The sequence below is a fragment of the Ambystoma mexicanum genome, chromosome 11 (assembly GCF_040938575.1).
Source record: "Ambystoma mexicanum isolate Mex_15411 chromosome 11, UKY_AmexF1_1, whole genome shotgun sequence".
Lineage (NCBI taxonomy): Eukaryota > Metazoa > Chordata > Amphibia > Caudata > Ambystomatidae > Ambystoma > Ambystoma mexicanum.
The window spans coordinates 832915723-834024851 of NC_090934.1; the positions used below are offsets into that span (position 1 = coordinate 832915723).

The 1109129-nt window shown below is 46.6% G+C and overlaps 2 protein-coding genes across 2 annotated transcripts; one reads left to right on the top strand and one right to left on the bottom strand.

Moving 5' to 3' along the window:
* The first annotated feature begins 225641 nt into the window (after positions 1-225641).
* On the top strand, positions 225642-811938 carry TSG101 (tumor susceptibility 101). The gene is made up of 10 exons (XM_069623783.1): positions 225642-225789; positions 262439-262523; positions 326089-326154; positions 371194-371357; positions 471016-471136; positions 561898-561964; positions 686343-686437; positions 782321-782529; positions 806028-806267; positions 811541-811938. Exons 1-10 carry the CDS (start codon positions 225733-225735, stop codon positions 811628-811630), a joined length of 1194 nt encoding a protein of 397 aa, XP_069479884.1. The 5' UTR covers positions 225642-225732; the 3' UTR covers positions 811631-811938.
* A 199649-nt stretch (positions 811939-1011587) lies between these two features.
* Positions 1011588-1024738, bottom strand: LOC138505048 (uncharacterized). Its single transcript, XM_069625376.1, has 3 exons — positions 1024639-1024738; positions 1022916-1023800; positions 1011588-1012483 (listed from the first exon to the last, which is right to left on the bottom strand). The coding sequence occupies exons 1-3, from the start codon at positions 1024736-1024738 to the stop codon at positions 1011588-1011590; spliced, it is 1881 nt and encodes a 626-aa protein (XP_069481477.1).
* Positions 1024739-1109129: the final 84391 nt, after the last annotated feature.

Consider the following 1109129-nt stretch of genomic DNA (forward strand, 5'->3'; position numbering starts at 1 on the left):
AGTCTCCTCAACCGACGAAGTAGGATGAACCCAAAGACAGCTTCCATGGGGATGAAAGGTGTTTCCGAATTTAGAGGTTTTTGCATAATTATTTGCACAAAAGAAAAGAACAAAGAACCCTGGATCGCTCTTTAAATTGTCACGCTATCCTTTCTTGCCCACACCCTGCCTGCTGCCCACTTCAGTGCAGTACCCGAGGGGAGAAGCCATATCTGGAGGCTTTTTCTGTGGCTTTGTGGCATGTAAAGGATGGCCGCCACAGCTTCATAGCCCAAAAAGGCTTGACTGTTCTTCCTACAAGCATCTGATACCGTGCCTGTTGATTGGCCAATTAAAAGCATTTTTTGGCCTACGGTGGACCGGCAGGCTTCAGCCAGCCCACTTTTCAGGCCCTGTCAGTTCCCTGTCCATTGCCTGGTCAGGTTTCTGGGTCCTCTCTCCCCCCCGCACTCCAACATGCACATGGAAGCTGAGGAAAACTCCATGTTCTTCGGTCACACGAATCAATGGACCACCTACCATTTCTGTAAAGGTCAGTTCCCCATCCTCTTGAACCCTTCCTTCATACATGGAACTGTTCGACCCTCACTTCACTTCATCTGGACTTCTACTAATGTAGCGTGCCCAGTTGCTGCATGTATTTCCGCTGTCCCACTGAAAATCATTTTTATCCTGCCCAGTTGCTGCATGTATTTCCACTGTCCTGCTGAACGTTGAATTTAGCCTGTTCAGTTGCTGCATGTATTTCCACTGTCCTGCCGAACGTTGAATTTAGCCTGTTCAGTTGCTGCATGTATTTCCACTGTCCTGCTGAACATTGAATTCAGCCTGCCCAGTTGCTGCATGTATTTCCACTGTCCTGCTGAACATTGAATTTAGCCTGACCAGTTGCTGCATGTATTTCCACTGTCCTGATGAACATTGAATTTAGCCTGCTCAGTTGCTGCATGTATTTCCACTGTCCCACTCAAAATCATTTAAAGCCTGCCCAGTTGCTGCATGTATTTCCTGCTGAACATTCAATTTAGCCTGCCCAGTAGCTGCATGTATTTCCGCTGTCCCACTGAAAATAATTTTTAGCCTGCCCAGTTGCTGCATGTATTTCCACTGTCCTGCTGAACATTGAATTTAGCCTGTCCAGTTGCTGCATGTATTTCCACTGTCCTACTGAACATTGAATTTAGCCTGCCCAGTTGCTGCATGTAATTTCACTGTCCCACTCAAAATCGTTTTTTTTTAAAAAAATTATTTTTTTATTTTATACGGTTTATTACAAACCTTTAAAATATGATTACATCATCGAATCCACACAACATAACATAAACATTTTCATTCAACAGCTTGTTGCAGTTTTACTCAGCAGGTTTTTCCGGCCGTTTGCTTAAGCAGTTTCCTTTTCAAAGCTATTTAATTTAATTTCCACAATATCTATAAAAAAGGTAAGGGCAAAAGTAAATTTCCTATCTGTCTCATCAAACAAGATTTGCCACCACTCGTCAGCATTTAGGAAGGGTCTTTTGTTGATCAAGTCTCCGAGACATCTTGTTCGTTCCCTTGTGAGGGCTGTGCATAGCAAAGTAAGATGTTTTAACGTCTCCTCACATAGCCCACAGAATCTGCAGAACTTTGTCATGTTTTTATTTTTCTGCCATAAGCTTTTTCGCTCTTGTGTCTTAAATAGATTCAATTTGAATTTAAAGTATAAATCACGCCGCCGCGTCTCTGGAAATAATTTTAGGTAGTTTGGGATTTCGTTGTATGCTCGTTTTTCATGTGGTACATTTTCCATCAATTTGTGCGTTCTTCTTTTCTCTTCTGTTGCGATCCAGTCACTTCTGCATAGGTATTTTTTCACCAAGTTTGGGTTACTGTGTAAGGTTTTGGTATCAGTATCAAGATTCTTTAAAATAATCTTGCAACTCTCCACCCATGAGGTTAGCACATTTAGTTCCTTGGACTTTTCAATGTTTTTTAAGATCTCAAATTGAATAGGAGTATTTATGTTGGTTATTTTCGAGTATAGATTTAGCGTGTTCCAGCAGATTCTGGCGTGAATTGATATTAGGCCGAGCTCATATCTGATGCACGCCATCGGAGTACCTTGGGGCAGATGTAATACCTTGGTCCAAAAGGTATTTTCAAGGGAATTCCACAGCTCCCATGAGGCCCCAAATGCACATTCAGCTCTATATATGAGTGCTGGAACTGCTTTTTGTTTGTAAAACGCCAAGGCTGGGAGGAGTGAGTATTGTCCATATTTTTTATGGATAATGCATGCTTGATTTGCCAATTGTTGGCATTTAGAACAAGCAACCCAAGGTGTGTCATTAATGCTTGAGTTGATGATCATTCCTAAGTATCTTGTCGATGGTGCGCTTTGAAGGAAAGTCTTTTCTAATGACCAGCGGAATTTACTTACTCTGCCTTTGCTTTTGCTTCTAAGATTTTCTAACACGAGAATTTCAGACTTTGCCGTGTTAATGGTAAGTCCGTTAGTTTGAACATATCGCTCTAGTGCATTTAGTTTTCGTTGCAGGCCTATAGGAGTAAGATCTAATAAAATTAGATCATCCGCGTAGAGAAGACGGCTTATTTGCTGACCATTTATTTTTGGTGGGAATGACTGGATCTGATCAAGAGTGACATCTATATCAGAGAGAAATAAATGGAAAATTATGGATGCCAATGGACACCCCTGCTTGACTCCACAGTGGGTAGGTATGGCATCCGATAATTTACCAGCTCTGTCCAGTCTAATCTGTATATTAGTTTCAGTATGTAATTCGCGTATTGCCAGTATAAGACTTATGGGACATTTCCAAGCATGTAATTTGGCCCATACCATTTCTCGAGGAATACTATCAAAAGCATGAGCAAAATCTATGACAGCGATGTATATTTTTTTGCCCGATCTTATCGTTTCCATTTTTAGAGTGTTGACAATTAGCAGATTCAAGGCACACCCGATTCCTTTAACGAATCCTGTCTGCCTTGGGTCCAGTTGGTTTGTAGTGTGGATCCATTGGTTTAATTTGCGTGTTAGCATTGTTGCGTATACCTTTCCCAAGACATCTAGAAGTGCTATTGGACGGTAGTCCTTCGGATTTCTTCTATCTCCCTTTTTGGATATAGGGACTACAATAGCACTTTTCCAGGATTTCGGGGTACAGCGTGAGGTCGCAATTTTATGGAAGAGTACATGACAGAAGCTGGCCCATTCATCGGGATTCTGTTTTAATATGTGATTGCTCAGCCCATCTGGTCCCGGCGCTCTTGAGAGATTTAGATTTTTGATGATTTTTAGAATCTCATCATACTCAAAAGTTAAGTCCCACGATGTTACGGGTGCAAATTTTGGCTCTTTTGCATTCTCTTTCTTACAATATACATTTGTATAATGAGTTATCCAGTCTTTTTCTTTTGCTGCATTTGTCATGGTTCCTTGTTGCGAGATACCATGTTGGTTAATGACACTCCAGAAGTCTCGCGTGTTTGTTTTATCGAGGTTTGCTAACATCATTTCGGCATTGCGTTGCTTCACGATCGACTTATGGGACTTTAACCAGTTTTTATACATTTGCATAATGTGTTTTCTTTTGCTTTGTTTTTCTGGAGTATTCGTTATTTGTATAGCTCGTATTTGTGATCTCATTTTACGTTTTTGTTTTAGAATCTCTAGATCAAATGTATGTTTTGGTACAAAGCCTGATCTTTTAAAGCCATGATTTTTTACCTTGAATTGCGCGAGAATATGATCATATTCCAGTACATCTTTTTCAGAATTATACATAGCTGTAATGTCTTTAACATTTGAGTCCTCAAGTTTCAAACGGAGTCTTGACGAATCAATGACAACATCATGTTTCCAATAAGCTCGGGATTCTGATGTTATATTGGCCAGAGTTATTTCCACCAAGTTGTGGTCGCTTTCTTGCTTTTCGTGGACTTGCATGGTCTTTATTCTCCAGTGCAAAGTCTCAGATACGAAGAAGTAATCTAAAATGGATTTCTGGTTGTCTCTTACCCAGGTCATGTTAGCTGGAATATCCCCAGGCGTATTTCCATTCAGCATATGCATCTTTCGTGCTTTTATCTCTATACACCATTGCTTAGCTGTGGTAGACTTGCTCATGTGCTCTGATGTATTATCTTGTATGCACTTGATGTTTAAGTCACCACAGAGTACAATGTTAGACGCATCAACTTGCTCATTGATTTCGTCGAGCAATTGGTTATCATGTCAATAAAGCACGTTGGTTTAATTGTTTTATGTTGCTAGTAGATGTTAATAATATGGATTGAATCTGTAGTCCTTTGATCTTCATCTTGTTTGTACATGTGGATCACTTGTATGTACCCGTTTACATTTATATCTTCAGTTATCTTGTATCCTAGTTCTTTCTTGACCAGTGTAATTAATCCAGCCATCGGTCTTCCTTTCTCGTTTTTAATGGCTCGGTTAAAACAGATATCATATGCGTCAGAGATTGGAGGATCGGTCATCCAGGTTTCCTGGAGACATATTATGCCTAGGCCTTTCATCCACTCCTGTTGTAGAAGATGTTTGTATCGCTGTCATGATCTCTGCTTCCAAAAGGTCAGGACTTACCCAACTCCCTTGGAAGCAGACCCATAACCCAGGTTCCGAGTGCCAATCAGTCCCAATCGGGACCTTTTGGACCCTGTCCTGGCGCCAGTGGCACCAGGCTCATAAATATGCCCAGTCCCAGCGCTGGAAGCGCCGGGCTCATAATGCTTGGGTGGACTTACCTGCAGCAGACCATGCTGCTTACTTACCTGCCAGTTGAGCCTCTGATCCTCTTCTGTTTGGGACTACTTTTCCTGTTGGGTGGGGCAGGAGCCACTCCCTAGGTTCAGAACACTGGAACTCTTCTGGAAAGCAGGAACTCTTTTCTTACCTAGGCGAGGCTGTGGAAGGAGACACCTAAGCACTAAACCACACCCGATGGATGAATCTTGCTTTGCGTTATTCTGCATCTTCTGCAGCAGAACGCTCATCGTGTCTTCTGCATCTGATCCTGGGCCTCAGGGAAAAAGGCTTACCATCCTGAATCCAGTCTTCAGCAACACCTATAAAGACAAGAAAGAACAGGTTAGCACTACGGTCTTCAGTGACAGCGCATCTCTTACCTGGTCCATCGGCTGTCACCAACGCCTCGCGCTGCATTCCGGCATCTGAAAGACAAAGGCTTACCAACTCTTCGCATGCTCCGGAGGCCTTCGGCGCTGCATCCCGCATCTGAAAGACAAAAGAAGGTGCGTTTAAAGACATTGGGTAACTTTAATACTCACGTGCCATTACTCCTTCCACGCCGAACCCAGTGGGTATTCCGGCACCCTTCAGCAGCTCCGAACTTGTACCTGCAAGATAAAAGGACAGTTAGTGCGCATCGTGAAGCAGGCAACAAGCGCTTACTTACGTGCTTCCAGGCGCTTCTATTCCTCACACGGGTTCCATCCTCAACTCACTTCGGCCCGTCATCCGCCATCGCCGGAACCCTGCAAAACAAGAGACATCATTACAAAAGACTTTTAAAGACATTTGAAATACTCGGAACTTACCGTTCGTGCAGTAAACGACGGACAGCAGTCCTCTGAAGTCAAGAGGCCTGCACCCTTATCCAGTGAAGAAACTGGTTACGGCACCCTGCCCCGAGGCAGATGGAGAGCACGGCGTTCACTTACCTAAGGTGAGAGCGTTAACCTTTGGGGTTCTACAGGAGAAGAGAAAGGGAAGAAGAGAGAGACACCCAATAACCCAGTTCATTAATCCCATATTTTCTATCTGCAGACATCTTACTCTTCGAGTCAGACATACAGTGCACAGAGGTCCAGCCAAAAGAGCCAACCGTGTGTTACACATCACCTTTGAAGATACGGCATTCGCCCAGTCAAGACCGGCGCCTCTGCGGGAATCAGGTGAGCGTTACAATCCTCGTGTATTCCATGATCCACAGCTAATTGTTGATTTAGCTGGAACGGCCTGGCGTTAATTTTTTCTATTAGATTTTGTCAATGCAACCGGGATCCAGTTCCAGTTTTTTAGATCATCCTCGTTCTCAGGCAGCAAAGATCTTGTATTACTGTCCTTTCTTTGGTTGTTGTTACATGTGAACGTGATTTGGATTTGTTCTTTCTCTACTTGTATTTCTACTTCTTTGTTGTGTACAGTTTCACTTGTTATTGAGTTGTCGGTTAAGGTATACGTTCTTGCCATCTTCTCATTGTCTAAATCTTCATAATTTACTTTCACTTTTTCTCTTATCGGGGATGGCATATTTATGTTCGAATTTTTTGTTCTGTTGTTGATTCGGTCTTCCTTCTTGTTGACTTCAAAGATATCAAATCCTAGCCAGAGTAAGGCTGCCGTTGCATCTAGGAGGATATCACATACTATTCTAGAGTCAAGATGGAGCTTTACTTTATCGTTTTCCGGTTCTTTGAAGAATTCGACACATTTAATGTCTCCGGATTCAATTGTCCTTAGCGCCGGGACGTAGTGAAAGAGTTGTAGGACATTTGTACGGTTCAACGTTAAACCGTCTTTTCCTGTAAATGTCCGTTCTAAACCGAGACAATATTTAAATAGAGGTTTTCGTTCCGGTTCCTGTTTACCATTCTGCCGACTGTTCTTTTTATAAGCATGTTCAGTTTGAGCTCTTTGGGAAGGAGGGATCCACGCTGGGCCATTGGAATTGTTCTTTAAGGCGCATTGGCTAACTGCGACATCTCTGGTTTGAGTCGCAACTTTCTTGTCCATGTATGGACTTATGGATCGACTAGCTCTCTTGGGCTGGTCACTGATGTACGACTCTTTACAAGCTAGCTGATTCCGTTTCTCCTCCATTGTTCGAAACACAGGACTGCTTTCATTTACCTTCTTGCTTTTTACGGTGTTCATTACTGGCACCATCACGCATACACGCGCTTCTGTTATATCCTGACCTTCCCTTGTGGACGGGACATAGACAGTTTCATTTGTTTTGTCTTTGGCTTCCTGCGTGGCCTCCAGAGCAGGGTTGTCGTACAGTTTGGGTTGATCACCGACTACGATGTCCTCTGAGCTCTTAGTTTCGCTTACACCTGCATCTTCATATATCGATAGCTCCATTAAATCGTTTGAGTTTTCCATATCGATAGTTATATTTTTACAGCTTTCCTGTTGTTTTTTGTTTTCTTTCATTCCAGTATTGGGATCCTTCACCTTTTCTACTGTATTATCTTCACCTTGATTTATTGCAAAGCTCACAGTTTTTAGGTTTCGTAGAAACTTTCTTGAGCTATTGGTTGTATTATTTTTTTTCATAACTTGATTTTTGGTCTTTTTAATTTGTGCGGTATTTGCACGCTTCGATCTTGCAGGTTGTTTAAGTGCATTGAAGATGTCAAACAGAGTCTGTTCAGGTGGCTTAGTCGTCAGCTTTTCAGGTGTCAGATTTATTGCGTGTTCCTCTGTTATTTCAGGTTTATCCTTTGAGGATGTGGAAGGTTTTTGGTTATCTGTATTAGCTCAATTTTCTGCTCTAGTAGATAACAAAAGTACGTCTTTAAAGGAGAGGCTTATACCTGACTCCTGCGGCTGAATCCTGGTTTGTTGCTGAATTTCATTGATGGTCGGTGTGTTCTCTCTGGCTGGGTCCAGATTGTCTCTTGCCACACTTAATGGTTCTTGTCAGATCAATCACTTTGGGTTCTGCAGTACTTGTTTGTATGTTCATTGGACTCATAGTAGTTGGTTCCCCATGAAGATTTTCATTTGTTACTTCTTTTTGTGGAACAGGTACATCCGTACTCAGATTGCTGTTTACACACATCTTTTTTGGTATGGGATTAGTTCCTTCGGTACTTTTTTCCTGTTTTAACAGGGAGAGTGCTTCTTTTGCAATTTCAGCCAATAGCTTTTTATCTTCAGTATTGTTCCGTTTTTGTGTTGCTAGTGTGGTTATCATTCCATCAATTTTCTGAGCAAGTTCTTTATAACACTGTTTGTCATGTCTCGTTTCATATTCGATGCTAATTAGCTTAGAATTCATCAAAGCGATCAAAGTAGTTTGATCATTTATTGTTTCATTTAAGTGCTCATACATTTTCAGGAATGGCGAGATGGTCATTGACATTACGGAGGACAAGGCAGCCAATAATTCTTTTATTTATTTTTTTGATTGTGTCCTCCAAATGATCAGATGTGTCTCTTTGCACATTCTGCATTCTGTGCTTAGTTTTGTAATACGTTCTTCTGATTTTGGGGTACTCACGGTCCATTATAGAGGACTCCGTACTGGTTTCGTCTGAGGAAGTAACCATTGCGGACTTTGCAGCCTTAGTGTTATTCGACACTTGTCGTTTATCAGTTTCATTGATGTTTATTGATTTGTCTGTAAGCGCCTTTTCAGCAGGCTCCATGTCAATTTGAGCTTGTCTCAACCTTTTTTGTGAGTCGAGAATCTTCAGAGACTCACTGTCCATTATTCTTCTTCGTTTCATTATTCCACTCGACCATATGGATATGGTATTTGTCTGAATGATCCGTTGTCTAGTGTACTCCTCCTCGTTGCTTATGTTTTGATCTGTGTTATTGTCATCATGTTGTACACCTGCCTGGGGTTCATCGTCTTTGCACCTATTAGCGTGTGAATTAATATTCTTAGTTATCTCGCTTGTGTTCAGCATAGAAAGGCTTGGATTTTGATCTTTTCGTTTTTGGTTGATGTGAGTTAGATCCATTAATATTTTGTTTACTAATTCCAATGATTGTCTTCTTTCTATCTGATCCTTGTGTTGTAGCTGGACTATGAAGGGATAAATATTTGCTGACGGCTCAGGAATAATTCCAAAAAGGGTCTGGATCTAAATTGGCAGAGAAAAAGACCTCCGCACCACGTTCATCGGAACATGATTCCTTTGTATCTGTGGTGCTAAACTGTTCTCCAGTATGCGTATTGCCCAGAGAGCCTGCAGTCCATTTTTTATTTCTTGCCTCATGGCCAGGTCTAGTCCTTTTTTCGTTTTGTATCCCTACAATGGCTCCTCCCCTCCAGGAATGCCTCGAGGAGACACGCAGACCCGAGGGACACTCCAGCCGGCATCTGACAGTCCGAGCACGCCCACACCCGCGCCCGCTGCCCCCCGACCGGGGGCGGCAGGCGAGGCGGCCCGCATCGCAACAGCGTCCACAGACGCCAGCAAACAAGGAGAGCCCGCGGACTCACACGTCTGGGCGGCAGGCGCCGCCTCACCAGCCCCACCGGCCTCGGCAGCCGCACCAGCTGGCTGTACCAAGAACGAAGGGGCCGCGGCCGCGAAACACACACCAGCGGCTCCCACAACACCCACCAGCCCGGCGGCGACAGCGGGAGCCCAGCACTCCTCCACGCAGCCACCGCCAGCCAAGTCGGCGGACCCCAGCCCTTAATGAAACCCCGAACCCTGGCCTTACCTGGCAGGTTGACTTGCCATGGGGGTCTGGGATAAGGGTCATGACAGCGTTTCTCCATTTACTGCTGCGTCCCAATTTAGGTGGTTTGTCATGTGCTGCTGTGTCTCAAGTTTTACCCTTTTCCATCTAATGCTGTGCTCCATTTGTGGGTGTCCCCCACCACTAGTGTGTCCCAAATCTATGGGTTTGCCCACTACTCCTTTGTTCCAATTCTAGGTGTTGCCAGACGACTGCTGTGTTCAATCTGAGTGTCTCCACCACTGCAACATATAGTTAGCCACAGAGTCCAAACCCCCTGCCCACAGCCAACTCTTGTCCCCCAATTAACAATCATTGTACATAGGTAAGCCCAACAGCCACCCCTAAGGCCCATCGGCGAAGGTAGCCCCTGATAGAGGTGCTGAATGGTGTTTCACCATAACCAACCTAAGATCCAACCACACAGAGCAGCACTGTGCAAGTCACCAATTGGAAAGCCTCTGAACAGGACAGCACAGAGTCCATAACAACAAGCAGAGGATCACACACCCAGAACACCCTAATCCCCACCAAAAACACACAGATGCATAAAGGAAAACCGGTAAACGACCAAACCAGGAGGGCTCACGGCCCCTGGTACCACATCCTCATCAACCACAAGTTATAATTAACCACAAACTAAACCACAAACCGTGAAGAATCAATACCAGGGACCAGGAAGCAAACCACCATGCCTCGCCACAAGAAAGACAAATAAGCTAGAATGGAAAACAGAAATAAGAAGGAAACATCAACCACACAGGAAGGTGCCTACTAGCAAGATTTCACAAATCCCAAAAACCCGGTAAAGACCAGGCTGAATGTACTAAGGACACAGAAAAATAACAGAGCAAACACAGACTGCATCTCTTTCTCCGCATACGAATAATTTGAAAGTGAAAATAGACAATCAGCAACGAACCTACATACAAGAAGCGAAATAAATGCAGAGCACATCGGGACGCTGAACACAGCACCCAAAAAGTTGAACCACCCCAACCCGGAGAACACCATGGACAATACGCCAACAAGAATCAGAGACAACCTTCAATCTATTACCTTCAAAACGCCCTACATCATTAAAGACTGGAGCAAACGATGGGCACCAACTCAACACACCAACTAGCACACACCAAATTCAAAAAACCATGCCATCAATCTAGTCAGACTAATCGACAAAGAGATAAACCACCAAAGAACAACCCCCCCCAACAAGCACAACCAGGAGAGAACCGCCAGCAACAGAAACCCGACTGACACCACACCAACCCACAAATGATAAAAGAACAAACAGTAACCCACAAGAGAAATTACACAAACTAAACTGCAGCCTGCTCAATGTTAGATCCATGGCAAAACACTCAACCGAAAACCATTAACTCCTAAGCGAGGGAGGCGCAGACGTGCTCTTTCTTAAAGAAACCTGGCTATCTGACAACTAAAAATCCACAGTGCGCAAAGCCATACCGGACAACTTCAAGTTAATTCACGCCAACAGAGAAAACCAAAGAGGAGGGCGGAATCGCAATGATACACAAAGAGCACATTCAAGTAACACCACTCCCCTTAACCGATATCAAAGACTGTGAATCCCTGCTCATCAAGATCGAACTCAACGACTAAGCCAACACAGTGTTCCTACTGATCTACTGACCCCGTCCTACAACCTGAACTTTGCGACAAAGCTAGCAAACTATCACAACAACCTAGGCATATTGGGAGACTTCAACATCTGGTTTGAAAAAGAAAAACGAAACCTCAGCTATCTCACTCTGCGCCCTCCTGGAAACACTACACTTCAAGCAAATAGTTAATTGATCCACCCACAATGCAGCACACACCTTGGACGCAATCGTCTGCAGAGAAGAACTATGCGCATCCGCGCCACCTACAATGGTATGGAGTTACCACTACCTGATACCATTCTACATCAAACTCCAAACACACTTACCAGCGGGAAGGAAATACTCCACACCACCAAGAAAGAAACTGGGAGAGCCTAGAGCAGGAGTCCCTAATAAACCCGGCAGAACTAACCCAACCTAACACCACAGAGCCAACCGAAACAACCCCAGACGTACCGGAAAACCCTCTCAGAATATGGATCACTGAGGTGCTAGACCAGCCAGCCCCAACAAAACCATTCAAAGAACTCCATAAAAACAACTGCAAAATGGAAAAAATATGGAGAACAATAAAACCGACAGGACAAAATAAAATACCAAAGACAACTCAGACTATACAAATCAACAGTACTGAAAGCAAAGAACAAATACTATGCTACAAGAATCAAATGGGCAACCAACCCCCAAAAACAACTGTTCAAAATCATCAAAGAGATCAAAAAAACGACATCCTGCTGGAAAGTTGTCATCCTGACAAAAGCACTATGTGACAGCATCACCTACCACTTAAGATCAAAAATAGAAACCATGCAACAGACCATCAACACAAACCATGCTAATACAACCATAAACATTGAACCACAGACAACGGGTGAAACACTGACTACAGCAAGACTCGCCCACCTCAAACCAATTACCGAAGAAATCTTCTCCACACAAAGACACAAACCTTGCAGGTTCTCCAAGTGACCCTTACACCCTGGTTCTATGTTCTTTCACCATGAGACTTTTACACGAATGGCTTTTAAACAACCCACCCATTTTTAACTATTACTGACACCTCCAACCCCTTCCCTGCCCTTTCCCACCCCCTCAAAAAAATTCAAAAAAACGTATTTGTAAGTTTGAACACTTTTAAAATGCACATGTAGAAATGCCTGCTTGTGAAAGGACTTTATACCACACCCCTCCGCCGCAGACATCTTCAAAGAAATCCTCAACCAAAAAGCCCAGCGACACACTGGCAGAACCTAATTAACCTATCACTTAAAACAGGAATCTTACATTCGCAAGTTGGCTTCAGACCAATGAGAGGTACAGAATCTGCACTCCTATCAATATGGGACGACCTGAAAATAAATGCAGACTACAGCACCAAATCTGGCGTCATACTTCTGGACATATCTGTGCTATTTGACACAATTAACCACGCAACACTAATAAAAAGGCTTTGGAATGTGACATACAGGAATCAGCACTAAAGTGGCTTATATCTTTCCTCACAAATCGAACCGAAAAGAACCTACTTATCACCTTTCACCTCAAACACCAAAAACAGAGGTCCACAGGGATCCAGCCTCTACCTTCTGCTCATCAACATCTACATGTCCCCCCTGATGAAAATCATTGAAACCCACGGACCAACTACCTACAACTATGCAGACAACACACAACTGATTATGAAGATGATCACAACCCAGGAACCAAACAACAGCCTCAACAACTGTCTCACAGACATCTACAACTGGATGACAACAAACAACCTCAAACTGAACCCAGCCAAAACGGATATAATGATCTCACGCACAGAAAGCAAAAGAGAAAAACACAACTGGACTGTTCCATTGACATGGGAACACAACCAGAGACTTCCAACCTGATAAATAACCTAAAAATATTCATGGATATTGGACTATCGCTGGAACCGCAAGTCAATGCATTAACTAAAAAGTGCTTCTTCAGTGGTTGAAGAGTATGAAAATAAGTAGTGGAACAATGTTCCCTGCTGACCTGCACCCACTCCCCAGAAGCCCCATCACCATGCCCCCTCCCACACACAATACAAACCCGCAAAGACATGTACCTGCTGTTTAAGGGAACGTTCAGTGTAGTGCACTGAAAGTAAAAGTTTCAACTTCCTACTACACTTTTATTTCAAAATGAAACCATTCCAGAATGGTTTCTTTTTAAAATAAAAGTATAGGAACAGTAAAACTTAATTTAAAAAAGTAGAGGTGCACCGCTCCCAACCACTCCCGCTCACTTCGATCACTGGCTTCCATCTCCTAAGACTACTCTCGGGAGGATAGCTCAGGGCAATGTACTTGCCTTGGACGCCAGACGTCACGGAGCACCGCAGGTTCGATGCCCGGTCCATGCTAAGAAAGCTCTGGGTATTAAGCGCGTTATAAATAAGCTATCATATCCTATCATCTAAGGGGGTTTCTTTCTCCCTTTAAATCAGTTCTTAGTCTTTGCCTTCTTCTGTGGGCTTCTCGGTGTGGGATCACTAGTAAGTGAGGTGCTCTGGCAGTTCTTCGTGTCCCGTTATAATACAGCGTAATAATACGGCAGTGTTTTCTCTTGCGTCCTGTCTGCACTTCCCCAACCATTTAAGTCAGGCAAGTTGAACCAAACAGAACTGTTTTACAACTTTCGTTGTCAAACTGGAACTCAAGGAACTGAATTAGAATTGCATTACAAGACAGGATTCCATTTTTTGTTTTGGAACTGTTAAACAGAATCCTGCTCAAACTGGGAAAGGGGAATTCACCCAGATTATGAGGAGAGACAAATAACTGATTGGGAATCTAGTGGTTATAATTTGCTTTTCCATATATTATCTTATTGTGCTGTTGTATGTAGGTATGAGGGACATACACTTTTTTAGAGTGTTTCCATTTATTTTAGGCAGTGAAATCCTCATCAGGGTAGAGATAGTGAGGTGTTTATCCAACCTTTTGAGTTAATAAAATGGCATCTTTTGAAAAATCTTCACCAAGTTATCTGCCTCACATATCTGACCCCTCATATTAGGAATGCCAGGAAGACTCACTATGAAACTCCAACGGGTCCAAAACACTGCAGCATGGATTCTCCTAAAATGAAACAGAAAAGACCACATCACTCCAGCTTTGGCTACCAGTAAAGAAATGCATCAAATGCAAAGCCCTCTGCATTCCCATAAATCCCTACAAAGACAAGGAGCAGAATTCCTCCAGGCCAATATCTGCCAGAACCAGCCAAGAAGATACCTAAGATCAAGCGAGGACCTACAAATAGAGACAAAACAATATGAAAAGAGGAAATTCGGTGGAACAGCATTCTCACGCCTAATTGATAACCTATGATATGATATAATAGGATGATATGGCATTTATAATGCACCTGTACACAAGTGTTTCTAGGCGTGACAAGACAAGGATGGGGAAACAGAGGGAGGACAAAACAACGATCTTACTAGGCCTTGTGTCATTCAGATCGTGCAAGTGCAGGGAAGAGGAAGGGGAGAAGTGCCGAGGGGGGAAAGAAGTGCAGGTAACTCAATAAGTGCAGCCAGCGGGTGGCTCATAAGGGCAGAGAGAAGGGACTGTAGGGTTGCAGGTACAGACCATAAGTACTGGGGGAGCCCGCAGACAGTGCGAGGGCAACTGGACATGCAGGAGCCTGGCCCGGGTTCAGAGGGTAGCGAGGTGACCAGTGCATGGAGCAGTCGGGACATCAGCAGGGGAGAGGAAGAGAAAAAGTGGAAGTGAAAAGGAAGGTCTTGAGTTCCTCCTGGAACCACATGTGGTTCTGCTCAAGTTTGAGAGAGGCAGGGAGGTTGTTCCAGAGTGTGGCCCCAGACGAAGATAGAGATCTGCCCCCAACTCTTTGATTGGAAAAGCGGCTGACCCTCAGAGAGTTGGAAGTGGATGAGCGGGGAGCTCGAGAAGGGAGATGTTTAGGAAGAGAGAGTTGGAGGTAGTTTGATGCCAGGCCCCAGAATGCCTTGGGGACAATGCAACAGGTCTTGAACTTGAATATTATGGAAAAATATCTAGAACAAACAGAGGACAAAACAGTTCCATCAGCATTCATTTTAGAGTGCATTAGATTGGCCCTCACAAATAACTTTTTCCTCGAACAGAACACTTTCTATCTACAACAACATGGGACAAGTATGGGTTCCACTTTTGCACCCGATTTAGCCAACCTTTTTATGGACGACTTAGAGACACATTCAGTGTACTCACTGAATAATCCTTTCAAACATCTCATGAAATTGTGGGTCCGCTACATCGATGATGTGTTTATGCTGTGGGGGGGCACTTCTCAAGAGCTTAGATTCTTCCTCAGCTGGGTTAACACACAGGAACAGTGCATTAAGTTCACTATGAGTTCAGATATGAACAAGATCTCGTTTCTAGATCTCGAGATCTTTAAAGACACAAACAATAAGTTTGGCACCACCCTGTTTAGAAAAATCACGGACAAGAACACCTTACTATCATTTGAGAGTTTCCATCCCCAGTCTTTACGACAGAATCTACCATTCGGTCAATTTCTTCAGATTCGAAGAAATTGTACCCGTAGAGAAGACTTCGTTGCCAACAGCCAAGACCTATCAGCCAGACTTCATGCGAGAGGTTACCCTCTGTACATTGTACGCAGGTCAATGAAAAGAGCGAAGAATATCCAGAGACAGGATTGTCTGGTCCCACAAGTACGAGTTGCAGAAAACAAGATAACATGTGTTTCCACATATTCCCCTATTAGTAATGACCTATGCAGATGTATACTGAAACATTGGAACATCATCAATACCGAGGATTTTAGCATCAACAAGCCTCGTTTCGCGTTCCGCAGAATGCCAACATTTGAGAGATAAGTTGGTCCATACCTATAAAAAATCCAAGGAGACTGGGATGACGACACAGTCGACACTATGGCAACTACCACCAGTAGTGGGCCATTATGCCTGCGGTAATTGTTCAGTATGTAAATTTACTTCTAATATGAAACATGTAGATCTCAAATGTAGAAAGTGGGAACTTAGAAATTTCACCAACTGCAACTCGAAATGGGTGGTATATGGAATAAGGTGCTCATGTGGCCTTTTGTACATCGGGAAAACTAAAAGGCCGATACGACAGAGGATCTGTGAACACAGGTCCTGTGTAAAAAATCAGGTTCCTGAAAAACCTTTGGTGGCACACTTTAAAGGTGCTCACCATAATGCGGACGATATACATTGGTTCATTATTGAAGTGATTCTCCCACAACCGAGAGGGGGAGATAGAGATCTCAAACTCAGACAGGCCGAACAAAAATGGATTTATTCATTAGATACGGTCAAAGCTGGTTTGAATATTTCCATTGAATGGGCTCTGTTTATTCATTCTAAAAAATAACAGGCTGATAGCCAATGGGATATATGGAGGAGAAGAGATGCCCAACGTATAAAACGTAGAAATTTGATGATGGGCATATATATTGGTCCGTGCCAAGGTAATATTTCATGCGCCTTGATCGCCGGGCTAGATGCACCCATACAATGATTTTCCTTGTTGGGCACATAATATAATCAACAGTGTTGGGGCCGCATATTTGGCTCCCACACCATTGCCAGTAGTTACTGTGGGTGAGTGGGTTATAAAAACCTTTTTCCTCGCCATTCAAAATCACTTATGGTTGTTTATGGTATTATGTGCCAATCAGACTCCATCTAGGTATTTAGTAAATACCACCAGATTTGACCTTTCTGCGAATCGGTTTTTGCCATCCTTTATGGGGTTGTGCGGAGGCCGATGCACAAACGGCATATTTTGCTCCCCGGTCCAAAATGGCGGAGAGTCGCAAATCATGTGACCTTGCACGCACACGTACGCGCACGTCACACGTGACATGACGCTGTTTACCCTTTAAACCGGAACAGGGAGTCTCACGGGCACACAGCACTGGAGACGTTGCAGGTGTACCCATTGACGGACATAATAGTGCGAGCACGCTTTTCCCGGACGAGGTAAGAACCATGAAAGAGAAGCCTGGGAGTCGCAAGACACGGACGAGCATGTGTTTCTGAATCCTCTCCCCCTTCTGATCCAACAGGCATTAAAACTACCGGCACACGTAAAGTGAGAACTCAGTGAGAAAGTGGACTCTCCCGCGTGGAGCTAGTTACACCCAGATAAATCTTGAAAATCTCTAAACTGGTAAGGCGGGTGAAAGAAAATACGCAGTGTCCCATTCCCATTAAGTGATAATGATTAAACCTGGGGAAATGTATTGTCTTTGTCTTAGAATCACACGGCTTGAGGCCGAATTCACAGAGCAAGAATAGCCACTTTGGTGACACAGAGAAGAACGTCTCTCGCCGAGGGCGGATATAGTCTACAGACAGCCCAACATTTTGGCAAACGAGGCCATTTCTAGGTAAATTACGATGACGTTTGAATCACGAGTTATCCGGGGTTCTTAACATTCAATGATAACGGTAAAGAAAAGGATGTAAACTCTGAGAAATGTTGATATAACAATTACATTGGCTATAAGTGATATATATGCAAATGTTCATAGAAAGATATAGATATGCGAAATACAAAGAGACCGTATGTTAAAGAAATGAAATTTGAGTGGTGTACAAGGATACTACTATGTAACATATCCTTTCACTGGTATTAGAAAATAGAGATGAAGTTGATACAGATCCTATGTATGAAATGTCATGTTTTAAGTTACATTACCATGTTTTTTAGAATGTTTATATGTTTTTATTTTTTTGTGTCTTTAGAATTATTGGAACCATGGCTGGTACCACGCAATGTTATACGTGACACACTGGAAAATACAAGTGCCCTGAAGACAGAACCAGCAGAATATGTATTGGGGATGATTCCGTGTATATATTTCTGTAGCAATTAAGATTTATGCTGGTCCTAGAAACACATGAACACAGTGTTGGCACACTCTCCTTGCCCATGTAAATTAGGAAGGGCATAAATAATATCATTGAGGGTTAACACACAGATCCCCGAGTGGGGCACGGTAAGGGTTTTCGATATATGAATCCCTAGTCCAGATAGACAAGCCATATACAAACAGAGAAATGAATTCCAAATGTTGTTGTTGTATAATTGTTTTTAGTACAAGATTGTTGAGTACAATATGTTGTTGAAAATACTAAAAATTAAAATATGGATATATTTTTTGATAAACTACATGGTGATTCGGCCTTCTTTTGAGTAGGGGGTTATCATGATTTGATACTTTGGTATCTGTGAACACTCGCTCTTAGTGAAAAGGATAGGAAGCTGGTTTGTGGGAATTTGCTGTTTTGACTTGATCTTGGCTGCCACATGGAGTCAGTGAAGAGATTTCAGAGCTAGAGAGATCCAATTCCTGGGCTTGAGGCCAAGGACAAGTCTCGCAGTCCAGTTCTGGATACGTTTTAGAGGTCGGAGAGTAGAGCCAGGCAGATTTAGAGTCTGTTGCAGTAGTCCAGCTTAGAGAGGACCAGAGCTTTGAAGACAGTGAGCTTATGGGGTCAAGTAAGGAAAGGAAGAATACCTCTGAGGAGGTGCAGCTGATAGTTTGACTTCTTAGAGACATCAGAGATGTGAGGAGAGAAGGAGAGGGTGGAGCCGAAGGTGATGACAAGGTTCTTAGCCTCAAAGGAAGGAGCAGGAAGGGGGCCAAGAGTGGGCAACCAGAGAGAGAGAGGAAAGGAGGGAGCTGGTGTTCCAATGCAGAGGATATCAGTATTACTAGCATTTAGGAAGAGATCATTAGCGGCACACCATTCCTGAATTTCAGCCAGACATGTGGATGAGGTGGATGAGGGGAGCCTGAAAGAGAGCTGGGTATCATCCACATAACACTCAAAGTTGGAGCAGAAAGTAGCGATGCGGTGGGCAAGAGGGGCCAGGTAGTGGTTGAAAAGCCAGGGTGAAAGGTTAAACCCCTGGGGAACACCACAAGTAGAGAGAGAGATAGAAGAGAGATAAGATGTCACGTTTCCCGTTGCTCGCCCCATTAGGAGTCACATGATCACACGCCCCACACCAAACCTCACACCACATCCAACCACAAGAACAGTCTCTGCACACAGAAAGAACCAGCAGTTTGCCTGGCATAGGAGGACACCAGCCTGTAGCCCCAGCGTCTACCGTCCTTCGTTTCGCTGGCAGTTGCCATGGAAGCGCACTCACGGCTGGTCGCGCCCACGGAGACTCCCACGGCAACCCTGAACATCCGGCGTCTCGTGACCACGTGATCACGTCACGTCTCGCACGTCCATGGACACATCACGTGACTGCTTAATCAGTTTAAAAGCATCTTGGCAACGTGGGTACAGCGCTTCACAGCTGATCTCTTGAGGATTGTTTAGCGCTCTGGTTTACCTGCTTTGGATCACGGACTTTGTGACCTCGGGCTGTTCTTTGGACTTGTCTTGCCTGCCCCTCGGATTTCTGCCTCTTGGATCCCGCCTTGTTTCCCTGGCTCCTTGACCTTGGAACTCTCTCTTGGACTGCCTTTGGATTATCCTTGAACATTGGAACTTAGTTTTGATCTTCTTGCCTTATTGGTCCATCTACATCAGACCCAGGTGTGCCTCACCCAGGAGCCGTGTAGAACGCCTCTTTCACCACCATCAGCAGCCTGTGGCTCTCGCCACGTTTAAGACCCCACCTACAGCACTCCTGGGTAAGCCTTGTTAATACTGTTTGCTACCTGTACCAATTGCACTGTTCCTGTTTAACCATCAATCATTGCCTTGCAGCGGTCAGGGGGTCCTTCCGGCGTTCCTGCTACCTGATTGACGGCTCAACACACCTGTGGCCTCAAAGATTGCACAGACAGTGTATCCTTTCTGTCTGTGCGGTACTTGGGGACGGAGGTACAATAATCTGCACGACCATCAAGATCAGAACAGACTGTGAAGCCTTCCTGGTCGTCCAGATTATGGATACCTCCTCCAGGGACCCTGTGGCTGCTCTAATGCAAGTGGTTGCGGCCCTTAGGACCGACATGGCCACAGCCACAACGGCCATCCACCATAGACTCGACGCCCTACAAAGCACACATGCCCCTTTACCCGCAGATGCCGAGTTCGGCGACCCTACTCCCCCAGTTCCGCCTACACCTCCGCCCACAGCCCCCACAGTCCCCACTCCGGTGGTCCTTCCAACCTTCTTTCCTCTTGCTGCCCCCGAGCGCTATCAGGGGGATCCCAGGAAATATCGTACCTTCCTCAACCAGTGCAAACTTCACTTCTTGTGTAGACCCCAGCTTTTTCCTGACTCCATTACCAAGGCAGCTTTCCTTCTTTCTCACCTGTCAGGTGTAGCGGCCATTTGGGCGAACCCATTAGTAGAGAGCGATCACCCTGCCCTATACAATTTCGACCTATTGGTGACAGAGATGGCAAATGTTTTTGACACCAGGTATAAGGCGCAATCCCGAGACCTGGAATTGCTTGATCTTACACAGGGAAAACAAACTCTGATTGATTACATCACCCGTTTCAATCAACTGGCTGCAGAGACCTCGTGGCCTGAAGAAAAGAAAGCCATAGTGTTCTAACGCGGTCTCTGTAGCCACCTGAAAGACGCTCTTTCTGTAGTGCCGGCTCTTCCCTCAGTCTTCCCTGAGTTAGTGGACCTGGCTCTACAGGTGGAAGCTTGCAGGTCCGAGAGGAGAGAAGAGACGGCTTTTTCCAAGCAGACACTCCCAGCCCCGTCCGCCTCTGCTCCGGAACCCATGCAAATCGGCGGGATCCGGAGTCCCATCACCCAGGCCGAGCGGGAGCGTCGGAGAACCGATAACACCTGTTTCTACTGTAGTACATTATGGCACTACGTTAAAGAATGTCCCCGCCGCCCTAAAAATAAAGCATCGGGTTTTCAGAAGGCTCGCCCCTAAGAATGGGGGTACGGGCGAGTCCTTCTCTGACCCCACTGAACCTGTATTTGGTCCCATGAGACCGATTGCGGTCCTGGCCCAGTTGAAACCAGCCGGAGATCTGGCACACTCAGTACAGATTGTGATCGACTCCGGGTCCACTGGCTGTTTCATTGATATCTCGCTGGCTCACGACCTCAATCTACCCTTGATCAAGAAAAAATACCCGGAACCGGTACAGGCGGTCGATGGTACCTCACTTGTCTCTGGTCCCATTGAGTACAAAACCGCTCCCATGTTAGTGGTGATTCAAGGCACGCACCAAGAGACGCTAGCGTTTGATCTCATTTCCACTCCGCAGTTCGGTATCATTTTAGGCATTCCGTGGCTCAAACAGCACAATCCCTTGATTAACTGGGGCAATGGGCAGGTCACATTTGAATCTTAAGTCTGCCAACACTTCTGTTTGATCGAGTCCACTACGATCTCATCCCCGGCCACCGTCCTTGGGGCCATGGCCTCCGCCAGCCTTGAAGAGACAGATCCATCTACGAATGTCCCACACACTGTAGGGGCCATTACAGCAGGGATCCCCGCTGTCTATCATGAATTCCAAGAGGTGTTTGACAAAGTCACGGCAGAAGGCCTACCCCCACATCGACCATATGATTGCCCCAATGATTTGGTTCCTGGGGCAACTATACCAAAGGGCAGGATATACTCATTATCTCCATCGGAAGAGTTGGTACTCAAGGAATACATCCAACAGGCCCTACGCTTAGGTCACATACGACCCTCTTGCTCTCCGGCTGCCAGTCCAATCTTCTTCGTGCCCAAGAAGGAGGGTGACTTACGTCCCTGTGTTGATTACAGACGTTTTGTCATGATCACTGCTTCCAAAAGATCAGGACTTGCCCGACTCCCTTGGAAGCAGACCCATAACCCCGGTTCCGAGTGCCAGCCAGTCCCAATTGGGACCTTTTGGACCCTGTCCTGGCGCCAGTGGCACCAGGCTCATAAAGATGCCCAGTCCCAGCGCTGGAAGCGCCGGGCTCATAATGCTTGGGTGGACTTACCTGCAGCAGACCATGCTGCTTACTTACCTGCCAGTTGAACCCCTGATCCTCTTCTGTTTGGGACTACTTTTCCTGTTGGGTGGGGCAGGAGCCACTCCCTAGGTTCAGAACACTGGAACTCTTCTGGAAAGCAGGAACTCTTTTCTTACCTAGGCGTGGCTGTGGAAGGAGACATCTAAGCACTACAGGAGGCTATTTAAACCACACCCGATGGATGAATCTTGCTTTGTGTTATTCTGCATTCTCTGCAGCAGAACGCTCATCGTGTCTTCTGCTTCTGATCCTGGGCCTAAGGGAACAAAGGCTTACCATCCTGGAATCCAGTCTTCAGCAGCACCTGTAAAGACAAAGAAAGAACAGGTTAGCACTACGGTCTTCAGTGGCAGCGCATCTCTTACCTGGTCCATCGGCTGTCACCAACGCCTCGCGCTGCATTCCGGCATCTGAAAGACAAAGGCTTACCTACTCTTCGCATGCTCCGGAGGTCTTCGCACTGCATTCCGGCATCTGAAAGACAAAAGCTTACCAGCTCTTCGCACGCTCCGGAGGCCTTCGGCGCTGCATCCCGCATCTGAAAGACAAAAGAAGGTGCGTTTAAAGACATTGGGCAACTTTATTACTCACGTGCCATTACTCCTTCCCACGCCGAATCCAGTGGGTATTCCAGCACCCTTCAGCTTCTCTAAAGCTCCGAACTTGTACCTGCAAGATAAAAGGGACAGTTAGTGCGCATCGTGAAGCAGGCTACAAGCGCTTACTTACGTGCTTCCAGGCGCTTCTATTCCTCACGCGGGTTCGATCTTCAACTCTCATCAGCCCGCCATCCGCCATCGCCGGAACCCTGCAAAACAAGAGATATCATTACAAAAGACTTTTAAGACATTTGAAGTGCCCAGAACTTACCGTTCGTGCAGTTAACGACGGACAGCAGTCCTCTGAGATCAAGAGGCCTGCACCCTTATCCAGTGAAGAAACTGGTTACGGCACCCTGCCCCGAGGCAGATGGAGAGCTCGGCGTTCACTTACCTAAGGTGAGGGCGTTAACCTTTGGGGTTCTACAGGAGAAGAGAAAGGGAAGAGGAGAGAGGCACCCAATAACCCCGGTTCATTAATCCCATATTTTCTATCTGCAGACATCTTACTCTTCGAGTCAGACATACAGTGCACAGAGGTCTAGCCCAAAGAGCCAACCGTGTGTTACACATCACCTTTGAAGATACGGCATTCACCCAGTCAAGACCGGCGCCTCTGCGGGAATCAGGTGAGCGTTACACGTTTGAACGCCGTTACCGTCAAGAATCGGTATCCTTTACCCCTCATCTCCACGCTTCTAGACCGATTAACCAAGGCATCCATCTTTACTAAATTGGACCTTCGGGGGGCGTACAACCTGGTTCATATGCGTAGCGGAGACGAGTGGAAGACGGCATTTTGTACTCGACAAGGGCTGTTCGAGTATACTGTAATGCCTTTCGGTCTCTGCAATGCTCCTGCTACGTTTCAACGCTTCGTCAACGAAGTATTCTCTGACGTCTTAGACGTTTTCGTTGTGGCCTACCTAGACGATATATTGATATTTTCGTCCTCACTGGAGGAACACATAGGCCATGTCACTGAAGTACTAACTCGGCTAAAAAAACATTCCTTGTACGCCAAACCCGAGAAATGTGTGTTTCATACTAGGGAAGTAGAGTTCCTAGGCTTTCTTATTACACCTGGAGGTCTATCCATGAACATGTCCAAAGTCCGTGCCATCATCGACTGGCCCGCTCCAACCAGTCTCAAACAGCTCCAGTCGTTTCTGGGCTTTGCCAACTTTTATCAGCGATTTATTGCCGGTTTTTCGTCCATTGTTTCACCACTGACTACCTTGACCAGTCCTCGGGTTCAGTTTTGTTGGACCTCAGAACATCAGCGTTCTTTTGAGACACTCAAAGCCAGATTCACCACAGCTCCTGTACTACAGCATCCCGACCCCGAACTCCCGTTTGTTGTGGAGGCCGATGCCTCTTCCTTTGCATTAGGCGCAGTGCTCTCCCAACCTTGTCCTTCCACGGGTCAGTTGCACCCCATAGCATTCCACTCAAGGAAATTCACACCTCCCGAGTCCCACTACACAGTCACCGAGAAGGAGTTACTGGCCATTAAGGATGCACTACTGACCTGGCGACACCATCTCATTGGGGCCAAACATCAAACCATGGTTTACACAGATCACAAAAACCTGCAGGACCTGGCCTCCCTTAAGTGCTTGAACAGCAGACAAGTGCGTTGGCACCTGTTTTTTGCCGCCTATGACTTCGCGGTAAAACACAGACCAGGGCTTTCACATGGTAAGGCCGATGCTTTATCCCGCTCGCCCGGAGGTGATTCTTTGCCCCTATACCCATATACTCTTCTAAACGAAGGTCATGTCATATGCATGTGTACTCCTCCTCCCTCCATGCTAACTCTCATCCGACAGTGGGTTTCACACCATCCACAAGCACTAACAGAATGGGATTTGGTACTCCAGGAAGGGTTGCCCTTCATAAAAGATAGGCTATTCCTCCCCACTAGCGACGTACGTAACCAGGCACTTGCTTGGTCCCACGACGCGGCCATCAATGGGCACCCTGGACAGCACCGCACCTTGGAGTTACTAAAGCGATGGTGTTGGTGGCCATCTATGAGGCGCGACGTTCAACATTATGTAAACACTTGCTCCATCTGTGCACAGTGCAAGACACGCAGGGGTCGTCCCGTGGGTCTCCTTCAGCCCCTAACTATTTCTCCCAGACCATGGCATACGGTCTCTATGGACCTCATTACAGATTTGCCTCGCCGACAAGGGTACGACTCCATCTGGGTGGTTGTCGATTCCTACACAAAGATGGCCCGTTTCATTCCTTGTCACGGGATTCCCTCAGCCCCTGCTCTGGCCCAACTATTCTTCAAGTCAATCTTCTGTATCTTTGGTCTTCCACAAGTCATTGTATCCGATCGCGGTCCACAGTTCACATTCGTTTTTGGCAGGCTCTTACCAAAATCCTTGGCATTGATGTCCGCTTCTCCTCAGCCTACCACCCGGAGAGCGATGCCCAAACCGAGAGGGTGAACCAGGCCCTCGAACAGTACCTGCGCTGCCTGACCCTTCAGTATCAAGATACATGGTTGAACTTGCTCCATTTGGCCGAATTCACATACAACAATGCTTGGCATTCCTCCAGTGGGTTCTCCCCTTTCTATTCACTCTATGGGCAGCTCCTTCGTTCTCTCCTTCTCCCCGATTTTTCCTCCTCCTCCACTCCCGCCGCCAATTTCCGTGCTCGTGATCTGCACTCTATCCAAGCCCAGACACTGGTCCATTTGCGGGAAGCCCAGGCCTCTATGAAAACCAAGGCCGACAGGAAACGGGTAGCGGCTCCTGTTTATCGGGTTGGGGACCGTGTTTGGCTGTCGACTCGTCATTTGCGGATCCCTGGTTGCCGGAAACTGTTGCTCTGATTTGTCGGTCCCTACAAGATTTCACGGGTTCTGAACCCGGTAGCCCTACGGCTCTCTATTCCCTCTACCTGGCATATCCACCCAGTGTTCCACACTTCCCTACTCAAGCCTTGTCTTTCTACCACCCGGATGGTCCAGTCTCCTGCACCTGTTTCTGTGTCCTCCCCGGATACGTATGAGGTCAGTGCCATTCTGGGTTCTCGTCTCTGCAGGGGTCGCCTCCAGTATCTGGTTGACTGGTTGGGGTATGGCCCTGAAGAACGCTCCGGGGTTCCCTCACGGGAAGTCCATGCCCCGCGTCTGGTTGCTCGCTTTCATCGGGATAACCCGTCCAGCCCACGGGGTCGTGGGCCTTTGAGAGGGGGCTCTGTCACGTTTCCCGTTGGTCGCCCCATTAGGAGTCACACGATCACACGCCCCACACCAAACCTCAAACCACATCCAACCACAAGAACAGTCTCTGCACACAGAAAGAACCAGCAGTTTGCCTGGCGTAGGAGGACACCAGCCTGTAGCCCCAGCGTCTACCATCCTTCGTTTCACTGGCAGTTGCCATGGAAGCGCACTCACGGCTGGTCGCGCCCACGGAGACTCCCACGGCAACCCCGAACATCCGGCGTCTCGTGACCACGTGATCACGTCACGTCTCGCACGTCCATGGACACATCAAGTGACTGCTTAATCAGTTTAAAAGCATCTTGGCAACGTGGGTACAGCGCTTCACAGCTGATCTCTTGAGGATTGTTTAGCGCTCTGGTTTACCTGCTTTGGATCACGGACTTTGCGACCTCGGACTGTTCTTCGGACTTGTCTTGCCTGCCCCTCGGATTTCTGCCTCTTGGATCCCGCCTTGTTTCCCCGGCTCCTTGACCTTGGAACTCTCTCTTGGACTGCCTTTGGATTATCCTTGAACATTGGAACTTAGTTTTGATCTTCTTGCCTTATTGGTCCATCTACATCAGACCCAGGTGTGCCTCACCCACGAGCCGTGTAGAACGCCTCTTTCACCACCATCAGCAGCCTGTGGCTCTCGCCACGTTTAAGACCCCACCTACAGCACTCCTGGGTAAGCCTTGTTAATACTGATTGCTACCTGTACCAATTGCACTGCTCCTGTTTAACCATCAATCATTGCCTTGCAGCGGTTAGGGGGTCCTTCCGGCGTTCCTGCTACCTGATTGACGGCTCAACACACCTGTGGCCTCAAAGATTGCACAGACAGTGTATCCTTTCTGTCTGTGCGGTACTTGGGGACGGAGGTACAATAATCTGCACGACCATCAAGATCAGAACAAAAGATCCCAATTGAACCTGAGGAACAACCTATGAAACACCATGCCAAAGAAATCAGACTCACGGAAGACCACATCACCTTCAGGAAAAAACTAAAAACCTAAAACATCATTGCGGACCAAAGGAAACACCACAAGGGACTTGGCCACAGATAACGGCAAACCCAAGGAGGACCAGAATACTCCAAAGCCCACCTTCCCCACCCCAGTCATGCCCAACAACGAGAGAGATCAGCAAAGAGTAGCCCGCACAATCAACAAACAGACCCAGGGAAAGAAACCCCACATGCAATTAATTCACTCAGGAAAGCGCAGACAGGTAACGCAGTGAATCAAAGCATCACCCTAAAAATTGCTCACCCACATAACCAGGGTCGCCCAGCAGATCACCACTTCCTCAAATTTATTGTAATACCAGCTGTGCACCAACCTAGCAACCAACCGCACAACAGGCCAAAACGCAACTGCTGCGATCAATCCGCTGAGGAACTGGGAACACACTGGGTACAAACAACCCCTGCCCTTAAACCCATAGGGGGAAGTCAGCCTCCATGCTTGGAGTGGAGGTGGGGCTAGCAGGTGGACCACAACCAAGAACATGGGAAGATACCATTGAGCGGCAACCAAAGACGCACTTCAGAGGCACTGTCAAACTAACCGATGTACTAACCAATTGCCCCCTTCCTGCTTCTCCAACATAAACAACGCCACTATACACGTCTTGGGGCTAGCCACACCAGACATAGACACACAGAGAATTAATCTAATTCTCACACTCAACCAACTCTCTGAGACTCTATAAGTAACTTTTGAGGAAGACACCCTCAGACATAGTCTATAAATCTACCGATACTACATAAAGGCACACCGACACAATACCATAAAACACTGAACTGTCATCCACGACTCTGGACCCCTTCTGGATACAACTGGCCAGTGCGCATGACTACAACCCAACTCTAACCTCATATGAACCACATACCCAACACTAACACTAGCACACATCCGAGGCACTAAGTCCATACAGTTTCAACAAGCGGGCCACGAATTGAACCAACTCCCACATGCAAGACAACACATACAGGCACCATTTCCTCCTGGTTTGGAATGTATCCTATCATCCTATCCTCACTAACATACTCCACCCACTTCTCTTGCAGAGCCACGTGACTGTCTGGAGACTGCCCTCAGGTGGTAGCTGTGCACGGTATAAATCAACATAACATAACATAAGAAACCTCGGGTACTTTAAATAAAATGTGGATTTACCACACTTAAAATAAGTATTTACTCAATAAAATTTTAGTCCATAAGAAGTACTACAGATGAAGAGAAACAATTGCATCAGTGCAGGGCGAATCTGTAGTTATAAAGGATGTATAACACAAACATACTCCCTTTAAAGATGGCCACTAGGAGATAAATAGAGCCTACTAATATTTCTACTTGAGGTTTCACATCCGGGCCCCACTGCTCTCTATCCAGAGAGCAACGAGTAGCAGGGATGCTACCGCAATTCAAGAAGTATACAATTTAAAAGGTCAGACGCAGTGATAACGGGAGAAATAAATACCCTATTTAAGTGAAATAATAAATACTAAGGATAGATACTTCTTCCCCTGCCTTTATAGAATTGGGATTACAACGCCAGGCAAAACAGAAAATACTGTGAGGACCACAAGCACTAAAAGCGCCACACATATAATCATGATATGATATGATATTGTTTTTTTTTCAAAGAGCGACGAGGCAAGGTAGGGGAACAAGGGAGGACAAAACAACAATCTTACTAGGCCTAGTGACATTGAGAACGCGCAAGTGCAGAGGATAGGGAAGGGGGAAAGTGCAAGGGAGAGGGGAGGAGTGGAAAGTGCTGAGCAAGGGATACAACAACAACAAGTGGTAGTGTAGCCAGCAGTTGGCAAGTGCAAGGTTAAAGCGCAGACAAGGGGTGTTTGGTAAGTGCAGGTAAGGGGACAGTAAGGTTACAGATACAAACCCAAGTGCAAGACCATGGCATGGGGTTAACCGGATTCCTTAACAGAGGATACAGGATAATTCCTAGAGAAGGGTAAGACTGACTCTGGCAATAAGGAGAATACACTAAATGTAAAAGCACATTTTTTAGCACTAACAATGCTAATACCATCATACTGTGTGCTGATAGCTATGGAGATGCCCAACATTAAAACACATTTATATGTGTATTTTAGGGAAGACATTTGCTGAACCCTAGAAGCATTTCATATAAATGCTGAAGCGTGGCGAAAAGTATGCAGAATAATTAGAAAATCTCCAAAGAACCCAATAAGGTAAAAAAACATTTATTATTTTTACAAAATGGCAAGCTTGAGTCGATGAATAAGAATTAGACTCTAATGAACACAATTTATTATGAATTTCTTACAGATATCAAAGAATAAAGAAAGGGGAATATAAATAGGACAATAAAAGTCCATGTGGAAATGCAGCAAAAATAACCCTGAAGCACCAAAGATCCTGATGAATGTCTTGTATTTGACACCATCAAGGACAGACACATTACATGCTGAGCCAAAATAACTTGGAATTAAACACTGTTATATGAAAAATGAGAATTCAGAACAATCCCAGTTCTCAGAAAGTATCCCATCCCGGCTACTAGTACTGTTATAGAAGAAATATTTCTTTAAAAAAAATGTGTTTAATAATTTGAGTCACCAGGGTCAAATGTCACACAAGGTGGTGCTTTGTCTAAAATTGGTTTGTATATCTTATATACAACTGTTTTTTTATACTTTTGTTTTTTGAAATGTGGCGAGAAAGTTATTTTTGAAAAGTAACTAATAAATGATTTTAATGACACGTATGTATTGGTTTTCTTCCCCGAAACTGTAAGAAATTCACCACAGACTTTCACTGATTTATGATGTTGTTCCCCTAGTATTAACGCATGTAAACCACAACTCACATTATATGTTAAATAGTGAATTTAGAAAAAGTCAGAACCCACATTGGGTACTCAAAAAAGGAGCCTGCCTTGCCCTGATGGGTTTAATAGATAAAGATTTGGTCCCATGTTTAGGGAGAGACCATGCCTCGTTGGCATCCTGCGTGCAATTGCTGCGGGTGCCATCTTTCAAAGAGGGAAAGCCTATATACACCTACCCAAGAAGCAGTACGCACAGTACATATTTTCCTAAGTGCAGGCACACCTGGTTTTCCCCACACCTCACAAAAGCAAATAGCATAACACAAGGGTGTGTGTGTTATAAGTGTGTGTTCCTTAAGTGTGTGTGTGCAGGGCCGGACTGGGAACCAAAAGTGGCCCTGGAAAATGTTTTCAAAATGGCCCCATATTTCGCCGAACAAGCGAGCACACCGAGTGAGCCCAAACTTTCAATCAGGGGATTGCCACTATACCCCAAGAAAATCTTGAAAAAAATGAGTCAAAATGAGTGCACTTAAAGCATGTTTTAAACATACAAAGATTAAAAAGTAATGTTTTAAATAAGTTCATGATCTCCCAAAGTAGATCTTCAATGATAGAGGGACCTGGGACGATCCACATTTTGCACATGAGAAAAACTAATTCAGCCGTTTTTAAAGGTGCCCAGACAACATGCATCCGTAATCCATTTCACCCGATCCCCATGCTGGGAAGGTCACACAGACAAAAAGCATTCAGAAACGAGCATTTGCAATGCCAACAGTTGTGGCTATTGTGTAGGCATGGGAAAGGCATTTTGCCAGGCACTGCCACAGTGTTATTAACTGTCCATTGATGGTAGCAGCTGCACAGTGGTGAGACTACCTGGGCATAAAATAGCAGTGCCTGGTGAATGCCTAATATTGATACACAAGTTTAAACTGTTGGCTTTGTCAATGCTTTTTTTTAACAGGACTTCAGAGAGGGACAGACATAGTGCTCATAAATGGAATGCCTCCTGTCCTTAATCTGGACTCTTACGCAACCTCTGCGACTCTCTCTCTCTCTTTCTCTGGGCCGACTCACTCTGCAGGGCACACTCTGGATGTTCTGATCTCTTCAGACCTTCCCCTTTTGATCCCTCTCACCACTCCTCTCTCCTGGAGTGATCACTTTCTCCTTTCCTCCCAGTTCATCTTCTCTACCCCTCAGGCAATGCCAACTCCAGCACTGCCACCTACCTTCACGGCTATCTGACCCGTGAAGCGTGTGTCAGTTGAGGCTTTCACCACCGCTTTCTCACCACCCCTCCCCCCTTAGCTGACTCACACCCTGACACAGCACTTTCCATGCTCCACTCTGCTATATCTGATGCTCTCAATGTTCTTGCCCCTGTCATGAGGATTCGCTGAAAGCCCAAAGCCAAGTGCAACTCTTGGTATGACTCAGACATCGTCACCCTCAAGGGCAAGTGCAGGGTGGCTGAGAGGAAATGGCGTGCTTCCGGCACATCCTCCGACAAACTGGCCTCCCGCCTGCTCCAAAGGCAATACCGGCTCTCTGTCCGCACCAAGAAGAGAGCCCACATCCAAACCTGCGTCTCTGCGGCATCCAACAACTCAGCCAAACACTTTAAAATCTGCAAGGAGCTGACCAATCCTGCTGCAGTCTCTACATCTCCTTTCCCCTCCCAGGCCCTCTGCATGGCGCTGGTGTCACATTTCATCTCTAAAACCCAGGACATATTCTCCCCCTCCTCCCACTACTTCCTGCTCTCCCCCTGGCCCTTCTTCAGCCACCTCTTCTCCTCCCTCCTTCTCTGCCTTTCCCCTGTTCTCTCCAGACGAGGTTTCTAGACAAATTAGATCTATGAAAGTCTTGTCAAAACAGGTTCACCCCTGTTCCTCAAAAACCATCAAGGACCACATTGACACCCTGGCTCCTACCCTGGATGACTTCTGCAACCACTCCTTAGACACTGGAGTCTTCCCTTCCCCCCTGAAGCACTCCCTTGTGCACCCTCTTCTTAAGAAACCCCCTGCCGACCCTTACTGTCCGGCTAACTATCGCCCAATCCCCTGACTCCTTTCCTGGGCAAAATCCTGGAAAAGCTGGCCATCTCCCAGCTTAATATTCACACTGAATCTGTTGGTTGTCTCCATGATCATCAGTCTGGCTTCAGAACTGCGAGAAGCATGGAAACTGCTCTCCTAAACATCCGTGAAGACCTGCTCTCCAACCTTGATTCCAACACCCCTGTGTCCTCATCTTACTTGATCTCTCTTCAGTCTTTGACACGGTCAACCATGCCATCCTGCTGAACTGCCTCCGAGATAACCTGGGTATCACCGGGCTTGGCTGACTTCTCTCCTCTCCGATCGACCCTCCCAGGTCCAACTTGGGTCCTTCCTTACCTCTATCTCTATTTCTATCTGCAGTGTTCCCCAGGGGTCTAACCTCTCTCCCAGGCTGTTCAACCAATACCTGGCACTTATTGCCCACCGCACTTCCGCTCTGTGCCCCAACTTTCAGTGCTATGCGGATGACACTCAACTCATTTTCAGGCTCCTTTCCGCCACCTCTTCTCCTTCTCTCATCTCTGACTGTCTGTCTGCTATCCAGGAGTAGTGTAGCGCCAATGATCTCTACCTTAAAGCCAGTAAGACCGAGATTCTCCTCATTGGCCCACCTGCTTCCTCCTTTCCTATCACTCTCTCGCCGGCCTCTCTTGGCCCTCTTCCTGCTCCCACCTACAAGGCTAAAAACCTCAGGGTCATCTTCGACTTTACACTTTCCTCCTGTCCTCACAACTCTGACGTCTCTAAGAAGTCACACTACCAGCTGCACCTCCTCAGAGGTATTCTTTCTTTCCTCACCTTCCCCCAGAAGCTCACTGTCTCCAGAGCTCTGGTTCTCTCTAGACTGGACTACTGCAGCAGCCTCTTTCTAAATATGCCTGCCTCTACTCTCTGCCCTCTGCAACTCATCCAAAACAGGACTGCGAGACTTGTCCTTGGCCTCAAGCCCAGGGATTGTATCTCTCCAGGACTGAAATCTCTGCACTGGCTCCCAGTGGCGGCGTGGATTAAGTTCAAGACCCTCTGCATTGCCCACTATTCCTTCTGGGGCCTCAATACCTTCAACTCTCTCTTCCTAAATATCTTCCTTCTCGAGCTCTTCGCTCATCCGCCTCCAACTCCCTCAGAGTTAGTCGCTTTTCCAAGCAATGAGTTGGTGGTAGATATCTTTCTTCTGCTGGGGCCTCCCTCTGGAACAGCCTGCCTGTCTCACTGAAACTTGAGGAGAACCATCTCTGGTTCCGGAAGCACCTCAAGACCTTCCTCTTTTGCTCCTGCTTTCTCTCCTCCTCTCCCCTGCTGATCTCCTGGCTGAAACTGCACTGGTTACCTGGCTACCATCTGACTACGGGCCTAGGTCCCCTCCCCGCTAGTTGCACACCTGCACTTCCCCCCTGGCAACCCCTGCACTCGGGGACTGTTTCTGTATCTCTACATCCACCTACCAGCACTCGACACCTGATGTCTGCACTTTCCCTTGCACTTGCAACGGCTGGCTGCACTTTTTATTTATTGTCTTTATTTATTTTGCTGTTATCCTATTTACTGCACTGCCCCGTCCCCCTTCCCCCTGCACTTTTTCCTTCCCCCATCCCCTGTACTTGCACGATCTCAATGTCACCTGGCCTAGTAAGTTTATTCTCTCTGTCTTCCCTCTGTTTCCCCTCCCTTGCCTCGCCGCGCCTTGAAACACTTGTGTATAGGTGTGTTATAAATGCCATATCATATCATATCAGATAAAACCTGGTTGACATTTTTATTTCACCAGTAGCGTGTTTATAGTTCCATTTCAGTCATTAGCTCTCAGAAGACTGCACTTAAAGCACACACTTTGATGCTAAGGCTTGATAAAGCGAGCTCAAAAACATTCCAGGAGGACGTGTTTTGGGCGAAGAAGGGCAGAAAGCAGGTGGAAATGGCCATAGGGATTAACATGGCCATGTGCAGTCAATGGGTGGATAAATAACCAAACAACATGTACAAGTGTTGTGTCCCAAAAGGCACCATAGGGTCAGAAAGTGGATAGTAGGATTCAGGGAGTTGATGTTGGGAGGACGAGAAGATCAGCCAGACAAGATCTGTGAATAAAATTTAGAGGCGAGTACAATAATAATATGGGAGATGCTATGGTCTGTAAACTTCACATCTGTATACGTATACAATGAGTACCACACAGTCCACAATGTAAATCTCAATAACAAATATCCATAGCATGACTCTCCCCGGCTCCCCTCCCTCCATGATCCACCTGTGTCTGCCCAGATGTTTGGCCCCATGCTTTGCTCGGAAGTCTACAATTGAAGGTTTACTTATGCAATGTCCTGGCCAGCACCACCCATCCCTGCTTCATGGTGATGGGATTTTTCAAAATGGAGGTAGGGAAAGAAACAGTGACAAAATACAGAATATCAGGGGGAGCGAGACAAAATACATAAAGGAGCAAAAAAAGAGGAGAACTTGTGAGAAAGGGGATGAAGGGGGAGAGACAGATTGTAACAGAGAGGAGACATATTACTAGAGAGAATGGTACATTGGAGAGATAAAATCAGAGAGCAGAGAAAAAGAGATTGTCTGGGAGAAGGAGGTGGATAAGACAGAAATGTTTAGAGAGAGGATTGAGCATAAGAGGAGTGAGAGAATGCTAGAGAGAGGAAAGAGGGCAGGTGGAGGATAAAAATAGAGTGTGCAAGAGAGAGAACAGGAAAGAGGGAACGTGAGGACACGATAAGGAGAATTGGAGTATGCCCACTACACAAAGGAGGTTGTAGGTAGCCCAGAGAATTGAGCAATAAGGCGTGGGGAGGCCAGTGTACCCCCAGCGTTCTACTTCTTGCAGTGATTGTTTGCTGTGCTGACGAATGTTCATTTCTCCTCCAGAGGCTTCCTTTCTCCCTTTCCAGCAACCTGCAGGCTACCCCACTGCTCCAGCTGCAGTGCCCTGGCATCATGCCACTCTGAAAATGTGAGCACTAATATTTGCCATTGACCTTGGTAATGTATACACATCATTTAAGTGTTAATGTAGTGCATTTAAGTGACAGGGATCCATTCGTTTGTCCCTAGCAGTTGACGAATGGTGAGTTGTATTAGCTTTTTTAAAGGGTGTGGCATGTCCACAGCACAATCACAAAGACCCAAAAGTGCTGCCATCAAATACTAGGTGCAGCGTTGTATGGCCAGGCACTGCCATCTTATGACAGGCTCAGCCTGATTTGCCTGGGTGCTGCCAAGTACACACCATTGTATGCCAGGTATATGCATGATACAGGGTACACCGTCAGAGCGCACCAATAAGTAATCTGGTACTAGCGCTAAGAGAGATATTGGGGAAATTGCAGTAATAATGGGGAGAGAGAAAAGTAATGTGTAGAGAAAATAGTCTGTTGGGCAGGTTTCTGACTCTTGATGGAATATCAAATCACTTACAAGTGTACTGTTTTGCAGCAGGGAGGTGGCTTCCATAAGGCAGGGGCCACCACTGAGCATCCTATGCCTCCTCAGCATGGCTATCGGGAGAATTTAGGAACAGTTCATCAGTCAGATGATACCATGTGCCTAGGTATTGCACATGCATGACAGATTGCTTGTGCTTTGACAAAATGCGCACATGGCTTTTGCAGGCTGCCATGTGTTAATATACTGGGTGGGGCAATCAGGGTTTTTCCGGGTGTTGCACTCCACCTATTAGGCAAGTCTTGAAACCCAGCCTCTATACTGGCTAAGGATCGAGTCCTGCATAACTGCAATCATAGGCAAACACTCCAGCTTCTGTGGCATCTAAAGTGCAGCTAGTGTGGCATAGGTGAAACATAGTCATATCTTGAGATGAGGGGAGCTTTACTAGGGAAACTAAATATTTCCTATTTCTGTGTATTACTGAGGATGAGCTGGCCGTTTCCTTAAGACCAGGTGCAGGTAGACCATACGTGCAGAACTGCAGGTCCCACAATGCAATGCTAACAAAATACAGACCTGTGTGAAACACGTGCGTCTCATCGTGGTGCAGCCTCGCGCCTGGAGATCTAAGAGGGGCACGGGGCAGTAAAAGAAGAAAAAAAAGACAGACACATCAAAATTACTGCGGAAAGACAGAGAATGATGCTTCTGAATAAGGATAGCTGTCATTATGCTGTGCAATTTCATACCATATGTACAAATGATGGTGTGAAGGCAGGTGAGCTTCACTCAGGAGCACCCTCATGAGGACCACCAGCGTGTGCAGTCCTCTTCGAACACAACCTTGGAGCCTCTCTTTAATATCAAGAAAAGGGGCAGGTGAGAGGTGCTGGCCTGGCCCCCTTTTGGTGCCGCGAATTCACCTCACTGTGAATGCTCTGTGCTCAATTATCTTGTTTTCACCTACCTTAGTGGTCGTCGTGTCGAGTCGCCGGAAGGCACAAGGTGCAGGCAGCCGCCTGGCTGTGGCCTGTGGCTGGCTGGCTGCTGTCCTGCCCACACCGCCAGTGCACTTTATCCGCCAAGCTGCACCTGACCTGTGCAATGTGTGTGTAGCAGCAGGCAGGGCACATGCAGTTCTCAGGCACATGCGGTACTCATCACCATGCGCAGACACGAGCTGCTGGGGAAGAAAAGAAATGTGCCAGCGTCACATGCCTCGGTCGGTGGTGGCAGTAGCCAATTCAATGTGAATCATTCAAGCGGATCACGCGATGCGTGTGATCGTTGCTCCTCTAATTTTGTATCCTTCCCCTCCTCGCCAAAGAGGCCCTATGCCCAGAGGCCCACCGGGGGATGTCCCGGTGGGGCAGTCCAGCCCTGCACACCAGGTCGATCTTTTGAGTTCTCACTGAACCTAGGATAGGATCCAAGTATCCTGAAACTAAGAAGTCGAAGGAACCGCTGGTGACCCGTTGGAAGGTTTGGTACCCTGAGCCCGCTGTGATCCCACTGGACCCCTCTGCATCTGATCGAACTAGAAGGTCTGCAAAGTCTCTTCAACCCCTTAGAATAGTGGGACCAACTATTCTAGGCACCTTCATCAAACCCTGCAAGTAAGCCTTCTCGGAAGTATTCCTGGGCCAATCAGTGGACTGACCAGCTTGCGCAGGACCTTTTCTCTGACACTGCCGCCATTTCTAGGAGGCCCTTGAAACTTGGTACATCGCAAGCTCTGTGTTCACGGCACTCTCACACCAAATTTCGTACACTTGGCATTCCCATGTCTGGAATAAAGAGAGAGCGCCCGAACCGGAGTACACGTGGTTACCATGTCGCCCAGCCGTGGTGACGAACTTCGCAGGTGCCTTGCTGTTGTGCCCCTCTGAGCCCTGAAGCCTGATACAGTGAAACTGGCCTCATCCATCCACCATGAGCGGAGAAATCACCACTGTCTCATTTGGGAATCAACGCTGTAACTTCGCAGCTGAACGCTGCAGAGCAGCACAACTGCCACATTTGAACATGCAACCAAAGTGGACTCGACTGCTGAAGTTTGGTCTGGAGTGCGCCAGGGGTTGGTGAGTATTTGCAACCCTTACCGGGGGCCCATTGCGCATCCACTCACTTTTACGCACGAGTGTCCCATGAGGGACACTCTCCTTTCCACAGATGGTATTTGCTATCGAACCATTCCCAACTCCTGGAACCTGTTCTGCCCTTTTGGGAAGACTCTCCACGAATAGTGGGAACTTATTCTGCATCACCTCACCCATCTTCCTGAGCTGCTGCAGACCCTACAAGAGAGCCCATTTTCGCCATTCTGCAATATCGCGTGCACAAGCATTTGAAAGTACATTTGAGCACTAGGCTCCACTTTTCGTAGGGACTGGACTGCCTCTCAGTTAGGAATTGAACATTGCAGAACTGCCTAAAGATAATTTGCACTGCTTGCTTCCTTCCCTTTTAGGTTGTGGACCCATTCTGTGCATTTATCCCATTAGGCGACTTTGTCTTGTAAATATGTATTGTAGTAGGATTGTATTGGTTTAAAAGTATTACTGTTGATAACTACTGTGTGTTGAAACTCAAAGGCCTTGAATAAATGTATTTGTATTTTTAATATATACACACCTGAGTGGTAGTGATTTGTAAGTGTCTTTTACTCTGTGTGCTCACTGAGGTCTTTCAGTCACCCTCACCCCTCCCGAGACCTAGTCTTGACCGCCGCCAATGCTACCTTGATTGGTCTGGCTTGTCCAGAAGGTTACCCTGTTCCAGGAAACTAGGCTGACCCTCTGAACCTCAGCCCACCAGGTCAGAGTTCAGAAATCATAAAATTAAAAACAAGGAAGTCCTAGTGGCGTCTTGTCAAATAAAAGGGCCTATACAAAAAAAACTACTGCCATTCCTTACAATTAAATATCAAAAAGAGTGTGGGATAGGGTGCACAAGAAAGAAAGAAGTGTTCACAAATAATAAGTCAGGATGTGGTAGCCGGTGGTCTCCCTTCCCCACGGTTTGAGCACAGGACAAGGTGGGACTTCTGAGCACAGAACACGCTTGAGCTTTCCCAGCATGAGATGACAGTTCCGTTCTCAGCTATCAGGACTGTTGATGGTCAAGTCTCTTTTCTCTTGAAAGTTTCTTGTCTTCGAGGACCTGATGTATTAAAAAATGACACATAAAAAGTTCCTTTTCACGTGGATGTTGGGTGATGACTTTTCACCCCTGGATCCCCCCTCTTCTGGACTCATATCCACAAAAAGTTCTTAAAGATATCAGGACCTTCGGTAGTTAAGTTTTCTTGTTTCTGAGGGCATGACAGGTTCAAAATAATCAACAAAGGTTCAACAAAAGTTCCTTTATGGTTGCGCTTTGGGTGGTGATTCCTCACCCTTGGGTCCCGCTCTTCTGGGCTCAGACCCCTCTCGAATATCAGCCTCCCTCTGTCGGGTTCACTTTGAATTGTATTCATATCTCTTGGTCTGTTACCTTCACGGGTCGGTGGGTGTTGGCTTTTCACCTCTGGATCCCCCTCTTCCGGACTCAGATCCTTCCCATCTGTTTGCCTCCCTCCATCGGGTTCACTACAGCTTTTTAATTCAATTGTACTTATGTTATTCACATATCTTAATGTCTTTTTAAACAGTTCACTGTGGACATCCCTCTGCCTGGTTCACCTTTGTCAACACACTGTTCATTCGCACTTTAGGCTTCGCCTCTTTCCATCGGCATCCCTCCGTCGGGTTCACTCATGCCAACTTTACCTTTCCTTATATTTTCTTATGATGCAGGATTCACTTCCCTTAGCTTTACAATCTTCTGCCGGTCAAAGTCTTTCGACTGTACAGAGGATTTTGCTAGACCCCTCTATGACCACTTTGACCCCTTTCTTGCCTCGTTCCCAAGGCCTTCTGGTAAACGTAGTTTCAACAATAGGGTAATCACCCAGAGTTTCCTGAGTGAGCACCCAGGGGGTGCTGGACCCCTCTGCAGCTGGTTTTCCCCTCTCGCATTAACAGTCTGTTACAACGCAAGTTGAGGGGTTGCAATGATGAGCCAGGAGACCAGGTTGGGTTAAGAGACTTTAGTGGGTTTGTGGTACATAAGTCACAGGTAATAAGTTACAGGGAGGATAAGTACATAAGGGAGGGAAGCATCCACCGGTCCCCCCTCTGTTCTGCTCATTTTCCAACTGAACAGGGAGAACCTTGGCACTCACACCAAAACATTCTAGACGGAACACTATAATACAAGCATTCCAGGCACAGGCTCACATATACTTAGGAAACAGCTAATGAACCAGGATAGGTAAGACATACCACAGTCCTTTGTACTTCTCTTCAATTAGCCGTTTGCTTCTTTATTTCCACACAGTCCAGTTTCTCAGAGGCTTTCACTTCCACTCACTGGCTGTGATGAACTGCTGGTCTTTTCTTGTCTCTGGAGTCACAGTGGTACCACAGTGGCAAACTTCTCTCCCTGGCTTGGTTATCAGTGTAGGAGGGCCCTGTGTACTGTTGACATCTGCTGCAACACACGCTGGCTATTGCTCACGGTCTCCCGATTCCTTCCACGGAAGCTTCGCAGGCTTGGGTCAGAAAGGGCAAGGTCACTTCTCTCCCTGTCATCCTTTTGGTTTTGGTGCCTTTCTCCTCCTCTTGAACTGCCATACTTGGATAGCTGAGCCACTGTGCGATCTGCATTGCTCGTCCTGTACTCTCGTGCTCCATCTTTTTTCCCTGTGGGTAAATGAAAGGGCCATCAGGTGTGTGTGATTCCGGTCAATTGCCTTACTTTGCCTGACCCTTGTATTGGGACATGTCAGGTAAACGGCTTTGGTGATAGTCTGTTTTCTTTCGTGGTGTACGAAAGTGTTTGTACGGAAAAGGGGGGGGTGTTTCTGAATATCCTACGTGGTAGGATGGGGAAAAGGTGTCGGAAGTAGGGGATACCACATCACACCCGTCAGTGTCCCACTTCCACTCCCAGAGGACCCCTCACCCAGGTGATCCTCCCTCACTGGCCCACTCCCAGAAACTGGATCCAATAGCGATGTCCGTGTCCTGGCCACCTGGATGACAGATCCCTGGGGACTAGTCAAGGAGACACCTTCAGGTTTCTCACACATGCTCCAGGGGGTTGTGGTGTGCCGAACCCTGTGCCTTTGGGGTGGAACCGAATGCAGCTTGCAGAGAGGAGCGTTCACAGTCAAGAAAGCACCCATGGTAGAAGCCCTGCAGCCTATTACAGAGACAGAGGAGCCAGTGAGTGTTGTGGCGCATTCACAAGCCTTCAGGCAGTGCAGGCGGGGCAACTGTACCCAGTTGCTTTTCACTTGCGATGGAGTGAAATTAAATAATGCTGACCGGAGCGTGTCAGACAATCGAGTGCAACAAACATAGCACTCACTTATAAGAAAATACACTGTAGAAGGAAATTTAAACCTAATACGTTTTCAGAACAGTTTTTATCAACGTCAAGAGTGGTTGTGTGCACTTAAAAGTGACTTTAAAGCAAATAACAAACCTGAGTAAAGACCTAACAACATTGTATCTTGTTAGCCAAGTATTAAACCCCTATAAATTGAACAGTACAGGACAAACAAGCATTACCTTAAGTCAAGAGGTGAACAAGTATTGCCCTCAGCCAACATGTATTTATGTCATTTATATAGCGCACATGCAACCCTGAGGCATTGAGGTGCTGTTACAGGTATAAGTCAAGTAGTGGAGTTATGTTAAACAATCACGAGGAGTCATGTAACAGGCATGTAATAGGTGCATTTACAAAATGGTAACATGGTTGCATTACATAGAGGACAATGCCATACATGATAACATACAGTATGTTGTGGGGTTATATATCTGGAGTTGCTGTTTAGGCGAAGAGCTGAGTTTTAAGAGCTTTACGAAAAATCCAATAAGATTTCTCAGCCCTCAAGGAGGAAGGGAGGTCATTCCAGAGTTTCGCTGCAAGGTAGGGGAAACTTGAACCTCTGGCTTTGCATCTCTTTACTTTGGGGATGATGAGTCGATCAGAGTAGAGGGCCCTCATAGATCCAGTGGAGTGAACTTTAGTCATTCTTTGGGTGAGGTATGGGGTGCTGAATTGGAGAGGCACTTGTGGGCAATGAAGAGTATTTTGAAGGTGATATGCTCCTGGATGGGGAACTAGTGCACTTATCTCCTGGCTTTGGAGATGTGTCCTCTTTTTGGGATATTAAGGGCTGTTCGCAGGGCATTATTTTGTATGACTTGATGTTTATGGATGTTTCCTGAGGAGGTGCCTGTGAATAAGGCATTGCAGTAATCGATCTTGAGCAAATGATAGCACGGTCAATGGTAAGGCAGTTATTTTCGGAGAGGAAGGGTCTGGCGGCACTGAGTCCTCAGTGGGATAGGCTGCTGAGGAGGCAATGGTGTTTACTTGTCTGATCATGGTAAGAGAAGCATCAAGATAGACTCCTAGGGTCTTGACAGTGGTTGAGATGGGGATTGAGCAGCTGTTTATCTGGAAGGCTGTGTAGTGAGAGTTGAGGGACTTGAGGGCATTGGGTGTGCCGACATTTACAATTTCTGTTTTGTCGGTATTAAGACAAAGATGGTTTGCTGCTATCCAGGTCTGTATTGTAGAATAGATTTTATTGAGGGTGTTAGAGTCTTCTGTGTAGTTGCCTGAGAGTGGGATCAGGATTTCGGTGTCGTCAGCATAGTTGGTGTAAGCTACGCCAAGGGAGTCCTAGATATTGAAGAGTGGCCTTGTAAAGATATTGTATATGGTTGGGGTGATGTAGGAGCCTTGGGGCACACCAGAAGTGATGGGGCGGGAGAGGCATTACCAATCTCAGAGAAGGCCCTCATGACCCTTCCTTCCAAGAAGGATGCGATCCAGGCAGTGGCTTGAGGGGAGAAATTGACGTGCGTGGTGAGATAGTGACAGAGGATTTGGTGGTAGACTGATATAACAGTTTCTTTGGGAATAACCATTACTACCAGAGGAAACAGGGCTGATATAACATCTTTGAAGGTAGATATTGTGCATGAATAACACCCAGCTATTGGTCAAGACTTACATTGTCAAAGGCAATAGATGTTGAATTTGGAGATACTTGGTTGATGGCTGAACAAATGTAGAGTGTTTAAAAATAGCCCTAGAAGGAAGGTGGTGTTAAGAAGGAGGCAAAGACATCACTTGTCTAGCAGAGCTAAAAGGGCATTGGTGAAATTCGTGTCTTCATTATAACGTTGTGCAGAAATGTTAAGAGCTGTTTAAAGTGGAAAAAGTTGTTGTGTTTAAACACAGAAGAGTGTGTGATACACACTTGAAGTAGTTAGGTCTGGCAGGAGAGCAGACCAGACAGAAGCAGATGTAGAAGACTGGGAGTGGATCACCCCTGTGGAAGTTGAAGCTGTTATATTTCATGGTGCCAAGAGAAAGGCACTGTCAAATGTTTCATGGTGCCAAGAGAAAACCACTTTGAGAACACTTTTATGTTTCATGGTGCCAAGAAGAAAGCGCTGTGAAGCAAACCTTGTGTTCCATGTTGACAAGGAGGGAGCACTGGGACATCCAGAACCTTATGTTTCATCGGGCCAAGAGGAAAGTGCTGCGACAATTTCTGAGAAAGATGAGGTGTTTCATGGAGATGTCCATGATTTCACTGAATTTACTTCACCTAAAGGTATCATTTCCGGAAAAGAAAATCTTTTAAATGTTTTTTTTTACTATGCAGGGGGAGACCCCCCACTACCCCACCAACTTCCCCCTAACTTATCCTAACCCCTGACCCCACCCCCCACCAACTTACCCCTAGCTCATCATATCCTCTTACCCCCCCCCCCCATCTATGTTTTGAAATTTACCCACTTACCCAACCAAATTCGAAGAAATAAAATTAGAAGATTTCACATTAGGTGAAAATGGATTTGGTGAACTGTATGGATACAGTTTCATGGTACCAAGGAGGAAGCACTGTAACAATTCATGAGGAAGAGGAGGTGTTTCATGGGGATATCTGTGATTTTACCTAATTTACTTCACCTAAAGTGGAAATCTTCAAAAATAAAATCTTTGAAATGTTTTTTTATTATGCGGGTTGAGACCCCCCGCCACTCCCCCAACTTCCCCCTACCTTATCCTATCTCCTTACTCCACCCCATCTATGTTTTAAAATGTACCCACTTACCCAACCAAATTCAAAGAAAAAAAATTAGAAGATTTCACATTAGGTGAAAATGGATTCAGTGAACTGTACGGATACAGTTTAATTATGCCAAGGAGGGAGCACTGTGACATTTTCTGAGTAGGCTGGAGTGTTTCATGGTACCAAGGAGGAAGCACTGTGATGCGGTCTGAGTCAAGAAGTTATGTTGCTACATGGCATTGCAGGAGAAGCAGTACAACGTTTTTTAAAGAACTTTTTGAAATATATCTCCTGGAGGAGAAGGATCCTAATAATAATAATAATAACAATAATAATAATAATAATAATAATAATAATAATAATAATAATCATAATACAATTCTCTGGGTTGAACTGTGATGTCGAGGATGTTTCATTCAATCCAAATGGAATGTATTCGAACTGTGGATTTACTTATTGTTTTGTGTTGAACCTGACTTTGACTTAAAAACCTGGGGAAGGGAAATTCACTCAGGTTAAGAACATCTAATTCAAAAGGGTTTCACCCTTAAGTGTTTAACTTACAACTTGCCATATACTTTCTTGTATATGTTATTGTGTAAGTGTGAGACTCAGAAATGGTGTGTTAGGGTGTTTTTCCTTACTTTGTTTAGGCTGGGAATCCCTGTTAGAGTGGGGCAAGATAGATGTTGGATTTATAATGTTGGTTTAATAAAATCGTTTGAAAAACCCTCTAAAATGTGACCACCACACATTTCTGACCCTTCACAATACCCAAAAAGATTTTTCCTTTGGTAAGGCTTGTTCATTTTTTATAAGAATTGTGTCCACATTTCTAGTTGTAATAAGCCATTACCTCATTAGGTACATTGGGAAGAGTCTTCCTGTCAGAGGAAAAATACTATGATTTATCCCATGGAATCTCCTCACCACCCTGGGTCTTGTCTCCTCCCAGGTGATCCTCACACAGTACACCACCCCCAGGGTTGAGATCAGGAAGCGTCTGCCTTCACCTGGCCACCTGGGAGGAGACCTTAGGCAGGATTTCAGTGAAGGATCGGTAGGATTCTTCACAGTGAGCAGGTCTGTGATGGTGGGATGATCCAAGCGAAAGAGTGTTATGTTATGTTATGTTACTTTGCATTTATATAGTGCCTTATGTACCATTAGTATAGTCTCAAGGCGCTGGTAGGTTGAACGCCCTCGGGAACTGAAGTTCAAGTCAGTAGAGAGAGTAGAGAGAGTCTAAGGTGCGTGTGAGCACCGTATATGTGTGCAGCTGGTGTGGTATTCGTGAGGTAGCTGCTTCTTAACGATAGGTGTGGTGGTTGAGAGATCAGGAGTATGTGTCCGTTCTGGCAGGTTTTATCCAGACCGATTCTGGCTGCGTTAGGCCTGAGGAGAACGCCTGGCTGGAGGGTGTAACCGGCAGTGTTTTAGTTAGAGTGATGGGAAGTATGAGGCGGATGTTGGTATGAGAACAGCTATACCGAATGGTGTCATAGTATCTCTGTGTTCTAGTTGTATGGCGGTGTAAAGAAGAGAGTAAGCGTGGTGATGTGATATGATGGTTTACATGTTCAAAACATTCTATGCAAGGTAGATCATTCCATGTATGTTGCATATTTCAATGCGCTCCAATTTGTACTATGCACTTTACATCGAGCCCATTATTAATCCGCATTGCGCGCTCACCTGGACTAACATTCATCCGCTCTACGCACACATCCGCTTTACGCACACATCAGCTCTACGCCCTCATCCGCTCTATGCACACATCCACTCTACGCACACATCCACTCTACACACACTTCCCCTCTACGCACACATCCACTCTACGCACACATCCACTCTACGCACACATCCATTCTACGCACTCTACGCATTCAACCACTCTACGCACTCAACCACTCTACGCCTCCGACCACTCTACGCACTCTTCATACTCAACTGTATTATGCACTCATCCGCCATAGGCACTATTCAGCTATACGCACTCATCCGTTTTATGCACTCACCCGCTCTACGCACTGTAGATCATTCCATGTATGTCGCATATTTCTATGCGCTCCAATTTGTTCCATGCACTTTCCATCGAGCATGTTAATTATCCGCATTACGCGCTCATCAGGACGAACATTCATCCGCTCTACGCACACATCCGCTTTATGCACACATCCGCTCTATGCCCTCATCTGCTCTATGCACACATCCACTTTGCGCACACATCCACTTTATGCACACATCCACTCTACGCACACAACCACTCTACGCACTCAACCACTCTATGCACTCAACCACTCTACGCACTCAACCACTCTACGCACTCACCCACTCTACACATTCAACCGCATTACGCGCTCATCCGTCCTAGGCGCTAGTCAGCTATACGCACTCATCCGCTCTACGCACTCATCCGCTCTACGCACTCATCCGCTCAATGCACTCAATAGCTCAATGCACTCATCCGCTCTATGCACTGTAGATCATTCCATGTTTGTTGCATATTTCTATGCGCTCCAATTTGTTCCATGCACTTTACATCAAGCCCGTTATTAATCCGCATTAAGTGCTATTCTGGACTAACATTAATCCGTTCTACGCACACATCCGCTTTACGCACACATCTGCTCTACGCCCTCATCCCCTCTACGCACTCAACCACTCTACGCACTCAACCACTCTATACACTCAACCACTCTACGCACTCAACCGCATTACACGCTCGTCCGCCCTAGGCGCTAGTCAGCTATACGCACTCATCCGCTCTATGCACTCATCCGCTCTACGCACTCATCCGCTCTACGCACTCATCCGTTCATGTACTCATCCGCTCTGGGCATTCATCCGCACTATGCACTCATCGACTCTTCATACTGAACTGCATTGCGCATTCATCCGCTCACGCACTCTTCCGCTCTAGGCATTCACCTGCTCTAGGCGCTCGTCCACTCTACGCACTCGTCAGCTCTACGCACTCGTCTGCTCTACATACTGTTCCGCTCTATACACTCATAAACTCTTCATACTTGACCGCATTATGCAATCGTTTGTACTGACTACTCAACCACTCTATGTACTCATCTGCTCTACGCGATCGTCTGCTGTACGCATTCATCCATTATATGCAACGTCTGCTCTACACTCGTCGGCTTTACGCACTCATCCACTTTGCGTTACTCACTCATCTGATCTGGGCACTCATCCGCTTTGGGCACTCATCCGCTCTGGGCACTCATCCGCTCCGGGCACTCATCCGCTCTGGGCACTCATCCGCTCTAGGCACTCATCTGCTCTAGGTACTCACCTGCTCTAGGCAGTCACCCGCTCTAGTCACTCACCCACTCGTTCTAGGCACTTACCTCTCTATGCAAACAACTGCTTTATGTAATCATCCGCTATAGGTACTTGTCTGCTATAGGTACTTATCCGCTCTAGGCACTCACCCGTTCAACGCACTCATAAGTTCTACGTAATCATCCTCTATACATAGTCATCCACTCTCTCCGCACTCATCCGCTCACCGCATTCATCTGGTCACCGCACTTATCCGCTCTCCGCACTTATCCGATCTCCGCAATCGTCCGTTCTGGGGACTCATCTGCTCTACGTATTGGTCTGCTATACGCAATCAACCGCTATATGCACTAATCCGCTCTAAGCACTCATCCGCTCAACAAACTCATCTACTCTTTGCCCTCAACCGCTATGCGCGCTCGTCTGGTTTACCCACTTGCCCGCTCTACGCACTCATTGGCACTAATCCGCTCTAGGCACTCATCCATTCTAGGCACTCATCCGCTCTACGCACTCATCCGCTCTACACACTCATCCGCTCTACACACTCTGCATACTCATCCGCTCTAATGAATTCTTCATTAGATCCTCTTCATTTTGTTCTTTTTGTTCATTTTGTTTCATTTGGTTTATTTCGATTATTCTTTTTATTTACTTTACAGGTTTGTTTATTTTTTTCGATCTATTTTGTTTGTCTTTTTAGCTAATCAGTAGGGGTTATTTGTTTATGATTTGTGATTTTGGGCCTGGATCTGATACTGCATTGTTATTTATGATCTAGTGTTTTGGGAGGATCTTTGCGATGGTGTTATCTAGTTTGAGCTAGATAGAGTTTGGGTGGGTTTTAGGGGAAAAGCCAAGTTTTCAACAATTTGCGGAAGGACATCAGGTCTTCTGTGAGTCGGATGTGGGGTGGGAGTGTGTTCCACAGTGTGGGGGCCAAGGCTGAGAATGATGATCCACCTAATCTGACTAAGTTTGTTTTTGGTATGATTAGGAGGCCTGCTGAGCTAGATCTTAGAGTACGTGCAGGGTGATAGGGTTTCAGTTTGTCTTAAATATATTGTGGTCCGGTTTTGTGCAGTGCTCGGTGAGAAATTCATAAGGTTTTGAAAGTCCCCCTTTGGGCGACCGGAAGCCAGTGCAGAGTTTTGAGGGCTGGGGAAATGTGGTCTCTCGGGCCAAGCACTAGTAGGAGTTTAGCTGCAGCATTTTGTGCTCTTTGTAGTTTAGTCAGTTGGTAAGCATGGACTACGAGGTAGAGGGGGTTAGCGTAGTCCAGTCTTGATATGACAATTGATTGGATAGCAGAGAGTCTGTTTGGAAAGGAAAGGTACGGAAACATGCATTTAATAGTTTTAAGGTGGTAGTGGCAGGGCTTTGAGATGTTATTGAGAGTGTTAGGTCAGAGTCTAGGACGCATCCAAGGGTTTTTACTGATTTAGAGGGGGTCGGTGAGTTGCCCATGGCGGATGGCCAAGTGTCATGATTCCTGCCCCTCATGTCCCCAGCCCTCCAAGATGTCAGGCTGGAGCCAGGCCACGATCACCTACATGGTCCTCAAGGGCCTCTCGATCCCTCCAAAGACCCACTTGGAGTCAGACTTGGCGCGTGTGGCACCAGACTCACTCACTCCCATAGGATAACATTGGGGATTGGACTTGTAGTGCATTGATGGGGACAAGATGGATGCCCCCACATATTTCGGTTCCCAGACTGCATGTGCCGTCTAGTCTTTTGGGTGTGGTTCAGCCCAGAGACACCTGGGACACCCAGAGACTATTTAAGCCATGCCCAGGCTGAGAAACATGCTTTGTGTTTTCTGCACCTACAGCGTGACACTCACCGTGTTCGGATTGGTCTCCAATAGGCCTGCATCTTTCTTCTGCGCTCAAGAACAAGAACACTGTTAGGAATAGCCTTACCTTGCCGCGCTTCTGCCCATCAGTCATCGCTTCTTCTGTTCTGCGGGCATCTTTGGCGGTGTCATTCCCATCCCAGCACGCCGCTTCCTTAGGAAAAGGGAAAAGAACAGAAAAAAGGCATTAGTAAGCATTCTGCAAATCTTTGCTTATTTTTAAAGACTGTACGAGCTTCAAACGCTTACCTGAATCCCAGCCGCTCTAGGGGAACTCTGTCTCCGGAACTACTCATCCATCTGCAAGAGGGAAAAGACACTCCAGGTTAGCGTGGAAACATCTAGAGGCGCCGCATACCGCGCTTACTCACCGCATTTCTTCTTCATAACCGGCATCCACGCTGAAAACATTGCAGCACCTAAAAGACACAGAAAAAGAACTCAGTTCAATACAAATACGAAAGGGTCGCATCGCGCATCGTGCTCTCACTCACCTTCAGCGCTACTCATCTCAGCAGCATGTCGCCATCCCGGATACCGGCCATCATCTAAGGAAGGAAAGGAACGAAGTTAGAGAACTGTTCAAAAGACTCATTATACTTACCTGTCGGACTCTTGCCAGTGAACTAACTAAGCAGCAACGAGCCTGCATCAATCAACGCGCCACTGTGCTGAAAGCAGGACGGAGAGCACACTTTCCAAGAAAACAAGGTGAGCTGTGGATCAAAGGGAAGGGTTGGACCCGGGGAAGAAGTGGTTCAAGCACACAGAGACAATAGGGAGTTAAACTCTACCAATCCTGTGTTTCAGGCCCTGTCTCCAGTCGAGTAGAATCCAGGGAAGGGTTTGAGGTCATAAGAGGTCAGAACAGGCTGAGTGACATCCTCGTGGATACCAGGTGAACGTTACACCAAGGTAGAGGGTGTGGAAGAAGTTTGGTGTTGCCACATACCATGATTTCGGTTTTGGAGGGGTTTAGCAATAGGTGGTTTGTGGTCATCCAGAGCTCTATGTCGAGGAGACAGGAAGCGAGGTCAGGTTGGCAGTTGGGTTTTGAGTTCAGGAGTTTCATAATTAGTTGAGTGTCATCGGCGTAGTTGTAGCACAGGATATTGTGCATGCAAATTATTCGTGGGAGGGTGGCCATGTGGAGATTGAACAAGAGGGCTGATAGGCATGCTCCTTGTGGAACTCCGGTGTCGACTGGGCGGGCTTGGGAGAAATAGATTGAGAGTAGGGTTATTTGATTCCTGTTTTTGAGGAAGGATGATATCCATTTGAGAGCAGTTCCTCGAATTCCCAGGGATTGGAGGCAGTCAAGAAGGATTGAGTGATTGATTGTGTCGAAAGCAGCAGACAGGTCAAGGAGGATTAATGCGGCGCAACCCGCAGAGTCTGCTGTGTTTTTAAGGTCATCCCAGATTGAGGTTAGGGTGGTTTCGGTTCCGTGTCGGGCTCTGAAACCTGATTGAGCGGGGTCTAGGAGATTATTGGCTTCAACAAATGCATTTAGTTGGGAGTAGGCGGTTCGGTAAATGGCCCTCATTCCAACCCAGGTGGTAAATTCCCTACTTTACCACCGGTGGATGGCGGATTTACCGCCCCATTCCAAGGTGAGTGGGGCGGTAAATCCCCAATCCCCATTTACCCTTTCCCATTTTTGCCCCATAGGGCATAATGGGAGTGGGGAAGGCGCTAATTACGGCACCATAAATTACGGTGCCGTAATTAGCGCCAAGGACGCTTAGCGCCTTGGTACTTAACGCCTGCTAAAAGCAAGCGTTAAGGTGGAAATCAGGCATTAAGGGTTAACGGCGCCGACGGCGCCGTTAAACCCTTAACGCCTGGGTTGGAATGAGGGCCAATGAGTTTGGTGAGGAACCTGGTGTTAGAGATGGGGCGGTAGTTTTTGGGCTCGAGGGGGTCAAGGGAAGGTTTTTTTATTAGAGGTTTGACATTAACTGTTTTGAATGCGTCGGGAAAAATTCCTGAGGAAAGGGAGTCATTTATGATGGTTCTCGCGTGTTCTCCTGCGCAAGTCAGAGCAAAGATTTCTTTGAGGATTGAGGCTGGGCAGGGGTCTAGTGGAGAGCGAGAGGGTTTGCGGGCAGAGAGAAGTTTTCGAAATTGGTCGGAAATGAAGTGTCATTAATTGCATTTCCCTCAGTGTCTAACGGGATGGGCAGACACGTTGTATGGGTCCCCTCCGCAGCACACATCTCCTGCGCCTTTGTGGTGACTTGGTCCTTCTCTGCTGGGGTCTTGCATGCTGCTGTAGCTGGATGAATAGTACCAGGTTGTGGATCCCAGAATAGACATCTGTTTGTGGCTGCATGTTGCTTAGATGTGTGTTTGGGAAAGGTGTGGGCCTTATTTACTACTCCTGAGTGGTTTTGATTCAACTGTGCCTTGATTTCCATCACCTGTGTGCATTTACCTCCACCTTTTTGTTGGCTGTAACTGCACTGTGTTATTGTTTGAATTACAGCTGATATTTAGTGGTAATTCAGCTGTTTTTTCATTTGTAATACAGTGGAAATACCATTTCTGGTTCTGGTGGTAATTCCGCCGGCGGAATTTGCCTCTGCGCTAATTCGGCCGGATCTCATGGTGATTCCACCAGTGGTAATCTGCCAGTGGAATTAACGACAAGTGGGTAATTCGGTGTTGTGGTAAGAGTGGCAGTAATTCTGTTACCGTCACTTGTACGTCCTACCTCCAAACTCATAATGAGCCCCATTGTCCTTTATAAACAAAATTGTCTGTTATTATTTAAAAATGTGTGAATCCAAGAAAAGCAAAACAGAATTGTCTTTTGTTTACAGAAATGTAATACTGCAGTCAAATTAAAAAGAAAATAATTTTAATAAGCAAAATAACAATTTGCTATTTAATTTCAGCTGGAAAATACAAGCATGAAAACAGTTGTAAAAGAAAAGAAAATCATAAAAAACACCTCAAATATTCCTCCAAAAAGGAAAAGAAAAACCAAAATGAAAAGACGAGCAAAGACATCATTGGGGAAGAGAAGGTTCAAGAAAATATTTGTTCACAAGAACTGACATTAATACAACAGTTTCAAGTATTTTAAATACTACCAGAGGACTGACAGAAAATATACTTCAGCAAGACTAAGTGAACAGGCAACAACAATCTTCATTGCACTGGTTGAACTTACCAAAGAAGACACCATTACAGTCCGCCTTAATGACAGTTACCCCTTCAAAAACAACTATAGCATGGTCTGTTTTAATGTATGGTCATAAATAAATGTAAAATGGGTTAGTACTTAAACATTTAGATTTGCTTGTTTTCAACAATAAAAGCAAATATTAACAGCAGGCAAACAATTAGATAACTATTCCAACTTTTAAATTGTGTTAGTAAACAACAAAACTAGTTAGGAATTATTTAACATAAACAACTATTTATACATTGTTTATAAGTTTTCATTTTTATCTGAGTCTTCTGATGAAGTCTTTTCTTCAGACTCCACAAATCCTTTTAACGATTTAAAACAATCAACTGAAAATAGTAATATACTTGTAAATACTCCTAATGATACTACTGAGGCTGTTTGTACCACACCCCATCAATATGTTTCAGCATGTCAAATGGCTAAAATTAACAAATTAAAATGAATAAAAATCAGTCAGTCACAATTAAAGGAATGGTTCGGTCAGAAAATATTATTGTCCCCATGGTTCGCCCATGTGTTTTTAACCATAAATCGATCGATCATACAAACATTTCCTATGCACCTTCCCTGAGTTTTCGTCTCTTGAACACAAGCGAAATCAGGCAGCAGGGCGCGGCCATCTTGTGATAATCTTATCACTTGCCGCATCATCCTGGGTGACCTGCGTTTCTGGCACTAAATCATATCCCCCGCCCCTGAGCCTGACATCACCAAATCATTGATATTCTCCGCCTCTCTCCATAACATTACTGGGCAGCATAGCCAAACGTGCCCATTCGTCACCTATGCGACTTGACGCAGAACCCAGAAAACAACACACATCGTCTCACAGCACAGCGCGTCACATTTAGTTATATGAAACTGTACTTTAAAAGGAAACAGCAAGACTGTACAATTGGTAAAGTACATTTATTTCACATTAAATATTTTGATAACATTCGGCGTCGGACATATTCACTCAAAATGGGACTTTTTTTCTTTGCTCTCGATCAGCAAATCCGCAAATGTTTATCGTGAGTCACACGCTGTTCCTTTTGGGTACGCAGGGTGTTCGTTTTGTCTAAATGAAGCACTTCGGTCGCACGGCGAATTGCAAAGCTGGTGCATCAACTTGGCACTAGACCACCGTAAAGGTTATGTTGCTCCTAATCGCTGGTACCGCGTATGGGCATATTGGACCTTGTCTGTCCCAAAAAATGGTTAAGTAGATCCAGTATTTGACATGTAGCTGCAGCTGGCGATTGAAGAATCCATCGTTCGGGGTCTGGAATAGATGACAATCGCAGAATGGCACGACGTACCTGTTTGCAAAACATAAAAAATAGAAATGCATCTCAGTAGCCGATCTTTATTACAATTAATAATTTTCTTTATTAGCGCAGAGGTGACACAATGTGAACCAAGAGAACACAAAGTGGAATACCACAGTACTCCGCTATTTGCTTCTGAGGATAGTGCAATGGAGTATGTTGAGCTCTAAACATAACGCGTAAAATGGGGCAACAATTTGATGTGCACAAACAATGTAATGATTTATTAGCGTAGAACCAGGGAGAAACGAGTGGTGGTCTACATGCGTCTCAGTGCTGGCCTGCCCATGTGCCCGGTGGATAGCCCAGCACACAAAGGTTGTACTAGCACTTCATTGCAATATGCCACACAGAACGAACAAGTACAATGTGACCCAGCAATAACAGTCAGCCATTCGTATTTCGACTAGTTCTGGTATAAAATCGTCTAAAGAGAAACTTACATTATATTCGGCATTTCCATTCTCTTGGCGTAATGCAGACCGTAATGCAGACTCCTCCGTTCGTGTCAATGATTTTTCATAAACTGAATTTATATGTAACTAGGCCCAGTTTGGGAATGGGCAACCTTATCATATCATACGTTATTACACCCCCCCTTCAATTCAATCCCTTTCGGAATGGTCTCTGCCTCTCAAGGTGAAAAAACAATAGAACCTTATACTGTGCGCGGGACGCGTCGGCCTCCCAGCTCCGAAGCAAAAATTCAAAGCTGTTGACCTTCACTCACAATGAACATACTTTCTTACATTGCAACATCCAATGTCAACACATCCATGAGAACATGAATTTTAAAGCACGGGCACAGAATGAAAAAATTGGGGGCTGTCACTGCTCGTTGTTCGTGGCGCTGCTGAGGTGTAGGGGAAACTTGCCAATGACAGAATGCCCCCTACTCCCAAATTATAGTCGATGTAACACAAAAACTGAGTCAAAATGTGTCTAGTAATAGGCCCACCTCTGCTTACCTCATGGCCTCCTACCCCATGGCATGTTTTCACAGTCAGTACTTCTTGCGTGCCTAGAATGTTTTGTAGCCTAGGTCTAATCCCTTTTGTGTGACGAGCAGATAGTCAGCTGTTTGGGGAACTTTATGGCAAGGCAACTGCCAAAACCCAAAGATTCTTACACACTGTTATCCATTGGTCATTAACACGAAAAACGAAGGTCCCACAGTAGCTCGACTAAACTGTGAAATGTGAAAGCAATTGTAATAATTGTACTATTTTTTTAAGGAAAGGACTAAGAGGATAGATTTCAAAAGGAAAATTGCATACTTTATTTGTACAGTTTATAAAAACATTTTTGGCAAAAATAAAAACAGATGGTAATCATTTGTACCGGGATTTGAACGATTGAACGAGCTCTGCTTTGGGTGGACATGGCACGTTGGCAATGTTTTGTGGCAATGTATGTGTGCTCTGAACAGATTTGTGCGCAATTCCATGACTATGCATCTCTACGATATTAATAATGAGATCTTTCACAAAATCGAATTCTATTTTCTCATATACTGGTTTCACAACCCATTTTTTGCTTCTTTTCGTAAAGGCTATAGTGTAGCGAAGAATCCCTAAGTTTCCTGCAGTCCTAGATTGTTCCAGGCCTACATTCTCGTTATGCACTAATACTGCTAGTAAAGTCCTAGATTTCATCCCTTGGATGCCGAAATGCAATCTCTTTGTACTGTACTTTAGGCACATATTGTGGAACACCTCCAAATCTCCTGTGTGACAGAATTCTGTGAGTACCTTCAGATCTCTTGATAGAGTTTTATCAAACACAATCTTCTCAGGGGCTTTGTGTGGAGGTGAAGATGGGATCAACCACTTCTTCTTCCGTGCCTGCTCTGGGGACAAAGGGCCATGTTCACATTGGTGGAAATGTTGGTTTTCTGTCAAGTGGTGAATGTTGGAACAGTGGTGCATTAGTGACCGCCATTTTTGCAGTAGAATATGCACAGACCCATCACATGATTTGGAGCTCCACCAAAGATGGTTGCTGAAAGACTGGGACCATTGTGAAATACTTTCAAAACCTTTTTTTTTCCCTGCTGCCAAGATTTTTTTATTGATTGATTTGGCAACATGCCATACATCAAATAGATGTTTAATATTTGGATACTGCTCTCTCATTGTCTTGGCTATTGAAATGTGTCTGTCCGTGGCTATGAGGTCGATTTGCATTCCACTTGATTGTAAATCATCCAGTGATTTTATAAAACCAAGTTTCTCCATAGCCACTGAGGATTTACATTGGGACACCTGCATGACCACCAAACTCACAATTTTCTTACTATCCATGTCCTGAAAATGGTAGGTGCAGTACTTAGCAGAAAGTCCGGGGCTGTCACACTGTCCATCGCCGGCTAGCCTGAACCGTTTGTCAGAGAATGTACTTTGAATATCCAATTTAAAAATTTTCCAAGCTTCACTAATGGCAGGGAATAGATAATCACGTTGGTATTTGTAGTATTGCGTTTTAGAAATGAAAAGGAGTCCCACAAACTGAAAGAAACTGGCTAACTTCGTGAAACTAGAGCCACTGAAAAGTAAAGCTGCTGCACACAGTAGATTGCCAGCTGGCAGTTTCCCCAGAATCGGCTGAGCAGACCATGAAAATGTTTTATGTAACTTTTCACAGGTGGCATGTATTTTGAGGTTACTGCCTTGTGTTATACGAGTCACGCTCACCAATGGCTTCCCACATACTTCCCCTCCCACTGAATGCACACATTTCAGCATCTTTATAATCCCCATCAAGCGGCTGTCGAATACTATTTATTTGGCCTCTTTTATTAGACTGTCATCCGGCAACACTGTTGTTTCGGACTGAACCGTTGTGGATTTATCAGAAAACTGGACATACTATAGTCGATATCTTTGTCTGGTTCGTCGGTCAATAGTGTTGATGCTTCAGTCTCTGTCATTTCAACATCTGTTACTTGACCATGGATAGGAGAAAACATCAATGTGGACTGTTTTTTGTGGGGCAGCTTTTTGGGGGGTGTCGATTGTGTCAAGTGCTCATCGAGTAATGTAAAACTATCTTCTATAAATTCACATTCACCTACATCTGGCGGAGCACGCGCATTGTAGCAATGGTCCAAAAACACTTTGCTGGATTCGCCGGTCATATTAAATTCATTTTCTGGCCATTGGACATAGGCAACTCGAGTGTGAACACGCCGCGCCTCAATTAATAGTTCCTCCATGGTGGAAACAGTTTGGCAAGCAGCATCTGTCATTTGTATCGCTGTCTGTGTCTGCATAGTCCGTACTCCATCGGGCAACTACAGGACAGATAGGAAAAGGGATGTTCAGTGTAAATCCAACATACAGTGTTGTACAATTTACATTTAAAAAAAGCATATAATGAAGGCCTCAGCACAAAACAATTGCCAAAAATATAAAGTGTTTATAACTAACCTTATTTTTATTTATTTTCTTTGAAACCTTCTTTACTCTAACATCACCATCAGCAGGTTGGCGCACCGACTCAGATCCACGTGCCTCCCGTTCAATATACGGATCTTGTACACATCCCTACAAAAAATAGTATCCATTTAAAATAAGTCTTTCGCATTACACATATAATTAGACCGACTTTCTTTATTAGAGGGTACTGTCAGTACGGATACCTCTGGTTCCGGAACAACTAAAAGGGATAATGTACTTGTAGAGGACGCTGCAGCATCTCCCTGAAACACAGTACTTGCATTAGTAAGGACGAAAACATTGGAACCTGGACACACAATTTGGAAAGACGACAAAGGTACATATCAATAGTAAAGTACAAATGAAACATTGTGTAAAACAATTACACGATATGTAAATATGATCAGATTATCTGGTTCAATTGAACTGTCAAGACCCATACCTCTGGCTCCGGATCTACTACGAGGGATGTTGTAATTGTAGTGGACGCCTCAGTATCTCCCTGAAACACAGTACTTGCATTACTAAGGATGAAAATATTGGAAATAAAACACACACATTGGGACGCGGACAAAGGAACGTATCAATATCAAACCAGAATAAACATTGTGTAAAGCAATGATAGGTTGCGAAAATATGATCACATTATCTAAAATTCTGTGCCTAAGACCAGTCTGGAACAGAATAGCTAGGTAAAATTACCTGATACGTGCTCGAAGTGGTTGATGACTCCAGGCAACACATTGATGTTGAATCTTCTTGCTTCATATTCGGTGGATAGCCATGGAGTTGTAAAGGGAAAGTATTATTCAATTTAGAAAAGCCAACATTAAAAAGTGGCATGTAAGGAGACTCAATACGAGAAAACTATGCTTATGTAAATGCATAATATAGCATAGTTATCTGTGCCCATAAATCAATTTTCTATGAAGGTTCTCAAAAACAAGGACTGATGTTTAACAAAATGGTCATTATTTAAACCGCTATTCAATCATATAAATATCGAAAGTATTATAAGTGACATTTACACCAAAAATACAGGCGTAAAGCTAAATCCGGAAGTGTGACTCACCTGTGGCAGCATTTTCACGAATAAAGTCGAAATAGCGTTTGGGAGCAATTTTCGAGTTGTTCTCAGTTGATTCCTCTTTGTGTACAAGGATGTGTCGTACATATTTGTGGTAAAGTGCAGGCTGCAGATGCGGTATCAATGACCCCTCTTGTCCTCTAAGACTCGTTTGACTCTACTTTCAAGCTCTTCCGGTGTATATCCGCAATATCTGACCCATTCTCTTATTCGATCAACAGTTTTAGGGAATACATGCATTGTAATGCCTTCAGATTTGTCATGGGTCTTCGAAGGGCAACCGAAAATAGAACATGCAGGAATTGTTGTAAATTCTGCAAAATAAAGGTCAACATTATTAGAAAATAATTTTGCATAAAAATGTGAGAAAGAATGAATTGGACCATACATTCATTGCACGCTTTCTTTTGGGTACCACAGCAAAACCAGTGCAGCGTGGGCGGCTGTATTATAGGATACATTTCACAAACAATTAATTGATGTGTTGAAAATCAGAACATGTTACTCGTCCCTTGAATGCTCTATCGTGCATGAAAAGGAAACATGCTTATACTATAGACACGGTCCGCGAAGGATGCAATACGATGCCAATTGACACTGATAAAAATGTATATATCGATACATAACAAAAAAAACTCAAGTCAATAGCAATGAGACAAATCAACATAACACTACTGAGTATGTTACTTTGAAATAGATATAAATTTACAAATGAAGGAGATATGATTTACATGCCCTTACCTTGACCAACAAACAGTCAGATTCAACAATCAGAGTAATTAGTGGCAAGAGAACAGGGAGATGTTCACAGGTAGCACACTGATGAGTTCACTCGAAGCGGTCACAGAGTAGCACGTTCATAAGTTGACTTGCAGTGCTCAAAGATGTTCTCATGGTAAATATCAAGTGGTTTATAAAGAATAACAAGAAGGGGTGTGTTTGTGAATGAATGATGTGTATATGTCATGGTATTATGTGTATTGCAGGGGAGCGTCCTGCTTCAAGGAGAGCCTGCCTGGAGACACGGGGTCTGAGGAGGCCATGTGAACAATGGCCCCTGGGCATAACATACCTTTTGACGTGTACATGGTGTTTGGCACCTTGGCCGTTCGCGCCCCTGACAGCACCCCATAGCCGCGCACATCCACTGGTGTGAACTGCCTTTGATAGTGGAGGGGGGATGGATTGGCTGGGGGCGTGCAGGCAAGGCACTGGAACACTGCGAAATGGAAACACACTTGATTCACTTAAAAACTGAAACAACCATTGATAAAAAATATGTTGTGTTTTATTTGGTTTCTTATTTTGATGGCACAAAAATACTACACATTGTAAAGGTCTGGTTGCAGCTCAGCGAGGGAAAATCCCCTGTACTGACCGCTGTCACTGGGGAAAGTTTGTCTAATGGCACCAACGACACAGGCGGGTATTACTCATCGAACGCGGTGTCCAAGCCTCCCATGAAGCCACCATGTGTACGAATGATAGGCCACCAGCCGGTACCACCTGTGAAAGAGAAAGATACAAATTGTTTTTAAATGACCAAGATAAGTGTATTAAACCTTAGTTGTCAATGACAATTCTTGTATCCAATGGCATTTTTGCCAGGACAAATGCTAACTAGACACTGCACAATATTGAACGACTTTTATGCGACTATTACTAGAGAAGTGCAAGACTAAACTGATATGACAATGATATATTGAAGTTACGAGAATACAGGGGACAACCATGAAATAGTAGTGGCCTAACTGACATCACAACCAGACTATACTTACTCGTTATTTGGATTACGAGGGCGAACTGTTGCACGAAGTTCGTGCATTAGCACCATCAAAATCCTCAACACGGACTGTGTGAGACAGGCTGCCGTGAAGTCTGGCAGCTCGGTAACGCATTGCGGCTGTGGATCGTCTTGGGATATGTAGGACAAGCATCCAGAGTTTTCTCAGCAGCAGCAGTTCTCCTCCTCGGTTGGCATTAGCGTGCACCGATTGCAGTTACACCATGTGGAAACACCGTCTATGTGACTAGGCCCAGGCTCTTCATCTGTTGAAACGTCTGCCCAACTGTCGTCCAAAGCCCCATCGTTTACGCAGCTTTCTCTTTCCAGTAATAACTCCTCGGAATACTCAGGCTCGTACAGGTAGGGCATTATTGGTGCCATCGTGTGGTAAACAAACGAAAATAATGTATAGCGGTGGTACTGGTATTTGTTCACACGGGCTACAAGCAACGAAGGTAGCAGACCAGAGCACAGAAACGAGTCACAGAATACTCAAGGAAATACAGTGAGAGGAATGGAAAAGAAAATCTGCTGTTGTGTGTTGTGAAACGGTCTGTTTATACTTATCGAGGAAAGAGGCGTCCTGCCGTTTCCATGGCGACATGTCATTAGCTGAAGCGCAGAGAATGTTGACACGAGACGTGCTTTGGTGTTGTGAAATGGGCGGTACGCGTCTAGTGATGTCAGGCTCAGGGGCGGGGGCTATGATTTAGTGCCGCAAACGCAGGTCACCCAGGGCGATGTGGCAAGTGATAAGATTATCACAAGATGGCTGCACCCTACTGCCTGATTTCGCTTGTGTTCAAGAGACAAAAACTCGGGTAAGGTGCATAGGAAATGTTTGTACGATCGATCGACTTATGCTTAAAAACACATGGCCGAACCATAGGGACAATAATATTTTCTTACCTAACCATTCCTTTAAGCTTTTTTTGAGAGTACAAACCTCTATTAAAAATGAAAAACAATCTATCTTGAAAATTGCCATTTCTAGTAGTGTTTCAATAATTGAAACTGCTGTTGGAAAACAAAGGAAAAAGATAAAACACCTAGTACTATTCCAATGTTCCAAATTCTAGACAAATGATTAGATTTTCATTTCATTTTGCTTAGTTTGCACAATTTTCAAAACGTTACTATGTGAAAGTTACAAATTAAAGTGTTTAATATGTTTTACTTTGTTTACAACTTTGGAAATATATTATAAACGTTTTATAGAATTTTATATATAGAATACTTACAAAATGTCAAATTGTATTAATCACAACCTCAAAATACTTACAACAGCAAAATCATACATTTTATATAAATTAACAACAATCGAAGTTTATATTTAAAGTAAAAATATAATAACATACCTTACATTACTTACTAATTACATTATCAGTGTACTTACCTTAATAACAATTTTTAGAATAAGTTTCACATCACAGTGAAAATACAAAATGTATGCTTCAAAATTAATAATACAATACATATTATGATTTTTTAAAGGTATTGTGCATGCTATACAAAACATGCCAACACAGTGTGTGCGAATTAAAACATTAAATGCTGCAATATCAAAAAAGCATACACTACATAATAAAATAGCAAAATCTTATTTTTGCTGTATAAAACATACAAACACAAAGTTCGTATTAATAAAAAAAGACCAACGATATCAAAAATGCATACAATACAGTATAACTGAAATGTACAGTTTATGCTATACAAAACATAAAAAGACATGCAAAGGGTGCGTCCTTCTTCTTTGACTATGGCGCTCATACATAATTCAGCATTGCCTGAAGCCAAAGAGTTTGAGGAAACCTCACTATTCGGTGAAGCCAAAATAACATCACAGGCAAGAGGATTCTGTAAATGCTCTCTGACTGTGGCATTCAGCTGAAGGCAAAGAGATAGAAGAAGTGTCACTATTTGGTGTTTTCAAAACAGAAATAACAACAGTCTTTTTAGTTCTCATATAGGCAGACAATGTATTCTGGATTGGGAGTTCCTTATCAGAATGGGAGTCCTTGTGTCCGAGAAGGGAGTCACTCCCAGTGAGGTCCCACTTGCCCAGACCCCTAGAGAGGGTCTTGTTGAGTGGGCACACCTCCCTAGCCTCAAAGTGGGCCCCCCCAGGAGGAGGGACAAATACCCTAGATTCATCACAGTACGCCAGTATCCCCCAGGAGCAGGCAATTCAAAGTGCTCTTAAATTCTAGGTATGGGAAAACCTACAACGGGGCCCCACTGTATTCATCCTTGAATTTCTCTCTATTGCTCTCCAGAAGAATTGTTTTAAATGCCAACACAAATTCTACATGCAGACACAAGGCATGGCTATGGGTGCTGCCTTCACACACAGTCTTGCCATTTTGTTTATGGCAGTGTTTGAAGAGTGCCATGTACTATCTGGCACCAACCTCTTCCTTCTAAGAATTTCTCTATGGTGTCGGTATATCGACAGCATTATTATTCTCTGGACAGGATCAGTGTTTAGGCAACTGTTTGACTTGGATCAATAAATGTCATCCTAATATCGATTTAACCATGAACACTACTAGAAAAGAGTTGAGCTTCCTGGATTATACAATTAAAAACCATCAGGAAACTTTGGTGTGTTCCTTGTACAAAAAATGACCTGAGAAGAAAGAGAATTTTCCATATGGCCAATTCTTGCTGCTGCGGCAGTATTCCACCCTTACACCAGACTATCAGACACATGCGAACAATCTGACATAGAGGCTCAGGGCGAGGGGCTACCCTAGAAAATGTATCTTGCACTCACTTAGGAGAGCTAGATTTACTCCACGAGAGGGACTATTCAGGCCTAGGGAGGAGAGGTCTCAAGAGAAGCTATTACGTGTCCTCACTTACAGCAGACACACCTTTGCCATCAAGAAGCTCATAAAAAAATACTGGCCTTTGGTTCAATTGAACATTCCCAATGAACCAACCCACTGTTTGCTCTCAAGTGCCAAAAGAATTTAAGGGACCATTTGGTTCACTCTAAATTAAAAGGAAACCAGGGTTGTATTGTATTGTATTGTATTTATTAGGCTTATATAGCGCTTTAGACCTAAGCGCTGCACATATAACAACAACAGGATACAATTAACATAATAATAATAACAGTAACAACTTGAATCAGTCAACAAAACAGTATGTACAGCAATTAGATGTAGGGAAGGGGAGAGAAGTGGAATAGATCTATGGGAAAGAGGGAGGGAGGTGGGAGGAGGAGGAAAGGAAGGGGAGTGGATGGGAAGGGGGAAATGGAGGGAGAGGCACGAGGAGGGGAAAGGGAAGGGTGGGAGAAGGGGAGGAAGAGAAGGGGGAGGGGAATCATGGCAGGGAATGGAGAAGGAGAGACTTAAGAGACGTGCGGAAAGAGGAAAAGGTAGGAACAGAGCGGATTGCGAGAGGTAAGGAGTTCCAGTGGAGGGGGGCCAGGAGTTGGAAGGATCGGAACCGGGAGGAGGCACAAGGGAGGGAGGAACAGTGAGGAGGAAGTGGTCAGTGGAATGAAGGGAACGAGAGGGAGCATAGAAAGAGAGAAGGGAAGAGAGATAAGGGGGAGCAAGATCATGGAGAGATTTAAAGACTAGCCAGAGAAAATGAAATTTAAGTTGAGAGTGAAATGGGAGCCAGCCAATGGAGGATAGGGAAGCAGAGATGGAGTCATGTGGGGAGAGGAGACAGAGGGTACGGATGGCAGAGTGATAGATAGATTTGAGGGGGGCAAGATGTGTAGCAGGTAGACCAAAAAGTAAGGAGGAGCCGTAGAAGAGGCGAGAGAAGATAAGGGAGGAGATTAAACGTTTAGCAGCATGGAATGTAAGGGAGGAGCCAACTTTGCGAATATTGTAGAGATGGTAGCGACAGGCTCGAGAGGTAAGGGAGTTGTGATGGGAAAAAGTGAGAGAAGAGTCGAAGTGAAAGCCTAAGTTGCGGGCGTGGGGGGAGAAAGTAAGATTAGAGGGAGGAAAATGGATGAAAGGAGGACGGGACGGAGGGGTAGGGGAGTTGGAAGGGAAGAAAACTACTTCAGTTTTGTCAGAGTAAAGGGAAAGAAAGCGAGAGGACATCCCGTTCTTAATAGCAGTAAGACAAGAGGAAAGTTTAAGGTGGAGATCAGGAGAGAAGGAAAAAAAGGAAAGAAAGAGCTGCGTGTCATCAGTATAGAAATGGTGAGAAATGCCAAATGAGGAGATAACAGGGGCTAGGAGGGAGGTATAAAGAGAGAATAGGAAAGGACCAAGCACTGAGCCTTGGGGAACTCTGTATTCGAGAGGGTGGGTGGGAGAAGAGCGGCCTCCCCAGGAAACAGTAAAAGAGCGGGAGGAGAGGTAAGAGGATAGCCAATTGAGTACAGAACCTTTGAAACCAAAGGAGGAGAGGGTGTTGAGAAGAAGAGGGTGATCAACAGTGTCGAAGGCAGCAGAGAGATCAAGAAGAATAAGGACAGAGGATTGCTTAGCGTGACGGGCAGAGATGAGGGAGTTAAGGATGTAAGTGAGGGCAGTTCCAGGGGAGGGCTTGGGGCGAAAGCCAGATTGAGAAGGGGGAAGGAGAGAGAGGTTAGTGATGAAAGGTTGAGAGCTGAGAGTAGGCAAAGCGCTCAAGAAGTTTAGAGAGGAATGGGAGAAGAGAGATAGAACAGAAGTTAGAGGTGAGCAGGGGATCAGCAGAAGGTTTCTTCAGAATCAGAATGATAGTGGCATGCTTGAAAGCAGAGGGGAAGGTGGCCGAGGAAAGGCAGGTGTTGAAGAAGGAAGTAAGTTAGGGAATAAGAAGAGGGTAGAATTTAGGAATAAGAAGGGAGGGGACAGGGTCAGATGGAGCAGAGGAGAGGTGGGCCTTGGAAAGGAGGATAGAAACCTCAGAAGGGGAAACTGGAGAGAATACAGTCATGCAAGCGGAGGGTGAGGAGGGAGAGGGGGGAGGAGGGGAGAAGGACGAGGAAGTGATTTTTTGCCGAAAAGCAAGAATCTTGGAGGAGAAGTTTGCAAAGTCAGAAGGAGCAAGGGTGGAGGAGGTTGAGGGATCAGAGGTTGGGGGAGAGAGAAGACGAGAGAGAGTTTGGAAGATGTGGCGGAAGTGGGAGGCTTGGGAATGAAGAAGGTTAGAGAAGTAGGAGCGTTTAGCTGAGGAGAGGCAGGAGACATAGAGGGAGTGATAAGAGAAGTAGGAGGATTTGTTGGAAAGTGAAGGAGATTTGAGCCAGAGTCTCTCAAGACGTCGAAGGAGATGTCGCATGGAGAGGAGTTGAGGGGAGAGCCAAGGTTGAGCAGGTTTCCGGGTTGGATGGGAGAAGGAAATGGGTTGGAGTAGATCAAGAGAGGAGGAGATAGAAGAGGAAAGTGTAGAAAGTGCATCATTGGCCGATAGTGAAGAGAAGTCATGGGGAGAGAAGAAGAGCAAGTTTCATGAAAGTGGGAGTTACGAAGATCGCAACGGGAGAAAATAGAAGGGGAAGTCATGGGGGAAGAATGAAGGGGAATGGGGGTAAGTGAGAAGGAGAGTAAAGCATGATCTGAGAGATGGAGAGGAAGTGTAGAGACAGTAGACGAGGCGTAGGAAGAAATAAGGATAAGGTCAAGAGTGGAGCCAGAGGAATGGGTAGGAGATGAAAGAAGAGGGGAAAGAAAGTAGGAGTCGAGGATGGACAAAAGGGGAGAGGATTGCGGGGGAGGAGGGAGGTGTAGATTGAAGTTGCCGAGAACGGTAAGGGGGAGGGAGAGGGAGAGATGAGAGAGAGGAGGTGATTGAGGTCATCATAAAAGGTAGAGAGAGGGCCAGGTGGGCAATATATGATTAGAAAGGAGATGGGATGAGGAGAGAAGAAGGATTTGTAGAGAAACTCAAACGAGGTGAAAGAGGGAAGGGATGGAGAAGAAGGAGAGGAGAGGTATTTGGGGTTGAAGAGGAGGCCAATACCTCTGCCACGACCAGTAGCACGAGAGATATGAGAGAAGGAGGATGAGGAGGTGGTTAGGGAAGCAGGGACAGAAGTGTTGTGAGAAGGGATCCAGGTTTCAGTGAGGCAGAGGAAGGTTGAGACGGAGGAACATGTCAAGAACTGCTGCGGTCTTATTGCAGAGGGATCTAGCGTTCCAGAGAGCGATGTTGATAAGAGAGGAGGGTTGGACAATGGGGGGGTAGAGAAGGTTAGGGCGGTGAGAGAGGGTAGGCGTAGTGAAGGAATGGCGGGGGGATTAGCGAGGGGAATGGGCATGAGGAGAAGGGAGAAGCAGAGTAGTAGAGGATAGGGGAGGGGGAGAGAGGGAGGAGGAAGGAGGAGAGGGGAAAGAGGAAGGTGGGGAAGGGATTTGGTCCAACGCATAACCGGGGGGGAGAGAGGAAGCAGAGGGATCAGGAGGTGGTTAGGAGAGCGGGGAGGAGTGGAAGGAGATGCGATAGAGGGGGCAGGGGAAAGGAAGGAGAAAAGCAGTGAGGCCCAGAGAGCTGATAGATGAGGGCTGATAGGTGAGGGGTCAGAGGGGCGTACTGTGAGGTAGAGTTGGGTTAGATGAAGTGGGGCACTCAGAGGAAGCAGCAGCGGTAAGTCACTAGGAGGAAAGGACTAGCGAGAAGGTCATTTAGAGGGGTAACTAGAGCTCATAGTGAAAAGGAGGCCACGGCCCTAGGAAGGGGGAGGGGTTGAGAGACTGAGGGAGGGGGACAGTATATGAGGAGAGTAGGTGGGCACTGAAGACTAGAGTGCGAGCGCAGGAATTGCGCAGGAAGAGGCTCAGAAGGGCACTGAGGTTTGGCCGTCAACCTTGGAACAGGGGAGGGAGAGGTTCCTAGAATACCAGAGTGCAAGCGCGGAAGGAGCGCAGGAAGAGGCTTAGATGGGGTTCTAGAGAACAGAGTGTCAGCGCAGAAGCAGAGCAGGAAGAGGGACCACTGGGCATAGAAGATCAGGGAGCCAGCACTGGATCAGGTTAGGGAGGAGCTCCGTTGGAGAGCAGCGTGTGAGGAGCGCTGGAGGAGGCTCAGAGGGCTCAAAAGTTCAGAGTGCCAGCTCAGGAACAGAGCAGAAAGAGGGTCCGATGGGCACAGAAGACCAGAATGAAAGCGCTGGAACAGTGTAGGAAGAGGATCTGATGGGTCCAAGAGTCCAGAGAGAGAGCGCTGGAACTGCGTATGGAGAGGCTCCGAGAGGTGTTGAAGACTGGAGAACAGGGCAGGAGTGCAAAAATCCAACAGGGCTGAGTTGGAGCAAACTTGGGTTTCAGGCCTGGGGACTTCACAGCATCCGTTGCAGTAAGGAGGGAGTCCCAGATCAGGGTGAAGGACACACCGGTACCACTGTAGGCAGGGGGAATGAGGAAGAAGAGATCAGACTGTGCGGTAAGCCGGGAATTGCCGAGGAGGAGTCCGCTGATAAAAGGTGGTAGGCAGCAGTGTTGTAGAGAGGGCCTGGGGCAAGCTGCAGGGCTTCACGTCAAGACAGGGGAGGGTTGCAGACACGGCGTTGCAACCCTCCCTGCAGACAGGGGAGGGTTGCAGGCACGGCATGGGACTTGTGGTAATTGCTCAGTCTGCAATTTTTGCTAACGACTCAAATCATTCCATATAGGCGAATGTGTGTAGCACCTTAGAAATCATTCCAACTGCAAGATGCCCAATGCCGTATATTGCAAAGAATGCCCATGTGGGCTCAAATATGTTGGTAAGACTACCAGGCCCATACATATACGGATCACCGAGCGCAGGTTGTGCAAGAATGCAATATCTCCCCTGGCAGCACTCTAGACAGAATTTAGACATTATTTGGATGAGCTATCCTGGTAGGTGCTGGATAAGGCTAGAGATTCTCCCAGTGTGTCATGAGCACTGGCCATCAAAGAAGCAAAATGGATCCACCGCCTAGATACCCTTGACTAGGGGCTCAGTGATATTTTGCCCACACATTGATAATTTATTTACCTCTCTTTTTGCATGTACATTTTATGAATCATTCTTTTTTGGTCACTGTCAGGGATCTTGGCTTTTTTAGCCTTCGATTTCATTTAGGAATCTAGCCTAGTCACACACAATGCAGACAAACTGGGCCCAGGTGCCTTTAACCTTGTTCTTTGACTTCAGAGCCCATAATTCGACCATTCCATTATGGCACTGAGCAGCACCAGAGAGGTTAGAGTGCCGCTCGGACCCGGCCTGTGTGGATCTTTGTGCCCGAAAGACATTTTTACGTACCCGTTCTTCTGCATGCCAGGAGTAGCGCACAGGATACATTTGTCCGGATTTGCAATGGGTGCAGCTTGGGCACCCCTTATGGGAGCAGCATTCGGCAGCTTAGAGAGGGTATCTATTCTGTGTTATTTCTTTCAAGCAGAGTTGTTCAAAATAGACTGTCTGTAGCGACAGCCCAGACAAGTGAATAAGCCACATTGGCTGTAAATAATACCTCCTGGGAACAATTCCTACTTGGGTTTGTTCGTCACAGTACACTACATGAACATTTGTGTTACACAAAGTATAGTTATTTTGTGGCAATGGCAGTGCAGTTCTACAACTACTACAGTGTTAATGTTATTACCATTACATAGCTGCATTAAAACATTTTTTTAGTGTATTAAAACATAATATTTGTAATCCATACAGTATGTAAATACAATAAAACAAGATATGTACATATCATATTTCTGTGTATACAACTGTTTTTATAAAAGCATTACAAAGTATGAACATTGAAATGTGCATGTGTTATTATATACAGTAATACCAATTTAACAAATATATATTTTATAAATGCGTACATATATTGTACTGCAACAATACATTTGCATTTATGTAACTTAATGTACCTATAAATAGGAATACTAACTTCCCATAAAATGTGCATTAATACAAATATGTATGCAGTTGAGTATTCTTGTGATGTTGCTGTGTACTTTTAAAAATTATACATAGGTTAATTGCAAACAAAAGCAAAATTAATATATGCACTTATACTTTTTTGGATTCTTTTCAAAAGAGTATATGTTCCTCATGCATTTTGTACATTACAGTACTAATTAGCAAAAACACACTTTTCTGTACTTCATACTTATAACTTATTTTAAAATATAATGTTTGTTATATATCTTTTTGTGTAAAAATGTTTGACCAACAAAGGTGTCTATATTACTATGGGTAGAAAACACAAACATATTGAGCAAATGCACAAATAAAATACCTAGAATTAAAGCAAAAACAGATTTTACATAATGCATACCATCCAAACATATAATTAAAAATGTTCAAACCACGGGTAACATTTGCTAAATACAACATTTAATAATGCAGAAGAAAACAACAATGTAAATGTAGTTGAAAAAATGGCACGTGTTTAAAAGTCTACGAACAATGACACACGTACAAACCATAGAAATAAAAGAGAAACTGTAATACCATGACAAAGATACTTACTTAGATTTTCAAAAACATCAATAGTACAAATGTGTGTTTTTTTTGCAAAAAGAAGAATAACAATGACTAGATTAATGAAGCAAGTCAATATTTGCAAAGGTATGTGTATATACATGGCCAAAAAAATGGCATTCAAAAAATTGTACACAAATCATTTGTAATTCAAGAGAAATTATTTAAACACACTGTTGATGATCAAAAGGAGTTAAAAATGTTTCTAGATCAGTGTAAAACTTCCCTTACAAATGTTCGCTATTCCAATGTTGAAAAATGTAAATATAAATCAACCTCATTTCAAGGCTGGCGTAATTACCACCAGGGTACTTGCAACCAGTAACACCATTGTCGCCACTTGGTCTCCCAGAATTACTGGCAGATTACAAGTGGCGGTAAGGGGGGTAAATCCCCATTCCCTGGAGTCCCATTGGAGTCCATGGGGGATTGCCAGTATTTTCGGCACTGGTAATACTGGTGCCAGTAATACTGGCTATTTTTTGCCAGTAGGGTGGGAGAATTAAGTCCAGCTCTTAGCTTGAGGTACTTCCGACCATCCCACCAGCAAACCTGTTTGGCCGGTGCGGAAATGTGCCAGTATATGGAAATACTGGCATTCTATTTCCGGACTGGCAAACTCATAATGAGGCCCAATATGTTAGGCAAATAGATACATACTTCCTCTTCAGAAGGTTTGATATGATATGAAATATGATACGATATGGTATTTATAATGCGCCTACACACACGTATTTCAAGGCGTGACAAGGCAAGGGAGGGGAAACAAGAGGAGGACAAGACAACGATCTTACTAGGCCTAGTGACATTGAGATCGTGCAAGTTCAGGGGAGAGGGAAGGGGGAAAGTGCAAGGGAAAGGGGAGGCAGAGAAGTGCAAGACACAGGATCGAACATCAAAGAACAAGTAGTGTGGCCAGCAGGTGGCAGTGCAAGATTAGGTGCAGACAACAAGTGTCTGATAAGTGCAGGTATGGGACTGTAGGGATGCAGATACAGACCCAAGTGCAGGGTTGCCAGGAGGCAGTGCAGGTGTGCAGCTGGGAGAGCAGGGACCTGGGCCCATAGTTCAGAGGGTGGCCAGGAGACCAGTGCAGTATCAGACAGGAGATCAGCAGGGAAGAGGAAGAGAGAAGGCAGAAGCAAAGAGGAAAGTCTTGAGTTGCTTCCGGAACTAGAGATGGATCTGCTCAAGTTTCAGAGAGGCAGGGAGGCTGTTCCAAATGGAGGCCCCAGCTGAAGAGAGTGATCTACCCCCAACTCGTTGCTTGGAAAAGTGACTGACAATGAAGGAGGTGGAGGAGCGAAGAGCTCGAGTAGGAAGGTACTTCCAAAGAGAGTAGGGTTTTTTTGTAGAAGAAAAATACTCAGATACCCATAATATAATATATGTGTTCACTAAAGAATGTAATGCCTTTGAATGTATAAATGGAAATATCCATACTTGAATTAATGTTGAAAACAGTCCAACAAAAAATACAAACCCAAAGAAACATGGCAAATTTAAACTTGTAAAGCAATGAACATGTTCTCAAACAAGTGCAGAACAAAAATGACCTTTTTAATCATTTAAAATATTTCTGGTAAAGAATTGCCAAAGGAAAAACAGAAGCAAAAAACACATTTTGCAACACAGTAACCCCTGTTACATGAGACAATATACAGGAGTATGAGGACATCACATCTCTTGTTCATCGTAAAACCACTGCAATAGTATATTTTGTCATGTCTGCATGGTTGCTGCATATAATATTACCTTAAGACATTTAGTTGGGAAAATGTACATTGCTATACAACAACAAAATTATTTTTACAGTTAAAAGAATGTATGGAAGGTCAAAGTTTACCAAATATTGTAAACCTCTGTGACGACGAGCAAGACTGATACTTAACTTTGGAGTAGAAAGTTCTGAAGAAATCAATGAAAATAATACGTTATAAATTGACCTTCAACATCCATGCAATATACACGGTCTGTTACAATACTATAAACAAAAGTAAACATACACATATGAAATTAACCAACATCCATTACATGTATGTGAATGTTGTAGACACACGTACTATAAAAAGTCAGTAAAATGTGTAAATGTAGATGAAAATCTAGAGACGAAAATAACAAAATGTGGCTTGTCCTTATAATGTATTTATTTCACGGGAAGGAAATGTAAGAATGTATTTGTATTGTTGTTAATATTTAGATGACAATAAACTGCATATGTGTTCCATTGGAAATATTATGAAACCACAATCTATTCCCAAACTATTACAAGATTTAAACTTATATGAACATATGATTAATAAATGAATAGATCCTTTTCAAACAATTATACGCTTACAAACCAAGTCAGGAAATAGACCAGCCAATATATTAATAAATCTTTAAAAGGCAAAGTGGTTTACTTACCTTTAACTATACATGATTCGAGTCAGACTTGCAAAAGATGGATCTGTGACTAGCCCAATAGCCACTTGGAACGGACTAAAACAAGGGTGTCCACTGGCAGCGACCCTATATAATCTCTACACTTCAGACTTTGTCGAACAAATTCAAGACTCAGCGACGAACCCCCCTAAGATAAATGATGAACCTATACAAACATTGATTTACGTAGACGATATCATCATTTTAGATAAAACAATGACTGGCCTCCAAGTTAGCCTTGACAAACTAGAACAATACATGAAAGACAATGAGCTACAAATCAACACTGCGAAATCAAAACTGATGTTGATAAACCTAAAAAGGAAGAAACAAAGAAATCCAACAGTTATACTCGGAGGTCATCCTATTGAAGTTGTGAAGACCATTAAATATCTGGGTGCAATGATAAACTCATCTGGAAACAAACAGGAATGGAAAGACCATTTGGAAACAAAAGCCCTATCACTTGCGCGCCAATGTCGTTTTTTTCACTGCAAGTTTGGCAAATTTTCACTGAAACCAGTTGTGGCCCTATTTGAACAAAAAGTCATTCCGATAGTTACTTACGCTGGAGAAACTTTAATCAATCAACAGCATATTAACTGGCATTTGTATGAAGCAATATTTTGGAGGAAAACACTGGTTCTGCCGTTCAATTTTCTGATGCAGAGAATTCAATATGAACTAGCCTTATAATCACTCCAATTAATAATTGAGTGGAATCAAATCGACCTGTAGAGAAAAGTCATTTGCAATGAAAGGTTTCCTGCAGTCGAGATACTACGTAAAAAAAAAAAATGAAATGCATGTGACAGCACTAACACAGTGGTCAACAAAGGTCGAGAAAGTGATGCAACGCGAAGAGATCTCAGAAGAAATGTTGATACAGACACCCCAACATGCCAATAGTAAAACACAGCGTAATGACTGGATTAAAACACAAGTCCAACAAACCCAATACAAACGACACCTGAGATGTGAAACGGAAACAAGAGCTTTGAACGAATTATCAGAATATCTAGCTCACTTTCCTGACCAAAAAATCCGAGATCTTTACTTGCACTTTCGTCTGAACATCCTTCCGACTCGAGAATACTTAACACAAACTAAACAATTGGCCATGAAGAACTCACACTGTCGAATTTATAACCAAGAAAACATCACTGAAACTCGTTTCCACATAGTAATGACATGCACTGCATTGACGGAGAAGCAAAATTTGTTCAGGGACTTTTTCGGTATATCTGAGAAACAGATGGACACAAATCCTCAGTGGCAACGACAAAGCATTCATTTTCACCATCATCCAATTTTGGAGCGTCATCACGTCTCAAAAAACAGAACCATGAAATAAATTAGACTATAGAAAACTCTTAAGATAATGAAAGGTTTGTAATCCAAACATACCATTTTAATAAAAATAAAAAAAATACTTGATAATGTAAAGGCTTTAAGGGTAAGTCATGCCACTGAAACTAAACTGCTGGTATTAATTAATGGGTTGTGCAGAGTTTGGAGCTGAGGTTGGAGCAGTCTGTGGCAGTCACCCTGTGGTCGAGTCTCTTTACTACCTCTACTGTGTTTGTGGGTGGAGACAACTTACAAAAACCCACTTCAGACCACGGAGCGGTCGCGGAGTTTGGAGCTGAGGTTGGAGCAGTATGTGGCAGTCACCCTGTGGTCGAGTCTCTTTACTACCTCTACTTTGTTTGTGGGTGGAGACAATTTACAAAAACACACTTCAGACCGCGGAGCGGTCGCGGAGTTTGGAACTGAGGTTGGAGCAGTCTGTGGCAGTCACCGTGTGGTCGAGTCTCTTTACTACCTCTACTGTGTTTGTGGGTGGGACAACTTACAAAAACCCACTTCAGACCAAGGAGCGGTCGCAGAGTTTGGAGCTGAGGTTGGAGCAGTCTGTGGCAGTCCATGGAAGTGCGGGGTAGGGGGTGCTCCCCCTCTGCCACCACGGATACAATGGAGGGGGGGCGGCGCCAGTGAATTAGCCAACCCAGTCAAGAGGACTCAGGTCTTGACTTGAGGAGCCCTTTGAAAAATCCGCCCTGCCAACGCCGAACTGTTTCTGTAACTTCTGCGACGTTTGCAACAACCCAGAGATCTGCAGGTATGGGTTCACAAGAATTTAAACCTTTAGAAACGACTTTTAACTGTGATGCGCCCTTTCCTATACATATACCCCCACCTTCATCCCCACCCTCATCAATCCAACAAGTAAACTCTAGGAAGGAGAAAATACACGTAGTGGTTTCCATCGTGCAAGAATCTCCTCATGCTCCCTTAATAGCCCATAAATCTCCCGTGCCCCACTTACCGGACGAAGGTGAGGGCGGGGAGGGGGGCTAAGATGGGGCCTTCCTGTGACTGATCCAGCGAGGTATTCACACACCGATGAGGGCACGGCAGTGCTCGGGAGTCAGGTGGAGGAGGAGGGGGGACTTGGTGGGAACGCGGAGAGTGAAACGGGATGGGAAAGCCCAGCAAGAGGAGCAAAGTCAGCTGATGTGGACGCTGGTGATGTGTGATGTTCCAGCAGGAGAGCCTTGCGGGAGGCGTGGTGGAAGTGGCGGGGGCGGGGTGGGAAGCCCCAGCCCCAGGTACCGCCTCGGACGCATCGGGTCAGCCGACTACTGATTGGAATGAATCTACCAGCGTGGAGTGCAGGGATTCTTTCCAAGGCATACAACAGGCGCCGATTGGTAAATCAAATACAAAGACCTCAATAAATATTGCTATAGAGGTTTATTCTCAAATGACATGCTCAGACTTGAAGAGTCCTGACATAACAACCATTCATATGAATCTTTCGATGAAGAAAACAAGAACTTCCCGGATGTAGAAAAAGAAGTAACAGTAAACATTGAAACGGTGCATGAACCCAGAGATAGAAACCCTGATATTTCTTGCCCCAGTCAGCACGCAATGATCTACAATCTATGTGCGACTTGAAGAGCCCAGATATCATTGTCGTTCCAGACAATCTCCCGCCAGAAGAAAAAAAGAAGTATTCAGAGGGAGAAAAAGAGGAAACAGGGAACTTCGATACGGGGGACTTAATTGGAGATAGGATTCCCGATAATATCTGTCCGATGCCGGTAAGTAATGAACAACATTCTGTTTGTGGCCACTCATCGCCTAGGAAAGCCCTCCTGAAAAACCCTGTGAGAAAATCTTTATATAAACAAAGAGGCAGTAAGCAAAAGACATCAATAGTGATGGGGAAAGGTACCCAGAAAAACAGCTCATGTGTACAAACTAAAGGGGTGGTGCGAAAAGCCATCCCTAGAACAAAAGTGAATACACATCTTGCAAACTCAGTTGTTAGATACTTCAGCAAACCATTGATTGAAGAGCAATGCAATACGGGAGAACTGTCAGATGCTGAGTTGCTGGAAGGGGAGCCCTCTCATACAATTGATAGACCCCAAGAGGCGAGGTTTGCATGGTCGAGGATGAGAAAAGATACCCCACGACCAAATTTAAAAACTGGAATTAGATATTTTAAAGATATGGAACTTCAGAGTGGGAAGGACACTAAAAGATCCCCTGTACAAACCAATACACGATTAAAGAAAACTGAGGAGAATGCAAGAGACACCCCCGTGGAAATTCAGAAGCAAATGGCAGAAGGGTGTACCTCTATGCCATATACAGTTAGTACACACGAAAGTAAAAAGGAAGCGGACCACCATGAACCAAAGGAGAATACTGGGTCAGTTATATATGAAAAAGACCCAGTTCAAGAAGAAAGACATATGAGAGATTCACCATATGAGATTCAGTTGGGGGAAAACGAATTGAAAACTCCAACGAATGAAAAAGAACCACCGCATGGTGGAAAAAATACAAGGGACTCTATATGTGAGGTTCTGCCGATGGAAAAACACCAAGATGACACACAAAATAAAAAAAACAATTAAAAAAACAATAAGCACAGAAGTTGAATTTCTAGTAGAAAAACCTTGGAGGTCCAACGAGAATAGACCTGGCTTTATGCCAGGTCCCTTCGTGCTATCACCCTCAATAAATAGGAGACCCTCAAACAGGTCAACAAATAACGAGAAAAGCACGCCAACATACAACAGAAGATCTTCAATGGGAATCCAAGACAATGAGAAAGAATCGTCAACAAAAAAATCAGACATTTTTGCAATAATGTCTGCGATAAACATTGCAATGAATCCATTTTGCAAATTGTATGAATCCATACATGATACTTTAAAAGACCATCTAACCTTGGTAGCAATGCTTCACACAAAAATGATTTACATTGAGGGATTTATCACAGCTATGGAAAAAAGGGGGGGAGTCTAATATTTCCAATAGTCCATTAACGTACATAAATGGAGTATTTAGTCAACAAAATAAATCTGACTTACGGAACCATATCCAGCGAAAAAACTCGATTGCCTCTCATACTGAGGACATAGCTAAAATAGTCGGGGAGGAGTCACCTAGCGAGGAAAGAAAAAAGCTTGGTGAAACCCAAATGACTAAAGAGAAACAGAGTGTCCCACAGAATGTCCGAGAAGAACATAAAAAAGGCCCCCAAACAAATCCAGGAAACCAACAAGGGGAAATACAGCAGACTGTAACAAAGAAACAACCGATTAATGGGTGTGTGGTTATGGTTTTGGAAAAAGATGTACACAGCACAATGCCCGTCGAGGGTGAAGTGGAAAGAGAGTTGCAAAAAGAGGCTCAAAGGTTAAAACCCCAAAATGGGATTCCCGAGCTAAGACAAACCAAAACACAAAGAAAGGAGCAAACAACATACCCACTCTTTGCTAATGAAAAAATGCATAAAAAAGTACAGGAAATAGAGTGATAACATTAGAACCAATGTTACCCCACATGGAGAGGAGGAAGGACCCTAAAATCATCCAGAATAAGGGAATTCAGTTAAATGAACAGGTTGGGAGGAGAACTGTTTTCTTCCGAGATACTGAGCCACTAAATGTAGAAGAAACAGCCTCACACCTTGCTTCAAACAGTCGACAAAAGGAAAATGAGGTGTCGGAAGAGAGTATCGACTTAATGGATCTATCAGTGTATTTAGTTGATAACGAGGTCACTGATTCGAGTCAATTAATGCAACAACAGGAAAGTCCGACAAAAAATCAAACAGTAATAACTCATGAAAATGCAGATAAAGAGCAAATAAGCCCATTTCTCACTTTAAAAGAAAGGCGCAATAAATTAGCAGGGGCTCTCTTGACCAGTAAAAGGGTTAAAACGCCCCCATCAGGAAAATAAAAAAAGGAGGCATACTCCAGAGGGATAAAAATAGACAAATGGAATTTGAAACACAGGAGCAGATCACCCCGTACAAAAAGAATTATGAAAACCCAATTTCGGGAAGAAGTCAAAACAGTTAAAAACCAAAAGAAAGAATACAACCAAAAAAAATCAAGTGATCAAAGAAAATCAAGAAATAACAGTAATCACAATCCAGAAAACGAGAAAGAGGCCCACATTCCATATAGCAAAAGAATTGGAAGTGAAAGGTCCTTCAAATTGGAACGTATGGGTGATATACGAGATAAATTGATACTGAACAGGAAGAACATAATGGCCCTAATTAAATGCATACCGAACTTGAGGCAGATTAACTCTGATGATATCAGATTTGTTGAATTCAGTTCCACGGGGAAAAGAGACTGTGTGTATTTACCCTCTCCAATAATTAGATCAATGATAACAACGGAACAGGAAAGTTTCCAAATGATGGGGTACGATTTGCACGAGTGCCATTTAAGAAGTGAGAATGTGCAGTATGAAAAAAGACATCGGGAAATTCTAATGAACACACAGTCAAAACAAGAGAACATGCAGGCTTGTTCCAGAGAACCAACAACTATATCAACTAAAAGATTGATACAGAAAGAGGATGAGTTCCTGAACCCAAAGCAGTGCGACACTCTGGAGGGGTCGACTGAAAGATCAGAAACAGAGACAACAGTAACGGAAAAAAACATTATATCCGGCTCTCTGAATATTGGAAGATACCCTAAGGGACCTCTTCAGAGTTTGAGAATAACTTTTGTACAAGAAGACGCAGACAGTGGAAATGAACAAACAGCCATGATCACTCCAAAGCATGGAGTAAATGATGACCCTTCCAAATGGTCGTGGATTTCAACAGCATTAACAATAAAGAGCTAGGTATACTCAGTAGAGACGGACAGAACGGAAGAAGTGTGGGAAGGAGGGTCCAATGAAGCAGGGAAAGATACCATCGTAATGGGAAGTTGGAACAATTCCAACATGGGAAAGAGGCAATCAGAGTGCAAACTTAGACCACATATTTGTTTCAATGAAAATGTTGAAGATTGTGGTCAATTTTGAGGTGGTGAAAACCTCTAATAGTGACCATAATTTACTGAAAGTAAAATGGACCTCGAAGAGAAGCCTCAGACCAAATATGTCCGCTGACATTGAGGCGTGTAAGGGAGGTACAAAATTGAGATTGTCGGCGAACGCAGTGGCAGAATTAACGGATAAATACATTACCATCTGTGAGTTAAAACCACAAAGGGGGGCGAAAAATGATAAAGATTACATTGATTATCAACCTCTGTTAAAAACCTACGAGAAAAAAAATAAAGTATGGCCAAATCAAGAGATAAAAATCCATATACATGAATTCAATAAATGTATAGTGGAAGAGAGGAAAAAACTAAGGAAATTGGAACGCCTTGCAAAAAAAATACATACCCCCGAAATGATAAATCAGTTAAAAGCCGCAGTGAGGCTATATAAAAGCTGGCTAAGACATCATAGACCAACAATCAACCAGGCTGACGCCGCTGCAATGTTAAAGACAGTTTGTAGTAGGAAAACAAGAGACTTCTGGACCCTGATTAGAACAACCTCGGGGGTTCAAGCAAACCCAATGAATAATTTTGTCGGAGAAGAAGCCTGGATGAAGCACTTCAGAACCCTATTCCAGAAAGTCGGATGCCTTAACTTACCAATCCCACCAGCTTCAAAACACAATGGGCGATAACGTGGGATCGGGAGGACATTAAGAGAAAGCTTGTCCGTTTGAACAATTCAAGGGCCCCTGGGCCGGATGGTATCACAAATGCAGACTTAAAAGAGCATCAAGCAGAATGGGGGGAATTTATCCATGAGGTTATAAAGAACTGTTCAATATCTAGATCCATACCTACCTTATGGACAACAGCAATCATCGTGCCAATTTATAAACAAGGACCGAGGGAGGAGCCCAAGAATTATCACCCAATAGCACTCCTCGACGTAATCGGGAAGGTGTTAGGTCATTACTTTTGGAAAAGTTTCAAAAATGGGCAAGGACCTCTGGTAATGAAGATCCACATCAATCTGGGTTCGTAAAGGATGCAGGAACGGCATTAAATATCTTGCTTTTAAGCACCTTAAAAAGTAAGATTCATAAAGGAAGCCCAAACATCCATCTGGCATTTGTTGACCTGGTCCAGGCCTTTCACCAGGTCAACCGGGAAATATTATGGGAAAAATTAAGAGCAAAAAAATGCCCGGATTGTATTCTGGAACCCATCAGAGCTCTACATGAAAATACCTCCATCAGGGGATGTTTAAACCGGGAAGGGCTCCTATCAGAACAAATTCCCACGGCCAGAGGAGTAAAGCAAGGGTGCCCCCTTGCCCCGACGCTATTTAACTCATATATTTGGGACATCAAAGATGGGGAATCAGAGATCCGCTCGTTTCCACCGACAGTAGGAAGAAGTAAGATCTCAAGACTACTTTATGCGGATGATCTGATTCTACTGGATTATACGCCGATTGGCCTGCAGCGTCAATTAAATGAGCTGGCAGTCTACATAAAGAAGAACAACTTGGAAATTAACAAGGCCAAAACTAAAGTTATGACCATGGAAAAACAAAACACCAGTAGAGAGCATTTCAGATGGACCCTGGAGGGGGCAAAGATTGAACAAGTGAAGGAATTCAAGTACTTGGGGGTGATCCTAAGTAACAATAAACAAGAGTGCCCAATGCAAAAACATCTTGTGGAAAAAACGAAGAAGTTGGCGAGTCAGGCCAAAGTGATAGATGGCAGATTTTGTCAATTCACAGTAATTCCCCTGATACAATTTTATAAGGGTAAAGTGGTGCCTTTCCTAATCTATGGTGCATATGCCATGCTGATGATTCCGCGAGAATTCTGGAAGCGCATTGAAGGTCTTTTTTGGCGAAATGCACTAAATTTACCAGCGTAGACGCCTGTAGCAACTATACACCAAGAACTGGGTTTGCAATCACTGGAGTCAATGGTGTTGAGAAATACAATAATTCTATACAGAAAGATCACAATTAGCAATTGTCCGAATGTAGCGACCATCATCCGTACAGAAATTGAAGATCAAAAAAGTAATCTGTTATCGAATTGGGTGGAAGAAAATCTAAAAATCCTGGATGAGATTGACAGCTCCGAGGATGAACTCATCCAAAATCCGGACAAAGTTAAACAGAAATTGTGGGAACGAGACTGGATCCGGATGATATCTCTGGAAAACAGGAGCAAATTGATAAAACACCAACCACCAATTACAAGGAGTATAAATGATATAACGAACTACTTAAAAAAGTTCCCAAATAGGTGTTTGAGGAACATTTTCATGCGATTTCGAATGAATTTGCTCCCCACACATGAGATTAGAGCAATAAGAAAAGTCACAGTGGACAACAGCTGCCGTTTTTGCAAAAAGAAAGATCAAATTGAGTCATTACGACATCTGCTACTGTCATGTACAAACTGGACGAACTTGAGAAACAGACACATGGGACACATATTTAAAGTGTCGACAATATGTGCAGAGGAGGACTGGTGGAACAGATTAATAGAGGGGGAAAACACTTCATACGTGATTGCGGTTTCGCAATTTTTTATGAACTTGAAGCTTCAAGATTACGAATGAGATCGGATCGAGAGTTTTCTTCATTGTATTTTGTTGTCCTTTTCTATAACCTGCTCATTGTTGAGGATCTTTCCTGTTTTGTCGCTTTTCTTTAGTAGGAATGGATGCATCATAATAAGAAATGATGGAAAATGTTGTTTTCTTGTAAAAAAAATGTCTTTGTAAATTGAATCAAGTAAATAAAATAAAATGAATGGGTTGCCAACAAAAAGTAAATAAATATGTCAAGAACTTGCTGATTTACATAAAGTACACCAATGCTGCAAAATGAGACCTTCACCTCTCTTCCGATACTGAGTTTGATTGTAAAAAATGTCTTTGGTACCCAAATTGATTAATTAATGACCAGAAATGTCGAGTCTTCCTAGATACAATGGTCCTTGTCTCGGGAGGATAGCTCAGGGGCAACGTGATCGCCTTGGAACCAAGACGACACACAGCACCACAAGTCCGATCCCCGGGTCGCGCTTAGAAACCTCTGGGTATTAAGCACATTATGAATAACCTATCATATCATTACCTGATATGCAAGGAAATAGCAATGTGCTTTGATCCAGTTTTTATAGCGTAATTTGAGGTACCTCATCTCTTTAGTACAGTCTACACCGCTTTTACATAGCATGACAAGAGAGCGTAGCAACCTTCTTAAGGCCATTTTCTTGTCAAGCACTAATGGGTCAAAGTAACGTCATCAAAGGATAAGAGATGCCCCCTCCAGTATTTACATCACTCCACCAAAAGGAGACTAAATTGATGGTTTAAAAATTGGCTATCTTCTCCTCAATAGCAGAGGATCTTATAAAAAGATTCAGCCTCTGTTTCAAATAGAGCCCATCCACCCTAAACCTTTTAATTTGGTTAACCCACTGTGAAACACTTAGATCAGAACGCACATTGCAGCCAGGAGGTGTCAGATTATAATCAAACCTCGCAGTCAGAATATTATGATCACTGAGATCCATTTTAACAACCTTAAAGAGAGAACACATGTCAAAAATATATGATAAGAGGGGCGGATAGTCAATTGTTGATGTAGAGCAGCCATTTTCCTATGTGACTTCCTCAGTAAGATCTCCCTTTTTATTACCATTTGCAGTTTTCAATTCCAAAGCTTTGAAAGACAGCCTCCACTTAAGACCATTCTGGATGTAGAGGGGTGTTATAGGAAAATCAATCCCAGGAGGCCCACATTGGGAATTTAAGTCAACAACCAAGACTATATGGCCCCCTCCTGTTGAAAGCATAAAGTCCCCAATGACAGTAGAGACACACAGAAAAAAATCCTCAATTTCTGAAGTAGCAGGAGTCCAGTATATATATTTAACAATATAAAAGATAGAGGCTCCACAGAACATTTCAAAGTGATCTTCAATGCCATTCGACCTGGAATACCGTCAGGAATAACTATAGCTCTATTAATCACAGAATTTCCCACAGCAACCAAGAGTCCACCTGTTGGGCGTCCCACTCTAACAGGGGCTGAAAGTTGCTGGAAAATTGAGAATCCATCCAAAAAGATATTCTTGGTCAACCATGTCTCTTGAAAAGTAATAATATTAAAATTATTAAAAATAGCACACTTTATCAAATCATTGATAAAACTATTATGTGCTCTGGTATTCTAATTAATAAGGGAGAAACGTAAAATGTTTAAAGCCCCATCTCCTTTTTCCCCAATCTTTTAAAATCACCTGCTAAAGATCCCGAAAGCCAGGACCAATCAGTGTTTAAATCTCCCTGAACTTTACAGACAGGATTCACAAAGTGATCAATGTGACAGCTAGATTGTAAATTACTACATACCATTTTTAACATAGCCCCTGGGCCCCGCATCTGGCTCTCTGATCTGGGTATAAAGGGCTCTTCATCAGGCGACAATTGGTCCTTCTTTGGGAGACCATTGTTTTGGACAAGACATTCTTTAAATTTCTGTGTTAGGAACTGCAAAAGGGGCATTTTAGTCTGAAAGCACACACAAAAGCAACAGTTAGCTGTGTGGGATGTATTGACCCACTTTGCTGTGCTATGCGGCATCACTCTGATAGTTATGGTGCAAGAAACAGCAACAATGGCGGCAAAACCCTTGTGTGTCCCAAAAACCTACAAAACTGCATGGTTGAAAAAAAAAAAAGATGGAGGCACAACCTGCCACCCATGGTGCATATGTGGTGGGATAGAGCACACACTGCAGAAAATGTGCCAGTGGGCTCCATGACCAGTAAACAAAGTGCAGAAAGAGAAGCAGCGCTTGACAAATTGAATCCCCAAAATGTGCCTACAAATGACATTTGTTTTGTTGCTAAAAACTCCAAAATGCCTATACACAACACGTCTCAACATTTAAAATCTAGCTTGGTGCCAAAACTCATGTAATCTTATGAAGCATTGAGAACATACAAAGTCCTAAATGTGAAGAGCAAAACATTTCTTCAGAAAACCGGATTGTCTGTAAAGTGACAGCCCCTGTCAAAAGTTGTGTGCAGTACCTTGGGCTACCTGTAGATGACAGCTGTCAGAGGAGCCCCTGATGAAACTTCAAAGTATTAAACTAAAAGTCTGCCGTATTAGCAAACATAAAAGGATTGTTGCTAAAAGGAATACAGATCTTAGTTGTGTTTTTGATCCCACAGATTGAAAGCTAAGAAAGTAATGTATTTATGTGATTTGATGCAAGAAGTTTGGTTTTTGCTGGATTTTAATTAAGAATAAATTAGCCTGGCTGAGCTGCAAGAACTGGAAAAGCAGGTTTCTCACAGGGCGAAGGATATTCTCTCAGCAGAAACTCACTGGGAGACGCTAAAAACGGGTTAGCCCAGACTTTGTCCACAGAAAGAGAATGAACAATGGCAGGGCTTCAGCCCAGAAAACTGAGGTGTGAAAGGGGTTGTAAACTGCTCCTGGAAGGAACTCCCAAAGGAGGGGGTGGTTACTGGACTGCAGGGAGACACAAATGGGCGGACCATTTGCTGTTAAGCATGAACAATGAACAATGTTTAAAGACTCATAACTTGCAATTCAAAGTGGTGAAAAGTATAGCAAGGACATATCTGTTAGTCTAATTTTTGGCTACACGTTTCAAGAGGCGACAGAACCGTGTAGTTCTGGACAGAAATGGCAATATATGTGGTTTTATGTGAAATCTATTAATATTACAATTGTGAAAATGTACACACACATCCCCATGTTGAACGCGCACATTTGTGGTAATTTGCAGAAAATTTGGAAAATGTGTTCATGGCAAAAAGGACAAAATTCTGTAGAAAAGTGAAACAAGATCCCACAGCTGCTGGAGTTTGATGAGCAGATGCTACATACAATATGGAATCGTTGTGTGTGATTTGTGTAAAGGTGACCAATGTAGAAATATGTATTTAGGATGAAATCCGATTTCGGTACTAGTAGCTAAAGGGAGGTTTCTAAGAACTGTAAAGCAAACCATAAAATGTGACATCCTCGGGCCTTAATCCAATCACTCAGGTGCAAGGCAGAAATGAGGTTTTGATCCAATCCCAGCTCACAGAGGCAGGCTTAGTTAAGCCGGCCCATATACCCATTTTGTGATTTGAAAGGATAAATATAGACAGCTAACAACACAAAGGGACTCACTGATTAATTCACTTTCCTGATTCCGTCGAAGCACTCTGATCCAGCATTCTACATCCAGCCTTTAACATCCTTCCAGATCCAGATGCCAAGACTCTTGCAAAGCAGTAGAGAACTATTGATTTCAGCAAGGCCTAAATCCTCAAACCTATTCTTGCAACCCAGTGAAGTGCTGTGGTGGGAGAAGGCCTTTTGAACTAATATCCTGAAATTCGTTGGCTTGCTACCACAAGGCTTGCCTGAGGAACTCGCTATACAGCTGATTCAAATACCCACAGACTAGGAGGGCAGATCCTGTGCAAATCCAGTGACCGGCCTAGCTGATCCAATCCCATGCCTGACGTGCTGTCTTTCCTAGACCAAATCCAATCCATGACCAGAACTGATGGTCCAATTTAATAACTTATTCTGTGAGTGTTAATAGGAAGAAAAGTGACCCTAATATATCTGCATTGTCTGATCCCTATCTCAAACCCATCCCATCTTTAATTCAGAACCATAGTATTGCTAGAACTATCCTTGTGCTGACCTTGCTCTCATCTGTGTTCCTAAACCCTAACTTCTTATTGATTGATTAAGAAAAGTAATTCCCAAACCAAACAGAAATTAGAGTATCACACATGAATTGTTATGAGCGGCAGTGAATGACCTTCCTGTGTGGCATTCTCCTTTTTGTAGTCTTTAATATAGCATAAGAAAACCTATCTGTCATTTCAAAACCCGAATTTCTGTTTACCATTCTCGTGCCTATTTTACAAAAATGTCTTTTACTAAAACCTCTATAACTTCCTCAGTTTTTATGATAGAACCCAAAAACGCAGTGCAAAACAGTGCGAGTCACCAGTTATAGCGAATGTCGCGCAAGAAAAGGTTTGCCGAGAATTGAAATTCTGAAAGGTTTTTACACATGTGGATTAGCTTTAAATTATTTCCCACTTTAAGATTTCAAATGTTTTCTTTGGACTAAATTATTGTTGTGATTGTGTGCAACTGTTCAAAGCGGCTCCCAAAGGAATTTATAGTATTTTTGACTACATTTGGTGTTTATGCTCAGTCAATTCCAAAGACAATTTCAAAGCCATACTGACAGCTGAAAAGTCCATTGTTTTTCTCTTGTGTTTGAAGGGGGAAGGTGGGAGTGATATTCTACTTGATTTGTGCTATTCCTGAATACCTGCTCTCTCCTCACATCTATTTAATTGCGTATTGGTGGTTTGACGGGTGTTGCAGGGGGAACCCCTAACCATAGTGCCATCTATAGCAAACCAACACAAAAGTATTATTTTCTGTGCTGCATTTGTGTTATGCTCATTCCTTGATTCCTAGTATATTAAAGATACTATTCAGTGTTCTGTCACCCCATCGGTGATTGGTGTTTACCTATTAAAATATATTGTGATTACATTTTAAATACATAAATAAATATTTACCTTTGCAAACTAGCCTGATTCCTGGTTCAGTGTGACCGAGGGGGTTCCAGGAGAAGGGTGTGATATGAGTGGTATATCGTTCAGAATATTGAACTTATAGATAAAATAAATAAGGGTTTCAATTGTGCACTACATGCTGGGAGTGACTTGGGTGTGTGCCGGATTGAAATCACTTGCAGCTGCCTAAATGCATGCCCTCATTCAGGCCATTTAAAATGTATTACGGTTTTAAATGATCTACCTTATTTTCACATGTTCATATTTGACACACCAAAAAGCGTTTATTTTTGGTAGAATGTTAGATTTTCCTCAAATCATATATGAAGTATGGCTGAGAAACAAACAGGTAAGCTTTTCACACATTACATTTTATTATGTCTTGTCTTGAAAGTATATTTTCAAAACTCACTTCCATTTTTTTGTATTCTGCTGAATTGAATTTTGTTATTTTCTGTCTTCCATTTAAGATGGGGGAGGGAATAAGGCTATAATTGTATACTTTTTGCCTAACATGTTTCTATAAGGATTTATATAGTTGTGTGAGTACTTTAGTATGGTTTGTGTACTTTTCAAGTAGTCTTTACAACAAAGAGCTTTGTTGAAAACCAAATATGGGTGCGTGGAAGCAAAAGGATAAGAGGGCAAGTGAATCATAGTTATTTGTAATTGTAATTGGTTATTTATAACGTGCTTAATACCCAGAGGTTTCTAAACACGGACCCAGGGATCGAACCTGTGTTGCCCCGCATCGTCCTCAAATTGCCCCTGAGCTATCCTCCCAGCCCAGGATGTGGCAGGAGAAGTTGCAGACCCGGAGACTGGAAAGGTTATTTTCATGTGTTCTGGCACTGTGCTGAATTTCAGAGCACAAGTTGAGGATACATGTGGCTGGACAGCGTCTGCCCACTTTTTTTAGAAGGTGGGCGCAACTCCCCTTGGGTGTTTTTGTGCTGCATTAAAGGCTTCCAGGATTTCACCCTGGGTTGTCTTGTTCCCAGTGAATACGCTTACCCACGAGACCACATAAAAGTGTAATCAAAGCACGTCTCGTATTGGGATTTTATTTTCCAGGTAATATTTTACTATAGATGGTTGGGTTTAAAAGAGGGATCCTTTTTTATACGTTGCCAGCACACTTATTGGAAAATCTCTTCTGTCTGGTTATTTCTACAGTGTGGATACATTTTTTTTGAAATACCTATGCTCATTTGTCTTGTGCACTTTGTTCTGAAGGGAAAGGTCAATTGAACTAAATGTGTATAGTTCACTTTAAGATATGTTCACTTATTTTGCATGTATTCATGGGTGGCAGCTTTTAAATTTCAATAGGGGGGGGCAGAAATGTCCACCCCGAATGAAGCGAGGGAGCCGTACTCATTCCAAGGTCAAAACAACACATTTTACAGCAGGTATGGCAAACATAGCCATATGATTTACAGGAAGGTGTAAACATATAACATCTCAGTAACTATCACCTAACCTGCTGAAATGTCTTTTCAACAATCTGCTATATCACCTTCGGCCCACTCCTACTTCAACCCAAGCCAAAAAGCTTTAGCCTGCCCATGAGCACCAATCAAGTTTCAGGTGGTCCATTGATGAGGCTCCCTTCACATTTTGAATTGAGCAGCACTCGCTAATTTTGCAAGATACATAACATGTCACCAAGCCAGAACCCAGCAGGAGAGGAGACAGAAACTTTGCCACACCTAGTAATTTAGATGAGCATGGGACTAGGTTCAGATTTCGTTTTTGGTCAACCCACGCAAATATTAAACAGAATCTCCATTAAGCAAAGTTACACTCTTGCCCCTGTTCTTTAAGTAGAAGGGGTACAACTGTGCCCTCTGCACCCATGTGCTCAGAGCCTATGCATACATTATTGAGCCCCCCCACACTTTATTTTAGCACCTCAGCCCAGTTTATTTTGTTAACACTTGAAGACCTGCAAAATGGTTTACTCTCACTGGCTGAAGACCTACAGGCAAAAAGCTTTATTGTACTATAAAGCAACTCTGCAGATATCCTTGGAACCTGCTTGGAGTTTATTTCTTTTGGCAGTCCAATAATCCTTATCTACAGCTTCTGAAATAAAAGCATTTGCCAGTTTGGACAATATGGTCAAATATATATACAATAAAAAAAAATACAAAAGTGAAACTTTTCCAAGAACAGCAGTTAACATGAGTTAGCAAAACACAATCACCATATTTGTAAAATGCCTTCCACTGTCAGTGTTTCCAAAGTTTCAAAAATACCTTTGTAAACAATGTTTTTTTAATTACATCTGGGAAGAAGTTTGTTCACGTTTCTGAATTGCAGACTGGCCCCAAATACCTGCTTCACCATTTAACCAAAGTGTGAACTCCCAGGCAAATCCTTTTATCTCAACGTGCCTTACATGCCAACATTCTTAGTCTCTGTTGTGTATCAATTTAAGAGATACATGCGACTCAGTGACATAACTCTGTTGCGTGGAATAAACTGGGCGTTCCCGCTGTGCTTCAGTGTGCGTGCAGTCCAGACGGTGGGCATCTTGTCTGTTGTTGTCTCTGGGAGGGGGGAGTTCTGCCGCATGCCATGTCCAATGGGACCCATACTACACTGGTGACGAAGGGGTCAATGATGATCATACGGACCTGATACTCAGCCAGGCGGTGGTGAACATGAGCAGCTGCTCGAATGAAGAACGTTCATCGGCCGCAGAGCCGACGTGTGCATCACAGTGAGGAACAAACTGATTTTCTTTGTTTGATCTGATCGTGGAGGTTGCGGTCCCCATAGGAGTGCACGTGCGCTTCCCTGCTCAATTTTGTTTATTTTGTTTATTTTTTTTGGGCAACAAATATTAAGTGATTCACACACACACAATACTAAGGAATAAGAGGAAAATGATTTCTTCCATCCTGTGCCCCTATTTCTGGGTTTCGTTTTTGGTTCCTGATGGTGTGTATGACTTAGAAGGAGGTGGTGGAAGCATTTTCTTCACCTCTCTTCAATTTCTGTTCAATCTCTTCTCTGCATTCATGGAGGAGGGTGGCATCGGCAAGGTGGGCTCCAGATAGCTCAGTGAGGGTGGCAATTGTGACATCTGGGGTGCGGGCCCTGCCAGGAAAGGGTGCCTGTACGCCCACGTGCCTGTCTAGGTTGTGGCCCCTGTCAAGAAGGGGTGCTTGTGCGCCTGACACCCAGCCCCATCCGCTAGAACCCACGTTATGCAGGACAATCAGGATGGAGGGGCTGTAGCTGGTGGAGTGGCCCATGAGGGGTGCATGTGCCATGCCAACAAGGGTCGCTTGCCCCAATCCTGGAGTTTGACGTCTCAGGAGCGCCATTGAATTTGGGGCCAAGGTGGAACTCCTGGGTTCACCGCCTGTGGATGTACTTGAGGGCCACAGGAGAGACAGATGATGAAAGTAAGTTTGCAACCCCCCACCAGATCTACAAGTCCTTGCAACTGGTCGATGGGACATACGCTTCCACTAAAGCTGCGCTAAGGGAACAATTCATGTCCCTTGTGAACATGGACTATGAGAGGTTTGTGATGTGTAATGCCAAGCAGAAAGAAGATGAGCCATTGGACATGTTTCATGGACGGTTTATGCACCTCGCTGCCACCTGTGCACGGGAGAATGAGGAAGGTATGATAAGGAACCAATTGATCCAAGGCTATTGTGAGAAACCTGAAGGTGTATCCCTAGCTAGTCCCCCGGAATCTGTCATCCAGGTGGCTAGGACATGGCCACTGCTATTGGATCCAGTTCCTGGGGGTGGACCAGTGAGGGAGGATCACCTGGATGGGGGGTCCTCGGGGAGTGGGACACCGACAGGTGAGACGCGGTATCCACCTTCCTTTGACACCTTTTCCCATCCTATCACGTCGGACATTTCAACCCACTGCCACCCCTTTTCCAACATGAACACTTTCACAGAACACAAAGGACAACAGACTAATACCAGAGCCGTTTACCTGACATGTCCCAATGCAAAGTCAGGCAATTGTTCAGAATCACACACACCTGATGGCCCTTTCCCTTCCCAACAGGGATAAAAGGTGTAGCCAGAGAGCACAGTACGAGCATGGCAGACAACATGACGAGACGGCTAATCTGGCGCAGCAGTGCAAGCGAAGGAGAAAGGCGGCAGGAATCGAGAGGGTGGCCAGGACAGAAGTGACCTTGCACTTTTTGCCCCTGACCTCCGGAACCATCATGGAAAAGAGCATAAGACCATGAACAATAGCAAAAGTGTCTTGCAGCAGATGTCAATGGTACCCAGGGCAAGCCTAGGCCGATACGCAGGACAGAGGGAAGCTCCTGTGACCGTGGTACCAGCCTTAACTCCAATTAAGAAGAAAAGCAAAGTGGTTCATCACAACCGGTGAGTCGAAAGGGAAAGTGATAAGAACTGGGCTGCGTTGAGTAAGAATCACAAAGTGCAAGTTTTGAACCAAGTTCTATGAACTGTGAAAGAACTCTAACAAGTGTTAAAGGCGAAAATAGTGGCAGAGGGAAACCAGCACCATGTGGGTGCTAAATCAAGAGACTCTAGTTGAGCCCCATATGAGAGAAACTACAGATAGCAGCAGGCCGTAGCAGAGCTAGCAGAATAGATCAAAGTGGTCATACTGAGAGTCAAGCAAAATACCTGTACAATCAAAAGACTTTGGTCTACAAACTAAGCGAAAGAAAGGGAAGTGAATCCCACAATTAAAGGAAAGAAACTAAGGGAAGAGAAATCCTGCTAAAGAGAAGAGAGGGGTCCGTGCCTGACCGAGAAAGATCCAGGGGTGAAGCTATCACCCAAAAGTTAATTGAGAAAAGAACTGTCATATAATTTTGAAATTAGATATATGAGAAGGGTCAGCGCCCAGAAGAGGGGGACCCAGGGGCGAAGCTATCACTCTATGTGAATAGTGGCTGAAAGTTGAGAAGGGTCATCGGCCAGAAGAGGGGGACCCAGGGGTGAACCATTATCACACTAGCAAACTTTAATTTGTTAAAGGAGCATTTGTTTTGTTAGCTGAACATGCCAGGCCCTCGAAGGCAAGAGACTTTCATGTAAGGTGAAATGTGGCCATCAGCGGTCCTTAGAGCTGCCATTAGAACTGTTGTCTCCTGTTGGAGAAGCCCGAGACAGTACTGTGCTCCATGATCCCACCTTACCCCGTGATCAAAACATAGGGAAGGGAGACCCAGGCTAACGCATCCCAACATATTATCTGAGAACACTTCTTTCTTTTCTTGAGAACTATCCCACACCCTTTTCTGTATTAGTTGTAAGGTTTGGCAATAGGTTTCTTAGTATAGGCCTGTAACGCTCACCTGGTATCCACGGGGACATCGCTCTACCTGTTCTGACCTCTTACGACCTCGAACCCTTCCCTGGAGGATATTCGACTGGAGACTGGGCCTGAAACACAGGATTGGTAGAGTTTAACTCCCTATTGTCTCTGTGTGCTTGAACCCCTTCTTCCCCGGGGTCCAACACTTGGTGTCTATTAGGTGCCGCAACGTTTTCAGCGTGGATGGCGGTTATGAAGAACAAATGCGGTGAGTAAGCGCGGTATGCGGCACCTCTAGATGTTTCCACGCTAACCTGGAGTGTCTTTTCCCTCTTGCAGATGGATGAGAAGTTCCGGAGACAGAGTTTCCCCAGAGCGGCAGGAATTCAGGTAAGCGTTTGAAGCTTGTACAGTATTTAAAAATAAGCTAAGATTTGCAGAATGCTTATTAATGCCTTTTTTCTGTTCTTTTCCCTTTTCCTTAGGAAACGGCATGCCGGGATGGGAATGACACCGGCGAAGATGCCCGCAGAACAGAAGGAGCGATGAATGATGGGCAGAAGCGCCGCAAGGTAAGGCTGTTGCTAACAGTGTTCTTGTTCTTGCAGGAGCTGAGCGCAGAAGAAAGATGCAGGCCTACTGGAGACCGATCCGAACATGGTGAGTGTCACGCTGCAGGTGCAGAAAACACAAAGCATGTTTCTCAGCCTGGGCATGGCTTAAATAGTCTCTGGGTATCCCAGGTGTCTCTGGGCTGAACCACACCCAAAAGACTAGACTGCACATGCAGTTCTGGGAACTGAAATATGTGGGGGCATCCATCTTGTCCCCATCAATGCACTACAAGTCCAATCCCCAATGTTATCCTATGGGAGTGAGTGAGTCTAGTGCCACAAGCGCCAAGTCTGACTCCAAGTGGGTCTTTGGAGGGAGAGGCCCTTGAGGGCCTTTTAGGTGATCATGGCCTGGCTCCAGCCTGACATCTTGGAGGGCTGGGGACATGAGGGGCAGGAATCATGACAAGGCCCTTTTATTTGACACAACGCCACTAGGACTGCCTTATTTTGCATTTGATGGTCAACGCTTGTTCCTATTTTAGATTTAGGATTAGAATAGGCGTGTTTCCAACCTGCATACAGAATTCATTGTTCAATAAACACCACTGAACTGTGATCACTTGTGTCTGTCTTACTTCTTGCCACCATGAGTTCCTCCCATATGGTGTCAGAGTGGGATGTGACTCAATTGAAACAAATTGGGGAACCCTACAATTTCAAAAGCTTAGTCAGAGAGCCTCCAACCCTTCCATTGCCACCAAGGAATCAATAGGGTTTGATATCTGTAGCAGTAGGGAAGCTACTTTTCCATTGGGAAAGGAGGAATGATTCCCCCTCTGGGTTCTTACATACAATTAGCCCCAAAATCTGGCTTAGCATGGAAGTTCCGGATAGACATCTTAGTAGGTGTTATTGATCCTGACTTCCGAGGAGACGTGAAGATTCTCTTACAGAATCATTGCTAAATCCCTTATGAGGTAAGTCGGGGAGACCAAATTGCACAGAGAATTTTGGAGAGAGCTCTGTTACCTCAATTCCAAGAAAGTGAACCAGATAAAACAGACAGAGGTAACTTAGGCTTTGGAGAAGCTGTTCAATCCCCTACCATCGAAGAAAGGAAAGTAGAGGAGCCCACCATCTATCCCGACCTCGCCTTTGCCCAGCAAAATGATCCAGCCCTCGCTGAAGCTTTTTACAAGCAATTCCTCAAGAAGAAGGCCTAGAGAAGGGAAGTCCCTTTATCTTCTTAAAACCAGGATTACTTGATAGAAAAGAAACCTCCCATAAGGGTTAATAGAAACTCAACTGGTAATACCTAAAAGTCACCGAAAGGTCATGCTAGAGATCGCATATTTCCATCTGACGGGAGGACATTTGGACCAAGCTGAAACCCAGGCGCATATTAGTGGAAAGTGTTACTGGCCAGGTATCCACGCTGATATAAAAACGTTCATACAAACATGCAAGACATGTCAAAAGATCAACCCGCATGTCCCATTACCGGCCCCTCTAAACCCATTGCCAATTATAGAAGTCCCCTTTTCACAAATTGGCATGGATATAATAGGACCTCTGGAAATATCTAAATTGGGCAACAAGTATGTCTTGGTGATCATGGATTATGCGACCCGATACCCCGAGGCATTCCCAATGTTAAGTAATACCACTCAGCAGATCCTGAAACATCTTCTACCATATTTCTCTAGGCTTGGCTTTCCCAAAGAATTACTAACAGATGAGGGTTCGAATTGTATGAGTAAGTTTATGGCCGAAGTCAAAAAGCTACTCCATATTACCACCTTGCGAACTTCTGTGTACCATCCCCAAACCGATGGTATAGTAGAAAAGTTCAATAAGACCTTAAAACTAATTCTACGAAAATTGGTAGACAAGGACGGGAAGGACTGGGACTGAATGATCCATGGGCAATATTTGCAGTGAGAAAAAAAACAAGCTTCCACAGGTTTCTCTCCCTTTGAGCTACTCTATGGAAGAGAGCCGAGAGATGTCCTGGACATGCTGCGGGAAACCTGGGAAGAGCGCGATGATGCCCCTATTCCAATATCCCAAACCGCCACTAGAATGCGAGAACCCATGAAATTAGTCCGGGACTTAATTTGTACTCACATGGGAAAGGCCCAAAGCCAGCAAAAGGCCAGTTATGATTTCAAAGTACATTTAAGATCTTTTTCTATCGGACAGAAAGTACTAGTCCTCTTACCTACCTCAGAAAACAAATTTGTCTCCAAGTGGCACAGACCTAATGATATAATAGAAAGAACGAGAACGTGTACGTATAAAATAGCCCAGCCAGACCGAAAACAGAAAGTCCATTTATATCACATTAACCTCCTAAAAGAGTGTAAAGAAAACCCATCTGCCACCCATGCCAAAGTTCTAATCTGCCTGTTTCCCGAAGACATACATAACATTAACTTAATTCCACCAGAGTAATCTAGCCAACAACGCGAAGATCTAATGTACGTAATTGTATCTTTCCCTGATGTATTCTCAGAAAAACCGGGAAGAGTAAAAGGTACACATCATTATATTCGAACACCTAAAGGCAAAGTAGTTCACCTAAAACCTTATCATCTACCAGAGGCACGAGAGCAGGTAGTGATCGAGGAAGTCAACAAAATGTTGAAGGCTAATATCATTGAACCTTCCTCAAGTCCATGGTCCTCTCCTATTGTGTTGGTCACTAAACCCGACTGGTCCTGGAGATGCTGCATCGACTTCCGTCAAGTTAATGCCATATCGGACTTCAATGCCTATCCCATGCTATGCATCAATTGCCTAATTGATGAACTAGGAACAGCCACCTATCTATCTACCCTTGATTTAACAAAGGGGTACTGGCAAGTTCCCGTATATGGGCCATATAAGGAAAAAACTGCGTTTTCAACACCCCTATGGTTATTCCAGTTTAAAGTACTCCCTTTTGGCCTACACGGTGTGTCAGCTACGCTCCAACGTCTTATGGATAACATCCTACAACCCTATTCGGACTTCTGGGGAGCTTACATTGATGATATCGTCATTTATAGTAAGACCTGGGAAGATCATCACTTCCATCTTTATACCATCATGAAAGTCCATAGGAATGCCGGTCTAACAGCCAATCCAGCAAAATGCAGATTAGCCCAATCCACCGTGAAATATCTTGGCTTCTTCATAGGGAACAGAACTCTACAGCCCCAACATGAAAAAGTAAAAGCCGTCTTGGATACTCCAACACCAAGACCAAAAGAGACCCTAGAGCTTTTCTTGTAATAAAACGGTCAGAAAAGGCCAAATTGTCCTCTTGCTGGCTTTTGTCAAAAAAGAGACAACACAGAGTGTGGTATGCTGAATGCAACGTAACCAGTTTATTGCAATAGACTTTGGAAAATATCAAGAAAAAGGCAAGCTCTCACTCCAGAATGCTCCATCGTTTGAACAGACAACAGGAGTTTATATAATACAAAAAGGGTCACTGCAATGTCATTGTTATGAAAACCTATCGCTCCTGCTCATTGGCTCCTCAACTAAACTACATATGGAACCTATATGTGTGAACCCAGGGATTGGACAATCTTTATATAAAATCCCACCCATAGACCTTTCCCTAGAAAATAGCTACCATATCATATCTGGAAATTAATTGGTAGACCCTGAATTACTTCTGCAGTAAAAAAGATATGTGCTAATTGGGTACAATACGGTCACACTATCCATGAACTGGCTGCATGATGACACTTTTGTGTAGGTGAGAGAGCAGGAGAGACAAGTGCATCGCCATATTTTAATCAAATCAAATAGCCCTTGCTTACCTCCCATGCCATGCTCAAAGCCTTGTTGTAATACTTCCATATATATATATATATATATATCCTTAACCATGTGGAATGCAACCAGGACACATGCCATCCACTAACCTGTACCAGTTGGAGCTGTCAGCTGAAATGAGAGTCCACCTAGTCACCTCTCCATGCTCCTTTCAATGAAGCAGCAAAGAGAAGTTTCCAGGGAAACCCTTGTGGGGTAGAAAACCCTGTGTTGCTTGTTTATGACGGTCCTGGGAGTCAGGATGTAGGCTGGCGTCCAGGGGTTAATTTCTCCTCTGTCTTCTGGGTGTAACTATAAAGCAAGGCACAAGGTAAGTGTGGGCTGGGGACTATTATTTCTCAGATTGTACAATGGAGGTGATTACCCTTAAGCATGTTTCCTTTCACCAGAACTTCGAAAGGGGCGGTCCAAAGTTGTGTTACCAATCATCGCTGTCAGAGGATCAGTTGATCTACAAGTACAGATAAGAGTGAGTATATACGAGATGAAAAAGAGAGAGAATAAATAATAAGAGTGAAACCCACTGGGTGTGACGACCTGCACAATTACAAAAAAAACAACTGTCTCGGACGTAACGAGCGAGAGCAGTGCTCTCTGGGTAATGTAGTCATGAAATGCTGTCTGAGTGATCAGAATTCTGGGAATACAAAACGGCAGTGTGAGTTTGCATAGAATACGGAGAGTGTGGGATGAGTGTGGCTTTAGACCTTGATAACATACCCGGGGCTAGGTCGTGACTGTGTGTAAGAGAGTCCGATATTCACGAATGAGTGATCCGGACTGAGGACGATAAGTCATACCTCCTAATACCCTATAGGGAAAAGGCAGTAAGAAATATATGGAGAAATAAGTTTCAAAGGTAAATAGTTTCTTATACTGAAAACGAACTCACAAAGTGTGGCAACTTTGAGAGTAGCAACGCAATACTGCTCTGGTCGAAGACACTGAAGTACTGCCTTCTGTGCCGGGGCGGAGTCCAAACAGCTGACACCTGAAGAATGCATGCAACAACACTTTCGGGAAGGCAACACCATCTTGATAGACCCACAGTTTAAGCCTGACACATGCGACCAACGACACCACAAGGACCAACAACCATGGCACGGCATCACACTTGTTCACAATCCGTAATCACCATCCTGCTCTTGACAGATTTATGAATAATTATTTTGCGAGGCATCCTGTTAACATTTCATCAAGGCATTTTAGTTTTTGTTTCTTAGGCCGCTTCTTGGTCTTCCCTTCACGCCTAGCCGGGTGCAGAATACATTAATCTGTCACCTCCTTCTGATTTCCTGGGATGCTATAAACTTGAAACGGTTTGCCATGTCTTTGCAACTTGATTTATCTGACAGTTGACCGAACACAATAATATCTTATTCCGCCATGTACACTTCCAGCAAGGCTCGCTCAGCCTCGACTTGGCTACTCACCATCTAGCTGGCTACAGCATTTTCCCTGATTTATTCAAGCGTGTTGAACTGGGCTTTCCTTAAAGTTGCAAAGCTGAATTCTCTGCTGGTGCCATTTTTAAAATGGCATCTTGTGTTTCTTCTGCAGCACACATTTGCTCTGCATTTATTTGCTCCCTACCAAGGCCTGGTGCATGCCTGACACATGATTTTTCTACCTATGGGTACGCTGCAACATGGCCCTACCTATTACAGCCAATCTGCCCTTACATGTGTAGTGAGACTCTCTCTTGGTATGCGCTTTCCTGCCACCATGTCTATTCTATTTAAAAGGACACACTAATAGTGAAAGCTAATGCCGCCTCTGTCCCTACTAGTGTAGCAAAGCTAACTATTCTTTGTGCCAGCTGCATTTCCAGGAGGATTTAAAGTGCAGTTTCAAATGTGTTCTTTCAGATTTTGTAATTCTGTGTTTTCTGGGGAAGGCATGGGGGCACCTGCTTTCTAGCCAACAATTGCCCAACTACATTCCCCCCTCTGGTCTAGTCATCGACCACACCTTCATTTTTTCTCATCATACTATAGCCATCCTTGGGCAGCCACACTCTGGTGACCCCCCTCACATTACCTCCTTGTGCTACGTGTTCTGCTGTACTGCATGTCATAAGCCAGCACTCGCCACTGTCGTCACATTTCATCCAGTGCTTATTGTAGTTATGGGTATCTTTTGGGCATGTAAACAATGCTCCAGGTTGTCTTACTGGTGGCTCCAATGGGTACATGGAACAGTAAACCTCTACATCAGTTTGAGTGTACTGATGTACGGTGTCGGCAACATTAACCATTACTGTTATTTGGAGTGCCTTCTTGCCAGTCTCTTTACATTGGCTTATTGCTATTCACAAGATGCAAAAAGCCATTAGGACCAGTACCAAAATTGGCAACAGAAATTTAAATGCATCTGTCAGCCATGTAGGCATCCAGGACAATAGATAACTGAACCAGCTATCGTCCTCAATGTCATTTACTTCCTCCTCCATTTTATCCTGTCAAGGTCCCATTCTCCTCATCATGTGCGGGTACATATGCCACCCCAGTTGGGTGGAAGCTGTACATAAGCACTTGTACTGCAAGCCAGGTAATGGTCCATTAATACAGCTGTGCCAACTTTCATTCCTGGCAAATCCATAATGCGCTTGCAACCTTTATTGTCACCAAGCTTTACTGAACCATTATTTCTAAAGTATAATGTTGGTGTTCATAGTTTGGTTATGGTTTGTGGCCCTGCTTCATCTTCTACCCATGTTAAACATTTAGCTGTTTCTTTCCATTCCTCATGGCACACTCTGTCTGCGTTTTTTATCACTTATATTGGTGTAGTCCATACTGCCTCTGGTTTGAATGCCATTATTCCATCAACCCATCCTCCTGAGGGATATACTTTCCCTTTTATTTGTAATTGCTGTCTGTCGACACAATGAGGTATCAAATTAAATTGGGCACCTCTATACCTTAATATTTGGTGATCCACGACTTTAACATATCCTCCTGATAGTATGTACTTTAGTACCTTACTTTTCATTCTCATACTCTCCTTCATATGTGCTCCTTTTACATAGCTGTCTAGTTATGGGAATTATGATCCTGTGGCATACTTTATCATGTCCTATTGTCCTGAAATTGTCCTCTAGTCTGGCATACTGCGAGATGTCCCAAGCAGTGTGCTCTGTATTCAGGTACTTCTTGATGTATTAATACTCAAGAGGCTGTCATGGCATAAAGGATAAGTGAGCAAACAAAACAGCTTTCCCTTGATATCTCTCTCTCTCTCTCTCTCTCTTTCTCGCTCTCCACCTCCTCCATTGACCTAAATCATGAGTTTGATTAAATATTTAAGGAATTATCAAAATATCTTCTCATGAAATACTCATCTGTAATGCTTCTCCTAGCCCTTACTATCTCAACAACTGGGCGTAATACCATTTCCTGCTCTAACTGGAAATCTACTTGTTTTCTAACTTCTTCACTAACATTATGCCATAGGGACACAGTCACCTCATCATATTCAATTTAAATGTAATGCGAGACAAAATAAGCAGTAAAACAACAGAAGAGAAAGGAAAATAGAAGTACTGCAATAGCGATGATGTCAATTGTGTGTATATGTGTCCTGCGGTGTACTGATCGGGGTCTTATGAAGATATCAGGAATATAAGGATATGAAAACATTCGTACAGTTTGCTTAGTACCGGGCAATAGTGAATTAGTATTTCTTCAAGTGAGTGCAGCGAGCTGTATATACTTTTTCAAAACATTTTGCATCCAATGACAATAATAAAATATTTGATTGATGATTTCCAAACCACTTTCACTATTATGTGGATCATTGAAAAATATAAAAATAGTGCTGTTAAAAACATAAAAATATAAAATATTTGAAAAATGGAAATAGTCCCAATGTGAAGATAAACAAGTAGGAAAAACAGTGTGTTGTAGATATATGCTCTCGTGAAAAAGAGTTAAAAAAAATAATAAATAGTCCCAATACAATATGGAGATTGGAAAGTAGTGAAAATAGTCTGTTAAAGATGATTTGTTCCCGTGAAAAATAGTATATAAACTAGTCCCAATACAATGTTCAGGTAGGAAGGTAGAGAAAATTGTCTGTTATAGATGATTGTCCTTGTGAAAGATAGTCCTCAGCAGCAGACATCCTTCAGCATCAGTGTTCCTCAAGTGGTGCAATGTCATTTATATCAACTTTACTCTCAAGTTCCTTATTACTTTTATTTTACACTTGAGCTCTTGTCCTGGGTCTGTTTTCGTTCTCTTCTCCCTCGGGATCCTGGTAGCTGGGCAGGGAGGCAGCACTCTTTTATCGTCTTTATATTTGTTATGTTGACCCATAGAAAAAAGTAAAATGATAACTGCAGTAAGATTTGATTTTATCGTCTTTTTCAATGCCTTTTGCGATACCTCCCCGCTGTTCCTTTCCTGTCAAGAACCGAAAAAAGAGAGGCATTTAGTCATGGACATCAAATGGTCCTGTAACACATTTACAAACAGTCATAGTGGTTTGGAAATCTGTCTGTGTGCGCATGGGCGAGGTAATGGGCACATGCATCCTACAACCTGTCACCAACTCATAAGGAATCAAGTGCAATCTTGCTAATCTGGCTAACCCGTGATGCCTGAAAGTTTTGTGCTTTTTATAAGTGTAGAATGAATAAATAAGTAAATCTCCATGACCCTCCTTGATATTTTTTCACTATATATACAGCAGTGTTGCAGGGAGATTCTGATGGCACTATCACTCTCTGCTTAATGAGCTATTTTATTTCTTCATAAATACCCTAATTTGTTTCTTTGGACACTGGGTACTATTTCACTTGAGGTGAATTTGACCCTTTCTTTAATTTGATTTTTTACTGATTATATTCTTTTAACAACCCCAGAGCATATGGACTGGTTATTCATAGTGTGCTGGGTACCCTTGCCAAATATTTTTCCATAAATGATGGCACCTTTTTAGCCAGCATTATTTGTTGTGGCACCTCCATATACTGTATTTTCAATTTAAGTCTTTGTGTACTCTTTTGCTATCTGGAAATATATGACTGGTGTACAGTATATTATGCTGTCCTCTGTTAATGATATTGAAATATTGAATTTGGCCATATAGGGTTGCAGCCCTCCCGGGAATGTGATCACCCCTGTTGAATCTCTCCCCCTGTGGATAGGCTGTGGACTGCGACAATTGGTGACTCTGCTCCTGGTATTTATTGATGGTGAGCTCTCCGTCCTGCTTCTTCTGGAAGGGGTGCTTGTTGATGGTATCTAGTTCCTTCACTGATCCCTGGTGAGTAACAGTCCAGTCCAGCTGCGACCATTCTTCTCTTGATTGGCAGTAAGTGTTACTCAATGTCCTTGTCTTTTCCTCTTTCTGTTTTCCCCTTTCTGTCTTGTTTTATTGCTCTTGATTTTGTTGTTATTTCCTGAATAACGTTTTCTCTTCTGCTTTCTTCCCAGTAGATGGAATTGCGGCTCAAAAGCAGCTGTGGAGGTGCGGAACGCGGCCAGGAGGAAGACAGATGAAACCGCAATGTCCGACAACAGGTGAGTGATGGTTTAAGGGAAAGCGCGAGATGGGATGGGAGCGCGCCCTTAAACTCAATGTCTTTTTAATGTCTAACCTTGCTTTTCGCTTTTTCTTGCAGGTGCTGTGGTTGCAGACAAAGCACCTAGTGCTGCGATGTCAAGAAGAAGAATTCAGCATCCCTGAAGTCTTGAAGATGAGCTGTGGTGTCAAGACGAAGAGTTCAGCGCTCCGGAAGGTTTGAAGGTGAGCTGCGTTGCCAAGATGAAGAGTTCGGTGCTCCGGAAGATGTGAAGAAGACGTGCAGAGGTGAGAGCTGATTCCCAGATGGTAAGTATGGAGGCAAGAAACAGGATTTCCAAGGTAAGTTCAGATCCCAGGCAGCGGTGAGCATTACGCTGCATGGATGTGCAGAATAACGCGAAGCGTCTGCCTCGTGGATTGGAGAAGCTTATATAGCTGTGAGCGTGGGCACGCCCACTAGGCTTGGCTTGCCTGCCACACCCTGCCACTCCTAGTGAGTCAGCACATGCAAGGCAGCCCAGTAAATAGCAGCCCCACCCCAGAGTACACCTGGGAGTGCTTTAAGTGATAAATGTGTCCATGTTAAATGCACCTTGCACACGGAATGAGGTGCTAGGCTTACAATAAAAGCATTTTGTCCCAAATAAATGTTTTTTGTTGTCTGGTATTTATGAGCCTGGCGCCAAAGGTGGCAGGACTGTGTCCAACTGGGCCCTGTCTGTGTTTTCCACAGGGAAATGAACATAAGAAGGTGGTGCATCCTCTGCTGCATTTATTCCCCCTGAACGCCCACCCCAGAGCCTTATTTTGACTGGGAAGGCGAGCCGGGGAGAGATCCACAAAATGGCGGTGCGCGCCACCCGGAGCAGCCCCTGCTGCCTCGCTGCTGGCTGATAAATCCGCGTTGGTGAGCGAACCGAAGTCCGGACGGAGGAAGGCAATCCTCGGGGGAACCCGGCCGCGCTCGCGGTAGAAGCGAGACATCCGTCTAGCCCGAATAACGGGACCCGCGCTGGGGCGGCGGCCCGAGAAGAGAATCCTCCTGAGGACGCCCAGAGAGGAAGGTGAGTGCTGTGCCCCCTCTCCCGGCCCACCCGCACCTCTGCTGACACCGGGACGCTTCGCTCGAGGTGGGTGGCGCGAGGAGCTGGAGCCAGCGACAGCGGGGGCCCATCCCGCCCTTCCCCCCTATTGAGAACGTAAACCTGAGAGCCGCGTGGGATGGCCTGCTGTACCTCGCAGGCGCCGGGGCCTGGTAGGTGGCCCGAAGAAGGGGTAACAGAGGCCCCTGCTGCCTCATCAGCCTGAAAGGCGCCGGAGACCCGAGAGGTCAAGTTGTTTCAGCAATACACCCAGCGCCCTGGATGAAACATCCACAAGCATAAGACACCCATGCGGCACACCCCTCAATGCAGCCCAGCCGGAACATTACTAGTTCTACGCAATGTGAACAATTAGCTGTATCTTCTACTTGTCATTGAACTGAACGGTCTCAGGCGAAGGGGGTTCGAATATTCCAAGGTGTGTCAATTGAGCGGGATAGACCCCCTGCGTGCTCTACCTCCTGGAAACCTCTGGAGGCTCCATACGTGAGGGCATTTAAGCGACAACAGTTATTTCGGCAAGGGATGCCCAAACCAATAGCGAAAAGAAAACCACGGAGCATACAGACATATATGAAACCACAACCACAATTCCAGGACTGGCCTCACTTAAGCAGTATTACGGCAGAAATTGAAACCTAAACTCACCCGCCCCCAACTCTGAAGCGACCCACCAACATGGCATTATCCTGGGAGGATCCTGGGGGGATTTTAAAACATTTAAGCAAAACATCACTCAAGAAATAAAAAAGGAGATCAAAACCTCCAAAGACTCCCTAGCCCAATCTCCGGCAGATCTTACATCCCACCTTGGGGGACTAGAAGCCAGAGTCAGCGATCTGGAGAATGTAACCTGCGGTCAATCTCATGATAGTGATGCACTGGCGGGTAGAGTAAAAGCAATTGAGGAACACCTGGAGGAGATCTGGGCTAAACAAGCCGATTTAGAAAACAGATTCAGGAGAAACAATGTGCACCTGCGAGGGATCCCCAAGAAGATACCTGATCAGGAGCTGGCTGACTATGTGGAGACATTCTTCAGAGCCCTCCTGGAACTACCTCCAAACGAGGACCTTAAACTGGACAGAACCCATCGGGTGTACTCATTGGCCCAGATGAAGAAAAACCTAACCCCAGATGTACTCACTCGAGTCCACTTCTATCGCCAAAAGGAGGAAATCATGGCTGCTGCCAGAGACTGAGACACAATTCGGTTTCAGGGCACAGAGATCCGATTGTTCCAAGACCTAGCCCCTTACACATTAGCGCGTAGACGGCGACTACTGAAAGTGACAGCCTGGTTGAGAGACCGGAAAATCTGCTACCGCTGGGGATTCCCATGTAAGCTGATCTTTGAACTTCACAATCAATAGCACGTGATCACTTCAGAGGAAGAAACGAGAGATATAATAGGTGAGACACCACCCGCAGATGATGCCCACAATCCACGATCTCAGAAAGAGAAGAAATCCGCCCCAGGTACCCTACCAAAACCGAGACAGGGAAGGTCGCGACGCCGACCGCACCGTTCCGGGTCCGTGGACCAGATCCGTGGACCAGACCCGGGGAAAACACCCGAACCCCGGAAAAGGCCTCCCCCGGCATCGTCCGAGGGAGAAAGCGGGGCAGCAACCTGAACAGTCCAAGGATGGGAGACTCGAAAGCGCTCTGAGGTTCTTTGTGGAAAGTGGTTTATTGTTCAGGACCCCGGTTGGGCCTTGTTATATTCCCAGCTGAAGAGGCGGGCGCCATGAGAAAGGGAACACTGGAAGTATTGGAAACTTCGCACAGGTCCGGAGGAACACCAGGGAACTTCTGACTGGAAGCTTAGACGGCTTGCAAGTGAAGCAGTGGCGTGAGGCTACCCAATACAATAACAAGCCGAGAGGACCTTGGGCGTTTATGCGCCCTCCCCGCTCGAGCTCATGGTTAGACTGTCTCGAGTCTGGGCTTGAAAGTTCTGAAAAATTCTGTTTGAAAGTTGATCTGGGCGTCGGAATGGAAGACGCCTGACAGGTTTTATATGAGGTTTAAATTATCTTGGGGACTAAAGATAATGCAATTCTTAAGGAAGGTAACATGCTCACTAGTTATGACCTGCATTTATTATAATTCCTTTTTTGGTTACTTTACGTTTACCCCCACCGGGCAACTGGGGAGGGGTTATTACTATGTTTTGTTTTACCACAACACTCGGCCGTGCTGCTCTTGCACTGTAAAGCTCAATCCCAAAAGTTACATCTTGCGAAAACACCATGGCAAACCCTGGCTATAAATTCATCTTGCTCAATGTCCAGGGATTAAACTCCCCTCTGAAACGCAAAGCCCTCTTCCATAGATTGAAATCCCTAGATGCATCATTCTTACTCCTTCAGGAGACCCACTTGCTACCGGCTGATGAATTCCACCTCAACGATAAGCTCTACCCCACCAAATTTTTTGCCTCTAGCGGGATGAAAAAGCGAGGGGTTGCCATCCTGGTGCGCAAGGGGATCTCATTTAAAACTCAGGGAGTGGTCCGAGATGAGGAGGGGAGATTCCTACTGATTAACGCCATATTAGATAGCCGTAAGGTCACTTTGATCTCCATCTACGCCCCCAATAGTGACCAAAGTCAATTCTTCCTGAAATTGTCAAAAGCGATATTTGACCATGCTGAGGGAGAAGTGATTATGGGGGGGACTTCAATGCTGTGGTCAATCCCCTAGTTGACAAAACTCTACCCCCCACAGCTAATGATAGAAACAACTTTAAGGCCCTCACCTCTCTACTGAAAGACAACTCCCTGATTGAGGTATGGAGATACTGCCATCAGGAAGAAAGGGATTACACATATTTCTCGGCGGCCCACGGGGGATTGTCAAGGTTAGACATGTTTTTTATACCTGACTCACTGATTCAATATGTCCAAATGGTAGACATACTTCCCAAAGCGCTTGCAGACCACTCTCCGATTCTGCTGGGGATAGCCCCCCTTGGACCGGTCTCATCAAGGAAGCCTGCCTGGAAGCTAAATGATTTCCTGTTAGACGATCCACTGACCCGCGCTAACACCAGAGAAACTATCGAAGCTTATTTTAACGAAAATGACACGGGAGAGGTGGGCTGGGGAACGATTTGGGATGCAAGTAAGGCGGTACTCAGGGGCCACCTGATGGAACAGGCAACACAACGAGGGAGAGCTAGGAGACTCCTGAGAGAGCAACTAGAGGTGGAAGTACTCAGACTCGAAGGGGCGCACAAGAAAAAGCCCTCCCGGCGCTCATTAAGGGACCTGAGAGTCGGGAGGAAGGCCCTAGAAGTGCATCATATGGGAAAGGCGGCATACAGCATGATGCGCACCAAACAATTTTTTTACACTAAAAGAAACAAAGCCAACAAACTATTGGCAGCTTAATTAGGTAAACAAATGAAACAAAACAGAATTGACTTTCTGCGGGATAAATCAGGCAAAGACACATATTCTGAGGAGAGCAAATGCCGCATTATAGAAGATTTCTTCAGGGAGCACACAACCTCACATAAGGGGGACCCACAAGCGGTTAAATAATTTATATCCAAGGCGGATCTCCCGCAACTGCCCCAATCCTCTTTAGAACTCCTAGATGCCCCAATACTGGCAGAGGAAGTTGAATTTGCCATCAACTCCCTCACCCTGTGCAAGGCTCCGGGTCCAGATGGATTCACAAACAAATACTATAAAACTTTTGCGAAAGAACTCATACCACACCTCACAAAACTGTTCAACATCCTATGGGAAACGGGAGCGGTCACCCAATCTATGGCGGTATCCACCACAATCCTAATTCTAAAGCCCGGAAAAGACCCAGCAGATTGTGCTTCCGACCGACCCATAGCCTTGCTCAATGCAGACGCCAAACTGTTCAGCAAAATCATAGCTCGGCGATTAGGAGATATATTACCTACACTAATAGACAGGGACCAGACAGGATTTATTCTGGGAAGATCGGCCCATGATAACATCCGGAGAGCAATAGATTTAATAGCCCTAGCCCCCTCTATACCTGGCCCCTTTTCATTGCTCTCTTTAGACGCCCACCGGGCCTTTGATAGCATGTCTTGGGATTATCTGTGCCAAGTTCTGGAGGGGTTTGGTTTTAGCCCACACTCTCCAAATTGGTCCTGGCCAACTTTTAGATTCCCACTACCCGAATACGGGTCAACGCCCAGTGGATACCACAGATAAAACTGGGTAAAGGGACCAGGCAGGGTTGTCCCCTATCACATCTGGTTTTCGCTCTGGCTATGGAACCTTTAGCCCAACACATTCGCCTGCACCCTGATATTCAAGGGTTCAAGGTGGGAGCCCAAACCCACAAAGCGGCGTTATACGCAGATGATGTGCTTTGTTTTTTAAGAGAGGCCCAGACTTTGATCCCCCCACTCATGAGCTTGCTAGGAAGGTTTGCGCGGATAGTGGGCTTCATAATTAATAAGGCAAAGTCAAAAGGCCTAAACCACTCTGAAAAGCCTGGAGTGCTAAAAGCCCTACAGGAAACCTATTCTCTTAGATGGGTAGATTCCAAAATAACATACCTAGGCGTACACCTAACCCCAACATACGCGGGATTAGCAAGAGCCAATATCCCCTCTTTGTTAAAAGAGGCAAAGGACTCCCTAGTAAAATGGGCTCCTCAGAAGATATCTTGGCTAGGACGAGTAACAGCCATCAAAATGACCCTACTACCCCGAATGCCTAGGACTCCCATCGATCTTAAGGTACTATAGAGCTACACAAATTACCCCCATCCTGGGCTGGGCAATTCCAGGTGATTCCCCCAAATGGCAAGATATTGAGCAGTTGTTCTCAGGGGCGCCCCTTTCTCACCTCCCCTTTCTACCACGAGGGGCACGTGGTTCCCGGGGACCCCTTCTCCCAACCACGTGCTCCACGCTCTGATGCTGGGACCGGCAGATAACCCTGAGAAGATTGACCCCGGGACTGGGCCCCCTGACCCCGATCACACAGAACCCAATGTTCACCCCCGGGCTCCAATCTATATCTTACCACAACTGGTCGGGAACGGGGACCCTAAGGCTACAGGAGCTTTATGTTGATAATGACCCCTTGACATTTATCTAATGTGAAGAAAGATTTAGCCCCCCGGAGACGGAGAGATTTAGATACATACAACTTAGACACTGGATCACCAACCCGAATGTGAAGAAAGCGGCTTCCAGGCAGCCTATGGGTCTAGAACTAACGGTGGCGGAAGGGCAGCGAACACACAAGGTGGCAACCTGCTACCGCCTCCTAGAACATGTCCCTGAAGAAGAAAAATTGTCTTATATGGCCGCATGGGAAAGGGATATAGGGAGAGAGATAACCACACAATCATGGCGAAGAATATGAGACAGGGCCCACAGGTCCTCTAGATGTACAACTACCAAAGAGTGTGGTCTTAAGATTTGTTATAGATGGTACTTTACGCCACAGAGCCTGCATGCAATAAACATAGAGTATCCAGATGATTGCTGGCATGGATGTTGGGCCAAAGGGGACTTGGGACACATGTGGTGGCACTGCCCGATCATCCAATCCTTCTGGCTAGAGATCAGGTCCAAAATTAAGGATATCTGCGGCATCCTTCTCCCCTTGGATCCACTTATAATGGTACTGGGCGACACCCCAGAGGACGGATCATATCCCCAATCGGCTCCCAGAGCGAGGTTAATCACTCAGCTGTTAATGGCGGCATGCCTCACGCGCGCCCGATTCTGGAAAGAGCGAGAAGGACCCCACATTGCGGACTGGTAGGTGAAGGTCTGGGACATTCTGGGAGTAGAGAAATTAACAGCCACTATGGAAAACCGACTGAATACATTTCAGAATACCTGGGGTCCCCTTCTAGAATACGTTGAAGAAAAAGAACATATGTTCTTCCAACCGAGACTGATTAAACTCCTTCTTCAACCCTGAACATCCGGGGAATAAAGGGAAGATCTACTGATTGGAGAGCAAGGACAGAAATCCCGGAGGACATCAAGGGCAATATTTGGAAACAGGGAAAAACGGAGAAGGTGTTGATAGGAACTGAATTTGAATGAATTTAACAGTGACTGTGAGAAAAGTGGTACTGTAAAATGTTTTTTTTTTCTTTCTCTCCCTCCCAACTAAATGCATTGTAGAATGTAAAGCGGCTATATTATACCCCAAAAGTTATTCATGAAGCAGTTTAATACTATGAATTATATAGATGTTAAAATGAAACGTTAATGCATTGTGACAAATTAAATTAATTGAAGCTGTGTGAACAATGACAATGCCGAACTTTAGGAAGCCTTATGAGTGGCAGGAAGGGATTCAAGGGACAGGCGCCAAGGGGGCGACTGATCGATGTATTGTTTTAACCAATCAACTTTGCCACTGACTTGTTTATTGATGAATTCATGTTTTGATGTTTCAATAAAAAGATTTTGATTAAAAAAAAAAAGTAGATATCCCTCTATAACAGAGGCAATGCATTTTGTTGGCTGAAGACCAACCGCCTCATGTGTTTGGTATTAGTAGTACAGACTCATAAGCTTGACTAAAGTGCGTCCATTTTGATGTGATAGAAATCACCATTCTGTTTTTAACTTTCGCTTCTTGCCTTCTGTTGAAACTGCTTTGCTGAAAGCCTATTCTTTTCCACTATTACATTATTGTTCATGCATAGAGCAAGGCCGCGAGATACTTGTTGAAACATAATGCAGGCGACCAAGACAGAAATGCCCGGTCTCCTCCCTCACAAATCCTTGGAAGTAAGCAACAAGGCATTTAATCATTACACAGGTGCCAGCTAGTCTCACTCATGCAGTAGAAATGGTAGAAACAAACAATTAATGGCTTGAATTAGGCTCTCCTTTGCAGCCCCCCCTTCCCTGAGCCCTGTAGAGCCCTGTAGAGCGAATTGACACGTAGTACACAAATAGAAACTAGAAGATAGCGAGGTCTGGAATGTGTCTCTCCCCTGCACGCAGCTTGCTTTCAAGAACAGGAGCAATGTGTTCTCTAAAACAAAGAATTGTGTCTGCAGGCTTGCAAAATTGCAAACTGTTGCTAAATGAATGTCTGAAGGTGTCATACTCGTCACAATTGTCAAACGTTGAACCTAATTCAAAGGAAATACATTATGGGCGGTATTGAATATGTCACCGGTGATTGTAAGATGCTCGTTTTGTATATATGTAACTGTTGTAAAACTCTCGCTGTCTTGCGTCCCTCGGGATCTGGAGACACACGTCGCGGGGCGTGAGACCCAGTTGGCCAACTGAGACTATTAGCTTTGCAATAAACCCTAGCTTTTGGGAATACAACCTCGTGTCTGGCGTATCAGTTTGTATGTGGTTATTGTGCCTTGTTTCCATACGCGAGGGTCGCCTAGGGGCCACATCAAAATGGCACCCGAATAGGGACCCTCCCCCACTTGTTCCATCGTGTACGTTGTAATATAAGGAAGGTGAGGAAAACGGCGAGGACGAGACAGTCAAGCTGGGATCAAGAGGTGTTCAGGGTGCCTCTGTGAATGTGGTGAGAGACTCCTTTGCAGATCTGTACACAGCTTATCCCTGATCGACGTGTCCGGCCAGAGAACAAGGAGGTGAGGGTCCCGAAACGAGGCAGAGTGAGCCAATATATGCAGACACGACGATTATTGGCTGCGTCAGTATTCGGACGAATTGCATCTTGAAAGACGAATTGATTGATCAGGTGAGTCGTGCCCCGATTCGAAGTAACCCTGATATTGGTTGAGAGTTGATTTTGCAAAATCAAACGCCCAGCGTAAGGTTAATTAGCCAAGGGGGAGGTTAAAACATGCCTGGGGTATTGTCCACCTGCTTAGTGGGATTTTTCTACTGCGGTAGACAATCTTTGGAAACTGGCCAGGTCGCGCCACCCATGGGGTCGCCGGCGTACGAGATGTATGTGAAGTATGGTGTAGGGGCAGCAATGTTTTGTGAAATTTGGCATAGGCAAACTAGACACGTATAGGATTTACAATGGCCGAACCACAGGAGTTTTGAGAGTTCGAGGATAGATTATTTGGAGAAAGTGTTGTTGAAAAAGAAAACACGTCCTGCAGCATTTGATGTCCTTAGAGACTGGAGGAAGGAAGCTATGCTTCATTGGAAAAGCAGAGAGAAGAATGCGCACAGGCATAAGTCAAAAAAAGAAAGAGAAAAAGAAAGGGCGGAGAAGGAGTGGGATGAAAATTTTAGAAAATCAGACAGATGTGGTCAGTTGAGTATAGACAAGATATATCCACAACAAGAGTTGCATTCATCAGATGAGTTAATAAACAAAATATTAACTGAAACAAGGCAAGAGCACCCACAAAGAGAGACTAAAAAGACTGCACCAGTGTCTATTGCTCAGCCCCCTTAAGTTGCTCAGCCCCTCCCTATTGTTCAGACCCTAGCACAGCCACAGATCATACAATCAGCGCCTCCCATTAGCCAGCTAGCAGCGCTGCGGCCCGCAACGCCAGCGCTGCAGCAGTCACTTCCCTTTCCCGTTGTTCCATCCGCACCTCCCTCCCAAGATATTGCTTCTGTCCCATCCGCACCACCGCCTATTGAACTTGAACTCACTGAAAGAAGAGAAGATGATGCAAGAAGAGAGGGGACGGGACAAAGAGAATGCATGCGAGTGACCCGTAGTGCGATTAGTAAGGAGAGAAAACGGGAGTTGCAAGAACAGGTAGCAATGTATATAGACGGGAATAATGAAACGTCGACGCTGGATTCGATGTATGATTTCAGGAGGGACAATGAAAGACGGGTATTGTTGGAATGCATGGGGGAATATTTCATGGAGAGATGGAAGCAGTTAATTGGGATGGTACCGCCGCAGAAGTTGCTGGATTTGAATGCTTTGGCACAATGTAGAGAGAGAGATGAAGAAATAAAAGAACATGTAGACAGGCTTTTTGAATTTAAGAATGAGCTTGATGATGCATATGCTGAAATGTTTGCCATGCCAGGGTATAGGAATAAAGATATAAGAAAGGAAAGGAAGGAGGCGGTACCATATGTGCAGCGGCGATTTCTTCTGCCGTCAAGACAGGCGAGTGAAAAACAAAAAATATGCATACGAGAGGCGTTAAAATGGATTACAGATCCTAGTATTCCCACAATGGAAATACATGAGATATTTGATCAATACCCCTTGCCAATGAAGAGAAAAGCACTGCAGACAATGGTTGAGTATTTACAGGACAAAGATATAGATGATAAGAAAGCTAGTCCTCCCGAATTGATGGCGATATACAAGAGAGCGTTAGAACGTGGAACAGGAGAAACAGCATTATCACTTGATTTGGGAATAGTACTGCATATGAGAGAGGGGGGAGGAAAAGTAAGTGCAGCATTTCCTATGAGAGAAGTCCCACCTACTTTTGTACCAAAAGTAGAGATTCCTGCAGTAGGCAATCAACCAGCGCAGGTAACAGAAGCACATTATACAGCACAATATGTGCATGTCCCCTTCTCCAGACAGGAGGTGAATAATATAAAAACAGACGGTTCCTGATTTAAGGAAGAATCCGGCGGGATTCAATAAGGAAATAGAGTCCTATTTGAGATTGTCCACGTTCACTATGAATGATATAGGACTTAATATTTCCAGTAGTTGTGCCAGCAGATATATGGAAACAAATAAGGAAAGTAAATGATGAGGTGGCCTATGGTGCCACTTGGGAAGATTTAGTAGCAGAGAATAAGAGTAGAAAAGCGGGTGAAAAACCATCGCCAAATATGGCAGCTTTACCGGCACAGATAATACAAAAATTGAAGGAAATAGTTCCAGAAAAAAGAATTGTATGGGACAAATTAACTACATGTGTTCAGGGCAAGGAAGAGTTATCCACAGATTATTTGAATACATTTGAGGAAGTATTTATGGATTTTAGTGGACAGGATGTAAGCACAGAGGCAGGCAAAAGACTATTTGTTGATAAGTATGTGAGAGGGTTAATACCTCCAATTCAAAACTTAATAATGACATCAGAAAGTGCATGGCAAGCAAAACCGTTGAGCGAAGTATTGCATATGGCCCAATATTATGAGAACAGAGTGAATACAGAGAAAGAGAAAGAGGTAAAGGATAGGGTGAATTTGAAAACAATGTTGTTACTTCAGCAAGTGGCGGGACACAATAGAGGGAGGGGAAACGCACAAGGGAGAAGTAATTCGAACATGCATGGAGGGCCTCTGGGACTAAACCAGTGTGCGTATTATAGAGGAGAGGGTCATTGGAGAGCGCAATGTCCACATTTACAAAATAGGAATGGGTATGGTCAGAGAAGACAGTATAGGGGACACCCAGGAACAAATGGACAGAATAGAAACAATATACAGCAGCAGCAGCACCAGAATAATCAAGAAAATGGTACTCAGAATCAAAACCAAGCTCAAAATCAGACTGCTTTTAGCCAAGATCAGAGTGAGCGAAATAAAGGAAAGGGCAGAAACATTTTTGATACACAACCCAATACGTATTATAGTAGTTACTACACATCGGATGATGTGTTGTTTCCTCAATAGGACAGCCCAAGTCAGGGGTCGGAACCAGTGTCTATTCCCGTGAATCAAAAAGGACCCTACGTAAAAATGAAAGTCGGGAATAGAGAGCACAACTTTCTCGTAGACACAGGGGCGCAAAAGTGCTCGATAGACCATCACTTGGTTCCGGAAATACCACTGTCAGGGCAAAGAAATATTTCAGTAGGGTTCGCAGGTACCCCAGTAATCAATCCAGTGTCCCAATCAGTACCAGTAACATTAGGTCCATTCACTCAATATTGTCAATTTCTCTTAACAGAAAATTGTGGGGAAAATCTTTTGGAATTACATTTATTGAAAAAACTGAGTGCAGTTATCCATTGCACTCCTGATGGAGTGTTCTTGACAATTTCGCCACAGAATGTACCAGTGTCAGAATTTTTGTCCAAACTTTTGCCGGGAGAGTTGAGTGAAGTGCCAACTTGCATATGGGCGATGAATGACAATGATGTGGGATGCTTGAAAATAGAACCAGTAAAAATTGTTCTAAAAGAGGGAGTAACGTTGCCACGTATTCCACAGTATAAAATTTCAATAGAGGGAGAAAAAGGATTGAAAAGTATTGTGTCAGATTTGGTAAAACTGCAGGTGATTGAAGAGATTACAGGCAGCACATGTAACAGCCCCATTCTCCCGGTATATAAGAAAGGAGGTAATGAAATACTGTATTGTTTCATGATTGATCTGCGCACATTAAACAAAGTGGTTGACCCTCAATTCCCATCGGTCCCAGACGTCACCAGGATTTTGACCGATTTTGACAATGATACCCGCCTCGGCAGAATATTTTAGTGTTACAGACTTGAAGAATGCATTCTTCAGCATTCCAGTACACAAGGAAAGTAGATACTTGTTTGCCTTTACATTAGGAGGACGATCATTTACCTTCACGCGCATTCCACAGGGCTATACAGAGAGTCTAAGTATTTACAGTAGGGCATTGAAAAAACAGCTAGATATGCTAGAATTACCGGCAAGTTGTGTATTGTTACAATATATAGATGATCTATTGATTGCTGCTGATACAGAGGAGATTTGTAAAAAAAAGTACTATTTTATTATTATCACACTTAGCAGCGCATGGCCATAAAGCGAGCTTAAAGAAATTCCAATATTGTCGAAAGGAGGTGGCTTATTTGGGCTACCTACTTTCGAGAGAGTGGAGGAGACTGACACCAGAGAGAATAGAGAGTATCTCTGGTATGCTTATTCCAAAAACGCAGACAGGAGTTAGAGCAATAATAGGCATGGCTTCCTATTGCCGGCAGTGGATTGTGAATTTTGCGTTGATTGTGAAACCAATGGTGGCATTGACAAAAAAGGATGCTGTGATGCCTTTGCAATGGAATGAAGAATGCCAGAGAGCATTTGATATGCTCAAAACTGCATTGTGTTCCGCCCCACTTTTGGGCACACCAAACTATGAAAACATTTTCAGATTGTTTGTGCATGAGAATGAAGGCTGCGTGTTGGCTGCTTTGACACAGGAACAAGGTGGAAGAAATAGACCATGCAGCTATTTTTCTTCCGCGTTGGTCCCTGTAGCGCGCGCATTACCACGTTGTTTGTGAGCTGTTGCAGCGGCTGCTGCGTCAGTGAAACAAACTGAAGGAATGGTGTTGGGGCACACCTTAATTTTGATGGTGCCACATTCCATAGATGTTCTATTAAATAGAACGCAGACGCAACACCTCACTTCTGCTAGATTGACTAAATATGAAATTGTCCTATTTGCGCCACACATCCAAATTATGAGGTGTAGCGCTTTGAATCCTGCAGAATTAATACTACAGCCCACGGAAGAATTAGGTGAGAATGAATCACCTCCCCATGATTGTTTAATGGTCACTGAGGAAGAAACGAAAGGAAGAATTGATTTAACAGATACCCCACAAAAAGAGCCAGATGGAGAACTGTTTTGTGACAGCTCCTGTTTTAAATTACCTGATGGCACATCAACTGCTGCCTATGCTATCACAACACAAAAAAGTATTGTCGAAAGAAAAAAGAATCCCCTACAACTCCGCACAAGCCGCAGAGATAATAGCGTTAACCAGAGCTTGTGAAATGTCTGAAAATCTGAGCATAAACGTATATACTGACAGCCAATACGCCTTTGGCGTGGTACATAACTTTGGCCGACTCTGGGCTGAGAGGGGTTTCTTGACATCACATGGAGCCACAATTCAACATGGCTCTTTGATTGTATGATTACTGTCTGCACTTATGTGTCCAAAGCGCCTAGCAATAGTGAAATGCGAGGCGCATAAAAAAGTAACATGTAAAGTGGGAGAGGGAAACGCATTTGCAGACAGGATTGCGAAGCAAACTGCCACTGATTTGAATACCAAAATGTTGACAGTACAGTAAGAGGAAGTGCCCTGCATGATAGAAATAGGAATTGCGACTGTTAAAGAGATGCAGGCAGAAGCCACTGCTGACGAGATACAAGAATGGGCTGAGGGCTCTGCAGAATTAGATCTAGAAGGTTGCTGGGTGGACAAAAGAAGTAGAAATTGGATGCTGCCCAACTCCTATGTAACCGCAATGGTCACAATGGCCCACATTTCTACACACATTTGTGCTAGAAAGATAGTCCAGCATTTGGCCACAGTATGGCAGAACACACACATGAAGAAAAATGCAGAAAGGCTGTTACAAAATTGTATTACGTGCCTGCAACACAATGTGGGGACGGGAATGGTGACTACAACAGGCAGTTTCGGCCCTCACTCTATGCCATTTGAGGTAATCCATTTTGATTTCATAGAGATGGAGAGGTGGCAAAACTTGAAGTACGTTTGTCATGATGCCTACCTCCAAGGAGCCAGGTCCGACCCAGCAACCCCAGAGGCAGGCATCATTTCCCCCAGGGAAGTGCCAGCGGGCCCAAGCTGGGGCCCTTTGGACACAGTCCTGGCGCCTTAGGCGCCAGGCTCATGTTGGACCCCTGTCCTGGCGCCTTAGGCGCCAGGCTCATAAAGCTAGACATGTGTTCAAGTGTTTAGATGTGCACTTACCTGATGCAGACCATGCTGCTACATCCAGGCCCTCTTGAGGCCTGAATGGAACTACTTTACCTGTGGGACTACTTTCCCTGGGTGTGGTCGGGGAAGGATACATACCTGATCGGTGGAAGGATACATACCTGGAACTTCTTCCAAAGCTATTTAAACCACGCCCGATCAGCAACTCACGCTTCGCGTTGTTCTGCTCCTCGCAGCTGGACGCTCACCATGTCAGCTCCTGCATCTGGACTTCAGCCACGCCTGTCAGCATCCTGGGTCACCTGCTAAGAGAGAATTGGAGAGAAAGAAGACCTTACCTGCTAAAGCTGCATCACGGAGACATCACACCGACAATCCTGAAAGGGAAGACATCATTTTAAAAGCATTTCGCTTCGATCGCTGCAGCGCTGCATTTCACTCACCTTTCCTGGGCACCTCCATCTTCAGCAACGATCATCCAGATCCGCAGCCACTTCCCAGAGCCTAGAGAGAAAAAGACAAGAACACAAGGTGAGAGAAGGAAGGGAATAGGAAAAGCTCAGTTTCCTTCTAAGACTTACCTGTTGGGTCATTCCCATTTCATTTCGGGTCCTGCCGCTTCCTGGCATTCCGGACCCCGGCCCCCGATGGGGAAAAAAGACAAAGACATTGAATGAGCGAATGCAAAGACATTACCCGAACGCTCATCCAGAACTTACCAGTCATTTACTGGAACTGCACGTTTCACTTCGGGTCGGCGCCATATCTCCGGCATTCCGAACACCGGCCCCTAAGGGGAAAAAGACATAAGCGTTAGCGCTTGCTGCAATAAGACAATGAACATTATTATTAAGCTTGAACTTTTGAACTTGCTACAGAACTCTTACAGCGCCTTACCTGAATAGTCAAGCTTATTTGAACTCCCATCAAACCTCAATCCAGTGAAGTAACTGGGTTTCAACGCACCCCTGCATCAGAAGCAGGATGGAGAACTCATCCTTCCAGACCCTAAGGTGAGACTTCACGGGGAATCGAGGAAGGGTATCGTGGAGGGTTGGAAGGAAGTGGGAGGCTTGAGCATTATTCCGTCAGTAGGTAATACTCCCTTTTCACGCACAGGGGAATATTCCTGCGAGCCAGTGAGTCCATCTTCAGAGTCCTGCGCTTCACCATTGAAGAAGCATCAGCACTCGAAGCCAGACCTGCGCCTCCGTGGGAATCAGGTGAGCGTGACAACGTTTTAGTGGTTGTGTGTGCATTCAGTAAGTGGGTGGAAGCATATCCATTAAAAGACTGCACCGCCATAAGCACTCCAAAAGTAATGTTGAAGGAATATTTCTCACGGTTCGGTCTGCCCTGGGTCATATGGTCAGATAATAGCCCACATTTTGTGGGTGCAGTGGTATTACAGATTTGCACAGGTCTCCAGATTGAGAAGAGATTCCATTGCGCCAGACACCCCATGAGTGCCGGTCTTATTGAGCACCAAAACGGCATATTAAAGGCCAAAATTAGTAAAATCTGTGCAGGAAACAAGTTGCGTTGGGTAGACGCATTACCATTAGCGTTACTGTGCATGCGTACATCTGTGCAGGCAAGAACTGGGCTCTCCCCGTATGAGATCGTAATGGGGAGGCCGGCGAATGTTTGGTGTGCACCACAGCCAAAGTGATTGAGAGAGGTAGAATATCCTTATTGTACTTATAAGTACATATTGTAACCTCTTAATACAGAAATTGCGTGTGATTCATCAGCAGGTGCAGGAGCCTCTTCCCATCAAATACACTGGTCTGGGGCATTCACTGGAACCCGGAGAGTGGGTTCTACTGAAGAATTTTGAAAGAAAGTCATTGCTTGCACCCAGGTGGCATGGACCCTACCAGATACTCTTGGCAACACAGACTGCAATCCGTGTGGACGGGAGGAAGGCGTGGATACATGCAACACATGCTAAAAAGGTCCCATCGCCATTGAAAAAACTGCCTGATCGAGATGACCAAAGAGAGACAGCGGCCCCAGAAATGAAAGAAATTGCTGCCAGTTCTTTGCCACAAAATCTGTCTGATCCTGAAATAAAGCCTGAAACAAAGACTGAAAAAAATGCTATAAAGGAGAAAGGGCAAAGAGTGCCCCAACATTGTCCAGCACAATCTGCATCACTGCTGGCTGACACAAAGCCTGAATCATCACTCTGGTGCCCATCTTCTGTCATTGCGCCGCAGGTTGACTCTGAGCCTGAGTCTGGAAGTGCACCCGCACTATTCATTGATCACACGATACAAGGAGCGAGGCGGTATAATTTACGGCCTCGAAAGAAAGAGTGATCAAATCCTCATTTTGTTTGATCTTTGTTGCCTTTGTTTCCCAAAAGAACGGATGAAGTGGGAACCGTAGGCCTAGGGGAGAGCGGCGTGAGGGTGGTACAAAATCGGACAGCTCAATAACGCAGCTCCCCAGTGCTAAAAAAATCCATGTGTAGATCACCACTCATGGACAAGAGGGGCTCATATGGTACAAAGGCAATTGATAACTGCTCTGAAGTTCTTTGAGCAATGTGCAGATGCACAGAAATATTGCCCAACGTATAGCAATCCAGGCTGCTGAGAACTGGCAGAACAAACTGTTGACATTTCCGGACTTATTGACATTTGAACAAGTGCAACGATAAGAGATATTCACAACAAACATTGTTGAAGAAGAAGGACCACGAGAGAAAAATGCCGGCACCAGCTTTTGCTCCCTCCTGCACCACTGCTAATGATGACTTAAATATAGAGACTGGAAGGTTACAAAAAAAAGATTGTCGAACAAATTGTATGCTGATATTAACAATAGTCATGTGTGTGATGAGTATATTAGCCCCAATAATGACAGTACTGGTATTATGGTATTTAGAAGAAATACACCCATTAGAAGTGCTCTTGCCTGTTAGAAACATCTCCACTACTGAAAGCCCGGTCGATGTGATTACTTACACTTTGTCCCCAGTGGAAGAGAGACACAGGGAAGGATATGGAAATAACACATTACTGCTAATAATGAATATGACTCACAAGATTTTGAGAAAAAACTATTGTTGGGTGTGTGCCCACTTGCCACAGCATGGTGGTAAGGGAATAGGTTGGTATGTGCAGCCACTGCCATTAAGTTCTGCATGCCATGCGTCCTTAAGTGCATTATATTATGGGAAATGGAACAAAAGTGAAATGGGTCAATTAGATAGAACAAACATGAATGAATTTGAAGAAATAATTATGAAACATGTATGCTGCTCCATATTTCATAAAGCACGATTGATAACACCAGTAGCTATGCCACGAGATAGATTATTTGTGCCATATAAATCATCTGTAATCACATTTCATATGAACCTAGAAGGAAATAAAGATACAGTGCCCCCCTCCTAGACAGTAAATTACAGTCCACGCTCTATCCCCTTTTGCCTAAGGAAGAAGGGCTCCTATTCAGTGGAGACATTCACTAGATGTATGCATATAGCATTCCTTGGTAGAGAGGTAGAACCAGTATATCTAGGTGACCCTGTTTATTTCATATGTGGAGAAAAAGCTTACCCCTGGTTACCTAGAAACTGGGGAGGTACTTGTTATTTGGGCCTTCTGTTCCTGGGAGTGTTTCTTTCAAAAACAGCAGACATAGCCAAATTGTTCAGGTCAAGACCACGGTGAGATGAGGAAGGAGGTTTGATCGCGGAAGACATAACAAAATCATTTATACCATTTTGGGGCCAAGGAATAAACTCTTATAATACAAGACAACTGTCCAGAATATTAGAGAAAACAATAAATGGGACAACAGATATTTTATACAATATGACATTAGAGGAAAAAGGAATTAGATTAATGACACTCCAAAATAGGATGGCTCTTGATGTAATTGTGGTTGATCGTGGGGGAGTTTGTAAAATCGTGGGATCAGCATGTTGTGTATTTGTAAGCGACTCCTCCCCTACGATTTTCGAAGCAATAAGAAAGTTGCACGTTTTGACCTCTGACATCCACCCCCCAGAAGGAAGCTGGGAATTGAACATAAGCTCCTCATTCTGGGAAGTATTACGCTCATGGGGATGGAAATTAGTTGCGATCCTAGTAGCAGTGCTAGGAATATTTATGACATGTTGTTGTTGTATACATTGCTTACCTATAATGTGCACTGAAATAAGTGAGGAGTGTGTACAGATAGTAACAAAAAAGAACACTACTAAATCATATATTCAAATGAATCATGAAATGAAGACAGTAAAAGAATTCATGTCAAACAATATTGATGATAACGAGGAGGAAACTAGTAGTATGCAAAATTCAGAATCAGATACTTGGTCGGAAGAGGATGCAATGTATGGATGAGGCATTTGGCATACGGCCAAAAGGAGGGTTTGTCAGTCCAGAAAAAGTAGATATCCCTCTATAACAGAGGCAATGTATTTTGTTGGCCGAAGACCAACCGCCTCATGTGTTCGGTATTAGTAGTACAGACTCATAAGCTTGACTAAAGTGCGACCATTTTGATGTGATAGAAATCGCAATTTTGTTTTTAACTTTCGCTTCTTGCCTTCTGTTGAAACTGCTTTGCTGAAAGCCTATTCTGTTCCACTATTACATTATTGTTCATGCATAGAGCAAGGCCGCGAGATACTTGTTAAAACATAATGCAGGAGACCAAGACAGAAATGTCCAGTCTCCTCCCTCACAAATCCTTGGAAGTAAGCAACAAGGCATTTAATCATTACACACGTGCCAGCTAGTCTCGCTCATGCGGTAGAAATGGTAGAAACGAACAATTAATGGCTTGAATTATGCTCTCCTTTGCGCCCCCCCCCCCTTCCCTGAGCCCTGTAGAGCCCTGGAGAGCAAGTTGACACGTAGTACACAAATAGAAACTAGAGGATAGCGAGGTCTGGAATGTGTCTCTCCCCTGCACGCAGCTTGCTTGCAAGAACAGGAGCAATAAGTTCTCTAAAACCAAGAATTGTGTCTGCAGGCTTGCGAAATTGCAAACTGTTGCTAAATGAATGTCTGAGGTGTCATACTCGTCACAATTGTCAATCGTCGAACCCAATTCAAATGAAATACATTATGGGCGGTATTGAATATGTCACTGCTGATTGTAAAATGCTCGTTTTGTATATATGTAACTGTTGTAAAACTCTCACTCTCTTGCGTCCCTCGGGGTCTGGAGACACACGACACGGGGCGTGAGACCCAGTTGGCCAACTGAGATTATTTGCTTTGCAATAAACCCTAGCTTTTGGGAATACAACCTCGTGTCTGGCGTATCAGGTTGTGTGTGGTGATTGTGCCTTGTTTCCACACGTGAGGGTCCCCTAGGGGTCACATCACTCTTACCCTTGTTTGTTTTTGTTTTTAGCAAAGACCGCTGTTACAAGTACCTGGAAAACACGCCCTGGAGGGGCTGGAGTTGTGTTTGTTTTTTTTTCTGCTAAATACGTGCTCGCATGCGCACCCGCGCGCGCATCCTGGATAGCAAGTACCTTCATTGAAGTACCGCTTAGCCCGCTTGGAGTTCTGCTCCTGTCTTCCTGCCACATGTGGAGCGCTAAGGACTATTGCCATCGTGCTCAAGGTATCATTTGCACCCCCCATCAAGTGTTCAAGACTGGGATAGTGACTATTTTTAGAACTCTTACATTTGTTTGTTTTTGTTTTAGAAAGGACCGCAGTTACAAGTCCCTGGAAAACACGCCCTGGAGGGGCTGGACTTGTGTGGTTTTTTTTCTGCTAAATATGTGCTCACACGCACACCCGCGCACGCACACCTGCATAGCAAGTACCTTCATTGAAGTACCGCTTAGCCCGGCGTGTCCGGGTGTCGGTGTAGGTCCACTTCTGTTTTTTCTTATGTTTTTCTCTCTTGACTAGGAAGCTTTAATTCAGCAGAAACAGTGTGTTGGGGCTGAGTGGGTTAGTTGAATCACATGTTTAGAATGCTCTATACTTTAACAACGTGCATGCCAACAAACACAGTGTACTATTCTGACACAGCGATAATGGCTGAACTAGCAAAGCGTGCATTTCTCGAACATCCATCATGCTAACCCCTTCTGCCCTCTCTAAGCCATTGAAGCCGAGCGTTTCTAATAATGCTCGAAAAACATTTCAATGGGGGGACAGAGGTCTGAACGAGGTTGTTAAAACTGTGCCTTTTTTCACCCCGCGTGTGACTGGAACAGGCGCAACTCAGTGTTCAGCTGCAAAAACAAGTTTTCGCTCTGCAGCAGTCTCGCTAATGCCTCATTTATTATCGGATGCAACAATACTACACCCGGATGCGGGAACGTCCGATGCAAATCGGCACCCAAGTTTGTCAGATAGTGTTGTGGTTCCTCAATATGATAACCTAAATAGCTCAGTAATTGATCCACATGAAGCGGACAATATATTGCTATATGCCAGTCAGTGTGAGTCTCCCATTACCATTGGCAGTAATCGCTCATTTGAGGAGGATATGCTTTCAAATGAGCGGTCTGTGGCCGTCGATTCATCATTGTATGTCCATCCTACACCAAGGCAGTCCCCTAAAGTCCCAGTGCTTAGTAGTGGCACGCCGCAGTCAGTCATGCGGCAGTCAGTCATGCTAGTAACCCTGTCAGCAATAAATACGACAATAATTAGCTTATTTAAGCTGTTAGAAAAATTGGATCAGAAGCGTATGTTCCAGACTGGTCAAGTTGATTCCATTTATAAGTGGATGCGGCAAACGCAAGATCTAATGACACCTCGCCCTTCTGGCTTAAGTGATTGTGATACTAATGCAGGGACACTCCCCAGAATTTCTGACATCATTCGACCGGTTGAGATATCTGACAACTATGCGAGAATAACTCCAGTAGAGGCATTTAGGCCGATTCATGGAATAATTAGCGCGGCGCAAGTGGCCAAAAACGTGCGATTCGCAGTGGAATAGCGAAAATCGCAGTGGAATAGCGAAAATCGCAGTGCAATTGCGAAAATCGCACGAAAAGCAGCGCACATCGATTCATGGAAGGCCGTGCGCGAGAAAACCATCGGACGTGCGATAAGAAAGTGCGCGGCGCATGTTGGCGCACAGGCCATCTAACGGCATGCGCCAGGTCACAGCGAAAATCGCACAGTCCACAGCGAAAATCGCACATAGCGCGGCGCACGCAACAAAAGTAGGCGGAACACGGGGCGTAACACTCGGAATGGGGAACAACTTGCCAAAATGTGGGCGTCACGGGGGAAGCACAGGGTAAAAGTGCGCAGAACGCCCACACGCTCGCCTACAACACGTATTCATGGAATAGAATAGGTCAAAAAAGCGCACACTCAAACCAGCGCACAGGCACAAACACGACCGCCACAAGAAAGCAGGCGGTAGCGTCTCAGCGGCTGTAAGAAATGTGCGCCAAAAGGTGCGCCAACAAATAGCACCCATATACTGCCATGATGAATGTCCTATACTGTGGCCCTCCGGGACAAATGACGTGCAAAGGGGTACCCACAAACATGGACACGCTGACAAAAAATACGTGTGCGCGGGAAGTCTCACACGCGATTTGGCCGGGTACGTGGATTTCAGGGGTGCGCGGGAAGGTCCACACGCGAATAGGCCGGGCGCGTGTATTTCAGGGGTGCGCGGGAAGTTCCACACGCGAATAGGCTGGGCGCGTGTATTACAGGGGTGCGCGGGAAGTCCCACACGCGATTACAGCAGGGTACGTGTATTTCAGGGGTGCGCGGGAAGTTCCACACGCGAATAGCCTGGGCGCGTGTATTTCAGGGGTGCGCGGGAAGTTCCACACGCGAATAGGCTGGGCGCGTGTATTTCAGGGGTGCGCGGGAAGTTCCACACGCGAATAGCCTGGGCGCGTGTATTTCAGGGGTGCGCGGGAAGTTCCACACGCGAATAGGCTGGGCGCGTGTATTTCAGGGGTGCGCGGGAAGTTCCACACGCGAATAGCCTGGGCGCGTGTATTTCAGGGGTGCGCGGGAATTTCCACACGCGAATAGGCTGGGCGCGTGTATTACAGGGGTGCGCGGGAAGTCCCACACGCGATTACAGCAGGGTACGTGTATTTCAGGGGTGCGCGGGAATTTCCACACGCGAATAGGCTGGGCGCGTGTATTTCAGGGGTGCGCGGGAAGTTCCACACGCGAATAGCCTGGGCGCGTGTATTTCAGGGGTGCGTGGGAATTTCCACACGCGAATAGGCTGGGCCCGTGTATTACAGGGGTGCGTGGGAAGTCCCACACGCGATTACAGCAGGGTACGTGTATTTCAGGGGTGCGCGGGAATTTCCACACGCGAATAGGCTGGGCGCGTGTATTTCAGGGGTGCGCGGGAAGTTCCACACGCGAATAGCCTGGGCGCGTGTATTTCAGGGGTGCGCGGGAATTTCCACACGCGAATAGGCTGGGCCCGTGTATTACAGGGGTGCGCGGGAAGTCCCACACGCGATTACAGCAGGGTACGTGTATTTCAGGGGTGCGCGGGAATTTCCACACGCGAATAGGCTGGGCGCGTGTATTTCAGGGGTGCGCGGGAAGTTCCACACGCGAATAGCCTGGGCGCGTGTATTTCAGGGGTGCGCGGGAATTTCCACACGCGAATAGGCTGGGCCCGTGTATTACAGGGGTGCGCGGGAAGTCCCACACGCGATTACAGCAGGGTACGTGTATTTCAGGGGTGCGCGGGAATTTCCACACGCGAATAGCCTGGGCGCGTGTATTTCAGGGGTGCGCGGGAAGTTCCACACGCGAATAGCCTGGGCGCGTGTATTTCAGGGGTGCGCGGGAAGTTCCACACGCGAATAGGCTGGGCGCGTGTATTTCAGGGGTGCGCGGGAAGTTCCACACGCGAATAGCCTGGGCGCGTGTATTTCAGGGGTGCGCGGGAATTTCCACAGGCGAATAGGCTGGGCGCGTGTATTACAGGGGTGCGCGGGAAGTCCCACACGCGATTACAGCAGGGTACGTGTATTTCAGGGTGCGCGGGAATTTCCACACGCGAATAGCCTGGGCGCGTGTATTTCAGGGGTGCGCGGGAATTATCACACGCGATTTGGCTTGGTACGTGTATTACAGGGGTGCGTGCGAAGTTACACACGCGATTAGGCTGGGTGGGTCCTGTCACCCTCGACGGCCCCTGCAGGCAGCCCACAAAACAGGGGACTACCCTGCACACCTGCTCATGTCTCCCACCACCCCCACCCCCCCAGTCACCAGGGGCACCCTCCACCAGGCCCACACTCATGTCTCCCACCACCCCCACCCCCCAGCAGTGCAGGGGCAGGCTCCACCAGGCCCACACTCATGCCTCCCACCACCCCCACCCCCCCAGTCACCAGGGGCACCCTCCACCAGGCCCACACTCATGTCTCCCACCACCCCCACCCCCCAGCAGTGCAGGGGCAGGCTCCACCAGGCCCACACTCATGCCTCCCACCACCCCCACCCCCCCAGTCACCAGGGGCACCCTCCACCAGGCCCCCAACCATGTCTCCCACCACCCCCACCCCCCACCATCCAGGGGCACCCTCCACCAGGCCCACACTCATGTCACCCACCACCCCCACCCCCCAGCAGTGCAGGGGCACCCTCCACCAGGCCCCCAACCATGTCTCCCACCACCCCCACCCCCCACCATCCAGGGGCACCCTCCACCAGGCCCCCACTCATGTCACCCACCACCCCCACCCCCCAGTCACCAGGGGCACCCTCCACCAGGCCCACACTCATGCCTCCCACCACCCCCACCCCCCCAGTCACCAGGGGCACCCTCCACCAGGCCCCCAACCATGTCTCCCACCACCCCCACCCCCCACCATCCAGGGGCACCCTCCACCAGGCCCCCACTCATGTCTCCCACCACCCCCACCCCCCAGCAGTGCAGGGGCAGCCTCCACCAGGCCCCCACCCATGTCTCCCACCACCCCCACCCCCCAGCAGTGCAGGGGCAGGCTCCAAGAGGCCCCCACCCATGCATCCCACCACCCCCACCCCCCCGCCACCAGGGGCACCCTCCACCAGGCCCCCACTCATGTCTCCCACCACCCCCACCCCCCAGCAGTGCAGGGGCAGCCTCCACCAGGCCCCCACCCATGTCTCCCACCACCCCCACCCCCCAGCAGTGCAGGGGCAGGCTCCACCAGGCCCCCACCCATGCCTCCCACCACCCCCACCCCCCCGCCACCAGGGGCACCCTCCACCAGGCCCCCACTCATGTCACCCACCACCCCCACCCCCCAGCAGTGCAGGGGCACCCTCCACCAGGCCCCCAACCATGTCTCCCACCACCCCCACCCCCCACCATCCAGGGGCACCCTCCACCAGGCCCCCACTCATGTCACCCACCACCCCCACCCCCCCAGTCACCAGGGGCACCCTCCACCAGGCCCCCACTCATGTCTCCCACCACCCCCACCCCCCACCATCCAGGGGCACCCTCCACCAGGCCCCCACTCATGTCACCCACCACCCCCACCCCCCCAGTCACCAGGGGCACCCTCCACCAGGCCCCCACTCATGTCACCCACCACCCCCACCCCCCAGCAGTGCAGGGGCAGGCTCCACCAGGCCCCCAACCATGTCTCCCACCACCCCCACCCCCCACCATCCAGGGGCACCCTCCACCAGGCCCCCACTCATGTCACCCACCACCCCCACCCTCCCAGTCACCAGGGGCACCCTCCACCAGGCCCCCACTCATGTCACCCACCACCCCCACCCCCCAGCAGTGCAGGGGCACCCTCCACCAGGCCCCCAACCATGTCTCCCACCACCCCCACCCCCCACCATCCAGGGGCACCCTCCACCAGGCCCACACTCATGCCTCCCACCACCCCCACCCCCCCCAGTCACCATGGGCACCCTCCACCAGGCCCCCACTCATGTCTCCCACCACCCCCACCCCCCCGCCACCAGGGGCACCCTCCACCAGGCCCCCACTCATGTCTCCCACCACCCCCACCCCCCAGCAGTGCAGGGGCAGCCTCCACCAGGCCCACACTCATGACTCCCACCACCCCCACCCCCCAGCACTGTGGGGAACCTGCCAGCAGGCCCCCACACATGTCCCCCTGGCCCCAGGTCCTGACGATACACAATCATGGCAGTAATGGCCAGCATACCCAGCACAAACACCCAGGCAAGGATTGCATCCACCCACATAGTGAATGCAATCACATGACACAACCCCAATGCCAAGTATGCAAAAGAACACATGTCCGTCACACACACATACACAATGGGTGCAAGTGAATGTCAAAACCCATATCATGACATGTAACAAACCAATGAGAAAATAACACAAGTGTAAGAAAATATAAAAAATGTATTAAATACCAAAAATAAGTGAAATTTCAAACATACAACGATGTGGCTAAGTAAATAAATGGTCCATGTCCGAGAACAAAAGTGATAAACAAAAAAACAAAGGAAAAAAAAATTAAAATGAATTTGTCCAAAGCAATATCATGTAATAGGAAATTAATGAAAAACCATTACGTCATGGTGAAAACAATAAGAAATTAAAAAAATGTATCTCCCAAAAAAACAAACTATATACAGGAATGTTCCAGGGTCCATGAGCCCAACACCAAAAATGAAACCTACCACTAACTAATGAAAAATATATGTACAAAAAAGTGGCCATTGTCCGAGCGGTCCAAAATAAAAAAAATAAATAAAGGAAACCTAGCACTAAATAACTAAATAACTATATACAAAGGCAGCGGGCAAGTCCTGCGGCTCACTTGGTGATGTTGCTGGCCAGGGCATCATCGAACTCCATGTCGATGTCCTGGAGGCGGGACTCTGTCCTGGCCCCGAGGTCTCGCAGGGACAACCCCATGTCCACCTCAAACTCCCTGCGAGCTTCCTCGAGGCACTCAGCCCGCCTCAATGCCCGACGCATGGAGAACTCCGCCCTAACCATGGCGAGCCGCTCCTCTTCCGCCCGCTGCCGCTCCGCACCTATCCGCTGGCCAAACTCCTCCCACACGGAACACACCACCATCCCAGGGTTGCCCTGCCCTCCGGCCGATGCCTGCCCCTCTGATCTTGATGGCCCCGAGCCATGATGCCTCCGACGTCGAGCCCGCTGCTGCCTCCGACGCCACTGCCTCTGCCAGCACGACGGCATCCAGGCTGATGGAAACCACTGACGCCGTCGTGCACGTGCCCTGCCCGATGATGCCGTCACATCTTCCATCTGCTGGGGTCCACTTGCTGTGTTGTCCACCCCTGCTGGACCTCCGACTCCCAACTGTGGCAGGGATGGGATCCCCACCGAGCTGGCTGCATTGGTCGGGGCAGGTCCACAGGGGGCCCTGGTGGCATCTGGGCCGGAAGACGGCAAGGAGAACGACCGGTGGATAGCCTGCACAGAGGAGGAGAGGGCCGTCAGATTGGCCAACACATGCAGGAAACCCCCGAACATGGCCGATCCCAATTGGGCCACGTCGGCACGGTGCACTTCGTGATGACGTGCGTGCTCCTCCCGAGAAGCACGCACGTCATCACGAATCACAGCCGTGCGCATCGCGACCCCAATCAGGACCTTCTCCACGCGGCCAGGGGTTACCACGTCCGCAGGTGGAGGGGAGTCAGGTGACATGGACATCCCCTCTACCTGCGGACGGGCCTGAGACGGGGCATCCCTGCTGGTGCATGGTGGTGCACTCACAGGGTCAGGGACAGTGACATGCACAGGCCCCTCCACGGTGCCCTGTGCTGCCTCCTGCCCCTGGCCCTGGACTGCACCACTTGCACCAGCAGGGATGCTCCCACCAGGCCCCATGTGTGCACCAGTGTCGGCCTCCTCCTCCTCTGTGCAAACCACCAACCTGGATGGCTCCTCACCGTCTCCCGCCGTAGCAGCCCCTGTGGGGGCTCACCCACCCCTTCCGCTGCAGCCGTGGGGGCATCCCCGCCGCCTTGCTCCACAGCGCCGTCTCCGCCCTCTTCTTCACTAGCCGCTGCGTAGAGGGAGACAAAGGACACAAGCATCAGGCTACTGTACAATGGTCCCCTAGACAGGAAGCAATAGCAGATGAGCACCACTGTCAAAGTACACTTCCATCATGTCCCTCCACAACACATGGGTCAGTCCAGGCAAAACACACACAGTAACAGGCATGGTGCATGCCATGGACATTTCCATGCATGTCCAATGGACTCTAGAAACATTCAATGATATGTAACTCACATGCATCATGGCTCATGCATATCACATGCACACACTTCACCTCAGTCACATCCATCTGGCCCCAAACACACCGAACACAGGCGAAACAAGGGTAAGTTGGGTGCGCCACTGAATCTGTGCATTGTCACACACATGTGTCATGCATCCATGGCATGCACAAGTCACAGACACGCAGGTCAGGCACACAGACATGGCTACCATATATGTACCTGGCATCAGCACCCATCCTTCACCCCCATCCATGTCCAGGTACAGAGACTGGCATGCTCTCATGTCCAAAATCTGCATAGGGCTCCCCATGCCGCATTTCAACACATGCAACAAACATGTGGGTCACACATCACTGGTCGCACATGCATTACCATGATGTCCCTGCACACATACATGCATACATGGCCCATGGCACACATACAGGCAAGTATCATAGAACCAGCACACCGCAACATGCCCTGTCTCACACAGTAATGCTTGGACACATACCGCTCAACTCCAGACGGGCCTCCCCCTCAAGGACCTGGGCGTGGAGCGCTGGGCGTACGCGTTCCAGGACCCTCTTCTGGATGGAACTCATGCGGCCCCGGCCCCCCTCCACGAGGCGCCGGGCCTTCACAAGGGTCCTGGACCTCAAGTCCTCCCAGCGCTTCTTGATCTTCTGGACGTTGCGGGTTGCCACCCCCTCCGCGTTGATGGCAACCACACAGTCGGCCCAGATCCTCTCCCGTCCTTCCTTGCTGGCGCGGGACGATCCAAAGAGGGCATCATACTGCCCCAGGACATGCTCCACCAGGACACCAACTTCGGTGGCAGTGAAGCTGGTGCCCCTCTGCCCCTCTGGCCTGGGGTTGCCACTGGTGCCAGATGTGGAAGTGCCCGACATGGCAACCCCAGAGGCAGGTGTGGGTGGGCAACTGGGTCCTGGGGCTGGGCTGTGGAGCGATGTAATCCCAGTTGGGAGTCTTCAGTTCCAGCAGGGGGGGACACAGCAACTGGACCCCTGCAGATGGTTGATGTGCAGGCACCAAATGGCAGGGCACGGTGGCAGCAGGCAGGCAGGCAGGCAGGCAGCAGCAGATAGCACGTGGGAGGCTGCTCGGGGCACTGGGGGGCAGTAACTCGGCCTTCTGGGCAGGAGCGTGGTGTTCCGTGTGTTTTCGGGTGGCCAGCTTGATACGGAGTGATTTGGCACGTGCAAATCCTGCACGTCAGCGTGAAATCCGAGGAAAGGCCCTTAGCGCGTAAGCGCGTCAGCACGCATACGCGATTCTATTGGACCAGAGTCCCTCAGCGCGTAAGCGCGTCTGACGTGACCCGCACGGGCGTTCCCCACTCAGCACGTGATGACGGAACACACGTGGAAATACTGCACGTCAGAGTGTCATCGCGTGATTGGCCTATGTACGTGTATTTAATGGGTGCGCGGCCACTTACACACGCAAGTACGTCAGCGAACCTGTATCCCGTGGTGCGTGTGAATTTCCACACGCTATTGGACTGGGAACTGGATTCCAGGGGTGCGCGGGTCACACGCTGTATCCCGTGGTGCGTGTGAATTTCCACACGCTATTGGACTGGGAACTGGATTCCAGGGGTGCGCGGGTCACACGCTGTATCCCGTGGTGCGTGTGAATTTCCACACGCTATTGGACTGGGAACTGGATTCCAGGGGTGCGCGGGTCACACGCTCGCCTAGAACACGCGCAAAGCATAAAATTGCGGACTTTAACAATTACAAGCTCAGACGCCAGGATGAACATACCGTTCCTAGCAGCAGTGGCAGTGGGCTACCAAAGGAGGAGGAGGAGGATAGTCAGGGCCAGAATATTCACACCCAGAACCAGCCTTTTCGGGATGCCTGATGACCAGGTGTATGAGAGGTACAGGTTTCCACCACACATCATACTGGACCTGGTGAGTGAGTGGGAGGATGACCTCACATCACCCACCCTGTGCTCCCAAGCACTCAGCCCCCTGGAGAAGGTCCTCAATGTACTGCACTTCTTAGCCACTGGATCATTTCAGCGGACAAGTGCCATAGTGGGTGGGGTGTCACAGGCCACCCAGTCACGCTGCCTACACCAGGTCTTGAACATCATGACTGCACGCCCATCAGTCCGCAGGCACATATACCTGCCCAGAACACCTGCAGAAAGGCATGCTGCCGCCCTGGATTTTTACGCAGTGGCACGATTCCCCAAAGTGCTAGGTGCCATCGACTGCACCCATGTGGCTCTACGTCCCCCCAGGGCATCTGAGCACATCTATAGGAACCGCAAGCACTGGCATTCCATCAACGTGCAGGTAGCATGTAATGCCAAGGGAATCATCACCTCAGTATATGCCAACTATCCCGGCTCCACCCACGACAGCTTCATTTACCGAATGTCCACCCTAAGCCGGGACCTAGAAGCTGGGCGGTATGGCGATACATGGCTGCTTGGTGAGTATGTATGCCACTGCACATGCATGCATGTTGGATACTGAGCAAGGTCACAACCTCACCAATGATACCAATCCCCACCTCCACAGGGGACAGTGCCTACCCTCTCAGCCCCCACATGATGACGCCAATTCGGAACCCCACCACGCCACCCCAGGTAAGATATAACACAGCCCACATTACAACCAGGGGCATAGTGGAGCGCACATTCGGAGTGCTAAAGTCACGCTTTCGCTCCCTTGACCGTTCTGGCGGGCAGCTGTTATACGCTCCCCCAGTAGTGTGCAGGATCATAGTGGCAGCATGTGTCCTGCACAACGTTGCAACACGCCGGGGCCTGGCCTTGGACATGGTGGTGGCCCCACATCCCCAACCACATGCACAGCCGCTGCGCATGGGAGGGGAAAGGGCACGGGGGGAGGCAGCCCGTACACAGCTAGTGGCTAATTACTTCACATAGAAATCACACCCCTGTGGAGTGCACACTGCCCTGGCACATTCCATCTGACAATCAATGATGACTCAACCTGACACTGATCATGAATGTCTGGAGAATGAACCGGGAATACCATGTCAGCCTGAGATTGTTCACCTGGAAGTGTCACAATGTGTGCATCCCTACCCACACAGACACCACCAATGCAGTTTTGTGAAGTGACACATTGAAGCAGCTAAAATGAATACCCACTTGCAAAATGCAACAAGAGGACAGTGCCATGTCAGCCAACCCAACCCCAGCACTGCCACACGACACACCGTGCCATGTCATGCTAATTGCAGGTAAACAAAGTAATCCCCACAACATGACATCACTCTCACTATGTACAGTGGCACTATTAGAAACCTGCAACACCTGATATGCTCACAGCAATGCCGGACCAACAACATACTTGAGCACGTAGTACCATTAACATGACATCACAAATGTTACATATTAGTAGTCTCACCACCTGGAAATGCCTGCACTCCCACCACTACCAACTGTGCAGTGTTGGCGCCATGTAGAGTTGTAGGTGCACTGCTGCCAACATGGTCCCCATCTCCAGACTAGAGGTCCTTGTGTGGACTTGAGGAAGGGACCTGCAAATTGGGAGGTAGACACAGAAGAAGAGTTACACATCAATGCAACATGCAGTGTACAACACAACAGCAATATGCACTATGAATGTATACACAGTATTGACTACAGACTGGCCACACAGCTCATGGGAGTCCAACGTCACTGTGTAATTCACTGTCACTTGGGCACACCCTTTGCAAGCCCATGGAAACGGGAAGCAGGAGGGGTGTGTGTGACTCAAACCCAAGCATCTGAACCAAATACATTACAAGCCTGCATGTGCCCAGCCACAATGCAGCGTATGCCCACAGGAACCACGGAAGCCAACAGATCGAAGCCAACAGATCGAAGCCAACAGATCGGAGCCAACAGATCGGAGCCAACAGATCGGAGCCAACAGATCGGAGCCAACAGATCGAAGCCAACACATCGAAGCCAACACATCGGAGCCAACAGATCGGAGCCAACAGATCGGAGCCAACAGATTGGAGCCAACAGATCGGAGCCAACAGATCGGAGCCAACAGATCGGAGCCAACAGATCGAAGCCAACAGATCGAAGCCAACACATCGTCCCAAAAAAATTGGGAATAAAAGAAATCAAAATAAAAATGAAAATAAGAAACAATCAAAAATGGCCATTGATGGGCCCGGGGGGGTTGGGGAGGCCACCCAGGAGGTCCGAGGACAGGATGCACACCAGAACCCACCTGCGTGGATCCTGGGAAGATAAAACACCTCCATGGGCTCATGGCCCACACGGCTACCCTATTGTGGGAGTATCACTGCTGTCGCTATTATCACCCTGTGCAGCTGCATCCGGAGGTGGTTGCACTATGGGAGGCAGCCCACGCAAGGCCCTAGTCTGCTCCTCCATGGCTGCAAGCATGCGGGTGTGGTAGGTCTGGTTCTGGAGGATGAGTGTGCGGAGGTCCCCATGCAACAACTCACGGGATGCCCGGACCTCCGCCCTCGTTGCCTGCATCTCAGCTGAGAGCGTACGGGTGAGACGCTCCAGCTGCTGTTCTGTCCTTTGGTGTGTTGAAGCCTCAAGCTCAACAAGAGTCGTCCTGAGGTGTAGGAGCTCCTGCCTCAGGGCTTCCCTGTGGCCCTGGGACTCAATGGAGATGGCCTCCTGCAGAGTCGCCAGTGCCGCCCGCCTGTCCCTGTTGGACCCCAACATGTCCTCCCTGTGTGACTGGCAGATGGAGTCGGTTGCCTGCTCTAGTCGCTCCATCAGCCTTTCTGGGGGGACAATGGAAGTGGCCACCCTATCCATGGCCTGAGCCATCATCTCGGATGATGCAGCCTGTTGGGTAGCCATACCGTAAATGGATTGCTCCCATGCGGTATTGCCGGGTGGCGTACGGCCACCACGTCGGCGGGCACCACACCTGTCTGGGGCAAGGCGAACTGCGCCTTGCTGTGCCGGCACTGCCTGAGGCTGCAGGACTGCATTCCCCCTCTGATCTGCTGGCCCAGGAACAGGATCAGATGTCGCGGAGTGTGACCCTGCATCCGTAACCACCGAAGGCGTAGCTGCCAACACTGACATCCCCATGGAGGGTACTGACCCTGGTGCAGGTGGGTGAGACAGAACAGAATCCCTCCCTGGAACACTCACCTGCGACGGCACGTAGGTCTCATCCGAATCAACACCTGAGTACAGCTCGGGGGAGGTGCAGCCAGAGACACCCCTTGAGAGCACGACCTGCAGCACTTGTGGGTTCTCCCCCACCACCACACCACGTCCCTCACTGGTGGTTGGTCGGCCCTGGGACACCTCCTGGGTCTGCACCATCTCCACAACCCCAGCAGTATCAGGTGCGTCTTCCCCTGCAAAGACATGAAAACAAAGAAATGGAAACAGGCATTAGCACCATGGCACACATTGAGGGCTGAGAAGCAAGAGAACCAGTACTTGATTGACACATGTCCCACATGACTAAAACCCTCCCATGCATGCACCCTCACTGCGTATGAAGTGCAGGCAAATGGCACACACTGATGACACCAAGATGGAAGATGAACACATTTTCTGCATGCTGCCTGGCAGTGGCATCACACATTGGCCTGTGATTGCCAGGTGAAACACACATGCCATCACACAGATGGCATGTACCATTGCTATTGAGTGAAGATGGAGAGGAGGGCAGCACCTATTCATTCAGTCCAGTTCCCGCATGTAATTGCTTTTCTAATTCTAACAGGTCAGATTTTTCACCTGGAGCTGCCAGTCTGAAATGGTCCAATTGCACAGGGACATGTGTGTACAAATGATATCCAGGTAACAAAGTCACTCCACTTTACCATACCCATGTCAGACATGTGACTAGTGGACAGCGACATGCCTAGTGAAAGTGGTGGAATGCAAACAAACTGACTGAATGAACAGTGAAAAATAAGCAAATATGTTGTGGCAAGGTGACACTTCAAGGGCAACTGGCGTGCAGTTGTGCTAGATGTCTACTGTTGGCAGAAGGGATACTGCTATGGCCAAATGCAGCTGCGCAGGAAGGATTGCATGAAGCACATGGCTGACCCATACGACTCAGGCGCACACACTCTCACCTGGCACCCGAACAGAAGCCCTCACACACACACCATGCACATGGATGACACACACATGCATGTGCACTCACCGGACAATGCCTCGTAATCAGCCAGATCTCCCACGCCTTGGATCTGTTCCTCCGTGACGTAGGTCCCAGCGACTGACTCATGTGGAGTGAGTTCCATGTCTACTACTGGAGACCCACCTCCAGTCACTAGAGTTGCGGCATGACTTGAGGCCAGCTTACTCTTTGCCCTGCGCTTTAGGTCATTCCAGCGCTTATAGCAATCATTGGCTGTGCGCCTCACGATTCCAAGGGCACTTACGATGTCCGCAACGGTCTGCCAGTGTGCCTGGCGTTGTGCAGGTGTGGTCTTGGATCCTGCAACAATGACCATCTCGTTGTCATGTCCGGACACATACTCGACAAGTGCATTCAGTTCGTCATCCGTGAAGCTGGGCTTCCTGGACGGGCCGGACTGTGTAGCCGTGTCTGGGGCATCAGCCTGTGCCGGACGAGCACTCTTCCTCTTCCGCTTGGAAGGTGGTGGTGATCCTGAGTGTCCTGCGCCGCTCTGGACACTAGGGGCAGGAGCCCTGGTGGACTCTGTATCAGGAGTGTGGGATTGCACACTCAGCATGGGAGTTGGTGCAGGCATTGGCTCTAGTGTGATGGTGTCAGGGGGAATGTCAGCAGCATGGACTAGGACCGACACTGTCCTGGCTGGGTGTGTGAGGGCTGGGGTGGATGGAGCCGCAGCTGCCCCTGCAGCCTCTCCGCCCTGCCTCCTTGGTGCAGCAGATGACCTTGCTGCCCCAGATCCACGTGGCATGATGGCATCAACGTGCACCAGCGCACGTGTGGTAGCCCTGCTGACCTGGAAGTCAGCCATGGAGTCAGCCAGGTCTGGTGCCACAATGGGCTGGTCCAACAAGGGCTGAGCATGGATGGTGTCAGCCACTTCAGCCTCAACGGGAGGGGGGGAGGGGGGGAGGGGGGGGATAATGGGTGCCCTTGACTGGTCCTCCACACATGGGGGGACAGGCTCACCCTGCAAGTTACGACCACGTCCCCTACCGGATCCACCACGGCCACCACTTGTGGCTCTTCCACCTTTGCCACCCTTACGGAATCCTCGCCTCCCAGCCATGGCACTGATATTAATGTGCGTATGGGAGTGGCTGTAGACAATTGTCCTGGGCAATTGGGGGTCAAAGGGGTTGGGTACCAGATGGTAATTGTACCCTAGTGCTCTAGCACGGCTGATTGTAACCCCTGGGGAAAGATGACGGGTCACGCAACGCACAGGAGGCCCAAAAAAGGGAGATGACGTGCACGCAACCCCTCCTAGACCACGTGTGCAGAAAGAAAAACCTGCACTACGCTGTGGCACCCAGTAACACAAGAATGAGCGTATGCGTGTCACACGCAGCCTAGAATGACCTCTGAAGGGGTAGGCTACACACGGGGCAAGCACAGAAGTTGGATACGTGCGTGACTCACCGTCTGCCAGGTAAAAGAGCGTGAAAAATGAGCGCGTTTGGCTGGCTAAACCCCCGCCAAAAGAAGATGTGTACGCTGTCTGAGAAGACAGGACAACAGTAGAAGGGGACACTGTTTGAGGGAACAGGCCCAGGTAAACCAGTAAAAGAGAAAAAAGAGAAAAAGCTGTCAGAGGTAACAGGGAATACGAACTGGAAACGCCGTGAAGTAAATCGCGTGTGAAACGACAAGAAGTACAGAATTCACCCACTCGCTCTCCACGAAAAGCACGTACAAGGAAATGGTGTTCTACATGTACCTTATATACAGGCCCACACGTACAGCGTCACTTACGCGGCGTGTACGTTCACCAATCACACGCTTTGTCACTCCTGCGTGTAGATACATTTTCACCAATCACACGCTTTGTCACTCCTGCGTGTAGATACATTTTCACCAATCACACGCTTTGTCACTTCTGCGTGTAGATCCATTTTCACCAATCACACGCTTTGACACTGGGACGTGTCACGCAACAATTTCCTGCACGTGCAGGTGACTATAGGCGCGCATATGCTGTTGACGGGTTTACGCGCTAAGGGCCTTTGCTGACGTGTGGGATTTCACTCCCTATCAGGCTGTCCACACGTTCACACACGAGAGACCACGCTCCTGGCCAGGAGGCCAAATTACTGCCCCCCAGAGCCCTGAGCACGCTCCCACCTGCCATCTGCTGCTGCCTGACTGCCTGCTGCCCACGTGCCCCACAGTGCTGGTGGGTGGGGGTGTTGGGAGACATGGGTGGGGGCCTGGTGGAGGGTGCCCCTGCACTGGTGGGGGTGGTGGGAGACATGAGTGGGGGCCTGGTGGAGGGTGCCCCTGGTGGCGGGGGGGTGGGGGTGGTGGGAGACATGGGTGGGGGCCTGGTGGAGGCTGCCCCTGGTGGCAGGGGGGTGGGGGTGGTGGGAGACATGGGTGGGGGCCTGGTGGAGGCTGCCCGTGCACTGCTGGGGGTTGGGGGTGGTGGGAGACATGGGTGGGGGCCTGGTGGAGGGTGCCCCTGGTGGCGGGGGGTGGGGGTGGTGGGAGACATGGGTGGGGGCCTGGTGGAGGCTGCCCCTGCACTGCTGGGGGTTGGGGGTGGTGGGAGGCATGGGTGGGGGCCTGGTGGAGGCTGCCCCTGCACTGCTGGGGGTTGGGGGTGGTGGAAGGCATGGGTGGGGGCCTGGTGGAGGCTGCCCCTGGTGGCGGGGGGTGGGGGTGGTGGGAGACATGGGTGGGGGCCTGGTGGAGGCTGCCCGTGCACTGCTGGGGGTTGGGGGTGGTGGGAGACATGGGTGGGGGCCTGGTGGAGGGTGCCCCTGGTGGCGGGGGGGTGGGGGTGGTGGGAGACATGGGTGGGGGCCTGGTGGAGGCTGCCCCTGGTGGCGGGAGGGTGGGGGTGGTGGGAGACATGAGTGGGGGCCTGGTGGAGGCTGCCCCTGCACTGCTGGGGGGTGGGGGTGCAGGGGGACATGAGCAGGTGTGCAGGGTAGTCCCCTGTTTTGTAGGCTGCCTGCAGGGGCAGTGGAGGGTATACAGGGAACACCTGTGAGGACCCACCCAGCCTAATCGCGTGTGACTTCCCACGCACCCCTGTAATACACGTACCCAGCCAAATCGCGTGTGATGATTCCCACGCACCCCTGTAATACACGTACCCAGCCAAATCGCGTGTGATAATTCCTGCGCACCCCTGTAATACACGTACCTGGCCAAATCGCATCCCTGTAATACACGTACCCAGCCGAATCGCGTGTAAAACTTCCCGTGTACCCCTATAATACACGTACACAGCCAAATCGCATGTGTTAATTCCCGCGTACCCCTGTGATACACGTGCCCTGGCTAATCGCGTGTGAAACTTCCCGCCTACCCCTGTAATACACGTACCCTGGCCAATCTCGTGTTAAACTTCCCGCGTACCCCTGTAATACACGTACCCTGGCTAATCGCGTGTTAAACTTCCCGCGTACCCCTGTAATACACGTACCCTGGCTAATCGCATGTTAAACTTCCCGCATACCCCTGTAATACACGTACCCTGGCCAATCGCGTGTTAAACTTCCCGCGTACCCCTGTAATACACGTACCCTGGCTAATCGCGTGTTAAACTTCCCGCGTACCCCTGTAATACACGTACCCTGGCTAATCGCATGTTATACTTCCCGCGTACCCCTGTAATACACGTACCCTGGCTAATCGCGTGTTACACTTCCCGCCTACCCCTGTAATACACGTACCCTGGCTAATCGCGTGTTACACTTCCCGCGTACCCCTGTAATACACGTACCCTGGCTAATCGCGTGTTACACTTCCTGCGTACCCCTGTAATACACGTACCCTGGCCAATCGCGTGTTTAACTTCCCGCGTACCCCTGTAATACACGTACCCTGGCTAATCGCGTGTATAACTTCACGCGTACCCCTGATATGCACGTTACCCGCTTTGCGTTCCTTGTTTGGCAGCCCTGTAAACTGGTCCAGGGTTAGCGCAGCCCTTTGCGATGATTTAGCGATTTTGATGGCTTTTCCTTGCGCGAGGGCGTTCTTGGGGGCGTTACTGGCGCTGCTGCAGGGTCGCTGCGATACTCTGCGCCACGGCTGGTTTGGGAGCCTAAAATCCATGAATACGCTGTGCGCGGAAATCGGTTTTAGCGCACGTGCCTGGCGCAGTCAATCGCACGCGGACACTCTGCGCCAGCCGCTTGCGACACTTTTCTGCGAAATTCTATGAATTACCCTGATTGTGGGTGAGTGTCCACAATGAGGTCGAGAAGAGGCATTGTGGGTGAGTGTCCACAATGAGGTCGAGAAGGAAGATGAAATATTGCATTTGCAAACTCCGCTTAATGTAGAGAAGAGAAAATCCAAACACCAGCTGAAGCAAACAAAGGCGTCAAAACAGACTTTGATAAAAAAGAAAAAAATATGCCTTTTGTTAAATCCTCTAAGAATAAGATATTATCATTTTTTAAAACAACAGCCTCCAAAGAAGATAAGAAACAGGATAGACGTGAATCTAATCCTGTAACGGGGTTGGCGATGGAGCCAACCCAGGGAAAATCACTCGTTATGAGTGATCAGGTGTCTAGTATAGATGGCAAACCTATCTCATTCCCAAATAAGTTCCAGAAGGCTCCTGTCCATTATATGCCTTTAAACAAATTAGTGCTTGCTATCGAAAACAGTCACTCAGACTCTTGGCAAAGTGGGTTAGGACGTGAGCAGATAGGCGCCACCCCTTTCAATCCAAGTGTTTTGTTATCAGCTGACTCGATTAAGGTGATGAAATAAATGGTTGACTCATACTTAGCCGAGAGAACTAAAGCACTGGTGGTATCTAAGGAGAGTGAAGTGGTAGTCTCAATGTCTGGGCCCCAGACCCCAATGTTGGGCAATGCAAAGCCTTGTTCATATGGTACGTATGTTACCCCAGATAAGAAGGCAATGCCTACAAGGGTCTCTGTGGAGGAGGGGGCTCAGATCATTCAAGCAGCTGATGGTGGCATAGTAAATAATACTCCACAATATGAGCTCGGCCACCCCGTACAAGTGCTGCATGCTAACGTGAATTTGCAGTGAGCAGCTCAACCATCTTATGTGGACAACGCTTTATTGTCAAACCAACATGCACTAAACCCCTACAAAGAAGCTTTATTAATGTCTGCTGCACCGTCAAGATTGGCGAGTAATCAAACCAACATATCTCAGCTTCCTGTTAGACAGACTAATCAACTTTATCTCAGTCACAATTGCCACTCAATAATAATGAAATGTCGTGGAGGGCAATTTACCTTGTATGATCTGAATCGAAAAAGTGTATTAAACATCTTTAGTAATGTTGCTGAGTTAGAGTGTATTACCTCTAGAGATAATGAGTTAATTGAGTTTATTGTCGGTAAAAATCTCACAGCAGTAAGACTCTGGATTCCATCAGGTTTGGTTTTAAATGCACTTTGGAGAGCTAAAATGCAGCTTTTTGAGATGGGTTTTCTAATAGCCCAGGACCCTGTTCGATCGCATAATCAAAATAGCAATGCGATATACTCTTCAATAAAGAGCATAAACAAACCAGAGCAAAGAGTGAGGTTGCAATCTAACACTCCATCTTTTTCTAGAGCATAACTAACTAAAGAGGAGGATGTGGTTCATATCTCTTTAGGATGCTGGAATACAAGAGGACATAGGGCCTCATTACACGGATGGCGGTAAAGATTTACCGGTACCGGTAAAATACTGGTACCGGTACATCCTTACCGCCTTACTACGAGGTCCCTTTGCGGGTTGGGCGATTTAACGCCTGCTTTTTGCAGGCGTTAAAAACCAACCCTCGAAGGGACCCAGGGAGCTAATTACGGTACCACAATTTGCGGTACCGTAATTAGCGCCTTCCCCATTCCCATTGAGCCCTATGGGGCAAAAATGGGAATGGGGAAGGGCAATAGTGGAAGGGGGAATTACCGCCCCGCCAACCTTGGAATGGGGCAGTAATTTCCCTTTCCGCCAAGGCGTGCCAGTATTTTACCGGCATGAACCATGGCGCTAATAGCGCCATGGTTCTCCGCCATCCGTGTAATGAGGCCCATAGTCACCTTGAGACCTCTATACAAAGTTTTACTGTGATGTTTGATGTTCTTGCATATCAGGAGACTTGGTTACTCGTAACTCCTGTATGAGATAACTATGTCATTGCCCTTGTACCTGCGGTCAGAGGAGTGAAAGGTAGACAATCTTTGGGTCTATTGGTAGCGGTCCGACTAAAGTCTGGTTTCAGCTTGGAACCTTGGTTGTCTTACAGTAGTTTCTTGCAATTGGTCAAATTGGTTAGTCCGGCGGGCACAATTGGACTGATAAATATATACCGTAACCCTTATGGAATCTCGGAAGGCATTTTCTATCGTGAACTTTCAACAATGTTGAAAGCAATAGCGTTGGCAAGAGATGTAATCTCAACTTTTGTAGTGGGCGATTCTAATCTTGGTCGACTAAATCAGGAGGCTCAAAGATGGTCTGCATTTATGTCAGAGATGAATTTCATAATAGTAAATGGTGCTGTCAAAGGAGATATGCCTGCACAACCCACGTGGCATAGAAACAATAATTATAGCACCATTGATCAGATATTTGTTGATACCAGGAGCTTCTCGCAGATTATCTCTTTAAAGGTCAAAACGCAAGCATCAAGTGATCACAATTTTTTAACAATCCTATTTGAGTGGGAAAAATCATGTGGGGTTGAAGAACAGAATTATTTCCGACAATCGCTTATGATTAATAACGCGAGCTCAAGATTCACCTAGTTGGTATCAAAATTGCATGCCTTTAATAACTCCATTAAAGTATATGCTAAACATCATATCTTAAACCAATATACTCAGATCTTGGAACAATTTAAAGATAACATAATAATAAAGAACAATCAAATGGTGAAACATACTCATAGATGTGATCCCGAAGTACGGGAGAGAAGAACTGCATACCGCAGAGAACGCAAAAATATCTTGAAAACTGCTTTGCCCTCAGTACAAGTAGCATTGAAATCAGCCAAATGCTGATATACCAGCTGGATTTGTGCATGCAGAGCTGTACTACTTAACCATGATAGTGAAGTCTTCTTTAAGACCATAGCCACTAAAAACTCAGCAGCCACGTGGCTGTTATTGAATAATTGCAGACAAATTCACCAAGTGGAGGCTCAAGCTAATGGTGTTTCGGAACAGCAATGGTTTGGTTATTTCAAAGATCTTTATTCAGATCCAGTGTTTGACAGCTTTACTTATACTATGCAAACCAAAATAGAGTGGCAGTTGGAGTGCTCTACGGATACTATTCGGAATTTGATTAAGTAGGCAAGCAATTCTAGGGCAGCAGACCCCGATGGGTTGCATAATTTGATGTTGAAAGAAAACGCCCATGTATGGCCGCTAATCTTGCATACTATGTTCCAACAAATACTCAAAAATAGATTGCTCCCGAGGGGGGCGTGGCTCGGAGCTGCCACGATCGGTATGACTCCTTAGGAGCTCCTGTTCGGCGTGGTGTATCGTGTCAAGAATCGCTGGATCCGAACCCCGTTTATGCCTGCAATTTAAAGACAAGCTGCGGGAACCCCCTCGGCGGACGTCCCCCAAACTTGGTCCTGCTCCGTGGTCGGATCTTCAAGATGTAGTCCGAAATCCTATCCGAGACCCACGCGGCCAAAAGATGTCGGCCGTCACCTCACGTCCCATATACCAGCCTTGAGGGGGAGGTGCAGGCGAGCTAAAGCAGCCCCGGCCGCCAGACAAAATCAGCTTGCGCACCCGCACTGCCTCGGACGCTCCAGCACCCCAGCTCCCTCCCTTCCCACAGTGAAGCCTGGCAACTGCGGGAGTCAGAGGAACTGGGCACCCCCGAGTGAGCTGAGGCCTTTCCTGCTCTACAGGCACTACACACCGTGTCTCCAGCTGCCTGGGATGGCGCGGACCGCCCCAAGCTCAACCGAGGCTCGGGGGAGCCCGGCAGGAGACTGTGCAGCACCCTGAGGCCTCATCATGGGAAATCTCTTCCTCTCCCTCTACCAGTGTGTGCGGCCCCTCCATTCGTGACGAGGAAGCAGCAACCATCAACCCCGCTGAGCGGCTCCACTGGGTGAAACTCCACACACAGAGCTCACCGGAGTCTCGGCACAGGGTCAGACCTACCCTGCTGTAATTTAGGGCCCCCCACATCTCACCAGCTGCATATGCGGTCGCCCGGGGGCCTGTGGAGGATTGCTGCATTGCTGCGCCTTGGGTCTGGCATCAGGTTCCCCGGAGCAGCAGCGAACCAACAGCCGGCGCACACAGCGGCCGCCCGCAGCTTAGCTCCATCAACTCACCAGCCTGCACTCCTAGGCGCCCCGGAGCCACAAAGTCGGACCGCCCCCGGTAGACCAAATTGGAGCACTGACATCCGCCATCAACATCTGCAGCGCGGACCCATTGGCCCATCCGCCCACAGATCTGGGCTCCTCACGCCCTGCAAGTAAACACCTGCAGCCACTCGGAGGGGCAGCGGCCCGTGGAACTGCAACACCAGACCAGGCAAGGTGAGGAGACAGGGGAAGTGGGAGGCCTTGCCGCTGCCTACTCAAAACCCAGGCTTGCCTCTCACACCAGCCCCGGACCCCTCCCCCCTTCATATATTAAATAGGAACATCCACCTGGACGAACACGGCGGAGAGCCCAGTCCCCCTCCTCCTATAAGCTCCCCCCTACAGTCAGCCTATATCCATCAAGGGGAGCTACCAAAGCCCTATCTGTCAAGGGGACCCATGATATAGCAGTGTAACTGGGAACTCAGACCCTCAAACCTGTGAAGCCTCTCGCTCTCTGGTCTATTCATTAGCAGAATTTTCCTCGCTCACTGAGCCTCCCCCACCTAGAGGGGTGCCCGCGGCCAGGTGAAAGTGCGCAGAACTGGCGACATCACCCTCCAGCCTTAAGGCTACAATTATTGTGACCGCCAATTCACGCTCCTGCACACTCCTTCGCTAAGCTCATTGAACCCCTGTAGGGGGAGCCAAGGTTCGGGAGGTGGGGAGCGAGCACTGACACTGGCAGACCCCGTTCGGGAAGAAGCACCAGAGGCATCTCGCATTCCGCATAGCTAAAAGCATCAAGCAGAAGCAAAATGGCAAAAAGTGGGAAAACATCCAGACAAACAGACATTGCCGCCCTGATGAGCAGCACCCCACGGAAAGGTCCAAGAGGGGGGGCCCACCAGAGGATCCAGCCACTAGCACTACCCATAACTCAGCAGCCCATAGTCCATCACAGATGGTCACAAAAGCCGACCTCCAAGATTTGCTATCTGCACTAATGAAAGAAATTCAGAAAAGCATGGAAGAGGTCACGAAAAAAAGATGAACTCCCTCGATAATAGAGTGGTAGCCATGGAACACCGAGCCGCTGCAATTGAAACTGAGATCTGCGACCAAAGAGTTGAGTGTGAGCAAGGTTGGGACAGAATTGCAGCCCTAGAAGCGAGGTGCGACCTCCTAGAAGCAAAGCAGGACGATGCAGAGAACCAGTCCCAACGGAACAATATTCGCCTGCGGGGGATTCCATATTGAATCCCAGACGCAGACCTGAAGAGCTATGTGTCGGACTTGCTCAGATTCATAATCACCCTTCATGACAACTCACCACTGGAATTGGACCTTGTCCACAGAACAACCCCAAGACAGACGTCGTCTCTCCCCCCGGACGTACTGGTGAGAGTACATTTCTTTCAAGTCAAGGAGGAGATCATGCGGGAGGCAAGACAAATGCATCAAATCACCTTCCAAGGATCCACAATTTTTCTCTACCAGGACTTAGTGAATTCCACTCTTCAAAAACGAAAAGACATGAGAGCATTCACGGAATGGCTGCAAGAAAGAAAGATTCCATACCACTGGGGTTTCCCGACCTCTGTGAGATTCACCTGGGAGGGGGCTCAGAAACAGATTCAGTCACCAAAGGAGGCGGACAAATTTATGGGCATCGGCGGGGGAGAGGAAGAATCAGAATCCGAGGGAGCAGGCCGGACAGCCCCCAGGAAACAGTCGGAAGCAACCTGGACAAAAGTCAGTAGAAGGCGCAGGCTCCGAGGTCCTCCCCGGAAAGAGTCCAACCCAGGTTGAACAGCAGTGATATTGATTGCCAATCAAGTTCTGCGGGCTCCACGATACCCACAAATTCTGATGAGGGGGCTTGGGGGGGCGAGCAATGGTCCTCTCAGAGTCAGCAATTTAAGGCAATCTGAATTCTTTGCAAAAGGAGCCTACTCACACAGTTGCAGTGCGGGAGCAATGTTCGATCTCAATCTTATTTGGTTTAGGCGGCCCAGTTTGCCACCTTCCGGTGCACACGCGCCACCAGTTTCCCATTGGCAGTAGGATGAGGTTCTCCCTACTAGACCAAGAAGGGGGGGGGGGAGAGGGACAAGGAGGGACAAGTTCAAATCACTGAGAGACGGGACACACATGGTCCGTCTTCTCAGCCAACTTCACAACACGTTACATCAACATCATCGCCTGTGTTATGCCAATGCAGCGGTTTCGCCCCGCACTCAAAGGAACCGGAATCGGCAGGGGACACAGAGCTCACCATAGCCAATGCCGAAGATCGAGGGGATGGCTGACACAAACAAAGTGGTAATACTCTCCTGGAACGTCCAGGGCTTGAATTCCCCAAGGAAGCGCAGATCAGTGGAACACAGGTTGGGTCAATTAGACAGAGACGTCGTCCTCCTCCAGGAAACCCACTTACTGCAAGCAGATGAACACCGGGTCAGATTCAGCAGATATAAAAAAGCTTACTTCACCACGTCTGGAGAGAAGAAAAGAGGGGTGGCAATACTGCTGAGTGACAGTGTCCCCCTATCAAAGATCACGGTGAGAAGAGACCGCTTCCTCCTACTTAAGGGGCTATTTGAGGAACTGCATATTACTATTATCACAATCTATGGACCCAACACGTCCCAGAGCAAGTTCATCTCTGAATTAATTCCAACCATTTTAGCCTTTCAGGAGGGGCACCTGATTATGGGCGGGAATTTCAATACGACGCCAAACCACCAAGTGAACAAAACTCTGCCACGCACAAATGCAGACTTCGCACAAGAACTATCCCTGGCAAAGCTGCCCAGGGAAACCGAATCTGTCGACGCTTGGAGGTTATTCAACGGAACATCAAGGGACTATACCCACTACTCCTGTGCACACAACGGGTTTTCAAGAATAGACCTTTTACTAATCTCCGGGGTCCTATACCGTGTTTAAATAAAACAGAGATCCACACATGCATGATCTCCGATCACGCCCCAGTATCCGCAAATCCCAGCATATCTGGCCAAAGGCACCCCACTCAGAGACAGTGGAAACTGAATGACTTCCTACTGTTATGCATCAGGAAGGAAATTGGCGAAATGTTTACCAACTACTTCAGGGAGAACACGATTGATGACTCCACCATCAACATTGTTTGGGATGCTATGAAAACAGTAGTTAGAGGGTCCCTAATCAGTTCAGGGGCAGAACAGAGGCGGATCTCGAACATCGCTGCAGCTAAACTGGAGGAAAAGGTAAAGCACTGGGATGCAGAGTTGAAATCCTGAAATTCCAGGAAAACAGAGAGGGCCCTGTGGAAAGACAAAATAGCACTAGAAATGCACTGGGCCGATCGGACAGCCAAATCACTAGCCTTCACGAGACAGTTCTATTATAGCAAAGGGAATAAGGCGAACCAAGTACTAGCACAAACATTGAAAAAGGTCCATAGTAGGAACAATGGTGGGAGCAAGGTTCACTACTCAGACAAAATTAACGAACTGGTGCAACATCATAAAGCTATAATGTCAGGGCAACCCACAATGCTGGACAGCCTGCCAGAGTACCTACAGACTATCCTGCCTCAAAACAAAGCCCAACTGGCATCTCTGGAATCCCCTATCACTACCAAAGAAACTATCGAGGCCATTAAATCCCTCAGGAATACTGCGCCGGGCCCAGACGGATTAACCCCAAACTTCTATAAAAAATATGCGAGCATTCTAGCACCGCATATGTCAGCCCTGTTCAATTCCTTTCTGACATCCAAATTGGTCACTAAATAAATGGCAGAGTCGCTCACAGTGCTGCTACATAAAGCCGGGAAAGACCCAGAGTTGGCTGCGTCTTACCGACCGATCGGATTACTGAACAATGACGGGAACATTTTCGCAAAGATCCTAGCACGTAGACTGGGGGCGACTCTCCCGAGTTTGATAGACCGGGACCAAACAGGATTTATCCCAGTGAGGGGAACCCACGATAATATACACTTGTGAAACACTTGTGTATAGGCGCGTTACAAATGCCATATCATATCATATCATAAGGCGAACGATAGACCTCATTGAAAGCGCTGATAGGCTACGCGTAGGGATGGCAGTCATATCCCTGGATGCGCATAAAGCCTTTGATCTGGTGGACTGGGGGTATATTTGGAGTGTGTTAGAGCACTACGGCTTCGGCCCCAACTTCAAAACTTGGGTAATGGCCAACTATCAGACATCCACCACACAACTACGGGTCAACGGCACCAGGTCCGAGGCAATACGCATATCTAGCGGCACTAGGCAGGGCTGCCCACTCTTGCCCCTGGTTTTCACTCTATTCATGGAGACCTTCGCGGCGAGAATTAGGCAGAACATGAGGATAAAGGGGATCACTGTGGGAGACCATGAATATAAAATCGCTCTATACGCGGACGATGTCCTAGTAACAGAAACATACCTGGTGGCTTCTCTGGGCTCCCTCTGGGAGGTGATTAAGGAATGTGGAGTGATCGCCGGGTTTAGGGTTAATCTAGATAAATCCTCAGCCCAAGCAATTAACCTCCCCAAGCAAGAAGGAATCACCCTTAACCCCTAATGCCAATCCCACGGGCGAAAGGAGCAATTGACTACCTTGGGGTACAAATCACTAAAGACCCATCACGCTTGTACTCAAGTAACTTCCCGCAGCTAATTAACGAATTCCACAATGACTTAAAGTGATGGAAGGCCCAGGAAATCTCTTGGTTTGGGCGGATCACAGCCAAAAAAATGAATATAATCCCCAGGTGGCTGTACTACTGCACAGCATTACCGACTTATATCCGGGTCCCGTTCTGGCCTCCCTGCAAAAGAAAATACAGGAATTCGTCTGGGGGGGGGGGGCTCGAATCGGAAGGAGGATCATGATGCGGGGGAAAGCACAGGGGGGGCTGGGAGTACCTGATGTATCTAAGTATGCCCTTGCAGCGCAGCTGTCACATGCATACACCTGGGTCCAAACGGTGGATCAGCCGATGTGGAACCAGCTAGAGGAAGCCTGGGGCCCGGTCGCCCCATCGGAGCGCCCACACCTGCCAAACATAAAAACCCAGTCGAACAACGGTCCCCTGTCCGCAACAAACACAACTGTTCGCAGTTGGAAAGCCGCAGCCCGGAAATGGGGCGTCCGGGGTACAGTGGGTCCTCTTACCCCCATCTGGAACCACCCCGAATTCTCACCAGGCAACCCCTTGCTTGGCTTCGAACCCTGGAGAGAGAGGGGACTACTAAAAACAAGGGACTTCCTGGAAGAGGGAATACCCATATCGTTCGAGAGATGCAAGGCGAAATTCGGATTGGGGGAGCGGGAAAGATTCCACTATGCCCAAATTCGGCAATGGTTGTCCCACAGAGGAGTTAGGGAAAAAAGCACCAGAGAGCTGACGGCGCTGGAACTCTCTCTAACATCCCCAACTGCGAGAGGTGAACCTCAGCTCTCTATCTGCTCTTGGACAGGTCAGACCCCTCTAAAAAAGAAAGATACATGCTTGAATGGGAGAAAGACCTGGGCCGGGAAATAGAGGTGGAGGAGTGGGAGAAAATCTGGACGAGACTGCATAAAAGCACTCAGTGCATCACGAACAGGGAAGGGGGCTACAAACCCTGCTACAGGTATTACGTCACTCCAGCTCAACTAAACAAGGCCAACCCAGCCATTCCTGCGACCTGCTGGCGCGGATGCCCCACCCGCGGCACCCTATTCCACATGTTCTGGGCAACCCCGAAAGCAGAGGCATATTGGAAAGAGGTAACAAACTATATCAAGGAAATTACCGGATTATCCATCCCCTGGGACCCCAGCATAATCCTCTGGGCGAAACAGGGGGAGGAGCTCTCCCGATTTTGGGCCCTATCCCTCGCCTGTGCACGCACCTCCTCCTGGCAGCAAGAATTGCGATGGCCCGGCTATGGAAAAACGCCGATGGACCCTCAGTAGCACTAAGGTGGTCCAAATGCTGGGACATAGCTGTCGCCGAAAAGGTCACAGCAATCCGGTCAGGCTTCCTGAACAAAGCTCTAAACATCTGGGCTGCATTTATGGACTACGCAGTAAAGTTTCCAGCTCTTACTAGAAGACCTCCACTGACCAGATGGCTCCAAGGCAGCGCGATCTATTAAGCTAAAGAAGCAGGGGGGAGAATCCAGGGCACGTGTGCCCGCCCCTGGCAATGTGAAAAGGCATGGACATGGACAAATAAGGACAGCGCCCCAGCCATCGAAACAAGCCTATACCTTGGCGCAAACTGCATTACTGTATTGGCACTATCATTGAATATTGCAATGTTGTTGATGTTGTGTATATCCGTAAAACCCAATAAAATGTTGTTATGAAAAAAAAAATACATTGCTCCCAAGATCATGACAGTCTTCTATAATTGTCCCGATATTCAAGAAGGGCGACTAATGCAAACCAACAAACTATAGGCCCATTGCCATTCTTGATGTACTGGGAACATTTTTTGCCAAATGTGTTCTGAGAGATTTCAATGCATGGACGTTGTCACATAGTTTATGCGATCCGCAACAAACAGGATTTGTGGAGGGCTTAGGTACAGGTATAAACTTATTATGTATTAATGCTTTAAAACATCAATGTCACCATTTAAAGCAGCAGTTATTCTTTGCATTTGTGGATCTGCAGGTCGCTTTTGATTCGGTCTCCAGAGCTCTATTAATATCGAACCTTCGCTGTGATCATTTCCCAACTTCCCTGTGTGATATAATATATAAGTTTCACACTAACACCTCTATCCATATTCGGTTAAATCTACAGGGGTTGCTCTCAGTGGTAATACCAACAGCACGTGGTCTTAGACAAGGATGCTTGTTGGCCTCCAATGTCTTCAACTACTTTACACATGATGTTAAATATACTTTTGAGGTAGTAAATTCTGATTTTCCAAAAATGAAGGGAATAGCCATCAAGGCCCTTATGTATGCAGACGATTTAGTTCTCATAGCAGAAATGCCAGTGGGTCTGCAAAACCTTCTTACCGCATTTGAACAATACATTAATCTTAATGAATTAAGTATTAACACAGCAAAGACTCAAATAGTTGTGTATAGACCAACAACGTGTGGACCGAGGCTGGCATTAACACTATGCCATTAGAGATTGTACCTCATTATACTTATTTGGGAATATGTTTTGAAGGGGTGATAAAAGCAAACGGGCAACACAGGTATATTGAGCGTAAATTAGTGACAGCCGTTTCACAAGCGAAAATTATGTTACATTGGTATGGCAAATTCACTTTACTCCCGGCTCTAATATATTGGAAAGCAAAAGTAATACCAACCATTTTGTATGGTTTGGAAAAAGATAGCCCCATAATGGCTAATGTTTGTGATAGATGGGAAAAGAAATTCTGGCAACAAATATTGCAATTGCCTCAGTGCATTCCAATATCTTGGATCCGATATGAATTGGGACTTGTATTTGTATATGCAATCTATTGTTGGAAACTGTGTGCGTTGTTTTGCAAATGTTTAATTTCGACAACAAAATTAATTATATTAAGAACATTGTCTGAATATATATTCTCAAGCTCACATCTGTTTGTCCAAAGATGGCTAGTAGCGATTTATCGCATTCTGATGCATGCAGATATTTCCATTGAATTGTTAATAACCAATCCGGATAAAGCGAAAATTAAAATCTTCGGAATGGACTGGATTGACGATCACAATGCGTGTTTACGTTATCATTCTATCTCTCCTGAAATATTTTGCCAGAAACATATGAGTATGCCAGAAAAATATCTAAAGCAGTCTCCTTCGGTGTTTAACAGACATGCAATTCTTTGTTTTTCGTTTTAATCTATGGCCTACTAGAAAGGTACTCTTTAAACAAAAATCATATCAAAACAGGAAAACATTTGCCTATTTTGTCAGACTTCTGGTATAGCAGAAACCATTGAACATCTGATTGTGAATTGTCAAGCTTTAACTTCTCAAAAGGTGACTCATTTAAAAAAATTCCATAGATATTTCGGGACTTTGGATGAGCAAACATGTTGGTCTTACATCCCAGGGTCTTCTCACAAAATGCTACAAATTGCAACAGTTAATTTTTTGAATACTTTCAAATTTGAAACAAATTGAGTATTGCGTATTAATAGTGTGCATAATGTCTGAATGCATTTGGGGAAAAGAGAAAAGCAAAGAAAAAAGCTACATATAGCAAAAGATAAATAAAAAGTATGGAGAAAAGTTTTTATATGATGTCAAATTTGTTTAAAATGTTGTTAATAATAAGGAAAATAATTAAGTTTTTGTATAATGATATTGAAAAGTTGATTAATTTCAGCTGTATCAATAAAAAAACATTTTTTTTTACATATCGATGGGAATCCATGTTACCGGACGATTTGTTAAAAAAAGCACAGTAGCGAGAGTCAATACAGTTGTGAGTCCTTTCAGAGGGATGAAATGGGCCATTTTGGAGAATAAATCCACAATAACTAAAATGGTGGTATAACCATTGCATGGGGAAGATCCGTGATAAAGTCCATTGACAGAGTATGCCATGGTGCTGGTGCTATCCTCAAGGGAAGCAGTAAACCAGCAGGGTTTTGCTTCGGAGACTTAAGTTGTGCGCAAACACCACAGGTTGCAATAATCTGGGCAAAACTGTGTTTTGGCTATTCCTGGATATCCTTCTATTAATGAATCATGATAGTTCGTAATGATCTGGTTCTGTAGTTTCTTGTCCTGGATATATAAGCGTCCTTGAAAATATGGTAATGGCTTTCGATGGTGTTTTGGTCTCCCTTTAAAAGCCATTCCTGTTGTGTTGACTGATTCATCTGGGACTGCAAATTAGTTGTTAAGTCATCTACACACGTGGTGGCGGCGATCTTGGTTTGGATTTGTTCTTCGGGAATGATGGCCACGGGATCAGCTATTGTAAAAGCCTCTTTTTCTTCACTCATGCGTGATAGTGCGTCTGCCTTTCCATTCCATACTCCCGGTCTATAGGTGATAATAAAGTTGTATTCTGCAAAAAAGATTGCACAACAAAGTTGGCACGAGGATTGTGCTTTGGCAGTCTTTAAGTATTGTGTTACGATGGTCACTGATGACGGTGACCGTGTGTCTTGCCCCAAGAAGATAGTGTCTCCATGCCTTGAATGCTGCCTTAATTGCCAGTAATTCCTTGTCTGTGATCATGTAGTTCAATTCAGGGGCAGAACATTTGCGGGACCAGAATTTGACGGGATGTAACTGTCCTGTTTCCGGATCCCGTTGGGACAATACCGCTCCCATCGCCACATTTGAAGCATGTGTTTCAACCACGTATGGAGGGTCTGGTCGAGGGTGTTTAAGAACTGGTGCTGTGGTAAATGCTAGTTTCAGTTTCCGGAAGGCTTCCTCAGCTTCTGTGGACCAATGGAATTTCTTGTTCTTTCTCAGCAGGGAGGTAATAGGGTGTACACTTTGCAAAAACTCAGGGATAAATCGACGATAGAAATTGGCGAATCCGAGCACACTTTGTACTCCTTTCGTGGATGTTGGTGAGGGCCAGTGGAGGATTGCGTCCACTTTTCGTGTGTCCATATATACGCCCTGTGGTGTGAGCATGAAACTGAGAAATTCAACCTCGGTTACATGGAAGAAACATTTTTCCAGCTTGGCATACAACTGGTGTTGTCGAAGCCTCTCTAAGACTGCCCAGACGTAACCGACATGTTCTTCCTTGGAATTTAAGTAGATGAGAATGTCATCTATGTAGACAAGTGCACAAACGTCCAATAATTCACGGAGTATGTCATTTATGAAGAATTGGAACGCTGCGGGCGTTACATAACCCGAAGGGCATGACCTGATATTCGAAGAGGCCATACTTCGTACGGAAGGCCGTATTCCACTCTTCTCCTTTTTGACTCCTACAAGATGGTAGGCCCCCTGTAAATCCAACTTTGTGTAAATCTGAGCATGTTTCACCTGATCCAGAAGCTCTGGTATAAGTGGTAAGGGGTATCGTTTTTTTACTGTGATCTGATTGATTGCTCTGTAGTCAATGCAGGTTCTTAAATCCTCCTCCTTCTTGGCACAAAGAAAAGGGGCGATGAAGCAGGGGACTTGGATTTGCGGATAAAGCCATTTGCCAAATACTGACCCAGGTAAATTCTAAGATGTTGATTTTCCTGTTCTATTAGAGCATAAATTTGGCTGCAGGGAATATGGGCTCCGGGCACAAGGTCTATTTGGCAATCGTAGGGTCTGTGCGGGGGTAAAACATTGGCTTACTCCTTTTGGAAGACATCCTGGTAGTCCTGGTATTCAAGTGGTAAAGAGCCAGTGAAGCCCAGCACGATTCCTTTCTTTGGTTTCAGGCTGACAACGTCTTTGTTGTAACAGGTGTCGGCACAGTCTTGAGGAAAGGTCAGAACTCGTTTTCGCCAGTCGATCCTAGGATTATGGGTCTCCAGCCAAGGCATTCCCAATATCATCTGGAACTGAGGCGCACCGCTGTCAATGTACGCCTCCAAGGCATGTATTTCTGACGGTTGCTTGTGATTCACCAAAAGTACCGAAAGGACTAGATGTGAGGTCTGCACAGATTCCTTTTTCTCGCTCAACAAGTTGACCCCTACGCTTGCCAGGCATTGGATTTTCCTGAGTCCTTTACTTCTTCTTCTTTGTCGTTTTTGTCAGTTGCTCCAACGATTTTCTTGGGTGGTTTTACTGGGCATTCACGGAGGAAGTGACCTGCTTTACCAAAATATAAGCAGAGCTGTTGCTGTCTTCTTTTCTCTCTTTCCACCTTAGTAAGAGGGCTCCGTAAACCACCGATTTGCATTGGTTCCGACTGTTCGTGTGGTTTGGCCTGGTTCTCACAGGGTCGCACATAAACTGACCTTCCTTCTGTTCTAGCTCGATTCATTTTCCTATTCTGCAACCTATGATCGAGTCGCACTGTCAGGTCTATGTAGTCCGCACACCCCTCAGGTGGGTTCACAACTTGAGCCAAAACATCCTTAAGTTCTCCACGCAACCCTCAATAAAAGACCGTAGTTCTCTTTTCCTCTCGCCAGTTGGTTTGGGCTTTGAGACGATTGAAGGTCGCAATGTAAGTCAACACATCTTGGTTCCCCTGTCTGAGTGACAACAATTAGTTGTCCACAGCTTGTCCTTGAGTATGTCGGGCAAATAATATCTCCATCTTGTGCTGAAAATCCCCAAAGTTCCGATGTAAATGATTGTCTTGGGTTACCAATGGTATTGACCAGTTCGCTGCATTGCCTCCTAGATATGAGAGTATGAATGCAACTTTGGCTTGATCATTAGGAAAGGCTCCTGGTCTGCATAAGAAATAAAGATGGCATTGGTTCATGAATATGGCGAACTTGTTTTGATCGCCGAAGAAACGTTCGGGCGGGGCTAGAGGCACTGCCCAAGAAGAACCATCTGCACTGGTGCTGATTACTGTGGCGTGGAAGAGTGGGCTATCCCAGGCAAGGGAACCAGTCCTGCTTGTGCCTGTAGCATCTGTCTTGCCAAATCATCAGTTCTTTCTTGAGTTACAATAAGATCCCTCCTTAATGCACAGGTCTCCTGCTTTGAAGCATGTACTTCAGCCCATAATTCCCCTAGTAATTGGGCCAATTGGTCTGTCTCAGAAGTTTCCATAACGCCCAGGCAGAGAGTTGTTGAGGCTTCATGTTCTGTTACGCCCACCTGGTCTAGCGGAGGCGTTGGGGCACGGTTGCAGCCCTGCCTGGAATGTGATCACCCCCGTCTGATCTCTCCCCCTGTGGATAGGCTGTCGACTGCGACAATTGGTGACTCTGCTCCTGGTATTTATTGATGGTGAGCTCTCCGTCCTACTACTTCTGGCAGGGGCGCTTGTTGATGGGATCTAGTTCCTTCACTGATCCCTGGTGAGTAACAGTCCAGTCCAGCTGCGAATATTCTATTGATTGGCAGTAAGTGTTTCTCAATGTCTCTTGTCTTTTCCTCTTTCTATTTTTACCCTTTCCGCTTTCTGTCTTGAATTATTGCTCTCGATTTTGTTGTTATTTCCTGAATAAGGTTTTCTCTTCTGCTTTCTTCCCAATAGATGGAATTGCGGCTCAACAGCAGCTGTGGAGGTGCAGAACGTGGCCGGGAGGAAGATAGATGTAACCGCAATGTCCGAAAACATGTGAGTGATGGTTTAAGGGAAAGCACGAGATGGGATGGGAGCGCAACCTTAAACTCAATGTCTTGTTAATGTCTAACTTTGCTTTTGGCTTTTTCTTGCAGGTGCTGCGGTCGCGGACGAAGTGCGTAGTGCTGCGATGTCAAGAAGAAGAATTCAGCATCCCTGAAGTCTTGAAGGTGAGCTGCGGTGTCAAGATGAAGAGTTCGGCGCTCCAGAAGTTGTGAAGAAGACGTGCACAGGTGAGAGCTGATTCCCCAGATGGTAAGTATGGAGGCAGGAAGCAGGATTTCCAAGGTAAGTGCAGATCCCAGGCGGCGGTGAGCATTACGCTGCATGGATGTGTAGAAAAACGCGAAACGTCTGCCTCGTGGATTGGAGCAGCTTATATAGCTGTGAGCGTGGGCACGCCCACTAGGCCTGGCTTGCCTGCCACGCCCTGCCACTCCTAGTGAGTCAGCACGTGCAAGGCAACCCAGTAAATAGCAGCCCCACCCCAGAGTACCCGGGGGGCTGCTTTAAGTGATGAAAGTGTCCATGTTAAATGCACCTTGCACCCGGAATGAGGCGCTATGCTTATAATAAAAGCATTTTGTCCCCAATAAATGTTTCTTGTTGTCTGTTATTTATGAGCCTGGCGCCAAAGGCACCAGGACTGTGTCCAACCGAGCCCTGTCTGTGTTCTTGGCCCGATGACCATGACACCACCCTCTGTTCCTGTTCAGTGTTTGTGGTTGTTGATAGGATAGGGCATATCAAGCTATTCTGTGAGCTGTCCTACTGGGGATACATGTTCAGTCCTGTCCCTGTAAAAGTGTTCCGCGAACCACTGTTACTCCTCCTATCTCGTGGTGTCTGTGGCAGAAGATTGGTATCCCAGTGTGTCATTGCTTGATGTTATTGCACTGCACTCTGGGGTTTGTCAATGCCTTCTGTGGTTGTTTTGGCATTATCTGTGGCTGTATCTGTGACCTTTGGGGTTGCTACACCTACTGGCTTGTGTCTGATCAAGGGAATACTGTGTGTTGTCATAGTACTCATAGATTTGCTGTGGTGCATCATATGGTGCAGAATATGCCATCCACCCTCTTGGCACATACTGCATTGCAACCTTCTGCATTGCCCCTCTACTTCTACACACTCATGAAGTATGTCCTATGTTCCCACATGCCCAACATACTGTTCCAGTTCCCCCAGGGCCTCCAAAGCAGGGCTGTCCTTCCACCAACCCCAAGACCTCTCCCTTTGTCAACGAATCTTCTTCCTGCTCTGGGAAAAAAAACTACTCTCCCTTCCTCCTGCAAAAGGGCCACCCATGCCATGCTGTGGCATAATAACTCTCTGTCCATTGTTCCTGTCTTCTGTATTTATCAATACCACTCCTTCTAGTGCCATTTTGGATAATTTCTTCTGTACCAATGTTGCCTCTTCCTTTTGCCTTTCCTCTACTTTCTTTTGATCCTTCTCCTGCTTTAACATACAGTGATGGACGATAGTCAGTTGTATTGCTGGTCATGTTCTCATTTCAATCCCCACAATCTTGTATAACTGTCTCTGGACTTCTTCAGGTAGGCCCTGAAATAGAATATGATAAAACACTGGTATATTTGTATCCCAATTGTCTTTAGTTTTCAAATGCCAATGTTCTTTAATGTCTTGAATATAGGCAGCGGGGACCTCAGTAAGCCCCATCTTTTTAGTCATTATGGCACTCACGTCAGATTGATCTAGAAATAGCTCCCCCAGTGCCTTCCATACATTAGCTCTGTAATTAAAGGGTGACCTGTTATATTTAGTGGTGTTATGTTCTGTTACTGGAGCTAATGCTATCCCAGCTGTCTCTTGCTCTAGCTTGCAGAACCAACGGCCCAGCCCTGCTGTCAGTGATGGGAGCTTATCCATCAAGTTATTTTTGTCTATCTGATTACATGGAGTATAGTGGGGTTGCCCTAATCCTTTGTGGAGCAGTGGGAATTGCGTTACCCCTTTCTTGCGCAACGTTGATGCTGCCCGTGTTTTCATTTTCAATGTCTCAGCTACACAGTGTCACTGGCGTTTTGACACGTTTCTTAAGAAATATGGTGATTTATTGTTTTCTTTTATGGGCAGTATGATATGATATTTTATTAATATTACGCTCATACACAAGGGTTTCAGAGCGTGACCAAGCAAAGGAAGGGGACAAAGGGAGAAACAAAATAGAACAACACGATCTTACTGGGCCCAGTGACATTGAGAATGTGCAAGTGCATGGGATACGGAAAAAGGGGAAGTGCATTGGAGGGGGTGAGAAAGTGGAAAGGTGCGAAAACAGAGGAGATAACAAAATAAATAATAAGTAAAATAATATAAATAAATAAAGGCGAAAATAAACAGTGGTAGAGCAGCCAGCAAGTGCTAGATTTGTCAGATAGGGTATATCTGATAAGACACTACTTAGTAAGGGGTGGATAAATGTTTAAGTTTGGTCCCAGTATATCTGCTATCTCTCCCACGCCTGGTCCTTTGGTATCCATTTGTGGGGCTTGCGCTTCCTCTTCTCCCCCCTTTTCACCATCCATGTCTACCCAATCTTTTTCCCTGTCACTTTCTCCGTTCTCGTCATCCTCAAATATGAGACAAAGCTCACTCCCTTAACAGGCTCCCTTACATATGTTCCACTCATTATCTCTGGTAATACATCTCTGCCCCTGGTCTCTGGGGTTATTGTCCCACTCCCTTTTCCCCACATCTCTGGCATCATACCAATGCTCATCTTTTTGCTCATCTCCTTCCTCATTATTTCAATTTCTTCCTTTTTCTTTTGTCATTCTCCTGTTCTTATTTAGCCTCTTTATATACTCATCCCTTTCTCCTACCTCCCTCTTCCTTCTTTGTCTTTCCTGTTCCCCTCTCTGCATCTACTCTGCTTCTCTCCATTCCCTCTCTCTCTTCCTTTGTCCATTTTGCTCTATCTCTTCCTGTGTCTCCCTCCTGACTTCCTCCCTGGCTGCTTCATTCATTTCTTCATACTCTACTCTCTTCACATACCTGTTTTCAGTGCCTTTCCCATTGAGTCTCAACAATACCTTTCCCCGTACCCTTTTCTCTGGTTTCATCATTGTCTCTCCACTATCCCCATTACCTATGGGTACGCTTCTTGCCCTTTGGGCATCTATCTTCATGGCTCTCACTCTCTGGAGCTCTTCCTTAGCTGCTTTTAGCTGCTTTCTAATCTATGTAGCCCTCTATGTTCTTTCTCCTCCCTTAACTGTGTCCCTGAGCTGTGCCATGCTTCATTCTCGATTTGCACTAATGGTGCTTTTACCACTTTCACCCTTTTCCTATTTTCATCACTTTCCTCATCAGGGTATTCATACCTGGGATGCTATACTCTACAGTTGCTGCCTGCACCATGTATATTGCTGGGATGGTGGAGCCTGGTGTGCTCTCCTCATATGGAGTTGGTACTGTGAATAGTGTACGGCTGCCTGCCTCAACTGGTCGAGCTGTTGGCTGTGTGTAAGCGCTTTCCTCAGAGGGAGGGGGCGGCGGAGCTATGGGCTGCTCGCGCTCCCCCTGACACATATTAAGCTTCCATTTCTTTCTAGGCCCTTCTGTTTCTTTCTCACAGGCCTTCCAGAGTTCTAATACCCTTAGTCTATTCTTGAGCTTCCTGCTCTTGTGTGTGGCATGCTAGTATAGTACATGTGTTGGAGTACCATTTTACAGTGAGTGCCCTCTTGTGGCCATGACAGGTACATATTTCCAGCAGTCCCCTTCACCCACTCAGCATGATATTTAGTAATGCTGGCACTATATCTAGGGAACGCTTTACATACGTGAATTATTTGGGTATCTGACATGGTGACAACTTTTGCACAGCGTGCAGCTTGGTACTTACACAGAATAAACAATGCAAACATAGTTGTAAGCTTGCCGAAAATGTTAGAGCAAAAAATGTTTTTTGACAATTATTTCGCCCTCTTCCCTTAGGGCCACTCCCCAAAATCCAAATCCTACCTCCGCATAACAACAAAATCTGCTCACAGTCTAAATGTTAATACTTACCCCATTAACCTCTACCAAACAATACTATCTGCTACTCTCACCACATACAAGAAAAATCACCTCTAAAGGACCTGCTTCACAACACAATACAATGCCAGCAAACAACAATTTAATCAACAAAACGACAATACAACACAAAAATACAGCTGTCTTCCGGTTCCCCCCGCTATATCCTTATCTCTCTGTCTCATTTATTTAACCCTCAAAAGAAGGCTGGGCCCTCAGTGGCCCTACTAAGCAGTGTTCCACGACCTTGTCTTGAGCTATCCTTCATCAACTTCAGTTTCTTAGATATCATACAATAAATTTCCCACCCCCTGTTGCCCTACACATAGCACACTCACGTGTTTCAGTGGATCTTTGAGGGTTGTGGGCTTCTGGGTTACTCTCACCAGCCAGCTCCTCCTGTTGCTTCCAGCGGGCAGTGGGAGACCAGGCAGAGTTCCACTCCAAAGTCGGCCCTGCTGCGCTTCCTGTTGAGTTGTGCACAAAAGAAAATCTGCTCCACTGACCGATCCGCTGCTCAAAAGGAGTGTGGTAGGGCACCCCAAAAAAATCCACACGCTCGAACCGTCCTCCTCCCAAATGATAAAAGGGTCAAAAAAGGCCAAATTGCCCTCTTGCTGGCATTTGTCAAAAAAGAGACAACATAGAGTGCGGTATGCTGAATGCAAGGAAACCAGTTTATTGCAATAGACTGGGGAAAATATCAAGATAAAAGCGAAGCTCTCACTCCAGAATTTTCTAACGTTTGAACAGACAACAGGAGTTTGTATAGTACAAAAAGGGTCACTGTGATGTCATAGTTATGAAAACCTATTGCTCCTGCTCATTGGCTCCCTCAAATAAACTACATATGGAACCTATATGTGTGCACCTAGGGACTGGACAATCGTTATCTAAAATCCCACCTGTAGACCTTGCCCTAGAAAAGTGCTCCTCATCATATCTGGAAATTAATTGGTAGGCCCTGAATTACTTCTTATCATGATGCCTACCCCCGGGCATCCAGACCAAGTCCATCAGCCCCGGGAGCAGGCATCATGTTGCCCAGGGAAAGCCCAGCAACCCCTGCTAGGGGCTATCTGTGTACAGTCCTGGCGCGGCATCAGTCCTGGCGCCATAGGCGCCAGGCTCATATGTTTTCACTTACCTTATGCAGACCATGCTGCAAAGGATCCAAGCCAATGTGAGGCCTGGAAGGGACTACTTTACTCTAGGGACTATTTTTTACTCGGGTGTGGTCGTGGAGGAATACTTACCTGGGACTATTTTGGAGGCTATTTAAACCACGCCCGAAGAGCAGCACATGCTTCGCGTTATTCTGCATCCTGCAGCGTGACGCTCACCATGCCTGCAGCCAGCATCCAGCCTTCTGCCACGCCCACCTCGAACCCGGAGCATCTAGAAAGAAGGGAAAGAAGGAGAAAGGTTAGAAAGGTTAGAACAAGAACCGTTCCTGGCAGCATCTTTACGCTCCGGTTCTGCCTCCATCATTTCTTCGCTGAATCCCAGCACCTAAGGGGACAAGAAAACAACAAGGTGAGCCAGGGAACAGACAAAGACAATGGGCCTCATTACGAGTCCGGCGGTAACCGTGGCGGTAAAACCGCCTGGTTACCGCCGGACTTGTAGTACCATTCCGCCTCCGTGATTCCCGGAATTACCGGGGCATTACAACCCCGGTTTTCCGGGAATCACGGAGGCAGAATGGTGTCAATCCCCATTCCCATCGAGTCCTATGCGACTCGATGGGAATGGGGTTCATGCAAACACCGGCAGCATCTCGTAATGCTGCCGGTGTTTCCTCGTCCGCCTGCAGGCGGGCGGTGTTAAACCCGCCAGGTCAGACCTGGCGGGAACATCACCTCCCGCCTGCTGGAGTCGGGATCAGGCGATCCAGAAACAACGGTGGTGGCGGGTTTACCGCCACCGTTATTTCCGGACCGCCTGAGTTATAATGAGGCCCAATCTCTTTTGCCACCATAGACTTAACTGATTTTACCGCCGGAGGTATTATTCATCAGCACGCCAAATCTTCATACGCTGCAACTGAAGGAAGGAAGAAAGCAGCAAGTTAAACCTTGGCATCATTTACCGGACAGTGTTGGGTAACACAGACTCTTACCTGGACACTTTCAACTGCCACAGACAATCTTCTTTTGGGTCAAAGCTGCAAAACAGAAGTAAGGATTGGACAAGGGTGATTATCAGACATTTTGAACTCTTAAGAACTATATACTTACGGCTCTTCGCCCGGAGTTTTGGAGTCAGGATTGTTCTCGAACTCTTCCAATACCTTCAGGCCAGTGAAGTAACTGGTCATCAACGCGCCCCTGCGTTCGTCGCAGGATGGAGAGCTCATATTTCAAATCCATAAGGGAGATTCTTGAAAGCGAATATCGGAGGCTATAGTGGGGACGCAGTGAGGTGCTACCACTTAAATCCAAGGGTGGTTAAGTCCCTTTCTCCATTTCCAGAAATTACTTCGACGGGTCAAGCAGACGAAACTAGGCGGGCCAGTCCAGTTAGTCATCTCTGCACTACGCATCACGTTGGTGGAGACCGCGGCAGTCCAGTCCCGTTTGACACCCCTGTGGGAACCAGGTGAGTGTAACACTTCTGCAGTGAAAAAAGACATGTGCTAATCGGGTACAATGCGGTCACACTATCCATGAACTGGCTGCATGATGAAACTTTTGTGTAGGTGAGAGAGCGGGAGAGACAAGTGCATCGCCTTATTTCAATTAAATCAAATAGCCCATGTTTACCTCCCATGCCATGGTCAAGGCCTTGTTCGCAATCCGTAATCACCATCCTGCTCTTGACAGATTTATGAATAATTATTTTACTAGTCATCCTGTTGAGATTTCATCAAGACATTTTGAACTCTTAAGAACTATATACTTACGGCTCTTCGCCCGGAGTTTTGGAGTCAGGATTGTTCTCGAACTCTTCCAATACCTTCAGGCCAGTGAAGTAACTGGTCATCAACACGCCCCTGCGTTCGTCGCAGGATGGAGAGCTCATCTTTCAAATCCATAAGGTGAGATTCTTGAAAGGGAATATCGGAGGCTATAGTGGGGACGCAGTGAGGTGCTACCACTTAAATCCAAGGGTGGCTAATTCCCTTTCTCCATTTCCAGGAGATTACTTCGACAGGTCAAGCAGACGAAACTAGGCGGGCCAGTCCAGTCAGTCATCTCTGCACTACTCATTACGTTGGTGGAGACCGCGGCAGTCCAGTCCCGTTTGACACCCCTGTGGGAACCAGGTGAGCGTAACAGAACGCGAAGCCTTCCTACCACACCCGGGTGTCATGGAGACCTCAGAAACTGACCAACTGGCCCAATTATTAGGCGAACTTAGGGCAGAAGTACATGCCGCCTGCCAAGAAACTAATACCCTCAGGAGAGAACTGATTGTTTCTAAGGAACGCACTGATGATCTTGCTAGACAATTACTGCAAAACCAAGCCGGGCAAACACCCTTACCTGGACACGGGGGGAATCCAACCCCTGTTTCACCAAGCAACCCTGTGCAAGTGATTTTACCAGGAAATATCCCTTTAGCCCCACCAGAACGCTTTGCTGGGGACAAGAAAAGATTCGCCGTGTTTATGAACCAATGCCACTTACACTTTTTATGCAGACCCGGAGCCTTTCTAAACGATCAAGCCAAAGTAGCCTTTGTATTATCATACCTCAGCGGCAGTGCAGCGGATTGGTCAATTCCACTAGTCAATCAGGATGACCGTATTCTTCGAGATTTTCAGGGTTTTCAAATGAGCATGGAAAGACTATTTGCCCGGCACGGCCTTAGACAGGCCCTGGATAACGAGCTTTTATCCCTACGACAGGGCAACCAGGATCTTTTAACCTACATCGCAACCTTCAATAGGTTGGTGGTGGAATCTGGATGGCCCGAGGTAAAACGGATTACATTATTTCATCATGTACTTCGAGGAGAACTCAAAGATGTTTTGGCTCAAGTTGTGAATCCACCTCAAGACTGTGCTGAATATATAGACTTAGTGGTCCAGTTAGATCACAGACTTCAGAATAGAAAGGCTGACCAAGCCAAGTTCAAGAACCGGGTATTGGTTAAACCCAACGCTACCCCCAAAGGAACAGATACCTCAGAACCCATGCAAATCAGAGGGGTTAAAGGACCCTTGACTCAGAAGGAAAGAGAAAAGAGACGGCAAATGCAATTGTGTCTATACTGTGGAGCTTCGGGACTTTTTCTTCGGGATTGCCCTGTAAAACCACCCAAGAAAGTGGTAGGAGCTGCTGAGAAAAGCCATATGGAGTCTGACTCTGGAAACGACCAGGCCCGACAAGCGTAGAGGTCCGCTTGCGGAGCTTAAAGAAGGATACTCAGACCTCGCACCTAATCATGCCAATGGTCCTTATTGACTCAAGCCAACCATCGCATATGCACGCAGTAAGAGCATACATTGATAGTGGGGCCGTAGGAAATTACATAGACCATGATTTGGCTTCAAGGATGAACCTACCTCTTTGCAAAAAATCCGCGACTGATGTCATCACCACCGTCGATGGATGTCATGATGCCTACCCCCGGAGCACCAGGCCAGGCCCAGCACCCCCGGGAGCAGGCATCACGCCCCCAGGTAAAAGCCCAGCGGCCCTTTATAGGGGCTCTTTGGACTCTGTCCTGGCGCCGTTGGCGCCAGGCTCATAAAGGGAAGTGTTTGGTGCACTTACTTGAAGCAGACCATGCTGCACACTACCTGATGCAGACCACGCTGCATGAAGAACCAAGCCAAATGAGGCTTAGGAGGGGCTATTTTTCTGAAGGAACTATTTTGTTACTTGGGTGGGGCCGTGGAAGAATACTCACCTGGAACTTCTTCCAAGGCTATTTAAGCCACACCCGGACAGCCACACGTGCTTCGCGTTGTTCTGCATCCCAGCAGCTGAACGCTCACTGTGTCTGCTCCTACACCTGGACTCCAGCCACGCCCGCCTCGAACCTGGAACACCTGTAAGGGAATAAGAGAAGAGAAAGGTGAAAACCAAGAACTATTTCAACCTTCTTACCTGCATCCGGAATCTTCACGCCAGCATTCCTGAAGGAAGACTTCCATTTAAAAGCACCGCGTTGCTCGCTGCAGCGCCGTGCTTCACTCACCTGTTCCCGAGACGCCGCCCGGCTCCATCGCGGCTCTCAGTGCCGGTCGCCACATCTCTGCACCGCACCTAAGGGAGAGAAGAAGAGACAAAAGGTGAGCAAGGGAACACAAGAGGAAAGCCGGGTTTTCAGCCATATTACTTACCGGCTAGTCTTGGTGAGCCATTCCACATCTCGGGTCGGCGCCACATCTCTGGCAGGTACCACACCCCGGCCCCTATGGGGAAAGGACAAAAGACATTACTGGGGAATTATAAAGACATTTAGAGGGGTCGCCCTCATCACTGACTCACCTGATTTTACCCCGGCAATTTAACACCTCAACGCATCGCCTTTGTTCTGCACCTGAAATAAAGGACAGAAAAAGACAACATGAAAGGCGGCTCACACTTGAACTTTTGCATCTTCATACTTACGGCGTATCGCTCAGTAAAGTCAAGTGGATTTGCCAGCGCCATTCTGAAAACCAGTGAAGTAACTGGACGAACGCGCGCCCCTGCACCAGAAGCAGGATGGAGAGTTCATCCTTCCAAACCATAAGGTGAGCTTAAACCGGGGATTTTGGAGGAAGTCAGAGGAGAACGAAGGGGGAAAGGGGGGAGCAAGCACATTATTCAGCAGACAGTTAATCCCCTTTCTCATCTGCAGAAGGATATTCCTACGGGCCAGACAAGCAAGATTTGGGGGTCCTGTTCAATCGGTGGTCCGAATTCTGCGCATCACGCTTGAAGAGGCCACAGCAACCCAGACCAGCGCCTCCGTGGGAGCCAGGTGAGCGTTACAGAACGCGAAGCCTTCCTACAAATTCCCACCCAGGCGCTATGGAAACTTCCGAGACTGACCAGTTGGCCCAACTACTGGGGGAATTATGGCCCAAAGTACACGCCGCTCGTCAAGAGACTAATGCTCTCAGGAGGGAAGTGATTGTAACAAAGGAAAGAGCTGATGACCTGGCTAGACAGCTTTTGCAAGGTCAAGCTGGACAAACTCCTTTACCGGGTTCCGGAGGGAACCCCGCTCCTGTGCTTTCCAGTAACCCGGTGCAGATTAATCTACCTGGAGACATGCCGCTGGCCCCACCCGAATGCTTTGCTGGGGACCCCAAACGATTTGCCGTATTCATGAATTATTGTCGTTTGCATTTCCTGTGCAGACCTGGGGCCTTCCCTAATGACCAGACCAAGGTAGCCTTTGTATTGTCATATCTCAGCGGCAGTGCTGCCGATTGGTCAGTTCCACTGGTAACTCAAGATGACCCGATTCTTCGTGATTTTCAAAGATTTCAAGCAAGCATGGAAAGGTTATTTGCTCGTCACTCCCAGGGGCAGGCTCTAGAAGACGAACTTCTATCTCTGCGACAGGGCAATCAAGACCTCCTTTCCTACATTGCAACCTTTAATAGACTAATTGTGGAAACTAGGTGGCCAGAGGATAAAAGAATCACGTTATTTTATCGATGTCTACGCGGAGAACTTAAAGATGTCCTGGCCCAAGTTGTAAATCCGCCCCAAGAGTGCTCTGAATATATAGACTTAGTGGTCCAATTGGATCACAGACTGCAAAACAGAAAAGCAGATCGGTCCAAGTTTGAGACCCGGGTGTTAGTCAAGACCCACGCTAACCTCAAGGGGGCTGAAGCCTCAGAGCCAATGCAAATCGGAGGAGTTAAAGGACCTTTAACGCAAAAGGAACGTGAAAGAAGACGGCAGATGCACTTATGTCTTTATTGTGGATCCTCTGGACACTTTCTACGAGATTGCCCGGCAAGGCCGCCCAGGAAGGTGGTAGGAGCCGCTGAAAAAATCCATGAAACCTCTGTATCGGGAAACGACCCGCCCGACAAGCGTAGGGGTCCGCTTGCCGAGCTTGAAAACGAACTCTCAGACCTCGCATTTTACTGTGCCAATGGTCCTCGTAGATCCGGAACAGCCTAAGCGGTTGCATGCAATAAAGGCATACATTGATAGTGGGGCTATAGGAAACTACATGGATCGTGAATTGGTCTCCAGGATTAACCTCCCCCTGCGTCCTAAAACCAGCAAAGATGTCATCACCACAGTCGATGGAACCGAAATTGCCTCGGGACCGGTAACACATTCCACAGCTGAGGTAACTCTTGTAGGTCCGGACGGCCATCGGGAGGTAGTTGTGTTTGATGTAATCAAGGCTCCACAGTTTCAGGTTATACTCGGAATCCCTTGGTCAGAGACACATAATCCTCGAATTGATTGGCGAGTGTAAAGACTGGTAGGGGGGTCTGTACTTCCGCTCTCTATATGGTAGAGGGGAGGCACAGAGGACCCCAGCCAAGATTCTCTAATATGGTAACGATGGACGAGCAATCAAGGCTTAGCTTCTCAGGAGGTGATGCAGGCTGGTTCTTAAGTACAGTGTATCCCCAAGCCCCCACAAAGGAATGTCCACACACTGTATTACTGAAAACACAGTCTTTATATAATTAATATTCAAGGGTTATGTACACTTATCACAATAACGCACTTTGTGCTCAGGAAAATCAGCAATGGTAAATATCTACAATTCTAAAGTGGTACCACTAATATTAGACCTCATTAAAGTGCATTCACAATACTGTTAAAATGGCACACAGATCAATAAGAAGGAAACCAGCAATAGAGAGAGGAGAGATAACAGAGGGTTGAAACAATAGGCAGAATACTGGCCCCTACCACTGGACACAGTTCTGTGTGGAGATCCCCCCACCTGGGCAACCTGTAAAATAAAGAGATATAACACCAGCCCAGTCCATATATTGTTCAATAGTCTATTTCTCTCCTATAATGTTTTTACCCCCCCAATGTACCTGGTGGAGTCGAGTTCTTCGAAGAGGCGTCGACAGATCCTTCTTGAATGACCCCCTTTAAAGCAGGAGTCACGGATCGTCGAGAGGCGTCGAGAAGCGTCGAGGAACTCGGTGTTCGGTGTCGGGGAATCGACGGCCCTTCTTGAATGCCTTCCCTTTCAAGCGGGAGACACGGGGCGTCGAACGTCCGACAACAAACAAGGTAGAACGGCGTCGATGAGGCGGCAGGCTTCGATCCGAGCGGTGCTCGTCGGCGTCGAGATGTCGGCGTCCTGCGAGGAAGAGGCGTGCGGGGCACCTCGGCGACACTAGTTCTGGACCGCAAAGATTGTGGGTGACGGTGGCCCAGCAAGGGCGTCGAGTCGCTCGAGTCTTTGGGGTCGTGAGGTGGCGGGAAACCCACCGGCGGATTCTCCTCGGCGCGTTGGTCGTCCTCGACTTTCTCCGGCGGGACAAAGCGGCCGACGATGCGGACGAGGGAGTCCTTCAAGGCAAATGTTCTTAGGCAAGGAGCGGACGGCTCCGGTCGTCGGCGGCACGGCGTCAAGTGGTTCCCACGGCGGGGCAACACAACTTCGACGGGCCTCCAGCGGTTACACAGACCTGCGAACCCTGGTCGACGGCAATGGACTTCGACAGCGTCGATGTCCGGGTGCTTCACTTCGATCTCCTCGGCGGTCCCGTCTCGGGTCGGCAGCCTTTCGAGGGTCTGACTTCCAGGGCGCTTCGGCGAAGATTCAGCGGTGCTCGATGGTCCCTCGGAGCACGGGAAGAGGGCGCCTAGCCAGGTCCTCTCTCGGGTCAGTCCTCGACGATTTCGACAACCTTCAGTTCCGTCGAAGCAAATGCCACAGCAAGTCTTCTTCTTCCAGCTGGACGTCGAGGATCAGCAAATCCAGTTACTCTTGAGTGGAGACTCAGCTTCTGAATGCTTCTGAACAATTTCCAGTGGTGAGAGGTCCCCAGATATACTATCCTGTCTCTCATCCACACTGCTGGCACACACACAGCAGCCAATCACACAGAAGGGCATTCATGCAGTCAGTCAGCCAATCAGGCACACAGTGCATTCAGGCCACACTCCTCCCTTTCAGACACTCACAACAAGGAATGTGGATTGGGACAAGTACCCAGCCATTCAACACTACACACTGCATTCAGGCCAGTTTCGGGCAGGGCTGTCTCAGTCTTTGTCTCACATGCCAGAAACCAGACAACCACAACAAGAAGTGTATATTGGTCACACACTCCATTCACCCAGGTCCCACCCACAGGAGGTACCCACAACATACAGTCAAAGGGAAGGCTCCAGTCAGTCTAGCTGGGCCTTCACAACAACACCATATATGGAACTTCCACCCAACAGCCAGTCAGGGGGAAGGGACAGAGTCAGGGCTTCCCAGGACTTTGGGAAAAACAAGACAACAGGCAATAGAAAGCAAGAGGCCACAGGGGCCATCTTGTTTTCTATCAGGAATCAACTGATCCCAATGGCAGGGCCTGGGTATCCCAAAATGGAGGACGCCCAGAGCACCTGTCTAATTCAGCATGGAGCTGCCACCAGCCCATACCCTGCTCTGTGGGCCACCCACAGGTGCCAAAAAACATACACTAGGGGCACAGGGTTGTACCCCTACCCATGGGTGCCATAAGGGTATCCCATGGGTCTGTTCACCAAACCAAAAGAGAGAGCTGCACTGCCAGGAGTCCCAAATGGACTCCTGGGCAGAAAACATAACAGAACACACGATAAAAGGCAGAAAAGGACAAGGATTCAGAGGCCCTGTCCCTCTGATGCATTTCCAGCATCACAGCGAGCGAAGAGAATAACCTTTCCAGAGTGTGCACGAACCTGCTACCCAGAAAATCTGAACGTCAGGCTAGCATCAGTAACCTCTGTCTCCATGCAACTACCTCCGGAATACCAAGACTTCCAGGACGTCTTCCAAAAGGAACAGGCCAACACGTTACCTCCTCACAAATCGTACGATTGCCAAATCGATCTGGTGCCCGGTGCACAACCCCCTTGTAGCAGGATTTATGCCCTTATTGAGCCGGAGAATCTGCATTTGAGACAGTATTTAGATCAATACCTAGCCAAGGGTTTAATTCGTCCGTCAAAGTCTCCGGCATCCTCGGCTTTGTTCTTCGTGCCAAAAAAAGAAGGCGACCTTAGAACTTGTATCGATTACCGCGTATTGAACCAGATAACTGTTAAAAATCGTTACCCTCTGCCTTTGATCCCTGAACTCCTTGACCAGGTGAAGGACGCTTGCATATACACCAAGTTAGATCTCCGGGGGGCTTATCATCTGGTACGAGTTAAAGGATAGTTCCGGGACTTTTTTTTTATTGTCCCTACGGGTCGGCCATGTGTTTGTAAGCATAAATCGGTAGATCGTAGGAAACTTTCCTATGGACCTTACCCGACTTTTCGCCCATTATCGCACTCGAAATCAGCCTCCATTTTGTGATAATCCTATCATTCCGCCGCATCGACCTGGCTCACCTGTCTTTGCGGCACTAAATCAAATCCCCCGCCCCTGAAACAGACTTTATCAAAACATTCATATTCCCCGCCTCTATCCGTGACGTGACTGTGCTGCGTAGGCAAACGCGCCCAGGCGTCTTCTACGCGACTCCACACAGACCCCGGAAATCAACACAGATCAGCTCACAATACAGCGCACCACAATTCGGAATATGAAACTGTACTTTGAAATCAAACCGCAAGATTGTAAATGTGGTAAAGTACATTTATTTGACATCAAATGTTTAGAGAATATTCAGCGATTTGCATTTTTATTTGCTCATGTTCCAAAAAGTTCGTATTGAGGAACGCGATGGTCCTTTGCTGTACACAGGGTCTTAGAGCATCTCACAATACAGCACCACAATTCGGAATGTGAAACCGTGGTTTAAAAGCAAACGGCAAGATTGTACATTTGGCAAAGTACGTTTATTGGACATCAAATGTTTAGAGAATATTCAGCGATTTGCATTTTTATTTGCTCATGTTCCAAAAAGTTCGTATTGAGGAACGCGATGGTCCTTTGCTGTACACAGGGTCTTAGAGCATCTCACAATACAGCACCACAATTCGGAATGTGAAACCGTGGTTTAAAAGCAAACGGCAAGATTGTACATTTGGCAAAGTACGTTTATTGGACATCAAATGTTTAGAGAATATTCAGCGATTTGCATTTTTATTTGCTCATGTTCCAAAAAGTTCGTATTGAGGAACGCGATGGTCCTTTGCTGTACACAGGGTCTTAGAGCATCTCACAATACAGCACCACAATTCGGAATGTGAAACCGTGGTTTAAAAGCAAACGGCAAGATTGTACATTTGGCAAAGTACGTTTATTGGACATCAAATGTTTAGAGAATATTCAGCGATTTGCATTTTTCTTTGCTCTCGATCCAAATTAGTTCGTCTTGAGGGAAGCGATGTTCGTGTGCAGTACACAGGGTGTTGGTTTACGATAAAAATAAGCTCTTCTGTCGCACTGATAATCGCATGGCTGTTCCAACAACGAGGCACTAGGCCACCACAACGGTAGGTATGTTGCATCTAACCGTTAGTACCGCGTAAGGGCATACTTGTACTTGGCGATCGTCCCATAAAATGGTCAGGGTGGTAACGTTGTTCACGCGGAGAAGCAACTGGCGGCTGTAGAAGCCGTCCGCCGGTGTCTGGTACTCGTGACACAGACAGTAGTGAATGATGTACCTAAAAACATAAAAAATGAAATTAGTCTCACCATCAGATCCTTATTAAAATTATTCATTTCATAGCGAGGACAGCGCTACTGGGTGTACACAAGTGTTTAAAGGCGTGGCGAGGCATGGAGGGGGGGGAGTGGAGTACAAGGTAAGTAGCATAAAATAATAAATAAATAGGGCCAGCTGGTGGCAAGTGCAAGGTAAGTGCAGAACAAGTGCTGGGAAGGGGGGGCTGTAGGATACTGAGACAGTCCCCCAGTGCAGGGGTTGACAGGGAGGCAGTGCAGGTGGAGAGTGGAAGGGCCCAGGACCGAGGTCGCAGACAGTGGACCAGTTGTAGCAGGGGAGAGGGAGAGAGAAAGCAGAAGCAAAGAGGAAGGTTTTGAGGTGCTTCAGTAAAAGAAGATGGTTCTCCTCCAGATAGTGCGCGGTAGAAAACACTATGCCACATAGAACGAACAAGTACAACTGAACCCGTCTTTAAAGCCACTGTATAGTAATGAAATTGCGGTATAAACTCATCAAAAGTTACTTACATTATATTTGCATTTTCCATTGTGTCTCTGTGTAGGGCAGACCCGAAACACCACTCCTTCTTTGCCGACGTTACTTCTTCTAATGAACGTGGCTCATCGTTTCGTTTCTGAAATTTTATTCATTATCTTTTCTTAGTCTTTCAGGATGGTCCCGGCCTGTCAAGGTCAAATCACAATAGAACCTTATATTGGGTCGTGGGCCTTTCCGCCACCCGAGCAAAACATCAAAGCAGCTGACCTTCACTTTGAGCGAGCACACATTTCTAGTTAGCTCCAGTTAGTGTAAGGGCATCTTGTCTGCGTGCCTTTTTTTTTATTGTCCCTATGGGTCGGCCATGTGTTTGTAATACGGAAACATTCTATAATTTTTGTAAAAATGATTTATATTACTGTTTGGTTTAATTGCAATGGGCCTGCAACATGAGGAGACTCGAGAGAACAGACAATCGAATTACAATCATTTAAACCGTGATGTGTATTTCTCAATGAGCTCTGCTTTAGGTGGACATGGAACAGAGGCAATGTTGGGTGGCAATGCAGTTGTCCCCTGCATAGGTTCGTTCACCACTCCATGTATGTGCCTATCGAGGACATCTACGATAAGTCTCTCAATAAACTCATATTGCATATCCTCAAACACTGGTTTGATCACCCATTGTTTACTTCTTTTAGTGAAGGCCTTATTGTAGCGAAGCGTCCCTAAAGTTCCGGTCGTCCTACTTTGTTGACGGCCAACATTATGGTTATGTGCCAAGACCGCTAGAAGAGTCCGATTTATCATGCCTTCCATGCCAAAATGCAATCTTTTGGGCCTGTACTTTAGGCACATATTGTGGAACACCTCCAAATCTCCTGTGTGGCAGAATTCCGTGAGTCCCCTCAAATCTCTTGTTATAGTTTTATCAAATACAATCTTTTCAATGGCCTTGTGAGTGGGTGATGAAGGAATCAACCACTTCTTCTTCCGTGCCTCCTCTGTGGACAAATGGCCATGTTCACATTTGTGGAAATGCTCATTTGTCGACCATTGATGTACGTTGCTACAGTGCAACATTACTGACCGCCATTTTTCCAGTAGAATTTCCAACGACCCTTCACATGTTTTTGAGCTCCACCAAAGATGGTTGCTGATTGACTTGGACCACTGTGAAATACCTTGCATATCTTTTTTTTTTCCTGCAGCCGACAATTTTTTATTGATTGTTTTTGCAAGATGCCATACGTCAAATTGGTGATTTATATTTTTGTACTGTTCTCTCATTGTCTTGGCAATTGAAACGTGTCTGTCCGTGGCTATCAGGTCGATCACCATTCCCCGCGATTGTAGTTCTTGCAATGATGCTACAAAGCCAACTTTCTCCATGGCCACTGAGGATGTACTTTGTGACACTTGCACGACCACCGAACTCACAATTTTCTTACTTTCCATGTCCTGAAAGTGGTAGGTGCAGTACTTGGCTGAAAATCCTGGACTGTCGCATTGTCCATCACCGGCTAGCCTGAAGCGTTTGCCCGCGAATGTACTTTCCATTGACATTTTTTCCATTCTCCAAGCTTCGCTGATGGCTGGAAATAGATAATCGGTTTGGTATTTGTAGAACTGACTTTTCGCAATGAAATGGATTCCCACAAACTGAAAGAAATACTGTAACTTTTTAAAACTTGAACCACTAAAAAGTGCGGCCGCTGCACAAAGTAGATTGCCTGCTGGCAGTTGCCCCAGCATGGGTTGTGCAGACCATGCGAACGGATGATATTGTGTACAGGTGGCATGTATTTTAAGGTTAGTGCCTCGAATTGCACGAGTCACATTAATCAATGGCTCCCCACATACTTCCCCACCAACCCAATGCCCACATTTCATCATCATAATAATATCCATCAAACAGCTATCGAATACAATGAATTTGGCCTCTTTCCTTATACTGTCACTCTGCATCCCAGCTGGTTCGGCCTGTAACGTTGAGGACATGTCACTCGCATGAAAGGTACAATCTCTGATATCGTCTTCCGCTATGCTGAGTGATATTGATGGTGTTTCATTGTCGTCCACTTCATTCTCTTCCATTGCAACATCTGTTCCTTGTCCGGAGATGGGAGAAAAAAACAATGTCTTCAACTTTCGCGTGCTCTTATTTTTTGCGGGTGTGGATTCTGTGAATTGATCTACGACTGCATCCAAACTACCAGGAGGACATTCACTATCAATGGCTGGTGGTGGTATAGCTCCGTTGTCAATCACTTCATATTCTTCCCATTGGCACGATGCATCTCCAGTCTCAAGTCCCTGCCAAAAGGTTTGACAAGCAACATCTCTCGTTCGCTTCACTGTCTGTGTAGATCTAGTTCTTACACCCACTCGCAACTAGAGGACAGATTAGAAAAGGGATGTTCAGTTTAAACACAACTTACAGTATTGAACTATTGACAGTGAAAGACAACATAATATAGTGAACAGGACACTAACCTTCTTTTGCTTTCTTTTCTTTGAAACTTTCTTTCCTCGAACTTCAACATCTGGACGCTGTTGCTCCGACTCGTGTGTGCATGTCTCCACTTCCTCTCGCGCTGCAACGACTATACTTTCATGATAAGCACATCCATCACTCACTGAGGCTCCATCGACTCGCTGAAACATAGAACTTTCATTAGTATGTATAATAATATTGAAAACACAAAATGTACTTGGGGACCAATACCCATACGTACATCTCAATAGCAAAACACGAATGAACGCATTGTGTAGAACATTCAAACGACAATAGTTCACGCATTGTTGATCTAGTTAGATTGAACTGTCAAGATCCATACCTCGGGCTCCGCATAGACTTCCATTGATGATATTATTGAAGATGACGCTTCAGCAACTCCCTGAAACACAGTAATTGCATTAGTATGGTTTTCTATTTTGTTTAAAAGAACATAAACTTTCTGCAGGCGTCAACGGCTCATCTAAATAGACCTGCACAAATGATCAGTTGTCTAAAATAAATAATGGATATCTAAATATGATTCGATTTGCTCCATCGTTGGAAGTGTCACCACCCAGAGATCTGCATCAACTACTAGGGGTGATGTTCTTGTTGAAGAAGCTCCGTCAGCTCCCTGAAACATAGTACTTGCGTTAATAAAGAAGGAAGTATAGCGGATGTAATCACGTCATTTGATCTCGCATGATTGATCTGTCAGTATCCATACCTCGAAATGCATAAGAACATCAAGGGACGCTGTAACTGCGGTGCACACTTCTGCAAGCTGTTGCGCCGACCCGTAACTGCATGCTCCCCCTTCCTCTTGGACTAATGCTCCATCGACTCCCTGAAACATAGGACTTTCATTAGTAATGAACACAATATTGAAAAAAGAAGACACATAGGAGGGCGACGACAGAAGGACATACCAATGGCTAAAAACGAAAGAAACATTGTGTGTAACAATCACGCTACAAGAATGCAAGATCTGATGATCTCCATCGATGGAACTGTCCGGAAACGTACCTCGAGCATCTGAGTGACATCTACGGTTGTCGTCAATGCGTTGGACTCCTCAGCATCTCCCTGAAAGACAGTACTTGCATTATTTTGGATAACAATAATTATAACTGAAAACAAAGACTAGAGGACGAGTACTGTGGTGTACCATTAGGTAAAATAATTACACGATCAATTAAAACTATTGATTTACATGCCTAAAACAAGTCAGTGTCAGAATAGCTAAGTAAGATTACCCGATAGGCGCTTGAAGTGGCTGATGACTGCAATAACGACACGGATGGAGAATCTTCAGCCTTCATATTGAGTGGATACATAAATGGGGAAATTATTGTTAGCTAATGCTACACACTACCGCAATGCCGAGAGATAAATACGTAAACTTGACTCACCAGTGGAGGGATGTGGACGAATAGAGTGGGAATAGCGGTTGAGAGCAATTTTCGCCTCGCTCGCGGTGTTTTCGTCCTTATTAGCAATGATGTGGAGTACATGTCTGGGCTAAAGTGCCTGCTGCAGATGCGGTATCGATCACCCCTCTTGTCCGCAAAGACTTCTAGGACTCTACTTTCTATCTCAGAGGCTGGATATCCGCAATATCGGACCCATTCTCTTATCTGATCTATTGTCTTAGGGAAAACATGCATTATAGTACCTTCAGATTTGTTATGGGTCTTCGAAGGGCAACCGCCAATGGAACAGGCAGGCATTATGGAAAGTTCTGAAAAGTAAAGATCAACAATTCTCTATGAATACCAATGTGTTAAAACATTAAATGACACATAAAAGGTTCAATGCAAGGTCCGTTTTGGTTCTTGGAACTATACATGTTATTCACATGCGGATAAGTATTTCAATAACTTTCAAAAAATAGAAAAAGTAATTTGACTAAACTCAGAACATGTGACTAGTTCCTTGCATGTACTGTCGTGAACGAAAAGAAAACATGGATGCAATTTGATGACTACTAGCAAATAGATATAAATTAAAAAATTGGACGCAAAATGATTATGGTACATGGACTTACCTTGACGAACAAACAGTTAGATGCAGGGATCAGAGTAGTTTCTTGTCGTAGAACAGGGAGCAGTTCACAGGTTGCAAACTGACGAGTTTGCTCAAAGTGGTCACGGAAGTTCACAGAGACGAAGAGCAGATAACCAGCACCTTCACGGGTTGACTAGCAAAGCGCAAAGAAGTTCTCATTAGAAATATGAAGTGGGTTATAAAGAATTCGAAACAGGGGTGTGTTTGTGAATGAATGACGTGTATATGTCGTGGCATTATGCGGTCTGCAGGGGGCCGTCCAGCGTGAGGGGGGATGCTTGGCAGGAGACACGGGGTCTGGAGGTAGACATGGGAACAACAACCCATGCTCTATAGACCACTTTGAAGTGTACATGGTCTTTGGCACCTCTTGGCCTTTATCGCTCCCTGACAGCTCCACTTGCCAGCACAAGTACCCCGGTGCGAACTGCCTTTGATAGGGCGGGGGGGGGGATCGGGGCGGTGGTCGTGCAGACAAGACACAGGAAGACTCGTGAATGGAGACACACTTATGTGGATTGCAGGGGGGCGTCCAGCGTGAGGGGGGATGTTTGGCAGGAGACACGGGGTCTGGAGGTAGACATGGGAACGACAACCCATGCTCTATAGACCACTTTGAAGTGTACATGGTCTTTGGCACCTCTTGGCCTTTATCGCTCCCTGACAGCTCCACTTGCCAGCACAAGTACCCCGGTGCGAACTGCCTTTGATAGGGCGGGGGGTGGATCGGGGCGGTGGTCGTGCAGACAAGACACAGGAAGACTCGTGAATGGAGACACACTTATGTGGATTGCAGGGGGCCGTCCAGCGTGAGGGGGGATGCTTGGCAGGAGACACGGGGTCTGGAGGTAGACATGGGAACAACAACCCATGCTCTATAGACCACTTTGAAGTGTACATGGTCTTTGGCACCTCTTGGCCTTTATCGCTCCCTGACAGCTCCACTTGCCAGCACAAGTACCCCGGTGCGAACTGCCTTTGATAGGGCGGGGGGTGGATCGGGGCGGTGGTCGTGCAGACAAGACACAGGAAGACTCGTGAATGGAGACACACTTATGTGGATTGCAGGGGGCCGTCCAGCGTGAGGGGGGATGCTTGGCAGGAGACACGGGGTCTGGAGGTAGACATGGGAACAACAACCCATGCTCTATAGACCACTTTGAAGTGTACATGGTCTTTGGCACCTCTTGGCCTTTATCGCTCCCTGACAGCTCCACTTGCCAGCACAAGTACCCCGGTGCGAACTGCCTTTGATAGGGCGGGGGGTGGATCGGGGCGGTGGTCGTGCAGACAAGACCCGTTTGCCGCAGGGCCTCACCAAGGAGAGGCCATCTAACTGAATGTAAGAGGATGGCTGCAGGATCTACTACATGGAATGCAGGGGGGTGAGTTTATAAATACCTCACCCTCCCAGGAGAATATACACTAGATTCATTTAAAAAATCAAAACAACCATTGTTAAAATATATGTTGGGCTTTATTTTAGATTTTAATTAAACATAAATAATAAACATTACACATTGTAAAGTTGAGGTTGCAGCACATCGAGGGAAAATCCGCGGTATTGTCCACTGTCACTGGGGAAATGTTGTCTAATGGCAAGTACCGCACAGGCAGGTATTACTCTCCGAACGCGGTGTCCGAGCCTCCCGTGAAGCCACCAAGTGAAGCAACGATAGGCCACCAGCCTGTACCACCTGTGAAAAAAAAAGATGCAAACTGTATTAAACTGACCAAACTTTCTTATCAATGTCGATTCAGGTAACACATGTCATTTTTCTTAGAAAAAAATTATATCTAGAAAATGCACTATATGGAACAAATTTACATGCGTTCGAATGATATGTAAATGTAATTTTATATGTGGGAGACGACCATGAAATAGTGGTGGCATCACTGACATCACAAACAGAGTATACTTACTCGTTACTCGGATTACGCGGACGAACAGTGCCGCGAAGTTCGTGCATAAGCACCATCATCATCCTCAACACGGTCCGTGAGAGGCAGGCTTCCCTGAACTCTGGCAGCTCGGTGATGCATTGCGGACTTTGCTCGCCTTCCTGCAGACTTTGCTCGCTTTCCGAAATGTAGGCCAAGCACCCGGAATTTTCACGGCAGCAGCAGTTCTCCTCCTCAGTTGGCATTAGCTCGCACCGATTGCACGTGCACCAGGTGGAGACGCCGTCCATGCGACATGGTCCAGGCTCTTCATCCGTTGACTGGTCCTCCCAACTGCCGTCCGAATCTCCATCGTTTTCGCGTGCTTGACTTTCCAGTAGTTCTTCCTCGGTGTACTCGGGCTCGTACATATACGGCATTATTGTGGCCATTGTGCGGTAAAGATAGTAAAATAATTTACAGAGATGGTACAGGTGTTCACACGGGCTACAAGCGGCGAAGGTAGCTGACCAGAGCACTGAAACGAGTCACAGAATACTCAAAGTAACACAGAGAGAGGAATGGAATCGAAAATCTGCTGCTGTGTGTTGTGAAACGGTCTGTTTATACTTATTGGGGAAAGAGGCGTCCTGCCATTTCCATGGCAACACGTCAATAGCTGAGGCGCAGCGATTGTTGACACGAGACGTGCTTGAAATGGGCAGTACGCGTCTGCTGATGTCAGGCTCAGGGGCGGGGGATTTGATTTAGTGCCGCAAAGGCAGGTGAGCCAGGTTGATGCGGCGGAATGATAGGATTATCACAAAATGGAGGCTGATTTCGAGTGCGATAATGGGCGAAAAGTCGGGTAAGGTCCATAGGAAAGTTTCCTACGATCTACCGATTTATGCTTACAAACACATGGCCGACCCGTAGGGACAATAAAAAAAAAGTCCCGGAACTATCCTTTAAAGAAGGCGACGAATGGAAAACGGCCTTCCGTACAAAATATGGACTATTCGAATACCAGGTGATGCCTTTCGGGTTGTGCAACGCGCCTGCTGCCTTCAATTTCTTCATGAACGATGTCCTTCTGGAACTCATCGACGTCTGTGTTGTCGTGTATATCGATGACATTCTGGTGTACTCCTCTTCGGAATCTGATCACAGAAAACATGTCAGGGCCGTCCTTGAGAAATTGCGCCAGCACAAATTGTTTGCAAAGCTGGAAAAATGCGTTTTCCATACCACAGAGGTTGAATTTCTTGGATTCATCCTGACACCTAAAGGGGTCCGAATGGACTTACGGAAAGTGGATGCGATCCTCAAATGGCCATCACCTAGTTCGGTGAAAGGTGTCCAAAGCATGCTTGGTTTTGCCAATTTTTATCGCAGGTTTATCGCAGAATTTTCACGGGTGGTGCAACCCATCACTGCACTCTTGCGGAAGAATAAACGTTTTGAATGGACTGAGGAAGCTGAACAGGCCTTTCAGGAATTAAAAGCTAAATTTACGTCCGCACCTATTTTGAAACATCCGCGTCCTGATCTCCCATATATAGTCGAAACCGATGCATCCAGCTTAGCCATGGGAGCTGTCCTGTCTCAGAGAGACCCCGAAACCAACCAACTGCACCCCGTAGCATTTTGGTCCAGAAAGTTCTCGCCGCTGGAGATAAATTATGCAATCACCGATAAGGAATTATTAGCCATTAAGTCCACCTTTAAGGCTTGGCGGCATTATCTCCTTGGCGCCAGGCATACCATCACCGTGATCACTGATCACCGAAATTTACAATATTTAAAAACTGCCAAGGCTCAGTCTTCACAACAGCTCCGATGGGCTTTATTCTTTGCTGAGTTTGATTTTGTAATCACCTACCGTCCTGGCTGTAAGAATGGCAAAGCGGATGCGCTATCTCGAATTGGAATGGGAGAAATGGACACAAACTCAGAACCTGTGCCGATAATTCCCGAACAAAGAATCTTGGGGATAACCACTTTACAAACCCTTGAAGACATTCAAGCACAGGTAAAACTATTCCTGGACTCTTCAGCCTTGCAGGATTGGATCAAAAGGGGGTCTGCCTTTTCAATCAACGATGGCTTACCTTACTTCTAAGGACGTTTATTTTTGCCAGAAAAGGAATTGCAAGAACTGGTTATTTCCCGTCATCACGATACTCTGATGGAAGGACATCCTGGCATTGCCAAAACAGAGGAAAAAATTAAACGATAATTCTGGTGGCCGTCCTGGCGAAAGGATATTAAATCTTTTGTGATGTCCTGTGGAGTTGCGCCCAAAACAAAGGTTAAAAAACAAAATCTGCCAGTCTTCTTCAACCCTTAGACATTCCACCAGCACCTTGGCACACCTTGTCACTAGATTTTATCACGGACCTGCCCTCTTGTAATGGATACAATACTATTCTGGTTGTGGTGGATTTATTTTCCAAGATGGCCCATTTTATTCCGTTGAAAGGATTACCTTCAGCTTTTGTTCTTGCCAAGGAATTCCTCGAAAATGTCATCCGTCTGCATGGATTCCCGTCCATACTAATCTCCGATCGGGGAAGCCAGTTCATTTCTCGTTTTTGGAAAAAGGGTTGTCAACTGGCACAAATCGACGTAAGACTCTCAACCAGTCACCACCCACAGACCGATGGTCAGACGGAGACAACAAACCAGACCCTTGAACAATATCTACGATGTATGTTGCACCAATCGGAGGGTAATTGGAAGGACATTTCATGGGTGGCTGAATATGCATACAATAACTCGATACACTCTGGAACTGGTCAGAGCCCCTTTTATACCCTATATGGACATCACCCTCGTACTTCAGACCTGGACTCACCTTTGAGCCTCGAAATGCCCGCAGTCGACCATTTGCATTCTACAATTACTCAAGCCTTCAAGGATGCTACTGCACACTTACAACATGCGAAAGAGAAATACAAAAAGAATGCGGATCTGCATTGCAAGGAGGCGCCTCCATACCAAATAGGGGATCAAGTATGGTTGGCTGCCAAACACTTATCACTCAAGGGACCTCGGACTTTTAATCCAAGGTATTTAGGCCCTTACTCGATCAAAGCTATAATTAACCCAGTGGCAGTCAAGCTAGATCTACCAGCTAACATGCGGATTCATCCCATCTTTCATGTGTCGCTTTTGAAACCAGTGCAACCAGGAACCAGATTAAAAAACCCACCAGAACCAATCCAGATAGATGGGGAGCCTGAATTCGAGGTGAAGAACATTTTGGACTCTAAGATCTCAAAATCAAAACTTTTCTATCTAATTGATTGGAAGGGGTACGGGCCTCAGGAAAGATCTTGGGAACCCAGCGACCACGTACATGCACCTCGGCTAGTAAAAAGGTTCCATCGGAATTTCCCGAACAAACCGAAACCTCCTGGGGAAAAGGCCTTGGGAGGGGCCTTGGGGGGAGTGCTGTCATGATGCCTACCCCCGGAGCACCAGGCCAGGCCCAGCACCCCTGGGAGCAGGCATCACGCCCCCGGGTAAAAGCCCAGCGGCCCTTTATAGGGGCTCTTTGGACTCTGTCCTGGCGCCGTTGGCGCCAGGCTCATGTTGGACATCAGTCCTGGCGCCATAGGCACCAGGCTCATAAAGGGAAGTGTTTGGTGCACTTACCTGAAGCAGAACATGCTGCACACTCACCTGATGCAGACCATGCTGCATGAAGAACCAAGCCAAATGAGGCTTAGGAGGGACTATTTTTCTGAAGGAACTATTTTGTTACTTGGGTGGGGCTGTGGAAGAATACTCACCTGGAACTTCTTCCAAGGCTATTTAAGCCACACCCGGACAGCCACACGTGCTTCGCATTGTTCTGCATCCCAGCAGCTGAACGCTCACTGTGTCTGCTCCTGCACCTGGACTCCAGCCACACCCGCCTCGAACCTGGAACACCTGTAAGGGAATAAGAGAAGAGAAAGGTGAAAACCAAGAACTATTTCAACCTTCTTACGTGCATCCGGAATCTTCACGCCAGAATTCCTGAAGGAAGACTTCCATTTAAAAGCACCGCGTTGCTCGCTGCAGCGCCGCGCTTCACTCACCTGTTCCCGAGACGCCGCCCGGCTCCATCGCGGCTCTCAGTGCCGGTCGCCACATCTCTGCACCGCACCTAAGGGAGAGAAGAAGAGACAAAAGGTGAGCAAGGGAACACAAGAGGAAAGCCGGGTTTTCAGCCATATTACTTACCGGCTATTCTTGGTGAGCCATTCCACATCTCGGGTCGGCGCCACATCTCTGGCAGGTACCGCACCCCGGCCCCTATGGGGAAAGGACAAAAGACATTACTGGGGAATTATAAAGACATTTAGAGGGGTCGCCCTCATCACTGACTCACCTGATTTTACCCCGGCAATTTAACCCCTCAACGCATCGCCTTTGTTCTGCACCTGAAATAAAGGACAGAAAAAGACAACATAAAAGGAGGCTCACACTTGAACTTTTGCATCTTCATACTAACGGCGTATCGCTCAGTAAAGTCAAGTGGATTTGCCAGCGCCATTCTGAAAACCAGTGAAGTAACTGGACGAACGCACGGCCCTGCACCAGAAGCAGGATGGAGAGTTCATCCTTCCAAACCATAAGGTGAGCTTAAACCGGGGATTTTGGAGGAAGTCAGAGGAGAACGAGGGGGGAAAGGGGGGAGCAAGCACATTATTCAGCAGACAGTTAATCCCCTTTCTCGTCTGCAGAAGGATATTCCTACGGGCCAGACAAGCAAGATTTGGGGGTCCTGTTCAATCGGTGGTCTGAATTCTGCGCATCACGCTTGAAGAGGCCACAGCAACCCAGACCACACCAGCGCCTCCGTGGGAGCCAGGTGAGCGTTACAATGGAACTGAAATCGCTTCTGGGCCTGTAACTCATTCCACTACAGAGGTGACGCTGTTGGGTCAAGATGGGCATCGAGAAGGCATTGTGTTTGACTTAATCAAGGCGCCGCAGTTCCAAATAATTCTGGGAATGCCATGGTTAGAAACACATAATCCTTGTATTGAATGGCGAGAGAAGAGAAGGACCTTTCCGGATTGTGCACACACCTGCTACCCAAAAACCTTAAATAAGGGCTTGGCCACAGTCACCAATCGGATCGCGCAGTTACCTCAGGAGTATCAAGAATTTCAGGATGTTTTTCAGAAAGAACAGGCAAACACCTTACCACCCCACAGATCATATGACTGTCAGATCGATCTCGTACCCGGTGCACAACCTCCATGCAGTAGGATTTATGCCCTTACTGAACCTGAAAACCTTCATCTACGACAATACCTGGATCAATACCTTGCTAACGGCTTTATTCGTCCGTCCAAGTCCCAAGCATCCTCAGCTTTATTCTTCGTACCTAAGAAGGAAGGAGACCTTAGAACAAGTATTGACTACCGCGCATTAAACCAAATTACGGTAAAAAACCAATACTGTTTGCCTCTGATTCCCGAATTACTGGACCAAGTAAAGAATGCCTGTATCTACACCAAATTAGACCTCCGTGGGGCATATCATCTGGTACGTGTAAAGAAAGGCGATGAATGGAAGACTGCCTTTCGCACTAACTATGGACTATTCGAATATCAGGTGATGCCTTTCGGGTTGTGTAATGCGCCGGCAGCCTTCCAGTATTTTATGAACGATGTCCTTCGCGAACTCATTGACGTCTGTGTTGTTGTATACATAGATGATATCCTAGTGTACTCCTCCTCAGAATCTGACCATGTGAAGCACGTTCGGGCAGTCCTTGAGAAACTATGTCAGCATAAGTTATATTCAAAATTGGAAAAATGTGTTTTTCACTCTACAGAAGTTGAATTCCTTGGATTTATCTTGACCCCAAAAGGAGTTTGAATGGACTCTCGAAAGGTGGACGCCACCCTCAAATGGCCATCACCCAGCTCAGTTAAAGGAGTACAAAGCATGCTTGGATTTGCTAATTTCTACCGCTGGTTTATTCCCGAATTCTCACATATTGTGCACCCCATCACTGCACTCTTGCAAAAAAACAGACGCTTCCTATGGACCGAAGAGGCGGAAAAGGCCTTCCAAAATCTGAAAAGAAAATTCACCTCTGCACCTGTTTTAAAACACCCACGCCCCGAACTTCCATATTTAGTGGAAACTGATGCATCCAGGTTAGCCATGGGAGCTGTTCTTTCCCAGAAGGATCCTGAAACCGGCCACCTTCATCCAGTGGCATTCTGGTCAAGGAAGTTTTCAGCACCTGAATTAAACTACGCAGTTACCGATAAGGAGTTGTTGGCCATCAAATCTGCTTTCAAGGCTTGGCGACATTATCTTCTCGGTGCCAGACATACCATCACAGTAATCACTGATCACAGGAACTTGCAAAATTTAAAGACTGCCAAGGCCCAATCATCACGCCAACTTAGATGGGCATTATTCTTTGCAGAATTCGATTTCGTGATCACCTATCAACCAGGTTGTCAAAATGGCAAAGCAGATGCCTTATCCCGTATAGGGATGGGAGAAACATATTCGAACCCCGAACCGGTACCTATCATTTCTGAAAAAAGGATTCCTGGTGCAACCACTCCACACACCCTAGAAGATATTCATTTAAAAGTTCAACAACTTTTTGATCCAGCAGCCCTGCAGGACTGGTTAAAGAAAGGTCAGGATTATTCAGTCAGCAATGACCTACCTTACTATCAAGGTTGTCTATTTCTACCACACAAGGAACTACAAGAACTAGTTATCTCTAATTACCACAACGCTCTCATTGAAGGACACCCAGGAATCGCAAAGACTGAAGCTAAAATCAGGAGACAATTCTGGTGGCCCACCTGGCGAAAAGACGTGAAATCCTTTATGCTTTCTTGTGGTATCTGTTCCCAAAACAAAAGCCAGAAAAAGAAACCAGCTGGTCTTTTACAACCTTTGGACATTCCGCCTACACCTTGGCACACCTTGTCATTAGACTTTATTACTGATCTGCCCCCATGCAATGGATTTAACACCATTCTAGTTATAGTGGATCTATTTTCCAAAATGGCCCACTTTATTCCCTTAAAAGGGTTACCTTCTGCTTCGACCTTGGCAAAGGAGTTTCTTGAAAATATTGTTCGAATACATGGATTTCCTTCCGTATTAGTCTCTGACCGAGGTAGCCAGTTCATTTCGCAGTTTTGGAGAAAATGCTGTCGATTGGCGCAAATTGATGTGAGGTTATCAACCAGTCATCATCCCCAGACCGATGGTCAAACGGAGAGGACCAACCAGATTCTTGAACAGTACCTGCGTTGTATGTTACACCAGACCGAAGGTAATTGGAAGGATATTCTATGGATTTCCGAATACGCATACAATAACTCTGTACATTCAGGAACTGGACAAAGCCCCTTTTGTACCATATATGGGCACCATCCTCGAACCTCAGAACTTGACTCGCCTCAACACTTAGAAATGCCCGCAGTAAACCATTTGCACGCTACTATTACACAAGCCTTTAAGGAAGCAACGGAACATTTGAAACAAGCGAAAGAAAAATATAAGAAAAATGCTGATCAACACAGAAGTGATGCTCCACAATACCAGATTGGGGATCAAGTTTGGCTGGCCACAAAGCACATACCTCTAAAAGGAACGCGGACCTTTAACCCTAGATATTTGGGACCTTACACTATTAAGGCCATTATCAACCCAGTGGCCGTTAAATTGGAATTGCCTGCTAATATGCGAATTCACCCCGTCTTCCATGTTTCACTTCTGAAGCCAGTACAACCCGGGACAAGACTAACCAAGCCACCTGACCCCATCCTTATAGACCGGGAACCCGAATTTGAAGTTAAAAGTATCCTGGACTTCAAGATGGTTAAGTTAAGACTTTTTTATTTAATCGACTGGACGGGTTACGGGCCACAAGAAAGGTCATGGGAACCTAGTGACCATGTTCATGCACCTCGTTTGGTGAGAAAATTCCATCAGAATTTCCCATACAAACCAAGACCAAGGGGAAGAACGACTTTAGGAGGGGCCTTGGGGGGGAGTGCTGTCATGATGCCTACCCCCGGGCATCCAGACCAAGTCCATCAGCCCCGGGAGCAGGCATCATGTTGCCCAGGGAAAGCTCAGCAACCCCTGCTAGGGGCTATCTGGGTTCAGTCCTGGAGCCTATGGTGCCAGGTTCACAGGGGGCATCAGTCCTGGCGCCATAGGCGCCAGGCTCATATGTTTTCACTTACCTGATGCAGACCATGCTGCAAAGGATCCAAGCCAATGTGAGGCCTGGAAGGGACTACTTTACTCTAGGGACTATTTTTTACTTGGGTGTGGTCGTGGAGGAATAATTACCTGGGACTACTTTGGAGGCTATTTAAACCACGCCCGAAGAGCAGCACATGCTTCACGTTATTCTGCATCCTGCAGCGTGACGCTCACCGTGCCTGCAGCCAGCATCCAGCCTTCTGCCACGCCCGCCTCGAACCCGGAGGATCTACAAAGAAGGGAAAGAAGGAGAAAGGTTAGAACAAGAACATTACCTGATTTGTTACCTGATTTCGGATCCATCGCATCTTCGAACCTAAGGAAAGACTTAATTTTAAATGCGTCGCTTCGCCAGCAGCAGCGCCGCGCCATACTCACCATTCCTGGCAGCATCTTTACGCTCCGGCTCTGTCTCCATCATTTCTTCGCTGAATCCCGGCACCTAAGGGGACAAGAAAACAACAAGGTGAGCCAGGGAACAGACAAAGACAATCTCTTTTGCCACCATAGACTTACCTGATTTTACCGCCAGAGGTATTATTCATCAGCACGCCAAATCTTCATACGCTGCACCTGAAGGAAGGAAGAAATTTACCAGACAGTGGGCCTCATCACGACCTCGGCGGTAACGCCGACGGTATTAGCGCGGGGGCTATTAGCGCGACCGCCATAGCCCCCGGCGCTAATAGTGCAGGATCACGAGTTGGGTGGACTTGGAAGTCCCCATTGCACCCATTCGGGAATGCCCCATTCCCCATTGGGCTCAATGGGGAAATTTCGCGCTCATACCACCGGCGGATTTCCCGCTGGCGGTATGAGCGCAAATTCTTGGCGGATTTCACACCAGCTCAGAGCTGGGTTGAAATCCGCCGAGGCCCTGATTCGGCAGACCCTTAAATCCGGCGGTAATAGCGCTACCGCCGGATTTAAGGGTTACCGCCGAGGTCGTGATGAGGCCCAGTGTTGGGTAACACAGACTCTTACCTGGACACTTTCAACTGCCACAGACAATCTTCTTTTGGGTCAAAGCTGCAAAACAGAAGTAAGGATTGGACAAGGGTGATTATCAGACATTTTGAACTCTTAAGAACTATATACTTACGGCTCTTCGCCCAGAGTTTTGGAGTCAGGATTGTTCTCGAACTCTTCCAATACCTTCAGGCCAGTGAAGTAACTGGTCATCAACGCGCCCCTGCGTTCGTCGCAGGATGGAGAGCTCATCTTTCAAATCCATAAGGTGAGATTCTTGAAAGGGAATATCGGAGGCTATAGTGGGGACGCAGTGAGGTGCTACCACTTAAATCCAAGGGTGGTTAAGTCCCTTTCTCCATTTCCAGGAGATTACTTCTACGGGTCAAGCAGACGAAACTAGGTGGGCCAGTCCAGTCAGTCATCTCTGCACTACGCATCACGTTGGTGGAGACCGCGGCAGTCCAGTCCCGCTTGACACCCCTGTGGGAACCAGGTGAGCGTAACACTTCTGCAGTGAAAAAAGACATGTGCTAATCGGGTACAATGCGGTCACACTATCCATGAACTGGCTGCATGATGAAACTTTTGTGTAGGTCAGAGAGCGGGAGAGACAAGTGCATCGCCTTATTTTAATTAAATCAAATAGCCCATGTTTACCTCCCATGCCATGGTCAAGGCCTTGTTCGCAATCCGTAATCACCATCCTGCTCTTGACAGATTTATGAATAATTATTTTGCTAGTCATCCTGTTGAGATTTCATCAAGGTATTTTAGTATTTTTTTCATAGGCCGCTTCTTGGTCTTCCCTTCATGCCCTCATGCACAGAATTTAATCTGTCTGGGATGCTATAAACTTGAAACGGTTTTCTGTGTCTTTGCAACTTGATTTATCTGACAGCTGACTGAATACAATAATATCTTATTCCGCTATGTACACTTTCTGCAAGGCTCGCTCGGCCTCGACCTTCCTTTGGCTATTCACCATCCAGACAGTTACAACATTTTCCATGATTTGTTCAAGCGTGTTCAACTGGGCTTTCCTTAAAGTTGCAAAGCTGAATCCTCTGCTGGTGCAATTTTTAAAATGGCATCTTGTGTTTCTTCTGCAGCACATATTTGCTCTGCATTTATTTGCTCCCTACCAAGGCCTGGTGCATACCTGACACATGATTGTTCTACCTATGGGTAGGCTGCAACTTGACCCTACATATTATAGCCATGCTGCCCCTACATGTGTAGTGAGACCCTCTCTTGGTAAGCATTTTACTGTCACCTAGTCTATTCTATTTAAATGGACACACTAATTGTGCAAACATATGCCTCCTCTGTCCCTACTTGTGTAGCTAAGCTAACTATTCTTTGTGCCAGCTGCATTTCCAGGAGGATTTAAAGTGCAGTTTCAAATGTGTTCTTTCTGATTTTGTAATTCCATGTTTTCTGGGGAAGGCAGGGGAGCACCTGCTTTCTAGCGAACAATTACCCCACTACCCTTGGGTTAATAGGATATTACTGTAGGTTTATCCCTGACTTTTCGGATAAAATGGCACGGTTGACAGATAAACTTAAAACTTCTGAACCCCAGAAAATTCAGTGGAGGAGGACGACGAGGTATGCAATAACATCCTAAAGAAAACACTATGCCAAAACCCAATCCTAAAGGTAGTCGACTTCTCAAAGAAGTTTGTGTTACAGACAGACGCCTCTCTTATGGGGTTAGGCGCTGTCCTGTCCCAAATCTGCAACAGACTACTACACTCCATAGTATACACCAGTCGTAAATTATTCACACATGAGACAAATTACTCTGTGGTGGAACGAGAGGCCGTAGCCATCAAGTGGGCCATTATCCATCTCAGGTTCAATTAGGAAGAAAGTTTACTCTGGTTACTGACCACTCACCCTTAGTCTGGACTAGCCAACGCAAAGAGTCCAACACTCGGGTCATGCGATTGTTTCTAGACCTACAATCATAATGTTTCCTGGTGGAGCACCGGAAAGGAAAAGACCAGAGGACCGTGGATTTTCTTTCCCGGTTCCCCTTTGAAACAAATGTGGCTACATCACATGAAGGAAGGGTATGTGAGAAACCTGAAGGTGTCTCCCTAGCTAGTCCCAGTGTATCTGTCATCCAGGTGGCCAGGACCCAGCCATCGCTATTGGATCCAGTTCCTAGGGGTGGACCAGTGAGGAAGGTTCACCTGGACGGGTGGCCCTCATGTGGTGGGAGTGGGACACTGATGGGTGAGATGCGGTATCCCCCTTCCTTTGACACCTTTTCCCCATCCTCTCACGTGGGACATTCCAAACCACTGCCCCCTCACCCTATTCCAGCACGAACACTTTCGCACAACACAAAGGACAACGTACTAACATCAGAGCAGTTTAGCTGCCATGTCCCAATACAAGGGTCAGGCAAAGTCAGGCAATTGATCAGAATCACACACGCCTGACGGCCCTTCCCCTTCCCCATGGGGATAAAAGGTGGAGACAGAGAGCACAGTATGAGAATGGCAGACAGCACGACGAGACGGCTAATCAGGCGTGGCAGTTCAAGCAAAGGAGAAAGGCAGCAAGAATCGAGAGGGTGGCAACGAGAGAATCCACCTTGCCCTTTCTGCCATATACCCACAGACACTTCATGGAAGAGAGCATAAGACCATGAACAATAGCACAAGTGTCTTGCAGCAGATTTCAACGGTACCCAAGGCAAGCCTACGTCAATAGCAGGCGTGAGAGCAGCTCCTGTGACCATGGTATCGGCCTTGACTCCAATGAAGAAGAAAAGCCAAGCAGTTCATCACAGCCAGTGAGTCAAAAGGAAAAACGATAAGAACAGGGCTGTGTTGAGTAACAATCGCAAAGTGGCAAGTGTTATATGAACTGTGAAAGAACTGTAACAAGTGTTAAAGGGGAAACCAGTTGAAGAGGGAAACCGGCAACATGTGGGTGCTAACTCAAGAGACTCTGGTCGAGCCCCATATGGGAGAAACTACAGACACCAGCAGGCCATAGGAGAGCCAGTGGAATTAAAAGTGGTCATACTGAGGGTCATGGAAACCCCAGTACAATTGAAAGACTTTGATCTACAAACTAAGTGAAAGAAAGGGAAGTGAATCCCACAGTAAAAGGAAAGAAACTAAGCATAGAGAAATCCTTTTAAAGAGAAGGGAGGGGTCAGAGCCCGACCGAGGGAGATCCAGGGATGAAGCTATCACCCCAAAGTTAATTGAGAAAAGAACTGTCATATAATTTGTGAAATGAGATATGTGAGAAGGGTCAGCGCCCAGAAGAGGGGGACCCAGGGTTGAAGCTATCACCCTACGTGAATAGTGGCTGAAAGTTGAGAAGGGTCACCGCCCAGAAGAGGGGGAACCCAGGGGTGAACTATTATCACCCTAACAAACTTTCATTTGTTAAAGAAACGTCTGTTTTGTTAGCTGAACACGCCAGGCCCTCGAAGGCAAGAGACTTTCAAGTGAGATGAAACTTGGCCATCGGCGGTCCTGAGAGCTGCCATTAGAACTGTCGTCTTGTGCTGGAGAAGCCAGAGACTGTACTGTGCTTCAATATCCCACCTTACCCGGTGCTCAAAACGTGGGGACGGGACACCCAGGGGACTGCATCCTTACATATTATTTGAGAACATGTCTTTCTTTTCTTGAGAACTATCCCACACCCTTTTTTGTATTAGTAGTAAGGTTTGGCAATAGGTTTCTTAGTATAGTCCCTTTTATTTGCCACAACGCCACTAGGACTGCTTCATTTTTCATTTGATGGTCGACGCATGCTCTCATCTTAGATTTAGGTTTAGAATGGGCTTTTTCCAACCTGCATACAGAATTCATTCTGAAAAAAGAACACCCTTGAACTGTGATCACTTGTGTCTGTCTTACTTGTTGCCACCATGTGTTCCTCACAGTGTGCATCTGGCACTGGGTAGATTATATGAGGTGGCGGGAGACATGTGCCTCCAAGATGGATGCGGCAATACGCAGCCTCAAAATCGATCAGGTGTGTGCAGCGGGGTGCAGTCAAGAAGGGACAGGAGCCCGCAGAACCATGGTGCCAACACATGTGAGGGGTGAGAGCCAGCATCATGCCTCCAGTACGGGTATGACCTCCCTCATCCGTCGGAATACCCGGCAAGAGGGAAGGCATGTGGAAGGTATGGCAGTTCGGAACACTACGCGCTGATGTGTTGCGCACCACTCCCATTGGTCATTCAGAGGGGCCCAGTCAGTGTTGGGTCCTTCAGACAACAGCACCCTCAGAGTGTGGCCCTCACAGAACAAGAAGAAGAGGTGGCTGAAATGGAAATTTAAGAAGAGGAGGATTAGGAAAACATATTCTTCATATCCAGTGTGATTGTGCTAAAGGCGAAGACTAGGAGACAACTAAAGTGTACGGTACAAGTTGGCGGCTCAGTAGTCCCCGTCTTGGTGGACACAGGGGTGTCTGTCAACATCATGGCCAACGCGCATTATGAGGTGATGGATGACCCACCAGTGCTGGAGCACCCGAGGGGCCGCATATTCACGTTAGGAGGGGACTATCCCATTCCCCTGATGATCTCGAGTGGAACACGGATCCAGAGCGATGAAAGCCAGGTTTTTCGTCACAGACATTAGTGACAACATACTTATGAGTTGTGCCGCGGCTGAGGCACTGAGGATCATGACATTTGCATGCGGCATATATGTCGAAGATGTGCAGGCAGTGCTGGAGCGGTTTGCAGGTGTGTTTGTTGGGATTGTGCAGCTTGTGGGAGAGCCAATCAAGCTACATATTGACAAATCTATTCGTCCAGTCACCCTGAAACACTGGAGGGTTCTGTTTCACTTACGGGAGCTCGTGGACAAAGAACTGGAGAACCTGACTAGACTAGACATTATCGAAAAAGTGGAAGGGCCAATGCCCTGCGTGTCGCCCATTGTCATAACAAGGAAACCTAAGCAGCCAGTCGGTTAGATAATAGGTGGACATGAGGCTGCCAAAGAAGGTGATAAAGAGGGAGAGACATTTGACACCCACACTTGATGACATCATCGCAAAGTTTCAAGGTACCAGGTTCTTCTCAAAGCTTGATTTGAGAGGCAGGTACCATCAGGTGGTGTTACACCGTGGGTCCAGGTACAACAGCACTTTCACAACTCACCAGGGATTGTACTGGTACAAACGCCTCAGCTTTCGGGTGTGCTCAGCTGCAGAAGTCTTCCAGAACATCATACAGTGTGCCCTGGCTGACATGGATGGCGTCATAAACATTAGCGATGACATTCTTGTGTTTGCAAAGTCAGAAGTGGAGCACATGGCGAGGCTGGTTAAGACACTCAAGCGGATACAGTCGCTGGGGCTCACCTTACACAAGGAGAATTGTGGTTTTTTTCAAGACAAGCATTGAGTTTTTATGTTTTGTCTTCAAGGAAGTCGGGGTGTCACCCGACCTAAGGATGGTGCAGGACATTATGAATGCCAGACCACCAGAGACGGTGCCAGCGGTGCGCAGTTTCTTGGGGATGATGACGTACTGTGGGAGATTCATCAGGAATCTGACCACAAGGTCAGAGCCATTGAGAAGCCTAACGAGAAAGGACAACATCTAGCAGAGGGGCCTAATGGAGCAAGCCTCTTTTGAGGACGTGAAGTCCGCCCTCACTGAGGAGGACACAGTGGCGTTACTAGAGCCGTCTCTTCCATCTGAAATAGTTGTGGATGCGAGCATGTGTGGCCTTGGAGCAGTACTCAAACAGCTGGATCCCAAGGGCGAAGTGAGGCTGATAGTGTTTGCCAGCCATGCTCTCTCTGAAACGTTACAAAGGTGTTTGCAGATCGAGCGCAAGGCTTTGGCAGTGCTGTGCGGGTGTTGGCATTTTCGCCTGTATGTGCTGTAGAGGCCTGTAATGGTGGTGACAGACCACAAGCCACTGCTGCCGATTATGACAGGGCCATCCTCGAAGCAGGATAGAAAGGTGGATGCTGGCTCTCATAGAATATGGAGTCTCTTTGGTATACCGACCTGGTGCCAACAATGCTGCAGACTATTTGTCGAGGCACCCACAGAAGAACGGAGTTGACAGGGAGGACACGGCTGAGGATGCAGAAGAACATGTTCGGGTGGTCATTGAATTTTGTATTCCGAACTCTATGCCCATCGAGGAACTGTCAAAGGCCTTGGATGAAGATGAGTGTTTTGGCCTCCTACGGAGTGCGCTGCAGAAAGGAAAGTGGCAGACCAGCCTGGAAGGACCTAGCAAGAGAACCCAGATGGCCCGCGTCACTCTGGAACAACTATGGATGGTGAGGGATGAGCTATCGTTCGCTGAATCAGGGCTACTGCCCAGAGAGTGGACAGAATAGTAGTCCCAGTGAGCAAGATTCAGCAAGTGATCTTGTTGGCCCACCAGGGACGTCAGAGGATGACCAAAACAAAGCCCTGTCTGAGGGTGATGGTCTAGTTTCATAATTTGGAAAGAAAAGTGGAGGAATTTGTAGCCGGATGCATCTGGTTCCAGGCAGCTGCACCAGCGCAACATGAGCCATCTATTGAGTCCATGCCAGGAAGCACACAGATGTGGGGGACGTTGCACATAGATTTTGGTTCCACAGGAAGAGACACCCACTTTCTGGTAGTATTTGACCAGTGGACTCGGTACCCCGAAGTGGAGTTCCTGGAGTAGGTGGCATTTAGCGATGTGGCAGCTGCCCTGGAGAAGGTGTTTGCTACTCATAAACTCTCACAGGTGGTGTGCTCCGACAACGGGCTGCCGTTCCAAGGTGAGAGTTTCGCCAGTTCATGAGTGAGTTTGGTATCCACTATCGCAAGATTACCCCCATGTGGCCCAGGGCAAATGGAGAAACTGTCCCAAGCAGGCCCTATAGTGGTTCCTGAGGGAGTATCGGGCGACTCCCCATTGTTTCACTGGGGTTGCATTGGCAGAGGCCATGTTCAGAAGGTGTCCGAGGGGGCTGCTGCCAGACACAGGGGACCGAGAACCGGGAGAAATTGATGATTGCAGGGTGGCCATGGAGAGGAGAGCCAGGAATGAAGGGGAGAACGTCCAACAAGGACTCAAACCGCACCAGTTGGTGCCGGGGGATGAAGTAATTGGGAGAAACTGGCACCCACAAGGGAAGTTGTTGCTTCTGTATGAACCCAACCCCATGGGCGTAGTGGCTGTTAAAGGGTCCATGGTGACAGCGTCCGACGGCAACGCCACAGTCACGAGGAATGCCAGCTTATTCAGGAAGATCAGGGAGAACAGTCCACCAAGCGGGTCGCCCGGAAGTTGTGCAGAAGAGCCTGACGAAGGTGGAAGGTGTGACCGCTCTCATGTCCTCCTGCAACAGGGGGACGCAGGTGAGGAGAGGCCGAGCTGGGGTGATGGCCGTCGATATCTGTAACGGAGTGGTCGGGGGAGACCGCTCACCTGAAAGACTATGTGCTTGACATAACTGGCATAACTCTGTCGCATGGAATAAACAGGGCTTTCCAGCTGTGCTTCAGTGCACGTGCAGAGCCCGGACGGTGAGCAGCTTGTCTGTGGGTGCAAGGGGGTGTACAGGAGGGCGGAGCGACCTCTGACCGGCCCATGGATCAGAGCTCACTTTCAAGTACTTTAAGACGAGATAGCTTCACCTTGAGGAGGATAGGGTGCAGGATGCTCTTACTCCAACACCAATCAAGAAGGACAAGTCAATGGTTTGGCAAAGGGAAGTCAGTTTAATGAAAACTACAAAAAACGGGGAAACAAATGGAAATCAGCAGTGATGCGATCGCCCGTCTCGCTTCAACTTCCAAATTCTTCATTCAGACAGCAACAGTTATAGCAGTTTTTCGTGACGTTGACGTGTTACACTCATAAGTTTGTCATGCAATTCTATTGGTCGGAAAAGGTAACTTAAGTATAGGTACTACATCTGTATATGGTAACAGAGTGTGGGGATTGGATAACTCTTATCGGGTGGACGTCTATTGCCATCCCTCCACATCACTCGTGATAGACGTCACTAAAAGTACGACGTCTCATTGGTTCGACTAGCTATAGGACCCTAGATTATTTGGTCCATTGTGATTGGGTGGGTTACACCCCTAGGCATAAATCTCCATTTAATTAGCAGCATGCAGAATGGTTGCCCAGGTGCGGGATGGCCCAAGATTCACACTGCCTCCTTCCATCAATCAATATCCTTAGGCCTATGTGTCAATTAGTTGGCTGAGAGTGGCCTCGAACTGTAGCTTCTTATCCGGAAAAGTAATGGCATCCTCTGGGTTTGGATGACATCAGATGTGGGTACGTCTCCACGCCAGGCTGGTCACGTGTCAGTACACCGTGAATCGGCTTCATTTTCCCTCTATTTGTGTATTTGATTCTTTGTTTGGCCTCGCCACCTGCCTGGGCCTGCTTATCTCGACCTTCACGGGGCAGGCTTCTATGCTCTTAAGTTTCAATTCTTTGGAGTTGCTGCTCTCCTCCCTTCCTGGAGTTGACCTTGATTTCCCAGGCATGAGCAGCTTCTTACTGAGTTTCGAATCTGCTCTTTCACCTGGCTTCGAGCTAGTATGTGAATCTTGGCCTGTTTGTCCTTCACCATCCAGGGCTTAATTCTGCTTTTATAAAAATGGAGTTGCACTAGTATAATGTGCTTTTTAAAGTAGATATAGTTGGCGCTTGCCGCTCTATCCTTCTACTAAGCCTTGCAAGCAGTACCGTTTCCTTAGCTTCTTGCATTTCAAGCCTATTTACAAGCATTTAGCCAGTTACATATTTCCCTCCTGCTTTTAATGGTTACATTTCTTTATATTTCAATATTGTCTCTTCTTCTATGTCCATTACATCATTATTCATATAATTTCATCGTAAAGTGTCATCTTTTGATCCTAATTTCGTTCATCTGAACGTCTGTCCGGGCCAATGTGTCGTCACCATTCGCCTTCAATAAGGGCCCTTTGGGTCTCTTCAGGGACAGTTTGTAAGTAGTCTTCATTTTGCGTCAGCTGCTGGCATAGTTGTCTCAATGGGTACCGTGCAGTCCATGGTTGTATGGTTATTGGCTCTTCAATACGTATACAAGTCCTTCTGATGGGTACTAGACAGAGCCCCACTGTGGCTCTCTGTTGGTTTATTTGCTCCTTATACATCACATATCTTGGCGAGTATGTTTCTGGTATCTCAAAATGGGTGGCTGGAGTGCAGGCCATATTTGGGACCTCCTCTACACTCCCCCCTCTGGTCGGTTCTTTGACCACTTCTGCTTTCTCCTTTGGATTAGTCTTACTTGGTTCTTCTGTATTCACTTCTTCGTCTTCTGGGATTGTACATGATGGTGTGAACATGTGTTTCTTTGGAGTCCATATTTTTATCACTCCTTTCAGGCTTCCTGCTGTTTTTACATGTTCGTCTTTTTTCCAGGTCATAAGCTGCACTGTCCATTTGGGCTGCAATAGATCAATTTTCTTTCATATCTTCTCCGGTTCCTGGGGTACACAAACTTTGTTCCTTCTGGCGCAAATTTGCTGGCCTTCACAAAGTCTCTTATTTCTTCACCTGTCAGGTCTCTCGGCTTCCATCCTGGTTTGACATTGATCATGATCTTCTTCCCAATGTCTTTCTTCGCTGTTTTCTTGCATTGTGTGATGATTATCTTGATAACACAAAACCCTAGTAGTATCATCAATAGTAGGGCTCCCAGAAACTTGAATATATCTGCCATCCAGTGTGGGACCCATGAGAATACAGTTCCAAACCAGCTGTCATCATCTACTTCGTCAGTTTCATCGATCATCTGATTCTGTAGGTTTGTCAGCATACTTATGGCTTCTGTTAAGGTTCCATTTTCTTCATCATGCGAAAGTATAAATGTGCAGCACGATTTTCCGATTTTTGCGCAAACACCTCCATCCATCGCTGTGATCATGTCAAGTACATATCTGTTCTGGAGAGTCATTAATCGAATTGCTCTTAGTTCTTCTTTAATCGCGTTGAATTCTTTTATGGTGGTGTTGATGGTCTGTAATAATCCCCATCTGGTTATCTGCAACCATTTAGTATTTGCTCCAACTTGGAATCTTGGTATGAGGATTGTTGCGAACACTGATGAGGTGAGTCTGAACAGCCTGTGTTCATATGGAATTGCATGAAAGGCTTCTTCTGATTTGGCAGAGAAGTAATTCTCTCTCTTCATACGGGATACTAGCTCCACAGATCTCTTCTTCCTCAGATGGGCATCTGCCTTCGGGAAGCTGTCGATATTCAGGTCACTTTTCGGGATCACTAGTGCTGGAACATTGACGTTCACTATTGTGCATATGCCTCCCCAATTCCTTTGCAGTCTTATGTATGCCTTGGGCCCACACGCCCAGTAATGGTCCATAATTACTGCAGTTCTGTGATTCATTCCTGGAGCTTTGAAGATTTGCCTGCCGTTTTGATTCTCTCCAATCATCCCCGTGCCATTGTTCCTGAAGGGCTTTCCAGTGGCACTATCTGCAAGGGTCCTCCTCTGTCTTCGACCCATGTTATTAACTTTACCAACTTTGGCCATAGAGGTTTGCACAGTTTTTGTGAGTTTTCTACTGCTTCCTTGCAGGCCCCAAGGACCATCCAGACTCGGCATATCACTACTCCTTCTTCCCATCCGCCTGGTGAAAGCACTGTTCCCCAATTCTGCATTTGGCCACTGTTCTTTCAAATTTGAGCTTCTTCTGGAGTTTTTCCTTGGACGTTCAGTCTCGGGTTAATTTCCCATCTTGTTCCTGCTCCTTTCTCTTATGGCTTTTCACTCTTGATCACGTGATTCCTAATATGAGCTCTGTTTCTTGTCTTGGACATAATCATCTTCATCGGGATATGCTGTTTCAGTTGCCCATATCAGTAAGGCATCTTTTCCCATAAACTGTCCTCTGGTGTTGCACATTGGTACGTGTGACAAACAGTGTGCTGTCGGGACATTGATTTCTACAGCCACGAAGATCTTGGATTTTCCCATGCTGTACAGTAGGAGTGCACACACGAAGCATTCTCCTTCTGAATTTCGTCTTCCAACTTCTTTCATGTGCTGGTACCAAATGTTGTTCCCCGGATGCGCTGTGCTGTCCAGGTAATCATTCAGTTCAATGTTTAGTGTCTTCCTGTAGTTTGCTATGACTACATCCCTAAAAGCATCTGTATGGCTTTTTCTTGCTGGAGGACTCTTAGGAATTTCAGTCCATGGTACAGGCTTTTTCATCTGTGCCATTCGAGTGGACACAATTCTGTCTGCTCTTTCCTGGTCCTCATGCATCTTTTCTTTTCTGCGTGCAAGTGCCCATGCTATCCAGCCTGACACTGGTCCTGTATATGGCTGTATGGTAGGTCTGGTGCTTGTCCCTTGGGTTGGAACATGTGTGTCTGTCACTTTAGTCTCTGTGGTTTTGGTTCTCAGCTGCTTATCTCGCTTCTTCGCTCTAGCTATGAACGGGAGTAAATGTTCTATTATCATTTGTGTCTGCAATGAATTCTCCAGTAGCTGCTTCCATCTTCTTGAGGGCTGTTGCTATGTCCACTTTAGTTGGCATTTCACTTAATTCCTTTCGATCCTTCTCATTACTTTTTGGGACTGATTGTCCGGTAGGCAGTCTTGTGCTCTCTGCTGCCTTTGCTTGAGGTTCTGCAGCCATTGACACTTGCCCAGGTTTGTATGCATTTAGTGTGTGGGTGCATGTAGTGGTCAGTGCTATGTTTTCATTCGTTCCGTGCTGACCCTGTCTCCAGTTTTTCTCTTCATTCGTTACCTCAGGTGTGTCTCTATCACTGCTAATTACGTTCAATTTTAATTTGTTTACCATACCATCGGATTTCCTTGGGACTGGAATGACTATATAGGGTCTGGGTGCCTTTGTGGGACTCAAGCGTACATCATCAGGTGGATGCACTGCAATTGGACCGTTTCGTGCAACAATAAAGAATGCAGTCCTGATTGTTAATGACAGAAAGACAATGATAATCACTATGCATATACATATAATCATGCAGTACGACAGGTGGCAGCATTTCCTTCCAGGGAAGCGGGGGCGCCCCTCTGCACGCGGGAGGACCAGGTTACTATTCTGGGCCCCCATTTCAATCATAACAAATGTCAATGTTTTATTCTTTTCACTTACACCATTATTGTTTCTCAGAAAGTCTGTATCATAAAGTGTCTGGTGCTTCGCAACAGTCCCCCCTCTTGCGGGTGACGATTGTCTCTGGATACGGGATACAGTTCCCTTGCTAGATTAGGGAAAATAGATTAGACTAACACCTTTGGTGAGTCACACTCATTGTGCATATTCAAAATAGGTGAGTTCCCAGTCCACCCCCCGAATCTGTTTCAATCCTGAGGACATGCTGAAATCTGTTCAATGTGATGCAAAATGGAAAAAATGGCATTCAATCAAAAAAATAAAAGGTGAAGTTCTTGTATCTGTCCTCTCTATCTGTCCCTCGGCGGAAAGATGACTTGGTTGGTTCTGCTCCTTCGATCTGTCCCTCGGCGGAAAGTTCACTGGAATCTCCTCAGATACTCCATTTGAAAGTTGGACAGCTCCACTTGGAGCATGATGCCATGGAGGAGCGTTCCCATATGCGCAACATTAGCTGGATCTCTGATGAAGGTGATGACATCAACCTCAGCAGGTCTCTCCACCATTTCTGGAAAGTCAGTGACTAGGCAAAACAGGACGTTGTGCGCCAGTCGGCTGTCCTCGGGTGACAGGGACATTTGTCCTGCTTTGCTGGGTTCTGGATCACAGGCCTTTCCCTTAAAGTGAACAGTCCCTGCACTTTCCTGCTGCATGGATTGCTACTAAGTAGTTTAGTTTGGTCCACAGTTGACTCAAATGTTCAGAGTTTGCTGGATTTCTAATGAAGGTTAGCTGTCTGTGGGTCTTCCGACAATAGCTGGGCACTCCTCTATGATGCCAAAGAAGAGTGTATTGACAAGTTCATCTATAATTGCCTGCGGTGGAAGCATTTGTGTCCTTATCACTGTATTCTGGTAACACAATGAAGGCTTCCGTGATGACAGTAAGCAGTTGCCAAATTACTTTCTTGTTGGCAGGATCTTGGATGAAGTCTGTGACACTGGTGAATCTCCCTACAATTGACGGATATGTCTCTAATACTAATTGGAAATAGGTCAGCACATCCCTTGTGATATTTCTGCTGGGAGACACCATAAATGCTGCAAAGCGGCATCTTGCTCTTCAATGAGTCAGGATGCTGCATTTAGCTCTTTAGGCAAAAGTCTTTGTTCACAATCTATTTGAGTCTTTTTCTCACCAACGCTTCAGTGTGATTGATTTACACGTTTGTGTCAACAAACGTGTTGTGGCTTAGATGCGTAATTGTCTTCTTCACCCTACAACTGAGATGCATAAAGTGTCCGTTATGTCCTTATCCCTTTTTTTGCTTAGAGGAACTGTCCAGTATAAGCCACAACTTGCAAACGGGTTCTTTGTCTTGGCTTTGCTGCTCGTGCGTCCTTCTTCTTCGTCATGGATCTCGTCTGCACGTGCTGAGGTTCTTCCCCGTTGTCTGTAATTTCTTCGCGGTGGGGTGCAGCTTGAGGGCTTTCTCCGATATAGGGCTTAATGTCATTGAGAAAAATCCATGCTCTCCTGCCCTGCAATTTTACTGCTGATGGAGTGCAGTCTTCTACAATGAAAGGACCATTGAATCTTGGCTCGTCCCACCTTTTCCTCGTGTGGTTTTTGATTAGGACTGCGTCTCCAGGGAAAACGAGTGGACCACAAAGACCTTGAATTGGGTCTGTTGCAGAGTCTTCTGCAATGCTTTGTGCTATGCTGCACCCTTTTTCGTCACCGCTGCAGCTGGTCTGAAATTACAGAAGCCTGGATGTCATACAGTTCAGGTATTTTGACAATTCGGTTCCCAGGACCTCTCGGGTTGGCTGGGCATCACATCTAGCTCTATCTCGTGGGGTAAGGGGAGTATTCATTCTTCTTCCTGTGACTATCTCGTGTGGCGTAAGATGATGGTCGGAGCCTGGTTGGTTCCGAAAAGCATATAATGCCAATGGAAGGCAGTGCAGCCATCCCCTCTTTAGAGTAAGCTTCAACTTGGCTATCCTTTTCTTTAACAAGCCGTTGAGCCTCTCGCATATGCCATTACCCTCCGGATGATACGCCGACGAGAACTTGTGCTTTATACCAAGCAACAAGCTGATCTGCTCAAAGACTGAGTTAACAAAATGAGTCCCATTGTCTGACACACCCCCCATCTAGGAATTTGGATGCACAGGTTGAGTATGGGTGTGTACAAGGACCTGCTTCTATACATCTAGAGAATGGACACACCACTACAATTAAGTACCTGTACCCATTACACACTTGGACCATGTCGACGTAGTCGATATGTAAGTGCTGGAAAGGCCCATTTGGCCGGGGGATGATTCCTCTTACTACTTTTAATGTGTGCCCAGCAGTGAACTACTGGCAGATTATGCAGTTCACCATAAAGAATGCAACATGCTCTGCTAAATTTGGTATAAACCAGTCTTCCGCGGGTGTTGCCTCCAGATTCTCTTTTGACATATGTAATGGGTAATGCAATTGCTCCAATGCTATTCTTAGTAGGGCTACAGGCATGACTGGTTTATCAGTGCTGTCTTTCCGCCACAATCCGTCAGAGGGGTTTAAAGAACACCCTCGACGTTTCCAAAGGTTCTTTTCATCTTGCGGTGCCTCCCCTTGAAGCTCCATTAGTTGTGTCTGCCCCATATTACTATAGGCTTCTTGTGAGGTTCGTGCTACCATCGTTATTTCCTGAGTGCATGCCACTTCCACTTCCATGATCGTCTCACTCTTGGATGCCATACGCTTGGCTTCTGTGTCTGCTGCGTGATTTCCGCGTGACACAAAATTTGTCCCGTGAGTATGGGCAGCGCATTTCATGACCGCTATGCCCACTGGGAGCTGTAGTGCCTTAATCAGTCTGTCCAATAAGGCTGCGTGCTGCACTGGCGTGCCGTCCGCTCGGAGGTAGCCCTTCCTTTTCCAGCACGCTATGCCTGCGTGCACTGTGGATGTCACATAGGCAGAGTCACTGTACACCGTTACTTCCTGGTCTGCGTGATTCTCAATGGCGAGTATCAACGCCAATAACTTTGCAGCCTGTGCTGAGTAATGAGATGGTATTCACGCACTGACGAGTACTCGAAATTCTCTGTTTGCTATGTGTTTCATCACAGCAACTCCTGTGTATCTGTGTACGCCTTCTCGAAGAACCATCAATGAAAACAATCTCTCCTCCTGCTAGGGCATTTTCTTTTACCCTGGGGATTTCATCATAGAATTCTTAGGAGTTTGCACAGTCATGTATCGGTTCTCCTTCAGTGACTGGCTCGGCTATGAACGTAGCTGGGTTTATTGTTTTACATCAAACTATTTTGATCGATGGATTAAATATGATCGGTTGCCAGTCAAAGGATCGACACCAAAGGGTCGGCAGGTCAAAGGATCGACACCAAAAGGTCGACAGGTGAAAGGATCACATTTTTTTTTTTTACCTTTTTTTTGGGGGGGGGGGCCCAACCCCCTATTTTTTGCTAAAAACCACTTTTTTCCCTAAACGAAAACCTAAAAATATATATATAATTTTTAAAAAAATCAACCCTTTACCTGTCGACCCTTTGGTGTCGATCCTTTGACCGGTCGACCCTTTAGATTTGATCCTTTGACTAGACACCAATATGATCACCTCATAGGCAGAAGCTCTTTGAGATGTCAACGAACCCTTTGGTTTCTCTAAGATGGCAAATAATGAGTGCTCAACGTATAACGTCATAGACCATCCCATTACAATGGTTGTCGCTTTCTCTATGGCGAACGCTGCGGCAGCTAAGCTTTGTTCGCATGGGAACTGGCTCCTCATTACTGGGTCCAGATTCCCACTGGAATATGCCAGGGGCCTGTACCCCAACGAGGTTCTTTGAGCGAGCACTGCCGGCATAACGCTGCCATTCGTGTGCGCGAACAGGTGGAATTCCTAAGCATAATTAGGAATTCCAAGAACTGGAGCTGTACAAATCGCTCTCTTGAGTTCTGTAAACCCCTTTTCCATTGTCTCAGTCCATTCAATCTTTTCCTTTGTCACCTGGCCCATCTTTAGGGCCAGGAGCAAGGGCTTGGTATATGAGCTGTAATCGAAGACCCATGCTCTAACATAATTGCACAGGCCTAAAAAGCTCTGCATTTGCTTTAACGTTAGTGGCTTTGCCGTGTTCATGAGAGCTCCAGCCCTTTCTGGGGTTACCTTTTTCTCCTCATGCGAAATTAACTGGCCTATGTACAGCACCTCCTGTTGACAATATTGCAGTTTTTCCTTGTCAATCTTATAGCCTTTCTCAGCCAGTATAGTCACTAGCTGAACAGAATCGTGCCTGCATTCTTCTTCTGTTGTGCTGCAGATTAGAATGTCATCCACATACTGCAAGATGACACTTTCTACTGCAATATTGCTCAGGTCCATCTGAAGGACTCTGTTAAAGATGGACGGGGACTCACAGTACCCCTGTGGCAACCTCGTGATTTTCAGATGCATTTCTCTGAATGTGAACGACGTGAGATCTTGTGAATCACGTTGCAGCGGTATTGAGAAAAGGGCATTTTTCAAGTCAATCATCATGAAATATTTTGCCTCGATGGGTATGTTACATAGGATTGTAGATGGATTAGGGACTAGAGGGAACGCGGCTTCAACAATATCGTTTAATGTTCTTAAATCTTGGATTAAACACCAAGACCCTCCCTTTGATTTCTTGACAGGATAAATCAATGTATTACATGGTGACTCTGACATCACTAAGATGTCCTGGTCCATCATGGTAGAAATTGTCTTCGCAATTCCTTCATCTGCCTCCCTGGACATGGGATATTGTCACGCTCTTGGTAAAATTGCTCCTGGTTTCAGTTTAATTTTCACTTCTCCCACCCCCTTCAGGAGGCCTACGTCATATGGTCCTGTAGTCCATACTGAGACAGGCACTTGGGCCATGTCATCATCAAAGTATTCAGGACGTACCAGCATCATTCTCTGAGACACTTCTCTTTTAATCATTTTTACCCAAAATATGAGACTCACTTCCACCCTTGTCTCCTCTGAGTCTGGTTGTTCTTCAAACAGATCGTCATCGGTGACGTCAGTCACTCGATACCCTTCTTCAATGGCGATAATCGCACACCATTGTCTGCCTTCATCGTCGTATCCTTTGACCAATGCTTCTTTCCCTCCTACTGCTGCAGCATGTATCATCAAGGGAAATACTTGTCCCTCGTCTTCATGCATAGGTATTCTTGGTCTGAATAGAAACTCATCAGGGGTTCTCATAGTTCAATCTGCGAGGCCTGGCAATCCTGCCATAAGCACACTCATGCCATATGCGAAGTATGCCCTGATTATTTCGCACATGTTTGAATAATGCATTCCTGGAGTGGAGCATATTATGCCCTTCTTCGTGAACAAGATCGCCATGTTCAATTTTGTCATTAAATCACGACCCAAAATATTTACTGGGCTCTGACAAGAACACAACATAGGTACATTCATTTTGCACTCTCCTACAGAGACTGGGAGTGCATCTGTAAAGGGAACTCGAATGTGAGCTCCTGTAAAACTTTGAGTATCTATGGCCTTGCCAGACAAGAAAAACTTGCCTTTTCATTTGCACGAGGGTGTTGCACCCGTGTCAACTAAGAAGGAATATTCTTTACCCCCTATGACGACATTCACCCTCGGTTCCCAGCTGTCCTAGTTTATATATACATTCGGTCCACTGTACACTTGTGGATTCTCTCCATTTCCAGGGTTGCCTCCCCTTCCGGAGTGTGTGCCCTGAGAAGTTTGCGGTGGTGCCTGTTGGAATTGCCCTTGCAGCAAGTTCCCCACGTTAGGGGGTTGAACCCCTTGTTGCGCACCTTGCTGCATGCCTGGTGCTTGCTGCTGCACTGTGTGATTCTGTGCACCGCCCTGTTGGGAAATTGCAGGTGGATTCACCGTGCCTGCTCCCATTCCTTGGCCATTTTGCCATGCGCCTTGGCTTCTGCACAAGCGCGCCAAATGCCCTGTCAATCCACACAGCCAACACACTGGCGGTGGTCGAAGTATTTGTCCATTTCACATATCTGGACCGCCCATTTGCACGTTTTGAAAGCCTCCTTGATTACTTTTGAAACCTCCCTGATTACTCTGCCATCCTCTTCCTCTAAATTCCCTTCCCCTTGGATATTGTCCTACGATACCCTGGGTATTCTGCTGTGGGATAGCCACCTGTTGTGCGTTCTGTTCAGCTGGGCTAGTTAGCATGGCTCCTTCAAGAGCGTACTTGGATCATTTATTTTGCACTAGCTTTGCTTCCTCACCTTTTCGAGTTGCCTCCTTTTTCCGATTCTTTTCTTGCAACAATTTACAGTAGTGTGCGATAGTTAGCTGTATTTCAGCCCAAGGTTTGGCCTCAACTCCTACCAATTTCTTAAGTTGTTTCTGCACTGGTTCTGGCAACCCTTGGCATAAAATGTGGTAAAACACAGGTATGGAATTTGTTCAAGATTCATGCGTTTCGAGCACCCAAGCGTCTTGGAAATTCTGGATATAAATTAACAGATCTTCCTTATAGCTCCCATATCAGAAGTGTCTGGGTAAAGCACTTGTAGCGCTTTCCATACTGCTGCTCTGCAATTGTTGAATGGTGCTCCGTCGTGAGCAGTGTTAATTATGGTAACACCAGGGTACCCAGCCTGTGTTACACTCACCTGGTATCCACAGGGACGCCACCCAGCCAGGTTACTCGCTGGTATGCTTCTCAGCTTTGCCCTGATGTGGTCTGTGGGGAAGGTTCTGCCTGAAAATACAGGAGGACTGTGTTCAAGACTGACCGACTGGGGTACGTATCCTTCCTCCACCCCCGTAGGATTTCAGTCCCTCTGGCGCCCTCTCCTCACCTTGTGGTAGAATTAGGCGTGCTCTCCGTCCTGCCTTCTTTGCAGGGACGCGTTGTCTTTCATGGGCGAGTGCGGTCCAGTTACTTCACCGACGCCGGCCCGTTTGATATTGTTCAGGTAGGTCTTATTGCTGTTCTTTAGTTTTGTTGCTATCCTGCATGCCTTTCTTTGTTTAAAATGTCTCTTTTTTCTCCCTTGGGTATGCAGAGCTTCAGCGCGGCGAACTGGCTTGGTTGAGCCCCGCTGGTAAATGATGGCACATTAAGAGCGCTATGATGCGGTAAGTAAGCGCTGTGCGCAGCGCTGCAAAGTCTTGCCTTTGCTAACCTGTGTTTTCCTTCCTTGTAGGTCGCAGTGTTCTTCAGCGCGAGTGGAGTGACCGGAGTGGTGCCAGCCGAGAGGCGACCAGCCAGGTAAACCTTTTGAGCAGTTTGTAATTTGTAAATGTCTCTACTGCTTTCTTTAATGTTGCCTCTGTCTTCCTCTTTCAGGTCGTTCTGTCCGGGAGACGCGCAGATTCGAGGAAGCTGTTCTCAGTAGCTGCAAGTGTTTAAAGATGAAGACTGCAGGTAAAATGCTGCTGCTAATGATGTTACTTTTGTCTCCTTGCAGGTTCTGCTTCTCCGAGGTTCGAGGGAATAGCTGGACACAGTGAGCGTCACGTTGCAAGCTGCAAAATAACGCCAAGTGTGTAGTCTTGCTCGGGTGTGGTTTAAATAGCCCCAAAAAAATAGTCCAGGTAAAGTAGTCCCTAGGCTACCACACCCAAAACACTAGGCCACATAGCTTGGTTCTTAGGACCCAAACTATGTGGATGCCTCCATGTTGGCTGACAATACAATAAAGTAGTTCCCAAGCACATTGTTTTTCATGGTGTATGAGCCTGGCGCTATAGGTGCCAGGACTGGCCCCATGAGGGCTTTAGAAGAGGAGGCCAGGCTCTAGAGGCCTGAGTCGTAACTCCACCTGGCCAATGGGTTTGCCAGAGGGGGTTTTGGGCGAGGGTTGTGACAGCACTCCCCCCTAAGGCCCCTCCCATGGTGTTCCTTCTGTCTGGCCCAGGTTTGGTTGGGAAGTTCCGATGGAATTTCCTGATTAGACGTGGTGCGTGGATATTCTCACTAGGCTCCCAGGATCTATCTTGTGGTCCAAATCCTTTCCAATCGATGAGCGAGATAATATAGCTTAGTCCTAGAGTATTTAGAGTCCAAGATATCTTTGACTTCGAATTCTGGCTCTCCGTCAAAAAGTATGGGCTTAGGTGATGTCCCAATCCGTGTGCCGAGTTGCAATGGTTTCAGGAGGGACACATGGAATACCGGGTGGATGTGTAGTTTAGGTGGTAAATCCAGTTTCACCGCTGCTGGGTTGATAATTGCCTTAATGGTATAGGGTCCTAAGAATCTGGGATGAAATGTCCAGGTTCCCTTGATGGGTACGAATTTAGCGGCTAACCAAACTTTGTCTCCTACTTGATAATCAGGGGCCTTTTTCCGGTGTTGGTCGGCGAATCTCTTTTGTTTTTCTTTGGCATGAATAAGGTGTTCCTTTGCCCTTTTGAAAGCCTGAGTAATGGTTGTGTGTAGAGTCTTTACCGCTTCAGCTATCTAGAGCTTATTAAGTCCTCTTCTTAGGGGCTGGGTGGGTGAGGACGACTCTCCAAAAAATTGGACATAAGCCCACAAACCAGCTTTCTTAACCTTCTGCTATGGCGAGATATTCAGATGCTTACAGACCAATTCTTGTATAATCCCTTTAACCCTCAAAGAAAGGGGAGTGAACAACCATGTAATATCAAAAATATACATATTTTAATTTTATCAAAAACTCATTATGATAAAAGCAGCATTTTCAACAATTCATTCTAACAATAACATCTACTCATCCGTGTGCAACTCATATTTTGGAACAACAAACAATACAAGTGCCTCTATATGTGAGTGGAAAAATTATAAATATCTCTACCACTGCTCTTTCTAGTGTCGCCTCCTTATCTGATGGGGGCGAGAGAAATGTGCCTACACTTAACCAAATGTGTTTCTAGAACCAAAACAATCATCGGAGAATGTACACAACTTGCTTCCAATTGCATTTCCTCTTGGTGCTTTCTTCAGGGCACTTAATCTTTTACGTATTTTCCCATTGCTTCGTGTGTCTTCACAAAATGTTAGCCATACATTTAGTTATCTAAAAACAAACAAACAAAACAGTACTTCTTACAATCATGGTTACTGTCACTTCTGGTCTGGCAAATATACTATAACATCTCTTGTATCTTCGCCTCTATTACTTTCAAGCAGAAGGTACATTCATTTTAGGTGTTGTAATTACACAAAGAGAAACATTATTTTTATATAACATCCTATTGGCTCAAACCATTTACCAACAGTGCACATTCATTATTCACTTCCTATTTCAGCGTCTTCACTATTCACTACTTATCATTCTGAATGGAGAAAATACCTTTCTCTTCACTTCTCACTTGTAACAGGTTAATTTTCTTCCCCGTGTTGTATTAATTTCCGAACCACTTCTAAGGGTGGATATCCCTTATTGCCAACGTGTTTCTATAAACAGGGAAAGATTTGAGATTTGTAATTATAGGGAGATGGCTCCTCATGCAGCACTAATGCCCCAGTCTTCCCCCATCCGGGGCTGTGCTTACCCGCTCGAAACTGTGGCGGTATCAGCTTTTCCTTTTTCGCCGTACGTGGAGTGCTTGGCCTCATGTCACTTGCACTGGACCCGGCCGTGTCTGAATCTTTATACGGTCCTATTCAAATAAACCGAAAATCGGCATCAGTGGCCCACGAATGACAGCGTTTCTATGTGTGTACAACCCTCTTGCATAGACTCGCTCACCTGCTATAGTCCGTGGAAATCGGGTGATGTGCTCTCACTCACGCGTAGCAATGGCTTGCTTCATGGGTAGTAGAGAGCTTCCCAGTCTCTCACGTGATCCTTAAAGCGCGTGAGGCGCGATGACGTCAGCGACGTACCATCACGTGGTCCGCTGGCTGGCCGCTCACCATATTTTGAACAACTAGCGTGAGCCCCACGAAGCGCATATACCGTAATAACGTGAGGTATCCAATGTTTGTTAGTGAAGTCATCTATGTTGCGTGTGCGCCATGTTGGAATGGCTTGTTGGAACCCTGAATAAATGCCCTAACGCCTGTGTATGCATAAATGGAACTATATTGTTGACAAGTATGTATCAACACATGGTCTATGCGCCCCCATTTGCAAGGGAGCTACTCAATTTATTCGTACATGTGCGCACAAAGGAAGAGAAATCAATGATGTAATTCAAAACGGCACCTCCTCTGTCGCCAAAGTTTAATGTATTAGAAGCAGAAAAGACCCACAGATGACTGAGAGAAAAGAAACTATTTCTTATTTTCTGTGGTGGACAAACAGAGCCCATTCTATGGAAACATTTAACCCGTGTTTCACGGTGTCCAACGAATGGATCCATTTCTGTTCTGCCTGTCTCAGCTTAAGGTCTCTGTCCCCTCCTCTCGGTTGGGGCAGGATCATTTCGACGATGAACCAATATATATCATCCACACCATGGTGAGCTGATTTGTAATTTGCTACCAAAGGTTTTTCTGCAACACCATTTTTTACACAAGACCTGTGCTCACAGATTCTCTGACGAATGGGTCTTTTGGTTTTACCCACATACAACAAACCGCACGGGCATTTTATGCCATATACTACCCACTTGGAATTAAAATTGGTGAAATTTCGTAAGTGCCAGTCTCTACCTGCCAACAACACGCTTTTCATGTCAGATGTTAGTTTACAGACAGAGCATTTGCCACACCTATAGTGGCCCAATACTGGAGGTAAATTCCAGAGTGTTGTCTGATTGCCAATTTGGGTTTTAGGTGTTCTATATGTATGAACCAATTTATCCATTATGTTAGGCATACGACGAAATGCAAAGCAAGGTTTTTGTAAGGAGAACTCTTCGGTATTTATCATGTTCCAATGCTTTAGTATACACCTGCGTAGATCATTGCTGATGGGTGAAAACTTCGAGACACATGTAATCTTCTCTTCCTTTATTTGTGGTTGTGGATTTAGACAATTTTGTCTAGTTGTATTTTTGGCTCTTTTCATAGACCTCCGTACTATATGAGAGGGATAACCTCTTGCTTTGAGTCTGTAGGCTAGATCTTTACTATTACTGTCGAAATCCTCCCTGCGGCTGCAGTTTCTTCTAATTCGTAGAAACTGGCCGAAGGGTAGGTTCTCTCGTAAAGACAGCGGATGAAAGCTATCAAAAAGTAATAGAGTGTTCTTATTTGTAACCTTTCTGAAGAGGGTAGTCCCAAATGTATTATTGTTGTCTTTATAGACCGAAAGGTCTAAAAAGGCGATCTTCTCAGTATCACAGTGCATCGTGAAATTGATGCACTGTTCTTGGTTATTGAGCCAAATCAAAAAAAGGCCGAGTTCAGTTTGGCTACCTCCCCATAGCATGAAAACATCATCGATGTAACGAACCCATGTTTTCATACATTGTTTAAACGGGTTATGTTCTGCAAAGACCGAATGTGTCTCCAAATCATCCATGAACAGGTTTGCCAAATCAGGGGCGAAGGTCGAACCCATACTCGTACCATGTTGTTGTAAATAGAACGTATCTTGTTGGTCAAAGCCAATCTAATACATTCCAAAATAAATTCTGATGGCACAGTCTTGTCCTCTCTTAGCTCTAGATACTTCCCCATTACATTAACACACTTCATTTGGGGAATACTCGTATAGAGAGCTTCGACATCTAGTGTGACAAGTATGTCGTCGGATCTCACCTCTATAGTGTCTAGTACTTTAATCATATGGGTGGTGTCTTGGATGAAGGAGCGCATAGTCTTAACAAAAATGTCTCAGAAAGAAATCAGTGTAAACTGACAGGGGCTCCAAAATGGAACCATTGTGGCAGCAATTCTTTCTGAGACCTTTTTAGGTTTTTCCAATTCCTTTGTTTGTGGTGCAGCATGCACCGTAAATATTGCTCGAGTGTCTGATTGGTTCTCTCGGTTTGTCCGTCCGTTTGGGGATGGTGACTGGTAGATAGCCGAACGTCGATCTGCGCCATTGCACAACATTTTTTCCAGAAGTTTGAAACAAACTGGCTGCCTCGATCAGAGACCAGAACCGAAGGGAAGCCATGTAGCTTAACCAGCCCTTTTGCTAAAGTGGCTGCGTCTGGGAGGCCTTTGAGAGGAATAAAATGGGCCATCTTCGAGAATAAGTCCACAACTACAAGGATGGTGTTGAACCCTTGGCTTGGAGGTAGATCAGTGATGAAGTCAAGGGAAAGAGTGTGCCATGGAACTGGAGGAATGTCCAATGGTTGTAGGAGACCAAATGGATTTTGTTTCTGTGATTTATTTTGTGCGCAGACACAGCAGGACTGAATATACTGATTGATGTCCTTACGCCAGGTAGGCCACCAAAAGTTCTCTTTCACCTTAGCTAGGGATTTGGCAATCCCAGGATGCCCTTCGATCAGTGAATCGTCATAGTTTGAAATAATATGCTGTTGTAATTCCTTCTTGAGTATATATAGGCGATCCCTAAAAAAGGGTAGATGGTCCTTGATGGTATATTGTTCTCCTTGAGTTTGCCATGCGAGGTAGGCATCAGGATTCATTGTCCGTTGGATTTCTTTTCGTAGTTCTGCTTGTGTTAAGGCTGTCATGATACCCAAGAGTTTGTCTTCAGTTATAATAGGTACTGGGTCTGGAGTTGTATATACTAATTCATCTATGCCCATGCGAGATAAGGCATCCGCCTTTCCATTTCTGACTCCTTGTCGAAATGTGATTACATAATCATATTCGGCGAAGAAAAGGGCCCAACGTAATTGTTGCAAGGACTGGGCCTTGGCTGTTTTGAGATATTGCAGGTTTCGATGGTCTGTGATGACTGTAATGGTGTGTCTGGCCCCCAGAAGGTAGTGCCTCCAGGCTTTAAAGGAGGATTTGATAGCCAGGAGTTCCTTGTATGTGATGGCATAATTAATCTCTGGAGGTGAGAACTTTTTAGACCAGAAGGCCACAGGATGTAGCTGGCAAGTTTCTGGGTCTCTCTGTGAAAGGACAGACCCCATTGCGAGACTGGACGCATCAGTTTCAACGACATAAGGGAGGTCTGGACGAGGATGTCGCAGGATTGGAGCGGAGGTAAACCTTTGTTTAAGTTCTTGAAAGGCTTCTTCTGCTTCTTCGGTCCAAGCAAACATTTTATTGTTTTTTCGTAATAGTACTGTGATTGGGTGCACAACCTGAGAGAAGTCTAGGATGAACCGGCGGTAGAAGTTCGCAAAGCCCAGCATGCTTTGTACCCCTTTCAGAGATGTCGGTGAAGGCCATTTCAGAATGGCATCTACCTTGTGCACGTCCATTCTGATGCCTCCTGGAGTAAGGATAAAACCAAGTAATTCTACTTGGGGGATGTGAAAATAGCATTTTTCAAGCTTTGCAAACAAGCGATGTTGAAAGAGCTTGGTGAGGACTGAACGAAAGTCCCTGACATGATCTTGTTCTGAGGCTGAGTATACTAAGATGTCGTCTATGTACACTAAGGTGCACACATCAATTAACTCCCTTAAAACGTCATTCATGAAATGTTGGAATGCCACAGGAGCGTTGCATAACCCCAAGGGCATGACTTGATATTCAAACAAGCCGTACTTAGTACGGAAGACGGTTTTCCATTCATCTCCTTTTCTGACTCGGACCAGGTGGTACGCTCCTCATAGGTCCAATTTGGTATAAATCTGGGCATCTTTAACTTGGTATAGCGTCTCAGGGATAAGTGGCAAGGGGTAGCGGTTCTTCACAGTGATCTGGTTCAATGCACAGTAGTCAATACAGGTTCTCAAGCCTCCTTCCTTTTTCGGTACGAAGAATAAAGGACTGGCTGCGGGGGACTTCGAAGGACGGATACATCTGTTTGCAAGGGACTGGTCTAAATAGGATTTCAAATGAAGGTTTTCTGGTTCTGTGAGAGCGTAGATCCTGCCGCAAGGGATTTGTGCACTAGGAACAAGGTCGATCTGACAGTCATAGGGCCTGTGCAGCAGCAATGTATTGGCTTGGTCCTTTCGGAAAACATCCAGGAAATCATGGTATTCACTTGGAAAGGTATTAGTTGCTCCAGGGTTGATAGTGTCGCTCCGGGAGTCATGGGGATACAGACGTCGGGTTTCTGCTCTTGGTAATAGCAGGCAGGGGAGCAGCCACCGGGGAAGGTTAATTTCCGTGCCCGCCAGTCTATCAAAGGGTTGTGAGAAACCAGCCATGGCATCCCTAGTATTAGCCTGAACTGAGGTGCCTTGATGAGATCAAATGAAATAGACTCCCGATGTCCGTCCTGGCACAGCAAGGTTACCCTGGCTGTGCACTGGGTTACTGGTCCGGAAGCGATTTCTGTCCGATCCACGGTGGTTACCTTGTCCATAGTTGGCTTAGAACACAAAGGAAGCCCCATCTCTGCTGCCGGTTCTTGATCAATATAATTTCCAATTGCGCCGCTACCGATGTATGCTTCAACGGCATGCATTCTTGACGACTGTTGGTGGTCAATTAAGATCACTGGTATTGCAAAGTGAGAGGTCAGCAACTCTTTCTTCTCACTCGACAAACTGACCTCTACGTTTGTTGAGCTTGGTAGTTTTCTGATTCCTTAGCTTCATCCTTCTCTGTGGCCCCGACTGTTCTTCTTGGGGGTTTTACTGGACTGTCATTCAGTAAATGTCCTGTTTTCCCACAATACAAACAAAGCTGTTGTTGTCTTCTTTTGTCCCGCTCTTGTTTTGTTAATGGAGGCCATATCCCTCCAATCTGCATGGGTTTTACCGCATTTTCAGGTACACAGGGTTTGTTTTCCCTTGGTCGAACATACACGGTCCAAGGGTTCGTCTTAGACCGGTCTGCCTTTCGGTTCTGCAACTGGTGGTCTAGCTGCATGACCAGATTTACGAATTCTGCACAGTCTGCACAGATCAACCACCTGGGCTAAGACGTCCTTTAATTCGCCTCGGAAGCCTCGATGGAATAACGTGGTTCTTTTGTTTTCTGGCCACCAAGCTTCAGCAACCAGTCTGTTGAAGGTAGCAATGTACGTTAACAAGTCCTGATTCCCCTGTCGGAGGGACAAGTGTTAATTGTCTACTGCTTGTTCCTGGGTATGGCGAGCAAAATGTTTTTCCATTTCTCTCTGGAACCCCCCAAAGTCATGTAATAGAGGATCGTCATGGGTTACCATAGGCACCAACCAATCTGCTGCACTACCACTCAGGTATGATAAGACAAAAGTTGGTCGTTTGGAAATGCTCCAGGCCTACAAAGAAAATGAAGGCGGCACTGATTGATGAATGCTGCATACTTTCGTGGGTTACCTGAGAACCTTTCTGGTGGTGCCAGGGGCACTGTTCCAGGTAACGTGATCTGTACCGGAGTGGGTGGTATGGCGGGGTTTTGCATCGTTGGATTGCTTCCAGGTAGAGGCGTCTGTCCTGCCTGTGATTGCAAGTATTGCCTGCTAATCTCTTCAGTGCGTTCTTTGGTCACTATTAAGTCTCTCCGGAGGGCATTAGTCTCTTGTCGGGCAGAATGAACCACAGCACGAAGCACTCCTAGTAATTAGGCCAATTGGTCCATTTCTGATGTCTCCATGGCGCCCAGGTGGATTTGTTATGGTAGGCTTTGTGTTCTGTACACTCACCTGGTATCCACAGGGCCGCCACCCAGCCGGGTTACTCGCTGGTATGCTTCTCAGCTTTGCCCTGATGTGTTCTGCGGGGAAGGTTCTGCCTGAAAATCCAGGAGGACTGTGTTCAAGACTGACCGACTGGGGTAAGTATCCTCCCTCCACCCCCGTATGATTTCAGTCCATCGGGCGCCCTCTACTCACCTTGTGGTAGCATTAGGCGTGCTCTCCGTCCTGCCTTCTTTGCAGGGGCGCGTTGTGTTTCATGGGTGACTGCGGTCCAGTTACTTCACTGACGCCGGCCCGTTTGATATTGTTCAGGTAGGTCTTATTGCTGTTCTTTAGTTTTGTTGCTATCCTGCATGCCTTTCTTTGTTTAAAATGTCTCTTTTTTCTTCCTTAGGTATGCGGATCTTCAGCGCGGCAAACTGGCTTGGTTGAGCCCCGCTGGTAAATGATGGCGCATTAAGAGCGCTATGATGAGGTAAGTAAGCGCTATGCGCAGCGCTGCGAAGTCTTGCCTTTGCTAACCTGTGTTTTCCTTCCTTGTAGGTCGCAGTGTTCTTCAGCGCGAGTGGAGTGTCCGGAGTGGTGCCAGCCGAGAGGCAAGCAGCCAGGTAAGCCTTTTGAGCAGTTCGTAATTTGTAAATGTCTCTACTGCTTTCTTTAATGTTGCCTCTATCTTCCTCTTTCAGGTCGTTCTGTCCGGGAGGCGTGCAGATTCGAGGAAGCTTTTCTCAGTAGCTGCAAGTGTTTAAAGATGATGACTAAAGGTAAGATGCTGCTGCTAATGATATTCCTTTTGTCTCCTTGCAGGTTCTGCTTCTCCGAGGTTCGAGGGAATAGCTGGACACGGTGAGCGTCACGTTGCAAGCTGCAAAGTAACGCAAAGCGTGTTGTCTTGCTCGGGTGTGGTTTAAATAGCCCCAACAAAATAGTCCAGGTAAAGTAGTCCCTAGGCAACCACACCCAAAACACTAGACTGCATAGCTTGGTTCTTATTAACCAAGCTATGTGGATGCCTCCATGTTGGCTGACAATACAATAAAGTAGTTCCCAAGCACATTGTTTTTCATGGTGTATGAGCCTGGCGCCATAGGCACCAGGATTGGCCCCATGAGGGCTTTTGAAGAGGATGCCTGGCTCTAGAGGCCTGAGTCCTGACTCCACCTGGCCAATGGGTTTGCCTGAGGGGGTTTTGGGCGAGGGTCGTGACAGCCCGTGCCCATACATCGTCTGCTCTCTCACCGAGTATGGCAATCAGGAGACCTTTAATGTCCCCTATAGCTAACGTGACACCCCCTGTCATCTTTTCTAACTCGTGTATCCACTTCCCAGCTCCCGATGTCAGCATTGGATGCTTGTTTTTCAAGTTCTCTCGATCCATGTGTGGCCATGGAATATATTGTGGTCTTGCTCTACCCATTTCTAGAAGCGGAAATTGGAACGTGCAGACTCCCTTCTCTTTCCCCATAGCTCTCCTGTCTACCGCTGGGGTAATATTCCCGCATCGCCGTCTACCTGGCAATGTCCTCAACCTGTCCACATAGGCGGGTGCTGACACCCCCCTCTGACCATGGGGTGTTCCTTCGTGTCGGTCAGACTGTGATGTAGATTCTGATGCCCTTGGTGCGGACTCGCTAGCGTCTGACCATCTCACCCCTGTGTCCCTTGCGAGCCGCTTTTCACGCCGTCTCCCTTCTTCATTTGTCTCGCACTCCGTATCCTTTCCGGAGTCGGACATCGATCGTTCCCAATTCACGTAACTTCTTGCCTCATCATCACTTTTACTGATTTCTAGTCTGCCCAAGGACAGTCTCCTGCTCCCACTGCTTCGGGTGACGTCCTCCGTATCATACAGTTGAGTGCTTTCCATGCGCTCGTCTTCCCCCTCTCCTTGAAATATTCGTTCTAACCCCATATCACCATATAACTTATCGATCGTTTCACCGATGCTTCTGGTGTCCAAGTCATCTTCAATATTTGCCTCATTCGTGCCTGGTACTGAATCGTACGCAGGGAAGAATTCTTCAGTTTCTTCCCATTCTACAACGGGATTGGGTTTTGTAACTTGCCGCTCCAGTAATTCGAGATTGGGTTCCCTGTCTACGCTTACGTTCAATGTCCTCATCAAATACTTTGCGCTTCCTCGCCTCTTCTCTGACCTTATCTTCTTCCCTTCTCCTTTAATTTCTATGTTAATCTGCCCTTCGAATTTCCTCATCTTTTCGCCTCTTTATCCTTTTTTCACGTGCTCTTTGCTCTTCTTCCAGTTTTTCCAGGTTCTGCCTGTACTGGTCATAGGCTGCGCTCTGTTTGCGACTGAGCTGCTTTCCTTGCTCTTCATGATATAGCTGTTCTCGCCTTAGCCTATCTTTCCTTTTTATCCTTTCATCCCTTATTTCCCTTTCTTTCTCCTTCTCCCTTCTCTGTGTCTCATCAGACCTCTCCCTTGGGTCTCACATCATCACTTCCTTTTCCATCGAGTTTCAACAATATCTGTCCTCCCATCCATTCGTCTTTCGCGAATGCTATTTCATCAGTTCTGTCTTCACTTCCTTTCCATTTTGTTCCCTCTCTCTCCTTATCGAGAGGCGCATTGCCTGTGCCTGATCCTTCCTCTCATCATCGCGTCTCTCCTTGTCCCTCGGGACTGCAGAGGTAAGATTTTTATCCTGATCCTTCCCCTTAATTTCGTCACTACTGTACGTAGGTGACTCATCAATAATCAAAATTCAATAGTTGATGGTCAAAACCATCCTCTGCTACTCTGCTGTACCCCATAGCTGCCTTGAGCTCTCTTAATGGGTAGAGTCCCTCTGACTTACTTCCCTCAGTTTCTGTTTCAAGCTGGGCCAGGAGGCGCGGTAGGCGTCTCACCCCCCTCTGTGCATACATTTAATATCCAGTCTGCAGGTGGCTCTTCCTCTTTCGACTGTTCAAACATTTTCCAGAACAGCGAGGCGTTTCTCTAGTTTTTTGCCTGTATATGTGGCATGCAAATAAGTCATCATATGTTGTAAAACGGCTTTAGATAAGGACCCGTTCTGTGGCCACGGCATAAACATCTTGTGGGCGGTACCCTTAACCCACTCTGTACTGTATTTCTTAAACTTGGGGGCATATTTAGGCAATTGTTTACATAAGTGTGCTAGCGGAGTAATAATATCTTCCAATCTTAAATCTGTTCTAGCAATACTTTCATGCAACTTCACCACTCCTTATAATATGAGCGAGCACCAATACTGCAAGCTCCAATCCAATCTTTTCCTGCCAAAATGTTATATCACCAATTTATTCAATAACATCAATTCATGCGCGATTCCCTCTCAACTATAGAATCGCGTAAAATCCCTTGATCAATTTCAAACAACAGGGAGACACATTTTCTTACGTGTGACACATCAACAGAACATGTATCACAAACATTAAACAGACTAGACAGACACCAGCGGAGTTAAACAAACTCCTTTTACGACGTCTTTAATCGTCGTAGTAGCCTAGTCTTTCCCTATTATGTGGGACTATGAGTTCACGTTTCTTCTGACCGCTATATTAATGCACAGGAACAAGGCGTATCCTCTCTCTCGGGTGTCTACCCCGGTCTCCTCTCTCTTTATCTCGGGTGTCCTCCCCGGTATCCTTTCTCTTTTATCTCAGGTATCCACCCCGGTATTCACTTATTTGTTCAGTGATTCTCGAGTCATTATCCCCCTATATATATATATACAGTCTTCTCTACTTCTGACTATTTTGTTTTCTCCACCTCCCTCTGTTACCTTTCCCCTTACTTGTTCTATTGCCTAAGGACATTTGCCAAAGCATCAAATTTCATTTCACTCACCGCTCGCATCGTTCCTCTCTGGACCCTCGGGATCACCGCCTCTGTTACCGCCTTTTTTGGTCTTTCGTCTGATCCACTGCCCGTAGGAATGGAAGGGTTTATGTTTGTAAAACGGGTGCCTTCAACCTGCTGCAGTTTTTTGGACAGTATTAAGCTATCATTGTCCACGGGAAGCTTCACAGTCTACTCGGCCAAAATGGCGAAGGACTCGTGATATTGCCGAAGACCTACAGTTACTTCGTGTCGACGGTCAATAGGTGTCTCATCAATAATCAAAATTCAATAGTTGATGGTCAAAACCATCCTCTGCTACCAAGTGTACAGGAAGGCGGAGCGACCTCTGACGGGCCCATGGGATCAGAGCTCACCCTCAAGTACTTTAAGATGAGATAGCTGCACCTTGAGGAGGATGGGGTGCAGGATTCTCTTACTCCAACACCAATCAATAAGGACAAGTGAATGGTTTGGCAAAGGGAAGTCCGTTTAATGACAAGTACAAAAAACGGGGAAACAAATGGAAATCAGCAGTGATGCGATCGCCCGTCTCGCTTCAACTTCCAAATTCTTCATTCAGACAGCAACAGTTATAGCAATTTTTCATCATCGTTGACATGTTACACTCATAAGTTTGTCATGCAATTCTATTGGTTGGAAAAGCTAACTTAAGTATAGGTACTATATCTGTATATGGTAACAGAGTGTGGGGACTGGATAACTCTTATCGGGTGGGCGTCTATGCCCATCCTTCTACATCACTTGTGATAGATGTCACTAAAAGTACGACGTCTCATTGGTTCTACTAGCTATAGGATCCTAGATTATTTGGTCCATTGTGATTGGGTGGGTTACACCCCTAGGCATAAATCTCCACTTTAATTAGCAGCATGCAGAATGGTTGTCCAGGTGCGGGATGGCCCAAGATTCACCCTGCCTCCTTTTCATCAATCAATACCCTTAGGCCTATGTGTCAATTAGTTGGCTGAGAGTGGCCTCGTACTGTAGCTTCTTATCCGGAAAAGTTATGGCATCCTCTGGGTTTGGATGACATCAGATGTGGGTACCTCTCTGCGCCAGGCTGGTCACGTGTTAGTACACCGTGAATCGGCTTCATTTTCCCTCTATTTGTGTATTTGATTCTTTGTTCGGCCTCGCTACCTGCCTGGGCCTCCTTATCTTGACCTTCACGGGGCAAGCTTCTATGCTCTTAAGTTTCGATTCTTCGGAGTTGCTGCTCTCCTCCCTTCCTGGAGTTGACCTCGATTTCCAAGGCATGAGCTGCTTCTTACTTCTTCCCAGGCATGAGCTGCTTCGCCTGGCTTGGAGCTAGTATGTGAATCTTGGCCTGTTTGTCCTTCACCATCCAGGGCTTAATTCTGCTTTTATAAAATGGAGTTGCACTAGTATAATGTGCTTCTTGAGGTAGATATAGTTGGCGCTTGCCGCTCTATCCTTCTACTAAGCCTTGCAAGCAGTACCGTTTCGTTAGCTTCTTGCGTTCCAAGCCTATTTACAGGCATTTAGCCAGTTACATATTTCCAACCTGCTTTTAATGGTTACGTTTCTTTATATTTCAATATTGTCTCTTCTTCTATGTCCATTGCATCCTTATTCATATCATTTCATCGTAAAGGGTCATCTTTTGATCATCATTTCATTCATCTGAACGTCTGTCCGGGCCAATGTGTTGTCACCATTCGCATTCAATAAGGGCCCTTTGGGTCTCTTCAGGGACAGTTTGTAAGTAGTCTTCATTTCGCGTCAGCTGCTGGTATGGTTGGCTCAATGGGTACCATGCAGCCCATGGTTGTATGGTTATTGGCGCTTCAATAGGTATACAAGTCCTTCTGATGGGTACTGGACAGAGCCCCACTGTGGCTCTCTGTTGGTTTATTTGCTCCTTATACGTCACATATCTTGGTGGCGAGTATGCTATCTCAAAATGGGTGGCTGGAGTGCAGGACATATTTGGGACCTCCTCTACAGGGGGTGGCTGGGTGGGGGGCGCTGATGCATGCCATGCCCTGCGGGGTCCGTACTAGAGTCTCTATAAGGTATTCATCTCACAATGTCTGCTATTGCAAAATATATTCACTCCTGATACTGTCACATTTGTAAATACTAGTGACAATTCATATGCAGGACATCACAATATGTTGTCTCCTGCCTTTGCCACGGCATCATTGTTGTGGGTGGGGGCTGCGATGGACATCCGGCGGCCCCCCACCCTGAGTGCTATGGACACCAGCACTCAACAGGCCGAGTGCCTGTGGGGGTTGGGGCCTGCCCTGGACATCCGGCAGACCCCATGTCACTACAGGACAACAGCACCAATGGGGGTGGGGGCATAGCCAGCCATGCCCCTGACCGTGCGGGCCTCTGTCACCGTGCCGGCACAAAGGACCCACGGTATCAGGGCATGCAGGCCTGTGCCTCCCACATGAAATGAGACACTGACTCAGTAGCTCCTCTTCTGGAGTCTGCAGCCGTTCTGTTGCACGTGCCTCAAGGGGCTCCTTTTATTAGCTTGGGCAGTGACAAAGTCATGGCCCATGTTAAAAGGGCAACACACAGGGGAGGGACATATGCCCTTAAAGGGGAAACACACTGGGGAGGGTTCCACACCACACTCCTTCGTTTTCATAACAAACAAAAGCAATGTTACTAAAACCATAACCAACCCCTCCCTCAGTTACAGAACTACATTACTTGAGCTACCTCAAAATCATAGGATCAAACAACAGATAGGACCTGCCACAACAACACACAGAGGCTCACATGGTCATCGACATACTGCACATATAAAACACCCTCTACACATGACTCGCGGGTGACAGTCGCAGTTGGCGAACCGCCGGTGAAATGTTGGCAGCTCCACCACATGTCTCAAAACCCTTTATCAACCTGGGTGTGGAAACTGCAAACACTGATTGATACCACTGTTACCTGCAGGCACACCTACCAAATGCGGGATCATCCCTTCACAACATATATTTATATAGTCCTCTTTAAGCACTTGCAGGACTGCACAAGACCAGTTCACTTTCCATCAGCGCACGTCCAGGATAGCTCTTACCCCCAGTCCAAGTCCGTCGAGGTCACAGTTCACAAACCGGTAAAGCCGCACCTTGGGACACCAGGGGCCACATTGGCTTAGTCCCTTGATGTTGAGGTGAGCAAGTGGTCACAGTTAAAAAACCGGTAAAGCCGCACCTAGGGCATCAGGGGCCCCATCGTCTTAGTCTCTTAATGTTGGGATGAGCTATGAGACGCAGGTATATGGGCATCCAACCACACCAGAGTACTGCTCAGTCAGTCCACTAACGTTGAGCAGTCAGTGAGATGCGGTTGACTCGGCATGACTGGGCGTCTAGGCTGCACCACAGGGCGTTGACAGGGCCTGGGGGTGACAGAATCACGTTCACCCCTCCTTTCAATGGTGCTGATAGGGGCCATGGATGACAGGATAACACTCACTCCTCCCTTCTTGGCCATGCCCTCCCCAATCTGGAGGACCACCATGTTACAGGTGCATAGGAGGGCACACAAGCACTCGGTAGGAGCTGCAACCCTCCATTGCTCGCAGCTCTTCTTCGGGGCAGTGAACCCTGCAGTCCTCCGCTTACGGAATTCTTCGGTGTCAGTGCCACCGTCCTGTTCAAATGGTATGGCTTATGGAGGAAGGCAGCAGGACACCTGGCATTGGGGTAGCCCAGTCTACTGTCCTGTGGGGCAGCATTCTCCTGGTTAGACGCTCCGAGGAGGGCAGGCAGCCTCACAACACATTGCACTACTTCTCTGACCCGGGGTCTCGGACCACTCAGCTGCTCACTGCTGGAGGTCCTGATATCCCCACGGAGCTGCAGGCCACTGTTGGTGTTGCAGCCACAACAGCGTGAGCAGGCAGCCACCTATGTTCCTTTACGTGCTGTTCATTCGGGGAGCTCTCATCCTTGCCCCCATCTTTGATGGAACTTGGGACAGACAGCGGGACACTGCTGTCCGTACCTCTAGGCAGTGCCGTCCACGTTCACACTGACTTGCGCTCTCCCCCGGGGGCCTGCAACGCTGCACCCAGCCCCAGCATTGCACTTTCACCAAGGGATGCTCCTAATCCCGAAGCCCGGCACTCGTGCCAGGAAACTGTGTACGCTCAGCGCCTTTCTTTGAGGAGTTTCGATCTCCGGGCACACCCCACAAAGCCGTTATCCCCTTTACTGCCTTGTGGCGCGGGATTCACTTATTCTTCTACCACAGCTACGTGTCCTGTGAGCGATTGTCCCTTGTCCATATTGAAGCCTGGTGAGGCACACTGCCGGTCACCGGTAGGCCCAGGGTCCTGCCAGGGACCATTTACCTCCCGTTTCGCTATAGCGCCGGCATGGAGCGATTTGCTTTCCTTCTGAATGTGCACTGGAACACTCTGCTTCGTTGACAGCTGCTTGCTTTAGGTGCATGCGCAGAGTTCTTTCGTTTGACCTTCTCCGACATGGAGCAAGCAAAAATGCCAGTTTCACTGCCGGCAGGTTCCAGGGTCTGACCTCACTACTCACACGATACGAGCACCAGTTTTCATTGCCTCTCCTTGGGGCATTCTGTAGCTCACCACCGGGCCCAGGATCTGCACTGGGCCCTGTGTACCGTCATTTACGCTCTGATGTGGAGCCCAATGATACTGCACCGCCACACGGCCTGGGGTCTTCACTTTCTTCTTTGCTGCGGCACAGAGCACTGCATTCTACACACCGCCAGAGGCCTGGGCATCAGACAGGAAACCTCTCAACAGCTCCGACATGAAGCACCTTGGATGTTCACCCCCTTTGGACGTCCACCTCACCGCCGGGCGCGGGATACTGAAGGGCACCGGCCTGGATGCTCCATCTTGGTCAACAACGTCCTTTCTTTATCCATTGTGTGTTGAGGAGGTTTACGCAAAGAACTTGCCTGCATGTGAGCATTGTTGCTGCTTTCCAATTTCAGGAATTTCAGAGTTACACTTAAACAGATATGTGCAGACTTTCTGTACGTTGTATAGGGAGCAAAGAATGTCACATGGAACACAGACACACGCCCTGCGACACGTCACGAAGCCTCAAATGCTGGAGGATTGGCGATTCTCCATTAAGTGGACCAATCACAATGTATGGTGTATACCAAAGAAAAGAAAAAGGCTGCATTTAATTTTCAGCAAGCATTGGATTTGCTCATGCCGTTGGGATGCTTTTGTCCGGGAGTCCTGTGCCACTGCACGTCAAAAGAGACAAAGTCCCACTCTGTACTGGTAGGAGTTAGCATGACCCTTGATAATAGCCCACGGTTATGACAATGAAATCACAACAGCAGCCCATTGATATTGAAATCTGTTCAGGGCTAAATGGGATGCCAAATGGGCTTGGCATTCTGATGGAGTTGCTTATGATGCTGGTGATCGGCATGCACACCAAGCCATCATTTTAAATTTCCTGGCTCCCAGTCAGGCACCTCTTTTGTACTTCTTTTGTATCTTTTTTCTTTCCGTGCTCCGGCGTGGAGTCCTTCGATTTACCGCAGCGGCCCAGTCTTCCAGCCACTCAGGCTGCTGGTGCATTAGAGGGCTGCCCTCATCATTGCAGAATGCAGGCAGCCTCTCTCCTTCATCTTAGTTTCACTGCCGGTGGCCCGGGCTCACACAGGTCCCTTCCATCGCTCCCGACTGCAGCATCTCACACTCTCACTGCACCGTCCAGGATCTCCGTGGTGCTCTGTAGGCCTTCCGACTTGTAGTGGGCAGGGGTGGGGCAGATGGCACTCACCGGCAGCCACAGTTTCTTCGTCTTCTGAGTGGACTCTGCTGGGGGCAGATGGTCACCCCGACTTTCCCTCAGGCGGCGAACACCGCTGGGGCCATAAGATGGCTCTCCCCCTAGGCCGCACGTGCACCCTCCTCGCAGAGGGCCGCTTCAAGGGGTCCGCCATCAGGGCTCTCCCTCCAGGACATGAAGAGATCGCCCCTTCTCCCTCTCTTCTCTCTCCCCCGACGGCCATAGATGCTGCAGGGGCAGCGGAGGCACAGAGTTGCCCCCACACTCCGATCCCCGCTGCACGAGCACCCCCATGAATGAGGGCCGCGGCCTGGGTGAAGCATGCAAGAACTCCCCTGCACCTCCCCACAGGAGTGCTGTTGCTCTTCCTCCGTACTGCTTCCCCTATTCGGAGGAACAAAGGAGATCACCTTCAACCCACAGCATGGGAACAGCAGCCCATGGGGTTCCCCTCCTCCTCGCCAATGTTGTGGATGGGGGCCGCGATGGACATCCGGCAGCCCCCCAGCCCGAGTGCTGTGGACACCAGCACTCAACAGGCCGAGTGCCTTTGGGGGTTGAGGCCTCACCTGGACATCCGACAGGGCCCATGGCACTACAGGACACCAGCACCAATGGGGGTGGGGGCAGAGCCAACCATGCCCCTGATTGTGCGGGCCTCTGCCACCATGCTGGAACGAGTATCCCACAGCATCAGGGCATGCGGGCCTGTGCCTCCCACATGAAATTATCCTTATCGATGTCTTAGCTCTTGCACTATCTGAAATGTCGTCAGGCCGAGTACGACAGTTAATTTCACATCCTTACCGTTCATGGCCTGTGAGAATGTCATTGTATTTTCCCTTGTTCCCTTCCCTTCCCTTGAAGCGCTTTGAAACATTGTGTATGGGCGCTATATAAATAAACTATTATATCATATCAAATGAGACACAGACTCAGTAGCTCCTCTTGAGGAGTCTGCAGCCGTTCTGTTGCACGTGCCTGCAGGGGCTTCTTTTATTAGCTTGGGGCATGCAACACACAGGGGAGGGACGCATCCCCTTAAAGGGGCAACACACTTGGGAGGGTCCCACGCCACAATCATGTTATTAATATAACTTCCCATGATACCTTTACTTATTACTCATTCTGTGATATCGTTTTCAGTCACATCACTGATGTCAATGTGCATGCAAATGAGGGGAGGAGCACACATCTTTTGCCACCCAGGTACTCGTAAATCGACACATAAGTTTCGTATGCGCCTCGGCTCTAAAGTGTCCAACTAAATCATTGCAAAGGTAGATATATAAACGTACTGGTGTTTAGAGGGAAATTATAATGGCACTAGTCAAGATGATTTATGTGATCCCCGATAACAAATGTGCCCAGCTGTTTGTAGAAAACTGAATTGCGGTTGCATACATACAGTCCCGATCGAGTGCAGTGGCAGTGGGATACATCCTCGATATCGCCACGGTGCACACATTTCCAGCAACTGCTTCCTGATAACGTGTGCAATCGCTTAGGAACATTAGTCAGCCACCTTTGAGCATGCGCATTTGGACGCTTGCGACGTCGGCACGTGACGTTAACGTCAGACGGTTCCTTTCTGTCATCGGAAGTAGTTGCTAATGGTGTGAGGGATTGCGATGTCTGCTGGAATCATGACCGTGTCAGAGGGCCAGATCAAGAAGATGCTGGCAAAGGTAAGCGGGTACGAGTTTGTGTTCAGTGCGTGGTGCAGACTGAAGCGGGGACTTGCTGGTTGGGTACACGAGACGGGTAGCCCAGGAGCCCTTAGCAACACATACATGCCAACTCTCCCGAATTACGTGGGAGAATAGCGATTTTGTATACAAAGCAGGCTTTGAACGTATTGTATACTTGTCTTCTAGAATAGCCGTCCTTTTCTCATAAAAAAAAGTCGCTCTGCAAAAAACATTTCAATCCACAATAATTTGGCGATTTCTCAAATTTGAACTTGAATGGTGATGACCTTTAACTAAATAAACTGGCACCTTATTCCCATGTCAATGCTCGATACTGCCTCTAGCTCGGGGTGCGTGAGGTAGCAGGACAATTGAGTGTTTGGAGGTTGCATCTGATACCAGCCCTGTGGGGATGTAGGGAAAGAGGGGGCTATGTCGAGGTAAGGAAAAGGTTCGGTCGAAAGTATCTGACTCTTATCTACTAGTGGAGGGGATTAGTAATAGGGTTGAAAGCCCCTAGGAGACTGTGCGTCCCCAGGCATTTGAAATACTTTATATATCTAGAGGTAAAAAAACAAGACTTTAATCGCTCGTGGTCTCGGTATAAGTCCTGAATTTTGTTAAAGAAGTATTGTCTCGGGGGTCACCCAAATATTCACCAACAGACTTGAACTACGTTTATTGATTGGCATCAGTTCATCTGTAAGTTTGGTGACCCTGTCGGTGATGCATGCATTCATATTAGCATAATCACAAGCAGGTTAGTGATTTTCTGGTATGAGTTAACGTATTTCTAGAATGATAGTGCACCCCCACGCTTGCTTTCAAGCACTGTGCAGTGCTCATGTTGAGTATCAGTGTTGTAGCAGTTGAAAAATGCAGTCAGTGTTTCAAACGTTAACTGCACACTTATTTTTTATTTTGGAAGAATAAGCTGGAGTCACAATATGCATCTATTCCCAACAGCGTGACAAAGTGATTACTGCACTACACGAGTACAAGGATGAGTCGTGGTTAAATCACCTATCTTCTGGAGGAGGTGACAAGCATTCTCAGAGAGATCAATGTGGGTTTTTCCTGGGCTGGGGCCATATGGCTGTTTTGGTGAAACTCGATTCCCAGAAGCAGATACAGAAAGGTTCTTGTTGGTGAGTCATTTCTACTGGCCTATTATGTCATAGTATTGTGTGCACAGTAATATCACACAATAGGCCTGTTTAATTGTAGAGTCCCACCCAGAGACCACCATGTCAAAACCAGACATGGAATATGTTTGGAGTTTTAACTGTGGCACACAATATTTTTATTTAATTTAGGATCATGACTACACACAGTTGGATGGAGATGCACACTGCTGGACTTCTCATTCCATCCGTTTTTGGCAGGAATGCACAGGCCACTTTGTGGCTGCCATATTGATTAACTACAAGATAGTTTGCCAAGAGGGGTCAGTAGACCGGTTTAGCAGAGTTACAAGTTTCTACTCTGCTTTTCAACATGGATCATCATGAAAGGGGGTTCTGATCAGCAGGCCTCCATTTCAGAGACCGATCTACCTTCATCATTTTACACTGAAAAAAATCAAAAAGGTTCAGGCTATTCCGCCCCCTCACAGATGGAATTTTGTTAGACATAGTGCTTCAGTTGCATTTGGGTGATGATCTGCTTCTAAAAACCCTGTGCTTATTTTACATGGTGGTAGTTGATTTTGAAAAGATTTTCTAGATATTCATTATAGCTCCTGCTGTTGGAGTGTGCTTTGGGCGATAGTAAATCAGATAAACTGGAGAATGCAGTGTAGATTGGACACTAGCACGTGATCTGGATGCTTTTGTTGAGGGAGTTGGAGAGGTTGGGTTGGTGCTTGTGCTATCTGTTGAACACCCGCACTAATTTATAGGACAGTTGGCAAATGTGGTTTAGATTTGGATTAATGATTGTGCCTGTTGTCATTACATGTTCAGACTCTATGCATGTATAGTGGCCGCTTGTTTTCTCTACCAAGATATATCTTAAGTCTAGATCCTTTGGTGGGTGAAAAGCATATGGGGTCTTTTTTTGATGGATCCATTGTTGATTGGCTCTAGGTTGCTGTATGGATTTGGCACAGGGGCATTGTTTCTGCCTTACAGAGTATTGCATTGTGTAATGAAAGATATGTTTTAGTTGCATCAACCTCAACTAAATGGGGGTATTTGTAGAATATGGATTAGAAATGACTTAGAATTACACAGAACTTGGAGGCATTCCAGCAAAGTGTCTCTGTAAAATAGCACAAAGATGAGAACAAGGGATGATCCAGTCCATGAGGGAGTAAATACAATTGGGACATATATAACCGTGACAAACAAAGCAACGGGGGGAGAACAATATATGTACACAGGTGGCATACAAAGGTATCATTAACTTTAGGGGGGGCTGTAGCAGGGATTACAATTAAGATTGGATAAGCAGGAGCTAAAGGCAGCTCCTGGATATCCAGCGTTAAGCAGTGACCAGGAGCTACCTGTCATGATTCCTAAAATGTCAGGCTGGAGCCAGGCCACGATCACCTACATGGCCCTCAAGGGCCTCTCCATCCCTCCAAAGGTCCACTTGGAGTCAGACTTGGCGCTTGTGGCACCAGACTCACTCACTCCCATAGGATAACATTGGGGATTGGACTTGTAGTGCATCGATGGGCCAAGATGGATGCCCCCACATATTTCGGTTCCCAGAACTGCATGTGCAGTCTAGTCTTTTGGGTGTGGTTCAGCCCAGAGACACCTGGGATACCCAGAGACTATTTAAGCCACGTCCAGGCTGAGAAACATGCTTTGTGTTTTCTGCACCTGCAGCGTGACATTCACCGTGTTCGGATCAGTCTCCAGTAGACCTGCATCTTTCTTCTGCGCTCAGCTCCTGCAAGAACAAGAACAGCCATACCTTGCGGCGCTTCTGCCCTTCATTCATCGCTCCTACTGCTCTGCGGGCATCTTCGGCGGTGTCATTCCCATCCCGGCACGCTGCTTCCTAAGGAAAAGGGAAAAGAACAGAAAAAAGGCATTAGTAAGCATTCAGCAAATCTTCGCTTATTTTTAAAGACTGGACGAGCTTCAAACGCTTACCTGAATCCCAGCTGCTCTGGGGGAACTCTGTCTCCGGAACATCTCATCCATCTGCAAGAGGGAAAAGACACTTCAGGTTAGAGTGGAAACATCTAGAGGCGCCGCATACCGCGCTTACTCACTGCATTTCTTCTTCATAACCGGCATCCAGGCTGAAAACGTCGCGGCACCTAAAAGACACAGAAAAAGAACTCAGTTCAATACAAATACGAAAGGGTCGCATCGCGCTCTCACTCCCCTTCAGCGCTACTCATCTCAGCAGCACGTCGCCATCCCCGGACGCCGGCCATCATCTAAGAAAGGAAAGGAGCGAAGTTAGAGAACTGTTCAAAAGACTCATTATGCTTACCTGTCGGACTCTTGCCAGTAAAGTAACTAGTCAGCAACGAGCCCGCATCAAGCAACGCGCCCCTGCGCTGAAAGCAGGACGGAGAGCACACTTTCCAAGAAAACAAGGTGAGCTGTGGATCAAAGGGAAGGGTTGGACCCCAGGGAAGAAGGGGTTCAAGCACACAGAGACCATAGGGAGTTAAACTCTACCAATCCTGTGTTTCAGGCCCAGTCTCCAGTCGAGTAGACTCCAGGGAAGGGTCGTAAGAGGTCAGAACAGGCTGAGTGACGTCCCTGTGGATACAAGGTGAGCGTTACACTACCACTGGGGGACAACAAGCTAGCGCCTGGCGTTCTGCAAATCTAACTTCCACCTAAGATCCAAGCATTTCATTTTTCCATTATTTATCAACCCGTATGCTTTAAATGTCATATAGATGTGTCCTAATGTTTATTGATAGTCCCAAACACACAGTGTTATATTCCCATAGGTGTTTATTTTGGCATCAGGTGGCCTGAGGAGCCAAACGTAGCTCCTGGTAGCTGTTGGGTGTCAAGCTAACCAGGCTTTTCTAAGCTACAAGCAGGAGATATATAACTCCCACCTCCCCTCAATTTCGAACCCTGGTGTAGTGCTTCAAACGAAATAGAAGTACTATATAAATATTATAAAATTACATTATTAAGCTTCACTGGAGGCAGGGGTCAGGTCTGGGAGGGAGGATGGGGGAGAGGGGAAATGAAGCAGAGAGGGGTTACGTGACGGTGAGGTTGAGTGCAGAGGAGGATCGGAAGAAACAAGATGGTGAGTAAACTGAAATACAATTAGACCGGTACTGAGGAGCAAGTCCATTGATAGCTTTGTAGGCTAGGAGAAAGAACTAGGAAAAAAGAGAGCGGGTGTGCGTGGAAAGTCAGCCAGCATGTTGTCTGTCTATAGAAGTGGGGGAGGATCGTTTAGGTTGTAGACACCGTGGGTAGAAAAGTTGAGGACTTAGTCTAGAGAGAGGAAAGAGTAGATGGGAAGGCCAGGGACTAGGCTTGACCCGTAGTCAATTTTGCTTAGCATGGAAGTGGAGATTAGAGTTTCTGTAGAGTGGTTACTAAGAAAAGGACCTCTTTTCCAAATGTTGTTGCGGCACAACTGAGATTATTCTGATCTACCAGCTTCTGTGAGGAAACAAAATGTTGTTGCCCCCTGTTTACATCCCCAGTGGTACCCTCATCCACATTTTCCCATGCAAAGGATTGTAATTCTCCTTGAATGTAGATATGAGTTTATGCTGCTTATCTACAGTTTGCCAAACGCAGCACTGGTGTTCACTAGTATCGTATGTATGAATGTTGCTACTGTACATCTCTCTCTCGGCCAGCCTGAATGATGCAAGAACCCCCAGTTGTTTTCAAACTTAAGAACAAGTATTTCTTGGAAATTGTCAAAGAACTGGATTAAGCTTGCACTGATTTTATTTTTGTATCTTTATTTTTTTTTCTTCAAAAGAAATAGTTGCTTGAGCGAGGAAATGGGAATCGCATATTTCTTCTACGACTGGAGTATCCAGTCCTTTCCTTTGAAACTGGTTATTAATCTCCAAACCAGACAATGAAGAGATCTGCTCCTTTAGCCACCAAATCCACTTGTAGGAAGCATCAACCCCTGTAGATTTCTCCCTAGTGGTACTAAGCTCTGGGGCCATATCCGATAATGGGCACGCATATGAAGTTCCCTAGCTCTTGGCGCTCTAAAGTTTTGTCACAGGAGGGTGGGACGTCCAGGCCATGCTATACATATATTAAAAACATTTCAAAAGCATGTGTTGTGACAAATGGTGGCAGACACCAGAGGTAATAGATTAAAAGTCCAAAACAGTCATTAAAAGTTAATATCATGATGTGGAAGATGAGTTGTTGATGAATAGACTTCAGTTTGGCCAGCTGTATTGGGACAAACATTTTTCCGATAAATGTGAGTATTGCAAATTGACTACTGAAAGTGATGCTCATTTCTTATTAATATGCCCAATGAATCTGGACCTCAGGAAATTATATCTGAAACCAATATTTCTGCTGCATAGAATTTGTAGTCTAGATCAATCCCTGTTCTAGAACAAGTGATGAGCTAACCGATATGCAGCCAAATATCTTCTTTGAGCTTCGTTCAGAAGGTGCAATTTAATTAATGTTACCCCATGATTGTATTATAATGGTTTTAAAAAGCCAGATTTTAAGTATTTATGTATTTCTCATGAATTGATTAGTGTCGGTTAGCTCAATTGTTTTTTGAATCATGTTGGATGTACCATGATTTATTGTATGCTACGTTTATTTTGTCTGACCATGTATCATCATCAATATGTAATAAAGGTAGTGGGTATGAGTGCAGTGTAGTGGACTGTTTTGCTTTCTTGGGACCTGGTTTCCAGAGGAATCGTTTTGAAGTTTCACCACCCTTTAAATACTCAGTGCATTGTGTGAGTGCAGTCCGCAGCGACAAACTGGCAGCAGACAGGACTCGGGCCTGGAAAACACAAAATTGGGGGCGTGTCCCAAACACAGCAGTGGGGCAGGACAACAATATATCAAAAACAAAAGGGACTAACCTGCTGGTTAAATAATTCAGAAAGTAATTTAAATATACAGTGTATCATGTAATGATATCACTAAAAAACAAATTTGATGGCTATATCAAACTTTAGAAGCAATCGAGACAATGTTGAAAAAAGGAGAAAAGAAAGTTATTATTTTATTCTGATATTTGTATTTACGAAAGTCCAAATTGGATCAAAAAACCAATAAGAAAGTACATATAAAAAATCAGTGAAGGCGAGCCACCAGGGGGCGCCGAGATGTGCTGAAGCTTCTCGGCTGACCTCCTCCCCAGGGCGGCCTTTTTCTTGATTTGGGCCGCTCCAGCCCCATTGTAGCCGTGTGCTGACCCCCCCCCTGGGGCTGGCTTATAGCTCCAGGACCAAGAAGAGCGAACTCCCGGTATCGGGAGGTGCCGGGAGCGCAGAGTTTGCAGCCTCCAGGGTTCCAAGCCGAACGAAGCCGAGAGTGCGGCCCCGCCAAGGAGAACCGCGCAGCGCTGTCTCGCTGGCGGTGGGGGAGGGGCAGAGGCTCCAGCAACCAGACCGGCGCCCCCTCACGGCCTTGCTGCTGGCCCGTGGCCCCCCCCCTCTGCGGCGACCGTTGTGTGGCGGTTCCTGCGGGAGGGGGCTGTTGGCTCCCCCCGGAGGAGAAGAGAGTGCCTGTATTTTGGGGGAGCGAGGTGCAGTGATTGCCTGCCTGCGTCCCGGGCGGAGCGAGGAAAGGCCCCTGATCTTGCTGAGGAGACGGAGCGTGGAGCAAGTATACTGCGGTGAGCCCCGGCGGAGGACCTGTGCAGAACGGAGTGGCTTGCAGGTGGGGGTGGAACAAAGAGGTTCCAAACGGCCCAGTGACTGAAGCAATGTCCACCCCCCACTCCCCGGCCTGCTCAACATCCGCCTTCGGTACAGTGACCTGAGGGGAGTGGCGTGAGGTGCCGGTGTGCTGCGTGGGTCCGGTCTGATCAGACCTGTGAGGAAGGGATCTGCACCGTGCTTGGAGCGCGGCAGGGGAGTCGCGAGATGTGCGAAGCCCGGTGATGGGAAAGGGCGCGTTATAGCCCGGCTCCCCACATACCCTGTCGAAATAGCCTGCTGAGAGGTGGCGGCAAGGAGAGACTAAGGCTGTCTGAAAAAGGACCCAGAAGCTGTTGTTGGCTGGAGGTGGCAGCTGTGTGGGAGTCTTGGCCTTTGTAGTAGCGACGTTTGCAGACACTGTGGAGCGTGTGGACCCTGCCTGAGTTCCGGCGGTGTCTGTATCTCTCCTTTAATGTTCTGGAAGCAGGCGTGGGAGGAGTGGATACTGCCTAGCGGTTGGAGGGGAGCCCTGATTCTTCTTGCTTCTCTTCACTTCTTCGGTTTCTATGTGGTCTCTGGGTGCGCTCTGGAGGGGCGCTCTCTCAGAGCTTGTTGAAGGCCCTCCTTGGTCCTGTTGTCGGTTAGTGCTCCTCCTGTGGTGAATCGATCTGAACACCGGCCTATGAGGAGACTGGAGTGCGGATACAGGGAGTGAGGGCTCTCCAGCGATTCCAGAGGTCGCCCCAGGGTTCAAGAGAGGACATCAATATGCAGGTCTCCGGCCAAAAAGAAGATGTTGATACCCAGGATATGGGCCGCAGTATGGCAGCTCTTCTTGAGGAGATCCGAGGGTTTAGGGCAGACATAGGGAAGAGACTTGACTCCCTGGATAAGAAGGTGGACGATGTGGAGGATAGGGTTCAGGCCCTCGAGGCCAATCAATCTTCTGTGGATCTCCTTGAGACTCAGTTTGACCTGCGGCTGGCAGAGCTTGAGAGAAAGGAGGAAAAGATTGCCCTCAAGCTTGACGATTTGGAAAATCGAGAGAGACGCTCTAATTTGAGATCCTTAACATACCGGAGCAGGAGGGAGAGACGCAAGTTGACCTGGAGCGAAAGGTCAAAGAAATCATAAGCCTTGTCTTTGAAGGAGAGAATACTAATGTTCCTACCATTGACATAGCTCATAGAGCAGGGGGTCGTGCGGGAGGCCCTCGCTCCGTCTTAGTGAAGTTCCACTACTATAGAGAGAAGACTTAGATATTGGAGCTCGCTCGTAAAAAAAGGTGTGATCGAGTGGAATGGTGCCAAGATCTCCATTTACCAGGATCTTTCTGCACTCACATTGGCTCGCCGGAGACTCTGTGGGCCATTAACGAGGTGGTTGCACTCGAAGGGAGTGCGGTATAGATGGGGGCACCCATTTTCTCTCACCTTCGAACTCGACGGAGAGAGACATGTTCTTACCTCAGAGTCCGACATCAGGAAAGCAATGACAGAGCTGTTGAGTGACTCCCTTCGGGAGCAGGTCAAGTAAGATGACGTTCTCGCTGGGGGTCCCCTCGGGGACTCTCCGGCATCCCTGGGACGACGGCGCGTTCGGGGACATAGGAAATACAGGAAGATAGCGCCCCCTTCCCCGGGACAAGCGCCGACCTAACTGGAGGATGGAGCCTCTGCTGTCCTCTGACTGCTACTGTGCTTGAAATGGGTTGAGTATAGTTGGTTTTGCTCCGATCCCTAAGCTAGATCGCTTCATGGTCTGGCTGGTGGTGGGGGGATGCCGGATGCTGTCTTTTCTTTCCTCTCTTTCGTTCTTTGGGTCTGGGGGGCCCGGAAACTGTTGTGTTCTGTGTGAGCTTGTTCGCCCTGGTGGAGGCGAGCCTTGGTGGTCTGAAGGCTTGACTGTAGGATGATGCAGTCCTTTCAGACGCTCAGAAGTTGGTCGGGGGGAGGGGTGGGGGTTGGGTGAGGCAGAAGGGGGAGTTGGGAGCTACCATGATTATCGGGTTCAACATGTATGTTCTGGTTTTTTTGGTGGGCACCTTGGTTCGGGGGCGGCGCTCTCATGTGGTTTTACGTCTGTCCTTATGAATGAGTTTCCTTATTCTCTTTCTGTGGGGTCTCTAAACGCGCGAGGCCTGAACTCTCCAACTAAGAGGTCGCTGGTGCTCAGGGAGTTCTGGCAGTTAAAGTTGCACTTTCTCTTTGTACAGGAATCCCATTGGGTTAAGGGGAGAGAACCCGCCTTCAAATCCAGGGCTATTCAATACCTATTTCGATCATCATATGGGGTGAAAAGACTTGGGGTCATGCTCATGGTTTCCCCAGACGCGCAGTAAAGTGGATCCAGAGGGGCGTTTTATTATGGTCAAGGGGGAGGTAAGGGGTAGGTTGTTTACCTTGGTGGGAGTGTACGGACCGAACGAGGATCAGGATGTGTTTTGGCAGGGGATGAACGGGAAAATCAGGGATTTTGCAGAGGGAGCAATCATTGTAGGGGGAGACTGCAATATGGTTTTGAATCCAGATAAAGACAGGAAATCCTCAAACCCGTGTCCTGATCTTAGATCCCAGAGGAGGATGGCAGATTGGTTTTGGAAGGTAAATATGGACCTACAACTTTTAGATGCTCACCCTGATGTTGGTAATCACGATCCTCTATTTACTTATTTCTCCTCAGTAAATCATTCATTCTCTAGGATTGACTATGTGCTGGTTGATTCCTTAGTCCATGAATATATCTCCGACTTCAAGGTGGAGTCCATCCCATGGTCCGATCATGATATGATTTGTGTTAGTTTGGGGATTCCCCCAGGGGTCAGGGGCAAATCGCGATGGATATGTAATGATTCACTGCGGCAGGATAGTGCGCTAAGGCAGTCCCTGCTAGACTCGATAGTTGAATTCTTCACCTTAAATGACACTGGAGAGGTTGGGATTGGAGTGTGGGATGCATTTAAAGCTACGATCAGAGGTGTTTTGTTGGAAATGGGAGCTAGGAGGAAGAGGGAAAAGGCTAGGGAAGAGAGCAAACTGAGGGAGCAGATTCTGGCTATCCAGCCAGGGGGGAAGCTGAAGACGCAGATAGATCCGGACAAGTGGGCTAAGCTCCAACAGCTGAGAGCTAAACTGTCTGCCTTGCTTGTGGGGCAGACGGAGAAGAAGCTTGCGTTTCTGAAACAGCGATATATGGAGAAGGGGGAAAAGGCGGACAAGATATTGGCTTGGAGACTTAGGGAACTCCGTAACAGTCGACGAGTCAATTGCATATCTGGTTGGGGGGGGGTGAAAGGTGGCTGGGGGATGACCAAATTGCGGAACAATTTAAGTCCTATTATGAAACCCTTTATACTTCTGAATATTTTGGTGATGGGTCAGATGTTGATCGGTTCTTTGTGTCGCTTCCCATCCCTTGTCTGCCGCAGGAGCGCTCGGCCTCTTTGGAACTCCCGATATCTCCCCAGGAGGTTGTTGATGCTATTGCGTCTTTGAAGTACGGCACTGCGCCGGGAGATGACAGATTCACCGTCTGCTTTTACAAGACATTTCGCTCCACATTGGCTCCGCATTTGTCTAAGGTGTATAATTTGGCCCTGGAGACGGGGTCGCTTCCTCCCTCCATGATGTCGGCTCTCATTGTGGTCATCCCGAAGGAGGGGAAAGATCCCTCCTTATGTCAATCATATAGGCCCATTTCGCTTCTAAATGTTGACGTGAAGCTATTGGCCAGGATCCTGGCGACCAGGTTGTCTAGACTTATTCCCTCTTTGGTTCACAGGGATCAGGTGGGCTTCATTCCAGGGCGGCAGGGATCTGATAATGTGCGGAAAACATTAGATTTAATATATGAAGTGTCCAAGAATGAGTCTGAGGCTTATCTCCTCTCGCTAGATTCTGAAAAGGCCTTTGACCGCGTTGAATGGTCTTACATGATGAAGGTGCTTCGAAAGATGGGTATTGGTGACAGGTTCTGTGGGTGGGTCGCGGCACTATATAATGCTCCATCTGCGCGGGTTCTGGTCAATGGCTTCACGTCCCCGAGCTTTTCACTTTTTAGAGGAACTCGACAGGGCTGCCCTCTTTCTCCTCCTTTGTATGCTCTAGCTATGGAGCCCTTTGCCATCGCGGTTAGACGGGAAGAGGCGATTACAGAGTGCGATGTGGGGAGTTCGAATTTAAGCTGTCTCTTTTAGCAGACGACATCCTGGTGTATCTGTCTGGAATTAATGACTCGCTGCCCCGGTTCTTAGAGTTGATACGTGGTTTTGGAAAGTTCTCCGGTCTCAAAATCAATGTTTCTAATCCTGTAATATGCCCATGGGAGGGTGTGACGAAGATATTTAGGGTAGAGTGGATGTGTTTGTGATGCGAATAGAGAAAGTCAGTACCAGGTATCTTGGGGTGGTAATTCCGAGGGACCTAAGTAAGGTGTTTGAGCTGAACTTCCCCCGTTGGTGGCCGAAGTTTGTCGTGACCTGGATAGGTGGGCTTCACTGACGCTCTCTTGGTTTGGGCGAATGGTTTCTGTGAAGATGAACGTGCTGCCTAGGCTTCTCTATCTCTTCTCTGCCTTGTGCTGTCCCGGACTCCTTCTTTCTTTTGCTTCAGGCGAGTCTCCTTCGCTTTGTGTGGGGTGGTAAGAGAGCTTGAATAAAGCTGAGTACATTAACACTCCCAAAGGCGTTCGGGGGATTTGGTTTTCCTGACTTTAAGTTGTATTACAAAGCGGCCCAGTTGCGAGTCATGTTAGAGCACCTGCGAGATGACCTTAGGACATATTGGACAAACATTGAAGATGTGCATGTTCATCCCCACAAGGTTAGGGACTTGCTCTGGGCCCCTCCTCGCGCGCTGCCAGCTGTAGCTCGGTCCCACCCAATTCTAGCGGTTCTTTGGCGGTTGTGGAGGCCTTGTAGGGATAACAAATTACTATCATCATGGCCCTCTCCCTTGTCTTCCCTGTGGGAACCGCCACTTGATTTGGGGGCTACGGAGTTCCGAGCGACGCAGATGTGGTCGGACCAGGGGATGGAGAGGGCCGCGCAGCTCTTTGACCAGGGAGGCTTTATTGAATTTTCCCCAGCTGTTGGAGCTACTTCCGGAAAAGCCTCCCTCCATTTTTGATTTCCTGCGACTCAAGGGCATTCTTACGCAGGCAGGTTGGGTGGCCTCCCTTTCACGTAAACTGACCGCCTTTGAAAAGATTTTTGTGGAGGCCAGCTCCAGTAAGGGATCCCTGTCAAAAATTTATAATGTGTTAATTACAGCGGATCTAGAGGGGAGGCAGCCGTTCAGGAGTGTATGGGAGGAGAGAATTGGCACAGCATTAGAGGAGCGGGATTGGGACTCCGTTCTCCGGGCCGTCTTTAGGGGGAAGCTTTATACTGCAGCCATGGAGCATAACTTTAAAATTCTCAACTCTTGGCACCGTTCGGCCGCCTCTTTGTCTAAAATGTTTCCCGGAGTCTCCCCTAAATGTCCTCGGTGTGCCGGTAGAGGAACTTGGTTCCATATGTGGTGGGAGTGTCCGGTTATTCAAGTCTACTGGGCAGAGTTACTCAGTTGGATTAAAGGTATTCTGGGAACCTGTCCTGCCCTTCACCCCATGGAGATTTTACTGGGTGCCCCTAGGCCTGAATGTGAGGAAGGCCCCTTCCCCAGGGTAATCGGTGCGATGCTGAGGGCAGAAAGAATGGCTCTGGCCCAGAAATGGAAAGGGTCTCAGAGCCCAACGAAGACAGATTGGTTTCATAAACTTTTAACAATCTTCACTTATGAGAAGCTTACAGCTATTGTACATGACGACATGCCTTCTTTTTTGCAGGATTGGACTATAGTGCTTTTGAATACAGACTGTGCTGCACTGAGACTCTGAGGTCTGGGATCATGTGCAGAGCTGGATGATGGGGGGAGGGTGGGAACAGATCGGCTACTGAACAAAAGCACCCGAAGTATGAGTTTTGTCGGGGACCTTGCAGATAGAGCTAACCGGTCAGACAGCCAGTAATTGTACCGAGTTGTGCTCCCAACCATGAGGTGCCTCTTCTGCTTTTGTCTGGGAACCCTGTGTAGCTCATTGTTTGGGGGGTGGGTGGGGCAGGGGTTCGAGGGGGGGGTTGGGGTGTTTTCTATGGTCCAGTTTGGACTTGTTCTTGAGTTGAGTATATGTCGCTGTTGTTAATGAATAAATCCAATAAATACAAAGTGGAAAAAAAAATCAATGAAAACATTGTAACACTTATTAAACAATCTTGGATTAAACAATAATGTGACAGAATATTTGAACAAAAAAACATTAAACATTAACAAGAAAAACATAATAGATCATGGTTGGTTAAAAAAAGGATTATGGTGAATTTCTCAATTTATAACTTAGAACAGGTCTGCCAACGTGCAGGTGTCTTTCACAAAAGTGTTCTGTTGAGATTTATTAGAAAAACAAATTATTCACGGACATCTAGAACACGTTTCGGCAAATAAGCCACCTGTCTGGCAATTCCCAAATGTTGCCTTCCTCAGGGCGAAAGAAACAACAACAACTGGACCCTGTGGGGAAGCAGACATAAAAATATTCCTTTTTAAATTAGAAGAGAACATGAATTCTTTCTGAATTTGAGTACTAAATTTGTTCCAGATTGCTTATAAAGTAAGTTTAAACCATACGGCAAAAGATGCCACAAAGTTTGACTGTAACAAAGTAGAGTTAACCAAATGCGGTGCTTAGCGGCAAAGAACGGAGCAGGCAATATGGAAAAATAGGCCAGAGATGATCTCAGCCGCGGGTCGACCTCACAGGTAGTGCGGCAGTAGAAACAACCACTATGGAGAATAATTTCAGGTAGTTCAGGGCTCACAAATATTTTTAGGAGAAAATGCATTATTTCTAAAAAGCTTTGTTTATGGAAATGCCATCTGGCCAAATACAATTGGCATACCTGGCTGTTCTGCTGTTTTCGGGAATGAGTCATACGTTTACCAAATGGAGCAAGTTTTGTCAATGGAGAGTTCTTAATTTTATGGCACGGCTCTTAGTTTCCGTGTTGATGGCCTAGGAATAGGTAAGAAAAATAAAGAAACATGCATGAAAAATCATGCGTGTGTCACTCTGAACGAGTGTAAATGCTTGAGAAAAGCAAACAAACAAAATGAGCTTGAAAGTAGTTAAAAAATAGTAAAAAAACTGCCTACCTTAAGTTCTCATGTAGATTTAGCCAAAATGATGGCGGAAGCGTTCCCTTTAATTGCTTTGTTGGACCCAGTTGTCTTTGGAGTAATGAAAGATGGGAGACAGCGGTCGACTAAACTCAAGTCCCCAAGGTGATTGGTCCATTCTGCAGGAAACCATAAAATGGAAAACGCTTCGCGTTAGAGGAACAATAATATTATTATGCGGACCACAAACTTTCCAGATTAAGAAACTGATTTCCAAATATTGGTCCATTGTCAAACTAAGTATTCCAGATGCTCCTCTACCCAGCTTTGCACTCAAAAGGGCTAAAAATATCAAAGATAAACTGGTGTACTCCAATTTTAAGAAAGACCCACCTGAGTTACTCAGGTTACTCATACATCAAACTCCCCAAGCAAACCGGTTGCCAAAAATCTAGAAAACACAAAATTGGGGGAGTGTCCCAAACACAGCTTCTTTCGCCCTGAGGAAGGCAAAATTTGGGAGTTAATTGCCAGACAGGTGGCTTATTTGCCGAAACGTGTTCTAGATGTCTGTGAATAATTTGTTTTTCTAATAAATCTCAAAAGAACACTTTTGTGAAAGACACCTGCACGTTGGCAGACCTGTTCTAAGTTACAAATTGAGAAATTCACCATAATCCTTTTTTTAACCAACCATGATCTATTATGTTTTTCTTGTTAATGTTTAGTGTTTTTTGGTTCAAATATTCTGTCACATTATTGTTTAATCCAAGATTGTTTAATAAGTGTTACAATGTTTTCACTGATTTTTTTTTTATATGTACTTTTTTATTGGTTTTTTGATCCAATTTGGACTTTTGTGAATACAAATATCAGAATACAATAATAACTTTCTTTTCTCCTTTTTTCAACATTGTCTTGATTGCTTCTAAAGTTTGATATAGCCATCAAATTTGTTTTTTAGTGATATTATATGATACACTGTATATTTAAATTACTTTCTGAATTATTTAACCAGCAGGTTGGTCCCTTTTTGTTTTTGAGGACTCAGGCCTGGAGCTGAATTGTGGTGACTTGTGTGTAAGTTAGAACCAATATGCTGTTCCCATACGATCTCAGTAAAACGGTAGGCATGGCGTCCATCGACTACCTTGTTGCTCAAGAGCTGAACGCTAACGCTCGTGCCCTGGGTAACCTGGGTCCTATCCAGGGATTAAATGGTGAATGCCTATCGACCCTGGAAACATCCTAGCAAGGAAGGGGTAGCCAAACAGACTCCACGTTAACAGGCCTGCTCCATTAAATGTGTTGGCGACAGCATCATACGCAAAGATAACGGGCCTTATTACGACCCTGGCGGTACGGGGTTAACGGCGCAGGCCACTTTTACGGCGCCGTCAACCCCGTACTGCCTCATTACGAGTTCCCCTCGCGGGATACGGTAAGCATGCCTGGGAAAACCAAGCGTGCTTACCGGGTCCCACGAGGGGAAGAGGGAGCAAACAACGGGCCAACTCGTAATGGCCCGTTGTTTGCTCCCTCTCCCATTCAGCCCTATGGGGGCTGAAATGGGAATTGGGAAGGACCGGGTCTGGGTCCTTGGAGGGAGGAATTACCAGGCCTTCCGAACTCGGAATGGCCTGGTAATTCCTCATTCCGAGGACCCGGATGCGATTTCGGTGGCAGCCATGCCGCCAATAGCGGCATGGCTACCGCCAAACTCGTAATGAGGTCCAATGTCTTTAGTTGCTAACAAGAACGTCGAGAACCTGCAAAAACCTCATAAATTGGGCCCATCGCCCGCCCAAGACCTGAGAGATACAAATGAAATTCCAGATGCAGAATTTCTAAGTCTGTGCCAAGTGGAGAAGGAGATACTAGCAAACTCGGAGATTCTAGCAGAAGATGAAAGTAATCCTTCTAAATCTATGCATTCCTTGGACCAATCTCCTAAATTACTTTGAGTCACAGGAGGACAAAACGCTTAACTCCATTGTTTTCTCTGACAATTGCTGGTCCTAGTTCTGGCCTGTCCAGGAGTGCTACAACAATATCAGCAGTAAGCTATGTCCTAAATTCATTAGTAGGACTATTAACTTCAGTGAACAAAAAAGTAATAATGATTGTGTCAACAAATTCAAAAAATGCCTTCTTGAAGGGGTATCCTGTAGCCTCTACTAAATATGAGTCACTTGGTAAGCCACAAGTCCTGTAGCACGTCTCTACTGCCCTCTCCTGAGGCTCCAGCGCTTCCTACAAGTCAGGCAATGCAGGGTCAGGGATAACCACCCAGAGGGGGGAGACATAACCTCAATAGTGAAAATTGCAGATGACTTGGATCTCTTCCCCAGTCAACAGTCGCATGCTGTGGCTCAAGAGGTGGAGGCTGAAGCCTCAATTCTACACAATTTGAATTATTCAATATTCTATCAAAGAATAAAAAAGAGCCCCTTGTAATGCATCTGGCACAAAAAAAAGTCAGCCAGTGCAACTAATAACTGTGGCTCCTGGAAATTCCCCTCCATCATCCAATTGGCAACCATGGAGAAAGCCCTATACCCTATTAGGAATAAGAACAGAGGGCCTAGGCGAAAGAAACTGAGTGGGAGGCCTCCTAACACCACAACCTCCCTCTGGGAATTTGATTCAGTGCGAAGAGGTGGCACGATCTGAGGAAGTGAAAGGAAGTGATTCTACTCAAGATTATATAATAGATCTTCTATTTAATATTTCTACTGAGGACATTTCTCAAACTCCTTTGAATCTGTATGTCTAAAACCCATAAGGAACAACGAGGTTCTCGAGACGTTCGCAATGCTCAAGAGCTCTTATATACGCAAATAGGCCCGTTATGTTAAATAAAGCCCCAAATCATAATGACGAAGTAGCTTTTATTACGATGGAACAAAGAAGATTGGCTGTATCTGCTGCAGTCAACCAAAAGAGATCGGAACAACACGGGAAGTCCTCCTGTGTGCCCACTGTCGAGTACTTGTAATTTCCTGTTATTAGAAAGACTACCAATTGTCAAGGAGAACATTACTCGTAACAGAGCAAATGTTTTGGCCCGCTTCAGTTCCATTGAAAGTCTGAGGTACATATTTTCTAGTGACATTGAACAAGTAAAATTTGTGAATGATTCATTTTCTATTACACATTAGGTCCAACCTGGTAGTACAAATATTTTTGGCTACTGCGGAATACTTGTACAAATGATGAGCTAGCTATGAGAAGTCTGAAGCTTGGGATTGTGGGATGACCATGAAAATTGGTCATGGTTAGTAGAAGCGCTCCTACCCAAATACACCAAGCATAAATGGCAGAACAGCTCTACTACCACGCATGGTTCGAAACTGAGGGGAACTGGGAGCTATTTAGCTCCTGCTTCTAGCCTAGGAGAGCCTAGTTAGTTTAAAACCAACAGCTACATTTGGCTCCCCAGGCCAGTTGGTACCTTACAAACCTGCATATATGACATTGTACGCATTCTCAAATACTCAGTTATAGAAGAAATAGGACACACACATCTAATACACATTTAAACATAATGAATCAAACAAAATGGACAAAAAGTTAGTGTGCATCTCGTGTGGAAGTGAGATTTGTGGTCCGCTGGGTCCTCCCTCCTGGTTCCCCAGCAGTAGCTCCTGCCTACTGGGTGATGCTGACACTGAGGAGCTGGTTTTAGCTCCTGCTCATTGAATCTTAACTTCGAACCCTGCCACGTACAATATCCATCTAGCATCTTGGAACAAGAGAGGTTGTTCTGATCTATTCCAAGTAGGGCATTTTTATCTTAACGCGTTCACCCTATTCTCCAAAAAATATGGTTAACGGGAAACCCCCTTTTTGATGGAATTACTTTATTTTTTTAAATCCTGCTATGAAGGTTAAGAAGGGAAGAACTTTGGTGGGTTTGAGGGTTGGGGTGCGTAATGAGTCTGGCTTATCTGCTGAGGTATGGATGCAACCAAACCCTTTTATCCAAGCAAGCGACCTTCTGTGGGACAACAATGTCTTCCATAAAACAACGCATACACTTCTGATAAACGGCTATTGGAATCCGGTACAAATTGCTCTACAATCTTTGTTGGACTGGATTGTAGAAATATTGGATAGCTGGCCTTCTCTGTAACACCACTTGTGGGGATTTTAACTCCATACTTATCTTGCCTTTTTAAAAGAAAAAAGCAACTTAAATAGGGTAGTAGCATGGAACGGCCTTCTGCAAATCTGAGCCTTGCATCAATTTAATGGTAACATCAGTGGGGATGTACCAGCAGAAAGCAGTGTTGGATTATATTTTCACTTCAGGAGAGAGATTTCAGAATTGTAAAACACTTTGTATTGAGGATACCAGTTTTAGTGACCATCTAGCGCTTCAACTAATTTGGAGGGTGGTAGGTGAAGACAGCACTGTTGCTGTTTGCCTCTTAAATCTGGTGATAAATAGCGTGGGCAACAGGCTGATCTGGAATGGAAAAAGCGGTTTCTAAATTCAATACGTTGAATTTTCTTTTAAAGACAAGGACTTTGTTTCATTCTTTGCCTCCTGCACCTATGCAGAGGCTATGGTTGAATTTGACGAGATGATATCTGGCCCTGTGACGATGCATCATATATGTAAACACGTCTTTGATAGAGTAATTAAAAAGCCAAAAAAGACTCCTGTATGTAAATATCTGTGCGCCTGGACTGTGCCTCTCTGAACCGTGTCTTTTGGAGCGTAGACTTTGCAAGCACCGTTCTAAAAATTGGCTGCTTGATTACAGGTACTCCTTGCTCAGAGAGACTCTGAAAAATGTTGAGAGCACTGGCAAATAGAAACACGTCGGACTTCTGGAAGTTGATGAACTCTAATACTAACTTGCAAGAGGCTACTCGAATCCCATCCCTGAAAAGATTGCAAGGCATAAAATAAGCAGTGTCACATAGCAATTTGCTATGCAATTCTGTAGGTGTGCTAATCAAATTGACGCTTGTGTAGCAAAGCTAGCTATTTAAGTTATCCTGTTCAACAAGCACAGCTCGCACTGCAATCCTCTCTTGCCCCAAGGGCTCTCTTCGCCCACTTTTCTCTGTTCAATGCAAGTTCAAAGGGGCTAATGGAGATGAGTGCAGCAATAATCATTTTATCCGCTCTTAAGCATCAACGGCCTGTATGGGAGTGCTAGGCAAGAATCTATTTTTCAAATAATTGCAAACCTGAAGTAATTGTGATGCCGCTTTTATTAAGCTGACTATATTCAGACCGGCAAAGACCAGTTTGTGTTATCTTTATTTATTTTTAAAGACAGTCATGCAATTCCATTCCTAAAAATTTAAGCTGTTGCATAATGCATATTTACAGTATTGATACTGTAAAACACTGCATAATATACTTGCTTTAGGTTAGTTTATCTAAATCTGTCAAACTATATTTCATTTTGTTGGGGAAGAGGCATCATATTTAAAAGTGAACACTTTTGAAAATGTACCTGATCACACATGCTTTTTAATGCCAAAACTAGTTCTGTAACTTGCTGGTTGCATACATGCTCAACCCATGAGCTGACCCCATACTCCTTGACATTATATCTTATGACCCTCTTGCTTTATACCAGCTACCCTGAAAGTGAGATGGCCGCAAACTACAATATTCCCTGTAGTTTAGCCAGTTCTCTGCCCTCTACACCGCCCACTCTGCTTAGTGTCTTACTTTCTTTCCTCTTACTTAATGAATACACAAAGCAAACTAGATGTTTATGCAAAGTAGGGATCAATAGTTCCATCCAGTCTGTAGATCGACAGGTATACTGTACTACCATAAACTGTAGTTATCCTCCCGATCTTGCTTTGCTCTATAATTACATTGTATATTAGCACCTGCAGGAGAGAGCTGGGCCAACTGTTTTCAGAGCATTTTTATCATATCTATTTGTGTCCATTCCTGCAACTAACCTTTTACATTTTACAGACACTCATTCAGGGCCCATTGTCTTTTCAACCACTTGAATAGCCGAGTAGATTTTATGATGGGTGAGTACATTTGCAGGGGATGTTTGAAACTTTTATTTAACGTTTACTTTGCAATAAATGTCAAATATGTTTCACTGTGCATGGCTGGCCTCTGGGTGGCAGCAGTGTACCAAACATAAAGTGAGTTTGTGGTGACATGAACCATTTTATAGAAAGCACATTTAAATTTGTCATCTGTTGCTGTGGGTGGAGTGCATGTCTCTTGGGTCGAGTAGGTAAACTAAGTTACTCGACCTGCAGGTCTAGCAGAGTTTTAAAGAATTTGCAAGGCCTGACTTCCCACATTAATATGTTACTTCTGTGGTACACAAGACTACTGTATTGTTGCTCATTTTATGTCATGCGTACAAATAACTTCTGGTGACAGTAAACCTATTCGTACAATGTTGCTAATAAAATAGGTTTGTTTGGTAATCAAGACAATTTTAATTGGCAAACTCTATCTATTTTTTTGAAAACTAATGTATGCCTTGGTTTGGGAGGCACATTTTGTTAGGGAGAATTCTCTGTAAAGGCTAATTTCCCAAACCTAGTGAGTCCCCCAGCAGCTTTGCTGGATTTTTGGGGTTTATTTTTTTCTCCTGCTAAGAGTGAGACTCTTTTCCTCCCACTCTTAGACATGATTTGAGGTGTTCCTTTGACTTTGTATGTGTTTTATGGGCTATGGGGTACTTTACCCCATAGGGCTTCATGTGTTTTTGTTATGTGGGTTACACAGCACCCTCCGTGCCATAACCCAGGGGTGTCTTAGCAACCCCCAAACATAGACTCCATACCCTGGGACTGACTACTGTCTCCCAGGGCATGTAAAGTCACCATTGGCTTTACTAGTCTCGAATTGTGAACAGAACCAGTACAAACCATCCTATTGTGGACGTACTGGTCGGGGCAATTCGATTGCCCCGGGGTCTGTTGTTCGAGGGGGCACTATCCAGTCCCCCCCGACCGAGTTTTGGCTGCTGGCAATGGATACTACTTTTTATATTCGACCGCAAAAATATTCCTATGGGATTTTCCCATTGTTCGAGGCTACCACTTTTTAAAATAGCCTCGAACATACTGCCGGTTTATTAAATTAATATAAATTCACTGGTTGGTATTTTTTGCCGAAACTTGGTTCCAAAATGGTGTTTGTGTTCGCTTCTGTGACTCCAACCCAAGTCGAGCCCTTTGTTCCACTTTTTGGCGGGCTTCTCCACAGAAGCCTCCAAAAGTGGTGACACTCTGTCTGGGTACCACCGGGGGTGTGGGAGGGGGTTTAGGCACCCTGGACTGAGTTGCCTCGGCAACTCAAGTCGCACTCTTGTGTGATTGGCCGCCCGGCTCACCACTTAGCATGTTTGAGTGACAGCTAGGCTGAATGAATGGGGGTTTTCTGCATAAAAGCAGGGCTTTGGGAACTGGAACTTCAGAAGTCGCCACAGGACCTAAAGAATCCGAGGAGGGAGAAGCCGAGCCGACCTGCAACGACGACACCACCGGTGGAGCCCTGCGGAACCGTCTCACCACTTTTCCCGACGACAGAGGAGATCTCCAGTCCGGAGAGTCTTCTTCCTTTGACTGGTGGAAATAACCAGTTTGCCTGTCTTTTCGCCTTCCTGGACCATCTCGCGGCCGCCTTGCCCGTGCCAAGCACCCCGGCAACCGGAATACCACGGTTTACCACTACCGCGAAGAAAAGGGTGGTACCTTGTAACCGGGAAACTCTGCGGCTGGTTTCTTCCCTGGCAGCGCAACGACCTTCAGCTTTCCTCCACGTTGAGACCTCCTCTTCCTCTGAACGAAACACTGACTTGCACCCGCTGCCAGGAACAACTGCCCCCGCTGGAGCGTTCTTCCCACTTTCAGGTACTGTGTCCCGCCTGGCTTCCCTTGCGACAGATCGTTCGGGGTGACAGTAAATCCTCGACTTTCTAACCTGGGTTAGCCTGGGACCTGTTAACTAACTTTTCCTGACTTGATAATCTATTTGTGAACTATTTACAAAGACTCTTTGGGCATAACCCCACTGTGTGATCCTGGACACATTTCGCGTGCTCTCTCTAAGAGTGGGCCTGGCATTTGAACTTCCTTGCTCTCCAGTAGACTTTGCCTAACCTGCCTCACTGTGGTTCTTTGAAAAGTATTGAAATTTGTGTGCTTTCATAACTCTGCCTTTTTCCCTCCCTTTTTAATAACTTATTAGAGTGCCATCTTATGTTAAGGGTTTCTCATTAAGACTTGTCTAATAAGTAATTAGGGTTGTATATATATATATATATGAGTGACTGTGTGTTGAATTTATTTACCTCTCTTTGTGCTAGTGTAATTTACAAGTGTGCCTTTAAATAAATAATTATATACTTTTACACCAAAGCTCTGGTCAGGTCAGTGTTTGCTTGTGCTACTGTATCTCTGTACCTATTGTGTATATTCTATATACTGCCTAACTCATCTTGAGAGAAGTCTGACTGCTCAGCCACAGCTACCAGGTAAATCTGGGTGGTACAGACTGCTACCTATTGGGTTTTCTGCCAACCACCTGTAGTCATAAATCTTTTGCAGTGGTCCCTAAGGGAACTGCACAGGTTTCTGCCTAACACATTTCTCTTCAATTTACTCTTTAGATATGCTGCCACTGCCTAATAAGAATAGAATATCTCTTGTACCGTGGTGACTGCCTTTTAATGAAGAGGACATTTACAATCTGATCCTATAGAGTAAAAGGTCATGCACACCTGGCCGGGATGGCCTTGCTAATGTGACTCTGAAGGGCAGTCCATCCATGTTGGCCAGATGCCTCTTAGCTATTTTTTAAACACATCCTTCAAACCAAAAGCCATCCTATATCCTGGAAAACATTGACAATGGTTCCAATTCATAACAATTGGCAATGCCAATAGTTTGGGCTTTTATGCCATTTCTCCCTTTTTGTACTCTTAACACAATAATTCTGCTTATGAATAATAGAAATAACTGCTGATTGATGCAAGTGTAAAATGGTGCGAGTTCTGTGGCATCTAATAGCAGTGCCTGGCAAATGCCTAATACTTGTACACAAGCCAAAACTGTTGGCTTTGCCAATGCTTGCTTTTAGCATGACTTTAGTGAAAGACACGCAGGATGCTTATAAATCGAGTGTCTGAAGGCAGACCTGATTCCTTATTGGCTAATGGTTCGACTTGAGGGATCTATCTGTGTTAGGGAGAATTCTCAGAAATGTGCTAATTCTTCTCTACCTTAGAGACCCCAGCTCTTTTTGCTGGACTTTAGGACTTTTAATCTCTACCCTGGAGAGAGTGAAACCTGTTTCCCACTGTCTCATGAATTTTTTTTCCTGTGATTTAGATGCTGTTTCTTTTGACTTTGGAGTCTGACAAACTACAAAGGCATCATCTTTACATTGTGTCAAACAGCACCTTCAGTGCAGTGGCACAGGGAAGTCTCTTAGATTACCCACATTTTTAAATACTTTCTCTTGGTGAAACTACTGTTTCCAAGAGCAGTGAAGTGAAATTGACTTTACTTACATTTTGTAACTTTCTAGACCCAGCACACACTATCTTACCATAGGGCGCAGGAGGGGTTACTTTGTCTAGTGTCATGAACCATCGAACTCGCCCCTTCTGAGCCTCCTGGTCCCTGACACGTCGGGCCTTACACTCCATAATACTACCAACATGGCAGCAAGCTCAGAATGCTGCTCACAGATTTCACGTTCTACGCAGCGTACTCTATAAAGAAACCACACCCCTGCGGCCCTGCGCGTCTCAATGCTGCTGCTAGCTGTGATCGGACGTGTGCTCCGTACTTTCCCTTGTGCTACTTGCTATTCCCTGGCCCCTGGATCCCCTTCTTCCGACTTTCTTCCTTCTTATCTAGTCTTCCCGGAATCCCTGCGCCGCTTCCGCGTGCCCCCCTACTCCTTCCTGAACGTAATCTGGAAGCCGAGGACGGCCGAGCGGGCTTATTTAAGTCCTGAACCATACGAAAGAAGACTCCGCCGAAAGAGGACATCAGGCAACACAGACAGGTGAGAAGGGGGGAAACCTGTGACATCTAGTTTCTCATGTAAACTTTTATGTTACCCTTTCTACAATTAATGGCTGGTGGCAGTGGTTTACTTTTTACTACCATTGTGTGTTTTTACCGCGGGCTGCAATTGCAGCTGTAGTAAGTTACCCATGGGTGCCCATGTTGTCAAAATGGCCCCAGTCTTCTTTTTTTTGCCTTTTCTTGTTGGAAAGGTCCTTCTTGAGATGTACTCTGTGCGCCAAACCAGGTTTGGTCTCTTTGTTTGTTTGGTCTTTAGCAGGATTCACAAGTGAAGCCTGCCTCTGGCTCCAGTGTGTGTGTCTGGCAGGGGCAGGGAGTGAGGGAGGTGCCCAAAACTCCCTGTGCTTAATCACCATGGTTACAGGAATGCACCCAAATGTGATTGGCCGTCTGGCTGTCCTTGGAGGACAGCCACCCTTCTGTGTGATTGACAGCTAGTCTGGAATGAATGGTAGAAACCTGCATAAAAGGTGCATCTTTTTGGCTTGGAAGGCAGAGTCGACCACGATTGGATAGTAGACCTGTAACTCCTACTCCAGAATATGTGGAAATTGATAATGAGGATGATAATTCAGAGTCTAACTCTGTCTTAGAAGAGTCAGAGGAGAGAGAGGAGTCCCTGGAAAGGAGCCCCTCTTTGCCTCAGCAGGCCCTTTTGCCTCAATGTATGTCCACTGGGACCACACAAGGTCCACCACTGAGTCCAGAATATGTGTCTCTTGAGAAAACGAGACTTGAGTTAGAATTTTAAAAGGTTGCAAGCTGAAGCCAAACATCAGGACATCAAACTCAGGGAATTGGAAATCAACATGCGCTTGAAATGAAAAGATTGTCTCTTGAAAATGTTTCCCTCCCAGAGTCTTCTAGGTCTTCCAGACACAAGGGGCCCTCACCTGCCCAAAGAGGCAGTGAGTATGTATGATGTGAAACTTGATATTTTTGAATGGTTGGGTGCTTTTGAATACAAACATGGGATTCAGGGTCTCACAGGGAATCTGTTGATTCCTTGCCTTTTGTCTAGGCTCCCCCAGGTTGCAACTGATGCTGTAATGGAGGTGGGGGAACTTGAAAGATTGGAGTATGAGAATGTGAAGCTGTCTTTGATAGCCAGATATGAGGGAACTCCTTCCCATTACCTTATGAGGTTTAGGACCCTCAAAAAGACTGATGGTAACCCTTGGGCTACCTGGGTGTGTGGATGTTTGAAAAACCTAGATGGATGGGTTAAGGGTTACAGAGTGAACTGTTTTGAAGGAATGAGAAATCTGTTTTTGTTGGAATCTATTTTTGATGCCTGCTCTCCTGAGCTAAGACAGCACTTGGCTGACTCAACAGATTGATCCCAAGAAGCTATCAACAACTGCTGACTTGTGGGTTGCCAACATGGCCACTTGCAAGGATCCTGGGGCCACTCACAAAAGGGGAAGCAGCACAAGAAAGATGACAAAGAGACTTCTAAATCCAACTACCCAAAAGAGGGCCTCAAACATAAGAATGGTAAACCATATGGGAAACCAGGTCAGTCTAGTGAAACCTCTAGTGCTAAACCAGAGGAAGGTCAGCAGAAGCCCCCATTCCAGAAATCAGTTGGTAAATGTTATGTTTGTTGGTCAACTGACCATGTGAAAGGGGATACCAGATGTAAGGGTAAACCTTGAGGGGTCCACACTGCCTCCTTAGCCTTCATCCCTAAGGGAGAAGTTCATATGTCAAGTGGAAACTTTCATTTATTGGCTGAAGACCCCATTGGAGTCTCAGCCAGTGTTCCTTTAGTATCCCTGGGGCTGTGGGAACAGCAAAATGTAGATGTGTATAATTCTATTCCAGATAATACCAAAGAATATTACAAGGACAGTGTACTTGTGAATGGTCAGGAAACCCCTGCCATTAGAGACACTGGAGCCAGCATTACTGTGGTGGGGCCAGCATTACTGTGGTGGATGAAACCTTTTTCAAACCTGAGGATGTTGCTAAGGCACCCAAAGGCCCCACTAAGCTTGCTGGAGGCCCTGACCAGATGGTACCAGCTCTTATCCAGTATCCAGTGCAACAATGTGCAAAAAAGGATACCTGTCAGTGTACATAATTAGGTGCCTGGGAGAGTCCTTTTGGGGAATGACTTAAAAGCGCTTGCCGTAGTATCAAGCACCCCCAGGCCTCCCAGTAAAAGGAAGCAGGATCAGATTACACTGACCAGAGAGCAAACTTTAGATGACTCGCATTGAGTAATTACAGAAGTACCTAGAACTCCCAGTCCAGAGGAAGGACACCCTTCTAATTCCAATAAAAAGGGGAAACCCAAGGTCTCGGGAAAGAAGACGGGTATCACACCTGTACATAGGGCAAGGACATCCCCAAGAGGACAGTCCAAGGTCACACCAGTGACCCCTCCACCAGCTGAGGCTGAGTGGAAGGACCAACCAGACGATGGTCAACCAGCTACTGGTGAAACAGAGCTGGAAGAAGCCCTTCCCCCGTTGGAGGCCTGGATCCTAAAGACCATCCTGAGCTGCAGACTTTGCTTGCAGAAAGTGGCCCCTGTAGGGCAGACTTCAGCAGAGGTCAAAGAGTGTCCTCCTCTTGAAGGACTTTGCCAACGGGCAGCTTCCCAGCTGGAAGGACAAGAGCCAGGGAAGCACAGGCTATACTGGGAGGTTGGCCTCCTTTACAGTGAGCTGATAGTCTACCCCCGGGTACTACAGAAGACTTGTAGTGCTACAGCAGGTGAGACCCCAGTTTCTATAGTTAGCCCATGCGATTCCTTTGGCTGGTCACTTAAGTTTTACGAAGACCAAGGAAAGGATTTCTCTATATCTCTACTGGCCTAAGATGAGGTCTGATGTAAATAGATTCTGTAGAAGCTGTCACACTTGGCAAGAGTGGAGCCAAGAACGTGGCACCCTTGGTGCGTCTCCCAGTGGTGGGTGTTCCTTTTGAAAGGGTACGGATTAACATTGTTGGTCCCCGAGACCCTCCCACATCTTTAGGCAACCGATTTATTTTTTTTATTGGTTGTGGTAGACCATGCTACCAGATATCCTGTAGCAATACCTATGAGAAATTTTACTGCTCAGGCAGTGGTTAAGGCCATTCTTGGTATTTTTTACCAGGTTAGGTTTTCTTAAGGAGGTTATCTCAGACAGGGTGACCCATTTATGCCCAACTACATGCAAGCCATGTGGAAAAACTGTACAGTACCTACAAGTTTTCAACCGCCTACCATGCCCAAACCAATGGGCTGGTAGAGAGGTTTAATAGAACTCTGAAGAGCATGATGGGTGGTTTAGAAGAACCCCTTAGAAGAAAGTGGGACATTCTACTGCCATGCCTTCTCTTTGCTTATAGAGAAGTCCTTAAAGAAGGGGTTGTCTTCAGCCCCTTTGAGCTCCTCTATGGTCATCCGGTTAGAGGTTCATTGGCCCTAATCAAGGAAGGGTTGGAGAGTGCTCCTTCTCACAAGCCAGTGAGAGCCACTGACTGGTTTAGGTCTCCGAAGGTGAGAGACACATGACAGAAACCTTTGATAACTTGAAAGCAGGTCAAGCTCTGGTTAAACATTGGCATGACCAGAAGGCCAACATGGTTACGTTTACTCAAGACCAGCAAGTTCTAGTTATGGTACCTACAAGGCAGAGGGCTTTAAAGTATAAATGGATTGGACCCTTCAAGTTTGTGGGCAAACTTGGAGAGGTCAATTATTTGGCGACTTGGGCAATCCCAAGGAGGCCCCCAAGGTCTTTAACACCAACCGCCTCAAGGCATATATATCCAGACCAGAACTAGGAGCTTTGCTCTTAGCCTCTGATCAAAAGGAGGAGGAGGAGAGTGAACCTCTACCTGACCTTATCAGGGGACAGCCTTTAGATGGAAAAATAGGAGTTAATCTCTCTTCTGATCTGACTCTGAAACAGGAGGAGTGCAAAGCTCTATTAAATCAGTTTGCCTCCCTGTTTTCACTGGCACCAGGCTTGACCCCTTTGGGCCAGCTTGATATCCTCACCGGTGACTGTCTCCCTGTCAAAAGCAGGGGTTACAGAATGTCAGACCATGTAAGAACCCACATAAAGGAAGAGGTCAAGAAGATGCGTGATCTCTGGGCAATAGAGCCATCTACAAGTCCATGGGCTAGTCCTGTTCTACTAATGCCAAAGGCAGGATCCAAGGAGTTGAGATTATGTGTGGACTATAGAGCTCTTCATACAGTCACCACGACTGATGCCCATCCTTTACCTAGGACAGATGAACTGGTGGATAACCTCGGGCTATTGGCAAATGGCTCTGACAGACCATGCCAAGGGGACAACCGCATTTTCCACCCCAGGATGCCTCTACCAGTTTAAGGTAATGTTATTTGGACTAAAGAATGTACCTGCTACATTTAAAAGGATGGTCAATCATGTTCTGAATGTGATGGAGGACTTCTGCATGGCATTCCTGGATTACATTGCAGTGTTCAGCCCTACCTGGGAATAGCATACTGACTACCTAGGATATGTATTGCAGGCTCTTGAGTAGCCCCATCTGACCATAAAGGCAAGCAAGTGTCAAATTGGTCAGAGTAAAGTGGTCTACCTTGGACATGAAATAGGAGGAGGTTAAATAAGGTAATTGCCTAGCAAGGTACAAGCTGTACAAGACTGGGCCACCCCTACTCGAATGCACACAAGAGCCTTTCTGGGTCGCACTGGTTACTATAGCCACTTCATTGAGAACTATGGGACCATAGCTTCTCCCTTGAATGTGATCTCCTCACCCAAATTCCCCAAGAAGGTCCGGTGGAATGAGGAGTGCACTAAGCCCTTTTGTCAAGCTCCAGTCTTGAGAGCTTCCGACTACAACCAATCCTTTATTGTACAAACAGATGCTTCCAATAGAGGGATAGGTGCAGTTCTGAGTCAGCTGGATGAGAAAGGCAGGGAACACCCTATCTGCTTCATCAGTAGGAAACTGAAGGACCGAGAAACAAGGTGGGCAATCATCGAACGTGAATGTTTTGCCATTTGTGGTCTTTGAAGCAGTTTAGACCGTACTTGTATAGATCTACTTTTGAAATTCAAACAGACCACCAACCCTTGAGATGGTTAATGCAGATGAAGGGGGAGAATCCTAAATTGTTAAGATGGTCAATCAGCCTTCAGGGGTTTGATTTCACCATAGAACACAGATCAGGTTGTAATCACCAAAATGCTGATCGTCGCTCCAGAAAGTATGACTGAATGGAGTAAGGAGGTTCATCCAGGAGTGGATTAAATCCTCCTGTCCCTTAGTCTGGGGATGGGGTGCGGGGGGGGCAGGGTGGGCGAGTGTTTGAGAGAATTCTCAGAAATGTGCTAATTCCTCTCTACCTTAGAAACCCACCAGCTCTTTTTTTTTTGCTGGACTTTAGGACTTTTAATCTCTAACTTGGAAAGAGAGAGACCTTTTTCCCACTGTCATGTATTCTTTCTGTGATTTAGACTGTGTTTCTATTGACTTTGGAGTCTGACAAAATCCATAGGCATCATCTTTACATTGTGTCACACAGCACCTTCAGTGCAGTGGCACAGGGAAGTCTCTTAGATTTCCCAAAGGTTTAAATACCTTTTCTTGGTGAAACTACTGTTTTCAAGAGCAGTGAAGTGAAATTGACTTTACTTACATTTTGTAACTTTCTAGACCCAGCACACACTATCTTACCATAGAGTGCGGGAGGTGTTACTTAGTATCCCCTTTGTCTAGTTTCTCATGTAACCTTTTATGTTACCATTTCTACAATGAATGGCTGGTGGCAGTGGTTTACTTTTTACTACCATTGCATGTTTTTATAGCGGGCTGTAATTGCAGCTGCAGTAAGACATCCATGGGTGCCCATTTTGTCAAAATGGCCCTGGTGTTCTTTTTTCGCCATAAGGTCCTTCTTGAGATTTACTATTACTAAGAACTTGGAAGAGACGCCTGCTACAACTCCTGGACCATTGGTTTACCCGGTGAAGCACTGCTGCTGTGCTGAAGCTCCATATTCGTTTTGACTAGAGAAGCCCTGCAAGGACGACTACTCCCCTTGGTTTGGTGGCACCAATCAACCCCAAAGTGAACTTGTTTGGACATCCTCTCGGAGCTGGCTGTACTTCTGCTGCTGCTGTTGGAACCGAAGTGCCATGGAGAGGAACACCAAACCGAGTGCATCGCTTTTAAAATGGACCCGTGTTTCAGGAAGATCCCCCGGACTCCCTTGAAGCAGGACTGTCTAAGCCTGAGCCTCCTCAACAGAGTGCTGGACTCCAGATGCGAGGAAAGTTCACAGTGGTATCCGTGAGACTGCGTGGTGCTATTTGCTATAGACGCGAGGAGCTGAAACCGCGAAGTGCCGCTGAATTGAAGTTTGACCATTGCGGCTGCCAAGCTTCCCATTGCAGTGCAGGAGTCCCCAGTCTGTCTCCCTCTTGTCCCCACGACTGAGGCCCAGGAACACCAGGATCTGCATAGCTGTTCAGGAACAGAAGCCAGATGGAACCGTTTCTTCTAACCAACGGTACTGTAAAGTTAAGAGGACTTCACTCTTGTGGTGTAGCCTTACTTGTTCTCAGTTGAGACTTGTCTTGGTTGCCCTTGCAGAGTTGCTTGCAGCTTTGCCCCTCACAAGCCTCCCAGCTTGCGGCCCTTCAAGTGATTTATTTCTACCAACTTTTTCAAAAACATTGTGCAAGACTTTTACTTACCTGTAAAGAAGATCTTCAGCTCCCCTAGACTTGCTTAACTAACATTGGCTGTCTGGCTCCCTGAGAGAATCTTCTTACCTCTGAGTCTGTGCCTTTACTTTTCCCCCAGGAAAGGGTTACATTTACTTTGCATTGGAGGGTTCAAGAAGTACTTACCAGTTTATGAATTATTTGTTAACCTTTGCTTTATTCCACAATCTAACCTTTGCACCAAACTCAGTATTGCTCTTAATGTACTAGTGATAAATAGCTAGGACACTGTGGACATTGATTTATGTTACCTGAGGGTGTAGGAAATGTGTGTGCCATCCCCAATGGCTATCACCTGATTAGAGAAACTAAGAATGTGTTTTGAAGTATATTTTGAAGTGTTACATGTTTTGCTCCCTTCTGAAGAAGGCTTATATAACTGACTATTGAATACATTGATAATTGTTTAATTTTCGTTTCAGTTAAAATGTTGTATTTTCTGTTCGAAAATATCACTAGATACAAATATAACTCGCCGCAACATAAAGTGACATATAGGAGAACGCAATAAATCGTAACGCAATACAACACCGTAAAACCACATTCGGTACAAATCCCAAAACAGCATGACACAGTAGCATTGCACAATACATCAAAGCACAGCATACCATAATCCAACACAGTGACCTAGCATAAGAAAAAAAAAACACCACCTAGCATTCCATTACAAAGCGTAACAGAAAATTGCATAAATGCATTAACGTGTTGAAAAATTCCATTGTTCTGAAGCTCCTGTGGTATCTGTTTTCTAGCCCATTGCATGTTTGAATCTGCCTTTTGGCAAGGCTTCCTGGCAAACTTCTATCCGCAGTAAGGCATCTTTGTGTCCCACAACTGAATATTTTGAGCAGCCGACAAACACATAATGTCTCGGAGGAACCCTTGTAAGAAAGACGGTCCACATATTTCACTATCTGCAGGACCCATGAGCGATGTGGCTTCTCAAGGGAAGCTTATTGTTTAGATGACAGCACCTCAGTGTGTTGTGCATGTAAACGTGTTCTAATGGTGGCAAACGCGCCCCAGTCTTTACTTTCTTCAGATCTGAATAACGTAACAGCTGGTTGATAACAATGAATAGGCATGTCGGTGTGTGGTGTGCACTTTGTGTATGAGTTACCATATAATTCTCCATTAGTATATGGAACAAAAGTGGGTAGAACGTCCACCAAGCTTGGGTGGACGGGGCATTCTTAATGCGTTTGCAGGGTTGCTGCTGTGGAGCTTGTTTCAGTTGCGCTTTCTGAGGAGAAGTAGGTGTGTGTATGGGGAGACTCTGTGCACTTAAGGAGGCAGCAAGGGAGAGGGGGCGATGTGGTGTGAACTTGAGGAAAGTTTATTCAAACTTGATCTTCGTGTGGCATGAGACACAAAGTATTGTTTGAGGTGTGGGTCTTCACGCATGTCCCTGGTCCGGGCTCTGATAGTATTTATGTTTACGTAAATAACTACCGAACACCGATTTACTCATGGAGCGACTGAACAACAAATGCAGGATATTCTGAGAATCTCGCTTTCAACTGCATGAATCGAGGTGCAGCACAAAAAGAAATAAACAAGCAGAGCAGGCAGCGCTGACCAGGGGCTCTAGTGTCTCTCCCTCCGGCTTCATTAGTTACCGGAAACCTCCAGGCATCCTGCACCTTACGTCAGCACGCTGCACAAACAAAATGGCCGCCACCAGAAGAGCTCAACGGGTTCCTGAATTAGCTGTTTTTGGGGAGGAAAGAAAGAAAGGAATGGGTGGCATTAGCCACATAGATTAGCAAGGAATGGGTGTGTTTATCACCAAACAGTGTATCCAACCTCAAATGTCATTTGTGTGTGCCCCCATCAGAAGCCCATATATGCACACACACTCCGCAAGTCAGTATAATTTGGGCTTTATAGGTATTGCAAGCGACACCTAATAGCCCAAACGATAAAAAATAGGACGTGTCTAAGAAAGGACTGCAAAGAGTAAAGAATCTTATCTAGTTGTTTTGACCATCACGGCTGGGCTCAGGTTTTTAAGACCGAAGTAGATGCATATTGGTTGACTATTTCCTTCTCCACTTGTGCAGCATACTTTCCAAAAATATGCTTCTCTAAGCAGAGAAACCTCTTCTCGCAGCTTACCCACACAATGAGCTAGAAATCTTCTCATGCCTGGGCCTTTCACGTTGTGCAGTACTACCAAAGTGATTGGCTTCAAGGAGCATCTTTAATAAAATGAAGACAGGCCTGTTTTAACTGCATGAAAATTAACAGTGCTGGAACAATGAAAGCTGTGTTATGCAAGAGATGTTTATACGGCACAAGTCGCCACCTAGTAGTCTTACAGTGTTGGTGTGTGGCTTGGAAATGGCGCTTTGGGGGAATGGGTAGTATAGAGGGTGGCTAAAGGAGGGGAAAGGTTAAATGCACTTGAAAGATTTGTGCAGGTGAGAAGAGAAGGTGGAGGTAGGAATGGCCTTCGCGATAGTCTGTGTGCTCGTAGAGTTCACGTAAAGCAAGCAAAGTGAAGCTCTGAAAGTTAAAATAAATATATACACGTAGTGGAACGCAGATGCCATTAGTTCTTGATGACTTGAATCTTTTTGAATGTTCTTTTTTCATTTTATTTTTGTAAATAGTTTGTTGCAGGGAAGGGAATAAAGGATGCACACCTTTTAATTCTTTGTAGGTGCTAAAAATTAAGTTCTCCTTTTTGATCATGAATGGGGGTAGCTGCCTGAAATTTTGCTACTTTCAATATTGGAAAATTAGGTAATGTAAATTTGCTTACGGCCTTTGCAATTTAACATAAGGGCAGAGAATGTAAGGGAGGTACTTTTATAAAACAAACCTCGACTTATACAGCTTATGTCGGATGGATGGACTTAATCATCCTCCTAGTCTGTAGGTTTTAGTTTTCTTAGCTTGATTGCTGCGTCCTTTAGAGTCCATGTAAATTACTCAGAGCTGACATGATATGTGATATATTTTATTTGTATCGCGCTCATACTACATACACAAGTGTTTCAGAGCGCAACGAGGCAATGGAGGACAAAAACAGTCCTACTAGGCCCAGTCACATTGAGAACACGCAAGTGCAGGGGAGAGGGAAGGGGGAAAAGTGCAAGGGAGAGGGGAGGAGTGGAAAGTGCTGATCATGGGATAAACACAACTGGTAGTGCAGCCAGCAAGGTGGCAAGTGCAAGGTTAAAGCGCATATAAGGTGTCTGATAAGTGCAGGTAAGGGGACTGTAGGGTTACAGATCCAGACCCAAGTTCAAGGTTTGCTAGAAGGCAGTGCAGGTGTGTGGCTGTGTGGGCAGGGACATGAGCATAAGAATCGGAGGGTATCCAGGTGCCGAAGCAGACAGATCAGCAGGGGAGAGGAAGAGCGAAGGCAGAAGCAAAGAGGGAAAGTCTTGAGGTGCTTCCAGAACTGGAGGTGGTTCTCCTCAAATTTCAGAGAGGTTGTTCCAGTGGGAGGCCCCAGCCGAGTAAAGAGATCTACCCCCAACTCGTTGCTTGGAGAAGCGACTGACCCTGAGGGAGTTGGAGGAGCGAAGCGCTAGAGTAGGAAGGTATTGACAGAGGGATTGAAGGTATTTTGGACCCAGGCCCCAGAAAGCCTTGTGGACAATGCAAAGGGTCTTGAATTTAATCATTGCATCCACTGGGAGCCAATGAAGAGATGTCGGGCTGGGGAGATGTGATCTTGCAGTCTTGTTCTGGATGAGTTGCAGAGAGTAGAAGCAGGAAGATTTGGAAAGAGGCTGTTGCAGTAGTCCAGTCTAGAGGGAACCAGAGCTCTGGTGACAGTGAGCTTCTGGGGGAAGGAGAGGAAAGGAAGAATACCTCTGAGGAGGTGCAGTTGGTAGTTTGACTTCTTAGAGACATCAGAGATGTGAGCAGAAAAGGAAAGTGTGGAGTTGAAGATGACCCCGTGGGTCTTGTCCTCAGTTGGGAGCAGGAAGAGGGCCAAGGGAGGCAGGCCAGAGAGTGACAGGAAAGGAGGGTGCACGTGTGCCGATGAGGAGAATCGGTCTTACTGGCATTAAGGCAGAAATTATTGGCGGCACACCATTCCTGGATAGCAGACACAGTCGGAGATGAGAGGGAAACCGTAAAACGAGCTGAGTGTCATCCGCATAGCACTGAAAGTCGGAGCAGAGAGCGGTGATGAGGTGGGCAGGGGTGCCAGGTATTGGTTGAAAAACCAGCGAGAAAGGTTTGACCCCTGGGGAACACCACAGGTAGAGAGTGAGATAGAGGAAAGTAAGGACCCAAGTTGGAACTGGGAGGGTCGATCAGAGAAGAAAGGTCAGCCAGGCCAGGGCCAGATCGGTGATACCCAGGTTATCACAGAGACGGTTGAGCAGCATGGCATGTTTGACCAGGTCAAAGGCAGAAGAGAGATCGAGTAGGATGAGGACAGAAGGGATGTTGGAGTCGAGGTTGGAGCAGGCTTTCACAGATTTTCAGGGGAGCAGTTGTCATGGAGACAACCATCATCGTAAGTGTGAAGATTACGCTGGGAGATGGACAGCTTTTCCAGGAGTTTGCCCAGGAAAGGAGTGATGGAGATCGGGCGATAGTTAGCTGGGCAGTAGGGGTCGGCTTTGGGTTTCTTGAGAAGAGGGTGCACAAGAGAGTGCTTCAGAGGTGGGGGAGGCTCCAGAGGCAAAGGATAGGTTGCAGAAAACGGTCAGAGCAGGAGCAAGGGTGTCAATGTGGTCCTTGATGCCTTTAGACTAACGGGGAAGAACCTGTTTTGACGAGACTTTCATAGATTACTTTTCTGGAAATCTCGTCGGGGGAGAACAGAGGAAAGGAAGAGAAAGGGACGGGGGCAGTTGGCACCTGGGATGTTGCAGAGGCCCAAGAGCACACAGTGTCAGTATGGGGTCATCAATGCAGCCGCCACAGCACGGAAAACGTGTGCAAAAGCATTAAGGTGGAGAGTTCCATACTGTAGTCTTCCAGGGGTCACAGGCACCCTATCTTGTTCCTGTCCTCATGTTTTTATTGAGCTATTTGATGTACTGCAGATAGTGTTCGTGGTATGGGTGTTTTCCTGCGGCTCTCCTCCCCTGTAACATCCTTTTATAAATTATATTGTTGGTGTGTAATTGGGACCAGGTGGGGGGGGGAGAGGCAATAAATAAAATGTTACCAAGAAATGGCAACATAGTCAAAGACTAAGGGAAACATAGTTTCCCAGTACTGACATTCTGAAGGACGTCTGTTTCCCCACAACAAGTGAGCAAACGCCCAGGGAAGTTCAGCTGAAGGCTGGGCTCCACTGGAAAAAGTCAGGACAGGAAAGCCAAATAAAAGCAAAAGGTTTGGAGGGGTCCATAAACGGAGGCAAAATTGCACATGGATGAAATCTTTCCTAACTCCGATTGGTCCTCAAATTTCATTGAAGTCGGCTTCTGTGAGGTTTTTAAAATCAATTTTTCCTACAAATTTCTAAATTGCTTTTAGATTGAGTGAGGTTTATTTAGTTTTGTTTTATTGGTTTCCCTTTAGAACTTGATTCTATGATGAGGTATTTTATAAGAATTGTATTTTGTGATTTCTCAATTAACTTTGTTTTTATCCTGCCTTTTTAATGCTGTGATAACTATATTTGTACATGCCACTTTTAATTGGGGTAAAGAAATATGGCTTACAAGTTGTTGAGCTAAAATCACTTTAGTCAATTAAGAATCTTCGGAGTCACGGAGAAGCAGTTGTATTTATACTAATGGTAGAGATGTGATTAACTAAACTCTGGAATCTGATCCTGTTTAGAAATTTTACAAGATTGGTTCTGTCAGAATTGTACCTTCCGCCTCTCGAAGACGCCTTTTATCCAAGATCCTGATTCCTCTGCTGCACGCAAGGGCATGCTAATCGTTGTTTCTCTTTTCCAGTACAAGTACAGGGACCTAACTGTACGTGAGATCATCGGTGTTAACACACTGTACAAAGACCTCAAACCTGTTATGGATGGTTATGGTGAGTACGTCATTGCAGTATGCACTAGCTGTTTTGTCTACAAAAATGAGTTTGTAGAATTGTAGCTCAAATGGTGCCATAAGCATTCCTTGTTGTTCATCCTAAAGAATTACAGTGCATATGCCCTCTTTGTGCTCTGCTGATTTAAAACATGTTTTCTATACAATAAACCTCTTGACCTGATTCCGAAAATCACAATCAGTACTAATGCTGTAATTTGTCTGATGCTTAAATGTCATTGATTTGGCCTTCATGCTAATTTGTGAAGGTTTGTTGTGTAAAGTGCAGAACTATGTGCATTTGTAAGTGGTGGTTCCTAAAATGAACATTTTGAAATGTACTGATGCTCCATGTTGAAGGAAAGTGCAAATGCGCTGTTCACTATAGAGGGGCTGCTCTTTGAATTGCTTCATCCATAAGGTGGCAAGCATGCCATGAGTATTGTGGCGAACCAGGAGGAGTCGTCGGACAAGTTACTGATATGTGCAAATGTTTTATGTAATTAAAAACAAAAAATGCCTAACTAGCCCTATTGCTAAAAGGGATGTTCATTACCTGCAAAATTAAAACTAAGGGTGCATGTCAAGTCCAAAGTAAGTCTTCTGTTCGAATCCTAACCACTAAATGGCACCTAGTCCAAATCCAAGTGCAATTCTTGGTATGTCTCTGACCTAGCTACACTTAAACAGAAGTGTAGGGTGGCGGAGATGAAATAGAGGGCTTCTTGCTCATCCTCTGACAAACTGGCCTGCCGCCTGCTCCAAAGGCAATACCGACTTGCCGTCCGCTTTAAGAAGAGAGTCCACAAACAAGCCCAAGTCTCTGCTGCATCTAACAATTCGGCCGAACTCTTCAAAATCTGCAAGGAGCTAGCCAACCCTGCTGCAGTCTCCACCCCTCCTCTTGCCTCCCAGGCTCTCTGCAATGCCCTTGCCTCTCACTTTATCTCTAAAACCCAGGACATCCTGTCCACCCTCTCCTCCGCTCCCCCTCCCCCTCTTCCTCCCTTTTCCTTCTCATCCTGCTGACCCTCCCTCTGCTACCCCCCTTTCTCCTCCTTTCCTCTTTTCCCCCCTGATGAGGTTGCTAGACAAGTCCGATCTATGAAAACCTCTTCAAAACAGGTCCATCCCTGTTCCTCTAAAACCATTAAGGACCACATTGACACAGTTGCTCCGGCCCTTGCCGATTTCTGCAACCTCTCCTTTGCCTCTGGCTCTTTTCCCCCTCCCCTCTTAAGCCCTCCCTTGTGCATCCTCTCCTCAAGAAATCCACCGATGACCCATCATGTGTAGCAAACTACCGCCCTATCTCTATCACTCCCTTCTTGGGTAAGCTCCTGGAAAAGCTTGCCATCTCTCAACTTGATCTTCATTCCGACTCTGCTGGCTCCCTCCATGACCACCAATCTGGCTTCAGAGCTGCCAGAAGCACGGAAACTGCTCTCCTGAACATTCGTGATGACCTGCTCTCCAACCTCGAATAACACTCCCTCCGTCCTTATCTTACTTGATCTCTCCTCTGCGTTCGACACGGTCAACCATACCACCCTGCTCAATCGTCTGTGACAACCTGGGTATCACTGATCAGCCTCTGGCCTGGCTGACCTCTTTTCTCTCTGATCGACCCTCCCACTTGGGTCCTTTCTATCTCCCTCTCCACTTGCGGTGTCCCACAGGGGGTCAAGCCTCTCGCCCTTGTTTTTCAACCAATACCTGGCAACTCTCACCTATCGCATTTGTTTTCTGCTCAACTTTCCAGTGTTATGCTGACACCCCACTCATTTTCAGGCTTCCTTCAGTCTCCTCCCCTCCTTCCCTCATCTCCGATTGTCTAAGCGCCATTCAAAATTGGTGTGCCGCCAATGATTTATGTCTAAATGCCAACCAGACCAAGATCCTCCTTATTGGTACACCATCTCCATCCTTTCCTCTCACTCTCTGGCTGTCCTCCCTTGGTCCTCCTCCTACCCCTACCTGTGAGGCCAAGAACCTCGGGGTTATCTTTGACTCTACACTCTCCTTCTCCACACACATCTCTGAAGTCTCCAAAAAGTCAAACTTTTTATTGCACCTCGTTAAAGGTACTCTGCCTTTCCTTTCCTTCCCTTCCCTCAAAAGCTCACTGTCTCCCAAGCTCTGGTTCTCTCCAGACTGGATTACTGTAACAGCCTCTTCCTAAATCTTCCTGCCTCCACTCTCCGCCCTTTACAACTAATCCAGAACAGGACTGCGAGACTTGTCCTTTGCCTCAAGCCCTGGGATCGTACTTCTCCAGCCCTGAAATCCCTTCATTGGCTCCCAGTGGATGCAAGGATTACATGTAAAACCCTCTGCATTATCCACAAGCATTTCTGGGGCCTGGGTCCAAAATACCTTCAACTATCGCTCTGTAAATACCTCCCCTCTTGATCCCTTCACTCGTCTACTTCTAACTCCCTCCGGGTTAGTCGTTTTGCAAAGAAATGAGTTTGGGGTAGAACTCTGTCTTCTGCTGGTGCCTCCCTTTGGAACAACCTCCCGGCCATCCTGAAACTTCAGGAAAACCATTTCCGGTTCCAGAAACATGTCAAGACCTTCCTCTTTGCCTCTGCTTTTACCCCCTCTTCTCCCCTGTTGATCTGTTTCTTCTCTTGGCATCATGCACCTGGCCACCCTCTATTATTCGGGCCCAGGTACCGCTCACCCTGCCACCCTCCTGCACTGCCTCTATGCCACCCTCTGCACTAGGGTTGTGTATCTGTACCCATACAGTCCCCCTCTCACTTTTCCTTCTGCACTTATCAGTTGTACCTTATCTGACCAACCTTCACCTGCCACTTGCTGGCTGCACTACCTTTACTTACTTTTTTTATTTAATATTTATTCTATTTTTCTCTCCTCGGCTATGCACTTTCCACTCCCCATGCCCCTAGAGGCATTTTCCCCTTTGTTTCCCTTTTCCATGCACTTGCACATTCTTAGATGTCACTGGGCCTAGTAAGATCGCTGTTTGTTTATTTTATGTTCTCTCTTGTTCCCCTCCCTTTTGCCTGGTCACGCTCCGAAACACTTGTGGATGAGCGCAATATAAATAAAATATCAATAACTGGCGCTAACACTTGTGAAAATATCGAATGGAAAAGGGGAGGTTTGCACAACAACCTCCGAGTGGACTTCTGCCCAGCCCAACGTATAGTAGACTTGCTCAAATTCTTTAGTTTGCAATGATATAGTTTTCACAATCTTTAGATGTTTTCGTAGACATTATCTTCTGTGTGGGTGTTACTCTCCCCCTTTTATAAAATAAACTGTTACTTCTGATGCTTTTCTCAGGTTTTATTTTCAAATGTCAAAATCTCCTCAGAACTACTTGGCAGAACTACTTGGCAAGACATCTGTCTCCCACCTTCAGGGTATTGGGATTTCCCAAAGTCCTGTGTTTCTCTAGTTTCTTTATTTCACAAATGCAATATTCACTAGCCTGACATACAATGTTCATAGCTCTTTCACTCTGCGTTCATGGGGCTGTGTGCTCAGTAAACTCTCCTACTTTTTCATACTCGTGATGGCTCTTCCAGTCGTGACCTAGAAAGTTTGTATTTCTTTTCCATATCTGCGTCAGCTTCGGTACTCTGTCAAACCAACCGTTACAGAATTTTCTTACGTCCCCAAATCAACAGCGGCTGTGCTCTGGATGGTGCTGCTTCAAGTGGAACAGGTGCTTGTCGGGTGGAGTTCTGTGATTCGGACACCTCTCCAGTCTATGATCTTGGTGTCTGTTACTGGCCCACAGGTCCACCACTGTTCGTCAATGGTCACTCCACCAGAGATGACTGTTGTCTTCCCATCGAGTCTCGTTCCTTAACCAGAGTCTCTTGCTCGGTCAAAGCACCCACGGTCGAGCCTCCTGCTAGTGGGGGTCTCTCCAATGCTGGCACTGCTGATCATTGTGACTCATTGCTGCGAAGGCTCGCCTCTGCATAGCAGTTGTTCTCCTCCCTCTGTGGGTGTCTCCTCCATTCACAGTCCGCCCTCTCTTTATGCAAGTCATTGTAACGTTCTTCATTGACCATGGTATTGAGCCGACTTTGGGCATTACCTGAAGCTAGTAGAAACAAAGAAGGCTCTTGGTTAAATATGGTCTTTGCAGGAGATGCCAAGTTTTTCCTACATCCATATAAGCAGACAAGATGGTTTGGACTGGGAGTTAATTGTGGAATGGGAGTCCTTGTCCCCAAGAGGGGAGTGGTAGGGCCAGTAAGTGGTTAGCATTAGCACCGAAGACTTAACGTAGACCCTTAATTTGACCAGGTGGAGAACCTTCCTCATAGCGATGGGGCTAGTTAGGTGTTTGTCTTTTAATTTAAATAAAATCTTTGAACAGGTCAGTAACTTATCTGACTCCTTCTGGTTTGCATCAGTGCTCTTGGTTTAAAATCAGGTCTGGTTCTTCTCAGGGGGGACTTGAGACCCACGGCAGCACCCTGGCTTCTCCCCAGCTATCCCCCAGCCCACTTAAATCTCTGCATAGAACCTAAGAAGACACCAAGGTAATCTGTTAAAGGAAACAGTTGGTTAATTCCTATCATTTTGCTGCAAAATCAAGTGTTGGCTCTGCATGAACACCCCAGTGGCTAGTCATAAAGGCATAATATTGAGATACCCTTTTGGTGGCATTCCTTGGCTGCTGATGTGCAGGAAATGGCTATCATGTTTCTTCAGTTTACATGCCTACCTTTTACCAAAATATCAGACTGGGATACCAATTAATCTCTAGTTTCTTGTCCCATTTTTGGAAGATACCTTTAGCAACGCCAGACACATGCTTCACAATTATTAAGCATAGAACAGGTTAATTGGTTGTGTTCCTTCTCTGTAGAGGGGCTCAAACATTCTTTCTTATTTCAAAAGACTTGGAGTTTCAACCAACGTTACTCAAGTTAATCCAGAAGTTGACCCCTTGCTTGCTGTGCTTTGAGATGCACAGCTGCATCTCGTTGATAAGGCCCAACAAGGCTGAAATACATTTCTGGGGGGCGAGGGGGGAGGTGTTCAGATGAGAATTGATTGTCGGGCAATTCTGTGCGGGACTGCTTTGGTGGGTGGGACCAGACTGATATGCAAATGGGATTTCTCCTCTGTGAAATGAACAGAAAGCAAAGACCCCCCCTGAGTGGGAATCTTCCTGTAGAACAGGTAATTTGGCTGTGTTCTTTCTCAGTAGAGGGACTCCTCATTTTGATTTGTTTTGCAATTAATAAAAGAAATTGGAAGTGCTGGTGACAACCCTATTTGTATCGTACACAGGAAATAAATTGCACTTGTACTTGTCTTGCACATTTTGTGATTCATGCCAGCAATGTGGTCGGGTCTTTGACTGTCAAAACGTTTAAGTGCCTCTATCCTTTCTGACCAAAAGATTGTGTCATATAACCTTAATTCGATTAACGCAGTGCATCGCCATACACTGCGACGGACCTAAAGTCAAATCTTTTTTTTAGCCAAGGTATGTGTGCTAGTTTGGAATACTAAAAGCTTTTGGGCACTATAGTAGTCCAGGTCAAAGGTACTGATTTTGAGTGGATGTGTGTGTTTAGATAAGTCATACTTCACATATGAAAAATACAGCAATGATGCATGTAATTCCAGCTGGAATAATGTAGCAGCTTCTGTTGAAGTGAACCACATACAACCATGTTTTAGCTTTTTGTAGTTTCATGCTGAATCAGCCAGTGCGTTTTATACCAATGTTTTTCTAGTTCCTTGAATTTAACTCGCAGGTTTGCATTTTGGATGATCTACAATTATATGTTCATAATTGATGCAAGACTGCATGTACGAAACTTTACATTCTCTGTTCACCCAAGAGTCGTTTGTCTGGTGCATCTCCCCCCAGGAAATCTAGGGAAATTGGGCCTTAAATGCCTAGGAGGATTGTGAAAAAAGCAAGTTGTACTGTTCGTAGTGAAAGTGTTTCAGCCACTTTATGGAATGGATAAAAAAAATAAAACCTCTTAATATAGCTAACAAACCTGCATCTGACCCTTTATCGTAGAGTTCTTCAGTGTCACAATATGGATCAGAGTGCTTTTATTTATCATTCAAAGTTTATTCAAACTTGTTCAGCATTACTTCAAACAAAAGGAAAGAAAGTTCATACATTTCACGCATGTCAAAGTCAAGGCTCTATAGTTTTCTCATCACTAATGCTTCGATTAGAGTCTTAAATGTTCCTCTGTTAGTGCATTGTTGAAGGAATAAAGCTATTAGATAGATTAAACAATATCAAAAAGAATCTAAAACAAAATCTCTCCAAAGTCAACCATAGTAATATTAAACAAGGTGCTAAATACTGTTCATAGAGCATATAAGTGCAATTACCCGGGTTCCAGTTCGCTATTTTATTATCAGTGAGAAGGATGACATCTGGTGAATGCCAGGATTATCATGGTTTGTCACAAAGGTTATCAGTGGTGCCCAGTCTGCTAGAAATTGCACCATTTCCCCTTTTAATGCACCATCAATTGTGGACATGGCTGCCATATACCACAACCGAGCCAACCATTCCGTCATAATAGGCACATCTTGGGACTTCCAATGTTTTGCAATTACAAGACGCACTGCTACTAGAAAGTAGGTAATCAGTTTAGAGCTTCTGATGTTCAACTTATAATGGCTGTGAGTGTCATCATTGCCCAGGAGCAGAACTAAAAGGTCCAATTCCAGTTCAAACCCACATATTTCCTTGATCTGGACGTTCATTGCTTGCCCACATGATTGGATTTGATGACTCACCCACCACATGTGGAAGAAGGAGCTTTGGGATACACATGCCTCCAGCACCGAGGGGAGAGCTTGTGAGTCATCTTGTGTAACCGCTCTGGAGTAGGATGCCATAGACATGTTGTTTTCCTTGAGCAGGACCGCTTGGAACGTTCTGTATACCTTTGTCCAGATGCTGAACCAGGGCAGGTCATCTATAGGTCTACCTATGTCCTCCCATCTGGCCATATACCCATGTGGTGGTTTAAACCTAGTCTTATTTAACACCTTGTAGAGTGCCGTGAGACCAGCTGGCGGGGGGGGGCCTATAAATCCTCGAAGAGGGTTGTCTGTTTTCCCCTGTGATACTACTCTCGGTCAATTCACCCAGTGCCGAAGCTGCAAATACTCAAAGCCATCTAGATCTTCCACCATGTTTGCCTGCTTTTAGTCTTCAAAGGTGAGGGGATGATAGTCTCTGTACAATTGGCTCAACCTCTATAAGCCTCCTTCATTCCAGCAGGCAAATCTCCCCTTATCCCTCTCTGGGGGAAACTCAGCATTGTCCCATAGACCTGTCATGGTTAAGGGACAAGTAGTTGTGGTATACCTACGTGCTGCTTTATCCCAGTATCCTAGTGTAGTCCTAGATGTTGGGTGATCTTGCTCACCACTTTTCCGGGATTTCGGCGATTGCCTGCATCTGCATTGTAGGGGGATCCCTAAGGCATCATGCTCAATCGTCACCCAATGCTTTGTATTTTGCGCCGATGCCTGGCTCTCTAGGACCTGCGCTAGCTGGGCTGCATACAAGTAACTTTCAATGTCAGGCACAGCTAAGTCCCCAACTCCCTTAGCTGCCATTAGTCTATGCCTACCCACTATCTGGTGCCTTTTGGCCCATATGAATCGGAACACATGCGACTGCAAATCTTAAAGAATACAAAAAGCAGGCACGGTAGAAGGGTCATTTTAACCGCTGCAATCCTTTCTAGCCAGGAAATGTCAGAATCCCCCTACCCCCATCGTGCCAGATCCTGCTTAGTTCTGGAAAAAAACAGTAAAATATTTGCTGCGTATAGATCTGTGTAACGCGCTGTCAAAACACCCCCAGATATTTTAGGGACAGCGAGGAACTCGTAAAGGGGAATGATGTCTTCAAGCATTCTACTGCCTTCATGGTTTCCGATATATTAAGTATCGTTGATGTGGTAAAATACATTTTGAAGCCTGAAATCATGCCAACTATGAGGTAACGTGGTAATGGATTCCTGCATGTAAAAAGGTTGTCTCCGTATAACGGCATTTTATGTTGATAGCCCACTATGTACAGTCCTCGGATATCTGCCAATGAACGGACCAAACAGGCCACAGGCTCCATGGACGGAGCAAACAGTGACGGGCATAGTGGACATCCCTGACGGGTTCCCCTATGCAGGGCCACTGGATCTGAAGGAACCCAATTAACTTTAACTTGCATCGACAGTAGCAAAGAATTGGCGAGTACCAACCTCAAAAAATTGGCGAGTACCAACCTAAGAAACCATGGGCCGAAACTAGAACCCTTCAACACACTGGACAAGTAAGTCCAATCAACGCGATGGAACACTTTATCAGCGTTGATCGAGAGCAAGGCCATTGAGCGCTTAGATTTCCGTGCCCAGGCCGAGATATTGATCATGGGTCATATGTTAACAGATGCCTGCCGCAAACCCAATCTGATCGGCCAGTACCAGTTCTGACAATACTGCAGCCAATCGTGTGGCTAAAATCTTTGAATATGTTCAGGAGTCGTAATTAAGGACCGCGATCGGCCGGAAGAAAGAACAGAGGGCGGAGTCATTGTCGGGTTTTGTGATTAGCGTGAGCGTGGATTCCCCCATCTTGGGTGTAATGGACCCTGTCTCAACAAAAGAGTTTAAAAGTTTGGCCATTCGGGGACAGAGGTCCCTGGAGAATTATTTCTATAAAAAACAGCAGTGAAGCTGTCTGAGCCTGGTGCTTTATATCTTTGGAGGTAGAGAATGGCTTGAGGCAACTCTTCTGCTGTTATGGGCGCATCGAGAGATTCTCTGGTCCACCGATATGCTGGGTAGCTGAGCTTCTTGAATAAATGCCTCTTGTTGCGGGCCACCCAAGGCTTCTGCCGCAAACAACTCAGAATAATATTGCAACAAGATGTGTACCTTTTCAGGTTCAGCATCCCGTAATATGCCCCTATTATTTTGCAAACCCCTCATGGAGGTATTGTTTTTCTGGGCTTGAGGTTTATAGGCGAAGATTCGGGACGCTTTGTTAGATGTGCTATAACAGAAGTGTTTCGTCCTGAGCAGTTTGTGCGATAGATCATCCTCCCACAATGCCTTTTAACTCTGCCCTAGCTATCTGAAGCTGCCTATACGAACTTCTGGCACCATCCCTCTTATATCGTGCTTCCCATTCTAGGACTCTCCCCTCAGCTTGATCCTGCTGAGCTGAAAGAATCTTTTTCCTTGCTGAGGCTATACTGATCAGCTCCCCTCGTGGTGTGGGGTTAAGGGCCTCCCATACTCCTGATGGCGAAACCTCCCCTGTGTCATTCTCTCTGAAATAGTGGGTGATCCTGTCGGAAATGGTGGCGCACACAACCTGGTCCCCAACAGTGAATCGTTCAATTTCCATCCTGTGGACCTCTGACTCTCCAGCCTATAGCCTACTAATTGCAGAGTAATGCGAGATTGGTCAGAGACCAATGCCACTTCTACAGTAGACGCCGTGATCTCTGCTAACAACGGGTGGGATACCAACAAATAATCAATTCTGGAATAAGCGCGTCGAAAATGTGAGCAATGGGAATGGTCCAGATGTTAGGGATGGAGATGCAACCATACATCAGGGTGCATGTCAGGTATAGCCTGTTTAAGGGCGACCGCCTTAGAGGCTTCAGTTGGGGCTCCAGGGCCAGATCTAGCCCAGCTTCCATCCAACCCTACATTAAAATCTCTTGCCTACCACTAGTTCTCCCCGTTGGAAGTGTGCTATGTGGGAGAATAGTCGGGTATAAAACTGATCCTGCTGTTGGTTAGGGCCATACGCAGACACCACAGTACGATCCTTTCCCGCTATGCATAAATGCAACCCAACGTATCTTCCTTGGATATCGTCTCTCAACCCTTCCCAATTCAAAGTGTGAAGATCTGGCTAACAATATCGCTAACATTGATTTTTTTTGAGGCAAGGAAGCAAAGTACTGATGACGGAACGTGCGAGATCTCATCCTCCGCCAATTCCGCTGCAGAAGATGGGTCTCTTGGAGCAGGGCAATGTCTGCTTTCAGGTCCACTGGTTTGGAGAGCACACTTCTGTTTTCTTGGAGAATTCAGCCCCTGGACATTTATGGAAACAACTTAAACATTAGCTATTGCAATGCTTTGGTTGGTCTGATCTCATCGACAATCAAAACCTGTCCTTCAGGACCCCTATACCAAGTCTGCGAGCCTCTCGTCACCATCCTCCCATCACGCGTTCTGCCTATATAAGAAAATATCTCATTGTGTCCACCCCTAACTGTGCAGCACTGTATACAATGGTGTTGGATATCAAAAATACAAAGAAAACTAAAAACCGAAAAAACCCTGCATGGGGTAACCATCAAGTTCTACCACCTGATAGAGGGCTCGAACACCCAATGCCCCAGAGGTGCGAAAACTTTCAAACTATACGGCTTAATTCAGCCTCTACTGCAGCTGCAGTTGACATTCATTGCAACGCCCAACAGTTGGCAATTCTCATGCAATTGATAGCTCCGTGATAACCAAGTCTGATTCGATTCCAGCCCAAAGTCACTCGGGAGCCTCGGTATCTCTGCTCCTCTCTTCTGTCCATAGAAGGCCTCCTACGTTCTCGTTTCCTGCTCTTTCTGGACTGTGATTGGGACCCCAAAGTGGCGGAATCCCCCAGGGAGCTCTCCTCTAGTAAATGTATCTCCGCTTCAGGAATCTTCAAAGTTTCTACTGCCGCCCTGGGAGACGTAAATTGGTGTTGATTCCCATCCAATTGGAATGGGATTTGCAAGGGGTAACCCCATCTATAACCGATCCCCTTGTCTGAGAGACAGGTGGTCAGTGGCCGCATCAATCTGCGACTTTGAATCGTTCCCTGGGAGAGGTCTTGAAATAGCTGGAGTGAGGATCCCCTAAAGTTGAAGCTTCTCAGTTGCCTGGCCCTTTGGAAAATAAGGTCTTTGGCATGGAAGAAGTGCCTTCTCATCAGGAAGGAGGTTCAGTCTCATTTGGAAGATAGAAAACGCCCTATGCGTTTGGTCTAGCGTGAGATCCACCTCCACATCCGATAGTATTTCTCAGAAGAGCTCCCTGACATATTCCTCCAGGTCCTGGTCCTTAATCTCACTTGGGATCCCCCTGATCTGCATGTTATTTCGGAGAGATCTGTTTTCGGCGTCCTCCTGCTTCTCCTTTGCCATACATCGATAAGCCTCGAGCGCCGTCACCCTCCTGCTCCAGCTGGTCGTGGGAGTGTGCCTGTTCGCAGAAGGGTTATTCCATTTCCCCCAATTTGGACTCGTTCTGCTGTTCCGTGTCGGACAGTTCCTGGAAGGAACTTTTCAATTCCTTTACTGTTGCCGCCATCTCTTTCTGTATGGATTGGAACACAGGCAAATATCTCTTTTTGTGGCTTTTTGTGCTGCCTCATCTACAACTGCGCAGGGTCGGGCAGCATTTTTTTTTTTTAATGTTGGAGCATTTCCTTAATAGTGGTACCAGTTTTCTCCTTGACCTTTCCTGACTTTACAAAGAGAGCATTTTCAGTGACTGTTGGGAGTTTTGCCCTTAGCGTTTCTGTGTTTTAGATATTGGGACACTGGTTGTAAATGCCCTGGTATCAAAAGTGAATGCACCTGAGGGTAATGGGCCCATTATATGGCCCTCCTTATTAGTATGTTGGTAATTCCGGCAGGATACCGGCAAACGGACTTACTGTTACTGGCTCCTGATATGCTGGTATTATCGGCATATTACAGGTTCCGACGGGAGGTAAATCCCCATTCCATGGAGTCCATAAGACAGCATAGTTGGGGAGACTGCACATATGTAGCCTGAATCTAAGACCACAAAAGTGGGCTTTATGTTTCAACTTGTCGGATTGCCAGTAAAAGCATCTTTAGGTCTGCTGTGCTGGCTGAAGTATTCCCCAAGTGTTTGGTCAGCATGTTTTGATGTACAAATACATTCTAATGTATAAACTATTCTTTAATTGCAGCTGAATGCTTTGAGTGCTTACCAATTGCAGGTATAGCAAACGCATTTGTGTAAACCTGAGAATACATCCATAATGGAATGTCAGGCAACACGTTTTGGTTCCACTTGTATTGTCCTCTCTCACATATGCCTACCTTCTAGCATTTCACATCTGTATTCAGCAGGTGTATAATGATTTGACATTTCTAATACTTGTGCTTGTGGCAGCTTCCAATTGTACCAAATATATACTGTTATGTATTGTTTTATTGGCAGCTAATGTGTGCTCTTGTTGTACCATTATCTGTACAATATTTATGTTGTGAGTCTGTTTAGTAATTGAATGGATATATGACCTCTATGCAATAGGCTCTGTCTCCTAAGAGGCAAGATGTGTATTGTTACGGTGTGCGGCGGGTTTTGGCACAACATACATTCTTAGGGATAACTGAAGTGTTTTATTGACCAAAGTGCGGGGTGGTTCAGGCAGGGGAGGGTGAAGTAATGGGTGGCTTGATCTTAAACAAGTCTGTTCTCGACCTCGCAACAGGACACTGAAGACATGTCAAACATGAGATGAGACACAAAGACGTGGTTCTTCAAATGGTTCCAAAGAGACAAAACGGAAGGTGAAAATTGAAATAACAGATCGTGAGCCCAAAACATCCTTGTGCAAAGTTCTAGGGTCGGTCTCATCCATGCCCCTCTTCAAACTCCAGTGCAGCGCCCTGGTGTCGGACTCTACATTTTCAGGGTACCCAAACTAAATTCTAAAGCGTCCGTGGGAAGGGCCCTTAAGTTTAACATGTCGCGGGTGGCAGAGTCTTGTTCTCTTCCAGACATGGGAAACCGAGATAGATATCGCTCTACAATAGTCTGCTCGCTCAAGGTTTCATGGACATGGTTTGGGAGTTCATTATCATCTGACCACTTCCCAATTCTAGGGTCATGGTCTCCTGTTCAATCCCCTCTTTGCTATCACTTTCATAGCCTCGCTGTCCCTCAGAGAGACGGTACCATCTTGTGCATCCTCCCATCTCTGAAATCTTCCCTCATCTCACACATGATTTGGTCCTACAACTCATTATCCAGATCTGACCTTTCTTTTTCTCCCTTCCCAGATAGCATTGGTTGTCCTTCTCTGTCCTCTTTGACTTTTCCTCTCCAGAAAACTCCCACCACCCCCCACCTATAACACTCTGCAGATGGCAACAATTTTCCAGTGTGCATTAGTCCCTCCAACCTATCCAGGTGGAAGCTCTCTCCTTCCAACCTCCTCAGTATAAATCTCAAACTGGTAACTCCTCCTACTCCACCGGTATTTCTTCCCTCCATCCTCTAGCACTCTGCTCCTGGCTCTCCTCTCAATAGGCCTCTTGCTCACCAATTGCTGCCAAACACCTTCCTCCATCTCCTTCGCGAACAATTTCAATTCTTTGATGGCGCCATCTGGCGGTTATGGTCTGTTCTCTCCGCCCTTTTGCAGGTACTTAGGGTTTGAATTGCACATGCTTTATGGGGGCTGTGCTGTGATTAGGCCGTGCGGCTGTGGTCAGGTGGGCTGAAAGGAGGGTTGGCTTGAACTTGTATCAAGGCCTTCTGTCATAATCATAGTTTGCAGCTTGATTATGTGCCTCAGTGCTTCTGAGTGGGTTGTGTCATCAGAGTGGATTATGGGTTGTTCTGACCTGCTTACCTGGGCTGTGATGTCATGTGGAACCTTCTAGCCTAATGGAAGGTTGGCAGGGTCTGGGTTCCGGGATTCTGGGAAGGACAGTTGGTTGTTGCTCTGGATGAGTGTGGATGTACCAGTGCTTTCTCTACCATGTAACTCCAAGGATTAAACGTACCTTCTGGCCTTGGCGTTGTATGAGGCAGGCAACCTCCTTTACATCACTGGCGACGAGGATGGTTGTGCTTCTGGGAAGGGGCAGCTGGAGAGGGGTACCACCTTCCTGATGTGACATTCCACATTTGTACCGGGTCCGGACGGCCAGAAGGAGTTGGCTCAGCGGATCCTGCAGGTAGGATTGTGCAGGAGCAGCAGTGGGGCATTGTCGGGGTCCATGAGGGTGGCCCTGGCAAGTGGCAGAGTCACGGTGACGAGTGGCTTCTGTGAGGAAGAACAGCAGTCTTTGCTGTTGTGGCTTGTGACGGTAGGCTGAGGTGGCCAGGTCAAGAGCTGTCGGTGTGGCCTGGACTGGTCACCGTGCTGTGCTAGTACGTGCAGACGCAGCCGGAGGAGCGGAGCAGCGTGTGGTGGTCGGCTGGTGAGGCGCCGGCCATGGGTGTGATTGGCAGCTGAGCGGGGTGCCTGCCACAGTCTTCGGTTACAGCGAGAGCGGGCGTTGGGCCCCTCGAGCAGGTGGAGCTGCTTGACACTTGCAGTGTCGGTGTTGGAGGTCATGGAGCGTGCTGTGGGCCGGGCGGGGCAGCGACGGGGGGGACAGAGAAATGGGCTGCGTTGATGAGCCCGTTGGAGATGTTTCCTCCATGGTGCCAGAGACCGATATGATGATGATGATGATGTCGGCGGACTTGGAGTGGGCTTTCCAGCATGGGTGGCTGGAACGTGCCATTGTCCTGGAACGCGGCGTGGGTTCTGAAGAGCCGGAAGCGGTGAAGGAGGGTCAAGCCCTGCTGGGACGCAACGCTGCTGTGGATCGCGGCGTGGAAGTAAGGTGTGCCGATATTAATGACGTTTTCAATTCGGCATGCGCTGGAGCGCTTTTGGTGCTGTATTGCCTGAGGAGTCCATTACAGTAACTGCAGGTTTTTGTGATGATTTGAGAAGGTGGACAAATTGTTCACTGGATGTGCGAAAGAGACGGATGGTGGTCGCAACGCGCTGGAGGCGCAGGGCTCGTGTTTCATGTGCGTCAAGGGATGGCAATGGCAGCAGGTCTTTTGCAACAGGTGCTGCAGCATGGCGATGAGCTTGAGGGAGCTTGATCCCGCATTGAAGGGTGCAGGATTTCTGTGCTAGATTTTAAGCACAGTTTGACATTTGGTTGGGGGGTTTACTTTTGCGCCTCCTGTTCTGGGGTGTAATGCCCATTTGTTTTATCCGTTTAGTCGTGTTTTGTGTCTGTTTGTAGGGGAATGACCCTTGGTAATTTCCAGAGTGGCCGGGTGGGCTCTGGTGTGTGTGTGGCAGTGAGGGCTGTCAATTAGCAGGCGCAGTTAGGTGCTGTCTATGTTGTGGTTAAGGGGGGGCAGTTAGGTACTGTCTATTTGTCTGTTTGTGGTTGGCAGTTAGGTGCTGTCTGTTTGTGGTTGGCAGTTAGGTGCTGTCTATTTTGCGGTTAAGGGGCAGTGAGGTGCTGTCTATTAAGCGTGGGCTGTTAGGTGCAGTCTTTATTTTTATTTATTTTTAAATCTGTGGGCTAGTGTTTATTTGTTGGGGTGCAGTGTTATTGTAGGAGGTTGTTTGCTAGCGGGTGTTGTTGTTAGCGGGTGTAAGGAGGGAGATGTGTCATAATCATAGCTTGCAGCTTGATTATGTGGATCAGTGCTTTTGAGTGGGTTATGACATAAGAGGGGAATATGGGTTGTTCTGACCTGCTTACCTGGGCTGTGAGGTCACGTGGAACCTTCTTGCCTAATGGAAGGTTGGCAGGGTATGGGTTCTGGGATTCTGGGAATGACCGTTGGTTGTTGCTCTGGATGAGTGTGGATGTCCCGGTGCTTTCTTTACCATGTAACTACAAGGATGAAACTTACCTGTAAACTTACATTCTGGTCTTGGCATTGTGTAAGACAGGCAGCCCACGTTATTTCACTGGCGACGAGGATGGGATCGCAGGAACGTCCACCACGGTAAGTATAAGATTATTTTATTGTCCTTGGTTCAGCCCTCTCTGGACAAGACTGTATGAGACAAGACAAGACGCCAGACACTGTGTTCCCCACACCCCTTGCGGCCACCTCCGATCACCAACTGCCAACGGTCACCCAAGCCCCAGCATTCTCCCAGAACCATGGTGACCTCACGGAGCCACGCGCACATGCGCCATTACGACACATCCTCCTCCCTCATACTGCACAAAAATGCAATGGAACACTGACCCGCAATGCTCCACACACCATGACACAACAGACACTCCAGACTTATCACTAAGTGGCCAACTAGGCAACAGACCGGAAGCACAAGGAAAAACAACAATCTACGCTGAACCAACACCAGACCACACTAGCGCCACCATGTCCACCACACAGTATCACTGACCGCAATACCGTCCCAACCGTGAACACACTAGGTACAGTGAACACACTTCCACAAACCCAACATAAACGAGAATCTTTTACCTCCCAGGAATTTCTTGGGATAGATGAACTCCCCACAAACTCCTGTAAAAAACAGTAAACCATACCCAAACACCACTAGTGGCAACCTCAGCCACCTTCATCAAAACCCGAACGCCATTGAGTGACCTAAAACACCATGAGTGGCAACCTTGACCACAGTCACTAAAACCCAAAACACCATTGAGTGACCCTAAACACCAATGAGTGGCAACCACCGTCATCAAAACCCAAAAAACCATTGTTACTCTGACACCTCTAGGTAGAAAACTCGCCCACCACAGTTGCTAAACCAAACACCACAATTGGCAACCCTCAGCCACTTTTACAAAAACAAAACCTCCTGAGTGGCAGCACCTAAGCCACCCACCACTATTTGCTGCACTCCCCAGAACGCAACCGCAACCAAATGGGGACCAACACACTTCCACCTAGCGCTCGCCCTGCACCAGCCGACCTAGGGATGCAGCCGACCCCGAAATGCTGCGCAATAATGATTACACAATCAGCTGCTCTACACTCATCCACACACCACTTAGAGGCCTGGACGAGGAATTGGTAACACAATCCACAATGTGCAATCCATGTGGTCATAAAGAGAGGAGCTGGTTTTGCTTCTTGTTCGGGGGTGCACTCACATGCGCAAGAACTGTGAGGAAGGCCATAGGGCGCGGTGCCCGGAGCCAGTGATGTCAGCGATGGAGGAGATTGCTACTTACGATGAAGGACATGACCGTTTGCTCTTGGCCCGGTGCACAGTGTGGTGAAGGTGACAGCGATTGGGATCTCGCGTCCGGTCAGCCGGTGCAGTCGAGTTGCTGTCCGTGATGGAGTGGTGTTAGGGAGAATTCTCTGTTTAGGCTGAATTTCCTAACCTAGTCAGTCCCCCAGCGGCTTTGCTGGATTTCTCGAGTTTGTTTTTTTCCACCCTGCCAAGAGTGAGACTCTTTTCCTCCCACTCTTGGACATGTATGTGTGTAATTCCTTTGAATGTCAATGTGTTCTATGGGCTATGGGGTCTTTTACTCCATAGGGTCTCATATGTTTTTCTATGTGTTACACCGCACCCTACGTGCCGTAACACTGGGGCGTCCTAGCGGACCTCCACCATAGGCTCCATACCCGGGGACTGACTACTGTCTCCCCGGGCATGTAAAGTCACCATTGGCTTTACTAGACCTAAATTTACTAACAGAACTAGTACAAACCATCTTATTGTGGACGTACTAGTAGGGGTAATTCGATTACTCCTGGATCTGTTACTCGAGGGGGCACTGTCCCGTCCCCCCCGTCGAGTTTTGGCTGGTGGCAGTGGAAACTACTTGTTATGTTTGACCCCGGACATAACCCTATGGGATTCGTCCCATTGTTGGAGATTGATACTTTTCCTCGTTAATCTCTAACGTACCACCGGTCTACTTATCTTAAATAAGTTTATCGGATGGTATTTTCTGCCAGAACTCGGTTTTTAAAAATGGCGTCTGTGTTCGTCTCTGTGACTCCTAAACCAAAGGTTGAGCCCTTTGTTCCACTTTTGGCAGGCCTCTGTACAGAGACCCTCCAAAGTGGTGCCATTCTGTCTGGGTTACCACAGGGGTGTGGGAGGGGGTTTAGGCACCCTGGACCGAGTTGCCTTGTCAACTCCGGTCGCATTCTGAAGTGATTGGCCCAAGTGGTGAGCCTCCCCGCTCACCACTTAGCGAGTGTTGATTGACAGCTAGGCTGAATGAATGGGGCTTTTCTGCATAAAAGCAGGGCTTTTGGGATTGGATCTTCAGAAGTCGCCACAGGACCTAAGAATCCGACGAGGGTAACGCTGAGCCGACCTGCAACGACGACACCTCCGGTGGAGCCCTGCTGAACCGACTCACCACTTCCCGACGACAGAGGAGATCTCCCTGCCGGAGAGTCTCTTCCCCTGACTGGTGGGAACAACCAGTCCCCTTTGCTTTTTCTTCGCCTCAGGACGCAGCGGTCGAATTGCCCGTGCCGAGCACCCCTGCAACGGGATAGCCACTACCCCTGTACCGCGACCAAAAGGTGGTGCCTTGTGACGGAGCACTCCGCGGCTGGTCTCTTCCCTGGTGGTGCACCGGACTTCACTTTTCTTCGACGACGAGATCATCTCTACTCTTGGCAAAGACCCGACGTGCATCCACCACCAGGAACAACTGCCCCTGCCGGAGCTGTCTCTCCACAACAAGGTACCGTGTCCGCCTGGCTTCCCTTTCGATCGGTTCGAGTGAGGTGTCTTAATCCTCGCCTTTCCGTTGGGTCGCCTCCAAGCTTTTTCTAGCGTGTTCTTCTGAACTGGTTCAATCTGCCGATAACAATTTGCTACAAAGACTCGAACGCATTTCCACTAGAGACTTTTTGGGACATATCGCCTTGCCTCTCTCCGAGTGGGCCTGGCCTCTGAACTTTATGATCTATTGTGGTTCTTGCCTTCTTGCCTTGCATTTTATCCGTGAAGTATTGAACTGTGTTGATTTCGTAACCTGCCTATTTTTCTCTCCCATCCTAACTAATATTATAGTGCCATCTAGGTTGAGGTATACACCTCTGTCTGAAAATAAGTGATACCGGTAGAACCTAGACTTATCGAAATATTGTTAGGGGGATTGATCGTTTTCTTCTGCGTAGAGTAATTGTAACTGAAGTGTTTGCCGTGATAGTGCCATAGTATTTTCTATAGATGTTCCGTTATAAATAAATACCTTAATATCTTTACACTGAAGCCTTGTTGCGTGTTTGCTTGTCTTACTGTGAAGAATTGTCCTATATTGTATACTCCACATACTGCTCGACTCTTCTTGAGGGAAGTCTGACTGCTCAGCCACAGCTACGAAGTGAATCTGTGTGGTACAGACTGCTACCAAGTGGGTTCACCGCCAAAACCTGTAGTCCTAAATCTTTTGCAGTGGTCCCAGAGGGAACTGCACAGGTTTCCGCCTAACACTGGTGTACAGCGGTGGGATTTGTATCGAGTATACAGTTTAGAGTGCTTTTCGACGCTTTAGGATAACTAACCACAAATCTTAGCACTAAAAAGCAACTTTCACAAACATGTCTACGATGGAAACTTAGTCAAGAATCCTTGTCAGGTGAAAATACTGAGAGTTTGCGAGCTCTCTGTAGGCAAGAGAATCTTTCTGTAAGAGGCAGGAAGTTAGAACTAATAGAGAGATTGCTGCCGAACCAAAGTCTGGGTACTGGTTCAGAGGAACCAATTTCTCCAGCAAATGTAGATAACAGTGATGGTGTTGATCTAAATCGTAATTCTGATGATAGCGATGAAGAGGCTGATGAGGACGGAGAGGCTAACGAAACTGTCTCCCCTGCTCCTCTACCTGCCTTACCAGCTGTACCTACGGGGCCCATACCAGGTCCCACAAGTAACCCTGCTTATTTTGAACTTGAAAAAATGAAGCTCGAATTAGAATACAAACGGTCCTTGGCTCAATCTGAACGAAACCAAGAGCTCGAGTTCAGACGGATGAATGCCCAGGCTGAGTAGAAGCAAGCTGAGTTTTTTTAAAATAATTTTTTTTTTATTATTTTGATCAAACAATACATTAAACAGCAAATAAACATAAAACCAGAAACAACATAAACACTGCACTCCCCCCCGCCTCCCCCCATATGAGCCTGTTTATTCCTTGCTTTCGATATCTGTTTCATGTGTCGGGGTCTCACTGCTTTCAGATCCTGCTGGGGCCACTGCGGCTCCGAACATTTCGGCTATCAGCAGTTTCCATGCCATTAAAGAACCCGTTTCCTCTTCACCCCCAGCGCCACTGGCTTCTTGCCACACAATTGTTTCTGCCTCAGCCCATTTTTGCAGGTCTTTCCACCACACCTCCACTCGCGGCCCTTGACACTTCTTCCACCCCATGGCGATCCTGCGTTTCGCAAGCACGTATGCTAGGTCTTTTAATTTTTCAATATGTCTGTACTTCCGCGTTCTGGGATACCCCCCCAACAGGCAGGCCCAGGCCGAGTCTATTGCTAGTGTGATCCCTTTTCCCGCTAACTTCAGAGCCACTTCCCCCCAATAGGCTCCAATTACTGGGCATGCCCAGAACATATGTATCATGTCTGCATCCTCCTCGTCGCATTTAGGGCAAGCCTGGCGCCCAACATTTCTAAACCTTGATATTCTCCGAGGGGTCATGTAGGCCCTGTGCGTCATGTACAGCTGTAGTTGCTTGAACCTAGCATTTCTCGACACCTTCTTATGATATCCCATAGCCCGTTTCCACATCCCATCCTCCATCGGGGCTCCCATCTCTGTTTCCCATTCTGTTCTCAAGTGTCTCAGGTCCTTCCCGATACCAATCATCAGCATCTCGTACAACCTGGACACTTCATGTCCCCCCTCTGCAGTGTCGTATATCACCTCAACGGTGGTGTTCGGTTCCTCCGCCAACCTGGCTTCGGGCCACCTACTCAGGATCTCCTGTACTATCTTGTGGTAAGTTTTATACTGCCCACTATGCAGTCCCGACATCATCCTTAGCTCCCCCAACTCCACGATAGCCCCTTCCTGCCAGATGTCTCCCAAGGTGACTAGTCCCACCGACTCCCAATAATTCCTAATGATTACCCTCAATTGCCCATCTCCATTCGTCAGTGCAACCAGCGGCACCTGCGGGACACAAGGGAAAGGGTCCCCCATCATTCGGCAGGCTCGGCGCCACATGCTCCATCCCAACCACAGCATCCTAGGGCGCCCCCTCACCTCAGAGCTAGCCACCCAAATTATTTCCCGCAAGTAAAAAGGAGCACAATCTCTCGCGAGCAATCTGTGTTCCGGGGTTTCCTCATCAGAGAGCCACCTGGCTACGTACTGCAGTTGTGCCGCTACATAATAAGCCTCGAAGTTGGGCAGTTTGATACCGCCTTTCTCATAAAAGTTCTGCAGTTTCCATAATGCAACTCTGTGTCGGGTGCCATGCCACAAAAAGTCCCTGCACAAGCTGTGTAGTCTAGCAAAAAACGTCCTAGGGATCATATAAGGGATATTGTTAAAATAATGTAAAAGTCGGGGCAGGACCACCATTTTAAGCATAGCCCCCCTGCCCATCATCGTAAGGGGCAACCTTTCCCAAAACCTCATACACTTTCCAATTTTTCCTATAGCAATTTCAGTGTTGCGCCTGTGTTCCTCCTCAACGGAGTGATATACGTCTATCCCCAAATAGCGGAAGGAGCCCACCACCCACGGGATCTGCAACACAGGTAGCCTCTCCACAGGCTTTCCCACGTACCTCCCCAGCGGGAATAGACTAGATTTTTGGGGGTTCACTGCTATACCAGACAGTCTGGCGTACCGCTCCATCACCTCCAAGACATATTGAAGATTCTCTTCCGGATACATTAAATATAACAACAGATCATCCGCGTACAAGGAGATGAGATGCTTTTCCTCTCCTATCTCAATGCCAATCAGCTCATATTGTTGTCTGAGGTATATCGCTAGGGGCTCCAGGGCCAGGATGTATAACATCGGGGACCACGGGCATCCCTGTCTAGTGCCTTTGCCTAGCTGCCATCTCTCGGACACCACTGCCCCCGTACGGACCCTAGCTAACGGTTCACTATATAGCATTCTAGCCCATTTAATGTAACCCGGCCCCATGCCATACTCCCGCAGGGCCGCCAGCAGCCACGGCCACTTCACAGAATCGAACGCCTTGACCGCGTCCAGCGTCACAATCGCCATTTCGCTATCTTGTCCACATCCCCATTCGACCACTCGGTGGAGTCGTCTATGGTTGTGAGTGATGTTTCTACTCGGGACATAGCCTGTTTGGTCAGGGTGAATCAACTTCCCAATCACTCTCCGCATTCTATTAGCCAAGACCGCCGTGAGGATCTTACTGTCCTGATTTAACATCGACAGAGGCCTATAAGAGCTACAGCTATGTCCTGGTTTATTGGGTTTGGGGAGCGGTATAATAATCGCCTCTCTAAGCGACTCCGGCAGCCGTCCCACTTCAAATGCCTCGTTAAGCATGTCTAGCATGGGTGGAAGCACCTCTTCCTGATATATTTTATAGAATTCGCTAGGGAACCCATCTGTCCCCGGGGCTTTACACGTAGGTAACTGCCTCACCGTCTCTTTCAGTTCCTCAAGGGTGATTGGTGCATCAAGTTCCTCCCTTTCCTCGTCACTCACCTTGGGCAGGCCTATGTCCTCCAATACTTCCTCAATCTCATTTTGGTTGCTATCCCCATCATCTACATATAAGGCAGTATAATATTTCGCAAATGCCCCGTTTACTCCCTCCTGAGTATCCACCGTCTCACCCTCCTCATCGGTTACAGTTCTAATCGGGGATCTGGGGGCTTCGCTCTTATATAGCCACGCCAGGAGCCGGCCCGTTTTATCTCCTCCCGCATGTTGCCTTTCTATGTATTTTTTGTAGTTTAGATTACTGAGCCTGTCCCAGCATTCCGCACACTTCCGCTGTAGTCTAGATATTTCTTTCGTGTCTGCCTCCTCTCCCTCCAGCTTCTTCTCTAGTTCAGTCTCTGCCTCTTGTAGTTCAGCCATGACCCCACCCAGCAACCCCTTTGACTTAGCAATGGCAACCCCTCGCATCACCACTTTGAAGGCCTCCCATAGAGTGCCCGCTGACTGCACGCTGCCAGTGTTCATTTCGAAGTAAGCAATAATCTCCTCCCTCAGATCCTCCCTGAAAACCAAGTCTTTGAGCGCCTCCGCACGGAGGCGCCATGTTGGTATTCGCGCCCTGGGGGGGCAATACTGCCACCGGAGGACCAGGGGCGAGTGATCCGAGAGAACCCTAGCTTTATATTCTGCGTGGGTACTCTCAGTAACCACGTCCGGGGTGGCAAAGATGTAATCAAGTCTCGTGTATAGCTGATGCGGAGCCGAGTAGTGCGAGTACTGTCTCCCCTCAGGGTGTTTCACTCTCCACACATCAGCCAAGCCAAAGTCTGTTAGCAATCCCTGCAACACCTTGGCCGCTGGGCTGAGCCTAGCCGCCCCCCCCGTCCGACCTATCTATTTTTGGGTTCAAGACACAATTGAAGTCCCCTCCCCACACCACCGCAGTCCCCACCTCCGCACTCAGCTTAGTACACAACGTCTTAAAGTATGCCGCCGTGTTTTGGTTTGGGGCATAAGTATTCACTATACATACTTCTCTGTTTTCTAACAGCCCTTTGATTATGACTAGCCTCCCTTCTGCATCTACAGTTTCTTCAATCATCTTAAATGGGACATGCGGCGCTATCCACACAAGCACTCCCCTAGCATAAGCAGAATACGATGAGCCCACCGCTATTCCTTTCCATTTCGTCTTCACCACTTCCAACCTCTCCTTCGTGAGATGTGTCTCTTGCAACAAGGCGATGTCTATCTTCTGTCGCCTCAAGTACAACATAACCTTATTTCGCTTCAGGTAACTGTTGAGCCCTCTAATATTCCAGGTTAATATTTTGAGATCACCCATGGTCTGTCAATTGCTCCCCATCCCCTCCCCCCCCCGGCCCTCCCCTTCACACCAAACAGATTCCCTGTAATAGAACGCCCACCAGGCTCATATATGTATTTTAAACACCCCAACACCCCAACCCAACTAACTGCCCAGCTCCATCCCTGGATCTCAGGCATTCCCGCGTTTGGCTCTCCCTTGGCTACCCAATTGAGAACCCAGCAGGGCGTCACCTCACTAACAGTGACCTAACTAACCTCTAAAATGGGGGTAGAGAGATCGGTCTCGGGAGACTCCTACCTTACATAGCATTTTTCGTGCGCACGGCTCGTGCTTTCCACCAGCCGAAGTGTGCCAGCCGCCTAGCCACATTAATGACTATAATCAAGTCCCACAGATCTCAATCCAGCTAACTCCATCCCTCTGCTCGTCCCGTCAAACTGCATCTTGCTTTTGGATATCCGGCTCCTGGGGGCAGCTCTGCATGTCTAGCCACCCCATAGCGTCTTCTGGAGTTTCAAAGAACAGCATCCTGCTTCCGTGAAACACCTTTAATTTAGCCGGGTAGAGCAGCATATATCTGTAGCCCGCCTCCCGCAATCTCCTCTTCACCGATCCGAAGTTCATGCGACTTCGCTGCACCCGCAGGGTGTAATCCGGATAAGCAGTTATGTTTGCCGCACCCCGTTGTATTGTTCCCCCCTTACGGAAGTGTTCAAGGATTCGTTCGCGATCCCGATAATTCAGAATCTTGGCAATCAATGGCCTGGGCGGGCTACCCGGAGGTGGCTTCCTGGTCAGAGCCCTGTGCGCCCTTTCCACAGCGAATCCCTGTGATAGGATCCCCCCGGTGATTTCCTGCAGCAGCATGTTTTCCACGTACTCCGTTGGATTGTGGCCCTCGGCTCCTTCCGGCAGTCCAACAATACGAATATTATTTCTCCGAGCGCGCCCTTCTGCCTCATCAGCTCTGCTCTCCAAATTGCCCAATCGTTGCACCACGGCATGTAGCTCCCTTTTGTGTGCAGCACAGTCTGCAGTGGTCGGGCCCATTTCCTTTTCCAGGGTCTCCGTGCGCTCCGCCAGAGTCCTGACATCTTGCCTGAGGAGGTTCACATCTTCTTGTACTGCCCCAACTTGCCGCTCCATCGCTGTTTTCAATTCCGACACAGCCAGTTGGAGCTTGGACTCCCAGGCCGCCTTCAAGTCCGCGATTGCTTCCAGGACCTCATGATTTGTACTCACGGCGGTCATTCCACCTGCTGGGGTCTTATCCTTGCTCTTGATTCCTTCAGGGCAAGTCGGCGTTCTGGTGTACTCATCTAGCGTAGGCTGCTTAGCTTTCGCTCTCGGGGGCTTACTGGCCATTTCGTTAACAACAGTCTATCGTTAAACCTTGAGATTCAGGGGGCGATCCGCTTTGTGTGACCCAAGCGGATGGTGGCCACTCCCCCGCCGACACTGTTTCTTGGTGATGTGCCTAGGCGTGTCTCCGCCTGCGGCCTATTGCCTGCACGGAGCTCGGCTATTTACTGCCCCTTGCTATAGACTTTGCAGGTCCTAGCTTTCGCTACATTCTCTCACCTTTCTCGGGGCAAGTAACGTCCAGTGTCTGCAGTGCAGGCCATTTCTCGTGCTTGGAACCAATGTTATGCAGTATCACCTTGCCTCAACCCCCTCAGGCGGTGCACTCCGGGGGCTGGTGCGGCCCCCTATGCTGCAGCATTTACGTGGCCTGTCCTGCGGGCTCCTCTGCTCTTCCCCATTATCAGCAGGCCAACAGGCGTGTTGTAGGTGGGCTCCGTTATGGGGCTCCCTCTCCGATGGAATCAAACAGCTGGCACCAAGGGCATCTCCCTGCCTTTGCCATAAGATGATTCCTGGCGTAGTGCGGGCGCGCGCGAAAGTTTTCCGGGACTCCTGGAGCTTAACTTTTCTCCGCTCAAGCAGATTAGTTCGAGGCAACAACGTTGCAACCTCGCGTGGGTCTAAGCACGGAACGCGCGTCACTGCCGAATCCCATCGGCGCCGGCATCAATGTATCTTGGCCAGCGTATGCGATCATCTTCGCACTCTTCGTCTGCAGCACCTCAGCCTGCCCGCGTCCCGCACTCGCCTCAAGCCGTCTCCGCATGGGGGGCACTTCACGGTTGCCGATTGCTATTGTTCAGTCTACCCAACAGTTGCCGGTATCTCCGCCCGTCTGCGCCTCGATCTATGTACACTTGGCCTCGCACATCCCACGGTGTCGGCGTCCACATCAGCGCCGATCGGACGCCAAGCCTCCGCGGCGCCTACCCGTTTCTTTGTTCCGATGGGCCGCCATTTTGAATCCCAATCCGGCGAGATGCGGGCTGATGTTTTTGCCTTTTATCTTCTGCGTGCCAGCTGCATTCGTCGCGATTCGTTCCACATGCATGCGGTGGAACTTCACACGACTGCTCCTACTTTTTCAGCGCCGTGCGCCTCATTTCTCGCCCGTTTTTGTCCGCGGCGTACAGGATCATCAGGAGCTCCTCCACAGACTCGTCCTCTCACATGGCACCGTAGCCACGCCCCCAAGCAAGCTGAGTTAAGACTCAGGGAAATAGAACTTAATCACGAGTTAGAAATGAAAAAGCTGTCTATGGAAAATGCTTCTCTCTCCTCTGGTTCCTCTAGGAGCTCCAGTCCCAAAAGACCCCGGATGCCGAAGGAATTAGTGGGTATGTATGAACCGAGATTGGATGTGTTGGATTGGTTAAAACTGTTTGAGTACAATCATGGGCTCCAGGACATCACCGGGAATGCTTTACTTCCCTGGTTGTTCTCTAGGCTCCCTCCTGTTGCGACTGATGTGGTAATGGAGTTGGGGGAGGCGGGGTAAGACGGATTACGAAAGTGTGAAACTAGCTTTGATAGCTAGATTCGGGAAGACCCCTTCCCAGTATCTTAAGAGGTTTAGAACCCTCAAAAAGCATGATGGTACCCCTTGGGCTACCTGGGTGAGTGAAGGGTTGAAAAACGTAGAGGGATGGATTAAGGGTTACAAAGTGAACACTTATGAGGGTATGAAGAATCTTTTTATGTTGGAGTCAATTTATGATGCCTGTTCTCCTGAGCTCAGACAGCACTTGGCTGATTTGAAGGAATTGGATTCCCGGACGCTAGCTAAGGCCGCTGACTTGTGGGTTGCCAACAGGGCTACTCATAAGGATTCTGGGGCAACTCAGAAAAAGGATGAGGGAAAACAGCCTAAAAAGACTCAAAAGAGAATTCGAATAACTCAAATTCCAAAGAGGGCCCCAAACAAAACCAGAAGGGTAAGCCACCGGGAAAACCACAACAGAATAGTGTGTCTTCTGGTGCCAAACCGGAAGGAGGTCAGAACAAGCCACCATTCCAAAAAGCGTTTGGTAAATGCTTTGTTTGTGGCTCGACTGACCACGTGAAAGGAGATCCCAGATGTAAGGGTAAACCTTCAGGGGTCCAGCTTGTCTCCTTAGCCTTCGCTCCAGAGGAGGAAGTCCAAATGGCAAGTGGAAACTTTCTACTGCTAGCTGACGAACCCATTGGAGTCTCAGCCAGCGTTTCTTTAGTATCTCTGGGGTTGTGGGAACAACAGAATTTAGATGTCTATAATTCTATCCCCGATAATACTAAAGAGTATCATAAGGACAGTGTCCAGGTGAATGGCCAGGAGACTCCTGCCATTAGGGACACTGGGGCCAGCATAACTGTGGTGGATAAATTGTTTTTTTCAGGCTGAGGATGTCGCTAAGGCACCCAAACGCCTCACCAAGTTAGCTGGAGGGCCTGTGCAGATGCTTCCCCAATTACCAGTTCTCATCCAGTGAACGACATGACTGTAAAGATACCTGTCAGCATACAGAGTGAGGTACCAGGACGCGTACTGTTGGGTAACGATTTGAAGACTCTCGGAGTTGTATCGCATCCTCCCAGACCTCCTAGTAAACGGTTACAGGAGCTAACCAGACCCGCAAGAGAGAGGACCATGCGCGGTACTCTCCAGGAGATGATGAAGACAGAAATCACTCCTGCTCCACTAGAATTGTCGGCAGCTGTCTCCAAGAAATCAGAAGCGAAAGGGAAACCTAAGACTTCTATCCCGAAACCAGCAGCCAGCATTTCAGTGCAGCCAACACGGACTTCCCCGTGGTTGTCCAAAAGTACACCCATAACTCCACCTCCAGCTGAGGCTGAGAGGGAGGTACACCCCTGTGTGGTAGAATTAGACTCTGAGGAAGAGCTAATGGAATGCCAGGAACTCATTGGAGATCTGGATCCTGTTGACCATCCTGAGCTGCAGTCTTTACTGGCAGAAGGTGGACCCAGCAGGGCAGACTTCAGTAAGCGACAGAGAGAATGTCCAACTCTGGAAGGTCTTCGCCACCAGGCAGAAGCTCAGGCTGTAGGGCAAGAGCCTGGGAAATACAGGTTGCACTGGGGAGATGGCCTCTTCTACAGTGAACCGACCGAGTCTGCACCTGGAGACTACAAACGACTTGTAGTACCCCAAGAGAACAGACCACCGTTCTTGCAGTTAGCCCACGAGATTCCTTTGGCTGGTCACTTGAGTTTCAAGAAGACTAAGGAAAGGCTCTCTCTCTACTTCTATTGGCCAAAGATGGGGGCCGAAGTAGAAAAACACTGCAGGAGCTGCCACACCTGCCACACCTCTGGTAAGGTTGGCTCCAAGAATGTGGCACCTTTAGTGCCTCTCCCAGTTGTGGGAGTCCCATTTGAGAGAGTAGGGATTGACATTGTTGGTCCCCTTGATCCTCCAACCTCCTCGGGCAACAGGTTTATACTTGTTGTAGTAGACCATGCTACTAGGTATCCTGAGGCAATTCCTATGAGGACTGTTACAGCTTTGGCTGTGGCTAAGGCCCTCCTTGGTATTTTTACTAGGGTCGGGTTTCCTAAGGAAGTAATCTCTGACTGGGGTCAAACTTTATGTCCCACTACATGAAAGCCATGTGGAAAACCTGTGGAGTTACTTACAAGTTCTCAACAGCTTACCACCCCCAAACCAATGGGTTGGTAGAACGGTTCAACCGAACCATGAAGAGCATGATAGGTGCTTTAGAAGAACCCCTTAAGCGTAAGTGGGACCTTCTACTGCCATGCCTTCTCTTTGCTTATAGAGAAGTCCCTCAGGAGGGAGTAGGTTACTCTCCCTTCGAACTTCTCTATGGTCATCCTGTCAGAGGTCCATTGGCCCTGATTAAGGAGGGGTTGGAGAGTGCTCCTTCCCCCAAGCCAGTCAGAGTGACTGACTACGTGATAGGTCTCCGGAGGAGAATGTCGCACATGATGACGGAAGCAAACGATAACTTGAAAGCTGGACAAGCATTGGTCAAGCACTGGCACGATCAAAAGGCTAACATGGTTGAGTTCGCTCAAGACCAGCTCGTTCTTGTTATGATCCCAATAAGGCAGAGGGCCTTGCAAGACAAGTGGATGGGACCCTTCAGAGTTGTGGGTAAACTCGGAGAGGTGAACTATCTGGTGGACTTGGGCAATCCCAAGGAGGCTCCGACAGTCTTTCACACCAACCGACTTAAAGCGTATGTCTCACGACCTGATGTAGGGGCGTTGCTTCTAGCGTCATCCGAGGAAGAAGAAGAGAGTGAAGCTGTTCCGGATCTCCTCAGAGGCTTACCTTTAGATGAAAAAATTGAAGGAGTAAATCTCTCCTCCAATCTGACACCCGAGCAACAAGAAGAGTGCAAATCTATGTTGAATCAGTTTGCCTCTCTGTTCTCGCTTTCGCCAGGCTTGACCCCTTGGGGCCAGCATGACATACTCACTGGTGACTGTCTGCCAGTCAAAAGCAGAGGATACAGAATGTCAGAAAACGTACAAACCCACATCAAAGGTGAGGTCAGCAAGATACTTGATCTCGGGGTAATAGAGCCCTCTACTAGTCCATGGTCTAGCCCAGTTGTGTTAGTACCAAAGGCCGGATCTAAAGAGCTTAGATTCTTCGTGGATTATAGAGCTCTTAATGCAGTCACCACGACCCTTTGCCAAGAACAGATGAGTTGGTGGATAAACTTAGTGCCGCCAAGTTCCTCAGCACATTTGACTTGACGTCAGGCTATTGGCAAATAGCCCTGACAGACCATGCCAAGGAGAAAACTGCATTTTCTACCCCCGTTGGCTTATACCAGTTTAAGGTAATGCCTTTCGGATTGAAGAATGCACCTGCTACGTTTCAACGGATGGTAAACCAGGTTCTGAATGGGATGGAGGACTTCTGCATGGCATACTTGGATGACATCGCAGTGTTCAGCAATTCCTGGGAAGAACATGTAACCCACCTAAGAGATGTTTTGCAGGCTCTTGGACGAGCCAATCTGACCATAAAGGCGAGTAAATGCCAAATTGGACAGAGTAAGGTAGTCTATCCTGGACATGAGGTAGGAGGTGGAGAAATAAGGCCTTTGCTCAGTAAGATTGAAGCTGTGCAAAATTGGACAACACCTACTACTCAAACCCAAGTGAGAGCCTTCCTAGGCCTCACTGGGTACTACAGGAATTTCATAGAGAACTATGGGACCATAGCTTCTCCACTGAATGTCATCTCCTCGGCCAAATTTCCTAAAAAGATTAAATGGAACGAGGAGTGCAATCAGGCTTTTGAAAATTTAAAAAAGGCTCTTTGCCAAGCCCCAGTACTCAGAGCTCCTGATTACCGCCAACACTTCATTGTGCAGACAAATGCTTCCAATGTAGGGATAGGTGCCGTACTCAGTCAACTGGATGGGAAAGGTAGGGAGCACCCCGTTTGCTTCATCAGCCGCAAGCTGAAGGATCCTGAAACAAGGTGGGCAACAATCGAAAGAGTGCTTTGCTATCGTGTGGGCTCTGAAGAAGTTTAGGCCGTACTTGTATGGTTCTACTTTTGTCATTCAGACTGACCACCAACCCTTGAGATGGTTAATGCAAATGAAAGGGGAAAACCCAAAACTATTGATGGTCGATCTGCCTGCAAGGGTTTGATTTCACCATTGAGCACAGGTCAGGGTGTCACCACCAAAATGCTGATGGTCTCTCTAAGATGTATGTCATCGACTAGAGGTATGAGATTCATCCAGGAGTGGATTAAATCCTCCTGTCCCTTAGTCTGGGGGGGCGAGTGTTAGGGCGAATTCTCTGTTTAGGCTGAATTTCCTAACCTAGTGAGTCCCCCAGCGGCTTTGCTGGATTTCTGGAGTTTGTTTTTTTCCACCCTGCCAAGAGTGAGACTCTTTTCCTCCCACTCTTGGACATGTATGTGTGTAATTCCTTTGAATGTCAATGTGTTCTATGGGCTATGGGGTCTTTTACTCCATAGGGTCTCATATCTTTTTCTATGTGTTACACCGCACCCTACGTGCCGTAACACTGGGGCGTCCTAGCGGACCTCCACCATAGGCTCCATACCCGGGGACTGACTACTGTCTCCCCGGGCATGTAAAGTCACCATTGGCTTTACTAGACCTAAATTTACTAACAGAACTAGTACAAACCATCTTATTGTGGACGTACTAGTAGGGGTAATTCGATTACTCCTGGATCTGTTACTCGAGGGGGCACTGTCCCGTCCCCCCTCGTCGAGTTTTGGCTGATGGCAGTGGAAACTACTTGTTATGTTCGACCCCGGACATAACCCTATGGGATTCGTCCCATTGTTGGAGATTGATACTTTTCCTCGTTAATCTCTAACGTACCACCGGTCTACTTATCTTAAATAAGTTTATCGGATGGTATTTTCTGCCAGAACTCGGTTTTTAAAAATGGCGTCTGTGTTCGTCTCTGTGACTCCTAAACCAAAGGTTGAGCCCTTTGTTCCACTTTTGGCGGGCCTCTGTACAGAGACCCTCCAAAGTGGTGCCATTCTGTCTGGGTTACCACAGGGGTGTGGGAGGGGGTTTAGGCACCCTGGACCGAGTTGCCTTGCCAACTCCGGTCGCACTCTGGAGTGATTGGCCCAAGTGGTGAGCCTCCCCGCTCACCACTTAGCGAGTGTTGATTGACAGCTAGGCTGAATGAATGGGGGTTTTCTGCATAAAAGCAGGGCTTTTGGGACTGGACCTTCAGAAGTCGCCACAGGACCTAAGAATCCGACGAGGGTAACGCTGAGCCGACCTGCAACGACAACACCTCCGATGGAGCCCTGCTGAACCGACTCACCACTTCCCGACGACAGAGGAGATCTCCCTGCCGGAGAGTCTCTTCTCCTGACTGGTGGGAACAACCAGTCCCCTTTGCTTTTTCTTCGCCTCAGGACGCGGTGGTCGAATTGCCCGTGCAGAGCACCCCGGCAACCGGATAGCCACTACCCCTGTACCGCGACCAAAAGGTGGTGCCTTGTGACGGAGAACTCCGCGGCTGGTCTCTTCCCTGGTGGTGCACCGGACTTCATTTTTCTTCGACGACGAGATCATCTCTACTCTTGGCAAAGACCCGACGTGCATCCACCACCAGGAACGACTGCCCCTGCCTGAGCTGTCTCTCCACAACAAGGTACCGTGTCCGCCTGGCTTTCCTTTCGATCGGTTCGAGTGAGGTGTCTTAATCCTCGCCTTTCCGTTGGGTCGCCTCCAAGCTTTTTCTAGCGTGTTGTTCTGAACTGGTTCAATCTGCCGATAACAATTTGCTACAAAGACTCGAACGCATTTCCACTAGAGTCTTTTTGGGACATATCGCCTTGCCTCTCTCCGAGTGGGCCTGGCCTCTGAACTTTATGATCTATTGTGGTTCTTGCCTTCTTGCCTTGCATTTTATCCATGAAGTATTGAACTGTGTTGCTTTCGTAACCTGCCTTTTTTTCTCTCCCGTCCTAACTAATATTAGAGTGCCATCTAGGTTGAGGTATACACCTCTGTCTGAAAATAAGTGATACCGGTAGAACCTAGACTTATCGAAATATTGTTAGGGGGATTGATCGTTTTCTTCTGCGTAGAGTAATTGTAACTGAAGTGTTTGCCGTGATAGTGCCATAGTGTTTTCTATAGATGTTCCGCTATAAATAAATACCTTAATATCTTTACACTGAAGCCTTGTTGCGTGTTTGCTTGTCTTACTGTGAATAATTGTCCTATATTGTATACTCCACATACTGCTCAACTCTTCTTGAGGGAAGTCTGACTGCTCAGCCACAGCCACCAAGTGAATCTGTGTGGTACAGACTGCTACCAAGTGGGTTTACCGCCAAACACCTGTAGTCCTAAATCTTTTGCAGTGGTCCCAGAGGGAACTGCACAGGTTTCCGCCTAACAAGTGGATCGCGAGGAGTCGGTCCAGTGGTGGTCCAAGGGGCTGGGGGATAAGATTGTTTTCTCTGGAGCAGTTGTGACCACACACTGGGGTGGTTCAAGGATCCCGGGGGATGTGGTGTTCGAAGTGGTCTGGCTTGAATTTGTGTCAAGGCCTTCCTTCCGTCATCTTTGATTTTAAACCTTCTCTGGATATGAAAGCTCTGCCTCCCTCCACTTTGGAGTCGTACTGACACTGCCTGCTTTGAACTGGATCCCTTCTTGTGTTTTTTTTTTTTTCATTGTGTGAATCAAGTCACAAAAGCATTTGGTAAGCAAGCGAAGCAGTTTTGTGGGAATATAGCATTTTTGTCTGGCATAAATGGCAATTTTGTAATCCTAGTGACGCTAATGGAACAGGTTGTTTTCTGTCTCCTGCAAGTGGTCTTTCATTCGCTTTGTGTGTTGAGAGCAATTCTGTTTCTGTGGGACTCTCACGATCTCTGCTAGTGGGACTCTTGCTCTCAAACGTTTCTTTCTGCCGAAGAAAGAATTGTATTCCCACACCACTGAATTCAGAATGTTCCAGCATGTTCCCTTAAAGGGAAAGGCATTCCTTCTTTTGCTGGGTGTTTGGCTATAGCTCAGAGTTGGAAGGGCTCTCTGTGAGTGCAATATTAAGGTTGAAACTATCGGATCTGACCCCGATTCCATGGTGGTTATTGGCGTTTGTGGGTTTGCTCCTGTGGTTGACCCTGCCTTAGTGCAGGGACCCAGTTGGATTGGTCTGTGGACCCCTATATACCTGCTTCCTGGTCCAGCATAGAAGATTCAGAAGCTGTAATCTTGTAGAACTCTTTGCCTCCCAAACTTTGGGCCATCAAAAAAGGCACACAGTTTGGAGCCAAACTCAAAACGTTTCAATTCCATCAGTAAACATTTTACTCTGAACTTGTTGGTCTGATACCGTTTCGCTTTAGCGCCAAGACGGCCTTTAATGGTGGCTGAGTGCTTTACGCAATGCGGACCATAATATCCCCACTACTGTGGGATTGGCGCCTATCCCTTTTAACCACCCCCTGTTTGTCCTTCAATTTAATAATGGGGCCTTTTGTCTCGCAGCATGCAAATACATTTTGTCCTGGAAGTACAGTTATCTCAAAGCCTTTTTCTGTATCTAGATTCTGCTATGGGCCTGTTCTTTGTCATCAAGCTATATACTTGCTGCTAAATATGTGCAAGTCAACTTTTCCAGTCCATTGGAAGAAAGTATTGCATTGCTAGTGCATAAAAAGGTTTTACTGTGGGGTGCAAAGTTTGGAATATAAGTCCTTCCTTAATTCAGCAATCGTAACCGGGCCATCTGCTGGCTAGGTGTGCGGGGGTTCTGTATGTTTGCACATTTTAGCAGGTAGTTGGAGGATAGTCCTGTTGCGTATGCATTTAACCAAACATTCTACGATAACCTGTTATTTCTTTACATATCATAATGGGCAGTTTATTTGCATGCCTATTGTAAAATAATTGTTAATCCTGTTCTCTACATACCACTCTCGTTCTGTTAATTTCACAAACTGTGCGACTACCATTGTTCCCTCATTTATAATTTTTGATGATCTAGTTCTGCCTGTACATTTTCTTATAGTTCGGTCGTCAACACTTTTAAATGTGAGATTTTTGTATTTTTTTTCACACTTTTTAAATAAGTTGGGTAAAAAAAAAATGTATAATGAATGGTTTGCACGCATAAATGTTTAAACCTGAATACAACAAAGAAATGAAAGCAAGACAGTCAAGAGATCCCATTTCAAGGCAGTGACACTAAAGGCTCATTTTCTTAACCTGGACTGAATTGTTTGGGCGATATTTCAACTTGGTGGCGATGCCAGCAGTGTGAACTGATACCCACATTACCGGAAAATACCCTTTGCCTTGAAAATTCAGGTTGGTCCTACCTATCCATTGAAAAATCCCTCGCAACAGTGCATCGCCCATCAGAAGGACTTTTGGGCTGCATGTCGTGCCTGTTCTGTTCTTCTTTGGCAATTACATTGATGCATTAACTACGGGCCCTGTTTGTTTGTATAACAAACATTACTGTACTTTCACTAGCCTGAATGGCCGTATTAATCTCCATTTGACTCCGTTTTACATTATTAACCCATATCCTCATGCATGTGGAGCACTTGACATTCATACGTCCTCCCCGCAGCATAAATATATCTCACTTTTAGTATGTCTGCTTGTCAGTGTCTTGTTTGTTTCTACATTTATTTGGGGGTATCCCTGAGGCTTTGACCTTATGATTCAAATCAGGTCAGTATACAATAAAATGGTGTCACACACTTGCATATGTCAAGTCTGGATAATTTTCTTTAAAAAGGAAACTGTGCCTGTGATGCTGGAAATGCCTTTTGGAGGGACAGGGCCTCCTAGTCCTTGTCCTACCACTTCTCTGTATGTCTCTTTTCTGCCACTGAGGTCCAGTCTGGATCTCTGGCAGTGCAGCTCTTCATGTTTTCCTTTTGGTGAACAACACCTATGGGATACCCTTATGGCACCCATGGGTGGGGGTACACCCTTCTACCCCTTATGTGTGTTTTTGGGCACCTGTGTGTTGCCCGCAGGGTATGGGCTGGTGGCATCTACATGCTGACTTGTCAGTGGCTCCGAGTGTCCTCCATTTATGCGACACCCATGCCCTGCCATAGGAATCGATGTCTTCCTGATAGAAGACAAGATGGCCACTGTGGCCTCTTGGTTTCCATTACCTTTTATCTTGTTTCCCCCTTTCTCCTGACTGGCTGTTGGGTGGAAATATCATATATGGCTCTGGGGCTGCCTCCTGTCAGACTGACTGGAGCCTTTCCAGGGACTCTGTTGTGGGTACACCCTTTGGTTGTGACCTGTGTGATGGGAGTCTGAAGTGAACTCACATTCTGTGTTATGGGTGTCTGGATGTGGTGTGCGTGTGACACAATGCCCGAGACAGCCCTGACTGAAACTGGAGTGAATGCAGTGTAGAATGCTGAAAGTCTGGGTGCTTGCCCCAATTCACATTCTTAGTAATGGGTGTCTGGGTGGAGTGAATGGCCTGAATGCATGTGAGCCTGCTTGGCTGCCTGCCTGCATGAATGCCCTACTGGGTGATTAGTTGACTGTGCCTGGCTCAGCCTGAGTAAATGTGGATCAAATGTGTATAACTGGGGACCTTTCACTCACCAATTTGTTCAGAATCTGAAGCAAGAAGAAGCTGTTTCGTGAAGCCCCGCTGGAGAGGTCTGCTGCTGCAATCTCTTCATGTAATCCAAAAGCTGCTTTGTTCTTCCAAGAATTGACCCAAAGAGAGTCCCGGTTTAGGAGACCTCTTCCTGAGCTACGAGGGACCATTGTACAACCTGCTACTCTTCCTCTGAAGTTCCCTGGAAGCCAGTTCTGTGTGCCTGCCATCCGGAGAAAGGGTCTTTGTGAGTCCTGCAAACGAGTGCCCGGACGTTTCGAGTCGAAGAGGTCAATTGGTGTCACCCACGGTCCGGATGAGCGTACGTGGCGGTTGGAAGCTTGTTGGTGTCTACCGCCTAGTAGAGTGGGTACGCTGACTTAGTGAGTGCTGCTGGTCACCTGGAGCTGCGAGTTCCAAACTGCCGAAGAATACTTCAAGGAACATCCTTGCCATCATCACTGACCACTTTTTCCTGCCAGAGAAGGTCCAGGGTCGCTAAGTGCAGAGGAAGGTCTGCCGGGGGGTTTCCCGCCACCAGAATCCAATGAAATTGTCCCGAGGGTTCAGACTTGGTGAGGGTCCGTGTTCCACTCCAGTGGTTGTGTCCAGGTCGCAAGAAGCCATCCAGTGGTCCGTGCTGCGGCTGCACCGAAGAACCGAAAGTCAGAAAACTGCGATACTCCGAAACCTGACACCAAAACCGACCTATGCACCCATCGCCACCAGAAGTCCAGGGGTCTTACTCTAATCTGCCAAGCCTTTGAGGAGCCCACAGCAAGTTTAATCTTCCCAGGACTCCTACTGTCAGGGAAATAGTCGACCAACGGAGAGCACATCGAAGAGCCAAACTGCTGCGTTTCGGAAAGACTTTGGTTCCATTTTACTTTTTGGACTCAGCATCCCAGTGGCTCCTTCCTCAAAGGGGGGGTGTGGGGGTTCCATCCTCGAAGGGAATCGTCGAGTGAAACCGAGAAACTCTGCCACTTTGTCTGCCAAGGCACTAAAGGTACTGTGGTGAGGAAGGCCATCTTCTAGCCTCGGGAATCAACCGGGGGTCCCAGATTCGTCTTGTATCCAGTTCTCCTCTGGCCTCTCAGGTACCTAGGGGTGGTAGAACATTTAAAAAGAAATTGGAGGTTAGTGAACATTTTTGGACGGGGCTGTAAAAAACTAGATGAGTTGCTTCTAACTTTTTTCCATTACAGGTTGCCCATGTGGGGGGATCCTCTCTCAAAATTGTGCATTTAGTCTAAAAGCATTCTTCCACTGTTCATAACTAACCTGCCTTTCTTCCCTTATCCATGCTGTCACACCTCACTTAAGAATTCACATGCCCATTTAAAACTGTCTGCAGTTGGTGCATTTATTATTGAATTTTCACACTGTATATATTTGCCATTATTTGAATATAACTGCCTGAGTACCAAGTGTTATTATTTATGTGTATATATTGATACCAAACGTATTTTATATGAAGAAGCTGCGTTATCACCTAACATAGTGTGTGGACATTCCTTTGTGGGGGCTTGGGGATTCACTGTACTTAAGAACCTGCCTGCATCACCTCCTGAGAGCTTAGGTCCTGGTTGCTCGTCCATTCTACCATATAGAGAACCTTGACGCGGCTGCTCTGTGCCTTTGGCCCAACCATATAGAGGACAGAAGTACAGATACCGCCTCCAGACTTTACAGTGCTGAAGGTTGATTTTTGGCATAAAAAGTCTTTTATGTGGATTTATATTACTGTAGGTTAATGTAAAAGGTTCATAAATTGTGGCTGCTCAGTGAAGCAACTCATTAGAATGTCATCTTTCGATCCAAAAAACCAAACCATGTTTCGGGAGGATAGCTCAGGGGCAACGCACTCGTCTCGAAGCAAGACGATGCTGAGCAACACAGGTTCGAACCCCAGGTCTGCGCTTAGAAACCTCTGGGTATTAAGCGCGTTATAAATAACCCATTACATTTACATTTATGTTTGCATGTGGGGCCTGCACTTTGTTCATTGTCCAATTGCCCCAGATGCCTGTCGCAGCCTGATTGCACCTTGTGGTCTGTAATCCTGCTATATATGGTGTTCCCAGCAAGGTATGTCTGGCATGAATTATGAAAATGTCTCAACTAATACTTTAAAAAATAAATTGCTACTAACATCATCAATTGTAAATCTCTTTAATCGAATGAACATTGTATATATTCCCAAGAGATGGTAGCATTTTGTGGCATACAGAACGTAATAAACTTGCACGATTCACAGCCAATTTAGAACCAAAGTGTGTCGAGTTATTCTTGCTTGAGTCGTTTGTTGCATCTGCAAAGATTTCTTTTGCTCGACATTATGTGGGATTTCGCAGTACAGAAGATCTCGAAAGGACATGGACAAAATCGTTTTTCTCCAAAGCATACAAATTGGACACTTTTTTTTTCAAACAATATAAAATACGTGAATGTAAAAGTGACAATTATCATTGGAAACATAACTATGAAAGATTTTAAATGTCTAGCTGCTTTTCATTCTTTTATAATTGCACCTATATCTAAAACGCATGCAAAGTATGTAGTTGCAAATGGAGGAACTAATCGGTTGGCATATGCGTGAACTTGATGTGCCATGAAGCTTAATTTCTAATATTCGTGGTAACTACCAGCTCCACAGTGGTTCGACATATAACGGTCTCCCAATATCACAAAATATTTCTATGCTCCAGCCAGGTTTTCAGGTCGCTGTTTCGATTGCCAACAACCCTGACTCAGCCTATCATCCTCACTTGGTGGAGAAATTCAGCAACACATTTTATCCGGTACTGATACATTTCATGGGCTGCTTCTGCGCTCTGCAGCTGTTCCTTACTCGCACAGAGCTACTGGCTTTGGCAGTGGACACAGACCATGGCTGTACACAGCACCATGGCGGAGTTGTTATTGAAACTGGCGCAGAGTACAAACGCTTCTAAAGCGGTCTCCAGCAAAGGTGCCCCCAAAATGTGTGCTGCTCTACCGCCCCAAGGGCGGCCAGGGCAATGTCCAGCGGAAGAGGCTGCAAGGCCCTTTGAAGACATTGTGACTCTTTAATGGAATATATAAGCAATTCTGGCATTTGGAGCCGGGGTGGTGGATAGCACCTAAGCACCTCATATTGATCATTAAAAGTAGAGATTTTATGTGAAGGGAATTTCATGGTAATGTGTTCTTTTTTTTCATATGACTTTTTTGAGGCTGCACATGGTGTGTGGTAGGAGCCATGTGTGTTAGGTTTCCAACTCGATCACTTTGAAGCACCTTTTCATCTATTAAAAACACCAATCGGCCAACTGCAAAAGCAAGGCACTGGAAAGAAGGCGTAAAATGCTACACATGTTTTTTTCATTGGTCGTTCGATACCATGTTGTCCGTGACTTTTAATGCGATCAAACATATCTCAATTAACGAGCTGACACTCTCGTGTATACCATGATGTATCTGGGGCCACTTTGTCTGCTGGTTTATTAGACAGCCAGGAAGACCTGCTGCCTGAAATGGATGTGAATTTTTTTTGTTTTTGTTCAACCCCAAGGAATAATTAATAGCACAACTCTTTCCTGTTATTATCCACAAAACAACTGGCTGCCTGTTCTTTTATTTGACCGAGTATTGCATTCGCAATTGAGTTGCCCAGGATGTCCCACTGAGGAGTGAGCACACTTCACAGTCTTGCATCATCTTATCTTGATGTGGTCACGTAATTTTATCCAGACATTGCACACTTGATTCAATTTGCTTATTTTATGTTAAGTGATATTTATACTGCGCCCATCACCACCGTAATGGTCTTATTGCACCTATCCATGTCCGATTGCTGGCATATGGGGACCCAGCCAGTGTGTCTGCAGACCTTTGTCTCTTGGTAAGAAGATGTAGTAGAAGGGGAAGCAGTAAAGGGATCGAGGGACGAAAGGAGTAAAATTGGATATCGAGACACTTTTAGTGGTGGTGATAGTAAAGGAGTGTTTTATTAGGAATGCGTGCATTTTATCATCTTGATTTTAGATCCGTATGAAAGAAATTATAAAAGCGTGTAGCTCGTATAAAACCAAGCATTTTACATGATGGCGTTGTCTAGACTTTAGAGATGCATGGTCCTAGATATGTGATGTGTGGTTGGATGATGGGCTTGATATGTACTCAAGCAGACCTCTGTAGTCTGGAGGCTTTTCGCTCCACTTAGTTTAAAAGGAATCATTCCTGTGTACCAGGAGCGGCGAGTTATGCCGAGCAGACCGACTAGACGTGTCAGCACCAATATTCGAAAATGTATAGCGTGCATTGGGTATGCATAGGGTAACGTGCTCAATTTGACATGTTACTTATGCATTATAAGCCATGACCTGAATAGAACCCTTGAGAATACGAAATATATGAAATGGGTTTGATTTACACCTACGATTATCTCGCTTTAATGTGTGTGAACGCGGTGCAACAGCTGTTTTTAAAGCAATTCGTAACGAAGGAAGTTGAATTAGGATTTCTTGCATACCATTGAAGCATAGTACCGGGACAGTGAATAATAGTCCTGCACTCGTGACAACTGTTTGTAGTAACATCATGGTAAAAGAGTGTTTAAAACTAGATCTTAGATGCGTTTCTGGAAATGTCCACTAGATGTCCTTCTATGTTTAAATGTAGCAAGCAGTTAATCGGGTATTGCAATTATGCAAGTACAAAGTAAAGAAAAAAACAATCAACTGCTTCCTTCATTGTAACTGTACGATCGTTCGACGGTCCCAATAAATCAAGGTTAAATATTTTTTTTTTTTTTTTTTTTTTTTTTTTATTATTGAATATAGTTGTATTACAACAACTTTTTCAATTTTATACATGTTACAAAAATCCATTCTTGCTTAAGTAAAAACATTAAATCAATAAAACAAACGTTTACAATTACAACCATCTTCCACATCAAGTTTTCACAATTTAAAAGTGTTGGTTAACATGGTGTATATCAATCATTCCAGGTTTAGAGATTTTAAAAAATTGATAGTAGCAATCCTTATACCCATACATTCAGTTGCAGCCAGAGCGACCCATCTATTACTTGGGTCTATTTGTGAAAAATACACAAAATATTTAGCAAAGTGCATGTTTCTTAAACTCAGAAGTTTAGGGGCTGTGCACTCCAATAGTAAATGTTGCAAGGTTTCAACAATTGTTGTGTTTCGACAAAACCTGCACCAATTAAAGTCTGATGTGATTTGTCTCCTTCTTACTTTGACTTCCCTAGTGGGCCAGATGTTAAACCGCAGCCTCAGGATCTCAGATCTAATAGCAGAAGAAGGCGACAGGCACAGGTACGAGGCAATGTCTTTATAAGATTTAGGACCAAATATTGCAGGATCAAAGTCTCTATAGGTTAAACACTTTACTCGGGTTTCAATCCAGTCCATCATGTGGACTTTCTTCTTTGCTCTCTCTGGATGATCTAATAAAAGGCTCAAAGAAATATCGGCCTTTACCATAATAGAGAGAACATTTGAAGACCACTGTTTCGGGAATTTTTCTGCTGAGTTTAGTATGTAACTGGAGATGGCCGACAAGGCAGAATTGTCCTGTGTTGAAAGCAAACATTTACGCAATAAAGCGCATAGGCGCCAATTATGATGGGCACTTAATGAGGTTAAGCCCAATTCATAACGCATCATTGCCCCAGGAATACATTGCGGTAGATGCAAGATGGCTCGCCAAAATTTGGATTCTAAGCGGTTAAGAAATGCAGTTGGTAAAATTTGCGTTTCCATGCCATAAAGAATAGTTGGGACAACATTTTGATTCCAAAACAGAAGAGCTGCTTTGAGTGTAAATTTGCCATACTTAGATACAATTATTTGGGTCTGACAAATTGCCATGGTTAGCTTTTGTTTAATTTTATTCAACTGTGAGTCTGCAATGGGACAACCATCAAAAATAACACCCAAATAGACATAATTTGGAACTATCTTTATGGGGGTTGTCTCAATTTGCCACTCTAATAGATGCTTGCGTAAACCTTTAGGGATAAACGTAACAATCTGAGTTTTAGCAGTATTTACAAATAATTCATTTTCTTTGAAATAGCTGCAAAGTGCTGACAGAAGATTACGTAGACCACTGGGTGTTTTTGACACAAGAACAAGGTCATCTGCATACCATAATGCACTAATTTTAACACCATTCAGTATTGGAGCGTCAGCCGCTATTTTAGTAAAGATCCAGCGAACATCGTTAATAAAAAAGTTGAACAAGGCTGACGCTAAGCTGCATCCTTGTTTTAACCCTCTGTACGTATAAACAGGCGATGACAGGAGACCTTCAGCATTTAATCTTACAAAGATCTTGGTTTTTGAATGTAATGCAAAAATGATGTCTATAAGAGTGGGGGGACATTCCGCTTTGATTAACTTGTTGATAAGTTTAGGTCTTGAAACCGAATCAAAAGCGGAATGTAAGTCCACAAATGCAAAATATCTAGGCTGTCTCTTACACTGAGCTTGTTGTCGGATAGCATTTAAAGTTAGTAAATTAACACTAGTGCCCAGACCAGCCACAAAGCCAGTTTGTGCTGGATCACGTTGACCAGTTGCCGATGCCCAAAGAACAAAATCTCTTAATACTAACTTGGTAAACAGCTTCCCCGGGGCATCCAATAATGCTATCGGACGATAGCTTTTAGCGTCCAAGCGATCACCCTTCTTATAAATAGGGATAATCACGGACGAGCGCCAAGAATCTGGTAAACATTTGGTGTGTAAGATGTGCTGAAATGCATTGTTGAGGATTAGAGCCCATTCATTTATGTTTTGTTTAAACATCCAGTTAGTAAGACCGTCAAGGCCTGCTGCTCTTGACGAAGACGCTGTTTTAATAAGGGACTGGATGATATTTTCAGTACATTGCAGCTCCCAACATCTTGCAGTACTGCCATTGTAAATATAGCTACTCATCTTAGGATCATCATATAAAGTGTTAAAATGTTTAATCCACACATCTTCATGAACACCATTAAGTTGGAAATACGCTTGTGGAGCCGTGCCACATTTGTTTAGCAGTTCCCAGATCAAACCAGAGTTTTTATTACGGCATGTTTGTAAAAACCTTTCACTATCTAGTTGGTATAGTGCAGCTTTCCTTGACCGTGCCCAATTTCGATATTTTGTATTAGCAGACCTGACCGCCTTAGTTTGTTCAAGTAAAGGTAATTTTCGAAGTTTTCTGATCTCTCTGCGAAGGGATTTCTTTCTCTCATGAAGAGCTATATCAAACCCATGAACATGATTTCTCAATGGTCTGTCATGAACAGGCTGGATATTTGCAAAGGTGCTTAAAATATCTATATAGGACGTAGCCCCTTGTGCCCTTTGGTTGTTTAGTAAAATTGCTTCATTCAAGGCCAACAGATTATTCGTAGACCACTTAAATCGATTTTTACCATTATTCACTATCAAAGTCTGTTTATAATAACGTGCATATTTTAAGCAGTCAGGCGCGGGGACTGACCAAGATAGAGCTAGCAGATGATGGTCGCTAGCTGTTTGTTTTACAACGACAAATTTGGAGGCATTCATAAAGATATTGTTAGATATGAAAACATAGTCTATTGTGGATTTTGAATTGCCTCGCTCCCAGGTGTTCATTGAGGGAATATCTCCTCTAATTGAACCATTTGCCATTTTTAAGTTTAGATCTTTCATAAAAGCCATCCACCGAACTCCATTGCGATTTTGACTCGTTGGGTTATGCTCGACACATGAAAAGTTTAGATCACCCATTACAAGAGTTCCAAATATATTACCCTGAATAGAGATCAATTCAAAAAGAGATGACAAAGCTGTGTAAAAATTTTCATCAGTGATGCCTACAGGGTTTCGGTACACATTAATAAGGGCATATATGCGCTTCTGATAGGATATTTTAACCAATTGTATGTATTTATTTGGCGCTCTCCAGGGGGAAATTTTATAACCCTTGCTCACTTTCACCGCAACTAGTAGGCCGGCAGTAGGTCTGCCTTTGCCACTATGTTCCGCTGGGAGAAGACTGAGCTCGTGATCATCCCAGACGGGCGACTTTAATAACCATGTTTCTTGTAATACAACAATATCATATATGTTCAATTGATTATTTAATGTCCATTGCAAATGAGAGGAGCCTCGGGTATTCCAACATGCTAGTGAGATTTCAGTGAAAGGCAAATGTATTGATGGTTATGAGTCGTGATTAACAGTAGTCAACATGCCTGTGCGTGGATCATTGGCACAGTAGTTACAGCCACATACTAATTGAGGTTTGAGTTTTATAGAATCTTTATTGCCTAACTCTTTAGTGGATTGGCGTGCTGGATCTTGAGCTAACAAGAACCCAAGATTAAATAATTCCATTCTTGCATTCCAAAGAGTATTGCGAACTAATCCAGATTTAATCCATAATCTTACTACGGAGAGATTTTTATCACACAAGAACTCTATTTGATTTATGTCAGAAGAAGCAATAGCATCTAGCCCTTCAATGTCGCCGAAGATGTTGAGAACACTTGCCCTACATAAATCATATTTCGGGTAGGACCCGTCACGACACTTCAAAATTAAAGTATGAAACAAGCTGAACTTCTTTGACAATGCAGTACTAACTTCATCCATATGATGGTTGTTTATAGCTTGGCCAGTTTCTGAGTTCAATCTGATGTTTTCTTTTGCAATATCTTGTATACAACAACCATTTCCTGGGAGTGGATTCTGATTTGAACTAGGACCAGATCTATTGTTATAGGAAGGTACTTCCATAACACTCTCATTAAGTGTCTTGTATATCTGAGAAGGAAGGGCTCTACCACTCGGAATTTCAGGCAGGGCCTCTGAGATTTTTTTTTGTAAGTAAGCATCTACCGCGACTCTTAATGAGGTTAAACGATCGGTACACCCTGCTAATGGGTCAACTATTTGAGCAGGCTTAGCTTCCATACTTAAAGATGGTTGTGAGTGTGCTGAAATAGTCGTCTGCAGAACAGGCAAGGGTTGTATCTTGTTAGATGATGTTAACAATAATTTTACCAACTCATTCAAGGGATCATGTTCTACAGGCAGAATTGGAGCCTCCTTGGGGGCTACGTGTGGAATTGAAGAAATACAAGTCGAGACATTAATTACCGAGGGTGTGCTCGCGGTGGTGTGTGGTTCAGACTGTATGATATCAGCACCACTATCTATGGATATAATCGGTACACCAGAAATAATTTTTTTTTGGACTTCTGCCAGGGGACACTTTTGAAGTTGTTTTTTTGAGCCAGTCTTGGTGGCTACAGCTTTCAATTTTTTATTATTCGCGGTTGTACGACTATTCCTTTGAGGATTAGGCTTGTGACAACCGCGTGCGTTATTATTGTCAATATGTTGAACATCATTCGTGGCTGGTGAATCTAAGCTAATCCAAGACTCATTATTTTTTGCAGTCCTGGGATCCTCAGGACACTCGATTGGTCGAATGATATTAGAGAATGTTGGTAGAGCAGAAGTTAAGCTCACGGGTACTGCACTGGCAGATTCCAAAGAGCGAATACGGTGCGTAATAGAGGCACCAGGATTTCCGAGCAATACTTGCTGAGATGAGACATATGTTTCGAGAAGGGAGACTCTTTGCTCCAAATTTCCTAAAGATAAATTTGCATTAGATTTCACTGTATTCACTTTCATCCAATCACTAATGGTGTTTAGCTTATTTGTTTGAGCAATTATTTTCTGCTCCAAAGAATTAAAAAGCTTAAATAGGCTATAAATCGTAGTATTAATTGCCCCCAAAGTGACCTCTAAAAGGGCCGGGTTTTCAGCTATTGAACTTCCTTGATTTTTCCTATCAGTAGCTAGGCAACGACGAGGAGTTGGTTGTAAAAAGGACTCCTCGACCTCTCTAGTTGAGTCAAGGGAGCAGGGTTGGGCATAATCGATCTTAATTGAAGCCCTCGAGCTCTCTAAATCTCTGCAGACAATGGTATCAGAGTGAGAGGGTGGAGGGGATTTAACGGGACTAACATGTCCCACAGTTTCAATGCTTACAGAAGCCACCGAATCATTCAAAATTGACGTTTCCTGTACTGCAATAAAATTTGTGTTTAATGGGTCTTCACTCTCATGCATTGATTCTTCTATAACTGTGGCAAAGGTTGGTCTGGGTTTAGAGTTCCTTGTAGGGGAATGTGATGCGGTTAAAAGCGTCTGATCAGAGATGGTGGTACTTAAAATAGAAGCAGGAAGAGCACTGTTTAAAGAAATTACTGATAGATTCACTTCGGTTGTAACTGATTTAGGTATACCCAATTTGGGCGTTTTGGCCACCGGAAAATGCAGGTTCATTGGCTCAATCAAAGTTCTCCCACTTTGGACTTTTCCATAAAATTTGCGTATGTCATTGTGGATAGAACTATTGCTAATTGGAGTCAAGATGATGTTTTTTCTTGACACCCGTGTACCACTTTTAGACTTCTCCTGGGTTTTTGGAGTATTCTTGTTAGAAGGAGTTTGCGGGGGGGATACTTGAGCTGATGCACTCTGCATTTCACTAGACCGCAGCGCCATGGAATCTCTACTACTATCAGGAGGCATTCCTGACTTCAAAGTAAACATTTTAAAATAAACCAACAATTAATATACTATACCTATAAACCACAATATTGCAACATATAATGGAGGTGGTAGAAATTCACTTTAAATTTAAACCTGACGATAATTGGAAGAGAAAAGTCAACTGATTCTGCCGATCTTTAGCAGGGTCACCTCGCCACCATCCGCTTAACAGCCGAACAACAGCTTGCAGACTTTACACCTGACGGGCTTAACGCCGCGAGGGTGGTGCAAGGCAGTTTAAATGTCCCAATGAGGTCACGTGAAGCGTCACGTGTTGTCCGCCAGCCCCGCCTCCTCCAGGAAGCGGAGAACGAATGGAAATGGGCAGCAAGAGCTAGTAGATGCTCGCAGTGCTGCAGTGGTTAAACGAGCGTTCCACAGGTAAAAACGCCTTAGCACCGATTCACAACACAACCCGCTCGGGGGGTGCAAGGCAGTTTAAATGTCCCAATGAGGTCACGTGAAGCGTCACGTGTTGTCCGCCAGCCCCGCCTCCTCCAGGAAGCGGAGAACGAATGGAAATGGGCAGCAAGAGCTAGTAGATGCTCGCAGTGCTGCAGTGGTTAAACGAGCGTTCCACAGGTAAAAACGCCTTAGCACCGATTCACAACACAACCCGCTCGGGGGGTGCAAGGCAGTTTAAATGTCCCAATGAGGTCACGTGAAGCGTCACGTGTTGTCCGCCAGCCCCGCCTCCTCCAGGAAGCGGAGAACGAATGGAAATGGGCAGCAAGAGCTAGTAGATGCTCGCAGTGCTGCAGTGGTTAAACGAGCGTTCCACAGGTAAAAACGCCTTAGCACCGATTCACAACAAGGTTAAATATTAATATATGCCAGAATGGCTGTCTGGATTTATCTATGCTGAACTTTCGACACAGTTGTTTAATCTAAGGCTGCGTTTAAGCAGACCTTGAGATTGCTTTATATTTAGTTAGTGTGAAACTACATGCACAATATCGGGTTCCTCATGTAGAAAATACATGTGAAACAAAAGCTAACGTTATGCAGGTTGCAGTTATTGGCAATGGCCCTCATTACGACCCTGGCGGAAAGCGACTGACCGGAGCGCCACAGCGTAAATAGCGTTTCCGCCATTGTACGAAGGAGCAAAGTGCGGCCCATTCCGACCCATCGGGCACGAGCACCACGCCACGGCGGAAGTGCAAAGTCCGCGATGGCGGAAATGAGCCCAAAACGGCCCACACCGCCGCCGTACGGCGCCCTAGGTGCAATACCGCCACCCCTCTTAGCGGTCACCGCAGTGTGCGCCTACCGGAAAGTACGGTGCCCGGAAATATACGGAAACGGAAGTTAAAACATGGGCCCGGAACGGGAAACATCCCGGCGTACACCTATAAAAACACCAAAACCACACAACCACCAAAATCACTACCCTGAAACACACCCCAACCCGTCAACCACCCTAGCGAAACCAAGAAAAATGGGAAAAGTAGCGAAGAAAGCGTGCGACCGCAAGCGGCAGGTCCACTTCTCCCGTGAGGAACTCACCGTGCTAACAGAGACCCTCCAGGAGAATGCTGCCGTCGTCTTCTCCACGCAAATGACCAGGACGGCACTTGCAAACAAGAAGGCCATATGGGCTCTGGTGGCACAGCGGGTAAGTGCGGTGGGGACCGCACCCCGCACCCCACAGCAATGCCGCAAGCGATGGGACGACCTGCGGATACGCGTCCGCAGCATACTCTCTGCCAACCGCAACATTGCCACAGCCACCGGGGGAGGTCCTGAATCACCCATCAAGTTGACCCCCTGGGAAGAAATCTGTGCCTCCACCATCGGAATGGAGAGCATAGAGGGAGTCGGAGGGATGGAGAAAGGAGTGCAGACATCCGAAGATTCAGGTAGGTGGGCCAGATAAAACAATGCCAAATCCACAAAGTCCAACCATGTGAAGTACCATGCGTCCACATAGTGCAACAGAAACACATGTCCAGGAGAACGTCCACACACATCGGCCTGAAAGCGCACGTCAAAACCCACAATAAATACATAAATAATTAAAAACCCCTAATACACGCACTACACGTGCAGCAGGCACACCCTAACTGCAGGCTGCCAAACAACTGCACCCTCACTCCACACACAAATCAAAGCACCTCCAAGACCCCGACCCAAATCACCCTCAGGTACCACCCCAATGCATGTGATACAATGCCATTCCAATTCCCACTGACCCATCAATAACCCTCGCCCTCCTTTACTCCACCACAGGGTCCGATCCAAACGACGAGCTACAGGACACCCCTACCAGCACACCTGCAAAGAGGGCCAAGACCAACGGCCAGAGACCCTCCACCTCAGCTGCACGCATCAAGACACGGCAGCAGCACAAATCAGGTGGCAGCACAGAGGAGGGAACATCAACAGGCACCCCAGCAGCCAGCATGGCCACAACACCACCACCACAGGTCCCCCCAATGGATGCCACAGAAGGCACTGCCTCTGGTGGCAGCAGCACCATAGGTGACACCCCATTGATGGCAGCATGCTCGGACACAGAAGACGGGGATGTCGAGGTCAGATCCATCCATGACCTGTCCCAATCCCCCTGTCTGTCCCATCCCGTACAACATGAGGATACCACGCAGGTGCAGCCACAAGACGACGACTGGCCATCCCCCACAAGCCCTGTGGAAAGGCAACATGAGGACAACAGCCCCTCTGTGACACCACCGCAAATGGCCATGGCCCAGCAGAGGCAACAGTCCCTCGACAAGTTAATCGTCCAACAGCAGCAAATGGCCACACTCCTCAAGGGCCATGCCGATGAATGTGGGGGCACCAAGGCAGACATAGAAACATCAACAGAGACACTTAGGGCAGAAATGGAGAGAGGTACAGAGACGCTAAGGGCACAAATTGAGAGTAGCACCGAGAGCCTGAGAGTCCAAATGGAGAGTAGCACCGAGAGCCTGAGGGGGGAACTGCATGCGACGTCCAAAGACGTATGTGCCGAACTTGCCGCAGTGCGCCGTGTGCTCACTGAGCTCTCGCAAACCCTTAGGGACATGCATGGACGTGAGCAGGCAGACACATCATCCGTTGCAAGTTCCGTCCAGGGCAGCCCCCAACGTAGATCTGGAAGGAACCTGCGCTCCACAGGCAGGGGTGCCCCTGATACCCGCAGAGGGGGCATGCAATAGCGACAGCCCACTGACAATGAGCATCTTTGGACACTGGTGTTCGGGGGGGAGGTAGGAGGGTGGAGGGGGTGTGTTGGGCTCACTTGGGTGGCGGGTCGATAGGGTGTTCAACATGATATCACATATGCCATAAAAAGTGCACGATCAACCAATGAGAAGTGTGGACATTGATCTTTGTGTACTAGGCCATCATAGGCGTACAGTCCATATTGTGCATGTCCCAGACACACGCAGTGCCACGAGTCCCGTGTCCATGTATCAGCCACCAGGCGTGAGTGCTAGAAGCATACATCAATGAGATGCTGACGAATGTCACGGCCCTCCGGTGCCTCGCAGACTCCATGAGGTGCTGCCACATCCCCACCCTCATCATGACCATCATCAGGTGCTTGCAGTTCTGCGTCAGGGGGCATGGGCACATTTCTACGTACGCACATGTTGTGGAGCATGACACATGCCATCACCATCTTTGCAACCTTCTCATGGCGGTACAGGAGTGCCCCGCCAGACCTGCTGAGGCAGCGGAAACGGGTCTTCAGTAGGCCGAATGCCTGTTCAATGACTACACGGGTACGTGAGTGGGCATGGTTGTAGTCCTCCTCATGCTGGTCCCGTGGGTTCCGGACTGGTGTGAGGAGCCATCTCTTCAGTGGATATCCAGCATCACCTGTATGTGGACGAGAAACGTATGATGTGGAATGCCATTGATACGTACGCACACCCCCCCCCCCTTCCTGGCAGGTCATTGACAATTCACATACCCCACATCATCATGCATGTAATGAGACTCACCGAGTAGCCAGGATCTGTTCCCTGCGTGTCGCTCCATGTAGCGTGGTATTGTAGAGTTCCTCAAGACCATAGAATCATGGGTTGATCCAGGGAATCGGGCACAACAATGTGTAATGATCCTGTTGGAGTCACACACCATCTGTACATTCAGGGAATGAAATTGTTTTCGGTTGCGGTACTGGGCCTCCATGGCATGTGGGACGACCAATTCAACATGGGTGCAGTCGATGGCACCAATGCAACCCGGTATGCCGGCAAGTGCATGGAATCCCACTTTTGTGTTGGTTATTTCCTGCTCCGAGCGTGGTAGAGAGATGTAGTCGTCTGCGTGCTTCAGGAGGGCATCGAGCACTTGCAATAGTGTCCGTGAGAACAGTGGCTGAGAAATGCCATGCAACTGTCCGACTGTGTGCTGGTAGGTGCCTGTGGCCAGGAAGTGGAGTACAGACACCACCTTCAGTAGGGGTGGGATGGCGGTTGGGCTATCTATCATGCTGACAAGGTCAGCCTGTGTCATGTCCACAATGGCGGCTATGGTGTCCCGGTCCAGACGGTAGAGGGTGTGGATCTGCTCATCAGTGAGGTTGAACGGATGTGCTCGGAGGCGTTGAATTGCGGGCTGCCTGCGTGGTGGTAGTGGCTGTGCTGGTGGGCCTTGCTGGCCCTGCCTTGGCCTCCTCCTCCTCCTGCGTCTCCTCCGTGCGGCTGGTTGTAGTTGGTGTTCGTCTACTTCTTGGAGTCGGAGCACTTGCAGTGCTATCAGGTCCCCCAGGGCCAACATCGCGAGTCCTGCCGGTAGCATTTCGGTGTGGTTGTGGGAGGAGACTGGCTGTGCAATTTATGTGTTTTCAGGCTGTATGGCCTCCACCTGTGGTGATTGATTCCACCTGTGCAAACTGCTCTCCCCTTTGGCCGAGCACGTCCCGCGCACAACGCTGCAATTCGGGGAATTGTATCTTGCTATTGCAATCATGTATTTGTACCCGATGGCCGTGTAAGATTGGTTGATATGTTCATTCTGCTGTGGTCCCATTGTTTCACATACTATCTGTGCAGTCGCGAACAGACTTGTGAGGGGTCAGTGGGACGTAGTACTCGAGTAACGGTGGGCCCTCATGCATCACTGTACCGAGTTGCAACGACGGGCGGGGCGTCCCATTCGTGGGTGAAGGCAGTTGCCATTTTCACACACAGCCGCACTCGATGGAATAATTAGTGATTTCAAACGGCCACAGATGCCTTTTCGACGTGATGTTGCAAATGAGGAATTCGAAGGGCGGCGCTTTCGGTTTCCAGCTAGCGGCGAGGAGATGCCCACAGGTCTGACTGCAAATGTAACGTTCTATTGTTCTATGTCCTTGAGACAGGGCCCATGGCGAGGGAGCAATGATTGATATGAATAGTTTGGGATGCGCAATAGCTACGTGGGCGATGAGGCCGTCCGTTCCCAAATACATGTTACTTCACAACACTGGAATTACGGGCTGGGGCACTGTGGATTTAGCAGGCTGCATAACGCACAGACTCAATGGATGTTTCTAATGTTATGTGAGTAATTATTCAGGCATTTTGATCCCGGGATGAGGGAATGATGGATGGATGCATGGGCAGGTGATTTGATACAGAGTTTGCCATGTACAGGGCTTCTTGGGATCTATCCGCCTCCCCTACGCTATGTGATGCAGGGCTGCCATAGTGGGACCATCGTCCATCTGGCCTTGTTGAGCCCTCCCTGTCTCGAGGCGCCCTCAGACACTCGTTTGTGATGGTGTTTGCACCTCGATATAGATGGTTATGAGTCGCAAGTGGTTTTGGGGTGGTGATGTTCCTTTGGAGTGGGCTAGCATGCATATGGCTGTGGATTTCGTGTGATCATTGAAGTGAGTTGTTGGTATGTAGTTCTGATGGCCATTCTGTTCTTTTTCTTTTCTTTTGGTTGACAGGTATCTCCTCCCCTTTTGCCACTGCCATCTGTATGCCACTCCTGCAGATGGATTTTACTCCCGACACCTGCTGCTTCGTGTTAATCAGTGGAGCAGCATTACGATCTTATGGGACGATCGCCAATGGGCCACATGCCCTTACGCAGTACTGGTGGCTCGGAGCAACATTTCGGCCTTTCAGCTGGACTAGTGCCTCCCCATTGGGACGGCCCTGCGGTTCTGTGCGCTTCCATGTTGCCTTTTCGTACGTGAATGTGGCTCTGTGTACCATGGGGGAACAGGGCGACACACAGGTAGTGGCTGGTCATTTCTTGCGGAAGCAGCCCACAATGGTGATTAGTGTTTTGGAGTTCATGGCCTGATGGCTGTATGTGCTTGGTGATTTTGATGTGCATTAAATTTCTATTCTGATTTGGCCCGTGTAGCGTTTTTCTTTGCAAGTGATGTGGCATATGCCTATTTGGGGGGCGATGTATTGTGAGGAGATCTGCATTGGGTTCCAGCTTCGGGGTTTAGTTGCGTGGTACTGTGCTGTGCGCGTTTGCCTACGAAGCCCAGTGAGGTCAGGGATGGGGGCTGCCAATATGCCAGTTTGAATGTTGTCATGCTCAGGGGCGGGGGATTGGGTTTTGTGTAACAGATGCCGGTCAGCCAGGTGGACTGGTTGAATGATGTGGTTTTCGGAATATTGCTGGTCACAGGTGCCTGTGTTTGCGTGCGTTTCTTGGTGGGGGACTGTGGTCATGTCCATTGGGATGGCTTCTGTATTCGTGCCATCTGTGCCCTGCAGCTCCCATTGGCCCCTCTTGTGTTTCTTTTGTTCGTTGGCATGCATGGGTGACTTGTACATTTCAATGGTTGCATTGTGGCTTCATTGCACCTACGGGGAGTTGTATTTTGTGGGCAGGGAGCGGTGTACAGGCACTCAGTGGGGCCGTTTACGGTTGATTCGCGATGCCGTACTTCTCGCCATGGCGGAATGGTACATTCCGCCATGCCTGATGGCGTTAGGTACATGTCCGCTAGGGTCGGAATTGGCGTACCGTTGCACCATGGTGGTGTTTGCGGTTTGGCATGGCGCGCGCGCGCGTGCTTGGTGCAGTTAGCGTTGGCGTTCACTGCGGTGTCGCTAATGGCTTCGTACTTTGCGGTGACGGGTCATAGTCGCACCGAGCGCTATTCGATGGCGGTATTGCATTTCCGCCATCGTTTTTCGATTTCCGCCAGGGTCGTAATGAGGGCCAATGTCTTGTAAGATACAGGTAGTATTTATTTTATTTTGTATTTGTAAAGCGCCCGGTCAGACGATCAAGCCCGGAGGCATCAGAGCACCAAAAAACAGACAAAAAAACAATAACTCACCCAATATCTGTTACAGACATCAGCACTCAACGCTAAACATTAACCCATCATCAACATATAGAACAGTGCTGGGATTAAACGGGAAGAAATGAATGCAAGATAAAACCAGATCTCTATTTTAATGCTCGGATGTGTACTGTCCTGCATTGTGCACCTAGGTAGCGGTATTGGAGCGGGTGTGGGGTGGAGTCAGTAAAATGTGTACAGAGCTGTATTTAAATGAAATGCATAGATGTGGCCAATAGGTTGTGACACTCGTGTATGTGAGTCAAGAATTATCAGGTGCAGGTGCCCAGCTCAAACTCCATGTAAAGTCATCAATATGGTGAGAGCGCATTTAATTTCATTTGCTGTTTATTTTGGACTGTGTGCATAAAACACATAAAAACATGCCATTTATGTTAATACATACTTTAAAAACCATGCAGTAAAATAGCTAGATAAAATAGACCAATCTTTATTATAAAAAGAAAGTAAATGAAATGTATAATGTTTAATCTTCTGTAAGTGATTTTCTGCCAGTGTGGTCAGTTATTCAAAAATGTCCTGGAGCTTGCTAAAGGTAGCATCACTCTGCACTGGGTCCACATGGATGTTCTGCTGCAGAGGGGCCCGTAATCTCAGCCCTGTGACATAATATTAAAGTTTCACTCCTTTACGGTCAAAGAGGAGATCCTTTCTCTTTATAAATGCAGGGAGAATCCCCAACCATATTCAGAAACTTCTCATATATCAAGACTTGCCAGATCTAACTCTCCAGAAGAGGCGAGCTTTTTGCCCAATCATAGAAAAGCTGCAACAAGCACAGATCAAGTATAGGTGGACATTTCCATTTGGTCTACTCTTCTCCTGGTAGGGCCAACAATGGTGCTGCAGTGTAGCAGAGGAAGCCGCTCGGATAACGTTTTTGAACACCCACCAAATACATTCCAGAATAGATTACATGGGGACCTGCAAAGATCCAATCCCAATGCTTGAAGGAGCATATATTGGAAACCTAGGCTTCTCAGGCCTAACCCCAGTACTAATAACACTATCTATCGCTGCCACAGGATCTCAGACTTAAACTTAACCCCTCCTTGCTGAATGACCCTGTCAACAGGAAGGAGATTGAGGGTGACATTGGGGGCTTCTTTAAAAGCAACCCTAGTGGGCAGGTCCCTGAGATGGGTCTGGTGGAACGCATTACAAATGAGAGGTATGCTGATCTCCAATGCTGCAGTGATCAATAGGATAAGGAGAGCGCACTCTCTACTACTCAAGCATTTGAGAGAAAGCGAAGGGAAATATTAGGAGACAGGGTCCTATAGAGCATTCCGTGATCTACAAAATATTAGGGCGCAGGTAAGCATGCTGGATGCACCCAGAGCCGAACTGGCACTGATCGAATCAAAGCATTGGTACACTATGAAAACAGCAGCAAGCGGGGAAGATGCTGGCGTTGAAACAAAAAAAAAAAGAGGAGCAGAGTAGATTGTTGAGATAATGGGGGGGCTAGTGCATTCGGAGGAGGACAAATTGTGGTTACTCTACATGTTCTATTGGACCCTGTACTCCACAGACCACCCCGACCCCCACACAAATAAAATAATTCCTTGACAAGTGCCCGCTCCCTCAACTCACAGCTGAACCGCAGGGAACACTTAATGGGGTGATCACAAAGGAGGGAATATTTCAACCTAGCTTTACCCTGAAATGAAGCAAAACACCCGTACTTAGGTGGCTTTTCATTACCCTTCTATAAGCAATTTGCGGGTAGTGTGGTGACTGTTAGTCTATTCAACCTAATTTTCACCCACGGAACATCTTCCCAACCCACAAGAGATGTCAACATTTCTTTGATATATAAGGAGGGGAAATACCCTGCCCTATGTGCATCCTACCGTCCAGTCGCGGTCCTCCAGACCGATACAAACATCCATAATAAAATGCTGGCTAGACCAGGTGCTTCCTGTTTTGGTAGGAGACCAGGCAGGTTTTGCCATGGGACGGCAGGGAGAGGCTAATGTCAGGTAGATCATAGGGCTGATCGCCTATAAAACCCCTAAACCGGCAGTCCGTTTAGGCCAGTGGTCTTCAAACATTTTTGGCCGGGGCCCCCCCAGAGCAAAATTTGGGCAGGTCGGGACCCCCCAAAAATGCCAAATGGACAGTATGTATTGAGGGCCGTCACCTGCTCCCATCACAGTAGCTGGGCTCCCTCATCCCACTCCTACCCAGTCCCTGGTCTCTCCCCACCCCATCACACACCCTGGGCGCTCCCCACTCTGCTCCCACCACTATCCCATGGTTCCCGCCCATTGTGCTCCTACCATAGTCCCTAGGTTTCCCCCATCCTGTTCCCAACACAGTCTGAGGGCCAGTGGCGGCTGGTGATTTTTTTTTTAAAGTGGAGGGGCATAACTATTTCCCCCCCAAAATGCCATAGCGACCGAGCATAGTGAGGGAGCTCGAACCAATAAAGGGAGGGTTTGGGGGGGGGGGGTTTCCTTCTCCCTGTGAATTTCTTTTAAATAATGGTTTAAAATGTTGCATTGTAGAGCATACTTTTAACAAAAAAATGGGTAAATAGCCAAACAGTTTGCAATTGGTGCTCGGGGGCGCAGGGGCAGGCATGGCATTTTTTACTGGACATCTATGATCGATGTCCAATAAAAAGATACCATCCCTGTCCCATGGGCCCCACTGGGCCTAACACAATCAACATGATTATGTGTGTATGGAAGGCGCTGCACATTCATACAGCAATCACTCTATCATTCACACGAGCATCCATCACCATACACTCACTCATAACCTAAGCATACACGCATCCATACACATGTTTAAAAAAAAAACAATGAACATAAACGTACCTTCTGGATTGGCCTGCGTGTGGGTGCTGAAACGCCCTGCTCCAGGCTGCTCTGTCAGTATTTGCGAGGAGGCGCAGGAGCCCCCCCTCGGACATACAGACATGCAGTGCCCCAGCCAGCATTTCCAATGAGCTATGCAATGCTGGCGAAGCAAAACGCCCCAGCACTTTCATGGCTCAGTGAGCATGTGTGGCTGGGAAACTAAACTGAATTGTCAAAGGGAAACAGTGTTTCCCTTTGACTGTTCAGCCAGCCCAGGAGCACTCATCAGCAGGAACAAGCAGCTGAGGGAGTGCTCACTGTTTCACTGGGCTGGCTCTTTAGCTCCTCCATAATGGGTGAGGGGCCACTGGGTGGGCGCCCCCTCACCATTATGGATGAGCCACCAGGCTCTGACTGGCCTAAAGGGCAATGCCTGTACCAAAAATGTTAAATGCTAGTGTGGGCCAGTCAAAGTGGGCCACCATTTTGGCCAATGTGGACCAGTTTGATGAGTTACTTAACTATGCAGTTAGTAATCTTGACCATTGTTGCTGAATATATCCCAATTTACTTACATTTTAACACAAAGCACCCTCTTGGGTACTATTGAAACAGTGGGCCTCATTACAACCCTGGCGGTAGCTGTGCCGGTAAAACAACGGAGTTGCATCCGGGTCCGGCACCTGCGAATGGGCAATTACCGGGTCATGCCGAGTTAGGTGGACCTGATAATTGCCCTTTCGCGGGTGCCGCTACCGGTAGATCCCCAATCCCATTTGAGCCGCATAGGGCTCAATGGGAATGGGGAGCTCGGATGCACCGGCACCGTTAATAAAGGTGCCAGTGCATCCGACGAGCTGTGCTTGCGCGTGCCGCATGGCCTGCCAGGTCAGACCTGGCAGGCTGTCAGGCAACCGCAAGCACAACTCGTACTAGGGCGGTATGGTAGCAATGGTGCCGGTAGCTTACCTGAACCGTTGTTACCGTACCGCCATAGTTGTGATGAGGCCCAGTCTGTGAATAGAATATCCATTTACATCTGCAGGCCACTTTTTCATTGTTGCCTGAGACCGTTTCATACTTCAGCCCGACCGTGTGAGCCACCCCTGCCCATTTCTTCCAATGTAAAAAAAAAGTTTGAATACCGCTGGTTTAGGCCTAGACGCAGAAAAGGCCTTCGACTGCATTGAGAGGCCATTTTTACATGCGGTATTCAATAGTATTAACCAGGGGGGCGCAGGGGGATTTTGGCGGGGGTACTTTCCCAATATTCCATACCCTCAGATAGCATTGCCACAAATGGGTTCCTTTCCCAGGGATTCGGCTTGACCAGTGGAACTGGGCAGGGATTTCCCCTCTCAACTTTGTTTACCCTGGCCCTAGGGCCGTAGCAATGAGAATTAGAATGGAGGACACAATCAAGGGGATTCCAGATCAGGATGGCAATCACGAAATTGCCTTATTTGCTGACAATGCCATTTTAAAGCTAATTGGGGCAGATGACTCGGTTCCACGATTGGTACTTCTTCTCGTGTCATTTCGTGAAGCCTCAGGGTTTAAGATAAACCTCGACAAGCGTGAAGGGCTAATTATCAATATGGATCCAGCCTCTGTAAAACAAAGTGCTCCTCTGTGCGGGGCCACAAATGCTCTAAAATAGCTTGGCATCTGCTTGACACCACATATTTCTCTTCTCTATCAGGCCAGCTACCCTGGTATGTTTACAGCGATCAGGGCCATTTAAGGATCTGGAACACAAAGGCGATTTTCTTGGTTTAGCAGGATTGACTCAATTAAAATGAATATCCTCCGATGGCTGTAGTACAATTTTCAGGCCTCTGATAAATGTCCCGCCATGGGCGCTCAGAAAGCTGCAACAGGACTTAATGGATTTCATCTGGCAAAATTCAAGACCCATGAACTCCAGAACGTACCTCTTTAGGTCTGGAGACAAAGAAGGCATCTCTCTCACAAACATTTAGTAGAAGTACTTCTCAGCCGCACAATTATGAACCATTCGAGAGTGGTTTAACACCCACACGAACAAGAGTTGGAAATGCTTGGAGGTGATTGTCGGATAGCCCCCCCCCCCCACCCAGGTATATGCCCGGACCCCCACTAGGGGACAGACCTTGTAAGAGTATGTTAGAGCGCCCAACCATCAGAACCACAATTCAGTTATGTGATAGCATTGCCGTTAGACTGGGCCTTATATCATGCCTCCCATTCACTTTAATATTAACTTCTGTCCAGCCTATGATCGAATAACTTTCTCTAAATGGAGATTGGGTGGTTGCGAGTACCTATCCCATTTGTTCTAACGGGGCCAAATTGGATCTTTTGAGTCTTGTAAGTCCACCTTTGGCGTAGATGAGAGAGCAGGTCCACTACTGGCAGTTGAGGCACTGGACACTGATAACGCATAATAAAAATGCAGTAGTTGGACGTCTCACAGAATTTGAGAGACCTATCCTTTCCCCAATTACAGTCAAAAACTAATCCCGCCTGTACACATGTCTAATTTCCCAACTAAACAAGAGCCTTCCTTCCTATGTTCAAGCCTATTATAAAGATCTTGGTTCAGAGCTCATTAAGGTTAAATGTCATAATATGTGGCGGGACCAGCGAAAATCAACCTCAAGTGTGCAATATACAGAAAAGAGCGGGATTACCTCACCCCGACAGAACAAAGCATATGGATGGGGGGATGGTGGACTGTGCTGGTTTGGGTGCTGTTGGGCGGGTACACACATGCACATATGGTGGCATTGTCCAAAGCGTATGCGATATTTGACAGAGATGGTGCATGCACTAAATCAAATGATGAAGTCATCTCTCCCGACAGATCTGACAGCTTTGCCTCTTGGGCGATCTCAGAGTGTTGCGTACTCACATACTTCAAACCACAATACCTATCCTGAGATTCATGCTTCTGGTCGCATGAATCACTATAGCGGCCCAATAGAAAACTGCGAAAACGCTCACTCAAGAGTACTGGTGGTTGCACATGTGGATCCTATCGATAAGTGAGAAAGTGACCCACATCATGCAAGATAACGTAGCAGTTTTCTTTGCAAAATGGGGTCGTTTTCTGGATTACATCAAAACGCGAAATAAGGACTTTGTGTCTCACAAGATTCAGAGGCAGGGGTCTTAGATTGTACATAGGGACACTACACCAGCCAGCGAGTGCAGAGAAGCTGGTCAGGGAGTTATCAGAAACTTGCCCTCTCCTTTCTTTGCCACCCCGCAATAAATTGGGGCACAGGTTCCTCCCAAATCTCCCAATCTGTCTCACAAGACAAATTACCCTAACAGATGAAAATTGTATAGCAATTAGAGAATCATGCCAACGGTTTCCATTGTCACAGTTTACTGTAGTGCTTATTTGTCCTTGTTTATATCTCTGCTTACTATTGTTTTTATAATATTTTGAGTTCATAAATGTGTATAGCTGAGATGGAAGCAATGAAATGTATCCAGCACTGTATTACAGGCAAAATGCTAATAAGTGTATTTAAATATAAAAAAGTATTAACTTGTGTTATTCACAATGCTTTCTTTTATCTCCGAGTATAAGAAGAAACATATATAAATGTTTCATTAGTGGAAGGCCTCTGCTGGCAAGAGAAATAGAAAATGGAATCAATTTCTTTGGTGTGCAGACATATTTGTGTTTAATTGCAATCCATGGCGTGGTCACATGGTTTTTTTAAATGATTCATTGAAAAATATGTGGTAAAAAAGCAGTTTATTATGGGCCAGGGACATGTATGATTTCTTAAGGGGTTGGGGCAAGGTATGGTTCCATAGTTGAACTGCTGTTATGGGCATACGTGCGCCACAGCCTTACTCTACCGATGGACTGATTCTTCATGGACACCTCTGTGACATTCCTTCCGAAATGCACAAAATAACTGTGCTTTCGTACCTATACAGAATTGCAGCTTTTTGATAACTGTGCTGTATTGCTACAACTGCATGTTAACAAAAGTATGGAGAAAGCCAATGTTTATCACAGAGGCGTGTGTCTTCTTTCTTTCTTTCCATGGAAACACTCGATTGTGTATACGTTTAGAACATGTTCTTCTCCAGTGGCCACAGATGTCACGAATATGGGTGTTTGCTCCATTTTGTGCCACCAAAGCAGATGTTAATTTGTCCCTGTGCAGGCCTTGCAAATTCTTAAAAATCCATCTAGACGTGCAGGGCGAGTGCCTCGTTTTACATACTCGACCTAAGAGAAATGCACTTGCCCCAAGGTGACTGGTGACGAAATATTTACCAGTGCTTTTTGTAAAATGGTGCATGTTGCATAAGCACACTTTGTATTTGCTGCAATGCTGCCAAGCATACACAGTGAAGCCTGTATTTGCCATTTACTGCAAACAAATTGTGTTTGCTGTAAATGGGGGGGGGCGAGTTTCTAACATCCCCATACGTGCCAGCAAGGTAGAGTTTCCTGTAAATGGTACTCGCCCTGCATAAAAACTACTATCCAATGCTAGTGGGCTAGTAGATATTGCAAGCCGTACTGTGTGACTGACCGTTACGACAATATGGTGAATAATGGTTCGACACAGTGATAATTGAATCCAAATGTAACTGATAATTCAGAGAGTGCAGCGCTGACCATTCCTTTACATACTTGACTCTTGCCACATTGCCTTGATGGATAAAGTAGGGTGAAAAGAGGGAATCGTCTGATATACCAATGCTCCTATTAAATACCTCATTTAAAATCCGTGGCAGAAGGATTCCAGGAGTTGATAGAATCTAGCAGAATAAAATCTGTGTATTAATATGGTTCTAATGTGAGGCTAGCATCTTGGCACAATAGAACAAGCATTGGATCTATACTTGATTGGATCCAAGTGTACACTGGGGAAGAATAGCCATGTGTCCATGGAGTTGATGGATATATCTAGGGCCTTTGTTTGTGTTAACTTTTGGGGCCCATTACAGAGTTTAGACATCCGCCGCCTCCACCACTTCTTAACATCCTACTTGAGCTTTCTGAGAACACGTCGAGAGTCTGTTCAGATCAAACTGTTGCATGACAGAAGGTGTTCTGTGACAAGCTGAAAATCAAATGAAATGGGATGCCTATAAAAGTTTAACACACGATGGAAAGGGGTATAAAACATCTTTTTACAAACATCTGACACCCAGCATGCAATGTAGAATGAGCAGTCCAATACTGAGTTCATCTTAATATGTGGAAAATGATGTTCCTGTATCGAATGACACTTTCTAAATTTTAACCATATTCTGTTGGCAAAGTGTAGCAGACACTCATTTAGTTTTCTGTGTCGGAGGAATGACCTCATCTTACAGCCTTGGGTATTTCTTACAGCCTTTATCTTTAAAAAATATAAACATTTTTCACATGGTTTGTGTCTGAAATCCTGGAAAGTTTGGACTAGCGATGTGTGCTCCATGTATTTTAACTCTTGCTGTTCAACCCTCGTATTGCTTCTATTGCTTCCAAATTCCCTCGGGTTTGGCGCGCTCTATAAATAATAATGCTAAATCAATTGCTTCTGTGCATTCGCATTTCATGGGGGGTGGGAGAAAGTATGATTAAGACATTCCTTGGTAAAGGGACTTTCATTGAAATCTATAGGATGGAGGACACGTGTCGGTACATTTGTTGGGAGAGGATTTCAGCATGCTCTAGAAGAGGCTCTCTGCTTCTGTGGGATGCAAATACATGTTTTCTTATTTAATAGAAGTGTTGCTGGTGGTGTTGGCAGTGGCTTTTTCAGTGGTGAAGGGGGACCGCAAAGAGCTGGTGACCATAAGTGCCCCAACATGTGAAAATGTGAACTTTTGTAGGCGAAATGAGTGCAAACTGTGCAAGACATCCAAACCTGATGGACCAGGAGGACCTTGAAGACCACACTTAAAAAAGTTAATTAAAGAAAAGTATCCCCGCCCCAGCAAATATGGTGGTGGTGCACGGTAAAACTTGTTATCAGTGTCCTGAACATTTTCCTGTCAGTAACCATGACATTGCCCCGCCACTCCCTGCGCCCACCACAGAATAGTGCTGTGAGTATTTGGCAGAGAGCATGTGGTGATAGCCTGATACTTTTCTACATTTGTCACTGGTTCAGAATGTTTAATTTTAAATGATTCTCATACACATATATGCACCATAGATTTGTGAAATGTTTCAAATTACTAATCCGAGAAACTGACCTGGTCTCATTTTTTCAATTTTAGTTTTCAGCTATATTTTTGAGCTTGAAAAATGGCAAGGAGCTCATCATTCAGCCAGTCACTGAGTTCCAGGCCATCCTCTCTCGCACCTCTCCGATCATCGCAAACAACACACTTTCTGCTTTTAATAACTTTTTCTAATTTGGCATGTTTTTGGGTACATTTTTATGTAATCTTTTTGTTGTCCTCCTAAAGGTTGAATTTGGAGTGCATTGCTGCTTCATTACTTTACTAAAAATGATCCTGGTGCATTAATTTACATTTGTTTTCGGTCTTGCGTGACTGTAAGTGAATCTGTTTTGAATGTGCCCTTATGTATACTTTGTATTGATTAACTGATTTGTCCCGGAGCGTTTATGTGTATTATAGCAAATCTCATAAAGGTTTCTTTGTTTTTTCAGTTTTCAATGATGGGTCGTCAAGAGAACTGGCAAGTCTTAATGGAACCATTCCTGTGCCTTACAAAGGTTGGTGTCTTATGATGTTTTATACAGTAAATAATGATTGGCTTATGCCTCCCACCACCCTAATTCTTATCTCTGGGTTCAAAAGTTGCATGTATTTTGGCAAGGAAATTGTCCAGCCAGAACAATTTTTGTTGTCTATCACTTCCAGACAAATCTTCTTATTTTTTCTTTAAAGTGTTCAGTGATGATTTAGTGCATTAAGTGAGGCAAAAACAATACCACAGAAATAGGCTTGGAGGCCGTGGATACAAAACGTTCTGCTTTCCTTCCCACTTCTCTGCCACCTTTTTTCCAGTGCTTACCACATCACAACTGGATGTGGAAAACTGCTGGAGAAAGAACAGAATTGTAGAATGGGCAGACCATAATCGAGCACTAGACTCCTGTGCCTCCCTCCCATGTCACACCTTGTCCACCAAGCCACACACAAGCATCCATGGTTTGCTTTCCTGCGGTTCCCATTCACTGCCTGACATTTTTCTGTCGATGACAGTGGGAGCAGGAATTCCACGGTGCTGTGCTGCTGCATTTCCCCCCAGTGGACTCCCTCCACCGTATCTCCTGCTCTGTCATTCGCAGGAAAGGCGGGTTAGAATCCAGGACCAGGACAGCACATCAAAACTGCTGTCATTCTGTTTTAACGTTCTCTTGAATTGATTCCCCTGCCACATACCAGTATCTTGGAGCACCCAAAGCTAGGCAATAAGTGTGACAAATGTGGCGGCAAGTACTTAGGAAGTTGATGGCAATCTCTGGTGGTGCCTGGGCATATCATGGTGACCCTCGGCAATGGCGCAAGTATCTCACCATTTACTGGCAATCTTTTGCTGAGTGTAATTTACCCAAGTAATTGATGGCGATTATTGACAGTGAAGCAACTTCATTGAAGTCCTTAGTAATGTGGCAAGCACCAGAGCATGTGGTGAAATACCCAATAGTGTGAGTACCTGGACATTTGATGGCAATCTCTGGCAATGGAGTGAGTGCTGGACATTTGATGGCAGTTCCTGTCAATGGTCTGGGTACGTGGACATTTTGATGGTTCTCCTCCGCAATGAGGAGAGTACTTGGGTCTTTGATGGCTATCCCCTACAGTTGGGGATTTGACCTGAGCGTTTTATTGTTAAATGCAACAAGGTGATTACATTGCCACTTGATGGCACTCGCACACTGCCATGAAGTGTCATCAGATGGCCAGGTAATCTAGGAATGGCGTTAGTACCTGGGAGTTTTATGGAAATATTTGGCAATGAGATGTGTTCCTGAATAAAAGCAATCCATGTCATGGACATTTGGGAGTGCATGTGCTTTACATGGCTTCCCCAGTAGTGTTGTGAACACCTGAGCATTGCATGGAAATGCCTGCCAAAATTGCATGTCTTCCACAAGGCGAAGGTAAATTGAAAAAAAAATTGCATCATCCAACAAAATTAGGCTCTCATTGGTTCCTGAACCAACAAACTCCATGTTTGAAAGTAAACTTGCTGCAAGGATTTCCCGATGGTCGAAACAAACCTGCAAACCATGCCATGGATCCTCGTAATTCAAACTGGGCATTTACGGAGAAATGCTTTTCAGCAGACTCCATAATCCCAAAGGACTCCATAATCCCAAAGGTCTTTGAGCCATGCCAGATGAGGCCTCCTGTGGAGGAGGGGTTAAGTTCAGAGCTGCGTGTGGACCAGGTGGAGGCAGGGGGATTGCATGACTACTTTGAACGCCTGAGTCCGGTGAGCTAGTGCCAGGGGTTGAGGAGTCTCTCAATGTTTATCAACAAAGCCCTTGAAGCTTCTGCTAACGGACATTCTGAAATACCTGCCAATGATGCATTTAACTTTGGCTGTAATTCAGGCCAGTGCTAAAGAAATGTGGTCTATTCCATTAGTGAACGCTGCTGGGGGCTGGTTTCACAGCATACTGAGGGGCAAGACATTCGACATCTAGAGCAGACGAAGCTGGTGGCACTAATTAAAAAAAAAAAAAAAAAACATGCTATGGAGTGTACATGCATCCCACAGAAGACAAGTGCCACAAATTAAATAGTATGAATATTAGGCCTGCTACTACAATGGCTGTGCCTAAGGTGAACCTTGCAAGAAATAATTCTCAATTAGGAACGTCCCTTTGGAGATCCAGAGGTGAGCAAGTGTGCTTTGCACCAAAGGAGTTTCCTAACCAGGATGTGCTTCATCTCCTCCTTGCTTGTACCCTTTCTGGTGATTCGAGCAAATGTCCCTCTTGCCCGCAGAGACCAAGGCTCCTGGAATGCTAATACAGACATATTGCAGTTGGATTAAGAATATGCGAAGCTTCAAAGATTTTACATTATTTAGTATTGGTGTAGGTAGCAGGTGAAGTAGGTGCAAATATAAGAGGCTTTGTGGTCCTGAATGTCAATGATAAGAATGTGGTAGCAAAGATATTGAATCATCAATCAACCTTTCTGCCAAGTGGCTGGTTCAGATATAAAAGTATTAAACCGGGGTGAACATTTCAAGTTGCAAGCTACTAGCCAGCCATAAGTCACGCACCACCTACACACAACACACCATTTCTTACTTGTCAAGTCAATTATTGCTGGCTAGTGGTGAGTAAAAATGTTGCACCCTGGTTTTAGCCCCCTGCCAGTGAGGTACTTTTACCTGCCAGGTTCAGGGGGGGGGGCGGCCTCATCAGTTTCTTCTATGCGGCATGCCCTGAAGTTTGATCTCCTGTAGTAATCCAGCTAGCGCTCCTGGCTTGAGACTGAGGGACCACTTTGATATCCCGGTTTCAAATCGATTCGCTGCCTTAGCCGAAGGCTATTATCTAGATTGGCTCGACTGACTGTGAAAGTGGCATATGCAGAGCCCCTTTAAAAGTAGTGAAAACCACAGCTGTTCAAACAGAATTAAATCAATTTCTAGTTGACAATTCAGCAGGCCTTGCATGTAGGCTGAAAGATGAGGAATGGAAGAAATTGTTGGACAGATGCAAGTGATGTGTCTTCAGAAAAGAGGAAACCTGGTTGATGTAGCAACTGCAGTGGCTGTTTTTTTTTTTCCAAGGCTGCTTTCAACGGATCCTAGGGTCTTGCAAGCAGAGGCTTCCTGATATGGTTCTCATCAGATCTTAATGTCAAAGTGGATGATAGGGGCATTGACTCTGGTCACGGTGGTGAAATAGGAATGGACCAGTACCTATTTTATTTATGTATTTCTTTTTTATTTTCTTTGTGAGTAGGCAATTGCAGCTTTTGAGGAGTTTCATACCTTAGTGGAAGTACTTCTCTAATAGTGTGCAGTCTGAAATCTTGGTCCGAACATCCTGCAGGGATGCAGGAGTTAGAGCGGGAAGATGAGACCTAGGAAATTTCAGAGCTCCAAGCCTGGTTCACAAATATCCTAGTCCTTGTAGACTATCTACATTTTGGATGTGTGTGCCTATAATACCCTGCTAAGAGGTGGGTGAGGGCTGTTATTCCAGTCAAGCCAACCTTTCATACCCTACAGAAATGGTACTATTGATTATGCCTTAGTGGATCTGGCTGCTTGACTGAAGGTGCCTCGAGAGCGACCACAATCCCCTCCTAATTTTCTTTGACAACCAAGGAGTAGGTGGCCTGGCACTGGCTGAGGAACAGTCTGGTCGATGTACAGTTGTCTGTCAATACTAGCAAACGTAAATTAGGTGGTTGAATTTGGATTCAAATTTTGGATGGTTCCCACCTTTTATTTCAATCCACTGTCAACACTGCAAAGGTTATTTTTGTTGCAACTCTGCCAACCCCTCTGTCTACAAGAAGTGATGTGACATGGTACATTCCTGTGACTATACCGTCCCAGGCCAGATATATAAGGAAGCATGCATGGGTTGACAGAGTGTAAGGAGGCTAAAGCACACTTGTTTAAGGCTTTGAATAGCACACAGCGCAAAGATAAAGTTGCATGGCAATTCTTACAGTGCAATCACAAGGCGAAAAAAAATAGAGGATGACAAAATGATGTGGGATGCCTTCAAAAATGCTAATACCTCTAAAGATTGTCTGATCTTCTGGCGGTTAGTGATCTGTGGTACACTATAGATGTTCAAGATCGACATACTGTACAATAGTGGAGACTCCATGGCGATACCACTTTAACAAGGAGCAGAAAAGCGGTGGTGTGGATTCCTCCAAAAGTGCAGCACCTTGGACTTAAAAAGGGGGCGGCAGAATGCGGTGCCTGGTGGATGTTATAGAGCAGTATGTTGGTAGTGACAGAAAGGGGATTTCGGAGTGGGGGATAGGATGGACTTTCCAGTAACACTGCAGTCTCGAATTTGCAGTCTCGCTGGCCCCTGTCTAGGTAATAATCCTCAATCTGAGGCCCAGCTGGGTATCTCTCATTCCTCCCGACACAAGGAGTACCTGCATATGGCAAAGCCTTTCAGAATGAAGATATTCTACTTTAAATTCAAATTGGTTATTCTTTTCATTGATGCTTATACAGCAAACTCGAAGAAGGGTAATTCTGATACCTGTACTTACTGCAACGAGGTTAAGCAAGATCAAAGTCCTCTATTCTTGTTTTCCCTTTGTTAGATCCGCGAGACCTGCCTAGCTTTTAACATTGCTAAGAACCTCCGAGGTCTGAATACCTGTCATGATGGTCATGGGCAGAGATGGTAAAACCTGATTAGGCAAAAACAAATGTTACCATGCAGAATCCCAAATTGTTGTTTTTGCCAATACTTTTTTCAATTCTATTTTGAAAAAAAGTACATTTATTGATATTCTATTTGGTATAGCATAATCCCCAGGACTTCCCCACCCAACACAAAACCAGTGGAAAAGTTCATGGGAATGGGTGGACAGCCAAATACCCAGGATGCAGAGTTCTCACACACAGTCTGTTTGTAGCAGCAAGTTGGATGTGTACTTCACATCCATGGCGCTGTGTTCTAAGAAACCTAACATGCACCTGCTTTTTACTTACTGTTGTACGTGCTGTTGGAGAATTCACACAGCAGTGAAAGGGGTGTGTGTTTTAATTTTCATGCTGCTGCTATTTATTGTTCTACTTTTGTGCTACAGTTCATAATTTTTAATAGTGGAAACTTCCATTTTAGTTTGGGCTATTAGATGTTGCTTGCGACACCTATAAATCCCACTATTGCATTCAGATTCATGTACAGCTCTGGAGGCAAGGCATACAGCGAGGGACTCTGAGGAATGACATTGTAGGAGAGGCACACAGTCGTTTGGTTATAAGCCCACCCATTGCCTGCCCATAGCCATGTTAATCCCTATGGCGATTTCCACCCATTCCTGCCTCTCTCCGCCCAAAAACTCCTCATGGGAACTCTGAGTGTGTTTTCTTCTGTCCTGGCAACACGTCATGCCCTCATATTATGGCAAACCTTTCATTCCTAGTAAGAAACGGTGCTACCATCTTACATGCTCTGTTTTCCATTGCGTTAATACAATTCATATTGCTCATGATAACTGCTTTTATTATGAAAGGAAACAATCGCATGTAATTTATAACTGGCATGACATTTGAAATAAATGTAGTCACACATTGGGTTAGTACTTAAAATAGCATCATAAACTGGATCAGAAATAGGCTGGTTTGACTTGTAAAACATTTTTAGTTGAAACTTGACGCCCATCTCCCCTTTTAATGAACAAACTCTCACTGACATTCAAGCGTAGCTGCCATCGACTTTTGATCCATCCTCTTCCTTACTCAGATGCTAAACCCTGATTGGCTGGTGCCTGCTCCCACCCCGCCCCTTGCAGCCATCTCTGTTATGTTGTTTGGGAGTGCGCGTGGGAGGCTGATGGGAGGGATAAAGGCGTTTAAGCAGCGGACTCGCAGTGCAGGTACTCAATGCTGCTATGGTGATATTGTAAAGAAGCATTTGGGGAAAAAAAAGACCCCAATATATAAAATGCCACAACTAAGAGATAAACATGTTAATATCCTGTGTCTCCAGGTGGACCCCTCGAGCCCGCCCTCGAGAATAGGTCTCTCACCCTCAACTCAAAATCGTTTCCCGGCCATACCCCCTTTACCAACTAGCCATCTCTTGGGCTGTTGGATACATCTGCTTGGTATAGTGAGTGGAGAGGTCGAACAGAGGGTTACATTAGATGTAATCAGGAAGAGTACCTTATCTGCATAACGCAACCGAAGGGAACAATAAATAAAATTAAAAGCTCTGGATATGCACACCTTGTTGGTGGTTGTGATCTGGGCGAGGGGGTGTGGTGTAGGACCCTCCCAAGTGTGTTGCACCTTGAAGGGGATGTGTCCCTCCCCTGTGTATTGCCCTTTTAACATGGGCCATGACTGCAAGTCTGCTTTCCCGAGGCTTTCTGCTGGGTTCATCAAGAGGAGGATCGACTCCAGCTACCCTTTTCAAATACTGCAAGCGGCCGCAAAGCGGACTGCGGAGTGAGTCGTTGAGTGATTGCAGACGTTAGCAGACCACTATCTGCTTTGTGGAGTCTGCTTTCCCGAGTCTTTCTACTGGGTTCACCAAGAGGCGGATCGACTCCAGCTACCCTTTTCAAATACTGCAAGCGCTGGCGGAGTGAGTCGTTGAGTGATTGCAGACTGTGGCATGCAGCAAGCTCTACGTAATAAAAGAGAACATCAATGGCTACTCGAGAAGCGAGAGAACAGCGAAAGGGACAGGGCCCTAAGGACTCTATAGCATGCTCTCCAAAAAAGACTTCCCTGCCAGCTTTGCCACTGCCATTATCAAGTAAGAGGCTTTCAATGGACTGAATGATCACTCGAATAGAGTGCAAGGATCTGGATGCCAAACGACTCGCAGGAGATGGCGGAGTAGGTGAGGCGGCGGGGTAACTGAAGGACGTCAGCCCAGGTAAGAGTTTGTCTGCATCCCGTCCCTCGCTACAACCCCCAGAATCGCCTTGTAGTGGTGCAAGAGGATCTAACGAGCACAAACTTAACAAACTCGTGCTACGCCCTCCCAAAGAAGTGATCATTTTCAAAACTAACATTAAGAAACGCACCGCCAAACTCACTGTGACGAAGCTGCTCCCCGAGAATAATACACCAGTGAAAGGAATGATGGGAGGTAGCTTGCTGGCTACGAGGGGGCGGGTGGGCGAGGTCGGAGAGAAGTGCGAGGAGGGGAGTCCTCCAGGGTTGTTGAGATGCACAGAGTTAAGAACTTTGGCTGAGGACCCCTCATCATGCTGTCCTAAAACAATAACGACCCTGCTACCTGCTTACACAGCGGACTAGAGACGCAGGCAGGGGGTTCATTTTCAGTGACCAAGATTACTCGGTGTGAAATTCACAATTTCAACAGCATGGTGCAGCTCGCAGAAACTGCAACAGATCACTTAGTTTGCGTCAGGAGCATAAATACAACTACCAGGTTCAGGGAATGTGGTTGGGCCCCAAAGCAGGCCGAAACCAGAGAACCCCTGTCTAAAAGTGCAATATGGACATCCACCCGATTACAGACTGAAGACCTGAGGAGCCCAGGGGGAGGGCCAGCTACCCCCCCCCCCTTTGACAAAGTCACCGACTAGACATGGAAGCAACGGATCAAAAGACCTAGAGGACTGAAATTTGGAAGAACTGCCCACCGCTAATTCGGAAGAAGCTGCTGCGTTCCCCTCATTAAAGCTAAAAGCTTGCAAAGTACCACCGGAGGGGGAAATACTACTGGGTACCCAGGAAAACGTATCCCTGAAATCCACCTCCTTACAGGTAGAGCTTGGGGCAGCAGCGTGCCACGAAAATGAAACCATCACAGGAAAGTGAAAAATTACCTGCAAACTCCAGGATGAAACAAAATTTGCAGCAGAAAGGGAGGCGATTTAACAGAGGCAAAATCGTAAGGACATTTTCCATGAGAGGTAAAGCACCCAAAAAAAAAGTGGGGCCCATGAAACCGAAAATCAAGCTAATAAACGTGGACATGCTTTAAAACCTTAAAAAGGAGAGCCTGTGTAACAGATCCTTCAGTAGCCGAAATATCCGATGTGGATATGCTGGAAAGCTTGAATCTTACTGAGGACTGTTCCTTAGGCCCTGATGAAAACAAGTCCCTCTCAAGTAAAGGAACAGCAAGAAAATTGAAAGAGAAAGCCCTCTTGCCTCTTAGATGGCACTTCCGACAAGCACTGAATCCCAGTTTACCTCCAGACCGGGATCAAGGGAATCCAACAACGGCAAACTCCAACTTAACGACACATCAGGAGGGAGGTCATTCTAATGCAAATATGATGAGGGATGCTCACACGGTGCCACAAGAAAACCGCCTGTACGAACTTGATAAAAGAGAGACTGATACTGCCCTGGTTGGCCTTCCACGGGGGAATGGTTGTTTTACCTGAGCCCCGGGAATCGGAATGTTTCAGTGGGGACGCAGGTAGAGGAGCAAGCCAAACCAACAAATGCGACGCAAAATAACTCTGGCTGGAACGACACAGCAGTGACAGACATATCCTTTGCTCCACTATGTACCCTGATCCACACCAGAAGATTGAGTGAGTTCCAACATAATATGACAAAAGATACTCGCCAAAAAAAGCCAGACTTGCTTACCATCATGTCCACGGTCACGATCGCGCTTGCCCCATTTAGCAAGCTCTACGAGGCACTAAATGACACCTTGGGTGATCAAACTTCCCTCATAGCCATGATGCACACAAAGTTGAACTTTCTGGAGGGCTTCATCATGGCCAACGAGTGGAGTGACACGAGGCTAAATGAGGTGCCTTTACATCAGGAAGAAACCAGCAATTGGAAACTGTCTTATCCAGCAAAAGATCAACCTCCGAAGCAGACAATCTCAATAAGCACCCAAACGAGAGGAGGGTAAATGCGACGTGAAAGAAGCCCCACCATCCAAGGAACATCAAGATCCAAAACAGAGGCTTTCTGAAGAAGTGGCCACTGGAGATCCAATAACTGAGATAATTACTTTAATCGACGAAGGGAAACCTAACAAGCAGGTTCCCCCTTGTCCCTCAAGATTCTGCGGCCCGGTTATCAAACAAGGAAACCCATTCTGTTATAAAATCTACAGCCAAGAGGACAGACAATGCAGAATCGAAATCCAGCTTCACCTATGGGATATTTAAACAGCAGAAACCCCAAGGGCAGAAATTACCAGCTACTCGCCCCCGTAAAGTCATTCTACGGTCAACTTAACGTTTAATTAAGACCCAAGGTCGTGAAACGGAGAGTCCACCAAACAAAATGCTAGAAGACTTATCAGAAACAACTAAGAAAAGGCGTTACAAAAACGACCCTGAGGCGCCAGGGGACTACTACTAAAACTCACACCCCACCACAGATGGAACGGTCGGCTCACCCGACAAACAACTTGAGTGGAGTACCTATACGATCGAAGAATCCGTCGGATATAAATCTGGCTTCGAGACAAAAGAGAAAAGTAGTCTCTTTAGATGATAAAATCGTACGATGGGAACCAAGTAATAAAGGACTAATACATGAACCACCGTCTCCTCTCATCATAACACTACAAACCAACCGAGATAAAAGAAACCGGTGGAAAGATGAACATGAAGCAGCATCGGGGAAAAAAAGAGAAAACGGAAAAAAAGGAATTGATCTCGAAATCTAGGGTTAAAACGAGAGATATCATTGATCGAAGTAAAGATAGAGGTGGGAGCAGGAACCAACGGGGAAGAGCACCACCTAAAAATGAACATGATGATTCGCCACCAGCAACAAGACGAAAGTAGTCGTCAAATTGGACCAAAAGAGTGGAGGAAAGCAGTGAAGTACGAATATCTGGTGAAGTAAAACATCAACCGACGCCCTCTAGGAAAATTAACAGCCCCCGCATCTTCAAATTAAAACGTATAGGCTATCAAGGTGACGATCTGACTCTAAATATTTTCAGTATAGTGGTCCTATTCAGACACATTCCAAGATTGCGACAAATTCAGAATGTGGACCTATGGATGGTGCAACCATGCAGCTTGGGGCTTAGACTGCTCCTACTTGCATATCGCCTCTAAAGTCAATGAGCACCTACTAATTAAAGAGTCAGAAAGCCTCCTAGTGTTGAGGTATACTTTGACGGAAGTCTCTTCCACCAAGGGCAAAACACATGGAGAAAATGCAACCATCACGCAGAGAAATCGAGAGATTCAAAAAACGGAAGACTAGACTTCCCCAGAGCAAAAAACTCCCAAAGTGGACTTCTAGAAAGAAAACGATACAACATAGCACCAAGAGCCAGTGAGACTGAACATACACACACGAAACACACGAGTAGGTCTGATTGGCATCAAGATTACAAAAAGGAACATAAACGTATTGTGCATAGGGAAGTATACTCGGAAACAAGACGAGACCCCAAACATAGACCAACAGGCCCACGGGGAACATCACAGAGTACATCAGACCTGAACTCGTCCCACTCCAATGGCAACCGATCACTTTTGAGAGGGAGCAAAAGGGGCTTTGACACAGCTCCAGAAAATTGGATATGGGCAAAGGTTCCCCAAGCAACCCATCCGAAAAACTAGCCACTACCCCCGGGAGCAATCGGAAATAAATAAGACCGTGGCAGTATCCCGTTCACTGAGGACAATAAATAGGAAAAACATTATTACGGGATGCTGGAACACCCGAGGCTTCGACCACCTGACGGGGAAAAGTGACGTTAACTTGGGACTTTACGACATACTGTGTCTGCAAGAGATGTGGTTGACAACCAAACCTCAACTGGATGGTTATGAGCTAATATTCACACCTGCTAAAAAGGGAGTAATGGGCCGTCCCTCTGCAGACCTCTTGACTGCAATTCGATCTGGCTCTGGACTTGATCTTCACGAAGTGACACATTCTTCATATCTGATGCAGGCCTCCATATTAAAATGGAAGCGATTCGATGAACAAACAGATAAGAAGATGATGGAAAAGATTCTACTAATGGAAAGAGACTACTGGAAAGTTTAATGGAAGCCCGTGACGTGCATAATTTACATTGGATAAGAACAAAAATCAACTTGAAAACACTGTCATGGCAAAGAGGAGAACAGGGAACAATTGACCATGTGTACGTATCCAAAGAGCTCTTGGCGCAGATAAACTGTTTCAAAATTGATCGAAAACAAAACGCTGATCACAACATCCTAATTACATCCTGGATTGACCCCCAAGTCCTGCAACTTTGTACAATTCCCGATGTAGTACCAGGGACAGGAGGCACTCGCTTGAAAATAACCGAGAGAGCACTGGAGCAAATAGCAAACCAGTATAAAAGAACATACATTAAAGAAGGCAACCTAGATTACACTCCTTTATTAACAAGATACACTTTGACAAATTATACAAGCAAAAGGTCATCGACAAAGTTTACACACAGTTAAAATCCGGAGTTGGTTAGGAAAAGACAAACAGTTCGTCGACTAAAAGCATTAAAAGAAAAAAGTCTGACTGAGGAGAACAAAGTGAGGAGGATAAGAGCCCAAAGAGAATATAGGAACTGGCTTATCCAGCATCGTCACAATCTTTACCAACAAGACTCAGAGAAAATGTTGTGTGCAATGTGTGGCGTGCAATGTGTGGCAACAAAACTAAGAGTTCTGGAGCATGATTAAAGGCACATCAAAAACAACTAACGACCAACTACAAAACAATATAGGTGAAGCCCAATGGATAACCCACTTTTCTCGCTTTATATGCATTGCCAACATCAGAAAAAGCACCATCTGAACAAACCCGAGTGCAGTGCTAGCAGACACAGCCGAGTTGGAACATCCCCTGTGATGAGACAATCCTGGGCAAGTTTAAGAAAGTAAATAACTCCAGGGCACCCGGACCCAATGAGATATGCAAATTGGAATTGAAAAAACATCCTGAACTGATCCGCACCTAGTGATCTTTATTCATGATCGTCCTTCTATAATTTACAGAAGAGCGAGAACACTCCGCAGAAGCCTAAGCCCATCATTACTACCTGAGAATACAAAACAAAAAGTTCAGACCTGGATAGATGACCCAAGACCAGGTTTTAGAAAATGTGGCACGTGCACCATGTGCAGATATGCAACAACCAGTACAGACACCTACAGAGACTTAAATGGTATTCAAATAAAAATAAAGGAACAAATTAATTGCCATACCAAGTATGTGGTCTATGCAATTATATGTATTTCTAAACAAACTTACATTGGTAGCACAATCAGAGAGCTACGGACAAGAATCAGGGAGCACCTCTCAACAATCGGCAGTCAAGATAAGAACTTACCTCTGGCAGACCATTGGCAGAAAGCTCATCAATTGCAAGACAAAAGAGACATCAGATTCATAGGTTTAAAGAGTATCATTGGGACCGAGGGGCGGCAACCAAGAACTGCTCCTACGCCGTGAAGAGGCCAAATATGTCATTTCAGAAGTGTAGACTCTGGTCTTAACACGGACAATGAGATGGCATACTTTCTGTAATATTTACTGTAATGATTTGGCCATCTACACAAGAGATATAGTTAGGGACTAGCACATAATGCCATACATGTAGTACAATGACATGGACCTCTTTACCAAGCAATATGGAAATGTTATGTAACTTACAAGGTCTATTACATATGAGTTGCGGGTGATTCCAAGCATCCTTAGAAATGTTACCTTTACAGGACTACGATTCCCACAATACACTGCTTTGGAATCACATGATACGAATGGGCATCCTTATTACCAGACCCCATGTTTAATCTTCTCACTATAACTAGGATTTATATGTTAACCAACATTTCTATCCTCTACACATGAGATACAGACAGGGACTAGCACATAATGCTATACATATACAATAATTGCACAAATGACATGAACTCCCTCATCTAACAATATGAATAAGTTGTGCACCTTGCCAGGGTTATCACATATGATTTTTAGGCAATTCCAAGCCTCCTTAGAAACGCTACCTACGCAGGACCACGATTCCCACAATACGCTGTTTTGGGATCACATGAGATGAACTGGCACTTTTATTATCAGACCCCATCTTTAGCCCTTCTATTACAATGAGGCTTTATATGTTAACCAACATTTCTTTTTCCAAAATATTTTGGACTTAAGGACATTTAGAAACCTTTTTTGACATCTCAGATAGCAGCCAAAACGGAATCTGAGCAAACTTTGCCCCTACCATTTTCCTTACATTTCCAGGTAATCGACGATCTGTTAGGCACATTTATTCCTTTCTAGTGGCTGTCCACTATCAGGACGTACAACGCCCAGGCGTTTTTATTTCTCTTTTCCTATTCTAAAACAACGCCCAAGCACCTTCCAACATGGCCGACACTAATGTATACACTTACAGACAGTCCCAATTGACACAAACAAGGGACCAAGTTACCAGGAAAACCATTCCATTACATGACGACAAGCAGGGATCACTTCGCCACGACGCAGGACGCGGAAACGACATTTTCAGGTAAACCCTGAGGTCTATGGTAGCCCACCCACCCTCGTATCCAATCGCATCTAGATGCATTAATTGCAATATATGGATGCACGGTCGTGTTAATACAGTAGCGCTCTTGCCACTTATGGCAGTTCACATTGAAATAACTGTTTAAAACATTGTTTACACACAAGTGCCAATTAATGACTTGTTTAGATGCCCAAGTGCAATTTAGCATGCTCAAACTGTGCACCTCAATAAGAACTTCGAATGGATTCAAAAATGCATTTTCATTTACATGGAGACAAAGGCAGTCAGTAGTAACGCACTTGGCAGTTCATGGCTTTTAACATTCAAAGAAGTGCTTAAAATATTCATACACATGAGTACTAAACAATGACTCTTTGATACCTAAGTGCAATGTAGCTTGCACAGTAATGGTGTATCTCGACAAGAACCCTGAATGGATTTAAAAATGCATTTTCACTTATATAGAGCCAAGGGCAGCGCGAGCTTTGCCCCCTGACACAAGAAGATCAGGATCTTTAGGTCTGAACTGAAACTGAACGTAATGACCAGACTTGGTATAACTAATGATACAAACCGCCACTGTTTTTCCTCCCTCCCCCATCCTTCGGCCTCGCAGTTGGGATTGATCCCAGTTATTACATCTTCAGTAATGGTTACAAGAAACAATGCTGGGTAAGAAAGGGCCCTTTACCTTACTGCACATTTAGCACAAAATGGATTCATCACAACCACTCACTAATTTTTCATTTTTTGTATATCTCGGATTTTCTCTACCCCTATTCATCCTCCCCTACCCCCCCTTTCTCTCTGTCATTTTTTAACTCTAATGGAAATGCATATGGGTAATATGTCAATTGCTGAACTTTTCTTTTCTATGTTATGGCTGACTGCACTTTTCTCTTGACTTTCCCATTTTTGATCTTTGCAATGTGACATGGAATATGATGTTTTTTGAATGCATACTTACCATTTTCACTTATGATTCATTGCATCGAGATATGCCCTGATTTGAGAAAGGCACCTTGCCGAAACACGTGTAATCTATAGGGCACTTTTATGAAATCTTCCTATCGCATAACCCTGCCTGGATTCAGACTTATTTTCTTTTGGCGCAGTAATATGGTGCTGTCACAGCAGCTTGTTTTTTTAGTTGTCCAGAAGGTTACCCTGTTCCAAGAAATTAGGCTGGCCTTCTGAACCTCTGCCCACCAGGTCAGAGTTCAGAAATCCATCTTAACATCATCCTGTGTTCCTTACTGTGTTAGCCCCCGTGGCTTTCCTGATGTAATAGAAATATTGCAAGCGCAATGCTTGTCCTCGCTCTCTCAAAACAGACTTCACTATATAAACACGAGTACACATTTGCGATCACGTTTTCCTACAACCTATTCTTCGAATGGATTGTCCTCCCATGTATTTGTCGTCTTAGGATATTAGATCTCTCCAGCTTCGCTGCTTCGCAAAGAATTTTCTCAACAGAGGGTGCTGTATGCGGTGTTATTGCGTCAATGTCCCTCGAGGGCCTCAGTCGATCGTCATCAGCATAAATTGCGCATGCAGCGCCCGTTGGCTTCAGTACAGTTTTTCAGAGCTTACGCTTCGAGTTTAACAGCACGCTTACGTTTTTCGCAAAAGATAAATGTCTTCTTCGACTCCTTCGACACCGAAGTCCGGTTTTAAAAAATGCCATGACTGCAGATCGAAGATTTAAATTACGGATCCTCACCGTGTCTGCCTGTGGTGTTTGGCCTCCGGGCACCGTACGGACGACTGTGGGTCCTGTCATGCCATGACAGAGAAAGCTCTCGTGGAACGTAGAGGTAAACTGGCGGTGGGGAGGTTGGCTTCGCAGTCTTCTTTGAAGTGAGAGAAAGTCTGGCGAGTCCAGGGGGGCGCTAGTGAGCCCGACCAAGATGGCCGCAGGCCCGTGAAGCTCTCCAGCACATCCCCTATCCGGAATGCTATCCAGCAGTCTCTGCGGAGGCTCTCCTGTTTTATTTTGGCGGCACTAAAAGCTGCATTGAGTCGGGCTTCCGTGAGGATCGGTTAAGTGCAGCGGTGAGGCCGGCGGGGCATTGAACGGACGGTGTGAGGCTGTGGAGAGTGCCTGCTCCAGAGGAAGGTGGGGGAGGTGCAGGCCTGCGGAGGAGCTGTAGGTGGTGAGTGGAGCGCAGTAACCCCTCCCCCCCCCCGCCCGCTGCCCAACCGCCCGGACGTCGGTGGCTCGGGGGACAAGATCTGCCGGGCATCCGTTTTGGCGGAGGAGCAGACGAGGGAGAAGAACGTTGGCTCGGTCGGGGCCGGCGGCCCGCTTGTGTATTGTGAGCCTTGAGGTCGGCAGTGGAGCGGCGGCAGCGCATTGGCTGGGGCTGGGGCTGCGGGCGGCCGCAAAGAGGTGAGCGGGGGGCCGGTGGTGATTTCCCCCACCCCCCGGTGGTGGCCCTGTGCGCCGAGGGGGGGTTGCTTACCGGCGGTGGTGGGAGTCTCGGGGCGGGTGGGGCGACACTGCCTGTCTGGCCCTGGGGCGCTGGCCCTCCCCTGCTGCGTGGCTGCCAGCCCCAACGAATAACGGCAGTGGAGAGCCAGCTTTCTCACAGACAGCGGGCGGCGCTTTCTACAGCGGCGGCCCATACGCCGTAAGGACTCTGGTGGATTGAGTGGCTACATGCACCAGCAGACCCGTAAATGGAGGGTTTGGAGGCTGGTCCTGTGTGAAGGGACAGGGGCACTGTGAGGCGATCTTGTTGGACCCACCGGCTCCCAGGAGGACCTACACTGTGGGGGTATTTGGTATCTGCCCTGAGGACGGTGTTGTGCACCCGCTGGATTCTTACGAGACCTGCTTGAATAGTGCTGCACAGTGCTGCTGGGTGCCTCAAGCTGTCTTTTCCATGGTTGGCCTGCTGAAGGCCCTCTTATTTGCGCACACAGCGGGGGGACCATACGGCCCACTCACGAAACGCTCTCTAAGCTGATGTTTGTTCGCTAATATTCTCCTCTCCATACCTTTTTGAATCTTGACAACTTGGCTACTGGTGGGCTTGGGACTATAAGGGATCTGCGGTGCAGTGCAGGGCTGAATGCGGTGGCAGTTGTGATGCTGTGCTGCTAGACGGAGAGGTCCCAGCCGGATGGTGTGGAGTTGGGCAAGACTTTGTCGAGAATAATCTATGGTCATTCTTCTCTGAGAGAGACGGGTTCTGGGGGTTCTTGGTGATTGTTCCCCTTCCCGGTACAGGACTCTTACTGGGCCCCGGGCCCCTGGTTCAGGGGACGGAAACGCCAGTGGCCTTGGCCATTGCACCCTGCATAGCACTGCTGCGCCCCGGTTTCAATACCAGCCATGACCAAGCTGGGGAAAGGGGTTAAACAGCAGTCCAAATTGAATTTTGAGATGCCTACACAGGCCATGAGTGGTAGTTCAGCAGGAGAGATCGTACAGACGTCGGGCATAGGGCCCGAACCGGATCCGGTGGCTGCCTTTCAGGACATTAAGGCTATGTTACTACAGCTACAGTCCGGGATACAATCTTTGGATGGCAAGCGGGATACCCTGACTTGCAAAGTGGACCACATGCAGGTCAGGTTGGATAAGCATGGAGAGAGGCTGAATGAGGCGGAGGGGCACCTATCGGGGGTGGAGGGTGTTGCAGCTTCGGTCTCTGGGGGAAATGTCGGAAGTCAGGAAAGCCCTGAGAGAGCTCCGGGAGAAGCAGGACGATCTTGAATCAAGATCCCGCCGGAATAATATACGGTTTGTCGGCTTGTCTGAGGCGACAGGTCAGAGAGACATGGAAGCACTGGTAGAGGAAATCCTGCGGGAAACCTTGGGCTCAGATGGCTTCTCCCCGCTCTGTGTTGTGGAGAGGGCACATAGGATCCCGAGCGGCCGAAGACCGATCCCGGGAGCTCCACCTCGACCGCTGATTGCCCGACTATTGAACTATAGAGAGAGGGATGTGGCACTCCGGAAAGCTAGAGAGAAGGGTACTTTGTCTTATAAGGGGGATGTGATTAAGTTTTTCCCAGACTTTTCTGATAAAGTGCAGGCTGCCAGGAAATCCTTTATGGAAGTTAAGAAAGGGCTGAGGGACAAAGGCCTGCAGTATGCGATGTTATTCCCTGCCAAGCTATGGGTAGTTCATGAAGGGAAGTCATTGTTTTTTCAGTCTCCGGAGGAGGCCTCCTCTTGTCTTGACATGTTGCCGAGGTCTCCTGGGTCACGGAGGGCGGAGGCCTGACATCCTTTAGCATGGAAGAAACTTGGTGGTGTCACTGCCGCTTTAAACAGTTCATGTTGGTTCCAAGAGCAGAGACACCTATCCTGTGGGGGTGCGAAGGAGGGTTTGGCTCGTAGTTGCCCCCTGAGCGCAAGCGGTTTATGAATGTGTTGACGGATGTTGGGGTGCTGGAAAGTTGGGGGTTCCAGCGTGGGTGGGGGAGGGGCTTTCGTTGAGGGGGCGGTGGGGTGTGGTGGGGGGAGGGAGCGACCACTGAAGAGTTGAGGGGTTGTCAGTAGAATGGGGAGGGGGGACAGGGAGGACCAATGGTGCGCACTGGGAGCTTGGAGGCCTGTGGGGTTTGTCAGAGCAGGGGGGGGTGTGTGGTTTATCATCTGCAGATGGTGACAGTACATTTCATGACCTGGAATGTCAGGGGTCTTAACAGTTTGCCCAAATGCCGGAAAGTTTTGCAATATCTGGAACATCATAGAATTGGGGTGGCCTTCCTTCAGGAGACTCATTTGACACCGGAATCTGAATCTAAGTTTGGTAAAAACTGGGGGTGCCATAGATATTTCTCTTCTTATTCCTCCTATTCTAGAGGTGTAATTATCCTGGTGCATAAATCGGTGGGGTTTCGGTTGGTCAGGGTGGTGAAAGATTCAGAGGGCAGGGTCTTGATAGTGCAGGGAGTTATCCAGGGGAGATTATATACAATGATATGTTATTATGGACCTAACCAGGATACAACAGAGCCTCTGGACTGGATAGAGCGGCGATTGGGGACGCTTCCCGAGGGGGAAATCATCTGGGCTGGGGACTTTAATTCTGTATTGGACGCATCCCTGGATAGGGTGGGGAGCGCAGTGCGCTCAAGCAATAGGACTTCCATTAAACTGTTAGACCTTGAATGTCGTGCAGATATGTCAGACCTCCGTCCCCAAGTGCCACACAGGGAGATATCAGAATTACTCTCTGTATAACCTTTGAGGCCACAGGTGGAGAAATCCGGAATCACAGAGTGCTGGAAACACCAAGGGAGCTGTCAAGGAAATAAGAGTAAATACCAGACAAGCAAGATAACTCGGAATGTAAAAGGAAAACAAAAAGGTCTTACCGGGTGTTGGCAGAAGGAATGAGGAAAACATAGCGGGTGGAAGGGTTCCGGGACTCGCGTGGACAGGTTCAGGATGATGAAGAGGCAGAATGAAACCACTGATTGTAAAACGTACTCAGGTGGAGTCTACTTGACTATCAGGGTTATGCTCGGCAATAAGATGGAGGATGAAGAACAAGGAAGTCCGTAACAATCCTAGGTCAGTAGCAAGGGAACCAATACAGAGTCTTTAGAAAGATGGCCAAGGGTAATCCAAAAACAGTCCGTGGTACAGTAGCCGGGTACAAGATTCCAAAACACAAAGCTGGAAGCACAAAGCCGAACAGAGTTTCCAAGAAAACAGCTGTGAAGCCCAGATCATGTGATCGGGTAGGCACGACAACGCGATGCGAAGGCGCTCCTCTAAGCGTATTGTTTCCTAATCTCCACGGCAACTGCCAATGGAATAAGGGCCGCAATCGTGACTGCGGAGTGTTAGTGCAAGGCTGATGCTGCGCCCGTCCGCGGGGAGGCCTGGTCTGCCAGCCTGAGCCCCAGAACCTGTGGGAGGCGTGTGAGGTAAGTGGCGGGCGTAATCGGGCTGAGGGCAACCTGGGGTCACTAGTGGGACGGGCGGAGGGTATGACAACTACGAGGTGTGGGATATTGAAGACATCTGGAGGGTGAGGAACCCTGGAGTGAGCCAATTCACACATTACTCGGCACCTCGACTAGATTATTTCCTAGTGTCACGGGCAATTATGGGTCGATCCGCTGGGGTGGGTATTCTGGCCCGCACTTTATCAGACCATGCTCCAGTTTTGCTGTCGATCCGTTTGGAGGGTCGGGATAAGATGAGGCCTCCTTGGAGGTTTAAAAGTGAAGTGCTTACGGATAAGCTCTTTAAGGAGGAATTGACGAAGGCCATAGATGCATAGTTTGAGGTCAATGATGGGTCGGTGTCCTGTGGGAGGGATTTAAGAGTGTGATTAGGAGTGAATGTATAGCTAAGGAGGTGGGGATCCTGAAAAGGCTGCGGAAAGATTTGGCTGATACAGAGGAGGAAATACGGGTGTTACAAGAGGAGGCTCCCGTTCCGGATCGGGCTCAGCAGGATGCCATCAAGTGGGAACTGCAGGAGTATCAGACACTAGCGCAGAGGGAGATTAAATATATGTGGGATAACGTAGCTCCCTGGAAATATGGTGAGGGACAAACCCCGGGACGGTCACTTGCTTAGCTAACTCGATTGAGCGGGCGGGATAATAAGGTGACAGTCATCACGGATGGGAACGGTGTTGATCATTATGACGACGAGGGCATCGCACATGAATTCGAGGAATTCTATAGCCACCTGTACTCCTCACAATTAACGGCGACAAGAGTGGATTTAGAGGCGTTTCTCGATGAGGTGGTGTTATATTGGTGCCAGAGGAGCAGAGGGAGGGGCTGAATAGGCCTGTGACACTAGAGGAGGTGGTGGACGCTATTAAATCTCTACCGTGCGGGAAATCGCCAGGCCCTGACGGCTTCACAGCCAAATTCTGTAAGTGCTATGCAGAGAGGTTGGCACCATGCTTGTTGTTAATGTACCAGGAGGCAATATCTATGGGGCGCTTACCAGACACACTTAGGGAAGCCGTAGTGGTCGTACTTTTGAAACGCGGGAAGCCAGAGGGGGACTGTTCCTCATATCACCCAATTTTGCTTATCAATCTTGATAATAAGATCTTGGCGAAAGTTATAGCGAGACGGTTAGCGCCGCTAATGCCCACTTTGGTGAGGGCGGACCAGGCGGGATTCATTCCAGGTCGGTCGACCTCTTTCGGGTTGCGGAGGATGTTTGGCCTGATGTCGGCGCTGCCGGCGGAGGACCCGGTGGTGGCGGTCCTGTTAGATGCCGCCAAGGCATTTGATTCTGTTGAATGGCCGTTTCTATTTACTGTTTTACAAAGGCTAGGTCTGGGCAAGTTTTTTATATCCCTGGTGTCACTTCTATATACTGATCCGGTAGCCAGGGTGAGGGTGAATGGGCGGAACACCAGGGTACTACCGCTTGAGCGGGGAACACGTCAGGGCTTCCCGCTATCCCCTTTACTCTTCACACTGGTGATAGAGCCCTGGGCGGAGTGGGCTTGGGAGTTTCATTTGCAACGCGGGGTTCAGCTGCATACTCATAAGGTGATTATATCGTTATACGCGGACGATATGGTCCTGTTCATCCGTCATCCTGAAGCTAATCTAGACCCGATTAGGTCAGATCTGTGGCGCTTTGGCGAACTCTCAGGGCTGCGTATAAACACCAGTAAGTCAGTTATTTTCCCATTGACGGGGGTGGGTGGGCGTCCCACTTTCGGGATAACTGGGGATTCCAGTGGGATCTGCACAGTACTCGATATTTGGGGGTCACGTGGCGAGGGAAGAGAGGGTGGTATATACTAGGAACTATGTGGAAGCTCTGGATTCAGCCAAACGAGCGATGGCGAGCTGGACCTCGCTCCCGCTTAACCTATACGGTAGGATCTCAGTGATTAAAATGACTATTCTCCCCAAATTTCTGTACGTGTTTCTGAACGTGCCTATAAAGGTACCCCAGAAATATTTTCGGGACCTCCGGTCATCAGTGTTACAGTTCATATGGGCGTGCAAGAAGGATCGGGACTCCTGGGAGAAGCTTACGGCACCATTCCGTGACGGATGGTTGTCACTTCCGGATTTTGAGTTATATTATAAAGTGGCGCAGGCCAGCTATCTTCGGTACTGGTACAGAATGGCAGTGGAACATAGACACATGGAGATTGAGAGATCAATCGCGTCCCCAGCATTGTTGAGGTCGGTCATTCTAACGGCCCCGAGCCGCTCCCGGAGCCCTCGGAATTTGGTGGGGCTGACATGCTGGGCCTGGGCGATATTGGAGAGAGCTCCCAGTGGGGGTCTTCTCTATTCACCGAGACTCCCACCACTGTTTATCCCTGGGATTCCCCTGACTAGTGAGGAGGGTTATGTGGCTATGTTGAAGCGGCTGGGTGTCACTACATGGGGAGAGCTGTTCCCTGATGGGATGTTTGTCTCTATCGATCAACTGAAGGAAAGGGGAGCCCTGTCGGCACTGGATGTGTTTTTGTATTATAGACTGAGGGTAACGCTACAGTGGTTGTTTCCAACCTTTCCTGAACCACCTGAGGTGGCCGTGGTGCTTGATAGGGTGATAGGGGGGGACAGAGGGAGGCATATACTCTCTGATCTATATGGATTGGCGTTGAGGGGCAGGTCTAGTGTTGGGCTATCCTCAAAGGGGTTGTGGGAAAGGTCCTTTGAGCAGGAAATACCAGTTGATGTCTGGGAGTACTGTTGTACCAAGAAAGGGGCGGTTAATTCGAACTATAAGCTGATCCACTTCAAAGTTTTGCATCAGGGCTACTATTCCCCAGCTCAGTTACAGCGCTACTTTCCTTAGAGGTCGGGGGCCTGCCTCCGGTGTGGTCAGGAGATGGCGGGTTTTCTGCATGTGGCCTGGGAGTGTGTGGAGTTGGTGCACTTTTGGCAAAAGGTGTTTGGGGTAATCGGGGACATTGTAGGCCAGCAACTTGCGCCAGACCCTGCAGTGGCCCTGTTGGGATATACGGAACAGATACCCAGGGAGACTAGGAAATTGGTGGGTCTCCTCTTGATTTTGGCTAAACGCCGGGTGGCCAGGGTGTGGGGGCGAAGGCGGAGCCCGACGGTTGAACAATGGTCAGGGGACATATTGTACTGTAATGATATGGAGGTGCGTTGTGGGGTGCTACGAAGAAATCATCAGAGTGGCAGTCAGATGTGGGATGCGTATATAGTGTACCTTCTCAGTCAGTCCGGGAGGGAAGATTCTGTGTCTCCTGTTGCACAGGGGTCTCCCATGGTGCTTTATTCTGAGGTTGGGTCTCCACTTGATCCCTGAAACCGGAAATATGGACTGTACAATTTGGACGCTACATTGCCACTGGTGTGGAGGACAAACTGGATGGATTATCTGCAAAGCAACGGTTTTGTGGTCCGACTTACCTTTTAAGTTCTCTAAGGCTACCTTTACATGCGTATCGGGGGGGCGGGAGGGGTGGGGAAGGGTAAGAGCTCTGTGTTTGCGTGGTTATCTGAAATGGCAATAAAGAAATAAAAAATTTTTTAAAAAAAGTCTGGCGAGTCCAGAGGCTCCTACAGGCACAAAATGTCAAGGAGTTGATCATGGCATTCTTTTGTCTTCTTCCTCGAAGAAGAGACGTCATAGTTCTCCCTCTTCATCATCTGATTCCTCTACCGAGGTAATCAGATGCCTCACCAAATCCGATTCCCCACGAAGTGGGACGCATTTCGGTCGGAGATGTGTATTTTCGAGAATGTGGCCTCGACCCCCTCGAAAAAACCGAGCATGAAGCCGGCAATACCTCTAGCAAGTTGTCGACCTGACGAGAAGTCGTCGAGAGTGCCGACTCTGGAAATTAGTCCTTCTTTGATACCAACAAAGAACCATAAAGCATCGAAGACCTCGACAAATTTGTCAACTCCTTCGGAGTCAGGCATGTCGACGCCAAAGTCGAAGGCGGGGCCGAGTAAACAGCTGCCATTTTCGAAGCTGTTTTTGACTGCCACTTCGACTTTGTCCAAGGCTTTTGGCATACAGGACAAGATTTACAAGCCTGTCCTGAAGAAATACTTTTTTTTAATTCTGTCTTCGATCTATAAGGAGGAACAATCCTCTGAAGAGGATTTCCCCCTTTTTGGGTTGCAATTTGGCACCCAGAATGTGCCAGAAGAGCTCATTTCTGAAGTTGAAAATGAGGGAACTGTATGATGGTCTCCAGTCGGCTAGTGGTCTTGACACCTTGGCAATACTGGATTTTGGCAGGCCTGATCCCTCTGAGCATTCAAATTCGCCCTATAGAAAGCTCATGACTAAGGTCACGGAGTATATGGGTTAGAGCAGAGCTTCTCCTACATATGAACAGGATGACATGATTGACATTTTGAACCAGGGTCCTTAGAAGGACCCAATGTTGCCTTTCCACTCGGCCTTTCAGAGGAAAGTCACTGCAAATTGGGAATCCCCGGAATCTGGACCTGCTGTTCATAGAAACTTTGCAAGGAGGTACAGGCCTTCCAGCACTGATCCAGAATACCTGACCAAGCACCCCACGCCGGAAAGCTTGGTAGTTCAGGCAGCATGGCCTTGAAATCTACCAACATGACTTGTACTCTTTCCAAATTCTCTTATATTCTGTGGGACTGTGTTGCCATGGCGGCTGATCACATTCCGGAAGGCGGAGAAAGAGACGGCTTCCTGGCTTTAGTTAAGGATGGTCAGGAGGTAATGGGAGAATGTCTCCAGTCAGGTTTGGATATTGCTGACAGCATCAACAGATCCATGGCTGCTAACACCGCACTATGCAGATTTGCATGGTTGAGGAAGTTGGGGTTAGTACAGTACGTGCAGGCTAGACTTCTCAACATGCACTTTGACGGCTCGAGGTTGTTCGGCAGCAAGGTGGATGAGTCTAGAGAAACTGCAGACCTCCAAGGCGGCGGCTAACTCCCTTAGCGCCTCCATTCGGATACCTCAACAACCCTATTCAGGCTCTTCTTCCTGGAGGGGTCGTTCTTTTCGTTTCTATTCCTCAATTGGTAGAGGAAGAGGACAGCCCGGACAAGGGGTACAAATAAGATTCCCTCGTGTTGGACAAGGAAGGGGTGCTAAATCAGCCCCAGCAGCGGCAACTTTATCCTCAGCCGCTGCTGCAGCCACCTCTAAACCACTCTGAGGCCTTGACCCACAAGACCACGGTCGGAGGCAGAATTTCTCAGCATCTGAACGAATGGCGGGGCATTACTTCAAATGCTTGGGCACTGGAAATGGTAACCCAAGGTTACTGCCTTCCCTTTTCAAAAGCCTCAAGATCATCCACCAGGATACAACTGTCAAAATTCTGGATCCGCTCCTTCTAATTTAATTTGAATTCTGCTATAGAAAGGTGCAATAGAACATGTAGCTGTAGCGGAGAGGAACAAGGGTTGGTATTCCCCCGACTTTCTGATTCCTAAGAAGGATGGAGGATTGAGACCCATCTTGGACTTAAGAAACTTAGGAAGGACAACTTCAAGATGGTTACCCTTTCTCAGATCCTGCATGTTCTCCAACTCAAGACTGGTTGGTATCATTGGACCTTCAGGATGTTTACTTTCATGTTCCAATTCATCTCCAGCACAGAAAGTACCTAAGGTTCACGATTGGCGGTTCTCATTTTCAATTTCGAGTTCTGCCATTCAGGCTGACCACCTCCTGAGGGTTTTCGCTAAGTTTGATGGTGGTGGTGGCAGCAAGTCTTGGGAGAGGGGGGGATTCACGTCTACGCCTACCTGGACGATTGGCTGATCAGGGCTTGTTCACCAGAGCAAGCCCAGGAACATCTCAGTATCACCTGCCACTCCCTTCACAAACTGGGCTTCTCCCTCGATTTCAAGCAGTCCCATTCCAAAGACTCCAATTCATTGGAGCAGTCCTGGATACTTCCTCAGGGAAAGCCTTGCCACCCGAGGTGAGAGCTCAACACATTCAGCAGATGGTAGCAAAATTACAAAATGCCCAGCATCTCCGGCCTTAGATTTTCTGAGGTTGCTCGGTCTCATGGCATCCTGCATTTTTCTGGTGCCAGAGGCCTGATTGAGAATGAGATCCCTTCAGTGGGCTCTCAGGACTCAGTGGGCCCAATTCTCTGTGAATATGTCAGATCAACTGCAAGTATGGGAGCAGGGTTGCTCAGGACCTTCTATGGTGGGCTTGCAAAGACAATGTTCTCAAGGGAGAATCTTTTTGGCATCCATGGCCGGAGATAACGGTAGTGACGGGTACCTCACTCACAGGGCGGTGAGCCCACACCAATGAACTGACAATCAGCGGTCTTTGGTCTGCATCGGAGTCCAAACTACACATGAACCTTTTGGAGCTGACGGCAATCAGACTAGCGCTGAAAGCCATCCTGCCCTCTGTGCGGGGAAAGAATGTCCTGATAATGACTGACAACAGATTGCACATATACTACCTCAACAAAAGAGGTGGTGTAGGGTCACTACCACTGTGCAGAGTGGCAATGCAGCTCTGGTTTTGGGCAATACAACAATGAATCTCTCTATCAGCAGTTCATCTAGCCAGAGAGCAGAACACGGCGGCGGATGCTCTGAGCAGGCAGAGCAGTCTCCCACAAGTGGGAAGTCCTTCAAGAGATCTTCACCCTTTGGGGAACCCCTCAAGTATATCTGTTCGTGACCGGTCTCAACAGGAAGTGCAAACACTTGCTCCAGGGAATCGCCCCCAAGAGGAGCTCTAGGAGACTGGTACGAAGTGGACTGGGAGTTTCCACTCCTGAATACGTTTCCTCCAGTCCCTGTCATTCCTCATGTGATCAGGAGGTTGCAAAAGTTCTGGAAAACTGTGATACTGATTGCTCTGGATTGGGCCAGGAGGACGTTGTACCAGTACCTTCTAGACTTGTTCATCTGCCCTCCAGTACGTCTTTCACAAAGAGACGATCTTCTCTAGCAAGAGGAAGGTTGGGTTTTCCATCCAGAGGTCGAGATACTCTGCATTCACCCATGGTTTGAAAGGCTGCGATACAAGGATTGGGATCTCTCGGATGATGTAATGGAGATTTTGCTTTCGGCCAGAAGACCAGCAACTAAATCTTTGTACCGTTGGAATAAGTTCAGCAATTGGTGCAAGGATAAGAATGTGGATCCATTTCTCTGTGACACACCTATGCTGCTCTCCTTTCCGTTCTATTTAGCCAATTTGGGGCTCCAGATTGGAACCATTAAGGGATACCTGGCAGCGCTTTCCATTTTTAAGCGCTCCTCAGAAGAGGAATCCTATTTTAAAATCCCCTTGATTGTACAATTTCTAAAGGGGCTTACTAATGTATACCCTCCAGTTCCATTTAATGTTCCTGTTTGGGACCTAAACCTTGTATTACAATTCTTGACATGTATCCCATTTGAGCCTTTACATTCGTGCCTTTTAAGGCTCCATATATTGAAAATGGTCTTACTTATCGCAATAACATCAGCCCGCAGGGTAAGTGAGTTGCAGGCTCTTTCTTGCAAGCCTCCTCCTACTACTTTCTGCAAAGATTAAGTTATCCTCAGGTTAACACCATTTTTTTTACCGAAGCTAGTCTCTGACTTCCATTTGTCGCAAAGGATAACATTGCCAACCTCATTCAGATGAAGAAGAGGAGAGAATACATAGATTAGACCCGAAATACATTTTTACATTTCAAGAATGGCTAAATTCCGCCAGGTTGATCAACTTTTATTGGGTATACCGACCCCAAATTGGGCTTCGCAGTCACCAAACAAACAATATCCAGATGGATTATCCTTGGCATTGGCAAATGTTAGACTTGCGGGTAAGGCCCCGCCGGAAGGCCTAAGAGCTCATTCCACAAGGGGCATGGCAACCTCTGCGGCTCTTCAAAGGGGTGTCCCAATTCATACATTTGTCAAACACTACTGTCTGGATTCTTCCTCCAGTCAGAGAGGACTTTTTGCGAAAGCCATCCTCTAGTCGATCCATGATTAAATTGATTGATACTCCCACCTCCAAATTGTTACTGCCTTGGGAGTCTATCATAAGTGGAGGAATACGTGTGGGAGGACACAATCCATTCGAAGAAAAAGTTACTTACCACTGGTAGCATTCTTTTGATTGGATGTTCCTCCCACGTATTCCTCCTCCCAGCCTACCCTGCCGTACAATTTACATGCATTACACTCTACGCTTTCTGAGCGCCTACGATCTTTGGTACACCTGGTTAATTCCTCCAAGAAGGGGAAAGGAAAAACAGAACTGAAGCCAACGAGCGCTGCATGCCCTATTTATGCTGATGACGTTGACGATCGACAGAGGCCCTCGAGGGACATCGACACGCCGACTCAACATACAACGCCCTCTGTCGAATTTTCTTTCCGAAGCAGCAAAGCTGGAGAGATATATAATAAGATGAGGAATATGTGGGAGGAACATCCAATCGAAAGAACATTACCTGGGTTAAGTAACTTGTTCATCTATCAGTGGGCAAAAATTCAAGTTGGAAGCTACTAGCCAGCAACAAAGTCACTCTTCACCTCAATTCTATACATACAAACAGCACACCAGGTTTTACTCGCAAAGAGTCAAATATCACTAGCAAGTGGTTAGTGGCGAGTGCAAACTTTGCACCCGGTCTTCACCAACAATATCTTTTTTATATTTCTATCCTCTATCTGTGCTTTGCAAAGCTGCTGATGCACAGTTTTGAGAAATAGTCCTCAGGGTGAACTTGCGTATATTCTTTATATGTATGGGATAAAATGGCCACTAACATCAGACTTGCAATATCTGTTTTGTACATTAGGGGATACTTTATTCATTACAATACATGGCCATACACAGCCATCCCTGTTGAGGCCTTGCTGATACATATGATTAATGTAGAACCTGTTTGCGTTAAAAATCAACGAATATGCCGTTTCTAATGTGTTGCATAAGAATAATTTAAACACTTTAATGAAATGCATCCAAAATGTTTTAATTTTGTACTTTTAAAATTAGTACTAACATGACCATTTTTGCTCCTGTGTTAAACAGCCCCTTATCAGTTAATGGCTGTGAAGTGTTGCAGAAAGCTATTTTATTAAAAAGGAATTTGAAAGCTCGTCACAGCTTTGAGTGATGCAGTGGCACCTGGAATTCTGCTTTTGTTCTAGCTCAAGCAGCAAGCATTATAATTATTGCGGTATTGAGTGTAGGTTTAGCTTCTGGAAGCAACAGAGCGCTTTAGAAGTCATAAGGGAGAAGGCCATTGTGAGGGTAGCAGAGATGCAAGGGATGGGGGAAGCTGACAATGGGCAAGGGGGAGGGCAGGCAATTTGGCAGCAAGGGATGTACAAGCAACGACAGGAGGTAACGGAGAAGCAGATCACCCAGTCTCAGGTGTGGACCTTGCGGTTAAGGAGGAGCCATTCCTTTAAGAGCAGAGTCTTGAGCTCCTTCCTAAAATGTATAAATCGGGGCAAGTCCAGTGTTGGCGGGGATGGGATTCCAGAGTCTGGGGGGCATAGACCAAGAAGGACTGTCTTCTGGTTCTTTACTTCCAACACCTTCGGAGTTCAAGTCTTCATATGGCCGTATTTATGGTGGAACATAGGCATTCAGAGATGCTGAGTTTCTCAGTGAGGTAGCCTGGGTACTTCAGGGTGACTCCCTTGTAGATGGTGCAGCAGGATTTGAGGATGATGCATGCTTGTGTTAGGAAAGATTTTCTTTTTACAGCTTTCCTCCATAGACGTCTATGAGACTTTTTTTTTTTTTTTTTTTTAAAGACTGATTTCTTTTTGGAGGTAAGCCTTATGCTTTAATTTCCTTGCCCTTTTGCTCATTTTGATGGCTGTGTCGAGGCAGATGTTGTGGCCAGTGCCTATCCATGATTGAATTACCACTGCCAGTTTGAATGTTGCAGATCCTTTCCCTTGGTGGGATTTGGCAAACTCTGAGCCTAAATCTTGGATAAAAGGAGGGCTCCTGCAGCCACTTAACAGATCATCTTTAAAGTTAAGTCCTCTTCGAAGATGAGCACCCAGTTGACGACCCGAGCACAACCCTTGCAGCTGACTAGCATCGACTCCAGTGCTGTCTCAGTGAAGCCCTACTCGTCGGCATGATCTCAAGAAGACCCTTGTCGGTGCTTCGACCCCATGACCAGTGGGAACTACCAGTCTCCAACACTGTTCGCGGATCCTCCCATTCTGAGCCTTCGGAAGTGTCCCTATAACAGTGTACGGCCAGCTCTCTCCTGTACTACCTCGCTGCAACCGTCATTGTTCAGAGTGCATCCTTTGAACTTGGATGATCTTCAACTTCTGTAACAAGCAGCCTGCTCCTGCATTTTCAGCATTCTTGCATCAACAGAAGCTGTGCTGGGACTGTTCCTTTGTCCGTCCATTGAAGAGCGCCTGTTGTCGCCTTACTGTTGTTAATCCTGTTGCAACTCATCATCTTCGCTCCCGCGGTGTCCTGAGGTACCTTATCTATTCTTATTTTGGGTGTTCTGCTGGAAGCTGTCTGGAACAGATTCTTAAGCACTGCGACCGACCACAGCCACCAAGGACACAGCCACCATCTAGGTGGTAGAGGACCAAGGTTTGGACAGCAGATCTTAAGTTGTTTTCTGGGATGAAGGCCTTGGTTTTCCACAGGGATATTTGGTACCAAGCTGTTTGGGTCTTCCTTGACATGTGCTGTTAGAAGGAAACCTATGTGTCGATGTCAAAGCAAAGGGACAGGATGCAGATTGCCAGCTGGGGCGTGAAGCCCTAGAGTTCCATAGCAGAGAGCCAGGTCTGCACATAGGAGTGTTCTGTGTTGTTGGTCAGCAGCAGGAATTCAGTGTTGGAGAGGTTGAGCTTCAAGTAAGCACTGGGCATCCAGGACTGGATCAATGTGAGGCAGACCCTGAACCTGTGATCGGACGATTGAGGATATCTTGAGGTAGAGCTGCTTGTCATTTCCCTATTCGTGGATGTGCATGTTGTGGGGAGCCAATAAGTCTTAGAGCGGTTCTATTTAAAGATCACATGGGGGAAGATTGATACTTACTTTTAGGACTTCACAGGTGATGGGTAGACTTTGTGCTCTGGAGGAATCCATTTGACAAATTTGTTGCGGTTAGCAAGGTAAGATCTCAACCAGTTGAGAATGATCTTGCTGATCTCCATGTTGCGATCTAGAATGTTGGTGAGTGTCTCATGGTCTACTGTCAAATGCTACATAGACGTCAATGAGAACCAGGAGGCAAAGATGGCTATCAAGGATAGTAGGGGCATTGTCGATCGCCTCAATGGTAGCCTTTTCCATGTGAAGTTGCAACTAAAGTGTAATAACTGATTACTGAGCAGCAGTGATGTAATTTCCTTAATACAGGTCAGTTGTGATGTCACAACTAGCCTGTATTAAGAACATTATTTACAGGCTTTTATGCAGGTCTTACTAGAAAGGAACTCTGCAACTAGCAACGAAACACGATGGTGGAAAAAAGCAATCCTGGTGGAAAAAAACAATCTGAGGGACCTCGCCCATGGGTACAGCAGACCTCATACTAGGGATAGTTTTAGGCCCAGTCGATGTCCCTTTTGGAAAAAAAATCATGTAATATTGTGCGACTACCACTAGATGTCGGCCTATGTGTAGCATGTGAATTTAACAGATCCCCTATCTCAGAAACATGATTACAGTGAGTAATCTATGGCATATATTCGTATATATTGCAGGGCCTGTGGTAGCCGTCTTGTAGTTATGGTTAAATTGCTCAACTCATTGAGCACTTTTTTTGGGCTGCTTATAACTTTGCCCTTCCCTAACTCCCCTGGACTAATCATCACCAAATTTTGCAAAAAAAAATGTGTATGGCCACCTCAGAATGATTTTGTGAAGATTGCCCACGTGAGTTTATTTATATGTTGGAACGATTGTCTGAATTACAGAAAGGGCATAATATGCTATGATTTGCATTCTGCAGAAGCTGGTCAAATGGAATGGATTCAGAATTTGGTATAGATGCATACACAAATCGTTCATTAGGGATGTGCTCTTGTGAAACATGGTTGCAGAGAGTGCATGCACGTTTCCACGTGTATAAAATCTGGAAGATTTGATTTATAGGGATGTTTTTGGTTTTCAATACTAGTAAGTACATTAGGAATTCTTGTGGATCTTACTGTGTTTATGGTGAATTTAACCTTTCCTGCACAGTAGTTCAATTCCTGCCTTATGCCTGAGACAATGCATGAAGGATGAGCATTTGCAAACACAACCGGTCCGGGCCGTTTAAGTAAATGTTGTGAACAATTGGTAGCAATTGGAAGAGAAGATTGATTGCTACATTTGCATAGCAATTTATTCCAGTTATGTTGCTGAATTTAACTGGACCAGAGAGTTGTGCCTCGGTTTCCTTTGATGGGCCTGTATCGTTTTTTGAGAAGAGACATTAGTCTTTCTATTTTGATGCATGTGCAGTTAATAATACTAGACAGTTTTGTAGTTGTATTATTTGATGTAGCAGCGGTTCTTTGTTTCTTTAATGGTATTGTTGGGATATCTGTTATAGGTTCTGTTTGTATTAGTTTTCTTTTTAAAGTTTTTCTTTTTTGAGGTACAGGGTACATATCTAGATGGGGTGTACAGGGTACATATCTAGATGGGGGTGTACAGTGCACGTAGCCTGTTATAATTCTAGGATGCAATAAATGTCAGTATTGACTTTGCATCAAAGTTAACTAGGAATATACCTTTGAGTCTACGGAGATGCGAAAATGCTACGTAGCTCATACCTTCTTTAAAGATTGTGCTGGCAATGTCAATCAATGCGTGATCTAGGGTTAGACTTTGCGATTTGTGAAGAGTGACCGCATATGCAAGAGATTGAGAGAATTGTTCTCTGCATGCATATGTACATGTCTTTGAAAAGATGGAAACATTGTGCGGCCTATGTTTTTCACTTCTGCAAGTTTGTCAGAGTTGATGACAAAAATGTTGTTTTCATGTAGATATGTTTGGAAGCCAACTGTACAAAATGCTCTGTTGGCTAACCGTGTTCTACGTCAAGGTTACATTTCAGAATTAGTCTGCAGTTTAGACATGAATTTAATACTGTTTCTAATCCAGCTTTGTTGGGGATACATTTATCTAGGGTATTTAGTCATGCTGTTGCATGTTGACCCATAGGGAGTGTCATGTCGCGCACATATATGTGCGGTTTCTGCAGGGATGTCGCAGGTAATGTATTTTTCAATGAACTGTAAAACAGTGGCATCACAGTCATGGCCAAATTTGGGAGCATCTTTTATCCACAAAAGCATGTGGATCTGTGGTGCTCCTCTAGATTGATTTTCTCTTCTCCAAAAGAAGTGTTCCACTTCTCCGAGTGGAGGGGTAGTTTTATTGCAGCTGGTGCAGCATGGCAATGCAGTGACGGTGAAAATACCTTGATACATTGACAGGGTCCAGAGAACTGAGTGCTCCTGGTGTTTTTATATCTATTCCCTCTTTATTTTGATTTGCGGTACGTAAAAAGTCCTGCAAGTCATCCCATTCCTATTCTGCACAAGTAAAGCAACAAACCATGTCTGGGGGCCTAGGTTCCTTGGCATACAACGTACATCAGCATGATGTTGGAACCAGTATTCTTTTGTACCACGCATGTTTGCCAAGAGATTTGTGATACTTGACTGCAAAACTTCATCTTTGTCTTTTATCGTTTGAAGTAGCGGACATGTTTAAAAAATGTGAGCCTGTTTTTAACATAGTTGCTGGTTCACTTTCGAACAGGAGGTGGAAAATGTATTCTACATTTTGTCTGAATCTGGAGTCTTAAGAATACATTTGTAAAGAGCTATATTCTGATGCAGTAATTTGTATCGATCTTTCATCATATCTTCCACCTTTTCCTGTAGGAAAGAGTAGAGGCAAAGAACGTGCTTCTACACTTTTCTCCCGTTTGCTCATTGGGCATTCTTTGGCTTGACTCATTATGTTTCTAATGTATCTTCTATGGTGTCTTCGGAGTGTACTGGGTGAATTGTATACTGGTCTAAAATGTTCAAATTGGCACGTTGGTGGTGAATCTTGAATTATATTGGTGGTTTCTCTTAAGTTTTCCTCTGTTTATCTTTGTAGTAGTGATTGTTTTCTTTGGGCTATTTTAGGGTTCGTCTAACTTGGTTCAAGTAAACTAGTTGTTGCCACATTTTTTTGTCTTTTGTTGGGACATTAACTAGTACAATCAATGATTGATCAATTTGCTGTCGTACTCCTAGAGTTTCTACATGTTCTTTAAGATCTAATGGCAAATATACTACTTTGGAACAAATGCCTTTTAGTAACTCGGATGGAGGCAATTTGGCAGCTTTCGGTTGAAGGCGTATTATAGCTTGAAATGGGTGGACTGTTCGGATTACAATGCTCTCGTACAAGTTAAGTTGTTAGATAGCTTTTGGAAGTGGGAAGATTTTTAAGTTGTTAGTAATAGCACGTGATGGCGTTTTGTTTGTCAAGCATTGTATTGCAGTACGTGCAAACTATTGAGGGGTCAATTATTTTGTATTTTCTGTTAGGTATAAAGATAATTGAAACCATTGGCATTCCTCATAGTCCTCTATTTTGTAGGCCATATGTACTATTTGTGTGCTCTTTTTATAAAGGGTTCTGAGACAACAGACATATATTTGGTCTGGTATTTCAGCAGATGTGTTTTAAAACTTAGCTATTTCTTTTTTATATGTGTTTGTTAGGAGGTTGGTGTTTTGTGAGGTGTTCGCTAATCTGAAGTTACTGGATTTTCTAAATCATCTTCAGATCCAGTGCCAAAATATTTACTTTGAATGTGCTCTATTTCTCGAAGGAGTTCTTTGGCTGTTCCATGTAGGAGAATGTTATCTACATTTTGGAGTTCTTGAGCAGGACCTTCTGTATAGTACAGTCTATGCGCAAGATTTTGTATAGCAGAATGTTGTATTGCTAACTTTTTGATGTGGTGGAGGGTGCTTTTGCAAGCAGTTTCTGAAATGCAGGCTAACGAATGTCCTTGCAGTCGGGTGTGTCTGCACTTTGGGCAGGAGTCTATGGCTTGTTAAGTTTTCATTTTATTTTGGTCTTTTAGTTTCACTTAGTGATTGAAGAATTGTCATAAAGATTTGAAGGATTGTTGGCGTATGTTACATAGTGAGCTGCATGTCCATTTGTACGGCGAAAGGAACATTTTGGTTGAAGTTTGTTGGGGAAGTTTTTTCTATAAGGGTTTCTTGTTCCACAAAGTTGTCTCCTACCATTTCAAACACTGAGGCATTACTGTCTATAGCATTAGGTTTTCTTTGTTCTTGTTTATAAAACTCTTCATTGAAATATGGTTCTGTGCTGCTTGTGTGAATCCATTTATGTTCAGACGTTTGAAAAGGTATCTATATTGACATTGCACATGTTTAGAAGTACTTTTTGTAATTCATTGATTAATTTAGCTAGTGGTTTCATGCTGTTTAAAATCAATATAAACAATGCTCTCTTTAGTAGAAATGCGCTGTCAATTAGAGCTTTGAGGAGGATTAGTCTTCTGTGGTAGCTTTTAAGGGTAGATTGTGACTTTTTAGCTGTCTTTATGAGATTGTGAAGAACTCTACGGTGGAACACTTCGTACTTTTTTTGGAATGCTTTACTGTGGCTACATTAACATTGGTAGATATAGTGTTTGGTTCATTACTAGTTCTGCTTTTGTTTGTACATGTTTTTTTACTTAATTTTTTCAAGAGGGGCTTTACTTTTTTTAGTGGTGGCTCCTTTCTTTGTGTTGTGAGGTTACTAGCTGTTTTGTTTGAATATATTCTATACATTATTTTAGAGGTGGGTGACTATATGGCTTGCTTTCATTATATGCTCTGTTTGCTTTGTTTTCTACAGATTTGCTTTTTAGTAGGCATTTTTTTCTCTGTTGCGGGGGAAAAAGAAAGTTTGGGTTTGAAAGTTGTGGAATGTATAGGCATGTTTTGTGCATGGGGGTGATTGTATAGATGAATAGAGTGTTGTGTGGTTGGGATGTTTGTAAGAGTCAGAGTCTGTAGATGTGTGATGGGCTTGGGTAAGTGAGTTAAGGGAGTGGTGGTGTGATCGAATAAGTAGGGACATTATGATGTTTTGAGGAACACAGTGGATGTTATAATGCTGACGTTTAGATGGAAATAGAAAGAGTGTGAATGTTGTAATTTAATGAGCAAGAGTGAAATAAATGTTTCAAAAACAATACTTTAGCCTAATATATAGTGAAAGTACATTGTTGCAATTAAAGAGCTATGCACGCTATATTACTGTACTTACTTTGTAGGATGTGGAGGGTTCTTTTTTTCGGTAGTTGTCTTTGGCAATTTTCTTTCCTATACTTGTAAAAGGAAGTTAGTAGGTATATGTGGTAATGGTGGCATGCTTTTAGTAAGGGAGGTGGCTATTACTGAAGGTAGGAGGAGTTGTTGTTGGGGGGGTTAATTAAGTGGTGTTATTGGTGGTGTACCAAAGTGTGTTAACTATGTTGATAGAACAACTGGAGTGTGAGTAGTGCTGTTTGGCACATTAGAAGAAACGGCATAAATGGGTGTGAGAAAAAGGTGCATATCTAGGTAATTTGTGTGCTGCTGATTTTAATGAAAGAAGTGCTGTTTGTAGTGTAATGTATTTGTAATGTTTTGCAGTATTTTTAAAGAATAGAGAAACTGTGGCTTAGTGGGAATGCAATGGCAGATTGCTGTAGTGTTTGGTGTCTTATAGTAGATGTTGGGAAATTACAGTTCTTTATTAGTAAGATGAAGTGTTGTATATGTATACTTTGGCAGTATACAGATGTGTGAGCAGGTGGAGAATGGTGGCAGTGTAAGGGATGTAACGAGTGAGGTTGGAAGGTGTGACATGTATATGGAATGAAAAATAGAAAATGCTGACGGTTCTTTTTAGGAGCATTTTCATGAAAGTTAAAAAAATGCATGTGTGCATTTGTAGCAGCACTGTGTAACATTTTAGTAAAAGGAAAGAAAAGCAGATGTGAAAGATTTGTAGAAAATGTTTAAGTGGCACTTGGTGTGTGGACGTTTAATATGTTGGCAGTACATGCATACTTACCAACATGATCCATTTCAATATGTAGGTGCATATTAAGGGCCTGATTGATGGAAGTGTTTTATTATGGCTCAATGCCATAGGAAAACGTTCTGTGAATCAGGCCCTCAGTCTTGTGTTTTTTTTTCTTTGCATTCTGTGACTTGTAATACCACTTCTCCATTTCACAACTACAAGGCCCAGAATGCAAAAAATAAAATAAAACAAGACTGAACTGGAAGTTTTGAAAGTGTGACATTTATATGAAGAAAAAAAATGGAAGGGGATGGCTGTTTGCGGACATCATTGAGCAGAAGACCACTGGTTGCTTGCGCAAGCATGTCCGCAAACGGCCGCGCTGTCCGGGACTAACTAATTACTTAAAAGTGCGACACCGGACATGTCTGGATACGGCGCGCTGTCCGCAGACACCCCATTTTATAGTCCGCAGAATATTAATTGGGGTTTTTACATAAAATCATGTAAGAACAAGATATTTGTAGTATACAAAAATTCTTTATTTATGAAAGGGTTGGGGTATCGGAATGGGAAACTTAAATGGAAGAATTTATATTCCATGATCGAGGCAGGGAGTGAAGTTTCATCTAAGCGCATTTCATTTATATTTTGAGAATTTGACGGGGGTGATTGCTGGGGGCAAGTTGGACAAGTACAAGAAGGACAACCAACATTTCTAATAACAGGATTTTAAACATAATTTCCTTAAAGTCATAACTAAATTAATGCAGTTTTACAGACAAGATCATGATTTCATTATGTACAGTTGGGGGACAGAGATTGTCTTTGTGATTCTTGAGTTTCTCCATAATTAAATTGAGGTGTTTCTTCATGTAAAGTATGCGCTATAAGAGAAGCAATTATTTGACTGAGCACTGTATAAATGACATTGCTTATATTAAAAGATGTATTGTTTACCATTAGAAATGAGTTTCACTAATTTTTTTCTATGAGGAAGTTTTCTTCCAACCACTGAAGTGTTTGCCATTTTTCTAAAAATAAATATATAGGGCTTTTTACTTATAACAAATGTTTATATAATGAATACTAATAACACAGAAATAAATACTCTACTATTTCGTAAGAGGTTGTTTTGGAATGAGCACCTGGTGTTTGTGAGTCTGTATGAAGAGTTGTGCTGAAGTGATAGTATGAAGTGTACTATTATGGTTTTTGCTTGGTGCATTCCATTATATTGTGTGCTAAATAAAAAAATTCCTTTCTAAATTTTCAAATGATGATTTTGTTCAAAAAGGTATATTTTAGTGTAGTAAATTTGTGATGTTGTTTTATGTACATGTGTGTGTTGGTTGAAGGGTAGAACATTTTTTGTTCTCCCCTGTGCTTCTGGGCTTTGTGAATGCTACGTGATGTACACAGACTTCCGTACTGTCCGCGGACTCTGGAGCTGCTACATTCCAGGTGAGTATAATATAAGGAACCGGTAGCAAATTAAGGGTTCAACTGGTTAAAAACCTATGAAATTCAGTGGAAAAGAAAACGTTGTTAAAGGGACGTTATAATTACAAGCAAAACCGGAAAATGCTTCAAATTTGCCAGTTATGGTATGCTAAGCAACCATTTATGGTACAAAGCAATATATCTGGGCATTCCTGGGGGTTTTACAAAGTGAACAAGCATATCAGAACATTATACACACATACAGTGGAGCCAGCTGTGAAAAAAGTCAATGAAACACTTTAAAGTGAACAAAAAGTTAAATGCATTTCTGAAAAGGACACTTCATTGAGCAGGGATGAGTACATGGAAACCATGGCTTTCCATGTTACTTTTACAAAACATTCGTATATATTTATAATGGATACTTATTTTTCAATTAAAGTTGGTCTACTATTTCAGTGCATGTATATTGTTTGATTAGCATACATTACAAAACACTCATAAGAGTTATGGTGCGTTTAAAAAGGCTTGAAAGAAGCCTTCACCTGAAATGTGAAAGTAGGATAATCCATTTGAGCCAAGTCACACAGACCACATTTCCACATCACAGGGCAGGCTACTGAATTTGAAACTGGTGACAGTCCGCGCATATTTCTATATTGGGCTTACAGTCATCTTGCATACCACTAATGCAGATTGCAGGCATCCTATGCCCCCACTACAATTATTATTTTCCAAATGTCAGAAGGTCACAGGGAACTAAGTGAAGTTGTTTCCCTTGCTGAGACACTTTGCAAGAATCTGCTATGGTAGCAGGAGGAACTGTGAGAAACTGTATCCTCCCCCTACTCCCCTTGGATCCTCTGCTCAGGTGGCCAGGAAAAGGCCATCGCTTTTGGATCCTGACCCTGTGGGTAGAGATGCGAGGGAGGACCACCTGGGTGGAGAGTCCTGCGGGATTGGGAGTGGATATCCACAGGCGAGACATGGTATCCCCCTTTTCTAGTGAGAACCAAATGTACCCTCACCCTGCATTTATAGGCTGTTTTGAATCATCTCCCCTCCTTTAAACCATGATAATACTGGGACGAGGAAGAGGCGACTAAGAGTATGAGAACACTAACACCTCATTTCACAACTCGAGGCCTGAGAAGTATTGTGAGGGTCAGGCATGTCCCACTAACCATGTTCAGGCAAGAAAGAGTGTTCACATCTGCAACCTGTTAAATGGTTGCAGGTGTATAAAGGGAGGCAGAGACAGCACAGAGGGAGAGCAGATCGGCCAGAGAGCGCAGCCATCCAAGTCAAAGCAGGCAACACATGCGCCGGTGAAAAGGACGCTTGAGAGAAGGAATGGCAGGAAGATGCCAGGGCCACTGGGCCGTGAGAGGGTCTGGAGCTGAGCAAAGCACTTTGCTGTGAAAAGCCGCCGACTGCTGCAGGAAGGGGCAGAGGGAGAGGGGGGGGGACACACCCACACCACACACCAGTTTGAATGCTGAATTATAAAGATATAAGAATATTGGATGAATGAAACTGAACACGAAGAGCATTTGTGAATGGAACGAAGTTAAGGAAACCGCATTTGCATATCAAGTGATAGGTGAACAAAGTAAAACACCATTAGATAGTGTGAAAGCAAAGTGGTAACCAGAAGTACCACAAAGGAAAGTGTGTGAGAGTCACAAGTTGATAAAGGCAAGAGGCCCTTTAAGTGCATCAGAAGAAAAAGTGGATTGATAGCGCAGGTGCAGAAAGGAAACCTGTTTTGTTATGGAAATCCTAGTAAAGTGCCAAGGGTTATCGGTTGCGTGACCTATGATGTGTGGTCCGACAACTGCGCCTAGTCAAAGGAACCCTTCCTTGGAGTGAACCAAGAGTAGTTGAGAGACTGAGACTGGGTGTCCTAAGAGTTGTGCAAGCAATGGAAATAGGAGGCAAACCAAACAAGTGGATTTAACTGTGAATTTGAAGTCTTGTAGAAATGTGTTGAACTTGGGGAGGCGAAACCCTAAGACCATTTTGTTGAACCTGTGGCAGGGAACCCCAAGACCATTTTGTTGGAATTGTGTTCAACCTGGGGAAGGGACCTAAAAACAAGCCTGAAGCTGAAAAAGCTCTGAACTTTAGTTTGAACACTGTTACGTTGGTTGCTTACATCCCTACACATGTTTTAGCTTTAGTTGTGAGGACAAGTATAGGTTTTGGAAACAGACTGTCTTTTTTAAGTTGTACTTACTAACTCAGACTATCCTTAGTTTATTTTAGGTAGGCAAATCCCACATTTCCTTACACGATCCTGACATTTGAGTTAATAAAGACTTCGTTTGAACTTTGAATCTGTGTCTGTGTCTTGCTTCATGAAGCCTTCACAGAACTCAATCTGACGGTTGGAGCACCATTCTCCAACCTAGAGTTTATGGTGACAACAGATGCTCTGGTGGATGACTGCGGCACCACCTCAGAATCCACCTCGCCAAGGGACTGTGATCAACGGAAGACAAGTGATTGCACGTAAAGGTATTTGAGTTCAGAGCAATTTTCCGGACATTGACGTCCCTCCTACCACAGTGTCAGGGAGAATTCTCATTTCATGGCTAATTTCTCTTACCTAGTGAGTCTCTTAGCAGCTTTGCTGGATCTCTGGAGTTGTTTTTTTTCCACTTGGTAAGAGTGTGTGCTTTTCACCACCCTTACCTGTATTTTGCTATGTGTTTTACCTGTTTTTGTGATTGTGGGCTCTGGAGTACACCACTTCAGTAGCCCCCTTCATTGTGTGTGTCACACAGCACCTTCTGTGCAGTGGCACAGGGTTGTCATTCAGACTTCCCACCGACTCCATTTCTGAGGTGACTACTGTCCCCCAGAAAAGGGTAAAGTTACCATTAACTTTACTTAGTCAAAAGTAACCACAGATCCAGTACACCCCATCTTACATGGAGTACTGGAAGGGTTAACTCTTAACTCTTTATCTGTACCTCCTAGAGCATTGTTTCGCTCATTTAACATTTAGACATGGCTGGTGGCAGTGGTATCTACCCTAAATTTCTACCGCGGTTATCCTATATAACCGTGGTACTATTGTAGGCTATTGTGTTAGCCTCAAACTTACACCCGCTTGACCAAATCCTTTTTCGTTTGGCTCCGGTGCGGTTTATTTGCCATTTCTTTTTGTTAAACTCCTTCTTGTGTTTTACTTTGTGCGGCAAACTAGGTTTGCCTTCTTTGTTCACTGTCTTTTTGGCAGGCTTCTACCTAGAATCCCTCCTCAAGGCGCCTGGGTGTCTAGGTGGGCTGAATGTGAGGGAGGGGTGTAGTCACCCCCCCTGCACAGGGTATCCTAGTAAAACCCAAGTCGCACTTTGTCATGATTGGCCAGGGTGGTTGTCTGGACTGGACAACCCCCCTGCGGGGCGATTGACAGCCAGGCTGTGTGAATGGGAGTTGTTAGCTTAAAAGGCAGGTCTCTTGAGCTGGAAGTCAGAGAGTCGCCACTGGAACTACAAGGAACCGACGAGAAGTGGAGGAGAGGTCGACTTCTGCAACTGCCCTGTACCGGTGTAGCCCTGCTGCAGTCCTGAGCTATCTACCTTTCAACGACTAAGAGGAGATCCAGTCCGGAGACTTCTTCCCTTGAGCCTGGTGGGGATAACCAGCTCATCATCTTCAGTCAGAGGTCGCCTTCGTGGTCGAAATCGCTGCACACTGCTGTAGCGGTCCGGATAACCACCTGAAGACCCTCTCCCGTTTTTAAGGAGCGCACCTTTTATTCATTGTCGCTGCTGCCGGCCTCATCCCTGTGTGGTGCGGACCCTTCATTGTCCTTCTTCGTGCTGAAGCTGCAGGAAAGCGTGGGTCTGCGGGAAACCAACAGGAACTGCAGTGGCAGCAGCTTCGTTCTTTGAGAAACGTACTGTCCCGTTTGAGGAATTTTGGGTGAAATCCCTATTTCTCTACCTTAAGGCTCGTCCTTACTTTTCCCTCCTTATAACTTTTGCTTCCGATCATTGACAATATCAAAGTACTCTTGGCAACGTTGAATCTCGAACTGTCCGACTGTGTGATCCTCGACAACAGGCACCCGGTGTCACTTGACTTTGGCTCCGGCCCTTTGACTCTTGAATTCCTGTCTATATGTGTTCTGAGATGGTCTGTCTAACCAACATATTGCCTGTGATTTTTGCCCCCAACTCTCTCTGGGTATCTCGGGTGCTAAGTGTGTGTTTACCCGGTAGCATTTCTTACCGCAGATACGCGTTTATCTAGTAGACCGAACTGTCAAAAGTGATTGCAATCGTATTCACGGTAACGTGTTCGGTTTCGTAACACCGGTCCATTCAAACACAGGGTACTTACCTCGAATAATACTGTACGAAGTGAATTGGTTAGTTGTAGTATATTTTACGTGTGGTTTTCGAATTCATAGAAGTTTTGTGTTAATAACAAATGGTTTAAAAATAAATGTACTTACATTTTTTACCTGAAAACTTGAGTCAGCGTTTGCTTGAGTCACAGTACTTGTGGTCCCTTTGTGTAATCTCTGCTACTGCTCATATACTCTTGAGATAAGCCTGGCTGCTCCGCTACTGCTACCACTATAACCTAGTAGTACAGGCTTACACCAAAGGTAAATTTTGTATTGCCGCCTGTAGACTTAATTGTGTGTAGTGGTCCCTAAGGGCACTGAACGGGATTCTGCCTAACACACGGCTCAAAGAAATAAATGTAAGAATATCCAATATTTAATCCCCCCACCCTCCCCAAACCCATCACCTAGTCTCCCTGCCCATCCCAACTTGTATGCTACTCATGCACCCTACTTGTAACCCAGAGGTGTGTCCCCTTTTTATGGCGCTCCACTGCTTCCCCGCTAGGTTTGTGCTTCATAAATTCCATACATACATGCATACAATGCCACAACACGGTTTTATGTACAGAGGAAGTTGAAACTAGTTTGCAAGTTCCCTCATCTGAAGCCCAGAGCCTCTCAAGCAGGGCATGGCTTGAATACTATTTCACGAACTTGGGGTCTGAATCACAAAAGCAGTCACATTGAACAGAGGCCCGAATCCATGCTACGTGGGGGAATTAAAATGGAAAGGGAGGATTTAATATTCAAAACCTGGGAGACACTAGAACTGGACCTGCTCACCACCAAAACCAGCTCAAAGTGCGAGTTATTTGCCAGCAGGTCTCATTGTCCAGACAGCCTGGAGGAGGCATTCTAAAATTAATCTAAGAGCATGTTTCTCTGTGCCCCCACACCCCTTTGCTGCTAACTCAAAGTCTTCTGTGCGCTATGACAGTGGCCAGGCAGATATGTTCTCATCGCTCCAGCTTGTTCACATCAGTACTGGTACCTGTACCTGCTCTGTGTCTTTCAGTGAAGAGCTCTACCAGCTGCAGCAAGAGCTTCATCCACAGGTACGTTATAATAACTGTAAAAAATTCTGCATTTGGTGTTCTGGTCAGAACATTGTCAACCATATCAGATGCTACCCTGTTTACTGCATTTGGCTAGGGAAGGCCTGGCTTTCACTTATGTTTAAGTCCACTTGGCAGCGATCTCCTGTTACAATTGTCAGTACAAGACTCCTTGTGGTCTCAGAGTAGCAAAGGAATTCATGAAGAGCTTATTCAAGACCTTACCCCTGTAGATAACATTGCACCAGCATGGGAACTGAATGTGGTCCTCAACAAGAAATGTGCCATCAGTTTGAACCAATGTATACATTGAAAATTATGTTTGTGTCTTGAAAAACAGCCTTTGTGGTGGCAATCTCCTCACCCAGGAGAGTTGGGATATCTATGCCATTTCAATTTTGGAGCCATACTTAAAGGTCACTCCACTTGCTAGACCTCAAAGGAGCTTGCAGATATTATGTGGAGCGCATACCAAACACTTTGGACATTCTACTCCTTTGATTCCTATTGGCCCAATGAAACAGGCAAGGGTATATCAAAATCCAGCATCACTATATGGCCATTAGTTGTTTTTGATTTTGCCACAGGAAAGTTGCCATGTAATTCCTGGAAGACCCAGAGCTTACTCCATGTGAGTCATGCCCACCACTGCCGTCTTCTGGGCGAGGCAACCACTTGCATGCATTTGCAGGGGGAAGTGGCATTGAAGGTCTCCACACCTTGACAAGGTTTTACTGCAGTGACAAGGTAGCAAAGGAATCTGTGTTTGGACAGGCGGTCCTGTGCAGACTGTTTAGGTGAGCCCTTTTCTATACCACCCCCTCTGCCTTGCGTTCTATTGGTAACTGCTTTGTAATATATTCAACAGCATTTGAATCTATGAAAGATCCAAATCTGGATAAGCAAAGTTACTTACCTGTAACTACAGTTCATCAGCATTGGTGTTTTTCATAGATTCACATGTGGCTCTCCAGTCTACCCTTCATGATGCTCAGTATTGGATGCTTAATTAGCTTTAGAAGAATCTGAAGCTGGCCTTCAGGAATGGAAGTGGTTGCCTATTGGCTATGGGGCAAATGGCCTGAAGGTAGACTGAGGAAAAACTAAAATGCAGTTTCTTGATGTGTATATTTAAGACTGCTTTGGTAATGTAACGTATTCCTAGCCCTCACGCGGAATATCGGTGGCATGTGAATTTACCAAAGATGCCAATGCTGGAGAACCGTATTTACAGGTAAGTAACTTTTGTTATACACTGCCGTTCTTGTTTTTTAACTTCATCACTGTTGGGGCGCTGAAAGGGCTGCAGTTTAACATTGCAAGCGTGCTATTCATAGACAATCAGCAAGGTCAATGATGATTGTTGCCTAACATTCTCTGCCTTCCTGTTACTAAATGGACATGGGGAATCCGGATGCAAGTATTAGATAAAGGGCCTCATTCAGAGAAGGAGATAATTTATATTCCAATTCCTAGTTAACGCAGAACAAGTGACCTATGTACAATTAGGATTACATTTTTGTTTATTGGCTCAAGCCTTTGCTTTGAACTGTTTCAACTTTTGTTTTTTATAAAGAAGTATCCTATATTGTGAATGCATGTTAAACTGATTTCATATGGTCGCAAACATTTTTAGTGCTACAAAATGTCAGACGTTTTATTCCATAACAATAACAATGAGCTGAATGTAATTATTGTATTCACACTGTAAAGTAATTAATCACATGGACAAGCACACTAATCCTTTGTTTTACTTTTAGGTAACACATACAATATCCCAATATGCCTCTGGATACTGGACACATTCCCCTTCAATCCACCAATCTGTTTTGTTAAACCTACTAGTTCAATGACTATTAAAACCGGGAAACATGTTGATGCAAATGGGAAAATTTACCTTCCTTACCTTCACGAGTGGAAGCATGTGAGTATACATGCATGTGTTTTTACCCTGTGGCTGGTTTTGAATCCTGATTTCTTTATATATGTTTTTGTAATAATGTTGTTGCAATAATAGCAATTGACTTGGTATCGTAATAACAATTATAAACCTCAAATTAAGTTTGATTTAACGATATTATGAAAGACCACCAAATTACAGACATAAGCTTGATGGTGGTCAAACCATTTGCTTTGTTTATATTAAATATTTACCAGGGATTACATTAGCTTCCTGCTTGCTTGGGACAGTTATGTAAGCTCAGTGAAAGGGGTGATTTGTGTAATAACAAATGCCTCTGGGGCATTCATTTTGAAGTAGGGACAGATTGCAAACATTTCAAGAAAATCTTACTAAACAAAGGGTTGGTTTCGGTATTATCATGCCTTGTGTGCATGGTGACCGCTTTGCAAGTGCACACATTTGATGGATGTTCTATTCCATGTGTAAAGAATGCTACTGCAGACTGTCCAGTTGAGAAATATGTGTTAAGGGAAAGACTGTGTGGCCTAGTGGTTGGTTGTGCGGGAAGGTACAATCCGTGATAGTGTAAGAGTATCATGGAGGAAGTACATCTGAAGAAATTAAGATTTGATTAATAACAAGCCAGTGACACAAATTCAGAGATGAACTCCCAGCACCTGGCCTGGGGCTGTCCAGCTATCACCCAATTCTGGACTTGGGGTTTTAAAGACAACAGATGCAATAATCTCAGAGGATCCAGTGCCCTCCCCCACAGTTGCACTACTTGGGATGACAAGACTCCTAAAAGCCACAACGAGGAAGCTGGCAGGCAGGAGAATTGCCATGTCATGGGGGTGTGGACCAGTTCCTACCTTAGCAAACTGGCTAAAAGACCTTCTTTACTGCCAAGATGTAGAAACTGAGCTTATTAGGACATTATCTCTACATGCACATCCCCCGGACATTTGGGGCCCGTAGGTCGCCTACTTAACTTTCAACTCCTGATGATTCAGTCACAGCAGCCGAAACGCTACAATCCACTCGGGGAGATATCCACGTTAATGCGGTCACGGACGGCGAGATCTGAATTAAAAGACTAGACGAAGAGACTATATCCTTTACACGTTAATGTTGTGGACGGTGAGGGGGGAGGGAGGGAACTTGGGGGCGCAATAGTTGACATGCCCACCATTTTAGGGCTCTCTTGTTTGTAGTTGTTTGAAATACCAAAAATAAAGTAAAAAAAAAAGAGAGATAAACTCACAGGAGAGCCCAGCCTCTTCACAAGTTATTTGGGAAGCCCACTCCTGCTTCCCAAATAACTGCAACCATCCCCAATAACTCCCTGAAAGCCCCATCCACGATTTAGCTCCCAGAGGGTCAACCGTTCAAACCCCACCCTCATTTAAAAATGCCCACGGTTCTTCCCAGAGTTCTGATCCATAGAGCCTGGCCATTCATGTCACTGGTAACACGCACATTTGGATATGAATATTTTAGGAAGAATGTGGCAACAATTGTAATGGGGGAAAGTGGTTCCGTTTTGCATAGTTATTTGTTAAATCGTGTGTGCATCTGTTTTGCTAGTCCCATCGGATGATGTAATTGTACATTTGGTCATTTAAATAAAGATTTCAACTTTATTTTTAAAAAGTGCTTCTGTTGCCTTGCGCATGCTTAAAACACACTCGCAATCAAAATAACATCATGCCATTGTGAAAGAGTTAAAAGGCTGAGCCAGAGACATCATCATTTCACACATAAGGATGCCAGACTGCCAGCTGGCCCTTTTCTCTATCCTAACCCTGTTTGTCAAACATCCACATCTGTCTTTTACACAGCCCAAAGGGAAGCTTGGGGTATATTTTCCCACTATAGCTAGCCAATTATTGCTATACTTAGTGGACCTGATTCACAGAAGCATTTTTATAATGGAGCAATCCCATAGGAAAATGTTCTGCATGGCAGGCCCTGTATGTTTGCAGCCAAGTAAGGCACCACATTGTCTCACCATGAACTAGAATAAAGTCTAGCATGACATGGCACAGAACAAACTGTTTACAATAACTGTTTTAATGTTAAGGTACCAGCCTTTTTCAATTTTACCATATTTTTTTTGACCACTCCATTCTCTAACCTTCTGTTATCAGCAACATTCACACACATACAGGTTTATCCTTGACAATGCCACATGTGGCTTAGGCTTGGCAATCCCAGAATTGCTGTTCTTCAGTTTGACCTTCCGTACATGTTGCAATTTACAGTCAAATAAGTCACCAGACTTCCATGATTGCACAAGCATGTGCTCATATCCCTCAGGCATCCAATGTTACGTTGTACTAACTTAGTCTCCAAATCTGCCACAACCCAATTATCACAACACATAAGGACATATTTTTGGAGCTATGATCCACCTAACAGGACTGACAGGCGCCCATGCTGTTACAAACCTTATTTCCACACTGTACCCTGTGCTCCATCTGTTTCTTTGCATCTTATTTCCCGCTTTTCCATCCTCATCTTTCACTTGATGATTTTCTTTACAACCGCTCTAAGTTCTGGATACCCCTACTGGGAGTTGTGAGAAACCTGAAGGTGTCTCACCCTCTAGTCCCCGGGGATCTGTCTTCTAGGTGGCCAGGACACGGCCATCGTTATTGGAACTAGTTCCTGGGGGTGGGCCAGTGCGGGAGGATCACCTGGATGAAGGGTCTTCGGGGAGTGGAAGTGGGACACCGAAGGGTGAGACGCAGTATCCCTTCCCTGTAACATTTTTTCCCCATCCTACCAGGTAGGATACCTAGGAACGCCACCCCCAAACCCTTTCCCAACACAAACACTTTTTTCACGGACAGCTCACTGTGAGAGAAAACGGACTAATACCTAAGCCGTATACCTGACCTGTCCCAACACCAGGATCAGGCGGTCTGGCTATCGCTGTTAATTACACACACCTGACTTCCATTAGACTTCTCCACATGGATAAAAGGCAAAGAACGAAAGCGCACTCTGAGCAAGGCAAAACGCATGAAGCAGCAGTTCCGAGATGGCAGTTTAATATGAGGAGAAAGACGGCAAGACTAGAAAGGGTTGCAAGGAGGGGATTGCCCTTGGCCTTTTGAGAGGTAGAAAACCGCTGCTTTCACGGGCCCTCGAGAATAAGAAACATAAGACCGGGAATTAAAGCTGAAGAAAGGTGCATTGTGTGTCGAGGTTCCAGGGGCTCTCCCTCATCGATTGCTGAGGCAGGGAGGTGCGATTGCTGCTGTGGTACTGTCCTTGGCTCAGACCACAAAGCTGCTCCAGTAAAGTCAGCATAGCCGGTGAGTCAGGGAGACTGATAGCAGACCCGTCTGTGTTAGAACTAAGTTTGCAAGCGTCAACACAGTATGAAGAAATCTGCAAAGAACCAAGCGTAATGCATATGTGCTGAGCGACACACATTTAAATGACTATCCAAGGAGTGACTGAACTTTTGAAACCCAAGATACTGTATACAGAGTGGTCCGGCACCATGTGGGTTCTCAATCGTAACGTGTCCATCTGAGAGTGTAAAATGTGACATCGAAGTGGTCCTGCAACTGGTCAAGCCAAACCCTGTGCACATTCGAAAGTCTTCGATAGATATACGAACTGTAATTGGTCTGTGCCCGGCTGAGGGAGACTAATTGTGAAAAGGGGATCTGAGCCAGATTGAGGGGGATCCGGGGTGAACTGTGACTCACTGGGATAAGCTTGTGGTATATAAGGGATCTGATACCGGCTGAGGGGTATCCATGGTGAAGAGTGATCGACCTATGTGAATACTTACAAAGGAACATTTCGTTTGTTGGATACATTAGGCCCTCTGAAGCAAGCAACTTTTGATAATTTAAGAGATTTTGGCATAGAAGGCCCTGATGCTTGTAAGGGAACTGTGTCCTCGTGCCAAAGAAGCCCAAGAGTGTGCTATGCTCGAGTGAACCCCCTTGTCCCGTGCTGAAAACGTGAGGAAGGGAGGCCAACTTATCATTTTGTGAACACTTCTTCCTTTTTCATGAATATTTCCCCACACTATTTGTAAATTAGCGGTAAGGATTGGCAATAGTTGTTTTTTTTAGTAAAGGACCTTTTATTTTGACGAGACTCGACTACGACTGTATTATTGTTATTTGATGGTCGTAGTTTCTCCCATCTTAGATTTACGTTTAGATAGGTGTTTATCACACCTTTTATGAAGTTCAATGAACACCCTTGAACTGTGCTCACTCTTGTCTGTCTTACTTTGATACCATGCCTTCCTTACAGAGTTGTAAGGAACTCATGGTGGCAATAGTAAAGACGGACACAAGTGATCACAGTTCAAGGTTGGAAAAATGCCTAATCTAAGCCTAACTCTTAAGATGAGAGCAAGCGTCGACCATCAAATGAAAATAAGGCAGTCCTAGCGGCATTGTGTCAAATTAAAAGGGCCTATACTTAGAAACCTATTGCCAAACCTTACAACTAATACAAAATGGGTGTGGGATAGTTTTCAAGAAAAGTTTTCTTAAATAACATGGATGTCAGGATGCTGTAGCTTGGTTCTCCCTTCCCCAAGTTTTAAGCATGGGGTAAGGTGGAATCTTGGAGCACACACACAAGCTTTCCCAGCGCGAGCCGACAGTTTTGTTCCAGTTTATCAGGAACCTCGAAGGCCAAGTCTATTTTACTTTCGCTTGCCTTCAAGGGCCTGAGGTATTCAAATAACAAAACAAACGTTCCTTCAACAAAAATAACAAAGTTACTAACCGTAGTGACTACCTTAATCCTAGTCCATAGTCCCCTTTCCGCCATACTTTTGGGACATTCCGTCCACTGGGACGGGACCGGAGCACTTTTGTAAAAAAGCATCAAATTGAAAAATGTGTCCTCTTTTTACGCAGGGTACCGCACGTGGCCGTAACCCCGTCCTCCTTGGCTCTGCCCCGCACATCGCCCTTCAGTCCTTTTCTATCGGCAGGTCTTAGACCTTTAAGTAATAATGGAGGATACTTATTAGAGGGGACGGTAGGCGGGCGTATGGAGGAAAGGGGACTATAGAATAGGAGTAAGGTAGTCACTATGGTGAGTAACTTGGTTATACTCCTACGTCCCGTCCCCTTTCCTCCGTATTGAGAGATTTCCAAGCACTCCTCACAGGAAAAACGGATGGATGGAACTCCCTTACTGAAAGAGGTTCTTAAGTACAGCCTGACCGAATTGAGCATCGGCTCTGGAGCTCCGGTCTAAGCAGTGATGCTTACAAAAAACTGATGGAGAAGCCCACGTAGCTGCTCTGGCAATGGTTTCCCAGGGAACATATTTCTGGAAGGCAACGGCAGCTGCCTTGACCCGCACAAGATGGGCATGAATTCCTTTTGGAGGCTGAAGGCCCTGAATAGTATACGCCTCTGATATACAGGAAGCAATCTATCGCGAGATAGTTGCTTTCGAGGCCGGCTTTCCTTTCGGATCTCCGAAGGTCACAAAAAGCTGGGAAGAGCTCCTAAATTTAGATGTTCTGTCCAAATAAAACTTAACAGGTCGTCTGACCTCCAAATTGTGCAATACCCACTCGGCATCAGAGGCCGGGTCTGGAAAGAAGACCGATAAAGAAATAGACTGGTTCAGATGAAAATCGGATAACACCATTGGAAGGAAAGAACGATTAGTCCGGAGGACCACATGATTGTGATGCTGGAAATGCATCAGAGGGACAGGGCCTCCGTATCCTTGTCCTTTACTGCTTTTTATCGTGTGTTCTGTCTTGTTTTCCGCGCAGGAGTTCATGTGGGACTCCTGGCGGTGTAGCTCTCTTTTGGTTTGGTGAACGGACCCGTGGGATACCCTTATGGCACCCATGGGTGGGGGTACAACCCTGTGCTCCTAGTGTATGTTTTTGGGCACCTGTGGGTGGCCCACAGAGCAGGGTATGGGCTGGTGGCAGCTCCATGCTGAAATTGACAGGTGCGGGGAGTATCCTCCATTTTGGGATACTCCGGCCCTTCCATTGGGATCAGTTGATTCCTGAGGGAAAACAAGATGGCCCCGGTGGCCTCTTGCTTTCTATTACCCATTACCTTGTTTTCCCAAAGTCCTGGGAAGCCCTGACTCTGTCCCTTTCCCCTGACTGGCTGTTGGGTGGAAATGCCATATATGGTGTTGTTGTGAAGGCCCGGCCAGACTAGCTGGAGCCTTCCCGGTGATGTATGTTGTGGGTACCTCCTGTGGGTGGGACCTGGGTGAATAGAGTGTGTGACGAATATGCATTCTGTGTTGTGGGTGTCTAGTATCTGGTGGTTGACACAATGACTGAGACAACCCTGCCCGAAACCGGTATGAATGCAGCTTGGGGTGTTGAATGGCTCGGTACTTGTCCCAATACACATAACCTGCTGTGAGTGTCTGGAGAGAAGTGAATGGCCTGAATACCTTGTGTGCCTGATTGGCTGCCTGCCTGCATGAATGCCCGTAGTCGTGATTGGATGCTTGAGTGCGACCCAGCGGAATGAATGGGAGATCAACAGTATATCTGGGGACCTCTCACTGCTAGGAATTGTGTTCAGAAGCTGAAGACCACTACCACGAGTAACTGGAGTAACTGACGCTTGACCTTGAAGCCCTGCTGGACGAGAAGAATTGCTGTTGCTCTCCTTCACAATCTGAAAGCTTTTGTACCTCCAAGGACTGACCCAGAGGACCTGGTAAAGCGCCCTCTTCCCGAGCTACGAGGGACCATATTGCACAGCTGATCTTTGCCAACGCTCCCTGGTAGACAGACCTTCGACAGGCTGCCGACCCGATACGGGGACTGCTGCGGAACTCGAAGGAGAAACACCCGGACTGTTGTCCGCCACTGTCGACGACCGACTGGAGCCGCCATGCTCCCGACTGGAGCCGCCATGCTCCCGTTTGCCTAAGAACTTCAATCAATCATCGGACGCTCTCGTCTGCATCGTCACCCGCTTGTCTCCCGCTGGAGAAGGCCTGACCGTCGACGTGCCGAGGAGCATCCACCGGTGGGTTTCCCGCCACCTAAAGACCACAGACGCCGACGACTCGACGCCCTTGATGAGCCACAGTTCTTCATCATCTCTTTGCGGTCCAGAACTATCGTCACCGAGATGCCCCGCACGCCTCTTCCTTGCAGGACGCCAATGCTCTGTCGTCGACGAGCACCGCTAGGAACGAAGCTGCCACTTCCCTGCCGTAGTTCACCCTGTTCACCGTCGGACGTTCGACGACCCGTGACTCCTGCCTTAAAGGGAGGGCACTCAAGAAGGGCCGTCGATTCCCTGACACCGAACGCCAAGTTCCCCGACACCTCTCGACGATCCGTGGCTCCCGCCTGAAATGGAGGCACTCAAAAAGGATCGGTCGACACATCGTCGGAGAACTCTACTCCACCAGGTACATTGGGGGGGGAGGAGGTAAACCTTAATAGGAGGAAGTAAGACTATCAGACAATATATGGACTGGGCTTGTGCTATATATCTTTATTTACAGGTTGCCCAGGTGGCGGGATCTCCACACAGAACTGTGCCTAGTGGTAGGGGTCAGCATTCTGCCTATTGTTTCAACCATCTTACGTTCCTGCCTATCTCTATTGCTGGTTTCCTCGTTATTAATCTGTGTGACATTTTAACCGTACAGTTGATGCACTTTAATGAGATTCGATAACATTAGTGGTACCACTTTAGAATTGTATATATTCATCATTATTGACTTCCAAGTGCAAAAAGCGTTATTGTGATTGTGTACATACCTTTGAATATTAATTATATAAAGACTGTGTTTTCAGTAATAGTGTGTGGACATTCCTTTGTGGGGGTTCGGGGATTACACTGTACTTAAGTCCCAGCCCACATCACCTCCTGAGAAGCTAGGCCTTGATTGCTCGTCCATTGCTACCTTATAGAGAATCTTGGCTGGGGTCCGCTGTGCCTCTCCTCTACCATATAGAGAGCCGAAGTACAGACACCCCCTACCAGTCTTTACAATTATCCTTATGAAAGGTCAGGAATGGATGTTCTACAGACAAGGCCTGAAGCTTGTTTAAACGTCTGGCCGAAGTCACCGCAATCACAAAAGCCATTTTCCACAAAAGGAACTTAAAGTCCAACGTAGCCATGGGCTCAAAAGGTTTATGGCAGAAGGCAGTGAGGACCACATTCAATTCCCACTTAGGATGCTGGTTGCGCACAGGTGGATAAAGATGCAATAGACCTGCAAAGTGTCTTTTAATGACAGGGTTTGTCAATGAAAAAGAGCAAGTGCGTGTGGATGGGTAAGCGGTGATAGCCGACAAATAAGTCCTACAAGACATTTATGCCTGAAGTTGCCAGATGAGAAACGAAAAACAAAACCGTGTCGATGGTATCATCTCTGGGGTCCAGCTGCTTAGCTAAACACCAGTGACAGAACCAAAGCCACTTGCTCTTATACTGAGACCTTGTCGAAGGTTTTCTAGCCGCCTGGATAATACGCATATTATCAGCGGACAAGTTGAAACTTTCTACGGATTTGAACTCTGGCACCAGGCCGCCAAGCTGAATGATTGTGGGGAGTGGTGCCACATCTGCTGACTGCTCTGGTGAAGCAGGTCGGTAATCAGCGGAAGCCTGATCAGTGAGCACACTGACAGATGCTGAAGCTCCGAAAACCAGAATCTGGCTGGCCACCAAGGGGCTATGAACAGGAGAGTGCATTTTGTTGTGTTCCTGAGCTTGCATAGAACCCGGTGAATCGGAGGAAGAGGCGGGAAGGCGTAGGCCCTCATATTAAGCCACAGAATCTCGAGAGCATCTCCCACGGAAGAAGCTCCGAGTCCGTTCCTGGAAGCATAAAGAGGAAGTTTCCTGTTTGATGACTTTGCAAAGAGGTCCCCTTCAGCGAGTATTTTGGTGTTAGTTCCCACTTGTAGCTGACCACTGCTCGTCGGCTGAGAGAGTCTGCAGTCTCATTCAGTTGGCCCGGAATGTACACTACCAGCAGCCAAACACTGTGCTGAATGGCACATTCCTAAATCTGAATGGCTAGATCTACAAGGGGAGGTGAACTTTTACCCCCCTGCTTGTTGATGTAAAACATGGATACCGCATTGTCTGTGCGGATGTGGACCACTTTGTTCACATTCACTGGCTTGAAAGCTTTGAGCGCCAAGAAAATCGCCAGAAGCTACAGATAATTTATGTGAAATTGTCTGTCCTGTGGCGACCATGGGTCCAAAACCTAAAGATGATCCAACGTTGCGCCCCACCCAATAACAGAGGAGTCCGTCATAATGGTCGTTTGAGGGGAGGGCTCCTGAAAAGCAGCACCCACCGACAGATTGCTGGAAGATGACCACCATAGGAGATCTGTCATCATGCAGGGTGGAACCGGAATCATTTTGGTGTCCGGGTCCACCACCTGAAGCCAGGAGCTCCGAAGAGCCATCTGCGTGAGTCTCATCTTGAAACGAGCAAGGGGAAGAGCAAGCACGCATGAGGCCTAGAAGCCTCAGGAACCACCAGGCCGAAATGCTCTCTGACTGAATGAAAACCAGACATGTGGTCAACGGATCAGCCATCCTGTCCACCGTGGGGTACACTCCGCTGTCGATCGCGTTCCAACAGAAACCCCGGAATTTCAGGTCCTGAGAGATCGTCATGGAGGATTTCCGCCAATTCACTGACAGCCCAAGGCAGAACAGGAGCTGGACGAGAGATTTAGGGTTGCTCGAGGCTTTCACTGGACAAGGACTGCGCAGAAGCCAGTCGTCCAAATATGGATACACATGAATACCCTATAGCCAAAGAAAAGCCGCAATGACCGACATCATCTTAGTGAAGACACGCAGCGCTGAGCTGAGACCAAAAGGGAGTACTCTGAATTGGAAGTGCTCCTCTCCCAGGAAGAACCGCAGATATTTCCGATGCGGGCTCCAGATCAGGATATGCAAATATGCATCCTGAAGGTCCACAACGCTGAGCCAGTCGCCGTTCTGAAGAGAGGACTTTATTTGGCAGGGCGTGATCATCTTGAATTTCTCTTGGGGAAGAGAAAGGTTGAACTGGGAAAGGTCTAGGATGGTGCGCAGGCCACCCTGGTTGGGTTTGGGCACCGTTAACAGACTGGAGTAAAACCCTCCCCTCGTTCCACTAGGGGAACGGGTTCCACAGCCTTGAGATCTAGAATCTTCTGGCCCTCGGCCGACTGCTGAAAGGGAGGATTGAACTGTCGGGGAGGGGCAAGTGGAAGCCCACCTGAGCGAGGGACAAAACCCACCGGTCTTCGGTGATGGTTTGCCACGCCTCCAGATGAATATAATTTTGCAGACTTTTCAGCGGAGAGACTACCTGTCCCTGAAGCGGAGGCTGAAGACGGAGAGAAAAATCAACCCTGTTTCTGTCTCCGGCGGGAGCTACCTGTCGGAGGATCAGCTCTGCATGACCTGCGTTCCTGGAACCCTCTGAAGCATGAGGAGGACTGAGACTGGGATCCAGGTCTCTCAGCTTTGACTGGGGGCTTCACGAGCACCGACAGACTTGGCAGTTTGCGTGCTTGCCTTAGTCTTTGTAAGCTCGTCATCCGTTGAGGAATGAAACCACTCTTAGCCATCAAAAGGCAGGTCCAGAACTTTATCTTGGACCTCCTTCGAAAACTTTGTTGCATGAAGCCAAGCTTGACGAGAGGTGTACACCCCCAACATGAGGCCTCGAGCTGCGGTATCAACATGGTGCGCAGCAGCCTCCAGCATATCCTGCGCCAATACCCTGGAGTCTGACAAGCCGCCTTTAAAGTCTTCCAGGCTGTTCCCAGGAATTAACTCCTGGAAGTCCGCCAAATCCCTCCACAGTTTCATATTCGCTGCCAAAATGAGCTCCACGTTAGCCTCACGCAATTGCAGCGCCGAGTTGGCAAAAACTTTCTTGGCCAAGGAATCGAGCAACTAGTCTTCCTTGGCCAGAACTTGAACCGCCGCAGCAGAGGTTGCAGAGGCTGGCTTGGATTGCAGAGTGGCGGCCGCTACCACCGTTGAGGAAGGGAGCGGACATGACGCCAAGGCTACTTCCTCAGAGGTGTGAAGCCTGTAACGGGCGTCAATTCTCTTATTGATATGTAGCCCAGTGTGGGGTTTATCCCAGACTTTGCGGGCCTCAGACAGAAAGTCCCTCTGAAGGAACAGGCTGGTGCGCTCCTGCGGAGACAAGGTGAGCGCCCCCTAAAGCACCCCTTCTTGCGGAGCAAGTACCTCCAGGTACCATGATGTCAAGGAGTGACATCATGTCCACGACCCGGTCATGTGATATTACAGCATTTTAAAAACCGAACATAAAGACTTCTTTGTGTTGGCTTTAAAATGTGGCAATAGGACATGCTCCCGCCCCCTTCGGAACCCGCCCCCCCACCCTGTCCTGCTGCTTGTTATGTAAAACGGGGGTGGAGGAAATCACCCCAGACCCTTTTTTCCCCACCCACCACCACCCTTCCTAGGACAACTCGCACCAAGTCCACACACATCCGTACAAGCAACCACGCGCACACATGTCAGCCCCTGTGGGCACTCGTGTGCGTCAGGGGCTGACAGTTCGATTTAGAATGACCGCTCTGTGTGGTCACAGAGTGATCATTTTAAATCAATCTTTTTAGTTTTCGGTCAAGTAGTACTGTACTGTTTTCTTCATAGATTTCTACAGTAAGCCATTATTTATTAAAACCACAGTTGCTCTTCCACAAAATACCTGCTCAAAGAAATTAATTTCTTTACATGGTCTTACATAAATTAGAGTTATCTCCATTTAGGCAAGCGGTTGAGCAGTACAATTCAGTACTTGCTGATTCAGTCATTTTGAAAGGGCATTATCATATTTAAACCCACTCAAGGAAATTGCAGAAAGCTGTGTTCTTATTATTTTCACTAAATTCACACTGTATTACCTGGACACCAAAACCTGCAGTTGAGCGTTTGCTTTTGCTCATCCCCCGGACGGCATTCCTGCTCTACCATTCACAAACTTAACTTCATGGATAAAAAAATAGGGTTCCCCCTATGATTACAAACTCTACTTCTTTAGATCTCATCCGTTATAGGCCAAACACCTTCATACACTATGTAGGTTGTATGTTGATAGGTCTGTACTCCGCACCAAATTATAACCATGGTAATTTCAGAGATCCAAGGCTTGTCCATGTAGTTGCAATAGTAGTTGTAATATCACATATAACCAAGAGTACATGCGAAAGAGCATTCTGACCCACAAAACAATATAAATATACCCCTCTGAAGCTAATGAAGTAGTTGCTCGTCAACTGTGTATGATTAGGATACAACGCACATGACTATATTACTAGATTATTTGGTTATAAGTGTAAAGAAAAGTTAATGTAGGTGGTGGCACATTGTTTTCCTCCACACTCTGTAAGGAGGGGGACGCTGCTCGAGGTCGTAAGAAGTTTCATAGTTGGAAAGGGAAAAAAAGTGTAAATATTAAAGCGGGTTGCCAGTTGGGGAAAGACAACTGTTGGAATAAAACATGTGAATGATCAGTATGGAAGTAAATCTACTCGACTGCTATGATGGTCTTGGAAGGTTACCACCAAGCTGTAAAAACATCTGGTGGGAAAGAATGGAATGAAAGCAGATTGTGTAAGTGTCAAGTGAATGCAGTGCCAACTATGGACCAGAGTGTAATGGCAAATCTGCGTCTTCTCAACTCCTGTATCAATCTGGAATCTGGCCTCGGTGTAGTATTGAGACGGCACACTCTGGTATGCTGTCCAATACTGCTGGATGATGCATTGCACGAGCTGAATGGAGGAACGGCCTGGTTACTAATGCTTGTGGACTATTCATCTGTAGCGTGTTGTGGGGGAGGGTTCTGGAGTGATTTTCATCTTTTCTCTCTAGATTTCCTTTCTGACGGATGGAATACTCCAGATCCCTTTCATTCCCTGTGATCTGCAGCATTATATAGTACTTGATCCTGTTACTAATGATTTTAAATAGAGACACTGGAAGCTCTGCAGGCTGAGTGTAGGTGTTTCCACCGGTTTGCGAACAACAGTGTTTATTCTGATGGTGTCATCTGCTGATAATGGCCACCTCTTGGAGACTTTCCTCTCTTCAATTAAGTCCAGGATTGCTTTGGTCTCTCAGAACCCTTTAATGACTGAGTTAATTTTAATAAAATCTGGGAAAAATTTGATAAAAAAATCCAAGACTGATTGAAGACCACAAAGCTGGATTCCCATTCCTTTCTTTGGAGAGAGGGCACCGGCAAATCTGTGTACTTTGTGGATAACTACATTGACTCATGTGGGGAATGCAATTTTAGCTAGTAAAGAAAACTGAGCCTTTCTCGTCATCTGTGAATTTTAGAACAGTGGTACAATTGTTAGTATTACCCCTTATAAACTGGGGAAATGTCCCGTTTATGGGCCTTCCCAAAGCCACACTTCCATCAAAACAGTTTTTTATCCCCAGTCGAACTGATGTGGGGTAATGGAAAGTTCAATCGTGCATCTCTTATCCTGGTATCCTTACATTGGCTACCATTCAAGGTATATATCTTTTTTAAGGTAGGCTGCCTTATGCATGGACAAAATGTACTTTTACGTGGAAACTGCAGATTTCAGGAGGGGCTTCTGACGTGAAATATTAAGATTGAAAATTCTGAAAGCTTATATGAAGAAACCCATAAACGGGTGTTCTTTCACCAAGTCAAAATAGTTTGGAATAGTTTCTCAATCTCGTTACGTCTCAACCGAAATCCATTGGACTTTTATTTCTGCCATATGCTAGGATGTAGTGATACTATGAGCAGTAAACTCTGATTCTTTGAAAATGAAATGGGTGTACCTAGTTAAATCTCATGTCGAATTAAATATAGGTGTCTTAACAATTTTTTTATTTTACTTAAATATTAGTATTTCTTTTTATTATCTCTGTATGAATAGTGTAGGGATGGTTATCCATGTGTTACTTGGTTTTGGATGTTAATTTTCATGTTGTTGGGTGCTCTGCTGCTACAACTGAGTTCCGTTTGTGCACTATAAATATGACTAATAAAATAAGTAACAATTTGTTGTTTGTTACTCAAAAAGGACAGGCATCAAATATTGAACAGATTAGAATTGCACAAATGGTAGAGGTGGTCTTCCTATTTCGAGGGCTATGTGGAAGTCGGCAGAGTCTGTTGAATAGAAGGTGGGGATGTGCGGCATGCGAAATAGAATATTAGGCATCCGGGCCAGGAGAATGTGGATTGTTAGTAGGGTGACTGGAAGTTGGAGACAGTTGGGGAAGGGGGCAAGGTCAATCAGGGTCCTGCACTCTCATGATTAATCCCCATTGCATTTTGGATGTGGACGTTGATGTCTTTGTCTCTAGGACATGTTTTTCATGTTCTGAAATTAAAAATAATGGGTGCACATGAGATAGTATGATGGTTTGTGTACAGGTAGTGTTGGTTTTTTAATTTGGTTTTATTTGTTGTTTGTGTCATTTTTAGAATGAATAGATACAACTCAGATGGTGTAAGAGAAAAATATAAAAGAACAAAATGATATGTTGCTTTCAAGTCCTGAAGAAGACTGGCCTCAGCTTCTTTTCTGAACTAGATGATGTAGCGTTGAAACTAAGAGAAAAGGGAAACTCACTAATTAAGGGTGGAGGAGCTTTTCCATCAATATTTGTGCTCCTTCAAATTACCTTTAGTTGACGAATGTTTGAATATGTTTTAGTAGCGACGAATATTTGAAAACGTTTTAGTTGCAATTTTTAAATGGACACCAGTTTATATATATATTGGCATAACGCTACAGATAACCACGGTCGAGACTGTCTCAGACGAGTGGTTCAGATGAATTACATTTGCATTTTTCTTTACACTTGCGGATTTGCACATGTATGCTTTGCACATTATTGCACAATAGAGCAATGATGCAAATTTGCACACTGTTGATAAGACTTTATGAATAATAGATTCTTTATAATTAAATTTATAAAGAAATTGTTATAGTAAGGAATAAATATATTTAGAAATGTATTGTTGTTGAGCACTGACCTGTCGCATTCCTTCATCACTATCTGAGCCCTAATTTAATTTAATTTAATAGAAACAATTCTAGTTCTGTGAGGCATCACATTTTGCAGTTTATTTACATCTAGCCTGTGATCATGCTTTGGGCACAGTAATCCTGCCTTTGACTACAAGAAATGTAATGGGCTCGGGGACACTGCTTGCTTTAGCCTGTGACTACTGTGGTAGTCAAAAGTTGACGGACCGGACCACTGGAGAGAAATGTTACTTGGACGATTGCAATTATATATGCAGGCCTGAAACTGGAGGTAGGAATAACAAACAGAAATGCATAATTTTATGGCAGAATGACATAAATCAATCCTAATACAACAAACATCCAAGATGACATGTCCAACCCTTTGATCTGGGTCAGGGCAAGGAAAAACGTTTGAGGGGAGAGGATGGAAAGTGTCTTCAGGTCCCAAGGCAAAGTGATGCAAACCTGTGGATGAAACTGGTTTCAGGAGTGGTATAGAAGACAGTGTTACTTGCGTTGTAATTTTTTTTATAACTTCCAATTTATTGGCTAGGGTTGAAATGAAATATGTTTCCTAATTCATCAGAAGGGTGATCACTACAGGTGTGTGTGTTAGTGTGTTAAATCGCAGGATGTAATTTAACGGAGCATTAACCATGAGTCCTGGAACGCGTGGATACCTTATTCATTGATTTGTATGAAATCGCATCCTGGATATGCACGGCTTGCAACAATTTATTTATTTTTGTAGGCCATTATCCAGGCAAGGCTGCCAGAGGCATACTTCCACAATCATCTTCTAAAGGTAATCCGCTATAAAATGTTAGCAAATGCACAATTCTGTCCAAAGCTCTCTTCCCACCCTGATCCCTCTCCCTACAGCCCACTTAAAGGGTTTTGTAACCCTTTTGTTTTATTTCCTGGATCTGCCACTGACTCTCTACGAACCCCATGCCTTGGTTGGCTCCAGGTGATGGCTGGCACACGTCCATAATTGCGCAGATGGAGGGAAGAATGTGGGTGGGTGTATTCATGCTTTCCTTGAGGAGCTGACTGCAAACAAAGAGAGCAGCATGCGCAAAGCACATGCCTAGAGCCTCAGCCACCTGGCATACACATCTGTGTCGGCCGATGGCATTGTGTGAGGCAAGGAAGTGTAAGGAGTTGGGGAAACGTCACTGCAAGTGAAAACAAAAATCACCTTCCCAGCATGAACAACTGAGAAAATCAATGTTCTTTGGCATAGGAGAAGCACATTAACATTGTATCCTTGTTGAAGGACAACCCTTCAGGGAGGGTGAGCACAAGCCCTTAGCCCAACTAAAACAGGTTGTTGAGTTTAAGCGAGTCATTGGGGCATCTAGCAGTAACTACAGAATTGAAAATGCCCATGATAATGCGACTCCAGTCCTCCATTGTAATTCATCTTTCCACTAGTGTATCTGCTAGATGCAGATGACCTAGGTCTATGATCTTGCTGCATAGGTTGAGGCGAAGTTGGATATGCCTCCAAAATTCCCTTTGAATGTTTTCAGATTTTACCTATATTAATGTTTATTCCCCCTCCCTGCAATCACTCTACCTCTATCCGCCCTCGTAATTGAGTGGTCCACATGTGCATGTAAAGGCTTGGCACCATCTTGCAGGAAGGTAAACATTCATGCTTCAGGTTTCCGAAAAGTGTGTGCTCTTGATAAATGGAGGGATGCAAATAAATACATTGTTCACCCGTGGGATCATGACCATTCTAAAATGTCCCTCCTTATAAAGGATATTGGTAGAGTTCCCCAGTTATAGAATTTGTTGTGTATCTCAGAGGGCAAAATTCAAGTTGAAAGTACTCTCTAGCTGTAAGTCACTCGACCACCTGAATGCTGTAAATACACACAGCACAACATTTCTTACTCACCAAGAGTAAATTATCAGTAGCCAATAGCTAGTACAGATTTTGCACCCTGGCGTATCTATTCCCAGAGTTTATCAGATTTCTAAACAAGTTGATGCCCAAATATCTGAGAGAATCAATGAAGGAAAGCTGCAGACTTCCTTCCATTTCATTGCTTGGTCTATAGCTGAATAGTGCAATTAGCTTGGTTTATTTCAAATCTATTTTCTACCCGGATAGATCTTTTTCTGCCGATAGGGATACTATTTTGGGGGGATTTTACTCGAGTTGTAAATAAGTTTTGCTTATATCTGCTAGAAGTGAAATCCATGCGATGAGGAGTGCTGAACATTACAAATAAAGGTATCTAGAGTGATTGCATAGTCTTAAGAGAATAAGGGACATCCCTGGCTGTTTCCCACTTGGCAAGGTGAACAGTTGATCTCATAAACCTATGGATGCCTGAGCCCTGTGATAGTTATTCCACCCATACAACAGTTGCATTGTTGTGGGCAAACTCTCAGAAGCTATATGTCAGAGTGCTTTTGTACTTGAGAACCTTTTTTCACGTCCGAAATTAGGGCCCTTCATCTAGGGTTTGATTGGTGTGTAAACTGTGCATTATGTGTGATATACTCTTGAACTTTTCAGTAATGATTTGCATTAACAATTTATGGTCTGTGTGCGTTAGTTGCTGCATGTGGTGCGATAGTTCTTTGGGTTATTTGTTGGTGTCTAGCAGGGTTCAAGATGTTAGAATGTAGTTCAATAGTTTAAAGAAATGTGGAATTAAGATACCCAAGTTCTGTTTGTTGTGGTCTAAAGGGAGGCCATTGAGGTCAGGCACCTTGTTACATTTTTAGATTTTTGATGACATTCCCCGCCTCTATTTCTGTGACATTCTCTGCGAGTTTGTTTCACTCAAGATCTGAGAAGATGCCAAAAACCTGTACTTGGATGGCATTCTTGGGGGTAAAACATTCAGATCCCTGTGATTAGTGCTGCCCCATAATGCTGCATACAGATATTTTGAATGCGAAAATTGAGCCGCGCAGCAATCACATAGATCATACATCTGTGTTTCTGCGTCAATCCCTTCATTCTGACTCTGGGCGACACCCCTGCAACCCTCAAGCCCATTTTACCATACTAGAGGAGCGGGAAACACCCCTGTAACCCCTACTCCTCTTGTACGGTATAATGCGATTTCAGCATATTCGTTACTGCCGAATGTGCACTAAAAAATCATTTTCTTTTCTCGCAATTATGGAGCAATACCAAAAGTTCTATAAAACCACACAATTGTGTTGTTGTTTATTTCCATGTGGTCTGTTATTTGGCCTGTACAAATTGCTGGAATGTGTTTGCCATTTAGATGAGCTAGGAGTACGCTAGTTTTGTTTCCATGTCCATAGGCAGCACAGCCAGCTGCTTTTACTGTAAATATTTCTTTTGCAGTGTAAATTCTATTCAACATATATTTAGCATTATTCATCCTGTTAGGTTTTTTGATGTCATGTGTGGCATCTATACAGATTCTAGGTTTTTATTGTCCTTGTCGAACTTGTTGAATTACCCTTTCTTTGTTTTTGTAGAGCAAGCCTTTCCTAATTGCCAGGCCTCTGACCACTGCTTTAACACAACCCAGACATTATCTGCTGCAAGCTCTTTCTTCTTTAAAGGAATAGTGCGCTAAAAAATATTATTTTTAAGCACATGTTGATCGATCGTACAAACATTTCCTATGCACCTTACCGTAGTTTTCCTCACTTTTACACATGCAAAATCAGGCAGCAGGGCGCGGCCATCTTGTGCTAATCTTATCTGTTGCTGCATCGCCCTAAGGTGAACTGCCCTGAAGGCACTAAATCATATCCCCCGCCCCTGAGGCTGATATCACCATTCCTAGCAATATTCTCCACCTATCTCCATGACGTTACTGGGCAGCGTAGCCAAACGTGCCCAGTCATTACCTACGTGTTGACGTCAGTTGACGCAGAACCCGGAACATCAACACATATCCTCTCACAACACAGCGCGTCCCAATTTTGAATACAAAACATTATTTTTAAAGGAAACTGATATACTCTGTAATTTATAATGTGCTTTTATTTCACAATAAATGCTCCGAGAACATCCGGCGATTGCCATATTCAACCACATTGGTAATTTCTTTCTTTCTCGATCCACAAATCTTTATCGTGAGTCACACGGTATTCCTTTTCAGCATAAGAAGCGCATTGGACGCACCGTGAATCACAAGGCTTCGGCATCAACTTGGCACTAGGTCACCGTAAACGATGGTCAGGCTGCTCCTTATCGCTGGTATCGCGAAAGGGCACATCGGCCCGGGCGATCGGCCCAAAACGGCATCATTATAATCCAGCCATTTAAGTGTATCTGCAGCTGCCGGCTAAAGAAGCTATCAATTGGTATCTGGGATCGATGACATTCGCAGAAAGGCAGGATGTAGCTGTGTAGAAAAACAGAAATGTGTCTCAGTAGCCATTCTTTATTCTAATTTATCAATTTACCCATTAATTCTGCACCGTGTGAAAACTAATGATGAACACATGTGAAATAATGGAAACACAAAGAAAACATTGTGGAAAGTTGGAGTCTACGATGTGCCTGAGAGGTTACTGCTATGGAGTATGTTTAGCTCGCAATGGGATGCGGAAGCTGACGGAAGAATTTGAAGAACACATAGACGGCACTTTAACGGAATATTAGCATAGAATTTGGCGTAGGTGGAACCTGGGGGAACCCAAAGGTGGATTACATGCATTTCAATGCTGGACTGCCCATTTGCCCGGGATAAAGACAAGTACAGACAGGTTGTTTTTGTGTGTCGTTGCAATATGCCACAAACAACCTGTTGCAATATAAGCCAGCAATAACGGTCAGCTAATGAAACCTTGACTTGAACGTCTATAAAATCGTCTACAGTAAAACGTACATAATATTTGACAGTTCCATTCTCTCGGCGTAACGCAGAGACTCCGTTCAGATCAACGAATTTTCATAAAATGAAATTACATGTTCCTTTGTCCAGTTTTGGAATGGTGAACCTTATAATATTTGACGGTATTACACACCTTCCTTCATTCATTCCATTCGGAATCCTCCCTTTCTTCCAAGGACGAAAAACAATCTAACCTTAAACTGTGTAGGATGCCTGGGTGTGCACAGCTCAAAAGAAAAATTAATTCCAATGTGAGCGAATAGCCTTGCAGACCACAGTGGCTTCTGAAATATTTTTGAAAAACAAACTAATTGTTTGCTGGTATCCACCAATGCTGTGTGAAATTTCTAGTGATTTACTTTTTTTTTATGAAAACAGTTTATTTCCAGATGCCTTATTTTTAGTGTCCCTCTGGTGAACTGCTCACTCTCCCAGCGCCTCGCACAGCAAGCACCCACCACCTGTCAGCTCAGCCCGTCGCCTGTTCTCAAAGCAAATCAACTAATGATTTCTGTAAGTAGCGAGTCTCGAGCCCTGACAAAATGTGCTTGTACGAGAATGTCAGAGCAAGCCCTGCTCCAACCTTAGTGCACTATCCATCTCTGCTCACTGACTCATGCCATCTCCAACCCCCTCCTGTCAGGCCGCGGTCCCCTTTGAACGCATCTGGTCCCCAGACCCTACCCCCGCACCACCTCAGCTTCACCTCCCATATACTTATTCAGGAATGGTCATATATTTTGGTAACACTGACGCCTATCCCCACTGCGTTTGCAATAGTAAGACTACGATGGCTGCAAATCAAAGATCGGCCCCTCTGATAAGGCATTTGATGGCAACGACCCCTAACACATGCCCCCATAAAAATATTGGTCAGAATGCACCCATTTCTCACCAACAACCCCCTTTGATGCGTTGTTTTGCTTATAGTCAGTAGTTCTTGCGTGCCAAGTTTCTTATGTAGCCTATGTCTCATTACATTGTGGGTTGCGTATTTATTCAGCTATTTGGACACGTGCTTGGTAAGGCAACTACAGAACCCCAAAGTTGCTTTCATGCTAATATCCATCTGACCCTCCTCCGATCAATGAAGGACCCAAAAGAGCTTGACGAAAGCACAGCGTTACACTGTATGGTATCCTCCAATATACACTTCTTGCAAAAAAAATGGACAAAGAGGATACATTTCAAAAGACAATTTGATGCTTTATTTGGACACTTTATTGTTGAACAAATAAATAGTTGCCAGTCGTTTGAACCGGGAAGTGAACTATTCCACCAGGTCTGCTTTCGGTGGACGGGGCACGTTTGCAATGTTTTGTGGCAATGTATGTGTCCTAGGAACAAAATTAGGAGCGATTCCATGATTATGTATGTCCATCACAGTCAAAGTGAGATCTTTCACAAAATCGAATTCCATTTCCTGGTATATTGACTTGACCACCCATTTTTTGCTTCTTTTAATAAAGGCCATTGTGTAACGAAGCATCCCAAAGTTTCCTGCAGTCCTCCATTGTTTTCTCCCTACGTTCTCGTTATGCGTTAAGATCGCTAGTAATGTCCGATATTGCATCCAGTCTATGCCGAAATGCCATCTCTTGGGCCTGTACTTTAGGCACATATTGTGAAACACCTCCAAATCTCCCGTGTGACAGAATTCTGCGAGTCCCTTCAGATCTCTTGATAGAGTTTTATCAAACACAATCTTCCCAAGAGCTTTGTGTGGAGGTGAAGATGGAACCAACCACTTCTTCTTGCGTTCCTGCTCCTCCGATAAAGGTCCAAGTGCACATTGGTGAAAATGTTGGTTCTCTGTCCATGAGTGAATGTTGGAACAGTGGTGCATCAATGAGCGCAATTTTTCAAGTACAACTTCCACAGACCCACCACAAGTTTTGGTGCTCCACTAAAGATAAAGATGGTTGCTCAAAGACTGGGACCACTGTAAAATATTTTCAGAAACTTGTTTTTTTTTTACCAGCAGCTATGATTTTTTTATTGATTGATTTGGCAACGTGCCATACATCAAATTGATGGCGAATGTTTGGAACTGCTCTTGCATGACCATAGCTATTGAAACATGTCTGTCGGTGGCTATGAGGTCTATTTGCATTCCCATCGATTGGAGATCTTCCAGGGATTTTATAAAACCATGTCTATGGCCACTGAGTATGTACATTCGGACACCTGCACAACCACTGAACTCACAATTATTTTAGTTTCCATGTCCTGAAAGTGGTATGTGCAGTACTTTGCTGAAAATCCGGGGCTGTCACACTGTCCATCGCCAGCTAGCCTGAGCCGTTTGTCAGAGAATGTCCTTTCAATTGACATTTCTTCAATTTTCCAAGCTTCACTAATAGCAGGGAATAAATATTATCGTTGATATTTGTAGTACTGCGTTTTAGAAAGGAACTGGAGTCCCACAAATTGACAAACTGGACAACTTACTAAAAGTAGAGCCACTGAAAAGTAAAGCTGCTGCACACAGTAGATTTCCAGCTGGCACTTTGCCCAGCATCGGTTGAGCGGACCATGAAAATGTGAAAATGTAGCATGGAGCAAGCCAAAGGTGGCTTGGATTTTCAGGTTTGTGCCTTGTGATACACAAGTCACATTCACCAATGGCTACTCGCATACTCCCCTCCTCCCCCCCAAAACCTCCCTCACTGGATGGATACATTTCAGCATCGAGATAATCTGTATCGGGCAGCTGTTGAATACATTGTATTTGTGCCCTTTTATTAGACTATCATCCTGCATGAATGTGGTTTGTGACTCAACTGTGGTGGAAATATCGGCCAAACGGGACACACTGAAGTCGAGATCTTTGGCTAGTTCCTCGGTCAATTGCATTGAGGCTTCAGCGTCTGTTTTTTCAGCTTGTTTTATTTGCACACGAATTGGAGACACCATTAATGTCGATTGTTTATCGGTTCGCCCTTTTTTTGCGGGTGTAGATTGTGTGAAGTGGTCACTGTGTAATTCAAAAGCATCTGCCTTATATTCAGTTTCTTCTTCATCTTGTTGAGTTCTCACATTGTATCAATGGTCCAAAAACACTTTGCTTGCTTAACATTCAATTCATTTTCTGGCCATTGGGCATAAGCATCTCGAGTCTGCTTATTGACTGGACTACGCCGCACCTCAAATATTAGTTGCTCCATGGTGAAATCTGTTTGGCAAGCAGCATCTTTGGTTTCATTTGTTGTCTGTGTCTTCATACTTCGTTTTCTTCTGGGCCTCTAGGAGATCGGTTGTAAAAACATGTTCAATGTAAATCCAGCATACAGTATATAGCAGTTTCGATTTAAAAAACCATGTTATGAAGACACCAGCCCAAACCACTTTTTGTAAACGAAATTGTTTTAGTTACCCTTGTTTTCTTGATTTTCTGTGAAACCGTGTTCTTCACTGTAATGACCGCACCAGCAAGCTGGTCTGCCACCTCTGATCCATGTGCCTCCTCTTCTAATTCCCGACCTTGTATACATCCCTTGAATAGAATATTCATTAAAAAAAGTAAATTGTTTTTTAAATCATATTCTTTCCCCGCGCACGTCTTACATACATACCATCGTAAACTGTGTACGTCATGTAGTCAAAATAGACATTTTGAATTTCACCTGATTGATGGCTAGTGTACTCGATCAGAGATCACTGTATGAAACCCACTGATTGTAATGTTGCACTCAAGAATTTTGCATTGTATTCGGCATTAGGGTAGAAATTGTAACATTAGAACTTAAATGGTAAAAGTTTGAAAGAATGCTCTTTTATTATAATGTCACTGTCTAATAGTATCAGATGTAGGATATACTTTCTTTCATTCAACGGAACCGTCAGTGCGCATACCTCATGCTCAGGACCAGCTCCAAAGGATGATGTAATTGTAATCGAAGTACCAGCATCCCCCTGTAACACAGTACTTGTTTTAGTATGGATGAAAACAGTGAAATTGAACACACACAATCGGATGTAGTCAATGGTGCATATCAATAAAAACCCATAAATGAAACATTATGTATCCAATCAGGATACGTAAAATATTTAGAATTATCTAAAATTCCATGCATATTACATTTCCGTAATCAAATAGTGAAATAAAACTACATAATAGGTGCTCAAAATTGTTGTTGACTCCGGGAAAGAAATTGATGCAGAATCTTGCTCCTTCATTTTCAGTGCATTGTCACAAGAGTGGTAACGGGAAAATTAGATTTGCATTAAATATGTGGGAAGATCCAACTTTCAAGAATATTAACTTCAACAAGTCTTTATGGCTCACCATTCAGTGATGTCGTCACTGCCGATAGTCTGTGCTTCAGTCAATATGCTCACCTAAACAAATTGACATGTGAAGCCACCGATTATGAAAAGATTGTGCTTATTTCCAAGGGCACTATAGCATAGTTTTCTGTGTTCATAAATCGTTTTCTATGATGCTCCTAAAACCAGGGACATACGTCTAGCAAGATGGGGTATAGTTATAAAGCAATACAATCTGGTAAATCTGCAAAGTTTAGTAAGAAACATTTACACCAAAAGCACCAACGTCCATGTAGTTACCTGTTCAGTACCCCTAGGCCTACAGCTAAATCTTGAACCGTGACTCACCTGAGGGAGCATGTGCATGAATAGTTTGAATTGCATTTGGAAGCAATTTACGAGACATTCTGAGTCCATGCTTCTTTGTGTACTGCGATTGGTAGTACATATTTTGTGGTAAAGTGCAGTAAGCATATTGCGGAATCGATCACCCCTCAAGTCCCCCAAGACATTATGGGCTCTATTTTCAAGCTCTTGCGGCGCAAATCCGCAATATCTGACCCATTCCCTTATTAGATCTATATTCCTCGGGAATATATGCATTATTGTGCATTCAGGTTGGGTATGGGTCTTAGAACGGCAACCGCAAACCATACAAGCAGGCATTGTTGAAAAATCTGTAAAAAAAAAAAAAAAGTCCACATTGTTAAAACAATTATTTTGCATGAATGCATGAGAAAGATGGAATTATATATATTAAAAAAAAAAAAAAATCCATGCAATGTTTGTTTTGGTCACAGTAGCCGACTATATTCTAGGATAACTTTCATACACAATTGATTGATGTGACGCAAATCGTAACGTGTTACTCGTCCCTTGAATGTACTATCATGCATCAAAAGGAAACCTGCTTATAGACACGGTCCGCAAAGGATGCAATTCTATCCCGATTGACATTGATGACAATTGCTGTATATCGAGAACAGAACAAATTAAACAGAAGTCAATGGTAATGGCAATGAGATGAATGAACATTACACTACTTGGTACATTCGTTCAAAATATATAGAAATGTAAAGATCAAGAAGAGATGATAGGTGACCTGTCCTTACCTTGACCAACAAACAGTTAGATTCACCAAGCAGGGTAGTTAGTAGCAGGAGAACAGGTAGCACGATCACGAGCTAATTTGCAGTGCTCACAGATGTTCTGACGATAAATATCAAGGGGTTTATAAAGAATTAGAAAAGTGTGTGTGTGAGAGAGAGAGAGAGAGAATGAGTGACGTGTATATGGCGTGGTCTTATGTGGATAGCAGGGGCGCGGCCTGCTTCAGGGTAGCCTGCCTGGAAACACTTGGTCTGGGGATGCCATGCGAACAATGGCCCCTGCGCAGAAGTGAAGTGTACATGTGAAGTGTACATGGTGTTTCGCACCTCAGCCGTTCCCACCCTGAGAGCCCCCTTGGGAGGGCACGGACACGGGTGCGAACTGCCATTGATAGGGTAGGGGGGATGGACGGCCAAGAGGCATGCAGGAAATGGCCGCAACATGCTGAATGGAGACACACTTATGTGGATTGCAGGGTGCGCGGTCTGCTTCAGGGGAGCCTGCCTGGAGACACTGGGTCTGGGGAGGCCATGTGAACAATGGCCCCTGAGCGTAAGATACATTTGAAGTGTACATGGTGTTTGGCACCTCGGCCGTTCCCACCTAGTCAGCCGTGGCCAGGACTATACCATGAAGTGTCGTGAGCGGGGCGATGCGGAGGACACCCCCGCCGCCCCTGTTTTGTTTATTTAAAATGCTACCACCAAAGGTTCGAACTTTTGGTGTTCGAACCTTTGGTGGTATCATTTTTAGAACTTTTGGTCATTGCGACCATTTGTTTTCGGTAAAATCGTTCTAAACCAGTGGGACTCTGTAAGTGGGTCCTATGTGCACTGCTATAGTTGCTGTGGGCCCTTATCCTTTGTGCCCTCGTCTGAAAACTCCCCCTGGTGCTCCCAACACTCCAATAGTGACTAAGCAGAATCGGATCAATCAGCCACAAAAACCCAATGTTCCTCTTGAGCCACCTAAGATTTTCTGGTCGGGGTCTAAATCCCTGTCCCTGGTGGCCTACACCCAGAGTAATTTGTGCCCCACTGAAAGGCCAACCGGAGCACATAAATTCAATCCGGGGAGGCGCTCGCCTATAAGCCTTTATCTGGGGGGGTCAAGAGGGTCCACTGTGTACCTACATGGGGGTTCCCAAACTGCCCCCAGATAAGCGGAAGCCGAAGGATGCCCTCTTGAAAAAATGGTTCCACTCTTCTCTGGACTGTGCCTTTGTGACCAGGGATGCTATGGTGGGGTGCCTTAGACTGATCAGTGATAAACCTTCAGACTCTGTGAAATTGTTTTTTAGGGACATTCCAATGGCCAGGGATGTCTTGAGAAGATCTGAGTGGTTTGGAAGGTCACCCTGAAGTGGGATCGTAGTCCGTCCTTTCCCTGTTCCCGGAAACCGGGTCCTTCCATGAAAATTACTCTATTAATAAAGTTTTATCTGGTGGGAATCACATCCCTCTGGGCCCCTGGCGATCTGGGAGTTGAAGTGGTATCAGGGCTGTGGTAATATGAATAGAGAAGTGCCCAATGTGGCGTAACAAGGGACCTGTTTTCTCCCCAGTTTTTCTCACTTGAACATTGTTACCAAGGCCTTCGAACTACTATTCCTGACGTCAATGGATGCTTTAATATATATATATATATATTTTTTTTTTTTTTTTTTTACTCTTCCCTGAGGCACTTTCCTACTGGGTATGCACATTCTATTCTTATTATACTGTGTATGTAGGTATATGTATGACAATGAATTGCTGTTATGGTTTCTACAGCCAAATAAAGTTATGTCTACTCACTATTCTTTTTAGTCATTGCCTATGTTAGGAACTTGTAGTTGCTAGTCACTAGTTATTGTGGTCTGTTTTTGAGACTGAGACTGAAATGGTCTCAATGTCTACAAGCTTAAGCAAGTGGTGTTTACAGTGGTGCTTTGTAATGGGTATGATCTTATTGTGACTTTTTTTGTGGAAGAGTAAAGTGATATTTTGTCACTTAAATCTGATATAGTCTCTCTCTGGCGTGCATGTAAATCCTTACTTTACCAGTATGCCATTATTGCTTCAAAACTTGCAGGCATGTAGGGATTAGATCAATTTGAGCCACCTTGCAATTTGGGCCACCTTGTTCCTTCTCCATTGAACCATGATCTCGGAGTGATCTTAATCTTTCTTTCTCAATCTTTCAAGCTATGTCATATTGCCTGTCTGTCTTTTATGCAGAATAGTGAGGAAACCATCCATGGTCCGTGGTCCTGTCTTGGTACTACCAAACTAAATTTCCTGCCCAGTCATTATTGTGTTTGTCCTAGCAAGATGGATTATTTGCACTGAATAGCAGAGGAATCTCACCAATATTGTTCTGGGTGGTTTGCTGTTGTCTGATATTGTCCATGGGGGTTTTTGTGCTCAGTCCACCTGAATTATGTCTTTCAACTGCAATTGAACGCTCATCCAGGTGTCATGTGTTTTTTACTGCAGTGTTTTTACTGCATCCATGCTTCTCCATTTTATATATCAAATGGGGGGGGTTTTCACCTCTAAGCCATCACTGACCCACCCCACCACCTCTCTCTGCCACCCACCACCCCAAAGCCCCTATCCCAAACACCAAAACATGTATGTAAAAAATCAACAAAAAAACAAAAACTGATGTTTCAAAAATACCACCTATAAAATAGCCGCAGTGAAAACAGCCGTGGCAAAAACACAGTAACCTCTCATCCAATATGTGCATGACCATCTGCTTCACATTACTCTCTTCAAAGCCCTCTGCTACCCGCAATATTTTAATATTGTTCCTATTTTCCCCCGATTTAAAATTCATATAAACAGTTTGCCAAGTTTTGTAGGTCTTTCGACAGTTGTGGGATTAGCTTAATCAAGCACTTGGACCTTGAATGTTAGCAACTCCTATACTGTAACCGGTGGAAGCCAGGTCTGCTATTGTTTTCATTAGTCTTCATTATGTTTTGTGGATGTCACATGTTGTAGTAGTACCTGCTCAGTGTAGGGATGGGGTCTTGACACAGAGTCCCTAATTTGTCTGATTGTTGATCAGAGATGAGTGATTTAGAGGCTCCTCTGTTTTTTTTTCCCTTGGTAGTCGCAGAGGGTATGTTGGAAATGGCAGTCGAGTTTTGCCTAGCAGTTGGCTCTTGTCTATATTACTAGTCCTAAGGGCCCTTCAACTATCTCCCATCAGCTCTGTGCTCCCAGTGTCTCAGCTACCTTGTTAATAAATAATATATTTACATATATGTATCGCTTTATGTCGGATTCCTCCAGTCAATCTAGTTGTCTTCCAGCAGTGCATGTTGACTTTCTGGAGACCGGTCTCAGTTTGCTGTACCAGTTTTCCTATTGGGGCGCATATAGTAGCAAGTGTGGTTTGTTTCCTGGCTGCATGCATGTTTTGGTGTCTGTGGCTTCCAAGGTGTCGGATCCACTTCTCAGATGCATGCTTTATCAGCCACTAGGCTTTTAAAGGTGGTGTGGAGTGTTCTTTGGTTATAGATGCAGTCCCAGGCCACTTACCAGGATCTAAAGCAGCTGGTCTCTAGCGTGGGGAGCATGCCTTTTATTCTATTGGGCTTTCACTGCTCTTCCTTCTGAAGTTGCCTGTAATAGAATTGCCAGAGCTAAAAACATCCCAATTTGGGGGCATTCAAGGGTATGTGTTGCCCCATTGGGGAACCTGGGAAAATAACATTTTATATGCATTTGTTCTGATAAATGTCTGGCAGGGGAGAACACGTAATTCTCAGCAATCCAGCTTGTAAACAGTGCCCTGTGTGACAGGGCATCACACAGAGCACATTCAGGTCATATATGGTCAGGCCTGAGGCAATGTAAACTGATCATGCAGTTTTGTAAAGGTGAAAGGCATTTCACAAGACCCACAGCACCTGAAGCTGCAGTCATGGGACAGTATCCTAAGATACACTGCAAGTCATCTTGAGAAGTTATGATGCTATAGAGCATCCCGGGAGGGCGCTGCTGCGCTCAATCAGTATGGCCGCCTGAGTGTGTTGCTCCGAACTGGAGAAGATCCTTCTCTTAGATCCTGCTTCGATGGTGCCGCGTTTCTCATTCAAAACTGAGACTGATTCCTGCAGGTCTGCTGCGGGTTCTGCCCGATTGGCATGTTCCGGAAGAGTACCATCACAGAGATATCGCCTGTTTTTGAGACGCTGTCTGCCTTTTCTGCAGTGCCCTGCTTCCACAGTGAGCAGATTTCTCCATATTAGGGTGCCGGGGACTTCGGGCCTGGCTGGGGGAGGGGCGACCTCTGCGCGACCTGACCTGAGCCGCTTTGCATTGCTGTAGCTGCGGTCTCAGATCCCTCCGGCCCCTGTGAAGAGGACACGTGTACCAACGCCCTTGGGCAACTCCTTCTCTTCGCAGCCATATACCCAGCTCCCACCTGCAACTCCCTGCTCCGGGGCTGTGGTCCCGAACTCACGGACGGTGGGGGCTGCACCTCCCTGCCCCCCCTCCACCCACCTAGCTCTGCACCAACGCTCACTGAGAGCCCCATAACTCCAGCAGTGCCCCTCCAACCGGGTCTGCTACAGCCCTGAGGGCCGGAGCTCCGGTACTGCTGTCCCACGGCGGGGCGACGCGTAGAGGGTGACACCACTTCCCTCATCGAGATTACAGGTACGGTGACCCTCGCTCGTAACGCCACATGCTGCGCTGCCGCATCTATCACTTAAACCCTACCTCCGAGCTGCTGACATCTGAGGAGTGCAGAAGGCGACCTATGGAATCAGCATAGCGGGGCAGTACTGGACTGGCCCCTGCTGCACCGTGCATTATCTGAATGGCCCGCACATTGCCACTGCAGCGTTTTTGTGGTGACTGCGGCCCTGCATGCCATGAAGCTCAATACGCACCTGAGGCGGAAAAGCTGTTGCCCATGTAGTTATGGGCACCCCACGATCAACCACTTGATTAACTTGACTACTCGCGTCTCCACCGTACACCCTATCAAACGCAGGAGGCCACAATCCGCTTTGTTATAAACCAGGATGATCTACTGGTCATAACAGTCTGCACTGTAGATCCGGGTGGCCCTGCTCTGGAAAACAGGCCTTGCCCCCACTAAGCCCTTCTCCTGGGATTTGGCGCTTGGGACCGTGCCCTCTTCCCCCTGGGGTGCTGAGTGCCCACCATATCAACCACTAGGAACGCTGGTCCACAGTTGGCGCGCCTCTACATCAGACCTACCTAGCTTCACAGTGCTCTGCGACGCGTGACCCTGCGCCCTATCACTCAGCTAAGGAATAAATCAAGCGTCCTTGTCATCCATCACTACTCGCTGGACAGTTTCCCGGCCCAGCTCTGCTGATCCCTTGGGTGCTGTTCCACTCTACTTCACACGTGGTTGGACGGGAGCATGATTAAAGGAGCTAACAAAAAGCAGAGCTCTATCAATATGTATGCCAAAACAACACCGAAACCGAGTGAACCCCAATCTGAGTCGGAGGCATCCATGCCAGTACCCCCTGAAATCACTGAATCACAAAAAATGATGGAATGCATTTAGGAGGGTTTCACAGCTCTACATTCAAACCTGGATGACATGAGTGGAACCATGTGCTCGATCAAAGCTCATATGGAGAAGTCGGACACTCCGGTAACGCAAGTGGAGACTAGGGTCGGGGTGGCTGAAGACTACATCATTGCCCTACGGGCCAAATTGAACGCCTTGTCTAGGCAGGTTCAAGATGTCTGGAAGGAGGAGGACCTGGAATCGCGCTCCAGGTGCCATAACCTGCACATCATCAGTGTCCCGGAGGATAAGATCGATGGCCCCATGGAAGACTATGCCGAGTGCATTTTGCTCTCACTTCTGGATTCCCCGAAACTCTCTCTGCAGTTTGTGATTGAGAGGGCCCACCGATCACTGGCAGCGAAGCCCAGGCTGGGTGCTCCTCCCCGCCCCATCGTAACAAGAGTCCTGAACTACCGCGATAGAGATTCCCTTCTTCGGGCGGCATGGGCCAAAGGCGACCTCTTCCTCCAGAATTCACCTTTACCCAGACTTCTGTGGCTGTCCAAGAGCGGAAAACCTTCCTGAACACGAAGAAAAGGCTGCGAGACCTGGGTGTCAAATATTCAATGCTTTACCCTGCCAAACTCAGGATTGAACACTCAAATCATGTCTTCTTCGTCACTATCCCTGAGGAGGCATCCAAATTCATCAACAAGCATTTTCCTGGCTAACCACATCTGACTTCACTTCTTCGTTCATTCCAGTCTGCTCTTTGATGAAGGTTTAATAGTACCAAGTGCCGATCTAGACCTGGATGACTGGTGCGTTTGCACACCACTAGACTCATCAGATCGACTGGCATCCAGTTCCGACCCACAAGTTTTGCTCCTCAGCTTTTATGTATTGTTTTAACATTGTGCACCACATAATGCCTAGTTAACACCCCACTTCGGAGGTATAGCCGCTCATGGCCAAGGCACGCCCCCCCAGGCGATGTTGTCGCTGCTTGTGGTTCAGTTAAAGGTTTTTTGGGCTGTCGCCTCTCTGATTGGGGGATGGGTCGGGTGGGCTGGGGGAGTATAAAAATGATAACATGCTTCACATGTGACTGAACCTGAGTACTTAAATGTATCCAGATTAGTATTACCAGATCGAAGCCCCTGCGCGTCTGGTCCGGACCCTGTAGATCATTTGCTGGTATGTGCAATTGCCTAATATTGCTTTTTTCCCGTCTTAATGGCTGATTGTATTGCATGCATGAGCTGGAATGTCAGGGTCTGGGTAATCGCACCAAAATGCATAAAATGCAGTTGTATATTGAACGGAACAAAGTTAAACTGATCTTGCAAGAAACACATGCTCTGTCCAGCATTTGTGAAAGGTTCGAAAGATCATGGAGCCCCCAACGCTACTACACCGATTACTCTATCCAGACCTGTGGAGTCATGATCTAAATCCATAAAAGCCTCAGATTTCCGCATAAGGCGACTCAGACCCCCTGGAACGGTTTGTATTACTATTTGGAGCCCTGCTGGGCAGAGAGGTCGTACTACTTAACATATATGGTCCCAACATCGATGACCCTGACTTCTATGCACACCCGTCCTCCCTATTAGCGGGATTTCCGCTGGTCCCTATCCTCTGGGGTGGCGATTTCAATACTCTTAGACATTGACCTCGATAGATCGGGCTCCAGACCCCGCCAACTCTCCAAGGCAGCCAGAACCATCTTGGAGGTACAGACCCAGTGAGATGTTATCGATGCATGGAGGCTAATTCATCCCAACTCCTGAAATTACTCCTTTTATTCCTCGGTGCACGATTCACTCTCAGGCATAGACAGATCGCTTATCTCGGATATACTTGTCAGGACCATTACCCATATGTCTATCCTTCCCCGAACATTCTCTGGCCAATCCCCGGTGACTGTCTCCCTTAGGTGAAGTGCGGACAACCCAGGGACTCGTTCATGGAGGTTGAAACCACACTCTTGATATTGCTTTCGAAACTGAATTGGGGACCTCCATTGATGACTTTTTCACACTAAACACTGATTCTGCGGAATCACAAGCCACCCTCTGGGAGACATTCAAAATGTGTATACGGGGTATTGCAATTTCCAAAGAGGCAGGGATTCTTGGAGTGATCAGGAGGAATATTGCAGAGAGTGAAACCCATCTCGCCACTCTTGAAGCCCAATACGATTCCTCTCAGTCGCCCCTCATTCTCACCGATATTGGCATAAAACTCGACACGATCTGTGCTCACGCGGCGTGTGAACAAAAGTTCCTTGATGATCCCCCGGTCCGCTCACAGATACGGAGGGTGAGGGCTCTGATTGTGTCCTAGCTAGATTGATCGGTCATGAAAATTGAACGCCCCAAATTCCAGCTATCGAGAGTGCCGATGGCACTCTGGCTCTGTCATTGCACGATATAAACACTGAATTTTGATTTTTCTACGAAACGCTCGACTCCAACATGGACAATGTCCCCTCAGCCAACATTGGAACATTCTTAGACAGCCTCCTGCTTTCTAGCCTCTCCTCGGAGATCAGAGATGCCCTAGACACTGCGATAACGCCAGAGGAAATATCCAAGGCTATTGATGCCCTAGCCTCGGGAAAGGCCCCTGATCCAACGGACTCCCCGTTACACTATAAGACCCGGCTGGTTCCTCAATTAACAGCCCTATGGGAGGAAGCCTGTGAGACCGGCACCCTCCCCTCCCCTCTCCTCCCCCTCTCTATGGGAGTCCATAATCTCGGTACTGCTTAAACCAGGCAAACCCCCCACACAATGTGGCTCTTACCGCCCCGTCTCAACTGTGACGTCAAAATGTACGCTAAGGTGTTAGCCTTGTGATTACCTCTGTATATGTCATTATTCATTCACCCAGATCAGTCAGGGTTTATTCCGGGGCGCTCCACTTCTCCTAATCTATGCCGCCTATTCAACATACTTTCCTGTGTCGACCCAGGCACACAGGCAGTCGCAGCGACACTCGATATGCAGAAAGCATTTGACTCTGTTTCCTGGAGTTATCTATGGCAATGTAACTTTGGTCCCCTTTTTTGGTCTTGGGTTAAACTATTGTACTCCGCTCCCGTTGCCAGGGTTCGCACCGAAGACACGTGCCCGGCTCAATTTCAAATATTCAGAGGCACGAGACAGGACTGCCCCTTCTCACCGTTGACATTTGCCATAGCCATCGAGCCCTTGGCCGACAGGATAGGCCAACAACACGTGCAGGGAGACATACGACTGTCTGCCCCCCCCCGCCCCCCCGAGATCCTTTCCCTCTATGCAGACGACGCTGTCCTTTTCATCTGTTCTCCTGAACATAACCTAACCCCAGTACTTGAGGATGTTATACTCTTCGGTGAGCTAGTGGGTCTCAGAGTAAACTGCTCTAAATCTGTATTATTTCCATTGACCGAATACACCCTCCACCCCCCCTAGACCCTCTAGGATTTGCGAGGTCACAATCCGAGATCACCTACCTAGGAGTAGTGGTCACGCGTCAGCAGAACTTCCTGTATGAGGCCTGCTTCGGGAAGTACCTTACCACCCTCACTCGAAAATGCACAGGTTGGGACTAACTGCCAATATCCCTGGCGGGTAGGATCGCCATACTTAAGATGTTAGTGCTACCCCAACTATTATACAGATTCCTGTATGTTCCCTTATGGCCAGGCCCGCAAATTCTTTAAAGCACTGACCCGGACCATTAATACCTTCTTATGGCACTCTGGTGCCGTAGATGGCTGCGATATTCGCTCATTGGTTCTCCCCTCTCACTGCAGCAAATGTGAACTCCTTGACCCCACTGGGTCCATGGCACTGGCCTTGAAGTTGTGGAAACAGGCTAATACCCCACACCCCTTCCATGGTGACTTTCCCTTATGGAGCTTTCTCCCGTAATATCCCCGTGTAGACCCCACAACAACACGTTTCTGGGCTGACGCAGGTCTTTATTGTACGCAATGTTTTCGACCAGGGTATCTTTCTTGAATGCCGGACCTACTAGAACCCGTGCGAGGTAGGCCTTCTCACTGGCTAAACTATGCAGGTCTGCGCTGCTCCCTCAAGCGCAGGTGCCCAGACTTCCCCACAACACCTCCCAATGATTTGATACCGTTGGAAATCGTGAACACCACGACCTTCAAGGGGAAAAGTCTCCAGATTGTTCTACTCTCCTTCAGAGTAGGGCCACCCCCATTCACTAAACTCGGAGAATCCTGGGGTGAGGACGTAGGTATTAAAATGACGGACCAATGCTGGGATCACATGTGTGCCCGTATTCATGACCTCTCATTCAACTCCCGATTTAAACGTATCCAATTTAAGATACTCCATAGATTCCACTACACTCCGATCAGATTACATCACATGTCGAAAGATCCCCCCCCCACCCCCCCGCCATGCCCAAGATGTGGATCGGATGAAGCGAACTATATACACATGATGTGGTCCTGCCCACGCCTCTCTGTTGTGGGAGGAGGTATGCACTACTGTATCTGACATATTAGACTGCACTATTACCCCATCTCCATTAACCTGTCTCTCACGAATTTCCCCGGCTTGGGCGTGACTCCAGGAACCTGGCTGGCCCATGTATGCTACTAGCGACACGTTGTATTCTACTGCTATGGTTTCGCCCTGGGGCCCCCACACTTACTCAGTGGCTTCGGGCTATCACCTGGACCTCTGACACTGAGGAGTGCTAGGCAAGCCTGCAACCAATAGTCCCTAGACCCAGGAACATTTGGACCCCTTTCCGCTCTATTTCCTCCTTATCCCTTGACAACGAAGACAACAGCGATCGGATTTCCCCAGCTCCCAATCTCGTTTAACCTATGTATCTCACCTGTCATTGTTTTACCTGTACCAGTGGATACTGTAACCCCAACCCACCAGACTATGTACATGGAATGTATACTTATCAACTATCTGTATGCTGCTCGTTCTCTCTGTCACAATGTCAAGACTAACAAATAAAGTGTTAAATGCTGTAATTCAGAGTGGGTCTTTAAGCTTTCAGATCCTTAAAGAAGGTGCGATTATGCACAATCTTGGTCTTTTCTTTGCTCAGCATGCGTTCTTCTCAGGAAACATTCACTCGGCTCAGATTCTGAAAGAAGCTTTAGAAAAGGGGGACTGCCTTTGTGCCATAGATCTTTAGGGTGTATGCATGCGTATACATTTTTTGAGCCCTCGTCACAAGTACCTGCAGTTCACAACCAGCTGGCACTGCTACCAATTCAAGGTGCAAATGTTTGGCTTCCATTGTTAGATAACGTGCTTTCCTTTAGATCAGATGCAGGTGCTTTTGGCATCAAATTAGACTGCTACATGACCTATCTGTCATAATTGGGTGCATTCCCAGTGTGGGGTTCAGATGTTTTCTCATTGGCCAAACCCGGTGGTTAAAATGCACTTTAATGATCTAAATAGTTTTCTTCCTCCAATTGACAGCTTCATTTTACCTAGGAACTATTATTTTTTCAGTCCTTTTTCTCAAACTGTTTTATTTTTTGGCATCTGCATGCATTCGGTACGTATCATCAAATACGGCCTTTGGCTAAGCCTTCTTTTATATCTTTCGATGGCTACCTCCTACTGCTCCGACATTCCACGATTGGGTAATGAATTGTTAATTTTTTTTTATTTATTTGCATTTATGAAGCGCGCTTGCAGCCCATGAGGCATCGAGGCGCTGTTACAGATGATAAGCAGACTTGAGTTACAGGCGGGTGCCCAATGGGCTCATGGTTACACAGTAATGAACAAATATGCAGGGAATTGCTCAAACCAATTCGTGATAGATATTCTGTTTGGACAAAGAGTCTAGTTTTGATAGCCTTGCGGAAGGCTAGGTGTGATTCAATCAGTCTTAGGTGAGGTGGCAGTGCGTTCCGGTGCATGGCTGCTTGGGTGGGGAAGCTGGAACCTCCAGCGCGCACCTTTCGTGAGGTAGGTGTGACAATCGTGTTGGCATAGCGTGATTTTAGGGGTCTGGTGGCTGTGTGCCTGATGATTCTGTCGGTCAGGTAGGGCGGGGCGAGCTCGTGGAGGCATTTGTGGGTGAGGGCAAGCGTTTTAAAGACAATTCTCTTTGACTGGGAGCCAGTGGGCTTGCCTTCTGATTTCAGAGATGTGGTCTCTTCTGGCGGTACCTGTGGCTGCCCTGAGCGCATTGTTTTGAGCTAGCTGCAATTTGGCCACGTTTTTGCTGGAAGTCCCAGCGAGGAGGGCATTGCAATAGTCTAGCCTTGATCCGATAATTGCCCTGGCAATGGTGAGGCAATTGTGGCGGGCCAGGAAGGGCCTAGCAGCGTTGAGGATTTTAGAGTAATAGGCTGAAGAGGTGGCGATAGCTTTGACCTGTCTGTCCATGGAAAGGTTGGAGCCAAGATAGACTGGTCTCCAAGGTTGCCCAATGTGAAATGTGATCCTATGAGTTGTTCAGTTTTTTCACTATTGAGGCAAAGCCAGTTCTTTGCCATCCAGGATTGGCTGGTGGAGTAGATAGTGGTGAGGGTTTTGGTGTCTGCTAGGTAGTCACCTGAGAGTGGGATGAGTACCTGTGTGTCATCCGCGTAATTGGTGTAGGATATGCCAAGGGAATCCAAGATGCTGAACAGGGGCCTTGTGAAAAGGTTGTAAAGCGTAGGACCCCTGGGGAACACCGCAGGTGAGGAGGCTCTGGGTGGCGGATGCAGACTCCGAGAAGACTTTCATGGCCCTTTCTTAGAGGAAGGAGGTGATCTATTGACAGGCTTTCGGGGAGAAGTTGGCTTGGGTGGCTAGATGGTGGCACAAGGTGTTGTGGTCCACGAGATCAAAGGCCACGGATAGATCAAGGAGCAGTAGGAGAGCAGGTTTGCCTGCATCTCCAAGATCGTCCATTTGATTCTTAAGGTCTAGGAGGGCCGTTTCGGTGCCATGGGCGGAATCCAGATTGCTGCAGGCCTAAGAGCCGGTTATCCTCTAAGAACTTCTGGACTTGCAGGCAAGTTGCTTTGTCCAAAATTTTGAGTAGGAAGGGTACAGTGGTAATAGGTCTGTAATTACCAGGGACTGTGGGGTCAAGCGAGGGTTTTTTAAGGAGTGGGTGCACCCAAGCTTCCTTGAGTCCAGACGGGACATGGCCTGACTGGAAGGAGTTGTTGATAAAAGCTGTAAGGAAGGGGGCTAGGGTAAGTGCTGAGTCTTTGATGAGGCTAGCTGGGCAGGTGTCGCCCTTGGAATTGGAGGGTTTGATGGAGTTGAGCAGGGTGATGACCTCTCGCTCAGTGATATCTTTGAATTCAAATAAAGGGGAGGCGCTGGTCTTGATGGGTGGCTCAGCGCGCAAGTCGGCTATGATGTGGGAGAGGGCTTTTTGGTGGCTGCAGATTTTGGTTTGGAGGGTGTTGAGCTTGTCTACCATGGCCGACTGAATGCTATTACACCACTTGTCATCTTTGATGATTGACGGGGGGGGGCAGATGGTTTTTCCAGTTCCCTAAAGATGGTGAATAGTTCCTTGGACCCTGACTTGGCTGCAGCGATCCTGGTGTTAAAGGAGGCAGCCTTGGCTAAGGTAATGTTCCATGCGGAGAGGGCAGTCCTTTTTTGCGTGCGTTGTTCAAGAAGTTCTTTGGAGAACCATGAGTTGGCATGTTTGGCTTTTCTTGCGTTTTTTAAGGTCAATGGAGCAATGGCGTCAACGGCTGACGTGATGATATCCTTAAAGGTGTCAGCTAAGGTTTCGGGGTTGTTGGAGGAGGGGGCCTGGAGGGCAGGGTTGAGGAGGTAGGGTGCTAGATTCTCAACTGTGAGAAGGCGAGAGCTCCTAGCGTAGGTTCCTGGGCACGGTGGGGTGGGGGGCGAAGGCCACTTTCTTGGTTCTGAGGGTGAATTGGATGTAGTGGTGGTCCGACCAAGGGATGGGGGTGTTGGCAGTGATGAGAAGGGAGCAGTTCTGATGACTGATCCAGTCGAGGGTGCGCCCTTTTATGAGTGGGCTCGGAGATGGAGTATGTGAAGCCGAGGTTGGACGGGGCTTTCTTGAGGGATTTCGCAGGGGGGTCCTTGGGGTCGTTCAGCCCTAGGTTGAGGTCACCCAGAAGTAAGACCCGTGATGTTTTTTTGATGTTGTTGGACAGTACGTGGATAAGGGTGTCATGGAAGTCAGAGGATGAGCCTGGGGGTCTATATACAATGTGCATGGTTATGGTGCAGTTGGGGGAAACGTCAATTTTTAGAGCGAGGTAGTCGCTGTTCCTGTCAAGCAGGCCTTCAACTTCTCTAATGGCAATGGCTTCCCTGGCGATGAGGGCAACACCTCCACCTTTTTGCGAGGTGCGGTCTTTCCTGAAGATGGAATACCCAGGTGGGATGGCAAGGGATAGGGCTGGGCCAGACGTTTCATTGAGCCAAGTTTCAGTAAGGATGAGGAGCTTGACGTCGTCGTTGACGTCAAGGGCGTGTGCGGGTATGGATCGGACATTAATCAGTGCGCACCTGAGTGTGTAGGCAGAGAGAGGCGTGGAGGTGGGCGGGCTAGCCGGAGTGGAGAGTGGCTCGTAAATAGGGAGTGTGGTGGATTCCAGGGTGCCATGGGGGCGGCATCAGCAGTAGGCATAGGCATAGCATTAGGCAACATAGTACAGTGAGTGGCCATGGGGGCGGCATCAACATGTGCAGTCGGCATAGGCATAGCATTAGGCAACATAGTACAGTGAGTGGCCATGGGGGCGGCATCGACATGAGCAGTGGGCATAGGCATAGCATTAGGCAACACAGTTCAGTGAGTGGCCATGGGGGCGGCATCAACATGTGCACTAGGCATAGGCATAGCATTAGGCAACATAGTACAGTGAGTGGCCATGGGGGCTGCATCAACATGAGCAGTAGGCATAGGCATAGCATTAGGCAACATAGTACAGTGAGTGGCCATGGGGGCGGCATCAACATGAGCAGTGGCATAGGCATAGCATTAGGCAACATAGTACAGTGAGTGGCCATGGGGGCGGCATCAACATGTGCAGTAGGCATAGGCATAGCATAAGGCAACATAATACAGTGAGTGGCCATGGGGGCGGCATCAACATGAGCAGTGGGCATGGGAGCGCCAGTAGGTTTGGGCATTAGTGGAGGTGCAGAGTTAATGTTAATAGAGGTACTTTTGTTTGTGGCAGCCATGAGGTCTTGTTTGGTGGTATGGACATTGAAATTCTGTCGTAGTGTTGCCACCGAATATGTGGCAGTACAAGGGCTGCGGTTGGCCTTAGTAAAGCAGCGCGTGATGCTTGGAGGCTGGCTTCTCATGCCAACCCTTGCATTGCGGTACCCTATGTTGGGTGTGTATGTGAGGGGAATGGTAGGCAGGGTGCGTGACCGTAGTCGTGCATTCCTGTAGGGACATTGCGTGGTGCGCCTGGCTGTGACCTGGGTAGGTGCACGCAGGGGGTGTGACTGGTAGGCGAAGAGGCTGGCGGCCTTACCTTGTGTGAGCTTGAGAGAGCCTGGAGGTGCCGTCGAGCAGCGGAGAGCTGCAGAGAGTGAGCTTGGCCTTTTCTCCTGGCCTTAGCTCCTCTGCGGCTTCGCCTGGCGGTGAGCCCCCCCTCCATTAAAGGCAGGGGGGGAGGGGCTGACTGGAACGGCGGACCAATCGTGGGCCTCAGCAGAGGCTTTTGTGTTCCTGGTTGCTGCGGCAACCAGGGCGGCGGCCATCTTGGCCTCTCCTCTCGTGGCCGGCAATGGCCGTGAGGGACATCATGGAGCACTCCGGTGCTACGGGGGCAAGGACAGCAGCTGATGGTGATGTGGGGCGTTGCTGTGGGTCGGAGGGGATCTCCAAGCACTCCTGTGCTACGGCAACGCTCTGCCCGGCTTTCCCTGTTGCAGCTGCCGGATGTTGGATCAGCTGTGGATTCACTCGCAGCGGAGCTGCAGAGAGTGTGCTTGTCCTTTTCTCCTGGCCTTCGCTCCTCTGCGGCATTTAATATATATCGTAATGGGGAAAGGGCTAAGGCGTAAGTACAACGTACACACATTAATGACTCTTCCACTCCATACAAGTACTTTGTAGCCCCTCCCATACGACTCTCCTTCTGTTCCACAATTGTTCGTAATCTATATAGTACTGTAGTCATAGGGGAAACCAGTGATGATGTGGATGCGTGTGGTTGTTATACATTCATTAGCTCAGGTCCTCTTAAAGCGATATGCCTTAATATTCTTAACCTGCTGTGTGGGGGAAAAGGCTCAGGATCTGTCCCTGTTGTCTCATTTATGGTTAGTAAAGCATATCTACTTATCTATTTGATACAGGTCTTTTTCAAGAACTTCTCACCAAAGCGCACTTGTTTTAATTGTGTGCATAGCCAATTACTTTCTCCTACTGCCCACCACCATTCCCCTCAATTTTTCTCATACTCAAAGTTGCCTTTTCAAGTGGGTATGTCGATAACACACCTACCGTAAAGATGTTGTTACCCCACAAAGGCTGTGTTTTTCTATAGGTCCATGTGCTACTTTCAGAAATACAACACTTGGCTTTCACAATATTAACAAACAAATATGTTCTAAGTGAACTCTATAAGGTGAGAAGCTAACATTCAACAGAAATTCTACTGTGTGATCTGCTGAGCGCTGGGATTTCCCAACAAGCAACAGTTAAACATTTCTCACCACAATCCAGTTGTCTTGGTATTTCAGGTTTTTGTATGTAAAAACTTGGCAAAGTATTATGTCATCGCTACTATGTGTATGCATTCCTATATGCCTCGATTTGGTGATCTCTAATTTGCTTTTGTTAATGTTTTCCTTTGATTCTCAAAAAGCTCGGCCATTATTTGCCGTATTCGAGAGCTTGCCTGGCAATTCTATTTTATCCAGTTCAATATTCTTTTCTCTTCTGAAGGATTTTAGTTGAAGTTTAATGTGCGTTCTATTCTTAAAATATTGTTAATGTTTGATGGGGTTGTTCACACCTGATCTTTGCATTTTGTATTGACCCCTTGGCATGTATGCGCTGTGAAAGCCGTGCAGACTAAAGCATCCAATTCAGCAACCCGATTATACTAATATCTCTTTACACAGACTACCTTCTTTTAGATGTTCGATCCCCAGATATCAACCTGCATGTTATCGGAAGTGAAGAATTTGGCTACCTTGTCAGGATTGCAAATCAGTTGGAGCAAGTTTGAAATGTTCCCTTTAATAATGGCCTCTGCACCATGGACTGGTGAGGAATTTGGACGCCAGTGGTATCCTCACCTACTGCGATGCTTGGGGACCCATATAAGTAGAAACATATTTTTGAATGGATTTTGTCCTCCCACATATTCCTTATCTTTGGCATTTCCCAATATCCAGTTTGCTACCTCAGAATTTTCTTTTTTCAGTAGAGGGCGCTGTTCTGTGGTGCCTGGCGGTGCCTGGTTGAGTCGATGTCCCTCGGTGGCCTCCGTCTTGACGTCGATGTCACCACAGCTATTAGTAGCTCACGCAGCGCCCGTTGCTCGGTTCCGTTTTTCCGCGCTTCACAGCTTCGGTAACGTAACACTTGGTTACGTGTGATTCTTAGAGTTTCCTGAGAAAATTCTTTGAGTTTTCGTCGAGATGGCTTGCTCGTCGGCTCCGTCAACTCCTCGATCCGGATTTAAAGTGGTGCGACTCCTGTGCTAAAATGTCGATGACGGACCCGCACAGGATCTGCCTGTGGTGTCTAGGGTCAGAACATCCGTGTTCGGAGTGTGACGAATGCATGTCGATGACGACCAAGGCCGTGAGGGAGCGCAGAGGGAAGTTGGAGAGAGCTAGCCCTCAAAATGTATTACCCCGTCCAAACGTAAATCATCTGACGAGTGGTGGACTTCGTCTCATCGTCATAAAAAACCTAAACGCTCCCGTTCGCGAAGTGGGTCGCATCATTCCTCGTCTTCGAGGCATCGCAGAAAGTGGCGCCACAGAGGGCCGTCCACTTCCTCATCTATTGTCCCTCAAAACATAGTACCCCGGCTCAATGGGAGGAATTCAGAGTGAGTACGATGGTGTTCGAGAACGCAGCCTTGCCCCACTCGAAAAAACTTAGAGGCGATGCCCCAAACAAAACACCTGGGAAGCACAGAAGTTGTGAGTCCTCGAACCCGGCCGTGGAAACTCCTCGAGAGCGAGCTAATCCCTCGAGTGGAGAGAAGGCCTCCATGAAACACAAAAGATCATAAGATGCCGAAAGAAACCCATACGGCAAGCCCGAAAGTGCGTCGGCGCCAAAATCTATGGAGAAGCCATCAACGCCACGACAGTCGACCTCCTCGTTGCTGTTTTATCCCAATTCCTTCGACACGGTCGTCGAGGACCTCAACGTTATTGTCAAAGCCATCGGCGGCTTCGTGGAAAGCTTCCAAACCATCAACAGTTTTGTCAAAGCCGTTGACGTCAACTAGACTATTTCTACACTGTTGTCTCCCATTATGACGTCTGTAGCACCTTCTTCTTTTGAGAAGATTTATACACCACAACCACAAGTATTTTAAAACACTTTCTTCAATTTATGAAGATGCAGGAGAGTCATCTGAGATAAAACCATTTTGTCTCGAATATGGGACACCTTCTGTAGCAGAGGAACTCATATCGGAAGAGTCTTGTATAAAGAACCTGCATGACACTCTGCATGAGGCAAGTGGTATTGACACTGCACCTGAAATCAAATTTGTTAAGGCAGGTCCAGGAGATCATGCCGAGGGCAACTATAGACAACTCATGACTAGAGTAATGGAATACATGGGATGGTCCAAGGCCACACCTGTTTTTTCAAACCGGACGCTTTAACAGACCTACTGGATAAAAGACCACAGGAAGACCCTATTGTCCCATTTATAAGGCTCTGCAGAGGAGGGTAACTTCCAACTGGGAAACACCCGAGGTTGTCCTGGCAGTGAATAAGAGGCTAACAGCCAAATACAGAGCTTCAACTTCTGACCCTCTATACCTTTTGAAACATCCAACACGAGAAATCCTGGTAGTACAGACAGCTACCTCTTCTGGCAAACAAAATGCCTATCCCACAATTCCACAAGATGGACATGACAAAAAATACGATGCCATCCCCAAGAAGGTTTTCTCGGCCGGTAGTATGGTGTTAAAATCTGCTAATGCCACGTGCACGCTGGTGAGATTTACCCACACCCTTTCAGATTGTATTTCGGTGGCAGCTGACCACATCCCCGAATGGGAGGAATAAGACTGTTTCTTGAACATTGTCAAGGATGGGGAAGGACGCTATGTGCAAATCCCTCCAGACTGGTCTCCACTCTGTTAGCATCAGCAGAGCCATGGCGGCTAGTACGGAAATCCACAGATTTGCTTGGTTGCGGAAGTCAGGATTTCCCCCAGACGTTCAGTCCAGACTTCTCAACATGCCCTTTGATGGCACACATCCATTTGGGAATAAAGCTGATGAGGGTTTGGAGAAGCTGCAAACTTCCAAGGCAGTGGCCAAATCCCTTGGAGCTGCATTAAGGCAGAATCCGAATCGCCGTACAGGTGCGCCCTGTAGGGGTAGGTCCTTTCGCCATTATTCCGCATTCGGAAAAGGCAGAGGGCAGCCAGCTCAAAGAGGTCAAAGACGATTCCCCTGTGGAGGACGGGGTAGAGGTACTAGGGCCGCAACAGCAGGGGCTGCTTTACCTCAGCCACTGTGTCAGCCGCTCCAAAACCTCTCTGAGGTCTTCGATCAGAAGACTGCAGTAGGAGGCAGGTTGTCGCAGCATCTGACAGAATGGCAGGCTATTACTTCAGATGCTTGGGCACTGGAAACAGTTGCCCAAGGTTACTGCCTACCTTTCCTGCAAAAACCTCAGTCATGCACCGGGGAACAACTCTTTGAAGGTTCCGGATCCGTTCCTTATGTAGGAGACTTTGACCCTGCTGGAGAAAGGTGATATAGAAACATTACCTGTAGCAGAGAGGAACAAGTGTTGCTACTCCCCTTATTTTCTAATTCCAAAGAAGGATGGAGGATTGCAACGCATCTTGGATTTAAGAGACTTGAACAAGTTCCTCAGGAAGGACACGTTCAAGATGGTAACCCTTTCTCAGATCCTTCAGGCCCTCCATCTTCAGGATTGGATGGTATCATTGGACCTCCAGGATGCTTACTTTCATGTGCCGATCCATCACAAGCACAGACAGTCCCTGAGGTTCCCCGGTGGCCTATCAGTTTTGGGTTCTGCCATTTGGGCTAATCTCCGCCCGAGGGTTTCCACCAAGCTAATGGCGGTTGTGACAACAAGCCTCAGGAGGGGGAGGGGGGAATTCACATCTACCCCTACCTGGACGATTGGCTGATCGGGGCCAGTTCCCCAGAACAAGCCCTAGATCATCTCAGCTGAACTTGCCACTCCCTCCACAGGCTGGGCTTCTACTGCAGCTTCAAGAAGTCCCACATGATACCATCACAAAGACTCCCAATTCATTAGAGCAGTCCTGGATGCATCCCTGGCAAAAGCCTTGCCACCAGAGGTGAGGGCTCAAGACATTCTGCAGATGGTGACAAAATTCCAGAATGCCCAACATCTTCCGGCCTTCGACTTTCTAATGTTGCTCTGTCTCATGGCATCCTGCATTTTTCTGGTGCCAGAGGCTCGCCTGAGAATGAGAGCTTTCCAGTGGGCTCTCAAGACCCAGTGGTCACAGTTCTCAGGAAGTATGTCAGATCTCCTACAAATCCCAAACAGAGTCTCACTGGATCTTCAGTGGTGGGCCTGTCGGGAGAACATCTTGAAAGGAGAATCGTTTTGGCAACCATGGCCAGAGATAACATTAGTGACGGACACCTCGCTCAACGATTTGACCATCATCGGTCGTTGGTCTCCATCGGAGTCCAAACTACACATCAACCTTTTAGAGCTGAGGTCAATCAGACTAGCGCTGAAGGCTTTTCTACCCTCTGTACGGGGAAAGAATGTCCTGATGACGGACAACACAGTGGCCATGTACTACCTCAACAAAGGAGCTGGAAGTGCGAAATATTCTGCTCAAGGGAATTTCCCCCAAGAGGAGCTCTAGGAGACGTGTTCGTGGTAGACTGGGAGTTTCCACTTCTCTACACGTTTCCTGCAGACCCTATCATTCCTCACGTAATAAGGAGGTTGAGAAGGTTCAGGAAATCCATGATCCTAATTGCCCCGGATTGGACCAGGAGGACGTGGTACCCGGACCTTCTGGACATGTCCCTCTGCCCACCGATTTGTCTTCCACAAAGAGAGGACCTTCTCTCGATCTTTTGTTCTTCCTCTTGTGCTCTCGCTCGCTCTTGTGCTCTCGTTCTCTCTCTCTCTCGTGTTCTCTCTCTTTCGTTCTCTCTCTCAGCGAGAGAGACGGGTTCTCCATCCGGATATTGGGACTCTAAGCCTTCACGCATGGTTTGTGAGATTGAGAGGCTGAGCTACAAAGAGTGGGACCTCACGGACGACGTAATGGAGATTTTGCTTTCGGCCAGAAGGCCAGCAACCAAATCTTTATCCCGCTGCCGTTGGAATAAGTTCTGCAGCTGGTGTAGAGATAAGAATGTTGACCCTTTGGAAGGGATTGGTTCCTCCGACGTATTCCACATCTGACGGGTAATCCCCACAGCTGTGCTGGTTCGGAACATTTTCGGCGTCTGCGTCGATGACGTCGATACGCTGTCCTCGAGGGCCTTCGTCGAGCCGACGTCACCGGATGTTATAAGTAGGACACATGACGCCCCTAGCCTCAGTTCCGTTTTTTCCGCGAACGTGTTCGCTTCGGAGATCTCGCCGCGCCTCGGTTCTTCTGAGTTATTCTATCGGTTCTTCGAACTTGTTTGTTTGTGAAGATATCATGTCTATGTCGTCTTCTACACTGCGGCCGGGATTCAAGAAGTGTCGGGACTGCGGTTCCAAGATGTTGCTTACAGACCGGCACAACGCCTGCCTCTGGTGCCTCGGTGAGGGCCACGCCACGGATGACTGTGACGTTTGCCAGTCATTCAAATCGAAGGCCTTGTGGGAGTGGAAGAAGAAGCTTTCTGTCGGTAGGGTTTCCAGGCCCCGAAAGTCAAAATCCGCTGGGCTTTCAACCGACGATTCCAGAGGCGACTCTCCGTGTCATCGGCGCAAGTCCAGGGAGGTCTCAGTCCCGGAGTGGTTCCCGCCATTCCTCTGCCCCTTCGAGGCACTCGCGGAAGCGCCATCACCGGTCGCCTTCCTCGTCTGAGGACTCCGCCCTTCGGCGGGTTGCTTGTCCCAACGAGCACTCTTCTGCGGAATGGGATGCATTTCGTACAGAGATGATGGCGATTTTTCAATTGAAGGGCTCTGTTCCGTCCGCGCCTTGCTAGGGCGACCGCTCGCACGCCTTTGGGCTCGGGTGGTCGGCACGATCATCGGGAGCCTTCGAGGTTCCGTTTGGACAAGGTGGATCGCTCTATCCATGCCCGCTCCAGGTCCCGGTCCTCGATGCCCTAGAGACTGTCGGAGCCTGTGAGGTCTTCGAAGAAGACGTCTACGCCATCGGCACCATGTCCGTCGAGGGACCTCTCTCAAGGCTCTGCCGCTGAGGAAGCCATCGGCACCGAGGCCGTCGAAGGACACGCTCGAAGCACCGCCCTCGAGGCCTGTGTCGAAGCCCTACACGCCTTTCGAGGATGCTTTATCGGAGGTACCCCGGAGACCGGTGGAAACCCTGAGTAAGGCTCTGGCCAAGTCGAAAAATGTTTTTGTCCCTTTTTCTGTGCCCTCATCCAGGATTCCAGCCTCTTGATTATATTTCTGAGGTGGATGAAGGGTCTGATGAAGGTTTGGTTCCTGACAGAACTTATTTGGTCATAGCCAGATGGAAGACCTGCATCAGTCTTTGCACAACGCCAGTGGTCTTGACAGCTCTCCTGAGGTTGAGTTTGGTAGGCCTGAGCCTGGGTCTTCGTACCGGCGGCTAATGTCGAGGGTGACGGAGTACTTGGGGTGGTCTGCGCCACCAGTGGATTTTCTGCAGGATGACCTGACCGTTATCTTGGACCAAGGTCCACCAACTGACCCGGTACTGCCATTCCATATGGCCTTGCAAAGAAGGGTGGCGGCGGCTTGGACTGCTCCGGAGAGTCTCCCGGCAGTGGGTAAATCATTGCCGAAAAAGTACAGCCCAGCCAGTGGCGACCCCAGCTACTTGTCCATGCACCCTACTCCGGAGAGTTTGGTGGTGCAGGCGGCTACGGCCCCAGCAAAACAGGCGTCGTACCCTACCATCCCTCCTGATAGGCACGACAAACGTTTTGACGGTTGGGCGAAGAAAGTTTTTTTCTTCAGGGGGTATGGCTTTTGAAAGCAGCCAACTATGTGTGTGTCTTAGCACGTTTCACTCACACTCTGTGGAATTGTTTCATTGGCGGCTGAACATATTCCCGAAGGGAAAGAACGGGATGGCTTTCTTGCCCTTGTACAGGATGGCAAGGATGCCACGTTCAGTCGGGTCTGGACGTGGCAGACTGTGTCAGCCGGTCCATGGCGGCGAGCACCGTGATGCGCAGATTTGCGTGGTTGCGGAAGTCGGGGTTTGCTCCGGATGTACAAGCCGGCTTCTCAACATGCCCTTTGATGGTGACCATCTTTTTGGCAGCAGACCTCCTAAGCTGCAGCGAAGTCGTTGAGCGCTGCAGTTCGCCAACCTCCGCCTTTTCGTCCTAGGGGACAGCAATGGAGGGGAGGTTCCTTTCGATACTATTCTACCTTTGGTAGATCGAGGGGAGTTGCAAGTCAAAGGGGCCAACGTAGGAGTACCAGAGGTGGAAAAACAAGGTACTTGAGGTACCAAGGCCGCTTGGGCAGTTGCCTCTTTGCCCTCAGGCACTGCCGCAGCCGCTTCAGCTCGGTCATGAGGCCATGTCCCATTTTTCACGGGCGGGGGGGAAGGCTGGCGCAGCATCTTGTTGAATGGCGTGCCATTACTTCAGATGTGTGGGTTCTGGAGATCATAGTCCACGGCTACTGTCTTCCTTTCCGGCAGAGGCCTCACGACAATCCACCGGGGAATCTCTCTTTGAAGAGTCCGGATCCGCTCCTTGCGCAGGAAATGAAATCCCTGCTGGAGAAAGGCACCTAGAACTGGTGCCTGTAGCGGAGAGGAACAAGGGATGGTATTCCCCATATTTTTTGATTTTGAAAAAAGACTAGGGATTGAGACCCATCATGGACTTGCATGGTTTGAACAAGCTCCTCTGGAAGGACAAGTTCAAGATGGTAACTCTCTCTCAAATCCTCTAGGCCCTTCAACTTCAGGAATGGTTGGTGTCTCTCGACCTCAAGGACGCTTATTTTCATATGCCGATTCATCCCAAGCACCAGAAGTACCTGAGGTTTGCGTTTGGCGATTCGCACTTTGTTTCAGGTCCGGCCGTTCGGATTGACCTCCGCCCCGAGGGTCTTCACCAAGCTCATGGTGGTGGTGGCAGCGTATTTCAGGAAAGGGGGGGGTATTCACGTCTACCCCTACCTGGACGATTGGTTGATCAGGGCGTGCTCTCCTGAGCAAGTCCCGGATCATCTGTCAGTCACCTGCCACTCCCTTCAGAGGCTGGGCTTCTCCCTCAACTTAAAGAAGTCCCACTAGATGCCAACCCAGCGGCTCCGGTACATCGGAGCAGTGCTCGACACATCCCAGGAGCAGTGTTTCCCTCCCCAGGTGAGGGCTCTTCACATGCTACAGATGGTGCACAAGTTTCAACATGCCCAGAGTCTCCCGGCGTTCGAGTTCTTGAGGTTGCTAGGCCTCATGGCATCCTGCAGTCTCCTGGTGCCAGAGGCCAGGCTGCGGATGAGATCTTTGCAGTGGTCGCAGTTCTCCAGCAGGATGTCTGATCCCGTTCAGGTGCCGCCCTCGGTCGCCCAGGATCTTCTGTGGTGGGCCGTCGAAGGCAATCTGATGAAGGGGGCTCCATTTTGACTATCCTGGCCGGAGGTGATGATCGTGATGGACGCACCCCTCACGGGATGGGGAGCTCATGCCAACGAGTTGACAGTCAGCGGTCGTTGGTCTCCGTCGGAGTCCAGACTCCATATCAATCTGTTGGAGCTGAGGGCCATCAGGCTAGCCCTGAAGGCTTTTCTGCCGTCTGTGCGGGGGAAGAATGTCCTGATTCTGACGGACAATACAGTGGCCATGCACTACCTCAACAAAAAGGGGGAGGGGGGGCAGGGTCTCTCCCTCTGTGCAGAGAGGCGATGCAGCTCTGGTCTGGGCCATGCTGGAGATCTTCGCCCTTTGGGGGACCCCTCAAGTGCATCTCTTTGCCACCAGTGTCAACCGGAAGTGCGAAAGATTCTGCTTGCAGGAATTTCCTCCAAGAGGAGCCTTAGGGGACGCGTTCGTAGTGGAGTGGTCCTTCCCACTGCTGTACGCTTTTCCTCCAGTCCCCGTCATTCCGCAAGTGCTGCGGAGGTTACGGAGGTTCGGTTCCCGAATGATCCTCATTGCTCCGGCATGGGCCCAGAGAACGTGGTACCTGGACATGTCGAGAAGGTCCATCTGCCCTCCATGCCGTCGTCCCTACCGAGACGATCTGCTATCACGGCAGGGGGGGTCAGGTTCTCCATCCAGAGGTCAAGTCCCTCAACCTTCATGCTTGGCTTCTGAAAGGTTGAGGTATAAGGATTGGGACCTCCCTGAAGACGTGATGGAGGTGTTGCTTTCGGCCAGAAGGCCTGCAACAAAGTCCCTGTACCGTTGCTGTTGGTTCTGCGACTGGTGCAGGGGTCAAGAATGTGGATCCTTTTTCATGTGCCATTCCTGTGGTTTTGTCTTTTTTGCTTTCGTTAGCCCACAAGGGCCTGCAAGTGGATACCATTAAAGGTTACCTGGCGGCACTGTCCATATTTAAGCGCTCGTCTGAGGAGTGTTCTTATTTCAAGATTCCTTTAATTTCGCAGTTTCTGAAAGGGCTCACTAATGTGTTCCCACCGTTACCTTTCCAGGTGCCCGGTTGCGATTTGAACCTGGTTCTAAAATTCCTAATGGGTGCTCCATTTGAGCCTTTACATTCTTGTCCTTTGAGACTGTTGACCCTTAAAACTGTATTTTTAGTTGCGGTTACTTCCGCTCGCAGAGTGAGTGAGTTGCAGGCACTGTCTGCTAAACCACCATTCATGGTGTTTCATATGGACAGGGTTGTCCTTAGGGTTCGTCCTTCTTTTCTTCCGAAAGTTGTGTCGGAATTTCATTTAAGCCAGCAGGTCATTCTTTCGGCGTTCTGTCCTCCTCCACATCCTGGTAAGGAAGAGGAGAGGCTCCATAGGTTGGATCCTAGGAGAGCTTTACGTTTCTACATCTCACGCATGTGCCGGGTCAGAGTGGACGATCAACTCTTTGTAGGATACGCTGGAAGGTGTTTGGGAAAAGCTGTTACTAAGCAGACTTTGTCTAGATGGATTATCTTGACTGTTTCTGAATGTTACTGCTTGGCAGGTAAGGACCCTCCGGTAGGCTTACGGGCCCATTCTACTAGAGGTGTGGCTGCCTCTACTACTCTGCAGAGGGGTGTTCCTATTCATAACATTTGTGAAGCAGCCACATGAGCCTATGTCCATAATTTGTAAAACACTACTCCCTGGATTCTATCCATGGGCAGGACTTGCCTTTGACAAGGCGGTCCTCTATTCTGCAATTTAATTGGGCATTCTAAAATTCTAAATTCTTTTCCCTCCTCCATACGTTGGTACTGCTTTGGGAGTCTGTCATAGATGTGGAATACGTCGGAGGAAACAGTTCCTTCGAAGAACAAGTTACTTTCTTACCTGGTAACGTTCTTTCGATGGGATGTTCCGACCACGTATTCCACATCGTTCCCTCCCAGCCTGCCCCGCTACAGAATTTCTTATGCGATTGCAGCTTACGTTTCTGCAAGGCTTTCTGTGGTCATACTGGCAGAAGATTGGTGCCACACGTTCTGGGAAAAAACTAAAACTGAGGCTACGGGCGTCGTGCGTCCTACTTATAACATCTGGTGACGTCGGCTCGACAGAGGCCCTCGAGGACAGCGTATCGACGTCATCGACGCAGACGCCGAAAATTTTCCGAAGCAGCACAGCTGTGGTGATTACCTGTCATAGATGTGGAATACGTCGTCTGAACATCCCATCGAAAGAACGTTACCAGGTAAAGTAATTTGTTCTTCTCATGCAATACACACAATGGTGTTATCTTTTCTTTTCACTTGGTAAATCTGGGGCTCCAGAATGGTACGATCAAAGGTTATCTAGCAGTGCTTTCCATCTTCAAGCGCACTGCAGAGGAAGTCTCCTATTGTAAGATTCCTCTAGTAATTCATTTCTTAAAAGGATTAACCAATGTTTGTTTTCCGACTCCCTTTCAGGTCCCACTGTGGGATCTCAATTTGGTTTTAAACTTTCTAATGGGCGCTCCTTTTGAGCCTCTTCATTCTTGCCTGTTAAGACTTCTTACCTTGAAAACAGTTTTCTTAGTGGCTATCACATCTGCCTGAAGGGTGAGTAAGCTACAGGCTTTATCCTGGATGCCTCCTCATACTGTTTTTCATAAAGACAGAGTGGTATTGAAAGTGAAGCCTAACTTTCTCCCTAAGGTTGTTTCTGAATTTCACATCACTCAAAAGAAAGAGGAAGAAAGGCTCTACAGACTCGACCCTAGCCGTGCACGGAGTATCTACATTACCAGATTGGCAAAACTGAGATAGAGTGATCAGTTTGTGGACTATACAGGTGATAAACTGGGTCTAGCCTTCACCAAACGCACCATCTCTAGGTGGATTATTTTAACAATTTCAAAATGTTAGACTGCCCGGTAAAGACCCCCCAGAACATTTAAGGGCTCACTCGACCAGGGGTGTCGCAGCTCAGTCTGTTTTGCAGGGTGGGGGGGGGGTTGAGTTCCAATAAAGGATATTTGTGCAGCATTGTGTATGAGGAATACTTGGGAGGACACAATCCATTCAAAGAACAAGTTACTTACCCATGGTAATGTTCTTTCGACTGGATGTTCCTCCCACGTATTCCTTATCTTTGATATACTCCCAAAGCAGTTACATTATTCGGAGCAGGGAGTAAAATTGAAGTGATCAAGAATGCACAGAGTGCAGTACTGAGGAATACTGGAGGGAGAGCCCCGAATTATAGCACAGGACCAAGGGCTATCAGTGGAAGAAAAACACAAAAGGGGGTCCTGTCTAAGGAAATAAAATTGGTTGCAATTTTAATTATATGCAAAAGGGATTTAAAGTGTATCTGTTCCTATACTGTAGCATAATTTGTACATATCCGAAGGATAAGTGAACAAGCAAAGGAAAAGGTAGTACACGCACTCAAATAGATTAGATAGAATAGAATAGAGACTGAGAGTGGTTTTTTAATTTTTTCTCTTCTCAGTCTTTCAACAAAAACTGGATTGTATATGTTTGAGATAAATGTGTAAATATTTTGAGCTTGTATTTGTACCTTTCTCTTTTTTTTTTTTTTTGAAACGTCATTACACGGTATCTTTAGGTATTTACTCACCTAAGCTTGTTACTCATGTGCCGCAAGAGTTTCCAATGCAGCATTCTTGTTTGGTAATGCGGAATAATTATATAACTGTTTATATGCAATGTCTGCCTTGCTTACTGGAATTTACAATCCAGTTTTTGTTGAAAGACTGAGAAGAGAAAAAATTAAAAAACCACTCTCAGTCTCTATTCTATTCTATCTAATCTATTTGAGTGCGTGTACTACCTTTTCCTTTGCTTGTTCACTTATCCTTCGGATATGTACAAATTATGCTACAGTATAGGAACAGATACACTTTAAATCCCTTTTGCATATAATTAAAATTGCAACCAATTTTATTTCCTTAGACAGGACCCCCTTTTGTGTTTTTCTTCCACTGATAGCCCTTGGTCCTGTGCTATAATTCAGGGCTCTCCCTCCAGTATTCCTTTGTTGAGATATAGCTTCGGCTATAATAGGGACTTTTTCTAATTGAGATCCACTTTGGTCACCCTCTAGCCTGGCTTTTGTTAGACCTATCCAAGGTCCTGCACTTAGAGCAACAATGGTTCATGTTGTTTATATATGTTTGAGATAAATGTGTAAATATTTTGAGCTTGTATTTGTACCTTTCTCTTTTTTTTTTTTTGAAACGTCATTACACGGTATCTTTAGGTATTTACTCACCTAAGCTTGTTACTCATGTGCCGCAAGAGTTTCCAATGCAGCATTCTTGTTTGGTAATGCGGAATAATTATATAACTGTTTATATGCAATGTCTGCCTTGCTTACTGGAATTTACAATCCAGTTTTTGTTGAAAGACTGAGAAGAGAAAAAATTAAAAAACCACTCTCAGTCTCTATTCTATTCTATCTAATCTATTTGAGTGCGTGTACTACCTTTTCCTTTGCTTGTTCACTTATCCTTCGGATATGTACAAATTATGCTACAGTATAGGAACAGATACACTTTAAATCCCTTTTGCATATAATTAAAATTGCAACCAATTTTATTTCCTTAGACAGGACCCCCTTTTGTGTTTTTCTTCTCAGAGTGCAGTACTGCCATTCCAAAAACAGACTCTTGGCTAGTGGAGGAATCCATGCCCAGGAGCATATTCACTGGAAGATTGACAAAGAAATCACATATTAAATTGACAAGGCTCAAAAACACTACTTGGTTATGCTTCACGTTTTTAATAAAATATTTATTGGTTTATCTGAGCATTTAACTTTCGCATGCTACCAAGGATCTTGCATTCAACCATTCATCAGAACTCTTGATTTTAATCCTACACAACATCTTGCTAAAATCAACATTGGTTCATGTTTTCACAAAGCTGCAGTATTTCAACAGTAATGTTTGATATGTACTCCCAAGTTCTTATTCAACCTTTCCAACATTTTAACATGCTGGTTTATCTAGTCTGTTGCTCCGTTCAACTCGCAACACAAGCCTAATATTTACCAAAAAATATTAGCTTAAAAACCGTGTGTAATCTTGTCCAGACTACATATTGGTCACAGGGCTCTTTTTTTTCTTTGATAGGTTTTCTGGTATGGACTCCAATTTGCCTTGTCCAATGTAGCTCATGTCAGCCAGCCCTGAGAGACTGCTGAACCCGTTTAGCTTTCCAAGCAGATTTGATTAACCGCATAATCCTTGGTTCCCGTCTTCAAACGCCACCATTTCCTTTAAGCATCTAAATGACTTCTGTCCGCTTACATCATTTGCATAGCTTGCGCATCCATATATCCTTTTCTATTACCTCATGTACAAGAATCAACTTATTTGCTTGCCGACTAATGTAATATTTGTTTCCCCGTGACAGGAATTCTGTTTTGTCTCCTTTCCATGTTTAACAAAGGTTTTGGCCTTTCACCACTTCTGTGCTGAAATCTACCATAAACGTGAGGTTTCAATGAAGTTCCTTTGATACTGTTGAAAGTACCTTTCTGTTTTATAATGCCATGTGTTTGTACTGTAAAGTTATTTTGTATAGTTCTGCCCTTCTTTGGTTTGCAGTGAAAAACTGCTTCTCTGCACTATTCCTGCCTTTAACTGCTATCCTGCTGTGTATATACAGAGTGATGCTGTTCCTATGTGATTTATCAGGGCATATTCACACTTCTCACTGGTTTTTATCCCAGACCATGCTTAGCTGCACGAGTTTCAGAATATTTCCTTACAGGTTTAATGAAATTGTTAGGGGGAGTCGTGGTACGAAAAGGATCATAAGACTGAAACTGTGGCTCACTAATAGAGGTGATTAAGAAATCCAGCAATATCGCTCTCCAGGTTTTAGTAACGCAATACTTTTCCACACACTGGGGATTTATGCATCTTTGGTAGGAGACTTTCTGTTCTGTCTCATTTTAGGCTGCTCTAGAGGTGATGGAAGAATCTCTTTGGGTTCCATTGATTCTTGTGTGGCTGGGATGAGTACCTATGTTCCCTGTAGTCTTGAATTCAGATTGGAAGCCTCTGAAGTCTTGTTTTAACCTACCCTGTCTTGTCCTCCAAAGTGGTGTAGGAAGAGGGATTGGGGTGTAGCTTCAAGTGTCATCTTTGGAGGCATCAAATAACTGAGTACCATCAAAATAAGACTTCACTATGTCCTGTACCCCAAGCAGGAGTTTTGTGCTTTTGAGTGGCAAAGCTCTTCTAATGTTATGACCAGGGCACATGCTTCATGTCAATGTCCAAATGACCCACTGCATTCTAAAACATGCTCAATTATCTTTAAATGGGCCTCTCCAATTCCTGCAAAAATGTAAACCTTTTGTTCAGCTCTGCCCTCTCAAAAACCTGTCCTTATCTGCAGATTTTCAAGTTTCATGCTGCCAAGACTGTACCAATATTGGCCTGCTTCAAGTGCAACAAATATCGAGTCATATGTTCTTCCATTTTAAGGCTTGGGTTTTTTCTTCTATTTCATGGGTGTCGGGCATATGATATGTAGAGGGTAGCGTAGCCCATGAATTCACTCTAGGAAAAAGCAAGACTGTAAAGTTAAGGTTGCTGATATGTATCATGTAGTTTATTACTGCCCATATAGTCAAATTCACTTGGTTGAGTTCAGATCTCTGCCCAATTTTGGCATGCCCATTAGTACAGTATCCAAATTATCCTGACAACCACACTTTTCTCAAGCTTAACATGCTGCACTGTTACTTGGGACATGTACCAACCATATTGTCTGGGTTTTTACTTGGATACATTCCTGGGTTGCCGTTCTACATATGATCAAACAATTGTGAAGGTGCTGCTAAAAATAGGCTTGATAACACTGGATGATTTATAAGTAAATGAGATCTTTTTCATACTGTCATTTTTAGGAGCTCAGAGATGCAGCAGGAAATGTTGTATTTACATTTGAAAGATGAAAGTAGTACTATAATCATGTGCGCATGTAGTTTATTTTTAGACGAGCCCATAAAAAGTAAACCTTCATAAAAATACAACAATGAATGCATTAATAAAATCCTTACATAGATGCAAGTAAACATAACAGTACCATATCAAATCTGTTATAAAGCACATACAAAAATTACTCATTACTATCAACTAACTGGTCTGCCTAAGGGATTCAGATTTCATCTACTTATTCTGTCTTGAGCGCAGATAATCCGAATGTAGCCACAGTTACACACAAGTACAGTAGGCAATGATAACATGTATGAAACGGCAGCTCTAAGCTTTGGGAAGCCCTTCTTTAAAAGAAATGGCCTAAGATATAAAAGTCTTGTGTTAAGGTACAAAGGGCGATAAAAGGGTTTAGTGTTTCCATCTCCCCCAATAGCCCATGGACAATATTCTTTGTACCTGCTCCTTACCATGTACCCAGGGGTAAAAATGTCAAGTTGCAAGCTTCTTGCTAGCCATAAAGTCACTCACCACCTCACTTCTACACGGCATTATTTGAGGAGAACTATCTCTGGTTCCGGAAGCACCTCAAGACCTTCTCCTTGCTTCTGCTTTCTCTCCTCCTCTCCCCTGCTGAACTCCTGACTGAAACAGCACGGGTCACCTGGCTACCCTCTGATCTCGGGCCCAGGTCTCCTCCCCTGCCAGCTGCGCACCTGCACTGCCTCCCAGGCAACCCCTGCACTTGGGTGCTGTTTTCTGTATCCCTACAGTCCCCACCAGCTCTTGACACTTAACTTCTGCACTCACCCCTGCACTTGCCACAAGCTGGCCGCACTTTTACCAATTGTTTTTTTATCTATTTTTTTTTTTTACGGTCGATCCTATGTACTGCACTGCCCCCCGGCCCCCTTATGCCCGGCACATTCCTTCCCCCCACCCCCCTGCACAATCTCATTGTCACCTGGCCTAGTAAGATCGTAATCTGTCTTCCCTCTGTTCCCCCTCCCTTGTCTCGTCGCGCCTTGAAACACTTGTGCATAGGCACGTTATAAATGCCATATATCATATACAAATGCTTGCGCCCTGATCTACCAGTGACAATAAAAATTGGTAGAGCGTGTAGCTTAAATTGGACTTCTAATACAAAACGATAGCTCACTTTAACTAATGACAAATGTCTGTTCACTTCGTACCTTGGACAACAGGGAGGTATTCCACAGTCATCCTTTATGTTAGGGCCACACATTCCTTGTTACTATAAAGGCGACTCATAAGTACTCCACTAAGTTTTACATTTGATCCATGGGTATGAGTGCCAGGCTATCATTCCAGGCAGCACATCCGACTGCTCATAATTGAGTTTTTATCCAAGAAAGCCATGGTATTCTCAATGTAATAGCCAATTTTTGAAGCCTTTTTATTACGACGGAGGCACCCATCGAAGTATCTATTGACAGGCAAAAGTATCTATTGTGTGTCCTATTATTTTTGTTTAAAAAATGTTCTACTTTCTGAATTAAATTGTATTTCTCATACCCCAAACAATGTGACATTATCTAGCAATGCCAGTGGTTTTTGCCTTGGAGATTTTTCTAGTATGAATGATCGAAAAAATAAGATAACCCATAAAGTAACCTTGGGATCCTTTCAGGTGTCCGAGTCATTCAGTCAAACCTGTTTTTATGTATGTTGGTGCCAAGACACATTACTAGTGTACCGTATACCTAGATAATCATAGTAAGTACTATCAAACAAAAATATCCTTTCAGATCTAGGTGGTGGTAGTAGTACGAGAAGCAGCAATATTAGTAGATACTTAATGACGTTGACCTTTTAAGTCGTTGAATATCTCGCCCGCATATAATTAGTTTAACTATTTTTCTTTTTATTGTAACATTTAGTTTATACAAAATTTTATCACAAATTACCTCATTTTTCCATCACATTTCTTCAACTATTAACTAAGATCTCTAGAACATACGGCATCCTGGCTATCAAAGCGGCATTGTTAGTCTATATCACAAAATTAAATGGCCCTAGTAGTTATTCTTGGGAAGTCTGCTGTCAATTCAACCAAACATTCATTTAAGGAATTGGTGTATTCATTAAAACGTAGGAGCACCAGGAAACAGCCCTGGCACACACCCTTTTCCACCAGTACGCTCCCTATTTAAACCAAACCTTACATTGACCGTAGTCACAATGAAGTGAGGTGGTTATTGCCAAGAAATCTTTTGGAGCTATTAGTTTGTATATTATAGACCATAGTATTTTCCTGTTAACACTATCAGACACAGAACCGAGGTCACTGTAAACTAGATATATTGGAATTCTATATCCCAGAGCCTATTTTGCACAGTGAAGTAGTGGAGAGCTTGTAACTCTGTCCCCAGTGTTCCCAGTTATGTTAGTACCATTATCCCCGATCCACCCAAACAGTCTTGCGTGTAGTCTCTTCCTAAACATTTTTTGCAGTACCACTGATCAAACAATGGGGCCGAAACAACAAAGCAGAGGATCTCTGTCCCATTTTGTAGATGAGGGGTCAATGGTGGGGTGAGACCACTCTTCTCACACAGCACGTTGTGTTTAAAGGAATGGGTGCTGTCAAAAGCGTGTAATTAAAACCATTGTCAAAATTTAGCACCACAAAGCTGGAGAAGATATGACGGTCAACTGGGATGCCATCTGTTCCCAGACTTTTTCCCCCATCACCAGTTTTTGCAATGTTTGTTAGATCTCTTATAAGGAAAAAGATGATCATTTATACTTAATTATATGAATTCCCCCACCCCAGAGGATCTCTGCTTGAATGTATGTGTGTATATATATATATATATATATTTCTGAGGCTTGTGGAATCTGCTTAGATCACATGCTGTGCATAGGCCGACATCTAGTGGAAGCTGCGGAGTATTACAGTTTGTTTTTCGAAGTCGAAAAATGGGCGTCGACACAGGGCGTGCCAGTAATACTATCCCTAGTGTGACGTCCCCTGTACCCATGATCCCTCACGCGTCTAGGATCCCCAGATTGTTTTTTTCCGCCATTCTGGTCGGAAGCACTTCATCGGAGTTCCCTGGCTTTGCCATATTTTCACTCTAAACTAATTCTAATTTGCCCCGTTTGACCAACCTTTCGTCGATCAACATCTCGACGCCGAACCGGGGAGGAGATCAACGTCGAATACCCGACGGATTGGGCCTTGAGGCTTCCGCCTCGGCTCGGGCCTGGGCCGCTGGCCTCGGCCCTACAAGTAGGGAGAGTGGGGGTGGTACACTTCCACACTCGACACCTTATTACCTACACACACTTGCCCGCTGCCCACAGGCGCGTATGGAGGGTACGCCCTTTCAGTTTTGCCCCAAGTTTAATAAGAAATACCCTTGGGTAGATAAGCACGCTACGTGCAACCTTTGCCTACCCAGAGACCACCCCGAGACGGGTTGCAGGGCCTGTAGTAGGTTTAAGACCAAAACTCTTAAGGACCGCTCCACCAAGCGTTGGGCCCACCACGCCAAGCTAGCAGCTATGGAGGCGGAGGGTACCTTCAGCGACGGCAGCGACGCCGAACTTTCGGACGGCGAGGGCACCAAGGCGTCGAAAGACAGCCGAACGCACGTCCCCGGCCTCGGAAGGTCGTCCGTCCCGGCGACTATGGGGAAGTCCCCCGGCGACAAAAGCGTTACACATACACACGCTAAACACAAAAAATCCACCCGAGATTCGACGTCGTCGAAACCTCGGAAAGAGGCACAGAAGGAGCGGTCCGAAAGGACGTCCTCTGGGCGGTCCCGGTCGAGGTCGCCGCACGACGTCAGGCAAGCCTCCACACTTGCACAGAGTGCCTCGACCATTAATATCCCGGAAGATCATTCGTCCGGAGACGAACACGACTTCCACCCCCAGCCTGCACCCCAGGAAAAGGGTACATCACTTGGGAGTAAAGAGGGCCCAGTTTCGAAGGCTAGTTCGAAAGACAGGGATTCCACCTCCGATCCTCGACGCCAGGCGTCGAAAGATAAGGGAAAGGGGAAACACACTTCCACCCACGGGGAAGGGGGTAAACAGCAAAGGAAACAACCCTTGCAGTCCTCCACTACAAAAGAACTGACCAAGTCTTCTCAGGGCCAATCCATAGAAAGTCCCAGCAAGGTCACCCCAAGCTCAAAACTCTGGTCATGCGAGGACATTGACAGAGTAATGTCAAGGATGTCTTCCTTGGCGAATTTTTTCGAAAGACACCCTGAACAACTCATAGCTTTAAACCCTCAGGAAGATTCTCCCTCAGGGTCAAGGGACCCTATCCCCTCAAATAAAAGACCCCGGGTCGAGACACCATTTAGGCCTTTAGACCCCATCGAGGTCCAACCCTATTCTTACCTCTTCCCTACAGACCAAGGAAACTCTTCCCTTATAGAAGGTCAGGAAATTGACACGCCAGAAGATCCTGCAGGATCAGATTATTACGGCGAAGACGAAGACGAGGATGAGCCAGAAAATAGCCCAGATATTTTCAGAATGGACTCACCAGTCGAAAGGGAAGCCCCAGTGTCTGATTCCCCGATAGATAATCAGCCCCTCCTGAATGAACTGCTCTTTCGGGCAGCTAACCACTTCCACATAGACACACAAGGTGCCCAGGAAGAAAGGGACTTTGTGGAAGAACTAATAGGGGAAAGGAAGCCAGTAGCCCAGACCATTCCCATCCTAAAATCTGTTCAACGCAGAATAGCACCATCCCTTGTCAACCCAAACCTGACAAGACCTGTAAATCCGAGAGTGGAGAAGCTGTTTAAAGCAGCCCAGTCGGACCCCCTATATATTAGAGGTCAACTTAAGCCAGACTCTCTAGTAGTAACCAACACCCGCAAAAGAGCTGGTACACCATTATCTTCCTCTGAGGCTCCCCCCGACAAAGAAAGTAAAAAACTTTATGGTTTTGGCAGGAAAGTAGCTTCCACGGCAGCCTACCAAGCCAGAATCGCGAATTCCACCACACTGTTGGCTAGCTACAACTGTCACCAGTGGGAAGAAGTGGCAGCACTAATAGACTCTGCTCCCGAACCCCTTAAAAGCCAGCTAGCTCGCATTTGTGCGGAAGGAAGGAACGTGTCAGGCTGCACTGTAAAAGCAACTCTGGACGCCGCTGACAATGCGGGTAGACTTATAGCAGAGGGGACTGTCATCAAAAGGCATGCTTGGTTGAGGCAGTCGGGATTCAAAGCAGAAACACAAGCTGCGCTCTTAGACAAACCAGTGGAAAGTGATCTCCTGTTTGGGAAGGCAGTCGAGGACGCTCTAAAAAACGCTAAGGAAGAATTCGACACCCTCAAATCCCTTGGCCAGTTAACTACCAAACCACCTAACCAAAGAGGGAATGGCAATTTTCGTCGCTCCCGCGGCCAAAATTCCAATAGAGGAAATAGCTACTCCCACACCCAGGGTACACAGTGGAACACCAGCTCACAACAGTCTACCCAGGCGTATGGTAGGGGTAGTAAAAGAGGACGTGGTAGAGGCAGAGGCAGCCCCAGTAAAGGAGGAGGCACGCCTCCACCAAAGCAGTGACGCTCAGTTCAGGGTCCCTTCCCATGCAACCCCAGTAGGGGGACGAATATCAAGTTTCACCCAGGCATGGGAAGGGATAACATCCGACAGATGGGTGCTGTCAACAGTATCCAATGGGTACTGCATAGAACAACTGCAACGTCCCCTAAACCATCCTCCAAGACAAAAAGTCCACTCTTTACAACATCAGAAGATCCTCCTCGAGGAGATCGCCATTCTGCTAGAAAAGGACGCGATAGAACTCGTCCCGGGACACCAGGTAAACAAGGGTATCTATTCAACTTACTTCCTTGTGCCAAAGAAAGATTTAACAATGCGCCCAGTTTTGGACTTACGGCCTGCCAACAAGTATGTCAAGCCCCAAAAATTCCGTATGACCACACTACAAGAGGTAATCCCACTCCTAAAAAAGGGGGATTACATGGCAACCTTGGATATGAAAGATGCCTATTTTCATATTTCCATGCTCCCGGCGCACAGGAAATACTTGCGCTTCAAGGTGGACAGTCGCCACTACCAATTCAAGGTACTGCCCTTCGGGATAGCTTCAGCACCAAGGGTATTCACCAAGGTACTGGCGGTGGCAGCTGCACACCTACGCAGGGAGGCAATCCCAGTGTACCCTTATCTGGACGACTGGCTCATAACGGGGGAAACCCCAGGAATCTGCAGGTCAAACATTCAGAGGACCATCGACCTCCTCCACGAATTAGGCTTCTCCATCAACGAGAAAAAGTCAAGTCTGGTGCCAAGCACCTCAAAACAGTTTCTAGGAGCTATCCTAGATACTCAGAAAGGATTAACCTTCCCTTAGAAAGAAAGAATTCGGAACATACTTCTGCAAATTCCGCATTATCAGTCAGGTCAACAGATAACAGTACGCAAAGCTATGCGGTTACTGGGCATGATGGCGTCATGCATTTACCTGGTCCCCCACGCGCGTCTGCGCATGCGTCCCATGCAGGAATGGTTGGCGAAACAGTGGTCTCAGGCAAGTGGTCAGTGGGACGATCTAGTGGTCGTTTCGCCAACACTCGTACAGAACCTACTCTGGTGGACAAGAGAAAATCTCGCAAAGGGGAAACCCTTTTACGATCCCGAAGTACAGGCAGTGGTGACTACAGATGCATGCCTGACGGGGTGGGGAGCTCACCATCTCCACCACACAGCTCAGGGTCTCTGGTCTCACTCAGTAGCCAAGAACCACATCAATCTGCTAGAGCTTCTGGCAGTATTCCAAGCGCTGCAGGCGTTCGAGCCCCATCTACTAAACTTGTCGGTGCAGATCAGGACGGACAGCACGACAGCCATGTTCTATCTGAACAAGCAAGGAGGGACTCGTTCGCCAAATCTGTCCAAGCTTGCCCAGAAAATATGGATATGGGCACTCAGACGGAACATCTTCCTGTCATCGCAACATGTTCCAGGGGAGCTCAATTCCCTAGCGGATGCTCTAAGCAGAGACTCCCTCCCAGAAGAACACGAATGGGTCCTTCACAAAGACGTAGTAGAAGATCTCTTCTCTCAGTGGGGTTTCCCCACTATAGACCTATTTGCCACAAGCGAAAACAAACAATGCCCAGGATTTGCATCCAGGTTCCCACAACCGGACTCCCAGGGGAATGCCCTGTGGATGAACTGGTCAGGGATGTTTGCGTACGCTTTCCCACCAACTCCTCTCATCAGGAAAGTGGTGTACAAGATGAACAAGGAATCGATGACGCTCATCCTAGTTGCTCCCATGTGGGCGAGACAACCATGGTTTCCACACCTACGCAGGATGGCGGTATGCGAGCCCATCAGACTCCCAGCCTGGTACAACCTTCTGTCCCAGCAACAAGGTCAAACAGTGCATCAGGAACCCAACTCTATGAACCTAGCAGCATGGCTCCTGAAGTCATAGAGTTTGGACATCTCAAATTACCACAGAGGTGTATGGACATTCTAAAAGAGTCCAGGAAACCAAATACAAGGCACTGTTACTTTGACAAGTGGAAAAGATTCGTTATCTGGTGCCAGAGTAAACAAATCAACCCGGTTGATTGCACTCCTTCCAACGTTGTAACATACATGCTCCACCTGCTGGATGCAGGGTTGGTTTTTAACTCTCTGAAAGTACACCTGGCAGCCCTCTCAGCCTACACCACATCCCATAACAAGGTTTCGTGGTGGAAAGTACCAGTGGTTAAAGCCTTCATGGAAGGAGTAAAGAGACTTCACCCTCCTATATCGAACCCACCGCCAGGATGGGATCTCAACGTGGTGCTATCTAAGCTCATGGGGCCCCCCTTCGAACCCATGCATAAAAGTAGTCTCAAACACCTGACTTATAAAACGGCCTTCTTAGTAGCCATTACCTCCATAAGAAGGGTCAGTGAAATTCAGGCTCTGTCAGTGCAAGATCCTTTCTTTACTATCCACAAGGACAAACTGGTTTTACGCACACACCCTAGATTCTCACCAAAATTCATATCCAAGTTCCATGTAAACCAGTCCATCGAGCTTCCGGCTTTCTTCCAAAACCCACAAAGCTCAGCTGAGGTGAAACTACACACCCTAGATGTGCGTAGGGCGGTCTTATACTATGTAAATAAAACCAGACCGCTAAGGAAAACAGATCAACTGTTTGTCTCCGTAGCTACAGGCAGAGAGGGGGATCGCGTCTCTAAGGGCGCTATCTCAAAGTGGATTATCAACTGTATACAGCTGTGTTACTCTCTTTCTGAAAAGACTCTGCCTTTTACGCCAAGGGCCCACTCTACCAGAGGCATTGGGGCCACTCTGGCTTTCATTGCAAACGTTCCCCTTGACACCATTTGCAAAGCAGCTACTTGGAGCTCTATTCACACTTTTACTCAGCATTACTGCATTGACACTCATTCCAAGGCAGATACACAAGTGGGACAAGCGGTTCTAAGACACCTGTTTGCTCATGACCCTTCTCACATCCCACCTCCTTCTTCTGGTACTGCTCGCTAATCTATGCACAGCATGTGATCTAAGCAGATTCCACAAGCCTCAGAAGGGATACATTACTCACCGTAATCGTATTTCTGATGCTTGTATCTGCTTAGATTCACATGCGACCCACCCTTCCTCCCCTCCGAGAGAAGGCGCATGGTTGCTTGTAGTCTTACCTTTCTGTCTATCTGCTTGGACTATCTGTACTCACGCTACTCCTCATGCTACCTCATGTCAGGAAAAATACAATCTGGGGATCCTAGACGCGTGAGGGATCATGGGTACAGGGGACGTCACACTAGGGATAGTATTACTGGCACGCCCTGTGTCGACGCCCATTTTTCGACTTCGAAAAACAAACTGTAATACTCCGCAGCTTCCACTAGATGTCGGCCTATGCACAGCATGTGAATCTAAGCAGATACAAGCATCAGAAATACGATTACGGTGAGTAATGTATCCCATATATATATTGCATTCAGAGACGGTAGCAGTGTTCACCTCAATTTCCAGAATGCACAAATGTCAGTGCTCTCGGTAGCAGCTGCCAGCGCATTCCCGTTACCTAGTTGGTATTTATTTTGTCTGATCTCTTTAAGCGAGAATTATACTTCATTGTAAGAAATGTCAACCGAGATGTATTCCTAGGAATTGTTTTCAAAGCTGCAAGAATTTAATACTTTAAACACCTGCAGCTAGCATCACACAAAAGAGAAACATTGTATGCATTTTCTATTGTAAATATAAATACGGTATGCATTTTCTATTGTTCAGAAAGTACTTTATCTACCCCAGTATTTCAAAGTAGTATTGTATTCTCCAGAATGGGGTCTGGCCTGGATTCACATGCTCATGAATATTCCGTCGTCAGCCTGGGAATCCACGGTAAAGAAAAAATGTGTTTGTTTCACTTCTGTACTGTCTTTCTCCTACCAACCAATCACTGGTCTCTGGATCATACTGCCCCCAGCCAATGACTGCCCTCTACCTAAGCCCCTCCTCTGGCAGCCATCTTGAGATTTTTACAGCACGTTCAAGTGTTGGGAGACCTCGTGCTATAGCTCTCAAGCTTTTACTGCGTATTGCGTTTTTCAGAGAGTATTCTCTATTTTTTTCTCTGTCAATTGAGCCTCAAGCTCCACCGATTCATCATCCGATTAACGGGGACCCGTTTTCAGAAGCTTCTATGCCCCTCAAGGGCATTTTTTCGTCGACTTCACTTGGAGGATTCCAGAAGATTCTTGAGGCCTACCACGCATGGACATGGCCAAAGATAAAGTAGACTTGACGCCACTATTCAGGATCTGCCCAGGATGTGGACTACGGAATGTTTTCCTGCAGGATGGGCACTCCTGGTGCCTTTACTGCCTACACAGACAAATTGCACGTGGAGGAGACAAGTGCATTCTGCAAGGACATGTCCGCTCGCACCATGAAGGCCCGTTGAAAGAGGCTTGCTGAGTGGCTGGAGACAAAGAACCCGGCGACTGGTGCGCCCTGGCAGCATTTTTCTCCCAAGAGGAAATCTGAGCGGGCTTCTAAGACCTTTGAGGGTGCTCCGGCGATGGGGGCCAAACAGAAGGAAAAGCACCGCGAGTCCGCAGACACCGGGAGCGCCGTTGGTATGGGCTCCGCGGCAGCCAGGCTGGGCGCAGCTTCGCAGACGCCGTCAACCACGAGCCAACGCTCCGGCTCAGTGAAGAAAAGGAAGTCTGAGCAACCGGGCAAGCTTCGGGAGAAGGCCCGTTCGTCTCCGACGGAGAAAGCCAAGGGGGAGCGCGGCGCTGACCCTCTGCCCCCCCACCCCCCGTACCCCCATGATGAAGGCCTCAGACACCCCGAGAGTAGTGAAGGCCCAGGTTCACCAGGCGAAAGCGTCTATTGAGGGAGTGGTGGCATCCCTGGCGAAGGCCGCAGATGCGGGTTCCCAAGAGACATCCACCAAGACGAGAGTTTCCCTGCCCGCCCAGAGGGAATTGTCATTCGTGCCCATTGAGAAGACTCCCGTGAAGATGCCGGTCATCTCCCCGAGACCGTCACCCCTGGCCGAGAAGAAGGGGGGGGCGCAGTGGTCCAGCTAGACTCGGAGATCTCTTCCGAGGAGGAACTGTCAGGCCTGGCAGTGCCCGAGAAGAAGAGCGTCGATGCCGGGCCCTACGGGAAGGATCCCGATGAGGCGGATGGGTTGAGCGACCCGACGAGGAATGGCAAGGCGGGGAGGAACCGCCGATACTCCCGTCGCAACCGCCTCCCCCACCGACAGACAGATGAGAGGACATCCTACGAGCTCTGCACGTCCTATGCACAGAGATACGGACAAGGCTGCCCACGCCGACGTGCGACACAGTGCCTGGACCTTTGGAGGATCCGCCAACTAAGAGGAGACAAGTCCATCCTCCTCCACCGTACCATCCCTCCCCTCCATCCCCTCAGCCGAGGGACGAGACGGAGCCGGATACGGCGACGACTGGTACGTACGATGACAACGGAACAGATCTCCCATCGCTGGTACCCAGGGCTTCTCCCCCCGATGAGATCAGATCCTTCCACGCCATGATAGGAGGGCTTCCTTTATCAGTGATGAGAGACCAAGAGGAAGACCGTCCCCTCGATCCCGCTGTGGACGACATTTGGGACGAAGGGCTGTCCCTCATGAAGAACCCTTCCTCGATCCCGGCGAAGAAATAGCGGGTTCCAGACTCTGCACCAAAGTGCCTCAGAGTGCAGCCATCCCCAGGCTCGGTGGTCTCGGCGGCGGCCAGGAAGAAATCTGTGGGGTTGGCGGCTTTGACTTCCACTTACCCACCGGACGGCGAGGGAAAGAGGCTAGACGCCATGGGATGACGGGTCATCTCGACGGTAATGACGACCATTAAGGCGGCCAACACTCTCGCCATTGTGGGGAGCTGTAGTTTAAAATCGCCCCTCTCCTGGATTTCCTCCCAGACAAGAGGGCGGAGGCCCTTGAAATCCTTCAAGAAGGCGAGGTGGCTTTGGACAATGCCATCACGGTGGCCACGGAAATCGCTGACACCAGGTTCCGCCAGATGGGGAACAGCGTTTGCCTTCGCCGGCGTGGTTGTCTCAAGGCCACCAACTTCCGTCAGGACGTCCAGACGAGGGTATTGGACATACCCTTTGATGGGGACAACTTGTTTGGCAAGACGATGGACGAGTCACTGCAGGCCATCAAGGCAGACACCGAGAAGGCCCGTGCCTTGGGCACACTCCAGCAGCGTCGGTCGTCCTTTCGGGGGTCCGGAGGCAAGTCACAAAGTTGCCTCCAAAGGATTCGGTGGCAGCTTTTCCTTGTACCGTCAAGCGGCCTGTTCTTCGTCCAAGGAAGCCTACAGGGGCCACAGCAAGGCTGGAGGAAATAGTCGTCGCCAAGGGGCCCAGGGTTGGATGGCCACAGCAAAACAGGACTGAACCGGCCGTGATGTTGGGCCCCCACATGAGCACCCCTTGGTGGGAGACCGGCTGGCGAACTTCGGCGTGTGGAAATCCATCTCCACCGACTGTTGGGTGCTGGATGCCCTGCCCCACAGACACACCCTGGAGTTCCAAAGGAAGTGTCCCCGTTTTCAACCTGTGGCCAGGAAAGAACACCACGTTCCGCAACTGCTTCTAGAGGTATGAGTAATGCTGAAAAAGGGTGCGATAGAACTCGTCCCGAAGTGGCTCCGTGGTGTACTTGCGGTACTTACTCGTCTGAAAGAAGACCGGCAGTTGGCGACCCATTCTAGATCTCCGGCGCCTCAACAGATAAATCAAGTCCCAAAAGTTCTGGATGGTCACCCTTCAGCATGTGCTGGGACAGCTGGAGGAAGGAGACTTCCTGTCGTCGCTGGACTTTGGAGGATGCTTATTTCCACATCCCCATCCACAAGGGGCATCGAAAGTTTCTGCGCTTCGTGGTCCAAGGACAGCATTATCAATTCAATCCCTTTCCCTTAGGTTTGAAGTCTGCTCCAAGGGTCTTCACCAAGTGCCTGGCACCGGTGGTGGCGTGGCTGCGCCTGCAAGGGATCCACGTCTACCCCTATCTGGACGATTGGCTCATCTGAGCGAAGTTCAGGGAACTCGCCGTCGAACACACAGCGTGGACCGTCCGCCTGCTCACGGAACTGGGGTTCTCGATAAACTATGAAGTCCTGCTTGGTGCCATCGCAGGACGCTCAGTTCCTGGGGTCCAGGCTCAACACGTTGGTGCACCTGGCCTCACTATCGGAGAGGAGGATAAAGGCCATCCTGGGCAAGGTACAACAGCTGTTGACCATGGAAGTTGCCAGGATGAGGTCCATCAAGTCCCTGCTCAGCATGATGTTGTCATGCATCTATCTCGTTCGGCTGTGCAGGCTGCGGATGCGGCCACTACAGGAGTTCCTCGACGCCCGTTGGATACAAGTGTCAGGAAGCTTCGAGGACAAGATCGCCCTCAACAAGATATTCTGTCGAGCGATTCGGTGGTGGGCTGTCCGCGCGCATCTCACGGCGGGCACAGACTTTCAGACCCCGCCACATCAGGAGAAGGTGACGACGGACGCCTCCCTGGAGGGATGGGGCGCGCACACCAGAGATCACCACGCAAGAGGCCTTTGGCTACTGGAGGAGAAGTTGTTGCACATCAACGTTCTGGAACTCCAGTGTTTTGGGCCCTCGTGTCGTTCCTCCCGTCCCTCAAGGGCAAGGTGGTGCGGCTCTGCACCGACAACAGCACCACAATGTTTTACATTCGGAAGTGAGGGAGCACCAGATCCCCGGCCCTCTCCAAGGAAGCGCAGGATCTATGGCACTGGGCCATTGCCCGGGGGATGTTCCTAGTACCCTTCTATCTGGCAGGAGTGAAGAACACCGTCGCCGACTCACTCAGCAGGGAGCTGGGCTCTTGCCACGAGTGGGAGCTTCGGCAGGATCAAGTGGATCTTCCGATGATGGGGCAATCCCCACATCGATCTGTTTGCAACAGCGAGGAAAACCAAGTGCCAGAGGTTCGCCAGCAGGTTTCCCCGGCCGGGGAGCATGGAGGATGCATTCTCCTTCCCTTGGAACGGCCTGCTCCTATATGCGTTCCCGCCGTTGCTTCTGCGACTCCTCAGTCAACTCAGACGGTCCGGTGCAAGATGATCCTTGTCGCACCGGCATGGCCGAGGCAGATCTGGTTCCCAGACCTTCTGGGCATGTCGGCGTCCCCTCCAGTCAAGCTTCCGGCGGACGCAGATCTTCTCGCCAGGGAAGGAGGCGCGATTCTGCACCACGACCCAGAGTCGCTGAACCTGCAGGCCTGTCTCTTGCAGCACTAGAGTTCGGAGGGTACGAGATCGCGGCGGACTGAAAAGAGGTACTTGAAGGCCAGGGCTTCTTCGACTCTTAGGTGCTACGGAAATAAATGGAAGCGGTTCACCGTCTGGTGACATGCAAAGGAGATAAACCCTCTACGGATTACGGCCTCTCACGTGCTGCCGTACTTGCTGTCGCTGGCCAAGGCGGGGCTGGCGCACGCCTCCTTCAAAATTCATCTGGTGGCTATCTCCCGCTATACCAGAACTCCGGGGCGGTCGTCGCTGTGGTCTCATCGCCTGGTTAAGGAGTTCATGAAAGGACTTTTCCGCTCTTTCCCACCGGTGAAGGCTCCGTGGGAGCTGAATGTGGTGCTGACTAGACTCATGGGTCCTACGTTCGAGCCTCTGCATTTGGCACCTCTGAAATTCCTATTGTGGAAGACGGCGTTTCTTGTGGCCATTACCTCCGCACGACAAGTGGGTGAGATCCAGGCCCTTTACTGTAAGCCTCCGTACTTGACATTCCACTACACGAGGGTCGTGCTGAGGACGCACCACTCCTTCATGCCCAAGGTGCCATCGGACTTCCATCTCAACGAGCCCTTGGTGTTGCCTGTTTTCTTCACGTCGCCTTGATCGCTGGCCGAGAGGTCTTTGCACTCGCTGGATGTGGCTAAAGTGCTGAAGTTCTACGTGGCCGCATGAAGAGTTTTCGGGAGACATCACAGCTGTTTGTGAACTTTGAACTTTGGCCCTGTGAACCAAGGGAATGCCCTCTCCAAGGCTTCCATTTCCAGATGGCTCTCCGGTTGCATCTGTCTGCATCACCCATTGTCATCGGTTGGCAAACCGACCGTTGCCTGGCCGTCCGAGGGCCCATTCGACCAGAGCGATCGCTGCAACTACGGCATTCCTGTCTGGTGTGCCCCTGCTGGACATCTTCAGAGCTGCTACGTGGAGGTTGACGCACACCTTCACGAGATTCTACTGCGTCGACCGGGATTCCAGGGAGGAGTCCAGAGTCGGCCAAGCAGTGCTGCGCAACCTGTTTGCTTGAAGGGGAGCCTGGTGTGTAGGGAAGAGTTGCTTAATGTTGAGCCTTGCAACCTCCCGTGGTTGTGCATGTGTGTACTGGTATGTATTCTTTATTCATGAGCATGTGAATCCATGCCAGACCCCATGCTGGAGAAGGAACAAGTTACTTAGCTGTAACTGTTGTTCTCCAGCATGGGTCTGGCATGGATTCACATGCGAACCTCCCGCCTACCCCTGTGCGGCTCTTCTCTTGACCTACTGCCACTTTACGTGCTACCAAATATCTGAAGATGGCTGCCAGAGGAGGGGCTTAGATAGAGGGCAGTCATTGGCTGGGGGCAGTATGACCCAGAGTGCAGTCATTGATTGTTAGGAGAAAGATAGTTCAGAAGTGAAACTTGATTTTTTTTCTTTACCGAGATTCCCAGCCTGACCGGGAATATTCATGAGCATGTGAATCCATGCCAGACCCATACTGGAGAACAACAGTTACGGGTAACTAACTTGTTCCTTCTCCTCTCCAAACTTGAAGTCCAGAATAGCCAACATATTTTAACGGTTCCCTGTCTGGAGTCCATATCCTTAATCTAGCATTGTAGGGCTAGGATGGGTTTTGTATTTCAATTACATTGTCGGACTTTGGGGGGGGGGGGGAAGGGTGCGAACGCCCCAAGGTTAATAGGAGCAGTTCATGTTCACTATAATTTCCATTGATTGCAATCCTCTCCTGGGTTAAACTCCAATATAGTAAAGGTAGCTGAAACTAATCAATAATGCTTTTATGATGCCCCTTGTAGAAGGTATATTGGCCTGGAATATCGTTTGGAAACAACCCATTCATTGGGCATAAGAAGGGCCAGACGTCATACCTCCCTCATTTGGAAAGGAATCAATAAGGGGTCCTGGGGAGACTGTATAACTCATCCTCTTCCAACTCCTCAACCACATCCTCAAATTTTAGATTAAAATCACACACTTGAATACTACTGGCGGCAGATGGGATGATCGATCAGATATGTACTTATTATAGGTTAAAAGTCCCTCCATTTTGATAAATAAGCAGATGGATTATTTCTCTAAGCTGCATTATACAAATTGTATCCTATAAATGGTTGTTCATACCTATCTTTAAAATTATTCACTTGTAGGTTACGGATAGTTGCATACTGCTCAGTAACTGTAAGGCAAGCCTTTGGCCAAACGATATTAAGCCACCAAAGGTTGCCTAGCAGGCTCTTAATAGCACTAATATGGTAAAGCTTAAATCCACTTTTTTAGAATTTATTTTTTAAATGTATTTTAGTTATAGTATTGTATAGTTAACATTGTCAACTTTTAATACTTTTCCATTATAAAAGAACATTAACAAGATGCAACTTCACACAACATCCAGAAAATTAAGACCATGAAGTTAAGACAAAACACATTTGCCTTCTAGATTAACTAGTAGGGTAGGCATGCCTTTCATGGTGGCAGCGATATCCATCACGGTTGTTCAATGATTTAAATGACAGTGGCAACCCTTTTCCAAAGTTTGGTGAGATAGATGATGCATTCTTCTTGGTTACCACTCATAAAGGTATTCTAGAGGATATCCGCTGAAATATTCCCCTCCATACCAGCGGATCTCAAAGCTAGAGACTGTAAATTCAGTAGGCAGGTACACTCGGTCAGTAACTGCTTAACGGACTCCAGAAGTGACTCCCCGCAGAGTCCACAATGTATTTCACTCTGTGGAACGTTTGACCATGCGGCAGTAATTTCCAGACACCTTACTGAGTTGAATATGAGTTTTAAATAGTCCCAAACTAGCAAGTTACCCAGGAAATGATGTATATACTTGATATGATAGTTTATCTATATAGCGCCTATACACAATGTGTTTCAAAGCGCTTCAAGGCAAGGGAGGGAACAAGGGAAAATACAATTACATTCTTACAGGCCATGAACAGTATGGATGTGAAATTAACTATCGTACTCGGCCTGACGACATTTCAGATATTGCAAGAGCTAAGACCTAGATGAAGAAGGGAGGGGGAGAGTGGGAAGGAAATGGAAACTGAAAGACTACCGTACTAGGCCCGACAACATTTCTGGTACAGCCGGAGAAAAACAAAAAAGTGAGGGAGAGGGGTGCAGAAAGGGAGGGGAGGAAAAAAACAAGCGACTATCGTACTGGGCCTGACGACATTTCAGATGGTGCTGGAGGAGGAATGAGGGAGACCAGTAGGGGGATGGGGGAGGAGACAGACAAGGTTGCTATCATACTAGGTCCAGGGACAATTCTGATAGAGTAAGTGCATAGAAGAAAATAAGGGGAGGAGATGGGGAAAGGGAGAGGAGGAGAGAACAGAGAGTAAGCAGTCAAAAAGAGTGGAGAAGCAAGAGGGGAGAGCGGATACAATTGCAGAAGTCAGTAACACATAATGTTGCAAGCCAGGATACAAGATTTGAGATGGGAACCTCATGATTCAGGGCCACCATGAGTACAAGATGTAAAGGAAGTCCAGCATGAGAGTTGAGAAATAGGGTTCCACTGTGATTCAATGAAGTCGATAAAAGTCCAATCCAGCATTGGCCACAAGACTGATGGTGAAACCAGAATGGATCAGGACAGACTCCTGCAGAAGAAGGCTGGAGGAGGGGACGGGGGGCAGGGTAGAAGAATCAAGCAAAACAGGCAACACCTGTGTATAAGGGAGGGGAATTAATGTCTGATCTTGAATGCATTTGATGTAGTGAGTCTCTCTAGATTTTGTGGAAAAGTCTACAATCTGCTGCTCTGTGCCCAGCGACGAGAAAAGCACCATCATATTTTTGTTATAGTGTAGAAAAGGCAACAAAAGGGCATTCTCCGGAGCAAGTGCCAGCCACCTATCAGCAATCGGCTTAATCTGTATGAGAATGCTGGATGACATGAGATTTGACCTACTAAATAGGATTCCCTGCAGCAACCTATTCAGTGAGTCTTCCGGGGCATTAACAATCTTCCAAAAAGTAGTCGAGAAGCTTAGGAAAAATGTCACCATGATCAACTGTATACTGATTTCGAGATGAATCATTTCCATGGTTGAATAGGGGGGTTGTCTCCGTAGTCTCCTCAGGGTAACTAGCTCCCGTTTTATTCTCTCCAGCGTGCTCCCAAAGGCCCACATCTGAGCCTCGTACAGAATAGCTGGTAGTTTCTTTGCCTGATGAAGCATGACCAAGATACCCACCGAGTATCCTCCTCCCTTGTGGTTAAGAGGCACTTGCAATCTCAGAGGTCCTGATTTTTTAATTGTTCTAGAAGTAATCATCCCACTCAATTTGGATTCTGGTAATCCCAGAGTATTTGAATTTTGAGACTACCCCGATGTCCTCCCCATCCAGGTGCCACCTTAACGCTTTTACCTTCTTTTTCTGTGGCCTAAAGGCCATAGTTTTGGTCTTGGTAATTTTTATTTTAAGAGAGCTTAGGGCAGAGTATGTATTCAGAGCACACAGGGATTGCTGGAGCCCTCATGCGATTAGGTTAAGTAGAGCAAGGTCATCCGTGTGCGCCAACCACTGTAGATGGGCATCACCCAATTTTGGGGAATAGTTTTCAAATTGGCTACTGCCCCTCCCAGGTCCAATAGATGAAAGTTAAATGGCATGGGTGCAAGAATCCAACCCTGCTTTAAGCCCATCTGTGTCTTTATCCAACTGGACGTCCCACCAAAATTATTTTATTTAAAGTGCATATTTAGTTTATATGAAACTTTATACACTTAATATACAAATTTAAAATACAAATCTTGTAAATGCAAGTTACTTTTATTTGTAAGAAAGATCAAGGAAAATGTGTGTAATATCTTATAAATATAGAATAAAAAAACAAATCATTTACACTGCATCATTCTTCTTAACATTTCCTTGACTTCACTCCAAATAGAATGCAATTGCCAAAATGAAACCCACTTGACGCCCAAATACATCGAGCCCAAAGGACTTCTGATAACACTGCCTCTGTTGTACACAAACTTCTCAAATTTTTGTATCTGTAAATTGTTAAGATCAGGGCATGCCATATATCAATGTTTCTATGACTCCCACTTCTGTATACGTAAACGGCTATAGCTTAGACATTTGTCAGTTTTAGAACGAGATCCCATAACTGTCAGCATATACTTATAGTATCCTTGGGAATGGGATAGCTTAGAAATCGTAGGTTTGTTTTGACAGAAGTCCCAAATGTGGGTCTTCCGTTTCATAGCTTTTATTTGAAATGACAAAGGGTCATTGCAATTACATATAAAGTATATTACTGCAAAGAAATCTAAAATAGACATTTTAAAGCAGACTCATTGATTGTCTGCCTCTTTTAATGCTGCTTACAATATTTCTAATTTTGTATTTGTTTGTTTGAGAGCATAGCCTTGAAAAAGGACAACCCTTTTTTTTAATGTTTCTTCAATCGACGGTGATACTATTCCTAATTCACATCTGATCAAGGAAAGGAAGGTGTGCCACTAGCAAATCCCAAGCATGAATGCCAATATTTCCCTTCAAGCTGGTTTAAGATTTAATGTAGTAGCTTACAATCCATATAGGATCACAAGAATACATTTTTCTGTTTATACAGTGTTCTAGTTGGCTTAAGGGAAAATTCCCAGTATTTATCATATAATAATCTAAGTGAGTGGCTAATATACACCTACTTCTGACTGTCAAGAAGTTTCCTTTCAGACGCCATTTTATTAATAATTACTCCCGCATAGCAATATACATGTTCCAAATCGCGAGATCGCTTTATCACAGATCCATTCAAAACTTTGTTTAATTGTTTTGTTGTTTATTTCCATAATTTAGAGTTTAGAATAATTCATCATATGATGGTTGGAAAATGCTGCCAAAGTGTTTAGGGCTGTCTGCAATCCTTCTATGTGATCTAGCAGGATAATATCATCCGCATATGATAACCTTGCTATATGAACATTTCCTATTTTGGGAGAAGTCAATTTACCAGATTGGAGTTCTGTTGGAAAAATAGAGAAGTATAGATTTAATGAAAAAGTGACTAATATGCAGCCTTGTTGAGTATAGCTCCTCATTTGTTTGAGTCACAGTTTGACTCTTATGCACTCATGTAGTCCCATAATGCATAAGGGCCATCTGAGATCAAGTTGATTAGAAGCCATTTTGTGTAAAGACTTTGCTGCCCCGCCCTATTAAATGCTGCAGAGAAGTCATTTGCCACAAAAATAGCAGGTCTCACTATCATATGCATAGTTGTACAGGGAGTAGTCAAAATCATAGATTATGACCTGTAAAAGAATATTTTCTGAATCCCACTTGTTGTCACCATAGGACATTGTTTCCATGCCCATTCCTGCAAACATACCAAAATAAGAGATGCAAAAACTTTGCTAATGGCATCTAGCAGCACAATAATCCTATAGGAACCTGGTTCATTTCTTTGTTTTTTCTTACAGCCAATACAATGGTATTTCTCCCATGTTAATATTAGTGTTGAACAAGGCCCTCTGCCTCCGAGCCCATATTTCTGAATGTCCTTTAGGAGCAAGATTAGACAAGCCATCCAGACCAGGTGCTCACAAGTTCTTCATATAACTATAGCTCTTATGATAACTTCTAAAGGGGCATCTATCCTTTCTGATTTCTGTGATGAGGTGGGCTGGGCAAAATTAAATTATATCGGGGACAAGACATAAGCTCAAAGGAAGTGGAGACATGCTGGCACCAACTATGTTCAAATATGGGTTAGTTTTATTAGAAATGCATTTACTCATTTTTGGAGTTGATTAAATTCCAGAATGTACAAGAATCTTTCGTTACAATATACTTTATAATTTTCTTGTTACTTTTTTGTCTTCCTACATACTTGTAATGAATTGGCCAGCTTTTATGATTGGCAACATTGTTTACGTTAATCTCTATATCATTCTAAATATAAGGGATAAAGGGGTCAGATCCTTCAATTCCTTGCTACATAAATTCTTCCTATCGTTAATTATGAGATCCCAATACATTTTTGTTTTTGTTTCCAATAAATGTAACTGCTATTTGACTGTAGAGCTATGAAGGTAGATGCCATCCTTCTCAAATTGCCTACATATTCTTCAATGTTTAATAATACCTCATCGGCATACACAACCTTTTCCATAGCAGTTCATTTAGATTTGAAAAGCACGTACATTTTTATAGGACCAATGTGTCCTTGTCCCACATATATACATATCCACAGCTCCAATTGGAAATATTTCCTGGGGTCTAACCCAGCTTCGCTTCTTAGACGGCCACAACCTTCGAGACCCGCTACAGGCACATTTCTGTTCCGGTCACTCTACAGGAACTGCTCTTGTGAATGTGTCCAACTTAATCGCCTTTGCTAAGTTCTCCAACTTATCCTCTATCCTAATTCTCCTTGACCTGTCTGCTGCCTTTGACACAATCATTCTGATCTCTGTAATACGTCTTGGGATTCGCGATCGAGCCCTTGCCTAGATTGAATAATGTAATGTAAAACAATTTATAAAAGCGCAAGGAACCATGGCCAAAAAGGCATCTGACTGCTGACAACCAGAAAAGAAACAAGTCGGCCAGGAAGGAAACAGCCAATCTCAAAACAGAAAGATCTTCAGTGCCCTACTGAAACCCAGTTGGCTCGGAATCTCTCTCGGCAATATAGGGAGTGAGTTCCACAGGATAGGGGTTTGCACCAAGAAACATGGACCACCAGCTTGAACTTTGCAGAAGCGGGGGACTTTGAACAAATTTGTCAAAGCTGACCGCAAAGTGCGTCTAGGGAGATAGCGAGTCAGTTTAGATTGAAAAAAGGAAGGCCCAGTGCAGTAAAAGGCACGGTGAGTGATGCAAAAACCTTTAATTTAATCTGACTTTTGACAGGGAGACAGTGGAGTTTGGCCAGTAACAGAGAGGAAGACCACCTGTTTGGGGTATTAAGTGCCAGGCGTACTGCAGGATTTTGCAACATCTGAAGCCGATGACCCAGGAAATTAGGCTGGCCCAAGTAGATGCCATTGCAGTTATCCAACGCGCTCATAATAGAGGCTGTAACTACATTTGCGTGGCGTTGTGAGGGAAGAAACGGCAACACTTTTCTCAGAAGTCTCAATTTCAGAAAACCTGAGCTGCAGACAGCAGCAGTCTGTCCCTCTTTAGAAGTGGAGGGAAGGAGCTTAAATCCCAAGCTCTTAACGGAGGGGCTAGGAGCAGGGAGGGTCGCAGCAATTCCGGCAAAACATCGGAATGGCAAAAAGAGTGAGCAATACGTGGACCAGCAATCATAATCTCAGTTTTATCACCATTGAGCTTCAACCAATTTTCAGACATCTAGCGTCCAATGGCTGCCATACCGGATTTCAATTTAGAAGCGGGTTGGTATACGGGAGCATTCAGTCCAAACGCCAGTTGAGTGTCGTTGGCGTATGTGTAAAGAATCGCTGTATGATGCAATCAAATTCCAGAGTGTGCAGATCTAGATTAAAGAGTGGAGGGGACAGGGATGATCCTTGCGGAACGCCACAAGATTGGCATAGAGGAGGCACTAAAACCCAAAAGGGACACAGTCTACGTACATCCTTCCGGAACGAAGCAAACCAACCCAAGACTGGGCCAGCCATACCTGCTTGCTTGTTCCAGGCACTTTAAAAGAATGTTGTGGTTAATGGTATCGAACGCTGTGAAGAGGTCAAGGACAATGAGGACTCCCACCTCCCTGCGGTCCTTGAACAGGGTCCGATCTTCCAGGATTAAAATCATCACAGATTCCATCCACATGGCGGCATGAGGCCTGCCTGAAAAGGGTGCAGCTGCCCATTATACTCCAGAAGCCTTTTGAGCTGGGGAGTGGCAACCACTTCCATCAGCTTGATGATGGCTAAAAGAAGAGAAATGGGGCGGTAACTCGCTGGAGACGAGGCATCCAGTGACGGCTTGTTCAGCAGCAGCGTAATGAAGATTACCCCTGCTGTAACGTACAGAGGCTTAATTCTATTAAAGACCCGGAGGCGAGCATTATGCTTCAACTTCTTTATTTCTACTCTTCCAGCAGATTTAAATCTTCAAATTTGTTAATTTAAAAGGATACATTTATTTTATTTTTTAAACCGAAAACATTCTAAAAACTTAATCTCCCATGAATCCCAGTGTCTCTGGTAGTCCTGTTAAGCTATCCACTACTGCTGCTGCACTCGCTATCATCTTCCAGTAAAAGGTCTTAAAGGTGACCTCAATTGAGCAATCGGTCACTTTCAGGATATCCTAGCCCCAGCAGCCTTAGACACCATAGCAGCTCTGACAGAGTGTGCTCAGAATCGTGTAACATCAATACCTGCTAGGTACATGATCTCTCGCACCCATCATGCTATAGTCACAGCTGCAACTGCTTTAAATGGCTTCCTGTGCATTATCAGTAACTGCGGCAACCCTGCTGGTCTCACTTTGTCTGTCCTTGCCTTGTACGCCTTGATACACTTAGCAACGCACAATTACAGCTGATCCAAAAGAAAAAAAGGGTACTGGGTAAGTTGAGTGGCCTTTTAGTCCTTTTTTGCGATTGAAAAAGTCACACCTTCTGGACCAAAGGACTTTCTGTCCACTTTGAGGGCTTTCACGTCTAATGCTTTCCTACAGTATACCAAATATAACAGCATTGCAAACTTTCCTGAAAGCTGGTGGCTGGACAGGGCTCTGTTACATGGCCAATCAACGAATAACCGCAGAACTGTGTTGATATCCCATAGATGTGCATACTTGGGAGTGGGAGGTACTTATCTTCGCTCCACACATCAACCTCACTACTGCAGGGTGCTCCCCCAGCAGTACACAGCCCATCGGATCGTGACCTGCACAGATTGCTGACCTGTAGACCCCTAAAGTTCGGAATGCCTTCCCTTCTTTGGCTAGGGAAGCTAGAAAGTTGAGCATGTGCACTAAAGGGGCAGAAATATGAAGGCTACGCTGCCCGCAACATCTTCTCCAAGCCGCCTCGTCACATTTAAGTGTAGAGGGGGCCCTGGATTGCTTGATAAGTTGTGCAGCTGATCCTGAAATTGCTGGTTAACTCGATCTGCCCCCGATATCCTGCACGCTACCAGCAGTAGCTGAACTCTCCCCACCAGGGGGTGACTATTCCCTGACTGATCCGCTCTGAGGAATCACTTGTGGAAAATCTGAAGAATATTCCATCAGAACTGGAAACCATGCTTGCGACTTCCAGTTTGTGGCTACTATGACTACTTCTGCTTTCTCCGTCCTGATCTTTGCCAATACCCTTGCCATCATCATGAAGGGTGGGGGGTGTAGTGCACTGCATTTACTTCTGTTTGAAGGAACACGTCCGCCCCTGTGCTTCCAGTTCCAGCCTTCAGCTGTAAGTAACTGTTCAACATGGATGCAAATAGATTGGTGTCCAGCGGACCCCAGAGGGCTGTAATTTGAGCAAACACCTCCTTGTGCAGCATCCAATCATTGGAAGTCGTGCCAGTAGTGTGAGTTCCAATCCGCTACTACGTTCTGCATGCCCGAGATGTGCTCCGCTGTCACTGAGATCTTCCGATTGAGGCAGTAATGCCAAAAATCTGTGGTCAACTCCTCCAGCATCAGCAATCGAGTGCCCCCTAGATATATATTTTATTTGTATCGCGCTTGTACACAAGTGTTTCAGAGCACGACCAGTCAAAGGGAGGGGAACAAGGGAGTAACAAAAACAACAATCTTACTAGGCCCAGTGACATTGAGAACGCGCAAGTGCATGGAAAAGGGGAAAAAGGGGGAAGTGCATGGAAGGGGGGAGAAGTGGAGAGTGCGGAACAGAGGAAGCAACAGAATAAATAATAAGTAAAATAAATAAAGGTGATGAACAGTGGAAATGCAGCCAGCAAGTGGCATGTGCTAGATTAGTCAGATATGGTATATCTGATAAGCGCAGAAGAAAAGTGGGAGAGTGACTGTATGGGTACAGATGCAGGCCCCAGTGCAGGGGTGGCCCGGAGGTAGTGCAGGAAGGTGGCAGGGTGAGCAGGTACCTGGGCCCGAAGGACAGAGGGTGGCCACTGGCCAGGTGCACAGTGCGGAGAAAGAAAAACGATCAGCAGGGGAGAAGAGGGGCAAAGGCAGAAGCGAAGAGGGAGGTCTTGAGGTGCTTCCGGAACCGGAGATGGTTCTCCTCAAGTTTCAACGTGGCTGGGAGGCTGTTACAAAGGGAGGCCCCAGCCGAAGACTGTGATCTATCCCCAGCTCGTTACTTTGAAAAACGACTGACCCTGAGGGAGCTAGAAGTAGAGGAGCGTAGGGCTCGAGAGGAGAGGTATTTACGGAGGGATAGTTGAAAGTATTTTGGACCCAGGCCTTGCCTGACAATGCAGAGGGTTTTAAATGTAATCCCTGCATCCACAGGGAGCCAACAAAGGGATTTCAGAGCCGGAGAGATGCGATCCCAGGGCTTGAGGCCAAGGACAAGTCTCGCAGTCCTGTTCTGGATTAGTTGTAAAGAGCGGAGGGTGGAGGCAGGTTGATTTAGAAAGAGGCTGTTACAATGGTCCAACCTGGAGAGAACCAGAGCTTGGGAGACAGGGAGCTTCTGGGGGAAGGAGAGGAAAGGCAGAGTTACCTCTAAGGAGGTGCAGTAAGAAGTTTGACTTTTTAGAGACGTCAGATGTGTGCGGAGAAGGAAAGTATGGAGTCAGATGACCCGAGGTTCTTAGCTTCACAGGTAGGGGTAGGAGGAAGGCCAAGGGAGGCCGGTCAGAGCGTGAGGGGAAAGGATGGAGAAGGTGTACCAATAAGGAGGATCTCAGTCTTATTGGCATTTAGACAAAGATTGTTGGCAGCACACCAATTTTGAATGGCGATTAGGCAATCGGAGATGAGGGAAGGAGGAGGTGGCTGAAGGAAGCCTGAAAATGAGTTGGGTGTCATCAGCATAGCACTGGAAGTTTTAGAAGAAAATGAAATGCAGTAGGCAAGAGTTGCCAGGTAGTTGAAAAGCCAGAGCAAGAGGTTAGACCCCTAGGGAACAAGACAGGTAGAGAGGGAGATAGAAGATAGGAAGGACTCAAGTTGTACTTGGGAGGGTCGATCAGATAGGAAGGAGGTCCGCCAGGCCAGAGCCTGATCGGTGATACCCAGGTTGTCACTGAGACGATTGAGCAGGGTGGTATAGTTGACTGAGTCGAATGCAGAGGGGAGATCAAGTAGGATGAGGACAGAGGGAATGTTAGAGTCAAGGTTGGAGAGCAGGTCATCACGGATGTTCAAGAGAGCAGTTTCTGTGCTTCTGGCAGCTCTGAAACCTGATTGGTGGTCTTGAAGAGAGTTAACAGTCGGAATGAAGGTTAAGCTGAGATGCCCAGCTTTTCCTGGAGCTTACCCAAAAAGGGAGTAATGGAAATTGGGCGATAGTTAGCCAGACAAGATGGATCAGCTGTGGGTTTCTTGAGAGGATGAACAAGGGAGTGCTTCAGAGGGGAGGGGAAAGATCCAGAGGCAAAGGAGAGGTTGCAGAAATCGGCGCGGGCCGGAGCGAGGGTATCAGTGTGGTCCTGAATGGTTTTAGAGGAACAGGGATGTAGCTGTTTTGATGAGGCTTTCATAGATCGGATTTGTCTAGCGACCTCATCTGGGGAGAAAAGAGGAAAGGAGGAGAAAGAGGGAGGGGGGTAGCTGACGGAGGGTCAGCAAGCCGAGAGGGAAGAGGAGGGGCAGTGGAGGAGAGGGTGGACAAGATGTCCTGGGTTTTAGAAATAGTGACGGGCAAGGGCATTGCAAAAAGGCTGGGAGGTGAGAGGAGGGGTGGAGACTGCAGCAGGGTTGGCCAGCTCCTTGCAGATTTTAAATAGTTCGACCAAGTTGTTAGATGCTGCATAGACGCAGGCTTGAATGTGGACTCTTTTTGGTGCGTACAGCGAGTCAGTATTGTCTTTGGAGCAGGCGACAGGCCAGTTTGTCAGAGGATGAACAAGAAGCCCTCCATTTCCTCTAGGCTGACCTACAATTATGTTTAAGTCTAGCTAGGTCAGAGTCCTACCAGGAATTGCACTTGGGTTTCGACTTCAAACGGATCTTCCTGACAGGGGCAAGAGTATCACAAATAGATGAGTAGAGCAGGGACAGGGCTGTTTCAGGGTGTAAGTTAGCCTGGGGTGGAGGAGGGGGGCGGGGGTTGAAGGTGGCAGCGAAAGCCTCGACTGACACACGCTTCATGGGCCAGATGTCCGAGAAGGTGGGTGGCAATCTTGGGGTAGACGTGGCTTGAGGGGAAGAGATGGAAAAATGAGAGGAGAGGAGGCAGTGATCACTCCAGGAGAGAGTAGGTGGTGAGGGGAGTAGAGAGGGGGAGGCCAGAGGAGAACAATACATCAAGTGTGTTACCAGCAGTGAGTCGGGCCGGAGGGGAGGATGGAGAGGGAGTGAGTCGCAGAGGTTGCGAAAGAGAGCAGATGAGGAGCAGGGAGAAGCAAAATGGATGTGGAGGTCACCAAGGAGGAGAGGTTGATGGTTGAGGCCAGGAGGAAAGAGGAGAGGTCTGCCCACTCGGAGAGAAAAGAGGTGATTTGACAAGGGGGCCGGTAGAGAGTAGCAACAGTAAGAGAGTGGCTAGGAGAGCGAAAGAACCTGCAGACAAGGCATTCGAAAGCAGAGTAAGTCTGAGTGGGGATGATGGAGGCAGGGGTCCACTCAGGGAAGATCAGGGCTACACCCCCTCCTGGCCGCTTGGATCTGGGGGCGGAGAGGATCTTGTAGCCATCAGGGAGGAGAGTGTCAAAACTTGTGACAGAGCTGGCCGTGAACCACGTCTCGGTAAGTCCAAGGACATCAAGGTCAAGCTCTTCTAGGAGGCGACAGATATGTCGGAGGAGTGTTTGACAGCCGAGCGAGAGTTGAGAGTGTCAAGATGAAGAAGGTGCCAGCCTTAAAGACCTTCCGGGGAGGGGTACAAATCAGAGGTACGTCCTGTGGAGTTGGGGTAGCTTGAGATGGGGCAGAGGAGCAAGGAAAGGAGGGCAAGGTTGCCAAGGGAGGAGAGTAGAGGACAGCTGGAGAAGGGAGGAAGTTGATGAGGCGAGATAACCGCCTATCAAAGAGGAGATTAGCCTAAGGGCCTAGCACCATGACAGTGCCATTTAGGTAGACATTAATGGGCACTCTGGAGGAGTCAAAGGAATCCATGAGGACTTCCCAGCGGATGCCACCATTAATGGGAGAGGAGGAGGAGGAGACAGGACAGAGCACAGATATCATATGAGGGGTCCAGCGATCTGGCAAAGGAACGAAAAAGAGGATGTTAGTCAGGGTTTGTCTGGCAGAGGCGCTGGAACAGGTATCAGCGATGGTGAGACCTGGGTCGGAAGCCAAGATATCCTTTTTAAATTTCTTCTTAACAGACTTTGTGAGAAGGGAAGGATAGTTGATAGAGAAGCAGTTGGAGTAGATAGGAGAAACAGATAACGCCATGGGCAGGTAGAGAGACGAGGCGATAGAAGTATGGAAGAACAGCGGTATGAAACAGTCACTGGGCTAGCAGGTTACAATTGAGGGTCAAAGTAAAGTGAAAAACACACCCAAATTTGACTTTCAGAGGCAAATGCTAAGGCACCATAGGTAAATGAAGTGAGTTATGGAAATGTGCATTAGAGAGCATATAATGTAGTCCTATTGGAACAGGCAGAGGGGAGAGTGAAGGTCCATGAAGGAAAAAGAAAGGGTAGGCAGGAGGAGGGAACTAACCCATGGAGTAGGACGTAAGAGAGTCTTGGTAGTCAAGTTTCATAGCTGAGGGAGCTTGCAGCCCCAGGGAGGGTCAGGGTGTGGTAGTAGCTTCATGTATCGTCCTGGTAGCAGACAGTGAGCAGACAGGGGCCTTAGAAGTGGGCATTTGAACAACAGGCTGGCTCCCACCTCCCGGTCCCACCAATTGGTGGATGAGAGCCGAGTCAGCCAATGGTCAGGGTCCCAGGGCAGGCTGCTATAGCATGAAGAAGCCATATTGAAATGAGATGTGGCCACTGTAATGGTGGACAGAGGCTTGCAGCTTCAGCAGGTCTAAAGCGCCCACAGCTGAATGCTATACGAATAACATGTGTTACAGCCACAGAGTTTTCTAAGCAAATTGCTGCGTTTTGTAACGCTCCAGAAAGCCAATGCACAAAAATAAATCAGGCTCTTTTCTTTTTGCCTTTCTTTTTTATTTGTCTTTTTTTCTGTTCTTAATATAGTCAACAAAGATTAATGCGCTGCACAAGTGGACGTAGAGGAGGGCCAGTGACAAACAAAGAGGGCCCTAGGGTTTACCTAGAACAAGAGAAGTGCCCGCCGTAACGAGGCCATGGAATAGGGTAGTTGCACAGCTGATCCGAGGATAGGTGCGCAAGAGCGCAGCGTCAGCAGCCCTGCAGACAGCCCCATTCAATGATTTGAAGTTGAGCGTGGACAGCGTGTGAACCGAAGGCTGGAGAAACAGCTGATCATGGTAAAGGCTGCACACGGAGAGTGCAGCATCCGACCGCACTGCAGAGCGAACAGCTGATTCAGTGAATTAGAGGTGCACCCGGAGAGCGTGTGTTCATCGAGATGAAGGCAGAAAGTGATGGTTGATGTATCGGACCGCCGAGATATTGTCCATCCTGAGCAGGATGCAGCACTCCGCTTTGCCCTTCGTGAAGGCCTTGTTCGCGAAAAAGAACCTGCAAGCAATTGTAAGCAATTTGAGTGACAACTCCTCCTGAGACCACTTGCTGCCAGTCTCCAGATGTCTGCACCTTGCCCCCAGCCTTCTCTGCTGGCGTCTGACTCTGACGAACTCTGTGATGTCTCCAAATATGGCCCGCCCGTTCCAGGCTTCCATGTTCTGCATCCACCACTCAAGCTCCAACCTCCCTTCCTGATACAGGGGTACCCACAGATGGTACCCTAGCCCCCCTTGCAGGTGCCTTATCCTCCATCTATGCCGGGCTCTGTAGTGTAGGGGGCCTGGAAAAATGGCTTGTATGGAAGCCGCTAGTAGTCCGACAAATCTTGCTCGAGTCCAAAGGAATATTATAAAGTTTGCTAGCGCAGATCTTAAATTTCTCTCGTCATATCTACTACAAACCCCAGAAACTCTAGGCGTTGCTTGGGGATCAAAGCTGACTTTTCCTGGTTTATCAGGAAGCCCAGGGAGGACAGTAACTGGGACGCCCATTGCAATTGGCTGACAAGCACTCGCTTATCGTTTGCTAGCATGAGGATATCGTCGAAATGCATGATCATGCAACTACCTCTTTCTTTCATGACTGCTGCTTCTGCTCTCATGATCTTCGTGAAGGCCCAGGGTGCTGATGCCAGTCAGAACTGGAGGCACATGGGGGGGCGCTGTTGCGCCGAAGTAAGATGGCCACCTAACTGCGGAGCTCCGAGCTGGGAGAGCGTACAAATCCCGAAAAAAGACCCTATTGCTGCGGCTAATCTCCTGTGTGCAGACGGTGCTTCTTCCTGAACACATCTGCTGCATTCCTGCGGATTCCTGGCCCTCGCGGCCCCCTGGGGACCGTACTGCTGCCCTCCGACTCCGCCGGGACTGAGTGGGCCTGGCCGCTCCGCTCCGCGGCTCCACCGGCTGCGGCTCTCCCTCCTACTTCAGGGCGCGGTGCTGCGGGCCGCTGTGGGGGAGGGGCGCCGGAGCCCTCCTCGTCGGCCCCGGCCGGCCGGCTCCCGTGGGGGCCCCGCGCTCCATCGACGGCCTCATCACCCTTCCTGCGGACCCCACGCACCCTGCCTGGGCCTGTGACCGCCTGCATCTTCAGGCTCCCACGGCGCTCGTGACGCTGCACTGTCCGGCTCCCCTGTCTCGTGCCGCGGGGAGCGGAGACATCACCGCGGACCCCTGCTTCTCCGCACCACCTGCCTTCGGCGCCCCCCCCCCCCTCCAGCGAGGCGTAGCCCCCTGATCCACGACAAGGTAGTGGGGTGCGGGGGGAGGGGGCTGCTTGGTTTTCTCCCGTCTCCTACGACCCTGGGCTGCAGTTGAGCCTGTGTGCTGGGCTAGCCACCGTGCTACTTCTCCTTGGCTGCTGTCCCTTGTTCGCTCCAGCGGACCCTGCCTGCATTGACTTTAGACCCTGACCCCCAGCGGACACTTGTTCTTGGGCACCGCAGCTTTCTCCGGCCTCCATCTCGCCTGCCCCCCCCCTACCAATCCACCCCACGCCTGTGGCGCGGCACCACATCAGGTCGGAGGGCGTGTGGGGGTGCGGCTGTGTCCTGCATCGGAGGTCCCTGCGGCCACCCCATCCACCTGCTGCGGGTTTGGCTGACCACCACTTGTTTCCCTGCCGCCCCGGCGGCTGACACGGCTGGGGGGGCCTCGCTCCGGCGCTACTTCTCTGGATCCGGACCCCTCACTGGGCAACCTTCGTGTAATACCCCTCGCAACTCCACTTCTAGCCCACGGACAATGGGCTTCCCTCACCTGTCACCAGCCAACCCACTGCTTACCAACTGTGTGGGCTCTCCAGTGCTCCCAGGCTCTTGCTAGCAGTCCGCCAATAACACCGGAGCGCTCCTTGTGGAAGGGCCCTCGGCCCCTACAACTACGGAACTCTCCCTACACATCACTGGCAACCCCACGTCTGGCCTACCCCTCTGGTCCTTGTGCCCGGCGGTCTCGCTCTGTGTGCTCTGGTGAGGACCCCTGGTGTCTCCCCCAGCGTCGTTAGCTGCTCTCCACGCCTTGCCTCCTTCCCCCCTGGGCGTCCTGCGGGCCGTCGGTCGGAAGGCCTCCTGCCATACCTGCACCGGATCCTGGACGCCGGACGTGTTCTATCACCATGACCAAAGGAGCCGGTTCTAACAAGAAGCAGGCCTCGCTAAATATGTTTGCTAAAACTCCCTCCAAGCCGCTGACTGACCCTCCGGAGGAGTCGCCAGTCACTGCAACTCCCTCTACCTCCGACGACGCGCAGAAAATGATGGAATATATGCGAGGGGGTTTCACCACGCTCCACACTAAGCTGGATGATATGAATGGGACCATCTCATCCATAAAGGCCCATATCGAAAGAACAGACAGCAGGGTCGCTGAGATAGAGAAAAGGGTTGGCACCGCAGAGGATGACCTGGTCTCCCTTCAAACAGCTGTGACCACCCTGACCAGCCGGGTCTCTATGGTCGAAAAGAAAAATGACGACCTCGAATCCCGCTCCAGGCGGAATAACCTCCGCATTGTTGGTATTCCGGAGGACATCGGGGAGCCCATGGAGGACTATGTAGAGCGCACCCTTTTGACCCTCCTGGATAGCCCCAAGCTTTCGGCACAATTTGCGGTGGAGCGAGCTCACCGCTCTTTGACCGCGAGACCCAGGCCGGGTGCCCCACCCCGCCCTATCATTGCCAGAATCCTCAATTTCCGTGACCGCGACGCCCTGCTCTGTGCGGCCAGGGCCAAGGGCGAGCTTCATCTTGGGGCGGCGAGGATACACTTGTACCCGGATTACTCAGTGGCTGTGCTGCAGGAGCGTAAGACCTGGTTCATGTTCATGTTGCTGATGTTGCTTCATTTCCTATCTGTGTGGATGTGTTTTCGCACCCTGCTGTTGCACCGCTGACTGTAATAACCATTTCTCTTGGGTCCCTTCTCGGAGTCACCCGACATTTCATCCCAGTTACTTTGGTCGATTTGACCGCGGGACCCAGGCCCCTTCTAGCTAAATACGCACCCAACTATGTTGCTACCGCGTCTTGTCACACGGCTGCACCCCAATCTCCGTTGGGCCCTCTCGCTCATAGATTTGGTCCCGAGGTAACTTGCATGCACTCTAAATGCCCTGCCTAATCCTACGACGTAGCACAACTCTCCTTACGCTCTCCCAGTCCGGCGCGCCATTGCCCGGCTGCAAGCAGACCCCCAGGCGTTGATGCCTAAAAGTTTACGTTTGTTGTGGTTGTGTTTGGGTTTCGTCCCTCTGATTGGGGGAGGGATGTGAGTGGGGGGTAAGTTGGGAATGTTATGGTTTGTAAAAGTCTTGACAGCCTTCAGAGGCACCGCAGGCACCGCGTTCAATCAATTCACACATATGGTCGGAAGGCCGCATACGCCGTTCACCTTACTGGAATCCACTTTTATCTATTCCACCATCACCCCTTCAAATATGGCTGATACAACTCTGCAACTCTGACCTTTATGAGCTGGAACGTCAGGGGATTGGGCAACTATAAAAAGATGAGACAGATTCAGCTTCACGCCGAACGCCACGGAGTGAAGATCCTATGTCTACAGGAAACCCACGCTCGCTCGGAGCACTGTGAGTGTTTCGCCAAGCAATGGGGCCCCCAGAGGTATTATACTAATTATTCCACTCAGAGCCGTGGCACCCTCACCCTAATACATAAAAGCCTGAAGTTTACGTGTCAGCACTCCCACATAGACCCGCTCGGTAGGTTTGTGCTCATCACCGGTATATTACAGCAACAGGAGATAGCCATCCTGAACATATATGGTCCCAACGTCGACGACCCTGACTTCTACCTTCATCTGGCCACTCTGCTCGAGAGCTACCCCCTAATTCCTATTCTATGGGGCGGTGACTTCAACACGATACTAGATGTCACCCTGGATAGATCGGGTTCTCGTCCCCGCCAACTTTCTAGGGCAGCATACTCTATCCTTACCTCGCTCCCCCGCTTGGCATTGGTGGACGCCTGGCGCCTGATGTATCCTGATGACCGTACATACTCCTCCTACTCCTCAGTGCATGATTCCCACTCCAGGATAGATAGGTGGCTCGTCACAGATATACTCGTTAGATGCATTACCCACTTAGCCATTCTTCCCAGGACGCTATCGGACCATTCACCTGTACTCATCTCTTTAAACTGGGGATTAGATGCCAATAAAACAAGACAGTGGAGGCTGAACCCCCACGTGCTCCTTGACCAGGTTTTCGTATCTGAACTTGAGACCTCTATCGAGGAATACTTCGAGATTAACTTACATTCTGTCTCAACACACGCGGTGCTCTGGGAAGCCTTTAAAGCACATGCTAGAGGGGTTGCCATCTCCAAGTGCAGTGGTATACTTGGGGACATCCGTGCCGATATCGCTGCCAGCGAATCGGCCCTGTCCGTCTATGAATCCCAATACGCGGAGGACCATTCCCCGGCTACGCTAGCGCTGCTGGGCTCTGAGTTGGACATGTTCTGTGGCCTTGCTGAGCGCGAGGTTAGGTTCCTGGATTTCCCTCAATCAACGAGGAAATATGGCAAGGGTGAACGGCCCGGCAGAATGCTAGCTAGACTGCGGCGCCACGAGTTTGGTGCCCCCCATATCCCGGCCATTTCTAGACCAGATGGCACACTTGCCACCTCCCCGCAGGACATCAGTTCTGAGTTCCTCGCGTTCTACACGTCCCTGTACTCGGAGGTAGACAGTTCCCAGGTTTCCGACATCAACTCCTATTTAGAGAGTCTTCCTCTATCAGTCTTGTCGGACGACGCTAGTGCCTCCCTCGAGAGACCTTTCGCCCTAGAGGAAATTGTGGAGGCCAATGAGTCACTGGCATCCGGTAAAGCCTCTGGCCCCGATGGGCTCCCGATGGACTTCTATAAACTATTCAAGGCCCAATTGGCGCTGCACCTACTGATGCTTTGGGAAGAATCATGCGACAGGGGCATACTTCCACCGTCCCTCCGGGAGGCATTGATTACAGTGCTCCTTAAATCAGGTAAAAACCCTACGCAGTGCAGCTCATACCGTCCCCTTTCTCTGATCAATAGTGACATTAAAATATTTGCCAGACTACTTGCTAACCGCTTAGCCCCGTACATGTCCCACATTATCCATCCGGATCAAGCCTGCTTCGTCCCCGGCAGGTCCACTTCCCTGAATTTGAGGAGACTTTTCAATGTAATCAGCATGATCGACCCTGCCACTCAGGCAGTGGCGGCTGCATTGGACATGCAAAAAGCATTTGATTCAGTCTCATGGAGATACCTGTGGTGTGTTCTTGAGAAATGTAACTTCGGTCCTAATTTCTGCACCTGGATAAAGCTCCTTTATACTGCCCTGTCCGCCAAAGTCCGCACAGAAGATAGGTGCTCTTCCCCCCCTTCAGATTTTTAGAGGAACACGCCAGGGATGCCCCTTCTCCCCGCTTATCTTTGCTATTGCCATGGAGCCCTTTGCTGACATGATTAGACAATCGCACTCGCACAGGGGGTTGCGCACATCTGGCCAGACCGACATAATATCCCTCTACGCTGACGATACCCTGTTGTATGTTCGATCCCCTGTAGTCAACCTTTTGCCTATACTGACGGATGTGGCTCGTTTTGGTGACATATCCAGTCTGAGGATTAACTGTTCTAAATCTGTACTGTTTCCACTCATAGACTCCACACAGGCTCCCACCGAGCTACATGGGTTCAACTGGTGTCCTAATAGCTTCACCTACTTAGGGGTGATGGTCTACCGGCACACACCTCAGTTGCGCGATGATAACTTCCATACTTATCTAACTACCCTGGAGGCTAAGGCCGCCAGCTGGACTAAACTTCCCCTCTCGCTTGCAGGCAGGATTGGAATACTCAAAATGATTGTATTGCCTCAATTACTGTACCGATTTACTAATCTGCCTTTATGGCCAGGGGACAATTTTTTTCGAACGCTTCGCAGCATATGTAACACCTTCCTGTGGCACTCTGGGGCTGTCCGCCTCAAATTTTCCACACTATCCGCCCCTAAGGCGTTGGGCGGTTTTAGCGCAACCGATTTTGTCAGATACTGGGTGGTGGCCCAATCACAGTTTGCTGCATTTTGGTTCAATACTGTTGCCCCCCCTCCACACGTTCGCCTCGAGAAGCTGTCTGTCTGTGACCGTGTGATCGGCTCCCTGATCCTCCCTGATTTGAACTCTGCGAATCCAGTGGCCAGCAAATCCCTGGCCTTGTCCAAATTCTGGTCCTTGGTTGACACTCCCTGTCCGTTCCACGGGGATCTCCCACTGTGGAACTTCCTGCCCGATGTTCCGCACGTTCCACTTTCAGTGGCCACTCGCTGGGCCACTGCGGGCTTCTTGACTCTGCGTGATGCCTTTGAGCAAGGGAACTTTATAGAATGGTCTGACCTTCCCCCCTCACTTAGGCGCCGACCCTCGGTGTGGCTACAGTACTCGTCACTCCGTGGACATCTTAAGGCCAGATACTCAGACTTCCCTGCCTTGCCCCCTGATGAACCGATAGTGGAGGAGCTCTGCGCCTATCTTTCCTTCAGAGGCAAAGTGTCGAGGCTTTACTCCTTACTACAGTCCAGAGCGGCCCCCCACTTCACCGAGCTGCGACGCAAATGGGAGAGGGATCTTGGCTCAGAGATCACTGATGAGAGGTGGGCTCGGATGTGCGCCCGTACCCACGAGGTCTCCTACAATACTAAATTTAAACTCATCCAGTTCAAAATCCTGCACAGGTATCATTATACACCTATGAGACTTCATTGTATGTCCGATGCTAACCCCCCCTCTTGTCCCAGGTGTGGCACAGACCAAGCTTCCTACATGCACATGTTGTGGCTCTGTCCCCGGCTATCCCAATTTTGGCTAGACATTTGCTCTACATTGTCTGACATTCTGGAACACCCGATAACCCCTACCCCACTGCATTGCTTTTTCCATGACTTCCCTCAGTTGCCTCGAGATTCTAAGAAACTGGCAGGTCTCTGCATGCTGCTGGCAGTTCGCTGTATATTATTATGTTGGCTCCGCCCTAGAGCGCCTACCTATACACAATGGCTTAGATCGGTCACATGGGCTCATGACACCGAGCAGTCCTGGAGTGCGATGCAGTGTTCCCGCTCCAGGCCGAGGGATGTCTGGCCGAGATTTCGAGACTATATCTCTGCCCTGGACTCACCATCAACTTCCGCCTCTGTTTCCCCAGGCGGTCCCCCATAGTGGATGTCCTGTCAAAATGTATGTATTAATAACTTGTACTCTCCATTCTTCCAAAACGTCATATTTTGGTTCATTTTGTATTGCCTAAAATTCTCATTGCGTGCTTTCTGCACTGGTGCCATGTGGCTCCCTCTGTTTTCTTTGTTGTGCTGTCAAGTTAATAAAAAGAAGTTAAAAAAAAAAAAAAAAAAGAACTGGAGGCACATGAACCGCCATATGTGACCAATCTTTTTTTTCTCCTGTATTTGTTCCTTTGGTGAGGGATGATTGCCCCCACTTTGAGATTGACAGAGATTTACAGTTCATTTACAGCCTTAGTTCTCTTGTTACAATCACCTGATACAAGGCGTCCGTGGCTTGCCAGATTACTAATCGCATTGAGTGGCTTTTCTAGCCCTATTTGGTCTTGTATTTGCTCTTCGGTAATTCACCACCCTAGTTAATGCTTTCAAGACCAACAAGTCTCAACTGTTGTAAATGAAGAGCCTACCTAAATCCATTTGATAGACCTTGGAAGGTGAATAGGGTGGTGGTATTTTTTTTTTGCGCTGAATTATTCTGTATTATGCTCTCCCATAGATAACGTTGTCAAGTGTCCTTGTTCAATTTGGGAGCAAAATCAATATGAACCAGACCTGTTTGCTTTGAAGCCCATGATGAATAATATCGATAATCAGACTGTTGGTGTGTGGCCTCATTTGACAAATCCCCATGGTCAGCCTTGTGGTTAATGGAGCTGGAGGCAGAATTTCATGGAGTTACTAGCCTTGCCCAAGAATGATTGAGCACCTGGCTGTTCATGCTGGTTATTAAGTCGTAGATACATGTGATGCCCACAACTGTCTATACAACTAGCCAGATCCAGCATGACTTCTAAAAATGTATCCAGGTCCTGTATATTGCATGCTACAATCCAGATGTATTCACAAACTCTACAAGATTTATAGACATTTCTTTTGTATTTCCAACATGACCTACAACTTTTCAGGGCAAATTGGGTCCCAATTCCTGTTTTTGCATGCTGCTCAAAGCAGCAATATCACATATAGGAACACTCTAAGTGTTTTCAAGAACCTGATTGGTTAATCTTTGGGCTATACAATCTAGTATAGCCCACAGATTTCATATAGCCTGCAAAATGTACACTCCGGCTTACCGCCAACAGCTTTCTAGCCCAGAGTTCAGTGTACCGCTGCCACTGCTTCCATTATCGGGCCGCATCCTATTACTCACCAGCACCGACAAGAGTTAACGTGTGCGTGCATGGTTGGCATTGCCCCACACCCTCACAGAAGACTACAGGACACATGAATGAACGCTACAACGTTCCTAAAGCAAACCACCACAAAAAAGGTAAATTAACCTTATTAATAGTTTCTTGCAAACAGTGCCCGTGTGGAAACACTTGTTCATATTTATGTACAAACACGCATTAAAGTTGCATTTTATATTTTAACTTTACCCCTACATTTCCCTGCCTGCTGAAAAAACAATACAAATACTGACACCTACAAATACATTTAAAATCTCCCCCCAATACTAACTAGCTGCAAGGTTAAAAATAAATACTCAACTGCATGGAGTTTCCCATTTGGATACTCCACACCCCAATGCTAATTACCTCCCACAACCCTATTAAAATAGCCACAACCAAGTAAATGCCTGCAGCATAGCAGATTCTACATTGTACTCCTCTACTCTGTGTAGGTTTACTAAAATAGCACATATATAATTTCACCTCCTTGGAAACCAAACCCTAGAAGAATCGTTCAAGCAAGAAAATGAAGAAATGCAGGAAACTATTGAAATTCCAAAGAGACACAATTGTCTTTCAGATGCTGATTTAAATGCCCTAGAGATCAACAGGTGCGAAGCCAATATACAAACTGCAGCCAAATGGGCCACCAATATATTCAAAACCTGGCTAGCACAGTGCAAACTATCCTTGCATTTTGAATTACTTCCACTTCCAATACTGAACAACTTACTGTGGAAATGTTATGCAGAAGTAAGAAAGGCATCAGGCTCTGAATATCAGCCTGCAAGCCTCATTTCAATCCATGCTGGCCTAAATAGATATGACAATGACAATTGCCTAAGCCAAACTTAACCCCATCTGGTATACCTGCAGACCATTTTGGGATGGGGGAGGAGGAATACACTGGGCTGAATGCAAACAACCAGCAAAAAAAGCAAAATTAACTATATATGATATGATATGATATGATAGGTTATTTATAACGTGCTTAATACCCAGAGGTTTCTAAGCGCGGACCCGGGGATTGAACTTGTGTTGCTCCATGTCGTCTTGCTACGAAGGTGAGCACGATGCCGCTGAGCTATTTTCCCGAGACATTTACACAAATCATTCCATGCGCGTAACAACTGTGCAGATTTTAGCCATTGCAGGTCTTGAAACTCATCAAATAATGTCTGTTCTCCAGCATGGGGTGTGAAATGGATTCACATGCTCATGAATATTCCCCGTCAGGCTGGAAAGCCTTGGTAAAAGAAAAACAGTTTCACTTTCACTTATAAACTGTAGTTCTCCTCTAAACCAATCTGTCGTATGGGTCATATTGCCCCCATCCAATGACAGTCCTCTCCCTTAGCCTCTCCTCTGGCAATCATCTTCAGATTTTTACCACACACTTCAGTGTTGGGAGTCCTCCAGTTTGCTCTGCAAGCTATTTCTAGGTTTTTTCTTGTCTTTTTTTTGGCGGAAAAAGTTTCTATTTTTGTTCCTAAAGAGCCTGCGTGCTCTTTTCTCCATCTGCTGACTGCAGGGGATTTGTTGCCAGTGAATTTCAGCACCCCTCGAGGGCGAAGATCGTTGAAGTTTCCATAAGGCCTTCAGGCCTACTTCGTGCCCTCCGACCATGGCGGAGGAGACGGAAGAAAGATCCCTCTTCAGGCCCTGCACCAAATGCGGGCTTCGGAATGTGTTTGTGGAAGACCAACACCTGCAATGCCTCAGTCTGCATCCTGACCACAAGGAATGGAGAGTGCAAGATTTGCTTTGGTTTTTCCAAGAAGACAACGAAGGACAGGCACAGTAGACTGGTGGCGTGGCTGAATGTCAAGGCCCCTGCCCTGTGCTCCGAGCAGGATCATGCCTCACCCACGACCAGCCGGTCGGAGGAGTGTTCTTCTAAGAACTTTGAGGGCGCCTCATCCATGCGGCCTAAAACAAGGCCAAGAACCGCAGGTTCGGGTTCACCGGGGTCACTGCAGAAGCGGGTCCCACTGTAGCCACGGCGTGCTCAACATTGCCATCCGCCTCCATTGCCAGCCAACAATCAAGCTCCTCCTCAAAAAGGAAATTATCCAACCCGGCTTAGCTGTGGGAGAAGCCAGAGAAGCTACAGACGGAGGAGAAGAGGGCATGAAATATCTTCCAGAAAAGCTGGGTTCAGAGGGAAGTGGAGTAGTCATTTGGGTTGCTGAAAGCATGAAGTCTTCTATAACGAACGTAAGGTCCCGTAGTTAGAAAGTGATGACTAATTTAAGCGATTATCATCTAGTGTGGCCAGTTATTTCAGGCTACTATTTTGGTCTTGCGCGTTTGTTAACAGATCATCAATGGCTGGGTCCTAGTGCTACCTAATACCCAACACACCTAATTGCTGATCTTTCTTGGCTGTTTTGAAAGGAAGGGATTTGCTATTGGCAATGCCATAGTAGCATCTTTACAAGCACCCCCATCTTAAAGGCGATTAGCAGATGCCATTATGGGAGCATGACGAAAATGGCCAATCGAGCGAAGGCAAAACAAACTTAAGTGGAGGAAGGCAGGCCAAACCAGATAACCATACAGCTGACGAGCAAATTACCACGCAAAATAGAAGTGAGATCAACATATCAGCCAGGTTAATCTTGCTCAGGAGATATAGCCTCCAAGGCCACCACTCTTAATTTTGGCGACGGTAATGTTGGGGTCAGTTTGTGGTGCGTCCTGCTATACGTGACTAGTTATATTTCTGACTATCTGATGCAAGAGGCATATAGTGCACTGCCAGCTGACGCACTTCTACTCTGATATCAAGATGACAGTGCAGCACAGAGGATTGATACCCAACATGGCAACACTGGAGAAACTACTCTGGAAAAGCCACTCTCCATCTGCCTCTCCCACCACTAGCAAGTGCAACACGGAAGATGGACAGCAGACAGCTGATAGCAATGTGTCAGCATCCTACACTGCTTCGATGATGCACAATAATACACAGGCAGATGCTTCCGAGACCTGTGAAAGTGGAAAATTGACAGCACTGTACTAATGTACATCACACAACCATCTCGACCGTGCAGGATAATCTCTGCTGTATAAATGTTGCATGAAGTGGAGCACAGTTGCAGGCATCAAAGCTTGTATGAGAGGCAGCTGTAGTGTTAGAGATTGAGACTGAATCTGAATTACACACATTTCACTTAACAGCAAACACTGTATGTTACACTTCAAGTTCCATCATCGAATTAATTCTATACCTTTTAAAAATGAAGAAATAAGATCCAAGATCCTCAGGTGCTCATCTGAGATGTAAATGGGAAGATACTAATTTCTTACATCTGGCCCGTACCTTTTTTAAAATAAATGACTTCTAGTGCCAAGCCATTTGGGAACAGAATTTGATCACAAGAGACTATCAACATGGTCCCTCTTCCTTTCCTTAGGGATTGTGATATTTATCAAAGTTCATTCACCTATACAATTCTATTGCTTTATTTAAAAGCACCTCATCATGTAGCCTTACTTTGGATGCATTGTTCTTCTCCCCCCCCCACATTAAGAGCTTAGTTTGTGGAGGAGTTGTTGGTTAATGAGGGTAAAGACACACATCTTCAATTGTGTCCTTAATATGGTCTGTCATATCAACTTATTTATTCAGCAGCAAGACCTATCTTTGGCCTCAAGCCCAGGGACCTTTATTTATCCAGCAGCGGGACTTATCCTTGGCCTCAAGCCCAGGGACTGCATCTCTCCTGCCCTAAAAAGTCTTCACTGGCTCCCGGTTGCTTCACAGATTAAATTCAAATCCCTCTATCATCCACAAGGCTTCCTGGGGCCAGGGACCACACTATCTGCAACTCTCTTACTAAATATTCCCCCTCTAGACCCCTGCGCTCCTCTGGCACCAAATGTTTGTGCGTAAAGCGTTTTGCTAAACAGAGGGTAGGTGGTCCATCTATTTCCTCAGCTGGCTCCCTTCTTTGGAACAGCCTCCCCCTCCCCCTCCCTCTCTTCTTGACCAGGACTTTCTTAAATTCCAGAAGCTCCTCAAGACTTTCCTCTTTACCTTTTGCCTTCTCCTCCCACCCCCCCCTCCTCTGCTAATCTCACAGTTGCTTGTTTGGTGTTCAGGACCCTTATGCATCCTCAGGGCCCTGACCTGCCACACTGAATCCTCCGCCCCCAAGCCCCCAGCTTCTGTCCATCCTCAGCACTTGCCTAGGCTCACCCTCCACCCTGGGGGCTCTCCCTTACCCTACATTGCACTTCACTTTTTTTTTCTCACCCTTGAGCACCACATCACCTATCGCATTCCCCCTCCCATCTGCACTTGCACGTTCTGAGCACTCACAAGGAATAGTAGTGTGCGCCCCCTCCCACTGTATTTCATATTTGTATGCATTTCAATCGTTCTCACACACCTTTGTCCCCTCCCTGATGCCCTGTGGGTGCTTTGATACAGAATTTACTTCCTGTATAAGTGCCTAACAAGTAAACAATACATTAAATAAATAAATCCTCATTCGCTCAAGATAATGGGAAAGTGCCTATTTCTTGATGTTATTTCATTGGTTTGTTGATAATTTTCCTTGCCATTCGTGGGATACTTACCTGATCTTAAATCAAATCGTGCATTAATATTATCAAATGCTCTGAAGTTATTCTTAGTTATATTATCTTTATTATTTTGTTATAGTTAACCTCAAAACGTTCATTAACTGAATTGGAAAAACAAATATTATCTTTAAAAATGTGTTTAAGAACCTTGTGCAATGTGGTATTTACAGCGTTCTGCCGCTGAATGAAAATTCAGCATCAAAATGTGAATGTTCAAGCAAAAGGTAATTTCTGCCAACAAATGGGACAACACAAATTGGCTAACCTAGAAAAATAAAACCGACATTGATACTACTCTGCAGAATAATGCTTGGATGAGCGTTTGGTAATCAAACTGATGAGACACTCATTGCTGCCTGAGTTAGCAGATTTTTACTTAAACAGAATAACAGTATGTTTTATATTTTTTTAGCCTCAGTCAGACTTGTTTGGATTGATTCAAATAATGATTGTGGTGTTTGGTGAAGAGCCTCCAGTCTTTTCTCGCACTGCTGCACCACCAACATCCTACCAGGCAACAGGCCCTCCAAACAGTAAGTGAATCACTGACCTTGAAGTGTAAAAATACCTACCTGCATGACTTGTTTGCTAAAACTGTTCCAATGCTCCTGGCCTAGATGCTTGTCTGCCAAAATGGCTACCAATTTAAGGAAATGGTAGAGAAATGTGTATATCGGGATTTGTTTGCCGCTTTTAGAAACCTATTTCAGATTTTCAAAGAGTTTACGGTATGAGATTTTTACTCTTATTTGGGGCTCAAGTGTGCAGAAAATAGTTAATACATGATGAATATGATTGCTGCATCTAATTATTTAATAATGTGAAGTGTAGCAGCTTTACCCAGTCACAATTATAACATGCTTTTGTTTCTTTAAAAAAGTTTGAATTGTTTTCAGCTTTCGATTTTTGCCATGGCATTCCTAATTCCAATAAATTCATTGTCTAATTTGATCTAATGCACATTTTGCAGTTCAATATAGCAGAATGTTTATTCTTTGGCTTTTTTCCTGATGCATCGTGCTTTACTAGTGAATATGAGATGTCTTAGTGGGTCATGCCTCTTGCAAAGATTAGTTGACTCGGCAGGTCACAGATTTTACTCTTTTTATTTCCCTTGGTGTGCGCATGCCACACCTAATGAAGCATAACCAGTGTGATGCCTGAGTGTCATTAACAACTTTTACATTTCTATATTCAGTTATGCCATCCGTGGATAGAAAATATTTTGCCACCGGTTATTGGTTTTTGTGTTGAAAGGAGATATTGAAGAAAATGAGGAGACAGGTCTATGGAATTAAATGGTAGTGACATTTCAACTTCTGCCTACCTCAGCGCTCTGGATCTACATGCACATGCCCAAAACTAGCTTACGGAAATGGTGTCAAAATATAAAAATTGCGCAACACTTCAGTCTCGTCAAACCCTTTACCTTTCCATCTGTTAATCCAGATTCAACACCTTATAGAATGGAATACTTTGTCATGGAGCGACCTCTTACTACATGGTCTGGGCTACCTTTGGACTTTCATTACTTCATTTTTGTAAAATGTCCTGTTTGATTTTTTTAACGAATGCTCAGACCTTCTTTGTCCAGACTCACAAGATGCTTTGGTTGCCGGGCAGTATACCAGAATATTCTTTGCTCAGCTAAAATTGAAAAGGGGAGTCAGGAATGCATGTGTGGTCTCTTGTGGCTGCTGGATTTATTTTACTTCGTTTTATTTCTAATTTGTTTCATCTATTACAATCCTGTCTCTGATGCAAATGCCAGCTTTGGGACTCAGTTCCTATTAATGACCTTGCTTAAAGCAGGGGAATGAATGTGTCATTTACAGTTCTCTAAAGCTGACCAGCATAGTCTTGGTCTTCAGTTTATTGAACCTTACAATCCTGTGTGTTAAAGCATGTGAGTACATAGGGTTTTAAGCTATGTGGCTTTATACCATGTAACTGCAAATGTTTCTGGAGATTGTGGAGCTGCTTCGATCACATGCTCTGCATAGTCCGACATCTAGTGGAAGTCGCAGAGTATTACAAATTTGTTTTCGAAACTCAAATGGATGTAGTCAGGGCATGATTAGTAATCCTGTCCCTAGTGTGACATGTACTGTACCCATGGTCCTTCACGTGTCTAGGTCCCTCAGATTGTTTTTTTTCCGCCATCGAAGTCGGTTTCAAATGCAGAGTTCTCTTCTAGGCTGATGCCTTTTGATTTCCTAAAGTTATATTGGTAGAATGTCTTCCTTTCCTTTGTTTGCCTCGCCGCACGACTGCTCATCCACTCGACGGCTCCTGACGAACAGACACTGCATCGACGACTGAACGTTCGACACCCAGACACAGCCTTACGGGAGTTTTCGGGCTACCGGCCCAGTACAGCAGGGAGAGAGGGGGGAGGTTCTCTATACTGAGTCCTTTTTAGAGAATGTTTATCCTATTGGCCCCTTTTTTCTCTTTTCACCCAACTGCCCTGTTTATACATGATGGACAAAACCCCTTTGAAATGTTGTCCTCCTTCCCGTCGAAAATGTATGTGAAAGACAGTCTCCCACAGGATCACGCAGAAAAGCACTGTAAATCTTGTCCGCTTTTCCGGACGAAAACCTTAAAAGATCGACGGACGAAACGCTGGGCCGCTCACGCTATGCAGGCGGAGGCTTCCATAGATATGACTGAAGACTCCAGTTAGTGCAGTTACATAGTCATGAGTGACTCTGAGGGAGATCGGATCCGTCCAGACACCAAGTGCAGGCCCCTGACTCTGAGAAACCAGCCGGCGGTCCTGTGATGGAGACTACACCCAGCGGCCACGGTAGGCATAAGCAATAAACCCGCTAAAGACAAACCCCACGACTGACCCTCAAAAACGCTGTCGAGCATCGAGGCCCATGCAGTGACTGGGGATAAAGCCTCAGGTACATCACTGTCCTGGGTCATCGCGCACACTTTCGCCCTTCGACAGCTCCCGAAAAACGGAACAAAAGGTCGGTTCGAACAAAGCATAGAGTCCCTCCTTTCGCACGCCGAAAAACAGGCGTCGAAAAGGCATCTCAGCGTCTCCTAAAAAGGTATCAAGAATACAAGCGCTAATTCAAAAACATGTTGGCACAACTCTCCTAAAGGCAAGGTCGCTAAAAAAACAACACATTTTGACGCTGTGAACTCCTGTTAGCTACCCAGACAGTCTTCCACTTCTTTAGACACCGTCTCTGGACTCCTCAAGTCATAGTTTGGCCCCTTAAACCTTACACAAAGGTGTATGGATATCCTCAAGGAGGCACAAAAACCCAACACCAGGCACTGTTATTTTAATAAGTGGAAGAGATTTGTGATAGGTGCACATCACAATCACTAACCCATTAGATTGTTCTCCAGTTAACATTCTACACTACATGCTTAACTTACTAGAATCTGGCCTAGTATTCAATTCCTTAAAGGTACATCTGGCGAATGTTGTGCTCTCCAAGCTCATGGGGCCACCTTTCGAGCCTACGCACAAGGCCAGCCTAAAGCATCTTTCCTATAAAACTGCATTCCTGGTAGCTATCACCTCCTTAAGACGAGTCAGTGAGCTACAGGCTTTATCGGTGCAAGACCCCTTTTTCATCATACACAAGGACAAGGTTGTCCTCCGAAAACATCCTAGGTTTTCACTTAAGTTCATTTCAAAGTTCCATGTTAACCAGTCCATAGAACTTCCCACTTTCTTTCAGAATCCATCAAACTCAGCAGAAGAAAGCCTCCATACACTTGATGTATGGAGGGCGGTCTTGTACTATGTGAACAAAACAAAATCCCTAAGGAAAATAGACCAACTCTTTGTTTCCATAGCGCCTGGTAGAGAAGGCGATCACATATCAAAGAGCGCCATCTCCAGATGGATAGTCGGATGCATACAACTCTGCTATTCCCTATCCAAAAGGGTTCTACCTTTTAGACCAGGGGCACACTCTACCAGAGGTACAAGGGCTACCTTAACTTTCATTGCAAACATCCCTCTAGACGCCATATGCAAAGCTTGTACATGGAGTTCCATCCATACGTTCACACAACATTACTGCATTGACATGCATTCTAAAGCAGACTCACAGGTGGGACAAGCAGCCCTAAAACATCTATTTGCCGCTGTACCTTCTAACTTCCCACCTCCTTCTCCAGATACTGCTTGTTAATCTATGCAGAGCATGTGATCTAAGCATATCCACAAGCTCCAGAAGGGATACATTACTCACCGGAATCGTATTTCTGGTGCTTGTATCTGCTTAGATTCACATGCGCCCACCCTTCCTCCCCTACTGGAGTAGAAGGCGCATAGATGTTTTCTGGGGCGTCTGTTTCTGCTTTACAACATCTGTACCCACGCTATACTTCATGCAACCGCATCTCAGAAACAAACAACCTGAGGGACCTTGACGCGTAAAGGACCATGGGTACAGAACATGTCACACTAGGGATAGTATTACTAATCGTGCCCTGTCGACGTCCGTTTTTCAGTTTCAAGAACAAATCTTGTAATAGTCTGACTTCCGCTAGATGTCAGACTATGCAGAGCATGTGAATCTAAGCGGAGACGAGCACCAGAAATACGATTATGGTGAGTAATGTATCCTGTTCCAATACTGACAACTTTGTCTGCAGCTCAGAGGGAGCAGTAGCTAGGTAGCTGGACTGCCGATGTCGAGGTCCACTAAGATTGAGCATGCCGAAAGTATGATGGGAGCAACGTGCCGAATACAAGATGGTGGCAACACGGTTTGAAGCTGCTGGTGCACTGCATTGGTAGGGATGAATGAGATTTAAATTTGTCAAACCCTTTTGAAGGAGAAAAACCGATCACCAACAGAGCGAGGGTTTAAGGCGTTTAACTTAAAAGGTGGTGCAAGCCTTAAGAAGCAAGTGAACTTAAGGGATGTTGAGTACTCTAGCAAGCGTTGGACGCCCAAGAGGTGTTGTGAACACGTAGAAGCATTTGACACAGAGCTGCTGAGAATCTGCATCGCTCAAACCCAAGAGGGTCTGAGAACTAGTAGAAGTGATAGAACTGAAGGTGCTGGAAGCACTGATGGTATCTTCAATCTAAGAGGTGCTAAGAGCCCTGGGAAAAACCTTGAGATGATGCAGTGCTTGAGAAGCTTCAATAAAAAATTCTAAACAGTTGCACCCACATTGAGTCATATGGGATCTGATTACAATGTATAAAAGACATTTGAATGGTTACAAGAAAAACTGAAATCCCAAAGGTAGAACACATTCTTGCTCAGCAAATGGACCAACCAGCTTGAATCGCAACTTGTCCGCAAACAGAGGACCCGCAAAACATCTTCTCTTGCCCTAAGCAAAAGGCAAAGCAAGCAAAAACAGCTCATTTTATGCTGGCAACCCAGGGATAATAAAAAAAAAACAATGAACGGATTGAGTGTTGCAAATTGATACTGCCCATATAACGGTAAGGAACTAATATAGAAACATCCCAGCAAGGGGAAGTTTGATAAGAATAACATTTCTTCTTGATTAAGAAATCAGAAAAAACAGTTTGTTTAGGTGACACACACTGGAAAACCTGTGCTTGAGGTAGTGCAACCTCGGTTTACAGCCTTGGGGTGGGCCTGAAGACTATCCTGTTGTAAAATGCATTGAAGGGATAGATAGATAGATTTTCCTATGTGGTTGTGAAAGGCATAGTGTGGCTTTCTGCTGTTGCAATGATCGCACAGGACTTTTAAGAAGGCAATTTACTTCTGCAAAGTTGCAGAGAAAGAAACCTGTAAAGTATGAATAGATGCAATCCTATGATTGGGGCTTCTAGCCCTAACTCTGGCCTCACTTTCCCAGAAATTGGAGATTTTTTTCTAGCTTCTTTGTAGAGGAATTGGGATGAACATAAGATGCTGACCCGACAACTGCACTTGGAAAGGTAGCAGGTTCCTGCGGGGCTACCCAACAACCCTTCTAATTGCATATCTTTGTCCTGCAGGAATCTGATGTCCGTTTACTCAAGTAGGCCAAGATGCTGCCGACTCTCGCTGAATCAGTAGGACCAGTCTTAGGACGTTGACCGTTGCTCCTTCTGGAAGCCTTGCTAGTCCAGTTATGCACTGATCCAGACCACAGACCTGTAAAAGCACTGAAATGCCGTGACTGGGAAGTGGAGAGCGCTCCAGCAATGAGACACCCCAGCAGCTGACTCGCCTCAAAGATTTGCAACTGCCTAAGACTTTGATAGTCATATGCATTAACCAATAGTGATGCTCTCACTCGAAGGAATGCCTACTTGATTGAAGAGATTATTACAGCTCCCCCCTGCACGCAAGGCTCAAATCTATTGTGGAAAGTAGTTATTTTCGAGTTAACATTTTCTTTTGCCAGTTTGAAACATAGTTGTGTTGCAGATACTTGCAGTTAAACTTGCAAGTCAGCTGGTTTGATTACATATGTTCAATGCTCTTGTGCATTTCTTATGTTGCTGTAAAGGTCGTTTTGTGGTGGTTCTTTCTCTTATCTTCCCACACCCAACTGTGCCACCTCAAACTGGGAGTGCTGGGCAATCATCATAGGTTAGTTTTTTCATTGGTACAGTGCTTATAAGTCAAACATGTATAAATAAAATTATCAATATGCATTGCTTGGTGATCCTTGAAAAGGTATGGCTAAACCAAGCTGCAAAACTAGTAACCGCATCAAAAGATGTTGTATATAAAGCTGCAAGGCACTGAGGAGATTAGTTTCCTCAGCAAAAACATGTCGTTGTAAGAAAATAATTTTACCAGTCACCAAATCCTGCTCCATTTGCTGCTACGTTCTGCCCGGACTCCAGGCAGCACATTTGTATGTCTTTCTAGATGGAGTTTTCTCTCTTGAACTATTGTATAGTCGTCTCACATGAACTCTGTTGTCGATCGGCAGAACGATAATGCATAATATCCATTTGATTGGTCCACTAAATCGGTCGTGTCCCCTGATTTTGGAGTGAGGCATTAGCCAGTGTTTTGGTCCAAAGTCAAGTATGCTTTCAGGGAAGCGTACCAAGGATCAGAAGAAACTCTATTACTTAGTTCGGGTTGCTCCACAAGTCACTCTGAACTAGATCACCCAAACAACCATAGAGTTGCGCCAGGATACTGAGATGTCATTGTCTCTTTTGCATGGAGGCACAATCAAACTTGGGCACTTCTAACAAAAATGTTTGTATTTCTAAATCTAAATGAAGGTCTCTGTCCAGAATTCTATCCTATCCAGAGTCTAGTATCTTTCCCTGCCTCTAAAAAGGAAATAACAAAGACATGCCTTTTGGAACTGCCCATTGAAAGGGATGGCTGGGCTGCTGGCTTCTGACCTCCAACCTGTGGTGGCTTTTTACCATAGGCTCTTGCCTATGTTTACTGTTCTAGGGGTGTAGTTTGTGTTGTGCTAGAGGGCCTTCCCAGGACTCCAGCCAGGCCTTGTTGCTTCTCTTACGAATCCAGGTTACTCTGTTCTCCCTCCGGAGAGACTGCAGTCTTCCTTGCTCCCCATTCTGGGGTCTTTTCAGTCCATTCCCCATTCTGGGGCTCTGCTCTTTCTGATTTCCCACTCTGGAGTATTTTCTACCTTTGTCAACTCTGGGGCTCGGCTCTGTCTCACTCCCCACTCTGGGGTTTCTCATTACTTTCCCAACTCTGGGGCTCTCCTCTTTCTCTCTCTCGCCACTCTGTGATTTCTCCTTTCTTTTCCCCACTTTGGGGTTTGCCTTTTTGCTTTGCTTCTTTTGCTCTCCCCACTCAGGGATTTCTTTCTTTCTCTCTCCTGCTCTGGGGTTTGTTTCTTTCTTACACCCCGCTTTGGTTTTCTTTCAGTCTTATCTTTTCTCTGGGGCTTCTGTTCCTCTTTCTCCCCGCTCTTGGTTTCTTTCGGTCCACCCTGGAGTTCTTTCAGGCTCCGACCGTTCTAGGATCTTCTCAATGCCTCACTCTGGTGTCTCTATGTGCTTCCTACTCTAGGGATTCTCTCCCCCCCCCCCTTCCCTTCATTGGGGTTTCCCCATTTACTTCCCCCACCCCCATCAGGGTTTCGTCATTCTCTTCCCACTCCGGATATTTGTCTCTTTCTCCAGCACGGGGTCTGGCATGGATTCACATGCTCATGAATATCCCCCGTCGTCAGGCCGGGAATCCTCGGTATAGAAAAGTATCAGTATCAGTATCGGTTTCGTTTCTGATCTGTCTTTCTTAGTAGTAACCAATCACTGGTCTCTGGGTCATACTGCCCCCAGCCAATGACTGCCCTCTCCCTAAGCCCCACCTCCGGCAGCCATCCTCAGATTTTTACCGCACGTTCAAGTGCTGGGAGTACTCGTGCTGTAGCTCCCGAGCTTTTGCTGCGTTTTCGCACTCTTTCAGGAGATTTTTCTCATTTTTCGGTTAAATAGAGCCTCAAGCTCCACCGTTTCTACATCCGATCAACAGGGATCCGTTTCGGAGTTTTCTACGTCCCTCAAGGGTGAAGACTTCGTCGAGTTACGCTTTTGGAGGATTCCAGAAGTTCCGAGGCCTACCCCGGACATGGCCCAGGAGAAAGGAACCTCGACGCCCAGGAAGCTGTTCAGGACCTGCCCTGGATGCCAGCTTCAGAATGTTTTCAAGGAGGACGAGCATTAGTTATGCCTCTACTGTCTCCATGAGGACAAGACGCACAAGGAGAAGGACTGTGCGTTTTGTGGGAACATGTCGGAGCGGACCATGAAGGATCGCCACCTCCGTCTCGCCAACTGGCTGGAAGGGAAGAGCCTGTCAGGCGAGAAGAAAAAGAAGTCCGAGCGGTCTTCTAAGTCCTGTGAGGGTGCCCCGGCGACGGGGGCCCAACAAAAGGCTAAGCACCGCGAGTCTGCAGGCACTGGGAGCGCCGAACGGTCGGGCTGCTTGGCTGCCAGGCAGGGCGCATCCTCCCCGGCGCCATCAACCACGAGCCAACGCTCTGGCTCGGGTAAAAGGAAGTCAGAGAACCCGGCGAAGCTTCTGGAGAGGCCCCGGTCGATCTCGAAGATTCCGGCAGAGGGGGAGCGAGGCTCGGACCCTCCCCCCAAGGTGAAGGCCCCAGGCATCCAGAAGGTGACGATGGCCTTAACTCACCCTGCTAAGACCTCGATTGAGGATGTCGCCGCGGCCCTGGCTCAGCCTGTGGAGGCTACACCAGTGGAGACGCCCTCAGGACCCAGAGTCTCCCTGCAACCGCCGAGGGAGTCGTCTTTCAGGCCCATTGAGAAGACCCCCACGAAGTCCTTGTTGGAAAAGGTGGGGGGAGGGGCTGGTGGCCATCGTGGATACGGACACGACCTCTGAAGAAGAGCTCATCGAAGTCGTGGAAGAGGCCCAGCCCATCGGGAGGGATCCCGACGAGGGCGACGACGAGAGCGACGGTGTCGCCGACAAGGCTCCTCAAGAGCCCTCGCGCCCGTCGTTTCCGGCGCTGCAGGACACCTCGGCGGCCATTTTGTCAGCGATTCAGTCCTTATGATCGGAGATAAGGACAAGGTTGCCCCTTCCCCCGACGGAGGTACCTGAGCCAGACCCGACGGGGGAACCGGAGCCAGGACCTTCAGAGATTCCACCGCATAAGAGGAGGAGGACGCATCCTATGCCACCTCTCCCGCCTCTGCGGCCTGCTCTGCCTTCCCCCCGGTCTACTACCCACGGGGATGATACAGGCACGGTCACGGCTACGACAGGTACAGATTACGACAGAAGCGACGACGGGACGTGTCCCCCGTCACCCCCTGCTCGGGCGTCCCCGCCCGACGAGATTGGATGCTTTCATGCCATGATTTCCAGGGCATCCGAGCTTTTCCAGCTCTGCCCAGAAGAAAAGAAGAAAGAAGGGTTCCTTTACCAACGGCGCGAGGCTAAAAGGAAGAAGGTCCTCGCCGTACCGCTTCTTGATGACATCTGGGATGAGGGGCTCGCCCTCCTCAAGAACCCTGCTGCGGCGCCGGCAAAGAGGGACCGCTACGAGAAGTAGTACCGGGTCCCCGACGCTGCGCCCTTGTGCCTTCGGGCACAACCTACCCCAGATTCGGTCGTCTCGGCGGCGGCAAAGAAGAAAGCTGGGGGGGCATCGGCCTCGACATCAACTTCCCCGCTGGACGTCAAGGGCAGGAAGTTGGACACGATGAGACGACGGATCATCTCATCCGCAGCGACGACTATCAAGGCGGCCAACGCCCTGGCTATCGTAGCCCGCTACGACAGGGAGTTGTGGTTCAAAACCGCCCCTCTGTTAGACTTCCTCCCCGACGCCAAAAGGGCTGAGGCCCTTAAAATCCTACAGGAGGGGGAGATTGCTTTGGACCACGCCATCACGGTGGCAACGGACATCGCCGACACCGGTTTCTGTCAGTTGGGCAACGGCGTTTGCTTGAGACGACGAGGATGGCTCAAGGCCACGGATTTCCGCCAGGACGTACAAACCAAGGTTTTGGACATGCCCTTCGACGGGAACAACCTGTTTGGGAAGGCGGTTGATGAGTCCCTTCAGGCCATCAAGACAGACACAGAGACTGCCCGGGCACTGGGAGTGCTCCAATAACGACGGCCGTCCTTTCGGAGCTCCGGAGGCAGACAAGGGGCCTCCAAGGGATCTGGCAGTGGCTCCTCCACTTACCGTCAAGCGGCAAGATCTTCGTCCCAGGAAGCCTACAGGGGATGCGGCAAGTCAGGTGGTGCCCGTCGTCGTCAAGGAGGCAAGGCGGCCTCCAAACAAGATTGAACCGACTGTGGGGTCGGGCCCCCGCCAAAGCACCCCGGTGGGAGGCCGGCTGGTGAGGTTCGTCAGCGTTTGGGAGTCCATCTCCACCGACCATTGGGTGCTGGACGCCCTGGCCCAAGGGCACGCCCTCGAGTTTCAGAAGAAGTGCCCTTGCGTTCCACCCGTGGCCAGGAAGGAAAAATCACATCCCTCAACTACTGTTGGAAGTAAGGGCGATGCTCAAGAAGGGTGCCTTCGATCTCGTCCCAAAGAGGCTTCGGGGCTCCGGAGTTTACTCAAGGTACTTCCTCGTAAAAAAGAAGACAGGAGGATGGCACCCCATCCTGGACCTACGACTGAACAAGTACATCAAGGCACAGAAGTTCTGTATGGTCACCCTCCAGCATGTGCTGGGACAGCTGGAGGAGGGCGATTTCCTGTCGTCGTTGGACTTGGAGGATGCGTACTTCCACATCCCCATTCTAAAAAGACACCGAAAGTTCCTCAGGTTCGTATCCAAGGGCGGCACTACCAGTTCAAGGCCCTCCCGTTTGGATTGAAATCGGCACCCAGGGTGTTCACCAAGTGCCTCGCACCGATGACGGCGCGGCTGCGCCTACAGGGGATCCACGTCTACCCCTACCTGGACGACTGGCTCATCCGGGCAAGGACAAGGGAGCTCGCCGTGGAGCACACTGCGAAGACCGTCCAGCTGCTCACAGACCTGGGATTCTCCATCACCTTTCCAAAATCCCACCTGGTTCTGTCGCAAGTCGCCCTGTTTCTGGGAGCCAAGCTCGACACAGTGGCGCGGCTGGCCTCGCCGTCGGAGGAAAGGACCAGGACCATTCTGGGCAAGGTGCAGCCTCTGCTGGCCGCGGACATGGCCAGGGTAAGATCTATCAAGTCCCTCCTCGGGATGATGTCCTCCTGCATTTATCTGGTGCGCCTTTGCAGGCTTTGGATGAGACCCTTACAGGAGTTCCTCGACACCCGCTGGATCCAGTTGACGGGCAGCTTCGAGGACAGGATCCCTCTCAACGAGACGTTCCGTCAGGCGATCCGGTGGTGGAGTACCCGCTCCAATCTGTCGGCGGGCACAGACTTTCAGACCCCAGCTCACCAGGTGACGATGACGACGGACGCCTCCCTGGAAGGTTGGGGAGCACACTCCGGAGATCTTCACGCGAGAGGCCTTTGGCTCCCGGAGGAGAAGTCTCTCCACATCAACATCTTGGAGCTCCGCTCGGTGTTCTGGGCCCTCAGGTCCTTTCCTCCGTCCTTCAAGGGCTAGGTGGTGTGGATCTTCACCGACAACACCACCACGATGTTCTACATCCGGAAGCAGGGCGGAACCAAGGAAGCCCAGGATCTGTGGCATTGGGCCGTCGCCCAAGGGATGTTTCTGGTGCCTCTTCATCTGGCAGGAATAAAAAACGCGATCGCCGACTCACTCAGCAGGGAGCTGTGCTCGTGTCACGAGTGGGAACTACGCCAGGGTCAAGTGGATCGACTCTTCCGACGATGGGGCGAACCCCAAACCGATCTCTTTGCGACGGCGATGAATTCCAAGTGCCGGAGGTTCGCCAGCAGGTTCCCCAGCCGAGGAGCATAGGCGATGCTTTCTCGTTCCCCTGGGACGGCCTATTTCTTCATGCTTTCCCTCCGCTGCCGTTGCTGCTCCGGCTCATCAACCAGCTCAAAAGGTCCCGGTGCAGGATGATCCTCGTCGCACCGGCGTGGCCGAGGCAGATCTGGTTCCCGGACCTTCTAGACTTGTCAACGTCCCCACCAGTCAAGCTGCCGACGGACGCGGACCTTCTCTTCAGAGAAGGAGGCGCCTTTCTTCACCACAACCCGGAGTCGCTGAACTTGCAGGCCTGGCTGCTGCAGCACTAGAGTTTCGAGCGTACGACATCCCGGCCGACTGCAGAGAGCTTCTTGCAAAGGCCAGGGCGTCCTCAACTCTCAAGTGCTACGGACATAAATGGAAGAGGTTCTCTGTCTGGTGCCGTGCACAGAAGATTAACCCTCTGCGGATTACGGCCACTCAAGTACTGCCGTACCTACTGTCGATGGCCAAAGCTGGACTGGCTCACGCCTCCATCAATATACATCCGGCTGCAATCTCCCGATACACCAGGACGACGGGACGGGCGTCCTTGTGGTCTCATCGCCTGGTGAAAGAATTCATGAAGGGACTATTCCGATCATTCCCGCCGGTGAAGGCTCCTGCCCCGGCATAGGAGCTTTATGTAGTGCTGACCAAGCTCATGGGGGCCCCATTCGAGCCTATGCATTCGGCGCATTTGAAGTTCCTGTCGTGGAAGACAGCTTTCCTCGTGGCCATCACCTCCGCACGACGAGTGGGAGAGATCCAGGCCCTATCTTGCAAGCCTCCATACTTGACTTTTCATGACACGAGGGTGGTGCTGAGGACACACCCATATTTTATGCCCAAGGTGCCATCGGACTTCCACCTGAACGAGCCCTTGGTGTTGCCCGTTTTCTTCCCGTCGCCTTCGTCGCCGGCTGAGAGGACTTTGCACTCGCTGGATGTAGCTAGAGCGCTGAAGTTCTACGTGGACTGCACAAAGAGTTTTCGGAAGACGTCACAACTGTTTGTGAACTTTGGGACTGTGAATCAAGGGAAGGCTCTCTCGAAGACTTCCATTTCCAGATGGCTCTCCGGCTGGATCATGCACTGTCACCGGTTGGCAAACCGACAGCTGCCCGGCCGTCCGAGAGCCCATTCGGCCAGAGCGATCGCTGCTACCATGGCGTTCCTGTCTGGTGTGCCCCTACTGGACATCTGCAGGGCTGCGACGTGGAGGTCGACGCACACCTTCACAAAATTCTACTGCGTCGATCGGGACTCCAGGGAGGAGTCCAGGGTCGGCCAAGCAGTGCTGCGCTAAGGTGAGCCTGGTGAGGAGGTAAGGGTTGCTTAATGTTGAGTTGTTGCATTGCTTGTTGTGGTTGTGCATGTGTGTACTGCTATGTATTCTCTTATTCATGAGCATGTGAATCCATGCCAGACCCCATGCTGGAGAAGGAACAAGTTACTTACCTGTAACTGCTGTTCTCCAGCATGGGTCATGCATGGATTCACATGCGAACCCTCCCGCCTACCCCTCTGCGGCTCTTCACTTGGTCATACTGCCACTTTACGTGCTACCAAATCTGAGGATGGCTGCCGGAGGCGGGGCTTAGGGAGAGGGCAGTCATTGGCTGGGGGCAGTATGACCCAGAGACCAGCGATTGGTTACTACTAAGAAAGACAGATCAGAAACGAAACTGATGCTGATTTTTTTCTATACCGAGGATTCCCGGCCTGACTGGGAATATTCATGAGCATGTGAATCCATGCCAGACCCCTGCTGGAGAACAACAGTTACAGGTAAGTAACTTGTTCCTTCATCCCCACTCTAGGGTTGCTTTGTTCTCGCCAGTTCTGGGGTTCTTCTCTTTCCTGCCTTGCCGCCCGCCTCCCAATCCACCCTAGTCACCGTGTATCTGCTTGCTTTGAGAGATGTTCCTCTGGAGGGTGTAGTGTCGGTTCCATGTCATTTCATCGCGGGATGTTTTTTCGCAGGGTTTTTTACCGTGAATTTTTTTTTTGAAAAAACCCATGGAATTTTTTGTAAATTATTTTTTGGGGGGCTTACCCCCCGCTCTTCAATCCTCCCCCCCCCCCATTTTTTAAAAAATGTGATGGATTTTTTCGAAAACAAATTCACAGAAAAATCATCCTGTGACAAAAGTACGTCGTACTGTAGTGTCTGCCTGGTCCGCCTCTTGCCACACACCAGCTTATGCGTCTGGACAACTGGATTCCGCGTCGCTTCTCCCATTTGTTCTGTGCAGGGACCCGTAGGCAGCCTCTCGTCAAGACTTTGCCACGGCCCTCCAAGATACTATGTGCTCGTGGTGGTACCAGACTGTTCCCGCTGCTCGTCTGCGGTGCCTGCCTGCACTCGCCTAGTGCGCACCATGGGCCTAGATGCCACATCTGGCGTTCTCTCTGACCGGCCACGCCGCTTCTAGGCGCTTGACACAGTTTAACTATGCGGGCTTCACAGAGACTCTCTCCTCATGGGTTCTTTGAATGTCGCTCCTCTAGGGGACCGGTTTATTTTGCCTTTCCGGTGTCTTCCTGGAAAATTTGGCACAGTATGGGTCCGAAGCAGAGGCAGCCATTTTAGGGTTTATAGAATTACCATACGCCTGAGAACCTATATACTCTGTAAAGTTGTTAATATTTTGTGGGATGGGATAGTGTTTCATGCCTCTCTCTGGTGTTTTTCCACTTACTCCATCCCGTATGAGTGGTGTTAAAGGGGAAGTTTGCTCAAAAATCTTATTGTCCCGATCGTTCGGGCATGTATTTTTAAGCATGCTGTAATCGATCTTAAAAAATGTTCCTGTCCATCTTACCTTTTGTTTCCCTCACTTTTACACATGCAAAAATAACTTGTTGGGCACGGACATCTTGTGCTAATCTTATCTGTTGATACATCGCCCTAAGTTCAAGTGCGCTTGCGGCAAGAATACAGATCGCCCGCCCCTGAAGCTGTTCGATATGCTCCACCTATTTTCATGACGTGCGTGACCAGCGTAGCCAAACGTGCCCAGTCATCACCCAAGCCATAACGTTACTTAACGCAGAACCAGGAAGATAAACACACACACCTTCTCACAGCACGTAACTTTTCTTTCTTATCCCAAATAGGATAGGATTATTTTCTAAGAAAACATCAATAGTCTGCAATGTAACAAGTGTTTTATTTATCAAAGAACGCTCACAAGTTGAATATGATGTCTATGAAATGAACAATACTTTTTTGCCATACAAGTTGTAGCTAGCGACCATCGAATGCTTTGAATGTGGTTTATAACTTCTTCATGATACGCTGTTTGCGATCAACGATTGATTAATTAATCCCAGTACTCCAATTCTTGTGTGTCCTTATGTTACACCAGCAAAACTTTCTAATGACGCACATGGTGTTCCTTTCGGGAGAAGATATGGATTCTTTGCACTCTCAAGCGTAACGCTTTTGCTTCAGCACGTTGCTACATCGTAAACGCTGACAGATCGCTCCTATTGCTGGTATTGCAAGAGGGCGGATTGGTCCTTGTCGGTTGTCCCATGTAACTGTTATGCAATAAGTACCGTTTATGGTTATCCGATTGAAGAATCCATCCAACGGTTGCTGGAAAACTATGGTATACGCAGAATGGTACAGTATATCTGTGTAGATAACGGAATATAAATATATTTTAGTAGCCGTTCTGTAATCGAATATAAAAATGTACTGTATAATTCAGGGATGAAACCTAATCATAAACTCAAACCACACATGACAACATGGGGGAGTATTTGACACCACGACATGCATGAAAGGTTAGCGCTGTGAAGTAGGTATAGCTCACGATGGTATGGAGAATCAAATGCAGAAAATAAGGACAAAGATAGTGACGTTTTATGTTGAACCACAGACAGATGGCGTTATAACGGAACTGGTGAGATTAGCAATCGAAGAGCGAACCAAGTGCCTACGGAAATTGTTCAGCCCCTGTCCCTCTCAACACCCACTTTATGGTGCACAAGGATGAAGTGGTGACAACGCACCGGGATATTGATATCACTTGTCTGCATACCGGTTGTGGTTGCGGGTTGTCTATGAATAATCGTCACAATATGCTCCAGCTAGCAACCCATAACAAAATTCAGTTTGAATTGCTGCCAAAATAATCAAACCTCTATTCCCTCCTCTTTAAACTATACACAAATAACAATCATTACTAGACAGATAAACAAATCGCAAGTTACGCACTTGTTTTATTGTATTATTTTAGTGCGCAGTATAAATATAAATCAACATAACATAATGTACTGTGTCCATTATTTTGTTCAAATCGCACATATGGACATCGTTGAATTAGTTATTCTGCATACAGCACAAATGCCATTTTTAATCACAAAAATATGATGTAAAGTTGAACTTGCATAATTTCGGGACATTCCAAGGTTTCGTCAAGCTGAGTAACCGTTCCGAATAACAGATCGCAGAAATGGAAACTAACTTTTCGTATGTCCAATTTTAATTTAGTATATGTTATTGTTTAATGTGGGTATTCAACACCTTGTGTCCATCGAAAAGTTGCTGACTTTCACTCAAGGCCAAATAACAATAGCAGCCTGTTTTTAGTGATTGAAGCCAGAGACGGGTAGGTTTTGATTTTGTGAAAGAATGCCACAAAAAACAAAAGAAAACCGAACAAGACGCTGCTGCGTGCAAGTAGTTCAGGATCATGTATACTGTCTTACCAATCAACAGTGCGGGTTCAGACCATATATGTGATGTCCTTACTGACGCTGTTGCCTGTGAACGTTCTCGAGCAGCAGAGACCTTTGCTGATATTTTTTGTATTCTGTACTATTAAACCTTGTTATCCTTGCAAGCTATCTCTTGACTTCTTTCCCTAGAGGGTTGTATTCATTCTGGTGTGAGCATAACAGGGGACAGCCTTCAATCATGTGGCACTTACTATAATTCATGCATGTCCATTCATACTCCCTTGCCCACCTGAGGCAGCCCTCTCTAGCTTCACGCGAAACAGGCGACATTGCGTGCCCATACTAAATAAGTTACATTCACGCTCCGACTAGGCCTTGTGCCAATGGGCCATGGAAGCGCATAGGGCAAGCAAGGAGTACCCTATGGGTGTACAAATGGTGGAGGCGGGTGTTAAGATGCATTTCTAAACTCTTACCTGATGTGCCGAAGTTTAGGAGGCCACCCTCGGTTTAGTGAAACGGGAACTTTCTGGACAAGCCAGACCACTCTAGGTAGCTTGGCATGGGGTCAAGACTAAGTCTCAGGAGGGGTGATAGTGATCGGAAGTCCACAATGAGCACACACAGCAATGAACCACAAATTACTCTTAGACAAGTGTATATAAAAGATACCTGTACATCGTTTGTCGACAGGACCAATAGATACAAGTAAACTTTAGTTATGCAAAAATGGTTACCCCACACAATACTCTACTATACAGCATGTATACAATACATTTCATAATGCGATATAAGAGGAAAACACAGCCACAACCTCTAAAGCGTAGGGTTGGTTAACACGTTAAGTCAGGAAGGGGGCTGAAGCAATTAAGAATTGGTTCCCACTATTCGAGTAGGATGTGCCCTTGGCGTCAGATCAGTTTTTCTTTTTTTAAAGGTGAGAATAGCTGGAGAGCGCAGGCTAACCCAGCCAACATCGAATACCCTTATGGGATATTTGTGCGTAAAAGGTATCGTTGTGCCGGTCGGAAACTGTCAGGTGATGCAAGGGCTTGATCCATGTAGCCAACTGGAGCCACAGGATAGATTTTATGTCCACATTGACATCCTTTTTACCGCTTTCCAATTACTCTCATCAAACTTATTGTCGACGGGACGCACCTCCACTTCGTACATATATATATAGAACATATACCTTATTGTAATGACTTATTGCGTCTGCTACGGGGAGGCTGTTAGGACAGTTTTTCTAAAGTCCAAATAAGGGCTTAGTAAAAGCATTCAACTGAGGCAGTCCAATACTCCAGTCTTAGTGTAATGCTCTACCTCCTGAGTTCAGGGTAGCTTAGACAGAGCAGCCAGGCTTGTCTTAGGAGGGAGAGGGGCCTGTAGAATTGGTACATGTGAAATTGTAATACAAACGGTCCAAAGAAACACTATGTATTGAAGAAATAAATGGTTTACTTAAAATACGAGTAGGCCTAGATAAATCTTGGGGGGAAATGAGTACTATCAGATTATATATAACCACATTTATGAAAACTGAGCACTATGCTTGAAGGTACACAGACCAGAGCAAATAACCTTATTTGGAACACCAAACGGGAGTTTTTGGGAAGTCAAAACCAATAGTTACATGTACATTGCTTTCAGTAATACCAGGGTAGTAGACCCCATCAGTTGTACTGTGACGCTCAGCAAGAAATCACATACTCTAATCAACTGGACAATATATTTCTAGTGTAACTCTGATACTAGGCACAGCATAAACCAATAACTGATTCAGGCTAACAGTTATTCTAGGGGAGTTTGAACTTGGTGTGTAATATTCAATTAGTTTATTTTCAGTTCAAATTGTATTGTGATCAGATTTTGAAGACTGCTACAAATCATTTAAATCTGGAAGTCAACCTTTCGACAAGTTCCGATTTTGGAGGACAAGGCTCATTTGCAATGACATTGTAGGTTTCCTGGGATCAAAATCCGGATTCATTCCAGGAGTATGCATGGCCAACACAGTCAATGTCAGACCTTTCACATATTCAAAATCCATTTCCTGGTATATTGGCTCGGCCACCCATTGTTTGCCTCGTTTTGTAAAGGCTATGAGGTAATGAAGCATCCCAAATGTTTCTGCAGTTTTCGCTTGTTCCCTCCCACCGTTCTCGTTGTGCGCAAGGACAGCTTGTCTTGTTCTTGCCTCCATACCGTCTATGCCGAAATGCATCCTGTTGGGCCTGTACTTTAGGCACATATTATGGAACATCTCCAAATCTCCAGTATGACAGAATTCTGTGAGTCCCTTCAGGTTTCTTGAAAGAATTTTATTGTACACCATCTTCTCAAGTGCGTTGTGTGAATGGGAACATGGCACCAACCACTTCCTGCGTTCCTGCTCCTTCGATAAAGGTCAGTGTACACATTCGTGGAAATGGTGGTTTTCTGTCCATGAGTGTACGTTGGAACAATGGTGCATCAGTGAACGCCACTTTTCGACTAGAATTTCTAAAGATCCATCACAAGTTTTGGAGCTCCACCAAAGATGGTTGCTGATAGAGTGACACCACTTTAAAATATTTTCCGAACCTTTTTTTTGTACCAGCAGCTGTAATAATCTTTGATTGATTGATTTGGCAATGTGCCATACATCAAATTGATGCCGAATGTGTGGAAACTGCTGTCGCATGGCCGTGGCTATTGAAACGTGCCCGTCAGTGGCTATCAGGTCTATTTGCATTCCCATGGATTCCAGATGTTCGATGGATTTAATGAAACCATGTTTCTCCATGGTCACAGACGATGTACATTCAGACACCTGCATGATCACCGAACTCACCATTTTTTTTACTTTCCATTTCTTGAAAGTGGTATGTGCAGTACTTAGCAGAAAGTCCTGGACTGTCACACTGTCTGTCGCCAGCTAGCCTGAAATTTTTGCCAGAGAATGTACTGTCCATTGACACCTGTTTGACTTTCCAGGCATGACTAGTTGCAGGGAATAATTAATTCCCTTTGATATTTGTAGTACTGGGTTTTAGCAAGGAACTCCTGTCCCACAAATTGACAGAAACTGGAAATGTTACTGAAATTCCATCCGCTGAAGAGTAAAACTGCTGAAAAAAGTAGATTTCCAGCAGGCACTTTGCCGAGCATCGGTTGAGCAGACCATGAAAATGTATTTTGGAGGTGGACACAGCTGGCCTGGATTTTCAGGTTGGTGCCTTGTAATACACGGGACACATTCACTAATGGCTCCCCACAAATGTTCCCTCTTAATGTATGATCACATTTCAGCATTCGTACAATCTCTAGCAGGCAGCTGTCGAATACTGTGTATTTTTGCTCCTTTAATAGCCAACCATCCGGCAGTACTGTGTTTTGTGACTCGACGATGGTGGACAATTCCCCCAACCTAGGCAAACTGAAATCGAGATCTTGAGCAAAATCCTCAGTCAATTGCGTTGACGCTTCAGCCTCTGTTAAGGCTGTGATATTACCGCATGAATTGGAGAAACAGGTAACATTGAATGTTTGTTGGGTGGAACACTTTTAGAGGGTGTAGATTGTGTCAAAGGGTCTACGAGCACTTGCAATGCATGTTCATTGTCTTCAGTTTCATCTGTTCGAGTTTGCACAAAGTAGCATTGGTCCATGATAACTTTGTACGGTTCGCAGGTGAGATTCCATTAATTTTCCCGCCACTGGACATATGCATCACGAGTGTGAATATCGACTGGACCATGCTGTGCCTCAAATAGTAGTTGCTACATTGTGAAATACGTTTGGCAAGTGACATCTTTGGTTTCAGTTGTTGTCTGAGTCTTTATATTCCTCTTTCTTCTGGGCCTCTAACAGATTTTTTGAAAAACATGCTCAATGTATAGCAGACATACAGAAGATAAGATGTTCCAACTAAAAACCTAATATGACTTAAAACATCCACTTAAAAATTTCATCAAAACAAACTGCTTTGTTCCTTAGCCTTATTTTTTTAATTTGTTTGGAAACCGTGGCTTTCTCTTTGCTGACCGCAACATCAAGCTGAAAAAACAGTGTTTTTATATGATTTTGGTCAAGCAAATTTCATTTCCACGCATAAAAAAACAAGTGTACATGTACATATCTACAAACAGAACCAACTTGACGGAATTGAAAACATTACAAAATTATAAAATTGTATTCCTAATGCAATGTGATGCCCAATTGAATTTCTTAATGTTATGTATAATTGAATTGATATTTTATTTATATTGCGCTCGTACACAAGTGTTTCAGAGTGCGACAAGGAAAAGGAGGGGAACACTGGGAGAACATCTTACTAGGCCCAGTGACATTAAGAACATGCAAGTGAATGGGGGAGGGAAAAGGGGAAAAGTGCATGGAAGGGGAGAAGGGGAAAGTGCAGGAAAACAGAATACATAAATAATGAGCAACACACAGTGGTAGTGCAGCCAGCAGGTGGCAAGTGCTAGGTTTAAGGCAACAGAGAGAGTGAGCCTGGTAAGTGCAGAAAACAAAGGGGGGACTGTATGGTTACAGATACAGGCCCCAGTGCAAGGGATTGCCAGGAGGCAGTGCGGGTGGATGGCAAGGTGAGCAGGTACCTCGACCCAGAAATCAGAAGATAGACAAGGTGTACGGTACCAAGAGAGAGCAGATCAGCAGGGGAGAGGTGGGTCGAAGGCAGAAGCAAAGAGGAGGGTCTTGAAGTGCTTCAGGAACCGGAGATGGTTTTCCTCAAGTTTCAGAGTGGCAGGGAGGCTGTTCCATAGATAAAGATCTAACACCAGCTCATTTTGAAAAATGACTGACCCTGAGGGAGTTGGAGGTGGAGGAGCGAAGAGCTCGAGACCGAAAGTATTTACGAAGGGACAGCTGAAGTTATATTGGACCCAGGCACCAGCAAGTCTTGTGGACAATGCAAAGGATTTTGAATTTAATCCTTGCAGCCATTGGGAGCCAGTGGAGAGATTTCAGGGCTGGAGAAATACGATCCCAGGGCTTGAGGCCAAGGACAAGTCTCGCAGTCCTGTTCTGGATATGTTGCAAAGAAAGAGGCTGTTAAAATAGTCCAACCTAGAGCGAACCAGGGCTAGAGAGACAGGGAAGTTTAACTTTTTAGAGACATCAGAGCTGTGGGCAGAGAAGGAAAGCGTGGAGTCAAAGATGACCCAGAGGTTCTTAGCCACACAGGTAGGGGTAGGAGGAGGGTCAAGGGAGGCCGGCCAGAGAGTGAGAGGAAAGGTGGGTGAAGGTGTGCCGATGAGGATCTCTGTCTTGCTGGCTTTCAGGCAGAGTTCGTCTTTGGCGGCACACCAATTCTGAATGGCAGATAGGCAATCCGAGATGAGGGAAGGAGAGGAGGTGGCAGAGAGAAGCCTGAAAATGAGTTGTCGTCAGCATAGCACTGAAAATGGGATCAGAAATTGGCGATTCGATGAGCGCGAGTTGACATGTATTGGTTGAAAAGCCATGGTGAGAGGTTAGACCTCTGGGGGACACCACAGGTAGAAAGGGAGATGGATGAAAGGAACAACCCAAATTGGACCTGGGGGGTTGATCAGAGAGGAAAGAGGTTAGCCAGGCCAGAGCCTGATCAGTGATACCCATGTCACGGAGACGGTTGATCAGGATGTTATGGTTGACCGTATCAAAGGCAGAAGAGGGATGAAGTAGAATGAGGACAAAGGGGATGTTGGAGTCAAGGTTGGAGAGCAGATCTTCACACGTGTTCAGCAGAGCGGTTTCCGTGCTTCCGGCAGCTCTAAAGCCAGAATGATGGTTATGGAGAAGACCAACCAAATCCGAGCGGAGGGTAACCTGCAAGATGGCCAGCTTTTCTAGAAGTTTGCCCAGAAAGGGAGTGATGGAGATTGGGTGATAGCTAGCCAGACATGACGCATCAGCTGTGGGTTTTCTGAGAAGAGTGTGCACAAAGTGCTTTGGGGGGGAAGGGAAGGCTCCTGAGGTAAAGGAGAGGTTGCAGAAATCAGCCAGGGCAGGAGCGAGGGTGTCATATTGTGGTTGATGGTTGTGAAAGAGCGAGGAAAAACCTATCTGACAAGGCTTTCATAGATTGTACTTGTCTAGAGACCTAGTCAGGGGAGGAAACGGGAAACGACGAGCAGGAAACTGGGTGTTGGCTGTAGGAGCACCAGGGTTCACAGATGCAGGAGGGGGTGAGAGGGTGGATAGGATATCCTGAGTTTTAGCGATGAAGTGAGAGGCCGGGGCTTTGAAAGCGACAGGAGAGGTAGGAGACTGCAGCAGTGTTGGCCAGCTCCTTGCAGATTTTAAAGAGTCCGGCCAAGTTGTTAGATGCCGCAGAGACACAGGCTTGGATGTGGGCTCTCTTCTTAGTGTGAGTCAGTATTGCCTTTGGAGTAGCCGACAGGCCAGTCTGTCAGAGGATGAACAGGAGGCCCCACCATATCCTCTCAGCCCCCCTACACTTAAGTTGAAGTGTAGCAAGGTCAGAGTCATACCAGGAATTGCATTTGGCATTCGGCTTCAAACAGATCATCATGACTGGGGCAAGAGCATCGCAGATAGAGTAGAGCATAGACGGGGCTGTGTCAGGATGGGAGTCAGCCAGATGTGGAGGGGGGTGGGGAGAGAAGGTGGCAGCGAAAGCTTCAACTGACACATGCTTCTTTGGATGGATGTCTGAGAAGGTAGGTGGCATTGTTGGTTTAGGCTTGGTCTGGGGGCAGGGGGAAAAGATGAGGAGGGAGTGATCGCTCCAGGAGAGAGGAGTGGTCAGAGGGTTGAAGAGGGGGAGGTCAGAGGAGATCAAGACATAGGCGTGTGCCCTGCAGAGTGAGTTGGGCCAGAAGGGAGGCCAGAAAGGGAGAGGGAATCGCAGAGGTCACGAAGAGTACAGACGACGAACGGGGAGAATCCAGATGGATATTGAGGTCACCAAGAAGGAGGAGTTGAGTGGTAGAGGCCAGAAGGGAGGAGGAGAGGTCCGCTCACGCGGAGAGAAGAGGAGATTGGCCTGAGAGCCTTGGACCATGACGGTGCAATTTAGGTAGACATTAATGATGACCTTAAAGGAGTTGAAGTGGGCCATAAGGGCTTTCCAGCGGGTGCCACCATTAGTGGGAGAGGAGGAGACGGGACAGAGCACAGAGATTATATGAAGAGTTCATAGATCTGGCGAAGGACCGATAAAGCGGATGTGGGTGAGGGTTTGTCTGGAGGAAGCCCTGGAATAGGTATCAGCGATGGGGAGACCTGGGTTGGAGGCCAAGATATCCTTTTTAAACGTCTTCCTTCCAGACTTAATGAGAAGGGAAGGATAGCTGATAGAGAAGCAGTTGGAGTAGATAGGAGAAACAAAGTGCCATCGGTGAGTAGAGAGAAGAGCAGTGAGAAGAGCAGACAAGTACAGTGGTATGGAACAGTTACTGGGCCAGCAGGTTACAGAGCAGTAATTCAATTCAAGCAAAGGGCACATCTTGTCTGCACAAGAACACAGCTAGTTTGATCCTAAAGCAAATCTACAAAAGCACAGCCAAGTTTGACTTTCAAAATTAATTGCTAATGCACAGCTAGGTTTGGAACTATAGTAGAATCAGATGCTAGTTGTGGGTGCAGAAATGTAAGGCATTTGAGAGCATAAACATGGGAGAACAAGCAGAGAAAGGAAAGAGAATGTCAAAAAGATGGTAGGGATAGTGAGAAGGAACTAATCCATAGAAAATAAGGTGAGAAGGTCTTGGTTTTTCCGGTTTACAATGTAGAGTGGGCTGCAGCATCCTGGAGGACCAGGTGTTTTTTGTTCCGGTAAAAGATCACAAGTAGCGTTCTGGTAGCAGACGGGCCTTCGTTGTGGGCCTTGGGAAGTCCGGGCCGGGTTCCGCATCCGGTTCTCTGATTGGCTTAAAAGCCAAGTGTAACCAATGGGAGGGTGGAGCAGGGCCAGGCCCAGGCCAGTGAAATAAAGATGCAGCCATTATGGAAGGCCCAACAACAAACGGCAGTGCTACGAGGCACCAGCAAAAAAAAGTAGTCTGCTGATTTGAGCAGCAGCAGAATTTGCTGTGAGGCCTTGCGGCGAGCGCAAGGCAAAGTGGCAATTTATAAATACATGTTTGCAGAAAGTGAAAGCACCGCCGTGCACTTTCAATAAATTGCTAATCTTACCCCAAAAGTCTTGCAGGAGATGAAAAGTAGCAGGGGCAGGCTCAGCGTCGTAGCTCGAGGAGGAGTGAAGAAAGAAATGGATACCTCAGATTCATGTTCCTCTTCTAATTCCACATCTTGAGTACATTCCTTGAATAGAATAATCATTAAAAAAAAAGTCAATCTTACTGAAAATTAAAATCTTTCATCGCACAGAGCACTTCCGCACAAAGTACTTTAAAATGATTACGAACCATATACTATAAGGTTTGTTGCACCACAAATAAAACATTTGTGTGAGCATACTCTCAAACAGTGTGCGTGATCATATTATACATTTCAGATTTCACCTGTTAACATTCTGAGATTACACATTGACTGGATCTGAGATCACCCTGCAAAACATAGTGATTATAATGTTGCCTTCAAAAGTAGTTTGCTTTGTATTGTTTCCTTTGTAATCTGTTCTGCAAAAGGGAGGAAGTGTAACATTAGAACCAAAATCGGAATGGTTTGAAACAGTGCAAGGGTATGTGCATTTCAGTCTGAAAGTATATACTTTGTAGGATTTACTTTCATTTTAGAAAGGGAACTCTAAGTATGCATACCTCATACTCTGGACCTGTTGCAAAGGAGGAAGTGATTGTAGTCGAAATTCCAGCATCCCCCTATAACACAGTACTTGTTTTTAACATGGATGAAAAACCAAAATGAAATTGAAAAAATGAGATGCAGACGATGGTACATGTAGAGAGACACCCATACATGCCACTTTGCACGTAGCTCAATCGCATGTAAAGGACTAGTACAATATAATTACTTTATAGACGAGTGAGGTTGATGTTGACTCCAGAAAAGTAATTGATGCAGAATCTTGCTCCCTTCATTTTCAGCAAATTATCAGAAAATGGTACAATGGAAAAGGTAAATTAGTATTAGAAATGTGGCCACATCCAACGCTATAAAATATCACTTTGTGCAAGTATGTAGGGCTCACTATTGGGATACTAGACGTGAGTCAGTGGTTTCGTCACTGGTGAGGGTCTGTGCTTCCATCAGTGTGATCTACGTAAAGAAGGATATGTCAACCAACACATTTCGAAAACATTATGTGACTTTTGAAGAGAAACCATGCGGCCAAGGTGAGTGTTACTGATGATCCGACCCCTTGAGGCTGCCCAAATTACTTTTTATGCTTTATTTAAAAGCAGGCACATGCAGCGTGCTTGGCGCTTCATCTCCCCCTCCCCCTGCCCTCTTCCCCATGCAAGCCCCAATTCCACCTCGCATCCCTCCCACGCTGGCCGATTGTCCCAAGCGCTCCTCCACTACAATCTCCTGGTGCGTGGTGTTCTCGCCGGCACCATTCCGAGAAACCATCCGGCCAAGGTGAGTGTTATGATGATCCGACCCCTTGAGGCTGCCCAAATTACTTTATATGCCTCGTTAAAAAGCAGGCACATGCAGCGCGCTCGGTGCTTCATCTCCCTCTCCCCCATGCAAGCCCCAATCCCGCCTCCCATCTCTCCCACGCGCCATGATTGGCCCAAGCGCTCCTGTACAACAATCCCCTGGTGTGCGGCGTCCTCGCCGGCACCATTCTGAGAAACCATGTGGCCTAGGTGAATGCTACTGATGATCCGACCCCTTGAGGCTGCCCAAATTACTTTATATGCCTTATTAAAAGCAGGCACATGCAGCGCGCTTGGCGCTTCATATCCCTCCCCCTCCCTGCCATCTTCCCTGTGCACGCCCCAATCCTGCCTCCCATCCCTCCCACGCACCCTGATTGGTCCAAGCGCTCTTTATCACAAACCTCCTACGGCAGCCCTCTGCCTGGGAGCCCCTGTGGCTAAGGGCCCCAAGGCAAAGGCGGGTCCTATAGAAGCGGCTCCTCATCGCGTCTGCAGGGTAAGCCAGTGAAGCCACCCACCAGCCCCCAACCAGAAGCAACGACGAAAGTAAGTGTGGCATGGGTGGGGGAGTAGTGCAATCGCTCTATTCCAGAAAGCCCTGCCACTCTACATTACTTTATCACAGAACAAAACTTGTCAGGCATGTCACCTGCATCACTTCCTTAGGGAATACCCATCACTAGCAATCGGACAGTATACATTTACTCTCAAGTATAGATATATCGACGTCCACAATAAAAACAAAACCTACTGTATTATATTCTGAAACCTGCTGCATTGCCAAACCTATGCCTTCCCCCCACTATACAGGACTCCGAAATCTGGGTGTAGCGTCCATCTATATATATGGTTAATAGACCATTATCCATTATCTAGATAAGATTGTGAATGTTAGCAAATGCCACATTTAGTTAGAATTTGTGAAAATTAGCCTGCGTCGCATCTAAATAAGATTGTGAATGTTAGCAAGTGCCACACTTATAACCGTGAATATTTGCAAGTGCCACGTTTAGGTAGAATTTGTGAACATTAGCCTGCGTCGCATCTAGATAGGATTGTGGTGTTAGCAAGTGCCACACTTAGAATTGTGAATGTTAACAATACCACATTTGGATAGAATTGTGAACATTAGCCTGCCCCCGACCCAGTCAGGTTTATGAATGATGGCAAGTACCACATTTAGTTAGAATCATCAGCATGGGGTCTGGCATGGATTCACATGCTCATGAAATTCCCCGTCGTCAGGCTGGAAATCCTCGGTAAAGGAAAAAATCAGTATCAGTTTCGTTTCTGATCTGTCTTTCTTAGTAGTAACCAATCGCTGATCTCTGGGTCATACTGCCCCCAGCCAATGACTGCCCTCTCCCTAAGCCCCGCCTCTGGCAGCCATCCTCAGATTTGTACCCCTTTCGGAACGGACCAAACAAGATCGTCTTTCCCGCCTCGCCACCTGGCTGGAGAAGGGCACAGGAAGTGAGAAGGCGAAGAAGTCGTCTGAGCGGGCTTCTAAGTCCTTTGAGGGCGCCCCGGCGACGGGGGCCCAACAGAAGGCCAAGCACCGCGAGTCCGCGGGCTCCGGGAGCGCCGAAAGGTCGGGCTCTTCGGTTGCCCAGCAGGGCGCTACTTCCCCGGCCACGAGCCAGCGCTCTGGGTTGGGGAAGAGGAAGTCCGAGAACCCGGGTAGGCCGCTGGAGCGGACCCGGTCGATCTAGAAGGGGGAGCGAGGCGTTCTCCCTCCCCCCAAGGCGAAGGCCCAGGACACACCTAAGGTGGTGAAGGCCTTGATCCACCCGGCTAAGGCCTCTACCGAAGTGGTCTCTGTGACCCTGGTGCCGCGGAGGGAATCCTCTTTCCAGCCCATCGCTAAGACCCCCGTGAAGCCCCCGGCTGAAAGAGAGGGGGGGGTGGTGGCCATTACAGACTCGGAATCAGCCTCTGAGGAGGAACTGGTGGAGAGCGAGAGGGGCCTCAACGAAAGGTCCATAGGCCTCAACGAGAGGTTCATAAACCTCAATGAGAGGTTCGAGAAGGTTCGATCCCAGGGGACGGTCCCTACTGACGTGATCGATGATAGCGACGAGGACGAAGGACAGGGCCCACTGGAGCGGCCATCCTGTCCGTCGCAACCATTGCCCGAGCCCCAGGATAGCTCGGCGGCCGTTTTGTTGGCAATCCTTATCCTTATGTACCGAGATAAGGACGAGATTACCACGCACCCCGATGGAGGAGCCAGAGCCAGGCCCATTGGGAAGCCCTCCGAACAAGCGGAGGGGAGTCCGCCCTTCGTGCCTGCGAGACCGGCAGACCCCTCATCCCCCTCGCCGGGAGAGGATACGGCGACGGGATGGACGACGACGACGGCGGCGATGCCACAGCGGACATCCCGTAGTCACCTCCCCCGCGGGCGTCCCCAGCTGACGAGGTTGGCTCTTTCCACGTCATGATAACCAGGGCATCCGAGCTCTTCCAGCTCTGCCCTGAAGAACAGAAAAAGGAGGGGTTTCTGTACCAGCGACGAGAGGCTAAGAGGAAGACGGTCCTCGCGGTGCCTTTACTCGACGACATCTGGGACGAGGGGCTTGCTGTCCTCAAGAACCCTGCCACGACACCCGCCAAGAGGGACAGGTACGAGAAGAAGTACCGAGTCCCTGATGCCGCCCCCTTGTGCCTCAGGGCCCAGCCCACGCCGGACTCGGTCGTCTCGGCAGCGGCTAAGAAGAAGGCAGCGGGCGCGGCGGCTTAAACTTCAACCTCCCCGCCGGACAGCGAGGGTAAGAAGTTGGACTCTCTGTGACGAGTCATCTCGTCGGCGGCAACGACGATTAAGGCGGCCAATGCCTTAGCGATCGTGGCCCGCTACGACAGGGAGCTCTGGTTCAAGATAGCTCCCCTGCTAGATTTCCTGCCTGATGACAAAAGGGCAGAGGCCCTAGTGATTCTGCAGGAGGGCGAGGTGGCGTCGGAGCACGCCATTACGGTGGCAACGGACATTGCCGATCCCGGATTTCGCCAACTGGGCAACGGACGAGGATGGCTCAAGGCGACAGACTTTCGCCAGGACGTCCAGACCAGAGTGTTGGGCATGCCGTTCGACGGCAACAACCTCTTTGGTGAGGCAGTGGATGAGTCTCTACAGGCCATCAAGACCGACTCAGATGGCCCGGGCCCTTGGGGTGCTTTAGCAGCGACGGCCCTTTCGGAAGCTCTGGAGGCAGACAGGGTGCCTCCAAAGGATCCAGCGGTGGCTCCTCCACCTACCGCCAGGCGGCCCGCTCCTCTTCCCAGGAGACCTACAGAGGTCGCGGCAAACAAGGGGGTTCCCGCCGTCGTCGGCAAGGCCGCCTCCAAGCAAGACTGACCCGGCCGTGTTGTCGGGCCCCCACCGAAGCACCCCGGTGGGAGGCCGGCTGGCTAAGTTCGTCGGCATGTGGGAGTCCATCTCCACCGACCGTTGGGTGTTGGACACCCTGGCCAACGGGCACTCGCTGGAATTCCAAAAGAAGTGCCCTCGCATTCCTCCCGTGGCCAGGAAGGAAAATCACATCCCTCAACTGCCGTTGGAGGTAAGGGCGATGCTCAAAGCTGCCATCGAGCTCATCCCCAGAAGGCTCCGGGGCTCCGGAGTGTACTCCAGGTACTTCCTCGTCAGGAAGAAGACAGGCGGTTGGCGCCCCATCCTGGACCTGCGTCGCTTAAACAAGTACATCAAGGCACAGAAATTCAGGATGGTCAGCCTCCAGCACATGCTGGGACAGCTGGAGGAAGGCGACTTCCTATCGTCGCTGGACCTGGAGGATGCTTACTTCCACATCCCCATTCTAAGAAGGCACAGGAAGTTCCTCAGGTTCGTGGTTCAAGGACACCACTACCAATTCAGAGCCCTACCGTTCGGATTAAAGTCAGCACCCAGGGTTTTCCAAAAAGTGCCTGGCACCAGTAGCGGCGCGGCTGCGCCTGCAGGGGATCCACGTCTACCCCTACCTGGACGACTGGCTAATCCGGGCAAGGTCAAGGGAACTCGCCGTCGATCATACGGCGAGGACCGTCCGGTTGCTCACGGAGCTGGGGTTCTCCATCAACTATCCCAAATCCCACTTGGTTCCGTCGCAAGTAGCACTGTTTTTGGGGGCGAAGCTCGATACAGTGAAGCAATTGGCCTCCCCTTCAGAGGAGAGAACCAATACCATCCTGGGCAAGGTACAGCGACTGTTGGCCACCGACGTGGCCAGGGTGAGGTCCATCAAGTCCCTTCTCGGGATGATGTCCTCATGCATCTACCTTGTACCCCTTTGCAGACTTCGGATGCGTCCGCTGCAGGAGTTCCTCGACGCCCTCTAGTTTCAGGCGAGTGGCTGCTTCGAGGACAGGATCCCCCTCAACGGGGAGTTCCGTCGGGCGATCCTATGGTAGGGCACCCGGGCTCACCTCACCACTGGCACGGACTTTCAAACCCCGGCGTTCCATGCAAGAGGCCTTTGGCTCCCGGAGGAGAGGTCTCTTCACATCAACATCTTGGAGCTCCGTGCAGTGTTCTGGGGGCTCAAGTCGTTCCTCCCGTCCCTCAAGGACAAAGTGGTGAGGATCTTCACCAACAACACCACCACAATGTTCTACATACGGAAGCAGGGGGGCACCAGATCCCCAGCCCTATCCAAGGAGGCCCAGGATCTGTGGCACTGGGCCGTCGCCCAGGGGATGTTTCTGGTTCCCTTCCACCTGGCAGGAATAAAAAACACCATCGCCGACTCACTCAGCAGGGAGCTACGCTCGTGCCACGAGTGGGAACTGTGCCAGGATCAAGTGGATCGACTCTTCCAACGATGGGGCAAACCCCAGATCGACTTGTTCGCGAAGGCGACGAACTCCAAGTGCCACAGGTTCGCCAGCAGGTTCCCCCAGCCGAGGAGCATGGGCGATGCTTTCTCGTTCCCCTGGGACGGCCTGTTTCTATACGCGTTCCCTCCATTGCCGTTGCTGCTCCGCCTCATCAACCAGCTCAAGAAGTCCAGGTGCAGGATGATCCTCGTCGCACCGGCGTGGCCGAGGCAGATCTGGTTCCCGGACCTTCTGGACTTGTCAACGTCCCCACCAGTCAGGCTGCCGACGGACGCGGATCTTCTCTCCAGGGAAGGAGGCGCCATTCTACACCACGACCCACAGTCGCTGAACTTGCAGGCCTGGCTCCGGCAGCACTAGAGTTTGGAGGGTACGATATCCCGGCTGATTGCAGAGAGGTTCTTGCAAAGGCCAGGGCGTCCTCAACTCTCAAGTGTTACGGTCATAAATGGAAGAGGTTCTCTGTCTGGTGCCGTGCACAGAAGATTAACCCTCTGCGGATTACGGCCACTCAAGTGCTGCCGTACTTACTGTCGCTGGCCAAAGCTGGACTGGCTCATGGGGGCCCCATTCGAGCCTATGCATTCGGCGCCTTTGAAGTTCCTGTCATGGAAGACAGCGTTCCTCGTGGCCATCACCTCTGCACGACGAGTGGGAGAGATTCAGGCTCTATCTTGCAAGCCTCCATACTTGACTTTTCATGACACGAGGGTGGTGCTGAGGACACACCCCTCCTTAATGGCCAAGGTGCCGTCAGACTTCCACCTTAACGAGCCCTTGGTGTTACCAGTTTTCTTTCCGTCGCCTTCGACGCCGGCCGAGAGGACTTTGCACTCGCTGGATGTAGCTAGAGCGCTGAAGTTCTACGTGGACCGCATTAAGTTTTCGGAAGACGTCACAACTGTTTGTGAACTTTGGGTCTGTGAATCAGGGGAAGGCTCTCTCGAAGACTTCCATTTCCATATGGCTCTCCGGCTGCATTATGCATTGTCACCGGTTGGCAAACCGACCGCTGCCCGGCTGTCCGAGAGCCCATTCGACCAGAGCGATCGCTGCTACCACGGCGTTCCTGTCTGGTGTGCCCCTGCTGGACATCTGCAGGGCTGCTACGTGTAGGTCGACACACACCTGCACAAGATTCTACTGCGTTGATCGAGACTCCAGGGTCGGCCAAGCAGTGCTGCGCAACCTGTTCGCTTAAGGTGAGCGTGGTGAGGAGGTAAGAGATGCTTAATGTTGAGTTGTTGTATTGCTTAATGTTGAGCCTGTTGCCACCTCCCGTGGTTGTGATGTGTACACTGCTATGTATTCTTTTATTCATGAGCATGTGAATCCATGCCAGACCCCATGCTGGAGAAGGAACAAGTTACTTACCTGTAACTGTTGTTCTCCAGCATGGGTCTGGCATGGATTAACATGCGAACCCTCCCACCTACCCCTCTGCAGCTCTTCACTTGGTCATACTGCCACTTGGCGTGCTACCAAATCTGGGCTGCCAGAGGCGGGGCTTAGGGAGAGGGCAGTCATTGGCTGGGGGCAGTATGACCCAGAGATCAGTGATTGGTTACTACTAAGAAAGACAGATCAGAAACTAAACTGATACTGATTTTTTCTTTACCGAGGATTCCCAGCCTGACGACGGGGAATATTCATGACCATGTGAATCCATGCCAGACCCCATGCTGGAGAACAACAGTTACAGGTAAGTAACCTGTTCCTTAGTCTGCATCGCATCTAGATAAGATTGTTAATGTTAGCCAATGCTGCATTTGGATATAATTGTGAATATTGACTTGCATCACGTATAGACAGGATTGTCAATATTAGCCAGCGCCGGATCTAGATAGAAATGCAGAGATATTCACGAGCCACATCTAGAAAGAACGTGGAAATTTAGCACGTATCACTTCTGGGTAGCAAGGCCAATGACCCACTAACAATTTCACTCCTCTGCATACGCCTCTCAAACTCTAACCAAACACAACCCTAAAGCACAACAAACCGCACAAACTTCAATACACCACAACAACAAAACAAACCACACCTAGCTTCGCACAACAGCACAAAATGGCCACAGACCGAAAAGCACAACCTAAACTCAGCGAACAGTGTTAACCGAACTGAAGCTGCCAACAGCACATCACTGCTCTCTTGCACTTATCCTGCTCTGTCCCACTAACTCACCCCCACCCACTTTCCTTTTCAGATCTGCCAGAGCGCCAAGGGGCCACTCCGGTGGTGATAGTGCATGGTAAAAATATCCATTAACATTAACTGGAAGTTTTTATTAAGGGTCACATATTCAGTGATTTATTAGAGGCTCCCGAAAGCAGGGAAAGATGAAGTATAATAAGGTGAAACATTTGAAAATTCTGTTAATCTGGTAACCATGGAAACTTGAATAATACAACTTTGCTGTAAATAAACATTGAAAGCTCTACACCGTTCATAAAGTTACCTTTTCAATTCACTACTTTAAATAAATCGAGAGATCATAGAGAATACTTATTTATGCAGACCATCGTCCTGCATACCAACAAACATAACAAATTCATCGTCCACTCTCACCTGAGCCAGCGTGTGCCGAAATTAAGTCAAAATTTCACTTGGGAGCAATTTACGAAGAATTCTGGGTCGACACTTTTTTGTGTACTTGATTGTTCGTGCATATCATCGGTAAAGTGCAGGCTGCAAAGGCAGAATCGATTGGCCCTCATGTTGTTCGAGACAGCCTGGACTCTACTTTCAATCTCGTCCACTGGAAAACCACAATTTGTAAGCCATCTTCTTATTAAATCAATATCCTTTGGCAATGTATGCAGGACTGTGCCATGAGTTTTGGCATGGCTCACAGAAGGGCAACCAATAACGATGCATGAAGACATTCTTGAAAAGTCTGTTTAATCTGTATAACAAAGTCATTAATTATAATAAATACTGTATGAATGTGAATAAAGGAATTATAACACAGCTGTGTCTGAAATGTTTGTTTTAAATAAAGAAAACCTGTGTAACCTAGTCGAATGAACTCGGCGATCACTTTCTTACAGAATTAATTGATATACCGCAAATCGTAATGTTACACGTCCGTTGAGCGCACTTTCAAGCATTGAAAAAAAACATGCTTGCAAACATGGACCACAAAACATTCCATTCTATTACAATGCACAGTGATGCAATGTGCTATTTACTGAGATAAAAATGCACTAAACATTTGAAAATGGTGAAGATAAATGAACATTACAATACTGGGTACATTAGGTGGAAATCGATAGAAACTTTCAAAGCAGCGATCAATGAACATAGAGAAGTAAATAGGTGACCTACCCTTACTTGGACGAACAAATGAGCCGATTCAGCAAGCAGGGGAACACATATCCGTGGAACAGGTTTCCGATAAATGTCCATGTGTTTATAAAGGCTTAGAAAAGTGGGTGTATACGTGAATGAGTGGTGTGTTCGTCTACACCCACTCAGCCTCGATGGCAATGTTTCACAACTGCCATACCCAGCCAGCCCCTTGCGAGCACACAGGCATAGGCCTGCTCATACATCCTATAGGGCAATAGGGCCCCGGTTGAAACACAAACATAAAATCCTTGTGCAGGCCTTCTTTTTTTTTTTCTTTTCTTCATTATTATTATAATGAAAGTGGCATAATTTTTTGGGCCTTTTGTGCCAGTTTGAGTTACTTCAATATGCGGCTAGTGGTAGTAGTGAACAGCGTTGTTGAATATATATATTTTTACATGCACAATTTGCATCACCTTTTCATCAAAATACTCACCTTTAGTTAATATTCAAACGGTGTCCGAAAAAGAATGAATAGCGACTTCGAACTGTGTGCCACGTTTTCATTGGTGTCCGAGACAATCTTGTGGCCCTGTTCATAGGTGCCAACTGCCATTGATACTAGGGCAGAGGATGGATGGGACAATGTTAGCGCAAAAGGCCCGGAACACTGCTCAACAGACAAAAACCTATATTCATTGCAGGGACGGGGTCTTGAAGAGGGTAGTCTGTAGAAACTGGGTGTGGCCTGGCCATGTGGACAACGGATATCATGGGCCTAGAAGGAAGCTGCCAGCAAGAGAGCTCACCAGACAAGATGTAGGTCCCAACACACGGTCCTGAGAGCCCACAATGGGGGCAGTCGGTGAGCTAAGGAGGGCCAGTTCCTGTTTCACGGTACAAGTACCCAAAAAGTACAACTATGATCACGCTGCACACCTGTTGATTTGTGACAATCACAGTAATCTTGTTTTGTTTGGATTATTATGTTTAATAAAAGCCACATACTGTTATTGCCAACACAAACAGTCTGCACAATTATGTATGATTCGTAATGTATATTTTCAATGCTACACAGAGGCTAGCTATTCAACAGCGTGTTGCACCTTGGGCATGCACACCCACCCAGCTGCCTTTCAAACGCATAGTCTTAGATGCGAACTGCCATCGATACTGGGGAGGGAGGAAGGGGGATCGATGGACTTGAACAGGGGAGTCTGGAGACACTGGGTCTGTTGAGGCCATGTGAACAATGGTCGCTGTGTGAAATAACCCTTTGAGGTGCACATGGTGTTTGGCAACTAGAGTGTTCCTACCCACCCAGCCCCCTTGGGAGCGCACGGCCATAGGTGTGAACTGCCATTGATACTGGAGGGGGGATGGATGGGCATGAGGTGAGTGCAAAAGGCCCGGAACACTGCTGAAGGGATCCAAACTTATGTTGATTGCTGGGGCGGGGTCTTGAACTGGGGAGTCTGGAGACACTGGGTATGGGGGGGGGGGTATGTTAACTATGGACCCTGTGCGAAATAACCCTTTGAGGTGCACATGGTGTTTGGCACCTTGGCTGTTCCCACCCACCACGTACCTTAGGGGGGGATATTAGAGGGGGGATGGATGGGGATGAGGTGAGTGAAAATGGGCACCAACCATTCTTTCATGATCCTCATAGACGATTGGGCGTGTTCTTGACTCACTGAAAAAATTCAAACAATTATTTGTATATGCTCATTTGTATTTTATTTAATTTGGTGATGTTGATGGCACAAACAAACTACAAATTGTATACTTGAGGTTGCAGCACAGTTTGTGAAAATCCCCTGTACTGTCCACTGTCACTGGTGAATATGGCTCGAACGACACAGGCGGGCATTACTCGTTGAACGCGGAATCCAAGCATCACATGAAGCCACCATGTAAACTAACGGTAGGCCACCAGCCTATACCACCTGTGAAAGAGAAACATAAAAATTTTAATTGAATGAACCAGATAAGTGTACCACCTTTGTCGAAAATGCATCCTAAATTCTATGGCATAGTTGCTCTCATAAAAGTAACTTCCTTGAAAAATGTACTTGGGCTTTGAAGTAGACAGATTACAAAAGTGAACACCCATTCAAGCCAGAACAGTTTTGGCCATAGAGAAATATTGTTTTTTAGTTGAAAGTGAAAAACACGTGAGCGATGAACACTGATTTGCAATAAGCGAGAGAAATGTATTCAATTTACATACTAAATGCATTTGTCAGTGATCGATCTAAATTACGACAATGTAGGAGACCAACATGAAATGTTAGTCGACTTCATGCATAAGCACCATGATAATCATCAACACGGACCTTGTGAGGCAGGCTGCCCTGAAGTCATGCAGCTCAGTAACGCATAGCGATGGTGTCTACTTCGGCTATGTAGGGCGAGCATCCAGAGCAGCAGTTATCCACCTCGGTTGGCAGGACCTTACAATGATTACAGGTACACCAGGTTGAAACGTCTGCCATGCGACTAGGCTCAGGCTCATGCTCCGGTGATTCATCTTCCCAACTATTGTATCGTTTCCACGTCTTTCTCTTTCTATTAGTTCCTCCTCGGAATACTCGGGCTCGTACTGGTAGGGCTGTATTTTTGCCATTATAAGACAAATATTTAAATGAAATGCAAGTAACGAGTGAAATCAGTTCTGCTAGTGTAAGTACCCGCCCGCAGGGGCTTCGTACTAAGAAGATAGCTGAACAGAGCAGAAACGAGTCACAGGCGATCTAAACTAAATACAGTGAAACGATTAACAAAGCAACTCCAATGTTGTCTGATCAGAAAGGGTCTGTTTATACTTGAGGAAAGAGGCGTCCTGACATTGCTTGCGCACATAGAACTTTGTCACGAGACGTGCATTGGCGTTGTGAAAATGGCCGTACGTGTCTTGTGATGTCAGGTTCAGGGGCGGGCTATCTGTATTCTTGCTGTGAGCGCACTTGAACTTAGGGCAATGCATCAACGGATACGATTAGCACAAGATGGCCGCACTCAACCCATTGTTTTCGCATGTGTAAAAGTGAGGAAAGCTAAGGTAAGATGCATAGTAACATTTTTTAAGATCGATTACAGTATGGTTAAAAATACATGCACAAATGATCGGGACAATAACATTGTTGAGCGAGCTTCCCCTTTAAGCATAGAGGGTTTGCCTCCCAAGTCCCAAAGGGGGTGGCTCCCCTTGGGAAGAGGTGACGATATTCTTGGATTTGTCACATTATCTACATATATTACTGCATTATTGAACTGTATTCGAAGGATAATTCTTATTTAGAGAGTAATATATCTTGACACTCCTTTATTAAGGGCTAAGATGGAACATGTTGAAAGGATTCAGTTTTGCAATCAATCCAAAAGCACAAGGGGGCTTAATTCAAAAGTGAGTTACACATGTGATGGAAAATATGGAAGTATCTTTATACAAATATTCTGCAGTTTGAGAACTTCAGGACCATTGAGCAAATACTGAACACACATCCACAGTTCTAGAAGTTCTTACTCAATTCATTATGGAAATGCCAGAACTGGCATTAATTTAACGTTTCTATTAAAAGATATCCATCACAGCAGTGGGAGCTATTTTTGCTCCCACCCTAGCAAATATTTATGTTGCTGAATTTGAAAGGGAGTCAATCTACCATCAAGATATTTTCCATAGCACACAAATGGGGTCCTCAGAGCTACATAATGGCATGCCAATGATATAAAAGGGAATGGGTCATAATGACTCTTTTTATTGAGACTTGCATATACCACAATAAACATTCCACTCACTTTCTGAATGAATTTTCAACTGAATGCCTCAGAAATGTCACTCAAGACTAAAGTATTTTCTAAAGTCAAGATTGGAAACTCTTTCGATCCAGGAGTTTCCACCTTAGAGCCCTAAACAAAATCTCTTGAATTAAAGATGATGGAAAATAGGTTATAAACGTCTGAAAGAAATCTTATTTAAATGGGCCCCAAACATCAGGTACTCTATAGACAGTACCAACATCCACCTTTGACAAAGTATACTTTGGATTACACCTGCAATGAAAGGATATTCCCAATTTGATAACTGCGCATTATGTCGCTTAGCAAGTAGGACAACTTCCACATACATTGTTGGCAGATAAACTAACATCAGAATACACTAACCATCTGCATTACAGCTAATCTGATCTACACGATCATCTGACTTTGTAACAAATGCCCTGTTAGCATTACAGTGTCACCGGTGTGTATTTACATAACATTGCAGCTGCATATCTAACACATCCATGACTGCTGTTATGTCGAAATTCCAGTTATGGGGCTTCTGCTGTTCCATTTTGTGGAACCCCTACACATTTGGATTTCTCCTGTTTATTTGCTTGGCTCTCTGACCATATTTTCTGTTCCGAGGTACTTCTTCTGAATTCCCAGTCAATGCATCCGATTTTGGTGTGCTGTCCTTTTTTCACATGCATGACCATACTGATGGGAACTAACAGTGTAAGTGGTCCCACAATCAACATGGATATTTTGAGTAAACTGCAAAGGGCCATTTATGTATGCATTCAGTTTTTCTGCTACAAAAGGGAAGTTGAAGACAAGTTTGGCTGCCGCCTGAGATTCATTTTAAAGTGCTGGATATGGTTAAGCATGGCCATTCCTATCTATTGATATCATGGTTCTGAAATTTGTGTGACAGTGGCAGACTGCAACTCTGCCCAATTATGTTTTGTTAAAGTAGGAGTTCCAAATATCTGCCAAAATAACTTGCTATCTAGGGATAGGTATAGCCTTGCTGCTTAGTGACAATTAGCATGTCATTAGTCGGATAGAAGTCATACGAAAGCGTTTTTGTATCTCTACTAGAGGTGGGTTAGTTGATTGGATTCTCAGGACCTTTTACAGGTTAGAAGGCCAGTGTGAGGGGGTACTCCTACATCCTGTCCCGTTTCCTCCATACTTATGGGAGTTCCCGAATGGACCGGAAATGGAGCCCAACACATCAACACGTACTTCCCCTTTTAGAATTTGCATGCAGAGGTGGGCAGATGTGCAGGGCACGGCCACACCCTAGACTCTGGCACTCACGCTCTGTACCCCCAGTCCCTTACTCTTATTATTTTTTTAGTTTGCCATCTTCCAGCGCTGCTTTCTGATCTTTTTTCTCCCCTCCATCCCCTACCACAGTTCCTTTCCCTTGTATGCCTGGTAAACCAGGATTTTCTGTGTGCAGGGTGTTTCAGATCGTTTTCAATAGAGAACCCCCACTCTTTCTTTAGATTGGTTGTGACTTGTTCTCCCCAGCGACAACTGTGCGTTCTGTGACACACTTTCTCAGAAGTTGCTGCAGGGATGGGAGTGGAACCTCAAGGCAAGTGGTACAGATTACTTGGCCGTTTGTGGCTTCCAAGAAGGTACCTAGTTTTTTCTTTTTTTTTTGTCCCCTTACCACCCCAACCAGACGATTCCGTCCGGGAGTTGACCTGGTTGGGAGGCCCCTTTCTGAGTCTGACGCTGCTAGCCACCGCGCTGCCAGGGTCTGCTCCAGTGCCTCTGAGCACGCTTTAACTGGTATCGAGGACCTTCCCAGGACTGTCACATGATCTTGGTCCGAGAGGACTTGGTCCTTGTAAGGGCTTGTATCAGTAATGCTGTCCCAGAGGGCATTTTGCCTCACACTGGGATTGGTCCTGAGGCCCATACCGCACGAGTTACCAAACCTTCACCTGAGGGCCCACCATTTCTACAGCTGCTAGTTTCAATGGTGCACCCTGGTAGTAACAGTCTCAAACTCTGACCAGCTACTGGAAGATGCCTCGCTTCATACACCTCGGACGCAGGGAAATCTTACAGGTTTCTGCAATCTGCCCCCTTCCCCATAAGCCCCCACTAACACTTGGGCCCCAGAGGCTCCTCATGACGATTGATGAAGACTTCACATGGAAAGGTCGCTTTTTATTGAGGTTTCAAGACCTCATGCGCTCAAACCGTATGAGCCAATATTTAAAGGCCTGATGTGGGAGGTGTCATTGCCAGCTACACCTCAGCCTAGCACTGGTAGGTGGTCCACTGGTGATCCTTCAGCAACTCTACTCAGGCAACGGGGTGAACACTGGTTTTGAGTTTCAATCCTCAGTGAGACCCTTGACACCATTACCACCAAAGCCTTTGCTGCTGCCGCCAACAACTTGCCACTGAAGACTCCACTGCCTAAAGATACTCCTCCACGCCCCTACCCACTGGTTTGCCTAACGATAACTCTGTGGGGGAGGGAGGATGGAGGGATATGGACGTCTTCACTAGTCACATGGAGGAAGTGCCAATGTCGGCAATAGCCATTCAAGGCATGATGCAATAATTGAGGATACCTGTGCATAAGGTGGATAATGGGGTTCTATCATTAGTGTGATCATTTAAGTCTGCCGATAAATCGGGTATAAATCTTCACCCTGTGGTGGAAGAGGCAGACGAGCTGCAGCAAAAGCCAGCATTGGTCACGCCAATAGCCAAAAATATGGACCTTCACTACCAAGCTTTTGAGAAATGTTGGTCAATGGGGCAGACTCTGGCTCATTCGACCATTCTAGTGGCAACTATGATTTTTTATAAAAGCTCAGACTTCCTCCTCAAGTTCCTCCCTTCAAAAACCTGTAGGAGGATGTCCCCGTCTTGGTTTCAACTGTTAAAATATTCTACTAGAATTTGTTGGATTCTCTGCCTGTAAAACCAGCACCAAATTAAATCAACACACCTGTTATTTTTTTCTTTTTAGAAGACACTTATGTGGAATGCGCTTCGGGTAAAAACAATATACGTCACATCAACAAGATTACTTCTTAAGTGATATTTTATTTTTTACATGTAATTTCCTTTTTTATTCATTAATTCACATACTGATTTTATTTCCTCAACACGTGTTTCCCCATGTTTTGAGCACTTGGTTCATCAGGAGAGATATTGAATAGAAAGAGAATATGAAAGAATAAGAAAAAATAAGTACATTTTAGTTGTGTTATGCATATTTAAATCATGAGTAGTGGTGGTGAAATGCGGTGGGCATTTATGATTACATTGCTTATTAGTTATACTCACCTAGATTCTTCATTAAGCACTTATATCTCTAATTTATTTATTCCTTTTTCATTTTTGTCTCTCTCATTTGAGAAGATAAATTTTCTGTAAATAATGAGAGAAGGTATCATAAGTTTAGCCCAAACTCTATTGTAGTTTCCCAGACTTTTATTTTAATCCCTTCTTTCAGGTAGTGGAATTCATGGTTACCATTAATCTCTCCATGGTACCCAAAGCTAAATATTACCAAAAATATATAAGGTATCTTTCCGGCTCAGAGTCTATTACTTGCTTTCCCTATTCAAAAGAAAATGACCTTCAGTTCAACTCGGTACGATTGCCTCCAGTCTGCCAGGATCCGCGCTGCCTTTCTACTAAATTTTCTGTCCTTTATAAAGACCGCGGTCGCGCGTCACGTTACGCAATGTCACGCCTCACGCCATAGCGTCAAACAGCCATTTTGATTGACTGTTTTTGCTGTGATACCAGGCTAATTCATCCATTTTTATTTATTACAAAATTCTGATATAGCTATAATAAATGTATGTTCTTTTAGTATGTGCCTTATTTTAGTGTAACCTTCCTTTGAGGCCTCATATATATGGATCAAAGAATTATATGAGACCAGACAGGTGCAGCTTTACAGGTAAAAGGTAAGGAACAAAAAGAAAGTGAGAAAAGGAAAGATGGATAAATCAGTCCATTAAAAGAAAACCTTTTAGCATACATAATCACCAATCTATACTTGTCTTAATGCATTCCATAATATTGATACACAGCAAAGGAATAAGCAATTATACTAAAAATCAAGAATTATCGACATAAAGCATGGAAATAATAAGAAAAGAAAATATATATATATATATATATATATATATATATATATATATATATATATATATATATATATATATATATATATATATATGCTAAGATAGTTAATTTTTGCACTCAGAAATCGCCGAAATAGGAAGCAAAAGCCGGCAAGGTCTGCAAAAAGTTAAACAAAACTTTGATAATATGCTTTCCTAAAGGCAGATCTCGTGCACTTATATTTTGAAAAAGAGGAAAAAGAAAATGGCAGACATCTTTGAAAGACGAGAAGCAGAAGCAGAAGAATTGTTCTTACGACATAGACAGACACCTGGAGATGTACGAGCATCTCAGACCCCAACGTCATTGAGGAACCTATTTGAAAGATTAGAAGCAGTTTCCAAAAAAGAACTAGCAAAGTGGTGGGAGATGAAAACTTTAAGAATGTACATGGACATGGGAAGAATACCACGAGGCTTAAGGATATGTATCTTCCCATCCTTCGAGGATGAAGACATAGAAGATTTGCAAGATTGGGAGACGCTCCTCACAAAAACATCAAAAGATATGATGATTAGAATTATAAATCATTCAGCAATAGCACATGAGAAGGCATTAGAAGAAATAAAAGTACTAAAAGAAACAATTGAAAAATTAAATCCTTGTGAAATAACTTTTCAAAATTATCAGATATTGGACGATTATTTAAACAAATTCACAGAAGAACTGAAATCCAAAAAACAAAAAGCATTTCTAAGGGATGAAATTGACTATAAGATTGGAAGAGTATATACATATCAGATAAAATATGACATAAAAGGAAAAACCACACCGATTTCAAAAGCTTATCCAAAAATTAAGAAAAAATGTTAATACACAATCATCAACTACTCAATCATCAGATACAGAAACGAACAGTGAAATGGAAAAAGAAACGGAAGAAGTACCAAGTACATCGAACAAAATACAAGAATTCAATTTTTTAGAATTCCGCAGGCACAAGTCCATCACAAAATCAAATTTTCAACAAGGGATGATGAATATAAGAGGCATGAGATCAGGCATAAGCGAAAGTACATCAACCACCTTACCAAAAACAAGAGAGGAAAAAGAGGAAGAACGCTAAAACAGAGGAGATGTAGGAATGCAAACCAGATCACAAAACAAAAAGACCAAGTGAATTTAGTAATGAATTTAACTGCAGAACAAGTGGACAAAACATTAAATACAGTGCTCAATAAAGGATTAAACTACAGTCCATCAAACAAAGCGGATTATTTTCATACACAAGTGGATTTGTTCAAATTCTGTAGAAAATTGAAGTTGAAAAAATATTTTGCTGAAGTAATGAACAAAAAAGAAAAAAGGGCGGAACAAGAAATTTCACCACTCACGGTTGAATTTGTAGAAAGAACATTGAATATCATGAACCCTACTGAGGAAAATTACACTACAGAAATGTTTTTGGAAAAACAGAATATTAATCCTTTTTAAACGGAAGAATCAAATTTGAAATTCAAATCAAAATTCATTCCTGAAATGGCAGAAACCAATGTGATAGATGTTTTTCAAAAAAAGGTTAGTGAAGATCTGAGACAAAATGATCTCAAAAATAAACCAGCGAAATTCAAACATAATCTTTCACTTAAAGAATCAACAGCTATTGACGCTCTTGCTAAAAACAAAAAATGGGTAACCAAATCCGCTGACAAAGGAGGCAACATCGTTCTCATGCAGAGAAATGACTACATAACTGAAGGAAATAGACATTTGAGTGACTGGAATTGCTACTCCATACTCCAAAAAAATCCAATTAAAGAACTGCAGACTCAATGGCATCTTATGATTAAAAACTGGGAAGAAATGGGCCTACTTTCAGAAGAAGAATACAACTACTTAGAAAACACCTATTCAATAATGCCCATAATATATTTTTTACTGAAAATTCACAAAACATTCAACCAATTTCTAGTATGTAGACCAATAATAAATGGCATAGGCTCACTAACAGAGAGCCTCACAATACATTGATCTTCATCAACAGCCGTTAACAACCAACCTAGCATCGTACTTGAGAGACAGTAAACATGTAATACAACAGTTGGAAGAAATACCTTGGGAGAAAAGCTTTATCTTTGTAACTTTAGACGTGGGGTCTTTATATACCAGTATTGAACATCTTAAAGGTTTAGAAACAACTGGATTTTTTTTAAAATCAAGATCAATTTCATTTTTGCAACAAAACAAAATGATTCTAGAAATGTTGCATTTTGCTTTATCCAATAACATTTTCATGTTCAACAAAACAATATATAGACGAGAGGAGGGTACGGCGATGGGGGCCAAGTTTGCACCCTCATACGCAAACCTGTTCATGGGACATTTTGAGATCAATCACGCATGGCAACATCCAGCATTCACAGAACGCTATATTGTTTACTAGGGAAGCTATATTGACGACATATTACTGATATGGAATGTAAACACAAGGAAACTACATGAATACATCAGTTATTTGAACACAAATGAATACAACATTAAATTCACAGACAAAACAAGCCCAGAGAGCATAGAATTCTTGGATTTACAAATCTACACGGATGGAAATAAGATCTTGACTGATCTATATATAGAAGCTACAGCAGTAAACAAAGTGTTACATGCAGAAAGTAACCATGTGAAGCACATAATTAAAAATATACCTTATGGTGAAATTCTAAGAACAAATACGAAATTGCAGCTCAAAAGAAAAATATGAAGAACATGTCCTACTTCTCAAAGAAAAGTTTATAAAGAGAGGCTATAAAACTGAGGAAGTAGAAAGAGCCATAAGAAGAGCTGAAAAAATAACCAGAACTGAATTGCTGAAAGACAAACCAAAGTTGAAAAATAAAGAAACAAAGGTAGACTTCATTACTACTTATAATAGTGAAGCATACATTCTAAAGAAAATTATGAAAAAACATTGGAATATTCTACAAAGTGATGATACGGTCAAATATAATATAGAAGCTAAACCAAGGATAATTTATCGAAGAGCTCCAACATTGAAACAAAAAGTCAGCCCAAGTCATCTCAAAGAAGATAGAACTGAGATTCTCAGTCAATTTCTAAAAGTGCCGGCACCAGCGGACACTTACAGCTGTGGAAATTGTGTAACATGTAATCAAATGGAAAATGGAATTAAAGAAATAAGATTACCAAATGGAAGATATGAAAAGATAAAACAATATTAATTGTAACACAAAATATGTGATCTATGCAATTACGTGTATTTGCAAAAAAAGGTATGTGGGAAGTACTATCAGAAAACTAAAGATCAGACTTCAAGAACACATAAGAGCTATTAAGAATAATGATACGAGATACCCTATGGCGGTGCATTACAATCAAGAACATCAAATAACTGAAATTAAAGAAATGAAATTTCTAGGCATTGAAATAGTTGACACAATGGAAAGAGGAGGAAATGGAGACTTCAGTTAAGAAGAAGAGAAGCCAAATGTATATGTACCCTGGATACGTGTCTCTCTGGCCTGAACTCTGAGCATGAGATGGCTTGCTGGCTAAAGAAAGCTTAATTTTGAAAATAGAGTGCTAGACCTTTCAAATTGCATCTAAATTCTCAAACACCATCATGTTTTAGCACATATATAGAATTTCTTTTCTTATTATTTCCATGCTTTATGTCGATAATTCTTGATTTTTAGTATAATTGATTATTCCTTTGCTTTGTATCAATATTATGGAATGCATTAAGACAAGTATAGACTGGTGATTATGTGTGCTAAAAGGTTTTCTTTTAATGGACTGATTTATCCATCTTTCCTTTTCTCACTTTCTTTTTGTTCCTTACCTTTTACCTGTAAAGCTGCACCTGTCTGGTCCCATATAAATCTTAGATCCATATATATGAGGCCTCAAAGGAAGGTTACACTAAAATAAGGCACATAATAAAAGAACATACATTTATTATAGCTATATCAGAATTTTGTAATAAATAAAAATGGATGAATTAGCCTGGTATCACGGAAAAAAGTCAATCAAAAAGCCCGCTTGACGCTATGGCGTGACGCGTGATATCGCGTAATGTGACGCGTTGGCGTAATCGCGTCACGCGATCGCAGTCTTTTATAAAGGACAGAAAATTTAGTAGAAAGGCAGCGCGGATCCTGGCAGACTGGAGGCAATCGTACCAAGTTGAACTGAAGGTAATTTTCTTTTGAATAGGCAAAGCAAGTAATAGACTCTGGGCCAGAAAGATACCTTATATATTTTTGGTAATATTTAGCTTTGGGTACCGTGCAGAGATTAATGGTAACATGAATTCCACTACCTTAAAGAAAAGTCTGGGAAACTACAATAGAGTTTGGGCTAAACTTATGATACCTTCTCTCATTATTTACAGAAAATTTACTAAACAATATCTTCTCAAATGAGAGAGACAAAAATGAAAAAGGTATAAATAAATTAGAGATATAAGTGCTTGATGAAGAATCTAGGTGAGTATAACTAATAAGCAATGTAATCATAATTGCCCACCGCATTTCACCACCACTACTCATGATTTAAATATGCATAACACAACTAAAATGTACTTATTTTTTTCCTATTCTCTTTCATATTCTCTTTCTATTCAGTATCTCTCCTGATGAACCAGGTGCACAAAACGTGGGGAAACACGTGTTGAGAGGAAATAAAATCAGTATGTGAATTAATGAATAATAAAGGAAATTACATGTAAAAAATAAAATATCACTTAAGAAGTAATCTTGTTGATGTGACGTATATTGTTTTTACCTGAAGCGCATTCCACATAAGTGTCTTCTAAAAAGAAAAATTTAATAAAATATTGCAGCAGCCGCAATATACACTTAAGGGTGCAGCATCCAGGTAAAGTAATAGTTAATTTTTGCACTCAGAAATCGCCAAAATAGGAAGCAAAAGCCGGCAAGGTCTGTAAAAAGTTAAATACAACACACCTGTTATACCTGTTTTTGTTGTAATAAGTCCTATCTCAATGATACTAGGCCCCTTACACTATCAGATGCAAACAAATCCTTAAATTCCGGAATCCTCATAACATAGCCACTTATACTGCTTCACAGAAGAAACCCTTTATATATCATGACCCCTAATAAATCATCTCAGCAGTGTTTTCTACTAGCCAATTGGCGTATAATATTCTCTGAACAGTTCCATAACCTCCCAAATATTGTCATACACGGATAAGGAAATCCATAAATGAACCAACCACAAACACGGGCCCGAAGAAAATTAAAGGTAAACGTCGCGCCTCCCATCTCGCCCTACCATATAACCACTGCTTCCCAATCCTCTACAAATACATGGTGGAAACACAGTAACAAGATGCCTAGAAACCACAAAGATAGCAGAATCTGATCGGAAGAAAGAACAAGGAGTAAAATAGAACCAATTCCCTCGGTTCTCATACCCAAGGTCTATCCTCTTCTAATACCCTATCTTGTCTCTTTCATTAACGCCTGCCCCTCGACATCTCTTTCCTGTCTCCTTTAAACATGCATCTATCATTCCCATTTTTTTTTAAAACACAGCTAATCCCCTGATCGTCTCCAATTTCTGCCCAATCTCTCTTTTACCCTATCTCTCTAAGCTCCTCGAGCGTCTTGTGTTTTCTCAGATCTCCTCTTTTGTCACTGATCTCTCGCTTCTTCCTCGATTTCAATCTGGCTTTCGTCCTCTCCACTCTACTGAAACTGCCCTTATTTCTGTCCTCAATTCCCTCCTCTCAGCTCTATATTCTAAACACTCTTCATTTCTCATTCTTCTTGATTTATCTGCTGCATTTGACACTGTGGATCACTCTTTGCTTCTGGCTTCACTTTACTCTTTGTCGTAAGGGTTCTGTTCTATCTTGGTTTAGCTCTTATCTTTCTAATCAGACTTTCTGTTTCATGGGCAGGTATAACCTCTACATCTTTTCCTCTTGACCATGGGGTACCCCAAGCGTCAGTCCTAAGCCCCTTCCTCTTCTCATTGTACACTTCGCAACTCGCGACTATTATCTCCTCCTTTCGTCTTTCCCATCACTTCTATGCGGATGATACCCAGCTCTTTCTATCTTTCTCTTCCTTTACTCCCAAAATTCTCTGCACCCTCACAGCCTGTTTTACTGATATTAAATCTTGGATGTCTTCTCACTTTCTCACTCTTGATGCAGGAAAGACGTAGGTTCTGTTCTTCTCTGCCTACACTTTCCCCCACCACCCCGTCCTCTACCCCGCTTATATACTTCCTTGCCTCTAATCTTCCAATCTCTACTACTGCTTGTAATCTTGGTCTCCACTTTGATTCCAATCTTTCCTCGTCACATTTCTCTCACCTCCCGTTCATGTCTTTTTCACCTTCATAATATCTGTAAAACTCACCCTTTCCTCTCTTTCCAGGCATCTAAACTTCTAATTTCCTCACTGATCTTCTCTGGACTCTTTTATTGTTCCACTACTCTCTTTGGTCTTCCAAGCTCTTGTCTTGCCCCACTAAAGTCAGTGTTTAACTCTTCTATTCGTTTACTTTGTCTTCTTCCCTATTAAAACTCTATTTCCTCCTCTCTTGCTACACTTGATTGGCTTCCCTTCCATTCTCAAGTCAAATTTCACTTTCGTTGCCTTGTCTTTAAATCCCTCTATGGGCTTGCACCTAACTACCTCTCTGTGTTTTTATCTTTCTATACCCCGACCCGATCTCTTAGGTCTTCCTCTCTCTTTAGACTTGTGGTTCCTTGTCCTCCATGTGCCCAGCCTCGCTTCCGATCCGTTCAGCTTCTTGCTCCTCTCAACTGGAAGCCTCTTCCACTCTCACTTAGATATATTACTGTTTACTCTCTTTCGTGCTTCCTTGAAAACCCAACTTCCTCAACATCCCTGAATGATTACTATCTGGATTTGATTGTTTTACGGTTTAACCATTTTTTATTGTACTGTATTCTGTTTTAAAATATTCAGCGCTTTGGATTAAGGCGCTTTATAGACCACAAATAAAATATAGACCACAAATAAAATACAAAAATAGAAGCATCCCTCACTACCCCTTCCAATCAGGTATCCCAAGACTACAGGTTTCACACTATGGCACCTCAAGAGACCGAACATCCCTGCCTTCATTTAAACCGACAGCCATTCAACCAACCATACGACCGGACCTGCACAAAACAATACCTGTTACTTCATTCACCATCCACCACCACCATGCAGCAGGATAGATATGCCAGACCCCAAGAAGAGCATGCTGAGCATCTTTGAATTGGAAAGCCTTAACATGGAACCCTGGGAAACTAACAAAAGCAGCTTTGAACAACCCAACAACTCATCCAAGCAGCCGAGCCGACCCAGAAATGCCTGATGTATGTTCTGTCTCCAAGCACCCTGTCATTTTTGACCTTCTCTCCGAAGACCAGATAGACTCCCTCTTCATGACCGAAACATGGCTCTCAGACTATAAATTGCTCGCTCTGATCTACTCCATCCCTCCAACAGTTACACCAAGCTTCCTCTTAATCTACAGACCTACCTCTTGCAGCCTACACTTTGCTGACAAACTTGCTGACTCCATCCGGACCGTAAATCACAAACTACTAGCTATACTCCACTGGTCAAGAAAGAAGACTCTATTAAAAAGTCACTCGGAGCGAACATTGCCTGCGTTACACCTCACAGATGGTTGAGGGTCCCACCCACATAGCTGGACACACTCTGCAAGGCATTTATTGTAATAAAAATATAACCACTGTCTGCTCCTCAGTTTGCCTCTGCTTGGAATATCACTTATCTGTTCCATTCACAATATTCAAAGAGACAGTGCCTCGCAGGACCTTCAAAAGAAACATTGACCACGACCAGGCCGTGGAAAGAAATACACATCAACTCCCTAATAGAACGACTAGAAGCAACCAACTCTACTATCCCCGCTGATGAACCAACAGCCAAATTCGATGCAAAACTCCACCACATTCACAAATTGATTATTTCCATGTTGGACCGTATTGCCACTAAGAAACCTTTCAGAAGAAACCAGCCAAATAGTTCACCCTTAGAATAAATTAATTAAAAAAAGAAAAATTGAACCTAGAAAAACAATATGCACGCTAGCAAATTAACCTACCATCAACAGTTACACCTTTACAGGGCTGAAGTAATCAAAGCAGTTGAGAATACAAAAGCCTGACAGGTTGAAAGGCAATCCTTACCTAAAAGTTCTGCTACCAGATTGGTGCACACTTCAAACATAAGATCCTCGACATCCAGGATCACCTGACAATAAAGTATGCTCCCATCACCAAACGAGATTCCACCAACACCTTCTCTCTATTGTTGTTCAGCTTTCCGTCTGCAGAGGACCTACATACTATTGACCATGCAGCCCATCAGGATCTCCTGAGGATTCCCGTCCTCCCAATCTTTACAAATGTATCATGAAATCTCTGGATGTAGCGCCCATCTTCATATCCCTGAACGACTGCATCCGCACCTGTTCCAGTTCAGTTGAAATCTGCATATATTAGACCTTTGCTAAAAAGTCCAGAGCTGACCCATATGGCTGAGTCAGCTATCACCCCAACTCAAACACAGTTTCATTTGGAAGCTTCTGGAAAAATTCATACAAAGTCAAATCTGGGATTTCATTGAAACAAACCAACCCCTGAATAAAGCACTGTATAGATTTAGACCTTCAAGGAGTACAGAATTGGCTCTGTGCTCCATCTGGGGTACACTTAAGAACAATGCAGCTGAAAACTCTGAGAGTGGGTTTATCCTGCTAGAGATCTCTGCTGCTTTTGACACGGTCAGGCATGAGAGCCTGCTAATAAGACTGGAAGATATTGGTATTAAAGAAACCGCTCTACGTTTTATCATCTCCGTCCTCACGGGTAGAACAGAAACCACCATTGTGCATTCCTGGCCTCGCCCACATACCTGCGTGAGTACCCCAAGGATCCACACAGTCGCCTCTACTTTTCAGCTTCCACATGACACCCCTACTAGATGATCATCAATTCATTTAGTATCTCCTGCTACAACTACGTTGCATAAAGCCTCCATCTTCGACTCGCAGTTGACCTATTGAGGGAACTTCAAAGACTTCAAAGTGCTGCTGCAAGACTCCTTGCGATGTAAACCTATCATGCGAGCATTACACATTCTCCACTAGCTACCAATCCAAAATAGGGTGCATACCACTTAGTGGGCCCTTCCTCCTTTTAGAAGTAGGTTTCAACACTACACTCCATTCAGAACACTTAGGTTCAGCCATGATGCACTTGTACTAGTCCCCCAACTTCATCACGAAATGGCAAGAATTATCCTCATTTTCAGTTCTGGCCACGAAACTGGAACACCCTACCCAAACGTATCCACCTGGAAGGGAACGACCTCACTTTCTGGAAACTGCTTAAGACTTGTCTTTTCAACCAACCATTTTGAAAGAAATGAAAAATAATAGCACCTGACTAAAACGGTGCACCAGAAACTTGGGCTAATTTACTTTGAAACTCTTGGCATTGCCATCTGTGGGGAAACTAATTTCATTCATGGATCCTCTGCTGCATGACTCTGGTACGCACCTTAATGCCAGTGAAATCTACAACCAATAGCTAGGAAGCGACAACAACACCACCCCCCCCCCCCCATCTATCCATCAACTAACTTCTCACTACAACAATCCTGGATCCTTATACCGCCAACACTCCTTCAGATGACCTCCAGGTCTAGTGTGATTCAGACCCTATCCATCTTTCAACAAACCCTGCTGTCAATTTTTGCACTCCAAAATCCAGGGGCTGCCCATATGGCTAACCTGCCTGGTCTGTACCAACCTAAAACAAGCAACATTTTCATATCGGCACACAGGTAAGGGTCCCTTCCGACCTGCATCCATCAACACCAAAGGTGTCTGCTTCTGCCATTCCGCTATCCGACTAACACACCCTGCCCTCCTGTCTTACTGAGCCATGTGCCGCAAGTCCAACATTATTATTTAGAGTGATAACTAGGTTACCCTGTATTTTCCTCCACTTCACACCCCTCTTGAGAGATTGACCTTGATTGGTCCATCTTGATCACTTTTCCCCATGAAACATGGTAGACCCCCATCTTGAAAGAAACCCTCAGTCTAAAAACTGTCGGGTGAACTGCTTGCCACAAAATGGGATGATTTATCCAACTGCAGAAATGGGAGTAATCGCCCCTAACTCAGGAAACCAAAAAGGTCATGTCATATAGAGAAAGTTAAGTCCACAAGTCTGAATATGGACTCCAGAGTCCCTGGGACAAACTACAAACTGCTCTTTGAACCGCAAAAGTTTAAAGCAGTGCGGAACTTGGTTAGACTGTATAACAGATTTCATCTGTGGATCATGCCACTCAGTTTAACCGGTGGAACTGTGTCCCAGAGCAGTCCGACAACCTGATTGTCCTTATGCAGTCTGTTTATTTTTATTTATTTATTTATTTATTTATTGCAGAGACCACTGAACTGGCCCAAGGTAACTGATGAAATTCAAGATGGTGCTTGTGATGAAATTCCTACTGCTATGCAGGAATACAGAGATGATTAGTGGCTAAATAGTCTACTCTGTCCCACTAAACCAGCAGTAATCCCAATTATAAAGGTGAAATAGGCACAGCCAGACAGTTACACCTCTTTAACCTCTTTTGGTAACATGGACCGAAGGCACGATATATCTTCAGGGGAAGTATGAGCAGGTAACAGTAGCAACCCAAACAGGTTTAGTACAATGTTTCCAAAATAATATGATGAAGGTTTCATAGAAGATATGGACTATAGTAAAAGAATGCAAGCAAATACAAAACCCATATCTGTAAAAGAAACATGGAGGATGCTGACTTTTGTTGTGAAAGCACACTCTGGGTTGATGAGCAGGGGTAATCGGGCAAGAGACTTAGCAACAATGTCAGTTGTTAAATGATATATCTTTGAAGGGTATAGAAGGGGGGGCTTACAGGTCACCATGGTCCTTAAAAATGGACCAGGAGCACAGGACCTCTTTGAAATAACTTAATTCTTGTCTTGGGTGCTGTACATAATCGAGCCAGGTTTCTACTTTCTTTCCCTGCGGTTAAGATGTTTGAGTTGATGCAGTCCTACTGCCAGGTGGGAGTCAAGATTTGACGGTGCAGGCTCCTGTTTGGTCGAGTCAGTGTTCCAGACAGTCAAGCTGATGGCTTCCAGTGGTTCGTTCTAGGCGGCAGTCAAGTTGGCGTGTTAATGGCTCTCCTGGATGGAGATGACAATCGAGATGATCAGTTGAAGGCTTCCGGCAATCTTGTCGAGACAGGGTGGTCCGCTTCAATGGGTTGTGCCGGGTATGGATGCCTTAAAGTGCAACCAAGGGGTTTGTTGTGTAGAGTGCCAAAAGCATCACTGCAGGTTCTGCGTGGCTGGAAGTGCTTCGAGCCAGCTCACAGACCTTTTGAGGCAATGAAAAAGGGCCCTAGCTGCTTCTTGGTTGCTGCCAGGTCCAGTCCAGCCTCTCCAGGACAGGGTGAGTCCTTCAGTTATGCACTTGTACACCATAAAGTTGACTGGCACCAACACATTGTCCATCTCCATTTAACAGAATCCTGGTTCTAGTGCAAAAGCCAGCAGAGAGGCCCTGGTCCACAGCAGTTCACCCCCAATGTTCCCATGGAATGATTAGGGAGCAGAGCCGGCCTCTGCCTTGCACACTTTGTAGTTTAGAGTCCAAAGATGAATCCAAGGAGGGGGAGGAGGAGGAGGAGGAGGAGGAGGTTGTTGCCTCTCCTAAAGGCAACATGTCATCAGCGGTTGGTCCAAAGTGAGCCTGCTTTAAGAGGTCCAATCCAGACGTTTGTAACAAGTGCCCTTTGCCCTATGGCATCATACTTAGAGTGCCTTGTCCTGCAGGAAATGTGGGTGGGGAGAAGTTTGTAGAGATCCCTAACAGAAACAAAGATGGTGTAATCCTCCCTCTCTCAGCCTTACTGTGGCCACTCTAGCTCTGCCCCCTTCATATGTCTGACTTCAAAGGGAGTCCAGTGTTCAGCACCCTGGTGTGATAGTGCCAGTATGTCAGTGCTGCCTTTAAAGCACCGCCTCAGGAGATCTCCATTGGAGGGTTCCTGTACCTAGGAGAATGGTGCAAGCCTTCCTGCAGGAGCATCAAAAAGGCTGCTTCCTGGCCATCATCTCACATAGCAGTTGTGGCGATATTCAGACCAGATGGCTAATACACATTGCCCTGTCAGAACTGAGCACTACTCACAAAGCTAACACTAGTGTGTTATCAAATTGCTCTGGCATTTTAATTGCATGACCCTAGCAGCAACCATGCCACAACCAGGCATGGCTTGTATTTAAAGTTTAATGTGCCACCAGGCTGATTTGGTTACACAATTATCATTTGTATAAGATGTACATACTGTTAAAACACCACTTCTGCTTGCTGCAACTTTGTGTTCAGAAATGCACATGTGACCTTTGAACCTGGGGCTAGTGCCGAGGGTGTCGGGAGAGCCACACGTTTGCCCTATAAGTTTGGCATGGAACATTTATGAAAGGAGGCAATGATTGGAAAACCTTGCTTTCAGAAACAATTACCCTCATTTCATTTAAAAAAAAATGAAAAGGCTAGCGTTTCTATACACTCACAGATGGCAATCCATCACTGCGCCGAATGTCACAAACCCCTCTAAGCCTTACTGTCCCAATTCATCCGACCATTGCTACTCAAATTGGTTGGCCAATGTAAAACCTGGGGTAATCCGAGATTGAGGGAAACAAAGTCATTAAATCAAACTGGCCAATTCCAAGAAGCGATTCTTCAGACAGACAGGGAATATAGCCGATCGGCAAGCCATCTGGGAAGAACCTTCTCGAACTGTGGCGGGTCAGAAGAACATGGACTGGTTTACCATTACCATCTCACATTGGATATTTATTAAATGAACGGTAAACGTTCCTACCTTTCCCTAAACTATTGGTGTTCCCTACCTAATGTGCTCGTCCGTGTGAGTCCAAACCAAGTTCAGTCCACTGTCCAAACTAACCTATACTGACCCTACCCATATCATCACAACTAAGGCGCAGGAGAATGCCTCCCTTCTCTTCTAAGACGGTCTCCCACCATATGCAATTCAATAGCATATCCTCAGATAGTTCTTGGCAACTGTTCTTAATAGATCATGCAGTTCATATTCTGGATTCTTCCAGATCTCAGCAGTGTCAATTATTCATTTTCTGCTTCTTTCCTTTTTACTCTTTTCCTTTCACTTAATTATGGATTAGCCCTTCTCTTCCACTTCCGTATAAATTGCCATCTTCCTTTTTATATGTATTCACTATTTCCCCTTTTCTCAATGTCCTTTCTTTATCTTGGTTGGGACGTGTTTGGGTGTCTCAATTATAATTTTTACTCTCTTAATATACTCTTGACCCTTGTGTTTGACTCGGATGAGTAGAAGCATTCCACTTGTGATTCTTACTCTCCTCATACAATCTTGTATTTCTGAATCTCACAAGGACGAGTAGGAGGGTTCCAGTAATGATTTTCATTCTTATCAGACTGTCTTAATACTTGGCCTTGACTGGAACTAGTATGAGCATTCCAGTTATTATATCTTGTCGCCTTCCCGGGTCTCCCGCTTTCCCCATTAACTGGACTCTGGCGAAAGCGTCACTCGGCCTCCCAACAGGTCTGGAACTTCTCCTTCTGTTGTCCGGTAAGCTTCTCTTTCTTCCGTTCATAGTTTGATCAGCTTGTTCCGTGATACTTTTCCAAAAGTGGTCTAGGTGTTATTCATGGAGCCCCAAGTCCACTGTGACTTGCTTAGTTATGCCAGTACTCTTTACTTGCATCTATTCAGGATGTTTTACATCCGGCTTTGCTTCTTGCGTCTTCTCCCGTCCCCATCTTCCCATGTCAGAGGTTGTACATGGGCTTCTTTCCCCGGTCGAGTACAAACATGACCAAGTTTCCTTCCCAGCTGGTTTGAAACTCTCGGGCTCTCTCATTCTCCAGGTCTTCAACTCTCATATTTATGACACTACTGTGGGATTTCCCTGGCGTGGTGTCTAAGGCCGCCTTATTTGTCTAATCTAAATTGTGTATTCCTCTGTTGGTTTTCTTCGTCCCGATACAATGTGGATGTTTCTCCATAGACATTGTCGGGGTGTTTGGTTGACAATAGCTGATTTCAATCTATTCTTCATGTCTTTCGTTAAATGCCACTGAAGGTGGGTTAACGATATGTGATTTAGGGAGTTCCTCATAAGAACGGGAGTCCTTGTCTCCAGAGGGGGAGTCTCTCCCTGTGAGGTCCCGCTTGCCCTCTACCCCAAGGGAGGCTATTGCATTGTGGCCTCATCTTGGGGCTCTTTGGTAAGGTGTGCAAGTTGGGAATCCTTGGTGGTTGTCGGGTCACAAAGTGCCTTTCTTATTTAGACATCCATACCCTATAACTTTCTATCCCTAGTTCTGATTTGTTTTCTTTGGGAGTCAGTCGAGTCATGTGGAAGTTACTTGTAATATGTCTGGTTTTGGTGTTGTCTATTACATTTATTTACATATTATTCAGTGTCAATAGCGATCTTGTCACCCCGTTTTCTCAGTTTCTCTGATTGCTACATTGCCATTGTTGGTCAGGGATTTGTTATCTGTCAGTTGTTGTTTTGTGAAAAGGGCAAGTGTCTTTGACTTCCAGCTTCCCTAGCGAAGTCTTTCAGGATTTAAAATGTTTTAGATTCAGAGGTTCTGGATTGTGGTGGATGCTAAAGGTATAGGGATTTCTAACTCCGGTTGTATTGGTGCTCAGAGTCGTTATTGTGTTGGCCAAACATTGGTTGAGTCAAATTCTGCAGCTGAAGGACTAGAATTCTTTCAATAAGGTAAACTTATTGTTGGTTGCCAAAAACCTGAGGCCTTTTTCCAGATCTCTTTTCAGCTCGCGTAAATATGTGCTGGGCAAGTTCCCTCACCAGTCTCTCCTGCTTCTTGTTGTCCAAGTCTGTGTTAGATCTCCTGTACCCGCATTGCTCCCCTGCCTCAACTTAAACACATATTGTTCCTGAAGTTGCATCTATTGCCTTAGGAAATCTTGCATAGTTAAAGTTCCCTAGGTTGTGGGCAGTCTCAAATGGAGCTTGTAGAGGTGGCATCCACATTATTTGATCCATGGCCATTTTCAATGGAATCCCTACGATGTCCCCCTTACTTGGACTATGCAGTTTGTCTATGCGTCGGGCCCCCTCGGAAATTCTTAATTTGATCTGTAAAATTGGTTTGGTGGAGAAGGGCAAATTGTTCAGTGTGAAAGGGTGTACTGTTTGAACTCTGTGATTTCATTGTTGATATAAGTGCTCAATGTATTTATGCAACAATATTAAGTTCCTGTTTCCCATGTGTAGTCTACTATCAGTAAATATATAAAGTTTGTGGTTGTACCACAAGATGGGGATCATAACCGTCCACTAGGTTTGTGTTACATCCCGTTATGAGACTCTGATGTCAGAGTTTGTTGTGTTAGTATTGTCAGCACAATTTATTTTGGAACTGGCCACAGTGAGGGCTAGACAGGAACAGTTGATTGGTGGCTGGCTAGAGGATGAGATGAAGCAGTGGATTCATAAAGCATTCAATGCACTGCACTGTTGATGTAAGCTGATGTTTTGCTTCAAAAGTGCACAGAAAATATTTCACAGCCCCAGCACATGAAACCTTACACGCTGTAGGGCAATTATTCACACAAGACCCTCCACTAGAATATAAAATGGCTCTTACGGCCCTTTATTCTGAGTGCAGCTAACATAAATGAATAAATGCAATGAAACGAATGAATGAATAAATGATTACTACACATAGAAAGAATGTAAAAAGTCTAAAAATACTTCATGTTGAAGTGACGGCCAAAGAAATCCTCATCTCAACAGAACTGCACCGAAAAGCTCGGAAAACAGGTGGGCAGAGATTTTTGCATCAACATGCATAGAAGTGGTGCGTTCACTGTTCCCAGAAGCTTTCTGCCTAACTGTTGTTGTGCCCTTTGTTTTAAGCCTCCCACAAATGATCAATGGCATTGTCCAGAACTTTATGGCTTTCAAAGTATACCCCTGTTGGCAGTTCCCATGGGCCCCCGGCGGAGTGACCCATGACAACCTTAAGAGGCAAACCTTTCCCTTGCTGATGAAAGTGCAAAAAAAAGCATAACTTTCCTTTGGCTCTACAACGTTATCAGGCGTTAGCTGGCACCTTCTTCCAAACTGTCCTTGAGGCAATGCAGAAGCAAAAAAACATGTTTGCCAGTGGAATGCTGGCTCTGCTGGCTGCAAAGTAGTAATATGGACCATGTTACTGGTTCACATCAAAATGCATCTTTCACAGAAGCCTGAAGAAATTGTGCAGATTTCACTAAGGCCTGAAGAAACTTTTCTATTGTGGCTCTGGGAGAACCCAAAATCCACTGCGCACACACCATGTTTTAATTAAAAGCATTACGATTCACCCTTGGATATTTAACTTCCAGAACTCAGTGGCACTAAAGCTGGTTTCTGAAACGGACGAACCTCCTTAACTGTAATAAAAATACATTGAATACAACAGCAACAAAACATTTAAATCACATTGATCATACAAATACAAGCAAAGGCATAACATAAACCAATGTCTGGAATCCAAGAAAACAACCAGTCCCACCAATTCCCATTGTGGTATTGTTACCTTTTTCATCAAGTCCTTCAACTTTGGATGTGGTTTTCCACAGACTGGGAATGGTCACTCAAGTTGAAACAACACATTCCTTCAAATGCACCCCAAATTATGATTCAATAGCAAATAATCAATAGCAGCTCTGTTCTGCAAGGCTGCTTTTCTCATAGCCTGGCTCTCTAGAAGCAGTTTCTCTAAGGCTTGAGAGGTATGATTCAACCCGTTCACTACTAAGCATGTTAACTTAATCCAAGATGTATAGCCCCAAGCAGCTAATCCACAAACTCCCACCAATGAATATGCAAGGGTTCAAACTTCTGATTCTGACAACAAATGCACTTTTGAATCAGTCTGGGGATAGCTCTATAGATTCAAAAGTTGATCTTCTCATGCGATGTTGGCTGCAAAGGAAACCAAGCTGTGTAAAGCACATGGTCATCCGGAAATATTCGCTGGAATGTAAGTATAGGTAATGTTACCACACGAGAAGCCATCCTACCTGATGCGTCACATGATTCAAATGACTAGCAGATACAACTGTATGATTACAACTCAGTGTTCTTAACGTTGGTGCATGTGCTTGGAGTGCGCAAACACAACTGCTTGTCAAAAACAGTTGTTTTTTTTCTTTGGTAATGTTCAATTGTTGACATTTGCCTTCCTCCTTCGGTTCACAGGTCATTTTATAGCAGGTATCACCTATGGTGATATTGTAAGTCACTATCTGGGTAAGGTATTTCCACTTTTGGTTTGTTTCTTGCCAGAACTTACAATATTCGTTGATGGAAAGCGATTGTCGCACATCAGAATCCTCCACTAAAGAGTCATTATGTATAAAAAAAAAATATCAAAATGTAAACAGGCATTGACGCTGCTATCAGACATGTAGTTAGTAGGTGCATTGCACTGTGCACATCCGTTAAACAGAAATAAGAAATGTTCAGCACTTTCCATGCGAGATATGCCCACATGTTATCCGTTTGGGTATTCATCGGTAAATTGCAGTGTGTTGTTTGACCCTTCCAAATGGAGTCCATTTAGTACCACAATTACACCAGCCAGGCTCACCTTCTGCAAGGCAAACCCGGAAATGCCATATCATTGTTGATGATAATTCTCTTAAATAGCATTTGTCTGCGGGTACATAGTCACATTTTTCTTGGCCAGGCTCCATTACTAAAACTACTTGGTCCCTGCCGGCTATGACATCTGTGGGTACGGGTGGGCCCCTTGGATTCTCTACCCACACATTTGCACCCAGTACTTTGTGGTCTCATGAGCTAAAATCACGGTCTCCACGAGTAGTTAGTACCGTAAGGGGCTCCCGTTTTCTGATCATGGACAATTTGACAGGTATGACAATTAGCTGGGCTATCCTGTCTCCTACATGGATCGTTAGTATCTGGTTTCCACTGTTCATTAAAATGACTTTGTTTCTCCTTGGTAATCAGCATCTATCACTCCTCCCAATACCGGGATGCCCTTTAATGCTAATCCAGATCTAGGGGCAATCAATCCCACGTGCTCTGGTGGAATCTGTACTCAATCCCAGTTTCAATTACTATTATACCTGTGGGTTGTAATCTGATTTCTTGGTACGCATGTAAGTCTACCCCTGCAGATTCTGGAGTTGCACGATATGGGGCTAAGGCACCTGGCACTATCTCCCAATGTAGTAAGGTCTCTTCTCCAGCATTGGATCTTTCATAGATTCAGATGCTTGAATATTCCCCGTCAGACCGGGAATCCTCAGTGATTTAAATAATGATAAAAATGTTTTAAATACATACATTATTTCTATAGAAATATGACTGTAGATTGCCCATTATGGTCTATGAGCCATTCATTTGTGTAGTCCCTTACAGACGGAGGGAATCCTCCAGCTCTGAGCTTTTCAAAATCTTTCTACTGTTAGATACATATTTTTTTGTTTTTAAATCTCAAAATATATCTTTTTGCAATCTCCTGATCAAGCTCTTTCTGCTCTGTGTTTCTGGGCTCAGAAAACACTTTTTATCACCTAAAATGTGTCGAGTGAAATCCTCTTCAAATCATGTCCGAACTTCCAACTTTTCCAAAAAGCCTTCCCTTTTCAGGAACTGCACGAGGTGCATGAAGAAACTGGTCTACAGGAAGGATCCTCATGAGCAATTAATCTACTGCCTGTATCCTCATGATAGCAATAATTGTGACATTTGCAGGACTTTCTCCAACAAAACCCTGCAGGACAGACACAGAAGAATTATTTTAAATTTAGAAGCCAAAGGTCTATCTTCTGATGAAGAATCTGCCAAGATAGCTCCTGTATATTCTACTAAACCATCTGAGAGGCAAACCTCTAAGAGAAGGGCCTCTTCAGTGGAAAGGAGTGTCTCTCCCTCTCATAATAGTAAGAGGATGGTGGAAATATCCCCTTTTGGCTCTGGGGATCACAAGAAACAGCATCCTGAGAAAAGAAAACACCTCCAAAGGTAAGGAGGCGTTTTCAAAAAACCCGGGGGGGAGGGGCAATCATCAACGGATAAGCTGTCTACAAGCGGCTATAGCGATAGAGGCCCTTTCGACGACCAAGCCGTTGATGAAACCCGTATCGTCCACGACGACAACGACACTTCAAACCTTGTCATCAACGACCAAATCTTCGTCGTCAATCAGCCTCCACAAAACATTTGTCGACGGAGTCCCATCACTCGTCCACGAACATCCCATCGACGGATAAACAGTCAACCGTCGACAAAGTCATCGTCCACGAAGCCACCATCGACGACGCATACAACGACACCGTCGACGACACCGTCATTTCCTTAGTCCACGGAGAAAACAAAACCCAAAACTGCCACAGACGCCACTGTTACACCATCCAATGAAAAAAACAGTGCCTCCTATATTAGAGACTCATGAACCAATAGGAGTACAACTATCTCCTTTGAGAGATGCCAGAACTCCCAGACATCGTTCTTCAGGAGGAGTTTTCAGACACAGAATTTGTTGGGGAGCAGCCCTTTCTCACCCCCAAAAGACACAGTCCTCCCTGGCAACCAACTACGGAGGAACCTGCCGATCCTTACGATCCAGCACTCATGGAGTCGATGCAAAGGATCATTGAAGAATTCAACAGACGTCAAACGGAAAAGAATAATTCATCCTTACCGGAAGCGGTAACACCTCCACAGAGGAACATCTCGCCTCTATATAGCACACCCAGAGTCTCCTTCCAGGAGCAGACCACATAAAAGGGCACGTTCACCTGAGCCTCCTCGCAGACCCAGGAGCAAGACGCTCAGTGCTTCACCGACAAGGGTCCTGTCTCCCAAGATCATCGCCTAGGCCAAGATCACCTGTTTGAGATCCTACAATTGTACCTTCAACCGCATCGGTCTCAGACTGGCAAGACCCCGATGAACGGGAGACTACACATGAGCCGGACGATTTGGTATCTTTTTATACCATTATCGTCAAAGCTGCAGATTTATTAAAGTTACAAGTCACATCTGAAGAGAAAGTCAGTGCTTTATGAGCACAGGGACAAACGTAGAAGGACAGTCATACCATCCCTCTTCTTGATACCCTATGGGACTCTGAATCTAAGATATTGGCTACACCTTTACACCTGCTCTGGTTTCAAGACCTGAAAAGAAATAGAAAGCCCCTGACACAGCGCTACTTTGTCTAAGGGGACATACTAAGCCAGATTCTGTCATCACGGTGGCAGCCAGAAAAAATCTGGCCAATTCTTCATCGCCCTTATCAGCACCTCCCGACAAGGAAGGCCGTAAATTAGTGGACACGGGCAGGAAGGTATCCTCATCAGCCACTCTCACCATCAATGCGGGCAATGCACTAGCCATGACGGAGCATTTTGACCGCGAGCTATGGCTACGTATGTCTAAACTAACCAAACATTTACCAGTGGATCTCCAGGAAGAAGCCAGAACAATCGGAGCAGATGGGGAAGCTACCTCCGATCATTTGATTGACGCAGCAGTGGACATGGCGGAATCAGGTTTCAGGCAAATGGCTCACGGTACTGTACTGAGGAGACAAGCCTGGATGAAAGATACGAACTTCAAACCGGAGGTCCAAGCACAAATCTTGGACATGCCCTTCCATAAGAAGATCGATGACCACCTCAAAGGAATAAAGACGGACACAGTTTGAGCCATCGGTTCCCTTAAAGACGAGGACAAAGACTGTAGATCTTTTTGTCTTTTTTGAGGCTCATCCTCCAAATTCAGAGGCTATAATCGTCCCTTTTTATGGCCAAGAAACGCAGGGAAACACTTTCCAGGACAACAGATACTACCAATCCTCTAGCAGGTACTCCCAGAGGGGAAGGCGTGGCTCTACCCAGGGCAAGACCCATAGCAAGCAAAATTGACAGATCATGTCTTTTCCCTCAACGTCACACCCCGGTGGGGGGGGAAGAGTAAGCCGACAAGAGTGCTCAACAAGTTCATTAAGCTCATCAAATTCAAGATATCCCTGCAAAGCCTCTTGCTTTGGCTAAACCGGCACGACTACAGACTCCTACATCCACATTCCCATTCACCCTGCCCACAGGCAGTTCCTCAGGTTCGCAATAGGGGAGTTGCGTGTTCTCCCTTTCAGCCTAAAGTCAGCACCAAGAGCTTTTACCAAGTGTCGAGCACCGGTAGCTGCAAAACTCAGAAGTACAGGAACAGAAGTCTTCCCATATTTGGACGACTGGTTGATTAGGGCAAGCTCATACAAACTCACACACTTGGCAGTTTCGAGAACAATAAACCTCTTAAATGGGTTAGGTTTTTCAGTAAACAAAACGAAATCCTGCCCAGCAAGACAGTTCTCTTCTTGGGTGCGGACTTCAACACCAGCCTTCCCAGGGTAAGACCATTGGCAGACAGAGTAGCATTGATTTTCCACTTGACCTCATGGTTCCAAGACAGAGTGGCAACCACGGTACGCTCTTTCAAATCTCTCCTGGGCATGATGTCCTCATGTATATTTCTCATACCAAATTGCATACTTTGCATGAGACCAATCCAGCAGGCCCTGGACCACCAATGGCAACAAGCACTCAGTTCTTGGGAGGATACCGTCCAACTACCGGAGACATTGCACAAGGCACTTCGATGGTGGAATACACCTCAAAACCTGTTAAAGGGAATGCCTTTTCAGGCACCAACATCTAAACTTCTCCTCAGGACAGATGCATCTGTCGGGCTGGGGGTGCTCACCTAGAGGACCTACAAACCAAGGGCACATGGTCCGCTCAGGAATCTCAACTGCACATCAATGTCCTAGAGCTCAGAGCAATACGGTGGCCGCTGAAAGCCTTCCTCCCGGTATTAGCTGGGCAGGTGGTGACCATCCAGACAGACAATACGACCTCCATGCATTACACGAACAAACAAGGAGGCACCAATTCAGATCTTGTCGCAAGAAGCTCAACTGCTATGGGCATTGCACCACAGAGTCCAAATCAAAGCAGAACATCTTCTGGGAGTGGACAACGTCCTAGCGGACAAACTAAGCAGAGAATTCACAACATCTCACGAGTGGGAACTAGACAAGAAAGAAGACCAACAAATATTTTCCGAATGCGGTCATCCACAGATCGACCTCTTTGCCAACAAAGCCAACAAGAAATGCCACACATTTGCCTCCAGGTACCCAGATCATCGGTCAATAGGAGATGCGTTCTCGTTGGATTGGACAGGGAAATTCCTTTATGCTCCCCCCCGCCCCCCATCCCTCTCATAGCGAGAGTGCTACGCAGACTGAAGGAACAGAATTGTTCAATGATCCCGATGGCACCGGATTAGGCCCGGCAGATCTGGTATGCAACCCTACAACACCTCTCCCGTTGGCCCTTGATTCATCTCAAAGCTCATCAGGAGCTTTTGACACAACAGAACCGCAAGGTCTTCCACCACGACCCAGCAAGCCTATCTCTCGAGGCCTGGTTCCTGAGCAGCGAAAGCTAATGAATCTGGATCTCCCTGCAGATTGCTGGGATATTATCAAGACATCTAGGGCTCCTTCTACTCGGATCACCTATATCAGGAAATGGACTTGTTTCTCCAAGTGGTGCAAAACGGTGGTCAGTCAAAATCTCAACAAAAAAAAAAGCCGAATGACAGTAATCTCGAAAAATAAATCTCGAAAAAAAAAAAAAAAGTCGAATTCCCTCTTTTTTAATTATAAATTTATTTTGGGGTCCGGGAATAAAAAAAAAATGGGTAAAAAAAAAAGGAGGGGGGGTTGGGGGGGAACCCCCCATTTCGAATAAAAAAACGTCATAAAAAAATGCGACTTTTTTTTCGAGATTTTTTTTCGAGATTTTGACATTCAACTTTTTTTCATTCGACCTTTTCACTATAAACCGTGCAAAACATTGGTGAACTCACTCAAAGCATGGGTCAAACAAGTTCTACCCTACTTACTTTACTTTGCCAAAGCAGGATTATCTATATCCTCTATCAAGGTTCATCTATCGGCCATAGCGAATCCAGATAAACAGTCATTGCTCACTCAACCAGCTGTCAAGATCTTCCTGAAAGGGATGATGCGTACTTACCCACCTACGCCAACATCGGTCCCATCCTGGAGCCTAAACACGGTACTGACGGCTCTAATGGAACCACCTTACTAGCCTATTCATAGATGGGACATAAAATTCTTATCTTGGAAAACAGCTTTCTTGATAGCCATCAAATCTGCCAGGAGGATCAGTGAGTTACAATCGTCATCATTGGAACCTCCTTTTACCCTGTTCCATAAAGACTGTGTCATTCTGAGAACTCATCCAAAATTCCTTCCCAAGGTTTTGTCGGACATGACTCTCAAGGAGCGCATTGTCCTCCCAACTTTCGTCCAGAATCACACCTCTGATGCAGAGAGAACTTTGCATTCACTAGATGTGGCGAGGGTTCTAAAGTTTTACTTACAGAGAACTAAGGAGTGCCGCTCCTCCAACAGATTGGTCATTGCTTTTTATGGCTGCACTAAAGGTCAACATATTTCAAAACAAAGTATGGCATGTTGGGTTTCTCAATGTATCTCCCACTGTCACCAGTCTAAAGGCAACCCCCTCACCAGGCCTCCTTCGGCGCACTCCACCAGAGGGAGAGCAGTTTAGGTGGCGTTTCACGCAGGGGTAGCATTGAAGGACATTTGCAGAGCCGCTACCTGGAGCACTCTGCACATGTTCGCCAAGCATTACTGCCTGACAGAAGAAACCAACAAAGAATCTGCAGTTGGCCAGGCAGTGCTCTGCCACCTCTTATAAGGTAGGATCAGCCTTCCTCCCGCCTTTCCCTGGGTATGTAACCTTTGTGTTGCTGTATGGCAAAGGCTCTCAGAAGTTTTCTGCATATCTATGTATATTTGATGTGGGCATGTTTTAACTGCTTGGTTTTCTATTCAAGCATCTGAATCTATGAACAATTCAATGCTGGAGAAGTCTTAGTTACTTACCTGTAACTGTATTTATCCAGCATTGGTATCTTTCATAGATTCACATGCGCCCACCCGCCTCCCCTAGAGGCTGCTACTACGCTCAGCATGCATCATACTGTAGTCTATACGGTTCAAAATCTGAAGATGGCTGACTGGGGCGGAGCTTAAACCCTGCCACCTCATTGGTTAGGGCCATAAAGGATTAAAGTGAGGTGGAGGGACTATACAAGTGAATGGCTCATAGACCATAATGGGCAATCTGCAGTCATATTTATATGACGGGGAATATTCAAGCATGTGAAACTATGAAAGATACCAAAGCTGGAGAAATACAGTTACGGTAAGTAACTAAGACTTCAGCTTAATTAGGTTTCATCTGTAATGCAGGTGTCAACAGGCTCGTCAAAGGTGACTCATTCTCAGCCAATGGTCTATTATTCAAAATGTGAACTGCATCAAATTCACAATCACGCCAGCCTACCAAACTGCCATTGCCCGATTTGCGCAATTGTTCTTAAAACAAACCATTCATGTGTTGTTCAATCAAAGCCGCTGCTTGTGGTTGATATGGTACATGGTAAAGCCATTCAATATTCTTCTCCTGACTATACTCTTGATTCAATTTGCTTTTAAAGTGTGAACCATTGTCTCTCTGAATTTGCAAGGGCACACCTTAATGCAATATGATCTGATCTAACAATTTAATAGTATTCAGTTGTGTGGCCCTCTTGCATGGCAGCACCATCTATGATATGATTAATACCCAGAGGTTTTTAAGTGCGTACCAGGGGATCGAACCTGTGGGGTTCTGTGTCGTCTTGCTTCCAAGGTGAGCATGTTGCCCCTGATCTATCCTCCCGAGACTATCAAATATACAGAAAAGGGTATCTACAATTGTGCCTACATACTGGTAACTTTCACTGATTGGCATAGGACCAATATATTCTTTCTGCCAGATTTGACCCGGCAATTTATCTATTAGAAAGTGCCCTGGACAATATGAAGGATGGATCTATGCTGCTGAAGCTGACCACAGGATATTGCAGAATTGTTTTCACTACTTCTAAAAGGATACTAATCCCTCGAGCTTGTGCCCACCTGCAAGTGGCTTTCTCTCACTTGTCCACATTTCTGGTGTATCCACAACACTCAAAATCGCCCTCCTGAGTCTCTGCGTCCACAGAGGAAATCTTGGTGTGTTTGTTTACAACAGAATTCAACCAACGTTCTAATGATTCAGTAGTACAGTGCGCATCCACATGATGCACGGTTACCTCACTTTGTGATAGCATTTCCCAGATATGTTGCCACATTTCCTTTCCCCACAGTTCTTTTTTTTTTCCACCAGTTCTTTTGCCATGTCGGCAGCCACACAGCTATAGCCCATTAGCCACTGACCATGAATCTGTGCACAAATGACATTGACCATGTATTTCTTTTTTCAAAGCTTAATTTACTGCATTAAGTTATGTAAACTGACTTATATTCCCTTTACCGGACGTTAAGATCTTTTTTGTCTTGGGATTATATGACACCGCTTTCCAGTAGCGCTCAGTTCCTATTTAGCGAGCAGAGCCATCGGTGAAACAGGCATGTTCTGTCTGCTCCACTGTCAGATCTGCATAAGGTATTCCCCATTTTACTGTTGACTCATGTATTCTTGTCACTTCATGCGGTATGTAATCTATGGGTGGTATATTAGCCACTTGCTCATGTAGTTTTGCAAGCCCACCCTTGCCCGATTTTGCTCTGTCTTGGATATACCATGTCCATTTGATTATACTAGCTTCTTGTGCATGTCCTATCCTGTGTGTTTTAGGAAAACTCAACACCCACTGCATAATCAGGTTTTTGGGCCTGATCAGTACATCATGACCCACTGTCATGTGTGCTATGTGACTGTTTAGAACTGAGGTGATGAGTGACTTTTTTTATTGGCTGGCTAGTAGCTTGCAACAATTCGTGCCCATCTTTGGTTGGAAAATGCTATTTAAAAACTATTGCTGCCCTATAGACAGTGGTGGCTAGTAGGTGGTGTTGGGCTCTGGGACTTGACTGAAATGGCTAATGCTGCTATGTTTATTATGTGTATGATTAAAAATATCAAATTGCAAGCTACTAGCCAAGCTTAAAGTGTCTTTCTCCCCCTCAATTCTTCACAGGCACACATACAATTTCTTATTCGCCAAGTGTTCATTATCACTAGCTAGAGACAAGTGCACATTTTGAACCTCGTAAATGTCATATTGGATCAAAGTGATTTGACCAAATGTACAATGTGCAAAATTGGAACGTAACTACAGCAGACAATTGTCATAGGTCATAGTTGATGAGGCAAAATCTGCTATCGTGTCAAGTACAGAGTTTTTCACAAACAATTAGGTAAACATAACCTGAAGTCGGTTTGCAATTTCTGGCACTGGTGAACCTAGCTGATAGAATGCTAGCAGCATCAAATATTTTTTAAAATAACACGACAATCGAGTGAATCCAAATTGTGATCACTTAATGATAATCACTCAAGGTTTCTACCAACACATTTCTTAATTGTTGCTGTTGACTAAACCTTCTAAAATCCACAGTGAATGCCAATTGTCACACCATCCTTTATTACCTCACTCCTTCAATTAAAATGTATACCCTGTTTGTGTGAGTTCACAGAAGTAATTGGTTAAGGCAGCTCCATAACTACAGCCATTTAAAGCGTGTACTACACTTTTTTTAAATTTAATTATATTCAATTTCTGGATCATTTCTGATCAGGTATCTTTTGTCAAAGGCTGCATATTTTAAGAAAGTCCTCATATCTTGCCATAGGTTGAGATAGTCTATCAACATGCAAGTCCATCTTTCCATTCTAACATGTTCCAGACCTTATAGTATTACACGTGACATGTTATGGTACTACTAGTGCACCAATGTGCACTAGTAGTACCATACTATGGTTTTGCTGCCAGGAGAAGTGGGATAGCTTAATGGAAAGGATAAGCCAGACTTGTGTCCTTCACTTAAAATAATTTGTAACAGGTCATCTGGTGGGGAAAATCCCAAAAAGTTGCATAGGTGAAGGCAGTTCCACCAAGCATATAGTAATCCATTCCTTTTACTGCTTCTCTTCAAGCATCAATCCATGATTTGGGGGCGGGGGAGGTCTATTTCAGTTTGACTAGTGTTTAAAATTCAGCTGAAAACAGTGTTTTATTGATTCTCTGCTGGTAGGGCTTATTGGTAACCTAGCTGTTTTAGCCTAGATGCCTTCCCAAGTACTAACCTTGATTTGTCTGCCCAGGTCTTTCTCCTACATCTTTAATGATTTGCCTTTTACCATCAGTATCCTATGCATATCCAACATCTTGCCTTTGGAGTAGTTGGCCCTTGTATTAAGATCAGAAAGTGGTACGATTGTATGAGGCATATTCCTTAATCTCCCTGTGCATTGCCCAGTACCTTAGTAGATGGTAGCGGAGAAACATTCCTGCTTTCTTGCTCACACCAGATGTAAGAGCCCTTACTCATTAAAACAAATATGTACAGGTCTCTTTGTTAAATACGTCGGCCAGTTTGGTTCATCAGCCATCATACCCACTGGCAAACTCTTATCCCAAATGGCTGGTATAAAGTTACCATTCGTATTTGAGCAGACTGAACAGGGGAAGGAGGTCAATTGGGCCATCGTATACTCATCATATTTACATTATTACTTTCTTTGTGGGTGTGCTGTAGATTCTTTGATCTAAACCGTTCCTCTAGCCGTGGCTGACTTCAAATGTGTTCCCCCTGCAACTACCTGTTCAATGAAGAACTAAGCGTTTCTCAAAGACCTATGTCCTTCAACTATTCTCCAGCACGGGGTCTGGCATGGATTCACATGCTCATGAATATGCCCCGTCGTCAGGCTGGGAATCCTCGGTAAAAGAAAAAAGTTTCACTTTCACTCTAAAACTGTATTTCTCCTCTAAAACAGTTGCTGTCCTCTGCGCCATACTGGCCCCATCCAATGACCGTCCTCTCCCTAAGCCTGCCTCTGACAGCCATCTTCAGATCTTTACCCCACACTTCAATGTTGGGAGTCCTCAAGTTGCTCTCCGAGCTAGTTTTTTCACGGAAAAGTTATATTTTTGTTTCACCAGAGCCTGTGTGCACTTTCGTCATTGGCCGGCAACGAGGACTCATTGTTGGTAGAGTTTTACAACCCTCAAGGGCGAAGATTTGTAAAATTCTGGAAGGCTGTCTTGGGTCTATGTAGTGCCGTCCCACCATGGTGGAGGAGAAAAAAGAGGGAATGGTCCTCTTCAGGCCCTGCACCACATGTGGGCTGCGAAACGTCTTTGTAGAGGACAAACATCTACAATGTCTTTACTGCCTACACCCGGACCACAAGGAGGTTGAGTGTGAGATATGCCTGGGCTTTTCGAAGAAGACAACGAAAGACAGGCATTGCAGGCTGGCGGCATGGCTCAATTCTAACAAGGCCTGTGCTCAGAGCAGGGTCATTCCTCATCCAGGACCGGCCGGTCTTAAGAGCGGTCTCCTGTTGGGAAGAGATCCAAGTCCTTTGAGGTCACCCCATCCGTGGGGGTCCAAGATAAGGTCTAGAACCACAAATCCGATTCCACTGTGTTCATCGCTATACGGGTCCCAGGTTGAATAGGCCGCGATCCATATTGCCTTTAGCCTCCATAGCCAGCCGACCAAAAAGCACATCCTCGAAGAGGAAATCGTCTACCCCACCCTGGCCAAGTTATGAGAGAAATCAGATGAGCCTAGGCTGGAGGAAGAGAAGAAGGCGGCGCAGCCCAAGCAGGCTCCATCAGCGCAGCCAAAGTCCTCGTCGGCCTCTCTGGCGACACCGACTTTGACTGTGGCAGCGGATAGTGCCGACCCTGCAAGGGTGGCTTCTATGATCCAGAGGGTTTCCCTACCTCCAAGACGTGACGCAGCCACCGAGGCAGCAACGAAGGCTGCAAGTACCCCTAGGGGAGAGCACTGGCCCAAATCATGGTCCAGAATCCTCAAAGAAAAAAGGGGGGGGGCTAGTAAGCCCCAAAACAGCCCTCCAGGGTTGACGTTCAACCGATGGACATCTCATCCACTGACAACGATGACCAAGAGTCCGCCCATACGGTCAATGAGGTGGACGACGGCACAGGGCCTAGCGATCCATTGTTCCCTTTGCAACCACGGGACATATCCATGAACATCTTGTCGACTCTCCACACCCCGGTGACCGAGATCCAGCAGAGGTTGCTCGCAGCACGGTCACCGGTGGTGCCGTAGGTCTGACAAGGCTCCACGTCAAGAGAAAGCATCATCCGACGCCTCCACATCAGCTTCCTCCACCACCTCAGGCCCAGACTCTACCAGCGGACCCGGGCACTGGTACGGACAGGGTCGCGACAGCCACGGGAACTGACGAAGATGAGGACTTAATTGTTGCAGACGATTAGTCACTGCACCTGGACACCCCTCCTAGAGTTTCTCCACAGACGAGGTGGGATCATTCCACTCTGATTTCCAGGGCCTCCAAGCTGTGCCAGCTGGTGCCCAAGAAAACCAGGAAAGAGGGCTTCTTGTATCAGCGAGTCCAAGAGGAAGAGTATTATGGTGGTGCCCTTCCTAGACAGCATTTGGGAGGAAGGCCTAGCCCTCATGAAGAACCCATGCACAGCTCCAACCAAGCGAGACAGGTTGGAGAAGAAATATAGGGTGCCGGACTCCGCGCTAAAGTGCTTGAGGTTGCAATCGTCGCTGGACTCAGTAGTTTCGGCTGCCACAAGGAAACGCTTGGCTAACCTGGCTTCGTCATCTGTTCCTCCGGACAGCGAGGGGAAGAAGTTGGACGCCATGGGAAAGAGTGATTCACACGGCGGCATCCACGATCAAGGCGGCTTATGCACTGGCCATCTTGGCCCGATATGACCGGGAGCTTTGTTACAAGCTGGGTCCAATCTTGGAATTCATGCCCGACAAGATGGGAGCTCTCGCCCTCTTTCAGGAAGGGGATGTGGCATCGGACCATGCCATTACGGTGGCGGTGGACATCGCTGACAAAGGGGCAATAGAGCCTGTTGCCCAACATCTCCAGGGCTCCGGTGTCTATTCCAGATAGTTTCTGGTAAGAAAGAAGACAGGGGGTTGGAGATCCATCCTGGATCTGCGCTGTCTGAACAAGTACCTTAAGTCCCAAAGATTCAGGATGGTCCCGTTGCAGCACATGCTCGGCCAACTGGAGGAAGGGGATTTCCTAACTGTTGGACCTAGAGGATGCGTACTTCCATGTCTCGATCCACAGGAAACATCACATTTCCTATGATTCATGGTGCAAGGCCAGCACTACCAATTCAAGGCCTTGCCCTTTGGCTTGAAATCGGCACCAAGGGTGTTTATGAAATGCCTGGCCCCGGTGGTGGCCCATCTGTGTCTGCAGGGCATACACTTCTACCCATACCTGGACGATTGGCAGATACGCGCTCGTTTGCGAGCTTTGGCTGACAAGCATGCGAAGAAGGCTGTCTGACTTCTGATGGAGGTCCTTGGTAAACTATCTGAAGTCCTGCTTGATGCCATCGCAGAACACACTGTTCCTCTGCGCCAGACTCAACATGGTGGCTTGCCTGGCATCTCCTTCGGAGGAGAGGCTAGCAGCTATACAAGGAAAGGTGCAACGACTGTCGTCGGCTATGACGGCCACGGTGCGGGCCATCAAATCGTCACTGGGCATGATGTCGTCCTGCATTTACCTCGACCATCTCTGCAGGTTGCAGATGCGACCCCTACAGAAATTCTTGTAAGCATGTTGGATACAGGTGTCCGGGTGTTTTACAGACAAGATCCCTCTGAACGAGGAGTTCCGACGGGCGTGGTGGGGGGGGTGTGCTCCCACATCGCTCAGGGGATGGGGATTTCAACACCCTCCATACCAGGAGACGGTCAATATGGACGCCTCACTGGAAGGTTGGGGGGGTGGGGGAGTGCAGGGGGTTGCTCACACCCGGATGTCTACATGCCAGAGGTCTGTGGCTTCCAGAGGACAAGGATCTGCACATAAACATCCTGGAGCTAGGGGCAGTGTTCTGGGCCCTCAAGTCTTTCCTACGGTCTCTGAAGGGCAAGGTGGTGAGGAGCTTCACGGACAACACCACCACCATGTTCTACATCAGGAAGCAGGGGGGCACTCGATCCCCAGCCCTCTCCAAGGAAGAACGACGACGCCAAAGTCTTCTAAAAAATCTTGGCTCGCAGACTGGCAACATTCCTCCCAGAACTGATCCACCCAGACCAGACAGGGTTCATCCCAGGCCGCAGCACCTTCGACAACATCAGGCGCTCCCTAACCGTCATTGAATCGGCGGGCATGACGGGAGAGCAGATGGCAGTCCACTCGACGCGCACAAGGCATTTGACATGCTGGACTGGGGATATATAGAAGCTACGTTAAAACACCTAGGCTTCGGCCCAAAGTTCCGGAAATGGACCCTGGCCAATTACCAGCACCCAACCACAACGCTGAGGGTGAACGGCAACAAATCGCCCAGAATTCAGATTACCAGAGGCATGCGGCAGGGCTGCCCTCTATCCCCGCTCTTTTTCGCCCTATCTATGGACCCGTTCGCCTGCAGAATCCGTGAAAACCCCCTGATAAACGGGCTGACGGTGAGGGGGGAAGCTTACAAAATAGCCCTTTACGCAGGCGACGTTCTACTGACCCTCACCATGCCCAAACATCCCTGGAGGCCCTGTGGAGCGATCTGGCCAACTTTGGGGCAGCCTCAGGGTTTTCTGTCAACCTTGAAAAATCAACGGCCCTCGGGATCAACACTTCAAGAGCATTGGTTGAGTCGCTAGCCGCCAGCCACCCCATCCAATGGGTCAGCTCACACTTCAGCTACCTTGGGGTCCAAATCCCAAGCAAAATAGAGAAAGCTTATAGGCTGAACCTCCCCCTCTACGCAAGGAGCTGCAGTCAGACCTGAATAGATGGAAAAAGCAAGAGGTGTCGTGGCTGGGAAGAATAACGGCAGTAAAAATGAACCTGGTGCCTAGACTCCCCTACCACTGCCAGGCCCTCCCTATCTCCATCCCCAGGAAAGACTTGCAGAAGCTCCAAGCAAACATCCTGAAGTTTATCTGGGGGGGGGAGAAGCTGCGAATAGCCAGGAGGGTGATGCTCCGAATTAGGGAAACAGGAGGCCTGGGGGCCCCAGAAGTGGACGGGTATTGCCTTGCTGCCCAGCTCACTCCGGCCTTCACCTGGAAACTAAACTCCAACAGACCTTGCTGGATGAAGCTAGAGGAATGGTGCGGCGGCCCCCTTGAACTACTCCCCCACACCATCAGGTCTATCGACCTCCCAAATGCGGGACTCCTAGCTGCGACCAAGAACACTGTGGAAAGCTGGAGGAAGGCAGCTAGACGATGGAGCTGCAGGAGCACAATTGGCCTCCTATCTCCTATCTGGGACAACCCAGACTTCACCCCGGGCAAGGCGCCGAACAATTTCGGCACCTGGAAGGCTGGAGGGCTGAAAGACGTAGGGGACTTCTGCGCAGAGTGAAACCCGCTAACTTTCGAAGAACGCAAGGGCAAATTCGGTATGCCTGAATCTGAAAGATTCCGCTACGCGCAGCTCCGACACTGGCTCTCACATGAGTCGAGGAATTTGCATGGCAGCAGAGAACTGACGGCATTGGAAAGAACACTCTCAGCGCTGCTCTTTCTAGGGAAAATATTGACCCTGTACAAACTACTGGACAGAGGAGACCCCAACAAAAAGGAGGCCTATATGGAAAGATGGGAAAGGGACATTGGCAGAGCAATTGAGATAGAACAATTGGGGCCATATCTGGACCAGAGTACAGAAGAGCTCAATGCGTCACAAATAAGGAGGGGGCGATCAAAACCTGCTACAGGTGGTACCTAACCCCAGAGACCCTAAACAAGAGTAACCCAGCGATCTCCCCATTGTGCTGGAGAGGATGTACAGACTCAGGCGCATTGTTCCATTTGCTTTGGTCGTGCCAGATGGCCGCAAAATACTGGAAAGAGATTCTGGACCTTATCAAACAGATCACCGGCCTGACGATTCCGTGCGACCCAGGGATAATCCTACTAGGCAGCACAGGTGATGGTCAATTCCCGCTGACCGGCAACCTGGCAAACCTGTGAACTCAACTCCTCACAGCGGCAAAGATCGCCATAGCCAGACTCTGGGAAAGAGGAACAAGTTCTATGATACCTGGGCCCCCTTCCCCGGAATGGCAAGGAAACCTCCGTCCCTCAGCTGGCTGTCCAAATATGACTAGGGAACCCAAACCCCGGCCAGAGGCCCTCATGGAAAACAACCCCCCCATCTCCCCTGGGCTCTGGCAACGTGTAGCTGAAGCACCGATGCTCAGCAAGCTCACCCCGAGTCACTCCTACCTCGGACGTTCACCTGTGAGGTCTCCCTGTGGAAATCGACAGTTATCACCATGACTCACAGCAACCCTGCACAATTTTTTTCCCCACTTCCACTGTCCCCTCCCTGTCCCCATTTGGTTATGTTCTTAATTTGTTGCGTCTCATCGCTGTACTCATTTTGCGATAACCAAACTTATGCTCATGAGATGCTTGTTTTATTGTCAAAATAAAATAAAAAGATTTGTTGGAGAAGAAAAAACACGTAAGGAGATTGCAACAGGAGGCGCACTCTTCCCCTCCTCCAAAAGGAAAGCCATTGCTATGGAAGTCTATATAAGATGAGGAATCCGTAGGAGGACACAATCCATTAGAAGAGCAAATTGCTTACCTCTGGTAATGTTCTTTCTGATGGAAATTCCTCCCACGGATTCCTCATTGTCCTCCCAGCCTACCCCTCAATCAGAGAGTTAACATTTTCGTTACACGTCTCTCCTTCGAATGGATCCGCACGTATTCCTCATCAGCTGCTTTGGAATATATTTTTACGGTAGAAGGAGCTGTGCGTTGCCCTCGACTCGATGTCCCTCAACTGCCTGCATCTCCTCTTGAGGCTGACGTCATCAACTGTATATATAGCATGCACCGCACCCATTACTTCAGTTCTGTTTTTCCGCTGACTTCGCTTAGGTTGGTGCAGTTTTTCTATCAAGTACATAACGGTTATTGAGAAAATATCAACCACTAAGACAGGGTTTAAAAAATGTCGAGTGCAGGTCAAAGATGTCGATCAACGACCCTCACCATGTTTGCCTATGGTGTCTCGGCATCAACCATAAAATGGCAGACTGCGGTTCCTGTCATTCTGACAGGGAAGACACGCAAGGAGAGAAATACCTTTCCCCGATGCCCTCGAAAAGGTCTTTGGAAGAACAAAGTTCGAGGGCTGAGTTGCAACTAAAAAAGTACAAAAAAACATTCTCGGTCTCAAAGCGGTTCTCGATCCTCCTCTTCATCGAGGAAAAGGGCAAAAAACAGGAGTCCTCTCCATCTTCCTCTTGTGACGCCTCTCCCGACTGCAGGGTAGCCTGCCCAGGTAAGTGAGCCTCAAAAACTGAATGAGACGTTCTGTCTCCAGATGTTTTACATTTTCAAAAAGGCAGCTCCGGGCCCTTCCGCTGCCTTCAAAAGAACTGGTGAAGTGTCACAACCCGGTCACACCTACCACGGCTGATGAGAAGCCCGAACAGCCTAAAGCTTGCGCGCCCTCGAGGCCCGATCCTCTACCTTCGAAGACTGAGTCGCAGATCGAGCCCATCGAAGGCATTACCCTCGTTGTTGAAAGAAATATAATGGGTAGTTCACAATTTCTTGGTAAGGGGGATTAGGCTTCAAATGGGACAGTGCTATCGAGAACGGTGAAGAATCAGCCTAATTACCTCTCTCCAAGTCGGCCTTCTCAGCCAACCAGTAGTATGCACTTTCTGTTACATACTATATAAGTTTAAACACATGTGAGGTCACACCGGTGTATTAGTCATTTTAAAACAATGTATTAATTTATCAACAAATCATCACATAAATGAAAACACATACAATGTATTTTTGTGCACTTTCCACAAGGCACAAATAAAAAGACACAAACATTTGTCTACAATTCAACAGGCCCTATGTGCGGCTAGATAGTGGGGTTAGTACGTGACAGTTCTTATTATGTAGGTAAGTTTACTTATGAGTGTATCACCATCGTTATAATTTGTCAATAATTTTCTTTTTGAAGATCTTTTCAGCAAGAGGCAGTTAATACAGTCTCTACAGTTGGACAGATTCCTGTTTATGTCCAACCGATATGTCTACATATGTTTCGGCTAAGTTTGTATTTGGGCACCATCCCTGGTGTCTATCCCTCTTGTTTTAGCTGTCTTCAGGACAAAATATTTCTGCGATATAGATGCAACATTCATATATTCCCCACATTTCTTGTCTCCTGTTCACTGGTCAGTTTTCTTGGTCAGACATGAGCATCATAGTTATTCATAGAAGGGAAGATTTCTTCCTTTCTTATCTGGGGCTATTTTATTCTGCTGCCTTAGTTGTTTACTTCCATTTCTGGAGACAAACTCTTGGTTCACCTCTATCTGTATTTGCTTCTCAGTAATGTTGAATTAATCGATCAGTCTTGCCAGATTTCAAGGTAGTCGCTGTCTATTTCAAGCACCTCGTAGATAGAATATTTTTGAGTTCTTCTTATTCCTACCCAATGTTGTAAATTACCAGGGTCGAATTTTTTGTCTCCATATTTTTCTGCAGCACCTTCACGTATGAGGTCACCCTGAAGGTGCTGCAGAAAAATATGGAGACAAAAAATGCAACCCTGGCAAGATGCTCATGTCCGACCAAGAAAGCTGACCAGTGAACATGAGATAAGAAATGTTGGGGAATATATGAATGTTGCATCTATATCGAAGAAATATTTTGTCCTTAAAACGGCTAAAACAAGAGGGATAGACACCAGGGATGGTGCCTAAATGTGAACCTAGCCGAAACATGTAGGCATATCCGCTGGACATAAAAAGGAATCTGTCCAACTGTAATTGAGACTGTATTAACTGCCTCTTGCTGAACAGATCCTTAAAAAGTAAATTGACAAATTATAACGATGGTGATGCACTCATAAGTCAATTTACATACATAATAAGAACTGTCAGGTACTAACCCCACTATCTAGCCCCACATAGGGCCTGATGAATTGTAGAAAAATGTTTCTTTTTATTTGTGCCTTGTGGAAAGTGCACAAAAATAAGTTGTATGTGTTTTTATTTATGTGGTGATTTGTTGATAATAGAATAAATTTTGTTTTAAAATGACGAATACACCAGTGTGACCTCACATATGTATTTAAACTTATATAATATATAACACGAAGTGCATACTACTGCTTGGCCGAGAATGCAGACTTAGGCAGAGGTAATTAGGATGATTCTTCACTGGTCTCTTCGTTTTTGAAGCCATTGTCTCCTTCGAAAGAGGTAGAGAAAAGCTTTAAGCCCTTGCCCAAGAAGGACTTTTTCAAGTCTCTTTCCTCCATTTTAGAGGAAGCAGAACCCTCAGACCAAGATGCTCCACCTTTTGGCCGAGAATATGGAACACCTAATGTTCAAGAGGCACTAGTGTTTGAGGAGTCCAGGATTGAAAATGTATACGAGAGCCTAAAGGGTGCAAGTGGCCTGCACACTTCCCCTTAGATTGGCTTTTCCCCATCTGACCCTTCTGAGCACACTGAGGAGTCATACAGACAATTGATGAACAGGGTCACTGAATATCTGGGTTGGGGGAGACCAGCTACTGCCTATGAACAAGATGACCTAACAGATATTCTAGACAAGGGACCACAAAAAGCCCCGATTTTACTGCTTCATTCAGCATTACAAAAAAGGGTGATGGCGAACTGGGAGTCCCCTGACACCAAACCAGCCGTCAGTAAAAGTTTGATGAAAAAATATAAGTCATCCAGCATTGACCGTGATTTCCTTTCAAGACATACTACCCGGGAGAGACTTGTGCAGGCTGCCACATTGACATCTAGACAAGCAGCCTACCCGACATCCCTCGAGGTAGGGACGGCAAGCGCTTTGACACCCTAGTGAAAAGTTTTTTTTTCAGCCAGTAGTATGGCCCTTCAGTCTATCAACACCACTTGCGCTATGGCCAAATTCACCCACACTTTGTGGGATTGTATTGCGATGGCTGCTGAACATATTCCTGAGGGAGAAGAAAGGGAGGGTTTCCTTAATATCATAAAAGATGGAAAGGACGCAATGTGCGAATCCCTCCAATCAGGGTTGGACTCTGTTGATAGCGTTAACAGAGACATGGCGGCTAGTACAGTGACATGCAGATTTGCGTGATTACGTAAGTCTGGGTTCGCACCTGTGCAGTCCAGACTTCTTAACATGCCCTTTGATGGCACACACCTTTTTGGGAACAAGGCTGATGTAAGTCTTGAAAAATAAGACCTCAAAGGCAGTACCAAAGTCTCTCATTGCTGCTTTAAGACAGCCTCACCCTTCTCACCCTGCTGCACAGGCATGGAGGGGCCGGTCCTTTCGCTACTATTCCTCATTCGGAAGTGCGAGAAGCCAGGCAAGTCAAAGAGGCCACATAAAATTCCCTCATGGTGGACTAGGAAGAGGCGCTAAAACCGCCCAGGCAGCCGCTGCCTTAGCGAAGGCCTTATTCCGCAGGACTGCAGTGTGTGGCAGACTCTGGCAGCATTTGGAAGAATGGCAGGGCTTTACTTCCGATGCTTGGGCCCTGCAAACAGTGGCCCAGGGTTACTGCCTCCCCTTTTTTGTGAAGGCCTCCAGATCATTAATGGGGAGCCACTCCCGCAAAATTCCAGATCCGTTCCTCTTGCTGGTGATCACCAGCCTGCTAGAGAAAGGTCCTATGGAGCCCAGTGCCTGACGGAAAAAAACAGTGGGTGGTACTCCCCTTACTTTTTGATCCCCAAAAAGGACAGCGGATTGAGACCCATTTTGGACTTGAGATACTAGAAAAAGTTCCTCTGGAAGGACAAGTTCAAAATGGTTACCCTTTCTCGGATCATTCAGGTCCTCCAGCTCCAAGATTGGATGGTATAATTGGACCTTCAGGATGCTTACTTTGTGCCGATTTATCACAAGCACAGAAAGTACCTGAGGCTCGCTGTTGGCGGTTCTCACTAGGAGTTTCAAGTTCTGCCATTCGGGCTGACCTCCGCCCCAAGGGTGTTCACCACGTTGATGGCCGTGGTGGCAGCGAGTCTCGGAAGGAATTCATGTCTACCCCTACCTGGACGATTGGCTGATCAGAGTTTGTTCTCGGAAACAAGTACTGGAACTTCTCAGCACCACCTGCCATTCCCTCCACAGACTGGCCTCTCCCTCAGTTTCAAGAAGTTCCACATGCTACCTTCCCAAAAGCTCAATATCATCGGAGCAGTCCTGGATGCTTCCTCAGGGAAAGCCTTGCCACCCGAGGTGACGGTTCAATACACTCAGCATTCCAGAATGCATAGCGTCTTCCAGCCTTAGATTTCCTCAGGTTTCTCGCCCTCATGGCATCCTGCATTTTTCTGGTGCCAGAGGCTCGCCTTAGAATGAGATCCCTCAGGTCCCAGTGGTCTGTTTTTGGGCAAGATGTCGAACCTAATTCATGTACCCAGCAGGGTCGCACAGGATCTCCTGTGGTGAGCCTGCAAGGACAACATTCTGAAAGGGGAACCTTTTTGTCAACCATGTCCAGAGATAACCGTAGTTAAAGACACCTACCTTACGGTTTGGTGAGCCCACGCCAACGATCAGCGGTCATTGGTCTCCATCGGAGTCGAAACTACACATCAACCATTTGGAGCTGAGCGCAATCAGACCAGCGCTGATTAGCTTTGTGCCCTCTATGTAAGGAAAGAACGTCCTTAAAATGGCAGACAACAAAGTGCCCATGTACTACCTCAACAAGAGAGGTGGTGTAGGGTCAGTACCACTGTGCAGAGAGGCAATGCAGCTCTGGTTGGGCACTTCAAGAAAGAATCTCCCTATAAGCTGTTCACCTATAGGCGGGGAGAACACGGCGCCAGATGCTATGAGCAGGTAGGGCAGTCTCCCACGAGTGGGAACTAGCTCAGGAAGTCCTTCAAGAGATCTTCACTCTTTGGGGAACCCCTCAAGTAGATCGGTTTTTGTCCAGTGTAAACAGGAAGTGCGACCTGCTTTGCTCCAGGGAATTTCCTCTTGAGAAGAGCTCTAAGGGATGCGTTCATAGTGGGCTGGGAGGTTCCACTCCTGCACGCGTTTCCTCAAGTCCTCGTCATTCCTCGTGTTCTCAGGAGGTTGAGTAAGTTCGGGAAATCTATGATCCTGATTGTTCTGGATTGGGCCAGGAGGATGTGGTCCCCAGACCTTCTGGACATGTCCATCTACCCTCAAATACATCTTTCGCAAAGAGAGGACCTTATCTCGCAAGAGCAGGGACGGGTTCTCCATCCGGAGGTCAAGACACTTAACCTTCATGGCTGGTTTCTGAGAGGTTGAGGTATAAGGATTGTGACTTCCTGGAAGACGTGATGGAGCCTTTTGCTTTCGGCCCAAAGGCCAGCAACAGAATCTCTGTATCACTGCGGCAGAGAAGAATGTTGACCCTTTTCTGTGCGACAAACCTATGGGGTTATCATTTTTGCTGCATCTAGCCAATCTGGGGCTCCAAGTTGGCACCTTGAAGGGATACTTGGCGGCGGTGTCAATTTTTTAGTGCACGCCTGAGCAGGAATTCTACTTCAAAATGCTTATTGTGATTCAATTCTTGAAAGGGCTCACAAATGTGTTCCCTCCAGTCCCTTTTGTGGTTCCCGATTGAAATCTAGTTCTAAAATTCCTTGTGTGCCCTGTATGAGCCACTTAATTCTTGTCCCCGATGTTTACTGACAGTAACAATATGGTTACTGACAGTAAAAACAATCTTTTTAACAGCCATAACATCTGCACTGCACGCAGAGTCAGTGAGTTGCAGGCTTTGTCGTGCAAACAGTTGTTTACGACCTTTTCTAAGGAAAAAGTCATACTGAGAGTCTGACCCACTTTTCTGCCGAAGGTGGTTTTGGAATTTCAGCTCTCTCAGAAAATTGTAATTACTGACCTTTTTATCCTCTGCCTCACCCTGCTAAGGAAGAGGAGAGGCTCCATAGACTTGACCTCAAAAGGGCTTTAAGCTTTTACATTTCGCGTATGGCTAAAGTGAGACCAGATGACCAGTTGTTTGTCTGATACACTGTACGCAAACTGGGTCTTGCAGTGACAAAATAAACTTTATCCCGTTGGACGATTTTATGCATCACTGTGTGGTATAACCGGTCTGGTAAAGATGCCCGTGGGCTTGCAGGCACATACGACAAGGTGCGTGGCCACTTCATCGGCCTTACAGAGGGGGGTGTCCCGGGACATTGTCTGGACTGTGTCAGGACAGGCTGTGCTTCACAGCATTATTGATAAATCTTGAAAATGCTTACTCCCTCATCCAATACCGTACTGCTTTGGGAGGGTATCATAAGATGAGGAATTTGTGGGAGGACAGAATCCATTCAAAGAACAAATGTCTTTCCCCTGTTAATGTTCTTTCGACTGGATGTTCCTGCCATGTATTCCTCATAGCTCCTCCCATCCCTCCCCTCAGTATAATTTCTGTGCAGCACACCTTTCTTTCCCTGAGTACCTGGTCTTTTGACCTCGCAAATGCCGGGTGTTCTGGTACCAGAGGGGGGGGAGACTAGGAACTGAAGTAATGCGTGCAGTGCATGCTATATATCCTGGCAATGACATCGGCCTCAAGTGGAGATGGAGGCCGTCGATGGACATTAAGTCGACGCACAGCGCCCTCTACCGCAAACTTATTTAGAAGCAGCTGACGCTGGAAGGTGTTACCATTACCAGAGGTAAGTAATTTGTTCTCTGCCGTTAGGCTTGTGATAATCCACAGTGTACTTTTTGAGTACAAAAACACGATTCCCCCAATGGGGGAAAAATGAGTAAACCGAGGTCATGGAGCATGGTGCCGACTATTTGTGTTGACGTCCCGTCTCTACGCTGAAAAGTATCAGTGGGCTCTCGATGCCCAAGCCGCGCCCTGGTGGTGAAAAATGTCTGTAGTTTTGCTGCTGCCACAGAATATATCTAAGATGGGGAATCCGTGGGAGGAACATCCATCAAAGAACAATACCAGAAGTAAGTAATTAGTTCTACCTTTATTTTGAATTGAAATGAGGAACCTTTTCAGTGTACACTTATGAAGTTAGACCTCAGCGCCCTTATTAGAGCAATAGATTTGTCGCATGTGCTGGGTAACAACGGAGAAGTGTTGGCTCCTCTACTCCGTTTTCAATGGAAACATAATTAGTTGACGTTACACCTATTGCATTAATGCGCCATACTTCTAAATAAGGTATCTCCACTCAGTCGGTTTGTAATTTATGAAGTGCTATATTTGTGTGTCCGGGTGCCCTTTAACGATGACACGTGTTTCGACGGTCTCCGCCGTCTTTATCAAATCAGGGCTAAATATTAATCCATCAACATCAAACAAAATTATATCACCATTTTGTTGAATTAATCACATGTGAACACAGAAAACAGGGAGGGGGTATAGGGAAGGATTGGTTAGGGTGAACAAAAGTCATACCACATGTTGAGAAAAACAAATAAGCCAATGGGAGAAAGAATAGAGAGAAAGAGAAAAAAAACACAATGATTATAATGTTCTATTGGTTCATGTCATATATGTTGACATTTTTTAATGAGCCGGTCTTACCCAAATGTGATATTTCGAAATTTGGAACGCCTCCTTTCAGCAAGTATAATTATGACGGAGAATATGGGGACAAGGTTGTCCTATGGAAACAATACATAGATGATTTTTTTCTCATCTGGAAGGGAACCAACAACCAACTTGAAGTGTTCAGACAAAGAGCGAATCAGAACTTTTTAGGAATACAATTCACTGGAACCTCCAGCACATCAGAGGTCAACTATTTAGACCTCACAATCTATATAGAGGAAAACCAAATAATGACCAAAACTTACCGGAAGGGAACAGAGGCAAATTCGACCCTGTTTGCAACAAGTTGTCATTACAACGCAAGTTACCGCACTGTATTAATAATAGCAACGTAAACATTAGCTCAAGTAGTTATGAGTAAAACAATAGTATGTCATCTAATTTGGATAATTCAATGACTGGGCAGCAGATAAAGATGTATGGAATCTAATTAGAACTAGTTTGACAGGCTGGGATGGATCCCATGACACAATTTATACTTGCTGAAAGTCGGCGTTCCAAATTTCAAAATATCACATTTTGGTAAGACCGGCTCATTAAAAAATGTCAACATATATGACATGAACCAATAGAACATTATAATCATTGTGCTTTTTTTCTCTTTCTCTCTATTCTTTCTCCCATTGGCTTATTTGTTTTTCTCAACATGTGGTATGACTTTTGTTCACCCTAACCAATCCTTCCCTATACCCCCTCCCTGCTTTCTGTGTTCAGATGTGATTAATTCAACAAAATGGTGATATAATTTTGTTTGTTATATTTTTTTGTTGATGTTGATGGATTAATATTTATCCCTGATTTGATAAAGACGGCGGAGACCGTCGAAACACGTGTCATCGTTAAAGGGCACCCGGACACACAAATATAGCACTTCATAAATTGCAAACCGACTGAGTGGAGATACCTTATTTGGAAGTATGGCGCATGAATGCAAGAGGTGTAACGTCACCTTATTATGCTACCTTTATTTTGGTGTGATAAATTGGAGGTTCCTGCTAAAAAGTGAAGCCACTACTGCCCTCTGGTCTATTGAGTGAGGAATGATATTTGGTTTGGAAAATTCAAAGCTTAATCCTCTTTTGCTCATCTGCTATAGGTTGGTGACCTGGAGTGTGACGGCCATCTTCAATCCATAATCGCCTTAACAGTTATACTCTTTCGTTCTGTATGTTTAATTACCATAATCTTGAATTGGGTTTATAATGCAGTGGTGTTAATCGGTGGATTGACCATACTCGACCTGTGTGATGGCCCCTCCCCCGTACAATCCCAGTGCGCACGTCGTAAAAGTAAAATGCTGATTGTGTTCTCTCAGAAGATGAGAAATGGATTGTGTCCTCCCACTTATTCCTCATCTTTGATATTTTAAAGTCTGCTTGCAGCTTGCTTCAGAAAACATTTTCATAGGGTCATACAGCATCGAATCTTGGTCCTCAACGGCCTCCGTAGCGTCCTTCGTGACGTCAGCACTGATTATATATTGGCACGCACGCTGTCCATTACCAATGTTCTGTTTTTCCTACATTGCTGCGTGCTTCGGAGCTACTCTCCTCAGCGATAAAACTTCTTCTTACGTCGAGAAATGGCCTCCACACGGAAGATGGGCTTCAGCTGGTGTTGAGACTGTGGGGCCAAGATGTCGATTACAGACCCACACCGTGTTTGTCTGTGCTGCTTGGGATCGGGCCACAAGGTCTATGACTGTGGCTTGTGTCAGTCGATGGCGGTTAAGGCCTTGCAGGAAAGGAAGGGGAAACTCGACGCAGGAAAGCCCTCTCCCAAATCCCTGGCCCTTACCCCTTCGAAGAGGAAATCTTCCTCCGATTCAAGCAATGTCTCCCGTTAAAAATACATTAGAAACATAGTTGTTTGAGGTCTGGTTCACGACGCTCGTCATCTTCTTCCCATAAAAAGGTTAAGAAACAGAGTTACAGGTCCTCGTCTTCATCTTCCTCTTCTGAAAGAGTTAGTTGCCCAAAAAAGGTCTTGAATCCAGCAGAGTTAAAAAAAAATTCTGCTTAATGTTAGACCTTTTTTAAAAGACACACTCCTCCGAGTGTAACTCTAAAGAGTCAGAGAAAAGTGGCCACCCCTCGGCATCTATTGAGACTGGTAGGGAGTCCCGTTTGTCCCTTTCTCGTGCACCGAAGAGCCCGAGAAGAGAGTTTGCTCAACGTAAATCGAAAGGAATCTTCTTTGCACAATTTAGTCATATTACTGTATATATTCTCTAAAAATGGTATAAGTATGCAAAGATTCCTATCTGTATATGTCTTTTATTTTAATGTACCTATCGCCTGTAACCTTTAAACTTGTAAAGCGCCCAGATGCCTGAGGCCCAGTGCGCTCTATGAATATACAATACAAGAAAAGGCAGTGTCTGTTACCTCGAAACATTCCCTATCGGCATTGAAGCTTTCTTCGAAGGAATTGAAATGTTTGTCACCTGCACCTTCGAGACAAATAATTCATATTGAGCCTTTGATGCAACATAAGGTGTCGATGCATTCGTCGACAGTTTCAAATAAACTGTCAAACTTCAACCTCATCGGAGCATTCTTCGCTCTCGAAGATTGTAAAATCTATTTGTGTGCCTAAATTGTTCCAACCCATTCCAAGACCTGATTTCTTTAGGCAAATGGGGTCTATCTTTGAAGATGCGGAATAGGATCAGCACCCTTTTGGGTATGAATATGGAACCCCAATTGTTCCCGAAGAAGGAATATCAGATGAGTCCAAGATGCAGAATCTTGTGGATACATAAAAGGAAACCAGAAGTTGGGAAACGCCACCAGAGACAGAATTTGGTAACGCTGAGATAGCTGGTTACAGTGATCCTTCATACAGAATGGTTATTGGTAAAGTAGCTGAATATCTGGGATGGTCCAGACCTGCAGCCACTGTGGAAACTGATGATCTCACTGACATCTTAGACAGTGGACCAATTAGAGAAGCTGTACTACCATTTCATGCATCCCTGAGAGTAAGGGTAATGGAGAACTGGTTGAAACCAGAATCTATACCATCAGTTAATAAGTTATTGACAAAGAAATACAAGACTGCTTCCGTGGATCCTCCATTTCTGAAAAGGCACCCAACACCTGAAGGTTTAGTGGTTCAAGCAGCAACAGCATCTTCAAAGGCTGCAGACTATCCTTCTGCTCCAGCAGGTAAGGAAGATGGGAGAATTGACTCTTTGGGTAAAAGAGTTTTTGTTGCAGGAAGTATGGCATTAAAATCTGCCAATGCTATCAGTGCATTCGCGAAATACACACATACCCTTTGGGGTGTGGCTGCTCTAGCAGCAGAGCACATACCAGAGTGAGAAGAGAGGGAAGGCTTTTAAAGATGCCATGAGACAATTGCAATCTAGTTTAGATACAGTGGACTCGACCAGTAGAGCCCTGGCTGCCAGCACAGTACCTAGACGCATGTCGTGGCTGAGAAAATCTGGATTTTCGGCAGATGTCCAGGCATGTCTGTTAGGCATGCCGTTTGACGGTACTTCTCTTTTTAGGGAGAAGGTTGATGGCAGTCTAGAAAAACTGCAAGCTTCTAGAGCTGTAGCAAAATCTTTGGCGGTGGGGGATAGACAACCTCCATCTACAGATCAAGGATTGAGAGGTTTTTCTTTGTTTCTATTCTTCAATATCTAGAGGAAGAGGCCAGTTTTCACAGAGGTCAAAAAAGACCTATCGTGAAAGAGGTAGAGGAGGAAGGACTCCCTGTTCAGCACCTGCAGAGTTACCCTCAGCTGCAGGTGGACAGCAAAAGGATTCCTTTTACCGCAAAACTGTGGTGGGGGCAGACTGTCTTACCATGTCCAGAGTGGACAAAGCATAACTTCGGATGCATGGGACCTACAAACAGCAGATGGATATTGCCTACCATTCCTGAAAATACCTCCTGATTGCCCCCCCAAGAGCAAATCAACCTTGGTTCCAGGTACGGTTCTCCAACAGGAGATTATCATCCTGTTGGAGAAAGGTGCAATAGAACTGGTGCCTGCAGGTGAGAGAAACCAGAGTGCTACCCATCTTGGACTTAAGATGCTTGAACAATCCTCAGCAAAGACAAGTTGAAGATGCTGACTCTTTCGCAGATCCTTCAGGCACTTCAGCTCCAGGATTGGTTGGTGTCATTGGACCTTCGGGATGCTTACTTTCATGTGCCCATACACCAGAAGCACAGAAAGTACCTGAGGTTCGCTGTTGGTGGTTCTCATTATCAGTTTCGGGTTCTTCCATTCGAGCTCACCTCAGCACTGGGGGTTTTCACCAAGCTTATGGCAGTGGTAGCAGCAAGTCTAAGGAGGGAGGGGGATTCACATCTACCCCTACATGGATGACTGGTTGATCAGGACTGTTTCTCCGAAACAATCTGAGTCAGCTCAGTTGCACCTGCCACTTCGGCCACAAGCTGGGCTTCTCCCTGAACTTCAAGAAGTCCCATTTGACACCTTCACAGAAGCTTCAATTCATTGGAGCAATCTTGGATTCAGCCTTGGGAAAAGCTTCTCCACCCGAGTTAAGGTCTCAACATCTCTTGCAGATGGTCCAAAAATTCCAGCGTGACCAAAGTCTTCCGGCCTACGATTTCCTAAGGTTGCTCAGCCTCCTGGCATCCTGCTTTTTTCTGGTGTCAGAAGCCGGTCTGAGAATAAGATCCCTTCAATGGGCTCTCAGATCCCAGTGGTCTAAATTCTCCAGAAGAATGACAGATTTTCTCCATGTCCCAACAAAGGTCGCCCAGGATATCCTGTGGTGGGCACCCAAGAGATTGTGATGAGAGGAGAACCCTTTTAGCAACCATGGCCGGAGGCGACGGTTGTGACAGAGGTCTGAGGCCAGACTCCATATCACCCTTTTAGAGCAGAGGTCAATCAGACTAGCTCCAATTGCCTTCCTACCCTCAATACGGGGGAAAGAGTGTCCTGATAATGACGGACAACACAGTGGCCATGCACTACCTCAACAAGAGATGGGGCGTGGGGTCACTGCCCCTGTGCAGAGAGGCAATGCAGCTCTGGTTCTGGGCACTCGGAGAAGGAATCAATCTTGTGGCAGTTCATCTATCCAGAGAAAAGAACACACCGACTGACGCTCTGAGCATGATCTCCTACGAGTGGGAGTTAGCTCAGGAAGCCCTTCTGGAGATATACGCCCTTTGGAAGACCCCTCAAGTGGATATGTTTGCGACCCATGTGAACCGGAAGTGCGAGCCTTGATGCTCCAGGGAATTTCTCCAAAGAGGAGCTCTAGGGGACACGTTTGTGGTGGACTGGGAGTTTCCAATTCTGTACGCGTTTCTGCCAGTCCCTGTCATTCCTCATGTCATCAGGAGGTTGAGGAAGTTCGGGAAACCATGATCCTCATTGCTCCGGATTGGGCCAGGAGAACGTGGTTCCAGGACCTTCTGGGAATGGCCACCTGCCCTCCAATTAGTCTTCCCCAAAGAGGACCTACTCACGCAAGCGGGAGGTCGCATTCTTCACCCAGAGATCAAGACTCTCAATCTTCACGCCTGGTGTCTGAAAGGGTGAGATATAAGGATTAGGACCTTCCAGAAGACGTTATGGAAGTGTTGCTTTTGGCTAGGAGAACAACAACTAAATCCCTGTACCGCTGCCGTCAGAATAGGTTTCGCAGCTGGTGCAGGGTAAAGAAAACGTGATCCTTTCACATGTAAACTTCCCCATGTTCGTTCATTCTTTCTTGCTCCATCTTACTCATTCTGGGTTGCAAGTGGCTATGGTGAAGGGCTACTTAGCGGTACGGTCAATCTTTTAGAGATCTCTGGATGCGGGATCGTACTTCAAAGTGCCAATTTGGTACACGTTTCTTTCCACCTATTCCCTTTGTGCCATTATTGGATTTAAATCTAGAACGAAGATGTCTTGTAGTAGCTCCATTTGAGCCCTTGTATTTGTGCCCGTTAAGAATGTTCACCATGAAAACTGCCTTTTTAGAAGCCATCACATCTGCCCGTATGGTAAGTGAACTACAGGCGTGCTATAAATGACTCATCATATCTTCCAAACCACCTTTCACATCCTTTTCCAAGGACAAGGTCATTCTAAGAGTTAGGTCATCTTTCCTTCCAAAAGTTGTCAGTTTAACCTCGCACAGCATATCGTGTTACCATCTTTTTATCAACCATCTCATCCAGGAGGAGGAGAGACTATCGCCTGGACCCTAAAAGGGTGCTCAGCTACTACATTACAAGAACAGCAAATATTTGTCAAGATGATTGGCTCTTCATTGGTTATGCTGGTCAAAGATTAGGCTTGGCTGTCAAACAATCTCTAGATGGATTGTCATGTGCATAACCGAATGTTAGTCTTTGGCAGGCAAAGATTTGCCCGAAGATTTCAGGGCGCATTCCACTAGAGGGGTGGCTGCTTCCTCAGCTCTGGAAAGAGGTGTGCAAGTGTGGGACATTTGCAGAGCGGCATCTTGGTCGTCCCTTCATACTATTTTACTGTGTAGATTTATCAGGAGAGGAAGCCAAATTTGCCAAAGCTGTCCTTCATAATATAAATAAATAAGTATATTCTTTGACGACCAAGACTCGACGCTGCATGACACTCAAAAGTTTTTCCAAAGCAAACTGCAAGCAGTCTTGAATATATCAAAGATGAGGAATACATGGGAGAAACATCCAGTTGAAAGAACGTTACCATGGGTAAGTAACTTGTTCTTCTCTAATATTTGTATTGTTGTCATTGTTTATGCAGCACAGTATACATTACACTGAAAACAGTTGGGTCAGTGACTATATATTATTTTCCAGCTTCGTATATGCCAGGGATGCCAGCTGCAATGCCTCCCTATCCTACAAGTCATGTCGCTAATCCAAGGTACTGTGAACATGTCGTTTTAAATGTCCATAATTGGCCAGAAATACAATCCATTATGTGTTATCCATCAGTTATGCCTTTTTCTTCTGACCTGTTGTGATCAAGTCATAAAACTCACTCTCCACACAATCATGATAATAGTTTTAAATCTTAAAACAGAGAATCACTTGCTGCGCACTTCATTCTCATTTCTCAGATGACATTACCTTTTTTCTACTGAGAACAGAGAACCCGGTTAGTATTCAAACTGTCAGTACCTCAAATGTGTTTGTTTCATATAGTGAGATTCTCTTATAGCAGTAATTCATTCATGCGTTTTTTTCTATTTGTTGGTGGTCATCTTCATTGTTTTATTTAAAATAAGGTTGTTTTTCAGTAGGTAAAAATGAACCACATCTCAAAATGTGCACTGGCCCATTGGCGAGTGATAATTGACGTGTGGCGAGTCAGAAATGATGTGCTTTCTTCCTGTGGGGGATTAAAGGGGCGAGTGCCTTTATGTCTGGCTAGTAGCTTATATGTTGAATTTTTTTGTCCCTGAATGAACACTAGTGCATTATTAGCAGTGAAGTAATCAATACACATATCAAAATATGTCTAACAATGCTAATACAGATTATGGCTATGTAGCAATAAGATTCAGAGTGAGAGAATCGAGGGAGAAGCAGGAGGGATTTGGAGGTAGGAATGGGGGGAGGAGCGCTTAGTGTGATATCGGTATCTGGCTTGAGGGGTGGCATTAACTAAAGAATGGAAGAGGTACTCAACGGATGACGGGTAGCACAAGTCTTGCGAGTAGTCTTCATGTATGGTCGCTGCTGGTTGGTGGGTGCATGCTTTTTCTAGTAGGCCAAGTCTCCCTCAGTGATGGACAGTTTGCTAATTTAGATAAGCTTATTTTGTAAAGAAATATGTGTTGAGGCTCAACCAAATGCTTTGGTCTCTGGGCTTTAGGGTTGGCAAATTCTATGCAGTTGCGTGTATGGTATACCCAAGCCAGCCAGGTGGGTGTGATTTAGGAGCTGTTCTATCAGTTGCACCTAATTGGCATTGTTGCTATTGGTTTTGAGTAGGTTTAGGAGGTGGACATTCTGATTATGGTGGGGGAAGAAAGATGGGGCATGTGCAACCAAATGGGACGGAGGATCCCTTGGCCTGGAGGAGCTGGAGCTCCCCCCACCCACTGGAGGAGCAGCACCTTGCCCAGAGATGCCACTACAGTACTGCCTGAATTAAGGTAGGCCATCTGCCTATTTACAGCTGCTTACTGAATATTGCAGCGTGAGACCGACTTTTCCCCAGCCTGCGGCGGATCATCTTTATAAATATCCGTTATTTGTCTGATGCGGATTACTGATCCCGTTGCAGCAGGATTAGCCCCAACTCACACGGAGTGTAATCTCCCACCATTGCCTGCCACAAGGTTTTTCACCTCTTCAAAATGGCCGCCCTCCACTTTCATGACCTCTCCTTTGGTCATACGCACTTTGTTTGATCCTATTGGCCATCTGTTCCTACTTGATAGCCAATCAGAAGCCGGTAGGCTTGATGCCGGCCCACGAACGAAGGCACCTTCCCCTGTCGTGAGCCCATCAGTAGCCGTCGAGCCTAGCGCCATGACCCTTGCTCCTTCCATGACGCTGACTGCCGTCGACACTGCTTGACTGGGTAAGCGTGCTACCATCTTACCTTACAGTCCTTCCCATGCAGCCCCTAACACGAGTTATACACCAAGACATATCTAGACTCTTGCATCCTGGATACAGTGACCCTAACAGTACCTTAGTAGGTATATATCCCCTTCTGCATAATCCACAGCCATTTTTAAAACTGCCTATTTCTGCGTACCTAGCCAATGTTGAATCTGCATATTTGTGAACCTCTAGCTAAAGTTGAACTTGCCTATTTCTGCGTACCTAGCCAATGTTGAATCTGCATATTTGTGAACCTCTAGCTAACTTGCCTATTTCTGCGCACCTAGCCAATGTTGAATCTGCATATTTGTGAACCTCTAGCTAACTTTCCTATTTCTGCGCACATAGCCAATGTTGAATCTGCCTATTTGTGAACCTCTAGCTAAAGTTGAACTTGCCTAATTGTGAGCCTCTAGGTAAAGCTGAACTTGCCTATCTGTGTGCCGATAGCCTAAGTTGAATTGGCCTATTTGTATGCACCCAGCTAATGCTGAATCTGCCTATCCTAGCACTACAATCCAGATTGCATCGTAGCCATACCATGCTCACCTGGCTCAGATTCATATGTTCCCCTTCTGTGTCATGCAGGATAATGTACCTGTGGTAATAACTACATAGCCTTCAATAATGGCCTAGCTAAACTAGGATGCCTGAGACACTCCTCTATCCCCTGCCCTACACCCTTCCTGCCCACCATGTCACCCTTCCCACCTAATCGCCACCCTAACCACACAACCAAAGAGTGACCGCCTAGCTGACACCCCAGCCAACACTATCCTTGATATAACTCTGTCACCTTAAACCAATTGCTCCATGTTTGACAGGGGGCGCCAATCCTAGTACTAAGCCCAACCACACTAAACCCCCAGGAAACACACTCACAGTCAACCCAAACCCTACAGCCGCAACAGTAGATTAGGCTCTAGACTCCCCTTCATGATCAGTAAACTTTCTGCCAAATCCCGAACCAAGACAAACAATAAGGACATAGCATCTAACAAGCCCGAATCACTCCCCTTAAAAGGAGCTCTACTAAATGTCAGGTCCCTTGCTGCCTATACCACAGAAATCGCTGACATCATCTTAACTAACGATCTAGACTTCCTCGCCTTAACTGAAACTTGGCCACATGAGGCATCAGGACCTTACTTAACCTTAGCCATTCCTGACAAATACTCCATCCTCAGAGCTGACAGACCTAATGCTCGGGGAGGAGGTGTAGCTATCATCTTTAAATCATCCTTAGACTTTAGATCAGCCACCTCCTCTCTGTTAAAATCATGTGAGAATCTCACAATCAAGTGGCAAACCTCCCCCAAAAGTACGATCTCCATTCACTTAATATATAGACCCCCAGGCCATCATGTAGCCTTTGAGGAAGACATCACCTCGCTAATAGCCGAGAATTCCAAGCCATCAGCACAAATCATCATTATGGGAGTTTTCAACCTTGGGTACAATGACCCCAGTGACTCTCCTGCCTCCTCCTTAGCCAACGCTCTAGCTGAGCATGGCTTCTTACAACTCTGCTCTCAACCTACTCACCAGAAAGGTAGAATCATTAACTGGGTAGCGGCTCTCAATTGCAATATTACCTGCAAAGCCCCCCAACCTCTTGCATGGACTGACCACTACCTCATCCCATTAGATATTAATATCAATAATTCAGATCCCAAAAAATGCCCTACGGCACCAGCCTGTCCGACCAGGAACAAGCGCAACATCACTGCTGAGGCCCTAATACCTTTGGTCCTCCCCACTCAACGCACTACCGGCCACCGCCAACCTTAACCTATTGGTCAACACCTTCAACGACTCCATGGCGACTGCCATGGATACCATCGCCCCATTGAAACTGCACAAAGGAAAACCTAGAGCTCACTTGAACTCCTGGTACACCCCCAAACTCAAAATATTGAGAAAAAAGAAAGCTAAGCTAGAAATACTATGGAAAACAGAACCATCTGTTGAAAACAAAACCAATCTTACGAATATATCCTCCTTATACAAAAAGGAGATAATTCGCACTAAGAAAGCAGCCTACAATGTTAGGATAAATCAGGCAGGATCCTGCACCAAAGAACTATTTAATATACTAAAAGAATTAGAAAATCCCATTCCACCCACAGACACATGCACGAAAGACAAACCCTGGTGCCACCAGTATCCAGAACGCCCTTGCTAACAAAATTACAGGGCTCCAAACTAAAATGGAGGACAAACAATAACAACTTACCAACAATAAGCCTACCAACCTAATCTCACCGCCCCCCTCTGACACCAATTTAGGCTTCACATTCAAAAAGGTAACCATACTGGAAGTACAAAAAATATAGCCTCTCTAAAACCTTCCAGCTGCAAAGGGGACAGCTGCCCTGCCCATATTATGAAAGACGCAGACAGAGATTTATCCCCTTTCATCACTAAACGAATCAACCTGTCCTTCTCTACTATAGGGGTGTCGCAGTATTCTTTTTATGACGGTACGATAACCTTCTTGCCAAATGACGGTATATCATGGTTATCGCGGTATAGCAGGTGGAGTTAACTGATCTTAACAAATATTTTCTAAAAGGTCATAAATTGACAGATATATCATCACAAACAAAACCAGGCACCCAGGGCCTTAATTGGGCTTTTCATCATACTTTCCACTGAAATGTCTTGCTTCCACCAAACACAAACACACGTGTGGAGAGGAGGGGGTGGGGTGGAGGCCTGCTGCAACTGGCAAAGCAAACTGAATAGCTTTTCTTAAGTGGTCATTTAGGCTTTTTGCTTCCCCACTGGCTACTGGTGAAGATGAACATGTTGCCATCTTGATAACCTGCATGCCACAGATCAATGGAGGCTGATGGTAGTATACGCTTGTACACACACACACGTACACACACACACACACACACACTTACACACACTTTTTCATGGTGTATGAACCTGGCGATGGCGCCAGGACTGGCACCATGAGGGCTTTGAAGAGGATGCCAGGCTCTAGAGGCCCGAGTCCTGACTCCACCTGGCCAATGGCTTTGCCAGAGGGGGTTTTGGGCAAGGGTCGTGACTGCACTCCCCCCTAAGGCCCCTCCCATGGTGTTCCTTCTGTCTGGCCCAGGTTTGGTTGGGAAGTTCTGATGGAATGTCCTGATTAGACACACACACACACACACTCTCTCTTTACGTTACAGCCTTTAGGTTACTTGCGGGCCAAAAGCTGTTCAGTAATCACTGACATGTTACCCTTTGGTATGGCAGCAGGGAATACCCACAGAGATGAGTGAATTTCGCAGTGTGACTTATTATATGTAAATTCAATGATAGAACCAGGGAAATCCCCCATCGCCATATGTTTAGAGAACATTATCCATTATAAATATATAAACCCCAAAGCCGCCACCCCAAAGTAAACCCTTTTCCTTCTTGGCACTGTATCTATTCTTCCTATTGCTAACATATTGATTTTGTGTAAGGCACGTGTGGTTTATGGAATGGCATTAAAAACTGCTCCAACTGAAACTACTTGGCAGAGGCATATCCAACAGTGCAAAACCAAGACTGCGCAGCAATTGCTTACTGCAGCCTTTCCAAATCAGATTGAAAAGCACACTTGACGGTATTAACGGTATAAACAATGTGACGGTTATTATTGTTCAATTAAGTGGTTCACGGTATCTTTAACGGTATACCGTTATACCGTTACATCCCTACTCTACTAATTCAGTCCGTAGCAATCTGAAACAATCATGGGTCTCCCACATACCCACCAATTATAGACCCATCACCACGGTCCCATTCTTGCTAAAAATACTTGACAGAGTTGCCTACCTGCAAATTCAGGACTACCTGGAGACTAACCAACTGCTAGGAATACGTCAATCTGGCTTTAGACCTCAACATGGAACCGAAACGGCCCTTGGTGATCTCAAAAGTCAGATTCATCACTGGTACATGCACCTGAATCCGCCCCCACGTGTAAAACTGGAGAAACTGGCAGGGGTGGGACAAATATTATGACCTTATTACTGCACCGCACATTCCAAACAGTCGCCCCGTCAGACCCAGCGGCCACCACGTTCAGGGCCTTGAATAGCATCCTGCGCTCCGAGCAAAACACACACACACACACACACGCGCAGACACACACGCGCAGACACACACGCGCAGACACGCGCGCGCAGACACACACAGACACAGGGAAAATCTGTGCTATCGAGCCCTAACTGATCTGTTCCCTGATGGTACGTTCATCACTCCCCAAATATGGTGGCCAGAACTCTCCGCTCGAGGTGCTACAATACTACAGGCTTAGAGCAGCGGTACGAGCTGTGTGGCCCTCGTTTCCAGATGAACCCCCAGACTCACCTGAACTCCAATATATAGCAAATTCCGCAGGTGGCAGAGGCATAATATCCACACTGTATAAAATGCAACTGGGGAAAACAGAGGATACATCCCTCAAACCACAGGACGCATGGGCTAGGGAGCTGGAAATGGAAATCACGGATGAAATGTGGAGTAAAATGTGTGCACATATGCGCAAAGTCTCCCTTAGCGCCAGATTCCGCTGCATAAAATTCAAATTCCTCAACAGGCTCTATTACACACCGTACAGAGTAGCGCAATTCACACGCACCCTGACGCACATTTGCCCAAAATGCAAATCGAGCGAGGCAGATCACATACACATGTTCTGGTCCTGTGCTGCGCTAAATACGTTTTGGGTGGCCGTGACGGAGGCGCTCTCAGAAATAATTGGTTCCCCGGTAGACCTGGATCCATTATCCCTGCTGTTTGGTATCTGGGTGGAGGAAAATGTGAGGAAAATCTCAAGGTTCCTAAATGCAAGTGCCATTGTTGCCAAAAGATGCATATTGAAATGCTGGAAGCGCCATAACCCTCCCACCCTCACGATGTGGCTGAAAGCCCTCACCTGGGTATAGATGTGTGAAAAAGAATACATCGGATCCCTACCCATGTCATCACGCCCCAAAAACGTGTGGTCGGAGTTCTGCACATACATGAACAATAGAGACAATGTGGAGTGGAGGTCCACCCTCTCACCAGCCCAGCCCAATACACTGTGAGAGGTGTGCCTCTCCCCTTTTTTCCTGTTCGCGCCTCTCCAGGCCGTCAAACCCCCCCCCCCAGATTGAGATGTCTGAAATAGTTACTGTCTTAATTGACGTTGAGTTGCTTGCTTGTCTCTGTGCAATCTGTGCTGTACCTGTCTTAACTTTCTGCCAATAAACAAGTTTTTTTTAAAAAGTCAGATTGATGAAATCAAAGATAAAGGCAACACTGCAATCCTACTCCTTTTAGACCTCTCAGCGGCCTTCAATTTGGTCGATCACAAAATCCTGTGCAACCAACTGTCTTCCGCAGCTCACTTCTCCTCTGCTGTCATGTGGATTCAATCTTTCTTGGCCAATAGAACCATGAGGGTTTTTTCACCAGTAGCAGCAGCAGACCCCATCCCTATCAGCTGTGGTGTCCCACAAGGCTCTTGTGTTTCGCCCACTTTGTACAATATAGTTACAAAGCCACTCTTTGACAAACTGGACCATCTGGGTGTCACCTACACCAATTATGCAGATGACACCCAAATACTCCTCACCCTCTCAGGCAACTACATTGCAGACTTTGCACTGATTAATTAAATATTCTCCATCATTCAGGCATGGATGGCCATACACAGCCTCTGCCTGAATGATGAGAAAACTGAGCTTCTCCTTGTTGGCTCACCCAATAACCTGGCGAAACTTAGCCCCAACTACAATAGCTTCATCATCAATGGTAACACTATTCCCATTGTTAAAAGTGTGAAAACCCTTGGCTTTTATCTTGATGCCAACACTAACCTAGCCAAACAAATTAACATGACCGCCTCAACCACTGCCTACACTGGCAAGCTGATCAGGGCCTGCATACCCTTCCTGTCCTAACAGCTGCCTTACGCTGGCCAGGGCCCTCATACAGTCTGGACTACTGTAACAGTCTATACCTAGGTGCTAACCAATCCATAATCCATAAACTACAGGTCCTCCAAAACAACGCGCTACAAGCAGCTTTAAACATTCCCAAATGAGAGCACATCTCCATCACAAGAAAATCATGCAAATGGCTCTCCATACAACAAAAAATTGATCTAAAAACCATTTGACTCACTTACAAAGCATTAAACCATCTAGCCCCACCCTATCTCACCAACAAATTCACCATGAAATCTGCCACCAAAATTACTAGATTTTCCAATACCCTATGCCTAACATTGCCTAGATTCACATTAAAAAGAGCTGGAGGATCCAGCTTCACGGTCCTTGCCTCCCAACTCTGGAACACCCTACCATTCAACATTAAATCGATCAAATCCTTTCAGTCTTTTAGGAAACAGGTTATTAGATGGTTACTGGACAAAAACGAGCATCTTCCATCCCATGTCTGACGATACTGCTTATACTTAACTGTGCTTACCTGTAAACTGTATATAGAATTGTATAAATGTATACATGTAAACTGTATATAATTGTACTCTGTAACCATTTCCTGATGCGCCCTTTTACCTCCGGGTCTGGAGCGCTATATAAATAACAAACAAACGAGTAAGTTTATTTATATGGCGCCTATACACAATGTGTTTCAAAGCGCTTCAAGGCAAGGGAGGGAACAAGGGACAATACAATGACATTGTTACAGGCCATGAACAGTAAGGAGGTGAAATTAACTATCGTACTCGACTTTTCGACATTTCAGATAGTGCAAGAGCTAAGACATAGATAAGGAAGGGAGGTGGGAGAGTTTGAAGGAAATGGAAACTGACAGGCGACTACCGTACTAGGCCTGAGGACATTTCTGGTAGTACCGGAGAAAACAAAAGGTATGGGCGAGGGGTGCAGAAAGGGAGGGGAGGAACGAAACAAGCGACTATCGTACTAGGCCTGACGACATTTCAGATAATGCGGGGGAAGGGGGGGGCGACAAGTAAGGGGAGGTGGGAGGAGACAGACGAAGTTGCTATCATACTAGGTCCAGGGTCAATTCTGAAGAGGAGGTAAGAACAGAGTAAGCAGTCAAAAAGAGTGGAGAAGCAAGAGGGGAGATCGAATAAAATTGCAGAAGTCAGTAGTAACACATAATGTTGCAAGCCTCGATACAAGATGAAGATGGAACAGCGTGATTCATGGCCACCATGAGAAAGGGTGACGCACCGTGAATCAATGAAGTCCATAAAAGTCAATTCCAGCATTGGCCACAAGACGGTGATGGTGAGACCAGAATGCATCAGGACAGACTCCTGCAGAAGTAAGCTGGAAGGGTTGAGGGGGAGCAGGGTAGAAGAATCAAGCAAAACAGGCAACACCTGTGTGTGAGAAGGGGGGAGGGCAAAAGGGAACATCATGGGGTACCAGAGGGGTGGGGGATCGTTTATTTTATTTGTATTTAGAATGCTGCAGGGTTCTTTCTCGTTTATTAACCAAAAAGGTCGTAGATGGCCACTCAAGAATTGCATGTGTTTAGGTCCCATGTGGCATTGCATCAGCGCCAACATGTTTCAGATGGGTTAAATCCCATTTTAAACATGTTCTACGGGATCCATGTAATTCAGTGTAAGCTTAGGAACCTTGATTGGACATGCTTGCTGAGTTTTATGTTTTTTCGGGGAACATTCAGAACTTCCACCAGGGTGAATGCTATCAGGGAACTTAAATGTGTTTTGAAATTGTCTTCTCATTTCGTCTGTAGAACACGCATGTCTTTGGATTAGTGTTTTGAGAAGTGTATATGTACATTAAAGGACATGACCTGCGCTTTTTGTAAGGTGTAATTAGATCCACAGTTGAAAGTGAACATTTGGTCTAGTTTGATTTTAGTCTTAGTAATATGTAAGGTCTCCAATGCCAATGATGACTGCACTTTACAATCTAACATTCTGGGTATTTTGAATTGGCTGACTTAAATCACACACCTGTGCCATCAAGCGGAAATTGAGATCTAGCCATCTCCTCCTGCAATACACAGGGATTGTCGTATTTGCTTGAGACCGGGTGGGGGGGGGAGATCATTAGAACTTTTACTACAGAATGATGTATTCCTTTTACTGATGGTTTCCAAACGTTTCAAATACTTGACAATAAGGGGACAAGAGGCCGCCCATATGGAAGCTTCATTATAGGCGTTAAAAACCATCTAAATGCGATGAGAGTAAAGACTATGACAGATAACCCACATGTTCTTGCTGCTAGAATCTGCCATGAGAAATTAGCTAGTGGCATTAACATATAAATCCATGAGCCTCCTGGCTCTAGCAAGACAGAGTATATCTCGGAAATCGTAATCGAACTGATTTGTAATGTCAAGAACATAGCAGAAGAGGATTTGATCTTTGTTGGGGGTGGAGGGTGGAGGGGATTTTAATGCGGCATGTTATTGTCCAAATGAAGTTTTGGAGACCGTCTTTGTTCAATGTAAATCGGGGATAAATAACACAGGCAAAAGGTTGCCTAAGGGCTTCTTTTGGGTCAACCTACTTTTTGAATGGGACGTTACTGAAAACGGAAGGGTTATTGGGGATTTACCAGGGAGTAGTACTTGGAGATCGGGAACTAAAACCTCGACCCTCGTTTTTTTTAACTGCAACTCCACTCCCTCAGACCCTTCCTTTTGCCAGGAAGCACAGAATTATGAACACATGCCACAGTGACCATGCTATTATTATATAACTTATGATCAGCAGCACTGAAGTTGGGCAGTACAACCCGGTTGGGGAACTAGCGGGAGATACGGCTGACAGTAGAATTTTCTGGACTGACAATCATTGAGAATGCTAGAAAGTACTTTCTGGTTCAATCCAGAATCCTGCTGTCTACATTAGGCAATCTATTTGCGGACGGCACAGAGGCTTTGATTAGGGACTGTACCACTTCCTTGGGGTGTAAAATACTCAGTGCCATGCTCAATCTTCCAACCAAGAAGTACTAATTTGATAAATCTATTCGGGAAGCAAAAAAACAACTCTGGCGAGATTTTACTGAGATAAAAAAAAAGCTGCTGTTCCCATTTGGAAATGCCGGCCGCAGTACGCTACATACAAAATAAATAACATTGATGAGTAAAGGATTGGGTCACCTCAGGCAATAATTCACAATGGCAACATTTGGTAGCTATAGCTAAGATTAAAGATTCTCGTAAGCTCTGGAAAATGTTGAGCACCTTCAATTTCAGAGTTGCAAAACATGACTATCTGGCAGCAGGCATGTCTGAAGTATATTAGTAATTCATTCTATGATCCTATCTCCCATCTTGGAGCCCTGCTCATGATGGGTAATAGGTTTAGTCTACGTTTCGTTCCAGCAGAAATGCCATCTAAAATTAAAGCTCTTAAAGCCTCTAGAGCGCCTGGCCCAAACAGCTTACCCAATGTAATCATTAAAAAAATCCTACATTCTGGGAAGAGTTACTAATACGCCTATTCGACAAAGTGTTCTTAGAAGGACGCATTCCTATGTCTTGACAGTGCTCTATTCTTGTCCCCATATATAAGAAGGGCCCCAGATCCTGCCTCGAAAACTTTCGACTTCTAGCAATGCTAGAAGCTACTGGAAAAATCTATGCATCGTGATTGCTGGATAGGCTAACCCAATGGGTTGACTCTATTGGACTACTTAGTAAGTTCCAAATGGGTTTAGGGCAGGCTCCGGAACAACTCATTGCCTTTTGCTGTTTGATTCCCTAACTAGGGAAGCAAGGATCAAGGAAGGTCTCTGTGGCAATTATAGACTTTCGGGCAGCCTTTGACATGGTCAATGGGAATAAACGATGGACCAAAATGAACAGTCTTGGCTGCCCCCGTGATCTATTGTTAGCCATAATGGTTCTGTATGAGGACACTTCAGTTCAAATCAGACTCAATAGTAGTGGTTCAGACTTGGCACTGAATAAAACTAATAGTGGTAAAGCAGCCCTGCTTTTCAAAATGTATATCGCCGAAATAGCGGCACTGCTGGAGGCCATAAATATCTGCCCCCCTAAGATCATGGGACAAATGTCTCTTACCTATCCTATGCAGACAGCCTAGTCTTATTTGACTGCACCGTTGCAGGCAATGGGAGATCTCTGGAGGAGTTGTAGAGATTTGCAAAGAAGCAAGATCTCATGAATATGAGCAGAATTATGCACTTCTCATATAGACTGGTGTCTTTTCCCAACATGCTTGTCGATGGAATCCTCATCGAGCATGTCACCTGTTAAAAATACCTGGGCGTGGAATTCACTACTCTTGACAGATTACAGAGAATTAATTCCAGGAAATGCAGTGCAATGTCTAAAACATGCATGATTTATCTGTGTTAGAGCAGCCACTGGCTATATAGTGTCCAAGGCATTCTGACGCTATATAAATAAATGCTTTTGCACATCGGTTTTATATGGCTTGGAATCTCTGGGTATGAAAGATCTTTTGTGGTTAAACATGCTGGAGGGCAAAATCTGGTGAAAAATGCTGGGCCTAGGTCAGTGTCCCAGTAGAAATAATTTGCCTGAGTTGGGCCTTACTTCACCATCTAGCATGGCACTAAGGAGGAGGATAGTGTTCCTTAAATCGCGTAAGGCTCCTAGCTGCCCCCTTTTGCACTTGTTGGGTCAACAAGCTCCTAACGCACACTTTGAATCATTGGCATCAGAGTCATTGGAGAATTTTTGACATATGGGGTGGAATCCAGTTTGGGAAGATATCTTGCACACAATAATCATAAATTCTGTTAGCAAGCTCGAACATCAGTATTGGTGTGCAAACGACTCCCACCTCGCTACCTTGAAGAGTTACTGCTCACATATTGGGCTGATAGCTCACAAATATAAAACTCCTCCACAAGGGTACATACAGCTTTACCCTTCCTCCGAATTGCAGAAGTTTCTCCTGTTGCGAATGGGTAAACTACTGGTAGTGGCATCTGTTGTTCCCGAGTTTGGGGGTCCCTAAAGAGGGAAGTGTCTGTCGCTCTTGTGGGCTCACTGCAACACTAGAGACCGCTCAGCATGTATTGACGAGGTGCCGCAAATATGGCCCAATCTATATGAAATTACTGGGACCGTTTGTGTTTGAGTACAACAGCATCAAGAGTGAGACTTGTTGGCGGTACTGCCTTAATACGGGAAATAAATCTGTACATATTGTGCTCTTTCGTCTGGAACGCAATATATAAGTTGGATAAGGTGGGAAAAATTAGTTAATACATGAGGACAAATGGAGCGAATGTGAGGTATAGGTTGACAATCCCTCATTCCCGCTCTACGCATTAGAAAGTGAAATTGTTGGATTATGACATGTATATGTCCAGACTAATTTTTACTGTGTTTTTCTTCTTTTCTTTTTTCTCTTTCCTGCATTGTTTTATCAAAAGTGACTAATTGACTATTGATCAATGTATTTTAAAAAGAACTTCATGAATTTATTGTCTTTTTGTATTATGATGAAGCTTGTTTGAGATATAAACATAATAAAATATGTATGTAATGTATACATTTTCATATTCTAGAGGGTCTGGGCATGTTGAAGTTGCGCAAAGAGCAGTTTTTGTTCATTCTATAAATCTTTATGGAAAGAGATACCTAATGGGTGGGTTTAACATTCCTGGTAGGCCATTTTTACCGAAACCCAGTTTTGCAGTTTTGGTAAGAGAATTTCATTCCATCCCCTGCCCCCCTGCGAGACCTAGCTGACCTCATGAACAACTATCTGAGGTGGATCCAAGGGTTTTTTATGAAAAGTATCAAATGGGGTCTAACAAAGGGCTGTCTCATCAACCGTGGGATTTCCCTCCTTAGCCCATGCCTCCCTAAATCCCAAGATAGTGCTTAGAGATAGGTAACCCCTACTATCTATAATTTAGCTGGCTACTAGTGAAGGTGTAAAGGCAATTGCCTTATATATCTTGCACCCTCTGGGAATTCCTAGGTCGATCCTAAGCTCCGGTCCCACATGTAGAAAAGATCTCATGAAGTGGTGCTTTTCAAGTATCTAGGTTTCAAGTGGTCTTTACCTCTTACGCCTTGTTATCCTTCCCCTGAGGTGCTCTCCTTCCTTTCTTCTATGCTGCTTCCTTCTCTTCACCCCACTCTTTCCCACTCTCTATCCCTCGATGCGCTTTCATCTACTGCTACTCTCTCTCGCTTTCTGCTACTCTCCACTCTACTATGGCACTCTTCTCTCTGCTACTCTCCCCAATTCTATTCTTAACTCTACTACTCTCTCCACTATAACTACTGTCCACCGTTCACTTCCATCATTACTCTCCACACTCGACTGCTTCTTCCACAGTCACCCACCTTTCACTCGGTCACCTTTCTTGCTCAACCTAACTTGCTCCCATCACTCCCACTTAGTCCCACTCATTCACTTTCCCCACCAAACATGGACTTGCACACCCAAATACCACTTTCTCTCACAAAGCAATACCTCGCCTTGTTCATGCTATCTATAATCTTTTCAAGGCTCCCCTGCACCATCCTTCCTCTGCTTGATCTCTCGGTCATCCTCCTCACTTAATCTCACCCGAACAACCCACACTGCCCGGTTTACGGTGTGTCCCCTTCATACTCTTCCCCCACCCATTGGTCCTTTTCTGGGTTGCGTGGTCCCTCCTCCGCCACAAAGACTTGTGAGTTCTGAAGTTCTGGAAGAGAGGAAAAAGAAAACTGGCCAGAGTGGGGTACGGCTGGTATGGTGTGATTAAAAAGTAGTACTTGACAGTTTCAACCAGGCACAGGTCTGGGGACAGAGACCCACACTCCCTTACCCCCTGTCTCTGGGGAAGGACTGGCTCTGGCAAACACTATGGGTAGGCCTCCTTCGCTAGGTTCATGTTCTTGTAAATAAATAAAAATGTAAATCCCCCTTCATGTTGTTCCGACCTTCAAGAAGTTGGTCACTGTGGGTCTCATTTCTTTGTTTGGTGGGTTAGTTGATCATAACTGAATTGGCTACAGCAGGATGGGTTCTACAGTACCGAAGTACTGTAGGCGTATATATTTTCCGTATGTCTTTTAAATTTAGTGAGAGTATGTTATGGATAACGTGACTGCTTTGGGAGGTCCTGATTCACAGTGGAGTAATTCATCTAATATTGGGTCCTACAATGAGCCCATAGTGATGGAGTGCAATCTCTTACCTATCCTGTCTTCCCAGGAGGGAGTGTCAGTTGTAGGTGCATAAATATTAAAAACATGTATGTGCATGTTAACATGCAGGAAATAGCAGAAGATGTGTCAACACTCTGTTTTTGTATTCTTGTTCGGGGGGGGGGGGGAGTATGAGATTTGACATTTTTGATACATTTCCACCACATTTTTCATAGTAGAGGATGCCAGGCATTGGGCCAAATCGACCCAAGCAATCAATTTTCTCAACTGCATTCCTAACTATCTTGGATTCTTGAAGTCATTTCTACTTAGAGTTTAGCAGATGCAAGAATGGTCCGACTCCGAGGTGGCAGCCTGAAGACTGAGCTTCTAACCTTCTACCTCAAACCTAATACCAAACCTCCATGGCAGACCAGGCAGCACCTGAACCTGGGCCCTCCCAACCTGCTAAGTGCCAGAAAGGGAAGATTGAAACACTGACCAATGAAGAGGGAAAGGATAGTCACCACTGACCTAGCTGATATAAAAGTCCCAATCTTCAACTTGACAGCTTGAACTAGTTTTGAAGGTTAACAGTCCGGAGGAAAGAGTAACCGCTACCTACTGATGTGGGGACGGGCGATGGCTAGATAAGGAACTCCAGGTTCAAAATGAAAGACTACCTCTCAACCCATCTGAGCAGGACAACCTCTCCCATAGCAATATTTGATTTGCTCAACAACAGTGTAATTCTACTCTATAAAAAAAAAATACATTTCTTGAGGCTTGTGGAATCTGCTTGGATCACATGCTGTGCATAAGCCGACATCTAGTGGAAGTTGTAGAGTATTACAGTTGTTTTCTAAATTCTAAAAGATACGTCGACAGGGCGTTCCAGTAATACTATTCCCTAGTGTGACGTCCACTGTACCCATGGTCCATCACGCATTAAGGTCCCTCAGATTGTTTTTTTCCGCCATCGTAGACAGATGCCATTTAGCAGAGTTCTCCTTTCAGCATGACTCCATTTATTTAAACTAGTTAGTTTCTCTTCCTATCCTTTATATTTTCCATCACCGACTATCGATAACATCAGACAGCGGTGAAGAAAACGACCATCGAAGACTTCCATCGACGGATCTGGCTGGCCTTGGAGGGCCGCCTCAGCCCACACCGTAGGGTGAGAGGGGTAAGGACATTTGAGAATGTATTTACCCCTTTTCATACATTATTCTTGCCTAGCTGCCGTTTCATTTCATTATGGATAGAACCCCTTTTAAGTTCTGCCCTAAATGCAACAAAAAATTCCCTTGGGTCAACAAGCACCTGGTGTGCAACCTTTGTCTCCCTCGGGATCACGTTGAAGGGACCCGTCGAGCCTGTAAGCTCTTTAAACCCAAGAAGTTAAAGGACCATTTAACCAAGCGCTGGGCCCACCACGCCATGCAGGCTGAAGTCACCATGGATGTGGAGGGGACCTACAGCAATGGCAGCAACGCCAGCAACGCCGCGTTTTCCTACAGCGAAGGCGACTGGGATACTTCAGTTTTGGAAGCTCTAGCCAACCACCCCAACAGACAGACGGGCGGTCCTGTTATGGGGATGACCCCCGGCGGCATCAGTGCTCACACAGACACTACCACTAAGCACACAGCGATGGGCCGTGGCTCGATGCACACTTTGACTAAGAGCCCACACATGATGTCTAGGGAGAGGTCCACAAGTTCCCTGTCCTCTGGGCACTCATGGTCCCGATTACTCCATAACAGGCCCCGACTGTCGAAAGACAGCACAGACTTCGTGCCTAAAACCATTCCCAAACATTGCACGTCGGCTGACGAGACGTCTGGTCACTCCACGGCCAAAGTTCGACATGCCCCGTCGAAATCGGCAAAGATTTTGAAACAGTCAGGCCTAGCCCATCTGGTCAAAAAACATGTCCCAAAAGGCCTAATGGAGGGGAAGGAGTCCAAGAAACACCTTTCAAAGACCCCTCCATAAGGAAAGGTCCCATTCACCATCCAGAGAAAGGGACTCGCATCCAAAGGAAAGGGATTCAAATCAGCCTCTTCCTCTAGTCCCAGTCACACCTCAAGATCAGGGTCACCCACTGTACCCTATGTCCATTCCAAGCTATGCCTAATGGACTTGTCAGGACATAGATAGGGTCATGAGGAGGATGGCCTTTATAGCAAAAGTGTTTTTTAAAAGAACCCAGATTCTTTCCAAAGCATTCTTAACACCCCACCCACAACAGCTGCCTCCTAATGCTCAGGCCCCTGCAGATGCCCCTGCTTCTCAGCCCCCTTCCAAAAGGTCTCGTCCTGATACCCTGGCTATCCCATCCCAGAGGACCCTACAGTCATGACTTGTATGACCCGGATTCAGACACTGACGACCTCTACTTCACTCAGAAGGCCGCAGATCCATACTATGGGGATGATGATGATGATGATGATGATGATGAAGAAGAGCAGGCCATGTATAACATTGACTCTCCTGTCACCCAGGATCCTACAGTGGCTGATTCACCTATAGATAACTAGCCACTACAAAACAACATGCTCATTACTGCAGCTGAGCACTTCCAGATAAAACCGCAAGAAACTCAACAAGACAAAGACTTTGCTGAAGACAATTTAGGGGATAAGAAAGCTGCCACACCGTAGATTCTCGTCCTGCAGTCTATCCAGCGAAGGATACAGCCCTCTCTGGAAACGCCTAACCAGACGCGGGCAGTTAATCACTGCATCGAGAAGCTTTTCTGCCCTGCTCCCTCAGACCCTCTCTATAGCGGGGGACTGCTCAAACCTGACTCTCTTTAGTAACAACAAGTAAAAGAGCATGTACACCCCTAGCCTCTTCTGAGGCACCTCGGGACAAGGAGAGTAAGCAGCTGTACACAATGGGGCAGAAAGTGGCCTCTTTTGCTGCCTTTCAAAAGGATCGCTAATAATACCACACTTCTGTTGAGTTATAACTGCCATAAATGGGATGAGGTGTCAGCTTTATTACTGTCAGCATCTGAACCCTGGTGGCTGCAGTAGGCAGGGCAGTTTTAAGCTGCATTCTAAAGAGTAATCTTTACGCCGCAGACAATTCGGGCAGAATTATTGCTGAAGGAACAATTATTAATAGTCATGCTTGGCTACGCCAGTCCGGCTTCAAGCAAGAGACGCAAGCCACGCTTCTTAATATGCCCGTTGAGCCCAACGTCCTCTTTGGAAAGTCTGTTGAAGACGCCATAAAAACTGCTAAGGAGGAATACGACACACTAAAGTCGCTCAGCCAGCTAACTAATAAACCCACTGGTCAAAGAGGCAAAAATAGTAATTTTCTACGCTTACGTAGACAAAATTCACAAAGGGGTTCAGGCTACAGTCAGAATCAAGGAGCATCCTGGGGTAACAATCAAGGCCAAGCCTCACAAGGTTACCATGGGGGACAGCGTTTATGCCACGGGAGGTCCTCCTTATCTAGAGGCGGGGCCACACCTCCAAAACAGGGAGTACCCGCTTCAGGTGCCCTCCCATGACTCTCCAGTAGGAGGGTGTATTTCAAACTTCACCCAAGCATGGGAGGGAATCACCTCAGACAAATGGGTGCTATCCACCATAGCGGGCGGTTATTGTGTGGAGCTAATAGAACTACCCCAAACCATACCCCGCGCCAGAAGACTCACTCGAAGGAAGAACGCATCCTTCTCGAGGAAATTGCAATGTTGCTCCAAAAGGACGCCTTAGAAATCGTCCCGTCGAACCAGGTAAACAAGGGTATTCAACCTACTTCCTTGTGCCAAGGAAAGATCTAACAATGTCCCCTGTATTAGACCTACTCCCTGCCAACACCTATGTGAAGCCACAAAAATTCTGCATGACTACGCTACAAGAACTAATCCCTCTGTTAAAACGGGGGGATTACATGGCAACATTGGATATGAAAGATGCTTATTTTCATATTTCAATGTTCCCAGTGCACAGAAGATTCTTGCGGTTGACGATAGCAAACCAGCACTACCAATTTAAAGTGCTACCTTTCGGAATAGCATCCACACCAAGGTAATTCACAAAGGTACTGGCGGTGGTGGCAGCGCACCTGCGCAGGGATGCAATCCCAGTCTACCATTACCTGGACGACTGGCTGATTACAGGGGAGACTCGCCTTATTTGCAGGCAAAACATTCAAAGAGCTATCAACTTTCTCTTTCAAATGGGCTTCTCCATAAATAAGAAAAAGTCAAGTCTAGTGCCGAGCACAACCTCCTCGGAGCTGTAATAGACTGGAAAGAGGGGTTAGTTTTTCCATCAGAGGAAAGAGCCCAAAATATGTCACTGCAAATACCTCATCAAGCCGGCCGCCAGATAAGCGAGCGCAAAGCTATGCGTTTGCTAGGCATGATGACATCTGGCATTTACCTAGTACCGCACACGCGCCTGCGCATGCGTCCCATGCAGGAGTGGTTGTTGAAACTGTGGTTTCAGGCAAGTGATCAGTGGGACGATCTAGTGGTTGTTTCGCCAACACTAGTATAGACCTTTGCTGGTGGGCAAAGGAGAATCTGTTGAAGGGAAAACCCTTCCACGATCCAGCGGTGCAAGCGGTAGTGTGGGAGGCACATCACCTTCCTCTCACAGCACATGGTCTGTGGACTTGCATCACAGCACAGAACCACATTAACCTGCTGGAACGTCTGGCGGTATTCAAAGCGCTTCAAGCATTCGAAGCACAGCTGACAAATCAGTCAGTACAAATCCTAACCGACAGCAGCACTGAAGTGTTCTACATCAACAAGCTAGCACAGAAAATATGTAAATTGGCACTCAAACAGGGGATGTTCCTATCTTCCCAACATGTTCCAGGGGAACTAAACACCCTAGCAGACTACCTGAGCAAAGATCCCCTACCAGAGGAACACGAATGGCGACTGGACACAAACGTCATAGACCACATCTTCTCACAGTGGGGTTACCCCATGCTAGACTTGTTTGCTAGAGACTTGTTTGCTAGAGGGGAACGCCCTATGGGTGAACTGCTCAGGGAAATTTGCTTAAGCTTTTCCCCCGACCCCTCTCATGAACAAAGTGGTGAACAAGATCCACAAGGAACACATGATGCTCATCCCCGTTGCTCCTATGTGGGCAAGACAACCATGGTATCCACATCTGCGCAAACTGGCGATGTGCGATCCCATCAAACTCCCGTGCCAGACCAACTTACTCACTCAACATGGGGGACTAACCACGCATGCGCAACTTTACTCGATGAACTTGGCATCATGGCTCCTAGAGGTCGGACATCTTAACCTACGGCAGAGGTGCATGGATATCCTCAAGGAGGCACGAAAGCCAAACACTAAACACTGTTATTTCGACAAGTGGAGGGGATTTGTAATTTGGGGCCAGTCTAAACAAATAAACCCCATAGAATGTACCCCAGCCCACATTCTAAACTATATGCTCCACTTGCTAGACCCAGGGTTAGTATTCATCTCCCTAAGGGTCCACCTGGCGGCTTTATCGGCTTACACCACCACCAACAGAGTTTCATGGTGGAAGGTGCCGGTCATCAAGGCATTCATAGGAGGGAGTAAAGAGAATCCAACCTCCTATTTCAAATCCGCCGCCAAGATGGGATCCCAATGTAGTAACCGCTAAGCTCATGGGACCCCCTTTCGAGCCGATGCACAAGTCAAGTCTTAAACACCTGACTTACAAGACTGCCTTCTTAGTGGCTATTATATCCATAAGAAGAGTTGGTGAACTTCAAGCATTATCAGTGTAGGACCCATTATTTGTCATCCACAAGGACAGATTGGTTTTACGAACACACCCTAGGTTTCACCTAAATTAATTTCAAAATTTCATGTGAACCAATCCATAGAGCTACTGCCCTTCTTTTGAAACCCAGTAAGCTCAGCTGAGAAAAAACTCCATACACCAGATATAAGGAGGGTGGTCCTTTACTATTTAAACAAGACCAGACTGCTCAGAAACACAGACCAACTGTTTGTCTCCATAGCACCATGCAGAGAAGGAGATCGCATTTCCAAGAATGCCATCTCCAGATGGATAGTCAGATGCATACAGCTCTGTTACTCATTATCAAGCAAAACACTGCAAACCAGCTACATGGAGCTCTGTACACACTTTCACTTAGTACTACTGCATTGACACTCATTCCAAAGCAGATACACAGATGGGACAAGCGGTTCTAAAACATCTTTTTGCCGCTGGACCTTCTCACAACCCACCACCTTCTAACGCTGCTCGCTAATCTATCCATAGCATGTGATCTAAGCAGATTCCACAAGCCTCAGAAGGGATGCATTACTCACCGTAATCGTGATGCTTGTATCTGCTTAGATTCAAATGCGCCCACCCTTCTTCCCCTTGAAAAGGAGGTGCATAGATGTTTATATGAGCCTTATCTGATTCATGTCTGCTTTAATAGACCTGTACTTGCGCTACACTTCATGCTACCTCATGTCAGAAACAAAACAATCTGAGGGGCATCGACGCGTGAAGGACCATGGGTACAGTGGACATCACACTAGGTATAGTATTACTGGCACGCCCTGTCGAAGTCCCGTTTCGAAAACAACTGTAATACACTGCAGCTTCCACTAGATGTCGGCCTATACATAGCATGTGAATCTAAGCAGATACAAGCATCAGAAATACGATTACGTTGAGTAATGTATCACATATAAATAGACTTGTGGATCTGCTTGGAATCACGTGCTTTGCACAGGCCGACATTTAGTGGTAGGTGCAGTTGCACATGAAGTTTTGAAAGTTTGAAAAGGGATGTCGACTGGGCGTGTTTATAATCTTCTTATCCCTAGTGTAACGTCGATTGTACCCATTATCTGTCTCGCGTCAAGATGATTTCTTTCCGCCATCGTGGTTAGACATGTTCTTGCGGAGTGCCACAGCTAGTTTCTGAGTTATAACTTTTATCAATATGTTGACGGTTAACGCTCAATGAACATCTCGACGTACGACCAACTTCAATTGCCAAACCAGACGATCGTTCTGGTGACCGGCTTCGACCTACATGAGGCTTTGGCCTTTTTAACAAAGAATGCATACCTCCTTTTTTTTACATTTACTGCTTTTGTGTTGCTGTCCTTAATATCTTCACCTGCCATTGAACAAACTCCATTTAAATTCTGTTTGTTCCACCTCCAACAGAAAATATCTGTGGAAGGACACTCAAGTGTGTAACAACTGGCTTTCTCGAGATCACCAAGAGACCTGATGCGTTTCCTGTAAACCTTTTAGGCCTAAATGAACATCGCACGAAGTGGTGGGCCGCACACGCTATGATGGCTGAGTCAGAAACCACTGCCTGTGTCTGAATATGATCCCGAAGGGCAGGGCAGCGAGTGCTCCAGTTCGGAGCCTGAAGACATCACAAGGGAACCATCAGGCTCCCGTGTGTCAGTCCCCAGCCCCGAAAGGCAGTCGCAGCGCGCTACTATGGGGAGAGCCTCTGGCGATAAGGGTGCACACGCACAAACAGATAAACCCCAGCCGTTCTTTGACAGTGCCGTCGAAAGAAGGCCACACACCAGCAGAAGCTGCTTCGCGGCCTACTGACCAAGCACTGAAAAAGCCTGCTGTGATTCATCAAACGTGTTTACCGCAAGCCAACAAAGAACAATCGGGAGCAATAAGTGTGTGTAAAACCCACTCAACTGATGATTCAAAGACTTCAAAACATCTGTCGAAAAACAAAAAGGTCACATTTCGACAGAAAAACATCATTAAAAGTCAGTGACATATCTCATACTCCTGCTTCCCCTGAAGAGGCCCATTCTCCTTTGTCCCATCCTCTTCACAGGAAGAAGAATCTGGCAATTGTGTGCCCCTTATCAGAAACACCCAAAACAGGGAATTGGACAAGAGACCGCTTTGAGGAAACAATGGAAAAAGTTTCTTCTTTCGTCGATTTTTATTAACCCGTTTCCCATTCACCAGAAGACATTAGACCTGGAGATGTCTCAACCCTTAGAGGCAGGCCAACCCTTACTTAAGTCACCATATGGCCTTCCTACACGCACTCATACATCCACACATACAGTCATGGATACCTCCCATGACTCTGTACAAGGGGATAATCAAACGGATCGGGCAGATCAGGATGTATTGTATGTAGACCAAGACGACCCTAGTCAAGACACTGGCTAATTTTACCAGGATGACCCAGATGTCACCATCATTGACACTCCAGACGTTGCAACACCTGACGGACATACATCTCCTATTGACGATAAGTTGTTGTACAATAACTTACTTAAAAGGGCTGCTCACCATTTCGATATCCACACACAGGAAACGGTAGTTGATATCACTGACTTTGTGGAAGACATTTTGAATGAAAAGGCCATCTGCCAGGCCATTCCTTTGCTACAGTCTATTTAGAAGACAATTAGCCTGTTTCTTACGACACCCTCACTTACTAAGCCTGTTAAGTGTAGAGTGCAAAAAAATATTCAGACCTTCGCCTTCAGACACTTTATACATTGGGGGACATGTAAAACCTGACTCCCTGATAGTCATCCCTACCAGAAAGAGCTGGTGTTCCACTCTCATCTTCAGAAGCACCTCCTAATAAGGAGTGCAAACACCTGTACACTTAAAGCAAATGCATAACTACCCTGGGGCATACTTAACTAGAATTGGAAAAAATACCACACTGCTTCCAAGTTACAATACACAATGGGATGAGGTGCTCAAACACCTTGACTCAGTGCCAGAACCTGCTGGATCACACCTTATCAAGATCTCTACAGAGGGAAAACAGGTGACACAATATATATTCAGAAATGTATTAGACTTAGCTGACACTTCAGGGAGTCTCGTTGAGTCACACTACTTAAACGACACTCATAGCTCTGTGATTTAGGGTTTAGACCCGAAACTCAAGCAGCTCTTATCAACATGCCAATTGAAGAAGCAATCCTGTTCAGAGAGGCGGTTGATGATCAACTTGAGACCACAAAAAAAGCACACAAGACGTTAAAGGCTTTAGGACAGATTACAAATAAACCCTGTGTCCAAAGGGGCACCTTCAACACGCAGTGTACTTTACGTAGTCAAAGGTTTAATAGATCCAACCAACCTGGATTTGGAGCGTCTGGATCCTTTTTCTACAGTCCCCAAACTGAGACTTCCTCAGTCAACCCAACAGAGAGGGTTTCGCAGAGGGAAAGGGCGAGGCAGGATTGCAGCCTCTAGAGGTTCAACTGCCGTGCCAACCAATGACGTTCACGTTCCCTCTCATGCATCCCCAGTTGGGGGATGCATAACACTATTCACCCAGCAATGGGAGGGGATAACGTCAGATTGCTGGGTGCTCGTTACAGTGGCCAAAGGGTACTCAATAGAATTAATCGAAATACCACACCACCACCCCCCTCGTACAAGAGGAATATCTTCGGAACACTTCCTTATCCTACAGAAGGAGATTCAAATATTGCTGGGAAAAGGAGCAACTTGGCTGGTATCGCATCTAGAGGAAGAGCAAGGTATTCATTCAGTGTACTTGTTTGTTCCAAAGAAAGATCTAACAATGCGCCCAGTTCTGGACCTTCGCCTTGCCTTGCAAACACATGTCAAGCCTCAGAAATTCAGGATGACTGCGCTAAAACAGGGGGATTACATGGCAAGTTTGGACATGAAAGATGCATTCTTTCATATTTCGATGTTGCCAGTGCTAAAAAAATACCTAAGATTCAAAGTGGGGGGGACAAGCACTACCAATTCAAGGTGCTCCCTTCTCCTGCCACTCCAGCTACCATCTCTCTGGCCCTGCAGCCACCTTCCTCCTCTGCCCCTCCGACTCCTCTGCCACTCCCACCTCTGCTGCATCCTCTGTGGCTCTCCAATCTACCTCCTTTCTGAGCCCTTTGCCACGTAGCGCCACCTCTACCACCTCTCTGTCTCCTCTGCCACTGGCCCCCTCCTCTGCTGCCTCCTCTCTGGTGCCCTACTCTTCCTCCTGTCTGGGCCATCTGCCCTATCCTTCTACCTCTGTCCTCTCGTGGGCCCCTCTTTCACTGGGTGTACCTCTCTCCTGTACCCCACCCCGGAACTCTTTCAAAAGTGGCAACCTGGTCCACGTAGTTACTCCATGCTCACTCTGCTGTCAGACACTCCTCTGACATCTGCCACTTCCTTGAAGACCTTGATCTGGATGTTCTCGCCCTCACTGAGACTTTGTTCATGGCCAGCTCTGTCACGAGTTTCGACACTCTCCTCCCTGAGGGCTACAAGCTCCTCTCCGCACGCAGAACCAATCGGCCCAGAGGTGGAGTGGCACTGATCTTTCCTGAGTGGGTCCCTGCCTCTGTCATTCCCACCAAGGCTTACTTCTCCTTTGAATGCCTGGCCTGCAGGCTCTCCATCTCTCCTGGCCTCTCTCTGACTCTGGCCACTATCTACAGGCCACCTGGCAAGGTCGCCCTCTTCTCTCTGAATAGGCTGACCTCTCCTCTCTCCTTGCCTCTACCTCTAAGCTTCTCTTCTTGGACTTCAACATCCGCTTGGACTCCTCTGACCACTCTGGGCTTTTCCACAACCTTTCCGACACTCTCTCCCTCCCTCTATTCTTCCCCCTGGTCCGACACGCTCAGCCAGACACACCTTGGATGCTTTCATCTCCACAGACATCCCCTCCTCTCACTACTCCACTCTCTTGAACTGACCACATTCTCTTCACCAGGAAACAGTCTGTATCCCTGGCAAAACCTACCCCAGCACTGCCACTTTCCTTCGCGGTCATTCGACCTATGAAGCGAGTGTCAGTTGCCGCTTTTGCCTCTTTCTCTGCTCATCGTACCCCTGTGGCTGACTCCCACTGTGAAACAGTCCTCTCCAACCTTCATCTCTCTATCTCCAATGCTCTCAATATCCTTTCCCCAGTCATGAGGATCTGTCTGAATCCTGCCTCCAAGTGCAATTCTTGGTATAACTCTGATCTGGCCCCTCTGAAACGCAAGTGCAGAGTGGCTGAGCGGAAGTGGAGGGCTTTGGGCACATCCTCTGACAAACTGGCCTGCCCCCTGCTCCAAAGGCAATACAGACCCAATCTTCTCCAAGAATAGGGTCCACATTCAAGCCTGCGTCGCTGCAGCCTCGAACAGCACGGCTAAACCTTTTATGATAGGATAGGTCGTTTATAACGCGCTTAATACCCGGAGATTTCGAAGCGTGGACCCGGGGATCGAATCTGTGTTGCTCTGTCATCTTGCTTCCAAGGCAAACACGTTGCCCCTAAGCTATCCTCCCGAGACAGATTTTAAAATCTGCCAGGAGCTGGCCAATCTGACTGAAGTCTTTCCCTCTCCTGTTCCTTCCCAGGCCCTCTGTCTGGCCCTGGCTTCTTATTTGATCACTAAAACTCAGCACATCCTGTATACTCTAACCTCCTCATCCCTCTCCCTGTCTCAGGCCCCCTCTGTCCACCCTTTCCTCTCCTTCTCTCCTATAACACCTGATGATGTTTCTAGACAAGTCCGGTCTATGAAAGCTTCATCCAAACAGGTGCTCCCCTGCTCTTCCAGAACTATTAAGGACAACGCTGTCTCACTCCAGCCTTGGCGTATTTCTGAAATCATTTGTTTGCCGCTGGATTTGTGTCCCGCACTTGTCAAGCACTCCCTTGTGCACCCCCCCCCCCTGGAAAATGCCTTCTGCTGATCCTTCCTGCCCAGCCAACTATCGCCCGATCTCTATCCCTACTTTCCTGGGAGAACTCCTTGAGGAACTTGCCATCTCTCAGCTAAACCTCCACATTGAATCTGCTGGTTATCTCATGATCAGTCAGGCTTCTGATCGGCCAGAGGCACGGAAACTGATCTGAACTCCCTTCAACTGATCTGAACTCCTCTCAAACCTTAATGCCAGCTCTCACTCTGTCCTCATCCTCCTTGACCTCTCCTCTGCCTTTGACACGGTCAATCACGCCACCCTGACCAACAGCCTGTGTTATCCTTGCATCACTGGTCAGTCCCTGGCGTGGCTGACGACCTTCCTCTTCAACCGACCCTTCCAGGTCCAACTTGGGTCCTTTCTCTCCACCGCGTCTCTTTCCACATGTGCTGTCTCCCCCCCACCCCCGGCTCTATCCTCTCACCCTGGCTCTTCAATGTCTATCTGGCCCACCTGATCTCTACTTTCTCCTCTAACTTTTTGTTATGCAGATGACAAACGGCTCTCTCCTCTCCCTCCTTGCTCATTCCTAACTGCCTATTAGCTATTCTGGGATGGTGCACCTCGACTTCTGCCTTAATGCCAGTAAGACAGAGATTTTTCTCATTGGGACCCCTGCTCCTGCTTTTCTTCTCCCCCTCTGGACGCCCTCATTAGGCTACCTGCCCCCCCTACCCTCCTGTGAGGCAAGAAATCTTGGTGTCGTCTTCGACTCCACTCTCTCCTTCTCTCCAAACATCACGTTCCTTGCCAAGAAGGCCCACTTCCAGCTGCACCTCCTCAGTTTGTATCCTACCTGCTCACCTTGTCCCAGAGGCTCACTGTTTCCAGAGCTCTGGTTCTCTCCAGGCTGGACTATTGCAACAGCCTCTTTCTCAATCTTCCGAACTCTACTCTTCGCTCTCTTCAACTAATCCAAAACAGGACTGCAAGACTTATGCTTGGCCTCAAGCCCAGGGACTGCATCTCTCCAGCTCTGAAATCTCTCCACTGGCTCCCGGTGAACGCGAGGATCAAGTTAGAGACCCACTGCATCATCCACAAGGCTTTCTGAGGCTGTGGTCTTCTCTATTTCCAACACTCTTTCTAAATACCTTCCTTTAGAGCCCTCCGCTCAGCTACCTCAAACTCTCTGTTGGTCAGACGCTTCTCCAAACAGAGTGGGAGGTAGATGTCTTTCCTCTGCAGCTGCCTCCCTCTGGAATGTCCTCCCAGCCGCTCTCAGACTTGAGTCGGATCACCTGAAGTTCTGAAAGCTGCAAAAGACCTTCCTCTTCTCTTCTTCCTTGTCTCACCTTCTAATCTACTTGTCTGCTTGTCCTGACTGGTGGCGTGGTTACCTTCAGATGCACACAGGCTACCACGCCCCCTTCCCCTCCCCTTTAACCAGTCACCCTGCACTGCCTTCTGGCCTTCCCAGCTCTTCTGGAACTGCATCCATGTAGTCCTCTGCCGTCCCTCGCACTTACCTGCTGCCCTGACTGCACTTCTCCTCGTACCCCTTCCCTACACTTCTCCCCACACCCTCTCACCTGCACTTCTCGTTGTACTTGCACAATCTGAATGTCACAATGCCTAGTAAGATTGTTTGTCTTGTCATCCCTCTATTTCCCCTCCTCTGTCTTGGGGCGCCTAGAAACACTTGTGTAAAGGCGTGTTATAAATACCATTCCATATATCTACTTTTTGGCATAGCCTCAGCCCCCACAGTGTTTACAAAGGTCCTAGTGGTATTGGCTGCTCACTTGCGAAGGCAGTCCATTCCAGTGTACTCTTACTAAGACGAGTGGGTAATACCAGATACACCTCAAATGTGTCGGCAGAACACCCAGCAAACAGTCAACCTACTGTTCCAATTAGGATTCTCCATCAATGAGAAAGTCAAGTCTAGTGCCGAGCCAAGTAAAACAATTTCTGGGGCACTAATTTGAACAAACAGTTTGGCTCTTCCCCTCCAACGAGAGGGTACAAAACATGTTATTTCAAACCCCTCGGTACATAGCTGGTCGTCAGGTAATGATGCCAAACGCCATACGCCTTCTAGGAATGTTGGCTTCCTGTATTTAACTAGTGCCACACATCCGACTGGGCATGTATCCAATGCAAGCGTGGCTGGCGAACAATGGTCACAAGCAAGCGTTCTATGGGATGATCTAGTGGTGGTTTTGCAACCTTTGGTTCAATCACTGCAGTGGTGGTTCAAGGACAACCTTTTAAAAGGAAAACCTTTCAAAACACCAACTATCAAAGCCACTCTTACTACAGATGCATTCCTAACAGGGTGGGGGAGCACACCATCTCCATCACACTGCACACGTGTTGTGGACACAAGCATTAACCAAAAAAAAATCAACCTTCTGGAACTACTAGCAGATTATGGAACATGTTTATTGGATGACAAACACCTTCAATACCTCTGTCTTCATCCAGACCACAAAGGAGAGTGCGAGATCTGCCTCGGCTTCTCCAAGAAAACGATGAAGGATTGACACAGTAGACTGGCGGTGTGGCTGAACGCTAAGGCCTCTGCCCCGTGTCCCAAGCAGGTTCATGCCTCACCCAGGACCGGCCGGTCCGAGGAGTGGGCTTCTAAGTCCTTTGAGGGCTCCCCATCCGTGGGGACCCAAGACATGGCCAAGCACTGCAAGTCCAGTTCCGTCATGGTCCCGCGCTGGGCAGGGAGCGATCAACATCACCATCCACCTCCATCACCAGCCAACGATCGAGCTCCTCCTCAAAGAGGGAATCGTCCAACCCGGCCAAGCTGCGGGAGAAACCCGAAAAGCCCAGGACGGAGGAAAAGGCATCCGACTTGTCCAAGAAAGCCCAAGCAGCACTGGAGAAATCTTTGATGATTGAGCTGGTGGCAGCTGCTCTCAAAGGCCCAAGGGGCTGACCCCGTGAAGGTAGCACCTACTATGCCCAGGGTGTCCCTGCCCTCAAGGCTAAACGCCGGCACAGAAACAGGACTGAACCGGCCAAGACGTCGGTCCCCCACCCATGCATCCTGGTGGGAGGCCGGCTGATGGGGATTAGTCGGTGAGTCGGAGAAGATCTCCACTGTCAGATGGATGCTGGACCGTCTCGCCCACGGACATACCCTGGAGTTTCAGCACAAGTGTCCGCGGATCCCTCCGGTGGCCCAGCAGGAGCAGCACATCCCTCAGCTCTTAGAGGAGGTGCAGGCCATGCTGCGGAAAGGGGCGATAGAGCTGGTTCCACGACGACTCCAGGGATCCGGAGCCTACTCCAGATACTTTTTGGTCAAAAAGAAAACTAGGGGCTGGTGGCCCTTTCTAGACCTGCAACGTCTCATCAAGTACCTCAAGTCTCAAAAACTCAGGATGGTGACGTTGCAGCATGTGCACCGCCAACTGGAAGGAGACTTCCTGACATCGCTGGATCTGGAGGACGTCCCCATCCACAGGAAGCACCGGAAATTCCTATGCTCTGTAGTGCAGGGACGGCACTACCAGTTCAACGCCCTCCTCTTCGGTCTGAAATCGGCCCCCAGGGTGTTCACGAAGTGCCTAGCACCAGTGGCGGTCCATCTGCGTCTACAGGGGATACACATGTTCCTCGACGACTGGCTCATCCAGGCCAGTTTGCGAGAGTTGGCCATCAGACACACTGAGTCGACCGTCGAGCTGCTGCCAGATCTGGGGTTCTCTATCAATTATCCGAAGTCCTGCTCGACACCATAGCATAACACGCTGTTCCTAGGAACCAGACTCGATACAGTCTCCTGCTTAGCATCGCCCTCAGAGGAGAGGTTAGCAGCCATTCTGGGGAAAGTGCAGCAGCTGTTGTCACTGAAGAACGCCACGGTGCGGACCATCAAGTCGCATGATGTCGTCTTGCATTTACCTGATCCGGCTCTGCAGGTTACAGATCCAACCTCTTCAGGAGTTCCTGGACGCTCGCCGGGGTTAGGTGTCTGGAAACTTCGCATACAAGATCCTGCTCAACGAGGAGTTGCGACTAGCGTTTCGGTGGTGGGGTGTTCGCCCAAACGTCACCCCGGGGCACAGGCTTCCAAAGCCCCCCCCCCGTACCAGGAAACGGTCACCATGGATGCTTCCCTGGAGAGCTGGGGAGCCGACACCGGACTCCTGCACACCAGGGGCTTGTGGAAGGAGGAGGAGAAGGATCTTCACATCAATATCCTGGAGTTGCAGGCATTTTTCTGGGCCCTCAAGTCAATCCTTCAGTTCCTGAAGGGCAAGGTGGTGAGGATCTTCAACACCACCACGATGTTATACACCAGGAAGCAGGGGGACAATCGATCCCCATTGCTCTCCAGAGGTGCAGGCCTTGTGGCACTGGGCCATCGAACAAGAGATGTTCCTCATCTCCTTTCACATGGCGGGAATCAAGAACACCATCACAGACTCCCTCAGCAGGGAGTTGCGATCCTGCCACAAGTGGGAACTTCTGCAGGACCAGGCGGACCGCATCTTCATCAAGTGGGCCAGGCCCCAGATCGATCTGTTTGTGACAGCAGTAAACTCCAAATGCCTGAAGTTTGCCAGTAGATTCCACCAACCGGGGAGCATGGGTTTCTCCTTCCCGTGGGGCAGCCTGTTTCTGTATGCGTTCCCTCTCCTGTAGCGAGATATCAATCAACTCAAACAGTGCCGATGCAGGATAATACTCATCCACCTGGTATGGCCGAGGCAGATTTGGTACACAGGCCTTCTCAGCCTGTCAGCGTCGCCTCCAGTCCAGCTGCCGGTGGTCGCAGATCTTCTCACCAGAGAGGGAGGTGCAATCCTGCATCATGAACTAGGATTGCTGAACCTGAGGGCTTGGTTTATGCAGCCCTAGAGTTTGGAGGATGCGAGTTGCCAGCAGACTGCAGGGAGGTCCTTGTTGGAGCCAGAGCGCTGTTGACTCTTAACTGCTACGGTCACAAGTGGAAGCGTTTCGCTACGTGGTGCCGGTCGCAGAAGATCACCCCTCTGAGGTTCATGGCCCCACAGATTCTTCCTTACTTGTCCTTGGCCAAGGCGGGTCTGGCGCACGCCTCTATCAAGTTGCATCTGGCAGCCATCACCCGCTACACCAGGTCTCCAGAAAGGTCTTCTCTTTGGTCCCACCGTCTCGTCAAGGAATTCCTCAAGGGACTGTTTCGATTTTTCCCACCAGTGAAGGCTCCTGTCCCGGTGTGGGAACTAAACGTGGTGCTGACAAGGCTCATTGGGTGGTCCCCCCTTCGAACCTATGCATTAGGCCCCTCTCGTTCTTCTCATGGAAGACGGCTTCACTTGTGTCCATCACCTCTGCCAGGAGGGTAGGTGAGATCCAGGCTCTATCCTGCAAACAGCCTAACCTGACTTTCCTCAGGTTGAGGGTGGTGCTGCGGACGCACCCCTTGTTTATGCCAAAGGTTCTGTCGGAATTCCACCTCAAAGAACCTTTAATATTACCAGTGTTTTTTCCAAAGCCTTCGTCACTGCCTTAAAGGACCTTCCACTCGCAGGACGTTGCTTGTGCCCTGAAGTTCTACGTGGCACGCACAATGTTTTCAGAAACATCTCAACTGTTTGTGAACTTTGATCCTGTGAACCATGCAAATGCCTTGTCCAAAGCATCCATCTCAAGGTGGCTCTCCGGCTGCCTCACGCACTGTCATCGGTTGGTTAACCGACCGCTGCCCGGCTGTCAGAGAGCCCACTCCACCAGAGTGATCGCTGCGACAACAGCGTTACTGCCTGGTGTGCCCCTGCTGGACATCTGCAGGACTGCTATGTGGAGGTCCAAGCACACCTTCACCAGATTCTACTGCGTCGACGGGGATTCCAGGGAGGAGTCCAGAGTCAGCCAAGCATTTCATCGAACGAAATAAAGACCTATAAATCTCTACCCAGAAAGGGTTTCTGTAAGTCCTTGTCCTCCACATATGAGGAACATGAGCCACCCGAACAGGATACACCACCCTTCGGATTAGAATTTGGAACACCTAATGTTCCTGAGACATGTTTCAGGGCCATGCTGTTTACCACCAGAGCTCTCGTTTGTGTGATGCGCAGTCGCCCGGGTTATGAAGTCCTTAAATAGATGAAAAAGGAAACTATCCAGAACCGGGTATGGATGGTTTTGGTGTGATAAACATTTTTAGTTGACTGTTGCAACCAGGCACATGTGTGCGGGACAGACTGCGGCCCATCCAACTGCCTCTGGGGCAGGACAGGCTATGACAAACACCCTGGGTAGGCTTCCTGTGCCTTGTTGTAGAGGGGTCATACTGTTGGCCCAAAATGCTCAATTGGGACATTTTCTTGTAAAAAGAAAGTTCTTCTGTTTGTTGTCAGTGTTGTCCTGACCTGCAAGACATTGATCACTGAGTCTCCTATTTCTTTGTCTGGTGGGTTAGTTGATTAAAGGAAAGGGTCATTGCTTCATATTTGGTGGTCCTGTCCCGCACTGAGAGATTTTTGGATAGAAGTACGCGCCACAATATTAGACATACTTAAATGGAACATACCGAACGATTAATTATTTATTTTGTTAGGAACTCGGGGAAACGACCAAGAGGAGGAACATACCCACGACTTATATTTAACCCTGAAATTCCTGTTGGCAGCAGAAGGGGGAATTGCAGGACTATGGAGGCAACCGAAGCCCCCCACGAAAGCAATGTGGTTAACAAGAGTATGAGTCAATGTCTATGGAACGCTTATCTTATATTTGGCAAGGAAAACCCCTCCTGTTTCAGGGTTGTTGGGCGCCATTCCTTAGGGAAGCAACAAAGGAATGTATGAATCTTGGGTGTCCTACAAAGCTACGAGCACTGGGCTGCTTTGACCTTGGGGAATGGGGAGCTGGGGGAGAAGGAAATATGTACATGTGCACAGAGGAAGAGGGGTGGGGGGGGGGGGAAGTATAAGCAAATGTGCTTGATAAGTTGTACCGCGTTTATAATACTGATAAAAAAGAGGGCAACAAATAGAAAGTGAACAGTTCCCGTTTCTAAAGTGCAATTATCTAAACTTGTATTCTGCCAGTTGGACACAATACTTGCTAATAGCAGAATATCAAATCAGAAACATAAATAAAGAGCCTATTTCCAACGCATATATGCTTCGCAACCCCATGATGTCTTAATGCATAAATAGCTTCTAGATACTGGCCTCCAAATTAGGGCCAAAGAGAAGGTGTACCACTTACCAGCTCTCAAAAGCTTCACACTCAATTCACCCAAAGGAGTCTGACCTAACTACTTCACCTTAATGTTAGAAAGACTTTAGAGATTGGAATGGCCCACAGATCGTTTGGGCACTTAACTGAAAACGGAACAGGGACCTTTCAGTTCAGTGACATTTTTATGATTTTGTGTAAAAGATATTTATTGAAGAAAATGAGGGAACTGGGTAATCTCTCCTGAGGCATTCACATAATGATTTTTCCGGAGGTGTGGGGGAGAAAGGAAAGCTGTTCTCAAGCTCAAAAGAGAAAGTAAGAAAGAAGAATTTGAAATAATGTTACATCCTGCCACCTAGAGTTGTATTGCATGGCCAGACTTTCTTGTTCGTGAATCTTCAAAGGGCAGAAGTATTTTTGACGAACCTGGACCCAGAACCAGTGGGATATGCTGGACCATTCATGAATATCTTGACTGGCCTGAGGAGGAAGGAAAAAGGACAAGTAACCAGATATAATGAGGGACATGGTTGGGAATGTATCACTTTGCAATTGACCTAAAGGTTTGCTTGTTGAAGACAAAGCACTTGTCATGATCTCTGCTTCCAAAAGGTCAGGGTTTTCCCAACTCCCTTGGAAGCAGATCCATAACCCAGGTTCCGAGGGCCAACCAGTCCAAATTGGGACCTTTTGGACCCAGTCCTGGCGCCAGTGGCACCAGGCTCATAAATGTGCCCAGTCCCAGCGCTGGAAGCGCCGGGCTCATAATGCTTGGGTGGACTTACCTGCAGCAGACCATGCTGCTTACTTGCCTGCCAGCTGAGCCTCTGATCCTCTTCTGTTTGGAACTACCTTTCCTGTTGGGTGGGGCAGGAGCCACTCCCTAGATTCAGAACACTGGAACTCTTCTGGAAAGCAGGAACTCTTTTCTTACCTAGGCGTGGCCGTGGAAGGAGACACCTAAGCACTACAGGAGGCTATTTAAACCACACCCGGTGGATGAATCTTGCTTTGCGTTATTCTGCATCCTCTGCAGCAGAACGCTCATCGTGTCTTCTGCATCGGATCCTGGGCCTAAGGAAAAAGGCTTACCATCCTGAATCCAGTCTTCAGCAACACCTATAAAGACAAGAAAGAACAGGTTAGCATTCCGGCATCTGAAAGACAAAGGCTTACCTACTCTTCGTGCGCTCCGGAGGTCTTCACACTGCATTCCGGCATCTGGAAGACAAAAGCTTACCGACTCTTTGCACGCTCCGGAGGCCTTCGGCGCTGCATCCTGCATCTGAAAGACAAAACAAGGTGCGTTTAAAGACATTGGGGAACTTTGATACTCACGTGCCATTACTCCTTTCCACACCAACCCCAGTGGGTATTCCGGCACCCTGCAGCCGCTCCGAACTCGTACCTGCAAAATAAAAGACAGTTAGAGCGCATCGTGAAGCAGGCAACAAGCGCTTACTTACGTGCTTCCAGGCGCTTCTATTCATCATACGGACTCCATCTTCAACTCACTTCAGCCCGTCATCCGCCATCGCCGGAACCTGCAAAACAAGAGACATCATTGCTAAAGACTTTAAAGACAATAGAATTACTCGAAACTTACCGTTCGTGCAGTAAACGACGGACAGCAGTCCTCTGAAGTCAAGAGGCCTGCGCTACCGATCCAGTGAAGAAACTGGTTACAGCACCCTGCCCCGAGGCAGATGGAGAGCTCGCCATTCACTTACCTAAGGTGAGAGCGTTAACCTTTGGGGGTCTACAGGAGAGCAAAAAAGGGAAGAGATAGGGACACCCTAATAACCCCAGTTCATTAATCCCATATTTTCTGTCTGCAGACAACTTACTCTTGAAGTCAGGCATACAGTGCACAGAGGTCCAGCCCAAAGAGCCAACCGGGTGCTACACATCACCTTTGAAGATACGGTAGTCGCCCAGTCAAGACCGGCGCCTCTGCGAGAATCAGGTGAGCGTTACAGCACTCAGTTGTGCATTATTTATTCTTCGTTTATTTTCTTTACTTGGTTAAAGAGTAAAACTCTGCAAGCTTACATTTTGACACGTTGAGGGCTTGAGACAACACCATTAATGATTGCGTACACGTACACCTCTTCGAAGAGGCCTTGAGGAAAGGACCAAAGGACGACGATGATCTGCAACTTTGCAGCTGGATGCTTACTTTTCGTTGAGACATGTTGCGGCTTCCTGTGCTGATTCCCTCTCCGGGGAAACTTGTTTCCATAAGGGATACCACTACTGGCAGATCACCCGACTAAGAATATGTTTATGGCTTATTTTTACAAAGGGGTACATTTGTTGGTCCCACAACCATTGACCCATCCACTCCATAGGTTCTGAAGGAACAAAGGGTCAATATCAGAAGGGAGGATAGGGGAGTTGGTGGCGGACATATTATTGAACATCAACTCCTATGCTTACCCGGGTGGAGTACGTTGGCGCCTGATATTTGAGCTTATATAATACTTCTGGAAGAACAGTTAAGATTGAGGTAGCGATTGCTATTGGTCAAGCCAAATTTCAAGCAAGGTATATTTTTAGTTTTATGTTTTGTGTGTATATTTCGTGTGTGTATGTCTTTCTTTGTTGTGTCATCATCAAAATCTGACACAGACAGCAAGGTTATATGTTCTGTAACTATAGGGTTGCCATCTGGGAGTTTAGCCATGTTTGAGATGGGAAGGGAGAATGAAAGCAGAATTGTGTTGAACAACCATAGGATGTGCTAATATATATTACTTGGGCATGTGAATCTGCTTAGATAAGCTTCATCATTTTTTATCTTGGAACGTTAAAGGCCTGAATAGCCCACAAAACCGAAGGAATGCTCATGCGAAGTTGCGGAGCGGGAAGGATGACGTGGCCTTCTTATAAGATGCACACTTGCTAAATAGTGCATAAATGTACATTTTGGATGAAGGGTAAAATCTAAAAATCTCGGTCCGTGTTAATATTAAATCTTGGGGCGGTTGTATAATGCTCTGTTAAAACCTAGTTATTCTGTGAAGAAAGTGATCAGTGGCCCAGAATGGAAGTTGATTTTGGACAAAAGTCTCAATATAGAACCATCTCATTTGTTCTGGGCTCAATATATGTACCCAGCAATGCCAGTGGTCGTTTTCCTTCAGACTGGAGTGTAGGTGCATTGCCTTTGGTGGCAATTTTAACTTTTTTGGATGGCTCACAATATCATTCTGCAGATGGTAGCCACCCCCTTCCATATATCTACCTAGGAGCAATGTATTGGATATATGGAGCGTACAAATCCAGAGGTACGGGAGTGTTCCTTTTACTCTGGTCCATGATTCTATTCTAGTTTAGACTCTCATGATTTTGTATAGACTAGTCTGCAAAACACTGAGGTAAGTGTGAAGTCTTGATATTTGTTTGTGAGCATCTTTAGCATCTCCCTTCTCTGTCACCTTGATATCAATGGGTACTAGGGATGCAAGTGCTTAAGCTGTGTGACGGGGGGAAGGGACAAATGTCCTTGATTCAATGGGAAGCCTCCCCTTTTGAGGCTAGGTAGGTGACCCTGCTTCGCAAGTGGGACCTCACTGGGAGAGACTCCCCTTTGGGGACATGTACTCCCGCTCCTGTGAAGAACTCCCTAAGACGTACCCCATGGTCGCATACATGGGACTATCGGAGGTAAAGAACAATGTAAAATCCAGAGACTTGGCTGAAGACCAAACTAAAATATACTGTGTCAACGAAGAAAAGATCTGTCCCTTTTAAAATAAAAATATCCATTTAACTGAGACAAGGAGGCAGGAGGAGGAGCACACACTGAGGCAAGGCGGAGAGAGGCACGGGCGCCGGCAGGGGAAGCCCCCTGACAGCGTAAAACCTGAAAGGCGGGGTTGAGGAGAGCCATGGAACCCGCAAGTTTTGAAACCTCTCTGAGAGCAAGAGCAAAGCAGCGGACACAAAGCGTCCAAATTAAGGTGAGAGAAACCGAGGAGAAGACAGTGGTGACATGACCACAACAACTTTGTGGCGGGTCAGATGCCCATACAACAAAGCCGAAACCCCTATGCTGTGAAGTCAGCGAGCAGTCAGGACACACGCAGTGGCACCTGCTTGCACAGAGTGAGGACACAGAGAGCGGAAGACTGCAGAAGGAAGAGAACGCAAACAACCAAATAGAACCTAAGCGAATACAGTCCCCAGAGATGTTCCCTGCGGTATTAAAGGTAACTGGGAGAACTGGTGAACCGGGAGGTCGCCAGGGAATCATTATGAAATACGAGGAACTAGTCTCAGGGAAACAGACGAGACACTAAAATTAAAGTCTAAGCAAGATAAAAGCTGAAAGAGATTATTAATTGGGCACAAATACCATGGAAAGGGGGTAAGGTAACACACCTGCTAAGAGACAAGACTGTAAATCGGAACGAGAATTCTATGAAGATATGACTGGTGAAATTCATAAGAGAAAAGAAATACAAACTAAATCAACCCAGGCGAGAGGAAACATTAACTACCAAGAAAGCACATCACAGCTAAGAATGTATATTATACAAATATAAAAGGTACATCACTGAGGATCAAAAGATATGAGAAAACATTAAAAGGGATTCCTGGAAAACAATCCCTAAGAAGGAGAAAAAACCCAGAGACCTTATGAAAGACAATCGGGAGAAGGGAGACATTCTCCAGGAGTAATTTTGTTAAGAAAAGTGGTAGGGTCAGTTAGGATTAGTTTTTCGACAGCTGACTTTGTTTTTATGACTTCCTGACAATGAAGTGCACCTGCGTTATTTACATAAGCAGGGTACACACACATAGCAATAGGGAAAGTTAGGCATTTTTCTTATTTAATAAACAAGCATTGAAATTTCATTGTCGTCCTGACTCTTCACAGGTGCTAGGAATACTAGCAATAGAGAAAAACTGTCACGGGAGACACAGCAGGGCAATAAGTACAGACTTTGGTCACTGTGATAGGCCACCTATATAGAAGATATTGGACGGCATAGACCTATACTAAATCCGGTGGGCACAGGATTTGTAAGGTTTTAGGTCATATCCTCAATCAATTATATGAATGCATGTTGCAGGTTTAATTTAACCAGTACGTTCCGGGTTTAATGTAAGCTCATATAATGCATACATATTAGTGTGGAGAGGGTGGAATTCTATTTTTTGTGTATGGGTGGTGTCCGTGTTTTGGTATATTGAGCTCAAAGAGCATAAGTGTTTGCGCCTTCCACGCCATGAAATATTCATAGCATAGTTATGTCATTGAATATACCAATACATGTGTTTAATGATCTGTTGTGGGCAATGTTTAATTGATTGTATCTAAATAATAATTATAAGGATAGAATTGAATGCCAAAATGTATAGCTCATTCAATTAAGCTAAACAATTCTATGTGTTGTTTTTGTATCCTATTGGTTCAGCCCTTTAACAGTGAATACACTCAGCACAGGTTGAGCTATTTGAACCCTACCTTCCACAGTACTATTCATGAAGGGATATTGCTTACAACCACCATGTTACCTTCTTTATATATAAAGCTGTATGTATGTGTGTGTGTGTGTTTGTCTGACTATCCAAATTCACACCTGAACCCACTTCTACCAAATTTTGCATGGATTCCTCATTTGTCTGGGGCAAGATTGTAGTATGTTTGGATGCAAAAAATGCACTCTTAAACACCCTCATTTACTGATGCTCATCCCGATTCACTGCAGTAGGTACTAGGAGTGAAAATTGTGAAAGTGTCTGAAGCTAAATGTTTGATATGTTGGTTATTCCTTTAAAATGTATTACTACTGTATACAGTTTGAAAGTGTTTATTAAAGCATTTTTAAAGGGCATTAAAAATAAATTAAAAAAAAGTATTTTGCCACTCCAAATATGGGAAATGGCAAGGTTACAGTTTACCATACAGGTTAGTTCATTCACGAGAAGTGAGCACAATCAATCGTTCTTGGACATTTTCTCAAATATGCTGAAGCCATTAAGGGACTGAAACATGCCGCACAAACAACGAACAACACTTGGAAAAGCTCCATCTGATGCAAAGCAAAAATCAAGATCAAGCGCTTCTGAAACGCAACAACAAACAGCAGCACGACTTGCCAACCAGAGGACAAAAGCAACATCCTCCAGGGCATACGAGACACCAGAGCAAACTGAAGCAAGACTTACCGACAGGAGGAACATTCTCCAGGGCATATGAGAAACCACTCGATCAGGACACCTAACCACCTACTACAGCCCAACCCAAAGAGCGTAAATACCTCTGGCTCATGATGAGAAAACCTGAAGAGCATTGCTCAAATTTATGGGTGGGAACTACCTGTTTGCAAATTTAAATTATTTCTTTTGATAGTTTGAAAACTAACCAGGTTGCAGACACTTGCTAGTTACATGTCTAGATTTCATCAGGGCGGGTGCACCAAGGAGCCAAGACCAGCTTCGGTGCGTCATCCAGATAACAGAAGAGGGTACAGAAAGCCTCACCATTGCTCAGACTATTGCTTCAAGCACATGAGTCCACGCTACCCCAACAGGAAGGTGATAACCATGGGCTGCAAATTCGAGTGCGGGAAACCGTCCATTGCCAGTAAGGTCGGGAGATCATGCATATGTGGCAATCATTGTGCAGGGATGGGGGACTAGGCAGGTGGAGGAGTTGGAGGTCCTTTCACGGGGAGGGGACAACCACTTTTACCTGACTTGAATTCTTGATTCCTAATTTGTGCTAATGATGTAGGTTGTATTAGGAAGCAACTTAAGTGTTTTCTCGAGAAATCTGTATTTCGGAGGCTTGTGATATGGCTTAGATTCACCTGCTTTGCTTGGCCTGCCATAGAGAATTACAGATCGTTTTTTCAGATTTGAAAAAGGAGCCTCGGCAGAGGCGTTCCGGTCACACTATCCCTATTATATCCAGCATTGGATCTTTCATAGATTCAGATGATTCCATATTTCCCGTCATCAGACTGGGAATCCTCTGTGATTTAAATAATTAACAAATTAAATATATATACATTATTTCCATAGAAATACAATGTAGATTGCCCCTTATGGCCTATGAGCCATTCACTTGTGTAGTCGCTCCACCTCACTTTGGTCCTTATGCCCCTAAGCAATGAGGTGGCAGGGTTTAAGCTCCGCCCCCGGCAGCCATCTTCAGATTTTTCACTGCAGTCTAACAGACTAGAGGGAATCTTCAGCTCTCTGAGCTTTTTGATTTTTCTTTGCTGTTAGCTTAATAATTTTTCTCAAAAAACAGCTTTACCTTGATCTCCTGATCACTCTTCCTGTTGTCATGACCCTTGCCCCTGGCCCTCACTGGCAAGTCAGCCTTCCAGTTAGGACCAGGTCAAAGGCATTAAAACCTCATTCAAGACTCTCTGGGAGTCAGTCCTGGCGCCTTTGGCGCCAGGCTCATAACCATCATGAAGACCAACATTAGAATGTGACTATTTACTTGGCACTATTTAACTTGTGGGGGGTTGAGGGGAGGTCAGCCAACATGGAGGCACACACATAGCTCAGTTACAAGGAACTGAGCTATGCGGTCTAGTCTTTTGAGTGTGCTGGGACTACTTTATCTGGACTACTTTGGGTGTGGCAGGCCTGGGACTATTCTACCTGGACTACTTTACCTGACACTATTTAAACCACACCCAAACAGCAGAACATGCTTTATGTTCTGCTGTGGGCAGCGTAACGTGTCCAGTTCTTTGCCAGCTTACCTGAAACCAAGGACCTGCAGAGAGAGAAAGAACACTATGAAACTTACCTCGAACAGTATCCGGTCTTCAATCCATCGCCGACTTCAGTTCCACTCACCTAAAGTTACAATCTCCATCATCCAGCACCGCATGCATCCTGGAATACCATAACCTGGAAAGAGGAGAAAGAAAGACTGCATTAGTAAGCGTTTACTCACGTTGCTTTCCGAATGAAGAAAGCCACACAATTCTTACCTGGGTAGTCATCTCCTGGTCAGTATCATTGCTGGAACATTACGGCGCTCAGCGAGAAAAGGAGAGAAAAGACACAGGTTAGCAATATAAAAGGCGAAACAGTGCCGCGCATTACTCACCGGACAGCATCGCGCACACCGCGCCTTCGCCTGCCGGCCCCTGCTCATCTTCAAACTACATGACAACTCCAAAATACCTTTCCATACCTAAAAGGAAAGACGCAAGACATTATTATTCGAACTAAGAGGAACATAAGAACTGCATATAAAGACTGTAAAGTAGCCAACCTACGCAGTCGCAGCAGGCCTGGATTCCCACAGGGGGGGCTTGCACCAGTGAAGTAACTTGGTCGCTGCTCGCCCCCCACATCTACATGCCCCTGCCACGAGGAGCAGGACAGAGAATCCACCTTCTACAATATTAAGGTGAGGAGAGGGCCCAAGGGTAGGAAGGAGTTGAGGCCAAGGGAGGTGAGAAAACATAAAGACAATCTGATATTGAATCCAGCTCTCCTATATTGCAGACCCATCTTTAACCAGAGGCCTTACCAAGGGACCGTGCGAGGGTTCGAGAGTGCAAATCATCCAACCAGGGCTGGGTGGCGTCCCTGTGGATACCAGGTGAGCGTAACACCTGTACAGTGTTTCTGGGCTCAGAAGACACTTATTTTCACTCGGTCAGCGATTGAATCCTCTCTTCACACCATGTCAGAGGAACCTACTACCAAGAAACCTTCCCTTTTCTGAGACTGTGTAAGATGCAAGAAGAAGCTGGTCTACATGAAAGACCCTCATGAGCAGTCCATTTACTGTCTCTATCCACATATGTGATATTTGTAAGACTTTTTGTAACAAAACTCTCCAAGACAGACATAGAAGACTCCTTCTATATTTGGAATCTAGAGGACACTCTTCTGATGAAGAATCGGCTACGACAGCCCCTGTACTGTCTATGAAGCCTTCAGAGAGGCAAACTCAAAAAGTGCCTCCTCTGTAGAAAGAAGCTCCTCTGTCTCATAGAGGAGCAAGAAAAAGATGGAATTGTCATCTCTATCACCTTCCCTTGGTTCTGGAGACCAAAAGAAAAAGCACCCCGACAAGAAGCCGCCTCCAATGGTAAGGAGACGTTTTCAAAAATTCCATGGGGGTAGTCGTCATCGAAAACGCTATCTCCGAGCGGCACCGGCAATAGAGGCCTGTCGATGAGTAAACCGGTGACGAAACCTAATACGTCAACGATGACTCTCCAAATCTCGTCATCGAAATTGGCCACTTCCAAGCAGTCGTCAACGAAAGAATCTCACCACTCGTCCACGAAACCCTTGTCGACGGCATCCTTGTCGACAAAGTCCAAACCACCGTCGACGACTATTGACCCCTCGTCGACGGAGAAAAATAAGTCCAAGGCACCGTCCACGGATATCCCTAACACGCCTTCCAAGGAAAGCGAGCCGTTCGGACCAATGGACACAGACCTACATACACCGGAAACCCCCATTCTACCAACTATCTCCTTTAAAATAAATGGCAGAACTTGCTGACATCCTACTGGAGGATTTCTCGGATTCTGAACTCCAGAGGAACCCACACACCCATATTATCCAGAACTCATGCTTTCGATGCAGAGGATCATTGACAAATTTATTCGGCGACACAGGCATTGTTCCTCTACACTGATGGAAAGATCTCCTCGAAGGCAGTTTTCACCGCCCCATAATTCTCCAAGAAGATCTCCTACCAGGAGCATACCTCAGAGGGCACGTTCGCCTGAACCTCCCCGGAGGTCCGGGAGCAGGGCGCTCAGTGCTTCGCTGACAAGGGACTCCCCTTCTAGATCATCACCCACGCCAAGACCCCCCACAAGGGATCCTATAAGGCCACCCACAAGGGACCCCACGATAGTCCCATCCACCGCATCTGTTTCCGACTGGCAGGAAGATCTTTTCAGGGATTTTTCAGATCCTGAAGAAGGGGAGATTACCCAGGAGCCAGACGTGCAGAGCGAGTGGGACGATTACGTTGTAGAGAAGCCTAGTAAGGACTCCCCAAGAAACGCTTCAGCACCAGATGATCTAGTGTCTTTTCATACTTAATTTACAAGTTGCATCAGAAGAGAAAAAATCAGTGCTCTATGAACATAGAGAAAAATGTCGAAGAGTCACTACAATCCCTCTTTTGGACACGAAATGGGACACTGGAGCAAAAATGTTGGCTACGCCATTGTCCACACCGGCCCTCGTTTCAAGACCGGAGAAGTATAAGGCACCGGACACGCCACCAGTATGCCTAAGGGGGCATACCAAACCTGATTCCGTCATAATGGTCACAGCCAGGAAAAGGTTGGCTAATCCATCTCCTCTTTCAGCTCCACCTGACAAAGAAGGACATAAATTGGAAGCCATGGGCCGGAAGGTATCCTCTTCGACCTCTTATCATCGGGGCTGGAAACGCCATGGCCATGACTGCACGGCTGGACCGTGAGCTGTGGCTCCGTATGTCTAAACTGACCAAGCATTTGCCTGCGGATCTGCAAGAAGAGGCCAAAGCAATCATGTCGGTTGGTGAGGCCACCTCCGACCATATGATCGCCATGGCCGTGGACATAGCGGAGTAGGGTTTCAGACAAATGGCCCATGGTACAGTCTTGAGGAGGCAAGCCTGGATGAAGGCTACGAACTTTAGACCAGAGCTTCAGGCTCAGATACTAGATATGCCCTTCAATGGACAAGACCCTAGATATGCCCTTCGATGGACAAGACCTCTTCGGTAAGAAGATTGACGACCATCTCGATGGTATAAAGGCTGATACGGCACGAGCAATCGGTTCCCTTAAGGACAAAGACAAAGATCATAGATCCTTTCTTTCGAGGTGCATCCTCAAAATACAGGGGTTTGAGCCGCCCCTCCTACACTCAAAAAAACACAGAGTAACACCTTTCAAGACTGATACCATCAGTCAACAAACAGGTACACCCATAGGGGCAAGCGGACTCCAACCATGCCAAGACACACAGCAAGCAAAAATGACTATCCTGTTCCTCCTCTCTCACGACGCACCCCGGTGGGAGGGAGAGTAAGCCGTTTTTGTCAATGTTGGCTAAAAATAACATCAGACAACTGGGTGCTGCAGGTGGTCTGTGAAGGTCACACCATAGACTTCCTGGACCATCCTTCATTCCTTGCCCCCATTCCACGCAAAGGTTCATCATCTGAAGCAGGTCATGCTGGAGGTTCACAAGCTACTCCTAAAAGCAGCTTTAGAGCCGGTACCATACCGACAAATGGGAAGAGACTTCTACTCCTGTTTTTTTCTGGTGAAGAAGAAAAACGGTCAGTGGAGACCGATTCTGCATTTGAGAGCTCTCAACAAGTTTATCAAGTGCATCAAATTCAAGATGACGTCTCTTCAGAACCTTCTCCAGTGGCTCAACCAACACGACTTCCTGGCCACCCTCAACTTGGAGGACACGTATTTCCACATTCCCATTCATCCTGCCCACAGGCAATTCCTCAGGTTCGCCGTAGGGGAGTCATATTTTCAGTTCCGTGTCCTCCCATTCGGCCTAAAATCAGCACCAAGAGTGTTTACCAAATGCCTGGCACCGGTGGCAGCATACTTCAGAAGGTCGGGAACGGAAGTCTTCCCGTATTTAGACGATTGGCTCATAAGGGCGAACTCACTCAAACTGGCGTGCATCGCAGTGGAGAGAACAATAAAACTCTTGAAAGTTAGGGTTCTCGATAAACAAGGAGAAATCCTGCCCCCTTCCCAGCAAGACAGTGCTGTTTCTGGGAGCAGAAATCAACACCAGCATACCCAGAGTAAGACCGTCATCTGCACTAACTCATCGGTCTTCATGGTTTCAAAGCAACGGGGCGACCACGGTCCGTTCCCTCAAATCTCTTCTGGACATGATGTCCTCATGCATATTCCTCATACCAAATTGCAGGCCGCACATGAAGCCAATCCAAGAGACCCTGGACCACAAATGGAAGCAGGCAGTCGGCTCGTGGGAGGATACCATACAACTACCAGCGACTTTTCACATACCCCAGCGATGGTGGAGCTTACCTCAAAACATGCTGCATGGAATGCCTTTCCAAGTTCCAACGTCAACCCTTCTCCTCAGGATGGATGCCTCGCTATCTGGCTGGGGAGTGCACTTAGCAGATCTACAAACCAAAGGCACTTGGTCCACCCAAGAATCTCAACTGCACATCAATGTGTTAGAGCTAAGGGCAATTCGATGGGCGCTGAAAGCCTTCCTGCCGGTACTGGCAGGACAGGCGGTGACCGTTCAAACAGACAACACGACCTCGATGCATTACACGAACAAACAAGGGGGAACAAGGTCGGAATTGTTATCACAAGAAGCTCAAAAGCTATGGACCTGGGCTTTGCATCACAAGGTCCACATCAAGGCAGAGCACCTACCGGGAGTGGACAATGTCCAGGCAGACAAGTTAAGCAGAGATATTCAGCATCCCACGAATGGGAGCTGGACGAATCAGAAACCTGGCGGATTTTCCACATGTGGGGAAGTCCACATATCGACCTTTTTGCCACCAAGGCCAACAAAAAATGTCACTGGTTTGCCTCTAGGTATCCGGAACACCTCTCAATGGGGGACGCCTTCTCAGTGGACTGGACGGGCAAGTTCCTTTATGCCTTCCCTCCGATCCCACTCGAAGCAAGAGTGCTACGCAGACTGAAAGAACAGGCCTGCTCGATGATCCTGATAGCGCCGGATTGGGCACGCCAGGTTTGGTATCCAACCCTGCATCACCTGTCTCTATGCCCTCTGATTCACCTCAAAGTTCATCAGAGCATCTTAACGCAACAAGGTCGGAAGGTGCTCCACCACCTCCCAGCGAGCCTGTCATTGCATGCTTGGTTCCTGAGCAGCGAAAAGTAATCGCTCTGAATCTACCTGCAGAATGCTGGGACGTAATCAAGGCTTCTACGGCCCCTTCTACACGGACAACCTACACTCGGAAATTGACTCGTTTTACCAAATGGTGTGAAACATCTTCAGTGAACCCGCTCTCTGTTTCCATCGAACAAATACTACCATACCTGTTGCACCTAGCGAAAGCATGGCTTTCCCTTTCATCCATCAAGGTGCATTTGTCTGCCATATCGGCATACACGACTAACCCAGGTCAACAATCTTTGCTCACCAAACCGGCTATCAAAATATTCTTGAAAGGATTGATGCGTACTTTCCCGCTTACTCCTACGCCAGTTCCTACATGGAACCTGAACACGGTTCTAGCAGCGCTTATGGAGCCACCATACGACCTAATTCACAGATGTGACTTAACATTTTTATCCTGGAATGCAGCTTTCAGAATGTGTCTATCACGTCAGCCGGGAGGATTAGCGAGCTGCAAGCCCTATCTTCAGAGCCTCCTTTCACCTGCTTTCTTAGAGACTGCGTCACACTAAGGACGCACCCGAAATCTTTACCCAAGGTACTGTCAGAAATAACGCTCACCGAGCACATTATACTTCCTACCTTCATGAATCACTCATCCTTACACTCACTTGATGTTGCAAGGGACCTAAAGTTCTACATTCAGAGAACTAAAGAATTCCACTCCTCGACTAGACTCTTCATCGCATTTGCTGGCCGGACTAAGGGACAACACATTTCAAAGCAAAGTTTGGCACGTTGGGTTTCCCAATGTATCAGTCACTGCCATCAGTCAAAAGACGATCCACTTGCTAGGCCTCCTTCAACTCACTCCACCAGAGGGAGGGCAGCTTTGGTTGCTTTTCATGCTGGAGTGCCATTGAAAGACATCGGCAGAGCTGCAACCTGGAGCACTCTGCATACGTTTGCCAAACATTACTGCCTGGCAGAAGATACCAGCAAAGAGTCAGCAGTGGGACACGCGGTTCTCCGCCATCTCTTTGCGTAAGGTAGGAGCAGCCTTCTCTTCCCACCTTCCCTGGTAATGTAGCCTGTGACTTGTTGTATAGTAAGGCGAGTAGAAGGATCTGCATAATGTACATAAGGTATGGGCATGGCCTAACTGTTTGGTATTCTATTCAAGCATCTGAATCTATGAATGATCCAATACTGGAGAAGTTTGTTACTTACCTGTAACTGTATTTCTACAGCATTGGTATCTTTCATAGATTCACATGCGCCCGCCCGCCTCCCTCCCCTGAGAGCCATCTATTCCTGTAGTCAACTACGGCTCAAAATCTGAAGATGGCTGCCGGGGGCGGAGCTTAAACCCTGCCACCCCATTGGTTAGGGCCATAAGGACCAAAGTGAGGTGGAGGGACTACACAAGTGAATGGCTCATAGGCCATAAGGGGCAATCTACATTGTAGTTCTATGGAAATATATATCATTTTTTTTTATTTTATAATTATTTAAATCACAGAGGATTCCCAGTCTGACTGGGTATATTCAAGTATCTGAATCTATGAAAAATACCAATGCTAGAGAAATACCTCTCTAGCATACCTCAAGGATCAGTGCTTGGACCGTTCCTTTTCTCACTTTACACCTCCCTCCTTGCCCCTGTTATCTCCTCGTTTGGCATTTCCCACCATTTCTATGCCGACGACACTCAACTCTTCCTTTATTTCTCATCTGACCTCCACCTGAAACTCTCTTCCTGTCTTACTGCCATAAAGAACTGGATGTCTTCCCGCTTTCTCTCCCTCAACACTGACAAGACTGAAGTCGTCTTTTTCCCCTCCAACTCTCTTCCCCCTCCCTCTCCTCCTCCTTTCATTCACTTCCCTCCCACTAATCTCCCTATCTCTCTCCATGCTCGTAACTTAGGCATTCACTTTGACTCCTCTTTCTTTCTCCCACCATATCTCTCACTTCTCGCGCCTGTCGCTACCACCTCTTCAATATTCGCAAAGTCCACCCCTCTCTCACCTTTCATGCCACTAAACTTTCAATCTCCTCACTTATCTTCTCTCGCCTCTTCTACTGCTCGTCCTTACTTTTTGGACTACCTACTTTTCCTCTCACCTCCCTCAAATCTATCTACCATTCTGCTGTTCCTACCCTCTGTCTCCTTACCTCCCGTGACTCCATCTCGTCATCCCTCTCCTCCCTTGGCTGGCTTCCATTTCACTCTCAACTTAAATTTCACTTTCTCTGCCTTATCTTCAAATCTCTCCATGATCTTGCTCCTCCTTAGCTCTCCTCCTTCCTCTGTTTCTACACTCCTTCCCGCTCCCTTCGTTCAGCTGACCACTTCCTTCGCACTGTACCTCCGTCCCCTTGTGCCCCCTACCATTTCCGCTCCTTCCAGCTCCTAGCTCCCCTGCGCTGGAACTCCCTACCTCTCTCAATCCGTTCTATTCCTACCTTCTCCTCATTCTGCACCTCCCTTAAATCTCTCCTTCTCCACCCCCCGCCTTGAAACCTCTCCCCTTCCTTCCTTTATCTCCTCCCCTCGATCATCTCCCTCCACTCCCCACCCTCCCCACTCTCTCTCCTTCTTCTCCTCCCCACCTCTCCCTCTCAGTCCCACTGCGCTACTCTCCATATTCCCTTCAGTTTAATTGCTCTTTTTCCTGTTTTGTTGACTGATTCATAACTGTAATTTGCTTCTACCGTTACATTGTTTTATGTTTTATGTATCAAGTTGTTTAATTGTGCAGCGTTTTGGTGTAAAGCGCTATATAAACTAATAAATACAAATACAAAATACAGTTACAGGTAAGTAACTAAAACTTAGGCATACCCGCACCCATTATCCCTCACACGTAGACATCTTCAGATTGTATTTTACCCTGCGGTTGGTTGCAAGTACGCAGAGTGGAGAAAACATTTATTGTTAACGCCATTACACATCTTTCGATAATGAACCCCCGCCTGCTTCTCGACATCTCACAAGCAGAGAATCCAGAGAATAATGCTTTGAACCCGTTCGACAACAGCTGTCTAAGCATACAGTAGGGAGAGGTTGGTGGGGAGGGAAGAGGTCTCATGTATTAGCATTTTGTAGAATGTCTCTATTCACTCCCCCCACATGTACCAAGTCCACGCTGGTTTCCTGCCTCTCCCTTGGAGAAAAGCCTGTTTAAGTTCTGTCCCGTGTGCAACTCAAAGTTCACTTGGAAGAAGAAACACAATATGTGTAACTACTACCTTCCACGCTGAGGTTTAGTCCCGGGCATGCCAAAAAACATAAGCCCAAAACCCTTCAAGAAGCACTGTACAAAGTGCTGGGCACCATCCATATGCCATGCAATCTGAAATGGCGCAGGGCGGGATTACTGCCTTGGCAGAGGTTCTTGACACTGGGATATCGGGCACCACTGGTCATGTTTTCGCGTCATGTTCTTCCAGCGGCAGGCACTACACAGCAGCGGACTCCTGTAAGCTCGGTCTCGAGTGCCTAGGCCCCGAGCACAGGTGGGCTGACTGCACATCCCGTCATCCTCTCTCTCTGTGCACGGTAAAGATTTGGCCATTGGGCAGAGGTTTTCATCAGGCCTTCTCCCAGTCACATCACTGACTTTGTTCATTCAAGGAAGACACAACCTTGTGCAAGTCCACCGGCACCACGCACAAGTGGAAGGGATGCAAGTCCTGTCGCGGCTAGCCACCAGTCTACTGGGGCCTGTCCTGAGACCACACAGGCTTCACACCGAGACGCCCTCCGAGGTCTGATACCGGGGCTCGCCGAGACCTCCCAGGGTTTCAGTGGTGCTCACAACGAGGACCTGTTGGGTGGCATTCAGGATCCATTTAATCAGAGTTGACTCTGATGGGGTCTGACCTGCTGGAGTATCTTCCAAGGTTTTCAGTAGCTGTACCTGGGCACACTGAGGGCCTGCCTGTGCCCCAGGCACAAATCTCCCCACGTCTCACTTAAGTTGCATGAGTCAGCCCATAGCTCCCAGCAAAAGGGCACCAAGGTTACCTGAGAAACCTTCAAAACAACACATCACAGCCCCGTCAAAATGGCAAAACAACACATCACAGCCCCGTCAAAATGGCAGCAAGATGACAGGATAAGGATAAGCACATGGAGGCTTTGGTCTGTCTATTGCACTGTGGAGGAAGTTTCAGAGGTTTCATCCCTGGAGTTTCTGTATTCCGACGCATGAAGGCTCTGTTCATTACAAATTCCATTGCCACCTATGGTGCGCACCGAAGCGCTTGTGAGTGGGGATAGATTGCGTAGTCCACTTGGTCAACCTCATACATGGTGCCATCTTCCTCTTTTGAGGTATGGTACTCCAACCGCCTCTGACCCTTGGGCATCCAATTACGTACTCATCATGGACACCAGCGTCTGCCTCTACCTCAGAGGATAGTTTTTTTTTTTTTAAATGTTCCAGGGCATAATGTATTTAGAACCTATGATTAGCTATTTCAAGAACCTTATTAAGGTGGTTGTACCACAAACCATTCCAGTTCCACCAACACAGCCAGACCAGCATAATGAAGTGTCCAGAAAGGATACGACCCACATTTCAACTTGGTTTTAAAAAATAAATATATTAATACATTTAAAAAAGACAGGTGCACAATGACACTTGACTACTTTATAAGGCTTGGAGTGAGTTTCAGTCACTAAGGCAAAATTTGTTTATCCCGTGAGACGTGTTTGTGTTTGCTCCGCGTACCTACTGGATGTGCCGAAACAGTGACATATATTGCTTTACCGTGTGTAGCCTTGTTGCCAAAGGGAGCCTCCATAGCAGGGCGTGGCATCTGCCGTTCAGAGCTGAGGACCGGCCCTTTGGGACCTTTTAGTTTCCCGATCTGAATTATCTTTGGCATCTGGGAAGAGGATGCTGTCCTGTTCTACCTCCGATTCCTCCGCACCAGCAGGGTATTCCTAAAATGCCTCAGTGTGCACTATGATCGCCAAACTTTTAATGTCTTTGGCTTTTGGAGCCTACACAACTGGCATCGCTCCTCACAATGCTCTCTAGGAAGCATTAATTACACACGTTGTGTATCTTTCCACAGAAACTTCTTGTCACATGTGGGACATAATTTGAAAGATGTGTTTTCCATGATTGAAGCTTGTGGACAGTGAGATAACTATTAAGTGAGAAATGTGTGGAGGCATTCTCCTAAACTACAGACTTGCCAGTGTCTTTCCCCCACTCTCTCTAATGTGAAGGGTGAAGTCTGTAGCTGTAGGCCGTCGAGCGTTGATGTCCGAAAGCAGCTGTGTGCTGGTTGCGATTTGTCGAGCGCTAAATAAAATGTCGCCAATGATGCCAAAAAAGGTTATGAAAACTATAACTAAAGTAACTCTCGAAACTTGAGCACATGCAATAGTACAATGAACTCTGAGAAGTGCAACCAACCTGATGGTGGGGAAAAAGAATCTGAGGATCTGGACGTGTGAAGGATCATGGGTACAGCACACATCATGATAGGGATCTGTGAGGGGTCAGAAATGTGAGGTAGACAGCGTTGTAATGTTTCTCACAAGAAGCCATTTTATTAAATCATAAGGGTTTGACAAACGCCTTGCTATCACTAACCTAAAGAGGATTTTCTTGCCTATCAAAATAAACTAATGGAAAACACTGATAAAAGGAACCTGTCCCTCACACTTATACATTCATCAAACTCATAAAGGTAATATATGACAATTCATTTGTAACAGAAATACAATAGGTTTACCATAAACCTAATAAATGTGCATCCTTGTAAACTTGGTCGGATACCCTTCCCCCAGATTGAAAACAGGATTTTGAATCAGAGGTTCAAAATAACAACGTTCCGGTTTGTAGTAGTGTCCTGATCGTAAAGTTCTTCTTACTTACCCAAGTTTTTCACTTGGACTTCAACAAAGGTTCAACCAAACAAACAGTCTTTATCTTTACACAAATGGAGACAAAAGTTCAACACAACTTCTGTTCCTTAAGAAAATCAAAATACTTTCACAATTCTCTATCAACAAAAATGTTTTGTCAGGATGATTCCACAACAATTTTAGTGAACCCTTTAGTGGTCTTGCCACGTCTTCTACACAACCTTCAACCACAATGCAGTACTTCAATGATTTCTTCCTGGTCGACTAACCTGCCAGGACTATCACTAAAAAGTCCCTATCCTTGGATACTCGCCTGCCAGGACAAAAGCTCCTAACGCTACTACAAGTACTCTGTAGTGAGGTTTACTTCAACCCTTTTAGAAAAGTCTTTAACTTTCAACAACATCGAAAGTCACAACTTCTTTTTGGCTGACAAGTTACACATTAGGGCTGTTTGTTCCTATGTTGTATTTGCCACATGCAATGCAGGTTATGCTCCTCTCCTCCTTGATACTTTCTATAAAGAGGGCTTGTCTCCTGCCACTCTTGTTTTCCCACTTTCATGTCAAGTAACTGCCGACAACGTTTCTTTTTTACACTTGTCCCTTTTTGGCTCTGGCAATATTTGTTAATATCTTGTTCAACTGTTACCTCTTCTTCACTCTGGCGATGATGATTAAACTCTTTGTGCAATAAATATTATTTAAGGAATATGGATTATATGCTTTTTGAAGTATTGTCCGCTCTTGACTTTGACCATGATATTGGCTTTGATAGTAATGATTACCCGACCATGGTAAATTCACTGGTGTCTGCAGACACGTCTGCTCGATCCGCTGCCACTGTTCCTTCTGCCTTCTCTGCTGCTTCCTGCACAGCAAACTGCTTTGGTTTTCTCGCCACTCGCAACGATCGGGAAAGGAGCTTCTCTCGCTCCCAATGCACTCCGGTGCTCACCAGCCACTGGGATACAGCACGCAACAAGGCGATCCTCTCTCTCCATGGGGAAAGCTTGTTAGCACACTGCTTCCCGCTGTGCAACCTCTGCATTTAGGGCCATTAATCTTGGAGACCCTCTCAGGACTGGCATCCGCTTCAAAGATAGCGGCGGCTCCCTTTCCATTCTTCTTCCACTGCATCTGACGACCTCTGCAACTACTCCACCTGCTTGTTCTAATGGCCTGTACCTGAGGTGACCTTATATATTCAAACGTCCCACTCGGATGTGCACCTTGCAGTTTAGTGCCTCGAAGTCCCTCTTTCTCGTTCCCAATGGTCTGATTATCTTTTTCTTCATGAATACGAACTTTAACTTGATTGGTTTTACTTTGGGTATTGAATAGATCTTTAAAGAAGGGTTTTAGGAGGGTTAATGATTGGTCCAGATTTAAGGGAGAATTATATTAATCAGAGGTCGGGGTATTAAGGTTCTGACTTCATACATATATTGTTGCCCTGTCAATCACAAAAGGTTTCACTACCATCAATGTCGGTAGCTTTTTGAAGGGAAGTCTTACTCTGACAAAAAGCCATTAAATATTCTGGCAACATAGAAATAACCCTCTGTGAAGATAAGTACTGCGTCCCTCCCAACTGAGTCCTCCTTTTCCTTTGGAGGCCTTCTGCTCCCAGGTGATCCACCCGGCTAATCACACCCCCAGGGTCCGGATCGGGTAGCTGCCTTCCCCTGGCAACCTGGGAGGAGACTTTAGGCAAGGATTCTGTGAGGGTTCCACTGGATTCATCAGATCCTATTACAGACGTGCCCCATCAACACCCCTTTTTGAAATCTAAAAGAAATGTAATACTCTGCACCAACCACTTGATGTCGACCTATGCAAAGCATGTGAATCTAAGCAGATAAGAGCATCGGATAGAGGATTACAGGTATGTAATGTTTGTCATATACAAAAGACTGTTTTTTCTGCAGTCCGTGGAAAGCACTCCCCCAGTCAAACAATGTTACTTCAAGAAACCAGTGTCCAGTATCAAAAAGTAGCATTTATTAGATAAAAGCGCGCAACATATGGCTCATGAAATCCACTGGCATCATGGTTCTCCCAAAACATATGGCCCTCGCATAGCAGAGTTTACGCATTTCGCGGTTTCCTCACCGCTTGATCACTATATATATATATATATATATATTTTTTTTTCTGAGGCTTGTGGAATCTGCTTAGATCACATGCCGTGCATAGGCCGGCATCTAGTGGAAGCTGCGGAGTATTACAGTTTGTTACTCGAAAATGGGCGTCGAGACAGACCATGCCAGTAATACTATCCCTAGTGTGACGTCCACTGTACCCAAGATCCCTCACGCGTCTAGGATCCTCAGATTGTTTTTTTCCGCCATACTGGTCGGAAGCATTTTGCGAAGTCCCCTGGCCTTAGCCATACTTTTGCTAAAATATTGATTAATTTACATCCTTTCCCCATCCCAACGTCGAACTTCGACACTCAACGCCGGCTGGAGAAGAAATCGACCGTCGGCTGCTGCACGACGGATTTGGGCCTCGGAAGGCCTCTGGCCTCGGCCTGGGCCTTGGAAGGCCTCTGGCCTCGGCCCTGCAAGTAGGGAGAGTGGGGGGTTGGACATACTCTACACTCTTGGTATATAGGTACACCTTATACATTTCCTACACTTAACAGCCCGCTGCCTCAAGGTGCGTATGGAGGGTATCCCTTTTCAATTCTGCCCCAAGTGCAATCGCAAATACCCTTGGGTCGACAGGCACGCCACGTGCAATCTCTGCTTGCTGAGGGACCACCCCGAAGCGAACTGCAGAGCGTGTAGTAGGTTTAAACCTAAGACACTTAAGGACCGTTCGACGAAGCGTTGGGCCCACCACACCAGGCAGGCGGCCATGGCAGCGGAGGGCGCCTTCAGCGATGGCAGCGACGCCGTGCTTTCGGACGGCGAGGGCATTACGGCGTCGAAAGACAGCCGAGCGCAGGTCCCCGACCTCGGAAGGTCGTCCGACAGGGCGGCTATGGGTAAGACCCCCTGCGACACTGGCGCTTCACACACCACTCACACAAAACACACGAAGTCCAACCGAGACTCGACGACGTCAAGTTCTCGGAAAGAGGCACAAACAGAACGGTCCGAATCGGTGTCCTCTGGGCGTTCTCGATCGAGATCGCCGCATGACTCCAGGCAATCATCCATTCTTGCCAAGAGTGCCTCGCTCCCTAGACTAACAGAAGTTCGATCGTCGGAGGACGAAGACGACTTCCAGCCCCAGGCCGCGCTCCAGGAGTCGGAGCCCGCAGACAAGATCAGCGCAGTCCCACGTTCGAAGGACAGGGACTCTACCCCCGATCCTCGACGCCAGGCGTCGAAAACCTCCAGAGCCACAAAGGGACAGGGAAAACACTTTTCCACTCACGGGGAGGGGGGAAAACAGCAGAAGAAGCAGCCTCTGCACTCTTCCACACCTGTGAAACACTCCACTCCTCCTAAACAGACAGACAAGACCAGGTCTGCTGATATTTCTAAAACCAGCAAATCTACTCAAGATAAATCTCCTAAACTTTCTGAGAGAGTCATTCCCAGTTCCAAAAAATGGTCGAGTGATGACATAGATAGGGTCATGTCAAGGATGTCTTCTTTGGCAGACTTTTACGATAAAAATCCAGACCATTTCCTTTCATATGATCCACAAGGGGCTACACCCTTCGGCTCTAATGATCCTATCCCCCCGAGTAAGAAGCCCCGGTTTGAGACACCGATGAGGTTTACAGACCCCTTCGAGGTACAACCATACTCACGGCCATACTCACTGTATCAAGGAGAGACTTCCTTTGGTGAGGACCAAGATTTTGGCATGGTAGAAGAGCAAACCGGGACGGGCTACTGTGGGGATGATGAGGACCAAGAAGAGGAAGAGGAAGATCCTGAAAGCTACAGAGTAGATTCCCCGGTAGAGAAGGAAGCCCCGGTTACCGGCTCCCCTGTCGATAACCAACCCCTCCTGAGCGAGGTTCTCGCACGTGCAGCAGAACATTTCCATATTGACACCCACGGTGTCCAGGAAGAGAGGGACTTTGCCGAGGAGTTAGTGGGAGAAAGGAGGCCTGTTGCCCAGACCATCCCTATCCTTAAGTCTATTCAGCGAAGAATAGACCCGTCCCTGGTGAACCCGAACCTCACTAGAGCAGTCAATCCCAGAGTTGAAAAACTTTTCAGGGCAGCCCAGTCTGACCCTCTCTATATAAGAGGACATCTGAAGCCAGACTCCCTAGTTGTCACTAACACTCGTAAGAGGGCTGTGACACCCTTGTCATCGTCCGAAGCTCCTCCAGACAAGGAGAGCAAAAAACGATATGGTTTCGGCAGGAAAGTAACCTCAACGTCCGCCTATCAGGCAAGGATTGCAAACTCCACCACCCTGTTGGCCAGCTACAACTGCCATCAGTGGGAAGAAGTCGCGGCACTCATAGCCTCTGCACCAGAACCCTTAAAGGGCCTGTTAGCATGAATTTCCGCAGAGGATAGAGCCGTGTCTGGTTGCATTTTAAAAGCAACTTTTGACGCAGCGGACAACGCAGGCAGATTGATAGCAGAAGGTACTGTTATCAAGAGACATGCGTGGTTACGGCAGTCTGCTTTTAAGGCAGAAACCCAGGCATCATTGTTGGACAAACCGGTGGAAGCCGATCTGTTGTTTGGTAAGGCGGTCGAGGACGCGCTGAAGAATGCTAAGGACGAATACGAGACACTCAAGTCCCTTGGCCAGTTAACCAATAAACCCCCTAACAAGAGAGGGAATAGTAATTTTCGTCGCCCATGCGGCCAAAATTCCCAGAGAGGATCTAACTATTCCCAGGGGCAGGGTACACAGTGGAACAACAGCCAAGTCTACCAGGGTTACGGCAGGGGTAATAGGAGAGGATGTGGTAAAGGCAGAGACAGCCCCAGTAAAGGAGGCGGCACGCCTCCACCAAAGCAGTGACGCTCAGTTCAGGGTCCCTTCTCACGCAACCCCAGTAGGGGGACGCATTTCCAACTTCACCCAGGCTTGGGAAGGGATCACATCAGACAGATGGGTGCTGTCAACAGTATCCGCAGGGTACTGTATAGAACTACTGCAGCGTCCCCGGAACCATCCTCCACGACAAAGAGTACACTCTTTAGAACATCAGAAGATTCTCCTCGAGCAGATCGCCATTCTGCTAGCAAAGGACGCGATAGAACTCCTCCCGGGACACCAGGTAAACAAGGGTATTTATTCAACTTACTTCTTTGTGCCAAAAAAAAAAGATTTGACAATGCGCCCAGTATTGGACTTACGGCCTGCCAACAAGTATGTCAAGCCCCAAAAGTTTCGTATGACTACTCTACAAGAGGTAATCCCCCTCCTTAAAAAAGGGGGATTACATGGCAACCTTGGATATGAAAGATGCCTATTTTCATATTTCCATGTTCCCAGCGCACAGAAGGTACTTGCGCTTCAAGGTGGACAGTCGGCACTACCAACTTAAGGTACTGCCCTTCGGGATAGCTTCGGCACCAAGGGTATTCACCAAGGTACTGGCGGTGGCGGCTGCACACCTACGCAGGGAGGCAATCCCGGTGTACCCTTATCTGGGCGACTGGCTCATAACGGGGAAAACCCCAGTAATTTGCAGGACAAACATTCAAAGGACTATCGACCTCCTCCACGAATTAGGCTTCTCAATCAACGAGAAAAAGTCAAGCCTGGTGCCAAGCACCTCCAAACAGTTCCTAGGAGCAATTCTAGATACTCAAGAGAGGTTGACATTTCCTTCAGAGGAAAGAATTCGGAATATACTACTGCAAATTCCGCAATATCAGTCCGGTCACCAAATAACGGTACGCAAAGCAATGCGTTTGCTGTGCATGATGGCGTCATGTATTTACCTGGTCCCCCAAGCGCCTGCGCATGCGTCCCATGCAGGAATGGTTGGCGAAACAGTGGTCTCAGGCAAGTGGTCAGTGGGACGATCTAGTGGTCGTTTCGCCAACACTAGTACATAGCCTTCACTGGTGGACAAGAGAGAATCTTGCACAGGGAAAACCCTTTTACGATCCCGAAGTACAGGCAGTAGTCACTACCGATGTATGTCTGACGGGGTGGGGAGCTCACCATCTCCACCACACAACTCAGGGTCTCTGGTCTCCCTCAGTCGCCAAGAACCACATCAACCTGCTAGAGCTTCTGGCAGTATTCAGAGCGCTTCAAGCGTTCGAGCCCCACCTACTAAACCTGTCAGTGCAAATCCGGACGAACAGCACAACAGCCATGTTCTACCTGAACAAGCAAGGAGGGACTCGTTCGCCAAATCTGTCCAAGCTTGCCCAGAAAATCTGGATATGGGCACTCAGACGGAACATCTTCCTGTCATCACAACATGTTCCAGGGGAGCTCAATTCCCTAGCGGATGCTCTGAGCAGAGACTCCCTCCCAGAGGAACACGAATGGGTTCTACACAGAGAGGTCGTAGAAGATATCTTCTCTCAGTGGGGTTTCCCCACTATAGACCTATTCGCCACAAGCGAAAACAGACAATGCCCAGGATTTGCATCCAGGTTCCCCCAACCAGACTCCCAGGGGAACGCCCTGTGGATGAACTGGTCAGGGATGTTTGCGTACGCTTTTCCACCAACTCCTCTCATCAGGAAGGTGGTCAACAAGATGAACAGAGAGTCGATGACGCTCGTCCTAATTGCTCCCATGTGGGCAAGACAACCGTGGTTCCCACACCTACGCAGGATGGCGGTGTGCAAGCCCATCAAACTTCCAGCCTGGTACAACCTACTGTCCCAGCACCAAGGTCAAACAGTGCATCAGCAACCCAACTCAATGAACCTGGCAGCATGGCTCCTGAGGTCATAGAGTTTGGACATCTCAATTTACCACACAGGTGTATGGACATCCTAAAGGAATCTAGGAAACCAAACACAAGGCACTGTTACTTTGACAAGTGGAAGAGATGTGTTATCTGGTGCCAGAGTAGACAAATCAACCCAGTTGATTGCACTCCTTCCACTATTGTTACATACATGCTCCACCTGCTAGATGCAGGATTGGTTTTTAACTCACTGATAGCACACCTGGCAGCCCTGTCGGCATACACCACTTCTCATAACAAGGTCTCGTGGTGGAAAGTACCAGTAGTTAAAGCCTTCATGGAAGGAGTAAAGAGACTTCACCCTCCTATTTCAAACCCACCACCAGGGTGGGACCTTAATGTGGTGCTATCTAAGCTCATGGGCCCCCCTTTCGAGCCCATGCATAAAAGCAGTCTCAAACACCTGACTTATAAAACGGCCTTCTTAGTAGCTATTACTTCTATAAGAAGGGTCAGTGAAATTCAGGCTCTGTCAGTGCAGGATCCCTTCTTTACTGTCCATAAAGACAAACTGGTTTTACACACACACCCTAGATTCTCACCTAAGTTTATATCTAAATTCCACGTAAACCAGTCCATCAAGCTTCCGGCTTTCTTCCAGGACCCTCAAAGCTCGGCTGAGGTGAAACTACACACCCTAGATGAGCGTAGGGCGGTCCACTACTATGTAAATAAAACCAGACCGCTAAGGAAAACAGATCAACTGTTTGTCTACGTAGCTACAGGCAGAGAGGGGGATCGCGTCTCTAAAGGTGCCATCTCGAAGTGGATTATTAACTGTATCCAGCTGTGTTACTCACTCTCTGAAAGAACTCTGCCTTTCACGCCAAGAGCCCACTCTACTAGAGGCATTGGGGCCACTCTGGCTTTCATTGCAAATGTACCCCTTGACACCATTTGCAAAGCAGCTACTTGGAGCTCTATTCACACTTTTACTCAGCATTACTGCATTGACACCTATTCCAAGGCAGATACACAAGTGGGACAAGCGGTTCTAAGACACTTATTTGCTCATGACCCTTCTCACATCCCACCTCCTTCAGGTACTGCTCGCTAATCTATGCACAGCATGTGATCTAAGCAGATTCCATAAGCCTCAGAAGGGATACATTACTCACCGTAATCGTATTTCTGATGCTTGTATCTGCTTAGATTCACTTGCGACCCACCCTTCCTCCCCTCTGAGAGAAGGCGCATGGTTGCTTGTAGTCTTACCTTTCTATCTATCTGCTTGGATTGTCTGTACTCGCGCTACTCCTCATGCTACCTCATGTCAGAAAGAATACAATCTGAGGATCCTAGATGCGTGAGAGATCTTGGGTACAGTGGACGTCACACTAGGGATAGTATTACTGGCACGCCCTGTGTCGAGGCCCATTTTCGAGTTTCGAAAAACAAACTGTAATACTCCGCAGCTTCCACTAGATGTCGGCCTATGCACTGCATGTGAATCTAAGCAGATACAAGCATCAGAAATACGATTACGGTGAGTAATGTATCGTGTATGTATGTATGTATGTATGTATGTATGTATGTATGTATATATTACAAAGAGAAAATAATAGAAGCAAAGCTAGAGGTTAAGTACCTGGGGGTGCAAAGGAGGTCTCAAAAGTTCTACTGCTCACGTTTGGTAAACTAACAGGTTGATTTAAAGAATGTATTTTAAAAATCAGCTTTTGATTTAATAATAAAGTAAGAATTCTAGCAGAACACTCAATTCCACTACACATGGGCCTACTCTGGGGGGGATCCCTTGCTAGAACTCCACTGATCACAGCCATATAAAAGAGTATAAAGCAGTGGACTCTGCGCTCATACAGTGCCTATTGAGGATGGGTGGGGGCGCAACAAATTGCTAAGTACACTTATGCCCCATACTGAGATTTTATAAGTGACCGTGCCTAGGGGACTCGTAATCGCTGGGGAAACTTACTTTTGCTGATTATCAAGTCTATGGAAGTGCATGGTTAGTAGGTGCAGTGGCTGAAGCTGGTGTCGGGTTGGGTCTGAATACTCGTGCATTCTGATCTCCTGGTCTGGGAGGGCTCGGCACACTCGGCTGTGCCGGCCTAACACTTCAGGCAGTAGCTACAGCAGGTCCCTCAACATTGAGACCTTCAGGATACAGCAGAAGCAGCGCAGCAGCAAAGAAACCCCTGTCGGGGGTCAGCAGGCGCGGATCGTGGCAGCAGTGGAGATTCGGCTCCAGAAGGTCCCTCTTCATCCAGTAGAGCATCGGAACAAGGCCACAAGTTGATATCCTGCAGATAACCAAGCTCCAGCTCGGGACAGCAACCACTGCACCATAGAGGCCTTGACTTTGGATGGTCAGCCCAAAGGATGGTCCTAAGACACTTCCGACGTCCTTCAATAACAGGGTCCCAACTAATTGATCCCATCATTCCAAAGCTTGTAGCACCAAAGAGTATCTTCTGTGGTGGCAACAAAAACAGGGCTTCACCCAGATCAGCCATTGGTAATGCTCTTAGCAGCAGTCTTTTGACTGCTCAATGCGGTATCTTCTTCTTCTCCAGCATGGGGTCTGGCATGGATTCACATGCTCATGAATATTCCCCGTCGTCAGGCTGGGAATCCTCGGTAAAGAAAAAATCAGTATCAGTTTTGTTTCTGATCTCTCTTTCGTAGTAGTAACCAATCACTGATCTCTGCGTCATACTGACCACAGCCAATGACTGCCCTCTACCTAAGCCCCGCCCCTGGCAGCCATCTTCAGATTTTTACTGCACGTTCAAGTGTTGGGAGTCCTCGTGCTTAGCTCTCGAGCTTTTACTGCGTGTTTCGCGTTTTTTCCCTTTTTTCGGTTAATCGAGCCTCAAGCTCCACCGTTTCTACTCCCGTTAACGGCTACCCGTTGCAGGATTTTCCTACGCCCCTCAAGGGTGAAGGTTTTGTCGAATCAACTTCTTGGAGGATTCCAGAAGATTCGCGGCCTACTTCGAGATGGCCCAGGATGCGAGTTCGTGGTCCGGACCCAAGCTGTTTCGCAGCTGCCCTGGATGCGGGCTGCAGAATGTGTTTAAGGAAGACGAACATTTGCGATGCCTCTACTGTCTTCATGGGGACAAGACTCATGTAGAAAAGGACTGCCAGTTCTGCAAGAACTTGTCGGAGCGGACCATGAGGGACCGTCGAACCCGTCTCGCAAGTTGGTTGGAGAAGGGCTCGACGGGTGAGAAGAAGAAAGGGTCCGAGCGGGCTTCTAAGTCCTGTGCGGGCGCCCCGGCGATGGGGGCCAAACACCAGGCCAAGCGCCGCGAGTCCGCTGGCTCCGGGAGCGCCGAAAGGTCGGGCTCTTCGGTTGCCAGGCAGGGCGCACCTTCCCCGGCACCGTCAACCACGAGCCAACGCTCCGGTTCGGGGAAGAGAAAGTCCGAGACCGAGTCCCCTAAGCTTCGGGAGAAGCCCCGTCCGATCTCGGAAGAGGGGGAGCGAGGCGTCGCCCCTCCCCCGAAGGAGAAGGCCCGGGACGCACCTAAGGTGGTGAGGGCCCCTACCCAGCAGGCGAAGGCCTCTATCGAGGCTATCGCGGCCACTCTGGCCAAGCCGGCAAAGACACCGCCAGCGGAGACTGCCTCCGGGACTAGAGTTTCCCTGCCGCCAAGGAGGGAATCCTCTTTTCAGCCCATCGTCGTGGCCGCCATGATGGAAGAAGCGAGGGGGGGGCACGGTGCCCTCCTCGAGCTCGGAGTCAGCCTCGGAGGAGGAACTGACCGAGGCCGTGAGGAACCTCGAAGTCCAATTCGAGAAGGTTCGATCCCGTCAGGAAGTTCCTCGGGATATAACCGAGGAAGACGACGAGGGTGAGGGAGAGCGGCCTTCCCTTCCGGCACAGCCGGATCCTAGGCCTCAGGATGGCTCGGTGGCCATTTTGTCTGCCATCCAGTCCTTATGCTCTGAGATAAGGACGAGATTCCCACGGCCCAGGCCGGAGGACCCGCAGCCTGGCCCGTCGGGAAGTCCTCAGAACAAACGACGGAGGACCCAACCCTCTCCTCCGCTTGCCCCCGTAAGGTCTACAGTTCCCTCCTCATCCTCCCACGAGTCAGGAGATGACGGTGTGCTGGACTCGACGACGGGTTCTGAGGGCGACGACGACGGAACGGGTCTCCCGTCGCACGGGCCTCGCCGCACAACGAGATTGGCTCATTCCACGCCATGATCGCCAGGGCGTCCGAATTGTCCCAGCTCTGCCCGGAGGAGCAGAAAAAGGAAGGTTTTCCTCTATCAGAGGAAGACGGTCATCGCGGTGCCCCTAATCGATGTCATCTGGGAGGAGGGCCTGTCGGTTCTCAAAAACCGCTCCACGGCACCAGCCAAACGGGACCGGTACGAGAAGAAGTACCGGGTCCCAAAAACCGCTCCCCTGTGCCTCAGGGCCCAGCCAACGCCAGACTCGGTCGTCTCGGCGGCGGCAAAGAAGAAAGCGGCGGGGTCAGGAGCCTCGTCGTCGAATTCCCCGCCGGACGGCGAGGGAAAGAAGTTGGACGCCATGGGGCGGCGGGTCATTTCGTCGGCGGCGACGACGATCAAAGCGGCCAACGCCCTTGCGATCGTGGCCCGTTACGACAGGGAGCTCTGGTTTAAGTTGGCCCCCATATTGGACTTCCTGCCGGACGACAAGAGGTCTGAGGCCCTGGAAATACTGCAAGAGGGCGAGGTGGCGTTGGACCACGCCATAACGGTGGCAACCGACATTGCCGATACCGGGTTCCGCCAGCTGGGCAACAGTGTTTGCCTATGACAACGGGGTTGGCTCCGGGCGATCGACTTCCGTCAGGACGTCCAGACCTTGGTGTTGGACATGCCATTCGACGGCAGCAACTTGTTCGGGAAGGCGGTGGACGAGTCCCTCCAAGCCATAAAAACGGACACGGAGACGGCCCGCGCCCTAGTAGCCCTTCAGCAACGACGGCCCTTTCGGAGCTCCGGAGGCAGACAGGGTGCCTCCAAGGGATCCAGCGGTGGCTCGTCGTCCTACCGCCAGGCGGCACGCTCCTCGTCTCAGGAGGCCTACAGGGGTTGCGGCAAGCAGGGAGCCCCTCGCCGCCGTCGGCAAGGTGGCCAGGGCGGCAAGGCCTCCACCTCCAAGCAGGACTGAACCGAAGCACCCCGGTGGGAGGCCGGCTGACAAAGTTCGTCGGCGTGTGGAAGTCCATCTACACCGACCGTTGGGTGCTGGATACCCTGGCAAGAGGACACTCTATCGAATTCCTGAAGAAGTGCCCTCACTTTCCACCTGTGGCCAGGAAGGAAAATCACGTCCCGCAACTGCTGTTGGAAGTACGGGCGATGCTCAGGAAAGGCGCCATCGAGCTTGTCCCGAGGAGGCTCCGGGGTGTACTCAAGGTACTTCCTCGTCAGGAAGAAGGCGGGCGGCTGGCGCCCCATCCTGGACCTTCGTCGTTTGAACAAATACATCAGATCACAAAAGTTCAGGATGGTCACCCTCCAGCACGTACTGGGACAGCTGGAGGAAGGCGACTTTCTATCGTCGTTGGACCTGGAGGATGCATACTTCCACGTTCCCATCCTCAAAAGTCACCGCAAGTTCCTCAGGTTCGTCGTCTAGGGACGCCACTACCAATTCAGAGCACTGCCGTTCGAATTGAAGTCGGCCCCCAGGGTCTTTACCAAGTGCCTGGCATCAGTGGCGGCGCGGCTGCGCCTGCAGGGGATTCACGTCTACCCCTACCTGGACGACTGGCTCATCCGCTCAAGGACGAGGGAACTCGCCGTCGAACACACCTCGAGGACCGTCCAGCTACTCACAGACCTGGGATTCGCCATAAACTACCCAAAGTCCCACCTGGTGCCGTCGCAGGTGGCCCTGTTTCTGGGAGCGAAGCTCGATACAGTGAGGCGCCTGGCGGCCCCGTCGGAAGAGCAGACGCAGACCATTCTAGGCAAAGTGCAGCGCCTGCTAGCCACGGACGTGGCCAGGGTGAGGTCCATCAAGTCCCTCCTGGGGATGATGTCCTCTTGCATCTGCCTGGTGCGCCTCTGCAGACTCCGGATGCGCCCTCTTCAAGAATTTCTCGACGCCCGTTGGAGGCAGGCGACGGGCACCTTCGAAGACAGGGTCCCCCTCAACGAGGTGTTCCGGCGGGCGGTTCCGTGGTGGGGCATTCGAACGCACCTCTCGGCGGGCAAGGACTTTCAGAAGCCGGCGTACCAGGAGACTGTTGTTCTCCAGCATGGGGTCTGGCATGGATTCACATGCTCATGAATATTCCCCGTCATCAGGCTGGGAATCCTCGGTAAAGAAAAAATCAGTATCAGTTTCGTTTCTGATCTGTCTTTCGTAGTAGTAACCAATCACTGATCTCTGCGTCATACTGACACAGCCAATGACTGCCCTCTACCTAAGCCCCGCCTCTGGCAGCCATCTTCAGATTTTTACCGCACGTTCAAGTGTTGGGATCCTCGTGCTATTGCTCTCGAGCGTTAGTGCTATTTTTTCACGTTTTTTCTCAAAAAACTTCTATTTTTCGGTCAACAGAGCCTCAAGCTCCACCGTTTCTTCATCCGATCAACGGGGACCCGTGTCGGATTCATCTACGCCCCTCAAGGGTGAAGATTTCATCGAGCCACGCTTTTGGAGGACTCCAGAAGTTTCTCTGGCCCAGGAGAAGGGAAGCTCAACGCCCGGAAAGCTGTTCAGGGTCTGCCCTGGATGCCAGCTTCAGAATGTCTTTAAGAAGGACGAACACTCCCTTTGTCTTTACTGCCTACATGAGGACAAGACGCACGTGGAGAAGGACTGTGCGTTTTGCGGCAATATGTCGGAGCGGACCATGAAGGACCGCCATCAACCTCTCGCCAACTGGCTGGTAGGGAAGAGCCCGTCGGGCGAGAAGAAGAAGAAGAAGTCTGAGCGGTCTTCTAAGACCTTTGAGGACGCCCCAGCGACGGGGGTTCAACACAAGGCCAAGCACCGCGAGTCCGCTGGCACCGGGAGCGCCGAACGGTCGGGCTCTACGGGCGCCAGGCAGGGCGCAGCCTCCCCGGCGCCATCAACCACGAGCCAACGCTCTGGCTCGGGTAAGAGGAAGGCCGAGCACGCGGCGAAGCTCCTGGAGAGACCCCGGTCGAGCTCGAAGGCCCCATCGGAGGGGGAGCGAGGCAGTGACCCTCCCCCCCCAAGGAGAAGGCGGTGAGCGCACCTAAGGTGGTGAAAGCCTTAATCCATCCGGCCAAGGCCTCTATCGAGACAGTCGCGGCGGCCCTGGCTCAGCCTGTGGAGGCTACACCAGTGGTGGCGACCTCGGGGCTCAGAGTCTCCCTGCCACCGCGGAGGGAGTCCTCTTTTATGCCCATCGACAGGACCCCCGTGAAACCTCCGACGGAGAAGAAAAAGGGGGGGCAGGAGGTCGTCGTGGATTTGGCCTCAACCTCTGAGGAAGAGCTGATCGAAGCCTTAAGCCACGGCGTTGGCGTGGAAGAAGACCAGCCCGTCGGGAGGGACCCCGACGTAGGAGACGACGATAACGTCGAGGGTGTCGACGGGGCCCCTGACTGCCCGTCGGACTCCCCTCAACCAGTGCCGCAAGACAACTCAGCGGCCATTTTGTTGGCTATACAGTCCTTATGCTCGGAGATAAGGAAGAGACTGCCATTACCACCAGCGGAGGAACCGCTCCCGACGGGGGACCCGGAGCCAGGCCCTTCTGGGAGCCCTCCCCCTAAGAGAAGAAGGATTCATCCTCCACCTCCTTTTCAGCCATCGCGCCCTGTTCAGCCCTCCTCCCCGTCCACGACTTGTGGGGATGATACGGGGACTGACACGGCCGCGACGGGTACGGACGACGAGGTTTACGACGAGGATCTGCCGTCGTCACCTCCCACCCGGGCTTCCCCGCCCGACGAGATTGGATCATTTCACTCCATGATCGCCAGGGCATCCGAGCTTTTCAGCTCTGCCCGGAAGAGAAGAAGGAAGGTTTCCTTTATCAACGGCGCGAGGCCAAGAGGAAGACGGTCCTCTCTGTACCACTATTGGACGATATTTGGGATGAGGGCCTCGCCCTCCTCAAGAACCCATGCACAACGCCGGCTAGAAGGGATCGGTACGAGAAGAAGTACCGGTCCCGGACGCGGCCCCCTTGTGCCTTCGGGCACAGCTGACCCCGGACTCTGTCGTCTCTGCGGCGACCAGGAAGAAAGCGGGGGGGCGCGGCCTCTACGTCGACCTCCCTCCCCCCCCTCCGGACGGCGAGGGAAAGAAATTAGATACGATGGGACGCAGAGTCATCTCGTCTGCAGCGACGACGATTAAGGCGGCCAACGCCTTGGCTATCGTAGCCCGCTACGACAGGGAGTTGTGGTACAAACTGGCCACCCTGCTGGACTTCCTACCGGACGACAAGAGGGCGGAAGCCCATGAGATCTTGCAGGAAGGAGAGGTGGCGTCGGACCACGCCATTACGATTGCGACGGACATCGCTGACACTGGATTTCGCCAGATGGGCAACGGCGTGTGCCTTAGGCGGCGTGGATGGCTCAAGGCTACTGACTTCCGTCAGGACGTGCAGACCAGAGTCTTGGAGATGCCGTTCGACGGAAACAACCTGTTTGGGAAAACAGTGGACGATTCCCTTCAAGCCATCAAGGCAGACACAGAGACGGCCCGGGCTCTTGGGGTTCTCCAGCAACGGCGGCCGCCCTTTCGGAGCGGCGGAGGCAAACGGGGTGCCTCCAAAAGTTCCGGCGGCGGATTTTCCACCTACCGTCAAGCGGCCCGTTCGTCGTCGCAGGAAGCTTACAGGGGACGAGGCAAGTCGGGCGGACCCCGCCGTCGTCGCCAAGGAGGACAAGGCAGCAAAGCCTCGTCGAAGCAGGACTGAACCGGCCGTGGGGTCGGGCCCCCACCGAAGCACCCCGGTGGGAGGCCGGCTGGCGAGCTTCGTCAGCGTGTGGGAGTCCATCTCCACCGACCGTTGGGTGCTGGACGCCCTAGCTCAGGGTCACGCGCTCGAGTTTCTAAAGAGGTGCCCGCGCGTCCCCCCTGTGGCCAGGAAAGAACATCACGTCCCTCAACTTCTCTTGAAGGTAAAGGCGATGCTCAAGAAGGGCGCCATCAAGCTCGTCCCAAAGAGGCTTCGGGGCTCCGGAGTTTACTCAAGATACATCCTCGTGAAGAAGAAGACGGGAGAATGGCGTCCCATCCTGGACCTACGACGGCTGAACAAATAGATCAAGGCACAGAAGTTCCGGATGGTCACCCTCCAACACGTCCTGGGTCAGCTGGAGGAGGGCGATTTCCTGTCGTCGTTGGATTTGGAGGATGCCTACTTCCATATTCCCATCCTAAAGGGACACCAAAAGTTTCTCAGGTTCGTGGTCCAAGGGCGTCACTACCAGTTCAGAGCCCTTCCCTTCGGACTGAGGTCGGCACCCAGGGTGTTCACCAAGTGCCTCGCACCGGTGGCGGCGCAGCTGCGCCAAGAGGGGATCCACGTCTACCCCTACCTGGACGACTGGCTCATCCGAGCGAAGACGGAGGAGCTCGCCATGGAGCACACGCAAGGACCGTCCAACTTCTCACGGACCTGGGATTCTCCATAAACTACGCCAAGTCCCACCTGGTGCCCGCGCAAGACGCACTGTTTCTGGGAGCGAAGCTCGACACAGTGTCGCTTCTGGCCTCTCCGTCGGAGGAAAGGACGAGGGCCATCTTGGGCAAGGTGCAGCGGATGCTAGTTGCGGACGCGGCCAGAGTGAGGTCCATCAAGTCCCTCCTCGGAATGATGTCTTCTTGCATTTACCTCATCCGCCTGTGCAGGCTCCAGATGCACCCGTTGCAGGAGTTCCTGGACGCGCGCTGGATCCAGACGACGGGCAGCTTCGAGGAGAGGATCACACTCGACGAGAGTTTCCGACGAGCGATCCGGTGGTGGGGCACCCGCGTGCATCTGACGGCGGGCATGGACTTCCAGACCCCCGGCCACCAGGAGACAGTGACCACGGATGCCTCCCTGGAAGGGTGGGGAGCGCACACCGAAAATCTGCACGCGAGAGGCCTTTGGCTCCCGACGGAGAAGTCCCTCCATATCAACGTCCTGGAGCTCCATGCAGTGTTTTGGGCCCTCAGGTCCTTTCTTCCGTCCCTCAAGGGCAAGGTGGTGAGGATCTTCACCGACAACACCACCACCATGTTCTACATCAGGAAACAGGGCGGAACCAGGTCCCCAGCCCTGTCCATGGAGGCGCAGGATCTGTGGCATTGGGCCGTCGCCCAAGGGATGTTTCTGGTGCCGTTTCATCTGGCAGGGATAAAAAAACACCATCGCCGACTCACTCAGCAGGGAGCTGCGCTCGTGCCACGTGTGGGAACTACGACAGGATCTAGTGGACCGCCTCTTCCGACGGTGGGGCACACCCCAGATCAATCTGTTCGCGACGGCGACGAACTCCAAGTGCCGGAGGTTCGCCAGCAGGTTTCCCCAGCCGAGGAGCATGGGCGATGCTTTCTCTTTCCCCTGGGAGGGCCTGTTTCTATACGCGTTCCCTCCATTGCCATTGCTGATCCGGCTCATCAACCAGCTCAAGAGGTCACGGTGCAGGATGATCCTCGTCGCACCTGCGTGGCCGAGGCAGATATGGTTCCCGGACCTTCTGGACTTGTCAGCGTCCCCGTCAATCAAGCTGCCAGTGAACGCGGATCTTCTCTCCAGGGAAGGAGGCGCCATCCTCCATCACGACCCGAAGTCGCTGAGCTTGCAGGCTTGGCTCCTGCAGCGTTAGAGTTTGGAGGATACGACATACCGGCCGACTGCAGAGAGGTTCTTGCAAAGGCCAGGGCGTCCTCAACTCTTAAATGCTACGGACACAAATGGAAGAGGTTCTCTGTCTGGTGCCACGCACAGAAGATTAACCCTCTACGGATTACGGCTCCCCAAGTACTGCCGTACCTACTGACGCTGGCCAAAGCTGGACTGGCGCACGCGTCCATCAAGATTCATCTTGCTGCCATCTCCCGATACACCAGAACCACGGGGCGGACGTCTTTGTGGTCTCATCGTCTAGTGAAAGAGTTCATGAAGGGACTGTTCAGATCGTTCCCGCCGGTGAAGGCTCCGGCCCCGGCGTGGGAGCTCAACGTGGTGCTGACCAAGCTCATGGGACCTCTGTTCGAGCCTCTGCACTCGGCTCCGTTGAAGTTCTTGTCGTGGAAAACGTTTCTTGTGGCCATCACCTCCGCACGACGGGTGGGAGAGATCCAGGCCCTTTCCTGCAAGGCCCCGTACTTGACTTTTCACGACACGAGGGTAGTGCTCAGGACGCACCCCTCCTTCATGCCCAAGGTGCCGTCGGACTTCCACCTCAACGAACCCTTGGTGTTGCCTGTTTTCTTCCCGTCGCCTTCGTCGCCGGCTGAAAGGACTTTGCACTCGCTGGATGTGGCTAGTGCGCTGAAGTTCTACGTGGACCGCACAAAGTGTTTTCGGAAGACGTCACAACTCTTTGTGAACTTTGGACCTGTCAATCAGGGGAAGGCTCTCTCGAAGGCTTCTATTTCCAGGTGGCTCTCCGGCTGTATCATGTACTGTCATCGGTTGGCAAACCGACCGCTGCCTCGCCGTCCGAGAGCCCATTCCACCAGAGCGATCGCAGCTACCACGGCGTTGCTATCTGGTGTGCCCTTGCTGGACATCTGCAGGGCTTCTACGTGGAGGTCGACGCACACCTTCACGAAATTCTACTTCGTCCATCGGGATTCCAGGGAGGAGTCCAGGGTCAGCCAAGCAGTGCTGCGCAACCTGTTCGCCTAAGGTGAGCCTGGTGAGGAGGTAAGAATTGCTTAATGTTGAGTTTGATGTAATGCTTAATGTTGAGCCTTTGCCACCTCCCGTGGTTGTGCATGTGTGTACTGCTATGTATTCTTTATTCATGAGCATGTGAATCCATGCCAGACCCCATGCTGGAGAAGGAACAAGTTACTTACCTGTAACTGTTGTTCTCCAGCATGGGTCTGGCATGGATTCACATGCGAACCCTCCCGCCTACCCCTCTGCGGCTCTTCACTTGGTCATACTGCCACTTCACGTGCTACCAAATCTGAAGATGGCTGCCAGAGGTGGGGCTTAGGTAGAGGGCAATCATTGGCTGTGGTCAGTATGACGCAGAGATCAGTGATTGGTTACTACTACGCAAGACAGATCAGAAACGAAACTGATGCTGATTTTTTCTTTACTGAGGATTCCCAGCCTGACGGGGAATATTCATGAGCATGTGAATCCATGCCAGACCCATGCTGGAGAACAACAGTTACAGGTAAGTAACTTGTTCCTTATCATCCCCTTTTCGATGGTTGATTCCTGAACCACAGCCGAAGACCACTAAGAACAGAACTTCGACAGCTGGTGCTCCGGTCGGCCCTGCCAACTGGCCGGCCTATACTGTATGATATGATAGTTTATTTATATAGCGCCTATACACAATGTGTTTCAAAGCGCTTCAAGGCAAGGGAGGGAACAAGGGAAAAAACAATGACATTCTTACAGGCCATGAACAGTAAGGATGTGAAATTAACTATCGTACTCGGCCTGACGACATTTCAGATGGTGCAAGAGCTAAAACATAGATAAGGAAGGGAGGGGGAGAGTGGGAAGGAAATGGAAACAGACAGGCGGCTACCGTACTAGGCCTGACGACATTTCTGGTAGAGCCGGAAAAAAAAACAAGAGCTGAGGGAGAGGGGTGCAGAAAGGTAGGGGAGGAACAAAACAAGCGACTATCATATTAGGCCTGACGACATTTCAGATAGTGCTGGAGGAGGTTGGGGAGGAAAAAAAACAGTAAGGGGAGGGAGGAGGAGACAGACGAGATTACTATCATACTAGGTCCAGGGACAATTCTGATAGAGTAAGTGCATAGAAGAAAGTAAGGGGAGGAGATAGGAAAAGCGAGAAGGGTAAGGAGGAGAGAACAGAGAGTTGGCAGTCAAAAGAGTGGAGAAGCAAGAGGGGAGAGTGAATACAATTGCAGAAGTCAGTAGTAACACATAATGTTGCAAGCCAGGATACAAGATGAAGATGGGAACAGCATGATTCAGGGCCACCATGAGTACAAGATGCAAAAGAAGTTCAGCATGAGAGTTGAGAAAGGGTGACACACCATGAATGAATGAAGTCCATAAAAGTCAAATCCAGCATTGTCCTCAAGACAGTGATGGTGAAACCAGAATGTATCAGGACAGACTCCTGCAGAAGTAGGCTTGAGTGGAGTCAGGGGGGAGCAGGGTAGAAGAATCAAGCAAAACAGGCAAAACCTGTGTGCGAGAATGGGGGGGCACAAGGGAACATCACGGGGCACCAAAGGGAGTAACACATGTTGGTGCATGCTTACCTGCTGTCTGAGGAGGGGGTCGGGCCCTGGGTCCTCCTGCTCCGAACCGGTACGAACAGGAATTCCCCTTTTCATCGTCTGCAATTCGCTTAGGACACCCAGGCGAGAGACGCCCTTGATCTAATAGTTAGGAGCAGGAAGGAAGAGGCAGGGCTAAGAAGGTGGGTGGTGCTTGCTAAGTGGTGAAAAAGAGCGTAAAACATGAAGGCACGAGGTGGGCGGGGCTTGCGAAGTGGTGGAAAAGAGCAGCAAACAGGAAGGCACCAGGTGGGCTACAGCTTAGGCGGGGTGACCAAGATCCACTTGCACCTGCTCCCCATCTGCAAAGGAAAAGAGGCTGCAGGGCTCCTTAAGTAGGAAAAAGAGCGGCAAACAGGAAGGCACCAGGTGGGCAGGACTTGCTAAGTGGTGAAAAAGAGCAGCAGGCAGGAAGGCACCAGGTGGGCGGGGCTTGCTAAGTGGTGAAAAAAAGCGGAAAACAGGAAGGCACCAGGTGGGCGGGGCTTGCTAAGTGGTGAAAGAGAGCGGCAGGCAGGAAGGCACCAGTTGGGCGGAGCTTAGGCCAGGTGACCTAGATCCACTTGCATCTGCTCCCCAACTGCAAAGGAAAAGAGGCTGGAGGGCTCCTTAAGTAGGAAAAAGGAGCGGCAAACAGGAAGGCACCAGGTGGGCGGGGCTTGCTAAGTGTTGAAAAAGAGCAGCAGGCAGGAAGGCACCAGGTGGGCGGGGCTTAGGCCAGGTGACCTAGATCCACTTGCACCTGCTCCCCATCTGCAAAGGGAAATGGCTGGAGGGCTCCTTAAGTAGGGAAAAGGAGCGGCAAACAGGAAGGCACCAAGTGGGCGGAGCTTGCTAAGTGGTGAAAAAGAGCAGCAAACGGGAAGGCACCAGGTGGGCGGGGCTTGCTAAGTGGTGAAAGAGCGGCAAACAGGAAGGCACCAGGTGGGTGGGGCTTAGGCCAGGTGACCTAGATCCACTTGCACCTGTTCCCCATCTGCCCATCAGTAGGGAGAGTGGGGTCTGGGTGTTTCTATTTTTTTCAAGAATGTCTTTCCTTCTTCACTCTCTTTGTCCCTTTTGGTTCTGTCGTCACTTTTATTTTCCTGTGCTATGGACAGGACACCATTTAGATTTTGACCCTTCCTGTAAGGGAAAATTCCCATGGAAAGACAAGCACTGTCGGTGCAGTAAGTGTCTTCCCCTCAATCACGACAAGGCGTCCTGTGAGGCCTGTAAACTTCTACGTCCTAAGACTATTAAGGAGCGTCACGTAAAGCGGTGGGCAGCCTACGCTATGTCGCAGGCCGAGGGTAGCTCCCCCACAGCCGCGGAGTGTGACAAGGAGATAAGCGACGACCAAGGCACCACTTCAAACCCCATTGACCTTAAATCGGAGTGCTGTGGCTCCTCGACGTCCGTCCCCGGCCCGCTAGGCACGACGACAGTCCTGCTATGGGGAATGTACATCCCGGCGACAGGGACTCACACGAAATTCACACTAACTACACAACCACTGGTTCCGCCTCAGTGGGTCAGTCGAAGCGTTCCAAGGTGCCAACGGGTACGTCAGATCTTTCGTCTGCACCTGCTGATTCGCGTGATCGGCAGCCCTCCCCGCAACCGTGGCAGCGGTATGCACCCGGGCAGTCTAAGAGTAAGGGCGCCACCACCAAAAGCCACGCGGACATCGAGACGCCTCAGAAGAGAGCGCCTACGCCACTCAAGGCCCCGGTTGCGTCGCAATATACGCTGCAACCGCCTACACAGCCCAAACACCTACCTGTAATGCCGAACATCAGCGATAGTATCGCTAAGATTATTTTGACGGTGAAACAAAAGGACAAGGCTAGGGTTGCGTCGAAAGACACGTCGAAACACCAGGAAGAGCGGAAAGATTACTCTGAGAGTAATCTATCCTTATCTAAGATTCTAGATGAGAAATCTCGATGTTCTATGGAGAAAGATCATCAGGAAGAGCCCTTTCCTCCTCTAGACTCCTCTGGCTCATTATCATTGACCAGAGAGAAGTTTGAGGGTTGCATTAACAGGCTGGAAAAGTTTGTAGAATTTCAGAAAAGTTGGCTCCTTAAAGGCCTTTTGAAGAGAGCCCTTATACACCTATGGCTAAGTTCCAGAGAACTTCTGATCCACTTCATGAGGAAGAGTTTTTTGACCTTACTGGTGATGGAGTTCCGACTGACCCATACCTAATGATCCTTCTGATGATCCTTCTGATCACACACAGGGATGGGGGGGACGAACAGCCAGTGGACGACCCGCCTTGGGTATCCCCTACCCCGTACCCTGACACCTTCTGTATGGTCTTTCCACCCTGCCCCTCCCCACCCCCACCATTATGTCAGGCATCATCTGTTGATGACCAGATGGCGTTAAACGCCATCTTAAAGAAAGCAGCGAACACTTCCAAATTGCCACGCAGGAAGCAGTGCCAGATTTGGATTTTGTTGAAGACATTTTAAAGGAGAAGCCTCCTGCCAGTCAGGCTATCCCATTATTTAATTTTATTAAAAGATGCATTGCTCCTTCATTATTGACGTCCTCACAAACCAGGGCAGTTAATCCACAGGTGGAAAAACTTTTTCACCCCTCCCCCTAGTGATCCCCTCTACATTAGGGGGCATGCCAACCCGGATTCTTTGGTGGTCACAACAACAAGGAAGCGGGCAGGTGTCCCCTTGTCCACAGGCGAGGCACTGCCTGACAAAGAATGTAAGAAACTGTACGCTCTGGGAAAGAGAATCCCCACTGCCGCAACATACTCCACCCGCATAGCCAATAACACCATGTTGTTGGCAAGCTACTCGGACCTTCAACGGAACCTGCTGCAGGAGGACCTACAGGAGGTCCCTGAACCGGCGCGTACTCGCCTGCTTACGATTGTATCTGAGGGTAAGCAGGTGAACCACACCATTCTCAAAAATGCATTGGACGCTGCTGAGACAGCGGGAAGGACTTTAGTCCAGGGTACCCTGCTAAAACGTCACGCCTGGTTAAATAATTCCAGGTTCAAGCCAGAGACTTGGGTGTTCTTAATCAACATGCTGGTAGAGGACTCCAACTTATTCGGCAAGGCCGTTGATGAGGGGCTGGAAACAGCAAAAAAGGAACACAAGACTTTGAACCAAATTACTCAGACCCTTGCAACAGAGAGGGGGGAGGTTCTCGTTGCTCCGTTTGTGGGCAATCCTACTCTCGCTCCCCTCACAACCAATATGGTTCTGTGAACAATTGGTCCTCCGGACAGAGTTCTACCTCCACTACCCCGTATCTTCCTAGGGGACAACAACGTGGGAAATGAAGGGGCCGTAATTCCATCCCCAGAGGCTCCCTGGCCTCCAGTCAGAATGACTTTCAGATCCGGGTCCCCTCCCATGCCTCCCTGGTCGGGGGGATGTATAACATCATTCCTGCACGCATGGAAGGGGATTACAACAGTCCAGTGGGTGCTCAAGACCGTCGCCCATGGGTATTGCATCGAGTTCAGCAGACCACCGAGATCAAGACGCCCAACACCAGAACACCTAAGGATCCTGCTGCAAGAGGTCGAGATCCTGCAGGAAAAGGGCGCCATCGAAATCGTCCCTATTCTACAGGTAAACAAGTATATCTCCTTCAACTCCCTACAACCCCTCTCTCACCCTCCCCCCCCTCTCCTCCCCTCTCCTCCTGCTCCGCCCTCCTCTCCCCCATATTCCCACTGCTTTCTCTCCCTATTCCCTCCAGTCATATTTGTTATTTGATTGATTCATATTGTAATCTGCTTCTACCATTATATTGTTATGTTCTTTGTATCAAGTTGTTCAATTGTGCAGCACTTTGGCGTTAAGCGCTATATAAATTAATAAATACAAATACAAATATTTATTCCGTGTACTTCCTTGTACCCAAAAAGAATCTCACCATGCGCCCTGTGCTAGACTTGCGCATAGCAAACAAATTTGTCAAACCTCAAAAGTTTTGGATGGTGGCACTGCAAGAGGTAATTCCTCTGCTAACGCATGGGGATTACATGGCAACATTGGACATGAAAGATGCATACTTTCATATATCAATGTTGCCAGCACACAGGAAATACCTACGGTTCATGATGGAGGACAAGCACTACCAATTCAAGTTCATCCCTTTCGGCATTGCCTCAGCCCCAAGGGTGTTCACAAAGGTATTGGCAGTGGCGGCAGCACACCTGCGCAGGCAGTCCATTCCAGTTTACCCATACCTCGACGACTGGCTCATAACAGCGGATTCCTATGCAACATACCTGTCCAATACCCAAAAGACGATAGACCTCTTATTCAGTCTAGGATTCTCCATAAACGAGAAGTGAAGCCTAAACCCCAGTCAAGTCAAGCAGTTGCTGGTGGCCTTAATTCGGACAAAGGACGGCCTCGTCTTCCCCTCCAACGAGAGGGTACAAAACATGCTGTTTCAGATCCCTCAATATGTTGCCAGTCGAGAGGTGATGGTACTCAAAGCCATGCGATTGTTAGGAATGATGGCGTCCTGCATTTACGTGGTTCCTCACGCGCAGTTGCGCATGCATCCCATGCAAGAGTGGCTCAACAGTCAGTGGTGTCAGGCCAGCGGACAATGGGATGATCTAGTGGTTATCTCGGCAGTCCTCGTTCTCTCTGCAGTAGTGGTCGATGGAAAACCTCTTGAAGGGGAAGACCTTCACCACCCCCGCAGTAGAAGTCACTCTCACGACGGACGCATGTCTCACGGGCCAGGGGTGGGGCTCACCAGCTTCAGCAGACGGCGCACAGCGTTTGGTCCCCAGCAGTAGCAACCAACCGCATAAACCTGTTGGAGCTGTTAGCTGTATTCAAAGCAATGAAAGGCCTTTCAGACACAGTTGCAGGGGAAGACGGTCCTGATACTCAGACAGCAGCACAGCCATGTACTACCTGAACAAGCATGAGGGCACTCATTCTCCAGGGCTTTCCAAACTGTCCCAGAACATTTGGAAGTGGGCTCTCAAACACAAGATGTTCCTGTTATCCCAACACGTTCCAGGGGAACTCAATCTTCTGGCGGACGTGCTCAACAGAGACTTCCCACTGCCCTTAGAATACAAATGGTGACTACACGAAGACATTGTCTCCAATGTTTTCGCAGAATGGGGCTTCCCGGAGATCGACTTGTTTGCAACTCTGGAGAACTCACAATGTCCAGATAACGCCTCCAGCTACCCTCCGAACCGATCCAAGGGGAACGGTCTCTGGATAACATGGTCAGGGGAATTTGTTTATGCTTTTCCCCCCGACTCCCCTACTCAACAAGATTGTGCACAAGATGCACCAGGAACCAGTCACCATGATATTTGTGGGCCCGACAACCCTGGTTCTCCCATCTGATGGAGATGTCTCTCTCTCCTCCGATGAAACTGCCTTGCCCATACAACATGCTATCTCAGGACAAGGGGGGAGACTCTTCATCCATGCCCACAAACTCTGAACTTGGCGGCCTAGCTCCTGAGGTCATAGAGTTCGGGCACCTCCAACTTCCTCAGAGATGCATGGACATACTAAGGGAAGCAAGAAAACCTAAAACCCGAGTTTGGAAGCGCTTCGTCATCTGGTGCAATACCAAGAGCATCAGTCCCATTGACTGCTCACCTACCCATATTGTGTTGTACCTGACTCACTTACTAGACTCTGGCCTGGTTTTTAATTCCCTGGAGGTTCACTTAGCTGCACTCTCAGCCTACACTATATGTCCCAACAAATGGGGTTGTGGTGGAAGATACCAGTTATTAAGGCATTTATGGAAGGGGTTAAAAGGATTCATCCCCCCATTTCTAACCCAGCACCCGGATGGGACCTGAACGTGATATTGACTAGGCTTATGGGGTCTCCTTTTTAGCCTATGCATAAAGCGAATCTCCTAGCTCTTACATACAAGACCGCCTTCCTAGTGGCAGTCACTTCAATAAGAAGAGTCGGTGAACTACAGGCCCTCTCAGTTTTAGACTCTTTTGTTACAGTTCGCAGAGATAAGGTGGTTCTGCGCACTCATCCTCGATTTGCGCCCAAATTTATTAGCAAGTTCCATGTGAATGAGTCTATAGAATTGCTGACTTTCTTCTAGAACCCCACTAACGTGGCAGAGAGAAGCCTACACACACACACACACACACACACACACACACACACACAAGATGTGCGCAGGGCAATCATGTATTACCTGGAAAGAACTAAACCACTAAGCAAGACCAACCAGTTTTTACTTTCAGTGGCAGCTGGTAGAGAAGGGGATCCTGTCTCTAAATCAGCCATCTCAAGGTGGATTGTCAATTGCTTCACACTCTGCTATACTCTTGCTAAGAGAGAACTGCCCTTCAAGCCTAGAGCACACTCTACTCGGGCTTCCATAGCATTCATTGCAAATGTTCCCCTAGAGTCCATTTGCAAAGCGGCAACCTGGAGTTCTGTGCACACGAAACACTATTGCCTAAACTCTCATTCTATGTCTGATTCTCAGGTGGGACAAGCAGTACTAAGACATCTTTTCACTACTGTTCCTTCTCACATCCCACCTCCAAGTCTGGGTACTGCTCACTAGTCTATGCACAGCATGTGATTCTAAGAAGATTAGCAAGCATCAGAAGACATGCACTACTTACCGTAATAGCATTTCTGATAATTGTATCTGCTTAGATTCACATGCACCCACCCTTCCTCCCCACTCGGATGGAAGGAACATAGACATCTTACTACTATTCTCTTTTTTCTATACTCATTCACGATAGTCATAAGGCTCCCGCACGGCAGAAAAAATACAATCGGACGGATCTCAACACGTGAGGGATTTTGGGTACACTATGTGTCACGTTAGGGATAATGTTAAAGGCACGCCCATGTCAACGTCCCCTTTCGATCCTCGAAAGACAAGATGCAATACTCTGCGGTTACCACTAGATGTCGGACTATATGCACAGCATCTGAATCTAAGCAGATACAATCATCAGAAATGCTATTACGGTAAGTAATGCATGTCGTATTGCGGCTAGACGGTTCCAAACACAGTGCTGACAAGTTCACCCATGCAAAGGCACTAGCCCGGGAAACCGAGCCGGATCCCAAGAAGTGCATTACCTTATGAAGTTTTTCCCAGCCTGTGAAAGCAGGAGGATTGCCGGAAACCAAGAAGGTTTAAGGGCAGGACTTGAGCCACATGGAATGCCCTTTTTGAGTATCTGGTACTTGAAAGGGCATTATGTGGTTTAAAAAAATAAAATGATGTACGGTAGTGCAAAAAACAAATCAATAAAACACTGTTAAGTGCCACCAGGCTGTGTGAGGTATCTAAAAGGTAAACAGGTTGCAGAAAGTACAATTAAAAGGAATACAAAGCATCCCTGCAGCAGTGTGCTACATTAAAACACAAGAAACATGAAAGGAGATACAGTGCCCATACCACACCTCTGCTCTGGTAACCTTTTTCGGGTTACCAGTACCCACAAAATAAATGAGTTGAACAAGGTTAAATTAAGCAAAAAGGCTTCACTTGTGTCCAAAATCAGGTTAGGGTTCAAGGTATAGCAGAATAGCTAGGTGTTCCATTGATGTCAATGGAAAGACATTTACAAAAAGAAACATATTTCCCTATAAGAAGGATTTTAAGAATTGCCCTTAAGTTCCAGAGGGCACTCTAATACCTATTGGCCTGGGTTCGGGTTTAGATGGAGCCACATGCCCTGTCAATGGTCTTGGTGACAGTCGGGAGGTCTTCAGTCCAATTGGGTACGCGAAACATGGAGCTATTGGAGATCATACAGTTGTGACTGCTGGTATCTAGCCTAATGGTCTAGGTTCAGTTGGTCCTTACATAATCCCAGACCACCACCACTGTGAACTCATCCTATTTTGTGGGGGCTCTGATCCCTGATCACTTTAAAATTCATGACCTGATGACACATTAGGAAAGGTCAACCCGTATCAGTGTCGAGCTCAATGCAAAATTCTGTCCTTGAAAGCATTATTGCTGTCCTTGCAAGGAAAAAAGTGTTGGTCTACTCTATGCCACAAGATGACGCCACTGTTCTACATAAACATGTGGGGATGGAGGGCAATGAACGACTCCTTCTCCACAATTGTGTGGATTATCTCTGGCACTCCAAAGCTGGAGATTAGCTCATGACATTGAACCATCTGCCACCCATTTAGCAAGGATGGGCAAACGTTTTTTGGCGAGGAGCTGGACTAGTGGCTATCTGTGTGCAACTCTTTTGGCTGCCTGCTTCACTTTGAACTTTTAACAGCGTTTCTAGCTGCTGGGATTAACTTTCATTTTATCACCCGCTTGCCTTTTAAGGAAGTATCTCCCTATAAAACTACGGGCTCGTGCAAAGCGCAGAGCAAAGTGTTTGGTGCGACGAAGCGAACGTGTCACCCCTATCCCCTATGTTGAGTACTTCTGAAACTTTGTTTAATTTCTTCTGTACCGCTTAATGCAGAACAAGCAGTTAAGTCTATTATATTTTTTCGGCATGGACTGCAGGCTCACGCCTTTGAGCCACATGTTTATTTATTCTAACTACTAACAAAAAGGTGTACTCTTGTGCTAATAATGCGCGTCAGCAACCTTTTGACAGCAACTGCCTTTGAATGCTTGTGAGTTCGTTATCGGTAGCTGACATTGTCCTTTGCACAACCACCTATGACTGTGTACTCAGTGTCTTGTATTAATGACCAATTATCAGGTCAGCATCTGTCTGTGGCGCTCTCCACTTCGACCGGCTGCTTCAATTAGCTTCCTCTGAGGTCCATTAAGCTGCTTTCAGTAATCGGTTTGTCGGTGCCTGCAGGCTACATCCATTGTACAGACTATTTCTTTGGTTTCTGCAAGCTCTCCTGATCAGACAGACTGCTGGTGTCTGCGGATCTAGACCTTTGAGCCAAACCGTTTGCAGAACGGAGGATATATTATTCTGCCCGCTTTACCTTGTTGATTTGAATTTGCTGTGAAACGATGTTATAAGCTTAGCACCGTAAACCACCAGTTTCAGTTATCTGAGCTATTGTGAAACACTATCTGAACTATAGATATATTACTCTGTTTCTAAACCTAATTGTAGAACATCCAGTTCAGCTCACTTTTCCAAACAGCCACACAGTGACTGCGGGATAATACCTTTGAACTGTCCTCCTGCTGGTTCAGATCTCAATTGTTTTAACTTTATTCGCTCTACCCGATGCTAAGCTCCGTTAACAAATATATGGCTGGGGACTGTGGGTTTTGGCCTTTTAGCCAGCTATTTATTTAAAGTTTTCATTTGTTTGTATTACCTTGCTGTTCGGTGTCTGCAGAGCCTGCTGCCCAGTAAGCTCTGTTAACGACTGGTGACTGCGGGTTTGGGCCTTTGAGCCAGCCGTTTACTGTAAGTTCTAATTTGTTTGTATTATTGTGCTGTTTGGAGTGCACTGAGCCTGGTGCCCTGTAAATTATATTATGAGCTATTTATACACTCTAAAAACAGCAATGCTGACAAAGGGATCTACGATTAATGATGCCCTACGCTCTAACATTGAAAAACGTAGAAGAGCAAGGTCATTAACATATAAGGAACTTTTGTAGTCCTAAGCGTTCTGAAATTAAAGCGGTGGCTATGGATATAATCCAGGTGAATCCACAATTGCAGAGAGATTCGGAAGGCAAATCACTCCTGATAGACTTCAGTGAGATATGATACCCTGGTGAAGGATGCTCTGACCTCTGTGGAACACCCTATCACTCTACAAGAACAAGATGAAATTACCAATTGTCCCACAGCAAATATGTGTCTCTAGCGAAAGATCAAACATCACTACACATATGCCTGGCAATCCTGCAATAATCAGTTTTAATTTAAACTCTGCTGTAGCCCAAGTTCATGCAATAGAACAATCCACTATCAATTGTACCCTACATGAAACGATTATTAGAGCCAACATCCTCCTTCCTATAGCTAAATCTGCTTCTGCATCACCCAGAAGACCAAACCAAATAATTTGACGAAGAAGAACCTCCTGTCTGTAACATTCCTGCAGATCAAGTTGCTACTGAGGTCATTTTAGTATCGGATACCCAAACTCGGAATTTGCGGAATATGACCCCACCTGTCGGACATCTTGATCTATCCCAATCACCCATACTATGTGGGAATTCCTTAGATTCATCTACATGTTCATCGGCCTCCTACGCTAATCCCACCCCATGGAGGCTGGCGAATCATAAGACGGAACCAGCCGCCTTGGTAGAATTTACTTTAACAGCCATGAACACAGCTTTAAAGTCGTTTGCTAAATTATACAAAACATTGGACAATAAATTGACTTCTGAAACTGATCTGAAATATAAACTATATGAACATAGGTTAGAAAAAATAACTCCTGATGCATACTAGAGTTACATAATAGCCCTTTACAAACAAGAACGTGCTTTCCAGCTCCCACTTTACCTAATTCCCTGCCTAAGAGCGTAACGCCCTACACTTCAATTGTTATTCATGTTCACACATCAAACGGCCAGTTAACAAATGACGTCGCTGAAGTAGAGGATGAGTCTGTCCATCTTGATTCGAAGGCTACAAAACCTACTTTTGAGATTTGAGACGTAAAATAAAAAAAGCATGCAAAACCTATGCAAGAAAACTAAAATCCAAGAACCAAAAACTGCCACCAAAAGGATCTCAATTAGGCTCTAGGAAATGTATACAAATCCGAACATCTCCGGATAAACTGTGATTTCAATCCAATATAAGAACTATGAAAAAATTGAAGAGAATAGTAAAATCAAAAAGAGGAGTTAAAAGATCTGCACGTTCAGCAGAAGAGATACCACAAGAGTCAGATCATGAGGTCTCTGAACCTCTAGAGGATATTGAAGCAGCTGAGAGATTAGAACAACTGACCACTATTAATAGTGAATCCTTGCATATTTGAAATTCTACTGCCGGGCAACCTAAATTCAATATCGATTTAACAAAGTCAATGAGATGAACTCTTTCAAATTATGGCTAAATAAATACTGCTTTTCAACATTGGAGCAGAGACGGAAAGAAATAGACTGTCAAGCTCCAGTTCCCTCGAAGACACCTCATGTAGACTATTCAAATTCATATCACACTAATAACACTCAAACATGCATATCTGACTTAAATGCTGTACTTTACTTTTACTTTAAGCACTTATATAGCGCAACCATGGACCCTTAGGCATTAGGGTGCTGACAAAACGTAAAGCAGGGAGTGAGCATCCTGAAGGAGCCGGGGGGGAGCCAGAAGAGCTGTAAGCGGATGTAATCAATTGCGCAAACAGCCAGGTTTTCACGTTCTTTTTGAAGGACTCTAGGTTGGGCTGAGCTCTGAGATCAAGGGGGAGGTTATTCCAGGCCATGGGGGTGGCAAGGTATAAGGCTCCCTTTTCAGCCCTTCTGGTTCTGTATCTAGGAATGCTCAAATTCCGATTGCTAGATCTCAAGGCTCAGCTTTGGATTTTTTCTCTCTGGTGAATTGCCTCAAATAACTGGGCATGGTGCCTTGGATGCATTTAAAGGTGATCACCAGTAACCGATACTGCACTCTAGCCTCCACCGGTAGCCAGTGCAGGCCCCTTCTAGTAACAGAGACGTGATTGCGGCGTTTAAGTTTACGGACAGCACCGTTCTGAAAAACTTGAAGTCTATTCATTTCTGTTTTATTCAAGCACGCCAAGAGACTGCAACAATAGTCGATTTTGGCTCCAATGATCGCACGAGCGATGGTTTCGGCATTGGTTTGGTTAATATAAGGCCTAAAATGGGCTAACCGTTTTATATAAAATACTGTGGCAGAAACCAGGCTACCCACATGGGCCTTCGAGAGCTACTGATCTAAGATGACCCCCAGGGTTTTAAACTTTTTCAAAGGTACTAGCGAGACTTCGCAGAGTAGATAACTAAGATAAGGCGGGCCCAACTTAGCCAGTGGGGATGACGAGCCCACGATGATGAGTTCCGTCTTACTCCTGTTGAGTGCAAGGGTATTCCTCAGCATCCAGTCCTCTATGAACGAATACACACGGTTTTAGTTCAGCCTCGTCCGCTGAATGAGTACCCACCACTGGGCCGACACACTGGGTGTCGTCCGCGTAGTTTGTGAACAAGATCCCCTCCAGGTCCAACGATGCAATGAAGGGGACCATGAATATGTTGTAAAGACAAGGGGATATGCAGGCACCCTGTGGAACACCAAAATCGATGGGAATAGAGGGGGCTTCCGCTTCACCAGAGAAAACGCTGCTTTCACAGTTGTTCAAAAAAGAAGCGATCCATTGTGCCACTAACTAAGAGAATTTAGCTACTGCCTCCAACCTGTCAACCAACGAAGGCAGCATATAGACCAAGGAGCATTAACATACAAGCAAGGCCCCGGTCCATTCGCTCCAGGAGCCTCTATTTTAATTCTAATTGGGCGGTTTCTGTCCCAAAACCGACTCTGAAACCTGACTGACGAGGATTGAGCACAGGATGAATGTTAAGATTTTGTGCAAGCTGTTCGTAAGCAACTCTTAAGATTTTTAAAAGAAAATGTGTGTTTGTGATAGGCCTGTAATTGAGGGGATCGTTAGGACAGAGACCGGGTTTTTTAATGATGGGAGTAACCCAGGCTTATTTAAGACTCTTAGGCACAAGACCTTCAGAAAGGGAGGCATTAACAAATTTACATATGGCAGTCAGGGGGTCCAGGGGACAAGTTTTAATAATTGGTGCAGAATAAGGATCATCCTTAGAGGAAGTGACTTTGAGACGTTTCACTATGCCGGAAAGCTCCTCCTCTGAAATGGGGGCGAAGTTAAATTGAGGAGTAGCAGGGTTTCTTATAAAGGGATCTGTCCTCTTCTTATTGGAAGTGGACAACTGCTCTTTTTTCCCACAAGTCATATCTGCCCTGATAACATTACATTTATTTGTCATGGTGTTCTGAATGCCTAGGCACCAAACGGCATAATTATCAACTGAGGCTACGTCAGGTGAGCCGATGTTCTCCTGCTCTTTGAGTATTTTAAAGAGTTCTCTCAACTCTGATTGGGCCTTCGAAAGCCTCAAATTAAGGGAACTTTTCTTAGCTTCGATAATGGCCGATTTGTAGGCTTTGGCCGTGCTTCTGCATTTGGCCAAAGCGTTTGGCGAGGGTAAGATTTCCAACTATGAAATAATATCAAGGTGGAAGATTTAAGTATTCTCAGTTCAGGCGTATACCAGAGTTTGTTTCACATACCCTCCTTGAGTTTTCTGTGTTTTAAGGGGGTCAAAGATTTAGTGATGTCTTCTAGGTTGGTTAAAAGGGCGTTGGCCATGTCTGTAGAGGAATCCTGGGCTATGAATTGAATGGAGGAAGTCGACAACGGTTCAACTCTTTCATGAGAAATCAATTTAAAGTTTCTACTAAGAGAACTCTGAGGCCTCTCAGATTTAATTTTCATAGGAAAATGTGCATAGATGGAGAAATGCACAAATGAATGGTCGGACCAGGGGAACGAAAGGACATACAAGTACTTGGTTGGGACATTAATAGAAGAAATCCAATCAAGAATATGTCCGAAAATGTGGGTGGGGGTATTAATAAGCTGGTCAAAACCAAGGTTACCCAGGGCAAGTTCCAGTCCTCTGGCCGTAGGGTCATCATTGTCCCCTAACCAGTAGTTAAAATCCCCCAGAATGATATAGCTAGAACAGAGTTTCAAACGCGGCAGCTAGTAATTAGACAATGCTAAAGTGAAGTCCTCCATGAGTGACGGTGGTCTATAGATAAGGATAAGAATTGATGTGGATTCAGCATAAAGTCCAATCTTGACATGAAGAGATTCATTGCCATTCATAATTATTCCTTCGGAATCCCAGATGGTGAAGGAGGATTTGTAATAAACAAAGAGCAGCTATGTTTAGTAGAACAAGAGAAAACAAATGTAATTCCTATAACAAAAACGAACTCACTTGTCAACAAAAAACTATCATATGCTGATTTTACAATGTATACCTAACCCATGCTCACAATATGTTTTGAATAGATCAAGCATTTTTAACGTCTTTATTGATATACACATTCTAGAAGACATACACCCCTACGATATCACCCAAGTTGAGTTTATAGAAAGTAATAATAATAGTCTTGCAAAATTATGGATTCAATGAGGTGTAATTAGGGATATATTGCAAGCGAGAACCCAACTGTATCATTTAGGTTTTATCCTGGCTCAAGACCATACTCAGTTACGGATAAGCGGTAAAGATGAAAATGAATCAACGTACGAATATGGAAATACCCCAAAACAAAATCAATAAGTTGAAATAGAACCTGACCATAACACCTTGTAAACAGTTATTTGCTCCCAAGGGTCGTCTGAAGAATCCTGACAAGTCAATCTTGACCACTCAATCATGGTCAAAGGTACCTGTAAATCCTAACTCGGGCTATCAAAGATAACAACCCAAACAAAAAGACCATTGCGTGAATAGTTTAGCCTCTTGGAACACCAGAGGATTCAAACACCTCCTTTTTAGTAAAACCGATTATCTCAAATCCTTCGACATTGTTATGCTGCAAGAAACTTGGCTCTTGGACGCCCCTCCGTGGGAAGGTCATACTATTATTTTTTATTCTCTATTGATCTTACAACAGCAAAAAAATCCCCCCCCCCCTTTACCTTTCCCCTGCTCCCCTTCCTGGTACCTTCCCCTAGAGGACCTGCAAGTCTGTCTTCCGCTGAGGGCCCATGGGAACGTGGGAGCCATATGCTTATAAGAAATCCAATAACTTCAGGTGTTGCGGACACCACTGCGCCCTGTAGTCCTTCAGGAATGGCAACGTTTCTCCCCACTCCCCAGAAAATTGCTGCAAGTTATTCAGTGCGTAGGATGCCCATTCCAGGGCGACCAGTTCACAGAACTTTCGCAGCCAGTCCTGAATCGTTCAGACCTTTTGGACCTTTCCAATTCCAAGCTATAAGAGTCATTGCCGCCAGCGTGAGGACCGCCCTTGCCTTTTCCCGGCCCCTGCGTTCTCTTTCTCCCTTGTCCCCTGGCAGCCCCAGCAGTATTTGCTCTGGGGATCTATTGACCCCTTGCCTAAAGACCTGAGTTTGAGCCAGCTGCACCTCCTCCCAGAATGGGGCTATTCTTGGGCAGTCCCACCATATGTGGGCAGCCATGCCCTCCTGACTGCAACCCCTCCAACAAACCCCTGAGGTTTCCAAATATGTGTTTTAAGCGGGCGGGAGTGTAGTGCCATCCATAAAGTATCTTGTACCATGTTTCTTGTTATTGGGAAGCTTTGGTCAGTTTAGGGATTCTCCCCCAGAGGTTTTCCCAGTCGACCCTCTCGATCTCTTGACCCAGCCTCTGTTCCCATTGACTCATATAGTTCCATGCTGCTCTGGGGGTAGTATCATCTAGGATTCTATATAAATCGGATATCAATCCCTTTGTGCCATAATGTGTCAGCAGGAACTTCTCGAATTGGTTGACCTACCTGGTGGCCGCCTCCCTGACTCCTGGACTCAGTAGCCAATGCCTTAGCTGCGCATATCCAAGTCTCTCCCCTTCCCCCACTCCAGAAACTTGCTTGCAGTCTCCAAAGGAGCGTATGACCAGAAGGATGTGGCCATTCGCAAATGTTTTCAAAATTCCTATACAATTTCTCAGGAAGGTCTCCTGTCCCGCATTGGGGGGTATGAGGGACCCCCGCTGAGACATCTCACTATAATTTATCGTCCTCCCTTGTCCCTTTTTATCTCAGCCACCCTGAAGTCTAAGGTGTTCCTAAGACCCAACGCCACTCCCCGACCCCATGTTTTGGTCGGGCCTGAAGCAAAGAATAAGGGATCAAATCCCTGCAAGTTCACTCTTGCCTGGTCGCTCAGGTGTGTCTCCTGCAGTGCCAGGACATCTGGGCCTAATTTTTTGGTATATTTCTCTGATTTCTTTTGTTTTAAGGGGGAAATTAAGCTCCCTCCCATTATGCTTTACCTATTTGAATTTAGCAGTGATTGTGTCGCTCCCGGACCCTCTCCCATTCGATTTCTTCCTACCCCCTTCCCCTAAGTTCCACCCCATCCTCTCCCGTTACCTGGGCATGTCCTCCCCACCCAATTTTTCACGTCCGTGTGGCCTTCGGTTGTCCCCCATGTTCTTCCCACCTTATTTGTTCCTTTCCCACCCCCTCCCTCCCCCGGCCTTCCCCACTTCCTATGACCCGAGGGCAACTCCCTAAACCCCCCCCGGCCCGCCCCTAGAGTCCACCTCCCCCCCTCCAACATGTACACCTTTACCGACTCGATGTTTGCTCTTCCCAAGCGCCCTGTGAATCCCTTTTTACCCACCACCCCTTTCATCATGTTTGGCGCAGGTTCTTCATTGCTCCTCCTCACCCATGGCGCCCCCCCACCCCATTTTTACCATCCTCCCCCCTACTTTCTACGTGGCCCCATCAGCGCTGTTCTCCTTCACTTTTCTCCCCCTGTGTACCACTCCCATGGCCTTGGTCTCGTTTGGTTATTCATTCCTGATGTCCCTTCTTCCGGGTGTTCTGGTTCCAAATCAAGATGCAATATCTCTGCTCCCTCCTGGGGGAGACTATACGGTTCTCTGCCCCCGCCCATTCAAAACATAGGCCAAACGGGGAGGTCCACTTATATCTAATGCCTCAGGTATTCAGGGCTTTGGTTATCGGACTCAATTGCCGCCACTTGACCAGTGTGCTATTAGCTAGGTCATGGAAGAGCGCAATCTGTTGGCCCTTATGCAGGACCGCCTCCTGCTGGCGGGCTGCCTTGAGGGCCGCTTCTTTTTGTGCGAACCTTGTGAATCCTGCGAGGACATCTCTTGGCCTGGCGTTGGGGCCCTTGTTTAGCCGCCCTACCCTATGTATCCGGTCCAGTTCAACGGCTCCTGGTTCCGCTTCCCCCAACAGGTCAGGGAAAATTCTCTGGACCTCCTTCTTCAGCTCTCTATCCACGACCGTTTCTGGCAGTTTCTGGCAGGAGTTTGTCTGATGTTGACCCTCTGCGACCTGTTCTCCATGTCTTCCATCTGTATCGCTATTCTTTGGTTTCTGCAAGCTCTCCTGATCAGACAGACTGCTGGTGTCTGCGGATCTAGACCTTTGAGCCAAACCGTTTGCAGAACGGAGGATATATTATTCTGCCCGCTTTACCTTGTTGATTTGAATTTGCTGTGAAACGATGTTATAAGCTTAGCACCGTAAACCACCAGTTTCAGTTATCTGAGCTATTGTGAAACACTATCTGAACTATAGATATATTACTCTGTTTCTAAACCTAATTGTAGAACATCCAGTTCAGCTCACTTTTCCAAACAGCCACACAGTGACTGCGGGATAATACCTTTGAACTATCCTCCTGCTGGTTCAGATCTCAATTGTTTTAACTTTATTCGCTCTACCCGATGCGAAGATGTATCTCCAGGTTTTGGGTCGCGACATTTAGGCATTCTATAGTCTTGCTGTTTGCTGAGGTCTCCTTGTCTATTTCTTGTAGGCCCCTTTCTAGTATATCCGTTCTTTCGCCCAACTGTCTAACTTCCTGTCTCATCTCTGTCAGGCTGTATTGAGGTCTGACCTAATCAGTTGAAATTGCTCCAAGAACGTCTTCGCTAAGGAGTCGTGGAGTGTTCTCATTTCCCCATGAAAGTCCTGCTGTGTAATCTGGGCCACCAAGTCCGCCTCCCGAATGGGACTGCGCTCTAGAGACCACCTCCTGGGAGTTTTTACGTGGTGCTCTTGCCTCCAGCGCCGGCCACATGTTGGTGAGCGTGCCTGGGCCCACACCCGAACTCGGATTTGCTTTGGAGGCTCTGCTTTTAGCTTTGGTGGACATGGCCCAGTTAGGGCCTGCCTATGTCCCTCCACAAGGAGGTTACCTTTTATTGTAGCTTTGTCTCTTTTCCAACAAGTGGTGGCCCCGTGGCGAGATCCCCCCCCCCCCGATGCTCGGGTTGCTGCTTGTGGCCTCCCCCGTGTGCGGGAGGGCCTAGGGTTCATGCATTGAGCAGTTCAGTTCCTCCCCCCACACCCCTGGCCTTAAAAGGAGGGGGTGGAGGGGGATATTACTCTATTTGCCACTGGTATGGGTGTGGTGACCGGGGGTGGGGAAAGGGGGGGGAAGCGAGTAGTTGCTGAGGTATGCCTGTTGCGTGGGTGCTCCCGTGTCCCCTTCTCACTGCGCTCCTAGAGTGTGACTGGCCGATCGGGGGTGGGAGATGCGGGGCTCCCCACTGCCCCTCTCGCCCTTGCCTTATTCAAGGTTTCAAATCTGGTCTTTTGAGGGCTCATTGTAGCTCTCGAGGTGTGATCCGGGTTTCAGGGGGCCTCCCTCCCTGGCATGGCTCAATATCCACGCTGAGATGGGGTCCACTGCATCCCTTGCTGCCCTATGTGGCTCACGAGGGTGTTTGTGTTGGAGGGGGGACCCTCCTGATGTCCCGTGTGCGCCCAGTGCTGAGGTGAGGTGTGTAAATGTCCTTTCCCCTTTTGGAAGTCGTGCTCCGGTGGGGGATCACCTCCTTTCTCTGCCATTACAGCGTCCCTCGCCAAGGTCTCCTTCTGCACCCGCTGTTCTGCTCACTGCTGGGGGTCCTCACTGCCAGGCTCCCAATCGTGACTCCATGCCTTCCTTCTCCGTCTTTGCCCGGTCGGGGATGGGCTCTGCTGCGGGACATCGCAGGCCAGTGCCGGCAGCGCCTCGGGTCCCCTTACAGAGTTTCTCTCTACCGCCAACTCTGCTTCTCCCAAGTCTTGAGCAGAGCCGCCGTCCCCTCCGCTCGCAGTGCCACCGCCTTTGCCGCACCCTCACAGGGAGGGCTCCGCTCCACAATTCTTCTTCTCCACTGCTGGGGGGGCACGTCCGGGCATCTGCCAAACAGCCCTGCTACTCCTGGGCACTGCTCTCCTTGTCCCCTCCCCCCCCCCAAAGTCTTCAGCAGCCTGTGCGGGGTGGTGGGACCGCTGGGTGCTGTGCTCTGGTTCGGGGAGCGCCGTGGCACTACTCGGTGCCGGCGGCCATCTTGAAGTACCATACTATCTTTACTGCCCGCCATCAGCGGAAGTATGGGGCGTCCTTCAGCAGGCCCCCTAGTGCGGTGAACGCTGAACCACATTTTACTTTATTTCCGTGGGCATCCCCTAAACCTTATACTCAACTGGTAAAGTTGAAAACACCTTTTGGTTGTATGGCTCTACTTTACTTCTATTGGAATCAAGCAGCTATAGTTGACCACTTATTTTTTAAAGCAGTATCTGATATGTTGGACCTGGTTAGCGGAGATATGTTGATCCTACATGTAGTTATTGCAGGCGATTTAAATGTTAACTGTATTCAAATCAGTAAGGCAAATGTAAACTGCCAAAAAATGGCTAGCACTCATGAAAGAGAGGCAGTTGATCATGATAAATGGGACCCTAAAAGTAGATATCCTCCTTCCCCCACCCCCCCACCCATAAAACAACCTGGAAAAGAGGGAATTCAGCAACTATCGACTATCTTTGCTCAACAAAACACCTATAACTTGATCGATGAGTTTCAGATCTTATCGCAGTCTACAAGTGATCATGACCACCTCTCTCTCAAATGGAAGTTGCATTCTGTGCCAGATACTATTGAGTACTACCCAGTTAGATTGACTCTTACAGGAGGGAGGAATCGATTTTAGACGGTCGGACAAATCTTTAGCCCTTTTTAATATACATGTTGGATCGGAATGTAATACGCAATGCCGAATTAACTGACCTGGAGGGTAGTTATGTTGCTATTATGAGTTTATTCATTGATGATAAACAAAACACCTATAACTTGATCGATGAGTTTCAGATCTTATCGCAGTCTACAAGTGATCATGACCACCTCTCTCTCAAATGGAAGTTGCATTCTGTGCCAGATACTATTGAGTACTACCCAGTTAGATTGACTCTTACAGGAGGGAGGAATCGATTTTAGACGGTCGGACAAATCTTTAGCCCTTTTTAATATACATGTTGGATCGGAATGTAATACTCAATGCCGAATTAACTGACCTGGAGGGTAGTTATGTTGCTATTATGAGTTTATTCAAGGTACTACTATCGCTTAACCCAAGACCATGCTTTAAGCATAAACGTATCTTTGATACTGAATTAAGCAAACAAACAAACTTTACTTGGGAAAAAAATGAGGGCAAAAATGCACATTATGAAATAGCTGTAAGATTGCCTCTAATCGGTATGGTAATTGGCGGAAATCTCATGAAGCACTTATGTTGCAGAAAGATGGTGAGCATATGCTCAAAACCATTGCAAACAAGAATAATGGTCAAATTGGGGCAATGCTAAATAGAGATTTGCATGATAACCAAATTTCCTTTAAGGTTCAGGAATCTAGCTGGATCAAATATTTTGAACTGTATGGTACATCTAGTAATAGCCTTGTCACACAAACTAGCCTCTGGGAGACCGAGGATACTCTGTTTGATTGAGATGACATCCTCCTACAAATAGCTAATTTAGGTAGCTCCAGGGCCCCTGGCGCTGACGATCTCAAAAATCTAATATTAAAGGCACACCATGACGCTTGGGCCCATATCCTTTACAATATGTTTTCTAATATATTGCATAAGAGACATATACCACTACTTGGAAAAAATCTGTAATCGTTCCCATTTTCAAAAAAGATGATCGCCAACTCCCGCAAAATTATCAGCCCATAGCTTTATTAGATGTTCCAGGGAAAATATTTGCTCGCTTATTGTTGAAACACTTTACCAACTGGCTCTTGGAGAAGCATCCTATTTATAACTTCCAGACAGGCTTTGTTACCGGCTTAGGCACCTCTATTAACTTGCTAGCCCTGTCGTTAATGAAACATAGAGGTCAGTATAAGGGGCCAACCATTTACATGGCTCTTATTAATTTTAAAACTGCTTTTGATTCAATTTCAAGGGAATTATTTGATAAACTTGAAAAAGCAAAGTGCCCAGTTTATACTCGTGCTTTAATTATACAATTATATTCAAACACTTCAACTTCAATTCAAGTGAGACTAACCCAAGAAGGCCAACTATCTTGCCCAATTTTGACTTTAAGAAGGGTCTGAAACAGAGCTGGATTCTTGCTGCAACCCTATTTAATTTTTTCATCTGATATTGGACAATTTTTTAAGGCTGTATTCTCACTCTCCTAAACTGGGCTCATGCTCGCTACCCTGGCTGTTATATGCAGGTGATTTAGTCTTGCTGTCAACCCCGAAAGGCCTGCAAAATGTTCTCTCCACCCTACAATGCTATGCCCAATTAAATCAACTTGCTGTTAATATGGAAAAAACTAAAATTCAAATCTGTGCAAGTAGCAAGTCTAACAAAAAAGAGCATAGTTTTAAATGGATGATCTACCAAACCGCTGTCGAAGTAGTTAATGAGTATCGTTACCCGGGGATGAATACAGATAACCTACCAGACCTCTCGTATCATCTTGAATTAAGATCAAAGCTATGAACAGCAGTATCACAAGCTAGATTAATACATACAAAATATGGAAAATGTTCCTATAAACCTGTATTTATCTACTATAAACAAAAAGTGATACCAGTTATCACATATGGAGCAGTCTCTAGAATCTATAAAGGGGCACAATACTGGACCAAGCTTGAAGGCCTATTCTGGAAAAACGTCCTGGCATTACCATCTAGCCAACCGATGGAAATTATAAGGTATGAAATGGGTCTAATATCACTCAGTAGTGTAGTAATTTGGAAAACCTTAATACTATATAGAAAATGCTGGCTAGCTCTGACTTCAGAGTCCCCATTATCAATTATAGCAAAATTAATGATTCACAATACTGATAATTCTCTTTCCCCTTGGTTACGTTTAGCCAATTACTACATGAAAGTTGCAGACATTTCACCAAATCTATTGACTAACAATCTGACTAAAGCAAAAAACAAACTGTCTCAAAAGTAGCACATTTTAAGAACATGCACTTATTTTTAAAACCCTTGAATATACCAGAGTTGTATCCCTTAAAATTGCCTTCCCCTAAATATAGAATGATGTTCCTTCGAGTCAGGTTTGACCTATGGCCCACAAGAAATCATATAGGAGCCGGGATAAAGGCAGCCCCGGTAAATGGAGCTTGTCGACACTGTATTGTACTGCACTACTTGCTTTGTCCCTGTAAATCACACAATTGTAATTTTGTTATATGTAAATTGTGCATATTGAAAGGTAAAAATGTTCTTTTAACCAAATCAATAAAGAAAAACAAAAAAAGGTATCGTTCTCATAATGAGTCTCAACACTCCTCCTCTTTCCACAAGAAGAAGCAGCAAAGACCTGGCAGGGGGACAGACTTGTAGAGGATAGGGTAAGTCCTACTGTTCGCAGGGGGTATCAAGGAAGAAGTTCAAGCAGCAAATGCTTGATTTGTTTCCAAAGGCCATGAACAGTACAACTTCGGCCACAATGTTGGCAGCACCATCGACTATCGCGTCTGGGGAAACCAGCTAAAAAAAGTCAGAAGTGTTGCACGCCCATGCGCTAGACCCACTTAAACCCGAAGAAGGTGCAGAGTAAAGCGACCTCTAGGGGAGGATTAGGTGCTTCAATTATGCTCATCGTGACCTCTCCCTCCGCCACATCGACCTCCTCGCAAGATCTGGGTTATGTCACAGGGCTCAGGACAGAATACTTTCGGTCAATGTGATCCATCTTCAAGGCAAGCATCCCTGTTCCCTTCGGGCTAGAACAATTGTCTGGCCCAGAGCTCAGCCCTGTATTGTACATCATGGCAGACAAGGCAGAACACCTGAAACTACTGTCAGGCATTCTTGACGTGAGCGGGTTGCGTTGAGCCATAGCAAAGAACCCAGCATATGCATCCCGAATGCCCAATTCTATAAAATACTGGATAAAGTAGTTGAGGCCCTCACACTTGGAGCTCTAATAATGCAATACAACCTTACAGATATTCTGGATAAGGGTCCAAAATCAGAGACTGCTCTTCTGTTCAACACGGCCATCGCAGATACGATATTGGTTCAATGATGGTGCCTGTGCTAACCATCTGCGGTTTACATACCACTTACAAGAAAGTATAAGCCCCCACATGGTGAACGACCCTTCCTCTTGATGCACCCGAGGGCCTGGTTGTCCAGACCGCAACAATTAACTGAAGGCCATAGATGTATAATTAGCTGGCGGACAGTGACTCAAAGAAGACGGACGATCTAGCAAAGAAGGTCTTTGCATCTGGGAGCATGGAGCTCAAAGCAGTGAATGCAATTTTCTCACTCATACTTTGGAATATGGTGTCGGAGGCATCAATGCATTTAATGGAGAGACATCAGAAATGGTTTCCTGAACATTGTCGAGGACTCAAGAAAGCAGCTTGTCCAGCTCTTCAAGCTGGTCTGCATGCAGCATATTGTGTTGGACGAGCCATGGGAAGTTTGATGGTCCTTCGCATGGCCACTTACCTCAGATGATCCAGTTTTTCACATAGGGTTCAGTTAAAACTGCCTGATGTCAGCTTCAACGGGGGAAGCACCTCTTTGGGACCAAAACTGAACATTCTTTACAGCAAAAAAACTTGGGCTAGCAGTCAAGCATCCTACCCAGTCTTCATCCTTCTGCTTTGAGTTGATAGGCAGGGGGGGCGGGGCGTCCACCGCTACACCCCCTTCATTAGGAGGGCACAGTTACCTGAGGTAAAGCAAGGCCAGAAAAGATTTTCATGCCCTGGCAGGAGCAGAGAGAAGCAAGAAGCTAGACTTATACTTCAGCACCAGGCGCACAATCCACCTCTAATCGTCTTGGAGTTCTCCCCCTATAATACTCCAGTTGGAGTAACAATCTGAGCATCCCTGCAGGTGGCGGAGATCACCTGGTGCCTGGGTGCCCCAATGTCTCCAGACAAGAGGGACAGGCCCTTGTGCACAAGAAGGGGGATATTACTGTTGCATCCTGGCCCTTGGGGGCACATTCAGAATGGTGGCCTTGTGGGAGATTCTCCAGGCTCTAAAAACCAAGGACTGGCAGGCGTCATTGGACCTGCAAGACACCTGCTGATCCTCCAGAAGCACATGCACTTCCTCAGGTTTGTCATGGGGGCACTCATCAGTTCAAAGTGCTTCCCTTTGCCTTGATTTCCACACCGATAGTGTTCACCAAGTTGATGGCCGAATTGGCGGCCCACCTCAGAACGAACGGAATCTTTGTCTTCCCATATTTGGATGACTGGCTCATCGAGGTCGATCGCCAGAACAGGTATCGAGACATCTCAAGGACACTTGTTCACTGCTTCACAGCTTGGGCTTCTACCTGGATTTTCAGAAGTCGAACACAACATTACACAGAAGCATTGGCCAAATGGTCACATTGTTCTTGAACTTGAACAAGATAAACTACCTTAAGCCTTTCTCCACCTCCTCGGTCTCACAACCTTCTGCATTTTTCTAGTGCAAGAGGCCAGGCTAGGGATGCCCTCCCTTCAATGTCTCTTTTGAGGTCAATGGTTACAGTATTCCGGCAATATGCCGGATGTTCTCAATATCTCGAGGCCGGTGGTCAACGACCTGTCACTTATTTTTCTTTAGTCATGTCTTGACTTTTTGGAGGGGAGTAAGGCCTTCTGCTTTAATTCTCTTGCCCTTTTACTCATTCATAAGCAGAAACTGATCAGCCCATAAGACTATCAGTACTGAGAGACCATGTCTCTTTGAATTTCTTGTATTGTTACAATTGCATACCTCACCTTAAAGTGAAGTAAGATTATGATGCTTTGTATTAGCTATTTATGGAATTGCTGCTTGGTTACTTTTACAATGTGCCTAGAACAGGCTCTCCAACCTTAACATTAGCTAGAGCTACTTGTAGTGGAGGTGAACAGCGGAGAGCTACTAGCGGGCGATATCTGGGTGGGGGATGTTTATAAACCTCAGAATTTTTACCAATATTTTTGGCCCCATTATTTCCCCTCTAGAAATAGATAGAATAAGACATGCCTTCACGATTATATTAAGAACTTCAAAAACCTCTTTGTATTTATTAGTAGCTCTCTCATAAAAGGACAGCTATTTGTTGGACTACCACACAAACATCCTTTCCCTCCTTACCCGACTCCTCGGAACACTTCACCCCCCACCTTTTCCTCAGGCACTTGGAATGGTGCACATAATAGATGACTAGAATGTTAATGAGCTTCACTCCTCTCACCGTAACCTTGTGGTCTGCGTTGGTCCCTGTGCTGTGCAAGCAATAAAAACTTGCTCACAGTGTTTGCCTGCAGGCTTTCTGATTCCTGGCTGAATCCGACCTTCCAAGAATGCGATTCGCAGGTTCATCCGGCTCCTTAGCAGTACATGAACCCACCAAAAACTGAACACAAATGAAATGCAGGAGCTGCAGGATTTCATATACTGATTACTCGTTTAATGCACCAGAGCATTTACAGTGATATTTTCATTGCGTGGCGCACACTATTCCAGCCCCTCTGGCATCTCAGGCAAACAAGAATGAGCTCTCTCAAGCAAGACAGTGTCATGGGGTGCACAAGGCCATCTTTGGTACTACAAGAGGCCGCAGAAGCAGATCATGAAACTGACATCTGTCAGTGAATTTACAAGCAGCTCCATGTGGCACAGCAGCCAAGCTCCCCGACTGCAAGCGGGATGACCATGGTTCGGATCCTGAACACGGACAGTAGCAGCAAAACGCAGAAAGTGCTTATTTTTCAGTATCTCCAGCGTGGCGACTGAAGAGGCTCAGGTGAGCTACCGGTCGCTCGCGATCGACCGTTTGGCGACCTCTGGCCTAGAATAAGCAGGTGGCAGCAGATATTTTGCTTCCATATTTTTATAATTTTACTTGTGCATTTCTGCAATTACTACAAATGGCTACTAGGGATGGCTTGGACCCTAAGAGGCCTGTGCCACCAGGATTTTGCTCGTCCTTTCGCCGTATTGCCCTTTGACTGACTTTCTTCCTGCCTTTTGAGGTCAGGAAATGTCATATATGAAATGCTCTTTCATGGGAAAAGCTACTGCTTTTGCAGGCAAAGTGGCAGTTTGTGTGAGCCGGGATGTGGCGGCTGTTACTGTCTGGTCCCATTAAACATCCTAGTAACAATGTATGTTGCTGGGCAGATGTTGTGGCCAATGGCAATCCATGATTGGCTAGGCACTGGCAATTTTGAATGGTGCAGATCCTTACTATTGGAGGGCGTGGGCATGCTCGCATCCCAAATCTTGGATACAATTAGGCCTTCTGCAGCCATTCGACAGATCATCGTTGAAGCCAAGTCCTCTACGAAGAAGAGCAGCCAGTTGACTACCCATGGACGAGCCCTGCTGCTGACCACTGCCAGCTCCAGTGTAGTCCTGGTGAAGCCCTGCTACTCTGCCTGAGCTCCAGAAGACACTTGTCAGTGCTTTGACCACTGGGAACAACCACTTTTGACCCATGTTCTAGGATCTGATTCGTGCCTTCGGTAGTGTCCCTGGAACAACTGGTGGATTGGCCAGCTCTCCTGGGCAACCTCACTGCAGCCGTCGCCTTTGAAGTCCATACTTGAAACTTGAAGGCTCTTCCACTTGTATAATAAGATGCCTGCTCCTGCATTTTCAGCCTTCTTGCATGCTGGCCCTTTTCCTTTGTCCATCCATTGAAGGTTGCCTATTGCCGGCTGGCCCTGGTGACTCCCGTTGCAACTTGTCTTGTTCACTCCATGGGGATGTCCTAGCATGGTCTGCCCAGCAGAATTCTTAATCTTTTCTTCGTTTAGGTGTTCTGTTAGAAGCTGCCTGGAACCGATTGGTGAGCACTGCGACTAACTAAATCCTGTGTCTGCAAGTGACATTTGCACCTGCAACCATGGGGCCTTGCCCAACTTGACCAAGCATAGAAGACTGTCTGTAACTGAATCCAGATCCCCAGCAGTTGTCTCTGGAGAAATCTGAGTTGCAGGGATAAGTTAACATACCTGTTTCTGCCCCACCGTCCCCCCTCCCTCCTGTCCACATAGGGTTACATGGGTGTAAAGTCCTGTCACTGAATATTCTCTTTCCTGACTTTGGTCGGTGGAGGCCTGGTCAAGGATCCCTTCCTACGCCTATCCTAGTTACTGGAATTGAGTGAATTTGCTTATCTGAAATGTACCTAACGTTTTGGCTCTTTTTATCATACCTACTGGCATTGTCAATCTCTTAATAAACAAACTTGTGAAGTATAACTTTGGAGCTGGTGACATTTGGGCACAGGGCTCCAAACTATCTTATGGTTGGACTTTAAAGCTAGGGAAGCTGTTTTATGGTTATTCTGAAATGTCTTTTATACTTCTAATGCATCCTGTGTTTTGCAGGTTATCAAATCCCATCCTTTGCCATATGTCTTAAGGGTTAATATCTGATTTATAGTGTTAGTGTGACAATATTTGTCTGGAAGGGTTTACTTACTAAGTTTGTATTTTAAAGGCCTAATAAATCATTGTATATTGGTCGTGTTCTGGGTGTACTCGTTGTAGCGCTAGACCACTCTCTCACCTCTCCTGAGACTAAGCCTTGCCGATGTGCTACGTTACCTTGATAGGGTAAAGAGGGAAACACTGAGATTTTAGCCAAACCAACTAGCGTGGCCTCCCAAAATACTCCCCTGGGGTTGATTTCGGAAATCCATCTTAACGCTCATTGCAGGGATCTGCAGTAGAGCAGGGTTTGGGCCCTGGTAGAGTGCATATCGCAGATCAATCTGCAAGACTGGTGGGCTGTCGGACTAGTGCTGGCAGCCTTTGCACAAACCCTTCGGAGGAAGAACCTCCTAGTTTTAATGGACAACACAGTGGCTATGCATTTCCTCAACAAACGGGTGGTGGGTGGGAGTCGGGGGGGGGGGGGTCAATGCCCCTATGTAGTGTGGGATGTATTTACCCATGCATCCGAGCCCTACCTCAAAACTGTGCAGTACTGACATGGAAAACCTCATGATGGCCAGAGCTTCCCAGAAAATGCACTGGGAAATGCATGAGGAATAGGCTGCCACTCATTTTTGCCGATGTTATGGGCACAGAAGGACACTGCCTAAAACCACCATTGGACTACCCGCACAGTAGTCTGAAACCATTGGGAATGGCAATGCTGATTGCCAAATGCAACCTAGAATTGTTGGGAATTCATTTTCTTAAATCCCAAAAATGGGTGCAGTACCAGTACTCACCACTATCCAAAAGCCGGCAGTTTAAAACCACCCTGTGTTTCTCTGAAGGCAGGCTCAAACTGTCTATTTTAAACATTGCAACACATCTAAAAACTCACTGGACACCAGCAGACATTTGGTAGAATGGAGTGTTGTGTGCCTACAAAATCTGGGAAATGAAGAGCCCAGAACAATGCTTATAACAAAACTGGCTGAGCTATGGAGTCAGCAGTTTAAGTTGCACTGGATTTAAAGACACTAAAATCGAAAATGTTTAGATTAAATGAGTGACCTATGTTTGGTGTCACATGCCTTTGTAACTGTTTAAATGTCATAGTTTTAAACTTAGAATCAGCATTCTAGCTGCATATGTGAAAATGTTTAGTTTTATTTGAATGCAGAAACTGGGGAACAAAAAGTGACATTTTATCTGAAACCTGGCTTAAGGAACTGAATTCTGCCTGGCAGCTACCCCCATCAGGAGTGAAACTTGAGTCACAACTGTGTTCCCAGGCAATCTTCCTTTTGCTGCCCACACTAAGGATATGCCATCTATCTGATAATTGAATTACCTGTGCTCTGCAGGAGAGTGAACAAAGCCCTCTTCACTCAGGCAAAGGTTTTATTACCGCAGTCGTAAAATGTAGCTTCCTCTTGGCAGGAGCTGGGAGGGGCACTGCCTGTGAGAGCAAGCTGGCTTGGCAGAACTGGACAAACCAGTATTTCTACCTTGTGCTGAGAGAAAACCACACCCCTTTGTAGCCAGAATATTGTTTAGAAAAAGATTAATAACTCATGGTGCGGACATGTGAACATTTTAGAAATGACACCATAATTCTTGTGATTTTTCTGCCCACAGTTTAAGAGGTTTTTAGAACCGGTGGTATGTACAGGGGGGTTTTAGCGGAAAAGTGGATATTACTCTAAATGTGTGCATGTTAAAAATCTGAAACTTCATCAATTAATGTCCATACCCCCTGCGCACATGTATGTAAAGTTGGGTCCATGTCAGAAATTGAAAAATCAGTTAAAAAGTCCATTATGTGCCATCTCTGAATGCAAGCTCCTAGAAAGAGCAGATTTGGACAGAGACATGGCTAAATTCAGCCACACCATGTATATGTAATTTCAAGCAACTGTGTAACTGTGAAATATGTCTTTTATTATCAAATATAGAATGTGTGCAATCTGACAGAGGAGTGTCCTATCTGCAAGCCATAAAATGACATCCCTCTGACTCACAGTTCATTCCCCAATCAAATGATAAATGGAAGTTTGACCAATTAGAAGCTGAGAGAGAGGTAGGGTCAGTGATGCTAGAACACACCCACATTCTAAACACATAAAAGCAGACAGACAGGACAGATAGGGACCTTCAAATTCCATCTGCAGCGGGACGCTCTGCCGGAAAAATCCATACTTTACCTCCATCAAACCTCCAGAAAGCCAAACTAGAGACTTCAATCTATCCAGAACTAAGAGACCAGACCAGAGAGAAAGCAGTGCTGTACCCAGAGAGACCCAGACCAGCAGAGAGAGCTGACCCAGATCACTGTGAAGTGCAGAGGCCAGACCAGACCAGACCAGAGTCCAGTTTAAAACCCTGACCAGATCCGTGACGAGGCCCATTTCACTCAAGAATATAGTGTGAGTACATAGTAAAACTGTGTAGAACCCATCTCTTAGTTAAAATAATATAATTCAATCCATTTTAACCTAAGTAGAACTGCAGCTTAGCAATTGTGTTATCCTGCCATCATTTTTAAAGCTGAAAAAGTGTGCGTTTAAAATTTCAAATCTGAAAAACGACCTTTATTCAATCGTTCATATCTCCGCAACCGTTTGTGCTAGAGACTTGCAGTAACTTTCATTTTGAAGCTGAGATCCTAGGCTTTCCTAGGACCCCAAAACGATAGAGATAGTCCTTGTGGTTCCTCTGTAATAGCGCTCGGCGCATCCGCGAATTTTACCGCGATTTGCAAATTTCTTCACATGTAAAAACTGCTGCTGCTTGCCTTCCAATTGCCAGAAATTCGTTTAACCTGCTAATCATTCCTGAATCATTGCAAGAGTGAGCCTGGACTAATATTAACTAGATACCACTCACCCTGAACCTCTGAAAGGGAATTAAAAGCATTTCCAGCATATTTCTCATCCATTGCTAGCACATATCAAAGCATTTGGGCCTGTGTTTTCAAAACTCCTATCTGTGTTTTAAACTTCTGTTGTCTAAGCTTGGGGGGATTGAACTGAATTACATTGATTGCATTTCTGAGAACTGTGTGCTTTCCTCCCATTTCCTTGCATTGCATAAAGAGGGGGGGAGTGAATAGCCAGAGAAGAGTGATTACATTGTTTGGTTGAAATCATATTGAGTATTTTCTGTACTGCATTCATTGAATATTGCATCCATTTGAACTCTATAAAGCATTCTCTATCACATTATTCTTCTTTTGTTCCTATTTACCAGTGTGCTATCTCATCCATTTCATGTCAACTCATTAGTGATTATAAAGAAGTGTGCTAGTGCCAGATTCTCCGTGGTTAATCATTATCATATCAGATTAAGTGTGATATTCAATTATTAATTTATTATAAAGTGTGATATATATATATTTTAAATTATCAAATAAACCTTTTAAACTTGCAAAACAGAACTACTTCTTGGCTCAGTGGGGTCAGGGGGATTCCAAGAGAGGGGTGTTATATAGGGGTAGTCATCCAGAACGCATGAACTGGACCTAAAGATATATCAATAAGGGTTTTCATTCAGTATTATAGACTAGGCGTTGACTTAGCTGTAGTGTTGAATTGAATCCTCTTACAAATTGGGGGCTCGAGCCGAGACGTTGGGTTAGATTTACCACTTGTGCAGCTTAATACAGTGTGCTAACTGACGGGATACATACATCCGGTCGGACCACCACGCTGCATTACGCTGTGAAGCATTCCTCAAAAGGGACACTCCAAGAAAAGTTCTGTTCTGCAAAAATAAAATACAAACTTCTGTAAGTCAGGACAGAGATCAATCTCTAGAATGACGACCTTAGTAGACATGAAAATAGCCAGAGAGCACCTCTTGCATAAGCTATTTGTGAGAGGTGAATGGACCGAACAGGGCCAGGATGTGTGGTTGCAGGCCATCACACAACAGGTCACTGAAACAGGGTCAGATATATATAGAGATCAGGGTCCCTTACATGTGGCCCTGAGTGAACTATATATGGCTCCTAAAGCCAAAGAGGAACACAATAAGATTGCCAGGATAGCAGCATACCTGTACCTATATATGGGAGACATGCAGGATAGATGTGCTGAAAGCCAAAATCTGGCAAATAGGCAACAGAGGGCATTACAGAAGGCCCAATCTGATCTGGACTCTTCTGAGCAGAGGCTGCAGAGGAGCCAGGAGTCAGAAGATGATAGTAGGCAGCACATCATTAAAATAAAGAAGGATATGGATGTGCTGCAACAGGAAAAGGTAGAACAGAATACCAGATTTCTGGCCTTGCAGAAGGAATACCAAGAAGGTTTGGACTCCCTACTGCAAAACCAGAAAAAGCTGGAGCAACAACTGGACTTCAACAGGGTATGTGCTGAGCAGGTAGTCACCCTGCAAGGCCACCTAGATAGAGTGAAGGCAGAGAGCAACAAACTAATTCTGAAAGACCTGGACACCCAGGCAGAGTTTGATCAGGAGCGCCAGAATGCTGGTGCCTTCCAAAGGCAAAGGGACGACCTGGCGGCACAGATGCAGGCTCTTAGTCAGGAAAGGGATACCTTAGGCCAGGAAGTCTGCCATTTAAAAAGAAAAATGGAAGAAAATCACCTGGCCCACCAGGGACTGGGTGACCTCCAAAAAGAACACCAGAACTTGCTAGAGCACACCAGGAGGGTGGAGGATGCTCTAGCAAGAAAGGAGCAGGCCAATAGGGACACAGCTCAGGAGGTAACCCTCCTGCAGCAAAGACTGGCCCAGTTCTCCAGGACCAACCAGGAAGTACAGAGGGAAAATGAGGCTCTCTGCCAGCACAATGAGAGGCTCCAGCAACAGGTAGCGATGCAGGAGAAACTGATAGAGTCGAGTAAGGCCTTAACAGAGGAACTGAAAGCACAAATGCAGGCTCTTGCATTGCAACAGGGAGCAGGGGCGGATAGAGATGAGGTCCGCTGGGAAAGAGAGACTCCTGACCATAACCGCAGGAGCCCTAACCCCAGGGGCCTTCATCTCCCCCAGTCCCTGGACTCTACCACCCCCATGTCCCCTGGCGCACATGAGCACAGGGCCGCAGGGATGGCAGATTACTATCCAGCTAAGAGTATGGGGCTCATAGGCCAGTACCACTCAGGAATGGAGGGGTGGGCATCCGGGTATGGGCACCCAAGTACAGTACAGTTCAATGGGGAACCCCAGGAGAGTAGGCCCATTAAGGGCATCCTGAAAACCTCTGCCCAGTTAGGTCAGTGGAGGGGGTACCCATCAAATCCTGGCAGCAAGGAGGAATCTGAAGACTCCTCTGAACTGCGCAGGACACAGGAGACCAGGTCCCCACATTCTGCCAGCCATTCCCAGGCTCGCAGAATCCGGGAAAACCTGGAAGAACAGACGGGAACCTCTGGGAGCAGTGCCTCTGAGTCCGAGGATGAATGGACAAGGGTTACCCGAACCAAAAAGGCCAATAAGGCAAAAAGGGCCTTGCTTAAGGACCCCTTAAAGCAGATTAAGGCGATCAGGAGCGTCATCACGCCTTACCATAAGAACGCTAAGTATTCTGTTTGGGAGCACTTAGAGTTGTTTGAACAAATGATGGAGACTTTCCATTTGAAGGACAGCCAAAGCTGTATTCAATATGTAAAGTGGACATTCTCCCCGGAATACTCCAGTTTCTTTGCGGGGCTGGAGGACCAAAATCATTTAAGATGGTCCACATATAAGGCGGCCATCCTGAAACATTTTTCTGTTCACAGAAATCCTCAAGAGGCTCGCAAGGCAGCCTACAATTTGCAATGTGGGGAGGATCAGGCCCCACAAGAATTTGTGCAGGAGTTAAAGCGTGCTTTTGCACAGACCACAAGAAGGGTGTGCACGGATAGCAGGGAATTTATTAACACGTTTTTCCATGCCTTGCCCAAATATATCATGACCCAGCTCGTGAGGGATTTTCACGAGAAAAGATCTTTAGACTGGGTCATTGAACAGGCTACCCGGATCTATGAGGTGCAGAAACCGATAGATAGCAAAAGTAATGCCCAGAAAAACCCCAAAGCCAACAGCACCCCTGCTGCTGCCAAGGTGGCAGAGGTAAAGATCACCCCCGTTTTGGATTTGGAGATGGGGGGGCCTAAAAACCTACCTGCACCTAATAATGCTAGGCCCAGAAGGTCCTCGGGTCAGTCACAGACAGGGAGCCAAGGAGGCAGCCCCACAAATGGGGTCCCTCGCTCTCCTGATTATGTAAGTCCCCGTTACAAGGGAAATCGACCCATCCTGGGTTATGTGTGGACTCCCCCAGCCCAAGGGGGGGGATCCAACCGAGCACCGAACCCAGGGAACTTCCCTCCAAACTTCCCACAGGAGGGCAGAAATTTACCAAACCCTGGGCAGAACTTTTTCCCCAGATATCCACCCGACTTTCAGCCCCAAAACCATCCATCCTTCTTTCCCCAATTCCCTGAGCCCAGACCACTGAATCCGGGAGAGGGGAGGCCAAGGGTGGAGGGGTACCCAAATCTTCCCAATCAGGGGTACTACCAAAGAAGGGACAGCTACCCTTCCCGGGATCAGCCCAGGGGAGAAAACAGGGCCCCGTATCGGCCTGAGCGGGTTTCCCAGTTAGAGCGCCAGGTTCAAAACATGGCGCGGGATATGGGTCATATACTGAGGGCGCAGCAGAACCCTCAGATCAGCATGCCGGCGCAGAACGCACCCAACTCTGGACCTGGTGCTCCAGAACAATGACGGGGGCAGCACCCCGATAACTCACCGGTTCCCAGGGAGGAGGCACAAAGGGAAGGGGGGTGTAAAGCCTTGGAGGAAGCTTCCTTCCTCACTTGTAAACAGCCCCTGGAAACCCAGGAACCGGAAACAAAATCTCTTGCCCCTGAAAGTCTGCCTCCTAAGGAGCAGAGGGGGGGTAGGAGAAACCAAAGACCCAAACAGACTCAGTTTGAGGAGGAGGTACAGATCTTCCAATTTGAGGGAGAGGGATCCTCAGAGGATCCTGGGAAAAGGATCTTCTCCTTCAGAGAGGGGGGAACTCCTCCCAAAGAAAAATGGGTCCCTAGGGATGCAAATCCAGACTGGGGAGATGTGGAGACTGAGCTACCGCCGCCCACCATCTCATCCCAGAACCAACCGCAAGAAAATCCCCTGGTTCAAACCCATCCTGGTGACTGCCTCCAAAAAGGGGGGTGCGGCCCAGAACCGGAGCCAGGGGAACCCACAATGGCTCTGATCTCCAGTTGCCAACTTTTTCTGTCAGATTCCCAAGGCTCTCCACAGAATTCTGCCCAAATCTCTTCGCTAGCGATGTCCAAAACCAGAAAATTAGCCCACCAGTTGTCCAAAAATGTACATTATCTGTGCCCCCTTGAGGAGAAGGAGGGAAGATATTATGCCCCGGTACAAGTACAGGGACAGGGTACAATTTCGGCACTGGTGGACACTGGATCTCAAGCTACCCTTCTGTCCAGAAGGGCCTTTGATGAACTGAATGCAGGAAGGGGAGAGAATTACCAAATTCCTCTCACCTCTCTTCCTGGACAACTGCAGAACTTTGACGGGAAGGAAATTCCCGTCGAGGGGACGGCAGATGTGGACATTAAAATTGGGCGACATAAGTTGAAACACCCGGTCATAGTTGTGACCCCAGAGGGCACCCCTTGTTTACTAGGGAATGACCTCCTGAGAAGGTTGTCACCCCTAATAGATTGCGTAAACAAGGTCCTCTGGACCCAGACTAGCCGACCGATAAAATTAAAACAGAGTGTCAACCATGTTAGTTTAAACGGCACATGCCACATGGTTGAACAAAAATCTGACCAAGTAGAATTTCACTTCCAGAACAACCAGATTCCAGACGTGAAAGTAATAGCAGTAGGACAAGAGACTGGTGATGGGGGGTCCTCTCTATTTCTGAAAATCTACCTTCCTTCCAGTCTAAAGTGGTATTCCACGCTGGAAGGAAACACTCTGAAATTCTATACCAATCCACAATCTGAAACTCCCACTCCTATAGTCCAGAAAGATGTGAAATCAGCTCAGAGCCTGGCTGATATTCAGCAAATTGGAGAGCAGTTGTTCATCCCTGTTCAGTTAAATGATGGGAAGGACTCTGTTCTCGCTCGAGTGTGTGTGAACAACGGTAAGAGCTTCATCAGCGAAGCCATGTTTCGCCAACTTCCAAAAGATCCAGCCATTCCCACCTTCAAACTGATAGACAAATGGGAAATGGACCTGGAAGCACCTAATTCCAAACATCTCCTGCCAAGCAGGTGTATGCTCAAAATCTCCATTGGCAACAAGAGCATTGTCCATAATTGTTGGGTCGTGCGAGACGTCCCTGCCGCCTTTTACTTAGGCAGTGACATTCTCAATCGCTTGGCCATTAGTTTGGACCTAATAAACTTCAAAGCTTGGTCCCGATTAGCGGATAATCCCATGGGCTTTGATGATCCAGAAAAAGCATTTAGGTCAGCTCAATTGCTACCTTATGCAGTTGAAATTCAGGTTAAAGAGGAAGTCACCATCCCAGAAAGGACCCGACAATTCTCCCTGGAAGTGAAAGTTAAAAGGGGACAAGAGTTGGAAAACCCTGATGCTTACATACATCTAAATGCTTCTTTCCAACAGCAAGGGTTGGGGGTAAACCCAACTCCATTAGTCAACATAGAACATGACACCATTCTAATAGAGGTGGATAACAGCGACTTAAAGAGTATTACTCTAGCCGCAGGCACCATTATTGGAATGGCGGTTGATGACCGACATTTCTCCATTGATCTTGTAAATGAACTGTTAGGACCAATCCCCAAGGACTGTGTTGACAGTGACAGTGAGGACAATACAACACCAGACAGGATTTTCACCCGGCATGGGGGGAACTTCCTGGTGTACACTTCCTGCCCCTATGGTAAGGAAGATGTGACGTGTGACTTCAGGAGGGATGAGGTGGTTTTCCAGGTACATGAGGGCTGCCTTTCCCACCTGAAGCCTCCGGTCCAAATCAGCACTCTGACCAGGGACTTCTCCACCCAGCTGGAGGAGGCCGCGGAGATAGCCAAACCAGAAGTCTTTCCAGGCTTCAGGCAGATGGTGGAAGAGAGAGTCAACCTAGCTGATGCCTGTGTGACTCTGGAACAAAAGCAAAAGTTGAAACAAGTTTTCTTGGATTTCCAAGATCTCTTTGCGGTAGACTCATATGACTGTGGTCGCACTGACATCCACACAACAACAATCCCCACAGACCCTGGCATGACTCCTGTGTTTGTGAAGCAATATCGTTTGCCTCTCGCATCAATGGAGTCCCTTACCGAAATAATTAAGAACCTTGAGTCCCGGGGAATAATCCGTCCCGTCCACAGCACCTTCAATAATCCGGTGCTGGGAATATTGAAGCCAAACGGCCAGTGGAGACTCTGCGCCGACCTTAGGGAGCTCAACAAACGGGTCCATACTTCCCGATGGCCTCTGCCCTACATTGACCAAGGGCTGTCCCAGATCCAGGGGTCACAGGTATTCACTGCAATAGACCTGACCAATGGATACTGGACTGTGCCTGTCAGTAGGGAGGACCAATACAAGCTGGCTTTTACCTTTGGGGGCCAGCAGTACACCTGGACCCGGACTCCCTTCGGATACCTCAACTCCGGCAATTAATTCAACATTTTTCTACACAAGGCCATGCCCGACTTGGGTGCAAGGGGTAACCTGGCTTATGTAGATGATGTCCTCATCAAAAGTTCATCTGTGGAGGAACATATAGCGGAGATCCGTTATGTTCTGACACAGTTGAGGGCCGCCGGAGCAAAACTTTCCTTTCAGAAAGCACAGTGGTGTAGAACCCGTGTTAATTTCTTGGGGCATGAGATTACTCCTCAGGGCCTCTGTCCCCAGGAAAAGAAAGTGGAAGCACTTCAGAAACTGAAAGACCCCACAACTCTGCGGGAACTAAGGAGCCTCCTTGGATTGACTAATTACAGCAGAAAGTTCATTGAGGGCTACGCAGAGATCACCAGACCCCTGATACATCTCCTGAAGGGGGGGGTCAAGTGGGAATGGGGTCCAGAACAAGCCGAGGCAGTAAAACAACTCAAAAGAAGCCTCTCACAAGCGCCTTGCCTAGCTTACCCGGTCAGAAACAAGGAGTTCTTCCTGGAGACAGGGTTCTCTAATACGTGCTTGACGGCAGTATTATATCAAAAGCATGACAAGGTCAATAAAGTAATCTCCTATGCGAGCAAAACTTTATCCTCTGTGGAGGAAAAATTCAACGATTGTGAGAAGGCACTCCTGGCAACGGTGTGGGCATTGAAGAATTACCGCCCGTTTATCCAGGGGGAACACATCATAGTGGAGACTCCACACCAGCCTCTGCAATATCTCCAAAGTGACAGAATCCGGGCCGGAAATGTGAGTAATTCCCGAATTACTTCCTGGATTCTGTCAATGCAAGGCTTTCCTGTGGAGGTCAGATATGGCCAAAACAAGAAGAGTCCCCTCGCGCAAGGTCTGGCTGACTTGCATGATTGTGCCAGAGAAAACTGTCTCGAGGACGAAAGTCTGAAAATCAAGGACAACATGGAGGCATACCTTAATTCCCCACACAAAGTCTTTGAAGAAGACAAGTGTGAGGGAATGCCCACTGTGTATGTGGATGGATGCTCTTACCATGTTGACAACAACGGGGAGAAAGAACTGGTGGCCGGCGTAGGGAATGCATGGGTGAATGAGTCCCCAGAACCCTCCGCTGGATACAAAATTGGTCCCCGAAGTAGTCAGGTGGCAGAATTGATGGCTGTGCATCAGGCCATCCTCACTGCTGTCCAGCATCAACTCCACGAACTAGTCATAATCACAGATTCGGATTACGTACGGAACGGGTTCGTGGAGCACCTGGTTAATTGGAAAACCAGAGGCATGTTATGTGCTAACAACAAACCCTTGAAACATGGGAAGTTGATCCAAAACATTGATGATCTGGTCACATCGAATGAGATGACCATCTATTGGAAAAAGATCAAGGGTCATTCCAAAGTAGAGGGACCACACAAAACTGGAAATGACTTAGCTGATCAGCTGGCCAAAACTGGGGCCATCCAAGGGGATCTGATTGAGATTGAGTCCCTGTTGGGGGAAATCCAGGTCACTGCCATCACTAGGTCCCAGACAAATGCTCACAACGACCTTTCAATTGCACAATGGAGTAAGGAGACCCTGATGCTGATTTGATTACTGCTCAGAAGGGGGATCCAATAATTGGTAAATTTTACCAGCACCTTGAGGACCCTGAGAACTTTCCCCTGACGGATACCGATTACATTGGGAAAGAGGACCTAAGAGTGTTGATGAAATGTCCAAAAATGTTCCGGATCCAAGACGGTTTGCTGGTAAGGAAATCCAAAGCTGGCCACGATCAGTGGGTGGTTCCTACCTCATTCCGAAGCCTGATGTTAAGTCACGCCCATGATGCGGCCACTGCCGGTCATAGGGGGTTTCACACAACATTGGAAATCTTAAGAGAGGTTGCATACTGGCCACACATGGGGCAGGACCTCGACCAATACTTGAAGGGGTGTCTTGTGTGTGCACAATTTCAGCCGACATCCCTCACACACCGGGCGCCTTTACAAAAGAGGGGAATGACACTGCCATGGTCAGATTTACAAATCGACTTTGTAGGCCCTGTGATTCGCTCGGCTAGGGGGAATAAGTACATGTTGACTGTGACATGCTTGTTTACCAAGTGGGTGGAATGTCTCCCAGCCCCAAATTGCAAGGCAGAAACTGCAGCTGCCTTGATGATTAACCACATCTTTTCCCGTTTTGGTCTACCTCAAAGGATTGAGTCAGACAGAGGTAGCCACTTCACCAGTGAAGTAATGACAAAGATGTGGGAGATACTGGGGGTCAAGAGAAAGCTGCATATTGCTTATAGACCAGCTTCTTCTGGGGCAGTAGAGAGATATAACCGGACAATTGTGAGCATATTAAAGAAGTTTGTGGCAGATTCTGGGCCAAGTTGGGATATCCGATTACCTCTGGTCCTAATGGCTATCAGATCTACCCCTTCATCTGCAACCAAAATGTCACCATCTGAGTTGATGACTGGGCGCAAGATGGTGCTTCCCCAGCATTTGCTCTACAGGACCCAAGAGCAGACACTGATAAATGCCTCCACAACTCATGAGTATGTGGAGAATTTAAGGAAACACCTTCAACATGCTTTTGCTTATGCTCAGCGGAATCTAGAAAGATCAGCTGATAGCATGAAGACCCATTATGACCTGAAAACTTCCAGGAAGGAATATCAGGTGGGAGACCGGGTCTATCTATACAACTTCCAAAGGAACCAGGCCAAGCAGCGCAAATTTTTGCCTACATGGAAGGGACCCTTTGAGATCATCGACAAAATCTCCCCTGTGGCCTACAAAATCCACATCCCCAAAGGTCCTTTGGCAGCGGGGGAAGACAAGTGGGTCCACATAAACCAGTTGAAATGTTGCCATCCCAGGCACACTCTGCAACAACTGGAGGAATCCTCTGGAATCCTAGCGGGTACTGTCTCAGATTAATTCAGTTCCAACCATAAAACAGACCACATCTAGTCTCTAAAATATTGTGATTTGCATGAAACTGTCTCTTAGTTATACTGTTTTTTTTTTCAAAATAAGAATGTAATGTTTCGTTATGATGAAATGCATATGCTGCCCCACTATCTCAACAGTGGCGGAAAAACGTCTATGAGTAGGTATTGCCGCTCTTCCTTTGTCGTCCTAGGAGAAAGAAAACCTGGAGACGGGCCAAGGAGGGCGATCCGGAGACCAGGAACGAAGATCCAATGGGCCCAGTGGACCGCCCAATATTCCCATCAGGACCGGCGAGGAGAACCGATCGATCAGTACCGGATGGAGAAGAAGATGCTGAACTGTGCCATCTATTGGAAGAAGATGAGGAAACATCCCAGGTCTTGCGAGTCCCATTCGTGAAATAGAATGGCCATCGCAAGAGGGGGGCTTGTGGGATGTATTTACCCATGCATCCGAGCCCTACCTCAAAACTGTGCAGTACTGACATGGAAAACCTCATGATGGCCAGAGCTTCCCAGAAAATGCACTGGGAAATGCATGAGGAATAGGCTGCCACTCATTTTTGCCGATGTTATGGGCACAGAAGGACACTGCCTAAAACCACCATTGGACTACCCGCACAGTAGTCTGAAACCATTGGGAATGGCAATGCTGATTGCCAAATGCAACCTAGAATTGTTGGGAATTCATTTTCTTAAATCCCAAAAATGGGTGCAGTACCAGTACTCACCACTATCCAAAAGCCGGCAGTTTAAAACCACCCTGTGTTTCTCTGAAGGCAGGCTCAAACTGTCTATTTTAAACATTGCAACACATCTAAAAACTCACTGGACACCAGCAGACATTTGGTAGAATGGAGTGTTGTGTGCCTACAAAATCTGGGAAATGAAGAGCCCAGAACAATGCTTATAACAAAACTGGCTGAGCTATGGAGTCAGCAGTTTAAGTTGCACTGGATTTAAAGACACTAAAATCGAAAATGTTTAGATTAAATGAGTGACCTATGTTTGGTGTCACATGCCTTTGTAACTGTTTAAATGTCATAGTTTTAAACTTAGAATCAGCATTCTAGCTGCATATGTGAAAATGTTTAGTTTTATTTGAATGCAGAAACTGGGGAACAAAAAGTGACATTTTATCTGAAACCTGGCTTAAGGAACTGAATTCTGCCTGGCAGCTACCCCCATCAGGAGTGAAACTTGAGTCACAACTGTGTTCCCAGGCAATCTTCCTTTTGCTGCCCACACTAAGGATATGCCATCTATCTGATAATTGAATTACCTGTGCTCTGCAGGAGAGTGAACAAAGCCCTCTTCACTCAGGCAAAGGTTTTATTACCGCAGTCGTAAAATGTAGCTTCCTCTTGGCAGGAGCTGGGAGGGGCACTGCCTGTGAGAGCAAGCTGGCTTGGCAGAACTGGACAAACCAGTATTTCTACCTTGTGCTGAGAGAAAACCACACCCCTTTGTAGCCAGAATATTGTTTAGAAAAAGATTAATAACTCATGGTGCGGACATGTGAACATTTTAGAAATGACACCATAATTCTTGTGATTTTTCTGCCCACAGTTTAAGAGGTTTTTAGAACCGGTGGTATGTACAGGGGGGTTTTAGCGGAAAAGTGGATATTACTCTAAATGTGTGCATGTTAAAAATCTGAAACTTCATCAATTAATGTCCATACCCCCTGCGCACATGTATGTAAAGTTGGGTCCATGTCAGAAATTGAAAAATCAGTTAAAAAGTCCATTATGTGCCATCTCTGAATGCAAGCTCCTAGAAAGAGCAGATTTGGACAGAGACATGGCTAAATTCAGCCACACCATGTATATGTAATTTCAAGCAACTGTGTAACTGTGAAATATGTCTTTTATTATCAAATATAGAATGTGTGCAATCTGACAGAGGAGTGTCCTATCTGCAAGCCATAAAATGACATCCCTCTGACTCACAGTTCATTCCCCAATCAAATGATAAATGGAAGTTTGACCAATTAGAAGCTGAGAGAGAGGTAGGGTCAGTGATGCTAGAACACACCCACATTCTAAACACATAAAAGCAGACAGACAGGACAGATAGGGACCTTCAAATTCCATCTGCAGCGGGACGCTCTGCCGGAAAAATCCATACTTTACCTCCATCAAACCTCCAGAAAGCCAAACTAGAGACTTCAATCTATCCAGAACTAAGAGACCAGACCAGAGAGAAAGCAGTGCTGTACCCAGAGAGACCCAGACCAGCAGAGAGAGCTGACCCAGATCACTGTGAAGTGCAGAGGCCAGACCAGACCAGAGTCCAGTTTAAAACCCTGACCAGATCCGTGACGAGGCCCATTTCACTCAAGAATATAGTGTGAGTACATAGTAAAACTGTGTAGAACCCATCTCTTAGTTAAAATAATATAATTCAATCCATTTTAACCTAAGTAGAACTGCAGCTTAGCAATTGTTATCCTGCCATCATTTTTAAAGCTGAAAAAGTGTGCGTTTAAAATTTCAAATCTGAAAAACGACCTTTATTCAATCGCTCATATCTCCGCAACCGTTTGTGCTAGAGACTTGCAGTAACTTTCATTTTGAAGCTGAGATCCTAGGCTTTCCTAGGACCCCAAAACGATAGAGATAGTCCTTGTGGTTCCTCTGTAATAGCGCTCGGCGCATCCGCGAATTTTACCGCGATTTGCAAATTTCTTCACATGTAAAAACTGCTGCTGCTTGCCTTCCAATTGCCAGAAATTCGTTTAACCTGCTAATCATTCCTGAATCATTGCAAGAGTGAGCCTGGACTAATATTAACTAGATACCACTCACCCTGAACCTCTGAAAGGGAATTAAAAGCATTTCCAGCATATTTCTCATCCATTGCTAGCACATATCAAAGCATTTGGGCCTGTGTTTTCAAAACTCCTATCTGTGTTTTAAACTTCTGTTGTCTAAGCTTGGGGGGATTGAACTGAATTACATTGATTGCATTTCTGAGAACTGTGTGCTTTCCTCCCATTTCCTTGCATTGCATAAAGAGGGGGGGAGTGAATAGCCAGAGAAGAGTGATTACATTGTTTGGTTGAAATCATATTGAGTATTTTCTGTACTGCATTCATTGAATATTGCATCCATTTGAACTCTATAAAGCATTCTCTATCACATTATTCTTCTTTTGTTCCTATTTACCAGTGTGCTATCTCATCCATTTCATGTCAACTCATTAGTGATTATAAAGAAGTGTGCTAGTGCCAGATTCTCCGTGGTTAATCATTATCATATCAGATTAAGTGTGATATTCAATTATTAATTTATTATAAAGTGTGATATATATATATATTTTAAATTATCAAATAAACCTTTTAAACTTGCAAAACAGAACTACTTCTTGGCTCAGTGGGGTCAGGGGGATTCCAAGAGAGGGGTGTTATATAGGGGTAGTCATCCAGAACGCATGAACTGGACATAAAGATATATCAATAAGGGTTTTCATTCAGTATTATAGACTAGGCGTTGACTTAGCTGTAGTGTTGAATTGAATCCTCTTACAGTAGACAGGCCATGCGGCTTTCGTTCTGGGCGCTAGAGAACAAGGTCTCCATCACGACAGCACATCTGGTGGGAACAGAATGGAATGGCAGATGACGTGAGCAGGCAGGGTTTGGAGTCTCACGAATGGGACATCTGTACAGCAATCATTTATGAGAACTTCTCCTTTTGGGGAACCCAGTCAGTGGACCACTTTGCGACGAAGGGAAACTCGAAGTGACAATGGTCTTGTTCATGGGAATTGGGAGGGGCCTCCTTTCTATTTGCATGGGCTTTTGAGCTTCACTCAGATTCCAGTAATTCCGTTGGTTCTCCAGAGGTTGTGGAGGTTCCGAGCTCACTTGATCATAATCGCCCCATTTAACCACCTTGCCGGCTACCTCAGAGGCCGGACCCCTCGCGCCAGACTGAGTACTCCATCTGAACCTTGAGTCACTCAATCGCCATGCTTGGTTCTTCAGAGGCTGTGATGATGTCCTGTGCTTGACCGATGAGGTTTTGGAGGTGTTGTACCAGGTATGTCTTGTGCAGATGGAAAAGATATGTGGCATGGTGTAGAGCGAGAGGTGCAGACCCATTGTGCCCCATTTTGGTGGTCATTATGATTCTGTTGTGCTTGGCCAAGAAGGGCCTGCAGGTGCGCACAGTCAAAGGATATATGGCCTCGTTCTTAGTTTAAGGGACTGATGGTGCAAGGTTTTTTTTGTCCTAATGGTGGCCCAACTTATGTCAGAGATGGTTAACCTTTTCCATCCAACCCCCTTCTAGTCGCGGCATGGGATCTTACTTTGGTTCTTCCCTTTCTACTGGCGCCTCCTTTTGAACCTCTGCACTCAGTCTATCATGCTTCTGACCTTAAAGACTGTGTTCTTGAGGGACGTTATTTCAGCCAGATGTGCAGTGAGTTGCAGGCACTGCTGTGCAAGGCTCCATTGCTGCTTTTTGTTTTTTTAAAGAAAGTACTTTTCCCAGAACACTAAATTGCTTGTTTTCGTTTTTTTCATCCACAAAAAAGGAGAGACTGTATACATTAGCTGTCCTAGACAAAGAGAAACTCAATGATCTTTTTGGTTCTATTTATTCCATTTTGTGATCGAGACTGAACATTGCAGTGACCAAACAAGGTCTTGCTGGTTCATTTTTTTGCATAACGGAATGCTATGACAAGGAAGCAGGGTACCATCAGGCCCCCACGCCCATTCTGCTAGGGGTTGGCTGTCTCTTACTCCTGACAGCAGGGAATACAGAACAGTACAGTCTGGATCTGGCTAGGGGCAGCAATGCCTGCTACGGCAGTGCAGTATTGCTGAACTTCTTGGTTTAGAGCCCTCTCCCAATTCAATTACTGCTGTGGAAATCTATCAAGATGAGGAATCTGTAATCCATTGAAGGAATAATTACTTGCAGGAAATGTTTTTTCTATGGATTCTTCTCCCACAAATTCATCCCCCTCCCTTTTCTGCTTCTGTGGGCATCTCGTGGAGGAATGATAAGGGGTGTGCGTGCAGTTAGCACAATTGGACCACCTGTTTTGCTGCCTCTGGAAGTTAACAAAGCTAGATACTAATTTCTTGTAAAATGTTTGTTTTTAAAAAATGGCTCGCAAAAAAAGCTTTTGCCGTTTTTGTGCCTGTTTCCATAACATGGCAACCTATTCGCTCAGCTGCTGAGCATGGGGTTGGGGGAAGGAGAATGAGCCAAGTGGGTCTAGTGCATGCTATAAGTAGGACTACCGAAGTCCTGTCCGGAGTGGGGAAGTCTAGGAACGCGAGTGCTGGAGGGATGATGTTGAGCCGCAAACGCCCCCTGTTGAACATTTGTGAAAGCAGCTGGCACTGCAGGATCTCTCAAGAAGAGGAATCTTTTGGGGAAGAATCCATAGAAGGAACATTGCCTAGAAGTTATTATTAATTCCCTTATTGTCCCATCCCCTACCTACATGTGTTAGGTACTGTCCAATAGGTCCTTGGCCTTCCACATATAACAGAGGTGGGTTGTGTCTTTAGGACACTGCTATATTGTGGGGGCCAATAGAGGGTTTTACCTGCATGTTCGGTGGTGTGGTTCCCTTGTTGCCGACCTGGGGTAGTTGACCAAGATCTAGGCAGTAGGTGTAAGGTAGTCCTTTAAGACAATACTGTTTCAATAGTATATTGGGTATCTCGTTGCTACTGTGTGTTACACCCGAAGCACTTATTAGACCCAATAGATTTATATGTGTGATTTAATAAAGTGTTTATTCTTTCACTATATCCATTGTGACAAATCGCAGGTATTTGCCCCTTCTCCCCAAGGGGGAGCCACCCTCCGTGAGGCTGGAGAGGTGAGCCTGCTCCTTAAAACCCTCTCAAGTGGTCGTGGCCAGTGGGGCCTCACCAGCAGAGACTCCCCCTTGGGGAACAAGGACTTCTGTTCCTGTGAGGAACTCCCTACACCAACAAATGTAATATGAATCCTTTAGGGCCTTTAGTACTGGTGGGACAAATGGACGCTTTTTATAGGGTAACATTTCGGGATATTCACATGTTACCTAATGAAAGTCCCTTCGAATTAGCAGACCTGATACAAAATATTCTAGCCCAATGGTTGAGCAAGAAAACCCTACCAGAGGTTTTGGATACACTAACATTGGAACCATGTAATAGCACCCTTCCCCCACCTCTGCAAAGAGGTATATAACGGCAAGCTCAGCCCTCACTCGAAACTGCCATTCAGGTTCCCAAGCCCACTTGGGGGTGGACACACTAGGGAAAATAAGGAAGGCTGTAAGATCAGGAAGGCTGTAAAATCATATCCCAAAATTCCTTCTCGAATATCTGGGTAGGGCGGAAACCCCTAGAATAAACCCTCTCTGACAAAGAGTAACTCTTAAATACGAAATGGGACAAAGAACCCATACCCAACTCTCTCCACACCCCCCACCCCTTTGATTTTAATATGGGGAGAAGGAACATACGGCTCGTAAGCAGCAGTATCATGGGATAGAGAATGAGGAGACCGAGGATTACCCTGATAGGTCAGCAATATATGACTGGAACTGCCAACTGTTTCAGGCGCATGAGAAGGTACAAATTAATGGACTATGTGCTAAGGCACTTATAGACTAAGGCAGCCGTCAAACCAAGGTCAGATCCGACCTCATATCCCAGAAGATTTCCAGAACAATTAAGAGGTTAAAATAACCTGCGTGCATGGAGATGTAGAGACCTACCAGAAGGCCCCTCTATTAATGAGAGTCAGAGATCAACCTACACCCATCAAAACTACCATCGTACCTGGTCTCCCTGAAGAGGGAATTATTGGCACGGTTTTCCCGACCTTTGCCGAAGTATTCATTCCTCCTTTGGTCCAGGATACGAAGTCCCAGGACTCTCCCTTAGAATCCTGGGAATCTATAGTAGACCTATCGAATACTCCCATCTGGAACTGAGAAGAGGTCAGGTCCCCAGACACTGGGAAGTGGAAAGAACAGGGAAACATGGACTTGCTCAGTCGATTTCCTCTCTAAAAAGATGGGGCAGTCACCACCTTATGTTGAGGAGGTATGTGACGAATCAGTTATTTGCCCCTTCTCCCTGAGGGGGGGTGCACCCCCTGTGAGGCTAGGGAGGTGAGCCCATGTCGCAAAACCCTCCATAGGGGACGAGGCAAGTGGGACCTCACTGGGAGAGTCCCCCTTTGGGGACATGGATTTCCCTATGAGGAACTCCCTACATCAACAAATGTAATTGCGTACATGGGACTACCTGATGAGGATGAGGCTGAGACTGTGGCATCCTTATCTTTGGCTGAAGGCAATGTAAGACTAAACCTAATGGCACCAGAAAAGGAAGAGGTCTATTTAATGAGAGATGCATATAGAACTGTCCAGAGGAAGAGAAAGGTATAAAAGCATGATGTGCAGGGGAAGTCCCCTCGCATCATGACGCCGGCTGGGGGTGGAGCAGAAGTTGGTTGCAGAGCCTACGATTTCTGGAGAGAGAGCGAACATGGGGGTAAGACACCAGAGAAACGGCTCATGCAGAAACGAGAGGTGTTGCGTCTGTCGAGAGACATGCAATCAACCCGGTGGTGGCATGATATATGGCATTTATAACGCGCCCATTTCAAGGCGCGACAAGGCAAGGGGAACAGAGGGAAGACTGAGACAACGATCCTACTAGGCCAGGTGACATTGAGATAACGCAAGTGCAGGGGAGGGGAGGAGGGGGAAACGTGCAGGGGGAAAGGGGAGGGGGCAGTGCAGTACATAGGATAACAGTAAAATAAATAAAGACAATACATAAAAGTGGAGCCAGCTGGTTGCAAGGGTAAGTGCAGACGTCGGGTGTCAAGTGCTAGAAGGGGATGTAGGGATACAGAAACAGTCCCCGAGTGCAAGGATTGCCAGGGGGGCAGTACAGGTGTGCAACTGGCAGGGAGAGAACCTGGGCACGAGATCAGAGGCTAGCCAGGTAACCAGTGCAATTTTAGATTCAGCCAGTAGATCAGCAGGGGAGAGGAGGAGAGAAAGCAGAAGCAAAGAGGAAGGTTTTGAGGTGCTTCCAGGACCAGAGATGTTCTCCCCAAGTTTTAGAGAGGCAGGGAGGCTGTTCCAGAGGGAGGCCGCAGCAGAAGAAAGAGATCTGCCACCAACTCGCTGCTTGGAGAAGCGACTGACCCTGAGGGGAGTAGGAGGCAGATGAGCGAAGAGGATGAGAAGGAAGATATTTAGGAAGAGAGTTGAAGTTATTGAGGTCCCAGTCCCCAGAAGGCCTTGTGGACAATGCAGAGGGTTTTGAACTTCATCCTCACTGCCACTGGGAGCCAGAGCAAAGATTTCAGTCCTGGAGAGATGATCCCTGCGCTTGAGGCCAAGGCCAAGTCTCGCAGTCCTGTTTTGGATGAATTGCAGAGGGCGGAGAGTAGAGTCAGGCAGATTTAGAAAGCGGCTGTTGCAGTAGTCCAGCCTAGCGAGAACCAGAGCTCTGGATACAGTGAGCTTCTGGGGGAAGGAGAGGAAAGGAAGAATACCTCTGAGGAGGTGCATCTGGTAGTGTGACTTCTTAGAAATGTGAGGAGAGAAGGAAAGTGCGGAGTCGAAGATGACCCCAAGGTTTTTAGCCTCACAGGTAGGAACAGGAAGAGGGCCAAGATAGGCCGGCCAGAGAGTGACAGGAAAGGAGGGAGCAGGTGTGCCGATGAGGAGAATCTCAGTTTTACTGGAATTAAGCAGAGATCATTGGCGGCACACCACTCCTGTATGAAAGACAGTCAGAGATGAGAGAAGAAGTGGCAGAAGGGAGCCTGACTACAAGCTGGACGTGGTGGCAGGTATTCCCCAGGAACAACATTGATACCTGTCCCTACAGGAAGCAGGGGTCGCTTCACACCAGCAGCAATAGTACAAAGCAGGAGTCCGTCTTGGACCAGAGAACGAGAAACCGAGCAGTAGAGAGAGCAGTCCTGAGCGAGAGCAGAGTCCAACCACCGGCACCTACCAAGTAAGAGGTACTTAGGGGCCCGGGATAAGCGGGAGGCCCACAGGATATCGTTGTATATCAGAGGAAACTAGTCCCAGTACTCAAAACGTGTTATGAAGTACAGAACAATTTCATTTAAGAAGCGAAAAAAGCCTAGGAGAGAGGAAGGGGCTGAGCACACAGTTGTTGTATGAGCAATAAGTGGAGAGATACCCAAATCGGAGGTGAAAAGCTTGGAAGTGAGGTGCTGCATCAGTACAGTTGGGGGGATTACCAGTAAAGAAAGAGACACTCAGTCTGAGAATAGATGATGATAAAAGCGTAGAAAGGAGCAGAGGAAACCCCCCCCCCCCCGGCTCCCCCCACTCCCCAGCCTATAAGTGCTCCTGAGGAGGACTGGAAAGAGATTGCAAAGAACTCTGAGTAGCAAAAGAGGTTATTGTAAAAGACATTTGGACAAGGGGACCCCAGTACGCTGGAGAAACAAGTGCTCTGGAGCAGCTACAAGAGTTGATTGCAGAAACTACGAAAGGTGGCATAATTCAAGACTATTGAATGACCTGGAGGGGGAAACCACGTGAAGACAAATTGTTCCCTTGGTTTATTTGTTTGTCTCGGGAGGGTAGCTCAGCGGCAACGCGCTTGCCTTGGAAGTAAGCCGACACAGAGCAACACAGGTTCCATCCGCAGGTCCGTGCTTAGAAACCTCTGGGTATAAGTGTGTTATAAATAACCTATCATATCAAGTTAACATTAGTGGCAGGGCCAGATAGGGTAGTTTGGACATCATTTCTTTTGACTTTGACCACAGACGAGCACCTTTTAGTTTTTTTAGATAGGTAGGGTGTTCCCTTTAGTGATGGGGAAAGTTAGGCCTTCTACTTATAATTTAATTAAAAACCTGAATCGCCTCCAGAGTGTCCAACTCTGTCTTCCGACCCACCACATCATGCATTGTGCTTTCTATACATGTATGTGTGGCTTAATTGTACCTTTGGGTTAACCTGCTACCCCTAACTGAGAGTTAAGACCTATCACTCATAGTTACTTACCTTTGACAGGTTTGGCTTCTCTTTCTTGTCATCTGTTAGCCCCCGTTAAGGTTAGTGATTGTACTTCTATCAACAAAAGGTGATATGTAAACTGCCTTAACAAAAAGCTTTCTGTTGAGTTAGTTGGGAATGTTCGAATGCTGTTTTACATCCCCACCTTACATCCTCAACCCAAACTTAAGGTGAGCACAGGATGTTGGCTATGATTGGTTAGTCCCAACTGACCAACTCTGATCTGGTATTCAGACTGGCATCACCTATATGCTGTTAATGGCCATCTATAACAAGAGCAAAAAGACAGTTTGTCTACCCCTACCCTCAATCATTGAATTTGGTAGCCTTGTGCACAAGGGACTAGTGTTTGGGCTTCTGTGATTATTAGATGACAATCATAGGGTCATTTCAGTGAGAGAGAGAGAGAGAGAGAGACTCTTAGTTGTGAATCAACAAATGTACGTTGGGTTATTTCTACTGGGAATCCTACAAATACTGCGACTTGATAATGTCGCTTATACTGAATATGGCGCCTTTGCGCTGTACTAAAATCCCAACCCCCCGTCATTACTCCGACTAATTAGTTGGAGTAATGGGGGTCAAGTGTTGTGGGGGTGTCCCCCGCATCCATTTATATGGTAGCAGGGGACAATAAAGAAAAAAGGACCCTGCAGCACCAGTTCAAACCCACGTTAGTGGGACTGAACTGACGCAGCAGGGATACAGTTGAGATGGAGGCACACTTCTGGGTGTACCGCCGAAAAAGCAAGTGGGTAGGGGGGAGGCATACAGGGGATGCACATGTATGTGATCACTGCGTTGCACCATAATGAAAGTCTTTTTGAAAGTCTGCATTATTGGCGGCATAGTGATCACATAGATCCTTTTTACTGAGACCAGCATCTGAGGCAGAAAGGACTCTTTCCTGATATGAGAAGGGCACTGCAGTTTTACTGGGCCAGGACTAAGAACTTAAAGAGTTCTAAGATTGTTTTTAAGAAGTATGGCAGCCCTTTCACTTGAAAACCGGCGCCAAGGCCTCCCTGGTCTGTTGGGTTTTCTGGTACATTCTAGAGGCAATTGATGGTCATTTTCACTCATGACAGGCCAAGCAACCAATCAGGTTGCCAAGAGCGAAAGTGGAATCGAACAGTATAATCCTTTATTACCTGGTTGCTCTTGGATACTCTAGCTCGCTGCCCCCTCCCTCTTGAGCTTGCATGGAAATAAAAAATGGGCTCTTCCTAGAGCTCCCTTGGTCATTTTCATGGCAGGCTCTTAACTCTGGTGTGTTGTGCCCTGCTCCACGGGGCTTTAATACCACAGTGTCAGAAATTATAAAACAAGTCAAACAATATTATCAGGAGACCTGGAAGATGCAATCAAATTACTAAAGAAAACACCAAAAACCACTGTTGCACAGCTAAAAAAAAGTCCATATGAAGGATAGTCCAGTGCGTTTATTGGAACTATAAAATGTAAGTTCTTCTTTGGTGTTATTTTCACTTTCTTGTAATATTTGCTAATGTTTTACTACTAAACGTTTTGTGCTGTAAATTGTGCTGTAAGATCTGAAAAAATACTTTAAAAATGGGAATATTTTTGTTAACAGAAAAACAGGGGTTAGCAGGCACAAATTAGCTTTTTCATTACCTTGTAATGTTTCTTTTGCAGTGGTTACCCCAGCTACCCTTATCCACCAAGTGGTCCATATCCATCACCGACTCCACCACAACATTATCCTAACCAGACACCAGTAACAACTACTGGTAAGTTCATTACCTCTATGTGAGAACTTGAGAGGCTTCCATTGTGTTGAGTTTTCGTTATTTAGCACTAGATTGCAATGGTCTTTGTGGTATTGGAAATGTATGGAAAATAAAGGTTTGGGTAATAGTTGATTAGTAGCTTATCGTTTGTGCACTGAGCTGTGGTGCTGGGTAAAGACCACAGACCAGCAAGCTACAATAGAAAATGGTGGTACAGTACTCTGTCCCTTTTGTGCAATGTTCCAATTTCTGTATAAAACGCACAGCTGCACCTTGAACATTGTTCCTGCACTTTACCAGCGTGGCCTTCTGCCAAACATCAGAACTGAGTCAGCGTATTTACATTGTACAGGGATATTTTTTGATCCAAGTATGGCACATATAGAGATGCCAAGATCTATGCCTTCCAAAGACCCATAAGGGTTGCCTGCAGCTGAACCTAAGTGAGAGGAAACTGTTTTATAAAGGAAGCTTGCATTTCTCCAGCATAGGATCTTTCATAGATCCACATGCTTGAATATTTCCTGTCGTCAGCCTGGCAATCCCCATGTCAAATCATAATAGCGATACATTGCACAGACACAGTAATGGTCAACGCCTTTTGACATACAGACTGTCATTTTGGTTCTCACTACATCTTAGGTGGGCAGGATTTGACACCACCAGACTCTGTTTGGATGTTGGGGAATCCGCCATAGCTCTCCACTTTTTCTTCAGCTTGTTAGTACATTCCTGCCTGCCTTATTCATAAAACCTCTTGAACAGTCTCCAGATATTGTCAAGTTATAAGCGCATCTTTATAACCTTTTCATGGGCATGTCTGAGGGTTGTAGGAAAAATGATACTGCAAAACACCAAAAATCCTTAAGAATAGTGGAATGTCTGGTAAGAAAAACCGTGCTCTTAGAATCCCACACCAGGAGTGTATTTTACTGCCTGCCCTCTCTTAACCAGAGTACTACAAGATTTCCAAAGGGTTTACCCAAAAAATCATTTTGGACAGACGTTGGAGCTGGTGGTGTTCTTGAGAAAATTGATGGCTATCCTCTGGTGAGGAATGAGTTGGAGCAGCTTCAGCCGCCTTGAAGACTTGTCAACGGAGGAAGCATTCATTGTCAATCAAGTCAACACGGAAAGCCTTGTCCATGACCTTGTCCTTGGTTAATTCCCCAGCAACAGAGAAACACTGTGGAACACAGTCAGCGGACAAATTAATGCCGTCCTTCACTGCCATGATATTGTTGCTGGCATCCCTTGTGAGCCACCATATAATCACCTTATTGCTTGGACGAGATTTGTCAGAGCTTCTGATTGTCATTTTGGGGGAGTAGTCTGACCCTTTGCAACACATGGAGGAAGGAATAGAGGCTTTGCCCAGTTAATAAACAGATTTCACAACCTGCACCCCCCTTGCTTGAAGATTACTCGAATTACCTTTTTGAGCCAACTGTCATGAAGTCTCTTCAGAATATTGACAGCATTTCAGCAATGCCAGAAAATGCTTCAGACTGATGGAGCACTGTTGGAATCGTAAACATCTGAAAGGAGTCACTTAACCACACTTTTCAGGCCAGTGCCACTTCCTAACAGTGGCATTCTTGCTAGTCTCTCCTGGTACTACTCCAGTTCAAGGACATTACATACCTCTTCCCCAGCGTACAGCCGGTTGAGTCTGGTCCCTGGATGAAATCCATGGATGCTCCTTAAAATATGTTTTCTTAAGAGGAAAAGCCCTGGGATGAAGAGCCAAGATCCTGCTTGACTCCCCAAATTATGGCCAATGGAAGGACTAGACTATCCCAAATCAGAGAAAGTATGACTCCCCTGGGGAAGTGGATCTGCCAAATGTCTATCTTTAATTTCACACATTTGTTAAGGCCACAGAACCTTTTGATCTACAGGTGACCACTCAATAAAATTAATCGATTTTGTATGGGCAGAAAGACCAATGCCTCCACATTACTGCAACCCTACTAATCTTGGACACAATTTGTGAGACCAGAGAGGCAATCCTTAAGGCACCACTATCTGTGCCAGATAATACTGCATAATTGATAGGCTGGAAAAAAAATGCAAAGGGCCAGATTCAGCCTCGCTTTCCTTAAGAGGTCATCCCAAACTGGACTTGGTAATAAGTTTCAGGGTTAAAAATTAAGATTCATGGGTGTCGGGCATTACCCAATGAGCAGGAGCTACCGCTGGAGAACCAGGAGTGCATACACAACTTTAACATGAGATGCACACTTTAACTGTTGGTCTGTTATGTGTGATTCTTTGTTTAAAGATGTACCAATTATTTTTTATTTACATTCTCAAACACTCCAAAGTTAATTTTGCATATGTTTTTTGTTTTTTAATGGACCGTTTAGCCTCAGGAGCCAAAAGCAGCTCCTGGTAACCAATGGTTTTAGGCTGATCAGGCTCTCTTAGGGTACAAGGAGCAAAATAGCTCTCAGCAATTGCAAACCCTGTGTTTGATTTCGCACATGGACTAGCTAATGCAGCTTTGCCCTTGATGACCACTCATTGAGCCATCCTTCCGGATAAGGAGGGTAGAAAATTGGTGGCCATAACGCAAACAAATGTGAGATCATCGTCCATGACGATCAGAACGGGAAATGCAATAGCAATGATACGACACAATTTTGAGATAAGATTAATTCATTTTAGGACCTAGATCTGACCTGTAAGACAAGGTTAGGGAATTCTTAAAGAAGGCAGAACTACCTCTGATCATGATATAGATTCTGCAGTAGATGTGTTTGGTTCTGGGTTCAGGCAAATAGCGCACAGGGCAGTTCTCGGGCGACAGACTTGGATGACATCCACAGATTGCTCTCCGTAGCCCGAAGATCTTGATTTGCTTTTTAATGGGCACAATCTTTTAAGTAAACGATTGATGTCCACTTTAACTGCATCAAATCTGGTGCAGCTCCATCTAAGGCCATAGGTTCCCTCTGATAGTGGAACAGGCAACCTTTTTGACGCATTTATAACAGTCACAGAGTAATAACTGATAGTGGTTACGGGGTCCCACTGCTTGGCCAATACACCCTTCAATTTCGGGGGAACCACGTGTCCTCCCACACATACCCTAGAAAAATGGGACTGGGGCTTTCCTGGTGCCTCATCTAAAGAAGATTGAATAATTTCAAATCCTCTTTACACACAGCACCCCAGTTAGGGGTTGAATTCAGCGGCACATAAAAAACGGACATGCCATTAACTCGGATAATGGGTTCTGGTCATTGTCACCAATTAACATTCACTGGAGTTAGTCAAAAAGCCCCCTCAGTCACTGCCAAGAGCTACAAACCACCACCAAATGACCCTACTACAGAAGGAAATGTTCAGTCTGCTGCTCAAATGAGCTCTTGAAACAGTGGCAAGACGTCAATTAGGAATGGGATTCTATTCCTGCTACTTCCTGGTGCTTAGGAACAGACTGTCTCCCCCCCCCCCCCACCCCCACTCAGGATTTGCATCACTCCAAAAGGTTCATCAAACGACTCGCCTTAAAAATTACCACTGTGACAAATCATTGGATGTCGTCACTTCTACCCGAGGGCAGAGCCCCTTTGCATGAGGCCAGGGAGGTGAGGCCGCTACACGACAGTCCTCCTGGGAGTGGTACTCAGCAGGCAGATCTTATGGAAAGGGAAACCCCCCCTATGGGACTAGGGACTATCCAGGGAGAACACAATATACTTCCTATCTGTCCCCCTCACCTAACCCTCCTCTACCTTGCCATCCTATGTACATGAGTCATGTATGTGGTAGCAGTACTGAGATGAAGAAGAAACAGGTCCACCTTTGAGAGAGCTCTCAGGGAAATACTGGGACGAGGAGGAGGTGCTGAGGCATGAAGAGCGATCACCACAAAACACTTTGGAGCAGTCTAGTTTATCAAGAGTTCTGATTGGCCAAAGCCAATACAAAATAGAAGGGGGAAAACCAAGCAGTCAGACCATCCCAGGGGGATCTGCAAACCTGGAGCACGTCCAGCGTCGAGCAGAGAAGAAGCCGCTGACCGAGACGCAAGGACTGGAGAAGGTGTCCCTACCCGGTCTGCAGTTCCCTGGCCAACCGGAGAGCTGGAAGAGTGGTAGTAGTCTGACGGAGCAGAGCCATCGGACATACTGGTCGTGGAGACACTCGCCACCCGCCCAGCACCACTGCTGTGGAGTCGTCGCAGTAGTTGCACAAGCCGAGCGAGAGTGCGAGAACCCGAGCGGACCAACAGAAGTGCTTGCAACCAGTTAACAAGACTCTGCAGAGACCCAAAAGGTGTAAGGGCTTTTGGGGGACAAAGAGGGGGCAAGAGAAGACCGGAAACCAGGGTCTGGGACCCATACATAACTGTAGAGTCTGTCTTAAGTAATCTGAGATACAATAGTACCTGGCAGGATAGTGAACCAGGTCTATCACCAGAAAGATATAAAGAGGAGAGAAGGGTCTGGGACCCGCAATGGGAGAAAGGTCTTCACAATGCAGTACCTGGAAAGGAAGTAACGCAGGTCAGCCAACACGGGTATGGGACCCGTGCCCAAAGTAAGAGCCTGACAAGGGCCTGGAAAAGGGAATCATTCCCACAGCCTTTCGTGAACTGTGGTAAAGAACCTGAGAAGGGCCCGGGGAAAGGAGTCATTCCCCCTACTACAGTGAAACTACAAGCCAAGAGAGACCCGGGGAAGGAAGCCATACCCCTAGTGTTGTGTACCATAAAACCATGCAGGAGGAGGCTTGATAAAGGAAGTCATTCCCCAGGCACTGTGAAAGTATCGAGAACCAGATACATGGAGAATGGTGAAATTCTCCAGGAACTCGATAGTAAGGAAAAGTATGAGCAATATTGAATGATGTTTGAGTTGGAACTGAGAGCTTTATAGCATCACAAAATGGAACTTTGTTTTGTATCTTGGAAACTGAGACCTAGTTAAGAGAGTCAATCTGTCAGGCGAAATATCCCACCTGCTATTGGAACTATAGTCCATTTTCCAGAAGAAGAGAGCCATTCCTCTGGACCAAGAAAATCCACTACCACTACCTCTTTAGTATTAGTTACACATGTGAGGGACAGAACAGTGGGCTCTTTTTATTTACTTGGACATTCTGACTGAATCCTTAGTACCTTAGTTGGGGCAGGGAAACTCCTCTTAGAGTTTGGGAGAGAAGTTTCTGCTTTGTTTGAATTAAATAGGTTATGCCAACAACCATGCCATTTGTGTGTCGGTCTCCTTCTCCCCCTTCCTTACACCACATTGAAGCAGGTCATTCTGTGGGTGGAGGGGGAATTGTGACAACAATAGTTTGCCTGCTTATACATTTCAATCCATCAAGCGTGCACAACCTACATCAAGTTCATCGTGCTGGACAGCATTATCCTGTCTTGCCCTTCAATCACAGATCTGCACCAAGGGTCTTTCAAAGTGCCTGGCACCGGTTGTTTAGTATCTGTGCAGGAAGGAGTCGAATTATACCCATACCTGCACAAATGGCTAGTGAAGGGCACAGCTTGCCAAAATGTGTACAGAGCAGTCGCAGCTCTCGGCCATCTTCGCTACTCTGTGAACTCCAAGGCCTCCTCTCATTCCAGACAGTGCAGTTCTTAGTAGCAGACTTCAGTTAAGTCATTCCAAAGGGACGATCCTCAGCCGAAAGGATTGCACACTTAAGCGTGTTGGCAGATCAGTTCCCCTCATGAAAGACCTGCAAGGTTTGGGATTTCAAAACCCAATTGGCATGAAGCGTTAATTCATATTTCTGGTACCTCATTGCAGACTAAGGATGCACTCTGTCCAGGAGGAGAGACACTGGTTATGAACACAAGCTACGTGATCAAAGGACAATCCCCTCTGTCTACTCTTCTACAGGTCACTGCGATATTGAAGCAATAAAGATAATCTGCTCAAAGGGATGCTGTTGCTGGTGTCTACACCCGTAATCACCTTAAGAGCAGGCATGTCACTGACAGGGTGGATAGTGTTAGAGTGGATTTCTAAACTCTGGCCTGATGGACAGATGTTTAGGAGGCCACCCTTGTTGGTGAAACAGGGGACACTTCTCGGAAGCTAGTCAGGTAGCTTGGAGAGCAGAATGCTAAATCTCAACAGGAGTGAGGGTGATTAGAGGTCTTTAATGAGCAGACACAGCGAAACACCAAGAATTGCCATTAAACAAAAGTATACGAAAATATACGATTTATTAGGAATTCGAGTAGTAGTTGTGCAGTTATCGGGTAATAAAATCACAGCAAAAATGTTGCCAGTAAAAAAAACTGCCTAAAAAATGCTGTGGTTTGCCCCGGTAAAGGTGTACGCATTATACCATTTAAGGGGAGTGGGGGTGTCCCCAGCTCCACTTAAATGGTATAATGGTTCCTGGGGTGTCCCCTGCATCCTTTACATGATTGTTGCGGAAAAACCACAGCATTTTTGCCACGCTATTTTGTATTCACTGCCATTTTTGTCGTGATTTTAAGACATGGGACCATTGGGCACTGGAGTTCTAAATCCACTGGCGCAGAACTCTGAAATGATTCACTGTTTACTTGTTATGATATTGGGTGCTCAGAGATCACGGGGTCATGGTGTTGCCCACACCTCTTGTAGGGCTGTAGCCTTTGGGTTGGGCCGGATATATTGAGCATAAAGAGTAATGAGTATTTGTGTAGACCAATTTTTGAGTAAAATGTATTTTAATGTTTATTGCCTCAAATCGTGATTTGTGTTGTCAGCCGACACGTGTTTCGACCCTGCGGGTTTTTATCAAGGCTCAGTTGTTAAGTTTGGTTACATTGTGTAATAGAGGGCGATATAAAGACATTTGGTGGCATAGGTCAATACATTTGGTGATGGGTGTTATTCATTCGTATGAAACCCCATTCGCATGTTTCAGGACAAAAGACATGTTTGTTTGGAAGAACAGTCACATAAAATATTATGACAATATATTCCAAATTGTTAAGGAGAGAAAGAATGACAGTTGGGAAGGGAGGAGAAAAAAAGAGGGGGAAGGGGTTGCAGTTAGTATAATGTTGGGCATTGAGCCATGATTCAATTGTTACTGAATGAATTTATAATTTGTAAATATTATTGTTTTAAGCCTGATACGGTAGGCCTTACCTAAAACGTTATGATATTCTACATCAGACGGTGAAATGGTGCTTAAGGACTGGTCGGAGTGTGCTCTTCCCACTGTAAGTCTGGTTAGACTTCCATACCCTACTGGGCATCGGTTCTGTGATTATAGAAAATTGATGCGTTGGATTCCTCCGTTGGGAATGAGAATTTACTTGTTAGGCAAAATTGTATGCAGTACCCTTTGGGTGCACTACAACAACCCTGACCACCTGGCAATAGGAACCCAACCTTTGGTATAAGTCTGTACTACACAGGTTGGTAGCGTGTTGAGCAGCCAGGCTTATCTCAAGAGGGGTCAATGTAAGCTGTAGGGGAGTTGCACAGAGATTCACAGTGACAAGTATTCAAATAAACTCTTGGACACAAGATTTCTTGATTAAACGATTATTAATTTATTTAACAGTCAGTTTGAATGAGCCTTCTTCAGAAGGGGCACTATAATATTTACACACAATAATACACGCCAAAATACTCTCTTAATATTTCGAAATCAGTAAGTACCCTTGTCTATGCCCTTTCTATGGTGGCCCACGCAACAGATATAGCAGACCTATTACTAAGTGAAAACATAGACTTCCTACCTATTACGGAATCTTGGCTCCACCCAGCAGCTGGCCCAGCAATTATGCTAGCCATCCCAGACGATTACACCCTCCTAAAACTTGATTGTACTACCTCTCAAGGTGGAGGTCTTGCCATAATAGCTAAAACCAACCTTACACTGAGACTCTCTCCACCCCATAACTCAGACGCATGCGAATCTCTAACTGCCAAATTAACCATTTCTAATACGCAGTTGGTATCTATCCATCTCATATACCGACCTCCAGGCCCCCTAGGATCCTTTGAAGAGGACCTTAAGAAACATTACGCCTGAAAACCTTATCCCATTGATTCTTCCCACTCTCAACTCTATTTCGAACCACACGCATCACTTCACCATGGTAGATATGTACAACAAAGTGATGCTATCATCCCTTGACGTCATAGCACCATTGAAAACGAGAAAGAGCAAACCTCGCAAACATGTGAACACCTGGTTCTCACCTCACCTAAAAGCTATCAGACAAGAAAAACGCTGATGCGAAAAAAACTGGAGGCTAGACCCGTCAGAGAATAAGAACAACAACCTGAGTAAACTAGCCATCCTCTACAAAAAAGAAATCATCCCAGCCAAACAAACCTCATACAACCTCAGGATCTCTCAAGCCAAGTCCAATACTAAAGAGCTTTTCGCAATCCTGAAAGAGGTAGAATCCCCTATCTAAGCCCCAGATGCCTGCCTTAAGGACAAAAACTGGTGCACAGGCATACAAAAGGCTCTGGCCAACAAAATAACCCTTCAGACCAAGATCAATAATTAAAAAATAACATGCTCCCCACTACTTCCAAATCTAGTAACACCATTGTGCTAGCGCCGCAAACTGTCTTGCCCTCACTTGACATGCCCATTCCTCACTTTAGCTTTCATAAAGTATCCACCAAAGAGGTCAAAAAATTCATCCTCAACCTCAAACCCTCGAACTGCCATGGTGATTTATGCCCAGCACAACTGATAAAAGATGCTGCTCGCAAACTCTCCCCATTCATTACCAAACCTTTATAAACGCTTTCTTCACCTCAGGCACTATACCCAACAATTTAAAACAATCCTGGGTTCTCTCACTCCTTAATAAACAAAACTTAGATCCCTCCATCCCTACCAATTACCGTCCCATCACTACAGTTCCATTCCTTCTTAAAATCCTCGAAAAAATAGCATACTTACAAATTCAACATTTTCTTGAACACAATCACCTCCTACGAGTCAGTCTGGCTTCAGACCCCAACATGGTACTGAGACTGCGCTAATAGACTTTAAGGCACACATAGATGAGATGAGAGACAAGGGTAAGACAGCACTACTGCCGCTCCTTGATCTCTCAGCATCATTTGATCTGGTTGACCATAAAATCCTCTGCAACCACTTTGATTCGGCAGCCCACTTCTCCCAAGAGGTAATTGACTGGATCCAGTCCTTTCTCAATAACAGAACAATGCGAGTCTTCTCCCCGCTAGCAGCTGTGGACCCAATGCCTATTACTTGTGGTGTGCCACAAGGCTCCTGTGTCTCTCCTACTCTGTACAACATTTTCGCAAAGCCCCTTTTCGATGATCTTGATGGTCTGGGTATCACCTACACGAACTATGCTGATGATACTCAGATCCTCATCCCACTGACGGGGGTTTATGACAAGGATTTGGCCTTGGTAAACAGAGTATACCTCATCATCCAGGCATGCATGGCTTCACACAGTCTATGCCTGAATGACGACAAAACTGAACTCCTCATCTTAGGCACGACATCCAATCTCAACAAACTAGGCCAGAACTATTCCTCATTTGAAATTGACAATAACATCATTGCTGTAGCGAAGGAGATCAAAACCCTTGGCTTCCATCTAGACTCTACACTAACTTTCAAAAAACAAGTAAACACTATGGCTTCTGCCACCTCCTACACCTGCAAACTTATCAGAGCAGCCAAACCCATCCTCTCTTCCAACAACTGCATCACCTTAGCCAGAGCCTTGATCCTGTCCAAACTGGACTATTGTAATGCTCTCTACGTAGGCAGCAACAAATGCATTACGAACAAGATTCAAATCTTGCAAAATAACACCTCAAGAGCAGCCTTAAGTCACCCGAACAAAGCCCATATCTCAGATATTAGAAGATCTGTCAACTGGCTCTCTACGAAAGACAAGATCTTCCTTAAATCTGTCTCCCTGACACACAAATGTCTTCACCTTTCCGCCCCGCAATACCTTACCACGAGATTCACTAGACAAGTATCTTTCCGCCCTTCCAGGAAGGCTAACTCCAACCTTCTACTGGTGCCAAGATTTAAACATTCTATGACCGGGGGGAGCAGCTTTCCTGTTAAAGCAGCACAACATTGGAACTCTTTACCGCCCTCCCTAAGAGAAGACCTCCCTTACCTACAATTTAGATCTAATCTTATCTCCTGGATTAAGGGACATTACATCTAATGCATTTATTGCTGATCCTCTTTGTTCAGTTATAACATAAAACTTGTAAATTGTGTATATTTTATGTAAATATGACTTACTGTATTCTGTCTCCAATGTTGTGATGTGTCCAGTACTGTAACTTTAACTGGACCCCACCCACAGTGCCTGATGTAACCTAAGCTATACAATCCTCTTGCTGCGCCCTGCTACCTCCGGGTTAGGTGCGCTTTACAAATAAATAAACAAACCCTTTTGGGATAGCACACACACTTCCTACACCCTCAGGTGACTTTAGTAACTAGGACACTGTGGACACTAATATACCACTGTTTGCATTTAGAACCAGACTTAAGAGTATGTCAAAGAAAAAGATTATTAGATTAAAACAAGAGATATCACAAATATTCTGAAGCAGGTAAGTACTTTTGGTAACCCCCAATGCAAAGTAAGTTAACCCCTTCCTGGAAGGAAGACACAACACCATGTCAGAGGGAAGAAGAGTCATTCACGGAGCCAGGCAAGGCCAAAGTCAATTGGGCAAAGGTCTAGGTGAGCTGAAGCACTTCTTACAGTTAGCTAAAAGTCTTGCACAACGTTTTAGAAGTCTTTGTTGAAAAGAAGAAATCAAAGCAGGGCCACAGGCCGATTAGGCTTGTGGGGTAAAGAAGCTGATAGCAACTCTACTAGAGCAACCACAACGAGTCTCAACTGAGAACGTGAGATTACACAACAAGAGGTAAGTTCTCTGACTTTACAGTACCTTTGGTTAGAAGAAAAGGGCTTTGGCTGGCTTCTGTTCCAGTGCAGCTCTGCAGATCCTGTGTTCCTAGGCCTCAGTCGTGGGGACAAGAGGGAGGACGTCTAGAGGACTATGGCACTGCAACGGGACGGTCAGCGACAAAAAAGGTCCAACTTCTATTCAGTGGCACTTTACGGTTTCAGCTCCTCGCATCTCAGCAAATAGCACACGCGGACTCTTGGCTGTCGAGATGGATTTTCCTTGCATCTGGGGGTCCCTCACTTTGTTGTGGTGGCTCAGACTCGGTCAGTCCTGCTTCCTGGGAGTCCAGAGGATATTCCTGTAGCTCTTGGCCAACTTAAAAGCAACACACACAAACTGGTGTTCCTCTCCCTTGCTCTATGGTTTTCAGCAGCAACTGCAGTGGAAATTCAACCAGCTTCGAGAGGATGTCCAGGTGGCTTACTTTGAAGTTGATTGGTCCCACCAACTCAAGGGGAGAAGTTGTCCTTGCAGGGTTCTCTGGTCGAGGCGAATTCAGAGCTTCAGCACAGCAGCAGTGCTTCACCGGGCAAACAAAACGGTTGAGGAGTTGCAGTGGGCGTCTATTCCAAGTTCTTCTTCAGATTCCTTCGCCCTTGCCTTTTATGCAGGTTTCTCCCATTCATTCCAGCCTAGCTGTCAGTCACCCAGCAGGGTGGCTGTCCTTGCCGTACAGCCAGCCAGCCAATCACCTAAGAGTGCATTTATGTCTCCTAGGAGACTAAGCACAGGGAGTTTCAGGCACCTCCCTCCGTTCCTGCCCCCGCCAGAAACCCTGGAGCCAGAGGTGAGCTTCACTTGTGAATCCCGCCAAAGACAAAATGAACAAAGGGACCAAACCGGGTTTGGTGCGCAGAGTAAATCTCAAGAAGGACCTTCCCACAAAGAAATCGCGAAAAAAGAAGACGGGGGGGCCATTTTGACAAAAATGGCACCCTTGGGTGCTTTACTGCAGCTGCGAACGCAGCCAGCAGTAAAAGCACACCACGGTAGTTAAAAGTAAACCACTGCCACCAGCCATTCATCGAGGAAAGAGTAACATAAACATTTTACATGAGAAGCTAGACAAAGGGGACACTAAGTAACCCCTCCAGCACCCTATTGTAAGATAGTGTGTGCTGGGTCTAGAAAGTTACAAGTGTAAGTAAAGTCAATTTCACTTTACTGCTCTTGGAAACAGTAGTTTATCCAAGAGAAGGTATTTAAACCTTTTGGAAGTCTGAAAGACTACCCTGTGTCACTGCACTGAAGGTGCTGTGTGACACAATGTAAAAGATGATGCCTATGAATTTTGTCGGACTCCACAACCAACAGAAACCGGGTTCAAATCACATTAAAAGTACATGAGAGAGTGGGGAAAAAGGGTCTCACTCTCTCCAGGTTAAAAATTCAAGTCCTCAAAATCCAGCAAAGTTGCTGGGTGACTCTAAGGTTGAGAAAAATTATCAAATTTGAGATTTCTCCCTAACAGTATTTGTGCACAGATGATTAGAATGGTGAGTGGGCCCAAATAGGCTGGCTAGCGGGTGCCAGCCTTAAGATATGTCCAATGTGATTCCTTATTGTGCTGTCTGTGAGCTAATGGAAAGTATATGCGTGCGATGTGCTCAGGGCTGGTTGCCTAGTCACCCTGTGTGTGACCATGCACTAGGTTTAATTGGTGATTGTTTGAAGGGTTGTGGGTGATTGTGGAAGGGGAGGGCCCCATGTATGAGATGCACTGGACGGTTAGTGGAGGGCCATGCCTGCCTGCGTTACGCTAGGAGTAACAATTCGGTTAACCAAATGGAAGCTAATGCCCCCTACCAAGGTTGGGTCGGGGAGAGTGCGTTTGGGTGGGACCCGATGGTAGCAGGTATATTAGGCGGGCTTGTCGTTATTCCCATAGGTTGGGGGGGGGGGGCTCTGTCTAACCTGTGTGGGTGGAGTTCTTACCTGCCGTTTGGCGTGAAGGTCAGTTCTCGATACTGTCTGTCCTGCAGTGATCAGACCGTAACTGCTTGTGCAGGCTTAGTTATAGTGCTATTGCTCAAGTCACTGATCGGGCGCGCATGCGCTCCCTGGCCTTGTCATGTTTCTCATGGTTTCTGGTCCATCCGCGCATGCGCTTTGGGAACTGCATCCGTATGGCACGTTTTAGTAGGGGTTCAGCCTGTTGTGCGCAACTGGTGTCAAAATGTATAATACGAATAATTCTGCTGATGAGTATATATTCGTTCTCCAAAATTGGAGACGTTGTGTATATATATATTCGTGTAGAATAAAGAAAGCCAGATGTTGACCTCTGCCCACGTGGGGTGGACCATGTTACGGTTACCCCCTAGTGCAAGGGGTCTGTCCTTAGCTTGCAGTGCAGCTTCCTGCCAAGTCCATCCTTACAGGGGACCAAACTGTGCCCTCGATGGAGGCACTTGTAAGTCCGAGACCAATCATTGGGTTTTTAGGATTGTGTATGATTGTGAACTAGCGATATTTAGGCAGTGTGATACCGTGTCAGGATTGGAACAGTTCTCCAGCATTGGATCTTTCATGGATTCACATGCTTAGAATATTCCCTGTCGTCAGGCTGGGAATGCTTGGTAAGTTATATAGACCTTTTCCATAGGAAAACTTCTGACACTTTTGTGTCCTATCTACGTCGTTTTGGGCCGCGTACGGCAGCGCCACTAGGACGTAGAGGTATAAATAGCCCCGCCCTCGCGGCTCCCTCAGATTTCAACCGTCTTCCAAAGTAGTGGGATTACCTCGGGGATCTACTATTTTATTAGGTTGTGCGTTCTTCTGCTTCTTCGACTGTTTCTTTTCGAAGAATGTCTGGAAAGGCTTTATTTCGTCCGTGTGCTACATGCATTCTTAAGAAGGTGTATGAAGGAGATGGGCATATGGACTGTATCTACTGTCTGCACCCTCATCATACGGTGGACATGTGTGAGATCTGTCAGGGCTTCTCACAAAAGACCCTAAAAGACTGCAACAGGCGCCTGGTTGCTTGGCTCAATGACGGAGCGGGTGCGTACCCGGCATCGGAGGTAGGCTCTACAGCCTCGAGATCTAAGTCTCTTGTATCCCCTCATCGCTCAGTGTCGGCAGAGCCTCTGGCGAAGAAATCGCGCTCATCTGAAAAACGCCCCTTGGAGAAACATCCTGCGAGGTTCTCCTCTTCGCATAAGGCTCCGTCTTCTTCCTCCTCATCTCAAAAGGAGAGAAAAGACTCATCGAAATCCTCCTCAGGAGACCGTCATAGGTCTACCTCGAGTCGAGAGTCCTCGTCCCACAAGTTGAGGTCAAAAACGGCGGGAACGCCCCAAGGCCCTGCGCCACAGGCTTAATAGACGACGATCCGGTCGTCGACGCCTGCTTTGTCTTCGGCGACAGCTCTTCCTACGGCTATTTCGTCAGGTCAAACAGCGCCTATGGAAAAGATGTCATTGTCGACTGTGGCCCCGTCGGTGGGATGGCAACCAGAGGTTTTTGATCCGATCCCACCTGAGGCCTTGCTGCAACCAGAAGCGGCTTTCTCCATCTCGTCAGCGGAAGATGATTGTGATCCGGTCGCACATCCAACCGTTCTAGGATTACAACCAACTGGTTCGGGGTCGCTCTTGAGTGGAAGTGCTATTCCAGTTACCTCTTCCTTACTGAATCCCCAGGCTCTTCTGTCCCTGGAAGTGTTGAACACATTACAGAAGCTGTTGGAGCGGTTGGATACTCGGTTACCTCAGCTTGTCCCGACAGTGTTACAGGCTTCGCCAGTCGTCGACGAGCCGGGCCCAGCTCTTCGCCCTCCACCCAGAGTCCCTACCGCTTACCCGGTTGAGGAAGATCGTCCTCGTCCACAGGAAGAAGAGCTGTCAGAGTCAGAACGTGAAGGATCGGGATCAGACATCTCGTTATCCCCCTCAAGGGACCCTACATGGGACTCTGAAGCGGAGATGGAAACTCCAAAGAGTCCGGCGCAGCCATCACCACCTGGTGACGTGGGTGCTTTCCATGCCATGATTGGTAAGGCGTGTGCAGAGTTTGGCCTAGTCCCAGAAGAAGAGAAAAAAGATTGTTTTCTGTTCGATCCTAGGGGCAAGAGAAGAAAGGCAATATTTGCTATCCCCATTTTGGACCATGTCTGGCAGGAGGGACTAAAAACCATGCGTCACCCTTTTTCAGAACCGGCGGTAAAAGGTTGATTGGAAAAGAAATTCAAGGCTCCGGAATCGACTCCCAAGTACTTGACGTCTCAACCTTCGCCGGAAACAGTGGTATCCGCCGCGGCGGCCAGAAAGGCAAGGTCGCAACACAAATGCACGACCCCCCCCCAGACAACGAAGCCAGGAGACAAGATGCTTTTGGGAAGAAAGTGCTATCGGTTGGAGCTACTACTGTTAAAGCAGCCAACTCCCTGGCTATTATGGCCAGGTATGATAGGGAGATGTGGCATCGACTGACTCCTATCTTGGACCATCTCCCGGAGGAACAGAGGAAATCTGCCTTGCTGCTCGTACGTGAGGGAGAAGAGGCTTCTAATCATTCCATTAACATTGCTGTCGACCTGGCGGAATCAGGCTTTAAGCAAATCAACAATGGTGTAGTGTTACGAAGGCAAGCCTGGCTTAAGTGCACGACGTTCAGACCGGAGGTACAATATAAGGTAATGGATATGCCGTGCGAAGGAGAACATCTTTTCGGGGAGAAAGTGGATGAAGCCTTGAAGTGCATGAAAGAAGATTCTGACACGGCTCGTTCCCTTGGAGCCCTCCAGAGTGGTATGAATTTTCGTTCCTTTCGTCCCTTCAGAGGAGCATCAGGTAACTCCCGGTTTGGATAATCTAGAGACCGAGGTTTCAGCAGACCCTCCTACTCTTCCCAAGGCTACAGACGTGCAGCCCAGGCTACTCGTAAAAGCAGAGATTACCAAACCTCCAGACGACGAGGCGCCTACTCCTCGTCGACGAAGGATAAACAGGCCAAAAGCCAACAATGACGACTTACAGAACGTCCTGGGGTGGGGCAGAGTGTCTCATCACGTCGACGAGTGGGCGCGCATAACAGACCAATGGGTTTTGGACACGATACATCTGGGCCATTCTCTACAGTTCAAGGGCAAGCCACCACGTATTCCAACGGTGGTCTCGAAGCAGCCCCACCTTCAAATACTAATGCAAGAGGTGGCGCTTATGTTGCAGAAAGGGGCTCTAGAACTGGTCCCGGTGTCAGAAAGAGGACAGGGAGTGTATTCCCGTTATGTTGTCGTCAAGAAACCCAATGGAAAATGGCGTCCCATTCTAGATCTACGAGCTCTCAACAAACTGCTCAAGAACCTAAAATTCAAGATGCTTACGCTCCAAGAAGTGATCCGTTCGATACAAGGAGATTTGTCGTCGCTAGACCTTCACCTTCAGATCATGGACTGCCATTTCCAATACAAGGTGCTACATTTCCAATACAAGGTGCTACCCTTCGCCCTCAGCTCGGCTCCCAGGGTGTTTAGCAGACTCAAGAATGCAGTGGCGGCCCTCCTCGGGGCACAGGGCCACCACCTCTACCCGTACCTGGACAACTGCCTCCTCAGGGTGAAATAGCCAGAGGAGGTGCACCACATTTCCTCCGCCCTTATGAGCACACTCCACGACCTGGGATTTTTGCTCAACCTCAAGAAGTCCCAGCTGCAGTCTACGCAGAGACTTACTTTCCTGGGCCTCATATGGGACACGATCTCCGAGAGAGTTTTCCCCTCGGAGGACAAGATCATGCCCTTCAAGATGGCCACTACTCACTTCCTCACCCGAGGTGACATTGGCCTGGTGGTAGCAGCATCTATCAGGTCTCTTTGTAGCGGTCCTACTGGCCGTAACCCACACAAGACTCAAGATGAGATTACAGCTGCACTTCGCAGCCTCATGGAATCTGGAGCGGGGCTCCCAAGCAGAGCTTGTCAACATTCCTCATTCTCTCCACTCGAACCTCGCAGGTTGGGCCAGGGACTGCAATCTGCGGACGGCAAGCCTTATCCAGACTGACAACTCCACCAGCATGTACTATGTCAACAAGCAGGGGGTAGCAGGTCCCCTCCACTGTGCACCCTAGCTGTCAGCATGTGGGAATGGGCCTTGGAGAATGTCTACCTCACGGCCGTGGAGGCAGACAGGCTCAGCAGACTGGGAGTGGACAATTACGAGTGGCAATTGAACGATCAGGTGCTGCTGAAGATCTTCAGCCGATGGGGGCACCCTCAAGTGGATCTTTTTGCCTCCTTGGAAAACAAGAAGTGCCAACAGTTTGCGCCCTGGCAGGGGCAGGGCCCCGGCTCCCTGGGCAACGCATTCCAGATACAGTGAAACGGCATGACATCGTATGCCTTCCCTCCCACATCCCTGGTCCACAGGGTGATCTGCAAGATAAAGGAATCTTGTCACCTCTGCATCATTCCGGTAGCTCCATTGTGGCCAGCGAGACCGTGGTTCTTGGAGCTTCTTAGCCTCTCGGACAGGCCACCCATCCACCTTCCGATGGGCCCAGCTCATCTTCTGGTGCTGCAGGGGGCAGGGGTCATCCACCCCACCCCACAGAAATTAGCCCTCTCAGAATGGTTCCTGAGCAGGTCACACTGAAGCACCTGAGCCTATCACAGGCTAACCTAGAAATCATTCAGGGCGTTGGGAGCAAGGCTACCAGGAGCCAATACAAGAGTACGCTGGATGATGTGTTCTCCTTCTCTGCACACCTTGCTCACTCAGGCGTGCAGGTGAACACATGCTGCACCTATTTGGCAGCCATAGGGGCCTACAGAAATTCGGAGGAGGAGGTCTTCTCTTCCAACCCAATAGTCAAGAGACATTTGGCAGGCCTCTCGAGGCTCTACCCGCCCATCAAAAAAACCACACCCCTTGTGGGACCTCAATGTTGTGCTGGGCACCTTGGCGCACAAGCCCTTCGAGCCAAAGGCGTCCGTGGATATCAGGCTGGTCACCATTAAGACAGCTCTGCTAGTGGGCCTCACTTCTGCTTGCAGAGTCAGACAGATCCAGGCTCTGGTGGCCTCCGAACCCTATATGACTTTTCACATGGATAAGGTGGTCCTGCGGACACACGCCACGTTCCTACCTAAGGTACCCTCTGCTTTCCATCTAAATGAGGAGATAGTCTTACCTATGTTTTTGCTGACCCTAAAGACGAGGCTCAGAGGTTCTTGCACCGTCTGGATGTCAGACGCGATGCTGGCTGTAAGGCAGACGCGGCTTTCGGACAGGTGGTTCTATGGAATCTGTTTTCTTAAGGAGGGTGTCCTCTCCACCCCAGGGCTACATTCAGTTGTAATCGCCCATGCAGTATGGAGGAAAGGGGACGGGACGTAAGAGTAATTAATAGTTACTCACTGTAGTGACTAAGGTACTCTTAGTCCATGGTCCCCTTTCCTCCATACGTCCCACCTCCCCCCCCCTAACAAATACTGGTGTCATTATGCAGTGTTAAATATTGTATACGCGTCAATGTGGACTGAGGAGTGGCGCCGGTGGGTGTAGTCAGGCCCCCGTGCGCTTGTAAATTTAAAGGGGAAGAGAAAGGTTCTGTCTTCCGTCCCTAGCGAGGAACGCCTATGTAGTATGGAGGGAATGGGACTATGGACTAAGAGTACGTTAGTCACTACGGTGAGTAACTATTAATTTTTTTTTTTGGTCATGGCCAGGTTGGTATAGGCTTGCTCGAATGGGTGGTCGTGCCTTTTCAGTGGCGGCAGCGAAGGCCTGGAATCTTCTCCTGCTCTCCTTACGTAGCATTGAGGAGTCTCACCTGCCTTACCGCAGGGCATTGAAGACCTTTCTTTTCTAGTCCTACAGACTTGGTTTACTTGACCTCTTAGCAAGATGCCTCTGAGCTGTTGCGCTCTACAAATGTGATTAAGATAAGATATAGTCTGAAGCTGATTGGTTACGAAAGGGATGGTCAATGCTGTGTAATGCCAATTGGTGGTCGATTGAGGTGTATAGTGCGTGCACATCAAATGTTGCTAGTAGGAAATCTGTTTCTGCATTGTGTATCGTAGGTAGTATGGTATATGTTGTACTTCTTTCTGAATGACATGGTTAATGTATTTAGATAAGGGTTCCGTAATTCCCCTATATCGCTCATGATCGGTCTCCCCTATTGAGTTGAAGCTCTTGTGTACTTTCAGCAGAAAGTCTAGTGTAGGCATGATTGGGTATGCTACTTGGCGGTAGTCTATTTCCTCATCCGTAATTGGACCTTTGTTGTGGTAGTATCTCAATGTTGTGTTGTAATTGCTCAGTATGTTGTTGGCGGGATTGGTATTTAATTTAGTGTAGCATCCCGGCGAGTTCAGATGGTGGTTCGCCATTTGTACGTAATCAGTCCTGTTCATTAGTATGATATTGCTCCCTTGATTATCAGTTCAAGGTCTTTCTGTAGGTTGGAAAGGGCCTCCCTTTCCGGTGGCTTGAGGTTGTTCCTTATGCTTCGCTGTTTTGAGTCCTCCAGTTTGTAGAGGTCTTGTATCGCCGTTTGTCCAAAGGTGGTATGTAGTTCTCTGCAAAGAGTTGCACATTGTGAGTCTGGACTTTTTCCTGAGTTTTGGAATTTTTATAGGTACGCCCTCCATGTCTAAATGAGCCATTGCATTTTCCTTGCTTGTCATGGTCGGATCCTCCAGGGAAACAAGTAGGTGTGTGTGTCATGTAAGTTCTATAATGTAAGGTTGCTGGCGATCAGTAGTGGTAGTGATGTTTTGTAAGAACTTGGTTTAGTGGCAGAACATTTCTTGAGTTTGCATCTTCATGTGAACATGAAAAGATCTAATACTATGAAGTTGTTGGTACTGGTTGGGGAGAATGATAGACCTTTATTCAGTAGATTGATTTCTACATTTGTTCTTTAGATGATAGATTCATTAAAAGGTTCTGGAGCTCCCCTGTTCAATTTGCTTCTGTGAATGCGATCTTGTCAATCTTTTTCCTATTTCTTTTTCTAAATCATTGCTGCTGTTTGCATTCCCACCCCCCTTCTTCCTCTTTCCTCTCCTCCGCCTGACCCGTTGTCTTGCTGGTTAGTAGATCTGAAAAATTTACATGTTTGGTGTTGGTCACGCGGTTCGCCTTTTTGTGCCGTTTGATCTGGTCTAAAAAATACATTTTTGGTTGTGGTATACTTCCACTAACTGTCGCGGCTAGTTTTGTAGTTTCCAGCTCGCTATCTACATCTGAGCCTGCTGGTGAGCTGTTTTGTGTGTGTTCTCTGTAATGTGGTGTGGTTGTGTCAAATTTTGGTTGGAATGTAAAAACCCTATCGTCTCAATATTAGGCCTAAGAATAAACACAAATGAATAATGAAAAGCAATAGCGAAATACCACACAATGCACTATGTAAAATATATACAATCACTGGAGTCAATATGATCAAGTTAATAACTCTGCCAATACCTGCAAAGGAAGGGGCCAAATACCTTTCAGAGCATAGATGTACTTCAGAAGTGAAAACCCTAACTTTCCGAGTCCAGCCCTACAATGAATGGAGCCTTGTGCTCAATGTTCAATGCACGCGTAAAAGCGCTGGGTTGTGCGTAAAAGTCCCACTTTTTAGAGGACTAGAAATATTAGGGACAGAATTCCTAAGGGTGAAAACAGGTTACAAGAGTCCGGCGAAATTCTGCTCTCGATGAACAGAGCTATTCCAAAATTTCAGAGGACTTTAGGAAGCGGAGGCTACCCATGCCAGAAAAGACCACAAAGGATTGTCCGTGCATAAAACAATATGGATGAACAAAGGGCCACCGGTAAGTGGTTTCATTACTCACCGCCCTTGGCTCGGTTTTGGTCCTAACTTGGCAGGCCTAGAAGTGGTTGTCAGAGGTTCAATTTCCCGCCATTGTTTCGTCTTCAAAGTGCATAGGCGCTGCGGGTGCAGATGCAGGTCCGGTTTGCAACAGGAGATGCATCTTCTGTTGATTCAGTTGAAGAAAAAAGGAAACACTGATGCAACTGGTCTCTGGGCACAAGAAGGAACACAGGAAAACCGCCTTCAGCGACCGTTACTGTGGCACAGTGACACAGCGGCACCTAACTCTCGTGATATGACGCAACCTTCTCTCGTGGCCTAAAGCAGCTGGGACAATGAAATTTGATGAAAAGGTGCCACACTGTGCAAATAGGGATTCCCACAAGTTTCGAGTCAAAACTGGATGCAGCCATGCTCCTGCACGGTGGCCAAGGTTTGAGCTAGACAGCCCATTTGATGGCCCAGGGACACTTCCGAACAGGCTCTTTTGCAGGGCAATCAGGAGGCATCGAGAGTGATTGGTCCCACCTTCTCAAGTCTTCTGAGATCGAGCGCAAAGCAGGGCTCTCTACCAGGACAGCAGCATGCTCCGGGGTGCCAACCTTCTTCAGCGCAGTTCTCTATAGTCCTTGGACCTGCTCAGTTCTTCTGGATACTTGGCTCCGTCCAAAGGTCGATTCAGACCTGTTGCTGGTCTGCGTTCAGGACCGCTCCTCATATCTAAAAGTCTAATGAGTGCTTGCACCCAATCGGCCAATGAGATCAGCCCCCCACTCCTGCACACCAGCAGTGGTCCAATCAGGGACCACTGTGGTTCTCAGGCCCTCGTGTGCACCAGATATCCTGGCACCAGTAGTGTGGATTGGGATCAGACAGTCCCAACCTGGGTACCCACACATGACCTGCAGGAACCCGCGAAAGAAGCAGCATTCGCGGGCAACTGCATGCCCAAATAAGTCCTGGGTCACGAAGACCAGGGGGAAGGCCAAAGGACAAAATGTCCAAAGGAACAGACAAACTACCTTGTGACCCAGCCGTGATGGGCATTAGCCACGGTCCAGAGCCAAACGCAGTAAGCACGGTATGGCTCGTTACAAAGTAGTAAAAATAACAGTAAAGCTTCTGCTGCCACCAGTCTGTTCCTGTAACAAAAAGCAAAAAGTTCGGGGGGCGGGTCTATAAATGGAGGGAAAGTTGCATTCAGAGAAATCTTTCCTAACGGACAGCACATTTGAATCATCGTCAAGCAGTGTCACGTGAAACTTAAACCATTTGTCTGTCCCTGAGGTCCTTCTAGGTGGTGACTACATGCAGCATGGAGACTGTCCAGACGGGTTAACACTACATCCATGAATTATACCAACAAATGAGGCGACACCAGGTTGCTCTGCTGTCCGGGAAGTCCTGATGCTGTAGAGGTGGACCCTGCAGGACAATGTTTTTCTCAAGGTGGAAGAAAGTAGGCAGAAAGTAAAGATTTTTAAAGATTGAATCTGCAGGGTTGGCTGTGTCTCATGAATGATAACTGGGTGGCAAGCAGCTGGAGCAGGAGTTCAAAACGGTGAAGACTCCCACCACTGACCTCTTCGCTACCAAGGTCCTCTCCAAGTGCCAACCCGTTGTGAGCAGGTCTTGGTAACCGGGCTCCATGACTGACACATTTGCCTTTCTATGGACAGCCAGATTAATATATACCTCCTCTCCCTGATCCCCATGATTCGGAGGGTGATAGGTTCAAAGAAATTTTTCAACATTAGCCTCCATGCCCTGGCATGTGCATGTGCAAAAAAGATGTTGCCCCACTCGGCTCGAGATTCAATGGTGACTCTTGCTGAGACAGAGAGGCAACACACTTAAACACAATCGGCATCCTTAAAACTCACACCCTGGCTCTTGAGACCCATTTACTAGAAGCATTTGAACGAGCTGAGAGTTAAGTTTCAGTTTTGGCAGGAGCTAAATCATCAACAACCCGGAAGACGCATGTAAAGAAATGGAAACATTTCAACTTGCAGTGCAACAATGGAAAGCCTTTTCCTAACATTAGTTTCTCAATTGCCAGTGTACTTTTTGGAGCTTGCTAAGGTGGGGTCTCCTTTCGAAGCCTCCAGAACTTTCTTTATTTTCAGACGTTGCAGTGAAGACCTTCTTGAAAGGACCCCTATGTTAATTTCCGCTAGCGCAATGCCTAGTATCTTCCTGGGAACTCAACACAGTACTTAAAGCTTTGAGCAAGGCACATTAAAAGCCAGTTCATGGGGAACGGTCATGTCGGTGGACCTGAAGGATAGAATCGGCAGGATGGGCTTGAGAGATACGTGGAGAAAGCTGAAGGGGAGGAAGAAGGTCACACCTTCTTATCAGGCTCCATGGGTCACACTCTAGAATCTACTATATCTGTGTCTCTGTGGGACTGGTGGGCAGAATTCGGGAGGTGAGCACGGGACTGATAGGGATCGCAGACCACAAAACGGTATGTTATTTTGGACATGGGTCGAAGGGACAAGGGGGTTTGGGGCTGGAAATACCCGAGGTCCATCTTAAGGGATCCGGAGGGAAATCGAAGAGAAGATTAAGATTTTATTTGCCATTAACAGGAAGGAGGATACTCTGGAAGAAGTAAGATGGGATACGTTTAAGGCCACCGTCAGGGAAGACCTCATAACGGTAACCGCTCACCGAGCAAGACAAATGAAGGCATTTGAAACGCATCTTGAAGCAGAGGTGGAGGCGGCCAGACAGAACGCGGGCATGACCCCATCTAGGGCGGCCATGAGGGAATACAGAAGAGCAGTAGGACAGCTAGAGATTCTCCGAACTAAAAAGGCAGAAGGGGCTCTATTCGCGGTACGGCAGAAATATTACACAAAGGCTCAGGGGGCGAGATCGAGAAATGCAATTACGGTGCTAAAAACTGGCTCAAGGGAGCAGGTCACAAGGGCGGGGGAGTTGCAGGAAGTATTGGCGGAGTACTATGAGTCCCTATATACGTCTCAGAATCCTCAGGTAGGCTGCAGGATGAGTTCTTAGGGAAGGTGCAGCTACGGAACATCAGGAGGCAGGCCCAAGAGATCCTTAATCAGGAAATTGAGGAGGAAGTGCGAAAGGTAATTAGGGCTCTACTGGTAAACAAGGCCCCAGGCCCAGACTGATATACTGCAGCCTTTTACAAGATGTTTATTCCACAGCTGGCTCCGCATCTGACCTCGTTATTTAATAAGTTTCGTCAGACAGGCAGGATTGCTCCATCCATGGAGGAAGCTAAACTAACCCTCATACTTAAGCCAAATAAAGACCCAGAGGAAAAAACTTCCTATAGACCTATAGCATTAATAAATATTGATGCTAAGATGTTCACAAAGATCCTAGCAAACAGACTCGAAGCCCACCTCCGAAAACTGATACACCCCGATCAAGCAGGTTTCATTAGGGGTAGGCAAACGGCACATAGTATCAGGCGGGTGGCCCTCTTAGTAGAAAGCGCAGAAAACGAACACTCCCGCGGTCCTTTTGGCTCTTGACGCAGAAAAGGCATTTGACCGCGTGGAGTGGTCCTTTCTGTTCCGGGTCATGCAGAAAATCGGGTTTGGAGGGGAATTTTTGACTATGGTACAAGCTAACTACCAGGCCCCATCCATTAGGATAGTGGTGAATGGAACAACGTCACGACCAGTACGGTTGCAGAGGGGAACGAAAAAAGGTTGCCCGCTATCTCCTATACTTTACGCAATATATTTGGAGACTCTTTTACAGGCAATAAGGGAGGCGGAGGAGATATAAGGCATCCCCTTTGGGGGAGAACAGAAAGTTGTTGCGTTTGCTGTCAACATGTTACTTGCTCTGACGTCACCGACCGCTTCAATTCAAGCAAGCACAAACCTGTTGAGGAAGTTTGGAGAGGTCTCAGGGTTAAAGATTAATGCTAATAAATCTGAAATCTTAAACGTAACGCTGAAGGTTCAGGAACGCGACATGCTGAGGGCAAGCACTCATTTTATATGGAGTCCGGGAGGGGTGAAGTACCTAGGGGTAAAGATTACAGCAACCCTGGCTGGTTGGTACATGGCCAATTACCTTTCATTTTTGAAGGAAATTAAGAGACTATCAGAAATGGAGAGGTTTTAGGGTGCCATGGCTAGGGCGGATCGCCGCAGTGAAGTTGGTCACACTCCTGCGACTGCTGTATTTCTTTCAGGCAATTCTTCAGCCGATCCCACAGGGTTTCTTTAAGGAATGACTAATGGATTCTTATGGGAAGGGAAGAGAGCTACGGTGGGCAACCGCTTGCTCATGCACCCATGGGTGAGGGAGGGCTGGCATTACCGAATTTTAGTCGGTACTATGAAGCGGCACAGTTACGAGTCATTAGGGAATGGTTGAAGGGGGACGAGAGTACCCAAGACAAACTGTGGGTGAAGATGGATAGGGCGGTGGCCCATCGCAACTTGGCGGAGGTCTTATGGCTGCCAAAACCGCATAGACCTAGGCATCTCTGAAAGCTCCATAACCAAACTTATGGCGGATGTATGGGACAAATTAGTGGGAACCAGAGGAATCACGTTGTTTCCGTCGCCCTTCATTCCTATTTTTGGCAACAGGGATTTCACACCGGGACTGGAGAAGGGTGCATTTAGGCATTGGCAGGAGGGAGGCTGCAGGAAGTTGATTGATATGTTCCAAAGTGGGGAATTATGGTCTTTCGAGGACTGTAAGCGGGAATTTGCAATACAAGAAGGAGAAAGATTAAGGTATGCACAGATACGACATTGGGTGTTACAACCGGGGATTAGAACGGTGGCTACTAGAGGGCCAACAAACGTTGAAAGCTTCCTTCTGACTAATGACGGAACAAAGGGTCTAATATCCAATCTATATAAGACTCTGGATGGTGGGAGTGCAGATCATCAGTGGGCGTATATGCAGAAATGGGACCGGGTCCTGGGAAGGGAATTGGATAGGGTAGAATGGGAGAGGCTGTGGAGGAAAATACCTAAGTTAGCAAAAGCCTCCCAACTGCAAGAAGCTTGGTATAAGATATTGGTCGGTGGCACTATACACCGGCCCGTCTCCAGAAGATGTATCCGGGAACCTCAGGGAGGTGCTAGAGGTTTTGTGGGCTGATAGGCACAGCAGAACATATCTGGTGGGACTGCCCAAAAATCGAACCATTCTGGAGAGAGGTGCGGAAGGCACAGGAGCAGGCCTTTGGTCTGGGAGATGGAATAACACCAGTGCAGATCCTCCTAGGCATCAGAGGAACCACGTGGGGGGGGGACCTAGAGCGAGGGAGAAAGCGAAAGTGATACTAACGTTGGCAGCTATGATGATAATAACCCAACAATGGAAGTGTTCAGACACCCCCATGATCCAAGACTGGTTACGAAAGGTCTGGGAAATAGTAGCTCTGGAATGGGCAACATATGCCATGGATAATAGGGTGCAGAACGTTGCCATGGAGTGGGGGGAAATAATGACTTTTCTCAAGGACGATTTCAGGGTGATGTGGTGCCCGCAACGCCTGAGATGCTAGGTTTACAATAAACGGGGAGGGCGGGCCTGGAAAGGCCGAGAATCGTGAACTGAATGATCGTTGCCTCGAGGGGGGGGGGTGTTTGTTGGTGGAAATGTTTTCAAAATGTTGTAAAATTCAATAAGAGTTATGAAAAAAAAGCCAGTTCATACATGTGACATCAAGTACCCATCAGTGCCTGGCGTTTTACCAGAAGGTGTAGTGAGAGTATGATTGCCTTCATCTCTTCTACGGTGCATGGAGCATCTCTGCCTGCTCCTGCTCTAAATGGGACAGTTCAATATCCACCCAAACGTCTCCTACGTCCCTAACGCAGCCTTCCTCGCCAGCATCATTAAAGCGCTGGTAGAACTGGCTGAAGACTGAGTTAATCTTGCTCTGGGCTCTCCATTCCTACCTGCACTCCTCCTTAATGAAACTAATCATACCCTGCATCTCCTCTGCATGGCACAGCCAGGCCAACAAAATACAGGGAGTGTGGACAGTGCAGGGACTCCTTTAAGGTGGAATGAGGGGGAAGGCAATCAGCAAAATGGGTGGAATACAGAAGGACCCGATATTTAACATCTCAAGCACGGAAGCACAGATGGAGGCACTTGCAAGTGAGGGGAGGCAAGGACGACAATCGGCAGGGTGCGAGAAGATGATCGTTGAGTTTAGGCAGGTCTGTATCGCAGATTGGGAGCAATTGGGCAAACATGACTACAACAAATACATGGAGAGACTCCACAAAAGTAGGGATAAACCCAGAAGACTGTGATGTTGCTCATCTGTCGTGCACTCCCCCTCCCGCCCTGACATCCCATTTGCCCCCTCCACTCCTGGCCCTCTCCCTCCTCTGCACTCTCACACCCAGTCGGGACCGAGAGTAAACCTCTGTCCAGCTCTGAGGCTACCTTCGCCCCACTCCTCCATCCACTAACCAGCCCCAACCTTGGTGTTTCCCTTGCATATAGGTGTACACCATGTGTCGGCGCCAAGAGGCAGGCCGCAGGACAGGTAACGTCCCCCAAACCCCAACCATCCCCAACAAATGCCCAACTGCTCCTGGTACGTTCAGGTTCAGCCATTTTTCACGCTTAACCAGTGTTTCACCTGCTTCCTTGCCAATCTTGCATGCCACCGCAGTATGCCTCTAATTGGCAGCCCTAAAAATTAAACTAGAGTAAATGAAGGGGGTGTACAGCACACAGTGTGACAATCTAAACATATAAAGATTCCTTCAAGTGTATATAACTTGTATAAATTAATATTTAGTAGATGGTAATTTCAGTGAAATGTATCCAAAATCTTTTTTCAAGAATTTTTATTTTTTCTTATATATCAGATTACCAAACAAGCAGTGCAATCATACTTTTAGTTTGGAACAATGCCTTTTTGGAGTGGGAAAATACATATTCTCATATATTTCTAAAATGCTCATACAACAAATTTGCCAAACCTTTTCTAATATCATTTTTAATATAATTGATTTTGTCTTCATATGAGTTTTTAAATATTAAATTTTTATGTACTCAAAAATGCATTATATCGGCCACCAGGGGGCGCACGGATGAACAGCCTCACTGTGTGAGCTCCGCACCCACAGGTCTCTAAAGCGAGTTGAGCCCCGCTTAAAGACACGCCCCCCCCCCCCCGCCGAACTTTCAACCACTTTCAACCATCCGGGCCTTTGTGTGCCCCCCCCCCCACCAGCAGGAGAAATCCTGAGAAAAATCAGACTCAGGAAAGCCGCAATATCGTTGTTTAAACTTCGGCCCATGACGGGACCCAGCAGACGCAGGAGAAACCCCTGTGAGGCCATGCGCATGCCGGCAGGCCCAGTGAAAGTCCCCCAGTAACGCCCGAGAGGACAGAGGGAGGGCAGCCAGCCCGAAACGCAAGCCAGGCGGGAGATTCCCGAGGGGACTCCCAGCCCCCCAAGGCGAACGAAGAAATAGTCGCCGCAGCAGGATACAAACCCCACCTCACCCCCCCCCCCGGACCAAGCAAGACCACCGTTAAGATATGCATGGCGCCACCCCCTCCTCACCGCACACGGACAGGGATACCGGGCCAGGAGGCACATGGAACCCGGTGGGCGGGCCCCTGTTGCTGCGCTACTAGCCCGAGAGACTGCGCCGGGCCTGTGCTCTCCTGGACGCTCTCTTCCACGGGGCCCATACTTTCTCGGCGCCTGCAGGGGGAGGAGACCGCGCGAAAGCATCGCGGATGCGGTGGGCTTATAAACCCAACTGGGACACAGCAGGGGGAGCCCCCTAAAATAACAGAGCAAGGAGAACGGTGATAAATATAACAATAGTAAACACCATAAGCAACGCGCTGAGGATCCCACTACGTCCCTCTCTGAAACACGTGGAGGGGGGGGGGGACACAACCCGCGGCAACCTCTGCCCCCCGGAGAGCAGAACCGACGAGTGATGGGCACACATCAAAGCATTACTGAGGACAAAGGAATTAAATAGAGAAATACCAAAAGGTGCCACAAACCACGAGCCTCCCGTATCTAAAGAAAATCAAATAGACAACAATAAGGTGACCCGCACTCCACTCATACCCTGGAAGGAGCCCAAAGTCGCCCCAAGGAGCCCACACAGCCCCTATTGAAACCCCTCCCACAGGATTTCACCATGCAGCGAAAGACAGAGGACTCCACTTCTGAACTAACAAGCCAGCAAGGCACATCAAGACTGAGGGTTGGGCCCCCGTAACTGGGGCGTGTGCCTCCTCAGGTGAATCATCATAAGACGCCTAAAAAGCCCAAAGCAAGGGACATTGAGACTGAGGGTTGGGCCTCTGTAACTGGGGCGTGTGCCTCCTCAAGTGAGTTACCACAAGACGCTTAAAAAGCCTAAGGCAACGCCACCCACCAGATTGCCCACGGAGGTCGAGTAATAGCAAATCCGACCCAAAGCTAAACAAAACCAAAGTCGCAACTTAGTACACTGAGGATTAGACCCCCAAAAATCAAAACAAAAGGGTCGTGTGCCTCCCCGGTTGCACCACTGACTGCAATTCCTTACCAGCCAATTACCTCGAAGGGCACACTGAAAGGTGTCCACAAGGTGTATGAACGTGCATCAGAAGCTCGCCATCTACGCATATGACCCAATAGCGCCTCACCCTGCCGGTCCCAGGATGGCATCTACACCGAGCTCCAGTTCGGAAACTGCCACCACGAAAGGGGATATTGCAGATTTATTGACAGAAATAAAAAACATGGGCGCCAACATCGGCGGGAAGCCTGACAAACTCATGCAACGGCTAGATAATGTAGAGGATACGGTCGAGGGAGATGAGAACAATCAAGCCTCAATAGATACCCTAGAAACACAGCTGGCCCACAGAATAACAGACTTGGAGCAGAGAGAATAGGATTTCAAACTTAAAATGGATGATTTGGAAAATCGAGAAAGGAGAAACACCTTTCGCCTTTTTGGGATTCCAGAACGAGAGGGGGAGACGGAGGATGATCTCAAAACAACGCTCCACAACATCATCAAACTGCTAGTTGCAGATGACATCGATGAACCCAAAACGGAACGCATCCATAGAGCTGGTGGCCCACCAGGGGGCCCAAGATCAGCCCTAGCACGTTTTCACCGATACCAAGACAAAGCTAGAGAGTTGGAAAAAGCAAGAAATTGAGGCACCATCACCATAGGGGGAGAACAAATAACGATATATCAAGATCTCTCCTCCCTAACTTTGGCCCTCAGGAGAATGTGTAGACCCCTCACGCAATGGCTGAAAGCACAAGACACTTGCTATAGATGGGGATACCCCTTCTCCCTCTACTTTGAACATGAAGACACAAAGATCAGATTGTGTTCAGAGAAAGAAATTAAAGCATGCATAGTGGACCTGTTGGGCTCACAAGGACACAATGACAATGAAGATCGAGACGATTCTACGAAAGGTGGAAGAGAATGGCACATCCAAGGCCCAAAGAGAAGAAAGGTGAAGGGTTCGAGGAAATTTCGCAGAGGCAACAGCTCTCGTGAAGGGGGCAACTGACACCCGACGAGCAAGGTACATTCAACCTAAATGTCTCTTGATAGCAATGGTTATAAGTACTGATCGTTGAAATGTTATAGATATTGATGTGTGACTTGAAAATACACAGTGACATCAAAGGGGGGGATAGAGAGGGGGCTCATTCATTATATTCATTTTATTTTGTCAAAAAGGACCGAGAGGTAACGGTCCCTATCGGTGGTTCGATGCCAGACCAGTGTTATCAACTGGGTTCGATCGGACGCCACCAAACAGGGGGAGGGAGGGCAGGAGGCGGGAGGGAGATAAGGGCAAGGGAAAACGTCAAGGGCAGGGCTAGTGCAGAATATGGACAAGACATAAATGTAATGTGGTCAATTATGTGAAAGACATGTTGGAGGAAACAATCGGAACCTATGTATGATCTAAGATCGCAAAACTATGATGACCGCTGAATCTCACAGCGGAGGCTCCATAAGGGTGGGAACACTTAATGTTAACGCCTTAACTCACCGACTAAGAGAACGCTTGTCTTTAGAGAATTCCGTAGAGCTAAAATTGACATTCTTCTCTTACAAGAGACTAAGTATATGAAGGGCGATTAGAGGCTAGTACTGGGAAAACGGAGTGGAATAGAATTTTGGGGTTCTGGCCCACTGAGAAAAGGAGGGGTGGGAATTCTTATCAGGAAGGGGATAGATTTCAAGATTATCAAGACGTGGTCAGACATAGAAAGCTGAGCCTTGCTAGTGTCAGGATCTATTGTTAATGTGTCCGCCACAATTGTTACGATCTATGCCCCCAATGCAGGTCAAGCAAGATTCCTGTCCAAAATAATTCCCAAAATTGTTAGAATCCTCTGGTCATGTCATCTTAGGAGGTGACTTCAACATATGGGCGGACCCCACATTAGACCGCAAAGCTGGTAATCCTGTAACCCAAGATAGAACCAGAGATGAACATGCCAATTTCACAGAAAAGATGGACCTGTACGGAATGAAAGATGTATGGAGACAAATGCATCCCACCGAAAGAGGCTACACCTTCTTCTCAACCCCACATAACACCTTCACGCGCATTGACTATATCTACTTCACTAAGGATTTATACAACACGACCCCACACACAAAAATCACCCCACATGGTCCGACCATGACATGCTGATGATGGCTGACATACAATGGGAGCCACTGCCAGTTAGAGGCGGGAAATGGAGGTGCAATGAGACCTTATGGAAAGACCCCATCTTCAAGACCGAGATGGAAACTGAAATCACTGAATACTTTAGACTGAACAATACTGGGGAGGTCTCTAAACGGGGGGTCTGGGATGCAGGAAAGGCAACTTGGAGAGGGATTCTTATGAGAGAGGGAGCCAACAAAAAGAGAGGGAGCCCTAATCGAAAACAGAATCCGGGAGGAAATCTGTCGGCTGGACAAGGAGGCTAAAGAAGGGGCCATGCTAGACACTGTCAAAATTAGCGAGGCAAAGAAAAAGAGGGAAGAACTCCGCCTCCTAGAACACGATCAAATAGTCTGCAAACTTCAGCTACTGAAACAAAAATTTTATGAGAAAGGAGAGAAAGCGGATGCACTACTGGCGACTAGGTTAAGGGAACAGCAAGCAGATCGTAGGGTCCAAGAGATAAGAGATGGTAGATGGAGGGCCCAATGCAGAGATAGCCAAAAACACCATCCCTGAAGCCTTCCCAGACTTCTATGAAACATTGTATACCCCAGAGACAAACCCAGACCCGCTCAGCATCGAGTCCTACCTAGCTAGCATAAATATGCCCAAAATAACGTGCACAGATTCGGCCTATCTGGACACTCCCATAACAGGGTAGGAGATACAGGATGTGATAAAAAGATTATCCTTGGGCAAGTCCCCGGGGAGAAGATGGATATACAGCTGAATTCTATAAATCCTTCAGCACGCAACTCATTCCCTTTCACCAGTGCTCCTGGGTTAGGCCTCTGGCCTTGTGATGCCCGAAAGACCTTCTAGTCGTCTTTTTTTTTTTTCTCTCATAGTAATTGTCAGACTTAATACTCTGTCCTCTGGTGCCATGCTCCTCCCTGGCGCATCTTGACGACAGCAGGTTTCAGCAGGTGTCTGGCCTGCAAGGGTTCCTTCCCCACGTCGGATCTCCATGCGCTCTGCCTACGGTTCCTTGGCCCGGACCATGGCTGAGACGTTTGTTCTGCATGCGATGCGTAGACCCCTCGAACTCTGAAGAATCTTTTCACCAGGTGCAGGGAGCGGTTCGAAAGATCACCTCCAGAGGACATCAAGACATACGTGAGGAGGAAGACCAGGCCTAAGGTAGGTGACTTGTTCTCCTCTGCACCCCGCAAGGGTGACTCCTTCCTAGGGAAGCTCCCAAGTGGGAGGGGCCTTCCAGTTCCTATGAGCAGCAAAGGGACTGAGGCTTCCAGAGCTACCGGCCAACAGGCAGAGGGGTCGCAAGATCCTCCTGGTCCCACCGCTGAGGGGCCGCAAGACTCTGGTACCGGGGACCTTCCCAAGGGGCTTTGCACTAACGCTTGGCTCATGCCCGAGTTGCACTACTGGCGTCATGGCCGAGGGCACTCCGCCTCCCAGGTCTCTACCTGAGGTGCAGGAAAGGTCAGAGCCTTTGGTTTTAAGCGTTCAGGCGGAGACTGGGCCCGGATCTTCAGGCACCACACAGCAGGCGTGGGGCAAGACACATGGCCGCCAGGCATGATGGTGGCTCGCCCGGAGCTGCCTCCTCCTGGAGAGCAGGCATAGGAATGCATTTCTAGATGGGACTGGACAACACCAGTTACCTGGCTGGTCCACGTCCTACCCGACCACATCGTCACAGGGGCATTATGCAGCCCCCAGCTTGGTGCGGCAAAGACTGCCAAGACCTCAGCAGCCGCAGGCCCAGACTGCTACGACCCCAGGCCCTTCCCTGCATGTGAAATCACAACAGATGGGCACCATTGACAGGGGGGTCATCAAAGACAGACTCCCTCCCGTAACACCTCAGGCTCCGACTGTGGTCCAGACCCCGGTCCCAGTTCAACCCTTGGTTCCCGCACTCACACCATTCACGGTGGCTCCGCCCCCCGGCACAGTCTTTTCAGCAGCCCCTGGCACTGCCAGTCGGCATGCCACAGCTGCCTGCACCCAGCACGCCTCTGACAGCTCCCGAACTGCAAGACACAGCGGGCGACACAGACGAGTACGAGGATCAGGAGACACCCTTGTCAGCTAAGGCTTTCCAGGAGAGGCTGGCGGGTGTGGCAGAATACCTGGGAATCCCGCAGCCACAAAACAACCTGATGCGGTGGTGCTCGCTGAGGTGCTGACCATCCGCCCTGCCACAATAACTGGCATCCTTCTGCAAAAGGATGTAGAATACCTGTCCAAGAAGGGATGGGTGAAGCCACACTCCACGCAGCCTTGATGCCAAGTATAGGCAGGCGGAACGGGACTCCCTCATTCTGTCGGTGCACCGTCAACCGCAATCAATTGTTTGCGCTGCCGCCTCACTTTATTCCAACCCCCACTCATCATCTGCACCCACCTCAGAACTCCTAGGGAAGGAGGAAAAGCTGCTGGAGTCCTACGGCAAAAAGATGTATTCTAATGCCACGCTCTTCTGCACCAGGCCAGCGCTGATGCAATGTTGGCAGCTGTGAATCAAAAGCTGTGGCGGGAGATTAAGGACTTCCTCCCAGAGCTCCCCACGCATTGTCAGGCGCGCTTCAGGGCTGGGTTGGCAGAGGCCAAAATTGTGGGCCAGGATATCATGGTGTCTACAGTGGCTCACATCGACACAGCAGGTAGAGCTATCTGTATCGCCACTGATATGAGGAGGACAGATTGGCTTAAGGCGACCAAGTTTAACCCTGATGTGCAGGAGCGCATTCTCGACCTGCCATTTGAGGGGGTGGGGGACTTGTTTCACTCGACCTCAGACGAGGAACTTGACAAGAGAAATAGCTCACAAACAGCTAATTCGAAGGGATTGTGTCCTCCGACGTATTCCTTATCTTAGATATCTCTTTCCAGCTTTGCTGGCCTCGGACATTTTTTCTCTCTAGAGGGCGCTGCGCGTCGATGTCCGCCGGGTCGATCCGCCGGGTCGATGTCCCTAGACAGCCGCCGTATCGACGTCGACGTCATCCTGCCTATAAAGGCCGCGCGCAGCGTCCGTTGCTCAGTTCCATTTTTCCACGCTTACTCAGTGCCTCGGAATATCGTTGCTCGGTTTCATAGAGAATTATTCCAATTTCCTCGAGATATTCGATCCATGCTCGATGGCTTCCTCGTCTGAACCGACGACCCCTCGGTCCGGTTTTAAAAAATGCTGAGACTGTGGAAAAAAGATGTCGCTGACTGACCCTCACAGGGTCTGTCTGTGGTGTTTGGGAGCTGAGCACCATTGTTCGGAGAGCGAGGACTGTATGTCCATGACAGCTAAGGCCCTGAAGGAGCGTAGGGGGAAGCTGGAAAAAGGTAAGACTTCGAAAGCTTCTTCTTCCTCGACGAAGTCGAGACATTCGTCTCCTCGTCACCATTCGCGCTCCAGGTCTCGAAGCGGGTCCCATCACAACTCGAGGTCGAAGCACTCGAAAAGGAGACGCCGAAGATCCCCTTCTTCGTCCTCCTCTTCCTCTGTTTCACCTAAGAGAATCCCTTGCCCCACGAAACATAGTTCCCGGGCTGAATGGGAGGAATTCCGAAAAAATATGATGAGCGTCTTCGAGAAAGCGGCCTCGACCCCCTCGAAGACTGCCGAGAGCGATGCTCTGGTCGAAAGACCCGAAGGTCCAAAACGCTGCGAGTCACAGTACCCGGCGAAGGAAGCTTCTCGAGCGCATCATGAACCCTCGAGTAAAGCAAAGACCTCGAATCCTTCTTCGAAGGTTCCGTCGACGCCGAGGTCGGTGTCTTCGACGCCGTTGTCGAAGGGACCTTCGACACACGGGTCCGTCGACTCGACGCCATCCTCGACACCGGCGTCGACGCCAAGGAAAGTCACGGTTGCGGCGCACCCACTGGCTATTCCCAGGTCTTCGATGACGATGTCGTCGAGATTGTCGACATCCTCAAGCAGAACTCCAATTCTATCGAGGACCTCGAGGCCTCCACTTTTGTTTTCGACGCCACGTTCGAAGCCTTCGACGACATCAACGTTTTCGAGGCCGATTACAACAAGTTTGGCACCCTCTGCCTTGGAGATGGGTTTCACACCCTTTGTGAGTTCAGACCAATTGAGAACAATGTCCTCAATTATGGAAGAGGGAGAATTATCTGACCAAGAAGAGACATTTGAGTTGCAGGGAACTGCAACCCCAGTTCAAGAGGAGTTCTCCTCAGAGGATCGCAGATTAAAGGAACTCCATGACTCCTTACATGAGGCAAGTGGTTTAGACACTTCCCCAGAGGTGGAGTTCGCTAGGCCAGATCCGGGGGAGCATGCTGAAAACCCTTATAGAGCCTTAATGGCCAGGATCACAGAATTTATGGGGTGGTCAACACCTTCACAGGCTTTCCAACAGGATGACCTCACGGATATTCTTGATAAAGATCCACAGGAGGATCCTGTAGTACCTTTTCATAAAGCTCTTCAAAGAAAAATCATGACGAACTGGGAAACCCCAGATATCGTCCCGGCAGTAAATAAAAAACTGTCTACTAAATACAGGGTATTTTCTGCAGACCCGGAGTTTTTGTCCAAACACCCATCCCCAGAAAGTCTGGTGGTACAGGCAGCTTCTTCTACTGACATCAAGACTGCTTACCCTACCGTCCCACAGGACAGGGACGATAAAAAATACGATGCTATGGATAAGAAAGTCTTTTCGGCATGTAGCATGGCGTTAAAATCTATTAATGCTACTTGCACCCTTGCTAGATTTAGCCATACACTTTGGAAGTGTGCTTCTACAGCGGCTGACTGCATCCCGGAGGGAGAAGAAAGGGAGGCGTTCCTAAATATCATAAAGGACGGTAAAGACGCTATGTGCAAATCCCTCCAGACGTGCATTGATTCGGCTGACGGTATCAGCAGAGCAATGGCAGCAAGTACAACAACCAGGAGATTTGCTTGGTTGAGAAAGTCTGGTTTTGCCCCAGATGTGCAAGCCAGGCTCTTGAATATGCCATTGGATGGCTCTTCTTTGTTTGGGAAAAAGGCGGATGACAGTTTAGAAAAACTGCAAACATCAAAGGCAGCAGCAAAATCCCTAGGCGCCGCAATCCGTCAGACACCTTTTCGTCCCACAGGAACCTCTGCGAGAGGCACGTCCTTTCGCTTCTACTCCGCATTCGGAAGAGGTAGAGGACGACCGGCTCAAAGGGGACAAAGAAGAACTACCCGAGGTGGCCGGGGTAGATATTCAAAAGCCGCAGCAACAGCAGGTGCCTCTTTACCATCGGCATCTGCATCAGCCGCCCCAAAACCACTCTGAGGACTTCCCTCACAAGACACCTGTAGGAGGCAGGTTAACTCAACATCTGGCGGAATGGCAGGCTATCACGTCAGATGCTTGGGCATTGGAGACAGTTGCACAAGGTTACTGCCTGCCTCTCCTACGCATACCTCAGTCATCCACCGGGGATCAGCTCTCAAAAAGCTCCAAATCCGCTCCTCTTGCAGGAAATTTTAGACCTGCTAGAGAAAGGTGCCATAGAACCGGTACCTGTAGCGGAGAGGACTGGTACTCCCCTTACTTTCTCATTCCAAAGAAAGACGGAGGACTGAGACCCATCTTGGACTTGCAAGAATTGAACAAATTCCTCAGAAAGACAAATTCAAGATGGTAACTCTTTCTCAGATCCTTCAGGCCCTTCAGTTCCAGGACTGGTTGGTATCTCTGGACCTTCAGGATGCTTATTTCCATGTGCCAATCCATCTCAAACACAGGAAATACCTGAGGTTCGCAATTGGCAACTCTCATTATCAATTTCGAGTGCTGCCATTTGGGCTGACCTCCGCCCCGAGGGTCTTCACCAAGTTAATGTCGGTAGTGGCTGCAAGTCTAAGGAGGGAAGGGGTTCACGTCTACCCCTACCTGGATGATTGGTTGATCAGAGCTGTATCTTCGGAACAAGCTCAGATCCAGCTAGATCATGTTTGCCACTCCCTTCACAGACTGGGCTTCTCCCTCAATTTAAAGAAGTCACAAATTATACCATCGCAGAGACTCAGTTCATCGGAGCGATCCTGGACACTTCCCTGGGAAAAGCCTCGCCACCAGAGGTGAGGGCTCAAGATATTCTACAGATGGTCACCAAGTTTCAAAATGCCCAACGTCTCCCAGCCTTCGACTTTTTGAGGTTGCTAGGCCTCATGGCATCTTGCATTTTCCTAGTGCCAGAGGCTCGCCTGAGAATGAGATCCCTCCAGTGGGCACTGAGAACTCAGTGGTCACAATTCTCAGGGAGAATGACAGATCTTCTTCAGGTTCCCGACAGGGTGGCTCGAGACCATCAGTGGTGGGCCTGTCGGGAGAACATTCTGAAAGGAGAGCAGTTTTGGCAACCCTGGCCGGAGATAACAGTAGTCACGGATGCCTCACTCACGGGGTGGGGAGCCCACGCCAACGACTTGACTATCAGCGGTCGTTGGCCTCCATCGGAGTCCAGACTACATATCAACCTGTTAGAGCTGAGGGCCATCAGACTTGCGCTGAAGGCTTTTCTGCCATCCGTACAAGGAAAGAATGTCCTGATAATGACGGACAACACAGTGGCCATGCATTACCTCAACAAAAGAGGAGGCGTAGGATCACAACCTCTGTGCAGAGAGGCGATGCAGCTCTGGTTTTGGGCAATCCAAGAAGGAATCTCTCTATCGGCAGTTCACCTAGCCGGAGAGAAGAACTTGACAGCGGACGCTCTGAGCAGGCAGAGCATAGTCTCCCACGAGTGGGAACTAGCTCAGGAAGTCCTTCAAGAGATCTTCGCCCTTTGGGGAACCCCTCAGGTGGATCTGTTCGCCACCAGTGTCAACAGGAAGAGCGATCTGTTCTGTTCAAGGGAATTTCCCCCGAGAGGAGCTCTGGGAGACGCGTTCATAGTGGACTGGGAGTTTCCGCTCCTGTACGCGTTTCCACCGGTCCCCGTCATTCCTCAAATGATCAGGAGGTTGAGAAGATTCCGGAAAACCATGGTCCTAATTGCCCCGGATTGGGCCAGGAGAACATGGTACCCGGACCTTCTAGACTTGTCCATCTGCCCTCCAATTCGACTTCCACTCAGAGAGAATCTGCTCTCACAGAAGGGAGGTCAGGTTCTCCATCCAGACATCAAAACCCTCAACCTTCACGCTTGGCTTCTGAAAGGCTGAGGTACAAGGATTGGGACCTCCCTGATGACGTTATGGAGGTGTTGATTTTGGCACGAAGGCCAGCAACAAGATCTTTATATCGCTGCCATTGGAACAGATTTTGCAGCTGGTGTAGGGAAAAGAATATCGATCCCTTTTCATGTGGTACACCAATGGTTTTGTCCTTCCTACTTTATTTAGCAAATTCAGGCCTTCAAGTTGGCACCATCAAGGGCTATCTCGCAGCGCTATCCATCTTTAAGCGCACTGCGGAAGAACCATCATATTTCAAGTTACCCTTGGTAATACGGTTTCTTAAGGGGTTAACTAACGTTTATCCCCCAAGACCATTCCAGGTTCCCCTATGGGATTTAAATGTATTCCTAACTTTCCTGATGGGCACACCTTTCGAACCACTCCACTCTTGTTCGTTAAGATTTCTTACCCTTAAGACTGTTTTATTAGTAGCCCTTACATCTGCTAGAAGGGTGAGCGAGTTACAAGCTCTTTCTTGTAAACCCCCTCATACAATCTTTTACAAAGACAAAGTTGTACTGCAAGTGAAGCCTAATTTCCTCCCAAAGGTGGTTTCTGAATTTCATATCACACAGAAGATTACCCTTCCATCTTTCTATCCTCCTCCCCATCCGGGGAAAGAGGAAGAGAGGTTACACAGGCTGGACCCAAGAAGGGCTTTAAGTTTTTACATTAGTAGACTGGCTAGGATAAGACAAGCAGACCAGCTGTTTGTAGGCTACGCTGGTCACAAGCTGGGGTTACTGATAACTAAGCAGACCATTTCCAGATGGATCATTTTAGCCATTTTGGAATGTTATAAACTGGCAGGAAAAGAGCCCCCTCAAAATCTTAGGGCTCATTCGACCAGAGGTATCGCAGCTTCATCGGCCCTCAAAAGAGGAGTGCCGGTTAGAGACATATGTGCGGCTGCCACATGGTCGTCCGTCCATACCTTTACACGGTTTTACAACTTGGATTCCTCCTCCAGTCAGGAAACTAGGTTTGGAAGGGCAGTATTGCACTCTATTCATCAATAAGAGGAATAATGAAGTCCGTACTCCCACCTCCAATAACAGAATACTGCTATGGGAGCCTATCTAAGATAAGGAATACGTCGGAGGACACAATTCCTTCGAAGAACAAGTTACTTCTTACCTTGTAACGTTCTTTCGATGGGATGTTCCTCCGACGTATTCCTCATCGACCCTCCCATCCATCCCCGCAGTACTACTTCCCTTGTTGTTGCATTTTACGCTCCTTCAGGGTGATTAGTCTAGTCCATAAAGAATTATTGTGGGCTACAAAACGGAACTGAGCAACGGACGCTGCGCGCGGCCTTTATAGGCAGGATGACGTTGACGTCGATACGGCGGCTGTCGAGGGACATTGACTCGGCGGACGTCGACGCGCAGCGCCCTCTAGAGAGAAAAAATTTCCGAGGCCAGCAAAGCTGGAAAGAGATATCTAAGATAAGGAATACGTCGGAGGAACATCCCATCGAAAGAACGTTACAAGGTAAGAAGTAACTTGTTCGTCCCTGTCGATCCTGACAGAATCGGCACCCAAGGCCTACAGCCAAAGTACCAACGCTCGGACAGAACCCATACCTTCAGGGGCTTTCAGGAGCAATGCGCTAGACAGCCCGACCGGTCTCCTACCCAGCACAGGCGCAAGCAGCCCAAATCCTCTCACAAGGGGTTTTACCAATTCCCCCTCCCAGGCACCATTCTCAGAGGTTAAAAAGCTGTGACAATGTCATTCAGATCTACAAGTCTCCGGTGGGGGGCAGGCTTGCCCTTCATGTCCATTCCTGGCAGGAAAGGTTTGCGGACCCATGGATCCTCTCTGTAGTTTCCACAGGCTTCCGTCTGACAATTCCTCAATTTCCTCTTTCCTCCCCTCCAGTCCTACAGATTGGGACGGCAACTCTTTTGGCGGAATCCACTTGTTCATCGCGAGTCAGGTGGTGGAGGAGGTTCCAGCTTCTCAGCAAGGCATGGGCTTCTATTCCCAGATATTTGCCATTCAGAATAACATTCCTGTCCGAAACCTCTTTTCCTTGAACCTTTCCCTACCCCTTCAAATGTCCAAAATGGCTACTCCAGCACCCATCACGGAGACACTGTGTGGGAGAGACTGGATGTGCTCCCTCGATCTGATGGATGCTTACCTGCACATCCCGATTTGGGAACCTCATTGTTCCTTCCTGGGGTTCAGGATCATGGGCTTTCATTTTCAATACAAAGTCCTCCCTTTTGGCCTCAATTCTGCCCCAAGGATTTTTACAAGGTTAGTGAACGCAGTGGCAGCCCTTCTCAGGGTGGAGGGCCACCACCTTTAACCATACCTCGACGACTGGCTAGTGCAAGCAGAGTCTTCCGAGGCTTTGCAGCATCAGCACTAAGGCACATGCTATACTATCTGGTGTTCTCGATCAACCTCAAGAAGCCGCAGTTACTCCCCACTCAGTCCTTAACATTCCTGGGGCTGATTTGGGATACAAGGGTGGTGAGGATCTTCCCCTCGGCAGACAAGATCATGGCAATCAGGAAGGCCACCAGGCATTTTTTCAGCAAACCAATGACCTCAGCATGGTGGTACCAGCACTTGCTTGGCATTATGGCGGCTTGTCTCCTGTCTGTGCCACACACAAGGCTCAAAATGAGGAGGCTGCAGCTGCATTGCTTAGCCTCTTGGAATGAGGAAACGGGCTCCCAGGCAGCTCTAGTCGGCATACCACAGCACTTGCACCCGGTCTTAGTGTCGGAGTTCAGAGACCAACCTGTTAGGGGGCAGACCATTCAGGTAGCCTTCTCCGGAGATCACCATTCAAGGCATAAAATAAGCAGTGTTGCGTGGCAATTTGCTATGTAATTCTGTAGGTTTGCTAATTAAATTGGCACATGTGTAGCCAACCTAGCTATTTAAGTTACACTGTTCAATGAAAGCAAAGATCTCCCTACATTCCTCACTTGCCTTCAGGGCTCCCCTGCCCCACCCTCTTCTCTGTTCACTGCAAGTTCAAAAGGGCTAATGGAGAGACAGTGCAGCAGTCTCCTCCACCTTTATGTGCCAAAGGTCTGTGTGAGTATGCAAGCAAGAATTTTTTGTTTTCTTTTTCAAATAATTGCAAACCAGAAGTAATCGGGATAATACCTTTTATTAAGCTAACTGTATCCTGTCTGCCAAAGACAATTTTGTGTTAACTTTATTTTTTGAATGCAGTCATTCAATTCCATTTCTAAAAATGTAATTGGTTATATCATGCATAATTACAGTATTGCTAATGTAAAACAATGCATTGTCTCCTTGCTTTACAGTAAAGTGTAGGTTAGTGTATCTAAATATCAGTGTCAACTATATTTCATTTTGTTGGGGGAAGATGCATCATATTGACTAGTGGATACTTTTGAAAATGTACATGATCAAACCGCCAAATGCTTTTGATGGCAAACCTAGTTCTGTAACCTGTTGGTTAAATGCAGCTTGCAACTGATGCTCAACACACAAGCTGATTCCGTACTCCTTCACGTTTTGTCTTGTCACCCTTTTGATTTATACTAGCTATCCTACCCTATTCCACCTAGTTTGCCCAGTTCTCTGCCTGCTACACAATCCATTCCACTTAGTCTTACTTTCTCTCCCCTTACATAATGTATAGACAAAGCTAACTAGATGTTTATGCATAGCAGCGACCAATAGTACCATCCAGTCTGTACATCTGTAGATCCACTGCACTATCATCACTGTAGTTAGCCTCCAGAGTTCGCTTTGCTCTAGGATTATTACATTCTATATTCGCATCTTCAGTAGCGAGCTGGTCAAACTGTTTTCAGAGCCTTTTTATCATATCTATTTGTGTCCATTCATGCAGTGGACCTTTTAGAGATAATCAAGTAGATTTTAAGAAGGGCCAGTAACATTTGCAGGGGTGTTTGAAACTTTTATTTAAACTTTACTTTGTTTGCAACAAATGTCAAATAAGTTTCACTGTGCAAGGTTGACCTCTGGGTTGCAGCAGTCTGCCAAACTAACACTGGATTGTAGTGACATGCACCATTTTACAGAAAGCGCATTTAAATGTGTTGTCATCCATTGCCATGAGTCTAATGCATTTCTCTTCAGTCGAGTGGGTAAACTAAGTTATGTGACCTGAAGGTGTAGTGAAATTCTAAAGAAATAGCAAGGTCCGACTTATCTCACTAATGTCTTAATCAGTTGTACACAAAACCGCGGCATTGTTGTTCATTTGTATAGTACATGTAACATCTGGTGGTATTAATTAAACATATTAGTACAACATTGCTAATCAAATGGGTTTGTTTCCTAATCAAGAACTTTTTAATTGGAAAACTCTGCTAATCAATTTTGGATAACGAATTTATGCCTTGCCATTACCACGGACTCGTCCCTAGAGGGATGGGTGGCTACGCTGGACAACGTCAGTGTCCATGGAGTATGGTCACAACAGGAACAGCTGGAACAAATCAACTGGCTCGAGATGATGGCCATCTGGCTTGCCCTAAAAGCGTTCCTCCCCATGGTCAGCAGCAGGCGGTCTGCATCCAGACAGCTCCACTTGCATGTATGACATCAACAAGCAGGGATATGCCAGGTCCCCTCCGCTGTGCCGGCTGTCCATCAACATTTGGGAGTGGGCACTTTCCAACAACATTCACCTATCGGCATTCCACCTGCCAGAGGAATCCAACTTGGAGGCGGACTGGCTCAGCAGGCTGGGGGTTGACAACTATGACTGGCAATTGAACAAAGCGGTCCTGAGGGGGATCTTCGACAGGTGGGGCTACCCTCAGTTAGACCTATTCGCCAACATGAACAAGAGGTGCCCTCAGTTCGCTTCCTGGCTGACAGGGGATTGCTGGGTGACGTGTTGCAGATCATGTGGAATGGCTTGAATGCATATGCGTCCCCCCCGCACCCCATTCTGCTGTTTCACAGGGTCATCTGCAAGGTCAGGGAGGCACTGAGCCTTCGTCTCAACCTGATAGTGCCGTGGTGGCCGGCAAGACCTTGGTTCTCGGAGCTCATCCAACTGTCAGACCAGCCTTCAGTACACCTCCCGCTGTGTCCAGCCCACTTAATCTCCCAGCAGAGGGGGGCACAGTGGTTCACCCTGCTCCACAGAAGTTAGCCCTGGCGGCTTGGTTCCTGAACAGGTCACCCTGAAGCATCTATTTATCACAGGATAACCTGGCTATCGTACAAGGGGCAACGAGCGACTCCACCAGTCAATACAGGAGCAAGTGGACCAGGTTCTGCCGCTGGGCCAAGACGAGCAAGATTGATCCACTGACATACTCACTGGACGATGTGTTCTCCTTCTCAGTGCATCTGGCTCACTCAGTTGTGCAGGTGGACACCTACCGTACGTATCAGCCGGCCATAGGGGCCTACAGGAATTGAGGAGATGAAGTGTTCTTCTCCTTATAAAAAGGCATTTGGTGGGATTGACCAGATTCTATCCTCCGGTCAAGCGGCCACATCCGGTCTGGGTGTTGGGCGCTCTGGCTCACAAGTCATTCGAACCCATGGCATCAGCAGACTTCAGGCTGGTTACTGTTAAGACTGCCCTGCTGGTCAGCCTTACTTCAGCACACCGGTCAGTGAGATTCAGGCTCTGGTGGCTTCAGAGCCTTATACCACGTTTCAGCGGGACATGGTGGTGCTCGGGACGCATCATGCCTTCCTCACTAAGGTTATTTCTTCCTTTCACATTAATAAGAGATAGTACTCCCAACGGTCTTTGCAGATCCAAAGGACGAGGCACAGAAGGTTTTGCACTGTCTGGATGTAAGGCGTGCACAAAGATTTTATCTGGACAGGACAAAGAGCTTCCGTAAACCAGAATCACCTTTGACGGATCAAAACCAGGCTGTCAAGCCTTCAATGCTTCCATAGCAATGTCGATGGTTATGCCCATCAAGGAGGCATATGAGGGGCAGCACAGGCCTTTGCCTGCAAACATGCATGCACATGCCATCAGAGCCAAGGCAACGACAGTGGCTTTCCAAAGACACGTGCCATGACAGACGAGCAGCAAGGCGGCTACTTGGGCTTCCCCATCAGCCTTTTGCAGCACCAGATCGGACGCAGCATTTGGCCAGGCAGTTTTGAAGAACTTGTTTTCTTGTAATCGCCCATACAGTATGGAGGAAAGGGGACGGGACGTAGGAGTAATTATAAGTTACTCACTGTAGTGATTAATGTACTCCTAGTCCATAGTCTCCTTTCCTCCATACGTCCCACAACCCTCCCTTGTAACATGTCGGTGTCACTCGGCAATCATAATATTGTCGACGCGTCAAAGGGGCATGAGGAGTAGTACTGGGGGGCGGAGACAGGAGCGCATGCTCCCAGGGCCTCGCCCCCACGTGCATCTAAATTTAAAAGGAAAGACAGTTTCTGCTTGTGAAAACAGTTCAGTTTCCCATCCCTAGCGAGGGACGCCTATACATTATGGAGGAAAGGGGACTATGGACTAGGACTACGTTAGTCACTGCAGTGAGTAATTTCTAATTTATTTTAGAACCTATGGTTTTTGGAAAAGGCAAAAGCAACCACTTGTGGCATTTAAATGGGGTGAAATTTGAGGTAGGGGACACCGTCTCCTTTTTAGGATTAACGTTTGCAAAAAATAAATTGTAACTATACAGAACATAAAGATTAGTAGCCAAAAAAGCTCAGTTAAGGCTGGTTGGCTTATTTTATTTAGTAATTGCTTATGGTTTACAGAAAAGAAACCTTTGCAATAAAACAACGATTAAAAACACACAACTGTTCAAATAGATAACACAACAAGCAATCAATCACTTTCAAAATTGGAATATCTAGTGAAATTTCATTACTGTTCAGAAGTCTGACCCAAAAAAATCAGTATTTTTAGAAATTACTCCTCTGAAACAAATCGAGCCAATAAATGTGTATCGACCAAGTTTGAAGGAGTGGATAAACAATGAAAAGATGGTATAATGTTTCCACTTGAATCTACAATTTCTTGGTATTTTTTCCCTTGCACCTACGACTTCTCTTGTTGGAAATGGATTCAATTTAAAATGTAACATTGCATTTCTATGAGATCTTGAAGGCTGTTTTGACAAATAAGCGGGGAGACCATCAAAACCCTTCATTACATGTCTAAGATGGTAAAAAAGGTGGTAGTTCATTGTTGATGCTAGATTTTCAGTCCAGTGTGTTTAGAATATTTTCTTTTTAATCTTTTGAGGAAAACCTATAAGGTCATCTTCAAGAATATTATAGGACTCAATCAGTTAAATCATTTTCCATTCAAATAAAACTCTGCATGAGTTCAAACTCGGTTCTATTTTTAGAGCTGAAAACACACAATTAGCCGGAGACATTACAACATTCCTCCAAAGCTGAACTTTGTTCCAATCTGCTCGAGCACGTATCGATATCAGACCAGCCTCATCTCTTATGACTGAAATCGGAGTTGAACACGGTAGGAATAAAATGGACTTCCATAACGGTGATTTAGCCTTGTCCCATAAATCATATAGCAAACCTGTTTCTACTCCATACAGAAGATGAGGAACTGTTTGGTGGTAGTACTTTAAAATAGTGACGGCCGAAGAAAGACAATTTCCTAGCAAACACCCTCAATTCAGTTGCGTTTGCCTTGGCTTTCTTCGCAAATTTTTCAAAGTTAGCCGAGTAGAGGGCCTGACATAGATTACAACGCCCACATATCGAACTTTTTGAACCACTTCTAAACGCGTGTGATTTAAAAAACAATAAGAATTAATCTTGCTTCATTTAACATAATGTATCATTAAAATCTTTGATTTGCTTATATTTAATATCCAATCTTTTGATTAAAAAAATAGGCGTTTATCGCCACCAAGGCTCTAGGCAGGCCGATGGTAGTTAAAGCAAATAAAACGTCATCAGCATAAGTCAAGTCATTAATTTGAAGATTTCCCAATTTGGGGGGGGATTGTTAAAAATGTCTTTGAAAATTGCTAATGTACAAATTAAATTAATAAGAAGGTGACAAAGCGCAACCTTGGCGTAAACCCCGCTTTGTTGTGATACTTCTGGTTGTGTTATCGTTTTAGTCTAATACAACTTTAATCTCGGTCTCAGAGTGCAGGGCAATCAGCATACTCAATATGTTGGACATCCGAGCTGTCTAATTTGGCCCATAACCTAGCCCTAGTAACACAATCAAACACCTGTGTAATATCCAGGAAGGCACAATAAAGAACTGTATTCCCCGCAGCAAATGGATTACAAAACCGTTTTGGGCAGTGCTCATTCTGCCTGCCCAAAACCCTAATTGAAATGTGTCTAAAAAACCTTCATTAGATGCCCAACTCTGAAGTTCTTGGACAATCAAAGCACCAAATACCTTGCTGGAACAGTCCAAAAGAGAAATTGGCTGATCATTTTTAGGCTGTAATCTATGGGCAGTTTTATATATCGCAATTATCAATGCCTTTTTAAAATAAACAGTAAGAGTGTTCGAACTTAAAACATTCTAAAACAGACCCCACATTATAGCTGCCCACAAATTGACGTTGGATTTTAACATAGCATTTGCAAGCCCGTCTGGGCCTGGTGCATTTGAAATTTTGCTTTTCTTAATAAGGGCTTGAACCCTTTCCAAATCCAGTTCCATGTACTCAGCCCAACTCCCAGTCACTCCAATCCCCTTTTCATAACCACCTCCTCTTTCATTGTACCGCTTGGGAAAATGTTCCTCCCATATCTCTGCTTGTACCAGCTGAGTTTTGAGAGAATGTTGGAGATAGTATCCCTACCCGTCTCTAGAAGGAGTGTGCATCTTTGGACATAAGAGCCAAGCATTGCCTTGGCGTCCAAGGTATTTAAATTGAAACAATGGTTCTTTAGCCAATTTTTGTTTCAAGGCTTTACTTTGAAAAAAGGAAAAGTGGGCACCACAAGGTAATAATCCTTAAAGTGGGGTAAAAAGGCTGAAAAAATAGATTTAAACTAGTCATAAAATGCTTTACAGGAGCTGGCTGTGAAGAGTCTGGAGACACCCTGACTCGAAAATGAAGTGAAGCAGAAGACTAAGTTTGGCCGACTTGGTCACGCAGCCGCTCTCCGTTGTACCCAATCTGGGTCATGTAATTAGAAAATATTCTTCCAAAGTTTTACTGTGTTCAAAAGAGTTACTTATATCCCGTTTCAAAATAATGCTCAGAGAGAATCCAAGTTTGAGATCAATTGAATAATAATTTATCAACAAAAAGGTAATGCAAACCAAACACTAAAACAATCTTGGTGTGGATGCGGCTACACATCTCATAGTACGTGTCGACTTTGTATGCCAATGCATTTTGGAGTATATGAACTCCTTCGTCAGGGCAAGTCTAAATAGTAACAATGTAACATCACATAAATTTAAATGCAAAACAAAAGGGAAATTGTAAAACATCAGAAATGAACATAAGATGAAAATGAAAGTAAAAATTAAAAAGAATAAAAACACAAACCAAAGTGTAGAGATGTTGAAAATAACGTTGGAGTACATAGTGGAGAGAAAACAACAAGAAAATTGCAGTGAGTTACCAGGAAATGATAATTGGATGGTGATAAAAAGTAAAGGACAAAAAGTACCTCTAAAATGGTGTGTAGCCAAGGTTAAATGTTACAATTGCTGGCGTGTAAACTTCAAAAGCGCACGCAGTCCATTGTTGGACAATGATCCTGTGGCATTCTAGAAGCACAAGGATTGAGTTAGTAAAGGATTTGTGTACATTAAATTGCCTAAAGTGAACGTTACAGAACGCAGGAATACCTGTAAAAGCAGCGCGGCCGTCTGAAAAGCCGTCAGAACTCCGCTTAGCATCGCCGTGTTATGGCGTTGCTAGGGAAACGGTTATAAATAACCACGTGACTGCATCGCGTCTGTGGAAAGGCGCGACGCGGGAAGTAAAGAGAACACTGCAAACAGGACATTGAGGCTCCTACTGGGCAAACCAAGTATTTATATGACCAAATGATGGCCATTGGGGAATTATAGAAATAATAGCATAAATAAAACAAAAATGAGAAAAACCATGAACATAGAAGAAATACTGCGCTGATACAATGAAAGCTATCAAGGAAAACAATAGGTCAATAAGGTGAAATAAGGGCAAATAGATAAAAAAATAAAATAAAACATGTCGCGGGTGGTGACATTAGGTGGATGCCACCTTGGGTCCCAGACAGCAAGTCCGGGAGGTGCGACAGCAAGTGTGCAAAGGAATGTATATGTAAGAAACTGAATGTGCTAATAGGAATACAGTGAAGTTATATTGACAGATCATTGAAACCTGGTAAATATGAAAACATGTCTCAGGTGGTGGCATGTGATGAACCTATGGTCCCAGACAGCAAGTACGGGAAAACAACTCACATAATTATGAGGCAACTGGAGTAGGCATATACAGAATACAACTGAAATACATAGTACATCGGAACCTCAAGACAAAACTCTAAAGCAAATTACATAATGAGTCCACAGTGTACAGAGCCTTGAGTATTTGTAAAAACAATACATAATGTCACAATATCAAAATCAAATGTAGCAATGGTAATTGATTTCTTCATAGAGCCCATTGGGAAACAGTCTCCCCAGTTTGTCTATCCAAAACGTTTCTCTCCTGTGCAATCGCAGGCCTGAATCTTCATGTGGGTTAACTTTGTTCAAAACCTCCAGGATCAGGAACGTGATTTGGCTAAGGTTGTGTCTATTTTCACTCCAGTGGCGAGCCACTGCTGAATTTGGATTGGGGTTACGAATGCAGGAGCGATGTTTGTTCCAACCTGCTTTTGCTGCTCTGTGGATTGGCCTACATAATACTTCGCACACGGGCACTTGATGCCATATATGATGTTACTACTATCACAAGTTCCAAATGTCTTGTGAAGAATTTTTCGGCCTGTACGTGGATGGTGTATCATATTGCCCTTCAATACCAGATTACAGTTGGCACAATGAAGGCAGGGGTATGTCCCAGTCCGTTGGGTGATAGATTCTTTCAATGGTGGTCGTGTGTGAACAAGTTGATCTCGCAAATTTCTGCTCCTCCGATATGCAAAAACCGGTAATTGCTCAAACAGATTCTGTACTCTTACGTCGTTTTTGAAGATGTTCCAATGCTTTTTGATTGAATTTTTAATTCTATTGCTTTGGACAGAGAACCTTGAAACATATACCGGTGATTTGAGTTCTCTTGGGGATTTATCAGTGTTGGATAGCAAGGTACTGCGGTCAAGGGCATTCACCCTCTGTGATGCTGAATCTAGTTCCGATTCTTTGTAGCCACGAGCTAGGAATTTCTCCTTCATTATCAATTGTTGGGCTGAGCAATCTTCTGGATCACTCACAATTTTTTTAACACGCAACAATTGGCTGTATGGCAAATTCCTCAGAAGACTTGGTTGGTGGAAACTCAATCTGTGCAATAAATGATTGCGATCAGTTGGTTTGCGGAAAAGTGTTGTATTGTAACTGGTCTCTCTCTTGGTTATTTGGTCATTGAGAAATGTGATCTTATCTTTGGATATTTCACTAGTGAATTGGATCCGGCGGTCAATGCTATTCAAATATTCGAAATAAATGTTAAAAGTAGCTTCTGTGTCTGTCCAAATTCCAAAAAACATCATTGATGTATCGTGTCCATAAATGTATGCACTTGTTCCATTCACGTTTTTGGAGTATGTTCTCCATTTCAAATTTGTGCATAAAACAGTTTGCATAAGACGGTGCCATGGTGGCACCCATGGATGTCCCGGAGACTTGTAGAAAAAATTTGTTAAGAAATTGAAAATATGAATTCTCTGAAATGAACTGAAGGAGAGCCATTATTAATTCTTTTTGTGCACAGACCTCTGGTGTTTCCAATAATAGCCATTCTACTGATTCCATGCCTAAATCATGGGGTATGGATGTGCACAGGCTCTCGACGTCTATAATAAATAGCAAGTGTTCTGGTTGAAAAGTGATAGTATTGAGCTTCTGTAGAAAATGTGTGGTATCTCTGATGTAAGTAGAAGTCTTCTGAATCAATGGTTGGAGAAAAAAGTCAATGTACACTCCTAGCGGTTGATTAATACTATCCATGCCAGCGACAATGGGTCTTCCTGGTGGTTTGGTTGCATCTTTGTGGATCTTGGGTAATGTGTAAAAATTGGGAATTCTCGGGTGATTGTTCAAGAATTTGCAAGTGTGCTCATTTATCCAATCAAGTTCATTCATAACAAATTTTTTCTACAAGTCTCCGGAACATCCATGGGTGCCACCATGGCACCGTTTTATGCGTCTTATGCGAACTGGTTTATGCACAAATTTGAAATGGAGAACATACTCCAAAAACGTGAATGGAACAAGTGCATACATTTATGGACACGATACATCAATGATGTTTTTTGGAATTTGGACAGACACAGAAGCTACTTTTAACATTTTTTTTCGAATATTTGAATAGCATTGACCACCGGATCCAATTCACCAGTGAAATATCCAAAGATAAGATCACATTTCTCGATGTCCAAATAACCAAGAGAGAGACCAGTTACAATACAACACTTTTCCGCAAACCAACTGATCGCAATCATTTATTGCACAGATTGAGTTTCCACCAACCAAGTCTTCTGTGGAATTTGCCATACAGCCAATTGCTGCGTGTTAAAAAAATTGTGAGTGATCCAGAAGATTGCTCAGCCCAACAATTGATAATGAAGGAGAAATTCCTAGCTCGTGGCTACAAAGAATCGGAACTAGATTCAGCATCACAGAGGGTGAATGCCCTTGACCGCAGTACCTTGCTATCCAACACTGATAAATCCCCAAGAGAACTCAAATCACCGGTATATGTTTCAAGCTTCTCTGTCCAAAGCAATAGAATTAAAAATTCAATCAAAAAGCATTGGAACATCTTCAAAAACGACGTAAGAGTACAGAATCTGTTTGAGCAATTACCGGTTTTTGCATATCGGAGGAGCAGAAATTTGCGAGATGAACTTGTTCACACACGGCCACCATTGAAAGAATCTATCACCCAACGGACTGGGACATATCCCTGCCTTCATTGTGCCAACTGTAATCTGGTATTGAAGGGCAATATGATACACCATCCACGTACAGACCAAAAAATTCTTCTGAAGACATTTGGAACTTGTGATAGTAGTAACATCATATATGGCATCAAGTGCCCATGTGGGAAGTATTATGTAGGCCAATCCAAAAGAGCAGCAAAAGCACGTTGGAACGAACATCGCTCCTGCATTCGTAACACCAATCCAAATTCAGCAATGGCTCGCCACTGGAGTGAAAATAGACACAACCTAAGCCAAATCAGGTTCCTGATCCTGGAGGTTTTGAACAAAGTTAACCCACATGAAGATTCAGGCCTGCGATTGAACAGGAGAGAAACGTTTTGGATAGACAAACTGGGGAACCTGTTTCCCAATGGGCTCAATGAAGAAATCAATTACCATTGCTACATTTGATTTTAATATTGTGACATTATGTATTGTTTTTACAAATACTCAAGGCTCTGTACACTGTGGACTCATTATGTAATGTGCTTTAGAGTTTTGTCTTGAGGTTCCGATGTACTATGTATTTCAGTTGTATTCTGTTTCTCCAGCATGGGGTCTGGCATGGATTCACATGCTCATGAATATTCCCCGTCGTCAGGCTGGGAATCCTCGGTAAAGAAAAAATCAGTATCAGTTTAGTTTCTGATCTGTCTTTCGTAGTAGTAACCAATCACTGATCTCTGCGTCATACTGACCACAGCCAATGACTGCCCTCTACCTAAGCCCCGCCTCTGGCAGCCATCTTCAGATTTTTACCGCACGTTCAAGTGTTGGGAGTCCTCGTGCTTAGCTCTCGAGCTTTTACTGCGTGTTTTGCGCTTTTTCAGGTGAATTTTCACATTTTTTCGGTTAATCGAGCCTCAAGCTCCACCGTTTCTACTCCCGTTAACGGCTACCCGTTGCAGGATTTTCCTACGCCCCTCAAGGGTGAAGAATTCATCGAATCAACTTCTTGGAGGATTCCAGAAGATTCGCGGCCTACTTCGAGATGGCCCAGGATGCGAGTTCGTCGCCCGGACCCAAGCTGTTTCGCAGCTGCCCTGGATGCGGGCTGCAGAATGTGTTTAAGGAGGACGAACATTCGCAATGCCTCTACTGTCTTCATGGGGACAAGACTCATGTAGAGAAGGACTGCCAGTTCTGCAAGAACTTGTCGGAGCGGACCATGAGGGACCGTCAATCCCGTCTCGCCAGCTGGTTGGAGAAGGGCTCAACGGGTGAGAAGAAGAAGAAAGGGTCCGAGCGGGCTTCTAAGTCCTGTGCGGGCGCCCCGGCGACGGGGGCCCAACACCAGGCCAAGCGCCGCGAGTCCGCTGGCTCCGGGAGCGCCGAAAGGTCGGGCTCTTCGGTCGCCAGGCAGGGCGCACCTTCCCTGGCACCGTCAACCACGAGCCAGCGCTCCGGTTCGGGGAAGAGGAAGTCCGAGACCCCGGGTAAGCTTCGGGAGAAGCCCCGTCCGATCTCGGAAGAGGGGGAGCGAGGCGTCACCCCTCCCCCGAAGAAGGCCCGGGACGCACCTAAGGTGGTGAAGGCCTCTACCCAGCAGGCAAAGGCCTCTATCGAGGCGATCGCAGCGACTCTGGCCAAGCCGGCAGAGACCCTGCCAGCGGAGACTGCCTCCGGGACTAGAGTTTCCCTGCCGCCAAGGAGGGAATCCTCTTTTCAGCCCATCGTCGTGGCCGCCATGATGGAAGAAGCGAGGGGGGGCACGGTAGCCTCCTCGAGCTCGGAGTCAGCCTCGGAGGAGGAACTGACCGAGGCCGTGAGGAACCTCGAAGTCCAATTCGAGAAGGTTCGATCCCGTAAGGAAGATCCTCGGGAGATAACCGAGGAAGACGACGATGGCGAGGAAGAGCAGCCTTCCCTTCCGGCGCGGCCGGAACCTAGGCCTCAGGATGGCTCGGCGACCATTTTGTCTGCGATCCAGTCCTTATGCTCTGAGATAAGGACGAGATTCCCACGGCTCAGGCCGGAGGACCCACAGCCTGGCCCGTCGGGAAGTCCTCAGAACAAACGACAGAGGACCCAACCCTCTCCTCCGCTCGCCCCCGTAAGGCCTACAGTCCCCTCCTCATCCTCCCACGAGTTGGGAGATGACGGTGCGTTGGGCTCGACGACGGGTTCTGAGGGCGACGACGACGGAACGGGTCTCCCGTCGCACGGGCCTCGCCGCCCGACGAGATTGGCTCATTCCACGCCATGATCGCCAGGGCGTCCGAATTGTTCCAGCTCTGCCCGGAGGAGCGAAAAAAGGAAGGTTTCCTCTATCGGCGCCGGTGCCTCTAATCGATGACATCTGGAAGGAGGGCCTGTCGGTTCTCAAAAACCCCTCCATGGCACCAGCCAAACGGGACCGGTACGAGAAGAAGTACCGGGTCCCCGAAACCGCTCCCATGTGCCTCAGGGCCCTGCCAACGCCAGACTCGGTCGTCTCGGCGGCGGCGAAGAAGAAAGCGGCGGGGTCAGGAGCCTCGACGTCGAATTCCCCGCCGGACGGCGAGGGAAAAGTTGGACGCCATGGGGCGGCGGGTCATTTCGTCGGCGGCGACGACTATCAAAGCGGCCAACGCCCTGGCGATCGTGGCCCGTTACGACAGGGAGCTCTGGTTTAAGCTGGCCCCCATATTGGACTTCCTGCCGGACGACAAGAGGTCCGAGGCCCTGGAAATACTGCAAGAGAGCGAGGTGGCGTCGGACCACGCCATAACGGTGGCAGCCGATATTGCCGATACCGGGTTCCGCCAGCTGGGCAACAGTGTTTGCCTACGACGACGGGGTTGGCTCGGGGCGACCGACTTCCGTCAGGACGTCCAGACAAGGGTGTTGGACATGCCGTTCGACGGCAGCAACTTGTTCGGGAAGGCGGTGGACGAATCCCTCCAAGCCATAAAAATGGACACTGAGACGGCCCGCGCCTTAGGAGCCCTTCAGCAACGACGGCCCTTTCGGAGCTCCGGAGGCAGACAGGGTGCCTCCAAGGATCCAGCGGTGGTTCGTCGTCCTACCGCCAGGCGGCATGCTCCTCGTCTCAGGAGGCCTGCAGGGGTCGCGGCAAGCAGAGAGCGCCTCGCCGCCGTCGGCAAGGTGGCCAGGGCGGCAAGGCCACCACCTCCAAGCAGGACTGAACCGGCCGTGGTCTCGGGGGGGGGCCCCACCGAAGCACCCCGGTGGGAGGCCGGCTGACGAATTTCATCGGCGTGTGGAAGTCCATCTCCACCGACCGTTGGGTGCTGGATACACTGGCAAGAGGACACTATCGAATTCCTGAAGAAGTGCCCTCACGTTCCACCTGTGGCCAGGAAGGAAAATCACGTCCCGCAACTGCTGTTGGAAGTACGGGCGATGCTCAGGAAAGGCGCCATCGAGCTTGTCCCGAAGAGGCTCCGGGGTGTACTCAAGGTACTTCCTCGTCAGGAAGAAGACGGGCGGCTGGCGCCCCATCCTGGACCTTCGTCGTTTGAACAAATACATCAGATCACAAAAGTTCAGGATGGTCACCCTCCAGCACGTACTGGGACAGCTGGAGGAAGGCGACTTTCTATCGTCGTTGGAACTGGAGGATGCATACTTCCACGTTCCCATCCTCAAAAGTCACCGAAAGTTCCTCAGGTTCGTTGTCCAGGGACGCCACTACCAATTCAGAGCACTGCCGTTCGGATTGAAGTCAGCCCCCGGGGTCTTTACCAAGTGCCTAGCACCAGTGGCGGCGCGGCTGCGCCTGCAGGGGATTCACGTCTACCCCTACCTGGACGACTGGCTCATCCGCTCAAGGACGAGGGAACTCGCCGTCGAACACACTGCGAGGACCATCCAGCCACTCACAGACCTGGGATTCGCCATAAACTACCCAAAGTCCCACCTGGTGCCGTCGCAGGTGGCCCTGTTTCTGGGAGCGAAGCTCGATACAGTGAGGCGCCTGCCGGCCCCATCGGAAGAACGGACGAAGAACATTCTAGGCAAAGTGCAGCGCCTGCTATCCACGGACGTGGCCAGGGTGAGGTCCATCAAGTCCCTCCTGGGGATGATGTCCTCTTGCATCTAACTGGTGTGCCTCTGCAGACTACGGATGCACCCTCTTCAAGAATTTCTCGACGCCCGTTGGATGCAGGCGACGGCACCTTCGAAGACAGGGTCCCCCTCAACTAGGTGTTCCGGCGGGCGATTCAGTGGTGGGGCGTTCGAGCGCACCTCACGGCGGGCAAGGACTTTCAGATGCCGGCGTACCAGGAGACGGTGACGACGGACGCCTCCCTGGAAGGTTGGGGCGCCCACACCGGAGATCTCCACGCAAGAGGCCTCTGGCTCCCGGAGGAGAGGCTCCTGCACATCAATGTCCTGGAACTCCGAGCCGTGTTCTGGGCTCTCAAATCGTTCCTCCCGTCGCTCAAGGGCAAGGTGGTGCGGATCTTCACGGACAACACCACGACAATGTTTTACATACGGAAGCAGGGAGGCACCAGATCCCCAGCCCTATCCAAGGAGGCACAGGATCTGTGGCACTGGGCGATCGCCCAGGGGATGTTCCTGGTTCCCTTCCACCTGGCAGGAGAAAGCAACACCATCGCCGACTCGCTCAGCAGGGAGCTGCGCGCGTGTCATGAGTGGGAACTGCGCCAGGATCAGGTGGATCAACTCTTCCGACGATGGGGCAAACCCCAAATCGACCTGTTCGCAACAGCGACGACCTCGAAGTGCAAGAGGTTCGCCAGCAGGTTTCCCCAGCCGAGAAGCATGGGCGATGCATTCTCGTTCCCCTGGGACGGCCTATACCTGTATGCGTTCCCTCCGTTGCCGTTGCTGCTTCGACTCATCAGCCAGCTCAAGAGGTCCCGGTGCAGGATGGTCCTCGTCGCACCGGCGTGGCCGAGGCAGATCTGGTTCCCGGACCTTCTGGACTTGTCAACGTCCCCTCCCATCAAGCTTTCGGCGGACGCGGACCTTCTCTCTAGAGAAGGAGACGCCATCTTCCACCATGACCCGGCGTCGCTGAACCTGCAGGCTTGGCTCCTGCAGCGCTAGAGTTTGGAGGCTACGATATACCGGCCGATTGCAGAGAGGTTCTTGCAAAGGCCAGGGCGTCCTCGACTCTCAAATGCTACGGTCATAAGTGGAAGAGGTTCTCTATCTGGTGCAGAGCACAGAAGATCAACCCCCTACGGATTACGGCCCCTCAAGTGCTGCCGTACCTGCTATCGCTGGCAAAGGCTGGGCTAGCCCATGCCTCCATTAAGATTCATCTGGCGGCGATCTCCAGATATACCAGAACCACAGGACGGACGTCCCTGTGGTCCCATCGACTGGTAAGAGTTTATGAAAGGACTGTTCCGGTCGTTCCCGCTGGTGAAGGCCCCGGCGTGGGAACTTAACGTGGTGCTGACCAGGCTCATGGGGCCCCCATTCGAGCCGATGCACTCCGCACCGATGAAGTTTGTGTCGTGGAAGACTGCATTCCTGGTGGCCATTACCTTCGCACGACGAGTGGGAGAGATCCAGGCCCTATCCTGCAAAGCACCATACTTGACTTTCCGTGCCTCGAGGGTGGTGCTTAGGACGCACCCCTCCTTTATGCCCAAGGTGCCGTCGGACTTCCATCTTAACAAGCCCTTGGTGTTATCTGTTTTCTTCCCGTCTCCTTTGTCGCTGGCCGAGAGGACTTTGCACTCGCTGGATGTGGCTAGAGCGCTGAAGTTCTACGTGGACCGCACGAAGAATTTCCGGAGGACATCACAGCTGTTTGTGAACTTTGGACCTGTGAATCAAGGGAAGGCTCTCTCGAAGTCTTCTATTTCCAGATGGCTCTCCGGCTGCATCATGCACTGCCACCGGTTGGCTAACCGACCGCTGCCAGGCCGTCCGAGAGCCCATTCGACCAGAGCGATCGCTGCTACTACGGCGTTCTTATCTGGTGTGCCCCTGCTGGACATCTGCAGGGCTGCTACGTGCAGGTCGACGCACACCTTCACGAGATTCTACTGCGTCGATCGGGATTCCAGGGAGGAGTCCAGGGTCGGACAAGCAGTGCTGCGCAACCTGTTCGCTTAAGGTGAGCCTGGTGAGGAGGTAAGAGATGCTTAATGTTGAGTTTTTTGTATTGCTTAATGTTGAGCCTTTTGCCACCCCCCGTGGTTGTGCATGTGTTTACTGCTATTTATTCTTATATTCATGAGCATGTGAATCCATGCCAGACCCCATGCTGGAGAAGGAACAAGTTACTTACCTGTAACTGTTGTTCTCCAGCATGGGTCTGGCATGGATTCACATGCAAACCCTCCCGCCTACCCCTCTGCGGCTCTTCACTTGGTCATACTGCCTCTTCACGTGCTACCAAATCTGAAGATGGCTGCCAGAGGCGGGGCTTAGGTAGAGGGCAGTCATTGGCTGTGGTCAGTATGCCGCAGAGATCAGTGATTGGTTACTACTACGAAAGACAGATCAGAAACGAAACTGATACTGATTTTTTCTTTACCGAGGATTCACAGCCTGACGGCGGGGAATATTCATGAGCATGTGAATCCATGCCAGACCCATGCTGAAGAACAACAGTAACAGGTAAGTAACTTGTTCCTTATGCCTACTCCAGTTGCCTCATAATTATGTGAGTTGTTTTCCCGGACTTGCTGTCTGGGACCATAGGTTCATCACATGCCACCACCTGAGACATGTTTTCATATCTACCAGGTTTCATTGATCTGTCAATATAACTTCACTGTATTCCTATTAGCACATTCAGTTTCTTACATATACATTCCTTTGCACACTTGCTGTCGCACCTCACGGACTTGCTGTCTGGGATCCAAGGTGGCATCCACCTAATGTCACAACCCACGACATGTTTTGTTTTATTTTTTTATCTATTTGCCCTTATTTCACCTTATTGACTTATTGTTTTCCTTGATAGCTTTCATATGTAACATATTTCTACGTTTATAAAAGATGGCTTGCAAAGTACACAAACCATAGTAAGGTACACACACAATTATAAAACATTTATATATATTTGTGTGAATACCCTACGGTTTGCCTAGTTTTCAGGCCATCTTTTTTAAACATTTCAGGTTTATAAAAGCTGGCTTTGAAAGTACACAATTCAAGCCATCTTTTATAAAGCTTTGACTACGGACAAAATTGTCCGTTGGCAAAGCTTTATAAAAGATGGCTTGAAATGTGTACTTTCAAAGCCATCTTTTATAAACCTCGAAATATGTCGAGGAATCCCCAGGTTCGCCGAGGGTTAAAGACACCTCGGCGACCTGGTGAAACAAAGGGACAGTCAGTAACTGCCTCTGGTGACCTCTCGCGCGAGAGGGGTCACCAGATGCAGTTACTATGACTGACGGAAGTCGCAGCCAGTCACAGCATCGCTGTGGCTGGCTGCCACTTCTGTCAGCTTGCCTGACTTCATTGCAGGCGCATCTTCCCGTCGCAGCTGCGGCTGCGACGGGATAATGCATCCCACCAATGTTGTGGTAGGACGGGGGCCCTGGCAGGGCCCCGACTCAGTCCCACTTTTTGGAGACTGCCGGGGCCCGGCCCCGGCAGGCCCCGGCCCACTTTAAGCACTGCAGGTAGTCAAATTAGCAGGGATACCTTTCACAACATTTAAATCTAAAGACAGTGAAAGCAAGTAATGGTCACCAGAATTCATTTGTCACACCAAGATTCATACACAAACTAAGATCAACAGAGGCAAACACATAATCTAATGTGGACTTTCTATCCCCATTTTGCTAGGTAAAATGTGGGGGCTTATCACCCCTAATATTGCCATTGACCAAAGCAAGATCCCATCCCTTCATCTCCTCTTTTATAAGCCTTCCCCTTTCTAAAGCCCGGGTGAGGCTTTTATTCTGTTCTTCCACCGATAATAATGAGGATCTAAACATTCACTATTGAGATCTCCAAAGATTAGGATACTACACAGGGTTTCAGTCATAGCCTCAGCCATCAGGTCTGACAGACTGTCCAAAAAAGATACCATTGATGTTAATGCAGGGATAAAATATAAGTTAAATGTGTAGTAGGAGGCTTCTCTTGAGGTAACACCCTTGTTTTTCACTAATTTCACCAACTGATTAAGTCCTTTTAGTTTCCATGGGAGACATTGTAAGGCCCACACCATTTTCTAGTGCACATAATAAACCCCCTGGCGGCCGACCTCTTTGGCCCTGCACTGCCTTTACGGTACAGATGGTATAACCATCTACACATGCAACGCCTACAAGCCACGTCTCCTGTAGACTGATAAGAGAATAAGCTTGTAAAGACTCAAAATGTGTTGTTAAGAACGCAAATCCCCTACAATTCCATGAGGCAATAGTAAAATGGTTTTTCATTCATAATTTGTCACCAGATCGGCTTCCATGTAGAGAAGAAAGAATGGAAGACCAATCATAACTTGGACGCACAACCAGGGGGATTTGATCAACCACACCAGAAACAGATTCATGGCCACAGGAGATACTTAAGTTTTTTTTTCTTTTTTTAAATACTTTTTATTAATTTTCACCACAATCAACAACCCCCACAGTTCTTGTCATAACCCTTTGAACATCATGGTAATATTGTTAAGTATCTACTGCTTACCCCTATCCCCCCACCCCCCAACTCGTGCCTTCTCCACTTGGCCCTCTGCCTTTTTCTCCTCTGGGGGAACCTCCCCATCAGTATTCTCAGAAGTAACATCACTTGAACTGTCCTGGGTGGACCCCGACAGTGTGGCCACTAAGTGTTTCCAGGCCGTCAGGGTTTCCACTTCCTCCTCCCCTCCTCTATTGGCTGCTTCAGTCCATTTCTGGAGATCGTTCCACCAAACCTCTACCTTGGGTCTGTTACTTGCTTTACACCCCATGGCAATTCTACGCTTGGCAAGTATATAAGCCAAGTCCTTGAGTTTACTCACATGTTTCAATTGTCGCGGTCTAGGAAACCCCCCTCTACCAAGCATGCCCACACTGATTCCACATTTATCTTGATCCCTTTCTCGTTCAATCAGTGGGCTACTTCTCCCCAGATATTCCCAATTTCCAGACATGCCCAAAACATGTGGATCATCCCTGCGTTTTCTTGCCCGCATTTGGGGCATGTTTGTCGTTTTGCGCTATCGAATCGAGCAATCCTCTGGGGGGTTATGTATGCTCTGTGGGTTACATATAGTTGTATTTGTTGTAGCTTTGCGTTCCTGGACACTTTATTTTATGATACCCTTGAGCCCGCTCCCACAACCCATCAGTCATGAGTTCCCCTGCTTCTTCCTCCCAGTCCCGTCTCAGCTGGGTCGCTTCCTTTCCCACCCTGGACATCAGCAAGTCGTAAATTTGGGAAACCTTGTGCCCCCCCCCTCTGCGACAGTATACAGTGTTTCACTGGCAGTATCGGGTTGATCTTCCTGCAGTATTTCAGACCATGTCTCCCTCACCCGTCATACCAATTTGGTATAAGTGATATACTGCCCTAGGTCTAAACCAGTTTCTTCTACCAGCACATTAAATTCCTTTACCTCTCCCTACTTCCATATATCTCCCATTGTTGCAATTCCCACAGGTTCCCAATGCCTACGAATCATCTTCCTCAATTGCACATCTCCTCGGTCAATGTCACTAGCAGCACTTGCGGAGAGCACTGGTCGGGTTCTCTATGGCCTGGAAAGCCTTATGCCATATTTTCCATCCCAGTTCCAGCATCCCCGGATGCCCTCTTATCTCCAGTTTGGGCAGCCAGATCCACTCTTTCAAGAAAAACGGGGCACATTCAGATCTTAGCAGTCTGGACTCTGATGTTCTATCTTCAGCTTACCACTTAACCACGTATTGTAGTTGACTGGCCAAGTAATAGATCTCAAAGTTAGGTAGTTTTATGCCCCCTTTGTCATACGTGCTCTGTAGTTTCCATAAGGCTATCCTATTCCTAGTTCCATGCCAGATGAAGCCCCTGCATATGCTCTGAAGTTTAACAAAGAAACGCTTGGGTATCATGTATGGTATATTCCCAAAAAAGTATAGTAGCCTGGGTAATACTACCATCTTCAATAGCGCCGCCCTCCCCATCATGGCCAATGGGAGCTTAGTCCAGAACTTCATGCTATTCTCAATGTTTACTACCGCTTTCTCTGTGTTATGTTTGTATTCTGCTTCTACCGTGTGATAGATGTCGATCCCCAGGTATCTAAAGGTACTGGTCTCCCAAGGTACTTGTAGTACTGGCAGTTGTTCCCGCGAGGCCCCTATATACCTTCCTAGGGGGAATATGCATGATTTCTTAGGATTGACTGCAATGCCAGAGAGGAACGCAAATCGCTCCATTACTTCTAGAATGTATTGCAGGTTTTCCTCGGTGCACCACAAGTATAACATGTCATCTGCGTATAACGATATTAAGTGTGGACCCCCTTTTATCTATATCCCTACTTCCTCGTATTGTTGTCTCGGGTATATCGCTAGGGGTTCCAGTGCGAGGATGTGCAGCATCGGGAAGCAAGGGCATCCCTGTCTAGTGCCCCTACTGAGTTGCCACCTCTCCGAAATAATAGCTCCCGTCTTGACTCTGGCTAGTGGTGAGCTGTATAGTAATTTCGCCCACTTCAGGTACCCGGGTCCCATGCCATATTCTTTTAGGGCTGCCAGCAGCTAAGGCCACCTGACAGTCAAAGGTCTTCACTGCATCTAATGATACGATTGCCATCTCGCATGAGTCTCCTTCTGTGTGCTCTATGACATAGTGGAGCCTTCTAAGGTTGTCGGATATGCTTCTGTGCGTAACATATCCAGTCTGATTGGGATGTATTCATCTGCTTATGACCTGTTTCATTCTATTTGCCAGCACGGCCGTGAGTAGTATCTTGCTGTCCTGGTTCAGCATCGATAGCGGCCTGTACGACCCACAGTCCGTGCTTGGCTTATTAGGTTTGAGGAGTGGAATAATGATCACCTCTCTCAGGGATTCTGGCAATATCCCTGTTTCGAATGCTTCATTTAACATTGTCATTAGTGGGGGGAGAACTTCCTTTCTATACATTTTGTAAAACTCGCTGGGGAGTCCATCCGCTCCCGGGGTCTTACTGGAAGGTATTTGCTCAACCACCACTTCTAATTCTTCCAGTGTAATTGGGGCATCTAGGCTATCTCACTCTTCAACACTTACGGTAAGCCAATATCCTCTAGTGTTTCCGCTATCTCGCTCCCTCCACCCTCTCCTGCGTCCCCATACAATCTTTTATAAAATTCCAGGAACTCTCCAATCACGCCCTCTTGGGTATCTAATATTTGTCCACTCTCCTCCATTACTGCTCTAATCGTTGGTCTGGGGGTCTCGCTTTTGTACAGCCATGCTAGCAATCTCCCCGGCTTGTCTCCCCCAGCGTGCTGCCTGTCTATGAATTTCTTGTAGTTTAAATTGCATAGTCTCTCCCATTTCCCTACACATTCCTGCTGCACATTCCTGCTGCAATTGGTTTGTGGTTTCGGCATCCTCCCGGGAGTTACCTCCTCTACTCAGGACTGTCTCTAATTGTGCCTCTACCTCCTGCAGCTTCCGTAGTATGCCTCCCAGCAGCCCTTTAGATTTGGCTATAGCTGATCCTCTCACCACCACCTTAAATGCTTCCCATAGAGTTCCGGCTGACTCTACACTCCCAGTGTTATTATCAAAATATTCTACGATTTCTTCTCTGAGGTCCTCCCTAAACACTGTATCTTTCAATGCTTCGGCTCTAAGTCGCCATGTTGGGATCCTATCTCTTGGAGGCACATATTGCCATGTTAAGCAAGGCATAAAATAAGCAGTATCGCATCGTAATTTGCGATATAATACCATTGATATGCTTTTTATTTGTTTACTAATGTCGCACTAACTGCAAGATGATTTTTGGAGCGAGTGCTAAACTCCAGTACTGATAAATGTATGGCTGGTGTTCAGAGTGTGTGGTGCATGGAGGGGCCAGGCGATGCAGAGGCCCCGGGCTTTGATAAAAGATCGTATCATTTCATGGCCCAGGCCAGTGTGCCACACCCACGTGTTGCTACTGCCAGTGGTATCTATCTGCAGAGGTAAGGTCGCATCCCATGCTGCTGACTCAGAGATTCTGTGCGTTTATTCTTGAAGTCTAACACAGTTTTAAAGATTTACGGCCGCAGGCTGGAGGAGTGAGCGCTGTGAACTAATCACTCCGGAGTTTGAGAGTTTTACAGGGCACATTTTACCAACAGAAAATTGCACAGGACCCTGGACCTGAGTGGGGAGTAGACATGGTGGGGGCTTTTGTTAGATGCAGGAAGAGTGGTGTTCAAGTGCAAAATAAGACGGCGCGAGTTCTGCTAGGTCTTTGTACAGATCATTCTGGGGGCTGGTGTGAGGGTGAAATACTGTCTACTGCTTTTGTGGTCATTTCCAAATTGAGTTTTACATTTACAGTTTATAAATTGCATTGTAATGTATGCACGCTCTATTAAGTAGGTTTCCTTAATCATGCCTGTCATGCCACCTTTCACTGACCCCATCAAGCAAAGGATTTATGCGGAAAAGACATAGAAGTAGTCAGGCTTGGTACAGCACACATGATTTATTTGCCAGTTACAGACACAAGAGTACTGCTCTGGCACAAAGCATGCGTCACAGTAAAAGCCTGACTCCCTCTCCCCCCAATCAAAACTGCATTTTACAGCACATTTTTCGGAAAGAATAAAAAAAAACTACTGAAACATTTAAACGGCAGCTCTGAACATGTTGTATCCCAGCACCAGTCACTCAACCTGCAGAGCTGCCTGTACAGCTTTCCGCTCATGCAACAGGGGCATTGTGCATGAGTCTCATCTCATTTAGGATGTACAGTCACTGAAAACTGTGAAGATGTTTACATGGGGTAAGAGGGGTGGCAGAGTGAAGTTCTACGCAACACAAATTGTGTTTACAGACACCCCTTCAACCCAAAATTATTGGGTGTGCTTAAGCGCCAGCACACCTTCAGAGCCCTCATGACCAGGGCAAACTTCAGAGGAAAACTATGTGATCCAAACAGTCCCTGAATTAATGTCTTTTTGTTATTAGCAGGGGCTATGTGTGAAAGGTTAGGCAATTGGCATTGAGAGGAAACCTCTCCAACTGAAATAGTCCCAGACAACTCCTCTTACCTAGCAAATCTGTCTGGGTCCGACACACTTGGAGTGAGCAACACAAAACCCCCTTTGAAACATTTGTTTTTTTCCAGTCTACCAGCATGATAGGCAAAAAGGTTTGCTTTTCAGTAAAACACTGTTAACAGCAGCAGAATATCGACAAGCTAGAGGTTTGAGACAAATATCAATATTCTGGTAACCTTATTACATTTATTTTAGTGGGAGTCTTAGTGGTAAAGTACAATGCTGAAAAAGATTTCATACTTAAATTATTTTGCATTCTGGGACTTGTAGTTTTCCATTCAGGGTGTGGAAAATAAAAAGGTACAGTGATATTCTCTTAGCTTAACATCTTTATATATTAATGTACATATGGTCTGAGTGCTTTGTGGTTTACTTGGTCCGACAGTCCCTGTACTGTGCGCCTATGTGAACAACCTTAAAACAGTTATTCAGCCCCAACTAAGAAAGTCATCCAGCACAGACAATATCTGAGGACATAGGCGCATACAGCAAAAATAAATTACTTCCAAACACAATGCATACTGCCTTAACAAGTAACTACAACAGCTAACATTTAAGATGCATGTGCTCCTCTTTAGTAGATTACTAGGCACTTTACACAAATATGTCAACAGAATCTAGGCTGACAAGCACTTCCTTTTTTTCTTGGATGTGAGTTATACCATTTCTCTGGGAGAGATTTGAGAAAACGAATGCAATTAGTTAAGACCTGGGTCAAAAAAGAATCAAAAGAGCATAATACCTTGAAACTAGAAAACGAACTAAGGCCACATCAACCCCATAGCCATTTAGGGACAAAATAGGTGGCATTCCGAACACAGACATTGAATGGAAGAGCTGCACTGGTAGATGAAAGGCAAAGATCCAGCAGTCACAAGGTACGACTAGAACCAAATCCACATAGAGCTAAAGTCATGACCGGAGCCTGTGTTTAAATATGTTGTCGGACAGACAAACGGGGATTCCAGTAATTTTCAAAAAATGCTAAAACGGTGCCAATTGTTTAGAATTTGTGCCGCAGAAATAATTACTGGCAACAATCAACCTCTTGCAGAAACCTAAAATTGCTGTGCATCTGATAACTTCTGCTTCGAACAGATGACCAGTGTCTGCCTCCGTGTTTAACATCTGAGGTCTGCCACTGCAGTATAGAATAACAAAAAGGGCACATTTGTCATAGAGAGCGTACTCATGGACTGCAGAGCATACACAATGCCTTTATTTAAACATTGTGTGCTCCCTTTGTGTAAACAGAAGTACTTAACTGCAGGAGTGGGCAGAGCATGCAATGATTTCTTATGGGCATTCAGAACGAACATAGATGCCCTTATCACTTTAAGGCAGGTTTTGACATTGGAAGATTGGGTTCTGGACTCCAACACCCACCTTTTCCTTTCAGACCCTTCCTCTGGCAGTTGCTAGCTTTTAAGAACAAAATAGGCATCATCATGAAATAAGTTAGCCTAACAAAGCTGTCACCTATGCAATATTGCACTATTTATATACACACACCCACAGTGGCCTCTCCCTCCTTACAAATGACGACCCCCTCTCTCCCTCCACACACATACTGTCACCTGTAAAACTTCATACGCAATCACTGACCTCATTTCAAACTGCCCAAATCCCTTTTCTTCAACATTAAGCTTATTATTTTGCGTGGAGGGGCTTAAAGAACAGTCCTTAAAATGGCCTTTAGTACGAGGATACCTAAATATAGCAGCAAATTTATTTGGTTCAGTGTCACTGCAGCCCGAGTACATTCTTGGAGTTAATAGTAAAAATGTAGTTCTAGCCCCATTGCAAATAGTGATGAAAATAATTGCTAGTCATTTAGGTTGAATTGCTAATCAAAAAATAATTATTTAGCAATTTTCACTAATCAATTTTGCAAAACTAATTTATGCCTTGTTAAGACCAATGGCGAGTGGTCCGAGAGGACTCTTGCTTTATATTCTGATCGCACTCATTCTCCCGTCATCTCCTGTGAGGTGAACATATAATCTAGCCGTGTATACAAGTTTTGTGGGGCCGAGTAAAGTAATGTCTATCCTGTGGGTGGTGTAGCCTCCACATATCCTCCAGCCGCAGGTCTCCCAGCAGGGCCCTGAGGGCCCTGGCAGCGTGGGGTGGGTTTGTCGAATTTCATGTGCGACCTATCTACCCTTGGGTCCAGCATACAGTTAAAATCGCCGCCCCATATAACCGTGCCCCCCAGGTACGGGCTCATTCTACTATATTGGGTCTTAAAATAGACCACTCTATCTTGGTTCGGGGCATATGTATTGACAATGCATTTTTCTCTATTTTCTATCAATCCTCGTATTGCTACCATCCTCCCGTCACACTCAACCGTGTACTGTAGCAGCTGGAAGGGGACATGTGGTGCCACCCAAGTGATCACCCCTCTGGCCTAAGCCGAATACGTTGCACCTATGAAGGTCCCCCTTCCATTCCCTCTTTATCACCTCTTGTTTTTCTTTTGTGAGATGCGTTTCCTGTATTAGGGCAAGATCTAGGCCAAGTACATCATGTTGTTTCTCTTCAAATAACCGTTGAGCCCCCTGACATTCCAGGTTACTATCCTAAGGTCTCACATATTTCAGCCATACCCGATCCCACCTCTGACCCTCCTCCTCTTACGCTTCAAGTGCAGCTGCGCGTGTGTGTAGGCTCGTTCACTAACTAATAACACAAACCTCCCCAACTGTTTTAATTCCACTGCACACCTCCCAACTTCCCTCCCGCCCCCCCACCCAAACCCAATCACCCCAACTACTTTCCGCCCCTCCCTCCAACCCCAACTGGGGCCAAGCTCCATCCCTGGATCTCGGGCATCCCTGCATCTAGCCCTTTCCCGGCTGCTGCCAATACTCGGGACACAGCGGGGGCGTACCACCCTACTGGTGATTCAACTACTCTAACTACTGGGGGTAAGATTCGCTCCTCCCAGATCTCCTGTATTAATGTTATGGTTTGTCATGCACTCGCAACCCGTGCCTGATGTTGCTTGTATATATTCCAGTCCAACAAGTCCACATGATTGGGCAAGATTGCCAGTCTACTCACCCCGCTCACCCCCTCCCCCCCGTGCATTTCCTCTGGTCATCCCTGCTACATTTACATCTAGCATCCCGCTCAAAAGCATGGCGCTGGTTCACTTATCCTGTCCGCCTCGTTCTGGTCCGTCCACTCCTTCTGGGTAGCCTTGGGCATCTAGCCAGCTTGTTGCCTCCTCTGCTGTTTCAAAGAAGAGTGCCTTGCCCTTATGTAGGATTTTGAGCTTTGCAGGGTACAGGAGCATATACTTCAAGCCAGCTGCTCTGTCGTCTTTTCACCGCCATGTAGCCGAAACGTTGCCTTTGCACCAGCATGGTGTAATCCGGGTACACAGTGACAGACGCCGATGCTCTGTATTGTTCCGCCCTTGCAGAAACATTCCAGGATCTTTTCCCTATCCCTGTAGTTTAGTATCTTGGCGATAACCGCCCGGGGAGGTGCTCCAGGTTGAGGCATTTTTGTCAGGGCTCTCTGCGCTCTTTCAACTGCGAATCCTTGGGAGAGCTTGCTGGCCCCTATTTCCTGGATCAGCATGTTTTCCACGTAATCCGTCCAGTCCATGCCCTCTTCCCCCTCAGGCAGCCCCACCTCGCAGATGATATTGCGTCTTGCCCTCCCTTCTGTCTCCTCTGCTCGGTTCTTCAAGTTTTGCACCTGTTGTTTCAGTACGTGAACATCCTTGGCGTTGGCGGTGCTGACCTCCGTGTTAGTTTTCACTGCGCTTTCCAGGCCACTTGTGTGTTCCGCCAGTGCCCTCACGTCCTGTCGTAGGAGGTTGACATCGACCCCCACTGCGCCAATCTTGAGCTCTAGCGCAGTTTTGAGGTCCGCTAGGGCTGTGTCCAGCTTGGTCCCCCATGAGGATTTCAGCTCTGTTATGGCGTCCAGGATTAGTTGATAATTTCACGGCGGGGCAATCGTTTCCTGCGTGTCTTTTCGAGGGGATTGGGTCCTCCGACGTATTCCATATGTATGACAGTAATCACCACAGATGTGCTGCTTCTGAAAATGTTCTGCGTCGATGTCGTCAATGCGCCGTCCTCGAGGACCTCCTCCGACGGTCGACGTCACCCGATGTGATAAGTAGGACGCACGACACCCATAGCCTCAGTTCTGTTTTTTCCGCGAACGTGTTCGCTTCGTGAATCTCGGTACGCCTCGACTCTTTGGAGTTTCTGTTGTTCATCTCGGTTCTTCGAACCTGCTTGTGTCCGATTTCTTCTTGAAGATGTCTACCTCGTCTTCCACATCGCGTCCAGGCTTTAAGACGTGCGGGGACTGTGGGCCCAGGATGTCGGTCACAGACTCGCACAACGCCTGCCTGTGGTGCCTCGGGGAGGCCCATGACACGGATGACTGTGTCGACTGCCAGTCGCTCATGTCGAAAGCCTTGCGGGAGCGCAAGAAGAAGTTATCGGAGGTAAGGTGTCCAAGCCCCAGAAGTCGAGGTCTGCAGGGCTTTTGACGGACGACTCGAGGGGCGACTCTGTGTCGTCCTCGGAAGTCCAGTGGGTCTCGGTCCCGGAGTCGGTCTCGCCACTCCTCTGCCTCTTCGAGGCACTCCCGGAAGCGCCGTCAGCGGTCTCCTTCCCTGTCCTCATCCGAGGACTCCACCCGTCGGCGGGTCGCTTAACCCACCAAGCATGCAACACCGGAGGAATGGGCTTCCTTCGGGAAGAAAATGTTGGCGATTCTCGAATTGCAGGGCACTGGTCCGACCGCGCCTCCGAGTGGGGTCGGTCGTGATCAGCCGAGAGACGCCGCTCGCACGCCTTCGGGCTTGGGTGGTCATCACGATTTGTGGGAAAGGTCCTGCTCGGACAAGGGGAATCGTTCTCAGCATGCCTGGTCCAGGTCCCGGTCCTCGATGCGCTCGAGACCGGGTGAACCTGTGAAGTCTTCGAGGAAGACATTGACGCCTGTGGCGCCGAGGTCGTCGACGGACACTCTCGAGGCTCCACCTCCGAGGTAGTCATCGACGCCGTCGGCGCCCAGGTTGTCGAGGGACACACTCGGGGCTCTGCCTTCGAGGCCTGTGTCGACGCCGTTGATGCTGTCGGTGCCGCATCTGTCGGTGCCGCATCTGTCGTCGACGCTGATTCTCTCGGCGCCGACACTCGACGCCCTCGACGCCTTTCGGGGCTGTGTCGACGGGGGTACCCCGTGGCTCGGGGGAACCACCTAGGAAGGCTCTGGCCAAGGTCAAGCATGGCTTTGGTTCCAGTTCTGTGCCTTCTTACCGCCATCTAGAATTAATTTCAGAGGTGGATGAGGGCTCTGATGATGGCATGGTGCCCGACACGGTGCCTGACGAGATTCTCTCGGGCCATAGCCAGTTTGAGGACCTGAGGCAGTCCCTGCATGATGCTAGTGGGCTGGACACCTCTCTGGAGGTGGAGGTTTGTAGGCCTGAGCCTGGCACTCATGCCGATTCTTCGTACTGGCGACTTATGTCACGGGTCTCTGAGTACTTAGGATGGTCTGCTCCCCCAGGGGAGTTTGTTCAGGATGACCTTGCGGATATCCTCGACATTGGTCCACCAACTGACCCAGTACTGCCATTCCATATGGCTCTGCAAAGAAGGGTGGCAGCGGCTTGGACTGCTCCGGAGAGTCTCCCGGCAGTGAGCAAGTCTTTTCCGCGAAAATGCCACTCAGCCAGTAGTGACCCCTGCTACTTGTCCAAGCACCCTACTCCGGAGAGTTTGGTGGTGCAGGCGGCTACGGCCCCGGCAAAGCAGGCGTCGTACCCTACCCTCCCTCCTGATAGGGACAACAAGCGTTTTGACGGCTGGGCGAAGAAAGTGTTTTCTGCAGGGGGTATGGCACTTCAGGCGGCCAACTCCATTTGTGCCTTGTCTCGTTTCATGCACACTCTGTGGAACTGTGTTTCCTTGACGGCTGAACATATTCCCGAAGGGGATTAACGGGATGGTTTCCTTGCCATGGTTCAGGATGGCAAGGATGCTATGTGTGAGGCCGTTCAGTCGGGCTTGGACATGGCAGATTGCATCTGCCGGTCCATGGCGGCGAGCACCGTGATACGCAGGTTTGCGTGGTTGCAGAAGTCGGGGTTTGCTCCTGACGTGCAGGCCCGGCTCCTCAACATGCCCTTTGACGGGGAACATCTTTTTGGCAGCAAGGCTGAAGAGAGCCTTGAAAGGTTGCAGACCTCCAAAGCTGCAGCAAAGTCATTGGGTGCTGCAGTTCGACAACCTCCGCCTTTTCGTACTAGGGGACAGCAATGGAGGGGCGGTTCCTTTAGTTATTACTCATCCTTTGGTAAAGCGAGAGGAGCTGCCAGTCAAAGGGGCCACCATAGGAGTGCCAGAGGTGGAAAACAAGGTACTCGAGGTGCCAAGGCCGCTCTGGCTGTTGCCTCTTTGCCCTCAGGCAACGCCGCAGCCGCTTCAGCTCAGTCATGAGGCCATGTCCCATGGTTCGCCGGTTTGGGGAAGGCTGGTGCAGCATCTTGCAGAGTGGCACACCATTACTTCAGATGTGTGGGTTCTGGAGATCATAACCCACGGCTACTGTCTTTCTTTCCGGCAGAGGCCTCAAGACAATCCACCGGGGAATCTCTCTTTGAAGAGTCCGGATCCGCTCCTTGCGCAGGAAATTCAATCCCTGCTGGAGAAAGGCGCCATAGAACTGGTGCCTGTAGCGGAGAGGAACAAGGGATGGTATTCCTCTTATTTTTTGATTTTCAAGAAAGACGGGGGATTGAGACCCATCATGGACTTGCATGGTTTGAACAAACTCCTCAGGAAGGACAAGTTCAAGATGGTTACTCTCTCTCAAGTCCTACAGGCCCTTCAACTTCAGGACTGGTTGGTGTCTCTCGACTTCAAGGACGCTTATTTCCATGTGCCGATTCATCCAAAGCACAAGAAGTATCTCAGGTTTGCGGTTGGCGACTCGCACTTTCAGTTTCGGGTCCTGCCGTTCGGATTGACCTCTGCCCCAAGGGTCTTCACCAAGCTCATGGTACTGGTGGCAGCGCACCTCAGGAAAGGGGGGATTCACGTCTACCCCTACCTGGACGATTGGTTGATCATGGCGCGCTCTTTCGAGCAAGTCCTGGATCATCTGTTGGTCACCTGCCACTCCCTCCACAAGCTGGGCTTCTCCCTCAACTTAAAGAAGTCCCATTTGACACCAACTTGGAGGCTCCAGTACATCGGAGCAGTGCTCGACACGTGCCTGGGGCAGTGTTTTCCTCCCCAGGTGAGGGCTCATCACATTCAGCAGATGGTGCACAAGTTTCACCTTGCCCAGACTCTCCCAGCGTTCGAGTTCTTGAGACTGCTCGGCCTCATGGCATCCTGCATTCTTCTGGTGCCAGAGGCCAGGTTGCGGATGAGATCTTTGCAATGGGCACTCGAGCTCCAGTGGTCTCAGTCCTCCGGCAGGATGTTGGACCCAGTTCAGGTGCCGTCTTCGGTCGCCCAGGACCTTCTGTGGTGGGCCGACGAAGGCAATCTGCTGAGGGGGGCTCCATTTTGGCTGCCCTGGCCGGAGGTGACAATCGTGACGGACGCATCCCTCACGGGATGGGGAGCTCCTGCCAATGAGTTGACAGTCAGCGGTCGTTTGTCTCCGTCGGAGTCCAGACTCCATATCAATCAGTTGGAGCTGAGGGCCGTCAGGCTAGCCCTGAAGGCTTTTCTGCCGAATGTGCGAGGAAAGAATGTCCTGATCCTGACGGACAACATGGTGGCCATGCACTACCTCAACAAAAAAGGGGGGGGCAGGGTCACTTCACCTGTGCAGGGAGGCGATGCAGCTCTGGTTCTGGGCAATCCAGTAGGAGGTTTCGATCTCGGCAGTTCATCTGGAAGGAGACGAAAACGAGACGGCGGACGCTCTGAGCAGGCAGAGCGCGATCTCTCACGAGTGGGAGTTGGCTCCGGAGATTCTCTTGGAGATCTTTGCCCTTTGGGGACCCCTCAAGTGGATCTCTTCGCCTCCAGTGTCAACCGGAAGTGCGAGAGGTTCTGCTCGCAGGAATTTCCTCCAAATGGAGCCTTAGGAGACGCGTTTGTGGTGGAGTGGTCATTCCCACTGCTGTATGCGTTTCCTCCAGTCCCCGTCATCCCGCAAGTAATGCGGAGGTTCGGTTCCCGGATGATCCTCATTGCTCCGACTTGGGCCCGGAGGACGTGGTACCCGGACCTTCTCGACTTGTCCATCTGTCCTCGACGTCGTCTTCCCTACCGAGACAATCTGCTCTCACGGGAGGGGGGGTCAGGTTCTCCATCCAGAGGTCAGGTCCCTCAACCTTCACGCTTGGTTTCTGAAAGGTTGAGGTATAAGGATTGGGACCTCCCTGAAGACGTGATAGAGGTGTTGCTTTCGGCCAGAAGGCCCGCAGCAAAGTCGCTGTACCGTTGCCGTTGGAGTAAGTTCTGCGACTGGTGCAAGGTTAATAATGTGGATCCTTTGGCATGTGAAATTCCCATGGTTCTGTCTTTTTTGCTTTCTTTGGGCCACCGGGGCCTTCAAGTGGGTACCATTAAAGGTTACCTGGTGGCTCTGTCCATATTTAAGCGCTCGTCTGAAGAGTGTTCCTATTTTAAAATTCCTTTAATTTCTCAGTTTCTGAAAGGGCTCACTAATGTTTTCCCTCCGTCACCTTTCCAGGTGCCCGGTTGGGATTTGAACCTTGTTCTCAAGTTTCTGATGGGTGCTCCGTTTGAGCCTTTGCATTCATGCCCTTTGAGACTGTTAACTCTGAAAACTGTATTTTTAGTTGTGGTCACTTCCGCTCGCAGAGTGAGTGAGTTACAGGCACTTTAGTTAAACCACCCTTCACTGTTTCTCATAAGGACAGGGTTGTGTGGGTTTATGGAATACGTCATCGGACCATCCCATCGAAAGAATGTTACCAGGTAAGAGAGTAACTTGTTCTTCTCGCCTGTGTGGGAATGCTCAGGGAGTGTGATGCTTTAGCAAATGTGTCCATCGTTGACTGTTGTCCTTTCGCCTTGCCACTCTTGAATTCCATTCCTCTCGTCGCCTGTCGGCTAGGTTTGCCTACTCTGCCAGACCCCTCGGCGCTGAGCTTCCGGGTAGCAGCCCTGTGCTGACAGCTTAATCATGTGTCCCACGACAGAAGGGGTTCATGTGCTTTGGGTGGTGTTTTGTGACAGGTTATACTTGTCTCATGGGCTACTTGTTCTATCACTTGGCCTCCACCAGGCTGTTACTAGGGGGCAGCCCCTGTCTTGTCCTGGAGCAGCTATTATTGTCCACCACCTACGTTCCATGCCCTCCATGTGGCAGTTGATGTTCCTTAGTTCTCCGTAGCGCCAGGCCTGTGAGGTATTCCGTGTTCGTGCAATCCCATGCAGTGAGCGCTTCTGCAGAAGGTAAGTCATAGCGCTGTGTTCTGGTTCCCCAGGATCCACTTAGTGTGCCTTTGGGTGTGCGCAGGTCTCAACTGCGTGGTTTTGTATTCTCCTCACTACAGAGGAAATGACATCCTTACATCCATTCTGTTCATTTTTATTCCATTTTATAGTGCGCGCTGCCCACTTCGTGTGCTGTCCATGGCTGTTTCCAGTCTCGTATCTTTCTGTTAAGCAAGTGACACTTCAGAATCCCTGGCCCCCCACTTCGTATCTCCTGTAGCACTTTGTCTCCTCCCTCCTCTCATGCGCGGCCCATTTCAGCTTTCACTATGCAAGTTTAAGAGGTAGCCCCTGGATGTGCCGACTGCAGTATCCTGTCTTCGTTGTGCATTAGGGAGGAAATTCCACGCTTGTGGTGTGCATATCTTGGTAATGAATCTCACTTCGCCACGTACCTCTGACTCTACCGTTTGCACATGCGGACACCGGATTAGTGAGATGGTGTGTGCCCTCGCTGGTTGCGTAGGATTTGGCGTGCCAGTAGGTTTGGCTAAAATAATGCACCTTCATAAAATTGTTCCCCCGCATCTGCTTGCTCTTCCGCCAATCTGTCTTTTATGGTCCGAGGTAGCCCCGCTGTTTGGCCCCTGCAGATGTCGGGTTAGCACGCCGTTGTTCTCCCCTTCATCGGCTGCCCGCAGCTACCTGAGGCCTGCCTTGCATTATGCTCCATACCGCCTGCAGGTGGCTATATGCTTCTGCCTTTAAACATCCGCATGTCACGGGCGTCCCAGCCAGCAGTGACCCTCTCCTACACAGCTGTTTCTTCCATTGTTATAAAAATGTTACACGGCCGGTGTCTGCTGAAGGGTTCCTCGGGCTCACTACAGTTTCGTGTAAAGGCGTGATCGCTGTTCCTCTCTGTTTACCTTTATTATATTGTATCCGTTGAGTTTCGGGAATGCTGGCGTGCCGCCGGCAGTATGTTTACTCTGCCAGTCCTTGTGTTTCTCCCACCAGCATCACAGGAAAGGGAACGCCCTGCTACAGTGTCAGTTATTCGTTCCAAGTAGATCGCCCGGTGCTTGGGTCCAGCCTCCCACCGTCTTTCGTGTGCTCTTTCCGGGTACCCTGTGGTCCTCCGGCTCATCCACTTATTCCACCACTGCACATCAACGGAGAGTCACTGCCATACCTTCCCGCATCCAAGCTCGCTTGGTTATTTCAGTACACGGCCGCAACAGCCTGAGCACAGATGCTTATCTTTGTGCTCCGTCTCTTTGTTCTTAGTTGATCGCCATTTTGGATCCTGTGCCTACGACCCGCGCAATCTTCTTCGGGCTTGGTATTAGTGAGCCACAGTGCCATTCAGTTCTAAATGATTCTCCAGCCGTGCCGTGCAGTCTCATGAGCCTGCTAATGGTCATTGGCATCTTAGTATACAACTTCTGTCCAGATCATTGCAGGATCGGCCGAAGCTCCTCTGGATACACGTCCTCTTATATGGCCCTGTGCTTACATGGCCCTGTAGCCACGCCCCCAGGAGATACTTATGGTTAAGGAAAAAAGGGTGAGCCAGCTCCAAACAACTTGAATTTGGGCATGTTACAGGCCTACAAACAGCCTCGCTCATAATTGCTACTTTCTTAGTTGCATCACATCATAGCCCAAACACACACAAGCTTCCAATTCTGAGAGTTCCGAGTTTCTAATCATCCTAAAGAAAAAGTATAATTTAGCCACATCCTCTCGTGTATCAGACACAACCTGAGCAATATCTTTTGAAGTTGCCATGCAGAGGTTTGGAATCTCTGAGAACAAAACCATAACATGTCGGCAATTTAGGGGGAGCATGGAGCGATCTGTAAGAACTTGTTCAATATATAAAATGTGATCCTCCGCAAAGGAGTTTTTTTTAGAATACTCGGCCCTTCAGTGCCCTTTTTTTGCCTTGAAATGCTATTCTTGTGAGGACACCATAGGTTGCCTCACAATTTTATTAGATGGAAGTGGTGGGTCCCTAGAAAGGGAGGAGGGGCACGCTGGCCCATCCAAACCCTTCTTGGGGAGATGTTGGAACAAAACCCTGCTTTTATTTCTTCTAATGTCATAAAGGGTTGGACAAACTGCCTCCCCCCACACCCCCCTTGTATAATAGGTTTTATGGTAGGAGAAACACTCTGATCTGCTGGAACACTAGACCATGGATCTTGAAACACAGGCTGTAAGTGTTGCTGCATGTCAGACACGAGTGTTTCAACTTTTCGGAAAACCTGCCATTTTCACCACATTGAGGTGCTTTTGAGGGCGACTTCAACAAGTAGTTTTTATTTTTGGTACTCTCAGTAAAAAGAATGGTGCTCGTTTTTTAGAGTGTGCATGCAAATCTAATTTGTTACCACCACGTGCAATGAGAGTTTCAGGTAGGACTTCTAAGGACCTTTCCATTGGCTCACCAATATTTTCCATTTCAGAATAAATAGACTGGGCACTCAGGTTTAAATCTTCATATACTTACAAATTAGGTTTTAACAATGTCTTAATAGAGCCTTGTGCTTCCATTGAGCCCTTTGTTTCGAAGGGTTTTCTTTTACTAGTGGCTTTCCTAGGAACAGCAGTAGACTTATTACATCTGATACACCCCCATCCTGGTCTATAATGCATAACACATGTTCATCACTACAGTTGGAATGGACATCGTGAGTTGTACTCAGTACTTCATGCCTCAAGTTCCTCAAAAAGGCACGAGAGCCCTTGTTTTTTTGCTTCGGAAGATTTTTTATATTGTCGTATTTCTTTTCCATACAAACAGGAGCAGTAACTGTATTTGTAGCAATGTCCTTCGTATTCACACTTAATGAATTTTCATGGTCCTAAGTACCATTCGTCACACTCTCGGTAAATGGGACTCTGAAGTCAATTGTATTGCATAGATGCTAAGAGAGGCACTTTGATATTTCCCCTTCCTGGATGCCACTCTTGCACAGGTTGAAAGTTTGGAGTTTTGGATCCGCAGCCTGTGGCTAAATCAGACAATACAGTACATCCTACAGTATCAAGCTCCTTGGTGTTCCTTTTCTGTTCTGATGTGTGGTCCTGAAAGGAGTTCATGGGAACCTGCGCCTTTTTCTGATGAGGCTGAATTCTGGTCCATTGTTATGAAAGAGTGTCCGTTTTAAGAGGAAGAGAGCCATGCACAAAGCCCTCTAGAAAGGCCAGTTGATGCCATAGAGCTGATTATCTGGCACTGGTCCCGAAACTCCTCTGCAATAGACTAAGTGGAGTTTGCAAGCTGGGCCAAGGTAAAATTCAATGCATGGAGGGCCGACGCAGGTGTTGCAGGGGCCTCATGCGACGATGTGCCCAGTGACAGGCGACTAGCTGTGATGGGTGGGAAAGCCTGCATAAAGGAATTTGGTGAAGGATCATTTGAGTTTACCGATTTGGGTGAGTCAGGAATAAAAAGGGAAGGAGATTGTGACAGATGTGAGTCCGAAATTATGTATGTTCGTGACGAAAAAGATATGCGGTGGGGTTGCACAGACGGCTCCCACGCTTATGTGCAAGTCGGGTAAACCTCTAATCTGCAAAGTCTGCATGCAACATGGAGGTGTCGATTATAGATCTGCAAGGGACGAAACACTGGATGGAGAGCTCTGGAAGTCCAAGGGACACATCCAAAAGTGGAAGTGCAATATGCAATTCAGAGCTCCGCTGGGGGATTTTTGCCGCAGACCTGTCACTGCGCTGTAAAGGACTTTCTTTTCACTTTTGCTTTGCTGCGAATAGAAATGTACTGACATTTCATGGCACAGCTGTCAAGAAGCCAGGAGGGGGCAGCCCACAGCAAAAGAAAACCAGCAGGAGCACAACTCGCCAGTAAAGATATTTGCTTACGGCAAAGCCGAGCCAGAGGAGTAAATGACTCGTATAAGGGATCAGCGGACAACGGCAGACCACTTCTGCCACTTCTTGCGCCGCGCTCTGCGCAGAATGGAACCTTTTAACAATAAAGGAAAAGTTTCCTTGATGGTGGGGACTCCTCAACACAATGAAGATAGTAAAATTACTGACTCGCAGCGACGGCAGACCACTTCTGTCACTTCTTGGCTTAAGACTGTATTAGAGGTATGGAGGAAACATTTTAAAAAAGTGTTTAAATGTTTAACGAATTAAGGTGGGGACAGTGCTGTTACAGTGCAGTGAGATTTGAGGGTACTCAAAATGTGCCAAACTTACTGTCATACAGAATAAAGCTTTAAAAATGATTCCCAACGTGCACCTAAGATAGTGCTCTAAGTTTAGAATTGGGGAACTCAAAATTTGAAACACTGGCCAGTATTAGATTTGCGTCTTTTTTTTTAAATGAAGACACAAATGAGAGGGTGAGAATTCAAATAATGCTTGCGGAAGCAGATCCTTATTAACCCGAACAAACCCGGGGAGCGGAGTTCGGGAGCCGAGTTTGTGGAGCAGTCTGCAGCAGTCCGCTGCAGACCCGGAGCAGGACCGGCATGGAACCCGAGGTCCGGCCAGGGAAGAAATCAGGCAGAGCTTCGAACATGCCTCCCACTAACACCGTAAGAGGTAACAAAATAACCAAAATAACCATCGAGGAGGAGCTGCACGTCGAGCCTGAACGCCTACGTACGGAGGAGAAGGTGCAGGAGACGAACTTGGTTATGGTTAACAAAACGCAGCAAAACAGTTTGAAGCCGTGGGTAATCCCACCCCGCAAGCAAAAGGGTGAAACAGGTCCAAACAAAGCAAACCTTATCGAAACCAGTGTGGCCCAGATGGACAACACTCTCCCCACGGACCCTGCAAAATTACCCGTTGAGAGGGAGCAAGCACCTACTAGCTCCCGGACACCGCCTCAGACACCTAGGGGAGATGGAGCCAGAGAGGCGAGGCCCGCCGAGACCGATGATGATGACGCCGACGATGTATTTGCAGAGATTCGAGGCTGCCCGCCCGTAGCCAGCAGAGATCTGTGTACCGCCCTAGAGGCGAGTGCCCCGAGCGTGGGAGCGGTCGGAGGACGGCTCACGCTCGAGGCTAGCCAGAGCGTCGCAGGCGGGGCGGGCGACCTCCCAGCCATGGACCGGGAAAGTCCGGAGCCGGCTAAAACCATCACAGAAGCCGGTGTCGAACAGGACTCTCAAAAGGTAACGCCCGGGATAATCATTATACAAGAAAGCGGAGTAAAACCCAGTAAAAAGCCAAGTCCGCAGAGTCCCGAAGATTTAGGGCTCACGGAGAAACTAAACGAAAAAAGAAACGACTCAGCGCCGAGACCAACGGGCACAGACCTGTCCAGAAAGGGACATTTAACAATAGCACAATGCCATGGGCTGGACATAGGCGACCCCAGGCTACCTATAACACTGGAAAACCAAGTGCTCAACACAAAGACGACCCCCTCGAAAACGGCAAAAAAGCAGACATCAAAATCAACAAATAACTGCGCAGTCTCGCAAAGCGAAGCGGAAGAAATCTCCACAGAGGATCAGGAGAAAAACGAACCAGTTCCGGCAAGAAACTCTGGGGAAAAACTTCAAGTAGCAGCTCGAAAAACCACACAAACAAAGCGCAGAAAACTAAACAAAAAACAGCCGAGAAAAAGAACCATACCAACAAGGAAAGAAGCCAAAAAAGGTCCAGAAATGGTAGGGGAGGAACAGAAACCCCCCCCCCCCCAAATGAGCATGAAATTGTAAAGATCATTAAAAGAAGTAGAAAAATAAAGGAAAACTTACCAAATCCGCTCTTTTCACGTCCACTGCAGTCTTTCTTCACTAAACAATACAAAAGAAAGTTAACTGCTGAATTAGAAGTCTCCGACGCCGAAATGTTGGAACTAACTCTTGAACAAAGAAAGAGCTCTGAACAGTAACACACAGAATCAATTTGGACGTACAATCACCTACAAGCTAGTGTACCCTCGACCGTAAGGGGAAGCAAGGGCGAAACCACGAGCAACGATAAACCGCCAAGCCTACCAACTCAAAATACGCCAGGGCAAGACAAACTAATGGGGTCAGCGCAAGCAGGGAACAGGACCACGACACCGAAGAGCCCTACAACCGAGCAACCAGCAAACGGGCAAACAGGCCCAATAGAACAACGATACGCATGGACCTTACCGCATCTACCAACAACGTCTCCAATAAACCCCTCAGAAACAACTAGGGAAACAGAGTCCTTACAACCGAGCCGGGCAGGTGAAAAACAAAAGTCGACAAAGAAACAAAACAGAGTCGAACAAGATCAAAACAGATCCATTGATCTTGGAAACCGTGACCATGAGATCCTACAAAAAAGGACAGAGAACACTCCCTTTACGCCAAAAAACCGCCGCCTCAGCGACATCGCAGCAGGTTTGCAAAAAGCTACCACAAATGACAAACCTGATATGATCACAATCATGTCGGCAATGTCAGTGGTCTTAGCTCCTTTCTGCAAGCTATACGAGGCAATGAAAGAAGATATCAGAGACAACACAGCGGTTCTGATGAATACAATCGCAAAGATCACACACGTGGAGAGTTACATAACGGCAAATGAAGACCAGGAAAAATGTGCAAAACATCTCAGGACTAAGAAAATAGAAGAGCTGGAAAGAAAGATCGTTAACCTAGAAGGACGCATAGTCGACCAGAGGAGGTTGGGAGACGAGGCAACAAGATCACAGCCGGCGGGAGAAAAAAGGGAAGAAAAAAGGCCGTCAGCGCTTACAAACCATGGGACAAAACAACTCCAAGTAAGCACTTGCCCTGGCTCGAACATGGCGTCAGGCAGAGTCAGAGAGGAAGTCGTTCATCTTAGGCACACTAGCATAGAACAAACAGTACAGCAGAAAGAAACACGAAAGCGGACCGGATTACTATAAGCTCACCACGAACAATAGAAGACTTCCTGCTAGATAACGTCCTAATGAATATGTCTCAACATGCGAACATTTCAATTAGCTCAGACGAGGACAACTCCCCCCTAAACACGGGAAAATCATCACCAAATAGAGCAAGCCGTTACAAAATAACACAAGGGACTGAACAAGTTAAATCAAATGGAGCAAAAACGAAAGAACAGTTAGGAGCAACATCGCCTAGAGAGCCAAGACCAGTCCCAGGGAGTTCCCAAGAAAAACCAAGGACGAAATGGAGAAGTAAGGCGACCTCTCAGATTCAACATAATAAGAACAAAATACGCCTTTTTAAATTGGAGCAAAAAGAAGAGGGAAAAAATCACCTGATCCTAAACCGTTCGACGGTAATGTACCTGATGAAGAAAACGAGATCTCTGAGGAACATGGTAACAGAGGACATAAAGCGGGTGGAACCCTATCACAGAAAAAAGTTAGCTAAAGCATATTTACATGTCAAAAGCGAAGCAGTGGAAAAACTTGACGGTACAGCCTTTGAAGAAATGGAGAAAGTGGGTTTTAAACTAATAGAAGTGGCAACCGTGGAAAAAAAAGAAGAAACTGAAGGCAATGACCCAAGACAAGGAGAGAAAGCAAGATTGAAAAATACATCAACGAAAATACAGACTCCTGACCTACAGAACCACACAGAAGACACTGACGGGAATAAGCCTTACAAAATGGTGAAGGAGCGCTACCAAGCACCTGGCCATGGAGCCAGAGAGGGAAAAGCAGAGAAAGACATAACAAAAAAGAAATCGGTAGATCAAGCCGACGAAGTCCTGGCAAAAACCAAATGGTATGGCCTATTCAAGCTTGAACGATGCAACGCAGCGAAGGAGAGAGCACCGTTAAACCGTCCAAAGATACTTCAGATAATAAACAGTGCAAAGGAGTTGAGACACCTGACGACGGAAGAAATCAAATTAGTCGAACCCTACCACAGGCAAGGCAGACCGAAAGCATACATACACATTGAAGCAGATAGCAAGAAAAAAATAGGATTAAAAGCCTATCAAGAACTGAAAGAGATGGGCTTTCTGCTAACAGATCTAAATAACCAGAAAACGAAAAATGAAGGAAATCGGCAGATACTATCTAACAGACAAAAACAAAATCCAAACAAGAAAAATCATATAAAAGAAAATGGCCAGAACCATCAGGACCTATGCCTACAAGGAAATAAAGACGTGGCAGAACACCCAGAAGTAAGGAAACAGAGAGAATCAACGCCGCCAGTGCGCAAACTACAAGGTCCATGGAACTGGTTACGCTCAACGATAAACGCAAACAATACCAAATAGCAACGACAAGGGCCAGTCCTCCAAAACAGCCAGAGCCCAGTGGGAAAAGAGGAACCACCCGCAAACAAGATTTACAGCCTGGGGTCATGGAACACCCGAGGACATAACCATCTTACGCAGACAAGCGACGTAAATCTGGGTTGTTATGACATATTATGCCTACAGGAAACCTGGCTATCAGCCAAACCAACACTTGATGGCTTCACGGTTCAGATTTCTCCAGCGGTCAAAGGCCTTCTGGGAAGACCCTCAGCGGGCCTTTTGACAGCGGTTAAAACAGGCCGGGGCATGGATGAACCAAAGAAATGGAAGGAAGCATACGAGATGCTGGTATCGCTGACCACTTGGCCCGCTCAAAACAACAAACAAAGAGGAAAGTGCAAAAAAAAACTTGCCATTATCAATTGCTATTGGAATCCCCAGCGGATGTCAACCGAAACCTTCTGTCTAAATATGGGGAGCATGATAGATCAGTTATATGAAGCATTCAAGGACATCAATATCATCATATGCGGTGACCTAAATGCAAACTGCAGCGAGACAAACAGCACAACCCCGAAACTTTCAGACCACTCTCAAAACCGAAGGAAAGCGTGGAACTAACTGATTTCTGGAAGAGACATCCAAAACATCGCAACGCTATTCCCAAACCAAATCAATATTCCGACCTGGGAATGTGGAGAGTCAAAAGCCTCAATAGACCATATTTGCATGTCAGCAGGCATGATTGACTCGATGACGAGTTTCAGAGTTGAAAAAACTAGCAACAGTGATCACAACCTGGTCACCTGCTCGTGGAAAGGTATGAAAAGAACAAAACTAAGATAGCCTGTAGAAACAGAAGCCAATAACCAGAGCACCAGACTAAAGCTCACAGAAAAGGATATAAAGAAATTTAGGCTTGCATGGGGAAACAAACTTAAGTCAAACAAAAAGGAAGATATAAAAGAAAGACCGGACTACACACCTTTCCTAGTACTCTACAGAAAACAAAGGGGAAAATCCAATCAGGTTTTCAACCACCAACATGCTTTCAACATTGAACTGGTGAACCAAAGAAAACTGAGCCGTAATCTAAGGAGAAGAGCCAAAAAATCAAATGCCAAGTCAGACTGGCACCTTTGGCATAAAGAGAGGAAGAAATATGCAAACTGGCTAAAACAACATAAGGCACTTCAATACCAGATAGATGCAGAGGCGATGATGAACATTTTGGAGTCAAAAAACTCGAGCGCATTTTGGTCCCTTCTTAACAAATCGACCATTGCGAAATCTGCACCTCTGTATAATGCAGTATCGGAGGAGAAATGGATAACCCATATCTCATCAGAATTCGAAGAGGCTGAAAATCCAACATCGCTCGTACCAGAAAACATCTGCACAAACTGGATAAATGTAACAAGTCAGGAAGATTTAAAAGCAAAGATCATGAAGCTAAAGGCCTCCAGAGCCCCGGGACCGGACGGGCTCAGCAACGCAATGCTAAAACAATTTCCCACACAATGGTCAGAAGTAATAAGCGAAATTTTTGAAGAGTGTGAACATACTAAGAAAATCACAGAATCGTGGCTCAAAGCGGTTATAGTCCCGATCTACAAAAAGGGCGCCCGCGAAGACCCGGCAAACTACAGACCAATCGCCCTTTTAGACGTCATCGGCAAAATATATGCATCTCTCCTGCTAGACAGCTTCAGGGTCTGGGAAAAAAACGCCAATTTCAAAGACAACCTACAAGTGGGCTTTCAAAAAAACGGATCCACTGGAATAAACATGATTACCAACATCCTAACGGCCAAGATAAAATAAGGGGCCCCAAAGCTCTATTTAGCTTTTATCGACCTATCTAAGGCTTTCGACAAAATAGATAGAAACCTTCTGTGGGCAAAACTCCAGAGCTGGAACTGTCCATCGTCAGTCCTGGAACCTATAAAAGCGCTGCACACAGACAACACTGTCAGAATCAAACTCAGCCAGGAAGGAATTCTGTCAGAAGAAATCAAGATAACACGTGGGGTTAAACAGGGTTGCCCCCTAGCTCCAACCCTCTTCATTTAATTTCTGAGCGATTTCCAACACGCTGAAAAAGAAATCGGGTGTTTTCCACCAAAAATAGGCAACACCACGGTACCAAGATTACTATACGCCGACGATATTATCCTGATAGACCAGACAAAAATAGGTCTCCAGCGGAAACTAGATAACCTGGCGAAGTACATCAACCAAAACTGCCTGATCATTAATAAGAACAAAACAAAAGTGTTGGTTCTCCAAAAAACAGAGTTCAAAATCCAAACAACGAATACTCTTCTTGGAAAAAGAAAAGCTAGAAACAGTTAAATCGATCAAATACTTGGGAGTCGACCTGGACAGCACCAAAACAGCTCCAACAATGCAGCGGACTCTATGGGATAAAGCAAAGTGGCTAGCATCACAGACCCGACTGGTCGATAAGAAGTTTGGGAAATTCTCCCTGACACCTGCAATTAACTTCTATAAAGGAAAAGTGATCCCCGCTCTGACTTATGGAATGGAAGTATCACTCTCAATGCCAACAAACATCTGGACAAAACTGGAAGGCTTAATATGGAAATCAGTTTTGGGAGTCCCAAATTCTACCTCAATGGCAGCGATAAGAAGGGAGCTGGGCTTGGTATCACTCGAATCCATGGTGGATCAAGCAGCAATGAACTTTTTCAGGAAAATCATCCTGGAGGAGCGCTCTCCAGCCATCGCTATGATCAAAGAGGAGATGGATTTAGCCAAATGTGCAGCCTTGGAAGTATGGAAGGAAAAAAGAAGAGCAAAATGATTAGAAATTGCGTGCTCAGAGAAAGAACTGAAAGAAAACCCAGACAGAATAAAGAAAAAAGTAGTCATGATGGACTGGATCAGAACGCTAGATCTTGCAACAAAAAATAAACTTCTCACCCACCTCCCCCCAACTTTCAATAAAGTAAAATCTCCAATCAAATACTGCAAAAAATGTCCAGATAAAAGGAAACGAAACCTGCTCATAAAAGCAAGATTAAACCTGCTACCTACCAAAGAAATACTTTCGATTAGATCGACTTCAGAGGAGGCAAACTGTTTATTATGCAACAAACCAGATACAAAAGAAACCTTAAAGCACCTGATACTCACCTGTGAAAATAACAAACGGAACAGAAATAAGTACCTACTTCCCTTGGCAGAAAATCCATGGATATTTGAAGAAATAGAGATATGGAATAGACTGATTTCGGGAGAATCTACAAGGTGGTCGATGGCCATGGCAAACTTAATTGAGGCAACTTTTAAGCAGCTAAGAGAAAGCCCTGCAACAGTGACTCCAAGTGTAGTAGAAGATTCGGGCACAGATGATAGGGAGACTCCGGTCCCAAGGATCAACAAACAAACAACCAACAAACAATATCTAACAACTTTGAGCACGCACACAGTGAACAGGGCCACATAGCCAGGGTCCTTATATCCGAGGCGAGATATAGAGACAAAGAAAGAACGACAGAAGGAAACAAAGGGAAAGATAAAGAAGAAGTGTCAAACTGTTGGATTCATTTTTCAGATTTTCTTTTCTGAACAAAATAAATCGGAAAATAAATAAATAAAATAAATATAAAAAATTAAAAAATAATGCTTAAGTGCTTAAATGGAAATTGTAAACTCCCCTGCGTGAAAAAGGTATATTTGGTATTTGTAAGGCACTTCATACAACAGAATTGTTTCAAAGCGCCAATATGTACCCACCAATGAGCTGCTTGATGGCGGGCATCCCGGAATCAAAAAGCCCATTCACAAAATTCAGCAGTGGTACTGGTGGCCCAACTTGGTAACAGATGTCACCCGTTATGTTTCTACTTGCACCACTTGTGCCAAAAACAATAGCCAACATCAAAGACCTCAAGGACTGCTTGCGGAAATTGCCTGTGCCACCTACCCCATGGCACGCATTGTCCATAGACTTCATAATAGACTAACAACCCAGCTGCGGTTTCACCACAATTCTGGTTGTTGTGGACCTCCTGTCAAAGATGGCCCATTTCATCCCTTTAAAGGGGATACCCTACGCCACTACCTTAGCACAAACATTCTTGCAACAAATGGTGAGGTTGCATTGGGTCCCTTCCGTCCTCATCTGAGACAAGGATACCAGTTTTTGTCCCGCTTCCGGTCGTCCTGTCTTAAGTCTGCACACATAGATTACCTGCGGTCCACCAGTTACCACCCCCTGATGGCCAGACCGAGAGTGAACCAGGTGATAGAACAATATTTACGGTTTATGCTGGGTCAACAGACCAAGAATGAATAGACATTTTATGGCCCACTCAGTATGCCTAGAACAACTCACAACTACAGGCTAACCACCCATCTTTCTGCTACAGGGATGGCGCCCATGTTGCTCAGTGTATGACCAGGCAATCGCTACTGCAGTGCCTGCGGCACAATCTCTTCATGTAGCCATACACCACACGCTTCCACAAACCAAAGCCAACCTACAAAAGGCAAGTATGCAGCTAAAACCAGACTACCTGCCCCAAATAACCACATGAAAGATATGGTTTGGGTAGCTACAAAGCACATGCATCTGAAAAAGCCTGCATAAACTCCAACCAAGGTACGTGAGACCCTTTCCTGTCGCAGCCCTCGTGAGGACTTCTGCTGTGCGCCTAGCGCTTCAATCCCAGCTTTGCATACACAGTCTTCCATGTCTCCCTATTTATAAGCACCCAGGTTTACTCCCTGGCCCTAAGCCACCTGATCCTGTCAGGGGAACCAGAGTACGAGGTTAGGGTGATCCTCGTCTCTAAAAGGGGAAGCGGTCGACTGTACTTTCCTTTTAGGTTGGAAGGGATACGGAGTAGTGGAAGGGTCCTGGGAGCCCGCAAGTTGGATACGTGCCAGACTGCAAGGATGTTCTTTAGGGGTTGGAAGGACAGGGTGGGGGTGGAAGGAGGGGGTGGAGTACTGTTATGGTTGCAGGGCTGGCACTCACAGGTGTTGGGGCTTCCATAGACACCCTCACGCGCACTCTCTAGCCCGCATCAACCATCACCAGTACCAGCACTGGGGACACTCATAGGTCAGACACCATGGACACCCTTGGGCACACTCACTGGCCAGCACTTGTAGCCCTAGACCACACAAGGTCTTGGACCGGTAGGGTCCATTACTGGAGGAGACCCATACTGCATCTAGCTGCATGGGAGGCCCAGAAGCTGAAATCCCACGGGACACTGTCTTCCCGTGTAACGCAGGGAAAACAGCAAATCTCGCGAGAACAATAAACCCAGATTTTGGGCCTAATCTCTATACAAGACCTGCCCCTCCCATGCCACATGTTTAGCATTCCTGCCTGCTAACGCCACACCACCGGATCGTTTCCTTTGACCTGGGTTTATACTTGATACTTGCACCATCTTGGTACCTAGACTCTACAAGGCACTTAGGCTTCTACCAAAACAGAGTCCATCGAAAATATTTAATTGATTTTATTTATTTTATCCCCTGACCACCCAACATATTTAACTGAAAATATATGCAGGGGATACCACCTGCAGCCCCTTACATCCCACCACCTTAATGTATACCCTAACACCCACCCAAATCTATATTTATGACCAGTATAACCCACGAAAGTTGATCATCCTGGCACAATCTTGACATTCTTGAGATATAAAAGCTCAGAGCCCTTTTTGGGTCTAGTCTGTGCAATATCTCCTCCTCTTTGTCCAAATGAGGAGGGTAGAATGTTGGAAGTGTTATTTTTTGTGACAAGTGAAAGTCAGAAACTACTTTCGGCAAGAAAGAAGGTTTAACTCTAACCCTCTTTAGAGGTATTCCTTTCCTCTCATTCCCCCAGAAGCTCACTGTCTCCCAAGCTCTGGTTCTCTCTAAGTTGGACTATTGCAACAGCCTCTTTCTTAATCTACCTGCCCTACTCTCTGCCCTTTACAACTTATCCAGAACAAGACTGCAAGACTTATCCTTGGCCTCAAGCCCTGGGATCGTATCTCTCCAGCTCTGAAATCTCTCCATTGGCTCCCAGTGGATGCAAGGATTAAATTCAAAACTCTCTGCATTGTCCACAAGGCTTTCTGGGGCCTGGGTCCAACATACCTTCAGCTATCCCTCTGCAAATACCTCCCACCTCGAGCACTCTGCTCCTCTACCTCTAACTCCCTCAGGGTCAGTTGTTTCTCAAAGAAACGAGCTGGGGCTAGATCTGTCTTTGGCTGGGGCCTCCCTCTGGAACAGCCTCCCTGCCACTCTAAAACTTGAGGAGAACCATCTCCGGTTTCGGAAGCACCTCAAAACCTTCCTCTTTGCTTCTGCCTTCTCTCCTCCTCTCCCCTGCTGATTCTACTCTCCCTCAGCACCATGCACCTGGCCACCCTCTGTCCTCCGGGCCCAGGTACCTGCACATCTTGCCACCCTCACGCACTGCCTCTGGGCCACTCCTTGCACTGGGGTCTGTATCTGTACCCATACAGCCTTCCCCTTTTCTTCCTGCACTTTCAGACCTACCCGGCCTGCTGCCATAAACCCAGCACTTGCCACTTGCTGGCTGCACTCCCATTGTTGCCTTTTTATTTATTATTTTTTATTTATTTTTTCCTCCTCGCTCCGCACTCTCCTTTTGTTCCCCCTTCCATGCACTTCTCCCCCTCCCCCCTGCACTTGCGCATTCTCAATGTCACCGGGCCTAATAAGATCGTTGTTTTTGTTCTCCCCTGTTCCCCTTCCCTAGCCGCGCTCTGAAACACTTGTGTATGAGCGCGATAGAAATAAAATATCAATATCAACCTTGTCCTTGTGAAAGGTAGTAAACAGAGGTTTACATGAGAGCTTGTAACTCACTAACCCTGCGGGTTGATGTTAAAGCCACAAGGACAGTTTTAAGTGTTAAGAGCCTTAGAGGACAGGAATGTAGAGGCTCAAAAGGTATACAAGTCAGACATTTCAATACAAGATTTAAATCCCAAGCAGGGACATGAAATGGTACTGAAAGGGTACACGTTGCTGAGCCCCTTAAAAAATTGGATAATCAATGGAATTTTGAAATGGGAAACCTCTTCCGAGGAGCGCTTAAAAATGAAAGCGCTGCCAGGTATCCCTTTATTGTACCAACCTTGAGCCTCAGATTGGCCAAATGTAGCAGAAAAAACACCATATTAGTGCCACATTGAAAAGGGTCCACATTCGTATCCTTGCACCAGTTACTGAATTTATTCCAAAGACACCGGTACAGGGATTTAGTTGCTGGCCTTCTGGCCGAAAGCAAAATCGCCATTACGTCATCCGGGAGGTCCCAATCCTTATATCTCAACCTCTCAGAAACCATGCGTGAAGGTTGAGTGTCTTGACCTCTGGATGGAGAACCCGACCTTCCTCTTGCGAGAGCAGATCCTCTTTGTGGAAGACGTATTGGAGGGCAGATGGACATGTCCAGAAGGTCCCGGTACTTCGTCCTCCTGGCCCAATCTGGGGCAATTAGGATCATGCGTTTCCCGAACTTTCTGAACCTCCTGATTACATGAGGCATCACAGGGACTGGAGGAAACCTGTACAGAAGTGCAAACTCCCAGTCCACCACAAACACGTCTCCTCTCGGAGGAAATTCCCTTGAGCAGTACAGTTTGCACTTCCGGTTGACCGGCTGGGCATTCTGGAACTTTGTTACCATCTGCAGAATGTGATGAGCTCTCACCTCGGGAGGTGAGGCTTTCCCTGAGGAAGTATCCAGGAATGCTCTGATAAACTGGAGTCTTTGGAATGGTACCATATGTGACTTCTTGTAATTGAGGGAGAATCCCAGTCTGTGTAGGGAGTGGCAGGTGATTGGGAGATGTTCCTGACTCTGTTTGGGGAACGCGCCCTGATCAACCAATCATCCAGGTAGGGGTAGACCTGAATTCCCCCCCTCTCCTGAGACTCGCTGCCACAACCGCCATCAGTTTGGTGAAAACCCTCTGGGCGGAGGTCAACCCGAATGGCAGAACTCGAAACTGATATTGAGAACCGCGAACCTCGGGTACTTTCTGTGCTTGAGATGGATTTGCACATGAAAGTAAGCATCCTGGAGGTCCAATGATACCAACCAGTCTTGGAGCTGGAGAGCCTGAAGGATCTGAGAAAGGGTTACCATCTTGAACTTGTCCTTCCTCAGGAATTAGTTTAAGTCCAAGATGGGTCTCAATCTTCCGTCCTTCTTTGGGATGAGAAATTAAGGGGAGTACCAACCCTTGTTCCTCTCCGCTACAAGTACATGTTCTATTGCACCTTTCTCTAGCAGGGTTAAGATTTCCTGCAACAGGAGCAGATCTGGAAGTTCCCAGTGGATGGTTCTGAGGCCTTCTTCGGAAGGGAAGTCAGTAACCTTGAGCTACTGTTTCCAGTGCCCAAGCATCTGAAGTAATGCCCCACCATTCGTTCAGATGCTGAGAGGTTCTGCCCACCAGGGTCTTGTGTGACACTGTCTCAGAGTGATTTGGAGGCGGCTGCAAGAGCGGCTCAGGGTAAAGATGCTGCTGCTAAGGCTGGTTTTGCACCTCTTACTCATCCACCACGAGGGACATTTCTTTTACCTTTCTGTGCGGCTTGTCCGCTTCCTCTACCAAATGAGTAGTATCGAAAATAACGACCTCTCCAGGAAGATGAGTCCGAATAAGGTTTTTGAGGCTGAAGCATAGAGGCGCTAAGTGACTTAGCTGCTGCCTTGGAGGTCTGCAGTTTCTCTAAGCTCTCATCTCGAGCCGTCGAAAGGCATGTTGAGTAGTCTGGCCTGCACGTCCGGTGCAAACCCTGACTTCCTCAACCACGCAAATTTGCGCAGTACCGTGCTTGCAGCCATGGATCTACTGATGCTGTCAGCAGTATTCAGTCCTGATTGGAGACATTCTCCCATTGCCTCCTTAAATCTTTAACAATATTCAAAAATCCTTCCCTTTCTTCGCCTTCTGGAATATGTTTAGCCGCCGCCGTAACACAATTCCACAGGGTATGGGTGAACCTGGCCAGGGTACAGGTAAAATTAGCGGACTTAAGGGCCATACTGCCTGAGGTAAACACCTTGCGAGCCCAAGCTGCCACTTTATCATCTCTATCCGGTGGGTTAGATGGATAGGCTGATTGTCTTGTGGAAGTTGCAGCTTGGACCACTAGACTCTCAGGCGTAGGGTGCTTACCAAGATAATCAGGGTCACAACTTGCTGCTCTATATTTTTTAGGGAAGTTTCTGTTGACTGCTGACCCAGATTCAGGAGCCTCCCAGTTTGCTACCTCTATTCTTTGAAGGGCCCTATGAAAAGGAAGAACTGGGTCCTTTTGGGGGCCTTGATCCAGGATGTCGGTCTTGTCTTATCCTGTTAAAAGGTTGATGACCTACCCCAACCCATATAGTCAGCAACCCTGTTCATCAGGTTCCTGTACCCCGAATCGGCATGTTCTGCAGGATCAGGTCTTGGAAATTCTAACTCTGGTGACATATCAATGCCACTGGCAGAGTGAAGGGTGTCAAAGATCTCTCATTCTTGTCTCTGGGTCAATCAATTCCCCAGGTACATCCCTAGTACCAAACCTTACTCCCAATGGAGAAATATCCTCTGAGGCGCTTTCCTCCTCAAAAATAGAGGACATCAACTTAAAGTCTGATCTCGGTAAAGGTGTGTACCTTTTTTCTTCCTCTTGAATTTGCTTTGAGGGAATCGAAGGAATCTTCGTTGACGACTTCAATGACTACTTCGATGACCGAGTCACTGTCGCCTTAGGCTTCGGCGTCCAAGCAATCTGCGCCGACGGCATGGATGAACTCATCAAATGTTTCGACAGTTTATGCTTCTTAGCCCGTGTCAGAGAATCACTCGACTGTCGAGGAACATTCAACATTTTAACGTTTGGTCGAGAATGTCGAGTCTGTCTTAACCGTAGTAGTTTCTGACCTTCCTGCATCGTCCAAAGGAGCGACCGGGGTCTGGCTCTTACAGGCTTCTTTGAGGGGGTCGGGCCGCATTCTCAAAGACCTTCATCATGTGCACTCTAAATTCTTCCCATTTTCTAGGGGAATCCAACCTAGTCGGGCATCGTATTACCTTGGTAGAGGTATCTGCCCAAGAAGAGGGAGACCTATGTCTCCTCTTTGCTTTCTTGGAAGAAGACGAAGAACGTCTTAACCTACTCCTAGAACGAGACCTCTTCAAGTGTTTTTGCCGATCCGAGTCTTTCAACTCGCTGTACTTCCTATGCTTCCTTGAGCCCAGGTTGGGGGGGGGGGGACGAACCATGTCCCTTTATTATAACCATGTGCACTTACCTGAAAGCCACAGAAACCCTGCGATCATTGGCCTCCATCATTCTTAGGTGCAGTTGAAATTGACAAATGTTATGGCTGCTTGGTAAGAGCATGATGGGCTTCATTGTCATAGACAAGTAAGTTCTGTGAACCACTCTGAGCTGTTCAGCAATGCATGAAGACTGATGGCCAGCCCCAGGCACTTAATGCATGGTTTTTGTGCCATGTCCCGATGCATGTCATGTGCCACTTCCTTGTTTTCAGCAATAAGAGGCAGGAACTGCTCCTTACATTCTGGTGTTAGATTGCCTGCGAATTCCAGAATATTGTTACCACGGATTACATGTCAATAGTATTGCATTTGTATTGTCTTGGTCGAGGTAGAGCACGCTATTCAAATAACTTTTTCCACACCATGCCATGGCCTATTTATTGCCTGAAAGGCAATAGTCGATTAACAGGGTGTAGAGGAAGATATACACTTACCCTGTGCTAAAGCCACAGAGACTTCTACCGATTGGTGTATCTTCTTACCTTCTTAATTGATTGTTCAGACTGACTGTTGTGGTTATATCAACCTTTCTCTCTTATGACGTCCGTTTCCATAGGAATACTAATCTTGTCTAACCTTGTTGCAAGGACTCCACTGGGATAGTGGGGCTGGAGTTTGTAAGTTCAAAATCTCCATGTTGTGACAAATCTGGACTAGTCATCCCTTCTCCCCAGAGGGAAGCCACCCCATTTGAGACTATGGAGAGGAGTCTCAATGGGAGTGACTCCTCGCTTGGGCACAAGGACTCCCATTCCTGTAAGGAGCTACCTGTCCAGAATACATGTCTTCCTACAACAGTGACAATTCTTCAATCTCTTTGGCTTAAGGTAATTCTGGATCCCACCTGAACGCCACAGTCACAGGAACGACACACCCCTTTTGTTAATGATTACGTACGTAAAACGACAAGGAACCTAGAATGGAGTAGAGCGAATCTAACGCAGATGCAAACCTTTGACAGAAGAATGTCCTCGAGGGCCGGAGCAACGCTAGAGCGCGTGGCTGGCGGTAGCGCTGAGAGCAAGCTGATCAGTAGTAAGACGCATGGAGGCTGGAGTCCTGACCGGCAATGAAGTCGTGAGAGAGACTGAGATGGCAAAGCGACAGTCTTGCCTGGTGGTGCGACCACATGGAAGCTGTGGTTTGGGGCCCGTTCAACAACAATGAGACCAGACCACATTAGAGCTTGGATCCCCACATGAGAAGTGCATCAGCTGCCGAGCCAGGACGCAAGCACGCCAGAAGAGTTAACTCTGCTGAGAGGGGTGAACAATTCTATCCGAGACTGGGAAAGACAAAAGTGTTGCAGGAAACCAGGAAAAGCCAAACTGGCTAACACCCAACCAAGGCCCTACTAAAGTAAGCTTATCCGAGGGCTTTTGGGGAGGCCTGAAAAACCAAAAGACCTTAATATTCGAGGCTGGGAAAGCCAAAAGGGTTATGGGAGACAGGAAAACCCAGGTGCTGGACAGGGGCAGATGCCCAGCCGAGGCCCTGCTAAGCCTGTCAGAGGGCCTGAGGACTTTGGGGAGCACTGGAAATACAAAACATAGCAAGCAAGACTGGGAACAGAGAGAACCTGTAGGGTTTCATTGTTCAAACCTAAAACAAGAACCTTTCCAAGCACCAAGTCAGAAATGGCGGAATTGCATTAAGAAAACCTTTTTTCTCTGTAAAGAGGGCAGCATATTGTATGTATGTGAAAACGTGAGACTTGCCATTCAGAACCTGCAAAGAGGCTTTAGGACTGAATTGTGAGAAATTGACAAACTTTTAAAACCCTCTTTGGAAAAGGGATCCAAGTAATTGGACCAAGCAAACCCCAGGTTAGAGACTATTGCTCTGGCCTACTTTTTGTTACTGTTTTATTTTGTAGTAGGGCTACATAGCCATTGGTTTTTGACATTTGACAGGCACCCTTACTTTAGTTTGTTTGGTTGGGAATTACCCTCATTGTGGTAGGGCTAGATAGGCGTTGTCTTATTATTTGAATAAAAACCCTTGAACATATCACATCTTGGTCCGACTCCTTCTTCTGATTCACAGCAATGCCCAAACATTCACTCATAGGATGTTTTAATAGATAACAAAAGTTCTGCACTGTTTGTTTCTTCCTCACACTCCACTCCATTGTGGCTAAAGGAGTCTTGCAGTGAACTATTAGCCTTACACTGTTAATGCCGACTAGTTCCACATATTCATGTTAGATTTGTATGTGCCATGCGAATTACCACCAATACTGGTTCATGTTGGTTGATGTAATTCTCTACAGGACGTGCAACACAGGCAAGCCTCTGTATACTCCCTTTTTAGGGCTTTTGGATTACTCATGGTCATGGATGAGAAGGGCTTATATATATTCGCCCGACCGAATCTAGTGATTGCCCTGACCCTGTAGTATGGGTTTGCTGATTCCTTGTTTTGTGACTAGTGTCCTGCATGAGCTTCTTGTTACAATCTTGCATTCAGACTTGCAACAACGTTGTTAGGCCCCAGTGGCACCTCTGAGGCTGCTCCGGTAAAAGAATGTGCAGCTGGCGTATGATGAACCGATCCCATGCATACAGAATAAAGGACTGATGGTCGGGGACATGTAAATGTAGGGATTGTGTAGCAAGTGATCGAGTGCATAGTGTCACATACGCCCCTGCATTGTTTTGAATCAAAAATGCTGCTGTGCAAATTACTCATCTCTCCCCTTTCCAGGGAAGACCTCCCATAAGAATTAAAGAAAGGGAACAGGCTATAGGGTATACTGGTTGGAGGCGACCGCGTTTCAGTGGTCTAAAGCATTCCATAGACATTGTTGAGTAGAAGGTTTCTGTTCCTCAAAGTTTGCCTACTATGATGTGCATGTGATGGAATAAAGTTTGAATAAGTATCTGTTCCGAATCACTAATTTGGATTGATTACCATGTCTTAAAAAAAATTCGAAAGCAGAAAACATATGTAGTGTGAAAGTAAAAAGAAAGACATGCCTACAGAAAGTTTAAAATATGTTTATATGTTAAATGACGATTTGCAAGTTTTAGATGAATAGGTCTGTCTCTCAAAATGAGGAACACATAGTTAATTGGAAATAAAGGAGTGACATTTGTGTTTAACAGGAACAGGCCCAAGTCGTGATGGCACTATCAGTGAAGATACAATTCGAGCCTCTCTCATTTCGGCAGTGAGTGATAAACTTAGGTGGCGGATGAAGGAAGAAATGGATCGTGCACAAGCAGAGCTCAATGCTTTGAAACGGACAGAAGAGGACCTAAAGAAGGGTCACCAGAAGTTGGAAGACATGGTAGCTCGCCTGGACCAGGAAGTAGTAAGTGCAGTGTTGAAAGAATCTCCATACATGAAGTTGTTTTACTTTAGAACCTTTGTCTTCATTTGCTATTAGTTTTATTTGGAGCATTGTGATTTTGAGCTGCCTGTCAAAACAAACGGGACCTGGGAGTCGGAAGATAGTCCAGGTAGCTGTTGGACAAGACTTTTCTAGGCAACAAACAGAAGGCAAATAGCTCCCAGCAGTTTCTTTCCCTCCATCGATAAGCAAGGGTAGGCATTCATCACCATAATCCACTTCTGCAGATACCGGATGGCTGCAGGATTTTCTTCCCTTATGCTGGATTATTGCTCTATATTTGATCTAGTAATAACCCTTAATATGGTAGTCTTCTGTCCCCATCTCTTTGGATACATCTTCTATGTACTAGGACAGTAAAACACTGAGGCGCGGTATACATTTTGTCCCCCTTCTCCCAATTACATTACTTGCACACTTCATCCAATGGCTTGTTTTTTGTACTTCTACTAGAACTAGAGCTGTACTATGTTCCTCTTATTGACTTGGACTCAGTACAAAAGTGGCATTTCTTTTTGCACCCATGTTTTCCTCTTCTTTTGGTCCTTTCTTCAGTGGAGTACCTTCTATACATCTCCTGCTCAATATGGCACGCATGCTTTGTTCTTAAATGAAACCTCACCCTGCTCACTTATTGGTACTTTACTTTAAATACCAGGATCCATACCAGGTTTTTCTTTTGTCTCCCCTTGTTGCACGATGCATAGTTTTTCATACATAGGACTGTCATATTTCGTTTGTACTGACAGGTGACCAAAATCATTCTTTTGGGGAGGTCTGTGCATTAGCTTAAGGATACATCACTATGGCTTGCTGTTAAGTTCCTGTGTGACATTCATCCATCAATATTTGTTGTTATATTTTTGGCTCGCCCTTTCCCTATGCTAAAACATACATTCTTCATTGTTTCACCCAGTCCAGTGCCTGGTGAAAGGGAGCTGTGTGTGAGTTCATATTTATTTAAACTTCATGTATTTCATCAAATATAGTACCATGGGGTATTGAGGGGCATCCGTATACCAGGTAGAGTGTATCAAATTGTGGAATATGGGTCCGCATGATCTCAGCCATAGTCACAAAGACTTTGGCGTGACATCACTAGGTCCTCAAAGCTAATAATAGGAAGGATTCAAGCAGCATATCTCAAGGATAAGTTTCCCATGCCATTTTAAAGCACCTACCAAATAAGGAATGCATTTCCCAGAATCTACCACTCACAGAGAGAAACCTAGGTTCAGGTCCTGGAAACTAGCTTCAGTTCCAGTGGAATGAAACCCTAATCAACTCAGGCGTTCCAGGGCAACAGGAATAAGTGCAAATGTCACCTGTGCGAAAACCATAAAGATTGAGACGACTCCACTTCCTTCCCACTCTACTGGGGAACTTGAGGAAAGGGAAACTCCTGTGCTCTCTAGAGCTTCATCCCCAATGAAAAAGGGTGTTGCTTACAGCCAACACCCCTATTGAAACAATAGGAGAAAGATGCAACAAAGAACAAAAGGGGACCCTTTTTTGAAAAAACAGTCCTATAGAAGCACTCCATAACCCACAAACGTTTACTTTCTTATTAGAGAGAACAGCCAGACCAGACTTCAAAAGGGCAAGCCCTGCAGCAGAGTGGGAGAGCATAGACGGCAGTACAATGACAGCAGCTCACAGCGCCACAAAGAAAAGAAACCCCAAATTACGAATTACCTATATAAAGACTTTTATCCCAGATTCAGGACTACACAGCCTCCCTGCCACTGAGCGTACTCGTAGGGAACTAATGACCTTTTCATCCACTCTGTAGTATCTATTCACTGCAAGCCCTATGTAAATGCAAACTCCCAGAACAACAGTGAAAGGAGGGGTTTTGAGTGCAGAGTGTGTGAGTTCTAATATTAGAGCACTGTTGCGTGAGCAATCGATGACTGTCAAGTGGTGGAGGTGATCATCAGAAGAGTGAGGAGGTAGCAGACTGAATGTCTAGCCGGGTGAAAGAAGGTGGAGAAGAAAAGGAAATTCATAGAGAAGAGAAAAGTGGAGAGAAAGAGTCAACTCCAAGAGTGGAGGAAATTGTAAGAGGGGAATACTAAAATGGAAAAGAGGATGAACAGGTAATCCAATCACCAGTGAGAAAACCGAAGCTGAGGCCAGTGGAAAGACAGCAAAAGTTAAGTCGGAGGCACATGAGAAGGTAGAAAGAGGAAAGGCCTATTGACAGGCCACAGAGAGGAAGGGGAAACATTAGAAGCTCTGGCCAAAGAGAAAGTGGTGAGTACAAAGGAAGGACTGGCCAAAGAAGAGGCACATAAAGGAAGACTGAGGAAAAGGCTGAGGCCTTAGACGAGGAAAATGAGTCTGAGCCCGTCGTAATATTCAAAGATAAGTCAAGTCAGGTGCTAGTGGCCTGGGCACTAACCCAGAGAGAAGACAAGCTGGAAGAGTGACCAAGCTACTAACCATTGTGAGAAACCAGAAGTTGTCCCATGCGCTAGTTTCCCGGGGATCTGTCATCCAGGTGGCCAGACAACTGCCATTGTTTTTGGATCCAGTTTCTGGGGGTGGACCAGTGCGGGAGGATCACCTGGATGATGGGTCTTCGGGGAGTGGGAGTGGGACAGGGACACCGGACAGTGAGACGCAGTATCACTTTTCCTCTAACAGCTTTTGCCCATCCAACCTAGGATACTTAGGAACTCAATCCCTCCACCCCCCTTCCCGACACAAACACTTTCTCATAGACAGCTCACTGTGAAAGAAAACTGACTAACACCTGAGCCGTATACCTGACATGTCCCAACACAAGGGTCTGGCAGAGCCAGTCAATTACTGATAATTACACACACCTGACTTCCATCACACTTCACCACATGGATAAAAAGTGTAACACGAAAGCACACTGTGAGCAAGGCAAAACAAACGAGGAAGCAGCAGTTCCAAGATAGTAGTTTTAATAAGAGGCGAAAGACTGCAAGACCAGAGAGGGTTGCAAGGAGGGAAATGCCCTTGACCTTTTCGGGGAAACACTACTTTCACTAGTCCTCGAGAATAAGAAACATAAGACCGGGTATTAAAGCTGAAGAAAGGTGCATTGTGTGTCGAAGGTACCCAGGGCTCCCCTGCATCGATAGTCGAGGCGGGGGAGGAGCGATTGCTACGCTGGTACTGTCCTTTGCTCCTACAACAAAGCAGCGCGAGCAAAGTCAGCACAGCCGTTGAGTTGGGGAAATTGATAGCATACCGGTCTGTGGTAGAACTAAGGTTGCAAGCCGCTGTTAGGCAGAAACCTGTGCAGTTCCCTTAGGGACCACTGCAAAAAGTTTAAGACTACAGGTGTTAGCAGTAAACCCAATTGGTAGCAGTCTGTACCACCCAGATTTACCTGGTAGCTGTGGCTGAGCAGTCAGACTTCTCTCAAGAAGAGTTGGGCAGTATATAGAGTATACACAATAGGGCCAGAAATACAGTAGTACAAGGAAACACTGACCAGAGCTTTGGTATGAAAGTATATAATTATTTATTTAAAAACACACTTGTAAAAATACACTGGCACTAATATGTCAAGCAAGTTCAAACACAGTCACTAGAAATATATACTCCTCCCTAATTAATTATTTTACAAATCTACTTTAATACACCACTTATTTAGCAAAACAGAGGTGAGCGCGTAACCATAGATGGCACTCCAATAATTATTTAAAAAGGGAGAGAAAAGGCAGAAATAGGAAAAACACACAATACCAACACTTTTAAAGAACCAGAGCAAGTCATGAAAGGCAGGGTCTACTGTAGAGCAAAAAGTTCATAGGCCAGGCCCACTCTTGGAGAGAGCAAGGCGGAATGTGCCCAAGATCACACAGTGGAAATGCACTAAAAGTCTTTGCAGGAAAGTCAAAAAGAGGTTGGATCAAGTTAGAAAGGTAATGTTAACAGGTCCGAGGTCACCCCAGGATAGAGAGTCAAGGATTTACGGGACACCTTGGACAGTCTGTTGCAAGGGAGACCAGGCGGGACACAGTACCGGAAATGGTGAGAAAGATCCAGCGGGGGCAGTTGTTCCTGGCAGCGGGTGCAAGTCGGTGCTTCGTCCAGGGGAAGAGAAGACCACGACGTGGAGGAAAGCTGGAGACCGTTGCACTGCCAGGGAAGAAACCAGCCGCAGAGTTTCCCGGTTAAAAGGTACTACCCTTTTATTCGTGGTAGTGGTGAAGCGTGGCTATCCAGCCGCTGGGGTGCTTGGCACCGGCGATTCGACCACGAGACGATCCAGGAAGGCGAAAAAGGCGAACTGGTTGGTCCCACAAGCTCAAAGGGAAGAAGACTCTCCTGGAAGAAGATCTTCTATGTCGTCGGGAAATTGGTGAGTTTCGTACAGCAGGGCTCCACTGGTGGTGTCATCGTTGTAGATGGCTCAGCTTCTCCCCTCTTTGGATTCTTTAGGTCCTGTGGCGACCTCTGAAGTTCCAGTCCCCAAAGCCCTGCTTTCATGCAGCAAAACCCCCATTCATCAGCCTAGCTGTCAATCAAACATGCTAAGTGGTGAACCGGGCGGCTCACCACTGGGCCAATCACACAAGAGTGTGACTTGTGTTGCCAAGGCAACTCAGTCCAGGGTTTCTTTTCCCCCCTCCCACACATCCTGTAGACCCAGACAGAGTGGCACCACTTTTGGAGGCTTCTGTGCAGAAGCCCGCCAAAAGTGGAACAAAGGGCTCGACATGGGTTGGAGTTACAGAGGCGAACACAAACGCCATTTTAAAACCGAGTCCTGGCAAAAAGACCCAACCAGGGAGTAAATATTAAATAAATAACCCGGCGGTATCTTCAATATTGCACCAAAAAAGTGGTGCGTTTAAAATGAATGGGAAAATCCCATAGAAAATATTCCGGTGGAATATTTTGCGTGGTAACCACTGCCACCAGCCAGAAACTCGACAAGGGGGGACTGGACAGTGCCCCCTTGAAAAACAGACCCAGGGGCAATCGAATTACCCCTACCAGTATTCCACAATATGATGGTTTGTACTGGTTCTGTTCACAATTTAAGAGTAGTAAAGTCAACGGTGACTTTACATGCCCTGGGAGACAGTAGTCAGTCCCAGGGTATGGAGTCTGTTTGGGGGTCACGATGACACCCCTGTGTTACTGCACTGAGGGTGCTGTGTAACACACTTACCAAAAACACATGAAGCCCTATGGAGTAAAAGACCCCATAGCCCATAACAAACATTATAAAGTAAAAGGACATTCTCAAATCATGCCTAAGAGTGGGAGAAAAGAGTCTCACTCTTAGCAGGAGAAAAAATGAAACCCCAAAAATCCAGTAAAGCTGCTGGGGGACTCACTAGGTTTGGGAAATTAGCCTTTACAGAGAATTCTCCCTAACACTCCCCCCCCCCCCCCCCCCCCCAGACTAAGGGACAAGAGGATTCTATCCACTCGTGGATGAATCTCATACCTCTAGTCGATGACATACATCCTAGAGAGACCATCAGCATTTTCGTGGTGACACCCTGACCTGTGCTCAATGGTGAAATCAAACCCTTGAAGGCAGATTGACCATCTCAATAGTTTTGGGTTTTCCCCCTTCATTTGCATCAACCATCTCAAGGGTTGGTGGTCAGTCTGAATGACAAAAGTACAACCATACAAGTATGGCCTAATCTTCTTCAGTGCCCACACAATGGCAAAACATTCTCTTTCAATTGTTGCCCACCTTGTCTCAGGATCCTTCAGTTTTCTACTGATGAAGCAAATGGGGTGCTCCCTACCTTTCCCATCCAGTTGGCTAAGCACTGCACCTATACCTACATTTGAAGCAGCTGTCTGTAGAATGAAAGTTTGGTGGTAGTCAGGAGCTCTTAGTACTGGTGCTTGGCAAAGAGATTTCTTCAGGTTTTCAAAGGCCTGATTGCACTCCTCATTCCATCTGACCTTCTTAGGGATTTTTGGAGACGAGATCACATTCAGTGGAGAAGCTATGGTCCCATAGTTCTCAATGAAATTCCTGTAATACCCAGTGAGGCCTAGGAAGGCTCTCACCTGGGTTTGAGTAGTAGGTGTTGTCCAATTTTTCACAGCTTCAATCTTGCTGAGCAAATTACTTCTTTCTCCACCTCCTACCTCATGCCCAAGGTAGACCACCTTACTCTGTCCAATCTGGCATTTGCTTGCCTTTATGGTCAGGTTGGCCTTCCCAAGAGCCTGCAAAACATGTTCTAGGTGGTTAACATGCTCTTCCCAGGAGTGGCTGAACACTGCAATGTCATCCATGTATGCCATGCAGAAGTCCTCCATCCCAGCTAGAACCTGATTTACCATCCTTTGGAATGTTGCAGGTGCATTTTTCAGTCCAAAAGGCATAACCTGAAATTGGTATAAGCCAACTGGCGTAGAAAATGCAGTTTTCTCCTTGGCATGGTCTGTCAGGGCTATTTGCCAATAGCCTGACGTTAGATCAAATGTGCTGAGGAACTTGGCTACACCAAGTCTATCCACCAACTCATCTGTTCTAGGCAAAGGGTGGGCATCAGTCTTGGTGACTGCATTAAGAGCTCTATAATCCACACATCTCAATTCCTTGGATCCTGCCTTTGGTACTAACACAACTGTAACGCTCACCTGATTCCCACGGAGGCGCCGGTCTTGGCAGGATGGTGTCTGTGACTCGAAAAGTGAAGTGCAGGACTCGATTGGCTTCCGGGGCTGAGCCTCTTCGCACTGTGTGTCTAACTCGAAGAGTGAGATATCTGCAGGTGAAAGAATATGGGGTTAATGATCTGGGGTTGTCGGGTATCTCTCTCCCTTTCCCTTCCTCGCTTTTCCGTGGAGCCCCAAGGTCAACGTGCTCACCTTAGATAGGTGAATGCTGGACTCTCCATCTGCGTCTGGTGCAGGGTGCCGTTGCCAGTTCCTTCACTGGGTGAAACGTAGGCCTCTTGACATCAGAGGATTGCTACCGTCGTTAACTGCACGAACGGTGAATTTCCGGACACCTTTTAAGTCCTTACAGTCTTTAGGTGCGTGGGCACGTTAATGTGGAACAGGGCTCTGTATAATGCTTTTTCTATTTGTCTTGCAGGGCTCTTGAGGTAGAAGATGGTGTGAAGAAAGCCGAAGTTCGAGCCAGAGTCTTGGAATGACGCGCTTGGAAATGCGTAAGTAAATGCCGGTTGCCTGCTTTTCAAAAGCTCTCTAACTGTCTCTTTTCCCTTGCAGTTGTGAGTTCGGGTGTTGAAGAGACGCTGGAAACGCCGGAGTATTTGCAGGCGCCCTATTGTGGCGGGCGCTATGGCGCGTAAGTAAAATACCTGTCTAATGTCTCTTCTTTTGTCTTTCAGGTGCAGGATTGCAGCGTTGAAGAAAACCAGAATTCCCGGAGTGCCGGTAAGTAATTCCACACAGAAATAACTATGCTTTTGTCTTCACAGGCGGAGGAGCAGCGTGAAGAGATGGTAGCTGCCGATGGATCAGGTGAGGAAAGCGCTGCGCGTGAAGGTTGCCATGCTAACCTGTTGTTTCTTGTCTTTGCAGGTGCTACTGAAGGCTGGATACAGGAATGGTAAGCGTTTGTTCTTGCAGGTTCAGGATCGGAAAGAAGAAAACTGGAACAGACACGGTGAGCGTTCTGCTGCAGATGCAGAATAACGCGAAGCACGTTTCATCAATCGGGTGTGGTTTAAATAGCCTTGGAGTGATGAGGCGTCTTCCTCCACGGCCTCGCCTAGGTAAGAAAAGAGTTCCTGTTCCAGAAGAGTTCCAGTGTTGTATCCAGGGAGTGGAGCTTGCCCCACCCAGGTAAGAAAGTAGTCCCGGCTCATAGAGGATTCCTATGTGGCTGGTAAGTAAGCAGCATGGTCTGCTGCAGGTAAGTCCACCCAAGCATCTTCATACAAATTATGAGCCCGGCGCTTCCAGTGCCGGGACCAGTGACTTTGATGAGCCTGGTACCACCGGCGCCTAGACAAGGTCCAAAAAGTCCCAGTGGGGACCGGCTGGTGCCTAGGATGAAGGTTAGGGGCCTGCTTCCAAGGACGTTGGGCTGGTCCTAGCTCCTTGGAAGCAGTGATCATGACAACAACTGGGCTAGACCATAGACTAGTAGAGGGCTCTATTACCCCGAGGTCAAGCATCTTGCTGACCTCCCCTTTGATGTGGGATCTCACATTTTCTGACATTCTGTATCCTCTGCTTTTGACTGGCAGACAGTCACCAGTGAGTATATCATGCTGGCCCCAAGGGGTCATGCCTGGTGAAAGTGAGAACAGGGAAGCAAACTGATTTAACATAGATTTGCACCCCTCTTCTTTGCTCGGGTGTCAGATTTGAAGAGAGATTTACTCCTTCAATCTTTTCATCCAAGGGTAAGCCTCTGAGGAGATCAGGGAGAGCTTCACTCTCTTCTTCCTCTTCTGTTGAAGCTAGAAGCAAGGCTCCTACTTCAGGCCTGGAGACATACGCCTTGAGTCGGTTGGTGTGGAAGACTCTGGGATCCTCTTTGGGATTGCCCAAGCCCACCAGATAGTTCATCTCCCCAAGTTTATCCACAACCTTGAAGGGTCCCATCCATTTATCTTGCAAGGCCCTCTTCCTTGTTGGGACCATAACTAGAACTAGCTGGTCTTGAGGGAACTCAACCATGTTAGCCTTTTGATCATGCCAATGCTTGAACAAAGCTTGTCCAGCTTTCAGGTTATCACTAGCTTCTGCCATCATGTGTGACATTTTCCTCCGGAGACCTATCACATAGTCAGTCACTCTGACTGGCTTGGGGGAAGGAGCACTCTCCAACCCATCCTTAATCAGGGCCAATGGACCTCTGACTGGATGGCCATAAAGAGGTTCAAAGGGAGAATAACCTACTCCCTCCTGAGGGACTTCTCTATAAGAAAAGAGAAGGCATGGCAGTAGAAGGTCCCACTTTCTTTTAAGGGGATCTTCCAAAGCACCTACCATGCCCTTCATGGTTCTGTTGAACCTTTCTACCAACCAGTTTGTCTGAGCGTGGTATGCGGTTGAGAATTGTGAGTAACTCCACAGGTTTTCCACATGGCTTTCATGTAGTGGGACATAAAATTTGACCCCCTGTCAGAGATTACTTCCTTAGGAAACCCCACCCTGGTAAAAATACCAAGGAGGGCCTTAGCCACAGCCTAAGCTGTAACAGTGCTCATAGGAATTGCCTCAGGGTATCTAGTAGCATGGTCTACTACAACAAGGATAAACCTGTTGCCTGAGGAGGTTGGGGGATCAAGGGGACCAACAATGTCAATACCTACCCTCTCAAATGGGACTCCCACTACTGGGAGAGGCACTAAAGGGGCCACATTCTTGGAACCAACCTTACCAGAAGTTTGGCAGGTGTGGCAGCTCTTGCAAAACTTACCTCAGCCCCCATCTTTGGCCAATGAACGTAGAGTGAGAGCCTTTCCTTGATCTTCTTGAAACTCAAGTGACCAGCCAAAGGAATCTCATGGGCTAGTTGCAAGAACTGTTGTCTGTTTTCTTGAGGTACTACAAGCCGCTTGTAGTCTCCAGGTGCAGACTCAGTCGGTTCACTGTATAAGAGGCCATCTTCCCAGTGTAACCTATACTTCCCAGGCTCTTGCCCATCAGCCTGAGAAGCTGCCTGATGGCGAAGGCCTTCCAGAGTTGGACATTCTCTTTGTCCCTTACTGAAGTCTGCCCTGTTGGGTCCACCTTCTGCCAGTAAAGGCTGCAGCTCAGGATGGTCAACAGGATCCAGATCTCCAATAAGTTCTTGGCCTTCTACTAGCTCTTCTTCAGAGTCTAGTTCAACCATACAGGGTTGTACCTCCCTCTCCCTCTCAGCCTCAGCTGGTGGTGGAGTTACAGGTGTAACTTTGGACAACCTAGGGGAAGTCCTTGTTGGAAGCACTGGAGTGCTTGCTGCTGGCTTTTTCTTAGAAGTCTTGGGTTGCCCCTTTGCTTCTGTTGATTTTGAGACTGCAGTAAGTTGCTCCAGTGGAGAAGGAGTGATTTCTTTCTTCATCTCCAGAGAAGAACCTCTCATGGTTTTCTCTCTTGCTGGTCTGGTTAGCTCCTGTAACCTTTTTACTAGGAGGTCTGGGGTTGTGTGACACTACTCCAAGAGTTTTCAGGTCATTTCCCAACAGAACCCTTCCTGGCACCTCAAATTGTACACTGACAGGTATCTTCACAGTCATATCATTGCACTGGATGAGAACTGGTAATTGGGGCAGCATCTGCACAGGCCCTCCAGCTAACTTGGTGAGGCCTTTGGGTGCCTTAGCAACATCCTCTGCCTTGAAAAATGATTCATCCACCACAGTTATGCTGGCCCCAGTGTCCCTAATGGCAGGAGTCTCCTGACCATTCTCCTGGACACTGCCCTTATAATACTCTTTAGTATCATCTGGGATAGAATTATACACATCTAAATTCTGTTGTTCCCAAAACCCCAGAGACACTAAAACACTGGCTGAGACTCCAATGGGATCATCAGCCAGTAGTAGAAAGTTTCCACTGGCCATCTGTACTTCCTCCTCTGGAGCGAAGGCTAAGGAGACAGTGTGGACCCCTAAAGGTTTACGCTTACATCTGGCATCCCCTTTCACATGGTCAGGTGAGCTACAAACATAGCATTTACCAAATGCTTTTTGGAATGGTGGCTTGCTCTGACCTCCTTCTGGTTTGGCACCAGAAGGTACACTTGCCTGATTCGGTTTCCTTTGTGGCTTATCCTTATTGCTTTGTTTGGGGCCCTCTTTGGGATTGGAATTATTAGAATTCTCTTTGGCGTCCTTTTTAGGCTGTTTCCCCGCATGCTTTTTCTGAGTTGCCCCAGAGTCCTTGTGAGTAGCCCTGTTGGCAACCCACAAGTCAGCAGCCTTAGCTAGTTTTCTGGAATCTAATTCCTTTGAATCAGCCAAGTGCTGTCTGAGCTCAGGAGAGCAGGCATCATAAATTGACTCCAACATCACAAGATTCTTCATTCCCTCATAAGTGTTCACCCTGTAACCCTTAATCCATCCCTCTAAGTTCTTCAAACTTTCACTCACCCAGGTAGCCCAAGGCGTACCATCATGCGTTTTGAGGGTCCTAAACCTCTTAAGGTACTGGGAAGGGGTTTTCCCAAATCTAGCTATGAAAGCTAGCTACACACATTCATAATCCTTCTTATCCACCTCCCCCAACTCCATTACCACATCAGATGCAACAGGGGGGAGCCTAGAGAACAACCAGGGAAGTAACTCATTCCCTGAGATGTCCTGGAGCCCATGATTATACTCCAACATAGCCAACCAATTCAACACATCCAACTTAGGCTCATACATACCCACAATCTCTTTAGGCATCCAGGTTCTTTTGGGACTGGTACTCCTAGAGGATCCGGAGAGAGAAGCATTTTCAACAGACAATTTCTTCATCATGCTTGAGCTCCATTTCTCTGAGCCTTAGTTCTTGATTCAGCTCTTGGTGTCTTTGTTCTGCTTGAGCATTAAGTCTCTTAAACTCCAATTCAAGTTTCATTTTCTCTAGTTCAAGACATTGAGGACTAAGTGTGGGACCTGGCAAAGGTCCAGTAGGTACAGCTGGTAGAGCAGACAGAGGCCTAGGGGGGACAGTCACAACAGCCTCACCCTCCTCTTCTGACTCTGCCTCAAGATTTTCAATACTTTGATCAATCTCAATATCATCACTGTTATCTACATTTTCAGGGAGAGGGGATTCCTCTGAACCATCACCCAGACTTTGGTTTGCTAACAATCTTTCTATTAGCTCCATTTTCTTGCCTTTAGTCGGGAGATTCTTATGCTTACAGAGAACTCTTAAACAATCAGTTGTTTTTGTAGCAAGGGACTCTTGACTATAACTTTCCATAGTTGACAGGTTAGAAAATTAAACTTTTTAGTACTAAGCTTTGTGGTTAGTTGCACCAAGGTATCCAACAGCACACTAAAATGTATACTCAATACAAATCCCACCGCTGTACACCAGTGTTGGGCAGAAACCTGTGCAGTTCCCTTGGGGACCACTAAAAAAGTTTAAGACTACAGGAGCTACCAGGTAAATCTGGGTGGTACAGACTGCTACCAATTGGGTTTACTGCTAACACCTGTAGTCTTAAACTTTTTGTAGTGGTCCCTAAGGGAACTGCACAGGTTTCTGCCTAAAAGCCGCAACATTGTATGAAGAAATGTGCAAATAACAGAGTGTGAGGCGTATGTGATGAGCAACGTGAATATAATTGAATATCCAAGGAGTGACTGAACTTTTGAAACCAAGATAGATGCCATATACAGAGTGGTTCAGCACCACGTGGGTTCTCATCCGAATGTCTGTTAGGTATCCAACTGAGTATAAAATTGTAAACTGTGAAATCGAAGTGGTCCTGCTAAACCCTGTGCACATTTGAAAGTCTTTGAAAGCTAATACGAACTGCAATTGGTCCGTGTACGGCTGAGGGAGACTAATTGTGTAAAAGGGCCTTCCAGTACTTCTGTACCGAAAGAGAACATATCCTTGGTTACCGCAATTGAGCCCTCACGCTCCGCAGTACCGAAGAAGACACAAGTCCTCTCACAAGAGGCATAAACATTCTCACTCGTGATCCAGTGCGGTACCGACCTCTCCAAAGATTCGCAAGCGGAATAAATCACCAGTTCTCTGATTCGGTACCAGAGAGTCAGAAAGATAATTCGATTCTCGTTTCTGATTCTGAAGACTTTGAGCTTCAACATTTTTTTAAATTTCCTCTGGAAAACAATCATTCAGTACTCCTGTGAGAGTGAATTCTCCTCACATTTTGCCACAATTTTCTCCTCAGTCTGAAGGCAATTTGGTTCAACCAACTCGAGTCCCAGCATCTCAATTGGGACCACAGCTGGTTTCAACTAATAATCTAGTGCCTAGGAAAGTGGTTTTCAACATTTATAATCCAAACCATCAGTCTACCAGAGTTGACTCTTCTACATTACCTTTTAGGTTAAAAGTGCCCCAACATAATCCTTCACAAATGGCAAATGACAAAACCAATGCGGTTCTAGAAACCATGCTGTCTGAGCCCTTAATAGAAGTTCTGGCTCAGCACATTAAAGACAAAATGTCTCCTGATATACCTACTCAGGGAACAATTCCCACTGATCCCACTCCTGCACCAATCGCTGTGTCAGTCGAGAATGAGGATACGGCTCCTCCACCCAAGAAACAGAAAGTTTCCAAAGACACTGACGCCGATCCAGATGACGACAGCACTCCATCACCGTCTATGGTGTTTCATGAGATTGTAGCAAAAGCCATTCAGGCCTTGGAAATCATTCCTAAAGATTAAACCTGAAATGGTTAGCCATCGGATCCTCACATCGCTAAAGCTTTGGACACCAAGTATAAAGTGCCTAAGAAAAAGCATTTTGTACTTGTGGGAAATCGTCCAGCACAATCTGTGGTAGTTTCAGCTGCCCTAGGCACCAAAGGCAAATGTCCTTCTCCATCTTCAGTTCTAGAATGCAAAAGCCTGGGAGGCACAAGGTAAAAGGTCTTACACTAATGCTGCCCTACAACTCAGGCAAGTAAATACTGCTACAGTTTTAGCAGGATTTAATATCCTTAATTGGGAGAACCTGGAGCGCTTCACTGATCTGCTCCCTCAGGAAGCCGCTGATGAGTTTTCCTTTTGGATTTCAGAAGGTAGGGAGGTGGCTATCCAACAGCTTCAAGTTGTTAAGGACCTCACTGATACAACAGCAAGAGCGGTCACTAATGCGGTCTGCATGCGTAGACATGCATACTTATCAGCCTCTTCTCTTCACCAGGATGTTCAAGAGAAAGTTCTCGACCTTCCTTTTGACTGCAAAACAATTTTTTGAACCTTCCACTGAGGAGGTCCTTCTAAAATGTAAAGCCAGTGTCAATGCTGCTAAAACCCTTAGCCAGTTTCAGTGAAACGACTGTATCACCAAAACTTTAAATTGTTCAAACCACGTCCTCAAGGGAATAGTGGTCCTTCTATGTCCACAAAATCTAATTATTCTTAAGAAGAGAAGATAAAGACCTAAATCAAAGTCGGCGCCCGCCCCTTCTTCAAATTATTCACAAGATCAAAAGAAGTCCATTTGATTTCCTCCCAGGGATGTACATACCTTCTGCTCCAATTATCAAGGAGCATACATACCTGGTAGCAGGAAGGATTTCCAACTTTCTTCATTGGGAAAGCATCACTTAAGAGGAATGGGTTTTGAATATTATTTGATGCGGTTACTGTCTTGCCCTTCCTGCTACTCTCCCATCCTCTCCGCCAAAGTTCAAAAAATCATCCCCGGAGCTCCTGGTAGAGATCCAAAAACTCCTATCTTTACGAGTGATGGAATTGGTTACTGAAGAGGAGTTAGATTGGGGTTTTTATTCCCGTTACTTTCTAATCTCAAAGAATACTGGCAGGTTCTGGCCAATTCTAGGCCTCTCGGATCTCAACCAGTTTGTTAATCGACACCTTCTATATGGTTACCATTCCTCAGATTCGAACCTCTCTTCAAATCAACGATTGGGTGGCATCTATGGATCTACAAGATGCTTATTTTCACATTCCCATCTTCAAGGATCACTGTCACTTCCTGAGGTTCACCATAGGAAGGTCTCATTACCAGTTCACATGTCTGCCCTTCGGACTCAATTCTGCACCCAGATTATTCACAAAAATTCTGGGAACAGTGGCAGCTTACCTTCAGTTAAGGACAGAACATCTGTATCCTTAACTAGACGACTGTCTTCTCAAGGCCCAGTCTTCAGAGGAATTGCTATTAAAGATGCATTTAACATGCCACACTCTTTTCAACCTAGGGTGTTCGATAAATGTGGCAAACTCCAAACTCATTCCTTTGCAAAGGATCCAATTTCTAGAAGCAGTAATGGATACTACTCTACTGAAAACCTTCCCTCCCCCGGAAAGGGTGGTAGCAATTCACTAGGTCATCTCAACATCCCAAACCCATCAGCTTCTAACAGCCTGGTGGTTTCAAAGACTTATGGTATCTTGTTTAAACCTAGTTCCCTTTGAAAGGCTTCGTATGAGAACCGTTCAGTGGCAACTTTTGCATTCTTATCAAATGAAAATTCAAATTCAGGGCTCGCTAACCTGGTGGAATGCTGCAGAAAACCTGTTAATCGGGTCTCCTTTTCAGCCTGCCCTTCACCAAATAGTTATTACAACAGACTCATACGAGTACAGTTGGGGAGCCCATTGTCCATCTCACCACATATGGCCTTTGGTCTTCTCAAGAACAAAGGGACCACATACATGTCCTGGAATTAAGAGCCATATTTTTCACTCTAAAATAATTTCTTCCCTCCCTTCAAGGAAAGGTGGTGAAAATTCTCACGGACAATACCACTGCAATGTTCTTTGTCAACCAGCAGGGTGTACTCATTCCCTTCCCCTGTGTCTCCTTGCAGAGAAGATTTTCTATTGGGCCATTCATAATCTCATTTGCTTATTGGCGTCCCATCTGGAGGGAAAGAAGAATGTTCTAGCAGACAAACTAAGCCAGTTACAGTCTGCTCCACACGAGTGGGAGCTGAAACCGTCGGTAGCAAAGACAATATTTCAGACGTGGAGCCATCCAGCAATAGACTTCTTTGCCAACCAGTACAACACTATATGTCCTCAGTTTGCATCAAAGCAGGGTCAGGGTCTTCAGTCTGTGGGAGATGCACTACATCTGGATTGGTTGAACCTAGCACTTAAAGCTTTTCCACCTCTCCCATTGATGCACAAAACATTGCTCAAATTCAAGATGCACAGAATCGAACAGTGATTCTTATAGCTCCGCTCTGGCCTCTCCAGATGTGCTTTCCAGACCTCCTGGAGTTAGCAGGGACTGCCAAAGTAGATCTCCCATCATCGAGGGAATTATTGTCTCAATGAAAAGGGCAGGTTCTTCATCCCTCCCCTCAACTGCTGAACTTGAAGGCTTGGTTCTTGAAAAATTTGCCTTCTCTCACTTACAATTGTCAGAATAAAATCTGACAATCATGTCAGCTTCAAGAATAACTTCTACAAAGAAGCAGTATCGTAGCAAATGGTTACGATTCTGTCACTGGGCCCTAGACCGCAACATTCATTTTAAGATACTGAACAAAGCCTATTTTACACCAGCCCGCCTCAAAAACATGTAGACTTCGATATCAGGGAATTGCCTACAGTGCGACAGCGATGCAGCAGACATGTTACACATGCTATGGTCATGGAAAAAACTCGCTGGATAACGGGCTGATGTGTGTGAAGCGCTTAGCGAAATGTCGGACCACCGCTTAGACTGGGATCCTGTGTCCTGTGTGTTGGGTGTTGTGTGCAAAGTGAACCCGACCTACCGCAAACTACTGAATTTAGGCCTGTTATTAGCAAAACGTGTAATACTAATGCGCTGGAAGAATAGAGAATCTCCAGTATTGGGGGAATGGATAAAGGATATGACATGGGCCAATGACTACGAAGAAAAATATACACCAGCTTACTGCCAACGTCATGCCGCCCAAAGACATTTGGGGAGGGTTCAGACAGTATTTGTCAGATAGAAATGCAGAAGACGACAATATAAATATGTAAAACGCCAAACATGTATACAATTGAATGACTTTAACAAATAAGAAATGCAACTGCATACAATGTAATGTGTTGAAGCTGTGCAAAGTTAAATTAAAGGTTTTAAAAAAAATCCTCTAGAGGCTTCCATTGATAACGTCCTGTCCTTCATGTCTCTAGTTTCCACAGGTGTCAAAGTAGACACTTGCAAACATTACCTATCTTCTGTTGGAGCATACCTAAACAGATAGCTTACGTCCTTCTCTCTCTGAAACGAAGCTATTCGTAGGCACTTTGAGGGCCTTCTATGTTTACATCCCCCTATTCGTGAACCTCCACCACAGTGGGATCTTAACATAGTTTTGTCAGCTCTAATGCAAAAACCATTTGAGCCTATGGCTTCATGCGAATTAGAAATTCTAACCTGGAAAACAGCCTTTCATAGCCATTACTTCGTCAAGAAGGATTGGAGAACTCCAACCTCTCTCCTCAAAGGAACCTTATAATTTTCCATAAGGATAAAGTAGTCCTTCGTACGGTCCCCTCCTTTCTACCAAAGGTGGTTTCTGATTTTCATCTGAATCAAGAATATATCTCCCTGTTTTTCTTCCTAGGCTGCGTGCTTCCGTGGCCGAGGAGACATTACACAATCTAGATGTTGTAAAATTGTATTTTTAGAAGACCAAGCCGTTCAGGAAAGCAGACCAGCTCTTCATTACTTACAGTGGTCCCTCTCCTGGCAGTAAAGCAGCTAAAGTTTCCATCGTCCAAGGGGAACGGTCTCAGGATAACATAGTCAGGGAAATTTGTTTACGCTTCATCCCCGCCCCCCAACTCCCCTACTCAACAAGATTGTGCACAAGATACACCAGGAACCGGTCACCATGATATTGGTGGCCCCAATGTGGTCCCGCCAACCCTGATTCTCCCATCTGATGCAGATGTCGCTCTCTCCGCCAATGAAACGACCTTGCCCATACAACATGCTATCTCAGGACAAGGGGAAAACACTTCATCCATGCCCGCAGACTCTCAATTTAGCGGCCTGGCTCCTGAGGTCATAGAGTTCGAGCATCTCCAACTTCCTCAGAGATGCATGGATATACTTAGTGAAGTAGGAAAGCCTAACATCAGACATTGCTACTCCAATAAATGGAAATGCTTCATCTGGTGCAATTCCAAAAGCATCAATCCCATTGATTGCTCTCCAACTCCTATTGTACTATACCTGACCCACCTACTAGACTGTGGTCTAGTTTTTAATTCCCTGAAGACTGCTCCCTCAGCCTATACCACGTCCCAGCAAAAGGTGTTGTGGTGGAATATCCCAGTAATTAAAGCTTTCATGGAAGGGGTTAAAAGAATTCATCGCCCTATTTCTAACCCGGCTCCCAGATGGGACCTAAATGTTCTATTAACCAGACCTATGGGGTCTCCGTTTGAACCTATGCACAAGGCAAGCCTCAACGCACTCACTTACAAGACCGCCTTCCTAGTGGCAGTCACTTCAATAAGGAGAGGCGGTGAACTACAGGCCCTTTCAGTCCTAGACCCTTTTGTCACAATTCATAGAGATAAGGTGGTTCTGCTCACTCATGGTTTGCCCCCAAATGCATTTCAAAGTTCCATGTGAACCAGTCAATAGAATGACCCACCTTCTTCCAGAACCCCACTAACGTGGCGGAAAGAAGCATATATACACTGGATGTGCGCAGGGCAGTCATGTACTATCTGAAAAGAAAAACCACTAAGGAAAACAAACCAGTTTTTTGTTTCAGTGGCAGCTGGTAGAGAAGGGGACCCCGTCTCTAAATCAGCCATCTCAAGGCTCGAGTCCTTTGCAAAGCGGCAACCTGGAGTTCTGTACACACCTTTACAAAACACTATTGCCTAGACACTCACTCTAGGTCTGATTCTCAGGTGGGACAAGCAGTACCAAGATATCTTTTCACTAATGGTCCTTTTCACATCCCACCACCAACTCCGGTTACTGCTCGCTAGTCTATGCACAGCATGTGATCCTAAGCAGATTCATAAGCATCAGAAGACCTGCATTACTTACCATAATATCATTACTGATGATTGTATCTGCTTAGATTCACATGCGCCTACCCATCCTCCCCGCTCGGATGGAAGGAACATAGACATCTTACTACTTCTTCTCTTTCCGTACTCACTTACGATAGTCATAAGGCTCCCACACGGCAGGAAAAAATACAATCTGATCGAGCTCGACGCGTGAGGCATTTTGGGTACACTACACATCATGTTAGGGATAGTGTTACAAGCATGCCCATGTCGACGTCCCCTTTCGATCCTCGAAAGACGAGATGCAATACTCTGCGGTTACCACTAGATGTCGGACTATATGGACAGCATGTGAATCTAAGCAGATACAATCATCAGAAATACTATTACGGTAAGTAATGCTGTCATGCGGAATGGTTAATCTGAAAAAGGGAGTATCCAAGAAGGATTACGTGCATTTTGTGAAGAGAAGAATTGTCCATAGAAGACTGGTGGTTGTTCAAAGGACACACATTGGTCCACCTAGAGATGTACACATTCAGTTGATGCTACACGCCCATAAAGGATATCCTGGTAGCACCAACGCTAAACTGACAGTACTGGAAAAGTACTGGTGGCCAGGAGTGGACATGTGTGTAGAAGACAGAATACATTTTGTTTGGTTTGTTTGAACTCAAACAAGGGAAGAGGGATGTCCAAGATGCCACCTTCCCCATAACTACTAGTGCTGAATCATGGAAGCAGCTGGGTATCACCATTATGGGGCCATACCACTTTGCAGGAAGAAAAAGGATGTTCTTAATAGTTATGGTAGACTAGTGGAAGTGTCCCGAGGTGAAATAAGTTAACAAGTCTCTGGGAAGGAAGTCGTGCATTTACCTGGATATCGTGTTTTAGAGGGGGTGGGGGTGTCTCCAGAGAAAATGGTTAGTTATGTGGTGGGGAAATGTATGTTGAAAAATGGGAAGCATGAGAATGTTGTAATGAAATGGTTTGTAAACGTGAGAAAATCAATTGATGGAAAAAGACTATTACTGTAGACTAAGACATATAACCCTGTACCGGTCTGGTTTAGCAGTGGAATCCATCTTGAAATAATGAACGCCTGCCTACAAGATGGGTTTCCGTTTAGCATTCTGTGCGAATATATTATTTTGCATTACTAAAGCTGCTGAACATTTTAATATTTATAAACTGTTAACCCTTTCTGAATTTACAGTAGGATACTGGTTGCTCTACTCAAAACTGAAACTCAGTAACCATGTTAAAGTCATTCTAATGGGCCTGCAGCTGCACGATAACATGTAGGGTGATCAGCAAGGACCCAGAGAAAGCTTGATATTTATGGTTTGTTATTGAAGTATCTTTTGAAGATAACTAGAAGACAGAAGGAAACCACCTTAAAATTAAGTCGTTAGTTTGGAATTCATAGGTTTCTATGCACCAGGAAATGTATAAAAACCAATACCCTAGGTGAGGGGCACACAACATTGATTTGTGTTTCTGAAGCTGTCCCATCATTTTGTATTACTTTTCATTTGCATTGCTTGCTGCATTTTAAGATTTACCAAGCTTACCTCATCCAAAATTAGAGTCCAAGTCTGGATTTTTTTCTGTTATTGTTGCAATAGTCCACAATTTAGGAGTGCAAATGTAGCTGAATATGCTATAGGTGAAGACTTAAAAATTGAAGTGTTGCGTAGCATACCACCCTCAAAGCAACGACTTGGTAGAGCAATTTATTCAGGTAATTACAGGGACTATAGAACAAGCGATTTACAACAACATAGATGTGCCAAGAGTGTTCGTGACTATGCCATAGAGTGATTTCTTCTCCAAATAGTGTCCCAGATGTATCCCCTTTCATAAATATGAGAGGGAAAGAAATGCATTAATTTCTCAATCGTGCATGGGTGAATGATGTAGTGCCCGTGACCCCCTACTGTCCCCCCACCCCTTCCCCTTCCTCCCTTCCAAAGTAGTTGACAAGTTCCGGATGAGAGAACTGAAAACTTTCTCTGTCAAAAGCACATGTATATTTAGTCTAACACGTTCCAAACAAGAGAAGGCAGAAAGTTGCAGTAGGCAGCCTGATTGGAATCAAAAACAGGGTTTGCAGCAAGAAGGGGTTATCGACAAGTTCAGACCCAGTAATGACCATTGAACCCTTCCCTAGTGCCGCGAGGGTCAGTCAGCCTTTGGCTAGGGAAGTAAGGTTTGAAGCTGGTCCCAGCGTTCCAGAAAAATTAAAATTGGAGGCTGGGGTGAAAGCGTATGCAGAGGAAATATGGTCCAAAGAGGCGACATGGGTTATTAGGGATGTTTATTTATTTTATATATTTATTACATTTGTTATACGCCCAGAACCTGAGGTATCATGGCGTAGTTACAGACAGTGGCAAATACAATCTTAAAGTCGAGCACAGCAATGCAGGCACTAGTACAGTTATACATTTATAAAACAATTATATACAATGGCCCAGGGACTTGGGCCTAAACTGGTCGGGTTCTATTTAAATGTTAAATAACCAGGTTTTAAGCGATTATTTTTTTTATTTTATTTTCTTTTTTTTTGAATTGTGGAAATGAAGTTTCATTCTTAATATTGGTGGGAACGGCATTCCAATGCCTGGGTGTGAGTACTTTGAAGCTACTCCAGCCTGCTTTTTCTCTTTTATATCGTGGGACTTCAAGATTTTCGCTATTGTTCGATCTGAGGAGTATAGTGTGATTTTTCTTGGTGGCTGTGTTGAGGAGGTATTTTGGCGCTTTGTTGGTGATACATTTGTGGGTGATGCTGAGGGTTTTGAAGAGTATTCTGGCTTTGATGGGGAGCCAGTGGTTTGCGACCTGATATTGGAAATGTGGTCAGATTTCTTATGCCTAGTGCCGCTCGAAGGGCTTTATTTTGCATCAGTTGGAGTTTGGCTAAGTTTGTGTTAGATGTGCCTAGGAAGAGGATGTTACAATAGTCCAGCTTAGAGAGTGTAAGTGCTCTTGCTAGTGTAACACAGTTTTTGGCAGTGGGGAATTTGCAGCTGAGTGAGATGAGTTTGGATGTGTAGGAGGTGGAGGAGGCTAGGGTGTTGATTTGTTTGGTCATGGTTAAAGTGGCGTCTAAGTATACACTGAGTGTCTTCACTTGTTTAAGTAATGGGATTGTAGTGCCAACAATGATGAAGGCTGAGTAGACAGGCTCTAGGGAGGCAATTTTAGATGATGATCCTAATATGAGTAACTCTGTTTTTTCATCATTAAGACAAGGGCTGTTGTTGGCCATCCAGTTTTGTATTAGCGAATAGATTTTGTTAATAAGCACTGTGACTTGCTTGTGGTTCCCTGTTAAGGGGATGAGGATCTGAGTGTCATCTGCGAAGTTGGTGTAGGTGACACCCATAGCATCCAGTGCGGCAAAGAGCAGCTTGGTATATGCATCCATTTGGATCTTCAGGTCGAGTAGAGCTGTTTCCGTACTATGGTTAGGGCGGAATCCTGACTGACGGTCCCAGAGTAGTTGGTTGTGTTATAAGTGGTTTTTGATCTGGGAATATGCTATTTTGTTGATAATTTTCAGGAGAAATGGGACAGTGGTTATGGGTCGGTAGTTAGTGGGGATTGAGGGGTCCAGTGTTTTATTTTTTAGGAGGAGTTTTACCCATGCTTTTATGATACTGGCAGGAACTAGGTTTGAACTGAAGGAAGCATTGACAAATTTGGTGATGGGGTGGGGGCGCATAGTTTAACTAGGTGGGATGGGAATTAGTCTTCTTTACAATTGGAGGCTTTGAGTTCGGCTATTGTATCTAACACTTCTTTATTAGTAACTGGGGTGAAGTAAAAAGGGGTACATGAAGGGGTATTGGGAGTGATGGTGGCTATATTAGGAGTGTTTTCTTTTTGGCAAGGAGTGTTTTTTTCCGTCGCTTTTTCTTTTGTAGGTGCATTATTTTAGAGGCTAATGCATCTTGTATTGTAGTTGCCCATTCTGAGGTGGTTATGCATACTGAGGAGGCAGCTGACCCTGTCAGTGGCCCCTACATTAAGGCAAAAATCCCAGCAACAACCTATTGTAATTAGAAGAATGAAAGAGCACCTCAAAGATTGAGTTTATGGGAGCTCTCTTAACTGAGTTGATAGAGAATGTTGCTTTCTAACTACTTCTCCCCACCTCGCTATGATGTCAAATTGAGGCTATTTGATCCAAATGTTATTGTATTGATATTACCCATAAGATGTATTTTTGCTTGTTATCTGTAATAAGTTTTGTGAAGAGACGGGGTGACGCATCCTTGCTTCCTGGCTAATCTGATGACTAGCCTTCACAGCCTGCCACTGCAAGGACAGGGAGTGAGCTGGGGCTTGCAGCAGAGGGTTATGGTTGTCAGGCAAAAGGAGTAAGAATGATCAGTGCTAGCGCCATGCAAAGAGCTCATATGTATAAAGAGGCTGTTTCCTGCATTGATCTAGTATTTGTCCCGTCCAGCCTCATAATACTATATGTTCATTTAGTTTACTGTAATTGGGCACCTGTATATCCCAGACATGTATGTTACAGGGCAGGGTGGGTTTAGGAGTAGGGTAAATAGTGTAAATAGAATGGTCACACTGGCAGACTACCACATCTTGGACATATGGTTGCAGCTAGGAAACTTGGATCAGGTGTTGTCAATACATTTGTTGTCTACCAAAAGAGGCCAGCACTGCTTTTTACTGGAACTCCCAAAGCCAGTGTATTCTCTTCTGTCCATTGGCATTACGTTGGGCCAAAGATGACTTGCTAGTTTTAACAAAGCATTGAAGACAGTAATGTCATTTTTATTGTAATCTTATGTGTTATTTATGGTCTGTTAACATTAGTACCCTCTTTATCCATGTTATCCATTAGGCTGATGTTGACAAGAACATTGAACTTTTGAAAAGGAAGGAAGAGGAACTCACTGCTGCTGTGGAGAAAATGGAAAACCAATCTGAGAATAACAGTATAGATGAAGTAATCATCCCCACAGCACCACTTTACAAACAGATCCTCAACCTGTATGCAGAAGAAAATGCCATTGAAGATACCATCTTTTACCTGGGGGAAGCTTTGAGACGTGGAGTTATAGACCTGGATGTGTTCCTTAAGGTAAATCCAAAACACTTTAATGCAGAAATAAAAGCATCTGTTTGAATAATAACAGCGTGAAAAGCCTCATTAGCAATATGATTCCTTCCTTCGGAATTAAACATTGTTTGCAACATTCTTGCCTGCCTTTTATATTTCTCGCTGAGGACACAGATATTCTAAACCTTTCATATCAGAAAGTCTTGATTTTATTAAAGTGTCAAGGTGAGTAAGCTGAAAAACTGAAGAAAAAAAGGTAAGGTTTTGACCTGTGTATCACCCAAATTCTGTGGAAGTAGTTAACATTAGGATCCAAACCATGTGACTTTCACAGCCACAGATTGGCTCCGTTATTCCTGGCACCTCCCGTCTGAGTCTGCATCTTTGATGCAAGACATGCTGCAAATCACTAAAATAGGCATTCTAGCATTCTTATTCGGTCTTTGTCGTCGGGGTATTGATCTCTGACCATTGTATGAGCAATGGCATTACCCTTGCCAAAAATGTGAATCCCTTAGTCTGCAACGGAGTACCTGAGTACAAACCGGGCCAAATAACCTGTTCTTTCAGTTTATGCTCAGAGATTCTACAATCACATTTTTGCTCACTCTGCCTTAGCGGAAAAGAAATGGCCATTTGCAGATCACTCTGGTCCAAACCACAAGGAGAGCGCAGCACTAAAATGCTTAGCAGTGATCCTCTGTACAAGGTAAACAATATCAATCCCAGGCACGTTTTTCTACCTCATTTGGGTGTCATGGATATTTATCCACTGGTAAGGCACAGTGATGTAAAATGGGATTATAGACTCTACTTAGTGGATGCCATCCAGTAGAATAGGTCTGGTGTTGCTTATTGTCAGTGGAGGTACTTATATTTTTGGAAATGGTCAGTACTCTGTTCATGTTAAGCAACTGTTAATACCTGGGGCAGTAATCTGAGACAGCCCAATACCTTTGAGCAATCTACATGCCAATGTGGGCTCCCCTTCTGAGCTGTATTCCATTCAAGTTACTGGTCCTTAATCAAATGCACTTTTTGGGACACCAACCCCATGTTATCTCCTTGTTTATATTCAGTACTACAGGAGCTTTGTGTGTGATCTCATCACTGTTTCCACTGCCCGTGTAACTGCTGGAATTAAGTATTAGGGCTAAAGGTAATGCTCATGTTAAGGATGTGACAACGTAATAAAAAACTTGTGGTAGAAAAGAGAAGCTGGGAAAGGGGGTTTTAAGGGAGACTTGGGCATAAAAATATGCTTTCAACAAAACGAAAAGACAAGCTTTTAAAGGGCTAGTAATAATTCAGGTTCAGCATGTTGATTCAGATGAATGCATCCATTAAACATTTTACCTGTATATTTTCGTTGTTTTGGGCAAAAACTGACACATAGATATGAGATGTCAGATATGTTGCTAGAGTGATAGGAAACCGGCGTGCAACTCTCAGAGCCGATTAATGCACATACTCCTCCTGGGAGGCTAGTATGGTATCCAAATTGAAGTGGTTATGTAGAACCATAATATGCAAGGCTACATGTTCACTGTAGATCAGGATCAACAGCCTGCACATTTTTTCTCAGTTTGGCAGAGCACCTAATCCGGCTGTTGTATAACTCATACAAAGTTGTCCCACCGTGATTCTCTCGTGTCATGGAGCAGCAGGCTATCTGGTGTTCTGGCTAATGGCAAATAAAATATAACCTGAGCCAGACCAGTAGATTGGAAACATATCATAGGTGTACCATGATAAACAGTATTACCATATTCCATGAAGAACACTGCATCGAAGAAGAAAGGGATATAATGTATTGTAACATTCCTTGAGCTTAATGGGGTATAATTTCTTTTACTAATGCCGGATGCTGTTGTTGGCATAACAGAGGAAGCCTTTCGCATTGGCCAATCTAATGGGAGCAGATTTCTTTTACAGTTCATAATCTGGAAGGAAATTTGGTAGACCAATGAAAGAGTATGAAACCATGACCTAACTCCAGTCTAAGTGAAAAGTCTGAAGTCCTCACAGATACCTCCCTCCCTGGATCTAAAGGAACAGACACATTTGAAAATCCAGAGTATGTATTGAGAAAGCTGAGCGCAAACCCAACAGGGAAAGGGAAGGAGATGGGGTTACACACACCTACGGACGTAAAACAGAAAAAGTCTGATCTGATTTTGTTATTAGGAAAGGAGATATCAAAATAAGGATAGGAAGAAGAGACCCATTTATAAAAGGGGAAGCAAACAGTTCAATGTCAAAACCATGCATGTCCCATTAAGGAAAACACAGGATCCGAGACGATTCTTAATGAAAAGGAAAGTGTAGACTTCACCAAAGTCAAGCATACCTCCGCACAGCTCCGCTACATGGCGGAGACAGTGCTTTGGGCATATGAGCTATTGTGGCATGTATAATTTGGGTTTCTTGCGAGAACACCAACAAACACTGAAATACTCGTACAGCTCACTTTATGTATTTTCTGTGGATGGTCCAGCATGACAAACGATCGCCAGTTACACCTTGTTGAGACTAGCAGAGTAGGTGCGGTTTCGAATTCTCCATGAACTGAATATTTTCAAAAAAAGAATTGAAACAACATGATAAAACAGACCATTATTTGATCAGGCTAAGGTTCATGTGAAATAGCCATATTCACTCCCTACATAGAACTCTATGGTGTAATGCATGAATGCAACTGCTTTCAGACCGTAACAGGTCAATTTTCTCTCAGGTCGGTTTTCAAGAGTGCTGAGTCAGAACAGAAAAAGAGTTTAAAATTAACAAAGACAAAAATGCACAACTGTCTCGATTTCTGAACTGATCTTAAATAAAATGTCTTTTCCCAATTGGCCAGGGGCCCCCAATGGTTATGGGCGTGTCTAACCAGACTAAGAAACACTCTATGGAAGTCGCAGGTGCAATGGTTCTGGGCCTTTACGGCACCATAATTGTTAGGTGAAAGAAACAAAGAACTTCAATTTGGATTAGGTCATATAAGGAGTCCTTTATTCAATAGCCAGAGTGCTGCGAGAGATGGGTCCTGAATGGAGTTTTCCCAGGAACTTTGAAAGGGGCTTCCCCTGCCAGATATAAACTTTATTTTATATGTTTTTGAATAGTGATTAATACAATAACATACTGGAAAATTCTATGACCTCACTGAGGCAGTGCCAAGTGAAGGCATAACAACTCAATTAGTTCTTTGTTCTTCATTATACCTTAGACATTCAAGCCTGTGGGCTTTGTCAGTGGACAGATCACCTTGTGACTGTGGTGGGGTGTATTCGTTCAATATATTGTATCTAGGTCTTTGAAGCTAGCAAGGCCAGTCAGTCAAGGGAAACTATTTTGTTATAGATCATTCCCTTCCCTTTCTCAAGTGAAACAGAACTGCATTACCAATTTTATAACGCTGCATAGTCAACCATGCAGTTTATGTATATATTTTCATTTTCCTTAAAAGCCCAAATGGTTTCATGCCTCTTCCGGCTAAGTAAAAGGACTGCAATTTACATGACACTAGAGTTCTTTTTTTTCTTCAACGGTGTTACATCCCTTTTTGCCCAGATTAATTGTACTTTCTTTTACCTTGAAAGAATGAAGGGTGTGCGTTTCGCACAAATCATTTATTCTATCAAATAAGTGTATTCAGACAGGACATCATAGGGAGGTGTGTTCATTTTCAAAAGGTTATTTACAAATTAATGTGTTTTATTACTCAAATCAATGGTAATCAATCTAGTAACCTCAGAAAAGATTAGTATGAATTACTCAAAATAATGGTGACCAATGAGGTAACCTCTGAAGACTGAAGGAAATAGGATGCCCTACAAGAATTTTAAGATGTGACTCCGGGTTTCACACAGACATGGAGACGGTAGTTAACTTGCTCAGGTTTACTAAAGGCTACCAGTCATCTTTATTTTTCAGATTCATTACAAATTTAAGTAGCAACAAAATGTCTTTAATTATCTGATAATGGACAGGACGTAGTGCCAGCTCCTGTCATTTGCAAATGTTGCCCTGCAACGTGTAAACAAATAACGTATGTGTAAAATTTAGAATAAAATGGCAACAAAGGATGTTTAACAAACCCTTTGTATTCATGCTTTACAAACGGAGCAAGAAATATGAAAGAAAAACCTAATGCACAAATGAAAGAAACCAATTCATTGAGGCAGTACGTGCAGTGATAAAGGGGTGGAATATGAAGCCATATTGGACCAGGCCCCAATAAAATAGGCCTAATTCTTCCTCAAAATGGGTGCAGGAGCCAACAACCTTTTCCATCAAAAACGTATATAGTGTGGTAAAATAGCTCAGGAGCAACTCATTTGCACTGGGAAAAAGACTGAAACTAGTGTTCGATCCCTGACCTAGGTACTATATAAATAACAAATAATAATGCAAATCTAAAACTGTGAATACAAAAATTGTCCCACACATCATAAAATGACATGCCACTACTCTAAGCAAATGATGGTAGTCCATAAGTGTGTAGGGTTAGTATATTGGCAAAACAGATGCATATAAGTATTGTTCCACAAATGCCATCATCCCCCTCTACATTCCAGGGCATTGGGTTTAGTTCACAGTAGGTAGTGCACCACTTATGAGCCAAAACATTGCTAGTCTCTAGTGCTAACTGTCGCCATCGGAAAAGGGGACCAACAAGATACTTCTTTGTACCACAGTGGCTAGGTGTGGTAGTCAAATGGGTTACAGCATAAAGAAATCACTGGTGGTTAATCCTTTTTTAACAGCACCTTTTGCAGTTCTTTTCACCCACGCATATTGATAGGGGACACAATTGGGCCCCTCTCCAACCTGGTGAATAACTGAAGAGTGGCAGGCATCTCGCATGATTCATGTGTTGGGGAAGATAGTGTAGGGCTCCTACCCTTAATTCATTTCTGTAAAGAAAGGGCTTGAGCTATGCCTTTTGGCTTAGTCGTAGTTGTTCCCAGACCTATCAGTTGTGTGGCCGCAATTTAATATAAGCCCTATCAAGTAACTAAAAAGTCAAACTACATATGTAGTAAGTCATTACATTTAACAGGTTCCAACACTGGCTTGAAGGTGTGCTTGTGACTTGGAGTCCGGAGATATGGTGAAGGAAAGATGTGCTATGCAGCTTCCCTTTTGACATAAGCAATGCCGTTTTGTGTAGTGATGCTAATACATTTCAAAGTTATAAAGCCATGGACTAAGGTAAACTCTAGAAACCGTTTTACAAATGAAATGTTCTTGTTAATTGCCTGATAATTATGTATTTGTTCTTCTTTTCCCAGCATGTACGCCTCCTGTCTCGAAAGCAGTTCCAATTGAGAGCACTCATGCAGAAAGCAAGAAAGACAGCCGGTCTGAGCGACCTCTACTGACTCAACTTGAACTTTTCTGAAAACCAACCTCTTTGTAAAAGTGATGGCACTGTTTTTTTCTCATAAATAAATAGGTTCCTGAATTAAGTTGTTACATTCTTAAATGTAAGATATTTTGATTATACTTTCTGTATTCTTTTTATACATATATGTATATATAATAACTTTTACTAATGCACTTTTATTCTAGGTAAATATTTGTACTGGAATACAGGGAAGGTAAAAGGTGTGCAATGTGTACCCTCTCACCTGATTGAGGCCCGAGTTGATTATGTGTACAATGCAAAATAAATGCAGACAATGTGTTACCTTGTAGTACAATGTTTTGTTTGTGTAGTGTGTTTTCTGAGGTTTGTGAAACAGTTTAGATGTGAATGCTTTGCATGGGCGATCTAATGTTTGATCTGGAGTATTGCAAGTTGTTTACTTCCAAAGCAAAAGGGCGTTAGCAGGGCATTTTCTGCCACTCTTCCCTGCCCTACGTGTGCAGGTGACCATGGTGCTCTGTTTCTATGTCCTTAGATTGTTTTTTTTCTGCTGTCTGGCGGTCGCTTGAATTTGAAGACCAAAAAACTTCAAATAAGACTCTCCAATGGAGTGTCAGTACCAAGTACCATGATCGCACTTCAACATACAAATCCAGTGGACATGACCCCTGCCTGGCATAGAATCGGGACAGATAGGGGATTTTGTTTCATGTTGTTGAGAATGCCTGCCTTTGTCCTTACAATGACATTTCTTAGCTGCTCCAGCTTGCTCTCACCAAATGGAGAAAACACCATTTAAATGTTGCCTTAGCTGTACCTCTGTTTTCTTGGAAGTATACCCATAAGGTGTGTGGCCACTGCCTTCCAAGAGACCATGATGATAACGCATGCTTGGCGTGTGAATGTTTCTTGAAGTCTAGCAGTGTGAGGAAGGGGACATATCTGACTCCGAGCAGCACTTAGATGAGAGTACCACTGACCTACCCTCGCAGGCAGCCTGAGAGACAGGCATGGTATCAGGAGATGACACAGACAACAAATTTAGATTTAATAGTAGCCTTTATTAAATATCAGGATGGTGTAATGCCTAACATGCCTTAGAACTATGGTGGGAATGTCCCTATCTAAAGAAAACTAAAGGAAATCTGGGACTGTAGGTCCAAATCAAAGTCTGTCTGCGTCAAAACCTATGCTTGCCCTCACATCTAAAACTAAACATGGTGTGGGGTTTCTCTTAGCCAACACAAAAAGCGTTAAAAAAAACAAGTCTCAGCAATTCTTGGTTCAATGTTCTCCTTGGATTCCCTATCCCAAGTTCAACACAGTTCCAATAGTTACTTGTTTCAAAAAGGTCATGCCAGGTCTTGAGCTTCCCTTCCCCAAGTTCAATATAGTACAGGTCACACGAGTTCTTGGGGTTCTCTTTCCCAGGTTCAATATACTACAGTTCACATGAAAGGGGAAAAAAAGGGTCTTGAGGGTCCCTTCCCCAAGACAATGTTTCTCAGTTCCCTTACCCAAGATGTCACTGTAGCACTTTTGCTAATTCGATTAATTCAATGTTCAATATCAGAAAGCAATAGGTCCACTTGACCCCCCTTCTAGCTTGCTTTACCAACAGTTTCAAAGTTCTTCATGGTTCACTTCCAACGCCCTTTACTTGCTTTCATTTAGGGCTCGCTGGTCTTGGTGCAATTGTCATGCCACACGGTCCACCCATTACAGGTCATGCAACCATGAACCCTAGACCTCTCTTTAGCTTGATTTGTGATGTCTGTGATCTTCACAGTGTGGTAACTCTCTGGTCTAGGCAAAATTGTTGGACCACATGGTCCACCCATTACAGGTCTCGTAACCACAAGTTCCCTTAGCTTTGTTTGGCCGCTTCACAGGCTGTTCTGCCTTGGGCTTTTGACTTTGCACACTTGGATTCTCCTTGGTTAATGTAACACTCTTTTGCATCAGTCTTTGCTTTGCCACAGAGTGATGACTCTCTCTCACATTGGTAGTTAAAATGTTCACGTGTTTGCTCAGTTTTCCATATGCTTTAACTCTGCTAACTGTGCTGATATTCAATATGTTAGTTTCCCTTTTAAATGTTCTATTCAATAAGGTCTGATGTTATCCAAATATCACTTCATTCAGTTCAGTATTCAATATTGTACACATTCACTTGAACTGTTAATTGTCTGCGGTCCCCTGGGAGCGCTCCAGTCTTCCCGTGTCCTTTGACACTTACCAGCTCTCCGCATTTCCCCAGCAGTGGTTCCTGTGGCTCCCGGTCATCTCCTCGGCAGCGGGTATGCAGAACGCTACATTTCGTCAGGCATGTCCTGACTTTACTTCTTGACTTCTCGCTCCACAACTGACGCCGACCGCGTCATCCTTCACCCGGCTGGTCCTGCAGCTTCAGCTGTCTCCGTGTCTCGGCACAGATAGTGTCCCTCCCTCATCAAGTCGGCAGCCGCAGCCAGTTTGAAGGCTTGCGGTCCTGCACCGACCAGCTGTGGGTCCTCCGGGATCGATGCCGACGTCTCAGTCTCTTCCCAACACAGCGGTTCTCCTCTCCTTGCATTTTTGGGCCTCCTCCTTTTATACACCTGAGCCCTATCAAGGGTCCTCAGGTGTGAGTCATGGGATTCTCTTGCCTGGCCATAATTAATCCAATAAATGGGACATGGCTGACCTTCAGTATTGCATGTCTCTATACTGCTCTTCTTCATCCCAGTACTAGAGTGGTGTTTGTAGTAGGAAGTATGCATTACTCTTAGTTGCGTCTTCCTCTTCTCAGTACTTAGTGAGTGCTCACTGAGAAAATGAGGGCATGAATGAAAGTAACCCATGAAGGATGAGGGAAGGGAGGGTGTTTGTGTTGGGGAAAGAGGGATACTATGTCTCGTCATCCGGCCCACTTTCCCCAATCCCTAAGGACCCTCCACTCAGGTGATCCTCCCTTGCTTGTCCACCCGCAGGGTCAGGGTCCAAAAGCGATGGCCCTTTCCTGGCCACCTGAGCAGAGGACCCCTGAGGAGTGGTTGTTAGAGGGCCTTCAGGTTTCTCACAAGCCCCAGAGGGTCTGATAGGAGCTAGCTTAAGGAGAACACATCTGGCCACGATGAGGCTGCATCACACCTACACACAAAGCCCCCTCCAAAGCAGATTGCAAGACCTTTTGACATGGCACTGAGACACCTGCAAACACATCGCCGAAGGCTTGGAGTTGACGTCAAATCATGGCGCTTATGGGTCAAAGAAGCCATCTAAACCTGGTGCTGATTCATATTCACAGGTCTCGAAACATTCAGCTATTAAAACTTTGGTTTCCTTCATCGCCCAAAAGCACAAAATAAACGCTCCAATTAAATCTGCTCCTCTCACGCCAAGTGCAAACACATTATTCACAAGCAGAGCCGTCATTGAGCTCATCCTTGCAGGCTAAGGGGGGTGTAATATATTTACTCTGACGAGGCTCAGAATGAGGATGAATCTGAAGAAGAGTTGCAGGAAGATGAAGATACTGGAGCCCCTTCTAGTCCTCGTGATTTCCCTTTTGGGGAAAATTTTGTTTTTATGGAAACTGTCCAAGGTTGCAATCTTCCTGCAGGAAAGGCGCAGCTGGATCCAAATGAAGCGAACCTGCCCAGTAGATGCCCCCTCCGAGACACCTCTTAAGGCACCAGGAATAGACTTTGTGCCCAGATGACCTCTGAGGATGAGGACGACACTGAGAATGAAGAACCACATGGATGAAATGATCCAGGCAACCTATAGTGTTATCCCATGTATCCCGCAGACAATAATGAACCACCAATTAAAAATTCACCTAAATCAGATCAATGCTGTCACATAGCCCTATTATAAAGAGCAGCACCTCAGTTGACCATCAATACTCTGGTGAAACTGGGGAAGAAAATAATTTAATTTAACATTGTCTTTTGCATTCAACTGTGACTGTCAAATTTGGGTGTGTTTTGCATTTAACTTTGTCCATTGATTGTAACCTGCTAGCCCAGTGACTGTTCCATACTGCTGCACTTGTATACTCCCATGACTGCTGCCTCTCTACTCACCCATGGCGCTGTCACTCTTATCTACTCCAACTGCTTTTCTATCAACTATCCTTCCCTTCTCACTAAGTCTGGGAAGACATTTTTTAAAAAGGATATCTTGGCCTCCAACCCAGGTTTCCCCATCGCTGATACCTATTCCAGCGCCTCTTCCAGACAGACCCTCACTGACATCCTCTTTGTCGTTCCTTTGCCAGACCAATGGTCCCCTCATATGATCTCTGTGCTCTGTCCTGTCTCCTCCTCTCCCATTAATGGTGGCACCTGCTGGGAAGTCCTCATGGATTCCTTCGACTCCAGAGTTATCTTTAATATCTACCTAAAAGGCACTATCATGCTCCAAGGCCCTCAGGCCAATCTCCTCCTCTTCGATAGGCAGTTCCCTCACCTCATCAACTTCCTTTCATCTCCGGCTGTCCCCTCCTCACCTCCTTCGGCCTCTTTGCCCTCTTTGCCCTCTCTTCCCTCCTCCATCCCACTTCGGGCTCTTTCCATACCTCTGCAGGGCGGACCTCTGATTTGTTCCCCTCCCCGAAAGGTCTTTAAGGCTGACAACCTTCTTTATCTTGCAACTCTCAACTCTCACTCTGCTGTCAAACAATCCTGTGACATCTGCCACCTCTTGGAAGAACTGGACCTTGATGGCCTTGGTCTCACCGAGACCTGGTTCACGGCCAGCTCTGTCACAAGGTTTGACACTCTGCTCCCTGATGGCTTCAAGATCCTCTCCGCGCCCAGATCCACCCGGCCCAAGGGGATGTAGCCCTGATCTTTCCTGAGTGGATTCCTGCCACTTTCATTCCTACTCAGACTTACTACTCTTTCGAATGCCTTGTCTGTAGGCTCTCTCTCTCTCTCTTAGCCACTCTCTTACTGTTGCTACTCTCTAACAGCCCCCTGGCCAAATCACCTCTTTTCTCTTTAAGTGGGCAGACCTCTCCTCCTCCCTCCTGGCCTCAATCACTCAACTCATCCTCCTTGGGGACCTCAACATCCATCTTGATTCTCCCTGCTGCTCCTCTGTGCTCTTTCGGGCCCTCTGCAATTTCCTCTCCCTTTCTTACCATCTCCTCTGGCAGGACTCACTCTGTGGGACACACTTGATGTCTTGATCTCCTCTGGCCTCCCCCTTTCAATCCCTCAGACCGCTCCTCTCTCCTGGTGTGACCACACTGCCTCCTCTCCTCTCATCTCGCCCTCTCTTCCCCCCCAAGCCATGCCTACCCCAACTTTGCCACCTACCTTCTCGGACATCCGGCCCATGAAGCATGTGCCAGTTGAGGCTTTTGCTGCCACCTTCTCCCCCCCCCCCCACCCCCTCCACCTCTTGCTGACTGACACCCTGACAGAGCCCTGTCCCTGCTCTACTCTTCAGTTTCTGATACTCTTGATGCTCTTGCCCCTGTCATGAGGATCCATTTGAAGTCCAAAGCCAAGTGCAATTCCTGGTTTGACTCTGACCTAGCTACACTTAAACGTAAGTGTATGGCGGTTGAGAGGAATTGGAGGGCTGTGTGTTCATCCTCTGACAAACTGGCCTGTCGCCTGCTCCAAAGGCAATACCAACTCTGTCCTCACCAAGAAGAGAGTCCACATTCAAACCAGTCTCTTTGCGGCATCTAACAACTCTTCAAAATCTGCAAGTAGCTGGCCAACGCTGCTGCAGTCTGTACCCCTCCGCTTTCCTCCCACGCTCTTTGCAATGCCCTTGCCTCTCACTTGATTTCTAAAACCCAGGGCATCCTGTCCACCCTCTCCTCCTCTCCCCCTCCTTTCCCCTCTCTGGCTGTGCTTGTTGACTCTCCTTCAGCCGCCTCCCACCCTCTTTCTCATCCTTTTCTCTTTTCTCCCCTGATGAGGTCGCTAGATAAGTCCGATCTATGAAAGCCTTGTCAAAGCAGGTTCATCCCTGTTCCTCTAAAATCATCAAGGACCACATTGATACCCTTGCTCCAGCCCTTGCTGATTTTTGCAACCTTTCCTTTGCCTCAGGATACTTCCCTTCCCCTCTAAAGCACTGCCTTGTGCATCCTCTTCTCAAGAAACCCACAGGTGATCCTTCTTGTCCGGCTAACTATCGCCCAATTTCCATTACTCCCTTTCTGGGTCAACTCCTGGAAAAGCAGGCCATCTCTCAGTTTAACCCTCATTCCAATTCTGTGGGCTCTCTCCACGACCACCAGTCTGGCTTCAGATCTGCCAGAAGCACGGAAACTGCTCTCCTGAACATCCGTGAAGATCTGCTCTCCAACCCTGACTCTAACGTTCCCTCTGTTCTCATCCTACTCGATCTCTCTTCCGCCTTCGACACGGTCAATCTAGGTATCACCGATCAGGCTTTGGCCTGGCTGACCTCTTTCCTCTCTGATCGACCCTCCCAGGTCCAACTTGGGCCCTTCCTATTATCTATCTCCCTCTCTACCTGTGGTTTTCCCCAGGGGTCTAACCTCTCGCCCAGGCTTTTCAACCAATACCTGGCAACTCTCGCCCACTGCATTGCCATTTTCTGCTCAAATTTCCAGTGCTACGCTGATGACATTCAGCTCATTTTCAGGCTGCCCTCGGTCACCTCCTGTCCTTCGCTCATCTCTGATTGCCTAACTGCCATTCAAGATGGGTGTGCAGCCAATGATATTTGTCTAAATGCCAACAAGACCGAGATCCTCCTCACCGGTACACCTTCACCATCCTTTACCCCTCACTCTCTAGCTGGCCTCACTTGGCTCCCCTCCTCTCCCTCCCTGCGAGGGTAAGAACCTCGGGTTCATCTTTGATTCCATACTTTCCTTCTTTACCCACATCTCTGACGTCTGTAAAAAGTCAAACTTCCTACTGCACCTCCTCAGAGGTACTCTGCCTTTCCTCTCCTTCCCCCAGAAGCTCATTGTCTCCCAAGCTCTGGTTCTCTCTAGGTTGGACTATTGTAACAGCCTCTTTCTAAATCTACCTGCCTCTACTCTCTGCCCTTTACAACTAATCCAGAACAGGACTGCGAAACTTGTCCTTGGCCTCAAGCCCTGGGATCATATCTCTCCAGGACTGAAATCCCTTCATTGGCTCCCAGTGGATACAAGGATTACATTAAAAACCCTCTTCATTGTCCACAAGGCTTTCTGGGGCCTGGATCCAAAATACCTTCAACTATCCCTCCGTAAATACCTCCCCTCTTGAGCTCTTCGCTACTCTAACTCCCTCAGGGTCAGTCGTTTTTCAAGGAAACGAGCTGTCGGTAGATCTGTCTTCGGCTGGGGCCTCCCTTTAGAACAGCCTCCCTGCCACTCTGAAACTCGAGGAGAACCGTCTCCGATTCCAGAAGAACCTTAAGACCTTCCTCTTTGCTTCTGCCTTCACCCCCCGCCCCCCTCTCCCCTGCTGATTTCTCTCACTGCACCGTGCATCTGGCCACCCTCTGTCCTCCGGGCCCAGGTACCTGCTCACCATTCCACCCTCCTGCATTGCCTCCGGCCCACGCCTTGCACTGGGGTCTGTATCTGTACCCATACAGTCCCCCACCCCCTTCTTTTCTTCTGCACCTCCCAGACATACCCTGTTTGCTGCCTTAAACCCAGCACTTGATACTTGCTGGCTGCACTACCACCGTCTATTACCTTCATTATTTATTTTATTTTTATTTATTTATCTGTTTCTCCTCCGCACTTTCCACCTCTCCCCACTTCCATGCACTTTTCCCCTTTCCTTTCCCAGGCACTTGCGTGTTCTCAGTGTCACTGGTCCTAGTAAGATCGTTGTTTTGTTCTCCCTTGTTCCCCTCCCTTGCCCTGTCGCGCTCTGAAACAATTGTGTACGAGCGCGATATAAATAAAATATATCATATCGATTGTGAATATGCTGAGAAAGCGGCATCATACTGCACTCAACTTTATTTTTAATCAACATTTTCTTTTAGATTTATTTATTTATCCACATTTGTAGAGCGCACATCAGCCCTTAGGCATCGTGGCGCTTGTTACATAGGTGAGCATAGCTTAGTTACAGTAGCAATATATGTACATTATGATCAAACAACTTTTCTTTTTGGATTATATACATGCATTATTCACAATTTTTACAATATACAATAAAAGGAGAGTGGAGGAGGGTGTGATGTTGGTGTGCAGATATGAGGGGTGCGATTTAGTTGAAGAGCACTGTTTTCAAGTTTCTCCGGAAGGCAGGGAGCGAAGTTTCAGCACGGAGAGCGGTGGGGAGTGAGTTCCAGAGCTTAGGTGCTATGTACAGGAAGCCTAGCCCTCATGCTTTAGCCCTGCTGATGTGTGGGATGATGAGTTGGTTGGTGTAGCGTGTTCTAGTAGGTCTGGCTGAAGTTTCTGTTGAGGGTTTCTGATGGATAGGAGGGTGCTGTATAGTTGATGCATTTGTGTGCTGTGGTGAGGATTTTTAAATGAATGCGGTCTTTGACTGGAAGCCAATGGACAGACTGTCTGACTTGCGAGATGTGGTCTCTTGGGATGCTGAGTGCTGCTCTAAGCGTGTTGTTTTGGGTGATTTGGAGTCTGTTTAGGTTTTTAGTGGAGGTGCCCGCTAAGAGGCCGTTGCAATAATCCAGCTTGGCACCAATGGTGTCTCTGGCGATTGAGAGGCAGTTGGACTTAGTTAGGAATGTTTTAATGGCATTGATGAGTTTGGTGCTAAGGGAAGATGCAGAGGCTATAGCATTGACTTGCTTATTCATAGAAAGCGTGGCATCAATGTACACCCCTACAGTTTTGACAGCAGTGAGGACGGGATGATGGAGTTGTCGATGTTAAAATTGGGGTAGAGGCTGTCTAGTTTGTTTAGAGCTTTTTTGCCCCAGGATGAGGATCTCTGTCTTATCTCCATTGAGGCATAGACCTTTTCCGCCATCCAGGCCTGGATGGTGGCGTAGATTTGGCTAAGAATGGCCGCATCTTGCTCATATGAGCCTGTTAGTGGAAGGAGGACTTGTGTGTCGTCCACATAGTTGGTGTATGCGATCCCAAGTGCATCCAGCTTATCGAAAAGAGGCTTAGAAAAGAGATTGTAAAGCGTGGGCGCAGTACAGGATCCCTGAGGGGACACCACAGTGAATGGTGGTAGGTTCTGCATTTGCTATGTTTGAGAACTTTCATTGCTCTTCCTTCTAGGAAGGAGGCGATCCAAGAACTCGCCTGACTGGAGAATTGTGCTGCTTGAGTGAGGTGAGTGGTGAGGGTTTTATGGTCGACCAGATCGAATGCCGCCGATAGGTCTAGGAGAAGAAGAGCTGGCTTTCCTCTGTCTAGGATTTGAGTAATTAGATTTTTTTAGATCTAGTAGGGCAGTTTCGGTGCCGTGCCCTTTGTGGAATCCTGACTCTTTTTCCTAGGACATGATTATTCTCCAAATGAAGTTGGATCTGATTGTGGGCCGCTTTGTCCAGTATTTTAAAAAGAAACGGGATGGTAGTTATGGGCCGGTAGTTGTTAGGCTGGGCCGGATCTAATGTAGGCTTTTTCAGGAGAGGTTGCACCCAAGCCTCTTTAAGAGTGGCAGGGACGACGCCTGTTGCAAATGAGGAGTTGATGAAAGCCGTGAGAATAGGTGCAAGGGGGTCTGCAGTCTTTTATGATTTTGGGAGAGCAGATGTAGCCCTTTCAAGGCGAAGGTTTGAGGTGTTTGAGGATGTCTATAACTTCAGGTTCTATGACCTCCTTAAAGGAGAATGTGGGTAGGTGTTGTAATTTAGGAACAGGCAGAGTCTGTGTAGGTCTTTTTTGTTGTTGAAGTGCTTTGAATTGTGCTTGGATTTTATTTTGGAGGAGGTCTATTTTATTAAGCATAGCCGCTTGGATACTTGTGCACCATGCTTCATCCTTAATGATTTCGTCTGTACTCGTGGAGGGGGCTGTGAGTTCCTTAAATATGGTGAACAATTCTTTGGTTTGTAAGTTTGCATTAGATATTCGGAGATTATACAAATTGGACTTAGCAGAAAATATAGCTTCTTTATATGTCAAAGCAGCCAATTTAAAGCTGTCTCTATTGTCGTCACATGGGCTGGATTGCCACCTTTTCAGAGCAAGCTGTTTGCACGTAGTGTTAGTAGTTCACCAGTGAACCATGAGTTTGCGTGGAACGATTTTTTTTCTTTCTTGCATTCTAGAGGAGCTACGGCATTTACTACATTAGAGAGGGTGTCTCTAAAGATATCCGCTAGGATGACATGGTCTTGTGCGAAGGGCGGTGCTAGGCCCGGGACGTTCAGGAATGGCCGGATATCATCAGCTGTGAGTTTTTTGGAACTTCTAACTAGCGTGGTAGGGGCAGCCGTGGTGGTTTTGTTGCTCGGGGATGTGGGGATAGTAAATTGAATACAGTTGTAATCTGTCAATGGAAAAGCCTCATTGGACGTGATAGAAGAGTTACAGTTGTGGTCCACAATCCAGTCGAGAGTGCGACCTTTGGTGTGGGTTGGGCTAAGAATTTTTTGGGTGAAACCTAGGTTTGAGAGATCCTTGGTAAGTGTGTTGGCGGCTTTGTCATTGGGGTCATTGAAGCCTAAATTTAGGTAATCTATGAGCAGCGTTTTGGTGGATTTTTTGAGGTTGTCGCTGAGTATGTGGGTGAGGTGTTCCTGGAAATCTGCAATGGATCCTGGTGGCCGGTAAAGTAGATAGATATTGATGGTGTTATTCGGTGAGAGTGATAGTTTCACCAATAGATCTATGCTACCCTCCCATGGATGGGGTGTGGACCTTATTGATAGGGTATCTTTGTAGATTAAGGTTACCCCCCTCCTATTTTTCCTATCCTGTCTGAGAATGCTGTGTCGTGGTGGCTGGGCTAGGGTTCTAGCGGGGCCCAAAGCCTTGTTTAGCTATGTTTCAGTGAAGCCTCGAATGTCTAGGTCTTGACTGAGTATGAGATTGTTTATTTCCAAGGCGTGGGCGGTGAAAGAGTGGACATTTAGCAGAGCACATTTGAGGACTGCGGATTGAGCATTGTTGTCTGGTCGCATTTTGGTTAGGCCAGCTTTGGGTGGTAGGTTACAGGGCATGGTCTGAGGTGGTAAGTGCTGAGAGGGGTGGGGCTATGTAGATTTGTCTTTGTGCGTAGATGGCATGGGTAGGTGCTTGGGGTCTCTCATTGATGTACGGCAACAGAGTCTGGAGATCCTGTGAGTGGTGGTTGTGGGGAGGGAGAGAGTAAGCGTCGGCTTAGTGCGAGTTCTGAGTCTTTGATGTCTGGTGAGACAGTTGGGGGTGAATGTGGGGGTGTGTGCTGGTATCATGGTAGTGTGTGAGGCGTCAGCTAGGTCTGTGCTGTGCTCAGTACTGCGAAGAGTAGTGAGGTAGGGTGATGGTTTATGCGTGTGAGCAGAGTGGGTGTTGGTGGGTGGTAGGTGGAAGGTATGAAAGAGCGCCAAGTATGTGAGGAGTATGCAGAGGTAAGTAGTGTGTTGTTTAGGGAGAGCGTTTCTCTTCATAGTGTGGGATGTTGTGGTGGTAATGTGTCATAGGATAGTGTTGCAGCAGTAGTGAGCAGGCAGTTAATTCAAAAGTAATAGTATTTCACAGGCGCTTAAATGGTGCTTGATCAGTATTTGGCAATGGCGTTCCGTTGATAACGCACAACAGTTCATGCATTACAAGCAATCTGAGAGATATCAAGTGAGACAATATACCTATTTTGGGGCAGTTGAAACGACTCAATAATTACTAATAATGGAGAGAGAACACGTGAGTATGCTGGTATGGCTGTGTCAGCAGAGAGCATACCTACAGTAAAGTCAGTAATGTTAGTTAAGATGGTATGGGGGTGTTCCAATGCACTGCTCTATACTTGGAGGCCATCCAAGCAGGTGCGTGCAGATAGCAGTCTTTAGCAGTGGTCGAAGTGTACAAAAAGAAGTAGTGGAACTATGTTCCCTACTGGCCTGCACCGCTCCCTACAGACCCCATCGCCGCGCGCCCTCCCATGCACAATAAAAAACCCCAAAAACATGTGCCCGCTCTTTAAGGAAACGTCCTGTGCAGTGCACTAAAAGTGCAAGTTTCAACTTCTTCCTACACTTTTATGTTAAAACAGAACAGTTCAAACAGCTAGAACTTCAAGGCACCGACACAAACAACCCAACAAGATCAGTCGCCCTGAGAGAAGAGCTACAAAGATTCAGGAACGCCGCCGATCGCGAAGTGAAATTCCTAAACCGCGACAGATTGGTCAGGCAATACGGCGAGGGGCAAAAACCGGGCGCTCTTCTGGCAAACTTGGTCAGAGCCGACAATAAACTGCCCCCGATAGAAGGGATCAGGAACAAACAGGGACAAATGGCCCACACCGACGAAGACATGGCAGAAGAATTCAGGCTGTTTTATCAAGAACTCTACAGTACTAGACACAACGGAGACCCAACCGCCGCAAGGGAGTACCTAGAGGATACTGAACTGTACTGGGTCGAACAACCCCTGCGAGAACCGCTGAATGAGCTAATCACTCAAGAGGAGATTATTGATGCCATAAAATCCCTCCCGAACTCCAAAGCTCCCGGCCCAGACGGCTTAACCGGGGAGTTTTACAAAGCCTTCGCACACACCATCGCTCCCCTTCTGACGGCAGTTTATGAGGAGTCGTTGGAGAAGGGATCCCTCCCCCACTCTACCCGAGAAGCCAACATCATCCTTCTGCACAAACCAGGCAAACCATCGGAGGACTGTGCATCATACAGACCCATCTCCCTCCTCAATCTCGACAACAAGATACTCGCGAAGGTACTTACCAACAGACTACTACCACTGATGCCCACCTTGGTACTAGCAGATCAGGCAGGCTTCATACCGGGCCGCAATACAACCTTTGGCATCAGGAGGCTGTTCAGCGTCATCGAAGCTCTCGATCCCTCAGCTCAAGCAATCGCAGTCCTCCTCGACGCCGAGAAGGCATTCGATTCAGTGGAATGGCCGTTCATGTTCTCCGTACTCACCAGAATGGGGCTGGGTGCGCGCTTCATCAAACTTGTTTCTCTATTGTACAACAAGCCACGCTCCAACATCATCGTAGGCACGGCAAAATCCGCTCCCATAGAGCTCCAACGGGGCACCAGACAGGGCTGCCCGCTCTCAGCACTCATCTTCGCCCTGATAATGGAACCGTTGGCCTCCAACCTAAGAGAGCATAGACAACAAAGAGGGCTCGTAATCGGACCGCACAAGCTCATTACGTCCCTCTACGCAGACGATGTGGCATTGCTCATTCGGGATCCCGAAGAAAATCTAAACCCGGTCATGAGGGAGGTAATCAAGTTTGGAACAGCCTCCGGCCTGAAGGTCAATCCAGCGAAGTCCATCATATTCCCGCTGACCCCTACTACCAAACCATTCGCGGATGACTTCCAGTTCACATGGAAAACGTCCAAAGTCCGGTACCTGGGGGTCCATATGTCCCTGAGTTACCACGAGGTGTTCCGCGACAACTACGAAGAGGTAGTCAAGTCCCTCCAGGAAAAAGTGACGCGGTGGAAGTCCTTACCGCTAACGCTCTGGGGGAGAGCTTCCCTGGTCAAGATGGTGATTCTTCCAAAACTGTTGTACCTATTCACCAATATCCCTATACTGCTACCCCAAACCTTCCTGAAAAGACTAAAGAGTATGGTCCTTGAGCTGCTCTGGGCAGGCAAACCAGCCAGAGTGGCGCACGCAACGTTGACACTCCCGGTGATGAGCGGGGGCCTCGCCCTCCCAGACCTGGAGAAGTACTTCTGGGCAGCCCAGGCGCAATTCCTCAGCCATTGGTACGCCACCCATACAATCAGACCTCACGTGCAGGTGGAGCGAGCCCTGGCTACCCCAAACTTGTTAACAGCAGTCGTCTTCAGCCAAATTCCCGTCCCCAACTGCACCATGAACGCAATGCTTTCAACGTACAAGGTCTGGAAGAGACTGGCTCAAATATACGGGGTACAACCTCGATACTCTCCGTTATTGCCTGTAAAGTTCATCCCAGGAGTTCCACTGACATCTGAGAAAGTATTTCACCAGTGGGTTGACAAATTACAAATAAAGACCCTGGGAGACTTCTTCACGGAGGACGGCTTTATAACACCACAACAAGCAAAATCGAAAGGCGGCAACACCGCACTTGACACATTCCTATATTTCAGGACCAGGTACACTCTACAAGCTCTCTTGCCAGACTTCCCCCAACAACCCCCAACCTGGCAACTACTCCACAATGCCATACAGGCGCAAGGCGAGGGCAAGCTGGTGTCGCAAATCTACAAATCCATCATCACAGACACGACACCCAAACTTACTCAGGCAAAGACCAGATGGGAGAGGTCCCTACACATGACCATTCCAGAGGAAGATTGGACCTACATCCTGAAACAGACACAAAAAATAGCTCTCAACTCTCGCCTTAAACTAATTCATTTCAACTTCCTCCACCAGACCTATTACACACCAGCAAAAGCTAACAGACACCACCCGGAGGCGGATGCGAACTGCGAGAGATGTGGGATGCAACCAGCAGACTTCGTCCACCTCGCATGGGAGTGCCCTGAAATAACACCCTTCTGGAGCCGAGTCTTGGAGACGACAGCAGCAATAGTGGGTGAGGAGATACAACCGAGCCAAACGGCAGCCTTACTCGGCATGACAAAATCACTTTCCGCCCCGTCAAGGACATTGGCAGGACTCCTGTTGACACTTGCCCGCAGGAGAGTGGCTATGGCCTGGGGTCGAGGCCCCCCTCCAACAATCCCTGCCTGGCGCAGGGACATTCTTTACTGTCAGGATGTGGAAACGGACTTTATTAAGTCACTACCCTTACATGCCCGCCCACCTGACATCTGGGGCCCGTTAGTACAATTCCTGTTAAACGAAGCTGAGGAGACACCTGACATTCGGCCAGGCACCCCTGGCACAGGAACAAGCCAGCTGTGATGACACAGAGCTAACAACACCGGCCACATGTCTCAAGTAACCGGAAAAAGACTGCACACCCATAGGAGTCACAGGACTGAGCGGGGGGGCAGGGGGGAGGAGAGGGCGGGGGGGAGGTAGGACATGGCGCAGAGTTAAAACCACCCTAATGTGGGTGCGTAGTTGTTTAATATTTTAAAAATCAAAAATAAAGGTTTTAAAAAAATAAAAAAAAAAAAACAGAACAGTTCCGGAACTGTTTCTTTTTAAAATAAAAGTATAGGAACGGTAAAACGTAATTAAAATAATTATAGGAGTACCGCTCCCGACCGCTCCCGCCCACTTCGACCACTGGTCTTTAGAGTATGCAGAGCCACCTTCCGTTCGTGAATGGGAATATGGGCTAGGCTCTGTAAGCGAGCCTTACGACTGTGGAGGGCAAGAAGGGAACTTGGAGCTTAAAAGAGTAGGGCGGTCTTGCGGTGGGGGGTCAATTAGGCGCTGGGTCTTACTGCATTATGTTTATTTATTTTTTATTTTTATTGGTTTGTTACAAACCTTTAAAAAAAAGACGCATAACATACAATCATTCTAATAAATTTCCTCTCAAAGAAAGGGAAGGTTACACACTTAATTACAAGACACGATGAGTAACTTGACTCGAAGATCACTTAGCGTCTGTTATGGAGAATTTTCTCAATATACTCCCAAACTCCTATGATCATGCTTGTTAAGCTATAGCACTCTGTGACATCTTAATTTCATTTTCTGCCTTTGCTAATTTAACATTTTTTCAAAAAAAACATTAATTCAATTGTTAGACTGCGATCCGCATCTTGATATGACACTCTCCACCAATCAGCCGACATTGTTGATTTTGCCACGATGAACCTTCCCAAATGACTAGTGCGTTCTTGTCTCATTTTTGAACAGAGAACTGTTAAAAGTTTAATTATTTTCTCCACATAAGCGACAGATTAAGGACGATGCTCCCTCTTTTGCTCGTATTGTTAAGATTTCTCTTGTGTAAAATTGATTTAATCGATACTTCATGAAGAGGGCCCTGTGGTCGCAGTCTGGAAACTTGAGTAAATAGGCCTGTGGATTGTTTAATTTTCTGGCCTCGGGCAGTGATGTTTCCATAATTCTGTGGGTCCTTCGTGTATCACAAGTATCAATCCCATCTTAGGACCATAGCAATGATTTGACTTTGGATTGCAATGCAACAAGTCTCTGCTCGCACTTATGTTGCTCAAGATTCTTTCACAACGAATAGCCCATTAAGTCAAGACACTATCAGCATTACCAGACCACACCTCTCTTAGGATGTTATATTGTGGCACTGTTGGTTCTATGGTCATCTTGCGATATTCAATTAGGGTAGTCCACTTTATTATTGCATTAATGGACAAGCGACTAAGCTCATATCTTATACATGCGGTGGGTACACCCATCGGAAGCCGCAATACTTTGGACCAGAAAGAATGTTCTAATGATGACCACAATTTCTCTGGACAACCTAGGGCACAGTGTGCTCCATGTGTAATGGCTGGGATAAATTTCATTTTATAGAAATCCATCACTGGTTTTAAGGAATGTTTGCCATATTTTCTGCTTATAATGCAAGCCTGAGCTGTTTGCATTTGTCCTTTACTTTCAGGGCCCAGGGAGTGTCGTTAATGCTGGAACTGATGCACATACCCAGATAAATCGATTGATTTACCACCTCTATTGGTTCTTTACCAATTCTCCAGACACATTTTTTTCCCCACACTGGTTTTGCTTTTTTGGAGATTTTGCAGGGTCAGAATCTCTGATTTTCTTGAATTGACACATAGGCCATTTTGTTGGATATATTGATCCAATATGCTTAGTTTGCGTTGAAGTCCTATGGAGTTAAGTCTATAAAGGACTAAATCATCCACATACAACAGCCAGTTTACTTCTCTCCCATTGATTTTTGGAGGAAATGTATTAGCCTTCGTGTATGCTTCACCCAGGTCTGAAATAAACAGGTTAAATATTATTGCAGCAAGAGGACAACCCTGTTTGACTCCTCAGCAAGTTTTTATTGGTTCAGATAGGGATCCTTTTTTGATTCATCCTAATTCTTATTACAGTGTCTGTATGCACGGCTTTTATGGCCAATAAAAGACTAATTAGACACTTCCAGCCCAACAATTTTTCCCATAATAATTCCCTGTCGATGCTGTCAAACGCTTGTGACAGAGCCACAAACGCAAGGTAGATCTTTTTATTTGTTCTTATTGCATTAATTTTCATTATATTCAGGATCAACGGGTTCAGACGACATCCTACGCCTCTGACAAAACCAGATTGTCGGTGATCCAGATGGTTATTCGATTCAATCCACTCCATTAGTTGTTTTTGTAGTTGGATAGCGAATAGTTTGCCAAGGACGTCTAATAAAGCGATGGGTCTGTAGTTCGTGGGAACTGCTCTGTTGCCTTTTTTGAATATAGGAATTACTATAGCTGATTTCTAGCTGGATGGAATCATAGCTTAATTTGCTATTGTTGCAAATAAGCTCATAAGGAATTCGGACCAAGCTTTGGGATTTTGCTTGATTATGAAGTTTGTCAAACCGTCAGGTGCAGGAGCTCTTGAGGATGAACAACGTTGGATGCTCCGTACAATGCTTTCTTTATCAAAGTGTAGGTCCCATTTGGTCAGCCTAGGTAGATTGGGTTCCAATGTGAGGCTTTTTTTTTGTACACAGTTTCAAAATGTTTAATCCAATCTGCTTCACTCACCATATTTGTTTGAATTGTGCTTTGCTGACAGTTCACATTATTTATTAATTTCCAGAAATCAGAAGAGTTCTTATTATTGAGTTGCAAGCATAACTTCACTATCCTGTTGGTATAAGATGGACTTATGAGACAGCCAGTTTTTATATTTTTGCTTGCTCACTTTTTTTGCTCGCTGTTGCTGGTCGATCTCTAGATTGATATGTTGTCGCATTTCTTTGCGCAATTGAAGTTTCCTTATGACAATTTACTGGTCATAACAATGACTGGGTTTGAACTCGGATCTTCTTAAGCCATTAGCAACAATTTTGAACTGCTGCAATAGACAGGTGTACTCAAGTTTATTGTCTGCAGGGTCTTTCAAGTACTTATGGTATGAGTCAGTAAGTGTTTTTACTTCGAATGGCTTTATTTTCAGACGTGTTCAATTTGGCTCTACTTCAACCTGATTTGGCCAATTTTCTGGTGTTTCAGTTACTGGTGATAGGAGAGTTAGTATTAGCTTGCTGTGGTCACTGTTTGGGTCATCGGATATTACCAGTGACACTGCAAGCCGGCTTAAACTTTCCGAAATGAAGAAGTAGTCTATGGTAGATGACAAAGACCTGTTTTTCCAAGTTTTTTGAGCTGGAATGTCACCAGGTATATTGCCATTTACTATTGTTATGTTCCTTTCTTCAAGAGCCAAACACCATTTAGAGGCCAATTTTTGCAAAATAACTGATGAAGGGAGCTCTTTCGTGTCTTTATGCAAGCCAAGTTCAAATCACCACAGCATATTATATTAGGGGTTTGTTGCATACTGTTGATATCATCAATTATATCCAGGACTATCTTCATAAATTTGTTTGTGCGAGCCTCTTTGTGGTGCCAATAGAGATTGAGGATGTTCAATTGACTTTTATTTGCTTCACCCTTAATTTTTACTTCGACTACGCTGTGCTGAATATACAGTGTATGGTTTGTTGCACTTATCAATTTCCAGCCCGAGTTTTTCTTGACCATCGTTACTAGATCAGCTGATGGACGTCCCTTTTTTCTTGTTATGGCTGGATTTATTGCAATCTCGTAGTCATCAGAAATTGGACAAAGAGTCAACCATGTTTCTTGTAAGCAAATGAATGTTTGCTCCACCAACCAGTTTCTGGAATCTTTAAACAAATGGGTGAAGCCTCTAGTTTTCCATGACAAAATGCTCTTATTTGGGCAATCCAGCCCATGATGGCATTAACTGGAATGTCCCCCCAGGACTCCTGCAAGCCAGTTCCAGTTGTTATGTTTGTCATTTTCGGCAATGTTTTGTGGAGTGAGGTTTTCTATACTCGGGGGACTTGTATTTCCTTGAATTGTGATTTTGATCTTTTCATTTTGAAGGGTTTTATCTTCTTTTGATGTGACTTCTCTGATATGCTGTTCTTTAATGTCATCGCTTTTGAAAGTTACATTGCACTTAATTGGTATGTTTCTTTCTGGCTTTTGCGCACTCTTTAGATGAGAGAGCTACATTTTTTACTACAGATTCCTCATGAATATCGAACCTCAAAGATAACAAAAGGGGAACCACATTCAATAGGAGGTCGCAAATTAATCTGGAGTCTATATGTAGCCGGACTTTGTCATTATGGTGTTCATTGAAAATGTCCACCATTTGTATGTCATTTGACTCAATGGAGCGGAGGCCTGGAACATGATGCAAAAGCCGGAGGACATTATTTCTATTTAAAGTTAGCCCATCTTTTGTATCTAGAATTCGCTCCAAGATTAGCATATATTTTGCTGATTTATTTCAGTTTTTCCATTTTTTGGGAGTCTTTTTGCACCAGCTTTCCACAGTTTTTATTTTCATTGGTTAGTATTGATTTAAATTTGTCTTTGTGCGTAACGGGATGTCTGATGTCATCCATATTTGAGCCAATGTAAACCTCTTTCGTCGTTGTCTCTTCTTGTATTTTGTGGTTCATGAGTAAACCCGTAAGGCTGCTATCATTTGCAGCTTTTAGGGCTTCATTCAAAATGCCCGCTCTCCTTTTTTTCTGCCATGGTCACAAATTTGATTTCTTTGTCACGCATGGACGATTTATATTCCTCTGAAGGTGAAACTAATTGACAGACTCTCGCATTTTGGGCAAACTTCTGCATTCAGCGGACTTTGTTGCTCTTCGTTTTTTTTCCGCATCTTCAACATCATTGGTTTCCAAACTTATGTCATCTTCATAGATTGATAGGTCCATAAGTTCATGCTGCTCGATTTCTACACTTTCGTCCAGAACAATTGGAGTTTCAGTAGCTGTTTAGCTTTCATTTGTCTTATCTATTTGTTTGACAATTTTGCACATTGAATGGCCTTCTCTGTATTCACGAAGACATTAACTGATTTTAAGTTTCGTAGAAATTTTCTTGAGCCTGTATTATTGCATTTTTTGTTTGCATTTTAGATTTTTTTTTTCTTTTTTTTACTTGGGTTTGTTTGACTCTAATTTGCGATGTTTGAAAAATGTCATAAGTTTTATCACTTTTGGTAGTAAATGTTTTCTTTTTCATCCAGATTGCCAATCAAAACCCTCTGTGTTCGCAGAGGTAGATGGCACTGGATTGTTTAAAGCGGGCACGCTACTAGCACCACCGACATTTGGATCATTTTGCAGGCTTGTAGAGGTTGCTTGCGGCTGTGAAGCCTGTGTACTACAAGCCTTATTTGTGGTGACTTCCTTTCTTTGGGGCTGCCCTGGAGGCTTAGCCAGTTTATCCTGTTGTACTATGGGTGTAGAAAAGACCACCGCCATTGATCTATTCATTAGCGGCTGTGAGAGGCAAGGTACCATCGTGTTTCCAACCTCATTAGTTTGAGTTGAGTTTTCATTCTGTAAGGTTGTGCCATCCACTACTTGGGTGTTGGGCATGGCAGGCTGAGAAAGTGAATAGCTTTCTTGATCAACTTTCTTGGGTTTCTGAATGCATTTAAGAAGGCTCAGGGCTTCTATTGTTACTTCAGCTAGCATTCTCTTATCATTACTGTTGGAGCACTTTTGGTCAGCTAGCTCTTTCAATGAAAGATCAATTCTTCGGATGCTCTCTTCGACTATAGAGATTCCTTCATTATGATGCGCATCTACACAGGATAATTTGGTGTTAGTAAGTGCAGTCAGAGTGGTTAAATCTTTTAAATTTTCATTAATTTGTTCGTAAAGCTTAAGCATTGGCGCTATTGCTATGGTCAACGACGACATAACAAATGGTCTAAGCTCGTTTAAAGCTTCCTTGAGTAGGTTTTGAAGGTTAGCATCTCTCAGCATTTGATTTGCAGTTACTTTGTGGTGGCAAAGTTTTGGTTTGATCTGCCGCGGTCTGATGAATGAGTCCTGCGTCGTCTCGTCCGTGGATGTGGACTCAGACCTGTCATCAGTATTTGAGGTAACTGATGACCTTGTGTTGAATTTCTTTGGACTCAACAGAGTCGGTGTGGAGTATTGCGCCAAAGCTGTTCCGCAAAGGGTCATCCTATTTTGGGAGCATTGCATTGGAGGAGAAGCACTGGACGCCACTCGTCTTCTTTTTCTAACACCCATCGGCCATAGGTTACTGGGTAAGCTCTCCGAAGTTGGCCATTTGTACTTCCCCGAATTTGTGCAGGGCTCTACTTCCCGACTATCCATATCAGGTTCAATATCAATAGTAGAGGGTTTGCCATTCAAAGAGCTATTCATCTTTGTCAGATCAACTAGTAATTTGTTTACTATTGCTAATGAATTGCGCCTTTTATCAGGCGTTGACACTAAACCTTTGGAGTCAGAGCTTTTGTCGGGTACTTGGTGAGCAATAGCCTCCATTGCTCTTGTTTCCACATAATTTCTGGCGTCGGCGGACAGACTATTTGAAGAGAATTCACCATCACCTTCAGTCAGGAATGTGGAGCAAGCAGGCAAAAAGATCTGAGAGCTCAGAGAGGATGGCGTCTCCGTAATTGGCTGGAAATGCTTTTCCAACAAAGTATTTGGGGCTTCAGTCTCCAAGATGGAAGCTGAAGTGCTGCATGATTCTAAAGCACTTTCCAGCCATGCGCCGGTACGTTCAGACGTTAGCCTTTGCGGTCTGTGAGCCGCGGGGCCCTGCGCCTCCACCTGGATCGGAGGAACCGCAGCTCCTGTCACAGCTCCACCCAGTTCGGCGGATTTCTCCACAGACACGGCCATAGACACAGGAAAGACATCGCTATATTCAGTGCCACCAGACGGCACCCCACCCGCGTCCACACCACCACAACACAGCGGTAGGTTTCTATTTTCATTTAAGCCCACGACTTTGTCAAGACAGCAATTTGTATCGGGGGCAGTGTGTGGGCCGGTATGAAGTGTGTGCGACTCGTGAGTAATATCGCTCGCACAGCTTTTCTCCATAAATACTTGCGGCAATGAAATACTTTGTGCGGCGGGGAAGGAATTAATGTTAGTTTTCCTTACTTGCACTCTCCCGGCTGTTGCCACAGCACGATTCCAGGCGTCAGTCAGCTTAAATTCGGCTCCTTCTCCCACGAGTTTTAGCTGCAAACGAGTGAGGGGATGGTGTGTATTCCTCGCTTGCGGTCTTGGCAATTTTCCTTGATCCAAAAAGTAAGATGCTATCAGAGCCTCCAGAGACTCACGGGACTCTGCACCGGCTCCACGCCGCTCCGTGGACTACAGAGGGTTTTTAAGCTCCACTCCCCCTCTGAACGTTGATAGCAGTAGAAAGAGGACTTGCAGCACACAGCAATCCAGCAGGGTTGAAGCAGGTATAGCAAAGTGCACCGACTCCGCGCCGCTCCGTAGAGTACAGAGGGTTTTTAAGCTCCACTCCCCCTCTGAACGTTGATAGCAGTAGAAAGAGGACTTGCAGCACACGGCAATCCAACAGGGTTGAAGCAGGTATAGCAAAGTGCCAGAGACTCACGAGACTCTGCACCGACTCCGCATTGTAAGATGTGGATGATGCAGCATTTCTGACCCCACAGGCCACGACAGGCTCAGGACAGGTGCCTTCTGTGTGGGTCAGCTGCGCCTGCCGGTTCGTCGAGGTTGGTTATGACGACGGCGCTGGTGGGAGCCCAATCAGCTGTAGGCGGCTGTGGCTCGTTAGGAAGTCGCAACCAAGTGTGAAAAGGTGGCGCCCTTCTTTGAACCCTCGCGGTTCGGTACCAATTGCAATTATAGTAATATTTGCTCGCAATAAAGTTGCTGCAGATACAGATGACGAAATGACTTGGAGGTATGTGGAGCCCAGGGGCTTACCTCATTCCATATTTGTAGCTTTTAGCCTGCATTGCGTCGCGCCTGCGCACTGTATTGTGGAGCTCCTGCTCACACGGTGGCAAGAGAGAAGTGTAGATGTAGATGTTTGACACTAAGATAAAACTACAAACAGGAGGGACCACAATCCACTTCTCAAGTCTTGCTTCAATTCAAAGCAAAAAAAACATTTATAGGAAAATCAGACATGATGACATTATTCTCATACACAAGAAAAGCCTGCAAAATAAATCAATATTAAATGATGAGACGAAATGCTGCAACACAACCCATTTAAACAGGAAAGCATTGTTTCTGAAAACGCATATTGAAGAGCCGATATTTCACAACCAAGGCCATTGGTCTGGCACACGTTTATTTTTTAAATGTCTTTGCTACGAGTCTTTCACATGACGAATCCAAATGTAGGCACTCCACATTAAGTAGGAGAAATCTCGGCTACACTCAGGGAAATCGAAGAACCATCCATCCTGCAAATACTCAGGCCTTGTGCATCATGCAAAGGCAGTGCATCCTTAAGCAATTACAGTGCTCGGCACCCACGTGCCGTTCCAAAATCACTTTGAAGCCCATCTGCAAACCAATTGCTTAATTAGGAAAAGTCAAATGAAGAGCAGCTCTGGTGGGTTCTCCCCATAGCAGTATTTTGGCATTGGGTCGATGTTCTCATGTCAAACGCTAAGGACGTGTTCAGCAGGAGTTGCTTATTGAGTTGTCGACAGCCGGAGAAGGCAGTACTGCAGCAACTGTTGGGTAGGCAGTCTTGCAGTTGTACAAGTAAGAAATGGGTACATTGATGTTACAGCAGCCGTTTGTAAGCAGTTCCATGCCACACACACAGACTGTGATGAGGAGCGTCCCTTCCAAATTGTGGCATTGTTTGCTAGGCCTGCTGCTGTTTCCAAGGTCAATTTTGACTCTCCACACTACGGGTGGGCCACAATCATATTGTTCTAGCAGTGCTTGGTCTCGCACAACTCTCTCCTACTGCTTTAAGGTACTAGAAAGGAAGTAGATTTAGCCGACATGCCAAAACACCACTCCCAGTGCCAAGTGCTTCCTCAAACGTTTATGACAAAGAAAGGATACAGACTGCACCATATCTCCAATCCAGAAGTGCTGGTATCACAAGGCAGAAAGAGCCAAAATATCCAGGCTTCGTAATCCCCAGTGGATTTGAGCAGGATGGTGATTCCACTACATTCCACTATTAAACGCTGTCAATCAACAAATTAGCACATAACTACAGACGCCAGCATCTGCAAAAGGTGTAAACCTGAGAATTGAAAAGAAAATTGAGCCATCTTATATTGAGGGTATCCCGCTTCCGCCTCACTGGTTGACACCAAAGCTAGAAATAGATGTGCTGCACCCCTTTCTACCTCCTAAAACACCTCAAAAAAAGAGTAAAAATATATACGCCTTAGGAGGCAAGTTTAGTACCTCAGCAGCTTGCAGTGTGTGTGATTGGCAACTGCCGCAGCTTTCGTGGCACAGTATGTTCAAACGCAATTTACAATATCTCATTTAACAAATGCTAGCCACCTTACAGGACAGAGTGCAAAGCTTTGTTTGAGGGTGAACTGTCTGTGAATGCATTGGCTGTCAGAGGCAGCAGGCAAGCAAGTGGCAGGATATGCAGATTTAAAGACACATTCTATGCTACTGTGTAAGCGGTTCTGCCCTAAGACACAAACCACACTTATCCATAATCCACTAGATGATTCCTTTTCACTTGGGAAATCATTGGACAATGCCCTAGAGTAATCAAAGAAAGTGTTTGACCTTTAAAAAACACCAGGTCACCTCATAAGACCCCTTTATCAACACAGTGGGTGTCATATAGTAAAGGACATTTTATAGTCCAACAGCCACAATCTTATGGTGCATCACAGCAGAGATCACAGACCACCCAGGGTATTTGGGACAGGGCACACATAGCTTCCCATCAGCCTCTTATCAAAGCCAATACAGACCTCAGCGCCATGGTCGATACCGGGAAAGAGGGCACGCCCACAAAGTGCCTCCTCCTCTAAACAAGGACTCCAGTCCTGGTCCCCTCCTATGTTACCTCTTGTAGTGAGAAGAATGACCTTTTGCCCACGCATGGAAGGAGAGCACCACCAACAAGTGGATGTTTGACGCTATAAAAAGCAGGGTATTGTATTAAATTAAGGAAAACTGGCATACAGTAATAACTGCACAGGCACCAGCAGTTACCCTCAGAATATCTTTGGCTGCTTTGCAAAGATGTTACTAGCCTTCAAAAAACGGAAGCCATCAAGGAGGCCCGATTTCAAGAAAAGACCACAGGTAGGTAGTTACTCATTGCATCGCCTAGTCCAAAATAATATATAACCATTAGACCAGTGTTAGACTTAAGGTCAGCAAACAAGTTTGTAAAACTCCAAAAGTTCCAGATAACTGCCTGACAGGAGGTCATCCCGCTGTTGAAGCAGTAGGACTACATGCCAACCTTTGGCATGGAAGACTCCGACTTTCAGGTTTTCCTTTTCCCCCAGACATTGCCATTATTTCATGTTCAAATAGGACCTTTTCAGTTCAAGGTACTTACTTTTTTGCGGCACCACATGTATTCACAAAGGTACTAGCTATGGTTGCCACACACTTGTACATATTAGGAATACAGGAGCATCACTATCTGAATGATTGGCTTATAACAGAAAACAGCCCCTTGCAATGTCATCGAAAAACACGCAAAATACCCTTCTCCATCAACCTGAATTCTCAGAAAATACACAAAAGTCATGTCTAGCTCTGTCACGTCAAAATATTTCTCAGACCATTATTAAACACGGCCAAATGGAAGGCTTGACTATTGCAGGAAACGGCAAGCTGTTCTAATAGAAACATTCCTCCCACAGATGACTCTTATTCTGAAATATCATTGTGGACAGTTGGCTCCAAAAACCCTTATTTTTTTATATTTCCAGCCAGGGGTTACCGCTCAGCTCTGACATTGGCTCTGTCTTGTCTGCTTCATCTTGTGTAAGTTGGTATCACAGGTATACATGATCAGAGCCGCTGGCACCATTTTCCCTCTTTTTCTTTTTTTCCCGCCAGCACTCAGGAACGTCTAAGGTCACGCAACAATTTTTATTTTTTAACATGTCTCCACCTAAATCACCTTTGAAGCCTGCAATGAATGTCAGTTTGATGTCTGCGATGGAGCCGCATTACGTAGTGTGGATCCTCTCAAACTAGGATCCCTAGGCATGGGGACGCATGGCCAGCCTGTTCTTGGCCTGCGTTAAAATGACTCCACAGAAGTCTTCCAGTAAAGCACCCAAAAAGACTCTTGCACCGAACACCCTGTCTTCAGACTATTATTGATTAACTGAGGAGAGGGACCAAAGGAAGAAGAAAGAGAAAAGACATCACCACTGAAAGTGTTTCTTCCTTTCAAGAACATTAAACGTCGTTATCAAACAAAGGAGGCACGGTTTGAGATTGAATAACTCAGAAAAAATAAGAAAAAGGTAACACACCTGCACCTTTCACTGCATCGTCCACTCCAGAACATGGAGAAACTTTCAGAAAGTCTATGCACAAAGCTTTTATGCAGGCTCCTGAAGGAGTAAAGAGAGCTGCTCACATGGACTGTTGTGGTAAAAGCCTACACCTCTACCACATGCGTTGCTCTGGCCCGGGTAACAAGCCTTGTAAATCTGCTGCTTCTGCGCTTTTGACTTCAAGGCTGGTGGTGGTGCAGCCATGGGCTCCACACCATTCAAAGTAGCCTTCCCCCACAATCTACAAGTCGCTTAATTCTTCAATTCCAACATAGTCAGCGTTGTTGCCTTCGGAGCTGGCATCATCGGATTCAAGACTCCCAGAGCTGCGCATGCAGATACAGAGCCATTAACTTATTCGTTGGTTCCTTATATTAGCCTCTAGACGGAATCTCTCAAAGGTTTACAGCTTCATTTGAAGACTTGCTGGAGGATGAGGAAGTTCCCTCTAGCATCTAGTCTTTATCAAATGTGCCTAAAGGCTACATTTCCAGAAGAATTATTGGATGATCAATTGGGGGATTCTCTTGTCTGATTGAAAGATTTACAGAAGGCAAGTGGTTGGGACCCTCTCCTCATTCAGTTCTAGCTAAGGATCCTGCAACATCTATTGGGCTCAATTTTTGTCTGTACATAGTGGTGGCATCTGTGAGAAACTAAAGAGTATCTCACCTACTAGTCCCTGGGGATCTCTCTCTCAGGTGACCAGGGCACGGCCATCGCCTTTGGATCCAGACCCTGTGGGTGGACCAGTGCGGGAGGATCACCTTGGTGAGGGGTCTTCGAGGAGTGGGGGGTAAGGCAACCGATGGTGAGACGCGGTATTCCCCCTTTTCCCATGGACCATCTTATTTTATAGGATCCTCCAACATCCCAACTCCCCGCCCCCCTTTTCTATACAAACACTGAGCCGAGGAAGAGGGCGACTAAGAGTAAAGAGGCTAACCCTTGCATATCTCATTGGACATGTCCCGCTAATCGGGTCAGGCAAAGTCAGGCACTTGACTTTAATTACATACATCTAATACCCATTAGCTCTCCCCACACGGCTAAAAGGTGGAACCTAGAAGATCAGAAATTCTGGGGCCAAGGCGAACCTACTGGAGCAGAGCTGCATTGTGCTTCAAGGATGCCAGCGTCCCTCCCGGGTGAACGACAGAGTTGGGGCGTCTAATCCTGTGGTATTAACCTTGACTTGTGAATTAAAACCGTAAAGACAAAGGAATGCACACAGCTGGTGAGTTGTCGAGCAACATGAGGCCAGTGTGTGCTAAAGAAAGATTGAAGTTGCAACAGTGTATCTCATAATTGAAGGCTGCACACGTGTCAATGAGACGCGAAGGAAGTCAGATCTATGGTGAACTTTAAATTACTGATAACTGTGAAGCCAGTGATGCAGAGTAGTGGAATGGTCTGGCGAAAGGAAGTAGCCCACTCGAAAGTCTCTGCGAAAGGTGAAAGGTTTTTGTTATAAAGCGACAAAGTGAATGAACTCTAAAATGCGTAATGGTCAAGATTAACCCTGGAAAAAGGGGAAGTGAAAAGGTGAATGTTGAACTTCTGTGCTTTATGATACTGAACTACCCAGACCAAGAGACACTGGGGCAAATAACACAAGAGTGTGAACTGAAGGGAATGTGTAAGTGGCCCTGCAGAGGTCTACCTGGCACATTCGAAAGTCTTTAACATCAGGAAAAGGTCCAGAAGTGTGTAGTGTTAAGGGAAGGGAAACCCTAAAGAATGTGATTTATGCTTGGGGAAGGGAACCCCTGCAAGTGCTGTTTGCGAAGTCCGAGCCCGACTGAGGGAGATCTACGTTGAATCTGCTACTTTTTGGTTGAAAGGTCTGAGCCCGACCGACGGAGACCTACATGAACTTTTTGTTGAAATGTGAAAGAACTATTGGAGCGCTAGAATAAGTGAATTTAAAGTGGAAGGCCTGGCGGGCCTCGATCCACGTTTTGAACTGCCTTTTGTTTTGAGAACCTGAACCAGAGTGTGTTATCCTATCTATGGGGGCCGCCTTTCTCTGTGCTGTCCAATGTGGGGAGGAGAGCTGACTGAGCCACATTGATTCTTTATATTATAACACTGATTCCCCTTTACCCACATTTTGTATAATCGATGGGGCAGGCATTAGGTTTTGTTGGTGTAGGCCATCTTTCATTTGACAGAGATTGACTAGGACTATTTCTTCTTTATTATTTGATGGTGGAGACTACTCCATCATAGTTATAGGGTAAAATAAGAGTTTTTCTAAACCCTAAAAATTAAACAGTGTCAGTGTCATTCTTGTGAAACCATGCCTCCCTTACACATCCTAAGCTATTGATACTTTAAATTTGACCTCTGCATCTGAGAAGCTACTGGTCACTGACCGTTTGCAACAAGTCTCCAAAGATGCCTATGTTGCCTGTCAGTCGAGCTCTTGCAAACATAGTCCTACTACTTCAAAAGACATTGCACTGAAGCATAGATCTTGAGTGGAAAACACTTGCTTTCTATCTTTCCACCCATCAGCTCATAGCCTTGTAATCCAGGTAGCGATGGAAGACACAATCTACAACTTTCTCTTCAGTTCCCCCTCACAGTAAATCTAAGAGACTGGACTCATGGGGTTGCACCCATTCTCTTTGGGAAGTGGCTGAGGCTGCAAGTAAACATTTGACACCTAAATGTCAGGGACCCTGTGTACAGCTTGTACGAGCTGGGATAGATATGGCAAGAAATATTCTAGAAGTGGGACTAGATAGACTGTGCAGGGAGGACATTTGCTGACAGAAACAGACTCCTGGATGTGCACTGTCAACTTTACTCCAGATGTGCAATACAGACTGCATTTGTCTGTATTGACAAGATGCTACATAGGGCAGTTTGTCTGGCATTGCAATCCTTCTTATCAATCAGACGTTTGACTGTTCAGGTCGTCAATCAACACCACCGTGATGTACTTGATTTTTTTTTTAAAAACCCTTAATTTTGTAAAATTTCAACTTACTGCTTGATAAACAGTATCCATCATATTGATTTTGTTCCTCTGCACAGTTTCATGTCACATTTTTACTAACCCTACACCCCGCCCAACTCCTCCTCCCTCTGGCCCACAGTATGTCTCGCATAGCTGTTACATTCCAATCAAGTGGTCCATATTTAGTATGTTCCCATTACAACTTGTGCTCCTCGGGTGCTGCGTCCGTCGTTAATATTGTGGCCATCAAGTGTCTCCAGGCCGCTAGTGTTACAGCCTCCTTGACCGCCCCCCTCCCCGGCCGCCTCTTGCCATACTTCCGTTTCCACCCCTGCCCATCTCTGCAGGTCTTGCTGCCATATTTGCGCTGACTGTCTTATGCGTGCCTTCCAGTTCATTGCTATTCTGCGTTTGGCCAATATGTACGCCAGGTCTTTGAGTTTGCTTACATGTTTAGCCTTGCGCGGCCTCGGAAATCCCCCCAGATGACATCCCCAGGGGTTCTCAATGTCCAGGTTAATTTCCCATCTTACCATGTGTCGGGCCTCCTCCCTCCAAAACCTCTAAATTTCAGGGTATGACCAGAACATGTGTGTCATTCCTGGGTTCCCCTCCCTATTTCAGGCAAGCCTGTATGCCTGTTTGGTGGAATTTGGCCACCTTCTGGGGCGTCTTGTATGCTCTGTGAGTTATGTACAGCTGCATCTGTTGAAATCTGGCATTCCTTGACACCTTCTTGTGGTATCTTTGCGCCCTTGCCCACATCCCATCCTCCATTTGTGTCTCCACCTCCTCCTCCCAGTCTGTTCTCATTTGAGTAATCTCCTTTCCTATCTTGGACATCAAGAGTTCATAAATGCAAGATACTTCGGTCCCTCCCTCCCTCCGATACGTCGTACAAGGTTTCTATCACTACATCTTCTTGTCGGGTTTGCTCTGTCGGGTCTCGTACGCTTAATGTTCCGTATTCTAAAATATACTATGTGCTGGCCCTTGTGTAGTCCCGCTACCACCACCAGCCCCTCAAATTCCTTAGGCTGGCCCTCTGCCCACACATCTCTGATTCTTGCTATGCCTACTGGTTCCCATTTCCGCCTTATACTCTTCCGCTTTTGTTCATCTGTCCCCTGTAGCTCCACTAGCGGTATTTGTGGGGACCATGGGGTCGGGTTATTCCCGCTCTGTGCCATACCCTCCCTCCCAGGCTCAACAGGTTTCCTTCCCCTCCACCTTTCTTTGTTTTACCAACCATATTCTCTCATTTAAGAAGTGTGGGGCACCCACCTCCCCTAGTAATTTCGATTCCGATGTTTGTATACCAGAGATCCACCTGGTTACACATTTCAGCTGGCTAGCTATTTAATACACTTTGAAATATGGTAGTCTAATGCCTCCTTGATCGTATGCGTTTTGCAGTTTCCACAGCGCTACCCTGTTCCTTATATTGTGCCATATGAATCTCCTGCATATGCTATGTAATTTATCAAAAAATATCGCCTGGATAATTCATACAGAACCTTTGTAAACCCTTGCAGTAGCCTTGGTAATGCCACCATTTTTAATAGCGCCACCCTCATGGATAGTTTGGCCCAAAATGTCATGCTCCTCTCTATGTTGGACCTCATCCTTTCTGTGTTCTGTTTGTGTTCCTCTGCTACATGATGATACACCTCTATGCCTAGGTATCGGAAATGCTCAGTCTCCCATCCTATTGGTAATATCGGCAGCTCCTATCTCGGTATTCCTACATATCTCAATAAACTTGACTTGTGTGGATTTATTGTAATGCCCGATAGGATCGAGTATCGTGCCATCACCTCTAGAATATATTGCAAGTTCTCCTCGGGGTATTTCAAATACAGCAACAAGTCATCCGCATGTAGTGAAATCAAGTGCTGCACCCATGTAACTACAATTCCCACTTTCCTATACAGTTGACGCAGGTATGCTGCTAGGGGTTCTATTGCTAAGATAAACAGCATCGGTGACCATGGGCACCCCTGCCTGGTGCCTCTACTCAGCTGCCAGCTTTCTGAAATGTTTCCACCCGTTTTGACTAGTGCCATTGGTTCCCTGTATAGTAGACTAACCCACCTCAAATATGTGGGTCCCAATCCGTACTCCTTCAGAACCACCAGCAGCCAGGGCCACTTGACAGTCAAATGCTTTAACTGCGTCCAATGAGACTATTGCTACCTCCTGTGTACTCTCTCGGGTGTAATCTATTACATGATGGAGCCTCCTCAGGTTTTCAGTTATGTTCCTGTGTGGTACATGCCCTGTCTGGCCCTCTTATATCAGTTTGTGTATCATCGGTTTTAATCTATTCGCCAGTACCGCCGTCAGGATCTTACTATCCTGATTGAGTAATGATAGGTGCCTGTATGACCCACATTCCGTTTCTGGTTTATTAGGTTTGTGGAGTGGAATAGTAATCGCCTCCCGAAGTGATTCTGGTAGTTTCTCTTTGTCTAGTGCTTCATTGAACATTATCAACAGGGAGTGGGGGGTGGGGGGAGCTCGTTTTTGTAATTTGTATAAAATTCGTTTGGGTGCCCGACTGACCCCGGGGCTTTGCTTGTAGGCAGTTGCCTTATCACTTGGTCCATTTCCTCAAGTGTTATCGGGGCTTCTAGGCTCTCCCTATCTGCTTCTTCACGCCTGGGGAGTGTGATTTCCTCCAGGGCCCCTTGTATATCTATTTCTACCTCCTCCATTGGATCTGCATATAACTTTTCATAATACTCCAGAAAGCATTAGTTCACTCCCTCTTGTGTGTCTAATATCCGCCCTTCTTCCCCTTGTACCGCTCTAATGGGCTGCCTAGGAGTTTCCCTTCTGTAGAGCCAAGCCAGTAGTCTGCCGGGTTTGTCTTTTTCAGCATGCTGTCTTTCCAGATACTTCCTATAGCTCAGATTGCTCAATCTCTCCCAATGGTCTTTGCATTCTTTTTGCAGTGCGGTTCTACTCTCGGGATCCTCTTCCTTTCCGGCCTCTTCCCGCATTATCCTTTCTAACTTCTGTTCTGCTTTCTGTAGGTCTCTCCTTATAGTGTCTCGCAACCCTTTGGACTTCACCATTGCTGCTTCCCTGACCACCACCTTGAAAGCATCCCATACTTTCCCAGCTGAGCCCACACTGCCCATATTAATATCGAAATATTCCTTAATTTCCACCCTAAGGCTTTCCCTAAACCCAGCATCTTTCAAGGCTTCTATTCTCATTCTCCAAGTGGGGATCCTCGCTGTTGGCGGTCTGACCTGCCATGTGACTAGCAGAGGTGCATGATCCGATAAAACGATCGCTTTGTAGTCTATTTGTGTCACCTCTTGCATTATATCGACCCTCATGAAAATGTAATCCAGTCTAGTGTGTAAATTGTGCGGGGCCAAGAAATGAGAGTATCCTCTCACCTGAGGGTGCTGCACCCTCCATACATCTGTAGCCCAAAGGTTTGTATCAGGGAGTTTAGGGCTTTAGCCGCTGGGGTCGGGTGTGTGAGTTTTGTGTCTGACCTGTTCAGGAGCGGATTCGGCATACATTTCAAATCCCCTCCCCATACCACCGTGCTATCCATACAATGGCTAATCTTGGTGTACAGGGATCTGAGGTAAGCAGTGGTGTCCTGATTTCGGTGTATATGTGTTAATAATGATAATGCATATTTCTCTGTTTTCCAACCACCCTCTAATCCACACCAGCCTCCCATCTTTGTCCACTTCTGATTTCAACAGCATAAATGGAACATGGGGTGCTATCCACGTAATAACCCCCCATGGCGTACGCCGAATATGTCGCTCCTATGGTTTTTCCCTTCCATTTGCGGGTCACAACCTCCAGTTTCTCTTTGGTTAGATGGGTTTCCTGCAATAATGCAATATCTATTCTTTGTCTGTTCAGATATGTCATCACCCTGTGGCGTTTGATATAGTTATTCAGCCCCCTGACATTCCAGGATATTATCTTTATTTCTCCCATTGTCTCTGAGTTGCCTCCCCCTCTGTCTCCTGTTTCCTGTATTTACCATTGCTCTGTCGTGTTTTACTGTAGCCCCCCTCCCAACTTCCCCAAGACCCCTCCTCCCTCCCCCCAAAAAACCCCCAAAATTATCCCAGCTCCTATACGGGATCTCAGGCCTCCCTGCATCTCCCTCTTTTTCCGGCCCAATGACGCTTCTTCGAGCGCTGCAGGTGGATACCATGCTACTAGTATCCTCTCTAAACTCCCTATGGGGGGTAGTTACGCTCCCTATATCGCTGTTATCTGTGCTGTGCGTGTCGCTCCCGTGTTTTATTACATCACATAGGCTACTGAGTGTAACTCGCTATAGTCAGTGTCTCTATCGCCCTCACTTATTTACCCCCCTAACCCCTTTCACATTTGCAACCCCCATCAATTATCACTTATCACTCTTCGCTTCTCCTCGGTCACGCTGTTCCGACGGCATATTCTGGGTGTCCATCCAGGCGTTCACATTCTCCGGAGTCTCAAAAAACAGAGAGCGGTCTTTATGGCTAGATATAAGAGTTGAAACTTGAGTTGGGCCACCTTCGGCCTTCTTTTCACTGCAGCATAATCTATCCTCCTTTTCTGCACTTGCCAGGTGTAGTCCGGGTACGCGGTGATGGTTGCTGACGCTCTGTGGATGGTGCCGCCTTTGCGAAAGTATTCGAATATTTTCTCCCTGTCTTTATAGTTGAAAATGTGGCTATGATTGGCCTCGGTGGGGCGCCCAGCTGGGGTCTCGTCAGGGCTCTGTGTGCCCTCTCAACTGTGAAGCCTTGGATGAGCGTGCCCGCCCCTACTTCTTGTATTAACCTATCTTCGATATAGTTGGTTGGATTCTTGACTTCCTCCCCTTCCGGCAGTCCGACTATGCGAACGTTGTTGCGCTTTGCGCACCCTTCTGCTTCTTCCGCTCTGTTCGCCAGATTTTGAACTTGTTGTTTCAAGGTGTGAATCTCTATAGCATTCTCTTTGCCATTATTAGTGTTGGCTGCCACTTCCTTCTCCAATCTTTGCTCTAGTGACGCCTTGAGGTCTGCTATTGCCCCCAGGATTTGTTGATCGATGCGCAGTTGCGTTTCCTCTCCGTCTGGGTTTTTGCCTGTGTTTTGGCACCCTCCATCACTTGTGCCGGCCTGGTGAAAGTATCCAGGGATGTCTGTTTCGCTTTGGTATTGCTCCCTTTCTGCAACATTGCTTTTGCCGCGTCTCTAGCGCTCCTCGTCCTTCCTGTCTGTCGTCCGTGAGGCCGTTCTCATGTAGTGTTGTATTCTACCCGTGGGGGTGCTGGGCATCTCTTCCTGTGCACCTTCTCTATGTGCCACCGTCTCTTGCTCCTGCTCACCTATCAGGTGCTTGTACTCTACTGTCCGCAGCCTGGGAGGGTATACTGCCCCATTTCTTTGGCTCTCCTCTGCTGCAGCTTCCTCGGACCTGCGTGCACCAGCCGGCTTTGGCACACGTTATATCTTGCTGCCTGCTGGGATCATGGCATCACTATTGTCCCTCTTCGGCATCTCCTACTTGCTACTGCGGGAGTGTCCAGCAACCACTCTGCCCAGTTTCCAGACCCTTTCCTTCCCCTGGGCTCCCCCTCGGGCGTTGCTAGGCTTCACTTGCCTGCGCTGTTAAGTCCCCCCGGTGGTGGTGCGTCTTCGTCCACTCCCTCTGAGCACTCACTTTGGATGGACCACGCCAATATACCTGTACTCCTGTATAGAGCCAGGCCTGTTGGCACACTAGCGCAGTGTCACACTGTTGGGTGTCTGATTTGCAGCGGGCTTAGCAGTGCTCTTTTATATCCTGGGGGGATGTCTCTCGACACTGGTGAGGTCTCTGTGCCAGGAGAGGGATCCATTTTCGGCAGTCCCAGCTGGATATGCCCCATGGCATCCTTTTTGTGCCTTTGCTTGTTTACAGAGCCACATGTGACTCCATGCCCACTGGGGGTACCGTGCCCTGCGATCGTGTGCATCCGGGCTGGGCACCGCACTCCACACTCCACCTGCTCGGGGCACATGAGGTTGCTTCGCAACTTGTATTTCAACCACGCTCAGCTTGACTTGACATCCGCCACGCGTTGCGCTTTGGCCCGTGGCTTATTTGGTCTTGTGCTGTTGTAAGCTCATCTTGGCAGTATCATCTTATTTTACGTACCTCTTGTCATATGTGGCGCTACACCTCCTCACTGCATTTGCTTCCGCCTTCGTGCACCTCTTTCCTTCCTCTCCGGGCTGTGTGACAATGTACGCTTTTGTCCGCCACAATGTATCTTCGCCTGTTCCACCCAATCTGCTATTCCGAGCTCCGCAGTGTTCTTGCTACAATGTTGCCGGCTGCGGTCCATGTGCTCACGTATGTTTCATCGCATCTGCCTTCTTGTTCGTTCCGTTCTGTGGATTCGCTCGCAGGAGTCTTTGTCCCATCTCTGTGCCAGCGCCATCTTAACTGCACGGTCGCATTGGCCTACCGACTTCGTATGTGAATAATGCCTTCAGAAAGCATTATTTTCTGGCAATCTTCGCACATCGTGTACTCTGCATATTCATCAGACCGTGGCTTTGACACAACTTGTTGAAGTCTCTTATTTCAGACTATATCTGTACGGATCAATGCCGGATCATGGGAGCTCACGGGATCTGCGACCTAGCTCATGGCCCTGTAGCCACGCCCCCTACTTGATTAACAAGATGGGTAGTGAGTCGGTCAAGCTGAGCAGGGAATGCTTTCTCCTGTTTGTCTGGGCAATCCAGAATGCAGTGGCAGTGACAACATCCCACCTTGCTGGCAGTCTGAACTCTCAGGCAGACACACTGAGTCATCTCGTGGGGGTGTTGCGTGTGGGAGCGGAATGGGCATACTTTGAATGAGATTGTCTCCATCTGGCAGATACCCCAGACTGACCTGTTGGCAACCAGTTCAAACAGGAAATCCAAGCTCCAGGGAGTTTCCATCAGAGGATTGTCTGTGGGATGCACGGGTGATCCCCTGGAAGTTAGACTTGGTGTAGGCGTTCTGTCTATTCCTTCTAATTCATTTGGTGCTGAGGAAGCTGAGCAGCCATGATCTTGTTAGCTGTGGACTGGGCACAGAGGATCTGTTACCCAGTCTTGCTGGAAATGCTGCTGTGTCCTCCCTGGAAGATCCCTTTGAGGGAAGATCTACTGATCCAATTATGCAGCAGGCCTCTACTCGAGTTGCCCAGATGTCCTCAGGTACTTCTTTGTCTGCCAGACCTAAATTGTGATGCCATCTTTATATTGTTCTTTTTGATATGGCCTTCCCTATTCGGTTTTAGAGAAAGCCACCAATTGTTGGTCCTTTTGCCTAAATTCTTGCTCTACTAGTGTACAGCCTACGGAGCCTTTCCTCAGTTTTAGAAGGATGAGGTGGAGAAAAAAACAAAAGCAAATTCATCTTTTACAACGGGTGAAATTCGGTAACTACTTTAGGCAAGAGGGAAGCTTTGACCCACAGAGTTACCTTGCTCTTGAAATCTGGACCGACACAGATCTAGAAAGAGCTTATAGCTCTGAAACTCACTGAGTTAACAGATCAGAAACGGAACCTTAAAAGACAGGTGTCTCAAAGGAAAAGTATGCTTGGGCTAAAACAGAGCTGCCGTTAGGTACACAAGAACCATGTTTAATTCCCAGGCCACAACCCGAAATGGTTTAGGAGGGAATAATTCACCAGTACATTTAGAAACTGGAGAACCATGGGCACTGCAAAACAGTATTCTTGTTCAGAAGTCTTTTGAAAATCGAGAGGGCAGCCAGACTGAATTTCACAGTATTCACATACAGGCCCGAAGTAGCCAAAGAAAGCATACACTACAACATTTTATCAGTGGATCACAAAGGTTCAAGCTCCTTGTTCTCGCCCCAACTCATACATTTTCACCAGCGATAAGCATAGATAGACTAGGTGGAGGGGTGAGCACCACACTAAAACCTCCTTTCGAAAGAAACCAATTATTTTACCGCAAACTCTTAACAGACAGGCATGAAGGCTCCAAATCTTGGCATTCAGTGTGAAGCACCGGCCAGTACACTTTGCAAAGAGTTGTTCTTATGTTGGACATCTGTCGAACATGTGCATTGATTAACTCTTCCTCAAAGCATTACCTGCTCAATTCCTTGGGTAGTGAATATTCCTCTGTGTGAAAATCCGTACTGCAAAATATCTTGCTTCAGTCCGATTAATTCCTCCTACCTCCTTTTCTGGAGTTTATCTTCGGCAGTGTTTCCAATAATGTGTAGGAAGTTTGTGTACATTGGGATTTGTATTTATTTGAAGAACAGGGATGTCAATTTGGAACAGAATTGACTTTGAATAATACATTTAAAGATGGTGGAGGCAATTCCCACGAAGGGCACCTGTACAAAAGCACAAAGATGAGAACAATTGATGAGCCAGTTTGAGGGTGCAAAAAAATTAGATCCATACCAGCGACAGGTGAATTCCAAAAGTAACATTAACCTAAGCGGCAAGTGCTTCAAACTAAAGAGGAGTACAAAATATACAAAATTACATTATTAAGCATCACTGGAGGCATTGCTTGGTCACGTATGGAGGCTGGGAGAGAGGGCACGGGGAGCTCCCTCTTAACAAGCAAGTGATGTTTGAGCTGAGCTTTGAACACATCTACAGTTGGCCTAGCTTTGATTGTTATGGGCAGTGAGTTCCAGTGGAGTAGGGCGAGTAGGGAGAAAGAGAAGTGAGAGGAGGCACAGAGGAGGGTATAGGACAGTGAGGTTAATTGCAGAGGATCGGAGGGAAGGAGATGGTGAATAAACTGAGATTAAATCATACAGGTAGTGAGTAGCAAGACCATTAAGGAATGTGAAAAGAGAGTGGTTGTGCATAGGGAGCCAACCAGCATGCTGTTGGTAGGCAGAAGTGGTGGAGGATTTGGGTAGGTTGTAGAGAGTGCAAGTAGCAAAGTTGAGGACTGTGTCTATAGCGAGGAAAGAGTAGATGGGCAGGCCAAGAGGTAGGCTTGTACAGTAGGACAAAGACTGATATGTAGTGGAAATGTCTCTTCTGTGAAAGGATGGTGAGCTAAAACTCTGGTTGAGACTCTAACCCGGGATGTAGGCTGGTAGTGGAGAAACTCCCAGAACCCCCCCTGTTTTTGCATATTGGGTAGCTTTGGGTTTTCACCCTAAATTACTAGGGTAATCCAGACGTGGAACCCTTGCCAACTGTTCTTAGGGAGGCACAGCTCCCCCTCACTGACGAGGTCCAACCAGGCCAAAACACGTGTCTGGGGTTGCTGTTGGTACTCTTGTTCAGAAGAGAATTGCCAGGCATTTCGGTGCTGAACTGCCCTTGGGCAGGACAAAGACTGATATGTAGTGGAAATTTCTCTTCTGTGAAAGGTTGGGGAGCTAAAACTCTGGTTGAGACTCTAACCCGGCATATAGGCCGGTAGTGGAGTGGAGAAACTCCCAGAACCCCCCCTGTTTTTGCAGGCTTGTGCAGTAGTCCAGTTTGCTAAGCACGAGAGCGTAGATTAGAGTTTTTGTAGAATGGTTAGCAAGAAAAAGATTCATTTTCCGAATGTTGAGGGGTTAATACATACAGCAGAGGCAGTGCTAGTGATTAATTGTTGCAGTTGTAGGTCTCCAACAAAGGGAACCCCAAGATTGCGAGGCTTAGGGAATGGAGCAAGGTCAGGCAGGAAGACGATTGGGGAGGGGAGGGTTGGCATTGGAAGCCAGGAGAAAGATGACTTCTGTTTTTGAAGAGTTCAGCATGAGAATGCAGAGAGTACCATCCAGTGACAAACTGCAGTGAGACACTTTGTAATCTTTCTGAGATGGCTGGGATGAAGGAGAAAAATGAGAAATAAATTGAATGTCATCAGCAAAAAGGAGGTAGCGAAAGCCAAAGTATGACATAAGTCTTCCTAGGGCAGAGTTACAGAGGGTGACGAGCACAGGTCCAATGACTTATCCATAGGAAATGCTGATGTGGAGGAAGGGGGGGGCGGGGCGGGGTCAAAGATTTGTGAGTTCCAATATATTATAAAAGGATTGGCCTTCCAGGTAGGTGGTAATCCAGGCACGAGCAAAGGTACTGGAGAGGGAGTGGTCAACAGTTGAAAGCGGCAGAAAGGTCCAAAAGGATGAGTATAGAAAGGAGTTTGGTGAGCATGAGAGAGAAAATTCGAGGTACTCATGAGTGCAGTGTTTACAAAAGCAGCCAGATTGAAGTGGATGTCCAAGGCCATTATCGTCAAGGCATTTATTGATCCGGTCGAAGACAACCCACTTTAAGACTTTTGAATAATGGGCAAGGTGAGAAACTGAGTGATACCTTTCTGGGGAGACAGTTGAAGATTTAAAGAAGGCAGGGATGAGTCCACTGGGGGAGAGGAGTTAAATAGGTCAGAGAAATAAGGGCAAGTGATTGAGACCAAGTCTTTAGAGAGCAAAAGGTTCGTTTGAAGGACAAAACGGGTTGGCAGTGAAGAATTTTCTATCTAGTGGAGATGTTTCTTTCTACAGATTCCAGCTTTCTCCCATAAATTGAACTATTCTGATGCTGAGTGACCAAGATTGTCCCTCTATTGGTCTGCTGTTCATAGCCTTGCCAGGGAAAATTAGGCAGAACTGAGCGAAATTGGCACCGGTGGATCGGATCATATATACCTGTGACATTATCTGGCATGAGAAGGCGCCAATGAGACAACCGAGCTGGGCAGCACCACTTGGTGTCTAAGAATTTGTTTTCCAGAACTGAATGTGTTGGGGTTCAGGGGCGGATATTTCAGAAGATGTGGAATCCGTGGGAGGAATTATTGGGTCCACCAGAAAGAACATGACAATGTAAATAGTTGGTTCTGAAGGCGCAGCTTCCTTTTTGATCAACCAAATCTCTCCATATGACTGCAAAAAATAACAAAAGGGATGAATGCTTCCTCCATTTCTCACTTCATCGCATGCACCATCTCCAAGAGTGCCTCGTAACTCAGTTGTCAGAAGATAAAGGCAAATGAGACTATCTAGTGGTCATTTCTCAAAAGACCCTAAAGTTGTGGTCTAAAATTAAAAAAAAAACATGTTAATGGGCCATCCTTTTGTGAATCCACTCGTACAGGTGTCCATACAAAATGATGCATCAGTGCTCGCCACTTACAGTGAGGGCAGTTGGTCACCTCTACAAGCCACACTTCACATCGGTGCACTGTAACTGGTGGTGGTGAAGCAAGCAATTTTCAGTTTCCAAGCGCTTCTACACAAGCGTGCTCTAATAAGAATCAACAAATGCGGTAACGATCTACATAAACAAGATGCAGCAAGCTCTCCAACATTGTTACAGACTGCACAGCAAATCTGTAATTGGTGCATAAACAGGGCCATATGAAATTGAGCACAAGATGTCCCAGGAATTCACAACTGCTTAGCCGACCGGAGGCTAGTGATTCAAGAAAAAGCACAAGTGGAAACTAAACCCAAGTATCCTCAAACAAGTCTTCACAGCATGGGGACATAAAATGTATAGCCTTTTAATTTTTTTACGTATGAACATTACAAACACAAAATGCCCAGCCGGTTCATCCAGATAGCCACAAGCAGTGTCACTGAGCAATCCTATATGAATGAATTGGTCGGAAAATGTGCATACAATCTCCCCCCCTATCCCCCGGTTACCCTCCAAAAATTCCTCTACTCAAGGTAGTGCACAAGTTACTCCAGGAAAAACTTACATTAATTCACAGTTCTCATAATTGGATGACACAGGTGTGGTACCCTCATTTTATATGCATGGCATTGCAACCAACAATCAAGCTGCACCCAATACACAATCTTCTAATAAATTAATTCAGATCACTTTTATTCGTCATAAAAACCATAGAAGTACATCACAACAAGCATATAAAAACAAATTAAATACGGAATAGTTTCTAAATTCATACAGATATATAAATACAATAATATACATTATTATCTCAATTTAAACATTGCGCCTTGGCTTTAAAAAATATCACAGCCTTTGTCCTCCGATAAAAATGGCAGAGAGCGTTGGCTCGCAGACCCCGATAATGGTTATAATTTTATAACTTCAGATTCTAATCATCATACAGATTGTTTAACCGTTACCCTCTATTTGGCCTTAATAACTACATTGCCCCATTATTTACAGGACAAACCAGGAAAGATGCATACTCAAGTCTCCCACATAAAAAACCTCTAGGGAGGATTTTACATGATTTGCTGTTTTACTTGTTCCAAATTATTTTTGCCTGCTATCCAATCTCGGTGGATGTATTTGGACACCCTAAAAACCGTGTCCATGTCGTCTGAGCTTTTGCACAAATCTAGCGCTTCCGATATGGTGTGCATGCCTGCTGTTCTTAATAAAGATTTAAGATAAAGTAGTCCCAATCCCTGAGTTGCTACACATAAAAACATACAATGGGCTACTGTCTCATCACTAGTGCTACAGAGTGGGCATTGTGCTGAATTCCCTTCTCCCCATGATGCTGTAAATGTGGCCAGCTTCAGTGTACCCAAACGAAAATTAATGTGTAGAGCACGTGCACACTTTTTTAAATCCTCAAATAACTAGAAGCAGATTTCTTTTTTTTGTCAAATTATTTTTATTGAAATATCGATCAAACATGAAATTCATCGCAGAACACAAAACGATGATAAATCATTAATAAAACAGCTTAATCAACGCTTCAAAATTTCATTTTAACATAGGTACAATTCATCTATGCCTTGTAAATCTTCAGTAAACTCTGGGAAGAAGCTTGCTTCAAACATCCAGACTTTAGCAAGAGGAGAGTAGGAGAAGAAGAGAGGAAGAAGAGGAAGAAACGAAAAAAAAAATTGATACATATAGCCTTCACATCACCATCATTAATATCAGCATTAACATTATTCTCGAAAACGACCCTTCCACATAAGTCCAGGTTACCCCAGCGTGGCATATAGTTCATGATCCAGGGCTGTCATGGCTTAAGAAGATATTTAATCCGTTTGGGTTGAAAGAACATGTGTTCCCTTTCGGCTACATATTCCAGAAAAGGGGTCCAAGTCCTGGAGAATTTGGATGTCTTGCCGTTTATCGATGCTGTTAGTTTTTCCATTCCAAATAGTTCCCAAACCTTCACCCACCAGTAGGCTGCATGAGGACCCTCCACCTCTTTCCAAAATCGAGCCCTTGTGAGTCGGACTGCCATGAGTAGGTGGATGATCAAATCCCCTCTGGGACCCGATTGCGGATATGACCCATCATCTGGCATGTCACCCAACAGCATTATAAGCGGGTCCATAGGGAGCAGCACTCCGCATATATCTTTGATCTTCGGCCTAATGTTAAGCCATTAGGATTGAATGACAGGGCAGTGCCACCACACATGGCCTAAATCTCTCCTCCCTCCACACCTGTGCCAGCACGTGTCAGGGTAGTCTGGGTTCATTGCGTGTAACCTTTGGAGGGAGAAGTACCAACGGAAGCAAAGTTTGAGCGCACATTCCCGCACTGCCGTGCATCTCGAAGATCTATGAGTTCTAGCCCAAATCCTCTGCCAAGATTCGTGGGACACGTCAATCCCCAAGTCCCTTTCCCACGCTGAGGTATAGGAGAGTCGCTCGTCCTCCGGGATTGCCTCCAGGAGACGGTAGCAGGTAGTTATTCTATGTGTTTGTTGGCCTTCTGAAGCTGTCAATTCCAGTCCTGTGGGGGGCCTATTAGCTGCCTTTCTTATGGTAGGATTGGTTATACAGTGGCAGATCTGTATGCATCTAAACCCTTCAGTTTCTGGGAGAGTAAACTTTTCTTTACATTGGGCGAAGGACGGGGGCTGATTATCTGCATAGAGATCTTGCAGTTTCAAGGGGTTCCTGTGCGACCAGAGTTGGAATGAGTTAGGTTGAAGTTCAGGGTAAAGGCTTGTTTCTGCGTGATAGGGGAGAGTGGGCCAAGACCCAGTGGAAGCCCCCTTTGCGAACGAAATCTGTCCCAACAGCGGAGTGTCGCCACCATGGAGGGGAGAAGGGAACCGCAATAGGTGCGCGCTTCTCATTGAAGGAAGGGCAGATGGGAGAGAGGGATCGTAAGAGAGTATTGCTCAATGTCCTACCATTTGGGGGCCTCTGTTGGATTAGACGAGCTCAGGATGGCAGCAATTTGAGCCGCTCAATAATATCGGGGGATAGAGGGGAGACCTAGACCTCCCAGAAGCTTACTCCGAGTTAAGAGCTTATGCTGTATTCTTGGCGTTTTCCATTGCCAAACAAAACGGACCACTTCCTTCTGTAGATCAAGGAGGTCCCGTTCAGGAATCAATATGGGGAGTGCTTGGAATGTTTACAGGAGTCTAGGGAGCAAGACCATTTTAACAGTGCTAATGCGCCCCAACCAGGATATTTCCTGTGCAGCCCATTTCTGTAACGTTTCCTTAGACGTTTTCAATAAGCTGGGGATATTGGCCTTCCTCAGTCCCGTAAATGTTGGGGTCAGATGTACACCAAGGTAAGTAATGGTTGTACTTTCCCAGTTAAGAGAATAGGCTTTCCGGAGAGTGCTCAGGGTGTCGGGGAGTTCCGATAGGTTCAGGCCCATTGATTTGGCCATGTTTATTGTAAAGCCCGAAATCTTTGCAAATTGGGCCAGTAGGTCCATAAGGGGAGGAACTGAGGTCTGAGCTTTTTTCAGAAAGCAGAGAACATCATCTGCATATAACAGAATTTTATGGCACTGCTCTCCTATCTCGAATCCCTGGATCTTTGGGTGGAGGCGAATTCTCTGGGCTGTGGGTTCCATTGCTAGTGCGAATACCAATGGGGAGAGAGGGCATCCCTGCCTAGTTCCCCTACCCAGGGGAATTGTAGTTGTGTATTGGGAGTTAACTCGGACCCTGGTGCAAGGAATCTGGAAGTTTGACAGAATTAATTTTGAGAATCTCGGCCCAAATCCAAAGGCTCCCAGCACCAAGTTCATGTAGTCCCATAACATGCTATCGAACGCCCTGTGGGTGTCCAGGGACAGCAGGGAGAGAGGGCCTGGGATCGTAGGGGCAAGAGCAATTCTCCCAGCCGCCGGGTTATGATTCTACTAAATAATTTTGCATCTGTATTAAGTAGGGCTATAGGACGGTAGAATGTACAGTCTGTTGGGTCTCTTCCAGGCTTCAGAATTAGGGTTGTGGCTGATTCCACCATAGATTGTGTAACCAAGCCTGTTTCCCACAGAAAGTTGAATAATTTTGTGAGGTGAGGTGTAAGCTCCGCAGAGAAAGTCTTGTAAAATGTATTTGTAAATCCATCTGGACCAGGGGCCTTACCTAGAAGGTGAGCCTTAATTGCCAATTCCACTTCCTGGGCAGTTATCGGGTCTTCTAACGACTCTCGTAGGATCTGTGAAATATGCGGGAGGTTTGCCCTTGGTATAAAATCTTTGGAAGCTTGTGAATCTCCCACATGTGCAAAGGTGTGTTCCCTGAAAAATTTCTCGATAATTTTAAGTTTGTCATCTTCTGAAGAGACAAACCTCCCTCCCTCGTCTCGCAAAGTGTCTATTCGATTTTGTCTTGCCTGTTTCTTTAATTTGGCCGCTAACAGTTTGTTCGGTTTGTTCCCCCTTGTGTAAAAATATTGCTTGGTGAGCATCATTGAGTAGGCTGCTCGCCCCATGTGGTGCACTTCAAGCGCTCTTTTCGCAATTCGTAAGTCTCTTAGAGAGCGCCTTGAACTTTTATCCTTATGAAGCGCCTCTAGCCTATGGGTTTCAGCTTCTAGCTGCGCTTGAAGAAGTTTTCTAGCTCGTCCTCTCTGTGCCTCCTGTTCAATTAGATGTCCCCTAATTACTGCTTTGCCTACATCCCATGTTGTGTCCCAATTCATACCACCTATGTCATTTTCGTTATAATACATTTCCATAGCCTCTCTTATATGGGTTTGTATTAGTGGATCGTCTAATAGAAAATCGTTCAATCTCCAGGGTGGTTGCCGAGGTGGGGTCGCCTGAAGCGAGGCAATGGTTAGTCTTACCGGGGCATGGTCTGAAAGAGCTTCTGGGAGGATTTCTGCATTGGTCACCAAAGGGATTAGTGAATCTGAAATAAAAAACATTTCAAGTCTAGAGAACCCTCCGTGTACAGGGGAGAAGTAAGTGTAATCCCGTTCATTTTGGTGACTGTATCGCCATATCTCAATGAGGGAATGATCCCGCAGTAATGTGGTGAGTGCTCCAAAATTGCTTTTATCATTAGCCGTTGGTGGTAGGGTTTTATCTACTAAAGGATTTATGACCGCATTAAAGTCACACCCTAAGATTACCTCCCCCTCTGCGTGATCAAACAGCGCTCTAGACAATTTTGCGAAAAATATATCCTGTTTGGAGTTAGGGGCGTATGTAGAAACTAAAGTGATTTTACGCTTGTCTACCATGGCTACAAAAAACAGGAATCTCCCCTCCATCACAAACCACTTCCAATACCTTAAGAGAGATACCTTTGCGAACCAAGATGGGGACCCCTCGTTTTCTTTGGCCACTGGAGGCAAAACATTTTGCAGGATACACATGTATTGTTGAGGCGGAATTCATCAGCGGGACATAGGTGAGTCTCCTGGAGGAACAGAAATGCTGCATCTAGGGTCAGTAGTCTATGAAACAGCGCTTTACGCTTCAAGGGGGAGTTTAGCCCCTGCACATTAAGAGTAATACAATTAACGTTTGGGGTAGCCATGTCGGGCTTGTTCAGGTTTCCGCATTCTATTGCATAATGGGCATTCAGCCCCTTAGGGAGAACCTCGTATAGCGCCGCCAGATCCTGGAGCGGTCTGGAAGTGTGGGTCCAGGAAAAAGTGTCTCGACAGGGTCCCCCTTGTGGTGTGGTTTGTACGTGTAATGTGGAGTGAGGGTCTATGGGTCAAGCATGTTCATAGTGTGTGAGAGGCATAGCAAGAAGCATACATTAAATAAACAAAAAAGAAGAGATCAAAAAGCATCCTTGAGGCTCCAACTGGCCTCAATTCTCACTTAAACTTTAACCAACCAGTAGACATCTCGGTCACCATCCATTCAGACGCCCAAATCTGTCAAGTAAAGAGAACTTTCTATACCCTTATTCAGTGCCAGGGGTTGTTACTCCTTGGCTATTGGACAGACCAGCCCTGGGTTTCACCACTTTAAACAATTTCAGTACGGGGTCCCAACCCCAATGATCAAGCAGTGGAGCATAAGACCTCAAGGAAAGATATAGTAGGCTGGCGCAACAAGTTTCCAGGTCAACCCCTTGGGGGGGTGACATCTCCAGGGGGTAGCGCCACTGCTGAATAAAAGCGAGCAAGGAGTCTCCACATCTTCCAGTCAAATGACCTTTGTTCAGGTGGGCTTTTAAGTTCAGTCATCTGTGAGATTGCCTCCTTCTACCACCCGTGGAGGGTCAGATTCATCTCGCCTTCCAACTGTTTCAATTGGGTTCTCGTCCTGGTGGAGACTTGTCTCTACACAACACCATCCTTGGGGCTTTCTTCGTTTGTCCTTTGGGGTGGGGCTAGATGCAGGTTCAGGCACCTCCCGGGTGTGGGACCCCAAAAGGTCTTCGCCGGGTGCTTCCAACATCAGGCTTTTCGCTTCTTCCTCCGAGGAGATTGCGTAGTGACGGTTATGAAGATCAAAGAGTAACTTGCATGCGAAGCTCCAGCGATACTGTATCTGTTTAGCCCTCAGCCAGGCCGTCACTCTTTGAAGGTGCCTCCTGTTCGCTAGGGTATACGGAGAAAGATCCTGAAAAAGTTGCACAGACACACCTCGAAACTGTATTGAGGATGAGTTTCTGGCTGCCTGCATGATCTTCTCTTTCTGGCGGAAGAAATGAACACGCGTAAGGACGTCTGGCAGTAGGTTTCTTTTGAGCTGGGTTGAGGAATATACTTGGTGGGTTCTATCTAGCACAAGATCTTCCGATGGAGGAATATCTAAAATGGCCTTGAAGAGCGTTGTGACATATTCAGGCAATTTCTGGTCCAGGACTTGGCGGGGAATTCCCCGAAGTCGCACGTTGTTCCTCCTCGACCTGTTTTCGAGGTCCGCCTGTTTTGCCCATATGTCCTCTAAGTGTTCCTCAGTGGTCCTCACTCTTTCCGTGAGGTCTTCATTGCTGTGGGCGTGTTTGCAGATAGTGTTTTCCAGGTCATTAACTCTGGTTTCAAGACCGCCTAGGTGGACTGTCAGCTCCGATATTGATCGAGCCAGAGCTTCTTTGAAGGTCTTGATCTCAGTTTTGATTTCCTGAGTGATGTCTTGTTTAAATGATTTCAGGAGTACTTCAAATTCATCTCTTGAGAGGGCCATGGCTGGTTCCTGGGATAAGCTGGCTGGTTCCTGGGATAAAGCAGGGACTGGGTGTATGTCTGCTTTGACTATGCGCGAGCAGGACGGGGACGCGAGCTGTGGTGTCAGAAAGGCCTGGTTCCTATGCGCCTTCCGCCCGTTTTGGGCGTTGCCAGTGAGTCCAATGTTGTTTGTGCCGGTGTTTCCTAGTGGAGCCGTTCACATGTAGATGGGGGGGCAACTCTAGTTCTCAGGTGCTGTGCCAAATCTTCAGTTATGGGTGTGGAGGGAGTTGGTTGGTCCCCTATATCTGTATTGGGAAGTCTTGAGTTAGGTGACCCAGCATTGCAATGGCCCAAATGCACAGCGTTATGATCACAGCCTCTCGCAGCACAGGATCGCAGAATTTGTTCAGCCCTCCTAGGGCCCCTCATATGGCCACCAGTCAACTCCCGTCAAGCCACTCTTCAGACTGCATCTACCAGCAGTGAATGCCGTCTAGCACCCACCTCCAGCACCTCCCCCACAGTCACAGCTTCCAGTCTGGGCTCCATTCAAGGCTCTCCTCCCCCGCTAATAATGGCGCGCGGAATCCTCTTATGCCCCATCGCCACCGTCCGTGCACTCTCGTGCTGATGTTTATAATCACCCACCTTCCGCTGTGTAGTTAGCCGGCGGCCTCCTTTAGTCAGCGGGGATGTCCGCTTTCCACGCAGCAAAGCAGGGGAAGCAGTCTCTCATTCCCAGGTTGCCTCGATCTGAGGCTGCATCACGTCTGTGGGGCTGCAGCTCACAGGGGGTGCCTCGATCCTTTCTGGGGTTGCACTGTGCCCGTTGCGCTCCAGCTCCTCGGGCCGTATTGCGCCTTCTTTGGGGCTCTAGCCATGGTCACCAAGCTGATCCTCCCGCAGTACCCCAGACTCCGCAGAGTTCCGCGTCTTCAGGCAGCACGTCCGTGGGCTACAGCCAGACCGTGCTTACAGATCACCAACGGTCCAGCTCTTAAGTCTCTGCCGCCATTTTCTGCTCCAGCATCTCTGCGTCATTCGCCAGCTGAAAACCCCTCATCTAGAGCATACAGCACCCCGACACGCTGTCTGCCAACGCCGCTCAGACACCTGGGCCCCCTGGGTGAAAATCGGGCAGAAAGTTCCGATTTAAAATGCTCATATGCCTTGATTTGGGCGTCTTGGCATGGAGCTCACGGCGAACACAGCCGCATGGCTCGCCGCCTAGCCACATCCCCTAGAAGCAGATTTCAATGAGCTGCAGTGTTCCATCATGTTCTCTCTGAGCTGGTCAACACAAAGCTTGCTTTTAATTCTTCTAAGCACTGTTTTGTTGATCTGGGCAGGACGTAACTACAGCTCCTGCTCTTTCAAATCGCTCAAACCTTTTTTTAATACATAGCAATCAGCAAATAACACATGCCATTCCACAAACTATGAACTTGGCAGCCTGTCTCCTGAAGTCATAGAATTTGGTCACTTGGTCCTGCATCAACGCTGTTTGGATTTACTTTACCAGTTAAGAAATCCTAATACTAGGAAGAGCTACTTGAATAAGTGAAAAGGATTAGTCACCCGGTGCAAAAGGAGTCAAGTCAACCCTGTTGTCTTCTGGGAGACATGTTTCACCTAGCTCCACTATTAGCTAGACTGCGGATTAGTCCACAGTTCTCTTAAGGTACAATTCACTGCCCTCACTATATATCCCACCTCTCAACAAAGTGGGCATCATGCTGCAGTCTGGGATCTTAACACAGTGCTGTACAGGGTGATGAGCACACCATGTGAGCCCATACACAAGTCATCCCTCAAATTCCTAACTTAGGAAGTTGCTTTTCAAATAGCCATCTCTTCGGAGTCTGCAGTGTCTGCATAGAAGCAGTTTGCAGCAAACCTTGTTTTTCCTGACTCTGTGTGGGGAACAGAGAAGCAGTTTGCAGCAGTTTGTGGCAGACAGTGGCCGCCCAAAGACCTTTGCGACCTGTTGGACTGACTATGACTGAGGGGGAAATTTAAACTATGCTGGGGCAGACCTGGAGGCAAACACACCTTCAAGGTGAGTTTGTGCCACTGGCCCCGTACCCCCTCCCCCTGGAAGTGATGATCTTGTTTTCTCCCCCTCGCTGCTGATCCTGGGGAGAGTACTGTTCCTGCCTCGACTCCCCAGGTCTGCCTACTGGGCTTGGGGAAACACAGGAAACGCCTCTCGGTGGAGGCCGTTGCTCCGACCTGCAGGCTGGATGTCACCAATGATGAGATGCTAGGCCTGACTGGTGGTAGCCTAACAAATTTTGACACGACAAAGTGAAACTCTGGGAGTGGCCTGGGTAGCTCAAACCCGGTCTTTGAAGCCACTAGACTGAGTTTAAATACACTGATAGAGGGAAATCAGGCATGTGCTGCTTTGTGTCCTCAACCAGGCCCTATAGAGATTCGGAACACGACAGTGGCTGAGTGTGATGAGCTGGGAACCCATGAAACATCATTGTGACCCCCCACCGCATAAACCATAGTGGGGGATACGATGCAGAGGAACCTTTTGACCGGAAAAATGTCGATCACCACCGGTGATCAGCCCCCCATAGAGCTGTCATTCTCCCTGATTGCACTTCGCTGGTCCCAGGACATAGCTCTTATCCAGGCATCTTTGAATAAGAGAGCTAAATGAGAAAAGAGTAATCATTCGGCACAGGTGAATTACCTCCTAAAGGACTTGGCCTCACTGATCTCCTCAGGGTGCTCAAGCTCAGCAAATCATGATCCACAGTCTTTGAAAAGGCCCGGTATCCATGTCATTACTTCGCCATCTATGGACACCTTGCCCTCTAAACCTAGGGAGGACCCATGGGAGGTGGTGCCTCGACTGGAAGAGTCACCTTTGATGTCTGAAGCCATTGCAGGGCATTCCCCTATACTCTGTGCAATTTTGCCGGAATACTCACAAGTATCGGAAGCATCCTCTTTGAGTGACTCAGTCTTTTCTCCAAACATGCACAATGAAATCCCCCAAGCAGAGGGCCACTCAATCCATCAAATTGAAACAATAATTATGTCGACACTCTCAAGTTTGCTGGCCCCTTTCATCAAGCTCCACGAATCAAGTAATGGGGATTTTAAAGACCAAGCCACTCTGTTGGCTATGGTCCACTCAATATTGATTTTTCCTAGAGGCAGTTTCCAACAAGCTGCAAGCCAGACTGGACCAAGAAGCTGAAGCCTCCAGCAAATGGCAAAGTAGGCTATGCTATATGGCCAGCACGGAGCAGTCCGATTAAAAAGCCACAAATGGAAGCAGGTCTGCAGTCGCATAAATCGATTCGGAAGTCAGCGGAGTTGAGAGACAAAGTGGTCTTGGGGGAGGCTGAGCGAACATTGTTAACTTTGCATTTGAAGAAGTTGGTCAGCAAAGGAATCCACAGGACCCCAAAGCCTGATCAAAAGTCAAACAAACAGGATGGCCTTAATTGGCCGATGGGGGAACACATGTCCAGAAACCAGGGGTCAACAAACATCCAGATCTCAGAGACTCCATCCAGTATGGTGGACGTACTGGCTGCAGAACTAAGAGTATGCAATTTGGAACCTCTTATATTAGAAGAGGTGGTTGAAAGTGGGGTTGGTTCCCTCGGGGGGCCTTCCCAGGTCGAGTCAAGTGTAAAGGCTCCACAAGAACTGAGGGCAGAACTGGAAAATCCTGAGGTGACTGACCCGATCTTTTCCATTTTCAACATAAAACATAAACCCAAACATGGAGTGCCTTTTCTGCAAAGGAAGAGGATGAAAAACATGATTTTGAAAAATAAAAGAAATCCAATTCGCCGAGAGCATTCACCGGGAATCTAAAATCTTTGGAGGATGGGGTGTCCATTTAACTGAAGTCCCTTCTGTCGGAAGCCTCCTCTCTGGCTATCCATGACGACCACTGTCGGAATTAATTGGCAAAGGAAACTCCTGAGAGTTTCAGTAGCGAGTCCATCTCTATATTGGACCTTTCTACATACTCGTTCGAATCATCTGAGGAAGAAATACAAAGGCCCCAAATAGTGTTGAAGATGTCTGCTCAGAAGATCCCTCTGGATTCTCCTAATCCCCCTGATCTTTTGTTTACAAAACTTATTCAGCAAAATGTTTGCTTGGAGGATGAGCAACCCTTCATGACCCTGGCGGATCGAAGGGTAATGGTGGGAAAAAAACAGAGAACCCTGAGTCTCCAACCCCCCCTTCATTAAAGCTGAAATATAAAAAAGGGCAAGGAGGTCTGGGGCCTCAAATGTGATGCAAGAAAAGCAGAGCCAATAACAAAATAACAATATCTTTGGAGTGTCGAAAGCATTACGATGATGGTTTGATATTGAATCGATCGATTGTGATGATATTATTACATCATATACCGGCCTTGACCTACCAGACTTCCAAGGATATCCTGATGGTGGAGTTTCTTCGAGAGGAAAGAACGGATTGGGTGCGACTACATGTGAGATCGGAACAGATTGTCAGCCCTCTCGAACTCTACCTCAACCTTCTGATTTTTGGGTTTTAATCCGACTGAAGTCATAGTCGATGAACCAGCATATAAGCATGAGGGGAACTTCATGGCTTCAAAGGAGAGAACTGGTCAATGGGCAAAGGATCGAAGGAAGTGAAAGTGTCTGAATCTAGTCAGACTAAATTGGATGCTAAAGCTGCCAGCTAGTTGTGGAAATCGGACCTCCGACTAAAAGTCACTTTCTCAAGAAGTCCACAGATCAAAAGGGGAGTGGAACATGGAAATCCTACGATCTTGCCCTCTTCAAAGAACAAAGATTGGTCCTGGATTCAGGCGGCACTGGCTCCCTCGAAGAAACAGTAGTGCTAGAAGAACCTTGGAAGCAAAAGTCTTCAAATTGGGTCTTGAAATACACAGGGCTTCTCGCACCTAATGAACCATAATTCTGCAGACTGGTCAAACTATGATGCCTTGCTATTTCAGGAAACATGGTTACAAGAAGCCCCGGTATGTGATGGGTATACGGCCATTCTAAATCCAGCTTTGAAGGGGCTGATGGGTCGTCCATATTCTGGACTGTCGACACTCGTCAAGAAGGCCACCCGCATAAGTTTTAAGCCATGAAACCCCAAATGCATAGGTCTAGATTACAACTACCCAATGGCCTAAAGATGCCTCCCAGGACCCAATAATAACCATTTGGATAAATGTATATTGGAATCCCGCCAAAGTGTCTTGTGATATATTCATACACTCAGTGATGAAGGCAATTAATGAGGCTAAACTGGCCAATGTTGACCCATATCTCATATTAGTAGGTGATCATAACATCAGATGTGTGAGCGGGTAAATGCTAGAATATGGGGTCGATAACTTGAATAAGGCTAGTAGAGCACGGTCAAAGTTTGGCTTCAAGAAATTAATGCTAGAGATTTGTTCATGTTGAATAAGAACACAGCCGTAGATATCCCTGCTAAGCATACTTGGGGCTGTGATGCAACGAAAGCAGTACTGGATTACTGTTTCGTCTCACATACTGTTCAGGAGAGAATTCAGTTACTGGTAGTCATGGAGTCTTATCATAGTGACATTCTCTCCCAAGGATACACTGCTTGGCACCACAAGATGTCCTGGATGTTACTTCTGTCATGAGCGCTAGAATGGAGCTGGGCACTGATATTCTAAACTACCGCTCTTAGCAAAATATGAGCAGGTTGATCACAAAGGGGATAAACCAGAATTCATCCATAGACATAAATTTAATAGCAAACTGGTAGCCGAGCAGAAGAAAAATAGGACAGATATGAAAAATCTTAAAAGAAAGCCGCGGTATAAAAATTTGCCTGTGCTGCTTTGGAGCGGACTGCATGCAAGTGGAGGGAGAAATTGTGCCCAATATAATGAGCCAAAAGAACTCAAGGCTCACCTGTGAATGGATAAATAAAACTGGAACCTCCCAGAGTGCTGTCCAAACACAAATGGTTGAGGAGCAGAAATGGATCTCCCAATTTGGGCAACTTTTTTCCTCCAAGCAGAGTGATCTGCCGCTGTTGGTCCAGAAATGAGGGCCAATGGTCCTGGAATCTAAATAAACAAGAACTCCTTGATGTTATCTTAGCTATTAGCACATCAATGGCCTCTGGACCAAATGAGCTGTCCAATTATGCTTTGAAGCTTGCATCTGAGGAATGATCTGACTTGGCATATCTTCTCTTTTGCCAAATTCTAAGAGAAAAAAAGATCCCACCAAGCTGGAACAAGGCAGTGATTGTACCAATTTTTTAAAAAAGGTCAAGATTAGATCTGGGAAATTATTGCCCAATGGCACTTTTGGACAGTCTGGAAAGTGTTTCACAACTCTGATATTGAGGCGTTTGAATGAATGGGCTAGAGTTTCGGGCCACCAAGACCCTAGCAAACAGGCTTTGTAAAGGGTATAGGAACCAGCCTGAACTTATTCTTGTTAAACTGACTAAAGCTCCAGGCAATAAAGGGGAAAACCAAACAATATATTGCCTCGATTGACTTGGAGCAAGCGTTTGATAATGTGGATAGAGGACAACTGTGGGCCAAACTGAGGAAATGGAACTGCCCAGAGAATTTGGAGGGTCTATACCAAAATACGATTCAGGTTCACCTGAACGAACAAAGGCTACTGTCAGAGGCTATCAGGGTTGATAGGGGTCTGAAGCAGGGGTGTGCCCTTGCTCCTGTTTTTTTAACCTGTATATCTCTGATTTTGGAGACCTGCAAAACGGGGTGCATAGTTTTCTGCCAAAAATCAATGGGAGGTAGATTCCATGGATTATCTATGCGGATGATCTCCTCTTGATCGATAAGACACCAATTGGGCTGCAAAGACGTCTGGACGCCCTATATTCTTATATTGATCTTAATGGATTAAAAGTCAACGTTAAAAAAACAAAACTCCTGACTTTAAATGCCAAGTTAGGTGGGAGGAAATTAAGAGCTCAAAAATTGTATTCGAACTGCGATCCTCTGGAATGCGTTGACTCCATCACTTATTTGGGAGCGTGTATTAACCAAAGTATCGCTGAAACTCCATGGGCAAAGATGTTAAGGATGAAGACTAAAAAACTTAGGTCTCAAGGCATGATTCTACATAAAAGATTTGGAAAATTCTCCATGCTACCTTTAATCACCTTTTGCAATCAGAAAGTGATACCTATTTTATCGTATGGAGCTGAATCTGCCCTGGCAAATATGGGAGACACTGGAAGGCGCCTTTTGGAAGCAAATTTCGGGTCTTCCAAGAGGTTTGCCGGTGGCATGCATAATATTCGAGCTAGGCCTGCCCTTTTTATACTCGGTTTGTCTCTGGAAAACCTTATCCTTATTTTGTAAAAGCTAAATTTCCCACACATCCCTGCAACTGAACATCTTGGGAGATAATGCCCTGATCCAAGGCGACGGGCACTTAAAACGGTGGAAGCCAAAGTGTGCAACCAGTTTGTTAGCTCTAGATTCATCAGTTGAAGTCCTCATATGCAACCCTGTCTCTGTAAAGAAGAAATGTAGTAGGCAGGATTGGATATACACTCTACTCAAGCTGAATAGGTCAGTTTTGATGAAGGAATGTGCGTTTTAATGCAAATTCATAAGGGAGATACCTAGATAGCTTGAAAAATTCCCCTGCCCAGTGAGCAGGGCTAATTTTCTAAGAGTGTGCCTAAATCTATACCCGACAAGAGGGGTCTTAGCTACTCAAAGACAACTGGCCGGCTTCGAAAAGAGGTGTAGATTCTGTAAGCTTTTGCGTTAAATAGAGTCATTAAAATATCTGCTAACCTCCTGTATAGGTTTAACTGATCGGCGTACTAAGTTCTTGGGGCATAAAATAGGAATGGCACCAACATTGTCTCAGGACGAATGGTGGCAGAGATTCTTGTTGGTTGATCACTCAACTTTAGTCTATGCTATGGTGAAATTCCATGAGGGACTTACGAATGATAAGGAAAAATGATCATGAATTACATTGAGAAATTACTTGTAATATGCTCTTGTTAAACGGGAGGTTAAAGTCCTACTTTTGGGGAATTTTATTTTATTTTACTTTGAAAATTGAAGTGGTTGTGGAGTTTGGAGGATTTGTGGGGTGCTAAGTGGAAAGGAAAGATACTTCTTGTTGCCACATTTACGTGAATGTTAATAAACTCAAATAACTCTGACGTTTGTCCTGGATCTCACCTGTGGCTTCTTCTACTTTTCCTTTTTTCTTTTCTTTGTTCTCACCCCCTCCTTTGTGATGTATTTTATTAATTCATCCAAATGTGCTTTACTTTTGTAAAAGGATGAGGTTGTATGGAACAATGTTTTTTAAAGGTTTGTAATAAACCAATAAACCAATAAAACAAAAAACAAAAGAAATTAGAAGAGTCTTTGAACTCCAAACTCCCTTTGTAAATTAACTTGTGCAGCAATCCACAAGTATACTTGGAACAGATACAGGTTTCCTACCGAAATATATTTCAGAATTGTATTTCAAGCAATCCATTGAAGTACCAGAATTTGTATAAAGCCCTTAAAGATGAGGAGAGCACTACATGCACATGACATGCACAGAACAGTCATGTTTTATATGACCAGAACAAAGTAATTGTGTAAAACTGGGTCTGCTCTTTGAATATTTAACAGTTTGGGAGTGGAGTCTGCTCACCACATAGATTGTTGAAAGCTGAATTGTTTGCCTCCGTCAATAATGCCACCAACCTGCACACATGCCCTGCCATTCACTGCAAGAGCTCACTCCATATGGGGAAATGGGGCAACCCTAGCTTTCATTGCAAATATTCCTTCAGACGCTATTTGCAAAACTGCTGCATGGAGTCCACGGCTCACATTCACATGACACTATTCTGTAGATACCTACCCAAGCATGGGCAGATTAACAGATGGGCCAAGCGATACTAAGACATTAGGGAACACTAGTTTTAGACACTCGCTCAAGCCCTGAGGTTGAATTAGAACTTACTGGCAAATTGCGCTCTTTAGTTGCCCAAGCAAGAGTACTCATGGGCAAATTTGGAAAATTTACAATTAAACATGTGCTAACGTTTTATTTCCAGAAGGTTCTTCCAATCCTAACCTATGGGTCTGAAGCTATTGCTCCTAAACCTGCAGCATGGTGGGACAAACTTGAATCTTTTTTCTGGAAGCAAGTTCTACGCCTACCCATGTGAACACCCCTACCCTTAATTCGTTTTGAATCAGGTTCTTTATCAATGGTATCCTTTGTCACCTGGAAATATTGTGCTTTTTTTCGCAAAAGTTTGCTATCATTGGAGCGTCTAGACATTCTGGGTAAGGTGGCAACACAATTACTCATGAAAAGTCTAATATTCTCTCGAAAGTGGTGTGACTTTACCACAAATGCCTTATCTGATGCTTCTGTTGAACTAGATTTGCTTTTGTCTAATGAAAATTCATCGATATGACTGGTGTATGACACAAAACCAATGCCTAAAATATAAGGACTTTGATCGCAGCCTATTTGGTCATAAACGCTTTAGAGTCATGGCTGACTACTTGACTAAAGCCCCTTGCTCAAAGCTTCGACAAAAATTCCTTTGCTTCCGCCTGAACCTCTGGTCAACGCTAGATGTTTTGGCGCGTAGGAAGCAAATTCCAAAGGCTGAAAATCAATGTCCATTTTGTAAAGATCCTGTCCAAAGGGAAACATTGGAACATTGTCTAATCCATTGCCAACAATTATCTATCATCCGAAAGCAGTGTTTCAAAAATTTCTTTGAGAGTCAAAATGTATATACCCAGAAAAACATGTGGCAATGTATCTTTTCAACTACTTCTCTCTCAGTAAGGATAGCCACTGTACAATTTCTGGATGCAATTTTTCCTGACTCGCAGTAATACTGTATTCTGCCGTCTAATATCATTTATTATTAATCTGCCTGGCTTTTGAATGAAGTTAATTTTGGAGGTGAAATGACTTGCAATGGATTTTTATGTTTCTATGTATCCATGTTATTTCTTGCTCTGATGTTGTGTGGTCACGATATTCACATACAAATACTATGTAAGATGATTTTATATTTTTTTTTGTTAGTATGCTACTGTTCCTCAAGCTCAGCCACCACCTTCTGTGGGTACTGCTGGCTAGTCTATGAAAATCCTAAAAAGAATCACAAACCTCAAAAGGCAGGCATCTTCCCAATAATGGTCTTTCCGGAGCCTGTATCTGTATGGAGACACATGCTCCTGAAGGCACGCCCCTGCACACTCACACCAGAAAAAAATACAGCCTGCTAGGGAAAAAGGCCCAAGACACTCTTGCAAGGATATCAAGTATTTATTTCTTACAAAAACGAAAATACATCAGCAAAGAACTCTGCTGCCACCAAGCATTCTGAGTTCTGTAGGTATGTGCAGCACATTATAAGTACAAATAATGTCACTGGTAACATTATATAGCGTACAATTCTACAATCCTAACTAGACAAGCTTTATACATGTAAGGCCTGCTCCATATGGGATGCCGTGGTCCATCTTCATCTGTTCATCTCTGTCCATGTGGGTGCTGCTGGGCATCCGAGGTGAAGTTGGCCTAACAATTAATTGACTACTAACACAAAGTTATTTTATCTTTGTAACAAGCACCTGGCAGATACAGGGATGGGCTCGGGGGGAGAGCTGAGGTCACACTAACTCACATGCTTCACTGTCTCCCAGACAGATCAGCAACTCCCAAGGTCCTCCACCTTAGTTTTAGCCTATACTTTTGATACCCTGCAGTTCACTGCGCATATCACGTGACCCATTTCTGAAGGCACGATTGCCGTCCCTTCTGACCTTAATGATCGTTTGAGGGGTGTAAAGGTTTTATGGTCAGTGGTCTAGGTATTGGACATTGTCATGGAATGCAGGGGTCATGGGATGAAAGCATGGCAGAGCTGTTTTTCTCATGTGAGGATCATTCGGGGTGTGAGCGTTTTTCTATCTGTCCCATGGGATGGTACTATCAAGTGGCGCTCTGCTCCCTCATCATGACTTCGCAGGGTGCATTATTTCCAGGGCACAAGGATTTTATGGACTCAGAGACCTGGCAGGGGGTGATGTTCGCACTCATACAAGAAGCCTAATACTAATGCACAAAATGTTGTTCGCCCCACTTGGGCCTAACTCCTAAGAGGGCTGCTGCTCAGCAAGATGACATTCACTCCTGCATCTACCATGTAACTTGCATTGCATGTACTAGTGTGATTGTGCACCCTCCTGTATGTCTACCCCCCACTCCCTGGATGTGCTCTCTTAGCGTTTTTATCTCCTTTGGTATCGCCTAGGGGGGTGGGAAGACCCTCTCTCCTTCCCAACGTTCCCCCTTTCGTTAATCCTAAATTAACAAACTCCCCCTCAGTGTCAGTGGCAACTAAGTGCCAATATATGTTCTCTGCACCCTTTCCAACCTCTCAGCTTCCAAGTATGGTGGCAACCTGTCCCTGGGAACCCATGCCCTGCAAACATCCCTCAAACTTGCTCCAGACTGGGCATATTCTTCTGGGGTACATGTCATATAAATACAACCCCCATCCTCTGCTAAGTCAACCCAGTGTTCTTTGTAATTCTCAGGGTCCGGTGGGGGTGTAGTGATTGTGCCCCAGGGGTGCAAGGGATGATAAATCTCTTTCATACACGGTTTGTTTGGGTTGGCTGTCTCTGTACCAATCTCTGCAGTACCACAAAGTGCTTTGGGTGCTACCCCAATTAAGACCATCATCATTTCGCTACTGGGCACTGCTTTGGCACAACATTGGAGTCCCATTTGGCACATGCAAAAGATGACCAAGATGAAGATGATGACAAACACCTGCATTTTCACTATCGCCCCCAGCCAGGAGGGAGCCCAAGAAAAGGTGAGGTCAAACCAGTCCTCATTTTGTATCCCAGCTTCTTTCTTCATGCGCATTTCAGGGTTGTGTGCAGCTTCAATTATGTGCGACAGAGAGCCATTTTCAGCGTCTTCGGGAGATACGACTGTGCAACCGCAATCCCTATCTTTTTGCACACGCCTCCCTCCATTGCAGAAAGCATATCTAGGACGTAACGGTTCTGTATCGTCATCAGCCTCAGAGTTCCACCTTTATGACATTGAACCCTTGCTCTGTGTCATTGGCTAGCTGTATCCATTCCAGCAGACATTTTGCAGCCATTTAGCGTTAGCCACAGCTTGCATTGAGGTGAAGAATATTTCTGCTTCGCTGAAAAGTCTATACTCCTCTGGTATTTAATTGAGCAAGTCTGATGAGTCTTTGGACAGATAGTTTGCTCTCTTCTTCCTTTGCAATTTGTCACCTTTTGTTTGCTCTGGGACTGTGTGGAACTCTGGTGCTGGCAATGGGTTTCTGGTTTCCTCTTCAGGTGTTGGTAAGGTGGCAGGGGCAAAAGTCTCTGTTGCCCCCCCCCCTTGCAAATGTACTTCTGGGATAACAAGTAGGGATGACTGTAGCGTGGCCAGCGAACAATAGCCCCTCCATGATGATCGGAGGTGCAAGTATGTTTGTTGGCCACAGACCCAGTAGTAATCCGTCTTATTGCAATGTTTGTTGGCCCCTACAAAGGTTGTTCCAGCATTATAAAAGCAAAGTTCATATGTTTCTTCTCTGTACACTTTCATTGGTTTCTTCATCTTATTTTGTTTGTTGTGCTTTTAGTCATATATTTGACTTTTTTTACAGTACATATTATTGACCTACATAAGTATAAAAAGGGCAACACTTCATATGAGAGACAGTTAATCATCGTAGAAAAAGGAAAAGAAAAAGCTAAATCTACATTTCATGGGTTCCATTCACAATAGAATGTTTACAAGATTTAATTCTTTAAGCAATTTTAGTAGTTATATAGACAAGAATTTTTCCTTGCCCGCCGATAGCCAGTACCAAAAATCCTGGGCATTGTGCCACTCTGTGTGGTGTAAAAATCTTGCAAAACATTTCTACCTTAATGAGAGTGTGGCGGTACAGGTAATTAGGAGATGTCTGATGCCTTGAACATATCCTTCACCATATCAATCGCATTCTCCTTCTTTTTGATATGATGGCCTATTTATATAGCGCCTATACACAATAGGTTTCATAGCACTTCAAGGCAAGGGATGGAACAAGGGAAAATACAATGACATTCTTACAGGCCATGAACAGTAAGGATGTGAAATTAACTATATTACCTGGCCTGACGACATTTCAGATAGTGCAAGAGCTAAGACATAGATAAGGAAGGGAAGGGGAGAGTGGGAGGGAAATGGAAACAGACAGGCGACTACCGTACTAGGCCTGATGACATTTCTGGTAGAGCCGGAGAAAAACAAAAGGTGAGGAAGAGGGGTGCAGGAAGGGAGGGGAGGAACAAAACAAGCGACTATCGTACTAGGCCTGATGACATTTCAGATAGTGCTGGAGGGGGGAGGGAACAAGTAAAGGGGAGAGGGAGGAGACAGACGAGGTTGCTATCATACAAGGTCCGGGTACAATTCTGATAGAGTAAGTGCATGGAAGAAGTAAGGAGGAGAGGACATAGGAAAAGGGAGATGGGGAGAGGAGGAGAGAACAGAGAGTAAGCAGTCAAAAAGAGTGCAGAAGCAAGATGGGAGAGCGAATACAATTGCTGAACATAATGTTGCAAGCCAGGATACAAGATGAAGATGGGAACAGCATGATTCAGGGCCACCATGAGTACAAGATGCAAATGAAGTCGAGCATGAGAGTTGAAAAAGGGTCATACACCCTTGCATGCTCTCAAGCCGCGTGGAGCGTGACTGTGGACCCGTGCCTGTACCTCCATTTGGTGATACCTACAATTCGGCACCATAAAATGGCCGCTGCACCGCGAGGGAGATAGCCTCTCACTGCGTCTTTGCTCTGTGTTTACATGGTTGCCTAGTAACAGGCACCACCTGACACCTCATCACCCGCTCTTCACAGACCTGCATCCGCCGGCAGCCAGAAGCCAGCCATTGTTTAAAGCCAGTTAAAGGCCCTGTTTTATGCCTGTCTGTGGCCTGGAGAACTGGCCGAGTCACTCTGCCAGTTTGCTACCTCCTTTAGCCATCAACCCTTTCGCAGAATAACATTCATTGTGTCGTCGCTCTTTTTGCCTGCAAGCGGCAGACACTGCATGGTCTCAAGGCGGTAAGACTCATATCATGCGGTATACAGCCTTATAATGATTCTCACCCTGTGTTCATACACATTTTACATTTATGCCCGTGTTAACTATTAATTATAACCGCTAGCATATTGTGCAGCCTTTTGACACTAGCCAATTTGTTTCACTATGGGCCCTATCGAGTTGTTCCGTGCAACAGCTTCCTATATGCGCCATTTCACTTAGAGAAATTGTGTACCTGATTCATATGTGCCCTAGTTATAAGTGTCTTAGATAGTCGATCAACTACAGGTACAATTCTACCTCACTATGTGCTTGTCGCATTTAATATGATGTCTATTGCTGATATTTTGCTACTCTCCCATGCCTACCTGCACGCTCCCCGATACTAGGTGCGATCTACTTACATTGACCACATTGACATCAAGTAACATGATCAACATGTCTAGCACAACACTTACCTCCTGCAGCAGACTTCTGCCCTCAGAGCATTCCTGCATCGACCTTCCTGCCATCTTGCCTGCAGGTCACTAACAATACTTTCACTGCATTACCACCCAACCCATATTTGAACTCACCAGCCCTGTGGTTGGAACACTTCACCACCAAACCTACTCTCAACCAATCTTGCACCTTACATCTCAGGAACACTAGACTAGGTTCTAGATTCCTACACACAACACTACGTCGTCGCTCTCCCACCATGGATCCCATAATCCATAATATCCCCATCAAACATACATACACCCCTAAAACATCAACCACTACGAACATACAAAAGACTCCCTCCACTTTCACTGACAAAACAAATGGATCCCATATCAAACCTATGTTCCCAAGTCACTGTTGCCTGACCATAGTCAGAAATCTCAGACTCTGCGCTAGACTCCAGACATGGCCAAACACACCTCATCCTAATCTGCTGCCAAATACGCCCACAAACCTCACTGCACCTAGGAAAGTATTAACCAAAAATGCAACTAACCATAATAAGTTACCAAAACTTCAACTAAAGTCATCACACAGACCATTAAGGGGGCACTAATCAATGCCAGATCGCTGGTAGCGCACGCAACGGACATTGCTGATCTCATCACGACGGATGACTTGGACTTCTTGGCCATTACAGAATCCTGGCTGCATGCTGCAGCAGGACCGTCACTCCTACTTGCTGTACCAAATAATTACACAATTGTAAAAGCTGATGGAGTAGATGCAAGAGGTGGCGGAACTGCCATCATAGCTAAATCTAACCTAGACCGTTGATTAGCTACTACGACTAAATTATCATTGTGCGAATTATTGACAGCCAAAATACCAATTGACAATTCCCACACCATAACCATCCAGCTAGTATACAGACCCCCTGGGCCCATTGGTACCTTCGAGGAAGACCTGATGGTACTACTGACGGATCATGTCAAAACATCCTCTCAAATGTTAGTACTGGGAGATTTGATTCTAGGATTGAACAACCCGAATGATCACCAAGCACTAGCAGTCGCCAATACTTTTACAGAACAAGGCTTTAACCTAAAAGTCACCCAACCTACCATAACAAAGGTCGGGTAGCTGACCTTAACTGCGACACTAGAATCACTGCCATCACTCCCCAATCCTGGACAGATCATCTCCTTCTGTCATTTACCCTTTCAGTAAACATGCAAAAAACTAATGATAGCACCTCCATGTCATCCAAGGAACAAACGTAACATCACGGTGGATGCTATCCTGACGCTGGTGATCCCTACGCTGAACTCATCAGAGGTTATCACTGACCCTAAAAAGGTAGTAGAGATATACAACTCCGCTATGACCAAAGCAATGGACATCATCGCCCCCCCTTAAATTGCTTAATGGCAAACCAAAAGCTCATTTGAACTCCTGGTTCACTCCTGAATTAAAAACTTTAGGTGCTGAAAAAAGAAAATTGGAATCTATTTGGAAGCTCCTCCCTTCCGCTAAGAACAAAACCAATCTAATGAACTTTTCGGCAAAATATAAAGAAGAAATACTTTGTACCAAATGTGAGACGTGCAATAATAGAATCAATCAAGCTAGTTCTAGTACTAAAGAGTTATTTGTGATCCTTAAAGAAATGGAGATGCCTACTACCCCCACAGAGCCATGTGTGAAGGACAAACTCTGGTGCAGGAACATTCAGAATGCTCTCACCAACAAAATAGCCCTACTGCAAACTAAATTTTCTGAAAAACGCCTAAACCTTCAAAACTCAGGTAACCCCCATCACAACATACAGCCTACTACTAAACTACCCCAAAGACTATCCCAAGACTTTATATTCTCCAAAGTCTCTGCCTTGGAGGTACAAAGAAATCATTGCCTCCCTTAAACCGTCATGGTGCCAAGGCGATATTTGCCTGGCACAAATAATCAAAGATGCTGCTAGAGACCTGGCACCTTTCATATCTAAACTTATCAACGCCTCATTTACCTCAGATATAGTATCTAGTAACCTAAAGGAATCATGGGTTCTACCCCTCCTTAAAAAAACAATCTTTGGACCCGACTATCCCTACAAACTATAGGCCAATTACTACAGTCCCATTTTTACTGAAGATACTGGACAAGGTAGCTTATTTACAGATCCAGGAATATCTGGAGATTAACCACCTCCTATCCGGATTTAGACCTCAACATGGGACCGAAATAGTGCTGATTGACTTAAAAGCACAGATTGATGAATTTAAGGACAATGGGAAAATTGCCCTGCTATTATTCCTGGATTTATCGGCGGCGTTCAACTTGGTTGACCATAAAGTACTATGCAATCACCTCGCCTCAGCAGCCCATGTCTCCCAGAACGCCATTACTTGGATACAATCTTTTCTAAATAATAGGACAATGAGAGTCTTCTCTCCCTCAGCAGCAGCTGACCCTATTCCCATCTCATGTGGAGTCCCCTTAGGGTCATGCGTATCACCTACTATGTACAACATGTTCACAAAGCCCTTATTCCATGATTTGGACCATGCTCTCCAACCTTGACTCCAATACCCCTTGCGTCCTCATCTTGCTTGATCTCTCTTCTGCCTTTGACACCGTCAACCCCGCCATCCTGCTCAACCGTCTCTGTGATAACCTGGGTATCACCGGTCAGGCTCTGGCGTGGCTGACTCCTTTCCTTTCCTTTCCGACCCTCCCAGGTCCAACTTGGGTCCTTCCTTTCCGATATCTTTTTCTCTACCTGTAGTGTCCCCCAGGGATCTAACCTCTCTCCCTGGCTTTTCAACCAGAACCTGGCACACCTTGCCCACCTCATTGCCACTCTCTGCCCCAACTTTCAGTGCTATGCGGATGACACACAGCTCATTTTCAGGGTACCCTCAGCCTCCTCCTCCCCTTCCCTCATCTCTGACTGACTGTCTGCTATCCAGGATTGGTGTGCCGCCAATGACCTCTGCCTTAATGCCAGTAAGACTGAGCTACTACTCATCGGCAACACCCACTCCCTCCTTTCCTGCAGCCCTCTGACCGGCCTCTCTTGGCCCACTGCCTGTTCCCACCTGCAAGGCTAAGAATCTTGGGGTTATCTTCGACTCCACATTATCCTTCTCTCCTCACATCTCCGACGTCTCTAAGAAGTCAAACTACCAGCTGCACCTCCTCAGAGGTATTATTCCTTTCCTCTCCTTCCCCCAGAAGCTCACCGTCTCCAGAGCCCTGGTTCTCTCTAGGCTGGACTATTGTAACAGCCTCTATCTAAATCTGCCTGCCTCTACTCTCCCACCTTTGCAACTTATCCAGAACAGGACTGAGACACTTGTCCTTGGCCTCAAGCCCAGGGATCGTATCTCTCGAGGACTGAAATCTCTGCACTGGCTCCCAGTGGCTGCGAGGATTAAGTTCAAAACCCTCTGCATTGTCCACGAGGCATACTGGGGCCGAATTACCTTCAACTCTCTCTTCCCAAATATCTTCCTTCTCGAGCTCTTTGCTCATCTGCCTCTAACTCCCTCAGTGTCAATCAGTTCTCTAAGTAACGAGTTGCCGGTAGATCTCTCTCTTCAGCATGGGCCTCCCTCTGGAACAGCCTTCCTGCCTCCCTGAAACTTGAGGAGAACCATCTCCGGTTCCGTAATCATCTCAAAACCTTCCTCTTTGCTTCCGCTTTCTCTCCCTCTCTCCCCTGCTGAATTCCTGGCTGAATCTGCACTGGTCAAGACTACCTACCCACCCTGTCTGATTCGGGCACAGGCACTGCCAGTTGCACACCTGCACTGCCTTCCCTGGCAACCCTTCAACTACGGAATGTTTCTGTCTCCCTACAGTCCCCCTACCAGCACTTATGTCTGCACTTACCTTGCACTTGCCACCATCTGGCTGTTTTATTATCTTATTTATTCTACTACCCCTTGTTCTGCACTTTCCCCTCTCCTTTCCCCCTCGCAATTTTCCCCTTTCCCCCCCTCCCATGCAATTGCATAATCTGAATGACACCTGGCCTAGTAGGATCATTGTCGTCCCTTTGTTCCCTCCGCCCTTGCCTCGTTGCGCCTTGAAACCCTTATGTGTAGGCGCATTATAAATGCCATATCATATATCATATCTGGGTGTCACCTACACTAACTATGCAGATGACACCAGATCCTCCTTTCTCTAACGGGCATTTATGAAAATGATATATTACTAGTGAACAAAATATATCTAATCATTCAGGCATGGATGGCCACACACAGCTTCTGAATACAGACTACGTCTCCTTCAACATCGATGGAAACAAGATCCCAGTGGCCAAAGAAGTAAAAACTCTAGGTTTTTATCTCAACGCCACATTGAATTTACACAAACAAGTGAACCCCATAGCTTCGGCTACTGCCTGCCTACACAGGGAAATTGATTAGGGCACGCAAACCTCTGCTCTCTAAGGAGAGTTGCATTACCCTTGCCAGAGCACTAATACTGTCCAAGTTGGTCTATTGTAACAGACTCTACTTGAGAGCAAGTAAATATGTTCTCAAAAAATTACAAACATTACAGAATAATGCTCTTAGATCTGCTCCGAGTATCCCAAGGAGAGCTCACATATCGGAAACATGAAGACAGTATAAATGGCTGTCGATCAAAGATAAGATCCAACTGAAAACTGTGTCCCTCACGTACAAATCATTGAACCATGCGGCCCTCTATACCTAATCATCAACCTGAGTCACTAGGTCATCCAACACCCTTGGCCTGATTGTCCCTAATACAAATTACAAAAGTCAGGGGGGATTAGCTTCCCAGTTATGGCTGCATGGCTATGGAATGCGCTCCCTCTTTCCTTGAAAATGACCAAGTCATTCTCAAATTTTAGAAGTAATTATATCAAATGGCTAACGGAGAAGTAGAACATCAAAATACTAATGTTTGGATCACTTTGCCTTCTAACTATCTTATTGCATACCTTTTTTCATGTCTTAACCTCCTAATTCTAACCTAGGACTTCATATTGCTGTTAACCTATGGTCTTTATTACTGCCTAATTGTATATTTTTGTAATTTTGTACTTTTGTAATTCTATATTCCATGACCTTCTGCAACACTGTATCCCATGATCTTTGTATACCTGTAACACTTGTAACTCTTGAATGCGCCCAGATACCTTCGAGTTAAGGTGCGCTATAGAAATAAATAAAACAAACCGTGAATCAATGAAGTCCATAAAAGTCAAATCCAGCACTGGCCACAAGACAGTGATGGTGAAACCAGAATGTAACTGGACAGATTCCTGCAGAAGTAGGCTGGAGGGGGGACTAGGCCTGACGACATTTCAGATCTAATTTATGCCAAAATCCTATTGTTTCACTTCTTTTCATTAAAGTTAAACGAAATCTTAGCAATTTGGCACACCAGTGGGTATTCAGGAATCTTCTTGGATATGGTAGTACATATTTACTTGATTTTTTGCAAACTTAATTTTTTTGTGCTTTTGAGGTGACAAAATAAGGCTATAGTTGTGATCCAATCAGTTCTTAGCAGAGCACACTTTACTTTGTCTGGATTGTCAGAGTCCCACTAGTTGCCTTGCAGGTCTGTAAAAAAATGTCAGCATCTTTGTTTTGAATGTACATAAACTCACTTTTATTTGTGATTACGTGGTCTTTTATATTCTCATATAGAGAGTGTTTACAAGGATCCAAGATAGATCGATATATGAGTAATATGTTCAGATCAATTCGTATCTGAGTCGCGCAGTGGGACGGGACATAGGTAGACATTGTGTTTTTGTCTAAATTCGACCTTCTATTTTTGCCCAGTTTAATTTACAAACACTTGGATTTAGTTCCATGCAATACACTATTGCTGGAATCCCCTTCCCTTTATAGAACATAAACAGTGGTAGCTATGAGAATCTGCACAAAGTTTTCAGAAGTTTTATTTGTTGACTTGTGTATTGAATGCCTCTTGGCTCCAACTCATCAGTCAGATCTTGCAACAAGTGTGTTGTTCTAAGATTGAACCCTAGATACATTTAATTTGTTTTATGACAGGTAAGAGGTGATTATTCAAACACCATTCAGCACGTTTCTACTTTTTAAATGTTTGCAATAATCATTATATTTGATTTAATAGGATTAATTATTAGTTCATTTGCATCTGCATATTCTGCCATAGCCAAGGAGACGCTGTAGTCCAACAGGGGTGTGGTCTGTCATGGCTATATCATCTGCGTAGGCTATAAAATGCACAGGAATTTTACCTGTATTAGGACATGCAAGCGAATGCACCAATAAGAAGTCCGCTAGGTTTGCCAAATAAAGTTTGAAAAGGTATGCAGCTAAAATACACCCTTGCCTTACCCCATTGACAGTGGTTATTTCGGGAGAGAGATCTCCTTTAAGATTTAATCTTACTCGAAATGTGGTATGTTGATGGAGGGCAATTATGATGGCAAGTAGGCCCTCTGGAATACCACAGCTTCTCAGTTTGGCATACAATTTAGTTTGATTCCTCAGATCGAAAGCCTTTGTGAGGTCAATCAAAGCAACGTATGTTGGTTTAAGTTTGATACATGCTCTCAGATCTTTTAATGTCTAGATTATCAAACCATTGAGTGAAGTAAAGAGATCTTTTTTAATCCAGTCTGCTGTTTAGCAAGATTGTTCCTGATCTCAGCCCATCTCACTAGATCTTTAAGCACCAGGCCGATAAAATGTTGCTGTGACAATCTAGGAGGGCTATGGGGCGATACTTACCAGGCTCCATTATGTCTCGTTTTTTATGAATAGGAATGACAATAGCTCGCCTCCAGGAATCAGGTAATGATTCACTTTTGATGATGTTTGTAAAAAGGCTGCTTAGAATACTAGACCAAGTTGGTATATCTGTTATGAAGATCATGTTTGTGAGGCCGTTGGATCCAGAAGCTCTGGATCTCGATTATTTTTTAATGAGGGAGACTATTTTATTTTTAGATATAGAACAAGCCCAATTAATTTTGCCCCTGCTGACTATTGGGGCAGTTAGGACGGTTGAGGCGTCTCTCTAAAATACTCTACTCACGAATGTCCTGAGATTGGGCATGATTGTTGCATCCCTTGAGAGACTGTTTGGCCTTTAATTATCAGCCAGAAGTTTCTTCACTGTATCGGCAAAAGAGGGCTTGCAGCATATGTTGACCATCACGCATATTATGTGTTATTCTCTGCATACGTGACCAGTGGCGGTATCTATTGTTAAGATCCTTTTTTTTCCTTTTTATGGCATTGTCATCAAGACTTCTTTTTCTAATGCTTGTAGATTTTTACTGAGCTTTTTTTTCTTTATATAAGTTTCCTCATCAAAATATTGTAAATTGGACTTGAGTTTTGAAGTGTTTTTTACTTGGGGGCAGTCTAAGTGCCAAACAAACTTGACATAACTGCCACGGGCACATAGATGTTTTATTACGACTTCATGTCCGTATTCTATATTGTGACTTAGTTTAGGGTTTAGCTTTTTCCCTTGCTTTGGGAAATGTACTACTCGGTGCCCTATAATCGCTATGTTTCATAAAAACATTAAACTGTGTACAATAGTGGTACAGTTCAGTCGAAACTATGATGTAATCAATAGTAAACATGGCCTTTCCATTTGACCATGTGAAGGCAGGGACCAAGTCATTGCTCACATTACCATTAAGAATCATCATGTTCCAATCAGAAAACCAGGTGTCCCACAATTCGCTGTTGATCTTGTTTGTATTTAGTTTTGCTGAATGTCTGACTGTGGGGGAAACAGTATGCATTAAAGTCACCTCCTATTATGATGAGGTCATCCTCAAAGGAGATGTGTATTTCCATCAAAATTGTAGAGTTCATCAAGGAATGGCAAAATGCTCTTAATCTTTGGGGTCCAATAGATATTGATTAGGATCAGTCCTCTTTGAGTTTCACCCCATTTAATTACATATCTTTTTTTTTTAAACCTTTATTTTGAGATTTGACAAGTGCATCACATATGTCCGACAAGTGTTGAAAATATGAAAGGTTAACATACAACAGGCTATGCAATATGGAGTTAGGGTCCACTTAGCATTATACGTGTGGGTAACTATTTTCGTGCTCTCGGCATGGTCTCTGAGATATTCACGTAGATCTGTTGGCTAGGTCATTGGCCGAGCTAAATGACTCATCTCCTGAAGTGTCGGGGGATGTCCACAGATATCTCCTCAGTGGGGCCCAAATATCTTTCGGTCTGCAGGTAGACACCACAATTTGAACATACATTTCTTCAGTTTCCTGTACATGTATTAAGTCTCTCATCCAGGCTTGCCGATTGGGAGGGGTTCTTGCCTTCCAGGCCCTAAGGATACACCCTTTAGCGACCCCCCCCTGTAATTGCAACCAGGCGACGTGTTTCCCAATGTCGCCAAGTAGGTATTTTAATGGAGTTGCTGGAATTCGGAGCCCGACAATATCACTCACCGTCTCGGCTACCTCACACCAGAACCTTTTAATCAGGGGGCAGTCCCAGTACATGTGGAAAGAGTTTGCCCCTTGGGTCAGGCATTTAGGGCATTCTGGTTTAGTCGTGGGGTTAAATTTGGAAATTTTATTTGGAGCGATATGTAGATGGTTCAATATCTTGAATTGGATCAATCTAAAATTGGTGCATATGGAGACTGATTTGGTGAATTGGCAATATTTCACCCATTGGGTGTCTTCAATGATAAAGTGGTTGAATATAAAAAAAGTAGTATCCACTGCCACCAGCCAAAACTCGCTCAGGGGGGACTGGACAGTGCCCCCTCGAACAACAGACCCAGGGGGAATCGAATTGCCCCTACCAGTACGCCCACAATATGATGGTTTGTACTGGTTCTGTTCACAATTTAGGACTAGTAAAGCCAATGGTGACTTTACATGCCCTGGGAGACAGTAGTCAGTCCCAGGGTACAGAGTCTATATTTGGGGTCACTATGACACCCCTGTGTTATGGCACGGAGGGTGCTGTGTAACACACATACCAAAAGTACATGAAGCCCTATGGAGTAAAAGACCCCATAGCCCATAAAACACATTAAAAAGTCAAAGGATACCTCAAATCATGTCTAAGAGTGGGAGAAAAAGAGTCTCACTCTTAGCAGGAGAAAAAAATAAACCCCAAAAATCCAGCAAAGCTGCTGGGGGACTCACTAGGTTTGGGAAATTAGCCTTAACAGAGAATTCTCCCTAACAAAACCCCAGGTCTATTTCCCATTTGGCCTTCATTGTGTTCTTGGAGTGGGTGTGCCGTTGGACCGCATTATAGAGGGTGGAAATTCCTCCTTTGAAGCCCTTGGATGTCATGGTATCAGTAAAGAATTGGTGGGTGGGTGGGGTGTAACGTTCACCTGATTCCCGTAGAGGCGCCGGTCTTGACTGGGCGTATACCGTATCTTCAAAGGTGATGTGTAACACACGGCTGGCTCTTTGGGCTGGACCTCTGTGCACTGTATGTCTGACTCGAAGGGTAAGATGTCTGCAGATAGAAAATATGGGATTAATGAACTGGGTTATTGAATGTCTCTCTCTTCTTCCTTTTCTCTTCTCCTGTAGAACCCCGAAGGTTAACGCTCACACCTTAGGTAAGTGAACGCCGTGCTCTCCATCTGCCTCGGGGAAGGGTGCTGTAACCAGTTTCTTCACTGGATAAGGGGAGCAGGCCTCTTGACTTCAGAGGACTGCTATCCGTCGTTTACTGCACGAATGGTAAGTTTCGAGTAATTCTAATGTCTTTAAAGTCTTTACTAATGATGTCTCTTGTTTTGCAGGGTTCCGGCGATGGTGGATGACGGGCTGAAGTGAGTTGAAGATGGAGCCCGTGTGATGAATAGAAGCGCCTGGAAGCACGTAAGTAAGCGCTTGTTGCCTGCTTCACGATGCGCTCTAACTGTCTTTTTATTTTGCAGGTACAAGTTCGGAGCGGCTGCAGGGTGCCGGAATACCCACTGGGTTAGATGTGGAAAGGAGTAATGGCACGTGAGTATTAAAGTTCCCCAATGTCTTTAAACGCACCTTGTTTTGTCTTTCAGATGCGGGATGCAGCGCCGAAGGCCTCCGGAGCGTGCGAAGAGTTGGTAAGCTTTTGTCTTTCAGATGCCGGAATGCAGTGTGAAGACCTCCGGAGCGCACGAAGAGTAGGTAAGCCTTTGTCTTTCAGATGTCGGAATGCAGCGCGAGGCGTTGGTGACAGCCGATGGACCAGGTAAGTGAAGAGCTGTCACTGAAGACCGTAATGCTAACCTGTTCTTTCTTGCCTTTATAGGTGTTACTGAAGACTGGATTCAGGATGGTAAGCCTTTTTCCTTAGGCCCAGGATCAGATGCAGAAGACACGATGAGCGTTCTGCTGCAGAGGATGCAGAATAACGCAAAGCAAGATTCATCCATCGGGTGTGGTTTAAATAGCCTCCTGTAGTGCTTAGGTGTCTCCTTCGACAGCCACGCCTAGGTAAGAAAAGAGTTCCTGCTTTCCAGAAGAGTTCCAGTGTTCTGAACCTAGGGAGTGGCTCCTGCCCCACCCAACAGGAAAAGTAGTTCCAAACAGAAGAGGATCAGAGGCTCAACTGGCAGGCAAGTAAGCAGCATGGTCTGCTGCAGGTAACTCCACCCAAGCATTATGAGCCCGGCGCTTCCAGCGCTGGGACTGGGCATATTTATGAGCCTGGTGCCACTGGCGCCAGGACTGGGTCCAAAAGGTCCCAATTGGGACTGGTTGGCACTCGGAACCTGGGTTATGGATCTGCTTCCAAGGGAGTTGGGAAAACCCTGACCTTTTGGAAGCAGAGATCATGACAGTACCCCCCCTCAAGGCCCCTCCCAAACCGGGCTTCTGCGGGAGTTTTGGCTTGTCAGGAAATGTTCGGTGAAATCTTTTGATTAGGCGAGGAGCGTGGACATATTCAGCAGGTTCCCAGGATCTCTCTTGGGGGCCGTAGCCTTTCCAGTCAATTAGGTAAAATAGTTTAGATTTGGAGATCTTGGAGTCCAGAATGCTTTTGACTTCAAACTCGAGTTCCCCATCAACTAGGATAGGTTTTGGAGATTTAGTTAGTCGGGTTTGAAGTTGCACGGGTTTTAATAGAGAGACGTGGAAGACCGGATGTATCTTCATGTGCGGGGGCAAGTCCAACTTGACCACTACTGGGTTTACTATGGTAGTGATGGAATAGGGACCAAGGTATCTTGGGTTGAATGTGCGTGGCCCTTTTAGAGGTAGATATTTGGTGGATAACCAGACTTGATCCCCTACTTGATATTGAGGGGCTTCCTTCCGATGTTGATCTGCTCCTTTCTTGTATTGTTCTTTAGCCCTTTGAAGGTGAGAAACAGCTTCCTTAAAGGTTTGGGTGATTGTAGAATGCAGGTAGTCTACTGCTGTTGTTTCAAGATCTTGGAGGGGATCCAACTCCGAGGTTCGAGGGTGACTGCCGTACAAAAGAAAAAACGGGGTTTTCCCAGTTCCCGAATAGACAGAGTTATTGTAGGCATATTCGGCTATCCAAAGGATGTCTTTCCAAGTTTTTTCAGTTTGTTGCAGCATGCAGCGTAAATACTGTTCCAGAGTTTGATTGGTCCTCTCGGTTTGTCCGTCGGTCTGAGGGTGGTGACTGGTCGATAGTCTCACATCAATTTGAGCCGACCGACAGCAACTTCGCCAAAAATGAGAAATAAATTGACTACCTCGATCCGAAATTAGAACCGAAGGAAAACCGTGCAGTCGGACGATGTTTTCGAGAAATTCTCGGGCCAGAGTTGCTGCTGTTGGCAAGCCTTTGAGCGGAATGAAATGCGCCATCTTGGAGAATAAGTCCACGATTACTAGAATCGTATTGTATCGGGAGCATGGAGGTAGATCGGTGATGAAGTCCATAGAAAGCGTATGCCAAGGGCGAGGTGGGATGTCAATAGGGCATAAGAGGCCTGCTGGTCTTTCCTTTTGACTCTTGTTTTGGGCGCATACTCCACAGGACATTATAAAGTCTCTGATATCTTTTTTCCAAGACGGCCACCAGAAGTAGCGCTTGATCTTTTCTGAGGTCTTGGCTATACCGGGATGTCCTTCCATTAAAGAATCGTGATAACAAGAGATTACTTCTTTCTGTAAATCTGTGCTGGGTAGGTATAATCGTTCTTGGAAATACAATAAGTTGTCCTTTACTGCAAAGTCCTTTCCCTGCAGATGCCAATTCTGTATGTCTGCTGGAGTTACAAGTTGCCTGGCTTTATCCTTAAATTCCTCTATGGATTGTGTGGCGATTACACCCAGAATTCTTTGTTCGGGAATGATTGGTACAGGTTTAGGGTTGATCAAGTGTTCTTCCACTCCCATCCGAGAAAGGGCATCAGCTTTACCGTTTTTTGTACCAGGTCGATAGGTAATTATGAAGTCAAACTCGGCAAAGAATAATGCCCAACGGAGTTGTCTAGAGGATTGGGCTTTTGCGGTTTTCAAATATTGCAGGTTTCGGTGATCCGTAATCACAGTAACGGTGTGTCGGGCCCCCAGCAGATAATGCCGCCAAGCCTTAAAGGCAGACTTGATAGCCAGAAGTTCCTTGTCAGTAATCGTGTAATTGATTTCAGGAGGCGAGAATTTGCGGGACCAAAATGCCACGGGGTGCAACTGATTGGTTACCGGGTCCTTTTGTGATAGAACTGCCCCCATGGCAAGGCTTGAAGCATCAGTTTCCACGATGTAGGGGAGTTCGGGGCGAGGGTGTTTTAAGATTGGTGCAGAGATAAATTTAGTCTTCAAATCCTGGAAAGCTTGTTCCGCCTCGGTAGACCATTCAAAACGTTTGTTTTTCTTTAACAAGGCAGTGATGGGCTGGACTATTCGAGAGAATTCGGGGATAAACCTGCGGTAAAAGTTGGCGAAGCCTAACATGCTTTGCACACCTTTTACGGAGGATGGTGATGGCCATTTGAGAACTGCATCGACCTTCTTAGAATCCATACGCACTCCGCCAGGTGATAATATGAATCCCAAGAATTCAACTTCAGTCACGTTGAAAACACATTTTTCCAATTTAGCGAAAAGTTTGTGTTGACGCAATCTTTCGAGGACCATTTTCACGAGTTTCCGATGTTCAGATTCCGATGAAGAATAAACGAGGATGTCGTCAATGTAAACAACAACACACACATCTATGAGCTCTCTGAGGACATCGTTCATAAAATATTGAAAGGCGGCCGGGGCATTGCAAAGTCCGAAGGGCATGACCTGATATTCAAATAGCCCATACTTGGTGCGGAAGGCCGTCTTCCATTCATCGCCCTCTTTTACTCGTACCAAGTGGTAAGCTCCTCTAAGATCCAGCTTTGTATATATGCATGCTTTTCTGACTTGGTCCAGGAGTTCAGGGATCAAAGGTAACGGATACCTATTCTTAACGGTGATCTGGTTCAGGGAGCGATAATCTATACAAGTTCTAAGGTCTCCTTCCTTTTTTGGAACGAAGAACAAAGCTGAAGAAGCAGGGGACTTGGAAGGACGAATAAACCCATTTGCCAGGTATTGATCCAGGTATTGTCGAAGGTGAAGGTTCTCAGGCTCGGTGAGGGCATAAATTCTACTACAAGGAGGAGTAGATCCAGGTATCAGGTCTATCTGGCAGTCATAAGACCTATGAGGAGGTAGAGAGTTAGCCTGATCCTTCCGGAAAACATCTTGGTATTCTAGGTATTCGGGAGGTAACTGGGGAGTCTCTGAAGAAATTGCTGCCAGTGCAACACCAGGTGGAGGGTGACAAGTAGAGACACATTCTGGAAACTGGACCGTTCTTGCTCGCCAATCGATCAGAGGATTGTGTTTCTCTACCCAAGGTATTCCTAGAATAATCTGAAACTGAGGGGCCTTGATCACATCGAACACGATCTTCTCATGGTGTCCATCTTGACTTACTAGCGTCACTTCTTGAGTGGTATGCGTTACTGGCCCGGAGGCTATCTCTGTACCATCCACCGTAGTAATGACGTCCTTTACAGCCTTGGGACAAAGAGTTAGATTCATCCTCAAAACCATTTCATGATCCACATAATTGCCGATGGTACCGCTGTCGACGTAAGCTTCAATTGCATGTAATCGATCCGGATTATCAGGGCTAATGGGGACCATAGGTATCACGAAATGCGAGGTCACGGAACTGGTTTTCACGCTCGGCAAGAGGACCTCTATTCTTGTCGGGTGAGGTCGTTTCCCTGCTCAGAGTTTGTAACTTTGGTAACTGCAGCTCCTACTGCCTTCTTGGCAGGTTTCACCGGACAGTCTCGAAGAAAGTGCCCTGAGTTTCCGCAATAGAGGCATAATTGCAACTGTTTTCTCCTTTCCCGCTCCTTTTGTGTTAGAGGACCTTTCAGACCCCCTATTTGCATGGGTTCCCCGGAGTCTACTCCTTTGGAAGGAGTTGGCGGTTTGGAAAATACTCGAGCATCAAACTTGGAACGATCGGCCTTCCTGTTCTGCAGTCTGTGATCTATTTGAACGACTAAGTCTATATAGTCCGAACAATCTTGTGGGGGATTCACTACTTGGGCTAACACATCTTTGAGCTCTCCACGTAGACCTCTATAAAACAGCGTAATCCTTTTGTCCTCAGGCCATTGAGTTTCCACTATCAGTCTGTTGAAAGACGCAATATAAACCAAAAGGTCTTGATTACCTTGTCGCAACGAAAGAAGCTCATTGTCCAAGGCCTGCCCCTGTGAATGTCTTGCGAACAGTTTTTCCATACTGAGCTGAAAAGCTTGAAAATCATGGAGGACCGGATCATCTTGATTTACTAGAGGGATCGACCAGTCTGCCGCATTGCCACTAAGGTACGAAAGCACGAAAGCTACTTTAGCTTGATCAGTTGGAAAGGCTGCTGGCCGGCATAAGAAATGCAACCGGCACTGATTGATAAATACTGCAAACCTCTTTGGGTCACCAGAAAATCGTTCGGGCGGAGCCAGAGGTACATTCCCAGGTAGGTTGATCTGCACTGGATTCATAGAGGATGTAGAAGGAAGATTTTCCCCAGATGCGGGTAACGGGGTCTGTCCGGCTTGTGACTGTAGCAATTGTCTAGCGAGATCATCTGTTCGCTCCTTGGAAATAATCAGTTCCCTTCTTAGAGCGTTCGTTTCCTGACGGGCTGCATGCACTTCTGCCCTTAGTTCCCCAAGTGACTGGGCTAGTTGGTCGGTATCCGAGGTTTCCATAGCGCCTGGACGGGAGTTTTGTGGTAGGCTTTGCGTTCTGTAACGCTCACCTGATTCCCGTAGAGGCGCCGGTCTTGACTGGGCGTATACCGTATCTTCAAAGGTGATGTGTAACACACGGCTGGCTCTTTGGGCTGGACCTCTGTGCACTGTATGTCTGACTCGAAGGGTAAGATGTCTGCAGATAGAAAATATGGGATTAATGAACTGGGTTATTGAATGTCTCTCTCTTCTTCCTTTTCTCTTCTCCTGTAGAACCCCGAAGGTTAACGCTCTCACCTTAGGTAAGTGAACGCCGTGCTCTCCATCTGCCTCGGGCAGGGTGCTGTAACCAGTTTCTTCACTGGATAAGGGGAGCAGGCCTCTTGACTTCAGAGGACTGCTGTCCGTCGTTTACTGCACGAACGGTAAGTTTCGAGTAATTCTAATGTCTTTAAAGTCTTTAGTAATGATGTCTCTTGTTTTGCAGGGTTCCGGCGATGGTGGATGACGGGCTGAAGTGAGTTGAAGATGGAGCCCGTGTGATGAATAGAAGCGCCTGGAAGCACGTAAGTAAGCGCTTGTTGCCTGCTTCACGATGCGCTCTAACTGTCTTTTTATTTTGCAGGTACAAGTTCGGAGCGGCTGCAGGGTGCCGGAATACCCACTGGGTTAGATGTGGAAAGGAGTAATGGCACGTGAGTATTAAAGTTCCCCAATGTCTTTAAACGCACCTTGTTTTGTCTTTCAGATGCGGGATGCAGCGCCGAAGGCCTCCGGAGCGTGCGAAGAGTTGGTAAGCTTTTGTCTTTCAGATGCCGGAATGCAGTGTGAAGACCTCCGGAGCGCACGAAGAGTAGGTAAGCCTTTGTCTTTCAGATGTCGGAATGCAGCGCGAGGCGTTGGTGACAGCCGATGGACCAGGTAAGTGAAGAGCTGTCACTGAAGACCGTAATGCTAACCTGTTCTTTCTTGTCTTTATAGGTGTTGCTGAAGACTGGATTCAGGATGGTAAGCCTTTTTCCTTAGGCCCAGGATGAGATGCAGAAGACACGATGAGCGTTCTGCTGCAGAGGATGCAGAATAACGCAAAGCAAGATTCATCCATCGGGTGTGGTTTAAATAGCCTGCTGTAGTGCTTAGGTGTCTCCTTCCACAGCCACGCCTAGGTAAGAAAAGAGTTCCTGCTTTCCAGAAGAGTTCCAGTGTTCTGAACCTAGGGAGTGGCTCCTGCCCCACCCAACAGGAAAAGTAGTTCCAAACAGAAGAGGATCAGAGGCTCAACTGGCAGGCAAGTAAGCAGCATGGTCTGCTGCAGGTAAGTCCACCCAAGCATTATGAGCCCGGCGCTTCCAGCGCTGTGACTGGGCATATTTATGAGCCTGGTGCCACTGGCGCCAGGACTGGGTCCAAAAGGTCCCAATTGGGACTGGTTGGCACTCGGAACCTGGGTTATGGATCTGCTTCCAAGGGAGTTGGGAAAACCCTGACCTTTTGGAAGCAGAGATCATGACATGGGGCTTCCGGGAAGGATGCCCATTGCTTCTTACATGCTACCTTAAAGGATAGTTCCGGGACTTTTTTTTTATTGTCCCTACGGTTCGGCCATGTGTTTTTAAGCATAACTCGGTAGATCGTAGAAAACTTTCCTATGGACCTTACCCGACTTTTCGTCCATTAACGCACTCAAAATCAGCCGCCATTTTCTGATAATCCTATCATTTCCCCCATCGCCCTGGCTCACCTGCTTTTGCGGCACTAAATCAAATCCCCCGCCCCTGAGCCCGACATCAGCAGACGCGTACCGCCCATTTCCCAACGCCAAAGCACGTTTCGTGTCAACAATCGCTGCGCCTCAGCTAATGAAGTGTCGCCATGGAAATGGCAGGACGCCTCTTTCCTCAATAAGTATAAACACACCGTTTCACAACACACAGCAGCAGATTTTCGATTCCATTACTCTCTCTGTGTTACTTTGAGTATTCTGTGACTCGTTTCTGTGCTCTGGTCAGCTACCTTCGCCGCTTCTAGGCCTTGTGAACACCTGTACCATCTCTGTAAATTATTTTACTTTCTTTACCACACAATGGCTACAATAATGCCATATATGTACGAGCCCGAGTATACCGAGCAAGAACTACTGGAAAGGCAAGCACGCGAAAACGATGGGGATTCGGACGGCAGTTGGGAGGACCAGTCAACGGATGAAGAGCCTGGACCATGTCGCATGGACGGCGTCTCCACCTGCTGCACGTGCAATCGGTGCGAGCTAATGCCAACTGAGGAGGAGAACTGCTGCTGGTGCTTGGCCTACATTTCGGAAGGCGAGCCAAGTCCGCAATGCATCACCGAGCTGCCAGAGTTCAGGGAAGCCTGCCTCTCACGGACCGTGTTGAGGATGATGATGGTGCTTATGCACGAACTTCGCGGCACTGTTCATCCGCGTAATCCGAGTAACGAGTAAGTATACTCTGGTTTTGATGTCAGTGATGCCACTACTATGTCATGGTCGTCTCCCACATATAAAATTACATCTACATATCATTCGAATGCATGTAAATTGGTTCCATATTGTGCATTTTCTAGATAGAATTTTTTTCAAAGCAGAATGACATTTTTTACCTGAATCGACAGTGATAAGAAAGTTTTGTCATTTTAATACAGTTTGCATCTTTCGTTTTCACAGGTGGTACAGGCTGGTGGCCTATCGTTGCTTCACGGGAGGCTCGGACACCGCGTTCGGAGAGTAATACCTGCCTGTGCGGTACTTGCCATTAGACAACATTTCCCCAGCGACAGTGGACAATACCGCGGATTTTCCCTGGATGTGCTGCAACCGGAACTTTACAATGTGTAATGTTTATTATTTATGTTCAATTGAAATTAAGATCTAAAATAAAACCCAACATATATTTTAACAATGGTTGTTTTGATTTTTTAAATGAATCTAGTGTGTCTCCATTGAATAGTCTTCCTGTGCCTTGTCTTGTCACACCACATGTCTCCGGCCAGCATCCTCCCTCACGCTGGCCGCCCACCTTCAATCCACATAACCGTTGAACCCATATGCAGCAGACATACATATGTTATTTTGCGGGTTGGCATCAAGCCTCCCGGCCTTGCCTCCTCCCCCAAAAATACTTACCACACCACTTTGTTCAAGCGTTGGCAATAAAAGGAAGGCCGTTGGATTTTATTGATACAAAACATGGTTATAGGTAAATAATCAATATGGTTGATCATAATAAATCATCCTTTTGGGCACCGGGTACAGAGATGAGCCCCTCTGGCCCGTGCCGCCTTGCCACCACAGGCCAGCCTGCTGCTGACTAACTGCCTAGGCAACCGGGGTCTCCAGGGTGAACTGCACCCATATATTCTCCTGGGAGGGTGAGGTATTTATAAACTCACCCCCTGCCTTCCATGTACTAGATCCTGCAGCCTGCCTCTTACATGCAGTTAGATGGCCTCTCCTTGGTGAGGCCCTGCGGCAAACGAGTCTTGTCTGCACGACCACCGCCCTAATCCACACCCCCCCCGCCCTATCAAAGGCAGTTCGCACCGGGGTACTTGTGCTGCCAAGTGGAGCTGACAGGGAGCGATAAAGGCCAAGAGGTGCCAAAGACCATGTACACTTCAAAGTGGTCTATAGAGCATGGGTTGTTGTTCCCATGTCTACCTCCAGACCCCGTGTCTCCTGCCAAGCATCCCCCTCACGCTGGACGGCCCCCTGCAATCCACATAAGTGTGTCTCCATTCACGAGTCTTCCTGTGTCTTGTCTGCACGACCACCGCCCCAATCCACCCCCCGCCCTATCAAAGGCAGTTCGCACCGGGGTACTTGTGCTGCCAAGTGGAGCTGTCAGGGAGTGATAAAGGCCAAGAGGTGCCAAAGATCATGTACACTTCAAAGTGGTCTATAGAGCATGGGTTGTTGTTCCCATGTCTACCTCCAGACCCCGTGTCTCCTGCCAAGCATCCCCCCTCACGCTGGGCGGCCCCCTGCAAACCGCATAATGCCACGACATATACACGTCATTCATTCACAAACACACCGCTGTTTCGAATTATTTATAACCCACTTCATATTTCTAATGTGAACTTCTTTGCGCTTTGCTAGTCAACCCGTGAAGGTGCTGGTTATCTGCTCTTCGTCTCTGTGAACTTCCGTGACCACTTCGAGGAAACTCGTCAGTTTGCAACCTGTGAACTGCTCCCTGTTCTACGACAAGAAACTACTCTGATCCCTGCATCTAACTGTTTGTTCGTCAAGGTAAGGCCATGTACCATAATCATTTTGCGTCCAATTTCTTTTCGTTCAAGACAGTACATGCAAGTAACTAGTCACATGTTCTGAGTTTAGTCAAATTATTTTTCTATTTTTTTAAAGTTATTCAAATACTTATCCGCATGTGAATAACTTGTTTAGTTCCAAGAACCAAAACGAACCTTGCATTGAACCGTTTATGTGTCATTTAATTTTTTAACACATTGGTATTCATAGAGAATTGTTGATCTTTACTTTTCAGAACTTTCCACAATGCCTGCCTATTCCATTGGCGGTTGCCCTTCGAAGACCCATAATAAATCTGAAGGTACTATAATGCATGTTTTCCCTAAAACAATAGATCAGATAAGAGAATGGGTCCGATATTGCGGATATCCACCGTCTGAGCTTGAAAGTAGAGTCCTATAAGTCTTTGCGGACAAGAGGGGTGATCGATACCGCATCTGCAGCAGGCACTTTAGCTCAGACATGTACTCCACATCATTGCTAATAAAGAAGAACACACCGCGAGCGAGGCGAAAATTGCTCTCAACCGCTATTCCCACTCTATTCGTCCACATCCCTCCACTGGTGAGTCAAGTTTACGTATTTATCTCTCGGCCTTGCGGTAGTGTGTAGCATTAGCTAACAATAATTTCCCCATTTATGTATCCACTCAATATGAAGGCGGAAGATTCTCCATCCGTGTCGTTATTGCAGTCGTCAGCCACTTCAAGCGCCTATCGGGTAATCTTACTTGGCTATTCTGCCACTGACTTGTTTTAGGCATGTAAATCAATAGTTTTAATTTATCGTGTAATTATTTTACCTAATGGTAAACCCTTGTACTCGTCCTCTAGTCTTTGTTTTCAGTTATAATTATTGTTATCCAAAATAATGCAAGTACTGTCTTTCAGGGAGATGCTGAGGAGTCCAACGTATTGACGACAACCGTTGATGTCACTCAGATGCTCGAGGTACGTTTCCGGACAGTTCCATCGATGGAGATCATCAGATCTTGCATTCTTGTAGCGTGATTGTTACACACAATGTTTCTTTCGTTTTTAGCCATTGATATGTCCTTCTGTCGTCGCCCTCCTATGTGTCTTCTTTTTTCAATATTGTGTTCATTACTAATGAAAGTCCTATGTTTCAGGGAGTCGATGGAGCATTAGTCCAAGAAGAAGGGGGAGCATGCAGTTACGGGTCGGCGCAACAGCTTGCAGAAGTGTGCACCGCAGTTACATCGTCCCTTGATGTTCTTATGCATTTCGAGGTATGGATACTGACAGTTCGATCAAGCGAAATCATATGACGTGATTACATCCGCTATACTTCCTTCTTTATTAACGCAAGTACTATGTTTCAGGGAGATGACGGAGCTTCTTCTACAAGAACATCACCCCTAGTAGTTGATGCAGATCTCTGGGTGGTGACACTTCCAACGATCGAGCAAATCGAATCATATTTACATATCCATTATTTATTTTAGACAACTGATCATTTGTGCAGGTCTATTTAGATGAGCCGTTGACGCCTGCACAAAGTTTATGTTCGTTTTAACAAAATAGAAAACCATACTAATGCAATTACTGTGTTTCAGGGAGTTACTGAAGCATCATCTTCAATAATATCATCAATGGAAGTCTATGAGGAGCCCGAGGTATGGATCTTGACAGTTCCATCTAACTAGATCAACAATGCGTGAATAATTGTCGTTTGAATGTTCTACACAAAGCGTTCATTCGTGTTTTGCTATTGAGATGTACTTGGGTATTGGTCCCCAAGTACATTTTGTGTTTTCGATATTATTATACATACTAATGAAAGTTCTATGTTTCAGGGAGTCGATGGAGCGTCAGTGCGTGATGGATGTGCTTATCATGAAAATATAGTCGTTGCAGCGCAAGAGGAAGTGGAGACATGCACACACGAGTCGGAGCAACAGCGTCCTGATGTTGAAGTTCGAGGCAAGAAAGTTTCAAAGAAAAGAAAGCACAAGAAGGTTAGTGTCCTGGTCACTATATTATGTTGTTTTTCACTGTTAATAGTTCAATACTGTAAGTTGTGTTTAAACTGAACATCCCTTTTCCAATCTGTCCTCTAGTTGCGAGTGGGTGTACGAACTAGATCTACACAGACAGTGAAGCGAACGAGAGATGTTGCTTGTCAAACCTTTTGGCAGGGACTTGAGACTAGAGATGCATCGTGCCAATGGGAAGAATATGAAGTGATTGACAACGGAGCTATACCACCACCAGCCATTGATAGTGAATGTCCTCCTGGTAGTTCGGATGCAGTCGGAGATCAATTTACAGAATCCACACCCGCAAAAACTAAGACCGCGAGAAAGTTGAAGAAATTGTTTTATTCACCCATCGCCGGAGAAGGAACAGATGTTGCAATGGAAGAGAATGAAGTGGACGACAGTGAAACACCATCAATATCACTGAACATAGCGGAAGACGATATCAGAGATTCTACCTTTCATGTGAGTGACATGTCCTCAACGTTACAGGCCGAACCAGCTGGGATGCAGAGTGACAGTATAAGGAAAGAGGCCAAATTCATTGTATTCGATAGTTGTTTGATTGAGATTATTATTCGGATGAAATGTGGGCATTCGGTTGGTGGGGAAGTATGTGGGGAGCCATTGATTAATGTGACTCGTGCAATTCGAGGCACTAACCTTAAAATGCATGCCACCTGTACAAAATATCATCCTTTCTCATGGTCTGCACAACCCATGCTGGGGCAACTGCCAGCAGGCAATCTACTTTGTGCAGCGGCTGCACTTTTTAGTGGTTCAAGTTTTAAAAAGTTAGTCTTTCTTTCAGTTTGTGGGAATCCATTTCATTGCGAAAACTCAGTTCTACAAATACCAAACCGATTATCTATTTCCAGCCATTAGCGAAGCTTGGAGAATGGAAAAAATGTCTATTGATAGTACATTCGCGGGCAAACGGTTCAGGCTAGCCGGTGATGGACAGTGCGACAGCCCAGGATTTTTAGCCAAGTACTGCACCTACCACTTTCAGGACATGGAAAGTAAGAAAATTGTGAGTTCGGTGGTCGTGCAGGTGTCACAAAGTACATCCTCAGTGGCCATGGAGAAAGTTGGCTTTGTAGCATCATTGCAAGAACTACAATCACGGGGAATGGTGATCGACCTGATAGCCACGGACAGACACGTTTCAATTGCCAAGACAATGAGAGAAGAGTACAAAAATATAAATCACCAATTTGACGTTTGGCATCTTGCAAAAACAATCAATAAAAAAATGTCGGCTGCAGGTAAAAAAAAAGATATGCAAGGTATTTCACAGTGGTCCAAGTCAATCAGCAACCATCTTTGGTGGAGCTCAAAAACATGTGGAGGGTCGTTGGAAATTCTACTGGAAAAATGGCGGTCAGTAATGCTACACTGTAGCAACGTTCACCGCTGGACCACAAACCAACATTTCCACAATTGTGAACATGGCCATTTGTCCACAGAGGAGGCACGGAAGAAGAAGTGGTTGATTCCTTCATCACCCACTCACAAAGCCATTGAAAAGATTGTATTTGATAAAACTATAACAAGAGATTTGAGGGGACTCACGGAATTCTGCCACACAGGAGATTTGGAGGTGTTCCACAATATGTGCCTAAAGTACAGGCCAAAACGATTGCATTTTGGCATGGAGGGCATGATAAATCGGAATCTTCTAGCGGTCTTGGCACATAACCATAATGTTGGCCGTCAACAAAGTAGGACGACCGGAACTTTAGGGACGCTTCGCTACAATAAGGCCTTCACTAAAAGAAGTAAACAATGGGTTATCAAACCAGTGTTTGAGGATATGCAATATGACTTTATTGAGAGACTTATTGTTGATGTCCTAGATAGGCACATACATGGAGTTGTGAACGAACCTGTGCAGGGGACAACTGCATTGCCACCCAACATTGCCTCTGTTCCATGTCCACCTAAAGAAGAGCTCATTGAGAAATACACATCACGGTTTAAATGATTGTAATTTGATTGTCTGTTCTCTCGAGTCTCCTCATGTCGCAGGCCCATTGAATATGTGTAGCTATGTATTGTGTAAATAAAAGTGATTGCTCTGTGAGTCCTGTGAGATGGCCTTACACTGAATGTAGCTAACTAGGAATGTGTGCTCGTTCAAAGTGAAGGTCAGCTGCTTTGATTTTTTTCGGGTGCCGGAATGGCCCACGACTCAGTATAAGGTTCTATTGTTATTTGACCTTGACAGGCCGGGACCATCCCGAAAGACTTCTTTTTGGGGGTGTGTGGCAATAACGTAAGAAATGATAATGAATATAATTTCAGAAACGAAAGCCATTTAATGTTCGTTCATTAGAAGAAATAACGTCGGCATAGAAGGAGTGGTATTTCGGGGCTGCCCTACGCACAGACACAATGGAAAATGCAAATATAATGTAAGTAACTCTTTAGATGAGTTTATACCGCAATTTAATTACTATACAGTAGCTTTAAAGACGGGTTAAGTTGTACTTGTTCGTTCTATGTGGCATATTGTTTTGTACCGCGCACTATCTTGAGGAGAACCATCTCCTTTTACGGAAGCACCTCAAAACCTTCCTCTTTGCTTCTGCTTTCTCTCTCCCTCTCCCCTGCTACAACTGGTCCACTGTCTGCGACCTCGGTCCTGGGACCTTCCACTCTCCACCTGCACTGCCTCCCTGTCAACCCCTGCACTGGGGGACTGTCTCAGTATCCTACATCCCCCCTTGACGTATAATACCCAGTTGCACTGTCCTAGCTATGAAATAATTTCCCGACCTAATATATAAAATGAATAATTTTAATAAAGATCTGATGGTGAGACTAATTTCATTTTTTATGTTTTTAAAACAGGTACATCCTTCATTATTGTATGTGTCACCGGCGGATGGCTTTTTCAACCGCCAGTTGCTTCTCCGCGTGAACAACGTTACCACCCTGACCATTTTATGGGACGATCGCCAAGTACAAGTATGCCCTTACGCGGTACTAACGGCTAGATGCAACATACAGACCGTTGTGGTGGCCTAGTGCCTCGTTGTTGGAACAGCCATGCGATTATCAGTGCGACCGAAGAGCTTATTTTATCGTAAACCAACACCCTGTGTACTGCACACGAACATCGCTTGCCTCAAGACGAACTATTTTGGATCGAGAGCAAAGAAAAATGCAAATCGCTGAATATTCTGTAAACATTTGATGTCCAATAAATGTACTTTGCCAAATGTACAATCTTGCCGTTTGCTTTTAAACCACAGTTTCATATTCCGAATTGTGGCGCTGTATTGTGAGATGATCTAAGACCCTGTGTACAGCAAAGGAACATCGCGTGCCTCAAAACGAACTTTTTGGAACGTGAGCAAATAAAAATGAAAATCGCTGAATATTCTCAAAACATTTGATGTCAAATAAATGTACTTTACCAAATTTACAATCTTGCGGTTTAATTTAAAAGTACAGTTTCATATTCCCAATTGTGGCGCGCTGTGTTGTGTGAGCTCATCTGTGTTGATTTCCGGGTTCTGTGTGGAGTCGCGTAGAAGACGCCTGGGCGCGTTTGCCTACGCAGCTCAGTCACGTCACGGATAGAGGCGGGGAATATGAATGTTTTGATAAAGTCTGTTTCAGAGGCGGGGGATTTGATTTAGTGCCGCAAAAGCAGGTGAGCCAGGGCGATGGGGGGAAATGATAGGATTATCAGAAAATGGCGGCTGATTTCGAGTGCGTTAATGGACGAAAAGTCGGGTAAGGTCCATAGGAAAGTTTTCTACGATCTACCGAGTTATGCTTAAAAACACATGGCCGAACCGTAGGGACAATAAAAAAAAAGTCCCGGAACTATCCTTTAAGCCTTTAGTATTGTAGTGGCGTGACCAGCCCGGTCCCAACCTTCGCCTGGACGGTTTCTTTCCCTGGGTCCCATCTTTTCTGGAGGGTCGTGTCCAGGGTGGGTTCAAGCTTTGGGTGGTGCCATTGTGGGGTATGTGGCCAGTATGGGTTGTCGCACCCCACTCTGTCCATTAGACTGGACCATGCTCGCACTGTGGAACCCACCAGGCCGACCTCCCCCCGATCTCTTAGCACCTTGGAAAAGGGCACTGCCCGTAAGTTGAAAGGGCCCCCGCAAACTTTTCAGCTTGTATTTGTGCGTATGCTTCGGTCGAGTCTGACCAGTATTTTGAAAAGTGAGCCTGGGCCGCCTGAAAATATAGTTGAAAATCCGGGGCTGCTAAGCCCCCGGTTTTCAAACGTCTCGCTCATCTTGGACCACTGGAGTCTCACAGATCCCCCTCTCCATACAATACCTGATGCCAGTCTCTGAAGTTTCTGAAAAAACGGTCTTCCTGGCCAAATAGGGATGTTACAGAACAGGTACAATAATTTTGGCACTATTACCATTTGGAGTAGCGATATTCACCCATATAGCGATATTGGAAGTTTGTCCCATACATTTAATTTGTGTTCCAGGAGTATTAAGTATGGTTCATAGTTATTATTATACAGCGTCTGTTTGTCTATGGCCATTATGATTCCCAGGTGTCGGGCGGTGGTGGGTGACCTGGTGTAACGCTCACCTGGTATCCACGGGGATGTCACTCATCCTGTTCTGACCTCTTACGACCTCAAACCCTTCCCTGGAGTCTACTCAACTGGAGACAGGGCCTGAAACACAGGATTGGTAGAGTTTAACTCCCTATTGTCTCTGTGTGCTTGAACCCCTTCTTCCCCGGGGTCCAACCCTTCCCTTCGATCCACAGCTCACCTTGTTTTCTTGGAAAGTGTGCTCTCCGTCCTGCTTTCAGCGCAGGGGCTGCACATGCAGTTCTGGGAACCAAAACATGTGGGGGCATCCATCTTGTCCCCATCAATGCACTACAAGTCCAATCCCCAATGTTATCCTATGGGAGTGAGTGAGTCTGGTGCCACAAGCGCCAAGTTTGACTACAAGTGAGTCTTTGGAGGGATGGAGAGGCCCTTGAGGGCCATGTAGGTGATTGTGGCCTGGCTCCAGCCTGACATCTTGGAGGGCTGGGGACATGAGGGGCAGGAATCATGACACCTGGAGACTGCACTGTGGAGGGTGTGAGCGGGATGATTTCTAATTTAGCCTGATTGATTCGGTACCAGAGTATTTAGCAAATGTCTCTATTTCGTGCATTACCGGTGGTAAATTGGTTTTCGGGGTCTCTGACATACAGCATTGTATCGTCTGCGTAGAGTGAGATAAATTGGGGGTGTCCCCTGACGCGAATACCTCTCCATGAATGTTCGTATCTACGTTTGGCAGCCACTCCCTCTATGGTGAGAGTAAATATAAGGGGGGCGGGGGGTTGGTGGGCAGCCTTGTCTAGTGCCTCTTCCAAGTGCAAAGCTTGGTGATAATGATTTGCTCTGGGGTCGGAGTATAGGACCTGAATGTATTTAATGATTACCGGGCCAAGTCCCATCTTGTCTAGTATAGTGTCCATATAGTTCCAGAATACAGAATTGAATGCTTTTTCAGCATCTAGTGTAGCCATTATTGTCTTTGCTTTCGGGTCGAACTGAGAGGTGATGACGAAGAATCTCCTGAGGTTCAACGCGGTGGATCTGATGGGAACGAATCCCGATTGGTCGGGGTGTATGAGTACATTCATGCTTTTTATGAGGCGGTTTGCGATTACTTTGGCTCATATCTTAGCATCTGAATTGATAAGGGATAGAGGTCGGTAGGACGTGGGATCTTGTGGTGGTTTGTGGGGCTTAAGGAGTACTGTTATGATTGCTTCTTTCATGGTATTTGGTAGTGCCCCTTTACCTAGGGCCTCTTCCCAGACCTCCAGTAGTATAGGGGCCAATTCCCTTTAAATGTTTTGTACAGATCAACTGGAATTCTGTCAGATCCGGGGGCCTTGCCTGCCCGTAAATCCGCTATGGCTAATTCTAGCTCTTCGATGGTTAGTGGAAGGTCAAGGGTCGCTTTGTCAGCTTCATTCAATTGGGGCAGGGGGAATAAGTCTATGTATTCTCGTAATTCCCTTTGGGAGACCTGGTCTCTATTAGTGTAGAGTTCATTGTAAAACCTCTGGAATACCTCGTTGATATCAGCAGCGTTAGTCCGCACATTCCCAATCCGCATCTGTAATACTGGTCATATGCCTCATTCCTTGTTCGGCTTTGATGAGGTTGGCAAGTGTTTGGCTGGCTCTATTCCCTTCGCCGTATCTCCTGGCTCTTGTAGGTTGTGTCGTATATAAGAGTTCACGCTCGGCCAGTGACCTGAATTTAGTTAATGTTCTGAGATGTTTTGCCGAAGGGGTTCGCTGTTATTGGTAGCGTGTGCATTTTCCAGGTCTCTCAGTTCTCGTTCGGTGTGGTCTAGTTCCCTCCTTATTTCCTTCAGCACTCCGTAAGTCTGCGCCATTAGTTGCCCACGCAGCCAAACCTTGAAGGTTTCCCAGATAACTGCTTTGGATTTGACAGAGTTTGCATTTCATTCATAGAAGTCTGGTATTTCCATTTTGAGGGGTGATATCAGTGTGTCGTCCCTCAGTAGTGCAGGGGGCATTCTCCAGTTCTGGGCAGTGTATTCTGCGTCAGATGATGTCAATTCAAGAAGGACCAGGGAATGATTCGATATTGTGCGAGGATATATCATACATGCGGTCACGTCTGATATGAGGTCCGGTGTGCATAGCCAATAGTCTATAGGTGAACTAGAGCCGTTTACAGAGGAGTAGAAGATGTATTCCCTCTCCTGTGGATGTAGTTCTCTCCACGCATCTGCAAGGGGGAGTCTATTCATGGGTTGGAGTATGGTCAGGGAGGATTTGGAGTGGTTCCTGCTACCTCCAGAGGTTCAGTCTAGGTCCAGATCCAGGATCATATTGAGATCCCCAGCCCAGAGCACTTTGGCATTGCCTTTCGGGGATACCAACACAAGGATCTTTAAGTAGAAACTCGGTGAGTCAATATTGGGGCAATAAGTGTTGATTATAATCATTTCTTCATTGCACACTGTACCCCATATGATTGCATAACAGCCCTCCTCGTCTGTTTCAGATCTGGTGAGATTAAAATTAATTCTCTTGTGCACCACTTTGAGCACCCCCCTGACTTGTGTAGAGTAGTTAGTGGCAGCTTTTGTGGGGCCCCATGTTCAGGCAAATGCATCAGTCACTTTCTTCGTTGCGTGGGTCTCCTGGAGTAGGAGGATGTCAATTTTGTGCCTATTTGCGTACCTCACTAATTTCCTCGCCTTGATCAGGTGAGCAAGGCCTCTAACGTTCCACGTAAGTAGTCTCACCCCCTGTGGTTTCCCTGGTGTAGCCATTGGTGTTGTGTTGTCGCTATTTTCTGAGTGTCTTGCATCAGTTCTGGTGACTTGTGATCCTTGCACTTGTCGGTTTTTCTTGTTTCTCCCCTTTTCCCAACTGGGCAACGTGCCCTTTCCCCCCACCCCCCTCCCTCACTATCCTCCCAATGAACTTCAACATTTGAAAAAGGTGGGTGGCTCTGCTGGGTCGCCGCTCTCTGATACCCGACCTGACTGCCCTGGGGGCCGCTGTACTGTATCTTCACAGATCGGAGTAGGTGAACAGTCTTCAGTTTTTTCTGTGCATCTTTATCCATCACGCATTTAATTTGGCCGTCGAGTCCTTGTCTCGCGGATGTAGTGGGATGTTGTGCTCTATATAGGTCATAGCCTCTTCTGGGAACTCAAATAAATGTGTCCTCCCGGAGAGTTGCATACGGAGTTTTGTGGGAAACAGCATTGCGTATGGCACTGATCTTGCCCGGAGTGCTTTTATCACCTGGTCAAAGGGACGGCGTGCCGACTGCACCAGGCTGGAAAAATCAGGGTATACATGGATTCAGGCAGAGTCATAGGACAGTATTCCTTTTTCCCTTGACAGGCAAAGGATTTGATCTCTATCGCTGTAGTTTAACAGGCAGGCAATTACCGTACGTGGTGGTGCCCCTGGCTTTCGGGGAGGTGCTGATGTTCTGTGGTCCCTCTCGATCAGAAATTACTGGGAGAACTGTGCCTCCAGTAGGGCTGTTTATATAACTTCCTCTAGGAACACTTCCATAGGAACGTTGATAGATTTCTCTGCCAGGCCAACCACGCGGATGTTATTTCGGCAAGATCGCGATTTTAAGTCCTCACACTTCGCTTGTACCTGTCGTAGGCTCTTCTTGATGTCTTCTATGTCTCTGCCGTGTTTATTTGAGGCATCTTCCACCTCACCTATCCTGTTTTCGGCTTCGGTAACCCAGGTGTTCACCTGTAGCATGTCCGCTCTGATGGAGGCTATGGTGTTGCCAATATCATCTAATTTGGTGTTCACGGCCGCAAACCCCGCCTGCAGAGCCTCCATGAATGGGTCTGATGTATTTCTGATGCTGTGCGCTGGGGGGGGGGGTCCGCCCTTTGGGTGTCAGTCCCCTCTACACCTCCATGGCCCTTTTTTGTTGGTTCTGTTGCCTTTGGGCATATTTGGGAGTGTGCAGTATTCAGTTAATTGGACTGGTGCTTCTGCCCGTGTGGAAAACGGAGTTGTGGGTTGTGCTGGTGCCACTTGATTGTTGGGGCCCAGCTACGGCTCAGTTGGTATTGTTTGTGGCTCCCGAGGAGGTCCTGGCGTATGCACTTTAGAGCCTGTTGGGCCTGCAAGATGAAGATAGTGTGTTGGCTCCCCCCATGTCTACCCCAGCCGAAAAAGGAGTCTTCGCCGGTGTTTTCTGTACTCTGTGCGCCCCAGCCGCTCCCTGATATTGCTACATGGGCAGTGATCTATTAATGTTGGGTTGGGGGGGTACCCGAGACCGCTCGCCCGCACCCGGGTGCCGCGCTGCCATACATACTGGCCCCCTCCGGGTCTGTCAGCATTCTGTGTCGCAGTATGTTCGGGGCCAGGATGTCCCGTCTGGTAGAGGTGTCGGGGGCAGCACCACAGAGGCGCAGGACCCGCTCGAGAGAATGTACCTTAAGTTGCTGATGTTCACCAATGGGGGGGCCTCCCTCGCCTCAGGCGCACCAGCCACTTGCTCACAGCGTACACGGTGGTTGCCGGGAGGCAGGTCTGCGATGTGAGGCACAGATTGGGTCTGCGTGGTGGTCGCATGTTCCCCGCAGCCCCTACTCCTCTGTAACCACAGCGCTGGCACACTCCGATGGGGCTCTCAACTTCTCCTCGCCTTCTGCCCTCAGACGTGGAGCTTTTGTTGCCCACATGGGGGATCTCCAGCGGCTGAGGGCCAGCTCCCCTGCACATGAGGGGAAGGGGGGACGTATCCCATTTTCGCGCCAGCCGCTCAACGGTGTATCTCAGGCCCTTCTCAATGAAGCAGGTCGCAAACAGCTCCACACACTCCCTGAGGGTTCCTGAACTGGTTTCAGACTTTTGTTCCATTTATTCTCCCCTGATCCGCAGGATTTAGTAGCAGGATTTTGACAGGCAGTGCAGCTTCACACTCAGGCCGCCATCTTGATAGGCGTCCAACAGCGCCCCCATTTGATTACACATCTAACAACAAGGATCCCTGGAGTGTTGCAACTTATGCAAGAAATGTCGTGTCCAATGCTATTAGGAACAGCTGTTAGCAGGCCCCCAGACTGTCTAGCTCCATTAGGACAAGTGACGAGTTGACTGATTGTTGTAAATCCATCCAATTGAACGTTATGCATGAGCCAAGTTTCTTGGAGAAGAATCCAGTCTTGATCTTTATCGTTTCATTGTCCCTATAGGATGAGGGACCTTCTTGTATTCCAGCTTACAATTGAAAAGTCTTTTTTTCTCGCTTTACCTACAGTAGGTTTTCATTGGCATTCAGCCTTTGTAGCACTTCCGATAGAATGTCTGGTAGAATGTCCCATAGCTTGGATTTTTCGTTGGACAATGTGACTTTGCCGACGACTTGCCACAAGATCGCTGTAGGAGCGAGAGCTTTGGCATGTGTCTTATTCTGGAAAACTGTTTTGTTGCCTATTACATTGCAAGAGCTTTTTGATATTGCTACTAATGTCGCAGGGAGTTTATCAAACACTTCAATATTCACATTTCTTAGTTCGTCAGCGCACATTAATAGCGCATTCCTTCCTTCACTTGAACTCAGGATGATTTCCACTATATAGGTACAGTTTTTATGGGGGAAAGATATCCGGTCAATATCTTTGCTCGAAAATAAATATAGCTGTGGAACTTTTTTGTGTGTGCCAGTATGTTGGTAATATTCAGTGCTTTTTGACCTGATGAGGTCATTGAGGTGATTGTCTCAACCATAGTTTTGGAGCAGCAAATAATTGGACGGTTCCAAATGATTGGGCTATATTTGGGATTAAGGGACTTATTAATTGTCGCGTAACATGATTGACTGAGGTTGACACTAAAGAAGGCGCTGAGGTATGGGGAGACGTTGATTAAGATTTTTTGATGTTCTCAATCACCTCTGTGCCTGAATGCTGTTTCTTGCAAAAGATGGGGGCAAGGCGCCGTGGTTTTTGCTGGACTAATGGTTCAATCAACCATTCCTCTGTTTGGCAACTTATGCTGGACTTTCATTTTGATTCTGATTGTTAAGATGAGGTTACTTTCATTTCTATGCACTCTGATGAGTCATAATTTCTGTTTTTCTTTTTCTTTGGATGGCCTACAGTGATTTCAGATGCATTTAATGCGGTTCGCTGATCTGACATGTGCTCAGATTCTGTGATCTTATTTAAAGCTTTGAAAACGTTTTTTACTTGATTTTTTTGTTTCTTTATCTTTAATTAGTCGGCGGGCTTAACTGTGTCATCTTTGTCTACTCCTGATGTCTTCAGAATGTTCTTATTTCCCTTTAACTTTTTTTTTCTTCTGTTGATGAGCATTTGAAATAGGCTGTTCCTCCGCCTTGTCTTGGGTTAAGGCTGGGAGTTGCAGCATGTTTTTAGTTTTCACCACGTTTTCTGTTGGTAGAATGGAGTGTTGAGCGGGCCTGTTGTTGTCAGAATTCAGTGCTTCGGTTTGGGCCAGTTCTTGTTCATCTACTATTTGGCCCAATCTCATGAACTCCTCCAGTGCTGAAGCAGAGTGGTGTATCATCCCCATAAAAGGGTTTGTTCATGTCTAGAGCTGCATCTACTTGTGTACACTGTTGTTGGATTTCTTTAAATCGATTAATATGGATTTGACGTCCCTCCACATGTATTCATTGAGTTCTTTCTGCGAGCTCAGATCCTTTTTTAGGTCATTAAGCTTGTTTGTATGTTCATTGCTGATTGAATGCAGCAGATCAAGTGGATATTTTACTTGTGTATTAAGAGCTGTGCCCAGACCCACCAAAACAGACTCACAACTACCTACTTCTTTGTATAGTTCCATCAGGATGCCCGAATACATGTTTACATTTTTTCAAGGAATCACACACATTAACAAGGGAGTTCATTCAATACAACACTTAACATTGTTATGGTAGTTTCTTGCAGAAGGTCCTGTGTTGTTTTGAATTGTGGGAGGATATTACTCTGCTGTGAGAGGGGTGGTCTCTCTCTGATATTAGTACTCCCACTGGAAGGGATAAACTGAATATTTCGTGGGGTCATTGGATTATGAAAAACTTGACTACTATCAATGTGGTCGTCTTGTCCCTAATATGGAATTCTATGTACTTCTTGGGACCTTTCATCAAGTACGTTTTCTCGCATGGGAAGTACCGATAGAGGCCCTTCAGCTCCCGGGCATTGTTGTGATGTTCTAATTACAATGGATATATTATTCAATGTGTTAAGACTCCTTGATAGTTGTTTACGTCTTCCTAGGTCATATATTGTTTTTTTCATAGTTGAAATTGAGATGTGTACTGATTCCTAGTGCCTTTAACCTTGTGCCTTGGGACAGGAGAAAGTTTGGACAAGGCGGGACTATCGACAGCTGGAGCATGGTCTTCATCCGGAGCTGGTGGCATTGTCTGGTGTGGGAAGGCTGAAGGAACTGACGGTGAGGAAAGATTTAACATTCTGCGTTGATTGCCTTGAATCTTACCAGATGGGTCGAATTCTGGTGCTCTTAGGTCATCTTTCATTGAAGCACTTGTTATACATGATGTGTAATGGGGAGGGGCTTAATCATAATGTATCGTACTGATCCAAAAGGAAGCTTATTGTCTGCGTTTTCCTTCCTTTAAGCGCTCGTGAGGTATTGCCACTCGAGCTTTTAAGAATCACACACAGACATGTATTTCCTTTTTGTGTGTGTTCAACAAGGATTTTAAAAATGTAGTCAATGAATCACTTGGCACTTACCCAATAGGAGGGTTTTTTCAGGGCTGTTCCAAATCAAATGTAGCTCGAGTGCAGTGCACGTCTGGAATTATGTGGTGAGACGCGCCGGCTGAGCCTAGTTTGCAGAGAGCCCTCCGGCTTACCCGCAAACACAGCAAACACAGCCAACACACACGCAGCACTCCGCTGTGCTTCGCTTTAGCCGGCGAATATATTGCAGAGTCTGCCTTTACAAAGGGAGTGGAAGAAAGACTCAACTAGGGTCCATGTTCAGCAGGGAAAAGAGAGCCTCCTTGCAGCCACAGCCAACACACTCGCAGCACTCTGCTGCGCTTCGCTTTAGCTGGTGAATATATATTGCAGTATGGGGTTAATGGCTCCAGTGCCTTTACCGGTGCCGTTAACCCCTTACCGCCCACCTCGTAATGAGGCCCTATCATTTGAATTTCTTTTTAATATTTATGGAGTGATTTGTGAGAGACCCGCAAAAAGCATCTGTTTTGCAAATGTAACATTTCTTTTTTTAACCGCTGTGCGAATGCACAGATTTGGGGTGGGTGGGGTATGTAGAGGGAGGTAAGGTAGATGCACACTGCCAGTCCTTTAAAGTGCTGATGCAACATCTGAAGGTGCTTTTCCGCATGTCAGACAAGTGGGTCCAATAGCAGAGTCCCTTGAATTTGACTGCAAGAGGAGTAGAAAACACTACCTCGAACGGTCCATTGAATCTGGGCCTGTCCCACCTGCAGACAAAGGACCGCACGTAGATGAACTCTCCTAGCAGCAGTGATTGGGCGGGTGGGGGATCAGTGGTGGAGTCAGCTGTGGCGCCTCGCATGTTTTCTGATCGGGGTGGTACGATCTGTCGGGAAATACATGTGAGTGCTCATGTTAGGGTTGTCAAATACTACTTGAACTAGTCTCTTAAAACAGCTGCTGCCCTATGTGCGTCTGATGCTCTTGTAATGGGAGAAATTGGTGTGTGAATGTGGCACCCAGTTACCACCTTATGGGGTGATTAATGGTGGTCTGCGTGTGCAAACAGAACAGGGCCATGGTTAAGCAATGCACACAGTTTTTCTTCAGCGTGGTGCAAAGCTTAGACTGCTTTCTTTTGAGAAGTCTGTTGATCTTATCCACAACTCCGTTGGCTTGAGGGTGATAAGTTGTACACATTCAGTGTTTAATGCCAAGTAGTGTAGTAATCTCCTTGAACAACTCTATGAAAATGTGTGTGCCATTACCTGACCTTAACACATCACACACGCCCCATCGGGGGAACACTTTGTGTACCAGAAATGTTGCCACGCATTTGGCATCTGGATGTGTGTAGGGTCCCGCCTCTACCCAATGTGAGAAGGGGCAGACGACAACAATCGGGTACCGGGACCCGCTGCATCTCTCGCCTATGTCTGCATAGTCGATGTGCAACTCACAGAATGGTCAAGTGGCGCGGGGCAGAGTGCCTCTGTGTTCTTAATGTCATGCCTCTGCTGAAACATTTACACATGGTGCATCTAACTATCATACTCGTTAAGTGTTCCTGGATGTTTGCAATAAACCAATCCTCTTGTATATCAGAGCAATGTGGTGTTTGGAGCTGTGTGTGGGTGATTGAGCTGATCAAATGCTTTTATTAGGTTTGTGTGGCATTCCTGCTTCTCCTGAGCATTCCTGCCTCCACAATAAATCAGTAGAGGATTGCTTGCACCCCCTTCTTATCCACAATTGTTTCTCCTCTTCCGGGGCCCTTCCTTGTAACTCAATAGTGTGCGTAATGGGCAGGGCACTGTATGAGACGGTGCTGGTCAGTGACGGGTATGAGAATGTATTCAGCTACAGTGGGTCCTGGGAGATATGCTGCAATTTTGGTTGCTGTGTCTGTGGCGGCATTTCCGAGTGCCAGCTTGTCAGTATTGTTAGTATGGCCGGCGCATTTCATGACCGCCACTGCAGAAGGCTGGGAGAGTGCAAAAATTAGCTTGTCCAATAGTGCGGCATGCTGTACCAGGGACCCATCCACCTTCCTGAAGCCCCTCCTCTTCCATCACGAAAGACTGGTGTGCACTGTGGTAGTGATGTATGCTGAGTCAAAATAAAGGGTCACGTGACACCCTTGTGATGACTGTAGCACTTCAATGAGTTCCGCTGCCTGTGCAGAGTAATGCATTGGTAACCTTTTTATAATTGTCTCATATTCACCATACACTAGGCGCACCACCGCTGCGCCAGTATGTCTGAGATCTGTGCCTTGGTCAATTGTCGCTGAACTATCAACAAAGAAGACTCCCCCCCCCCCCCTTGAGTGGCCTGTCCTTTGCCTTGGAGATGTCATTCTCCTGCCCTTCGTATGTCAGTCGTATCTGGCTAAATCCTCACCAGTGCACATTTTGGTTATGAAGGTCGCATTGGTTCACTGTTTTACATGGTAAAATGTGGATACTAGCACTGGAAAGAATGATTTCATATGTAGAGGCTCTTTGGGTAGTCAAGGTAGATTTTGATCTCTCTAAAATGGCAAAGATGGCATGTTCCACGTAGAGTGTAATAGAACAGCCCATCACAATTGTTGAACTTTTCTCTATTGCAAATGCTGCTGCCTCAAGTGCCTGATAGCAAGTGAACTGCCCTTGCATCACTTAGTCCAGCAGGCCACTATGATAGGCCAGTCACTTGTGGACCATGGAGCTCTTTTGTGTTAACACTGTAGTCATAAGATAGCCATTAGAGTGGGAGAATAAGTAGAATTCCTCTGTATAATCTGGGGTCGCTAGCACTGGGGCAGTTGATATTACTTCTTTAAGATCATTGAAACTCTGACATTTCTTCAGTAAAAACCACTTCACTCTGTCTTTTGTGCTTCTTTGAGGTCCTGTAAAAGCGGCCTTGTTTATGCTGCGTAATCAAGTATCCATGCTCTACAGTAATTACACAACCCTAGCAACTTGCATTTATTTCACTGTTGTGGGCTGTAGAGTGGTGCGCACAGAGGCAGTGCAGTCTGGTATTATCCTTTTGCCATCCACTGATATCAGCTGTCCAAGATACAGAACTTCTTGTAGACAGTATTATAATTTTGCCCTATCAACTTTGTAACACTTGCATGCTAGGAGTTGTAACAGTGTAATTGAGTCTTTTCTTCAGTGTTGTTCAGTGTCACTGCACACCAACAGGTCATCAACGCTTTGGATGATTGTGCTGAGCACTTGTATGTTGCCTAAATCTGCTTGTAGTATTCTTTTGAAAAATGCTGGGGCTCTTACAGTACCCTTGAGGTAATCTTGTGTGTTCGAACCTCATTCCCCCGTGTGTAAAGGCAGTGAGGTACTGTGAGTCTGGGTGCAGCAGTATGGAGAAAAATGCATTTTTGAGGTCCACCACCATGAAATGTGTTGCCTGTCTGGGGATGCTAGTGAATATCGTGGCAGGGTTAGGAACCACAAGGAACTCTTGCTGCACAACATCCTTTAGGGAGCGTAAATCCTGAATCATTCTCCAATTGCCCCTGTTGCCTTTTTTATAGGATATATAGCCATGTTGCATGGGGAGGTAGATGGTACAATTATCCCTTAGTTGATGGTGCTGATGGTGTCCTTAATTTCCCCCCTCTGCTTCCCAGGAAAGCGGATATTGTTTCACTCGGAGTAGGTGACACCCTGTAGGAGGCCTACGTCATGGCAATTAGTCGTCCAGTCTCTTGGCACCTGTTCTAAATCTGCGTCAATGAAATGGGGTGGGGCTGCAAGAATATCTGTTCGCATATGTGGATATCACTGGCCCTCCTAGGGGCTGTCTGAGTTGCTTCATGCTTTCTTGAATCTGCGAGCTGTCATGTTGATGAGGGTCAAGGGGGGCATTCCAGGGACCCGCTCTTCAATTTCATATCACTGACAGAAAGGAGCACACCCGCAGTCTGTTTCTCAAATGCGTGTATCCACTTACCCACCCCGGCTGTTAACAGCAGTAGTGCCTTTATCAAATTTTTCTTGCCCATCTGTGCCCAGGGAATATATTACGCCCTACCCCCGCCTTACTCTCTCATCCCATCAACTTTCAACTCAAGGTGTTATTTCCAGCACCTGTTGCGCTTCTTCCTCACAGTCATCCTCAAACACGTCCACGGTACTCCACCCATCTTCTCTTGGGTCTCCACCTAAGCCTCTGTCGGACCTCCCAGCTCTATACCCTGTGCTGGCTGCTCACCCGTCCCCTTTCTTCTCTATATGCATATCCTTTATTGCTGTGCTGTCCAGTCTAAACAAAATGTCCACTGCTCTCCACTCGTCTAGACCGCTCCCTTTTGCTTCGTTCTGTGCTGTTCGCAGTCACGCTAACTCTGCTTGCGCTGATTCTAGGGTTCCATGTGTTAAAATCGCGGCAAAAATGGCTATGGACAGATAATATTGCGGCAAAAAGGCAGTGGTTTTGCCGTTGCAATCCATGTAAAGGACACCCCCGCAACCCCCACACCCCTTAAATGGTGTAGTGAGATACACCTTTAACGGGTCAAACCACAGCATTTTTGCTGCGTTTTTTTGTACAGGCGACATTTTTGCTGTGATTCTATCACTGCATACCGATTCTAGAGCCCCTTCTAATTGCCTCTGCCCTGCGCACTCTTGAGGTGGAGTGGTTGCTGGAGCGGGTATATATGCGGGTGGTGGGACCATGGCCTGCGTGGATACATATGTTGGGTTAGTGTATCCTGACGCTGGGAGCGCTGCGAATGGATATACTCCCTTATCGTCTGTTTGTGTCCCACCCACTTCTGCTTGAGCAGTGCCTCTCATGGGTTCCGTGCCCCCTCCACCCCTCATTGGTGGTTTCCACATCCTTGGTCATTTTCCATAAGTCTAAAATGTTCTTTCATTTCTGTAGTTGTTTACCCTTGTACTTCGCAGCTATAAATGTAATCACATGCTCCAGAATTCCCTTATTATGGGTGGCCTGCTCTAGCAATGAGCGAGGCATTCCCCCTCGTGTTTGACACCCACTGCTTATGGTATTTCTCATTATTATTTCCAGTACAACGGCAACGCCTTGTACATATACTCTAAAGGGTTCTCCCCTCCTATTACAGCGATATATGCACTCTACGTGCCCCAGCGCTTCTAATCGTTTGCTGCGTGAGCTGCAGATGTCACAACAAAAAAGCACTTTATTCTTCCCTCCTCCCTCTCAGCCCACGTTACTCACTCTCCCCTTCACACTCACCCTCTATTGCAATCCATGCACTCAAAGCAAACCACTATTCTACCAACACCCCTCCTCGGGCTTTCACCTCCCACAAAATTACAAAACACTATAACAAGAAGCTAAAATAACAACCACTACTATTCCCGAGCCCACTAATTATGCGGGGCTCCTACGTATTTCCTTATTCTCCATTACACAATATAAGTGGTACCACCTTCTCCCCTCACCCGGGTAGGCTCCTTTTTTCCTTTCCATAATGTTCTCGTTAAAAGATCAGTTATACAAAACAAAGAATCATACCCATGCCACACAAACAACCTCGTTCTCTGCTTTCTCACAACACAAACTCTTTCCCATATACCCCTTCCCTACTTGTTATCACTTGCAAGGGTATACTCACGTGTGTGTTCACCTGAACTCCTCCATCACAGGGTTCCAACACCGGCCTGCACACTCCCTGGAACCGTGCCCTGCTTCAAAGAGCAGACAGGAATTCTGTAAAAACAACTCCTACAAACCTCTGGCACTGACTCGTCTGGGACTGGTTGCTGCAGATGGGCACAGCCAGTGCTTAAAGTGGGCCGGGGCCTGCCGGGGCCGGGCCCCGGCAGTCTCCAGAAAGTGGGGCTGAGCCGGGGCCCAGCCGGGGCCCCCGTCCCACACAACATTGGCGGGATGCATTATCCCGCCGCGGCCGCAGCCGCGACGGGAGATGCGCCCGTCATTATGTCGGCCAAGCTGACAGAAGTGCCAGCCAGCCACAGTGATGCTGAGGCTGGCGGCACTTCTGTCAGTTAGTGTAACTCCCTTTGATGACCCCTCATCAGGGTCATCAGAGGAAGTTACTGTCCCTTTGTTTTCCCTCCCCAGGTCACTGACCCCCGCGGGCTCCGTGATCTAATATGCAGATTTGATCACGGAGCCCGCGGGTTCGCAGAGGGTGAAAGACGCCTCGGGCTCAGTGATCTATGTGCTCTGAGCAGATAGATCACAGAGCCCGAGGTGCCTTTCTCCGTCGGCAAAGCTTTATAAAAGATGCCTTGAACTGTGTACGTTTCAAGCCATCTTTTATAAAGGTAGAAATATTTCTATGTTTATAAAAGACGGCTTGAAACGTGCACAATTCAAGGCATCTTTTATAAAGCTTTGTCGACGGACAAAGCCACCTTGCGGTTTGTTTTGTCCGTCATCAACGCTTTATAAAAGATGCCTTGAATTGTTTACGTGTCAAGCCATCTTTTAGAAACATAGAAACATGTTACAAATATCTATGTTTATAAAAGGTGGCTTGAAAAGTACACAAACCATAGTAAGGTAAGCACACAAGTGTGCGTAAAATACTATGGTTTGTGCACTTTTCAAGCCACCTTTTATAAACATAGAAATATGTAACATTGCTATGTTTATAAAATATGGTTTGAAAAGTACACACACCATAGTAGTACGCATACAAACATATAAATGCTCACATACATTTATATATTTGTTTGCGCACCTTACTATGATTTGTGCACTTTTAGGCCACGCCCACAACAAAAGCCACGCCCCCAAACGAGGGCCCCCCCTCAATTTCTTACCCCACTTAAAGCACTGGGCACAGCCCCTTCGGAGAAGCGGTCTGGAAGACCCCATCAGTGCGGGGGTCACTGGGATCACATTGGGGTCACCAAAGAAGGCACGCCCCTGCAGCATCAAGGGTACCTGCACACGTAGGGTGGGTATAGTGTGGCAGGAACACCCCTGTTAACAGCCTTTTACTTTGGAAGTCAAATAATTGTCATTCTCTGGACTAACCACTAGATGGCAGTACGTGCAAACTGTGACTCTAAACGTACACGCCACAGGTGACGTAATAGTTTCTCTGTGGCTGGCCATTCATGGTCACTTGTTATGCCATGATATATTTTATTCGTAAATCCTGTTTGTATAATCCCTTACCACCAATACCAAGGAGGCACTTATGAAATGATATTCTAATAAAGCAAAGCAAGGTTGTAATGCTTTAACGTGACTTGGATCTAAAAACCTTTCAAAAGCACAGAATTTAGCTTTTTCCTTAATTAGTAACAAGGAGTTTCCAAAATTGAGTGGGATCATTTGTATTGCATGCACTGCAAAACTAAATTGCTGCTAGGCTTAAATATTGACTGCAGTTTTCTGTTGCATAGTTGCCTATGCCTACCTGTGGAGGTGTGTTTATGTCCTCGGGCAATATGCTGTCTGCGACCTCTCAGAGTTCATAATTATGTACATTATCACCAGCCAATATTTCTTTTGTCCAGCGCGCTCTATGCCTCTGTTTGCAAATGTGTTCTCTCTCATACGTGCTCTCCCTCATATGTTATGTTATTGTGCATTTGTATAGCGCCTTATATACCATTGACATGATCTCAAAGCGTTGTTGGTTAAATGCCCTTGGGGACCTTAGGCCAGGTCAGTAAGAGTGTAGGGTAGTAAATAGTGCTTGTGTGCACTCAGTATGTGTGCATCCAGTGCAGTTTACGTGGTCTGTAGCTGCATTCTAATGCTAGGTGTGGTGCAGTGGTTGCGTGAGGTCAGTAGAATGTGTGCAGCAAGGCCATTGACCTCGGAGTTTGCATTCCGGCGGTGGTGGAGTTTGTGTATGAGATTGTGTGCAGCTAGGCCAATTTTTTCTTTTTTTTTGTGGGGGTATAGCGTGTTCTAAAGACTGTTGAGGTGTTCATGGAGATGTGTAGGTATGTGTGCAGGTAGGGCGAAATTGATCAAGGGGTATAGCTGCATTCTATTGTTTGTTGGTGTAGAGGAGAGAGTGAGCATATCGGTATGTGTGAGTGTCTGTGCGGATTGGTGGGAGAACCCTATTTCAGATTCCCTTCCAGTCCCAATGAGCTGACCGTATCTATTCTAGCGGTTCTGAGCATTGGTTCGCCAAGAGACATTCTCAGTCTGGCACAGAGTTTGTTCTGATTACTGGGCTTGATTTTGTCTTTCCCTTTTTGACAGTGTCATCAGTGTTGAGTTGCCCTATTCCTAATCTGTATTGGGTTAAGCGAATTGCAGGTCTATCGTTGTTCCTATGTCACGTTGAGTCTGCCATTGTTTATTGGAGGATACCTTCTCATTGTACAGTTACATCCAGTTCTGTTCTATCAGACCTATGAGTCTTAGCTAGATTCGATGACTGATGTTCAGTGGACCCAGGGACCAGCAACAGCCACTGTGGTCATCCCTGGGTCGTGTTGGGTCTGTAGATTGCTTATAGGATGGCACCTTCTGAACCGGGCTGAAACGGGTACAGACTTGTGTACCAAGTCCCAACGTGACTAATCCCCTCCCGACACCCAAAACTAGGACGCAGGCAGGGATCTCTCTCTCCGGTTCCATTAGATTATACTGAGTAGAAACTTTAACAGCCCTTGGCATAGAATAATCTGGCTCTAACAACCGCTGTCCTGTAGTATTGCTAACAGACTCCCTACTGTAAAGTTGTCCACCACCACGATCTGAGACTTAGTCACTTTACCGTCCTTCACAGATGTATTGCTCTTTTTTTTTTATTCTCAAATTGCTCCAGTATCGTCAGGCTCCTAAGGAATTTGCAGGACAATCTATTACTTTTATTCTTCTTTTTCATGTTTTTTGTCTTTAGATTCTGCTGCGCCTGTACCTAATTGCGCTTCTGTGAGGCGTTTCTGCTCAATTACAACTGCTTATCCACTTCTGCAAGTCTTCCCTGGTCCTGCCAAAGTGTGGTGGCTGCCCCCTCAGAATCTCCCTCGTAGGCCCTTGTTGCCTTTATAGGGGGCCCTCCATTTATAATAATGAGATCAGGTATCTCTTGGGAGAGAACAATCTGGGGTTGAGACTGTGGAACAGCAGATTGTAACATTAGAATGGCCTCGGATAAATTAGACCTTTCTTTAATGATATTCGGTTGGATTAAATTTTTTACTTCTGGTTTGTTGATTGAAATTATCCAACTTGGTCTGAATAGCACCCAGATACGATCGTATGCATTCTCATTCAGACCTCATGTCTTCCTAAAGTGAGGCGAATGTAGAGATCACCTGGTTCAGCGCAATCAAGGTGGCTTTGCATTCGTGGTGTTCTTATCCTCCCTCATTAAGCGGGAGGGGGCGTTAACCCTTTCCTCGGCACAGGATGGGGAGTAGAAAAATAAGTTATAGTGGCCCCGCTGGTGTGTCCCTCCTGATCTCTGTAAAAGGACGGAGAGAAATGTCCCCTAGGATTCTCCCCTCCTTCAGTAACACATTCTCTCTCCCCTCCTTCAGTAACACGTTGTGTGTCTGAGACTTTGGAAGAATGCGCCACCTTCAGAATAGGTCTTAAGTACCGCCTTTTAACGTTGTTTTCAGTACTTAACACCTGGATGAGAATATGAGAGTTAGTTAATGTCTCGGTTGAAAGCACCCTCCTGCAGCGTGGTCATCACTCCTTCTCCTTCATTCTCTGAGGCCATCGTTGGAAAATGTGTCCCTTTTTTCTGTTTCACAGCGTCGTGGGATACAACAGAGGAGAGACATTCACTCCACCCTTCCCAAGGGGATTCCGGAAGGGGTCATTCCGTTGCCATTTCTAACATCTTTTCCTGCAACGTAAAGTCTGTGTGCTTTGAAAGGCTGCAAAGACCAAACATTTCCAATAGCGTATGGCCAATATGGCCACTGCACTGCCAACCAGTCCCCAAGGGCGAGAGTCAATATAATGGAAGAGGAATGCAAGTCCCGGTAGTCAGCCCTAAAGGGGCTCTCTCGCTTATTTTGTCGGTTTTTTTCAGAAACGAGCAAGCAGTAATAAGATGGTGTTTCCCATGACTTTGTACAAAAGAAACATTCATAATGGTTCCATCTTCTGCCATTCCTCGAATGCACACCCCTGCCTCACTAAGTCAAGTGTATCAATGCCCTGCTTCAGATTTGCAGTTGCACATCCCTGCTCCATCTAATCACGTGCTATGAATCCATCTCTGCTCTTTTCTCTGCAGTGCCTTATGAGCCCTGTTGCTCTTGGCACAGCCTTATGGCTGTTTACACGTCACTGTGCCTACAAACATATCTACCTTTATAAAGCATTATATATACATGGTGGTTCATTATTCCCTCTCTAACTCCTCTTATGGTATTTCATATGTGCATGTTGCACCCAAAGTCCGCCCCCCTCCCCTGACTGAGCTTTATACTCAACCATCCATTGGAAATACACACTCTTTACAGCATTTTTATTCATTTTTCTATTCCTAACTGGATCAATGTGGAATGGAGCACAGTGGGTTAATATGACACTTTACACCATTTCTACAGACATGGTTCTATTCACTTCCTCTTCAAAACTGGGGGAGGGTTTCTTATGATAGTTTTTTCATTTAATTGCTCTCTACTTGCGTTTTTTGTATGGACATGTACTGATTTCTTTTCGTGACAACATGTGTGATAGCAGTATATAACAACAGTCAGAACTCCTACCATTACCAGCAGAATATCCCAGCTAGAATGCTGCAGTTGACTGGCTGAGCTGCAAACCATGGGATGTCAGCCAGGGTGCATATGGTGGCAGTTCCATATGCCACCTGGAAAGTGTCTTCCTCAGTCTCCTAAGCAACCAGCAAGATATGTTCTTTTAGTATTTGTTGTAGGAACTCAAATGGATTATAGAAATCCTGAGGCACTAGGGTGGTCCCAATTAATGGGATGTCATTTTCTTCTGCACTTTTCAGATATACCCTATCTGACTAATCTAGCACTTGCCACTTTCTGGCTGCAATACCATTGCTTATCGCCTTTATTTATTTTGTTAACCTGGGATACAATGATCCTCACGACACTCCTGCATCATCCCTTGCTACTGCACTTTGCGAACACAACTACACTCAACTTAACACCTTACCTACACATCAGAAAGGCAGAACCTTAGACTGGCTCGCTGCCCTCAACTGTAACATTACCTGCAAAGACCCCCAACCACTTATATGGACCGACCACCTCCTACTTTCATTTGACATTAGCACTAACAACCCACACCACATACAGTGCCCACCTGCACCAGCATGTCTGACGAGAAATAAGCGGAACATCACCGCTGAAGCCATCATCCCATTGGTTCTACCCACCCTAAACATGATCCCTAACACATCGGACCTTAACTCAGTAGTAGAGACCTACAATAACGCCATGACCAAAGCTATCGACCTTGTTGCCCCTTTAAAACTATGCAAAGGTAAACCTAAAGCACACCTTAACTCCTGGTACACGCCAGAACTTAAAATACTAAGAAATAAAAAGTCCAAAATGGAAACCCTTTGGAAAATGAACCCATCAGAGGAACACAAAATCAATCTCACAAATGCATCCTCCCTTTATAAAAAATAAATAATTTGCACTAAAAAGGAAGCCTACAGTACAAGAATAAGTAATGCAAGTTCCAATACCAAAGAATTATTCACCATCCTAAAGGAGTTAGAAAATCCCAATCCACCTACGGACATGTCTGTGAAGGACCAACCCTGGTGCACTAGCATCCAAGATGCCCTTGCAAACAAAATCACTGGCCTACAAACTAAAATTGGAAATAAAAGACTACAACTCTCTAATAGTAGCCCCACCCCAAGTCCCCCTATCCCCAGCCCACCTACCACCCCTAACACTAACGATGGCTTCACCTTAAAAAAAGTAACCGTACTAGAAGTGCAAAAAATCATAACCTCCCTCAAACCGTCAAATTGCAAAGGGGACAGATGTCCCGCACAGATTATAAAAGATGCAGCAAGAGACCTCGCCCCTTTCATTTCCAAGCTCATAAACGTGTCATTCTCCACCAATTTGGTAACAGTCTTGGGTCCTCCCTCTACTAAAAAAACAGACCTTGGACCCAGCCAGCCCCACAAATTACAGGCCTATCACAGCCGTTCCCTTCCTGTTAAAAATCCTTGACAGAGTTGCTTACTTGCAAATTCATCATTACCTAGAGTCCAACCAATTACTTGGATTGCGTCAGTCTGGCTTCCGGCCTCAACATGGAACAGAAACGTCCCTTGTTGATCTTAAAAGTCAGATTGACGAAATCAAAGATAAGGGTAAGGCTGCCATCCTACTCCTTTTAGATCTCTCAGCAGCCTTCGACTTGGTCGACCATAAAATACTCTGCAACCACCTCTCCTCGGCCGCCCACTTTTCCTTTTCCTCCTCTGCTGTCATGTGGAGACAGTCCTTCCTGGCCAATAGAACTATGAGAGTCTTCTCTCCGGTGGCAGCAGCAGACCCCATCCCTATCACCTGCGGTGTCCCACAAGGCTCTTGTGTTTCACCCACCCTATACAATATCTTTACAAAGCCCCTCTTTGATAAACTGGATCGTCTGGGTGTCACCTACACTAATTACGCGGATGACACCCAGATACCCCTCACCATCTCGGGCAACTACAATACCGATGTAGCCAGGATCAATGAAATCTTCTCTGTCATTCAGGCATGGATGGCCACACATGGCCTCTGCCTGAACGACGAGAAGACTGAACTGCTCATTGTTGGTTCTCCGAACAACCTACAAAAACTTAGTCCCAACTATTCCAACATCACAATTGATGGCAATACCATCCCGGTCACCAAACACGTGAAAACACTTGGCTTCTACCTCGATGCCAATATTAACCTCACTAAGCAAGTCAACTCAACAGCTTCAGCCACTGCCTATGCAGGAAAACTAATTAGAGCTTCTAGACCATTTCTTTCCTCTAACAGCTTCCTCACACTAGCTAGAGCTCTTATACAATCTAAACTAGATTACTGTAATAGCCTCTACTTAGGGGCTAACCAAGCGATAATTAGTAAACTCCAAGTCCTTCAAAATAATGCGCTACGGGCAGCGCTAAACATTCCCAGGCGTGAGCATATCTCTGCCACCAGAACTTCATGCAAATGGCTCACTATCCAACACAAAATCGATCTAAAAACCCTCTGCCTCACTTACAAAGCTCTCAATCATCTAGCCCTCCCTACCTGACTAACAAATTCACCATGAAATCTTCCATCAGAACCACGAGATCTTCCAATACCTTATGCCTCACAGTACCCAGATTTACCTCTAAAAGAGCCGGAGGCTCGAGCTTCACTGTCCTCGCCTCCCAACTCTGGAACGCCCTGCCACTGAATATTAAGTCATCCAAATCCTTCCAGTCGTTCAGGAAACTTGCCATTGGGTGGCTTTTGACAAAAGTCAACCTTTAAGTTAGACTTAGCTATAAACTGTACATAGTGCACATGTCTCATTTTTGTCTTTATTGGTTGCCATTACCTCCACTGTCTGTATATTCTGTATATAACTGTTATTCAACTATTACTGCTTATTACCATGTATTGTGCCTTGTAACTTGTACTAAGCGCCCTTTTACTCCCGGGTCCGGAGCGCTATAGAAATAAAATAAACAAACAAACAAACAAACTTATTATTTTTTTATTGATTTAAAATGTTTGCACATTCTTTTACAATTTCTGTCCATATTTCCCGTCTACCTCCTCATTATTTTACATATTATTAATTCTTTTCTCTGCTCGGTTCCGCACTTTTCCACTTTTCCCTTTTCCATGCACTTGTTTGTTCTTAATGTCACTGGGCCTAGTAAAATGGTTGTTTTTGTTCTCCCTTGTTCCCCTCCCTTTGCCTGGGCGCGGTCTGAAACACTCGTGTATGAGCGCGATATAAATACAATATTTCATTTCATTTCTTGTCATTCCTACTAACTTCCATGATTCTCTTTGCTGGCAAGTTGGCAACATGCTCTTGGGATCCGGTGTTGATTGTGAAATGGATGAAGTGTGCGATGATGTCTTTAGGGAGAAATATTTACCTATTGCTTCCCAACAGGCCTTGCCGACAACTTTTAATTCTGTCTAGGGCTTAATTTCTTAATACATTTCAGCTGCGAAGGATTCATTGCCCAACATTATTACTGGTATCCTATTCCCAGCCAAACCCGTACCCTCAGGCATAGCTAATGACAGTGACTAGTTCCACTAGGAGTGTTTATCTCCCACACGACAAGTTGAATGAACCAATCCTGCAGTCTTCCCGGATAGAGCCTCAGCAGTTTTTGGTGTGTGGGGCTCATACTCCTTGAACGTGTCCATGCACTTGGAATGAACATTGGGGGTGCCTAGTCTACCAGCTGGAGAATTGCCATAGAGCTCGTCATCGGCCAGATGAGGCGATATTGCCTGATGCCCAATGTCATCACGGATTGTGAGCAGGTGCTCATTAAGGAAATCTTGCACCTCGGCGCACGTTATGTCCCACTTGATCAGCTCACCTGCAGAAATGATGTCCAAAACCAAGTGTGTTTGGCTCTTGGCCATCATGCCTAAATCAGAGATGATATGTAATTCTCCAAGGCTTGCTCCAACATTACATTACTGAGGCCCATTGCCTTTTCTAGTTGGCCTAATTTCTCCCTATGTTATTGGCCTTTTATAAATGTTCCAAACTGCAACAAGAGAATTAACACACCATCCTTGAGTGCCCCTCTAAATCCCTTCTTTTCCTTGCTTAAATCCATGCTCTCTGCTGAGCCAAACGAATGGCAGAACCCTTTGAACAATTGCGGAAGTTACGTTATCTGGAATGCTGACAAAACTAAGGAAGCTTGACTGTTCCAAGAGAAGCGTTTAGTAGGGTCCATCTATTACCAATGCCATTTGCTTTGCTTGGTGTTCTATACCACGGTTGCTTTGCTGCTACAATAATCAAAGCGTTTGACTTCTGCAGCAAGGCTAGGATGTGGGGCATGATTAGGTGAAGTAGGGGTAGTTGCGGGTAACATTTTCTGGCATGCCTCATCTGAGGCCCAGTCAGGAGGAGCAAAGCATTCTCAACAGTACCATGAGGCAGTCATGCCATTTCCTTCACGCACCACTGTTTAATCAAGTAAATCATTTACATATTTATCAACACAGACTTTCCTGGGAGCATGTCACCCAGATCCTTTTTCAATGGAAATAAGGTAGGAGTTTCTGTGTACCCTTCCAGGAGCTTAGTCCTGGTCTGTTGTAAACCTTGATATGTGAAAGGGAAACGCATATTGGCACTCTGGGTACATTGATATAGAAAAGAAAGCAACGCATAGGTCCACACCCAGGGAGTTGAGGGTGAAATACAGACAGGCCTAGTTGAAGAATTGGGGATCACTGTAAAAGAAGGCAACACTACAAAGTTTACAGTGTGCAGATCGCGTACTAAGCGATATGTGTCATTGCTAGGTTTCTTCAAAAGTTGCTGCAATAATGACTTAATGATTGTAGTCTCCCTTCTGCATCCGACGTAGAAGATACTGGAGGACCTTAAAATGAGACTTGGAAAGGTCTACCCAGATTCTAACACACTCTGTTTTGTGTGCGACCGACTTTTGTCATGCTGTGACCAAAGGCAACTAGGGACCTGGCAAAACAAATCAATAAGATCATTGCTGAGAGTTGCATTGGGTCTGGCGGGATCATTGATACTCAGTGTTATCACAGGACTCATACTTTATCAGGTGTTCCGTATGTTGCATAGGAGATGCCGCCCTAACTAATAAACTAGTGAAGGACTCTCCAGAAAAGCATGCCTATCTGCTGTAGGAGCTAAAGAAATAGATATAGGTTTGGTCACAAGATGCAGAACAGGTTGATTAGAGATGCCAACAGCATTGACAGAAGCAGAGGAAAGGAACAGTGGTCATGTCTTCAGATTGAAGAGGCGATCTACTTAGTCCTGTGTCTGTGCAAGGTACAGATTGCCCTTCTACTACCCACTGCATAAAGGAGCATTCTTTATTTTGTTTTGGAACGATCCTAATTGGCATTTATAGTTACATAACAGAAATCAACCATTGGAGCATGTCTATACAGTCCAAGCCATGTTCGTAAACACAACATACAATCCTCTCCCCAAAGGCCCTCGTCTCCTCTGTCCTCATTTCCCCCAACACTCGGCCCTACTCTCCTCCAGCCTTCCCTACCCCCATTCCGCCCCTCACCTCCCCCACTGCCTCCCACCCTTATCTGTACCCTCCCACTGCCTCCCCAATTCCAGCCTTCCTCCAATCCCCTCCGTGTACTAACGCAGCCCCCCTCCCAGCCCCCATTCCGATCCGTCTACCCCCATTTCCCCCATACCTTCTTGTGTTTTTATGGACATCCCCTGCTTTTAAACACCAACGCTTCCAGGTCCTTACCCCTATACATCCCGTCCTCCCATCTCCTTAAAGAAGGACCCTTCTCCCCTCCCCATGTCATCGCAATACCTCTCTTCACCAGTCCCAGCGCCACTCCCATCAAACCTTTCTCATTGGTCGTAAGAGAGAGATCCCCCCCTCACATCTTTAAATCCAATTCCATCTCTTCCTCTACCAGTGTGTGTAGCCTCTTTAACACTTGCTCCCACATACTTCTAACCTTTGGGCATGTCCATATCATGTGCATATACATCCCTGCCTCTATCTTACAATTGGGACATATCGGGGTATCCTGTTTTTCCATTTTGTACACCCTATGCGGTTATAATATACTCTGTGGTGTATTTTGAAGTGCATAATTTAGTGCATAGTTCTTAATTTAGAATCAATTGCCAGCTCCTTCCTGGCCCCGGCACACTTTCCCATTCTCCGACACCTAATTCACAAAGGAACCTTCCTGATCAAGAGTAATTAAAGGATTCATGACAAGGTTACATTCTTCCACTCTGCCCTAGTAAGAGTCTTCCCCTTGGGGCAGACGGTGTCGAGGGAAAGAAGGTACAACTGATTGGCAAATGGATGTGGATTAGGGAACAGGGGTGTTTAGTCTTGCTATGGTCTGTTCAAACTTCCTTATTTACATTATTTGCATGCAGTACCACTGTTTGATGTAGTGCCTTGAAAGGTTTTTGAAGCTATGCAGCCCCTTCCTCTCACGTTTCCTCTGGGTGAGCACTGCCCCCTTCTGAAAGCTCTGCAGCTGTAATATCTTTCGCTTTACTTCCGTGTTCTTTTCTTCTCTTTTTGGGTTGCAACACAGTGATTTTGCCACAGTCAACAGTTCCGCTAATGGTTTTGTATTCAAACCCACACAAATCACCTGGAGACGTTGCTGTATTTTAGGTTGCAACACTTTACCAACAGGAGCTGATATGGCCGACCTTTACAGTAGGTGTTGCAGTGTCACGTGAACCATGACATGACACGTGACGTAAGAATAAAGAGGCCTGTTTCGCGCCCGGGCCCGTGAAGCATAAGCAGCATGTCTGTCATTCATTGCGCGCTGCGCCACACGCACAGACTACAGAGCCCCATCACATTGTCGACGAGGATCAAAACACTGTGCGTGCACCTGCCGATCGGACAGTTGGTTGCATCTGGGCCCCGGTCCACATGGCGTGCTGTCCCTCCGCCTGCTACCGAACCTCACCGTGCTCCGGCACACCAGTAAGCGATCCTACCCTACATACGGCCTCGCACCGCTTATAACTGGCACTTGCCCGAATTTTTGGAATGCCCAAGGTCTTATATCTTCTCCAGCCCCACTACCAGTGAGGGGGAGGCCCAGTCGCCCTGGGGACCAGTGGGGCTCTCACAGGAGAGTGCTTGTGCGTTGCCACCCCATCTGTCTGCCAACCACGCCACTCAAGGATGTGTTATACAGAAGCAAGGTGCCTGCACACCCACCTCACGGGTGCAGGACGCCCCACATTCCTAACAGGGGCAGCGGCTCCCCAGAAGTGTCTGTGCACCCCGTTGTGGCCCTGAGTGCTAGCCAAGAAACAGGGGCGGCGACTCCTCTCGGAGGGCCTATGCACCCCCACTACAGCACCTGTGCTGACACCTCACATCTGGAGTCATGTCAGCAGAAGACGCTGCAGGTGGGCTTCCAATGCCTGCCAGTGTGAATTTGACATTGACAGGGCCCCAATATCACTGGGACCACGATGATAACTATGGCGAGCGCGCCTAGATATGTATTTCAACGCCAAGGGGGAGAAAGACGACCTAGTTAAGACGTGCACTCTGATATATTCAGCGGGACCCGCAGTCCACAAGCTCTTCAAGATCCTGCGCCCTGCAGATGACTCATTTAACACAGCTGTCAAGGCACTGACAGACTATTTCGCCCCCATGGAGAACACTCACTATGAGAAATTCTTAATGCGCACTGCCATGCAGCCGGGTGATGAAAACATAGACAAATACCACAGTCGGCTGAGACACCTGGCCTCGACTTGTGGGTGGTAAAATGAAGAGGAGGAGGTGAGGCTCCAAATTATCATTGAATGTCACTCGGTGAAGCTTTGGAAACAAATTCTGTGAGAGGCAGGAATCACACTTCCCAGGATCCTCGAACTAGGATGCTCCCACAAACTGGCAGACGTAAGGGCCTCTAAAATGGAGTCGGCCCTGAAATCGGTCAAACTTGAGGAAGTATGCTCAGTAGGACGACAAACTCTGAGGACCCAGGGGACAAGAAATGCATGGCGGCAGAAGAAACATAGGAACAGCACCACTCCAGCCCCCTGCCCGCAGTGTGGGTATGATTTTCCACATGAGAAAGACTGCCCAGCAAAAGGGTACACCTGCACAGGGTGTGGAATCCCAAATCACTATGCAAGAGTGTGCAGAGCCTCAGCCCCAACCAGTGTGCAAAGAGGAAAGGAGTGCCCCAGAGGATTCCTGCAAGAGAAGGCGGGCAAATCTGACAACACAATGTCCACAGACCCACAAGAGGACCCTCCTGGTGTGAGCTTGGGAGATGAAGATGTTTTCTTCGTGTCAGCAGTGCTCACTGTCGGCAGGCGTGGAAAACGGCAACCGCGATGCACAGTGACCATCCTGAATACCCCTGTTCACATACTCCTCGACACAGGAGCCTCTGTGAATGTAATGGCCGGCAAACAATATCAGACATTACCAGGACCTCCTGCACTTCAAGACACAAGAGTGTGTATCTTCACCTTTGTAGGCAAGACTCCTCTACCACTGGAAGGCGCATTCATCACTGCTGTCCAGCATCACGCTGTATACATACGAGCAAGGTTCTACGTGACAAAAGTAGCAACACAAATGCTACTTTGCTGTGCAGCAGCCGAAGCCCTGGGTCTCATCCACTTCGCCCATGGAGGGTTTGTAGAAGATGGCCAGTTACTACTGTAAAAGTTCCCAGATATATTCACCTGAATAGGGCGGATGGAAGGAAAACCAATCCGGCTCCATATCGATGATACAGTCCAGCCGGTGGCTCTAAAACACAGGCGAGTGCCCTAGCACCTCTGCAAGATAGTAGAAGGAGATCCAAGACCTTGTCGACCTTAACATCATTGAGCGAGTTGAAGGACCCACCCCATGGGTTTCCCCAATTGTTGTGGCCCACAAGCCCAAATAACCGGACAAAGTCTGTATATGCGTGGACATTCGGCTGCCCAACAAGACAATCAGAAGGGAAAGGCACCTTACGCCCACTTTAGATGACATCATCGCAGAGCTGGAAGGAGCAACAGTATTCTTCAAGCTTGACCTCCGGTCTGGCTACCACCTGCTCCTACAGTCGGTACATCACGACTTTCACCGACCACGTTGGCCTCTACAGGTACAAACGGCTGAACTTTGGCATCTCATCTGCTGCAGAGGTGTTTCAGAATTCCATTTGTGGTGCTCTACTGGACTGCCAGGTACCCTGAATGTAAGTGATGACATTCTAATACATGCCAAAGCGGAAAGTGAACACCTGGAAAGGCTAGAGAAAGTCCTGACAAGGATCCAGTCCCCGGGCCTAACCCTACACTGTGAGAAATGTGCATTTTTGAGAAACAACATCAAATTTGTCGGCTTGATTTCTCAGGAGGGAGGAATATCTGCTGACCCTGCAAAAGGCAAAGACATTCAAGAGACCAAACGACCGTAAACCGTATCCGAGGTGAGAAGCGTCCTGGGCATGGTCACTTATTGTGGCCGCTTCATAGAAAACCTAGCGACCGTGTCAGAACCCTGAGGAACCTCACCAAGCAGTCAACGGCCTGGAGATGGTCAGCCCTAGAACAAACAGCAATCGACAACATCAAGAAAGCGTTATCTGGCGAATACATATTATCATTCTTTGACCCCCAGAAGAGCATGGAAATCATTGTGGACGAAAGCCCGTTCGGACTTGGAGCCATCCTCACCCAAGCCAACAAAGACGGAACACTGTGCACTGTGGCATGCCAATTGAGAACTCACAAATATACTCACAAATAGAGCGCTAAGCCCTGGCAGTACTGTGGGGATGCCGCCATTTCCATATATACATTTACAGAAAACCGGTAAAGGTGGTCACCAATCACAAACCCTTTCTTCCCATCATGACGGGCAGATCAGCAAAACCCCCTCCACGCATAGAAAAGTGGCTGCTCACACTTCAGGAATACAATGTGGACCAGAGATACAGACCAGGACAGAACAATGCTGCAGACTATTTGTCTCGACACCCCAAACTGTCAAATACAGTCTTCCCCGAGGAGGTTGCTGCAGCTGAAGAGCACTTACGGCTCGCCATAGAGAGTTCCGTCCCCAACTCAATGGACATTGCAGAAATCAAAGCAGCTTCAGCAAATTATTGGTGCTTCCAAATCCTGCGCGATGCCATGGATTCAGGAAAATGGAAGTCCGCTCTGGAAAACCCGGGCTCCAAGACGCAGAAGGCCAAACACAAATCGGAGCAACTGTGGAAAATACAATGAAAACGTACTTTCACAGATGACAGACTCCTACTGAGAGGGCCCCACATAGTTATCCCTACTGAACTGACCACCGGGTGATAGGTCTTGCCCACCACAGCGCGGCCAAAACAAAAAGCTGCCTCAGACTCAAGGTCTGGTTCCCAGCATTGGAATCAAAGGTGGAAGACTTTGTCAGATCCTGCAAGTGGTGTCAAGCTGCTGCCCCTCACATGAGAGAACCAGCCACCCAATGCATGCCCAAAAGTGAAGAGCCATGGGAAAACGTCCACATGGATGTCAGATCAATGCAGAGACTTGCACTTTCTAGTGATGGTAGACCAGTGGTCACGGTACCCGTAGGTCGAATTTGACCTGTCCCTGGCCCTTCAAGACATCATTCCAGTAATGAGAAAAATGTTTGCAACCCACGGCTTCCCCAACGAAATATGCTCAGACAATGGCTCCCCATTCCAGAGTGCGGGCATAGAAGAGTTTCTGGCGAAACGAGGCACCAATCACAGGAAAATAACACTGGTGTGTCCGCGCGCTAATTTGCAAAGCAGAACGCTTCATGCGCACGCTCAACAAGTGTTTCTGCATAGCGCATGGACAAGGATCATGTGAAAAGTGAGCCCTGTTCCAATTCCTCCTCGAGTATAGGACAACCCCACTACTGACAGTAGTAGCTCCAGCAGAAGCTCTCTTCCGGAGATGTCTGTGCATGTTTCCGGACATCACCCAGGGCCGGACCCTGCCAGTGAGACAGAACGGTGCTACGCCGCCAGAGAATCGCGAGGGCCTCTGGCACGAATAAAAGACTATGACCTGAGCACCTGTAAAGGGGGCACTCGAGGGACAGAGATCACACCTGGAGAGAACCGTGAGTCTCTCGACATGCAGTGGGTTTTTGTGAGTTGTATGTATGTGCAAACCCAGTTTTGCACTTCTTGTTGTTTATAACTTGTTCTGAAGGCCTAAGGTCGAATTTTATAAAAAAGTGTGAGGAGTGTAGTGGCACGTGAACCGCGACATGACGGGTGACGTCATGACGCGGATGTAAGAATAAAGAGTCCTGCTTCGTGCCCTTTCAGTCAGACGGAAGCAGGGCCTGTGAAGCATAAACAGCAGGGGAGTTGCTAGGTCTGGAAAAGACCCGGGGCTAAGCTGATGTCGGAACTGTTGGGACTGGGGGCTAGCTAGTCTTTTGGCTGTAGCTCCTGAGATTCTATCTGGGGCTACAACCAAAAGATCAGGGGCTATAGCCCCCTTAGCCCCCCCTAGCAACGCCCCTGATAAGCAGCGTGTCTGTCATTCATTGCGCGCTGTGCCACACGCACAGACTACATAGCCCCATCACAGCTGTGGGGTTTTTATATGCCAAAATGCTGAGCGAACACAATGTTGAGGCTGTTGAAGCCAGCAAGCGATTTCCCATTTATTGCGTTTGCAATCGTACATTTTTGCCCAGTTGGTTTTCTGTGGGAATACCTCAGGGATTGCTGTCAATACATTACTCACAGTATTTAGTTAAGCACCTCTTCCCCGGTATGCAATTGGCAAATTAATCAGTGATGTACTTCAGATGGAAAAATCACCTTCATGAGTTTCAATCATATTTGATGTAGAATGATTATAGCACTGGAACAGTGTAGCTCTTCTAAAATATTTCTGGTTTTTCCCTTATGTTTGGAAAGTTTTACTACATTTCAAAATTCCCCAGGAGTCCATAGCGCATGCATGGTGACAAAATTAACCCCCCGTCCACTGTGGTTCCTGGTAAGTGTCTTTAAGGGTATTGGAGAACCATATTGTGCTCCACATCTAGTAGTGGAAGGTTGGTATGGTGTTGCCCCAGAAGCTGCAGCCCCTTCTCCAATGCTAAGAAATGCACTGGAGGGTTCAGCAACGTTTGCTGTTGTGGTAAAATGAGCAGTGGTGGAGTGGGGAGGTGTAAAAGATGTTGGTGTAAAATAGACTTTTGAGTGGGGCATTTTGTTAAACAGGTGAATTGCCCAAAAAAAACGATATGTTCCGCTCTTTCCGCTCCTTTTTTCCTCTTGGATTACTTTGGTATAAAGTGAGGTTGTAGTCGTTGATGAATTAGAGGATGGCGGTTAATTCTGACATGTTGATTTTAACTTTTGGACCTGACCTTTCAAATTTCAGTTTGAATCTTTCAGGCCCTTTAGTTTGGATTCTTTAATTTGTTTAGAGGCTTCCCCGTCCCATTCGGTATAGCACTTCCACTGCTCTGGAGACATACCCTTATTAGATTCGAGTACATTAAATTAATCCACCACCGTGCCATCTGACCCCAGTTCTTTATGTCCAGGTACATTGTTCGCCGCTCACTCTAGCATTTACTCCTGCCTTGCCTAACCCTGGAAAAGCCTTGGGTGTTAAGCCCTGTGTGGATTATGTCTGCAACCCCTTACTTACCTCCTTCCCCCACATGATTTACCAGTTCTGTTTGTTTATTTATTTTATTTATTTTTTATTTGTATTGCGCACTATACAGCAAAAAATTGTGTTTCAAGGCGAATCAAGATGGGGGGAGAAGGCAATCAAATAAAATAAAAAACGTTCTTAAAAGCAGTGGTCGAAGTGCAAGGGAATGGTTGGGAGCAGTGTTCCACTACTTTTATTTTTTACTCTCAACAGCTCCACTACCTTTTGCAAACATTTTCACCATTCCGGAACTACTCTTTGTGAAGTTGAAGCACACTTCTCCACTTTACCACCAGATGTCAGTTACAGCTAAAGTGAAATCTGTTTCAACTCAATTGGCTGTCAACCAGCATGACTGTAACCCTTGAAAATGTTTTGCACGTTGCTCCCTTCCTTCCTACTCTACGTGCCACCGCAGGCACAGTTCCACTTTTTTGGTACACAGATACCATTGCATAAAAGGTTTTGCAACATTCGGAACGTGCAAGTGCTACAGAATGAGAGAAGGGCGAATGGGGGAGTGCAGGAAGGGGAGAAGACAAAAACAATAGCGTTCTGACTAGATCGTGAGACGATTTGGAACATGCAAATGCTGAACATGAAAAGGGGAGGAGAGGTGAGAGGTACAATACAAAAACAAATGAAAAGTGCAGGAACAAGTAGCTAAACTACAATGAGGAAAACCAGACGTGCAATTGGGTGAGGCAGGCATGAGTGACTCCTTTCTGAAAAAGCCTCGCCTCATGGAATGAAGGGCTACATCAGGCATACGAGGAGGCTGTTTGGGTTAGGATAACCCAGGCGTCTGGAAGGACACTAGGTGCATTTTTCACATATAATTGCTGAGTCTGTTATACATTCTTAAATAGATCATTTTCAAATATGCAGGTTCATCTGGATGGTTCATACAAAACATTACTTTTCACAATCTTCAATTTGTTTTTCATAAAATGAAGCATTTATTTCGGAGACATAGGCATTCTTAGGATGTCCAAAGCATTTAGGTTTCGTGGACCATTTTCAGGGACCAAGTTCTATAACAGTAAGTAAATACATTTTGTAAGTATTGAGTGTTTATAGATATTGCAGTGTATTGTGCAGGTGTTTTAATTACCTGCCTATGATCATGTCACTCCTACATGTGCTTCATCTTCTAATAAGCTTGGTGCTGGCGGGATATCTGTAGGTCTTTAGGGCAGACCTGTTTCTGTCTTCAGTGACCTAAAATACAAGTTGTAGGTTTGCTAAATATTCTTGCTTGAATTTCTGTGACCCTTATTATAAGTAAAAGAACTGTGCTTTTGACATACCTTGATTCGACAAGGTGTTCCCCCCAATTCAATGCTCTCGTCCTGTTGTCCTGTGAGTGGACATTACAAAAGGAATGGTGAGTATTAATTCAACATGGCATTTGTTTAAATCTAAACAAAGTTGGATGGTATTCTCAGTGCCCTGGTGGGGCTCTATATGGGCTTATTATGTTCCCTATCTGTGCTTACCTCAGTCTTGTGCCTCCATCTCCACTCTGGGCAACAAGATCACTCTGGTGCGAATGACTGTGTCGAGAGAAGGGTTTTAAATACTGAAATGGCACCGGCAATTGCATGCACGGTGACGTCACCATGGCGGTGACATCATCACATGCTGGACGCCAGTTTTGTTGTTTATATTCTTGTGTGTGCCGGTGATGCCTGCAGGCATACTTTATCAAAAAAGGTATAGTGAGTGCAGAGTATCTGCTAGTGAGTCCATATTGTAATAACATAGAGATGCTGGACATTTGCAAAGTTTTCCCAGAAGCGTACATTCTGAGGAATTGATGTAGAGCACAATTTGTCATGTTGTGCAAAGTTACTTATGTGATATTAATGTTTCTTGGCACAGTATGTTGACCAAGAGTACATCACATACAGTTCTTTTAGTTGGTATTGTTTATTTATAAATCGCCTATACACAGGCAAGTGTTTCAAAGCGCTCAAGGAGGGTGGGAACATGGGGAAAAAACAAACAGTCGCTCAGAGCCCTTGAAATTCTGAGACGACAATAGTCTGCAACAGACAGAGTAAGTGCGTAAAAAATACATTTAACAGTTTGGGAGACAGCAAATAGGCCTGATGGCGATTCTGCAGTTTTAACAGTGCAATTAGGAAGTAAAGACAAGGGGGAACAGACAGACGATCTTCAGGCACGGTGCGTACGGACCGAGCAAGTGCACAGAAGGTCACAGGGAGGGAGAGGATCAAGTGCACCCGGTCGGTTGAGACTGGGGAAAGTGCAAAGAGAGCCACTCTCTTGGGTTCATTTCTCAAGTGTATTGAGTGTGGATGGGGTGTAGGGCCCCGAGGCAAGTGCGAGAGAGGACTGGCAGGAGTTCCAGGGACCAGTGAGGCTCTGAGGTACACCCGGCAGCCAGTCAGCATGCTGTAAGGAAGAGGAGGGAGGGAAAAAACAGAACTGGGTTAGCAGGGTAGAGTGAGAGAGAAGGAAGAAAGAGCAGAGTTTCCAGAATTTAAGGAGATCGGGCTCAAGACGGAGGGCGGAAGGGAGGCTATTCCAGAGGGAGGCACCTGCTGAGGATAAGGATCTCCCTCCAAATCTCTGCTTGGAGAACCAGCTCACTCACAGAAGGTTGGAGGTAGATCAGCTGAGGGTTCATGAAGGACATTATTTAGGTAGGCAGCGTTGCAGGTAGGTAGGTTCCAGGCCCCAGAAAGCCTTGTGAACAATGCAGAGGGTCTTGAATTTGATCCTTGCAGCCACGGGGAGCCAGTGAAGGGATTTCAGCGCCAGAGTGATGCAGTCCCTGGGCTTGAGGCCAAGGTTAAGTCTTGTGGTTCTGTTCTGGATGAGTTGCAGAGGGCGCAGGGCAGAGACAGGGAGGTTGAGGAAGAGGCTGTTGCAATAGTCCAGCCTGGAAAGAACCAGGGCTCTGGAGACAGTGAGTCTATGGAGGAAAGTGAGAAAAGGTAGAGTACCTCTGAGGAGGTGAAGCTGATAGACTTTTTAGAGATGTCTGAAATGTGAGAGGAGAAGGACAGAGTGGAGTCAAAAATGACCCCAACAACATTAAATACAACATTTAGTTACTTATCACATACACTTCTTTTAGTTGTAGATAGGATCTGAAGAGATACAAAGTGTGGTTTTCTTTGTTGTTCGGGGCAGACATAAAATACGTATTGGTCTGGCATTTCACTGTGATTATGGGCATATTCACAATGAAGAATAAAATACGTATTGATGTGGCATTTCTCTGTGATGCTAGGCATATTCATAATACAGGGTTGAACAGTGTCATACAATTTTAGGTGTGGCTTGTGGGCTATATGATTACTTGGTATCTCTCTAGAGTGATCCTATAATAACATGAATTCGGCTGTTATGGACAGTTTGTTTTGCCACTTCGGGTGTCACTACTTGGATGTTTCTATTCCCTGTGTTTCTGCTACATATATATATAATTTCCTTTTGTGCAGGCTGCTTATTTTTGGGGAAAACAAGAAAGGTAACAGTGTCAGGGGGTGTGTCCTGGCAGGCGGCTGATGGAGTCTAAGACCTGTGAGCTCCTGAGCCCTGCTGTGGTATATACAGCGTCATGGCGTCCCAATACCAATCTGCACCCTAAAAGCAGCAGGATCCCTCTTAGTGGAACCTTGTGCATGCTTGGTGTGACTTTGGCGGTGTAGGAGCGCCAGAGACCGACGTTTCCGGCTTTCCTTGACGGAGCGCGCTGGCTCTGAAAAAGATGGCAGCATCCCGCTAACTGCTTGTGAGGAGAAGGGAGGGAACGCTGGCCCTGAGCAGCACATGCCTGCATCGGAGGAGCCGGATTGTGAGGCAGAAGCTGGAGGGCTCGAACATCCCTTGCCTGCAGACCGGACACGGTGCAAGAAGCCTCCTCGATGTGGTGGCGGTAGACACCATGTGTATAATTGCAGAGCGGGGGAGATGCTGCAGTGGGCCTGTAAGCTCATGTTGGAGTGGAGGTCTTCATCCCCCGATCCTGGGGGTGTGGTGCAAGCTATGGCTGGACTCCGCCCCCCCAGGACGTGTGGGAGGTTGTGGAGCGGTAAGACTGCTTAACTGCTGCTGCAGACTCTGCCAGCTTGGTGTTAGGGATTCAGCACTGCTTCCTTGCTGGGGGCTGCAGCAAGTTTAAACATATTCAGTGGACTGCTTCTTACGCCTGCGCTGTTGACCTTCCTTTTCGATTACAGGGCAGGTTCCCTGCAATTTGTCTCGGAGGCTGCACCCTTGGAATAGTCTTTCATGCCTCCTATTTTACACAATTTTGGCTTCTTAGCTGAATCTTCAGTTGGATTCAGTTTTTGATTGCAGGACGGTAAGAGCCATTTATAGAGTCCTTAATAGCTCCAACACCTTTCCCTCCACTGGCTTTTGGCCTCTATGCCTGGTGTGAGTGGCTCTTCTTAAAGCAAGAGGTGGAGGTGGCATCCATTGCTCATCTGAAAATTAAATCCAACAAGTCCAAGGAGAAATCGACTGCCTCGATTAAGGACTTTCTATAGTCATCCAGGCCAGCCACATCTGAAGCCAGCTACTAAGGGTGACATTCCGCAGCTCTTGGAATCCATTCAAAAGGAGATGTCGTCCATCCTGCAGGAACTGAAAGGTTAATTCCAGGAGCTGTCCCATAATGTCCAACAGGCACAGCATCACCTGAATTATCTTGAGACGTCCTTCTGTGATCAAGTTACTTCTCAGGACCAACTGGAGCAGTGGGTGGAAGTGCTGGAAAGGCATAAGGCAGTCACGGACGAGTGGCTGGAGGACTCTGAGAATCGTTCCCAAAGAAACAATCCCTGGATTCGCGAAGTCCTGCAGGAAATCCTGGACCGAGGTCTGGAGACGTATGTGAGTGAGTGATCTCTTTTGCCACATTCTAGAACAACAAGTTTACTCGAACTTCCAGCAGCTCCAGAATCTCCTCCCGGATGTCTTATCTAGAGTCCATTTTTTCGCACCAAGGAGCTCATCTTTCAAAAAGCCAGGGCTCAGTGTAACATTACATTCAGAGGTGTTGAACTGCAAATATTTCAGGATCTGGCCCAGGGAACGATCCAGAGGCGCCGACAGATGAAGCCGCTGACTCAATGGCTGCTACATAAAGGCTGCATTGGAGAAATTAAACATCCCCCAGACAGAGTTGCAACTCCCAGATGGTGCGGAGCACACTGTCCCCCATGCCAAGTGGTCCAAACCACAGGCTAGAAAGAATAGAAGCAGAGATCACAGGAGGCCCTCTATGGATAGGTGAGAAAGAAGTGGGGACTCGGGATGCCCAACATGATTGTGTGAGATGACATGCATTCCTTCTAATCCTTTCTCCGCTCATTTGGGGTTTCTGGCTGGAGGCGGTTCTATTGTCGTTACATCTTAGTTGGTCGCATTTGTGATCGTTCATGAAGCTGCTTAATCGTATTCGTTCATGTTTATATGGGAAGGGCAACAAGAGTTTACCCACCCTTTTTTGGGGTTCATTGTTGACCCAATGTACATCACAGATGGGATAAAGTCTTTTTTTTTGTCTTTGGTTTTGCTGCTTTTTGTTTTTTGATCACTGTAGCACTAAGGTTTCTTTTTTTTTTTGTGGCCTATCTTTGGTCGGACTGTCCTTCTTTCGCTGGTGTGGCTGACCGGTAATGGGGGTTGTATCACGATCTGGAATTATATTGGAATGCAATTGGGATTGATACATTGCAGGATTACTTGATAAATGGGTGATCTTAAAGTGATCTCACTAAATGTGCAAGGGCTCAACTCACCCAGGAAGAGGAAGAGTGTGTTAGCCAAACTTGTGGAACTGAAAGCCGATGTCGTCCTCTTACAAGAGACACATTTACTGAGGGCAGACTGGGCTCTGCTTCGCTCTAAATGGTTCCCTTGCCAGTATTTTGCATCACCTTCAAACAAGCGAGCAGGAGCCGCCATTCTGTTTGCTCATACTTTGAATTTCACAGTGGTGAGGTCACTTAAAGAACTGCAGGGATGATATTTCGGGATTGCATGTTCAAATTAGGGCTGTGGGCTTTACTTTCTTTTCAGTTTATGCTCCTAATCAATCACAGGATGCATTTTTTGCTCTGACGCTCCCGCACATAGCTCGATTCCAAGTGGGCGAGCTTATCGTGGAAGGTGATTTTGATGTAGTACTTGATGGTAGACTGGACAGGTCTGGGTTGGCGTGGGGCTGGATTGCGCTAGGTCGGAAATACTCAGGCAGGCTATTGACGAGAGGTACTATACCCATTTCTCTCATGTGCATCGTAGCCATTCCTGGCTAGACTTTTTCTCTGTGTCCCGCTCCCTGATCCCAAAAGTGGTTGATACTTCCATTGGTATGGCAGTGGTCACTGACCATGCTACAATTATTCTCCAACTGGATATGCAAGTGTCGGGGGCCAGAAAGGTGTTTCCATGGAAGGTGAATGACTCGTCGTTGACTGATGTGGCCTATTGCGCAGCCATTTCTGAGCGAATACAGTTGTATTTCCAGGAAAATCTTACCGGGGAACTACCAATCACAAATGTTTGTAATGCACTGAAGCCCACGTTACATAGAGAACTGATTTCTTTGGCCTCTGCTAGGAAAACGGCTCCTGGGGTCCAAGCAGGGGGAATTGGAGAGGCGTCTATTGGAGTTGGAAACATTGTATAAAAGGGAAGGGACTCGTAGGGTCTATAGACAGCTTCAAGTAGCTAGGGCTGTGCTTAAAGCTCTATGAGCATCCGATATTTCCCACAAGCGGCTCCATACCAAACTATTTTATTTTAGCACCTCTAATAAGGCTTTGCGTCTCCTGCTGTACAAATTAAAGGCCCAAAGGGCTAGAAATACTATTGTTAAGATACAAGACACTTCAGTGCAAATGTGCATCCTGGTGGAATATTATAAATTTCTTTTTGGCGCAGATAGATGGGATGAGGAGGCCCAGGAGGTATTCATTAAGGAAGCACGTTTGCCTTCCATTTCTGCCGATGACCGACAGGCATTGGTGAACCCGATCACGTTGGAGGCGGTGTCCCAGGTAATACGATGCCTTCCTAACAATAATTCCCCAGGACCGGATGGTTATTCGGCCCTATTTTACAAGAAAATCGCAGACCACCTCGCTCTCCAGTACGACTCCCTCTTCAATAGCTTTGCTGATACGGCGGCATCTATGCCCACCATGGGTGAATCCTTGCTTTCACTTACAGGCAAACCCGATAAGGATCCCACCCTTAGCACATCATTTTGCCCTATTGCAGTTCTACTAAACTACGACGCTTGATTCTACTCCAAGATTCTTGCGGCTCGCTTAGCGGCTGTGCTTCTAGGTATAGTTCCGGTCGGACCAAATTGTTTTTGCCCCAAGGGATCAAACCTTTGACAATGTTTGAAGGACCCTGGATGTGAGCGAGGAGGCATGACCAGGAAATTTCAGGATTTTCTATAGCTGCTCAGAATGCATTTGACAGGATAGACTAGTCAAATCTCTTCAAGGTGCTCAATTGGTTCGGATTTGGGGTGCTTTTCATTAGGAGAATACACGCCAATTCTGCTCACCCAATCACTTCTATAAAATTAAATGGGGCTTTGTCTGAGCCATTGGCTTTAAGCAGGGGGACTTGACAGGGGTGTCAATTGTCCCCATTGTTGTTGCGTTATCGCTGCAGCCCTTGGCGAGTAAAGTCAGGGCATTGGAAAGCATTTCTGGTATCACTGTAGCTGGTCATCAGCACAAGGTTGTGCTTCCCGCAGATGCCCTGCTCTTCTATATGCATCATCCTCAGACTACTTTACCTCGCATAGTTTATTTGCTAGAATCTTTCCATTGGGTCCCTCGGTTTAAGATAAACTATTCTAAATCTACTATTCTTTTTCCATAACAACATTTTATTGGATTTTACAGTTAAACACAACATCAGCAACATTGCAGTAATCGATAATTGTGCCAATATGATAATGCAGTTCAAGCCAGCGGGCAGAGGATGCGATGATTAGTGACCTGACCACAGTTGTCCATGACCCTGCCTTTTCACGGTGTCCGAGCGGGCCCCCATGTTCTGGGCTATACCAGCTTGAGTCTTTAGTCTATCAAAGCAGGCTACCTTGGAGCCATCTGGTTAGTGGAGGCCTTCTAGTGAGAGCTGGGAACTTAGCTGCGTAGTCCATGAATGCGTCCCACACATTTAAGGCTCTATTCAGAGAGCCTGCGCGAATTGCTGTGACCTTTTCAGCGATGGCTATGTCCCAACACTTGGACCACCATAACGCTACTGAGGGTCCGTCTTCATTTTTCCACAACCGGGCCATTGCCATTTTTGCTGCTAGGAGCAGGTGCGTGCATAGGCAAGGGATGTGCCCTGAGATCGGGAATGCCCCTCCTCCCGTTTCACCCAGAAGGATTACCCTTGGATCCCGGTGATTTCCTTGATGTGGTTTATTACCTCTTTCCAATATGCCTCTGCCTTCGGGCAGGACCAGACCATATGAAATAGTGAGCCAGGGGCTGGGCAACCGCGTCAGCAGGTCGCAGGGATGTCCGGGGTGGCCTTGTTTAGCTGAACTGGGGTGACATAATACCTATAGCAGAGTTTGTAGCCCTCTTCCCTATTTGTGATGCATTGTGAACTCTTATGCAGTCTAGTCCAGATTTTCTCCCATTCCTCGACCTCTATTTCCCGTCCCAAGTCCTTCTCCCATTCAAGCATGTATCTTTCTTTTTTGGAGGGATCTGACCTATCTAGGAGTCGTAAAGAGCGGAGGTTCTTCCTCTTTTAGTTGGGGTTGTTAGGGAGAGTTTGAGCGCTGTTAACTCCCTGGAGCTTTTTTACCAGACTACCCTATGGGACAGCCAATGTCGAATTTGGGCATAGTGGAATCTTTCCCGCTCACCCACCCCGAATTTTGTCTTGCATCTCTCGAACGGAATGGGCATTCCCTCTTCTAGGAAGTCGCTCGTTTTCAGCAATCCTCCATCCCTCCAGGGCTGGAGGCTGAGCGGGGGATTGCCTGGTGAGAAATCAGGGTTATTCCAGATGGGGGTCAGGGGACCCAGAGAACCTTGGACACCCCATTTCCGGGCTGCTGCCTTCCAGCTGCGAACGATTGTGATTGTTGCGGAGAGGGGACCACTGTTTGCTTGTGGTTTTATATTTGGCAAGTGTAGGAGTTCTGAAGGTGTGACCTGGCACCAGGCCTCCTCTAACTGGTTCCACTTCGGGATGTCTGACTCTTGTACCCAGGAGTATGCATGCGACAGCTGCACCGCTAGGGCGTATCTGGCGACATCGGGTACTCCCAGCCTGCCTTGCGCTATCCCCAGCATCATAATTCTTCTTCCAATTCGGGGCTTCCCCCCATCCCCCAGACGAATTCCTGAATTTTCTTTTCCAGTGCTGCCAGGACGGGACCTGGGATGTGGGTCGGTAATGCTGTACAATAGTACAGCTACCTGGGGATTATATTCATTTTTATGGCTGTGATCCGCCCAAACCAGGAGATTTCTTGGGTCTTCCACCTCTTTAAGTTGTTTTGGATTTCCCTAATCAACTGCAGGAAGTTTCTTGAGTACAAGCGTGACGGGTCTTTAGTGATGTGTACCCCAAGGTATTCAATTGCTCCTTTCGCCCATGGGATCGGCATTAGGGGTCTAAGGCTAGTTCTTTCCTGCTTAGGGAGATTGATTGCTGGGGCTGAGGATTTGTCAAGATTTACTCTGAACCATGATAGAGCCCCGAACTCTTTGACCTCTTCCCATAAGGCCCCCAAAGACGACGCCAGGTTTGATGCTGGTATTAACACGTCGTCCGCATATGAAGCAATTTTGTATTCGTGGCCTCCCACGGTGATCCCCTTTATCTGCCTGATTCTCGCTGCGAAAGGCTCCATGGATAGGGCAAAAATCAAGGGTGAGAGTGGGCATCCCTGCCTAGTGCCCCTGGATATGTGTATTGCCTCAGACCTGGTTCCATTAACCCGCAATTATGTAGTGGGAGTTTGATAATTGGCCATCACCCATGTGGTAAAGTTTGGGCTGAAGCCAAAGTGCTCTAGCACAGCTCGAATGTACCCCCAATCTACCAAATCAAAGGCTTTGTGTGCATCCAAAGATATGACCGCCATTCCCACGTCCAGCTTGCGGGCGCTTTCGATGATATTTATCATCTTCCTAATTTTATCGTGGGTCCCCCACCCCGGGATAAATCCCGTTTGATCGCGGTCTATCAGGTTTGGAAGAACCGCCCCCAGCCTGCTAGCTAGGACCTTAGCAAAATAATGTCCGTCATTGTTCAGTAGTGCAATCGGGCGGTAAGAGGTAGCCAACTCGGGGTCTTTCCCAGCTTTGTGTAGCAGGACTGTGAGCAACTCCGCCATTGACCCAGTGACCGACTTTGAAAGCAGAAAGGAGTTGAATAGGGCCGACATCTGCGGTGCCAGTATGCTTGCATACTTTTTATAGAAGTTTGCGGATAGGCCATCTGGGCCTGGTGCAGTGGTTTTGAGAGATTTAATGGCTTCTATGATTTCATCGATCGTGATAGGCGTTTCTAGGGAATCTAGCTGGGTTATGTTTTGAGGGGGTATAGTTCGCAAGTACTCTGGCAGGCTGTATAACGTTGCGGGATTCTCCGACATTATGGCTTTATGATGCCTCACTATTTCGCTAATTTTATCTGCCTCGGAGTAGTATAATTTCCGTCAGCTCCCGCTAGTTTGAGGATATTGTTTCTGCTACAGATCTTTTTCAGTTTTTGCGCCAGCACTTTGTTTGCCTTATTCCCTTTGCTATAATAGAACTGCCTTGTGAAGACTAATGACTTGGCAGTTCGGTCGGCGGAGTGCATTTCTAGTGCTATTTTGGCTTTCCTCAGGGCTCTTTCTGTTCTCCTAGAGCTGTGAGATTTCAACTCGGCCCCTAATTGGTTTACGTTTTCCTCCAGTTTGGCTGCAGCAATGTTCGAGATTCTTCTCTGTTCTGCCCCAGCGCTGATTAGGGACCCTCTGACCACTGCTTTCATCGCATCCCCGATCATGTTGATGGGGGAGTTCTCCGTTGTGTTCTCCTTAAAATAGTTGGTTATTGTTTCCGCCACTTCCGATCTGATGCACTTGTCTAGCAGTAGGGAGTCGTTCAATTTCCAATGTATCTGAATAAGGTGTAAATCTACTATTCTAAACGTCGCTGTTAGTCCTGCAATGAAACAAGATCTTCAGAGGAAGTTTGATTTCCAATGGACAAAAACATCCCTTAAATATTTCAAATCCTTTTTTTTCTTTGTCTTTGGACATTTACAAGGGTCTCCCATCATAGTTGTAAGTACCAGGTGATGACATTCCCGCCCACCCCCACGATTACCCGCATATGGAATAAACCTGAGTTTCTGCCAGGCTGTCAGCAGCAGAGGTTAAGTAGATTGGTCAAAGGGGGTCTGGAGGGTTGGGTCAGCTTTTTTAATACAAGCTGCCTTTGACCATCGACAAATGCAAGCAGGCCTTGATGGTGCGGGACATAAATATTCTTATATACAACTCTGCCATTGGGTATCTAGCGCAAAGGTTTCCCAGCAGGCTAAGAGACATACCACCCCATTTGAGGACCTATTTGTTGGAGATATCCCTTCCCGTAGGGTCTCTTAACTATACCAGGTTTTTAATGCTTGTTGTTTTAAGCTCCCTCATGCTCATATGTTGCGTTTGGCGGACGATTTGAATGTTCCCATAAGAGATCTTACGTGGTACAATGTCTGGAATAGAGCTGCTAAATCTTTTAGATGCATACAATTGATAGAAAAAAATTATAAGTTACTTCACCCCCTCGCTGCTTCATAAGATGTACCTGGCTGTACCAGATTGTTGTTGGAGATGTGCCGAAGCCCCGGGAACCCTTTATCACATTTGGTGGTCTTCCACTGTAATTCAGCCTTATTGGATGGAGATTTTGCCTCAAATTAAGAGGATGACGGGGGGTGGACCTTCCTATGACACCTTTAACGTTGCTCTTCGGAGATGAGGACACTGAAGGCACTATAAATTGACTGCCGAGTTAGCCAAGTTACTCACACACTTCCTGGTTGCCGCTAGAATCGTATTAGCATGAAATTGGAGGTCCCCTACTGCACCTGACATTAGGGAGTGGTGGGTTAAATTGTGGTTTACAGCAGATATGTGTAAAATTAAAGCCATACTGAAAGGAGAAATGCCCAAGTTTCTGGCTGAATAGGAACCCTTCATCCAGTTTGCGGCTTGAAATGACAACTCTGCCCTCCATCACAAGCCACATGGCATGATGTCGTATACGTTGTTATGATGTTAGCAACATGCAAGTGTTTCTTTTCTTCTCGCCAGTGCTGGTCTAGTTATGTCTTGCTATGATGTATTAATGCCCTTTTCTTTTTCTGTTCTCCATGCTGTAACGGATGAATGTTTGAATATTTTGTCTAACTTGTTTGTGGATGTTTCTTATGATTTCCACTGATAATGTGATCTACTTTGTGAAATACTTGACCCTGCAGAACTGTGTAATGTTTTATGCATTTTTGTCAGTCAAATTTGAACGGTAAATAAATTGTCCACACCAGCTGAATTCCTGTTACTATAGGATCACTCTAGAGAGATAGCAGGTAATCATATAGCCCACAAGACACATCTAAAATTAAATGACACTGTTGAACCCTGTATTATGAATCACAGCGAAATGCCCCGCCAATACGTATTTTATGTTTGCCTGGAACAACAAAGAAAAACACACTTTGTATGCCTTCAAATCGTATGCACAAATAAACGAACTGTATGTGATAAGTAACTAAATGATGTATGAACTAGTGGTCAACATACCGTGCTAATAAGAAAAATGAATATGCATTAGTAATGCAGTGTAACTTTGTACAACATGAACAAGTGTGCTCTATATCAATTCCTCAGAATGTACGCTTTTGGGAAAACCATGCACATGTCCAGCAGCTCCATGTTATTACAATATGGCCTCACTAGCAGATACTGTGCATTTATTTGCAACTAAACCTTTTTTATGAGAAGGTACGTGTGCAGGCATCACTGGCACACGCACAAGAATATAAACAACAAATATGGCATCCGGCATGCGATGACGTTGCCACAACAGTGACGTCATCGCAAATTGCTAGTGCCATTTTAGTATTTGAAACCCCTCTCTGGACACAGGCATTCGCACCAGAGCAATCCTGTTATCCAGAGAGGAGAGAGAGGCAGAAGACCAAGTCAAGCACAGGCCCTTCCTGCCTCTGGCCCCAGTGCAGGAGGAGGCTGATGCCTATTATCTGATTTCACTGATGGAGCTTCTGCTCCATTTCGACATTGGGAGGAACACGAACTGCAAGATTGCTGGTCGTGCAATCCATGCACCCCAAGACACTATGGGGAGCGTACCACAATGTTCTTAACTTTTTGCAACATAAATGGCAAAAAAGCACCCTAAAGGTACACGGGCGTGGAGTGGACCTATCCCGACCTGGAAGGATAAGAAGTAGCAGCACTGCAAGAGGTCCCACTCCTCAATTGGTTCCTCCAGACACTATTCTTCTTCAAAGGAGAGGAGAAACTGTCCCATGTACTCCTCAGATGAATTTGTTCCGTGGGTATTATTAAACACCCAGTCTTACACCCCGTAAGAATGGGAAAACTTTTGGCTTGAGATTCTAGACATCTTTGCAAAGGCCCCTGTGCTGACAGCCTCGACACCAGCCGTGTTCACCACATGCAAAGGAGCCGGCAGGGACCCCTTGTCGGCAAACTCTCCTTGCGACACCACAGGAGAGTTTGGTGGTGCAGACAGTGATGGCCAACTTCTAAATAACGTATTCCACCTTGTCACTTAACAGAGCAAAAGACTGGATGCTTGGTGGCGCAAGAGTGTTCTACTCAGGCAGCCTATCTCTGGGTGCACATGGCCATATTCTCATTTGGTGTTTGGATAGTCATCTGAAGCAGCAGAGAACCTCACAATAGGTGAAATGAGGAATGACTGCAATGCCCTAGTACAATATGGTAGAGGTATCATGCAAGATCTCGAGCATTGGCACATCAGACTGTGTGGCATGCACCGAGGCCACTGGAACAGTCTTCAGGAGGTACCCTCAGTTAAGGACCTCAGGGTGTGCTCTAGATTTCAAGGCCAAACCCCTGGAAACACCCTTTGATGAACACAACCTCTTCGGGCCAAAAGCTGATGATTCCTGCCTGAAGTTCCAGTTTTCTAAGGCCACAGCAAAATCCTTTGGCTTAGCTGTCCAACGATTATCCACTCCTGCTGTTAAAGGGACGGGTTTTCAGCCCATCACCTCATATGCCCACTGTAGTAGGGGGCAGGCCCCTGCAGGCTAGTAGCAGCTACACAGACGCTGCATCCCGCCCTTGCCAATGAAGAGATGGGGGAGCTGAAAGAGGGGGCATCGCTGCTTCAGCAGTAGCCACTTCTGCTACAGGTGCAGCAAAGCCTCTCTGAGGCAGGCCTCAAGTACATCTATAAAGCAGGAGGAGGAATTTCCCAGTTTGGAGGGAATCAGCGTTGTACCACATCTGACACAGGGTTGCTCTCGACCTTTTACATGACAGGCTCCTAGAAGCCCCACTTTGCCTCTGAACCCTCTCCTGTTTGAAGAGGCAAGTCTGCTTTTAGCGAAGGTTCCATAGAACGTGTACCCCACACATAACGTGGCATGGGCTGGTACTCTTTATTTTCATGTTCCGAAGGTTGACAGAGATTTTCGCCTCATCCTGGATCTGAGGCTCTTCAATATGTATTTACACAAGAACAACTTCAAGATAATCAGCCTGGCCCAAATCCTTCGAGCTCTTGACCTGAAGGACTGGCTAGTGTCCCTGGATCATGCAACTAACAAGAATGAACCGGAACTTCAAACGAGAGCACTCATGACCTTTGAATACAAAGACCTCAACAGCGCCACACACTATTCATTGTCTTGTATTGTATTGATCTGACACACAACTACAGTAGACAAAAAAAGTTGACAAACTCATCACAAATATGGAGCATTTAATCAAAAAATAAATGCCAATAACAAACATCACCCTTCCAAACAAAATATATTAATTGAAAAAATATAAGTATACAAAATCAATACCAAACCAAGTTAGCACAAAAAAGTGAATGAATATCGAATATGTATAAAATTATATACAATTGAATTCCAGAGACCAGCAAAGCAATGTATAAAAACATTTGACTATATATCATATTACAATGATGAAAAACAGAGCCCTACATGTTTCATTCCCATTTTCAGTGTGAGATTTTCATCCGGGGCAATCAAGTTCAAGTGGAAAAAAGAATGTGAAATCTATAAAAAAACCAAATAAGAGAAGTTTTAAGGGCAAGTATCTCTTGGACCAATTCAATACCTTTAGTTTTATATGTGGTAATATAAAACTAACTGCATAATTATAAATGGATGGACTTCCCTTTAAATCTTAGAGATTAATATTGGAAGGCAGGTCTAGGGATGAAAGCAAAGGGTACAATTAGTTCTCCTTCATTGCAAAATTGCAAAAAGGGGCAGAGCTACAGAGTGGTAAATGTACTGACCTGGAAAACTTAAGCTTGGTTTCCGTTTGTATGGGTTTCCAAAACAAGGAGATGGTTCGAAATAATTGTACAGGAGGGCGGGGGAGGGGGGCATTCTTTCACTTTAAAGAACGTGTGTAGTGCTTCATTTCATAAATACATGTTTAAATGAGAAATCTAAATATTTTTTTAACATGTTAATAAGAATTTTCTAAAGATCAACCAATACGACCTCTTTGGTGCATTTCCATTATAACCTTTTAATTAGATTTCAACTAATATATCCTCTTTAGTTCCTTCACATTGATCATATTTCAATTATTTTAATCTCATGATTGCATTTCAATGAATTCGTCCTCATTTTATTTGGTTGTATTTCAATAGCTATTACACAAGATCTTGAAAGTGCAAGAATATTTCTGTTTTTCTCCAATACTATTATGTTTGGGACGTGGCATATGTTGTTTTAAGGAAATGTTCTACAGCTAGAGATCATGATATATCTTGGAGTGAAAACACATTTTGCATATTGTTATGGGGTTATCAGTTATGCCTGCTCGAACAGTTGGGTAAGGCCCGAGTTGTCTTTTTGGGAACCAGACGATTAATTCTGCTGCTGAGATCCTACTCTTCACAAAAAGAAAATGTTATAGCTCCATTGGATGAAGGTGACTGGTGAACTTAGGTTGTGGGTCTAGGCTAATAAGCCATAATACAAAGTTGAGAGCTAGTTATTCTGCCTGTGCCTTCCCAAATAATAATGATGTTGTGTATGTATCTCTGCCAGAAAGTCAAGTTGCAGGAGATACTATTTTCCGTGCAAAAAATAACATGTCTACCGTGTAGCACTTAGTTTACTTTAGCACAACAAACATAAGGCTATTACCTGCCTATGTTTTTATACTAACTTTTTTCCAATATGGCGACCATGCTTATTCAATATAGACATGAAAATCAGACTTCCACGGTCGGATGATTTGAAAAAAATCGGATTCCACTCTGACTAACGCAGATAGACCTCGGACCCCACTACAACTATTATTTCCAACTCATTTATTTACATTTTTATTAATTTTATTGTTTATTGTTTAAAGCGCGGACCTTGTTTAAGAGCTGTGGAGCGCGGTACAGGGTGTGGGTAGCCAGCATTTGGACTGGCATCTTTTAACAGTGCAGTACTGTGAGGTCTGTGTGTCCATTGGAGATAGTCCTTGGTCAGGTTAGTCCTTGGTCAGGTCCTTGTTGAGCCATGCTTTGAGAGATCTGTGAAATTGGAGAATTGTGGGTGTATTCCGAGCCGACACCAGGATCTCGTTCCAAGGGTGGGTGCATGACAAGAGAAGGATTGTTTGCGGGTCCTCTCTTTGCGGACGGGTTGTGATTTAAGCTGATCGATTTGCTGCGCGAGGAGCCTGTGCAACCAGATATGTGGAGCTTAGCAACCAGGCACGCTGGTGTGCTACCCCTGACTGCTTTGTAGATGATACATGCAGTCTTGAACAGTATCCTTACTTTGAGTGAAACCAATGTAGTTCGTATAGGATGGGGGTGATTTGTTCACATTTCCGTGCACCCGTAATAAGATATGCTGCAGCATGGTGGACTGCTTTTGGGGGAGCCAAGTGAACAGCTGGGAGCCCTGTCAGGAGAGCATTTCCCACATCGATATGAAAAACCACTGACTGGATGAAGGCTTTGATATTTCGAAGGGTAGAGATTCTGCACTAGGCTATTTTGGGGCTTCTTGGCTATGTGTTTGTGGAAGGACAGGCTGCTGTAAATGGTGAAGCCTAAGGATTTTGTTGAGGCTGAGAGGTGTGGATCAAATCCTTCTAGGTGCATATCATTGCCATTGTTGGACAAGTTGTTTTTTAGCAGGACGACGAATTCAGTCTTGGATGAGTTTCGTTTTGTTTTTTTTTTTACTTTATTTTCAGCTGACGAATACAATACAGCAAAATCAAAATACAGCGTTCCATCCACATACAATTGAATATATCACATTATGAAGATATTAACATTTCTAGTACGCAGTGTTAACCGTCGGACTGGCCATCACCTTCTTCCCACTCCTCCTGTGTGGTGTTTAAGTAACTCATGAGGGCACCCCAAATGTCCTTTGGTCTGGAGGTGGCATTTATTCCCCTAACGTAATTATCTTTGCATTCATGAACGTACATTAGTTCTTTCAGCCATGCTTGCAAAGTGGGGTGGGGCCTTTGCTTTCCAGTTCTTAAGTATGCTCCTTTGGCCACGGATCCCGCCACTGAGAAGAGTCTGCAGTTTTTAACTGATACCTTGCCTATATCTTCCAGCAAGTACTTCAGGGGTGTTGCTGGCATGTGTACTCTAGTATGTCGCTAAGGGTAGTGGCTATTTCTTCCCAATATTGTCTAATGGGTGGACATTCCCAATACATGAGTTCGCTGCCGTAGCATCGCATTTCATACACAATGCTTGTTTAGAGGGTCAAACTTGAAAATTTTACTGGAAGTGATATGCAGGTGGTTCAGCATGTTTAGCTGGATTAATTTGAAATTGGCATACAGGGAGATGGATTTGGTGTAATAACAGTATTTTGCCTATTGTTGATCTTCTACTGTGATGTCCAGGTCTCTTTCCCACTTCGCCTTCATCCTGTTACTGGATGGGGTATGTGATTGTACCACCTTATAAAACGAGGGTATGTTGCCTATAAACCCCATGTTAAGACGTCGGACAGAAACTGGTGAGTGAGCGGTGCGTTCGGGAATGATGGCCACTTTTTCTTTTGCATGCTGCCCTTAGGCGATGGTATTGCAGTGTCGTAAATAGGCCTGCATCCACTTTATCTTGGGTCTCCTCCAAAGTCACAAACCTCCCCTCTGGGAAAGGCCCCCAAGTCGCATTTCTTTCCCCGGGTCCCACCTCCTCTGTAGTGTAGTGTCTAGTGTGGGTTCAATGCCCGGGAATTACCATAGGCGGAGTGGGGCCAGTACAGGTCCTTACACTTCACCCTGCTAAATATTTTTGACCAGGCACGTACCATGGTGGATAACGGGTCCGCCACTTCCTCCTCCTCCCTAACTGTGGCAAATAACATGGTTTGTAAGCTTAAAGGGTCAGCTGAAAATGTTTCCGCTTGTATATGAGCGTATTGTTCTGTGGAGTTGGTCCAATATTTTGTCTCACCGTGCCCCCTCCCACTACGAAGCTACTGGCTACTTTCTGTAGATTGTCAAAGAATATTCGCCCTGGCCATATAGGGATATTACTAAACAAATATATCAGCTTAGGCACCACTACCATTTTTACTAGGGCTATTCGGCCATATGTGAATAGTGGGAGTTTGTTCCATGTATTCAGCTTACATTCCAAAAGAGTTAAGTATGGTTCGTAATTGTTGGCGAATAGAGTGTGTTTCATCAGTTGCCATAATTATACCTAAATATCATGCTGACGTCGGAGACCAGCAGAACTGGGAAGTGGCGTTTGATTGTGTTTTGGACTCAGTCAATAGAATTAGTTCAGATTTAGTATGGTTTATTTTATACCGTAGTACCTTGCAAATTTTGGTAATCTCTTGCATTACTGGGGGCAGGTTGGTCTCTGGGTCCCTAATATACAGCATAGTATCATCTGCAGATAGCGAGATGAATTACGGGGCTCCCCTGATGCAAATTCCCCTCCAGGAGTGTTTGTACTGCATTCTTGCCGCCATGCCTACCATCGTGAGTGTAAAAATGAGGGTAGATAATGGGCAGCCCTGCCTTGTGCCTCTATGTAGTTTGAACCCGCATGATACGGTCCTATTAGTTTGGATTTTAGCCGTGGGGTCTCTATATAACAGCCGTATAAAGCTTAGGAATCCCGGCCCGAATCCCATCTTTCTCAGTATGGCATACATGAAGTTCCATGAAACGGAGTCAAATGCTTTCTCAGCATCCAGTGCGACCGCCGCAGTTTTAACTTTCGGTTCTAATTGGTAGGTGATGGCAAAGAATCTACATAGGTTTAGGGCTGTGGATCGAGAGGAGATGAAACCGGATTGATCGGTGTGTACTAGTTTATTCATATAGGGTAGTAGCCGATTGGCTATGGCTTTCGCAAATATTTTGGTGTCTACATTGATTAGGGACAGGGGCCGATATGAGGGTTCCTGGGAGGGCTTATAGGGCTTAAGTAGGAACGTAATCATGGCCTCTCTCATGGACTCTGGCAAGATCCCATTACCCAGGGCTTCTTCCCATACTTCCAGCAGTTTAGGGGTGAGTTCTGTGTTACATATCTTGTAAAGGTCTGCAGGGATACCATACGACCCGGGCGCTTTGCCCACCTGCAAGTCCTTAATAGCTTGTTCAATCTCCTCTAGCCCCAGGGCAAGATCTAAGACTTCTCTATCCACCGATTCCAATAAGGGGAGCGGGAAAGAGTCCATGTATTTTTGGAGTTCGTCTGGCTGGACTAGGTCAGAGTTTGTGTACAGCCTAGTATAGAAATTCAAGAACACTTTGTTCACCTCATGGGCATTGTGTGTGTTATACCATCCCGATCGATGATACTCGTGATGTGCTTAATCCCTTGCTCAGCTTTAATGAGGTTGGCCAAAGTTTTGCCCACCTTGTTCCCTTCTCCATATCTTCTGGCTCTAATAGGTTGTGTCATATAAACTACCTCACGCTCCACTAGTGATCTAAATTTTGAATTTTGTACTTGCAAGGGTGCTAGTGTATTAGTCCCCGGTGCTTGTGTATGAGAGTCTTCCAGCACTTTTAGTTTATGTTCAGTTTGGGTCAGTTCTTTCCTTGTATCTCAGAGAGTGCTATGTACCGGTGATATTAAATGACCCCCTCAGCCACATCTTAAGGGTTTCCCAGACCATGGTGATTGATTCTATCATTCCCATATTGCGCTCAAAGACCTCTATCTGTTCGCAGAGGCTTTATCATTGTTTCGTCCCTCAGCAGATCAGGTGGCATTCGCAAGGTGCGTGGGGATTGGTCTAAGTCTATCAGTTGTAGATCAAGAAGGATCGGGGAGTGGTCTGATAGAGTGCGTGGTAGTATAGAACATTCTCGTATCTTCGAGACGTATTCAGGGGAACACAGCTAGTAATCTATATGGAAACTGGATGTATGCACATATGAGTGAAATGTGCATTCCTGTTGAAGAGGGTGAAGTTCTCTCCATGCATGTGCGAGGGGTAGTATGGTCATGGCTTGGAGGATAGTCAACACCTATTTGGTGTAGTTTCTGTGTCCTTTGGACGACCTGTCTTTCAAAGGGTCTAGGATTGTATTTAGGTCGCCCCACCATATTACTCTCGCATCCCCCACCTGTGAGATTAATGCCAATATCTGTAGGTAGCTGGATGGGTTTAGTTTGAGGTAGGCGGTCAACATCCAGATCTGGATGATGGCTAGGCAATCACAGATGCAAATGATGTCCTGCACGCTATTTACTCTCATGTACAACTGAGTATCCTTTTAATTAATTTAAGCCAAAGCGCTGTACGTAGGTAATAAACACATAACAATACAATGAAGATGCATGCATCAGTAAAAGCACTCAACCTTGCAAGTCAATTACAAGAAGATGGGCGTTTAGCGAGGAACGAAATAAAGAGTATAGAGAAATGGCACAAAGAGAAAGTGGGAATGAATTCCAATGAGAAGGTGCAAGTAATGAAAAAGAATTAGCGTGATTTAGCGCAGGGAGGTGTCAAACTTATAAGGGAATAGGGGTCTCAAACCCCTCTTCCAAACCACAGAAGCCAAATAGATTGACCCCTCCCACCGTGGTTGGCACGGGCGCCTGAAGACTGATATCACAGGAAGCCACGTGGCAGCCAATGGGGGGAAGATGGAGTTAGGGAAAAGGGGATGGAGTGACAAAGGAAAGGAGGGGAACATACACAAGCAAATACATACAATACAATGATATTCCTGAACCTGTACCTCTATTTCCTGAACACCTAACCTGACCTCCTATACCTGTAATGACCTTGTTACATACGAATCATAAGAGCTCTTTAAACTCCACTTTGCACCTCACAGAACATAAGCGGATAACTGGACTTTGAACATAACATAGGGCTTGAACATAACGTAGGACTTGGACGGTCATTTCTTGAACACACATAGATTGGCTTACAAGCTAAATGGCACAAACTAAAGGGTGTCCCCTTTTTATGAAGACGCGAGACACATGGCCCGTCGGGCACAATGAAGCCACAAACAATGATTTAGGAAAAAAGACACACACGAACATGCCCTTGTACTGTGTGGACCCATGCGTGTTCTTTACATAGTCTCTATATCTTTCCCAGTGCCCAGTTTTATCCGTTCAGAGCTTTATAGCATGTTTTCTCCACATGGCGTGTCTAATGCATGGCATGTATCTTAGGGCGTGTTACCTCACACACCCACTACAGCGTTGAATTAGTCAATTAATAAACAAGTAAGCATATGGCAACTCCAGAATATGAACACTGGGGTCAAAAACACTTAACTGATGGTCCGGATGCCTCACAAGGACATCCGGACCCTGAAGAGCGATGCCCAAAGCTTATGGGAGCCCGCTTCACCGCCGCGGCCCGTGGTATTCAGCTGTTCGTCACCGTTGCGGCCCGGGGAAGCTCCAAGAGTCCTTCGGCGTCTGAGAATTTCTGCATGCCTGCTCCTAAACTGCCGTCGCCCGTGCTGACAATCATTAATTACCTGCACCGAGGCACGGGCGGCGGCGAGTTTTAACAGTTGCTGCTAATGAGCAGCTGTTGTAGCGCGCGATCGGAGAACTACACCTTTCCCAACGCCTCATGGGAAATGTAGCTTATCGCCTCTTGCAAAGCAAGAAGCACCGACCTGAAGCTTTCCTCAGATTCCTGACAGTACCTCCTCTCTCAGGGCCCCTTCCAAGTTTTGCCTTCTCTGGATATTGCAGATGAAATTGTCGCACCAATCTGGGTGCATGAACCGCACTAGCCGGTTCCCATGAACAATCCTCAGGTCCATATCCTACCCACTGGATGAGATACCATAAACGATTCTGTCTCCATCTTGAGTCCAGTATCTTCTTTACTTCATATTCTACCTGTCCATCCTTGATAATTGCTGGAGGTCTCTGTACTCGCGTTCCCGGAGCTGCGGGTTTAAGCAAAGACACATGGAACACTGGATGTATCTTTAACGTATTAGGCAACTTTAATTTGCATGCCCCCGTAGATATACATTTCACAATTTCATAGGGTCCAATAAACCTGGGGGCAAATTTACGGGGTCCCTTTAAAGGCAAATTGTGTGTTGAAAGCCAGACCGTATCCCCCACTTTATACCGAGGAGCAACTCTCCTATTTCGGTCTGCATATTTTTTATATTGTTCCTTAGCCTGGTCTAAATTGGCTCGTTCTTTCTGTCTGAGGTGTAGTAGTACCTCTTTTCTATCTTGAAGCATAGGAATATTCTCCATATCAGGTAGATATTCTGGTAACATATTTTGTGTGTGACCATACAAACACACATTTGGAGACATACCCAATGAAGCGTGTTCAGTGTTATTATAAGTAAACTCAGCCAACCACAAAGACTGTACCCAAGATTCACGACCCTCACTTAAATAACACCGTAAATATCGTTCCAGCGTCTGATTGACTCTCTCTGTTTGTCCATCCGTCTGTGGGTGATAACTGGTGGACAACGCACACTCCATGCCTAACATTTTACAAAAAGCACGCCAAAATTTGGAAGTAAATTGAGGACCTCTATCAGATACAATACTATGAGGTAGCCCATGTAATCTGACCACATGTTTCAAGAACAATTCCGCCATTCTCCCTGCTCCTGGGATTCCTTTACAAGGTATGACATGGGCTTGTTTAGAGAGATAATCCACCACACAGATTGTGTTATACTGATCATCCGAAGGCAAATCAGTAATGAAATCCATGGATGTATGTGTCCAAATCTTCTCCGGGGTGGGTAGTGGCTTGAGTAACCCTGCCTTTTTTTATGGTCTGACTTACTGCGTACACATGTTTCACACTCTTGAATGTACTTCATAGAATCTTGTCTTAACCCTGGCCACAAGAAATATTTCTCCAACAACCCTTGGGTCTTTTTGCTTCCTGAATGTCCTGCTAAAGGTGAATTATGACACCAATGCATCGCCTTCCTCTGCAAGGCGAGCGTCGGTAAAAACAATTTCCCTGCATAATAAGGAAGCCCATTGTGGAATGTTTCTGCAGGATTTTTTCCCCAATTCAATTGGACCTTTCCTTTCATTTCTTGTTTTACTTGTCTCAGTAATTGAGTCATTACTGCTCCTACAACCTTTTCCGCAGGAATGATAGTCTTCACTTCGTTTACATTGCTTTCCATATTTTGCTGCCTAGATAAAGCGTCCGCCTTACCATTTTTTCTCCCTGGTCTAAAAGTGACTACAAAATTAAACTCGTTAAAGTACTGTGACCATCTTAACTGCCTTGGACTTAATGTATGAGCTGTCTTGAAATATTGTACGTTTTTATGATCTTTGACCACTGTAACCTGATATTTGGCCCCCAACAAATAATGCCGCCACTCCAAAAATGCTGCTCTAATCGCCAATAACTCTTTATCAGTGATTGAATAGTTTTGTTCGCAGCTAGTAAGCTTGCGAGAGTAGAAAGCTACTGGATGCCATACTCCTTCTTCATCCTTTTGAGACAATATTGCTCCGACAGCCACGTTAGAAGCATCCGTTTCCACTTGGAAAGGTTTTTCTGGGTTAGGGTATCTCAATACAGGAGCTGATGTAAATGCTTTCTTTAACTCTTGAAAAGCTACTTCTGCCTCGGCGTTCCAATCAAACTTAGTGGCTTTCCTCAATAATTTGGTAATGGGGGTAACGATTTGTGAAAAATTTGATATAAAGCGCCTATAAAAGTTTGCAAAACCCAAAAAGGACTGGATATCCTTAATGCACTGAGGCGCTGGCCATTCCGTAACTGCTTGTACTTTTTTCTTGTCCATCACAATACCAGAGGGAGTCAAAATAAAACCAAGTAATTCCACTTGAGTGGTATGAAAGGCACATTTTTCCAGTTTTACATACAACTGATGGTCTTGTAATTTTGTTAACACTGCTCTCACATGCTCTATGTGTTGCTTTTCAGAAGAGGAATAAATTAAAATGTCATCAATATAAACTACGACAAATTGATCTAGAAACTCACTCAACACCTCCTGCATAAAGTATTGAAATGCTGCCGGAGCATTACACAAACCAAAAGGCATCACAAGATATTCAAACAAACCAAACTTAGTCCTGAAGGCTGTCTTCCACTCATCCCCTTCTTTCACACGGATTAAATGGTAAGCCCCTCTCAAATCTAATTTAGTATACACCACTGCTGTTTTTACTTGATCCAATAATACTGAAATCAAAGGCAAGGGGTACCTGTTCTTCACTGTCACCTTATTCAATGCTCTATAATCAATGCATGTCCTAAGTGTTCCGTCTTTCTTTGGGACAAAGAACAAAGGTGACGACACAGGTGAGGTGGAATGTCTAATAAATCCCTTGCTTAACATGTCATCCAGGTATTCACGTAAATGCTGGTTTTCTGTTTCAGTCAAAGCGTAGATTCTGCTACAAGGTAATTTAGCCCCTGGTTCCAATTTAATTACGCAATCATAGGATCTATGGGGTGGTAACCTGTCTGCTCCCCCTTTGTCAAATACTTTAGCTAAATCTTGGTACTGATTTGGAATACTCACAGCCATTGCTCCCACCATTTGTGGTTCTGCCACCTGGTCTGCCAAATATAATGCAGGTCTCACCTCCTCCTCCATGTGACCCTCACATTCCACTCCTGAAAATACCACCTCCCGCTTAATCCAATCAATCCTGGGATTGTGTTTAAGTAACCAAGGCATGCCCAGAAAGAGCCCGAATTGAGGTGCCGCTATTAAATCAAATACAATTTCCTCTATATGTCCAGACTCACACCTCATTAGAATGGGTTTAGTTTGTTGACATATGGGTCCTGAAACCAATGGTGATCCATCCACTGATTGCACCCCCTGAACCTGAGCTTTTTCCCTTAAAGGTAAACCCAATCTTTTCGCCAATCCAATATCAATGAAATTACCAGTGGCGCCTGAGTCCACCATTACAGACACTAGCTTCTTAGTACAGGCAAAAAGTAAAGTCACCAAAATGTACAAATGTGAATTTCTTTTCCCTGTCGTATTTGCACTCCAATTGGGGAACCTATTAATTTCTGGGCCTGTCGCCTGTGTTCCCCCTAAGGCCGGCCCAGTCCTTTTCCCGTCTCAACCTTGCTTCTATCCACCCCTGCTCCTTTCTTGGGAGTATTCGGGCAAGTTCTAATAAAGTGTCCTGGTTGTCCACAATAAAGGCACAAGTTATTAGTCTTCCGTTGCTCTTTTTCTGCAACAGACAAGGGCCCCCTTATTCCACCGATTTGCATAGGTTCTCCTTCTGTATTCCTGTTTCCCTTACCCCGATCCAACCTAGCAAAAGACAACACTTCGGGTCTTTTCTTCTCCCCTTGCGTTCTCCAATACGATGATCCAATCTTAGGGCTAAATCAATCATGGCGGTACATGTACTAGGCTGAGGTTCTACTTGAGCAATAGCATCCTTCAATTCCTCTTTAAGCCCTTGATAAAAACAACACAGTGTGTTTATTCTCAGGCCAATCAGTTTCAATCACCAACCTGTTAAATTGAGTAACATACAAAACCAAGTCGCTTGTTCCTTGTCTTAAAGCTAACAATTCTTTGTCTTGAGCCAAAGACACCTCTCGGCGATCAAATAACCTACCAAACTCCACTAGAAAACCATCCCAATTATATAATAATGGATCATCCTTTTGCACCAAAGGCATAGCCCATGCTGCCGCATCTCCAGTTAAATAGGAAATAACAAATGCTGTTCTAGCTTGTGTTGTCTCGAACGCCTTAGGTTTGCACAAAAAATGAAGTCTGCATTGTGTTAAAAAGGTCATGTATTTCTTAGGGTCTCCTGTGAATCTTTCTGGTGCGGCTAATGGCACACTATTAGAGGGCTGCACAATTACCGTAGGCGGGACTCTACCCGTTTGCCCTCCCGTAGAAGTTCCAGCCCCATCCAGCGGGGTGCCTTGTGCGACCAACCCTTGTACCTGAGCTTTCAATATACTAGACTCTTGCCTAGCTTGTACCAATTCTACTTGTATGTCTTGTAGTGCTTTTAGCACATCTGCTAAAGGGGGAGGATTTGTATCCATTTGGCCTGGGTGGTTCAATTGCCCCGAAATCGGGGGCATGTAACTCTGTCAAACTTATAAGGGAATAGGGGTCTCAATCCCCTCTTCCGAACCACAGAAGCCAAATAGATTGACCCCTCCCACCGTGGTTGGCACGGGCGCCTGAAGACTGATATCACAGGAAGCCACGTGGCAGCCAATGGGGGGAAGATGGAGTTAGGGAAAAGGGGATGGAGTGACAAAGGAAAGGAGGGGAACATACACAAGCAAATACATACAATACAACGATATTCCTGAACCTGTACCTCTATTTCCTGAACACCTAACCTGACCTCCTATACCTGTAATGACCTTGTTACATACGAATCATAAGAGCTCTTTAAACTCCACTTTGCATCTCACAGAACATAAGCGGATAACTGGACTTTGAACATAACATAGGGCTTGAACATAACGTAGGACTTGGACGGTCATTTCTTGAACACACATAGATTGGCTTACAAGCTAAATGGCACAAACTAAAGGGTGTCCCCTTTTTATGAAGACGCGAGACACATGGCCCGTCGGGAACAATGAAGCCACAAATGATTTAGGAAAAAAGACACACGCGAACATGCCCTTGTACTGTGTGGACCCATGCGTGTTCTTTACATAATCTCTATATCTTTCCCAATGCCCAGTTTTATCCGTTCAGAGCTTTATAGCATGTTTTCTCCACATGGCGTGTCTAATGCATGGCATGTATCTTAGGGCGTGTTACCTCACACACCCACTACAGCGTTGAATTAGTCAATTAATAAACAATTAAGCATATAGCAACTCCAGAATATGAACACTGGGGTCAAAAACACTTAACTGATGGTCCGGATGCCTCACAAGGACATCCGGACCCTGAAGAGCGATGCTCGAAGCTTATGGGAGCCCGCTTCACCGCCGCTGCCCGTGGTATTCAGCTGTTCGTCACTGTTGCGGCCCGGGGAAGCTCCAAGAGTCCTTCGGCGTCTGAGAATTTCTGCATGCCTGCTCCTAAACTGCTGTCGCCCGTGCTGACAATCATTACCTGCACCGAGGCACGGACGGCGGCGAGTTTTAACAGTTGCTGCTAATGAGCAGCTGTTGTAGCGCACGATCGGAGAACTACACCTTTCCCAACGCCTCATGGGAAATGTAGTTTATCGCCTCTTGCAAAGCAAGAAGCGCCGACCTGAAGCTTTCCTCCGATTCCTGACAGGAGGACGCAGTACTACAAGAAGAAATTGAGACTAGGTGCGAAGAGAGTGGGTCAGAGTGTAGAAAGATACCAGAGAAGAAAGATAAATTGCAACAAGACCATAAAGATATCTGAAGACTAGACACAGAAAATTGAATTTTAAATGTGAATGGAAAGAGAGCCAACCAAGAGTAGAAAGAGAAGAAATAATGGAGTCCCGAGGAGGAGGAAGATAGAGAAGATGAACAGAAGCATTGAACACTGATTTCAATGAGGCAAGATGAGATAGAGGAAGACCAAATAAGGAAACAGAACAATAAAAAAGATGAGAAAAAATCAGTCAAGAGATCAAAAGTTAGGTAGTGTCAAATGTTAGAAACGGACGAGCCTTACGGATGCTATACAAATGATAACGACGGGCTCGAGAAGAAAAGAAATGCGATGCTTAAATGGTAGGTCAGAATCAAAGTATAGTCCCAGGTTGCGAGTCGTAGGGGAGATGGGAAGCTGAGAGGGAGGAAAGGAAATAAAAGAAGGAAAATGAGGGGGTGGAACAGTATTGGAGGGGAAAAGGAGTACCTATGTTTTGGTAGTGTTTACTACCAAGAAGTGTTCTGTCATCCAGGAATTAACTACTGTTAGTCATGAAAAAAGTTTGTGAGTTTCAGGAGTAAAATGTAAAGGATAAGAAAAGTTGAGTATCGTCTGCGTAAAAGTGGCGAGAAAGATTCTGAGATTAAATGGCTTCAGCCAGAGATTAAATATATAGGGAGAAAAGGAAAGGACAATGAACCGAACCCTGGGGAACACCGTGGAAAAGTATCAAATGTCAACCCGGCACAGGAGACCGAGAAGGTTCTTTTGAGATAGGTAAAATGGAAACCTTGAGAGGACATCCGCATATTGGTGGATGGCTATAATGAGATCTTTGAGGAGAGTGCCCAGAAGCTCCATGTAAAGGTTAAAAAGGATTGGTGAGAGGATGGAGCCTTGGGGGACTCTGCAGGAGACCTGGCATCGGTTAGAATGCAATGAGTTCATCTGGACAGCCTGGTGTCTGCCTGAGAGGTAGGAGGTAAACCAATTCAGGACAGTGCCAGAAAATCCCATCCTGTCAGCAAGCAGGGAGAAAAAAATGTATTGGTTGATGGTGTTGAATGCAGCTGAGAGGTCAAGGAGGACGAGGAGGCATGAGTCACCCTTATCCATGATTTGGAAGGCATCATCCACCACCTGGATGGTGGCTATCTCAGTGCTACACTTGAGGCAGAACCCTGACTGATAGTCATTTAGGATATGGAGTTGATCGATTCTGGTGAGTAGTTGTGAATCAACTACTTTTTCCGAGACTTTGCCAATAAACGAGAGGTGCGTAATGGGCCTGTAGTTGGCCAGGTTGTCTGGATCTAGGGTTGGTTTTTTCAAAAGAGGTTGTATGTGACCAGTCTTGAGGTTGTCCGGGAATTACCGTTCTGTGAGGGAGGCATTGATGAAGCTAAGGAGCACATTGATCGCCGGGTTTCGCTAATAGTTTGAGCTGGCATTATTGTAAGATGATGTGCGTTCAAATGTTTTTATAAATTATTTTGCTGGTTCTTGGAATTCAATTGTATATAATGTTATACAAATGTTATAGTCATTCTATTCTGTTGTATTAATGTGGTTTATCATTAATTTAGCATACTTTGCTAAAGTTCAAGTTTCAAGTTGCATTATTTATTCAATTCATGTATGTCATTTATTTACATGCGCAATGTTTGTTAGTAAGTGACATTTTTTAAATTAAATGCTTCATCAGTGGGGTGCTGGATACTCACATGTCAAGGGAGTCCATAAACCCCGAGGATCAAGTGGCGAACATCTCCAAGATGGTTCACATATTGAAATCCCAGAAGCTGATTCCAGCCTCAGCCTTTCTGCGACTTCTGGGTATTGTGGTCTCCTGCATTCTGGTGGTGTCAGAGGCTTGGATACACATGAGGTTGCAGCAGTGGATACTTAGTTGTCAGTGGGCTCAGTTCCAAGGCAACATGTCAGACCTTTTGCGATTGCCGGACCATGTGTCACAAGGCCTCTTATTGTGGTCCCTGCAAGATGACCTTCTGAGGAGGTCATTGCTCTGGCAACCTTGGCCCAACTGACACTGGTCACTGACACATCCTTCAAGGGGTGGGAGGCTTACCTGTTGGACCATAAAGGGAGCAGTCTATGGTCTCTGACAGAGAGCCGAGAACACATCAGTTTGCTGAAACTTTGGCCGGTCAGGATGGCCCTGGTTGCCTTCATCCCCTGGGTGTAAGGCAAAGTGTGTGCAAGTCCAGACGAGAAACACAGTGGTAGTGCACTACGTCAACAAAGTGGGTGGTGTGGGGTCATTCTCTCAGCACAGAAAGCAATTAGACCCGTTTTGGGCTTTGTAGCACTATGCGTGTCTGACAGCGGCCCATCACGCTAGTCTGCAGAACGTCTTAAAGGATGCTTTGAACAGACAGCATGACTTCAACCTCCCACGATTGGGAGTTCTACCAGGAAGTTCTGGAGCATATTATCTCCATTTGGGGAACCCCTCAGGTAGAGCTCCTTGTTTCCAATGTGAATGAACAGGAAGTGTGAGATGCTCTGCTTGAGGGAATTTCCTTAGCAGGGACGCATTGATGGTCAAGTGGAATTTCAATCTCCTCCATGTGTTCCCGCCAATCCCTGTCGCTCTGCTAATTGTTCGGAGACTGCAGTTGTTCAGGTCTATGGTGATTTTTATTGCTCCGGACTAAGCTTGCAGGACATGTGCCCAAACTGGTGCAGCCCAGCAAGGGTGGACTTCCTTTCCCAGTTCACCTGAACCTCAGCAGTCTGAACCTTCATGCTTGGCTACTGAGCAGCTGAGATGCAGCGAGTGCGATTGTCCGACAGTGTTCTAGATTTAGCTTTTCAAGCTCGGAGACCAGCCACTAAATCCATTGAAGCCAGCAGGTGGCAGAAATTCTTGGCTTGGTGTCGGGAGAGGGATTGTGCACCCTTTTATCTGTCCTGCTTTCTCAGTTTGGGATTTTCTGCTTTTGTTGAGTTGGATGGGCCTACAGATTGGCACTGCAGAGGCATAACTAGCCGCCATCTCTGTCTTTAAAATGACCTATGAGCAAGGCTTTCTTCACAATCCCCACTGTTGTGCAGTTTTCTTTAAGCTTTGTGCAACTAGTTTCCCCCACACCAGTGTGTTGTTCCAGTGTGGGGCTTGAATTTAGTGGTAGCTTTCCTAATGTGGGATGCATTTGAGCCCCTGCATTCATGTTTAGGTTACTCACTCTTTAGATGATTTTCCTGGTGGCCATCACTTCTGTAAGATGGGTGTGTGAGCTCCAGAAATGATCTGTTAAACCTCCCTACTTGGAGTTTCCTCAGAAGGTGAGTGTGAAGCTCCCTAAGGTTGTTTCTTTGAAAATCAGGTTGCCTGTGTTTTTGTTCCTCTGCCACATCCTTCTAAGACAGAGCAGCGAATGCATCGGCTGGACTCAGCTACAAGATCTCAGGGACATCAGAGAAGGTGACCAGCTTTTTGTGGTTTATGCCTGAGCTCATACTGGCAGGGCTGTAAGAACACAGAACCTGTCAAGTTGGATCATCCTCTGCATCTCGGAATGCGACAATCTGGCTGGGAATGATGTGTCCGACGGTCTCAGCGCTCATTTAACCAGACGACTTGCTGCCACTTCTGCCATGCAGAGGTGGGGCGGGGCTCCCTGTCTTGTACATTTGCCAAGTAGCCACGGGGACCTTGCTGCACATGTTTGTCAAACATTAGTGCATGCATTCCCTGCCTGGGTAGGATGCTCACTTCGGTCAAGCAGTCCTCCAGAGCTTTCTGGTCTAGGCAGTATCCTCTGACTACCCTCCCTCCTTCAGATTTACTTACTGCTATGTTGGTCTATCCTAGATGAGGAATCCGTGGGAGGAAAGAATCCATTAGAAGAAGAAATGACTTGCCTCTCTGTAATGTTTTTTTGATGGATACACCTCCCACAACGGAATCCTCATCGCCCTCCCAACCTGCCCTTCTTAGCGGATAGCTTGTACACCTCATTGTTCTGCGGCACCTCAGGGACTGAGTGCTAAGGGAAAAGGGTGAACTTGAGGCCATTGGGTGCAGCGGCATCTATATGTACGGGCCACAATGTCACATGTGGTGTGAGGCGTACGACAGCACCGAGCACCGCATGACATGGAGCTGGCCCTCCATCCCGTGGTAGCAAAGAATTTGTGATGGCAGCTGGCGCTGAAGTATCATAGAGGAAGAATCTGTGGGAGGAACAGCCATCAGAAAGAAAATTACCGATAGGTACGTAATTTGTGCTTCTATTCTCCCGGTATATTTCAGATTTACAGATTTACCATGATTTTCAGTTTCAAGGATGCATTATGCTGATTATGGTTATTGATATTGTGCACACATATTTCATCCAGATTTAACACCCGTTTTAGTAGTGTGAGCGTTGATAACCTCCCCCGCCCAATCAGTGTCGGTTACTTAGTAAAGCTACGGTCCAAAAAGCCCAAAAAGACATCCAGTTGCAGGAGTCCCCTATCACACACCCTGGTAGAAATGTCAAAAGGACTCTTACCTCTTGGGTTGGCACATGGTGTCCAGAAAGAAGTGGTCTATTGGTGTCCCAGCTGGGCGTTTATGGCCCAAATCATTGGGCTAAATTGTTGAAGTAAAATCTCCCCTCTAGGATTCCTGTTTGCAAGAAGTAAAAATCAGTTTATTTTCACTGCACTGCACGGAAATCACCCAACGGAGTATCCCCATCGGACCAAAAAAAACCCTGATCATGCTTCTTTTAGAATGTGTTATTCCTAACGAGCAGGCAGTAGTAGCAAGATGGTGGTTCTCATGACCTTGTACAAAAGAAATGTTTGATAATAGAACGTGTGCTTTAATGAGGCTGGGACGTGCACGCGAGGACTGGCCTGGCCGGAGATGGCACCAATTCACCACCTTCTGTCTTCCTGTTACACATTCTCACTCCATCTCATTACAGGCCATGAACACATCGGCACGTTCATCTCGGCAGCACCTTATGGGCCCTGACACTCTTCTATTCACAGAGGCATACAGCCTTTTCCACTTCACTTTGCCAACTAACATGGCTACCTTTCTTATGCATTATTTTCCAGCTCATTTCATGGCAGTTCATATATGCATTTTGCACACACAGCCCACATGTATTCACTAGGGTATTATTGGTAGTGCCATCACCTATATGCAGACAAGCAGTGCATGTGTATCCATAAGTAGATGACTGGCTCATAACTAGGATCACAACAGCACAATGCAACAAGCACAGAAAGGTGGAAATCCAGCTCCTTCGCCATTTGGGTTTACCGTCAATGTTGATAAATCAAGCCTACGCCTACTGCCAGTCAGAACAAGTCATTTCTGGAGGATGTTAAATACCTAAAAAAAAAAAGGTGTTTCCTCCATTGGAAAATCTACAGGCTGGTGCAGGTCTGGATTGTGCAAGTAACATTTTACAAGTAACCATTGCAAAATGTCCATTGTGCAATCAATGAAAGCAAAGGGTGGCAGGAGAAGTAGAAAGTGAGCAGTGTTGGAGGTTTGGGCCAGGGGGGGTGGTTGCGGGGAGGGGGGCTAAAAGAGGACTGGGGCGGGAGGCAAATGCGAGGGCTTCCGGTGGTGTACCCCAGATAATGATAGAGGGAAGTGTGTAAGCAAAGGGAAGAGGGGCAGAGTGTCTACGGGGAGGTAGAGGTGGGCGGAAGGGACTAGGAGCCAGTGAAATCATTTTTGGAATGATTGCTGACCCTTGTCGGGAGCTTTGAAAAGCAGAATTTCGCTCGGATGCCATGAAACCTACAGGCCTGTGTAGCAGCAGCTCCCCTCTTCTAGGTGTCAGTCTCTGACTGTGGAGACTGTCATAAATCTAATGAGACTAATGTCATAATGTATCTATTTGCTATGGAAGGCACAGACCCATGCAGAAGTGCCTGAGCTGGCAGTTGTCACAGGCAGAAGGATCTACGAGGATGTAGTGGTTGTAACACCAAACATTGTACAGCCACAGAAATGGTGGAAAGCATAGAACCTCACAAGTGGACGACTTTTTGTAGACCCCAGACCTCTGCTGACACTATCTGCAGATGCATCTCTGGCCAGGTGGGGAGCACGTCTTTGGATCATGGCCGTACAGGGCAAATGTTCCCTCAAACTTTAAACGATGTATATCAATGTCTTAGGGATCATGGCAGTGCCCCTAGGACCTATGATATGGCATTTATAACGCGGTTGTACACAAGTGTTTCTAGGCGTGACACAACCTGGTGGGGGGGAAAGATGGGGGAGCCAAGAGGCAGTGCGAGGTGCAACTGGACATGCAGGAGTCTGGGCCCAAGTTCAGAGGGTGGCCAAGTGGCCTGTGAGTGGAGCAGACAGGTCATCAGCAGGGGAGAGGAAGAGAGAAAGCGGAAGCGAAGAGGGAAGGTCATGAGTTGCTTCCGGAACCGGAGGTGGTTCTGCTCAAGTTTGAGAGAGGCAGGGAGGCTGTTCCAGAGGGATGCCCCAGCCGAAGAGAGAGATCTGCCCCCATTCTCTGCTTGGAAAAGGGACTGACCCTCAGAGAGTTGGAGGTGGATGAGCGGAGAGCTCAAGAAGGAAGATCTTTAGGAAGAGAGAGTTGGAGGTAGTGCGGTGCCAGGCCCCAGAACGTCTTGTGGACGATGCAGAGGGTCTTGGACTTGATCCTTGCCGCCACTGGGAGCCAATGAAGAGATTTCAGAGCTGGAGGGATATGATCCCTAGGCTTGAGGCCAAGGACAAGTCTTGCAGTCTTGTTCTGGATAAGTTGTAGAGGACGGAGAGTAGAGGCAGGAAGATTTAGGAAGAGGCTGTTGCAGTAGTCCAGCCTAGAGAGGACCACAGCTCTAGAGACAGTGATCTTCTGGGGGAAGGTGAGGAAAGGAAGAATACCTCTGACGAGGTGCAGCTGATAGTTTGATTTCTTAGAGACATTGGAGATGTGAGGAGAGAAGGAGAGGGTGGAGTTGAAGATAAACCCAAGGTTCTTAGCCTCACAGGTAGGAGCAGGAAGAGGGTCCAGAGTGGGCGGCCAGAGAGAGAGAGAGAGAGAGAGAGAGAGAGAGAGAGAGGAAAGGAGAAAAGGGAGCTGGTGTTCTGATGAGGAGGATCTCTGTCTTACTGGCATTAAGGCTGAGCTCATTGGTGGCAGACCACTCCTGAATTGAGGACAGACAGTCTGGAATGAGAGAAGGAGTAGAGGTGGCAGAGGGGAGCTTGAAAGAGAGCTGGGTGTCATCCACATGACACTGAAAGTTGGAGCAGAGAGCAGTGATGCAATGGGAAAGAGGTGCCAGGTATTGGTTTAACAGCCAGGCAGAAAGGTTAGACCCCTGGGAAACACCACAGGTAGAGACAGAGATAGAAGAGAGGAAGGACCCCAGCTGGACCTGAGGGTCAATCATCGAGAAAGGCGGTCAGTCAGGCCAGGGCCTGTTCAGTGATACCCAGGTTATGACGGAGGCGATTGAGCAGGATGACATGGTTGACCATATCAAAAGCAGAAGAAAGATTGAGGAGAATGAGGACAGAAGGAAAGTTGGAGAGCAGGTCTTCACAGATGTTCAGGAGAGCAGTTTCTGTGCTTCCGGCCACTCTGAAGCCAGACTAGTGGTCATGGAGGCAACCAACACATTCAGTGTGAAAATTTAGCTGGGAGATGGCCAGCTTTTCCAAGAGTTTGCGCAAGAAAGGAGTGATGGAGATCAGGCGATAAACGGAGAGGAAGGATTGGCAGAGGGCTTCTTAAAGAGGGGTTGCACAAGGGAGTGCTTAAGGGGGGAGGAGAAGGTACCAGTGGCAAAATAGTGATTGCAGAAATCGGCCAAGGCTGGAGCACAGGTGTCGATGTGGTCCTTGATGGTTCTGTATGAACAGGGAAGAACCTGTTTTGACCAGACTTTCATAGATCGGACTTGTCTCGAAACATCGTCCGGGGTGAACAAGGGAAAAGAAGAGAAGGGAGGAGGTGAGGCAGCCACAGGCAAGCCAGGAGTGGAGGAGGAGGAGGACGTGGACAGAATGTCCTGAGGTTTAGTGATGAATTGAGAAGCCAAGGCCACATGGAGGGGCTGGGAAGGAACAGGAGAGGTAGAGACTGCAGCAGGATTGGCAAGCTCTTTGCAGATTTCGAAGAGTTCAGCCAAGTTGTTAGATGCCGCAGAGATGCAGGCTTGGATGTGTGCTCTCTTCTTGGCGATGACAGTGAGTGTGTACTGCCTTTGGAGCAGGCCAGTTTATCAGAGGGTGCACCTGTTTCCCTCCATTTCCTCTCAGCCACCCTGCACTTGCGTTTTTAGGGTGACGAGATCGTAGTCGTACCAAGAGTTGCACTTGAATTTGGGCTTCAAGCGGATCCTCATGACAGGTTGAAGAACAAAGGCTCCAACCACATATCAAATTGGTTAACACTACCATTCACTTTGAGTGTCTACTGTGCTGTATCAGTATCGTTATGTCTTCAAGCTTCACGAGTAAGCTAAGTATCCCATAATAAAATAGTTTAATATGGATTTTAGTTTATGCACATATCTTGAGACAACAGTTTTTTGCTCAAAAAAGCTGCTTTATTTAGCAGATCATGCCCTATAACTGTGCAGGCATCTATCATACTCATGATTCAACAAATGAACAGAATGTAGATAGCATCATACATATTACAGTACTTAATCACAAGAACCAACGTCAGCATCAATGGTGTGTTAGTACTGTTTGTATGGTAAATATTACATCATATTAGACCATTTTATGAAAAACATAGGAAGGGGTGACATTGTTTAAACATAAAGATATGATACTACGCACATTGCACACAGTAATTGTACACATATTTCCTAGTGCTGATTAAATGCTAGTAAACTGTATCTGGATGGGGGGAGTTTGTGGCTAGTCTATTCGTAGTGGGCTAGCTACAAAACTGGGACTTGCTAAAGTAGCCAGCTGCAGGGTGGGTTCAATATTCCCACAGAGGACCAAACCGTTGGTCTACGCCAGGGGGTGGAGCCCCCTTAGAAGTTCTGGTGGATAGGAAAGCAAAGTCTATGCTCGAAACACAAGCGTTTCAGCTCCTTGGTGAAAAGCCTTCATTTGGGCCTCTGGGTTTGTCTCTCTGTTGGACGTCCTAGGAGAAGGGCAGTAGATGGAGGTGCCCTTTAGTCGTGGTGATCGAATTCAGTGACACGGACGTGCCTTATCAAGTAGAGGCGGGTGGTAGGTAGGTGTGGCCATCCTCTAACATGGTGGAAGGTGGAGCTTATGGTCTAGAGGGATGGTGGGTGCCCTGTACTTGGTGTGTTGAAGAAAATGGAGTCTCTTGCCGGCAAGCCGGACCGTGTTCTGTGCTGTCTCCCAAGGTCCAAGTAGGGATTACTCAAAATTGGAGCAAGAATTGCAGTAATGGCCGGATGCGGATCACGACAGGAGCAAGAACATCAAGAGTGTCAGAGATAGAAAGATGAAGGTCAGATAGGACTGTGTCAGGATGTGAGTCAGCCAAATGTGCAGAAAAAGGCGAGAAAGTGACGGTAAAAGCCTCAACTGACACACGCTTCATGGGTCGGATGACCGAGAAGGTAGGTGGCAGTGCTGGAGTCGGCTTGGCCTGAGGGGTAGAGCAAGAGAGATGGGAGGAAAGGAGAAAGTGATCACTCCAAGAGAGAGGAGTGGCGAAAGGTTCGAAAGGGGGAGGTCTGAGGAGATCCAACCATCCAGGGTGCTTTGCAGAGAGAGTCAGGCCAGAGGGAAGAATAGAGCGAGAGAGAATGTCGCAGAGGTTTGGAAAGAGTCCAGCAGAAGGACATGAAGCATCCAAGTGGATGTTAAGGTCTCTGAGGGGGACAGGCTGAGAAGTAGAGGCAAGGAAGAGAGGTCTGCCCACTCAGAGAGGAAGAAGGCTACCTGGCCAGGTGGCCAGTAGATAGATAGTGGCCACAGTGAGAGAAAGGCCAGGAGAGATAGAGAGCCTGCAGACCAGGCATTCAAAGGAGGAGGAATCCTGCATAGTTTACTTTACTTTAATCAATTTATATTGTGCACCACGTGCCCCACAGGCTTAAGGGCGTAGAAAAATAACAAGATAACAGTCAAACAGTATAGAGGAAGACACAAAAAGTGGAAGTCTAATTCCAATAGGAGGCAGAGGAGATCCGTATAGCAAAATCAGCCAAAAATTGTCTAAAAAGTAGGGTCTTCAGTTTCTTTCTCAGTTGCTGGGAATGATAGAAGCAGGGATGCACTATGGGAAGATCAAGGCTAAACCCCGACTGGAACGGTTGGTTCTGGGCACGGAGCGGATCTTGTAGCCATCAGGAAGGAGAGTGTCAAAGCTTCTGACAGAGCTGGCTGTAAACCACGTCTCGGTCAGACCGAGTACATCCAGATTGAGTTCTTCCAGGAGACAGCACATGTCAGTGAAGTGTTTGACAGCTGAGCGAGGGTTGAGAGTAGCAATGTGGAGCAGGTTGCCCCCTTTGAAGGACTTCCATGGATGGGTGCAGGTCAGAGGTACAACCTGTGGAAGATTAGTAAGCCCCAGAGGATGGGCAGAGGAGGAAGGAGAAGAGGGTAAGGTAGCCAAGGAGAAGGAAGTGGATGCCAGAGGGGTGGCAGAGGAAAGAGGCAACTGGGTGGCCAGAGAAGCAGCAGAAGCAGCTGTAGAGGTGGCAGAGGATGGAGGTAGCAGAGGAGCCAGAGGGGGTAAATAAGGGACAGAAGGAGAAGAAAGGAAGTTGATAAGGTGCAGGAAGCATCTATCAAAAAGGAGGAGGTTGGCCTGAGGGCCTTGGACCAAGATGTGCCATTTAGGTAAACATTAATGGAGGAGGCACTGGATTGTGCCATTATACTATTCCCGGGATTGTATTCTTCGGAATCCATTGGACCTTTTTGGAAAATCACCCAGCCAGGGTGAGTCTTTACCTTTTCCGACATAGAATTAAGTAAAATAGTTTTTGTTAACCTTGCTTCAGTGTGTGTACCTTTGCACACAACTCACTGCCCGTATTGTTGTTTTCAGCAGCTGATTCGAATGCATTTTCTGATTCGTTTAGTTCTCCAAGATTTATTGAAGAACACTTACCCATAGGCACCGTGTACACAAAAGGACATAGGATCCTTCCACAGAAGGTGAGCGTTTGCCTGATCTGGATAATGTAGTTTTATTTAGACACGGTATTCTATATTTTCTCTGTTACATTGATGGTTACTCTATTTGGACATTGTAGCCACTGGAGTCTGGGTTGTTTGTGGCGTTGGGTATTAATCAAATATGAGTGTCTATATTAGCACTAACTTGAGTTTCGTCTCTCTGTGAGGGTAGACAATCTGTGACATCTAGCCTAATGCTTATATGTAATTGTGCAATTGTGCAAAAAATACAGTATGTAGTATGCCTCTTGAGCTACACTGCCATGATTGTTTGTTCTCTTATACATGTTTTTTCTACATTTTCTTTATTTTAGTTCATTTGTATGATCTTTGGCTCATGAAGAAGAGAATTTACTTCTCGAAACGCACCAGCCGTCCACAATGAATGGAACTTTCTCTGCTATTTGCGTTTGGAATAAATCACGCATGTTCTTATACTTACACCATTGATTGCATAATTATTAATTACCAAATCTGCTTTCTAATTGAACACTTTGATTTAAAAAAATAAAAAAGTTTTTTTGAACTAATATTTAGGCGTCTTTTTGACGCAATTTAAAGGTGTACAGGGGACAGGAGGGTTCCAGTTTGGATCCTCTTTTCTCTCTTCTATATATTTATGCAGCCCTGTGGCAGATTAGCTTTTCCTCCCCCGCACCCAGAAATCTTTAACCCTTGGTCTAAAAACCTTTAACCCCTAATACTTTAGGAACGAGAGTGTGCACCTTTTATCTCTTTCTGTTTCATTGCAGTTTACAGCCAGAGTCTTTTGTGTTGGTTTTGGGAGCTGCTACCGCCTGAAAGGGTATTAGTACCCCAACAATACACCAAATTTGCTTCTCTGGGCCTGCTTGAATCCCAAGAGCGTTGTCCTACAGCAGGTGACCTTTTTCTGGTGTGACATCCATGTTTGCCTGTTCTGCTGCCGGGGTCTGCCATGTGCAGGTCCCTCTGTCCTTCTAGAGCCATCTCTGTTCTGGATTCTACTTCTGGATGGAGGGCACTACTATTTTGAAGGATGATTGCTGTTCTTTTCGGCAGTCAGGGTCATTATTGGGTCACGGCTCAAGTCCCTTGGTGAGCGGATCCTTCATTTGCCATGGCTAAAGAAGATTCATACTTACTGGGTAGTTACACCATCTGAGAACCAACGTTCTGGAAGCAAACATCACAAGTACTTTACTCTGGTGCCTGAGTTGGTGGGTTATTCAAGATCTCACCCCCTGGGGTGCACATGGTCGTCTGATTCTGCAGGTACCCCTCAAATGCATTCCCTTATTGGTTATCATTGAGAAGGGGTGGAATTCTGCTCTGCCTCTTTGCTTCTGGGGCTTCTGGGTACAATCCCCCCACTGGATCTCTACTGGTGTCTGCTAGAGACCATTTGCTTTTTTCTGGGTACTGTGAGAAACCAGAAGATGTCTCACCCACTAGTCCCTGGGCATCTGTCATCCAGGTGGCCAGGATACAGCCATTGCATTTGGATCCAGTTCCTATGGGTGGACAAGTGTGGGAGGATCACCTGGGTGATAGGTCTTCGGGGAGTGGGACAGCAGATGGTAAGACACGGTATCCCCTTCCCTGTAAGACCTTTACCCATCCTACCAGGTAGGCTATTTAGGCATTCTACCCCCAGCCCCCTTTACAACATGAACACTTTCACACGGACAGCCTGCTATGAGAGAAAACACCCGAGCAGTATACCTGACGTGTCACCAATACAATGGTCAGGCGAGGTCAGGCATTTACTGACCATCACACACACCTGACTTCCATTAAGCTTCCCCACATGGATAAAAGGCGGAGCACAAGAGCACACTCTGAGTGATACAAAGTACACGAGGAAACAGCAGTTTTGAGACGGTAGCTGAATGAGAGAAGAAAGACGGCAAAACAGAAGGGGATTGCAAGGAGGGAAGTTCCCCTGACCTTTTCGAGAAGGAACCGTCACTTTCCAGAAATCTTGAGAATAGAAAGTGGAAGGTCAGGAAACCAGGCTGAAGAATCCTCCGGGGAGGAGCACCAACCACCATTGTCATCGTTTTTGGCTCCAAGAACAAAGCAGCGTCAGCGAAATCAACACAGCCAGTGAGTTGCAGAGACCGATACAAGACCGGTCTGTGTTGAAGACAAGGTGACAAGGTTGTTAGCAGCAACATTTTATGGCGATTGCTGGAACGAACATTGTTAAAATGCATATGATAAGAGATGCAAGTACAGTTGTACTGCTGATGAGTAATTGAACTTTAAAAGCAAGATACAATACCTTTGACACAGTGTTCGGTCCTGCACCGCATGGGTGCTCCATCGAAGGTATCCAGCTGTGGGATATTTTGACCCACTCAGATGTGCCTCACTACATCACTTTACTGTAATGGTGAAAGTAACACCCCCAAAATGACCGTGCTGACTCCTGTGTGCGCCAAGATCTTTAAAACTGTGTTTGTGTCACAACCAGAAAAAGGCTGCACACCCCCTGTCACACACAGTTCCGGTGGGGTTGAAACAGAGTCCTCACTGCAGGAGTATGCCAGTGGGCTCTGCAACATTTTACATGGAGCAAAGTGAATGAAGCAGCATCATGGTGCTGAAAAACCCCAAAATGCCTTTTAAAATGACACTTTCCCAACCTTCAAAAGTGCTGCTGGGCGCTAAATGCATCATATTCTCATAAACCACTGTGATTATAAAGGACCTTAAATGCCTAGGATCATTCATTGTGGCTCAGAGGAACCGGGCCTCATTTGAGTGACAGCTCCAGTCCAATGTATCTTTGGAAAATCAACCCGAGGCTTTGTTTTCATTTTCATGGGAAACGCGGCTATTTCTTTGCAACAGTTTCAAGAATCAGCTGTCCAGAGAGAGATTCAGAACAGATGACTGTACCTGTATCCATGCTGCAAAACAATTCTAGCACTCAAGACAAGAACTATAAGATGCACAAAGCGTATATTTGCTGAGATGAAAACCAAATTTAAAGGAATAGTACAATAAGCTTTTTCCTGACTGAAGGGGGAAAATCGCCTATTTTAAAAGTACATTGTTGTGGCAAGGCTTAATTACTTAAGAAATGTAAAAGGATTTGTAATAGTAAAGACACACTTATAAACTGTTTTAATTCTATATGTTTAAAGTTAAGATTTAAAAGTATAAATCAAAGCTCAACCCAGTCTAAGTTGGTAAACTATATTTAGAAGGAAAAAAAACCTGCTCTGTCAGTGCTGACCCTGAGAAAGGGTGACACCTCAACTGCTGGAACAGGAAAGGCTAATTGCTAGCTGGAGGCTTTGAATCCGCAGGACAATGGGGCTTTTCAAGTCACATTAGAAATTCGTCTTTGCCCCAGGCCAAAACAATAGCAGGCTAAGACATTCACCCTTCAAGTGGGAGGGGCAGGAAACTTCAATTAACAGAGAGAGGCCTCACGCCGCTTCAAAGGATTGACATTTGCTTACACGTGGGAAAAAGAAAAAAAAACTGACAAGAACATTTGGTGTTTAAAAAGTCTATTTGTAACTGAACTTTAAAGACATTTAACTTTGGAACAAGAATGAGGAAAAATGTGAAAAGTGCATAATTCTAAATCTAATTTTATGCTATTCATTTGAAAACTTGATAGAGTTTTTTACTGCGTAAGGAACATAAGTTGTGAAGAATTACCGATTGCGCGAAAAGTATTAATGAAGCGAATATAACATTTTGTACACATATCCCAGGCATAAAATTGGGAAATGTTAGGCAAAATCTTTCATGGTTAAAATTGCCAAAATGTAGCAGAAAGGCAAAACCAGGTCTCACAGATTTGGGACTTGGATTGAATTGTGACCCACGAAATCTAACCTGTGCACCTGATTTTCTTAGAGGTAGTAAATACATAAATATGTATTTGTGGGAAAGTTAGATTTTGGCCCCAATAGCTAGGCGAGGTTTCTAGACATTGTAAAAACACCATAAAATATGACATCATTTTCTGTGATCCAATCAGCGAAAAGCAAGGCGGAAACTGTGCTTTTGCCCAATCCTAGCAGTAGGGGTGTGGACAGTAAGACTGCCCCTGCCATATAATTTAGTGATGTCATTTGGCATGATAAATAGGGGATCCTGACAGCACACCAGGACACTGATTCCTAACTTCATTCTGATTTTCTGTGTGGCGCCCTGTTCCTGAATTCTCCATTCTTGTTCCTGATTCCTGATTTTCCTTACAAAGCTAAGGCCTCAGCATTGCTGAACTCCTTTTCAGCTAGGCCTCAAAATTCTGAAACAAATCCCAAAACCTAAGGGAAGCATTCTGATCCAGCTAGCTTGCTACTACTAAATGCTTGTCTGTGGCAAACTTGCCATCCTGCTGATCTCCAGTCTCCAGTAACCAGTGCAGTCCAGTGCAGTCTCCAGACCAGAACCGCCCAGCTGACCCTATCCTGCCAGATGTGCCCAGCTGTCCTTAGTTAGACCTGATCCGTGTGATGACCAGAACCCTTGACGGTCCAAAATCCTAAATTAAAGTGGACTGTAAGTATTAATAGGAAGCATAGAAAATCATAGCATACCTTGCCTTGTTTTGTTCCATCCCAATGTCTAAACCATCCTATCCTTACCTTAAGAACTTGTAATATTCACACAACCATTCTTGAAACCTTGCTTTTGATTCTTTGCGCTAGTGATAACTTCTTTAAATAATTTTGTCTTGTGAAATCCCAAACCCTTAATCATCCCTCGGGTAATCGGACTGAGTCCGCCAGGGCAGACATGGAGGTGCTGGGGTTGGTTCCGCAGATCAACTCTAGAGTTTACTGTGTTTCAATCTGGTAACCTTGCCTGAATGCCATAGTGTAGAATAAAACTATCCTTGTAAAAATTGATTTCTGTTTTCTTTTTTGCGCCTTTATTTTCCAAAAACGCCTCTTATTCAACATTGCATAATTCACCCAATTTAATAGCTAGAGACTACATTTCAACTGTGGATTATACCTGAGACCCATAGCTACAGCCCAACCTAAAATCGCACTCCATATTAGTATATTTCACCCATTTCTCTTAAAAAACATTTGGTCATTTTTAGGCAGGAGTCCGCATTTTACACTTTTGAATTTCATTCCAAATTATTGCAATCTTCCATTAAGATTTAAAGTGTTTGCTTTTGTTCAAACTGTAGCTCATGATTGTTAGCATCTTGTCTATGTTGGTCCCATAGAAATATATGCTGATTTAAGGATTTTTGCACACTTTTCATTGTTTTCATTGTTCATTGTTTTAATAAGCCATTTTCGAATGTCATTTTAAAAGTGTAAGATTTCCAACCCATTTTTCTCTCTTGTTTGGGGAGCGAAGGTGGTATTTAAATTCTGTTTACTGTTCTTTATTCCTGAATACATGCTGCTTCCTTACATCTGTTTAGAATTGTTTATTTGTGGGTTGAGGAATATTGCAGGGAGAAATCCTAACTTAAGTGCTATCCTTCCAAACAAGCCAAAAGTGTTCTTTTCTCTGATGTTTTATATTTTGTGTTGCTAAAAGTGAATTTAACTACCTCACATACCTTCTTATCTGTTATTGTCACCACATTGGTGATTGCTGCTCCCTATTAAAAAGCATATGTCTCATTTGAATTTTAAATAAATAAATATTACCTTTACCAACCAGCCTGATTCCTGGTCCATTGTGGCATGGGGTTATTTTGAGAAGTGGTGTGATATGAGTGGTATATCACTTAGAATATTGAACCTACAGACATAATAAAATAAGCATTTCAGCTGCGTGCTGCATACTAGGCTGAGACCAGGGTGTATCGCCTGATTGAAATACTTAACAGATTTGGGGGCTCGTGTCGTGATTTTGAGTTCGAGTTACCAACTGTGACAGTCTAACACAGCAGACTAACCTGCAGGGTAGAGACACCTTGCTTGGTTGGTGTAATGTGCTACACTGTACAAGCGCATCCCAAAACAAATACCCCAAGACCAGGCCTGCCTGTAAAGGTAAAAGTAAATTAACCCTGAAATAATTAATAAAGAAATTGATATTTACAAAATGGCGATCCCCGTAGAAATCAAAATGGCTAGGGAGCACCCCCTGCACAGGTTTGTTTAGGGGTGAGTGGCCAGAACAGAATGAACATGTCTGGCTGCAGGAAACCACAGAACAAGTCACTGCCATGGACTAGGATTTAACGCAGGACAAGGGCCCAATACACCAAGCTCTCAATGAATTGTACATGGCCCCAAAAGTGAAAGAGGAGCAAAGTAAAATTGCCAGAATTGTGGCCTACCTATACCTCCACATAGGAGTGATGCGGAATAAAGCACGCTGAAAACATAGTTCTGGCACAGAATCAAGTTGAATTACTAGAGAGAATCCAGAATGATCTAGATTCTGCAGAACAAAGGCTACTGAAGAGCCAAGAATTAGAAGCAGAATCTAGACAGTATGTCACAAAATTAAAAGAGGATCTGGCTCTCCTACAGAAAGAGAATGCAGACCAAGACACCCAATTACAGGTATTAAAGGAGGAGTGTCAGGAAAGGGTTGACTCTTCAACAGAGTCAACACAAGCTGGAGAAACAATTACAGTTTAACAGAGCCTGTGCAGAGCAGGTGGTTATCCTTCTAGACCAGATAGACCAATTGAAAGAGGAAGATGATAAATTAATTGTGAAAGACCTCCACTCTCAAGAGGAATTTGATCAGGAGCGCCAGAAATCCCATACTATAAAAAAACAAAAGGGCGACCTGGCTGAACAGAGGGGCACCCTAAGTCAGGAGAGGGACGCCTTAGGGCAGGAAGTTAGCCAATTAAAAACCGAGCTAGAGGGAAGAAAGCTGGCACTCCAGGAGCTGTAACGCTCACCTGGTATCCATGGGGACGTCACTCAGCCTGTTCTGACCTCTTACGACCTCAAACCCTTCCCTGGAGTCTACTCGACTGGAGACTGGGTCTGAAACACAGGATTGGTAGAGTTTCACTCCCTATTGTCTCTGTGTGCTTGAACCCCTTCTTCCCCGGGGTCCAACCCTTCCCTTTGATCCGCAGCTCACCTTGTTTTCTTGGAAAGTGTGCTCTCCGTCCTGCTTGTTGATTGATGCGCGCTCGTTGCTGCCTAGTTAGTTCACTGGCAAGAGTCCGACAGGTAAGTATAATGAGTCTTTTGAACAGTTCTCTAACTTCGTTCCTTTCCTTCCTTAGATTATGGCCGGCGTCCGGGGATGGCAACGTGCTGCTGAGATGAGTAGTGCTGAAGGTGAGTGAGAGCGCGATGCGCAATGCGACCCTTTCGTATTTGTATTGGACTGAGTTATTTTTCTGTGCTTTTAGGTGCCGCAGCGTTTTCAGCGTGGATGCCGGTTATGAAGAAGAAATGCGGTGAGTAAGCGCGGTATGCGGCGCCTCTAGATGTTTTCATGCTAACCTGGAGTGTCTTTTCCTTCTTGCAGATGGATGAGAAGTTCCGGAGACAGAGTTCCCCCAGAGCGCCTGGATTCAGGTAAGCGTTTGAAGCTCGTACAGTCTTTAAAAATAAGCGAAGATTTGCTGAATGCTTACTAATGCCTTTTTTCTGTTCTTTCCCCTTTTTCTTAGGAAGCACAGCGTGCCGGGATGGAAATGACACCGCCGAAGATGCCCGAAGAACAGAAGGAGCGATGAATGATGGGCAGAAGCGCCGCAAGGTAAGGCTGTTCCTAACGGTGTTCTTGTTCTTGCAGGAGTTGAGCGCAGAGGAAAGATGCAGGCCTACTGGAGACCGATCCGAACACAGTGAGTGTCATGCTGCAGGTGCAGAAAACACAAAGCATGTTTCTCAGCCTGGGTGTGGCTTAAATAGTCTCTGGGTATCCCAGGTGTCTCTGGGCTGAACCACACCCAAAAGACTAGACTGTACATGCAGTTCTGGGAACCGAAATATGTGGGGGCATCCATCTTGTCCCCATCAATGCACTATAAGTCCAATTCCCCAATGTTATCCTATAGGAGTGAGTGGGTCTGGTGCCACAAGCGTCAAGTCTGACTCCAAGTGGGTCTTTGGAGGACTGGAGAGGCCCTTGAGGACCATGTAGGTGATTGTGGCCTGGCTCTAGCCTGACATCTTGGAGGGCTGGGGACATGAGGGGCAGGAATCATGACAGAGCTCAGTGAATTAAAGACAGAATATGGGAAGCTACTAGAGCACACCAGACGGGTGGAGGATGCTCTGGAAGGGAACACCCAGATCAAAGATGCTAAAACTCAGGAGGTGAGTCTCCTGCAACAGAAATTGGCCCAGTATTCCCAGACCATGCAGGAAGCGCAGAGAGACAATGAGGCTCTCTGTGAAAAGAATGATGGGCTCCACCAACAAGTATCAATGCAAGAGCGAATCATTGAGACCAGTAAGGCCTTGATAGAGTAACAAAAGGCTCAGATTTGTGCTTATCACCAGGGAATAGGGGCTAAAAGAGAAAAGGTAGAGAAGGACAGAGCAACCCCTGATCCTAACATCAGGACCCCTCTACTCAGGGGCTCAAACCCCTTCAATACCATGAACTCTGCCACCTTCATGTCCACTGGCTCATATGAACCAGGGGACATGGGGATGGTAGAATTCAAAAGAGTTGGTAAAATGGGACTGACAGATCAGCGCCCCCCAGAAATTGATGTACGGCCGTCCCTGTACAGATCCCCAAATGTTAGGGCTAATATCTCTGACCAGGAAGACTCCTATGAGGGGAGAGTCAAGGAACTGGATCCACAAAAATACTGCCTTCCAAAAGACCATTTTGTTAAATTTGGGGGGAACTCCAGGAAATAAAGCCCAAAAAGAGTATCCTGAAGACCTCTACCCAGTTAGGGCAGTGGGGGGGGGTACTCTGCCAATCCTGGGGGCAGGAGAGAGTCAGAGGACTCTTCTGAGCAGCACAGGAATAGGGAAACTAGGCCTCAACATTATGCCAGCCCTTCTCAAGCTTGAAGAATCAGGTACTGCCTAGAGGATCAAGAAGCCACCTCCAGTAGCAGTGCCTCTGAGTCTGAGGACGAGTGGACTCGGGTGGCTAAAACCAAAAAGGCAAACAAAATTAAGAGAGCTATGCAAAAAGATCCCCTTACGCAGATCAAGGCTATTAGGAGTGTTATAACTCCCTATCATAAAAATGCAAAGTATTCGGTCTGGGAACACCTAGAATTATATGAACAGATGATGGACACTTTTCATCTGAAGGAAAGCCAGAATTGCATCCAGTACGTGAAAAGGATTTGCGGGACTGGAGGATCAGAACCACTCAAGATGGTAACGGTGTACCGTTAAGAAAATGATTGGATGGTAGTGTGCAGTCTGTGAGGTCAGCTGTTTCCCATCCTGGGGTATGTGTGGACTCCCCCAGCTCAAGGGGGTGATCCAACCAGGTAAGTACCACCCCAGGAAACTTCCCTCCTAACTTTCCCCAGGAGGGCAGTAATCCACCAAATGCCGGGTTGAGTTTCTTTCCCTGGTACCCTCAAAACTTCAACCTACAGAACAACCCCCCTTTCCTTCCCCACTTTCCTGAGCCCAGACAGCCCAATCCGGGAGAGGGGAGACCAAGGGTGGAGGTTTACCCCAATTTTCCAAACCCAGGGTACTATGGGAGAAGGGGTAGTTACCCTTCCCGGGATTCACCTAGGATGGACCAGAGACCCCCGTACCAACCAGAACGGGTGTCACAACTGGAGCGTCAGGTCCAGAACCTGTCCCAGGATCTGGGTCGCATGTTGAGGGCTCAGCAGAACCCTCAGATGAACATGGCGGCCGAGAACCCCACAAACCGAGGGCCTGGTACTCCAGAACAATGATGGGGAGAGAACCCCGACGCCTCACCGGTTCCAAAGGAGCAGGCACGGGGGGGAAGGGAGGTGTAAAGCCTTAGAGGAAGCTTCCTTCCTCACTGGTGAAAAGCACCTGGAAACCCAGGAACCAAAATCTCCTGCTCCCGAAAGTCTGCAACCTAAGGAACAGAGGGCAGGTAGGAGAAATAAAGAACCTAAAAAGGCCCATTCTGTGGAGGAGTTCAGTGTCCTCCAATTTAAAGGAGAGGGGTCCTCAGAGGACTCTGGGAAAAATATCTTCTCCTTCAGGGATGGGGAACTCCTCCCAAAGAAAAATGGGTCCCAAGAGTTCCTAATTAAGACTGGATGAATGTGGGGACTGAGTTAGAATCACCCATCATTGAACCCCAGAATGATTATCTAGAAAACCACACTGCCCAAACCTATTCTGGTGACTGCCTCCAAAAAGGGGGGGGGCTAGAATCAGAACCCGGGAAGCCCAAAACTCCCCAAATATCCAACTGCCACATTTTTCTTGCAGATCCCCAAGCTCCCACACAGAATCATGTCCAAACTACCCCTGTGTCGGAGTCAAGAATCAGGAAATTGACCAACCCACTAGCCCAAAATGCACGTTATCTCTGCCCCCTTGAGGAGAAGGAGGGAAGATTTTATGCCCGGTCCAAATACAAGGGCAGTGTACAGTGTCGGCACTGGTGGACACTGGATCCCAAGCCACTCTTCTGTCAAAGAGAGCCTTTTATCAGCTGAATTCAGGAAGGGAGGGAGAGATACCAGATCCCTCTCAACCCTCTTCCTGAACAACTTCAGAACTTCAATGGGAATGAAATTCCTGTCGAGATCTGGAAATTAAAATTGGACGAAACAAGGTGAAACACCCGGTCATAGTTGTGATGCTAGAGGGCACACTGTGTCTACTGGGGAATGACATCCTGCGAAGGTTGTCTCCCCTAATAGACTGTGTGAACAAGGTCCTCTGGACCCGGACTAACCCAGACTAACCGGCCAATAAAATTAAAACATAGTGTCAACCATGTTAGTTTAAATGGCACATGCCACATGGTTGAACAAAAACAGGATCTTATTGAGTTCCATTTTCAAAATAACCAAATCCCTGACGTGACAGTAATTTCTGTAGGACAACAAACTGGTGATGGGAATTCCTCTCTATTTCTGAAAATCAACCTTCCTTCCAGTTTCAAGTGGCATTCCACACTGGAAGGAAATACTCTGAAATTCTATACTAATTCACAATCAGAAAATCCCAATTGCATAGTCCAAAATGATGAGAAACCAGCTCAAAGCTTAGCTGACATGCAGAAGATTAGAGAACAGTTATTCATCCCGATTCAGTTAAATGAGGGGGCCCGAGGGGGCCCGAGTGTGCGATAACAACGGTAAGAGCTTCATCAGTGAAGCCATGTTCCGAAAACTCCCAAAAGATCCAGCCATTCCCACATTTAAATTGATTGACAAATGGGAAATGGATCTGGAAACTCCCAACTAGCAGGTGTATGCTCAAAATTTCTATAGGCAACAAAACCATAGTAGATAACTGTTGGGTCGTGCGAGATGTCCCTGATGCATTCTATTTAGGCAGTGACATTCTCAATCTCTTTGCCATTAATTTGGACCTGATAAACTACAAAGCCTGGTCCCGATTAGGGGGTAATCCCATTGATGGTTCAGAAAAAGCATTTCAGTCAGCCCAATTGCTGCCCTATGCAGTTGAAGTTCAAATTGGAGAGGAAGTCACCATCCCAGGATGGACACGACTATTCCCACTTGAATTACAAATTAAAAGAGGACAGAAACTGCAAAATCCTTACGCATATGTTCACCTCAACGCCCATCTCCAACAGCAAAGGTTGGGGGTAAACCCAACACCATTAGTCAATGTAGAACACAACACAATTCCAATATTGGTGGATAACAGTGACCTTAGGAGTATCACTCTGGGTGCAGGCACCATTATTGGAATGGCGGTTGATGACTGTCATTTTTCCATAGATTTAGGTAATGAACTGATAGGACCAATTCCCAATGACTGTTTTGACAGTGATAGCGACAATGACATAACACCAGACAGGATCTTCACCCGGCATGAGAGGAATTTCCTGGTGTACTCTTCCTACCCTTATGTTAAGGAAGAGGTGACCTGTGACTTCAGGAGGGATGAGGTGATCTTCCAAGTCCACAAGGACTGCCTTCCATGCCTGAAATCCTCTGTCCAGGTCAATACTTTAACCAGGGACTTCTCCACCCAGCTGGAGGAGGCCACTGAAATAGCCAAACCAGAGGTCTTTCCGGGCTTCAGGCAAACGGTTGAAGAGAGAGTCAACCTAGCTGATGCCTGTGAGACTCTGGAGCAAAAGCAAAAGTTGAAACAAGTTTTCTTAGATTTTCAAGATCTCTTTGCGGTGGACTCATATCACTGTGGTCACAACGAAATCCATACAATTCCCACGGACCCTGGTATGACTCCAGTGTTTGTGAAGTAATACCGCTTGCCTCTCACATCCATGGAGTCCCTCACAGAAATAATCAAAAACCTTGAGTCCCATGGGATAATTCGTCCAGTACACAGCACATTTAAAAATCCATTGCTGGGGATTTAAAAACCCAACGGCCAGTGGAGACTCTGTGTTGACCTAAGGGACCTAAACAAATGGGTCCTTACTTCCCAATGGCCCCTCCCCTACATTGACCAAGGCCTGGCCCAGATCAAGGGTCAAAGGTATACACTGCCATTGACCTGACCAATGGGTACTGGACCATACCTGTCAGTAGGGAGGACCAGTACAAGCTGGCCTTTACCTTCGGGGGGGGCAGCTATACACTTAGACCTGGACTCCCTTCAGATACATCAACTCTGGCAATTAATTTAACATATTCTTACACAAGGCCATGCCCGACTTGGGTGAAAGGGGTAACTTGGCCTATGTATATGATGTTCTGATGAAAAGCTAAACTGTGGAGGAACACATAGTGCAAATCCGTTATTTTCTTACCCAGTGGAGGGTTGCCGGAACAAAACTATCCTTCCAAAAGGGACAGTGGTGCAGGGCCTGTGTCCATTTCTTGGGGCATGAGATAAATCCTGAGGGTCTCTGTCCCCAGGAAAAGAAAGTGGAAGCACTCCTGAAACTAAAAGACCCCACAACTCTGTGTGAGCTAAGGAGCCTCCTTGGACTGACTAATTATAGTAGAAAGTTCATTGAGGATTACGCACAGATCACAAGAGCCCTGATCCATTTGTTGAAGGGAGGGTCAAGTGGGAATGGGGTCCAGAACAAGCCGAGGCAGTAAAGCAACTCAAAAGAAGCCTCTCACAAGCACCTTGTCTAGCTTACCCTGTCAAAAACAAGGAGTTCTTCTTGGAGACAGGGTTCTCAAATACATGCTTGACAGCAGTATTATACCAAAATCATGAAAAGGTCAATAAAGTCTTCTCCTATGCAAGTAGGACTTTATCCTCTATGGAGGAAAAAATCAAAGATTGTGAGAAGGCACTCCTGGCAACGGTGTGGGTCTTGAAAAATTACCGCCCGTTCATCCAGTGGGAACTCATCATAGTGGAGACTCCACACCAGCCTCTGCAATATCTTCAAAGTGACAGAACCTGGGCCAGAAATGTGAGTAATTGCAGAATTACTTCCTGGATTCTGTCAATGCAAGGCTTTCCTGTGGAGGTCAGATATGGCCAAAGCAAGAAGAGTCCCCTTGTGCAAGGTCTGGCTGACTTGCATGATTGTGCCAGAGAAAACTGTCTCCAGGACGAAAGTCTTAAAACCCAGGACAACATGGAGGCAAACCTGAATTCCCCGCACAAAGTCTATAAAGAAGACAAGTGCGAGGGAATGCCCACTGTTTATGTGGAGGGGTGCTCCTACCATGTTGACAACAACGGGGAAAAGGAACTGGTGACTGGCGTTGGGAAGGCCTGGGTGAATGATGCCCCAGAACCCTCCACTACAAAATCGGTCCGCATAGTAGTCAGGTGGCAGAGCTGATGGCACTTCATCAAGCCATCCTCACTGCTGTCCAATACCAACTCCACGAACGAACTGGTCATAATCACTAATTCAGATTATGTCCGGAACGGGTTTGTGGAGCACCTGGTAAATTGGAAAACCAGAGGCATGCTATGTGCTAACAACAAACCACTCAAACATGGCAAGCTAATACAAAATATTGATGATCTGGCCTCCTCTAGTGGGATGACCATCTACTGGAAAAAGATCAAGGGTCATTCCAGAATAGAGGGACCAGACAAAACTGGTAATGACCTAGCTGATCAGCTGGCCAAAACAGGAGCCATCCAAGGGCATGTCCTTGAAATCGAGTCCCTGCTGGGGGAAATTCAGGTCACTGCTATCACTGGGTCCCAGACAAATGCTCACAATAAACTCTCAACTGCCCAGTGGAGTAAGGACATCCCAGATGCTGATTTAATCAAGGCTCAAAAAGGGGATCCAATCATTGGTAAGTTTTATCAACACATTGAGGACCCTGAGAACTTTCCCCTGACGGATACCGATTGCATTGGGAAAGAGGACCTCAGAGTGTTGATGAAATGTCCAAAGTGTTCCGGATCCAAGACGGTTTGTTGGTGAGGAGATCCATATCTGGCTGTGACCAGTGGGTGGTCCTTACCTCATTCTGAAGCCTGATGCTAAGTCACGCCCATAATGCGGCCACAGCCGGTCACCGGGGGTTTCATACTATCTTAGAAATCTTGCGAGAGGTTGCATACTGGCCACACATGGGGCAGGACCTCAACCAATACTTGAAGGGGTGTCCTGTGTGTGCAATATTTCAGCCAACATCACTCACACACCGAGCTCCCCTCCAAAAGAGGGGGATCACACTGCCTTGGTCAGATTTACAAGTAGATTTCATCGGGCCCGTGATTCATTCCTCTAGGGGGAACAAGTACATGTTAACCGTAATATGCTTGCCTACTAAATGGGTGGAATGTCTCCCGACTCCAAATTGCAAGGCAGAAACAGCAGCTGCCCTGATGATCAATCACATCTTCTCGCGTTTTGAACTACCCCAAAGGATTGAGTCCGACCGAGGTAGTCACCTCACCAGCAAAGTGATGACAAAGATGGGGTAAAAAGCAAACTACACATTGCATACCACCAGTCCTCTAGTGGTGGAGTTAAGAGGTACAATAAAACCATTGTGAGCATACTAAAAAAGTTTGTGGCAGACTTTGGGCCAAGTTGGGATAGTCGATTACCACTTGTCATGATGGCCATCAGATCTACCCCTTCTTCTGCAACTAAAATGTCTCCATTTGAGCTGATGACTGGGCAAAGGATGGTGCTACCCCATCATCTGCTCTATAGAACCCAAGAGCAGACACTAATAAATGCCCCCACAACTCATGAGAATGTGAGAAAACACCTTCAACATGCTTTTGTGTATGCTCAGCAGAATCTAGAAAGATCTGCAGACAGCATGAAGACCCACTATGATCTAAAGACAACCAAAAAGGAATACCAAGTAGGAGACAGGGTCTACTTGTACAATTTCCAAAGGAACCAAGCCAAAGAGCGCACATTTTTTCCTAGCTGGCGGGGACTTTTTGAAATTGTGGACAAAATCTCACCCGTCACCTACAGAATCCGCATCCCAAAGTGCGACTTGAGAGAAGAAAAAAAGTGGGTCCACATCAATCAGCTAAAGAGTTGCCATCCAGGGCACACTTTGAGGCAAATAGAGGAGTCCATAGAAAACCCAGTACGGGATACTTCTGAAGCATAGAAATATTTCAATGTTCACTGAATGCATGTATATCCCACTGCTGAAATCCCGATTGGAGGACAGTAGGGGGAAAATTGTCATAACCGGTTTGTGTTATATTTTATAGATCGGCATTGATTTTACCATAACCAAGGAGGACCTCCTCGGGGACCCGAAAGGAGAAACCCAAGGAAATCCGGAGGGTCGCTCCACACGAGAAATGAAAACCTGAGAGAAGGCTGGGGGTATCGTTCCACATCCTAAACAGAGGCAGCGAGGAGAGCGTGTCGCATCATTCACTGAGGGGAGAAGGACTTACACCTGACTGAACCTGCTTTTCACGAAAAGAAAAAAATCCCACTTGCCCGACTCCTCCACGACTGGAAGTCAAGACAAAGTCGGGGAGGGGTATTCTCTGCTATATTTTGACCCACTCAGATGTGCCTCACTATATAACTTTACTGTAATGGTGAAAGAAACAGCCCAGAAAGACTGTGCTGACTCCTGTGCGCACCAAGATCTTTAAAACTGCGTTTGTGTCACAACCAGAAAAGGGCTGCACACTCGCTGCCCCACGCAGTTCCAGTGGGGTTGAAACAGAGTCCACACTGTAGGAGTATGCCAGTGGGCTCTGCAACATTTTACATGGAGCAAAGTAATTGAAGCAGCATCATGGTGGTGAAAAAAACCAAAAATACCTTATAAAATGACACTTTCCCAACCGTCAAAAGTGCTGCTTGGCGCTAAATGCATCATATTCTCATAAACCACTGTGATTATAAAGGACCTGCCATGCCTAGGATCATTCATTGTGGCTCAGAGGAACCAGGCCTCATTTGAGTGACAGATCCAGTCCAATGTATCTTTGGAAAATCAACCCGAGGCTTTGTTTTCATTTTCACAGGAAACACAGCTATTTCTTTGCAACAGTTTCAAGGATCACTGTAACTGTATCCATGCTGCAAAACAATTCTAGCACTCAAGACAAGAACTATATGCTGCACAAAGCGTATATTTGCTGAGATGAAAACCAAATTTAAAGAAATAGTACAATAAGCTTTTTACTGACTGAAGGGGGAAAATCGCCTATTTTAAAAGTACATTGTTGTGTCACGGTTTAATTACTTAAGAAATGTAAAAGAATTTGTAATGGTAAAGACACACTTATAAACTGTTTTAATTCTCTGGGCCTCATTACGACCCAGGCACTAATGGGTTAACGGCGCCGTAAAAGGCTTCGGCGCCGTTAACCTATTAGCGCCTAATTACGAGGTCCCTTTGCGGGACCCGACCTTAATGGCTGGTGTAGTGATACACGAAATTGCAACCTTGCCAATCAGGGCTTTAGATGACAGCATTAGCCGCTGAAAGCCAATAGTGTATTCAAAGTATGTGCTAAAAATGCTGACAGTAGTCTGTTGTAGCACTTCCATTATGCAGTAGTGAGCTACAAGGAATATGCAGGCCTAGTATGAAATAGGTCACATTATGCATTGTTGATAGACAGGCAGGGAGAGGGCCCCTAGCTCTGTAGCTAATAGGTATTTTTGGAGTGTTTGGAACATCATGGCACCTATATAGCGCTTAGATAGCCAGTCTTAAGCGCTATAAAACACTAAGCTATGAGTGCATGCCTTTTAGAGCTTGCAGATGGGGTTAATACATCCCTGTTTCCATCTGAATATTCTGCCTTTCTAACTGTAGCCCTGCTTGGCTTCGTAAACAAATCCTGTTCCCCTGAGAAGGCCTGGTACGGCCTTGCCCACACGCTGATAAGGACATTCCAGTTTTCGCGGAGAGGGCTCCAAGGGAGGGGTAGGAGCGAGCAGGGAGCATCTCAGAGAGAGTTGGGTTTTTTCCATGAGCAAGCCCATATTTTGCACAGGGAAAGTTCTGGAACTATGCGTCATGGTGACTGACAGCACGAGATTATAAAATATCCATGCACACATGACTCGGTGGGAGATCATCCTGTGGACTTGATTCGTGCAGAAACAAGTGCCCGGAATTGGCTCTGACGGTGTCCTTCAGCATTGTTTCTCTGAGCGGGGCTTGTTTACAGCTAGCTTATGAAAAAGCCAAGGTCTCCCAGTGCTGATTAAAGGGACGTAAGACTGTGTTTCTCTATATTTCTCTATATTTCTCTATGTTTCTCTATGTTTATCTAAGTTCCATGCTTCACTATATTTTGCATTGCTCTAAGGTTTATGCTTTGTAATATTCTCTAACTTGAATCCCAAATGTATATGAAATTCACTGATTAGAATAAATATGCTAAAACTTTGAAAGTGTCATTTGTCACTAGCATGAGATCACTGCTCAGCACAATAGAACCTGTATTTTGGGCTGAATTGGGTATTTTTGCTCTCAAAGGGCTGGCCCCGAGGAAGATTTTGCCCATATCAAGACATTTGGTGGCAGCGGTGGGATTTGTGAAGAGCAGTGCCTTGCTGTGACATGACAAATTGTGTGAGAGAACACAGTGTAGAGTGAAGAGCAGGCTGTCGCATTTCCTTGGTGGTCTCACTGCAGCTCTGAGACTTCAAAAGGCAGCAATGTTGTGTCGGCTTGCCGTGGCCGATAGCTTGTGTGGTTAAGACTCCCTTCAGTAAATCAGTCGTGACTGACTTATTGCTTGGGACTGGTGCCAGGGAGTACAAGGCGATAAACAAGCGGGAAATGGCTTTGTTTAAAGCACTCCGATGAATGGTCAAGAAAGATGTATGCTCAATTAGAAAAGAATTTTATCATGCGGTTTCCCCAGTTTAAAGTTGTAATTTGAAATGCATAGTGAGACGGAGTTCTCATCTCTATTCTGTCATGAGGGCAGGGAAAAATAATTGCAAGGATTTGACATGCAAATTGTGAATAGTGATTTAACCATTGACTCAGCCCCAGTGTGCTAGCGAGTGGGGGCTGTAATGTTCGGAGGCGAAGGTTCGCTTTTTTGATGTATGCTTTTGAAGTGTTGGCATTCCTGAAAATTAATGAGGGGAATGAGCCATGCTTAGGAGAACGAGTAATATCTGTGCTGAGAGCCTAAAGGGTTGTGTGTTTTTTCTTTTGGCAACTGTAGATTCCATGTGCTAGTGGGGGCGAATTCTGTTTTAAAGGAAACACACTAAAATGGTTATATTGCATTTTAAGCTGTGCCATGCTTATAATGGGTGAGAGACTCACTTAAAAAGAAAGTGAGTGAATGTTATTTGGATTTTCGATTTTTGTGTATTGATTTGAATTTGCAGAATCAGTTTGCAATGGTTTGGGGAAAAAACAATTTATATTTTTCTAAATTGCCCCTGGAGTATTTTTAACTGTTCCCATGCTATGCCATGGATTTGTGCTGTTGCCTTATAAGTGATGCATGATTTGGAAATAGTGTCCTGTTGACTGTGATACATGATGAAAAAATTTTGTTGACACATTAAACAGCCCACAAGCAATATAGAGTGTGGGTTGCTCTTGCAGGAAAACAGTGCAGAGAGCTGCACTAAACTAAACATGGCATTTTTTATTTTTTAAATGCACTGAAATAAGTGGTTATATTTTGGCAATGGTACAACAGAATGAAAAATCTGTGTGTGATAAGATAGCACAAAGATTTAGTGGGTTGTGAGTTCTCTTGAAAGATCACACATTACTTTGGATTCAGCTCGTGAAGCCAAAACTACAAGGTTACGAGGAGGAAAAAAAAAACGTATGCTTTTAAATGGGACATTAATCAGTTTAAAACAGGCAAAAAGACGCTTTGACATTTTGCAAAATTACATGGAGTAGAATCTGATGACAAGGAAAGTGCCTCTTTTGAAAATAAGAGTCTTGCTGTGTGTGCAGAGCTTGTGCCTTGAAGCTGTCTTGGGCGAGGTGCGCGAAGGCAAACAAAAGCAGAATACTGCACTTCAAGAAAGAGTTAATCTGGATGAACTGTCTGAAACGAGTGCCTTTCCATTGAAGCCGCCACAGAGTAAGAGTTATAGGCAAAGAGATAAGCTTGCTGCGTGCTCATGGCGCTGCCAGGTGCACACGAAAGATAAACAATGCCTGCATTCCTGAGGAAGGGGGTGCAAAGACAGAGAGCTGTTCAGAAGTAAAGAATTTGCCCAGTAACACTGTGGTAGGGAACAAAGGCATGCAGGATGGCAGACGGGCACATCACATCTGAACATTTGGGAAAACTGTGCATCTGCGAATGGGCCAAGAAAAGACAGCTGCCCATTCCAACAGACATTACTGTGCAAACCGCATTCCAATGTGATGTGATGTGATGTGAAATGAAACGCTATTGCTGTGCAAGCTGCATTCCCATGCACCATGTGATGTGAACTGAAGTAAAGCGCTGTGCACTGGAGAAGAAACCTCTAGGCGCTTTGAGAAGAGAAAATACACATCTGGCAAACTGCAAGCTACATTGCCAGGGATGGAGTAACTGACAAAGACATTATGGCATTCCAGATGGAAGCAGAACTGACAAAAGTGTTTAGCCGTTTTGCAAAAGACAACATGCAGAGCGGGGCTTTGAAGTATAACATGAACACTGCACATTAGCCATGATCCAGAAGCCTCATGGCTTAGTGCAAGAATGAATGATTTGTTGAAGCGACAAAAGAAACTGACTTAGACTGTTGCACTCAAAGGGGTAGTCCAAGAAACATCAAACCCCCTTTGAAAAAATGACAAGTGAAAAAACCAGAGGCTTGAAAGACACTGCCTGTATGGAGAAAAATAAACAAAGCTGCTTGTACAACTGTAGGCGGTATTGGACTGAAAGACTTTACCTTTGAAAAATGGAATGATGCCAGCAGGGCAAACTAAATCAAGATCATGAGACACTGGAAGCAAGTTGGCGCCTGGCATTTGTGATCGCTTTGGTGAAAAAAGAAAAGCATTGTGCAACCTGGGTACTTATTATATGGCTTTGTAAAAGCACAGATCAGTCTGAGGTACCATTGACCAACTATGATCGCATTGCACAAATGAGTTTGTGATTAGGCAGTTACACCCCGTATGGTTGAGTGTAAATAAGCCCCCAGAAACATGCAGAAGGGTGATAAATAATTGCAGTAGCAATGACAAAGTGTGTAGTTACCTGATGAGACTTTTTGAAGATGGGGGTGGTATTATGGGAAGGGGTGGATAACGCTGATATTGAAGTTTTGATGAAATCCTAACATTTCTGTTTGTATTTTGCCTAGGCAAATAACCAAGAAATAGATTGGGGGGTAGACGTGTGCAAATGCCGGGTGACACTGATCAAGGAAACAGACGCATTCTCAGAGAAAGCGAGCCACTGCGACATGCTATTTCAACTTTAAACGTGCCCTGCACCGCACTCAATGCTGCTGCAACCTGCGAAAGGTGTCCAACAGAGTAATAACTTTTGCTGAACTGGCACGGTGCAGACTTGGCTAATTATCAAATATTTGATGCTACACATTCAAATGATTCAGTTGCTGGAAATAACTTAATTGACATGACTTGCCCTTTCTTGTTTAAAGGACTATGGACAATGAGTTGTGGACTGTAACATCATGCACCACAAACAGCTGTGTGACACAGCAATTGAATGCTAACACATTGAAAAATGGTTTTTAAATGCACTGCTAAGATGAATCTGAAAAAACGAAATGGTTTTGCTCTTCCAACTGAATTGCTTTAACCAGAGATGTTTTGTTTTTTTTTTTTTGAAAAAAAAAAAATTCTACGTTGCACGTAGGCAGGAAAATGATTTATGAATTGTTGGGGCAGCAGGATTATGCAAGCAGGAGTGTAATTTATTTTGAAATAAGATGAGTGCGCACATCAAAGTCACCTGTGCGTAGGTTAAGATTCTTAATTGAAGTAATGCTGCCAAGTGTGTGAGCTCTAATTTGAAATGGTAATCTTTGAAACACTGGATACTTTTACAGCCGGCTTAAGGCAGGTAAATGAAACCATGACTGACTTGATGTTTGATTTTATGACACAGAGTGTGACACGGTTTTTGTTAAACCAACCAGTTTCATGTTTTTGTGGGGACAGCTGTCTCCAGCACACTAATGCAAAGAGTCACCTTTTGATTGTAGACATTTGGAATAATTCTTTGGAAAAGCGCTACAAATGAGTATCCACATGGAATTGCTAGCGTACTGGCCTGGCACATTATCGGGCATCTTTTGTCACTGAATGGATACGATTTGTTTAATTTGTTTAATGTGATGTTTTTCTGACCAAGAACTGCAGCGAGTGTTCTCGCCAAGATTTTATGGACTATAACTTGACTAAATGCATTTTTATACCATGGTGTTATGAAACGGCCACTGCCGGATAGTAGTATGGTGTTTGTGGCTAAAACTAATATTGTATATGGTAGATATCCCACTTGAAGAAGGGTATTCTCCAAGTCACAATAGGTAGACACTGTGAACGTGTTAGATTTTCCAGTAGTAAGGCAACATGTAAATTGTAGGCTGGTAATGCACACCTCCATTATTACAGTGATACACTTAGACATAGGTTTATCATGAGGCAATGTTTCCTTAGTACTACCAAGCTGCTACAAATGGAGCCCATTTCTATGGCCCATCACTAGAGTGCGCGTAGCTAGGGAGCTAGATTCATTAATTGCAGGAGCTTTATATGCTTGTGACATAGAAGCTGTGCACAATAAGCTAGCCACTATGGGTTCTGATGCCAGCTCTGCTATAGAACCTCTGGCCTAGTGGGGCCCATTGATACGCCCAACACTGCTACAAGTATTGGCAACCACTGAAGATGGCAGAATTTTAGGTATGAAGACATTTTTTCTGCCATAGGGCAGGTCAACAAGACTGCTAAATACACACGATGCATTGTATGGCAAACATTGTTAAATCAGCAGGTGTTGGCTTTTTACTGGGTGGGGGCGACCATCCTCCACACACTGGCACGCAGAGCTACAATTACCAGCATACATATGGATCAAAATGCTTGCTTTTGATTGCATGGATAACACATGCCATGCTTTGATGTAAATTAGTAGAATTGTTTTTATTTAGATAACCTGGTGCCCATGGGTTCACCTTGTTCACGAAATTAGATGGTTTCTGGTTGGGTTCCACATACATGGGGGAAGTGTCTAGTCACACAGCCCATAGTCACGCTTGAATGCCCTGGGATCAGGGGGAGGTAGGCCCTTAGAGTGAAAGGCTACCAGGTTTTAGAATTGGTAACCATACATAAATGCAATAGTGCATTGTAGATTAGACTACACCGGATTGCCTTGACATTTTAACTGCATGCTGCTTTTTAACTGACAATCAGTTATACAAAATAGATTTAGGTATTTTTGTGTAGGCCAGGTTTTGGCTAGAGTAAATGTCCATGTTCACTTTGTGTAGGTATTTTTGTGTAGGCCAGGTTTTGGCAAGGGTATATGTCACTGTTCACTTTGTGTACATTTTTGTTTAGGTAGTGTTTTACCTTGCATGCCACGCTAACTAACCGCTAGAAGATAGTTTGCTTAAACCTCTTGCAAAGCCCCAAGGTCTTTATCACTGCACTAAATACTATATTGATAGGTATTAGTCAGCATTTGTCGCACACACGTTGAATAGGGGTGGAATGTAGTGATACACGAAATTGCAACCTTGCCAATCAGGGCTTTAGATGACAGCATTAGCCGCTGAAAGCCAATAGTGTATTCAAAGTATGTGCTAAAAATGCTGACAGTAGTCTGTTGTAGCACTTCCATTATGCAGTAGTGAGCTACAAGGAATATGCAGGCCTAGTATGAAATAGGTCACATTATGCATTGTTGATAGACAGGCAGGGAGAGGGCCCCTAGCTCTGTAGCTAATAGGTATTTTTGGAGTGTTTGGAACATCATGGCACCTATATAGCGCTTAGATAGCCAGTCTTAAGCGCTATAAACACTAAGCTATGAGTGCATGCCTTTTAGAGCTTGCAGATGGGGTTAATACATCCCTGCTTCCATCTGAATATTCTGCCTTTCTAACTGTAGCCCTGCTTGGCTTCGTAAACAAATCCTGTTCCCCTGAGAAGGCCTGGTACGGCCTTGCCCACACGCTGATAAGGACATTCCAGTTTTTGCGGAGAGGGCTCCAAGGGAGGGGTAGGAGCGAGCAGGGAGCATCTCAGAGAGAGTTGGGTTTTTTCCATGAGCAAGCCCATATTTTGCACAGGGAAAGTTCTGGAACTATGCGTCATGGTGACTGACAGCACGAGATTATAAAATATCCATGCACACATGACTCGGTGGGAGATCGTCCTGTGGACTTGATTCGTGCAGAAACAAGTGCCCGGAATTGGCTCTGACGGTGTCCTTCATCATTGTTTCTCTGAGCAGGGCTTGTTTACAGCTAGCTTATGAAAAAGCCAAGGTCTCCCAGTGCTTATTAAAGGGACGTAAGACTGTGTTTCTCTATATTTCTCTATATTTCTCTATGTTTCTCTATGTTTATCTAAGTTCCATGCTTCACTATATTTTGCATTGCTCTAAGGTTTATGCTTTGTAATATTCTCTAACTTGAATCCCAAATGTATATGAAATTCACTGCTTAGAATAAATATGCTAAAACTTTGAAAGTGTCATTTGTCACTAGCATGAGATCACTGCTCAGCACAATAGAACCTGTATTTTGGGCTGAATTGGGTATTTTTGCTCTCAAAGGGCTGGCCCCGAGGAAGATTTTGCCCATATCAAGACAGCTGGTGTAGACCAGCCATTAAAGTAGGGACCCGCAAAGGGACCTTGGTGCTAAGTACGGTGCCGCAATTTGCGGCACCGTACTTAGCGCCTTCCCCATTCCCATTGAGCCCTATAGGGCAAAAATGGGAATGGGGAAGGGCCATGGCGGCATGGGGAATTACCGCCCCGCCAACCTCGGAATGGGGTGGTAATTCCCCATTCCGCCATGGTGGACACCGGCATGGACCTAAGGCTAATTGCTAGCTGGAGGCTTTGAATACACAGGACAATGGGGCTTTTCAAGTCACATTATACATTAGTCTTTGCCCCAGGCCAAGACAATAGCAGGCTAAGACACTCACCCTTCAAGTGGGAGGGGCAGGAAACTTCAATTAACAGATAGAGGCCTCACCCCGCTTCAAAGGATTGACATTATCTTACAAAGAAAAAAAACTGACAAGGACATAGGGGCCTCATTACGAGGTTGCCGGTAAGCGAAAATCGATGCCGGTAAAGGATTACCAGCATCGCTTACCACTCCGGTGTATTCTGACCCTGCAACGAGCTATTAACGTCAAATTACAAACCTCCCCTAAGTGTACTATCACAATGCATATAATTTACAGACCCCTGGGCCCATCTGGCTCATTTGAGGAAGACATCACCTCACTAGTAGCCGCAAGCTCCAAACCTTCAGCACAAATGATTATACTTGGAGACTTCAATCTTGGGTTTAATGACCCTCTTGACACCCCAGCCACTGCCCTGGCCACGGTATTAGAGCAGCATGGCCTACCTCAACTCTGCTCCAAACCTACCCACTCGAAGGGCAGAATCCTTGACTGGGTAACCGCCCTCAATTGCAACATCACCTTGAACGACCCTGTACAACTCATCTGGATGGATCACTATTTCCTCCCACTCGACATTAATATCAGTAACCTAGTGCATAAAAAGCCTATTCTTGCACCAGCATGCCCAATGAGGAAAAAGAGCAACATCACAGCGGAAGCCTTAATACCCCTGGTGAGCCCTATTCTGAACGCCCTACTTGCTACAACTGACTTAAACCTGCTGGTCAACGCCTATAATGATTCCATGGCCAAAGCTATCGACACCATTGCCCCACTAAAATGCGTAAAGCGAAACCTATAGCGCACTTGAATACATGGTACATCCCTGAGCTCAAACTTATCCGACAACAAAAAAGCAAGCTTGAATCACTATGGAAATCAGTGCCTTCAGTAGACAACAGAACTAATCTCACCAATATCTCCACCTTCTACAAAAATGAGATTACATGTGCTAAGAAAGAATCTCTTAATTCCAGGATCTCTCAGGCAGGTTCTAGTACCAAAGAGCTCTTCAACATCCTAAAGGAATTAGAAAACACCACTCCTCCAGCAGACACCTGTACTAAGGATAAACCATGGTGCATAGGGATCCAGAATGCCCTTGCTAACAAAATCTCAGGGCTCCAAACTAAAATTGAAAACAAACAACAACAACTCACTCATGTTCCTACTTCCAGATCCACCACTCCTTCACCTACCGCCACTAACGCAGGCTTCACCTTCAAAAAGGTAACGATACCTGTAGTACAAAAAATTATAGCATCCCTGAAACCCTCAAACTGCAAGGGGGACAGTTGCCCCGCACAGATCATAAAAGATGCAGCCAGGGATCTTTCCCCCTTCATTACCAAATTAATAAACCTGTCATTCTCCAATAACACGGTCCCCAGTAATCTGAAACAATCCTGGGTCCTACCATTGTTAAAAAAAAACTCTCGACCCAGATATACCCACGAATTATAGACCCATTACCACTGTCCCATTCTTACTAAAAATTCTTGACAGAGTGGCCTATCTACAAATTCAGGATTACCTTGAGACAAACCAACTACTAGAAACTCGCCAGTCTGGCTTTCGTCCTCAACATGGGACAGAAACGGCCCTTGTTGATCGCAAGAGCCAGATAGACAAACTCAAAGATAAAGGTAGGGCTGCCATCCTTCTTCTCCTTGACCTCTCTGCTGCCTTTGACCTGGTTGACCACAAAATATTATGCAACCACCTGTCATCGGCAGCACACTTCTCCCACTCTGCAGTCACATGGATCCAATTCTTCCTTGACAACAGGACCATGTGGGTTTTCTCAACCCTAGCAGCGGCCGACCCTATTCCCATTACCTGCGGTGTCCCACAAGGATCTTGTGTCTCACCCACTTTGTATAATATATTTACAAAGCCCCTATTCGACAAGTTGGACCAGCTGGATGTCACCTACACTAACTACGCAGATGACACCCAGATACTCCTCACTTTGTCCGGCAATTACATCTCAGACGCCAACCGGATCACTGAAGTCTTCTCCATCATTCAGGCTTGGATGGCCATACATGGCCTCTGCCTGAATGATGACAAGACCGAACTGCTCCTTGTCGGCTCACCTAATACCATCCGGAATCTCAGCCCTAGTTACACTAGCTTCACCATCGACGGTAACCTCATTCCCATCGCCAAGAGTGTACAAACTCTTGGTTTCTATCTAGACACGAATACCAACCTCGCCAAACATATTAATATGACAGCCTCAGCCACTGCTTATACTGGTAAACTAATTAGGGCCTGCAGACCATTGATCTCCCCTAACAACTGCCTCACTTTAGCCAGAGCACTTATACAATCCAAACTGGATTACTGTAACAGCTTTTATGTAGGTGCCAATAAAACGGTAATCAATAAATTGCAAGTCCTACAAAACAATGCACTCTGTGCCGCCCTCAATATTCCTAGAAGAGAACATATCTCGGCCGCAAGAATTTCATGCAAATGGCTCTCCATCCAACAAAAAGTAGACCTAAAAACCATCTGCCTCACCTACAAAGCCCTCAACTACTTAGCCCCGCCGTATTTAACTAATAAATTCACCTTAAGACAGAATACTAGAACCACCAGATCCTCCAATACACTACAACTGACGGTGCCCAAATACTCCCTTAAAAGAGCCGCTGGATCCAGCTTCCCAGTTTTAGCCTCACAACTGTGGAATACTATTCCACTAGATATCAAATCCACCCCCACCTTCCAACCTTTCAGAACTAAGGTCATCACCTGGCTACTCAATAAATAACCAACTATGGATATATGCCTAATGTATGAACGTATGCTTTACTATGTCTGCTCGTTACTATCTATGCACTAACTGCTGTATTGTAACCATACAAATGTACAAATGTTCCTCACTATTGCCTGTAACCTGATGTTTAAGCGCCCATATACCCCTGGGTCAGGAGCACTATACAAAATAAATAAACAAACAAACAAACAAACCCTAAATAACGGTGCCTCTAATAGCGGCATGGGCGCGTACAAGCGCCCCTTTGGGGAGCAAATACCGGCATGCTGGTAATAGGAGGACATCCCAACCCACACAGACATGCAAATACCGGCATCGGGAAGCCGGTAATCACGGGCTGTATCCACCCGCAAACAGCAATCTGGAAACAAGCCAACTGCCACAGGTGCACACAATCCCCACAGGTGGAGTCAATGGAGGCTGGGCCAGTATAAAATGAGCACACCCACACACCACACCCCTTCCAACACCAAAAAATGCTACCACTAGCTGTTGCAATCATGGCACTGGAGGACATGCCAATACTGCTACAACTACAGCAACAACACCAACTACAACAACAACTACAGCGGCAACAACAGGCAGCACAGAGGAGACGCAGGAGGAGAAGGAGGGTGAGACAGGCCCAGCAATTACCACTAGCGTAGCCAGCAGTGCCTCGTAGGCAGCCACCAATCCCTCGCACCAGACCCAGCCCATTCAACCTAACCCTTGAGCAGATCCACACCCTGTACCGGTTGGACTGGGACACCATCACCACCATAATGGACATGATACAGAACGACATTGCCAGTCTCATAGAAATACGCACTGCCATCCCCCCTCTACTAAAGGTGGTGTCTGTGCTACACTTCCTGGCCACAGGCACCTATCCACACACAGTGGGCCAGCTGCATGGCAATTCACAGCCACTATTTTCACGCATGTTGAACCAAGTGCTGGATGCCCTCCTGAAGCACGCAAGCACCCACATATCGCTACCATGGACTGCCCAAGCGATAGCTGACACCAAAGTACGCTTCAATGCACTGGCAGGCATGCCTAATTGTGTTGGTGCCCTCAACTGCACCCATGTGGAATTGGTAATCCCCCTTGCCGTAGAGGTGGTGTACCGCAATCGCAAGCAATACCACTCCATCAATGTGCAAATTATATGTTACTCCAGCAAGATCATTACACATTGCTGCGCCCAATTTCCCGGATCAACACATGATGCCATGGTACTGTGCAACTCCACACTACCCCGACACATGGAGCGACATGCTGGACCACGTGCCTGGCTGCTTGGTGAGTTGCACAACTGGCCTTTGGGGTACTGATGTGTAGGGATGCATACTCCACCTTGTTGGGAAAGAAGGGGGTGCATACTCCACCTGGTTGGGAAAGGAGGGGATGCATATTCCACCTGGTTGGGAAAGGGGGGGATGCATACTCTGCTTGGTTGGGAAAGGGGGGGATGCATACTCCACCTGGTTGGGAAAGGGGGGATGCATACTCCACCTGGTTGGGAAAGGGGGGGATGCATACTCTGCTTGGTTGGGAAAGAAGGGGGTGCATACTCCACCTGGTTGGAAAAGGGGGGGATGCATATTCCACCTGGTTGGGACAGGGGGGTATGCATACTCTGCTTGGTTGGGAAAGGGGGGGATGCATACTCCACCTGGTTGGGAAAGGGGGGGATTCATACTCCACCTGGTTGGGAAAGGGGGGGGATGCATACTCCATCTGGTTGGAAAGGGGGGGATGCATACTCCACCTGGTTGGTAAAGGGGAGGGTGCATACTCCACCTGGTTGGGAAAGGGGGGGATGCATACTCCACCTGGTTGGGAAAGGGGGGGATGCATACTCCACCTGGTTGGGAAAGGGGGGGTGCATACTCCACCTGGGTGCAATTGTCGGTGATTGGAGAATGCATGCAGAGCTAAACACTCCAGACCTGAACCTCGCAAACGGAGCATGACACATCACTGGCACAAATTAAACAAATAATGCATATCGATGACAACAAGTAAGAGGCACAACCAGGCCACCATGGTGATGGCAAGCAATGCATGACTGTACAGGACTGCAACTGTGCTAATGTGGCTAGTGTGACCATGCATAGTGTAGAATTAACTTCTTGAATGGGAGGCAAAACATTGTCGTACTACCACAGTACATCCGCCTCAGTATGCATGATTACACCCTGCATCATCCATTGAACGCCATCCAGACTACCACACCTCATAACAGTATAGAATGCATCTAGGTGACAATTTATCTGACGTATAGGGACATGTGCATGTCCACACCAAATAGCTGCCGCCATGACTGTGCTTCCTAAAGGTGGCAGCTCAGAGTGACACACACCTATTTGTATTTGCTTGCAAGTGATGGAGGATATCCCTTGAGGCCGTGGCTACTTACCCCTGTGCGGAACCCGCAGAACAGCCATGAAGAGGAGTACAATCGTGTGCACACCCGCACCCGTGTTGTGATTGAGCAGACCTTTGGCCTGTTGAAGGTGCGTTTCCGCTGCCTAAACAGGTCTGGTGGGGCACTCCTATATAGGCCTGAGAAGGTGGCAAAGATCACCATGGCCTGTGTCATGCTGCACAACATGTGCGCCCGGAGAAATGTACCACTGCCACCTGACATTGACATGCATGCCCCGGGTGAGGATGATGAGGATGGAGACAGAGGTGAAGTAGCCCCCCTGCCAGTACGTGATGCACGGGATGGCCATGCTGTACGCCAGGCACTAATTCATGAATACTTCTGAACCACAGGGACTATGATAGACATGTGTCAGTGACACACTGGCTCCATGTGGACATGCACACTTGGATTGTTTGGAGTTGGCCACTGAACACCATCACACATTAAATGGATATGCACAAAATGAACAATGTCCAGGCATTGATTTTTGTTGGCACACAATGGGTGTATTTTTTCAAACAGGGAAAATGTGAATACTCCCCCCAACCCCCAGTGAACTCCCCAACCCACCCTACAAACCCTGAAACCCCCCAGTGAACTCCCCAACCCACCCTACAAACCCCAAATGTCCCCAAATGTCCTCCAAGAAATGGTTCCCTTCACCCACAACCATGTGTCCGACTCCCATTGTCTGGGCACTCTACTTCCTGGCCTTTTTGTTGTCCGGGGGTGGCATCACCGAGTACCGTGAACTCCTCCGGTCATCCACACAGGGCTTGCGGGGACAGAGGATGCAGGTGTTGTAGCAGTGGATGTGTCCGAGGCAGGTTCCACGCCTGCTCCAAGGCGTGGCCACTGAATATGGAGCAGGATGGAGGTTAGGACTTGGGTGACTGCCTCCAGACAGTCCCTCATGAGGACAGCCGATGCATTTACAGCAGCAGTGTTTGCAGCAATGGCCGCTGTGGTCTCCCCAATGGCAGTTGTGGTCCCCGCAATGGCAGTAGCAATGGCCCTCCTAGTGTCCTCCCCATCGGCAATATACTGCCGCAGGAGGTCGAGCATTGACTCCTGTCGTGCCTCCACCCTCGACAGACGTGCCTCCAAGGTTTTGGTGGGAGCTGGAGTGGTAGTAGCTGGAGTGGTGGTAGCTGGAGTGGTGGATGGTGCATGCACGGGGCCTGCATCCTGGGTGCTGTCCTCCTCGAAAGGGCACACGCCCAAATCCCTGAGGTCGGAGTCATGGAGGCAGGGATCGTCACTGCTGTAGGCCTCCATATGGGGTGGGTGGGTGGGCAGGGGGGTTGGGGTGGGGATAGTAGACACAACTGTGACACCTTCGGGGGCCACATTGGCATCCACAACATCCGCGGTGGTTGGTGGGGCAGGAAGTGACACCCCTCCATCTGTTGTGGGTGTGTGCTGCTGGTCCTGATGTGTGTGGGCCACACTGGCAGCAGGTGTTGTGCTAAGTCATGGTTTCCCCTACAGGGATGTGCAGGGTCACTCACCTCTTTCTGGGGATGATGCTGCACCTATCTCCATCTCTCCAAATCCCTCTACTGACTCAGGGGGCCTCATTACGAGGTTGGAGGTAGCCATGGCGCTATTAGCGCCATGGCTGCCTCCAAACTCGTTCTGACTCCGCCCTGGTGAATGGAGCAATTACCGGTCCATTCCAAGGTTGGCGGGACCGGTAATTCCCCATTCTCCAGGGCCATTCCCCATTCCCATTTGAGCCCCCATAGGGCTCAATGGGAATGGGGAAGGCGCTTATAACAGTACCGCAAATTGCGGTACCGTTATTAGCTCTAGAGTCCCTTTGCGGGTCCCGTCCTTAATGCCTGAAAAAAACAGGCGTTAAGGAAGGACCCACAAAGGGAACTCGTAGTAGGGTGGTAAGGGATTACCGGCACCGTTGCCCTTACCCATGCCGGTAATCCCTTACCGCCCACCTCGTAATGAGGCCCAGGGTCAATAAATGTGCTGGCAGTCTCCTCCCAGGGCATCAGCTTAGCAGGTGAGTGTTGACCCCCACCTGTCGCCATGGCCACCCTCCTGTTGCTTGACAGGATGTTTCTCACCCTCAAGCGGAGGTCGTCCCACCTCTTGCGGCAGTCACGCACAGTACGTGGGGTGGTCCCCACGGCCAACACCTTCCGGGCAACCTCCTGCCAGATTTCCTTTCTCCTCATCTGGGCTTCACGCTTCATGCCGTTGCCTTTCATTATGTCTGCATGTGCAGCCAGAGTGTCCGCAAGCATATTGAGCTCTGCGTCAGAGAAACGCTGTTTCCGCTGCCGGGCGGTCGTCTTCCAGCTGGGCTTGGACATCCTCAGGGTTTTCCAACACAGCACGACACGAAAAGACTGGTGGTTAGGGAGGATGGCAATGGATTGTGTTTTTAAAGATGGCCGCCGGCCCATTTCCCGTTCCTGCGCGATGACGTTATTTCCGGGTCCGGTTTTACGAACCCGGTATTAGCATGGTGGTATTACCGGGCCGGAATTTAGGGGTTGCTCCGAGGCGGGTCCCGTGATGCCACTATCGGGGGGTTGGAGGGACTTTAGCGGCATACCGTTATTGCCATTACCGGCATGGGGGTTCGCGTGTGCTTGCGCACTCGTGATCACCCGCTATTAGCGGGTTCATACGAGCACGGACCCGCTCTTACCGGCATGCCGGTAATTAACCCGTTTTTACCGTGCTACTCGTAATGAGGCCTTTAGTGTTTAAAAGCCTATTTGTAACTGAATTTTAAAGACATTTAACTTTGCCACAAGAATGAGGGAAACGTGAAAAGTGCATAATTCTAAATCTAATGTTATGCTATTCATTTGAAAACTTGGTAGAGCTTCTTACTGGTTAAGGAACAGAAGTTATGAAGAATGACCGATTGTGCGAAAAGTATTAATGCGGTGAATATAACATTTTGTACACATATCCCACATATCGGGGGTTTCATACTATCTTAGAAATCTTGCGAGAGGTTGCATACTGGCCACACATGGGGCAGGACCTCAACCAATACTTGAAGGGGTGTCCTGTGTGTGCAATATTTCAGCCAACATCACTCACACACCGAGCTCCCCTCCAAAAGAGGGGGATCACACTGCCTTGGTCAGATTTACAAGTAGATTTCATCGGGCCCGTGATTCATTCCTCTAGGGGGAACAAGTACATGTTAACCGTAATATGCTTGCCTACTAAATGGGTGGAATGTCTCCCGACTCCAAATTGCAAGGCAGAACAGGCAGAAACAGCAGCTTCCCTGATGATCAATCACATCTTCTCGCGTTTTGAACTACCCCAAAGGATTGAGTCCGACCGAGGTAGTCACCTCACCAGCAAAGTGGTGGAGTTGAGAGGTACAATAAAACTATTGTGAGCATACTAAAAAAGTTTGTGGCAGACTTTGGGCCAAGTTGGGATAGTCGATTACCACTTGTCATGATGGCCATCAGATCTACCCCTTCTTCTGCAACTAAAATGTCTCCATTTGAGCTGATGACTGGGCAAAGGATGGTGCTACCCCATCATCTGCTCTATAGAACCCAAGAGCAGACACTAATAAATGCCCCCACAACTCATGAGAATGTGAGAAAACACCTTCAACATGCTTTTGTGTATGCTCAGCAGAATCTAGAAAGATCTGCAGACAGCATGAAGACCCACTATGATCTAAAGACAACCAAAAAGGAATACCAAGTAGGAGACGGGGTCTACTTGTACAATTTCCAAAGGAACCAAGCCAAAGAGCGCACATTTTTTCCTAGCTGGCGGGGACCTTTTGAAATTGTGGACAAAATCTCACCCGTCACCTACAGAATCCGCATCCCAAAGTGCGACTTCAGAGAAGAAAAAAAGAGGGTCCACATCAATCAGCTAAAGAGTTGCCATCCAGGGCACACTTTGAGGCAAATAGAGGAGTCCATAGAAAACCCAGTACGGGATACTTCTGAAGCATAGAAATATTTCAATGTTCACTGAATACATGTATATCCCACTGCAGAAATCCCGACTGGAGGACAGTAGGGGGAAAATTGTCATAACCGGTTTGTGTTCTATTTTATAGATCGGCATTGATTTTACCATAACCAAGGAGGACCTCCTCGGGGAACCGAAAGGAGAAACCCAAGGAAATCCGGAGGGTCGCTCCACACGAGAAATGAAAACCTGAGAGAAGGCTGGGGGTATCGTTCCACATCCTAAACAGAGGCAGCGAGGAGAGCGTGTCGCATCATTCATTGAGGGGAGAAGGACTTACACCTGACTGAACCTGCTTTTCACAAAAAGAAAAAAATCCCACTTGCCCGACTCCTCCACGACTGGAAGTCAAGACGAAGTCGGGGAGGGGTATTCTCTGCTATATTTTGACCCACTCAGATGTGCCTCACTATATAACTTTACTGTAATGGTGAAAGAAACAGCCCAGAAAGACTGTGCTGACTCCTGTGCGCACCAAGATCTTTAAAACTGCGTTTGTGTCACAACCAGAAAAGGGCTGCACACTCGCTGCCCCACGCAGTTCCAGTGGGGTTGAAACAGAGTCCACACTGTAGGAGTATGCCAGTGGGCTCTGCAACATTTTACATGGAGCAAAGTAATTGAAGCAGCATCATGGTGGTGAAAAAAACCAAAAATGCCTTATAAAATGACACTTTCCCAACCGTCAAAAGTGCTGCTTGGCGCTAAATGCATCATATTCTCATAAACCACTGTGATTATAAAGGACCTGCAATGCCTAGGATCATTCATTGTGGCTCAGAGGAACCAGGCCTCATTTGAGTGACAGATCCAGTCCAATGTATCTTTGGAAAATCAATCCGAGGCTTTGTTTTCATTTTCACAGGAAACACAGCTATTTCTTTGCAACAGTTTCAAGGATCACTGTAACTGTATCCATGCTGCAAAACAATTCTAGCACTCAAGACAAGAACTATATGCTGCACAAAGCGTATATTTGCTGAGATGAAAACCAAATTTAAAGGAATAGTACAATAAGCTTTTTCCTGACTGAAGGGGGAAAATCGCCTATTTTAAAAGTACATTGTTGTGTCGCGGTTTAATTACTTAAGAAATGTAAAAGGATTTGTAATGGTAAAGACAAACTTATAAACTGTTTTAATTCTCTGGGCCTCATTACGACCCAGGCACTAATGGGTTAACGGCGCCGTAAAAGGCTTCGGCGCCGTTAACCTATTAGCGCCTAATTACGAGGTCCCTTTGCGGGACCCGACCTTAATGGCTGGTGTAGACCAGCCGTTAAAGTAGGGACCCGCAAAGGGACCTTGGTGCTAAGTACGGTGCCGCAATTTGTGGCACTGTACTTAGCGCCTTCCCCATTCCCATTGAGCCCTATGGGGCAAAAATGGGAATGGGGAAGGGCCATGGCGGCATGGGGAATTACCGCCCCGCCAACCTCGGAATGGGGTGGTAATTCCCCATTCCGCCATGGTGGACACCGGCATGGACCTAAGGCTAATTGCTAGCTGGAGGCTTTGAATCCACAGGACAATGGGGCTTTTCAAGTCACATTATACATTAGTCTTTGCCCCAGGCCAAGACAATAGCAGGCTAAGACACTCACCCTTCAGGTGGGAGGGGCAGGAAACTTCAATTAACAGATAGAGGCCTCACCCCGCTTCAAAGGATTGACATTTGCTTACAAAGAAAAAAAAACTGACAAGGACATAGGGGCCTCATTACGAGGTTGCCGGTAAGCGAAAATCGATGCCGGTAAAGGATTACCAGCATCGCTTACCACTCCGGTGTATTCTGACCCTGCAACGAGCTATTAACGTCAAATTACAAACCTCCCCTAAGAGTACTATCACAATGCATATAATTTACAGACCCCTGGGCCCACCTGGCTCATTTGAGGAAGACATCACCTCACTAGTAGCCGCAAGCTCCAAACCTTCAGCACAAATGATTATACTTGGAGACTTCAATCTTGGGTTTAATGACCCTCTTGACACCCCAGCCACTGCCCTGGCCACGGTATTAGAGCAGCATGGCCTCCCTCAACTCTGCTCCAAACCTACCCACTCGAAGGGCAGAATCCTTGACTGGGTAACCGCCCTCAATTGCAACATCACCTTGAAAGACCCTGTACAACTCATCTGGATGGATCACTATTTCCTCCCACTCGACATTAATATCAGTAACCTAGTGCATAAAAAGCCTATTCTTGCACCAGCATGCCCAACGAGGAAAAAGAGCAACATCACAGCGGAAGCCTTAATACCCCTGGTGACCCCTATTCTGAACGCCCTACTTGCTACAACTGACTTAAACCTGCTGGTCAACGCCTATAATGATTCCATGGCCAAAGCTATCGACACCATTGCCCCACTAAAATGCGTAAAGCGAAACCTATAGCGCACTTGAATACATGGTACATCCCTGAGCTCAAACTTATCCGACAACAAAAAAGCAAACTTGAATCACTATGGAAATCAGTGCCTTCAGTAGACAACAGAACTAATCTCACCAATATCTCCACCTTCTACAAAAATGAGATTACATGTGCTAAGAAAGAATCTCTTAATTCCAGGATCTCTCAGGCAGGTTCTAGTACCAAAGAGCTCTTCAACATCCTAAAGGAATTAGAAAACACCACTCCTCCAGCAGACACCTGTACTAAGGATAAACCATGGTGCATAGGGATCCAGAATGCCCTTGCTAACAAAATCTCAGGGCTCCAAACTAAAATTGAAAACAAACAACAACAACTCACTCATGTTCCTACTTCCAGATCCACCACTCCTTCACCTACCGCCACTAACGCAGGCTTCACCTTCAAAAAGGTAACGATACCTGTAGTACAAAAAATTATAGCATCCCTGAAACCCTCAAACTGCAAGGGGGACAGTTGCCCCGCACAGATCATAAAAGATGCAGCCAGGGATCTTTCCCCCTTCATTACCAAATTAATAAACCTGTCATTCTCCAATAACACGGTCCCCAGTAATCTGAAACAATCCTGGGTCCTACCATTGTTAAAAAAAAACTCTCGACCCAGATATACCCACGAATTATAGACCCATTACCACTGTCCCATTCTTACTAAAAATTCTTGACAGAGTGGCCTATCTACAAATTCAGGATTACCTTGAGACAAACCAACTACTAGAAACTCGCCAGTCTGGCTTTCGTCCTCAACATGGGACAGAAACGGCCCTTGTTGATCTCAAGAGCCAGATAGACAAACTCAAAGATAAAGGTAGGGCTGCCATCCTTCTTCTCCTTGACCTCTCTGCTGCCTTTGACCTGGTTGACCACAAAATATTATGCAACCACCTGTCATCGGCAGCACACTTCTCCCACTCTGCAGTCACATGGATCCAATTCTTCCTTGACAACAGGACCATGTGGGTCTTCTCAACCCTAGCAGTGGCCGACCCTATTCCCATTACCTGCGGTGTCCCACAAGGATCTTGTGTCTCACCCACTTTGTATAATATATTTACAAAGCCCCTATTCGACAAGTTGGACCAGCTGGATGTCACCTACACTAACTACGCAGATGACACCCAGATACTCCTCACTTTGTCCGGCAATTACATCTCAGACGCCAACCGGATCACTGAAGTCTTCTCCATCATTCAGGCTTGGATGGCCATACATGGCCTCTGCCTGAATGATGACAAGACCGAACTGCTCCTTGTCGGCTCACCTAATACCATCCGGAATCTCAGCCCTAGTTACACTAGCTTGACCATCGACGGTAACCTCATTCCCATCGCCAAGAGTGTACAAACTCTTGGTTTTTATCTAGACACGAATACCAACCTCGCCAAACATATTAATATGACAGCCTCAGCCACTGCTTATACTGGTAAACTAATTAGGGCCTGCAGACCATTGATCTCCCCTAACAACTGCCTCATTTTAGCCACAGCACTTATACAATCCAAACTGGATTACTGTAACAGCTTTTATGTAGGTGCCAATAAAACGGTAATCAATAAATTGCAAGTCCTACAAAACAATGCACTCTGTGCCGCCCTCAATATTCCTAGAAGAGAACATATCTCGGCCGCAAGAATTTCATGCAAATGGCTCTCCATCCAACAAAAAGTAGACCTAAAAACCATCTGCCTCACCTACAAAGCCCTCAACTACTTAGCCCCGCCGTATTTAACTAATAAATTCACCTTAAGACAGAATACTAGAACCACCAGATCCTCCAATACACTACAACTGACGGTGCCCAAATACTCCCTTAAAAGAGCCGGTGGATCCAGCTTCCCAGTTTTAGCCTCACAACTGTGGAATACTATTCCACTAGATATCAAATCCACCCGCACCTTCCAACCTTTCAGAACTAAGGTCATCACCTGGCTACTCAATAAATAACCAACTATGGATATATGCCTAATGTATGAACGTGTGCTTTACTATGTCTGCTCATTACTATCTATGCACTAACTGCTGTATTGTAACCATACAAATGTACAAATGTTCCTCACTATTGCCTGTAGCCTGATGTTTAAGCGCCCATATACCCCTGGGTCAGGAGCACTATACAAAATAAATAAACAAACAAACAAACAAACCCTAAATAACGGTGCCTCTAATAGCGGCATGGGCGCGTACAAGCGCCCCTTTAGGGAGCAAATACCGGCATGCTGGTAATAGGAGGACATCCCAACCCACACAGACATGCAAATACCGGCATCGGGAAGCCGGTAATCACGGGCTGCATCCACCCGCAAACAGCAATCTGGAAACAAGCCAACTGCCACAGGTGCACAGAATCCCCACAGGTGGAGTCAATGGAGGCTGGGCCAGTATAAAATGAGCACACCCACACACCACACCCCTTCCAACACCAAAAAATGCTACCACTAGCTGTTGCAATCATGGCACTGGAGGACATGCCAATACTGCTACAACTACAGCAACAACACCAACTACAACAACAACTACAGCAGCAACAACAGGCAGCACAGAGGAGATGCAGGAGGAGAAGGAGGGTGAGACAGGCCCAGCAATTACCACTAGCGTAGCCAGCAGTGCCTCGTAGGCAGCCACCAATCCCTCGCACCAGACCCAGCCCATTCAACCTAACCCTTGAGCAGATCCACACCCTGTACCGGTTGGACTGGGACACCATCACCACCATAATGGACATGATACAGAACGACATTGCCAGTCTCATAGAAATACGCACTGCCATCCCCCCTCTACTAAAGGTGGTGTCTGTGCTACACTTCCTGGCCACAGGCACCTATCCACACACAGTGGGCCAGCTGCATGGCAATTCACAGCCACTATTTTCACGCATGTTGAACCAAGTGCTGGATGCCCTCCTGAAGCACGCAAGCACCCACATATCCCTACCATGGACTGCCCAAGCGATAGCTGACACCAAAGTATGCTTCAATGCACTGGCAGGCATGCCTAATTGTGTTGGTGCCCTCAACTGCACCCATGTGGAATTGGTAATCCCCCATGCCGTAGAGTTGGTGTACCGCAATCGCAAGCAATACCACTCCATCAATGTGCAAATGATATGTTACTCCAGCAAGATCATTACACATTGCTGCGCCCAATTTCCCGGATCAACACATGATGCCATGGTACTGTGCAACTCCACGCTACCCCGACACATGGAGCGACATGCTGGACCACGTGCCTGGCTGCTTGGTGAGTTGCACAACTGGCCCATGGCAGTGCTTTGGGGTACTGATGTGTAGGGATGCATAATCCACCTTGTTGGGAAAGAAGGGGGTGCATACTCCACCTGGTTGGGAAAGGAGGGGATGCATATTCCACCTGGTTGGGAAAGGGGGGGATGCATACTCTGCTTGGTTGGGAAAGGGGGGGATGCATACTCCACCTGGTTGGGAAAGGGGGGGATGCATACTCCACCTGGTTGGGAAAGGGGGGGATGCATACTCTGCTTGGTTGGGAAAGAAGGGGGTGCATACTCCACCTGGTTGGAAAAGGGGGGGATGCATATTCCACCTGGTTGGGAAAGGGGGGGATGCATACTCTGCTTGGTTGGGAAAGGGGGGGATGCATACTCCACCTGGTTGGGAAAGGGGGGGATGCATACTCCACCTGGTTGGGAAAGGGGGGATGCATACTCCACCTGGTTGGAAAGGGGGGGATGCATACTCCACCTGGTTGGGAAAGGGGGGATGCATACTCCACCTGGTTGGGAAAGGGGGGGTGCATACTCCACCTGGTTGGGAAAGGGGGGGTGCATACTCCACCTGGGTGCAATTGTCGGTGATTGGAGAATGCATGCAGAGCTAAACACTCCAGACCTGAACCTCCCAAACGGAACATGACACATCACTGGCACAAATTAAACAAATAATGCATATCGATGACAACAAGTAAGAGGCACAACCAGGCCACCATGGTGATGGCAAACAATGCATGACTGTACAGGACTGCAACTGTGCCAATGTGGCTAGTGTGACCATGCATAGTGTAGAATTAACTTCTTGAATGGGAGGCAAAACATTGTCGTACTACCACAGTACATCCGCCTCAGTATGCATGATTACACCCTGCATCATCCATTGAACGCCATCCAGACTACCACACCTCATAACAGTATAGAATGCATCTAGGTGACAATTTATCTGACGTATAGGGACATGTGCATGTCCACACCAAATAGCTGCCGCCATGACTGTGCTTCCTGAAGGTGGCAGCTCAGAGTGACACAAACCTATTTGTATTTGCTTGCAAGTGATGGAGGATATCCCTTGAGGCCGTGGCTACTTACCCCTGTGCGGAACCCGCAGAACACCCATGAAGAGGAGTACAATCGTGTGCACACCCGCACCCGTGTTGTGATTGAGCAGACCTTTGGCCTGTTGAAGATGCGTTTCCGCTGCCTAAGCAGGTCTGGTGGAGCACTCCTATATAGGCCTGAGAAGGTGGCAAAGATCACCATGGCCTGTGTCATGCTGCACAACATGTGCGTCCGGAGAAATGTACCACTGCCACCTGACATTGACATGCATGCCCCGGGTGAGGATGATGAGGATGGAGACAGAGGTGAAGTAGCCCCCCTGCCAGTACATGATGCACGGGATGGCCATGCTGTACGCCAGGCACTAATTCACGAATACTTCTGAACCACAGGGACTATGATAGACATGTGTCCGTGACACACTGGCTCCATGTGGACATGCACACTTGGATTGTTTGGAGTTGGCCACTGAACACCATCACACATTAAATGGATATGCACAAAATGAACAATGTCCAGGCATTGATTTTTTTGGCACACAATGGGTGTATTTTTTAAAACAGGGAAAAATGTGAATACTCCCCCTAACCCCCAGTGAACTCCCCAACCCACCCTACAAACCCTGAAACCCCCCAGTGAACTCCCCAACCCACCCTACAAACCCCAAATGTCCTCCAAGAAATGGTTCCCTTCACCCACAACCATGTGTCCGACTCCCATTGTCTGGGCACTCTACTTCCTGGCATTTTTGTTGTCCGGGGGTGGCATCACCGAGTACCGTGAACTCCTCCGGTCATCCACACAGGGCTTGCGGGGACCGAGGATGCAGGTGTTGTAGCAGTGGATGTGTCCGAGGCAGGTTCCACTCCTGCTCCAAGGCGTGGCCACTGAATATGGAGCAGGATGGAGGTTAGGACTTGGGTGACTGCCTCCAGACAGTCCCTCATGAGGACAGCCGACGCATTTACAGCAGCAGTGTTTGCAGCAATGGCAGCTGTGGTCTCCCCAATGGCAGTTGTGGTCCCCGCAATGGCAGTAGCAATGGCCCTCCTAGTGTCCTCCCCATCGGCAATATACTGCCGCAGGAGGTCGAGCATTGACTCCTGTCGTGCCTCCACCCTCGACAGGCGTGCCTCCAAGGTTTTGGTGGGTGCTGGAGTGGTAGTAGCTGGAGTGGTGGTAGCTGGAGTGGTGGTAGCTGGAGTGGTGGATGGTGCATTCACGGGGCCTGCATCCTGGGTGCTGTCCTCCTCGAAATGGCACACGCCCAAATCCCTGAGGTCGGAGTCATGGAGGCAGGGATCGTCACTGCTGTAGGCCTCCATATGGGGTGGGTGGGTGGGCAGGGGGGTTGGGGTGGGGATAGTAGACACAACTGTGACACCTTCGGGGGCCACATTGGCATCCACAACATCCGCGGTGGTTGGTGGGGCAGGAAGTGACAACCCTCCATCTGTTGTGGGTGTGTGCTGCTGGTCCTGATGTGTGTGGGCCACACTGGCAGCAGGTGTTGTTTGCTGGCTTTCCACCCAGTCAGGCACACTACCTGTGGGTCTGGCCTGTTTATCTGGCTGGGGGATGGTGGTGGCGGTGGCCCTTGGCCTATGGCGTGATGTAGATGTCCTTGCACTCGGCTCCTGACTGGCATCTTCCTCATCGGTGCCTGGGGGTTAGAAGAGATGCAGGTCAACAGTGATGGTGTCACATGCCAGCAACATACTATAGTGCTGTTCAATATTCATACATTCATGCATCCATGTCTTACAGGTATGTGGCACTTGGTATTCTGAGGGGGTATATTGACAACCAATGCATGGCAGGTGGCATGCCGTTGATATGGGGGTTGTGTGTTGGGTTACATGGGCACGGTCCTGGTATGTTGCTGTGTGTTGGTTTTGGGATTGGCACTCAGCATGCATTTCTGTGTGATAGGGTTTGGGCCGCAATCTTGACTTGGATATGTTGATGTGGGTGTAGGGACATGCATTGCTTTGACTAGTCTCACTTCCACGTCACTTGTGCTAAGTCATGGTTTCCCCTACAGGGATGTGCAGGGTCACTCACCTCTTTCTGGGGATGATGCTGCACCTATCTCCATCTCTCCAAATCCCTCTACTGACTCAGGGGGCCTCATTACGAGGTTGGAGGTAGCCATGGCTGCCTCCAAACTCGTTCCGACTCCGCCCTGGTGAATGGAGCAATTACCGGTCCATTCCAAGGTTGGCGGGACCGGTAATTCCCCATTCACCAGGGCCATTCCCCATTCCCATTTGAGCCCCCATAGGGCTCAATGGGAATGGGGAAGGCGCTTATAACAGTACCGCAAATTGCGGTACCGTTATTAGCTCTAGAGTCCCTTTGCGGGTCCCGTCCTTAATGCCTGAAAAAAACAGGCGTTAAGGAAGGACCCACAAAGGGAACTCGTAGTAGGGTGGTAAGGGATTACCGGCACCGTTGCCCTTACCCGTGCCGGTAATCCCTTACCACCCACCTCGTAATGAGGCCCAGGGTCAATAAATGTGCTTGCAGTCTCCTCCCAGGGCATCAGCTTAGCAGGTGAGTGTGGACCCCCACCTGTCGCCATGGCCGCCCTCCTGTTGCTTGACAGGATGTTTCTCACCCTCAAGCGGAGGTCGTCCCACCTCTTGCGGCAGTCACGCACAGTACGTGGGGTGGTCCCCACGGCCAACACCTTCCGGGCAACCTCCTGCCAGATTTCCTTTCTCCTCATCTGGGCTTCACGCTTCATGCCGTTGCCTTTCATTATGTCTGCATGTGCAGCCAGAGTGTCCGCAAGCATATTGAGCTCTGCGTCAGAGCAACGCTATTTCCGCTGCCGGGGGGGTCGTCTTCCAGGTGGGCTTGGACATCCTCAGGGTTTTCCAACACAGCACGACACGAAAAGACTGGTGGTTAGGGAGGATGGCAATGGATTGTGTTTTTAAAGATGGCCGCCGGCCCATTTCCCGTTCCTGTGCGATGACGTTATTTCCGGGTCCGGTTTTACGAACCCGGTATTAGCATGGTGGTATTACCAGGCCGGTATTTAGGGGTTGCTCCGAGGCGGGTCCCGTGATGCCACTATCGGGGGGTTGGAGGGACTTTAGCGGCATACCGTTATTGCCATTACCGGCATGGGGGTTCGCGTGTGCTTGCGCACTCATGATCACCCGCTATTAGCGGGTTCATACGAGCACGGACCCGCTCTTACCGGCATGCCGGTAATTAACTCGTTTTTACCATGCTACTCGTAATGAGGCCTTTAGTGTTTAAAAGCCTATTTGTGACTGAATTTTAAAGACATTTAACTTTGCCACAAGAATGAGGGCAACGTGAAAAGTGCATAATTCTAAATCTAATGTTATGCTATTCATTTGAAAACTTGGTAGAGCTTCTTACTGGTTAAGGAACAGAAGTTATGAAGAATGACCGATTGTGCGAAAAGTATTAATGCGGTGAATATAACATTTTGTACACATATCCCACATATCGGGGGTTTCATACTATCTTAGAAATCTTGCGAGAGGTTGCATACTGGCCACACATGGGGCAGGACCTCAACCAATACTTGAAGGGGTGTCCTGTGTGTGCAATATTTCAGCCAACATCACTCACACACCGAGCTCCACTCCAAAAGAGGGGGATCACACTGCCTTGGTCAGATTTACAAGTAGATTTCATCGGGCCTGTGATTCATTCCTCTAGGGGGAACAAGTACATGTTAACCGTAATATGCTTGCCTATTAAATGGGTGGAATGTCTCCCGACTCCAAATTGCAAGGCAGAACAGGCAGAAACAGCAGCTGCCCTGATGATCAATCACATCTTCTCGCGTTTTGAACTACCCCAAAGGATTGAGTCCGACCGAGGTAGTCACCTCACCAGCAAAGTGATGACAAAGATGGGGTAAAAAGGAAACTACACATTGCATACCACCAGTCCTCTAGTGGTGGAGTTGAGAGGTACAATAAAACCATTGTGAGCATACTAAAAAAGTTTGTGGCAGACTTTGGGCCAAGTTGGGATAGTCGATTACCACTTGTCATGATGGCCATCAGATCTACCCCTTCTTCTGCAACTAAAATGTCTCCATTTGAGCTGATGACTGGGCAAAGGGTGGTGCTACCCCATCATCTGCTCTATAGAACCCAAGAGCAGACACTAATAAATGCCCCCACAACTCATGAGAATGTGAGAAAACACCTTCAACATGCTTTTGTGTATGCTCAGCAGAATCTAGAAAGATCTGCAGACAGCATGAAGACCCACTATGATCTAAAGACAACCAAAAAGGAATACCAAGTAGGAGACGGGGTCTACTTGTACAATTTCCAAAGGAACCAAGCCAAAGAGCGCACATTTTTTCCTAGCTGGCGGGGACCTTTTGAAATTGTGGACAAAATCTCACCTGTCACCTACAGAATCCACATCCCAAAGTGCGACTTCAGAGAAGAAAAAAAGAGGGTCCACATCAATCAGCTAAAGAGTTGCCATCCAGGGCACACTTTGAGGCAAATAGAGGAGTCCATAGAAAACCCAGTACGGGATACTTCTGAAGCATAGAAATATTTCAATGTTCACTGAATGCATGTATATCCCACTGCTGAAATCCCGATTGGAGGACAGTAGGGGGAAAATTGTCATAACCGGTTTGTGTTCTATTTTATAGATCGGCATTGATTTTACCATAACCAAGGAGGACCTCCTCGGGGAACCGAAAGGAGAAACCCAAGGAAATCCGGAGGGTCGCTCCACACGAGAAATGAAAACCTGAGAGAAGGCTGGGGGTATAGTTCCACATCCTAAACAGAGGCAGCGAGGAGAGCGTGTCGCATCATTCACTGAGGGGAGAAGGACTTACACCTGACTGAACCTGCTTTTTACGAAAAGAAAAAAATCCCACTTGCCCGACTCCTCCACGAGTGGAAGTCAAGACGAAGTCGGGGAGGGGTATTCTCTGCTATATTTTGACCCACTCAGATGTGCCTCACTATATAACTTTACTGTAATGGTGAAAGAAACAGCCCAGAAAGACTGTGTTGACTCCTGTGCGCACCAAGATCTTTAAAACTGCGTTTGTGTCACAACCAGAAAAGGGCTGCACACTCGCTGCCCCACGCAGTTCTAGTGGGGTTGAAACAGAGTCCACACTGTAGGAGTATGCCAGTGGGCTCTGCAACATTTTACATGGAGCAAAGTAATTGAAGCAGCATCATGGTGGTGAAAAAAACCGAAAATGCCTTATAAAATGACACTTTCCCAACCGTCAAAAGTGCTGCTTGGCGCTAAATGCATCATATTCTCATAAACCACTGTGATTATAAAGGACCTGCAATGCCTAGGATCATTCATTGTGGCTCAGAGGAACCAGGCCTCATTTGAGTGACAGATCCAGTCCAATGTATCTTTGGAAAATCAACCCGAGGCTTTGTTTTCATTTTCACAGGAAACACAGCTATTTCTTTGCAACAGTTTCAAGGATCACTGTAACTGTATCCATGGTGCAAAACAATTCTAGCACTCAAGACAAGAACTATATGCTGCACAAAGCGTATATTTGCTGAGATGAAAACCAAATTTAAAGGAATAGTACAATAAGCTTTTTCCTGACTGAAGGGGGAAAATCGCCTATTTTAAAAGTACATTGTTGTGTCACGGTTTAATTACTTAAGAAATGTAAAAGGATTTGTAATGGTAAAGACACACTTATAAACTGTTTTAATTCTCTGGGCCTCATTACGACCCAGGCACTAATGGGTTAACGGCGCCGTAAAAGGCTTCGGCGCCGTTAACCTATTAGCGCCTAATTACGAGGTCCCTTTGCGGGACCCGACCTTAATGGCTGGTGTAGACCAGCCGTTAAAGTAGGGACCCGCAAAGGGACCTTGGTGCTAAGTACGGTGCCGCAATTTGCGGCACTGTACTTAGCGCCTTCCCCATTCCCATTGAGCCCTATGGGGCAAAAATGGGAATGGGGAAGGGCCATGGCAGCATGGGGAATTACCGCCCCGCCAACCTCGGAATGGGGTGGTAATTCCCCATTCCGCCATGGTGGACACCGGCATGGACCTAAGGCTAATTGCTAGCTGGAGGCTTTGAATCCACAGGACAATGGGGCTTTTCAAGTCACATTATACATTAGTCTTTGCCCCAGGCCAAGACAATAGCAGGCTAAGACACTCACCCTTCAAGTGGGAGGGGCAGGAAACTTCAATTAACAGATAGAGGCCTCACCCCGCTTCAAAGGATTGACATTTGCTTACAAAGAAAAAAAAACTGACAAGGACATAGGGGCCTCATTACGAGGTTGCCGGTAAGCGAAAATCGATGCCGGTAAAGGATTACCAGCATCGCTTACCACTCCGGTGTATTCTGACCCTGCAACGAGCTACTAACGTCAAATTACAAACCTCCCCTAAGAGTACTATCACAATGCATATAATTTACAGACCCCTGGGCCCACCTGGCTCATTTGAGGAAGACATCACCTCACTAGTAGCCGCAAGCTCCAAACCTTCAGCACAAATGATTGTACTTGGAGACTTCAATCTTGGGTTTAATGACCCTCTTGACACCCCAGCCACTGCCCTGGCCACGGTATTAGAGCAGCATGGCCTCCCTCAACTCTGCTCCAAACCTACCCACTCGAAGGGCAGAATTCTTGACTGGGTAACCGCCCTCAATTGCAACATCACCTTGAAAGACCCTGTACAACTCATTGGGATGGATCACTATTTCCTCCCACTCGACATTAATATCAGTAACCTAGTGCATAAAAAGCCTATTCTTGCACCAGCATGCCCAAAGAGGAAAAAGAGCAACATCACAGCGGAAGCCTTAATACCCCTGGTGACCCCTATTCTGAACCCCCTACTTGCTACAACTGACTTAAACCTGCTGGTCAACGCCTATAATGATTCCATGGCCAAAGCTATCGACACCATTGCCCCACTAAAATGCGTAAAGCGAAACCTATAGCGCACTTGAATACATGGTACATCCCTGAGCTCAAACTTATCCGACAACAAAAAAGCAAACTTGAATCACTATGGAAATCAGTGCCTTCAGTAGACAACATAACTAATCTCACCAATATCTCCACCTTCTACAAAAATGAGATTACACGTGCTAAGAAAGAATCTCTTAATTCCAGGATCTCTCAGGCAGGTTCTAGTACCAAAGAGCTCTTCAACATCCTAAAGGAATTAGAAAACACCACTCCTCCAGCAGACACCTGTACTTAGGATAAACCATGGTGCATAGGGATCCGGAATGCCCTTGCTAACAAAATCTCAGGGCTCCAAACTAAAATTGAAAACAAACAACAACAACTCACTCATGTTCCTACTTCCAGATCCAGCACTCCTTCACCTACCGCCACTAACGCAGGCTTCACCTTCAAAAAGGTAACGATACCTGTAGTACAAAAAATTATAGCATCCCTGAAACCCTCAAACTACAAGGGGGACAGTTGCCCCGCACAGATCATAAAAGATGCAGCCAGGGATCTTTCCCCCTTCATTACCAAATTAATAAACCTGTCATTCTCCAATAACACGGTCCCCAGTAATCTTAAACAATCCTGGGTCCTACCATTGTTAAAAAAAAACTCTTGACCCAGATATACCCACGAATTATAGACCCATTACCACTGTCCCATTCTTACTTAAAATTCTTGACAGAGTGGCCTATCTACAAATTCAGGATTACCTTGAGACAAACCAACTACTAGAAACTCGCCAGTCTGGCTTTCGTCCTCAACATGGGACAGAAACTGCCCTTGTTGATCTCAAGAGCCAGATGGACAAACTCAAAGATAAAGGTAGGGCTGCCATCCTTCTTCTCCTTGACCTCTCTGCTGCCTTTGACCTGGTTGACCACAAAATATTATGCAACCACCTGTCATCGGCAGCACACTTCTCCCACTCTGCAGTCACATGGATCCAATTCTTCCTTGACAACAGGACCATGTGGGTCTTCTCAACCCTAGCAGCGGCCGACCCTATTCCCATTACCTGCGGTGTCCCACAAGGATCTTGTGTCTCACCCACTTTGTATAATATATTTACAAAGCCCCTATTCGACAAGTTGGACCAGCTGGATGTCACCTACACTAACTACGCAGATGACACCCAGATACTCCTCACTTTGTCCGGCAATTACATCTCAGACGCCAACCGGATCACTGAAGTCTTCTCCATCATTCAGGCTTGGATGGCCATACATGGCCTCTGCCTGAATGATGACAAGACCGAACTGCTCCTTGTCGGCTCACCTAATACCATCCGGAATCTCAGCCCTAGTTACACTAGCTTCACCATCGACGGTAACCTCATTCCCATCGCCAAGAGTGTACAAACTCTTGGTTTCTATCTAGACACGAATACCAACCTCGCCAAACATATTAATATGACAGCCTCAGCCACTGCTTATACTGGTAAACTAATTAGGGCCTGCAGACCATTGATCTCCCCTAACAACTGCCTCACTTTAGCCAGAGCACTTATACAATCCAAACTGGATTACTGTAACAGCTTTTATGTAGGTGCCAATAAAACGGTAATCAATAAATTGCAAGTCCTACAAAACAATGCACTCTGTGCTGCCCTCAATATTCCTAGAAGAGAACATATCTCGGCCGCAAGAATTTCATGCAAATGGCTCTCCATCCAACAAAAAGTAGACCTAAAAACCATCTGCCTCACCTACAAAGCCCTCAACTACTTAGCCCCGCCGTATTTAACTAATAAATTCACCTTAAGACAGAATACTAGAACCACCAGATCCTCCAATACACTACAACTGACGGTGCCCAAATACTCCCTTAAAAGAGCCGCTGGATCCAGCTTCCCAGTTTTAGCCTCACAACTGTGGAATACTATTCCACTAGATATCAAATCCACCCCCACCTTCCAACCTTTCAGAACTAAGGTCATCACCTGGCTACTCAATAAATAACCAACTATGGATATATGCCTAATGTATGAACGTATGCTTTACTATGTCTGCTCGTTACTATCTATGCACTAACTGCTGTATTGTAACCATACAAATGTACAAATGTTCCTCACTATTGCCTGTAAACTGATGTTTAAGCGCCCATATACCCCTGGGTCAGGAGCACTATACAAAATAAATAAACAAACAAACAAACAAACCCTAAATAACGGTGCCTCTAATAGCGGCATGGGCGCGTACAAGCGCCCCTTTAGGGAGCAAATACCGGCATGCTGGTAATAGGAGGACATCCCAACCCACACATACATGCAAATACCGGCATCGGGAAGCCGGTAATCACGGGCTGCATCCACCCGCAAACAGCAATCTGGAAACAAGCCAACTGCCACAGGTGCACACAATCCCCAAAGGCGGAGTCAATGGAGGCTGGGCCAGTATAAAATGAGCACACCCACACACTACACCCCTTCCAACACCAAAAAATGCTACCACTAGCTGTTGCAATCATGGCACTGGAGGACATGCCAATACTGCTACAACTACAGCAACAACACCAACTACAACAACAACTACAGCAGCAACAACAGGCAGCACAGAGAAGACGCAGGAGGAGAAGGAGGGTGAGACAGGCCCAGCAATTACCACTAGCGTAGCCAGCAGTGCCTCGTAGGCAGCCACCAATCCCTCGCACCAGACCCAGCCCATTCAACCTAACCCTTGAGCAGATCCACACCCTGTACCGGTTGGACTGGGACACCATCACCACCATAATGGACATGATACAGAACGACATTGCCAGCCTCATAGAAATACGCACTGCCATCCCCCCTCTACTAAAGGTGGTGTCTGTGCTACACTTCCTGGCCACAGGCACCTATCCACACACAGTGGGCCAGCTGCATGGCAATTCACAGCCACTATTTTCACGCATGTTGAACCAAGTGCTGGATGCCCTCCTGAAGCACGCAAGCACCCACATATCCCTACCATGGACTGCCCAAGCGATAGCTGACACCAAAGTACGCTTCAATGCACTGGCAGACATGCCTAATTGTGTTGGTGCCCTCAACTGCACCCATGTGGAATTGGTAATCCCCCATGCCGTAGAGGTGGTGTACCGCAATCGCAAGCAATACCACTCTATCAATGTGCAAATGATATGTTACTCCAGCAAGATCATTACACATTGCTGCGCCCAATTTCCCGGATCAACACATGATGCCATGGTACTGTGCAACTCCACGCTACCCTGACACATGGAGCGACATGCTGGACCACGTGTCTGGCTGCTTGGTGAGTTGCACAACTGGCCCATGGCAGTGCTTTGGGGTACTGATGTGTAGGGATGCATACTCCACCTTGTTGGGAAAGAAGGGGGTGCATACTCCACCTGGTTGGGAAAGGAGGGGATGCATATTCCACCTGGTTGGGAAAGGGGGGGATGCATACTCTGCTTGGTTGGGAAAGGGGGGGATGCATACTCCACCTGGTTGGGAAAGGGGGGGATGCATACTCCACCTGGTTGGGAAAGGGGGGGATGCATACTCTGCTTGGTTGGGAAAGAAGGGGGTGCATACTCCACCTGGTTGGAAAAGGGGGGGATGCATATTCCACCTGGTTGGGAAAGGGGGGGATGCATACTCTGCTTGGTTGGGAAAGGGGGGGATGCATACTCCACCTGGTTGGGAAAGGGGGGGATGCATACTCCACCTGGTTGGGAAAGGGGGGATGCATACTCCACCTGGTTGGAAAGGGGGGGATGCATACTCCACCTGGTTGGGAAAGGGGGGATGCATACTCCACCTGGTTGGGAAAGGGGGGGTGCATACTCCACCTGGTTGGGAAAGGGGGGGTGCATACTCCACCTGGGTGCAATTGTCGGTGATTGGAGAATGCATGCAGAGCTAAACACTCCAGACCTGAACCTCCCAAACGGAACATGACACATCACTGGCACAAATTAAACAAATAATGCATATCGATGACAACAAGTAAGAGGCACAACCAGGCCACCATGGTGATGGCAAACAATGCATGACTGTACAGGACTGCAACTGTGCCAATGTGGCTAGTGTGACCATGCATAGTGTAGAATTAACTTCTTGAATGGGAGGCAAAACATTGTCGTACTACCACAGTACATCCGCCTCAGTATGCATGATTACACCCTGCATCATCCATTGAACGCCATCCAGACTACCACACCTCATAACAGTATAGAATGCATCTAGGTGACAATTTATCTGACGTATAGGGACATGTGCATGTCCACACCAAATAGCTGCCGCCATGACTGTGCTTCCTGAAGGTGGCAGCTCAGAGTGACACAAACCTATTTGTATTTGCTTGCAAGTGATGGAGGATATCCCTTGAGGCCGTGGCTACTTACCCCTGTGCGGAACCCGCAGAACACCCATGAAGAGGAGTACAATCGTGTGCACACCCGCACCCGTGTTGTGATTGAGCAGACCTTTGGCCTGTTGAAGATGCGTTTCCGCTGCCTAAGCAGGTCTGGTGGAGCACTCCTATATAGGCCTGAGAAGGTGGCAAAGATCACCATGGCCTGTGTCATGCTGCACAACATGTGCGTCCGGAGAAATGTACCACTGCCACCTGACATTGACATGCATGCCCCGGGTGAGGATGATGAGGATGGAGACAGAGGTGAAGTAGCCCCCCTGCCAGTACGTGATGCACGGGATGGCCATGCTGTACGCCAGGCACTAATTCACGAATACTTCTGAACCACAGGGACTATGATAGACATGTGTCCGTGACACACTGGCTCCATGTGGACATGCACACTTGGATTGTTTGGAGTTGGCCACTGAACACCATCACACATTAAATGGATATGCACAAAATGAACAATGTCCAGGCATTGATTTTTTTGGCACACAATGGGTGTATTTTTTAAAACAGGGAAAAATGTGAATACTCCCCCTAACCCCCAGTGAACTCCCCAACCCACCCTACAAACCCTGAAACCCCCCAGTGAACTCCCCAACCCACCCTACAAACCCCAAATGTCCTCCAAGAAATGGTTCCCTTCACCCACAACCATGTGTCCGACTCCCATTGTCTGGGCACTCTACTTCCTGGCATTTTTGTTGTCCGGGGGTGGCATCACCGAGTACCGTGAACTCCTTCGGTCATCCACACAGGGCTTGCGGGGACCGAGGATGCAGGTGTTGTAGCAGTGGATGTGTCCGAGGCAGGTTCCACTCCTGCTCCAAGGCGTGGCCACTGAATATGGAGCAGGATGGAGGTTAGGACTTGGGTGATTGCCTCCAGACAGTCCCTCATGAGGACAGCCGACGCATTTACAGCAGCAGTGTTTGCAGCAATGGCAGCTGTGGTCTCCCCAATGGCAGTTGTGGTCCCCGCAATGGCAGTAGCAATGGCCCTCCTAGTGTCCTCCCCATCGGCAATATACTGCCGCAGGAGGTCGAGCATTGACTCCTGTCGTGCCTCCACCCTCGACAGGCGTGCCTCCAAGGTTTTGGTGGGTGCTGGAGTGGTAGTAGCTGGAGTGGTGGTAGCTGGAGTGGTGGTAGCTGGAGTGGTGGATGGTGCATTCACGGGGCCTGCATCCTGGGTGCTGTCCTCCTCGAAAGGGCACACGCCCAAATCCCTGAGGTCGGAGTCATGGAGGCAGGGATCGTCACTGCTGTAGGCCTCCATATGGGGTGGGTGGGTGGGCAGGGGGGTTGGGGTGGGGATAGTAGACACAACTGTGACACCTTCGGGGGCCACATTGGCATCCACAACATCCGCGGTGGTTGGTGGGGCAGGAAGTGACAACCCTCCATCTGTTGTGGGTGTGTGCTGCTGGTCCTGATGTGTGTGGGCCACACTGGCAGCAGGTGTTGTTTGCTGGCTTTCCACCCAGTCAGGCACACTACCTGTGGGTCTGGCCTGTTTATCTGGCTGGGGGGTGGTGGTGGCGGTGGCCCTTGGCCTATGGCGTGATGTAGATGTCCTTGCACTCGGCTCCTGACTGGCATCTTCCTCATCGGTGCCTGGGGGTTAGAAGAGATGCAGGTCATCAGTGATGGTGTCACATGCCAGCAACATACTATAGTGCTGTTCAATATTCATACATTCATGCATCCATGTCTTACAGGTATGTGGCACTTGGTATTCTGAGGGGGTATATTGACAACCAATGCATGGCAGGTGGCATGCCGTTGATATGGGGGTTGTGTGTTGGGTTACATGGGCATGGTCCTGGTATGTTGCTGTGTGTTGGTTTTGGGATTGGCACTCAGCATGCATTTCTGTGTGATAGGGTTTGGGCCGCAATCTTGACTTGGATATGTTGATGTGGGTGTAGGGACATGCATTGCTTTGACTAGTCTCACTTCCACGTCACTTGTGCTAAGTCATGGTTTCCCCTACAGGGATGTGCAGGGTCACTCACCTCTTTCTGGGGATGATGCTGCACCTATCTCCATCTCTCCAAATCCCTCTACTGACTCAGGGGGCCTCATTACGAGGTTGGAGGCAGCCATGGCGCTATTAGCGCCATGGCTGCCTCCAAACTCGTTCCGACTCCGCCCTGGTGAATGGAGCAATTACCGGTCCATTCCAAGGTTGGCGGGACCGGTAATTCCCCATTCACCAGGACCATTCCCCATTCCCATTTGAGCCCCCATAGGGCTCAATGGGAATGGGGAAGGCGCTTATAACAGTACCGCAAATTGCGGTACCGTTATTAGCTCTAGAGTCCCTTTGCGGGTCCCGTCCTTAATGCCTGAAAAAAACAGGCGTTAAGGAAGGACCCACAAAGGGAACTCGTAGTAGGGTGGTAAGGGATTACCGGCACCGTTGCCCTTACCCGTGCCGGTAATCCCTTACCGCCCACCTCGTAATGAGACCCAGGGTCAATAAATGTGCTGGCAGTCTCCTCCCAGGGCATCAGCTTAGCAGGTGAGTGTTGACCCCCACCTGTCGCCATGGCCGCCCTCCTGTTGCTTGACAGGATGTTTCTCACCCTCAAGCGGAGGTCGTCCCACCTCTTGCGGCAGTCACGCACAGTACGTGGGGTGGTCCCCACGGCCAACACCTTCCGGGCAACCTCCTGCCAGATTTCCTTTCTCCTCATCTGGGCTTCACGCTTCATGCCGTTGCCTTTCATTATGTCTGCATGTGCAGCCAGAGTGTCCGCAAGCATATTGAGCTCTGCGTCAGAGAAACGCTGTTTCCGCTGCCGGGGGGTCGTCTTCCAGCTGGGCTTGGACATCCTCAGGGTTTTCCAACACAGCACGACACGAAAAGACTGGTGGTTAGGGAGGATGGCAATGGATTGTGTTTTTAAAGATGGCCGCCGGCCCATTTCCAGTTCCTGCGCGATGACGTTACTTCCGGGTCCGGTTTTACGAACCCGGTATTAGCATGGTGGTATTACCGGGCCGGAATTTAGGGGTTGCTCCGAGGCGGGTCCCGTGATGCCACTATCGGGGGGTTGGAGGGACTTTAGCGGCATACCGTTATTGCCATTACCGGCATGGGGGTTCGCGTGTGCTTGCGCACTCGTGATCACCCGCTATTAGCGGGTTCATACGAGCATGGACCCGCTCTTACCGGCATGCCGGTAATTAACCCGTTTTTACCGTGCTACTCGTAATGAGGCCTTTAGTGTTTAAAAGCCTATTTGTAACTGAATTTTAAAGACATTTAACTTTGCCACAAGAATGAGGGAAACGTGAAAAGTGCATAATTCTAAATCTAATGTTATGCTATTCATTTGAAAACTTGGTAGAGCTTCTTACTGGTTAAGGAACAGAAGTTATGAAGAATGACCGATTGTGCGAAAAGTATTAATGCGGTGAATATAACATTTTGTACACATATCCCAGGGGTAAAATTGGGAAATGTTAGGCCAATTTTAGCAGAAAGGCAAAAACAGGTCTCACAGATTTGGCACTTGGATTGAAATGTGACCCATGAAATATGTAACCTCTGCACCTGATTTTCTTAGAGGTCATAACTACATAAATATGCATTTGTGGGAAAGTTAGATTTTGGCCCTGATGTCTAGGGGAGGTTTCTAGACATTGTAAAAGTAACACCATAAAACATTACATCATTTTCTGTGATCCAATCAGCGAAAAGCAAAGCGGAAACTGTGCTTTTCCCCAATCCTAGCAGTAGGGGTGTGGACAGTAAAACTGCCCCTGCCATATAATTTAGTGATGTCGTTTGGCATGATAAATAGGGGAACCTGACAGCACACCAGGACACTGATTCCTGACTTCATCCTGATTTTCTGCATGGCGCCTTGTTCCTGAATTCGCCATCCTTGTTCCTGATTCCTGATTTTCCTTACAAAGCTAAGGACTCAGCATTGCTGAACTCCTTTTCAGCTAGGCCTCAAAATTCTGAAACAAATCCCAAAACCTAAGGGAAGCATTCTGATCCAGCTGGCTTGCTACTACTAAATGCTTGCCTGCGGCAAACTCACCATAACGCTGATCTCCAGTCTCCAGTAACCAGTGCAGTCTTGTGCAGTCTCCAGACTAGAACCGCCCAGCTGACCCTATCCCGCCAGACGGACCCAGCTGTCCTTGGTTAGACCCGATCTGTGTGATGACCAGAACCCTTGACAGTCCAAAATCCTAAATTAAAGTGGACTGTAAGTATAAATAGGAAGCACAGAATATCATAGCATACCTTGCCTTGTTTCTTTCCATCCCAATCTCTAAACCATCCTATCCTTTCCTTAACAACTTGCAATATTGTCACAACCATTCTTGAAACCTTGCTTTTGATTCTTTGCGCTAGTGATAACTTCTTTAAATAATTATGTCTTGTGAAATCCCAAACACTTAATCCTCCCTCGGGTAATCGGACTGAGTCTGCCAGGGCGGACACAGAGGTGCTGGTGTTAGTTCCGCGAATGAACTCTAGAGCTTACTGTGTTTCAATCTGGTAACCTAGCCTGAATGCCCTAGTGTAGAATAAAACTATCCTTGTAAAAATGTATTTCTGTTTTCTTTTTCGCTCCTTTATTTTCTAAAAACGCCTCTTATTTAACATTGCATAACTCACCCAATTTAATAGCTAGAGACTTCATTTCAACTCTGGATTATACCTAAGACCCATAGCTACATCCCAAACTAAACGCACTCCAAATTAGTATATTTCACCCGTGTTTCTTAAAAACCGTTTGGTCATTTTTAGGCGGGAATTCGCTTTCTGCAGTTTTACACGTGTGAATTTCATTCTAAATTATTTCAACCTTCCATTAAGATTTAAAGTGTTTGCTTTTGTTCAAACTGTAGCTCATGATTGTTAGCATCTTGTCTATGTTGGTCCCATAGAAATATATGCTGATTTAAGGATTTTTGCACACTTTTCATTGTTTTCATTGTTCATTGTTTTGCTAAGTCATTTTCGAATGTCATTTTAAAAGTGTAAGATTTCCAACCCGTTTTTCTCTCTTATTTGGGGAGCGAAAGTGATATTTAAATTCTGTTTACTGTTCATTATTCCTGAATACCTACTGCTTCCTTACATCTGTTTAGCATTGTTTATTTGTGTGGTGAGGAAATTGCAGGGGGAAATCCAAACTTAAGTGCTATCCTTCCAAACAAGCCAAAAGTGTTCTTTTCTCTGATGTTTTATATTTTGTGTTGCTAAAAGTGAATTTAACTGCCTTACATACCTTCTTATCTCTTATTGTCACCACATTGGTGATTGCTGCTCCCTATTAAAAAGTATATGTTTAATTTGAATTTTAAATAAATAAATAAATATTACCTTTACCAACCAGCCTGATTCCTGGTCCATTGTGGCCAGGGGGTATTTTGAGAAGGGGTGTGATATGACTGGTATATCACTCAGAATATTGAACCTATAGACATAATAAAATAAGCATTTCAGCTGCGCGGTGCATACTAGGCTGAGACCAGGGTGTATCGCCTGTGACTCTAAGTTGTCCTGCAACGGGTCAAGCAAAATCCTGTGCTTCAATTTTTATGAAGTAGAGAAAGTTTGGAAAAGTAGATACATTTTGTCTGAGCCCGGCGGAGGGGGGGCCGGGGTGAACAGTAAATCACCCAAGAAGTTATACATGTGAAATCCTGAGAGGAAAGGAACTTTAACGTTTTGTTGTGTCGCATCAGGCCCTCTGAAATAAGAGACTTTGAATGGCAAAGAGACTTTGGTACAGAAGGCCCGGGTGTTAAGGTTTTGAACTGCAACTCGTGCTAGAGAAGCCAGAGAGTGTGCTAAGCTCAAGTGTGTCACCTTGTCCTGTGCTACAAATGTGCGGCAGGGAAGCCAATGGCTTGAATATCCTGACATATTATTTATTGAACACTTTTCTTTTGCATAACATTGTTTCCCACACTATTTGTATTTATAAGTAAGGATTGGCAATAGGTATAGGCCCTTTTATTTTGAAAGACTCGACTAGGACTGCTTTATTATTATTTGATGGTCATAGCTTGCTCCCATCTTTAGATTTAGGTTCAGATAGGCGTTTTTCAATCCCAATTAAAGTTCATTAAACACCTCTGAACTGTGATCACTTGTGTCTATCTTAATGTTTGATAACATGCCTTCCTTACAGTTCCTAACATGCTTCTCATCGTAGACACAGGCCAGCCTTCAGACTTCGTTGTGTTGTTTCCTATGGGGCACTTTCATCAACTTTAGAACTCAACACTGGAAGTGACTTACCTGGACGGTGGCAGCTTGCTAGAGTCCTCCTAGGGTCCCTGGAGTTCTTCACCAAGCCCTGGATCTTTAAGACTCTGGCTTAAGGATATAGAATGTTTCACTGTAGCGCTATGGTTTCCCTCATCATTGTGTAATATGCCCTTCTGGGCCTAGGAACGGTCTCAGTAAAATATATCCTGGACGTTAGTAGCCCTCGTGTATGTGTGGGACATAGAGTATTGTGTGCATATGTATTATGTATGTTACTTTTATTAAGAGTGTAGCACAAAACTGTGGCTGGTAATTATTACTGGGTGTAATATTATCATGGTGTCTTTTCTTGACTTACCTATGGAAAACCTATATGTATTCAGCGGTCCAAGGGGATGGGAGCGGATGCGAGCAGTGCTCCTCTACTTAAAAAAAAAGGTTTTACTGTTCCTATACTTTTATTTTAAAAAGAAACCGTTCCAGAATTATTTAGTTTTAAAATGAAAGTCTAGGAAGAAGTTAAAACTTGACCTTCAGTGCACTGCACTGAACAATCCCTTAAACAGCAGGTGTGTTTGTTTGGGGGGATGGATTGCATGTGGGAGGGGGCATAGCTATGAGGTTTGTGGGGAGTGGGGGCAGACCAGCAGGGATCATAGTTCCACTATTTCTTTGCTACACTTCGACCACTGCATGTATTGTGTCTACCACCAGGTGTGGGGCTTTCATTTTAGAGGGAAGATGAATTAGGCCTTAACTGACTAGTTACTGTTTATCTACACTATGCTATGCTAGGTATTTTGTTTAATCCGAGTACTTCATCATTATAAAACTTTATTCGGCACAAGCCTTAAAAGTACATCAAAGTAAAAAATACACACATTGTAGTAGTCATTTATATCGTGCCTTTTCCCATTTTTATGGCCTCAACACGCTTTGTGGTAGGAACGCCCTTGGGGACCATAGTCCAAGTATGGGAACATTTCTAAGAGGAGACTTAATATGCGTTTGTGCATTTGCCCGAGATTAGGATTTAGGAGGGCTGGCAAGGCACCAGTAAGCAGCCCAAGAGGTCAGGCATGTGGGCGGGTGCTGAATGGTGGTCATGACAGAGCGCTAGTGCAGGAGACTCTGTGTACTCAGACCAAATTTGTCGTAGGATGTCGCTGTATTCTAACGGCAGAGGTATTGAGGCAAGTCTGGTGTCTCAGTACGAAGGTTTTGTGACCAGCTAGACCAAATATGTCATAGCTGCAGAGTCTTTTGGTCTGTGGTTGTGCTAGACTCTACAGCATTTTGCTGCTGAACTCTGTGAGGAACTGAAAATCCCTCTTGTCCTCTTTTTACTTCTATTTGCTGCCTGCTGCCTGCCTCAAAATACCCAGCAAGCCGCGGAGTCTGCTGCAGAGTCTTTCGGTCTTTAGGCTCTGCAGGCTCTGCGGCCCTGCTACATTCCGCTCGTACAACTTGCTAAAGGATCTTCACGAAAGAAAACTCCTCCTGGCTGGCCTTGCACAATACACAACCACACTCCTCCCCTCGCGGTGAGTGCTACCCCCCTTCCCCCTCTCCCTCCCTCACCCCCCATGCACACACACCCTCCCTTTCACCTGTGTTCTCCGGCGGATTTCTGCAGCTCCCTCAGTCCCCTACCTTCTCCTGCGTGTGGATCGCGCTACGCTTGGGGGTGAGCCTCTTCAGCTGCCCGCCGCACTCCTTAGCGGGGCCCTGTCGGTGATCTCCGGCACCCGCCCTTACGCCGACGGTCACCTCCCTGTGCTGCCACCCCTCCTTCCACGTTGGGTGGACCGGTGGGTTCTCTGCGCTCCCCTGCAACTGCGCCGAGAGGGCTCCGCCCACCCTTCTTTGCTCGCCCCAGCAGCAGCTACACAGCCCTACATCCCAACGCCTCTCCCTCCTCTGTCTGCGGCTCCCCTGCGCTGCCAGCCCTATCTACCCATTAGACAGAATGACCAGCATTCCTCGTCCTTCCGAATCCCCACTAGGAGGACTCTGCCCCCCCTCCTCCCTCTGCCTCACTGACATCTTAGCAAGACTTACACACCTTTCTCCCCCTGAACTAGGGAAACACCGCCCCCCAACCTCTGCTCAATGGTACACCAGCGATAGGACCTCTACCTAGAACCCCTGCTAAACGATCGCGTGGAGGAGACCTTAGTAGACCGATTCCTTTGCCTGCACTACCTGGCTCCAGCTTCCGTGGCCAACTCTTGTATCTGCAATTGAGCTAGTGCCCTAAGCCCCTGTCTTCCAGCCTCAGGAGTCCGATTTGCTTGCCCACATTGTCTCGCCCCCGTTCCTGTGGGCAACATTCGAACCTGCATTCAAGCCAGTGCCTTGGCAAATATCACTCATATCCCCGGACTGTGCCGCCCTCCCCCCTCAAGGATCACACTGAAAATATCCGGTTACCTGATTTGAAAATTTTGGATTTTTGCACCTGCATCACCAGGCTCCAGCGATTCCATCAACCAACTAGATCTCCATCCAAGCCTGCGCTTTGCAGGAAACCAGCAACAAGCCTAGTTGATACTCCATCTCCTGTAGAATACTGCCTAACCACTAAACATACCTAACTTAGACGGAGTCTATAAGCAATAACACAGCAGTGTCTCAACAAGAGCACAAATCATTCAGAAGAAGATTCAACCGTGCGTCTAAACCGGCTCAGTCCCGCAGTGGAACTTGGATCACCACGGCCAGTCTGACACCTAGACCTACACAGAGCCAATACAACACACTTTTAGGAATCTAGAAGCACTCGCACCTGGGAACCAGTACCCCACAAAGTCACTGAAATTCAACGACTATACCTGCTGAGAGACCAAAGGGACTGTCCCTTGGATCTCAACAGAGCCTCCTCAACGCGCACCCTGCAGGATACCGAAAGGGCCTGTCCCTTGGATCCTGTAGTGTGCAGCTCCAACATCAGACTTTAAACTTTTCTCACTCATCGACCATATCTGCTGAGAGACCGAAAGGGCCTGTCCCTCGAATCTCAACAGAGCCTCCTCAACGACCACCCTACAGGAGACCGAAAGGGCATGTCCCTTGGATCCTACAGTCTGCAGCTTCAAAACCAGACCTAAAAGTCTCTCACTCATTGACTATATCTGCTGAGAGACCGAAAGGGCTTGTCCCTTGGATCTCAACAGAGCACTTCGAGCGTTCTTCACAGGAGATCAACAGAGTTTCTCTAAAAGCCCACTCTACAGGAGACCGAAAGGGCTGGTCCCTTGGATCCTGAAGCCTGCATCTCCAACACCAAACTTTGAAGCTCTTACTCATCGATCACATCTGCTGCGAGGCCGAAAGGGCAAGTTCCTTGTATCCCGATAGGGCTCGCACGACGGACAATAACACAGAACCTAGATCAAATAAAGGAGCGATGTCAGCAACCGGACCCAAACAACAATCTGCTGTACGGCCTAAAACAAGACTAAGAACTAAACTCAATACAGCTGCTATGTCTGCCCTAGATTCTTTGCAACTAACCTTGGAACAATCACTCTGCAGAGCTCAGATAACAAAACCTGTCCCGAAACACCAGCAACAGAACCCGGATCCAGACACCGAGCATGCCCCCATCCCAGACGATTTTCCTAAAACAAAAATTGATCTTTCAACTTTGGAACTAAATGGACAACTGAATCATCAGCCAGCTCCACAGAATCAGAGTAATATACAAGCACAAATTCACAGCACCACTGCCACGACTGAACATCATATCACTCAAAGCACCGACATCGACAAAAACCCTGATCCAGCATCTGCACGACTAGAAAACCACCCAATTCAACCATTCAACGAAGCTCATTCAATAGAAGCTCACTCACGAACTCATGATGACCCTCAAGAACTACCACCACCGACTTTCCACCAACAAAAGATGAACGAAAGTGCAGAAAATGGAAACCTAGATCTAACGACAGACGATAGCCCGGCTCACGGTATCACACAACCAAATTGTAACTTGAACCTACAAGAACGACTCACATCTCGATTACGAGACACAAATGTCAGCAAGACAGCTTCTGAGACAACAGAAAAAGCTATCAACTTTCCCCACAAGCCTCCGGCTGAACTACATCAAGAACTGCCTGTGCCATCTCTCGAACCATACAAACATGAGACATCGGACGACACTACCATGAAAGAACCAAGCGAATATACCACCGATAAACCCAAGACTCAGCTTGCCAACAAAGAAGAACCACGTGCGATCATGAAAAATTCCAACATTTGTAAAGTTACCAAACCTCCCTCAGATGAACCGCGACCTATCAATACTTTACAAAAACCACTAAACAGCGTAACTCAACAAACGAAGAAGGAAAAAGCAAGACTAGCTAAACTTGCGTGGCTGCACACTCACAACTCAATCAAACCTGCTCAAGCTTCAGAAAATATTGATAACGAAACCATAACCAAGGCAAGAAGACTCTCAATGGACATCACAGAAATTGAATCAATCATGCTAAGCCTCGACAAACGAAAAGAAATATTTGGCAACATAACTGGAAACCAACACTCACAGCTTACCTCGACCCCATGTCTGACAAAAGGACTCGAACAAAGACCAATCAAAAGAGAAACTGAATCAAATCTATCAAGAAATCAAAACATTACTACTCAATTCACCTATGATACAGATGAATCCTACTACACACCAGATCCTATAACTAAGAACGAACATCCAACAGCCCAAACGAGCCCAATAGAACTCAAATCTACCAACGCAACATCTAACAAACCTGATTACGAGGATCATAATAACCCCAGGGTCCCGACCACCATGCTCGATCTGCAAAACATGCTTATTGCAGTGCTCTCGCAATCCATGATCCCCTACATGAAGTTACATGAAGCCATGAATGACAATATCAAGGACCAAGCAACTCTCTTAGCACTGATACACTCCAGACAGATCTACATAGAGAATTTCATAACTACAATCGAATCCCGTTTGAATTCAGAAGCAGAGCAATCCAACCGATGGCAACAACGCCTCTCTGAAATATCAGGAAGCGATCGCCAAGAAAAAATCAACCTTAATACTGAAGTACTAGCTCTACTCAAAGCCCAACACCAACACCAAACAACGCAGAAAGCGGATACAATGAGAGAACAACCGACACTCGCTCCTCAACCTAAGGATACGCTCCAACAACCAGACGGTGGATTCCGAATCATTGACGCAAGCCACACACAACGAAAAATTGAGCCTGCGATAACACCACATCCAGAGACCCAAGATACCAACCATCCAACCAAGAACACTGCAGAGCAGTACAAGATCTTTTCGAAGGACAAACTAGGTAATACTATGAAACCAGTACAAACAAAAAAAAAAAAAAGACAAACAGGCTCAAGAGCGTTCCTCAGAACAATAAAGACGACAGATCAAAGACATCCATTAACAATAGATAAGACGATGGAACAAAGCCATTCAATACCCACAGAGAAGACTCTTTGTCCCTCCACAAAGGACAACAAAATCTTAAACCGACACCAACAGACTGTGGCTTTGCAGACCTGCGGATCAACAAACCCACTCCCTGAACACTTCACTCAAGATGAAGATCTCCTCAACCTCTCAACCCAGGGAGACCAGCTAACAGATGACGCACCGCCACATAGGCATCCCACAACGCCCCCAAGTTTCATAATAATCGATGAATACACCACCAACCACGAACCACAACAAACAGACATCTATGAAGAAATCTCAGAGGCCTCATTGCAAGAAACCTCAGATATATCTCTTAACCCCGGTTCCACTCTCTCATCACTATCAGAATCCTATGAACAAGTATCAGATGACTCCTTCAGCTTACGTTCAGAAACCAACACTGATTATACTTTTCCTTCATTTGTCAATCCGCTCCAGCAAAGCCAAATTTACGAAATTCACATCGAAAATAAAACTGAACCATTAATACTCAACAGAACAAATACTCTCCACCTCTTTGGAGCGATTCCACAACTCCAACAATTAACAACAAAAGAAATGGACTTAATAACCTTCAAAGATGACAAGCATCTAGATAAGATTGTCGCTGAACTCTCTGACATAAATGACCAAGATCTGATCTTATCAAAACGCGCCCAACTACTCAAACCTGGTTTCAACTGTTGGGCATCTACATCAACAAGAAAACATCAATTGAGAAAGCAGATGAGCAACCACAGCTATGATCGCTCAGGGAATGCCGCACCTTGGACTCACGGCAGACAACGAGAAGATTGGAATAGAAGTGACCGTCCATTCAAAAGAATTTATGACCTAGAATCTTCACTCACAGAGACCATATCCTCAAGAATCTCAGTCTACTCCCAATCATAGCAACAAATGAAACCAGACATCATATGGTCACTCTGTTCATGGAATACTAGAGGAAACATGCATTTTTTCACTCAGCCCTCCAATGATCTTGACAATTATCAAATAATATGTCTCCAAGAGACTTGGATCAGCGAAATGCCAGCGTGTGATGGATTCCTCACCTTCCTCAATCCCGCCGTAATCAAAAAACAAGGAAGACCAGCATCAGGCCTACTTACTTTAATCAAAATAAATCCTCAATGGAAAGTATTGACTAATGAAAACATCAATCCCTGGATCCAATTAACAATAATAACGACGATGCAGAACAACCAACCCGAAACAACTGGTGAAACAAGAATCACTATACTGAACCTATATTGGAACCCGACAGCAATTACAACTGAGGCATTCATCGATGGTGTATTCATCACAATTGAAAAACTACTCGGAATCCATCACCACCTAGAAATAATACTCTGCGGGGATCTCAACATTAATCTAATCACACAAAACGGCACTCCCCGAAACTATGATCAACTTTCACCAAAAGCATCAAGGTGGATGAATGAAGTACTCACCTGAGACCTCATCCTCTTAAACCATGCAAGGAACAACTCCACCTCCTATGTGCCAACATGGGCCAGAGGATCCCCATCTGCAATTATCGACTACATATTCCTTTCACAAACCCTGCATGAATCGGTTAAGTCAGCCCAAACAATACTCTCTGATAACAGCAACCACAACAAGTTAACAGTGTTCTCAAATCCCACCACTAACCAAGACTCAACTCCGAAATTATGCCCAGTCGAACTTGACGGAACTTCTTCAAGGCTCCGCATTCCACAAGCAGCGGTATCTCTTCTACCGATGAAACTTCTCGCCACAAATAAGACAGAATTTGAAAAATTGGATTACGAGTGGATTCTCCTTCCATTCCAACAAACACATAAAAATCGACCATAAAAAACTCATCTCCATACATACAACCAGGAAATAGCGGAAAAGAAAAAGGCCCTGGTGAAATCGGTAACACAGCTGAAGAAAACAAAAACAGCAGAAACCATCTTGCAAATTTCGAAATTGAAACAAGCATATAACAACTGGAAAAAGTCACAACAAAAAATCTTGCTGCAAACAGATGCAGAAACCATAATGAAGACATACCAATCGAACAACACAAGAGAACTTTGGAATCTGCTGAACGACAATGCTCAAAAACAGCACAAGTTAACAGCCAATGTACCACAAGAAACTTGGGTTGCACATTTTTTAAACATCTACGCAGACCGACCTTTCCAACCTGAAAAAGATCCAACCAATAACAAAGCAAAATGGACGGTAAGCGCCACCTACAAGGACCAGGTAAGTATGATCAAAAACCTCAATACATCGAGAGCACCAGGCACTGATAGACTTTCAAATGCCGTGTTAAAACAAGATCCTCCGGCATAGGCAAACTTCATGTGCCAGATAATAGACATCATAAACAGGCTTAACCAAATTCCAACCTTTTGGAGAACCGTAACAATTGTCCCCATTCACAAAGAAGGACCCCGCGACCAACCGCAGAATTTCCGCCCAATTGGTCTGTCGTACCCACTTGGAAAACTTTTCGCAACCATACTTCTGAGGCAACTAACTTCTTGGGCAACATGCAATGGCCGGACCTCAATACGACAAACAGGCTTTACTCCTAATGTTGGAACTGACATCAACCTACTGTTACTTCATCTCATTAAACATGAAGCCATCAACAACAAGACCACGGTATATGCTGCATTCATTGATCTAAAAATGGCCTTCAATACCATATCACGGCAAAAGCTATGGGCCAAATTAAAAACATGTAACTGCCCCGTGGACATCCTGGAACCAATCAACTTACTCTATTCAGATACTTCAATAAAAGTGAGACTCACTAAACAAGGTTTGACCACCAAACCAATAACCACATCAAATGGCTTAAAGCAAGGATGCCCCCTAGCAGCGACCCTCTACAATCTATTCACATCAGACATTGAACAATATCTGATCAGCAGCCAAATGAATCCGCCAAAAATAAATTCAACACCTGTCCCTGTAATGGCATACGCGTATGACATCATTTTGCTCAACAAAACTCCATCTGGATTGCAAGTTGCCTTGACATTACTGAGCAATTATATGAACAATAACGAGCTAACAATCAACATCTCAAAAACAAAGACTATGAATAATACACCAACCACAATTTAACATCAGTGGAATTCGATTGGAAAACGTCACAACATTCAAATACCTCTGCATTTTAATCAACCAATCCAGAACTGAAGAACAATGGTTGGACAAAGTCGAACAAAAGGCACAAACATTGGCACGTCAGGGATGCATACTCCACAGAAAATATGGAAAATGTTTATTCAAACCGATCATTGCCTATTATAGATCAAAATACATCCCGATAATAACATACGGAACGGAAGCAATGTTGAATACAGAAAAAGTAAATTGGATGAAACTCGAAACAACCTTCTGCCATAAGATTCTCCATCTCCCTCACTCGTATCCAATGCCGAGAATAAGATACGAGCTAGCAACACAATCTATCAAATCTATAGTATGCTGGAAAAGACTAGACATCTATCGTAAACTTCTATCGGACGACAAAACTCTGGCGATTCAAATCCTGAAAACCCAACAAAACACATTTAACAAGACGGTGTTGGAAAAATGGAAATAATCTATCATTAAAGAAATGGAACAGGAAGAAATTTCTGAAGAACTCCTTACTATGCGCCCTCAACACGCCAAAACCAAATTATTACAGAACGACTGGATCAAAACCATTGAACTGAAAAACATCTACAAACACTCTCCAATGTAGCAAAGACAAGAGAAAATTAAACGAACCACAGCCGTACTTGCTAACATTCCCGGACCAGACCATCAGATCAACGTTTCTAAGAATTCGGCTGAACATCCTACCAACAAACTCTTATCTCGCTACAACAAGACAGATCCCCAAAGCACAAAACTATTGTCGCTTCTGCAAAGCTGAAAATACACCGGAAACCATATTCCATCTGGTGATGGAATGCCAGTCTCTTGCATCCCAACGCAACCAATTTGGCTCCTACTTTGATCTCGGATAACAACAAATGAACAAAGCAGAAAGTTGGGCGGCCATCCTCAACGGAAAGAACAACAAATATATATACACAATTTCCCTCTTCCTCTCTAGCATCCTTGATCTCAATGGAAGAAAGGCCTGAACCAGGATAATAGATAACAGATATTTTTTTTCTTTTTTTTTTCTTCTTTCTTCTCTTCACAATAATTCACACTCGACTCACAATGATGGAAAAGTTTGACACCAAACTAAAACATCAACAAAAAAAATAAAATAGTCGCAGCTGCATTCTAGAATGTGTGGGTGAAAATCCGTGCGTGCTGAAATTGTCCACCAAAGCGGTGCTTTTATACATACCGTAAACTCGGATAGAGCTTATCTTCATTGTCACTGTGTTCGATTTGCTGGCGCTATGGACAGGCTGCCCCTAAGTCTGCCGGGGCGATAGACTGCTTGTCCTAGCATTATCTGAGCGCAGTTAACAATGAATTAAATTGGTAAAAAGGATCAAATAAGATAGAAAATTAGCACAAATACAGTACATCACATGATAATTTAAAATATTGTTTTAAATTATTATTAAGAGAATCAATGTCCTAGCTATATAACAGTTTTTCAGCCTTAAGTGATGCAGATATACCTGTGTAGTACTTATGAAACATCTGAGCTTGGCACCAATAATAAATAATGCAAGGCAAACCTAATTGTTCTAATACCCAAACGCCTAGATAAAGGAAAAGGAGTCTTCTGCCTGATCCTTGCATACTACTTACATACAACATAAAATGCATAATGTCTTTCTCTGTGTAGCGACAGTATGGGCAGGTAGACTTTTGGAGGGAGGAGTGAAAACTCCAGATGTATACCTAACCAAACAGCAAAAAGCCAAATCTGTAGAGTGTTTAAGAGACCTACCACTGTGTGAAGCGATCCAGTCCAAATAATCAATCCTTTTAGCTGGGATAAAAATACTAACATGATTCCTATTGGATTGTTTGAGCAGTTTTTTTCGCGCCTCTGGATTTCCCATATGTGTTTTCATTTCCCACTAATCAACCTGCAACTTTTTTGGTAATACCTGGGTTCCTAAAAAGATCCTCTGCATTCACTTTCATTAGAGACTTAAGCACATAGTTAAGCCGAGGGATCCTCTTCTCTCTACCGAGAATGTCAGTGAGGATTTCATGGGAGACAGCACCTTTGTATTAATCCATAGGGTTAGCCACATGCAAATAGGCCTTAGCCCGAGCTCATTGCTAATAAAAGTATGGTTCAGATCGCAGTACGTAGCAAAAAGCGGGGCTGAGCACGGGAGATTAAGGAGACACCTAATAAAGGAGTCATTTTTCAATTGAATGAATATACTCTCATCCCCAAAGTTCAGCACCATAAAGTGCTATCCCAGGCAGTTTTGCTTTATACATTTTCAGAATTGTTACTATTAACTGATGCCCTGAAGAATTTGCAGTACTATTGATGTTTCCACATACTTGGGCCATAGACTGAGCTTGTTTGTGTAGATGATCCCTCCCTTGCCATTTTGTTTAGAATACCACACCCAGATAATTAAAACAAATTGACCTGTTCCAGTTCAACATTATTCTTCTTTTGCCCCCAATCATCCTGACCTTCGATGTTGTAGCACTAACCTTTAGGCCTCTTGCTCCCAAAGAAATTGGTATATGCCATCAATAATAGAGACATAGGCGAGTGTAACATTCAACTCAGACTCTAAAGCGTTGGCGTAGAGGTTGAGCAGGCATGGTGCCTAGACACACCCCTACCTATGGTGAAGTAATCCGTACACGCGGCGATGGGTCTGTAGTGTATGGCAACTTGAGCATCATGATTAACTGCTGAACCCATATGCATGCAAGTTCCATAGGCGACCCACCCTCCCTGGAGAGAAAGCTGGACCGCACAGTTTACAAGTGTTGGCAATAAAAGGCCATAGGATTTTATTGTTACAGATATGGTTATGGAAACAATGACAATAATCACATATACTTATGATGTCATAATTTTGGGCACCGGGTCCTGAGGTAACCCCCCTGTGGCCCGTGCCGCCTCCTTGTCCCTTGACTTGTTGTGGTCACCGTACAGTGTCCTGTTTTTCTCTTCCTTTGTTCTTCTCCCTTCATTTCTAGGGTGGGAGGGTTTTGGGAAAAGAAGAAAGAGGTGTAAGACACTGAGTTAACAGTGAACTTCCTGACTGTATGGGACCCCGTTCAGGGTCGACAAACAGTTTGTATTTTGTGAGAGCTGTGGGTCTTTGAAGTGTGGCAGTGGGGGCTGAAGCCCAAACCCCCAGGCCGGCAGTAGCCGACTGTCTGGCCCCCCGGAGGGGTAGTGCATTGTATTCTCCCTGCCTGACTGCTGGTTTCCTCTGGGTGCTTAGCACCCTGTTGCTTTGTGGAAGGGTGAGGTGATTGTTTACACCTCACCCTTCCCTTGCTTTGTAGTGACAGAGACTGCATGTCTCTGCGTGAGATGAGGAGAGGGATCAGGCTTGGGGGAAGGAGCTGCCCCTCTCCAGGGCCGGCCAGATGGTACCAGCAGTTACCCTGCCTCGCTTTTGGAAGCCCTGCAGCATTGCCCAGAATAAGCTGTATTACTGATAAAAGGTGTGAAGGCAGAAGTACGGAGTCCAAGTACAGTCTGTACATGCTGGAGGAGATAAAGGGCCTCATTACACGGTAGGCGGTAAACCATGGCGCTATTAGCGCCATGGTTCATGCCGGTAATTTACCGGTACCGCCTTGGAGGAAAGGGGAATCACCGCCCTATTCCAAGGTTGGGAAGGCGGTAATTCCTCCTTCCTCCATTGCCCTTCCCCATTCCCATTCTTGCCCATAGGGCATAATGGGAATGGGAATGGGGAAGGCGCAAATTGCGGTACCGTAATTAGCACCCCGGTCCCTTTGCGGGTTCGTTTTTTAACGCCTGCTAAAATCAGGCGTTAATGTACCAACCCGAAAAGGGACCTCGTAGTAAGGCGGTAAGGGTTTACAGGTACCGGTAAAATACCGGTACCGGTAAACCCTTACCGCCTACCGTGTAATGAGGCCCAAACTGTTTTGTTTGAAGTGAGTGACTGAAGGCGCAGTCCACTTTAGGAGGTGGAGTTTACCTATAAATCCACTCAGTGGTGCGGAGCGCTGGTGCAGAAGTACGAAGCGCAAGTACAGTCTTGCAGCAGTCCCGTGGTGGTCCCATGATTGGTCTGGGTTGCAGCTCGCAGAGTTGTACTGTGTTCCGTGTTGACAGTGGTGGCAAGTTGTGCATGGGATATTCGTCATGCTGGATTGACCTGCTCTGTGACATGTATTTTGATAAAGATCAGGTCAGAAGTCTACATTTGTGTGGCAGTTAATCAGGACTAAACCATAAGGGTAAGTGACATCCTCTGCTCAAATTGTATACAATTTGGTTGGGCAGAGTTTTAATACACTTTAACAAAAATGTGAGCTAATCTTGCCACCTGTATTACGGAGTAAAATAAACCCCTTAGAAAACGAGAACCGGTCAGACGAGCAGATAGTGGCGGCTCAGGAGGCGGCATAAAACGTACCTGCCACGCCCCCTCCAGATACCATGGCTGTAGCGGCGATGTTGCAGGATGTCAAGATAGACTCTTTTTTTACGGGTATGCATGTCTCTCTAATGCCGTTTCCCATGGACAAAGCCCCTACACTAAAAAGTACGGCTTTGAAAATTACTACCTATTTCTCTAAAACTGCCAGTGGACCCTTGTCTAATGAGGGAAAGGGTGCAGTGTTGGATGAAACAATTAGGTCTTACGCCTATCCTCACTCCTAAGAGACGGTATTGGGGATAAATGGGCTGACCCCACTAATCACTGTCAACTCTTGCACTCATGAAATAGTAGTAGCGACAATAACAACAATAGAGACTGAAGGAAATAAGGTGTCTGCTATCGAAACTGAAGTTCGACAAAACTGTTCTCAGCATGCTTCCCTGGACGAGTTGGTTGGGAGCAGGCTGAACAAATCTATTTTAGGGGCCGAGACGGCAGGACGACTCTCCGGTCCTATACCTTGACTCAGTCACAGAGGATGTTAACGAAACGTTGACATCGACAGAATCTTCACCATCTATGCAGAGATTTTCGAATCAGGCTATCCACACTAAAAAAAAGCTTGGCTCCTACCCCACCTTCTTTTAATTTGGCAATATCCATGCTAATTAGATTGTATGACTCTCTGAACGGGAAAATAAATGAAAAGGTGTCTCTGTTTACAGCTTTCAACGCTAAAATCTCTAATATTGAAGGGTATGTCACTGGTATAAAGATGCAAAATGCTCCTTCAACCTCCACCTATAATGGCTGCATACCTATTCTATCTACGGCTTCGAGGTTGACTCCTGAGAACTTGATAAAACCTTTTTTGGAATGGAAGAACATGGACATAAACCTGAATGGTAAAGGCTTCCAACAGTCACAGGAGTGTCTTTCCACTTTAGCATCTCTGATTGAAGTGGAAGAAGAAGTGATTGATGACCCTGAGCTTTCACAGTTTGGGGCCCAAGAGCCTTTACACATAGAAGAGTGTGAAGTTATTCAAGCTTGTCCAACTAGTACCGCTTCAAGTTTGATAGGGGAGGAAATCGAAGATCAAACTACGTATCCGTTGTTTCAGATCCAGAGAAAACCTAACGGAAGAGGGAATAAGAAAACGTCTTGTTTAGTGAAAAAATCAAAAAATGAAAAAGCACCATGCAAAGCACTAAATAAAGGCTCACATAAATGTTTACGAAGCCTGACCACTCCTGATCACCCTGCTATTGATAACAGGCCAAGGGGTAAAAAAGCAAGGTCAAAGAGAGGGAAGGATGACAATGAATGCCTGGTGTTGAATGTGTCCATTGAACTTCTAAAGACAATTCGAGGATTGAGGAATTTATCTATCAATTTATTCACATCTGGTTCCACCGACTCACCAAACTGCGTAGGGGGACCGCCCAAGGAATCAAACCCTGAGGGTGGCGTTTGAAGATCTGATATATGATAGTGTTTCAGAGTCAAGACTGGGCCTTTAGGATCAATCCTGGTCATTGTTCCTTAATGGAGGATCTTGAATCGGCAGGTCTGGTCTCGCCGTTTTATACGGTGGAGCAAAAGAGGAAACAACTAAATCAGTCGAAAGAAAATGATGTCTTGTATAATCATCTCAAGGGGGGGCCTACACTTGAATCAACACTTGCAGGAAAAATGTCTTTTGCATGAGCGCTTGCCTATTTGTAGAAGCAATTTAATATTGAATATATTAAATGTGCTGTGCCTGTTTGACACCATCCCAGCTCTGGGTTTGACCCAATCTCGAGACATCTCCCAGATTGGGTTTTGATGTGGCAAGCACTTGGACCAGGTTTTTATGCATACATCCTTCAATTTGATTAGGTCTGTCATTTTGGAGAATTCGGCTTCATTTTTACCAATGGGTTTTACCTGCAGAAGTATATAAAGATTAATTATTTAAATAATTAAACCAGGACAAGATTGTCCTGAGTAAAGTAACTAACTTTACACCACTGCATCCCCTTAGAATCACTTGCTCAGTAGCGAACTCTGCGGGGAGAAAAGTTCATGAGCAATTGGGTATAGGCCAAAAGGGTGAAAGGAAGTTGATTGGCCTTGGCTGGCGGGAGCATTGGCCAGGGGTGTGGGGGGACTAATAGCTAACTAGATTATTTGAAAGAGTTGACAACATTGTAGTTGGGATAGGGGATTTTCCCATCTGCTTTGACCTTGGGGTAAGGAGTTGTCAGATTGTGACCTACTCCTCTTACAAGAAACCTGGCTTCTGCAACCGCCTGTCATGGATGGGTTTACCACCTTGTTGATCCCTGCTACTGTTAGAATGGATTTCAAAACCCTGGCCTGATGGACAGATGTGTAGAAGGCCACCCTTGTTAGTGAAACAGGGGACACTTCTAGGAAGATAGACCAAGTCACGGTAGCTTGGAGAGTAGTCAAGTCTAAATCACAGGAGGAGTGAGGGTGATCAGATGTCTCTGATGAGCACACACAGTGAAACACCAAGAATTACCATTAGACAGAAGTATACAAAAATATACTATTTTTTAGGCCCAAGAATAACACAGATGAATGATGAAAAGAAATAGCAAAATACCACACAAGCGAAACATTGTAAAATATATACAGTCACTGGAGTAAATGCGATAAAGTTGGAAACTCCACCAACACCTATCAGAGAAAAGGGTAGACAATCTTTAGAGCATAGATAATCTTCAGAAATGAAAAAACATAACTGTATAAGTCCAACCCTACGATGAATGGAGCCTTGTGCTCCATGTTCGATGCACATGTAAAAGTGATTGGTCGTGTGTAACAGTCACAAAGTACCTTTCTAGGAAGCTGGCAAAGTTAGGGGCAGAATTATGAAGGGTGAACACAGGTTCCAAGAGTCAGTGGAGGATCTACTGCGATGACCAAAGCTATTCCCAACATTCGGAGGACTTTGGGAAGTGGAGGCTACCCAAGCCAAACATAGGACCACAAGGAATCCTCTATGCGGAAATTGTTATGGATGAACAAGGGGCCACTGGTAAGTGGTTTCAATACTCACCACCCTTAGCTCCATTTTGGTCCAAACTTGGCAGGTCTCAGAGATTCGATTTCCCACCCTCGGTTCAGCTTCAAAGTGCACCGGTGATGGGGGTGCAGATATGGGTCCAGTTTCAACAGGAGCTGTATCTATCGATTTGGATGGTGAACAAAGAAAACACCAATGCAGCTGTTCCCAGGGCACAAGAAGGAACGCGGGAAAACCACCTTCAGCGACCGTCACTGTAGCACAGTGACACAGGGGCACACAACTCTTGCAATCAGACGCAACCTTCTCTCTCATGGCGCAAAGCAGCTGGGACAATGAAATTCAGTGAAAAAGTGCTTTGTAGTGCAAGTTAGGATTCCCCAAAGTTTCAAGGCAAAACTCAATACAGTGACGCTCCTGGAGGTCTAAGCTGGATAGTGCACTGGATGGCCCTGGAACACTTCCAAACAAGCTCTTTTGCAGGGTAACCAGGAGGCATCGAGAGTCTTTACTCCCACTACTCCAAAGGTTCAAAGCACTTTTGCAGGTCTTCTGAGATCGAGCATAAATCAGGGCTCTACCAGGACAACAGCGCGATCAGGGAGCCAACCTTCTTTAGCGTGTCTCTGGATAGCATTTTGTTCTGCTTGTCTCTTCCGGATACTTTGCTCTGTCCACAGGTCGGTTAGGACCTGTTGCTGATCTGCGGGTCTGCATTCAGGACCCCTCCTCATATCCACAAGTCCGGCGATTGCATGCACCCGGTGACCAATAAGAAGATCTGCCCTACTCATTCATGCCAGCAGTGGTCCAATCAGGGACCACTGTGGCTCTCATGTTCTCATGTACACCAGACATCCTGGCACCAGTAGTGTGGATTGGGACTAGATAGTCCCAACCCACTTCCTTGGTACCCATATGCGTTACCTGCAGGAGCACGTGAAAGAAGCGGCTTTCGCGAGCAACTGAATGATAATGAAGTCCCAGGTCAGGAAGACCAGAGGGAAAGCCAAAGGACAAAATTGCCAAAGGAACAGACAAAAGACTTTGTGACATGGCCATGAGTGACACTAGTCACAGTCATGAGCCAACCGTGGTAAGCCACCAGTCTCTTGCTAGGCACATTGTACAGTCACCAAAAAATCCTCAAGGGATTACTAGGTCGAGAAACACAAGGACCCCATTGAGCGGTACAGTAATTCACTTTGCGCAATGATACCATGTTACCAAACGTGGCAACAAAGTCAGAAGACTAAGAGAAACAAAGTTTCTCAGTACTGACAGCCTGAATGATGTGTCAGTTTCCACATAACAATGAGCGAAAGCCCAGGAGAGCGCAGCCGAGGGCTGTGCTCCACTGGCAAAAGTCAGGTCAGGATACTGTAACAAAAACAAAAAGTTTGGGGGGTCCACAAATATAGAGGGAAAGCTGCCTTCAGAGAAACTTTCCCTAACAGCTACAATGGTGTTAAAAGCTTGACCTATGTCGGGTCTCTTAATTGCAGCTAGAATTGGAATTGAGCTCACTGTTGATGATTGGAAGTCACCTAATGAGTTTATGGAAGCAGTGAAAGTAATTTGTGATCCTAAAATCTTTCCAGGCCTTGGTCAATTTACACTGATAAATTTGTATTGGAATCCTGTGGGAATTGAACCTGACACCTTTGACTGGGTGGCAGATTTAATTGACGATAGCCTTTTGGATTCCACAGTGATGGTTGTTATCATTTGTGGAGATTTGAACATTGCTTGTGATCAGTTGGATCTGCAATTTCCTAAGCAATCTGTCAGTCATGGAAACACTCATAAATAAGGTCGGTTTCTGTGTGAATTGATGGATTCCAAAGGGTTTTGTATGCTTAATGGAGCGACTGTGGGTGACATTCCTGCCAAACCAACATGGTCCAGATGAAACCAACAAGCAATCCTGGATTATGTGTTTGACTCTGGTAACATATTTATATATGCAGTGGAAATGAATGGTTTGCCTGCTACTAATAGCGACCATAACATCGCACATGCAAATTGGAATTTCCCCCAAAAACTGCCGGTCAATGATAACAAACGACCCGAAATTAGAGGTCAACGGGGAAGAAATAGGATTCTATGGACCGAGAGACACTAGTTGAGAAATGTAATCACTATCTGACCAACTGGTTTAAAAAGACGACAGTAGATTGTACAATCCCGGCAGAGGACTATATATCAGTGGTGAATTTGTTTGTGAATAAGGGAAAGGTTTCCTTTAAACCCCAGTATAAGCACAATCATGTCTTTGATCCAGTTGCGCAAAAAAAAATAGAGAATTAAGAACAGCATTGAGGGATGTGAAAAAGTGTAATAGAATTGCCATTGTTTCTGAGGTTAAGAAATTGAAGTTCAAATTCAAGAACTGGCTAAGAGGGGGCAAAGCCTATCTGTTTCCAAAAGACTGGGAAGCAACGTTGGAGGCCTTGGCTACCATGAACACTGCAGACATTTGGAAATTGTTAAAAAAAACTTCGATACAATGCAGTCTGCCCTGCAAATAAATCCGACTGCTGAAGAAACTTGGGTAGCCTACTTCACAAGCATGTTTAAGCAGTTGGCCGTTAAAGATGAAGCGGGGGTAACGTTTGGCGAAGAGCCTCGGCCCCTTGCCTTTGACAAAGATGGCATGTGTATATTAATTTATAAATGCAGTGGGTCAAGAGCTGCGGGGTTAGATGGCCTCTGAAATTCTACATTAAAGATGTTCCCGAGGCTTGGGGCGGATATCCTATTTAAGGTGTTCAAAATCATCATAAGGACAAAACAAATACCAGCTTAATGGAAAGCAGCAGTATTCATCGCAATTTTTAAATAGGGTCTGAGATCCTCCCCCTCAAACTTTTTGCCACCATGGTCTTGGGAGAACTAAGAGAGTGGATAATAAGATCTCAAAGTTTTGACAGAAACCAATCAGGTTTCATATGTCAAAAATATGGTGGCGGCATGCCAGGTGGGAGTAGGTGGCACAGCCTGTGGCCTCAGCCACCAGGCTAAGGCCAACAAGCCCTGGTGTTGTGGCTCACTGGGGACTGAACTACATTACCTAGTAAACCCTGGGGGACGGGCGTAGGCGCAAAGCAGCTGCGCTCATAAGGCCACCATCCGCCCGTGCCAGGTGCAGATTATTGATGATTGCGGCACAGGCGGACGCAGCAGGAAGTGCAGGGGTTCTTTCCTGCACATCACAGTGGCACATCACGGCAGCACTGAGGACAACGAGGATCTGGGCCGAGAGGCGGTGAAGTCAAGGAGGCTTCCTTGTACAACGTGGATCTCACCATCGCCCGGGTTGGCTCACAGGGCTCCTGGCCCTCAGGTAAGTACACGCGCCGCAGTTGCACCATGTTTAACATTTCAAAAAGCATGTGGGGCGATTAAACAAACACTTGCTGGTGCATATTGTTTTTGGCATTTAAACACTATTCATAGTGAATTATGGAAAGTTATTTTGAACGAGGCAACTAGTGGGTTGCAGTGTGCACGTATGAAGTTGAAACACGTTTTGAAAACAGAACGAGCAGGTTCAGGGAAAAGGACCAGTCTGTGTGAAATACTTTGTGTTACCTTTGTTTTTCCATTTCATGCTTTGCCTACCAGGCAAAGTGGTCCACCACAAGTTTCGCTGCCAAGTCCATGCTCTGAGTTGTGTTGTCCTTGGGGGAAATAATTCCTTCTTTTTGTGTCATTTAACTTCCATGTTCAAGTCATGAGTTTGTGCATTAAGTGGACTAGTTTCTGATGTTGGTCTCATTTTGCTGCTCGTTGCATGTGTGCTTTTGTTCATGACTGCATGTTTATTTGACTCCAAAAGGAGGTATGTGAAACCCAAGTACTGTGTGCCTATGCAATTCCATGTTCTTTTACACATGTAAGAGTTAGGGTGTTGAAGTTAGGAGCCAATCATGGATACGATTCCATGTCAGGTCAAGAAACAGGTCAGGTTGGTCAGGTATAAATTGCTAGGTATCAAGGTTGTTTACTTAAATTACCCACCCAATCTCGTTACCCTAACCCTCTTTCCAGGTTCCCTACTTCCCTCTCCCTGTCCACAACCTCATCCCCCCATTGGCTGCCTCGTGGTTATATGTGCCTCTAACATCAGGAACCCGTGCCAACCACAGTGGGAGGGTCGATTCCATTCGGCTTCTGTGGTTCGAGAGAGGGTGTCAATGCCCTTCCCCTTCATTGTCTTGACATTGTAAGAGGAGTGAGTACCGCCCTGAATGGTTTCATATTAAACTGTTTGAAAAAGAAGGCAGTGACAGTAGACCCGTCGATTTACTTAGCGTTCACGGACTTTGCAGTTTTGACAGCACACACAGGTCCCTCCTCTGGACAAAGTTGAAAACCTGGGGCTGCCTGTCAGGACTGTTAGAAATTATTATAAAACGCTATACTAACACATCCTTACATGTAAGACTCAACCAGCAAGGTAAATTATCCAAAAGAGTCCTTACTTATATAGAACCTAAGCAGAGCTGTGTCCTCGGCCCTGCCTTGTTCAACTTATTTGTCTCAGACTTAAAAGACGCTAGGATCGCCACCAAGGCATACCCACATAGAATTATGGGCCAGGAGATCTATTGGTTGTTTTACGCAGATGATCTAGTGCTACTCGATCAGACCCCTATTGGGTTGCAAAGATCGCTAAGGGCTTTAGAAGGTTATGCCTTGCGTAATAACTTGACTGTACATGTTGTAAAATCTAACATAATGGTGATTAAGACTCTGAGAATTAAGAAAAAAGAAACCTTCAATTGGTCTCTCTCTGGCATCCCAATGGTGAGAGTCAATCTTTATCGTTATCTGGGTTTCAACTATAATAACGAAGCTAGAGAGGTAAAGAACATTGTGTTGTTATGACTGAAGGTGGTGTCATTAGTCAAGCAGGGGCTTCTGATATTATGGAAATATGGTAAATTTACCTTGCTTCCAGTGCTTCCATTTTATGAATATCCTATGGAGCTGATACTCTGCTATGCACCTCAAAAGTTAAATGGAATGTGCTTGAGGGCCTCTTTTGGAAGAAAGTATTAGGACTTTCTTATGTTACACTGATACAAATAATCCCTTATGAGCCGGGACTGCTGTCTATGTAGGTCATGGTGAACTGGAAATGTCTGATCTTCTGTAGCAGATATTTGCTGGCTGATGACTCTACCTTTTTCCCAACACTGGCCTTACAGGCTGGGAAAGATGAGATTTTGTCAAAATGGAAGGATAAACGCCCTGAAGTGTTGAGGGAGACTGACATGAAGTGAAAAAGAAAGTGTGGATGAGCGACTGGATTACGACACTGGACCAATGTAGTACTTATAGTTTTTTGTAATTTTAAAAATAAATCAGTTGCCGAAATACTTATTGAAGTACCCAGATGTGAATTTTAGAAGAGCATTTATGAGACTGTTTTAACCTTTTGCCGAGAAGGGAAGTTTGGGGTTTCAGGGCAAATGTTGTAGGAATCCGTGGGTATTAGAGGCTATAAGACATCTTCGGGTGGACTGTGCAAGCCTGGCATGAGAGAAGAAGCAGCTACTTTGATAGGTTCATAGAGCAGTATAGATATTTTATGCCAGATGCAGTTATATTTAGTGGACAACATCTGAGTCTCTCTTTAGGAAAGACAAGATTTTTAAATCAACTATTAGCATAAGACTCAAGGCTATTATAATTGGCGAATTCTTTTGAATATGGTGGTTTTTAGGTGATTTTTTAAATTGTGTATTTTATCTAAATGTTAGTTATGAAGTTCTTTATATTTTGTATGATATGGAAATGTACATTTTGTGGAATTACTAAAAGTATGCCATGTGCAAGCTAAAAGCTTAAATAAAAAAATTAAATAAAAAAAGGGGAGAACCTAGTTCTATTCACCATATTAGAGGCAGTGGAGAGAGATCCATAAAAGCCAAACAAATCGTGGCTTTTACAAATAATACTTGGCCACCAAAATATATACATTAAGAGTTTGCTCGCTCGTGCCTAACCTACAGCGAAATTCTCCCTGTGATTCTCCTAATATGCCCTCAGCTGAGAATCACACGTTTCGCCTAACACATACCAGATTGCCAAAGATAGACCCTCCAGTTTATAGGGATTTGGCAATCCCGCAAAATGCCACAAAAACGGCAGGTTTTAAAAAAGAGCACAAAAAGCCGTTTCTGACAAAAAAACACCAGCCAAAATGACTTTGCAAAAACAACAATTTTTAAAAGAAACAAAGGGCCATGTTCTGAAAACTTTTTTGGGTGCAAATAATTAAAAGTGCTAGCACATCTCATCACTTGTGCCAAGAAAAAAAGCAGCCCAATACACTAAGGGCATCTGAATGGGTGCATCTCATATGTGCCCATTCAGATGGCTCTACCTCTGCACATTTGCGCAAATAAGGGAGTGTTTCTGGACATTTACAAATGCTCCCCAAATTTACAATCAGGATGCGCTTTTATTTAATTTTATTTATTGTTCACTTGTTAGGCACTTATACAGGAAGCAAATACTGTTTCCACAGGACAACAGAAAGAGGACAGGTGACGAAAGAAAATGTAATTACAACAATAATAAATAATTAATTATTAAATAAAACCACAGAAGATAGTGGGGAGGGGAAGACGAACCTACTATGCCTTGTGAGTGTTCAGAATGTGCAAGTGCAGGAGAGAGTGGTAGGGGATAGGTGCTGTGGTGCTCATGGTGAGCAGCAGGTGAAGTCCTATGAAGAAAGGGTAACTGCACCCTCCAAGGGGAGGGTGAGCCAAAGCAAGTGCAAAGTATGGACAGAAGCTGAGAGGATAAGAAGTGGGAAGTCAGGGTCCCAAGGATGCATAACGGCCCTGCACTTCAGTCAAGCTACTGTGCGATTAGCAGGGGAGAGAGGGAGTAAAGGAAAACAAAGGCCTTGAGGATTTTCCGAAACTTAAGGAGGTCCTGTTCAAAATGAAGAGGAAGGGGGAAGCTATTCCAAAGAAGGTAGCCCGCTGAGGAAAGCGAACAACCACCTGCTCTCTGTTCAGCATACCGCTTCACACGCAAGGAGTTGGTGCCAGAGGAACGTAGGTGTCTAAAGGGGGAGTATTTGGTCAGAAAGAGTTGCAGATAGAGTGGCCCCAGCCCCAGACAGCCTTGTGGATGATGCAGAGGGATTTGAATTTAATTTGCGCTGCAATCGGGAGCCAGTGGACACTTTGTAGGGCAGGAGAGATGCGGTCCCTGGGCTTGAGGCCAAGGATAAGTCTTTCTGCTCTATTCTGGATTAGCTGGAGGGGTCGCAGAGTGGACAAAGGTAGATTAAGGAGGAGGCTGTTGTAATAGTCAAGCCTGGAGAGAACCAGAGCCCGGGTAACATTGAGTCTCTGAGGGAAGGTGCGGAAATGTAGAATACCTTTCAGGAGGAAGAGCTGGAAGTGGAACTTCTTGGCAATGTCCTGAGTATGAGGGAGGAAGCAGAGAGAGGAGTCGAAGATGACGCCAAGATTCCTGGCTTCCGGGGAGGGAGCAGGGGGAGGATCCATGGAGGAAGGCCAGAGAGAAGGAAAGAAGTAGGGTACAGGGGTCCCAATAGGGAGGATCTCAGTTTTGCTGACATTGAGGCAGAGATCATTAGAAGTGCACCAGGCCTGGAAGGCAGAGAGGCAGTCAGGGATGGAGGAGGGTGCAAGGGAGTCAGTAGGAGGTTTGAAGAAGGGTTGTGTGTCATCCACATAGCACTGGAAGTTAGGGGAGAAGGAGAAGATGAGGCGTGGAAGCAAAGTAAGCTAGATGTTAAAGAGCCAAGGGGTAAGAACGGAGCCCTGGGGGACGCCACAGGTGGAGGAGGAAGTAGGGGAGGAGAAGGAACCCAGTATGACTTTGGAGGAGTGATCAGTTAGGAAGGAGGTAAGCAAGTCCAGTGCACGCTCCAAGATACCAAGGATGTTATAAAGCCTTTTTATGAGGACGGAGTGGTTTACTGTGTCAAATGCAGAAGAGAGATCAAGGAGGATGAGGACAGCAGGGGAGTTGGCATCAAGGGATGCAAGCAGTTCTTCTCGGGTCTTCAGGAGAGCAGATTCTGTGCCTCTGGATGCTCGGAATCCAGACTGATGGTCATGAAGACCGTCAAAAAGTTCAGTGTAGGAGTTAAGTTGGGGGGGGGGGCAACTTCTCAAGCAGTTTCCCCAGGAAGGGGGTGATGGAGATGGGGTGATAGTTGGCTGGGCAGAAAGGATCTGCTGATGTTTTTTTTAAGCAGGGGGCGCAAAAGAGAGTGATTGAGGGAGGATGAAAAGAACCAGTGGCAAAAGAGTGATTACAGAGATCATCAAGAGCAGGGGCGAGAGTGGAAATGTTATCCTTGATGGTCGTGAATGAGCAAGGGTAAACCTGTTTGGAAGAGACCTTCATGAAGTTGACTACTTTGGTGACTTCTTTCGGAGAGACAGAGGCAAAGGAGGAAGGAGGAGGGTGAGTGATAAGGTGAGGCAGGGGGCAGGGGGTTGGGAGTGTGCATGGCAAGGTGATCAGTATGTCATGGGTTTTGGAAGTGAACTGATTGGCGAGTGCATTGAAAAGGTCCTGGGATGGAGTAGGGGCAGAAGATACTGCAGACGAATTGGCAAGTTCCCTGCAAATTTTGAAGAGTTCAGTCGTGTTGTTGGAAGCGCCATGTATTTGTGCCTGGATGTGGGCTCTTTTTCTGGAACAGATAGACAGTCTGTAGTGGCTTTGGAGTAGGCGGCAGGCCAGTTTGTCAGAGGATGAAACTGAAGTGTGCCACTTCCGATCTACAGCCTTGCACTTACGTTTTTGGTCTGCAAGTTCGGAGTCGTACCAGGCGTTGCGCTTGGAGACAGCTTTCAGGCAGATCCTCATGACTGGAGCAAGGATGTCAAGGGTGTTGGTAATGGATAGATAGATTGCTGAGGGCAGAATCAGTGGTAGAGTGTGTTGGGCTGGCAAGGGGGCATGAAGGTGGAAGAGAAGGCAGCAGCTGACACTCGTTTTTAATCGGTCGGATGTTCGTGAACGAGGTTGGCAGAGCTTTATGAGGAATTGTCACAGGGCCATAGGGACCCAGGTGGGAGGTGAGGAGAGAGTGGTCAGACCAGGAGAGAGGAGTGAACAGGGGAGTAGAAAAAGTGAGGTTGGAGTGGATGATGGCGCCTAGTGTGTGTCCACCAGAATGGGTTGGGCCAGTGGGAAGAATGGAGAGGGATAGTGAGGAACAGAGGTCAGTGAAGAGGGTGGTTGCTGTGCATGGGGAGTCTAAGTGGATATTGAAGTCACCTAGAAGTAGCAGGTTGGAGATGGTAGAGAGTATTTCCCAGATTGGTGATACCAGCCCACCCCTTTTCACCCTAGATACTAGATCTGTGTATAGTATTTGCACCCATTTTATGAACTGCTCCCCAAAGCCAAACTCTCTCAAAGTTGCCACCAGCCATTCCCAGTATATTGAGTCGAATGCTTTAATTGCATCTAGGGAGAGTATTGCGTATTGGGTCCCGGGAGTTTGCTGTTTGTGCCAGCGCATGCTGCAATCTGCGTAGATTCAGTGCAGTGCTACGCCCTGGGATGAAGCCATTTTGGTCATTATGAATCAGTCCCCCTATTACTTTGCTCAATCGCTTAGCTAGTATTGTGGTCAGTATCTTAATGCCATAGTTTAACATTGCCAGTGGGCGGTACGAGTCGTACTCGTCAGTTGGTTTCCCTGGCTTAGGTATTGGGATCTAATTGCCTCAGTTATGTCTTCGGCTGATATTTCTAGTTCCAGCGCATCTCTTTGTGCTGTTCTAGTTTGGAGAGACCTATGTCCTCAAGTGTGCTCAGTATGTCCTCCTCAGATACCCGGTGATCATGCTTATATAACTGGGAATAAAATAAAATTCCCCAAAAATATTGTTTATTGCCTGTTGCGACTTATGTGTTGTTCCTGTTCCATCTTTGAGTTCAGTAATCGGGTGCTTTGGGTGTTCCCTCTTGCACAGCCACGCCAGTAGTCTACCTGGTCTGTCTCCCTCTGCATGTGCCCTAGTGGTTTTGGCCGAGTAGTCAAATCTTGACAATCTTCCCCATTTTTCCCGGCAGCTATCTCTTAGCTGCACCAGTTCTAGTTCTTCCTCCCTGGTTCCCAACATGTGTGTTTCTATTTGTTTTATTTCATTCTCCTGTTTTTCTAGTTCCAACCGTAATGTGGGCCTGATGCCACCCACACCAGCAATAGTCTTGCCTCGCACCACCACCTTCATGGCTTCCCAGATCGTGTCCCACCTTTCAACACTGCCCACAGTTTTCTCAATGTATGCAGTTAGCTTGGATCCCAGTTGTTCTGGCCATAAATCCGTAATCGTTTGTAGTGTACAAGTGGTGCGGCAAGGAGTAATACGAGTAGTTTCTGACAGCCGGATGCAGCTCTCTCCACACATCCACCAGGTCAAGTGCCTCCAGTAGTGCGTTTAACGCCCCCATTGCGGCCTCATTTCGGATAACCGGTTGGTGAGATCGATCAAGTTCCCAGTCCCGCACACAATTAAAGTCACCTCCCCATATGAAAAAACATTCCCGATATGGGGTTATCTTGGGACCTAGCATGTTGAGGTGTGACAGGAGTCCATGATTAGGTAGGTAGGAGTTTACTATGCATACATCTCTCTGTTCTATATAGCCTCTTAGTACCAGATATCTACCCTCCGGGTCCCTCACCTCCTCCATTAGTTTAAAAGGGAGTGTAGGGTTTATCCAAGTAAGTACGCCTCAGGCTTATTGGGAGTAAGCAGCACCGTAGCATTGTCCCCCACCCCCAGTGTCTCATGATCATGTCCTTTTGTGTTAGGTGTGTCTCCTGCAATAGTGCGACAGACACTTTTCTCCTGTTGAGAAAGGATTTCACCTGGTTTCTGCGCATATATGTATTTAATCCCCTGACATTCCGCGTCAGCACCCTGATGTATTCCACCATAGTTGTGTTGCAGCATCCCTCCCTGTGAAAGGGTTAAGTCAGGAAAGTAATACAGGAGGGTGTCTAGAAGAACATCAAATGTCACAGCACTAATAGAATAAAAGGATAAATGACAGGAGGTGGTCTCTGGGCGTTTGACAGGCAGATATACTGTCCAATAGGGGAGGAGTCTTTATGTGTAGGTTGTTTCATCTAAGCTGGTTGTTCATTCTGTTTTTGTTGCCAGGGAACAGCTGATCGTGAGGAGGAAGTCCGTTACGAGCGGGCCTATTGAGAAGGAAGTTATCATAAAGAAGTACACCTAAAGAGTTATGAAACATATATCTAAAGAATATCCCTGGTTATCAAAGTTAATGTAGCTGAGAAACGTTTTATTGGAACCGTTTGTGCAAGAGAGGGTGAAGGGAGCGGAGCGGAATCAAGGCCCTCGCACTACGGAGGAGACCGTTGTCTCTGTTGCGGTTCGTTTAACCTCAACAGCGGAAGGAGAAGACTCTCGGTTTCGGGCCTTGCTGTTGGGGTGTGGAAACATCCCAAGTACTTACACAAAACGTATTGTGATGCAAATAGAAGGCAAAGTGCGGCTGATCAGACGGAGTGGTACGGAATGATGGGGGTGTGAATATTCAACATTCAGTTGGGCCCCGATTAGCTGTTTCTGACACGAGCACAGCAACATTAAGGACATCTGCCGGCAAAAACGAGAGAAACAAAAGTATTCACGAGGACCTCTGGTGGTGAGCTTTGAAATTGCAGGAATGCTTTAAGGACATCTGTTGGCGAAGTTCGGTATTGCACCAAGGCCCATTTCAATGTTAAAGCCTGTTAAAGATGCATGAGAACAGTTGGTTCAGTACAACAGTATCAAAGTTATGAAAAAGAGATGTTTAAGCATTAGTCGACCACCTGTGATAAAACTGACCTTGAGAATTCCATGAGCAGATAGAGTCACAATTTGTGAGAGAGAAGTAGGAAAAGACTATGAACTTGGGGACATCTTCTTTAATTATAAACCAGAACTCAATAAGACCCCAACAAGAAAGACCACCAAGCGAGGAAGATCCCAGACGCTTGGAGGTTTTAGGTCTGCGAAGAATCTGAAAATTAAAAGGTCACACAGTTTGTTTATTGTTCTATTTTAAATAAAGTTGTTGTTTCTTCTATTTCAAGTTTGTTGGCCTTTATTACCACCCAGAAGTTGACACTCCCATATCGCTTGTTCTTCAATTCACCCATCCGCACTCTCACATTTGGCTCGATTCCTGCATTTAATAGTCACAACCTCTATCCTCTCATCCCGCTCACCATTCACATACCTCAAAGTACCTGTTGCTTTCTGTGAAGAATTTAGAACTTTGTGAACAATAAACCATAACCAGACTATAGGGTGGCCCACCGTTGCCCCGGTCCGATAACCGTGAACAACCAACCCTATGAAAACCAAATAACTGCGCTCAGCAGCCACATACAGATTGCGGCGCTCGAGCACCCCTGCACCTTCATGACCCATCCAGGCCTTGCTGTGTGGGATTTTCGGGGTTAGTCAGGGACCAACAACCAACTGTTCATGGGGGTGGACCTGTTGTCCTGGGACAGGAGTTCTGTTTCTGCTCCCGTCGATTGTAAATCTCTCAGTTGCGGGACCAGCACCTAAATATTGTCCATTAGTAGTGACTTCTTAAACTTCGCTAGTTATCTTATTCCTCTTATTCCATCATCTTCCCCTGGCCAATCTGTGTTTAAGTGACCGTCTCTTCACCTTGATCTAGATTGTTGTGTTCCAGCCACATCCTGGCCGCTGCTGGTGTTTCCAAGAAGACCGGGCGGCCCTTATATATCACCTTGAGCCTGGATGGATACATTAACATATATATATATTTTTTTTAAACTTTATTTATTAATTGTGGTACACGTCACAGCAACAGCACAACATTCCATACCTTTTTATAACTGAGATGTCTAGTTCAGATTTATAGCATGACATATAATATTTACAAAGCTGGCGCATTTCAGGGCCCTGTCGAGCTGCTGCTAGCCGATCCCAATTCACATAGATACACTCTGAACGGGACCCACATGTCCTTTGGTTTACTTGTCTTCGGGAGCGTCATTACATATTGTTCCTCACACTCATTTACATACGTCAGTTCTTTGAGGAAGTGATTTATGCGTGGCGCGTGTACACTCTTCCAATTCTGCAGTATACACTTCTTGGCCACTGCACACGCAATGTTAAACAACCTTCGAGATACTTCAGATATCTTTCCTATACCCCGAACAGGTATTTGTGGGGTGTGAGGTCTGTTGGGACTTGTGTGATTTCTTCTAGAATTTTCGCCACCTCTCCCCAGAACCCATATATGAGTGGGCAGTTCCAGTACATGTGAAATGAGTCAGCGTGTTCACTCCCGCAGTTCTGACATCTACCGGGCAGTTTTGTGTAAATTAAGCAATTTTTTCTGGTATGTGGTGCAGTTTATTCAGTATCTTAAATTGGATCAGCCGGAGGCCCGCGTTGATGGACACCTTCTTGGTCAGTTCACAGTATCTTGCCCAGGACTTATCTGTTATGGTTGTTCCCAGGTCAGTCTCCCAGAAGGCTTTAATTGTGTTTACTGTTGGCGTGTTTGTCTGTACAGCCGTGTAGAGCCCAGAAACACTGGCTCCAGACCAGGTGGACAGAGCCTCGAGGCATGGGTGTGGCGGGGGCTCGTCTGGGAACAGTGGAGATCTAGCCTTGAAGGCCATTCGCATTCTATGACACTGTAGTATCTTCAACTGGTCCCTCCCCATCCCAATCTTGATTTCTTCCAGAGTTATACATTTACCGTTGGGAAATATGTCCCTAATTTTGAATTCCCCCTCTGGGTCCCATGTCTTCTGGAAATCAGGATCATTTGAGGGTGCAATGCCGGGAAAATTCCAGAAAGGGGCTTTCGAGTAGTATGGAGTCTCCAGTTTGAGCCTATGGTAGATCTTGGACCATGCATGTACTGTTGTACTGACTGGGTCGAATGGACATTCATCTTTATGTTTAACATCAAAGCTGATGGACCTTAAATCAGTTGGATGTGCTGCGTGTTTCTCTATGCAAATGTGTGGTGAGGTGTCCAGATCATCGTACCAGAATCTGACAAACTGAGCCTGCGCTACCAAATAATATAATTCGATGTCGGAGCTGCTATGCCCGCTCTGTTATATGGCTCCCCATTTTTTCCCATTTCATTCTAGCTGCCCCTCCGCACCAGACCAACTCCACAACCATGGATCTAAGGGCATCGAAAAATTGTCTGCCAGGCCATATCGGGATGTTAGTAAAAATATATAATAGCTTCGGTAAGATGACCATTTTTAATTTGGCCACCCATCCAAAAAGCGAGATAGGGAGTTTAGCCCATAGATGGAGTTTGGTAGAGATTGTGTTCAATAACAGTTCATGATTGTCTGAGTATAGGGAGGTTTTGTTCCCAGACAGAATAATTCCCAAGTATCTTATTTTGGTGGGAGACCATTGCAATCCCTGTGTGTTGTTCGGGCACCTAGTGGCGGGGTGTAGGGGAAAGATTTCAGATTTAGATCTGTTGGTTCTATAGCCTGAATATTCTGCAAACTCCTGTATGGTTTCCATTGCTGGCCCTAGATGTGTGTCAGGTTATCGGATATACAAAAATGTATCGTCCGCGTATAGTGATATTGATTGGGTTAGGCCAGCCAACTTTATACCCCTCTGTCCTTGATGTTCCTGTTACGCTCACCTGGTATCCACGGGGACGCCCTTATGCCCTGGTTGCCGGATTCACCCTGGACCTTCCCGATTCTGGACGATGCCTTCTATGGCGGTCGAGCCTGAAAACACAGGAGGACTGGACTTAAGAACAGATTTCGTTTCCTCCCACCAGCCCCCTGCACTCGACCTGTTGGCCCACTCCTCACCTTGTTATGATGTCTGGCATGCTCTCCGTCCTGCCTTCTGTGCAGGGGCGCATAGTTTTCTGCAGGTTGAAGCAACCGAGTTAACTTCACTGGTGCTAACCCATTCAAGTGTCTTTTAGGAGGTAAGTCTTTTTATAGCAGTCTTAAAATGTCCTTGCTTTCCTTTCTTGCTATTAATGTCTTTTCTTTGTTTGTTTCCCCTTAGGTGCACGGAGGTTCGGTGGGTGCGCTACTTGGATCAGGCTCCTGCCAGGATGATGGATGCAGGAGCGTGTGATGGATGGTAGGTTAAGCGCAAAGCGTGGCGCGGTAATGTATTTTATTGCTAACCTGTATTCTTTATTCCTTTTCAGATCGCAACGGTCTTTCTGGTCGTGTGAAGATTTCCGGAGCGGAACCGGTCAAGAAATGCCCCGCCAGGTGAGGATTTTGTGATTACTGCCGTGAATGCCGTGAGTAACCTGTTTTAACATTGTCCTTCTTTCTCTCTCCCTCCAGGTGCTTCGTTCCGGTGCGTGCGTGGTGTCCTGATGATGCTGCCGACTGGATGGAAGACCGCGAGCAGCAGGAATCGACGGATGGAAAGTTGCAGGTAAGCAGAGACTGCTAATGATGTTCTTTCGTCTCCTCTGCAGGTCCGCTTTTGAAGGATCGCCGGGTGCTGGTCTCTGAACACGATGAGCGTCACGCTGCTGGCTGCAGAATAACACGAAGCACGTTCTTTAGCTTGGGCGTGGTTTATATAGCCCTCTGTAAAGTAGTCCAGGTAAAGTAGTCCAGGCTACCACACCCTAAAACACTGCACCGCACAGTCTGGTTCTTAGGAACTAGACTGTGTGGGTGCCTCCATGTTTGCTGCAGGCCTTCACAGAAAAAGTAGTCCCTTCAAGTCAATGGCCCTCATTACGACCCAGGCAGAAAGGGGTTTACGTCGGCGTAAACTTCGCCGACCCTTACCGCCTGAGTACGAGTTCCCGTAGCGCCATGGTGATTTTAACGCCTGCTTTTTGCAGGCGTTAAAATCCATGGCGCTAAGGGACCTTGTTGTTAAGTACGCCACCGTAATTTACGGTGGCGTAATTAACGCCTTCCCCACTCCCATTATGCCCTATGGGGCAAAAATGGGAATGGGGAAGGGTAAATGGGGATTGGGGACTTACCGCCCCGCCAAGGTCGGAATGGGGCGGTAAGTCCGCCAACCACCATGGCGGAGTTGGCAGCTTAGCGCCATGGACCATGGTGCAAATAGCACCATGGTTCTCGGCCAAGGTCGTAATGAGGGCCAATGTCCCAATCCGAACATGAGCCTGGCGCCAAAGGCGCCAGGACTGACTCCAGGAGAGTCTATGATGATAATGCAAGGCCCTAGGGACCCCAAGTGAACCCTGAGTCCTAACCCTACTTGGCATGTGACCATGCCAGTGGGGTTTTGGGTCACGGGCCGTGACAGCTCCCTAATAGCTGCTGCAACTGGTTCCACTGTGAGTGCGAAAAGTGTCTCGTGCCCCTGCCCAACCCAAACCAGCCAGAAAAGGTACAGTTGGTTAGTACCCTAGCTCCCGGATTAGAGTATAGTAGCCTGACGCGTTTTAGAAAGTATGGGCCTATTCCAAATTTCTCAAGTACTGTAAATAGATACATCCATGAAACTGAATCAAACACCTTTTCAGCGTCAGGGGATATGGCCACTGCCTGGGCTTCAGGTTTTATCTGGGCCATGACTCTAAACAATCTCCGGAGATTCAGTGCCGTTGACCTGGTGGGAATAAAGCCGCACTGATCGGGTGCACCAGCATGGACATATTGGGTTGGAGTCTCGTGGCCAAGATTTTAGCAAATATTTTTGCAATTTATTAGAGACAGGGGCCGATAAGAGGGCAGTCTTTTTCTCATTGGGCAGTCGCCTAAGCTTCAAAAGCACTGTTATTATGGCCTCTCTCATGGATGTTGGCAGGGTTCCTAATTCTATGGCTTCCTCCCACACCAACAGTAACACAGGGGCCAGCTCCTCACTGAGTTCCTTATATGACTCGATCCCAGTCCGTCTGAGCTCGGTGCTTTTCAATTAGCTAACAATTTTATTGCTTCAGTAATTTCATCAATCGGTAGGGGTTGGTCGAACGCTAGTTTATACTCTATGGGCAATTTCGGGAGTGTAATATTGTCTAGGTAGTCTCCTATAGCACTGCCCGACTTCAGATCATGATTAGCATACAGTTCTGAATAAAAACGGGTGAATTCGCTATTTATTCCCTCTTCACTAGTGATCACTGTGCCATCTCCTGCTAATATGCTGGGAATCGGCGTATGATGTCTCTCAACCTTCAGCAGGTTTGCTAAGGCGCAACCTGCTCTATTTCCTTCACCGTAGGGGCGTGCTCTACGTGGAGTTGCCATATATAGTAGTTCCCTAGTCGCTAGTTTATTGAACTCCTGTAGGCTGCTGTTAATGTACGCCAGGGTTTTATCTTCATGCGTTACTGTATATCGTGCTTCTAGCTCTCCCAACTGTTTCTCCACCTCTGCCAATTCTACCCTGACTGACTTCAACAGACCAGTGGATTTAGAAATTAGGATCCCTCTCACCCACACCTTAAAGGTTTCCCAAAGGGTTGCGTTCCTGTCAACTGATCCCCTGTTGGTTTCAAGGAAGTGTTCCACCTCTATATGTAGTGTGTCTGCTACTACTGGGTCTTTAAGGAACCGGGGGTTTTACATTCTCTAGTGGCATGCCCACCATGATAGGAGAGTGATCTGACAAGGTGCGGGGGAATATTTCACAGTTATTAATCTGGTTCATGAGGGATGCGGATACCAGGCAATAATCTATACGAGACTCTGTGTCATGCACCGAGGAGTAAAACAAGTATTGTCTTTTCTGTGGGTGCAACGTTCTCCAGGCGTCCACCATTGACAGTTGCGATAGGATATGCTGTAACATATCGGATGTTTTTGTTGGATTTCAGTGTTTGGTGGTAGAGTGGTCTAACGTGATATCCAAGATGGTATTAAAGTCGCCCCCCACAGTATATTCTCATTCCCAGTGGAGCCTATTTCATGTACCACATCTGCATAGAAATCGGGGTCATCCACATTCGGACCATAAGTATTCACTAACACCATCTCTTTCCCCCCAATACTGCCCCATACTATGACATAACGGCCTTGAGTGTCTGTTTAGCTTTTTCCAAATCGAAAGTCTACGGTGGGATGGATCAAGGTGAGGACACCTCTTGCCTATGAGGAGTACTCAGTGTAATATCTATGCTGCCCCCAGCTCTTCAAGAACTCAGTGTAAACCTTCCGGAGTGCATGCGTTTCTTGTAACATGATCAACTGAGGGTGGTGTCTGGTGACATAGGCTCCCACCTTGCTTGACTTAGTGTGGTTGTTCAGTCCATGAACATTCCATGTAAGGAGTTTTAGCTTCAGCCCCTGAGCCATCGCACTAGTGTGTGCCATGTCCGTATGTCTTTATCATGTCCCTTATCTCAATATTTCTTAGTGGCGTGTCCTGTGAAGCAATGCGACCACAAATTTTAACTTGTAGGACCCTTCCAACTGGGTCCCGGAACCTTGCCTCCCCTCCCGGATTCCCATATAGTTCAACATAGCTAATCATCATATGACATTTTATCTCCCCCAACTTGACGATGCTGCCTGTTAACTCTCGAAATCTTCCCTTTGGGCATTCCCTTGAACTGATGGAACTTTCCTGAGGGTCGTCTGTTGTGGCCATCTGGCTGACCCTGTCAGGGGCTCACGGCTCGATTAACAATGAACCTTTGTCCAGGCTGTTCTTGTTAGTGTTCCTTTATCCTTGTGACGGAGGGCGAGCGGCATGTCCCTGTCAGTCTGCTGAGTCTCCCCTCTCCTCTCCCGGCCGTGGTCTAGCATTTTGATCGATCGCCCGCTCCCTGGGAGGTAGCGGAATGGAGGCCTCCACACACGCCATAGCTTCAGCAGGATTCTCAAAGAAGTGGGCTCTTCCACCATGTTGGATTCTCATTTTTGCCGGGAAGATGAGGGCATATGGCACGTTGCGCATCCGTAGCTGTTTCTTGACCAATTCATAGGACCTTCTCTGTGTTTGTATGGTAGCAGAGAAGTCCGGGTATATGTGAATTCTATTTTGTTCATAATGTAAAGTTGCTTTCTCTCTGGACAGTTGGAGTATTGTATCTCTGTCTCTGTAGTTTAGGAGATGTGCTATTATTGTGCGCGGTGGAGCCCCTGGCTTCGGAGGTGGTGCTAGAGTTCGTTGGGCCCTCTCGACGAGGAAGTGCTCCGAAAAGGATTCCGCTCCAAGGATATCTTTCAAGAGGTTTTCCACTTATCTCCCCATGGGGCTCTTGCCAAAGGTTTCCGAATCCCCGACAATCCGGATGTTATTCCTCCGTGATCTTGATTCGAGGTCGTCGCACTTGCTCTGAGTTTTATGTAGTTCTGTTTTGAGCTGGGCTATGCCGTGGCCGTGTTGTGAAATTTTGTCCTCGTTCGTACTTATTCTATTCTCCGCTTCCGTGATGCTCATGCTCTCCTTCTCCACTCGAGCTTTCAGGGATCCAATTGTCGCCACTATGTCATCTAACTTGACATTGACTGCCAAGAACCCGTTTTGTACCAGTGTTGCCAGGCGGTCTAAAGGATCTTCCTTCTGTCTGTCGGGTGCTTGTGATGCCACCCCAGCAGCTCCATGTGGCTGGGAACTAGCGAAGGTGTCTATTGGGCCAGTCTTTTTCCCTCCTGTGCCCTTTTTCTCATTGCAGCCCATATGTTGTGGCTTATGCTTTGAGGGTGGACTGTGTTCTCCCATGTATCAATGTCCAGCGTGATATTGTCTAACAAAAAAGAGGAAAGAAAATAGGGGAGTGTTTTCTCCGTGCCTCCTCCTGGCTCAGGATATTTTGCACGTTTATTGCGAGCACCTTTGCTTCTGTTTTGGCGCCTAAATCTCCCCCAGGTGCACCCCCCAAGTTGTCCGGAATATTGCCTTGATGAGCTTCTTTGTAGGGTGTATCTCTACGGGCTTCTGGTGAGATTGGGATATTGTCTGGGGGGCTGTCTGGCTGTGCCCGCTGTATTTCGGGTATATTGAGGTCACAGGCAGCTGTCCCACACTTGAGGATTTTATGTTGACCCAGCTACTGCTTTTGCCTGTGCTTGTGGGGGTTCAGTTCACCATGCCTCCCCAAAAAAAAAAAACAGTCTTGGTTTTTAGTGTCCACATGGGCGCCACCCCAGCAACCCCCACCGCGGATCACTTGTCGGGTGTTATTTGCTCACCAATGTTCAAATGTCAGTAGGCGCTCCCTTCCCGCCCTGCTCCACTTACTTGATGCGGGGGATGATGTCCGCCCCCCCTCGCGCGCCTCTGCATTCAGCCTGCGTTGCACCGGGGTGTTGTAGATGGTGTGTTGCCACGCGGGTGTGTGGGCGCAGGAGCCAGGCCCCCTGTGGCGGCCGCAGCACCACCAGCTGCGTACCCAGTGGGAGAAGCGCGTGGCCCTTCCGTCGCCGCCGCCGGCTCTTTGTTCCTTCCTCTTTCTTTCCGCAGCTCACGCCGCTGCGGCCCCCAGCGGCCCTTCTGGTCACATGAAGTGCTGGCCGGTGTTAGTGCGGTGCGCTAGGGCAGGGTGGCCACCCGGCATTCTCCTTTGGCCCTGGGCGCCTCTGTCACAGTAGCGCCCCTCCCCCACTGCGGCCTGCTGTTCGCGCCTGCTCCTCCGGCTCATAGCCGAAGTTTCGTGGAGCCGCCGGGCAGCCGCACCACACCTCCCAGCCGCCACAGGTCTCGGGCGAGATATCTCGGCCCTCCCTCAACGTGTGCGCACAATTCTTTCCAAGTATGTCCAGGCGGCCCTCTGTCACTGAAATCTTGCCTTTTTATGCGCCTGGAATGACGCTGGAAGGATCAATTCGAGTCAGGATTTCATTCGAGCCAGAGCTCACCTTTCAGGCAGCCATACTTGATGTGTGCAACAGCGCCGCCCAACATAAACATATATTTGAGGTTTAGTTGCCTGAGCCTCACCTTCATCGGCACAAAGGAGTTTCTCTGTTGTTGCACTGTCGGTTTGTAGTCTGGGTACATGGCGATGGTAGAGTTGTCTTACTGGATCTCGCCACCCTCTCTGGAGTATTTCAGAATGATCTCTCTATCCCAGATGTTTAGGATTTTGGCTATCATGGGGCAGGCGCGTGAGCCAGGTGGCGGACGCTTTTGTAAGGATCTATGTGCCCGTTCTACCACAAAGCTCTGGAAAGGTTGCCCGCCCCAACTTCCTGCAATAGTAAGTTTCTGACAAAATTTGTGGGGTTCGAGCCTTCCATCCCCTCTGGGATCCCCAAGAGGCATACATTATTTCTTTGAGCCCTTCTCTTGGCATCCTCCACTCGAGCCTCTAGTGCTGCGTTTTTCCTCTCCAGTTCTGACAGTCTTTTCTCCAGGTCCTTAGTGGTGACCATCGTCTCCTTCAGCTCAGTTTCCGTGGTCATGACTCTTTCGTTTTACGGACATCCTGGCGGATGAACTGCATGTCTGACTTCACTTCTTATTTCTTAGGGCCTCATTACATGGTAGGCGGTAAGGGTTTACCGGTACCAGTATTTTACCGGTACCGGTAAACCCTTACCGCCTTACTACGAGGTCCCTTTGCGGGTTGGTACATTAACGCCTGCTTTTAGCAGGCATTAAAAAACGAACCCGCAAAGGGACCGGGGTGCTAATTACGGTACCGCAAATTGCGGTACCGTAATTAGCGCCTTCCCCATTCCCATTATGCCCTATGGGGCAAAAATGGGAATGGGGAAGGGCAATGGAGGAAGGAGGAATTACTGCCTTCCCAACCTTGGAATAGGGCGGTAATTCCCCTTTCCTCCAAGGCGGTACCGGTAAATTACCGGCATGAAGCACGGTGCTAATAGCGCCATGGTTTACCGCCTACAGTGTAATGAGGCCCTTAGTGTCTATGAATGTTCTCAGAGCGGCGGTGGCCTCCCAGACCTGATTCTCGCTGGTTTCAGCTTCCGCAGGGATCTGGCTCTTCTGAGGCTCAGCGTTGCACTGCTCCTGCCCTTTTGTTTTGGCCGCGTTGAAAGAGTCCATAATGATGGGGTCTTTTTTCCCCTTGGTTGCAAGCATTGTATTGGTAGCTGCACCAGTGTAGTCTAGTGCTCACGAGTGGGCCAACCTTCTGTGCTCAGCGTTGCGGCTGTGTGCCTATGCTTGTAACTTTTGCCCCCGCTTGGATGACAGCCTTCTGCCAGTTACCTGGATCTGTGTAGCATTAGTAAAGCCTGGGGCCCAAGACTTACATCACGGCTGGTTATCGCTGATCCGTGTGATTTGTATGGGATTGCTTTATAGATGCCCCTTTGCACATCTTTGTATTGCAGCAGTCATGTATTCCACTGTGCCCTATGCCGTAGGCTTTTCTCAGTACTTGCGTCAATTGGCCCAGGGCGCGTGGGGGTGATACACCTAGGATTGCTGACAGATATCCAATCTCCATACCAGTTCCGTTGGCAACTTTGTCAGTGTGTAGTTGCAACGCTACTGTCAATCCGCCTCCTTTCACAAGTGCGGATTATTTCCCGTGTGAACTGGCAGCGCCTGGCCACCACGGCTCCCGGCGCGCACACCGCAGATCAGTCACTCGCCACGTCTTCCTACTTGTTTCCTCGGCGTGCCTAGTGCATTTGTAGAGTAGATATGTGGGGATCCCCCGGCCTCAAAGCTTGGTTCACAGATGTTCCACTTGTGTAGTGAGCATCAGTCAGTGCCATACCAAGGCGCCTGTTACTCGCTTCTTCTCCTTACTTTACTCCATGCAGTCGTCCTCCGCACTCATGACAGGGGGTCAGAGGTCCCTTTATTGCATCTTGCCCTGTAGTGAGTTGATTCAGCGGCCGTTATCTGCAGTGCCCTATGACAGTTGTCTGCGTTTGTCCTCAGTGGCCCCCCCGGGCATAGTGTGTGGTCGCTAGGGTTAGTGCGGCTCCCTCGGGATGTCAGGGCCTTCAGGGCTCCCCTGCCCACACTGTGGGGGCTCAGGTCTCACACGGCAGCAGTCACTCCCCGGGTGCAGTGCGTTCACTCACCCACCTTTCAGTCTCGGCCGCCTCTTTCGTCTTTTTCAGCTTCACTGCGCCTGCTGCTGCTCGTGTGCGCTCCAGGGGCACAGCCTTCTCATTTCCCCAAGGGCACAAGATCTGGCGCTTTCAGCTTCCGCTGTACCCCCAGTCCGATGGCAGCCCAGGATTCTCATTTCTCCTCGGCTCCTCGCAGGTCTTTAGGCGCTGGGTTACCAGGTCTCCCGCAGGTCCGTCGCAGCTTTGCTCATCGGTCCCAGCGTACACTGGCATCTAGAGTTCACGGAGGCAGCCCCTAGTGTGTGGTGTGCCTGCCGCCTTCTCCCGGGGGGACCGGAGCCCAAATCAAGCACAGTCTAGGGGTCTCTGCACTCCGTGGGGTCCAGCAAGCAGGATGAAGCAATGGCTCCTTGCTCTAGTGTAGCCCACTATCAGTTGTAGGACGCTCCCTTCATGAGCCACAGTGGGCTAATCAGGCAGCCGCCATCTTGTGCACGCAGAGGGGCTCCTTCTCCAGGTTCGTTCTCGCCTTACAGGGCTCCGATTTTCCCCGGGCACACTTCGTTCATCTGCCGCATCTGTTCACACGTCTTTCACTGCACCAAGTTCAGTGTGTAGTTTCCGCACACCAGATTTAAAGGATTATATAGAGGATCTCGACAGGAGCTCCCTCCAGATGCTTCCTCACTCCATGGGCTCAAGCCACGCCCCCTCTTCAGGAGCCAGAGAAACCTGAACAGTGAGCCCAACTGAGGCTCTGCTGCATAAAAATATATCAGAGGGCCAGAGGGCTTTGGGGAGCTCTAGTGAAGTAAGTGGCATTGTCATGATTATGGGAGCCTGAGAAACCCAAATGCTGAATATTGGCAGACAGCCAAACAGGGCCCTGCTGCATTAAACATATCAGAGGGCCAGAGGGCTTTGGGGAGCCCTAGAGAAATAAGTGACATTGACATATACGAGGATGGGGATGCCAAAAGGGTTGTGAGAACCTGAGAAACCCAAACATGGAAAACACTTGCAGACTCCAACTGAGGTCCCACTGCATTAAATATATCAAAGGGACAGAGGGCTTTGGGGAGCCCTAGAGAACTAAGTGACATTTATATATGAGGCTGGAGAAGCAAAAAGAGTGACAAGAGCCTGAGAAACCGGAATACTGGACTCGGGACTGCGTCCAAGAGAAACCCTGCTGAAATAAGCACATTAGAACAGAGGAAGGCTTTGAAGATCCCTAGAAAATCAAGCACTATTCCTACAAAAAATTAGAGAAGCCAAAAGGGTTATGTGAGCCAGAGAAACCTAATTGCTAGACACGGGCAGATGCCCAATCAAGACCCTGCTGAAGTAAGCACATCAAAAGGCAAGACGGCTTCAGGGAGCTGCAGAAATACAAGCAATAGGGGAAATGACTGGAATAAGAGAGAACTTGGAGGGTTCTATTGCCTAAACCCTACACAAGAACACTATCAAATAAAAGATCAAGTATGGTGGAATTGCACTAAGAAAATCCTTTTTCTCTTTAAGAACAGAACGTATTGGATGTGTGTGAAGACTTATGGCTTGCCATGAAAAACCTGCAAAGAGGCTGGAAAACTGTACTGTGAACTTTGACCATTTGAAAAACCCTTCTTATCGAAAAACCCAAGTAGTTTGGCCAAGCAGAGACTGAGCGGAGAGGATATGGCGCTGGTCTATTTTTTTAATGTTTTTTGGTAGGGCCAGATAGGAAGTTTTGGACGGAGGTATATATCAATTTGGACATTTGAAGAGCACCTTTAGTTTAGTTTGTTAGGTAGGGTAATTCCCTCATAGCAATAGGGATAGGCGTTTTTCTTTTGATTTAAGTAAAACCTTTTGAATGTGTTAAGTCCAAGTCCCTCTCCTTCTGGTTTATCACAGTTGCTTCCACAATAATTACTTCAGCAGCTTCCTTTAATGTGAACTCAGCCTGTGGACCCTGCCTGATAGGCTGTGTTCCATTATTTGATTAAAAATGAATTTGCTATCTATTCCTTCCATAGAATAAACCTCCTGGAAATACTCAGTCCAAACCTCAGGACTAATATCTGGTTCTCTATAATTTTCTGAAGTCTTGTCTAAGGAAAGTGACGCAAGCCATCAACAATTTCAAGAATTGTTCAAGGACGCAGCCTCTTTAATGTCCAATGCCTTCTTTTCTGCCCATATCTTTTTTGCAACCTGGACAGTGTTCTTATACAAAGATCTCCTTGCTTTCACTTCATTTGAAATTTATGAATTCTTTTAAGGGTATTTATTATGTACTGTTTTTCTAGCTTACATTCACGTGAGAACCAGCCTGCACTACTGTGGGGTATATTCTTTCTTTCTTGCTTTTATAGATGTAGATCTTAAGTGATGGCCAGCGATCTCTGCAATCTTCTGAACATGTAATATAATTAATATAGGACTGCAATTCTCCTCCAGAACAGACACAATTTCGTCAAGGGCATCATATACTATGGCATGTGTAAAGTGTTCTGGTGAAATTTTAGCCCAATTTAACGTTCTTTACACATTGCGCACTACCATTGGTTACATAGACACAGAAAAGTCAGAGATCCTCGTACTAAATTCATTCTCCCATACCAATTTAAGTGACAAGGTTGCATGGTCGCTTTCTGGCTTAGGGATGACCTAAAAAAATCTCAAACGTGGGCAATCACATTCTATCAATATAAAATGATCTATTGAAGATGCAAAGCAGGAGCTTCTAAAAGTAATTTTACACGGTATAGCCAGCATCATTATACCTTTAACAATTCCTAAACCCCGCTCCTGAAGGAATTCATGGAGTTCGAGTCCTGATGCATCCATCCATGTGTCTTCCAAGACAGGCCTTGGTATGTCTTTGGCTGAATGTTGTAACCCCTTAGATTGATCAAATGAAGGACCACCACCCATTTTTAAATTGAAATCCCCTCTAAAATCAGAATTTCAATAGGATGTATCATATCAAGAGAATTCTAACACCTGGAATAAGATATCTGGGTTATTATTACCTTTGGGTGCCTGGGCATTATAAAAATTGAAAGGGAGAAGATTATATTTGGAGGCTAACATCATCCTTATAGCAAGTACAATTTTAGCGTCCGACCTTAAAACCTCAAAGGATCCTCACTTGGCGGAAGCTGTTTCCCAGGTGATTACTTATTTTTCCTATCCTAAATATTTTGTGTGTAACCTTATAAACAGTGGTACATTTCAAAATACCAATGATACTTTCCATAATTGTATGGTTGAAAATGGCCTGATAAATATTAAAAAGACAAAAGTCATGAGATTTACTAAAACAAAACATAAAAAAACAAAGTTTTACATGGAAAATAGGAAACTCTCCCTTCACAATGACAAAATAAGTTGCATATTTGGGTTTCAAATTGGGATCATGTCCAAATAAAAAGGGGCATTATGATGACCTGGTTATCAAAGCAAAATCACTTACTTGCCAAATGAAGCGTATTGGTACAAAATATGGCAGATTCTCTCTATCCCCAATGATGAAACTTTATAAAAGCCAAATGATTCCAACCCTTGTCTATGAACTTGAAAGGAAACACCAGACAAACAAATATTGATTTCAACAAATTGAAGGTATTCTCTTGAGAGGATCCAACCAAATTGTGTTCCCATAACTGTAATTAGGCATGCATTGGGCCTGATCTCACTAAAAGGATGGTATCTCTGGAGAAAAATCCAACTTTACAGACACAATGGGGGTAATTCATAGAAATCGGCGCACAAGTGGGGCATGCGGCTGGCGCACAGTGTGCGCGTGCAGCAGTCTGCGCCAGCCGCGTGCGCCAAAACCCATTTCAGCACACAGCGTATTCATGGAAAAGTCCACGCGCACCCTCAGAATTCATGTACCGCATCCCACGAAGAGCACGTACAGAGCGATGGAAACCCACGTGGGACCTTCAACCGTGGCGAGGGAAACGCCCGTGCGTGTTATATCACAGACGCGCTTACGCGCTAAGGGCCTTTCCTCGAATTACATGCTGACGTGCTGTTTTTTCACGTGCCAAATCACTCCGTATCAAGCTGGCCACGCGACAACACACGGAAGACCACGATCCTGCCCAGAAGGCCGAATTACTGCCCCCAGAACCCCGAGCAGCCTCCCACGATCCATCTGCTGCTGCCTGCCTGCCTGCTGCCGCCGTGCCCTGCCATTTGGTGCCTGCACATCTGCCATCTGCAGGGGTCCAGTTGCAGTGACCACCCCTGCTGGAACAGAAGACTCCCGACTGAAGTACCATCACTCCACAGCCCAGCCCCAGGACCCAGTTACCCACCCACACCTGCCTTGGGGGTTGCCATGTCCGACACAACACTTTCTGGCACCAGTGGCAACCCCCAGCCAGAGAGGCAGAGGGCTACCAGCTTCAGTGAAAATGAAGTTGGTATCCTGGTGGAGCAAGTTCTGAGGCATTATGATGCCCTCTTCACACCATTGCGCGCCGACAAGGAAGGACGGAAGAGGATCTGGAAGGACATAGTGGGTGCCATCAACGCGGAGGGGGTGGCAACCTGTGACATCAAACACATCCAGAAGCGCTGGGAGGACTACAAGTCCAGGACCCTCAAGAAGGCCCAGTGCCTCTTGGAAGCTGAGGATGCAGTGGGGCACCGGGGCCAGCTTACCAACCAGCAAATGAGGGTCCTGGAGCGCATTCGCCCAGTGCTTCACCACCAGATCCTCAGGGTGCAGGCCCGTCTGGAGTCGAGCGGTAAGTGGCCATGCACTTATGTTTAAAAAAGGGCATGTTGCAGTGTGCTGGTAGTTAGCTACTTGGCTGCATGTGTGACATGGGTCATGTTTGGATGTGTGTGTGCAGGGACATGCTGGTGCCACATGTGAGTCCAGTCAGGCGTGACCCACATGGATGGTGCATGTGTAACAATGCATCATGCGGAGCAGCATGTGGAACGCACACATGTATTCATGCCTGTGTCTGTAATTTGACATGCTTGGGGTGTGAGACATGTGTGCTGTTGTCATGGACATCCATGATGAACATGTCTGTGTGTTTGAGTAGTGTGTGCGCCATGGATGCATGACACATGTTGGTGATGATGTGTTGATTCACTGATACATCCTAGTCATCCCTGTATCCACTGCCTCTGGGGGTATACCGGGCCAAATGCATGACCCTCCAGTGAGGCGTGTGCACAGCATGTCCCATGGTGCACATGAGAATCAGCCCACCATTGGATGCAACTACGGTGCCTTGGACATGGATGCCAATGTATGTTGCATGTGCCATGCCTGTTCCTGCATGTGTGTTGTCTGCACTGACCCATGTGTGTATTGCTCTCCCCTGAAAAGTGCACAGAACAACCATAAATCACCAATGCAATTATAGAGCAAATACTTCAACCCATAAACAGACAGACACAATAACTCACAGCCACGCACTCTTTAGAAGATAATGAGCTCTTTACGGCTATTTATTCAAAGATTACAAGTACATAGAAATAACTCATAAAACTAATATGGACATAGATCACAGATGACTCCGGGGGCAGCCAGGCCGAGAGTGCCACAGCTCACAGGAAGGCCAGACGGAGCGTCCTTCTCTGGCTGAAGTCTCACCTGACCCCTCCGGGTTTCCGCATATATAGGAACTCCACTAAAGGGGAGTTCATTCTCGAACCTTCTGGAATTGCACCTGCGCAGTTTAGGAACAGCCGTCGGTTGCCAGCTGGGTCAATCGAGAGCTCCCCCCAAGGAACGCAGGGCCTCCCTGCTCTAACAACATGCTCCACGGAGAACAGTAGCAAGTCATAACAACATGAGTTTTTCCCAGAAGAAATGACCTTGACTGCATACCAAGTTTGAAAAAGCATGTTTGTCTCAGCAATGTGAATCTAACACTTCAGCAAAATGTGTGCAGCCTTTCACTGCGGAGTGAAGTAAATATCCAACATGGCTCTGAGCTCTCCCAGAATGCACTGCGCGCCCGCGACATTTTTAACCAAGCATAAATCAAGCAGAACAATGTGTTGTGGAGGGACATGATGGAAGTGATGTTTGACAGTGCCACTCCTGTGCCATTGCCTTGTGTCTAGGGGACTATAGTTCAATACCCTGATGTTTGTATTCAATGTCTCCCTTTACACAGCGGCGAGTGAAGAAGAGGGCGGAGACGACGCTGTGGAGGAAAGCGGCAGGGATGCCTCCACCGGCCGGCGACGCAAGGCCCAGTCATCCTCCCAGGAAATGCCATCATCCTGGAGCGAGGGGACTGGTGCCGCGTCTGCCACTACGGCTGCAGCAGAAGGTGCGGATGAGCCCCCACAGGGGCCTGCAATGGCGGAAGACGGTGCAGAACCATCCAGGTTGGTGGTGGGCATAGAGGAGGAGGAAGCTGCTACAGAGCCACACATGTGGCCTGGTGCGGGTGGTACCACTGGTGCAAGTGGTGCAGTCCAGGGGCAGGGGCAGGAGACAGCACATGTTGCCGTGGAGGTGCCTGTGCATGTCTCTGTCCCTGACACTGTGACTGCATCACCATGCACCAGCAGGGATGCCCCCTCCCAGGCCCGTCTGCAGGTACGGGGGAGGTCCATGTCATCTGGCACTCCTCAACCTGTGAACGAGGGGACCCGTGACCGGATGGAGTCCATCCCGATTGGTGTCGCGTTGCGCACACGTGAAATTTGTGATGACCTGTGTGGTTCCCGGGGGACCAAGCACATCATCACGAAGAGCTGTGTGCCAACGTGGCCCAGTTGGGAGGATCCATGGTCGTGGGTTTCCTCCATGTGTCGGCCACACTTACAGCCCTCTCCGCCTCTGTGTACACCATACGCCAGTCATTCTCCCTGCCGTCTTCCAGCCCAGATGCCACCAGGGCCCCCTGGGGATCTACCCCAACCAACGCAGCCGGCCTGGTGGAGATCCCATCCCTGCCACAGTCGGGAGTCGGAGATCCAGCAGGGGTGGACATCCCACCAACTGGACCCCAGTGGATGGAGGATGTGCCGGCATCATCTGGCAGGGCACGTGCACGACGGCGCTGGTGGATTCCATCATCCCGGATGCTGTCGTGCTGGCAAAGGCAGTTGCGTTGGAGGCAGCGGCAGGCTCAGCGTGGGAGGCATCATGGCTCGGGGCCATCAACATCAGAGGGGCAGGCATCGGCCAGAGGGCAGGAGGACCCAGGATTGGGAGTGTCTTCCGTGTGGCAGTGGTTGGGCCAGCGGATAGATGAGGAGCGGCCGCGGGCAGAGGAGGCGCGGCTCACTATGTTCAGGGTGGAGAACTCCATGCGTAGGGCATTGGGGTGGGCTGAGTGCCTCGAGGCAACTCGCAGGGAGTTGGAACAGGCCATGACTGCATCCCTGCGAGACCTCAAGGCCAAGGAAGAGGCCCACCTCCGGGACATCGACGTGGAGTTCGATGATGCCCTGGCCCCAAACTTCGAGTGAGCTGCTGGACTTGCCCGCCTCCATTGTACATAGTTCATTAGTGTTAGGTTTCCTTTGTTTTTACTTTTATTTTGGAGTTCATGGACATTGCTCCACTTCGTGTATATAGTTTATTCTTCATAGGACTTTTTTGTAGGTTTCATTTTGTTTGTGGATCATGGACCATATGGACTTCCATTGTTTATAGTTACAGACTTGTACATACTTTCTTTTAAAATGTTCCCATGGATCAATGGTTTTCTTTCATTTGGATTATGTTTTTCTAATAGACATTGGCAATGGACCACTTTTTCATCCAACATGACATATTTTATTTTTTCTTCATTGGATCAACATTTTCTTTTTTTAATTTCTCTCATTGGACATTGATTTTCAAGTTTAATTTCTTCAATGTCAGTTCATTATGTTGTAATACATTTTAGCTAACTTCAAGATTGGTGTTGTGTTCTATCATTGGTTTACTGCATGTCTCAATGAACATTGCCTCAGTCATGTGTTGCCACTGTGTGGTGCATTCCTGCATGGGCATGGTGGTCCATTTAAGACTGTCATGACATGGGTAATTTGGGAGTGGGTTCTGTCGATGGTTGCATGCTTGTACTGGGGGGCAAGGTGGAATAGGGTTGGCATTAGGGACATGGGTCTGTTTTGTCAGGACATGTTGTTTGGTGGTCCATGTGTCGGGGCCTGCTGGCAGGTGCCCGTCAATGGTGGGTCGGTGGGGGTGCAGGGCGACATGAGTCGGGCCTGCTGGCAGGTGCCCATCAATGGTGGATAGTTGGGGGTGCAGGGGGACATGAGTTGAGGCCTGCTGGCAGGTGCCCGTCAATGGTGGGTGGGTGGAGGTGCAGGGGGATATGAGTTGGGGCCTGCTGGCAGGTGCTCGTCACTGCTGGGTGGGTGGGGGTGCAGGGGGACATGAGTCGGGGCCTGCTGGCAGGTGCCCGTCACTGCTGGGTGGGTGGGGGTGCAGGGGGACATGAGTCGGGGCCTGCCGGCAGGTGCCCGTCACTGGTGGGTGGGTGGGGGACATGGGTTGGGGTCTGCTCATGTCCCCCAACCACCCACCCACCCAGCAGTGACAGGTACCTGCCAGCAGGCCCCGACTCATGCCCCCCTGCACCTCCACCCACCCACCATTGACGGGGACCTGCCAGCAGGCCCCAACACATGTCCCCCAACCACCCACCCACCCAGCAGTGACGGGCACCTGCCAGCAGGCCCCGACACATATCCCACCAAACAACATGTCCTAACAAAACTGACCCATGTCCCTAATGCCAACCCTATTGCCCCTTGCCCCCAGAACAAGCATGCAACCATCCACTGCACCCACTCCCAAATTACCCATGCCATGAGAGTCTCAAAAGAACCACCATGGCCATGCATAAATGTACAACAGAGCCACACGGTGGCAACACATGACTGAGTCAATGCTCATAGAGACATGCACAAAACCAATGAGAGTACACCACACCAATAATGAAGATAAATGAAATGTATTAAAAACCGTATTGAAAAAACATATTATAAAATTAAAACGTGTACATTAAGAGACAATGAAATCATAAAAAAAGAAAAATCCAATGTAAAACAAAAATCCACAAGAGGAAAAAAGGGAAGTGGTCCATTTCCAATGTCCAATTAAAGTGAATGAAAAAATCCAGGAAAAACCATTGATCCATGGGATGTTAAAATAACCAAAGTATGTACAAGTCGTGAACTATATACACTGCAAGTCCAAAGGGTCCATGATGCCCAAGCCAAAGGAAACCTACCAGAACTCCTACAAAAAAAATATGTACATAAAGTGGAGCAAAGTCCATGAACTCCAAAATAAAAAAAACAAAGGAAACCTAACACTAAAGAACTATGTACAAAAGTGGCAGGCATGTCCTACGGCTCACTCTTTGATGTTCCGGGCCAGGGCATCATCGAACTCCACGTCGATGTCCCGGAGGCAGGCCTCCTCCCTGGCCTCGAGGTCTTGCAGGGATGCAGTCATGGCGGCCTCCAACTCACTGCGAGTGGCCTCGAGGCACTCAGCCTGCCTCAACGCCCCACCGCATGGAGTTCTCTGCCCTGACCATACATAGTGAGCCATGCCTCCTCCGCCCACCACCGCTCCGCATCTATTTGCCGGCCCAACCGCTACCACACGAAAGACACTCTCAATCCAGGGTCCTCCTGCCCTCCGGCCGATGCCTGCCCCTCTGATGTAGATGTCCCCGAGCCATGATGCCTCCCACCCTGAGCCTGCTGCTGCCGTGCATGTGCCCCGATGGTTGATGTCTGCATGTCCTCCTCTTGCTGGGGTCCAGTTGTGGGGGTGGCCACCCCTGCTGGACCTCCGACTCCCGACTGTGGCAGTGATGTTTCCTCCACCAGCCTGGCCGCTGGTTCAGGGTCAGCTCCACAGGGTGCCCAGGTGATACTTGGGCACGAAGATGGCACAGAGGATGACTGGCGCATAGGGGGTTCAGTTGAGGAGGGGGTCGCTAGAAAATCCAGCACACGGAGGAACCCAGCCTGGGTGACCTGTCCTAGTAGGCCGACGCAGTCAATGAGGTATTTGAAATGACGTGCATTGTCCTCACGAGAATCCTGCACGTCATCCCGAATACCACGTTGACGCAATCCCACCACAGCTAGGACAGGCTCAACCCGGTCCGGGATGGCCACGTCCGCAGGGAGAGGAAGGCCAGTTGTTGTTCGCGCATCCCCTCCCTGAAAACGGGTCTGGACGAAGGCATCCCTGCTGGTGCGGGATGATGCAGTCACAGGATCGGGGACAGGATTACACACAGGCACCTTTGTGGCGACCTGTGCTGCCTCCTGTCCCTGCCCCTGGACTGCACCATAGCACCAGTGGAATGCCCCCCTCCAGGCCCCATAGTTGGGCCTTTCACGGCCTCCTCAACCGAACCCACCACCAACCTGGATGAGTCCGTGCCATCCTCCTCCATAGGCCCCTGTGAGGGCTCAGCTGACCCTTCTGCTGCCGAGGAGTCCACCTCCGACCTCTGCCTCTTGGACCTACCCTCGGCAGCTGTGGCCGCGGCACCAGACTCCTCACTCCCGGAAGAGATGACAACCCGGAAGGGGAGCTGGGCCCTGCATCTCTGGCTGGCGGTGGGATCCCTGTCGCTGTGCTCCACAGCACCGTCTCCGCCCTCTTCATCAGTTGACACGGTAGACAGATAGAGACAGAACACAGGCATCAGGGCACTGTCCAATGGTCTGATACACACATGACAGTTGCACATCAGTGGCAGTGTCAAACTTCACAGATGGCATCACACTCCCCAACACACATATGATTTAAACCCACACACATGCGCAAATTAACAGGAATGTTGCAGCAGGCAGCACCATCCATACACATACAACAGCATGAGCATCCGAAGGTTAGCCTGACGTCACATGCAACATGGGAGTGCGGAACACATGCCACCAGACATACATGCATCTGTACATCTCAACCATCTGTCACAGTGAAATCATCAGCAACCATGTCACATCTGCCAATCAGCCTCCTACATGTCGGTGTCACATGCATCCATGACGTATCACATTCGCACACATGTCAAACACACACACGCACATGTATGCCGTGCACGTTCATGAAGGTGGAACCAGCATCCATGTGTCACACCCCAACCATGCCACAGTACATTCACAGAAATGCTAACATGTGTGCATCCCCACATGCATTCGTGCATCATGCTTTTCAACACATACACCATTAATGTGCCTCACACATGACTGCACTCACATGCGGCAGGCTCATGTCCCTGTACATACACATCCATACATGGCCCTTTCAAGACATATGTCCAACCTGCACACTCCTGGCACACCTCAACATACACTGCGTCCAATCAGTACGCATGGACACTTACCGCTCGACTCCAGACGGATCTGCCTCTCAAGGACCTGGAAGTGGAGCGCTGGGCGTATACGTTCCAGGACCCTCATCTGGATGTTGGTAAGGCGGACCCGGCACCCCTATGCATGCGCTGCCTCTAAGAGGCGCCAGGCCTTGTAGAGGGTCCTGGACCTGAAGTCCTACCAGCGCTTCTGGACATGTGCCATGTCACGGGCTGCCACCCCCTCCACGTTGATGGCAGCCACAATGTCCTTCCAGACCCTCTTCCATCCTTCATTGTCAGTGCGTCGTCTTCCGAAGAGGGCATCATAATGCACCAGGTCATGGTCCACCAGGATACCAACTTCTGCGGCACTGAAGCTGGTAGCCCTCTGCCTCTCTGGCTGGGGGTTGCCAGTGGTCTCCAATGGTGTTTGCCCTGACATGGCAACCCCCGAGGCAGGTGTGGGTGGGCAACTGGGTCCTGGTGCTGGGCTGTGGAGCGATGGAACTCCAGTCGGGAGTCTTCTGTTCCAGCAGGGGTGTTCACAGCAACTGGACCCCTGCAGATGGCTGACGTGCAAGCACCAAATACCAGAGCATGTGGCCAGCAGGCAGGCAGGCAGTAGCAGATGGCAGGTGGGAGCGTGCTCGGGGCTCTGGGGGCCAGGAAAATGGCCTTCTGGGCAGGAGTGTGGTCTTCCTTGTGTTGTCGTGTGGCCTGCTTGATACGGAGTGAATTGGCACGTGAAAAAATAGCACGTCAGCGTGTAATTCGAGGAAAGGCCCTTAACGTGTAAGCGCGTCTGTGACATAATGCACGCGGGCGTTTCCCTCATGACGGGTGCATAGTGAATCAGCACGTGAAAAAACAACACGTCCGCATGTTAATGCATGTAATTCGAGGAAAAGGCCTAAGCACGTAAGTGAAGTGACGTGCAGGGGCGTATCCCTCAGCAAGGGTTAAAGGTGAGTGGGGCCAGCAGTCCCCTGTATTTGCCTTTCGTGGAGACCGATGTGTGTTTTGCTACTTCATGGTGTTTCGTGCGCCATCACAACTTCACAGCGCATCAAGCACCTATCTCTTCTTTTTAGCGGGGGTATTGGCTATGCGTGTTTTTCATTATCAGGCTAGTCTGATGGTGAGTCGCGCATGCTATTTTTCCCACTGCGGGTGCCCCTGTGTATCACTTACCCGTTTTTGAGGTCATAGTAGCCTGTGTGTCCCACGCGTATGTGTTTTACATGTCCCTAGGTGCTACCGCGTACTGAGGGAGGTCAATTTCACACACGTGGGCTACCGGGGGTTGCGTGCACGGTTTTACTGCAGTTTTGGTGTGCCTGAGCATTGCGTGACCCGTCACTTCATCAACAGGGTCACATACAGCCTTGCAGGTGCAGAGGGGTGCTATTAACATCTTGTATCCCACCCCCTTCACCCCAACTGCCCAGGATAATTGTTGTGTACACTTCCCATTGGCACTACTCCATCTGTGCCGGCACTACTTCATCTGTGCCATGGTTGGGAGGCCACAAAAGGTGAGGGGCTCCTCAGCTGGGTGTACTCCACGTGGCGGGCGTGGTCAAGGATGTGGCCAGGATGACCAGGGAGTAGGGGGTGTCCAGGGTGGCCGCAGAGGGGGAAGAGGCAGGGGTGCGCCAGTTTGGCACAATGTTGTGCCACATGTTGGTGCAGTCCATTTCATCGACTGCCACAGGCCCAAGGGTAGTGGTAGCTGCAGGTGCAGCTGTGGACACCACCACCCAGGCTCAGGGATGGGCCAGCGCAGCGCATCGAGTCCCTGGATGATTTCCAGGAGTTCAGGAGGCACATGGTAAGTGCATGCAGGGCTGCCCTGACCGAGGCACATGTCCCTGGGGCAGTATTGTCATCTGCTGCCCCGAGCAGCGGGGTGTTGGCAAGTGCAGGGGCAGAGGCAGCCAACACCACCCCGGCTGTGAGTCTACCATCCAGGACAGTCCCGGTCAGTGACCTTAGCACAGCAGATGTTGCTGCGCAGGGTCAAGTCAGGGGCACCCAAAAGCCACCGACGCAAGTCAGGGCTTCCGTCCTTGTTCCACCTGCCACTCCCTTACTGATCAGGGCGGCATTTGCCAGTCAGGGTCCGGATCAATGTCCAAGAGGAGGAAGGTTGCAGTAGAGGCTGGGACCCCAGACGCAGCTCCAGCCTCCGGCACGTCGAGGAAGAAGCCTTTCTGTGTGCAGGAACTGGACTTCCTTGTGGACTACGTGCAAGGACACAACCGTGATATGCTAGTGGGGCCGAATTGTCACACTACGGCTGCCCATCGTATGTCCCACTGGAAGCAAGTTGCGGATTGTGTGAGTGCATTCGGACATGAGGTGCGAACAGCTCAAGAGTGCAAAAAGTGTTGGGATGACCTCTGACGCAGTGCTAAGGCAAAGCGTGCCTCCAATTATGCCGTGACTGGGTTGACTGGCGGTGGGTCACCAGCTCAGGAGGAAGACCTCACTTCGCACGAGTCAGTCGTTGCGGGGTTCATACTGGCAGGATTGGTCAAAGGAGTGGGAGAGATGCTGGACTTTGATGCCCCGTCCAGTGAGTGTTGTCGCGTGTTTGTCGAGGCCATGTGTGGTTTGCTTGTGTGATGTGTTGTGCTTGACTGCCACTACATGTCATGTGTACATGGTTCTCATGTGCAAGTCATGCAATGCTTCACTGATGCGTGCCTGCTGTGCAGGATGCTGGACATGTAGAGCAGATGGGGACTGTCCTCATCACCACACTTGCACCCTACTCACATGCTAGTCGCCCGGCTGCCCCTCCGGTCCATGTTCCAGCTCACTGGCCCTTCTGCATGTAGCCTGGGGTGTCTTTCCTCTCAGCACTGGGACTATGTCATTGCATGACTGATGTGCATGTGTCTTCTGCCTGCATGCGGGTACTCCACATAGGCATGCTCCCTTGCCCCTTCACCCCCTCTGCACCCCAATTTCACCATGGCACTGGTGTGTATCATGTTGGCGTACTGCAATGGCCTGTTCAAGGCTCCTGTCAACCTGCCAGACACATACAGTGGTGTACATCCTCAATCCTTGATGCAGGGTGTCTCACTTGGACTGCGCAGATGGCAGATGCTCCGCAGAGACATGAGTGCCCATTCATGCTCCATGTGCATTCCATGCATGCCCCCATGTGTCCTTGACTGGATGATCATTGTAGTAACTGTCCCGGATGACCTACATTTCATGGCATTTGATCATCCATTCCATGCCCACTCTGGCTCAGTCCTGCATCACACACATGTTTAGGGTGTCACAGTCTGTGTAGGGCACAGGCCTCCCCCTGTTTCAGGCCCCCTGACTCTGTTCAACTGGTGTAGTGGCTTCTGCACACATGGATGTACTACTGAGGGTTCATCATGTGTCCTGCTTACTGTCCCATTATTATCTGCTGTGTTGTCAGTTGACTCAGATGATGCAATTGACACTAGTCAACACTGTCTGCCAATACACAGGTCTCTAGTCACCCTTTCGCTGGCATGCAATGGCTCCCTGCATTTTCACTTAGGGGGGGGTTTGCTTGTAGGCATGCAACCTCTTGCATGCACATTGCACGTGATGCCTGAACTTGCCCTTACACTGCCTTCATGTTTATTGATAGACATCATAATGTACTAGTTCATGTAGATAGTGGGTAGCGTACACATGTTCTGCACTGCATCAACCCACTCTGAGCCGTGTTACACGGTTCTACATGCCTGCTCACTGCTGCAATGTCAATGTCACCTGGCATGTATGGTCAGATTTTCATCCCTTCTCTGTCATGAATGCCACGGGCACAGATGCATCCTGTGACACATGTACTCAGTATTGGAACTCCCTAGTGGTTGTTTAGCAAAGTTGATTTGTCAATCTGCGGCCTATACCAACTGGCATAGGGCGCAGATTGAATTTAGCCTGCCAATTGGGTTGTAATGACTGTGTAGCTGCCTTCACGTGTGTATGTGTACACTTTCACATACATCAAAGCAAGCAGCGTTGTAGCTGCTTGCTTTGCTGTATCGGATTCTGTTCATGTTCACAATACAGGTGTATGGGGAAAGTGGTGTTTTTGAATGCTTTCACATGTACATATGCAAGCAGCTTCAACGTTGTGTAGTGCAACATTGCCACTACTCACTTATGTGTTCGTGAAAGTGTTCATTTACACATGTGTCTTCCGCAGCTTTTTTGTTGATTGACTAATATGTAGTTGATTGATGTTAATGCTGGTGAGATTTCTGCATTGGGCACGTTATGTTGAACTGGCATGATCCTGAAGGTGCACTGTTGTGCAGTTTGTGTACGCCCAGGCCCTCTTATCTAATATGGTGGGGCCTGGCCGTGGAGATTTTACACAAGGAATGATGGAATAGGGCACATGTATAGCCCAATGTGCTCAATCAGGCCCTGAGGGGTGTTGTGTAGGCCTCATGTCCTGCAGCTCGGACCGTACTGGGCATTATGGTCCCTCATGCCTGGTTGCAGGCCCTTGCTTTGCTTGAGACATTCACTATATCTACATGACCCATACCGGGTGGCATGGGCCAAGCTGCAGATGTATGGAGCTATCTTGCTGATGATGCTTTAGTGATGCATGCCTACATGCATATTACATGTGTCATTGTGTGTTTGGATTCACTTGCAGCAGTGGTCAATTCGCAGCACAGACATGCTTACGGTATGTTCCATCTCTTTGTTGCCATCTGTATTTTCTGCCTGTGACATGTGCTTGACAGAGGTGGTGCCTGATGTAGTTCATATACTACATTTTGTACTTGTGTAGGCTTTGCTATTTAGACACATCCATTTCTGCTTTTGGGATATGCTTGCATATCAAGGCCACTGGATGCATGCCAGGTTCTCATTTGTGTGTGACATGTCTGCTTCATGTGTTGGCTGTCAATGTGATGTCTACGTGTGTGTGGGTTATGTGCTTCTGACATGTGTACTCATGTTTTTTTCTCCACTTTTCAGATGATGACGCAATGGAGCCAGAGGATGGTGTTGTCATGCTAGGCACAGGGTTGCTATCACACCAGCAACCCAGCACAAGTGGGGGTCGTGCGGTGGTAAACCACGATAACCCACTTGTGTTACAGACAATCATGTTTAGGGCTGGCAATGAGTCTAGCCCGGATGATCACTCTGACGAAAATGTTGAGTTGGATGTGCGTCGGGTCCATTCGTCACTGGTGAGTGATTCTGATGTGGACGCTCCTCTGTCCGTGACACCTGCACTGAGGGGCCAGACGGTAGTAGGACCTCCGCCTGTGGTGGATCAGGACGCAGGGTCACGCTCCACACCTGTTGCTGATGTGCCTGGGGCATCACGTCAACGGAGGAATGTAGTCCTGCAGCTAAGGGCGGTGCCAACCCAACAAAGTCGGCGGCTCCTTGGGCCCCGCAGGTGTCAAGCCCAACAACACGGTGGCCGCACGCCACTGGGGTATACTGAGTGAGAGCAAGCCATGGTTGCCAATTCCGAACACCAGGGGGCAGCAATTGATAACATCGCTGAGAGCATGGAACATGTGGCCCAATCCATGCTCCCCCCTGCTAGGCAGGAGGATCTCCAGCAGCAGGCGGCACAGTCCACGGCCCACTCGCTCAGGCTGGGCATGGCGGCCTCAGACAGGGAACGCCGGGCTGAAATGGTGTCTTTGCATCAAGCAATTGCTGCTCACGCAGAGGCACACATGGAGGCCATGAGGGTTGACTATGAATCCCTCAGATCTACTCTGGGTGTGTTCTTGATGTCCGAGAGGCAGCGGTCAGAGGAGAGGTTGGAGCAGCTAGAGAATACCATCTCGGCTGAGCTACGTGCTTGCTGGGAGGTGTACCAGTTGTCCTGCCAGGCCATGCAGGAAGAACTCAGTGTTACACGTACTACCTTGCAAGAGGACTCATGCGTATCACGTGAAGTTCTGCATGCTGATCTACGTGTCATCGCCGCACAGAACCTGGCTCACCCATCCCACAGACTTGCTGCCGACGAGGGGCAAGCTGCGCATAGGCGTGGTCAGGGTACTGTGCCACGTCTACCATTTCAGCAAGAGGGTGAGGAGGACGACGACCTATCTCCCACACAGGTCGGGCTGTGCAGGCGTTGAGCCCATGGAAGGTTTTTTTTTTTTATCTCAACATCATCGCATGTGGGTGTTGAGGTGCACCCTGTCCCTCCCCCCTCCTGGTTGCCTCCCCCCCCCCCGGGTCGTATGTGGCCATTTTTGATTTTTATAGTTAGTTTAATTAGTTAATATGGTTTTTTTTATAGTTAGTTTAGTTAGTTAAAATGGTGTTCTATAGTTAGTTTAATTAGTTAATATAGTTTAAAATTGCTTGTCTATTGTGCATTCATGTGACGGTGTGGTGCTTTGTGGCTTTTTAAAGCATCCACTGTCTGTTCCAGCTGGGTCCTTTAAGCTTGTCTCGTGTATGTGTTTGCAGCTTGGGGTCCAACTCACATATGCCACTCCTGCTTCCCGTATCCATGGGCTTTCAAGGATGGTTCGGTGTTACAAACATTTACACAAGGGCATTAGACTTTCATCATATCTGTGGCCTGTCTGCTGCTGTACTACTTGTGTTGACACCCCTAGTGGCGATAATGTAGTTTTTCGCCACGGCATGTCTGCAATCAATTTTGGTGACTACATATTTGATATGTCCATTTAATGATGTTGATTGTGTTTTGTGTTCTTTTCTTGCCTGTATATGTGCTTGATGCACTTCATGCTGTAGACAGTAGCCTGCACCCTTTGGCTGTCAAAGTCACACTGATGGTGGGAGGAGGTTGGATGTACGTCTCAAACATGGCCCAGTGACAACCAGCATGAAGACACACACACAGGGAGCTTCCCAGCCTTGTTAATAGCTTTTATGCCCTTTCTGCAGGAAAATGAGCATCCAGACTACCTTTCCCAGCAGACACAGGGCCAAGAACTACAGAAACCTGGCCACGTTGGGTGGAGCACACGTGCCCATGCGTGCACAAGCAGAAGCACAGGGCTTGTGCTCAGACATCCAACAGAAGCAGACGTGTTTCCAGGAGCTCCAGGCAAGGTGAGCAGCACGACGGGCCACACCCCACCCAAACTTCCTCCAGGCCCATTGCACATGCATGCTAAGTAGCGCCAGTGCTGGGGAGCTTGGCCAGGCATTGGGGATGAAGCACACAGTACAGCTAAGACCCGTTGAGGTACAAATGCCAAGTAGTTTTACAAGTTGTCAGGGGCACACGCAGGGGGCATCACCCATATCCTCGAGTCCCCCCAGCTCCATATGAGCTGAGTTGTTACTGCAGTAGCATTCCTAGCCAGAAACGTATACAGTGCACGGGGGCACCCAGCAACGCACAGACTTGTGTGCTGTGCATATCATTTGCATATGCAAATTGCCACATGCACTACCTATTGTAATTTGCGGCTGGCAGAACACAACTTGTACTGAAGTCGCACCTCGCCAAACGCGTCTTGCAGCTAACCCAGGGACCATTCTATCATGTGTGAATTCTTGACACATTGGTCTTCCATTTACTGCGCGTCCATGTGCGCCTGCCTTATTGCATTGACAGTGTATGAACCATTACAGGGGCAAGCTAACGTAAACGAACAAAGCAGAAGACACGAGTGTTTGTTTGTGGAGAAGTCACTTAGTTTGAGGCATGAATGGTGTTGCGTGTGTGTTGAAAACACACACAGATTAGTAACTCACGTTCTCTTTGCAGCATTGAACTGCTCCTGTTACCGGACCTGAGAGTGCGCAAGCAGGAGGCCAGCACTCACCCCAGAGATAAGTCTCTCTTTGCCTTGCATTTGACTCATTTTGTACAATGTGCATGAAGAACATGGTTTCTCTGATTATGTGTTACTGTCAATAGTTGTATTTTGTATTTTGCTTACTTTCCCTTGCCAATCCAACTCCCCTCTCCTGCCCCTCTTTCCGGTTATCCTGAATACCAATGCCTATCCAAACAATGGATCCCTGACCCTCTTTCCCCGCCGGGGTCTCGGGGGCCTGTGTAAGTTTTACCTTGCAGGCACCCAGACCACAGAGGAAGTGGTTGGTTCGTGCCACTCCTGTGCCTGTAGATTGGAGCTGTGACACTACCCATCAGTTGTTGCATCCTCATTGTATATTGGGTACTGAAAATGGTACCCATCCTGTTCAACCATTGTTGAACTGTGCTACCTTTGTTGTTCTATCATTCTGGTTGGAGATGTGCTTTGACATTTTCTGCAACTTCAAGTCATCTACTGGAGACTCTTCCAGGGTTTTATGGTGGCTACAGGCTTTTTCCCTGGTTTGGGGGTTTGGCTCCTTGGAGTTCTCTGCGATTTGGTATTTTTGCCAGTCAAGGTGGCCTCTGAGGGGGCTGGACCCTATTTACATGCAAGGTGGAACATGGAGAACAAGGGGTAGGGGGATCCTGTAGCCAGGTAGACTAGAAGGAAGAAAGCTTCATACCCCAGAAATGTTGTTCTGAAGGTCATGGTGATGTGTAAATGAGGGAGGGCCTTTTGTTGTTGGACAGTAAGCTTGGGCTACAGTGTTTGGGCACTCTCTGACATTGTCATTGTGGGGTACTATGTACATGATGTGTTCTGCTGGTCAATGGCAGTTCCTGTGTTGTGTTTACTCTTCAGGTGTCAGGGGATTGTTATGGTTTGACATGCTGGGGTGTACACATGGGCAATGTTCCCATGTGATGTGTACAGGACACTGAGGGTCAATTGATTTCACATGCATATATTGAGTGCATGTCCCTACTGACACACACAGTTACACAATGATCCACCACACGTACAACCACCCTTCCATGCCCACAGGTGCGCACAGATTGCCTTCTCTGGCACGCTGTGTCCCTGCAGCGCATGATCAATTACCATTTGTGGATCATGTACATGCGTCAATAGGTTATTTTTTTTGTTTGTCCTTTTTATGTGATACTCAAGGTGTATCCCCAACACAATGGCTGCTTACTGTGTTGTGTGCTGAGCAGTGTGGTGCAGGAGACACACACAGCACACAGGTTAGGGAGTAGCAAATTTGGCTTGGCCAATGTGAATGTGAACAGGCATTCAGTCTTTTGTTGATGCTACCACTGGTGGCAAGCATTTGTGTATGACTTGGTATGTGTAGGAGGTTGTTGGTCAGTCATTTCATCTGATTCCATGTCAGGCGTGATTGTCTCGGGCCATTTTCTATTTATCACATGTCACTTCGTATGTAATTGGTCATGTGTTGGGCTTTTGCTGTTGCATGCCATGTCATGGTGTGGCAGACACGGCGTTCGGGATGTTGCTGTGATGTGTGCGCCCGTGCGCGCCATGCTCAGATTTGGCGCACATCCCGGAGTAAACATGCGCAGGCCCTTCCACTTGCTTTTACACGCTTGCGCCAGCTTGCCCCAAGATTTTCGGAGCACATTTGTTCCATGAATCGGCCACATAGACTCATGAGAATTCACTATATATTGATATTCAGACCCAACTGCTAAGGGATAAATGTGGTCCCCTCCTATATCTAAAAACAGATTGTGAAAATATTTTAACAAATATAGACTGTACCACAAATATGCTGGTTATAAATCTGAGCGAGATAAAGAAAAGAAATGTCATAAATGACTGGTGTGAAAGCCGAGAAATGGTATTAAAATACAAACTGTACACCAATCGATGGACATAGGAGGTCTCAATTTTATGCCCAAATATCTTGTAATATTCCCAGGTGCATACTGGCTTATGCAATTTGTGTTTTCAATTAAATCTTTACCTACTGGAGAAATGCGCAGCTTAAGAAGTCAACACCTTAATGAAAACATATTCTGCCATGTAAGGTGGAAAAAGAATTAGAAACCCTGTACCATCTGGTGATCTGCTGCCCGCTTTAAATAATTTAAGGAGTGCTTTGTTCCTGAGGTTTGTACACTCGGGTAATTGGCTCACTGCTGATCATTTTTGGTATTGTCTCTTATCAGGAAATGAAGTTCCTCAAACAATTACGTTGATTAGATTTTTCAATAACATGAATTTAGTAAAGCTGAAATAACTATGTTCTACTGAAATTTAGTATTAAGAACATTAAATGATATAAATAACATTTTAGTAGGAATAATTTAATCTACATATGAATTGATTTATTGTAAGAAAGGAACATATAACTTGATAAATTGATATCTTAAATTATCTTGCATTGGAAACTGCATTGCAAATCTGCACATTATGCTTTATTATTAGTGAATATTGTCTGTCTTTATATTGTCCTTTATTGCAGTGTTTTTTGTAATGTATTTTTTTTTCTATTCATAGGAATGTGCAAAGTTGTTGTCAACTGTAACACTATAAAAAATGTCAAGGTGGTGTATTTCTGTGGTGTTTATTGGGATCATTGTACCTCTCTGCTTGCCTTCCTATTAGTGGATGAGCCATTCCTTGTGATACATAGGGCACAGTGATGTTTAGAACATTTTGATTGTTCTTATCAAAGTTCCATGTTAATAAAACAATTTGATTACTGGTATTTGTCCAACAACCACAGACAAATGCTGAAAAAAGCTTATACCCTAAGCAAAACAGTCATGTTTTACATTGATGGAACAAAATATATCTGACAGAGAAGCCAATTCATTATACTTTTTGGTATTGTTCAAAAGGAAAAGCTAATAGTAAGACATGCAGTGCAAAATGTATACTATGCTGCATACAAGAATGCAACCAGCTAGCAAATAAACACTTGCTAGATGCGCCCAGAGCACGCTCCAGAAGAGCAACATGGGCTACTCTTGCATTCCTAGCAATGTCAACTCCACTTACAAGAGCAGAATGCCAGGTGAACCAAGCAGTGTTAAGGAATATATTTTCCCAGGTCCCTAACACGTACCCTCCTCTGGAAGGAAACAATTCTCACTTGCCTGTGTACAGCATGCAGATCTACAGATTCCAGGATGCAGAAGGAACACTTAACTTACCACTAATAGTAATTCTGCAGACTGATCTGTTTTAGTTACATTTGTCCAGCCCAACCTCCATGCTGTGAAGGTGATAGTGGGGTACATTATCATGTGGCAAGTGTGACATACATAGATGTGAAATGTGTCAGCAGAAGAGTGGTCTTCTAAATGCATATTTATATGTGTGCAATGTTAACAGTATAGAAGTTTCTTTACACATTTAAGGCTACATACCAAATAAGGACATACCAACTATATATATATATTTTGTTGTGAACAAGCGCACGGAAAAGCCGCGAAACGCGTTAACGTTCCCTACGCACACATTTTTTGCACATTGGAAGAGCCAAACTTGGATGGCTTTTTAACTTGATTGTGCTGTTTGCAAGGCACTAATAAAACGTACTATTTTATTTTATTTCGAATTTTGTGTCCGGACTTTTACATTGGAGAAGTGAAGAGTGCTACTTACCCTGCCTGATTCTATCAGTGCGGAAAAAATAAATATATATATATAACGCCTCAGCAAATTATTTGTTGCACTTGGGAGGACCCATGTATTTTGGTCGTTTGAATTTTAAAGGATTACCATGTGTTTGGTGAAGATTACAATTTTCCCTGTTAAAAAATAAAGGAAGGTTATTTTGGAAAACGAAGTGTGGACTTGGACGTAAACATTTTTTCCAATTTGGATTTGATTGGTGCCTTACCAACACTGTGGAGAGTGCAGCTCAAACTTTCTGGCATGAGAATGGCAGCATTTTGAACATATATATATATATATATGTATATATATATTCAGTGAAAATACTTTGTTAAAGGGACATTATGGTTAAATTGCACTAATAGAAACCTATGAAATTCAGTGAAGAAACTTTGTTAAAGGGACGTTATGGTTACAAGTAAAAACGAAAACGCCAGTTATTGTAAGATTAGCAACCATAACTGGTGCCACCACCATGCACTGCTAAGACTAACACCCAGGACATCAAAGATGTCGTCACAAATTTCATTGATGACATCACAAATAGATTACACCACAAACACAGCACTTCTATTAGAATCAACTGCACAAAAATAACCTAGGTATGCACCTTTTTCTCACACCCATTTTTGCCCTATTCCTTCTAATGTGCTAAACAGGACTAGTCATACTCCAATATGCAATATAGTTAACACACTTTCGTACACCACCCACAACGCAACTTTATTAACTCTTTTTCCCCAAGAACTCCTCCAAGCCCCATAAATAACAACCTTGCTTGCTAAAAGTACTTCATCCTTACCACATATACCGACTAACTTTCTTTTACAATTACAGGAAAGACAAAGATTGCCAAAGACAGCTAACGAAAAAGGAAGACTCTGCACATCCTACAATGTAGGTACATTAATACAGTATGTATATTTTTCTAATTGTAACAATGTACTTTCACTATGTATTAGCCTAGAGTATTCTTTTTGAATCAACATTTATTTCACTCTTACTCATTACATTGCAACATTCACACTCTTACTGTTCTTATAGAAACACCACCATTGTGACAACCACTGTGTTCCTCAAAACATCATAATGTCCCTACTTGTTCAATCACACCACCACTCCATTACTCACTAACCCAAGCCCATCACACCTGTACAGACTTAGTCGAACAACTTTCCCAACTACACCTATCATCCAACTACACAATCACACAGCGCTCTCTTCATCTCCACAATCACACCCACACACCCATCCACAATACATGCCCATACATTCCATAACGTTCATACCTAAACTTTCTTTTTCCCCAACAGACAGAACACAATGCCTACTAAAAAGCAACTCTGTAGAAAACAAAAAATAAATAGAGCAGATAAGAATAAAAGCAAGCCATATAGTCATCCACCTCTAAAACCATGTATAGAAAATATTAAAACAAAACAGCTCCCTCAACGAAACTAAACCAGGGACCACTAAAAAAAGTACGAGCCCTCTTCCAAAAATTTAAAGTAAAAAAAGATGTACAAACAAAAGCTGACCTTCTAATGAACCTAACACTATGGGCCTCATTACACGGAAGGCGGTAATGGTTAACGGCCACCGTTAATGGTAACGGTGACCGTTAACCATTACCGCCTTACTACGAGGTCCCTTAGCGGGTTGGTGCTTTAACGCCTGCTTTTTGCAGGCGTTAAAAACCAACCCGCTAAGGGACCTCGGAGCTAATTACGGCACCGCAAAATTGCGGTGCCGTAATTAGCGCCTTCCCCATTCCCATAGAGCCCCATGGTGCAGGAATGGGAATGGGGAAGGGCAATGGCGGAAGGGGGATTTACTGCCCCACCAACCTTGGAATGGGGCGGTAAATCCCCTTTCCGCCAAGGCGGTGCCGGTATTTTACCGGCATGAGCCATGGCGCTAATAGCGCCATGGCTCGCCGCCTTCCGTGTAATGAGGTCTACCAATGTTAACATAGCCAGAGTAAAGCATTCCAAAAAAATAATTTTACAAATAAATTTCCACCATAGAGTTCTTCACAATCATATAAAGAAAACTAAAAAGTCACAATCTACCCTTAAGAACTACTGAAGACAAATCCTCGAAGCTCTAATTGAAAGTGCATTTCTACTAAAGAGAAAGTTGTTTATATTGATTTTAAAAAGAATGAAACCACTAACTAAATTAATCAATAAATTACAAAAAGTGCTTCTAAACATGTGCAATGTCAATATAGATACCTTTTCAAATTTGTGTGAAGGTGAATGGATTCACACAAGCAACACAGAACCATATTTCAATGAAGAAGCATATAAACAGGAACAAAACAACCCAATTGCCATAGACAGTAATGGCTGGGGGTCGGAAATGGTAGGAGACACCATTGTGACAAAAAGAAACCCTTATAGAGAAAACGTCCCCAACAAACTTTCAACCAAATATTAATTTCACCCAAACAAACTGTCCAGTGTATAAATGGACATTCATTTCAATGTGTAATGGACGCCAACAATCCTTTAAATGTTAAGGCAATTCCTCAATGATTATGTGAAACTTTACAAACCATGGCCTCTTGTCCAGTGCGCAGACACACTGGACTTTGAGGACATTCCTTAACCTGCATTTCAGGAACTACTTGCAAAACCACCTTCCACCACATCAAAATGTTAGCAACACACTATTCTGCTATGAAGAATGTTGTGCATAGACTATACTATGCAAAACATCCTGCTCTAGAACTGCACAATCTAAATAACATTCTACTACATGGAACAGCCAAAGAACTCCTTCGAGAAATAGAGCACATCCAAAGTAAATGGTGGTTTATAGTGAATATGTCAAATGAAAAAATGTCAAAAACAAAAATGGCGAAAAAAAAAGAATTGTAATGTTTGTTTTTTTTAATGGGGGGGTTCCCCCCAACCCCTGTTTTTTTCTTTTATTTACAATTTATTTCTACTAGCTAAACCCCCAAAAAACATACAAATAATACAAATAAAAAATTCCACATTTTTTCTCCACATTTTTGCATTCGACCAAATGTTTTCGACTTTTTAAGTGGATACCAAGTAAATACTTTGGAACTGAAGTTGACTTAGATAATACACTAACCTCAGAAAACATTAGCGAAAACCTCACAAACACCAACCTCCCAACAAACGCATACAAAAAAGAAATAGCTAAGTTTCAAAACACATCTGATGAAATACCAGACCAAGTATATGTGTATGTTGTCAGAGAACATTTTATAAAAGAGCACAAACTTGTTGATATGGCCTACAAAATAGAGGACAATGAGGAATCTCAATGGTTCCAATTAGCTTTATATCTAACAGCAGAAAATAAAAACAATATAGCTGACCCCTCAATAGTTTGCATGTACTGCAATACAAAGCTTGACATCACGTGCCATCACTAATAACTTAAAAATGGGTACAAATACACCAATTTCAAGCTATAATACGCCTTCAACCGAAAACAGCTAAAATGCCTCCATTTGAGTTACTAAAAGGCATACGCGGCAACTATTATTTTGCTAATTAGGTTGAGCTGCGTGCCTGGCTGGGCTGGCAGTGCAACCAGGTACACAGCTCCTGCTAATTAGAAAATAATTGACCAGCATGCCATCTTGGGTGCTAGGATGGACACCAGTCCACTCTTCTAAATCAGCAATAAATTGAGAATCAGGGCAAGAAATAGCACCCTAGACATACTGCCAACATCTTCCAGCAATGAAAGATTCATCACACCACATGCCTTTTATAAGGTCCCCAGAGGGTCGAAAAAAGTGTCAGCTGACTTCTCACAATAAATACATCATCAACACATTGTTTTGAATCGCTTTATTACGCCAATATTGACATATTGAACTATTCATTTACCCAGTGATCAGTTGAACAGAGCTCAATCTCCCTTTCACAATTTAAGTTAAAGGTCAACTTATTTTCAAAACATTAGGACACAAACAATTCCTTAAGACACTCGGCGGCATTGGAAATATAAATCTCTGGTAACATTTTCACTACAGAGAACTAACTAAACAAATGCGTCAGTCTGCAGACCTCACATATGCTAACATTTTAAAAAGCATTAGAACTGGTCTGCTTACAAAAGATGCTAAATCCATCTTAAATAGTAGACTAGTCCATGAGCTATATGGGTGAATCACATCTGCTCCTGATGTCATGGAACAATTAACTCATAAAATGCATGTCCTTAATGGTATCCATTGCAAGCTGTAGTCAATTCAATGAGAAAATGTTAAAAAAGAAATGCTACCCACACTGCATATCGGCTCCACAGACAAACTAGAACTGCATGGCATGACACTCCCTATGTGTCAACAAGCAACAGCACAACTAAATAGCTTAGAAAAATGTATCCCCAACACAGCTGGATTAGAAAAAGTAGTAAGTCTGTGTCTAAATTGCAGAGTAATTCTAAAGCATAACCTTGAAGTAGAATAAGGTTAAGTCAAAGGAGCAATTGGAACAGTTGTTGGCTCCCAAACATATCCACATGACAACAACATTCAGTTTGCCAACATCCACTTTGACAAACTTGCAGAAGTTAAAAAGAATTGGCCACACAATAGCACGTTTCCTTCTTTTCAAAGACATGTACATACACAGAGAACAATTCTCTATATCCCTTGCATCAGCTGTCACTAGTCACAAATCTCAAGGTCTAACCCTAGATCACGCATGGATTGATTTTGGCAGCAGAGCCTTTAAAGAAGGTATGAGTTATGTAGCACTTTCACGTCTGCGTACACTCAATGGTCTATTCCTAGTTAACTATGATGCAAACAAAGTCAACACTGACATTCCTTGCATCCTTGAATTCAACAGGCTACGTGCACTGTACACTGCCCATCTAGACATGTACACTGTAACTCAAAAAAGAAAATCATTAAAAAGAAAACTAATACAAACAGAAACAATAACAGGTCTCCCAACAATACCGCTAAAGAAACAATGACCAACTGCTTCTCCATCAAATAATACAACCACAAAACTGTCTAGTAAAAAGTCAACTGCACGTCCATCAAAGACAAAGACAAATATCTCTTCTCAAAAAACAACTGCAGGCCCGTCAACAGATGCAGAGACACAACTCTCTGGTCCATTTAAATTCAGCAACACAACTGGAGTAAATTGCTATGCACATGTACCAATCAATCTTCCCTTCCAATTGCGATCAATTGTTCACAACATTTTCTTAAACGGCTCAGACTAGCTGTGTTTGCAAATGCTCAACCTTAATAGAAATGCCACAAATAATCCTGACAGCACTTACAGTGTCTCAGGTATAAGGCAATAATTGGACTACTGTGCAGAAATTGTAAGATTGACCATAAACACACAGAAAGATCCAAAAGAATTCCTAATGAACTTACTACAGGTAATGGAAACCAAAAACATCCCTATAAATGAAATCATCTAGATTTCATTCACGTGGAAACATATATGCACTCTCTTCACCCATGTTTCACAAGAGCACTTCCCTAATGAACGATTGGTATATGTATCCATACCAAATTGTGAATCCATTCCATTTCACCATCTTCAACCAAATACAAATCATGGCATATTATGCCCTTTTTACATTTCAGACAATCGTTCCAGCATACAAATAAACTCACATAGCCAATATGTCATAATAATGCTTCTAAGGTACAATGCAAATGGTACCAAAAATAACTGGAAGCTCACCAGCTTTACACATAGCCAAGTATCTCTTGGCAAGAAAACCTTCAAAAGTGTAGGCATAATATAATACACTGGTACCACAACCTCTTCAGGCCACTATACTGCATATGTCAAAAAATAAGCGGTTGGTTTGAATGTAACAACACCTCTGTTACTCCAAAACATAGGTTGCCAGAAATCTAACAAATGGCTACTTAATATTCCTTCAACCCTCGCTAAACTGTAGCACAATAAACAGTTAGAACATGCCAACAGGTATCCAACTACATGCATAATACTACAATAGTACTTTTAAAAGTCAAGATAGTTGGAATACGCCAACAGGTATCTGCCTACTTCAAAAATACCCTTCATTGCAATACACTTCAAATACGCCATCACAGTTCTTGTTACTGCAAAACTTCTTGTACAAGTCTAATAGGTTAGAATACGCCAACAGGTATCCAACTACGTTAAACATTTCCTTAACCTCTTAAGTGTCAAGGGTGAGGTATCTCATCATTGGCAATTCCTCCAGGTTGGCAAGCAGGGATCACACAAAACTGTAATCCAACCCCCGGGCTTTGTGAGGGGGAGGTCCCCCCTCATGGCCAGGGGGTTGGATTACCTTCAGTTTCACGTCAGCGTGCATAATGCACAGTGACATGAAACAAAGTATTTTCACCTCGGCAGCCATTTTCGGTTGCGCAGTGAAGAGAGAAGGTAAACGCCCTTCTCCCTCGATCTCCGGCTGTATTTCAAGCTGGAGATCGGGGGAAGTGTCATTGGAAAGGGGAGATTGTTCCCTTTCCAACTACACCTTTTGTGAAAGCATTGCTGGTCGCGGATCGGGCGCAGAGCACTCGATCCACAGCCAGCATTGCCACTGGACCACCAGGGATCCGTTTGTGACATGGGGGGGCAGAGGGTGCTGCTTACAGTAAGCACCCCTCTCCCCCGGCCCCCAAAGCATGGAGGCACATGTATGGAGAACCCTGGGGGCATTTTTTTGTTTAGGCAACTTCCCTTGGCGCCGATGGGCACATTAGTGTGCCAATCTGCCCCCAGGGTGGCCAACCCCTACTGCCCCATCCATTGGGGGGCCTGTCCAATGTTTTGTGGTGGCCCGAACCCCCCACCCCAAATGGGGCAGTAGGTTTTGGGCACCCTGGGGGCAGATTGGCACAGTAATGTGCTCATCTGCACCAGGGGAAGTTGGGTAAACAAAAAAAATGAAAATGTTGGGATGCATTTTAGGGGGACTGAGGGGCACCCTAAACCACCGGGGACTTATGTAATGTAAAGGGGGATGGCCCTCTCCCCCCACACCAAATACTTTGTCAGGGGTTCTGGGTAATAAATTCTGGGCCGATTTGCAAAAGTCAGACTTCTGCAGATTCCCACGGGTGTCCTCTTTTCGGAAATGCATGGGGTTCCCTGTTTTCCTTGGTGGCTTCAACACCCTAGGCGCAAATCTGTAAGTTTAGCACATGAGCAGAATTCCTGAAATTATGCTGTGCCGAAAGTCTTAGGGTTTCCCGTGTTTTCGGCTTTCTCCTTTGCACCAGGTAGGTGTACCCACACATTTGAGATACCGTCTTCGTCGGGACACCTGTGGGAACGCGGGAAGGTAGGTCATGTATTTATTGTTGGCAGCGTGTTTCGGTGGGTGAGCCGAGTGAAATGTGCGGAAATTATGTTTTTTTTTCTGCCACATTTCAGACTTTGTCAGGGGTTCTGGGTAATAACTTCTGGGCTGTTTTGCGCAAGTCAGACCTCTGCGGATTCCCACGGGTGTCCTCTTTTCAGAAATGCATGGGATTCCCCATTTTCCTTGGTGGCTTCGACACCCTAGGCCCAAATCTGTAGGTTGTGGCCATAAGCAGAATTCCTGAAAATATGCTGTGCCGAAAGACTTGGGGTTACCCGTGTTTTTGGCTTTCCCCTTTGCGCCCAGGTAGGTGCACCCACATATGTGAGGTACCTTTTTTGTCAGGACACCTGTGGGAACGCGGGAAAGTATGACATTTGTTGTGTTTGAGTGGTTTTCATAACATTTCAACCCATTTGCTGCTGCTCTTTGTCACACAACCCTTTAATTTCCCAAATGTGACCTAAAGTTAGTCGCTGCTTTAGGGCCTATACACTTTTGTAACCTGCAGAAGTCACCTACCCTTCAAAATGTCTGCCTGTGCTCTTTCAAAAAATGTGTGCTCGCCCTTCCGCACCGCCTTTGTTTTCCTTATTTACACATGCTAAGTATGTCTGTTCAGGCCATAAGCATAACACTCCTGTGTACCATGGCTCTTTTTTTTTCGCTTGTGGTATTGGTTGTTTTGTGAAACATTACAAAAAATGTGTGTTTTCCTAACTGCAAGAGTCGGGGGAAATGCAGCGGAGTAATGTTTTTCTCAAAATTCATAGAAACCATTGCCGTACCAGGTCCACCATATACCTTTTTTTCTGTAATTTCCCCGAAACTATGGAATTTTTCCCTATGTAGTTGTTGCCTAACCTGTGCAAATCACCCCTTCCTAAACTTGAAATTTTGTCTACTTTTCAGAAATGTAGGCCTTTCTGTCATCCCATTCAGATTTCCTACCCTTTTCTTCCATTCCGTCCACGCATGTCCTATTGGAGAAAAAAAGGCCAAATCACCTACCTCTCACAAAAGGGTTGATAATCATATTTAAAAAAAAATGTCTTTCCACTCAACCTGTTCTTGAAAGGCAGGAAAATGGGGAATTCAGCACAGCAAACCATTTCTTCCTAGCTCTTACAAGGAAAAAAAACACAGGCTTCTTTGTACATCATTTTATTGACCTTTATTGAACAAACTCAAGATTTTGTCCCTTTTTGGTTATTTTCTCTCACCCTGTGAGTCCAGAAAATACCCCCCATAACATAAGTAATGTATTCTGTTGGCCGAAGACCAACCGCCTCATATGTTCGGTATTAATAATACAGATTCATAAGCATGACCAAAGGGCGTCCATTTTGATGGAATAGAATTCGCCATTTTTGTCTAATTTCCACTTCTTGCTTTCTGTTTAAACTGCTTTGCTGTAAGCTTATTCTATTCTGTTATTTCATTGTTGCTCACGCATAGAGCAAGGCTACAAGATACATGTTGAAACACAACACAGGCAATCCAGACAGCAATGCCCAGTCTCCTCCCTCACAAGTCCTTGGAAGTAAGCAACAAGGCATTTAATCACTACGCAGGTGCCAGTTAGTCTCGCTGATGCGGTAGAAATGGTAGAAAACGAACAATGAATGGCTTGAATGGTGCTCTCTATTATGGCCCCCCTTCACGGAGCCCTGTAGAGCGAGTTGACCCCTAGCACAGGAATAGAAATTAGAAGATAGCAAGGCCTGGAATGTGTCTCTCCCCTGCACGCAGCTTGCTTGTAAGAACAAGAGCAGTGTGTTCTCTAAAACAAAGAATCATGTCTGCAAGTCCGCAAATTGCAAACTGTTGCTAAAATGAATGTCTGAAGGTGTCATATTCATCAGAATTATCAATCATCGAACCCATTTCAAAGGAAATACATTATGGGCGGTATTGAATATGTCATTACTGATAGCAAGATGTTTGCTTTGTATATAGGTACCTGTTGTAAAATTCTCGCTCTCTTGCGTCCCTCGGGGTCTAGAGAGACACGTTGTGGGACGCGATACCCAGTTGGCCAACTGAGACTATTTGCTTTGCAAAAAACCCTAGCTTTTGGGAATTCAACCTTGTGTCCGGCGTATCAGTTCATGTGTGGTGATTGTGCATTCGCGAGGGTCCCCTAGGGGAACCATCAACCCCTTTACAGCAAACTAGGATTCCTGGGTGTCGTTACGACCGCCTAGATGTGGGGAAAGAGGGGCTGAATTTGTCCGAGATATCTCATGTAACAAAAAAGTTACAAGGCATTGAATGGCGACATACCGAAATCACCAGAAAAGGCCTTGGCACGGGTGGGGGCACCCATGGCAGTTAAGGGGTTAATTACAACACAGTTCAAACAAACACTATCACACTTGTACTCACATAATTATTATAGTTTTTTTAAATCCTTTATAGATTTCTTTTCTCCCAATGACACAATGGTTATTTCATGTCAATACAACAACATTGTAGCACACCTTAATGTTGTGCCAAACATAGTACATAGAATGTAGTGTTTATGGGAGTAAAAGAAAAAAGTACATTTATTTGTAAAATTGTATGCAATTAAAGCTTTTAAACTATCCTGCTTAACTTATTATACTGGGCTTTTTTCACAGAAAAAGAACCAGTGATTCCAGCTTTATTACTGTATGCAACTAAGTAACCATAGCATATATTAACAAATACATATTCCATAAACACTATCCTTAATTGTTCTACAATCATAAATGCCATTTACACTTCAATTATATCATTCCCTCATATTACAAATACTGTATACTGCCACTACATTACATATAATTACTATACACATTACTATAGTGTGTGTGGCCAGATTCTTGGGGGCACCCACACATGCTTTTTTAATCTATAAAAACAGCCCCATATCATCTTTATTCCACTGCTCCCACACTTTCACGACCCTCTTTCGACCATCAAATAATCCTAAAAGTGTTTTCTAAACTGCTTGTTCAGAGTGGTCTGCAGTCTCGGCAGCTGCATACCCTTTTTTCATATATGAAAACAGCTCCATATCATCTTTATTATACCCGCTCACCCTTTCCAGGCCCTTTTTCAGCCACCAAATAATCCCAAATGTGTTTTCCACAGTTTTCCCCCACCATGCAATCCACAGACACGGGCACGGGAGAAAGAAGTTCATCAGGAGTATCATCACACAAATCTCCAGAATGGCCTCATTGTGGAATCTACCTCTCCCGCAGGGGCATCCGTATTTTTTATACTGAAGAAGAATACAGATGAATTACGTCCGTGCATTGATTTTCGGGGTCTCAATAAAATCACTGTTCCTGATCGCTATTCCATGCCCTTGATCCCCGACATTCTGGAAGCAGTAAAAGGCGTGAAGATCTACATTAAACTTGACCTACGGGGAGCTGATCATCTGATCAGAGTCAAGGCTGGCGATGAGTTGAAGACGGCATTCAACACGCCCTTTGGGCACTTTGAAAACCGGGATATGCTCTTTGGTCTTTCCAACACCCCTGCTGTATTCCAACAATACACGGATAACATTTTCTCCGATATCCTTTTGCATTACATGATCATCTACTTGGAAGATTATCCTAATTTTTTCATCTTCAGAGGCGGAACACATCTTCCACATTCAAGAGGTGTTGGGACGACTCCACACAGAGCACTTATATTGTAAACTCGAAAAATGTGAGTTCCATCAGAGGCAAGTACAATATCTAGGTTAGATACTTTCCCTGCATGGGCCATGGATCCAGCCAAGGTAGCTGCTGTGGTAGACTGGCCTTCCCCATCCTCAGTTAAAGACGTTTTTTGGGTTTCGCAAACTTTTATAAGAAGTTTATTCCTGGGTTCTCCAATGTGATTCGACCACTTACAACACTTCTGAAGAACGGTACACCATTTGCATGGTCTATGAAGACACAGGAAGCCTTTGACAGGCTGAAAACCCAATTCATGAAAGCACCCATTTTGATCACTGCGGACCAGGGCAATGCTTCATACTGGAGACAGATGCATCACATTATGGGAGCAGTCCTTCTACAAGAAACAGAGGAAGGAGAGGAATGCCCGGTAGCTTATTTGTCAAACACCCCTACACCGGCAGAACTGAACTATTCCATTTTGAGAGAAGGAATTGTTGGCCATCAAAGGGGCCTTTGAGGAATGGAGGCCTTGATTACTAGGAGCAAAATTCCCTGTGGAGGTACGCACGGATCACCATAACCTAAAGGCCTTCCAATACACACAGACCAGGAAGTAGTCAGGCTCGTTGGGCTCATTTGATTTCCCCCATACATTGTATTTACATTTATTCCTAGCTGATGCTTTGTCCCGGAAAGAACCTGCAGGTCCATACCAGTTCTGTTCGGAACAGTTGTTGCCCAAAGCTGTTTGGGGATTGATAAATGGAGTTGGGAAATATGGCCAAGACCAGGAACAATCGGAGTCATTTTTGCAAAAGGGTCTATTGCATCTAACATGTCTATTTTGTATGGGTCATTTGAAACAGCTTCATGTTTCGCATCTGGTCGAGGAAACATCTTGGTGTCTTCTGCGATGTAAACGTCTCAATGGGACAGCTAGAGGTTTCATATATGCCATGTATGAAAAAACACACAAAGAGCTAAATTAGGCTTGATGGGGAAGAACTGAGAATGGACCCAGGGTCCTGATTGCAAAGTTTTGATGTATACTGGTAGTGTCTGTGCAATCCCCCTGTAGCGCAGTACATGAGCACAATGACGACATTGGTAATGGCATCATTAGGACATGACATATGACATCCTCTATGAAATCACTGAAAACTCGAGCACACAGATTACTTCACAGCTCACATCCCACCTCACTTATGACAGTAAAGACATCACTAGTAGAGTGGATGAAATCTAAAAGTGCCACACTTAATATGTAATGGAGATCCTACAACATGTAAAGGTAACATAGCATATTTTTATAATCAAGGTTTGTCTTCACTTGTCTTTTAAAGTTTGGTTTATCAAGAATGGTATTTTACGGTACTATATGGCAATATACAGCATTTACAATCAAAAGAGTAGATCATGGATAACTCTGCCCTCCAATGGGGTATCATATGCAGGAAAATACAGAGTAGTAAGTTGTGTTCCTCAAGTTCTAACTTGGTTCTCCATGGCTGAACCAAATGTATAAAAAGGTTCTCATACTCTTACACACCACAGTGAAGCACTTAGTAAATGCTAAAATTAGTAGATTTGTGGCTTTGAAGTAGTCGATGAAAGGATACGAATATTAGAATACCATTTACAAATCCCTTTCTTTGCACATCACAAAGTAATTGTTACTGTAACAATGGGAAGCTTCGGCTCCAAACATCGAAAAAGGTAATGATAATGTTGAGTGATGTGTAAAGGTCAATCACAAAGAAATATGACATTATTAAAGGACATAATCTTAACACTACCAAGGAGAATAAGGTAGTCCAGGTTGAACTTTTGTTCATATTGTATATGAAATTGTAGAGTAACTTGAGCCATGAGCTATATTCTAGAAGGTACCATTTCATCATTTATGCTGGATGTGTTCTACTTTATATTACATATGCATAATATTCTGAAAGGGGTTATTACACCTGTCTCCACATGCAGCATATCTACACCCATAAAATATTTCAAGAAACGTATTCAGGGAGACAAATGATTTAGGATTTCAAAAGGCATCTCAGGATTAATGTCATGGGGTTGTCATTAAAAATGTTCTACGTAATGTCATTATATAACTTTGATGATACTATAAAAAACGTAATTGATATGAATGGTGTCATATGAGATGCTGTGAGGGATGTTATCAGTCTGCTGTAGTTTCCAGTGGTGTCATTTGTGAGGTTGGTGATGGCATCATTATGCCCATGCATTGTGGAAGAGGGAGGGCTCAGCAGTAAGGGGCGTACCTTCCAACACATGCCACATTTCGAGGGTTTTGTTGTGTTAGTCTGGCTCCTTAATGTCACTTCAACTAGTCTTTATCACTACATTTCATGGCTTTTCTTGCATGGAGTGGTTTTCCTATAACTCGGGTTTACCTAAAGTGCTTTCACTTATGTATCAATATCCAATGGCGTAACGACTCAAATGTTGGTAAATATATTTTATGTACGAAAGTGGAAGAAACATAGCTTGGACTTCTGCTTTCTTCAGGTTGTGTAAATGTCTGACTGCAGAGTTCGCCCATATAACAGTCCTGCATTTTTCAAAAATCATTATCACCCAAGTTTCCATTTGGAATGTAGAATGAGCAGTCCAGGTAGGCTAGAAGAGTTGATGTCATTGTTCAATGGTTGATTTATGAAGCGACTGCAAAGGTCATTTGTGGTTGTGCCTACAGATTGTCTTTTGTCATTCTGCTGTAGGCACTGCCTCATTACGAGTCCAGTGGTAAAACTGCCTGGTTACCGCCAGACTCGTATTACCATTCCGCCTCCGTGACTCCCGGAATTACCAGGGCATTACAGCCCCAGTGTCCCAGGAGTCACGGAGGCGGAATGGTGTTAATACCCATTCCCATTGAGTCCCGTAGGACTCAATGGGAATGGGGAAGTGGAAACACCAGCACCATCTTGTGATGGTGCTGGTGTTTCCACGTCCACCTGCAGGCGGGAGGTGTTCAACCCGCCAGGTCAGACCTGGCGGGAAGATCACCTCCCGCCAGCAGGACTCGGGATCGGGCGGTCCGGAATTAACAGTGGCAGCGGGTTTACCGCCACTGTTAATTCCGGACTGCCCAACCCGTAATGAGGACCAATGTTTTATTCCACAAGGTTCTTCCACTGGTTGCTGACATTGGCGGTTTGTGAAAGATATTCCCAAGTGATGCATCTTTTTTGGTCACAACAGAACACTCAGGTTTGTAACAGTTTATTTGAATCAATCCCTAACCATGTTTGCATAAATGTAGGGCTTAGCAATGACCGGGAGTTTGGGGAAAGCCTTTTGCAATATTTATGAAGTGGCCAATATTGGAAATGTTTACTGGCAGATATTTTTTTATTTTATGCTGGATGATAAATCACCACCAATGCGATTCTGTCCAATTAGCCTCTGTTATTGGGGCTCCAAAAGCATTTGTGGGTAGTTCAAAAGATTTTTTAATCTGCCATCGTAAAGTGCAAAGGGTACCCCCTCTGGTGCAATAATTGGTGAGATCCTCCACACACTTCTTTTTAAGTGTCTACATTGCTGACATTCTTGGAGATGGACTATTGACGATGCTCATTTTTTATATGATGCAGATGGCAGAATGTCTAGTTTAAATACAGGTGGGCATCTCTTGTTTAGCATGCAGATCTGTCACCATCCTGTTTTCTTGAATGCAGAGTAACATCAAGGAAAGGAACTTCAAGATGTTTCTACTAATGAACTTGATGGTGGGATGATGCGGTTGATAAAAGGTTGAACACTGCCGATGGGTATATTGATTTATAGCAAAGTTATATCAATTATAGCCAAGCGATTGTTTTCATTAAAAAGACAGCTCTGGTTTAATTTTTAAGCCATTTGTAGGAAGCGAGATCAGTTCCTTGACAGTAGGCTGAAGGTGTGGATGACAGTTATTCTCTGTGTGGCAGTGTCAAAGGCAGAGATTATGAGCTTGCCTGGGTTGTTTGGTTTGTGTTTTGGCATCATATACATGATGGGAATCATGTTACAGAGGTTTGTAGAAGGTGGTTGCCCGAGTTGGCTCCTTTCCTCTTCCATTTTCAACTACTGCTCCTCCCTTTGTCTTCAGGTTTACTGATGGTATCCGTTTTGGTCATGCATAGCTTTTATTTATACTTTGGCTTGAAGCCTTTTGGGTATGGAGTTTTTGATGAGCCTATTCATGGGCAATAAACATGCTATGAGGATGAGACTTCATTTCTGTAGACAGTGTCATTTTATTTCTGCACGAGTCATGGACAGCACAAAGTGGCAGCCATGATACAAGATGACATGGCATCCAAGGGCAATTTTTGGGGCGTTGAGGAAGTCGAATGATTGGCATGTTAAGGAGCACCAATAAAGCTATGCATGTTATACATCAGGCTCTGTCCAAGGTGCAGGTACACCTAGTTTCTGGTCCAACTATCATTAAAGGTGGTCCATGCAGCATGAGAAGTGGAAGAGTCACATGGGCACTAGATGCCAGACCAGACTAAATTATATGAGATAGAAAGACCCATAAGAGGCCATATTCATATCACACGGGTAATTTGGCAGGTCAGAAGAGGGACACAAACTCATGAAATATAGAAGGCCCAACTCTCCCTATATCTATTAGTGATCCCAGACTATATTAATAACCAAGGTGCTGGTTTGTCAGTCGTGAATGTCCAAAAACACGTCATCCAAAACTATCCTAATAACCTCCCCCTAAAAGAAAACTAACTTAAGCCAGGAGAATTACTTCCTTCTCCCAAGGATACTTCAGTACCAGTATACAGATTTCGTAAATAGTCTTGTATTAATCTCTTTAATTCTCCAAGTGGATGTTGCCCTCTTTTCACCTTGCATTCCTTTTGATTCGCCTAAACTTTTGGCCAGACGCACATGGGATTTTCTGAGGGAATATACTCTTCCAGGATCACTCTGGTTTCGGACTGGTATATGTTTATAAACTTAGAGTCCTATCTTTCTCCTTAATGTGATTTCTCTTGGTTCACAGCATTTGTGAAGTTAACTTTGTTTCATATCTTCTCTGACGAGTTAACCGTTGGTTGTAATGATCTCTTGATACCATTGGTTGTAATGATCTCTTGATTTACAACTGTTGCGTTAATCTGCTTTCAAAGTTGGATCTATTTCATGTACTTTAATGTGATGAGTTGGCTCTGAATTATGAGCATTTTCACTTGCACAAGCTTAGTATATTGTGTTTCAAAGCAAATTTTATTTTGCGTCTTCCACTGCGACAAGGTGGCTGTATGACGTTTGGATTCACTAGGGTCTCTCGCACCGCCCGGTTAGCTTCTTTCATGGCAGGGAACGTTGTCGGAGGATTCTGGTCCCAGGGTCTCCTCAGCGAGTGTCACACAGTCTTCTTTCCAGCATTCGCATCCTAGCTCCCTCTCCTCTTCTCACTGCACTGCTGTGTTGGGTTGCACTCAAGGTCACTTCTACATTGCTTGTGGTCTCAGCAACGTTCTTCAGACCAATGATCCAGAGTTTTGCTTCTCTGGTCTCAACAACTCTGCTTGCTTTTGAACCCCAGTCCGGTCGGTTTCTTGCAATGCAGGATTGCTGTGCCTTTGACATTCAGAATGCACCTGCAGGCAAGTTTAAAACTCAGGGTTTCCTCACTCTCGTCTGGTGTAGTGCAGCTTGGGGCCTCACACAGCCTGCCACTACGGTCCTCGCTCCTCATCTCTTACTTCTTTATTGTCTCGTCTTTGGAAGCACCTCCTTTAACATACTTGTCCAAGTAAAGGGAATGTTTTGAATTAAAGAGACGTGGTAACACAAAAACAACGGTTTTATAGGAAAAAATATTTTATTACTCGATATATCTGAGGTAAAGCTAAAAGTTTGTATCCTCAAACTTGAGTGCAAAGTATGGCAAAAAATGGCAAAAAAGTGCGGCAAATCCAACGGCGTAAGTACATCAATGTTCCGAACTGGAGATTGAATTCTGTGGCTATATGATGATGGTTCAACCTGGGAGAGGTTAACTGTACGTATTCTGTTGTCCTGTGATGTTATTTTTAATAGTTCCCGTAGGTCACAGGAAAGCAGAGAAATTTCTGCGGTTGGAAATGCACAGATAAAAGGGCCAGAAGACCGGGGTGATGAGGTGAAGCTCAAGTAAAAAGGCACACTCTTTTCATCTGGGTGCGCGCAGGAATAGTTGTTATGTGGCAATATCTTATCCCTTTCCGTATAGATATTTGGTATTGGTCATGAATTAAAGAGAAACAACCTTTCCTCTTAAGATAGCAACATCCCTTAGGAGTTTCTTCATCACAGTCTTAACAATTCAGATTTGCTTGGGCTTTTAAACATCCCATGTAGGCCGTGGTATATCCAGCCTGAAGAATTTCCTCATGGGAACGTGAGTCCTTGTCCCCTAGGGGACAGTCTCCCCTGGTGAGCTCCCACTTGCCTCTACCCCTAGAGACTGCTTTGCAGCACGGGCTCACCTCCCTAGCCTTACAGGAAAAGACTCCCCTAGGAAGAAGTGATGAATTCCCCTCGATTCATCACAGTAGGTGGAGCAGAATCCATACCGGTCACAAATGGTGATGTAAAGCTATGCCCTACAATGCCGAATGATAGACCATTAGCCAATACTTTACTAATGGAACCAACTAAATGGTGACACATTCTTGTGGTGGGGCTACGATGGCATGGTCTGTCCAATGTCTGGACAGCTGTATGGAAATAACCTCGCCTCTAGTTTTTGTATTGGAATATTTGGAGATGAGATAGTATTCTACTATTTGGTACCACCACACCTTGGATTCGCAATGCTATGCTGAGACAGTATCAGAAGTAGCAGACCACTACCCCTGCTAGAGGCCTTAATGAAGCCTCAAAGAGGAAAGGTCTTGTGCAATTTGGTGTTTCTTCTTGGGTTAAGCAAAACCCTGCATAATTCAGGGTAAAGGCTTACATTGATAGAGAGGGTAGATGCTTTTAGGGGGGAAGGTTAATCAGGGACGTGGGAAATATTAAAGAAAAGGAGAAATAACAATCAAGGTTAGAAACTAACAGCACACAGATAGCCTTTAAACAGGGGTTTAAAAAAATACAAGTACCAAAAGGCAGACATTGAGGACAGGAAGCAGAGTGCTTGCAAGTAAAACTGACTTATGTTGGAAGTTCAGAAAAGAAATTACTGAATCTGGGGATACATGCTGGAAAACAGATAATAATGTAACGGGAATAAAATGTCATTATAAAAATGGGTAAAAGCCTATCTATCTAAAAATCAGAGTGCACAAAATCGGGGAACAGCTGTGTTCTTTATGTACATCATATATCAAACTGTAAATGTCTAGAAAAGTGGAGCGCCCATAAAGAAAGGGGATAGGCAATGACCGTTTCCAGTAGATTGAGAGTTTTACTTAATAAAACTCTTACATTTAAGACACACCTTAAAAGACGGTGGGAAAAACATGAAGCCACAGGAATAGTAGGTTTTCTAAACTGATTTGTTGAACTATGAAAAGGATTGGAGAGGCGAGAAAAGGGCTTAGAAGATACAAATGCGAGACTAAAAAATAATTTAGAATACAAAACCGAAAAATGGGCAGGACAAAGCAAAAATGAGCCGAGACAAATAAGGGTGACAAGGTGTAGGAGGAAGATATCGTTGATCCTTTACAAAGTGTAAGGGTCAACTGTAAACAGGCAGCACAAGCCCAAGTCACGCAGCAAAGGCAATCCCAAAGCTGCCAGCAAATGCAACCCACAATGCAGCAAGCATCCAAACCTAAGCTTAAGCCCTGGCTGGGCAAGCAGGAAGCATGCCCCCCCCCCCCTCCCCTCCTTAGGTCCATCATTTACCAGAGCAGTTGC

Coding starts and splice junctions, on each gene's coding strand:
- TSG101 (XM_069623783.1), top strand. CDS start 225,733: ATGTCTGCTGGAATCATGACCGTGTCAGAGGGCCAGATCAAGAAGATG. Junction 561,965..686,342: donor AGTCATGTCGCTAATCCAAG/GTACTGTGAACA, acceptor TTTCTTTTGCAG/TGGTTACCCCAGCTACCCTT. Junction 686,438..782,320: donor GACACCAGTAACAACTACTG/GTAAGTTCATTA, acceptor TGTGTTTAACAG/GAACAGGCCCAAGTCGTGAT.
- LOC138505048 (XM_069625376.1), bottom strand. CDS start 1,024,738: ATGGCGACAGGTGGGGGTCAACACTCACCTGCTAAGCTGATGCCCTGG. Junction 1,023,801..1,024,638: donor GTCTCATTACGAGGTGGGCG/GTAAGGGATTAC, acceptor TCTAACCCCCAG/GCACCGATGAGGAAGATGCC. Junction 1,012,484..1,022,915: donor GATGACCGAAGGAGTTCACG/GTACTCGGTGAT, acceptor TCTAACCCCCAG/GCACCGATGAGGAAGATGCC.